At 42.3% G+C, this 880000-nt stretch overlaps 3 protein-coding genes across 7 annotated transcripts in view; all 3 read left to right on the plus strand.

Annotated features, from left to right (window-relative positions):
- The window catches only part of PAFAH1B2 (platelet activating factor acetylhydrolase 1b catalytic subunit 2), a 147066-nt gene extending 73925 nt beyond the window's left edge, over positions 1–73141 (plus strand). For both annotated transcript variants that reach the window (XM_053691387.1, XM_053691388.1), the window contains exons 5-6: positions 31156–31278; positions 72189–73141. In XM_053691387.1, coding sequence (XP_053547362.1) covers positions 31156–31278; positions 72189–72467 — 402 coding nt within the window. In that variant the 3' untranslated portion in view covers positions 72468–73141. The remainder of the gene's footprint in view (positions 1–31155; positions 31279–72188) is intronic.
- An 88382-nt stretch (positions 73142–161523) lies between these two features.
- On the plus strand, positions 161524–687732 carry SIDT2 (SID1 transmembrane family member 2). 4 transcript variants are annotated; one of them, XM_053691390.1, is made up of 27 exons: positions 161524–161542; positions 209741–210058; positions 210340–210461; positions 249830–249988; positions 303503–303548; positions 318818–318919; positions 320278–320361; positions 320443–320542; positions 336011–336076; positions 372983–373076; positions 383611–383669; positions 470778–470828; positions 471893–471973; positions 477934–478052; positions 481933–482006; positions 483593–483659; positions 489527–489600; positions 498938–499058; positions 501749–501866; positions 518896–519032; positions 616317–616425; positions 616509–616585; positions 629081–629127; positions 629707–629812; positions 630893–631003; positions 684317–684430; positions 687036–687732. In XM_053691390.1, the coding sequence occupies exons 2-27, from the start codon at positions 209876–209878 to the stop codon at positions 687096–687098; spliced, it is 2484 nt and encodes an 827-aa protein (XP_053547365.1). In that variant the 5' UTR covers positions 161524–161542; positions 209741–209875; the 3' UTR covers positions 687099–687732. The 4 variants fall into 4 exon arrangements, with proteins under 4 accessions (XP_053547365.1, XP_053547364.1, XP_053547367.1 ...); XM_053691389.1 differs by lacking the exon at positions 161524–161542 and adding an exon at positions 186261–186347; XM_053691392.1 differs by lacking the exon at positions 161524–161542 and adding an exon at positions 186261–186347 and having other exon boundaries at positions 471893–471949.
- Positions 687733–736585: 48853 nt separating this feature from the next.
- Positions 736586–785258, plus strand: TAGLN (transgelin). Its single transcript, XM_053691394.1, has 5 exons — positions 736586–736691; positions 742103–742300; positions 744939–745116; positions 768701–768803; positions 784633–785258. Exons 2-5 carry the CDS (start codon positions 742121–742123, stop codon positions 784775–784777), a joined length of 606 nt encoding a protein of 201 aa, XP_053547369.1. The 5' UTR covers positions 736586–736691; positions 742103–742120; the 3' UTR covers positions 784778–785258.
- The last annotated feature ends 94742 nt before the right edge of the window (positions 785259–880000 follow it).

The following is an 880000-nucleotide window of genomic DNA, read 5'->3' on the forward strand; positions in this document are numbered from 1 at the left end:
TATATATATTAGGGCTGAACGATTAACCAATGTGATTTAAAAACCGCAAGAGTACTCAATTTTTATCCCTGCCCCCTATGAGGTACAAATGCCACTAAAGGCGCGTAGTAGCTGTCACATGTCATACAAAGAAGCGCACATTAAAGACGTCACTATCAGGGAACGTCTATCCAACACTGTTCCTTCTCTACGGTACTGGATGTGCGTCACAAAATTGCGTAGAAAATGTCAGGAAGCGTCTAAACTTCACAGGTTGCAGCATCTGGTGGGTTCATATGTGACTATTAACGTGACGTCATGTTAGGTAAAAAGTGGGTTGTGTCTGATGTAATGTTATACGGTTGGGGTGACGTGACATACAGTGTGTTTTTTAATTTCGTATAGGTTGTGACAGGATATAAGCTAAAATGTGTTATGTAATGTGACAAGGTATATAGTATTATGTGTGACAGGGTATACAGTATTACGTGTGACAGGGTATATAGTATTATGTGTGACAGGGTATACAGTATTACTTGTGACAAGGTATATAGTATTATGTGTGACAGGGTATACAGTATTACGTGTGACAGGGTATACAGTATTATGTGTGACAGGGTATACAGTATTATGTGTGACGGTATATATTATTATGTGTGACAGGGTATACAGTATTATGTGTGACGGTATATATTATTATGTGTGATAGGGTATACAGTTAGTATTGTGTGTGACAGGGTATACAGTATTGTGTGTGACAGGGTATACAGTATTGTGTGTGACAGGGTATACAGTATTATGTGTGACAGGATATAGTATTATGCGTGACAGGGTATACAGTATTATGTGTGACGGTATATATTATTATGTGTGACAGGGTATACAGTTAGTTTTGTGTGTGACAGGGTATACAGTATTGTGTGTGACAGGGTATACAGTAGTGTGTGTGACGGGATATAGTATTATGCGTAACAGGGTATACAGTATTATGCTTGACATGGTATACAATATTATGTGTGACAGGGTATACAGTATTGTGTGTGACAGGGTATCTAACCCTTTAGAATTGAAGGGTCACTAATGCTATTGTTACATTTTCCACTATAATTGCCTTTTAATAGAGTAATAATTATACAAATTATTTCTAACAAATATTATTTAAAAGTTATGTCTGCAAAGAACAGAATAAATATTGACAAATTTAATTAAAGGACAGTAAACTCTAATGTGTGTGTGTATTTAAGAGTTATTTTTAACAAAATTGTGATTAAAATCGCAAACCGCGTTTTTTTTGGTCCAAAATCGCGATTTTTATTGTTTCCCATATTGCCCAGCCCTAATATAAATATATATATATATATATATATATATATATATATATATATATATACATACACACACAATATTAGAATCATTCTTGCAAAAAGTGTTAGACCCGGTCTGGTATGAGAGTGCAGTCCCCTTCCGTGTTTTGTATATGTCTAGGGTGATTACATAAGCCTGTGCACCCATCCCTTGTTCCCAGTTTGTTTGGATTTGAGAGCTTGCATTGTGTGGCTGTTTTAGGGTCCCAGGTATTGGAAAGGACCTTGATGTGGTACCTGGGCTTGTCTCATTGGCCAAATGCGGTAACTAACCTTTCCATTTTTGCTTTTAAATCTTAGCTGAGAGCTTGTAAGTGAGTGCTGGACTTTCTCTGTGTGTTGTATTAATTTGTTTTGTAATTTTCCCTATAGTTCTTGCACCCAGACCTGTCTGGGGTTAACTGCCTGTGACTCTGGGGACAGCACAGCTTCCTGTGAGTGCCCGTGAGCACCCAGGGCTGAGCATGTTGCAGGGTCATGGGATGTGTACCCGGTCTGGTATGAGTGCAGTCCCCTTCCGTGTTTTGTATATGTGTGTATATATATATATATATATATATATATATATAAGAACAAAAGAATGGTCAGCGCTCAAAGTTAATGTATGAACTGCTATTTACAATAAATATATATTCTCATCCACTATTAAGAATAAATATATTTATATAGATATATGTCTCTATATATGCAACAATTTATAGTTAGTGCAAATGGCAGTCTTATTCGGATGGAAAGTCTGTGGATGTATAATATTCCATATAGTCCACAAAACTAGTTCCCGTGTGCTATAGGTGTGGGCAGCCCGTCTGGTCTAAAGATGATCCCCCGCAAGGTGAGGTTCTTCTCGAATTGTCTGGAAAAGTATTGAAGGAGACAGGCGCACAGGGGCACACTTCGTGTAATACGTTCACAGAAGTAACATAAAAAGCAAACAGTGGGGGAATTATCCGCGCTCACCTGGTGTACCCTCAAGTAGTGAGGTACTAGAAGTGCACTTATATGGTTGTACTCTGTTCCTTTTCTCCCTTCTCGTGTGTCCGCGATCCTCCGGTGTTAGGTGTATCTTCAGTGGATCACCGTTATCCGTTGTCAGTGGTAAGGGGAGTAAGGGGATATTATATGTATAGAGGTGTGTGTATAGTCTATATATCTCAATTGACCACACAATACACTATAGTATAACAGAGATTATAAAACCATATATTTATTTAGTATAAAACAGACACACTTGTCTGTTTAGGATGCAAGTAGAACAAACATATATATACAATGGTAGTGAGCCGTAGTGCTGCCCGGTAGTAAGATCCTTATACAAAAGGTCTGTTTCCAAATGCATACACTAAATTGCTCCACAACCGTTAAAACGTTAGAAGTTAACAGTATCACAGATATCCAAATATACAAGTATACAAGTAAGGAGCACCAAAGGTATCAATCGGAGCTAATGAGGCTAATTTCGTTGCCCAGCAACCGATTACCTTATGCAGCTCCGTGTATGTTGTGCACTCGAAAGCGTGCAGGTGTGACGTGTGGCGGGGGGCGGAGCCTAACGCGTTTCGTAACCAATGGGTTACTTCATCAGAGGTGTGGGCCGCCCCCCAACCTAGCTCTATAAATGCGTGTGGCTGTGGCTGATTGGCCAAGTGTTAGCCCCTCGGTCGCCATTTTGTTTAAGGGCAAGTGGCCAGGTTTTACTGTTCTACTAAACCCAGTATTTTTAGTTTTCTTTTTCGTTAGTCATGCATTTGAAATTGACAATAGATTTTTAGTTCCAAGTTGGCAATCAAACTTTTTGTGTGCTTGTTTGTAACTTTGAGTGTTACTATATCAAATTGAAGTATCCAGTTAGAAACGATACTTAATAGATTAAGGTCTATATAAAAAAATAATCGTAAAATATATATATACACAGTAAACCTAACGAATTGTATTGTGACTATCATTTTAAAAAATGTAATTAAGAATAGGTACAGAATTACTGTAATGTTATTAAAAATAGGTACAGAATTACTGGGATACGTTATGTATACTCGTATTATTTCTTCCTCATATTTGTTAATGAAGAAAGGATACTTAAAAGAACAAGAAATGTCAGAACACCATAAAATTAGCATATTCTTAAAAGGGGAGATAAAATTCTAAAGGGATAGGATATTCCAAACTAACTTAACTTAATTAAGAGCCATAGTGTATATTTCCTAATGGTTTATATACTTTTAAAACTCTAAAAACATAAAACATAAATTAACTGTCTCGTGATTTTTTTCGTGATTTTTTGGAATACATACATGGGGGAGAGATCAAGTGGTGTTCAGAAAAGTCTCCCCAGTTAGTATACCAATGATTATAGAAATGCTGCTAGGTCAATATCTCTATTTAACCCATTTGGTTCTAGCGTTCCCAATTTATGGATCCAAACTGTCTCCCTTTTTCGTAGTTCCAGAAGTCTACTACCTCCTCTGTTACCTTTGTGTATTTGTTCTATAGCCTTAATGAAAAAAGCCTCTTTGTTTTTATTATGAATATTCGTAAAGTGGTTTATGAGAGGATTTTTGAGGGTTCCTGCTTCTATATTTTTCATGTGTTCTAGACAGCGGATTTTTAAACCCCGTGTCGTGCGTCCTATATATCTTTTTGGGGTGTTACAGGTGCACTCCAGCATATAGACTACATGATCAGATCTACAATTTAGTAGACCTTTAATCGGATATTTTTCTCCTTCTTTTCCACAGTCTATAAATTTGTTAACATTTTTATTCTTATTTATATGTGCACAGCACACACAGTTTTTTCTTGCACATTTGAAAAAACCTTGTATATTAGTAATCTGACTTTTAGGTTGTTTATCTGTTTTCCTGATTTTCTGAATGTCACTAGGTGCTAAGAAATTCTTTAGATTCTTGTTTTTCTTGTATGTGACATATGGTCTGTTGCCTATAGTGTCTTTTAGTATGGGGTCATTTTTCAAGATTGACCAATTTTTCTGTAGAATGTTCTTAATCTTCCAGTGGCCTTCATTGAAAGTTGTAACAAAATTAATTTTAGTATTAGTATCTCTTTTCTGTATTGCCCTTATTGTATCTGGTGTTGTGGTTGGTTGTGTCTGTAATTGTTGATTATTACCATGTACTAATGTTTCTCTGTTAAGTTGAATTGCTCTATTATATGCCTTTTGAATAGTTTTAGTTGGATAGTGTTTTTCTGTAAACTTATCTTTGAGTTTATTTGCCTCTAATTCAAAATTACTCATATCTGAGCAGTTTCGCCTCAGTCTCTGAAACTGTCCGAATGGAATATTTTCTATCCATTTAGGATGGTGGCTGCTACGTGCGTCTAGGTAACCGTTAGTGTCAGTAGGTTTTCTGTATAGCTTGCTGCATATATTCCCATTTGATACATATAAAGTGACATCTAGAAAATCAATGGATGAGATTTCTATTCTTTGTGTAAAAGTAAGATTCATGCAGTTGGCATTAAGTTCTTGTACATATGTATCCCATAGATTAATCTCTCCATCCCAAATAACTAGGATGTCATCTATAAAGCGATGCCAGAACACAACATTTTTGTTTTTAAATTCAAAATTATTATAAACCATCTCCTCCTCAAATATACCCATATATAAGTTAGCAAAATTAGGTGCAAACTTTGTACCCATGGCTGTTCCTGTGTTTTGCAGATAATATGTTCCTTCGAATTTGAAATAATTATTCTGTAGGATATATCTAATGGATTCTAATAGAAAGTTTCTCTGGTCAAGGGCAATCTGATTAGCATTGTCTAGTGATCTCTTAATAGGCCTATCATCTCAGGTATAGATTCAATAACATCTAGACTATCTGAATATGTGGATCAATTTTTAAAACCTATGGTACTTAATCTCAAATCATACCTTAGAGATACACCCCACCTTCTCCAAATTATAGAAAGAATACAATGGAAGTCAACTTATAAATGGGCTACACTCGATGTAACAGCATTATATACATCTATCCCTCATGACCAAGGGATAAGTGCGATTAAGAGATCACTAGACAATGCTAATCAGATTGCCCTTGACCAGAGAAACTTTCTATTAGAATCCATTAGATATATCCTACAGAATAATTATTTCAAATTCGAAGGAACATATTATCTGCAAAACACAGGAACAGCCATGGGTACAAAGTTTGCACCTAATTTTGCTAACTTATATATGGGTATATTTGAGGAGGAGATGGTTTATAATAATTTTGAATTTAAAAACAAAAATGTTGTGTTCTGGCATCGCTTTATAGATGACATCCTAGTTATTTGGGATGGAGAGATTAATCTATGGGATACATATGTACAAGAACTTAATGCCAACTGCATGAATCTTACTTTTACACAAAGAATAGAAATCTCATCCATTGATTTTCTAGATGTCACTTTATATGTATCAAATGGGAATATATGCAGCAAGCTATACAGAAAACCTACTGACACTAACGGTTACCTAGACGCACGTAGCAGCCACCATCCTAAATGGATAGAAAATATTCCATTCGGACAGTTTCAGAGACTGAGGCGAAACTGCTCAGATATGAGTAATTTTGAATTAGAGGCAAATAAACTCAAAGATAAGTTTACAGAAAAACACTATCCAACTAAAACTATTCAAAAGGCATATAATAGAGCAATTCAACTTAACAGAGAAACATTAGTACATGGTAATAATCAACAATTACAGACACAACCAACCACAACACCAGATACAATAAGGGCAATACAGAAAAGAGATACTAATACTAAAATTAATTTTGTTACAACTTTCAATGAAGGCCACTGGAAGATTAAGAACATTCTACAGAAAAATTGGTCAATCTTGAAAAATGACCCCATACTAAAAGACACTATAGGCAACAGACCATATGTCACATACAAGAAAAACAAGAATCTAAAGAATTTCTTAGCACCTAGTGACATTCAGAAAATCAGGAAAACAGATAAACAACCTAAAAGTCAGATTACTAATATACAAGGTTTTTTCAAATGTGCAAGAAAAAACTGTGTGTGCTGTGCACATATAAATAAGAATAAAAATTTTAACAAATTTATAGACTGTGGAAAAGAAGGAGAAAAATATCCGATTAAAGGTCTACTAAATTGTAGATCTGATCATGTAGTCTATATGCTGGAGTGCACCTGTAACACCCCAAAAAGATATATAGGACGCACGACACGGGGTTTAAAAATCCGCTGTCTAGAACACATGAAAAATATAGAAGCAGGAACCCTCAAAAATCCTCTCATAAACCACTTTACGAATATTCATAATAAAAACAAAGAGGCTTTTTTCATTAAGGCTATAGAACAAATACACAAAGGTAACAGAGGAGGTAGTAGACTTCTGGAACTACGAAAAAGGGAGACAGTTTGGATCCATAAATTGGGAACGCTAGAACCAAATGGGTTAAATAGAGATATTGACCTAGCAGCATTTCTATAATCATTGGTATACTAACTGGGGAGACTTTTCTGAACACCACTTGATCTCTCCCCCATGTATGTATTCCAAATATCACGAAAAAATCACGAGACAGTTAATTTATGTTTTATGTTTTTAGAGCTTTAAAAGTATATAAACCATTAGGAAATATACACTATGGCTCTTAATTAAGTTAAGTTAGTTTGGAATATCCTATCCCTTTAGAATTTTATCTCCCCTTTTAAGAATATGCTAATTTTATGGTGTTCTGACATTTCTTGTTCTTTTAAGTATCCTTTCTTCATTAACAAATATGAGGAAGAAATAATACGAGTATACATAACGTATCCCAGTAATTCTGTACCTATTTTTAATAACATTACAGTAATTCTGTACCTATTCTTAATTACATTTTTTAAAATGATAGTCACAATACAATTCGTTAGGTTTACTGTGTATATATATATTTTACGATTATTTTTTTATATAGACCTTACTCTATTAAGTATCGTTTCTAACTGGATACTTCAATTTGATATAGTAACACTCAAAGTTACAAACAAGCACACAAAAAGTTCGATTGCCAACTTGGAACTAAAAATCTATTGTCAATTTCAAATGCATGACTAACGAAAAAGAAAACTAAAAATACTGGGTTTAGTAGAACAGTAAAACCTGGCCACTTGCCCTTAAACAAAATGGCGACCGAGGGGCTAACACTTGGCCAATCAGCCACAGCCACACGCATTTATAGAGCTAGGTTGGGGGGCGGCCCACACCTCTGATGAAGTAACCCATTGGTTACGAAACGCGTTAGGCTCCGCCCCCCGCCACACGTCACACCTGCACGCTTTCGAGTGCACAGCATACACGGAGCTGCATAAGGTAATCGGTTGCTGGGCAACGAAATTAGCCTCATTAGCTCCGATTGATACCTTTGGTGCTCCTTACTTGTATACTTGTATATTTGGATATCTGTGATACTGTTAACTTCTAACGTTTTAACGGTTGTGGAGCAATTTAGTGTATGCATTTGGAAACAGACCTTTTGTATAAGGATCTTACTACCGGGCAGCACTACGGCTCACTACCATTGTATATATATGTTTGTTCTACTTGCATCCTAAACAGACAAGTGTGTCTGTTTTATACTAAATAAATATATGGTTTTATAATCTCTGTTATACTATAGTGTATTGTGTGGTCAATTGAGATATATAGACTATACACACACCTCTATACATATAATATCCCCTTACTCCCCTTACCACTGACAACGGATAACGGTGATCCACTGAAGATACACCTAACACCGGAGGATCGCGGACACACGAGAAGGGAGAAAAGGAACAGAGTACAACCATATAAGTGCACTTCTAGTACCTCACTACTTGAGGGTACACCAGGTGAGCGCGGATAATTCCCCCACTGTTTGCTTTTTATGTTACTTCTGTGAACGTATTACACGAAGTGTGCCCCTGTGCGCCTGTCTCCTTCTATACTTTTCCATATATATATATATATATATATTCTGAAAAGAGCAATCAATAGAAGTGAAAAGGCGCACTGCTAGACTCAGTCTTTCCAATATATAAACAAATTTCTCCAACATAGGTGTGTCCGGTCCACGGCGTCATCCTTACTTGTGGGATATTCTCTTCCCCAACAGGAAATGGCAAAGAGCCCAGCAAAGCTGGTCACATGATCCCTCCTAGGCTCCGCCTACCCCAGTCATTCTCTTTGCCGTTGTAGGTATGACACATTCTAACAAGACGATGTAATGCTGGAAGCTGTCATTTTCCCTATGGGATCCGGTAAGCCATGTTTATTCAGAAAGTAAATAAGGGCTTCACAAGGGCTTATTAAGACTGTAGACTTTTTCTGGGCTAAATCGATTCATATATTACACATATTTAGCCTTGAGGAATCATTTAATCTGGGTATTTTGATAAAATAATATCGGCAGGCACTGTTTTAGACACCTTATTCTTTAGGGGCTTTCCCTAATCATAGGCAGAGCCTCATTTTCGCGCCGGTGTTGCGCACTTGTTTTTGAGAGGCATGGCATGCAGTCGCATGTGTGAGGAGCTCTGATACATAGAAAAGACTTTCTGAAGGCGTCATTTGGTATCGTATTCCCCTTTGGGCTTGGTTGGGTCTCAGCAAAGCAGATACCAGGGACTGTAAAGGGTTTAAAGTTAAAAACGGCTCCGGTTCCGTTATTTTAAGGGTTAAAGCTTCCAAATTTGGTGTGCAATACTTTTAAGGCTTTAAGACACTGTGGTGAAATTTTGGTGAATTTTGAACAATTCCTTCATACTTTTTCGCAATTGCAGTAATAAAGTGTGTTCAGTTTAAAATTTAAAGTGACAGTAACGGTTTTATTTTAAAACGTTTTTTGTACTTTGTTATCAAGTTTATGCCTGTTTAACATGTCTGAACTACCAGATAGACTGTGTTCTGAATGTGGGGAAGCCAGGGTTCCTTCTCATTTAAATAAATGTGATTTATGTGACACTGAAAATGATGCCCAAGATGATTCCTCAAGTGAGGGGAGTAAGCATGGTACTGCATCATTCCCTCCTTCGTCTACACGAGTCTTGCCCACTCAGGAGGCCCCTAGTACATCTAGCGCGCCAATACTCCTTACTATGCAACAATTAACGGCTGTAATGGATAATTCTATCAAAAACATTTTAGCCAAAATGCCCACTTATCAGCGTAAGCGCGACTGCTCTGTTTTAGATACTGAAGAGCATGAGGACGCTGATGATAATGGTTCTGAAATGCCCCTACACCAGTCTGAGGGGGCCAGGGAGGTTTTGTCTGAGGGAGAAATTTCAGATTCAGGGAAAATTTCTCAACAAGCTGAACCCGATGTGATTACATTTAAATTTAAGTTGGAACATCTCCGCGCTCTGCTTAAGGAGGTATTATCCACTCTGGATGATTGTGAGAATTTGATCATCCCAGAGAAACTATGTAAAATGGACAAGTTCCTAGACGTCCCGGGGCTCCCAGAAGCTTTTCCTATACCCAAGCGGGTGGCGGACATTGTAAATAAAGAATGGGAAAGGCCCGGTATACCTTTCGTCCCTCCCCCCATATTTAAAAAATTGTTTCCTATGGTCGACCCCAGAAAGGACTTATGGCAGACAGTCCCCAAGGTCGAGGGAGCGGTTTCTACTTTAAACAAACGCACCACTATACCCATAGAAGATAGTTGTGCTTTCAAAGATCCTATGGATAAAAAATTAGAAGGTTTGCTTAAAAAGATGTTTGTTCAGCAAGGTTACCTTCTACAACCAATTTCATGCATTGTCCCTGTCACTACAGCCGCGTGTTTCTGGTTCGATGAACTAGTTAAGGCGATCGATAGTGATTCTCCTCCTTATGAGGAGATTATGGACAGAATCCGTGCTCTCAAATTGGCTAATTCTTTCACCCTAGACGCCACTTTGCAATTGGCTAGGTTAGCGGCGAAAAATTCTGGGTTTGCTATTCTGGCGCGCAGAGCGCTTTGGTTGAAATCTTGGTCAGCGGATGCGTCTTCCAAGAACAAACTACTTAACATTCCTTTCAAGGGGAAAACGCTGTTTGGCCCTGACTTGAAAGAGATTATCTCTGATATCACTGGGGGTAAGGGCCACGCCCTTCCTCAGGATAGGTCTTTCAAGGCCAAAAATAAACCTAATTTTCGTCCCTTTCGTAGAAACGGACCAGCCCCAAGTGCTACGTCCTCTAAACAAGAGGGTAATACTTCTCAAGCCAAGCCAGCCTGGAGACCAATGCAAGGCTGGAACAAGGGAAAGCAGGCCAAGAAACCTGCCACTGCTACCAAGACAGCATGAAATGTTGGCCCCCGATCCGGGACCGGATCTGGTGGGGGGCAGACTCTCTCTCTTCGCTCAGGCTTGGGCAAGAGATGTTCTGGATCCTTGGGCACTAGAAATAGTCTCCCAAGGTTATCTTCTGGAATTCAAGGGACTTCCCCCAAGGGGGAGGTTCCACAGGTCTCAATTGTCTTCAGACCACATAAAAAGACAGGCATTCTTACATTGTGTAGAAGACCTGCTAAAAATGGGAGTAATTCATCCTGTTCCATTAGGAGAACAAGGGATGGGGTTCTACTCCAATCTGTTCATAGTTCCCAAAAAAGAGGGAACGTTCAGACCAATCTTAGATCTCAAGATCTTAAACAAGTTTCTCAAGGTTCCATCGTTCAAGATGGAAACCATTCGAACAATTCTTCCTTCCATTCAGGAAGGTCAATTCATGACCACGGTGGATTTAAAGGATGCGTATCTACATATTCCTATCCACAAGGAACATCATCGGTTCCTAAGGTTCGCATTCCTGGACAAGCATTACCAGTTCGTGGCGCTTCCTTTCGGATTAGCCACTGCTCCAAGGATTTTCACAAAGGTACTAGGGTCCCTTCTAGCGGTGCTAAGACCAAGGGGCATTGCAGTAGTACCTTACTTGGACGACATTCTGATTCAAGCGTCGTCCCTTCCTCAAGCGAAGGCTCACACGGACATAGTCCTGGCCTTTCTCAGATCTCACGGATGGAAAGTGAACGTGGAAAAGAGTTCTCTATCTCCGTCGACAAGGGTTCCCTTCTTGGGAACAATAATAGACTCCTTAGAAATGAGGATTTTTCTGACAGAGGCCAGAAAATCAAAACTTCTAAACTCTTGTCGGACACTTCTTTCCGTTCCTCTTCCTTCCATAGCGCAGTGCATGGAAGTAATAGGTTTGATGGTAGCGGCAATGGACATAGTTCCTTTTGCGCGCATTCATCTAAGACCATTACAACTGTGCATGCTCAGTCAGTGGAATGGGGACTATACAGACTTGTCTCCGAAGATACAAGTAAATCAGAGGACCAGAGACTCACTCCGCTGGTGGCTGTCCCTGGACAACCTGTCACAAGGGATGACCTTCCGCAGACCAGAGTGGGTCATTGTCACGACCGACGCCAGTCTGATGGGCTGAGGCGCGGTCTGGGGATCCCTGAAAGCTCAGGGTCTTTGGTCTCGGGAAGAATCTCTTCTACCGATAAATATTCTGGAACTGAGAGCGATATTCAATGCTCTCAAGGCTTGGCCTCAGCTAGCGAAGGCCAAGTTCATACGGTTTCAATCAGACAACATGACGACTGTTGCGTACATCAACCATCAGGGGGGAACAAGGAGTTCCCTGGCGATGGAAGAAGTGACCAAAATCATTCAGTGGGCGGAGACTCGCTCCTGCCACCTGTCTGCAATCCACATCCCAGGAGTGGAAAATTGGGAAGCGGATTTTCTGAGTCGTCAGACATTGCATCCGGGGGAGTGGGAACTCCATCCGGAAATCTTTGCCCAAATCACTCAACTGTGGGGCATTCCAGACATGGATCTGATGGCCTCTCGTCAGAACTTCAAGGTTCCTTGCTACGGGTCCAGATCCAGGGATCCCAAGGCGACGCTAGTAGATGCACTAGTAGCACCTTGGACCTTCAAACTAGCTTATGTATTCCCGCCGTTTCCTCTCATCCCCAGGCTGGTAGCCAGGATCCATCAGGAGAGGGCGTCGGTGATCTTGATAGCTCCTGCGTGGCCACGCAGGACTTGGTATGCAGATCTGGTGAATATGTCATCGGCTCCACCATGGAAGCTACCTTTGAGACGAGACCTTCTTGTTCAAGGTCCGTTCGTACATCCGAATCTGGTCTCACTCCAGCTGACTGCTTGGAGATTGAACGCTTGATTTTATCAAAACGAGGGTTCTCAGATTCTGTTATTGATACTCTTGTTCAGGCCAGAAAGCCTGTAACTAGAAAAATTTACCACAAAATATGGAAAAAATATATCTGTTGATGTGAATCTAAAGGATTCCCCTGGGACAAGGTAAAGATTCCTAAGATTCTATCTTTTCTCCAAGAAGGATTGGAGAAAGGGTTATCTGCAAGTTCCTTGAAGGGACAGATTTCTGCCTTGTCTGTGTTACTCCACAAAAAGCTGGCAGCTGTGCCAGATGTTCAAGCCTTTGTTCAGGCTCTGGTTAGAATCAAGCCTGTTTACAAACCTTTGACTCCTCCTTGGAGTCTCAACTTAGTTCTTTCAGTTCTTCAGGGGGTTCCGTTTGAACCCTTACATTCCGTTGATATTAAGTTATTATCTTGGAAAGTTTTGTTTTTGGTTGCAATTTCTTCTGCTAGAAGAGTTTCAGAATTATCTGCTCTGCAGTGTTCTCCTCCTTATCTGGTGTTCCATGCAGATAAGGTGGTTTTACGTACTAAACCTGGTTTTCTTCCGAAAGTTGTTTCTAACAAAAACATTAACCAGGAGATAGTCGTGCCTTCTTTGTGTCCGAAACCTGTTTCGAAGAAGGAGCGTTTGTTGCACAATTTGGATGTTGTTCGCGCTCTAAAATTCTATTTAGATGCTACAAAGGATTTTAGACAAACATCTTCCTTGTTTGTTGTTTATTCTGGTAAAAGGAGAGGTCAAAAAGCAACTTCTACCTCTCTCTCTTTTTGGATTAAAGCATCATCAGATTGGCTTACGAGACTGCCGGACGGCAGCCTCCTGAAAGAATCACAGCTCATTCCACTAGGGCTGTGGCTTCCACATGGGCCTTCAAGAACGAGGCTTCTGTTGATCAGATATGTAGGGCAGCGACTTGGTCTTCACTGCACACTTTTACCAAATTTTACAAGTTTGATACTTTTGCTTCTTCTGAGGCTGTTTTTGGGAGAAAGGTTTTGCAAGCCGTGGTGCCTTCCATTTAGGTGACCTGATTTGCTCCCTCCCTTCATCCGTGTCCTAAAGCTTTGGTATTGGTTCCCACAAGTAAGGATGACGCCGTGGACTGGACACACCTATGTTGGAGAAAACAGAATTTATGTTTACCTGATAAATTGCTTTCTCCAACGGTGTGTCCGGTCCACGGCCCGCCCTGGTTTTTTAATCAGGTCTGATAATTTATTTTCTTTAACTACAGTCACCACGGTATCATATGGTTTCTCCTATGCAAATATTCCTCCTTAACGTCGGTCGAATGACTGGGGTAGGCGGAGCCTAGGAGGGATCATGTGACCAGCTTTGCTGGGCTCTTTGCCATTTCCTGTTGGGGAAGAGAATATCCCACAAGTAAGGATGACGCCGTGGACCGGACACACCGTTGGAGAAAGCAATTTATCAGGTAAACATAAATTCTGTTTTTCTTGGAATACGACAGTTTTTGGATTGCAAATGTGTGCTGTTGAAAAGGATTTCTTTTGTAGAAAACGTCTTAGTGTAGTATAATGGAGTAAAGAATTCCTGCTTTCCAACTTAGACCTCAATCATATGAGGTAAGTTGTCCGCTCTGCATGGGTAAAGATGATTGTGTCTCTTAATTCCTGCGTAGTGACCTTCGGGTTTCCTAGACCACTTGTTGTTCCCTTGGTTTGGAAGAAGCCAATGAATTCATTGGTAATCCTGGACTCTCTGTCATATGTTGGTGAGAATCTTTGTCCCCTCAGATGGTTCTCCAAGTTATGTAGGAAAAGAAAACAAACACACATAGCGTAATACTGTATGTCATAAGGTGAAATTTATTATGTACAAATGGTATTATGCTTACATTAAAGAACCTCAATCTATTATGAGGTAAGATAAAACCTTTATCCCAACACTGATGGTATCTTTGTTACTGTGACCTTCAATGCTGATGTTGGTACCGCAATGGAGTATAAACTTTTTGTAAATAATCCACTGCTTACTTTATTTGTTTGTGTGGTCTGTGCGCTGTATTTACCATAAGTTGGTATATAGCTACACTGTTCACAGCTCCTTGTACTTGTTTAACAAGTAATAGGGTATAGTAATGTCCCCATTGCTGTTATTTGATGACTCTAATATTAATAAATATAAATGTATAAAATAAAATAAAAATCACAAACTGGATCGTATAATGGAACAACTATATTATGTCCGTTTGTCCGTTAGGAACACAAACTCTAAATATATACTAGACGGTGTGTTCAGCTGTTGGATACAAACTCTAGTCAATAGCCGAATGGAGAAGAGCCTGTCCCCCCACTTGCTTTAACCTTATACGTTTCGAAGTCACAACAGACTTCTTCATCAGAGGAGAGTGATAGTTGTTTCATGCTTTTCTTTCATGTAAGTGGCCATGAGCTAGTGACGTATGGGATATACATTGCTACCAGGAGGGGGCAAAGTTTCCCAAACCTCAAAATGCCTATAAATACACCTCCCACCACACACATACCTTAGTTTTACTAACTTTGCCTCCTATGGAGGTGGTGAAAGGGACACTGAACGCACTGGACAGGCTCTTCTCCATTTTTCATTTCGTGATTCAGATAGAGCATGCAATTTTAAGCAACTATCTATTATCATTTTTTCTTCGTTCTCTTGCTATCTTTATTTGAAAAAGAAGGCATCTAAGCTGTGTTTTTTTGGTTCAGACTCTGGACAGCACATTTTTATTGGTGGATGAATTTATCCACCAATCAGCAAGAAGAACCCAGGTTGTTCACCAAAATTGGGCCGGCATCTAAGCTTACGTTCTTGCATTTCAAATAAAGATACCAAGAGAATAAATAAAATTTGATAATAGGAGTAAATTTGAAATTTGCTTAAAATTTCATGCTCTATCTGAATCATGAAAGAAAAAATTTGGGTTCAGTGTCCCTTGAAGTAAGATGTACTTGATTTCTTCTATGATAGGCGCTTCTAAGCATTTTGAAGCCCAATTCCTCTCAGAGTACAATGTTTGTCAGAGGGATGTGAAGGGAGTATTGCCTGTTGATTTCATGGTTTCACTTATAGAAAATCGATTCAAAGGCTCTCTGTAATTGGTCGCAGGGATTCATCCCCTGCCTCCCTTTTCAGATTGACATTATACTCCTATACCATTACCTCTGCTGATATTTTTCAGTACTGGTTTGGCTGTCTGCTGTATGTGGATGGGTTTCTTCTGGTAAGTATGTATAATTTTTTAAGACACTCCCAGTTATGTTTGGCGCTTTATATTATATTGTATTATATTGTAAAGTTTTAAAGAAGAGCTTTATGCCTTAAATATTGGAATGCTGACATTGTGTCTAAATCTAGATTACTATCTCTATCTTTCCAGGTTTAGAATTTATTTGGTTCTCAATTGGATTCTATTAATTCTAATATCACTGGGGGGAAGGGAGTTTTTCTACCCCAAGATAAAATGTCTAAGGGTAAATTTAAGGTTCCTTATCGTTTGCGTTCCTTTTGTCAGAATAGAGAACAAAAAAACACTCCTTCCCCTAAGGCCTCTGGTTCTAATTGGAGACCATCTTCAAATTGGAGTAAAACCAAGCCTTATAAGAAACCAAATCCAGCCCCCAAGTTTGCATGAAGGTACGGCCCTCAATCCAGTTCAACTGGTGGGGGGCAGATTGAATTTATTTCAGGACATTTAAACAGATTCTGTTCAGAATCAGTGGATTCAGAATATTGTGTCTCAAGGGTATCAAATAGGTTTCAGAATAAGACCTCCCGTGGGAAGATTCTCATGTTCCAACAAATCCCCTGAAGGCTCAGGCTTTTCTGAAATGTGTTTCAGACCTAGAATTTTCAGGGGTGATTGTACCAGTTCCTCTCCAGGAACAGGGTTTGGGTTTCTATTCAAATCTATTCATTGTCCCAAAGAAAGAGAATTATTTCAGACCAGTTCTGGATCTGAAGTTTTTAAATCGTTTTGTAAGAGTCCTAACTTTCAAGATGGTGACTATAAAGGACTATTATGCCTTTTGTCCGGCCAGGGCATTTTATGTCCACAATAGACTTACAGGATGCTTATCTTCACCTTCCAATTCATCCAGACCACTATCGGTTTCTGAGATTCTCTTTTCTAGACAAGCATTACCAATTTGTCGCTCTTCCATTTGGCCTAGCGACAGCTCCAACAATCTTCTCGAAGGTTCTCGGTGCTCTTCTATCTTTAATCAGAGAGCAGGGTATTGCGGCGTTTCCTTATTTGGACGATATCTTGGTACTAGCTCAGTCTTTTCGTTTAGCAGAATCTGAAACGAAACAACTAAGGTGGTTTCTTCAAAGGCATGGTTGGAGGATCAATTTACAAAACAGTTTCTTGATTCCTCAAACAAGGGTCACTTTTTTATGTTTCCAGATAGATTCAGTGTCTATGACTCTGTCTTTAACAGACAAGAGACAAATTAAATCAGTCTCGATCATTCCTTTCAGTGATTAAGTGCATGGTAGTTTTAGGTCTTATGACTGCAGCATCGGACGCAATCCCCTTTGCTCGTTTTCATATGAGACTTCTGCGGCTGAATCAGTGGTGCAGGGATTATACTCAGAAATCACAGCTGATATACTTAAATCCCAACATTCAACTCCCTCTGACTTGGTGGTTGGACCTTCACAGTATTGTTTGAGGGGCATCCTTTGTTCGTCCTTCCTGGACTGTGATCACAACAGATGCAAGTCTTACAGGTTGGGGAGCTGTCTGGGGGTCTCTTCGTGCAACATCAATCAGGCGATTGTGGCGTCTTTCTATCCTAATCCTTCCTCACAGAAGGAGTGTGTTGCACAGTTTAGATGTAGTTAGCGCTTTAAAGTTTTACCTTCATGCTGCCAAGGAATTTTGTCAGTCTTCTTCTTTGTTCCTTATGTACTCTGGTAATAACATGGGTCTATATCCTTGTGGCTGAAAAACTTAATTCATATGGCTTATGTGGAGGTGGAGATCACAACGCATTCAACCCGTGCAGTGTCTTCGTCTTGGGCCTTTAAGAATGAAGCTTCAGTGGAACAAATCTGTAAAGTGGCTACGTGGTCCATGTTACATACTTTCACTAAGTTTTTCAAGTTTGATGTTTTTGCCTCAGCTGAGGCTTCCTTTGGGAAAAAAGTTCTTCAAGCGGATGTGCCTTCAGTTTAGGCCTGCCTTCTTTGATTTGTCCCTTCGTATTCATTCTGTGTCCTCTTTAGCTTGGGTATTGGTTTCCCATAGGTAATGAATGAATTTGTAAACTCTCACTGCCATTAGCAGGAAAACAAAATTTAAGCATACCTGATAAATTATTTTCTTTCTTGGCAGTGAGTCCACGTACCCGCCCTGATTTCCATGCATCAGCAGCAGTTTCTTTCATGTAATTGGCAAGAGTCCATGAGCTAGTGACATATGGGATATACAATCCTTCCAGGAAGGGCAAAGTTTCCCAAACCTCAAAATGCCTATAAATACACCCCTCACTACACCCACAATTCAGTTTTACAAACTTTGCCTCCTATGGAGGTGGTGAAGTAAGTTTGTGCTAAGATTTCTACGTTGATATGCGCTTCTCAGCATTGTTGAAGCCTGATTCCTCTCAGAGTACAGAGAATGTCAGAGGGACGTGAAGGGAGTATCACTTAATTGAATACGATGATTTCCCTAACGGGGGTCTATTTCATAGGTTCTCTGTTATTGGTCGTAGAGATTCATCTCCTACCTCCCTTTTCAGATCGACGATATACTCTCAATTTACCATTACCTCTACTAATAACTGTTTTAGTACTGGTTTGGCTATCTGCTATATGTGGATGGGTGTCTTTTGGTAAGTATGTTTTCATTTACTTAAGACACTCTCAGCTATGGTTTGGCACTTTATGCATTTATATAAAGTTCTAAATATATGTATTGTACTTATATTTGCCATGAGTCAGGTTCATGTATTTCCTTCTGCAGACTGTCAGTTTCATATTTGGGAATGTAAACATTTTTTAGAAATGTATTTCTTACCTGGGGGTTTAGTCTTTTTTTCAATTGACTACTTCTCGTAATTGCGGGTATTAGGCCCGCGGGTGCGTCAAATGCTAAACTTTATTGCGTCATTCTTGGAGCGAAATTTTTTTTGGCGCGAAAAAGTACGTTTATGACGCAACTTCGTCATTTCCGGCGTCATACGTGACGCCGAGACCTTTCATACGGCGGCGTCATTAGTGACGCAAGTGTGTCATTTCCGGTCATTTTTTCATTATTTCAATACCCCTTGTTTGTTTGCCTCTTGCTTTTTGCTTTCAGAGGCCTATGCTATTGCATTTTTTCCCATTCCTGAAACTGTCATATAAGGAAATAGATAATTTTGCTTTATATGTTGTTTTTTTCTCTTACATTGTGCAAGATGTCCCAATCTGATCCTGCCTCAGAAGTTTCTGCTGGAACATTGCTGCCTGACATCGGTTCTACCAAAGCTAAGTACATTTGTTGTAAAGTTGTAGAAATTATTCCACCGAATGTCATTTGTAATAGTTGTCATGATAAACTTTTACATGCAGATAGTGTTTCCATCAGTAATAGTACATTGCCAGTTGCAGTTCCTTCAACTTCTAATGTGCATGATATACCTGTAAATTTTAAAGAATTTGTTTCTGATTCTATTATGACGGCTTTGTCTGCATTTCCACCTTCTAATAAACGTAAAAGGTCTTTTAAAACTTCTCATTTAGCTGATGAAATTTCAAATGACCAACAACATAATAATTCATCCTCTTCTGATGAGGATCTATCTGATACAGAAGATCCTTCCTCAGACATTGATACTGACAAATCTACTTATTTAAAATAGAGTATATGCGTTCTTTATTAAAAGAAGTGTTAATTACTTTGGATATTGAGGTAACCAGTCCTATTGACGTTCAGTCTAATAAACGTTTAAATGCTGTTTTTAAACCTCCTGTGGTTTCCCCAGGGGTTTTTCCCATTCCTGAGGCTATTTCTGATATGATTTCTAGGGAATGGAATAAGCCAGGTACTTCTTTTATTCCTTCTTCAAGGTTTAAAAAATTGTATCCTTTACCAGCAAAATCTATCGAGTTTTGGGAAAAAATCCCCAAAGTTGATGGGGCTATTTCTACTCTTGCTAAATGTACCACTATTCCTATGGAAGATAGTACTTCCTTTAAGGATCCTTTAGATAGGAAGCTTGAATCTTATCTAAGGAAGGCCTATTTATATTCAGGTCATCTTCTGAGACCTGCTATTTCTTTGGCTGATGTTGCGGCTTCATCAACTTTCTGGTTGGAAATTTAGCGCAACACGAATTGGATTCTGACATATCTAGCGTTGTTCGCTTACTGCAACATGCTAATCATTTTATTTGATATTATCAAAATTGATGTTAGATCCATGTCTTTAGCTGTTTTAGCTAGAAGAGTTTGTGGCTTAAATCTTGGAATGCTGATATGACATCTAAATCTAGATTACTATCTCTTTCCAAGGTGGTAATTTATTTGGCTCTCAGTTGGATTCTATTATTTCAACTATCACTGGGGGAAAAGGAGTTTTTTTGCCTCAGGATAAAAAGCCTAAGGGTAAATCTAAGGCTTCTAACCGTTTTCGTTCCTTTCGTCAGAATAAGAAACAAAAACTCAATCCTTTCCCCAAGGAATCTGCTTCCAATTGGAAGCCTTCCTCAAATTGGAATAAATCCAAGCCATTTAGGAAACCAAAGTCAGCCCCTAAATCCGCATGAAGGTGCGGCCCTCATGCCAGCTCAGCTGGTAGGGGGCAGATTAAGGTTTTTCAAGGATTTTTGGATAAAATCTGTCCAAAATCATTGGATTCAGAACATTGTCTCTCAAGGGTATCGAATAGGATTCAAAGTAAGACCTCCTGTGAGAAGATTTTTTCTCTCACGCATCCCTGTAAATCCAGTAAAAGCTCAGGCTTTTCTGAAGTGTGTTTCAGATCTGGAGTCTTCAGGGTTAATCATGCCAGTTCCTCCTCAGGAACAAGGTTTGGGGTTTTATTCAAACCTATTCATTGTACCAAAGAAAGAAAATTTATTCAGACCAGTTCTGGATCTAAAAATGTTGAATCGCTATGTAAGAGTACCAACTTTCAAGAATGTGACTATAAGGACTATTCTGCCTTTTGTTCAGCGAGGACATTATATGTCCACAATAGACTTGCAGGATGCATACCTTCATATTCCGATTCATCCAAATTCATCCACAACACTTTCAGTTTCTGAGATTCTCTTTTCTAGACAATCATTACCAATTTGTTGCTCTTCCATTTGGCCTAGCAACAGCTCCAAGAATCTTTTCAAAGGTTCTGGGTGCCCTATTATCTGTAATCAGAGAACAGGGTATTGCAGTGTTTCCTTATTTGGACGATATCTTGGTACTAGCTCAGTCTTTACATACTGCAGAATCTCACACAAATCAACTAGTGTTGTTTCTTCGGAAACATGGTTGGAGAATCAATTTACCAAAAAGTTTCTTGATTCCTCAGACAAGGGTCACCTTTTTAGGCTTCCAGATAGATTCAGTGTCCATGACTCTGTCTCTAACAGACAAGAGACGTTTATAATTGGTTGCAGCATGCCGGCTCCTTCAGTCTCAGTCATTCCCTTCAGTGGCTATGTGCATGGAAGTTTTTGGTCTCATGACTGCAGCATCGGTCGCGATCCCCTTTGCTCGTTTTCACATGAGACCTCTACAGCTTTGTATGCTGAATCAATGGTGTAGGGATTATACAAAGATATCACAATTAATATCCTTGAATCCCAATGTACGACACTCTCTGACATGGTGGATAAATCACCATCGTTTGGTTCAATGGGCTTCTTTTGTTCGCCCAACCTGGACTGTGATCACAACAGATGCGAGTCTTTCAGGTTGGGGAGCTGTTTGGGGATCTCTGACAGCACAAGGGGTTTGGAAATCTCAAGAGGCGAGATTACCAATCAATATTTTAGAACTCCGTGCAATTCTCAGGGCTCTTCATTTCTGGCCTCTGCTAAAGAGAGAACCGTTCATTTGTTTTCAGACAGACAATATCACAACTGTGGCTTATGTCAATCATCAGGGTGGGACTCGCAGTTCCCAAGCTATGAAAGAAGTATCTCGGATACTTGCCTGGGCAGAATCCAGCTCCTGTCTAATCTGTGCGGTGCATATCCCAGGCATAGACAATTGGGAGGCGGATTATCTCAGCCGCCAGACTTCCAGGGGAGTGGTCTCTCCATCCAGATGTGTTTTCTCAGATTGTTCAGATGTGGGGGCTTCCAGAGATAGATCTCATGGCCTCTTATCTAAACAAAAAACTTCCCAGATACCTGTCCAGGTCCAGGGATGTTCAGGCGGAATCAGTGGATGCGCTGACACTTCCTTGGTGTTATCAACCTGCTTACATCTTCCCGCCTCTAGTTCTCCTTCCAAGAGTTATCTCCAAAATCATCATGGAACAGTCTTTTGTGTTGCTGGTGGCTCCAGCATGGCCACGCAGGTTTTGGTATGCGGATCTGGTTTGGATGTCCAGTTGCCCGCCTTGGCCACTTCCGTTACGGCCGGACCTACTATCTCAAGGTCCGTTTTTCCATCAGGATCTCAAATTATTAAATTTGAAGGTATGGAAATTGAACGCTTAGTTCTAAGTCATAGAGGTTTCTCTGACTCAGTGATTAATACTATGTTACAAGCTCGTAAATCTGTCTCTAGGAAGATTTATTATAGAGTTTGGAAGACTTACATTTCATGGTGTTCTTCTCATAAATTCTCCTGGCATTCTTTTAGAATTCCTAGAATTTTACAGTTCCTTCAGGATGGTTTGGATAAGGGTTTGTCTGCAAGTTCCTTGAAGGGACAAATCTCCGCTCTTTCTGTTTTATTTCACAGAAAGATTGCTATACTTCCTGATATTCACTGTTTTGTACAGGCTTTAGTTTGTATTAAGCCTGTCATTAAATCAATTTCTCCTCATTGGAGTCTTAATTTGGTTCTGAAGGCTTTACAGGCTCCTCCATTTGAGCCTATGCATTCTTTGGACATTAAACTACTTTCTTGGAAAGTGTTGTTCCTTTTGGCTATCTCTTCTGCTAGAAGAGTTTCTGAGCTATCTGCTCTTTCTTGTGAGTCTCCTTTTCTGATTTTTCATCAGGATAAGGCAGTTTTGCGGACTTCTTTTCAATTTTTACCTAAGGTTGTGAATTCTAACAACATTAGTAGAGAAATTGTTGTCCCTTCTTTGTGTCCTAATCCTAAGAATTATTTGTAGAGATCCTTACATTCTTTGGATGTGGTAATAGCTTTGAAATATTATGTGGAAGCTACTAAAGATTTCAGGAAGACTTCCAGTCTATTTGTTTTATTTTCTGGTGCTAGGAAAGGTCAGAAGGCTTCTGCTATTTCCTTGGCTTCTTGGTTGAAACTTTTGATTCATCAAGCTTATTTGGAGTCGGGTCAGGCCCCGGCTCAGAGAATTACAGCTCATTCTACTAGATCAGTATCCACTTCGTGGGCTTTTAAGAATTAAGCTTCAGTTGATCAGATTTGCAAAGCGGCAACTTGGTCCTCTTTGCATACATTTACTAAATTCTACCGTTTTGATGTATTTGCTTCTTCGGAAGCAGTTTTTGGTAGAAAAGTTCTTCAGGCAGCTGTTTCAGTTTGATTCTTCTGCTTTTTGATTTAAGTTTTTTTCTTTCAAAAATGAAAATAAACTTATTTTTTTGGGTTGTGGATTAATTTTCTCAGCAAAATATGGCTGTTTTTATTTTTATTCCCTCCCTCTCTAGTGACTCTTGAGTGGAAGACTCCACATCTTTGGTATTGATATCCCATATGTCACTAGCTCATGGACTCTTGCCAATTACATGAAAGAAAACATAATTTATGTAAGAACTTACCTGATAAATTCATTTCTTTCATATTGGCTAGAGTCCATGAGGCCCACCCTTTTTGTGGTGGTTATGATTTTTTTTATAAAGCACAATTATTTCCAAATTTCCTTTGTTGATGCTTTCTACTCCTTTCTTGATCACCCCACTGCTTGGCTATTCGTTAAACTGAATTGTGGGTGTGGTGAGGGGTGTACTTTTTCCGAAACCACCATTTTCCAAGGAGAGGTTGTAACATAATTTGGATGTGATAAGAGCTCCCAAATTCTATCTTCATGCTACCAAGGATTTTCATCAATCATCTTCATTGTTTGTTTTGTATTCTGGTAAGCGCAAAGGGCACAAAGCCACTACTGTTACTCTACCCTTCTGGCTCATAGGTGTGACTTGTATGGCGTATTTAGAAGTAGGCCACCAGCCTTCATCTTAAAATTACAGCACATTCTCCCTGTGCAGTGTCCTCTTCCTGGGCCTTTAAGAATGAGGCATCAGTTGAACAGATTTTTAGGGCTGCTACTTGGTCCTCATTACATAATTTAACAAAATGTTTCTATTTTAATGTTTTCGCAGAGGCATCTTATGGGAGAAAGGTTCTTCAATCGGTGGTGCCTAGTTCTTAGAAACTCTCCCTATCTATTTTGTGTCGTCTACAGCTTGGGTATTAGTTTCCAATAGGTAAATGAATCAATTCATGAACTCTCACTGTCGTTAGAAAGAAAACAAAATTAATGCTTACCTAATAAGTTCTTCTCTTTCTTGGTAGCGAGAGTCCTTGTATCTCTCTAATTTTCCTTATCCTCGACTTGAACTACTGAGAGGGTAGGGGAAGTGGGTGGGATATGTAAAGCCTTGTTGAGGGTGTCTTTGCCTCCTCCTGGTGGCCAGGTGAAGTATTTCCCATAGGTAAATTAATGAATTTGTGGACTTGCACTGCCAAGAAAGAAAATAATTTATCAGGTAAGCATAAATGTTGTTATCCATACAAACACACACGTATATATACACACGATGTTAGAATAATTCTTGCAAAAAAACATAAAGTGTTCTAGACACATGCTCACTCCTGCTTATCAGCGAAGAATAACAGAAGAAAAAAGTAAATTTTGAAATAGAAGTAAACTGTAAAGTTTTTTTTTTTTTATTGTACTATGTACTTTATATAAATATATTCAAGGCCCATATACAAAGATGACAGAAGCCCTGTTTGTTCCAAGAAAATTGTTTGTGTCATGAGGTCACAATTTAAGGCTGGAGGACATAACATTTAATCTCTTGCAACGTAAAAGTATTTTCACTGTAAGATAGGGTGACCATATTGCCCATATGAAAAATACATGTCAGGGCTGTTTTCAGGGCTGTTCAAAGAAATGTTTTGTATAAGAACCCTGACATGTATTTTTCACGTGTCCCTTTTTAAAGTGGCAATATGGTCACCCTACTGTAAAAACTGTGGAACTTACCTGAGGAGGTAGTAAATGCCAATACCTTATATACATTTAAAAATGTAGATACATTTCTGGCTAGAAACAGAATTCAGGGATTTGACTGCTTGTGTTAAATGGGTCACCTTTTTAATGGGATTAATTTAAGTTCAACTGGAGCTTTTTTGTAAGTATATTAGATTTGTATAGGTTGAACTTAATGGACTTCTGTCTTTTTTTCAATCTTATCTACTATGTTACAATTTTGAGGGGTTGACGTTTGAGTGTCACAAGCTAAAGAATAGAAGCTTTTGTGAGACAAATTATATATAATTCTAATAGACTTTAGTAAAAGAAGTAGGAAGGAAACTAAATCCACTGCTGACGCGGTGCAAAGCTATGGCAGTGGAACAAACATTAAACAGGAAGTAGTAGTAGCATCACATCCGAGCTTCTCCGTAAAATAAAAACCTTTATTGAATCCTTTAAAACATGAAGAATACCATGATATATAGTTATTTCTTTTACAAGATATACCGAGTCCACGGATTTCATCCTTTACTTGTGGGATATATTCCTCCTGCTAACAGGAAGTGGCAAAGAGCACCACAGCAGAGCTGCTATATAACTCCTCCCCCCAGTCATTCTCTTTGCCTATGCATAGCAATAGGAAGGGTAAAGTTTATGTGGTGATAAAAAGATAGTTTAGTTTTTCTTCAATCAAGAATTTTTTATTTTAAATGGTACCGGTGTGTACTGTTTTTACTCTGGCATGATATGAAAGAAGAATCATGCCTTGAGTCTGATGATCTTAGCAGTAGTAACTAAGATCGATGTCCGTTCCCACAAGTGTTGCTGAGGAAGTACAGGAGAAGTCTTCAGTATGGGGGAACGATTTATTGCTGCAAGCAATTTCAAGGTATGTGCAGTCATTTACATTCTGAGGAGACATGATATATCAGAACTTGGCTGACATATTCCCCATGCGGGGCAAGGGTAAGCACTATTCCTTATTACAGGGTGGTACTGTGGTAACCTGTGTATTATTATGCCATTCTAAATAACATGGGATACTTATGGGCTATGTGGTTAGACACTGGGGCAGCCTAGGAAACCTATGGTAGACGATTATGGGGTTTATTGTGGCTGTGTTTAATATTTTATGTGGGGTTCACATGGCATTTTTATTGCAAAATGAAGCAGTGTGTACATATGTTATTCGAGAAACGCTTCCCATGCGGTTTTCTGTAGTTTTGGCTCATCCGACGTGATGGGCGGGGCCTAATTTCGCACTTCAGTGCGCAGTTAGTTTTCTGGAGAGGTAGCAGCCATTAGCTCCGGTTGGAACCAGACTGTGAGGCTGTACTTTGGAGTGGGACCGGATCGTTTTGACAGGTTTTGGGGGCGGCAGGTAGGCGCCACAGCAGAGCTGTAGCGAGGTGCAGAAGTCATTAAGTTAAAAATTGTCTGCAGATCTCTTTTTTCCTGCCTAATTTTCTGAAATTAAAATTTAAATCTCCTTTTGCTTGTGGTGCAACATCCGATGGCACATTCGGCTCTAAAAACAACAAAATTGTTCTTAAAGGCGCAGTAACCGTTTTTGTGCTGAATTGTTTTCACATATAATAAAGATTGGGAAAGACTTGTGCTGTTATTACTAGTCTGTTCAACATGTCTGACATGGGAAGTCAGTGTTCTATGTGTTTAGAAGCCATGGTGGAACCCCCTCTTACATTGTGCCCTTCTTGTACTGAAAGGGCCTTAAACTGTAAGGATCACATTTTAAATAAAGAAAGTGGGCCTCAGGATGATTCTCAGTCTGCAGAGAATCAGGGTATGCCATTTAATTCTCCCCAAGTGTCACAACCTTTAACGCCCATGCAAGCGACGCCAAGTACTTCTAGTGCGTCTACTTCTTTTACTTTGCAAGATATGGCCGCAGTCATGTCTACTACCCTTACAGAGGTATTGTCTAAACTGCCAGGTTGCAGGGTAAACGCCATAGATCAGATATTAATGCAAATACTGAACCCTCTGACGCCTTAGTAGCTATTTCCGATGTAAACTCCCAATTCTCTGATTTGGGGGTTAGGGATTTCATGTCTGAGGGAGAGTCAGGAAATTTAGTACCTCAGACAGATTCAGACTTCGTGTCCTTTAAATTTAAATTAGAACACCTCTGCTTATTGCTCAGGGAGCTTTTGACGACTCTGGATGATTGTGACCCGATCACGATTCCTCCAGAAAAATTGTGTAAAATGGACATATATTTGTAAGTACCTACTTACACGGATGTTTTTCCGGTTCCTAAGAGAATTTCGGAAATTGTTAAGAAGGAATTGGATAGACCTGGTATACCGTTTTCTCCCCCTCCTAGTTTTAAGAAAATGTTTCCCATATCTGAGACCATGCGGGACTTCTGGCAATTGATTCCCAAGGTGGAGGGAGCTATATCTACTTTAGCTAAACGTACAACTATACCCATTGAGGACAGTTGTGCTTTTAAAGACCCTATGGATAAAAAATTAGAGGGTCTTCTAAAGAAAATATTTGTTCACCTGGGTTTTCTATTACAGCCTATAGCTTGCATGGTTCCAGTAACTACTGCAGCTGCCTTTTGTTTTGCCGCCCTGGAAGAGTCTCTGAAGGTTGAGGCACCTTTAGAGGACATCTTAGACAGAATTAAGGCTCTTAAGCTAGCAAATTATTTTATGACTGATGCTGCTTTTCAACTTGCTAAATTAGCAGCGAAAAATACAGGCTTTGCCATTGTAGCGCGTAGAGCGTTATGGCTAAAATCATGATCGGCTGACGTATCATCTAAATCTAAGCTTTTGACTATTCCGTTCAAGGGTAAGACCCTATTTGGGCCTGAACTGAAGGAAATAATCTCTGACATTACTGGAGGTAAGGGTCACACCCTACCTCAGGACAAGCCCCTCAAGATGAGGAGTAAACAGAATAATTTTGTTCCTTTCGAAATTTTAAAGGAACATCCTCTGCTTCCTCTTCCTCCACTAAGCAGGAAGGGAACTTTGCGCAGTCCAAGGCCGTCTGGAGACCTAACAAGGCCTGGAATAAAGGTAAACAAGTCAAAAAGCCCGCTGCTGCTACCAAGACAGCATGAAGGGGCAGCCCCCGATCCGGGACCGGATCTAGTAGGGGGCAGACGATCTTTCTTTGCTCAGGCTTGGGCAAGGGATGTACAGGATTCCTGGGCATTGGAAATTGTGACCCAGGGGGTATCAGTTGGAATTCAAGGACTTCCCCCCAAGGGGAAGGTTTCATCTTTCACGATTGTCTGTAGACCAGACAAAAAGAGAGGCGTTCTTACGCTGTGTAAAAGACCTCTACACCATGGGTGTAATTTGCCCAGTTCCAGATCGGGAACAAGGGCAGGGGTTCTATTCAAACCTATTCGTGGTTCCCAAAAAAGAGGGAACCTTCAGACTGATTTTAGATCTCAAGTGTCTAAACAAGTTTCTCAGAGTCCCATCGTTCAAGATGGAGACCATTCGTACAATTCTGCCTATGATCCAGGAGGGTCAATACATGACCACGGTGGACCTGAAGGATGCGTATCATCACATCCCTATCCACAAGGAAGGCTCAGGGTGTGTGGACTCAGGCGGATTCTCAATTACCAATCAATATTCTAGAACTGAGAGCGATATTCAACGCGCTGCTAGCGTGGCCTCAGTTGGCCTAGGCCAAATTCATAAGATTCCAGTCGGACAACATCACGACTGTGGCGTATATCAATCATCAGGGGGGAACAAGGCGTTCTCTAGCGATGATAGAAGTATCAAAGATAGTTCGATGGGCGGAGGCTCACTCTTGCCATCTGTCTGCAATCTATATCCCAGGAGTAGAAAACTGGGAAGCGGATTTTCTAAGTCGTCAGACTTTTCATCCAAGGGAGTGGGAACTCCACCCGGAGGTGTTTGCAACGTTGAATCATCAATGGGGCACACTGGAATTGGATCTGATGGCATCTCGACAGAATGCCAAACTTCCACGTTACGGGTCCAGGTCACGGGATTTCCAGGCTGTACTGATAGATGCTTTAGCAGTTCCTTGGTCGTTCAACCTGGCTTATGTGTTTCCACCGTTTCCTCTCCTTCCTCGTGTGATTGCCAGAATCAAACAGGAGAGGGCTTCAGTAATTCTAATAGCACCTGCTTGGCCACGCAGGACCTGGTATGCAGATCTAGTGGACATGTCGTCTCTGCCACCATGGAGACTGCCATTGAGAAAGGACCTTCTCATTCAAGGTCCTTTGCAACATCCAAATCTCACTTCTCTGCAACTGACTGCTTGGAGATTGAACGCTTGATTTTAGCTAAGCGGGGTTTCTCTGAGCCGGTCATTGATACTCTGATTCAGGCTCTCAAGCCGGTCACAAGGAAAATTTACCATAAGATATGGTGTAAATATCTTTATTGGTGTGAATCCAAAGGTTACTCATGGAGTAAGGTTAGGATTCCTAGGATTTTGTCTTTTCTCCAAGAACATTGGAGAAGGGTTTATCAGCTAGTTACTTGAAGGGACAAATTTCTGCTTTGTCAATTTTGCTTCACAAGCGTCTGGCAGATGTCCCAGATGTTCAGGTATTTTGTCAGGCTTTAATCAGAATCAAGCCTGTGTTCAAAACAATTGCTCCGCCATGGAGCTTGAATTTAGTTCTTAATGTTCTTCAAGGGGTTCCGTTTGAACCCATGCATTCCATAGATATTAAACTGTTATCATGGAAAGTTTTTTGTTTTTAGTAGCTATTTCTTCGGCTTGAAGAGTTTCTGAGTTTCTGCATTGCAATGTGATTCCCCTTATCTTATATTCCATTCTGATTAGGTGGTTTTGCGTACTAAACCTGGAATCCTTCCTAAGGTTGTTTCAAATAAGAATATTAATCAGGAAATTGTTGTTCCTTCCTTGTGTCCTAATCCTTCCTCTAAGAAGGAACGTTTGTTGCATAATTTGTATGTGGTTCGCTCTTTAAAATTCTATTTGCAAGCGACCAAGGATTTCCGTCAGACATCTTCCCTATTTGTCGTTTATTCTGGGAAGCGTAGAGGTCAAAAAGCTACGGCTACCTCTCTCTCTTTTTGGCTGAGAAGCATCATCCGCCTGGCATATGAGACTGCTGGACAGCAGCCCCCTGAAAGGATTACGGCTCATTCCACTAGAGCTGTGGCTTCCACTTAGGCTTTTAAGAACGAGGCTTCTGTTGAACAGATTTGTAAGGCTTCGACTTGGTCCTCCCTTCATACTTTTTCCAAATTTTCCAAATTTGATACTTTTGCTTCTTCTGAGGCTATATTTGGGAGAAAGGTGCTTCAAGCAGTGGTGCCTTCCGTTTAGGTTCCTGTCTTGTCCCTCCCTTTCATCCGTGTCCTAAAGCTTTGGAATTGGTATCCCACAAGTAAAGGATGAAATCAGTGGACTCGGTATATCTTGTAAAAGAAAAGGAAATTTATGCTTACCTGATAAATTAATTTATTTTACGATATACCGAGTCCACGGCCCGCCCTGTCATTTTTAGACAGGATTTATTTTTTCTTTAAACTTCAGTCACCTCTGCACCTTTTTGGTTCTTTCCCTTTCTCTTCCTATACCTTCGGTCGAATGACTGGGGGGAGGAGTTAGGGGAGGAGCTATATAGCAGCTGTGGTGCTCTTTGCCACTTCCTGTTAGCAGGAGGAATATATCCCACAAGTAAAGGATGAAATCTGTGGACTCGGTATATCGTAAAAGAGATTAATTTATCAGGTAAGCATAAATTTCCTTTTTTCCATTTGTTCCTGAGACTTCTAGAAGTCAGATGATCATTATTCTCAGTTAGCGGTATATGTTATCTTATTCCCAATGAAGTGAGATAGTAATGGGGGGGATAGGTTTGTTAGTCATGTAAGCAGAATAATGGTCACTAGGCTCTCTGGTTGATGATCTGCTGAACCTGAAGGTAACCAATTAATGCAGGCTGTCATCTAATGTGGTGGAATCAGCCAGGTCTGCTTCTCTAATCTAGTCCTAGAGTTTGCCAGATGATGCCTTGACGACTCATCATTCTGTTTGCAAGGTGTTGTTGCTGTGAGCACATGTTATTTCTGCTTGATCCTCCTGCTGTACGAGTGTGAGTGCATGTGCTTTATGCTTCTCTCTGGCTTGTAGTACATGAATATAGTTACATCACCAGCCCATACTATCATTTGTAGCATAATCTGTTGTGAGCTCAGCTGATTGGCACAAGCAGTGACCGGCATTGTGTGTTTTCTTTTGCAGGTCGTTGTCATATGGATTGGGACCAATAACCATGAGAACACTGCTGAGGAAGTGGCAGGAGGAGTGGAGGCAATCGTCAATTTGATCAACACACTGCAACCACAAGCCAAGACCATAGTCCTGGTGCGTAGAGGTCTTTAGCAATTGAATGCTTATGGTCTGGGTATACTGCTGTACTACGTCATGTGAATGCCAGGGTGTGGGTAGTTTTGCACCCCGGAGATAAGGGACGCTCTCTGTTCTTTTAATGCCTCTGTTTAGGAGCTGCTCCAGTTAGCATCTATTCTTATACGTTTTATTGTGACAACACCTGACGTTTTGTTCAAGTCTGTTCCTAGCTCCCAACAATGCAGATACTTTTCTTCCTGCTCTGGTTATTAATCCTCTTAACAACTTTATTCAACTTTGAAAGCTTAAGATAGAGTAATTACTTAGAATTATTCACATCAAATTCCTATCTATTTACATTAGACCATAGGTGCAGATGCCAGCAGAATTATAGTTATCTACAGTTTACTGAGGGATTAGGAATGATTAGTTTGTCTGTCTTTGCTTCTTGCTGTCCCCTTATCTTCATATCTTCAAGCTTCTGATAACTCTCCTTTCTGAAAGTAAGCTCAGAAAATACATGTTTTTATTATCACTGCAATGTAGTGGTGGTTATTCCTTTGGAAGCGTTGGCCTACAAACACAGAGGTTTTCATTATCCCAGAGCACTTTATGAGGCAAAGCTTCCTACCCAACCTCTGACAAGGTACCTCAGGATTTTTGTCACAGTATAGTTCAGGTGTGTGCTACTATTTCATTCCTATGACATGAAGAATCCACAACATCATTCCAATTACTAGTGGGATATTCAACTCCTGGCCAGCAGTAGGAGGCAAAGAGCACCCCAGCAAAGCTGTTAAGTGTAACTGCCTTACCCATAACCCCCAGTCATTCTCTTTGCCTCTGTCAATGGAGGTTGTGCGAAGTTGGTGTCTGAAGAAATTAATCGTTTTATGGGTACTTTTCCCTGCAAGCAAGGATTGGGGTCTAACTGGCTCCACATCCATCTCTTGAGTAAGAGTAGTGGTGGCTTTTAGCAGTTTAAAGGCGGCAAGGAAGTATTTGCTTTACTTTTGGTTGGTTACTCTGTTCTTTCTTTGACTGCAGGTCCCTTTCTGAGATCGACTGAATCATTCAGACCAGAATTTGATGAGAATGAAGACTTCTAACTATGAGTCCCTGTATATTGCTCCCATTGATTGTGACTAATGAGGTATGATAGGGGTGAGGGACTTTTTTATTTTATTTGCTAAATTCCCTCCAGTGAGGGTGGGCAATGAGGGAGGGTAATATATTGGCCTCAAACTATGACTTCCAGTGAAGTTTGTTAATTTCTGGGCTTGGAATTTCCCTCATCCCTTATTTGTAGAGCTATTTTTGGCGTGAGAGTTTAAGTAGCCAGTGCTCCTTTTTAATTCCTGTTTGGGGGCAGTATTTCTGGACTTATGTAAAAGTGTGTAACTTTTTTCTGCATGGAGGCAGATTGTTACGGATCTGTGGTGAGCAGGTTAATATGCTCAGTGTTTATGGGGTTTTTATGTCATTGCTCATATTAATGTTATAACCTCTCTTTGTGTAAGGAGCTTATTTGGCACTGTTATTGCGCAGTAAATTTGAGCACCTGTTATTTGTGAAGGTTTCTGACTTTTGTTTCTGGCCGTTATGCCGGTTAGTTGTTTCCTCCTTCGGCTATCCTAGTGCACAGTAAGGGGATCGTTATACAAGGAAGCTTTCTATAAGCGGATTGTGTAGACTTTCAATTTTTATGGAGGGTATGCATCTAGTAAATTGCCATTGTTGGCGCTTATAATGTTTGTCTTTCCCATCTAGAGACGATGTGAGCCTGCTCTGTATATCGCTACTATGGGGGGGTTTTATGTTAGCCATTTATTCATGTTATGGCGGTTTATTTTCATTGAGAGAACGGCCCTTCTTGGGCGAGCCTATTTATGAACTGTCTAACCCCTGTTTGTGGCGATTGCAATGCGTGCCTTTTTCTTTGTTATGCCCTGTGGACTTAGTGTTTGTGGTCTCCAGTGGGAGATTTATTATTTCTACAGCATCGACCCTGTGTGTTTACACGGTCGCTGTTATGGTAGTGTAACAATGTTTAGGTTTTTTATCCTAGCAGAACAGCTGTAAATATAATGAGCTGCAATTTTAAGTGGTACGTTTTTATTACTTTTCATCATGGCGGTTCATATCAGCCACGGAACTTCATTTTTTATTTTTATTTTTTTATTTTTTTATTGAGATGAAACAGCATATAATCAATGCAAAACATTTCTCCAGCTTATCATACAACAAAATGCACAGATATTACAGAATAACATAGAAATAATGCAAAATAGGGCATCCTATAAACACTATCATAAAGTAATGTAAAATATCAGGGAGAAGGGTTATCCCAAATGTATAGGTCTGTATAGAAAGATAAACTAGTTGTGTAGCACCTCATTTTTTAGTTTTTCACATATAGTTAGGATCATATATCCCCTGCAATTATGATTAGGCAACTTATAGTGTTCATCCCAACTTGGTAAACTAGGGTCTCTAATGAACCCCTAAACATTAGTTTTGACTGAGGGGAATTTTAAGGAGGATAAAGAAACAAGTAACGTAACATTTCCAAGGATATATTTTCCTGCGCCTATCCAGTAGGCAAAGTGTGGGTGGGAGATTTGGCAAAAATATCCTATAGGGGCTCATATGAATAATGAATGTCTAAGTATATCACAGCTTTTCACCTGAACAGATTGTATATCTTATAATAGGTTAATTCCAAACCTAGATAGTATAGAAAGCCACTTTAAGGTAAACATGAGTCTCAGACTTCAGAACATCACCACCATCTTAACAGATAATTGTGTCTAACATCCCGGTATTTATATATTTTATAAACAGTAAAAACTGTCAGTCGACTGCTTTCCATGTGAAATCTAATAATATATATGAAAGCTCAAATCCTGTAATATCTAATTAGGAACCATTGGAAACTATAAACAACTGTAACACCCTTTATGCAAACAAAATATATATTCAATAGAGAGATTCTTGGCATTGAAAGTTCACCAGTAACATTGTATGAGAGGATCTTACAGTAAGCCTCTGGCAGAAACGTATAGTTTCAGTGTTTACACTGAATTGCGGGCCAGGTGCATATTAGTAGGTCTCATCTGTGCATATATAAATATAACGTAGAAATACGTTAAACAAGAGACTCAAACTATGAACTTCATAAAAGTTAGTGCATATGTTTTGCAAGCAAGGTAAGGTAACTATCACACTTCCCAAGTCTGGAGACCTGTTAGCCAACATAGTCAATGATTATAATAAATAAGCTTCACAGAATCGCAGTCAGTCCTCTCACAAGTAGGATATTAATCTAGCTGTATGAGGTGTGATATTCTATCCCATGCCAGTAATGCTTAATGCTGGTTTGGGATAAATATCGTGGAGCTTTTCCTATAGTTTGTTGACCTTTTGTAAGTCAGCCAAGGGGTTAACATGCAAGTTCCTTGTAGGATTTGTGCTCGGATGATCCAGTTAAGATCTCTGTGCAAGTCTCCTGCTCCACTGCTTACCGATTGCTGTCGGAAATTGTGCCTCACATCACACAATGTAGGAGCTATATCTTCACTACACTCCGGGAGGCCGGCCGCACCTCCCCGAGTGAAACATACAGGCAGCTTTGCTCCGGACCCTTCCACTACTGTAACCGCTAGGGGACTCTCTGTAAAGTCCAATGTCCCGTTTTGTTTGTAGGTTCTTTCCATGGTGTCTAGGTTCAGGAACGCAGTCTGTCCGCTTAATGGCTGCCACACTATCTTCTCTATCTCTCTCTTTTCAATAGGCAACCACTGCAATTCTAGAGGTGGTGTAGACCGTTCAGGGTGCAGGTTAGGGCTTTCAGATATCAATGATATTAGGCTCCTTTCGATCTCTCAAAAATGGCTGCGGATCAGCCGGGACATTTCCGCTTGCCATTTGCTGAGGGTGTCCATGATCATAACCCTAGCTGACTTGCTATATATTCTCTGTGTCTCAGTTAGGATTAATGATAACTTGCTGCAGGGCATCCAATCTATTAAAGTAATAATACATTTTAGTGGAGCTGGAATAAAGCGCTGAGTCGATCTGATTCCTCTGGCAGATCTCCACGTGGGCTGAGAAATGGCCTCTCCCGATGACTCCAAGCAATTTAGCCCTTAAGTAATAAAGTGTTGACACCAAGATGTGTTTTCCTTGTAATACCAGGCTGTTAAGACTCCTTGGCCTTTAATGTGCCAATATTGTTGAAGAGTTAGATTCTGGATGGTAGCCAAACTTGACTTTTAAAAGTAATATAGCCGGAGCTGCTGAGATATGCGACCATCCAGCTCAAGAGTTAGCTCCCCCCCATGGAGCTTCATTTTGAATGAGGTGTTTTCAAATTCTGCCCTATTACTCTTCTATCGGTCTCTATTTATTTATTTATTGTACATTTTCACATTTCCAATGTGTCTTATCGTTATCATAGAGGCGGAGTGTATTTTTGCTCTATTCTTTTTTGCATTTATGCAGTAAAAGTCTTGGTTTTAAGAGTTTGGTTCCATCTTGTGGAATTTTCTTGCACTGCAATTGTAGCCTTTCTGTATGAAGTACCATTTACAAAATGTTTTAGTATTTCTATGCTTATTATTTTTACTCTAATTTAGAGTATATTATATGGGACCTCAGTAGAGGGTCTAAGCTTTTTTAGAACTTTTTTTAAGTTCTTAATTTGTTGTCCTAAGTTAGTTTTTCTCTAGGACTCTATAAGGTTCTTTATACTGTTATTTTTTATATATATAAAGGATGGTGACTTAGTGATCTAGGTTCCTAGATTCCTTCATGTACTAATATGACTCTTACTTTCTCAGTAGGGGTTCTATGTACAGAATATTTAGGCAATTGTTAAGTAAGTCGGTGACATGTTTTCATGTTTCTTACCCTATTCGCTAGTGTTTTGAGGACACTTTTATATTTATTTCTATATTGTTTTTTTAGAAATTTTATTTTACTCATATTGAGTTGATATTTTGGTGTTTTTAGACACTAGTATATCTTTTTCCAGGTTTGATCTAGGAATCTTAGATTATATTCACTCTCATATTGAGATGGTTTCTCTGTCTGTGACCTGGCCGTTGCCATATCCAGAGACATCCTGCTTTGGTTTCCGACGTTGGCCTTGCGGTCAACTTTGGATGATAAGACTTGCCATTGTGGCCTAGTGGATAGCTAAGGCACCTTGGAAGCAAGATGGTTTTTAGTTTCAAATCGGGTCTGGTTGTTGGGTTTCCATGCAGTATGCCCTTCTAATAAATCTGATATAGGAGAGGCCTTCTGAATCTGCGTTAAGGACCTGTCTTACCTGGGAGTGAGTGTTCTAGTTCCTGTAGACTCTGTAGAGGAACAAGATCAAGGTTTTTTTTATTCAAATCTTTGTGGTTTCCAAAAGCCATCCGTAATAGCCTGATGGTTGGCTTAGCTGCTTTGCAGGCGGAAGGTTTGAAGCCAGCTGCAGCTCCTTTCACCTTGACTGTGTGCTCGCAAGCTATTTAAGGAGGGACATTTTCGTCCCTTCCTAGTCCTCATGTACCTCTTCAAATTCCTCTAGGTTCCGTCCTCCAAAATGGAAACCATTCGTTCTATTTCTCCCTTGGTCCAAGAGGGTCAGTTCATGTCGACCTTAGACCTGAAGGATGCGTATCTTTATATTCCCTTTCTCAGGGATCATTTCCAATGTATGAGGTTTGTCTTCCTGGACAAGAATTCCAGTTTTGTTGTCTTTCCTTTTGGCCTCGATGCGGCTCCCAGAATTTTCAAAGGTTCTGGGGGCTCTTTTGGCAGTGGTCAGATGTCAGGGAATAGCGATAGCGCCTTACCTGGATGACATCTTTGTTCAAGCGTCATCCTTTTATCCGGTAAGATCTCTTTCAGAGATGTTATTGTCTTTTCTACGTTTTCACGAATGGAAAATTAATCTGGAAAGGAGTTCCCTTGTTCCAGCTAAAAGGGTGTGTTGCTTAGGAACTATCATATTCCCTGTCCTTGACGAATTTCCAGATGGAGGGCAGAAATTCTAATCTTCTTGCATTGTGCTTTTCTCTCCAATATGCTATTCGTCCTTCAGTGTCTTAATGCATGGAGGTAATTGGTCAGATGGTTACTTCATGGACATCCTTACTTTTGCTTGGTTCCATCTGAGACCTCTGCAATTATGCATGCTTAGTTGTTGGAACGGAGACCATTCAGATTTGTCGCAGAGGATAGATCTGTATCCCCTACCTAGAGACTCTCTCTCGTGGCGGTTTTCACAGAAACATCTGTTTGAGGGCACTTGCTTCCTGAGAACATCCTGGGTTGATTGTGACTACTGCTGGGGAGCAGTTTGTGGCTCTCTAAAAGCTCAGGACCTGGGGACTTGAGGAGTCTTCTCTCCCCATAAACATCTTGGAGTTGGGAGCAATTTTCAATGCCTTGATAGCTTGGCCTCATTTATCTTTAGTCCGGTTTATCAGATACCTATCGGACTACATCACCTTAGTGGCTTACATCAACCACCAGGGAGGAACTGGGATTTCCTTGGATATGAAGGAGGTGACTTGCATTCTGCAGTGGGCAGACGCTCACGATAGTCTACTGTCTGCCATCCACATTCCAGGAGTGGACAATTGGGAGGTGGATTTATGAGCAGACAGACTTTTCTTCCCGGGGAGTGGGCTCCCCATCCGGAAGTGTTCTCCAGGATAACCCTCATGTGGGGGGGGTTCCAGAACTGGATCTGATGGCATCTTGTCAGATCGCCAAGCTTCCAAAGTACGGTTCAGAGAGCGTCTTATTCTAATAGCTCCTGCCTAGCCTTACAGGATCTGGTGAAGATGTCATCTCTTACACCTTGGTGGTTACCTCTGAGGAAGGACCTTCTATTCAAGGTCCTTTTCCTCCATCCAAATCTGGAGGAGCTTCTTATCAAGGTATTTTCCTCCATCTAAATCTGGATTCTCTGAAGCTGACTGCTTGGAGATTGAACACCTAGTTCTTTCTAGACGTGGTTTTAAAGAAGCGGTCTTTGTTACTATGCTTCAGGATCGTAAATTTATTTTTTGGCGCAAAGCTAAACGCTTCTCCTGGAGTCGGTGAGGATTAACCAAATTTTATTGTTTCTTCAGCATGGTCTGGAGAAAGGGTGATCAGTCAGTACTCTGAAGGGTCAGATTTCTGTTCTGTCTATTCTTTTTTTTTTTTTTTTTTTAAATCATTTTTATTGGGGTTCAAAATGAAGCAAACATACAGTAGTAGTTAATATACATGAGGAAAACACAGACGCTTCCCAAAATACATTCAATACAAGATAAGCAAATACATACTCATTAACAAAGTTTGCCAAACTAAAGAGAAGTTAAAGGGACCACTTTTGGGTCCCGAGTGATTGAACCTCTTATTTTTACTTTATTTTCTCAAGGTGTATTCATATTTATGGATCCATAGGGTAAAAAGTCATTACGGAGCGTATATATGTAATGGGGTATAGCATACCGCCCTTAAACATATGCTAAAGGAGAGAGGCCCCCTAGATAACTCTAACTTAAGTGGTACTTCATAATAAGGGCTGGAAATAATAATTATAGGGCTTAAATTGAAGAGAGAGACCAGCAGAGAAAGCTAAGGGAAAAGGAAGGCTGGGCTCCGATATGTATAAGCCGCATATGGTACCTGATGTTTTCCTATGTGTCTAAGGTGGTCACTGCGACACATGAGTGACTAGTACTAACTACAATATCCAAGATGGCTGTTAAGGATTTTCCCTCAAGTACATTGCTAAGTGGCGTAAAACTCTCGGTACCTGTGTTGTTCTCATAGTGTGTTGCGGACAACAGTTGGGGACACAAATAAAACATGATCATTAAGTTACACAGTATGGTAATACAGCTGGGTACATCAAGATAATTAATCCAACAATAGCTAAATTTTATCTGCCAAGGCAAACTAAAGCAGAATTGAGGAGACAGGGAAGGAATTGCAGACACTTTAGATTGAGCTAAATTACAGAGCAGGTAAAAGCAAAAAGGACTCTGTGGAGCAGTCTGGCTACTGAAAGCGACAGTGCCAGGAAGCAATATCAGGAGTTCTAAGAGGAGAAATAGTCAAAGGGTCCACAGCACAGTTATACCATCATTTCCACATAGGTTCAGGGTCCCTTGTATGTTTTGCATCTGAACATGGCTACTGTCACCAAAGTCCAACGGACCAATAAAGAAATCTGCCGTGGTTAAATAGCGACAGCAGTATACTTAGGTAGTTCAAACATTTAACCCACCCCAACTGTGCCTGCTATATTTACCCATATGTTATATGTATTCAGGGCTGCTGGTAGCAATGGTAAGTAGGGACCTGTTGCCCTGAAGTGATCTCCCGCTGAGAATATGCTAACCGGGGCCATACAGGAGTTGATCCAATCTCCCATATTCAGCAGCGTCTCCGACACATGAAGTCCTTCAGGCTCAAGGTGTTTGGTGAGGCAAGCACTACCTTCTCCTTCTGGTGCTATCTCCGGCATTGTGACACAACTCCTCTGCACCGCCGCCACTCTGCCATCGGGTCTTTCGGCACATCGGACGGTAGTGAAGGTGCCTCCATCAGGTTCGGAACAATCCACACCAGCCGATGCTGAAGAAGGCTCTTGGACAGGGGCGCCATCTGCCCCCTGCTCGCGGCTCATCCAGGACGCCAGTGAGGTAAGTGGGTTTCTTGTCAGCTGTACATCACTCCTTACTGCAGGGACATGAACAAGGCTCGGGAAGGTGGGTATTATCTGCTGGGGCATAGCAGCGGCATCCCTCTCCGCTACCATACAGTCGCAGTCTCCCCACATGGCTTCATCCCGGTCAGTAGCTGTAGATGTACAGACCCCATTCTGCAGGGTTTTTTCAAATGCAGCTTGATAGGCATCTAGAATGTTGCTGAGCTCCGACAACAAACAAGCAGATGGATCCATATTAATCTTGGGTTAATACTGCGCACACAGGGCACAGCTCGTTGTGGGGACAGGCTGAGGCTTCTATTTTAGGGGAAGGCCTCAAAGTGCAAAGTCCGGTACTGAGGGCTATGGAGCCTAGTCACCATTCAAAAACCCTATTTCTTGAATTCAGACTTCTTCAGACCAGCCACTCCACTGTTTTGAGCAAAGTATTGCTAAGAATATAATGCTAAATCAGATACCAATGAAGATAGCTTGAGGAGCTGAAGCTCAGTGCGACCTGTAAGATGGCCGCCGCCCGGGTGTCCCCTGTTCTGTCTATTCTTTTGTACTAACGTCTGGCAGTTTTACCAGTTGTTCAAGCTTTTGTTCAGGCCCTGATCAGACTCAGGCCTGTGTTTAAACCTGTTGCTCCTCCTTGGAGCCTTAACCTAGTTCTTAAATTTATGCAGCAGGCTCCGATTGAGCCGATGCATGTTGTTAAGTTTGTTATCTTGGAAAGTCTTTTGTTTCTCCTTGCTATTCTTCCACTCGCAGAGTTTCTGAGCTTTCAGCTCTGCATTGTGGTTCCCCCGTATCTGATCTCTATAGAGCTACAGATAGAGCGGTCCTTCATACTAAATTGGGGTTTTCTCCCTAAGGTGGTGTCGGTTCGAAACATTATTCAGGTATTTGTTGTTCCTTCTTTTTCTCAATACTTCTCATAAGGAACGTCTTTTGCATTACTTGTATGTGGTGCGTGCTCTAATATTTTGCCTTCAATCTTCTGCCCTGTTTGATGTTTTCTCTGGAAAGCGTAAGGGTCAGAAGGCCTCTTCTACTACTCTTTACCTCTGGTTAGGACGTATGATTTGTTTTGCTTTCGAGATTGCTGGACAGCAGCCTCTTGAGAGAATTACAGCTCATTCCACTAGGGCTGTCTCATCTTCTTGGCCTTTCAAAAATGAGGCTTCTGTGGATCAGATTTGCAAGGCGGCAATATGGTCCTCTACATACTTTTTCCAAATTCTACAAATTTGATACTTTTGCCTCGGCCGAGGCTTCTTTTGGGAGAAAGGTTTTTCAAGCGGTGGTGTCTTCTGTTAAGGTCCTCCTGCCTTTTTTTTTTTCTCCCTCCCTGTTCATTCCGTGTCCTCTAGCTTGGGTATTGGTTCCCACTAGTAATTGGAATGATGATGTGGACTCTCCATGTCAAAGGAAAGAAAACAAAATGTATGCTTACCTGATAAATTTCTTTCTTTCCGGACATGGAGAGTCCACAACCCCACCCTCTTCTTCTTTTTTTTTTTTTTATTCTAATTCAGCCGTTATTTTGAGCTAACCTCAGGCGCCTTTTCACCCTTGTGTTTTCTTCCTTTCCATTTCCTTCGGCTGAATGACTGGGGGTTATGGGTAAGGCAGTTACACTTAACAGCTTTGATGGGGTGCTCTTTGCCGCCTCCTGCTGGCCAGGAGTTGAATATCCCACTAGTAATTGGTATGATGTCGTGGACTCTCCATGTTCAGAAAGAAAGAAATTTATCAGGTAAGCATATATTTTTATTTATTTTTTTGTTTTTCTGTCCAGTGGGTACCTAACATTGTTCCAGGAAATAAATTTAATTGTGTTTTGTAGCTGCTACATTTGAAACTATATATGGCGACTTACATGACAGGCATACTTACAGCTTTTACAGAGCTTCTGCCTTACTATCTAAAAATGAATTTTGAGGTGGAGTTTGAGATGACCCTCAGCAAAGCTACCCTTCCCATCTGAGTCTGCTGCTTAGCCAGATACTGAGATCAAGGAATCTTCCGGGATATTTTGAAACCAGCAGTATTCTGAATAAAGTAATAAAATGCCAACCTCTGTTCCGAATCCATTATATGCCTTTACCCTTACAGGGTTTGAGATAGAGTGGGGAATAAATTAGGCTTTTGATCACCCACCTGTAGACAAGATGAGGCAGAAGTGGAGTGTGCAGTTCCTGAGTTTGGTACTGAGCCTTTTGGGATGCTGACTGAAGTAAACCGACATGGTATTTGGAGACCTCTTGGTGCACCTGATGTGGCGGTGCCTCTGGAGATTATATTGGTTTCTTCTGACATTCCTTAATTCAGTGGTGGCTTTGAATGTGCTCAGCAGCTAAGTTCTGTTGTGTATGGGGAAGCAGCACTACTATACACCTGTTCTGCTAACATAAATTAAGGCTGTCTGCTTTCAATGCCACAAGTTTGTTGACATGAATAAATGGTATTGGTTGAAGTTTTCCTATTTATAGCATTGTGTTTTGCTTATTAGTGGTTTCCATATTCCCTTCACTTATGTTTTTTTTTTTTAAAGGGCTCTGAGACTTACTCATTTAAACTTGGGGACTAATGTCTCTTAAATGATAGTTCTATTAAATATTTGCTCTCCCAAATAGTTATTATACGTACTTCTTATTAATCCTATGCATGATTTCATCTAGAGTAGACTGAAGTTTATAGAGGTATCTTTCTTTCTAATGACAGGGTGAGTCCACTGATCAATTACTGTTGGGAATATCACTCCTGGCCCGCAGGAGGAGGCAAAGAGCATCACAGCAAAGCTGTTAAATATCACTCCCCTACCCACAATCCCCCAATCATTCTCTTTGTCTGTAGTGCAAGGAGGAGGTGAAGTTTGGGTGTCTGATGAGAAGTTTTCTTCAATCAAGATTTTATTATTTTTTTTAGCAGAGTAAGCTCTGTTTTTTTCTGGGGTCTAGCCTAGTCCACATCAATCTCTTCAGTAGGACAGTGGTGGCTTTTGAGCACTTGAGAACTTGTAAGGTACAATCCTCACTGTGTTTTCTCAAGAATCTGCTGCTTTAACTAGAAAACCTGAGTAGGTTTACTCAGTGTGAGGTGCTGCACCCTCTCAAACCAGGTGAGCTGTCCTGCTGCTGGACAACACTATCAGGTAAGTGCCATTTTAATTTTACAATCCTGTAAGATTTTCTCTACAAGACATTGCTTCCCAGTTATCCCTTGCGGTATCTGAGGCCTTTTCAGCTTTCCCCATGTTGCAGGGAAGGCGTAAAAGCAAATTTAAGGAAACAGGTTCTGATCAAGTTCTGGCTACCCAGAGTGTCCCTTCCCATAAGCCTGAGGAAGAAGACATGTCGGTAGCATCTGAGGGGGAAATCTCAGACTCAGACAGTGTAATTCCTTCTTCTGATGCTGAAGTGGTATCCTTCAGATTTAAGCTAGAACACCTTCGCTTATTACTTAAAGGGACACTGTACCCAATTTTTTTCTTTTGTGATTCAGATTGAGCATGCAATTTTAAGCAACTTTCTAATTTACTCCAATTATCACATTTTCTTTATTCTCTTGGTATCTTTATTTGAAATGCAAGAATGTAAGTTTAGATGCCGGCCCATTTTTGGTGAACAACCTGGGTTGTTCTTGCTGATTGGTGGATAAATTCATCCACCAATAAAAAACTGCTGTCCAGAGTTCTAAACCAAGAAAAAAAGCTTAGATGCCTTCTTTTTCAAATAAAGATAGCAAGAGAATGAAGAAAAATTGATAATAGGAGTAAATTAGAAAGTTGCTTAAAATTGCATGCTCTATCTAAATCACAAAAGAAAAAATGTGGGTTCAGTGTCCCTTTAAGGAGGTTTTGGCTTCTTTGGAGGACTCCGACACAACTATCGTAGTCAATCCTAAAAAGTCTAGTAAATTGAACAAATACTTTGATGTTCCCTTCGCTGTGGAGGTTTTTCCGGTTCCTGACCGTGCTGCGGAGATTATTGCTCGAGAATGGGAAAGACCTGGTATTCCCTTTTCTCCATCTCCTATTTTTAAGAAGATGTTTCCTATAGCGGATTCTATTAAGGAGTCGTGGCAGACGGTTCCTAAAGTAGAAGGAGCGATCTCCACTTTGGCCAAGACGACTACTATTCCCATAGATTATAGTTGTTCTTTTAAAGATCCAATGGATAAAAAATTGGAGGTTTTGCTAAAAAAGATGTATGTCCACCAGGGTCTACAATGGCAACTTGCAGTGTGTATCACCACTTTTACCAGCGCTGCAGCTTACTGGTTTGATGCGTTGTCTGAATCTCTTCAGACGGATACCCCTCTTGATGAGATCCAGGACAGGATTAAGGCTCTCAAATAAGATAATCCCTTCATTACAGATGCTTCCTTACAGGTTGTTAAACTGGGAGCCAAAATTTCTGGCTTTGGGGTCCTAGCCCGCAGGGCCTTGTGGTTGAAGTTCTAGTCTGCGGATGTTTCATCTAAATCTAAGCTCATGGCTATTCCTTATAAGGGTAAGGCCTTGTTTGGACCTGGTTTGGCGGAAATGATCTCATATTACTGTAGGGAAGGGTTCTTTTCTTCCTCAAGATAAAAAGAATAAGCAGAAGGGACGTCAGAGTAATTTTCGTTAATTTCGTAACTTTAAAGACAAGTCTTCCTCCCCTTCCTCCATGCAAGATCAAGCCTTCCTGGAAGCCCAACCTGTCCTGGAATAAGGGAAAGCAATCTAAAAAGCCTTCAGCTGATTCCAAGTTAGCATGAAGGATTGGCCCCCAATCCGGGAGCGGATCTTGTAGGGGGCAGACATTTTTTTTTTTTTCCCCCAGGCTTGGATAAGAGATGTACTGGATCCCTGGGCAGTGGACATTGTCTCCCAGGAATACAAAATAGACTTCAAATCTTTTCCTCTCCAGATTATCTGTAGACCTGATAAAAAGAGGCGTTCTTGTTTCAAGGGCCTTGCCGCCCTGGGGGTAATGGTTCCAGTTCCCTTTCAGGAAAGGGGTCTGGGATTTTACTTGAATCTGTTCATAGTTCCCAAAAAGGAGGGAACTTTCTCCAACATAGGTGTGTCCGGTCCACGGCGTCATCCTTACTTGTGGGATATTCTCTTCCCCAACAGGAAATGGCAAAGAGCCCAGCAAAGCTGGTCACATGATCCCTCCTAGGCTCCGCCTACCCCAGTCATTCTCTTTGCCGTTGTACAGGCAACATCTCCACGGAGATGGCTTAGAGTTTTTTAGTGTTTAACTGTAGTTTTTTCATTATTCAATCAAGAGTTTGTTATTTTCAAATAGTGCTGGTACGTACTATTTACTCAGAAACAGAAAAGAGATGAAGAATTCTGTTTGTATGAGGAAAATGATTTTAGCAACCGTAACTAAAATCCATGGCTGTTCCACACAGGACTGTTGAGAGCAATTAACTTCAGTTGGGGGAACAGTTTGCAGTCTCTTGCTGCTTGAGGTATGACACATTCTAACAAGACGATGTAATGCTGGAAGCTGTCATTTTCCCTATGGGATCCGGTAAGCCATGTTTATTACGATTGTAAATAAGGGCTTCACAAGGGCTTATTTAAACTGTAGACTTTTTTTGGGCTAAATCGATTGATATTAACACTTATTTAGCCTTGAGGAATCATTTATTCTGGGTATTTTGATTTAATAATATCGGCAGGCACTGTTTTAGACACCTTATTCTTTAGGGGCTTTCCCAAAGCATAGGCAGAGTCTCATTTTCGCGCCGGTGTTGCGCACTTGTTTTTGAGAGGCATGGCATGCAGTCGCATGTGAGAGGAGCTCTGATACTTATAAAAGACTTCTGAAGGCGTCATTTGGTATCGTATTCCCCTTTGGGTTTGGTTGGGTCTCAGCAAAGCAGATACCAGGGACTGTAAAGGGGTTTAAAGCTTAAAACGGCTCCGGTTCCGTTATTTTAAGGGTTAAAGCTTCCAAAATTGGTGTGCAATATTTTCAAGGCTTCAAGACGCTGTGGTGAAAATTTGGTGAATTTTGAACAATTCCTTCATGTTTTTTCGCAATTGCAGTAATAAAGTGTGTTCAGTTTAAAATTTAAAGTGACAGTAACGGTTTTATTTTAAAACGTTTTTTGTACTTTCTGATCAAGTTTATGCCTGTTTAACATGTCTGAACTACCAGATAGACTGTGTTCTGAATGTGGGGAAGCCAGAATTCCTATTCATTTAAATAAATGTGATTTATGTGATAATGACAATGATGCCCAAGATGATTCCTCAAGTGAGGGGAGTAAGCATGGTACTGCATCATTCCCTCCTTCGTCTACACGAGTCTTGCCCACTCAGGAGGCCCCTAGTACATCTAGCGCGCCAATACTCCTTACTATGCAACAATTAACGGCTGTAATGGATAATTCTGTCAAAAACATTTTAGCCAAAATGAACCCTTGTCAGCGTAAGCGTGGCTGCTCTGTTTTAGTTACTGAAGAGCATGACGACGCTGATATTAATATCTCTGAAGGGCCCCTAACCCAATCTGAGGGGGCCAGGGAGGTTTTGTCTGAGGGAGAAATTACTGATTTAGGGAACATTTCTCAGCAGGCTGAATCTGATGTGATTACATTTAAATTTAAATTGGAACATCTCCGCATTTTGCTTAAGGAGGTATTATCCACTCTGGATGATTGTGAAAATTTAGTCATCCCAGAGAAACTCTGTAAAATGGACAAGTTCCTAGAGGTGCCGGGGCTCCCAGAAGCTTTTCCTATACCCAAGCGGGTGGCGGACATTGTTAATAAAGAATGGGAAAGGCCCGGTATTCCTTTCGTCCCTCCCCCCATATTTAAAAAATTGTTTCCTATGGTCGACCCCAGAAAGGACTTATGGCAGTCAGTCCCCAAGGTCGAGGGAGCGGTTTCTACTTTAAACAAACGCACCACTATTCCCATAGAGGATAGTTGTGCTTTCAAAGATCCTATGGATAAAAAATTAGAAGGTTTGCTTAAAAAGATGTTTGTTCAGCAGGGTTACCTTCTACAACCCATTTCATGCATTGTCCCTGTCACTACAGCCGCATATTTCTGGTTTGATGAACTGCTTAAGGTGCTCGATAGTGACTCTCCTCCTTATGAGGAGATTATGGACAGAATCAATGCTCTCAAATTGGCTAATTCTTTCACTCTAGACGCCTCTTTGCAATTGGCTAAGTTAGCGGCTAAGAACTCTGGGTTTGCTATTGTGGCGCGCAGAGCGCTTTGGTTGAAATCTTGGTCGGCTGATGCGTCTTCCAAGAACAAGCTACTAAACATTCCTTTCAAGGGGAAAACGCTGTTTGGTCCTGACTTGAAAGAGATTATCTCTGATATCACTGGGGGTAAGGGCCACGCCCTTCCTCAGGATCGGCCCTTCAAGGCAAAAAATAGACCTAATTTTCGTCCCTTTCGTAAAAACGGACCAGCCCAAGGTGCTACGTCCTCTAAGCAAGAGGGTAATACTTCTCAGGCCAAGCCAGCTTGGAGACCAATGCAAGGCTGGAACAAGGGAAAGCAGGCCAAGAAACCTGCCACTGCTACCAAGACAGCATGAAATATTGGCCCCCGATCCGGGACCGGATCTGGTGGGGGGCAGACTCTCTCTCTTCGCTCAGGCTTGGGCAAGAGATGTTCTGGATCCTTGGGCGCTAGAAATAGTCTCCCAGGGTTATCTTCTGGAATTCAAGGGACTTCCCCCAAGGGGGAGGTTCCACAAGTCGCAGTTGTCTTCAGACCACATAAAAAGACAGGCGTTCTTACATTGTGTAGAAGACCTGTTAAAAATGGGAGTGATTCATCCTGTTCCATTAAGAGAACAAGGGATGGGGTTCTACTCCAATCTGTTCATAGTTCCCAAAAAAGAGGGAACGTTCAGACCAATCCTAGATCTCAAGATCTTAAACAAATTTCTCAAGGTCCCATCGTTCAAGATGGAAACCATTCGAACTATCCTTCCTTCCATCCAGGAAGGTCAATTTATGACCACGGTGGATTTAAAGGATGCGTATCTACATATTCCTATCCACAAGGAACATCATCGGTTCCTAAGGTTTGCATTCCTGGACAAACATTACCAGTTCGTGGCGCTTCCTTTCGGATTAGCCACTGCTCCAAGGATTTTCACAAAGGTACTAGGGTCCCTTCTAGCGGTGCTAAGACCAAGGGGCATTGCAGTAGTACCTTACCTGGACGACATTCTGATTCAAGCGTCGTCCCTTCCTCAAGCAAAGGCTCACACGGACATTGTCCTGGCCTTTCTCAGATCTCACGGCTGGAAAGTGAACGTGGAAAAGAGTTCTCTATCCCCGTCAACAAGGGTTCCCTTCTTGGGAACAATTATAGACTCCTTAGAAATGAGGATCTTTCTAACAGAGGCCAGAAAAACAAAGCTTCTGGACTCTTGTCGGATACTTCATTCCGTTCCTCTTCCTTCCATAGCTCAGTGCATGGAAGTGATCGGGTTGATGGTGGCGGCGATGGACATAGTTCCTTTTGCGCGCATTCATCTAAGACCATTACAACTGTGCATGCTCAGTCAGTGGAATGGGGACTATACAGACTTGTCTCCGAAGATACAAGTAAATCAGAGGACCAGAGACTCACTCCGTTGGTGGCTGTCCCTGGACAATCTGTCTCAAGGGATGATGTTCCACAGACCAGAGTGGGTCATTGTCACGACCGACGCCAGTCTGATAGGCTGGGGCGCGGTCTGGGGATCCCTGAAAGCTCAGGGTCTTTGGTCTCGGGAAGAATCTCTTCTACCGATAAATATTCTGGAACTGAGAGCGATATTCAATGCGCTCCAGGCCTGGCCCCAGCTTGCGAGGACCAGGTTCATACGGTTTCAATCAGACAACATGACGACTGTTGCGTACATCACCCATCAGGGGGGAACAAGGAGTTCCCTAGCGATGGAAGAAGTAACCAAAATTATTCTTTGGGCGGAGTCTCACTCCTGCCACCTGTCTGCTATCCACATCCCAGGAGTGGAAAATTGGGAAGCGGATTTTCTGAGTCGGCAGACATTGCATCCGGGGGAGTGGGAACTCCATCCGGAAATCTTTGCCCAAGTCACTCACCTGTGGGGCATTCCAGACATGGATCTGATGGCCTCTCGTCAGAACTTCAAAGTTCCTTGCTACGGGGCCAGATCCAGGGATCCCAAGGCGGCTCTAGTGGATGCACTAGTAGCACCTTGGACCTTCAAACTAGCTTATGTGTTCCCGCCATTTCCTCTCATCCCCAGGCTGATAGCCAGGATCAAGCAGGAGAGGGCGTCGGTGATCTTGATAGCTCCTGCGTGGCCACGCAGGACTTGGTATGCAGATCTGGTGAATATGTCATCGGCTCCACCTTGGAAGCTACCTTTGAGACGAGACCTTCTTGTTCAGGGTCCGTTCGAACATCCGAATCTGGTTTCACTCCAGCTGACTGCTTGGAGATTGAACGCTTGATTTTATCAAAGCGAGGATTCTCAGATTCTGTGATCGATACTCTTGTTCAGGCCAGAAAGCCTGTGACTAGAAAGATTTACCACAAAATTTGGAAAAAATATATCTGTTGGTGTGAATCTAAAGGATTCCCTTGGGACAAGGTTAAGATTCCTAGGATTCTATCCTTCCTTCAAGAAGGATTGGAAAAAGGATTATCTGCAAGTTCCCTGAAGGGACAGATTTCTGCCTTGTCGGTATTACTTCACAAAAAGCTGGCAGCTGTGCCAGATGTTCAAGCCTTTGTTCAGGCTCTGGTTAGAATCAAGCCTGTTTACAAACCTTTGACTCCTCCTTGGAGTCTCAATTTAGTTCTTTCAGTTCTTCAGGGGGTTCCGTTTGAACCCTTACATTCCGTTGATATTAAGTTATTATCTTGGAAAGTTTTGTTTTTAGTTGCGATTTCTTCTGCTAGAAGAGTCTCAGAATTATCTGCTCTGCAGTGTTCTCCTCCTTATCTGGTGTTCCATGCAGATAAGGTGGTTTTACGTACTAAACCTGGTTTTCTTCCAAAAGTTGTTTCTAACAAAAACATTAACCAGGAGATTATCGTACCTTCTCTGTGTCCAAAACCAGTTTCAAAGAAGGAACGTTTGTTGCACAATTTGGATGTTGTTCGCGCTCTAAAATTCTATTTAGATGCTACAAAGGATTTTAGACAAACATCTTCCTTGTTTGTTGTTTATTCAGGTAAAAGGAGAGGTCAAAAAGCAACTTCTACTTCTCTCTCTTTTTGGATTAAAAGCATCATCAGATTGGCTTACGAGACTGCCGGACGGCAGCCTCCCGAAAGAATCACAGCTCATTCCACTAGGGCTGTGGCTTCCACATGGGCCTTCAAGAACGAGGCTTCTGTTGATCAGATATGTAGGGCAGCGACTTGGTCTTCACTGCACACTTTTACCAAATTTTACAAGTTTGATACTTTTGCTTCTTCTGAGGCTATTTTTGGGAGAAAGGTTTTGCAAGCCGTGGTGCCTTCCATTTAGGTGACCTGATTTGCTCCCTCCCTTCATCCGTGTCCTAAAGCTTTGGTATTGGTTCCCACAAGTAAGGATGACGCCGTGGACCGGACACACCTATGTTGGAGAAAACAGAATTTATGTTTACCTGATAAATTTCTTTCTCCAACGGTGTGTCCGGTCCACGGCCCGCCCTGGTTTTTTTAATCAGGTCTGATATTTTATTTTCTTTAACTACAGTCACCACGGTACCATATGGTTTCTCCTATGCAAATATTCCTCCTTAACGTCGGTCGAATGACTGGGGTAGGCGGAGCCTAGGAGGGATCATGTGACCAGCTTTGCTGGGCTCTTTGCCATTTCCTGTTGGGGAAGAGAATATCCCACAAGTAAGGATGACGCCGTGGACCGGACACACCGTTGGAGAAAGAAATTTATCAGGTAAACATAAATTCTGTTTTTCGACCAATCCTAGATCTAAAATGTTTAAACAAGTTTCTCAGAGTGCCATCCTTCAAGATGGAGACTATACGCTCCATTCTTCCCTTGGTACAAGAGGGTCAGTTCATGACAACCATAGACCTAAAGGATGCATACCTTCATGTTCTCATTCACAGGGACCATCACAAGTTTCTGAGATTTGCCTTTTTGGACAATTATTTCCAGTTCGTGGCCCTTCCATTCGGCCTTGCCACAACTCCCAGAATTTTTTCAAAGGTTCTGGGTGCTCTTTTAGTTGTGCTTTGATTTTGGGGCATTGCAGTGGCACCTTATCTGGACGACATTCTGGTTCAGGTGCCATCTTTTCAACAAGTAGAATCTCATACAGAGATCTGGTTCTCTTTTCTTCGATCCCACGGATGGAAGGTGAATCGGGAAAAAAGTTCTCTGGTTCCAGCTACAAGGGTCGTATTCAGTGTCTCAATGTATGGAGGTAATCGGTCTGATGGTGGCTTCCATGGACATCATTCAGTTTGCCCGGTTCCATCTCAGACTTCTGCAGTTATGCATGCTCAGACAATGGAACGGGGACTATACGGACCTGTCTCTGCGTGTAGATCTAGATCAGGCGTCAGTAGACTCTCTTCCGTGGTGGCTTTCTCAGGATCATCTCTCCCAGGGTACTTACTTCCGCAGACCCTCCTGGGTGATTGTGACCACGGATGCCAGCCTTCTAGGTTGGGGAGCAGTATGGGGCTCGTTGAAGGCTCAGGGCTTATGGACCCAGGAGTAGTCAGTCCTGCCCATGAACAACTTGGAGCTGAGAGCAATCTTCAATGCTCTTCTGGCCTGGCCTCAGTTAGCCTTAGCCCAGTTTATCAGATTCCAGTCGGACAACATAACCTCGGTGGCCTACATCAGGGGGGAACTCTGAGTTCCTTGGCCATGACAGAGGTGGCCCGAATTATTCAGTGGGTGGAGACCCACAACTGCTGTCTTTCTGCGATCCACATCCCAGAAGTGGACAATTGGGAAGCGCATTTTCTGAGCAGACAGACTTTTCATCCCGGGGAGTGGGAACTTCATTCGGATGTGTTTTCCAGCTTGACCCTCAAGTGGGGGCAGCCGGAGTTGGATCTCATGGCTTCTCATCAGAATGCCAAACTTCCGAGATACAGCTTGAGGTCAAGAGATCCGCAGGCATTTCTGATCGATGCTCTGGCAGTTCCTTGGAACTTCAGTCTAGCATATCTGTTTCCTCCGTTCCCTCTCCTTCCAAGAGTCATTGCTCGATTCAAGCAGGAGAGGGCGTCTGTAATTCTCATAGCCCCGGCATGGCCTTGCAGGATTTGGTATGCAGACCTAGTGGAAATGTCATCCTTTCCACCTTGGAGACTGCCTCTGAGGAAGGACCTTCTACTTCAGGGTCCCTTCCTTCATCCAAATCTCGTTTCTCCGAAGCTGACTGCTTGGAGATAGCACGCTTAGTTTTATCTAAGCGTGGATTTTCAGGGTCGGTCATTGAGACCTTGATTCAGGCTCGTAAGCCTGTTACTCGCAGGATTTTCCCGTAATATATGGCGTAAATACTTGTATTGGTATGAATCCAAAGGATACTCTTGGAGTAGAGTAAGGATTCCTAGGATTTTGTCCCTTCTCCAGGATGGTCTGGAGAAGGGTTTGTCAGCAAGTACCCTAAAGGGTCAGATTTTGGCATTGTCTATTTTGTTACATAAGCGCTTGGCGGATGTGCCAGACATGCAATTGTTTTGACAGGCCTTGGTTAGAATTCGGCCTGTGTTTAAACCTGTTACTCCTCCATGGAGTCTTAACCTTGTTTTTAAAGTTTTACAACAATGCCTATGCATTCTTTAGATATTCAGATTTTATCTTGGAAAGTTTTTTTTTCTTTTTTTTCTTGTTGCTATTTCCTCTGCTTGGAGAGTTTCTGAACACACTTTGCTTTACAGTGTGATTCCTCTTATCTTATATTTCACTCTGATAAGGTGGTTCTGCATACTAAGTTTGGTTTCCTGCCCAAAGAATATTAATCAGGAAATCGTTGTACCTTCTTTGTGTCCTAATCCTCCTCCTCACAAAGAACGCTTGTTGCATAATCTGCATGTTGTGCGAGTGCTAAAATTTTATTTGCAGGCAACTAAGGACTTTCGTCAGTCTTCTGCATTGTTTGTTTGCTTTTCTGGGAAACGCAAGGGTCAGAAAGCTATGGCTACTTCACTTTTCTTTTGGCTGAAGAGCGTTATTCGCTTGGCATATGAGTCTGCTGGACAGCAACCTGAGAAAATCACAGCTCATTCCACAAGGGCTGTTTCTTCTTCCTAGGCCTTCAAAAATGAAGCTTCTGTGGAACAGATTTGCAAGGCTGCAACTTGTTCATCTTTGCACACTTTTTCCAAATTCTATAAATTTGATATGTTTGCCTTGGCTGAAGCTTCTTTTGGGAAAAAAGGTTCTTCAAGCAGTGGTGCCTTCTGTTTAGGTTCCTTTCTTGTCCCTCCTTTATCATCTGTGTCCTCTGGCTTGGGTATTGGTTCCCAACAGTAATTGATGATGATCCGTGGACTCACCGTGTCATTAGAAACAAAACGAAATTTATGCTTACCTGATAAATTGATTTATTTCTTGACACGGTGAGTCCACGGCCCGCCCTGTATTCAGACAGTTTATTTTTATATAAACCTCAGGCACCTCTGCACCTTGTGTTACTTCCTTTCTCTCCTTTCCCTTTGGTCGGATGACTGGGGGATTGTGGGTAGGGGAGTGATATTTAACAGCTTTGCTGTGGTGCTCTTTGCCTCCTCCTGCTAGCCAGGAGTGATATTCCCAACAGTAATTGATGATCCGTGGACTCACTGTGTCAATAAATAAAAAAAAGGTAAGCATAAATTTTGTTTTTCCGTTCTGTAGTTCATGTTTCAGACATGGCATAAAGTATTGGTACCCTTGCATTTTAAGAGAAAAACGCAAAAAAGCCGGACTGGAGTTTGCTATAATTCATGTTTACAAGCTACAGTCCTTCTGGGAGAATGTACTTTAAACAGATGAAACAAAAGTAGAGCTTTTTGGCAAATCACAACTCCATGTTTACAGAAGGAAAAAAGCAGCTTTCAAAGAACAGAGCATCATCCCTACCATGAAACATGGAGGAGGCTCAGTGAGGTTTTGGGGTTGCTTTGCTAGCACTGGGTGTCTAAAGACTGTGCAGGGCACAATTAAATCCGAAAACTATCAAGCATTCTGGGAAGAAATGTACTGTCCAGTGTCAGAAAGCTGCGTCGCTGGTCATATGTCCTCCAGCTGGATAATGACTCGAAGCATACCTCAAAAAGCACCCAAGAATGGATGAGAAGAAAACATTGGCCCGTTCTTAAGTGGTCATCTAAGAGTCCAGATCTGAGTCCCATTCAACATCTGTGGAAAGAGCTGAAACTCGTAGATGGGAAAAGGCACCCATCAAACCTGAGAGAACTGGTGCAGTACCAATACTTTTGGCCACATCTGTATATCAGTGGTTTTCTTGTGCTACTATGGATCCTTCTTCTATAATAATAATTAGCTTCTAGCTTTGTTTTAATTGTTTTAGTATTCCCTTATATTTTCTCCTAATGTTGCATTGTGCGATATAAAACCATAAACTGCTTGATGTTTATAATAATGCAAAATAATAGAAATTGTCACAATGATGCACTATTATGTATTCCACAAAGACATTGTTTATTTTTTATTTCTAATAGTTATACAATTTGAGCTTTGTTGTTCTGTTCACTCTATCTGACTGAGCTCCTATGTACTATATGTATGTAGCATATTACTCTTAGGGTTGGTAGATTATCTTAGCAATTGCCCTTCATTTCAGTCTGTACATATTTGTGCAAGTATTGATAATGTATTCTTGTAATTTAAAAACCAAAGATAGGTAACATCGGTGTCTGCAGATCTTCCTCGTAACACCTGTATTATTATTCTGATCAATATCTATTTTATTTTTCCTCATCAAATTAAAGCCTTGGTGAGTGCCAGATTTCTGGCTCATCTGCATTTTGCTTGTTTAGCCAGTTGTCCGATGCCGTCTCTGGTCCTAATGTCAGTTATTAATAAGCTCTGGCAGAAACTGGTTAATTCCCAAATTCAGAGGGGCTGGTGGCACCGGTCAGTTCAACTGTTTCTCTCTAAAGCTTCCAAAATATGTATTTAGTTTAAAGTGATAGAAACTTTCCACTTTTTATAATCAGATTCTGAATGTTAGTGATATTTTAGGTGGACTTACTTTAATTAAAGGGACAGTCTACATTACAATTGTTATTGATTAAAAAGTTGGATAATGCCTTTACTACCCATTTCCCAGATTTGCACAGCCAACATTGTTATAATAATATACTTTATAACATTCAAACCTCTAAATTTCTGCCTTTTTCTAAGCCACTACAGACAGCCCCCTGATCACGTTTTTGTTTTTCACAACAGGAGACTATTTCATGAGAGCCATACAGATAACATTGTGCTCACGCTCATGGAGTTATGCGTAATTGGCTAAAATGCAAGTCAATAGATAATAAACAGTCATGTGATCAGTGGGTTGTCAAAAGAGGCTTAGATACAAGGTGATCCGAGGTAAAAAGTACAGTATATTAGAATCATGTTGGTTATGCAAAACTGGATAATGGGTAATAAAGGGATTATCTATCGTTTTAAACAATAACAGTTTTGGAGTCGACTCTCCCTTTAATCACTTGTAATGAAGATGTGCTTTAACTTTTTTTTTTTTCTTCTTCAAAATATTTTTTATTGAGGTTGCAATGGCATACATAAACAGCATCTTATACTGTCATGGCAACACGCCTATATACATACATCAAGTCTCGTGCGTCTAATACATAGGCATGTCCTAGAGACCATAAGCAATACGAGGTCCTAAACCATAGGAAGTACAATAGGCCATGAGCGGCACCTCTTTTTATAGATAAACATTTTAACATGGACAAAAAATAACTTAACAAGCGGTAATCATAAGACGTAGCTTTTGTATAAGGGCTCTGAAAGGAAAAAAGTAGGTCTTTGTGTGTCCACAACATAGACATCATAGCATAAGCCAGTGATTCCCAACACAGAAGAGATACTATTGGCCAGCTGGTTCTTAATCTCCCCTCCGAGTGTTGGGAGGCTTAGAAAATCTCTTCATATGTAAAGGTCACTGCAAATATCATCACAGTAAGATTGTAACAGATATAAAATCTATAGAACTATAGATAGTAAGATAAAAAAGCTATAGTAGATTTATTAAGACAAAGTATATTTGTATAATATTCATTTATGCACAGCTGCAGCCACTTTTTAGCTTCTAGTAGTATTAAGACAACTCAGTAGGAGATACAGATTCTAACTCACAGGCCACTCTTGGACCTCAGTAGACATGATAAAAAAATACTGTATCTCCAACACAAACTGAAGCCACTTTTGGTCATACTAAGATAATTCAGTAGAAGATGGAATTTTTAACTCACACATGACCCTTCTGGACCTCAGTATGTAGATAGAATATAATTGTAATATATATATATATATATATATATATATATATATATCCCACACAACTGAAGCCACTTTTGGGCTTCTGATAATATTAAGACAACTCAGTAGGAGATGCAATTTCTAACTCGCTTGCCACCTCAGACCTCAGAAAATACGATAGATACTCTAAAACTGCTTAATGTAATGCATATTCAAATAACAAATATATTATATGATATTGAGTGATGCAGGCAACCCGTACACTGCCTATATTAATCTCCTTTTACCCTCTTATGTAGTGGAGCCCACTCTTGGACCTCAGTTGTTGCTTCTTCTAAGCTCTGAGGGCTTTAAATGGCTCAGGCCTCTATGGGACCTGCATACACCTCATATGTAAACAATCAATATAATGACAATTGTTCTGGAATATTGAGTGACATAGGCTGCCTATGCTTGCGTATTTACCACACTAGTATAGCGAATAATAACCTTAAAACAGTTCAGGAATTTGAAGCAAACAAAATTAACAAGCAAATATAAGGAGAATGCCCCTATTAAATGGTTAAGATGGGGAAAAAAAGCTGTGTCATTAACCATGTTGCCCGCCAAAATAATACCTCTAAATTGCAGCATAAAACAGGGGGTTTCAGCCTCTCTCATATGGACCATCTAAAAAAAAAAAAAAATTAACTGTGTTAAAGGGGGCTTATGTTCAGAGATAACATTACATAGATATGTTAAATTTATAGTTCAGCCTCACTTACAGATAAAATTGTTCCTCATGCATTCAATTATGTGTGAAAGAACCAGCACATTTGACACTTGATTCCCTGCGGCATTATGTGGCAAACATATAGTGCCTTATTAAAACAAATATTTTATCAGCTACCTTATTGCTTGTAAAAATGCATATAGCTTACAATGGCTGATGGTCAAAGAACCTGCAGGGAATGTCTGCAACACAGTAGATTAGCCCCCACTATAATTGTAAATCAATCTGTAGCAATAGAGAACTAACACACTATACTATAGAACAGCACTCCCCTCACCAGTAAGTAAAACCACTATACATCAACAGTTTCCCTGAGAGACAAGGCAATATTAAGATTGTCATTTAGAGAGAAGATTACTGAAAGTAAAAAAAAAAATAAACAAAGGAACACGGTAAGTTATCCAATGCCAGACCGAATGTCCACTTTAAAGGAAGCACTGAAGCATGAACGGCTTTCAAAACCCTCAGAGGGGTTGTGCTGCTGGACATGAAATATGTTACCCTGTGACAGAAAGCACACATCAGCATTGCCCGAAGTCGCTCCTTTCAACTTCAAACTGTCCAAGGCAGGCAGGGAATTAGTAGTGTCCAGAAGGGAGTTAAATTCTGTAAGCAGTCTCTTGTCCTCACTGAAAAGTATGGCATGTAAAAGAAAACCAATCTGCTGATCGCTTTTCTGATAGACATTCCAAGTGTTCTTCCCGGCAGAGGTTACTCCCTGAGCGATCAGAAATTGTTTGTCCTGAGACGGGTCGGCCGCATCCCCCCAACCAGAAACATAACATAAGGGAGAGAGCCCTCCACAGGCACTCTTCAGAAAAGTATCGTAGTCCCTCTCTGTACTGGTCTGTTCAATATGCATACTTAGATGTACTCTAGGGTTGATCAAAATGGTGTCTTCTCCTCCTCTTCTCTTAGCTTCAGGCTTTTCACACAATTTTATTTATTTATAAAATATTTTACCAGGAAGGATACATTGAGATTTCTCTCGTTTTCAAGTATGTCCTGGGTCCACAAGACATTGCATTGATACAATAGGGTACAATAAAATACAAAAACAATAATAATACACAATATATGCAAAAAATTTAACATAGAACAGGTAGGAAATATTTAATCAACCATGACAGGTGCATTCTGTTTTGAGATATGTAGAGAGGGATCTTTTAAAGGATATTGGGCTTGGGGAAGGTTTGAAAGTGTGCGGGAGGTCATTCCATAATTGTGGTGCTCTGTAGGAAAAGGAAGATCGAGCTGCTTTCTTTTTGTATTGAGGCAAGCTAAATAATGTGCTGGTACTGGATCGGAGGTTATAGGAGGTGGAAATAACCAGTGTGAGCATTCTGCTCAGGTAGGGTGGGAGCTTCCCAGAAAGGCACTTAAACACAAGGCAGGAAAGATGGAGGGTGCGTCTGGATTCCAGCGTCAGCCAGTTTAGTTCTTTTAGCATGTCACAATGGTGGGTCCTGTAGTTACATTGTAGCACAAAGTGGCAGAACGAGTTATACAATGTATTTAGTTTATTAAGGTGAGTTTGCGGTGCATAAACTACGTCCCCGTAATCCATGATAGGCATCAGCATTTGCTGTACAATCTTTTCCTTTACTGTAGGGCTGAGGCAGGATTTGTTTCTGTACAGGGCACCTAGTTTTGGATAAAGTTTAGATGCAAGTTTTTCTATGTGGAGGCCAAAAGATAGATTGGGATCTAACAACATACCAAGTATTTGAAAGAGTGGACTGCGGTCAGCGTGCAATTGGATTTTGTTTTGATTTGTAGATGGGAATTTTGTAATTTGTGTAATTTAGGTCCCGTTCCAAAGATCATTGTGACAGTTTTGTCAGTGTTTAGGAAGAGTTTGTTTTTTGAGATCCACTTTTCTACCTCTGTGAATTGGTCTTGGAGCACTGCTTCTAGCTGCGGCAGATCAGAATTGTTTGCATAGATTACCGTGTTGTCTGCGTACATGTGTACAGTTGAGGATTTGCAGACATTAGGCAGATCATTTATAAATAATGTGAATAGTAGGGGCCGAGAATGGAACCTTGGGGAACACCACACGTGACCGGGAGAGGGAGGGAGTCGCTGTCAGAAACGGAGACATATTGTGATCGATCCGATACATATGATCGAAATAAGGTTAGCGGACGATCACCAATACCTGAGTTTTTTAGTTTGAGCAGTAGTATGTTGTGGTCTACTGTGTCAAAGGCCTTTGCAAAATCAAGGAAAATAACTCCAGTTAGGTCTCCTTGTTCCATGCCAGTTTGGATGTCGTTGCAAACTTTTAGGAGGGTAGTTGTAGTGGAGTGATTCGGGCGAAAACCTGATTGATCAGGAGTCAGATAGTTAGATTGTTGGTAATACTCACATAGTTGCGTATGGACGCATTTTTCTAAGATTTTTGACAATACTAGGAGCAAAGATATAGGACGATAATTAGAAACCAAGGTTAACTCCCCACTTTTATGGATAGGCACTACTCTTGCAGTTTTCCAAAGTGTGGGTATGCATCCAGACACCAAAGATTCGTTAATTAGGGTTGTGACGGGTTTAGCAATTGCTGGCGCACTGAGCTTCAACAACATTGCTGGGATTTGATCAGGTCCAGACTGGTTTTTCATTTTTAGATTATTAAGATGTTTCTTAACGACATTGATGGGTACAGGTCTAAAATTGAACTTCTCTATGCATTGATGGGTACAGGTCTAAAATTGAACTTCTCTATACTCAACAAGAGATGCAAGACGATCAAGCCTAGTACTCATTTGGGATTCAAACTCCTGCATATATGCCTGAATAACTAAAAACACTTCCTCCTGAATTACAGCCATGACAGGCTGCACTACCCGGGTTACCGGGGGGGTATTAGGAACTCTCTAAACAGGTCGCCGCCCAGAGCCCTAATGATCCGGATCTGCACTGAAGTCATGTACTCAGCAAAGACTTATATCAATCTTTTCAGCGAGAGGTAATGCAACAGAGTATGTACTTGAGTAATGTTGATAATGCCAGATTCCACTAATAATCGGCGAATTAGTGGTAACTCGTTTCCAGCTTCAGATATTGCAACTAGCTAGGATCGCCGCCCAGACACGCCCCCATAACTTACTTTTTAAGCTAGTTATGCCACTCTCCCACCGGCCACTTCAAAAGTAATTTTTCTTTCTACTGGCAGTGAGAGTCCACGAAATCCATTCATAACCTATGGGAAATACTTCACCTGGCCACCAGGAGGAGGCAAAGACACCCCAAACAAAGCATCAAACATCGCTCCCACTTCCTCTACTCTCTCTGTAGTTCTTTGCCTTGTTTCATGGAGGTTGCAGAGAGAGGTGCTCTGCTAAAGATTCTAATTTTTTTGTCCTCAATGAATTATTTCCTGCAACAGAGGGCAGGGGATTTGTAGAAAGCCAGGTAGTTCTCTTAGAGTTTTGGTGTATGCTAGCTACTGGTGGTCGCAGGGAAATTCCCATGCCTCCTCCAGGTTATTCTGCTACTGTCCCCTTTAGGCAAACAGTTACACTGATTTTCCTTTGTGTTACAGGATTCCCTCAGAGGACAGAAGCTGGGTAAGTCCTGTTTTATTATCTTCCCTATCTAATGGCTTGTTGCCTAATTGGGATAGAGTAAGCAGTCACACGAGGAGGGCTGCTTAGTACATGGGGCATTTTACAGTTACCCTGTCTCTCCCTTATACAGGCTAGTTGCCTTATCTAAGGGGTGAGGTTGTCTGTATTACTAACATTGTATGCCTCTTTATAAGAAACCCTTTCTATGCGGGTTAGTCACTTACTTTATTAGGAGCTGGAAGAACATGGGGGTCTTTATTTCTTTATTGGGGTAACAGGGGCCTTATCCGTTTTTCTGATTCCAGCTAAACTGAACAATTTCTTTAAGGACGCTCAGAAGTTGCCAGTGAGATCTGCTGTCTCCTGAAATACACGAAGTCCCTATAGCACCGCAGTCCCTTATAATCTGATTTCTTTTGACAGCTCCCTGATCACATGACTTTATTTATTATCTATTGACTTGCATTTCAGGACACTCGGGAGTGAAATGTTATCTGTTCCTGCGGCGGTTAGGGTCAACACTTTCCAGCTGCAGGAACATCTTGGCGTGCTCTCCGCCCACTCATATTGGGCCTCCTCACACTCTTACTCTCTCGGAGCACTCGTGTACATTTGTTTTACAACGCGCATTAGGGGATGCAGATCGGATGGCGCATGTTGTCACTCAACTAGATCACAACTGGAAGTGGTGAGTCACAGCTGAACAGTGTGTTCCTAATGCAGAGGGGATACAACTTGTTTTTCTGTCAATGCTGTCATAGCGTGTGGGTAGCCTTCCTGAAGAAGGATGTAGAGGTCGCAGGACATATTTCCATATATTCTCTGTTTTGGCGACTTGCTGCTGTTTCCATTGGGGAGATTAGGGCTTGACTTGTTTTTTTCCCCTGGGACTATAACTGTCATTAAGCTTGATGGACTATTATCCAGTGGACATTGTGTATGAGAAGTAATTATTTCAAGCAAAACCGCTATACTGTTTAGTGTGCAAGGTAAGAGCCCTGCATGCACTGATATCAAGGGTCACAGATTATTTTCCTGGCTAATGACTACACAATGAATAATATCAAAACTGTCTCCTATAAAATGATCTATGCCTTGAGCGATCATATTGTTGTCTCCCTGCGCAATAGGCGATTACTGTCTTTTCCTAATATATTTGCCCATATTGCACAGCGGGGTATACTTCCCAGTACTTATCTTAATCTTATGCAGTCCTACGCAATTTCTCACGTACATGTTTGAAATAGAACTAGGTGTTAATAAAGGGTGTAAGTATAAGATCTGCTCCACAATCTCTCTCATAACTTGACGTGGTTATATATTAAGGTATTTAGACCTTAGGAGTATTAAACCCTTGACTGGTGCATAAAGTTCAATAAAAAGTTTTCTTTCCCGGATAGCTGTTTTTTAAGCGTGGAATCTGGTCCATGAGGTAGATGGCTCTGTTTCTACCCTGGCTAAGGGCAGTACTATCCCTCTAAAACATATAGGAAATTGAAGGTTTTCTTTTTCCTTTGGTGTGACTCTGTTTTCGGTAGAATCCCTTTGGAGGATATTCAAGACTGTAGTCAGGGCCTGAAAAGGGCCTGTTCCTTTTTCTGTGACGCCATTATTAACCTTTTTGTCTCTAAGCCAAGAACTCTGGCTTCACTTACCCGTTAAGGAAAAATCCTTAATTAGTTGAGATGGGACTCCATCTTTTCTACTGTCTCTGGCAATAAGGGAGTTTTTGCTCCTTTCATCAGAATATTACACAGAGGAGTACTTCTACATCCAAGTCTGAAATGCCCAGGAGTACCTGGAAGCCAAAGCCGGTGGGGAACAAGAACAGCAGCCCAATAAATCGACCCCAGACAACAAGGTAGCATAAAGAGTTGGCCCCAGTTCATGTTGGGGGCAGCTTATCTGTGTTTCAGGAAGTTTGGGCTCAGTCCGTTCAGGACCCTTGGGTTCTGGACATCATATCTCAGGGATACAAAATAGGTTTCCAATCTCGCCCTCCAAAGGGCAGGTTCCTCCTTTCAAGGATCTCGGGGAAGCTGGAAAAAAAGAAAAGCCTTCCTACGCTGTGTAGTCCATCTGTTATCTATGGGAGTTGTCCCTGTTCCTCGGGCAGAGAGGAGTTTTATTCAAAACCTTTTCATCGTTCCCAAAAAGGAGGAAACCTTTCATCCCATTTAAGACCTGAAGTGCCTCAACACATTCTTAAGGGTACCTTCCTTCAAAATGGAGACCATCATGTCCCTTCTTCCTTAGCGACATCTCACACGAAGAAGTTACTTTGGTATATTCAGACGCATCGCTGGAAATTAAATCTAAAAAAAAAAGTTTCCTCACCCCCCCACATGAGAGTGAGGTCTCTGGGGATCATTATCTATTCTATTAGCATATGTATCTATCTCTCAGATAAACGCAGGGATAAGTTTCAGGCTGGCTGCCGTCTACTTCAAGCCACTTCTCAGTCATCAGTGGCTCAATTCATGGAGGCTACCGCTTTCATCTGAGACCTCTACATTTTTGTATGCTCAAGCAATGGAACGGGAATCTTTTGGACCTGTCCTCAGGTAATATCTCAGGATCAATAAACGAGGGAGTTTCTTTCCTGGTGGGTGTCTCAGGAACCCGTTCTCCACGGCATGTGCTTCCTGCGCTCATCCGGTGAGATCTTAACACATGCGACAGGCTGGGGTGCTGTGTGGGGTTCTCTGAGAGCTCAGGGAACCTGGCGACCAGAGGAAGTGATCCTTCCCGTCAACATTCTGGAACTGAGGGTCATCTTCCTCGCTCTCTTCAATGGTGGTCCCAGTTGCGTTCCATTTGTTTTATTCAGTCGGACAACATATCTACAGTGGCCTATGTCAACCACCAGGTCGTAACTCGCAGTTCTCTGACGATGCGAGACGTGTCTCGTATCCTTCAATGGGCAGAGACATACTAATGCCAATTATTAGCCATCCACATTCGGGGAATGGTTGCTAAACTATGATGTGTTATTTTCTTGTTCTGTTTTTTTTGTTAGTTCACCCACAGGTGGGGTGTCCTGAGATAGATTTGATGGCTTCCCGTCTCAATGCCAAACTACTAAGATACGGATCGAGATAGAGAGATCCTCAGACGTCGTTGGTAGATGCCTTAGCAGTTCCTTGACATTTCAATCTAGTGTATGTTTTTCCTCCGTGTTCTCCTCGAGTGATAGCTCGAATTAAACAGGAGGGAACTTCAATGATTCTGTTATTTCTTGAGTGGCTACGCAGGACTTGGTATGCAGAGCTTGTGAGAATGTCATCTGCTCCTCCGTGGAGGCTGCCTCAGAGATTGGACCTTCTGATGCAAGATCCGTTCTACCAAAATCTTTCTGAGGCTGACTGCATGCAGATTAAATGCATAGTTTTGTCCCAAGGAGGTGGTGATTGATACTCTGGTTCAGGCACGTAGCTGGTTATTGGATGTTTTTACCATAGGTGTGGAGGGCTTATCTGTCCTGGTGCGTGGAACGTAGGTTCCCTTGGCACAAAGTGAAGACTCCACATAGCCTTCAGTTTCTGCAGGATGGTTTAGAGAAGGACCTGTCGGCTAGTTCTCTTAAAGGTCAGATTTCTGCTCTTTCTGTATTTCTGCATAAGAGGTTGGCACGTTTGCCTGATGTTCAGTCGTTTGTTCAAGCTATTGCTAGTCTTAGACCTGTTTTTAAACCTATTGCTCCTCCATTGAGTCTTAATCTTGTTCTTAGAGTTCTTCAACAGGCTTTGTTTGAGCCTATGGTTTCTATTGATATTAAGTTACTAACTTGGAAAGTGTTGTTTCTGTTAACTATTTTCTCTGCTCGAATGTCAGAATTGTCTGTCCTCCAGTGTGACCCGCCTAAGCTAGTGTTCCATTCGGATAAGGCTGTACTTCGGACAAAGATGGGGTTTTTACCTAAGGTTGTCTCAACTTACAATATCAAGAACTGGTTGTTCCATCTTTGTCCCAATCCTCCTTCCTCTAAGGGGAGGCTGTTACATAATCTGGATGATGTTAGAGCTTTAAAATTCTATCTTCATGCTACCAAGGATTTCGTCATTAATCTTCCTTGTTTATCCCCTATATGGTAAGCGCAAGGGTCAGAAAGCCACAGCTGTTACCGTATCCTTCTGGCTCAGATATTTGATTTGCATGACTTATATAGAAGCGGGTCAGAAGCCTCCATCGTGGTTTACGGCACATTCTACTTGTGCAGAGTCTTTTTCCTGGGCATTCAAGAATAAGACTTCAGTTGCACATATATGTAAGGCTGCTACTTGGTCTTCATTGCATACCTTCACGAAATTTTACAAATTTGATGTTTTTACCTCAGTGGGAGGTGTCTCTTGGGAGAAAGGTTCTTTAAGCGGTGGTACTTAGGACTGCCTTCCTTTCCCTCCCTAAAATTCGTGGACTGCACAGCTTGGGTATTGGTTTCCCATAGGTTATAATTAGATTTTGTCCATTAGAAAGAAAGCAAAAATTATGCTTATGCTTGAAGACTAAGTCCATTAATCCGTACAAGGAGGACGCAAAGATAGTGCTCTGAAGAAATAAGTATCTAAGTCCTTTAATGGGTATTTTCCTTTCAAGTAGGACTGGGGTAATGCTGTGTCCTCTTGAGTAAGAGTATTGGTAGCTGTTAGCTGCTGGAGGTCTTTCTGTGCTAACACCCCACCTGGCAACCAGGGTTAGTTACTCTGCTTTCCTTTCATCTGAGGTCCCTGTCAGAAGTCTGGATGAAGCTGGCAGACCTGAAAGTGCTGTGATTGCTCCACAGCAGAAGACCCTGGTTGGTGAGTCTTTTTTTGTTTTCTTTCCCTTATAGGGGACCTATGCAGGGGACTCTGTGGTGGGTGTCCTAATGGAGCCTAGATTCCCTCTTAGGGGGTCTGTGATTAATTATATATCCTGGGATCAGGATATTTTTATGGCCTATGAGCAGTTAGGGGTTTAAGGATCCTGATACAGCTAGAATCATAGCTCGCCTTAGAGTAAGTCCTTTTTCTCCAGGGTGTCTGTGGCAACTTTTATACAACTCTGGTTTCAAGTAGGGGTTTTTACCTTTTATTGGTGAACCGAAGTGGGCTGTTTAGTTGCGCTAATACAGAGGGTTGAGGTCCCTCTCTCATGCAACAATTGCGGCATTCCGCACTTACACGTCCGCATTCACGGCAAATAGCCGCTTAATTTCGCTTGTAGGGACATGTGTTTGTACTCTCTATCATGAGCCGCTGGCCTAATTTCTCTCTTTTTATGAAGCTCCTCAAAGCTCCCAGCAGTGGTGGGGTTAAACAACTTTCTTTCCCGCCACTGACTGGGTTGTTTATGGCGCGCTTGTCAGGCAACCTTAGAGGGAGACAAGGCGGTGCCTAGCGAGTTTGAATGGCTGCGCAGCCCTTAGCATCCCATCCAATCTCGCTATATCTCTTTATTAAGAGACCGGTGCCATTAGTGCTGGAGACTGAAAGAGGTGTATGTGCCTTATTTTGCCGGCTTCCGGCGTATATTTATTGGAAAAATCTCTTTATGCACGGATTGTGTGTTGGAGCTCTGTGACCCACAAGTGTTTAGTGTTTTGCACTCCTGGTATATAGGGTCCTAGGGTTAACATCCTTTTCTGAGACCCGTATGTCGCAGTCCTCTCAAGGCCCATGTACATTTAGGGTTAGGACTTAAGACCGGTGTTCTGTCGAGAACTCCAATCTGATGTCACTTCCATTATTTCCATACATCTGATTGGTCCGTGTCCTGTGAGTGACAGGATTCACAACCAATCAGATAGGCCCTGTAATCGCCTATCTTCACTATCTATTTGCCTCCGGCTGGGGGGGTTCAAGGGTTACTTGGGGTATATGCAAAGGGTCTGCGATGGCCCCCCAGACAGAGACAAAACAGATATTAAAATAAGAGTCACCGGAAGTGACGTCAGATTGGAGTTTTTGATGAATTGGAGTTCTCAACAGAACACCGGCGGCGGTGGGGTTAATGTTCCCGCCACAGGTCTGTTTGACGCGAATTCTCTGGAATGCACCATCTCTTGCAGAGAATGTTGCTTTTCACCGTGTGTATATTTTATTTGGGGGTTAGGTTTTCTTATCCCGTATCACAAACTTTATGTATTATTTATTACAATAAAGCAATATTAAATTCTCTGCATTATTCTCAGGAATCTTTTCTCCTGTTTTTTTTTTGTTTCCTTAGTGTTTGCCGCCATCTTGTGGCGGTTCAATGTAAATGCAGGATCAATTTTATATTTATATAGTTCTATCTCTCTCATAGTGAGGAGATGTTATTCTATAACTGCTGCATCTTCTATTTGTATTATGTCAGACATATTTACTTTAGAACTCTTATTTGTTTAATTCCTGCTTATATATTCTAATGTATATAATTTCAATCTCTCTCTTAGTGAGGAGATTTACAGCTGTTTTCTTTGTATTATGTAGTATATTTATATATATATATATATTTAGTGATTCTGGGATCACTAATATGATTAAATTCATACTTATATTTTCCATGCTGACTGTTGCAACATCTATTTGTATTATGTTAAATACATAGTTATCTAAGTGATCTTAGAATTCTATATGTTTATTATCATGCCACAATATTTATCTACAGGGGCACAATAATATAATCTTTCTCATGTTGAAGAGATTTTTTTTTTGCTAATGCCTGTTTCATCATATATTGCCTTATGCAAAATACATATGATCTTAGGACACTAACATGTTATTTTTATGCTTACACATTTCATGTATATAGACACTTTTTAATATATATCTTTTTCATGTTGAGATTTTCTACTTATGTCGGTAGCATCATGTATGGTCCGATGTAAAATAGATATTGTTCTTAGTGATCTTCGGACACTAATATGTTTTTGTTCTTTCTTACATATGTTATGTGTATGGGCTCAATTATACAATCTCTCATATTGAGAAGTTTTTCTGCTAGGGCCTGTTGCATCATGTTTTGCGCTATGTAAAAATGGGTACAATAATATAATTCTTCTCATTGTGAGGAGATCTCCTACTCATGACTGTTGCAACTTATGTTGTCCTGTGTAGAATACATATTTTTCTTAGTATTTGTTAGGACTGTAATTAAACACAGACAGAGCAAACTGGTCTCTGAACCTGGAGTCCCAGGTTCAATACCAGGCAGGGCCCAGCCAGGGGGTCACTAGCGGCGTCCACGCCGTGTGGTTTGCATTTTAGCTATGAACTTTTATTTTCATTGGCTGTTAGTTCAGGTTTGTTTCCTGTTTTTTATGTGTTATTACAGACTTATGGTGTCATTGATGTTTTATACATCCTGTCAGTTTTGCTTAAACTGTTATTTAGGGTTAAGAGGGCTTCGTCCTTATGTAGAATTTATACATCTCTGTAACTTTTCATTACCAGGGGGTAATTCTAGTTATCGACGAGTTCTTGATTTTGGACATGGTTTTCTCTGCAAGAGGGTTTTTTCTTGCATTATCTCCAGTCCCTCTCTCCAAGTGGGGACTAAGATTTTGTTTGCAAGAAGGAATTTATTTTTCGGGACAATCTTTTTCGGTTTGTAATTCTGTCATTTGGTCTGGCCTTGACTACAAAGACAGGAGTTAGCTTGTTCCCAATACCAGGGTCTGCTTTTTTTTTTTTTTAAGGACAGTCATAGATTCCATTTCCATGAGGATCTTCCAGACAGATTTGAGAAAATCCAGACTTCTCTCTGCCTGTCTCTCCCTTCAGTTTTTGGCAGGCCCTTCATTGGCGCAGTGCATGGAAGTAATTGGTCTCATTGTGGCCTGCATGGACATTATTCTTTTGCCGCTTCCATCTGAGACCTCTCCAACTAGATATGCTCAGCCAGTGAAACGGCGATCTTTCAGATCTGTATCAACGAATCGCCCTAGATTACCAAAAGAAAATTCTCTCCTGGTGGCTCTGTCTGGATCATCTGGCACAAGGCATATGCTTTATGAGACCATCGTGGGAGATTGTGTCTACAGATGCCAGCCTCTCAGGCTGGGGAGCTTGTTGGCGTCCCTTAAGAGCTCAGGGATCTGGTTGCCAGAGGAATTGGTTCTTCCTTTAAACTTTCTGGAGCTGAGATCTATCGTTATGCTCAGGTAGCGTGGCCTCATCTGCGATTTGTCTGATTTCTCAGATTTAAATCAAACAATATAACTTCTGTGACTCACATCATTCATCAAGGGGGAAAAAGAAGTTCCCTGGCAATGAATGATGTCTCTCGCATCCTTCAGTGGGCGGAGTCTCCCTATTGTAACTTTCCGGCTATTCATATCCCAGGAGTGGACAACTGGGAAGCAGACTCTCTGACCAGCCAGGCCTTCTATACTGGGGAGTGGGCTCTTCATTCAGAGGTGTTCTCTGAGATAATCCTCAGGGCAAGGGTTCTGGATATAGACCTCATGGCTTCTCACCTTTATTTCAAAGCATCCCAGATCGGGTCTAGATCGAGGTACCATCAGGCAGTGCTGGTGGATAAACTAGCAGTTCCGTGGGAGTTCAGTCAGATATTTCTATTCCCTCCGTTTGTCCTTTTCTCCGGGGTCATAGCCCATGTCAAGCAGGAGCGGACCTCAGTGATCCTACGTACTTCAGCTTCGCTGCGCAGATCTTGGTTTGCAGATCTGGTGACTATGTCTTTTTCCCCTACAAGGAGGTTACCGCTGAGGAAGGACCCTCTACTTCAGGGTCTATTCCTTCTCCAATCTCTAGATTGTCTTAGGTTGACTGTGTGGAGATAGTATGCTTAGTCATGTCTAAAAGAGGTTTTTTAGATAGGGTAATTGTCACTGATCCAGGCGCATCAGCCAGTGACTCGCCACATATATCATAAGGTCTGGTGCTCCTATATCTCTTGGTGCGAGTCTCAAGGTATTCCTTGACACTCGGTTCGAGTTCCTCAAATTCTTTTGTTTCTCCAAGAGGTTTTGGAGAAAGGTTTGTCTGCTAGTTCTGTAAAGGGACAGATCTGTTTTTTGTTTTATTTGTTAGCCAATTTGCAGGATGTTCGTTCTTTTGTTCAGATTCTGGTTAGAATCAGGCCTGTGTTTAAACCTGTTGCTCTTCCCTGGAGCATACATTTAATTCTCGTTTTCTGCCGCAGGCTCCGTTTGAGCCTATGCATTCTGTTGATATTAAACTTTTCTCTTGAAAAGTTTTTTTTGTTTTGTTGTTAGCTATTTCTTTTGCTCGTAGAGTTTCAGACTTGTCTCTCCTTATCTTATTTTCTATGCAGATAAGGCTGTTCTTCGTATTAAATTAAATTCCTTGCTAAGGTGATTTCTGACTGCAATATTAATCAGGAAATTGTAGTTCCTTATTTCTGTCCTCATCCTTCTTTTCAGAAGGAACAGTTTCTTCACATCATAGATGTTGTACGTGCCCTAAATTTCTATCTCCAGTTTAAACAATCTTCTTTATTGTTTGTAGTGTATTCCAGTAGGTGCGAGGGCCAGAAGACCTCTTCATCTACTCTTTCTTTTTGGCTGAAGAGTGTCATTCACTTGGCTTTTGAAACAGCCGGACTACAGCCTCCTGAGAGGGCTACGGCTCTCTCTACCCGTGCTTTTTCTTCTTCCTGGTTTTTAAAGAACACATTTTCCTTGGAACAAATTTGTAAGGCGGCTACTTGGTTTTCTTTGCATACCTTTTCAAACTTTTACAAATGTGATGTTTTTGCCTGCTGAGGCTTCTGTTGGGAGAAAGGTGCTTCAAGCGGTGGTGCCTTCAGTTTAGGTCTGCCTGCCTTTGGTTCCCCCTCCCTGTCCATTCTGTGTCCTATCTGGCTTGGGTATTGGTTTCCCTACAGTAATTGAATGTAATCGTGGACTCTCCATGCCATTGGAAAGAAAACAAAATGTATGCTTACAAGATAAATTCTTTTCTTTGCTGGCATGGTGAGTCCACGACCCGCCCTTTTCTAATTTTTAAGGCAGCATTTATTTTTATAATCTTCAGGCACCTCTATGCCCCTAGTGTTCCTCTTTCTTTTTCCTTATTCCTCAGCTGAATGACTGAGGATTATGGGAAGTGGGAGGGATACTTAAGCTTTGCTTCAATGTCTTTGCCTCCTCCTGGTGGCCAGGAGTTGAATTCCCAACAGTAATTGAATGGAATCGTGGTCTCTCCATGCCAGGAAAGAATATAATTTATCAGGTAAGCATAAATTTTGTTTTATGCTTACCCGGTAAATTAATATATTTCTTGGTGGTGAGAGCCCACAAGACCAGCCCAAGTTTGTTTCTAGTTGGCGGCAGTTGTAGTTTGCACCTCTTTACCCTACACTCTCTCTTCTACTTTTGGTTACTCCTTTTACTTGGCTATAAAATAGACTGAGAGGTAAGGAAGTGGCAGGGATTAAAAGTTCTGGTGTAGGAGGTTTTTGCCTCCTTCAATTTCCACATACACGCTGTGGCTCTAAGAGGCTACATGCCTTACGACGTCAGTGCACGAATCTCCCCTGTACCTCATCCCAGCCCGGAGTGCCTGTACAGCGATGGTTTCAATTGCTTTAAACCTCTGTATTAGGCAAAACAAACATATATTGATATACTTCTAAAAAACGCAAAGCAGACGTGGATGGCTTCCAAGTGCTGGTCTGTCTTTGCCCCCTTCTGGTGACCAGGTACTGAATTTGGTAAATTATGTTTTTATTGCTGTCAATACATTTTTAAAGTACAGACTGATGGCAACAAGTAAAATATTTTTGACCAAAAGGATATTTACCAGATCTTTTAATTATGAACCAGAAACTTACAATGCCATCATAACATAATTTAGAAATTGGTTCTAACATTGGCTTTTTAGAATGTTTTTAAAGGGACACAACACAGTCAAAATAAACTTTTATGATTTAGAAAGAGCATGCAGTTTTAAGACACAATGTACTTCCATTATCATTTTATATATATATATAGATATACACACTTTCTGGGGCACAAGATCCTACTGAGCATGTGCACAAGCTCACAGGGTGTACATATACTAGTCTGTGATTGGCTGATGTATTTCACATGATACAGGGGCCGTAAAATGGGAGAAAAGATACATTTTGTCAGAAAAAAAATCCACTGCTTATTTGAAATTCAGAGTAGGGGAATATTTACCAAAGCCTCAACCGAAAATATGCCGGAATTCCGCATCATAGGTGAATTTACCTTCATCTGCCTCTTGTTTATTTGTGTTTCTTCTAATCCCTCATATATCTGCATCTCTTGTTACTTTAGCATATGTGATAGAGGACATTTTTATCTTATGGACAGATACTCAATACCATTATATGGTCTGTGTGTTTCCTGTTTAACATCATCATCATTATTATTGTTGTATATTCTGTAAATGTGAAATTTCTTGAACTCTTGTTCCCTCCTTTAATTTCCTTTTTGCCTTTATTTCTTCTCTCTTCCCAAAGAGCTTGCTGCCTCGAGGTGAGAGACCCAACCCCCTGCGAGAGAAGAATGCTTGTGTAAATCAGCTCCTGCGCTCACTGCTACCGCACCTGCCTAATGTGCAGCTGTTAGATGTGGATGGCAGCTTTGTGCATTCAGATGGCACCATCTCCCGCCATGATATGTTTGATTTTCTCCATCTGACAGCTGCTGGCTATGCCAAGGTCTGCCGGCCACTCTATGAACTGATAATGCAGCTGCTGGAGGAGACTCCTGAGGAAAAGGTTGTCACCCTTGCCTGATGCATATCATCTTGTGGTGTTTTATTATACAAAGGATGTGACTGTACCTCCTGCAGACCCCACTGCCCTCATCTCATTGGACAATACAAATGTTGTTTTCCCCAGAGGTTGCTGATGGTGTGGTGAGCCACACGTGATGTGTAGGTGGAGCTAGTCCTGTAGACAGGAGCCCTCAGCTTTGCATGTCCGGCCGTGATTCCACAAAGCTTTAGTTAATATCAATAAGGGAAGAAAGGAGCATCAAGCCTCTGGGATAAAGCTAGATTCTGCATGTCTGGTGTGTATATGTACGTAAATGACACACGGTTTACATTGTAGTTGTTACAGACTGGGTGTCTGCTGTGTATCTATAGGTCACAAGAACTGCTCAGTGCCGCTGATGCTTGTTGGAAGCTGCTCACTTCTAGGGACCAACAGAACGTTTTAGCATTAAGAGTTTCCATAAGAGTCCAGTGAAGACCTCATGGAAACGCTTGTTGGGAAGACCACGGAGCATGTATATGTATATTGCAGTTGCTGAAATATTAAATTGTGTTGTTCGAAAGGTTTATGGGTGTGAGCTAAGCTGGGGATACATCTGGTTGTTCTCCTAGACGCAGTCAGTACATCTCCCCTCTTAGCTTATGTGAATCTCTTGTGTGTATTAAGTGACATTATAAAGATTCCTCTGTCAACTTGTCCTTTGCTTCTTATACCAGGTTGTGCTGCAATTGAGAAACTAACAATACTGAGATGGTAAAAAAACTAATGGTTACAGCTTCTGTTCCACATCCCACAGGAGCCTACACACTGCTAAAGGGACATTACACTTCCAGGATGCAGATGGAGTAGCAGTTTGAGAATTTCCAATTTACTTCCATTATTAAATTGTGCACAGACTTTTTATAGGCACACTGTCTGAGACACTTACTGAGCATGTGCAAGCGTACACAGTGTATATGTATGTGAGTCTGTGATTGGCTGATGACTGTCACATGATATAGTTATATGCATGCCTATGAGGCACCAGCTCCTACTGAGCATGTACAAGAGATCAGCGTATACGTAAATGAGTCTGATTGGCTGATGGCTGACACATGATACAGTGATATGCACACTTACTGAGGCACCAGCTACTTCTGAGCATGTGCAAGACATCACAATGTATACCTATATGAGTCTGTGATTGGCTGATGGCTGTCACATGATACAGTTACATGCACACTTACTGCGGCACCAGCTCCTACTGAGCATGTGTAAGTGTATGAGTCTGTGATTGGCTGATGGCTGTCACATGATATGTACATGTACACTTACTGAGGCACCAGCTCCTACTGAGCATGTGCAAGCGTAAGTGTATATGTATATGAGTCTGTGATTGGCTGATGGCTGTCACGATACAGTTACAGGCACACTTACTGAGTCACCAGGTCCTACTGAACATGTGCAAGAGTGTACAGTGTATACATACACTAGTGTTCAAAAGTTTGGGATCACTTAGAAATGTCATTGTTTTCGAAAGAATAGCAAAAAATATTTCCATTAAAATTACATCAAATTGATCAGAAATACAGTATAGATATAGTTACTGTTGTAGCTGGAAACGGCTGATTTTCAATGGAATATCTACATAGGCGTACAGAGGCCCATTATCGGCAACCACCTGTCCTGTTTTCTAATGGCAGGTTGTGTTTGCTAATCATTTAAAAAGGTTAATTGATCATTAGAAAACTCTTGCAATTATGTTAGTGCTGCTGAAAACTGTTGTGCTGATTAAAGAAGCAATACACTGACCTTCATTAGACTAGTTTAGTATCTGGAGCATCAGCAATTGTGGGTTTGATTACAGGCTCAAGATGGCTGGAAACAAAGAACTTTCTTCTGAAACTCGTCAGTCTATTCTTTTTTCTGAGAAAATAATGTTATTCCATGCAAGAAATTGACAAGAAATTAAAGTACAAGGTTGTGTACTACTCCCTTCACAGACCTGCGCAGACTGGCTCTATCCAGAATCGAAACAGGAGTTGGGAGGCCCCAGTGCACAACTGAGCAAGAGGAGAAATACATTAGTGTCTAGTTTGAGAAACAGATGCCTGACAGGTCCTTAAAGGGACAGTCAACACCAGAATTTTTATTGTTTTAAAAAGATAGATAATCTCTTTTTCTTTCATGTAATTAGCAAGAGTCCATGAGCTAGTGACGTATGGGATATACATTCCTACCAGGAGGGGCAAAGTTTCCCAAACCTCAAAATGCCTATAAATACACCCCTCACCACACCCACAATTCAGTTTTTACAAACTTTGCCTCCTATGGAGGTGGTGAAGTAAGTTTGTGCTAGATTCTACGTTGATATGCGCTCCGCAGCAAGTTGGAGCCCGGTTTTCCTCTCAGCGTGCAGTGAATGTCAGAGGGATGTGAGGAGAGTATTGCCTATTTGAATGCAGTGATCTCCTTCTACGGGGTCTATTTCATAGGTTCTCTGTTATCGGTTGTAGAGATTCATCTCTTACCTCCCTTTTCAGATCGACGATATACTCTTATTTATATACCATTACCTCTGCTGATTTTCGTTTCAGTACTGGTTTGGCTTTCTACAAACATGTAGATGAGTGTCCTGGGGTAAGTAAATCTTATTTTCTGTGACACTCTAAGCTATGGTTGGGCACTTTATTTATAAAGTTCTAAATATATGTATTCAAACATTTATTTGCCTTGACTCAGAATGTTCAACATTCCTTATTTTCAGACAGTCAGTTTCATATTTGGGATAATGCATTTGAATCAATCATTTTTTCTTACCTTAAAAATTTGACTTTTTTTCCCTGTGGGCTGTTAGGCTCGCGGGGGCTGAAAATGCTTCATTTTATTGCGTCATTCTTGGCGCAGACTTTTTTGGCGCAAAAAATCTTTTCTGTTTCCGGCGTCATACGTGTCGCCGGAAGTTGCATCATTTTTTGACGTCCTTTTGCGCCAAAAATGTCGGCGTTCGGATGTGGCGTCGCTTTTGTCTCCACATTATTTCAGTCTCATTTTTTCTTTGCTTCTGGTTACTAGAAGCTTGTTTATTGGCATTTTTTCCCATTCCTGAAACTGTCATTTAAGGAATTTGATCAATTTTGCTTTATATGTTGTTTTTTCTCTTACATATTGCAAGATGTCTCACGTTGCATCTGAGTCAGAAGATACTTCAGGAAAATCGCTGTCTAGTGCTGGAACTACCAAAGCTAAGTGTATCTGCTGTAAACTTTTGGTAGCTATTCCTCCGGCTGTTGTTTGTATTAATTGTCATGACAAACTTGTTAAAGCAGATAATATTTCCTTTAGTAATGTACCATTGCCTGTTGCAGTTCCCTCAACATCTAAGGTGCAGAATGTTCCTGTTAACATAAGAGATTTTGTTTCTGAATCCATCAAGAAGGCTATGTCTGTTATTTCTCCTTCTAGTAAACATAAAAAATCTTTTAAAACTTCTCTCTCTACAGATGAATTTTTAAATGAACATCATCATTCTGATTCTGATGACTCTTCTGGTTCAGAGGATTCTGTCTCAGAGATTGATGCTGATAAATCTTCATATTTATTTAAAATGGAATTTATTCGTTCTTTACTTAAAGAAGTACTAATTGCTTTAGAAATAGAGGATTCTGGTCCTCTTGATACTAATTCTAAACGTTTAGATAAGGTATTTAAATCTCCTGTGGTTATTCCAGAAGTTTTTCCTGTTCCTAATGCTATTTCTGAAGTAATTTCCAGAGAATGGGATAAATTGGGTAATTCATTTACTCCTTCTAAACGTTTTAAGCAATTATATCCTGTGCCGTCTGACAGATTAGAATTTTGGGACAAAATCCCTAAAGTCGATGGGGCTATTTCTACCCTTGCTAAACGTACTACTATTCCTACGTCAGATGGTACTTCGTTTAAAGATCCTTTAGATAGGAAAATTGAATCCTTTCTAAGAAAAGCTTATCTGTGTTCAGGTAATCTTCTTAGACCTGCTATATCTTTGGCTGATGTTGCTGCAGCTTCAACTTTTTGGTTGGAGACTTTAGCACAACAAGTAACAGATCATGATTCTCATAATATTATTATTCTTCTTCAGCATGCTAATAATTTTATCTGTGATGCCATTTTTGATATTATCAGAGTTGATGTCAGGTTTATGTCTCTAGCTATTTTAGCTAGAAGAGCTTTATGACTTAAAACTTGGAATGCTGATATGGCTTCTAAATCAACTCTACTTTCCATTTCTTTCCAGGGTAACAAATTATTTGGTTCTCAGTTGGATTCCATTATCTCAATTGTTACTGGTGGGAAAGGAACTTTTTTACCACAGGATAAAAAATCTAAGGGTAAAAACAGGGCTAATAATCGTTTTCGTTCCTTTCGTTTCAACAAAGAACAAAAGCCTGATCCTTCATCCTCAGGAGCAGTTTCAGTTTAGAAACCATCTCCAGTCTGGAATAAATCCAAGCCTTCTAGAAAGGCAAAGCCTGCTTCTAAGTCCACATGAAGGTGCGGCCCTCATTCCAGCTCAGCTGGTAGGGGGCAGGTTACGTTTTTTCAAAGAAATTTGGATCAATTCTGTTCACAATCTTTGGATTCAGAACATTGTTTCAGAAGGGTACAGAATTGGTTTCAAGATGAGACCTCCTGCAAAGAGATTTTTTCTTTCCCGTGTCCCAGTAAATCCAGTGAAAGCTCAAGCATTTCTGAATTGTGTTTCAGATCTAGAGTTGGCTGGAGTAATTATGCCAGTTCCAGTTCTGAAACAGGGGATGGGGTTTTATTCAAATCTCTTCATTGTACCAAAGAAGGAGAATTCCTTCAGACCAGTTCTGGATCTAAAAATATTGAATCGTTATGTAAGGATACCAACGTTCAAAATGGTAACTGTAAGGACTATCTTGCCTTTTGTTCAGCAAGGGCATTTTATGTCCACAATAGATTTACAGGATGCATATCTGCATATTCCGATTCATGCAGATCATTATCAGTTCCTGAGATTCTCTTTTCTGGACAAGCATTACCAGTTTGTGGCTCTGCCGTTTGGCCTAGCTACAGCTCCAAGAATTTTTACAAAGGTTCTCGTTGCCCTTCTGTCTGTAATCAGAGAACAGGGTATTGTGGTATTTCCTTATTTGGACGATATCTTTAAAACCGATTGTACGACACTCTCTAACGTGGTGGACAGATCACCATCGTTTAATTCAGGGGGCTTCTTTTGTGCTTCCGACCTGGACTGTAATTTCAACAGATGCAAGTCTCACAGGTTGGGGAGCTGTGTGGGGATCTCTGACGGCACAAGGAGTTTGGTAATCTCAGGAGGTGAGATTACCGATCAATATTTTGGAACTCCGTGCAATTTTCAGAGCTCTTCAGTCTTGGCCTCTTCTGAAGAGAGAATCGTTCATTTGTTTTCAGACAGACTACTGTGGCATACATCAATCATCAAGGAGGGACTCACAGTCCTCTGGCTATGAAAGAAGTATCTCGAATTCTGGTTTGGGCGGAATCCAGCTCCTGTCTAATCTCTGCGGTTCATATCCCAGGTATAGACAATTGGGAAGCGGATTATCTCAGTCGCCAAACGTTGCATCCGGGCGAATGGTCTCTTCACCCAGAGGTATTTCTTCAGATTGTTCAAATGTGGGAGCTTCCAGAAATAGATCTGATGGCGTCTCATCTAAACAAGAAACTTCCCAGGTATCTGTCCAGATCCCGGGATCCTCAGGCGGAAGCAGTGGATGCATTATCACTTCCTTGGAAGTATCATCCTGCTTATATCTTTCTGCCTCTAGTTCTTCTTCCAAGAGTAATCTCCAAGATTCTGAAGGAATGCTCGTTTGTTCTGCTGGTAGCTCCGGCATGGCCTCACAGGTTTTGGTATGCGGATCTTGTCCGGATGGCCTCTTGCCATCCGTGGACTCTTCCGCTACGACCAGACCTTCTGTCGCAAGGTCCTTTTTTCCATCAGGATCTCAAATCCTTAAATTTAAAGGTATGGGGATTGAACGCTTGATTCTTGGTCAAAGAGGTTTCTCTGACTCTGTGATTAATACTATGTTACAGGCTCGTAAATCTGTATCCAGAGAGATATATTATAGAGTCTGGAAGACTTATATTTCTTGGTGTCTTTCTCATAATTTTTCTTGGCATTCTTTTAGAATTCCGAGAATTTTACAGTTTCTTCAGGTTGGTTTAGATAAAGGTTTATCCGCAAGTTCTTTGAAAGGACAAATCTCTGCTCTTTCTGTTCTTTTTCACAGAAAGATTGCTAATCTTCCTGATATTCATTGTTTTGTACAAGCTTTGGTTCGTATAAAACCTGTCATTAAGTCAATTTCTCCTCCTTGGAGTTTGAATTTGGTTCTGGGGGCTCTTCAAGCTCCTCCGTTTGAACCTATGCATTCATTGGACATTAAATTACTTTCTTGGAAAGTTTTGTTCCTTTTGGCAATCTCTTCTGCCAGAAGAGTTTCTGAATTATCTGCTCTTTCTTGTGAGTCTCCTTTTCTGATTTTTCATCAGGATAAGGCAGTGTTGCGAACTTCTTTTGAATTTTTACCTAAAGTTGTGAATTCTAACAACATTAGTAGGGAAATTGTGGTTCCTTCATTATGTCCTAATCCTAAGAATTCTAAGGAGAAATCATTGCATTCTTTGGATGTTGTTAGAGCTTTGAAATATTATGTTGAAGCTACTAAGTCTTTCCGAAAGACTTCTAGTTTATTTGTTATCTTTTCTGGTTCTAGAAAAGGCCAGAAAGCTTCTGCCATTTCTTTGGCATCTTGGTTGAAATCTTTAATTCATCTTGCCTATGTTGAGTCGGGTAAATCTCCGCCTCAAAGGATTACAGCTCATTCTACTAGGTCAGTTTCTACTTCCTGGGCGTTTAGGAATGAAGCTTCGATTGATCAGATTTTCAAAGCAGCAACTTGGTCCTCTTTGCATACTTTTACTAAATTCTACCATTTTGATGTATTTTCTTCTTCTGAAGCAGTTTTTGGTAGAAAAGTACTTCAGGCAGCGGTTTCAGTTTGAATCTTCTGCTTATGTTTTTCATTAAACTTTATTTTGGGTGTGGATTATTTTCAGCAGGAATTGGCTGTCTTTATTTTATCCCTCCCTCTCTAGTGACTCTTGCGTGGAAAGATCCACATCTTGGTTAATCATTATCCCATACGTCACTAGCTCATGGACTCTTGCTAATTACATGAAAGAAAACATAATTTATGTAAGAACTTACCTGATAAATTCATTTCTTTCATATTAGCAAGAGTCCATGAGGCCCGCCCTTTTTTTGGGGTGGTTATGATTTTTGTATAAAGCACAATTATTCCAATTCCTTATTTTATATGCTTTCGCACTTTTTTATCACCCCACTTCTTGGCTATTCGTTAAACTGAATTGTGGGTGTGGTGAGGGGTGTATTTATAGGCATTTTGAGGTTTGGGAAACTTTGCCCCTCCTGGTAGGAATGTATATCCCATACGTCACTAGCTCATGGACTCTTGCTAATATGAAAGAAATGAATTTATCAGGTAAGTTCTTACATAAATTATGTTATTACACATTGCCTAGTTTTGCACAACCAGCACAGTTATATAAATACACTTTTTACCTCTGTGATTACCTTGTATCTAAGCCTCTGCAAACTGCCCCCTTATTTCAGTTCTTTTAACAGACATCCATTTTAGCCAATCAGAGCTGGCTCACCTGAACTCCACATGTGCGTGAGCACAGTGTTATCTATATGACACACATGAACTAACACCCTCTAGTGGTGAAAAACTGTCAAAATGCCCTGAGAGAAGAGGCGGCCTTCAAGGCCTTAGAAATTAGCATATGAACCTCCTAGGTTTAGCTTTCAACTAAGAATACCAAGAGAACAAAGCAAAATTGGTGATAAAAGTAAATTGGAAAATTGTTTAAAATTACATTCACTATCTGAATCATGAAAGTTTATTTTGGACTAGACTGTCCCTTTAACTGGTAACTTTATGAAATAGTACCTGCAAAACACCAGTCTCATCATCATCAGCAGTAAAGAGGTGACCGGGATTCTGGCCTTATAGGCAGAGTTGCAAAGAAAAAGCCAAATCTATCTCATACTGGCCAATAAAAAGAAAAGATTAAGATGGGAAAAAGAACACAGACACTGGACAGATGAAGATTGGAAAAAAGTGTTATGGACAAACAAATATAAGTTTTATGTGTTCGGATCACAAAGAAGAACATTTGTGAGACGCAGACCAAATGACAAGATGCTGTAGGAGGGCTTGACACCATCTATCAAGCATGGTGGAGGCAATGTGATGGTCTGGGGGGCTTTGATGGTGGTAAAGTGGGAGATTTATACAGGGTAAAAGGGACCTTGAAGAAGGAAGGCTATCACTCCATTTTGCAACGCCATGCCATACCCTGTGGATGGCGCTTGATTGGACAATGACCCAAAGCACAGCTCCTTACTATGCAAGAACGATTTAGGGAATAAGCAGTCAGCTGGTATTCTATCTTTAATGGAGTGGCCAGCACAGTCACCAGATCTCAACCCTATTGAGCTGTTGTGGGAGCAGCTTGACCGTATGGTACGTAAGAAGTGACCATCAAGCCAATCCAACTTGTGGGAGGTGTTTCAAGAAACAAGGTGAAATCTCCTCAGATTAGCTCAACAATTTGACAACTAGATGCTGAAGGTCTACAAGGCTGTAACTGCTGCACATGGAGGATTAGTTGACACAAGTATTATTTCACTTAACATTCATTATTTCTAACCTTGTCAATTACTATATTTCCTATTTACTCATTTCATGTATGTTTTCATGCAAAATAAGGAAATGTCTGTGACCCCAAACTTTTAAATGCCAATGTATATGAGTCTGTGATTGGCTGATGGCTGTCACATGCTACACTTATATACATACTCACTGAGTCACCAGCTCCTACTAAGCATGTGCAAGAGTGTACAGTGTATACATAAGATTTTGTGATTGGCTGATGGCTGTCACATGATACAGGGGTCCGGCTGATTGATGTAAATCTTGAATTTAATAAAAAAAATCTACTACCTATTTAATTCAGACTAAGGGCTATTGCCTTGTCTTTTTATTATGAACTTGCTGATTATGTAATTCTACTGGATTTATAAAGAGAGAGGGTGCTGTGAGTTCTTTCTACCGTTTTATGTGTTTCAATGATACGTTTTACCTACTGAAATGTATTAGATTGTTTACAGATAGCTCCTTTACCTTTATTTTGTCATTTGTTTTTATTGTGACTGTTGCGTCCTCCACTATATAAACACTAGATATAGAAAAGCCATGTAAACAAGAAGGTTTAGAAGTAATCACGCTCCCAGTGGGCGCTGGGACAGAGAGATAATCCAGTGTTTATTTTCCATTGTTATCTCTGAGTATCGGTCTCACTGTGTACAGAGAGATATAATAATGAGGATTTTGTGTAAATATACGCCTAGATTTAGAGTTTTGTCGGTAAAGACCTGCGGTGCTAACAAGGCTTTTTCTCTTGTTAAGTGTATCCAGTCCACGGATCATCCATTACTTATGGGATATTAACTCCTCCCCAACAGGAAGTGCAAGAGGATTCACCCAGCAGAGCTGTTATATAGCTCCTCCCCTAACTGCCATTACCAGTCATTCTCTTGCACCCAACGAATAGATAGGATGTGTGAGAGGACTGTGGTGATTATGCTTAGTTTCATACCTTCAATCAAAAGTTTGTTATTTTATAATACCACCGGAGTGTGTTATTCCTTCTCTGGTAGAATTTGAAGAAGAATCTACCTGAGTTTTTCTATGATTTTAGCCGGAGTAGTTAAGATCATATTGCTGTTTCTCGGCCATCTGAGGAGAGGTAAACTTCAGATCAGGGGACAGCGGGCAGATTAATCTGCAAAGAGGTATGTAGCAGCTTATTATTTCTCCAACATAGGTGTGTCCGGTCCACGGCGTCATCCTTACTTGTGGGATATTCTCTTCCCCAACAGGAAATGGCAAAGAGCCCAGCAAAGCTGGTCACATGATCCCTCCTAGGCTCCGCCTTCCCCAGTCATTCTCTTTGCCGTTGTACAGGCAACATCTCCACGGAGATGGCTTAGAGTTTTTTGGTGTTTAACTGTAGTTTTTATTCTTCAATCAAGAGTTTGTTATTTTAAAATAGTGCTGGTATGTACTATTTACTCTGAAACAGAAAAGTGATGAAGATTTCTGTTTGTAAGAGGAAAATGATTTTAGCAACCGTTACTAAAATCGATGGCTGTTTCCACACAGGACTGTTGAGAGGAATTAACTTCAGTTGGGGGAAACAGTGAGCAGACTTTTGCTGCTTGAGGTATGACACATTTCTAACAAGACTATGTAATGCTGGAAGCTGTCATTTTCCCTATGGGATCCGGTAAGCCATTTTTATTACATAAGAATAAAGGGCTTCACAAGGGCTTTTAAGACTGGTAGACATTTTCTGGGCTAAAACGATTGATATATAAACATTTTTAATACTTCATAGCTTTGAGGAATTATTTTATTCTTGGGATTTATGTAAAATAACCGGCAGGCACTGTATTGGACACCTTGTCCTCTAGGGGCTTTCCCTAATCATAGGCAGAGCCTCATTTTCGCGCCTCTATTGCGCAGTTGTTTTTGAGAAGCATGACATGCAGATGCATGTGTGAGGAGCTCAGATACATAGAAAAGGCTTTCTGAAGGCGTCATTTGGTATCGTATTCCCCTTTGGGCTTGGTTGGGTCTCAGCAAAGCAGATACCAGGGACTGTATAGGGGTTAAACATAAAAACGGCTCCGGTTCCGTTATTTTAAGAGTTAAAGCTTTCTAATTTGGTGTGCAATACTTTTAAGGCTTTAAGACACTGTGGTGAAATTTTGGTGAATTTTGAACAATTCCTTCATACTTTTTCACATTTGCAGTAATAAAGTGTGTTCAGTTTAAAATTTAAAGTGACAGTAACGGTTTTATTTTAAAACGTTTTTTGTACTTTGTTTTCAAGTTTATGCCTGTTTAACATGTCTGAACTACCAGATAGACTGTGTTCTGTATGTGGGGAAGCCAAGGTTCCTTCTCATTTAAATAGATGTGATTTATGTGACACAAAATTTAGAGAAAATGATGCCCAAGATGATTCCTCAAGTGAGGGGAGTAAGCATGGTACTGCATCATCCCCTCCTTCGTCTACGCCAGTCTTGCCCACACAGGAGGCCCCTAGTACATCTAGTGCGCCAATACTCCTTACCATGCAACAATTAACGGCTGTAATGGATAATTCTATCAAAAACATTTTAGCCAAAATGCCCACTTATCAGCGAAAGCGCGACTGCTCTGTTTTAGAAAATACGGAAGAGCATGAGGACGCTGATGATATTGGTTCTGAAGTGCCCCTACACCAGTCTGAGGGGGCCAGGGAGGTTTTGTCTGAGGGAGAAATTTCAGATTCAGGGAAAATTTCTCAACAAGCTGAACCTGATGTGATTACATTCAAATTTAAATTGGAACATATCCGCGCTCTGCTTAAGGAGGTGTTATCTACTCTGGATGATTGTGAGAATTTGGTCATTCCAGAGAAATTATGTAAGATGGACAAGTTCCTAGAGGTCCCGGGGCCCCCCGAAGCTTTTCCTATACCCAAGCGGGTGGCGGATATTGTAAACAAAGAATGGGAAAGGCCCGGCATACCTTTCGTCCCTCCCCCTATATTTAAGAAATTGTTTCCTATGGTCGACCCTAGAAAGGACTTATGGCAGACAGTCCCCAAGGTCGAGGGGGCGGTTTCTACTCTAAACAAACGCACCACTATACCCATAGAAGATAGTTGTGCTTTCAAAGATCCTATGGATAAAAAATTAGAGGGTTTGCTTAAAAAGATGTTTGTTCAGCAAGGTTACCTTCTACAACCAATTTCATGCATTGTTCCTGTCACTACAGCAGCGTGTTTCTGGTTCGATGAACTAGAAAAGGCGCTCAATAAAGATTCTTCTTATGAGGAGATTTTGGACAGAATTCATGCTCTCAAATTGGCTAACTCTTTCACCTTAGACGCCACTTTGCAATTGGCTAGATTAGCGGCGAAAAATTCTGGGTTTGCTATTGTGGCGCGCAGAGCGCTTTGGCTAAAATCTTGGTCAGCGGATGCGTCTTCCAAGAACAAATTGCTTAACATTCCTTTCAAGGGGAAAACGCTGTTTGGCCCTGACTTGAAAGAGATTATTTCCGATATCACTGGGGGTAAGGGCCACGCCCTTCCTCAGGATAGGTCTTTCAAGGCTAAAAATAAACCAAATTTTCGTCCCTTTCGCAGAAACGGACCAGCCCCAAGTGCTACATCCTCTAAGCAAGAGGGTAATACTTCTCAAGCCAAGCCAGCCTGGAGGCCAATGCAAGGCTGGAACAAGGGTAAGCAGGCCAAGAAACCTGCCACTGCTACCAAGACAGCATGAGATGTTGGCCCCCGATCCGGGACCGGATCTGGTGGGGGGCAGACTCTCTCTCTTCGCTCAGGCTTGGGCAAGAGATGTTCTGGATCCTTGGGCGCTGGAAATAGTCTCCCAAGGTTATCTTCTGGAATTCAAGGGGCTTCCCCCAAGGGGGAGGTTCCACAGGTCTCAATTGTCTTCAGACCACATAAAAAAACAGGCATTCTTACATTGTGTAGAAGACCTGTTAAAAATGGGAGTGATTCATCCTGTTCCATTAGGAGAACAAGGGATGGGGTTCTACTCCAATCTGTTCATAGTTCCCAAAAAAGAGGGAACATTCAGACCAATCTTAGATCTCAAGATCCTAAACAAGTTTCTCAAGGTTCCATCGTTCAAAATGGAAACCATTCGAACAATTCTTCCTTCCATCCAGGAAGGTCAATTCATGACCACGGTGGATTTAAAGGATGCGTATCTACATATTCCTATCCACAAGGAACATCATCGGTTCCTAAGGTTCGCCTTTCTGGACAAGCATTACCAGTTTGTGGCACTTCCGTTCGGATTAGCCACTGCTCCAAGAATTTTCACAAAGGTACTGGGGTCCCTTCTAGCGGTGCTAAGACCAAGGGGCATTGCAGTAGTACCTTACTTGGACGACATTCTGATTCAAGCGTCGTCCCTTCCACAAGCAAAGGCTCACACGGACATCGTCCTGGCCTTTCTCAGATCTCACGGGTGGAAAGTGAACGTAGAAAAAAGTTCTCTATCTCCGTCAACAAGAGTTCCCTTCTTGGGAACAATAATAGACTCCTTAGAAATGAGGATTTTTCTGACAGAGGCAAGAAAATCAAAACTTCTAAACTCTTGTCAAGTACTTCATTCTGTTCCTCTTCCTTCCATAGCGCAGTGCATGGAAGTAATAGGTTTGATGGTCGCGGCAATGGACATAGTTCCTTTTGCGCGAATTCATCTGAGACCATTACAACTGTGCATGCTCAGTCAGTGGAATGGGGATTATACAGACTTGTCTCCGACGATACAAGTAGATCAGAGGACCAGAGATTCACTCCGTTGGTGGCTGTCCCTGGACAACCTGTCACAGGGGATGAGCTTCTGCAGACCAGAGTGGGTCATTGTCACGACCGACGCCAGTCTGGTGGGCTGGGGCGCGGTCTGGGGACTCCTGAAAGCTCAGGGTCTTTGGTCTCGGGAAGAATCTCTTCTCCCAATAAATATTCTGGAACTAAGAGCGATATTCAATGCTCTCAAGGCTTGGCCTCAGCTAGCAAAGGCCAAATTCATACGGTTTCAATCGGACAACATGACGACTGTTGCGTACATCAACCATCAGGGGGGAACAAGGAGTTCCCTGGCGATGGAAGAAGTGACCAAAATCATTCAATGGGCGGAGACTCACTCCTGCCACTTGTCTGCAATCCACATCCCAGGAGTGGAAAATTGGGAAGCGGATTTTCTGAGTCGTCAGTCATTTCATCCGGGGGAGTGGGAACTCCATCCGGAAATCTTTGCCCAAATTACTCAGTTGTGGGGCACTCCAGACATGGATCTGATGGCCTCTCGTCAGAACTTCAAGGTTCCTTGCTACGGGTCCAGATCCAGGGATCCCAAGGCGACTCTAGTAGATGCACTAGTAGCACCTTGGACCTTCAAACTAGCATATGTGTTCCCACCGTTTCCTCTCATCCCCAGGCTGGTAGCCAGGATCAATCAGGAGAGGGCATCGGTGATCTTGATAGCTCCTGCGTGGCCACGCAGGACTTGGTATGCAGACCTGGTGAATATGTCATCGGCTCCACCATGGAAGCTACCTTTGAGACGGGACCTTCTTGTTCAAGGTCCGTTCGAACATCCGAATCTGGTCTCACTCCAACTGACTGCTTGGAGATTGAACGCTTGATTTTATCAAAGCGAGGGTTCTCAGATTCTGTCATTGATACTCTTGTTCAGGCCAGAAAGCCTGTAACTAGAAAAATCTACCATAAAATATGGAAAAGATATATCTGTTGGTGTGAATCTAAAGGATTCCCTTGGGACAAGATAAAAATTCCTAAGATTCTATCCTTTCTTCAAGAAGGTTTGGAGAAAGGATTATCTGCAAGTTCTTTGAAGGGACAGATTTCTGCTTTGTCTGTGTTACTTCACAAAAAGCTGGCAGCTGTGCCAGATGTTCAAGCTTTTGTTCAGGCTCTGGTTAGAATCAAGCCTGTTTACAAACCTTTGACTCCTCCTTGGAGTCTCAATTTAGTTCTTTCAGTTCTTCAGGGGGTTCCGTTTGAACCCTTACATTCCGTTGATATTAAGTTATTATCTTGGAAAGTTTTGTTTTTGGTTGCAATCTCTTCTGCTAGAAGAGTTTCAGAGTTATCTGCTCTGTAGTGTTCTCCTCCTTATCTGGTGTTCCATGCAGATAAGGTGGTTTTGCGTACTAAACCTGGTTTTCTTCCGAAAGTTGTTTCTAACAAAAACATTAACCAGGAGATAGTCGTGCCTTCTTTGTGTCCGAATCCAGTTTCAAAGAAGGAACGTTTGTTGCACAATTTGGATGTAGTTCGTGCTCTAAAATTCTATTTAGATGCTACAAAGGATTTTAGACAAACATCTTCCTTGTTTGTTGTTTATTCTGGTAAAAGGAGAGGTCAAAAAGCAACTTCTACCTCTCTCTCTTTTTGGCTTAAAAGCATCATCAGATTGACTTACGAGACTGCCGGACGGCAGCCTCCTGAAAGAATCACAGCTCATTCCACTAGGGCCGTGGCTTCCACATGGGCCTTCAAGAACGAGGCTTCTGTTGATCAGATATGTAAGGCAGCGACTTGGTCTTCACTGCACACTTTTACTAAATTTTACAAATTTGATACTTTTGCTTCTTCTGAGGCTATTTTTGGGAGAAAGGTTTTGCAAGCCGTGGTGCCTTCCATCTAGGTGACCTGATTTGCTCCCTCCCTTCATCCGTGTCCTAAAGCTTTGGTATTGGTTCCCACAAGTAAGGATGACGCCGTGGACCGGACACACCTATGTTGGAGAAAACAGAATTTATGTTTACCTGATAAATTACTTTCTCCAACGGTGTGTCCGGTCCACGGCCCGCCCTGGTTTTTTAATCAGGTCTGATAATTTATTTTCTTTAACTACAGTCACCACGGTATCATATGATTTCTCCTATGCAAATATTCCTCCTTTACGTCGGTCGAATGACTGGGGAAGGCGGAGCCTAGGAGGGATCATGTGACCAGCTTTGCTGGGCTCTTTGCCATTTCCTGTTGGGGAAGAGAATATCCCACAAGTAAGGATGACGCCGTGGACCGGACACACCGTTGGAGAAAGTAATTTATCAGGTAAACATAAATTCTGTTTTTCTGACAATGGAATTGATGAGAAAATTCTGCCATACCGATATAATGTAAACTCAGCCTTAAATGCAGTAGCAGCAACTGGTATCAGGCTGTCATGTATGTATATTTTACACTTCAGTATTCTGGGGAATGGCACTTCACTGGAATTATACTGTATGCATAAAACTTTAGCCTAATTTGCAGGGACTAGCAACAGGCTTTTTAATAACACTCAATTTATTAATGTTAAACGTTTTTTTGCTGGCATGTAAAATCGTTTAATTTTCTGAGGTACTGGGTGAAAAAATGTTTTGGGCACTATTTTTTTCCACTTGGCAGTCGTTTTATTTAATTTATGACAGTTTACTGATCTCTCTCACTGTTATGTGTGGGGGGGAGGGGCCTTTTTTGGTGCTTTTGCTACGCATCAAAAAATTTAGTCAGAAGTTTATTGTCTTCCCTGCATGATCCGGTTCATCTCTACAGAACTCAGGGGTCTTCAAAACTTGTTTTGAGGGAGGTAATCACTCACAGCAGAGCTGTGAGATTGTAGTTGACTGTGATAAAAAAAAAAACGTTTATTTCTGTATTTTTTTTTTTTTCTGCTATCAGGGTTAGTTATCCTTTGCTAATGGGAGCAATCCTTTGCTAAAATTGTGTTTTTTACAAAGATTTGATGCTATAACTTTTCAGTTTATTAATTTTCAACTGTCATAACTTTTTCTGTGCTTCTTATAGGCACAGTACGTTTTCATATTATAGTAAATTACTTGAAAAGTATTTCCAAGTTGCTAGTTTATTTGCTAGTGTGTTAAACATGTCTGATTCAGAGGAAGATATCTGTGCTATATGTGCTAAAGCCAAAGTGGAGCCCAATAGATATTTATGTACTAACTGTATTGATGCTACTTTAAATAAAAGTCAATCTGTACAAATTGAACATATTTCACAAAACAACGAGGGGAGAGTTATGCCGACTAACTCGCCTCACGTGTCAGTACCTGCATCTCCCGCTCGGGAGGTGCGTGATATTGTAGCGCCGAGTACATCTGGGCGGCCATTACAAATCACATTACAGGATATGGCTACTGTTATGACTGAAGTTTTGGCTAAATTACCAGAACTAAGAGGTAAGCGTGATCACTCTGGGGTGAGAACAGAGTGCGCTGATAATATTAGGGCCATGTCAGACACTGCGTCACAATTTGCAGAACATGAGGACGGAGAGCTTCATTCTGCGGGTGACGGTTCTGATCCAAACAAACTGGATTCAGATATTTCAAATTTTAAATTTAAGCTGGAAAACCTCTGTGTATTACTAGGGGAGGTGTTAGCGGCTCTGAATGATTGTAACACAGTTGCAATACCAGAGAAAATGTGTAGGTTGGATAAATATTTTGTGGTACCGGCGAGTACTGACGTTTTTCCTATACCTAAGAGACTTACTGAAATTGTTACTAAGGAGTGGGATAGACCCGGTGTGCCGTTCTCACTCCCTCCGATATTTAGAAAGATGTTTCCAATAGACGCCACCACATGGGACTTATGGCAAACGGTCCCTAAGGTGGAGGGAGCAGTTTCTACTTTAGCTAAGCGTACCACTATCCCGGTGGAGGATAGCTGTGCCTTTTCAGATCCAATGGATAAAAAGTTAGAGGGTTACCTTAAGAAAATGTTTGTTCAACAAGGTTTTATATTGCAACCTCTTGCATGCATTGCGCCTGTCACGGCTGCAGCAGCATTTTGGTTTGAGTCTCTGGAAGAGACACTTGAATCAGCTCCATTAGATGAGATTACACACAAGCTTAAAGCCCTTAAGTTAGCTAACTCATTTATTTCAGATGCCGTAGTACATTTAACTAAACTTACGGCTAAGAATTCCGGATTCGCCATTCAGGCACGCAGAGCACTGTGGCTAAAATCCTGGTCAGCTGACGTTACTTCTAAATCTAAATTGCTTAATATACCTTTCAAAGGGCAGACATTATTCGGGCCCGGGTTGAAAGAAATTATCGCTGACATTACAGGAGGTAAAGGCCATGCCCTGCCTCAAGACAGAGCCAAACCTAAGGCTAGACAGTCTAATTTTCGTTCCTTTCGTAATTTCAAAGCAGGAGCAGCATCAACTTCCTCTGCACCAAAACAGGAAGGAGCTGTTGCTCGCTACAGACAAGGCTGGAGACCTAACCAGTCCTGGAACAAGGGCAAGCAGGCCAGGAAACCTGCTGCTGCCCCTAAGACAGCATGAATCGAGGGCCCCCGATCCGGGAACGGATCTAGTGGGGGGCAGACTTTCTCTCTTCGCCCAGGCTTGGGCAAGAGATGTCCAGGATCCCTGGGCGTTAGAGATCATATCTCAGGGATACCTTCTAGACTTCAAATTCTCTCCCCCAAGAGGGAGATTTCATCTGTCAAGGTTGTCAACAAACCAAATAAAGAAAGAGGCGTTTCTACGCTGCGTACAAGATCTTTTATTAATGGGAGTGATCCATCCGGTTCCGCGGTCGGAACAAGGACAAGGGTTTTACTCAAATCTGTTTGTGGTTCCCAAAAAAGAGGGAACTTTCAGGCCAATCTTGGATTTAAAGATCCTAAACAAATTCCTAAGAGTTCCATCGTTCAAAATGGAAACTATTCGGACAATTTTACCCATGATCCAAAAGGGTCAGTACATGACCACAGTGGATTTAAAGGATGCTTACCTTCACATACTGATTCACAAAGATCATTACCGGTATCTAAGGTTTGCCTTTCTAGACAGGCATTACCAGTTTGTAGCTCTTCCATTCGGATTGGCTACGGCTCCGAGAATCTTCACAAAGGTTCTGGGTGCGCTTCTGGCGGTACTAAGACCGCGAGGAATTGCGGTAGCTCCGTACCTAGACGACATTCTGATACAAGCTTCAAGCTTTCAAACTGCCAAGTCTCATACAGAGTTAGTACTGGCATTTCTAAGGTCGCATGGATGGAAGGTGAACGAAAAGAAGAGTTCTCTCTTTCCACTCACAAGAGTTCCCTTCTTGGGGACTCTTATAGATTCTGTAGAAATGAAGATTTACCTGACAGAAGACAGGTTAACAAAGCTTCAAAATGCATGCCGTGTCCTTCATTCCATTCAACACCCGTCAGTAGCTCAATGCATGGAGGTGATCGGCTTAATGGTAGCAGCAATGGACATAGTACCCTTTGCACGTCTACATCTCAGACCGCTGCAATTGTGCATGCTAAGTCAGTGGAATGGGGATTACTCAGACTTGTCCCCTACTCTGAATCTGGATCAAGAGACCAGAAATTCTCTTCTATGGTGGCTTTCTCGGCCATATCTGTCCAGGGGGATGCCATTCAGCAGGCCGGACTGGACAATTGTAACAACAGACGCCAGCCTACTAGGTTGGGGCGCTGTCTGGAATTCTCTGAAGGCTCAGGGACAATGGAATCAGGAGGAGAGTCTCCTACCAATAAACATTCTGGAATTGAGAGCAGTTCTCAATGCCCTTCTGGCTTGGCCCCAGTTAACAACTCTGGGGTTCATCAGGTTTCAGTCGGACAACATCACGACTGTAGCTTACATCAACCATCAGGGAGGGACAAGAAGCTCCCTAGCAATGATGGAAGTATCAAAGATAATTTGCTGGGCAGAGTCTCACTCTTGCCACCTGTCAGCAATCCACATCCCGGGAGTGGAGAACTGGGAGGCGGATTTCTTAAGTCGTCAGACTTTTCATCCGGGGGAGTGGGAACTTCATCCGGAGGTCTTTGCCCAAATACTTCGACGTTGGGGCAAACCAGAGATAGATCTCATGGCGTCTCGACAGAACGCCAAGCTTCCTCGTTACGGGTCCAGATCCAGGGATCCGGGAGCGGTTCTGATAAATGCTTTGACAGCACCTTGGACCTTCGGGATGGCTTATGTGTTTCCACCCTTCCCGATGCTTCCTCGATTGATTGCCAGAATCAAACAGGAGAGAGCATCAGTGATTCTAATAGCGCCTGCATGGCCACGCAGGACTTGGTATGCAGATCTAGTGGACATGTCATCCTGTCCACCTTGGTCGCTACCTCTGAAACAGGACCTTCTGATCCAGGGTCCCTTCAAACATCAAAATCTAATTTCTCTGAAGCTGACTGCTTGGAAATTGAACGCTTGATTTTATCAAAACGTGGTTTTTCTGAGTCAGTTATTGATACCTTAATACAGGCTAGGAAGCCTGTTACCAGAAAGATTTACCATAAGATATGGCGCAAATACTTATATTGGTGCGAATCCAAGAGTTACTCATGGAGTAAGGTTAGGATTCCGAGGATATTGTCTTTTCTACAAGAAGGTTTAGAAAAGGGTTTATCCGCTAGTTCCTTAAAGGGACAGATTTCAGCTCTGTCCATTCTTTTACACAAACGTCTGTCAGAAGTTCCGGACGTTCAAGCTTTTTGTCAGGCTTTAGCTAGGATCAAGCCTGTGTTTAAAACTGTTGCTCCACCATGGAGTTTGAACTTAGTTCTTAATGTTTTACAGGGGGTTCCGTTTGAACCCCTTCATTCCATTGATATCAAGTTGTTATCTTGGAAAGTTCTGTTTTTAATGGCGATTTCCTCGGCTCGAAGAGTCTCTGAGTTATCTGCCTTACATTGTGATTCTCCTTATCTGATTTTTCATTCAGACAAGGTAGTTCTGCGTACTAAACCTGGGTTCCTACCTAAGGTGGTCACTAACAGGAATATCAATCAAGAGATTGTGGTTACATCTTTGTGTCCTAATCCTTCTTCGAAAAAGGAACGTCTGCTACACAATCTAGATGTAGTCCGTGCCCTGAAATTTTATCTACAGGCAAATAAGGATTTTCGACAAACGTCTTCCCTGTTTGTCGTTTATTCTGGTCAGAGGAGAGGTCAAAAAGCTTTGGCTACCTCTCTCTCCTTTTGTCTTCGTAGCATAATAAGGTTAGCCTATGAGACTGCTGGACAGCAGCCTCCTGAAAGAATTACAGCACATTCTACTAGAGCTGTCGCTTCCACTTGGGCCTTTAAGAATGAGGCTTCTGTTGAACAGATTTGCAAGGCTGCAACTTGGTCTTCTCTTCATACTTTTTCCAAATTTTACAAATTTGACACTTTTGCTTCTTCGGAGGCTGTTTTTGGGAGAAAGGTTCTTCAGGCAGTGGTTCCTTCCGTATAAAGAGCCTGCCTGTCCCTCCCGTCATCCGTGTACTTTAGCTTTGGTATCCCATAAGTAATGGATGATCCGTGGACTGGATACACTTAACAAGAGAAAACATAATTTATGCTTACCTGATAAATTTATTTCTCTTGTAGTGTATCCAGTCCACGGCCCGCCCTGTCACTTTAAGGCAGGTAATTTTTCCATTAAACTACAGTCACCACTGTACCCTATGGTTTTCCTTTCTCTGCATGTTTTCGGTCGAATGACTGGTAATGGCAGTTAGGGGAGGAGCTATATAGCAGCTCTGCTGGGTGAATCCTCTTGCACTTCCTGTTGGGGAGGAGTTAATATCCCATAAGTAATGGATGATCCGTGGACTGGATACACTACAAGAAAAATAAATTTATCAGGTAAGCATAAATTATGTTTTTTTCCAGCGCACCCTTAAGCCAGTGCTGGTATTACGAGTTGTCTGAATGGCTGCGTTAGCCTCAGAAAAGGGAGCGTTGAGCATAATTTAGCTCCACTTCAATTCTCAATACCAGCGTTGCCTACGGTAGCGGTAAGCTGGAAAAACGTGCTTGTGCACGATATCCCCATAGGAAACAATGGGGCTGAGCTTGCTGAAAAAAAAAACAACTAACACCTGCAAAAAAGCAGCGTTCAGCTCCTAACGCAGCCCCATTGTTTCCTATGGGGATGGGGAAACACTTTCTAAGTCTGCACCTAACACCCTAACATGAACCCCGAGTCTAAACACCCCTAACCTTACACTTATTAACCCCTAATCTGCCGCCCCCGCTATCGCTGACACCAGCATTATACTATTAACCCCTAATCTGCCGCTCCGGACACCACCGCAACCTACATTATCCCTATGAACCCCTAATCTGCTGTCCCTAACATCTCCAACACCTATATTATATTTATTACCCCCTAATCTGCCACCCCCAACGTCGCCGCCACCTACCTACACTTATTAACCCCTAATCTGCCGACCGGACCTCACCGCCACTATAATAAATGTATTAACCCCTAAACCGCCGCACTCCCGCCTCACAAACACTATAATACATTTTATTAACCCCTAATCTGCCCTCCCTAACATTGCCGCCACCTATCTACAATTATTAACCCTTAATCTCCCGCCCCCAACGTCGCTGCTACTATAATAAAGTTATTAACCCCTAAACCTAAGTCTAACCCTAACACCTCCCTAACTTAAATATAATTTAAATTAAACAAACTAAATTTACTATCATTAAATAAATTAATTCTATTTAAAACTAAATACTTACCTATAAAATAAACCCTAATATAGCTACAATATAACTAATAGTTACATTGTAGCTATTATTTATTTTACAGGCAACTTTGTATTTATTTTAACTAGGTACAATAGCTATTAAATAGTTAATAACTATTTAATAGCTACCTAGTTAAAATAATTACAAAATTACCTGTAAAATAAATCCTAACCTAAGTTACAAATACACCTAACACTACACTATCAATAAATTAATTAAATAAACTACCTACAATTATCTAAACTAAAATACAATTAAATAAACTAAACTATAGTACAAAAAAACAAACACTAAATTACAAAAAATAAAAAAGAATTACAAGAAGTTTAAACTAATTACACCTAATCTAAGCCCCCTAATAAAATAAAAAATTCCCCCAAAATAATAAAATGCCCTATCCTAAATTAAAAAGTAATCAGCTCTTTTACCAGCCCTTAAAAGGGCTTTTTGCGGGGCAGTGCACCAAAGTAATCAGCTCTTTTACCTGTAAATAAAAATACAATACCCTCCCCCAACATTACAACCCACATACCCTACTCTGAAACCCACCCGATCCCCCATTAAAAATACCTAACACTACCCTCCTGAAGATCACCCTACCTGGAGCCGTGTTCACCCAGCCGGGCACCGATGGGCCAGAAGTGGACATCCGGAGCGGCAGAAGTCTTCATCTGATCGGGGCAGAAGAGGTCCTCCAAGCGGCAGATGTCTTCATCCAAGCAGCATCTTCAATCAACCGGAGCGGAGCCATCTTGAATCCATCCGACGTGGAGCCATCCTCTTCGTACGATGTCCTAAGTCCGAATAAAGGTTCCTTTAAATGACGTCATCCAAGATGGCGTCCCTCGATTTCCGATTGGCTGATAGGATTCTATCAGCCAATCGGAATTAAGATAGGAAAAATCTGATTGGCTGATGATCGGATTGACCTCACATTCTATTGGCTGTTCCGATCAGCCAATAGAATGCAAGCTCAATCCTATTGGCTGATTGGATCAGCCAATAGGATTTTTTCTACCTTAATTCCGATTGGCTGGTAGAATTCTATCAGCCAATCGGAATTGAAGGGACGCCATCTTGGATGACATCACTTAAAGGTACCGTCATTTAGTGTTAGTCGACGGAAAGAAGAGGATGCTCCTCGTCGGATGTCTTGAAGATGGACCCGCTTCGCTCCGGATGGATGGAGATAGAAGATGCCCTCTGGATGAAGACTTCTGGCCGTCTGAAGGACCTCTTCTTCCTGGATAGGATGAAGACTTCTGGCCATTTGGAGGACCACTTCTGCCCGGTTGGGTGAAGACGTCTCCCGGTAAGGTGATCTTCAAGGGGTTAGTGTTAGGTTTTATTAAGGGGGGATTGGGTGGGTTTTAGAGTAGGGTTGGGTGTGTGGGTGGTGGGTTTTAATGTTGGGGGGTATAGTACTTTTTTTTCAGGTAAAAGAGCTGATTACTTTGGGGCAATGCCCGCAAAAAGCCCTTTTAAGGGCTATTTGTAATTTAGTATAGGGTAGGGATTTTTATTATTTTGGGGGGCTTTTTTATTTTATTAGGGGGATTAGATTATCTATCTATTGGGTACTTATAGAGCGCAAACTAATCACCCATGCGGGTCTCAAGGCACTAAGGGAAAGGGGATAGGGGATAGGAGAAAGGGGGGGAAGGGGGAGGAGATGGGCATTCAGTCGAAGAGCCAGGTTTTGAGGTCCTTTCTGAAATTTGTAAGGGAGGTGGATTGTCTGAGGTGAAGCTGGAGGGTGTTCCATGTCTTTGCCGCCATGTGGGAGAAGGATCTTCCACCCGCTGTGGATTTGCTGATGCGGGGGATGACTGCGATTGCTTGGTCGGCCGATCAGAGTTGTCTGGTGGGGGTGTAGAAATTTACACGGTGGTTCAGGTATTCAGGTCCGATGTTGTGTAGGGCCTTGAACGCGTGGGTAAGGAGCTTGAAGGTGATTCTCTTGTTTATGGGGAGCCAGTGAAGGTTCCTTAGGTGTTCGGTGATGTGGCATTGGAGGGGGATGTCAAGGATGAGTCTGGCTGAGGCGTTCTGGATACGTTGGAGTCTCTTTTGGAGTTTGATGGTGGAGCCGGCATAGAGTGCATTGCCGTAGTCTAACCGGCTCCTGACGAGGGTGTGGGTGACTGTTTTCTTGGTTTCGGTAGGGATCCACTTGAATATTTTTCGTAGCAGGTGGAGAATGTGGAAGCATGTTGAGGTGATGGCATTGATTTGTCGGTCCATGGAGAGTGAGGAGTCCAGGATGAAGCCTAGATTTCGTGTGTGGTCGGTTGGGGTTGGAGGGTGACCGAGGGCTGTGGGCCACCAGGAGTTGTCCCATGCGGATTTATTGGGTCCGAGGAGGAGGACTTCGGTTTTGTCTGTGTTCAGTTTGAGCCGATTGTCCTTCATCCAGGCGGCGACTGCTGTCAGGCCTTCGTGGACGTTCTTTTTGGTGGTGGTGGGATCTCGGGTGAGTGAGATGATTAACTGGGTGTCGTCGGCGTAGGAGACGATGGCAGCAAGAGGGGCCATGTAGATGTTGAAGAGGGTGGGGCTCAGCGATGAGCCTTGCGGTACACCGCAGTTGACTAGTGTGGGTTTGGAGGAGAAAGGCAGGAGTCTGACTTTCTGGGTCCTGCCCGTGAGGAAGGAGGTGATCCATTCCAGGGCGTTTTCCTGTGGATGCCGGCATCTTGTAGGCTGGATCTGAGGGTGTTGTGGTCAACAGTGTCGAAAGCTGCTGAGAGGTCTAGAAGGATAAGGTCGGCGGTTTCTCCTCGGTCGAGCATGGCGCGGATGTCGTCTGTGGCAGTGAGGAGGGCGGTCTCGGTGCTGTGGTTGCTTCTGAAACCTGGATTGGGAGTGGTCCAGGATGTGGTTGGCCTCAATGTGGTCAATAAGTTGCAAGTTGATGGACTTCTCCATGACTTTGGCCGGGAAGGGGAGTAGAGAGATGGGGCGATAGTTATTCGGGTCTGTGAGGTCTGCCAAGGGTTTCTTCAGCAGGGATTTCAGTTCCGCATGCTTCCAGATATCCAGGAAGTTGCTGGTTTTGATGGAGCAGTTGATGGTGCGGTGGAGTTCAGGGGCAATGATGTTGCTTGCTTTGTTGAATATGTGAGCATGGCATGGGTCCGAGGGTGCACCAGAGTGGATGGATTTCATGATTCTGAGGGTGTCATCTGTGGTGACGGGGCTCCAAATAGTCCGTGTGTGGTGAGGGGGGGCGAATTTGGGAGGGGTGTAGGGGAGTGGGTGGTGGAGGTTGAGTTATGAGGCGTGAAACTGTCATAGATGTCGAGGATCTTATGGTGGAAGTGTGCAGCGAGTGTATTGCAGAGGTCCTGGGAGGGTGGAATGTTGGTGGTGTCGCTGTTGGGTTTAGAGAATTCCTTGATGACTGAGAACAACTCCTTGCTGTTTTGTGCATTAGAGTTGATTCTGTCTTGGATGGCTGTTTTTTTGGCAGTTTTTATGAGGTGGTGGTGGGTGGTGATTGCTTCCTTAAAGGCAGCTTTATCCAGAAGGGTCTTGCTGGATCTCCAGGTTCTTTCCAGTCATCTGCAGTGACGTTTGGAGTCCTGGAGGGCCGGGGTGAACCAGCTAGCTTTGTTGGTGGTTTGGCGGCCAGATGGTTTATTGAGGGGGGCGAGGGTGTTGGAGCAGTCTGTAATCCAGCGGAGGAGGTTGCAGGCGGAGAAGTTGGCGTCTGTGGAGGTAGGTGGGAAGGATTTGTTTAGGGTGCGGTGTAGTTGGTCTTGGGTGATGTTGTTCCAGTTTCTGCGGGGTGGGTGGTACTGTCGGAGGTGGGTGGTGAGTTTGTTGAAGGAGAAGTGTATGCAGTGGTGGTCACTCCAGAGTAGTTCGGTGATGTGATTGACTGAGATGTGGTTGCCTGAGGAGAACATTGGGTCGAGGGTGTGGCCGGCTGTGTGGGTTGGGTAGTTTACAAGTTGCTTTAGTCCAATAGTTCCGAGGTTTCCCAGGAGGGTGGAGGTGTTGTGATCATTGGGGTTGTCAAGATGGAAGTTGAGGTCACCGAGGAGGATGTAGTCCTTTGAGGTGAGGGCATGGGGTGCGATGTGGTCAGTGATGGAGTCGCAGAAGGCGGGACGAGGTCCGGGAGGTCTGTAGATGAGGGTGCCGCGGAGGGTGATGTTGGGGTTGACCTGGATCTTGCGTGTAGGTGTTCTAGGCCTGGTGAGTGGTTGTCGGAGCTGGTTGTGACGTGGCTGGTGTGTTTGTGGATAATGGCGATGCCTTCTCCCGGTCAGTTGCTGCGGTCTTTGTGGCAGATCTTATAGCCGTCGGGTATTGCAGTGGCGATGTCTGGCCCTGATGCAGGGTTTAGCCAGGTCTCAGTGAGGAAGGCAACGTCAGGTGAGGTGGAGTCTAGCAGGTTCCAGATTTCGAGGGCGTGCTTGTGGATAGAGTGGGTGTTGAGGAGGATGCAGTTGAGGGAATTGCGGTTGTTTTTGGGTGGGTTAGTTGGTTTGGTTGTGGTCCGGAGGGAGGGGAATGAGCAGTTACGGCAGGTGAAAGGTCCGAAGGTGTTGGTCGGGGATGCGTGGTAACAGGCAGACAATCTACCGGTGTTGAGCGCGTGGAGGGTGCTGGCGTTGTAGTGGCGGCAGTTTCTGGAGCCAAGGTTCGTGGCGTTGGGTGCGGACAGGCGCTGACGGGCTTGCCTTCGGGGCGCCCGCGGTGTGCCCGCTGCGCTGTCACTCAGCGATCACCATTAAATACAGCAGGAAGTTGGGCGGGCTGGTTAGCTGGGTAGGGGGTAGGTGTGAAATAATAACAGAACAAACAAAATACAGAAAGATACAGCACAAATACATAGGGATAAGGGAGAGAAAACTTACTTTAGTGGTGCAGCGATCACCATTAAATACAGCAGGAAGGTGGGCGGGCTGGTTAGCTGGGTAGGGGGTAGGTGTGAAATAATAACAGAGCAAACAAAATACAGAAAGATACAGCACAAATACATTGGGACAAGGGAGAGAAAACTTACTTTAGTGGTGCAGCAATCACCATTAAATACAGCAGGAAGGTGGGCGGGCTGGGTAGGGGGTAGGTGTGAAATAATAACAGAGCAAACAAAATACAGAAAGATACAGCACAAATACATAGGGATAAGGGAGAGAAAACTTACTTTAGTGGTGCAGCGATCACCATTAAATACAGTTTAAAAAAATACAAGTGTAATTAGTTTTAAAAAATTGTAATTATTTTATTATTTTCTGTAATTTAGTGTTTGTTTTTTCTGTAATTTAGGTAATTGTATTTAATTGTAGTTAGTTTAGGGAATTTATTTAATTATAGTGTAGTGTTAGGTGTATTTTGTAACTTAGGTTAGGTTTTATTTTACAGGTCAATTTGTATTTATTTTAGCTAGATAGTTATTAAATAGTTAATAACTATTTAATAACTATTGTAAATAGTTAAAATAAATACAAAGTTGCCTGTAAAATAAAAATAAACCCTGAGATAGCTACAATGTAATTATTAGTTATATTTTAGCTATATTAGGGTTTATTTTATAGGTAAGTATTTAGTTTTAAATAGGAATAATTAAGTTAATTGTAGTAATTTTATTTAGATTATTTTAAATTATATTTAAGTTAGGGGGGTGTTAGGGTTAGAGTTAGGTTTAGGGGTTAATACATTTAATATAGTTGCGGCGACGTTGGGGGCGGCAGATTAGGGGTTAATAAATGTAGGTAGGTGTTGGCGATGTTAGGGACGGCAGATTAGGGGTTAATAAAATGTAACTAATGTTTGCGAGGCGGGAGTGCGGTGGTTTCTGGGTTAATATATTTATTATAGTGGCGGCAATGTCCGGTTGGCAGATTAGGGGTTAAAAAATGTATTTAAGTGTTTGCAATGTGGGGGGGGGCTCGGTTTAGGGGTTAATAGGTAGTTTATGGGTGTTAGTGTACTTTTTAGCACTTTAGTTAAGAGTTTTATGTTACGGCGTTAGCCCATAAAACTCTTAACTACTGACTTTTAAATGCGGTACGAGTCTTGACAGGAGAGGGTGTACCGCTCACTTTTTCCAAGACTCGTAATACCAGCGTTATGCAAGTCCCATTGAAAAGATAGGATACGCAATTGACGTAAGGGGATTTGCGGTATGCTCGAGTCGTGGAATAAAAGTGAGCGGTACACCTGTACCTGCCAGACTCGTAATACCAGCAGGCGTTAAAAAGCAGCATTGGGACCTCTCAACGCTGCTTTTTCACCCTAACGCAAGACTCATAATCTAGGCGTAAGTTTGTAAAACTGAATTGTGGGTGTGGTGAGGGGTGTATTTATAGGCATTTTGAAGTTTGGGAAACGTCCCTCCTGGTAGGATTGTATATCCCATACGTCACTAGCTCATGGACTCTTGCCAATTACATGAAAGAAACAATATTTCCACACTTTGTAAAATCTTTCAGCAGGTGAGTTGTCAGGTTTTTCACAAACCGTTTCTTTTAAAAAAGTAACAAAATGGTATCTGGTAGTTAGAGGGACTGTTAGTGTCATACTTCCCCTTTAAGATTATAGTATCCACCTCTTTCACATCCCCATAAGTAGGTACTATCAACACCTGCATGTTGCTTGATTATTGAAATTGACTTAGCTGATACAACAAGTGCTCGCATACTCTGAAGGAATCTTTCAAGCCTTTTTCCTAAAAACAACTGCCAGCAACCTTTTACAGCTTCTACTAAATTCTAGATTTAATACCTACCTTCAATAACGGATTAAATTACCTACAAGGCCGTTCACACTCCTATAGTCTGGAACTCTGACGTATTTACTAGAGCTGACTCACCTGAGGCCTAAGTTTTTCCACAGCTCTCAACCTTGCTACAATCTCTAACATCGCAGCTTAAGTGTGCTGCTTATCTCAACAACAACTGAGCGGTGTTTGGAGGACTAACCTTAATAACCTAGTAAGAACTTATACTTTGTATTTCATTTCTGTTTCTGAAGTCTCAGAGTTAACCTTAAAGGGATAGTAAACCCAAAAAATATTTTTAACTCATTAAAAACTACTTAAAATAATATATACATTTGTAATTGGTACCTTTGTAAAGTTTTCTTTCTGTTTTTTGTAATTTCCATTAGAAACTTGGTACTGTGCCAAACCCATTTTTTAAACATTATATGGGTCCTGTTACGATGTTCTACTTAGGTAGAAACATCATGGCGGCCCGCATGCGCAATTAAACTATTTTATTAGCAACGCATGCGCAGACTCGCCCCCAGGCTACTGAGAGTTCTTTCAAGCAGGCACCGCACCTGACAGATTTTGTTCACAGATCTCATCTCCTGCATCAAGAGAGTCACAGAGTGGAGGGGCGGCTTCACACTTGCAAATGAGAAGAGACCATTAGGAGAGCAGCGTGTATACTAGAATTATTCCCTGCCTGTGATGAAGTCCATCTGTGTTTTAAACGTTGAATACGGCAGTGAGTTTGAGAGCTATGTTTATTTAACTGTCAGGCTCATCTCCCCCCTCCCTCTGGCTGTGTTTGCTTTCATGTGGAAACGGAGTCCTCATCGTCATTAATCAAACACAGCCAGAGGGAGGGGGGAGATGAGCCCGGCAGTTAAATAAACATAGCTCTCAAACTCACTGCCGTATTCAACGTTTAAAACACAGATGGACTTCATCACAGGAAGGGAAGAATTCTAGTATACACGCTGCTCTCCTTAGTGTAGGACAGAAGCAGCTTGTAAAGTGTTGCACAGCTCTCATCCTGAAGCGTGGGTAATAGAGTTCCTGTTTATATTGTTCCCTATCTGTCTCCACTCAGTTGCTGGTGTAAAGCTGCTCCTTCAACCAATAGGATGAATAAGCTGTGAACAGCTGTGATTTAATGTCAGTACTGCGCATGCGATGCTGACTGAATGTAATATTTAAATTAAGGGGCCCAGCAGGTTTGTCATTGGATGGGGGGCGGATGATGAAATATATGAGCCATGCCTCATTTTATGGGCGGTCATTACCGCACATTTCATGACAATTGAACCTTTAAATTTAAGGTATGTAAAAAGCTTAATTTAATTAAAAAAACTATTTTAAATTATTGCATTTATAATAGTAATTATAAAAATATACTTTAATTAGGTTCACATGGGAATCAATTTCTAACCCTTTAAAGTAATCCTCTCTAAAGTAAAAGCGCAACTTTGTTTCCTGTCAGTTTTCTGTGCTGCAAGCAAAACGTCTCTCAAAAACAAAAGCGCAACTTTGTTTCTTGTCAGTTTTCTGAGTTGCAATTTAACCTCAATCCTTTTGTTTAATCCATGTATGAATTACCCTGAATAAGTCTGGTATCCACCAAATACCAAACAAGAGTCTTTTCATACAATCTACTTATATTTTATTTAGTTGTCACAACACAACTCATTATTATCTCAGAAGAGATTTCACTTGTAAAACTGCCTTTTTTTCATATAAAGGATAAATCTGAAAAGAGATTCACAATTATTCTGTTTTGTTATATGAACTGCTAATCCTGGTTGATAAATCAGCTTATTTTTGTTTGAAAATAATTTTTTTATTGAAGTTAAAGTATAGATTAACAAACAAGATTCGCCCTGAGGTCAAAATTACATCAGAGTAAGTAATACATTGTCTATCAACTGACATTGTTAGAAAACGAAAGACAAAATACACATGTAACAAGTTAATGACATATCAAATCTTAACATGTAGGTAGACAAAAGTTTAGGCGAGGTAAAATATAACTTCATTTTATGTTATATTATCAACAAATGATCTCCACAGTACTATAGAAAACAGTCGATAGATTATCTGAGTCAAAGGTATCAGCCTGTGAAGAATTAGCCTATGTGTCAGCCACTCTTGGGCTGAGATATATAGGGGGGGAGGGGAGATTCAGCGGATAAGCACCGCTATACATATAGGGGAGACGGTGGAGAGGTGGAGGGCGGAGCCTTATATGAGTATAAGTAGTTTAAGGTACTTGGTAGGAACTTAGAAGTGTTCAAGTGGAGGGACCCCAGGACTGTCTAGACAAGACTATATCTAGTAAATCATAGTGTGGATTAGGTTAGTCTCTGTCATTAAGTTTTCCCTCTAATAGTATGATTGTACCTATAAGGTTGAGGGAATAATAGCCAGTAAAGGAACGTTATCAGGGCTTAGAATGACTTAGCACTGTCATCACAGTAAGACTTATAAACTATGAGCCAGGCAGTGACGTCAGAGGCTGGTGAGGCAGTGGCTAGGATACGCCTTCATTCTTTAGATATCCTTTGTTGAAGAAATAGCAATGCACAGGGGTGAGCCAATCACATGAGGTATCTATGAGCAGCCACCAATCAGCAGCTACTGAGCATATTTAGATATGATTTTCAACAAAGGATATCAAAAGAATGAAGACAATTAGATATTAGATGTAAATTGGAAAGTTATTTAAATTTGCATATGGGTTTCATGTCCCTTTAAATGGTGTCTTGGGAAAACTGGTCAACTTAGTAAACATCTGATTTTAGTCTAAAAGGATTGTAACAGAAACTCTTGCCAGATAACACAATGCTTGCTCTGATTATGAGATCTAGAAATCCATGCCCATTAAAATATGTTTAAAACATACTTTTTACTTTAATGCTGCAAATTATGCTTATAGATTCTTTCATTATTCAGTAAATATAAAAATGTCTTGATCCAGTGGCGACTGGTGAAATTTAAAGATGGTGGGGCGCTTGACCCCATCCCTTTAAATAAAGCCACACCATCAGATGGCACTACCAATTCATTAATTAAATAAAAGATAGACAGAAAAACAGAAAAGCACTCGGGGGGGGAAAGGGAGAGACGGGGGGGGGGGGGGGAGACACTGAGGGTTAGAGAGAGAGAGAGAGAGACACAATCACACACAGAGGGTTAGAGAAAGAGAGAGAGACACAATCACACACAGAGGGTTAGAGAGAGAGAGAGAGAGAGAGAGAGAGAGACAATCACACACAGAGGGTTAGAGAGAGAGAGAAAGAGAGAGACACAATCACACACAGACGGTTAGAGAGAGAGAAATAAAGAGAGAGAGAGAGAGAGACACAATCACACACAGAGGGTTAGAGAGAAAGAGAGAGACACAATCACATACAGAGGGTTAGAGAAAGAGAGACTCAATCACACACAGAGGGTTAGAGAGAGAGAAAGAGAGACACAATCACACACAGAGGGTTAGAGAGAGAGAGAGAAATAGAGAGAGACACAATCATACACAAAGGGTTAGAGAGAGAGAGAAAGAGAGAGAGACACAATCACACACAGAGGATTAGAGAGAGAGAGACACACAATCACACACAGAGGGTTAGAGAGAGAGAAAGAGAGACACAATCATACACAGAGGATTAGAGAGAGAGAGACACACAATCACACACAGAGGGTTAGAGAGAGAGAAAGAGAGACACAATCACACACAGAGGGTTAGAGAGAGAAAGAGAGAGAGAGACAATCACACACAGAGGGTTAGAGAGAGAGAGAGAAAGAGAGAGACAATCGCACACAGAGGGTTAGAGAAAGAGAGAGACACAATCACATACAGAGGGTTAGAGAAAGAGAGACAATCACACACAGAGGGTTAGAGAGAGAGACACAATCACACACAGAGGGTTAGAGAGAGAGAGAAATAGAGAAAGACACAATCATACACAGAGGGTTAGAGAGAGAGAGAGAAAGAAAGAGAGAGAGAGACACAATCACACACAGAGGGTTAGAGAGAGAGAGCGACACAATCATACACAGAGGGTTAGAGAGAGAGAGAAAAAGACACAATCACACACAGAGGGTTAGAGAGAGAAAGCAAGAGAGAGACAATTACACACAGAGGGTTAGAGAGAGAGAAAGAAAGAGAGAGAGAGACACAATCACACACAGAGGGTTAGAGAGAGGGACACAATCACACACAGAGGGTTAGAGAAAGAGAGAGAGACACAATCACACACAGAGGGTTAGAGAGAGAGAGAGACAAACAATCACACACAGAGGGTTAGAGAGAGAAAGAGAGACACAATCACACACAGAGGGTAAGAGAGAGAGACACAATCACACACAGAGGGTTAGAGAGAGAAAGAGAGACACAATCACACACAGAGGGAAAGAGAGAGAGAGACACAATCACACACAGAGGGTTAGAGAGAGAGAAAGAGAGACACAATCACACACAGAGGGTTAGAGAGAGAGAGAGAGACACAATCACACACAGAGGGTTAGAGAAAGAGAGAGAGAGAGAATCGCACACAGAGGGTTAGAGAGAGAGACACAATCACACACAGAGGGTTAGAGAGAGAGAAAAAGAGACACAATCATACACAGAGGGTTAGAGAGAGAGACACAATCACACACAGAGGGTTAGAGAAAGAGAGAGAGACACAATCATACACAGAGGGTTAGAGAGAGAGAGAGAGAAAGAAAGAGAGAGAGACACAATCACACACAGAGGGTTAGAGAGAGTGACACAATCACACACAGAGGGTTAGAGAGAGAGAGAGAAAGAGACACAATCACACACAGAGGGTTAGAGAGACACATAAGGGATGAGAGAGTCAGAGGGGGAGGAAGAGACCATGGGGGAGAACAACACATAAGGAGAGAGATGGATAGAGAGAGACACACACAAGGGGAGGGGGGAGAGGGACCACTGCATTTTTAAAGGGACATTATGCACTCAAACAAATATGGGGTATTTAAATAAAGAATTCAAAGAATATAAAGTTTGTAATTGACATGTATTAGCAATTTTTCTGCTAAAGCTTCTAAAATTGATGACAAAGTTTCACTCCATAAGAATACGTTCGTAGGACACATTAGCTACAAAGCAAGGAGTTTTTCCTCGCTCCCTAGCTAGTGTCCTTATAACCAGCCCCCATGCTGGAGCTGCTAATACATGTCAATTACAATCCCCTCCGTGACTGTTCCACTGTGCAGGGGAATAGGGAATCTCATTCACTGGGCCCCGTGCCCAGCACCCTGTTCCCCCTTGTAATTGTTTACTTGCCTGCCAGCTGTTCCCCTCCGTTTTCAGACTGAGCCCCACAAGTTGGCTGTTATTATGTGTTGCAGCATTGTGGGCTGTGCGTGAGTATGATCATGCTTTCTAACATAGCTGTAATGCCCATATTCAATGCTCATACTCACGCACAGCCCACAATGCTGCAACACATAATAACAGCCAACTAAGGGGATAATTGAGCAAATGAGACGTGCACAAAAGCTTGGAGAATATTGCGTATATAGTACATTATACGCAATGTAAACTTTGATAACTAGTAGAGCACCGTGCTTATTAGTCACAAGCTACAAGGAGGAGGCTGCTGGCATGTACTACTACATACGGGGAGTAAAGCAAACTAACACACACAATGCATGGTATACAGCAGTATTCACGCATAACACGTCCAGCCGCACATACTGTTATCACTCACAGTTTGTAAGCTTTCAGAGGTGATCCCCTTAAAAGGTAAAGCAAAAGATCACAACTGCAGACTTGAACACATAAAGTGTTGTATCACCAATATACTTCAGGCTATTAATCAGCATAGACTGGTCGATATTAAGTGAAAATAAGTTAATGTTATTTTTAAATAAGAAAGTAGAAAGTATGTCTTTCAACAAAGGATACCGGGAGGAAGTATCAATGCTTACTTTCAGTATTATGTTATGTTTACTACTGACACTTGTCAGAAGAAACAACAGGTAATGCTATGAGTATTTCAAATAGTGGTGGTAAGAGGAATAAGCTAGTAGGAGCTGCAGACTTAATTACTTAAGAGCGCATAAGCCAGAGTGACAACGGCACTTCAGGAGTTGGTACAAATTAGAAACCTGTTGCATAGAGAATAGTCACTAGTTGTGAGCAGCTGGAGTCTTTACACTTACAAGCGTGTTCTGAGCAGAGCCGACTCTGTTACTGACAGGTGAAAAACCGTAGCCGCTACAGAGCGGAGCTGAGAGGAGGAGTGGGCGGAACAGACCTTTGAGTGACAGCAGCTTGTAGTCTGTAGCTCCGGACAAACGATGACGTTATGCAGTCAGTAAATTTGAGTGACAGCGGTTTACGCTGTTTGAGTATACGGCTCAGAATATTAAGTTGCTTGAACTTAGGTGCAAAGGGAGTTATATAAGCCAGTAGCTTCAATCTGCCATAGAAAGTCACTGAAGGAAAGGCTTAATATCCAAGATGTTTTAAACAGGATTAGGATATCTCAGAGTAGAGCGGCACTTGCGAATGTAGACAAGAAACAGAGACTCCTTTATAGAAACAAAGCAATCCCAAGTTAGTAATCCAATACTGGAAAAGATGATATAAGTTGAATCTTTGCAAGTAGATTTTGTAATCCAAAGATTTAGGCTTAATTCTGATTCACAGGAGCAAAGTTGCTGTGATGCTGTTAGCTGCTGCAAGTCTAATTACTAAGCACCTGTTTGCAGTCAGGTGACGACTTAAAAGCAGGTAGGGAGTGCAGGTAAGGGAGAGAAAGAAAAGGTGGCCTGGAATCCTTACAGTATGCCCCCCATCAAGAAAGCCGACCCTCGGCTTGATGTTTAGGACGGTGAGGGTAGCGCCTGTGAAACCTAGATATCAGGCGTGGAGCGTCTATATGTGTATACGGCTCCCAGGTGTCATCATCTGGAGAGTATCCCTTCCACCTAACCAGGTATTGTAATTCTCCTTTGCAAATCCTAGAATCAAGAAGGTCTTGGACCTCGAAGGAATCCGAGAGTAAAGGTGACGTAGATGGAGGTAAAACGCTGGAGATAGGGGTTGAATCATTGGCTGGTTTCAACAAAGAGACATGGAATGTTGGGTGAACAGGTATAGAGGAAGGGAGGTCCAGGGTGACAGCATTACGGTTCACAATACGGGTAATGAGGAATGGACCAATAAACAATCCAGAAAGTTTCTTACAAGGAACAGGTATCTTGATATTTTTCGTAGACAGCCAAACCCTATCACCAACTGCATAGGCGGGAGCAGGTCTTCTGTGAAGATCATAATACTTCTTTTGTGAGGATTGTGTATTCAGAATATTTAGTTTTAAAAAATGGAAATTTTCCGCGATGGTTTGCAGAAGGTCATCCACAATAGGGGAGTTTACAGGTTGATTCTGCTCCAAACTGAAGTTGGGGTGAAAGGCATAGTTAGCAAAGAAAGGTGATAATTTAGTGGAACTATTGGTAGAGTTGTTATAAGCAAATTCAGCCATGTAGAGATAGCGAGCCCAATCAGTTTGCTGATAGGAGCAGTAACAGCGCAGATACTGTTCGAGCCATTGATTCAGCCTCTCGGTCTGTCCGTTGGTTTGTGGGTGAAAAGCTGTAGTCAGACGATGATCGATTTGTAAATGTCGGGTAAGATGTTTCCAAAACTTCGATGTGAATTGGGTACCTCTGTCTGTTGTTATGACAGTTGGAAGTCCATGGAATCTGACAACTGAATTTAGGAAAAGTTGAGCTGTTTCATAGGATGTAGGCAGTTTATGATAGGGAATGAATATGGCCATCTTAGTTAGAATGTTAGTGATGACAAGAATGGTGTTAAAACCAGTGCTCAAAGGTAATTCGACTAAGAAGTCCATGCCTTTGTGCAGCCAGGGTCTGTCAGGTATAGGTGTAGGTATTAGATCACCATAAGGTTTGTTTCTATCCTTTTTGGATGTTATACAGATGGTACAGTCTTGAATGTATGCTTTTATTGTGGAGATCATATCCGGCCACCAGTAAGATCTGTCCAGTAATCTTTTGGTTTTATAGATACCAGGATGTCCCAATAGAGGAGGATTATGGTGTTGACGGATAGCATCATTTCTCAGGACTTTTGGTACATAAATTTTCTTGCCATGGAAGTACAGATCGTTTTGAAGGGTAACCTGATTGTATGGTATCTCAGTGTCAGAGGGCAAGGAAAGTTGTATTTGAGAAACAAAACTTGACATAAGACCTAGAAATCTATTAGCTGGAATAATCGAAGTAGGTTCTTGTGTATTTACTGGTCTTGGATCACTTCGGGAGAGGGCATCAGCTTTACCATTCCTAGCACCCGGTCTATAGATAATCTGAAAATTGAATCTGCTGAAGTATAAGCTCCAACAAACTTGTCTACCAGAAAGGGTTTTATTTCTTTGTAGAAATTCGAGGTTGCGGTGATTGGTGTAGATCAGAATAGGAAGAGATGTGCCCTCTAAGAGATGTCTCCAATTCTCGAAAGCTCTCTTGATGGCCAGTAATTCTTTGTCTCCGATAGAGTAGTTTATTTCTGCTGGGGAAAGTAACTTAGAGTAAAATGCTACAGGGTGAAGATGTTGTTTCAGATCTTTCCGTTGAGATAAAACTGCACCGATAGCATAGTCTGATGAATCTACTTCTAAAGTAAATTGTAAGGAGGTGTCTGGAAAGCGTAGAATAGCAGCAGAAGTAAAGGACTCTTTGAGTGATTGAAAGGCCTGTGTGGCAGCATGATTCCAAATGAAAGGAACTGAAACACTAGTGAGTGAGGTAAGTGGTTTAACTTTATGTGAGAAGTTTCTGATGAACTTCCTATAATAATTACTAAAACCAAGAAAACGTTGTAAATCCTTCCTGTTGGTAGGTTGTGGCCAGGATCTGACTGAGTCAACTTTATTTTCCTGCATTTGTATACCCTTAGGTCCAATAGTATATCCGAGGAAGTCAATCTCAGTAGTATGAAAGAGACATTTCTCCAACTTAGCATAAAGGCGATGCACCTGGAGACGGGAAAGAACCCAGCTTACATGTTTTATATGCTCATCTAGGTTGTTGGAATAGATGAGGATGTCACCCAGGTATACTATGACACAGACATCAAGTAGGTCGTGGAAAATATCATTCACAAAGTACTGGAAAGTTGCAGGGGCGTTCGTAAGACCGAAAGGCATAACCAAATATTCATATAAACCGTACCGAGTACGGAAAGCCGTTAACCACTCATCGCCTTCCCTGATTCTGACAAGATTATAAGCCCCTCTAAGGTCGAGTTTTGTGAAAAGTTTAGCATGTTGTAACCTCTCAATCAATTCCGGGATGAGTGGTAAGGGATATCGATTTTTAACGGTTATTTTGTTTAATTCTCTGAAGTCGATGATGGGGCGTAGAGATTGATCCTTATTCCTTACAAAAAAGAAACCAGAGGCAGCAGAAGACACAGAGGGACGAATGAAGCCTTTCTTTAAATTATCATCCAGATAGCTTTTAAGGTGATCCAGTTCTGGTTGTGATAACGGATAGAGATGACCAAATGGTGGTGAGGTGCCAGGTTTTAAATCAATAGGGCAGTCGTAAGGGCGATGGGGGGGAAGAGTCTCCGCTTCTTTCTTACTAAAGACATCGGTGTACTTCAAGTAGAATTCAGGTATTTGTGGAGTTTCAGATAAATGAAGTAACGAACGATGTTGGAAACAGGTCTGCTTACAATAAGGTGAATTAAATTGTACTTGTAAAGAACTCCAGGTGATGTCAGGTTCATGTAACTGAAGCCAACGTATTCCTAACACAATAGGAAAGAGGGGTGATGTGATAACGTCAAAAGTAACATATTCTTGATGTAAGCCAATCGTAGTCACTAGAATAGGAATGGTGTGGTGCGTGATGGGACCAGAAGAAATTTCCGAGCCATCAACAACTTTAATAGAGACAGAAGACAATTTTTTGCAGAGAGGTATTTTATTTTTTAACACAATGGATGCATCAATATAATTTTCTTGTGCTCCAGTGTCAATTATTGCCTCTATCTTCATATGCCTGTTGTCCCACTGCAAAGAGAGAGGTAAAAGACAGTGAACTGGAGAATCACGAACAATCAATGAGGTCAAGCAAGAAAGAGACTTACTGGTTTTGTTCTTACGTAGTGAAGTACAGTCACAAATTGAGTGGGAAGCAGAACCACAGTACATACACAACCCACGAGACTTTCTCCGGAATCTTTCCTCAGAAGTAAGTGGCCCTCTGAAGACAGCAATATCCATAGGTTCTGCCTTACTTGAACTGGATTGAGAAGGAGTAGGGTACGAGACGGGTGGTCTTCTAGGAGCAGATTCAGCAAATTGGCGTTCAGATTTTCTTTCTCTGAGACGTCGGTCAAGCTGCATGGAAAGTCTGATAAGGCCTTCTAAGGTTTCTGGGAGCTCAGTGCGAGCCAGTTCATCTTTTACTTGTTCCGCGAGGCCAAGGCGGAATTGATTTTTTAATGCAGCGGTGTTCCATTGACTATCAGTTGCATATTGTTTGAAGTCAGTTATATAACATTCCACTGGCCGGTTGCCTTGTTTCAGTTTCCTTAATTTTGTTTCAGCTGTTAATTGTACGTTTGAATCAGAGTAAAGTTCATCCAATACAGCCAGAAAAGAATCTAGAGATGAGAGGATTGTACTGTTGGTCTCAAAGAGGGTATCAGCCCAAATACGGGGTTCCCCACGAAGATAAGAAATCATGGTTAAGACCTTCACTCTATCATTTGGATAAGTGGTAGGTTTTAGAGTAAAAGTCAAAAGGCAAGCATTTCTATATTGCCGGTATAAAGCTCTATCTCCATTAAAAGGTTCTGGAGAGGAGATAAAAGGTTCAATTGAAGATTCTGATGTATGAGCTTTGGAGGCAGTCATATCTTGAAATGCTTTCTTTAGAGTGTCATTTTCTGCCTTTAAATCTCTCATCCCCTGAGTGAGTTCATCCACCCTGTGGGACAAATTGTAGACAAAATTTGGCAAGTCTGCTGGATCCATAGTGGCCTAGTAATTCTGTAAGCTTTCAGAGGTGATCCCCTTAAAAGGTAAAGCAAAAGATCACAACTGCAGACTTGAACACATAAAGTGTTGTATCACCAATATACTTCAGGCTATTAATCAGCATAGACTGGTCGATATTAAGTGAAAATAAGTTAATGTTATTTTTAAATAAGAAAGTAGAAAGTATGTCTTTCAACAAAGGATACCGGGAGGAAGTATCAATGCTTACTTTCAGTATTATGTTATGTTTACTACTGACACTTGTCAGAAGAAACAACAGGTAATGCTATGAGTATTTCAAATAGTGGTGGTAAGAGGAATAAGCTAGTAGGAGCTGCAGACTTAATTACTTAAGAGCGCATAAGCCAGAGTGACAACGGCACTTCAGGAGTTGGTACAAATTAGAAACCTGTTGCATAGAGAATAGTCACTAGTTGTGAGCAGCTGGAGTCTTTACACTTACAAGCGTGTTCTGAGCAGAGCCGACTCTGTTACTGACAGGTGAAAAACCGTAGCCGCTACAGAGCGGAGCTGAGAGGAGGAGTGGGCGGAACAGACCTTTGAGTGACAGCAGCTTGTAGTCTGTAGCTCCGGACAAACGATGACGTTATGCAGTCAGTGAATTTGAGTGACAGCGGTTTACGCTGTTTGAGTATACGGCTCAGAATATTAAGTTGCTTGAACTTAGGTGCAAAGGGAGTTATATAAGCCAGTAGCTTCAATCTGCCATAGAAAGTCACTGAAGGAAAGGCTTAATATCCAAGATGTTTTAAACAGGATTAGGATATCTCAGAGTAGAGCGGCACTTGCGAATGTAGACAAGAAACAGAGACTCCTTTATAGAAACAAAGCAATCCCAAGTTAGTAATCCAATACTGGAAAAGATGATATAAGTTGAATCTTTGCAAGTAGATTTTGTAATCCAAAGATTTAGGCTTAATTCTGATTCACAGGAGCAAAGTTGCTGTGATGCTGTTAGCTGCTGCAAGTCTAATTACTAAGCACCTGTTTGCAGTCAGGTGACGACTTAAAAGCAGGTAGGGAGTGCAGGTAAGGGAGAGAAAGAAAAGGTGGCCTGGAATCCTTACACAGTTATGCACTAAGATGCCGCTCACATAGCTTCAGCACCATCATCAAAATAGGGAGTCGGCAATTCCCGGAACCCCGCCCACACATCTCTAACCCGCCCACACATCTCCAGTAAGATAAAACACACTATGCCTAACGTCCGCCCAGGATACCTCCAACGTCTACTAAACTCCACCCAGGATAGCCTCACCACTCCTCCAAAATGCCACCCAGCTACGTTGGGACAGATGAGCTGTCACATTTACTATATTCACAACATATTATTTGTGGCAGCTTGTCACGTGCCCTGTATTTCGTACTTACAAAAATCAGATCATAAGCACAGCACACATACTATACTGCCTTCTCAACCAACTTGACTTGGGGACAGATGTTCCAATAAAAACAGATGTATTTATTTTTTTATAACAACAAGCGTTGGTTAAAGGAGCTGAGAACTGGGATTCAGGATGTTAAAGGAAAAATCAAGAGAGGGGACCTAGAATAAGTATTCTGAGACGTGTAATGGACCGATAGTGCTGCTGCAATTATAGTATTATACTCCTGTACTTTTTCGGGCGGACGTTGGGTATAGTGTGTTTTATCTTACTGGAGATGTGTGGGCGGGGTTCCAGGAATTGCTGACTCCCTATTTTGATGACAGTGCTGAAGATATGTGCGCAGCATCTTAGTGGGGAAGAACAGAACTCTATTTTTCACTTTAGCAAAGCTAGCAGGTTCACAGGACAGCAACAAAATATATGAAAGTTGTTTTTTTCCGTTTTTGTTTTGTTTTATATGATTTAACATCCAGCCCCAACCCTAAGTTCCACTTACTAATGCCTCTCAATGGATTGGTTCAGCCCAAATAGGACTGCCTCAAATAAGCAGTTAATGGGCCATGCAATGATCTTAACCACTTTCATCCAGTAGGTGGCGCAGCATGTTGTATAATGGTGGGCAGACCTGATTGTGCCTCTCCATTGCACAACATATAGCTGTGAAAAAAAAAATGCTGGGAAAAAAAAATTACAATTTTTTTTTTAAAGCCAATAAAAAAAATATATATATTTTTGCCCATATGAGAGGAGAAGCACTGCCTCACCTGCCTCACCTGCCTCTAGTGACTGCACATCACTGGAGCCAGGAGATTAGGGGAGTATGCTGGTTTTGACCATCATAAAGTTATGCAAGAGCGGGGATATCAGTAAGTGTGGGATATTGGGGACTTCTGAGGAAGCTCCTCTCCTAGGGAAATGCTAGCTATAACCGATGTGGGAAAAAGGAGTAGGGATATGACCCGCAGGCAGCAAGTACCAGCGGGAAAGGGAGTAAATCAGCTTATTTAACCCTGCATAAGCTGAAAAAAAGGAATAGCTACACAAACACTTATTTCTCTTGTTAAGTGTATCCAGTCCACGGATCATCCATTACTTGTGGGATATTCTCCTTCCCAATAGGAAGTTGCAAGAGGATCACCCACAGCAGAGCTGCTATATAGCTCCTCCCCTCACTGCCATATCCAGTCATTCTCTTGCAACTCTCAACAAAGATGGACGTAGTAAGAGGAGAGTGGTGTATTATAGTTAGTTTTTTAACTTCAATCAAAAGTTTGTTATTTTTAAATGGTACCGGAGTGTACTGTTTCATCTCAGGCAGCATTAGAAGAAGAATCTGCCTGTGATTTCTATGATCTTAGCAGAAGTAACTAAGATCCATTGCTGTTCTCACATATTCTGAGGAGTGAGGTAACTTCAGAGAGGGAATGGCGTGCAGGTTTTCCTGCAATAAGGTATGTGCAGTTAATATTTTTCTAGGGATGGAATTTGCTAGAAAATGCTGCTGATACCGGATTAATGTAAGTAAAGCCTTAAATGCAGTGATAGCGACTGGTATCAGGCTTATTAATAGAGATACATACTCTTATAAAAGTGTAATATAAAACGTTTGCTGGCATGTTTAATCGTTTTTATATATGTTTGGTGACAAAACTTATTGGGGCCTAGTTTTTTTTCACATGGCTGGTTTGATTTTTGCCTAGAAACAGTTCCTGAGGCTTTCCACTGTTGCAATATGAGTGGGAAGGGCCTATTTTAGTGCTTTTCTGTGCAGCTAAAAATACTGACAGAGACATTCAGCTTCTTCCTGCATGATCCAGGACATCTCTGAAGGGCTCAAAAGGCTTCAAAGTCATGTTTCAGGAGGGTAACAATCACAGTAGACTGTGGCAGTTGTTGTGACTGTGTTTAAAAAACGTTTTTGTCATTTATTATTCTGTTTTTGTTATTAAGGGGTTAATCATCCATTTGCAAGTGGGTGCAATGCTCTGCTGACTTGTTACATACACTGTAAAAATTTTGTTAGTGTAACTGCCTTTTTTCACTGTTCTTTCAAATTTTGTCAAAATTTGTTTCTCTTAAAGGCACAGTAACGTTTTTTATATTGCTTGTTAACTTGCTTTAAAGTGTTTTCCAAGCTTGCTAGTCTCATTGCTAGTCTGTACAAACATGTCTGAAACAGAGGATACTTGTTCATTATGTTTAAAAGCCATGGTGGAGCCCCATAGGAGAATGTGTACTAAATGTATTGATTTCACCTTAAACAGTAAAGATCAGTCTTTATCTATAAAAGAATTGTCACCAGAGGGGTCTGTCGAGGGGGAAGTTATGCCGACTAACTCTCCCCACGTGTCGGACCCTTCGCCTCCCACTCAAGGGACGCACGCTAATATGGCGCCAAGTACATCAGGGACGCCTATAGCGATAACTTTGCAGGACATGGCTGCAATCATGAATAATACCCTGTCAGAGGTATTATCCAGATTGCCTGAATTGAGAGGCAAGCGCGATAGCTCTGGGGTTAGACGAGATACAGAGCGCGTAGATGCTGTAAGAGCCATGTCTGATACTGCGTCACAATATGCAGAACCTGAGGACGGAGAGCTTCAGTCTGTGGGTGAGATCTCTGAATCGGGGAGACCTGATTCAGAGATTTCTAATTTTAAATTTAAGCTTGAGAACCTCCGTGTATTGCTTGGGGAGGTATTAGCTGCTCTGAATGACTGTGACACAATTGCAGTGCCAGAGAAATTGTGTAGGCTGGATAAATATTATGCAGTGCCGGTGAGTACTGATGTTTTTCCAATACCTAAAAGGCTTACAGAAATTATTAGTAAGGAGTGGGATAGGCCCGGTGTGCCCTTTTCCCCACCTCCTATATTTAGAAAAATGTTTCCAATAGATGCCACTACACGGGACTTATGGCAGACTGTCCCTAAGGTGGAGGGAGCAGTTTCTACTTTAGCAAAGCGTACCACTATCCCGGTTGAGGACAGTTGTGCTTTTTCAGATCCAATGGATAAAAAAATTAGAGGGTTACCTTAAGAAAATGTTTATTCAACAAGGTTTTATTTTACAGCCCCTTGCATGCATTGCGCCTGTCACTGCTGCGGCGGCATTCTGGTTTGAGGCCCTGGAAGAGGCCATCCATACAGCTCCATTGACTGAAATTGTTGACAAGCTTAGAACTCTTAAGCTAGCTAACTCATTTGTTTCTGATGCCATTGTTCATTTGACTAAACTAACGGCTAAGAATTCCGGATTCGCCATCCAGGCGCGTAGGGCGCTATGGCTCAAATCCTGGTCAGCTGATGTGACTTCAAAAGTCTAAATTACTCAACATTCCTTTCAAGGGGCAGACCTTATTCGGGCCTGGTTTGAAAGAAATTATTGCTGACATTACTGGAGGTAAGGGTCATACCCTTCCTCAGGACAGGGCCAAATCAAAGGCCAAACAGTCTAATTTTCGTGCCTTTCGAAATTTCAAGGCAGGTGCAGCATCAACTTCCTCTGCTTCAAAACAAGAGGGAACTTTTGCTCAATCCAAGCAGGCCTGGAAACCTAACCAGTCCTGGAACAAGGGCAAGCAGGCCAGAAAGCCTGCTGCTGCCTCTAAGACAGCATGAAGGAGTGGCCCCCTATCCGACAACGGATCTAGTAGGGGGCAGACTCTCTCTCTTCGCCCAGGCGTGGGCAAGAGATATTCAGGATCCCTGGGCGTTGGAGATCATATCTCAGGGATATCTTCTGGACTTCAAAGCTTCTCCTCCACAAGGGAGATTTCACCTTTCAAGATTATCTGCAAACCAGATAAAGAAAGAGGCATTCCTAAGCTGCGTACAAGATCTCCTTGTAATGGGAGTGATCCATCCAGTTCCGCGGACGGAACAAGGACAGGGGTTTTATTCAAATCTGTTTGTGGTTCCCAAAAAAGAGGGAACCTTCAGACCAATTTTGGATTTAAATATCCTAAACAAATTCCTCAGAGTTCCGTCATTCAAGATGGAAACTATTCGAACCATTTTACCCATGATCCAAGAGGGTCAGTACATGACCACAGTGGACTTAAAGGATGCCTACCTTCACATTCCGACTCCCAAGAATCATCATCAGTTCCTGAGGTTTGCCTTTCTAGACAGGCATTACCAATTTGTAGCTCTTCCATTCGGGTTGGCTACAGCCCCAAGAATTTTTACAAAGGTTCTGGGCTCACTTCTGGCGGTCCTAAGACCGCGAGGCATAGCGGTGGCTCCTAACCTGGACGATATCCTGATACAGGCGTCAAGCATTCAAATTGCCAAATCTCATACAGAGATAGTTCCTGACATTCCTGAGGTCACATGGGTGGAAAGTGAACAAAGAAAAGGGTTCTCTATCTCCTCTCACGAGGGTTTCCTTCCTAGGGACTCTAATAGATTCTGTAGAAATGAAAATTTACCTGACGGAGTCCAGGTTATCAAAACTTCTAAATGCTTGCCGTGTTCTTCACTCCATTCCGCGCCCCACGGTGGCTCAGTGCATGGAAGTAATCGGCTTAATGGTAGCGGCGATGGACATAGTGCCATTCGCGCGCCTGCATCTCAGACCGCTGCAATTATGCATGCTCAGTCAGTGGAATGGTGATTACACAGATTTGTCCCCTCTACTAAATCTGGATCAGGAAACCAGAGATTCTCTTCTCTGGTGGTTATCTCGGGCCCATCTGTCCAAGGGTATGACCTTTCGCAGACCAGATTGGACAATTGTAACAACAGATGCCAGCCTTCTAGGTTGGGGTGCAGTCTGGAACTCCCTGAAGGCTCAGGGTTCATGGACTCAGGAGGAGAAACTCCTCCCAATAAATATTCTGGAGTTAAGAGCAATATTCAATGCTCTTCTGGCTAGGCCTCAGCTAGCAACACTGAGGTTCATCAGATTTCAGTCGGACAACATCACGACTGTGGCTTACATCAACCATCAAGGGGGAACCAGGAGTTCCCTAGCGATGTCAGAAGTCTCCAAGATAATTCACTGGGCAGAAACTCACTCTTGCCACCTGTCAGCGATCCATATCCCAGGTGTAGAGAACTGGCAGGCGGATTTTCTAAGTCGTCAGACTTTTCATCCGGGGGAATGGGAACTCCATCCGGAGGTGTTTGCTCAATTGGTTCTCCGTTGGGGCAAACCAGAATTGGATCTCATGGCGTCTCGCCAGAACGCCAAGCTTCCTTGTTACGGATCCAGGTCCAGGGACCCAGAAGCGGCACTGATAGATGCTCTAGCAGCGCCTTGGTTCTTCAACCTGGCTTATGTGTTTCCACCGTTTCCTCTGCTCCCTCGTCTGATTGCCAAAATCAAACAGGAAAGAGCATCGGTGACCTGGTATGCAGACCTAGTGGACATGTCATCCTTTCCACTATGGACTCTGCCTCTGAGACAAGACCTTCTAATACAAGGTCCTTTCAATCATCTGAATCTACTTTCTCTGAGACTGACTGCATGGACATTGAACGCTCGATCCTATCAAAGCGTGGCTTCTCCGAGTCAGTAATTGATACCTTAATACAGGCACAAAAGCCTGTCACCAGGAAAATTTACCACAAGATATGGCGTAAATATCTTCATTGGTGTGAATCCAAGAATTACTCATGGAGTAGGGTTAGGATTCCTAGGATATTGTCCTTCCTCCAAGAGGGTTTGAACAAAGGATTATCAGCTAGTTCTTTAAAGGGACAGATTTCTGCTCTGTCTATTCTTTTACACAAGCGTCTGGCAGAAGTTCCAGACGTTCAGGCATTTTGTCAGGCTTTAGTTAGAATTAAGCCTGTGTTTAAACCTGTTGCTCCTCCATGGAGCTTAAACTTGGTTCTTAAAGTTCTTCAAGGGGTTCCGTTTGAACCCCTTCATTCTATTGATATCAAACTTCTATCATGGAAAGTTCTTTTTCTGATGGCTATTTCCTCGGCTCGAAGAGTCTCAGAGTTATCTGCCTTACATTGTGATTCTCCTTATCTGATCTTTCATTCATATAAAGTTGTTCTGCGTACAAAACCTGGGTTTTTACCTAAGGTGGTTTCTAACAAGATATCAATCAAGAGATTGTTGTTCCATCATTATGTCCTAATCCTTCTTCAAAGAAGGAACGTCTTTTGCATAATCTAGACGTAGTCCGTGCCTTGAAGTTTTACTTACAGGCTACTAAAGATTTTTGTCAAACATCTAACCTGTTTGTTGTTTACTCTGGACAGAGGAGAGGTCAAAAGGCCTCGGCAACCTCTCTTTCTTTTTGGCTTAGGAGTATAATCCGTTTAGCCTATGAGACTGCTGGACAGCAGCCTCCTGAAAGGATTACAGCTCATTCTACTAGAGCTGTGGCTTCCACCTGGGCCTTTAAAATTGAGGCCTCTGTTGAACAGATTTGCAAGGCTGCGACTTGGTCTTCGCTTCATACTTTTTCCAAATTTTCCAAATTTGATACTTTTGCTTCTTCGGAGGCTGTTTTTGGGAGAAAGGTGCTACAGGCAGTGGTTCCTTCCGTTTAAGTTCCTGCCTTGTCCCTCCCATCATCCGTGTACTTTAGCTTTGGTATTGGTATCCCACAAGTAATGGATGATCCGTGGACTGGATACACTTAACAAGAGAAAACATAATTTATGCTTACCTGATAAATTTATTTCTCTTGTAGTGTATCCAGTCCACGGCCCGCCCTGTCCTTTTCAGGCAGGTCTAAATTTTAATTAAACTACAGTCACCACTGCACCCTATGGTTTCTCCTTTCTCGTCTTGTTTCGGTCGAATGACTGGATATGGCAGTGAGCGGAGGAGCTATATAGCAGCTCTGCTGTGGGTGATCCTCTTGCAACTTCCTGTTGGGAAGGAGAATATCCCACAAGTAATGGATGATCCGTGGACTGGATACACTACAAGAGAAATAAATTTATCAGGTAAGCATAAATTATGTTTTTTTGAATACAAAGGTGTCAGCTGTTCATGATAGTTAGTGATAGAGATCCAACCTGGGGCCCCATCCGATATGCAGCGTCGCCCGCAGAAGCCGGCAACGCCAGGTTTTGCACGGTTTTGGTATCACATATATGGCGTAACATAGAAGTTATGCTTGTATATTTTTGCCTTCGCCCGTAGTTTTTACCCCCATAGACGGACATAGAAAACACGTGCAGTTTGGTATCCAATATACAGCGTAAGGACTTACGTGGTGAAAATGGAGAAATCTTACTCCATTTTCACCTCGCCACAAAATGCAGGCGTAGGAAGCCTTGCGCTGAGTATTGGAGCACCATAACTCCCTAAACTGCCTGCAAAATAAAACCTAACACCTAACGCATGCACAATGTCTATCTACCTGTCAACCACAATCCCCCACCGCAATACCTAATAAAGTCTATTAACCCCTAAACCGCCGCTCCCGGACCCCGCCGCCACCTACATTAAATGTATTACCCCCTAATCTGACTCCCCTACACCGCCGCCACCTATATTAAATATATTACCCCCTAATCTGACCCCCTTACACCACCGCCACCTATATTAAATATATTAACCCCTAAACCTAACAAAACGTCTAACCCTAACAACCCCTAACTTAATTATTATTTAAATAAATCAAAATAATATTAATATTATTAACTAAATTATTCCTATTTAAAACTAAATACTTACCTATAAAATAAATCCTAAAATAGCTACAATATAATTAATAATTACATTGTAGCTATTTTAGGGTTTATATTTATTTTACAGGTAACTTTGTATTTATTTTAACTAGGTACAATAGCTATTAAATAGTTAATAACTATTTAATAGCTACCTAGTTAAAATAATTACAAAATTACCTGTAAAATAAATCCTAACCTAAGTTACAAATAAACCTAACACTACACTATCAATAAATTAAATAAACTACAATTATCTAAACTAAAATACAATTAAATAAACTAAACTAGATTACAAAAAAAAACACTAAATTACAAAAAATAAAAAAAATTACAAGAATTTAAAGCTAATTACACCTAATCTAAGCCCCCTAATAAAATAAAAAAGCCCCCCAAAATAATAAAATTTCCCTACCCTAAACTAAATTACAAATAGCCCTTAAAGGGGCCTTTTGCGGGGAATTGCCCCAAAGTAATCAGCTCTATTAACAGCCCTTAAAAGGGCCTTTTGCGGGGCATTGCCCCAAAGTAATCAGCTCTTTTACCTGTAAAAAAAAGAACAATACCCCCCCCAAATTACAACCCACACACCCCTACTCTAAAACCCACCCGATCCCCCCTTAAAAAAACCTAAGTCTAACCCGCAAGTGGTCCTTAACTGTCCTGAAAACCGGCGGAGAAGGTCCTGTTCCAGGCGGTGAAGTCTTCTTCCAAGCGGCGACCTCTTCTTCCAGGAACCAGCCGGCGCGGAGCGGAGGAGTTGAAGACCGATGACCGCAGAGCTTAAAACCGTCGACTCTGGAACTGAAGACCGGCAACGGTAGAACTGAAGATCGGCAACGCTGGAGCTGAAGACCGCGGAGCCATGGAGCGTGCAGGATCCTCTTCATACGATCTCCGCCGTACACTGAATAGGAATTCAAGGTAAGCGATTAAAAATGGCGTCCCTTGAATTCCTATTGGCTGATTTGAGCCTTCAAATTCAAATCAGCCAATCGGATGTGAGCAACTGTAATTCTATTGGCTGATTTGAATAGCCAATAGAATAAGAGCTACTGTAATTCTACTGGCTGATTTGAATAGCCAATAGAATGTCAGTAGCTCTTATTCTATTGGCTATTCAAATAGCATTCTATTGGCTATTTAAATAGCATTGACGGTTATCTAATGTTACATACTGTTAGTTACCCAATAATTAGACTGTGCCATGTAAAGAGTAAAATAGTAAATCCCTTACGTAGGAACAGGGGAGGGGAGGAGTTTAGTTAAAAGACTGAACCCTCATGAGTTACGTCATCTTTGAGAAAGCGCCAATCAGAGGCGCAAAACGCGTCAGATGACTCTGAGCGAGCAGAGAGGTGTGTGTGATTTGTTTGAGCAATTGTAACAAATTAATAATGTAATATGAATAGTTTCAATTTGAAAAGCGGAGCCTGTGCCTTTTTCGACCAGCAATTGAACTACTGTTGTTGGGGTTACGGAGAGGAGGTAATTTGAATACTGTGTTTCTTACTTGCTGTGGCAAGAGCTATGGGGCCAGGCTTTCCCCGAATTGACCTCCGGGAATCCTGCACACGGGGACCACAGCTGTTCAGGAATTTTCGTGTGGAATTGAATGCAGTGAGTGTTTAACCTCTTGTTTTTTGGTATGCTATTAGAGTTAAGCCTGTTTGAAGCTGACACTGACCGCAGACTGCAATTTTCCTTGTTCATTAGTTTGACACACAAGAACAGAATTACTGCAATTACACTCAGACTTAACCTTTTAAAGCCGTTATGACGTTCTATTCCGTCATAATTAGACTGGGCTTTAAAGCCGTTATGACGGAATAGAACGTCATAGCTAACGGCTGTCCTGAAGCCTTCTGTGCTTCTAGGATTTAATCGCGGTCTAGAGGGCGTTCCTAGGATTGTAGGGACGCCCCCCAGATGCGATCCAATAATTGAAATCTCGCGATCGTATGCACGATCGCGTAGTTTCAATTTGTCTACATCGGAACAGTTGTTCCGATGTAGGCACTTGAACCCTGTCACGAAAGGGTTAAGGAGATAAAAGAAAATCCTATAAACTAACATAACGTTATATAAATAACAATACACCAATAAGAAAGGAATTCTTATGCGGATGAAGTATTCATAATATAAACTATGTTTCCCATATAACAATTGGTATTTGCACTGCACACAGATGCCAGAGAGTGTTTTGAAGACTTAAGATTACAATTTTGAAGGTCACAGTATTGAATAGCCGCCTATATTGGAGTGTAATTAAGCACAAATAAAAGGACTCTGTATCTAAATCCCAGGCTAAGTCAATCATTGATGATTATATAATCACATTTATTTATAATTACAAGAATCATGGCAACAGGCAAGGCATTGGAGGATGTTTCCATGCATCTGAATATACTTGAAAGCTTATTACAACACACACACCTCACAGCAGATGTTAATGATTTGAAGGCAGTATTTGGTCTGATGAATAATATCAGAATAAAAGAGCTGAAGCTCTGGTATGAAATAATGTTCTTTGAAAAGTATGTACAAAGTCAAATAATACCAAGAGGTCTCTTCCAATTATGGAAGACGAAGATAAAGAATTTATGAACGAGTGGACAGAAAATCTGTCAAACTGTTCAATTATTATGATGAAACAATTGATTAAACACAAGAAATCAAAGAGGGATGATATACTAATAGAAATTAAAGCCCTACAAGTGAAACTGAGGATTAAGAAGGAGGACCCTGAATACAAAAAATTGGATGAAGATTTAGAAAAAAAACTTGGAGAAATTAGAGAAAGAAATTCAAGAAAGAAAGGTCTCCAAATATGAAAGAGATGAGAAAGATTACCAACTAAATATGGTGTATAATTTGCATAGTATTAGAAGAAACACATGGGACCAAGCAGACAAGAGGAAGAATAAAGGTCATAAAAAGTCCAACAAAAACAAGGGACATTACAGCTGAAATAAGAAAGTAAGCTTCTCGTATACCAGCAGAGAAGCTAGCAGTTATTCTGTATCAACTCCTATACAGTCACATGATGAAGATGTTACAGACTACACAGAGTCAGAAGAGGAACAGCCGATAAGCAAAAAAGCACAAGGTGCAAAACCAAAAGCTAAAGCATCTGTGACGGATACCCCGGCTACCCCGACTGGGTAGCTCCGCCAAACGGGTCCTGCTTCCTCCCTGCCGACTGCAGCTATGTAGCTGGCAAGTGACCACAGCCTGTAGTAGTCCGTTGAAGTTATGGGGTTAGGGGTGTCCAAAACCCCCAGTTATCAAAGGAGTTCCCCTCCGATAATTTCCCCAGCTCTTGTCCTCCTTAGGGGCTACCAATCCCCACAAGAGCGGAGCTCTGGGGCAAAGGACTGCTGGAGCGACCAGGGGTAAAGTTAGCGGGTGTCCTGCTGTGGCCGACCGGGAGTTCCAGAAGTCCGGCCAGCCTGAGAGGGGTTAGGCCGGTGTAAATTTTCACCAACATATGCTAATTTGTATCTTGGATAGATGGAAGTGGGCCGCATTTTAGGAGATAGTAACAGATTTCAGGGTGCAATATGTCTATATATCAGGTATATAGACGATTTACTGATAATTTGGAAAGGAGACACACATGATACACTACGTTTTGTAGCACATCTTAATGATAACATTCTCAATCTTAAATTCACTTTTGAAACTGCAAGGGAGGAAATACATTTTTTGGATGTGACACTGAGGGGCAACCAGGGCCGCCATCAGGGGGTGACAGGGGTGACTCCTGTCAGGGGCCCAATGAGCCAGGGGGGCCCCATGAGGGAAGAACTACAGCAGAGTGCTAATTGAGCATGGGAAATGTTATTACAAAGAGTAAAGTATTAGCATTTGAGAGGATTTCTTAGTGTGCACTAAACCACTATGCTCAGTGTGAGACAGACTTGGCACTTTGTACAGTGTGTGCCTGAGTCAGACGGCAGATCACTTTAATTTGAAGAGGAGGTAGGACTTACTTAGCAAATGTTTTTTATTTCTTTGTGCAATTTTGGATTGCAACTTCAGTATGGTAGTAGTTGTATGGTGGGGCTAGGGGTCCATAAAAACACATTTTTTTTAGCAGCAGTGTATTTATGATTATTTCACAATGCTGTAGAAATGCTATATTTAAAACCATGCAGAAATGTTTCCTACTCAATACACAAATGGTAGATGCCCTTTTGGCAGATATGCATTTTATATATATATATATATATATATATATATATATTACATTCCAGTTTATTGCCCCTTTATGCAAGGACTTTCCAGATGCAAGGAGGCATCTTATCTAAGATTTTTACATCTGCATAAAATTTTATACTCTCAGACTAAGATTGCTCAGTGTTTGAAATGAGACAGGTTAACTTAAAACTGTTCAGTTTACACTACAGCTGATTTAGTTTTGAAATACATACCAACAAGCCTAAATCCTGCATTTAACCAGATCTAATGGTATGAGTACCACAGCTTATGGTCCCACTAAGACCATATAGAGTACAGCATTTTCAAAATCCATAAGTACAGCTGACAGATGGTAACATTTGTACACTATATTTGAAGTGGTGCTCTTGGTTGGGGAAAATAGGGAAAAAACAAACAAACATATGTCAACCTTTTAAAAGTACTTTTCTTCATCTAGCCATCTACCCAGCTCATTAATGTACAATTTTGAATTCACAGAATTATTTTTGTTTGTACATTTACAAATATGATTCTTTAAAAAGTGATCTCTTAATTTCTGCATTTTTTTTATCATGCATGTCACACACTGTTGATTTAGGGGATGCAAGGTGCATAAATGTTTCCTCCTGTGAGTGTTTCTGTGGGTGTATGTGTTTATGTCTTTGTGCTTTGGTTTGTGTCTCTATGAGTGTGTATGTATTTTTTATCTGTGGGTCTCTCTGTGAGGGTGGGTGTGTATGTCTTTGTGCATTTTCTGTGGATGTCTGTGAGTGTGTGTGCATATGTCTTCAAGCTTTTTCTATGGGTGTCTCTGTGAGAGTGTGTGTGTATGTATGTCTGTGTTTTCTGTGGGTGTCTCTGTGAGGGTGTGTGTATATCTTTGTGTGTTTTCTGTGGATGTCTCATTGAGGGTGTGTGTATGTATGTCTTTCTGTGTTTTTCAGGTGGTTGTCTGTGTGTGTGTGTGTGTGTGTGTGTGTGTATGTCTTTGTGTGTTTTCTGAGGCTGTCTCTGTCGGTGTTTCCTTGGATGTATGTGCAAGTTTGAGTTTGTGTGTGGGCGTCCATTGTCTGTTCCTTTTTAGGACATTTTTACCTTACTACTAATTATTCACATCTTTCTACAGACTTTGAGACTAACAAGACCTTTCCGGAAGTAACCAATCCACCATTTAACCTTTAAATTATTGTTTAGTCAGTTCAGGGCCCTTCCTTTCAGCCACTGCATGCTGTTGTCATAATTTAGCTGTCCTCTTCCTTTACAAAAAGATAATCAGAACTCCATATTTTGTTTTCTAAATCTCCATTTTTTTTTACAAAACTGTAGTTTACCTCATTACTTGTCAGGTCAATGTAAACAAGTGCTAAGTGTCTGTTTGGGTTTCTGTGTCTGAGTGTGTTTCTTTGCGTGTCTGCTAGAGTGTCTATATGTGAATCCTTATGTGCGAGTGTGTTTGTGTGTTTCAGTGTATGAGTGTGTCTGTGTGTGTATGTTACTACTTTTACTACATTTCCAAGTTTAAATATACGTTTTAGTCACTTGGTCAAAAATTGCACATGTCAAAGGAGCGGGGGGGTTGAGTCAGGGGCCCCAAAATTTCTAGTGGCGGCCCTGGCCGGGCAACACTAAAACTCATAAGATAGAGTCTGAACTTTATAGAAAGAAAATCTCAGGGAACACCATAATCAGAGCTGACTCATGTCACCCACCACACCTCAAAAAAGGTATACCTAAAGGACAATTTGTCCAAATTAAACAAAACCGTACAGACTTAACTAAATATGATGCACATAAATTAGAAAAACAACTAATTGACAGAGGATATGATAGAGAGAAACGTAATAATATCAATAGAGAAGTGAGGAAAATACCCATGGAGATTCTTGTGAGAGAAAATAAATCTTCCAAGAAACATAAGAATAGAGACCATAAAGACAGCATTTATTTTGTGACTACATATAGCCATCAATATAGACAGATATGCAACATAATAAAGAACAATATTGAGATACTAGAACAGGACACAAAATTAAAAGATAAGATAACCAAAGGAATTAAATTTTCTGCGACAAAGGCAAAAACACTAGAATTACAACTAACAAAGTTTGAGTATAAAAGTGAGAAGCAAACAGGTTCAAAAGAAAATTGGCTTACAAGGAAAGGCCATTTTAGATGTGGTAGAAATCCGTGCCTAAATTGTAAATATGCTAAAATGACAAATGTGTTTAGTTCAAACTCTACAGGTATACAATACCAAATTAATCTGAGGACAGACTGTAATAGTAAATTTGTCATATATGTAATAAATTGCAAGATTTGCAACAAGCAATACATAGGATGCACAAGCAGGTTTCTGAAAGTTAGGATGCAAGAACATCTAAATGCAATAGATCAAGATCCCCCTCGGACCCCGATAGGCAAACATTTTAACTTGCATGAAGAAAAAAAGAAAGCCTTTGAATTTCTGGCTAAAGACGTTATCCCCAAACCATATAGAGGAGGAGATAGAATGAAACTGTTATTAGACAGAGAAGCAAAATTGATATTTTATATGGATACAATGGAACCAAAGAGTCTAAATAAGAGATGGTATATAGACCTATACCAGGGAGTGAATTAATAGGTTAATGTGTTTACGATTCATGAGAACATTATATTCTATTCACCCATAATAAAAACAAGTAAGTTCACACTCTATTCATAATAACTTGCCAGAATAACAGTATAATCTAGGCTTATAGTTCCTATACAAATAAATCTGTATATATTACGTAAATTCGTAATAAATAAGTATCTAACTTACACCTAGATTACGAGTTTTGAGCGCTATAGGGAAAGTAAAGAACACCACAAAAGTGGCGTTATTTAATTCCCTATAGTGCTGCTATTACAAGTTTAAAAAACACTGCTTGTGCGGGCGATATGGAGATTTTAAGATCCATACCGTTACCAAAACAAGCGCTGTGTTTGACGTGCTTGTGCACGCTTTCCCCATAGACATCAATGGGGAGAGCCGGCAAAAAAAAGTCTAACACCTGTGATTGCGGAAACAAGCGGTCAATTGGCCCTAATGCAACTGTTTCCACGCTAGCCTTCAGGCTCGCCGGAAACAGCTGATAAGAAGCAGCAGTCTTAAGACCGCTGCTCCTTAACTGGTCTGCCACCTCTGACGCGGCGAATAGCAATCACCCCGATTGAATACGATCGGGTTGATTGACACCCCTGCCAAATCTGCAGGGGGCGGCATTGCTCAAGCAGTTCACCAGAACTGCTTGTGCAATGCTAAATGCCGACTGCATATGCTGTCGGCATTCAGCGATGTCAGGTGGACATATGATAAATCAGCCCCTATGTATGCCCACTATGTTGGTAGCTCAGTAATTGGGAAAATTAAACTTAAGAATATGTCAATGGTATGTCACCTGTTGTATCTTCTTAAAATGTTAATAAAAAAGATTTCAAATTAAACATATTTCTGACATGAAATGTGTGCGGAAATAAAATGATGCATCAGTGACGTCACAGCGGTACTGTAAAAACATGTGACGTGGCGGGCGCGCTCGTGAGAGAGTCAGTCCCATGAGTCTGATGAAAAGGTATGACCCCAATAAACAAATAGCTGTATAGTTAAATAAAGCCCTTTGTTACAAACTTTTCCAAAAACCTAAAAAAGAATCTTTAATGCATGAAAGAGAGCAATGCCTTTCCCTGGGCTCTATATATAAAATAGTATGTGATAAGAGCCCAGTCCACAGCTATGAGTGTCCTTAGTAATAAAATGAATACTTAGCTTTTTAGACACTTGGCCACTGATAGCAGTCAGCCAAACTAGTAGTGAAACATAGCAGAGGTACTCATAGATATATTTATTTAAGAACTTTGTTTGATATAACTTTTGTCTGTATGGATATTGTATAATTATTTATGGATCTGTCAAACTATACTTGTGTCTTTGTATCTCTATTGCCATTTGACACAATAAGGTTGGTTTTATTGTATTTTTATGTGGTTACTATGAAGTTAATTGTGTCTTGGTGTGGGTATAAATATGACACTATCTGTATATAGGGTATGTCTGAGTAAGCGCATGTAGGGGGGGCGAAACACGTCAGACGTCCTGTCTGTTTGTCATGTTTCATGTCTGTGTACTAATTTGGACGTTATAGTCTTTTTATTTGTTTTTTTCAATAAATACATTTTACATTCTTTATAGCACCTTTTTGTAGTGCCTGCTCGTTCCTTCTCCTCATAATGGTAGAGGAGTATAATGATGATCTGTAAAGGGAGGTAGAAGATGAATCCCTGTGTCACGAAAACCTCAGGCTTTAACTAAGAAGGGGTTAATTCTGTGTAGCTTGAACTCAAAACAGTTATTTGTTTTTCAAGAAGAATTGTGTGTTTTCTTTGAAGTGCCAGGAGCCTCCTAAATAGCCCCACCAAGTGTTATTGTGTATGCATTGAGTCATAAAGCCACTCAAGCTCTTAGTTTCAGAAAATACACAGGAAAGGGTTTAAGGCTTAGGTTGTTAATAGAATGCATGATGCAAAACAGGGCCTCCATCACAAAAACTGACCAGGTCACTGAAAGGACATTGGTATATTATGTACTTATGTGTGTTAAAACTGTTTCTTAGCCCGCCCAGGAGGGTGTGGTCAGGCAACCTAATCTCTGGAAAATGGTATAAGAATCTTATGTTTTTAACAATAAGGTGTTCATTCTACATGGGAGGCTGCTTGCTACAGCGTGAGTGACAACTTTTCTTCTTGCCCATTTCCCTGGGGGCAGACTCATAAACTAGTGAAGTATTAGGTCTGTTATTTTTCTCATATTTTATTTTAAAACACTGTTTGCTAACGTGTCATGTTATTTGTACCAACTTTTATTAATAATGCATTGTGCATAATATTTTTGGCATAATAAATAATTCCTTTATTAAGTTTGGCCTTTGTCTAATAATTGAACCACGTTACTGAAAGAGACTTGAATATTAGAACTGTATAATTTAGGTTATTTTCTGCTAAATTGTATTTAGAGGGTTAATGTGTAAAGTCTGGGTTTTTTCTTAGGATTTTCCCTTTAATAAATATTAAGTTGTGGCTGTATTGGAGCTATAGGATTGTTGGTTTAGTGTGGGTAGACCCTTATGTGGAAAGGGCTGTGTGTAAAAATGCTCAGAGACATTATGACCAGGAGGGAGGACAGAGTGCATGTGTGCGCAGGGCTGTGCCTGAACTGGGGGTGTCTGTGCTGAGAGGTGAACCTGTAAGAGGAGAAACTGATGGGGGAGAAAGGCAGATAGACTGTGTGGGTCTGTCTGTGCCTGAACCAAGTTTAACGGTACAGGGAGAAACTGTTTGTGATAGGAGGCAGATGAGGGGTGCGTGTCTGTCTGTGATTGAATCAGTGGATTCTATAGAAGGAGGTGAGATTGATGGGGGAGAGAATGACTGGGTGACTGGGCCGCTGGATGATGTGTGCCAGTCTCTGCCAGGGACAATTCCGTTCCCTGTGAAAAGACACAATATTTGGGATAAAGGGCAGAAGGAAGATGTGTGCTTGTCTGCACCAGTGTTAGAAGGGTCCCAGATTCTGTGTGAGGACGCAAAATGGCTGACTGTGAGAGAGAGCAGGAGGGCAAGCTAGCCCACTCTGAAATCTGTGGCTCTGCTGCTTCTGTCATAGAGTGTGTGGGGGAGGAGGGTACAGGATACTCTTTGAGGGACCCCCAGAGTGAGTGTGAAAGATTGTGGGTGACAGAGACCCCAGTAACCTCAGCTGTGACCTATACACAGACTTCACAGACTAGGGGACAGAGACTGACACAGACTGCAGGCACAGGGGGGGGGAGTACAGAGAAGTGTATTTACACAGCCCCACAGTGCCAGTCAGCAAATACAGTGGTAGGCGTGCAGGCTCAGCAGCTGGGACCCACAGTGAAGAGGAGGGGTGGAGTTAGTCAACCCCCTACCAACCATAACAGAGTGCAGGAGTACAGGAATTCTACTCCAGTGGGAGGGAAAGATCCTATGGTAGTTAAGCAGCAACTGACAGCACACAATATGTTCAGAGAGCACACCATAAGTAGCAAGACCCTAGGTTTCACAGGCACCTCTGTAACAAGGGATGATGTGTTATCCAGGGATAAGATGCAAGCCTTATTGGGGAAGGTACCTGCAAAACCCAGAGATGCCATATTCCCACAAAAACAGTTGCAGGATTTTACTGTCAGAGAGGGAGTATATGAGATGGGGCAAAATGTTCTGGTACTAACACCCATGAGGCAGAACCAGCTACAGGCTGCATGGGAGGGGCCCTGCAATATATTCCATCAGTTGGGTAGAGCAACTACACTGTGTGCAGAATTATTAGGCAAATGAGTATTTTGACCACATCATCCTCTTTATGCATGTTGTCTTACTCCAAGCTGTATAGGCTTGAAAGCCTACTACCAATTAAGCATATTAGGTGATGTGCATCTCTGTAATGAGAAGGGGTGTGGTCTAATGACATCAACACCCTATATCAGGTGTGCAAAATTATTAGGCAACTTCCTTTCCTTTGGCAAAATGGGTCAAAAGAAGGACTTGACAGGCTCAGAAAAGTCAAAAATAGTGAGATATCTTGCAGAGGGATGCAGCACTCTTAAAATTGCAAAGCTTCTGAAGCGTGATCATCGAACAATCAAGCGTTTCATTCAAAATAGTCAACAGGGTGGCAAGAAACGTGTGGAAAAACCAAGGCGCAAAATAACTGCCCATGAACTGAGAAAAGTCAAGCGTGCAGCTGCCAAGATGCCACTTGCCACCAGTTTGGCCAAATTTCAGAGCTGCAACATCACTGGAGTGCCCAAAAGAACAAGGTGTGCAATACTCAGAGACATGGCCAAGGTAAGAAAGGCTGAAAGACGACCACCACTGAACAAGACACCCCAGCTGAAACGTCAAGACTGGGCCAAGAAATATCTCAAGACTGATTTTTCTAAGGTTTTATGGACTGATGAAATGAGAGTGAGTCTTGATGGGCCAGATGGATGGGCCCGTGGCTGGATTGGTAAAGGGCAGAGAGCTCCAGTCCGACTCAGACGCCAGCAAGGTGGAGGTGGAGTACTGGTTTGGGCTGGTATCATCAAAGATGAGCTTGTGGGGCCTTTTCGGGTTGAGGATGGAGTCAAGCTCAACTCCCAGTCCTACTGCCAGTTTCTGGAAGACACCTTCTTCGAGCAGTGGTACAGGAAGAAGTCTGCATCCTTCAAGAAAAACATGATTTTCATGCAGGACAATGCTCCATCACACGCGTCCAAGTACTCCACAGCGTGGCTGGCAAGAAAGGGTATAAAAGAAGAAAATCTAATGACATGGCCTCCTTGTTCACCTGATCTGAACCCCATTGAGAACCTGTGGTCCATCATCAAATGTGAGATTTACAAGGAGGGAAAACAGTACACCTCTCTGAACAGTGTCTGGGAGGCTGTGGTTGCTGCTGCACGCAATGTTGATGGTGAACAGATCAAAACACTGACAGAATCCATGGATGGCAGGCTTTTGAGTGTCCTTGCAAAGAAAGGTGGCTATATTGGTCACTGATTTGTTTTTGTTTTGTTTTTGAATGTCAGAAATGTATATTTGTGAATGTTGAGATGTTATATTGGTTTCACTGGTAAAAATAAATAATTGAAATGGGTATATATTTGTTTTTTGTTAAGTTGCCTAATAATTATGCACAGTAATAGTCACCTGCACACACAGATAGCCCCCTAAAATAGCTATAACTAAAAACAAACTAAAAACTACTTCCAAAACTATTCAGCTTTGATATTAATGAGTTTTTTTGAGTTCATTGAGAACATGGTTGTTGTTCAATAATAAAATTAATCCTCAAAAATAGAACTTGCCTAATAATTCTGCACTCCCTGTAGTGTGTCACTTTTAAAAGGAGGGCATCCTGCTGGCAAAACTGCTATGTGCAATTTGTCTGGCAATGGCATTATCACCGCAAGGGGAAGCTCCCTTTGATACGCATCGGGAGTGGCTTGTAGCCACTCCCTTTTGCGTCTCTTATTGGGGGAGGTGTCATGAAAACCTCAGACTTTAACTAAGAAGGGGTTAATTCTGTGTAGCTTGAACTCAAAACAGTTATTTGTTTTTCAAGAAGAATTGTGTGTTTTCTTTGAAGTGCCAGGAGCCTCCTAAATAGCCCCACCAAGTGTTATTGTGTATGCATTGAGTTATAAAGCCACTCAAGATCTTAGTTTCAGAAAATACACAGGAAAGGGTTTATGGCTTAGGTTGTCAATAGAATGCATGATGCAAAACAGGGCCTCCATCACAAAAACTGACCAGGTCACTGAAAGGACATTGGTATATTATGTACATATGTGTGTTAAAACTGTTATAACCTTAAATGAAGGTAATTATGACTACCTATGGCATATTTGATATCAAACCGATTCTCCCAATGAAACTAAGAGGTTCTCGATATGTAAATATAGAAATAGTTACCTAGCAGAAATTATAATGGATTGTATAATTTCAGGCAAGAACTTAGTCTATTGAAGGGCATAAAGACAGGGGGGTTTCTTAGCCCGCCCAGGAGGGTGTGGTCAGGCAACCTAATCTCTGGAAAATGGTATAAGAATCTTATATTTTTAACAATAAGGTGTTCATTCTACATGGGAGGCTTGCTACAGCGTGAGTGACAACTTTTCTTCTTGCCTATCTCCCTGGGGGCAGACTCATAAGCTAGTGAAGTATTAGGTCTGTTATTTTTCTCCTATTTTATTTTAAAACACTGTTTGCTAATGTGTCATGTTATTTGTACCAACTTTTATTAATAATGCATTGTGCATAATATTTTAGCATAATAAATAATTCCTTTATTAAGTTTGGCCTTTGTCTAATAATTGAACCATGTTACTGAAAGAGACTGGAATATTAGAACTGTATAATTTAGGTTATTTTCTGCTAAATTGTATTTAGAGGGTTAATGTGTAAAGTCTGGGTTTTTTCTTAGGATTTTCCCTTTAATAAATATTAAGTGGTGGCAGTATTGGAGCTATAGGATTGTTGGTTTAGTGTGGGTGGCATTAAAAGGGAGTTTAGGGCATTTCTCTTACGTCTAGTACAGACTAGGGAGTGTGGTTAACCCTTGCACCCACTAAACTGAATCACAAGCTTACCTGGTGTCAAGGTATTTAAAATATTATTAAATAATATATACAAGTATATTTGTCTTTATTTAATAAGTCTGTGGGTGTGCACATCAAATAATTCATTTAGAGATCTCCCACACTCAATATGCTAAATTATGCAATTGTATAAACACAAGGAACTGAAAATTAACACAGGTAAAATTCTGAATACACATCTCCAGGATGTCTCCAAAGGCTTGACACTAAGGCATTTGATTTAATTAAAATGTAGCCACAGTTTCAGAAACCATATGTGTGATTGCTTGGGAATGTGAGATAAAATCTATTTACCCCTCCCAATGTACCTAAGAATCTAGCTCAGGTGACAAATCTTGTGAGAGTTTCAGCATTTGCACTTAGGTGCAGGGGACCCCATGTGGTGAGTAAGAGACAAAAAGTCTGGAAACTGAGTACTGAAAGGGCAGTGAAGACGTTAGGATAACAGCACATGGTTTCAAAACAACTTTATTTAGATTTTAAATAAAAATAAATACATTTTTGCAAAGGGAACAATACTAGTTTCATATGTGTTTGGAACAATTCAAATAACCCAGATATGTATATATATGGGACTGAGACATTTTATATTAAATGAATGATTGCTTTGTTGAGTAATGACTAAATCAAATACATATGAATGCTTGGATCATTTCTAATAATTATTTCTATTTTTATTGCAGACAACCATTGGTCATGGGCATCAATCCATGCACTTAGAAAGAGGTGCACTAAATACCTCAGCCTCTGTGTTTTTAAGAATATGAATAGATATTTGTGAACCTAAAAAAAATTTAATAAATGACACTGTCATATCATATGAATGTGCAATAAATGTTTATAAAGTTTTAAATACATCTCTTAAAATATAGTAAGATGAAGATATGGAAGTTACTTTGATGTGATATGACTATGAAATATAAACTTTCTGTTAGGCTAAATGAAATATAAATTATTTTAATATAATGTTAGATATATTTGATGTTTCATATCAAAAGGATCAGAGAGGTGACGTGATCCTGCCCCATATAAAATGAAAATTGTGAAAGATTAATACAAGAAATTATGGCAGTTATTACATATTTTAAAGAAATAATAATTTCACTGTCTAAAAATGCTGTATATATTGCTGTGTCTGTCCATCACTCTGCCCCCGGTGTTATGTTGCGAGAACTACAGCCAGAAGGCTTTTTGGCTGTTAAAAATGAAATTTCCAAGGGCCAATCCGATTAGACTTCCCAGGTGACCAATGGGAAGGTGTTGTATTTAATGAACACACCTAACTTTAATATCAGACTGTTATTTCCATGGACATTATTGAATAATGAAATGCTAAGGGACATTTGTCTATACAAAGGGTTAAATGCACACTGACCTACAGTTCCAGTTCAGAGGTGACAAGACAAGTGGAAACCAGTTGGAAATCTGATGAACCACTGCATGTAAACAATAGATCAAAAGGATACCACAGGATTCACTAAGACATTTTACAACCCTTACAAACATTTTAGCATTTCAGCACAGGTGGTGTCATAAACTATAAGGCCCTGATTTTATCTCTTTCACCAATAGCCTAAGGAAGTGACTTCTACCCCCATTCATATAATGATGTCATCTGGTCTCTGACTGAAGAATTTATAGATGAGTGTGGGCTGGGCTATGTAAGAGAATGAATGACTATAAAAGTTAGTTGCCATTGTAGGCTAGGGTAAGCTCTCTTCTCACTCACCTCTCCCCTTCCATCTCTCTCTCTCCCCTTTTCCACCTTACCTTTCCTCCCCTTACATTAGTCAGTAACTTGTTTCTATGTAAATACTTATTTTCTGTCTAATAAAAGATATAATTTCTTAAAGCAGCGTCCTGATTTCCTAAGCTAAAGGTAATATTAGTGTGAAAATAGTAACTAAAAAGTTAGCAGATTCTACAGAAGGTCAGCTCCCGTAGTGCCACCCACATGATGTCTTCAATGAGTGAAAACATATATAAGTAAGCAAGAGAGAGATAGAAAAAAGGCTGTTTAACTTTGGATGATATCTGCTGCTGGGCATTTTGAAACCATTCTGAACAAGCTGACTACCTCTTTCTCATTGATTGCAAAAGTTACTTATCTGTCTTCTGAGATGAAACAAGAAATTTCTGGTAACTGAATTATCGATTTCGATCATTTTGGTAAAGTATAAGAAAAGGGCTGCTAATTACATATGATATTTTCAAGTCACTGCAGTTTAAATTACAGCTGATAGATTAAGAGAGCAGTTTGTATTTTAATTAATGTCTCATAGTCCTATATGGTGTTAAGTTTGTTTTTGTAGGCTAAGTGATTTATCTATGAAAGTTCTGGTGTTTTAAATCAATATTGTATTAGGATAAATTGCAGTTAAATAGCATAATATATATATTATCCTATTGTTTATAAGCACTGTTTAAAATTGTATCGCTTGGATGTTAAAAGATAAAGACTTAAGTCTCGTTGTGTTAACTAAATAGAAGGCTATTTATAAATAAGGTTGGTTTTAAAGGTAAGCGTGTATGAACTTTGCATAGCATATTTAAATAGTTTTCAAGTGCATATAATATTATTTCATATTCCTTTTATTACAAATATATTTCAAAGTGTTCATGGATATTAACTAAATAAAATAATTCAGATATTTATATTAATTGTATGGTTTCTAGTAGATGCATGTTGATTACGGGTTTCTATTTTTAAGGATAATTATTAAGTATATTGTGTTGTAACCCTGCCATAAGCTGATATATTATTTGGAGAGCACTACTTAGATTTTCATAAATATACTGACATAATATATGGAGGCACTGCTGAGATTTATTAATATTCATCATATTTGATATAATATCTTTGTAGTAAATAGAAATTATTATAAAAGAGAATTTTTTTTTCATATTTCGATATTAATATTTTGAAGATATAATGTTTGAAAAGTTGAAATATTAATTTTCATATTTTGAGATTGATATTAATATCTTGAAATATTATTAAAGATTAATTTTTGAAAGATTAATAAAAATATTAATTTTTCATATTTCAAAATTAATCAAAAATATTAATTTTTCATATTTTCAAAGTTAAACAAAAATATAAATTTTTCATATTTCGAAATATTAATTTTTCATATTTCAAAATTAATACTATTTTTTTTTTTAATATAATTTTTTTCTCTCTCTTTTTATTGGTAAAAAATTGTATTAGCGTTTTAATTTAACTGAATACTAAACCAATATAATAATGTCTGTAGCCAGAAGCGACTCATTTAATTCCGTACATAGCATTGAAAATGGTCCCATAACAATACCCATTACTAAAGGTCAGATCCTTAAGAAAGATATCTTAAGTTACATTAAAGGGAAGTTTAATATTGCGGGTGAATTAAATGATTTTATGGATATGCTTGAAACTAGAGCTAAAAATATTACCGTTAATAATAATATGTGGAATGAAGAGAATGAATTCTTCCAAGAATTATTAATGATTAATCAATGCAAAACTCCCAAAAAGCGAGAGGAACTAATACTAAAATCTTGGCCCCTTTTAATATGCATTATTGACGAAATGTCGTTTTGTGTCATAGACAAACGATTGCAAATACAGGAGCTAGAAAATAGTATTCGTTCCTCACGCAGACGCGAAGAGGATTTAAAAATAGCCAAAAATAAAATGGATGAATTTGCCCAAAACCTAACCGCCTTAGATAAGAATAATATAGACTTACTCGCACAGATACAAGATTTAAATAAACAGCTTGCGCAAAGCCAGAGAGAATTAAGCAATTTAAAAAGGTCATATCGCCATAATGAAAACCCTTATATTAACAGTGAGAATAATACAGATAATGCTAACTCCTTTAGCGAACGCGTCAGGGACGAGGTACAAAAATATATGGAACAGTATAGACAAATGACCCCTAATGGGTCAGAAATAGATTTCCCAAATAGGCAGTCACCTCATGATATAAATCCAGAGGACTGCTGTAACGCAGCTGGTGCGGGGGAGGGAAACTCTAACAGAGAATCCCAGAGTAAGTTTGATAAAGTATATGATTCCCATAAAATAATCACCTTCGTACAACGTGCAGTACCTATATTCTCCAATAAGGGAACAACATCTGTAATTGATCATTTAGAGGCTTTTGAAAATGCATTAGCTATAATGAATGTTACAAGTGAGAAATTGAAAATTGAATTTCTGCCCTGGGTATTTGACAGTAAGCATCACAAATTATTTGCTTCACTAAAGGATATGAATATTCATTCCTGGAATGGGATAAAACGACAATGCAGAAAAGAATTCGGGCAATATTGCACTAAAACTGCTGCGAAAATAGCGGTATATGGTTTAAAGTGTCGTGCGAATAGGAGTCCAGTCGAATTCCTTTCGGTATTGAAAAATACGTACAGTATGGCTGAAGATCATCCCAGATTTGATGGCTCAGAATTTGTGAATTTATTTTTTGAAGCACTGCCTACACCCATCAAAATTAACTTAGCTAGAGATTTTGATGAGGACTGCTCATTGGAATGGCTGATCAAAGAGAGTACAAAATTATACTCTATTCAGCAGTCCAGTGAACAAGGGGTGAAAAAGTAGTCAAAACCCAAAATTGTAGCAGAAACTAGGGTGTCACCTAGCCCCCTGAATTTGGAGTCTAAAAAGAGAACCTATGCGGAGGTGGCCAGTCAAAACAGGCCATCTCCACAGAGGTTTAACTCTGCCCCCTCCCCTACACGGGTTGAGGCGCAGGGAGACTATAACCAAAGTGGGGGACATAATCAGGTGAATAATTACTCAAAGAGAATACTCACCAAATAATTAGTATCCGCGCAAGGGTAGATACAATAGACGGCGAAGATATTCTCAGGGTAACCAGACACCCCAGGTATATATTGCTCCCCAAAGTACTAATACTGAGCAAGCTGAACCCCAGGGGCAACCACACCAGAATAGAAATAGCGGCCATGACTCTGAGGGAACCCAATGGTCCAGGAATCATTATTATGGGGCACCAAGAGATAGGCCCAGGGGTAGAGGTAGCTTGTACAATCAGGTAGATATGCTGTTTACCCAGTTAAATCGGTTGAGCGAACAATTCGCTAATATGAGTCAAATTTCTACGGCTCAGCAACCAAACAATACTTTTTTAGATTAAATCTTTTTTATTGAGCATTTAAAAGTTAAAATACAGAACATAACAATCATAATTAGCCATCTGCTAGTCATCTGGCCTTTACAAGTAATTGGTTCAAATGGGACAATGTTATGGCAAGAGTTCAGAGTCTTTCTGTGGTACCAACGAGTAGCTACTTCTGATTATAAAGCTTAAGTCCTCATTTTACATTGGGTTCCATCTTCCATGTCTTAGGTTTTGTTTGGGTAGTTATACTGCCCCAGTAGCACTGTGGGTATCTTGAAGGCCATCAGGCATATTAGTAAAGGACAAATGAATGGTTGATAAAGTTTATGGAGAACAAAGGGAGGGACTCCCTAGTTCTATATAAATGACCAATCACATCATTAAAAACACTCTAAAACTTGAAACATCAAATAAGAACTTTCAACATTAACAAGTCGTTCCAAATAAGCTACTTCCACCTGTTCGTAAACCTATAATTGCCACCACGTCACGGTCATCTTTAAGCACCCCTAGTTGTGAGCCTCCACCGCTCCCCTCCACTGCCCCCAGAATCCCATTTCTATGGGTCAGGGTCTGTCAATACTATTCCCACATCTACCTGTCCTAGCATCCAATAGTACCATATTTTCTGAAAGGAATCCGAAGTGTTCTGTACCTGAGCAGCTGACTCGTACATGCAGTATGTCTGTTTAATTTTGGCCAATATTTCCGCCCAGGTGGGCACACCCGTCTTCCAGTATCTCGCTATGCTTGTTCTGGTAATAGTGCAAAGTATCCTAATGAAAGCATTAATATGTTTATTAAGAGCGGGTAAGTTTTCATGCAAGAGGGCCTGCGAGCTTTCTAGGTGTATGTTCTCGTCTAACAAGTTGCTTAAAAGTCTAGATAGATTTTTCCATATATCTCTGACCCCCGGGCATTCCCACCACATGTGAAGGTAGGTTCCCACCTCCCCACAGCCCCTATAGCAGAGTCTAGTTCCATTTCTAACGGAGTGTGCTGTTTGGATGGGTGTTAGGTACCACCTAAAGGAGGTCTTAATAATATTTTCCCTGAGGTCCGCACTTAATAAATTTTTGCCCGAGTCATAGAACAATTTTTCCCAAACTTCCTGATCCTTCTCCGCCCCCAAATCAGTCTCCCATCTGAGTGTTAGCGTTGACTTGGAATTAATCCTGGTTTTTTGTAAGTCAATATATATGAGTGAGATTGCGTGTTTGGGTCTATTAGGAGTGCAGCTAAGTCTTTCTAAGTTTGTAGTGGGTTGTGGAGTTTTATTGGCAATGTAAGCGCGGGTCACGGAAGCTATTTGTAGATACAAAAACCACTGTAGTGGCAAGGGGTCTATTTTTAAGCTCAGCTGTGCAAAGGAGATAGGAGCTCCATTATTAACAAAGTCTGCCACCCTATAGAGTCCCTTATTTTCCCATTTACTTATGGTGGGTCTAAGATCTGGGTTTATCAAATATTTCAGGGTTTTTTTCAACGAGTTTACAGGAAAGATGCCTGCAGTCCCAATTGCTGAGTTCCAATCCCTTATCGACAATCTAATAATTGGGGCAATATGTGTGGCTTCCACCCCTCCCAACCTCGAATCCCATATGATATCCTCAGGGGAGCTGAGCTCCCCCAGCTCAGATTCCAGGGACGGCCAAAGGATGTTTGCATCCCTCCTACTGCATATAGAGATCTGGGCCAGTCTAGATGCCCTATAATAATCTTGCAGATTGGGCAACCCCACCCCTCCCAGTTGTCTATGTCTTGCCAGAACCCTGGCCTGGATCCTAGCTTGTTTCTTATCTCTGAGGTAAGAGTGTAGAGCTGACTGGATAGAATCAAGGTCCTGTGAGTTAATCTTTATTGGCAAGACTCTAAATAAGTATAGTAGTCTCGGTAATATGTTCATTTTAATAGAAGTTAGTCTTCCATACCAAGAGAATCTATAAGTCTGCCATTTTTTAAGGTCTGACCGAATTTTCTTGAATAATGGGGAGTAGTTATGCATGTAGAGATTAGATGAGTGGGGGGTCAAATTTATTCCGAGGTATTTGATGCTATTTCTGGTCCATTTAAATGCGAAATTAGTTTCAATAATTTTAATGGTATTTTTTGGGAGGTTAAGGGGAAGTGCCTCGCACTTATCCAAGTTAATTTTATACCCCGAGACCAAAGAAAATTCCTGAATAGTTTTGTACAGATTTGGGAGCGACATTAGTGGCTTGGTTACCGTCAATAGGATGTCATCTGCAAACAGAGTTATCTTGTGATTAAATTTCCCTATCTGAACTCCCGATATGTCTGGATTGTTTCGGATTGAGGCTGCCAATGGCTCTATGCATAGCGCAAAGAGGAGTGGCGATAAGGGACAGCCCTGTCTGGTCCCGTTAAGAATCTTAATGGGTTTGGAGTGATGTCCTATGGCCCTTATGCGTGCAGTGGGGGTGGAATACATATTCTTAAGTGCTACTAGAAAGGAACCATGAATCCCTCTCCTCTCAAGCATCGTCCACATGTACTGCCAGTCTACTCTGTCGAATGCCTTCTCCGCGTCCAATGACAGGAGCAGAGAAGGCACTCCCCCGTCAGTCAAATGGTCCGTCATCATCGTCATTCTTCTCACGTTGTCGGGGGCTTCCCTACCCATAATAAAACCTACTTGGTCCGGGTGAATCATTGTCGGGATTATACGTTTAAGTCTGTTGGCCATCACCTTTGAACAATACTTTTTTAGGGGTGCAGCCAGTGGTCAGCAGTGGACCACAGGCACAGTCATAAATACTGCAGCATCACCTGAGAGGGAGGGGAGAGATATGCAAAATGTAATGATAAATATCAATGATACTAATCATGTTCTCTCCCCACAGACCGGAAACGGACAATTTAGCTGTGATGACAGGCAACCTCATCCGGGAAAAATTAACAAACCTCTTCCTTTGCAGCACTCTCTTAACCTTATTTCCACAGATGCAGTACGCAAGAATCCAGCCGGCCCTGTCATAGAAGAGACTGGTAGGTATGAAGTTTCTTCTGCATCGGAAAATACGGCGAATTCAGGTAACACGTGGCGAAGCCCACAAATGTATGATAACGCCAACTTTATGTGTGAAATGGTAGAAACTGCAGGAAGGTACTATGTATTAGTTGAGCTGCAAGATTCAGTCTCCAACCCTATCATGGGATTAATTGACACCGGATCTCAGGGAGTGACTCCCTAAAAGTTTACGGTACTGCCTGGTTAAAATTTAAATTGGGAAACAGGGTCATAAGACACCCTGTCATTATAGTGGATCTGCCAACTGATCGTTTAATTATTGGTAGTGATCTCATGAAGCGATTAAGCACCATAATTGATTGCATAAATAATGTAATTTGGTCACAAGTTAGAAGACCCATCAATTATGAAAAATCTGGTATATCTCGCACCCGACATAGCTGTCACGTGGTGGAAGAGAAACCAGATGCTGTGGAGATTCATTTCAGGAATAACTCTGTACCTGAAATCACTATTCTACAAATAGATGAGCAGACTCCTTTTAGTGGCTCTGATGGTAATACGTTTAAAATATCGCCTGGAAAGATAGCGAATATTTCCCTAGATGGCGATGTATTAACCATATCACTCCACAAGGGGGGAGGCCACGCTCAATACCTCACAGGGATTGAGAGAGTTAAAGAGGATCTATTTATCCCTATACAAGTACATGACCTTGGTAAAACCAAGTATGCTAAAATAAACTTAAAACAGGAAGCTAGCTATATAAGCGAAGGTTTATTAGCGCAAATAGCTGAACCTAAAGTGATTTAAATATCTTTCTCCCCAAGACCACTGTGTCAACGGCCTGGATGACAGGTCTGAAAGCTATAACATCACAGCTAAGTGCTTATTATCTATCTCTATTGGTAATAAGTCAGTGAAGCACCTGTTTTTAGTTTTAAATACTCCCCATAATCAAATATACATTGGCAATGATATCTTACATAGATATGCCATACAAAGGCCTAGATTTAGAGTTCGGCGGTAGCCGTCAAAACCAGCGTTAGAGGCTCCTAACGCTGGTTTTGGGCGCCCGCTGGTATTTGGAGTCAGTGATTAAAGGGTCTAACGCTCACTTTACAGCCGCGACTTTTCCATACCGCAGATCCCCCTACGCCATTTGCGTAGCCTATCTTTTCAATGGGATCTTCCTAACGCTGGTATTTAGAGTCGTTTCTGCAGTGAGCGTTAGAGCTCTAACGACAAGATTCCAGCCGCCTGAAAATAGCAGGAGTTAAGAGCTTTCTGGCTAACGCCGGTTTATAAAGCTCTTAACTACTGTACCCTAAAGTACACTAACACCCATAAACTACCTATGTACCCCTAAACCGAGGTCCCCCCACATCGCCGCCACTCGATTAAAATTTTTAACCCCTAATCTGCCGACCGCCACCTACGTTATACTTATGTACCCCTAATCTGCTGCCCCTAACACCGCCGACCCCTGTATTATATCTATTAACCCCTAACTTGCCCCCCACAACGTCGCCGCAAGCTACTTAAAATAATTAACCCCTAATCTTCCGACCGCAAATCGCCGCCACCTACGTTATCCCTATGTACCCCTAATCTGCTGCCCTAACATCGCCGACCCCTATGTTATATTTATTAACCCCTAATCTGCCCCCCTCAACGTCGCCGACACCTGCCTACACTTATTAACCCCTAATCTGCCGAGCGGACCTGAGCGCTACTATAATAAAGTTATTAACCCCTAATCCGCCTCACTAACCCTATCATAAATAGTATTAACCCCTAATCTGCCCTCCCTAACATCGCCGACACCTACCTTCAATTATTAACCCCTAATCTGCCGACCGGAGCTCACCGCTATTCTAATAAATGTATTAACCCCTAAAGCTAAGTCTAACCCTAACACTAACACCCCCCTAAGTTAAATATAATTTTTATCTAACGAAATAAATTAACTCTTATTAAATAAATAATTCCTATTTAAAGCTAAATACTTACCTGTAAAATACATCCTAATATAGCTACAATATAAATTATAATTATATTATAGCTATTTTAGGATTAATATTTATTTTACAGGCAACTTTGTAATTATTTTAACCAGGTACAATAGCTATTAAATAGTTAAGAACTATTTAATAGTTACCTAGTTAAAATAATAACAAATTTACCTGTAAAATAAATCCTAACCTAAGATATAATTAAACCTAACACTACCCTATCAATAAAATAATTAAATAAACTACCTACAATTACCTACAATTAACCTAACACTACACTATCAATAAATTAATTAAACACAATTCCTACAAATAAATAAAATTAAATAAACTATCTAAAGTACAAAAAATAAAAAAGAACTAAGTTACAGAAAATAATAAAATATTTACAAACATAAGAAAAATATTACAACAATTTTAAACTAATTACACCTACTCTAAGCCCCCTAATAAAATAACAAAGCCCCCCAAAATAAAAAATTCCCTACCCTATTCTAAAATACAAATATTACAAGCTCTTTTACCTTACCAGCCCTGAACAGGGCCCTTTGCGGGGCATGCCCCAAGAATTTCAGCTCTTTTGCCTGTAAAAAAAAACATACAATACCCCCCCCCCAACATTACAACCCACCACCCACATACCCCTAATCTAACCCAAACCCCCCTTAAATAAACCTAACACTACCCCCCTGATGATCTTCCTACCTTGTCTTCACCATGCCAGGTTCACCGATCCGTCCTGGCTCCAAGATCTTCATCCAACCCAAGCGGGGGCTAGACATCCACTGAAGAAGTCCAGAAGAGGGTCCAAAGTCTTCCTCCTATCCGGCAAGAAGAGGACATCCGGACCGGCAAACATCTTCTCCAAGCGGCATCTTCTATCTTCTTCCATCCGATGACGACCGGCTCCATCTTGAAGACCTCCAGCGCGGATCCATCCTCTTCTTCCGACGACTAGACGACGAATGACGGTTCCTTTAAGGGACGTCATCCAAGATGGCGTCCCTCGAATTCCGATTGGCTGATAGGATTCTATCAGCCAATCGGAATTAAGGTAGGAATTTTCTGATTGGCTGATGGAATCAGCCAATCAGAATATAGTTCAATCCGATTGGCTGATCCAATCAGCCAATCAGATTGAGCTCGAATTCTATTGGCTGATCGGAACAGCCAATAGAATGCGAGCTCAATCTGATTGGCTGATTGGATCAGCCAATCGGATTGAACTATATTCTGATTGGCTGATTCCATCAGCCAATCAGAAAATTCCTACCTTAATTCCGATTGGCTGATAGAATCCTATCAGCCAATCGGAATTCGAGGGACGCCATCTTGGATGACGTCCCTTAAAGGAACCGTCATTCGTCGTCTAGTCGTCGGAAGAAGAGGATGGATCCGCGCTGGAGGTCTTCAAGATGGAGCCGGTCGTCATCGGATGGAAGAAGATAGAAGATGCCGCTTGGAGAAGATGTTTGCCGGTCCGGATGTCCTCTTCTTGCCGGATAGGAGGAAGACTTTGGACCCTCTTCTGGACTTCTTCAGTGGATGTCTAGCCCCCGCTTGGGTTGGATGAAGATCTTGGAGCCAGGACGGATCGGTGAACCTGGCATGGTGAAGACAAGGTAGGAAGATCATCAGGGGGTAGTGTTAGGTTTATTTAAGGGGGGTTTGGGTTAGATTAGGGGTATGTGGGTGGTGGGTTGTAATGTTGGGGGGGGGGGTATTGTATGTTTTTTTTTACAGGCAAAAGAGCTGAAATTCTTGGGGCATGCCCCGCAAAGGGCCCTGTTCAGGGCTGGTAAGGTAAAAGAGCTTGTAATATTTGTATTTTAGAATAGGGTAGTGAATTTTTTATTTTGGGGGGCTTTGTTATTTTATTAGGGGGCTTAGAGTAGGTGTAATTAGTTTAAAATTGTTGTAATATTTTTCTTATGTTTGTAAATATTTTATTATTTTCTGTAACTTAGTTCTTTTTTATTTTTTGTACTTTAGATAGTTTATTTAATTTTATTTATTTGTAGCAATTGTGTTTAATTAATTTATTGATAGTGTAGTGTTAGGTTAATTGTAGGTAATTGTAGGTAGTTTATTTAATTATTTTATTGATAGGGTAGTGTTAGGTTTAATTATATCTTAGGTTAGGATTTATTTTACAGGTAAATTTGTTATTATTTTAACTAGGTAACTATTAAATAGTTCTTAACTATTTAATAGCTATTGTACCTGGTTAAAATAATTACAAAGTTGCCTGTAAAATAAATATTAATCCTAAAATAGCTATAATATAATTATAATTTATATTGTAGCTATATTAGGATTTATTTTACAGGTAAGTATTTAGCTTTAAATAGGAATCATTTATTTAATAAGAGTTAATTTATTTCGTTAGATAAAAATTATATTTAACTTAGGGGGGTGTTAGTGTTAGGGTTAGACTTAGCTTTAGGGGTTAATACATTTATTAGAATAGCGGTGAGCTCCGGTCGGCAGATTAGGGGTTAATAATTGAAGGTAGGTGTCGGCGATGTTAGGGAGGGCAGATTAGGGGTTAATACTATTTATGATAGGGTTAGTGAGGCGGATTAGGGGTTAATAACTTTATTATAGTAGCGCTCAGGTCCGCTCGGCAGATTAGGGGTTAATAAGTGTAGGCAGGTGTCGGCGACGTTGTGGGGGGCAGATTAGGGGTTAATAAATATAACATAGGGGTCGGCGATGTTAGGGCAGCAGATTAGGGGTACATAGGGATAACGTAGGTGGCGGCGGTTTACGGAGCGGCAGATTAGGGGTTAAAAATAATATGCAGGGGTCAGCGATAGCGGGGGCGGCAGATTAGGGGTTAATAAGTGTAAGGTTAGGGGTGTTTAGACTCGGGGTACATGTTAGAGTGTTAGGTGCAGACGTAGGAAGTGTTTCCCCATAGGAAACAATGGGGCTGCGTTAAGAGCTGAACGCTGCTTTTTTGCAGGTGTTAGGTTTTTTTTCAGCTCAAACTGCCCCATTGTTTCCTATGGGAGAATCGTGCACGAGCACGTTTTTGATGCCGGCCGCGTCCGTAAGCAACTCTGGTATCGAGAGTTGCATTTGCGGTAAATATGCTCTACGCTCCTTTTTTGGAGCCTAACGCAGCATTTGTTTGAACTCTCGATACCAGAGTTAAATTTATGGTGCGGCCAGAAAAAAACCCGCGGAGCGTTAACAGCCCTTTTACCGCCAAACTCCAAATCTAGGCCAAATAGATTTGATTAACTCTTGCCTCTGGAGCAGGTTAAAGGGGGACCCTGAAGTATTTCAGGATGAAAATGCAGCCCTGAAGTCAAACCAGCAATTGCCATATGCTGTGAATATGCAGGTATCTAGCGATGTTATAATTCCTGCTGGGGCTGATAAATTTCTCTTACCCTTACAGGTAAAGAGAGGTCAGAAATTAAAAACTTCTGAAACACTGATTTGCCTCTCCCATAGAATACAAAATCTGGGTGTCACAGTGACCTACACTCCTATGGTGAATATTGGAACTGCTCCCATACATATTGTTGTGCATAACATGACCCCACAGGATATAACATTATCCAAGGGAACTACCATAGGATATGCACTGGAATCAAGTTATTACACTTTTGGATTCCAGAATAATGTAATTGGGCTAATACCTGAAGGATACCTAACTGAAGAACAATTAATAGAACAATCCTTTGCATCTATGCCAGAGGGTCTATTTAATGTTCAGTCTATTTATCCCTTCAGCTCAGAGGAAGGCATCTGTAAAATTGAAGAAGCCTCTCTAGTGTTTGATCAGCCAATCGAACAGCAAGATTACCCCAATTCCCAGAGTCATGGGAGCAATGTAAACTATAATTAAGGGATCTCACCTCTAGGTTGGAAGAAGCCTATGAAATAGGACAGCCTGAAATCTTTCCAGGATTTCAGCAAATAGTCAAAGAGCAAATATCCTTAGCTAATGGCTGTTCCAGTGATGATGAACGCCAACAGCTGCGAGAACTCCTGATGGAGTACAAGGATATTTTTGCTAAGGATTCGTATGACTGTGGTACTACAGACTTGCACATTGCAAGAATACAAACAGATCCCGATGCACCACCTGTATTTGTCAAACAATACAGACTTCCCTTAGCCTCGTATGATTCTCTTGCAGAGATCATAAGGAATTTGGAAGAAAGAGGTATTATCAGACAGATTCACAGCTCTTATAATAATCCTATTCTAGGTGTCCTTAAGCCCAATGGACAATGGCGTTTGTGTGCTGACTTAAGACAGCTAAACAAACGAGTGTACATGTCTGGCTGGCCTGTGCCATATATTGACCACTGCTTAGCACAAATGCAGGGATCCAAAATATTCACTGCCATTGATTGTGCGCAGGGATATTGGACCATCAAGGTACATGAGGAGGACCAGTATAAGCTGGTATTCTCCTTCCAAAAGGTTCAATATGCATTTCAAAGACTTTTGGATACATAAATTCTGGACATGAATTTGCTGTATTCATGCATAAGGCTATGCCTGATGCACTGGTGTTATGTATTCTCACTGATACTCTCAAAGAGTGAGAATGTTGGGGCAGGGGTGTTGGAGCACAACTGCAGTGTACCAAGGTGGATGAGGTGTATATAAATGATTAGAATGTTTCAGCTCCTTGCATACAGCACTACTGAACATGTGCTATAATCAACAAGGAAGTGAATTTAGTCTTGTGGTAAATCTCAGGGGATTTAGAGGAGTGTAAGCTGGACTCAACTAATAAGTTCACAGACTAATAACTATGAGTCCAATTAGCACAATAGAGTAGATTTACTAGTACTATTGTAGTTACCACTGAGGCTGTTATTAGATCCTTGAGGAGAGAACAGCAATATATAACTCCAAATTACTAATTAAAGTTAATATGGAGGACTCCAAGTGAATAATAAATAAAACAAACAGTCTTACTTGAAATCCGGAATTCAGCAGAGGTACAGATCTTGGTAAGCGTTCAGAAAAGGAATCTCCAGCAGTACCCGGAGCAGAGAGGCTTATGCTGCAGCCTCCATGCTGCAATATGACACCAGCTGTGATCTGGAGAGACGCTGAGTAAGGCTGCTGTAAGAGGCTGAGGATTGCGCTGTTCCGGTGACTCACTGATAGTGAGAAGGATCCGCTGCAGGCAGCGCTGTGCAGCGTAAGGAGACAGAGCTTGTTATGCTGGAGACTGTGTATTTGCGGAAATACAGGGAGGAAGGAATAGGAGGCTCCAGCGGCTTGTTAGAAGAATAGGTAGATGTAACTGACCTCAGTTAGGATCGCAACCCCACTGTTCTTAAGGCAGTCCAGTGCTGGAGTTATACAAAAGATGTTAGAGCAGTAGTAAAGACTCCTTAGAATAATCCTTGTAATCCAAGTAGGGAATTCGCTCAGAGAGCAGTATCTTGCATACAACAGTTAGAATACTAAGCGCAGAGCGCTGTGAGCCCAGGTGATTTATTAGCTAGAGAGGGAATGTAACAATGCTGCAGGGTCCTAAAAGGTACTTGTTACAAACTGCTATTTGTGACTGGCCCTTTAAATGGAAGGTTGCCCTGCTTCCCTGGATTTTGGAGAAGCCTATTTGCCAGCCTCCTTCCTCATGACTATGGCCCCTGGAAGATTGTGCCCCTGAGAGTATATTGACTTTTGTTGGGTGTGTGTGGCCCTTTGGGAAACGTCTGGGGACATATTGTGACTCTGGTGAACAATGCCCCCTTTAAGACTATGTCCCCAGACCTGTGAAATGACTTGTCCCTGGCTTTCTCCCACTTGGTTCAGTTTCATTGTGTGCCATTAAGAGTTAAATTTTGTTCAGCTTCAAGAAACCTATTCTAAATACAAGTCTGCTGGGATTAGCTCTAATTAGGTTTAGTGATCAACTTTCCCATTGTCTAATCAGACTAGTATTGATAAGGTGGACTGCATTGTTTTATTGTGTGTAATGTTATCTGCTGAAGTAAATGTTGTGGCCTGTCAAAGGGAGTGTCTCTCTATCTAATATCAAATGTGTGATGGGGGATTTTATGCCTCCCCCTGAGAGTGTCCTGTTTTGCATGTAACCTCAATAAAAAGGAGGCTGTGTGCTCCAGCACATCAGACCTATTTTCTGTCCCTCTAACTTGCAGCTTTGACTCATGTTTGTAGGGGACAGCTTCAGCTAATATCACTACAGGGATTGCTGACTATGGTGCTGATGATTCTTTGGTGAGCGCTAGGAGCATCCTTTTCTACGGTCCAACTTCCAGCCAGCCTGGAGGCAACCGTAACATTTGGCGGCAGCGGTGGGATTGGCGTCCTAGCGCAAGGAGCAGCACCACAACAGCACTGGTATCGTAGGAAAGTTATTGAGGGCAACGCTAGCCACTGCACAGCGTCCCTACCTACAGCAGCATGGAGCTGACAAGATACTGGTCAGAACCCTGTGAAGAGCACCTCAACCTGATCCGTCGCTATGAGGGTGCGGATTTCGTTCCAGAGGTAAAGAGGCGGCTAGTCCGATATGGTCCAGACCCTGCGCAGGAGGTAGTCAGTCGCCTCATCCGGGAATTGGCTACTGAGAACGAAGCAGCACGAGCCTTTGAGCGCCAACTGTGGAGTTTGAGGGTCTGGACACCTGGTCTCCAGCGAGAAAGTGAGTCACAGGGAGCGGAGAGCAACGACCTCCCTTCCCAGCGGCAGCCAGAGTTACAGGGAGAGGAGAGCAGCGACCTCCCTCCCCAGCGGCAGTATACCGTGCAGAGGGAAGAGACAACCAGTCCCCTTCCCCAGCCAGAGATACCAGAGGCAGCAGGCCTCATAGACTGGTCCTGGGAGGACCCCCAGCAGGCAGGTGGAGATGGGACCGCAGTCTCTCTACCGGCCCTACAGGGATGCTGGGCAGGCGGCCCAGATCCCCAGCGACAGACCCAGCTACAGGGAGGGGAGAGCATCGACCTCCCTCCCCAGCCGGAGTGTGCCTTCCAGGGAGAGGAGACAACCGGTCTCTCTCCCCAGCCGCAGCATGTTCCACAGGAAGCGGAGAGCATCGACCTCCCTTCCCAACGGCCACCGGAGTATCAGGAGGAGGAGGTAAGCCAATCTCCCCCTCCCCAGCTAACTCCTAACTTGGGCCCAGGGTTAACAGTGGAGATGTTAACCCCCACTGACCCCCACGTTCCCTTTGCCACCGGGCAGGACTATGCCCCAATTCCCCCAGCAGAAGAGCTGGCATCAGAACAGAGCGCTGCTGGCCTCTGCCCTACAGACCCCCTTGTTACAGGACTGGCCTGCAAACCCCTCACCCCAGCAGAAGCGCTGGCACCAGGGCAGAGTGCCGCTGGCCTCTGCCCCCCAAGTACCATCAGCTATTTGCACAGCTGCGCCAGGAAGGCAGAGGATGCTACACTTTCATCCTATAACCTGGAACCTACAGGCCAGTGCTACTTGTTGTGGGGGGGCTGCTTTGCTGCTAGTGTTTATTTGTGGGTGGGTTGCGAGACTAACTTAGGCACTGACCGACAGAAGGTCAGGTGCCTTGTTAGTCTCCCTCCAAAAGGGGAGATATGTTACAAACTGCTATTTGTGACTGGCCCTTTAAATGGAAGGTTGCCCTGCTTCCCTGGATTTTGGAGAAGCCTATTTGCCAGCCTCCTTCCTCATGACTATGGCCCCTGGAAGATTGTGCCCCTGAGAGTATATTGACTTTTGTTGGGTGTGTGTGGCCCTTTGGGAAACGTCTGGGGACATATTGTGACTCTGGTGAACAATGCCCCCTTTAAGACTATGTCCCCAGACCTGTGAAATGACTTGTCCCTGGCTTTCTCCCACTTGGTTCAGTTTCATTGTGTGCCATTAAGAGTTAAATTTTGTTCAGCTTCAAGAAACCTATTCTAAATACAAGTCTGCTGGGATTAGCTCTAATTAGGTTTAGTGATCAACTTTCCCATTGTCTAATCAGACTAGTATTGATAAGGTGGACTGCATTGTTTTATTGTGTGTAATGTTATCTGCTGAAGTAAATGTTGTGGCCTGTCAAAGGGAGTGTCTCTCTATCTAATATCAAATGTGTGATGGGGGATTTTATGCCTCCCCCTGAGAGTGTCCTGTTTTGCATGTAACCTCAATAAAAAGGAGGCTGTGTGCTCCAGCACATCAGACCTATTTTCTGTCCCTCTAACTTGCAGCTTTGACTCATGTTTGTAGGGGACAGCTTCAGCTAATATCACTACAGGGATTGCTGACTATGGTGCTGATGATTCTTTGGTGAGCGCTAGGAGCATCCTTTTCTACGGTCCAACTTCCAGCCAGCCTGGAGGCAACCGTAACAGTACTGACTCTGACAACTGGAAAGGGGGACTTTATCTTATGTTGATGATGTTTTAATGAAAAGCACAGACTTTGAAAAACACGTCTCAGAGCTTAAACACGTCCTCAGCCAACTTAGAAGGGCAGGTGTCAAATCATCCCTACAAAAAGCTCAATGGTGCCGCACTCGTGTAAACTTCTTGGGACATGAAGTTACCTCTGAAGGATTGAATCCCCAGAAGAAAAAGGTGGAAGCTATAGTGAATTCTAAAAACCCAACTAACTTAAAGGAATTGAGATCATTCCTGGGTATGACAAATTATTCTCGCAAATTCATTGATAATTATACGGAATTAGCTAAACCACTACTACTTCGTCTAAAGAAAGATGTGAAATGGCACTGGAGTGAGTCTCAAGAGACAGCCATCAGAGAGCTGAAGAGAAAACTCACTCAAGCACCTTGCTTAGCGTACCCTGAAGGTGGTAAACCTTTCTTCTTAGAGACAGGTTACACAGATATAAGCATGAGTGCTGTTTTATACCAAAAGCATGATAATTTGAACAAAGCCATTGCTTATGCAAGCAAAAATCTATCCCCAGTAGAAATAAAGTTTAACGATTGCGAAAAAGCCCTCTTATCTACTGTATGGGCTCTACAAAATTTCCGCAGCTATATACAGGGCGAGAAAATTATTGTAGAAACGGCCCACCAACCTTTTGCTATATTTGCAAAGTGAAAGAATAAGAGATGGGAATTTGTCAAATAGCCGCATAACAGCGTGGACTCTTTCCTTGCAAGGCTGGCCATTAGAAATTCGCTACAAACAGAATAAAAAGAATCCAGTCGCACAAGGGCTTGCTGAGCTCCACGACTGTACTGCCAGAGATCCTGGGGAAGAATTATCAGAAGATGATTTTCTGGAGGAACAATTGCTTTCCCCATATAAAATGTACAATGAGGAAAATTGCCAAACATTACCTTGGGTGTATGTTGATGGTTGTTCTTACCATGCCACTATTGATAATGAGCGCAGATTAGTCGCTGGCATTGGTATAACTGGGCCAAATGGATTCCCAAATATATCTATAGGTTTCAACATTGGACCAAGATCCAGTCAAGTTGCAGAACTGCTATTTTCAAAACCATTGAAATGGCTATTGAACATGGTATTCATGAATTTGTGATCATAACTGACTCAAATTATGTGCGTGACAGTTTTGTTGAATACCTGCCAACTTGGAAAAGAAATGGCATGCAGAAAAGCAATAACAAACCAGTCAAGCATGGCAAGTTGTTCTGCGAGATTGATAATCTGGTGGTATCCAATGATTTAACCATACACTGGAAAAAGACCAAGGGTCATTCCAGAGTTCTAGATCCGGATAAGGAAGGCAATGACCTTGCGGACTCATTAGCCAAACAAGGAGCCATAACTGGAGAACTCCTTAATATTGACCACTTAATGGGTGCAATTCTGGTAGAAGCCATTACCAGAAACCAGGCAAAACAACAGAGTGAGCCTAACTTTGTACAATGGAGTCAGGATTCTCTTAGTGAGGACCTGATCACTAGTCAAAAAGAAGACCCCATTGTAGGCATCTTCTATAAACACATAGAAGATCCTGAAAACAACTCCATCTCAAAAGATGATTGTATTGGCAAAGAAGATCTTAGAATCTTAATAAAATCTAGATCACAATTCAAGTTACAGGATGGTTTATTAATTAGAACCTCCAAAACTGGCATCCAGCAGTGGGTAGTACCCACCAAGTTCAGAGGTCTAATGCTTCAACATGCCCATGATGCTCCCACATCTGGTCATCGTGGTGCCAAACTCACGTACGAAATATTGCGTGACTACGCTTTTTGGCCACACATGTTGAAAGATGTTCAAACCTACTGTCAAGGGTGTTTAATCTGCCCACAGTTCCAACCCACTGCACCAACGCATTGAGTGCCATTGCAGAAAAGGGGGATGGTAATGCCATGGTCAGATATACAAATTGATTTTATTGGTCCGGTAACAAGGTCATCAAGAGGTAACAAATACATATTAACCGTGACATGCCTGTTCACTAAATGGGTAGAGTGCATTAGCGCACCTAACAGTGCTGAAACATCTGCAGTGTTGCTCATTAACCATGTATTTTCCAGATTTGGTTTACCCCAAAGAATCGAGTCAGATCGGGGGACCCACTTCACTAGCGAAGTGATGACCAAAATGTGGAAAATACTAGGGGTTAAAAGAGCTCCATATTGCTTATAGAGCTGCCTCAAGTGGTGGTGTAGAGCGTTACAACCAGTCCATCGTTAAAATCCTCAAAAAGTTTGTGAGTGAAACGGGTAAAGACTGGGATGTAAAACTACCTCTAGTCTTAATGGCATTAAGAGCAACTCCAAGTACTGCTACCAAGATGTCACCTTTTGAGCTGATGACTGGTAGAAGAATGGTTCTACCTCAGCATCTGCTGTACCGTACATCAGACGAAAACTTGATAAACGCTGCCAATACACATCAATATGTGGAAAACCTAAGAAAGCACCTGCAATATGCATTTGCATTTGCTCAAAGGAATTTAGAGAGAGCCGCAACTGCCACTAAAACATATTGTCATATCAACATATAATTTAATTTTAAGTGCTTTCATATCTAATTGTGCATTAAATCTGTAATTGGATCATTGCTCTTGCTATAAAGCTCACCTTACAGCTCTCCTCTTTGCTTGGTATTGATTCTGCTCCTTGAGCTCCGTGTCAAGCCCCTCCTTCTGGAACTAACTGAACTGACATTTCCTATTAAGATCTGTCTACGCTACCTCTGGCTTAACTATCCTCCAGGTCCAGCTGATCGACGCAGGTTTCTGATCCTCACGCGGTGACGTCACACGCCGACCGTTCTCAATCAGCTGTTGTCGCTTCAGCCCGCTCTCGCTCCACACTACAAACTGTCAGCACAGGTCAGAACTCATCTACCTTTTTTCAACTTATGCTGCTTCTCAAACATTTGTTATTTAATCCTTGCCTAATACCTGCTAAGCTGCTTGCCGCTCCTAAACATACTAATTAACTACAGCCTACAATCTGCAAGTACTTTGTTATCTCTCAAACGTATTAACAATTTATGCTTGACATTATTCACTTTATCCATTACTTTATTTTTTTTATTTTTTCTATCAAACATTTCTAGTACATGTTTCTATCGCCCCATATTAACTTTATAAGTTTATTAAGACTAATATATATATATATATATATATATATATATATATATATATATATTCAACTCATGAGTGTGTTTGGCAAGGATATTCTTCTGTATATAAGAATTGTATACAGTTGTTCACCAACAGCCATAGATTAATCTGTAAAGACTCCTGCGAAATATAAAGAATCATATATGTTTCATCCTTCACCACCTTGCAGGGAATTTACAAACACAAATATATTTAGTTTAAAAAAGATCTGCAGTTGAGATCCTTACATTTACTGTATTTAAAACTATCCTCCACAGGACGTTTATTATACCTATTATGATCTCAAAACGTCCAAAAAGGAATATGAAATAAATGATAACGTTTATCTTTATAACTTTGGAAGAGATCAGGTTAGGGAGAAGAAATTTCTTCCCTCATGGAAAGGTCCTTTTGTCATTACTGACAAAATATCTCCAGTGGCCTATAAAATACGGATCCCCAAAAATGAAAGTTTCATAGATAAATGGGTCCATATCAATCAATTGCGAGCATGTCATCCAAGATCCCAACTACAAGTTATAGAGGGAGAATGAAGTGTCATATCCCCAACTGCACTAAAGACATACTGTAGTTTGAAGATGACTGGCTCAAAAAAATAACGGACTTTCTATTTAAAGGACTGCCTATGATGTATACGGCCAATATCCTCACCGAGTACCACTGACTTTGATCCAATTCAAATACATGTGTCCAACATGTTTTTGAATTGGAAAGGGGGATTTATGTCAAGGTATTTAAAATATTATTAAATAATATATACAAGTATATTTGTCTTTATTTAATAAGTCTGTGGATGTGCACATCAAATAATTCATTTAGAGATCTCCCACACTCAATATGCTAAATTATGCAATTGTATAAACACAAGGAACTGAAAATTAACACAGGTAAAATTCTGAATACACATCTCCAGGATGTCTCCAAAGGCTTGACACTAAGGCATTTGATTTAATTAAAATGTAGCCACAGTTTCAGAAACCATATGTGTGATTGCTTGGGAATGTGAGATAAAATCTATTTACCCCTCCCAATGTACCTAAGAATCTAGCTCAGGTGACAAATCTTGTGAGAGTTTCAGCATTTGCACTTAGGTGCAGGGGACCCCATGTGGTGAGTAAGAGACAAAAAGTCTGGAAACTGAGTACTGAAAGGGCAGTGAAGACGTTAGGATAACAGCACATGGTTTCAAAACAACTGTATTTAGATTTTAAATAATAATAAATACATTTTTGCAAAGGGAACAATACTAGTTTCATATGTGTTTGGAACAATTCAAATAACCCAGATATGTATATATATGGGACTGAGACATTTTATATTAAATGAATGATTGCTATGTTGAGTAATGACTACATCAAATACATATGAATGCTTGGATCATTTCTAATAATTATTTATATTTTTATTGCAGACAACCATTGGTCATGGGCATCAATCTATGCACTTAGAAAGAGGTGCACTAAATACCTCAGCCTCTGTGTTTTTAAGAATATGAATAGATAGTTGTGAACCTAAAAAAAAAAATGACACTGTCATATCATATGAATGTGCAATAAATGTTTATAAAGTTTTAAATACATCTCTTAAAATATAGTGAGATGAAGATATGGAAGTTACTTTGATGTGATATGACTATGAAATATAAACTTTCTGTTAGGCTAAATGAATAAGCACTGTTTAAAATTGTATCGCTTGGATGTTAAAAGATAAAGACTTTAGTCTCGTTGTGTTAACTAAATAGAAGGCTATTTATAAATAAGGTTGGTTTTAAAGGTAAGCGTGTATGAACTTTGCATAGCATATTTAAATAGTTTTCAAGCGCATATAATATTATTTCATATTCCTTTTATTACAAATATATTTCAAAGTGTTCATGGATATTAACTAAATAAAAGAATTCAGATGTTTATATTAATTGTATGGTTTCTAGTAGATGCATGTTGATTAAGAGTTTCTAGTTTTAAGGATAATTATTAAGTATATTGTGTTGTAAACCTGCCATAAGCTGATATATTATTTGGAGAGCACTACTTAGATTTTCATAAATATACTGACACTGGTGTGGCAAGATTGTGACCTATTGTTGACAGAAAAAGGGGGCTGATAACCCTTTCTGTACCAAATAAGTGACTGGCGCAGGGTTGGATAACCTTGGTTCGTCACACCCTGCAACCAAATTTACAGAGAGCCTTATGAACAGATTTCCCATGAGGCGAAAAACATGGTGTCATGAGGCAGTACTCCCTTCACTTCCCTCTGACAAGCACTGTATTCTGAGGGGCGAAAATATGGTGCCATAAGGCAGTACTCCCTTCACTTCCCTCTGACAAACACTGGACACTGAGGGGTGAAATCATGGTGTCATGAGGCAGTACTCCCTTCACTTCCCACTGACAAGCACTGTACTCCGAGGGGTGAAAACATGGTGACATGAGGCAGTACTCCCTTCACTTACCTCTGACAAGCACTGTACTCTGAGGGGAAAACATGGTGTCATGAGGCAGTACTCCATTCACTTTCCTCTGACAAGCACTGTACTCTGAGAGGAAAACATGGTGTCATGAGGCAGTACTCCCTTCACTTCCCTCTGACAAGCACTGTACTCTGAGGGGAAAACATGGTGTCATGAGGCAGTACTCCATTCACTTTCCTCTGACAAGCACTGTACTCTGAGGGGTGAAAACATGGTGTCATGAGGCAGTACTCCCTTCACTTCCCTCTGACAAGCACTGTACTCTGAGGGTAAAACATGGTGTCATGAGGCAGTACTCCCTTCACTTCCCTCTGACAAGCACTGTACTCTGAGAGGAAAACATGGTGTCATGAGGTAGTACTCCATTCACTTCCCTCTGACAAGCAATGTACTCTGAGGGGTACTGGGCTTCAATATGCTCTGAAGCACCTTACACTGAAGAAAGTAAGCACAATGCACATTATGCTTCAACCACCTCCTAAGGAGGCAAAGGGTATTTATAGGCTTTTGAGGTTTGGGAAACTTTGCCTCCTACTGGTAGGAATGTATATCTTCTCGCCACCTATAGGAAAGAAACAATTCTTCTAAAGCCACATTGAGCACAATTCCAGGTAAAACAGGTAATCCAATCAGGAGTAACTCCACCACATTCAATACTATGACGTTTCGTAAAGATTAACCAATCACACGTTACTTCGCCTCAATCCCTTGACGTTATATAAAGTTTAGCCAATCAGAAGTTTAGTCAACAAAGGTGTAACGTAAATGCACTGCATCAAAAGCACTGTCGCTAAGAAACGATCATACACTTTCCCCGCCTTCTATCTAGCCGTCATCTTCTATAAGACAGGGAAGGAGACTGCACTCCAAGACCGGACCGGGAACATATCCAATGACTCTGCAACATTTCAGCCCTGGGTGCTTAAATAGCACTCCCAAAAAGCTGTGCTGTCACCAAAGTCACAGGCAGTTAACCCCAGTTCGGAATGGGTGCAAGAAACATAGAGGGATTACAAACAAATAATAATACAACACATAGAGATACTCAGCACTCACCAACTAGCTCACAGCTAAGATTTAAAAACACAACTGGAAAGGTTAGTTACCGCATCTGGCCAAATGGGAAAAGCTCAAGCACCTCGTCAAGGTCCTTTCCACTGCCTGAGTCCCTAACACAGCCACACAATGCGCGCTTACAAAGCCAAACAAACTGGGAACAAGGGAGGGGTGCACAGGTATATGTAATCACCCAGAGAAATACAAGACACGGAAGGAGACTGCACTCCAAGACCGTACCGGACCGGGTACATATCCAATGACTCTGCAACATCCCAGCCCTGGGTGCTTAAATAGCACTCCCAAAAGCTGTGCTGTCACCAGAGTCACAGGCAGTTAACCCCAGTTCGGAATGGGTGCAAGAAACATAGGGGGATTACAAACAAACAATAATACAATACATAGAGATACCCAGCACTCACCAACTAGCTCACAGCTAATATTTAAAAACACAACTGGAAAGGTTAGTTACCGCATCTGGCCAAATGGGAAAAGCTCAGGCACCTCGTCAAGGTCCTTTCCACTGCCTGAGTCCCTAACACAGCCACACAATGCACGCTTACAAAGCCAAACAAACTGGGAACAAGGGAGGGGTTCACAGGTATATGTAATCACCCAGAGAAATACAAGACACGGAAGGAGACTGCACTCCAAGACCGGACCGGGTACATATACAATGACTCTGCAACATCCCAGCCCTGGGTGCTTAAATAGCACTCCAAAAAAGCTGTGCTGTCACCAGAGTCACAGGCAGTTAACCCCAGTTCGGAATGGGTGCAAGAAGAGGAAAACATGGTGACATGAGGCAGTACTCCCTTCACTTCCCTCTGACAAGCAATGTACTCTGAGGGGAACTGGGCTTCAATATGCTCTGAAGCACCTTACACTGAAGAAAGTAAGCACAATGCACATTATGCTTCAACGACCTCCTAAGGAGGCAAAGGTAAGGTGACCAGACATCCCCGATTTCCGGGGACAGTATCCGGATTGAGGAGACTGTCCCCGGACAAATGTCCCCGGGAAGCAGGGCTGCCATCAGGGGGTGAAATGGGTGATTCCAGTCAGGGGCCCACTGGGAGAGGGCCTGGACCTGACTGGGTATTGGCAAGTAGTTTGGGACCTCTACAGGGCCCTCCGTCTAACCGCCACTCCAGAAATTTAGTCCGGAGCTTTTGGGCCTAGTCTCTGAACTGAAGGGCCGAAACTACATGTTCCAGAATGCATTGGAGCAAGGACCAGCAAATCAGAGTGTGAGGGAGGGGCTCCCACCCGAGTGGAAGGGGAGGGTTCAGTCAGTGCAGAGCAGCAGTCTTCTAATGCTGGGGAGGAAAGGACTAACAGAGCTGGCTATGAGAGAGGTAGGCACTGGCAGTACAGTGTATTTAGTGCCCGCATTTAGGAGCCCTGCGTGCACATATTGTGTCAGTCAGAGAATAACATTTGAAGGATAGTGAGAGCAGTAAGAGCTCAGATCTTTGCATGGGGACAACACTGTGAGGCACTGAGTGTTCCCAATGAGGATGCATTCAGTTTGCTGTCAGCTAAGTTATACATAGTTTTGTTTGGTCTCATCTGCTTGATAAATCACAGCTGTAATTAATCTTTATGATGGTGCTGGACTCTTACAGGTTATGCCATGCAGTGCCCCTGTTAAATAAACAATCTGACCCTCTCTTTCCTTTATTAACCCCTTCCTGACCAGACAGAGGTCTCAAACAGCTCACTGGTATTGTCCATCCCAGTGTCTTTACTGACTGTTCAAATTGGATGTTGAGGCTTTGAGAAGTATGTAATTTTTGTTCTGCTTGAGTGGATAAAATAACTGCTTTTGAATATCAATACTGCTAATAAATGCACAATGCTGCTCCTGAGAAAACTGAAGTTTCCATGTGTGGTTTATTATAGCCAAATGTTGGGATTGTTTACACTCAAGCAGAACAAAAATGTGTGTGTCTGGCTATGTGTGTTACATTAACAGTGTATGCATGTCTGGCTGTGTGTGTGTGTGATTTACTGTGTATGCATGTCTGGCTGTGTGTGTGTGATTTACTGTGTATGCATGTCTGGCTGTGTGTGTGTGATTTACTATGCATGTATGTCTGGCTATGTGTGTGTGTGAGATTTACTATGTATGCATGTCTGGCTGTGTGTGTGTGTGAGATTTACTATGTATGCATGTCTGGCTGTGTGTGTGTGTGAGATTTACTATGTATGCATGTCTGGCTATGTGTGTGTGTGAGATTTACTATGTATGCATGTCTGGCTGTGTGTGTGTGTGAGATTTACTATGTATGCATGTCTGGCTATGTGTGTGTGTGAGATTTACTGTGTATGCATGTCTGGCTGTGTGTGTGTGATTTACTATGCATGTATGTCTGGCTATGTGTGTGTGTGAGATTTACTATGTATGCATGTCTGGCTGTGTGTGTGTGATTTACTATGCATGTATGTCTGGCTATGTGTGTGTGTGAGATTTACTATGTATGCATGTCTGGCTGTGTGTGTGTGTGAGATTTACTATGTATGCATGTCTGGCTATGTGTGTGTGTGAGATTTACTATGTATGCATGTCTGGCTATGTGTGTGTGTGAGATTTACTATGTATGCATGTCTGGCTATGTGTGTGTGTGAGATTTACTATGTATGCATGTCTGGCTATGTGTGTGTGTGAGATTTACTATGTATGCATGTCTGGCTGTGTGTGATTTACTATGTATGCATGTCTGGCTGTGTGTGTGTGTGTGAGATTTACTATGTATGCATGTCTGGCTATGTGTGTGTGTGAGATTTACTATGTATGCATGTCTGGCTGTGTGTGTGTGTGAGATTTACTATGTATGCATGTCTGGCTGTGTGTGATTTACTGTGTATGCATGACTGGCTATGTGTGTGTGTGATTTACTGTGTATGCATGTCTGGGTGTGTGTGTGTGTGATTTACTGTGTATGCATGTCTGGGTGTGTGTGATTTACTGTGTATGCATGTCTGGCTGTGTGTGTGTGATTTACTATGCATGTATGTATGTCTGGCTGTGTGTGTGTGAGATTTACTATGTATGCATGTCTGGCTGTGTGTGTGAGATTTACTATGTATGCATGTCTGGCTGTGTGTGTGATTTACTGTGTATGCATGACTGGCTATGTGTGTGTGTGTGATTTACTATGTATGCATGTCTGGCTGTGTGTGTGTGTGTGTGTGTGTGTGTGATTTACTGTGTATGCAAGACTGGCTATGTGTGTGTGTGATTGACTGTGTATGCATGTCTGGGTGTGTTTGAGAGATTAACTATGCATGTCTGTGTGTGTGTGTGATTGACTGTGTATGCATGTCTTGGTGTGTGTGTGGGTGCGTGATTGACTGTGTATGCATGTCTTGGTGTGTGGGTGCGTGATTGACTGTGTATGCATGTCTGGGTGTGTTTGAGAGATTAACTATGCATGTCTGTGTGTGTGTGATTGACTGTGTATGCATGTCTGGGTGTGTTTGAGAGATTAACTATGCATGTCTGTGTGTGTGTGATTGACTGTGTATGCATGTCTTGGTGTGTGTGTGTGTGTGTGATTGACTGTGTATGAATGTATGTGTGTGTGATTGACTGTGTATGCATGTCTGGGTGTGTGTGTGATTGACTGTGAATGCATGTGTGGGGGTGTACGTGATTGTGTGTGTTCTGCGGTAAGAAAAAAATACATAATATGCATTGAAACATTTTTTCTCTGTCTTATCTTCTTAACATTTGGTAGTCATGTCTCAAAAAATTCTAAGTATTTTTTTTTTTTTAATATCATGGAAAAAATTTGAGAAATAACGTATATATCATACAATCACTGCATAAACACATACCACATACACTGCAAATATAATTTGAGGAAAATATGCTAATAAACTATTTTTTTACCATTTGCCAATAAAAAAAAAAAAAGTGTCCCCGGATTTCATTTTAAAAATCTGGTCACCTTAGGCAAAGGGTATTTATAGGCTTTTGAGGTTTGGGAAACTTTGCCTCCTACTGGTAGGAATGTATATTTTCTCGGGTAAAATCTTAGTTTAGCGTTCTAAATTATTTACGCAGCCATAGCTCATTATTTACCTACAAAAATTGGGGTGGGGGTTCAGATGAGGCCTACCAACAATGCTGCAGTGTTTGTGTCTCCAGGAACAAAAAGGGGAGCCATATTTTGGGGTATAAAGTCCCTGTTTTCCCCATAGACTTTCCACAGCCAGCTCTGCTCACCTACATGGATACATTGTATCAAACCCTCAGCCTACAGGTTTTTATACATTTGTAACCGTTTACTGTACACAGACACTTAAAGCAGCCCTCTCAGTAACAACTGTACAAACTGCTGAGGAAATAATGTTCACACAGCCTTAAAGGGCAGGATAGCACCTGGTCACACAATCTTAAAGGGACAGACAAAAAAAACACAGCCTTGAAAGGGTCAACTAGCACCACACGCACACAGTCTTAAAGGGACAGGTTTCAGTAATGTTCATGCAGCGCAACCTTAAAGGGAAGCTCAACACCTGTGCACAGAGCCTTAAAGGGACAGATCACTGTAATGTGCACGCTGTGCAACCTTAAAGGACAGCTCGACACCTGCGCACACAGCCTTAAAGGGACAGATCACCGTAATGTGCATGCAGCACAACCTTAAAGGGCAGCTCGACACCTGTGCACAGAGCCTTAAAGGAACAGATCACCGTAATGTGCATGCAGCGCAACCTTAAAGGACAGCTTGACACCTGCGCACACAGCCTTAAAGGGACAGATCACCGTAATGTGCACGCAGCACAACCTTAAAGGGCAGCTCGACAACTGCACACAGAGCCTTAAAGGGACAGATCACTGTAATGTGCAGGCAGCGCAACCTTAAAGGGCAGCTCGACACCTGCGCACATAGCCTTAAAGGGAAAGATCACTGTAATGTGCACGCAGCGTAACCTTAAAGGGCAGCTCGACACCTGCGCGCAGAGCCTTAAAGGGACAGATCACCATAATGTCCACGCAGCGCAACCTTAAAGGGCAGCTCGACACCTGCACACAGAGACTTAAAGGGACAGATCACTGTAATGTGCAGGCAGCGCAACCTTAAAGGGCAGCTCGACACCTGTGCACAGGGCCTTAAAAGGGACAGATCACCATAATGTGCACGCAGCGTAACATTAAAGGGCAGCTTGGCACCTGCACACACTTTAAGGTACAGGCACACACCACCTTCAGTGGTTAAACGCACACAGTTTTAAAGGGAGCGATAGTATGCATCGACATGCAAAGCACAGCGCCTTAAAGGGACACTCTGTCTTAAAGGGACAGGTGCATGTGCACAGCCTTTAAAAGGACAACTTGCACCAGTGTAGGCTCCTCTATAGGAGCACTTGAGCATGTGAACCCCCTGGAACCCCAACCCCCTGGATCCCCCTGACCACTCACTAAAAAAAAAAAAAAAGTGAGAAATAAAAAATATATATTTTTCAACCTTTTTTGCTTATTAAAATGAATAATTCCTCCAGGCTCCACTGCAGTTTTGAATAAAAAAACATTCAAAATTTTATTTTTAACTCTTTAGGCTGAAACCTGAAAGTGGAAAGCAAGGGCTGTTTTGCCTATACTTCTATGTATCGCACATGCTGTGCAGTGCGATACATAGAAGTATAGGCAAAAGCAGTTTCCACTTTAAAACTGCATTGACTGCAGCGCCACCTACAGGCCAGCCCATAGCCTTCCTGTTCGCACAGCTCTTAGTGTGCGGGAGCCAGCTGTCACGTGACACTCGCACACTAAGAGCTGCTGCTGAGCTGACTATGTGTGTGGGTCCCACACTGTGGGAGGAGGCGAATGGAAAGACAACCAGGAGTAGATGCCAAACAAAACTGGGAATTGAACATTCATACACTATCTCAGTATCTGGGTTGTTGCCGAAACTTGTTGATGGTATGGGGACCAATTCACACTTTACAACTTTTCACCACCATGCAGTTCGTTTACCGTTGCTGTGGCAACCGTTTAATTTGTGAGGCTTGTCGGCTTATGACGTCACCACACAGAGCCGGGTGTGCGTCTCAGCCTAAGCGTTCGCCATTATTGATCCGAAGAAGCACGATCGGGTACAGCAATATTTATTGTACAATATCCCACATGCTATACAATTTTTGACTTTGAAGTAGGTGGCTAGTTGATATGTAGTATCCCATTGATACAGCTCATTTAGTATATTTTACCAGCGGTAGACGTAGGATCCTTTAAGGTAGCTACTGGATCAGATAACTCTGTCTGTTGTTCCTATCAGTTTATAATTTGATCTCATGATGCCTTTATGTATTCTTATTCCATTTGACTGTATCCATGGGGCTGTCCTTATAAACCGATCACAGTACACTATGCATTAGTATACAACACATGTGGATTCAGCATATGTGTTATGATACACGGGTATGACACATGTAAATTTATGGTACATATAAGAGTATGTTAGAAATATGCTCACTTTGTATATTCACTGGATTCCACCACATAATGATACACATATGAATATATAGGATATGTGCTCTCTTGATTACACACACTTTGTTTTAAATGTTTGTTTAATGTGTACTGCCTGTATGATGAGCAGCTGCTAATACCTGCACTGTATGTGGAATTCATTAGGGATTCCTTTGTTGTTGAGGATCACTATGGTAACCACTTTTGGCGCAATTTTGCACTGGGGAGGGGCTTGTTTGGCTTTATATTTTCAGTCATTGTTTGTTTTTGTTTTTCTGTGGAAGGGGAGTGTGTCCCCGAAACGTCACACTTGATAATAAACATTTGATGAAAAGACCAGTGAGTGCCTTCTTCTACCTTATATACTATATACTCTATATATATATATATATATATATATATATATCCTTATACTGCGGCTGCCCCAGTGACAGGACTCTTGTACTCAGTGTATATATATATATATATATGGGCGGAGCCATCTGAGGGGCGGGGCTAGTGCTCCCCCCATCTTCAAAAGTCACCAGCCACCACTGACTTGCACCATAACCACACAGTGTTAACGGAACAGCTCACACCATGCACACCTAGCGCAGCCTTAAAGGGCAGTTCACCGCCTGCTCACACAGTCTTAAAGGGGCAGGCACACACAACCTTTAGTGGGTAAAGTCACACCACACGCACAAAGTCTTTAAGGGAGCGATAACAATATACATCCACACGCAATGCACACAGCCTTAAAGGAACATCTAACACCATGCACAGTTTTTAAGGGGCAGGCACACAGGCTTTTAAGCACACCCAAATGCACACAGCCTTAAAGGGGCACCCAGTATTAAAGTGACAGACACAAAGGCAGACTTTAAAGATGGAGCTCACACCACACACACACACAGTTGTAATGGTACAGGTGCCACAATGTTCACACAAAAAGGACAGCTCATGGCATTCACGCACAGCCTTAAATGCTATAAATGGATGGTTTATGGTACACACAGACTTAGGGGCCGAATTATCAAGTTCCAAATGGATGCCCCGTTTCCATGCAAGCCTTCAGGCTCGCCAGAAACGGCAGTTATGAAGCAGCGGTCTAAAGATCGCTGCTCCATAACTGATCTGCTGCCTCTGAGGCTGCGGACTTCAATACACCCGATCCTATACGATCAGGCTGATTGACACCCCCTGCTAGCGTCCGATTGGCCGCGAATCTGCAGGGGGTGCCATTGCACAAGCAGTTCACAAAAATTGCTTGTGCAATGATAAATGCCAAAAGCGTATGCTGTCAGCATTTATCGATGTGCGGGGGACATGATACGCTACATTGTATCATGTCCGTCCGTACTTTATTAAATTGGCCCCTTAGAGATGGCTCAAGGCAATCATAAAAAGAGTTATAGAGATTTTATGGCTTTCACACAAAGCCATGAGCTGTGCTTTTAGTCTGTGAGTGTGTGTGTTTTTTGTTGTTGTTGAGCTAACAGTTTGAATGATTCCCCAATCAGCTCTCTAGTCATACAGCACCTTTGTTTTAGAAAGATGATTGGAAAATATTTCAAACTGTTAGTTCAATAAAAATATTACTTTTCAAGTTGGTGGCCAGAGGGCAGGGTATTTGGATTTCAGCGCTACATTAAAAAGTAAGTTATAGCGCATCTTCATAACAACTGAAGAGTTAAACTCCTTTTAAAATATCTATAACATTCCAGATTTCTCTTGTAAGGTGTATCCAGTCCACGGATCATCCATTACTTGTGGGATATTCTCATTTCCAATAGGAAGTTGCAAGAGGACACCCACAGCAGAGCTGTAATATAGCTCCTCCCCTAACTGTCATACCCAGTCATTCTCTTGCAACTCTCAACAAGCAAGGACGTTGTAGGAGAGAGTGGTTAAATATAGCTAGTTTATTTTCTTCAATCAAAAGTTTGTTATTTTTAAATAGTACCGGAGTTGTGCTATTTTATCTCAGGCAGTAAATAGAAGAAGAATCTGCCTGAGGTTTCTATGATCTTAGCAGGTTGTAACTAAGATCCATTGCTGTTCTCACATATGTCTGAGGGGATTACACAGATGAGGTAACTTCAGCGAGAGAATGGCGTGCAGTTTATTCTGCTATCAGGTATGTGCAGTTATAATTTTTTCTAGAGATGGAAAACACTAGAAAATGCTGCTGATACCGGATTAATGTAAGTTAAGCCTGAATACAGTGATTTAATAACGACTGGTATCATGCTTACTCCCAGGGGTAATACCCTTATGATATTGCAATATAAAACGTTTGCTGGCATGTTTAATCGTTTTTATATATGCTTTGGTGATAAAACTTTATTGGGGCCTAGTTTTTTCCACATGGCTGGCTTAAATTTTGACTAGAAACAATTTCCACTGTTGTAGTATAAAAGTTACAGTTTGTGCAGTTAAAATTACAAACTGTGACATCCAGCTTCCCTCAAAGGCCCTCTGAATGCTATAGGACATCTCTAAAGGGCCCAAAGGCTTTCCAAAGTCGTTTATTGGGGAAGGTAGGGCCACAGCTTGCTGTGGCAGTTGGTTGTGACTGTTAAAAAACGTCTATTTTGTTTTTTTTATCCGTTTTTTGAACTAAGGGGTTAATCATCCATTTGCAAGTGGGTGCAATGCTCTGTTAGCCTATTATACACACTGTAAAAATTTCGTTTGATTTACTGCATTTTTTCACTGTTTTTCAAATTCTGACAAAATTTGTTTCTCTTAAAGGCACAGTACATATTTGCTTGTTAACTTGATTTAAAGTGTTTTCCAAGCTTGCTAGTCTCATTGCTATTCTGTATAAACATGTCTGACATAGAAGAAACTCCTTGTTTATTATGTTTAAAAGCCATGGTGGAACTCCCTCTTAGAATGTGTACCAAATGTACTGATTTTATTTTATGCAATAAAGATAATTTTCTGTCTTAAAAAATTTATCGAAATATAGAAAAGCGGTAGTCCTGGAGAGTATAATTAAAACGTCTTTATTTCAAACTCAGATTAAAAGCGAATGGCAAACACAAGTAAAAGCATAACAGGTGTGGCACTGTCTGGCTTACGCGTTTCGGCTAGGAGCCGTAGTCATAGCCTATAGTGCTATGTGACACACCTTTCTAAATACCCATACCTAAAATCCCATTGGTTAAAAAATAAAACACACCTGTTAATTACCTACTCTATACATAGTGAAACTAATTTATACAAAACCTCCAAAGCAATTAAGCACTAACAAAAGTGCCAGTTACACGATTCTATATGACAGGGAAATAGACATAGTGAAATGAGAAAAATACACACAATAAACTCAATAGAACAATACTGAGTAATGATTAACAAATGAAGACAAAATAATGGTAATGCGATATACAATCAGAAAGACCAAATAATGCAAAAACCAAAAAATCAAAAAAGTGTACCACAGTTAAATGTACAAGTGATCAATACATCACATAGTATAAGGGGTCAGAGGGCAAACATAAACGTGTATTGCACATTGAAAGATATATTTAAAATGGACCCTGACCCTATAGCATGATTATAAGTAAGATAATGATATGGAGTAACGGGGGGTGAAATTTCTAATACAATAATGCATGATTGTCCTAAATATTGAAGGATAAGGTATATTTGTAAGGTAAGACTACCTAAATAGCACAAATCATTACACAAGTTCTTAAAATGGTATGTGTGACATGCATGATAGTGGCTCCAAGAGAGCCGGTATAAAGAAATGCCCTAAACAATTACCACAAATTCATGATATCATACTTGGAGTTGAGACCATTTGGAATACGAGTGCCCATTGTAAAAATCCAATGCGCCTCTCTCAACTCCAGTATGCGATCTATGGAGCCACCCCTTTTGGGTCTGTGAACCCTTTCTATAGCACTCCAGGAAAAGGAAGAAAGATTCCCTCCATGGTATACCCCAAAATGCTGGACTACAGGGGTACTCGATTTAACTGTAGTGAAAGAGGAAAGGTGTTCCCTAATTCTGGTGTTTACTTCTCTGGAGGTGAGACCTATGTATTGAATTTTACATGAGGAGCAATTAAGTACATAAATCACATTGGTACATGTACAATTTAAGAGTGTTTTGATGTTAAATGTTTTTCCTGTAACATAACTGGTAAATGTGTTTCCCGTGCGTGCAAAATCACACGGTTTGCACTTCCTATGGCCGCATTTATGCATGCCCTGATGTCTGATCCAAGCACAGGCATCATTAGTCTTAGTGGGCAGCATAGTGGGAGACAGCAGAGAGCCCAATGTAGGACTTTTCCTGTATGCACACCTAACACCACTTTTAACCGTTTCAATTAGTTTATCATCAGCCTTAAGGATCTTAAAGTGCTTGCGTATAATAGAACAAATATCATTATATTGTCCACTGTGTGTGGTGACAAAAGTCACTCCATCAAAGGGCTTAGAATCAGTTTTCTGTCTGTCTACCAAGAGACTGTCTCTAGTTTTGGAGCTCACCAAGTGTTTGGCCTTACGAATGGCTCTTATTGGATATCTGCGTTGTTGTAACCTGGATTCAAGATCCCTGGCTAAAGTCTTAAAGTCACTGTCATCTGAGCAGTTTCTTTTTAGTCTGATCATCTCCCCTTTAGCAATTGCTTCTGGGACATGTTTCGGATGGCAACTTGTGCCAAACAGGACTGAATTCCCTGAGATGGGTTTCCTATAGGAAACTGTTTTAACTTTTCCATCTGGGAGCCCTATAAGGGTAGATCTAGGAAATTGGCACTTTTGTCATTAAATTCAAATGTAAATTTAAGATTCATGTCATTCGAATTGAGGGATGAACAGAATTCTATAGCTTGCTGTTGGGTTCCTGTCCATATGAAGATCAAATCGTCTATATATCTCTTATATGTGGATATATAGACACGGAAGGGGTTACTATCTCCAATGATGTGGAAGAACTCCCAGAATCCTAGGAACAGATTTGCATACGAGGGGGCAAATTTTGCCCCCATCGCTGTTCCACACCTCTGGAGATAGTATACCCCCTCGAACACAAAAAAATTGTGTGTAAGGAGGAACCCCACAACCTTCACAATGAAACAATTGAAATCATCAGTATAATTGCCAAAGTTGTCTAAGAAAAAACAAATTGCCTTCAAACCTGTGTCATGGGGTATACAAGAGTAGAGTGAGACAGCATCCACAGTCAACCATCTGGATTGTGATGTCCAGACAACATTTTCCATTAACTGCAAAACATGTTTTGTGTCTCGCAAATGCGAGGGTAATGAAGTTACAATTGGCTGTAGGATGCTGTCCACCCACTCAGATAAATTACACAGCAGGGAATCAACCCCACTTACAATTGGGCGACCCTTGACTTCCTGGAGGGACTTGTGGACTTTAGGAAAATGATGGAAGGCAGGAATTTTTGGAAAATCAGGAACCAAATATGCAAAGGTAGTTGGGTCAATAAACCCTGATTCCACACCCTCATCCAAAAGATCCACAAGTTCCCTCCTGAAGATAGAGGTGGGATCACCTTTAAGGATGGAATATTCATCCCTATTGTTGAGTTGCCTTAATGCTTCAGCCACATAAGCTTCCCGGTCAAGAACAACAGTCATACCGCCTTTATCGGCTTTTCTTATGGTAATGCTGGAGTTATCTTTTAACTCCTTGACTGCTGCTCTTTCCCTGAAACTTAGGTTGTTCTTGGGTCGTTTATTGGACTGTTTAAGAGCAATAAGATCTTGTTCAACCCTGTTGTAAAAAGTTTCTATAACATTACCCTTAACCTGTATAGGGTAAAAGGTGGACTTACCCTTCATCAGGGGGCCTCTACTAAGAGTGCCTTGCGAATTGTGAATAGATTCTGACTGTAATTGTTGCAAAGAGACCACATCACATGTTTGTGAGAAGGAGAGAGACTCAGTATAAGTCGAAGTCCCCTGTTGTTCATTATCACTGACTTCACTAGTAGTGGAAAATTTTTTTTTTAAAGTTATATTCCTGGTAAATTTATTTAGATCCAATAAGGTTTTAAACACATCAAAGTCATTGGTAGGTGAAAAGTTAAGCCCCAGACTAAGTACTTTTAATTGATCAACAGTAAGCAATGTGGATGATAAATTAATGACATTGTTATATGTAGCATTTATTTGTACTTTGAGATTAATTTGGCTTGTCTCAGCTGGTATCTCTGCTGTCCCTGCGAGTTGTGATAAGTCTGTGTCTTGGACTTTTTCCCTCCCCCTTTGTGTGAGATCTGATCCTGGGGAAAAACCTGTTCCATAAGGCCTATGATTTATCACCAGAGGAATCTGACGAGGGGGAAGTTATGCCGACTAACTTTCCCCACGTGTCAGACCCTTTGACTCCCGCTTAAGGGACTCACGCTCAAATGGCGCCAAGTACATCTAGGGCGTCCATAGCGTTTACTTTACAAGACATGGCAGCAGTCATGGATAATACACTGTCAGCGGTATTAGCCAGACTACCTGAACTTAGAGGTAAGCGAGATAGCTCTGGGGTGAGACAAAATGCAGAGCATACTGACGCTTTAAGAACCATGTCTGATACTGCCTCACAATATGCAGAAGCTGAGGAAAGAGAGCTTCAGTCAGTGGGTGATGTTAATGACTCAGGAAAGATACCTGATTCTAATATTTCTACATTTAAATTTAAGCTTGAACACCTCCGCGTGTTGCTTAGGGAGGTTTTAGCTGCTCTGAATGACTGTGATACCATTGCAGGGCCAGAGAAATTGTGTAGACTGGATAATACTTTGCAGTGCCGGTGTGTACTGATGTTTTTCCAAATACCTAAAAGGTTTACAGAAATTATTAATAAGGAATGGGATAGACCAGGTGTGCCGTTCTCTTCCCCTCCTATTTTTAGAAAAATGTTTCCAATAGACGCCACCACACGGGACTTATGGCAGACAGTCCCTAAGGTGGAGGGAGCAGTTTCTACTCTAGTAAAGCGTACTACTATCCCTGTCGAGGACAGTTGTGCTTTTTTTTTAGATCCAATGGATAAAAAATTAGAGGTTACCATAAGAAAATATTTATTCAACAAGGTTTTATCCTACAGCCCCTTGCATGCATTGCCCCTGTTACTGCTGCTGCGGCGTACTGGTTTGAGTCTCTGGAAGAGGCTTTACAGGTAGCGACTCCATTGGATGACATACTTGGCAAACTTAGAGCACTTAAGCTAGCCAATTCTTTTATTCTGATGCCATTGTTCATTTGACTAAACTAACGGCTAAGAATTCTGGTTTTGCTATACAGGCGCGCAGAGCGCTATGGCTTAGATCATGGTCAGCTGACGTGACTTCAAAATCTAAGCTACTTAACATTCCCTTCAAGGGGCAGACCCTATTCGGGCCTGGTTGAAGGAAATTATTGCTGATATCACTGGAGGAAAAGGTCATGCCCTTCCTCAGGACAGGTCCAAATCTAGGGCCAAACAGTCTAATTTTCGTGCCTTTCAGAACTTCAAGGCAGGTGCGGCATCAACTTCCTCTAATAATAAATAAGAGGGAACTTTTGCTCAATCCAAGACGGTCTGGAGACCAAACCTGACCTGGAAAAAAGGTAAGCAGGTAAAAAAGCCTGCTGCTGCCGCTAAGACAGCATGAAGGAACGGCCCCCTATCCGGGAACGGATCTAGTAGGGGGCAGACTTTCACTCTTTGCCAAGGCGTGGGCAAGAGATGTTCAGGATCCCTGGGCGTAGGAAATTATATCCCAGGGATATCTTCTGGACTTCAAAGCTTCCCCCCAAAAGGGAAATTTCACCTATCACAATTATCTGCACACCAGATAAAGAGAGAGGCATTCTTACACTGTGTACGAGACCTCCTAGTTATGGGAGTGATCCATCCAGTTCCAAAGGAGGAACAGGGACAGGGTTTTTACTCAAATCTGTTTGTGGTTCCCAAAAAAGAGGGAACCTTCAGACCAATTTTGGATCTAAAGATCTTAAACAAATTCCTCAAAGTTCCGTCGTTCAAGATGGAAACTATTCGTACCATCCTACCTGTAACAACGGATTAATTCTGGTAAGATAGGTAATAGGTTGTTGAACCACAACTGCTGAGATATGAGGTTTATATGTAGCAAGGATTGAACCTGATAGTAACAGTGAATACTGTAGGGATGTATAATGATTACACAGGTTTAATCACAGCAATTGCTGGCAGGTAATACAAGAGCAAGGAAGTTTCTATAGCTGTAAAAGGCAACTGGGGAGGTACAAGCAGCAAGAAAACCCTTGTCTATATACCAGTGTAAAGTAACAGCGTGATGTGTGAGACGGGCAGCATAATAGAATTCAATGAAAATGAAGATAAGGTAAATTTCTAGCTGGCAGGATAAGTATATACAATCAGCATAAGAATCAACAGGTACCTGGTACTGAATACTTTGAAAGCGCTTAGACAGAGCGGTTAGAGAGGTAAATCCTTGATGTCAGTTCAGAGCGGTCAGCGCTAGCCGAAGTTGGCGTGTGATGTCACTGCAAGCGGAAGCTGTAGGAGGAGATCAGCTGTCCTGTACAGCTGGTTATTGCAGGAGCGAAGTTAGCTGCAGCAGAGTGGAAATCTGCTGAAGGCAGAGGATTATCTTGTTAGGAGCAATAGGATCCCCTGTAAGGGCAAGCTGAAACACATTTAGGAAATGCGAAACAATATCAAGCAAGGTAATGATGTGGGAGGAGGCTTATATAGCTGAGACAAATTGGTAAAATGATTTAAAGGTACAGGAATGGCAATCAGAATAACACATAAAGGCAAAGTTGAACATATCATGACAGGATGCCCCACCCAAATGAGCCGCTCAGAGGCTCATGGACGCGGACGGTCAGGGTTCCTCTGGTGAAAGCGAGAAATAAGCCTGGGGGCAGATATGTTAACAGCTGGTTCCCAGGAGTTATGTTCCTCAGAATAACCCTTCCATCTTATCAAGTACTGTAGATGTCCACGGGAGACCCTGGAATCCAAGATAGAGTGGACCTCATATTCAACGTTGGGATCGATGATCACAGGACAAATCCGTTGGTTGGGAGTTGGGTCCCGAACGGTTTGATAAGGTTTAATCAAGGAGACATGGAACGCTGGGTGTATCTTGAGAGTGCTTGGTAGTTGTAGGCGAACAGCGTTATCATTGATGATTTTGGTTATGGGATAAGGACCGATGTATAGAGGTGTGAGTTTTTTACTAGGAGTATTTAGCCTCAGGTTCTTGGTAGACAACCATACCAAATCACCGAGTGAATAACAGGGTGGAGTACACCTTCTTAGGTCGTAGTATTTCTTTTGTTTGTTTTTTGCTTCTTCTATAGCCTGAGAAACTATCGTGAAATTCAAAGAGATTATGTTAGAGAGATCACTGATATGTGGTGAAGAGGTTCCTTCTGGAAGTAGTTGGAAAGTAGGATGGAAGCCATAATTTATGAAAAAAGGTGACTGTTTGGTAGTGGAATGAATAGTGTTATTGAACGCAAATTCTGCGTAAGGGAGATGTTGGGACCAGGTATCCTGGTTGACTTGGCAGTAGCATCGTAGGAATTGTTCTATGCTTTGGTTAGACCTCTCGGTCTGCCCGTTGGTCTGGGGATGGTAAGAAGTTGAGAGCCGTTTGTCAATGTTGAAGACCTTGCAGAATTCTGACCACAAGCCACTAGTAAACTGGGAACCTCGGTCAGAAACAATCCGTTGTGGAAGGCCATGTAGTCTGAAAACGTTATGTAGAAGTAATTGTATCGTTTCCGCAGCAGAAGGTAACTTATGAAAAGGTATCAGATGCAACATTTTGCTGAACAAATCTACCACAACTAGGATTGTGATATTATGATTTGATCTTGGAAGATCCACAATATAATCTAAGGCAATCTCTGCCCATGGTCGTGTTGGAGTAGGAAGAGGGATTAGTAACCCATAGGGTCGATGTTTTGATCTTTTGGAAGTGGCACAGATAGAACAAGAGTTGATATAGTCCGATATGTCAGTGCTCATATCAGGCCACCAATACGACCTGTTAATAAGATCCTGGGTTTTGTGTATGCCAGTATGACCTGCAAGTGGAGAGTCGTGGGCAGAATGAAGTAACAACTTTCTAGTAGAGGGTGGTACATATAACCTTTCACCATGATAGTACAAGGAATCATCTTTTTGTTTTAAAAGATGTAGTGGTTTTGTTATATCTTGATGTTGTTCTTCCCGAAAATAAGGGATAGAATCAAGGAAAAAGAGGAGGAACTAATTTTCAGGTATGATAGACTGTTTTGGAAAAGAAAAGGATGAATGTCCAGGTAGCCTTGAAAGAGCGTCTGCCTTTCCGTTTTTTGCAGCAGGTCTGTAGGTGATTAGGAAATCAAATCTGGAGAAGTATAAGTTCCATCGAACTTGACGAGCGGAAAGAGTTTTCGTGGATTTAAGGTACTGCAAATTGCGGTGGTCTGTAAAGACTAGGGTAGGATGAGTAACACCCCCCAGCAGGTGGCGCCACTGTTCGAAGGCAACCTTGATGGCGAGCAGTTCCTTATCGCCAATAGGATAGTGCGTTTCTGGGGTGGTTAAACATCTGGAATAATAGGCGACTGGATGTAATGGTTTATTCAGATCTTCTCTTTGTGAGAGCACAGCACCGATGGTACAATCTGAGGCATCAACCTCCAATACGAATTAGAGCTGACTGTTTGGGTGTCGTAGGATAGGAGCCGTGGTAAATTTTTGTTTTAACAAATCAAAAGCGTTTTGTGAAGCTGTGGTCCACAGGAATTTATGAAGAGACTATGTTAAATCAGTGAGAGGTTTGGCAATAACAGCAAATTTTTTTATAAATTTTCTGTAAAAATTTGCAAAGCCTAAAAAGCTCTGTACTTGTTTCCTATTCGACGGTTGAGGCCAATTCAGTATGGAGGTAATTTTAGAGTCATCCATCTGTATACCCGACTCTGAGATCCTGTATCCAAGGAATGAGATATTGTTTGTGTGGAATATACACTTCTCAGCCTTAGCGTAAAGAGAATGTGCGCGAAGTCGTGAGAGTACTTGTCTAACATGTATGACATGGTCCTTAGTTGTTTTGGAATATATCAAGATGTCATCAAGGTAGATCACGACGAAGGTGTCAAGGATATCCTTGAAAATATCGTTGATAAAGTGCTGGAAGGTTGCCGGAGCGTTGCAGAGACCGAATGGCATGAAGGTGTATTCGTATAGACCGTAACGGGTACGAAACGCCGTCAGCCACTCGTCCCCGGCTCTCATACGTACGAGATTATATGCACCTCGTAAGTCCAGCTTAGTGAAAACTTTGGCACCTTCCAGTTGTTCAATTAGTTGTGGAATAAGGGGCAATGGGTAACGGTTCTTAAGTGTCATCTTGTTTAGTTGCCTATAGTCTACAATGAGTCTAAGAGAGCCATCCTTATTTTTCACAAAAAACATCCCAGCAGCCGCAGGGGAGGTAGATGGTCTTATGAAACCCTTCTGTATATTTTCATCTATGTAAGATTTTAAGTGGTCTAACTCTGGTTTGGACAGAGGGAAGATATGCCTACACGGTATGACTGCCCCGGGTAAGAGTTCAATGGGGCAGTCATATTTACGATGTGGTGGTAAGTTTAGGGACTCCTTTTTGCTAAATACGTCAAGAAAGTCCGAATACTCAGAAGGAATTACAGTTTCTTGTATTTTTTCAGGAGTTTGTAATAATAAAGCAGGGAAGCAGGTATTTATACAATACTCAGAATTAAACTTTACAGTGAGATTGGACTAGTTAATGCAAGGATTATGCTGTTTCAACCATTGGAGACCTAAAATGAGAGGATAGACAGGGGATGTAATGACATCAAAAGAGATATTCTCCCTATGGTGGTCATGAATAGTAAGTAATAAGGGTATAGTTTCATGTACTACAGGACCTGAGGATAAGACCTCCCCATCTATTCCCCTTAATGGAACAGGAGTCTTTTTTTTTTTTTTATTAGTGGAATTTTATTTTTTGTGGCAAACAACACATCAATATAAGAGGCAGATGCACCAGAGTCAATTATCCCGGTAACGGTCAGCCGGAGTTGGTCCCACTGCAAGGAAAGAGGCAGGTTACAGTAAGTGTTAGGATATGAGACGGTGTTTATAGAAAAATAAGGATAGCAGCTCTTACCCTTGTTCTGTTTCTGTAAGATAGGACAGGCCTTTACCGTGTGTTCATCCAAAGCACAGTACATGCACAAATTCAGGGTGCGTCGACGTAGTTTTTCCTGGTTGCTCAAGGGACCCTTCAGGAAGGCGATGTCCATGGGTTCAGTAGTGGTCTTATGATGAGTGGAGGAGATAGTTGAGGGAGTATGTTTTTTGTATGTGCTATCATGATATGCTCTCTCATGCTGTCTCTCTCTCAGCCTTCTATCAATACTAATAGATAAATTTATTAGTTCCTCTAAGGTCTGGGGTATCTCTATACGTGAGAGCTCATCCTTAATAGGTTCTGACAAACCTAGGCGGAATTGGTTTTTTAGTGATAAGTTATTCCACTGAGTATCTTTGGCTAGCCTCTTAAAATCTGATATATATTCCTCTACATCCCTTTTTTTCTGTTTTAATGACCGCATAGATGTTTCAGCGGTTAATTGCTTATATGGGTCATCATAAAGCTGGCCAAGTGCAGAAAAGAAAGATTCCAGGGAGTTTAGAATATCATCATTATTTTCTAGAAAGGAGTTAGCCCAGCTCCTAGGGTCAGCCCTTAAATAGGAGATGGTGGTCATAACTTTAACTCTGTCATTAGGGTAAGTATAAGGCTTTAGTGCAAATAATAAGAGACATGAATTCTTAAAATCCATAAATTGTTTTCTATCACCGGAAAACAACTCTGGGAGACTAACTTGAGGTTCCTGGAACCTAGTTCTGCTATCAACAAAATCTTTGATGTAAGCTTTTAACCCCACATTTTCTTGTTTTAATGTATTAAGCCCATCAGTTAACAAGTCCACTTTCTGGGAGAGAGTTTGTATAGTACTTGAAATCTCAGCTGGGTCCATCTTTATATATGGCTTGATATTCTGTAACAACGGATTAATTCTGGTAAGATAGGTAATAGGTTGTTGAACCACAACTGCTGAGATATAAGAGGTTTATATGTAGCCAGGATTGAACCTGATAGTAACAGTGAATACTGTAGGGATGTATAATGATTACACAGGTTTAATCACAGCAATTGCTGGCAGGTAATACAAGAGCAAGGAAGTTTCTATAGCTGTAAAAGGCAACTGGGGAGGTACAAGCAGCAAGAAAACCCTTGTCTATATACCAGTGTAAAGTAACACAGCGTGATGTGAGACAGGCAGCATAATAGAATTCAATGAAGATAAGGTAAATTTCTAGCTGGCAGGATAAGTATATACAATCAGCATAAGAATCAACAGGTACCTGGTACTGAATACTTTGAAAGCGCTTAGACAGAGCGGTTAGAGAGGTAAATCCTTGATGTCAGTTCAGAGCGGTCAGCGCTAGCCAAAGTTGGCGTGTGACGTCACCGCAAGCGGAAGCTGTAGGAGGAGATCAGCTGTCCTGTACAGCTGGTTATTGCAGGAGCGAAGTTAGCTGCAGCCGAGTGGAAATCTGCTGAAGGCAGAGGATTAGCTTGTTAGGAGCAATAGGATCCCCTGTAAGGGCAAGCTGAAACACATTTAGGAAATGCGAAACAATATCAAGCAAGGTAATGATGTGGGAGGAGGCTTATATAGCTGAGACAAATTGGTAAAATGATTTAAAAGGTACAGGAATGGCAATCAGAATAACACATAAAGGCAAAGTTGAACATATCATGACACTACCACTGATCCAGGAGGGTCAATATATGACTACAGTGGATCTAAAGGATGCTTATCTTCACATTCCGATACACAAAGATCATCATCGGTTTCTCAGGTTTGCCTTTAAAGACAGGCATTACCAGTTGTAGCTCTTCCCTTGGGATTAGCTACAGCCCCAAGAATCTTTACAAAGGTTCTAGGGTCGCTTATGGCGGTCCTAAGGCCGCGGGGCATAGCAGTAGCCCCTTATTTAGACGACATCCTGATACAGGCGTCAAACTTCCAAATTTCCAAGTCTCATACGGACGTAGTACTGGCATTTCTGTGGTCGCATTGGTGGACAGTGAACGAGGAAAAGAGTTCTCTATCCCCACTCACAAGAGTTTCCTTTCTAGGGACTCTGATAGATTCTGTAGAAATGAAAATTCACCTGACGGAGTCCAGGTTATCAAAGCTTCTAAATTCCTGCCGGGTTCTTCATTCCATTCCGCGCCCTTCGGTGGTTCAGTGTATGGAAGTAATCGGCTTAATGGTAGCGGCAATGGATATAGTGCCGTTTGCACGCTTACATCTCAGACCGCTGCAACTATGCATGCTCAGTCAGTGGAACGGGAATTACACAGATTTGTCCCCTCAACTGAATCTGGACCAAGAGACCAGGGATTCTCTTCTCTGGTGGCTATCTCGGGTCCATCTGTCCAAAGGTATGACCTTTCGCATGCCAGATTGGACAATTGTTACGACAGATGCCAGCCTTCTAGGTTGGGGTGCAGTCTGGAACTCCCTGAAGGCTCAGGGATCGTGGACTCAGGAGGAGTCTCTCCTTCCATTAAATATTCTGGAACTAAGAGCGATATTCAAGGCTCTTCAGGCTTAGCCTCAGTTAGCAACTCTGAGGTACATCAGATTTCAGTCGGACAACATCACGACTGTATCTTACATCAACCATCAAGGGGGAATGAGAAGTTCCCTTGAGATGTTAGAAGTTTCAAAAAGAATTCGCTGGGCAGAGATTCACTCTTGCCACCTATCAGCTATCCATATCCCAGGTCTAGAGCACTGGGAGGCGGATTTTCTAAGTCGTCAGACTTTTCATCCGGGAGAGTGGGAACTCCATCCGGAGGTATTTGCACAACTGATTCATTGTTGGGGCAAACCAGAACTGGATCTCATGGCGTCTCGCCAGAACGCCAAGCTTCCGTGTTATGGATCCAGGTCCAGGGATCCCAAGGCGACACTGATAGATGCTCTAGCAGCGCCCTGGTCTTTCAACCTGGCTTATGTGTTTCCACCGTTTCCTCGACTGATTGCCAAGATCAAGCAGGAGAGTGCATCAGTGATTCTGATAGCACCTGCGTGGCCACGCAGGACCTGGTATGCAGATCTAGTGGACATGTCATCCTTTCCACCATGGTCTCTGCCTCTGAAACAGGACCTTCTACTTCAGGGTCCTTTCAAACATCCAAATCTAATTTCTCTGAGGCTGACTGCCTGGAGATTGAACGCTTGATTTTATCAAAGCGTGGCTTCTCCGAGTCAGTTATTGATACCTTAAGACAGGCACGAAAGCCTGTCACCAGGAAAATTTACCATAAGGTATGGCGTAGATATCTTTATTGGTGTGAATCCAAGGGTTACTCATGGAGTAAGGTCAGGATTGCTAGGATATTATCTTTTCTCCAAGAAGGTTTGGAAAAAGGATTGTCAGCTAGTTAAGCGTCTGGCAGATGTTCCAGACGTTCAGGCATTTTGTCAGGCTTTAGTTAGAATGAAGCCTGTGTTTAAACCTGTTGCTCCACCATGGAGCTTAAACTTGGTTCTTAAGGTTCTTCAAGGAGTTCCGTTTGAACCTCTTCATTCCATAGATATCAAGCTTTTATCTTGGAAAGTTCTTTTTTGGTAGCTATTTCCTCGGCTCGTAGAGTCTCTGAGCTATCTGCCTTACAATGTGATTCTCCTTATCTGATTTTTCATACGGATAAGGTAGTCCTGCGTACCAAACCTGGGTTCTTACCTAAGGTGGTATCTAACAAGAATATCAATCAAGAGATTGTTGTTCCATCCTTGTGTTACACAATCTGGACGTGGTCCGTGCTTTAAAGTTTTACTTACAAGCTACTAAAGATTTTCGTCAAACATCTGCTTTGTTTGTTGTCTACTCTGGACAGAGGAGAGGTCAAAAGGCTTCGGCAACCTCTTTTTCTTTTTGACTAAGAAGCTTAATCCGCTTAGCCTATGAGACTGCTGGACAGCAGCCTCCTGAAAGAATTACGGCTCATTCCACTAGAGCTGTGGCTTCCACTTGGGCCTTTAAAAATGAGGCTTCTTTTGATCAGATTTGCAAGGCGACGACTTGGTCTTCGCTTCATATTTTTTAAAAATTTTACAAATTTGATACTTTTGCTTCTTCTGAGGCTATATTTGGGAGAAAGGTTTTAAGAGCAGTGGTTCCTTCCATTTAAGTTCCTGCCTTGTCCCTCCCTTCATCCGTGTACTTTAGCTTTGGTATTGGTATCCCACAAGTAATGGATGATCCGTGGACTGGATACACCTTACAAGAGAAAACACAATTTATGCTTACCTGATAAATTTATTTCTCTTGTGGTGTATCCAGTCCACGGCCCGCCCTGTCATTTTAAGGCAGGTAATTTTTAAATTTAAACTACAGTAACCACTGCACCCTATGGCTCCTCCTTTCTCGGCTTGTTTTCGGTCGAATGACTGGCTATGACAGTTAGGGGAGGAGCTATATTACAGCTCTGCTGTGGGTGTCCTCTTGCAACTTCCTGTTGGGAATGAGAATATCCCACAAGTAATGGATGATCCGTGGACTGGATACACCACAAGAGAAATAAATTTATCAGGTAAGCATAAATTGTGTTTTGTTTAGACAAAGGGAAAAGTTTACTATCACTTTAAGGACTGTCTGCATTGTGTGGGGTGTCAGTGCCTTTAAGACTGTGCAAGCGTAATATGATCGGTGCTGTTAAGACTGTGTGTGCTGTGTTTGTGCACCTGTACCATTAAAACTGTGGGTGTGTGGTGTGAGCTTCCCCTTTAAAGTCTGCGTTTGTGTCTGTCACTTTAATACTGGGTGCCCCTTTAAGGCTTTGTGCATTTGGGTGTGCTTGAAAGCCTGTGTGCCTGCCCCTTAAAGACTGTGCATCATGTGAGATGTTCCTTTAAGGCTGTGTGCGGATGTATACTGTTATCGCTTAAGACTGTGTGCGTGTGGTGTGACTTTACCCACTAAAGGTAGTGTGTGCCTGCCCCTTTAAGACTGAGCAGGCGTGAGCTGCCCTTTAAGACTGCGCTAGGTGTGCATGGTGTGAGCTGTTCCTTTAACACTGTGTGGTTATGGTGCAAGTTGTCCTTTTAAAGGCTGTGCATGTGCCCCTGTCCCTTTAAGACAGAGCGTCCCTTTAAGGCGGTGTGCTTTGTGTTTGGATGCATACTATCGCTCACTTTAAAACTGTGTGCATTTAAACACTAAAGGTTGTGTGTGCCTGTACCTTAAACACTGTGTACGCAGGTGCCGAGCTTCCCTTTAAGGTTGTGCCGCATGAACATTTCGGTGATCTGTCCCCTTTAGGCTGTATGCATGTGATGCAAGTTGTCCTTTTAAAGGCTGAGAGTGCTCTGTGTGTTTGTGTGTGTGCACGTGCCACTGTCCCGTTAAGACAGAGCGTCCCTTTACGGCTGCGTGCATCACATGGGGATGCATACTATCGCTCCCTTTAAAACTGTGTGTAAACTCACTAAAAGGTTGTGTGTGCTTGCCCCTTTAAGACTGTGAGCAGGTGCCGAGCTGCACTTTAAGGTTGCGCTGTGTGCACATTACGGTGATCTGTCCCTTTAAGGCTGTGTGTGCAGGTGTCGAGCTGCCCCTTAAGGTTGCGCTGTGTGCACATTACGGTGATCTGTCCCATTAAGGCTCTGTGTGCAGGTGTCAAGCTGCCCTTTAAGGTTGTGCTGGGTGCACATTACGGTGATCTGTCCCTTTAAGGCTGTGTGCGCAGGTGTCAAGCTGCCCTTTAAGGTTGCGCTGCGTGTACATTATGGTGATCTGTCCCTTTAAATCTCTGTGCGCAGGTGTCAAGCTGCCCTTTAAGGTTGTGCTGCGTGTACATTATGGTGATCTGTCCCTTTAAGGCTGTGTGTGCAGGTGTCGAGCTGCCCCTTAAGGTTGCGCTGTGTGTACATTATGGTGATCTGTCCCTTTAAGTCTCTGTGCGCAGGTGTCGATCTGCCCTTTAAGGTTGAGCTGCGTGCACATTATGGTGATCTGTCCCTTTAAGGCTCTGTGCACAGGTGTCGAGCTGCCCTTTAATGTTGAGCTGCATGTACATTATGGTGATCTGTCCCTTTAAGTCTTTGTGCGCAGGTGTCAAGCTGCCCTTTAAGGTTGAGCTGCGTGTACATTATGGTGATCTGTCCCTTTAAGGCTCTGTGTGCATGTGTCGAGCTGCCCTTTAAGGTTGAGCGTCGTGTACATTATGGTGATCTGTCCCTTTAAGTCTCTGTGCGCAGGTGTCGAGCTGCCCTTTAAGGTTGAGCATTGTGTACATTATGGTGATCTGTCCCTTTAAGGCTGTGTGCGCAGGTGTCGAGCTGCCCTTTAAGGTTGCGCTGCCTGCACATTACGATGATCTGTCCCTTTAAGGCTCTGTGCGCAGGTGTCGAGCTGCCCTTTAAGGTTGTGCTGCATGCACATTATGTTGATCTGTCGCTTTAAGGCTCTGTGGCAGGTTTCGAACTGCCCTTTAAGGTTAAGCTGCGTGAACATTGCGGCGATCTGTCCCTTTAAGGCTCTGTGTGCGCAGGTGTTGAGCTGCCCTTTAAGGTTGCGCTGCGTGATCATTACTGCGATCTGTCCCTTTAAGACGTTGTGTGTGGTGCTAGTTGACCCTTTCAAGGCTGTGTGGTTTTTTTTGTCTGTCCCTTTAAGACTGTGTGACCAGGTGCTATCCTGCCCTTTAAGGCTGTGTGAACATTATTTTCTCAGCAGTTTGTACAGATGTTACCGACAGGTCTGCTTTAAGTGTCTGTGTACAGTAAACAGTTACAAATGTATAAAAACCTGTAGGCTGAGGGTTTGATACAATGTATCCATGTAGGTGAGCAGAGCTGGCTGGCTGTGGAAAATCTATGGGGAAAACAGGGACTTTACACCCCAAAATATGGCTCCCCTTTTTGTTCCTGGAGACACAAACATTGCAGCATTGTTAGTAGCCCTCATCTGAACCCCCACCCCAATTTTTGTAGGAAAATAATGAGATATGGCTGAGAAAATAATTTAGAACGCTAAACTAAGATTTTACCTCTTCTCGACACCTATAGGAAAGAAACAATTCTTCTAAAGCCACATTGAGCACAATTCCAGGTAAAACAGGCAATCCAATCAGAAGTAACTACACCACATTCAATACTATGACGTTTCGTAAAGATTAACCAATCACACGTTACTTCGCCTCAATCCCTTGACGTTATATAAAGTTTAGCCAATCAGAAGTTTAGTCAACAAAGGTGTAACGTAAACGCGCTGCATCAAAAGCACTGTCGCTAAGAAACGATCATACACTTTCCCCTCCTTCTATCTAGCCGTCATCTTCTATACCTAGACGAACCAATCACAGTTAAATTACACCTCTATAGTGTATCATTCTGAAGCCAAGAGTTCAGCAATCACAGTATTAGCCAATCACAAGTTGGTCCGCCTAACCGTCTGTCTGTGCCATTGAGCTCAAAACTGCCAATCACAGCTCCAACCAATTAAAAGACAAACCTTTTTCCTCATGTCACCGCTCACTCCGCCCAGTTAAAGTGACTTCCGGGTACGGGACTAGCGGATACCTACAAATACCGACACAGCCGGGTACAGTTGTCACATGACTCTTCATTAAATTTTAGTTTTCTGTTAGAGGGTGTTATTAGTGAGTGTTTGTTTTGATTATGTACCTCCAACTAGCCATAGGGGCAGTTTGTCAACATTATACCCTCATACAGCTATAGGGGGCAATATGTTTGCATTATATCCTCATAGGGGCAATATGTCAGCATTATACCCTCATACAGCTATAGGGTGCAATATGTCAGCATTATATCCTCATAGGGGCAATATGTGAGCATTATACGTATCCCTCATAGGGGCAATATGTGAGCTTTCTACCCTCATAGGAGCAGTATTTCAGCATTATACCCTCATAGGGACAGTATGTCAGCATTATACCCTCATACAGCCATAGGGGTCAATATGTCAGTATTTTACCCTCATAGGGGCAGTATGTCAGTATTATAACCTCATATAGCTATAGGGGCAGTATGTCAGTATTATACCCTCATACAGCTATAGGGGCAGTATGTCAGTATTATACCCTCATACAGCTATAGGGGGCAATATGTCAGTATTATACCCTCATACAGCTATAGGGGGCAATATGTCAGTATTATACCCTCATACAGCTATAGGGGGCAGTATGTCAGTATTATACCCTCATACAGCTATAGGGGGCAGTATGTCAGTATTATACCCTCATACAGGTATAGGGTGCAATATGTCAGCATTATACCCTCATACAGCTATAGGGTGCAATATGTTAGCATTATATCCTCATAGGGGCAATATGTGAGCATTATACGTATCCCTCATAGGGGCAATATGTGAGCTTTCTACCCTCATAGGAGCAGTATGTCAGCATTATACCCTCATACAGCTATAGGGTGCAATATGTCAGCATTATATCCTCATAGGGGCAATATGTGAGCATTATATGTATCCCTCATAGGGGCAATATGTGAGCTTTCTACCCTCATAGGAGCAGTATGTCAGCATTATACCCTCATAGGGGTAGAATGTCAGCATTATACCCTCGTACAGCCATAGGGGGCAATATGTCAGTATTTTACCCTCATAGGGGCAGTATGTCAGTATTATACCCTCATACAGCTATACGGGCAGTATGTCAGTATTATACCCCCATACAGCTATAGGGACAGTATGTCAATATTATACCCTCATACAGCTATAGGGGCAATATGTCAGCATTATATCCTCATATGGGCAATATGTCAGCATTATACGTATCCCTCATAGGGGCAATATGTAAGCTTTCTACCCTAATAGGGGCAATATTTCAGCATTATACCCTAATAGAGGGGCAGTATGTCAGCATTATACCCTTATAGGGGCAGTATGTCAGTATCATACCCTCATTGGGGCAATATGTCAGCATTATACCCTCATACAGCTATAGGGGGCAGTATGTCAGCATTATACCCTCATACAGCCATGGGGCACAATATGTCATTATTTTATCCTCATAGGGGCATAGTATTTCAGTATTATACCCTCATACAGCTATAGGGGCAGTATGTCAATATTATACCCTCATACAGCTATAGGGGCAGTATGTCAATATTATACCCTCATTCAGCTATAGGGGGCAGTATGTCAGTGTTATATTCAGAATTTCTCATACAGCAGATGAGAATATTCAACACTTCACAGGCAGCAAATAAATAACAAGATGTGCAAGCTGTAAGGGTCTACACTTAAACCCCAAATATCACAAATTAGAAAAGTCACAGCAGCACCACCAATTCATAAGAATACATTTAGCCAAACACAAAAATAGATGACGTTTCAGACCCACGATTAATCATTATACCCTCATAAGGCTATAGGGGGGCAGTATGCCAGCACTTTACCCCCATACAGCCAAAGAGGGCAATATGTCAGCACTTTACCCCGATACAGCCATAGTGGCAGTATGTCAGCACTTAACCCCCCATACAGCTATAGGGGGCAATATTTCAGCAATTAACGCCCATAAAACTCTAGAGGGGCAGTATGTCAGCATTATACTCTTATACAGCTATAAGGGGCAGTGTGTCAGCAGTATACCCTCAGCTATAGGGGTTGATATGTCAGCATTATACCCTCATACAGCTATAGAGGGCAGTTTGTCAGCATTATAGCCTCATACAGCTATAGTGGGTGGTATGTCAGCATTATACCATCATACAGCTATAAGGGGCTTTATTTCAGCTTTATACTCCTGTATAGCTATTTGGGCCAGTATCCGCATTATACCCACACACAGATATAGGGGCATTATGTCTGCATTATACCCCCATGTAGCTATAGGGGGCATTATGTCTGCATTATACCCCCATGCAGCTATAGGGGGCATTATGTCTGCATTATACCCCATGTAGCTATAGGGGGCAGTATGTCTGCATTATACCCCCATGCAGCTAAAGGGGGCAGTATAGTATGTATGCATTATACCCCCATGCAGCAATAGGGGGCAGTATGTCAGCATTATACCCCCATGCAGCTATAGGGGGCAGTGTGTTAGCATTATACCCCATACAGCTATATGGGACAGTGTGTTAGTATTATACCCCCATGCAGCTATAGGGGGCAGTATGTTTGTATTATACCCCCATGCAGCTATAAGGGGCAGTATGTCAATATTATAGCCCCATGCCAGGGGTCAAGCCCAGCAGGAAAGCATGGGAACTGAGTTCCTGCACTATTTTTGCAGGAGGAACTAAGTCCCCCCTGGTCAGAGAACAGAAATGCTTCAGTAAACAATGCTGGTGGGAGGAACTGGAGCACAGTCTGGTTAGAGGGATAGTGAGATCCTCTAGTAATGGGCAGTAACACTTCCTACATATACACTAAATGCAAGCCTGTCAGCAGTCATGCTGTGTAATCACTCCGCACTGTGTGAAACACATGGTTCTTACATTTATGTGTGGCTTGCTCTGGGGTTATTTAGCTCCACTCAGCAGAAATTGGAATATTACACCTTAAGTGGGTGAGACTCTGTGACAGAGGAGGAGTCTGGAGTTGCTGTCAGACACAGAGGTCTCAGGCAGCCCTGGGGAGGAAGGAGGTTGTGAGGAACTGAAGCTTATCTGGCTATGTACTATGTGAGATAAACACAAAGTATAGACTTCCTGGATTTTGACATTAAACATGCATTCATATGTGTCTAGTTAAGTTATTTTAAAGTTGTTTTTTAAAAAAAAGTTCAGTGTTTCACTATATAAAAAAATGTGCCCATCAAGCAGGGAAGAGTCATATCCTTCCTGCTTTTTCAATTATTGGAATTTCTTTTAGTTCTTCCAGAGATAGCTGGGATGAGGTTTGCAAGGGAAATACATGTGTACACAAAAAGGAAAATGGTCCTTGCAATTAAAGGTGTTTGTGAAACATCTTGTAGTAGGATAAGCTCAATTACTTTATTTTATACACCAATAGTATATGCAGTCTGTGTATCTATTTTAGTGTCTGTCAATGTCTATCAATTTATGGTCAGCAGGCCAGGTTCTCTGCAGAATGCTGACCTGTGCAAGATAATATATTTGCTGCAGATTCAACCTTACCAGTTTCATCCCAAAGTGCAAGGTGACCTCCTTTGCTTTCAATGTTACTGTGCCCATATGCCTCCTGCTTCCTCTGCCAGTGTTACTTGCTTAACATTTACTTGGTATACATGTTAATGGTAAAATAAAATGACACTCAGACACCTTGTGACCATAATTTTACTTTAGATCACGTTATCATATTTTTTTTATTGCAATGTGCACACACAAACCTTATTAAGATCATGATATCAGATGTTTGCATTACAAACATCTTGAGAGCCAGGGAGTAACTTCTGCTAAAATGTTACTAAGGCTCTTAGCTTTTTGGATTAGTCAACATCATCTATATACAAATGCCCCTTCATGTGTTCTAAAAAGTATGTGTCTGGCTTCTCGGTATTCAGTCAGTAACATAATGATTTCAGCCTCCAAATTGGCAAAAAAAGACCTTTATTCTTTACATGGGGTCCAGAGAAAACAAATTACAACGGTTTAGGCCTTTACTAGACCCTTATTCTTTAGTCATGTATACTTGATTATACACAGGTTTGTGCCTTTTGTACCTTCACCTGTTACCATGGGAACATCTATAACACAATAGGGACATCTTGTGGATATAAAACAGTACTAAACAGTACTAAATCTCTTTGTAATTATTCAGATGATCCCATGGGCATAATCTTTGTATATTAGTTAATAACATTAAAACACATAAAACATATATATATATATATATATAATGTATCAGCACTACACTCCTAAATAATGTGAACCAAAAAAGTGGAAGGGGAATATGTGCTGGACTATGAGTTACTTTCTTTTCTTTGATAGTGAGATATATATATATATATATATATATATATATATATATATATATATATATATATATATATATATATATATATATATATATATATATATATATATATATATATATATATACAAAAAAGGAGATCATAGCACTAACAGCAGGGTCTACTCAGAAAAATTAGGGAGCAATATTGTTATGTATAGACATAGTATAAGAGAACAATTTAAAGAAACAAACTCCAATCATAGTCTTTGTTGAGACCCTTGGGAGTAAGGGACTACAATTTATAAATCCAGAACATCTCTCTGGCCTTTAATAGATGTTCCCTATCTCATCCCCTTCTAGGTCTGACAACCTGTTCTATGATTTGGAATCTTAACTGGCTTATATTGTGACCCATAGAGAGGAAGTGAGAGGATACTGGTGCATCTTTGTTCTTCCGTCTAATTTTGGATTTATGTTCCGTTATCCTCTCCCTTACCTCTCTACAGGTCTCACCTACATAGATAAGTCCACATGGACACTTGATTAAGTAAATAACAAATGTAGATCTGCATGTCAAATAATCTCTTATCTGAAATTTCTTTCCATTTGTTGGATGATAAAAAAAAGTTCTCCTTTTATCATAGAGCTGCAGTGACTCTTAGCTTTTTGGATTAGTCAACATCATCTATATACAAATGCAGCTTCATGTGTTCTAAAAAGTGTGTGTCTGGCTTCTCAGTATTCAGTATTAGATGAATCATAAATTACAAATAAAAAATTCACCCCTGCCATGTAAAAATGTAAGCATGGGTGTCCATCCTCAGGTGAAAAGGCATCCATTCAGCACTTTATTAGTTTGAATTTGCTTTCATTAACCAGAGTGTATAGATTATATACGTGTAAATACAGTCTGTGTGTGTGTATAAAACTATTAATAGTGGGGGGGTTGGAAGTCATGGTGAGTTCCCACACTTTTTTTTTGTAGGACTTGACCCCTGAAGCAGTATGTCAGTATTATATTCCCATACAGCAATGAGGGGCAGTATTCTATTCCAATACAGCAATAAGGGGCAGTATGTCGGTATTATCCACCTGCACTGTTCATTAGCCCATCTCGCTTATACTCACCTTACTTTTGTACTCATGAACTTTACCTATTCCTAAACACTCTCCCCCCCCCCCCCCTTGAACTTCAGCCCAAAAACAGTCTCATTACTACAAATCTGTTTCTCATCTCATGTCACTCTCCCTCTTGCTCATACTAGCTGCTGGCGACATCTCCCCTAATCCTGGTCCCCCACAACTTCCTAGCCTTTCACATCCATGTGTGCCTTTCAGTAGACTTCATAAACAAATCTCTGGTAACCTTAATCTCATTCCTCTTACATCTAAAACCACCACCCCCTTCACTTGTGCAGTCTGGAACTCTCTCTCTGTTTGCAACAAGCTCACTTCTATTCATGATCTCTTTATCTCCCACTCTCTTAACCTTCTGGCTCTTACAGAAACCTGTCTCTCTGCTTCAGACACAGCATCTACTGCTGCACTGTCACATGGGGGTCTCCATTTCAGCCACACTCCTAGGTCTGACAGTAGACAAGGAGGTGGTGTTGGTATTTTACTTTCCTCTCGTTGCACCTTTAAACAAATACAGCTCTTCTCTCATATTTTCGTCATTTGAAGCACACATGATTTGTTTATTTTCTCCCCTCTCTATACGTGTTGCAGTCATATACTGCCCCCCTGGCTCCCCAACTCAATTTTTACATCACTTTGCTGCCTGGCTTCCTTATTTCCTTTCCTCAGACACCCCTGCCCTCATTCTTGGCGACTTCAACATCCCTCTTGACAATCTCACTGCCTCCTCTGCAAAACAACTTCTTCAATTCACTTCCTCTCTTTCGGCCTTTCACAATGGACTGACTCTCCCACTCACAAAGATGGTCATTCCCTTGATCTGATTTTTACCTAATCTCAAATTTCACAAACTCCCCTTTTCCTCTTTTTGACCATCATCTCCTAACTTGCAACATCAATTCCCTACCTACAACTCCCCCTCCCTCCCCCTCCCTCTACCCCTCACACCAAACTTCACAGAAGCACTAAGTCATTAGATCAGCTCACTAGCTCTCTCAAACTTCTCCTCTCATCCATCACCTCCTTTTCCTGCCCTGACCAATCTATCTGCCATTATAACTCCACCCTTACATCGGTCATTGACAATCTGGCCCCTCTAACCATAGCTCAGAAACCACACTCTCATACTCAGCCCTGGCATACTCCTCTGACAAGGTACCTATGCAGATGTTCCCGTACTGCTGAGCGACACTGGAGGAAATCTTTGAGTTCAGCTGACTTTCTTCACTACAAAATTGTAGATAACCAAACCGCCAATGAACAAGGCTAGGTCTGAATAATCTTGACGTGAAGGTTACAATAAATAGCAGATGAATTAAAATATATATTTATTTACATACATATGACAAATATCATGGATCCATGTACAATACTTTAAAAATGCAAATGACAATGACAATACATCAATTAAAATTATACAAAATAGTTCACAATTTGAAAATTATTTCATTAAAATTATTAAAATGGAATGTAGAACTGCGATATTTCTATTTAAAACAATATATAAACTCTTCGTGCAAGTGGATACAAAGTAGAAACAAACTTGTTTCTTGCAACTATGTATATAACAAATGATAAATGTATTGGATATATTCCAACACCTTCACTTTAAATCGACAATAATGCTGATGCAAAAATCCCTACTGCATAACTCAGTGAGATAAAATAAATAAGAATGAAAAAATGCTGTGTGCTATCTATGTGTTTAACATAGACAAATCAAAAGTGTAACAACGTAAGAGTGTCAATCTAGGATGTATAGGTGTGTATAATATCATGGGATAAATTGATTGTGTCAAACCAAATTTAAAAATATGCTCCAATGTGAAAAAAAGTGTGGTCAAATGGAGTGCTAAGATAAAAATATAATTATATAAAAAATAAAAGTATAAAGTCCAAAAAAAATTGCAAAGCAGCAAAACAAGTATCCTATTGGTGTGCAAGTTAGTGACGAAACAAACTGAGATCAAACGATAAACAAAACGATAAGCGAATGGATTACTGTCAGATGTGAGAAATATTATAATTGCTAAGGTTATTTATTGTAACCTTCACGTCAAGATTATTCAGACCTGGCCTTGTTCATTGGCGGTTTGGTTATCTATAATTTTGTTAATCTATTTTTTAGTAGACTACTAGGAGTCTATTTACCAGAGCCAAGGTCTAGTTTCAGTAGGCGCTAAGTGTATCCATAAATATCAATTGTTTCTACAAATTCATCCTGAACTCCTACTATTCTGCCCTTAATATTTATAAGCAACAATACCTCTTTCCTCTAACCCAAAACGTTTGTTTTCCACGTTCAATACTCTTCTCCGCCCACCCCACATCCTAATACAACTTCTCTCTCAGCTCAAGATTTTGACAGCAACTTCAATAACCCAAATATCCAAAAATGCAGCTCTTTTGCCCCTGTTAACAAGGACTCTGCCATATCACTCGACCCCATCCCCTCACAGCTACTCCCCTCCCTCACCTCCATACTCACACACATTTTCAACCTCTCCCTCAGCACTGGTATATTTCCCTCATCTCTAAAACATGCACTGGTCACACCTATCCTCAAAAAAACCTTCCCACGATCCAACCTCCCCATCCAACTACCGCCATATTTCCCTACTCCCTCTTGCTTCAAAGCTCCTCGAAAAGCTAGTATACGCACGTCTATCCCATTTCCTTACACTAAACTCTCTTCTTGACCCACTGCAATCTGGATTTCGTCCCCATCACTCTACAGAGACAGCAATTGTCAAGGTTACCAACAACCTACTTACAGCAAAATCCAAAGGCCACTTCTCTCTGCTTATCCTCCTTGACCTGTCTGCAGCCTTTGACACTGTTGACCACCCTCTTTTGCTCCAAACCCTCCAATCCTTCGGCATCTGCGACACAGCTCTATGGTGGTTCTCTTCTATCTGACTAACTGTACATTTAGTGTAGCCTTCTCCGGAGCATCCTCTGCCCCATTACCACTTTCTGTTGGGGTACCTCAAGGCTCTGTCCTCGGTCCCCTTCTCTTTTCAATCTACACGTCATCATAAGGTTCCTTAATAAAGTCCCATGGGTTTCAATATCATTTGTATGCCGATGACACCCACATCTACTTCTCTGCACCAGACCTACCTCCTTCCTTACTAACCCGTGTCACTAACTGTCTTTCTCATATCTCATCTTGGATGTCCTCTCACTACCTTAAGCTAAATCCCTCCAAAACTGAACTCCTTATTTTCCCCCCTTCTTCCAATATCTCCACCCCCAAATTTTCTATAACTGTTGATAATTCAATCATTACCCCTACCCCGTGTATCTTGGGGTCACACTTGACTCAGACCTTTCCTTCACTCCTCACATTCAGTCCTTGGCTAAAGCCTGCCGCTTCCACCTTAAAAACATCTCTAAAATTAGACTTTTCCTTACACAAGACACAACTAAGATTTTAATCCACTCTCGCATCCTTTCCCGCCTCGACTACTGCAACTCTGTCCTCTCTGGTCTACCTAGCTGCCGCATTGCTCCTTTTACAATCCATTTTGAATGCCTCTGCCATGCTCATCTTCCTTACACGTCGCTCTTCATCTGCTGCACCACTCTGCCAATCCTTTCATTGGCTTCCTCTTGCCTCTAGGATTAAACACAAAATCCTCACTCTGACATACAAAGCCCTCGACTGCAGTGCTCCCCCCCTACATGTCAGAACTTGTCTCCAGATACTCTCCCTCCCGTCCCCTTCGATCTGCTCACAATCTCCTACTCTCCTCCTCTCTTGTTACTTCCTCACATTCCCGTTTACAGGACTTCTCCAGACTGGCCCCATCTTGTGGAACTCCCTGCCTCGCTCCACAAGACTCTCCCCTAGTTTTAACAGCGTCAAGCACTCCCTAAAGTTATCCTGTATACCGACTATGTTTACAGCGCTGCGGAATCTGTTGGCGCTCTACAAATACCTGATGATGATAATATTATATTCCCATACAGCAATGGGCAGTATGTCAGCCTTATAGTCGTATATAGCCATAGGAGAGGTATGTAGAACTGGTCTAATGTATTGTACAAATCAGAATTATAAAGATACACAATAATTACTAAGAATCAATAATTTTTTAAATTGAAATAACTGTTTTATTGCTCAAAGTGAATGTCAATTTAGATGTATTGGTGCCCAGTTTTTTATAATCTAATTAAAAACAAGGGCACTTTAATTCATCAAAATTTACTTTTCACTCGTTTTCTTCAAATACTTACCTTTTTAATCCTGACAGCCGCAGCAGCGCTTCCTCCGCCCGTCGCAAGCCCTCTTTGTGGGTCCAAAATGACGAATCTGGCTTCCTTCAATCACAACGTTGCCTCAGGCCAAGATTCCCCCAGGGGGGAAGTCGTTATTGGAGGAAAGCCGGATTCGTCATTTCTGACGTATGAAGAAGCTTCCGACGGCCAGGGGAATCGCTGGAGCGGCTTTGAAGATTAAAAGGTAAGTATTTGAAGAAAACGAGTGAAATGTAAACTTTGATGAATTAAAGTGCCCTTGTTTTTAATATGATTATTAAAAACCAGGCACCGATTAATTTAAATTTACATTCACTTTAATTGAGTAAATAATTTGCCTGTAACATTTGCTCGTACAAGTAAAAGGGGGATCATAACGTGACCGTATTTAGCTTAATCAAAGCGACTGCGCAAGCTGCAGAAAAAGATTCTGTGGCGGATTTTTTAATTGTACCTGGCAGAAACAAGCACCTGTATTATATCCTCCTGTCTTCTGATGTTGTACAGTTATTTGTGCAGTGGGATTAGCAGTCCTCTATCTATTTATTATTATCCGTTATTTGTAGAGCGCCAACAGATTCCGCAGCGCTAAACAGATTCTGCAGTGCTAATTTTCTCCATTCTAGAACAATCTTTGTCGCCTTATATGTAAAGTAAGTTTTTTGTGCATTTGGATTAGCAATCCTCTAACTATTTCCTGCATCTTAGAACATACTTTGTGGGGCCAATTTATAATTTGTCTGGCGGACATGATCCGCTGTAGTGTTCATGTCCGCCAGATATCGATAAATGCAGACAGCATACGCTGTCGGCATTTATCATTGCACAACCAGTTCTGGTGAACTGCTTGTGCAATGCAACCCCCTGTAGATTTGCGGCTAATCGGTCGCTAGCAGGGGGTGTCAATCAACCCAATTGTATGAGATCAGGCGGATTGATGTCCGCAGCCTCAGAAGAGGTGTACGAGTTAAGGAGCAACGGTCTTAAGACCACTGTTTCTTAACTCCTGTTTCTTGCGAGCCTCAGGGGTATTTGGCCCCATTCGGGCCATGATTAATCGGCCCCTGTCACCTTTTATGTAAAGTTAGTTATTTGTGCAGTGGAATTGGCAATCCTCTAACTATTTTAAAGAAAATACTCGGTCACTTTATATGTAAAGTTAGTTATTTGTGCACTGGAATTAGCAATTCCTCTATTTCCTGTAGTTTAGAACATACTCTGTCACTTTATAGGTAAAATTACAGTTATTTGTGCAGTGGGATTAGCAATTCTATGGCTATTTCCTGTAGTTTAGAACATACTCTGTCACTTTATATGTTAAACGCACAGAATGTGATAAGATAGGAAGAAAAACACAAAATCACAAAGCGTACGTGTCATGAATATCTCATGATTTAGATGCTAATGGGTTAATTTTCTTTAGCTTGTGTGCTAAAAATGGACAAAATATATTTTATTGTAAAATGACAGAGAATGTTTAATTAACAATGTACTTTCATAAGACCTTGTCTCCTTGTCCTGTAGTTTTCCAGTTCCCCAGAGCTGCTATAAATAGGCGCTGCCATGTTATAACCTAGTTATCCGTGATTTAATGTCTTTTGCTTAATGTGTGCAAATTGTGTTAAAGGGACAGTAAAAACCTTGACATTTTAATATAAAGAGCTAGATTACAAGTGGAGTGCTATTTTATTGTGCGCCCGCAAAGGGGCAAATTAACCCGCTTGCGGGCACCCGATAAATAAACATCCATTACAAGTGGCTGGTTATTGCTACCACGATCTCAGATCTCTGGTTAGTTTTCTAAAAGTGCACCAAATGCCCCCCAAAATAGAGGGTCTTTTATTATTATTTTTTTTCTGGAAAAAAAACAATGTAGATTTTTTTTTTTTTTTCCCTAAAAAAAAAAAACTGCACTAGGCAATTTTAAGGGGTAAAGATTAGTGGGTGTGGGGTGCTAGAAAATAAACGTCACTGAAAAGTACATTTACACTGCAGTCTATGGGAACTGTGTGTTCCCAGTATATATATATATATATATATATATATATATATATATATATATATATATATATATATATATATATATATAACACACACACACACGCGCACATACATATATACATACATGCGCACACACATACATATATATACACACACACACACACACATATATATATATATATATATATATATATATATATATATGTGTGTGTGTATATGTGTGTGTGTGCATGTATGTGTATGTGTGTGTGTACTATATCTATATATATATATATATATATATATATATATATATATATATATATATATATATATATATATATATATATATATATATATATATATATATATATATAGATATATATATATATATATATAGATATAGAGATAGATCGATAGATAGATAGATCCGCACTCATTGGACTTTGAAAAAACAAAACGTGGTTTATTGTTGTGATGTTTCGGAGATCAAACCGTCCCCTTCATCAGACCAAACCTGAAAAAGCCGTTAGGGCGAAACATGTTAGGGACGTTAGGGAATTGGTGAGGAGTCCTGGAGCTCCTGTGTTTTTAAATTGCCTCAGGGAGCTGTTATCTATATTTTGGTCTAATTAATCTCAAACATACCCTCTCATGTTATATTTATAATATTTACTCGTAATGTGAAGCTACTTACACAAACGGAGTGTACAGCTCTAATGTGGGGAGCCTAATTATCGTCTCTGCTCTTGTGTTTGTAACTACCAATAAAAGGTCTGAACCTAAAACTTTAATTTAACTGGGCATTTACATATCGTTTACCATTAGCCTCTTATACTTGTATGCATAACACCGGAGCTGAATAAACCGCTATCTACAGCTTGATAATATATCTGCCCTGTGTGATTGACACACATATCACAGTAACTCCAGCAAATTTTGGCATACTATAACTCTCTTGTATGCATTTAAATATACTGTTGCCATTACATACAAGCTAATTTATGATCCATGCTGTGAATTGCATCCTCACAGCTTCTGCAGCTCCGCTATGCAGTAACGAGTGTTGATGTCCATTGTGGCAATAGTATCAATCTAATCTGGGGATTTCAACTTTATCTGTAATTCACTGGAGATACAATTCAGCATGCTTATCACTTTGGTGCAGTTATATAGATTACACTGGGAGTTACAAAATATACACGCAACCAGTACAGGTCATATTATGAACTCCATCTGTTACCGGCTGTAATTTGTATACCGCATTAGACCTGACCGGAGGGGTACTTATTATTTTTACAAGCATAGGTAGTTCGTTCCTATAACAGTTATTTATATAACTCATGATATTTGACGGCACATTTAGTAGTCTCTGTTTGTTCTAATATTAATAAACATCAGAGGAAAGAATGAGATACATATTTGCATACAAGCCGATTAGTTGCTAATGATGTCTAACACACTCAGCCCTGCTATTCAGCAGCACTAGATAGTATACATGACTTTCTCTTCTCTGGACTTTCTGTGATAAATAAAGTTGATAACTCATTCAATACTGTGAACTTAAAGGGACAGTCAACACCCGACACAACCGGATTCTGTATGTTTGTAACGTAAACGAAGATCCACCTGCACCGGCTCCCTTCTCTATTACCTCTATCCTTGTCCTAGGAATCCTTCCAAATACATACGTTAATGTAGTCGAAATATATGGCCGCCAGACTCCCCCCACGGTTACGTACTAACCTTCTCTTTCAATCCATTCTCCAATCAGAATGGAATCCTCGGTCAGAATCTTTACTCGTTCACGGTGTTTCGCGCATGCGTGATTCAATAAGAACCAAAAAAGCGGAACTTTATTTTCACCAATAGTTTCCGACATATTATATTTTAAACAGTACTGTATTACTTAACACTGATCTAATTAATTGGATGCGTCAAGTCCAATTGCTGATTTACAAATGCGCGTCATCAATCCCTTCATGAACGAGCGTGATTTGGAAGTGAGATGGGGAAGGAGGAGGGGGAGTAGTTTGACAGCCATATTTCGACTAGAGTAACGTATGTATTTGGAAGGATTCCTAGGACAAGGATAGAGGTAATAGAGAAGGTAGCCGGTGCAGGCGGATCTTCGTTTGCGTTACAAACATATGGAATCCGGTTGTGTAGGGTGTTGACTGTCCCTTTAACTCACACAACGTCGCCATTCAGTAACATTTGACAGTACATAATGTCTTATCTTTATTAAAGTATGGTGGACAAATAAAGCTGACCAAGTGCTTCGCCATTCAGCAGTAACTTGACAGTATACTTTGTTTCAACTGTATTGAACAATTGTGTATACTCAAGCTCCACATTAAGTTGTATCTTTTTTGTTATTCACCAACATATTACAATTTGCAGTACGGTATAATTTGTTTTAAACACTTAACACTGGGATACACTAGAGCAAGAGAATACTATCAGTTTATGGTATGTAACTAGTATAATTACATATTTAACCAACTTTGATCAGGTCATTTGACCATTTTTCAGCTCCTGGGTGCGTTTTTAACGTATTTTCCAGTATTTTAATGTTTATTTAACTAATAAAAGTTATATTTTAATGTAGAGTCATCCTGCTCACTTAGTTAATTCAGCTACCTAAGTTGCCTTTATAAAATAGTGCCTTTCACACATGATGATCTACTCCATATTAACCCGTTGAGTGCTAGGGATGTAGTCTTTTCAGTTTGAGCTCCTCTCTACTGTTCTCACAAGTCTAATACTACATAGCACCTACTCTATCCAACACATAGATATATATAGGGATATATTCCCTTTTTGATTGATTGGAAACAGGGGGTTAAATATAGAGTCAGATATACACCTATAAGGAGTGCCGTTAATACCCTTCTTGTCTTTTGAGTATATGAAAGTACATTACAAAAAATGTGATAATGGGTTAAGAAACCAGAGTCCACATTTAGTCCAGAATTTAGCAAGTTGAAGTGCATTATCATTTTCATTTCAAAGGTTTTTCTTTCCATGGTGTTTTTGAAGTTGCCTTTGAATTTGATGTATAACTTTATGTCAGTATATGCTTTGTGTATAACCATATATTTCCCCTGTCTGTTATCTTTTACTGAAACTATCTGCCTGTCTCCTAAACCCCCATCATGATTTTTACAAAACCCCCTCCTCCCCCTGCCTTCGGACCTCTGTAATACTTGGCTAGATTTAGAGTTTTGTCGGTAACGACCCGCGTAGCTAACGCTGGCTTTTTTTCCCCCGCACCTTTTAAATACCGCTGGTATTTAGAGTTCACAAAATGGCTGCATTAGGCTCCAAAAAGGGAACGTACAGGCATATTTACCGCCACTGCAACTCTCAATACCAGCGGTGCTTACGGACGCGGCCAGCTTCAAAAACGTGCTCGTGCACGATTCCCCCATAGAAAACAATGGGGCTGTTTGAGCTGCAAAAAAGCAGCGTTCAGCTCCTAACGCAGCCCCATTGTTTCCTATGGGGAAACACTTCCTATGTCTGCACCTAACACCCTAACATGTACCCCGAGTCTAAACACCCCTAACCTTACATTTATTAACCCCTAATCTGCCGACCCCCGCTATCGCTGACACCTGCATATTTTTTTTAACCCCTAATCTGCCGCTCCGTACACTGCCACAACCTACATTATACCTATGTACCCCTAATCTGCTGCCCCTAACACCGCCAACCCCTATATTATATTTATTAACCCCTAATCTGCCTCCCACAACGTCGCCGCCAGCTACCTACAATAATTAACCCCTAGTCTGCCTACCGGACCTCACCGCTACTCTAATAAATTTATTAACCCCTAAAGCTAAGTCTAACCCTAACACTAACACCCCCCTAAGTTAAATATAATTTAAATCTAACGAAATAAATTAACTCTTATTAAATAAATTATTCCTATTTAAAGCTAAATACTTACCTGTAAAATAAACCCTAATATAGCTACAATATAAATTATAATTATATTGTAGCTATTTTAGGATTTATATTTATTTTACAGGCAACTTTGTATTTATTTTAACCAGGTACAATAGCTATTAAATAGTTAAGAACTATTTAATAGCTACCTAGTTAAAATAATTACAAAATTACCTGTAAAATAAATCCTAACCTAAGTTACAATTAAACCTAACACTACACTAGCAATAAATTAATTAAATAAAATACCTACAATTATCTACAATTAAATCTAACACTACACTATCAATAAATTAATTAAATACAATACCTGCAAATAAATACAATTAAATAAACTAACTAAAGTACAAAAAATAAAAGAATTAATTACAAACATAATAAAAATATTACAATTTTAAGCTAATTACACCTACTCTAAGCCCCCTAATAAAATAACAAAGCCCCCCAAAATAAAAAAAATGCCCTACCCTATTCTAAAATTAAAATAGAAAAGCTCTTTTACCTTACCAGCCCTTAAAAGGGCCTTTTGCGGGGCATGCCCCAAAGAATTCAGCTCTTTTGCCTGTAAAAAAAAACATACAATACCCCCCCAACATTACAACCCACCACCCACATACCCCTAATCTAACCCAAACCCCCCTTAAATAAACCTAACACTAAGCCCCTGAAGATCTTCCTACCTTGTCTTCACCATGCCAGGTATCACCGATCGGTCCAGGCTCCGAAGTCTTCATCCAAGCCCAAGCGGGGGCTGGAGATCCATCATCCGGCTGAAGTCTTCTATCAAGCGGCGGCTGAAGAGGTCCTGAAGAGGCTCCAAAGTCTTCATCCTATCCGGGCAGAAGAGTAGATCCGGACCGGCAACCATCTTCTTCCAAGCGGCATCTTCTATCTTCATCCGATGACAAGCGGCTCCATCTTGAAGACCTCCGGCGCGGATCCATCCTCTTCTTCCGACGTCCTAAGTCCGAATGAAGGTTCCTTTAAATGACGTCATCCAAGATGAATTAAGGTAGGGAAAATCTGATTGGCTGATTGAGCTTTTACAGGCAAAAGAGCTGAATTCTTTGAGTTAGGTGTCGGCGATGTTAGGGAGGGCAGATTAGGGCTTAATACTATTTATTATAGGGTTAGTGAGGCGGATTAGGGGTTAATAAATATAATTTAGGGGTCGGCGGTGTTGGGGGCAGCAGATTAGGGGTACATAGGGATAACGTAGGTTGCGACGGTGTGCGGTCGGCAGATTAGGGGTTAAATTTTTTTAGTAGAATGGCGGCGATGTGGGGGGGGCCTCGGTTTAGGGGTACATAGGTAGTTTATGGGTGTTAGTGTACTTTAGAGCACAGTAGTTAAGAGCTTTATAAACCGGCATTAGCCCAGAAAGCTCTTAACTCCTGACTTTTTTCTGCGGCTGGAGTTTTGTTGTTAGAGTTCTAACGCTCACTTCAGCCAAGACTCTAAATACCGGCGTTAGAAAGATCCCATTGAAAAGATAGGATACGCAAATGGCGTAGGGGGATCTGCGGTATGGAAAAGTCGCGGCTGGAAAGTGAGCGTTAGACCCTTTCCTGACTGACTCTAAATACCAGCGGTAGCCCAAAACCAGCGTTAGGAGCCTCTAACGCTGGTTTTGACGGCTAACGCCAAACTCTAAATCTAGCCAACTGTCTTTTTAGCCTGTGTTTTAAGATATAATCTGTAAATTCCAACAAATTGGTCAGTATTGCTTCAGACTTGAAAAAGGAAGACATTCTTCCGAAAGCTTGTTATCTTATAAATGTATAGTTAAGTATCATTGCTCAATGCAATACTCTTGTTATTTGGATATCTAAATCTCTGGACTAACACAGCTACTCAAATATAAATATATATTATGCATTAAATGATTTTAAGTATACAGCCAAGGTGAGGTTAAGTTCATTCTTGAAAAAGGCACATAAAGCACTATAACAGAGTGATATAAAACTCATACCTTTATTGAAGTCGTATAAAAACACAGCAGTTTAAGAGCAATGTAGTTACCAGGAGACGTAGGTTCTAGCGGAGGGTTACCTAAAAGAGGAATTTATTTATTTTTATATATATATATATATATATATATATATAACAGATTTTAGGAATGAAGGGCACTCTCAGAGTTTGTGATAATTGCATGTCAGCACGATTGACACGATTTCCTCGGTTTGGTGAGCAAGGCTGGATGCTGGTATGAGTTTTGATTCGTCTTGATGAAGGCTTCTGTGAAAGCCGAAACGTCGACCATTAACAAATGTTGTTACTAAGAACAATAAAAGAAAATTTTTGCTGACATGCAATTATCACAAACCATGAGAGTGCCCTTCATTCCTAAAATCTGTTTTGTATACTTTTTTTGATGATTGCACCCAGGTTCTGGACGATTTACCAAGGTTGGAGTGCTGGAACACCCTTTGTTTCAATATTATATATATATATATATATATATATATATATATATATATATATATATATATATATATATATATATATATATATATATATATATATATATATATATATATAATAAATAAATCCCAGCCAATGAGTCTTAGAAATCTTACAACAAAGGATTTTAATAGTGTATATTGCTTCACACTATGCAATAATAAATCGGGAAAAGTCTAAATGTAAGCACACTCAAATCCACACATACCCCATCCACCATACATATCCGTACCATACAATGAACAATAATATATTGCAAAATAAGCAAAGTAATTGTAACACCCCCAGGGCGTCCCCAGGGGGTGAAGACCAGTACCATCTGTAAGAAATCAAATGACTATACAGTTGATTATCTATATACTTGATACAGAAGGGACTGTTTATTTGTTTAAATATAGGAGTCTGTCCTCTGCGATTGGGAGGATGTCTGTGACTTTATGAGATATCCTGGGTATTGCTTTTTCTTATATGATAGGATAATTCATAGATAATCTATATTGAATACTTTTTTTACGCCTAGTTGGAGTTTACAGGCTGGTTCGTATTAACACACAGTTCCAGTTAATCAGTATTGGATATTTATAGTTTCCATTTTGCTATTAGATGCTTTTTTTTCTCATTTTAGGTATATATAATTTTTCTCAGATAGGATGTAGTGTGCCTTATGAGGCCATAATATTACATTACGATCGGTTACTTCTTTTAAAAGTATGTATATATTATAGGCTATTAGGTATATGAGCTAACTTAGCAAGTAATGATAGCTTCCTTTTACTTTACCAACACGTTGTTTGTAGACTATTTGTGAGCGATATACGCATCCGTGTTTTCATACAAAGTATGAATGAAAGTTACTTGTGTAAATGTAGTGTGACGTAGTGGGGGTGTGGATGTGAGTATCCAATAGGTAGGTAGCAGTAACGGTTCAAATAGCACCTCCTCTCCAGTACCTGTACATTCCTTGACAAAGGGGCGGAGTCCCAAAACGCGCGTCGGAATCAGTAAGACGCTAACACCTGTTCCTGTTCGTGTTGCTTGAGCCACATTGTAAGTCAACGGTGAACGGCTTCCCTGACGGAGAATGTGAGATTGGAGTGTTTGGATAGCGGTTCATTGCCACACTGAAGGAAACGTCGGTGACAAGTCTCACGGTAGTACCCGGCATACCATTATTTGGTGACAAAGATAACACTGTTACTTAACACTTTCTATCGGCCCGAGCTGCATTCAAGAGCCTGACACTATTGCAACAACACAAGGTATTTGCAGCTTTAACTTTACATGGGTCAGCGTCCAGATCACGAGAATGGAACTATCTATGCTGAGTTAATTAGTACACCGTGAGTGAAATATAAAGGGTGTGAGGTTGGACCTGCATTTTAATATATCTCCCTTCAGTACAGCCAATTATACTTAAAACTTGTGGTCATTCACACGACAGCTTCTATGGAGGGACATTTAGAGGCACAATATTGACACTACTTTTGCAAACCCATGCATCAAGTGATATCAAGTTATTATAAGTGTTTTATGTGCTTTTGGTCTCTCCGTGACATGCAAATCAAGGATTACAAATATTTGTAGCATTTACTATTATCTTGTGACTGTTACACAATACACTGTTTACAAAGTAACGAAGAAAAGTTGAAACTGTAACATAACAGGTTATTTACAAAGTATCTGTAATAGAGTGAGATGGACTTGTTCCAGTAACCTTTTAAATATCTCGGATATATTGGATGCTACTTCTTGTTTTCAAAGATAAAGAACCGTCTTGATTTGTTTAAAGGCTGTATAGTCATTTGATTTCTTACAGGTGGTACTGGTCTTCACCCCCTGGGGACGCCCTGGGGGTGTTACGATTACTTTGCTTATTTTGCAATATATTATTGTTCATTGTATGGTACGGATATGTATGGTGGATGGGATATGTGTGGATTTGAGTGAGCTTACATTTAGACTTTTCCTGATTTATTATTGCATAGTGTGAAGCAATATACACTATTAAAATCCTTTGTTGAAAGATTTCTAAGACTCATTGGCTGGGATTTATTTATATTATATTATTATTGAGTCAAGGACCAGACTTTGTCCCGTGCCGGAGCACATTACATTTTAGGCTTAGTAGGTGGTGCGGTCACTATTTGGTTATTGCAAGGCAAGGTGACTTGTTTTCATGTGACCAAGGCCTCCTGGTTGGGGCCGAAACGTTATGATGTTTTGTCAATAAAAGGTGATGAATATTATCTCTGGTGCTGGCTTTCATTGCTGCTGTGGATAACGAGGATTTACACCAGGATCCCATTCTACATGCTGCTTACTTCTTTTGGATGCTACTAGTGGCCGTGCACAGAGTGGATGTGGTTGCTGGTGAGTGCGGATCTCATTGTCTATTTATATATATATATATATATATATATATATATATATATATATATATATATATATATATATATATATATATATATATATATATATATATTTGAAAAAGGCATGCACTCGCTGGATTTGTGCAAATCTGGTGCTTTATTGGGACATAAAAAATTAACAGGTAACATTTTGGGGATCAATCACCCCTTCATCAGACCAAGTGATTGATCCCCGAAATGTTACCTGTTTATTTTTAATGTCCTAATAAAGCACCAGATTTGCACAAACCCATATATATATATATATATATATATATATATATATATATATATATATATATATATATATATATATATATATATATATATATATATATATATATATATATATATACACACACACACACAGTATATAGACAATTCAAGGTATTAATCTAGGCCTATTCTGGTATATTTAATTTTCATGCCACCATTTGGCTTTGAAAAGTATGCCAAATGCGGTCATATAAAAAAAATGAACTTTTTTTTTTTTTCCATAAAATTTGGGTTTCTCACTGAAATTAATTGCACACAACTTGTGCAGCAATAAGACAAATGGTTGTAAAAGCTTCTCTACGCTTACCTTTGTTCAGCAATAGCAGACTTGCATGGCTTCGCCATTTGGTTGTAGTAATTAGACCGCTAGATGCAGCTGTAAGAGAATTCTTAGACACTTTATTGCAATGGGTACGCAGCCTATTTAGTATGGCGTAATGTCATGAATTCTCAAAATTCACCCCAAAACTCTTTTTTTTTTTTTTTTTTAAAAATATTTTTTTTTGGAGAGAGACATATAGCTCCAATTTGAGAAAAAAAAAAAAAACTTTTAAAGAGTATATAAATAATTGGGTGCAGTCCCTCATGACAATCTTCAAAAAAAAAAAAAGAAAGAAAGAAAATGGGGAGTTAAACCACTAATTAACACCCACAGAGAGGGATCTGAGCACTATAAATCCATTTCTTAATGCTTTATTGGTATATTATCAAAAAAATCCTAAATTCCAACACAGTAACTATCCACAAACAATACAAAACCATATATACAGGTGGCACCACCCTAGGTACATGTACACAAACCATATCTACAGGTGGCACCATCCTAAGTACATATACAAAAATCATATATAATTTGTTAATGCTAAAAATAAGCAGCAAGTACATAAATTGCGTGTAGCACCTCCTCACGGGTAAGGTAGTCTGACCGCAGGGTCACCCTGCACTTAAGGTCTTACTCAACACCGGACGCTTGTCACAATATACAAGCAGCTTGCCCCAATATACAAGCAGCTTGCCCCGAGTGGAAGACCCAAGTGCAGAGCTTGCCCCGAGAGGGAGACCCAAGTGCAGAGCTTGCCCCGAGAGGGAGACCCAAGTGCAGAGCTTGCCCTGAGAGGGAGACCCAAGTGCAGAGCTTGCCCCGAGAGGGAGACCCAGGTACAGAGCTTGCCCCGAGAGGGAGACCCAGGTACAGAGCTTGCCCCGAGAGGGAGACCCAGGTACAGAGCTTGCCCCGAGAGGGAGACCCAGGTACAGAGCTTGCCCCGAGAGGGAGACCCAGGTACAGAGCTTGCCCCGAGAGGGAGACCCAGGTACAGAGCTTGCCCCGAGAGGGAGACCCAGGTACAGAGCTTGCCCCGAGAGGGAGACCCAGGTACAGAGCTTGCCCCGAGAGGGAGACCCAGGTACAGAGCTTGCCCCGAGAGGGAGACCCAGGTACAGAGCTTGCCCCGAGAGGGAGACCCAGGTACAGAGCTTGCCCCGAGAGGGAGACCCAGGTACAGAGCTTGCCCCGAGAGGGAGACCCAGGTACAGAGCTTGCCCCGAGAGGGAGACCCAGGTACAGAGCTTGCCCCGAGAGGGAGACCCAGGTACAGAGCTTGCCCCGAGAGGGAGACCCAGGTACAGAGCTTGCCCCGAGAGGGAGACCCAGGTACAGAGCTTGCCCCGAGAGGGAGACCCAGGTACAGAGCTTGCCCCGAGAGGGAGACCCAGGTACAGAGCTTGCCCCGAGAGGGAGACCCAGGTACAGAGCTTGCCCCGAGAGGGAGACCCAGGTACAGAGCTTGCCCCGAGAGGGAGACCCAGGTACAGAGCTTGCCCCGAGAGGGAGACCCAGGTACAGAGCTTGCCCCGAGAGGGAGACCCAGGTACAGAGCTTGCCCCGAGAGGGAGACCCAGGTACAGAGCTTGCCCCGAGAGGGAGACCCAGGTACAGAGCTTGCCCCGAGAGGGAGACCCAGGTACAGAGCTTGCCCCGAGAGGGAGACCCAGGTACAGAGCTTGCCCCGAGAGGGAGACCCAGGTACAGAGCTTGCCCCGAGAGGGAGACCCAGGTACAGAGCTTGCCCCGAGAGGGAGACCCAGGTACAGAGCTTGCCCCGAGAGGGAGACCCAGGTACAGAGCTTGCCCCGAGAGGGAGACCCAGGTACAGAGCTTGCCCCGAGAGGGAGACCCAGGTACAGAGCTTGCCCCGAGAGGGAGACCCAGGTACAGAGCTTGCCCCGAGAGGGAGACCCAGGTACAGAGCTTGCCCCGAGAGGGAGACCCAGGTACAGAGCTTGCCCCGAGAGGGAGACCCAGGTACAGAGCTTGCCCCGAGAGGGAGACCCAGGTACAGAGCTTGCCCCGAGAGGGAGACCCAGGTACAGAGCTTGCCCCGAGAGGGAGACCCAGGTACAGAGCTTGCCCCGAGAGGGAGACCCAGGTACAGAGCTTGCCCCGAGAGGGAGACCCAGGTACAGAGCTTGCCCCGAGAGGGAGACCCAGGTATAGAGCTTGATCTCAGAAAGATTCCTAGGTATGGTGCTTTCCTGGTAGATTTCTTACCCATAGTGCCATGTGTCTTTGGCAACCTTCTAACCCAGTGTCATGTCTTTTTTCCTTAGGTGCCAGCTCACCTGCTGTGGTTATCTGCAGTGACTCAGCTATGGCGTCCTGTGACCTAAATAGGTGTGGCATTATACTTGGCTGCTGATTCTGGAGGGTGCAGGGTGCAGAAGGAGCAGAGCTGCCAATAAAGAATGTCTTCTCTGGGCTTTATCCTGCTGCTGTGGCCCTTAATGCTGGCCTTGGGGAGCATGCCCAACATTCCTGACAAAGTAATCAAGCAGCAGGAAGCCCAGTTCAACATGCAATACAACGATTCTGTGAACAGCCAGCTGCAGTATATTTACAGCTTCAATCACACTCTGCTGCGCAACATTGTAAGTGACAATTATCTCACCGCCCCTTGTGTAAACATGTCTGGTGCGACTGTTCATAGGTGTGTGTGACAATATTGCTGTGTGTTTGTGAGACGGTGAAACTGTGTGTGTTTGTGAGATGGTAAAGCTGTGTTTGTGTTTCTGGGTGATGCCGCAGCTGTGTGTGTGTTTCTAGGTGACGCTGCAGCTGTGTGTGTTTCTGTGTGATGCTGCACTGCTGTGTCTGCCCCACCTCCCTCGCAGAGCATCATACTGACCTCTCAATATCTGCTCATGTTTAGACAGAGGGGGTCCGAGTGTCAGTCAATATTTTGTCTGACCAGAAGGGGGAGCCACTGCTGTTTGTGGTCAGACAGAAGGAGGCTGTGGTGTCATTCCAGGTGCCGCTAGTTCTGAGGGGACTGTAAGTACTCACACTTCTTCTGCTTACCCCTACCCCTTTTTTTTTTTTCTTTTCTTTTCTTCCCGTAATGGCCCAGCCACCACACTGCAGTGCCATTATCTCTGGATAATGTCCTCTTAGACTCACTGCAAGTCCTCTGTACATTTCACAGAGACCGACTGGCACTTGATTAATTCACTTTCCTGGGACCTATATATTGTAATATGCCATATCATGTGCCGTGTGACCCCTCTCCCCCGACTGTCCTGTGCCTTGTGACCCCTCTACCCCGACTGTCCTGTGCCGTGTGACTCCTCTACCCCGACTGTCCTGTGCCTTGTGATCCCTCTACCCCGACTGTCCTGTGCCTACCCCCGACTGTCCTGTGCCTTGTGATCCCCCTCCCCATTTGTTATATTCCTTCTGATCCCCTTGAACTTGTGAGCTCCTCATCTGTTTGTTCTGCTTTTTGTTACCTCTCGTCTGTACTGCTCTGTAGACCCCTCCCCTTGTGCCTACCTTACTCCTTTTTCTGCCTGTTTTACACATGACAGCCCCTTTGTATGTTCAGTACCTTTATTTCTATCCCCTGTCCTATGCTTAAGAACCTCCCATCTAACTACTTTTAATTCCACCCTCTGTCCTACCCATTTTTGACCCCCATTGCCTCTGCTGCATGTTCTCTTTTTATTTTTGCCCATTATGTTTTAGGAAGGATACAGGAGTGGGGAGGTCTTCATCACACCTATGTATCAACCTCTTGGATAAGTTGCCACTTAAAATCAGACCTACTTAGTGTCACCTGGTAGTAAAAAAAAATGTATCACCAGGTTTTACAATAAGGACAGTAATGTTTTGATTTGGCTCACCCTAGAGATGCACAACACCAGAATCTTTCTTCTTTACAAATATAGATGTCACTCCGATTTCCTAGTTCTTTTTCATGTACAGAGTGGAGAAACTCTTGTCTCCTGGCAGACTTCTCAGTTCTCTGAGGAATGTTGACCCATATTCCAGCAGACTGTCCCTCTTTGCTTACGAACTGGCTTTATAATTAGGATGTATCCTTGATACCTAGCAAAGTTTGAGTGGGCTTCCCTGGTACCTACTGAGATATGTCTGCCTAATGTCATAGTATCCTTGATTACCTGGTGGTCGAATTGTGAGCTCCATCTTGATGACAATGATAGCATTGATGTGCACTTGTCATGTACTAGAGGGTAAATGACTTGCACTACCTCCAGTGTAACATACAGGTCCTGGTACTGTGCTAGTGACCAAGGTAAAGTGTTCATGTAGCAAAATAGTAGTGATTGCCAGCCAAAGTGTAGGACCAAGACTTTCTCACAAAGATGGGTAAATGCATTTGCAAATTCCTGGGCTATCAAAAGGAGCTTCCCTATCATGTTAAAGAATATCCATTTCTTCCCATGGACAAAGTCAATCAAGAGACCAGTAGTTTTCACAGCTATTGAAAGCTAAAACAGTTTTTTTCTTTTATAAGATGGCGAGGGTCCACAAGCCATGACATTGGATTAATTCCAGTCCTACAGGAGGAGGCAAAACACCCACACAACAGAGCTTTAATCCCTCCCACTTTCCAATGATTCTTTAGTAATTTTTCTGCCTCCAGCAAGGAGTGATGGTGAAACTTGAAGTTCTGATCTAAATGTCGATTGAAAGGGGTTCTCAGACCAATGTGAGACCCATTATGCCCCTTAGATAGCTGGGAATAGGACAGAGGGGTGCAAAGGAGTACATTGGCAATGAAAGTGATTCTCCCATGGGAGTTTGCCACTTGCCTGCCACATGTATCGCTGGGACTTATCCTGCAGCCTCCTCCTTTTGGAGGGTGGAAATACACCTTCCTTAGATCCCGTGCTAGTGTGTGCTACACAGAATTGGCTCTTCTACTGGAAACAGGTCTCCTGTAGCTTGGTACTTCTGCCTTATCTCCTGTGTTAGTGTGTACTACACAGAAAGGGCTCTTCCACTGGAAGCAGGTCTGCTGCAGGTTGGTATTCCTTCCTTATATCCTCTGTTAGAGTGTACTACACAAGATGGGCACTTCTACAGGAAGCAGGTCTTCTGTAGCTTGATACTCCTTTCTTACATCCTATGTTAGTGTGTACTACTCAGAAAGGGCTCTTGCACTGGAAGCAGGTCTGCTGCAGGTTGGTATTCCTTCATTAGATCCTATGTTAATGTGTACAACACAAGATGGGCACTTCTACAGGTAGGTCTCCTGCAGCTTGATACTCCTTTCTTACATCCTATGTTAGTGTGTACTACACAAGATGGGCTCCTCTGGAAGCAGATCTGCTGCAGCTTGGTACTCCTTCCTTGGCTCCTATGTTAGTGTGTAGTACACATGGTGGGCTCTTCTACAGGAAGCAGGTCTCCAGCAGCTTCATACTCCTTCCTTACATCCTATCGGCTAGATTACGAGTTGTGCGTTAGGGTAAAAAAGCAGCGTTAAGAGGTCCTAACGCTGCTTTTTTACGCCCGCTGGTATTGCGAGTCTTGAAGGTTTAGGTGTACCGCACACTTTTTTGGCCTTACCGCAAAACGACTTACGTAAACTTCGTAAAGTCTTTTTTCTATGGGACTTCCATAGCACTGGTATTATGAGTCTGTCCTGGGAGGCCAAAAAGTGAGCAGTACACCCTACCCTATCAAGAGTCCTAACGCATTTAAAAGTCAGTAGTTAAGAGTTTTATGGTACAACGCTGTAGCATGAAACTCATAACTAAAGTGCTAAAAAGTACACTAACACCCATAAACTACCTATTAACCCCTAAACCGAGGCCCTCCCGCATCGCAAACACTATAATAAAATTTGTTACTCCTAATCTGCCGCTCCAGACACCGCTGCCGCCTACATTATATTTATGAACCCCTAATCTGCTGCCCCCAACATCTCTGACACCTACATACTATTTATTAACCCCTAATCTGCCGCCCCCAATGTCGCCACAGCCTACCTACACTTATTAACCCCAAATCTGCCGCCACCAACGTCGCCGCCACTATAATAAACATATTAACCCCTAAACCGCTGCACTCCCGCCTCACAAACATGAGTTAAAAATTAACCCCTAATCTGCCGTCCCTAACGACGCCGCCACCTACCTACATTTATTAACCCCTAATCTGCCGCCCCCAACGTCGCCGCCACTATATTAACGTTATAACCCCTAAACCTAAGTCTAACCCTAACCCTAACACCCCCTAACTTAAAGGGACACTGAACCCAATTTTTTTCTTTTGTGATTTAGATAGAGCATGAAATTTTAAGCAACTTTCTAATTTATTCCAATTATCAAATTTTCTTCATTCTCTTGGTATCTTTATTTGAAATGCAAGAATATAAGTTTAGATCGCGGCCCATTTTTGGTAATCAACCTGGGTTGTTCTTGCTGATTGGTAGATAAATTCATCCACCAATAGAAAAGTGCTGTCCAGAGTTCTGAACCCAATAAAGCTTATATGCATTCTTTTTCAAATAACGATAGCAAGAGAACAAAAAAAATTTGATAATAGGAGTAAATTAGAAAGTTGCTTAAAATTGCACACTCTATCTGAATCATGAAAAAAAAATGGGTTCAGTGTCCCTTTAAATATAATTTAAATAAATATAACTAAATATTCCTATCATTAACTAAATTATTCCTATTTAAAACTATATACTTACCTATAAAATAAACCCTAAGCTAGCTACAATATAACTAATAGTTACTTTGTATCTATCTTAGGGTTTATTTTTATTTTACAGGCAAGTTTGTATTTATTTTAACTGGGTAGAATAGTTATTAAATAGTTATTAACTATTTAATAACTACCTAGCTAAAATAAATACAAAAGTACCTGTAAAATAAAACCTAACCTAAGTTACAATAACACCTAACACTACACTACAATTAAATAAATGAACTAAATTAAATACAATTACCTAAATTAAATTAGCTAAAGTACAAAACCCCCCCACTAAATTACAGAAAATAATAAACAAATTACAGATATTTAAACTAATTGCACCTAATCTAATAGCCCTATCAAAATAAAAAAGCCCACCCAAAATAAAAAAAACCCTAGCCTAAACTACCAATAGCCCTTAAAAGGGCCTTTTGCGGGGCATTGCCCCAAAGTAATCGGCTCTTTTACCTGTAACAAAAATACAAACAACCCCCCCAACAGTAAAACCCACCACCCACACAACCAACCCCCCAAATAAAATACTGTCTAAAAAAACCTAAGCTCCCCATTGCCCTGAAAAGGGCATTTGGATGGGCATTGCCCTTAAAAGGGCAGTTAGCTCTTTTGCAGGCCCAAAGTCCCTAACCTAAAAATAAAACCCACCCTATACACGTACGACCAACTCACCGCTGACTTAAGCAGCGCTGGTATTGGAGTGCGGTAATGAGCAAAATTTTGCTCATCGCTCACTTCTTGTCTTTTAACAACGGGTTTCTGAAAACTCGTAATACCAGCGCTGCGTGTAAGTGAGCGGTGAGAGAAAACTGCTCGTTAGCACTGCATAGCCTCTGACACAAAACTCGTAATCTGGGCCTATGTTAGTGTGTACTACACAAGATGGGCACTTCTACAGGAAGCAGGTCTCCTGCAGCTTGATACTCCTTTCTTACATCCTATGTTAGTGTGTACTACACAGAAAGGGCTCTTCCACTGGAAGCAGGTCTGCTGCAGGTCGGTATTCCTTCATTAGATCCTATGTTAGTGTGTACTACACAAGATGGGCTCTTCTACAGGAAGCAGGTCTCCTGCAGCTTGATACTCCTTTCTTACATCCTATGTTAGTGTGTACTACACAAGATGGGCTCATCTGGAAGCAGGTCTGCTGCAGCTTGGTACTCCTTCCTTAGCTCCTATGTTAGTGTGTAGTACACATGGTGGGCTCTTCTACAGGACGCAGATCTCCAGGCGCTTCATACTCCTTCCTTACATTCTATGTTAGTGTGTGCTACACAAGATGGGCTCTTCTGGAAGCAGATCTCCTGCAGTTTGATACTCCTTCATTAGATCCTATGTTAGTGTGTAGTACACATGGTGGGCTCTTCTACAGGACGCAGATCACCAGGCGCTTCGTACTCCTTCCTTACATTCTATGTTAGTGTGTGCTACACAAGATGGGCTCTTCTGGAAGCAGATCTCCTGCAGCTTGATACTCCTTCCTTAGATCCTATGTTAGTGTGTAGTACACAGGATGGGCTCTTCTACTGTAAGCAGGTCTGCTGCAGCTTGGTACTCATTCCTTAACTCATGTGTTAGTGTGTACTACACAAGATGGGCTCTTGCTACAGGAAGCAGGTCTTCTGCAGCTTGATACTCCTTCCTTAGATCCTATGTTAGTGTGCACTACACAAGATGGCCTCTTCTACAGGAAGCAGGTCTGCTGCAGCTTGGTACTACTTCCCTAGTTCCTGTGTTAGTGTGTAGTACACAGGATGGGCTCTTCTACAGGAAGCAGGTCTACAGCAGCTTCATACTCCTTTCTTACATCCTTTGTTAGTGTGTACAACACAGGGTGGGCTCTTCTACTGGAAGCAGGTCTCATGCAGCTTGGTACTCCTTCCTTAGTTTGTGTGTTAGTGTGTACTCTGCTGCAGCTTTGTACTCCTTCTTTAGATCATATGTTAGTGTGTACTGAACAGGATGGGCTCTTCTACAGGAAGCAGGTCTCCAGCAGCTATGTACTCCTTCTTTAGATCCTATGTTAGTGTGTACTACACACGGTGGGCTCTTCTACTGGAAGCAGGTCTCATGCAGCTTGGTACTCCTTCCTTAGTTTGTGTGTTAGTGTGTACTCCACAGGATGGGCACTTCTAATGGAAGCTCCTGCAGCTTGGTACTCCCTCCTTAGATCCTATGTTAGTGTGTTCTACACAAGATGGCTCCTCTACAGGAAGCATGTCTGCTGCAGCTTGGTACTCCTTCCTTAGGTCCTGTGTTAGTGTGTATTACAAAGGATGAGCTCTTCTACAGGAAGCAGATCTCCCGCAGCTTGGTACTCCTTCCTTAGTTTGTGTGTTAGTGTGTACTCCACAGGATGGGCACTTCTAATGGAAGCTCCTGCAGCTTGGTGCTCCCTCCTTAGATCCTATGTTAGTGTGTTCTACACAAGATGGCTCTTCTACAGGAAGCATGTCTGCTGCAGCTTGGTACTCCTTCCTTAGGTCCTGTGTTAGTGTGTATTAAGCTTACTCCTTCCTTAGATTGTGTGTTAGTGTGTACTACTCATTTACAGTAAAATTAAGGCACTGTCTCTTGAAACTTTTCGGTTCAGGCTTTAGCACAGTGCTCTGGTCCTCATTCTCAGCTGGCTCTCACATCAGGAACATTTCTGAAACTATGGAGCTCATTTTCAGAAGTTTCTGAACTTCCTTCTATGCAGACCTCAAGGGGTAAACATTTTGTGGCCATAACTGTTCTCTATTTCTCCTTTTCAGCACAGACAGTGGCCATCTTTGAAAACACATTTAAATTTCTCATCAGAGCCTAAGAGTGGTAAGCACAAACCAGTCATTCCCTTTGTTTACTTTGCCAAATTCAAAAACATATTCCTTTTACCCTCTGAAAAAAATGGACGTATTGGGGACTATTCCAAAGATGGCCAGTGCTTTTTCCACTTTGGCTATGTCGCCTACATTCCCGAAAGAAATCTTTATGGTTTCCTCAGGAGAGCCTTTCAGATGGCAGGTTATATGTTTTGTACAGCTGTTAGTGAAGCCTACATATCTGCAGCTACTGCATTATGGTGTTACAACATCTCTGACTTCATTTCCCAAGGAGCTACCCTTGTTGAAATTCAAGATGTCTTGAAGTTGGTCAAGACTGTTGAAATAACTTGCATTAATACAAATAGTGCTGCTATTACTGTTCCTTCTGATATAGTATATAAAAGCAGACTTCTTTCCATTCCATTTTCAGGGAAATATCATGTTTAGACTTGGAGTGGATGTTATGATTGCTACTGTCACTTGCACTTAACCCTGCCGCAAGACAAAAAAGCTAGAGTCCACTAGACTATTTCACTCCTTTCATCATTGCAAGGTGCAAAGATCCTCCTCTTCTTCCATTTTTCAGAAGTTGGACACCGCCAAGTTCATGTGGAATCCGCCTGGTTCCTCTTCGTCTGAGTCTAAACTAATCAAAGAAAATCAGTATTATGGTGTGCCCCCAACCCAGACTCACTTCTGGTGGGGCAGGCTGAACCTTTTTCAGGAGTATTAGGAAAAATACATTCATGGGTACACTACTGAACATAATTTCCCAGGGGTACTGCATAGCCTTTTTTTGCCCTTCCGCTAGGAAGATTTCTCCTGTCTCCTGTTCCAAAAGATCCTTTAAAGGCCAGACCTTTCTTGGCATGTTTAGTAGACCTAGAAGCCATGGGTGTTCTATTCAAACCTTTTCATTGTTCCAATGAAAGACTGGACTGACCGATCCTGGTTCTAAAATCTCTGAACAAATTTCTGAAAGTTCCAACTTTCAAAATGGAGACCTTTCGCACTATATTACCTTAAGTGCAGGAGGGTCAATTTATGTCTACCATATACTTGAAAGATGTCTATTTTTAGATCCCTGTTCCTCTTCTTTTCTAAACAGGCATTTCCATTGTTTGCTACCCCCATTTGTCTGGCAACAGCACCAAGAACCTTCTCAAAGGTTTTTTGGAGCCCTTTGGTCTGGCAGTAGCTCCTTACCTAGATGACATTCTGGTACAGGCAACCAGAGTTGCCTTTCTAAGCTTCATTATAACATTGAGACTATCTCTCATAGATGCTCACAGACTCAAATTGCAGAAGCCATGTTCTTTTCTCCATCAAACTCTTAATTTCTACAATGCTTCAATGTATGGAAGTAGTTGGTCTCATGGTGACAGCTTCAGATGTTGTACCTTTTGCCAGATTCCACTTATGTTCTTTGCAGCTTCAAATGTTGCAATAGAAGAATGGAGATGACAAAAATCAGTCTCGGAAGATTTCTTCAATACAACATTCTCTAAATTGGTGATAGACTCAACAGTAATTGATTTAGGGAGCCTCAATTCTCCATCTTAATTGGGTAGTAATTACCATGGATGCCAACCTGCTGGGTTGGGGCGCAGTCTGGGGTATCTGGGAAAGCGCAGCAGTCTTTTCTAAGGTCACTCACCAAGGTGGTTCGTGAATAGCTTTAGCAATGAAAGAGGTAATCCGCCTTCTGAATTGGGCAGAAAGCTATCATTGCATGATTTCATCAATTCACATTCCACGTGTGGACAGTAAAAAAGCAGACTTCCTCAGTTGTCGGAACCTTCATCCCAGTGTTTTACTATTCAGGATAACAGCCAAGATAAAACAGGAAAGGGTCTCAGTAATTATAATTCCTCTGGCATGGCCTTGCAGGACTTGGTACGTAGATCTAGTAGAAATGTCCTCCAACCAGCCTTGTTCATCTATTTCCTTCAGGGAGCATCCACAGCTGCATTAATTACTTTTGGGAATACAGAACCTGGCCACCAGGAGGAGGCAAAGACACCCAGCCAAGGGCTTAAATATCTCCCCCACTTCCTTCATCCCCCATTCATTTAACTTGAAGGACCGTGTTGCTGTTCCACGGCATAGATTCCGGTAAGATTGTTTCAATTTTTACTTGCATGTTATCGTAAATTAAGACAGGGTCTCAGTGGGACTCCTTTATCTTTATGGAATCAAGGGTTAATATCTCCTGAAGGGGGTTATTGAGCAGTGGGGACTTTATTAATGTTTTTTATGTGATCCTGACTGCTTTGGTGTAGGAGACGTTTAGACGTTTGGGGGTCATAGGCCATTACAGAATGTTCAGGTTAAATTTTCTTGCTGCACAGTTTTATTACACTGGCATGCTTTTCCTTAGTGGGAGTTATCTTGCATGTTGCACCATATGACCGAGTGCGGTCACGTTTTTTCCATTTCCGTATTCCTGACCGAGCGTCTGCGGAGAGGATCTGTTTCTCTACCTGTCTGGGTCATAGGAGGTGGTGAGTGCCCCATCTATTGGGGGTGCATGGTGCCATTGTGCCAGTTGTTTTGGCCATAAGCTACTTAGTCGAGTTATGGAGGATTGTGATATGTTAGAGGGGGGTTCCTCTGAGTCAGATTTTGATACCTGTGTATATTGTGAGGAGGCCCGGGTAACCCAGCCCTCTCAATTATATTCCGTATGCCGCCATAGGGCGTTTTCCTCTTCCAATGTTTGAGAGGTTAGAGAACACTAAGCTATCCGCCTCTGAGGATTCTGCATCCCGTGAGTTTTTTTCCCTAGAATCTTCTGTTCCTACACCAGCGTTTGTCCCGAATACCATTTCTCCTGAAGGAGGTCTCTTTCCACTAGAGGTTACTGCGCCATATCTCTGGCTTTAGCACATTTACATCTTCCTGCCACGTGCAAGAGAAGATTTAATCCATGTGCTTCTACCCAAGGTCCGACATGTAAGAGGACAATGGGATCTGATCAGTCTTCTGGTGAAGCGGTGTCCTCTGAGTCTTCAGAGGTGCTACCTCCATATTTGGAGCCCCCAGATACGCCGACGGAGGTGAATTTTGCTTTTAGATTTAGAATAGCTCGTCTGAGTACTTCTGAGAGAAGTTTTGGCGACGTTGGCTGTTCTGTCAGCGGAATCTCAGTCTTCTGAATCAGATTGTGAGCTTGTTTAGACGACTGGAGAGATGGGGATTTTATTAGTTCTAGTCTCTGTTTGTTCTTTCTTTGTTTTGTTGTATCAGATTCACAATTCAGAGCGCTTGAGGAATAGTGTCTCATGACGTGCTGGACCTGTCGGTTTCACTTTCCCTTTGGCTATCACTTGTGTTGCCTAGTTTCTTTTCTAATCCGGTTAGGATAAGTTTTTATTTTCTTATTTTCTCTTGTTAAGTGTAGTCAGTCCACGGGTCATCCATTACTTATGGAATATATCTCTTCCTAACAGGAAGCTGCAAGAGGATCACCCAGCAGAGCTGCTACATAGCTCCTCCCCTCTCATGTCATATTCAGTCATTCTCTTGCAGCCTAACTAGATAGGTCGCTGTGAGAGGTCTGTGGTGTTTTTTAACTTAGTTTATTTCTACAATCAAAAGTTTGTTATTTTAAATGGCACCGGAGTGTGCTGTTTATTCTCAGGCAGCATTAGAAGAAGAATCTGCCTGCGTTTTCTATGATCTTAGCAGACGTAACTAAGATCCACTGGCTGTTCTCATCTGAGGAGTGAGGTAACTTCAGAAGAGGGGAATAGCATGCAGGGCCCCCCTGCAAATGAGGTATGTGCAGTAATTATTTTTCTGAGGAATGGAATTGACTGAGAAAATACTGCTGATACCAATGTAAAGAAAGTTCAGCCTTAAATGCAGTGATAGCGACTGGTATTAGGCTGATGTGTGTGTGTACACTGAATGTATTTTTTAAGGAATGGAATTGACTCTAAAAATACTGTTAATACTGAAATAATGTATGAGCCTTAACTGCAGTAAATGCGACTGGTAGCAGGCTTATTAATAACAATTCATAACTTTTCAAATGTATGTTTAAAACGTTTACTGGCATGTTAATCGTTTTTTGTGAGGTACTTGGTGATAAAACTTATTGGGGCATGATTTTTACCACATGGCCATCTTTGTTTTCTGCATAGAAACAGTTTTCTGAGCTTCCCCACTGTTGTAATATGAGTGGGAGGGGCCTATTTTAGCGCTTTTTTGCGCAGTAAAAATTCAGTCACAATCTGTCTACTTCATCCTCCATGATCCAGATCGTCTCTAGAGAGCTCAGGGGTCTTAAAAATTCATTTTGAGGGAGGTAATCAGTCACAGCAGACCTGTGACAGTGTGTTTTGACTGTGAGAAAAACGTTAATTATTAAATTGTTAATCCGTTTTTGGGTATTAAGGGGTTAATCATCCATTTGCTGGTGGGTGCAATCCTTTGCTAACTTAATACATTTACTGTGAAAAATTGGTTGCTATAACTATTTTGGTTCATTGTTATTTCAACTGTGACAGCTTTTTGTGCTTCTTAAAGGCACAGTAGCGTTTTTTATATTGCTTGTAAATTTATTTAGAAAAGTATTTCCAAGCTTGCTAGTCTCATTGCTAGTCTGTTTAAACATGTCTGACACAGATGAATCTCTTTGTTCACTATGTTTAAAGGCCAATGTGGAGCCCAATAGAAATGTATGTACTAATTGCATTGATGCTACTTTAAATAAAAGTCAATCTTTACATGTAAAGAAATTATCACCAGACAACGAGGGGGAAGTTATGCCGACTAACTCTCCTCACGTGTCAGTACCTTCGCCTCCCGCTCAGGAGGTGCGTGATTTTGTGGCGCCAAGTACATCAGGGAGGCCCTTACAAATCACTTTGCAAGACATGGCTACTGTTATGACAGAAGTATTATCTAAATTGCCAGAATTAAGAGGCAAGCGCGATAGCTCTGGGTTAAGGACAGAGCGCGCGGATGAGGTGAGAGCCATGTCAGATACTGCGTCACAGTTTGCAGAACGTGAAGACGGAGAGCTTCATTCTGTGGGTGACGGATCTGATCCAGGGAGACTGGATTCAGAGATTTCTAATTTTAAATTTAAGCTTGAGAACCTCCGCATATTGCTAGGGGAGGTATTAGTGGCTCTGAATGATTGTAACACGGTTGCAATTCCAGAAAAATTATGTAGGTTGGATAGATACTATGCGGTACCTGTGTGTACTGACGTGTTTCCTATACCTAAAAGGCTTATAGAGATTATTAGCAAGGAGTGGGATAGACCTGGTGTGCCCTTTTCCCCTCCTCCCATATTTAGGAAAATGTTTCCTATAGACGCCACCACACGAGACTTATGGCAGACGGTCCCTAAGGTGGAGGGAGCAGTTTCTACTTTAGCTAAGCGTACCACTATCCCGGTGGAGGATAGTTGTGCCTTTTCAGATCCAATGGATAAGAAATTAGAAGGTTACCTTAAGAAAATGTTTGTTCAACAAGGTTTTATCTTACAGCCCCTTGCATGCATTGCGCCTGTCACTGCTGCGGCGGCATTCTGGTTTGAGTCTCTGGAAGAGGCCATTCGCACAGCTCCATTGGATGAAATTATGAACAAGCTTAAAGCACTTAAGCTAGCTAACGCATTTGTTTCTGATGCCGTCGTACATTTAACCAAACTTACGGCTAAGAACTCCGGATTCGCCATCCAAGCGCGCAGAGCGCTATGGCTTAAATCCTGGTCAGCTGACGTGACTTCTAAATCTAAATTGCTTAATATTCCTTTCAAAGGGCAGACCTTATTCGGGCCCGGCTTGAAAGAAATTATAGCTGACATTACGGGAGGTAAGGGCCATGCTCTACCTCAGGACAGGGCCAAATCAAAGGCCAAACAGTCTAATTTTCGTGCCTTTCGTAACTTCAAGGCTGGAGCAGCATCAACTTCCTCCGCTCCAAAACAGGAAGGAGCTGTTGCTCGTTACAGGCAGGGCTGGAAAGTTAACCAGTCCTGGAACAAGGGCAAGCAGGCCAAGAAACCTGCTGCTGCCCCCAAGACAGCATGAAGAGAGGGCCCCCTATCCGGAAACGGATCTAGTGGGGGGCAGACTTTCTCTCTTCGCCCAGGCTTGGGCAAGAGATGTCCAGGACTTCAAAACTTCTCCTCCACGAGGGAGATTTCATCTTTCAAGGTTATCAGCAAACCAAATAAAGAAAGAGGCGTTTCTACGCTGTGTACAAGACCTTTTACTTATGGGGGTGATCCACCCAGTTCCGCGGACGGAACACGGGCAGGGATTCTATTCAAATCTATTTGTGGTTCCCAAGAAAGAGGGAACCTTCAGACCAATCTTGGACTTAAAAATCCTAAACAAATTTCTAAGAGTTCCATCATTCAAAATGGAAACTATTCGAACCATCCTTCCCATGATCCAAGAGGGTCAGTACATGACCACAGTGGATTTAAAGGATGCCTACCTTCACATACCGATTCACAAGGATCATTATCGGTACCTAAGATTTGCTTTCCTAGACAGGCATTACCAGTTTGTAGCTCTTCCCTTCGGATTAGCTACGGCTCCAAGAATCTTTACAAAAGTTCTGGGCTCACTTCTGGCGGTACTAAGACCGCGAGGCATAGCGGTGACTCCGTACCTAGACGACATTCTGATACAAGCGTCAAGTTTTCAAACTGCCAAGTCTCATACAGAGATAGTTCTGGCATTTCTGAGGTCGCATGGGTGGAAGGTGAACGTGGAAAAGAGTTCTCTATTACCACTTACAAGAGTTCCCTTTCTAGGGACTCTTATAGATTCTGTAGAGATGAAAATTTACCTGACAGAGGCCAGGTTATCAAAACTTCTAAATGCTTGCCGTGTCCTTCATTCCATTCCACACCGTCAGTAGCTCAGTGCATGGAAGTAATCGGCTTAATGGTAGCGGCAATGGACATAGTACCATTTGCACGCCTGCATCTCAGACCGCTGCAATTGTGCATGCTAAGTCAGTGGAACGGGGATTACTCGGATTTGTCCCCCCTACTAAGTCTGGATCAAGAGACCAGAGATTCTCTTCTATGGTGGCTCTCTCGGCCACATCTGTCCAAGGGGATGACCTTTCGCAGGCCAGATTGGACGATTGTAACAACAGACGCCAGCCTTCTAGGCTGGGGCGCAGTCTGGAACTACCTGAAAGCTCAGGGATTATGGACTCAGGAGGAGGAACTCCTCCCAATAAATATTCTGGAATTAAGAGCAATATTCAATGCTCTCCTAGCTTGGCCTCAGTTAGCAACTCTGAGGTTCATCAGATTTCAGTCGGACAACATCACGACTGTGGCTTACATCAACCATCAAGGGGGAACCAGAAGTTCCCTAGCGATGTTGGAAGTCTCAAAGATAATTCGCTGGGCAGAGTCTCACTCTTGCCACCTGTCAGCGATTTACATCCCAGGCGTAGAGAACTGGGAGGCGGATTTTCTAAGTCGCCAGACTTTTCATCCGGGGGAGTGGGAACTTCATCCGGAGGTCTTTGCTCAACTGATTCTTCGTTGGGGCAAACCAGATCTGGATCTCATGGCGTCTCGCCAGAACGCCAAGCTTCCTTGTTACGGATCCAGGTCCAGGGACCCGGGAGCGGTGCTGATAGATGCTCTGACAGCCCCTTGGGTCTTCAACATGGCTTATGTGTTTCCACCATTCCCGATGCTTCCTCGTTTGATTGCCAAGATCAAACAGGAGAGAGCTTCGGTGATTCTGATAGCGCCTGGTATGCAGACCTAGTGGACATGTCGTCCTGTCCACCGTGGTCTCTACCTCTGAGACAGGACCTTCTAATTCAGGGTCCTTTCAAACATCCAAATCTAATTTCTCTGAGGCTGACTGCATGGAGATTGAACGCTTGATTCTATCAAAGCGTGGCTTCTCGGAGTCGGTTATTGATACCTTAATACAGGCTAGGAAGCCTGTTACCAGAAAAATTTACCATAAGATATGGCGTAAATATTTATATTGGTGCAAATCCAAGAGTTACTCATGGAGTAAGGTTAGGATTCCTAGGATATTGTCCTTTCTACAAGAGGGTTTAGAAAAGGGCTTATCTGCTAGTTCGTTAAAGGGACAGATTTCTGCTCTGTCTATTCTTCTACACAAACGTCTGGCTGAAGTTCCAGACGTTCAGGCTTTTTGTCAGGCTTTAACTAGGATTAAACCTGTGTTTAAGACTGTTGCTCCGCCGTGGAGCTTAAACTTAGTTCTTAATGTTCTTCAAGGCGTTCCATTTGAACCCCTTCATTCCATTGATATCAAGCTGTTATCCTGGAAGGTTTTGTTTTTGATGGCTATTTCCTCGGCTCGAAGAGTCTCTGAGTTATCTGCCTTACATTGTGATTCTCCTTATCTGATTTTTCATTCAGACAAGGTAGTTCTGCGTACTAAACCTGGGTTCTTACCTAAGGTAGTTACTAACAGGAATATCAATCAAGAGATTGTTGTTCCATCACTGTGTCCTAACCCTTTTTCAAAGAAGGAGCGACTTTTGCATAATTTGGACGTAGTCCGTGCCCTGAAGTTCTATTTGCAGGCAACTAAAGATTTTCGTCAAACTTCTTCCCTGTTTGTCGTTTACTCTGGACAGAGAAGAGGTCAAAAGGCTTCGGCTACCTCTCTCTTTTTGGCTTCGTAGCATAATACGTTTAGCCTATGAGACTGCTGGACAGCAGCCTCCTGAAAGGATTACAGCTCATTCTACTAGAGCTGTGGCTTCCACCTGGGCCTTTAAAAATGAGGCCTCTGTTGAACAGATTTGCAAGGCTGCGACTTGGTCTTCGCTTCACACCTTTTCAAAATTTTACAAATTTGACACTTTTGCTTCTTCGGAGGCTATTTTTGGGAGAAAGGTACTTCAGGCAGTGGTTCCTTCTGTTTAATGTTCCTGCCTTGTCCCTCCCTTCATCCGTGTACTTTAGCTTTGGTATTGGTATTCCATAAGTAATGGATGACCCGTGGACTGACTACACTTAACAAGAGAAAACATAATTTATGCTTACCTGATAAATTTATTTCTCTTGTAGTGTAGTCAGTCCACGGCCCGCCCTGTCTTTAAGGCAGACCTAAATTTTAATTAAACTCCAGTCACCACTGCACCCTATGGTTTCTCCTTTCTCGTCTGCTTTGGTCGAATGACTGAATATGACATGAGAGGGGAGGAGCTATGTAGCAGCTCTGCTGGGTGATCCTCTTGCAGCTTCCTGTTAGGAAGAGATATATTCCATAAGTAATGGATGACCCGTGGACTGACTACACTACAAGAGAAATAAATTTATCAGGTAAGCATAAATTATGTTTTTTTTAGAGCTCGAGTTTGTTACTCCTGGGTTTTTCTGATACTAGCGATCTTCATGGTTGTGATTGATATCTCTTCTGGTGGAAGATATTTTACAGAAAACAAAGAGGGACAAAAACGAATGGATGTTTCTGGTCGGAGTGATGTTCCCCTAATATGTTTGAGACTATGTTTAAGCGTTGGAGCTCATATGTTTTTCTGTTTGTTATTCTCCCTTTTCTTGCTCTGTTAGAATGTTCCGTTTGAGACCCTTAAACAGATATGTTATATCCTACATATCGGGCTGGTCCTGGTTGGGTATTAGTTATCTCTGTTCTTTTGAGGTTCATAACAAGATAGGTTGTATCCTATATAACAGGCTGGACCTGTTTGGGCACTAGTTACCTCTTCTTTCTTCTTCTCAAGGGGTTATTCCTTGTTTCTTTGGTGCAGAGGAAGACCCTTCTATCCTAGATGTTAGGCTGGTCCTAGTTAAATCATCTTGGTTGGGCGTCCGATATTGGAGAAGGGCCTACTAGTTAATACCCTGCTTAGCAAAGCTGTGTTTTGAAGTATAAATTCTGCTGTGGCAGTTTTCTTCAGGAGCTAAGCTTTCCCTTTTAGGATGGGGGGAGACGGGTGCCTTTTTCTTGTAGTCTTTTCCCGGTTCCTTCTCACAGGGGTTATATTCTTCCCCCGCTATAGTGCTCCATAGGGGTTTTCTCATTCTTTTTTTATACTCTCTCTATGCAGAGTTTATTTTTTCTTTCTCTTGAGGGTTGCTATGAGGTTCTCTCCCCCTTTATCAGGGAGATGGTTACTTCCTGTCCTCATGTTGAGGATATTCGGATTTTCAGGGCTGTATTGTTTCAGTAACTCCGTTCTGATCCTAGTTTTCTTGGGATCCAGGGGCCTGTTTATTCAGTTTCCTGTTCCCTGGGTTCTGGTTGCTCCTACTTTTGGTGGTTCTGGTTTTCTCCATCGCCTGCGAGGGGTTTTAAGGAATTTCCATTGTCCTTTCCATCCTTGGCGTTTGGTTTTGGATTGGAGTTCCTGGGTAGACCCCAGGGTGGTTTTTGGATGTGGTTTGGTCTTTCAGACAGGAAGTCCTTTTTAGGCCTTTTTGAGTTTCAGTGCTCTTTCCTTCAGACCTCTGTTGGTACTGTGTGGGGATGATGTTTAGCCTAGTTCCGATTCTTCGGTTTGGTGGTGTTGCTCCTATATCTTCCAGATAACATCCTATTTCTGGATTGTCCGCTCCGGTATGAGGTAGATCGTTCCCTTTTCTTGGATACTTCTTTGATCTTCTGGGGAGTTTTTAATTTATCTTTAACATGGAGTGGGAGAGTGTATTTCGGGATTCCTTTCTATTTTGGGAATCTTCGGTCAGTGGGTTTGAACCCAGGCAAAGCTCCTGCTTTCTGATCTGCTGTGGGCTTCTGATGTCAGCTAGCCTTCCAAAGCAGAGGTTGATACTCTGGGGACTTGTTTTTGTTGTTGTTATCCAGTTGGGTTCTTTCTGAAACAGGTCCTTTTTCTGTCTCTGAGAGTTTGGCAGGAGATCGAGGGTCTCTCCTTCTGGGTGTACCTTGTTCTGGATTCCCGAAGAGGTATTTCGGAGTTGAACCTTTGGGGAATCCGGTATAGGCTTTTTGGGCATTCGTGTCTATCCCAGTCTTTTTCCTTAAGGGATCCTTAGGATGATCTTTTAGGGCTTGGGATATTTCTCTTCCTTGCCCTCCTTGACTATGTCACACCTTCTGGGTTGACTCAGTCTGTCAGGAGCAGGCGTCAGGGTATCTGATTGCCTTTCTTATGCTGCGACTTCTGTTCGTAGTTTGGTCTTCTTCATTATGGGTGCCTCCTTATGGAGTTTGACTGGATCTTCGCCCTTTGGATTGGTGAGAGGGTTGTTTCTGAAGGGTGTCAGTCCTTTACTCAGCTTGTAGTTGTTCCCTCATTATCTTGGGGATGGCGACCTTCCTCCTCCCTGTTTCTTGGTGGGGTGGTGTTTATACCCTTTCTTGAGATTCTCCTTTATCCCTATTCAGGGTGTATCAGAAGAAGGGTTTGTTAGCCGGTTATGGATGGGAATGCTAGTTTCTCTAGCCTGAGGGTTAGCCTGGCTACCTATTAGTCGGGGGGGTTACGGGTTGTATCATCCGTCGCCTTCTGCCCTGGTATATGGGCTTCTAAACAGATTCTAGATGTCAGTTTCTGGTCTGTTTCCCGTGCTGTTCATTTCCTTTCGCTAGGACGCAGTTTGCGGTCAGACAGTTCTGTTCTAGACTTTTTTTTGCATCGGTATCGATGCAGGCGATGGTTCTGAATTTTCTATTCTTTGACCTGTTGGATGGAATCTTTCCTTCGGTTCTCAAAGGAGCCTCTCCCTCTGTTCCTTTTTTTTCTGGGACCGGGCATCAAGGTCTTTTCAGACTTTTTTAGCGTACTCAGCTTACTTCTATTTATCTTCCTATTCGGAAGTGTAGGTATTGGGAGTCTTGGTTGTCCTCCTTGTCGTGTTCAGGGAGGAGTGTTCTTCGTTTGGTCTCATAGACAGCGGGACTCTAGTCTCTGGTCAGGTTTTTTTGGGACCAGTTATTTCTCTGGTTTATGGTGTGGGCTCTTTTGGTCATGATTGTTGGACGGTTACTTGGTCCTCCCTTTTATTTAAAAAAATATTATTATTTTTGTATTAAATACCTGTCGAAAACAATAAGTGGACGAGAAAAGAGGGACACCCTCCATAATTGCTCTAGCTATACAAATGAAATAAACATACATGTGTGTACATACATTATGTCGAGCCCTAGACATTTATACTTCTTGAACAGAAATAAAAACAAACAAAAACAAACAAACATATTGGTCTCTTGTATTACAGGGACCTATTAACCCTTTGAGTGCTAAGCACTTTCCCACCTGGGTGCTAAGGTTTTTTAAAGTTTTTTATTTTTATTTTATATTTTAAAAAGTCTATTTAACTTTTTTTTAATTTCAGACTTACACTGTTGGAAAGGTAAGGCGATTACCTTTCCAGCGGTGGGTCTTGGAGGTCTGTAGCTGCTTAGATGCCTGAGATACAGGCTTCTAAGCAGCATGCCCCCTGCTCCTATATTTAACATTGTTAATGTTAAATAAAGTTGCGCGGTGACGTCATCACGTCATTGCGTGTGACTTCTTTGCGCATAACGTGAAGCCCGCCGATGCCTTTCACTATGCAGGCCCGATCGCTGGGGTAGGAGCCCCCAGATCTCCCTCAAGGTGGGAGAATGCTAGTGACGGCTCTGAGCCGTCATTAGCACCAGAGTGGGAAACTCTGCGATGGCTCAGAGCCGTCATTAGCACTCAAGGGGTTAACTTATTCTTCTTCTGAGTTTAACTTCTTGCCATATAAGTTACTTGGTCCTCTTAACATTTATTTGATCTTTTGAAACAGTTTGCGGGAGATTGGATTTTTCTCAGGCTGTGGTTCACCTTTAGATTGGATCCGTCTTTCTTGTTTCCCCCCCCGTTAGCATTCAGTGTCCTCTATAGCTTGGGTATTGTTTTCCCACAAGTAATGAATGCAGCTCTGGACTCTCCCTGTATTTAGAAAGAAAACATAAATTGTGACTTACCAGATCATTTTCTTTCCTTCGATACAGGGAGAGTCCACAGCTCCGCCCGTGGTTCACTGGTGGGCAGCCCTAAGTTTAAGTTGTTTTCTTCTGGCACCTTTTTCACCCTGAAATTTCTCCTACTGTTCCTTGTTCCCTCGGCAGAATGACTGAGGGAAGTGGGGGAGGTATTTAAGCCTTTGGCTGGGTTGTCTTTGCCTCCTCCTGGTGGCCAGGTTCTGTTTTCCCAAAAGTAATGAATGCAGCTGTGGACTCTCCCTGTATCGAAGGAAAGGAAATTATCTGGTAAGTCATCATTTATGTTGTCTCAGTTCCCTGCAAGGGACAGAAAGCTACTGCAATGTCCTTGGTAGCTTGGTTTTCATAACATACCTAGTATTGGAGAAGTCTCCCGCTGAACAAATTACTGCTTATTCTACCAGAGCAGTTGCCACCTTTTTGGGCTTTTAGATTTGAATCTTCATATCTTTTCATATTTTTACATACCTTTACCAAATTCTATCATTTTGTCACTTTGCCTCTTCTGAGTCTGCTTTTAGTATGAAAATTCTGCAGGCAGCAATGTCTATTTATTACCTCTATGTACCTTAACTGTTTTTACTGCCCCAATTTCATGGTGCTCTTATGGACTTAATATTCAGGTGATCCCTGCTGCAGCTGTTTAATGCGGTCTGCCCGTGCTTAACCCTCAAAAATAGCACAAAACCAGGAAAAGAACTAATACACCTACTGCAGCTCCCTGTTGCAGGTGTGTTCTATCCCAAAACTATAAAGTTCATAGGAGGGCAAATATATGCAAAAGTTAGGTTGAAGACAAAAAATCACAGCTAGCTGTGTGTGGGCTGTCAGCAAGTTGCTGTAAAACATCCAAGAAAAAACTTTCCTCACATCCAAGTCATTTCTAGTAAAACATAACTTTTAGTTAACAGCATGAAGTAAAAATTATAGACCTGGGATGTCTAAGAAGTACTATGTACTGTTGTAGATACCTCAGACCCCCTTGATGCGTCTTGTGGACTTCACTGCTTGGTTGTAGAAACCTACATGTGATGGCTCGTGGACTATCTTCATCTTATGAAAGAAAACAAAATTTATGCTTACCTGATGATAAATTCAATTATTTCATGATGGTGTGAGTCCACTAAATCTGCTCTTATTTTGGCTGCGATAACAGTTCACACTACTTTTACCCTGGTTTTCCTTCTCTACTTTACATATATGTATGGTTAAAGAACTATGGAAAAGTTGGAGGTATTAAAGCGCTTTTGTGTAGGGTGTTTTGCCTCCTGTAGGACTGAACTTTAATTCCACATGCAATGGCCCATGGACTCTCACCACCATTAAATATAGATTAATTTATCAGGTAAGCATAAATCTAGTGTTTTTCTCTTTGGTCTCTCTTTTTAATGAGGGAAAAAGGAAGGAAAATGGAGAACAGTCATGGTTTTTAATCTAACAATTACATAGAAGAAAAGATGGAGATGTAGTCCCTCTCAGCAATAGAAATATTGATTTCTCTGAAGTAATTTCATATCTTGATAGACACACTTCCACCTTTTTACTTTCATCAAACGTTTTTTAGGTTTGCTGTATATATGGAGCATTTCAAGTTTACAACTCTTCCCTTTGGGGTATGACATTAGAATACCCAGATGAGGTCATTCAGACCATGCTCAAGTCAGGAAAATCATCTAGTTTGTCAGAGTACTACAGAGTCTGGGATACCCTCTAATCTTTGATGATAAAGCATAATGTCATTACATGCAAACTTGTCATCTTCCACAGTTCTTGATTAATGGCATAATTTAAGGCCTAAGTTCTAGTACCCTGAAGGTTCAAGTTTTTCCTCTATCAGATGGACACAAGATCCTGTAGTCAACTAATTTTTCCAGGTCTTGGCTCATATCTTACATAGAGTTAAAAAATCCTTGTTTCTCCTACATTGGTGTATCCGGTCCACGGCTTCATCCTTACTTGTGGGATATTCTCAATCCCTACAGGAAGTGGCAAAGAGAGCACACAGCAGAGCTGTCCATATAGCTCCCCTCAGGCTCCGCCCCCCAGTCATTCTCTTTGCCGCTCTAACTAGTAGCATCTCCACGGGGGTGGTAAAGGGTATGTGGTGTTTAGTTGTAGTTTTTTATTCTTCTATCAAGAGTTTGTTATTTTTAAATAGTGCCGGCTTGTACTATTTACTCTGCAGCAGAAAGTGATGAAGATTTCTGCAGAGAGGAATATGATTTTAGTACCAGTAACTAAAATCCATTGCTGTTCCCACGCAGGACTGTTGAAACCAGAGAACTTCAGTTGGGGGGAACAGTTTGCAGGCTTAACTGCTTCAGGTATGATCTGTCATTTTTCTAACAAGACCTAGTAATGCTAGAAGACTGTCAGCAATCCCCTCTGGGATAGGTAAGCCATTTTTCTTAGACTCTGTATAAAATTATGGCTTAAATTAAGGGCTCTATGCTGGTTGACACTATTGTAGACTCTGTATAAAATTATGGCTTAAATTAAGGGCTCTATGCTGGTTGACACTATTGTGGGCTAAATCGATTGCTTTTTAGCATGTTTTCACTATAAATAAGGTGTTTTTTCAGACTTTAAAACACTTTTGGGGTTTTATTTTGCGCCTGGCACTTATTTGGACACCTATTCTAGTCAGAAAGGCCCCTCCACTCTGGAAATGAAGAGGGAGGAGGCCTCATTTTCAAGCCTCAATTGTGCAGTTGTTTTTGCTTAGGCAGTTCATGCAGCTTCACGTGGGGAGTCCAGAGACTCCAGAGAGGCTTTTTTCCTACTAAAATAACCCCTAAGGAAGGTAAAGGCCACAGTGGAATAGTTCTGTAGTGTTTTTAACAGGTTAATTGCTGTTATTAGCTCCGGTTTGGGCATTAAGGGGTTAATTGGTCTGAAAATTTGTGTGCAATCCTTTCAAAGCATTAAGACACTGTGGTAAAAATTTCATTAAAATCGGATGTTTATTTGATGTTTTTTTGATGTTTTAGTAATAAAGTGTGCACTTTTATTATTTAAAGACACAGTAACGTTTTTGTCAAAAATAATTTTTATTGCATTGAAGATCTGTTTAAGTCTGTCAAACATGTCTGACCCTTCAGATAACCTATGTTCTGTATGTTCAAAGGCCAAGGTGGTTCCGCCATTAAATTTATGTGTGAAGTGTGCCATAGCGTCCAAACAGCTTAAGGACAGTACAATCACACTTATAGATATAGCCCAAGATGATTCTTTAGCTGAAGGTAGTGAAGATAGCTCACTATCCTCTCCTTCTGTGTCAACACCAGCTATGCCCGCGCAAGCGATGCCCAGTACATCTAGCGCGCCAATTGTTATTACTATGCAACAGTTAGCAGCAGTAATGGATAATTCTCTCGCAGCATTTTTATCCAAACTGCCAGCTTTTCCTAGGAAGCGTGACTGCTCAGTTTTAAACACAGACAATGAGCAAGCAGACGCAGAGGATAATTTATCTGTAGTGCCCTCACATCAAGCTGACTTGGCGGTGAGGGAGGGCCTGTCTGAGGGAGAAATTTCTGACACAGGAAAAGTTTCTCAGCAGGCAGAGCCTGATACCATAGCATTTAAATTTAAGCTAGAACACCTCCGCGCTCTACTTAAGGAGGTCCTAGCTACTCTTGATGATTGTGACTCTTTGGTGGTCCCAGAAAAATTGTGTAAAATGGATAAATTCTTAGAGGTCCCAGTACACACTGATGCGTTTCCGATACCTAAGAGGGTGGCGGATATAGTGAATAAGGAGTGGGAGAAGCCAGGTGTACCTTTTTGTTCCCCCTCCTATATTTAAGAAAATGTTCCCCATTGTTGACCCCAGATGGGACGCGTGGCAGACGGTCCCTAAGGTAGAGGGGGCAGTTTCAACGCTAGCTAAGCGCACAACTATACCAATAGAAGACAGTTGCGCTTTCAAAGATCCTATGGATAAAAAATTAGAAGGTTTACTTAAGAAAAATTTTTTTCAACAAGGTTTTCTTTTTCAACCAATTTCTTGCATTATTCCTGTAACCACTGCAGCTGCTTTTTGGTTTGAGGAATTAGAAAACTCGCTTCAGAAGGAGACTTCTTATGATGAAGTCATGGATAGAATTCACGCCCTGAAGTTGGCTAATTCTTTCATTACAGATGCCGCTTTTCAGTTAGCTAAATTAGCGGCGAAAAATTCTGGTTTCGCAATAGTGGCGCGTAGAGCGCTTTGGCTAAAATCGTGGTCGGCGGATGTGTCGTCCAAAACAAAATTGCTTAATATTCCTTTCAAGGGTAAGACCCTATTTGGGCCAGAGTTGAAAGAAATTATTTCAGATATCACTGGGGGAAAGGGCCATGCCCTTCCACAGGATAGACCTTTCAAAGCTAAAAAAAAGGCTTATTTTCATTCCTTTCGCAATTTCAGGAATGGACCAGCTTCTACCTCTACAGCCACTAGGCAAGAGGGTAACGCACCCCAGTCCAAACCAGCATGGAAACCATTGCAAGGCTGGAACAAGGGTAAACAGGCCAAAAAGCCTGCTGCTGCTACCAAGACAACATGAAGGGGTAGCCCCCGATCCGGGACCGGATCTAGTAGGGGGCAGACTTTCTCTCTTTGCTCAGGCCTGGGCAAGAGATGTTCCGGACCCCTGGGCACTAGAAATTGTCTCTCAGGGGTATCTTCTAGAATTCAAGGACCTTCCTCCAAGGGGAAGGTTCCACATGTCTCGCTTATCTTTAGACCAGATAAAGAGACAGGCATTCTTACATTGCGTAGAAGACCTTTTAAAAATGGGAGTGATAAACCCAGTTCCAACAGCAGAACAAGGACTGGGATTTTACTCAAACCTGTTTGTAGTTCCCAAAAAGGAAGGAACTTTCAGGCCAATTCTGGATTTAAAGATCCTAAACAAATTCCTCAGAGTTCCATCATTCAAAATGGAAACCATTCGGACAAGCATTACCAGTTTGTGGCTCTTCCCTTCGGATTGGCCACTGCTCCCAGAATTTTCACAAAGTTGCTAGGGTCCCTTCTAGCGGTGCTAAGGCCAAGGGGCATTGCAGTAGCACCTTACCTAGACGACATTTTAATACAGGCGTCGTCCTTTCACAAAGCAAGGGCTCATACGGACATTGTTCTAGCCTTTCTAAGGTCTCACGGGTGGAAGGTGAACATAGAAAAAAGTTCTCTGTCCCTGTTCACAAGGGTTCCCTTCCTGGGAACAATAATAGACTCGGTAGAAATGAAAATCTTTCTGACAGAGGTCAGGAAATTATAACTTTTATACACTTGTCGAGTTCTTCAATCCATTCCTCAACCCTCCATAGCTCAGTCCATGGAGGTAATAGAACTAATGGTTGCGGCAATGGACGTGGTTCCTTTTGCTCGAATTCATTTAAGACCATTGCAACTGTGCATGCTCAAACAATGGAATGGGGATTATGCAGATTTGTCTCCCCAGATTCAGATGGACCAGCAAACCAGAGACTCACTCCTCTGTTGGTTGTCTCAGGATCACCTGTCTGAGGGAATGAGTTTCCGAAGACCGGAGTGGATCATTGTCACGACCGACGCCAGCCTCTTAGGCTGGGGCGCGGTCTGGAAGTCCCTGAAGGCTCAGGGTCTATGGTCTTGGGAAGAATCTCTTCTCCCGATAAACATTTTGGAATTGAGAGCGATATTCAATGCGCTCCAGGCATGGCCTCAACTAGCGGAGGCCAAATTCATCAGATTTCAGTCGGACAACATGACGACTGTAGCGTACATCAATCATCAGGGGGGAACAAAGAGTTCCCTGGCGATGAGGGAGGTATCCAAGATCATCAAATGGGCAGAGGATCACTCCTGCCATCTATCAGCAATTCACATCCCAGGAGTGGACAACTGGGAAGCGGATTATCTGAGTCGTCAGACTTTCCATCCGGGGGAGTGGGAACTCCACCCGGAGGTTTTTGCTCAGCTGACCCAGCTATGGGGCATTCCAGATCTGGATCTGATGGCGTCACGTCAGAACTCCAAAGTTCCACGTTACGGGTCCAGGTCCAGGGATCCCAAGGCGACATTGGTAGATGCCTTAGTAGCGCCTTGGTCGTTCAATCTAGCTTATGTCTTTCCACCGTTTCCCCTTCTCCCCCGGCTAGTAGCCAGGATCAAACAGGAGAAGGCTTCGGTAATTCTGATAGCTCCTGCGTGGCCACGCAGGACTTGGTATGCAGACCTGGTGAATATGTCATCGGTTCCACCATGGAAGCTGCCTTTGAGGCACGACCTTCTAATTCAAGGTCCATTCGAACATCCAAACCTAGTTTCTCTGCAACTGACTGCTTGGAGATTGAACGCTTGATTCTAGCTAAACGTGGGTTTTCGGAATCAGTTATAGATACTCTGATCCAGGCTAGAAAGCCTGTCACCAGGAAAATTTACCATAAGATATGGCGGAAATATCTTTGCTGGTGCGAATCCAAGGGTTACTCATGGAGTAAGATTAGGATTCCAAGGATACTATCTTTTCTCCAAGAAGGATTGGAGAAAGGTCTGTCAGCTAGTTCTTTAAAGGGACAGATATCTGCTCTGTCTGTTTTGTTACACAAGCGTCTGGCAGCCATGCCAGATATTCAGGCGTTTGTACAGGCTTTAGTCAGAATCAAGCCTGTCTACAGACCTGTGGCTCCTCCATGGAGTCTAAATTTAGTTATTTCAGTTCTTCAAGGGGTTCCGTTTGAACCTCTACATTCCATAGATATTAAGTTACTATCTTGGAAAGTTTTCTTTTTAGTAGCTATTTCTTCTGCTAGAAGAGTTTCTGAATTGTCTGCTTTGCAGTGTAATTCACCCTATCTGGTGTTTCATACAGATAAGGTCGTTTTACGTACCAAACCTGGTTTTCTTCCAAAAGTGGTTTCCAATAAGAATATCAACCAGGAAATAGTTGTTCCTTCTCTGTGTCCTAATCCAGTTTCTAACAAGGAACGTCTGTTACACAATCTTGATGTGGTTCGTGCTTTAAAGTTTTATCTAAAAGCAACTAAAGACTTCAGACAAACATCGTCCTTGTTTGTCGTCTATTCTGGCAAGAGGAGAGGTCAAAAGGCGACTGCGACCTCTCTGTCTTTCTGGCTGAAAAGCGTCATCCGGTTGGTTTATGAGACTGCTGGAAGGCAGCCTCCTGAACGAATTACAGCTCACTCTACTAGAGCTGTGGCTTCCACATGGGCTTTCAAGAATGAGGCTTCTGTTGAACAGATTTGTAAGGCAGCGACTTGGTCTTCACTGCATACGTTTGCCAAATTTTACAAATTCGATACTTTTGCTTCTTCGGAGGCTATTTTTGGGAGAGAGGTTTTGCAAGCAGTGGTGCCTTCCGTTTAGGTTACCTGACTTGTTCCCTCCCTTCATCCGTGTCCTAAAGCTTTGGTATTGGTACAGGTTTAAATTTATTTTTTGTAAACTACAGTCACCACTGCACCCTATGGTTCTCCTTTTTCTCCTAACCGTCGGTCGAATGACTGGGGGGGCGGAGCCTGAGGGGAGCTCTGCTGTGTGCTCTCTTTGCCACTTCCTGTAGGGATTGAGAATATCCCACAAGTAAGGATGAAGCCGTGGACCGGATACACCGTAGGAGAAAAAAAATTATCAGGTAAACATAAATTCTGTTTTTCACATGACTTACTTCTTGTTTGACATTCACTTATAGCTTCAATCTTTGATTCACTTTGTGCAGTTTCATTATTGGCTCTCAAGACAGTGTTTTATATGATGGTTGTTACAAGTACGATGGGTTTCGGAGTTGCAAGGGCTCTCTAGTCAGGAGCCATATTTGGTATTTTACAAATACAAAGTGGCTATTCATACTCATACCCCAGATTTTCATTCCTCTCATAACATTTCTCTACCAGCACAGCAATTTACATTTCTGTCTGAAGAGAACGAAAGACTTCAGGTTATCTAACAGACTCTTCATTCTTTCTCTGAGCCATAGGAAGGGAAATGCTTCTTCTAAAACATATATTTCAAACTAGATTGTTCAATGCATCATTAAGACCTATGGGCTGTCTTAAAGGGCCATGATACCCATATGTTGAAACACTTGAAAGTGATGCAGCATAGCTGTAAAAAGCTGACTAGAAAATATCACCTGAACATCTCTATGTAAAAAAGAAAGATATTTCACACCCCATTGTAAAGGACTTTAAGCAGCAAATCAGTATGTCTGTCCTGGGACAGCCAAGGGAGTAAGCTTCGTGCACGCTCATATTATTTCCCTATTCAGTTTATGGAAGTTTACTATGAAATCTCATGAGTTAAGTGAAATCTCATGAGATTACAGTAAAATAGTTTTTACCTGCAGCTAAGCAGCAGCTGAATTATAACTTTTCTCCAACATTGGTGTGTCCGGTCCACGGCGTCATCCTTACTTGTGGGATATTCTCTTCCCCAACAGGAAATGGCAAAGAGTCCCAGCAAAGCTGGCCATATAGTCCCTCCTAGGCTCCGCCCACCCCAGTCATTCTCTTTGCCGTTGCACAGGCAACATCTCCACGGAGATGGTTAAGAGTTTTTTGGTGTTTTAATGTAGTTTTTATTCTTCTATCAAGTGTTTGTTATTTTAAAATAGTGCTGGTATGTACTATTTACTCTGAAACAGAAAAGGATGAAGATTTCTGTTTGTAAGAGGAAGATGATTTTAGCAGACAGTAACTAAAATCGATTGCTGTTTCCACATAGGACTGTTGAGATGAAATAACTTCAGTTGGGGGAAACAGTTAGCAGACTTTTCTGCTTAAGGTATGACTACCCATATTTCTAACAAGACTGAGTAATGCTGGAAGGCTGTCATTTCCCCTCATGGGGACCGGTAAGCCATTTTCTTAGTCAAACATAAAAGAATAGAGGGCTTAAAAAGGGCTAAAAAACTGGTAGACATTTTTATGGGCTAAATCGATTGCTTTATTGGGGCATATTATTCAGATTCTAGCTAAAAATTGGCATTTATAATCTTGGGGAACGTTTAAAAAACGGCAGGCACTGTGTTGGACACCTTTTTTAGTCAGGGGGCCTTTCTAGTTATAGACTGAGCCTCATTTTCGCGCCATTACTGCGCAGTTGTTTTTGGAGAGCAGGGCATGCAGATGCATGTGTGAGGATCTAAGAATCACTAAAAAAGCTTCTAGAAGGCGTCATTTGGTATCGTATTCCCCTCTGGGCTTGGTTGGGTCTCAGCAAAGACTATAGCTGGGACTGTATAGGGGTTAAATTTAAAAACGGCTCTGGTTCCGTTATTTTAAGGGTTAAAGCTCTGAAATTTGGTGTGCAATACTTTTAATGCTTTAAGACACTGTGGTGAAATTTTGGTAATTTTTGAACAATGCCTTCATACTTTTTCACATATTCAGTAATAAAGTGTTTTCAGTTTGAAATTTAAAGAGACAGTAACGGTTTTATTTTAAAACGTTTTTTTGTGCTTTGTTGACAAGTTTAAGCCTGTTTAACATGTCTGTACCTTCAGATAAGCTATGTTCTATATGTATGAAAGCCAATGTGTCTCCCCATTTAAATTTATGTGATAATTGTGCCATAGCGTCCAAACAAAGTAAGGACAGTAATGCCACACATAATGATATTGCCCAAGATGATTCCTCAAATGAGGGGAGTAAACATGATACTACATCATCCCCTACTGTGTCTACACCAGTTTTGCCCATACAGGAGGCCCCTAGTACATCTAGTGCGCCAATACTTATTACCATGCAACAATTAACGGCTGTAATGGATAACTCCATAGCAAATCTTTTATCCAAAATGCCTACTTATCAGAGAAAGCGTGATTGCTCTGTTTTAAACACTGAAGAGCAAGAGGGCGCTGATGATAATTGTTCTGACATACCCTCACACCAATCTGAAGGGGCCATGAGGGAGGTTTTGTCTGATGGAGAAATCTCAGATTCAGGAAAAATTTCTCATCAAGCTGAACCTGATGTTGTGACATTTAAATTTAAATTAGAACATCTCCGCGCACTGCTTAAGGAGGTGTTATCTACTCTGGATGATTGTGACAATTTGGTCATTCCAGAAAAATTATGTAAGATGGACAAGTTCCTAGAGGTTCCGGTGCCCCCCGACGCTTTTCCTATACCCAAGCGGGTGGCGGACATAGTAAATAAAGAGTGGGAAAAGCCCGGCATACCTTTTGTTCCCCCCCTATGTTTAAGAAATTATTTCCTATAGTCGACCCCAGAAAGGACTTATGGCAGACAGTCCCCAAGGTCGAGGGGGCGGTTTCTACTCTAAACAAACGCACTACTATTCCTATCGAAGATAGTTGTGCTTTTAAAGATCCTATGGATAAAAAATTAGAAGGTTTGCTTAAAAAGATTTTTGTACAGCAAGGTTACCTTCTACAACCAATTTCATGCATTGTTCCTGTCACTACGGCAGCGTGTTTCTGGTTCGAGGAACTAGAAAAGTCGCTCAGTAGAGAAACTCCATATGAGGAGGTTATGGACAGAGTTCACGCACTTAAATTGGCTAACTCTTTTGTTTTAGATGCCGCTTTGCAATTAGCTAGATTAGCGGCGAAAAATTCAGGGTTTGCTATTGTGGCGCGCAGAGCGCTTTGGCTAAAGTCTTGGTCAGCGGATGTGTCTTCCAAGACAAAATTGCTTAACATCCCTTTCAAAGGTAAAACATTATTTGGATCAGAATTGAAAGAGATTATTTCAGACATCGCTGGGGGAAAGGGCCACGCCCTCCCACAGGATAGGTCTTTTAAGGCTAAAAATAAGCCTAATTTTCGTCCCTTTCGCAGAAACGGACCAGCCTCTAATTCTGCATCCTCTAAGCAAGAGGGTAATGCCTCACAGCCCAAACCAGCCTGGAAACCAATGCAAGGCTGGAACAAGGGTAAGCAGACCAAGAAGCCTACCACTGCTACCAAAACAGCATGAAGGGATAGCCCCCGATCCGGGACCGGATCTAGTGGGGGGCAGACTCTCTCTCTTTGCTCAGGCTTGGGCAAGAGATGTTCAGGATCCTTGGGCGCTAGAAATAGTTTCTCAAGGTTATCTCCTGGAATTCAAGGAACTACCCCCAAGGGGAAGGTTCCACAGGTCTCACTTATCCTCAAACCAAATAAAGAGACAGGCATTCTTACATTGTGTAGAAGACCTGTTAAAGATGGGAGTGATACATCCAGTTCCAATAAGAGAACAAGGAATGGGATTTTATTCCAATCTGTTTGTAGTTCCCAAAAAAGAGGGAACATTCAGACCAATTTTGGATTTGAAGATCCTAAACAAATTTCTCAGGGTACCATCGTTCAAAATGGAAACTATTCGAACGATCCTACCCACCATCCAGGAAAGTCAATTTATGACTACCGTGGATTTGAAGGATGCGTACCTACATATTCCTATCCACAAGGAACATCATCAGTTCCTAAGGTTCGCTTTTCTGGACAAGCATTACCAGTTTGTGGCACTTCCATTCGGATTAGCCACTGCTCCAAGGATTTTCACAAAGGTACTAGGGTCCCTTCTAGCGGTTCTAAGACCAAGGGGCATTGCAGTAGTACCTTACTTGGACGACATCCGGACATCGTCCTAGCCTTTCTCACATCTCACGGATGGAAGGTGAACAAAGAAAAAAGTTCTCTGTCCCCGTCAACAAGAGTTCCCTTCTTGGGAACAATAATAGATTCCTTAGAAATGAGGATTTTTCTGACAGAGGTAAGAAAATCAAAACTTCTAAGCTCTTGTCAAGTACTTAATTCTGTTCCTCGTCCTTCCATAGCGCAGTGCATGGAAGTAATAGGATTGATGGTTGCAACAATGGACATAGTTCCTTTTGCACGAATTCATCTAAGACCATTACAACTGTGCATGCTCAAACAGTGGAATGGGGATTATACAGACTTGTCTCCGATGATTCAAGTAGATCAAAAGACCAGAGATTCACTCTGTTGGTGGCTGACCCTGGACAACCTGTCCCAGGGAATGAGCTTCCGCAGACCAGAGTGGGTCATTGTCACGACCGACGCCAGTCTAGTGGGCTGGGGCACGGTCTGGGAATCCCTGAAAGCTCAGGGTCTATGGTCTCGGGAAGAGTCTCTTCTCCCGATAAACATTCTGGAACTGAGAGCGATATTCAATGCTCTCAGAGCTTGGCCTCAACTAGCAAAGGCCAAATTCATAAGGTTCCAATCAGACAACATGACGACCGTAGCATATATCAATCATCGGGGGGAACAAGGAGTTCCCTGGCGATGAAAGAAGTGACCAAAATAATTCAATGGGCGGAGGATCACTCCTGCCACTTGTCTGCGATCCACATCCCAGGAGTGGAAAATTGGGAAGCGGATTTTCTGAGTCGTCAGACATTCCATCCGGGGGAGTGGGAACTCCATCCGGAAATCTTTGCCCAAATAACTCAATTATGGGGCATTCCAGACATGGATCTGATGGCGTCTCGTCAGAACTTCAAGGTTCCTTGCTACGGGTCCAGATCCAGGGATCCCAAGGCGACCCTAGTAGATGCACTATTACACCTTGGACCTTCAACCTAGCTTATGTATTCCCACCGTTTCCTCTCATTCCCAGGCTGGTAGCCAGGATCAATCAGGAGAGGGCCTCGGTGATCTTGATAGCTCCTGCGTGGCCACGCAGGACTTGGTATGCAGACCTGGTGAATATGTCATCGGCTCCACCATGGAAGCTACCTTTGAGACAGGACCTTCTTGTTCAGGGTCCATTCGAACATCCGAATCTGGTTTCCCTCCAACTGACGGCTTGGAGATTGAACGCTTGATCTTATCAAAGCGTGGGTTTTCAGATTCTGTTATAGATACTCTGATTCAGGCTAGAAAACCTGTAACTAGAAAAATTTACCATAAAATATGGAAAAAATATATCTGTTGGTGTGAATCCAGAGGATTCCCATGGAACAAGATAAAAATTCCTAAGATTCTATCCTTTCTACAAGAAGGTTTGGAGAAAGGATTATCTGCAAGTTCTCTAAAGGGACAGATCTCTGCTTTATCTGTCTTACTGCACAAAAGACTGGCAGCTGTGCCAGATGTTCAAGCATTTGTTCAGGCTCTGGTTAGGATCAAGCCTGTTAACAGACCTTTGACTCCTCCCTGGAGTCTAAATCTAGTTCTTTCAGTTCTTCAAGGGGTTCCGTTTGAACCTTTACATTCCATAGATATTAAGTTACTATCTTGGAAAGTTTTGTTTTTGGTTGCTATTTCTTCTGCTAGAAGAGTTTCAGAGTTATCTGCTCTGCAGTGTTCTCCGCCCTATCTGGTGTTCCATGCAGATAAGGTGGTTTTGCGTACTAAGCCTGGTTTTCTTCCGAAAGTTGTTTCTAACAAAAATATTAACCAGGAGATAGTTGTACCTTCTTTGTGTCCGAATCCAGTTTCAAAGAAGGAACGTTTGTTACACAATTTGGACGTTGTCCGTGCTCTAAAGTTCTATTTAGAGGCTACTAAAGATTTCAGACAAACATCTTCCTTGTTTGTTGTTTATTCTGGTAAAAGGAGAGGTCAAAAAGCGACTGCTACCTCTCTTTCCTTTTGGCTTAAAAGCATTATCCGATTGGCTTATGAGACTGCCGGACGGCAGCCTCCTGAAAGAATCACAGCTCACTCCACTAGGGCTGTGGCTTCCACATGGGCCTTCAAGAACGAGGCTTCTGTTGACCAGATATGTAAGGCAGCGACTTGGTCTTCACTGCACACTTTTGCCAAATTTTACAAATTTGATACTTTTGCTTCTTCGGAGGCTATTTTTGGGAGAAAGGTTTTGCAAGCTGTGGTGCCTTCCGTTTAGGTAACCTGATTTGCTCCCTCCCTTCATCCGTGTCCTAAAGCTTTGGTATTGGTTCCCACAAGTAAGGATGACGCCGTGGACCGGACACACCAATGTTGGAGAAAACAGAATTTATGCTTACCTGATAAATTACTTTCTCCAACGGTGTGTCCGGTCCACGGCCCGCCCTGGTTTTTTAATCAGGTCTGATGAATTATTTTCTCTAACTACAGTCACCACTGTACCATATGGTTTCTCCTATATATATTTCCTCCTGTCCGTCGGTCGAATGACTGGGGTGGGCGGAGCCTAGGAGGGACTATATGGCCAGCTTTGCTGGGACTCTTTGCCATTTCCTGTTGGGGAAGAGAATATCCCACAAGTAAGGATGACGCCGTGGACCGGACACACCGTTGTAGAAAGTAATTTATCGGGTAAGCATAAATTCTGTTTTTACACAGAACTTACTCTGCTGAGCTGAGGAAATTGTGAGGTAAAATATCTTCCTTTTTTTTTTTACATAGAGATGCTCAGGTGATATTTTCCTGTCAGCTTTTACAGTTATACTGCATCAGTTTCAAGAGATTTAGCATATGAGTATTATGTCCCTTTAATCAGTGTTTATCAATTCCAGTCCTTGGGACCTATAACAAGCCAGATTTTCATGAACCTGAACTAGTTGAAATAATCAGCTGATAAGTAACCATGGTTACTAACCTGCTGTGACTCAACTGATTATTTAATCTATGTTCTAGTTCAGATATGAAAATCTGGCTTGTTAGGGTTCCAAGGGTTAGAACTGAAAAAAACTAGTCTAAATGAACTCTATTGTTTAATATCTGCTTTTTGTTTTTGTCCTTTTTATTACTCCCCTTTGTGCTAATATGGGTAGGTTTTGACTTCAGGTGAATATTGCTCTAGGGAGAGTCAGGATAAACTGAAAATTAAATCATATATACAGCAGTTTCTAGAGCTTATCTCATGTCTCTATACCAGGGGTTTTTAGGAGGCAGTCCTCCCCTCTGAAGTACTTTGTTTTTTCTCTTTAAAGACAATTGTAACATTTGTTAAATGCAAGTTACTGATCATGATAACAGATGCAACACAGTGTCTGATTTCAACCTCAGTGCTTTTTGGCCTCCATTTGCCTTATTCCACCGTGACATGACATTCTCATCTCTATGTTTAACTAAACACTGCTGTAAACAGTACTAACCAGGATCCATTCTTGTCTAGAACAGAGGGCCTGCTAAGCGGAGTGACCTTTATAAGCGTAAAGGAGGAGGAGTCTTGTTCTGCCCATCACACCTTTTTGGAGCTAAGTTCATTTCTTGTGGCTATTGATATTAGTCAGGATATAGTAGTTGTATATTTGATGTCATTTTCTTTTCTATGACATGGAGAGTCCACAAAGTCATTCCAATTACTAGTGGGATATTCAACTCCTGGCCAGCAGGAGGAGGCAAAGAGCACCCCAGCAAAGCTGTTAAGTGTAACTTCCCTTACCCATAATCCCCAGTCATTCTTTTTGCCTCTGTCAATGGAGGATGTGTGAAGTTGGTGTCTGAAGATATTTAATCCTTTCCCTGCATGCAAGGATGGGGGGTCTAGCTGTGTCAATGTCAATCTCTTTAGTAAGAGTAGTGGTGGCTTTTAGCAGTTAGAAAGCGGCTAGGTTGTCTTTGCTTTATTGCTTACATTATTGCTACCCCTTCATTGAAAGCTAGCGTTGGTTACTCTGCTCTTTCTTATTCTACAGGTCCCTGTCAGGCCGGCAGAGTTTGTCAAACCTGGGATTTGGTTCCTGCCCTGCAGCTGATGCTCTATGGTCTCTGTCAGGATGAGGATGTTTCTGTCAGGTCACAGGCTGATGAGAAAGCTGCAAGACTGGTCCCTAGATTCCCTTACCCCTTGATGGCTTGTAGTCTACGTGAGGGGACCTTAATTAGGATAAGGGACTTTTACCTTTTTGAAAGGAGGGTCCGTTTTCTGTATGAGCAGTTATTTTTGGAGTACCTTAGTAGCATTTTATTATAGAAGCAGAAGCAGCTTCTTAATGTCAAAGGTCTCTTTATCAGTGGCAGCACCTCTGGTTACAAGGGAGGTTTATTTACTCTGTTCTGTATCTGCAATGGGGCCAATCTAACTTTAGAGTTATGATGAAAAACTACTGCAGTTTTTACGGACCTCTGAACTCTCATCAGGCATGGGATATCTGAGTTTTTGGCTACAGCTTGAGCTAATTTTATTATGTGCTTCCTTTTATAGTGTCTGAACATTTTTGGACATAATGGGGCATGATAGGAGTCCTGAAGTCTCCACAGCTCTGCGCTATGAGAGCAGCGACTCATGATCAGTTTGTCTCTCATAAGGTTTTTTTTATATATTTAACGCGATATGCGCACTTTCATTTTCAGGCGCCATTTTAAGTCTCCGATAATTGCTGTGACTCTTCCTGCCATTGGCGGTGTATTTGGCGCAATTAGCCCTGTGTAGTTTCGTCCATTACTTTTAAGATTTGCAGGACGCCACTAGGCAGAGACAAAATTTTATAACTAAATTTTGGAGGCCGTCGATTTATGCAGAGTTGCGGACTGAAAGCTGGTAGTGAGCTTTCCAAATTGTTGATCAGTGATGGCGGTATTATTACTTCCGATGTTATTTAGCAAAGTCTATTAATCTCATTGTGGTCAATTTTTCACTGTTTAAATTTGCAAGAAGGTGTCAGGGTGCCAGGAATCAGACTGAGACGAGAAGTGCAAAAATAATCACACCTTTATTAATAGCAAAAAATAATAAAATGTCCACAAGTTAAATAACAAGCCAGGAATCAAAACCAGAGCTGGTAGTCAGACGAGCCGAGTCAGGAGCCAAAGCGAGTAGTCAGACGAGCCGGAATCATGAACAAGGAGAACAGCAGAATCAGGAACAAGCCAGGGATCAGGAACCAGGAGGGATGTCAGACAGCCAGGTTATACACAGGAGCTCTCACAAACAGGTCTGAGACAACGCAGGGCAAAGCATACTGAACAGGGGCCCTTTAAATAATAAGTGATGACATCACAATTCTGAGATTGCATCCTGTCTCACACGGATGATGTACACCAGTCTGGCCATAAAAGGAAGTGCAGGAAATGAGCAGCATCACTCAGTATGCACCAGAGTCAGCAAGAGAGGTGAGTAAAATGGCTGCCAGCAGCACATGGCAAGCAAAATAGGGAAAAAACCCTGACAGAAGGTATGGTGCTCTACGTTTAAGGGCTCACATTTCATGAGGGTATCCTAGAGCTTTATATTATATTTTAAATATCTCTGGTCTCCAGTTTTTCAGCATTTATGGAGTTTTATTGCCATCTAGTGACAGTTTTTAGAAATTACAGTTTGATCAATTATTTTTCTGTAATTTCATATAGAGATGAATATTTTCCTTTTTTGTTTAAAAAGGAAGCTTCTCTTATGAGACTTATTTCTAGCTAAAAATACCCTGTATGTACCTGCAGTTTTCTTTACAGGATGTATTCTCCTAATAAACACTTAGGTTTTTATTGTACTTGCCGCTATCAGGTGGCAGCTAAATACTAATCATGCTCCTAAGGAAATAGAAGCTGAGTTACTTGGTTAAAATAAAGAACATGTATAAATATATGTACTTTCAGTTTACTTTTCAGGATGTATTCTCCTGATAAATACTGTATTTGTATTGTATTTGCCGCCATTGGTTGGCAGCTATATGCTTATTGTGCTCCTAAGGAAATAGTTGTTTATAATACAAAACATCTATAAATATATGTACTTACAGTTTTGTTGCAGGATGTATTCTCTTGATAAATACTATGTTATTGTATTGCCGTCATTGGGTGGCAGCTAAATGCTATTCATGCTCCTAAGGAAATAGGAGCTGAGTTCTTGTTTAAAATGAAGCACATTTCCAAATACATGTACTTGGTTTACTTTTCAGGATGTATTCTCCTGATGAATTCTGTGTTTTCCTGTATTTGCCGCCATCTGGTGGCAGCGTAATGATGATTTGCTCCTTTTTAACATTATTTATGTTTCTGTTGAAGTCTTTATGGATGTCTGTGAAATCATATTTCGTCTGAGTTTTAATATACATTGTAACTCATACATGTGAGACTTCAGTTTTGGCTAAAGAGTAATGGAAAAAGGTTCTAAATTACTTTTTTTACTTTTAAAAGCCGCTCACATGACTTCCGTTCTTCTATTATATAGGAGCGGAGTTTAGTGAGTCTATCTAAAGCTCTCTGATGGCACTGGATTAGAGAAACAGACTGGGAACCAGGATTTCCTGGTTCATATCTGGGTTTGGCTGTGACTCCATCCTTAGGCTTTATTACAAGGGGCCTGAAAAGCTTAGTCGATTGAGCACCAGACTTTAATCTGAGAGTCAAGGCTTCTAGTCCTTGTTTGGGCGATCGCTTTAACAAAGGTTCAGGTGTCATCTTTTCAACTAGCAAAATCTCATACTGAGATGTTGCTTTCTTTTCTATGTTTCCAAGGGTGGAAGGTGATTCTGGAAAAGTGTTCTCTAGTTCCATCTACAAAAGTGTGTTTTCTAGGGACAATCATAGATTCCCTGTTCATGAAGATTTCCTGATGGAGGTCAGAAAACCCTTCTTGCTTCCTGCCTTTCCCTCCAATCTGCCTTTCGTCCATCAGTGGATTAATGCATGGAGGTGATTGGTCTGATGGTGGCTTCCATGGACATCATCCTTTTGCTCGATTCCATCTGCGACCGCTGCAGCTTTGCATGCTCTGTCAATAGACCATTCAGATTTATCGCAGAGGATAAATGTGGACCCCTTAACATGCGACTCTCTCTTGCCTCCTGAGACCTTCCTGGGTGATTTTGGTTACGGACACCAGCCTGTCAGGCTGGGAAGCTGTTTGGGGTTCTATGAAGTCTCAGGGCTTGTGGTCTCGAGAAGAGTCTTCGCTTCCCATAAACACCTTGCAGTAAAGTGCAATAATCAATGCCCTGTCAGGTGGCCTCAATTATCTTTAGTCCGGTTTATCAGATTCCAGCCGGACAACATCACCTCAGTGGTTTACATCAACCACCAGGGAGGGACTCAGAGTTCCTTGGCCATGAAGGAGGTGACTCGCTTTCTACAGTGGGTGGAAGCTCACAACAGTCTCCTATCTGCCATCCCCATTCCAGGAGTGGACTTTGGGAGGCAGATTTTGTGAGCAGACAGACTTTTTATCCCGGGGACTGTGCTCTCCATCCGGAAGTGTTCTCTTAGATAGCCCTCAGGTGGGGGGTTTCAGAGTTGGTTCTGATGGCAGCCCGCCAAAACGCCAAGGTTCCAAAGTACGGTTCAAGGTCAAGAGATCCTCAGGCCGTACTGATAGATGCCATAGCGGTACCTTGAATTTTCTCTCTGGCATATCGGTTTGCTCTCCTTCCACAAGTCATTGGTCGAATCAAACAGGGTAGAGCATTTGTAATTCTAATAGCTCCTACATGGCCTCTCAGGATCTGGTTCGCGGATCTAGTAAGGATGTCATCTCTACCTCCTTGGAGGTTACCTCTGAGGAAGGACCTTCTAATTCGGGGTCCTTTCCTCCATCCAAACCTGGATCATTCTGTGTACTCTAGCTTGGGTATTGGTTCCCACTAGTAATTGTAATGACGTTGTGGACTCTTCATGTCATAGGAAAGAAAACAAAATTTATGCTTACCTGATAAATTTCTTTCTTTCCGGACATGGAGATTCCACGACCCCGCCCTCCTTTTTAATTATAATTTGGCAAGTTTTTTGAGTAAACCTAAGGCATCTTTTTCACCCTTTGTGTTTCTTCTTTTTCCAATTTCCTTCTGCTGAATGACTGGGGATTGCGGGTAAGGGAAGTTACAGTTAACAGCTTTGCTGGGGTGCTCTTTGCCTCCTCCTGCTGGTCAGGAGTTGAATATCCCACTAGTAATTGGAATGACGTCTTGGACTATCTTCATGTCCGGAAAGAAAGAAATTTATCAGGTAAGCATAAATTTTGTTTTTTTTCTTTCTCATATTTCCCTTTAACAAATTGTTCCTCGCTCTGTTCCCTCTATCATGTTGTTTGTGTGTATGCACATTATGTAAGCATTAGAGACGCATGTGTCTTTTCACAGATACCAGCGTAACTACCTGTACAGAAATGTGGGCCGCACCTTGTGCCAGCCGCCAGCTCGCACAGCTTCTGAGACTTTCTACGTGGATGTTTCAACATTGTCTGAAAATAATTCAAGTTACAGTCTGCTGGTCACGCATGTAGAGAACTTCATCCTACAGTGAGTTTGCTTAAGCTGTGCCTTTGTGGAGCAGTTTGGAAGCGCTGCATTTTGTAGTGGAGGAGGTCACTGTTAAAATGTGTGTGGAGGGGGAGGAGAGATTTTGTGGTGGATTAAATTGTCTTCATCAGGAGAAAGTTTGTAGGTGGGGAATGATGTGATTAGAGATCCAAATTTGTGGGGCAAACAAGTCAAGTTGAAAGCATATGCGGGGACAGTGGGATTGTGACTTGGGGGGTGGTGGAGTTAAAGGGGTTTTTAAGCTGAAATGAAACTGCTCATCAGTACACAGGAGGAGCAGCGTGTGTATGCATTTCAGTTTTGCATAGCAGCATTTTTGTGTATTAAGAAGAATGCATCTAGAGGCGTAAAGCGTATTTATCAGACGGGAACGAGAGGCGAACAGTGTGTATATTGGATGGGAACAAGAGGCGTACATTGTGTATATATGACGGGAACAAGAGGCGATCAGTGTGTATATCTGACGGGAACAAGAGGCGATCAGCATGTATATCTGATGGGAACAAGAGACGTACAGGGTGTATATCTGAAGGGAACAAGAGGCGTACAACATGTAAATCTGACAGGAACAAGAGACGTACAGGGTGTATATCTGTTGGGAACAAGAAACGTACAGGGTGTATATCTGACAGGAACAAGAGGCGCACAACATGTAAATCTGACGGGAACAAGAGACATACAGGGTGTATATCTGACGGGAACAAGAGACGTACAGGGTGTATATCTGACGGGAACAAGAGACGTACAGGGTGTATATCTGACGGGAACAAGAGACGTACAGGGTGTATATCTGACGGGAACAAGAGACGTACAGGGTGTATATCTGACGGGAACAAGAGACGTACAGGGTGTATATCTGACGGGAACAAGAGACGTACAGGGTGTATATCTGACGGGAACAAGAGACGTACAGCATGTAAATCTGATGGGAACAAGAGACGTACAGGGTGTATATCTGATGGGAACAAGAGACGTACAGGGTGTATATCTGACGGGAACAAGAGGCGTACAGCATGTAAATCTGATGGGAACAAGAGACGTACAGGGTGTATATCTGATGGGAACAAGAGACGTACAGGGTGTATATCTGAAGGGAACAAGAGGCGTACAACATGTAAATCTGACAGGAACAAGAGACGTACAGGGTGTATATCTGACGGGAACAAGAGACGTACAGGGTGTATATCTGACGGGAACAAGAGACGTACAGGGTGTATATCTGACGGGAACAAGAGACGTACAGGGTGTATATCTGACGGGAACAAGAGACGTACAGCATGTAAATCTGATGGGAACAAGAGACGTACAGGGTGTATATCTGATGGGAACAAGAGACGTACAGGGTGTATATCTGACGGGAACAAGAGGCGTACAGCATGTAAATCTGATGGGAACAAGAGACGTACAGGGTGTATATCTGATGGGAACAAGAGACGTACAGGGTGTATATCTGAAGGGAACAAGAGGCGTACAACATGTAAATCTGACAGGAACAAGAGACGTACAGGGTGTATATCTGACGGGAACAAGAGACGTACATGGTGTATATCTGACGGGAACAAGAGACGTACAGGGTGTATATCTGACGGGAACAAGAGACGTACAGGGTGTATATCTGATGGGAACAAGAGACGTACAGGGTGTATATCTGATGGGAACAAGAGACGTACAGGGTGTATATCTGACGGGAACAAGAGACGTACAGGGTGTATATCTGATGGGAACAAGAGACGTACAGGGTGTATATCTGATGGGAACAAGAGACGTACAGGGTGTATATCTGACGGGAACAAGAGGCGTACAAGCAGGTATATCTGACGGGAACAAGAGGTGTACAGCGGGTGTATCTGACGGGAACAAGAGGAGTAAGGCGTTTATATCCATGGCCCTTACTAGGCCGTTGATCTGGGCCCCTCCCCCCTTTGACCTGTGCAATTTAGTAAATGTAATATTTGCTCGCTATTCTTGGGTGTAGTCAGACTTTATAAAGTTAAGAACAACCAGAAATAAACAAATTCTGCAGCACTCACATGTACATTGATTCACTCGCTCACACGCACTTAAACAGACACAATCTCACTTACACAAATGCACTCTCAAACAAACAGATTCACTTACACAGACACACTATCACATACACAGACACACTTTCATATACACAAATGCACTCTCACACACACAGATGCACTTACATAGACACACTCTCACATACACAGATGCACTTACTCAATGGCAGGCCTGTAGATGGACTTGCATAAACAAAAAAAAATATGATTTGTGAAATGGAAAATGTGATCTTTAAGCGGCACTTAAAGCTACATAGTTTCCCTGAAGTAGACAGAGCTAAATTACTTTTGATTTGCTCATAGGGGTCAGCAATACACAATCTGCTTGCTAATTGCTGTCAGAAATAGAACATTATGTATTGCATTCTGATACATTTTACACATTTGCTAAAGTTTTCACTAAATTTGCTATATTTGACGATTTTTTTAATTTAAATATTTTATTTTTCCCTTTGATGGGCATAAAAAAAACATAAAAAAAATTATAGTTCAGACACATCAATTAAAGGGATAGTAAACCCCAAAATTATCTTTTATGATTCAGATAGAACATACAATGTTATACTACTTTCCAATTTAATTTTATTATCAAATTTTCTTCATTCTCTTGTTATCCCTTGCTGAAGGGACAACATTGCACTACTGGCAGGAAGCGGACAATATCTATTTAGCCAATCACAAGAGACAAATGTGTGAAGGCACCAATTAGCAGCAGCTCCCACTAGTGTATGATATGTGCATATTCATTTTTTAACAAGGGATACTAAGAGAACAAAGCACATTTGAAAATAGAAGTGAATTTAAAAGTGTCTTAAAATTACATGCTCTATCTGAATCATGCAAGTTTAATTTTGACTTTCCTATCCCTTTAAATGTCAACAACAACAAACCTTGAGTAGAAAGCTATGCAGTATAGGAGACTAGTATCAATATTCTCTAGCAGTGGATAACAATGCTCTGACCATTAGGTGACGCTGTTACACATGTATAAAACGGCGCGTAAGTGATATAATAAAGAAACTTATAGTCCACTCCTCAGTACTTATAGAGCGCACACTAATCACCCGTGAGGGTCTCAAGTAAGGTATATGCAATCCAGTAAATATGAGCATATTAAAAATTAAAGCAAATAAATAAATCTAGCATTGATATTTCAGCATGTCTTTTTTTCCCTGTCAAGTGGCAGTATGTATATTTTTTTACTTTACTTTTAACCCTTATCACTTTATTTTTCCCAGTTGTTTACTTTAAATTTTTTAAATTTTAATAAGCATGTTCAGTTTATACCAGAATGTTGTAGAAATTGGGGGGTAGTTAAGTTATCAACGTGTAAACTTTCCTGCCTTCGCCGGCCCAATACGCCCGCCTAAGCTCGCCTCACATCGCCGCCGCGGACCTGAAAAATTTCGCCTAAGTTATCAAATAAAGCTGTCAAAAAGCCGCGGGGCGATGAGCAGCGGACTGTGAGAGTTATCACTCATCCGATCTCGCTGCTCTTCGGCTTTTTCCCAGATTTATTGCTAGCCTGTCACTAAGCACTCACACTAACTACACTGTTCTACCCCCTATACCGGCGCCCCCGGAGCCCTCCGCAACTAAATAAAGTTATTAACCCCTAAACCGCCGCTCCTAGACCCTGCCGCAACTCTGATAAATGTATTAACCCCTAAACCGCCGCTCCTAGACCCTGCCGCAACTCTGATAAATGTATTAACCCCTAAACCGCCGCTCCCGGACACCGCTGCCACCTACATTATACCTATTAACCCCTATCCTGCCTCCCCTACACCGTCGCCACCTATAATACATTTATTAACCCCTATCCTGCCCCCCACTACACAGACGCCACTGTAATAAATTTATTTACCCCTAAACCTAAGTCTAACACTAACCCTAACACCCCCCTAACTTAAATATTAATTAAATAAATCTAAATAATATTTCTATTATGAACTAAATTAATCCTATTTAAAACTAAATACTTACCTATAAAATAAACCCTAATATAGCTACAATATAAATAATAATTATATTGTAGCTATCTTAGGATTTATTTTTATTTTACAGGCAAATTTTAATTTATTTTAACTAGGTACAATAGCTATTAAATAGTTATTAACTATTTAATAGCTACCTAGCTAAAATAAAGAGAAATTTACCTGTAAAATAAAAACTAACCTAAGTTACAATTACACCTAACACTACACTATACTTTAATAAATTATTCCTATTTAAAACTAAATACTTACCTTTAAAATAAACCCTAATATAGCTACAATATAAATAATAATTATATTGTAGCTATCTTAGGATTTATTTTTATTTTACAGGTAACGTTGTATTCATTTTAGCTAGTTAGAATAGTTATTAAATAGTTATTAACTATTTAATAACTACCTAGCTAAAAGAAATACAAAATTACCTGTAAAATAAATCCTAACCTAAGTTACAATTAAACCTAACACTACACTATCATTAAATTAAATAAATTACCTACAAATAACTACAATTAAATACAATTACATAAACTAACTAAAGTACAAAAAATAAAAAAAGCTAAGTTACAAAAAATAAAAAAAATAGGTTACAAACATTTTAAAAATATTACAACAATTTTAAGCTACTTACATCTAATCTAATCCCCCTAATAAAATAACAAACCCCCCCAAAATAAAAAAATGCCCTACCCTATTCTAAATTAAAAAAGTTCAAAGCTCTTTTACCTTACCAGCCCTTAAAAGGGCCATTTGTGGGGCATGCCCCAAAGAATTCAGCTCTTTTGCCTGTAAAAGAAAAATACAACCCCCCCAACATTAAAACCCACCACCCACATACCCCTAATCTAACCCAAACCCCCCTTAAAATAACCTAACACTAATCCCCTGAAGATTATCCTACCTTTAGTCGTCTTCACTCAGCCGAGCCACCGATGGAACTGAAGAGGAGACCCGGACCGGCAGAAGTGATCCTCCAAGCGGCGCTGAAGAAATCTTCCATCCGATGAAGTGATCCTCCAAGCGGCGCTGAAAAAGTCTTCCATCCGGGCGATGTCATCTTCCAAGAGGCGCTGAAGAAGTCTTCTATCTGGGCGATGTCATCTTCCAAGCCGGGTCTTGAATCTTCATCCCGCCGACGCGGAACATCCTTCTTTACCGACGGACTACCGACGAATGAAGGCTCCTTTAAGGGACGTCATCCAAGATGGCGTCCCTTCAATTCCGATTGGCTGATAGGATTCTATCAGCCAGTCGGAATTAAGGTAGGAAAAATCTGATTGGCTGATTGAATCAGACAATCAGATTCAAGTTCAATCCGATTGGCTGATCCAATCAGCCAATCAGATTGAGCTCGCATTCTATTGGCTGTTTCGATCAGCCAATAGAATGCGAGCTCAATCTGATTGGCTGATTGGATCAGCCAATCGGATTGAACTTGAATCTGATTGGCTGATTCAATCAGCCAATCAGATTTTTCCTACCTTAATTCCGATTGGCTGATAGAATCCTATCAGACAATCGGAATTGAAGGGACGCCATCTTGGATGACGTCCCTTAAAGGAGCCTTCATTCGTCGGTAGTCCGTCGGTAAAGAAGGATGTTCCGCGTCGGCGGGATGAAGATTCAAGACCCGGCTTGGAAGATGACATCGCCCGGATAGAAGACTTCTTCAGCGCCTCTTGGAAGATGACATCGCTCGGATGGAAGACTTTTTCAGCGCCGCTTGGAGGATCACTTCATCGGATGGAAGATTTCTTCAGCGCGGCTTGGAGGATCACTTCTGCCGGTCCGGGTCTCCTCTTCAGTTCCATCGGTGGCTCGGCTGAGTGAAGACGACTAAAGGTAGGATGATATTCAGGGGATTAGTGTTAGGTTATTTTAAGGGGGGTTTGGGTTAGATTAGGGGTATGTGGGTGGTGGGTTTTAATGTTGGGGGGGGGGTTGTATTTTTCTTTTACAGGCAAAAGAGCTGAATTCTTTGGGGCATGCCCCACAAATGGCCCTTTTAAGGGCTGGTAAGGTAAAAGAGCTTTGAACTTTTTTAATTTAGAATAGGGTAGGGCATTTTTTTATTTTGGGGGGTTTGTTATTTTATTAGGGGGCTTAGATTAGGTGTAAGTAGCTTAAAATTGTTGTAATATTTTTAAAATGTTTGTAACCTATTTTTTTATTTTTTGTACTTTAGTTAGTTTATGTAATTGTATTTAATTGTAGTTATTTGTAGGTAATTTATTTAATGATAGTGTAGTGTTAGGTTTAATTGTAACTTAGGTTAGGATTTATTTTACAGGTGATTTTGTATTTCTTTTAGCTAGGTAGTTATTAAATAGTTAATAACTATTTAATAACTATTCTAACTAGCTAAAATAAATACAAAGTTACCTATAAAATAAATATAATTCCTAAAATAGCTACAATGTAATTATTAATTACATTGTAGCTATCTTAGGGTTTATTTTACAGGTAAGTATTTTTAGTTTTAAATAGGAATAATTTATTAAAGTATAGTGTAGTGTTAGGTGTAATTGTAACTTAGGTTAGTTTTTATTTTACAGGTAAATTTCTCTTTATTTTAGCTAGGTAAGCTATTAAATAGTTAATAACTATTTAATAGCTATTGTACCTAGTTAAAATAAATTGAAAGATGCCTGTAAAATAAAAATAAATCCTAAGATAGCTACAATATAATTATTATTTATATTGTAGCTATATTAGGGTTTATTTTAAAAGTAAGTATTTAGTTTTAAATAGGATTAATTTAGTTAATAAGAGAAATATTATTTAGATTTATTTAATTAATATTTAAGTTAGGGGGGTGTTAGGGTTAGTGTTAGACTTAGGTTTAGGGGTTAATAATTTTATTACAGTGGCGGCGGTGTAGTGGGGGGCAGGATGGGGGTTAATAAATGTATTATAGGTGGCGACGGTGTAGGGGGGGCAGATCAGGGGTTAATAAATTTAATATAGGTTGCGGTGGGGTCAGGGAGCGGCGGTTTAGGGGTTAATATGTATAGAGTAGCTTGCGGTGGGCTCCGGGAGCGGCGGTTTAGGGGTTAATACATTTATTATAGTTGCGGCGGGGTCAGGGAGCGGCGGTTTAGGGGTTAATATGTATAGAGTAGCTTGCGGTGGGCTCCGGGAGCGGCGGTTTAGGGGTTAATACATATAATATAGTTGCGGTGGGCTCCGGGAGCGGCGGTTTAGGGGTTAATATGTATAGAGTAGCTTGCGGTGGGCTCCGGGAGCGGCGGTTTAGGGGGTAATAACTTTATTTAGTTGCGGCGGTGTAGGGGGGACAGATTAGTGGTGTTTAGACTCGGGGTACATGTTAGGGTGTTAGGTGCAGACATCTCCCATAGGAACCAATGGGATGTCTGGCAGCAGCGAACTTGTACTTTCGCTATAGTCAGACTCCCATTGATTCCTATGGGATCCGCCGCCTCCAGGGTGGTGGTTTGAAAACCAGGTACGCTGGGCCGGAAAAGTGCCGAGCGTACCTGCTAGTTTCTCCAACATTGGTGTGTCCGGTCCACGGTGTCATCCATTACTTGTGGGATATTCTCCTCCCCCACAGGGAAAGGCAAGGAGAGCACACAGCAAGAGCTGTCCATATAGTCTCTCCCAGGCTCCGCCCCCCCAGTCATTCTCCTTGCCGCTCTGAACAAGTAGCAAAAGAGACAGGCATTCTTACATTGTGTAGAAGACCTGTTAAAGATGGGAGTGATACTCCCAGTTCCAACTGTGGAACAAGGTCAGGAGTTTTACTCAAATCTGTTTGTAGTTCCCAAAAAAAGAGGGAACTTTCAGACCAATTCTGGATTTAAAAATTCTAAACAAATTTCTCAGAGTGCCATCGTTCAAAATGGAAACTATTCGAACGATTTTACCTACAATCCAGGAGGGTCAATTTATGACTACCGTGGATCTAAAGGATGCGTATCTGCATATTCCTATCCACAAAGATCATCATCAGTTCCTAAGGTTCACCTTTCTGGACAAACATTACCTATTGTGGCTCTCCCATTCGGACTAGCCACTGCTCCAAGGATTTTCACAAAGGTGCTCGGGTCCCTTCTAGCGGTTCTAAGACCCAGGGGCATTGCAGTGGCACCTTACTTGGACGACATCCTAATTCAAGCGTCGTCTCTTTCAAAGACAAAGGCTCACACAGACATTGTTCTAGCCTTTCTCAGATCTCTCGGGTGGTAGGTGAACATAGAAAAAAGTTCCCCGTCTCCGTCAACAAGAGTCCCTTTCTTGGGAACAATAATAGATTCTTTAGAAATGAAGATTTTCCTGACAGATGTCAGAGAGTCAAAGCTTCTAAACGCTTGTCAAGTTCTTCACTCTGTTCTACGGCCTTCCATAGCTCAGTGCATGGAAGTAGTAGGGTTGATGGTTGCAGCAATGGACATAGTTCCTTTTGCGCGAATTCATCTAAGACCATTACAACTGTGCATGCTCAAACAGTGGAATGGGGACTATACAGACTTGTCTCCAGTGATTTAAGTAGATCAGAAGACAAGAGACTCACTCCGTTGGTGGCTGACTCAGGATCACCTGTCCCAGGGAATGATCTTCCGCAGACCAGAGTGGGTCATTGTCACGACCGACGCCAGTCTATTAGGCTGGGGCGCGGTCTGGGATTCCCTGAAAGCTCAGGGTCTATGGTCTCGGGAAGAGTCTCTTCTCCCGATAAACATCCTGGAACTGAGAGCGATATTCAATGCTCTCCGGGCTTGGCCTCAACTAGCAAAGGCCAGATTCATAAGATTCCAATCAGACAACATGACGACTGTTGCTTACTTCAACCATCAGGGGGGAACAAGGAGTTCCCTGGCGATGAGAGAGGTGACCAAGATCATCAAATGGGCGGAGGATCACTCCTACCACCTGTCTGCGATCTACATCCCAGGAGTGGAAAACTGGGAGGCGGATTATCTGAGTCGTCAGACCTTTCATCCGGGGGAGTGGGAACTCCACCCGGAGGTGTTTGCCCAGTTGACCCAATTATGGGGCATTCCAGACATGGATCTGATGGCGTCTCATCAGAACTTCAAGGTTCCTTGCTACGGGTCCAGATCCAGGGATCCCAAGGCGAATTTAGTGGATGCATTAGTGGCGCCTTGGACTTTCAACCTAGCTTATGCGTTTCCACCGTTCCTTCTCATTCCCAGGCTGGTAGCCAGGATCAAACAGGAGAAGGCCTCTGTGATTTTGATAGCTCCTGCATGGCCACGCAGGAATTGGTATGCAGACCTGGTGAATATGTCATCGGCTCCACCATGGAAGCTACCTTTGAGACAGGATCTTCTAGTACAAGGTCCATTCAAACATCCAAATCTAGTTTCTCTCCAGCTGACTGCTTGGAAATTGAACGCTTGATTTTGTCTAAGCGTGGGTTTTCGGATTCTGTGATAGATACTCTGGTACAAGCCAGAAAACCTGTGACTAGAAAGATTACCATAAAATATGGAAAAGATATATCTGTTGGTGTGAATCCAAGGGATTCTCATGGAGTAAGATTAAAATTCCTAGGATCCTTTCCTTTCTCAAAGAAGGTTTGGATAAGGGATTATCAGCGAGTTCTCTAAAAGGACAGATTTCTGCTTTATCTGTCTTGTTACACAAACGACTGGCAGCTGTGCCAGATGTTCAAGCTTTTGTTCAGGCTTTGGTCAGGATCAAGCCTGTTTACAGACCCTTGACTCCTCCCTGGAGTCTAAATTTGGTTCTTTCAGTTCTTCAAAGGGTTCCGTTTGAACCCTTACATTCCATAGATATCAAGTTGTTATCTTGGAAAGTTCTGTTTTTGGTTGCTATTCTTCTGCTAGAAGAGTTTCTGAATTATCTGCTCTGCAGTGTAATCCGCCCTATCTGGTGTTCCATTCAGATAAGGTTGTTTTGCGTACTAAACCTGGTTTCCTTCCAAAGGTTGTTTCCAACAAGAATATTAACCAGGAAATAGTTGTGCCTTCTTTGTGTCCGAATCCAGTTTCAAAGAAGGAACGCTTGTTACACAATTTAGATGTAGTCCGTGCTTTAAAGTTCTATTTAGAAGCAACAAAGGATTTCAGACAAACGTCTTCTCTGTTTGTAGTTTATTCTGGCAAGAGGAGAGGTCAAAAAAGCTACTGCTACCTCTCTTTCCTTTTGGCTGAAAAGCATCATACGATTGGCTTACGAGACTGCCGGACGGCAGCCTCCTGAACGAATCACAGCTCACTCTACTAGGGCTGTGGCTTCCACATGGGCCTTCAAGAACGAGGCTTCTGTTGATCAGATATGTAAGGCAGCGACCTGGTCTTCTCTGCACACTTTGTCCAAATTCTACAAATTTGATACTTTTGCTTCTTCGGAGGCTATTTTTGGGAGAAAGGTTTTGCAAGCCGTGGTGCCTTCTGTTTAGGTAACCTGATTTGCGCCCTCCCTTCATCCGTGTCCTAAAGCTTTGGTATTGGTTCCCACAAGTAATGGATGACACCGTGGACCGGACACACCAATGTTGGAGAAAACAGAATTTATGCTTACCTGATAAATTACTTTCTCCAACGGTGTGTCCGGTCCACGGCCCGCCCTGGTTTTTTAATCAGGTTTGAAGAATTTCTTTCTCTATACACTACAGTCACCACGGCACACTATAGTTTCTCCTTTTTTTCTCCTAACCGTCGGTCGAATGACTGGGGGGGGCGGAGCCTGGGAGAGACTATATGGACAGCTCTTGCTGTGTGCTCTCCTTGCCTTTCCCTGTGGGGGAGGAGAATATCCCACAAGTAATGGATGACACCGTGGACCGGACACACCGTTGGAGAAAGTAATTTATCAGGTAAGCATAAATTCTGTTTTTTTGATAACTAGCAAAAGTAGTCAGATTGTGCCGTACTTGTGTGCGGAACATCTGGAGTGACGTAAGAATCGATCTGTGTCGGACTGAGTCCGGCGGATCGAAGTTTACGTCACAAAATTCTACTTTTGCCGGTCTCTAGCCTTTGATAACTAAGGCGAATCAGCCTCGCCACAAATACGCTGCGGAATTCCACCATATTTGAGGTTGACGGCTTGATAACTAGGCCTCATTGTGTTGATTTTTCAAAACTTTAAATGTACAAAATATCGGCCCCTGTTATTGGTTATCGGCCTGAAAGGCGGCCAATAATCGGTATCGGCCCTGAAAAAAATGATATTGGTCTGTCCCTAACACAGACACACATACAGACGCACACAGATGCTCTCGCTTACGAAGACGCACTTGCGTGCACACAGTCTTGGCCCTCCCTGGTAATAGTTACTAGTGAACAACCCTCCAAGAAGTGGCGTGGACAGAACCAGCCACACCCCTGGTTTCATGTATGAAAGTAACTCCAAAGCACCACCCCTCCCTCCTCCTAGTTTTGTTCAGCTGCAAGGTGGACAGAGCTTGGAATCTCTCCCCAAACTGTGTTTTTGAGTATGTTCCTACTTGGCAGTGATTTATGGTATAGTGAAATAAGCTGCACCAGCGGTATTTGAGCAATTAAAAAGTTTTATTAGCAGTTCACCAAAAAAGCTATACATTGTACAACTTTGTATGAGTTGTTCCTCAAGGTCGTTCTCCAATGGCATATGACTCCAGTCCGCCTTTTTAAAATCTCGTCCGTTCACTTACCTAAGTGCTGGAGGGGATGCGAGGATTTGGGTACCCCCCAACATATCTGGTGGTCTTGCCCACATATCCAGCCGCTGAGGCAAGCGGCAATCCAGTATTGTTCTTCAGAGGGTATTAAGTTATCCATGTCACCAAGTATCTGTCTCTTTCACATTTTGCCCAGGCAGTTAGCCCTGCCTCAAAAATTGTTCTGTATTTACCTATTCTTAGCCGTTAAATTAGCTGTGGCCCGTATGTGGCTACAGCGCGTTTCACCCTCTTGGGAGCAAGTGACTGACATCTTACACTTTGTCAAGAAAATGGAATCCTATGTTTCCCACATTCATGGGTCAGTAGACCTCCAGGTCAACATTTGGGCGTACGGCCCGAAATGATTCTCACTACCAAAATTACGGGAGACTCATGGCTCCCTACCACTGGTCTTTTCTAAAACTACACGACCAAATTTATCCATTCAGGCTCCTATTCCCCTCCCTTGAATGAACCCCTTCCCTCCTTGCCCTCTTCCCTACAACCCTCCTCCCACATGCCCCACTCCCCCCTTTTTTTTTTTTTCCCCCGTCTAACAGTTTGATGCAATCTCAGTAAGGGTGATTAATATATCTGATTTCCAATATTCGATGGTTATTTTGTGATGTTGGTGTGAACAGCTATGATATAACCTTTATATTACACGGAAAATGCTGATCTTTTTGGACTATTAAAACAATGTCTGTCTCCTTGTGGATATTGGCCTCTAACACTCCCACCTTGAGAGGTGTCGGGAAAGCTTTGGAGATTAACAGGCAATGGACTCTGACACCCAGCATTTTCTATTACGCCTTTCTTATATGTAACTGTTCCATACATTGTAATGTTCTACAAGTGCCGTATTATGTACTTTTGTTATTTACATATATGCTCTTGATGCTCTTATGTTCATTTATATATTTAAACAATAAAAAAAATAGCTGTGATGCAAACATGCAGATTATTCGCTTGAATGCCAAGACATCAGATTTCTCTGTTTTAGCCCGCAGGGCTCTATGGTTAAAATCGTGGTCTTCTGATATGACTTCCAAGTCTAGATTACTATACCTTCCTTTTCAGAGGAAAGTTCTTTTTGGTCCAGGCCTGGACTCTATCATATCCACAGTCACAGGAGGCAAGGGTGCCTTCCTTCCTCAGGATAAGAAGAACAAGCCTAAGGGCTCTACTTTTCACCCCTTTTGTTTGGACAAGTCTCAACGCTAGCAACCTGCTGTGAAGACCGAGCATTCCAAGGAATCTTGAAAGCCAGCTCAATCATGGAACAACTCCAAGCAAAGCAAGAAGCCCTTTGAGACAAAGTCGGCATGAAGGGGCGGCCCCCGATCCGTCTCTGGATCGTGTAGGGGGCAGACTATCTCTGTTCGCAGAGGCTTGGATGAGAGACGTACAGGATCCCTGGGTTCTGGAGGTTATCACCCAGGGTTACAGGATAGGGTTCAAGACTCATCTGCCCAGGGGCAGATTCCTCCTGTCAAACCTATCCTCAAGACCAGAGAAAAGAGATGCCTTTCTTGAGTGTGCGAGGGATCTCTCCTATCTCAGAGTAATTGTTCCAGTACATCTATCAGAAAGGGTTCTATGGCACTATTCAAACCTTTTTGTGGTCCCAAAGAAGGAGGGCACGTTCTGCCCAATTCTGGACCTAAAGTGCCTAAACAAGTTTCTGTCAGTCCCATCGTTCAAAATGGAGACTATCAGATCGATTCTGCCCCTAGTTCAAGAGGGGCAATTTATGATGATAGACCTGAAAGATGCGTACCTTCATGTACCAATCCACAAGGACCACTTCAGGTTCCTAAGATTCGGATTTCTGGATCAACATTTCCAGTTTGTGGCCCTACTGTTTGGTCTGGCGACTGCCCCAAGAGTCTCACCGAAGGCTCTGGGAGCGCTGCTCACGGTAGCGAGAGCTAGAGGTTTTGTGATGGCCCCTTACCTGGATGATATACTGGTTCAAGCTCCGTCCTTCAGTCTTGCGGAGGGCCACTCTAGGGCTCTTCTCCTTTGATCCCACGGCTGGAAGATAAACGAGGGAAAGAGTTCTCTGGTTCTCAGCACCAGGGTGGAGTTCCTGGGTACGATAATAGATTCCATATCTATGAAGATATTTTTGACAGATCAGAGACGTTCCAAGATTGCGTCCAGCTGTCTTGTCCTTCAAACCTCCTCAAGGCCATCTGTGGCCAGGTGTATGGAGGTGATCGGGTTCAAGTATCCAGCATAGATGTCATTCCTTTCGCCAGGTTCCATCTCAGACCTCTGCAGTTATGCATGTGTAGATAATGGAACGGCGATCACTCCCAGCAGATATCTCTGGACAATCGAGGGAATCCCCTCTCTTGGTGGGTCTGTCTGGGTCAGATGCAGGGGACATCCTTCCTGAGACCATCCTGGGAGATTGTGACCACGGACCTCGAGAGGAGTCAACTCTACCAATAAATATTCTGGAACTTCGAGCAATATTCAACACTCTGAGGGGTTGGCCCCAACTGGGGTTGTCTCGATTAATCAGATTCCAGCTGGACAACATTACCTCGGTGGCTTACATCAACCATCATCAGGGGTGGAACGATTAGCTCCCTAGCCATGAGGGAAGTCTCTCGGTTTCTGTAATGAGAAGAGACCCACAACTGTTTGCTCTCAGCGATCCACATTCCGGGTGTGGACAACTGGGAAGCAGATTTTCTCAGCAGACAATCGTTTTATCAGGGGGATCTTCTCTCCATCCCGAGGTGTTTACGAAGATCTGCAACAGATGGGCACGCCAGAGATAGACCTCATGGCGTTCAGACTCAACTTCAAGCTACCCAGATACGGGTCGCCGTCCAGGGACCCCCAGGCAGAGCTGATAGATGCCTTAGCGGTGGCTTGGGAGTTCAACCTAATTTACATTTTTCCACCTTTGGCACTCCTTCCTCGAGTGGTGGCTCGCATCAAAAGGGAGCAAGCTTCGACCATTCTGATTGCTCAGTTGTGGCCACGGAGGACGTGGATTGTGGATCTGGTAGGAATGTCGTTATCTCCTCCATGGAGGTTACCCTGTTGCAGAGATCTGCTGGTTCAGGGTCCCTTTCTCTACCAAAATCTCGATTCTCTGAGGCTGACTGCGTGGATATTGAAGCCTAGTCTTGGCAAAGAGGGTTCTCGGAGAGAGTGAGTGATATTCTCATTCAGGCCAGGAAACCAGTCACTCGTCACATCTATCATAAGGTGTGGAGGACCTATTTATCCTGGTGTGAGGAACATGGATATCCCTGGCACAAGGTTAGGGTATCCAGGATTCTGGCTTTTCTCCAAGATGGTCTGGATAAGGGCCTTGCCGCCAGTTCCTTAAAGGGACATATTTCGGCCTTATCGGTTCTGTTACACAAGAAGCTAGTGGAGCTTTCCTGATATTTAGTCTTTTGTTCAGGCTCTGTCCAGAATCAGACCGGTGTTTAGAACTTCTGCTCCTCCTTGGAGCTTAAATTTGGTTCTTAAGGTTTTGCAGAAGGCTCCGTTTGAGCCTATGCATGTGCTTGATATTAAGATTCTTTCCTGGAAGGTTCTATTTCTTCTGGCTATTGCATCAGCTCGCAAAGTCTCTGAGTTAGTGGCCTTGAAATTTAAACCTCCTTACCTGGTTTTTCACGCTGATAAGGCTGTGCTTCTCACGGGGTTGGGGTTTCTTCCGAAGGTGGTATCAGATTGTAACATCAATCAGGAGATAGTAGTTCCTTCCTTGTGTCCTAACCCTTCTTCGTCTAAGGAGAGGTTACTTCATAACTTGGATGTGGTTCGAGCCTTGAAGTTTTATCTTCAGGTCACAAAGGATTTCAGACAAATTTCGGCCTCTGTGGAGCAGATTTTATAGGGCGGCTACTTGGACCTCCTTACATACTTTTGCAAAATGTTACAAATTTGATCTCTTTGCTTCGGCGGAAGCTGGTTTTGGGAGAAAGGTTCTGCAGGCTGTGGTGTCCTCAGTATAGGGTCCGCCTCATTTTACCCTCCCGTTTTTGTTCATTCAGTGTCCTCTTGACCTTGGGAATTTGTTCCCACAAGTAATGAATAAAGCAGTGGACTCTCCTCCCATTAAGATGTAAAACATAAATTATGCTTACCTGATCATTTCCATCTGTGGAAGGAGAGTCCACTGCTCCCGCCGGTTTACTTCGATTAAATTACTTGAAACTGATGCAGTATAACTGTAAAAAGCTGACAGGAAAATATCACCTGAGCATCTCTATATAAAAAAGGAAGATATTTTACCTCACAATCTCCTCAGCTCAGCAGAGTAAGTTCTGTGTAAAAAGTTATACTTAGCTGCTCCCAGCTGCAGGTAAAAATAAAAAAAAATGAAGAAATGAACAGCAGTTAATCAGCATCAGCAGTTCTGAGGCCATGAACTCTTACTGTGATCTCATGAGATTTCACTTAACTCTCATGAGATTTCATAGTAAGCTTCCTTTACCTGATTGGTGAAATAATATGAGAGTTCACAAGGCTCATCCTTTCAGCTGTCCCAGGACAGACACACTAAAATGCTGCTTAGAAATCCTTTACAATGGGAGGTGGCTACTGATTTGATGTTTATTAAATATTTTTTCTTGACTTTTTTAGCTGGGGATCGATCCTAATTTGGGATAAAATTTAAAGTGTATTTTTTTCCTTAGCTTATTTTTATTGAATATTAAAATCTTTGAAACTTATCTGTACAAGTTTGTTTACTGTTTCACAACATGTCTGATATGGAGCAAGAGCCTGCTCTCATGAATTCAGGCTTATTATGTTTAGATGCACAAATTGCCGCTCCTATGCAATTTTGTTCTTCATGTGTCAAGAAAACCTTGCAAAATAATGGTAACATTTTTGAGCCTAATGTCTCTCAGGATGATGCTGTTAAAATAATACCTCGGCTTTCTCCTGCTACGTCCCGAGCCTCAATGTTGTCACATGCAGTGCCCTGCAGTTCCTCTATAACTTTTGGTGGAATTTATTTAAAAGAAGAAATTGCTGCCTAGGTATCTTCAGAGGTATCTGCAGAATTAGTTGCCATTCCCAGATTACAGGGAAAACACAAGCTGAAATCTAGAAATTCAGTAAGTAAGGTGCCTGTCCTCAGTTCTGCTTCCCAAGTTGCCCTTTCTCATAAGTCTGATGAGAAAGATACATCTGGACTTTCTGAGGGTGTAATCTCAGATTTGTTCAGTATAATTTCTTCTTCTGAAACTGAGGTATCCTTCAGATTTAAGCTTGAACACCTTTGTGTATTGTTAAAGGAGGTTTTAGCTACTTTAGATGACTCTGATACCCCTGTTGTTGTCACTCCTAAGAAATCTAGTAAACTTAATAGTTTCTTTGATAAACCTTCCACTTCAGAGGTTTTTTCCTGTGCCGGACCATGCTAGGGAGATTACCTCACAGGAATGTGAGAAACCAGGGGTGTCTTTTTCCCCGTCTCCCATTTTTAAGAAAATGTTTCCTGTCTAGGACTCCATTAAAGACCCTTGGTATACTGTACCCAAAGTTGAAGGAGCCATTTCCACTCTGGCTAAGAGAACCAATATTCCTATTGAGGATAGCTGCTCTTTTAAGGATCCAATGGACAAGAAGCTGGAGACTTATTTGAAAAAGATTTATGTTCATCAAGGTCTCCAATGGCAACCTGCGGTGTGTATTGCCACCATGACTAGTGCGGCATCTTATTGGTTCGACACCTCTCCTAATTCTCTTCAAGTAGAGACTTCTTTGGATGAAATTCAAGATAGGATTAAAGCTCTTAAGTTGGCCAATTCCTTTATTGCAGATACCATATTACAGGTTGTTAGACTAGGAGCTATAACTTCTAGCTTCGCTGTCCTAGCCCGCAGGGCGTTGTGGTTCAAATTCTGGTCTGCAGACGTTTCCTCTAAAGTCAAGCTTCTGGTGATTTCTTACAAGGGCAAGACCTTGTTTGGACCCGGTTTGGCAGAAATTATCTCTGATATTACGGGTGCAAAAGGGTCTTTTCTACCTTAAAGGGACACTGAACCCACATTTTTTCATTTGTGATTGTGATTTAGACAGAGCATGCAATTTTAAGCAACTTTCTAATTTACTCCTATTATCATTTTTTTTCCGTTCACTTGCTATCTTTATTTGAAAAAGAAGACATCTAAGCTTCTTTTTTGGTTCAGAACTCTGGACAGCACTTTTTTATTGGTGGATAAATTTATCCACCAATCAGCAAGAATAACCCAGGTTATTCGCCAAAAATGGGCCGGCATCTAAACTTTCATTCTTGCATTTCAAATAAAGATACCAAGAGAATGAAGAAAATTTGATAATAGGAGTAAATTAGAAAGTTGCTTAAAATTGCATGCCCTATCTGAATCCCAAAAGAAAAATTTGGGTTCAGTGTCCCTTTAAGATAAGAATAGGCCTAAAGGACGTCAGAGTAATTTTCGTTCCTTTGGAAACCCAATCAGTCTTGGAACAAGGGGAAACAATCAAAGAAACCCGCAGCTGATTCCAAATCAGCATGAAGGGTTTGCCCCCGATCCGGGATCGGATCAGGTGGGGGGCAGACTTTCTCAGTTCTCTCAAACCTGGATACGAGATGTTCCAGATCCCTGGACCGTGGACATAGTATCCCAGGGTTACAAATTGGAATTTAAGACTTTTCCTCCCAGAGGCAGATTCCTTCTCTCAAGATTATCTGCAGACCAGATAAAGAGAGAGGCGTTCTTGAAATGTATACAACATCTTTCCTCCCAGGGAGTGATGGTTCCAGTTCCAGTGCAGGAACAGGGTCTCGGGTTCTGCTCCAACCTATTTGTGGCACCTCTACACCTTGTGTTACTCCTTTTTCTCCATTTCCTTTCAGTCGAATGACTGGGGGTTATGGGTAGGGGAGTGATACTTGGCGGTTTGTCTGTGGTGCGCTTTGCCTACTCCTGCTGGCTGGGAGTGGTGTTTCGAACAGTAATTACTAAAGCTGTGGACTCACCATATCCGGAAAGAAAGAAATGTATCAGGTAAGCATACATTTTCTTTTTGTAGTAGGTAACCTGTCTGAAATAAGCAGAAATTAAGAGCATTTCACTTTTTTTCCCACTGTTTTATTGCAGGAATGTTAATTTTGATAAATTATCAAAAACAGCATCTTAGAATTTACTGTAATGTTTTCAGCAATTAAAGGGACACTTGTCAAAAATAAACTTTCATTATTCAGATAGAGCATGCAATTTGAAACAACTTTCCAATTTACTTCCATTAAAAAAAGTGCACAGTCATTTTATATTTAAACTGAGCATGTGCAACAATTCACAGCATAAGCGTATATTTTTGATTGGCTGTCACATGGTATATGTATGCATTTGTGATTGGCTGTTGGCTGTCACATGGTACAGGGGGAGTAGAAATAGCCATAACTTTTAAAATTGTCAGAAAAAAAAATCTACTATTCATTTGAAATTCAGACTTTTTTAAAAAAAAATTTTTTATTTAACACCCCGAAGACTTATACCATTGGAAAGGGTAGATGATTATTTTTTCTTCATTTTCTTGGTATCTTTATTTGAATGTAAGTTTAAGAGCCGGCCCATTTTTTTGTTCAGTGCCCTGGATAGCGCTTGCTGATTGGTGGCTGCATTTATCCACCAATCAGCAAGCTCTACCCAGGTGCTGATCCAAAGATGGGCCAGCTCGTATGCTTAAATTCTAATAAAGATACCAAGAGAATGAAGACAAATTGATAATAGAAGTAAATTATAAAGTTGCTTAAAATTGCTGCTCTATCTGAATGACGAAAAAAAAATAATTGGGTTCAGTATCCCTTTAATGGCCTCATGCTGAGTTAAAGAGGATAGTTTACATCAGTGGCGGACCTTATAAATAGAGGGCCCTTGTGCAAGAATTTTTTTTGGGCCCCTCCCTCCCACAGTTTTTATTGAACAGCTTTCCCAAACAAAAGGCGAACTCTATTTCTTGGCGTTCTGGGCAAATGGCCAGTTCTTCCACTCCTTAAAACGCCCGTGTGGGCCCCCCAGGCCTGGGGCCCTGGTGCAGTGGCACCGCTTGCTCTGCCAGTAGTTCCGCCCCTGGTTTAAATTTAGCACCATTGATTTATCCAGTTTTCTAAGAGTTTTTGCTACAGTTTTCACTTCCTGTAATTTATATCCTTTTTTGAAGTAAGCATCTAGGTTGGTCTTTTGGTACAATGTTTCAACAGTTCATAGTTTACTCCAAGTTTGAATTTTTACGTGATGGTTATTTGCTAGTGGGATAGAAGGTTGTTTGGAATTTGGAATTGTGATCAATTTAAAGATAAAAGTGATCTTAAAGATATAGCTGTTCTTACCTTAGATGCTGTCAAAGCTTTTGACAGCATCTCTTGGACGCATCTTTCTCTTGTTAAGTGTGTTCAGTCCACGGGTCATCCATTACTTATGGGATATATTCTCCTTCCCAACAGGAAGTTGCAAGAGGATCACCCAAGCAGAGCTGCTATATAGCTCCTCCCCTCACATGTCATATCCAGTCATTCTCTTGCAACCCTCAACAAAGAAGGAGGTCGCGAGAGGAGTTGGAGTTTTTACTTAATTATTCTTCAATCAAAAGTTTATTTTAAATGGCACCGGAGTGTGCTGTTTTTCTATCTCAGGCAGTATTTGGAAGAAGAGACTGCCTGCGTTTTCTATGATCTTAGCAGGCGTAACTAAGATCCACTGGCTGTTCTCGACATTCTGAGGAGTGGGGTAACTTCAGAAAATGGGAATAGCATGCGGGGTCCCCCGCAAATGAGGTATGTGCAGTACAATATTTTCTGGGAATGGAATTGACTAAGAAAAAACTGCCGTTACCCGTATGATGTAAGTACAGCCTTAAATGCAGTAGTAGTGACTGGTATCAGGCTGATAAATGTATGCACAGTAGAGTTATTTTCTAGGGACTAGAATTTGACCGAGAAAATACTGTTAATACTGAAATAATGCTTAAGCCTTATCTGCAGTGGAAGCGACTGGTAGCAGGCTTAGTGATAACTTTGCATGACATTAAAAAAAAAAAGTTTGTTTTTAAAACGTTTACTGGCATGTTATTCGTTTTGTGAGGTACTTTGGTGATAAATCCTTTTGGGCATGATTTTTTTCCACATGGCTAACGTATATTTCTGCATAGAAACAGTTATATCAGGTCTCCCACTGTTGTAAATGAGTGGGAGGGGCCTTTTTTAGCCCCTTGTTGCGCAGTTAAAATTCTAGCACAGTCTTCCTGCTTTTCCTCCTTGATCCAGGACGTCTCTAGAGAGCTCAGGGGTCTTCAAAATTCGTTTTTGAGGGAGGTAATCAGTCACAGCAGACCTGTGACAGTGTGTTTGACTGTGATAAAAGCGTTAAGTCTTAATTTGATATGCGTTTTTGGGTACTGAGGGGTTAATCATCCTTTTGCTAATGGGTGCAATCCTCTGCTAATTAATACATTTAAAGAATTGTTGACTATAACTGAATTAGTTCTTTGTTATTCAACTGTGTTTTTTAAAAAGCGCTGCAGCGTTTTTTTATATTGCTTGTAAACTTATTGAAAGTAATTTCCAAGCTTGCTAGCTTCATTGCTAGTCTGTTTAAACATGTCTGATACAGAGGAATCTACTTGTTCATTATGTTTAAAAGCCGATGTGGAGCCCAATAGAAATATGTGTACCAATTGTATTGATATTACTTTGAATAAAAGTCAATCTGTACCGATAAAGAAATTATCACCAGACAACGAGGGGGAAGTTATGCCGTCTAACTCTCCTCACGTGTCAGTACCTTCGTCTTCCGCTCGGGAGGTGCGTGAGATTGAGGCGCCAAGTACATCAAGGCCCTTACAAATCACTTTACATGATATGGCTAATGTTATGAAAGAAGTATTATACAATATGCCCGAGTTAAGAGGCAAGCGCGACAGCTCTGGGTTAAGGACAGAGCGCGCCGATGACACGAGAGCCATGTCTGATACTGCGCCACAATTTGCAGAACATGAGGACGGAGAGCTTCATTCTGTGGGTGACGGTTCTGATTCGGGGAGACCGGATTCAGAAATTTCAAATTTTAAATTTAAGCTTGAGAACCTCCGCGTGTTGCTAGGGGAGGTGTTAGCGGCTCTAAATGATTGTGACACGGTGGCAATCCCAGAGAAATTATGTAGGCTGGATAAATACTATGCGGTACCGGTGTGTACTGACGTTTTTCCTATACCAAAGAGGCTTACAGAGATTATTAGCAAGGAGTGGGATAGACCCGGTGTGCCTTTTTCCCCTCCTCCGATATTTAGAAAAATGTTCCCTATAGACGCCACCACACGAGACTTATAGCAGACGGTCCCTAAGGTGGAGGGAGCAGTTTCTACTTTAGCCAAGCGTACCACTATCCCGGTGGAGGATAGCTGTGCTTTCTCAGATCCAATGGATAAAAAATTAGAGGGTTACCTTAAGAAAATGTTTGTTCAACAATGTTTTATATTACAGCCTCTTGCATGCATTGCGCCTGTCACTGCTGCAGCTGCATTCTGGTTTGAGTCTCTGGAAGAGGCGATTCGCACAGCACCATTGGATGAGTCTTTGAGCAAGATTAGAACCCTTAAGCTGGCTAATGCGTTTGTTTCGGATGCCGTAGTGCATTTAACCAAACTTACGGCTAAGAATTCCGGATTCGCCATACAGGCGCGCAGAGCGCTATGGCTTAAATCCTGGTCAGCAGATGTAACTTCTAAGTCTAAACTACTGAACATTCCTTTCAAAGGGCAGACCTTATTCAGGCCCGGCTTGAAGGAAATTATTGCTGACATTACTGGAGGTAAGGGCCACACCCTTCCTCAGGACAGGGCCAAATCAAAGGCCAAACAGTCTAATTTTCGTGCCTTTCGTAATTTCAAGGCAGGAGCAGCATCAACTTCCTCCGCTCCAAAACAGGAAGGAACTACTGCTCGTTACAGACAGGGTTGGAAAGGCAACCAGTCATGGAACAAGGGCAAGCAGGCCAGAAAGCCTACTTCCGCCCCTAAGACAGCATGAAGACAGGGCCCCCTTTCCGGAGACGGATCTAGTGGGGGGCAGACTTTCTCTCTTCGCCCAGGCTTGGGCAAGAGATGTACAGGATCCCTGGACGTTGGAGATTATATCTCAGGGATACCTTCTGGATTTCAAAACTTCTCCTCCACAAGGGAGGTTTCATCTGTCAAGGTTATCAACAAACCTAGTAAAGAAAGAGGCATTTCTACAATGTGTACAAGACCTCTTAGTGATGGGAGTGATCCACCCAGTTCCGCGAACGGAACAGGGGCAAGGGTTTTATTCAAATCTGTTTGTGGTTCCCAAAAAAGAGGGAACCTTCAAACCAATCTTAGACTTAAAAATCTTAAACAAATTCCTAAGGGTTCCATCGTTCAAGATGGAAACCATTCGGATCATCCTACCCATGATCCAAGAGGGTCAATATATGACCACAGTGGACTTAAAGGATGCCTACCTTCACATACCGATTCACAAAGATCATTATCGGTACCTAAGGTTTGCCTTTCTAGACAGGCATTACCAGTTTGTAGCTCTTCCCTTCGGGTTAGCTACGGCCCCGAGAATTTTTACAAAGGTTCTGGGCTCACTTCTGGCGGTACTAAGACCACGAGGCATAGCAGTGGCTCCGTACCTAGACGACATTCTGATACAAGCGTCAAGTTTTCAAAATGCAAAGTCTCATACAGAGATAGTTCTAGCATTTTTGAGGTCGCATGGGTGGAAAGTGAACGTGGAAAAGCGTTCTCTGTTACCACTCACAAGGGATACCTTTTCTAGGGACTCTTATAGATTCTGTAGAGATGAAGATTTACCTGACGGAGTCCAGGTTATCAAAGATTCTCAATGCTTGCCGTGTCCTTCACTCCATTCCAAGCCCATCAGTAGCTCAGTGCATGGAAGTAATCGGCTTAATGGTCGCGGCAATGGACATAGTGCCATTTGCGCGCCTACATCTCAGACCGCTGCAACTATGCATGCTAAGTCAATGGAACGGGGATTACTCAGATCTGTCCCCTTTGCTAAATCTGGACCAGGAGACCAGAGATTCTCTTCTCTGGTGGTTGTCACGGGTTCATCTGTCCAAAGGAATGACTTTTCGCAGACCAGATTGGACGATTGTAACAACAGATGCCAGCCTACTAGGCTGGGGAGCAGTCTGGAACTCCCTGAAGGCTCAGGGATCGTGGACTCAGGAGGAGAAACTCCTCCCGATAAACATTCTAGAATTAAGAGCAATATTCAATGCTCTTCTAGCTTGGCCTCAGTTAGCAACACTGAGGTTCATCAGATTTCAGTCGGACAACATCACGACTGTGGCTTACATCAATCATCAAGGGGGAACCAGGAGTTCCCTAGCGATGTTGGAAGTCTCGAAGATAATTCGCTGGGCAGAGTCTCACTCTTGCCACCTGTCAGCGATCTACATCCCAGGCGTGGAGAACTGGGAGGCTGATTTTGATAAGTCGCCAGACTTTTCATCCGGGGGAGTGGGAACTTCACCCGGAGGTATTTGCTCAACTGATTCGTCGTTGGGGCAAACCGGATCTGGATCTCATGGCATCTCGCCAGAACGCCAAGCTTCCTTGTTACGAATCCAGGTCCAGGGACCCGGGAGCGGTGCTGGTAGATGCACTAGCAGCCCCTTGGGTTTTCAACATAGCTTATGTGTTTCCACCTTTTCCGTTGCTACCTCGACTGATTGCCAGGATCAAACAGGAGAGAGCATCGGTGATTCTGATAGCGCCTGCGTGGCCACGCAGGACCTGGTATGCAGACCTAGTGGACATGTCGTCCTGTCCACCATGGTCTCTACCCCTGAGGCAGGACCTTCTAATTCAGGGTCCTTTCAACCATCCAAACCTAATTTCTCTGAGGCTGACTGCTTGGAAATTGAACGCTTGATTCTATCAAAGCGTGGGTTTTCGGATTCGGTTATTGATACATTAATACAGGCTCGGAAACCTGTTACCAGAAAAATTTACCACAAGATATGGCGTAAATATTTATATTGGTGTGAATCCAAGAGTTACTCATGGAGTAAGGTTAGGATTCCTAGGATATTGTCTTTTCTACAAGAGGGTTTAGAAAAGGGCTTATCCGCTAGTTCGCTAAAGGGACAGATTTCTGCTCTGTCTATTCTTTTACACAAGCGTCTGGCAGAGAATCCAGATGTCCAGGCTTTTTGTCAGGCTTTGGCTAGGATTAAGCCTGTGTTTAAAACTGTTGCTCCTCCGTGGAGCTTAAACTTGGTTCTTAAAGTTCTTCAGGGTGTTCCGTTTGAACCCCTTCATTCCATTGATATTAAGCTTTTATCTTGGAAAGTTCTGTTTTTGATGGCTATTTCCTCGGCTCGAAGAGTCTCTGAGTTATCTGCCTTACATTGTGATTCTCCTTATCTGATCTTTCATTCAGACAAGGTAGTCCTGCGTACTAAACCTGGGTTCTTACCTAAGGTTGTTTCTAACAGGAATATCAATCAAGAGATTGTTGTTCCATCATTATGTCCTAACCCTTCTTCAAAGAAGGAACATCTTTTGCATAATCTAGACGTGGTCCATGCCCTGAAGTTCTACTTACAGGCAACTAAAGATTTTCGGCAAACTTCTTCTCTGTTTGTCGTTTACTCTGGACAGAGGAGAGGTCAAAAGGCTTCGGCTACCTCTCTCTCTTTTTGGCTTCGAAGCATAATACGTTTAGCCTATGAGACTGCTGGACAGCAGCCTCCTGAAAGAATTACAGCTCATTCCACTAGAGCTGTGGCTTCCACCTGGGCCTTTAAGCATGAGGCCTCTGTTGAACAGATTTGCAAGGCTGCAACTTGGTCTTCACTTCATACTTTTTCCAAATTTTCCAAATTTGACACTTTTGCTTCTTCGGAGGCTGTTTTTGGGAGAAAGGTTCTACAGGCAGTGGTTCCTTCTGTTTAATGTTCCTGCCTTGTCCCTCCCATCATCTGTGTACTTTAGCTTTGGTATTGGTATCCCATAAGTAATGGATGACCCGTGGACTGAACACACTTAACAAGAGAAAACATAATTTATGCTTACCTGATAAATTTATTTCTCTTGTAGTGTGTTCAGTCCACGGCCCGCCCTGTCTTTTTGAGGCAGGTTTTAAATTTTAAATTATAACTCCAGTCACCACTGCACGCTATAGTTTCTCCTTTCTCGTCTTGTTTCAGTCGAATGACTGGATATGACATGTGAGGGGAGGAGCTATATAGCAGCTCTGCTTGGGTGATCCAATTGCAACATCCTGTTGGGAAGGAGAATATATCCCATAAGTAATGGATGACCCGTGGACTGAACACACTACAAGAGAAATACATTTATCAGGTAAGCATAAATTATGTTTTTTAACGCTCGCAAAATTTGGCTTTTTGGATAACTTTGTTCAATTTATCCATAAAATCTATCGGAATCCAGTGTCATTCCTTCTTGTTAACTGTACTCTATCTCAGAAAATAACTCTTCAGAGGGGAACAAGAAAGGGTTGTTCCCTCTCACCTCTCTTGTTCAATATCGCTCTTGAGCCCCTGGCAGCAATGTTGAGAGAGGTGCTGCCAGGGATCCCAGTTGGCATTCAAAGATTAAAACTATTGCATTACGCAGATGACATTTTAATATTTTTGAATAATATTGTGACCACAATCCCTAAGGTAATATACGCGCTAAATGAATTTAGCTCTTTTGCAGGTTATAAAATTAAAATGGAGAAGAGCAAACTTATGGGGCTTGGGAAACAAGACACATAACATCCTAATATTATGTTCCGTATAGTCAATGCCATTAAATACCTTGGCTTAGAAATCCATAAAAACCCTAAACACTGGTGCCAGGCAAACTATGGATGGAGAAGAGCAAACTTATGTGGCTTGGGAAACAAGACACAGAACATCCTAATATTATGTTCCGTATAGTCAATGCCATTAAATACCTTGGCTTAGAAATCCATAAAAACCCTAAACACTGGTGCCAGGCAAAAACTATGGATCTCTCCTTCAAAAGATCAAAGGAGATCTTGAGCTGTGGGCAGCCTTCCCCTTATCCATTACAGCTTCTATTAATTTAATACAAACTTTAATCTTTCCTCGAATCTTATATCCGCTGCAAAACCTGCCATTAATCTTTCCTAATAAAGATGTGAACAAGCTTTCCTCATGGTTTTCCAAATGTATTTGGAAATCTAAAAATGCACTTACATCTATTAGTAGATTGTCACAAAATATTCTGATGCTGGTCTAGTCCTTCCCAATATTAGACTTTATAATTGGGCCACGCTGCTTAAACTAGCTATTGATTGGATTGCCCAGACTTGGTTACTTCCGTCGAGATGGAGTCATACTTGGTTACTCCATGGTCTTTGAAGGCTCTTCTACATTGTCCATTGCATACTCTTCCTCTAAAAGTCTCTACTCCTTCAGTCATTTAGAAATATAATCCTGGTGTGGCAAAAGTTTTGCCATCTCTTAAGAATTGATTTCTCTTTCTCCGAATTTTTGCCCATCAGGGGTAATCCACTATTCTTACCCTGTATAGACCAAAAAATATTCCTATATTGGCAGCATAAAGGTCTCAGAGATATTTATCAAATGCTGAATAGTGAATAACAGGTACTTCCGTGGGAGACTATCCTTCAACAATTTTCTCTACCTAGGTTGAATCGGTTTTCGTATTTTTAAATACGCCACTTTATTTGCTCTCAAAAATGGTACTTGTCTACTAGGTCTGAGTGGTCCGAAGTCAAGATCTGTATCCAAAAATATATAGTTGGGGATGCTTCAATCTCAATCTCTTTAATTTATGATATCATGCTCACCAAACAAGTTATACTAGTGGGTGATAAAATAGTTAACTTTTGGTCATCCTCTATTCCCACAGTAGATCAAGAGAAGATTTCTAATAGTTTCTCTACCGTAGCCAGATACCCCATCCTGGTTAATTGGAAAGAATCGCATCTGAAATTATTTAATAATTACTATTTTTCACCATCTAAATTGTCTAAATTTTACCCTAATAAAGTGTTTGGGTGTGCTCGTTGTTCATATGCCAGAGCAGACCTTCCGCATATGCTATGTTTTGTCCCAAAATATGTCAATTATGGCAGAAAATCCAATACTGGTTTAATAGAGTCTATGAAGGAGCTTTCTCTTTTTCCCTGGAAGATATAGTTTTCCTAGCACCCAACCCTAGGGCTTGTTTAAAAATACAAGTGTTAAATACCATTATACTGATAGTGAGATACAACATTTTCAAAAATTGGATTGCTAAGCGCCCACCTAGTTTGGCCCAAATCTTTAAGGATATTCAAGCTGAGATTATATACAAATCTTTCCATCTCCACCAGGTATCTGAGAAAAGAATCCAAAAATTCTTGATTGGATGGGCGCCCATTATTAAGACATATCTTACCCAATTACAAGGACAGATTCTGTCTCCATTTGTGTCCTCTACTAGTTTTGCTGAAATGGTTTTGCTTCAGGTATTCCCACACACTTGGATCAGAAATTTCAGAGAAATCGAATAAAGTCGGAGTTAAGAATCCTTGTGTTGGGGCTAGATTATTGACTCTTGTGGACCCTGGGGGGACCTTCTTACCTTTCTTGCCTTTTTTTTTGTATCTGTCTGTATTAATAATTTTTTTTTTAGGTTTATAGGCTAAAAATTAGCCAAAACTTGCTTTCAGCATTCTTAAGCATGGAAATTAGCCAGGGTTTTTCAGGACGGAAATATGTATAATTTAGTTTTCTTTTATTTTGTATAGTTTCTGTTCCATGGATAAGATATTCTCTAACCAATTTTCCCTTCTTTTCATCTGTATGTACTGATACTATAAAGGTTTAGATACATATCCGTCCTGCGTGACATCAACTGTTTTTTCTCAAATTCTGTTTTATTGTTGGCTATGTACAATAAATATATTAAAAGAAAAACAAAAGAAGGTTGTTGATACAGTTTTTTTGCAGTCCCTGCTATTTCTGGTGTAGCGGGTTCAGGGGCCCTTTAATGTCATTGTTTTGTTAGATCTTGGCTCATATTTTTTTTTTTTTCTATTTTTTTGCTCTGAACCTGACTATTTATTTAGAATTATTTCAGATTTTTACAGAATCAGATGTTATGTCTTCGACCTTTTGTTCAGATATACAGGAGATTTTACTGTTATTTTCCTCTCATATTTGGTATGGAAGGACAGCATTTCTATATGAGGAAGATCATTTTTTGATTCCTGTGAGTTATACTCTTGGGCGGTTGCCCATATCTGGATGGTTATTTTCAGAGACGCTAGGTGGAAGGTGAGTACGTTTTTGGGCATTCTTAGGGTACCTTTCACTAGTATAGTTGGATAGTTTACCAGAAGAGATTTGCTTTAATTTGTTTCACACATTTGTTTCACAATATACATTTGACTTGCACCAATCTGTTTCTGTTAAGTTATTGGTCACAACACTTTGTTTTTTTATATTCTCTTATATTTCTGCTTTTTTTCAAACCCATCTTTTTATGAGAATGTTACTGCTTTACAATCTGTTTCACTGGTAATAATTACCTAGTCTGGACTAGATATCTCTTGGAAGGGGAAGGGTTGGTGCTTGGGAGTTCCTTTCATACAGGAAACTAGGGGAGTGGTCGGTTCTGTCCACACCTCTTGTGGGAGGGTTTCTCTTGTTAAGTGTATCCAGTCCACGGATCATCCATTACTTGTGGGGATATTCTCCTTCCCAACAGGAAGTTGCAAGAGGATCACCCACAGCAGAGCTGCTATATAGCTCCTCCCCCAACTGCCATATCCAGTCATTCTCTTGCAAGTCTCAACAAAGATGGACGTAGTAAGAGGAGAGTGGTGTATTATAGTTAGTTTCTTAACTTCAATCAAAAGTTTGTTATTTTTAAATGGTACCGGAGTGTACTGTTTTATCAAAGGCAGCATTAGAAGAAGAATCTGCCTGTGATTTCTATGATCTTAGCAGAAGTAACTAAGATCCATTGCCGTTCTCACATATTCTGAGGAGTGAGGTAACTTCAGAGAGGGAATGGCGTGCAGGTTTTCCTGCAATGAGGTATGTGCAGTAAACATATTTCTAGGGATGGAACTTGCTAGAAAAATGCTGCTGATACCGGATTAATGTAAGTTAAGCCTAAATGCAGTGATTTAATAGCGACTGGTATCAGGCTTATTAACAGAGATACATACTCTTATAAAAGTGTAATATAAAACGTTTGCTGGCATGTTTAATCGTTTTTATATATGCTTTGGTGATAAAACTTATTGGGGCCTAGTTTTTTCCACATGGCTGGCTTTATTTTTGCCTAGAAACAGAGGCTTTCCACTGTTATAGTATACAGTTACAGTTGGTGCAGTTAAAATTACAAACTGTGACATTCAGCTTCCCCCAGCAGTCCCCTGCATGCTATAGGACATCTCTGATGGGCTCAAAAGGCTTCAAAAGTAGGAGCTGTGGCAGTTGTTATGACTGTTTAAAAAACATATTTTTCATTTTGTTAATCTGTTTTTTGTATTAAGGGGTTAATCATCCATTTGCAAGTGGGTGCAATGCTCTGCTAACTTGTTACATACACTGTAAAAACTTTGTTAGTGTAACTGCCTTTTTTCACTGTTATTTCAAATTTTGCCAAAATTTGTTTCTCTTAAAGGCACAGTAACGTTTTTTATATTGCTTGTTAAAAGTGTTTTCCAAGCTTGCTAGTCTCATTGCTAGTCTGTACAAACATGTCTGACACAGAGGAAACTACTTGTTCATTATGTTTAAAAGCCATGGTGGAGCCCCATAGGAGAATGTGTACTAAATGTATTGATTTCACCTTAAACAGTAAAAATCAGTCTTTATCTATAAAAGAATTGTCACCAGAGGGGTCTGTCGAGGGGGAAGTTATGCCGACTAACTCTCCCCACGTGTCGGACCCTTCGCCTCCCGCTCGAGGGACACACGCTAATATGGCGCCAAGTACATCAGGGATGCCCATAGCGATTACTTTGCAGGACATGGCTGCAATCATGAATAATACCCTGTCACAGGTATTAGCCAGATTGCCTGAATTGAGAGGCAAGCGCGATAGCTCTGGGGTTAGACGAGATACAGAGTGCGTAGATGCTGTAAGAGCCATGTCTGATACTGCGTCACAATATGCAGAACCTGAGGACGGAGAGCTTCAGTCTGTGGGTGACGTCTCTGAATCGGGGAGACCTGATTCAGAGATTTCTAATTTTAAATTTAAGCTTGAGAACCTCCGTGTGTTACTTGGGGAGGTATTAGCTGCTCTGAATGACTGTGACACAATTGCAGTGCCAGAGAAATTGTGTAGGCTGGATAAATACTATGCAGTGCCGGTGAGTACTGATGTTTTTCCAATACCTAAAAGGCTTACAGAAATTATTAGTAAGGAGTGGGATAGACCCAGTGTGCCCTTTTCCCCACCTCCTATATTTAGAAAAATGTTTCCAATAGATGCCACTACACAGGACTTATGGCAGACAGTCCCTAAGGTGGAGGGAGCAGTTTCTACTTTAGCAAAGCGTACCACTATCCCGGTTGAGGACAGTTGTGCTTTTTCAGATCCAATGGATAAAAAATTAGAGGGTTACCTTAAGAAAATGTTTATTCAACAAGGTTTTTATTTTACAGCCCCTTGCATGCATTGCGCCTGTCACTGCTGCGGCGGCCTTCTGGTTTGAGGCCCTGGAAGAGGCCATCCATACAGCTCCATTGACTGAAATTATTGACAAGCTTAGAACACTTAAGCTAGCTAACTCATTTGTTTCTGATGCCATTGTTCATTTGACTAAACTAATGGCTAAGAATTCCGGATTCGCCATCCAGGCGCGTAGGGCGCTATGGCTTAATTCCTGGTCAGCTGATGTGACTTCAAAGTCTAAATTACTTAACATTCCTTTCAAGGGGCAGACCTTATTCGGGCCTGGTTTGAAAGAAATTATTGCTGACATTACTGGAGGTAAGGGTCATACCCTTCCTCAGGACAGGGCCAAATCAAGGGCCAAACAATCTAATTTTCGTGCCTTTCGAAATTTCAAGGCAGGTGCAGGATCAGCTCCATCTACTTCAAAACAAGAGGGAACTTTTCCTCAATCTAAGCAGGCCTGGAAACCTACCCAGTCCTGGAACAAGGGCAAGCAGGCCGAAAGCCTGCTGCTGCCTCCAAGACAGCATGAAGGAGCGGCCCCCTATCCAACAACGGATCTAGTAGGGGGCAGACTCTCTCTCTTCGCCCAGGCGTGGGCAAGAGATGTTCAGGATCCCTGGGCGTTGGAGATCATATCTCAGGGATATCTTCTGGACTTCAAAGCTTCTCCCCCACAAGGGAGATTTCACCTTTCAAGATTATCTGCAAACCAGATAAAGAAAGAGGCATTCCTAAGCTGCGTGCAAGACCTCCTTGTAATGGGAGTGATCCATCCAGTTCCGCGGACGGAACAAGGACAGGGGTTTTATTCAAATCTGTTTGTGGTTCCCAAAAAAGAGGGAACCTTCAGACCAATTTTGGATCTAAAGATCCTAAACAAATTCCTCAGAGTTCCATCATTCAACATGGAAACTATTCGAACCATTTTACCAATGATCCAAGAGGGGTCAGTACATGACCACAGTGGACTTAAAGGATGCCTACCTTCACATTCCAATCCACAAGAATCATCATCGGTTCCTGAGGTTTGCCATTCTAGACAGGCATTACCAGTTTGTAGCTCTTCCATTCGGGTTGGCTACAGCCCCAAGAATTTTTACAAAGGTTCTGGGCTCACTTCTGGCGGTTCTAAGACTGCGAGGCATAGCAGTGGCTCCTTACCTAGACGACATCCTGATACAGGCGTCAAGCTTTCAAATTGCCAAGTCTCATACAGAGATTGTTCTGGCATTTCTGAGGTCGCATGGGTGGAAAGTGAACGAAGAAAAGAGTTCTCTATCTCCTCTCACAAGGGTTTCCTTCCTAGGGACTCTGATAGATTCTATAGAAATGAAAATTTACCTGACGGAGTCCAGGTTATCAAAACTTCTAAATGCTTGCCGTGTTCTTCACTCCATTCCGCGCCCCACGGTGGCTCAGTGCATGGAAGTAATCGGCTTAATGGTAGCGGCGATGGACATAGTGCCATTTGCGCGCCTGCATCTCAGACCGCTGCAATTATGCATGCTCAGTCAGTGGAATGGGGATTACACAGATTTGTCCCCTCTACTAAATCTGGATCAGGAAACCAGAGATACTCTTCTCTGGTGGTTATCTCGGGTCCATCTGTCCAAAGGTATGACCTTTCGCAGGCCAGATTGGACCATTGTAACAACAGACGCCAGCCTTCTAGGTTGGGGTGCAGTCTGGAACTCCCTGAAGGCTCAGGGTTCATGGACTCAGGAGGAGAAACTCCTCCCAATAAATATTCTGGAGTTAAGAGCAATATTCAATGCTCTTCTAGCTTGGCCTCAGTTAGCAACACTGAGGTTCATCAGATTTCAGTCGGACAACATCACGACTGTGGCTTACATCATCCATCAAGGGGGGACCAGGAGTTCCCTAGCGATGTCAGAAGTCTCCAAGATAATTCGCTGGGCAGAGACTCACTGTCAGGGTTTCTTGTCGCTCATCTCCTATGTCCCTTTAAGGATTCACTGCATTCAGATTCCAAGCTTATATTAACCTGGTCACGCCCCTTCCTCCTTGCTTCAGTATTGTTTGAGCTCACTAGTTCAAGTTCCTATTCTCTGCAGGAGAAACTTTCCAGGCTCTCCATATTACACTGATTACCTCCAAGAACCACAGAACAGGATTGTTTGTGTTTAAAGACAATTCCCACTTGGATCTACGTTTAACTTTTACAGGAATCAATACCTCTTACAACAGCACCTGCTACAAACAAGTGAGACCGGAGCTATTATCTAATTTCTTCATCTCCTCGCTGAATATTCCTACCACCTTATGACTGACCTCCGGTTGTATTAAAACCCTCCTGATTCTTTTCAACAAATAACCTGCACTTGAGCTCTCATTACCTGCTCTCACCAAATCACCTCTGCCATTTTTCAGAACGCAGCTGCTACACGCTGCACACACCTCTCACAGCGTGTCCATTCCTCTGCAGCACAGACACCTGTCAGCACAGGCAGAACAGATTCACCACTAACACAGTCTTACTCTGAACTCAGTTTACACAGGTGCCTGTTTCCTTGCAGCAGAAGCCAAATACGCTCTGCAAATAATTTTGATTCAAGTTAAGCCCAAGCTCTGGGAACTTCCTTATTTATTCTTATCCTGATTCAGAAATACTGATCAGGATAGACACTTACAGCAACTCTCTTTTGCCTTGTTGGGAATACTTAGCAACAGATAGATTTGTATTTAACCTTCACTGGCATACATTCAAACTTATTAGCTCCGCAGCTGAGATCCACAATCTAGCTAACTGTGATCCTTACATAATACTGAAGCCTAAATATGGATCCAGCGGAGTTACCCCAAATAGTGTACGCACTATCACAGAGGGTGGATCAATTGAGTCAGGGACTCAGGGATTTACAGGTACAAAACAACAGCTTGAGTAACATTATAAAAGACTCACTAACTAAATCCGCAGCTGCTGTTGCGACCCCAGAACCCCAAGTGTCTATGCCAGATACCTTCGCGGGGGATAGAGCTCAATTTACTCAGTTTAGGAACTCCTGTAATTTATTGTTTAACTTAAAACCCAAGACATATTCTACAGAACGTGTTAAAGTCCTGACAGTCATTTCCTTCTTAAGAAGTGAACCCCGAAAATGGGCTGACGCATTCTTTGAACAAGACCACCCCATTTTAGCCTCTCTTCAGGATTTCTTCAAAGAAATGGCTGTATTATACCAGGATACCAATATTCAGCTGACTGCTGAAACTAAGATGAGGTCTCTCAAGCAAGATAAAAAACCTGTCGAAGAATACCTCAGCGAATTCAAGCAGTACAGTAAGGATACAGAGTGGAGCGAGATCGCTCTAAGGAATCAATACCGTTTAGGGTTGAATGATGCTTTAAAGGATGAATTAGCACGTACCGAGTTGCCAAGATCATTAGAAGGTTTGATCACTTTAAGCATCCAAATAGACCGAAGATTAAGAGAACGTAAAACAGAAAAGCTAGCCACTGAGACTTCCAGCAGGCCTTCAGTCTCTTATCACAAACCACCTACTAGTCACACCACTGAACCAATGGATATCGGGTTCACAAAGGGACCGCTTCAGCCAGAAGAAAGGAACCGCAGACGCATGAATAACTTATGCATGTACTGTGCATCCAAGACACACACCGTAAAGGACTGTCCTATTCTCTTAAGACAAAAGAGACGTAAGTGTTTTTTGGACACAACATGTTTGTCCACTAGCATAAAACATGTGGCTTATTGTTCTCTATCTCTTAATTTGCAGTGGGATCGTCACCAGGTGATCAGTGAAGCCATCATTGACTCAGGAGCACAAAATTCCTATATAGATGCCATGTTTGTCGCTGTAAATAAAATACCCACCTTGTTGAAAGCAAAACCTGTCTCCATTAGAGTAATTGATGGTAATTTTATCACCTCAGGACCTGTCACACATCAAACAGTTCCTATTAAGGTATCTAGTCTCTCAACACATGTAGAATACATTTCTTTTGATGTTATTTCATCCCCTATGTTCCCAGTAGTCCTTGGTCTGCAATGGTTGCAAACTCATCAACCTACCATTCACTGGGATAGCTTGGAAGTACAGTTCCTCTCTGACTATTGCAAAACCACTTGTTTTCCTCATCCTACATTGTGTTGCACTATTACAAACCAACTACCTACCGATTATCAAGATTTTGAGGACGTTTTCAGTGAAAAGGAAGCAGAGACTCTCCCTCCTCATCGACCTTATGATTGCCCCATTGAACTTCTACCTGGGGCCACAATTCCATTCGGACACATCTACCCTCTATCACAACCAGAATTGGAACATTTAAAAACCTATCTATCTGAAAACCTACGGAAGGGTTTCATACAACCCTCAACCTCACCTGCAGGTGCAGGAATATTTTTCGTTAAGAATAAGGACCATTCTCTCCGTCCTATAATCGATTATAGAGAGCTAAATAAACGCACGGTAAAAAACCGTTATCCACTTCCTTTAATACCAGAACTCATCGAAAGACTCAGTCATGCTACTGTCTATACCAAATTGGATCTCCGTGGAGCGTATAATTTGGTAAGAATCCGAAAAGGGGACGAATGGCTCACCGCCTTCAGAACCAGATACGGACTCTATGAGTACAAGGTGATGCCATTCGGACTCTGCAACGCTCCAGCCACATTCCAGTATCTCATCAACGATATTTTCCGCGACTTATTAGACGTCTGTGTAGTCATCTATTTAGATGATATCCTGATTTACTCTGATAACATCTCAGAACACAGGAAACATGTCCGGTGGGTTTTAACACGTCTACGTCAACACAGTCTCTTTGCCAAATTACAGAAGTGCATATTCCATACGAATCAGATTACCTTCTTGGGGTATACAATATCCCCCAATGGTATTCAGATGGACGATACCAAAGTACAGACAATCAAACAGTGGCCTACACCGACTTCTAAAAAGGAACTTCAAAGATTTTTAGGGTTTGCCAACTATTACCGTAAATTCATCAAGAATTATTCCCTACTCACTAAACCACTCACCTCTTTGACCAGCAACAAAACTCAGTTTACTTGGAACCCTAAAACACAAGCTGTATTCAACCACCTGAAAGAGATTTTCACTCAAGCTCCAATTCTCTCTTACCCAGACCCAGATTCTCATTACGTACTAGAAGTTGATGCATCGGATTATGCCCTCGGTTCAATCCTCTCTCAACGAAGAACACCAGGAGAACCACTTCATCCAGTTGCTTTCTTCTCCAGGGTAATGACACCTGCTGAATATAACTACCCCATCGGAGAGAAGGAATTGCTAGTCATCAAAGTCTCTTTGGAACATTGGAGGCATCTTCTGGAAGGAAGTAAACATCCCATACTGATCTATACAGATCATAAGAATCTAGAATACCTTTTGACCAACCGAACTCTTTCTGCTAGACAGCTAAGATGGAGTCTATTCCTATCAAGGTTTGATTTTCACATCACATACCGGCCAGGGAGTAAGAACGGGAAAGCTGACGCTCTATCAAGGAAGGATTCAAAACCTTCTACTTATACTGCTCCGGGAACAGTTATACCTGTTGAACAGATAATAGCCCTGTCTCTGCCCTATACACAAGTTTTGAGGAATTCTCAGAAAGACGATCCAGAGATTTTCAATAGTAATCTCACTTTAGGACAAGATGGACTTTATTACCATATGGGGAAGATTTATGTACCCCCCGCTTTACGCCTAAACATATTAAAAGAACATCATGACTCACCCATGGCAGGACATTTGGGTATTAATAAAACCCTTGATCTTCTGACGCGCACTTATTGGTGGCCTTCCTTGAGATCTTCCGTCCAAGAATACATCCACACTTGTCACGTTTGTACAGTCTCCAAAACAGATAAAAAACCACCATTTGGATTGCTGCTACCCCTTCAAATTCCAGACAGGCCCTGGCAATGCATAGGAATGGACTTTATAGTGGAACTTTCTCCCTCTGATGGCTACAACACTATTCTAGTCGTGGTAGATCACCTAACCAAGATGGCACATTTCTTGCCTTTTCACAAGTTACCTACTTCCTCTGAAACAGCAAAACTCTTTTTGGATAACATTGTTAAGTTACATGGGTTACCTCAATCCATAGTTACGGATAGAGGAACCCAATTCACTTCCCGTTTTTGGAAACAACTATGTGCAATCATGCAAGTGGAATTACGCTTCTCCTCCTCCTTCCACCCACAATCAAATGGACAGACAGAGAGAGTGAACCAATGGCTTGAGCAGTATATCCGTTCATATTGCTCTAGCCAACAAGACCAATGGGCTTCCACTTTGTCTATGGCAGAATACGCATACAACAATGCAACCAGTTCCACTACACAGAAATCCCCGTTCTATGCCAACTACGGATTTCACCCTAACTTCCAACTGCACCCTCGCTTGGATACCACCTGTCCACAGGTGGACGATGTTACAAACAATCTTCTCGACTTATTTCAAGATCTTAAGAGACATATCTCAGAAGCTCAAGCCAAACAAAGGCATTACTATAATCTTCGACGACGCCAAGCACCTACCTACAACGTCGGAGACATGGTATGGTTATCCACTAAGAACATTAAATTAAGGACACCTAGTAAGAAACTTAGCACTTCTTTCATTGGACCTTTTCCTATAACAAAGATCGTGAATCCCAACGCTGTCACTTTAAGTTTACCCTCTAACTACAGACTACACCCCACTTTCCATGTAAGTTTACTCAAACCTCACCGGCAAACCAGATGCTTGGACACCTTAACACCTCCTGAAACTCTGATCGAATCGGATGACGAATATGAAGTTGACTCTATATTAGACTCCCGCATCGTCAGTGGTGTTCTTCAGTATTTGATTCATTGGAAGGGTTTCAGTTCTGAGGACGATTCATGGGAACCGTCTACCAATGTACATGCTCCCAGACTAGTTTCCTTCTTCCATAGGAGGAATCCGGATCGGCCTCGTTTTGTAGCTTCTGGGCAGCTACCCTGAGAGGGGGGGTATGTCAGGGTTTCTTGTCGCTCATCTCCTATGTCCCTTTAAGGATTCACTGCATTCAGATTCCAAGCTTATATTAACCTGGTCACGCCCCTTCCTCCTTGCTTCAGTATTGTTTGAGCTCACTAGTTCAAGTTCCTATTCTCTGCAGGAGAAACTTTCCAGGCTCTCCATATTACACTGATTACCTCCAAGAACCACAGAACAGGATTGTTTGTGTTTAAAGACAATTCCCACTTGGATCTACGTTTAACTTTTACAGGAATCAATACCTCTTACAACAGCACCTGCTACAAACAAGTGAGACCGGAGCTATTATCTAATTTCTTCATCTCCTCGCTGAATATTCCTACCACCTTATGACTGACCTCCGGTTGTATTAAAACCCTCCTGATTCTTTTCAACAAATAACCTGCACTTGAGCTCTCATTACCTGCTCTCACCAAATCACCTCTGCCATTTTTCAGAACGCAGCTGCTACACGCTGCACACACCTCTCACAGCGTGTCCATTCCTCTGCAGCACAGACACCTGTCAGCACAGGCAGAACAGATTCACCACTAACACAGTCTTACTCTGAACTCAGTTTACACAGGTGCCTGTTTCCTTGCAGCAGAAGCCAAATACGCTCTGCAAATAATTTTGATTCAAGTTAAGCCCAAGCTCTGGGAACTTCCTTATTTATTCTTATCCTGATTCAGAAATACTGATCAGGATAGACACTTACAGCAACTCTCTTTTGCCTTGTTGGGAATACTTAGCAACAGATAGCTTTGTATTTAACCTTCACTGGCATACATTCAAACTTATTAGCTCCGCAGCTGAGATCCACAATCTAGCTAACTGTGATCCTTACACTCACTCTTGCCACCTATCAGCGATTCATATCCCAGGGGTAGAGAACTGGGAGGCGGATTTTCTAAGTCATCAGACTTTTCATCCGGGGGAGTGGGAACTCCATCCGGAGGTGTTTGCTCAATTGGTTCTCCGTTGGGGCAAACCTGAACTGGATCTCATGGCGTCTCGCCAGAACGCCAAGCTTCCTTGTTACGGATCCAGGTCCAGGGACCCAGAAGCGGCACTGATAGTTGCTCTAGCAGCGCCTTGGTTCTTCAACCTGGCCTATGTGTTTCCACCGTTTCCTCTGCTCCCTTGTCTGATTGCCAAAATCAAACAGGAGAGAGCATCGGTGATATTGATAGCGCCTGCGTGGCCACGCAGGACCTGGTATGCAGACCTAGTGGACATGTCATCCTTTCCACCATGGACTCTGCCTCTGAGACAAGACCTTCTAATACAAGGTCCTTTCAATCATCCGAATCTACTTTCTCTGAGACTGACTGCATGGATATTGAACGCTTGATCCTATCAAAGCGTGGCTTCTCCGAGTCAGTAATTGATACCTTAATACAGGCACGAAAGCCTGTCACCAGCAAAATGTACCACAAGATTTGGCGTAAATATCTTCATTGGTGTGAATCCAAGAATTACTCATGGAGTAGAGTTAGGATTCCTAGGATATTGTCCTTCCTCCAAGAGGGTTTGGACAAAGGACTATCAGCTAGTTCTTTAAAGGGACAGATTTCTGCTCTGTCTATTCTTTTACACAAGCGTCTGGCAGAAGTTCCAGACGTTCAGGCATTTTGTCAGGCTTTAGTTAGAATTAAGCCTGTGTTTAAACCTGTTGCTCCCCCATGGAGATTAAACTTGGTTCTTAAAGTTCTTCAAGGGGTTCCGTTTGAACCCCTTCATTCTATTGATATCAAACTTCTATCATGGAAAGTTCTTTTTCTGATGGCTATTTCCTCGGCTCAAAGAGTCTCAGAGTTATCTGCCTTACATTGTGATTCTCCTTATCTGATCTTTCATTCAGATAAAGTAGTTCTGCGTACAAAACCTGGGTTTTTACCTAAGGTGGTTTCAATCAAGAGATTGTTGTTCCATCATTATGCCCTAATCCTTCTTCAAAGAAGGAACGTCTTTTGCATAATCTAGACGTAGTCCGTGCATTGAAGTTTTACTTGCAGGCTACTAAAGATTTTCGCCAAACATCTCACCTGTTTGTTATTTACTCTGGACAGAGGAGAGGTCAAAAGGCCTCGGCAACCTCTCTTTCTTTTTGGCTTCGGAGTATAATCCGTTTAGCATATGAGACTGCTGGACAGCAGCCCCCTGAAAGAATTACAGCTCATTCTACTAGAGCTGTGGCTTCCACCTGGGCCTTTAAAAATGAGGCCTCTGTTGAACAGATTTGCAAGGCTGCGACTTGGTCTTCGCTTCATACCTTTTCAAAATTTTACAAATTTGATATTTTGCTTCTTCGGAGGCTGTTTTTGGGAGAAAGGTTCTACAGGCAGTGGTTCCTTCCGTTTAAGTTCCTGCCTTGTCCCTCCCATCATCCGTGTACTTTAGCTTTGGTATTGGTATCCCACAAGTAATGGATGATCCATGGACTGGATACACTTAACAAGAGAAAACATAATTTATGCTTACCTGATAAATTTATTTCTCTTGTAGTGTATCCAGTCCACGGCCCGCCCTGTCCTTTTAAGGCAGGTCTAAATTTTAATTAAACTTCAGTCACCACTGCACCCTATGGTTTCTCCTTTCTCTGCTTGTTTCGGTCGAATGACTGGATATGGCAGTTGGGGGAGGAGCTATATAGCAGCTCTGCTGTGGGTGATCCTCTTGCAACTTCCTGTTGGGAAGGAGAATATCCCCACAAGTAATGGATGATCCGTGGACTGGATACACTACAAGAGAAATAAATTTATCAGGTAAGCATAAATTATGTTTTTTCACTGGTAATTATTACCAGGGATATGGGCCAAGATATAGAACTTTCATATCTATTTATAAATACATAGAACATATTCTGGAATGTGAAACATTTACAGTAAATACATAGTTAAACACTTTATTAAATATGAATATTGCATAAATATGATTTTATTTTATGTTTTCAGCTACTTAACAGCAGAGGGCCCAATGCACTTTTATATTTATATATATATATATATATATATATATATATATATATATATATGTCTTTATATGTGTACATATGGATTATGTATTTATATGTATATATTGGTATTTACAGATAGATATACACATTATAAACGCAATGTGCTGTACTTACACCTGTCATTTGGCCATTTGGCTGAATAAAAGATACTAATTTACTTCAAGTTTGTTGTCTCCGGGTCTCCTACTTTCTTTCCCCCTGGTGGGATTTATTTATATATATATATATATATATATATATATATATATATATATATATATATATATATATATATATATATATATATAATCAATAGACATGTATATGTATGTATCTCAATGTTAAAGCCTTTTGCAGCCTTTTTTTTCTTCTTCTAACACCTGAGACCTCATATCCTTGTAAATTTTTAATGCAATATTTAAAAAAAATTTTTTTTTTATATTAGATGGTGTTATTATTAATGTAACTTTACTGTACAATGGATTTTTTATGTGTTTTGTGCAACTTTTTTTACTTGTATAACCGTTAACCAGATCTCTGAGGACGGGCTATCCTGATGCGCCTTAAATTCAATTGCGCTCGAGCAAACACATTTATCTTCAACTTGTAATATGCGCACTACTTCTAACGCATGCAAAGAGCCGTGATAAACCCCTTTACTTCTTAAAACGGGGAGAGTCCACAGCTGCATTCATTACTTTTGGGAAATACAGAACCTGGCCACCAGGAGGAGGCAAAGACACCCCAGCCAAAGGCTTATATGCCTCCCCCACTTCCCTCATCCCTCTGTCATTCCTTGCCTTTCGTCACAGGAGGTTGGCAGAGAAGTGTCAGAAGATTACGGAGTAGTCTCTTATGGAGGGTAGTACTCTTCGAGATAGGACGGAAGTTTTAAGTAGTCCTGTCAGCCTCTCAGTGAGAGCATTGATGAAAGTTAGTCTGGAGATGCAGGGAGAATCTTTCTGCAAAACCATCCTGAATCATATTAACAGCTCCATAAGCAATCAGCATTGACAAGTTTCGCTGCCTGCTTTCTTCACTCAAGTCCATGTCAGAAGCAACTCTACTATCTGTCAAACTTGGAGGACCGTGTTACTGTTCCACTGCATAGATTCCCGTAAGATTGTTGGATTTTCCTTTCGTTGTGGGAATGTAATGTAAAGGATAGAAGACATGGTCTCAGTGGGACTCCTTTATGTTTATGGAATCAAGGGTTAATATCTCCTTAGGGGGGTTATTGAGCAGTGGGGGACTTTAATCATGTTTGTTATGTGATTCTGTCTGCTTATGTGTGGAAATGTTGGGGATCATGGCTATTACGGAACGTACAATTTTTCGAGCTACGCAGTTCTTGTGGACTGGCGCGCTTTTCTTTGGCCTACATGTCGCACCTCGTGACTGGGCGTGGTCACGTTTTCATTCTCCATTTCTGTATTTGTGACCGAGTGTCTGTGGAGAGGATCTGTTTCTCTACTTGTCTGGGTCATAGCAGGTGGTGAGTGCCCCAGCCATTGGGGGTGTAAGGTGCCAGTAGCTTTTCTCCATTATTTAATAACTCAAGCTATGGAGGATTCTGATTGTTCGGAGAAGGATTTCTCTGATTCAGATTCTATTACTTGCATAGATTGTGGGGAGGCCAGGGTAATCCAGGCCAGTCAATTATGTTCCATATGCCGTAATAGAGTGCTCTCTTCTCCCTCTGGGGTGAGGCTACAGACCGCTGAGCCATCCGCCTCTGAGGATTCTGTGTCCCATGAGGTGCGTTCCCTAGAATATTTTGTTCCTAAACAAGCAGTTGTCCCGAATACTATTACCCCTGTCTCTGGAAGGAGGTTTATTTCCACCAGAGGTTACTGCACAGTTCTGCATGGCCATATCTTTGGGGTTGGCGCACTTACATCTTCCTAATTGCAAGCAAAGAGTTCATCCGTTTCCCCTTAACCTGGGGGTGTTAGGTGCAAGTTCAATTATATTGAATCTTTCCACTGGGGAAGTGGTTTCCTGTGAGGCTTCAGGGGTACAGCCTTCAGGGTCAGGGCCTTCAGATGCCCCGCCGGAGGTGGATTCTTGCATTTAGATTTAGACTGGCGTGCCTGCGTGTACTGCTACGGCATGTGTTGGCGACTTTGCAGGATTCCAGTTCAGATTCGTCAACGGATCATCAGGCTTCTGAATCAGATGGCGAACAGCGCTAGACGATGGAGGGATGAGATCCTACTCCTTTACGTCTCTTGTTTTGCGTGTCTAATCCCAGTTCTGAGTTCCTGAGGATTAGGATATCTGACAGGCTGGACCTGTTAGTGTTTCCATTCTTCTTTGGCGTTCACCTGCGGGTGCAGCCTACTTTCTTTTGATCCGGTTAGGATGTGTTTTATTTCTTTATTTGGAGCTTGTGGCTGTTGTAGATTTTCCTTTTTAGGGAAATAACTTTTTCTCTGGGATGTTGATGCTAGCGATTTTATGGTCGCAATAGATATTACTTCCGGCGGAAGTCCAAAAAAAAAAAAAAACATTCTTAAGACAATATTTAAGCCTCAGAGCTTATTTGTCTGTTGTTTGTCTGTTTGTTTAGTCTAGCCCTTCTAGGGTTTAGAACTTTGTTAGCCCTTGAACAGTTCGGTTGTACCCTGGTCAGCAGATTGATCCTGGTTGGGTACTAGTTCACTTTGAGGTTATATCAGACATTTTGTATCCTTGACAACAGGCTGGTCCTGTCTGGGTGCTAAGTTTATTTACCTCTTGTTACGAGGTTATTTTTCTTGTTTCTACAAGGTATAGAAAGCCCTTCTATCCTAGATAACAGGCTGGTCCTATGTTATTTCATCTTGGTGGGGCGTCCGATGTTGGTCATACTCAATACTAAGTGTTTTGTCCCTGCATAGCTTAAGTGGTTTGCTGGGATTACGAATTCTGCTATGGCAGTATATTTGTAGTTCCTGAGGTCCTTGGACAGGAGCTAGACTCCTCCCTTCCGAGTTGGGAAGATCAGATGACTGCATGGAGATCTCCAGTACCTGGTGTAGGGGGCGATTATTCCCCCCTATTGGTACTCCTTGTGGATTGGATTGTCCGATTTTCAGATCCTCTTTCTCCAGTGTTTCTCTCCTCTTTTTTTTTAGGATTGCTGTGCTTTCGCATTTCCTTGCCTTTTTGGGGTAAGACTTTCGGTTATCTGGTTGAAGAGACTCTGTTTTTAGGGACCATTTATGTCCTTCCAGCATCCCCTTTTTGATCCTATATACTTGGGGATCTGGGGGATTGTTATACAGTCTCTCTTGCCGTCAACCGATAGGAGTTTTAGGATGCTCGTTAATTCCTTGAGCTGTAGGTTTTCTGAGGGTGATCCAGACTGGATCTTTAGAGACTGTCCTATTCTCTCAATCATGGAGTTCTGATCTCTTTTTGGGTCCTTCCTTTGTCTTCAGACTTTGTAGGTGTTATCTTAGAGGCATTTTGGGGCTGAGTGGACAGCCACTGGGATACATCATGAGAGATCAGAGTACATGGGGTATGGCATGCATCAACATTGGTGCAAATTTAATTTCTAGGTAACTTTGTTGTTGTTCCGTAAGGTTTTTGGTCTTGATCTGGCACCTGGTTCTAGGGGTCCAGTTTTTTAACCTAGTCCTTGTCTTTGACTTGGCATTTTGGTTACTCTGTTTTCAAGATTTTAATATAGTCTTGGATCTGTCCAGCGTTCAGTAGCAGGCTTGTTTTCCCTGTCCTGGGGAAATCTCCTTGTTCCTACTGGGGCCATATTTTTCTCTCTTCTGGAGAGATGGAGGCTGTTTCCCTGGGAATTTCTTTACTGGAATATTCTGGGGTTTCTTCGTTTTCCTTCTCTTTGGAAGGATCTGGTCTACTGCGCCTATCCAGTTGGCTCCTCCTGTGGTAGTTTTCCCCATCTGATTCTAGGAGTTCAGTGGGTCGAGGGTTTCTCTTGTCAGTAGTGTACCCTTCCTTCGGGTTTCTGAGGAGTAATGAGGATAGGTATCCTGGATCCTGAGTTAGTCTCTCTGGGTGTTGGTGCCTGCTTCTTTTCCTTAGGAACTAGTGGTTGGAGATTAATTATCTGATCTCTGGGCCTTGTCAATGCTGGGATTTTTTTAATCTCTCTTGTCCTTGGGATATTGACAGTCGCTTCTGTGATAGGACTTTTCGATCGGAGTAGGGGTCAGGAGTTCTGACTGCTCTGTTTGGGAATTGACCATGTATCTTGTCTCCCGAAGGATCCTTACTTAGGTTGGGAGGTCTTGCATGTGGTTTTGGAACCTTCCCTTAGCGAGTAGTTGGTTCTTCCTTATTGGTCAGGGTGTTGTCCTACCTTACCCTGTTTTCTAGTAGGGGGGGAGTTGGTCCCCCCTGCTTTCTGAGTTTTTTTGTTCCTTTCTAGGAATGTCCTGGTGCAAGTTTGCTAGCTACTCGATTGGCTAGTTACTATGGTTTGACGTTTAGTCTGCTTATCCGATGGAAACCTGCGGCTTTCGTTTGTGGTGTAAACGGATGTTACTATTCTGTTCCTGTTCTGCTCCTGGGGTTTTATCCTGACCTACGAGTGTTCAGTTTCTCTGTGCTAGTTAACTGTCTATAGTAAGGTTGTCATTTTCTACCTTTTGTCCTTCTGGGACTTTCGTTCCAGTTAAGGCTTTACATTGGTTCCTTTTGTATCCATGTAGGAGGTGATCTGGAATGTTTCCTTCTTTGCTCTGCTCCATCTGAGTATTTTCTACGGGACTTTGTCCTCTTGCATCCTGGTAGCCGCTCTTTTTTGAGTTATACTAGGGGCTTCCCTTTCTGTTTTGTCCTTGAAGAGGAAGATTTTTTTTTTCTGGAGGACAAAAGCCTCTGAGGAGATAAAAGTCCCACTCTCTAAAAGCACACACATAAAATCCTCTCCACATTCTCCCTAACTGAAGAATGCGGAGAGGATTTTATTTGTGTGCTTTTAGAGAGTGGGACTTTTGTCTCCTCAGAGGCTTTTGTGCTCAGTGGAGTCCAGAATTTAGAGTGATCTCTAACTGGGATCCTTATGGTTCTAATTGACGGGCAGTTACCTTGTCCTCTTTCCATATTTTTGTTCTTCCTGCTTCTGTTGAAGTAGTTTTTATCTGGAATCCAGGTTGTGTCAAGCTGTGGTGAAATCAGAATGGGCCGCCTTTTTGTTCCCGCCCGTTTGCATTCAGTGTCCTCTATAAGCTTGGGTATTGATTTCCCAAAAGTAATGAATGCAGCTGTGGACTCTCCGCGTTTTAAAGAAGAAAACCTTAAATTATGCTTACCTGATAATTTTATTTTCTTCTGTACAGGGAGCTCCCCGTCCATTTTTTTTTCTTTCTGTGGACGGCCTTAGATTCTTTTATATTCGTTCTTCTGACACCTTTTTTCGCCCTGATATTTCTCCTACTGTTCCTTGTTCCCTTGGCAGAATGACTGGGGGATAAGGGAAGTGGGGTAGGTATTTAAGCCTTTGGCTGGGGTTTCTTTGCCTCCTCCTGGTGGCCAAGTTCTGTATTTCCACAAAAGTAATGAATGCAGCTGTGGACTCTTCCCGGACAGAAGAAAGGTAAGCATAATTTGTTATCTCTCGCACGCAACCGTTAGCGCGCCACTCATAATCTAGCCTTTAATGTTTGTAGTAACCTTCAATCACTGTATTTTGTACGTTTATTTGTATGAAAAAATAAATAAAAAGTAAAGTATAATAATAAAAAAAAACAATATAAAGTGCTCATTTTTAATAAAAACATACAAAAGTTATGTAGTTTATTATTGTATAGATTATAGGTTGTGCAAAGTTACTGTTTTCTGTAATTGTGGTTTATTTAATTTATTTTTAATATGTGTTAGAATAAAACATTATTTCTCTTGTTAAGTGTATCCAGTCCACGGATCATCCATTACTTGTGGGATATTCTCCTTCCCAACAGGAAGTTGCAAGAGGATCACCCACAGCAGAGCTGCTATATAGCTCCTCCCCTCACTGCCATATCCAGTCATTCTCTTGCAACTCTCAACAAAGATGGACGTAGTAAGAGGAGAGTGGTGTATTATAGTTAGTTTTTTAACTTCAATCAAAAGTTTATTTTTAAATGGTACCGGAGTGTACTGTTTCATCTCAGGCAGCATTAGAAGAAGAATCTGCCTGTGATTTCTATGATCTTAGCAGAAGTAACTAAGATCCATTGCTGTTCTCACATATTCTGAGGAGCGAGGTAACTTCAGAGGGGGAATAGCGTGCAGGTTTTCCTGTAATAAGGTATGTGCAGTTAACATATTTCTAGGGATGGAATTTGCTAGAAAAATGCTGCTGATACCGGATTAATGTAAGTTAAGCCTTAAATGCAGTGATAGCGACTGGTATCAGGCTTATTAACAGAGATACATACTCTTATAAAAGTGTAATATAAAACGTTTCCTGGCATGTTAATCGTTTTTATATATGTTTGGTGACAAAACTTATTGGGGCCTAGTTTTTTTCCACATGGCTGGCTTGATTTTTGCCTAGTAACAGGCTTTCCACTGTTGCAATATGAGTGGGAAGGGCCTATTTTAGTGCTTTTCTGTGCAGCTAAAAATACTGACAGAGACATTCAGCTTCCCTCTGCATGATACAGGACATCTCTGAAGGTCTCAAAAGGCTTCAAAGTCGTGTTTGAGGAGGGTAACAATCACAGTAGACTGGCAGTTGTTGTGACTGTGTTTAAAAAACGTTTTTGTTATTTATTATTCTGTTTTTGTTATTAAGGGGTTAATAATCCATTTGCAAGTGGGTGCAATGCTCTGCTGACTTGTTACATACACTGTAAAAATTTTGTTTGTGTAACTGCCTTTTTTCACTGTTATTTCAAATTTTGTCAAAATTTGTTTCTCTTAAAGGCACAGTAACATTTTTTTATATTGCTTGTTAACTTGCTTTAAAGGGTTTTCCAAGCTTGCTAGTCTCATTGCTAGTCTGTACAAACATGTCTGAAACAGAGGATACTTGTTCATTATGTTTAAAAGTCATGGTGGAGCCCCATCGGAGAATGTGTACTAAATGTATTGATTTCACCTTAAACAGTAAAGATCAGTCTTTATCTATAAAAGAATTGTCACCAGAGGGGTCTGTCGAGGGGGAAGTTATGCCGACTAACTCTCCCCACGTGTCGGACCCTTCGCCTCCCGCTCAAGGGACGCACGCTAATATGGCGCCAAGTACATCAGGGACTCCCATAGAGATTACTTTGCAGGACATGGCTGCAATCATGAATAATACCCTGTCAGAGGTATTATCCAGATTGCCTGAATTGAGAGGCAAGCACGATAGCTCTGGGGTTAGACGAGATACAGAGCGCGTAGATGCTGTAAGAGCCATGTCTGATACTGCGTCACAATATGCAGAACCTGAGGACGGAGAGCTTCAGTCTGTGGGTGACGTCTCTGAATCGGGGAGACCTGATTCAGAGATTTCTAATTTTAAATTTAAGCTTGAGAACCTCCGTGTATTGCTTGGGGAGGTATTAGCTGCTCTGAATGACTGTGACACAATTGCAGTGCCAGAGAAATTGTGTAGGCTGGATAAATACTATGCAGTGCCGGTGAGTACTGATGTTTTTCCAATACCTAAAAGGCTTACAGAAATTATTAGTAAGGAGTGGGATAGGCCCGGTGTGCCCTTTTCCCCACCTCCTATATTTAGAAAAATGTTTCCAATAGATGCCACTACACGGGACTTATGGCAGACTGTCCCTAAGGTGGAAGGAGCAGTTTCTACTTTAGCAAAGCGTACCACTATCCCGGTTGAGGACAGTTGTGCTTTTTCAGATCCAATGGATAAAAAAAATTGGAGGGTTACCTTAAGAAAATGTTTATTCAACAAGGTTTTATTTTACAGCCCCTTGCATGCATTGCGCCTGTCACTGCTGCGGCGGCATTCTGGTTTGAGGCCCTGGAAGAGGCCATCCATACAGCTCCATTGACTGAAATTGTTGACAAGCTTAGAACTCTTAAGCTAGCTAACTCATTTGTTTCTGATGCCATTGTTCATTTGACTAAACTAACGGCTAAGAATTCTGGATTCGCCATCCAGGCGCGTAGGGCGCTATGGCTCAAATCCTGGTCAGCTGATGTGACTTCAAAGTCTAAATTACTCAACATTCCTTTCAAGGGGCACACCTTATTCGGGCCTGGTTTGAAAGAAATTATTGCTGACATTACTGGAGGTAAGGGTCATACCCTTCCTCAGGACAGGGCCAAATCAAAGGCCAAACAGTCTAATTTTCGTGCCTTTCGAAATTTCAAGGCAGGTGCAGCATCAACTTCCTCTGCTTCAAAACAAGAGAGAACTTTTGCTCAATCCAAACAGGCCTGGAAACCTAACCAGTCCTGCAACAAGGGCAAGCAGGCCAGAAAGCCTGCTGCTGCCTCTAAGACAGCATGAAGGAGCGGCCCCCTATCCGACAACGGATCTAGTAGGGGGCAGACTCTCTCTCTTCGCCCAGGCGTGGGCAAGAGATGTTCTGGATCCCTGGGCGTTGGAGATCATATCTCAGGGATATCTTCTGGACTTCAAAGCTTCTCCTCCACAAGGGAGATTTCACCTTTCAAGATTATCAGAATACCAGATAAAGAAAGAGGCATTCCTAAGCTGCGTACAAGATCTCCTTGTAATGGGAGTGATCCATCCAGTTCCGCGGACGGAACAAGGACAGGGGTTTTATTCAAATCTGTTTGTGGTTCCAAAAAAAGAGGGGACCTTCAGACCAATTTTGGATTTAAAGATCCTAAACAAATTCCTCAGAGTTCACAAGAATCATCATCAGTTCCTGAGGTTTGCCTTTCTAGACAGGCATTACCAATTTGTAGCTCTTCCATTCAGGTTGGCTACAGCCCCAAGAATTTTTACAAAGGTTCTGGGCTCACTTCTGGTGGTCCTAAGACCGCGAGGCATAGCGGTGGCTCCTTACCTGGACGATATCCTGATACAGGCGTCAAGCTTTCAAATTGCCAAATCTCATACAGAGATAGTTCTGGCATTCCTGAGGTCGCATGGGTGGAAACGAAGAAAAGAGTTCTCTATCTCCTCTCACGAGGGTTTCCTTCCTAGGGACTCTAATAGATTCTGTAGAAATGAAAATTTACCTGACTGAGTCCAGGTTATCAAAACTTCTAAATGCTTGCCGTGTTCTTCACTCCATTCTCTTCTCTGGTGGTTATCTCGGGCCCATCTGTCCAAGGGTATGACCTTTCGCAGACCAGATTGGACAATTGTAACAACAGATGCCAGCCTTCTAGGTTGGGGTGCAGTCTGGAACTCCCTGAAGGCTCAGGGTTCATAGACTCAGGAGGAGAAACTCCTCCCAATAAATATTCTGGAGTTAAGAGCAATATTCAATGCTCTTCTGGCTTGGCCTCAGCTAGCAACACTGAGGTTCATCAGATTTCAGTCGGACAACATCACGACTGTGGCTTACATCAACCATCCAGGGGGAACCAGGAGTTCCCTAGTGATGTCAGAAGTCTCCAAGATAATTCGCTGGGCAGAGACTCACTCTTGCCACCTGTCAGCGATCCATATCCCAGGTGTAGAGAACTGGGAGGCAGATTTTCTGAGTCGTTAGACTTTTCATCCGGGGGAATGGGAACTCCATCCGGAAGTGTTTGCTCAATTGGTTCTCCGTTGGGGCAAACCAGAATTGGATCTCATGGCGTCTCGCCAGAACGCCAAGCTTCCTTGTTACGGATCCAGGTCCAGGGACCCAGAAGCGGCACTGATAGATGCTCTAGCAGCGCCTTGGTTCTTCAACCTGGCTTATGTGTTTCCACCGTTTCCTCTGCTCCCTCGTCTGATTGCCAAAATCAAACAGGAAAGAGCATCGGTGATATTGATAGCGCCTGCGTGGCCACGCAGGACCTGGTATGCAGACCTAGTGGACATGTCATCCTTTCCACCATGGACTCTGCCTCTGAGACAAGACCTTCTAATACAAGGTCCTTTCAATCATCCGAATCTACTTTCTCTGAGACTGACTGCATGGAGATTGAACGCTTGATCCTATCAAAGCGTGGCTTCTCCGAGTCAGTAATTGATACCTTAATACAGGCACGAAAGCCTGTCACCAGGAAAATTTACCACAAGATATGGCGTAAATATCTTCATTGGGGTGAATCCAAGAATTACTCATGGAGTAGGGTTAGGATTCCTAGGATATTGTCCTTCCTCCAAGAGGGTTTGGACAAAGGATTATCAGCTAGTTCTTTAAAGGGACAGATTTCTGCTCTGTCTATTCTTTTACACAAGCGTCTGGCAGAAGTTCCAGACGTTCAGGCATTTTGTCAGGCTTTAGTTAGAATTAAGCCTGTGTTTAAACCTGTTGCTCCTCCATGGAGCTTAAACTTGGTTCTTAAAGTTCTTCAAGGGGTTCCGTTTGAACCCCTTCATTCTATTGATATCAAACTTCTTTCATGGAAAGTTCTTTTTCTGATGGCTATTTCCTCGGCTCGAAGAGTCTCGGCGTTATCTGCCTTACATTGTGATTCTCCTTATCTGATCTTTCATTCAAATAAAGTTGTTCTGCGTACAAAACCTGGGTTTTTACCTAAGGTGGTTTCTAACAAGAATATCAATCAAGAGATTGTTTTTCCATCATTATGTCCTAATCCTTCTTTAAAGAAGGAACGTCTTTTGCATAATCTAGACGTAGTCCGTGCCTTGAAGTTTTACTTACAGGCTACTAAAGATTTTCGCCAAACATCTAACCTGTTTGTTGTTTATTCTGGACAGAGGAGAGGTCAGAAGGCCTCGGCAACCTCTTTCTTTTTGGCTTCGGAGTATAATCCGTTTAGCCTATGAGACTGCTGGACAGCAGCCTCCTGAAAGGATTACAGCTCATTCTACTAGAGCTGTGGCTTCCACCTGGGCCTTTAAAAATGAGTCCTCTGTTGAACAGATTTGCAAGGCTGCAACTTGGTCTTCCCTTCATACTTTTTCCAAATTTGATACTTTTGCTTCTTCGGAGGCTGTTTTTGGGAGAAAGGTTCTACAGGCAGTGGTTAATTCCCTTTTAAGTTCCTGCCTTGTCCCTCCCATCATCCGTGTACTTTAGCTTTGGTATTGGTATCCCACAAGTAATGGATGATCCGTGGACTGGATACATTTCACAAGAGAAAACATAATTTATGCTTACCTGATAAATTTATTTCTCTTGTAGTGTATCCAGTCCACGGCCCGCCCTGTCCTTTTCGGGCAGGTCTAAATTTTAATTAAACTACAGTCACCACTGCACCCTATGGTTTCTCCTTTCTCGGCTTGTTTCGGTCGAATGACTGGATATGGCAGTGAGGGGAGGAGCTATATAGCAGCTCTGCTGTGGGTGATCCTCTTGCAACTTCCTGTTGGGAAGGAGAATATCCCACAAGTAATGGATGATCCGTGGACTGGATACACTACAAGAGAAATAAATGTATCAGGTAAGCATAAATTATGTTTTTAGCATTCTACACGGGGATGCATGATTTTACTACGCACACAAAACATAGCACATACACATGCAGTGATAAACAATGAAGAGGCGCTAATGGGCAGGGCATGCCTTGAAGAGGCGCTAATGGGCAGGGCATGCCGTGAAGAGGTGCTAATGGGCAAGGCATACTGTGAAGAGGCGCTAATGGGCAGGGCATGCCGTGAAGAGGCGAAAATGGGCAGGTCATGTTGTGAAGAGGGGCAAATGGGCAGGGCATGTCGTGAAAAGGGGCAAATGGGCAGGGCATGCTGTGAAGAGGCGCTAATGGGCAGGGCATGCCGTGAAGAGGGGCAAATGGGCAGGACATGCTGTGAAGAGGCGCTAATGGGCAGGGCATGCCGTAAAGGTCATGCATGCAGTGTTAAACAGTGTGCTGCAGGAGTGCGCTCTGCTGTTAAGCAATGCAGTGGGTTGTGTAAGGGAAAGGCTAGAGGGAAGAGTCAACAAATGCATTGTGGGTGTAAACAGGGAGTTCAATATCAGATATGGGGAATCGCATCATTCTGTATTTGTTTGTTGATCTGCTACTGGTTTTAATGTAATGTTCTCCTTATAGGACAGAAAAAACCCTCAGCTTCAACGCAACTCCTGCACAACCACAGGTACACTGGGTATTGGGTAAGGTAGGAGGTTGCTGTCCTAGGGCCCTGTATTAGGTGGAGGTGTTTATGTCCTGTGTATTAGGAGGAGGTGAGAACTAAATGTCCTGTGTATAAGGGTGTGGTAAGAGGTGTAGGTCCTGTGTATTGGTGGAATTGAAAGGTACTTGTCCTGTGTATTAGGCTGAGGTCAGAGGTAAATAAACTGTGTATAAGGGTGAGGTGAGACCTACATGTCCTTTGTGTTAGGGATAGGTGAAAGGTACGTGACCTGTATATTAGGGGAAGTGGAGCACTACATGTCCTGTATATTGGAAGGGGAGAGGTATGTGTCCTGTCTATTAGGGGAAGGGGAGAGGTACGTGTCCTGTGTATTAGAGGGTCGGAGAGGTATGTGTCCTGTGTATTAGAGGGTCGGAGAGGTACGTTTCCTGTGTATTAGAGGGTGGGAGACGTACATTTCCTGTGTATTAGAGGGAGAGAGAGGTAAGTTTCCTGTGTATTAGAGGGTGAGAGAGGTATGTGTCCTGTGTATTAGAGGGAGAGAGAGGTACGTGTCCTGTGTATCAGAGGGTGGGAGCGGTACATGTCATGTGTATTAGAGGGTAGGAGAGGTATGTGTCCTGTGTATCAGAGGGTGGGAGCGGTACATGTCATGTGTATTAGAGGGTAGGAGAGGTATGTGTCCTGTCTATTAGGGGAAGGGGAGAGGTACGTGTCCTGTGTATTAGAGGGTCGGAGAGGTATGTGTCCTGTGTATTAGAGGGTCGGAGAGGTACGTTTCCTGTGTATTAGAGGGTGGGAGACGTACATTTCCTGTGTATTAGAGGGAGAGAGAGGTAAGTTTCCTGTGTATTAGAGGGTGAGAGAGGTATGTGTCCTGTGTATTAGAGGGAGAGAGAGGTACGTGTCCTGTGTATCAGAGGGTGGGAGCGGTACATGTCATGTGTATTAGAGGGTAGGAGAGGTATGTGTCCTGTGTATCAGAGGGTGGGAGCGGTACATGTCATGTGTATTAGAGGGTAGGAGAGGTATGTGTCCTGTGTATTAGAGGGTGAGAGAGGTACGTGTCCTGTGTATTAGAGGGTGAGAGAGGTACGTGTCCTGTGTATTAGTGGGAGAGAGAGGTACGTGTCCTGTGTATTAGAGGGTGAGAGATGCACGTGTCCTGTGTATTAGTGGGAGAGAGAGGTACGTGTCCTGTGTATTAGAGGGTGAGAGAGGTACGTGGCCTGTGTATTAGAGGGTGAGAGAGGTACGTGTCCTGTGTATTAGAGGGTGAGAGAGGTACGTGGCCTGTGTATTAGAGGGTGAGAGAGGTACGTGTCCTGTGTATTAGAGGGTGAGAGAGGTACGTATCCTGTGTATTAGAGGGTGAGAGAGGTACGTGTCCTGTGTATTAGAGGGTGAGAGAGGTTATGTGTCCTGTGTATCAGAGGGTGGGAGCGGTACATGTCATGTGTATTAGAGGGTGAGAGCGGTACGTGTCCTGTGTATTAGAGGGTGAGAGAGGTACGTGTCCTGTGTATTAGAGGGTGAGAGAGGTACGTGTCCTGTGTATTAGAGGGTGAGAGAGGTACGTATCCTGTGTATTAGAGGGTGAGAGAGGTACGTGTCCTGTGTATTAGAGGGTGAGAGAGGTTATGTGTCCTGTGTATTAGAGGGTGAGAGAGGTACGTATCCTGTGTATTAGAGGGTGAGAGAGGTACATGTCATGTGTATTAGAGGGTAGGAGAGGTATGTGTCCTGTGTATCAGAGGGTGGGAGCGGTACATGTCATGTGTATTAGAGGGTGAGAGCGGTACGTGTCCTGTGTATTAGAGGGTGAGAGAGGTACGTGTCCTGTGTATTAGAGGGTGAGAGAGGTACGTGTCCTGTGTATTAGAGGGTGAGAGAGGTACGTATCCTGTGTATTAGAGGGTGAGAGAGGTACGTGTCCTGTGTATTAGAGGGTGAGAGAGGTTATGTGTCCTGTGTATTAGAGGGTGAGAGATGTACGTGTCCTGTGTATTAGAGGGTGAGAGATGTACGTGTCCTGTGTATTAGAGGGTGAGAGATGCACGTGTCCTGTGTATTAGTGGGAGAGAGAGGTACGTGTCCTGTGTATTAGAGGGTGAGAGATGCACGTGTCCTGTGTATTAGTGGGAGAGAGAGGTACGTGTCCTGTGTATTAGAGGGTGAGAGAGGTACGTGGCCTGTGTATTAGAGGGTGAGAGAGGTGCGTGGCCTGTGTATTAGAGGGTGAGAGAGGTACGTGTCCTTTGTTGTATTAGAGGGTGAGAGAGGTATGTGTCCTGTGTATTAGAGGGTGGGAGCGGTACGTGTCCTGTGTATTAGAGGGTGAGAGAGGTACGTGTCCTGTGTATCAGAGGGTGAGAGAGGTACGTGTCCTGTGTATCAGAGGGTGAGAGAGGTATGTGTCCTGTGTATCAGAGGGTGGGAGAGGTATGTGTCCTGTGTATTAGAGGGTGGGAGAGGTATGTGTCCTGTGTATTACAGGGAGAGAGAGGTACGTGTCCTGTGTATCAGAGGGTGGGACGGTACGTGTCCTGTGTAGTAGAGTGTGGGAAAGGTATGTGTCCTGTGTATTAGAGGGTGAGAGAGGTACATGTCCTGTGTATTAGAGGGTGGGAGAGGTACGTGTCCTGTGTATTAGAGGGTGAGAGAGGTACGTGTCCTGTGTATTAGAGGGTGAGAGAGGTATGTGTCCTGTGTATTAGAGGGTGAGAGAGGTATGTGTCCTGTGTATCAGAGGGTGAGAGAGGTACGTATCCTGTGTATCAGAGGGTGGGAGAGGTACGTGTCCTGTGTATCAGAGGGTGGGAGAGGTATGTGTCCTGTATATTAGAGGGTGAGAGATGTACGTGTCCTGTGTATTAGAGGGTGGGAGAGGTATGTGTCCTGTGTATTAGTGGGAGATAGAGGTACGTGTCCTGTGTATTAGAGTGTGGGAGAGGTATGTGTCCTGTGTATTAGAGGGTGAGAGAGGTACGTGTCCTGTGTATTAGAGGGTGGGAGAGGTACGTGTCCTGTGTATCAGAGGGTGAGAGAGGTACGTGTCCTGTGTATTAGAGGGTGAGAGAGGTATGTGTCCTGTGTATTAGAGGGTGGGAGCGGTATGTGTCCTGTGTATCAGAGGGTGAGAGAGGTATGTGTCCTGTGTATCAGAGGGTGAGAGAGGTATGTGTCCTGTGTATCAGAGGGTGAGAGAGGTACGTGTCCTGTGTATTAGAGGGTGGGAGAGGTACGTGTCCTGTGTATTAGAGGGTGGGAGAGGTACGTGTCCTGTGTATTAGAGGGTGAGAGATGTACGTGTCCTGTGTATTAGAGGGTGAGAGAGGTACGTGTCCTGTGTATTAGAGGGTGAGAGAGGTACGTGTCCTGTGTATTAGAGGGTGGGAGAGGTACGTGTCCTGTGTATCAGAGGGTGAGAGAGGTACGTGTCCTGTGTATCAGAGGGTGAGAGAGGTATGTGTCCTGTGTATTAGAGGGTGGGAGAGGTACGTGTCCTGTGTATTAGAGGGTGGGAGACGTATGTGTCCTTTGTATTAGAGGGAGAGAGAGGTACGTGTCCTGTGTATCAGAGGGTGAGAGAGGTTATGTGTCCTGTATATTAGAGGGTGAGAGATGTACGTGTCCTGTGTATTACTGGGAGAGAGAGGTACGTGTCCTGTGTATTAGAGGGTGGGAGCGGTACGTGTCCTGTGTATTAGTGGGTGAGAGAGGTATGTGTCCTGTGTATTAGAGAGTGAGAGAGGTACGTGTCCTGTGTATTAGAGGGTGGGAGAGGTACGTGTCCTGTGTATCAGAGGGTGAGAGAGGTACGTGTCCTGTGTATTAGAGGGTGAGAGAGGTACGTGTCCTGTGTATTAGAGGGTGAGAGAGGTACGTGTCCTGTGTATCAGAGGGTGAGAGGTGTACGTGTCCTGTGTATTAGTGGGAGAGAGAGGTATGTGTCCTGTGTATTAGAGAGTGAGAGAGGTACGTGTCCTGTGTATTAGAGGGTGGGAGAGGTACGTGTCCTGTGTATCAGAGGGTGAGAGAGGTACGTGTCCTGTGTATTAGAGGGTGAGAGAGGTATGTGTCCTGTGTATTAGAGGGTGGGAGCGGTACGTGTCCTGTGTATCAGAGGGTGAGAGAGGTACGTGTCTTGTGTATCAGAGGGTGAGAGAGGTATGTGTCCTGTATATTAGAGGGTGAGAGAGGTATGTGTCCTGTGTATCAGTGGGTGAGAGATGTACGTGTCCTGTGTATTAGTGGGAGAGAGAGGTATGTGTCCTGTGTATTAGAGAGAGAGAAAGGTACGTGTCCTGTGTATTAGAGGGTGGGAGAGGTACGTGTCCTGTGTATCAGAGGGTGAGAGAGGTATGTGTCCTGTGTATTAGAGGGTGGGAGAAGTACGTGTCCTGTGTATTAGACGGTGAGAGAGGTACGTGTCCTGTGTATTAGAGGGTGAGAGAGGTACGTGTCCTGTGTATTAGAGGGTGGGAGAAGTACGTGTCCTTTGTATTAGAGGGTGGGAGATGTATGTGTCCTGTGTATTAGAGGGTGAGAGAGGTACGTGTCCTGTGTATTAGAGGGTGAGAGAGGTACGTGTCCTGTGTATTAGAGGGTGGGAGAGGTACGTGTCCTGTGTATTAGAGGATGAGAGAGGTACGTGTCCTGTGTATTAGAGGATGAGAGAGGTACGTGTCCTGTGTATTAGAGGATGAGAGAGGTACGTGTCCTGTGTATTAGAGGATGAGAGAGGTACGTGTCCTGTGTATTAGAGGATGAGAGAGGTACGTGTCCTGTGTATTAGAGGATGAGAGAGGTACGTGTCCTGTGTATTAGAGGGTGAGAGAGGTACGTGTCCTGTGTATTAGAGGATGGGAGAGGTACTTGTTCTGTGTTTTAGAGCGTGAGAGAGGTATGTGTCCTGTGTATTAGAGGGTGAGAGAGGTACTTGTTCTGTGTATTAGAGGGGGGGAGAGGTACTTGTTCTGTGTTTTAGAGCGTGAGAGAGGTACGTGTCCTGTGTATTTGAGGGTGGGAGCGGTACGTGTCCTGTGTATTAGAGGATGAGAGAGGTACGTGTCCTGTGTATTAGAGGGTGAGAGAGGTACGTGTCCTGTGTATTAGAGGATGGGAGAGGTACTTGTTCTGTGTTTTAGAGCGTGAGAGAGGTATGTGTCCTGTGTATTAGAGGGTGAGAGAGGTACTTGTTCTGTGTATTAGAGGGGGGGAGAGGTACTTGTTCTGTGTTTTAGAGCGTGAGAGAGGTACGTGTCCTGTGTATTTGAGGGTGGGAGCGGTACGTGTCCTGTGTATTAGTGGGTGAGAGAGGTACGTGTCCTGTGTATTAGAGGGTGGGAGCGGTACGTGTCCTGTGTATTAGTGGGTGAGAGAGGTACATGTCCTGTGTATCAGAGGGTGAGAGGTGTACGTGTCCTGTGTATTAGTGGGAGAGAGAGGTATGTGTCCTGTGTATTAGAGAGTGAGAGAGGTACGTGTCCTGTGTATTAGAGGGTGGGAGAGGTACGTGTCCTGTGTATCAGAGGGTGAGAGAGGTACGTGTCCTGTGTATTAGAGGGTGAGAGAGGTATGTGTCCTGTGTATTAGAGGGTGGGAGAGGTATGTGTCCTGTGTATTAGAGGGTGAGAGAGGTACGTGTCCTGTGTATTAGAGGGTGAGAGAGGTACGTGTCCTGTGTATTAGAGGGTGAGAGAGGTACGTGTCCTGTGTATTAGAGGGTGAGAGAGGTATGTGTCCTGTGTATTAGAGGGTGAGAGAGGTACATGTCCTGTGTATCAGAGGGTGAGAGAGGTATGTGTCCTGTATATTAGAGGGTGAGAGAGGTATGTGTCCTGTGTATCAGTGGGTGAGAGATGTACATGTCCTGTGTATTAGTGGGAGAGAGAGGTATGTGTCCTGTGTATTAGAGAGTGAGAGAGGTACGTGTCCTGTGTATCAGAGGGTGGGAGAGGTACGTGTCCTGTGTATCAGAGGGTGAGAGAGGTACGTGTCCTGTGTATCAGAGGGTGAGAGAGGTATGTGTCCTGTGTATTAGAGGGTGGGAGAAGTACGTGTCCTGTGTATTAGACGGTGAGAGAGGTACGTGTCCTGTGTATTAGAGGGTGAGAGAGGTACGTGTCCTGTGTATTAGAGGGTGGGAGAAGTACGTGTCCTTTGTATTAGAGGGTGGGAGATGTATGTGTCCTGTGTATTAGAGGGTGAGAGAGGTACGTGTCCTGTGTATTAGAGGGTGAGAGAGGTACGTGTCCTGTGTATTAGAGGGTGGGAGAGGTACGTGTCCTGTGTATTAGAGGGTGAGAGAGGTACGTGTCCTGTGTATTAGAGGATGAGAGAGGTACGTGTCCTGTGTATTAGAGGATGAGAGAGGTACGTGTCCTGTGTATTAGAGGATGAGAGAGGTACGTGTCCTGTGTATTAGAGGATGAGAGAGGTACGTGTCCTGTGTATTAGAGGGTGAGAGAGGTACGTGTCCTGTGTATTAGAGGATGGGAGAGGTACTTGTTCTGTGTTTTAGAGCGTGAGAGAGGTATGTGTCCTGTGTATTAGAGGGTGAGAGAGGTACTTGTTCTGTGTATTAGAGGGGGGGAGAGGTACTTGTTCTGTGTTTTAGAGCGTGAGAGAGGTACGTGTCCTGTGTATTTGAGGGTGAGAGAGGTACTTGTTCTGTGTATCAGAGCGTGAGAGTGGTACATGTCCTGTGTATTAGAGGGTGAGAAAGGTACTTGTTCTGTGTATTAGAGCAGGAGAGTGGTACGTGTCCTGTGTATTAGAGGGTGGGAGCGGTATGTGTACTGTGTATTAGAGGGTGGGAGAGGTATGTGTCCTGTGTATTAGAGGGTGAGAGAGGTATGTGTCCTGTGCATTAGAGGGTGAGAGAGGTATGTGTCCTGTGTTTTAGAGGGTGAGAGAGGTACATGTCCTGTGTATTAGAGGGAGAGAGCGGTACGTGTCCTGTGTATTAGAGGGTGAGAGCGGTACGTGTCCTGTGTATTAGAGGGTGAGAGAGGTACGTGTCCTGTGTATTAGAGAGTGAGAGAGGTACGTGTCCTGTGTATTAGAGGGTGAGAGAGGTTATGTGTCCTGTATATTAGAGGGTGAGAGATGTACGTGTCCTGTGTATTAGAGGGTGAGAGATGTACGTGGCCTGTGTATTAGAGGGTGAGAGATGTACGTGTCCTGTGTATTAGAGGGTGAGAGATGTACGTGTCCTGTGTATTAGAGGGTGAGAGGTGTACGTGTCCTGTGTATTAGTGGGAGAGAGAGGTATGTGTCCTGTATATTAGAGGGTGAGAGATGTACGTGTCCTGTGTATTAGAGGGTGAGAGATGTACGTGGCCTGTGTATTAGAGTGTGGGAGAGGTATGTGTCCTGTGTATTAGAGGGTGAGAGAGGTACGTGTCCTGTGTATTAGAGGGTGGGAGAGGTACGTGTCCTGTGTATCAGAGGGTGAGAGAGGTACGTGTCCTGTGTATTAGAGGGTGAGAGAGGTATGTGTCCTGTGTATTAGAGGGTGGGAGCGGTACGTGTCCTGTGTATCAGATGGTGAGAGAGGTACATGTCCTGTGTATCAGAGTGTGAGAGAGGTATGTGTCCTGTGTATCAGAGGGTGAGAGAGGTATGTGTCCTGTGTATCAGAGGGTGAGAGAGGTATGTGTCCTTTGTATTAGAGGGAGAGAGAGGTACGTGTCCTGTGTATCGGAGGATGAGACAGTACGTGTTCTGTGTATTAGAGGGTGGGAGAGGTACGTGTCCTGTGTATTAGAGGGTGAGAGAGGTATGTGTCCTGTGTATCAGAGGGTGAGAGAGGTACGTGTCCTGTGTATTAGAGGGTGAGAGATGTACGTGTCCTGTGTATTAGAGGGTGGGAGAGGTACGTGTCCTGTGTATTAGAGGGTGAGAGAGGTTATGTGTCCTGTGTATCAGAGGGTGAGAGATGTACGTGTCTTGTGTATCAGAGGGTGAGAGAGGTACATGTCCTGTGTATTAGAGGGTAGGAGAGGTATGTGTCCTGTGTATCAGAGGGTGAGAGAGGTACGTGTCCTGTGTATTAGAAGGTGGGAGAGGTACGTGTCCTGTGTATCAGAGGGTGAGAGAGGTACGTGTCCTGTGTATTAGTGGGAGAGAGAGGTATGTGTCCTGTGTATTAGAGAGTGAGAGAGGTACGTGTCCTGTGTATTAGAGGGTGGGAGAGGTACGTGTCCTGTGTATCAGAGGGTGAGAGAGGTACGTGTCCTGTGTATTAGAGGGTGAGAGAGGTATGTGTCCTGTGTATTAGAGGGTGAGAGAGGTACGTGTCCTGTGTATTAGAGGGTGAGAGAGGTACGTGTCCTGTGTATTAGAGGGTGAGAGATGTACGTGTCCTGTGTATTAGAGGGTGAGAGATGTACGTGTCCTGTGTATTAGAGGGTGGGAGAGGTACGTGTCCTGTGTATTAGAGGGTGAGAGATGTACGTGTCCTGTGTATTAGTGGGAGAGAGAGGTACGTGTCCTGTGTATTAGAGGGTGGGAGCGGTACGTGTCCTGTGTATTAGAGGGTGAGAGAGGTACATGTCCTGTGTATCAGAGGGTGAGAGATGTACGTGTCCTGTGTATTAGTGGGAGAGAGAGGTATGTGTCCTGTGTATTAGAGAGTCAGAGAGGTACGTGTCCTGTGTATTAGAGGGTGGGAGAGGTACGTGTCCTGTGTATCAGAGGGTGAGAGAGGTACGTGTCCTGTGTATCAGAGGGTGAGAGAGGTATGTGTCCTGTGTATTAGAGGGTGGGAGAGGTACGTGTCCTGTGTATTAGAGGGTGGGAGAGGTATGTGTCCTTTGTATTAGAGGGAGAGAGAGGTACGTGTCCTGTGTATCAGAGGGTGGGACAGTACGTGTCCTGTGTATTAGAGGGTGGGAGAGGTACGTGTCCTGTGTATTAGAGGGTGGGAGAGGTACATGTCCTGTGTATTAGAGGGTGAGAGAGGTTATGTGTCCTGTATATTAGAGGGTGAGAGATGTACGTGTCCTGTGTATTAGAGGGTGAGAGATGTACTAGTCCTGTGTATTAGAGGGTGGGAGAGGTACGTGTCCTGTGTATTAGAGGGTGAGAGATGTACGTGTCCTGTGTATTACTGGGAGAGAGAGGTACGTGTCCTGTGTATTAGAGGGTGGGAGCGGTACGTGTCCTGTGTATTAGTGGGTGAGAGAGGTACATGTCCTGTGTATCAGAGGGTGAGAGGTGTACGTGTCCTGTGTATTAGTGGGAGAGAGAGGTATGTGTCCTGTGTATTAGAGAGTGAGAGAGGTACGTGTCCTGTGTATTAGAGGGTGGGAGAGGTACGTGTCCTGTGTATCAGAGGGTGAGAGAGGTACGTGTCCTGTGTATTAGAGGGTGAGAGAGGTACGTGTCCTGTGTATTAGAGGGTGAGAGAGGTATGTGTCCTGTGTATTAGAGGGTGAGAGAGGTACGTGTCCTGTGTATTAGAGGGTGAGAGAGGTACGTGTCCTGTGTATTAGAGGGTGAGAGAGGTACGTGTCCTGTGTATTAGAGGGTGAGAGAGTTATGTGTCCTGTGTATTAGAGGGTGAGAGAGGTACATGTCCTGTGTATCAGAGGGTGAGAGAGGTATGTGTCCTGTATATTAGAGGGTGAGAGAGGTATGTGTCCTGTGTATCAGTGGGTGAGAGATGTACATGTCCTGTGTATTAGTGGGAGAGAGAGGTATGTGTCCTGTGTATTAGAGAGTGAGAGAGGTACGTGTCCTGTGTATCAGAGGGTGGGAGAGGTACGTGTCCTGTGTATCAGAGGGTGAGAGAGGTACGTGTCCTGTGTATCAGAGGGTGAGAGAGGTATGTGTCCTGTGTATTAGAGGGTGGGAGAGTTACATGTCCTGTGTATTAGAGGGTGGGAGAGGTATGTGTCCTTTGTATTAGAGGGAGAGAGAGGTACGTGTCCTGTGTATCGGAGGGTGAGACAGTACGTGTCCTGTGTATTAGAGGGTGGGAGAGGTACGTGTCCTGTGTATTAGAGGGTGAGAGAGGTATGTGTCCTGTGTATCAGAGGGTGAGAGAGGTACGTGTCCTGTGTATTAGAGGTTGAGAGATGTACGTGTCCTGTGTATTAGAGGGTGGGAGAGGTACGTGTCCTGTGTATTAGAGGGTGAGAGAGGTTATGTGTCCTGTGTATCAGAGGGTGAGAGATGTACGTGTCCTGTGTATCAGAGGGTGAGAGAGGTACATGTCCTGTGTATTAGAGGGTAGGAGAGGTATGTGTCCTGTGTATCAGAGGGTGAGAGAGGTACGTGTCCTGTGTATTAGAAGGTGGGAGAGGTACGTGTCCTGTGTATCAAAGGGTGAGAGAGGTACGTGTCCTGTGTATTAGAGGGTGAGAGAGGTACGTGTCCTGTGTATTAGAGGGTGAGAGAGGTATGTGTCCTGTGTATTAGAGGGTGGGAGCAGTACGTGTCCTGTGTATTAGAGGGTGAGAGAGGTACATGTCCTGTGTATCAGAGGGTGAGAGAGGTATGTGTCCTGTGTATTAGAGGGTGAGAGAGGTATGTGTCCTGTGTATTAGAGGGTGGGAGAGGTACGTGGCCTGTGTATTAGAGGGTGAGAGAGGTACGTGTCCTGTGTATTAGAGGGTGAGAGAGGTACGTGGCCTGTGTATTAGAGGGTGAGAGAGGTACGAGGCCTGTGTATTAGAGGATGAGAGAGGTACGTGGCCTGTGTATTAGAGGGTGAGAGAGGTACGTATCCTGTGTATCAGAGGGTGAGAGAGGTACGTGTCCTGTGTATCAGAGGGTGAGAGAGGTACGTGTCCTGTGTATCAGAGGGTGAGAGAGGTACGTGTCCTGTGTATTAGAGGGTGGGAGAGGTACGTGTCCTGTGTATTAGAGGGTGGGAGAGGTATGTGTCCTTTGTATTAGAGGGAGAGAGAGGTACGTGTCCTGTGTATCAGAGGGTGGGACAGTACGTGTCCTGTGTATTAGAGGGTGGGAGAGGTATGTGTCCTGTGTATTAGAGGGTGGGAGAGGTATGTGTCCTGTGTATTAGAGGGTGGGAGAGGTACGTGGCCTGTGTATTAGAGGGTGAGAGAGGTACGTGTCCTGTGTATCAGAGGGTGAGAGAGGTACGTGTCCTGTGTATTAGAGGGTGAGAGAGGTATGTGTCCTGTGTATTAGAGGGTGGGAGCGGTACGTGTCCTGTGTATTAGAGGGTGAGAGAGGTACATGTCCTGTGTATCAGAGGGTGAGAGAGGTACGTGTCCTGTGTATTAGAGGGTGAGAGAGGTACGTGTCCTGTGTATTAGAGGGTGAGAGAGGTATGTGTCCTGTGTATTAGAGGGTGGGAGAGGTACGTGTCCTGTGTATTAGTGGGAGAGAGAGGTACGTGTCCTGTGTATCAGAGGGTGAGAGAGGTACGTGTCCTGTGTATTAGAGGGTGGGGGAGGTACGTGTCCTGTGTATCAGAGGGTGAGAGAGGTACGTGTCCTGTGTATTAGAGGGTGAGAGAGGTACGTGTCCTGTGTATTAGAGGGTGGGAGAGGTACGTGGCCTGTTTATTAGAGGGTGAGAGAGGTTATGTGTCCTGTGTATTAGATGGTGGGAGAGGTACGTGTCCTGTGTATTAGAGGGTGAGAGATGTACGTGTCCTGTGTATTAGAGGGTGGGAGAGGTATGTGTCCTGTGTATTAGTGGGAGAGAGAGGTACGTGTCCTGTGTATCAGAGGGTGAGAGAGGTACGTGTCCTGTGTATCAGAGGGTGAGAGAGGTACGTGTCCTGTGTATTAGAGGGTGGGAGAGGTACGTGTCCTGTGTATCAGAGGGTGAGAGAGGTACGTGTCCTGTGTATTAGAGGGTGAGAGAGGTATGTGTCCTGTGTATTAGAGGGTGGGAGCGGTACGTGTCCTGTGTATTAGAGGGTGAGAGAGGTACATGTCCTGTGTATCAGAGGGTGAGAGAGGTACATGTCCTGTGTATCAGAGGGTGAGAGAGGTATGTGTCCTGTGTATTAGAGGGTGGAAGAGGTACGTGTCCTGTGTATTAGAGGGTGGGAGAGGTATGTGTCCTTTGTATTAGAGGGAGAGAGAGGTACATGTCCTGTGTATCAGAGGGTGGGACGGTACGTGTCCTGTGTATTAGAGTGTGGGAAAGGTATGTGTCCTGATTATTAGAGGGTGAGAGAGGTACGTGTCCTGTGTATTAGAGGGTGGGGGAGGTACGTGTCCTGTGTATTAGAGGGTGGGAGAGGTACGTGTCCTGTGTATTAGAGGGTGAGAGAGGTATGTGTCCTGTGTATCAGAGGGTGAGAGAGGTACGTGTCCTGTGTATCAGAGGGTGAGAGAGGTACGTGTCCTGTGTATCAGAGGGTGAGAGAGGTACGTGTCCTGTGTATTAGAAGGTGAGAGATGTACGTGTCCTGTGTATTAGAGGGTGGGAGAGGTACGTGTCCTGTGTATTAGAGGGTGAGAGAGGTACGTGTCCTGTGTAGCAGAGGGTGGGAGAGGTACGTGTCCTGTGTATTAGAGGGTGAGAGAGGTTATGTGTCCTGTATATTAGAGGGTGAGAGATGTACGTGTCCTGTGTATTAGAGGGTGAGAGATGTACGTGTCCTGTGTATCAGAGGGTGAGAGAGGTACGTGTCCTGTGTATCAGAGGGTGAGAGAGGTAAGTGTCCTGTGTATTAGAGGATGAGAGAGGTACGTGTCCTGTGTATCAGAGGGTGAGAGAGGTACGTGTCCTGTGTATCAGAGGGTGAGAGAGGTATGTGTCCATTGTATCAGAGGGTGAGAGAGGTACGTGTCCTGTGTATCAGAGGGTGAGAGAGGTATGTGTCCTGTGCATTAGAGGGTGAGAGAGGTACGTGTCCTGTGTATTAGAGGGTGAGAGAGGTACGTGTCCTGTGTATCAGAGGGTGAGAGAGGTACGTGTCCTGTGTATTAGAGGGTGAGAGAGGTATGTGTCCTGTGTATTAGAGGGTGGGACGGTACGTGTCCTGTGTATCAGAGGGTGAGAGAGGTATGTGTCCTGTGTATCAGAGGGTGAGAGAGGTATGTGTCCTGTGCATTAGAGGGTGAGAGAGGTATGTGTCCTGTGCATTAGAGGGTGAGAGAGGTATGTGTCCTGTGTATTAGAGGGTGGGAGAGGTACGTGTCTTGTGTATCAGAGGGTGGGAGAGGTACATGTCCTGTGTATTAGAGGGTGAGAGAGGTATGTGTCTTGTGTATCAGAGGGTGGGAGAGGTAGGTGTCCTGTGTATTAGAGGGTGAGAGAGGTACGTGTCCTGTGTATCAGAGGGTGAGAGAGGTACGTGTCCTGTGTATTAGAGGGTGAGAGAGGTATGTGTCCTGTGTATTAGAGGGTGGGACGGTACGTGTCCTGTGTATCAGAGGGTGGGAGAGGTACGTGTCCTGTGTATCAGAGGGTGAGAGAGGTATGTGTCCTGTGCATTAGAGGGTGAGAGAGGTATGTGTCCTGTGCATTAGAGGGTGAGAGAGGTACGTGTCCTGTGTATTAGAGGGTGGGAGAGGTACGTGTCTTGTGTATCAGAGGGTGGGAGAGGTACATGTCCTGTGTATTAGAGGGTGAGAGAGGTATGTGTCTTGTGTATCAGAGGGTGGGAGAGGTAGGTGTCCTGTGTATTAGAGGGTGAGAGAGGTACGTGTCCTGTGTATCAGAGGGTGAGAGAGGTACGTGTCCTGTGTATTAGAGGGTGAGAGAGGTATGTGTACTGTGTATTAGAGGGTGGGAGAGGTACGTGTCCTGTGTATTAGAGGGTGAGAGCGGTACGTCTCCTGTGTATCAGAGGGTGAGAGAGGTACGTGTCCTGTGTATTAGAGGGTGAGAGAGGTATGTGTCCTGTGTATTAGAGGGTGGGAGAGGTACGTGGCCTGTGTATTAGAGGGTGAGAGCGGAACGTGTCCTGTGTATTAGAGGGTGAGAGAGGTACGTCTCCTGTGTATTAGAGGGTGAGAGAGGTACGTGTCCTGTGTATTAGAGGGTGGGAGAGGTACGTGGCCTGTGTATTGGAGGGTGAGAGAGGTACATGTCCTGTGTATTAGAGGGTGAGAGAAGTATGTGTCCTGTGTATTAGAGGGTGGGAGCGGTACGTGTCCTGTGTATTAGAGGGTGAGAGAAGTATGTGTCCTGTGTATTAGAGGGTGGGAGAGGTACGTGTCCTGTGTATTAGAGGGTGAAAGATGTACGTGTCCTGTGTATTAGAGGGTGGGAGAGGTATGTGTCCTGTGTAGTAGAGGGTGAGAGAGGTACGTTTCCTGTGTATTAGAGGGTGAGAGAGGTATGTGTCCTGTGTATTAGAGGGTGAGAGAGGTATGTGTCCTGTGTATGAGAGGGTGAGAGAAGTATGTGTCCTGTGTATCAGAGGGTGAGAGAGGTATGTGTCCTGTGTATCAGAGGGTGAGAGAGGTATGTGTCCTGTGTATTAGAGGGTGAGAGATGTACGTGTCCTGTGTATTAGAGGGTGGTAGAGGTATGTGTCCTGTGTATTAGTGGGAGAGAGAGGTACGTGTCCTGTGTATTAGAGGGTGAGAGAGGTACGTGTCCTGTGTATTTGAGGGTGAGAGAGGTACTTGTTCTGTGTATCAGAGCGTGAGAGTGGTACGTGTCCTGTGTATTAGAGGGTGAGAGAGGTACTTGTTCTGTGTATTAGAGGGGGGAGAGGTACTTGTTCTGTGTATTAGAGGGGGGGAGAGGTACTTGTTCTGTGTATTAGAGCGTGAGAGAGGTACGTGTCCTGTGTATTAGAGGGTGAGAGAGGTACGTGTCCTGTGTATTTGAGGGTGAGAGAGGTACTTGTTCTGTGTATCAGAGCATGAGAGTGGTACGTGTCCTGTGTATTAGAGTTTGAGAGAGGTACTTGTTCTGTGTATTAGAGGGGGGGAGAGGTACTTGTCCTGTGTATTAGAGCAGGAGAGAGGTACGTGTCCTGTGTATTAGAGGGTGAGAGACGTATGTGTACTGTGTTTTAGAGGGTGAGAGAGGTACGTGTCCTGTGTATTAGAGAGTGGGAGAGGTACGTGTCCTGTGTATCAGAGGGTGGGAGAGGTATGTGTCCTGTGTATGAGAGGGTGGGAGAGGTTACGTGACCTGTGTATTAGAGGGTAAGAGAGGTACGTGTCCTGTGTATCAGAGGGTGGGAGAGGTTACATGACCTGTGTATTAGGGGAGGTAAGGGGAAGATGTTCTGTGTATTAGGGCAGATGTGATTGCCTCTCATTCTTTTAAATTGATCTGATTGTTTTTCTTTCTTCTTGCCGCATTCTCAGTACTTTAAGTATGAGTTTACAGAGGGTGTGGATTCTGTAGTGGTGAAGGTGTCCTCTCTGGCTGCATTTCCCTGCTCTGTCATCTCCATTCAGGACCTGCAGGTGGGTATACTGTGCCCGCTATGTCCTCTTACACGCTGTGCCCGCTATGGGGTTTGACTGAGATAATTATATCCCCCAAACAGTCTAAAACTGCTGTATCAGAGGAGTTTTTTTTCCCTTGTTAACACAGTATAACGTTATCCACAATAGTGTTATCTACAGTGTAGTGCCGTATTGGCTAATTGAAAATACTTTGAAGAAACCGCTATAACTTTACCTCACCATGATCCGTTTTGTGTCTTTTCAAAACTTAAAGGGACATAATATTCATATGCTAAATCACTTGAAACTGATGCAATATAACTGTAAAAAACTGTCAGGAAAATATCACCTGAGCATCTCTATGTAAAAAAGGAAGATATTTTACCTCACAACTTCCTCAGCTAAATAAGTTCTGTGTAAAAAGTTATACTCGGCTGCTCCCAGCTGCAGGTAAAAAATAAATAAAAAAATGAAGATATAAACAGCAGCCAATCTGCATCAACAGTGCTGAGGTCATGAACTATTTTACTGTGAGATTTCACTTAACTCTCATGAGATTTCATTGTAAATTTCCTTAAGCTGAATAGGGAAGTAAGATGAGAGTGCACATAAGTTCGCTCCTTACACTGTCCCGGGACAGAGATACTGATTTGCTGCTTAGAAGTCCTTTACAATGGGATGTGGCTACTGAGATACTTTTGAGGTAAAATATATTTATTTTTTACATAGAGATGTTCAGGTGATATTGTCTGGTCAGCTTTTACAGCTATACTGCATCACTTGCAAGTGTTTAAACATTTGGGTATTATGGCCCTTTAAACGGTGAGTCCCTCTCTGTTCCACTCTCACTCCGTGTAGAGTTTACCTGCTCCTCTTCACGGGCGAAACGCGTTTAAGGACTGTGGGGTGTCATTGTGATCCCAAAATCTTTTGTTTGGCAAGTCTGTGATACATTCCTACTGCAAACAGCCTGAAAACAAGGAGATCGATATTGCACCAATTAGGAGACACAAAATGGTCATGTGACCAGCTGCACTTTCTACCATGCACTCCAGTGAACTAAACGGAGGAGCAGGTAAACTATACACGGAGTGAGAGTGAATAAAAACAACTTAGTACAAATACAGAACCATCTTTATTTCTTCTGCAAAAATGCCTATGAGATTTGACTGTGATAATTTTATCCCCCAAACAGTCTGAAACCAAACTGCTGTATCAGCGGAGTTTGTTTGTCCTTGTTAACACACTATAGGGTTATCCACAATAGTGTTATCTACAATGTAGTGCCGTATTGGCTAATTGCAAATTCTTTGAAGAAACCGCTATAACTTTATCTCACCTGTACCCACTCTAACCTCTGCTCTCTCCTTCTACAGTGCCCGGTGTATGATCTGGATAACAATGTGGCTTTTATTGGCATGTACCAAACAATGACTAAGAAAGGAGCAATCACTGTGCAGGTAACACTTACATCCACGTTGGCGGCTTTGCCCCCTTTGCGTTATCTTGCCCCTTTCCCTGTTACTGTTTGTGTTTTGCAGAGGAAGGACTTCTCACGAGGAGGCTTCTATGTAGTTGTGGTTGTGAAGACAGAGGATGAAGCCTGTGGGGGAGCTATTCCTCTGTATCCCCTTACACCAGGTACTGTCAGTGTCAATAACTTATGTAGGAAATTGTGCTTGTTTGCTGTGGGACACCTAATCCCCGGGCTCTGGCTTGGATAAAGCTCTGAACATAATTGCATTGTTTCTCCTCAAGCACAGTCCCTTTTGTGGTGCAGAGATGACTGTTTTAATTGAATTGCATTAGCCTGAGTTCTGTGCCATAACATTCAGTCGTTTGCTCATCATGCTGTCCAGATGTAGAATTGTGTGGTAGTAAGTAGTAGTGTGCAGCAGTATGAAGTGTAGTGTGCAATGTAGTATACAGTGTAGTGTGCAGCAGTATGGAGTGTAGTGTGCAGTGTAGTGTGCAGCAGTGTACAGTAGTATGCAGTGTATTGTGCAGCAGTATGCAGTGTAGTGTACAGCAGTATGCAATGTAGTGTGCAGTAGTGTACAGCAGTATGCAGTGTATTGTGCAGTAGTGTACAGCAGTATGCAGTTTATTGTACAGCAGTATGCAGTGTATTGTGCAGTAGTGTGCAGCAGTATGGAGTGTAGTGTGCAGCAGTGTACAGTAGTATGCAGTGTATTGTGCAGCAGTATGCAGTGTAGGGTGCAGTAGTGTGCAGCAGTATGCAGTGTAGTGTACAACAGTATGCAATGTAGTGTGCTGTAGTGTACAGCAGTATGCAGTGTATTGTGCAGTGGTGTACAGCAGTATGCAGTTTATTGTACAGCAGTATGCAGTGTATTGTGCAGTAGTGTACAGCAGTATGCAGTGTAGTGTGCATCAGTATACAGCAGTATGCAGTAATGTGCCTTGTGGGAACTGACAGAGGCATGCACGAGGCAAACAGACTATACAAGGACAACAGGGTTAAAGGGACAGTCTACACCAGGATTTTTATTGTTTAAAAAAGATAGATAATACCTTTATTACCCATTCCCCAGTTTTGCACAGCCAGCATGGTTATATTAATATACTTTTTACCTCTGTGATTTCCTTGTATATAAGCTTCTACAGATTGCCCCCTTTTTCAGTTCTTTTGACAGACTTGCCAATCAGTGCGGTCTCATAAATATCTGCACGGGAGTGAGCACAATGTTATCTATATGGAACACCTGAACTAGCGCTGTCTAGCTGTGAAAAACTGTCAAAATGCACTGAGATAAGAGGCGCCTTCAAGGACTTAGAAATTAGCATATGAGCCTACCTAGGTTTAGCTTTCAACTAAGAATACCAAGAGAACCAATACAATTTTAAGTAAATTGGAAAGTTGTTTAAAATTGCATGTCCTATCTGAGTCATGAAAGTTTAATTTTGATTAGACTGTCCCTTTAAGTTGGTATATACCACCCTAAGAAATTGGAGCTTTTTAAGAGTTAACCAGTAGGAAAACAAAGAAGTGTATATAAAACTTAACCCTATCTTAAAAAAGCCCTATTGGGTGAAATATATTGATTGGATTAACCTTGAGTGTGCTTTGTTACCCCTGAGTGACATTGTTTCATTCTATATAAAGGTTTTTTTCCGCTCACACTACAGGTATTCATATGGAAGTTTTGCTTTGACAAAGACTTTTAATAATAATATGGAGATCTACTGATACCCCTTCTATGGTGCTCGGCAAAACTAAGAGTAAAAAGGGGTGTTATTAGTACACATTGTTTAAAGTGAACCCACCAATTGTAAAACCAAGTGTGGGAACTTTGGTGTGTTTTGTGTTATACTTTAAAGGGACATACAACAGGATGAACTAACATACATTTCTAAATATATAATACAGCCAAAGCTTAATCGCAAAATGGTTTCTGTTTTAACCCCATTAACCCCCTTTAATTTAGGCATAGTTTTGTTTGCAGCAAGCTCCCACCCCCTGGACATTTTCATATATGAAAGGTGCTATCCAGGCCATAGCTTCTGCAGAATGCACTTGTGCACATGCACGATGGGGGGCAGAGTCACATGTCGCCTGACTAAAGCAGTGCACAGTATAATGACACTGAGCTGAACTCAAAAGCTAAAAACAAACTGAAATTGCAGCTGACAAAGTTCTTTAAGGGAGGCTCACCTCTGAGTAGCATGATCTGAAGGATCGGTCACTGTTAATCCTTGACCTCCTAGTGAACGCCAGACCGTTTAGGGAGAGAGAGAATGGAGTAAAGATTGCAATTTCAGTAAACTTCATAGGAGGGAGAGGTAGGAATGCTCTGCTGAATGAAATGACGGGCAGATTTAGGCAAACCGTTATGTGAGAAAAGCATTGTACAATAATAATTGCTGAGAGATGACAAGATGCCAAATGGTAGAGTAAGGCTGGAATAATTCTTCTGATGATTGGTAAGGTAGGATTCCTCACATGAGATCATCTGTTCTGGTTTAATGCAGGACAATAGAAACACTGAGTTACTATTGCAGCTTGTGAGATATTCAAGCACCAACTAGTAACAGGTGCACCGTACAAATCCAAGTTTAGGGGCAGAGATTTAAGTTACTCCTCTTAAAGAGATATTACAATAAGGCGTGTCCTTTCAACGAGCTAATCTACAGATACTTTACGCCGGAAAATGGTGGTTCCTTCTTTATGCCTAGCTCCTAAGAAGTGTCTTCTTCACAATCTGTATGTTGTGAGACTTCTCAAATATGTGCAAGCCACAAAAGATTTCAGACTTTCTTCTTCTTCTTCTATTTTTGTTCTTTTTTCTTGGCCTCGCGAACGTCAGAAAGCTACAGCTGTTATTTTAGTTACCTTAAAGTCTCAATTTGTAAGGCATAGATGGTTACGGACGCATTACTGCATTCTTCTAGAGCAGTTGACAATTCTTGCTCTTATCCTAATGCTTTTTTTAGTGATTTTGCAGGCTGTAGTGTCTGATCAGTAACATCCTGCCTTCACTGTTTGCCCCCGCCTATTTCAAGAGGATGTCGAAGACTTAACTGGTTAGGTATAAATTCCCACTCATGATGATGAAAGAAAACAAAAATATATACTTACCTGATAAATTCATTTATTTTATGATGGTGAGTCCATAAGCCCCACCCTTTCTTTTTGTTTATTTGGTGGCAGTACTTGTTTTACATTTTTGCCCGCTTTATCTTCTGTTTTCCTCATTTACTTGGGTGTATATATATGACTGAGGATCATGGGAAGCGGGAGGGATTTTAAGATCTGGTGTGTTGGGGTGTCTTGCCTCCTACTGCTGGTCAGTAGGGTAATTTTCACACGTGATGGCTCCTGGACTCACTATCCTGAAAGAAATTAATTTCTCCAACATAGGTGTGTCCGGTCCACGGCGTCATCCTTACTTGCGGGATATTCTCCTCCCCAACAGGAAATGGCAAAGAGCCCAGCAAAGCTGGCCATATAGTCCCTCCCAGGCTCCGCCTACCCCAGTCATTCTCTTTGCCGTTGCACAGGCAACATCTCCACGGAGATGGCTAAGAGTTTTTTTGGTGTTTAAATGTAGTTTTATTCTTCAATCAAAAGTTTGTTATTTTAAAATAGTGCTGGTATGTACTATTTACTCTGAAACAGAAAAGAGATGAAGATTTCTGTTTGTAAGAGGAAAATGATTTTAGCAACCGTTACTAAAATCGATGGCTGTTTCCACACAGGACTGTTGAGATGAATTAACTTCAGTTGGGGGAAACAGTGAGCAGACTTTTGCTGCTTGAGGTATGACACATTTCTAACAAGACTTGGTAATGCTGGAAGCTGTCATTTTCCCTATGGGAACCGGTAAGCCATTTTCTTAGTTTAGTATAAGAATAAAGGGCTTCATTAGGGCTTAAAAAACTGGTAGACATTTTTCTGGGCTAAAACGATTACTTTACTAAGCATATTTGGCAGATTATAACTATTAATAGTTATTATAATCTTGGGGATTGTTTTAAAAAAACGGCAGGCACTGTATTGAACACCTTTTTCACTGGGGGCCTTTTCTAGTCATAGGCAGAGCCTCATTTTCGCGCCACTAATGCACAGTTGTTTTTGGAGAGCAAGGCATGCAGATGCATGTGTGAGGAGCTAAGAACCACTGAAAAAGCTTATAGAAGGCATCATTTGGTATCGTATTCCCCTCTGGGCTTGGTTGGGTCTCAGCAAAGCAGATACCTGGGACTGTATAGGGGTTAAATGTAAAAACGGCTCCGGTTCCGTTATTTTAAGGGTTAAAGCTTTCAAATTTGGTGTGCAATACTTTTAAGTCTTTAAGATACTGTGGTGAAATTTTGGTGAATTTTGAACAATTCCTTCATACTTTTTCACATATTCAGTAATAAAGTGTGTTCAGTTTAAAATTTAAAGTGACAGTAACGGTTTTATTGTAAAACGTTTTTTGTGCTTTGTTGACAAGTTTAAGCCTGTTTAACATGTCTGAACCATCAGATAACGATGTTCTATATGTATGAAAGCCAAGGTTTCTCCCCATTTAAATATATGTGATAATTGTGTCATAGTGTCCAAACAAAGTAGGGACAATAATGCCATAGATAATGATATTGCCCATGATGATTCCTCAAATGAGGGGAGTAAGCATGGTACTGCATCGTCCCCTTCTGTGTCTACACCAGTTTTGCCCACACAAGAGGCCCCTAGTACTTCTAGTGCGCCAATACTTATTACCATGCAACAATTAACGGCTGTAATGGATAATTCTATTGCAAACATTTTATCCAAAATGCCTACTTATCAGAGAAAGCGCGATTGCTCGGTTTTAAACACTGAAGAGCAAGAGGACGCTGATGATAACTGTTCTGACATGCCCTCACACCAATCTGAAGGGGCCAGGAGGGAGGTTTTGTCTGAGGGAGAAATTTCAGATTCATGGAAAATTTCTCAACAAGCTGAACCTGATGTTGTAACATTTAAATTTAAATTAGAACATCTCCACGCACTACTTAAGGAGGTATTATCTACTCTGGATGATTGTGACAATTTGGTAATTCCAAAGAAATTATGTAAGATGGACATCCTAGAGGTTCCGGTGTCCCCTGATGCTTTTCCTATACCCAAGCGGGTGGCAGACATAGTAAATAAGGAGTGGGAAAGGCCCGGCATACCTTTTGTTCCTCCCCCTATATTTAAGAAATTATTTCCTATAGTCGACCCCAGAAAGGACTTATGGCAGACAGTCCCCAAGGTCGAGGGGGCGGTTTCTACTCTAAACAAACGCACTACTATTCCTATAGAAGATAGTTGTGTTTTCAAGATCCTATGGATAAAAAGTTAGAGGGTTTGCTTAAAAAGATGTTTGTTCAGCAAGGTTACCTTCTACAACCAATTTCATGCATTGTTCCTGTCACTACAGCTGCGTGTTTATGGTTCAAAGAACTAGAAAAGTCGCTCAATAAAGAATCTTCATATGAGGAGGTTATGGACAGAGTTCAAGCACTTAAATTGGCTAACTCTTTTATTTTAGATGCCGCTTTGCAATTAGCTAGATTAGCGGCGAATAATTCAGGGTTTGCTATCGTGGCGCGCAGAGCGCTTTGGCTAAAGTCTTGGTCAGCGGATGTGTCCTCCAAGACCAAATTGCTTAACATCCCTTTCAAGGGTAAAACACTGTTTGGCCCTGACTTGGAAGAGATTATTTCAGACATCACTGGGGGAAAGGGCCACGCCCTTCCTCAGGATAGGTCTTTTAAGGCTAAAAATAAGCCAAATTTTCGTCCCTTTCGCAGAAACGGACCAGCCTCAAATTCTACACCCTCTAAGTAAGAGGGTAATACTTCTTAAACCAAGCCAGCCTGGAGACCGATGCAAGGCTGGAACAAGGGTAAGCAGGCCAAGAAACCTGCCACTGCTACCAAAACAGCATGAAGTGTTGGCCCCCGATCCGGGACCGGATCTGGTGGGGGGCAGACTTTCTCTCTTTGCTCAGGCTTGGGCAAGAGATATTCAGGATCCTTGGGCGCTAGAAATAGTTTCTCAAGGTTATCTCCTGGAATTCAGGGAACTACCCCCAAGGGGAAGGTTCCACAGGTCTCAATTATCTTCGAACCAAATAAAAAGACAGGCATTCTTACATTGTGTAGAAGACCTGTCAGGAATGGGAGTGATTCATCCTGTTCCATTAGGAGAACAAGGGATGGGGTTTTACTCCAACCTGTTCATAGTTCCCAAAAAAGAGGGAACATTCAGACCAATTTTAGATCTCAAGATTCTAAACAAGTTTCTAAGGGTTTCATCGTTCATCGTTCAAAATGGAAACCATTCGAACGATCCTTCCTACCATCCAGGAAGGTCAATTCATGACCACGGTGGATTTAAAGGATGCGTACCTACATATTCCTATCCACAAGGAACATCTTCGGTTCCTAAGGTTCGCCTTTCTGGACAAGCGTTACCAGTTTGTGGCACTTCCATTCGGATTAGCCACTGCTCCAAGGATTTTCACAAAGGTACTAGGGTCCCTTCTAGCGGTGCTAAGACCAAGGGGCATTGCAGTAGTACCTTACTTGGACGACATCCTGATTCAAGTGTCGTCTCTGTCAAAAGCAAGGGCTCATACGGACATTGTCCTAGCCTTTCTCAGATCTCACAGGTGGAAAGTGAACATAGAAAAAAGTTCTCTGTCCCCGTCAACAAGAGTTCCCTTCTTGTACAATAATAGTTTCCTTAGAAATGAAGATTTTTCTGACAGAGGCCAGAAAATCAAACTTCTAAGCTCTTGTCAGGTACTTCATTCTGTTCTTCTTCCTTCCATAATGCAGTGCATGGAAGTAATAGGTTTGATGGTTGCGGCAATGGACATAGTTCCTTTTGCACGAATTCATCTAAGACCATTACAACTGTGCATGCTCAGACAGTGGAATGGGGATTATACAGACTTGTCTCCGACGATCCAAGTAGATCAAAGGACCAGAGATTCACTCCGTTGGTGGCTGACCCTGGACAACCTGTCACAGGGAATGAGCTTCCGCAGACCAGAGTGGGTCATTGTCACGACCGACGCCAGTCTGGTGGGCTGGGGCGCGGTCTGGGAACCCCTGAAAGCTCAGGGTCTATGGTCTCGGGAAGACTCTCTTCTCCCGATAAACATTCTGGAACTGAGAGCGATATTCAATGCTCTCAAGGCTTGGCCTCGACTAGCAAAGGCCAAATTCATAAGGTGTCAATCAGACAACATGACGACTGTTGCATATATCAACCATCAGGGGGGAACAAGGAGTTCCCTGGTGATGGAGGAGCATCCGGGGGAGTGGGAACTCCATCCGGAAATCTTTGCCCAAATAACTCAATTATGGGGCATTCCAGACATGGATCTGATGGCCTCTCGTCAGAACTTCAAGGTCCCTTGTTACGGGTCCAAATCCAGGGATCCCAAGGCGACTCTAGTGGATACAATAAATACTACAAACTGGAAACTCTGTGACTGGGTGTCACAGATAACCTATAGGAGGCGCTTACTTAACAGGTGGTGTGGGTGGCCCTAGTGTGAATGTGTAATAATCAACACATATGTAAATAAAAACATAACTAAAGTACAAAATTACTATAGGATATAAATTGTTAAAATCATATAAACTTAATTGGAAAATTAATATGATATGTAAATCAAAAAATATAATAATAAAATAAAAATGCAAATGTATATATAAACATACACACGTTGTACTGGAAGATGTCCAATATAAACGGTGCAAATAAAAAGTCCCAAATAAAGTCCGTCTGAGAAAGGGAAAAGTGGAGAAGGCAGCTCTCAGTCTTCACTTCACAAGTGATGTAATTTTCTTATATGGACAACTGTAAAAAACAGAAACAGAGGCGCCACATGTGTAGATCAATGGATACCAAGATGTATATCTGGACAAGACACAGGATACTCACAAACGTGAAGGCACTCTCTTGTGCCTGTTAGAGGCAGGCTGGTATTCTAAACAGCAAACCAGCTGGCTGTGTATACGAATCCCCGTCGTGATGTCCTGGAGAGATGGATGTCCTGCAAGGCAGTCCTTGCCTGGATAGTGTCCTAGAGGTTGGAACAAGGGAGAAAGGCTGGACAGCCTTTGGGTTACTTGGAAGAGATTGATGCACACACCAGACTTAGTGAATCATAAAACTAGCATTTATTATACAGAATAAAATCGCCAGTAATGTAGCACATTACAGCTGGTGTGTTAAAATCAAATCTCTTATGGTATATAGAGAAGTAAAGCGACGCGTTTCTCGGGAGTGACCCCGTTTCCTCAGGCTTGTATCTTGTATGATACAAGCCTGAGGAAACGGGGTCACTCCCGAGAAACGCGTCGCTTTACTTCTCTATATACCATAAGAGATTTGATTTTAACACACCAGCTGTAATGTGCTACATTACTGGCGATTTTATTCTGTATAATAAATGCTAGTTTTATGATTCACTAAGTCTGGTGTGTGCATCAATCTCTTCCAAGTAACCCAAAGGCTGTCCAGCCTTTCTCCCTTGTTCCAACCTCTAGGACACTATCCAGGCAAGGACTGCCTTGCAGGACATCCATCTCTCCAGGACATCACGACGGGGATTCGTATACACAGCCAGCTGGTTTGCTGTTTAGAATACCAGCCTGCCTCTAACAGGCACAAGAGAGTGCCTTCACGTTTGTGAGTATCCTGTGTCTTGTCCAGATATACATCTTGGTATCCATTGATCTACACATGTGGCGCCTCTGTTTCTGTTTTTTACAGTTGTCCATAGTGGATACAATAGTAGCACCTTGGATCTTCAACCTAGCTTATGTATTCCCACCGTTTCCTCTCATTCCCAGGCTGGTAGCCAGGATCAATCAGGAGAGGGCTTCGGTGATCTTGATAGTTCCTGCGTGGCCACGCAGGACTTGGTATGCAGACCTGGTGAATATGTCATCGGCTCCACCATGGAAGCTACCTTTGAGACAGGACCTTCTTGTTCAGGGTCCATTCGAACATCCGAATCTGATTTCCCTCCAACTGACTGCTTGGAGATTGAACGCTTGATTCTTTCAAAGCGTGGGTTTTCAGATTCTGTAATAGATACTCTTATTCAGGCTAGAAAGCCTGTAACTAGAAAAATTTACCATAAAATATGGAAAATATATATCTGTTGGTGTGAATCTAAAGGATTCCCATGGAACAAGATAAAAATTCCTAAGATTCTTTCCTTTCTACTAGAAGGTTTGGAGAAAGGATTTTCTGCTTTATCTGTTTTACTTCACAAAAGGCTGGCAGCTGTGCCAGACGTTTAAGCGTTTGTTCAGGCTCTGGTTAGAATCAAGCCTGTTTACAGACCTTTGACTCCTCCCTGGAGTCTTAATCTAGTTCTTTCAGTTCTTCAAGGGGTTCCGTTTGAACCCTTACATTCCGTAGATATTAAGTTATTATCGTGGAAAGTTTTGTTTTTGGTTGCAATTTCTTCTGCTAGAAGAGTTTCTGAGTTATCTGCTCTGCAGTGTTCTCCGCCCTATCTGGTCCATGCAGATAAGGTGGTTTTGCGTACTGAGCCTGGTTTTCTTCCGAAGGTTGTTTCCAACAAAAATAGTAACCAGGGGATAGTTGTACCTTCTTTATGACCGAATCCAGTTTCGAAGAAGGAACGTTTGTTACACAATTTGGACGTAGTCCGTGCTCTAAAATTCTATTTAGAGGCTACAAAAGATTTCAGACAAACATCTTCCTTGTTTGTTGTTTATTCTGGTAAAAGGAGAGGTAAAAAAGCAACTTCTACCTCTCTTTCCTTTTGGCTTAAAAGCATTATCAGATTGGCTTTTGAGACTGCCGGACGGCAGCCTCCTGAAAGTATCACAGCTCACTCCACTAGGGCTGTGGCTTCCACATGGGCCTTCAAGAACGAGGCTCCTGTTGACCAGATATGTAAGGCAGCGACTTGGTCTTCACTGCACTCTTTTGCCAAATTTTACAAATTTTTTACTTTTGCTTCTTCGGAGGCTATTTTTGGGAGAAAGGTTTTGCAAGCCGTGGTGCCTTCCGTTTAGGTGACCTGATTTGCTCCCTCCCTTCATCCGTGTCCTAAAGCTTTGGTATTGGTTCCCACAAGTAAGGATGACGCCGTGGACCGGACACACCTATGTTGGAGAAAACAGAATTTATGCTTACCTGATAAATTACTTTCTCCAACGGTGTGTCCGGTCCACGGCCCGCCCTGGTTTTTTAATCAGGTCTGAGGAATTATTTTCTCTAACTACAGTCACCACGTTACCATATGGTTTCTCCTATATATATTTCCTCCTGTCCGTCGGTCGAATGACTGGGGTAGGCGGAGCCTGGGAGGGACTATATGGCCAGCTTTGCTGGGCTCTTTGCCATTTCCTGTTGGGGAGGAGAATATCCCACAAGTAAGGATGACGCCGTGGACCGGACACACCGTTGGAGAAAGTAATTTATCAGGTAAGCATAAATTCTGTTTTATCAGGTAAGCCTAAACTTTCTTTCTTTCTAATGACACAGTGAGTCCACAGATCATCTAATTACTATTGGGATATTCACCTCCTGGCCAGCAGGAGGCGGCAAAGAGCACCACAGCGAAGCTGTTAAATATCACCTCCTTTCCCTCCAACTCCAGTCATTCTCTTTGCCTACGTTAGAGTAAGGAAGTGGTAAAGTTAGGTGCTGGAAAGATTCTTCAATCAAGATTTTATTATTTTATTTGCAGTACTAGTATGTGCTGTTTTTAACTCCAGGGTGTAGCTGTAGTCCATTTCAGTCTCTTCAGTAGAGCATTGTTGGCTTTTAAACAAAGGGAATTTGTGGGACATAATTCTCACTGCACCTCCCTCATATTTAAATAAAAGTTGCTGCCCTTATTATTTTCCACAGGTCAATGTGAGGGAAAGGACCTCTCCAAACCTGGTGAGCTGCCTTGCTGCCAGGCAGATTTATTGAGGTAAGTGCTAATTTATTTTCTTAAGCAGCTTTAAAGAAAAAACATGGCACTTTACTATTTCCCTAACATGGATATTTAATAAATTACTCCTAGGGTTGTAAGGGGGATTATTTATGGCAGTTTTGCAGGCACTGGGGACTTGAGGAGAACTTGGCTCATTTTGGTGGTTTTATTAGGGCTTGTGTGAGGAAAATGTATCTGTTACACACTCATTTTTCTCTCACTTCCTATATATGGAGGAGAGATACCTGCATCTTAACATTTTTCAAATCAAACTGTTATTTGCTAGCCTGACATTTCTGAAACGGCTCCATTTTGAATTTAATAATCCGTTTTTTCATTATCCTGCTAGGATAGACACCTCAGCAAAGCTATAGCTGAGGTGTAGAGGCTGTTTGAGGTGTTATTAAGAAGTTTTTATTTCACATATCTTGAAAAATAAAGCAGTAACGTTTTTATTCAAAAAATAAATCTGTTTCTTTTTTGCATTGCATCAAAAATAAAGCAGTTTCTGTTTAAAATTTAAAGAGACATGAACGGTTTTTCTTTATAAAATTTGTTCATAATTTAATTATTTAATATTTATATTTATTATGTTAAGATGGACAAAGACTCTGTTGTAGATTACACATGTCCTTTATGGTTGAATGCTAATATTGAACCACCAATTAATTTTTGTTCCTCATGTGTTGAGAGAACTTAAAATTTTAAGGATAGACTTTTTGAGCCAATATTGTCTAAGACGGATGCTGTCCAGGAGTTTTCTGATAATGTTCAAAATATGCCGCATTTTTCTCCTCAGGTGTCCCAAATTTTAGTACCCATTAATTCAGTGCCCTGCGCTTGCTCTCAAGCTCCGGCTGGGGTCTCCTTGCAAGACATTGTTTCTCTCATGTATTCTGCAGTTTCTGATGCAGTCTGCTTTTCCTATGCTACAGGGAAAGCACAAGAGGAAGTCTAAAGAATCAGTGCGTAAGGTGTCTGACTCGGTCGTGGCTATTCCGAATATTCCCTCTCATAGATCTGATGGGGAGGATTCTTCGGTAGCATCCGAGGGTGAGATCTCAGATTCTGACAGTGTAATTCCTTCATCTGATGCTGAAGTTGTATCCTTCAGGTTTAAGCTAGATCACCTCCGTTTTCTACTCAAGGAGGTTTTGGCTACTCTGGACGACTCTGACACTACTGTCGTTGTCAACCCTAAAAAAGCTATCAAACTTAACAAGTACTATGATGTACCTTCCATGCTGGAATGTTTTCCCGTACCAGATAGGGCTACAGAAATTATTGTTAAGGAAGGGAGAAAGGTTTTTCTCCTCCTATTTTTAAGAAGATGTTTCTCATTGATGACTCTATTAAGGAGTATTGGCAAACGGTCCCCAAGGTGGAAGGGGCAATTTCCACTTTAGCTAAGAGAACCACTATTACCATAGAGGATAGCTGTTCTTTTAAGGATCCTATGGATAAGAAACTGGAGGGTTTTCTTAAGAAAATGTATGTTCACCAGGGGTTACAATGGCAACCTGTGGTGTGTACTGCTACCGTTTGTAGTGCGGTGGCATACTGGTTTGATGCGCTGTCTGATTCCATTCAAACAGTCCCCTTGAAGAGATCCAGGACAGGATCAAAGCTCTTAAATTGGCTAATTCTTTTATTTCTGATGCTTCCCTCAATAAGCAGAAGGGACTTCAGAGTAATTTTCGTTCCTTTCGAAACTTCAAGGGCAAACCTTCTTCTCCCTCTACAAAACAGGAACAGTCCAAACCTGTCTGGAGACCCAACCAATCTTGGAGTAAGGGAAAGCAATCCAAGAAGCCCGCTAATGAATCAAAGTCAGCATGAAGGGTCTGCCCCCGATCCAGGACCGGATCTTGTGGGGGCCATACTTTCCTTTTTCGCTCAGGCTTGGGTTCGGGATGTTCAGGATCCTTGGGCGATAAACATTGTGTCCCAAGGATACAAACTAGAATTCAAGAAATTTCCCCCCAGGGGGAGATTTCTTCTCTCAATATTATCTGTCGACCAGATAAAAAGAGAGGCGTTCTTACGTTGTGTTCGGGATCTATCCGAAATGGGGATTATAGTTCCTGTTCCAGTACAGGAGCAGCGTCTGGGATTTTACTCCAATCTGTTTGTGATTCCCAAGAAAGAGGGAACCTTCAGACCAATCTTGGATCTCAAGAGTCTAAACAAATTCCTCAGAGTACCGTCCTTCAAAATGGAAACTATTCATTCCATTCTTCCTTTAGTTCAAGAGGGTCAATTTATGACAACAGTAGATTTACTCATACTGGGGGGACATGGACTCGGGAAGAATCTATTCTCCCCATAAACATTCTAGAGCTTTGATGCTCATCTGGCCTGGCCTCAGTTAGCTTCTGCCCGGTTTATCAGATTTCAGTCGGACATCATAACCTCATTGGCTTACATCAACCATCAGGGTGGAACTCTGAGTTCTTTGGCCATGAAAGAGGTGTCCAAGATTATTCAGTGGGCAGAGACCCACAACTGTTGTCTATCTGCGATCCACATTCCAGGAGTGGACAATTGGGAAGCAGATTTTCTGAGCAGACAGACCTTTCACCCGGGAAAATGGGAATTACTTCCGGAAGTTTTTCCAACTTGATTCTCAAATGAGGACAGCCATATCTAGATCTCATGGCATCTCATCAGAATGCCAAGCTCCCGAGGTACGGGTCGAGGTCTAGGGACCCTCAGGCGGTTCTGATAGATGCTCTGGCAGTTCCTTGGAACTTCATTCTTGCATACCTATTTCCTCCGTTCGCTCTCCTTCCTCAAGTCATTGCTCGGATCAAGCAAGAGAGAGCATCAGTGATTCTCATTGCTCCGGCGTGGCCTCGCAGGATTTGGTATGCAGACCCAGTGGAGATGTCATCTCTCCCCCCTTGGAAGCTTCCTCTAAGGAAGGACCTTCTACTTCAAGGGCCCTTCCTTCATCCAAATCTAGTTTCTCTGAAGCTGACTGCTTGGAGATTGAACGCTTAATTTTATCTAAGCGCGTTTTTTTCGGATTTGGTCATTGAGACCATGATTCAGGCTCGCAAGCCTGTTACCAGGAAAATTTACCATAAGATATGGTGAAAATATCTGTATTGGTGTGAATCCAAAGGCTACTCTTGGAGTAGAGTTTTGATTGCTAGGATTTTATCTTTTCTCCAAGAAGGTTTGGAGAAGGTTTTTATCTGCAAGTTCCTTGAAGGGTCAGATTTCTGCCTTGTCTATTTTGTTACATAAACGTCTGGCAAAGGTTCCAGATGTTCAATCGTTCTATAAGGCCTTGGTCAGAATCAGGCCTGTGTTCAAACCTGTTACTTCTCCCTGGAGTCTTAATCTTGTGCTTAAGGTTCTTCAGCAGGCTCCGTTTGAGCCTATGCATTCCTTAGATATTAAGTTGTTATCTTGGAAGGTTTTGTTTTTTGTTGCTATTTCTTCTGCTCGTAGAGTCTCTGAGCTCTCGGCATTACAGTATGAGTCTCCGTACCTTTTTCATTCGGATAAAGTTGTTTTACGTACTAAATTAGGTTTTCTTCCTAAAGTAGTTTCAGATCGGAACATTAATCAGGAGATTGTTGTTCCTTCTTTATGTCCTAATCCTTCTTCTCCTAAGGAACGTCTTCTGCACAACCTAGACGTGGTTCGTGCTCTGAAATTCTATTTACAGGCGACTAAGGATTTTCGTCAGTCTTCTGCTCTGTTTGTAGTTTTCTCTGGGAAACGTAAGGAGCAGAAAGCTACGGCTACTTCTTTCTTTGTGGCTGAAGAGAATAATTTGCTTTACCTATGAAACTGCTGGACAGCAGCCTCCTGAGAAGGTTACGGCTCATTCTACGAGGGCTGTTTCCTCTTCCTGGGCATTCAAAAATGAAGCTTCTGTGGAACAGATTTGCAAGGCTGCAACTTGGTCCTCTCTATACACTTTTTCAAAATTCTATAAGTTTGATACTTTTGCCTCGGCTGAGGCTTCCTTTGGGAGAAAGGTTCTTCAAGCAGTGGTGCCTTCTTTTTAGGTTTCCTGTCTTGTCCCTCCCTTATCATCTGTGTCCTCTAGCTTCGGTATCCCAATAGTAATTAGATGATCTGTGGACTCACCGTGTTATTAGGAAGAAAATGAAATTTATGCTTACCTGATAAATTTCTTTCTTTATTGACACAATGAGTCCACAGCCCGCCCTGTTTTTGATGACAGGGTATTTTTTTGTTATGTTATAAACCTCAGGCAGCTCTGCACCTTGTTGCTTCCTTTCTTTCCTTTACTTCGGTTGAATGACTGGAGTTGGAGGGAAGGGAGGTGATATTTAACAGCTTTGCTGTGGTGCTCTTTGCCGCCTCCTGCTGGCCAGGAGGTGAATATCCCAATGGTAATTAGATGATCTGTGGACTCATCGTGTCAAGAAAGAAAGAAATTTATCAGGTAAGCATAAATTTAGTTTTTCTCATTCCTGTTATTTTGAATGATTTAATTTGTTAACCCAGAACTATTTTTTGCATATTATCCCATGCATACAAATTGCTTTATTGATTGTATTTCCTGTTGATGTAATGGTAACATAATTTCCCCAGATGTCACACATTGGAAGCTGTTTGCACTTATAGGTTGTGTGTTTTTTTTTTCTCTTTTTAATTTCAGATATCCCTATGGATCACGGCAGTCGTCAAAAGAGCCTTGAGATTCTTGTCAGTCCAGCAATTAGCAGTACGTGAGCAGAGGCGCGATCTGTGTGTGCGCTGGGCTAATACTGGGGAGGAGGGATGGAGACGGTGAGGGAAGACGTTAACACTGTTACTTAGGCTTAAAGAGGGAGCAGGTGCTTGCGATCCTATAAATAAAATGAGGGCAGCATTGATTAATGCTTATTGGGATCAGTGGCTGACGAAGCAGATAGCCAAAATGAGCATTGATAGACACTCATTCCTTGTGTGTAAGTACATTCTGAAAAAGCATCTTCTTTGCCTCTATAAACTGTATGTTTATATAAGAAAGGTTTCATCAGGCGATAGCATGTGATATCTATGAAAGCTATTTAAACTCTGAAATTTACACAGCCGGAATATAGAAAAATGTTAAGACTATAAAACAGATAATGGATTATTAAATATGTAGAATTGCATAATCTAGAAATTGATAATAAAATGACAATGCAGTAATATTTAGGGCCTGATATTCAAAACCTCGCCGGCATGGAGACAACTCACACAAAATCTTTGGGATTTTTTTTTAGACCTTGTATTGTAATGTAGGAGTTTCTTTCTCATAAAAAAACTCTACATAGCAATACAAATTTTAGCTTGAGAAATGTTTATGTTGCTTGCTAATTGTTCTTTAAGGGTCTCGCCGTACCGATGAGATTTCTTAAAATATCCTAAGCAGCAAGGTTTTAAATATCAGGCCCTTAGTCAGAGTTTGAAATTTGTTAGAAAAAAAAAAATCTACAACATATTTTAAAGTTACTTCCATTTTGTCCCCTCCTTATATATCGTGTGACAACCATCAGCCAATCACAAACGTGTATAAGTATTTACTGTGATTGCTTGCACTGCCCACTAGGAGCTGGTGCCTTGGAAAGTGTGCATATAACTGTATCATGTGACTGCCATCAGCCAGTCACAGACACATATAAGTATATACTGTGAACGCTTGCACATGCTCAGTAGGAGCTGGTGCCCTAGAAGGTGTGCAAATAAAGACACATTTTGATAATGGAAGTAAATTAGAAAGCTTTTTTAAAATAGTGTGCTCTATCATTTTGACTTTAGTGTCCCTTTTAAAAAGTGATGAGGAAAATATTGGAAAGCTACGCTGCTTATACTAAAGGAACACTAAATGGAAGTTTCCTGTGTGCCATATTACAAGCGTAGTAAAGGCTTATCATATACAGTCTTTTCTAATCACAGTCTAGTTTAAAGCCTGAATAAATGTGTGTTTTTTACAGTGCCATCCATCTGGCTTTTATAAGGATGGATCAAGTAGGTGATTTGCAGATCCAGGCAACAACAAGGGACTAGTGGGTGACGTGAAGCTAATCACCAGCTAGTTGAACTCAGTAGATCCAAGGAACACTGAGAAGTAAGTGGGTGACATGAAGCAACCACCAGCTGGCAGATCTCCAGTAGATCCAGGAAATACTGAGGGACAAGAGGGATGACATGGAGCAAATCTTTTTCTGCTGGAGGTCTGCAAACTGGTGATTTGCTTCATGCCACCTTATTATTCCTCGGTGTTCCCTGGTCTACTGGAGGTTTGCAAGCTGGTGATTTGCTTCATGTCACCTTCTTGTCCCTCAGTGTTCCCTGATCTACTGGAGGTTTGCAAGCTGGTGATTTGCTTCATCTCACCTTCTTGTCCCTCAGTGTTCCCTGGTCTACTGGAGGTCTGCAAGCTGGTGATTTGCTTCATGTCATCTTCTTGTCTCTCAGTGTTCCCTGGTCTACTGGGGGTCTGCAATCTGGTGATTTACTTCATGTCACCTTCTTGTCCCTCATTATTCCCCGGTTCTACTGGAGGTCTGCAAGCTGGTGATTTGCCCCATGTCACCTTTTTGTCCCTCAGTGTTCCCTGGATCTACTAGAGATCTGCAAGCTGGTGATTTGCTCCATGTCACCTTCTTATCCCTCAGTGTTCCCTGGATCTACTGGAGATCTGTAAGCAGGTTATTTGCCCCACGTCACCTTCTTAACCCTCAGTGTTCCCTGGATCTACTGGGTGTCTGCAAGCTGGTGATTTACCCCACATCATCTTTTTGTCCCTTAGTGTTCTTTGCATCTACTGATCATATCATCCCTCTTGTCCCTCAGTTTGACATGAGGGATGACATGGAGCAACTCACCAGCTTTAGAGAGTATTCAACCTAGGTAGGATAATATTACAATGTAAGTTTAGACGGATTAAACACTTAAGCCCCAAATGAATTAAATAAAGAGTTGGTCTTTATTTAATTTTAAGTTTATCCTTGTTCCCCAGAACTACACTTCATACTCAAGGTGAGGTTGTACCAGGGATTTATATAGTGAAAGAATTATGCTTTCCTCCCTTGCATCTATGCCTTCTTTAATACATGCTAGTATTTTATTAGCCTTAGAAGCCACTACCATTACACACATTTTTTAGCTTGTTATTATTTATAAGTATGCTCAAATCCTTTCCCTACTGTTTTGCCAAGTCTAGTCCCAATAGGTAGTCTGCATATTTTTACTTCCAAAATGTTGAACCTTGCAGTTACCAGTATTAAATTATACTTGCCATTTACTAGCCCATTCCTCCAGTTTTTGTAAATCCCTTCCAAACATAAGAAGCTGTTGAATGTAAAATGGTTTTATATCTTGAGTGGCCTTCTGTCTTCAGAAATGAATTGACTCACAAAACAAGAAGTGTTTGACTCACAAAACAAGAAGTGTTATACTGAGTACTGATGATTGCACAAAGACATAACAAAGGCTGCTGATTTACTCGCTGCATCATCTCAGCTTTTCAAATAATGATGGTCTGTTCCACTGTTGCTAAGAGCTCATTCTACAAGGGTATTTTCACTTATGGACAGCTAAACCAGTCCTCTGTTCTGAAGACCTGTGCCTGTTGCTCTTCTCATACTTTTTTAAAGCTCTTTAAATTGGATTCCTTGACTGGGGTCAGATTTAGAAAATATGTTTCATTCATACAGGTGGTGAGAGTCCACGATCCATTCCTCATGGGAATTACTCTTCTCTACCACTAGGAGGAGGCAAAGATTCTCAAACCCCAAGAGCTCACACATACCTTAGTCTTTACTTTGCCTCCGCTGGAGGTGGTTGAAGAATGAAGATGTGCATTTGATTCTTCAGAGAGGGGTTTTCAGTTTATGTTGAGACCCGTCAGAGGGATGTATTTGGGGTATGGTTTATTAACCGATGGCTTCACCTCATGGGGAATCCTTAATTTGCCCTCTGTAATCGGTCTCAGGGACTTGTCTTCTGCCTCCCTTTATAGATCTACATTATACTCCTATTCGATAACCTCTGCTGATATGTTTCAGTACTTGTTTGGCTCTCTGCTACTTATTTTTATATATAGACACTCATTTAGCTACTTTATGGTTACTTTTTAATTATTTTTTTTTTATATATATATATGTAATTGTATATGGCCGTGGGACAGAGCCTTCTCTATTCCCCTTGCATTGCACGTGGTGTTTTTTTTTGCGCAATTCGTTTTTCGCACGTTGGGCCGTTTTTGCGCGCCAGGTTTACTCTTATTAGGTTAGCGCACGTCCATTAGCCTTCTAGGAGTTACAAGTTAGTTTTGCGCACCCGGTTTTGTCTGTTGGGTTAGGGCACGCCTGCGCATTGATGTACACACGGCGGGTTAGGGCACGTTTTCTCGGTTATGCGCGCATCAGGTTTTTGTTGTACTCTTTGACATTTAAACAGTACGTTGTTTGACACACTTTCAACAGTAATGTTTTCTATGCTTGGTTTATATGGTTTCCTTTTCTCAAGAGCTTTCTTAAGGGATTTTATAGTGTTTATTGCATTGCTTTGCTATATGCTATAATGGAGCAGCAGAATTTTGTACCTCAATTTACCCTAGAAACTGACTCTCCTGAACATCTTTCTACCATTATTAGATGTGCTTATTGTAAAAAAGCTGAAGTGCTTTCTTCAGCTCATTTATGTCGTTTATGTTTAGATTTGTTGATGCATACAGACCTATCTAATGCTGTTTCTTTGGGTACTAATGCACCTACTCTTTGTTCATTACAGGTTAATGCTGAAGCGGTGCCTCTTGCCATGAAATCATTCATCAAGGCTGCTGTTTCTGAGGCTTTGGCTGCTCTCCTGCCTTCAAATAATTGTAAAAGGTCAGTCCAGATTTTACCTTCTACAAGTGCCCTGATCCAAGGGATACTGTGGTTTCTTCAGATGGTGAAGTTTCCTCTGGGAAGGAGGATTCATCATCTGAAATAAAACTGGTTATTTCTTCTGTTATGTGTGATCAGTCCACGGGTCATCATTACTTCTGGGATATAACTCCTCCCCAACAGGAAATGCAAGAGGATTCACCCAGCAGAGCTGCATATAGCTCCTCCCCTCTACGTCAGTCCCAGTCATTCTCTTGCACCCAACGACTAGATAGGATGTGTGAGAGGACTATGGTGATTATACTTAGTTTTTATGACTTCAATCAAAAGTTTGTTATTTTAAAATAGCACCGGAGCGTGTTATTACTTCTCTGGCAGAGTTTGAGGAAGAATCTGACAGAGATTTTTTTACTATGATTTTAACCGGAGTCGTTAAGATCATATTGCTGTTCTCGACCATCTGAGGGAGGTAAAGGCTTCAGATCAGGGGACAGCGGGCAGATGAATCTGCATTGAGGTATGTGGCAGTTTTTGTTTTCTGAATGGAATTGATGAGAAAAGCCTGCCATACCGTTAAAATGACATGTATGTATACACTTCAGTATTCTGGGGATGGTATTTCACCGGAACTACTGTGTTAAGGTCACTAATCCTTTTAATAACTATTCTCATGTTAAACGTTTTTGCTGGAATGTAGAATCGTTTACATTGCTGAGGTACTGTGTGAATAAATGTTTGGGCATTATTTTCCACTTGGCAGTTTTTTGCTTTAATTGTGACAGTTTCGTTTCTCTTCACTGCTGTGTGGGAGAGGGAGGGGCCGTTTTTGGCGCTCTTTGCTACGCATCAAAAAATTCCAGTCAGCTACTTTTATATGGCCTGCATGATCCGGTTCATCTCTGACAGATCTCAGGGGTCTTCAAACTTCTTTGAAGGGAGGTAAATTCTCTCAGCAGAGCTGTGAGAATTCTTATAGTGACTGTGTATAAAAAACGTTGTTTTGTTTTCTTATGTACAAATTTAATTAGTGTTGTTTTTTACTAATGGGAACAAACCTTTGCTAAAAGTTGTGTTGTTTTAAAATTTGATGCAATAACTGTTTTTCAGTTCATTATTTCAACTGTCATTTAATCGTTAGTACCTCTTTGAGGCACAGTACGTTTTTTGCTAAAAAAGATTATAACCAAGTTGTAAGTTTTTTGCTAGTGTGTTAAACATGTCTGACTCAGAGGAAGATATCTGTGTCATTTGTTCCAATGCCAAGGTGGAGCCCAATAGAAATTTATGTACTAACTGTATTGATGCTACTTTAAATAAAAGTCAATCTGTACAATGTGAACAAATTTCACCAAACAGCGAGGGGAGAGTTATGCCGACTAACTCGCCTCACGCGACAGTACCTGCATCTCCCGCCCGGGAGGTGCGTGATATTTTGGCGCCTAGTACATCTGGGCGGCCATTACAGATAACATTACAAGATATGGCTACTGTTATGACTGAAGTTTTGTCTAAATTACCTGAACTAAGAGGCAAGCGTGATCACTCTGGGGTGAGAACAGAGTGCGCTGACAATGCTAGGGCCATGTCTGATACTGCGTCACAGCTCGCAGAGCATGAGGACGGAGAGCTTCATTCTGTGGGTGACGGTTCTGATCCAAACAGATTGGACTCAGATATTTCAAATTTTAAATTTAAATTGGAGAACCTCCGTGTACTACTAGGGGAGGTCTTAGCAGCTCTCAACGATTGTAACACTGTTGCAATACCAGAGAAACTGTGTAGGTTGGATAAATACTTTGCGGTACCGGCGAGTACTGACGTTTTTCCTATACCTAAGAGACTAACTGAAATTGTTACTAAGGAGTGGGATAGACCCGGTGTGCCGTTCTCACCCCCTCCAATATTTAGAAAGATGTTTCCAATAGACGCCACCACTCGGGACTTATGGCAAACGGTCCCCAAGGTGGAGGGAGCAGTTTCTACTTTAGCTAAGCGTACCACTATCCCGGTGGAGGATAGCTGTGCTTTCTCAGATCCAATGGATAAAAAATTAGAGGGTTACCTTAAGAAAATGTTTGTTCAGCAAGGTTTTATATTACAACCCCTTGCATGTATCGCGCCGATTACGGCTGCGGCAGCATTTTGGATTGAGTCGCTTGAAGAGAACCTTAGTTCCTCTACGCTAGACGACATTACGGACAGGCTTAGAGTCCTTAAACTAGCTAATTCTTTCATTTCGGAGGCCGTAGTACATTTAACCAAACTTACGGCTAAGAACTCAGGATTCGCCATACAGGCACGCAGGGCACTGTGGCTAAAATCCTGGTCAGCTGATGTTACTTCTAAGTCCAAATTACTTAATATACCTTTCAAGGGGCAGTCCTTATTCGGGCCCGGTTTGAAAGAAATTATCGCTGACATTACGGGAGGTAAGGGCCACGCCCTACCTCAAGACAAGGCCAAAGCTAAGGCTAGACAGTCTAACTTTCGTCCCTTTCGGAATTTCAAAACAGGAGCAGCATCAACCTCCACTGCACCAAAACAGGAAGGAGCTGTTGCTCGTTACAGGCAAGGCTGGAAGCCTAACCAGTCCTGGAACAAAAGCAAGCAGGCCAGGAAACCTGCTGCTGCCCCAAAGACAGCATGAACCGAGAGCCCCCGATCCGGGACCGGATCTAGTAGGGGGCAGACTCTCTCTCTTCGCCCAGGCCTGGGCAAGAGATGTTCAGGATCCCTGGGCACTAGAGATCATATCTCAGGGATACCTTCTAGACTTCAAATTATCTCCCCCAAGAGGGAGATTTCATCTGTCAAGGTTGTCAACAAACCAGATAAAGAAAGAAGCGTTTCTACGCTGCGTACAAGATCTGTTAACAATGGGAGTGATCCATCCGGTTCCGTGGTCGGAACAAGGACAAGGGTTCTACTCAAACCTGTTTGTGGTTCCCAAAGAAGAGGGAACTTTCAGGCCAATCTTAGATTTAAAGACTCTAAACAAATTCCTAAGAGTTCCATCGTTCAAAATGGAAACTATTCGGACAATCTTACCCATGATCCAAGAGGGTCAGTACATGACCACAGTGGATTTAAAGGATGCTTACCTTCACATACCGATCCACAAAGATCATCACCGGTATCTAAGGTTTGCCTTCTTAGACAGGCACTACCAGTTTGTAGCTCTTCCATTCGGATTGGCTACGGCTCCAAGAATCTTCACAAAGGTTCTGGGTGCCCTTCTAGCGGTACTAAGACCGCGAGGGATTTCGGTAGCTCCGTACCTAGACGACATTCTAATACAAGCTTCAAGCTTTCAAACTGCCAAGTCTCATACAGAATTAGTTCTGGCATTTCTAAGGTCGCATGGATGGAAAGTGACGAAAAGAAGAGTTCTCTCTTTCCTCTCACAAGAGTTCCATTCTTGGGGACTCTTATAGATTCTGTAGAAATGAAGATTTACCTGACAGAAGACAGGTTAACAAAACTTCAAAATGCATGCCGCGTCCTTCATTCCATTCAACACCCGTCAGTAGCTCAATGCATGGAGGTGATCGGCTTAATGGTAGCGGCAATGGACATAGTACCTTTTGCACGCCTACACCTCAGACCGCTGCAATTATGCATGCTAAGTCAGTGGAATGGGGATTACTCAGATTTGTCCCCTACTCTGAATCTGAATCAAGAGACCAGAAATTCTCTTCTATGGTGGCTTCATCGGCCACACCTGTCCAGGGGAATGCCATTCAGCAGGCCAGACTGGACAATTGTAACAACAGACGCCAGCCTACTAGGTTGGGGCGCTGTCTGGAATTCTCTGAAGGCTCAGGGACTATGGAATCAGGAGGAGAGTCTCCTTCCAATAAACATTCTGGAATTGAGAGCAGTTCTCAATGCCCTTCTGGCTTGGCCCCAGTTAATAACTCGGGGGTTCATCAGGTTTCAGTCGGACAACATCACGACTGTAGCTTACATCAACCATCAGGGAGGGACAAGAAGCTCCCTAGCAATGATGGAAGTATCAAAGATAATTCGCTGGGCAGAGTCTCACTCTTGCCACCTGTCAGCAATCCACATCCCGGGAGTGGAGAACTGGGAGGCGGATTTCTTGAGTCGCCAGACTCTTCATCCGGGGGAGTGGGAACTTCATCCGGAGGTCTTTGCCCAAATACTTCGACGTTGGGGCAAACCAGAGATAGATCTCATGGCGTCTCGCCAGAACGCCAAACTTCCTCGCTACGGGTCCAGATCCAGGGATCCGGGAGCAGTTCTGATAGATGCTTTGACAGCACCTTGGAACTTCAGGATGGCTTATGTGTTTCCACCCTTCCCGCTGCTTCCTCGATTGATTGCCAAAATCAAACAGGAGAGAGCATCAGTAATTCTAATAGCACCTGCTTGGCCACGCAGGACTTGGTATGCAGATCTAGTGGACATGTCATCCTGTCCGCCTTGGTCTCTACCTCTAAGACAGGACCTTCTGATACAGGGTCCATTCAAACATCAAAATCTAACTTCTCTGAAGCTGACTGCTTGGAAATTGAACGCTTGATTTTATCAAAACGTGGTTTTTCTGAGTCGGTTATTGATACCCTGATTCAGGCTAGGAAGCCTGTTACCAGAAGGATTTACCATAAAATATGGCGGAAATACCTATACTGGTGCGAATCCAAAGGTTACTCCTGGAGTAAGGTTAGGATCGCTAGGATATTGTCTTTTCTACAAGAAGGTTTAGAAAAGGGTTTATCAGCTAGTTCATTAAAGGGACAGATTTCAGCTCTGTCCATCTTGTTACACAGACGTCTGTCAGAAAATCCAGACGTCCAGTCCTTTTGTCAGGCTTTAGCTAGGATCAAGCCTGTGTTTAAAGCTGTTGCTCCACCATGGAGTTTAAACTTAGTTCTTAACGTTTTACAGGGTGTTCCGTTTGAACCCCTTCATTCCATTGATATAAAAATGTTATCTTGGAAAGTTCTGTTTTTAATGGCTATTTCCTCGGCTCGAAGAGTCTCTGAGTTATCAGCCTTACATTGTGATTCCCCTTATCTGATTTTTCACTCAGACAAGGTAGTTCTGCGTACTAAACCTGGGTTCTTACCTAAGGTAGTCACTAACAGGAACATCAATCAAGAGATTGTTGTCCCATCCTTGTGTCCAAATCCTTCTTCAAAGAAGGAACGTCTTTTACACAATCTGGATGTAGTTCGTGCCCTCAAGTTCTACTTGCAGGCAACTAAAGATTTTCGCCAAACTTCTTCCTTGTTTGTCGTTTACTATGGACAGAGGAGAGGTCAAAAAGCTTCTGCTACCTCTCTCTCTTTTTGGCTTCGTAGCATAATACGTTTAGCCTATGAGACTGCTGGACAGCAGCCTCCTGAAAGAATTACAGCTCACTCCACTAGAGCTGTGGCTTCCACTTGGGCCTTTAAGAATGAGGCCTCTGTTGAACGGATTTGCAAGGCTGCAACTTGGTCTTCGCTTCATACTTTTTCCAAATTTTACAAATTTGACACTTTTGCTTCTTCGGAGGCTATTTTTGGGAGAAAGGTTCTTCAGGCAGTGGTTCCTTCTGTATAATGAGCCTGCCTATCCCTCCCGTCATCCGTGTACTTTTGCTTTGGTATTGGTATCCCAGAAGTAATGATGACCCGTGGACTGATCACACATAACAGAAGAAAACATAATTTATGCTTACCTGATAAATTCCTTTCTTCTGTTGTGTGATCAGTCCACGGCCCGCCCTGTTTTAAGGCAGGTAAATATCTTTTAAATTATACTCCAGTCACCACTTCACCCTTGGTTACTCCTTTCTCGTTGTTTCTTGGTCGAATGACTGGGACTGACGTAGAGGGGAGGAGCTATATGCAGCTCTGCTGGGTGAATCCTCTTGCATTTCCTGTTGGGGAGGAGTTATATCCCAGAAGTAATGATGACCCGTGGACTGATCACACAACAGAAGAAAGGAATTTATCAGGTAAGCATAAATTATGTTTTCCTCTTTTTTGTTTAAAGTTAAACATATTCATTCTCTTTTAAAAGAGGTCTTAGTCACTTTAGGAGTTAAAGATCATATATCTTCTGATGATAAACCTTGTAATCGTTTAAATTCAGTTTTTAAAACTGTTGTTAATCTCCCTGAGGTTTTCCCTGTGCTTGATGCTGTCTCTGACATGGTTTCTAGGGAATGGTCTAAGCCAGGCGTGTCTTCTAATCCTTCTGCAAGGTTCAAAAAGTTATATCCTTTACCTGCTGCTAATCTAGAGTTATAGGTAACCATTCCCAAGTGGATGGGGCCATCTCCACTCTAGCTAAACGTACTACCATACCTTTGAAAGACAGTACTTCTTTTAAGGTTCCTTTAGACAAAAAGTTAGAATCCTTTCATAGATGGGCCTTTCTACATACTGGTTATATTCTCAGGCCAGCTATTTCTATTGCCGATATAGCTGCTTCTTCTACTTACTGGTTGTCAAGTCTTTCAGAGCAGTTTTCTGATGACCCTGTTAGTGCAAATCTATTAAGTTTGCTTCAGAGTGCAAATACTTTTATTTGTGATGCTGTGTTTAATATTATGAAAATGTATGTCAAAAGCATGTCTTTAGCAATTCTTGCTAGGGGGGTCTTGTGGCTTAAATCCTGGAATGCTGACTTGTCTAAATCTAGATTGTTTCTTTCTTTTCAAGGAAAGAATTAATTTTGGTCTAATTTAGATTCTATTATTTTTACTATTACTGGGGGTAAAATAGCTTTTCTTCCTCAAGACAGGAAGTCTAAAGGAAAATCCAAAGCTCCTAATCGTTTTTGTTCGTTTTGTCAGATAAGAACCAAAAACTGACAGGGGCCAAGCTTGGCCGCTTGGAGAGATGGCCGCATGTTAACACAGCTCTTAGGCCCATATCACCAGCCCTGACAAAAATGTCCATATAGGAGACTCAGAACCTATCGATAAGAGTTTTCACACCCTAGACCAAGAGACCACCGGCCTGGCACACCTAAGCACTGGCAACACCTAAGGGGGACAAAAACTGAAAGAGGGACTTGCGCGCCAAAGAGATACTACGCAGCGCACCGGCAACAGCCCACAAGGTCTCTGAGGCACAGCTGCATTACAGCATGCAACCAGACCGTTCAGCAAGCAATTGTAAGCAGCGCATACAAAGTGCAAGAGGTCAGTTACCCTAGCACAGACCCTTAACACAGCTATCTCATGGCGGCCCTGACACACACCTCATAGGCCCACAACTGACAAAGCCTGCAGCTGGCCTGCATGTTACACTGGTGAATCTGCCCTGTATTATTGGCAAAACATCACAGGCCCTGCCCTGGGACATAATAGAGAGACCATCTCAGCGTATAATTAAAAACGGAGCATTAAGAGCTAATACAGCAGAGACTGGCGGCTACATAAGACAGTGCTTAGACTGGAGCAAACTTTAAAGGACCAGTAAACACAGTAGATTTTCATAATCAATAAATGCAAGATAACAAGACAATGCAATAGCATTTACTCTGAATTTCAAATAAATAGTAGATTTTTTTTCTAACACATTTCAAAGTTTTGTTTATTTCCACTCCCCCTGTACCATGTGATAGCAATCGACCAATCACAAATGCATATACGTAGTCTGTGAGTTCTTGCACATGCTCAGTAGGAGCTGGTGACTCAAAAAGTGTAAATATAAAAGACTGTGCACATTTTTTTTAATGGAAGTAAATTGGAAAGTTGTTTAAAATTACATGCTGTATCTGAATCATGAAAATGTAATAAAACCTGAGTGTCCCTTTAATAAAGGAGGCTCCCTCAAAGATAGCAGCCCATAACTCCTATCAGCAGATATAGAACCACCACAAACAAGAATAAAGAACATCAAAGTCTCCAGAAAAAGTGCTGAGTTCTCTCCCTCATCTCTTCCTGAAACTTGATAGCTGTGTCTGAACACTGTACCAAGAGGGCTACAAACCTCCCTTTGATACCTCACACAAAAATAATTGGGACTGAAGGACACTGCACAGCTGATAAAACATCTACGCACAAAGAAAACCCTGAAGGGAACCTGTACTACATTCTCATCTCAACCAGCTGTACCACGTCTGCCACCTTAAACCAAGCTTACCACAATAGCATGCCCGGGCGCAAATCTAATAGGCCTGAGGGGCACACTAACTCCCAGACAATGCAACAATATCTTAAACACGCAGAAGTCGCACTTTCGCCTCCTAACTCAGCCCTTACCAATAGCATCTCGCTGGGGGAGACTCCTCAGAGTCAGCCCTCCACCTCATCTAATTCTACAAGCCTCACTAAAGAATATTTAAAATTACTATGTACCAAAGAAGACATCAAAAAAATGACTGAAGTAAAAGGCTGATATGGCAAAATGAAAAGGGACCTTACTAAGGTGTCAAAAAGAGTCTCAACCCTGGAAGAGAATCACAACACGACCTATACGCTTAGTATATGATCAGGACGAGACAATTCACCACCTGCTATTAAAGGTAGAAGACCTCGATAATAGAGGAAGAAGAAACAATTTTCGCATTAAAGGCATCCCTGAGTTTGTTCTACCAGTGGCCCTGGAAGGGTGCCTCCAGGATCTCTTCAGGACAGTGGACAGTAAAGGGTGACAGCAACCCACCTGAAGTGATCATTGAAAAGGCTCACTGAGCATTAAGGGCAAAACTACCGCCAAAAAAACCCTGTGAGATGTCATAATCAAGTTACTTCATTTCAAAGACGAGGAAATATTGAAGCATTCTAGACAAAAGCAAACTATCACCCATGCAGGCAACCGAATACAGATTTTTGCTGATCTAAGCCCAACACTAGAAAAGAGGAGAGATCTTCACTTCATCACCTCCACACTACGAGATCAAAATATTGTGTACCGTTGTTGTTTTCCAGTAAGCATAATTGCAACAAGAGGAGATACTACTGCTGTCTACAAATCTGCTGAGGACTTACCACACTTTTGCAAAGCTTTGAGGCTATCCATCACACCCCCAGGATCTAAACCACTTTCCCAAGCGGACTCACCCACACCACCAGACGGGTCTGATCCTACACCAGAGGAAACTGCTGGAGACAATACATCTATCCGGTCTAGTGCGTCTAATCTTATGTCAAACACCAGGGACAATACTTAAGACTATACTCTCTTAAATGATGGGACACTTGTCAGCTTGGCAAGGCCACAGATTGTATGTTACCTTTATTTATGTTTATGTATATGGGCTTGGGGATTGGGATACTTCTCTCTTTGTTATAGTATTTCTTTGTTTTACTCTAATTGATAGTAACTGTTGCAATTAGCATTGCATTGGTAAGACAGGTGATACTGTTTAGTCCTTACTGTTATTTTACATCTCTTGTAATCTGTTTGATAAGTTGCTATACATTTACCTACTGTTTGAAAGTAAACACTACTCACTTGGAGAAACACGTACAACCACTCCCTTAATCAATAACTAAGGCATTTTCTGTTTAGATCTCCCTTCTTAAGCATAGCCACCTTCCCTCCCTCCATTCAGACATACCGGTATATCTGATAAATTCCCCTACTCTTATACATAAATGGCCACTAGGACCCAAACCTGCTCGCTTACATTGATAACCATAAACGCTTAAGGCCTGAATAGACCTGCAAAAAGATCCATAGCTTTTAATCAGTTATATAAAGACTCGGGAGATATTATGTTTGTTCAAGACACACATTTCAAGAAAGGACGAGAACCGAAACTTATTAGCAATAGATACAGGACCACATTTCTAGAGTCAGGGCATTCAAAAAGGGTGTGGTAGGTATATTTCTCAGCAACACAGTTAAATTCCAGCCTACACGCATAGAGAAAGACATTAATGGGAGATATATAATTGTTACTGGCCTACTTAATAACAAATTGGTCACATTGGCAAGTGTGTATCTCCCGAATCAGGATCAGCACATTCTACTCAAACAACTAAGCTACAAATTGCTAGAGCACTCCAAGGGCACACTACTCCTTGGCGGGGACCTGAACCTACCTTTAGACCCCACCAGAGATACCGCTAATGGCAAATCTAGTACACCAACTAGAGTTTCTTTAAGCAGCAAATACTCAACTCGAGCTTTTAAAAATACATGACATCTGGAGGACCATAAATCCCAACTCCAGCGATTACACTTTCTACTAACATCCGCACCAGGTATACACCAGAATTGACTACCTCATGACTGACCAAATTGGACTGTCAATGATAAGTGACTCTAAAATACTACCACTCACATGGTCGGATCATGCCCTAGTACAGTGCAAAATTGAATGGTCAAATGTCCCTTCCCTTCCATATATATGGAAATTAGATGAGCATGTCCTTGACAATCCATTAATCAAGATTGAAATTGACAACACATTACTTTAGGGAAAACACAGCTAACGACACCCTTTACACAACACTGTAAGAAGCACATAAGTGCATAATCAGGGGAGAATTTATCAAGCATAAAGCTAGGGAAATAAAGACAGACAATTTATGAACTCTACACTCGCACAGATTAGGTTTTGGGAAACTGAACATAAGAAAAACCCATCCTCTACCAGTACCACAGAATCCCTATCACTTGCTAGGAACAATCTTCATAATCACCTTTTAAAAGAATACCAATGTAAAACTACTTTTTGGAAACAAAAATATTTTGATATAAATGACAAAGCGGGCTCCTCCTTGGCAAGGGCTCTTAGACGCAGGCAGCTGAACACGCATATACACCCTATTTCAGACAAGCAAGGGCGCACACATAAAGACCGCAAAAATATTGCGGAGACACTAAGGCAATTCTATGAGACACACTACAATTTAAAAAATGACAGTGGACAAGCAGAAAGAGAAAACTTTCTGTCAGATCTACACCTCCCCACCCTAATTGTGCAAAACAGAAAACCAATGGCACTACTGGAACAATTGTGGGGAACCCAATGTATATTATAAGTTTAAATCTTAGTATAGATGAGTTGTCTGCCAATTAGATTATTATTATATTGGTGTAGGTGCTGTTTACTATATACAATATTTTCCAAAATAGTACAAGACTGCAAAAAAATGTACAACTTCAAGCACTCATATTCCCTAATGTAATTGAACATTAGGAACAAATTATAGCAGATTTGAGAAAGGAAAAATAAAATGTAACTTATTTGTCAGTTTAAAAATAAATGGTCGTTTTCTAAAAACACAAGGAATTGAAACTAGACCAGGGTCAGTGTTCCACAAATTTAATACTGAAAATGATGCAGGGTATATATTTCCTGTCTAATGGGGCAGGAAAAGGGTAAGTGAGATTCAAATTATCCCTTTTGAAATGGCCTAGGATGTCGATATTAATCCATAGTCATTTGCTTAATACCACAGAAATTCAAAATAACTAATCGTTACTGCAAGTGTAACCAGTGTTAAATTGATGTGTCTATAATGACTGCTCAGTGAGTCGCTGCAGTAAGTTCTAATTTGAACATCCGGTATACAAATATACTTCAATAATTTAAGTAAATAAGTATGGTTTCTGTTATGTATTATAACTCTTAGGGAAGTCTTCCTAAGTGTGATGCAGGAATCCAGGCGTGGACCCGTTGCTCAGTGTTAAAGAAATAGGAATCTAAAAAGCACAATAAATGCTAAATTGCAAAATGGTGGATAGGGATAAAAAATTTACAAAAAATATGTATAATATACAATGATGCACAGCAATATAGTAATTAAATGACACAATGAATTCTCATTAACCCCTTAATGACCACAGCACTTTTCCATTTTCTGTCCGTTTGGGACCAAGGCTATTTTTACATTTTTTAGGTGTTTGTGTTTAGCTGTCATTTTCCTCTTACTTGTTTACTGTACCCACACATATTATATATCGTTTTTCTCGCCATTAAATGGACTTTCTAAAGATACCATTATTTTCATCATATCTTATAATTTACTATAAAAAAAATGATAAAATATGAGGGAAAAATGGGAAAAAAACACACTTTTTCTAACTTTGACCCCCAAAATCTGTTACACATCTACAACCACCAAAAAACACCTATGCTAAATAGTTTCTAAATTTTGTCCAGAGTTTAGAAATACCCAATGATAACATGTTCTTTCCTTCTTTTGCAAGTTATAGGGCCATAAATACAAGTAGCACTTTGCTATTTCCAAACCACTTTTTTTTTTAAATTAGCGCTAGTTACATTGGGACACTAATATCTTTCAGGAATCCCTGAATATCCCATGACATGTATATATATTTTTTTAGAAGACATCCCAAAGTATTGATCTAGGCCAATTTTGGTATATTTAATGCCACCATTTCACCGCCAAATGTGATGAAATAAAAAAAATCGTTCACTTTTTCACATTTTTTTTTTTTACAAACTTTAGGTTTCTCACTGCAATTATTTACAAACAGCTTGTGCAATTATGGCATAAATGGTTGTAAATTTTTCTCTGGGATCCCCTTTGTTCAGAAATAGCAGACATATATATGGCTTTGGCGTTGCTTTTTAGTAATTAGAAGGCCGCTAAATGCCATTGCGCACCACACGTGTATTATGTCCAGCAGTGAAGGGGTTAATTAGGGAGCATGTAGGGAGCTTTTTGGGGTAATTTTAGCTGTAGTGTAGTAGACAACCCAAAGTATTGATCTAGGCCCATTTTGGTATATTTCATACCACCATTTCACCGCCAAATGCGATAAAATAAAAAAAAACGTTAAATTTTTCCAAATTTTAGGTTTCTCACTGAAATTATTTACAAACAGCTTGTGTAATTATGGCACAAATGGTTGTAAATGCTTCTATGGGATCCCCTTTGTTCAGAAATAGCAGACATATATGACTTTGGCATTGCTTTTTGGTATTTAGAAGGCCGCTAAATGCCGCTGCGCATCACACGTGTATTATGGCTAGCAGTGAAGGGGTTAATTTTAGCTTTAGTGTAGAGATCAGGCTCTCACCTGACACATCACCCCCCCTGATCCCTCCCAAACAGCTCTCTTACCTCCCCCACCCCACAATTGTCCCCGCCATCTTAAGTACTGGCAGAAATTCTGCCAGTACTAAAATAAAAGGCATCCTTTTTTCTTTCTTTTTTTTTTTTCCCCTGTGCATATTTACATATGCTGCTGTGTAGGATCCCCCCCTTAGCCCCAACCTCCCTGCCCCCCCAACAGCTCTCTAACCTCCCCCTCTACCTTCTTGGCAGCCATCTTGGGTACTGGCAGCTGTCTGCCAGTACCCAGTTTACAATATTTTTTTCTCTTTTTAATTTTATTTTTTATTTTTTTCTGTAGTGTAGCTTCCCCACGACCAACCCCCACCCCCTCCCAGATCCCTTAGATTACTTTTTTGGGGCATTTATTCCCCCTCTTCCTCCCACTTATACAGGATCATTTCTGTAGTGTAAGCGGTTCCCACCCGCTCCCTCCCCGTGCACGCCCGCCGCCCCCTGTGCACGCGCGCGTGTCTGTGCGCGCCCCTGACTGTCCCACCCCCGATCCCGCCCCCCTCTGTGTCTCAGAAACCATCGATGGCCGCCCACCCGCCTCCCAATGCAGCTCCCACCCACCAACGAATGTGGCCATCGATGTCCGGTGTAGAAAGGGCCACAGAGTGGCTCTCTCTGCACCGGAGGGGTACAAATTGTTATTGCAGGATGCCTCGATATTGAGGCATCCTGCAATAACCGGAAAGCCGTACGCCATACGTCCTCAGGCGTTAACTGTATTTTTTCTGAGGACGTATGGCGTACGTCCTCGGTCATTAAGGGGTTAAACCCAAAGTGATTTAAAAAAGTGTAGAGAGTAGTTATAAATCTACTAATTTGACACTTGCGCTAAAAAGTGCTAGATCTTAGGTAGTACTGATTCAAAATGTAACCTAAGGAATGCTGGTGAAGAACTTCTAATTGGCTATAGTGAGTATAACGCTCTGGGTAAAACGTGAGAGTATAATAGATAAGTGTATAATTATATATTGTCGCTATGTTTATCTGCACTTGAAAAAAACAATGGGCTTCTTACGCTCTTAATAGAAATCAATATATTATATTTAAATTATATTTAAATTTAAAACCACACACATTGCATAATAGACACACACAAAAAGAAATAAAATAACAAAAATACAAAATAACAAGGGAATTTACTAAAAGGTTAAAATTCAGTGCCAATGGTAATGACCAGGTGAAATCCGTAAGTCACAGTTCACCTTAGATTACCTGCAAAGCAAAATAAATCCTTAACTGTAGCCAGAGTACAGGGATATTAAGACATATCCATACTCACAGTTAAGAAACGCTGAGGTCTGCCAGTAGGTAGTGATTCCTGACCGGTATCTGTAAGCTGCATTTCAGCAGATAATTGTAGTCACAAAGTCCCTTATTCATTGAACAGGAACGGTTTTGTGTTACAAATAGTTTATCTTTCAGGCAGCAGTCTGGGTGGAGTATTTAAGGTGGAGTGTTCAAACTCCCAAAAGCAGCAACGCAAAGTCTTTGGAAAAAACAAGCGTGATCCAAATTAGGGAAGACCCTAACACCTGGATGAAACATGCAATAGTGATCACTGAGCAACGCGTTTCAATAGATTCTTTGTCAAGCTCCATGTGCCTAGAGGGATATGGCTGCACCTCACTGATGAGGCCCACACTAGGCCGAAACATACGTCTGCGATTTTGCCGTTTCTCTCGTTCAGAGAGGGATTGCCTGGTATTTTGGGGCTGGACTGTACTGTTAAGTCAGGATCAGACTGATGTGCTACAGGAAAGTTCTTTGTGAAAGGCACATGGTTGAGCAAAATGAGGCTGCTTCTTGGGTGGTAACTAGCCATAGAACAAGCTATTATGCTACTGTTCGTTCCCAGGTTGAGCGCTTCTCTATTTTTATATATGCAAATTATGACACTTATGGAAGTCTCCCTAAGTGTGATGCGGTAATCCAGACATGGACCCGTTACTCAGTGTGCCTAGAGGGATATGGCTGCACCTCACTGACAAGGCCCACACTAGGCCAAAACGTATGTCTGGGGTTTTGCCGTTTCTCTTGTTCAGAGAGGGATTGCCTGGTATTTTGGGGCTGGACTGTACTGTTAAGTCAGGATCAGACTGATATGCTACAGGAAAGTTCTTCTCTGTGAAAGGCACATGGTTGAGCAAAAAGAGGCTGTTTCTTGGTTGGTAACTAGCCATAGAACAAGCTATTATGCTATTGTTTGTTCCCAGATTGAGATCTTCTCTCTTTTTATTTATGTATTAATAATACTCAGGGAATATGTAACCAGTGTTAAATAGATAGATCTATAGTGACTGCTCAATGAGCTGCTGCAGTAAGTTCTAATTTGAGCATCCGGTATACAAATGTTCCCACTTCAGTAATTTAAGAAAATAAATATAGTTTCTGTTATATATTAACAATGCTCAGGAAATATGCTCTCTCCCATTAATCTGCGTTAGCTTATACAATGTAAACACCTGTCTGCATTCATTTGCAGTATACAAAATAGTACGGAGGTTGTACGTATTCCTCCATTGCAACACTTATATACTCTGAGGTTAATAATTACTAAGTTGCGAACCTGTTTCTATATATAAAGTCACATCAGACATTACTGGATTGTCAATTAAATTAACAACCTAGACTTTAAAGTGCTAGTTTCTTTTTAATGACACGATGAGTCCACAGATCATCTTAATTACTATCAGGAATACCTATTCTGCCCTGCAAGAGGCGGCAAAGAGCCCCACAGCAAAGCTGTTAAATATCACCTCTCTTCCCTCCCAACCCAGTCATTCTCTTTGCCTATGTTAGTGCTAGGAAGTGGTAAAGTTAGGTGTTAGTTATGATTCTTCAATCAAGAGTTTATTATTTTTAAAGTGGTGCAAGAATGAGTCTTTTATAAATACTCCGCTATTAGCGCCCTCCATCATTGTCTTGTCTTTTTGTGTCTGTTTGTTTCATGTAGAAGGGGATAGCTAGAAGAGGCAGTGAGTTTATTATTTGTTCAGCGCTACACTTTTTTCTTTACTTTAAACAAATGTCTAGTTGCCTTGGCCTCTTTATCTGTGGTCAGATTTTCTTTCTCAAGGTCCTTTCTTACAGCCAGATCTAACATTTCTAAACTTGATGGCATGGAAATTGAATGCTTAGTTCTGAGACAGAGGTTTCTAATACTCTGTGATTGAAACTCTGATTCAGACTCGTAAGCCTGTTTCTAGGAAGATTTATTACAAGGTTTGGAAAATTTTCATTTAGCACAAAAAGACTGTTGAGAAAAACTATGCGCTGGTTAAAGATCAAGCTACACATAAAAAACAGGCAATCCCAAAGCCTGAAGGATTAATAGTACAAAAGGAAAAAATGGGTATATGTGAGCGCCTAATGTGTAAGACACTAATGGCTAAAGATCTTTTAAATGGCCACCCTCTTACTAGAGGTTGTTCTTAAAAAATATTAACTGTATCATAAGAAGCAGCAATATATTTGTCCAATATAAATAATGGTTAATAATTCATCACAGAAAACTGCTCAAAACAAATAATTATTTTATTGTTTAAATCTTATTTTTCATAAAAACAAATTCAATAAGAATCAAATTAGTTTATTATTAATACTATAGCATAACTAGATTGTGTCTATCTATATTGGTACCAATAAAAATGTATTTATATCTTATAAACAATAGTAATATTTTCACCTATATCACACTCAAAAGCTAAAAAAGTTAAGAAAAATTGTTTAAAAAGCAAACGTTATGACAATTGTTTCATAGGAACATCAATATATACGTTTCTAAATGCTGTCAAAAACGATGTCCTAGGTATTCATAAAAAGTTTTAGTTTGCATGAAACATAGATCTATACACAAAAGTCCTTATTGTTAGAACTCTGACAATGTCTATGTTAATATTCAGATATAGGGGCCCATTTAACGAGCTCTGTAGGGAGTTTGTGGGCCCGTGTTTCTGGCGAGTCTTCAGACTCGCCAGAAACACAAGTTATGGAGCTGCGGTCTAAAGACCGCTGCTCCATAACCCTGTCCGCCTGCTCTGAGCAGGCGGACAGAAATCGCCAGAAATCAACCCGATCAAGTACGATCGGGTTGATTGACTCCCCCCTGCTGGCGGCCGCAAATCAGCAGGGGGTGTCGTTGCACCCGCAGCTCTTGTGAGCTGCTGGTGCAATGCTGAATACGGAGAGCGTATTGCTCTCTGCATTCAGCGAGGTCTTGCAGACCTGATCCGCAGTGTCGGATCAGGTCCACAAGACCTTTCTTAAATAGGGGCCATAGAGTCTAGAACACGTCTGTTCTGTAAATAGCCAAAGTACACCGCCAAACACTTTGGCTATTTACAGAACAGACGTGTTCTAGTCTCTATATCTGAATATTAACATAGACATTGTCAGAGTTCTAACAATAAGGACTTTTGTGTATAGATCTATGTTTCATGCAAACTAAAACTTTTTATGAATACCTAGGACATCGTTTTTGACAGCATTTAGAAACATTGTATATATTGATGTTCATATGAAACAATTGTCATAACGTTTGTTTTCTTTTACAAGATATGACGAGTCCACTGATTTCATCCTTACTTATGGGATATCGCCTCCTGGTCAGCAGGAGGAGGCAAAGAGCACCACAGCAGAGCTATATATATAGCTCCTCCCTTCCCTCCCACCCCAGTCATTCTCTTTGCCTGTGTTAGTGATAGGAAGAGGTAAAGTTAGGTGTTAGTTTAGATTCTTCAATCAAGAGTTTATTATTTTTAAATGGTACCAGTGTGTACTATTTCTTCTCAGGGCTAGAGCTACTGGCTTTTAAGCAATGGACTAGGGAGACTTTCAGTTTTTCAAGCGACTCCCATATTGTTTGCTGCCCTGCTAATGGTCTTAGCAGATATTATCTAAGACCCTTTTTGCCCGCACAGATCTGCTGGAGGTGAGGAAAACATCTTCATTGTGTGGGACAGCCTCATACTGCGTTCAGTATCAAGGTATGTACAGTCATTTGCTTCTGGGGGGACTGTAGTATCTCAGAACAGACTGGCACTTATTCCCTATACCGGGAAGGGGTAATCAGTTTGCACAGGGTAAGATTGTGTGCATGGGTATCCCCTCTTTATTAGGTGAAGTTCAGCAGTGCTATCTGGGACCTAATAAGGGTTGATTCAGGTGGATGTATTTAGAAGGGCTCCGGTGTTGACGCTGGGAGACTAAGTGTCCTATCATTTAATGATCTAATGGTGGACAGACTGTGTTTTGAGGGGTGCATTGGCAACTTTTAACTTGTTGATAATACAGTGATAAAAGACATTTTTTATTCCCATGCGGTTCGTATTATGGCCAGGGAATTAATTCCGCCCCCTAATGGGCGGGGCTTAGCAGTTTCGCGCGCTTGGTCGTGCACTTGCCATCCGGATCCTGACTGTTGAGAGAGAGAGAGAGCTTCAGGGCTCCGGTGTTACCTAAAACAGCTTGTGTTTGCAATCCCACAAGCGGTTTTAGGAGTGCCGTTCACGGAGGTCTATTCAGTGACTTGTGGGGACAGGTAGGCGTCGCAGCAGAGCTGTGGCGAGGTGCAAGTGGTTAATTTAGTCTTTAAGCCTTTATACATAATTTGACTGTTCAGAATACAGGACAAACTTTTAAAGGTCTTATGGTGTGTCCCTGTTATTGCAGGTTTATTGCAGAGCAGCAAAAACCTTTGCGGTTTTTAATCTTTAAAGGTACAGTACATTGTTTTCAACAAAATTCCTAAAAGGGTTTGTTTTTGTTTTTAATCACATTTAAAATGACCAATATTGCTATTGCTGGTTTGTGTTTGTCATGGCTGACCTTCTGGAAGGTACATGCTCTATGTGTTTAGATGCCAATGTGGAACCCCCTATTACTTTTTGTCCCTCATGTACTGAGAGGGCTTTACAGTTTAAAGAACAAATTTTCTTTAATGCAAATGTATCTAAGGATGTTTCTCAGCCTGATGAGATTCAGGGTATGCCGCATCTTTCTCTCCAAGCGTCACAACCTTTAATGCCCGCTCAAGCAACGCCGTGTTCTTCAACTGCGTCCACTTCATTCACTCTGCAGGATATGGCTGCAGTTATGTCATCCACTCTTACAGAAGTTTTATCTAAGTTGCCAGTGTTACAAGGCAAACCTTTACCCCAGACAGATTCGGAAGTGATGTCTTTCAGGTTTAAGCTTGAACACCTCCATCTGTTACTACGGGAGATTTTGATGACTCTGGACGACTGTGACTCTATTGTGGTCCCTCCAGAGAAATTGTGTAAGATGGACAGATACTTGGAGGTCCCTTCTTATTCTGATGTTTTTCCGGTTCCTAAGAGAATTTCGGAAATTATTGCTAGGGAATGGGAAAGACTGGGTATCCCTTTCTCCCCTTCCCCTATGTTTAAGAAGATGTACCCTATAGCTGACACCGTGCAGGATTCTTGGCAGACGATCCCTAAGGTGGAGGGAGCTATCTCTACCCTGGCTAAGCATACGACTATTCCTATAGAGGACTGTTGTGCTTTAAAAGACCCCATGGATAAGAAGTTGGAGGGTCTTCTCAAAAAACTTTGTTCATCAAGGGTTTCTTTTGCAACCGACGGCCTGCATTGTAACAGTCACAACTGCGGCCGCTTTTTGGTTTGACGCTCTAGAAGAGTCCCTTAGGACTGAGACTTCTTTAGAGGAAATACAGGATAGAATTAAGGCCCTTAGGCTGGCTAATTCTTTTAATACGGATGCTTCTTTTCAGATCGCCAAATTGTCGGCTAAAAATGCAGGATTCGCCATCTTAGCACAAAGAGCTTTATGGTTAAAGTCTTGGTCTGCGGATATATCCTCAAAATCTAAGCTATTGGCTATTCCCTTCAAGGGAAAGACCCTGTTCGGGCCGGACTTGAAGGAGATAATTTCTGATATTACGGGAGGTAAAGGTCACCTTCTCCCTCAAGATAAAACATCTAAGCAAAGGGGACGACAGAGTAATTTTCGTTCCTTTTAGAAACTTCAAGGGAATCCCCTCTTCCTCTTCCACTAAACAGGAAGGGAATTTTTCTCAAGCCAAGTCCACCTGGAGACCCAACCAGACTTGGAACAAGGGTAAACAACCCAAGAAGTCTGCTGCTGCTACCAAGACATCATGAAGGGGCGGCCCCCAATCCGGGACCGGATCTGGTAGGGGCAGACTTTCTTTGTTCAGGCTTGGATCAGAGACGTTCAGGATCCCTGGCCCCTAGAAATCGTGTCTCAGGGGTATCAGTTGGAGTTCAAAAATTCCTTCCCCAGAGGAAGGTTCCTTCTTTCACGATTATCTGTCAACCAGATAAAAAGAGAAGCGTTCTTACACTGTGTAGGAGATCTATCCCTCATGGGAGTAATATGCCCCGTTCCAATTCAGGAACAGGGGCAGGGGTTTTATTCAAATCTATTTGTAGTTCCCAAAAAAGAGGGAACGTTTCGACCCATTTTAGATCTCAAAAGTCTAAACAAGTTTCTCAGAGTTCCATTCTCTGAGAAATCGGACAATTCTTCCGTTGATCCAGGAGGGACAATATATGATTACTGTGGATCTAAAGGATGCATATGTTCATATCCCTATACACATGGATCATCACAAGTTCCTAAGGTTTGCCTTCCTGGACAAACATTTTCAATTTGTGGCTCTTCCTTTTGGTCTGGCCACAGCACCCAGAATTTTCACAAAGGTTCTGGGTTCTCTTCTAGCGGTTCTCAAGCTGCGGGGCATTGCAGTGGCGCCTTATCTGGACGACATTCTGATCCAGGCGTCGTCTTATCAACTAACAAAGTCTCATACCGACATTGTCCTGTCCTTTCTGAGGACTCACGGGTATAAGGTGAATCTAGAAAAGAGTTCACTAATTCCGCAGACAAAGGTTCCTTTTCTGGAAACTCTAATCGACTCTCTATCCATGAGAGTCTTTTTGACAGAAGTCAGAAAGTTAAAGATTCTGAATACATGCCGTTCCCTTCAGTCCAATCCTCGGCTGTCAGTGGCTCAGTGCATGGAGGGAATTGGATTGATGGTGGCAGCAATGGACATCATTCCGTTCGCTCGTTTTCATCTCAGACCTCTACAACTGAGCATGCTCAGACAATGGAATGGAGATTATGCAAATTTGTCTCCTCAAATAGATCTGGATCAGGAGACAAGGAATTCTCTTCTTTGGTAGTTGTCGCCGGATCATCTTTCCCAAGGGACGTGCTTCCGCAGGCCCTCATGGGTGATAGTGACAACGGACGCCAGCCTGATAGGATGGGATGCAGTCTGGTACTCCCTGAAGGCTCAGGGTGTATGGACTCGGTCGGAGTCTCTACTTCCCATCAATATTCTGGAGCAGAGGGCAATATTCAATGCGCTTCAGGCTTGGCCTCAGTTGGCTTCGGCCAAATTCATCAAATTCCAGTCGGACAACATCACGACTGTGGCTTACATCAATCATCAGGGAGGAACAAGGAGTTCCTTAGCGATGACAGAAGTATCCAAGATAATTCAGTGGGCGGAAGCTCACTCTTGTTATCTGTCAGCAATCTACATCCCAGGAGTGGACAACTGGGAGGCGGATTTTTTGAGCAGACAGATGTTTCATCCGAGGGAATGGGAACTCCATCCGGAGGTCTTTGCCAGCCTGATTCTCAAATGGGACAGACCGGAGCTGGATCTTATGGCGTCTCGTCAGAATGCCAAGCTCCCGAGGTACGGATCCAGGTCCAGGGATACTCAGGCCGAACTGATAGATGCCTTGGCAGTGCCTTGGTTGTTCAATCTAGCTTATGTGTTCCCTCCGTTTGCTCTCCTTCCCCAGGGGGTTGCTCGAGTCAAACAGGAGAGGGCTTCGGTGATTCTCATAGCTCCTGCGTGGCCTAGCAGGACTTGGTATGCCGATCTGGTGGACATGTCATCTCTGCCACCGTGGAAGCTTCCATTGAAGCAAGATCTTCTCATTCAGGGACCCTTCCATCATCCAAATCTAATTTCTCTGCAACTGACTGTTTCGAGATTGAACGCTTGATTTTATCTAAGCAAGGGTTCTCTGATTCGGTCATTGAAACCTTGATTCAGGCACGTAAGCCTGTTACTAGAAAGATTTACCATAAGATATGGCGTAAATATCTTTATTGGTGCGAATCCAAGGGCTACTCATGGAGTAAGGATAGGATTCCTAGGATTTTATCTTTTCTCCAAGAAGGATTGGAGAAAGGGTTGTCAGCAAGTTCCTTAAAGGGACAGATTTATGCGTTATCTATATTGTTACACAAGCGTCTGGCAGATGTCCCAGATGTTCAGTCCTTTTGTCAGGCTCTGACTAGAATCAGGCCTGTGTTTAGACCGATTGCTCCTCCTTGGAGTTTGAATTTAGTTCTTAATGTTCTTCAAGGGGTTCCGTTTGAACCTATGCATTCCATAGATATTAAGTTATTATCGTGGAAAGTTTTATTTTTGGTTGCTATTTCTTCTGCTCGCAGAGTTTCTAAGCTTGCGGCATTGCAATGTGATTCTCCTTATCTTGTTTTTCATTCTGATAAGGTAGTGTTGCGTACCAAACCTAGTTTTCTTCCTAAGGTTGTTTCCAACAAAAATATTAATCAGGAAATTATTGTTCCTTCATTGTGTCCTAATACTTCTTCTACAAAGGAGCGTCTGCTACATAACTTGGCCCTGGTCCGTGCCCTGAAATTTTACTTGCAGGCGACTAAATAATTTCGTCAATAATCTTCATTATTTGTGGTCTTTTCCGGGAAACGTAGGGGTCAGAAAGCTACAGCTACCTCTCTTTCTTTCTGGCTGAAGAGTATCATCCGTTTTGCATATGAGACTGCTGGACAGCAGCCTCCTGAACGAATTACAGCTCATTCTACTAGGGCAGTGGCTTCCTCATGGGCATTTAAAAATTATGCTTCTGTTGAACAGATTTGCAAGGCTGCAACTTGGTCGTCTCTTCACACTTTTTCCAAATTTGATACTTTTGCCTCGCCTGAGGCTGTTTTTTGGGAGAAAGGTTCTTCAAGCAGTGGTGCCTTCCGTTTAGGTTCCTGTCTTGTCCCTCCCTTTCATCCGTGTCCTATAGCTTTGGTTTTGTATCCCATAAGTAAGGATCTTGTAAAAGAAAAGGAAATTTATGCTTACCTGATAAATTTGTTTCTTTTACGATATGACGAGTCCACGGCCCACCCTGTCATTTCTAAGACAAGTCTTTATTTTTGTTAAACTTCAGCCACCTCTGCTCCTTGGCTTTTCCTTTCTCTTCCTAACTTCGGTCGAATGAGTGGAGTGGGAGGGAAGGGAGGAGCTATATATACAGCTCTACTGTGGTGCTCTTTGCATCCTCCTGTTGACCAGGAGGCGATATCCCATAAGTAAGGATGAAATCCGTGGACTTGTCATATAGTAAAAGAAACAAATTTATCAGGTAAGCATAAATTTCCTTTTTTAAACAATGTTTCTTAACTTTTTTAGCTTTTGAGTGTGATATAGGTGAAAATATTACTATTGTTTATAAGATATAAATACATTTTTATTGGTACCAATATAGATAGACACACAATCTAGTTATGCTATATTTTTAATAATAAACTAATTTGATTCTTATTGAATTTGTTTTTATGAAAAATAAGATTTAAAGAATAAAATAATTATTTGTTTTGAGCAGTTTTCTGTGATGAATTATTAACCATTATTTATATGGGACAAATATATTGCTGCTTCTTATGATACAACAGTTAATATTTTTATATTCTAGTAAGAGGGTGGCCATTTAAAAGATCTTTAGCCATTTGTGTCTTACACATTAGGCGCTCACATATACCCATTTTTCCTTTTGGAAAATTTTCATTTCCTGGTGTATAAATCAGGGGTTTTCCTGGCATTCTATTAGAATTCCTAGGATTCTTCAGTTTTTGCATGATGGTTTAGATTAACGGTTTTTCTTCCAGTTCCCTGAAAGGACAGATTTCTGCTCTTTCAGTTTTATTCCACAGAAAGATTTCTAGTCTTCCTGATGTTTGTTTTGTTCAGACTCTGGTCCGAATTAAACCTGTTATCAAGCCTATTTCTCCTCCTTGGAATCTTAACTTAATGTTAAGGGTTTTGCAGGCTCCTCATTCTGAGCATGTGCATAAATTGGATATTAAACTACTTTTGTTGAAAATGTTGTTTCTCTTGGCCATATATTCCGCTAGAAGAGTTTCTGAATTATCTGCTCTTTCTTGTGAGTCTCCTTATCTGATTTTTCATTAGGAAAAGGATGTTTTATGGACATCATTTAATTTTGTGCCTAATGTCGTTTATTCAGACAACTTAGGTAGAGAGATTGTTGTTCCCTCTGTGTCCTAAACCTAAGAATGCTTCTGAAAGATCTTTGCATTCTCTGGATGTTGTTAGGGCATTGAAATATTATGTTGGTGCTACTAAGGATTTCAGACAAACCTCTAGCTTGTTTGTTCTCTGGGCCTAGGAAAAGTCAGAAAGCCTCTGCTATTTCTTTAGCCTCTTGGTTGAAACATTTGATTCACAAGGCTTATTTGGAGGCAGGTCAGCCTCCGCCACAGTGGATTACTGCTAATTCTACTAGGTCAGTTGCCACTTCTTGGGCTTTTAAAAATGAGGCTTCAGTTGCAAGGGAGCTACTTGGTCTTCTTTGCATACTTTTACTAAATTCTACCATTTTTATGTTTTTGCTTCCTCTGAAGCAGCTTTTGGTAGAAAGGTTCTTCAGGCAGTTGTGGCAGTTTTATTATTAAATTTATTATCTCAGTGTTTTTAATCCCTACCCTTATGTTATTATTCGTGGACTCCACAGCTTGCGTATTAGTTCCCAGAAGAAATGCATCATGGACTCTCCACCTGTATGAAAGAAAACATAATTTATACTTACCTGATAAATTCACCCTTTGTTTTTTTCTAAGGGGTTGAATTTTTTGAGCACACTTTTTTTTTTTTTGCTCCTTTTATGGCTCTTCATCCTTTTTCTTATCTCACTTGCTTGGCTGTACGTTAGACTGAGGTATGTGTGAGGCAGGAGGGGTCTTATAAAGGTCTGGGGGTTTGGGAATCTGCCTCCACCTAGTGGTAGAGAAGAGTAATTCCCATGTGTAATGGATGGTGGACTCTCACCACCATGAAAGAAATGAATTTATTAGGTAAGTATAAATTATTCCATTCTTCACTGCTTCTAAATAAAGCATACTGCTATGAGCATGATCTGTGGGCTTTTTTTGCGAGTTCCCATTACTAGTGCAAATGACAATAAACATAAATCAAATTTAATGACATTTCCATATTTTTACATTGAAATATTTGTATTGATTTTTTTCAAGAAGTTGTACAAAACATGGTCGTAGCATTTCTTTCATAATTAAAATAAGTTGTATTCTGTCATCTCGTGGCATATTCCAAACCTATAGCTGATACATTCAATATTTATTTATTTATATAATATTTTACCAGGAAGGATACATTGAGATTTCTCTCATTTTCAAGTATGTCCTGGGCCCACAAAACATTGCATTGATACAATAGGGTACAATAAAATACAAAAACAATTGCCTAGATTACGAGTCTTGCGTTATGAGGGGTGCAGTGCTAATTTGCAGTTTATTGTCACTGCTCACTTACCTGCAGCGCTGGTATTACGGGTTTTATCAACCCGGCGTTAACAGGCAAGAAGTGAGCATAGAGCAAAATTGTGCTCCATACCGCACTCCAATACCAACGCTGCTTAAGTGAGCGGTGAGCTGGTTATACGTGCTCGTGCACGATTTCCCCATAGACATCAATGCGGAGAGCCGGCTGAGAAAAAGTCTAACACCTGCAAAAAAGCAGCGTAAAACTCAGTAACGCAGCATCATTGATTCCTATGGGGAAATACATTTTATGTTTACACCTAACATGAACCCCGAGTCTAAACACCCCTAATCTTTCACTTATTAACCCCTAATCTGCCGCCCCCGATATCGCCGACACCTACATTATGCTTATTAACCCCTAATCTACCGCTCCGAACATCGCCGCCACCTACATTATATTTATTAACCCCTAATCTGCTGCCCCTAACATCGCCACCACCTACCTACATTTATTAACCCCTAATCTGCCGTCCCGAACGTAGCCGCCACTATTCTAAATTTATTAACCCCTAAATCTAAGTCTAGCCCTAACACCCCCTAACAAATATAATTAAAATAAATCTAAATAAAATTCCTATCATTACCTAAATTATTTCTATTTAAAACTAAATACTTACCTATAAAATAAACCCTAAGCTAGCTACAATATAACTAATAGTTACATTGTATCTATCTTAGGGTTTATTTTTATTTTACAGGCAAGTTTGTATTTATTTTAGCTAGGTAGAATAGTTACTAAATAGTTATTAACTATTTACTAACTACCTAGCTAAAATAAATACAAATTTACCTGTAAAATAAAACCTAACCTAAGTTACACTAACACCTAACACTACACTACAATTAAATAACTTAAATACAATTAAATACAATTAGCTAAATTACAAAAACAAACAAACACTAAATTACAGAAAATAAAAAACAAATTACAAGATATTTAAACTAATTACACCTAATCTAAGAGCCCTATCAAAATAAAAAAGCCCCCCAAAATAAAACAAAAACCCTAGCCTAAACTAAACTATCAATAGCCCTTAAAAGGGCCTTTTGCGGGGAATTGCCCCAAAGAAATCAGCTCTTTTACCTGAAAAAGAAATACAAACAACCCCCCAACAGTAAAACTCACCACCCACCCAAAACCTAAGCCCTCATTGCCCTGAAAAGGGCATTTGGATGGGCATTGCCCTTAAAAGGACATTTAGCTCTATTGTGGCCCAAAGCCCTAACCTAAAAATAAAAACCACCCAATACACCCTTAAAAAATCCTAACACTAACCCCCGAAGATTCACTTACCGGGAGAAGTCTTCATCCAAGCGGCAAGATGTCCTCAACAAAGCCGGCAGAAGTGGTCCTCCAGACGGGCAGAAGTGGTCCTTCAGACGGGCAAAAGTCTTCACCCAGATGGCATCTATCTTCATCCTTCCGACACGGAGCGGCTCCATCTTCCAAGACATCCGGCGTGGAGCATCCTCTTCTTCCGACGTCTTCTTGCTGAATGAAGGTACCTTTAATTGACGTCATCAAAGATGGGGTCCCTTAGATTCCGATTGGCTGATAGAATTCTATCAGCCAATTGGAATTAAGGTTGAAAAAATCCTATTGGCTGATGCAATCAGCCAATAGGATTGAACTTCAATCCTATTGGCTGATCCAATCAGCCAATAGGATTGAGCTTGCATTCTATTAGCTGTTCCAATCAGCCAATAGAATGCAAACTCAATCCTATTAGCTGATTGGATCAGCCAATAGGATTGAAGTTCAATCCTATTGGCTGATTGCATCAGCCAATAGGATTTTTTCAACCTTAATTCCGATTGGCTGATAGAATTCTATCAGCCAATCAGAATCTAAAGGACGCCATCTTGGATGACGTCACTTAAAGGTACCTTCATTCAGCAAGAAGACATCGGAAGAAGAGGATGCTCTGCGCTGGATGTCTTGAAGATGGAGCCGCTCCACGTCGGAAAGGATGAAGATAGAAGATGCCATCTGGGTGAAGACTTCTGCCCGTCTGGAGGAGCACTTCTGCCCGTCTGGAGGACCACTTCTGCCGGCTTCTTGGAGGACATCTTGCCGCTTGGATGAAGACTTCTCCCGGTAAGTGAATCTTCGGGGGTTAGTAATAGGATTTTTTAAGGGTGTATTGGGTGGGTTTTATTTTTAGGTTAGGGCTTTGGGCAGCAATAGAGCTAAATGCCCTTTTAAGGGCAATACCCATCCAAATGCCCTTTTCAGGGCAATGGGGAGGTTAGTTTTTTTTAGTTAGGCTTTTATTTGGGGGGTTGGTTGTGTGGGTGGTGGGTTTTACTATTGGGGGGGTTGTTTGTATTTTTTTTTCAGGTAAAAGAGCTGATTTCTTTGGGGCAATGCCCCGCAAAAGGCCCTTTTACGGGCTATTGATTTGTTTAGTTTAGGCTAGGGTTTTTTTTTGGGGGGGGAGCTTTTTATTTTGATAGGGCTCTTAGATTAGGTGTAATTAGTTTAAATATCTTGTAAGTTGTTTTTTATTTTCTGTAATTTAGTGGTTTTTTTTGTAATTTAGCTAATTGTATTTAATTTATTTAATTGTATTTAATTTAGGTAAGTTATTTACTTGTAGTATAGTGTTATGTGTTAGTGTAACTTAGGTTAGGTTTTATTTTACAGGTAAATTTGTATTTATTTTAGCTAGGTAGTTAGTAAATAGTTAATAACTATTTAGTAACTATTCTACCTAGTTAAAATAAATATAAACTTGCCTGTAAAATAAAAATAAACCCTAAGCTAGATACAATGTAACTATTAGTTATATTGTAGCTATTTTAGGGTTAATTTTATAGGTAAGTATTTAGTTTTAAATAGGAATAATTTAGGTAATGATAGGAATTTTATTTAGATTTATTTTAATTATATTCAAGTTAGGGTGTTTTAGGGTTATGGTTAGACTTAGGTTTAAAGGGTTAATACATTTTGAATAGTGGCGGCGACGTTGGGGACAGCAGATTAGGGGTTAATAAGTATGTAGGTGGCAGCGATGTTAGGGGCGGCAGATTAGGGGTTAATAATATTTAGTGTTTGCGAGGCGGTTTAGGGGTTAATATGTTTATTATAGTGGCGACAATGTCCGGAGCGGCAGATTAGGGGTTAATATTTTTATTATGGTGTTTGTGATGCGGGAGGGCCTCGGTTTAGGGGTTAATAGGTAGTTTATGGGTGTTAGTGTACTTTTTAGCACTTTAGTTATGAGTTTTATGCTACAGCTTTGTAGCATAAAACTCATAACTACTGACTTTAAAATGCGTTAGGAATCTTGGCAGTAGAGGGTGTACCGCTCACTTTTTGGCCTCCCAGGACAAACGCGTAATATGGAGGTCCCATAGAAAAAAGCCTTTTACGAAATTTATGTAAGTTGGTTTGCGGTAAGGCCAAAAAAGTGTGCAGTACACCTATACCTGCAAGCAGCGGGTGTAAAAAAAAAGCAGCCTTAGGACCTGTTAACGCTGCATTTTCATCTTCCCGCAAGACTCGTAATCTAGCTGAATATTAATAAACAATATGTACAAAATGTAACATAGAACAGGTATAAAATATATAATCAGCCATGACAGGTGCATTCTGTTTTAAGATATGTAGAGAGGGATTTTTTAAAGGATTTTAGGCTTGGGTAAGGTTTGAAAGTGTGCAGGAGGTCGTTCCATAATTGTGGTGCTCTGTAGGAAAAGGAGGATCAAGCTGTTTTCTTTTTGTATTGAGGCAAGCTAAATAATGTGCTGGAGGTGGGAATAGCCGGGAGAGCATTCTGCTCAGGTAGGGTGGGAGCTTCCTAGAAAAGCTCTTAAACACAAGGCTGGAAAGATGGAAGGTGCATCTTGATTCCAGCGACAGCCAGTTTAGTTCTTTTAGCATGTCACAATGGTGGCTCCTGTAGTTACATTGTAGCACAAAGTGGCAGAACGATTTATACAATGTATTAGGTTTATTAAGGTGAGTTTGAGGTGCAGGTGCATATACTACATCCCCATAATCAATGATTAGCATCAGCATTTGCTGTACAATCTTTTCCTTTACTGTAGGGCTTAGGCAGGATTTGTTTCTGTACAGGGTACCTAGTTTTGGATAAAGTTTAGATGCAAGTTTTTCTATGTGGAGGCCAAAAGATAGATTGGGGTCTTACAACATACCCAAGTATTTGAAAGAGTGGACAGCGGTCAGTGTGCCATTTGATTTTGTTTTAATGTGTAGATGGGAATTTTGTAGTTTGTGTAATTTAGGTACCGTTCCAAAGATCATTGTGACAGTTTTGTCAGTGTTTAGGAAGATTTTGTTTTTTGAGATCCACTTTTCTACCTCTGTGAACTGGTCTTGGAGCACTGCCTCAAGCTGCGGTAGATCAGATTTGCTTGCATAGATTACTGTGTTGTCTGCGTACATGTGTACAGTTGAGGATTTGCAGACATTAGGCAGATCATTTATAAATAATGTGAATAGTAGGGGACCGAGAATGGAACCTTGGGGAACACCACACGTGACTGGGAGAGGGAGGGAGTCGTTGTAAGAAATGGAGACATATTGTGATCGATCCAATACATATGATCGAAACCAGGTTAGCAGACGATCACCAATACCTGAGTTTTTTAGTTTGAGCAGTAGAATGTTGTGGTCTACTGTGTCAAAGGCCTTTGCAAAATCAAGGAGAAAAGCTCCAGTTAGGTCTTCTTGTTCCATGCCAGTTTAGATGTTGTTGCAAACTTTTAGGAGGGCAGTTGTAGTAGAGTGATTCTGGCAAAAACCTGATTGATCAGATTGTTGGTAATACTCACATAGTTGCGTATGGACGCATTTTTCTAAGATTTTTGACAATACTGAGAGCAATGATATAGGGTGTGGTTATGGCTTTTAATGTTTATGCGAGTTGGGGAGTTGCTTAATTGCGTTAGCTGCAAATTCTTAAACAGCGAGCAAGAACTATTATTTTTAGAATTCAGCCAATCAATAGTAAAAATTTCACTTTTTGGGTTTTGCACTATGGTTTCACTAAGGAGATGGGCTATGTCAGAAAGGGAATGCACAGGGGAGCTAGGTGGGTGGTAGATTCCTGCAACAATGATTGATTTACTGCACAGGATCTCAATTGTGCCAGAAAGGAAATCAAAGGTGGCAGGAGAGCTAAATTTTTGTAAGGGGGTGTACTTTATGGAATTGTCAACATAAATTACAATGCCGCCTCCTCTTTTTGCTCTGTCATTTTTATGGCATGAATTCCCATGTATTGCAATGGCAGTCAGGTATTTTTGCCGTTAGCCACGATTCAGAGATCACATTGATTTTGGACTTGTAATTTGAACACCATGCTTGCAGTGCATCAATTTTTGGTAAGTAAGCTGCGGATATTACAGTGCACAAAGGAGAGGCCTTTTTTAGCTGGAAGGCTAGGAATGGAATTTGTTGGGGGACCAGACTTAGACTCTACATCATTTGCAAGGGCAAGTAGCATAAGGAATAGTAATTTGGACATAATTTCTTTTGGCCATATAATGAATGGGATACTATAATTTTGTGAGGTGGGGGTAGGAGGGTTATTTTTTATAACTCTCCACCAGCACTAAGCAGATAAGTTACAGCGCAGGCCATAGGGTATGATAATTTGTTTTCCAGTTTGAGGTGTGTGCTTATGGCAGTAGTGATGTGAACAAAATTTGGGAGGGTGCATCTATGGACATTTGAGCTAAGAGTCATTCAAGCAAAAACAAGGGAAATATAAACTATTACAGAGATAAGACAGAGGTATCCATGTAGGGAAATAAAACCATTAAACAAATAACAAGAAAGATATATGGGCCTGAGCTGGTTAAACTAACTTTTAACATAACGGACAGACATAAAGGTGATAAAATGTGCAATGTGCTAGATGTATACAAAGTATGACTAGCACAGGCTGTAGTTACAAAGTCATGGAAATATATACATTTAAAGTAAGAAAATAAAAATAATAACCACTAAATATAAAAACACACACAACAGAAATAACAGGGTAGGTAAAATATAATGAAATAACTGTCTTCCAGAAGGCTACCTGGTTGTAGAGGGCAGTGGAACAGCTGAGTGGAGGTCTGTGTAATGCTTTCAAGTCTGGGGCAGGATATATTTTGAATCAGGCTGTTTGCAGAGGGCAGTGGAACAGCTGAGTGGAGGTCTGTGTGATGCTTACAAGTCTGGGGCAGGATATATTTTGAATCAGGCTGTTTGCAGAGGGCAGTGGAACAGCTGAGTGGAGGTCTGTGTAATGCTTGCAAGTCTGGGGCAGGATATATTTTAATCAGGCTGTTTGTAGAGGGCAGTGGAACAGCTGAGTGGAGGTCTGTGTAATGCTTACAAGTCTGGGGCAGGATATATTTTGAATCAGGCTGTTTGCAGAGGGCAGTGGAACAGCTGAATGGAGGTCTGTGTAATGCTTGCAAGTCTGGGGCAGGATATATTTTAAATCAGGCTGTTTGCAGAGGGCAGTGGAATAACTGAGCGGAGGTCTGTGTAATGCTTACAAGTCTGGGGCAGGATATATTTTAAATCATGCTGTTTGTAGAGGGCAGTGGAACAGCTGAATGGAGGTCTGTGTAATGCTTACAAGTCTGGGGCAGAATATATTTTAAATCAGGCTGTTTGCAGAGGGCAGTGGAATAACTGAGTGGAGGTCTGTGTGATGCTTGCAAGTCTGGGGCAGGATATATTTTGAATCAGGCTGTTTGCAGAGGGCAGTGGAACAGCTGAATGGAGGTCTGTGTAATGCTTGCAAGTCTGGGGCAGGATATATTTTGAATTAGGCTGTTTGTAGAGGGCAGTGGAACAACTGAGCGGAGGTCTGTGTAATGCTTGCAAGTCTGGGGCAGGATAAATAAAGCTAACCTGTAAGACAGTTACCAGCTCATCTGTCCATCAGACTTCACTGATAAAGAAACAAAAAGATCACTTTATTATTATACATGATTGGAAGAAAGTGTATTGATAAAACGTAACTTCACAAACTAACAAAACAAAGGCGAAAAGAATGTTCTGCTGAATACAGAAATGTGATTTAGTATTTTTAGCTGTTACTTCAGGTGAATACATTTCTGTTTATCTGTCTTTCAGGATACACCTACGTAGGAGGAATATTGTTTAGCTTTGGTGTTTACTTCTCCTTCTATCTAATCGTTCTGCTCATATCCTGTTTTGAAAAATGGAGGTAAGTTAGTTGTTTTAGCATCTCTGCCTAGTTCTATCTTTAAATCTGCATGTCTGTCTGTACTTCTGCCTGTGTATTGCCTGTCTACTAATCTATGTGTCACATTAGCCTGTATATGCGTCTGTCTGTGCTGTCACCTTTATATGCTTCTGTCTGTACATCTGTCTGTGCAGTTACTTTTATATGCTTCTGTCTGTACATCTGTCTGTGCAGTCACCTTTATATGCTTCTGTCTGTACATCTGTCTGTGCAGTCACCTTTATATGCTTCTGTCTGTGCAGTCACCTTTATATGCTTCTGTCTGTACTTCTGTCTGTGCAGTTACTTTTATTTTTATATATTTTTATTGAGGTTCTGAATAAGGCATACATGACATGTGAAAAAACAAACACAATGATAATGAAATGTAGGGAACAAATAATACAATTCTGTGCAACACCATAATACATTTCTAAAAAGAAAATGCAAAAGCATATTAATCAAGTGCTATGCCTAAAATTCTGTGTGCCCCCTAAATGACAAGAAAGGCCACTCTTGCACCTCATTCATAAACACAGGGCCATAGGAAGGGGCTATGTCTAGTGAAGAGACCACTTTTGGATCTCTAAGTGAGAGCCTCTTTTATATAAAGTTAATAGTGTCTCACATATGAATACAGAGTAGTATAATGATATAAATTAAGACTTGTGTAGATTTAGGATATTTAGTACAAGCTAGATAATGTAATTATACTGTCGTACGCTACATTATAATAAGAATAACTGTGCTGACCACCTTGGAGAAAGGGAAATGGAATAATCTCAGGACATTTTGGGACGCTTTGTGGGGCAACTTAGCATGAGCAAAAAAGACAAAGAATTTTTAATGTGACCTTAGGGAGTTATAAATTGTACCTAATTACAGAGCTTAGGGGTCTGTTGAGACAAGAGCAGTATCATTGAAATTGCGTGCGTAGACCATGCATTATCCCAAATGCTCAATAAGGCATGAAGCTAGTTTTGCAACTATGCGCATAATGCTCAACCACGGCCGTTGGCTACGCAGCACAGCGCTATGAGTTTATAATAACCACAATAAATACTATTATGAAAAATAAAACTAATGTGCATTCGGAGGCAAGACAAGAATAGGGTGAAATATCCTCTGAGAGAATCAGGCTGCGTCAGATATAATATACATTAAGGGTTTTAACAAAAGGACTTGCAAACCGAACTGTAAATGCAAATATAACTGTTAGTGTGAGTCTGTTTACACGTAGTAAGTAGCAAGTTTAACCAATTCTCATGTGGGTCCCCCTGATAGTTGCCCCACATGCACATAAAAAAGGCAAGTGTCCTGGGTCCCAAGAAAGGCTAGAGTGCAAGTGCGGCACAAGATAAACAACAACAGCTTCAGATGGCGCCACTCCGCCATCAAAGAAACCACGGACCTCCAGGATCCCATGCAAAATGAAGTGAGACCATGCAATAACTTAAGTGTATCTCCTGGAGGGGTGGTAGCAATTGTCCCGTGACTGTTCTTAATATAGCTGCCAAGGGGTGCGTGGTGCTCGGTGGACAGTTAGTAAGATTGTGCTGATGCGCCTGAGGGAACCATGCCTGCGGGTTGGATATACCAAGTTTGCTGGTTAGTGCTTAGGAGAACGGTGGTTGAAGTGACACAGGTCTGGGATATATGTGTAGAGCCCTTGAAAGCAATCTCTGATCTGTTTGCCAGCATGATTTCCTGCCGCGTTGTCGTTTCCCCGTTCTGGCATTCAGTTATTGCTCCAGGCCCATCAGAAGGAGGGCGAAGACGCCGGGGCCCCAAGGCGCCACCACCCCCACTGCCAGACGGGTCAGTTTCAGGACAGACAGGTTGTGGGAATAGGCAAATGTCGCTGTGCGTAGATGAATTATAAAGTTTGCTCTCTAAGGCAGCATGATGGCTCACTAGTAAGTTGCGCAGTTCTGCGAAGAAAGTTGAAGGAATCTCCATGTCAAACACCTATAGTCAGACGCTGAGCATGAACGTAGTAGTCGGTGTTCTAGGGATTGCTTGTAGTATCTTGTTACCTTAATACCTTGCAGGGTTTTGCGGTATTTCCCTGCTTCCTAACGACAGAAGAAAGTGATCGCTCTGCCGGGGGGTTAGATTAATAGGCCGCAACCTCTGTGTCTTACCGGGGTAGTGCAGATAGCTTCAAATCTAGAGATAGTGGTCAAATACACTGTAAGTTGATCATCTGTGCTAGTTTGGCTCAAAAAATCTGTGTAACAGGGTATATAAAAGAGGGTTTTAGGTAGATTTGTGCTGATGTTGAGGAGAGCTGATGAATATGCGACCAGTCATGGCCGCCTATCAGAATTTCCCCTGCAGTTACTTTTATATGATTCTGTCTGTACTTCTGTCTGTGCAGTTACTTTTATATGCTTCTGTCTGTACTTCTGTCTGTGCGTCTGTCTGTGCAGTCACCTTTATATGCTTCTGTCTGTCTGTGTGTTCACCTTTGAATGTTTTTGTCTGTGTGTCTTTCTGTGCAGTCACCATAGTATGCTTCTGTCTGTGCAGTTGTGTGTCTGTGCTTCTGTCGGTGCAGTTGTGTGTATGTGCTTCTGTCTGTGCAGTTGTGTGTATGTGCTTCTGTCTGTGCAGTTGTGTGTATGTGCTTCTGTTTGTGCAGTTGTGTGTATGTGCTTCTGTTGGTGCAGTTGTGTGTATGTGCTTCTGCCTGTGTACAATTCTGTCTGTGTATCTGGTTCTGCATTCACTTGTGTACAATTCTGTAGGTGTATCTGGTTCTGCATTCACATGTGTACAATTCTGTAGGTGTATCTGGTTCTACGTTCACATGTGTACAATTCTGTAGGTGTATCTGGTTCTGCCTTTGCCTGTGTACAATTCTGTCTCTGTATCTGGTTTTGCCTTCGCCGGTGTACAATTCTGTCTTTGTATCTGGTTTTGCCTTCGCCGGTGTACAATTCTGTCTTTGTATCTGGTTTTGCCTGCGCCTGTGTGCAATTCTGTGTTTCTGGTTCTGCCTTCGCATTCGCCTGTTTGTGCGTTCATCTTTGTATGCTTCTGTCTGGCCCTGTGTACAATTCTGTGCATCTGGTTCTGTATGTACCTACGTATTCTGTTACTTAAGTATTCTGTATAACCTATGTATGTACATAACTATTCTGTATTACCTGTGCATGTATGTATTCTGTTTTACCTATGTACGTACATATTGTGTATTACCTGTGCATGTATATATTCTGTATTACCTATGTATGTACGTATTCTGTATTACCTATGTATGTACGTACGTATTCTGTATTAACTATGTACGTACGTATTCTGTATTACCTATGTATGTACGTACATATTCTGTATTACCTATGTACGTACATATTCTGTATTACCTATGCACGTACATATTCTGTATTACCTATGTACGTACATATTCTGTATTACCTATGTACGTACATATTCTGTATTACCTATGCACGTACATATTCTGTATTACCTATGTACGTACATATTCTGTATTACCTATGTACGTATGTACGTACGTATTCTGTATTAGCTATGTATGTACATACGTATTCTGTATTTCCTATGTACGTACGTATTCTGTATTACCTATGTATGTACGTATTCTTTATTACCTATGTATGTACGTACGTATTCTGTATTAACTATGTACGTACGTATTCTGTATTACCTATGTATGTACGTACATATTCTGTATTACCTATGTACGTACATATTCTGTATTACCTATGCACGTACATATTCTGTATTACCTATGCACGTACATATTCTGTATTACCTATGTACGTACATATTCTGTATTACCTATGCACGTACATATTCTGTATTACCTATGCACGTACATATTCTGTATTACCTATGCACGTACATATTCTGTATTACCTATGTACGTATGTACGTACGTATTCTGTATTTCCTATGTACGTACGTATTTCTCTTGTTAAGTGTGTTCAGTCCACGGGTCATCCATTACTTATGGGATATATTCTCCTCCCCAACAGGAAGTTGCAAGAGGATCACCCAAGCAGAGCTGCTATATAGCTCCTCCCCTCACATGTCATACCCAGTCATTCTCTTGCAACCCTCAACAAAGAAGGAGGTCGCGAGAGGTGTTGGAGTTTTTACTTAACTATTCTTCAATCAAAAGTTTGTTATTTTAAATGGCACCGGAGTGTGCTGTTTTTCTATCTCAGGCAGTATTTGGAAGAAGAAACTGCCTGCGTTTTTTTTCTATGATCTTAGCAGGCGTAACTAAGATCCACTGGCTGTTCTCGACATTCTGAGGAGTGGGGTAACTTCAGAAACTGGGAATAGCATGCGGGGTCCTCCGCAAATGATGTATGTGCAGTACTTTATTTTCTGGGAATGGAATTGACTAAGAAAACACTGCTGTTACCCGTATGATGTAAGTACAGCCTTAAATGCAGTAGTAGCAACTGGTATCAGGCTGATAAATGTATGCGCAGTCGAGTTATTTTCTAGGGACTAGAATTTGACTGAGAAAATACTGTTAAAACTGAAATAATGCTTAAACCTTATCTGCAGTGGAAGCGACTGGTAGCAGGCTTAGTGATAACTTTGCATGACATTGGAAAATGTTGTTTTTAAAACGTTTACTGGCATGTTATTCGTTTTGTGAGGTACTTTGGTGATAAATCCCTTTGGGCATGATTTTTTTCCACATGGCTAATATATTTTTTCTGCATAGAAACCGTTATATCAGGGCTCCCACTATTGTAATAGGAGTGGGAGGGACCTTGTTTTAGCGCCTTGTTGCGCAGTTAAAATTCTAGTACAGTCTTCCTGCTTCTTCCTCCTTGATCCAGGACGTCTCTAGAGAGCTCAGGGGTCTGCAAAATTCATTGTTGAGGGAGGTAATCAGTCACAGCAGATCTGTGACAGTGTGTTTGACTGTGATTAAAAACGTTAAATCTTAATTGATATCCGTTTTATCCGTTTTGGGTATTGAAGGGTTAATCATCCTTTTGCTAATGGGTGCAATCCTCTGCTAATTAGTGCACTTCTTGTTAAGAATTGTTTAACTATATCTGTACTTTTTAAAGCGCTGCAGCGTTTTTTTCTATTGCTTGTAAACTTATTGAAAGTGATTTCCAAGCTTGCTAGTTTCATTGCTAAGTCTGTTTAAACATGTCTGAAACAGAGGAAACTGTTTGTTCATCATGTTCAAAAGCCTATGTGGAGCCCAATAGAACGATGTGTACCGATTGTATTGATATTGCTTTGAATAAAAGTCAATCTGTACCGATAGAGAAATTATCACCAGACAACGAGGGGGAAGTTATGCCGTCTAACTCTCCTCACGTGTCAGTACCTGCGTCTCCCGCTCGGGAGATGCGTAAGATTGAGACGCCAAGTACATCTAGGCCCTTACAAATCACTTTACATGATATGGCTAATGTTATGAAAGAAGTATTATATAATATGCCCGAATTAAGAGGCAAGCGCGATAGCTCTGGGTTAAGAACAGAGCGCGCTGATGACACGAGAGCCATGTCTGATACTGCGTCACAATTTGCAGAACATGAGGACGGTGAGCTTCATTCTGTCGGTGACGGTTCTGATCCGGGGAGACCGGATTCAGAAATTTCAAATTTTAAATTTAAGCTTGAGAACCTCCGTGTGTTACTAGGGGAGGTGTTAGCGGCTCTGAATGATTGCGACACTGTGGCAATTCCAGAGAAAATGTGTAGGTTGGATAGATACTATGCGGTACCGGTGTGTACCGACGTCTTTCCTATACCAAAAAGACTTACAGAAATCATTAGTAAGGAGTGGGATAGACCCGGTGTGCCTTTTTCCCCTCCTCCGATATTTAGAAAAATGTTTCCTATAGACGCCATCACACGAGACTTATGGCAGACGGTCCCTAAGGTGGAGGGAGCAGTTTCTACTTTAGCCAAGCGTACCACTATCCCGGTGGAGGATAGCTGTGCTTTCTCAGATCCAATGGATAAAAAATTAGAGGGTTATCTTAAGAAAACGTTTGTTCAACAGGGTTTTATATTGCAGCCTCTGGCATGCATTGCGCCTGTCACGGCTGCAGCGGCATTCTGGTTTGAGTCTCTGGAAGAGGCGATTCGCACAGCACCAATGGATGAGGCTTTGAGCAAAGTTAGAACCCTTAAGCAGGCTAATGCGTTTGTTTCAGATGCCGTAGTGCATTTAACCAAACTTACGGCTAAAAATTCCGGATTCGCCATACAGGCGCGCAGGGCGCTCTGGCTTAAATCCTGGTCAGCGGATGTAACTTCCAAATCTAAACTACTTAACATTCCTTTCAAAGGGCAGACCTTATTCGGGTCCGGCTTGAAGGAAATTATTGCTGACATTACGGGAGGTAAGGGCCACGCCCTTCCTCAGGACAGGGCCAAACCAAAGGCCAAACTGTCTAATTTTCGTGCCTTTCGTAACTTCAAGGCAGGAGCAGCATCAACTTCCTCCGCTCCAAAACAGGAAGGAACTACTGCTCGTTACAGACAGGGTTGGAAAGGCAACCAGTCATGGAACAAGGGCAAGCAGGCCAGAAAGCCTACTCCCGCCCCTAAGACAGCATGAAGACAGGGCCCCCTATCCGGAGACAGATCTAGTGGGGCGCAGACTTTCTCTCTTCGCCCAGGCTTGGGCAAGAGATGTGCAGGATCCCTGGACGTTGAAAATTATATCTCAGGGATACCTTCTGGATTTCAAAACCTTTTACTCAAATCTATTTGTGGTTCCCAAAAAAGAGGGAACCTTCAGACCAATCTTGGACTTAAAGATCTTAAACAAGGGACTCTTATAGATTCTGTAGAGATGAAGATTTACCTGACGGAGTCCAGGTTGTCAAAGATTCTCAATGCTTGCCGTGTCCTTCATTCCATTCCAAGCCCATCAGTAGCTCAGTGCATGGAGGTAATCGGCTTAATGGTCGCGGCAATGGACATAGTGCCATTTGCGCGCCTGCATCTCAGACCGCTGCAACTATGCATGCTAAGTCAATGGAACGGGGATTACTCAGATCTGTCCCCTTTGCTAGTTCTGGACCAGGAGACCAGAGATTCTCTTCTCTGGTGGTTGTCACCGGTTCATCTGTCCAAAGGAAGGACTTTTCGCAGACCAGATTGGACGATTGTAACAACAGATGCCAGCCTTCTAGGCTGGGGAGCAGTCTGGAATTCCCTGAAGGCTCAGGGATCGTGGACTCAGGAGGAGAAACTCCACCCAATAAACATTCTAGAATTAAGAGCAATATTCAATGCTCTTCTAGCTTGGCCTCAGTTAGCAGCACTGAGGTTCATCAGATTTCAGTCGGACAACATCACGACTGTGGCTTACATCAATCATCAAGGGGGAACCAGGAGTTCCCTAGCGATGTTGGAAGTCTCGAAGATAATTCGCTGGGCAGAGTCTCACTCTTGCCACCTGTCAGCGATCTACATCCCAGGCGTGGAGAACTGGGAGGCGGATTTCCTAAGTCGACAGACTTTTCATCCGGGAGAGTGGGAACTTCACCCGGAGGTATTTGCTCAACTGATTCGTCGTTGGGGCAAACCGGATCTGGATCTCATGGCATCTCGCCAAAACGCGAAGCTTCCTTGTTACGGATCCAGGTCCAGGGACCCGGGAGCGGTGCTGGTAGATGCATTAGCAGCCCCTTGGGTTTTCAACATAGCTTATGTGTTTCCACCATTTCCGTTGCTACCTCGACTGATTGCCAGGATCAAACAGGAGAGGGCATTGGTAATTCTGATAGCGCCTGCGTGGCCACGCAGGACCTGGTATGCAGACCTAGTGGACATGTCGTCCTGTCCACCATGGTCTCTACCTCTGAGGCAGGACCTTCTAATACAGGGTCCTTTCAACCATCCAAACCTAATTTCTCTGAGGCTGACTGCCTGGAAATTGAACGCTTGATTCTATCAAAGCGTGGGTTTTCGGATTCGGTTATTGATACATTAATACAGGCTCGGAAACCTGTGACCAGAAAAATTTACCATAAGATATGGCGTAAATATTTATATTGGTGTGAATCCAAGAGTTACTCATGGAGTAAGGTTAGGATTCCTAGGATATTGGCTTTTCTACAAGAGGGTTTAGAAAAGGGTTTATCCGCTAGTTCGCTAAAGGGACAGATTTCTGCTCTGTCTATTCTTTTACACAAACGTCTGGCAGAGAATCCAGACGTCCAGGCTTTTTGTCAGGCTTTGGCTAGGATTAAGCCTGTGTTTAAAGCTGTTGCTCCTCCGTGGAGCTTAAACTTGGTTCTTAAAGTTCTTCAGGGTGTTCCGTTTGAACCCCTTCATTCCATTGATATTAAGCTTTTATCTTGGAAAGTTTTGTTTTTGATGGCTATTTCCTCGGCTCGAAGAGTCTCTGAGTTATCTGCCTTACATTGTGACTCTCCTTATCTGATCTTTCATTCAGACAAGGTAGTCCTGCGTACTAAACCTGGGTTTTTACCTAAGGTTGTTTCTAACAGGAATATCAACCAAGAGATCGTTGTTCCTTCGTTATGTCCAAATCCTTCTTCAAAGAAGGAACGTCTTTTGCATAATCTAGACGTGGTCCGTGCTCTGAAGTTCTACTTACAGGCAACTAAAGATTTTCGACAAACTTCTTCTCTGTTTGTCGTTTACTCTGGACAGAGGAGAGGTCAAAAGGCTTCGGCCACCTCTCTCTCTTTTTGGCTTCGTAGCATAATACTTTTAGCCTCTGAGACTGCTGGACAGCAGCCTCCTGACAGAATTACAGCTCATTCCACTAGAGCTGTGGCTTCCACCTGGGCCTTTAAGAATGAGGCCTCTGTTGAACAGATTTGCAAGGCTGCAACTTGGTCTTCACTTCATACTTTTTCAAAATTTTACAAATTTGACACCTTTGCTTCTTCGGAGGCTGGTTTTGGGAGAAAGGTTCTTCAGGCAGTGGTTCCTTCTGTTTAATGTTCCTGCCTTGTCCCTCCCATCATCCGTGTACTTAGCTTTGGTATTGGTATCCCATAAGTAATGGATGACCCGTGGACTGAACACACTTAACAAGAGAAAACATAATTTATGCTTACCTGATAAATTTATTTCTCTTGTAGTGTGTTCAGTCCACGGCCCGCCCTGTCTTTTTGAGGCAGGTTCTAAATTTTAAAATTATAACTCCAGTCACCACTGCACCCTATAGTTTCTCCTTTCTCGTCTTGTTTCGGTCGAATGACTGGATATGACATGTGAGGGGAGGAGCTATATAGCAGCTCTGCTTGGGTGATCCTCTTGCAACTTCCTGTTGGGGAGGAGAATATATCCCATAAGTAATGGATGACCCGTGGACTGAACACACTACAAGAGAAATAAATTTATCAGGTAAGCATAAATTATGTTTTTTTATCACCTATGTATGTATGTACATAATCTGCATTACCTATGTATGTATTTATTCTGTATCACCTATGTACATACGTATTCTGTACAACCTATGTATGTACGTACATATTCTGTATTACCTATGTATGTACGTACGTATTCTGTATTACCAATGTATGTAGGTACATATTCTGTATTACCTATGTATGTACGTACGTATTCTGTATTACCTATGTATGTAGGTACATATTCTGTATTACCTATGTATGTATGTACATATTCTGTATTACCTATGTATGTACGTACGCATTCTGTATTACCTATGTATGTATGTACGTATTTTGTATTATCTATGTATGTACGTACATATTCTGTATTACCTGTGCATATATATATTCTGTATTACCTATGTATGTACGTATTCTGGATTACCTATGTATGTACTTACGTATTCTGGATTACCTATGTATGTACGTATTCTGGATTAGATTACCTATGTATGTATGTATGTACGTATTCTGTATTATCTATGTATGTATGTATTCTGTATCACCTATGAATGTACATGCGTATTCTGGATTACCTATGTACGCACGTATTCTGGATTACCTATGTACAGTATATACGTACGTATTCTGTATTATCTATGTATGTACGTACATATTCTGTATTACCTATGAATGTACGTACGTATTCTGTATTACCTATGTATGTATGTACGTCGTCTGCATTACCTATGTATGTACGTCGTCTGCATTACCTATGTATGTACGTATTCTGTATTACCTATGTACGTACGTATTCTGTATTACCTATGTATATACTACGTATTCTGTATTACCTATGTATGTATGTACGTAGTCTGCATTACCTATGTATGTACGTATTCTGTATTACCTATGTACGTACGTATTCTGTATTACCTATGTATATACTACGTATTCTGTATTACCTATGTATGTATGTACGTCGTCTGCATTACCTATGTATGTACGTAGTCTGCATTACCTATGTATGTACGTATTCTGTATTACCTATGTACGTACGTATTCTGTATTACATATGTATATACTACGTATTCTGTATTACCTATGTATGTACGTATGTATTCTGTATTACCTTTGTATGATTACTGTATCACAGCTTGTACATTCTGCCTTTACTCACAGGAAGAAGAAATTAGAATCCGGCCTGTTGAATTCTGTACGACCTCTGAATGAAGAAACAGGTAATTTTACTAGTACATAAACAGTATACAGGCATGGGGTCTTCCTTGCAACAAAATGCTCCCATTCTGAACTTACAATAAGTGTTCTCATTTCTTTTCTATTCTAAACATTTAAGAAAATTAATAATTTCTGTTCTGTTGCTTAAATATATGTGTACTAATGAGGCAGGTACCTCATGAAAAACAAATTAACGTGATATGTGAAATAAGTGAACAAAAGCAATACATCAGAAAATAATACTAACACCACTGTAGTGAACAATAACGTTCCTTCTCCTTTAAAGACCTGTAATTCCTCTGTTCAGCAGGTGTTTTCATCAAAAGAGAAAAGAGCACATAAAGGGCCAGATTAAGAGGGAGTGATATTTAATGTTCCTGCTTGAGCATTAACTCTAGACATGTATTTGTATGTATCTTAATGTTAAAACCCTTTGCAGACTTTTTTTCTAACATTTGAGACCTCATATCTCTGAGCCATTATTACTTTTTTGTTCAATATTATTTTGAATAACTTTTATTATAGTGTTATTATGAGTGTAACTGTACTTTTTGTAATGTATATTTATTCCCTATGTCATGGAGAGTCCACAACATCATTCCAATTACTAGTGGGATATTCAACTCCTGGCCAGCAGGAGGAGGCAAAGAGCACCCCAGCAAAGCTGTTAAGTGGTGTAACTGCCTTACCCATAAACCCCAATGGAGGTTGTGCAAAGTCGGTGTCGGAAGATAATTTTAAGGGTATTTTTTCCTGCAACTGAAGAGCTTAATAGCAAGGACTGGGGTCTAGCTGGGTCCACATTAATCTCTTGAGTAAGAGTAGTGGTGGCTTTTAGCAATTAAAAGGCGGCAAGGTATTCTATGCTTTACTTTTAACACTTTGCTACCCCTTTACAGAAAGCCAGAGTTGGTGACTCTGTTCTTTCTTTTCCTACAGGTCCATGACAGGGAGTGAAGTACCTGCCACACCTAAGGAGCAGCATCTGTCCTGCACTTGGATCTAAGGTAAGGGCCTTTGCCTTCTAGGTACAGAAGGATAGCAGCACTTAAGAGGTTAATCCTCATTATCAGATCCTTTCTTTGGGACTTAATACTCCTTATTAATTAAGGATTCATACTGAGGACATGGCACTTGAGTATTTGAATCCAATACAAGTGTTTAATATTTAACTGTAGTATTAAAATTTTGTTTTTAATATTAAGATTTCTTTATTGGACTTTGCTTGTGGACCTGTTATTTAAGCTATGGATGCATAACAGGATCAGTCTATCTCTATGGATAGATGTTTGCTTTGTTTAGACAACCAGATAGCAAAAACGTTAAAATGTAAATAAAAAATTCTCCCTTCTCAGCCAAGTGTCTCAGGATACTGCTGTGCGTGACATGCCTCAGCTTTTTCCTCAGATATCCCAAGCCTTAATTGTTTCTCAAATGTGCCTTCTGTGTCCTCTCATCCACCTGGGGTGTTTATTTACCAGGATAGTTGCTCTTTTAAGGATCCAATGGACAAGAAGCTAGAGGCTTAATTAAAAAAGATGTACATCCATCAAGGGTTACAGTGGCAACCTGCAGTGAGTATTGCTACGGTTGCGGGAGCAGCATCTTATTGGTGCGATGCATTGTCTGATCTTATTAGAGGAAACTACAGCAGAGGAGATCCAAGATAGGATCAAAGCTCTCAAATTGGCCAATACCTTTATCTGTGATGCAAATATGAAGATAATTTGTCTGGGAGCTAAAATGTTTAGCTTCACGGTTGTAGCCCGCAGGGCTCTGTGGTTAAAATCTTGGTTGGCCGATGTCTCTTCTAAGGCCAAGCTTTTGGCTTTACCTTATAAGGGAAATACTCTGTTTGGACCTGGTCTAGGGGAGATCATTTCAGAGATTACGGGTGGAAAAGGATCTTTCCTACCTCAGGATAAGAAGAATAGACCTATAGGTCATCAGACTTCTAATTTTCGTTCCTTTTGTAACTTTAAGGGACAAAAGTCCTCCTCCTCTTCTTCTTCAAAACCAGATCAACACAGATCCACTTGGAAATCCAACCAGCCCTGAAACAAGGGAAAACAAAAAAAAAAAGCCTTCTGCTGAATCAGCATGAAGGTTCTGCCCTCGATTCCAGTGTGGATCAGGTGGGGGCAGTCTTTCTTTTTTTTTTCCCGTCAAGCCTAAATATGCGATGTCCCAGACCCTTGGGCGGTGGACATAGTATCCGAGGGTTACAGAATGGGATTCAAGTCTTGCCCTCCAAGGGGCAGATTTCTCCTGTCAAGACTATGCTCAAACCAAATAAAGAAGGAGGCCTTCTTAAACTGTGTAAAAGACCTATACTCTCTGGGAGTTATTGTTCCTCTCCCTCTAACAGAACAAAGTATAGGATTCTATTCAAATCAATTTGTGGTTCCGAAAAAGGAGGGAACTTTTAAGCCCATTCTAGACCTCAAGAGTCTCAACAAATTCCTCAGGAATTTGTCCTTCAAGATGGAAACTATTTGTTCCATTCTTCCTTTGGTACAGGAAGGTCAGTTTATGATGACTATAGACCTGAAGGACGCATACCTTCAAGTTCCCATTCACAGGGAACACCATCAGTATCTGAGGTTTGCCTTTCTGGACAAGCGCTTCCAATTTGTTGTACTTCCTTTTGGTCTGGCCACGGCTCCCAGATTATTCACAAAGGTTCTGGGGGCGCTATTGGCTGTGATAAGATCCCAGGGAATTGCTGTGGTGCCTTATCTAGACAACATCTTGGTTCAGACGTCATCTTTTCAACTAGCCCAATCTCATACAGAGATGCTCTTGTCTTTTCTACGTTTCCATGGGTGGAAGGTGAATTTGGAAAAAAGTTAATTAGTTCCATCTACCAAAGTGTGTTTCCTAGGGACTTTAATAGATTCCCTGTCCATGAAGATTTTCCTGACGGAGGTCAGAAAACAACAACATTTTTGCTTTTTTGCTTCCTGCCTTTCTCTCCAGGCTGCTTTTTGTCCATCTGTGGCTCAATGCATAGGGGTGATTGGTGTGATAGTGACATCCATGGACATAATTTCTTTTGCTCGGTTCCATCTTCGACTGCTGCAACTTTGTATGTTCCGTCAATGGAACGGAGATCATTTGGATTTATCTAAGAGGATAAATCTGGACCCTCTAACAAGAGACTCTCTCTTGTGGTGGGTGTCACAGGAACATCTGTCTCAAGGCACTTGTTTTCTGAGACCTTCCTGGGAAATTGTGACTACGGATGCCAGCCTGTCAGGCTGGGGTGCTGTTTGGGGTCCTCTAAAGGCTCAGGGCCTGTGGTATCGGGAAGAGTTTTCTCTTCCCATAAACATATTGGAGTTGAGAGCTATCTTCAATGCCCTATCAGTGCTGATCTGGTATGGATGTCATCTCTGCCTCCTTGGAGGTCACCTCAGAGGAAAAACCTTCTACTTCAGGGTCCTTTCCTCCATCCAAGCCTAGATTCTCTGAAACTAACTGCTTGGAGATTGAGCACCTAGTTCTGTCTAGGCGTGGTTTTTCTGAAGTGGTAATTGAAAATATAATTCAGGCTCGAAAACCATAATATATGGCGTTAATATCTTTATTGGTGTGAATCTAAGGGGTTCTCCTGGAGCAGGGTTTTGTCTTTTCTTCAGGATGGCCTGGATAAGGGTTTATCTGTCAGTACCCCAAAGGGTCAGATTTCTGCGTTATGTATCCTTTTGCACAAACGTCTGGCAGATCTACCAGATGTTCAAGCCTTTGTACAGGCTCTGGTTAGAATCAAACATGTGTTTAAACCTCTTATTCCCTGGTTGAGCCTTAATTTAGTTCTTAAAATTTTGCAGCAGGCTTTGTTTTGAGCCGATGCACGTTGTTGATATAAAACTGTTATCCTGGAAGTTTTTTTTTTTCTTGTTGCTACTTCTTCCGCTCACAGAGTATTCGAGCTGTCAGCTCTGCAGTGTGATTCCCCGTACCTTTTTTTTTCATGCTGATAAGGCGGTTCTTCGTACTAAATTGGGGTTTCTCCCTAAAGTGGTATTGGATCGAAACATTAATCAGAAAATTGGTGTTCCTTCTTTTTGTCCTAATCCTTCTTCTCAAAAGGAACGTCTTTTGCATAACTTGGATTTTATGCGGGCTCTGAAATTCTACTTGCAAGCTACTAAAGATGTTGGCAATCTTTTGCCCTGTTTGTTGTTTTCTCTGGAAAACGTAAGGGTCAGAAGGCCACTTCTACTTCTGTCTCTCTGGTTGAGAAGTACGATTCGTTTGGCTTATGAAACTGCTGGACAGCAGCCTCCTGAGAGAATTACGTCTCTTTCAAATAGGGGTGTCTCCTCTTCTTGGGCTTTCAAAAATTAAGCTTCTGTGGATCAGGTTTGCAAGGCGGCAACATGGTCCTCTCTACATACTTTTTCCAAATTCTACAAATTTGATACTTTTGCATCGGCCGAGGCTTTTTGTTGGGAGAAAGGTTCTTCCATCGCTGGTGTCTTCTGTTTAGGTCCTCCTGCTTTTTTCTCCCCCCCTGTTTATACCGTGTCCTCTAGCTTGGGTATTGGTTCCCACTAGTAATTGGAATGATGTCGTGGTCTCTCTATGTCATATGAAAAAAAACTAAATTTATGCATACCTGATAAATTTCTTTCCGGGCATGGAGAGTCCACGACCCCGCCCTCTCTTTTTTTTTAAATTATAATTCGGCAGTTTTTTTTATTAAACCTCAGGCACTTTATCACCCTTGTGTTTCTTCTTTTTCCATTTCCTTCGGCTGAATGACTGGGGGTAATGGGTAAGGGATGTTACACTTAATAGCTTTGCTGGGGTGCTCTTTGCCTCCTTCTGCTGGGCAGGAGTGGAATATCCCACTAGTAATTGGAATGATGTCGTGGACTCTCTATGACCGGAAAGAAAGAAATTTATCAGGTAAGCATACATTTTGTTTGAATGTGTTTTGTGTTTTGTTTTGTGAAACAGTTAACCAGAGCTCTGAGGACACTCTAACCCGACAAGCGTTAACTTGAATTGCGCTTAAGCCATCGTGTTTACTTTCAACTTGTAATGCAAGTGATAAAGCAGCGATAAACCCCTTATCGCTCCCGTGCAAACGTTTGCGCTCCACCCGTAATCTGGCCCATAGTATAATACCGTTATACACTTTTAGTGCAATCACAATAGGAGCTGTACTCACACTTCACTTAGCTCTAAGGAAAGCGTTCAAATCAACAAATGCCCCTGGATGATAGGGACATCTTCTTTCTTTAAAAAATTATCAGCAGGTAAAAAATATTAGCAATAAAAGCTATTACATTTAAAAACAAGCAATAAGTCACTTCAGGTTACCAGTATATATGTAAGTACAAACACTGGAAAAGAAAATAAGTTGTCTGCAATTTTATAACAAACTATAGTCCCAAGTGCTGTATTCCAGTCTGTGTAACCCTTACCTTTGACACAATCTCCAACGCACGTTTCTCTGCTTTTTCGTGGAAAATAGGTACCTCTCATGAACAGGTTGTAGTAGTGCCTGCTCCCCCTCCTGAGAAGCAGGTGAATTCTGACCGCATTAGTAAGTTCCTCCCCTGAGCACCAGGTGAATTTAACCTCAGAAATAGTAAAGAACACACTAGTGAGTTCCTCCCCTGAGCAGCAGGTGAATTTGTATCCCAGACACAGTAATAAATACACTAGTGTTTTCCTTCCCTGAGCAGCAGGTGAATTCGTACCTCAGACAGAGTAATAAATACACTAGTGTTTTCCTCCCATGAGCAGCAGGTGAATTCCAACCTCGACAGAGTAAAGAACATACTAGTGAGTTCATTACTCTGAGGTTGGAATTCACCTGATGCTCAGGGGAGGAACTCACTAGTGTGTTGATTACTCTTAGGTTGGAATTAACCTGCTGCTCAGGGGAGGAACACATTAGTTCTTCCCATGAGCAGCAGGTGAATTCGGACCTCAGACAGTCTGATACATACACTAGTGTTTTCCTTCCATGAGCAGCAGGTGAATTCGTACCTCAGACAGAGTAATAAATACACTAGTGTTTTCCTCCCATGAGCAGCAGGTGAATTCCGACCTCAGAAAGAGTAAATTGCACACTAGTGAGTTCCTCCCCTGAGCAGTAGGTGAATTCCAACCTTTAGAGTAATGAACACACTAGTGAGTTCCTCCCCTGAGCAGCAGGCAAATTCGGACCTTAGAGTGATAAATACACTAGTGTTTTCCTCCCATGAGCAGCAGGTGAATTCGTACCTCAGACAGAGTAATAAATACACTAGTGTTTTCCTCCCATGAGCAGCAGGTGAATTCCGACCTCAGAAAGAGTAAATTGCACACTAGTGAGTTCCTCCCCTGAGCAGTAGGTGAATTCCAACCTTTAGAGTAATGAACACACTAGTGAGTTCCTCCCCTGAGCAGCAGGCAAATTCGGACCTTAGAGTGATAAATACACTAGTGTTTTCCTCCCATGAGCAGCAGGTGAATTCCAACCTCGACAGAGTAAAGAACATACTAGTGAGTTCATTACTCTGAGGTTGGAATTCACCTGATGCTCAGGGGAGGAACTCACTAGTGTGTTAATTACTCTTAGGTTGGAATTAACCTGCTGCTCAGGGGAGGAACACACTAGTTCTTCCCATGAGCAGCAGGTGAATTCGGACCTCAGACAGTCCGATACATACACTAGTGTTTTCCTTCCATGAGCAGCAGGTGAATTCCGCCCTCAGACAGAGTAATGAATACACTAGTGGGTTCCTCCACTGCTCTATGTATGATGTAACTGTACCCCCATTTAATATGTGTATTTCTCTTGCAAGATGTATCGAGTCCACGGATTCATCCAATACTTGTGGGATATTCTCCTTCCCAACAGGAAGTGGCAAAGAGAGCACCCACAGTAGAGCTGTCAATATAGCTCCTCCCCTAACTTCACCCCCCAGTCATTCTCTTTGCCGGCTCTAAGCAATAAGGAAGGGTAAAGTGATTGTGGTGACAAAATATTAGTTTTATTTTCTTCAAGCAAGAGTTTGTTATTTTAAATGGTACCGGTGTGTACTATTTACTCTCAAGCAGAAAAAAGATGAAGATTTCTGCCTGGAGGATAATGATCTTAGCATTTGTAACTAAGATCCACTGCTGTTCCCACAGAGGCTGAGGAGTACAGGAAACTTCAGTTGAGAAACAGTTTGCAGGCTATGCTGCACTGAGGTATGTTCAGTCAGTTCAGACTGTGATATTTCAAGAAAAGGGCTGACATTATCCCCATGAGGGGAAGGGTAAGCTGTAATCAAAGACTTATGGTAGTATTACAAGCTTGCATAAGGGCTAAGTTACTTTGCTGGTTGACACTTATATAATAGAGCAAACGTTTTTTTGGAGAAGTATGGTAAAACGTTTTTTCGGATTTTTTATTTAGAGGGTTCATTTGGCTTATTTTGAGGTTTACATCCCACATGGCTGTTTGAAACACTTGAGGTGTTACTTTAAGGCCCAACAGACATCGAAAGTAAGAGGTGGGTGGGGCCTAATTTCGCGCCTTAGATGCGCAGTTGTTTTTCATTCTGGACAGCAAGCTGCAACACAGGAGGGTCCTGACTCGATTTTGGGGCCAAAACGAAGCTTTATTCCCTCACAGAGCAGAGCTGTGGCAAGGTGCTGACTGTGTATTTTCGGGTTTTTTGACTCTTGTCAATCCGGTTTTGTTGTTAAGGGGTTAATTTAATTTTTTACTAGTGGTGCAACCTTACTAAGGCTTACTACATATACTGTAAAAAGTTTGAAGGATTTGTTGCATTTTTAAGCAGTTTTGCAGAACGTGTACATGTTTTTTTCTCTTAAAGGCACAGTACCGTTTTTTTGAAATTGTTGTTTTACATTGAATAAAGTGTTTTCCAAGCTTGCTTGTCTCATTACTAGCCTGTTAAACATGTCTGACATCAAGGAAACTCCTTGTTCAATATGTTTAGAAGCCATTGTGGAACCCCCTCTTAGAATGTGTCCCACTTGTACTGATATGTCTATACATTTTAAAGAGCATATTGTAGCACTTAAAAATGTAGCGCTAGAGGATTCTCAGACAGAAAGAAATGAGGTTATGCCATCTAGTTTTTCCCAAGTGTCACAACCAGTAACGCCCTCACAAGCGACGCCAAGTACCTCTAGTGCGTCTACTTCATTTACCTTACAAGACATGGCAGCAGTTATGAATTCTACCCTCACAGAGGTTTTATCTAAACTGCCTGGGTTGCAAGGGAAGCGTGATAGCTCTGGGTTAAGAACAAATGCTGAGCTTTCTGACGCTTTAGTAGCCGTATCCAATATTCCCTCACAATGTTCTGAGGTAGCGAGGAGAGATTTGCTGTCTGAGGGAGAGATTTCTGATTCAGGAAAGATGCTCCCTCAGACAGACTCTGATATGACGGCCTTTAAATTCAAGCTAGAACACCTCCGCTTGTTGCTCAGGGAGGTATTGGTGACTCTGGATGATTGTGACCCTATTGTGGTTCCAGAGAAATTGTGTAAAATTATGTTTTTCCGGTCCCTAAGAGGATTGCGGATATTGTTTCTAAGGAGTGGGATAGACCAGGTATACCGTTCGCTCCCCCTCCTACTTTTAAGAAAATGTTTCCCATATCTGACACCATGCGGGACTCGTGGCAGACGGTCCCTAAGGTGGAGGGAGCTATTTCTACACTAGCTAAGCGTACAACTATACCTATTGAAGACAGTTGTGCTTTCAAAGATCCTATGGATAAAAAATTAGTGGGTCTCCTAAAGAAAATTTTTGTTCATCAAGGTTTTTTTCTCCAACCTATTGCATGCATTGTTCCTGTAACTACTGCAGCTGCTTTTTGGTTCGAAGGCTCTAGAAGAGGCTCTCCAGGGGGAGACCCTATTAGATGATTTTCTGGATAGAATTAAGGCTCTTAAGCTGGCTAATTCTTTCATTACAGATGCTGCTTTTCAACTGACTGAATTAGCGGCAAAAAATTCAGGTTTTACCATTTTAGCGCGTAGAGCGTTATGGCTTAAGTCCTGGTCAGCTGATGTGTCATCAAAATCAAAGCTTTTGACCATCCCTTTCAAAGGGAAGACCCTATTCAGGGCCTGAACTAAAGGAAATTATTTCGAACATCACTGGAGGGAAGGGCCATACCCTCCCTCAGGATAAAACAAATAAAATAAAGACCAAACAAAATAATTTTCGTTCCTTTCGAAACTTCAAGAGTGGTCCCACTTCAGCTTCCCCTGCTGCAAAGCAAGAGGGGAATTTTGCTCAATCCAAGTCAGTCTGGAGACCTAACCAGGCTTGGAACAAGGGTAAACAGGCCAATAAGCCTGCAGCTGCCTCCAAGACAGCATGAAGGGGTAGCCCCCGATCCGGGACCGGATCTAGTAAGGGGCAGACTCTCTCTCTTCGCTCAGGCTTGGGCAAGAGATGTTCACGATTCCTGGGCTTTAGAAATTGTTTCCCAGGGATATCTTCTGGACTTCAAAGATTCCCCCCCCAAGGGGGAGATTTCACATTTCTCAATTGTCTGCAAACCAGACAAAAAGAGAGGCGTTCTTACGCTATGTAGAAGACCTACATACCATGGGAGTGATTCACCCAGTTCCAAGAGCGGAACAGGGGCAAGGGTTTTACTCCAACCTGTTTGTGGTTCCCAAAAAAGAAGAAACTTTCAGACCAATCTTGGATCTCAAGATCCTAAACAAATTCCTCAGAGTCCTGTCTTTCAAGATGGAGACTATTCGGACTATTCTGCCACTGATCCAGGAGGGTCAATATATGACCACCGTGGACTTAAAGGATGCGTATCTGCACATCCCTATCCACAGAGATCATCACCGATTTCTCAGGTTCGCCTTTCTGGACAGACATTACCAGTTCGTGGGCCCTTCCCTTCGGGTTGGCCACGGCTCCCAGAATTTTCACAAAAGTGCTAGGGTCCCTTCTAGCAGTTCTAAGACAGCGGGGCATAGCAGTGGCGCCTTATCTAGACGATATCTTAATTCAAGCGTCAACTTTCCAACTAGCCAAGTCTCACACGGACATCGTGTTGGCCTTTCTGAGATCTCATGGGTGGAAGGTGAACATAAAAAAGAGTTCTCTCTTCCCTCTCACAAGAGTTTCCTTCCTAGGAACTCTGATAGACTCGGTAGAAATGAAAATATTTCTGACGGAGGTCAGGAAATTAAAACTCGGAAACACCTGCCGAGCTCTTCATTACATTCCTCGGCCGTCAGTGGCTCAGTGTATGGAGGTAATCGGACTAATGGTAGCAGCAATGGACATAGTTCCGCTTGCTCGCTTACACCTCAGACCACTGCAACTATGCATGCTTGAACAGTGGAATGGGGATTATGCAGATTTATCTCCTCAGATAGATCTGGATCAGGAGACCAGAGAGTCTCTTCTCTGGTGGTTATCTCAGGTTCACCTGTCTCGGGGAATGTGTTTCCGCAGACCCTGCTGGGCTGGTGTGCAGTCTGGAACTCCCTGAAAGCTCAGGGGTTATGGTCTCAGGAGGAGACTCTCCTGCCGATAAACATTCGGGAACTGAGAGCGATATTCAATGCGCTTCAGGCGTGGCCTCAACTGGCTGCGGCCAAATTCATCAGATTTCAGTCAGACAACATCACGACTGTAGCTTCTATCAATCATCAAGGGGGAACAATGAGTTTTCTAGCGATGATAGAGGTTTCCAAAATAGTCCGATGGGCAGAGACTCACTCTTGCCATCTTTCAGCAATCCATATCCCAGGGGTAGAGAACTGGGAGGCGGATTTCCTAAGTTGTCATCCGGGGGAGTGGGAGCTCCATCTGGAGGTGTTTGCCCAACTGATTCGACTATGGGGCACACCAGAATTGGATCTGATGGCGTCTCGTCAGAACGCCAAGCTTCCTTGTTACGGGTCCAGGTCAAGGGATCCCCAGGCAGTACTGATAGATGCTCTAGCAGTGCCCTGGTCCTTCAACCTGGCCTATGTGTTTCCACCATTCCTTCTCCTTCCTCGTCTGATTGCCAGAATCAAGCAGGAGAGAGCTTTGGTGATTTTGATAGCACCTGCGTGGCCACGCAGGACTTGGTATTCAGATCTGGTGGACATGTCATCAGTCCTACCATGGACTCTGCCGCTGAGGCAGGACCTTCTGCTTCAAGGTCCTTTCAAGCATCCAAACCTACTTTCTCTGCGTCTGACTGCTTGGAGATTGAACGCTTGATTTTAGCAAAGCGTGGTTTCTCTGAATCGGTCATTAATACCTTGATTCAGGCTCGAAAGCCTGTCACCAGAAAAATCTATCATAAGATATGGCGTAAATATCTTTACTGGTGTGATTCCAAGGGTTACTCATGGAGTAAGATCAGGATTCCTAGGCTATTATCTTTTTCTCCAAAAAGGATTGGAGAAGGGATTATCTGCTAGTTCCTTAAAGGGACAAATATCTGCTTTGTCTTTCCTTTTACACAAGCGTCTGGCGGATGTTCCAGACGTTCAGTCGTTTTGTCAGGCTTTAGTTATCAAGCCTGTGTTTAAACCTGTTGCTCCGCCATGGATTTTAAATTTGGTTCTTAAAGTTCTTCAAGGGGTTCCGTTTGAACCTTTGCATTCCATAGATATTAAGCTCCTATCTTGGAAAGTTCTGTTTTTAGTAGCTATCTCTTCGGCTCGAAGAGTTTCTGAGTTATCTGCTTTACAGTGTGACTCACCTTATCTTGTTTTCCATGCGGATAAGGTGGCTTTGCGTACCAAACCTGGATTTCTTCCTAAGGTTGTTTCTAATAGGAATAACAATCAGGAAATTGTTGTTCCTTCTCTGTGTCCTAATCCTTCTTCCAAGAAGGAACGTCTGTTGCATAACCTTGATGTGGTTCGTGCTTTAAAGTTCTACTTACAAGCAACTAAAGATTTCCGTCAAACATCTTCATTGTTTGTTGTCTATTCTGGAAAGCGGAGAGGTCAAAAGGCTACGGCAACCTCTCTTTCTTTTTGGCTGAAAAGCATCATCCGTTTGGCTTATGAGACTGCTGGCCAGCAGCCTCCTGAAAGGATTACTGCTCACTCTACTAGAGCGGTGGCTTCCACATGGGCTTTTAAAAATGAGGCTTCTGTTGAACAGATTTGTAAGGCGGCGACTTGGTCTTCGTTTCATACTTTTTCCCAATTTTACAAATTTGATATTTTTGCTTCTTCTGAGGCTATTTTTGGGAGAAAGGTTCTGCAAGCGGTGGTGCCTTCCGTCTAGGTATCTGTCTTGTCCCTCCCTTCATCCGTGTCCTAAAGCTTTGGTATTGGTATCCCACTAGTATTGGATGAATCCGTGGACTCGATACATCTTGCAAGAGAAAACAAAATTTATGCTTACCTGATAAATTTCTTTCTCTTGCGATGTATTGAGTCCACGGCCCGCCCTGTCTATTTAAGACAGGTAGTATTTTTTATTATAAAACTTCAGTCACCTCTGCACCCTATAGTTTCTCCTTTTTCTTCCTAGCCTTCGGTCGAATGACTGGGGGGTGGAGTTAGGGGAGGAGCTATATAGACAGCTCTGCTGTGGGTACTCTCTTTGCCACTTCCTGATGGGAAGGAGAATATCCCACAAGTATTGGATGAATCCGTGGACTCGATACATCGCAAGAGAAAGAAATTTATCAGGTAAGCATAAATTTAGTACCCCCAGGTGATATGTGTATTTATCTACCAATATCCTGTTCTACCGATTGCTCCTGTATGTATACTGTATGTGTAACTGTACCCCCAGGTGATATGTGTATTTATCTACCAATCCCCTTGACTGCAGAGTGCTGCTGTATGTATATGTAGCTAAAAAACAAATCTGTTGAAGACACTGGCGTGTCCAACTCTGGTGGGCGCTATAGTTCAAAGTATAAAATATCCAGATATATCTAATCCATCTATATCAATATAGATTGAAGATATCTATACACAGAGAAATCTGTATTAATAGACAAAATATCAACCGTTATGAACAATGGTATAAATAGGCACAACAAATCTTATCTGAGTCCTTATTGAGACTTATGACACAAGTCCAGATATTCCAAAGATGTTCTTCTGTGGTAATGTGTCCAATACTAGACCATGGGATTGAACTTGCGTGGTCACGGCAGCTCCTCTCAAAGAATACGATAACATCCAGGAATCTGTGAAAAAAGAGTCACAAAAAAGAGGGCGCCTCCTAGTGTGATACTGGGATGGTGCTGGTGGACAACATGTCTTGTATTGTGGTTATACTGTAAAGACATTTGTTTTTATATACCTTGGGTAATATCAACACCCAGTGGTTTTTAACACCAATTTTTTATAAAATATATTCTGTATTTTATGGAAGCCTAAGCTTGATTCGTCATTCCTAACACAGGGAATTCCTGTGTCCTGATATCCTATTGGAGGATCAGTTTTGCTGGGACACTGTGAGTTCCCAGCCTGCGCCAATTAGCACATATGGTGCTGCTCCCTTTGTGAGCATAACCACAATACAAGACCTGTTGTCCACCATCACCATCCCAGTATCACACTAGGAGGCGCCCTCTTTTTTGTGACTATCTATTCACAGATTCCTGGATGTATGTATATGTGTAACGGTACCCCCAGGTGATGTGTATTTATCTACCTATCCCCTGGTCTACAGATTGCTGCTGTATGTATATGTGTAACTGTACCCGAAGGTGATGTGTGTATTTATCTACCAATCCCCTGGTCTACAGAGTGCTGCTATATGTATATGTGTAACTGAACCCCCAGAGGATGTGTGTATTTATCTACCTATCCCCTGGTCTACAGATTGCTGCTGTATGTATATGTGTAACTGTACCCAAAGGTGATGTGTGTATTTATCTACCAATCCCCATGTATACAGAGTGCTGCTATATGTGTAACTGTGCCCCTGGTCGTTTGTGTATTTATCTAACAATCCCCAGGTATACAGAGTGCTGCTACATGTATATATGTAACTGTACACCAGGTAATATGTGTAATTATCTACTAATCCCCTGGTCTACAGAGTGCTGCTGTATGTATATGTAACTGTACCCCCAGGTAATATGTGTATTTATATACCAATCCCCAGGTATACAGAGTGCTGCTGTATGTATGTATATATGTAACTGTGCCCCAGGTAATATGTGTAATTATCAATCCCCAGGTATTCAGAGTGCTGTTGTATATATGTATATTTTTAACCGTACCCCCAGGTAATGTGTATTTATCTACCAATTCCCTGGTCTACAGAGTGCTGCTGTGTGTATATGTGTAACTGTACCCCCAGGTGATATGTGTATTCATCTACCAATCCCTTGGTCTACAGAGTGCTGCTGTATGTATATGTGTAACTGTAATCCACAGGTGATATGTGTATTTATTTCCTATGGCATGGAGAGTCCACAAATTCATTCCAATTACTAGTGGGAATTCAACTCCTGGGCAGCAGGAGGAGGCAAAGAGCACCCCAGCAGAGCTGTTAAGTGTCACTTCCCTTACCTATAACCCCCAGTCATTCTCTTTGCCTCTATCACGGGAAGATGTGCGAAGATGGTATCTAAAGATATTTAATTCTTTAACGGCTACTTTTTCCTGCAAGCAAGGATTGCTGTGTCAATGTCTTTCTCTTTAGTAAGAGTAATGGTGGCTTTCAGCAGTTGGAAGATGGCGAGGTAGTCTTCGCTTACCTTCCAGCACTTAAGCTACCCCTATATAGAAAACCAGTTTTGGTTAATCTCGCCTAGATTTAGAGTTCTGCGGTAGCCGTCAAAACCAGCGTTAGAGGCTCCTAACGCTGGTTTTTACCGCCCGCTGGTATTTGGAGTCAGTCATTAAAGGGTCTAACGCTCACTTTGCAGCCGCGACTTTTCCATATCGCAGATCCCCCTACGCCATTTGCGTATCCTATCTTTTCAATGGGAGCTTTCTAACGCTGGCTGAAGTGAGCGTTAGAAATCTAACGACAAAACTCCAGCCGCAGAAAAAAAACTGGAGTTAAGAGCTTTCTGGGCTAACGCCGGTTCATAAAGCTCTTAACTACTGTGGTCTAAAGTACACTAACACCCATAAACTACCTATGTACCCCTAAACTGAGGTCCCCCCACATAGCCGCCACTCTATTAAATTTTTTTAACCCCTAATCTGCCGACCGCACACCGCCGCCACCTACGTTATACTTATGTACCCCTAATCTGCTGCCCAAACACTGCCGACCCCTATATTATATTTATTAACCCCTAATCTGCCCCCCTCAACGTCGCCGACACGTACCTACACTTATTAACCCCTAATCTGCCGACCGGACCTCGCCTCTACTATAATAAAGTTATTAACCCCTAATCCGCCTCACTCCCGCCTCAATAACCCTATAATAAATAGTATTAACCCCTAATCTGCCCTCCCTAACATCACCGACACCTAACTTCAAGTATTAACCCCTAATCTGTCGACCGGACCTCGCCGCTACTCTAATAAATGGATTAACCCCTAAAGCTAAGTCTAACCCTAACCCTAACACCCCCTAAGTTAATTATAATTTAAATCTAACGAAATAAATTAACTCTTATTAAATAAATTATTCCTATTTAAAGCTAAATACTTACCTGTAAAATAAACCCTAATATAGCTACAATATAACAAATAATTATATTGTAGCTATTTTAGGATTAATATTTATTTTACAGGCAACTTTGTATTTATTTTAACCAGGTACAATAGCTATTAAATAGTTAAGAACTATTTAATAGCTACCTAGTTAAAATAATTACAAAATTACCTGTAAAATAAATCCTAACCTAAGTTACAATTAAACCTAACACTACACTATCAATAAATTAATTAAATACAATACCTACAAATAAATACAATTAAATAAACTAACTAAAGTACAAAAAATAAAAAAGAACTAAGTTACAAAAAATAAAAAAATATTTACAAACATTAGAAAAATATTACAACGATTTTAAACTAATTACACCTACTCTAAGCCCCCTAATAAAATAACAAAAGCCCCCCAAAATAAAAAAATGCCCTACCCTATTCTAAAATTAAAATAGAAAAGCTCTTTTACCTTACCAGCCCTTAAAAGGGCCTTTTGCGGGGCATGCCCCAAAGAATTCAGCTCTTTTGCCTGGAAAAAAAAACATACAATACCCCCCCCCAACATTACAACCCACCACCCACATACCCCTAATCTAACCCAAACCCCCCTTAAATAAACCTAACACTAAGCCCCTGAAGATCTTCCTACCTTATCTTCACCACACCGGGTATCACCGATCGGTCCAGGCTCCGATGTCTTGATCCAAGCCCAAGCGGGGGGCTGAAGACGTCCATCCTCCGGCTGGAGTCTTGATCCAAGCGGCGGCTGAAGAAGTCCATCTTCAGGCAGAAGTCTTCATCCTATCCAGGCAGAAGAGGACATCCGGACCGGCAAACATCTTCATCCAAGCGACATCTTCTATGTTCTTCCATCCGATGACGAGCGGCTCATCTTCAAGACCTCCGGCGCGGATCCATCCTCTTCTTCCGACGACTAGACGACGAATGAAGGTTCCTTTAAGGGACGTCATCCAAGATGGCGTCCCTCGAATTCCGATTGGCTGATAGGATTCTATCAGCCAATTGGAATTAAGGTAGGAAAATTCTGATTGGCTGATGGAATCAGCCAATCAGATTCAAGTTCAATCCGATTGGCTGATCCAATCAGCCAATCGGATTGAACTTGAATCTGGCTGATTCCATCAGCCAATCAGAATTTTCCTACCTTAATTCCGATTGGCTGATAGAATCCTATCAGCCAATCGGAATTCGAGGGACGCCATCTTGGATGACGACCCTTAAAGGAACCTTCATTCGTCGTCTAGTCGTCGGAAGAAGAGGATGGATCCGCGCCGGAGGTCTTGAAGATGAGCCGCTCGTCATCGGATGGAAGAACATAGAAGATGTCGCTTGGATGAAGATGTTTGCCGGTCCGGATGTCCTCTTCTGCCTGGATAGGATGAAGACTTCTGCCCGAAGATGGACTTCTTCAGCCGCCGCTTGTATCAAGACTTCAGCCGGAGGATGGACGTCTTCAGCTCCCCCGCTTGGGCTTGGATCAAGACATCGGAGCCTGGACCGATCGGTGATACCCGGTGTGGTGAAGATAAGGTAGGAAGATCTTCAGGGGCTTAGTGTTAGGTTTATTTAAGGGGGGTTTGGGTTAGATTAGGGGTATGTGGGTGGTGGGTTGTAATGTTGGGGGGGGGTATTGTATGTTTTTTTTTCCAGGCAAAAGAGCTGAATTCTTTGGGGCATGCCCCGCAAAAGGCCCTTTTAAGGGCTGGTAAGGTAAAAGAGCTTTTCTATTTTAATTTTAGAATAGGGTAGGGCATTTTTTTATTTTGGGGGGCTTTGTTTTATTAGGGGGCTTAGAGTAGGTGTAATTAGTTTAAAATTGTTGTAATATTTTTCTAATGTTTGTAAATATTTTTTTATTTTTTGTACTTTAGTTAGTTTATTTAATTGTATTTATTTGTAGGTATTGTATTTAATTAATTTATTGATAGTGTAGTGTTAGGTTTAATTGTAGATAATTGTAGGTAGTTTATTTAATTAATTTATTGATAGTGTAGTGTTAGGTTTAATTGTAACTTAGGTTAGGATTTATTTTACAGGTAATTTTGTAATTATTTTAACTAGGTAGCTATTAAATAGTTCTTAACTATTTAATAGCTATTGTACCTGGTTAAAATAAATACAAAGTTGCCTGTAAAATAAATATTAATCCTAAAATAGCTACAATATAATTATTCGTTATATTGTAGCTGTATTAGGGTTTATTTTACAGGTAAGTATTTAGCTTTAAATAGGAATAATTTATTTAGTAAGATTGAATTTATTTCGTTAGATTTAAATTATATTTAACTTAGGGGGGTGTTAGGGTTAGGGTTAGACTTAGCTTTAGGGGTTAATAAATTTAATAAAGTAGCGGTGAGGTCCGGTCGGCAGATTAGGGGTTAATAATTGAAGTTAGGTGTCGGCAATGTTAGGGAGGGCAGATTAGGGGTTAATACTATTTCTTATAGGGTTATTGAGGCGGGAGTGAGGCGGATTAGGGGTTAATAACTTTATTATAGTAGCGGTGAGGTCCGGTCGGCAGATTAGGGGTTAATTATTGTAGGTAGCTGGCGGCGACGTTGTGGGGGGCAGATTAGGGGTTAATAAATATAATGTAGGGGTCTGCGGTGTTAGGGGCAGCAGATTAGGGGTACATAGCTATAATGTAGGTTGTGGCGGTGTACGGAGCGGCAGATTAGGGGTTAAAAAAATATGCAGGGGTCAGCGATAGCGGGGGCGGCAGATTAGGGGTTAATAAGTGTAAAGTTAGGGGTGTTTAGACTCGGGGTACATGTTAGAGTGTTAGGTGCAGACGTAGAAAGAGTTTCCCCATAGGAAACAATGGGGCTGCGTTAGGAGCTGAACGCTGCTTTTTTGCAGGTGTTTTTTTTCAGCTCAAACTGCCCCATTGTTTCCTATGGGGGAATCGTGCACGAGCACGTTTTGGAAGCTGGCCGCGTCCGTAAGCACCGCTGGTATTTAGAGTTGCAGTGTCGGTAAATTATGCTCTACGCTCCCTTTTTGGAGCCTAACGCAGCCCTTCTGTGAACTCTAAATACCAGCGGTATTTAAAAGGTGTGGCCAAAAAAAATCACGCGTAGCTAACGCACCCCTTCTAACGCAAAACTCCAAATCTAGGCCTCTGTCTTTTCTTTTTTACACAGTACCCTTTCAGATGTTAGATGAGGCTGACAGACAGGGAAGTTCTGTCTGCTCCACAGTTGAAGACCCTGGAGGGTAAGTCCTTTTTATGACTTATTCCCTTCCCTTGGCGGGTATGCTGTTACTGCCATCAAGAATAGGGGGGACGTTAACAGTGTCCAGCTGACACCTCTATTACCATATTATAAAGATGGGTCTATAATTTTTAGTTATATCCCAGTCTGGGGATATCAGTCCACTGAGAGCAGCATGACAAGCACCACAGTGTAAATGACACTGGTGTAAGCCGGCATTTTCTTAACAGGATCTGGTTACTCAATGTTGTCAGTATAACACTCTGTATTTTAAGAGGCTGTATTTATTTTTCGCCTCCGTTAGTTTGTGTATAATGTAAGCAGTAATTTATTCATGGCCACATTTGCGACTCACCGTTAGGGCACTGATATAGATCATGGTGGTATTTAACGGCCGCATTCGCAGTGCTCAGTTTAGCCCTTTCGCAGCAGACAGTATGAGGTACTTTAGTCTGCAGAATAGTGTTCAGGGCCACATTCGCGGTTCTTATCTAGGGCGCTGGTGTAAAGATCCACATTCACAGTATGGGGCGCTGGTGTATGTAGAGCGCCGGTGTACTGTGTAATAACGTATTTGCAGCTTCCTATTTAGGTTGCTTTTACAAATTTCTAATTTTTCTGTCGCTTGTGCTCTGTTACATAAGCTACATAGGCAGCAGTTTCGCATATGCAGCAAACAATTTGCCTCTTGCACTAACGCTTCACTTATTCAGCCACTTCAGTTGAAGGCTGACCAGTGGGGCTTGTCGCGACATATGGCCGCTTATTTATTAGAGTTGTTCTCTGGTACCATGTTTTTGTTCTGGTGTCCTACACGTATTTTCTGTCCTGAAGGGTTATATGATATTTGTAATATCAGGATTCCCTTTAGGTATTTTCTCAATGTTTTTCTAAAGGGATTTATTGGTGTTTGCTGCCATCTTGTGGCATTTCCATAAAGTATTCCTGTTCTGAACTAATTCAGACAAATGTAAGATTTATCTTTTGGCTAATTGATCCCAGTGTGAGATTTCCTTTTATTGTATTTCTCAGCGGCTGCTACTCATATGGGCTGAAGCCTTTATGTAGTGCATTTTATGATGTATTTTCTCTATCCCTTATTTAAGGAATGTTTGCCTGGGATTTTCATCCCTCTGAGAGATCTTAATTGTATCTTAAGGTAAACCATTGGATATAGATTGCTATAAGCATTCTATTTGCTTATTTTTCTGCTGTATATTTGCAGTATTCTGCCGTGCAGGTATATGCTTAATTTTAGATATATGTCCTTCTCTTTCGATAGAAGGGACAAACATTTTGAATAAAGGTCTATCCTCCCTGGGAGAGGAATAGGAACAAGGTGTCACGGTACACCGTGTCTTTAAGAGGTAAACTCCTCCCCCTCTCTCTCTCCCTACAAAAGGTGGAGTAGCATCACTAGCAAATTGATTGTTTTTGAAATCAGTAAGGTTAACTTAGTTCTTACCAGGGATCTACCAGAATCCGTCTTCCTAAGCAAGCCACTTCTTTGCTCTTAAGGATCAACTAACCGAAGCTCCTAATCACACTCTAGCAGGTATCGCAACACTGTGTCAAGCTGCGTACATAGCAATCGGCTTACTTCTCCTCTGACGTCATCTACAGCCGCCAGGGATCTCACACAGCTCCTCTCCCAGTGACTCTCAGTGTGCAGCGTCTGGGAACGCTGATTCTGCCACAGCTTTACTTTCTGTCAAGGAAACCCCTCGAGGCAAGTGGCTTAAGGACTCGGAGCCGCCGACATTCGCAAGTATCATCTCGTTACTAAACTGAACTCTGCTTGAAATACTATAACATATGTTACATGAATTTATTGAAGTCTTACTCTCACCTGCTGGCTTTACATGTTGCTTAATCACTCGCAGCTTCTGAGTGAAATCTGCTTTCCCTGCTTCTTTTGACTATTCACTCACAGCCTCTGTGTGATCATTGCTTGCCTTGCTTCTCTCACTGTGTCTATCCAACTCACAGTCTAAGTAAATCTACGCTTGGTTGTAACATATATAATAACTCATATTAATTTTGAACTTATATTACTAAGTTACAAGAGAGTCTCCAGGTAGAAATCATTCTGATCTGTACCTACAAATATTGTAGTATACACAGTTTAACTAAATGAAAAAGATATTCCTCAAGGGCCAGCTCATTAAAGCTTATTTGAGTTGGTAAACTGGAATACCTACAAAACACTAAACTTAGTTCAAACTGACCACATCTCAGTGTTAGCTTATGATACAAGGATTCTATTCAAACCTTTTTGTGGTTCCCAAAAAAGTGGGAACTTTCCATCCCATTTTAGACTTAAAGTGTCTCAACTTCTTCAGGGTTCCGTCCTTCAAAATGGAAACTATTCGTTCCTTTCTTCTGGAGGGTCAGTTCATAACTACCATAGATCTAAAGGATGCATATCTTCATGTTCCCATTCACAGGGAACATTTCCAGTTTTCTGCGGTTTGCTTTTCTGGATAAACATTTCCAGTCTGTTGCCTTTTCCTTTGGGCTGGCTATGGTTCTTTAAATCTTTACAAAGGTTCTAGGGGCTCTCTTGACGGTGGTCTGATCTCAGAGAATAGAGGTAGCACATTACATAGACGTCATCTTTGTTAAAGAGCCATCTTTTCAGCTAGCAAAATATAATTAAGAGATGTTGTTGTCTATTCTATGTTCCATGGGTGTATTTATTGGGAATAATTATAGATTCTCAACCCATGTAAATTGTTTCTGACAAATGTCAGAAAATCCAAACTTCTTGCTTTTCACTTCAGTCCTCTATCTGTCCATCAGTGGCTCAGTGCATGGAGGTATTTGGTCTGGCGGTTGCTTCCATGGACATTATTCCATTTGCTTCCATCTGAGACCTTTACAGCTATGCATGCTCAGTCAATGGAATGGAGACCACTCAGATCTCTCATAGAGGATAGTTCTGGATTCTCTAACAAGAGACTCTATTTCATGGTGGTTTTCGCGGGACCTTCTGTCTCTGAGTACATACTTTCTGAGACCTTCCTGGGTGAATGTGATTTCGGACGCCAGCCTGTCAGACTGGGGAGCAGTTTGGGATTCCTTAAAAAATCAGGGTCTTTGATCGAGAGGAGTCTTCTCTTCCAATAAGCATCTTAGAAATGCAATAGCTTTTGTCCGGTTTGTTAGATTCCAATCGGGCAGCATTTCCTCTGTGTCATACATCTACCACCAGGGAGGAACTCTGACTTCAGCAATGAAGGAAGTGACCCGCTTTATCCAGTGGGTGGAATCTCACGATTGTCTCCTATCTGTCATCCATATTCCAAGGGTGGACATCTGGAAAGTGGATTTTCTGAGCAGACAGACTTTTCATCCCGGGAAGTGCTTTCTCCTTCTGGAGGTATTTTCTATGATATCCCTCAGGTGGGAGGTCTAGAGTTGGTTTTGACTGCGTTGCATCGAAACGCCAAGCTTCCAGAGTACGGGTCAAGATCAAGAGGTCCTCTAGCTGATCTGATTGATACGCTAGCCGTGCCTTGGATCTTCGGTCGAGCATTCCTGTTTTCTCCATTTGCTCTCCTCCACGAGTCATTGCTCGTTCAGGCGAGAGCGTCTGTGATTCTAATAGCTCCTGCATGGCCTCACAGGATATGGTTCGTGGATCTGGTGAAGATGTCATCTCTTCCACCTTGTAGGTTACCTCTGAGGAAAAAATACCAATTGACAAATAGGTAATAGCATGCGCCTAATGTGTTTGTGGTGAAGAGATAAAAAATATATAATAATGATGTGAAGGATGTGTAAAAGTAAATATAAAAAGTGAATTAAATACTCATGTGAATTATATAAGATGTTTCAATGTGATGTGAGTCAGATTAACTGAAACAATAATATGTGATGTGTAAAAGAAAGAAAAATATTACCAATGCTAGATAATTGAATCAATTCATATAAAAAGACATATATATGAGAGAACCAAAAACAGAAAAAAATATATATATATACTTGTGATCAAACAATTCTTAATAAATATAAAAGACTTATCGTGATATAAGTCCCATAAAATGAAGTGCTAAAAAGTGATGCCAACAAGTATCAATGTCTCTGAAACAGTGTTTCTTTCAAACTTATCGTAATGAGGATGTTTCGTAGTCGGAAGGATTTCCAATATAGCAGGCAGCTGGTCTTTGGTATGTCTGATCGAAAACACAGTCTCTAGAAATGGTAAAAAGAAAGACAGCGCCTCTTTCTTTTTACCACTACCTCTGAGGAAGGACGTTCTACTTCAGGGTCCCTTCCTTCATCCAAATCTAGATTCTCTGAAGCTGACTGCTTGGAGATTGAATGCCTAGTTTTGGCTAGACGTGGCTTCTCTGAGAAAGTCATAGATACGATGCTTCAGGCTCGTAAGCCTGTTACTCGTAGAATTTACCATAAGGTATGGCATAAATACCTTTCTTGATGTGATTCAAAGGGGTTTTCTTGGAACAGAGTAAGGGTTCTGTTACGCTCAGCTGCTGGGAAGCTCTGCAGTCCTCTCTGTGTGCTTGATTGACAGGTGTCTGAGCCACCCCTTCCTGATGATGTCACAACCAGGCTTTTTATTCTGGGCTTCCTGTTTCTCCAGTGCCCGTTTGTTTGTTAACTTTGTGGCTTCTGATAGGATTTCGTTGAGGAATCTCTCTAACTGCTGCTTTTCTGTTGCCAATCTCTTCAAGGATTTACTTTGCTGGATTAACCTTCAACCTCCTGATTACCTGTCTCCAAACAATGCAAGTACTGTTTGTTTTGTGAAACTTTCAAACTTCCTGTTTACCTGCTGCAAACCCTGCATATTCAGACTACTCTGTGTACTGCCAAACTATTCAAATACTGTTATTTCTGTGAAACCTTCAATCTGCATGTTTACCTGTTTCCAAACTCTGCAAATACAATTATTCAGTGTAAACCTTCAAACTGCTTGATATCCTGTTGCCAATCTCAACAAGTACTGATTAATCTGTGTTAATCTTCAAACTACCAGCTTACCTGTTGCTATCTCTGCAAGTTCTGACAACACAGTGTTAACCTTCAAACTACCTGATTACATGTTGTTAATTCTGCAAGTTCTGACTACACAGTGTTTACCCTCAAACTGCCTGATTACCTGTTGCATACTCTGCAAAGACTGTCTACACAGTGTTAACCCTCAAACTGCCTGATTACCTGTTGCATACTCTGCAAAGACTGTCTACACAGTGTTAACCCTCAAACTGCCTGATTACCTGTTGCATACTCTGCAAAGACTGTCTACTCAGTGTTAACCCTCAAACTGCCTGATTACCTGTTGCATACTCTGCAAAGACTGTTTACACAGTGTTAACCTTCAGACTGCCTGATAACAAATGACCTACTCCTGCATTATTAACTGTTTCCTGTTTTACCCTTCTTCTGTCTGAGTATAAGTGGACTATCCCTGCTCTCCTGATTCTGTGGAAGACATTTCCTGAAACCAGTTCCTTATTCAGAAGTCTATCTGGCTGATATAATGAATTACTTTGGCACAGGCTAACCCTGCTCCATATCGTGAGTACTTTGTTTTTTGGAGGTTGTCATGGGGTCACGTCCTGGATTAAACTCAGAGTGCAAGGGTGTTGTTTAAGTTTGCCCTAGCATTTGGGTCTTCTTCTTGACATTTCCTAACCTGACAGGTTCGTCAAATTTTGGCTTTTCTTCAGGAGGGCCTGGAGAAAGGTTTGTCAGTCAGTACTCTGAAGGGTCAGATTTCTGCACTGTCTATTCTTTTGCACAAACCCTCTGGCAGATCTTTTGTTCAGGCCTTGGTCAGAATCAGGCCTGTGTTTAAACCTGTTGCTGCTCCTTGGAGCCTTAATCTTGTTTTTAAAGTTTTGCAGCAGGCTCCATTTGAGCCAATGCATTCTGTATATATTAAATTACTATCTTGGAAGGTTTTGTTTCTCTTTGCTATTTCTTCTGCTCGCAGAGTTTCCGAACTTTCGACTCTACAGTGTGATTCCCCTTACCTTATTTTTCTTGATGATAAGGCGGTCCTTCATATTAACCTGGAGTTTCTCCCTAAGATAGTGTCGGGATGCAATATCAATCAGGATATTGTTGTTCTTCCTTTTTTCCCCCTATGGCATGGAGAGTCCACAACGTCATCCCACTTACTAGTGGTATATTCTACTCCTGGCCAGGGGGATATTATACTCCTGGCCAGTGGGATATTCTACTCCAGGCAAAGAGCACCCCAGCAAAATTGTTAAGTGTAACTTCCCTCACCCCTAATCCCTAGTCATTCTCTTTGCCTCTGTCAGTGGAGGATGTGCGAAGTTGGTGTCTGAAGATAGTTAATCCTTTTATGGGTACTTTTCCCTGCAAGCAAGGATTAGGGTTACGCTGTGTCCATGTCAATCTCTTTAGCAAGAGTAGCTTTTAGCAGTTATAAAGCGGCGAGGTTGTCTTTGCTTTATTTCTAACATTATTGCTACCCCCTATAGAAAGCCAGGGTTGTTTACTCTGTTCTTACTTTTTCTACAGGTTCTTGTTAGCAGTCAAGTGAGGCTATCAGACCGGTAACTGCTGTGCCTACTCCACACCAGAAGTTCCCAGAGGATAAATCCTTTTATTTATATTTCTTAGGACAGAGATATTTCGAAGAAGGACTGGGACAATCAGGGACACAGTGGGACCTGTTGCCTACTACCCTCAGAAGGTATTTATTTATTCTAATTTTATATATCCACTGTGGGATATTTGCGGCTGAGCAGCTATCTAGCTTTATGCCTGTGAAGGGATTTTGCCGCTTTCATTGCCGGGCAAATTTTTGCTAATTCCAGGCTTTAAGAGTGTGGGATACGGCTTTGGTGGTCAGCTATAGTTCCCATTCTATTCCCTACACGGTCCATTTAAACGGAAGTTTAATGTGTCTAAGGGGCACAGTATGTACTTTCTAATTCCCTCTTGTAGAGGGTTCAGTTGGTTTATGGAGCACTCGGCTTATACAGAAAGTAAACGCTGTTATTGCCTGCCTACGGCAGTTGGTGCCTGTTACTCTGCTAATACAGAAAATAAGTGACTGTTATTGCCTGCATAGATTACGGCAGTTGGTGCCTGTTACTCTGCTAATACACGGCTAGATTACAAGTTTTGCGTTATGAGCGGCTCGGTGCTAACTTGCAAGTTATTGCCACCGCTTACCTCCCTATAGCGCTGCTATTACAGGTTTGACAAAGCTCGGCGTTAGCAGGCAATATTGCAGCGTTGAGCAAAATTGAGCTCCATACCACACTCAAATACCAGCGCTACTTTGAGCTGGTTTTACGTGCTCGTGCACGATTTCCCCATAGACATCAATGGGGAGAGCCGGCTAAAAAAAAACATAACACCCGCAATAAAGGAGCATAAAGCTCCGTAACGCAGCCCCATCGATTCCTATGGGGAAAGAAAACTTATGTTTACACCTAACACCCTAACATAAACGCCGAGTCTAAACACCCCTAATCTGCAGCCCCTGACATCGCCGACACCTACATTACACTTATTAGCCCCTAATCTGCTGCCCCCAATGTCGCCGCCACCTACATTTCAGTTATTAACCCCTAATCTGCCGCCCCCGACATCGCCGACTCCTACATTACACTTATTAACTCCTAATCTGCCGCCCCCAACGTCGCCGCCACTATACTAAAGTTATTAACCCCTAAACCTAACCCTAAGTCTAACCCTAACACCCACTAACTTTAATATAATTAAAATACATCTAAATAAAAATTACTATAATTAGCTAACTAATTCCTATTTAAAACTAAATACCTATAAAATAAACTCTATGCTAGCTACAATATAACTTGGGTGCTCTTTGCCTCCTCCTGCTGACCAGGAGTTGAATATATAATTAAAATACATCTAAATAAAAATTACTATAATTAGCTAACTAATTCCTATTTAAAACTAAATACCTATAAAATAAACTCTATGCTAGCTACAATATAACTTGGGTGCTCTTTGCCTCCTCCTGCTGGCCAGGAGTTGAATATCCCACTAGTAATTGGAATGACGTTGTGGACTCTCCATGTCCGGAAAGAAAGAAATTTATCAGGTAAGCATATATTTATTTATTTATTTTTGTCCCAATCCTTCTCAGAAGGAACGCCTGTTGCATATTCTGGACGTTGTGCATGCTCTAAAGATTTTTCCTTTAAGCAACTAAAGATTTTCAGAAATCTTCTGCTCAGGTTCGTTGTTTTCTATTGTAGAGTAAGGGTCAGTAGGTCTCTTCTACTCTTTTTCTCTCTGGTTGAGAAGTGTTCCGGTTGGCTTATGAGACAGTTGGAAAACAGCCTTTTGGGTGAATTATTGTTTTTTACACGGCAGCTGTCTCTTCTTCCTGGGCTTTCAAAAATCAAGCTTCTGTGGAGCAAATCTGCAAGGCGGCCACATGGTCCTTATTGCATACCTTTCCGAATCTACCATTTTTATTCTTTTGCCTCTACCTTTCATTCATGACCTCTAGCTTGGGTATTGGTTCCCACTAGTAAATTGAATGAATTTGTGGACTCTCCATGCCATAGGAAAGAAAACAAAATTTATGCTTTCCTGATAAATTTATTTCCAGGCATGGACAGTCCACGACCCACCCTTAATTAGATTTAAGACGGCAGTTTTTTTTTGTACAAACCTCAGGCACCTCTATACGCTTGTGTTATCTTCTTTTTTCGTTTACTTTGGCCTAATGACTGGGGGTTATGGGTAAGGGAAGTGACACTTAACAGCTCTGCTGGAGTGCTCTTTGCCTCCTCCTGCTGGCCAGGAGTTGAATTCCCACTAGTAATTGGAATGAATTTGTGGACTCTCCATGTCTGGAAATAAATACATTTATCAGGTAAGCATACATTTTGTTTTGTCTACCAATCTCCTGGTCTACAGAGTGCTGCTGTATGTATGTGTGTAACTGTACCCCAGGTAATATGTGTATTTATCTACCAATACCCTGGTCTACAGATTGCTGCTGTATGTATGTGTGTAACTGTACCCCAGGTAATATGTCTGTTTATTTACCAATCTCCTGGTCTACAGAGTGCTGCTGTATGTATATGTGTAACTGTACCCCCAGGTAATATGTCTATTTATTTACCAATCTCCTGGTCTACAGAGTGCTGCTGTATGTATGTGTGTAACTGTACCCCCAGGTAATATGTGTATTTATCTACCAATACCCTGGTCTACAGATTGCTGCTGTATGTATATGTGTAACTGTACCCCCAGGTAATATGTCTATTTATTTACCAATCCCCTGGTCTACAGAGTGCTGCTGTATGTATGTGTGTAACTGTACCCCCAGGTAATACGTGTATTTTTTTACCAATCCCCTTGTCTACAGAGTGCTGCTGTATGTATGTGTGTAACTGTACCTCCAGGTAATACGTGTATTTTCTTCTGTTAAGTGTGATCAGTCCACGGGTCATCATTACTTCTGGGATATTACTCCTCCCCAACAGGAAGTGCAAGAGGATTCACCCAGCAGAGCTGCATATAGCTCCTCCCCTCTACGTCACTCCCAGTCATTCTCTTGCACCCAACGACTAGATAGGATGTGTGAGAGGACTATGGTGATTATACTTAGTTTTATATCTTCAATCAAAAGTTTGTTATTTTAAAATAGCACCGGAGTGTGTTATTACCTCTCTGGCAGAGTTTGAAGAAGAATCTACCAGAGTTTTGCTATGATATTAGCCGGAGTAGTTAAGATCATATTGCTGTTCTCGGCCATCTGAGGAGTGAGGTAAACTTCAGATCAGGGGACAGCGGGCAGATGAATCTGCATAGAGGTATGTAGCAGTTTTTATTTTCTGACAATGGAATTGATGAGAAAATCCTGCCATACCGATATAATGTCATGTATGTATACTTTACACTTCAGTATTCTGGGGAATGGTACTTCACTAGAATTACACTGTAAGAAAGACATAAAGCTGTTTAATAACTAGAGATTATGTTTAACGTTTTTGCTGGAATGTAAAATCGTTTTCATTTGCTGAGGTACTGTGTGAATAAATGTTTGGGCACTATTTTTCCACTTGGCAGTTGCTTAATCTGTTTTTCTGACAGTTTCTGTTCTCCCTCACTGCTGTGTGTGAGGGGGAGGGGCCGTTTTTTGGCGCTTTTACTATGCATCAAATATTTCAGTCAGCAACTCATTGTATTCCCTGCATGATCCGGTTCATCTCTACAGAGCTCAGGGGTCTTCAAAACTTATTTTGAGGGAGGTAATTTCTCTCAGCAGAGCTGTGAGAATTATAGTTTGACTGAGATAAAAAACGTTTATTCTGTAATTTGTTTCCTGCTTTCAGAATTTGTTATCTTTGCTAATGGGATTAAACCTTTGCTAAAGTTGTGTTGTTTACAAGGATTGAGGCTATAACTGTTTCAATTTATTAATTTTCAACTGTCATAGATCTTCTGTGCTTCTTAAAGGCACAGTACGTTTTAATATTATTCTAATTGAATTGTATTTCCAAGTTGCAAGTTTATTTGCTAGTGTGTTAAACATGTCTGATTCAGAGGATGACACCTGTGTCATTTGTTGCAATGCCAAAGTGGAGCCCAATAGAAATTTATGTACTAACTGTATTGATGCTACTTTAAATAAAAGTCAATCTGTGCAAATTGAACAAATTTCACCAAACAACGAGGGGAGAGTTATGCCGACTAACTCGCCTCACGTGTCAGTACCTACATCTCCCGCTCAGAGGGAGGTGCGTGATATTGTAGCGCCGAGTTCATCTGGGCGGCCATTACAAATCACATTACAGGATATGGCTACTGTTATGACTGAGGTTTTGGCTAAATTACCAGAACTAAGAGGTAAGCGTGATCACTCTGGGGTGAGAACAGAGTGCGCTGATAATATTAGGGCCATGTCAGACACTGCGTCACAGGTGGCAGAACATGAGGACGGAGAACTTCATTCTGTGGGTGACGGTTCTGATCCAAACAGACTGGATTCAGATATTTCAAATTTTAAATTTAAACTGGAAAACCTCCGTGTATTACTAGGGAAGGTGTTAGCGGCTCTGAATGATTGTAACACAGTTGCAATACCAAAAAAAAATGTGTAGGTTGGATAAATATTTTGCGGTACCGACGAGTACTGAGGTTTTTCCTATACCTAAGAGACTTACTGAAATTGTTACTAAGGAGTGGGATAGACCCGGTGTGCCGTTCTCACCCCCTCCGATATTTAGAAAAATGTTTCCAATAGACGCCACCACAAGGGACTTATGGCAAACGGTCCCTAAGGTGGAGGGAGCAGTTTCTACCTTAGCTAAGCGTACCACTATCCCGGTGGAGGATAGCTGTGCTTTTTCAGATCCAATGGATAAAAAGTTAGAGGGTTACCTTAAGAAAATGTTTGTTCAACAAGGTTTTATATTGCAACCCCTTGCATGCATTGCGCCGATCACGGCTGCAGCGGCATTCTGGATTGAGTCTCTGGAAGAGAACATTGGTTCAGCTACTCTGGACGACATTACGGACAGGCTTAGAGTCCTTAAACTAGCTAATTCATTCATTTCGGAGGCCGTAGTACATCTTACTAAACTTACGGCGAAGAATTCAGGATTCGCCATTCAGGCACGCAGGGCGCTGTGGCTAAAATCCTGGTCAGCTGATGTTACTTCTAAGTCTAAATTGCTTAATATACCTTTCAAAGGGCAGACCTTATTCGGGCCCGGGTTGAAAGAGATTATCGCTGACATTACAGGAGGTAAAGGCCATGCCCTGCCTCAGGACAAAGCCAAAGCCAAGACTAGACAGTCTAATTTTCGTTCCTTTCGTAATTTCAAAGCAGGAGCAGCATCAACTTCCTCTGCACCAAAACAGGAAGGAGCTGTTGCTCGCTACAGACAAGGCTGGAAACCTAACCAGTCCTGGAACAAGGGCAAGCAGACTAGGAAACCTGCTGCTGCCCCTAAAACAGCATGAATTGAGGGCCCCCGATCCGGGATCGGATCTAGTGGGGGGCAGACTTTCTCTCTTCGCCCAGGCTTGGGCAAGAGATGTTCAGGATCCCTGGGCGCTAGAGATAATATCTCAGGGATACCTTCTGGACTTCAAATACTCTCCTCCAAGAGAGAGATTTCATCTGTCAAGATTGTCAACAATCCAGACAAAGAAAGAGGCGTTTCTACGCTGCGTACAAGAGCTCTTGTTAATGGGAGTAATCCATCCAGTTCCACGATCGGAACAGGGACAGGGGTTTTACTCAAATCTGTTTGTGGTTCCCAAAAAAGAGGGAACTTTCAGACCAATCCTGGACTTAAAGATCCTAAACAAATTCCTAAGAGTTCCATCGTTCAAGATGGAGACTATTCGGACAATTTTACCTATGATCCAAGAGGGTCAATACATGACCACTGTAGATTTAAAAGATGCTTACCTTCACATACCGATTCACAAAGATCATTATCGGTACCTAAGGTTTGCCTTCCTAGACAGGCATTACCAGTTTGTGGCTCTTCCATTCGGATTGGCTACAGCTCCAAGAATCTTCACAAAGGTTCTGGGTGCTCTTCTGGCGGTACTAAGACCGCGGGGAATCTCGGTAGCTCCATACCTAGACGACATTCTGATACAAGCTTCAAACTTTCAAACTGCCAAGTCTCATACAGAGTTAGTGCTGGCATTTCTAAGGTCACATGGATGGAAGGTGAACGAAAAGAAAAGTTCACTCGTTCCACTCACAAGAGTTCCCTTCCTGGGGACTCTTATAGATTCTGTAGAAATGAAGATTTACCTGACAGAGGACAGGCTAACAAGACTTCAAAGTGCTTGCCGCACCCTTCATTCCATTCAACACCCGTCAGTGGCTCAATGCATGGAGGTAATCGGCTTAATGGTAGCGGCAATGGACATAGTACCCTTTGCACGCTTACACCTCAGACCACTGCAACTGTGCATGCTAAGTCAGTGGAATGGGGATTACTCAGACTTATCCCCTTCTCTGAATCTGGATCAAGAGACCAGAAATTCTCTTCTATGGTGGCTTTCTCGGCCACATCTGTCCAGGGGGATGCCATTCAGCAGACCAGACTGGACAATTGTAACAACAGACGCCAGCCTTCTAGGTTGGGGTGCCGTCTGGAATTCTCTGAAGGCTCAGGGACAATGGAGTCAGGAGGAGAGTCTCCTGCCAATAAACATTCTGGAATTGAGAGCAGTTCTCAATGCCCTCCTGGCTTGGCCCCAGTTGACAACTCGGGGGTTCATCAGGTTTCAGTCGGACAACATCACGACTGTAGCTTACATCAACCATCAGGGAGGGACAAGAAGCTCCCTAGCTATGATGGAAGTATCAAAGATAATTTGCTGGGCAGAGTCTCACTCTTGCCACCTGTCAGCAATCCACATCCCGGGAGTGGAGAACTGGGAGGCGGATTTCTTAAGTCGTCAGACTTTTCATCCGGGGGAGTGGGAACTTCATCCGGAGGTCTTTGCCCAAATACTTCGACGTTGGGGCAAACCAGAGATAGATCTCATGGCGTCTCGCCAGAACGCCAAGCTTCCTCGTTACGGGTCCAGATCCAGGGATCCAGGAGCAGTCCTGATAGATGCTCTGACAGCACCTTGGGACTTCAGGATGGCTTACGTGTTTCCACCCTTCCCGTTGCTTCCTCGATTGATTGCCAGAATCAAACAAGAGAGAGCATCAGTGATTCTAATAGCACCTGCGTGGCCACGCAGGACTTGGTATGCAGACCTGGTGGACATGTCATCCTGTCCACCTTGGTCTCTACCTCTGAAACAGGACCTTCTGATACAGGGTCCCTTCAAACATCAAAATCTAACTTCTCTGAAGCTGACTGCTTGGAAATTGAACGCTTGATTTTATCAAGACGTGGATTTTCTGAGTCAGTTATTGATACCTTAATACAGGCTAGGAAACCTGTTACCAGAAAGATTTACCATAAGATATGGCGTAAATACCTATATTGGTGTGAATCCAAAGGTTACTCTTGGAGTAAGGTTAGGATTCCTAGGATATTGTCTTTTCTACAAGAAGGTTTAGAAAAGGGTTTATCTGCTAGTTCATTAAAGGGACAGATCTCAGCTCTGTCCATTCTGTTACACAAACGTCTGTCAGAAGTTCCTGACGTCCAGGCTTTTTGTCAGGCTTTGACCAGAATTAAGCCTGTGTTTAAAACTGTTGCTCCACCATGGAGTTTAAACCTTGTTCTTAATGTTTTACAGGGCGTTCCGTTTGAACCCCTTCATTCCATTGATATAAAGTTGTTATCTTGGAAAGTTCTATTTTTAATGGCTATTTCCTCGGCTCGAAGAGTCTCTGAATTATCAGCCTTACATTGTGATTCTCCTTATTTGATTTTTCATTCGGATAAGGTAGTCCTGCGTACTAAACCTGGGTTCTTACCTAAGGTAGTTACTAACAGGAATATCAATCAAGAGATTGTTGTTCCTTCTTTATGCCCAAATCCTTCTTCAAAGAAGGAACGTCTACTGCACAACCTGGATGTAGTCCGTGCTCTAAAATTTTACTTACAGGCAACTAAGGAATTTCGACAAACGTCTTCTCTGTTTGTCATTTACTCTGGGCAGAGGAGAGGTCAAAAAGCTTCCGCTACCTCTCTTTCTTTTTGGCTTCGTAGCATAATTCGTTTAGCTTATGAGACTGCTGGACAGCAGCCTCCTGAAAGAATTACAGCTCATTCTACTAGAGCTGTGGCTTCCACTTGGGTCTTCAAGAATGAGGCCTCTGTTGAACAGATTTGCAAGGCTGCAACTTGGTCTTGGCTTCATACTTTTTCCAAATTTTACAAATTTGACACTTTTGCTTCATCCGAGGCTATTTTTGGGAGAAAGGTTCTTCAGGCAGTGGTTCCTTCTGTATAAAGAGCCTGCCTATCCCTCCCGTCATCCGTGTACTTTTGCTTTGGTATTGGTATCCCAGAAGTAATGATGACCCGTGGACTGATCACACTTAACAGAAGAAAACATAATTTATGCTTACCTGATAAATTCCTTTCTTCTGTAGTGTGATCAGTCCACGGCCCGTCCTGTTTTTAAGGCAGGTAAATATTTTTTAATTTATACTCCAGTCACCACTTCACCCTTGGCTTTTCCTTTCTCTTTGGTCCTTGGTCGAATGACTGGGAGTGACGTAGAGGGGAGGAGCTATATGCAGCTCTGCTGGGTGAATCCTCTTGCACTTCCTGTTGGGGAGGAGTAATATCCCAGAAGTAATGATGACCCGTGGACTGATCACACTACAGAAGAAAGGAATTTATCAGGTAAGCATAAATTATGTTTTTTTACCAATCCCCTTGTCTACAGAGTGCTGCTGTATGTATGTGTGTAACTGTACCTCCAGGTAATACGTGTATTTTTTTTACCAATCCCCTTGTCTACAGAGTGCTGCTGTATGTATATGTGTAACTGTACCCCCAGGTAATATGGGTATTTGTTGGATATTAACAAGTTTGTAAAAAAGTTAGCCTTGAAGAGGTATTTTTCTACTATAGAACAAACCACAGGGACAAGCAATATATCCATGAGTGATATGGTCAATCCTGGGACTCATCAGTCAGATCTGGGTATTAGCTATATAGATCCAAGTTTGAATTTTGCAGACATATGCACTTAGGAACATATAAGAGATGTGGATCTGAGTGGTGACAAACCAGGAGATGAAAATCTACCAAAGCCCAAAAAAAAAAAAAAATCGGATTTTTACCCCATACAGACTCTAGAGGTAACCACCTTAATCTGTGCCAAAAGAGAGTATAACAGGAGGTCATTGAGTTAGGTGAAATGGCCAAAACAAGGGATTTTTTTTTATTTTTTTTATTGAGATTCATTCAAAGGCATACAAGGCATATATGTCAACAAAGGCTTTACAGAAAAATTATTTTCACATATTTAACCATTAATCGTTCAGTTACTTAAACTAAGTGTGATTATAGGACATTGCATATACAAATTAGGTAACAAAATTAGTGCCATCATAGCTCTGTACCTTCAAAATAACCTTGAAGGCCACTTTTGGGCCCCTTATGACCAAATAAACGGAACTAAAGAAGGCAACTTCTGAAAATAAGGAAACCACTCTTGGGTCCCCATTAATGAATCTCTATTTTCTAATTTTTTAAGGTCTAAATACTGAGTTAATTTAATGACGAGGGAACCATCCTTATTATATTTTCGGAGTAAGCAGTTGGGGGAGTATTTATAACAAAACTTCATTACAGGGAGCATAGGGATGAGAAAGGAATAACATGTAGATTCAATTAATTGTGATCCTCTAAGGATACCTGATAGGCACCTGACCATGTAGATACATTAGAGTAAGTGGGTAAGAATACAGGCTTGTATGCAGGTGAATCACTTCACATATGGGCAATAGTGACTATGAGAAATAGTTTGATGCACTGCCTCGGCCGCAGACAGCACACCAATGAACTAAAATAAGTTAAAACAGCCCCATGAAGATCCATACTCATAGTGCTTAAAAATCTAAAGCCTAAAATTAATTGCAGCATTATACTCTATGTATGTTTGCTCGGGAGTTAAGCTTGGACTGCTTCGCACCCTCCTGTAGTCTCAAATAATTTAGATTAGGGATGAAATAGTGCAAGACACTGGGTGCTATTGGGTGCAGATAATAGATATAAATGAAAATGATGGGTTTCCACCTGCTAATGTAATAGGGTGTTTTACAGGGCGGCCTGTGTTAATCTAGTAGAGATAGACAGTTGAATGAAACAAAAAACACTGCCTGCTGTTGTTCAGTAATTAGGTGTTAGACTCTATCTAGACTGCTATAGGAATACCCAGCCAAAGCTGTGGGTGCGACAAGCATCTAGAGCTGCATATGTCTAACCAGTATGAATGCAACTCAGGGAGATAATTGCAAAGTGGGTAAACCTCTACTGCTGGATCACAACAATAGTTTGTAGCCTTAGTACAGAGCGGGCTTAGTTTAAATTACACAGATAGGAAGTAACATAAATACCATGAATAGTAAATAAACAACTTTAAATATAATCAGTGTAAAAACATATTGGTAACATGAGAAACTTAAACACACTAAATTCAATAGGCACAGGCGATGTACATAATTAAAATAATTAAGTGGGACAGTTTGAGCAATATATATACATCCCCTGCACCTCAAACGGATAATCAGCATATGTTAAACATCTCTATATCATGTCCCCAGACCTGTTAAATCAGCGGTATCATGCAATAGTGCTAGGGAATCCCCCTAGCCTCTAACATTCCCGGTCCTGGGTCTCATGCATAGGGCAATGACTTAAGCTCAGTCCACTCCTTGCCGGTCCTCTTGAAAGGTATTCACTCGTGTGTGAAGTCCTGAATAAATAGAATATTCAGCCTGCCGGTTGAGTACTTGTGATTGTCCTTTGCAGTAAGGCCCCAGCGTCCTTGGGCCGTTAGGAGCTCTCTGCTTATTTTTCCCACAGCTCCAGCCACAGTCAAGGGAACCAGCCGGAGACTTCAGAATAGATTGATCCAATACAGGTCCATTTCTGCTACTCAGTGTCGGCTGCAACTTCCACTTGTGGGTCCTTTGGATAAATGGCTGCCAGTGTCAAGGCACAGACCTCCCCTGCCCGCCTCCTATGTTCAGCTCCAAGCAGCGGCTCAAGAGTCGGTGGCTGTACACCGTGGGACCAAGCTTCCGCAGCTACATGGCCCTCCCATTGGGAGACCAGAGTGAGTAAAAGGTGTTTGCTAATTGGGCTCACGTTGCTTTTCTGGAGGCAAGAAGGGGGCATCTCTATATCAAGTTCATCTGCCTTAGGAGGCGCTGACTGTCAATCCGTTTCCTCAGAGCTCATGGAACAGGCATTGCCTGCTTGTCTGATAGTCAGGAGTCTTCTCGCCGGCCAGGACTGACCAGTAAGGTACGGTTTCACTAATATTTTCAGCCGGTGGGACTGCTGCGATTACGGGTGTTAGGAAAAGTCTACAAAGCACTGCTTCTAAGTTCCGGTAATGGTCCTCTATGAGCTGCACCATCTTTTTTTCCCATGTGTTCACGGCCTCCATTGTAGGAACAATATCTTCCCTTCAGACATGCTTACTTGTAATTTGTGTCCACTTGGATTATTCCCTTCTCTGGAATGGTAGGCAGTCTATTGAAGACTGTTACACCCCGAAGTACAAGTGGGGGGGGGGGGTCAGAATCCTGTAGAAAGGCCGCCGCCTTAGAACTCGACGGACCAGATCTGGGTCCCATAGGTCATACGCTCTGCAAATTTAGTATAGATCAATGCTGCTGTTCTCTATCTAATCAAAGATGAGATGGATGTCGATGGACATAGAAGAATCACTGCTTAAATCGGCGGATTGTGCAGATCACTTCAGGAGCCCCAGATATTGCGACCTTTCATGGCTGCCTAGCCACGCCCCCCAAAACAAGGGATTTTAACAATAATTTAACATCAAAGCAAAGGCTTGCAATTAAACAACTAAAAGACAATCAAGATATTGCCATTAGATCATCAGATAAAGGTGGAAACATGGCAAATCTAATTACGTAAAGGAAGCCAATAGACAGCTTAATGATGGTGTCACGTACAGGAGGTTAACACATAATCCAGAAAAAGAAACTAGATAAATTACTAGTTCTGCAGGGCCGGTGTTCAGACGGTTTATTTCTGAAGTTACCGTTTGCTAATATTGTTCCAGGCAGCAGGTCAGGTAGGCACCTCAGTATAATTGCTGAGGTGTAGTGGGTTGCCTGGGGTATAATTCAATATTTTGTTATCCCATTAAATTACATTAAATTGAATTCATTTAGTTATTTAAAGGCACAGTAACATTTTGTGTGCAGTTCTAAAATAAGAGTACAGTTTATTTTTAAAATAAAATAAAGACAGCTTTAATTTTTTTGGTAAGATGATGGACCAAGAGGCTATGCAGATTGTTACATGCAAGTTATGTTTTGATTTCCAGGTGGAACCACCAGTACCATTTTGTTTTACTTGTATTGAAAGAACCTTATGTTTTAGAGAGAACATTTTTGAACATGAGCCACGTTTAGATAAGGCGGATGCTGTTCAGGGGTCTCCTGTACCAGTCATGCCGCAACTGTCCCCCCAAGCGTCACAAGCTTGTGCAACACATGCAGTGCCCTGCGTTTCCTCTCACAATCCAATTGGATTTTTCTTTGCAAGACATTTCTACTCAGGTCTCTTCAATGGTATCTGAGGCGCTGGCTGTTTTTCCCATGCTTCAGGGAAAGCGCAAGAGGAAGTTTAAGGAATCAGGTTGTGGCTAATCAAGTTTCCCTTGTTCAAAGATCTGATGAGAAAGCCACTTCGGTGGCGTCTGAGGGTGAAATCTCAGACTCCGACTGTGTAATTCCTGCTTCTGACACTGAAGTTGTATCTTTCAGGTTTAAGCTAGAACACCTCCGTATGTTACTTAAAGGGACATAAAACCCAATTTTTTTCTTTCATGATTCAGATAGAGCATACAGTTTTAAACAACTTTCCAATTTACTTCTGTTATCAAATTTTCTTTGTTTTCTTGTTATCATTTGTTGAAAAGCTGGGATGTAAGCACATGAGTGTGCACGTGTCCACAACACTATATGGCAGCAGTTTTGCAACTATGTTATACATTAGCAGGAGCACTAGATGGCAGCACTATTTCCTGTAATGTAGTGCTTCAGGCATGTGCACGTTACCTACCTAGGTATCCCTTTAACCCCTTGAGTGCTAATGACGGCTCTGAGCCGTCACAGACTTTCCCACTCTGGTGCTAATGACGGCTCAGAGCCGTCACTAGCACTCTCCCAACTTGAGGGAGATCTGGGGACTCCCACCCACTCCTACCCCGGCGATCGGTGCTGCATAATGAAAGGCATCGCCGGGGCTTCCGTTTTGCGTGGTGACGTCACGTGAAATAAACGTGATGACGTCACTGCGCAACTTTATTTAACATTAACAATGTTAAATATAGGAGCAGGGGGCATGCTGCTTAGAAGCCTGTATCTCAGGCATCTAAGCAGCTACAGACCCCCAAGACCCACCGTTGGAAAGGTAATCGCCTAACCTTTCCAACGGTGTAAGTAAAAAAAAAAGTAAAAAAAAAATATTTTTAAAAATATTAAATAAAAAACCCTTTAAAAAAACCTTAGCACCCAGGTGGGAAAGTGCTTAGCACTCAAAGGGTTAACAAAGAATAACATGAGAACGAAACAAATTTGATAATAGAAGTAAATTGGAAACTTTTTATTTTTTGGTCTTTACTGTCCCTTTAAGGAGGTTTTAGCTACTTTGGACGACTTTGACTCGACTGTTTGGAATCAATCCTTAGAAGTCTAGTAAACTAAACAAGTATTTTGACGTTCCCTCCGCGGTGGAGGTATTCCCTGTGCCAGACTGTGCTACGGAGATTATTACACAAGAGTGGGAGAGACCTGATATTCCCTTTTCTCCATCTCCAATTTTTAAGAAAATGTTTCCAATCGCTGACTCTATTAAGGAGGAGAACCACTATTCCCATAGAGGATAGCTGTTCTTTTAAGGATCCAATGGATAAGAGGTTGGAGGCCTTGCTAAAAAAAGATGTATGTTCATCAGGGTCTCTAATGGAAACCTGCGATGTGCATTGCCACTGTCACCAGCGCGGCGGCTTACTGGTTTGATGCTTTGTCTGATTCTATTCAGACAGATACGCCTCTTGAGGAGATCCAAGATCGGATTAAGGCCCTTAAATTGGCAAATTCAATCATCACAGAAGCATCCCTACAAGTCATTAAGTTGGGAGCAAAAATATCCGGTTTTGCTATTCTAGCTCGCAGAGTTTAATAGTTGAAATCCTGGTCGGCGGATGTTTCATCTAAGTCCAAACTTTTGGCAATTCCCTTCAAGGGTAAGACCTTGTTTGGCCTGGGATTGGCGGAGATTATTTCTGATATTACAGGAGGAAAAGGGCATTTTCTTCTCCAGGATAAGAGAAATAAACAAAAGAGGCGTCAGAGTAATTTTCGTTCCTTTCAAAACTTTAAGCCTTGATAAGCCTTACCCCCCCCTTCCAAGCAGGAGTAGTCCAAGCCTTCCTGGAACCCCAATCAGTCTTGGAACAAGGGGAAGCAATCTAGGAAGCCCGCAAATGATTCCAAATCTGCATGAAGGGCCTGCCCCCGATCTGGGAGCGGATCTTGTAGGGGACAGACTTTCTCATTTCGCTCAAGCCTGGATTCAGATGTTTCAGATCCCTGGGTGGTGAACATCGTGTCCCAGGGATACAAACTAGAGTTCAAGGCCTTTCCTGCCATGGGCAGGTTCCTCCTCTTTGAAAATTATCTGTAGACCAGATAAAGAGAGGCGTTCTTACATTGTGTTCAGGATCTTTTCGCCCTGGGAGTGATAGTTCCTTTTCCAGTGCAGGAACAGGGTCTGGGATTTTACTCCAATCTGTTCATGGTTCCCAAGAAAGAGGGAACTTTCAGACCGATTTTAGATCTCAAAAGTCTAAACAAGTTCCTCAGAGTACCGTCCTTCAAGATGGAAACTATTCGTTCCATTCTTCCCTTGGTTCAAGAAGGTCAGTTCATGACAACTAAAGGATGCCTACCTTCATGTTCCCATCCACAGGGATTATCACAAGTTTCTGAGGTTCGCATTCTTAGACAAACACTTTCAGTTTGTGGCTCTTCTATTTGACCTGGCCACAGCGCCCAGGATTTTCTCAAAGGTCCTGGGGTCTCTGTTGGCAGTGCTCCGGTCACAGGGCTTCTTAGTTATGGGACTCATCAGTCTCCTACTTTGAATGGCTCACCTCATTAGACATGGGGGGATGAAATAATCTTCTTTAAGTCTTGTTATTGAAATCCTTCCCAGTTTTGTTGGAAGAAGAGGGTTTCCGTTAGGCTGGTCTTGCGGATCTTTCTGTTCTCCTTGGGCGTTAACCCTCGGGTTGCCTGTTATTTTAATTTATCCGTTTAGGATGAATTTTAGTTTCATTTTCATACTATGTTTCCTGCGGGAACTTGAAAATCTCTGGGATTGATACTCGCTGTTTGCTTCTTTGGAAGTTGTTTGGGACACGTTAGTCCCATGTTTGTCTGTTTTTCTTCCTCCCTCTCTGAGGGCGGATTTAGCTAGCTTGGTAGTTATGACCCTGGTTGCAGGCTGGTCCTGCTTGGGTTCAGATCTTCTGTCTTGCGGCTTATTCAGACACTTGGTGCCCATTATACCTTGCTGGTCAAGTGGGGGTACCGAGTGCTATTTTCGTTATTTGTTTCTTATTTGTTTTACAAGTTTCAGCTAAGCATTCTCAAGAGGACTTGCGGGTCAGTGCAGCTCTCAGGATTGTTTCAGTCCTAAATAGCTGTCTCTCTGGTGGCTGGGTCAGTGGATTTTGCTGCGTCACTCTCTGTTGCTTTCGATACTCTCAGAACCTAGAGTATTCCTTCCCACGTGGGGGGAAAGTGAGAGGGTTTAGCGCCTCTTCTGCCGGTCGGGGTGGTGTTGCTTTAGTGGCTTTCCACTCATAGGGTTTGGGTATTGCCATCCAGGTGTGTCAGGGTGCCAGGAATCAGACTGAGACGAGAAGTGCAAAAATAATCACACCTTTATTAATAACAAAAAAATAATAAAAAGTACACAAGTCAAATAACAAGCCAGGAGTCAAAACCAGAGCTGGTAGTCAAACGAGCCGAGTCAGGAGCCAAAGCAAATAGTCAGACGAGCCAGAATCAGGAACAAGGAAAACAGCAGAGTCAGGAACAAGCCAGGGATCAGGAACCAGGAAAGACGTCAGACAGCCAGGTAATGCACAGGAACTCTCACAAACAGGTCTGAGACAACGCAAAGGCAAAGCATACTGAACAGAGGCCCTTTAAATAATAAGTGATGACATCACAATTCTGAAACTGCATCCTTTCTCACACAGATGATGCACACCAGTCTGGCCATAAAAGGAAGTGCAGGAAATGAGCAGCATCCCCCACAATGCACCATAGTCAGCAAGAGAGGTGAGTAAAATGGCTGCCAGCAGCACATGGCAAACAAAACAGGGAAAAAAAACCCTGACAGTACACTCCCCTCAACGACCCCTCCCCTGAGGGAGGACAAAAGGTTTATTGGGGAAACGGGCATGGAAGGCATGGAGGAGGGCGGGAGCATGAACATCAGAGGAGGGAACCCAAGAACGCTCCTCCGGACCGTAGCCCCTCCAGTGAACCAAATACTGTACACGGCCCCTGGACATACGAGAGTCAATAATGTTGCTGACCTCATACTCCTCATGGTTGTCAACAAAGATAGGACGGGGACGAGGCAACACAGTGGTAAACCGATTACAAACCAATGGTTGCAAGAGGGAGACATGAAAAACATTGGAGATGCGCATTGCAGGAGGAAGGTCAAGAGCGTAGGCCACAGGATTGACCTGTCAGAGTATTTGAAAAGGACCAACATAAAGGGGAGCCAGTTTATTGGAAGGCACACGAAGGTTTAAGTTGCGGAAGGACAGCCAAACTCTCACCAACTTGGTAGGAAGGCACGGGCAAACGCCTACGATCAGCCTGGAACTTTTGGCGCTGCATAGAACGATGAAGGCAATCCTGAATCTGCACCCACGTGGAACGGAGTTGCTGGAGATGCTCCTCCAAAGCCGGAATACCCTGAGACATGAATGAATCGAGCAACAAGGATGGTTGAAACCCATAATTCGCCATGAACAGGGATAACTTGGAGGAAGCATTAATAGCACTATTACAAGCAAACTCTGCCCAAGGTAACAGTTCAGACCAATTATTGTGGTGATCTGAGACATAGCAACGGAGGAACTGTTCCAGAGCTTGATTAGACCGTTCCGCAGCCCCATTAGATTGAGGGTGATATGCTGAGGAGAAGGAAAGCTGGATCCCCATTTGAGCACAAAAGGAACGCCAAAATCTGGAGACAAACTGGCTACCCCGGTCTGACACTATCTCCTTGGGTAACCCATGTAAACGGAAGACCAACCGGGCAAAAATTGACGCAAGCTCCTGAGCGGTAGGCAACTTAATCAAGGAAATGCAATGTGACATTTTAGAAAAACGGTCAACCACCATAAGGATAACAGTATTGCCATTGGAAACAGGGAGCTTGACAATGAAGTCCATGGAAAAGACGCTCACCATTAGCAATAGGTTGAAGAAGACCCACAGAAAGACGTCGAGGAGTCTTATTCTGTGCAAAGCAGGAGGCAACATACGCAGCAACATCAGAACGAAGACCTGGCCACCAGAATTGTCGAATAACAGACCAAATCATTTGGTTCTTGCTTGGGTGACCTGTGGCTTTAGGATAGTGGTAAGTGCGCAAAAATTTAGTTTGAAGATTCTCAGGAACAAAACACTTACCACTAGGTTTCTCAGGAGGTGCATTGGTTTGTGCAGCCAGGATCTCCTCCCCCAAGGGAGAAGTCAAATTAGTACGTATGGTAGCTAAAATATGGTCAGGAGGTATAACAGGAGTAGGTACAGACTCCTCCTTGGACAGAGGCAAAAATTGTCTAGAGAGGGCATCAGCCCTAACATTCTTACTACCAGGCAGGTAGGAGTCCACATAATTAAACCGAGACAAAAATAGCGCCCATCTGGCCTGTCGGGGCGACAAACATTTTGCTTCAGATAGATAAGTTAAATTCTTGTGGTCAGTAAGAATGAGCACTGGCACCATTCCTCCATTCCTTGAGTGCCAAAATTATGGCCAGTAATTCCCTGTCGCCAATTTCAAAATTGCACTCCGCTGGAGACAATTTCTTAGAGAAGAAACCACACGGATGCAAGGAACCGTCAGGCGTAGGACGTTGAGACAAGAGGGCACCTACTCCAGTCTCAGACGCATCGACCTCAAGAATGAATGGCAGGACAGGGTTAGGATGAGCCAGAACTGGAGCGGCAGCAAAGGCAATCTTAAGACTATCAAAGGCCTTAATGGCAGTAGGTGACCAATGGAGTGGATCATTCTCTTTACGGGTCATGTCTGTGATAGGTTTGACCAAGGAAGAAAAGTTTTTAATAAACTTTCTATTGTAATTGGCGAACCCCAAAAAACGTTGAATAGACCGAAGACCAACTGGGTGAGGCCACTGCAGATAACTTGTCAGGATCCATGGAGAACCCTGCAACGGAGATAACATAACCTAGGAAGGTTACTTGAGTCTGATGGAACTCACATTTCTCGAGTTTACAAAACAGGCCGTTCTCACGTAGTCTCTGAAGAACCCGTGTAACATCAGAACGATGAGCCTCAAGTGTGGGTGAGTGTATGAGGATGTCGTCTAAGTACACCACAACTCACTGTTGCAACATATCTCGTAGGACATCATTAATAAATTCCTGGATAACAGCAGGAGCATTACATAGGAGCATTACATAGGCCAAAGGAATTACAAGATACTCATAATGCCCGCTCCTGGTGTTAAACGCTGTTTTCCATTTGTGGCCCTCCTTGATCCTAACGAGATTGTACGCTCCTCTCAAATCAAGTTTAGTACTTTATAACTCCTGTTATACCTCCTGACCATATTTTAGCTACCATACGTACTAATTTGACTTCTCCCTTGAGGCGGTGAAAGAGTTCCGTATTGAGCGGAATAGGGTAAGCATTCTTAATGGTAAGACGATTAAGACCCCTATAATCGATGTATGGTCTTAACTCGCCACCCTTTTTCTCCACAAAGAAGAAGCCAGCCCCTGCAGGAGAGCAGGATTTGCGGATGATCCCCCCGCGACAGAGCATCGCAACATACTCCTCCATAGCTCAATTCTCTGCACATTCTCTGCACATTCCGAGGAGGAATGGCTCTGGGTTGCAGGTCTATGGCACAATCGTAAGACTGGTAAGGAGGCAACGTCTAGGAACTCTCGGTACTCCTCTGGCAATTGAGATACCGAAGAAGTGCACAAGACTTTAACTGGTTTCCGAAGACAAGTGGAAATACATTGCGGGGACCACGACAAAATTTCGGACCTGCGCAAGTCGAGACTGGGATTGTGCTTTTGGAGCCAGGGATAACCCAGGGATAACAGCCATGGACAATGGAGGAGTTTCATGAGTAATGAGTGCGGGCCATCAATGGCCTCAATAGCAAGCGGAACGGACCAAGGCAAAACAGGAATGGAGTGCTTTTATACAAAAGCACTATCAATGAAATAGCCCGCAGCACCGGAGTCAATAAGAGCCTGGCTGACTATGGAGGAGTCCCCCCAGGAAAGGACATTCGTGACCAAAGGTTTCTCCTTAAGCGGTTTCGGGGGTGAGGATAAACCACCCAAGGTCTGCCCCCGACAGGACCTTAGGTGTGAGCGTTTCTCGGCCGTGTAGGACAAGACTTCAAAAGGTGGCCCTGTAACCCATAATAGAGGCAGAGCCCCTCCCTCCTCCTAAAGGCTCTCTCCGCCACGGAGAGACGCGTGAATCCCAACTGCATCGGCTCAGCAGTACCTGGTGACTCGGGACCAGGAGGCATGGGAGGAGAGGGAGTTATGGGTGGGAACGAACACGTAGGAGACAACGGAACAGGAGGCTTTCGCAAGCGCTCCTTGAAAGAGGGCCTCTCTCTGAGTCTGATGTCAATTAGGATCAAAAAAGACACCAATGCCTCGAGATCCTCTGGTAAATCTCTAGCAGCAACTTCGTCTTTAATCGCATCAGAGAGCCCATGAAAGAAGGCGGCAACAAGGGCTTCATTGTTCCAACCAACCTCTGCGGCAAGCGTACGGAACTCAATAGCATACTGAGCAACATCTTGTACCTTGCTGAATGGACATGAGTCGTTTAGTAGCAGAGGAGGAGCGAGCCAGAACATCAAATACCCTTCGAAAGGAGGCCACAAATTCAGGTTAATTTGAAATCACAGGTTTATTAGTCTCCCACAAGGGATTAGGAAGTGTAGGAAATGAGCAGCATCCCCCACAATGCACCATAGTCAGCAAGAGAGGTGAGTAAAATGGCTGCCAGCAGCACATGGCAAACAAAACAGAGAAAAAACCCTGACAAGGTGGCATCCAAGCCCATGTTTTACTGTCCTCTAATTTAAAATCTGAGGTGATAGGGAGGCTTGATGTTGCTCTGTTCGGGTGAATTGTTCCCCTTGTGTATGGAGCTTGTGACTAACTGGACAGCTAGCTCAGCATTCTAATGCTCTGTGGCTACTCTGTACTGTAGCAATCTGAGGGTTGCTAGTTCAATCCATCGCGAGGTCTACTCAGTCCTCCTTTCGATATTGATAAAATGAGCAGCGCCTTGTGTCCCTTAAGGGGGATTAGCCGGGTTTTTCAAGCACACTCAAGTTATTGTTCCTTGGACGCCTGTTAGCTCTAGAGTCCTTTTATGTCCCTGGCTCTTTGGAGTGTTGGGCTCCTGCAAGGGGTGGTCTCTTCTCTTTGGGTCGGACTTGCAAGGGCTTCTTGCTCTTTTTATCCGGGTTATTCTGGATTTTTCCCTGGGTGGTCTGTTTTGTGATATCAGACTATGGATCTATGTTCCTGGAAGATTGTTTAATCTAAACATTTGTGGGGCCCAGGCTTCTTGTCCTGATCTTCCGGTGGTCGAGGGTCTTACTCTGCGTTTTCTCTTTGGGGATTCCGCTGTGGGATGTTACTAGACCTTATGATCCTAGGACTGGCCTGGGGGTTCCAGTTTATGGGGTACTTGGGCTTAGTCCTTGTTCTGGCTGTTCTGTTTTACAACTTGGCCAGATTTACTGAGAACCGGGGTTCCTTGGAGCTTGACTTGTGCCGGACGATACGGTTCCCTTGGGACAGCCAACTAACATGACCTGATGGTGGGCTTTCCTGCCTAGCAAACGTAAGGTTTGCAGTTGCTCAGCTGTCACTTCCTTAAGGAGGTGTGGTTCCTTTTTTAGGGGCCTCTCCTGTGTTCGGGAAGTTGAAGCAGATGTTATTTGGTTCGGGGACTGGTCTGCTCTTTGAGTTGTTCCTTTCCATCTGGGGAGCTGCTTCCTCCGCATTGAGACTTAGTCGGGTGGCTTTTCTAGATCCATTGGGTCTATCACCTGCTCGATTGTCTTTAGGTATAAGTGGCTGTGTCCATTCTTCCGCCCTTTTGGGGGCCGGTTTTGGGGTTCCTTTCGGGTTCCCTTGCTTTTAGATCTGCCGCTGCTTGGGCTGGTCCGGCTAGGTGTAGTATCTCAGATCTGTTGTTCATAATTAGGTCTTAGGGGTGACAGTGGACCTTGTTTTTAGAGGTTCTGTGCTTCTCCCCCTTTGTGATCTGTATGTAGGCTTGGAGACCTAGATTGCCTGGAGAGTGTCCTCTGTCTTGGAGGTTGGGCAATCTGCTATTTTGTTCGGCTGCTTCTTCCTTCCGTCTCCGTGTCTTCTTACGGATGGCAGCGTGTTACTGGACTCAGATGTTTATTTTCTGAGTTTGCTACTTGTATTTTGCCGTTTGTATTTTTTTGTATTTTTTGCTGTTTGTTTCTGTTCTGACTTTTTGAGGACTTTGTCTTCAGCTGTCTTTTCGGTGCTGTTGCACGATGTTTGGGAGATGTTTCTTCTCCTTGTTGATGCCCAGTTGCTCCTTGTGGGTTGGGCGTCGTCTCCCCTTGTTCTCGGGATCCATCGGGTCTCTGTGGACTTGGCCTTCCTTTGAAGGGGGTTTTTCCTTAATGGATTTGCTGTACCTTTGGGTATCCCTTTGGTTTACCCTTGTCCTCTTCCTTTTGGGGATTTTGATACTATACTAGGAAGGTTTGTGTGGGGACCGACTGCTGGGCGACGGTTCTCCTGGAGTGTTGACTCAGAGAGTCTGTTTACCGTCTCTAGTTGGGCTTTCGGACTATCTGCGGGTCAGTGTCCTTGGGGCCTTTTCTTTTTTTTTGTCCGGCTCCTGATGAAGCGGGGTTTGATTGGGTTGTGGTTTTTCAGGCCTGGTGCAGAATGGGCCGCCTATTGTAGCCTCCCGTTTTTGCATTCAGTGTCCTCTATAGCTTGGGTATTGTTTTCCCAAAAGTAATACTCTTTCCATTTAAGAAGAAAAACTTAAATTATGCTTACCTGATAATTTTCTTTTCTTTAGATGGAAAGAGTCCACAGCTCCCAACCGTATTTTTCTGTTTGGCGTCTTTAATTTTTATTCTTCTGGCATCTTTTCACCCTGGTATTTCTTTTACTGTTCCTTGTTCCTCTGCAGAATGACTGGGGAATGAGGGAAGTGGGAGGAGTATTTAAACCTTTGGCTGGGGTGTCTTTGCCTCCTCCTGGTGGCCAGGTTCCTATTTCCCAAAAGTAATGAATGCAGCTGTGGGCTCTTTCCATCTGAAGAAAAGAAAATTTTCAGGTAAGCATAATTTAAGTTTTTTATATATCCGGATTCATGGAGTGCTGCCTTTTTCTTCTTTTGAATATGTGTATTTATCTACCAATCCCCTGGTCTACAGAGTGATGCTATATGTATATGTGTAACTGTAACCCCAGGTGCTATGTATTCATCTACCAATTCCCTGGTCTACAGAGTGCTGCTTTTTGTGTATGTGTAACTGTACCCCCAGGTAATACGTGTATTTATCTACCAATCTCCTGTTCTATAGAGTGCTGCTGTATATATGTGTAACTGTAGCCCCAGGAGATATGTGTATTTTTCTACTAATCCCCGAGCAGCAGGTTGTTTCTGACATTAGGTCAAGCAATAAACACTCATTTGGTTACCTGCCCCGAACAGCAGGTTGTTTCTGACATCAGGCAGAGCAATAAACACACTCATTTGGTTACCTCCCCTGAGCAACAGGCTATTTCTGACATCAGGCCAAGCAATTAAAACACTCATTTGTTTACCTCCCTCGAGAAGCACGTTATTTCTGACATCAGGTCGAGCAATAAACACACTCATTTGGTTACCTCCCCATGAACAGCAGGTTATTTCTAACATCAGGCCAAGCAATAAACTCTCATTTGGTTACCTCCCCTGAGCAGCAGGTTATTTGACATCAGGCCAAGCAATAAACACTCATTTGGTTACCTCCCTCGAGAAGCAGGTTATTTCTGACATCAGGCAAAGCAATAAACACACTCATTTGGTTAACTCCCCTGAGCAGCAGATTATTTCTGACATCAGGCCAAGCAATAAACACACTCATTTGGTTACCTCCCTCGAGAAGCAGGTTATTTCTGACATCAGGCCAAGCAATAAACACTCATTTGGTTACCTCCCCTGAGTAACAGGTTGTTTCTGACCTCAGGCTGAGCAATAAACACACTTATTTGAATTCCTCCCCTGAGCAGCAGGTTAGTGACAACTTCAGGTTGTCAGACAGAACTGTCATTTGCTCAGGTGCTTTCTTATTGTCATGATGGTGACCATTATGGGGGGGATAACATGTCATGTAATAACTTCACTATTTTATTTCTTCCCTTGTTGTTTTATTCATCCAGCTTCACTTCTGGGTAAGATTTATATGGATTGTGGTCACGTTATTGTTATAAGTGGTAGTGTAATTAGCATGTTGGGCGATGGTGGGTTAAGGACACAGGGAATATGCTCTGCATGTGGCGCATGGGATACTTAAGGGACATAAAAGTGCAAAACACAGAGGGTGCTAACTCTGATAGAAGTAAACTTTTTGTGCTCGTCAGGTTGGGCTCTTATTACAAGTTGAGTCTCTGATGAAGCGCATGTATGCATGCGTGAAATGCGTCAGTCTAAGGGAGTACCTCAATGTACTTTAAGGCCCAGATCCAATAAATGAATGGATACATGCTTTGTGACTCATCGTCCTTTTTTCCTCATTACATGTCTTATTACAAGTTGAAAGTAAAAAGGTTTTCACTCCCAGGCTAACCTTATGTGCACTTACAATATCGCGAGGATGATAACATATCCCCCCATATTAGTCAATGGAGCAAAAAATGAATACCCTACTCATGCGCAAACCTGATCGTATAGTCTCATGTGCGCTAACCTGACATGAAAATAAGAATATTTCTCATTCCAATGTTCTGCACATAGAAGAATGTGTTCCATTTATTCATAAATACATATTTCTATATATATATATATCTGATGGTGTTTTGGTACTATATATATATATATATATATATATATATATATATATATATATATATATATATATATATATATATACACACACATACAATTGTGCTCATAAGTTTACATACCCTGGCAGAATTTTTTCTTGGCCATTTCCATCTAAAGGAGAGGAGAGTCCATGGCTTTATTCATTACTGTTGGGAATTAAGAACCTGGCCACCAGAAGGAGGCAAAGACACCCCAGCCAAAGTCTTAAATACCCCCCCCCACACTCCCCTCATCCCCCAGTCATTATTTGCCTTTCGTCAAAGGAGGACGGCAGAGATGTGCCAAAGATCGGAGTAGTCTCTTATGGAGGGTAGTACTCTTCACATTGGGATTGGAGTTTTAAGTAGTCCTGTCATCCTCTCAGTGAGAGCCTAAGCAAAAGTACGGAGATGTAGGGAGAAACCATCCCGACTCATATTAACAGCTCCACAAGCAATCAGTGTTGACGTGTTTCACTGCCTGCTTTTTATACTCAAGTCCATGTCAGGAGCGAACCTGCTAACCTGTTACACTTGAAGGGCCTTATTCCTGTTCCACGGCGTAGATTCTGGTAAGATTGTTTCATTTTTTATTACATAATGATAGCACGAAAGACAGGGTCACAGTGTGACGCCTTTTATATTTAAAGAATCAAGGTTTAATATTCCTGGAAAGGGGATTATTAAACATGGGGGTTTATACATGATATTGTTTATTGTGTCATTGCTGCGTTATGTGCGAGATGAGGCTCTGGCAATGTGTGGAACTTTCAGGTGACTTACGGGAGTATTGTGCAGCCCTTTTTTTGGCGCGTTTTCTCCTTAGGCAGGGGAGGTCCTGCCAGGCATTCCATGTGATCGGGTGTGGCTATCTCTCTTCCTCTGTTGATCAGCGGCGCAGGAGATGAAACGGTTTCTGTAGTCCGGGTCATAGGAGGTGGTGAGTGCCCCGGCCATTGGAGGTATAAAGGTGCCTATTTATTAAGTTAAATCTTGCCCGTGGTAACAGCTCAAGCTATGGAGGACTCTGACGCGTTAGAGGGGTCTCCCTCTTTAACAAGGTCTCATTCCTGTGTTTATTGTGAGGAGGTTCTGGTAGAACAGCCTGCTCAACTATGTTCCACATGCCTTAATAAAGTTACAACATCTAAAAGTAAACGGATGTCTAGTACTACTGAGCCGTCCACCTCTGAGGGTTCCCCCTCCCATGAGGTACATTCCCTGCATTCATCTCCAATTGCACATGCAGTGCCCCAGGGTGCAACCATTACTCCTACGGGAGAGATTCATTGGCCGTCAAATTTTGCGGATTAGCTGCAAACGGCGGTATTGAAAGTGATCCATGCCTTACCACGTTCTGCTAAGCGCAAGCATAGGGTGTATCATGGCAGCCCGTCCAAGGGGTTGTCTACACCTATGGAAATATCAGAGGCGTTATACAATGACGAGGCCCACTCTGACTCTTCGAAGGAGGCCCCTTCTGGGTCGGAGTCCGTGTCTTCTAAACCTCCGTCTGCGGAGGAGCCTGACTTTAGGTTTAGGATAGAGAATTTGTACTTTTTGCTGAAGCAAGTGCTTTCTACTCTGGAGGTTCCGGAACCGAAGCTTCCAGAGGAACCTGCAATTCTTAAACTTGATAAGGTATATGAGAACAGGGTGGTGCTTCAGGCCTTATCGGTTCCTGTTAAGATGGATAACATTATTAAGAATGAATGGGAGCGATTAGGTTCTTCCTTTTCCCCTTCTTCTTCCTTTAAGAAACTGTTCCCGGTTCCGGACTCTCAGTTTGAGCTGTGGGCTACTGTCCCTAAGGTGGATGGTGCTATCTCCACGCTCGCAAAGCGGACAACTATTCCCCTCAAGGATAGTTCATTGCTTAAAGAGCCCATGGATAAAAAGTTGGAAAACATGTTAAGGAAGATGTTTCAACACACAGGGTTTGTTGTTCAGCTGGCAGCAGCCGTAGCTGCGGTTCCCGGAGCTGTGACATATTGGTGTGTATCCCTGTGTGAAATGGTCAAGGGGGAGACTTCCATTGTTGAGATATAGGATAAGATTAAGGCGATGAAGATCGCCAATTCTTTCATCTGTGATGCCAATATGCAAATTATTCGCCTGAACACTAAGGTGTCAGGTTTTTCCGTTTTAGCTCGCAGGGCTCTGTGGCTAAAGTCTTGGCCTGCGGACATGACCTCTAAGTCGAGGCTGTTGTCCCTGCCTTTTCAAGGAATAATTCTGTTCAGTCTACGATTGGATTTGATCATATCCATGGTTACGGGAGGCAAGGAAGCTTTCCTACCGCAGGATAAGAAGGCTAAGCCTAAGGGATCTACTTTTCGTACATTTCGTGCGGACAAGGCCCAGCGTCAGCAGTCCGCCACGAAAGCGGACCAGTCCAAGGGAACTTGGAAGCTGGCTAATTCTTGAAACAAGTCTAAGCAGAGCAAGAAGCCCACCGAGACAAAGTTGGCATGAGGGGGTGGCCCTTGACTGGTCTCTGGACCATGTAGGGGGCAGATTATCTCTCTTCTCAGAAGCCTGGTTACAGGACGTTCAGGACCCTTGGGTTCTGGAGGTTGTCACTCAGGGTTACAGGATAGGGTTCAGATCCCATCCGCCCAGGGGCAGATTCCTCCTGTCAAACCTGTCTTCAAGACCAGAAAAGAGAGAGGCCTTTCTAGAGTGTGTGAGGGATCTCTCCTCTCTCAACGTTATTGTACCAGTACCCCTAGCAGAGAGGGGTCTAGGGTACTATTCAAATATTTTTGTGGTTCCAAAGAAGGAGGGCACTTCCGCCCGATTCGGGACCTAAAGTGTTTAAACATGTTTCTGATTGTTCCATCGTTCAAAATGGAAACTATCAGATCTATTCTGCCCCTAGTTCAAGAGGGACAGTTCATGACAAGCATAGACTTGATGGACGATTACCTTCATGTGCCAATCCACAGGGACCACTTCAAGTTCCTAAGATTTGCGTTTCTGGACGAACACTTCCAGTTTGTGGCCCACCCCTTTGGTCTGCGACGGCCCGAGAGTCTTTACGAAGGTTCTGGGTCTGCTACTTATGGTGGCCAGAGCCAGAGGTCTATCTGGATGACATCCTAGTCCAGGCGCCATCGCTCAGTCTCGCAGAGGATAATTCGAGGGCTCTTCTTCTTTTGCTCCAATCTCACGGTTGGAAGATCAACTAAGGAAAGAGTTTCCTGGTTCCCAGCAACAGGGTAGAGTTCCTGGGCACGATAATAGACTCTATGTCCATGAAAATATTTCTCACAGACCCTCGACGCAGGAAGATTGCGTTCTCTTGTCTTTCCCTTCAGTCCTCCTCAAGCCCCTCGGTGGCTCAGTGTATGGAGGTAATCGGACTCATGGTTTCCAGCATATATGTCATTCCATTCGCCAGGTTCTATCTCAGACCTCTTCAATTGTGCATGTTGAGACAATGAAACGGCGATCATTCAGATCTATCACAGCAGATATCCATGGATGCTTGGACTCTGATCTCCCTCTCTTGGTGGATCCGTCCGGATCAACTGTCCATGGGGACATCCTTCTTGAGACTGTCCTGGGAGATTGTGACCACGGACACGAGTCTGGCAGGATGGGGAGCTGTTTGGGTAGCCAGAATGGCACAAGGAAAATAGTCCCGGGAGGATTCTCTCCTTCCGATAAATATTCTGGAACTCTGAGCAATCTACAATGCTCTGAAGGCATGGCCTCTTCTGGGGTCATTCAGCTTCATCAGATTCCAGACCGACCATATTACCTCGGTGGCTTACATCAACCATCAGGGGGGTACGAGGAGCTCCCTAGCCATGAGGGAGGTGTCTCGGATCCTGTAGTACGCAGAGTCCCACAGCTGCTTGCTCTCAGCGATTCACATTCCAGATGTTGACAACTGGGAAGCAGACTTTCTCAGCAAGCAATCCTTCCATCCGGGGGAATGGTCTCTTCACCCCAAGGTGTTTGCGGAGATTTGTCTCAGGTGGGGAACAGCGGAGATAGATCTCATGGCATCCAGACTCAATTGCAAGCTACCCCGATACAGGGCGAGGTTCAGGGATCCCCAGGCAGAGCTGATAGATGCCTTGGGGGTTTAGCCTTGCTTACATTTTTCCACCGTTGCCACTTCTACCTCGTGTAGTGGCATACATCAAACTGAAGCGAGCTTCGGCCATTCTGATTGCTCCTTCGTGGCCGTGGAGGACGTGGTTTGCGGATCTGGTGGGGATGTCATCCTCTCCGCCGTGGAGGTTACCCTGTCGCAGGGATCTGCTGAAATGAGCCCCTTTTAACATCAAAATCTCGATTCTCTGAGGATGACTGCATGAAGATTGAACGCCTAGTCTTGGCCAGGGGAAGCTTTTCTGAAGGTGTGATTGATACGCTAATTCAGGCAAGGAAGCAAGTCACTCGTCGCATCTACCATAAGGTGTGGAGGACGTACTTGTCCTGGTGTGAGAAGCATGGATATCCTTGGCATAAGGTGAAGGTATACAGGATTCTGTCCTTTCTCCAAGACGTTTTGGAGAATGGACTTGCCGCCAATTCTTTAAAGGGACAAATTTCGGCATTATCAGTTTTGTTGAATAGGAGACTCGCTGAGCTCCCTGACATCCAATCTTTTGTTCAGGCCCTGTCTAGAATCAGGCCTGTCTTTAGACTTGGTTCTTAAGGTATTGCAGAGGGTTCCGTTTGAGCCTATGCATTCCATTGACATTAAGATTCTGTCCTGGAAGGTTCTCTTCTTGTTGGCCATTGCCTCGGCATGCAGAATATCTTCTGAACTGGCTGCCTTGCAATGTGAGCCTCCTTATCTGGTTTTTCATGTGGATAAGGTTGTGCTTCGCACTGGTTTGGGGTTTCTTCCCAAGGTGGTGTCTAACCGTAACATCAATCAGGAAATAGTTGTTCTTTCTTTGTGTCCTAACCCTTCTTCTTCTAAAAAGAGGTTACTTCATAACCTGGATGTGGTTCGTGCCTTAAAGTAATATTTTCAGGCTACAAAGGATTTCAGACAGTCTACATCTCTTTTTGTGGTGTATTCAGGGAAGCGCAAGGGGCAGAAAGCCTCTTCTACTTTGTCCTTTTGGTTGAGGTGCGTGATGCGCTTGGCCTATGAGACAGCGGGACATAAGCCTCCTCAGAGGATCACAGCTCATTCAACTACAGCTGTGGCTTCATCTTGGGACTTCAAGAATGAGGCCTCTATGGAGCATATTTGTAAGGCGGCTACCTGGTCCTCCTTACATAATTTTACAAAATTTTACAAATTTGACGTTTTTGCTTCTGCTGAAGCTGTTTTTGGGAGAAAGTTTTTGCAGGCTGTGGTGCCCTCATATTAGGGTCCGCCCTTTACCCTCCCAGTTTCATTCAGTGTCCTCTAGAGCTTGCGTATAAGTTCCCAACAGTAATGAATGAAGCTGTGGACTCTCCTCCCCTTTAGATGGAAAACATAAATTATGCTTACTTGATAATTTCATTTCCATCGAGGGGAGGAGAGTCCACGGCTCCCGCCCGTATCTCCGATGGGCGGACCTAAATTTAATTTATCTTCTGGCACCATTTATACCCTGATATTTCTCCTACTGTTCCTTGTTCCCTCAGCAGAATGACTGGGGGATGAGGGGAGTGGGGAAGGTATTTAAGCCTTTGGCTGGGGTGTCTTTGCCTCCTCCTGGTGGCCAGGTTCTTAACTCCCAACAGTAATGAATGAAGTCGTGGACTCTCCTCCCCTCGATCGAAATGAAATTATGTTGGGAGCATAATTTAAAGTATGTTTTTTCAGAGAATATGAATGATAACACAAAAACTTTTCTTTCACTCATGGTTAGAGTTTGGCTGAAGCCATTTATTATCAATTAATTGTGTTTACTCTTTTTAAATCATAATGACAACAGAAACTACCCAAATAACCCTGATCAAAAGTTTACATACCCTGATGATTTGGGCCTGTTAACATGCACACAAGTGGACACAAAGGGGTTTGATTGGCTATTAAAAGTAACCATCCTCACCTGTGATCTGTTTGCTTGTAATTAGTGTGTGTGTATAAAAGGTCAATGAGTTTCTGGACTCCTGACAGACCCTTGCATCTTTCATCCAGTGCTGCACTGACGTTTCTGGATTCTAAATCATGGGGAAAGCAAAAGAATTGACAAAGGATCTGCTGGAAAAAGTAGTTGAACTGTATAAAACAGGAAAGGGATATAAAAAGATATCCAAGGAATTGAGAATGCCAATCAGCAGTGTTCAAACTCTATCAAGAAGTGGAAAATGAGGGGTTCTGTTGAAACCAAACCACGGTCAGGTAGACCAACAAAATTACAGCCACAACTGCCAGGAAAATTGTTCGGGATGCAAAGAAAAACCCACAAATAACTTCAGGTGAAATACAGGATTCCCTGAAAACATGTGGTGTGGCTGTTTCAAGATGCACAATAAGGAGGCACTTGAAGAAAGATGGGCTGCATGGTCGAGTTGCCAGAGGAAAGCCATTACTACGCAAATGCCACAAAGTATCCCGCTTACAATACGCCAAACAGCACAGAGACAAGCCTCACACCTTCTGGCACAAAGTCATTTGGAGGGATGAGACCAAAATTGAGCTTTTCTTTTACAAGATATGACGAGTCCACGGATTTCATCCTCACTTGTGGGATATTGCCTCCTGGTCAGCAGGAGGAGGCAAAGAGCTCCACAGCAGAGCTGCATATATAGCCCCTCCCCTCCCTCCCACCCCAGTCATTCTCTTTGCCTGTGTTAGTGATAGGAAGAGGTAAAGTGAGGTGTTAGTTTAGATTCTTCAGTCAAGAGTTTTTTATTTTCAAATGGTGCCAAAGTTTACTATTTTATTATAGAGTAGCATCTGGAGTGTTAGCCTTTTAGGCTATGGAAACTAGTGGAGTTTTAGCTTCACTGCGCCTCCCACGCTTATGCTGCTTCTATGTGTATGGTCTTAGACACTGCTAACTAAGACCTTTCTTCTTTCACAGGACCTCAGGAGGAAGAGTGGACCTCTTGATACTATGAAGTTGTCATGCTGTTCCTCAGCATGGAGGTAGGAGCAGTTTTTTCTTCTGGGCACAAAAGTCTCTCAGATTAACTGTACTGGCACTATATTTTTGGGGGCTAAGATGGAGATCTCCCTGATCAAATAGTGATATGACCCAGACACTCTGGCTGTTTACTAACCCAGAAGCGCTGGGATATAGGTGCAAAAAACATTACAGTTTATTTTCCAGACTCTGGTATTGTATGACTAGCTTAGAGGGCTAGGAGATAACATGTGAGAATGTTTTATTACCAGATACTCAGGCATTGTTTAGGAGCCTTGAAGCGCTGGGACATGATGTGTGGGGTTACTTTAGATGAGCTGACTGACGCTGGGGATTAGAGGAACTTATATTTTTATTATGTTCCGGTAATGGCTGGTGGTTTACGCCCACAAAGGGCTGGGCTTACTACTTTGTGCGCTTTGACAGCGCAGTTACTGTGGCGGTTCCGGAGTGAAACATCTCATCTAGACTCCTATGTCTGCTTGGGTGACAAGCGTTTCTAGGTGCACCGGGTTGCGTGCGCTCAGTCTGGTAGCGGGAAGGTAGGAGCCGCAGCAGAGCTGCGGCGAGGTGACAAAGTTTTTTTTTTCCAAAAATCATAACAGTGTTATTTTTCATACAGCCCGCGTTCATGAGCTGTAAACTTATGCAGTGCAGTTTTTTTCCTTAAAGTTACAGTATAATTTGACTGTAAGCTGATTTTACACTTAATGTATACAGTGATTTAGACAAACTTGCTTGTTTTTTTTTTTTTATTTCAAATTGCCAAAATGGATGACATTGAACAAAATACATGCCTTCTGTGTTTAAATGCCATTGTGGAACCCCCAGTTACACTTTGTCCCTCATGTATTACTAGGGCATTACAGTGTAAAGAACAAATTTTCTTAAATAATGATAATGATGATTGTGCTCAGACTGATGAGGTTCAGGATAAGCCACAATTTTCTCCCCAAGCGGCTCAGCCCATAACGCCCGCGCAGGCGACGCCATGTTCTTCATCGGCGTCTGTGTCATTCACTCTGCAGGATATGGCTGCAGTTATGTCATCAACTCTTACAGAAGTGTTATCTAAGTTGCCAGTACTACAGGGTAAACGTAGTAGAAAAGAGACCCAGGTAGCCCATGCGGCTTCTGATTCCTTGATGGCGATCTCCAATGTTCCCTCCCAGGACTCTGAAGGGGGAGTAGGGAGGTTCTGTCGGAAGGGGAACTGTCTGACTCAGGTAGTGCATTACCCAAGACAGATTCGGACGTGATGTCCTTTAGATTTAAGCTTGAAAACCTTCGCCTGTTACTGCGGGAGGTTTTGATGACTCTGGACGACTGTGACTCTATTGTGGTCCCTCCAGAGAAATTGTGTAAGATGGACAGATATTTGGAGGTCCCTTCTTATTCTGATGTTTTTCCGATTCCTAAGAGAATTTCGGAAATTATTACCAGGGAATGGGAAAGACCGGGTATACCGTTCTCTCCTTCCCCTGTGTTTAAGAAAATGTATCCTTTACCTGACACCGTTAGGGACGCTTGGCAAACGATTCCTAAAGTGGAGTGAGCCATTTCTACACTGGCTAAGAGTACGACTATTCCTATTGAGGACAGTTGTGCTTTCAAAGACCCTATGGATAAAAAGTTGGAGGGTCTTCTAAAAAAGCTGTTTCTTCATCAAGGGTTTCTATTGCAACCGACGGCCTGCATTGTACCAGTTACAACTGCTGCTGCCTTTTGGTTTAACGCCCTAGAAGAGTCTCTTAAGACTGAGACTCCTTTGGAAGAAATAATGGATAGAATCAAAGCCCTTAAGCTGGCCAATTCTTTTGTTACGGATGCCGCCTTTCAGATCGCCAAGTTGGCGGCTAAGAATGCAGGTTTTTCCATTTTAGCACGCAGAGCCTTATGGTTGAAATCTTGGTCTGCGGATGTATCCTCTAAATCCAAGCTTTTAGCTATTTCTTTCAAAGGAAAGACCCTATTCGGGCCTGAATGGAAAGAGATCATTTCTGACATTAACGGGGAGGTAAGGGTCATCTCCACCCTCAGGATAAGACATCTAAACAAAGGAGACAGAGTAATTTTCGTTCCTTTCGAAATTTCAAGGGAGTCCCTTCTTCCTCTTCCACTAAACAGGAAGGGAACTTCGCACAAACCAAGCCCGTCTGGAGACCCAATCAGGCTTGGAACAAGGGTAAACAACCCAAGAAGCCTGCTGCTGCTCCCAAGACAGCATGAAGGGGCGGCCCCCGATCCGGGACCGGATCTAGTAGGGGGCAGACTTTCTCTCTTTGTCCAGGCTTGGATAAGAGACGTTCAGGATCCCTGGACACTAGAAATTGTGTCCCAGGGGTATCAACTGGAGTTCAAGAATTCCCTCCCAAGGGGAAGGTTTCTTCTTTCACGATTGTCTGTAGACCAGATAAAAAGAGAGGTGTTCTTACGTTGTGTAAAAGACCTTTCCACTATGGGAGTAATTTGTCCAGTTCCAAAACAGGAACAGGGACAGGGATTTTACTCAAACCTTTTTGTGGTTCCCAAAAAAGAGGGAACGTTCCGTCCCATTTTAGATCTCAAGAGACTAAACAAGTTCCTCAGAGTCCCGTCCTTCAAGATGGAGACGATTCGGATAATTCTTCCATTGATCCAGGAGGGTCAATATATGACTACTGTGGACTTAAAGGATGCATATCTTCATATTCCTATCCACAAAGATCATCACCAGTTCCTAAGGTTTGCCTTTCTGGACAAACATTTTCAGCTCGTGGCTCTTCCCTTCGGGCTGGCCACGGCACCCAGGATCTTCACGAAGGTTTTAGGGTCTCTGCTGGCGGTTCTCAGACCGCGAGGTATTGCGGTGGACGATATTCTGATCCAGGCGTCATCTTATCAATTAACAAAGTCTCATACCGACATGGTTCTGTCCTTTTTAAGGACTCATGGGCGGGAGGTGAATCTAGAAAAGAGTTCATTGATTCCACAGACAAGGGTTCCGTTCCTGGGAACTCTGATAGACTCTCTGTCCATGAAAATATTCTTGACGGAAGTCAGAAAGTTAAAGATTCTGGATACATGCCGAGCCCTTCAGTCCAATCCTCGGCCATCAGTTGCTCAATGCATGGAGGTAATTGGATTGATGGTGGCGGCAATGGACATCATCCCGTTTGCTCGTTTTCATCTCAGACCTCTACAACTGAGCATTCTCAGACAGTGGAATGGAGATAATGCAGATTTGTCTCCTCAGATAGATCTGGATCAGGAGACAAGAGACTCTCTTCTTTGGTGGTTGTCGCTGGATTATCTGTCCCAAGGGACGTGCTTCCGCAGACCTTCATGGGTGATAGTGACAACGGACGCCAGTCTACTAGGATGGGGTGCAGTCTGGAATTCCCTGAAGGCTCAGGGTGTGTGGACTCGGTCGGAGTCTCTGCTTCCCATCAATATTCTGGAGTTGAGAGCAATATTCAATGCGCTTCAGGCTTGGCCTCAGTTGGCGTCGGCCAAATTCATCCGGTTTCAGTTGGACAACATCACGACTGTGGATTACATCAGTCATCAGGGAGGAACAAGGAGTTCCTTAGTGATGAAAGAAGTATCCAAGATAGTTCGGTTGGCGGAGACTCACTCTTGTTATCTGTCAGCAATCTACATCCCAGGAGTGGAAGACTGGGAGGCGGATTTTTTGAGCAGACAGACGTTTCATCCAAGGGAATGGGAACTTCATCCAGAGGTCTTTGCAACCTTGATTCTCAGGTGGGGCAGACCGGAATTGGATCTTATGGCGTCTCGTCAGAATGCCAATCTCCCGAAATACGGATCCAGGTCCAGGGATCCTCAGGCCGAACTGATAGATGCCTTGGCAGTGCCTTGGTCGTTCAACCTAGCTTATGTGTTTCCACCGTTTGCTCTCCTTCCCCGAGTGATTGCACGGATCAAACAGGAGAGGGCTTCTGTGATTCTCATCACTCCTGCTTGGCCTCGCAGTACTTGGTATGTCGATCTGGTGGACATGTCCTCTCTGCCACCGTGGAAGCTTCCATTGAGGCAGGACCTTCTCATTCAGGGACCCTTCCATCATCCGAATCTAATTTCTCTGCAGCTGACTGCTTGGAGATTGAACGCTTGATTTTATCTAAGCGGGGGTTCTCTGATGCGGTTATCTTTACTTTAATTCAGGCTTGCAAGCCTGTTACCAGAAAAATTTACCATAAGATATGGCGTAAATATCTTTATTGGTGCGAATCCAAGGCCTACTCATGGAGTAGGGTTAGGATTCCTTGGATTTTATCTTTTCTCCAAGAAGGATTGGAGAAAGGGTTGTCAGCAAGTTCCTTAAAGGGACAGATTTCTGCTTTGTCTATTTTGCTACACAAGCGTCTGGCAGACGTTCCAGATGTTCAATCTTTTTGTCAGGCCTTAGCTAGAATCCGGCCTGTGTTTAGACCTATTGCTCCTCCTTGGAGTTTAACTTTAGTTCTTAATGTTCTTCAAGGGGTTCCGTTTGAACCCATGCATTCCATTGATATTAAGTTATTATCTTGGAAGGTTTTATTTTTGGTTGCTATTTCTTCTGCTCGCAGAGTTTCTGAGCTTTCGGCATTACAATGTGATTCTCCTTATCTTATTTTCCATTCGGATAAGGTGGTGTTACGTACCAAACCTGGTTTTCTTCCTAAAGTTGTTTCTAACAAGAATATTAATCAGGAAATTGTTGTTCCTTCCTTGTGTCCTAATCCCTCCTATAAGAAGGAGCGTCTGTTACATAATTTGGACGTAGTCCGTGCCTTGAAGTTCTATTTGCAGGCGACTAAGGATTTTCGTCAAACATCATCTCTATTTGTTATTTTTGCTGGGAAACATAGGGGTCAGAAAGCTACGGCTACCTCCCTTTCTCTTTGGCCGAGGAGTATCATCCGTGTTGCTTATGAGACTGCTGGACAACAGCCTCAAGAACGAATTACGGCTCATTCTACTAGAGCTGTGGCTTCTTCATGGGCATTTAAAAACGATGCTTCTGTTGAACAGATTTTCAAGGCTGTAACTTGGTCGTCTCTTCACACTTTTTCCAAATTTTTCAAATTTGATACTTTTGCCTCGTCCGAGGCTGCCTTTGGGAGAAAGGTTCTTCAAGCAGTGGGGCCTTCCGTTTAGGTTCTTGTCTTGTCCCTCCCTTTCATCCGTGTCCTATTTCTTTGGTATTGTATCCCACAAGTAAGGATGAAATCCGTGGACTCGTCATATCTTGTAAAAGAAAAGGAAATTTATGCTTACCTGATAAATGTATTTCTTTTACGATATGACGAGTCCATGGCCCACCCTGTTATTTTTTAAAGACAGGCTTTTATTTTTATTGAACTTCAGTCACCTCTGCTCCTTGGCCTTTCCTTTCTCTTCCTAACTTCGGTCGAATGACTGGAGTGGGAGGGAGGGGAGGGGCTATATATGCAGCTCTGCTGTGGAGCTCTTTGCTTCCTCCTGCTGACCAGGAGGCGATATCCCACAAGTAAGGATGAAATCCGTGGACTCGTCATATCGTAAAAGAAATAAATTTATCAGGTAAGCATAAATTTCCTTTTTGTCCACAACCATAAACGCTACATTTGGAGAGGAGTCAACAAGGCCTATGATGAAAGGTACACCATTCCTATTGTGAAACACGGAGGTGGATTGCTGATGTTTTGGGGATGTGTGAGCTACAAAGGCATAGGAAATTTGGTCAAAATGAATGGCAAGATGAATGCAATATGTTATCAGAAAATACTGGAGGAAAATGTGCATTCATCAGCCCGGAAGCTGCGCATTGGACGTACTTGGACATTCCAACATGACAATGATCTTAAACACAAGGCCAAGTCAACCAGTCATTTGCTACAGCAGAATAAAGTGAAGGTTCTGGAGGGGCCATCTCAGTCTCCTGACCTCAATATCATTGAGCCACTCTGGGGAGATCTCAAAACGTGCAGTTCATGCAAGACAGCCCAATAATTTACAGGAACTGGAGGCTTTTTGCCAGGAAGAATGGGTAACTTTACCATCTGAGAAGATAAAGAGCCTCATCCACAAATACCACAAAAGACTAAAAGCTGTCATTGATGTTAAAGGGGGCAATGCTCGGTATTAAGAACTGGTGTATGTAAATTTTTGATCAGGGTAATTTGAGAAGTTTCTGTTGTCATTATGATTTAAAAAGAGTAAACACAGTTGATTGATAATAAATGGCTTCAGCCAAACACTAACCATGAGTGAAAGAAAAGTTTTGTGTTATCATTCATATTCTCTGAAAAATGGCCAAGAAATCATAAATTCTGTCAGGGTATGTAAACTTATGAGCACAACTGTATATGTGTGTGTGTGTGCGTGTGTATATGTATATGTATATATATGTATATATATATATATATATATATATATATATATATACATACATACACTAATGCCCTCTGCAGGCTTTTTTTCTCTAACACCTGAGATCTGATATCTTTGAGCCCTTATAATTTTTGTGTGCAATATTTTTTAAATAATTTATATTAGATGGTGTTATGAGTGTAACTGTACTTTGTAAAGTATTTTTGATGTGTTTTGTGAGACTTTTTGTTTCACAAAACAGTTAAACACGGCTCTGAGAAATGTGCTATCCTGACGTGCGTTAACTTCAATCGCGCTCAAGTGATTGCTTTTATTTTCAACTTGTAATACTAGAGATAAACTTGATGCACGCAAACACCCGCAATAAACCCCCTTTTCGCTTGTGTGTAACTGTTCACTATTCGTAATTGGGCCTAGAGCATTTTATTATTGCACTGTTGCTTACATATAACATTGCAAAATGTAAAAAACAGCTCCAGAGCAGTAATGGACATCTGTTGAGCCAATGACAAGAGGCATATGTGTGTGTGGCCACCAATCACCAGCTATCTCCCAGTAATGCATTTCTAACTGTGTATTCCTTCTAACAAAATATACCAATAGAACAAAGTACATTTGGTAAAAGTATGTCTCTTAAAACTGCATGCTCTTTTTGACTGTCATATCCCTTTTAACAGCTGTGGTGCATGTGGGTTCAATGTAATTGGAGTGGAATATCTACATAGGTGAAGAGAGGCCTATTATCAGTGTAATGCTTGGTTATCTGAGAAATAGAAGTTAATATGAATCACAGCTGTATATCAAACTTTGTATCAAATTATGCATGGTGACTTTAAATATGTTGTAGTTTATAACAATATAGGCTTTAAATAGTGTGTAGCTGTGGAAGTAAGTACTACAGAGGAATTTTAGTCTATAATACCAAAAGGGAAAACACAGGGAATGAAACGATCACAAAGTTTAGAGACCTTAGTTAGAACACACAGCTTTAATATGTGCAGCAATCAGAGGAGAATAACAAAGAAGCTGAATAGATCAAACTTTGATATGCTGCAACAGATTATTGTAAGTCGTGGAAAATTATTTACAGGTACCTGCACAATATAACTTAGCATGCAAACTGAAAAATAGCTATATGATAATTGAAAAAGCTTTTACCGGTTTTTAGATGCAGAGATGTTCAGTGAAGCTTGACTGAAGGGCAGGAGAGTTCAGTGCAGCCTGGCAGTTTGTTTGTGATGCATGTAGGGTTGCCACATTGGCTATGTTTTCCTGGACACTTACCTGTTACACATGCTGCAGGGTAAGCAGGGAGGAACATGTATTGTGTCTCTGGACATCACATGATTAGTGCTGATGAACAGCACAATACATGTTCCTCCCTACAAACCCTACAGCATGTGTAACTCATAAGTGTCCAGGAAAACATGGCCGAGGTGGCAACCCTAGATGCATGCAATCAGCTGATCAGTATCCGGATGAGAATGCAGATCAGGAGGAAACAGCTTCAATGATGTTTAGCAAAAGATACAGCAAAAAATAAAAAAATAAAACTTTAGCAGAATTAAACTACTACACAATTTGATTCAGCACAGGAAAAAATACAGGGCTTAGTATTAAAAGCCCACAGGACATGGAATACCAAGCAAAGAGGAAAGGAATGGGGGGGAATTTATACAGCAAAGAGTTAGCAATATCCCTCCCTTCCTTAAAGGTACAGGATCAGGACAGAACACCCCCCAAAAGGGAACCACACCGCGGTTCATGGATGAGGTCTGTCAGGGTGACACCTATGAAACTGGGATACCAACCTGGGAGCAGAGAGTTTGGAAGAAGGCTCCCAAGAATCTTCTTCTTCGCCAAACCCAGACCATCTGAGATACTGAGGTTCACCCTTATGTCGTCTAGAATCAAGTTCTTGTTCAACTTCATATTCCACGTCATTCTCAACGTTAGGAAGGCAGGTGGTTAGTACTAACTCTTCAGTATTAACGAGTCGATAGGGAATCAAGAGTGCCATATGAAAAGTGGGATGAATGCGGTATGTAGAGGGAAGTTCCAAGGTAACAGCGTTTTTGTTGATGATCTTTATAATCCGAAATGGACCCACATAAAGCCTGTCAAATTTCCTGCAAGGGGTTTGAAGTCTTAAGTTTTTCGTGGACAACCAAACCTTGTCACCCACAGAATATTGTGGAGGATCTCTGCGTTTAGTCATAATGTTTTTTGTTTCAGTTGTGCATCTCTAATATTGCCTTGTAAAATTGTGAAGTTCTCGGATAGGTTGTTGAGAGTATCATTGACAAGTGGACAGACGCTGTCACGATCAGGCAGTAGGTGGTAAGTAGGATGGAAGCCATAATTGGCATAAAATGGAGTCTGTTTTATCGATGCTTGTAAGGAGTTGTTATAAGCAAATTCAGCAGTACTTGTATATGAAGCCCAGTCATGTTGTTGGTGGCTGCAATAACAACGTAGATATTGCTCTAACCACTGGTTGGTGCGTTCTGTTTGGAGGTGAATTGTGACCTCTATCCGAGATGATGCTAGTTGGAAGTCCATGTAACCGTACAATGTTGTTGAACAAGAGTTGAGCAGTCTGGGAAGCAGAAGGCAATTTTCTGTAGGGGATAAAATGTGCCATTTTTGTTTAATAAATCTACCACTACAAGTAATGTAGTGTAGTTGTTTGAAGAGGGTAGATCAACAATTAAAATCTAAACTGATGGTTTCCCAAGGTCTACTGGATATTGGATTAGAGATAAATAGTCCATAAGGTTTCCTACGATCTGGTTTGGTAGTAACACAAATTGAACAAGTGGAAACATGTTCTTTAGTGTCTAGAAGGATGGTAGGCCACCAGAATGACCTGGATATCAGATCTTGAGTTTTTTCACTCCAGAATGCCCTGCTAGGGGTGATTCATGGACTGATTTCAGTATCTCATAGCGTAAGGAAGGAGGAACATATATTTGTTTATCATGGTTGTGACGGATACCCGGCTACCCCGACTGGGTATCTCCGCCTAACGGGTCCTTCTGCCTCCCTGGTGACTCCAGATATGTAGCCCAAGAAAATGATTCTAGCAGGAGCCCACCTAAATGACTAGACAGACTAGCATTCAGGTGAAGTAAGAACTGCTTTATTTCACAGAAAACACAGCTTTTATACATTTCCAACAGAAAAGGGGGGGTAGTTATAACAAATATTATACAATGAGACAAACGTCAGACAATGGTTAGTTAAACAAGATTCTAATCACAAAAGGACAATGGATGACTCATACAATAACAGAAAGGCACATAACAGCAGCAGGTCTCAGCATTCAATTGTCTGTGCTGTGTGTAATCTCCTGCTCTGTGTCTCACACCTAGACTGAATGTACAGACACATAACAGCAGGAGGTTGCAATAATCTCAAACATTCTGAGTCTGGGGAGGGGGGGGGGTTGGGACAGGCAATACTGAATTGGGCTGTCACCTTATACTCCAACCAAAAAAGGGGGGTAAGAGTTCAACCCCTGCAGCCCAGTATCCATGACAGTGAGGTTGTAGGGAGGTGGGAGTTTAACCCTTGCAGCCCAGTATCCGTGACAGCTCCCCCCTGCCAGTTCGGCAGACCCGGCTAGATCCACACGGGTCTACTTGGGGCTGTCCAACGAGCATTCTATTTCAGTCTGCTGGGAAAGTCCATCGGCATTCCCATTGCCCTTTCCCGGCCTATACTGAATATCAAAATTAAAGGGCTGCAGGGCCAAACTCCATCTTAGTAGACGTCCATTATCTCCCGACACTCTGTTAAGCCACACCAGGGGGTTGTGATCGGTGAGGACAGTGAAAGGCTACCATATAGGTACGGTTGTAATTTCTTGAGGGCCCATACCAGTGCCAGGCATTCCTTCTCCATCGCTGCGTAGCCTACCTCCCTGGGCAGCAGCTTCCTACTGATGTAGGCTATGGGGTGGTCATGCCCTTCCTCGTTTATCTGGCTTAACACTGCTCCCAACCCAAACATGGAGGCATCTGTGTGGACACAAAAATGTTTGGTGGGGTTAGGTGCGGCCAGGATGTGGGCAGAGATCAAAGCAGACTTGAGGCTCTGAAAGGCGTTTTCACATTCTGGGGACCACATTACCTGTCGGGGCAGTCTTTTACGAGTCAGGTCGGTCAGGGGTTTTGCGAGGGTGCTATAATTGGGGACGAACCTTCTGTAATAGCCGGCGATTCCTAGGAAGGCTAAGACCTGGGTCTTGGTTCGAGGAGTGGGCCGGTTTGCCACTGCCTCAACCTTGGCCGGCTCCGGCCGCTGCTGTCCGCAGCCCACTCGGTGGCCCATGTACTGGACTTCCAAGCGGCCTATGGTGCATTTGTCGGGCTTCAGGGTCAGCCCGGCGGTTCTGAGGCGATCTAGAACGATGCCCAGGTGGATCAAATGGTCCTCCCAGGTGTCGCTAAAGATGGCAATGTCGTCCAAGTAGGCACAGGCATAGTCTTGGAGGCCATCCAGCAGGCGATCCACCATCCTCTGAAAGGTGGCTGGAGCATTCTTCATCCCAAACGGCATGATCTTAAACTGGTAGAGGCCGAAAGGGGTGATGAAGGCGGACTTGGGAACAGATTCAGGGTCTAGTGGGATCTGCCAATACCCCTTGCAGAGGTCAAGGGTAGTTAGGAAGTGACCTCTGGCAATTCTATCTAAGATGTCATCGACGCGGGGCATGGGGTAGGCGTCGGTTGTGGTTCTGTCATTGAGCTTACGGTAGTCAATGCAGAACCGGGTAGTACCATCTTTTTTGGGGACCAGCACCACCGGGGAGGCCCAGGGACTGTTGGACGATTCAACAACACCGAGGTCCAACATTCCCCGGAGCTCCCGGTGCATACTGTCTCTGACAGCTTCAGGTACTCTGTAAGCTGCCTGCCTCAGAGGAGCTTGCCCCGGGGTTTCCACTCGGTGCCCAGCCACTGTGGTGTACCCAGGGACATTGGAGAAATCTCCTGGCAGTCCTCTAGTAAATGCCGGACCTACTGTCTCTGTCCAGCCGCTAACCTCTCATCCAGGATTATGTTGGATACTCCTTGAGGGGTCTCATCCGGCCCGGGGACCTCCGGCATGGGGGGGGCTCTCTGAGTCTGCCACAGCCGGAGCACAGATAGTGGCTACATCTTGGGGTCTTTCTACATACTCCTTGAGCATGTTCACATGAAAGGTCCTTTGGACCCGGTCATCAGAGCATTTTGCTACAAGGTAGGTGGTGTTATTCAATTGTTCCACCACCCGGTAGGGCCCTTGCTAGGAAGCCTGTAACTTGTCCATTTTGACTGGCTTCAAGGCTAGAACCCTCTGCCCTACTGTGAGAATTTGGCTACGAGTGTTACGGTCGTACCACCATTTCTGTCTCCTTTGAGCGCCCTGAAGGTTCTCCCGCACTATGACAGTGAGGTCCTTCAGCTGATCCCTGAACTTCAGGACGTACTCCACAATGGAGGGTCCTTCCTCCCCTCATTATTTTTCCTCCCTCCCTTACCCTCCCCCCCCCACTCCCACTCTCTATTTCCTTTTTTGATTAATTTTGAGGTATTATAAAATTGGGTTTTTAAGAAGACGCATGTGAGGATTAGACTAAAGGTACTTGACTTGTAAAGTTTGTTCTGTTGTGTTTCATGGACCCACGAATGCTGATTGTATTACCTAGTAGGGGCAAACCATACCATGCAATAAAAGGTCAGAGTCTCTAGGTGGGGTCTGAGGGCTCTAAGAGCTCTATCCAGAGGCATTAGGGTGTCATCTGTGGAGCCCACAAGATGGCGAAACAGTCTCTGTAGGTAGGCTTCCAGTTGCTGTGACTGAATTGATTCGGGTATGCCCCTGATGCGCAGATTCTGTCTCCTGCCTCGATTGTCCAAGTCTTCTACATGAGACTGCAACCCCTCAATAATTGTTGGTAGAGTTGTCTTGACATGGTGTCAAATTCAGCGTTTAGATGATCCGTGCCCTCCTCGAGGTATTCCACCCTGTCCCCCAGTTCATTTAAATCTTTTCTAACTTCTTTAAGCCCATTTTTGATTAATTGGCTCACTTGGGTTAGTAGGTTTGCAAAGTCCTCTTTTGTAGGTAGGAAGCTAAGGTCTTCTTTGGTTAGCGGGCTGGGGGATTTAGCAGGGGTGGGTGAAGAGTCTGAGTCTCCCGACTCGCTAATGTTGTCCAGGGGGTCCATCACAGGTGTGTGTTCTAGCGACTTAAAGAATTCTTTTGATGCCGTGGGAGCTCGTTGGGAACCTTTACTGGGCTTTAAATCTTTCCCAGGCCTGGTATTTTTCCGTGCTGACATTGTCAGTAATAGTGTCCGTGGTTCCCTAATGGTATTATTAGGTAGATGAAGTCTGCAAGCCACAGCGTTGTATGTAGGCTTTGAGGGTAAAATGGAGAAGCTATTAGTGAGCTAGTAAATGGCTCTGCACAATAACAATCCCCCTGGCACACACCACTGAAATCTAGAATGTAGTGATTTTTAGGGACCTAGCAGGAATTGCGTCTGCAGGCACCGTTTTCAACCTCTACTGCGCTAGGTATCAGCCATGTGTAAAATGGTGTAATGCTCAGGACAGTCAACTCAGGTATTCTAACTTATTGGAGTTTGTAACAGAAACTTTAACAGAATCTTTCTGTAGAAAAATGGTTTGATGTTCGCTAGGTAGACCAAAAGAGATGTCTAGTGGTTTCCCTAGTGGTTTTATATATGCCAGGTGAATACAGGGATGTAGATATTATATGACACTGACTCTGTATTCACAGTGGCATCTATCACAGAGATATAGAATTTAGCTCGGTATTACATACAGCTTTAGGTTTAGCGTAACAGTTCAATTTAGGCAGTTATGGGGTTATGTTAAATATGATTCACAGAGACCTTCTTAGCAAATAGTACTGAGTAGTACTTACGGTGAGAGTTCTGGAGTTCAAGGAGGCCAAAACCCGGAGCGGTCTGTTAGCAAGCGGCAGCGTTCCTGTCAGGCAGGGAGAGAAGCACCGGGCGGTGTCTGATGACGTAGGAGGTGCTGTGTGCTGCGGAAAGGCTGTTGTCCCACACTGTGCGGTTTGAGGTTCCAGGCTGTGCTGACAGGCTGCAAGACGGACACTGTTACACAGGCTGAGGAAAAGGATATCAGGACCAAGGTATGAAAACCTTAGCAACTCAGGAGAGCTGAATATTGAGAGGAAGTTCAGTTAGTAACAATTCTCAATAAACCAGCATTGAGGTTAGGGAGGAAGTGCTTTAAATAGGCAGGCCTTAAAGGGACAGTATATAGCGAGAGGAAGCGTAACCCTTACAGAGCCCCCCCCCAAAGGAACCACAGCGAGGGTCATGGTCTAGGACGGTCCGGATTGCGTCGGTGAAACAGGGAGACCAGACGAGGGGCCGAGACATTGGAAGCCGGCTCCCAGGAATCATCCTCATGACCAAAACCCTTCCAGTGGATCAGGTAGAACAAAACTCCTGCACGGATACGAGAATCCAGAACACTGTGTACCTCATACGACTGATCCGAAGACTCAGGGAGCACAGGATCGGAAGATGAAGATGAGGGAGGGGGGTCATGACAAGGCTTTATCAGAGAGACGTGGAACGTCGGATGAATCTTGAAAGTGGACGGAAGTTGCAAGGTGACAGTAGAGGGACTGTTCACCCTGAGGATGGGATAGGGACCCAAAAACAGCTTACCCAGTTTCCTACAAGGATAAGATAGCTTTAGGTTCTTTGTAGAAAGCCACACAAACTGGCCAATGGCGTATTGAGGGCTGGCTCGGTGGCGCAAATTGTAGAACCGCCTCTGTGAAGCCTGAGCATGAAGTATGTTACCATGGATGTGGGTGAAGACTTTTGAAATGTCATTTACCAAGTCATTAACCTGTGGACAAGGGGTATCCACTCTTGGAAGCAGGGTAAAACGTGGATGTAATCCGTAGTTGATAAAGAAAGGGGAAAACCCAGTAGAGGTGTTTTTATTGTTGTTATAAGCAAACTCCGCAAGAGGCAAAAAGGATGCCCAAGCATCCTGCTGATGGGAACAGAAGCATCGCAGATATTGCTCCAGCCACTGGTTAACCCTCTCCGTTTGCCCGTTTGTCTGGGGATGGTAGGCTGTGGTAAGTTTCTGTTCCATGTGTAGAGCCTTGCATAAGAATCTCCAGAACTTCGAAGTGAACTGAGTTCCTCGATCACTGATTATAGTAGTAGGGATACCATGTAGTCGTACGATGTTTTGTATAAAGAGGTCGCATGTAATCCTGGAAGTGGGTAAAGAGTTTATAGGAACAAAATGTGCCATCTTGGAGAACAAGTCTGTGACAACCATTATTGTGGTGTAATTACTAGAAATAGGGAGATCCACTATGAAATCCAAAGAGACTGTCTCCCAAGGAATTCGAGGAGCAGGTAAGGGTTGTAGTAACCCAATGGGTAGTTGTCTTGCTGGTTTGGAGGTGGCACAAATAGAACATTTAGATAAGAAGTTTTTAAGATCAAGACGTAGAGATGGCCACCAATATGAACGAAGGAGTAGGTCAGTAGTTTTATCCCTACCCATATGTCCTGCTAGTGGTGAGTCGTGAACCATCCGTAGGAGAGTAGGTCTTAACTCTGAAGGAATATACAATTTACCATCTTTACGGAAAATACCATTGGAATCTTGGGTTAATTCCTGAAAGGGTACAGAAGTATCAGTGGCCATAGCATCCCTGAGTAGAGGTTCGAGATTAGTAAGAAGCCCAATGATACAATCTTTAGGTACTACCGTAGTTGGTTCAATATCAAGAACAGGTTTTAGGGCTTGCCTGGAAAGGGCATCGGCCTTACCGTTTCTAGAACCCGGTCGATAGGTGATGATATAATGGAAACGGGAAAAGTAGAGGCTCCATCTCATTTGTCTAGACGAGAGAGTTCTGTTAGATTGGAGATATTGTAAATTTTTGTGGTCAGTATATATGACCGTAGGTTGAAGTGCGCCTTCCAATAAATGCCTCCAGTGGTCAAAAGAACACTTAATAGCCAAAAGCTCCTTTTCACCGACAGGGTAGTTTAATTCAGCCGGTTGCAAGAGCCTAGAAAAGAAGGCTACTGGATGGAGAGGATCCTTAAATGATTTCCGTTGGGAAAGAATAGCGCCGATGGCGAAATCGAATGCATCCACCTCAAGTATGAATTGTTTATCCGTATCTGGATATTGTAAAATAGGAGCTGAAGTGAATTTCGATTTTAGTGTGTCAAAGACTGATTGGGTCTGACTATTCCATCGGAAGTTGAGATCCAGCTTGGTAAGATCTGTCAGAGGTTTTGTGAGGGCAGCGAATCCTGGGATAAACTTTCTGTAAAAGTTAGAGAACCCAAGGAAACGTTGTACATCTTTTTTTGATTGAGGGGTAGGCCACTCCAGAATTGCTTGTACTTTATCACTTTGCATCTTAATTCCCGAAGGAGAGATCTCATAACCCAAGAATGAAATCTTACTAGATTCAAATATGCATTTTTCAAGTTTAGCGTAAAGATTATTTCTTCTGTTATGTGTGATCAGTCCACGGGTCATCATTACTTCTGGGATATAACTCCTCCCCAACAGGAAATGCAAGAGGATTCACCCAGCAGAGCTGCATATAGCTCCTCCCCCCTACGTCACTCCCAGTCATTCTCTTGCACCCAACGACTAGATAGGATGTGTGAGAGGACTATGGTGATTATACTTAGTTTTTATAACTTCAATCAAAAGTTTGTTATTTTACAATAGCACCGGAGCGTGTTATTGCCTCTCTGGCAGAGTTTGAAGAAGAATCTACCAGAGTTTTTTACTATGATTTTAACCGGAGTAGTTAAGATCATATTGCTGTTTCTCGGCCATCTGAGGGAGGTAAAAGCTTCAGATCAGGGGACAGCGGGCAGATGAATCTGCATTGAGGTATGTAGCAGTTTTTATTTTCTGAATGGAATTGATGAGAAAATCCTGCCATACCGTTATAATAACATGTATGTATACTCTACACTTCAGTATTCTGGGGATGGTACTTCACTGGAATTACTCTGTAAAAAGTACATTAAACCTTTTAATAGGTATTTATTATGTTAAACGTTTTTGCTGGAATGTAGAATCGTTTGCATTTTCTGAGGTACTGAGTGAATAAATGTTTGGGCATTATTTTTCCACTTGGCAGCTGCTTGTTTTAATTGTGACAGTTTCGTTTCTCTCTCACTGCTGTGTGTGAGGGGGAGGGGCCGTTTTTGGCGCTCTTTGCTACGCATCAAAAATTTCCAGTCAGTTACTCTTGTATTTCCTGCATGATCCGGTTCATATCTAACAGAACTCAGGGGTCTTCAAACTTCTTTGAAGGGAGGTAGATTCTCTCAGCAGAGCTGTGAGACTTATATATTGACTGTGATTAAAAACGTTGCTCTGTAATTTTTACGTTTCAAATTTAATTATTGTTACTTTACTAATGGGAACAAACCTTTGCTAAAAGTTGTGTTGTTTTCAAGGATTGATGCTATAACAGTTTTTCAGTTCATTATTTCAACTGTCATTTAATCGTTTAGTGCTTCTTTGAGGCACAGTACGTTTTTGTTAAATAAGATTGTAACCAAGTTGCAAGTTTATTTGCTAGTGTGTTAAACATGTCTGATTCAGAGGAAGATACCTGTGTCATTTGTTCCAATGCCAAGGTGGAGCCCAATAGAAATTTATGTACTAACTGTATTGATGCTACTTTAAATAAAAGCCAATCTGTACAAATTGAACAAATTTCACCAAACAGCGAGGGGAGAGTTATGCCGACTAACTCGCCTCACGTGTCAGTACCTGCATCTCCCGCCCGGGAGGTGCGTGATATTGTGACGCCTAGTACATCTGGGCGGCCATTACAGATAACATTACAAGATATGGCTACTGTTATGACTGAAGTTTTGGCTAAATTACCAGAACTAAGGGGCAAGCGTGATCACTCTGGGGTGAGAACAGAGTGCGCTGATAATACTAGAGCCATGTCGGATACTGCGTCACAGCTTGCAGAGCATGAGGACGGAGAGCTTCATTCTGTGGGTGACGGTTCTGATCCAAACAGATTGGATTCAGATATTTCAAATTTTAAATTTAAATTGGAGAACCTCCGTGTATTACTAGGGGAGGTTTTAGCGGCTCTTAATGATTGTAACACTGTTGCAATACCAGAGAAATTGTGTAGGTTGGATAAATACTTTGCGGTACCGGCGAGTACTGACGTTTTTCCTATACCTAAGAGACTAACTGAAATTGTTACTAAGGAGTGGGATAGACCCGGTGTGCCGTTCTCACCCCCTCCAATATTTAGAAAGATGTTTCCAATAGACGCCACCACACGGGACTTATGGCAAACGGTCCCTAAGGTGGAGGGAGCAGTTTCTACTTTAGCTAAGCGTACCACTATCCCGGTGGAGGATAGCTGTGCTTTTTCAGATCCAATGGATAAAAAATTAGAGGGTTACCTTAAGAAAATGTTTGTTCAACAAGGTTTTATATTGCAACCCCTTGCATGCATCGCGCCGATTACGGCTGCGGCAGCATTTTGGATGGAGTCTCTGGAAGAGAACCTTAGTTCAGCTACGCTGGACGACATTACGGACAGGCTTAGAGTCCTTAAACTAGCTAATTCATTCATTTCGGAGGCCGTAGTACATTTAACCAAACTTACGGCTAAGAACTCAGGATTCGCCATTCAGGCACGTAGGGCGCTGTGGCTAAAATCCTGGTCAGCTGATGTAACTTCTAAGTCCAAATTACTTAATATACCTTTCAAAGGGCAAACTTTATTTGGGCCCGGTTTGAAAGAAATTATCGCTGACATTACAGGAGGTAAGGGCCACGCCCTGCCTCAAGACAAAGCCAAAGCTAAGGCTAGACAGTCTAATTTTCGTCCCTTTCGGAATTTCAAAGCAGGAGCAGCACCAACTTCCACTGCTCCAAAACAGGAAGGAGCCGTTGCTCGTTACAGACAAGGCTGGAAACCTAACCAGTCCTGGAACAAGGGCAAGCAGGCCAGGAAACCTGCTGCTGCCCCTAAGACAACATGAATCGAGGGCCCCCGATCCGGGACCGGATCTAGTGGGGGGCAGACTCTCTCTCTTCGCCCAGGCTTGGGCAAGAGATGTTCAGGATCCCTGGGCGTTAGAGATCATATCTCAGGGATACCTTCTAGACTTCAAATTCTCTCCCCCAAGAGGGAGATTTCATCTGTCAAGGTTGTCAACAAACCAGATAAAGAAAGAAGCGTTTCTACGCTGTGTACAAGATCTGTTATTAATGGGAGTGATCCATCCGGTTCCGCGGTCGGAACAAGGACAAGGGTTTTACTCAAACCTGTTTGTGGTTCCCAAAAAAGAGGGAACTTTCAGGCCAATCTTGGATTTAAAGATCCTAAACAAATTCCTAAGAGTTCCATCGTTCAAAATGGAAACTATTCGGACAATCTTACCCATGATCCAAAAGGGTCAGTACATGACTACAGTGGATTTAAAGGATGCTTACCTTCACATACCGATTCACAAAGATCATTACCGGTATCTAAGGTTTGCCTTCTTAGACAGGCATTACCAGTTTGTAGCTCTTCCATTCGGATTGGCTACGGCTCCAAGAATCTTCACAAAGGTTCTGGGTGCCCTTCTGGCGGTACTAAGACCGCGAGGAATTTCGGTAGCTCCGTACCTAGACGACATTCTGATACAAGCTTCAAGCTTTCAAACTGCCAAGTCTCATACAGAGTTAGTTCTGGCATTTCTAAGGTCGCATGGATGGAAAGTGAACGAAAAGAAGAGTTCTCTCTTTCCTCTCACAAGAGTTCCATTCTTGGGGACTCTGATAGATTCTGTAGAAATGAAGATTTATCTGACAGAAGACAGATTAACAAAGCTTCTAAATGCATGCCGTGTCCTTCATTCCATTCAACTCCCGTCAGTAGCTCAATGCATGGAGGTGATCGGCTTAATGGTAGCAGCAATGGACATAGTACCCTTTGCACGTCTACATCTCAGACCGCTGCAATTGTGCATGCTGAGTCAGTGGAATGGGGATTACTCAGACTTGTCCCCTACTCTGAATCTGGATCAAGAGACCAGAAACTCTCTTCTATGGTGGCTTTCTCGGCCACATCTGTCCAGGGGGATGCCATTCAGCAGGCCGGACTGGACAATTGTAACAACAGACGCCAGCCTACTAGGTTGGGGCGCTGTCTGGAATTCTCTGAAGGCTCAGGGACAATGGAATCAGGAGGAAAGTCTCCTACCAATAAACATTCTGGAATTGAGAGCAGTTCTCAATGCCCTTCTGGCTTGGCCCCAGTTAAGAACTCGGGGGTTCATCAGGTTTCAGTCGGACAACATCACGACTGTAGCTTACATCAACCATCAAGGAGGGACAAGAAGCTCCCTAGCAATGATGGAAGTATCAAAGATAATTCGCTGGGCAGAGTCTCACTCTTGCCACCTGTCAGCAATCCACATCCCGGGAGTGGAGAACTGGGAGGCGGATTTCTTGAGTCGCCAGACTTTTCATCCGGGGGAGTGGGAACTTCATCCGGAGGTCTTTGCCCAAATACCTCGACGTTGGGGCAAACCAGAGATAGATCTCATGGCGTCTCGCCAGAACGCCAAACTTCCTCGCTACGGGTCCAGATCCAGGGATCCGGGAGCGGTTCTGATAGATGCTTTGACAGCACCTTGGAACTTCGGGATGGCTTATGTGTTTCCACCCTTCCCGCTGCTTCCTCGATTGATTGCCAAAATCAAACAGGAGAGAGCATCAGTGATTCTAATAGCGCCTGCGTGGCCACGCAGGACTTGGTATGCAGATCTAGTGGACATGTCATCCTGTCCGCCTTGGTCTCTACCTCTAAGACAGGACCTTCTGATACAGGGTCCATTCAAACATCAAAATCTAACTTCTCTGAAGCTGACTGCTTGGAAATTGAACGCTTGATTTTATCAAAACGTGGTTTTTCTGAGTCGGTTATTGATACCCTGATACAGGCTAGGAAGCCTGTTACCAGAAGAATTTACCATAAGATATGGCGTAAATACCTATACTGGTGCGAATCCAAAGGTTACTCCTGGAGTAAGGTTAGGATTCCTAGGATATTGTCCTTTCTACAAGAAGGTTTAGAAAAGGGTTTATCGGCTAGTTCATTAAAGGGACAGATCTCAGCTCTGTCCATCTTGTTGCACAGGCGTCTATCAGAAAATCCAGACGTCCAGGCCTTTTGTCAGGCTTTAGCTAGAATCAAGCCTGTGTTTAAAACTGTTGCTCCGCCATGGAGTTTAAACCTTGTTCTTAACGTTCTACAAGGATTTCCGTTTGAACCCCTTCATTCCATTGATATAAAGTTGTTATCTTGGAAAGTGTTATTTTTAATGGCTATTTCTTCGGCTCGGAGAGTCTCTGAGTTATCAGCTTTACATTGTGATTCTCCTTATTTGATTTTTCATTCAGATAAGGTAGTTCTGCGTACTAAACCTGGGTTCTTACCTAAGGTAGTCACTAACAGGAACATCAATCAAGAGATCGTGGTTCCTTCTCTATGCCCGAATCCTTCTTCAAAGAAGGAACGTCTTCTACACAATCTAGATGTAGTTCGTGCCCTCAAGTTCTACTTGCAGGCAACTAAGGATTTTCGACAAACGTCTTCCCTGTTTGTCGTTTACTCTGGTCAGAGGAGAGGTCATAAGGCTTCGGCTACCTCTCTCTCCTTCTGGCTTCGTAGCATAATTCGTTTAGCCTATGAGACTGCTGGACAGCAGCCTCCTGAAAGAATTACAGCTCATTCTACTAGAGCTGTGGCTTCCACTTGGGCCTTTAAGAATGAGGCCTCTGTTGAACAGATTTGCAAGGCTGCAACTTGGTCTTCGCTTCATACTTTTTCCAAATTTTACAAATTTGACACTTTTGCTTCTTCGGAGGCTATTTTTGGGAGAAAGGTTCTTCAGGCAGTGGTTCCTTCTGTATAATGAGCCTGCCTATCCCTCCCATCATCCGTGTACTTTTGCTTTGGTATTGGTATCCCAGAAGTAATGATGACCCGTGGACTGATCACACATAACAGAAGAAAACATAATTTATGCTTACCTGATAAATTCCTTTCTTCTGTTGTGTGATCAGTCCACGGCCCGCCCTGTTTTTTAAGGCAGGTAGATATTTTTTAAATTATACTCCAGTCACCACTTCACCCTTGGTTTCTCCTTTCTCGTTGATTCTTGGTCGAATGACTGGGAGTGACGTAGGGGGGAGGAGCTATATGCAGCTCTGCTGGGTGAATCCTCTTGCATTTCCTGTTGGGGAGGAGTTATATCCCAGAAGTAATGATGACCCGTGGACTGATCACACAACAGAAGAAAGGAATTTATCAGGTAAGCATAAATTATGTTTTTTTCGTAATCTAGTGAGTACTTCTCTTACGTGTCCTCTATGTTGGTCTAGGTCTTGTGAAAAGATCAAAATATCGTCCAAATAGACCACTAAATATACGTCCAAAATGTCCCTGAAAAGGTCATTGATGAGACATTGAAATGTTGCTGGAGCATTGCATAACTTGAATGGCATCACCGTATATTCGAATAGACCGTATCTAGTCCGAAAAGCGGTGAGCCATTCGTCTCCAGCTCTCATTCGTATCAGATTATAGGCACCCCGGAGATCCAATTTGGTGAAAACCGAGGCACCTCTTAATCTTTCGATTAACTCAGGAATGAGTGGGAGGGGGTACCTGTTCTTACGTGTGCGCCTATTTAACTCCCTATAGTCGATGATGGGTCTCAACGAACCATCTTTATTAGTAACGAAGAAAATCCCGGCTCCAGCAGGAGATGTACTGGGTCTGATAAACCCTTTCCTGAGATTTTCATCAATATAATTCTTTAAATGTTCTAACTCCGGTTTTGATAGGGGATATATATGACCATAAGGGATTGAGACCCCGGGGAGTAAATCAATTGGGCAATCATAGGCCCTGTGGGGTGGAAGGCTCTCAGCGTCTTTCTTATCAAAGACATCTAAGAATTCAGCATAATGCGTGGGTAAGGTACAAACTTCTGTTTGAGGGAGTTTAGTACTACTAACACTAAGACAGGAGAGTGTAGGGGTAGAAAAGGTAAGACAGAAGTCTTCCCAATTGAATGTTGGTTTATGTGTACGTAACCAATCAATTCCCAATATGATGTCAAACATGGGAGAAGATATAACATCAAATGTGCAGGTGTCAATAACAGAAGTGCTAGCAGTTACCTGGAGAGGTATGGTCTGTTTCATAACAGGACCAGAGGAGAGAAAAGAGCCATCAATAACCCTCACAGAGACTGGAGCTGTTTTACACTCAATAGGAATTTTATTTCGTTTCACAAAACCACAATGTATAAAATTCCTACAGGATCCGGTATCCACAAGGGCTTCAGTGGTTGTCTTGTACTGTTGCCACTGTAAGAGAATTGGGATGGTTATATATGAATTTTTTGTTGTTTTCAACATATGAGTAGTTGTATGATTGAGTGACCTACCCTTCTTAGTTTTTGAGAGTACTGGGCAATCCTTAACTTCATGGGTTGGGCAGGCACAGTACATACAGAGACTGTGTAGTTTTCTTCTTGATTTCTCTTGGGGGGTTAGAGGCCCCTTCATAAACCCAATATCCATCGGTTGTGGGGTTTCTTTTACTTGATAAGATGGTGCTGGGAAGAAATTTTTTGAGCTACTGGCTATTTCGTTTCGCCGTTCTCTGAGACGTCTGTCGATGTTAATACAGAGTGTGAACAATTCTTCAAGAGAATCAGGGATTCCTATGCGAGACAGCTCATCCTTTATCTCTTCAGATAAGCCTAGGCGAAATTGCGTCTTAAGAGAAACCTCATTCCACTCTGAATCTCGAGCTGAGATTTTGAACTGTGTAATGTAGTTTTCCACTGGATTCTTTCTTTGTCTCAGAGATCTGAGAGTATTTTCTGCAGATACCTGCTTAAATGGATCATCATAAAGGGCTGACATTTGGTTGAAGAAGGTTGAGAGGGACCCCAAGATGGCGTCGTGATTCTCATAATAGGTGTCTGCCCAGGCCCTGGGCTCTCCCCTGAGGTAGGAGATCACTGTTAGCACCCTAGCCCTCTCTGTGGGATAAGTGCGTGGCTTCATTTCAAAGAGGAGTAAACAGGAATTTCTAAACTCCCTGAAGCGTGTACGGTCGCCAGAGAACTTCTCTGGGGGAGAGACCAGGGGTTCTGGGAGAGATTCAGTAGCAGGAGGTTTAGGGGCTAAAACCTCCCTTAGACAGGCTTTTAAAGCCTGATTCTCCACTTGTAGTTCGTGGAATGATCCGGATAAGGCATCCAGCCTATCTGATAAAACCTGAATTTTTTCATTTAATGGGTCTTGCTCCATTTCAACTGTATGTAAAGAAAGAGCTTGAAGGAGAAAAAAAAAATAAATAAAACTTTTTCAGGGTTATTTGTGTAGGAATATTAAAGCACAATTCCTATTCCTTTTGGCTGGTTTATTATGTAATGCTCAGGACAGTCAACTCAGGTATTCTAACTTATTGGAGTTTGTAACAGAAACTTTAACAAAATCTTTCTGTAGAAAAATGGTTTGATGTTCGCTAGGTAGACCAAAAGAGATGTCTAGTGGTTTCCCTAGTGGTTTTATATATGCCAGGTGAATACAGGGATGTAGATATTATATGACACTGACTCTGTATTCACAGTGGCATCTATCACAGAGATATAGAATTTAGCTCGGTATTACATACAGCTTTAGGTTTAGCGTAACAGTTCAATTTAGGCAGTTATTGGGGTTATGTTAAATATGATTCACAGAGACCTTCTTAGCAAATAGTACTGAGTAGTACTTACGGTGAGAGTTCTGGAGTTCAAGGAGGCCAAAACCCTGAGCGGTCTGTTAGCAAGCGGCAGCGTTCCTGTCAGGCAGGGAGAGAAGCACCGGGCGGTGTCTGATGACGTAGGAGGTGCTGTGTGCTGCGGAAAGGCTGTTGTCCCACACTGTGCGGTTTGAGGTTCCAGGCTGTGCTGACAGGCTGCAAGACGGACACTGTTACACAGGCTGAGGAAAAGGATATCAGGACCAAGGTATGAAAACCTTAGCAACTCAGGAGAGCTGAATCTTGAGAGGAAGTTCAGTTAGTAACAATTCTCAATAAACCAGCATTGAGGTTAGGGAGGAAGTGCTTTAAATAGGCAGGCCTTAAAGGGACAGTATATAGCGAGAGGAAGCGTAACCCTTACAAATGGCTGATGCTATAAAGGTGCCCAGCCGGTGCATTGAGTGGAGATCTGATAGGGGGATCTGTTCCCTGCGTCTCCCGTGTATGTGACAGTTCTAATCAGACGGGTTACAGTGCTCTGAGGCTTAATAGACCTAACCGTTCTCTACCTCACCGTCTGCTAGGATTAATGGGAGCCGCGTGGTCAGGCCTTGCTGTTTTACCTGGAACCGAGACGGCAGTTTATAGCTCCTATGCAGCGTGTGTTATGCGATGCTGGTACCCTTGTCGGCATTTCAGGTAGAGCTGAGCTTCAGGACATCTGGCAGTATTCCCCTCTTGAACACAGCAGAGCTTGCCTTTACACGTCTACCATGTTAGGCAGCCGTCTCCACCCCTCTTGGTCTGATCTTTACTCTGTTCTACTTTAAAGATCTCCTGTTGGTCCTTAAGAATTCCAACAATATTTTCAATGGGAATAATAGTAGTGGGTTCCTGTTCATCTGTTGGTCTAAGTTGTATCCTAGAGAGGGCATCTGCTTTACCGTTTAATCTTCCAGGTCTGTAAGTGATCATATAATGGAATCTTGAAAAGAACAAACTCCACCTTACTTGTCGAGAAGAGAGGGTCTTTGTTGATTTGAGATATTGTAAGTTGGGGTGATAGGAATAAATCAGAATCAGTAGTGTAGTACCCTCAAGCAGGTGTCTCCAATTTTCTAGGGACGTTTTTATAGCAAGCAATTCCTTCTCGCCCACCGGGTAATTTTTTTTCAGAGGAATTCGTGATTCTTGAATAATATGCCACAGGGTGTATGGGATCGAGGAGTGATTTTATTTGCGATAAAACTGCTCCTATTGCATAATGTGAGGCGTCTACTTTCAATATATATTGTAAGGTAGGATCTGGAAACTGTAGGATGGGTGCTGTTGTGAATCTGATTTTTAACATTTTAAATGCTTGATCAGCTGCAGAAGTTCAAATGAAGGGATAATTTTCTTTTTTCTTTAAGTCTGTTATTGGTTTGGTAAGCTTAACGAACCCTTTTATAAAGTTTCTATAGAAATTTGAGAATCCCATAAATCTTTGTATGTCTTTTTTTGTAGCTGGGTGTGGGCCAATCGTTCACAGCTTGGACTTTTGGTTTGTTCCATGTGTATACCTTTTAAAGTGATGTGATAACCAAGGAATGAAATTTAATCAGAATTAAAAATAAACTTTTCTAATTTGGCGTAAAGATGGTGTATTCTCAAACGGTTTAATACTACACGAACATGTTGTATTTGCTTTTCATGAGTGGATGAGTATATGAGTATGTCGTCAAAGTAGACTACTATGAAAGTGTCTAAAATATCTCTAAAGATATCATTTATGAAATTCTGAAAAGTGGCTGGGGCATTACAGAGCCAGAATGGCATGTATACGCAAAACGTCTATACCGAGTACCTAAAGCAGTGAGCCATTTGTCTCCTTTCCTGATTCTTATAAGGTGGTATGCCCCATGTAAATCTAATTTACTGAATATTTTGGCACCTTGTAGTCTCTCAATCATGTCTGGAATGAGAGGGAGGGGGTACTTATTCTTTATGGTTCTTTTATTTAGTTCTCTGTAGTCTATAATTGGTCTTAAACGGCCATCCTTGTTTTTTTACAAAAAACATTCCAGCACCAGCAGGAGAGGTTGATGGTCTTATTAAACCATTTTTTAAGTTATCATCTAAATAAACCCTCAAATGTTGTAACTCTGGTTGGGATAGTGGATATACATGACCTACCGGAATAGAACTACCAGATATCAATTCAATAGGGCAGTCGTAGGGTCTGTGGGGTGGAAGTTTTTCGGCCTCTTTTGGATAAAAAACATCAGAATAATTTGAATACTGGTGTGGAATTAAAGGCTCATTAATATATGAAATAGTCGAGGTGGGATAACTGTTCCCAATTTATAGTGGGTTGATGTTTCTTTAACTAGGATAAGCCCAACAAAATTGGATATAATGGTGATTAGATTACATAAAGAAAAAAGGAATGACCTGTTTGAGATTTAGCTACTAATGGTACAGTATGTTTTGTGATGGGTCCAGAACTAATCTAGTTTCCATCAATAACTCGAAGCGGGACAGGTTTTTCTTTTTCAATTAATGGAATGTTATTATTTACAACTGTTTGGTCTATATAGTTGCCACATGCTCCTGAATCCACTATTGCGAGAAGTTCAGTTTGATTATGTTCCCACTGTAAAGAAAGTGTTAAACAGTAAGGTTATGTGTTAGTTAAACTGGTTAAGCAATTGAATTGATAATGTGGCTTACCCTTCTTTTGTTTTGAAAGGACTGGACAATCTTTAACGGAGTGAGCTGATGCAGCACAGTATAGACATAGATTGTTTTGTCTTCTCCTGAGCTTTTCTTGAGGGGATAAGGGCCCTTTAACAAATCCTAACAAAATCAGGCAGTTTTGGCACAGATGTAGACGAAATGGATGGGTTATACCTTTTAGGTTGTGAATCATATGGAAGTCTCTCATTTCTCCGTTCCCGCAATCTGCGATCTATGGATATTGTAAGGGCCATGAGAGCTTCCAAGCTAGGGGGAATTTCAGTACGAGCTAGCTCATCTTTGGCAGCATCTGACAAGCCTAGACGAAACTGACAATCAGCAACCATCAAAAGTTCATTGTTTTCAAAAGGAAAACATTTTTTTTGTCCATTAAAATAACATCAAATTGATCAGAAATAGTGTAGATATTGTTAATGTTGTGAATGACTATTGTAGCTGGAAACGGTTGATATTTAGTGGAATATCTACATAGACGTAAAGAGGCCCATTGTCCGCAACCATCTGTCCTGTGTTCCAATGGCAGGTTGTGTTTTGCCCATCCAAGTTTGTCATTTAAAAAGGCTAATTAATCATTAGAAAACCCTTTTGTAATTATGTTAGCGCAGCTGAAAACTATTGTGCTGATTAAAGAAGCAATAAACGGTCCTTCATTAGACTAGTTGAGTATCTGGAGCATCTGCAATTATGGGTTCGATTACAGGCTCAAGATGACTGTAAACAAAGAACTTTCTTCTGAAACTCGTCAGTATATTCTTGTTCTGAGAAACGAAGGCTATTCCATGCGAGAAATTGTCAAGAAATTGTGTACTACTGTCAAGTTGTGTACTACTCCCTTCACAGAACAGCACAGACTGGCTCAAACCAAAATAGAAAGAGGAGTGGGAGGCCCCGGTAAAAATCTGGGCAAGACGAGAATTACATTAGTGTCTCTAGTTTGAGAAACAGACGCCTCACAGGTCTCAACTGGCATCTTCATTATATAGTACCTGCAAAAAAACAGTCTCAACGACAGCAGTGAAGAGGTGTCTCTGGGATGCTGCCTTTCTAGGCAGATTTGCAGAGAAAAAGCCAAATCTCAGACTGGCCAATAAAAAGAAAAGATTAGGATGGGCAAAAGAACACAGAAACTGGACAGTAGAAGATTAGAAAAAAGTGTTATGGACAAACAAATCTAAGTTTGATGTGTTCGGATCACAAAGAAGGACATTGGTGAGATGCAGACCAGATGAAAAGATGCTGGAGGAGGCTTGACGCCATCTATCAAGTATGGTGGCAGTAATGTGATGGTCTGGGGATGCTTTGATGCTGGTAAAGTGGAAGATTTATACAGGGTAAAAGGGACCTTAAAGAAGGAAGGCTATCACTCCATTTTGCAACACCATGCCATACCCTGTGGACTTCGCTTGATTGGACACCTTTTTTTCCTACTACAGGACAATGACCCAAAGCACAGCTCCTTACTATGCAATAACTATTTAGGGAAGAAGCAGTCAGCTGGTGTTCTGTCTTTAATGGAGTGGCCAGCACAGTCACCAGATCTCAAACCTATTGAGCTTTTGTGGGAGCAGCTTGACCATATCGTACATAAGAAGTTCTCATTCCAACTTGTGGGAGGTGCTTCTGGAAACAGAGGTAAATCTCTTCAGATTACCTGGACAATTTGACAACTAGATGCTAAAGGTCTGCAAGGCTGTAATTGCTACACATGGAGGATTTTTTGACTTAAGTAAAGTTTGAAGGACACAATTATTAGTTCACTTAAAATTAATTATTTCCAACCTTGTCAATTATTTCCTATTCATGTTTGTTTTTATGGCAAATAAGGAAATTGTTACATTCCTTTCTGCTCTACACTTTTTAATGGAAATAGCTATGTGGGGTTTGAACCTGGGTCTTTCAGTTGCTAGTGCTGAAGCTCTATTATTCAGCTAAAGGGAGGACTCCGCTATTACTGCAATTTCTCTGTTCAGTACTTTTGCTTTTTGGACTCTCTGGCTCCACCTACCTGTCAGCTGCAGTAATTCTGCAATCAACTCAGCCTTTAAATACCCAGCACTTCCTGTACTCTAAGCCCGTTTAATTGGATTAATTTCCTGGGTGTCTTGTTCCTGTGGCTACTGCTGGATTTTTGTTGTGACTATTGCCTGATTCCTGACTACCCTTTCGTCTCCTGATTCTGTACTTTGCTGCCAGATTGTGTAAAATCATCTGCCTGTCCCCGACTATTCTCCTGGATCCTGATTGTGTGCCTCTCTGCTAGACTGTTGCTGACTCTGCTTGCCTGACCATGTCTTTGCCTTATGTGTGTATATATATATATATATATATATATATATATATATATATATATATATATATATATATATATATATATATATATATACATATTAACCATAATCACATGCAATTAACCTACATAAGATTATAAAGATCATCCAACATATTTATTAATAAATACTGCTCAAAAATTGAAAAAAAACTAAGAATACCTACATGCAAAATAATATTTACCCAAAAGAGTATATATATGGGCCCAACCCAAAAGAGTATATATATACGGTATACATATATATATATATATATATATATATATATATATATATATATATATATATATATAGCCCAGCCCATGGAAAAATGCATATAATTTCCTAAAATTTCCTAAGCAGCATAATTCACAAATGGATAGTCCCCGAAACCTTCCAATATTCCTTATTACCGTCTTAGCCTTATAGTACAGCCAACGAAAAAATAGCAGCTAAAGTCTGAGTCATTCTTCCTTAGACAACCCCTATCAGTCCTATGGAATGGGCAACAAAAAAAGCAAGATTCATCCAAACAGCAGCTGACTTTGCACTGTGTTAACTCAGCAGAACACACAGTATATCCGTAACACACAAGGTAGTGGTCAAATTCCACATTCATTCCTTTTGTCAACCGCATCTGGCGGTGCCTGTTTTACGGGGTGCCTATTATTCTGACTACTCTGACCTCAGCACTTCCAGTATCCAGTTTTAGCTCAGCTGTCTGCCCCTGCAGCAATCCAACGTGCAACTATGCGCGTTTCACCCACATGTGTATAGTAGGGCTGTATGTAGAGATACATGCACATCTTTCTTCCTCTTGCTCAGTCTCTAACCTCTTATGATCTCCTTATGGTGCTATAACCTATGTTTGTGCTTTCAGGGAAGTCACCTGAGGCTGAGCGGTACCAGAAGTGCAATTATGGATCTTTAGGTACGTTTCTCAGGCTGACAGGGTTTTTGGATGCAATTTCATTGAATGATGAAGCAATGTGAAATAGTTGATGGAGGGAAATTACTGAGTTAAAGTAAATGTCAATTTTAATGAATGAGTGTCCGGTTTTTAAAAATACTATTAACATTAAACTTTACATTGCAGTGTTCTTTTAAAATACTTAGCTTTTTCTTTAGCAAACCCGGACCGATGTTCCTCCGCCCGCTTCTCCTGCTGTACTTAGCACCTCAATGACGGAACTGGCTACCTCCAATCACGGAGTGGCCTCACGAGATGGACGCTCTGGGGTGCACACCATGATTGGAGGAAGCTGGTTTTGTCATAGCTGAGGTAAGTACAGAGGAACTGCGGGCTGAGGAACACTGGTCTGGGTTTGCTAAAGAACAAGGTAAGTATTTAAAAAAAAAAAAAATGCTACAATGTAAAGTTTAATGAATGAAAGTGCCCCTGTTTTTAATAGTATTTTTAAACACCGGGCACTCATTTATTCAACTTTACATTCACTTTAAAGGGACAGTCAACACCAGAATTTTTGTTGTTTTAAAAGATAGATAATCCCTTAATTACCAATTCCCCAGTTTTGCATAACCAACACAGTTATAAATTTAGCACGTTTTAACTCTGTAATTACCTTGTATCTAAGCCTCAGCAGACTGCCCCCTTATTTCAGTTCATTTGACAGTCTTGCATTTTAGCCAATCAGAGCTGTCTCCATGGTAAATTCACATGCATGAGCTCAATGTTATCTATATGAAACATGTGAACTAATTCCCTCTAGTGGTGAAAAACTATCAAAATGCATTTAGATTAGAGGCAGCCTTCAAGGTCTAAGAAATTAGCGTATGAACCTAGGTTTAGCTTTCAACTAAGAATACCAAGAGAACAAAGCAAAATTGGTGATAAAAGTAAATTGGAAAGTTGTTTAAAATTACATGCCCTATTTGAAACATGAAAGTTTTTTTTGGACTTGACTGTCCCTTTAAGGAGCATTAAACAATATGAGACCATTATATAAAATGTGTAATTATACTCTTTTTGTGTAGAGGAGAACAATTTAGCAGCCAGCCCAGAGGACGGCACAGACAGCCTGGTGTCCTCAGGTGATGCCACATACAGTTATACAGGTATCTTTGTAAATGTGTGCTAACTATCGGTGTGTGTGTGACTGAGCTAGCCTTGCATATGCATGTGTGTATATGTGTGGTAGTTATGTGTATGTGTGGTAGTTATGTGTATGTGTGCTAGTTATGTATGTGTATGTGTGCTAGTTCTGTGTGTGTGTATGTGTGCTAGTTCTGTGTGTGTGTATGTGTGCTAGTTATGTGTGTGTATTTGTGCTAATTATGTGTGTGTATTTGTGCTAATTATGTGTATGTGTGCTAGTTATGTGTGTGTGTGTATGTGTGCTAGTTATGTGTGTGTGTGTGTGTGTATGTGTGCTAGTTATGTGTGTGTGTGTGTGTATGTATTATGTATGTGTGCTAGTTATTTGTGTGTATATATGTGCTAGTTGTGTGTGTATATATGTGCTATTTGTGTGTGTATATATGTGCTAGTTGTGTGTGTGTATATGGGCTAGTTGTGTGTGTATATGTGTGCTAGTTATGTGTGTGTATGTGTGCTAGTTTTGTGTGTGTGTATACTGTATGTGCTAGTTGTGTGTGTGTGTGTATATGTGCAAGTTATGTGTGTGTATATGTGCTAGTTATGTGTGTGTATATTTGCTAGTTATGTGTGTGTGCTTGTATATGTGCTAGTTGTGTGTGTGTGTATATATGTGCTAGTTGTGTGTGTGTGTATATATGTGCTAGTTGTGTGTGTGTATATGTGCTAGTTGTGTGTGTGTATATGTGCTAGTTGTGTGTGTGTATATGTGCTAGTTGTGTGTGTGTATATGTGCTAGTTGTGTGTGTGTATATGTGCTAGTTGTGTGTGTGTGTGTGTATGTGCTAGTTGTGTGTGTGTGTGTGTATGTGCTAGTTATATGTGTGTGTATATGTGCTAGTTATATGTGTGTGTATATGTGCTAGTTATATGTGTGTGTATATGTGCTAGTTGTGTGTGTATGTGCTAGTTGTGTGTATGTATATGTGCTAGTTATTTGTGTGTGTGTATGTGTGCTAGGTATGTGTGTGTATGTGTGCTAGTTATGTGTGTGTATGTGTGCTAGGTATGTGTGTGTGTGTGTATATGTGCTAGTTGTGTGTGTGTGTGTGTGTGTGTGTGTATATGTGTTAGTTGTGTGTGTGTGTGTATATGTGCTAGTTATGTGTGTGTGTGTGCTAGTTATGTGTGGGTATGTGTGCTAGTTATGTGTGTGTGTGCTAGCTATGTATGTGTGTTTATGTGTGTGTATGTGTGCTAGTTATGTATGTGCGCTAGTTATGTCTGCTAGCTATGTATGTGTATGTGTGTGTATGTGTGCTAGTTATGTGTGTGTGCTAGTTATGCTTGTGTATGTGTGCTAGTTATGTATGTGTGTGTGTGCTAGCTATGTATGTGTGTTTATGTGTGTGTATGTGTGCTAGTTATGTATGTGTGCTAGTTATGTCTGCTAGCTATGTATGTGTATGTGTGTGTATGTGTGCTAGTTATGTGTGTGTGCTAGTTATGTGTGTGTGTGTATGTGTGCTAGTTATGTGTGTGCTGTTTGTCTGTGTGCTGGTTGTGTGTTTGTGTGCTCTGGTTGTGTGTGTTGGTTGTGTGTGTGTGTGTGGCTGAGCTAGCTATGTATTTTTGTATTTTCTTCCTTAAAGGGAAGAGTCCACAGCTGCATTCATTACTTTTGGGAATTCAGAATCTGGCAACCAGAAGGAGGCAAAGACACCCCAGCCAAAGGCTTCAAATACCTCCCCCACTTCCCTCATCCCTCAGTCATTCTTTGACTTTCGTCACAGGAGGTTATCAGAGAAGTGTCAGAAGTTCGAGAAAGTCTCTTATGGAGGGTAGTAATCTTCTAAATAGGACCGGAGTTTTAAGTAATCCTGTCAGCCTCTCAGTGAGAGCATGGATGAAGGTTAGAGTCCATAGATGCAGGAAGAGTCTTTCTGCAAAACCATTCTGACTCATATTAACAGCTCCTTGGCAATCAGTGTTGCCTGCCTTTATTCACTCAAGTCCATGTCAGAAGGGAGGCTACTATCACACTGTCACACTTGAAAGGCCCTGTTCCTGTTCCATGGTGCAGATTCTGGTAAGATCGTTTCATTTTATATCAATATGTGAATTTCATGTTAACGAAAGAAGGTAGTGTCCCAGTGGGACTCCTTTTATCTTAATAAGGAATCATGGGTTAATATCTACTGGGGGGGGGTATTGAACAGGGGGGACTTTAATCATGTTTGTTATATGGTTATATCTGCTAATGTGTAGCAATACTTAGGCTCATGGCTTTTACGGAAGATAATGGCCTTATCTTAATGGCTCAATCTCTTGAGATTGCGCACCCTTTTTGTGACTGGCACGGTGCACCTCGTGACGGGTGCGGTTACGTTGTTTCTCTCTTCCGTATGCCTACTGTGTGGCGACAGAGTCTGCTCGTGGGTTGTCTGGTTCACAGGGGGGGGGGGGGGGGGGTGAGTGCTCCAGCCATTGGGGGATGTAAAAATGGTGCCAGTTAGTGTTTGTGATTTTTGTAATCCCAAGATTATGGAGGATTCTGATATCTTAGACACGGATCTCTCCGATACAGAGAATGCGTCTTGTGATGAATATATAATGGCCCGGGTTATCCATGCCCATCAGTTAAGTTCCAATTGCCGTTCTAGAGTACTCTCTCTTCTCCTGAATCAGGGACCTTAGAGTCCGTTGAGCCATCCACCTCCTAGGTTTCCATGTCCCGTGAGGCGCGTGCCCCAGACCCTTTCTTGGCTACGCAAGCAGGTGTCCCTATGGCCTTTACTCCTTCTCCGGAAGGTGGCTTGTTTCCTCTAGAGGTTATGGCACAGTTCCGCATGGCCATTTCTATGGCTCTGGCTCATTTATATTTCCCAAGTAAAATATTTTTAAGATACTGTCCGTGTTCTGTTAACCAGTTGCCTCTGAGGCTTATGGGGCCCCAACCTCGGGGCCGGGGTCTTTTATTGATCCGACGAGGGATGATTTTGCCTTCTGTTATAGGATGGCACGTCTTCGTGTCCTTTTAAGACATGTTTTGGTGATGTTTTTTTCTTTTATGTTTCTGTTCCAGTTCTGAGCTTGGGTGAATGGGGCCTCTGTTCGGCTGGTCCCGTTGGCGTTCTCATTCACCTTGGGCGTTCACCCGTGGGTGCTGCCTCCCTTTTCTTTTGATCCAGATTGAATGTGTTTGATTTGTTTTTCTTAAGCTCATGTCTGATAGACTTCTGTTTTGAGAACGTTCTTCTCTGCAACCGATACTTGCGATTTTGTGGTCGCGTGGGCACTTCCACGGAAGTTGCGCACTTTTGGATAACAGAATTTTGTTTACTAGTTAATTTATCGAACCTTCGGGTCGAATTTTCTTGGACGTTAGACAGTTCTGGAGTGTCCTTATACCAGGCAGGTACTGGTCGGGCTCTTTCTGCTGTTACTTGGGTTCATGTCACCCTTGTGGTGCTGATTTAATCCTGTCAGATTCTGAATGTCACTTGGCCTATTGATATGAACTCCAGGCTCGGATCCTATTTCGAAGTATGAGGCCTAGTGTGTAGATCCAGCGCTTCCGAACAGAGGGTTGTGAGTCCCGATCTAAGGTTGGCTTTTTCTGGCTATTTGCCTGGGATACGGGTCTGAATTTTTCAGACGTCATCATGGTTCTTAAAGGTCCCTGTGTACTCAGAACCATAGTTTCCATTCCTTTGGAGTTGGGAGATGTGAATGACCTCCGTGGTCTAGTGTTCCGAGTGGTGAACGATTTGCATCCTCACTTGAGGTTTCTTCTGGATGTTGACTCTTTAGCCTAATAGCATTATTGTGCTGTGGCGTAGTCTCCTTCCTTCCCGTCTTGGGTTGGGTCATCTGGTCGAAGTGCGGGCATGTCCTTCTTCCTTTGCTCAGAGTTGTGTTTGCTCTAAGAGGTGTAGTGCAGGGGTTACCCTGCCTTATTTGGGGAGCTGCAAGGCTCCCAGCTTTTACCCTGTTAAAGGGGTTTTTGGGAGACCGATCCTGCAAGGATCCTCTGGAGACTGTTGTCTCTTCTATGAAGGATCTACCCTTGGTCTGACCATGGTCTTTCGACGCTCGGTTGTTATCTTCGACCTTGTTGCAGATCTAGCCTTCGGGCTTGAAAGTGGAGGTCCGAGGTCGGTTACAGACTGTCGCACTTCTGGGGTCAGGTAGATGACCATTTATCCTCAATGCTTTGTTGGGGCTTAGTGGAGGGTGGTTTCCGTCTAGCTCACTGGGATGGCAAGCAGAAGGTCCAGGGTTCACATCCACCTTCAGGTGCTGGTTGTTACCTTTCCAGCATGTGTAACAAGTAGTTAAGCTTGTCTACGAGGGTTAACCTTGCGATCCAGGAGCACTGGGTGCCAAATCTTAAACTGGTCAAGAGTTCTTTCAGACTCTTGGGTTTGAGGCTGTTGCTAGATCGTTAAGTCTACGGACTTTAGATAGTGCGCTCATAATCATAGGAGACAGCTTAGGGTTTCTCAGGAAGTTAGATCTTTCGATCGATTTCGTTTTTCGAGGACTCTGGCCTAGGACTATGTCTCTCCCTGGATCGGGCTTGGACGGTTCTGTTTAACCTTAGGCTTGTGTTTCCGCGTGTCCCTTGGAAGGGGGCGGGGTTCTGTTTCTCATGGGAGATTCCTATCAGCCTGAGGCTTAGGTTCAAGGTCTCTCTGACGGGTCACTATTGGTCTTCTGGGGCATTTGATGTTCCTTGTAGACTCCAGGTGTCTTTTCAACTGGGCTGGCGATATTGGCTGAGCTAGCTGTGTATCTGCATATGTGTGTGTGTATATGTGTGCTGGTTGTGTGTGGCTGAAATAGCTGTGTATCTTCATATATGTGTGTGTATGTGTGCTGGTTGTGTGTGGCTGAGCTAGCTGTGTATGATGTGTGTATATATATATATATATATATATGTGTGTGTGTACTGGTTGTGTGTGGCTGAGCTAGCTGTGTATCTGTGTGTGTGTGTGTATATGGGTGCTGGTTGTGTGTGGCTGAGCTAGCTGTGTATCTGCATGTGTATGTGTGTATATGGGTGCTGGTTGTGTGTGGCTGAGCTAGCTGTGTATTTGTGTGTGTGTGTCTATGGGTGCTGGCTGTATGTGGCTGAGCTAGCTGTGTATCAGATAGAGGAGACAGCCTAATGATAGGGCAGGAGACAGCCTAATGATAGGGCAGGAGACAGCCTAATGATAGGGCAGGAGACAGCCTAATGATAGGGCAGGAGACAGCCTAATGATAGGGCAGGAGACAGCCTAATGATAGGGCAGGAGACAGCCTAATGATAGGGCAGGAGACAGTCTAATGATAGGGCAGGGGGCAGTCTAATGATGGAGCAGGAGACAGTCTAATGATGGAGCAGGAGACAGTCTAATGATGGAGCAGGAGACAGTCTAATGATGGAGCAGGAGACAGTCTGATCAGATAGAGGAGACAGTCTGATCAGATAGAGGAGACAGCCGAATGATAGAGCAGGTGACAGTATAATGATAGAGCAGGTGACAGTCTAATGATAGAGCAGGTGACAGTCTAATGATAGGGCAGGGGACAGTCTAATGATGGAGCAGGAGACAGTCTAATGATGGAGCAGGAGACAGTCTAATGATGGAGCAGGGGACAGTCTAATGATGGAGCAGGGGACAGTCTAATGATGGAGCAGGGGACAGTCTAATGATGGAGCAGGGGACAGTCTAATGATGGAGCAGGGGACAGTCTAATGATGGAGCAGGGGACAGTCTAATGATGGAGCAGGAGACAATCTAATGATGGAGCAGGAGACAATCTAATGATGGAGCAGGAGACAATCTAATGATGGAGCAGGAGACAGTCTGATCAGATAGAGGAGACAGCCTAATGATAGAGCAGGTGACAGGTTAAGGAGAGCAATATTTTTTTTATAAATGTCCTTCTCTTGCCACAATAGCTGACACTTTACTTTTTTTACCTTCAGAACATTCTCTGGATAACGTTGTGTCTCGGCCTCGGCTAGATTCGCTTAGCTCAGTTGAAGAAGATGATTATGACACGCTGACTGACATAGAGTCTGACAAAAATGTAGTTAGAACTAAGGTAAGTGTCAAGCACAACGCAGGGTGTCAGTGTCAGTGGGGAGAAAAGAGGGAGAGCACAGGGTGCAGTGTTAGTGAGAAAAGGGAGCGCAGGGTGTAGTGTCATTGCGGAGGGAAGAGGGAGAGCAAGGTGCAGTGTCAGTGGGGAGAGTAGAGGGAGTGCAGTGTCAGTGGGGAGAAAAAAGGGTGCCGTTTCAGTGGAAGGAGTAGAGGGAGTGCGGTGTCAGTGGGGAGAAAAAAGGAAGCACAGGGTGCAGTGTCAGTAGGGAGAAAAGAGGGAGTGCAGGGTGCGGTTTCAGTGGAGGGAGTAGAGGGAGTACGGTGTCAGTGGGGAGAAAAGAGTGAGCGCAGTGTCAGTGGGGAGAGAAGAGGGAGCGCAGGGTTCGTTGTCAGTGGGGAGAGAAGAGGGAGCGTGATGTGCAGTGTCAGTGCCGAGAGACGAGGGAGAGAGCAGGATGCAGTGTCAGTGGGGAGAAAAGATGGAGTGCAGGGTGCGGTGTCAGTGGGGAGAGTAGAGGGAGTGCAGTGTCAGTGGGGAGAAAAGATGGAGCGTAGGGCGCTGTGTCAGTGGGGAGAGAAGAGGGAGCTCAGTGTGCATTGTCAGTGGGGAGAGAAGAGGGAGCACAGGGTGCGTTGTCAGTGGGGAGAGAAGAGGGAGCGCAGGGTGCGTTGTCAGTGGGGAGAGAAGAGGGAGCACAGGGTGCGTTGTCAGTGGGGAGAGAAGAGGGAGCACAGGGTGCGTTGTCAGTGGGGAGAGAAGAGGGAGCGCAGGGTGCGTTGTCAGTGGGGAGAGAAGAGGGAGCACAGGGTGCGTTGACAGTGGGGAGAGAAGAGGGAGCACAGGGTGCGTTGTCAGTGGGGAGAGAAGAGAGCTCTGGGTGCGTTGTCAGTGGGGAGAGAAGAGGGAGCGCAGGGTGCGTTGTCAGTGGGGAGAGAAGAGGGAGCACAGGGTGCGTTGACAGTGGGGAGAGAAGAGGGAGCACAGGGTGCGTTGTCAGTGGGGAGAGAAGAGAGCTCTGGGTGCGTTGACAGTGAGGAGAGAAGAGGGAGCGCAGGGTGCGTTGTCAGTGGGGAGAGAAGAGGGAGCGCAGGGTGCGTTGACAGTGGGGAGAGAAGAGGGAGCGCAGGGTGCGTTGTCAGTGGGGAGAGAAGAGGGAGCTCAGGGTGCGTTGTCAGTGGGGAGAGAAAGGGAGCGCAGGGTGCGTTGACAGTGGGGAGAGAAGAGGAAGCACAGTGTGCGTTGACAGTGGGGAGAGAAGAGGGAGCGTGATGTGCAGTGTCAGTGCCGAGAGACGAGGGAGAGAGCAGGATGCAGTGTCAGTGGGGAGAAAAGATGGAGTGCAGGGTGCGGTGTCAGTGGGGAGAGTAGAGGGAGTGCAGTGTCAGTGGGGAGAAAAGATGGAGCGTAGGGCGCTGTGTCAGTGGGGAGAGAAGAGGGAGCTCAGTGTGCATTGTCAGTGGGGAGAGAAGAGGGAGCACAGGGTGCGTTGTCAGTGGGGAGAGAAGAGGGAGCGCAGGGTGCGTTGTCAGTGGGGAGAGAAGAGGGAGCACAGGGTGCGTTGTCAGTGGGGAGAGAAGAGGGAGCACAGGGTGCGTTGTCAGTGGGGAGAGAAGAGGGAGCGCAGGGTGCGTTGTCAGTGGGGAGAGAAGAGGGAGCACAGGGTGCGTTGACAGTGGGGAGAGAAGAGGGAGCACAGGGTGCGTTGTCAGTGGGGAGAGAAGAGAGCTCTGGGTGCGTTGTCAGTGGGGAGAGAAGAGGGAGCGCAGGGTGCGTTGTCAGTGGGGAGAGAAGAGGGAGCACAGGGTGCGTTGACAGTGGGGAGAGAAGAGGGAGCACAGGGTGCGTTGTCAGTGGGGAGAGAAGAGAGCTCTGGGTGCGTTGACAGTGAGGAGAGAAGAGGGAGCGCAGGGTGCGTTGTCAGTGGGGAGAGAAGAGGGAGCGCAGGGTGCGTTGACAGTGGGGAGAGAAGAGGGAGCGCAGGGTGCGTTGTCAGTGGGGAGAGAAGAGGGAGCTCAGGGTGCGTTGTCAGTGGGGAGAGAAAGGGAGCGCAGGGTGCGTTGACAGTGGGGAGAGAAGAGGAAGCACAGTGTGCGTTGACAGTGGGGAGAGAAGAGGGAGCACAGGGTGCGTTGTCAGTGGGGAGAGAAGAGGGAGGTCAGGGTGCGTTGACAGTGGGGAGAGAAAGGGAGCGCAGGGTGCGTTGTCAGTGGGGAGAGAAGAGGGAGCACAGGGTGCGTTGTCAGTGGGGAGAGAAGAGGGAGCACAGGGTGCGTTGTCAGTGGGGAGAGAAGAGGGAGCACAGGGTGCGTTGTCAGTGGGGAGAGAAGAGGGAGCACAGGGTGCGTTGTCAGTGGGGAGAGAAGAGGAAGCACAGGGTGCGTTGTCAGTGGGGAGAGAAGAGGGAGCACAGGGTGCGTTGTCAGTGGGGAGAGAAGAGGGAGCGCAGGGTGCGTTGTCAGTGGGGAGAGAAGAGGAAGCACAGGGTGCGTTGTCAGTGGGGAGAGAAGAGGGAGCACAGGGTGCGTTGTCAGTGGGGAGAGAAGAGGGAGCGCAGGGTGCGTTGACAGTGGGGAGAGAAGAGGAAGCACAGGGTGCGTTGTCAGTGGGGAGAGAAGAGGAAGCACAGGGTGCGTTGTCAGTGGGGAGAGAAGAGGGAGCGCAGGGTGCGTTGACAGTGGGGAGAGAAGAGGAAGCACAGGGTGCGTTGACAGTGGGGAGAGAAGAGGAAGCACAGGGTGCGTTGTCAGTGGGGAGAGAAGAGGAAGCACAGGGTGCGTTGTCAGTGGGGAGAGAAGAGAGAGCACAGGGTGCATTGTCAGTGGGGAGAGAAGAGAGAGCACAGGGTGCGTTGTCAGTGGGGAGAGAAGAGGGAGCACAGGGTGCATTGTCAGTGGGGAGAGAAGAGGGAGCACAGGGTGCGTTGTCAGTGGGGAGAGAAGAGGAAGCACAGGGTGCGTTGACAGTGGGGAGAGAAGAGGGAGCACAGGGTGCGATGTCAGTGGGGAGAGAAGAGAGAGCTCTGGGTGGGGTGTCAGTGGGGAGAGAAGAGGGAGCGCAGGGTGCGGTGTCAGTGGGGAGAGAAGAGAGCTCTGGGTGCGGTGTCAGTGGGGAGAGAAGATGGAGCACAGGGTGTGTTGTCAGTGGGGAGAGAAAGGGAGCGCAGGGTGCGGTGTCAGTGGGGAGAGAAGAGAGCTCTGGGTGCGGTGTCAGTGGGGAGAGAAGATGGAGCACAGAGTGTTGTGTCAGTGGGGAGAGAAGAGGGAGCACAGGGTGCAGTGTCAGTGGGGAGAGAAGATGGAGCACAGAGTGTTGTGTCAGTGGGGAGAGAAGAGGGAGCACAGGGTGCGGTGTCAGTGGGGAGAGAAGATGGAGCACAGGGTGTGTTGTCAGTGGGGAGAGAAGAGGGAGCGCAGGGTGCGGTGTCAGTGGGGAGAGAAGAGAGCTCTGGGTGCGGTGTCAGTGGGGAGAGAAGAGGAAGCACAGGGTGCGGTGTCAGTGGATAGAGAAGAGGTTGTGTTTGTTTTTTCTTGAAGCAATGAAAAACCGCAGCTATAGTTTAACTGTTTCATTATTTGTGCATGGAATTATGAAAAGTTCCCAATCCCTTACAAGTGAACAAGGGTACCATATTGGAGGAAAGATACCAAGGAGCATGATTATTTTAACTTCAGTCCTTAGGACCCACTAACTGGCAAGATTTTTTAGGATTACTTTGTCTTAGAGCAGGTCACATTATGGGACAGCTGATTTTATCACTTGATGTACATCAGACATCATGAAGAACCTGGCATGTCAGTGTGTCCTGAGGACAGGAGTTATGATACAGAAGGTTTGTACAGGGTTGAATTATTTGCAGTGTACAAGTGTTTTTTCCTTGCAGAAGTTTCTTTATGTTGCGGACCTGGCACGAAAAGACAAACGAGTGATGAGGAAAAAATATCAGATCTATTTCTGGTGAGTGGTGTTGGTTGGCTGGGTGAGCTGTGGGGGAGGGTGAGTGTCAGGTTGCATAACTTTTGGTAAGTGAGCAGTGCGGATGTTGTTTAGGCTTCAGGGCACATGACTGCGGTCAGCTGGCAGTGGATGAGGTTGGTTGAGTAGGAGAGAATAGGACTGTAGGCAAGGGAACATACAATGCAGGAGGTTGGTTGTGTAGGGCACACATGGCTGTAGGAGAGCAAGCAAGCAAAGGGGCAGGTTGGTTGCGTAGTAGAGCACATGACTGTAGACAAGTGAGCAAGCAACAGAAGGTTGTTTGGGTGGGAGGTTGCATTACTGTAGGCTAGAGAACATGCAATGGGAAAGGTTGTTGGGTTAGAGAGTGCATGTCTGTAGGGGAGGGAACATACAATGGGGAAGATTGGTTGGGTGAGAGAGCGCATGTCTGTAGGTGAGGGAACATGCAATAGGGAAGGTTAGTTGGGTGAGAGGGCGCATGTCTGTAGGTGAGGAAACATGCAATAGGGAAGGTTGGTTGGATTAGATAGTGCATGTCTGTAGGTGAGGGAATAAGCAATAGGGAAGGTTGGATGGGTAGGAGGTTGCATTACTGTAGGCTAGGGAACATGCAATAGGGAAGATTGGTTAGGTGAGAGTGCATATCTGTAGGTGAGGGAACATGCAATAGGGAAGGTTGGTTGGGTGACAGTTGGTTGGGTGACAGAGCGCATGTCTGTAGGTGAGGGAACATGCAATAGGGAAGATTGGTTAGGTGAGAGTTCATATCTGTAGGTGAGGGAACATGCAATAGGGAAGATTGGTTAGGTGAGAGCGCATATCTGTAGGTGATGGAACATGCAATAGGGAAGGTTAGTTGGGTGAGAGAGCGCATTTCTGTAGGTGAGAGAATATGCAATAGGGAAGGTTGGTTGGATTCGATAGTGCATGTCTGTAGGTGAGGGAATAAGCAATAGGGAAGGTTGGATGGGTAGGAGGTTGCATTACTGTAGGCTAGGGAACATGCAATAGGGAAGATTGGTTGGGTGACAGTTGGTTGGGTGACAGTTGGTTGGGTGACAGAGCGCATGTCTGTAGGTGAGGGAACATGCAATAGGGAAGGTTAGTTGGGTGAGAGAGTGCATGTCTGTAGGTGAGGAACATGCAATAGGAAAGGTTGGTTGGGTTAGAGAGCGCATGTCTGTAGGTGAGAGAATATGTAATAGGGAAGGTTAGTTGGGTTAGATAGTGCATGTCTGTAGGTGAGGGAACATGCAATAGGGTAGGTTGGTTGGGTGACAGAGCGCATGTCTGTAGATGAGGTAATAAGCAATAGGTAAGGTTGGTTGGGTGAGTGCACATGTCTCTAAGCGAGGGAACATGCAATAGAGAAGGTTGGTTGGGTGAGAGAGTTCATGTCTGTAGATGAGGGAATAAGCAATAGTGAAGGTTGGTTGGTTGGGTGAGAGAGCGCATGTCTGTAGGTGAAGAAATACTGTAAACAATAGGTAAGGTTGGTTGGGTGAGAGGGTACTTGAGGTTTGAGTAAATAATGGTGTGTGCTTGGAGCTCAGGTTTTGGATAATGTATTTATCTCTGCACAGGAATATCTCTACCATCGCGGTGTTCTACGCGTTACCAGTTATACAGCTTGTTATCACCTACCAGACGGTGAGACTAAATACACATGCACACTCTATTAAACACACGTGCAACATTGTGCAGACACACACTCTCCGATACATGCAAACACTAATAAAGACGTGTGCAGACACACACTCTCGGATACATGCACACACTAATAAAGACGTGTGCAGACACACACTCTCGGATACATGCACACACTAATAAAGACGTGTGCAGACACACACTCTCTGATACATGCACACACTAATAAAGACGTGTGCAGACACACACTCTCGGATACATGCACACACTAATAAAGACGTGTGCAGACACACACTCTCGGATACATGCACACACTAATAAAGACGTGTGCAGACACACACTCTCGGATACATGCACATACTAATAAAGATGCGTGCACACGTGTGCAGGCACTAACGGCTAGATTTGGAGTTTGGCGGTAAAAGGGCTGTTAACGCTCCGCGGGTTTTTTTCTGGCCGCACCATAAATTTAACTCTGGTATCGAGAGTTCAAACAAATGCTGCGTTAGGCTCCAAAAAAGGAGCGTAGAGCATTTTTACCGCAAATACAACTCTCGATACCAGAGTTGCTTACGGACGCGGCCAGCCTCAAAAACGTGCTCGTGCACGATTCTCCCATAGGAAACAATGGGGCTGTTTGAGCTGAAAAAAAACCTAACACCTGCAAAAAAGCAGCGTTCAGCTCCTAACGCAGCCCCATTGTTTCCTATGGGGAAACACTTCCTACGTCTGCACCTAACACTCTAACATGTACCCCGAGTCTAAACACCCCTAGCCTTACACTTATTAACCCCTAATCTGCCGCCCCCGCTATCGCTGACCCCTGCATTACACTTTTAACCCCTAATCTGCCGCTCCGTAAACCGCCGCCACCTACGTTATCCCTATGTACCCCTAATCTGCTGCCCTAACATCGCCGACCCCTATGTTATATTTATTAACCCCTAATCTGCCCCCCACAACGTCGCCGACACCTACCTACACTTATTAACCCCTAATCTGCCGACCGGACCTGAGCGCTACTATAATAAAGTTATTAACCCCTAATCCGCCTCACTAACCCTATCATAAATAGTATTAACCCCTAATCTGCCCTCCCTAACATCGCCGACACCTACCTTCAATTATTAACCCCTAATCTGCCGACCGGAGCTCACCGCTATTCTAATAAATGTATTAACCCCTAAAGCTAAGTCTAACCCTAACACTAACACCCCCCTAAGTTAAATATAATTTTTATCTAACGAAATAAATTAACTCTTATTAAATAAATGATTCCTATTTAAAGCTAAATACTTACCTGTAAAATAAATCCTAATATAGCTACAATATAAATTATAATTATATTATAGCTATTTTAGGATTAATATTTATTTTACAGGTAACTTTGTATTTATTTTAACCAGGTACAATAACTATTAAATAGTTAAGAACTATTTAATAGTTACCTAGTTAAAATAATTACAAATTTACCTGTAAAATAAATCCTAACCTAAGATATAATTAAACCTAACACTACACTATCAATAAAATAATTAAATAAACTACCTACAATTACCTACAATTAACCTAACACTACACTATCAATAAATTAATTAAACACAATTGCTACAAATAAATACAATTAAATAAACTATCTAAAGTACAAAAAATAAAAAAGAACTAAGTTACAGAAAATAAAAAAATATTTACAAACATAAGAAAAATATTACAACAATTTTAAACTAATTACACCTACTCTAAGCCCCCTAATAAAATAACAAAGACCCCCAAAATAAAAAATTCCCTACCCTATTCTAAATTTAAAAAGTTACAAGCTCTTTTACCTTACCAGCCCTGAACAGGGCCCTTTGCGGGGCATGCCCCAAGAAGTTCAGCTCTTTTGCCTGTAAAAGAAAACATACAATACCCCCCCCCCCCAACATTACAACCCACCACCCACATACCCCTAATCTAACCCAAACCCCCCTTAAATAAACCTAACACTAAGCCCCTGATGATCTTCCTACCTTGTCTTCACCATGCCAGGTTCACCGATCCGTCCTGGCTCCAAGATCTTCATCCAACCCAAGCGGGGGCTAGACATCCACTGAAGAAGTCCAGAAGAGGGTCCAAAGTCTTCCTCCTATCCGGCAAGAAGAGGACATCCGGACCGGCAAACATCTTCTCCAAGCGGCATCTTCTATGTTCTTCCATCCGATGATGACCGGCTCCATCTTGAAGACCTCCAGCGCGGATCCATCCTCTTCTTCCGACGACTAGACGACGAATGACGGTTCCTTTAAGGGACGTCATCCAAGATGGCGTCCCTCGAATTCCGATTGGCTGATAGGATTCTATCAGCCAATCGGAATTAAGGTAGGAATTTTCTGATTGGCTGATGGAATCAGCCAATCAGAATCAAGTTCAATCCGATTGGCCGATCCAATCAGCCAATCAGATTGAGCTCGCATTCTATTGGCTGATCGGAACAGCCAATAGAATGCGAGCTCAATCTGATTGGCTGATTGGATCAGCCAATCGGATTGAACTTGATTCTGATTGGCTGATTCCATCAGCCAATCAGAAAATTCCTACCTTAATTCCGATTGGCTGATAGAATCCTATCAGCCAATCGGAATTCGAGGGACGCCATCTTGGATGACGTCCCTTAAAGGAACCGTCATTCGTCGTCTAGTCGTCGGAAGAAGAGGATGGATCCGCGCTGGAGGTCTTCAAGATGGAGCCGGTCGTCATCGGATGGAAGAACATAGAAGATGCCGCTTGGAGAAGATGTTTGCCGGTCCGGATGTCCTCTTCTTGCCGGATAGGAGGAAGACTTTGGACCCTCTTCTGGACTTCTTCAGTGGATGTCTAGCCCCCGCTTGGGTTGGATGAAGATCTTGGAGCCAGGACGGATCGGTGAACCTGGCATGGTGAAGACAAGGTAGGAAGATCATCAGGGGCTTAGTGTTAGGTTTATTTAAGGGGGGTTTGGGTTAGATTAGGGGTATGTGGGTGGTGGGTTGTAATGTTGGGGGGGGGGTATTGTATGTTTTCTTTTACAGGCAAAAGAGCTGAACTTCTTGGGGCATGCCCCGCAAAGGGCCCTGTTCAGGGCTGGTAAGGTAAAAGAGCTTGTAACTTTTTAAATTTAGAATAGGGTAGGGAATTTTTTATTTTGGGGGTCTTTGTTATTTTATTAGGGGGCTTAGAGTAGGTGTAATTAGTTTAAAATTGTTGTAATATTTTTCTTATGTTTGTAAATATTTTTTTATTTTCTGTAACTTAGTTCTTTTTTATTTTTTGTACTTTAGATAGTTTATTTAATTGTATTTATTTGTAGCAATTGTATTTAATTAATTTATTGATAGTGTAGTGTTAGGTTAATTGTAGGTAATTGTAGGTAGTTTATTTAATTAATTTATTGATAGTGTAGTGTTAGGTTTAATTATATCTTAGGTTAGGATTTATTTTACAGGTAAATTTGTAATTATTTTAACTAGGTAACTATTAAATAGTTCTTAACTATTTAATAGTTATTGTACCTGGTTAAAATAAATACAAAGTTACCTGTAAAATAAATATTAATCCTAAAATAGCTATAATATAATTATAATTTATATTGTAGCTATATTAGGATTTATTTTACAGGTAAGTATTTAGCTTTAAATAGGAATCATTTATTTAATAAGAGTTAATTTATTTCGTTAGATAAAAATTATATTTAACTTAGGGGGGTGTTAGTGTTAGGGTTAGACTTAGCTTTAGGGGTTAATACATTTATTAGAATAGCGGTGAGCTCCGGTCGGCAGATTAGGGGTTAATAATTGAAGGTAGGTGTCGGCGATGTTAGGGAGGGCAGATTAGGGGTTAATACTATTTATGATAGGGTTAGTGAGGCGGATTAGGGGTTAATAACTTTATTATAGTAGCGCTCAGGTCCGGTCGGCAGATTAGGGGTTAATAAGTGTAGGTAGGTGTCGGCGACGTTGTGGGGGGCAGATTAGGGGTTAATAAATATAACATAGGGGTCGGCGATGTTAGGGGCAGAAGATTAGGGGTACATAGGGATAACGTAGGTGGCGGTGATTTGCGGTCGGAAGATTAGGGGTTAATTATTTTAAGTAGCTTGCGGCGACGTTGTGTGGGGCAAGTTAGGGGTTAATAAATATAATATAGGGGTCGGCGGGGTTAGGGGCAGCAGATTAGGGGTACATAAGTATAACGTAGGTGGCGGTCGGCAGATTAGGGGTTAAAAATTTTAATCGAGTGGCGGCGATGTGGGGGGACCTCGGTTTAGGGGTACATAGGTAGTTTATGGGTGTTAGTGTACTTTAGGGTACAGTAGTTAAGAGCTTTATGAACCGGCGTTAGCCAGAAAGCTCTTAACTCCTGCTTTTTTCAGGCGGCTGGAATCTTGTCGTTAGAGCTCTAACGCTCACTGCAGAAACGACTCTAAATACCAGCGTTAGAAAGATCCCATTGAAAAGATAGGCTACGCAAATGGCGTAGGGGGATCTGCGGTATGGAAAAGTCGCGGCTGTAAAGTGAGCGTTAGACCCTTTAATCACTGACTCCAAATACCAGCGGGCGGCCAAAACCAGCGTTAGGAGCCTCTAACGCTGGTTTTGACGGCTACCGCCGAACTCTAAATCTAGGCCACAGTCTCTAATACATGCACACACTAATAAAGACACGTGCACATGTGTGCAGACACACTCAGATACATGCACACACTAATAAAGACGTGTGCAGACACACACTCTCCGATACATGCACACACTAATAAAGACGTGTGCAGACACACACTCTCTGATACATGCACACACTAATAAAGACGTGTGCAGACACACACTCTCGGATACATGCACACACTAATAAAGACGTGTGCAGACACACACTCTCGGATACATGCACACACTAATAAAGACGTGTGCAGACACACACTCTCGGATACATGCACATACTAATAAAGATGCGTGCACACGTGTGCAGACACACAGTCTCTAATACATGCACACACTAATAAAGACACGTGCACATGTGTGCAGACACTAATAGAACATGTGAACATGTGTGCAGACACACACTCTCAGATACATGCACACACTAATAAAGACACGTGTGCAGACACACAGTCTCAGATACATGCACACACTAATAAAGACACGTGCACAGTTGTGCAGGCACACACTCTCAGATACATGCACACACTAATAAAGACGTGCACACTTGTGCAGGCACACAATCTCAGATACATGGGCACACTAATAAACACACGTGCACAGTTGTGAAGACACACACTCTCTTATATATGCACACACTCTGCACAAGTGTGCACGTGTGTTAATTAGTGTGTGCATGTATGAGTGTGTGTCTTCACAACCGTGCACCTGTCTTTATTAGTGTGTGCATGTATCTGAGAGTGTGTCTGCACACGTGTGCACATATCTTTATTAGTGTGCACATGTATCAGACACCTGCATGCGTGTGCAGTAACACTCAGATACATGCACACACTAATAAAGACACGTGCACACTTGTGCAGACAGGCACACACTCTTTTATACGTAGACACGTGCACACTTGTGCAGATACACACTCTCTGATACATGCACACACTAATAGACATACGTGCACACTCATGCAGACACCCATTCTCTTATAAACGTGCACACTTAGGCAAACACTCATTCTCTTATACACGTGCACACTCATGCACACACTCATTCTCTTATGCACACTCATGCAAACACTTATTTTTAACACATTCTCTGATACCCGCACACATTGCACACCAATAGAGGCACATGTAAACACTTATGCATGACTACAGACACACTCACTTATGTAGACTCTTGTGCTAATACTGTGATTTGTTCCTGTAGGTGGTGAATGTGACTGGGAATCAGGATATCTGTTATTACAACTTCCTGTGTGCTCACCCTCTGGGGTCCCTTAGGTAAAACACATTAGCTTCTCTAGGTTTGGCCATTAGGGGGTTGGCACTTCTAAGGCCTCACTGTATACAGACTGGCACCTCACTGTATATAGACTGGCACCGCTAATACCTCACTGTATAGAGACTGGCACCTCTTACACCTCACTGTATACAGACTGGCACCTCTAGCACCTGACTGTATACAGACTGGCACCTCTAGCACCTCACTGTATACAGACTGGCACCTCTAGCACCTCACTGTATACAGACTGGCACCTCTTACACCTCACTGTATACAGACTGGCACCTCTTACACCTCACTGTATACAGACTGGCACCTCTAGCACCTCACTGTATACAGACTGGCACCTCTTACACCTCACTGTATACAGACTGGCACCTCTAGCACCTCACTGTATACAGACTGGCACCTCTTACACCTCACTGTATACAGACTGGCACCTCTTACACCTCACTGTATACAGACTGGCACCTCTAGCACCTCACTGTATACAGACTGGCACCTCAAGCACCTCACTGTATACAGACTGGCACCTCTAACACCTCACTGTATACAGACTGGCACCTCTAACACCTCACTGTATACAGACTGGCACCTCTAGCACCTCACTGTATACAGACTGGCACCTCTAGCACCTCACTGTATACAGACTGGCACCTCTAGCACCTCACTGTATACAGACTGGCACCTCTAGCACCTCACTGTATACAGACTGGCACCTCTAGCACCTCACTGTATACAGACTGGCACCTCTAGCACCTCACTGTATACAGACTGGCACCTCTAACACCTCACTCTATACAGACTGGCACCTCTAACACCTCACTGTATAAAGACTGGCACCTCTAATACCTCACCGTATACAGACTGGCACCTCTTACACCTCACCGTATACAGACTGGCACCTCTAGCACCTCACTGTATACAGACTGGCACCTCTTACACCTGACTGTATACAGACTGGCACCTCTAGCACCTCACTGTATACAGACTGCCACCTCTAGCACCTCACTGTATACAGACTGGCACCTCTAGCACCTCTTTGTATACAGACTGCCACCTCTTACACCTCACTGTATACAGACTAGCACCTCTTACACCTCACTGTATACAGACTAGCACCTCTAACACCTCTTTGTATACAGACTGGCACCTCTAGCACCTCACTGTATACAGACTGCCACCTCTTACACCTCACTGTATACAGACTGGCACCTCTTACACCTGACTGTATACAGACTGGCACCTCTTACACCTGACTGTATACAGACTGGCACCTCTAGCACCTCACTGTATACAGACTGCCACCTCTAGCACCTCACTGTATACAGACTGGCACCTCTAGCACCTCTTTGTATACAGACTGCCACCTCTTACACCTCACTGTATACAGATTGGCACCTCTTACACCTCACTGTATACAGACTAGCACCTCTAACACCTCTTTGTATACAGACTGGCACCTCTAGCACCTCACTGTATACAGACTGGCACCTCTAGCACCTCACTCTATACAGACTGGCACCTCACTGTATACAGACTGGCACCTCTTACACCTCACTGTATACAGACTGGCACCTCTTACACCTCACTGTATATAGACTGGCACCTCTAGCACCTCACTGTATATAGACTGGCACCTCTAATACCTCACTGTTTACAGACTGGCACCTCTAACACCTCACTGAATACAGGCTGGCACCTCTAGCACCTCACTGTATACAGACTGGCACCTCTTACACCTCACTGTATACAGACTGGCACCTCTTACACCTCACTGTATACAGACTGGCACCTCTAGCACCTCACTGTATACAGATTGACACCTCTAGCACCTCACTGTATACAGATTGGCACCTCTTACACCTCACTGTATACAGACTGGCACCTCTAGCACCTCACTGTATACAGACTGGCACCTCTTACACCTCACTGTATACAGACTGGCACCTCTAGCACCTGACTGTATACAGACTGGCACCTCTAGCACCTCACTGTATACAGACTGGCACCTCTAATACCTCACTGTATACAAACTGGCACCTCTAGCACCTCACTGTATATAGACTGGCACCTCTAGCACCTCACTGTATATAGACTGGCACCTCTAGCACCTCACTGTATACAGACTGGCACCTCTAATACCTCACTGTTTATAGAATGGCACCTCTAGCACCTCACTGTATACAAACTGGCACCTCTAGCACCTCACTGTATATAGACTGGCACCTGTAGCACCTCACTGTATACAGACTGGCACCTCTAATACCTCACTGTATACAGACTGGCACCTCTAATACCTCACTGTATACAAACTGGCACCTCTAGCACCTCACTGTATATAGACTGGCACCTGTAGCACCTCACTGTATACAGACTGGCACCTCTAACACCTCACTGTATACAGACTAGCACCTCAATGTATACAGACTGGCACCTCTTACACCTCACTGTATACAGACTGGCACCTCTAACACCTGACTGTATACAGACTGGCACCTCTTACACCTGACTGTATACAGACTGGCACCTCTTACACCTGACTGTATACAGACTGGCACCTCTAGCACCTCACTGTATACAGACTGGCACCTCTAGCACCTCACTGTATACAGACTGGCACCTCTAACACCTCTTTGTCAACAGACTGGCACCTCACTGTATACAGACTGGCACCTCTAATACCTCACTGTATACAGACTGGCACCTCTTACACCTCACTGTATACAGACTGGCACCTCTAGCACCTCACGGTATACAGACTGGCACTTCTTACACCTCAGTGTATACAGACTGGCACCTCTAGCACCTCACTGTATACAGACTGGCACCTCTTACACCTCACTGTATACAGACTGGCACCTCTTACACCTCACTGTATACAGACTGGCACCTCTAGCACCTCACTGTATATAGACTGGCACCTGTAGCACCTCACTGTATACAGACTGGCACCTGTAGCACCTCACTGTATACAGACTGGCACCTGTAACACCTCACTGTATACAGACTGGCACCTCTTACACCTCACTGTATACAGACTGGCACCTCTAATACTTCACTGTATACAGACTGGCACCTCTAATACCTCACTGTTTATAGAATGGCACCTCTAGCACCTCACTGTATACAAACTGGCACCTCTTACACCTCAGTGTATACAGACTGGCACCTCTAGCACCTCACTGTATACAGACTAGCACCTCTAGCACCTCACTGTATACAGACTGGCACCTCTAGCACCTCACTGTATACAGACTGGCACTTCTTACACCTCAGTGTATACAGACTGGCACCTCTTACACCTCAGTGTATACAGACTGGCACCTCTTACACCTCACTGTATACAGACTGGCACCTCTTACACCTCACTGTATACAGACTGGCACCTCTTACACCTCACAGTATACAGACTGGCACCTCTAGCACCTCACGGTATACAGACTGGCACTTCTTACACCTCAGTGTATACAGACTGGCACCTCTTACACCTCACTGTATACAGACTGGCACCTCTTACACCTCACAGTATACAGACTGGCACCTCTAGCACCTCACTGTATACAGACTGGCACCTCTTACACCTCACTGTATACACACTGGCACCTCTAGCACCTCACCGTATACAGACTGGCACCTCTTACACCTCACCGTATACAGACTGGCACCTCTAGCACCTCACCGTATACAGACTGGCACCTCTAGCACCTCACTGTATATAGACTGGCACCTGTAGCACCTCACTGTATACAGACTAGCACCTGTAGCACCTCACTGTATACAGACTGGCACCTCTAGCACCTCACTGTATACAGACTGGCACCTCTTACACCTCACTGTATACAGACTGGCACCTCTTACACCTCACTGTATACAGACTGGCACCTCTAACATATCACTTTGTATACTGTAGTCTGGCACCTCTAGCACCTCACTGTATACAGACTGGCACCTCTAGCACCTCACTGTATACAGACTGGCACCTCTTACACCTCACTGTATACAGACTGGCACCTGTAGCACCTCACTGTATACAGACTGGCACCTGTAGCACCTCACTGTATACAGACTGGCACCTCTAGCACCTCACTGTATACAAACTGGCACCTCTTACACCTCACTGTATACAGACTGGCACCTCTATCACCTCACTGTATACAGACTGGCACCTCTAACACCTCACTGTATACAAACTGGCACCTCTATCACCTCACTGTATACAGACTGGCACCTCTAGCACCTCACTGTATACAAACTGGCACCTCTTACACCTCACTGTATACAGACTGGCACCTCTAACATATCACTTTATATACTGTAGTCTGGCACCTCTAACACGTCACTGTATATAGACTGGCACCTCTAACACATGACTATATATACTGTAGACTGGCACCTCTAGCATCTCACTGTATAGAGACTGGCACCTCTTACACCTCACTGTATATAGACTGGCACCTCTAGCACCTCACTGTTTGCAGACTGGCACCTCTTACACCTCACTGTATACAGACTAGCACCTCTAGCACCTCACCGTATACAGACTGGCACCTCTAATACCTCACTGTATACAGACTGGCACCTCTAGCACCTCACTGTATACAGACTGGCACCTCTAGCACCTCACTGTATACAGACTGGCACCTCTAGCACCTCACTGTATACAGACTGGCACCTCTAGCACCTCACTGTATATAGACTGGCACCTCTAGCACCTCACTGTATATAGACTGACACCTGTAGCACCTCACTGTATACAGACTAGCACCTGTAGCACCTCACTGTATACAGACTGGCACCTGTAGCACCTCACTGTATACAGACTGGCACCTCTTACACCTCACTGTATACAGACTTGCACCTCTAGCACCTCACTGTATACAGACTGGCACCTCTAGCACCTCACTGTATACAGACTGGCACCTGTAGCACCTCACTGTATACAGACTGGCACCTCTTACACCTCACTGTATACAGACTGGCACCTCTAACATATCACTTTGTATACTGTAGTCTGGCACCTCTAGCACCTCACTGTATACAGACTGGCACCTGTAGCACCTCACTGTATACAGACTGGCACCTGTAGCACCTCACTGTATACAGACTGGCACCTGTAGCACCTCACTGTATACAGACTGGCACCTGTAGCACCTCACTGTATTCAGACTGGCACCTCTAGCACCTCACTGTATACAAACTGGCACCTCTTACACCTCACTGTATACAGACTGGCACCTCTAATATATCACTTTATATACTGTAGTCTGGCACCTCTAACACGTCACTGTATATAGACTGGCACCTCTAACACATGACTATATATACTGTAGACTGGCACCTCTAGCATCTCACTGTATAGAGACTGGCACCTCTTACACCTCACTGTATATAGACTGGCACCTCTAGCACCTCACTGTTTACAGACTGGCACCTCTTACACCTCACTGTATACAGACTAGCACCTCACTTTATACAGACTGGCACCTCTAACACCTCACTGTATATAGACTGGCACCTCTAACATATCACTATATATACTGTAGACTGGCACCTCTAAAACATCACTATATATACTGTAGACTGGCACCTCTAACACCTCACTGTATATAGACTGGCACTTCCAACATCTCACTGTATATACTGTAGACTGGCACCTCCAGCATCTCACTGTATATACTGTAGACTGGCACCTCTAACACCTCACTATATATAGACTGTACACAGCTGGCAAAATCTTGCCACAGAAGAAAAAGCAGTGTTTATATGTTGCTCTATACTTACAGAAAAGGAAAAGATACAGAATGCTTTATTTTACAGGAAAAAATCTGGCTATGTTTTTATGTGTATTCATGAGACAAAAATATTCCCAAAATGCAGCATAAAAAATTAGGGGGTTCCAAATCCCCCATCTGTGGGATGTGATGCTGGTAACAAGCTGCTGTTCTAGCCTAGATAGTCATGTGGTGGGGGGTATGGGGCCTTTTTTTATTATAATGTGTGTGTGTGTGTGTGTGATATGCATATACAGCTTCTCTTGTGTAATGTGCGTATAGCGATTTTCTTGTGTAATGTGCGTATAGAGCTTCTCTTGTGTAATGTGCGTATAGAGCTTCTCTTGTGTAATGTGCATATACAGCTTTGTGATGAACTGAGGGCTGCAGGGGTACCATCTCTATACTGGGAGAGTACTCGGGCAGGGTTGTGGTTTGTGTGGCTAAGGCGCAGCCCCAGTACAGCCTCCATGAACTGTTTTTGGACAGGCTTAGGTACACATGTTGGTTACAGGATCTAAATCTCGGTCCTTGGATGCCGGGTTCGCTGGAAGTCAAGCAACTACCTTGACAGAGGTTGTCCAACTGATCTTGCTGGAGCAGTTCTATGAACAGACACCCCCGGAGGTTTGGGACTGGGTTAGGGACCGCAAACCGCAGAAAGTTCTTGCCCTGAAGCCAACCAAGGTGGACAAGTTGCAGGCCGCCTGGCAAGGACCTTACAAAGTGGTGAAACAACTCTGTGACACTACCTACCTGGTAGCTAAATGTCCAGCAGACCTTCCATGGGAATATGCTCAAAGCATACCAGGAGAGGTCGGAAGAGGTAGCCGCTATATGCTCTCCCGCCGGGGAAGACTCTGAGAACCTTTTTCTGCTGGAGTTGCCTGAGTGGGCTCGGGACAACGTAGGCATAGAGGCAGTCAGGTTAGATGAGCAGCTAGGGACCTTACAAAAGGAGCAGGTCAGGAGGGCCCTTAGTAAGCATCAGGAAATGTTCTCCACCACCCCTGGGTACACTGCTGTGGCAGTGCACCGTGTGTAGACCACAGGACAACCGCCTCTACAGCAGGCGGCTTACCGGGTACCCGAGGCAGTTAGGGAAGGGATGAGGAAGGAGATCAGGGAGATGCTCGACCTAGGAGTCATCGAGCCATCCAATAGCCCCTGGGCATCCCCAGTAGTGTTGGTTCCGAAGCAGGATGGTACCGACCCACTTTTGTGTAGATTACAGAAGACTTAATGACCGCACCACGACTGACGCATACCCAATGCCCAGAGTGGATGATGAACCATTAGATCACATCGCTCTGGGAAATTTTCTGACCACCCTTGACCTATGTACTGGCAAATCCCACTAGATACGGAAACAATTCCGAAGTCGACGTTTATCACTGTATTTGGCCTTTAACAGTTTACGGTCACGCCATTTGGGATGAAAAATGCTCTGGCGACGTTCCAGTGGATGGTAGATCGACTCCTCTATGGTCTCCAGGACTATGCCTGTGCATACCTGGAAGACATCACAATCTACAGTGATACCTCGGAGGAACATTTGCTTCACCTCGGTACCGTGTTGGACCGTATAAGGGCTGCGGGACTGACTTTAAAGCCAGAGAAATGTAGCATATGGATGTCCAAGGTCCAGTACCTTGGACATCAGGTGGGCTGTGGGCGACAACGTCCTGTTGCACAGTGGCCCATTTCCCGGACGAAAACCCAGGTCTCAGCTTTCCTTGGGATGGCAGAGTATTACCGGAGGTTTGTCCCTGACTACAGCACTATCGCTAAACCCTTTACTGACCTGACAAAGAAAAACCTCCTCCGACAGGTCCTGTGGTCCCCAGAGTGCGAGGCTGCCTTCCAACGACTCCAGAGCTTTGACATCAGTACCCATTCTAGCTGCTCCTGACCCAAACAAACGTTTTTGTGGCCACACAGATGCCTGTACTTTTGGGTTGGGAGCAGTACTGATCCAAGTGGGGGCAGACGGTAGTGAGCACCCGGTGGTCTACATCAGCATCAAGCTGCTACCCCGGAATGTGGGGTAGGCCGCCATAGAGAAGGAGTGTTTGGCACTGGTGTTGGCATTGAAAAAGTTACAGCCGTACATGGACAATTGTTCACGGTGCTCACTGACCACAATCTTTTGATCTGCCTCATCCAGGTCTCCGGAGACAATGGGCGCCTACTGCGCTGGAGTTTTGCCCTACAACTTTATTGTGCAATATTGGCTGTGAAAGCAAAATGGGAATGCTGATGGCCCTTCCCGGCAAATGGATTTATAAGTATTCTTTTACTCCTAGACACCCCCAGGCTGACCCGTGTGGGTCGAACCAGGTCTGCCGGACTACGGAATGAGGGGGGGAGTATTGTAATAAACTGAGGGCTGCAGGGGTACCATCTCTATACCGGGAGAGTACTCGGGGCAGTGTTGTGGTTTGTGCGGCTAAAGCACCGCCCCAGTACCGGCCTCCTGGAACTGTTTTCAGACAGGCTACACATGTTGGTTACAGGATCCAAATACAATTTTTACTCGTAAACTGCATGTGTTCAACCGGCAATAGGATTATAACGAACATTTGGGGGCAGGGATTTTGTTTAGACATATGTCTTTCAGGACGAGAATCTGTATCATACATAACCGGATCCCTGTAACTGGTTTCGGTCACCTCCAGACCACACCTGGATGACTCAGTCCTTATCAATAGAACATGCCCCAGACTTTTAGGCACCACTAATCCCATTATCATCAAAAAGAGCCTACGGGCCCAGAGTCAGAACCACTGTTATCTGTTTCAATAGCCCTCCCATTGTTCCCCTGTTTGAAATGATTACTCAGTTGAATGGGGTTTTTCCCTTTAAAAGAGTATAAAATGTCTGTACACCATTGAATAAAGTGTTATTCCTGTTTTACTCCAAAATCAGTCTTGTCTGTATATTGGGGTATTTTTCTGCATATTGGTGCTTTCCAATGTTCGGGAGCTGAACAGGCAGACTTACCCAGGCAGGGTAACCTAGAGGTCCGTCACATGCTCCTCTTTTGTGTTGTGTGCGAATACAGCTTCTCTTGTGTGATGTATGTATACGATTTCTCTTGTGTTATGTGTGTATACGGTTTCTCTTGTGTGATGTGCGTATACGGCTTCTCTTGTGTGATGTGCGTATAGGACTTCTCTTGTGTAATGTGCGTATAAGGCTTCTCTCTTGTGTAATGTCCGTATAGGGCTTCTCTCTTGTGTAATGTCCGTATAGGGCTTCTCTCTTGTGTAATGTGCGTATAGGGCTTCTCTCTTGTGTAATGTGCGTATAGGGCTTCTCTCTTGTGTAATGTGCGTATAGGGCTTCTCTCTTGTGTAATGTGCGTATAGGGCTTCTCTCTTGTGTAATGTCCGTATAGGGCTTTTCTCTTGTGTAATGTGCGTATAGGGCTTCTTTTGTGTGATGTGCGTATATGGCTTCTTTTGTGTGACGTGCGTATAGGATGTCTCTTGTGTAATGTGCGTATACGGCTTCTCACATATTACTGCTATTTTTTTCTCAACCCTTTATATCTCCACAGTGCCTTTAATAATATCCTGAGTAACCTGGGTTATGTTCTGCTCGGCCTTCTTTTCCTCATTATCGTTCTACAGAGAGAGCTTACTTACAACTGCAACCGCCTGCATAACAAAAAACTAGAGGTAAAAGGGGGGGGGGCAGGAGTTTGGGAGTTGCGGTTATATTGAGGTTAGGGAAGTTATATATGGAGTTGGCCTTTGCTGACTGGGGTGAGGCTGAATTAGACTGTAGAAGAGAACAGTGTGAATTTAAGTAGGGCATGAATAGGAGGGGGTGAGAATGAATGGGGTGTGGAGGTGAGTGGTTAACATGGTTATAAGGTGTAAAGGTTTAGGGTAGACATAGTGATTGGATGTAGATGTGAGGTTGGACCATAGTGATTAAGTGGTAGAGGGGACATGATTATTGGGTGCAAAGGTGGCATGTGAGAGAGTGAGGTGGAGGCGAGTGTTCGGGTAACAGTAATAGGGTGTGGTGGTGAGGGGTTGACATGACAGTGTGTGAGTGTTAGAGGTGGACATAGTGATTGGATATAAAAGTTGAGTGGACTATGGTGAAAGGGTAGTGGGGTACCATGAGGATAGGGTCTAAAGGTGAAGAGTGGGGAACATTAATAGGGTATATGAGCGGTGGGAACTAGATGGGAATGGTTAAGAGGAGTGGGTATTAAGGGGGCAAGGTAATAAGGTGGGGATGTGAAACGTTGAATTGGTTGGATTTGAGGGGTAAGACACAGTGATGGGAAGTGGAGGTAAGGAGTGTGGTGTGGAAAGATGAGGTTGGTGCACAGGGATATGGTGGGTAGGTGAGTGGGGTGCAGTTATAGGGGTAGATAGGTGAGTGGGGTGCAGTTATAGGGCTGGTAGGTAAGGAGTGGGGTGCAGTTATAGGGTGGGTAGGTGAGGAGTGGGGTGTAGTTATAAGGCTGGTAAGTATGGAGTGGGGTATAGTTAAAGGGCAGGTAGGTGAGGAGTGGGGTGCAGTTATAGGGCTTGTAGGTGAGTTGTGGGGTGTATTTATAGGGTGGGTAGGTGAGTTGTGGGGTGCAGTTATAGGGTGGGTAGGTGAAGAGTGGGGTGCAGTTATAGGGTGGGTAGGTGAGGAGTGGGGTGCAGTTATAGGATGGGTAGGTGAGGAGTGGTATGTAGTTATAGGGCTGGTAGGTGAAGAGTGGGGTGCAGTTATTGGGTGGGTAGGTAAGGAGTGGGTGCAGTTATAGGGTGGGTAGGTAAGGAGTGGGTGCAGTTGGAGTGGGGTGGAGTTATAGGGTGGGTAAGTGAGGAGTGGGTGCAGTTGGAGTGGGGTGCGGTTATAGGGAGGGTAGGTGAGGAGTGGGGTGCGGTTATAGGGCGGGTAGGTGAGGAGTGGGGTGCTGTTATAGGGCGGGTAGGTGAGGAGTGGGTGCAGTTATAGGGTGGGTAGGTGAGGAGTGGGTGCAGTTATAGGGTGGGTAGGTGAGGAGTGGGTGCAGTTATAGGGCTGCTAGGTGAGGAGTGGGTGCAGTTATAGGGCTGGTAGGTGAGGAGTGGGGTGCAGTTATAGGGTGGTTAGGTAAGGAGTAGGTGCAGTTATAGGGTGGATAGGTGAGTGGGGTGCAGTTATAGGGTGGGTAGGTGAGTGGGGTGCAGTTATAGGGTGGGTAGGTGAGTGGGGTGCAGTTATAGGGCGGTTAGGTGAAGTGGGGTGTAGTTATAGGGTGCATAGTTGAGGAGTGGGGTGCATTTATAGGGTGGGTAGGTGAGTGGGGTGCAGTTATAGGGTGGGTAGGTGAGTGGGGTGCAGTTATAGGGTGGGTAGGTGAGTGGGGTGCAGTTATAGGGTGGGTAGGTGAGGAGTGGGGTGCAGTTATAGGGTGGGTAGGTGAGGAGTGGGGTGTTGTTATAGGGCTAGTAGAAGAGGAGTGGGGTGTAGTTATAGGGCTAGTAGAAGAGGAGTGGGGGGTAGTTATAGGGTGGGTAGGTTAGGGGTGGGGTGCAGTTATAGGGCGTGTAGGTGAGGAGTGGGGTGTAGTTATATGGTGGGTAGGTGAAGAGTGGGTGTAGTTATAGTGGTGGTAGGTGAGGAGTCGGGTGCAGTTAAAGGGGTGGTAGGTGAGCAGTGGGGGTGCAGTTATAGGGCCGGAAGGTGAGGAGTGAAGTTATAGGGCGGGTAGGTGATGAGTGGGGTATAGTTTTAGGGCGGGTAGGAGAGGAGTGTAGTGTTATAGGGCGGTAGGTGAGGAGTGGGGTGTAGTTTTAGGGCGGGTAGGAGAGGAGTGGGGTGTTATAGGGCGGTAGGTGAGGAGTGGGGTGTAGTTTTAGGGCGGGTAGGAGAGGAGTGGGGTGTTATAGGGCGGTAGGTGAGGAGTGGGGTGTAGTTTTAGGGCGGGTAGGAGAGGAGTGGGTTGTTATAGGGCGGTAAGTGAGGAGTGGGGTGTAGTTTTAGGGCAGGTAGGAGAGGAGTGGGGTGTAGTTTTAGGGCGGGTAGGAGAGGAGTGGGGTGTTATAGGTCGGTAGGTGAGGAGTGGGGTGTAGTTTTAGGGCGGGTAGGTGAGGAGTGGGGTGTAGTTTTAGGGCGGGTAGGAGAGGAGTGGGGTGTTATAGGGCGGTAGGTGAGGAGTGGGGTGTAGTTTTAGGGCAGGTAGGAGAGGAGTGGGGTGTTATAGGGCGGTAGGTGAGGAGTGGGGTGCAGTTATAGGGCGGGTAGGTGAGGGATTGGGCACCCTGGTAAAGTGGTAGGAGAGGGATGCAGAAGGGATGTGGAGTGTGACTTAATGGGAAGCTGATGCAGAGCTGTGTTTTTGGCTGTATGTAACTCACCTTCCTCTGTGCAGGAATGTGGAATCCCCAAACACTTTGGCCTCTTCTACGCCATGGGCACTGCCCTGATGATGGAAGGCCTGCTGAGCGCCTGCTATCACGTGTGCCCCAACTACACTAACTTCCAATTCGGTCAGTGAGCTCTTATGTATATCTTTTGCAAGTGATTAACCTTCCACTATCTGACATTTACTACCACAAGGCTGCACTTTGTAAAGCTTGTGTACCTGCAGTTGTAGCATCTATACATATTTTCTGTTTTAGGCTTGGTTGATATTTTTTTTTTTTTTATGATGGTGAGAGCCCACAAGAACCTCACATGTGGAATTACATTCTAGTCCACTAGAAGTAGGCATAAAACATCTCGACTTACCAGAACTTTAATACCTCCCACTTTCCCAGAATCCTTCAGTTTTTTGCCTTTAGAATGATGCATACATTTCCCAAAGAGCTCAGTTCCTGGATGATAGACTCAGTGTCCATGAGATTGTCTCTGACTGATCAATGCACAACTTATCTGGGACTTTCATGCAAACGATTTCAGCACATTCCTTCTTACTGCAGCTCAATGCATATAAGTTGTGGGTATGATGGTGGCTGCGTCAGTCACAGTTCCCTTTGCCAGATTTTATTGAGGCCTCTGCAGAAAATTCTTCTGGATCAGGAGACAAGGCAGTCATTGCTTTGGTGGCAGACTCACCAATATCTTGTCCAAGGGACCTTCTTTCTTCAGCCAGTGATCATGACAGACCCCAGCCTATAGTATTGGGGGGGCTGTTAGGAGTTCACTGAGGGCACAGGAATTTGGTCTCCTGGGAAGGTGAGGATATATGTGTCTTATAACTCCATGCAGCCTTCAGGGCTCTACATAGTTGGCCCAGCCTCAGGCCGGAATCCTTCATCTAATTTTAGTTGGACAGTGTCACAGCAGTGGCTTACATCAGGTGGAACTCTATAGAGTTCCCTAGCAACAAGATAGATATCTCAGATAATCAGGTGGGCCAAATGCCATCAGTGCCTGATTTCAGCCATCCACATCTCGGGAGTAAACAATTGGGAAGCAGACTTTCTCAGACATCAGTGCCTCCACCCAGCGGGTTGTTACAGGGTATTAATGTAATAATTATAGGGCTAGGAAAGTCAAAATTAAACGTGCATGATTCAGATAGAACAAGTCATTTTAAAACACTTTTAAATTTGTTTCTATTTTGAAATGTGCTTCATTCTCTTGATATCCCTTGTTGAAAAAAAATATGCACATATCCTACACTAGTGGTAGCTGCTGCTGATTGGTGCCTGCACACTTTTGTCTCTTGTGATTGGGTAACTAGTGTGTTCAGCTAGCTGCCAGTAGTGCAATGCTGCTCCTTCAGTAAAGGATAACAAGATAATGAGGCAACTTTGATAAAAGAAGTAAATTGGAAAGTTGACTAAAATTGTATGTTCAACCTGAATAATGAAAAACATTTTTGGGGTTTCCTGTCCCTTTAATAATAAAATATTTTTGATAAATACACAGTAACCCTTTTCAGCAATGAAATATAGACAAACTGCAAATCATTCAAATTACATTTATCTCAATCCAGATAACAATAACACTTTACGTCACAGGTTTGTAAAAAAGTTAACAAATGGTGACATAAAATATGCCTTGAGCTGTCTATACCATACACTGTGCATTTAGACAGTATTCAGACCACTTCACTTTTTTCACATGCAGCCTTATGCTAAAATAGTTTACTTTTGTTCTTTTATATAGGTGGTGAGAGTCCACAAGCTGTTACATTTGGCATATACTTTCCTACAAGGAGGAGGCAAAGTTTCTCAAACCCCAAAAGCCTAAAAAAAACCTCCCACCTCACTTATACCTTTAGTTTTTACTTTGCCTCCGTTGAAGGGGGTTGAAGCATGATGTGCTTGATTTCTTCAGTGTAAGGTGTTTCAGAGCATATTGAAGCCCACTTCCCCTCAGAGTACAGTGCTTGTCAGAGGGATGTGATTTGAGTACTGCCTCATGATACAATGTTTTCACCTCATGGGAAATCCTTCATAGGCTCTCTCTAAATTTGGTCGCAGGGACACGTCTTCTGCCTCCCTTTACAGATTGATTCCTATTTCATTACATCTGCTGATATGTTTAAGTACTGGTTTAGCTGTCTGCTACTAAGTGGACAAGTGTCTACGGGTAAGTATGTTTTTATTTTGAAATAGACACAGCTATGTTTATGGGCACTTTTAAATGTTTAAAAGTTTAACTATATATGTATATGTGTATATATGGCCCTGGGACAGATTCAAACTATTACCCTTGCCTTTTTTTGCACGAAGAAACACGCAAGAAGCTCGTATCAATATAAACGCAAACCTTAGAAAAAGACACTTACAATAATTGTCAGGTTAGTGCGCCGTAGTACACACACCTAGAATTAAATTGAAGGCGGGCTTCAAAGTTTACACAAGCCTTCAAAAACAACAGCATTATAGTACACGCACGTCAGACAGAAGCATGCGTCAACAGATGCGCACACAACAGTGCACCCTTTTTTAAAATAAAAGGAAATTTATGCTTACCTGATAAATTTGTTTCTTTTTAGATACGATGAGTCCACAGATTTCATCCTTACTTGTGGGATATCGCCTCCTGGTCAGCAGGAGGAGGCAAAGAGCACCACAGCAGAGCTGTATATATAGCTCCTCCCTTCCCTCCCACTCCAGTCATTCGACCGAAGTTAGGAAGAGAAAGGAAAAGCCAAGGTGCAAAGGTGACTGAAGTTTAACAAAAATAAAGACCGGTCTATAAAACAGGGTGGGCTGTGGACTCATCGTATCTAAAAAGAAACAAATTTATCAGGTAAGCATTAATTTCCTTTTCTTTTTAAAGATACGATGAGTCCACGGATTTCATCCTTACTTGTGGGATACAATACCAAAGCTATAGTACATGGGTGAAAACGGAGGGACAAGACAGGGAACCTAAACGGAAGGCACCACTGCTTGAAGAACTTTCCTCCCAAAAACAGCCTCAGCCGAGGCAAAGGTATCAAATTTGTAAAATTTGGAAAAAGTGTGAAGAGACGACCAAGTTGCAGCTTTGCAAATCTGTTCAACAGAACCATCATTTTTGAATGCCCATGAGGAAGCCACAGCCCTAGTAGAATGAGCTGTAATTCGTTCAGGAGGCTGCTGTCCAGCAGTCTCATATGCAAAACGGATAATACTCTTCAGCCAAAAAGAAAGAGAGGTAGCCGTAGCTTTCTGACCCCTACGTTTCCCAGAAAAAACGACAAACAAGGAAGACGATTGACGAAAATCCTTAGTCGCCTGTAAGTAGAACTTCAAAGCACGGACCACATCCAAATTATGTAACAGACGCTCCTTCGTAGAAGAAGGATTAGGACACAAGGAAGGAACAACAATTTCCTGATTAATATTTTTATTTGAAACAACCTTAGGAAGAAAACCAGGTTTGGTTTGTAACACCACCTTATCCGAATGAAAAATAAGATAAGGAGAATCACATTGTAATGCCGAAAGCTCAGATACTCTGCGAGCAGAAGAAATAGCAACCAAAAATAAAACTTTCCAAGATAATAACTTTATCTATGGAATGCATAGGTTCAAACGGAACCCCTTGAAGAACTTTAAGAACTAAATTCAAACTCCAAGGAGGAGCAATTTGTCTAAATACAGGCTTGATTCTAGACAGAGCCTGACAAAAAGATTGGACATCTGGAACATCTGCCAGACGCTTGTGTAACTAAATAGATAAAGCAGAAATCTGTCCTTTTAAGGAACTTGCTGACAACCCTTTCTCCAATCCTTCTTGGAGAAAAGACAAAATCCTGGGAATCCTAACCCTACTCCATGAGTAGCCCTTGGATTCACACCAATAAAGATATTTACACCATATCTTATGGTAAATTTTTCTAATAACAGGCTTACGTGCCTGAATCAAGGTATCTATGACCGAATCAGAAAGCCCTCGCTTAGACAAAATTAAGCGTTCAATCACCATGCAGTCAGCTGCAGAGAAACTAGATTCGGATGATGGAAGGGGCCCTGAATGAGAAGGTCTTTCCTCAATGGGAGCTTCCACGGTGGCTGAGATGACTCCACCAGATCGGCATACCAAATCCTGCGAGGCCACGCAGGGGCAATGAGGATCACTGATGCCCTCTCCTGTTTGACTCGAGCAATCACCCGGGGAAGGAGAGCAAATGGAGGGAATACATAAGCTAGGCTGAAAGACCAAGGCACTGCCAAGGCATCTATCAGCTCGGCCTGGGGATCCTTGGACCTGGACCCGTATCTCGGAAGCTTGGCATTCTGACGAGATGCCATGAGATCCAACTCCGGCCTGCCCTATCTGAGAATCAGGTCGCAAAATACCTCCGGATGGAGTTCCCACTCTCCCGGAGGAAATGTCTGTCTGCTCAGAAAATCTGCTTCCCAGTTTTCCACCCCTGGGATGTGGATCGCTGATAGATGGCAAGAGTGAGACTCCGCCCACTGTATTATCTTGGCTACTTCTGTCATCGCTAAGGAACTCCTTGTTCCTCCCTGATGATTGATGTAAGCTACCGTCGTTATGTTGTCCGACTGGAATCTGATGAATTGGGCCGACGCCAACTGAGGCCAAGCCCGAAGCGCATTGAATATTGCTCTCAACTCTAAGATATTGATGGGAAGGAGAGACTCTGCCTGAGTCCATACACCCTGAGCCCTTAGGGAATTCCAGACTGCTCCCCATCCTAACAGGCTGGCATCCGTTGTCACTATCACCCATGAGGGTCTGCGGAAGCATGTCCCCTGGGATAGATGATCCAGCAACAACCACCATAGAAGAGAGTCCCTTGTCTCCTGATCTAGGTTTATTTGAGGAGACAAATCTGTATAGTCTCCATTCCACTGCCTGAGCTTGCTTAATTGCAGAGGCCTGAGATGAAAACGAGCAAACGAAACAATGTCCATTGCCGCCACCATCAATCCGATTACCTCCATGCACTGAGCCACTGACGGACGAGGATTGGACTGAATGGTTTGACATGTATTCAGAATTTTTAACTTTCTGACCTCTGTCAGAAAAATCTTCATCGAAATAGTCGATTAGAGTTCCCAGAAAAGGGTCTGAGGAACTAACAAACTCTTTTCCAGGTTTACCTTCCACCCGTGGGTCCTTAGGAAGGAAAGCCCAATGTTGGTATGGGACCTTGTCAGTTAAAATGATAACACCTGGATCAGTATATCATCCAGATAAGGCGCCATCACGATGCCCCGCGGCCGTAGAACCGCCAATAAAGACCCCAGAACTTTTGTGAAAATTCTGGGCACCGTGGCCAGACCGAAAGGAAGAGCCACAAACTGAAAATGTTTGTCCATAAAGGCAAACCTCAGAAACTTGTGATCTCTGTGGATAGGAACATGAAGATACGCATCCTTTAGATCCACCGTTGTCATAAATTAACCCTCCTGGATCAATGGAAGAATGGTACGAATAGTTTCCATCTTGAAAGATGGAACTCTGAGAAACTTGTTTAGACTCTTGAGATCTTAAGATAGGTCTGAAAGTTCCCTCTTTTTTGGGAACTACAAACAGATTTGAATAAAACCCCTGTCCCTGAATTGGAACGGGACAGATTACTCCCATGGAGGAGAGGTCTCTTACACAGCGTAAGAACGCCTCTCTTTTTATCTGGTCTACAGACAATCGAGAAAGAAGAAACCTTCCTCTGGGGGAAGAATTTCTGAATTCCAGCTTGTATCCATGAGACACTATCTCTAATGCCCAGGGATCCTGAACATCTCTCATCCAAGCCTGGATGAAGAAAGACAGTCTGCCCCCTACTAGATCCGGTCCCGGATCGGGGGCCAACCCTTCATGCTGACTTGGGAGCAGCAGCAGACCTTTTGGATTGTTTACCCTTGTTCCAGGACTGACTGGGTCTCCAGGTAGACTTGGTTTGTGAATAGTTACCTGTTTAGAGGAAGAAGAAGGAAGGATCCCCTTGAAGTTTCCAAAGGAACGGAAATTACTCTGTCAACTTCTCTGTTTGGATTTCTTATCCTGAGGGAGGAGATGACCCTTGCCTCCCGTGATGTCAGAAATAATTTCCTTCACGTCAGGTCCGAACAGGGTCTTCCCCTTTTAAGGAATAGCCAAAAGCTTAGACTTAGATGACACATCTGCAGACCAAGATTTCGACCATAATGCTCTGCGTGCTAAGATGGAAAACCATTATTAAACACATAGGCAAAACCTATAGCAGCTGACACCGGAGCACTTGTACAAAAACTCTGAAATTCAGAATCCCCAGCGTCAAGCCCACAGTTCAAAACAGTGCTATCAGTCACAACAAGATTACGGTCTGACATGACAGTCACAGAGTAATGAGGGGAACCCTTACACACATGGAACATGTAATGTCTTAAGCACTCTCTCCAATCCTTCACAATAGATTATGACCCCTCACATCAGATATGAGAAAAGACAGTCTGTTCTGAGTTAATTATATGTCCCAGAAATTAAAGGACTGCACATACCTCTATGCTGAGCGACAGCATGACTTGTCCCTCACGATCAAGAGGTCCTTTCTTCTCCTCCTGTAGTTCTGTGGGAACAAACAGGGTCTTAGATAATATCTGCTAAGACCATCATCTGCAGGGCAGCACATAATATGGGAGGCGCAGAGAGAATGAAAATCCCCCCCAGTTCCCATTGCTTTAAAGCCACCTGTAGCTCTACTCTAGAGGCTGACGAGGAATACTGCTACACCCTGAATAAAATAGCACTCACTGGTACCATTTTAAAAATAATAAACTCTTGATTGAATCTAAACTAACACCTCACTTTACCTCTTCCTATCACTAACACAGGCAAAGAGAATGACTGGAGTGGGAGGAAAGGGAGGAGCTATATATGCAGCTCTGCTGTGGTGCTCTTTGCCTCCTCCTGGTGACCAGGAGGCGATATCCCACAAGTAAGGATGAAATCCGTGGACTCATCGTATCTTTAAAAAGAAATGGTAACTGAAAATTGCGCACACTGACAGTTAAGCTGCATTTGCTTAGTGCTTTAATGTCTATGTGACGCATAATTTTTCCTTTCCTCCAAAAGCTTGTCTTTAGGGTGTTATAATAGTAATCATTGTATTAATTCATAAAAAATTTTGCCATAATGGAGCAGCACCAATCTGTCCCTAAATGTACCATAGGAATTGAGTCTACTGAACACCTTTCTACCAAAGCTAAGTGTGCTTATTGTAAAACAACTGAAGTAGCTTCTTCAGCTCATTTATGTGACTTGTGTTTAGATTTTTTTTTTATCGCATACCGATCCATCTAATAATGTTTCTATGTGTACTAACGCACCTACTGTCTCCTCCTTACAGATAGATGCAGATAGAGTACTTCCAGCAATTAAAAAAAATCATTACTTCCATCATCATAAAGGCCTTTGCTGCACTACGCCTTCGAATAAGCGAAAAAGATCACATTTTACCTTCTACAAGTAATATATGTCCTGATCTACAAAATACTGAAGTATCTTCGAACAATGAGGATTCATCTAACAGTGAGGCTCCTTCACCTGACGTAGAAACTGATAATTCCTTCTTTTTATTTAAAATTTAACATATTCGTTCTCTTTTAAAGGAAGTCTTAGTCACTTTAGGGGTTGAAGAAGCCAAACCTTCTGATGATAAACCCTTTAATCATTTAAATTCAGGATGTAGAATTTTTGTCTATCTCCCTGAAATTTTCCCTATAACTGTTGTCTATGACATTATTGCTAAGCAATGGTCTAAACCAGGTGTCTCTTTTAACCCTTCTACAAGGTTTAACAAACTATATCCTTTACCTGCTGCTAACTTAGAGTTATGGGAAACGGTTCTCAAAGTTGATGGGGCCATTTCCACTCTGGCTAAACGTACTACTATTCCTCTAGAAGACAGTACTTCTTTTAAAGACCCTTTAGACAGAAAACCTGAATCTTATCAAATTGGAACAAATACAAACAGAATAAGAAATCTAATCCAGCCTCTAAGAGTGCATGAAGTTACGGCCCACAACCCAGTATTACTGGAAGGGGGCAGATGAAACCTTTTTTCAGAAAGCTTGGCTACAATCTGTCCAAAATCCATGGATTCAAAACATTATTTCTTAGGGATATCAAATTAGATTCAAAGCCTCCCACAGGATGTTTTTTTCTAACCCATATTTCAAAACATCCAATAAAAGCTCAAACTTTTCTTCAATCTGTCTCTGATCTGGAAGACATGAGAGTAATTGTTCCAGTTCCTTTACAGGAACAAGGGATGGGATTTTATTTAAATCTCTTCATTTTTACCAAAGAAGGAAGACTCTTTCAGACCAGGTCTTGATCTGAAAACTTTTAAACAAATTTGTAAGTATTCTAAAGTTTGAAATGGAAACTATCAGGACTATTCTACCTTTTATTCAACAAGGTCACTTTATGTCCACAATAGATTTATAGGATGCTTACCCTCCCAATTCACCCAGAACATTACCAGTTTCTGATGTTTTATTTTCTGAAAAAGCATCATCAATGTGTTGTTTTTAGTCTAGCTACAGCTCCAAGAAATTTTACCAAGGTTCTAAGTGTCCTTTTATCTGTGATCGGAGCTCAGGTTATTGCAGTATTTCCTTTCCTGGACGATATCTTGGTACTTGCTCAATCTTTTCATTTAGCAGAATTTCACACAAAACAACTATTGTTTCTTCAAAGTCATGGTTGGCGGATCAATTTACAAAACAGTTCATTGATTCCTCAAAGATTACCTTTTTAGGTTTTCAAGTGTCCATGACTCTTTATCTGACAGAACAGAGACAAATAAAATTGATATCAGCTTGTCTGAACCTTCAGTCTCTCTCATTCCCTTTAGTTGCTCTGTGTATGGAAGTACTAGGCCTCATGATTGCAGCTTCGGATGCAATTCCATTTTCTCAATTTCATATCAGACCTCTTTAGCTTTGTATGCTGTGTCACTGGTGCAAGGATTATACTCCGTTATCCCAAGAGATATTCTTAGATCCCAGCATGCACCTATCCCTAACTTGGTGGCTGAATCACCAGTCTATTATTCAGGGGGCTTCTTTTGCTCTTCCTACCTGGTCTGTGATCACCGCAGATGCAAGTCTTTCAGGTTTGGGAGCTGTCTGGGGGTCTCTGAGACAAGGGGTTTGGAATCCTCGGGAGGCAAGGTGACCAATCAATGTTTTGGAACTCTGTGCACTCTTCAAGGCCCTTCAGGCTTGGCCTCTATTGAAAAGGGAGCCTTATCTCCAATTTCAGACAGACAATGTTACGGCAGTAGCTTATGTCAATTATCAAGGGGGAATTTGCAGTTCCCTTTCCATGATGGAGGTATCTAAAATCCTTTCTTGGATTGGAAACCAATTCCTGCCTCATCACTGCGATTCACATCCCAGGTGTAGACAACTCCATGAGAGTGGTCTCTCCACCAAGATGTATTCTATCTGATTGTAAAAAACTGGGGCCTACCAAAAATAGATCTGATGGCCTCTTGTTTGAACAACAAACTTCCCATGTACCTTGCAAGGTCCAGGGATCAACCATGGTTATTCCTGGCATTCTTTTGAAATTCCTATGTGTTTTCAGTTTTTGCAGGATGGTTTAAATAAAGTTTTTTTCTGCCAGTTCTTTAAAAGGACAAATCTTTGCTCTTTCTGTGTTATTTTATAGGAAGATTGTTCACCTTCCTGATGTTCATTGTTTTGTTCAGGCTTTAATCCGTATTAAATCTCTTATTAGGCCTATCTTTTTTTGGAGCCTCAACCTAGTATTAAAAGCCTTACAGGTTTCTCCTTTGAGCCTATGCATACATTGGACTTTAAACTACTTTAATTTATTTTGGCTATCTGCTAGTAGAGTTTCTAAATTGTCTGCTCTCTCTTGTGAGTCTCCTTATCTGATATTCCATCAAGCTGTTTTGCGGACTACATTTACATTTTTACTTAAAGTTGTTTCATCACACAACTGTAATAGGTAAATTGTCACTTCATCCTTGTTTCCTGACCCCAAAAAAAAAAAGCTTCTGAAAGATCTTTACATTATTTGGATGATGTTAGTAGCATCAACATAATATTTCAATGCTCTAAGGATTTCAGACAGACTTCTAGTCTGTTAGTTAGTTATTTTTTCTGGCCCTAAGAAAGGTCAGAAAGCCTCTATTTCTTTAGCCTCTTGTTGAAACCTTTTGATTCACAAACTTATTTGGAGGCGGGTCAGCCTCTGCCACAGAAATTCTACAAGATCGGTTGCCACATCTTGGGCTTTCAAGAATGAGGCTTCAGTTGATCAAATTTGCAAAGCGGTCACTTGGTCTTCTCTGTATACCTTTATTAAATTCTATCATTTTGATGTTTTTGCTTTGACAGAAGCAGGCTTTGGTAGAAAGATCCTCCAGGCAGTTGTCTCAGTTTGATAATTGTGCCAATATATTGAGTGTCATAAAAGACATTCATTTTGGGTTATGGATTTAATTTCTAAGCGAAAAAAGCTGTTTTTATTTTAATCCCTCCATTTTTTGTTACTAATGGACTTTCACATCTTGGGTATTTGATCCCATACGTAACAGGTGGTGGACTCTCACCACCTATATGAAAGAACCTGATAAATTAATGTATTTAATGGTGGCGAGAGTCCACGAGTTCCCACCTGTTTGAGTTTAATTTCTTTCCTATGGCATGGAGATTCTATGAATTCCAATTTATAGTGGGATATTCACTCCTGGCCAGCAGGAGGAGGCAAAGAGCACCCCAGCAGAGCTGTTAAGTGTCACTTCCCTTACCCATAATCCCCAGTCATTCTCTTTGCCTCTATCACGGGAGGATGTGCGAAGATGGTGTCTGAATCCTTTTATGGGTACTTTCCCTGCAAGCAAGGATTGGGGTCAAGCTGTGTCCATGTCAATATCTTTAGTAATAGTAATGGTGTCTTTTAGCAGTTAGAAGATGGCAAGGTGGTCTTTGCTTAACTTCTAACATTATTGCTACCCCTATTATAGAAAGCCAGGGTTGGTTACTCTGTCTTTTCTTTTCTACAGGTCCCTGGTAGAAGTGGAGGAATCTGCCACACCTTAGAATACGTTTCCCTGCCTGACAGCAGGATCCACAGGTAAGTGCTTTCCATTCTAGGTTAGAAGGTACCAGCACTCTTAGGGTTAATCCCTTTGTGGAATAGCATTATTGGGACTCAGTATCTCTTATTAAGAGATATGTTTTTACAAATATGATAGGGCACTGCATACTGTTAGCGAGGGTGTTATGAGGCTGACAGTCTGTAAGGAGGAGACATATTTTATTTTATTTCATATAGTTTTATTGGGGCATATAGGTTTTTCTTTCTATGGGGATAGTCCTAAAGCAGACCAGAATATAATGTTCTGCTAATGTTCTAAAGCATACAGAAATTTCATTTTAATAACGTATTAGGAGGGGTAAGTCCTCCTATTTCATTTACTGGACTTTATCTGCTCACCGTTTTTATTAGTTTGTGGCGCAGTTTATTTAGTTGCAGTCACGTGACCACTCCTCCGCACTTCCAGTTTCTCCGATCAGAGCAGAGTTTTGCCGCGGCTTGAGTGAAGATTTGCTGCTCCGGTCAGAAATTTCTATCTACGGTCCAGGAGTTCTCATTTCCTCTGCTAGTGGGATAGATCGTCTGGCTATAGGAAGGGTAAGACCTCAGCAGAGCTGAGGATTTAAGGTGCAAAATTTGACAATTTTATTTTTTCTTTTCGAAATTTAACTGCTGCTCAATATAAAAGAATTTCTTTACTAATTGTTGTTGGAATCAAGTTACTTATAGTTATGGATATTAATGAAGAAACAGGGTCCTTTGAAAAATGTTTACTTTGCTTGGAGGCTAAGATTATTCCTCCTGTGCAGTTTTGCTCCTCTTGTCTAAATAAAACGCTATTATTTAAACATAAGATATCCATCTTAATATGAGGAGAGTCCACGGCTTCATTCCTTACTTGTGGGAAATACTGAACCTGGCCACCAGGAGGAGGCAAAGACACCCCAGACAAAGGCTTTAATTCCCCCCACTCCCCTCATCCCCCAATCATTCTTTGCCTTTCGTCACAGGTGGTTGGCAGAGAAGTGTCAGAAGATATGGAGTAGTTCCTTATGGAGGGTAGTACTCTTCGGAATGGAGCTGGAGTTTTAAGTAGTCGTCAGCCTCTCAGTGAGAGCACTGACAGATGTTAGAGTCTGGAGATGCAGGGAGAGCCTTTCTGCGAACCCATCCAGACTCGTATTAACAGCTCCTAAGTAATCAGTGTTGACGAGTTTCACTGCCTGCTTCTGGAATGGAATTGAGGGTTAATGTCTCCGGAAGGGGATTATTTAACAGGTGAGATTAATCACATATTTTTAATATTGTGTTTATGCTGTGACATGTGTGAGATGTGGCTCAGGCAGATGTTGGAACATACAGGCTTTACTTTCACTTTGGCACTGAGCAGCACGTTAGGCTTGGCGGGCGCACTTTTAGTGGTGTAGGGGTGGCCTTGCAAGGCGCACCACGTGACCGGGTGTGGTCACAGTGATTCTCTTCTTCCTGACTGTGCAGTGCCTGGAGACAAAGCAGTTTCTCTCTTGGGCCTGGGTCATAGGAGGTGGTGAGTGCCCCAGCAATTGGGGGTATAAAGGTACCATTTATCTTTGTCTTTAGTCCTTTTTATAAGCGCAAGCTATGGTGGACTCTGATAGGTTGGTCTGGAGAAGGGCCTTTCAGCTAGCTCTCTTAAGGGACAAATTTCGTCCCTATTTGTTTTACTGCACAAGAAGCTCGCTGAGCTTCCAGACGTCCAGTCTTTTGTTCAGGCTCTGTCTAGAATCAGACATGTGTTTCGACCTAGCACTCCTCCTTGGAGTTTAAATCTTGTTCTTAAGGTGTTGCAGAGGGCTCCGTTTAAGCCTATGCACAGCCTTGACATTAAATTATTATCTTGAAAGGTTCTATTTTTACTGGCTATTGCCTCGGCACACAGAGTATCTGAGATGGCTGCCTTGCAATGTCAGCCCCCTTACCTAGTTTTCCATGCTGATAAGGCTGTTCTTCATACTGGGTTAGGTTTTCTTTCTTAGATTGTTTCTGATCGTAACATCAATCAGGAGATTGTTGTTCCTTCCTTGTGTCCTAGCCCTTCTTCTTTGAAGGAGCGGTTACATCATAATTTGGATGTGGTTCGGGCCTTGAAGTTCTATATTCAAGCCACTAAGGAGTTTAGACAGACTTCTTCTTTGTTGTCTTTTTGGTTGAGGAGCATTATTCGGTTAGCTTATGAAACAGCGGGACATAAGCCTCCTCAGAGGATTAAGGCTCATTCTACTAGAGCAGTAGCTTTGTCTTGGGCCTTCAAGAATGAGGCATCTGTGGAGCAGAATTGTAAGGTGGCTACCTGGTCCTCCTTACATACCTTTCAAAATTTTACAAGTTTGACGTTTTTGCTTCGGCTGAAGCATCTTTTAGGAGAAAGGTTTTGCAGGCTGTGGAGCCCTCAGAATAGGGTCTGCCTCTCCAAAATGTTTTGTTTCTTCTTCTGGCACCATTTATACCTTGATATTTCTCCTACTGTTCCTTGTTCCCTTGGCAGAATGACTGGGGATAAGGGGAGTGGGGGAGGTATTTAAGGCTTTGGCTGGGGTGTCTTTGCCACCTCCTGGTGGCCAGGTTCAGTATTTCCCACAAGTAAGGAATAAAGCCATCATACAGATGGAAAGAAAATTATCTGGTAAGCATAATTTATGTTTTCTTGCTCTCTCAGCTTTCCCCTCAAGCGTCCCAAGCTTTAACAGTTTTCACATGCAGTGCCCTGCGGTTCCTCTCAAAAGCCTCCTGGGGGTGTTTATTTACCAGGGGATTTTGCTGCACAGATTACTTCTGCGGTTTCTGCAGCTTTATCAGTTTTTCCAGGTGCTAGTAAGAGGAAAATGAAGTCTAAAAATATTTCTCTTAGTAAGGGTTCTGACTCTGCTAAGTCGGCGTTAGTGAGACGCTCTCCGTTATCTGATGATGAGGATACATCAGTGGCTTCTGATGGTGAAATTTCAAATTCTGAATCTATAGTGGAGAAATCTACAGATTCAGAGAAGGTTAATTTTAGGTTTAAACTAGAACACCTCCGGTTACTCCTGAAGTAGGTACTGGCTACTTTGGATGACTCTGAATCATCTGTCGTTGAGAAGTTTAAGAAGTCTAGTAAACTAAATAGAGTTTATAATGTTCCTTCTTCTGTGAAAGTTTTTCCAGTTTCGGACCGTATGTTGGAAATTATAGCACATGAATGGGGAAAACCAGGGATTCCTTTTTCCCTATCCCCTGTTTTTAAAAATATGTTTCCTGTTGCAGATTCTATACAGGACTCTTGGCACACAGTTCTGAAGGTAGAAGAAGCTATTTCTACTCTAGCCAAGAGAACTACTATTCCTATTGAGGATAGTTGTTCTTTCAAAGATCCCATGAATAAGAAGCTAGAGGCTTTCTTAAGAAAGATTTATATTCATCAGGGAGTCCAATGGCAACCTGTTGCAAGTATTGCTGCGGTCGTGGGAGCAGCATCTTATTGGTGCAATGCCTTGTCTGACCTAATTTCAGAAGAGACGACTATAGAGGAGATCCAGGATAGGATCAAGTCTCTTAAGTTAGCAAAAATACTTTTATCTGTGATGCCAACATGCAAGTGCTTAAACTGGGAGCTAAGATCTCTAGTCTTGCAGTTCTAGCTCGCAGAGCTCTGTGGTTAAAATCTTTGTCTGCTGATGTAACTTCCAAGTCCAAGCTCCTGTCTTAAACTTATAAAGGTAAGACTTTATTTGGTCCTGGTCTGGCTGAGATCACCTCAAGACAAGAAGAATAGACCTAGGGGTCGCCAGAATTCTTATTTTCGTTCTTTTCATAACTTCAAAGGACAGAAGTCTTCCTCCTCTTCTTCCAATCCGAAGCAACCAAAAACCTCCTGGAGGTCCGGTCAACCTTGGAATAAGGGAAAGCAAACCAAGAAACCTTCAGTTGATTCTAAATCGGCATGAAGGGGCAGCACCCGATCCAGTTCTGGATCAAGTGCGGTGCAGGCTGTTCCTTTTTCAATAGGCTTGGATCCGCGATGTCCTAGATACTTGGGCTGTGGAGGTTGTATCTCAGGTATACAGAATAGGATTCAAGTCTTGTCTACCCGGGGCAGATTTCTCCTGTCAAGGTTATCTGCAAACCAGGTAAAAAGAGAGGCCTTCTTAAGCTGTGTAAAGGACCTATCTTCCCTGGGAGTGATTGTTCCAGTTTCTATAGTGGAACGAGGTCAAGGATTATATACAAATCTGTTTGTGGTTCCGAAAAAAGAGGGAACTTTTTCGTCCCATTTTAGACCTCAAGTGTCTCAACAAATTACTCAAGGTTCCATCCTACCCTTGGTACAGGAAGGTCAGTTCATGACGACCATAGATCTGAAGGATGAGTATCTGCATGTTCCCATTCACAGAGGACATCACCAATTCCTTCGGTTTGCCTTTATGGACAAACATTTCCAGTTTGTGGCTCTTCCCTTTGGTCTTGCCACGGCCCCTCAGATCTTTACAAAGGTCCTAGGGGCCCTTTTGGCAGTGGTCATATCTCAAGGAATAGCGGTGGCACCTTACCTGGACGACATCTTGGTTCAAGCGCCATCTTTTCATTTAGTAAAATCTCATACAGAGATGTTATTACCGGTATCTATTCTTTGTTCCCACGGGTGGAAAGTTAATCTTGAAAAGAGTTCCCTAGTGCCAGACATAAGGGTGGTTTTCTTAGAAACAATTATAAATTCTCTGTCCATGAAAATTTATCGGACCGAGGTCAGAAAATCCAAAATTCTGGTCTCTTGCCTTGCACTTCAGTCCTCTGCCCGTCCATCGGTGGCTCAGTGTATGGAAGTAATAGGTCTGATGGTCGCTTACATGGACATGATTCCTTTTGCTCGGTTCTATCTGAGACATCTTCAGTTATGCATGCGCAGACAATGGAACGGAGACCACTCAAACCTATCTCAGAGGATAGTTCTGGACCCCCTATCAAGAAACTCTCTATCTTGGTGGATCTCGCAGGACCACCTGTCTCAGGGTACTTGTTTCCTGAGACCATCCTGGGTGATTGTGACAACCAACGTGGGGAGCGGTTTGGGGTTCCCTCTTCAGCACATCTTTTTTTTCCTGCTCCTTTTTTTGCTCTTGTTCCTTTTTATTACCTCACTTTACTTGGCTATAAGTTAGACTGATGTATGTGTGATGTGGGAGGGGCTTTCTAGAGCTCTTGTGTTTCGGGGCTCTTTTCCTCCTCCTAGTGGTAGAGAAGGGTAATTCCCATGAGTAATGGATTGTGGACTCTCACCACCATGAAAGAAATGAATTTATCAGGTAAGTATAAATTATGTTATTTCTGTTTAAATGGAGTGATAGCAAAAATGCTAACAATGCTCAGGTGTTCGAGCAAGTTTTTCTTTAGTGAAGGGGTAAAAGGGACAGTATAGACTAATTATCATATAACTGCATGTAATAAACACTAATATAAAGAAGAATATGCACAGATATTGATCTAAAAATCTAATATTAAACCTTTTAAAAACTTACTTAGAATCTCCCAGTTTAGCACTGTTAATACGGTTTGGCTGGGACACCCAGTGAAAGGTGCTGGAGAAACAATAAGAGCAGACACTCCCCACCTCCTCCTTTCCTGCATATGAAAAGACAGATAACATAATCAGGCGTCTGCTGGAGTCTTTAAACACGTGTACACATCTGACACTCTGGGGCTTGGTTAGGAGTCTGAAAAATCAGCACAATGTTATTAAATAATAAGCAAAACTATACATTTTTACAAAAACACTCCCAGATGGGCGCTATAAATGGATCATCTACAAAACATTTATTTAAAGAAAAATCTAGTGTACAATGACCATTTAATTATGAAGGCAATAAACTAGACTGGATTGGCTTTATTGCGCTAAAATCATTAGAAATCTAAATTAGACAACTGATAACACAAGTGCATGGAGTAAAAACTCAGTCCTCTCATTTGTACCCTGTTCTCCTGTGTCTCCTCATCTTTTTCCTTAATAACGTTGTCCTGCTGTGTCTCCCATAGACACGTCATTTATGTACATGATAGCCGGCCTGTGCATGCTGAAGCTATATCAGAAGAGACACTCCGATATAAACGCCAGCGCTTACAGTGCCTACGCCTGTCTTGCAATCGTTATTTTCTTCTCTGTACTTGGTGTGGTGAGTCTGACGAGGATATTACGTTTGCTGTTTCCTTATATTAACAAATGTATATATGTGCTCTTTGTAGAAATTATTTATATCCAGTCCTCTCTGCCGTAACAGCTCCCTCTTCAACCTAATTCCCCTCTATTAGCCCTTTGTAGTAATCTAATCATAGTCGTACACCGCTGTTATCCTCTTGTAATAAACTAAACCCCATAGTCCTACACTGCTGTTATCCTCTTATAATAAACTTACCCCCTGTAGTCCTACACCGCTGTTATCTTCTTGTACTAAATTAACCCCCATAGTCCTACACTGCTGTTATCCTCTTGTAATAAACTAACCCCCATAGTCCTACACTGCTGTTATCCTCTTGTAATAAACTAACCCCCATAGTCCTACACTGCTGTTATCCTCTTGTAATAAACTAACCCCATAGTCCTACACTGCTGTTATCCTCTAGTAATAAACTAACCCCCATAGTCCTACACTGCTGTTATCCTCTAGTAATAAACTAACCCCCATAGTCCTACACTGCTGTTATCCTCTTGTTATAAACTAACCCCCATAGTCCTACATTGCTGTTATCCTCTTGTAATAAACTAACGCTCCCTATAGTCCAACACCACTGTTATCCTCTTGTAATAAACTAACCCTCATAGTCCTACTCGGATGTTTGCTATCCACAGTTACTTGGCTAACTCAGTTACTTTTTCATCTCTTCTTCCTACAGTACCTATGCCTGCCCTTCCTCCTAAACAACTTATACTATAACTCCCCCTAAACTAACCCTCCCTATAGTCCAACACCGCTGTTATCCTCTTGTAATAAACTAACCCTCCCTATAGTCCAATACCGCTGTTATCCTCTTGTAATAAACTAACCCTCATAGTCCTACACTGCTGTTATCCTCTTGTAATAAACTAACCCTCCCTATAGTCCAATACAGCTGTTATCCTCTTGTAATAAACTAACCCTCATGGTCCTACACTGCTGTTATCCTCTTGTAATAAACTAACGCTCCCTATAGTCCAACACCGCTGTTATCCTCTTGTAATAAACTAACGCTCCCTATAGTCCAACACCGCTGTTATCCTCTTGTAATAAACTAACGCTCCCTATAGTCCAACACTGCTGTTATCCTCTTGTAATAAACTAACCCTCCCTATAGTCCAACACCGCTGTTATCCTCTTGTAATAAACTAACCCTCATAGTCCTACACGGCTGTTATCCTCTTATAATAAACTAACCCTCCCTATAGTCCAATACCTCTGTTATCCTCTTGTAATAAACTAACCCTCATAATCCTACACTGCTGTTATCCTCTTCTAATAAACTAACACTCCCTATAGTCCAACACCGCTGTCATCCTCTTGTAATAAACTAACCCTCCCTATAGTCCAACACCGCTGTTATCCTCTTGTAATAAACTAAACCATCATAGTCCTACACCGCTGTTATCCTATTGTAATAAACTAACGCTCCCTATAGTCCAACACCGCTGTTATCCTCTTGTAATAAACTAACCCTTATAGTTCAACACTGCTGTTATCCTCTTGTAATAAACTAACCCTTATAGTTCAACTCTGCTGTTATCCTCTTGTAATAAACTAACCCTCCCTATAGTCCAACACTGCTTTTATCCTCTTGTAATAAACTAACCCTCATAGTCCAACACCGCTGTTATCCTCTTGTAATTAACTAACCCCCATAGTCCTACACTGCTGTTATCCTCTTGTAATAAACTAACCCCCATAGTCCTACTCCGCTGTTATCCTCTTGTAATAAACTAACCCCATAGTCCTTCACTGCTGTTATCATCTTGTAATGAACTAACCCCCATAGTCCTACACCACTGTTATCCTCTTGTAATGAACTAACCCCCCTATTGTCCTACACCGCTGTTATCCTCTTGTAATAAACTAACCCCCATAGTCCTACTCGGATGTTTGCTATCCACAGTTACTTGGCTAACTCAGTTACTTTTTCATCTCTTCTTCCTACAATACCTATGCCTGCCCTTCCTCCTAAACAACTTATACTATAACTCCCCCTAAACTAACCCTCCCTATAGTCCAACACCGCTGTTATCCTCTTGTAATAAACTAACCCTCCCTATAGTCCAATACCGCTGTTATCCTCTTGTAATAAACTAACCCTCCCTATAGTCCAACACTGCTTTTATCCTCTTGTAATAAACTAACCCTCATAGTCCAACACCGCTGTTATCCTCTTGTAATTAACTAACCCCCATAGTCCTACACTGCTGTTATCCTCTTGTAATAAACTAACCCCCATAGTCCTACTCCGCTGTTATCCTCTTGTAATAAACTAACCCCATAGTCCTTCACTGCTGTTATCATCTTGTAATGAACTAACCCCCATAGTCCTACACCACTGTTATCCTCTTGTAATGAACTAACCCCCCTATTGTCCTACACCGCTGTTATCCTCTTGTAATAAACTAACCCCCATAGTCCTACTCGGATGTTTGCTATCCACAGTTACTTGGCTAACTCAGTTACTTTTTCATCTCTTCTTCCTACAGTACCTATGCCTGCCCTTCCTCCTAAACAACTTATACTATAACTCCCCCTAAACTAACCCTCCCTATAGTCCAACACCGCTGTTATCCTCTTGTAATAAACTAACCCTCCCTATAGTCCAATACCGCTGTTATCCTCTTGTAATAAACTAACCCCCATAGTCCTACTCGGATGTTTGCTATCCACAGTTACTTGGCTAACTCAGTTACTTTTTCATCTCTTCTTCCTACAGTACCTATGCCTGCCCTTCCTCCTAAACAACTTATACTATAACTCCCCCTAAACTAACCCTCCCTATAGTCCAACACCGCTGTTATCCTCTTGTAATAAACTAACCCTCCCTATAGTCCAACACTGCTGTTATCCTCTTGTAATAAACTAACCCTCCCTATAGTCCAACACCGCTGTTATCCTCTTGTAATAAACTAACCCTCATAGTCCTACACGGCTGTTATCCTCTTATAATAAACTAACCCTCCCTATAGTCCAATACCTCTGTTATCCTCTTGTAATAAACTAACCCTCATAATCCTACACTGCTGTTATCCTCTTCTAATAAACTAACACTCCCTATAGTCCAACACCGCTGTCATCCTCTTGTAATAAACTAACCCTCCCTATAGTCCAACACCGCTGTTATCCTCTTGTAATAAACTAAACCATCATAGTCCTACACCGCTGTTATCCTATTGTAATAAACTAACGCTCCCTATAGTCCAACACCGCTGTTATCCTCTTGTAATAAACTAACCCTTATAGTTCAACACTGCTGTTATCCTCTTGTAATAAACTAACCCTTATAGTTCAACTCTGCTGTTATCCTCTTGTAATAAACTAACCCTCCCTATAGTCCAACACTGCTTTTATCCTCTTGTAATAAACTAACCCTCATAGTCCAACACCGCTGTTATCCTCTTGTAATTAACTAACCCCCATAGTCCTACACTGCTGTTATCCTCTTGTAATAAACTAACCCCCATAGTCCTACTCCGCTGTTATCCTCTTGTAATAAACTAACCCCATAGTCCTTCACTGCTGTTATCATCTTGTAATGAACTAACCCCCATAGTCCTACACCACTGTTATCCTCTTGTAATGAACTAACCCCCCTATTGTCCTACACCGCTGTTATCCTCTTGTAATAAACTAACCCCCATAGTCCTACTCGGATGTTTGCTATCCACAGTTACTTGGCTAACTCAGTTACTTTTTCATCTCTTCTTCCTACAGTACCTATGCCTGCCCTTCCTCCTAAACAACTTATACTATAACTCCCCCTAGTGGCACTTTTTATAGTACTTAACCTGACCCTGTTACCTTTATTTAATTCTCTACCCCTTATTTCCCTCTTCAGTTCCTCCCCCTGCTACCCCTCTTTCACTGCCTCCCCTACTTCCCTTATTTCAGTTATTCCCCCTGCTGCCCTTCCACTGCTTCTCCTACTACTCTTTTTTTCAGTTCTTCTTCTCTCTTCTGCCCCTCTTTCACTGCCCCCTACTTCCCTTCTTTCAGTTTCTCCCCTGCTTTCGCTCTTTCACTGCCTCCCCTACTTCCCTTCTTTCAGTTTCTTCCCTGCTCTTCCTTTTTCACTGCCTCCCCTACTTCCCTTCTTTCAGTTCTTCCTTTGATGCCCCTCTTTTACTGCCTCTTCTAATTCCCTTCTTACGGTTCCTTCCCTGCTGCCCCTCTTTCACTGCCTCTCCTACTTCCCTTTTTCTTCTGTTAAGTGTGATCAGTCCACGGGTCATCATTACTTGTGGGATATTAACTGCTCCCCTACAGGAAGTGCAAGAGGATTCACCCAGCAGAGTTGCTATATAGCTCCTCCCCTCTACGTCACCTCCAGTCATTCTCTTGCACCCAACGACTAGATAGGATGTGTGAGAGGACTATGGTGATATATTTAGTTTTTATATCTTCAATCAAAAGTTTGTTATTTTATAATAGCACCGGAGTGTGTTATTCCTTCTCTGGTAGAATTTGAAGAAGAATCTACCTGAGTTTTTCTATGATTTTAGCCGGAGTAGTTAAGATCATATTGCTGTTTCTCGGCCATCTGAGGAGAGGTAAACTTCAGATCAGGGGACAGCAGGCAGATTAATCTGCAAAGAGGTATGTAGCAGTTTATTATTTTCTGACATGGAATTGATGAGAAAATCCTGCCATACCGTTATAATGTAAACTCAGCCTTGAATGCAGTAGATGTAGCTGATATCAGGCTGTCATGTATGTATATTTTACACTTCAGTTTTCTGGGAAATGGTACTTCTCTGGCTTTTAAACTGTATACATAGACTTAACCTATTTTGCAGGGACTTGCAATAGGTTTTAAATGACAATTAATTATTGAGGTAAAACGTTTTTTTGCTGGCATGTAAAAACGTTTTTTTCTCTGAGGTACTGGGTGAAAAAATGTTTTGGGCACTTTTTTTTCCACTTGGCAATAGTTTTGATTTAAATTAGAGCAGTTCACTGATCCCTCTCACTGTTATGTGTGTGGGGGAGGGGCCATTTTGGTGCTTTCACTATGCATCAGAAAAACTCAGTCAGAGGTTCATTTTCTTCCTGCATGATCCGGTTCATCTCTACAGAGTTCAGGGATCTCAAGAGTCTTTTTTGAGGGAAGTAATCATTCACAGCAGAGCTGTGCTGATTGTATTGACTGTGATATAAAAAACGTTTATTTGTGTATTTTTTTCTGCTGCCTGGGTTAGTTATCATTTGCTGAGGGGAACAATCCTTTGCTAAAACTGTATATTCTGACAAAGATTGATGCTATAACTTAATTATTTTATCTGTTATAATATTTTCTGTGCTTCTTAAAGGCACAGTTCGTTTTCATATTATTTGTAAATTACTTTGAAAAGTATTTCCAAGTTGCTGTTTATTTGCTAGTGTGTTAAACATGTCTGATTCAGAGGAATATCTCTGTGCTATATGTGTTAATGCCAAAGTGGAGCCCAATAGAAATTTATGTACTAAATGTATTGATGCTACTTTAAAAAATAGTCAATCTGTACAAATTGAACATATTTCACCAAACAACGAGGGGAGAGTTATGCCGACTAACTCGCCTCACGTGTCAGTACCTGCATCTCCCGCTCAGGAGGTGCGTGATATTGTAGCGCCGAGTGCATCTGGGCGGCCATTACAAATCACATTACAAGATATGGCTACTGTTATGACTGAAGTTTTGGCTAAACTACCAGAACTAAGAGGTAAACGTGATCACTCTGGGATGAGAACAGAGTGCGCTGATAATGCAAGGGCCATGTCTGATACTGCGTCACAGTTTGCAGAACGTGAAGACGGAGAGCTTCATTCTGTGGGTGACGGTTCTGATCCAAATAAACTGGACTCAGACATTTCAAATTTTAAATTTAAGCTTGAGAACCTCCGTGTGTTACTAGGGGAGGTATTAGCGGCTCTGAATGATTGTAACACAGTTGCAATCCCAGAAAAAATGTGTAGGTTGGATAAATATTTTGCGGTACCGACGAGTACTGACGTTTTTCCTATACCTAAGAGACTTACTGACATTGTTACTAAGGAGTGGGATAGACCCGGTGTGCCTTTCTCACCCCCTCCTATATTCAGAAAAATGTTTCCAATAGACGCCGCCACACGGGACTTATGGCAAATGGTCCCTAAGGTGGAGGGAGCAGTTTCTACTTTAGCTAAGCGTACCACTATCCCAGTGGAGGATAGCTGTGCTTTTTCAGATCCAATGGATAAAAAATTAGAGGGTTACCTTAAGAAAATGTTTGTTCAACAAGGGTTTATATTGCAACCTCTTGCATGTATTGCGCCTGTCACGGCTGCAGCAGCATTTTGGTTTGAGTCTCTGGAAGAGACACTTCAATCATCCACACTAGATGACATCACACACAAACTTAAATTCCTTAAGTTAGCTAATTCATTTATTTCAGATGCCGTAGTACATTTAACTAAACTTGCGGCTAAAAATTCAGGATTCGCCATTCAGGGCTCTGTGGCTAAAATCCTGGTCAGCTGATGTTATGTCTAAATCTAAATTGCTTAATATTCCTTTCAAAGGGCAGACCTTATTCGGGCCCGGCTTGAAAGAGATTATTGATGACATTACAGGAGGTAAAGGTCATGCCCTGCCTCAGGACAAGGCCAAAGCCAAGGCTAGACAGTCCAATTTTCGTTCCTTTCGTAATTTCAAAGCAGGAGCAGCATCAACTTTCTCTGCACCAAAACAGGAAGGAGCTGTTGCTCGCTACAGACAAGGCTGGAAACCTAACCAGTCCTGGAACAGGGGCAAACAGGCCAGAAAACCTGCTGCTGCCCCTAAGACAGCATGAATTGAGGGCCCCCGATCCGGGACCGGATCTAGTGGGGGGCAGACTTTCCCTCTTCGCCCAGGCTTGGGCAAGAGATGTTCAGGATCCCTGGGCGTTAGAGATCATATCTCAGGGATACCTTCTGGACTTCAAATCCTCTCCCCCAAGAGGGAGATTTCATCTGTCAAGGTTGTCAACAAACCTAACAAAGAAGGAAGCGTTTCTACGCTGCGTACAAGATCTTTTATTAATGGGAGTGATCCATCCAGTTCCGCGGTTGGAACAAGGACAAGGGTTTTACTCAAATCTGTTTGTAGTTCCCAAAAAGAGGGAACCTTCAGGCCAATCTTGGATTTAAAGATCCTAAACAAATTCCTAAGAGTTCCATCGTTCAAGATGGAAACTATTCGAACAATTTTGCCCATGATCCAAGAGGGTCAGTACTTGACCACAGTGGATTTAAAGGATGCTTACCTTCACATACCGATTCACAGAAGTCATTACCGGTATCTAAGGTTTGCCTTTTTAGACAGGCATTACCAGTTTGTAGCTCTTCCATTCGGACTGGCTACGGCTCCAAGAATCTTCACAAAGGTTCTGGGCACTCTTCTGGCGGTACTAAGACCGCGAGGAATTTCAGTAGCTCCGTACTTAGACGACATACTGATACAAGCTTCAAGCTTTCAAACTGCCAAATCTCATACAGAGATAGTACTGGCATTTCTAAGGTCGCATGGATGGAAAGTGAACGAAGAGAAAAGTTCTCTCTTTCCACTCACAAGAGTTCCCTTCCTGGGGACTCTGATAGATTCTGTAGAAATGAAGATTTACCTGACAGAGGACAGGTTAACAAAACTTCAAAATGCATGCCGTGTCCTTCATTCCATTCAAGAGACCAGAAATTCTCTTCTATGGTGGCTTTATCGGCCACATCTGTCCAGGGGAATGCCATTCAGCAGGCCAGACTGGTCAATTGTAACAACAGACGCCAGCCTACTAGGTTGGGGCGCTGTCTGGAATTCTCTGAAGGCTCAGGGACTATGGAATCAGGAGGAGAGTCTTCTTCCAATAAACATTCTGGAATTGAGAGCAGTCCTCAATGCTCTTCTGGCTTGGCCCCAGTTAGCAACTCGGGGGTTCATCAGGTTCCAGTCGGACAACATCACGACTGTAGCTTATATCAACCATCAGGGAGGGACAAGAAGCTCCCTAGCAATGATGGAAGTATCGAAGATAATTCGCTGGGCAGAGTCTCACTCTTGCCACCTGTCTGCAATCCACATCCCGGGAGTGGAGAACTGGGAGGCGGATTTCTTAAGTCGTCAGACTTTTCATCCGGGGGAGTGGGAACTTCATCCAGAGGTCTTTGCCCAAATACTTCCACGTTGGGGCAAACCAGAGATAGATCTCATGGCGTCTCGACAGAACGCCAAGCTTCCGCGCTACGGGTCCAGATCCAGGGATCCGGGAGCGGTCCTGATAGATGCCTTGACAGCACCATGGACCTTCAGGATGGCTTATGTGTTTCCACCTTTCCCGATGCTTCCTCGATTGATTGCCAGAATCAAACAGGAGAAAGCATCAGTGATTCTAATAGCGCCTGCATGGCCACGCAGGACTTGGTATACAGATCTGGTGGACATGTCATTCTGTCCACCTTGGTCGTTACCTCTGAAACAGGACCTTCTGATTCAGGGTCCTTTCAAACATCAAAATCTAACTTCTCTGAAGCTGACTGCTTGGAAATTGAACGCTTGATCTTATCAAAGCGTGGTTTTTCTGAGTCAGTTATTGATACCTTAATACAGGCTAGGAAGCCTGTCACCAGAAAGATTTACCATAAAATATGGCGTAAATACCTATATTGGTGCGAATCCAAAGGTTACTCTTGGAGTAAGGTTAGGATTCCTAGGATATTGTCTTTTCTACAAGAAGGTTTAGAAAAGGGGTTATCCGCTAGTTCCTTAAAGGGACAGATCTCAGCTCTGTCCATTCTGTTACACAAGCGTCTGTCAGAAGTTCCAGACGTTCAGGCTTTTTGTCAGGCTTTGGCCAGGATTAAACCTGTGTTTAAAGCTGTGGCTCCACCATGGAGTTTAAACCTTGTTCTTAACGTTTTACAGGGTGTTCCGTTTGAACCCCTTCATTCCATTGATATAAAGTTGTTATCTTGGAAAGTTCTATTTTTAATGGCTATTTCCTCGGCTCGAAGAGTCTCTGAGTTATCAGCCTTACATTGTGATTCTCCTTATTTGATTTTTCACTCGGATAAGGTAGTTCTGCGTACTAAGCCTGGGTTCTTACCTAAGGTAGTCACTAACAGGAATATCAATCAGGAGATTGTTGTTCCATCCTTGTGCCCAAATCCTTCTTCGAGGAAGGAACGTCTTTTGCACAATCTGGATGTAGTTCGTGCCCTTAAATTTTATTTACAGGCAACTAAAGATTTTCGACAAACGTCTTCCCTGTTTGTCGTTTACTCTGGTCAGAGGAGAGGTCAAAAAGCTTCTGCTACCTCTCTCTCTTTTTGGCTTCGTAGCATAATTCGTTTAGCTTATGAGACTGCTGGACAGCAGCCTCCTGAAAGAATTACAGCTCATTCCACTAGAGCTGTGGCTTCCACTTGGGCCTTTAAGAATGAGGCCTCTGTTGAACAGATTTGCAAGGCTGCAACTTGGTCTTCGCTTCATACTTTTTCCAAATTTTACAAATTTGACACTTTTGCTTCCTCTGAGGCTATTTTTGGGAGAAAGGTTCTTCAGGCAGTGGTTCCTTCTGTATAAAGAGCCTGCCTATCCCTCCCGTCATCCGTGTACTTTTGCTTTGGTATTGGTATCCCACAAGTAATGATGACCCGTGGACTGATCACACTTAACAGAAGAAAACATAATTTATGCTTACCTGATAAATTCCTTTCTTCTGTAGTGTGATCAGTCCACGGCCCGCCCTGTTTTTTAAGGCAGGTAAATATTTTTTAAATTATACTCCAGTCACCACTACACCCTTGGCTTCTCCTTTCTCGTTGGTCCTTGGTCGAATGACTGGAGGTGACGTAGAGGGGAGGAGCTATATAGCAACTCTGCTGGGTGAATCCTCTTGCACTTCCTGTAGGGGAGCAGTTAATATCCCACAAGTAATGATGACCCGTGGACTGATCACACTACAGAAGAAAGGAATTTATCAGGTAAGCATAAATTATGTTTTTACAGTTCCTCCCCTGCTCTCCCTCTTTCATTCAATCCCCCTGCTGCCCCTCTTTCACTGCCTCCCCTACTTCCGTCTTTCATTCCTCCCCCCTGCTGCCCCACTTTCACTTTCTCTTCTTTCAATCCTCCCCTTGCTACCCCTCTTTCACTGCCTCCCCTACTTCCCTTTCTGTTCTTCCCCCTGCTGCCCTCTTTCACTACCTCCCCAACGTCCCTTCTTCAGTTCCCTCCCCTGCTGCCCCCTTTCACTGCCTCTCCTACTACTGTTTTCTTTCCAAAGGCAGGACGAGTCCACAACTTCATTCCTTACTGTTGGGAATATCCACACCTGGCCACCAGGAGGAGGCAAATACACTCCAGACAAAGGCTATACATTTCCCTCTCACTTCCCCATCCCCCTAGTCATTCTTTGCCTTTTGTCACTACAGGAGGATGGCAGAGAAGGTGTTAGAAGAAATGGATAGTCCTTTAATGAGTAATTTCTCTTCAAGAGAGGACTGGGGTTTTGGAGTAACCATGTAATTCTCTCAGTGAGAGTGGTGGTGAAAGTTAGCAACTATATGCAGCAGGGTATGTTCTTTGTTCTCTATCTAGTTATTTAATACAAACAACCCCTTGGGTAACCAGTGTTAGTGTTTTACACTGGTTTCCCTTTTACTCAGGTCCCTGTCAGGTGTATTGCAGAGAGGCTGTTAAACCTTGAGATGCGTTGTCTGCTCCACAGCGCTGATCCTGGAGGTCCTTTAATAATTTATCTTTTGGGATTGTGCCTAGTGGGCTAAGCAACTCACTTAAGATTTCTGTAAAAGAGCAATATAGATCACAGTGTGACATTAATCCAATCCTCTGGAGACGTTATCTCCTCCATAGTTGAGGTTGATTTTTAGGAGCAAATTTTAGTTTGCTGATTAGCTCCTTTGCCAACGGAGCACTTGTGTAAGGGTTCTTGGCTCATAAGGGGAAATTGTATTACTTGGCATATAGATGCAGGGCGGTTTTTGTTTTTAGGTGCAACACAGCTGATATTCAGCTTTGCACGCTTTCGGCTCTAGTGGGGGCGGTCTCCAACTTGCGCACCATGTGACCCGACGCAGTTTCGTCTTTGTTCAGACGAAACCTGTTCCTGTACGCTACGGCAGAGAACGTTGAAGCTGGACTAGGGGGAGATAACCATTTTCATTCCTGTCCAGTCTGGGTAACTGGGTGGTGGTAAGTACCTCAGCCAAGGCTTGTTTTCTCCAACATAGGTGTGTCCGGTCCACGGCGTCATCCTTACTTGTGGGATATTCTCTTCCCCAACAGGAAATGGCAAAGAGCCCAGCAAAGCTGGTCACATGATCCCTCCTAGGCTCCGCCTTCCCCAGTCATTCTCTTTGCCGTTGCACAGGCAACATCTCCACGGAGATGGCTTAGAGTTTTTTTGGTGTTTAAATGTAGTTTTTATTCTTCAATCAAGAGTTTGTTATTTTAAAATAGTGCTGGTATGTACTATTTACTCTGAAACAGAAAAGAGATGAAGATTTCTGTTTGTAAGAGGAAAATGATTTTAGCAACCGTTACTAAAATCGATGGCTGTTTCCACACAGGACTGTTGAGAGGAATTAACTTCAGTTGGGGGAAACAGTGAGCAGACTTTTGCTGCTTGAGGTATGACACATTTCTAACAAGACTTGGTAATGCTGGAAGCTGTCATTTTCCCTATGGGATCCGGTAAGCCATTTTTATTAAATAAGAATAAAGGGCTTCACAAGGGCTTTAAAGACTGGTAGACATTTTTCTGGGCTAAAACGATTGATTTATAAGCATTTTTAATAGTTTATAGCTTTGAGGAGTTATTTTATTCTTGGGAATTATGTTAAAGAAACGGCAGGCACTATATTGGACACCTTTTTCACTGGGGGCCTTCTCTAATCATAGGCAGAGCCTCATTTTCGCGCCACTAATGCGCAGTTGTTTTTGGGAAGCAAGGCATGCAGATGCATGTGTGAGGAGCTCAGATACATAGAAAAAGCTTTCTGAAGGCGTCATTTGGTATCGTATTCCCCTCTGGGCTTGGTTGGGTCTCAGCAAAGCAGATACCAGGGACTGTATAGGGGTTAAATATAAAAACGGCTCCGGTTCCGTTATTTTAAGAGTTAAAGTTTTCAAATTTGGTGTGCAATACTTTTAAGGCTTTAAGACACTGTGGTGAAATTTTGGTGAATTTTGAACAATTCCTTCATACTTTTTCACATATTCAGTAATAAAGTGTGTTCAGTTTAAAATTTAAAGTGACAGTAACGGTTTTATTTTAAAACGTTTTTTGTACTTTGTTATCAAGTTTATGCCTGTTTAACATGTCTGAACTATCAGATAGACTATGTTCTGTATGTGAGGAAGCCAAGGTTCCTTCTCATTTAAATAGATGTGATGTATGTGACAAACAATTTAGAGAAAATGATGCCCAAGATGATTCCTCAAGTGAGGGGAGTAAGCATGGTACTGCATCATCCCCTCCTTCGTCTACGCCAGTCTTGCCCACACAGGAGGCCCCTAGTACATCTAGTGCGCCAATACTCCTTACTATGCAACAATTAACGGCTGTAATGGATAATTCTATCAAAAACATTTTAGCCAAAATGCCCACTTATCAGCGAAAGCGCGACTGCTCTGTTTTAGAAAATACTGAAGAGCATGAGGACGCTGATGATAATGGTTCTGACATGCCCCTACACCAGTCTGAGGGGGCCAGGGAGGTTTTGTCTGAGGGAGAAATTTCAGATTAAGGGAAAATTTCTCAACAAGCTGAACCTGATGTGATTACATTCAAATTTAAATTGGAACATCTCCGCGCTCTGCTTAAGGAGGTGTTGTCTACTCTGGATGATTGTGACAATTTGGTCATTCCAGAGAAATTATGTAAGATGGACAAGTTCCTAGAGGTCCCGGGGCCCCCCGAAGCTTTTCCTATACCCAAGCGGGTGGCGGACATTGTAAACAAAGAATGGGAAAGGCCCGGCATTCCTTTTGTCCCTCCCCCTATATTTAAGAAATTGTTTCCTATGGTCGACCCCAGAAAGGACTTATGGCAGACAGTCCCCAAGGTCGAGGGGGCGGTTTCTACTCTAAACAAACGCACTACTATCCCTATAGAAGATAGTTGTGCTTTCAAAGATCCTATGGATAAAAAATTAGAGGGTTTGCTTAAAAAGATGTTTGTTCAGCAAGGTTACCTTCTACAACCAATTTCATGCATTGTTCCTGTCACTACAGCAGCGTGTTTCTGGTTCGATGAACTAGAAAAGTCGCTCAATAAAGATTCTTCTTATGAGGAGATTATGGACAGAGTTCACGCTCTTAAATTGGCTAACTCTTTTACTTTAGACGCCACTTTGCAATTAGCTAGATTAGCGGCGAAAAATTCAGGGTTTGCTATTGTGGCGCGCAGAGCGCTTTGGCTAAAATCTTGGTCAGCGGATGCGTCTTCCAAGAACAAATTGCTTAACATACCTTTCAAGGGGAAAACGCTGTTTGGCCCTGACTTGAAAGAGATTATTTCAGATATCACTGGGGGTAAGGGCCACGCCCTTCCTCAGGATAGGTCTTTTAAGGCTAAAAATAAACCAAATTTTCGTCCCTTTCGCAGAAACGGACCAGCCTCAAGTTCTACATCCTCTAAGCAAGAGGGTAATACTTCTCAAACCAAGCCAGCCTGGAGGCCAATGCAAGGCTGGAACAAAGGTAAGCAGGCTAAGAAACCTGCCTCTGCTACCAAGACAGCATGAGATGTTGGCCCCCGATCCGGGACCGGATCTGGTGGGGGGCAGACTTTCTCTCTTCGCTCAGGCTTGGGCAAGAGATGTTATGGATCCTTGGGCGCTAGAAATAGTCTCCCAAGGTTATCTTCTGGAATTCAAGGAGCTACCCCCAAGGGGGAGGTTCCACAGGTCTCAATTGTCTTCAGACCACATAAAAAGACAGGCATTCTTACATTGTGTAGAAGACCTGTTAAAAATGGGAGTGATTCATCCGGTTCCATTAGGAGAACAAGGGATGGGATTCTACTCCAATCTGTTCATAGTTCCCAAAAAAGAGGGAACATTCAGACCAATCTTAGATCTCAAGATCCTAAACAAATTTCTCAAGGTTCCATCGTTCAAAATGGAAACCATTCGGACAATTCTTCCTACCATCCAGGAAGGTCAATTCATGACCACGGTGGATTTAAAGGATGCGTATCTACATATTCCTATCCACAAGGAACATCATCGGTTCCTAAGGTTCGCCTTTCTGGACAAGCATTACCAGTTTGTGGCACTTCCATTCGGATTAGCCACTGCTCCAAGAATTTTCACAAAGGTACTAGGGTCCCTTCTAGCGGTGCTAAGACCAAGGGGCATTGCAGTAGTACCTTACTTGGACGACATACTGATTCAAGCGTCGTCTCTACCACAAGCAAAGGCTCATACGGACATTGTCCTGGCCTTTCTCAGATCTCACGGGTGGAAAGTGAACGTAGAAAAAAGTTCTCTATCTCCGTCAACAAGAGTTCCCTTCTTGGGAACAATAATAGACTCCTTAGAAATGAGGATTTTTCTGACAGAGGCCAGAAAATCAAAACTTCTAAGCTCTTGTCAAGTACTTCATTCTGTTCTTCTTCCTTCCATAGCGCAGTGCATGGAAGTAATAGGTTTGATGGTCGCGGCAATGGACATAGTTCCTTTTGCGCGAATTCATCTAAGACCATTACAACTGTGCATGCTCAGTCAGTGGAATGGGGATTATACAGACTTGTCTCCGACGATACAAGTAGATCAGAGGACCAGAGATTCACTCCGTTGGTGGCTGACCCTGGACAACCTGTCACAAGGGATGAGCTTCCGCAGACCAGAGTGGGTCATTGTCACGACCGACGCCAGTCTGGTGGGCTGGGGCGCGGTCTGGGAACCCCTGAAAGCTCAGGGTCTTTGGTCTCGGGAAGAATCTCTTCTCCCGATAAATATTCTGGAACTGAGAGCGATATTCAATGCTCTCAAGGCTTGGCCTCAGCTAGCAAAGGCCAAATTCATACGGTTTCAATCAGACAACATGACGACTGTTGCGTATATCAACCATCAGGGGGGAACAAGGAGTTCCCTGGCGATGGAAGAAGTGACCAAAATAATTCAATGGGCGGAGACTCACTCCTGCCACTTGTCTGCAATCCACATCCCAGGAGTGGAAAATTGGGAAGCGGATTTTCTGAGTCGTCAGACATTTCATCCGGGGGAGTGGGAACTCCATCCGGAAATCTTTGCCCAAATAATTCAATTGTGGGGCATTCCAGACATGGATCTGATGGCGTCTCGTCAGAACTTCAAGGTTCCTTGCTACGGGACCAGATCCAGGGATCCCAAGGCGACTAGTGGATGCACTAGTAGCACCTTGGAGCTTCAACCTAGCTTATGTGTTCCCACCGTTTCCTCTCATTCCCAGGCTGGTAGCCAGGATCAAACAGGAGAGGGTATCGGTGATCTTGATAGCTCCTGCGTGGCCACGCAGGACTTGGTATGCAGATCTGGTGAATATGTCATCGGCTCCACCATGGAAGCTACCTTTGAGACAGGACCTTCTTGTTCAAGGTCCGTTCGAACATCCGAATCTGGCCTCACTCCAACTGACTGCTTGGAGATTGAACGCTTGATTTTATCAAAGCGAGGGTTCTCAGATTCTGTCATTGATACTCTTGTTCAGGCCAGAAAGCCTGTAACTAGAAAAATCTACCATAAAATATGGAAAAGATATATCTGTTGGTGTGAATCTAAAGGATTCTCATGGAACAAGATAAAAATTCCTAAGATTCTATCCTTTCTTCAAAAAGGTTTGGAGAAAGGATTATCTGCAAGTTCTTTGAAGGGACAGATTTCTGCTTTATCTGTTTTACTTCACAAAAAGCTGGCGGCTGTGCCAGATGTTCAAGCTTTTGTTCAGGCTCTGGTTAGAATCAAGCCTGTTTACAAACCTTTGACTCCTCCTTGGAGTCTCAATTTAGTTCTTTCAGTTCTTCAGGGGGTTCCGTTTGAACCCCTACATTCCGTTGATATCAAGTTATTATCTTGGAAAGTTTTGTTTTTGGTTGCAATTTCTTCTGCTAGAAGAGTTTCAGAGTTATCTGCTCTGCAGTGTTCTCCTCCTTATCTGGTGTTCCATGCAGATAAGGTGGTTTTGCGTACTAAACCTGGTTTTCTTCCGAAAGTTGTTTCTAACAAAAATATTAACCAGGAGATAGTCGTGCCTTCTTTGTGTCCGAACCCAGTTTCAAAGAAGGAACGTTTGTTGCACAATTTGGATGTGGTTCGTGCTCTAAAATTCTATTTAGAGGCTACAAAGGATTTCAGACAAACATCTTCCTTGTTTGTTGTTTATTCTGGTAAAAGGAGAGGTCAAAAAGCAACTTCTACCTCTCTCTCTTTTTGGCTTAAAAGCATCATCAGATTGGCTTATGAGACTGCAGCCTCCTGAATGAATCACAGCTCATTCCACTAGGGCTGTGGCTTCCACATGGGCCTTCAAGAACGAGGCTTCTGTTGATCAGATATGTAAGGCAGCGACTTGGTCTTCACTGCACACTTTTACCAAATTTTACAAATTTGATACTTTTGCTTCTTCTGAGGCTATTTTTGGGAGAAAGGTTTTGCAAGCCGTGGTGCCTTCCATCTAGGTGACCTGATTTGCTCCCTCCCATCATCCGTGTCCTAAAGCTTTGGTATTGGTTCCCACAAGTAAGGATGACGCCGTGGACCGGACACACCTATGTTGGAGAAAACAGAATTTATGTTTACCTGATAAATTACTTTCTCCAACGGTGTGTCCGGTCCACGGCCCGCCCTGGTTTTTTAATCAGGTCTGATGATTTATTTTCTCTAACTACAGTCACCACGGTATCATATGATTTCTCCTATGCAAATATTCCTCCTTTACGTCGGTCGAATGACTGGGGAAGGCGGAGCCTAGGAGGGATCATGTGACCAGCTTTGCTGGGCTCTTTGCCATTTCCTGTTGGGGAAGAGAATATCCCACAAGTAAGGATGACGCCGTGGACCGGACACACCGTTGGAGAAAGTAATTTATCAGGTAAACATAAATTCTGTTTTTTTTCTTTATTTTTTATGACACGATGAGTCCACGGATCATCTTAATTACTTATGGGATATTCACCTCCTGGTCAGCAGGAGGCGGCAAAGAGCACCACAGCAAAGCTGTTAAATAGCTCCTCCCTTCCTTCCCACCCCAGTCATTCTCTTTGCCTACGTCAGTGATAGGAAGTGGTAAAGTGAGGTGTTAGATTAGATTCTTCAATCAAGAGTTTATTATTTTTAAAGTAGTGCAAGATTGTGCTGCTTTGTACTAGGGTGTAGCCGTAGTCCATATCAGTCTCTTAAGTAGAGCTTTAGAGCAATGGGAACTTGTGGGACATAATTCTCACTGCGCCTCCCATATATTCTTGCTGCCCTATATCCTTTAGTCTGAGGTAAACATTTACTCAGCATGTTATTCTCCTCAGGTCGATGTGAGGGAGAGGACCTCTCAAGTCTGGGAGCTGCCTTGCTTTCAGGCAGAAGTAGAGGTAAGTGCTACTTTAATTTTCTGGGGCACATTAAAGAAAAAAGGGACTCAGAAAAAAAGGTGAGCACACTTTTGTTGAACATAAGGGGCACAGAAAAGGAGGTGGCACTTTATGTTGGTACACTGTAAACTCTGCTGGAGTGGAGAGATCTTATGACAGCATTATTTTGCAGGCACTGGGGCTGGAGAAAGTTTAATGGCTCTGGTGGTTGTTCACATTTCATTTGAACTATGACGAACAGGTATTTTTTGACTTATGGTAACGCCCACGATGGGCGGATTTTTGATTTGCACGCCACTTTAGTTGCGCTTCAGTCTGGGAGACATTTGGAAGGAAGTTTGTCAGGTCTGGTCTAGAGACGCATGGTCCGTGCAGAGCATTCGTTTCTAGGACCGGAGTTGAAATTCCTCTTCAGTGGCTCAGTGCATGGAGGTAATCGGGCTGATGGTGGCGGCAATGGACAATATCAGTAGCTTACATCAATCATCAGGGAGGAACGAGGAGTTCCTTAGCGATGACGGAGGTAACCAAGATAATTCAGTGGGCGGAGGCCCATTCTTGCTACCTTTCAGCGATCCACATCCCAGGGGTGGACAACTGGGAGGCGGACTTTCTGAGCGAAAGACTTTTCATCCCGGGGAGTGGGAACTCCATCCGGAAGTGTTCTCCAGTCTGATTCTCAAGTGGGGTCAGCCGGAATTAGATCTCATGGCATCTTGACAGAATGCCAAGCTCCCGAGATACGGGTTGAGGTCCAGGGACCCCCAGGTGGAACTGATAGATGCTCTGGCGGTTCCTTGGACCTTCAGTCTAGCATACCTATTTCCTCCGTTTGCTCTTCTTCCTCGGATCATTGCTCGAATCAAGCAGGAGAGGGCGTTGGTGATTCTCATTTCTCCTGCTTGGCCTCGTAGGATTTGGTATGAAGATCTGGTGGACATGTCATCTCTGCCACCTTCGGAGACTTCTGTTGAGGAAAGACCTTCTAATTCAAGGGCCCTTCCTTCACCCTAATCTAGTTTCTCTGAAGCTGACTGCTTGGAGATTGAACGCTTAATTTTATCCAAGCGGGGGTTTTCTGACTCGGTCATAGAGACGATGATTCAGGCCCGGAAGCCTATAACTAGAAAGATTTACCATAAGATTTGGCATAAATATCTCTATTGGTGTGAATCCAAGGGCTACTCATGGAGTAGAGTTAGGATTCCTAGAATTTTGTCTTTTCTCCAAGAAGGCTTGGCGAAAGGTTTATCGACAAGTTCCCTAAAGGGTCAAATCTCGGCCTTATCAATTTTGTTACACAAACGTCTGGCGGATGTCACAGATGTACAATCATTTTGTCAGGCCTTGGTCAGGATCAGGCCTGTGATCAAACCAGTTACTCCTCCATGGAGTCTTAATTTAGTTCTCAAAGTTCTTCAAGGGGCTCCGTTTGAGCCTATGCATTCCTTAGATATTAAGTTGTTATCTTGGAAAGTTTTATTGTTGCTATTTCTTCTGCTCGGAGAGTGTCAGAGCTCTCGGCATTGCAGTATGAGTCCCCTTACCTTATTTTCCATTCAGATAAGGTAGTTTTACGTACTAAATTAGGATTTCTTCCTAAGGTTGTTTCTGATCGGAACATTAATCAGGAGATTGTTGTTCCTTTTTTGTGTCCTAATCCTTCTTATCAGAAAGAACGACTTCTGCACAATTTGGACGTGGTCGTGCTTTAAAGTTTTACCTGCAGGCGACTAAGGACTTTCGTCAGTCTTCTTTGTGATTTTCTCAGGAAAACGTAAGGGACAGAAAGCTACAGCTACTTCTTTCTTTTTGGCTGAAGAGTATTATACGTTTTTCATATGAGACTGCTGAACAGCAGCCTCCTCAGAGAGTTACGGCTATTTCCACGAGGGCTGTTGCTTCCTCATGGGCATTCAAAAATGAAGCTTCTGTGGAACAGATTTCCAAGGCTGCAACTTGGTCCTCTGTTCATACTTTTTCAAAGTTCTACAAATTTGACACTTTTGCCTTGGCTGAGGCCGCTTTTGGGAGAAAGGTTCTTCAAGCAGTGGTGAATTGAATCCCATTAGTAATTAAGATGATTTGTGGACTCATCGTGTAATAAAAAAGAAAAGAAAATTTATGCTTACCTTTTTTGACACAATGAGTCCACGGCCCGCCCTGTTCTTGTAAGACAGGTTGTTGGTTATTATAAACTTCAGAAATCTCTGCACCTTGGTTTTTCCTTTCTATCCTTAACTTTGGTCGAATGACTGGAGTGGGAGGGAAGGGAGGAGCTATTTAACAGCTTTGCTGTGGTGCTCTTTGCCGCCTCCTGACCAGGAGGTGAATATCCCATTAGTAATTAAGATGATCCGTGGACTCATCGTGTCAAAAAAGAAATACATTTATCAGGTAAGCATAAATTTTCTTTTTATGTTGAGACCCGTTTATCCCACTATGTAGGACACTGATATTAACCCCTCAGAGGGTTCAGTTTCAGCTATCTCTATATCAAATACATGCTTATATTGTGAGGAGACTATTGTTTTTGACTATGGTTTGCCCCCTTGCACAATTCAACTCCTGGCCACCACGAGGAGGCAAAGAACACCCCAACAAAGTATCCTTCCTACTTCCCAAAATCCCCCAGTCTTTCTTTTCCTTTGTACATCATGGAGGTATTCGAAGATGGAGTCTGAAGAAAATTAATCCTTTAATGGGTTGTTTCCCTGCAAGCAAGGATTGTGGCAATGCTGTGTCCATGTAATCCTCTTTAGTAAGAGTTATGGTGGCTATTAGCTGTTGGAGGTCGGCAGGGTAGTCCTTGCTTTCCCTCCAACAATTTATGCTAACCCCTATATAGAAAACCAGGGTTGGTTACTCTGCTTTTCTTTTCTCTTCAGGTTCCTGTCCGAGGTCATCTCAGTCTGTCAGCCATGAGATGTTGTACCTACCCTGCAGCTGAACTCCACAAGTAAGTACTTTCTTCTATAAGATATGACGAGTCCACAGATTCATCCTTTACTTGTGGGATATTATCCTCCTGCTAACAGGAAGTGGCAAAGAGCACCACAGCAGAACTGTCTATATAGCTCCTCCCTTGACTCCACCCCCCAATCATTCTCTTTGCCTACTCTAAGTAATAGGAAGGGTAAAGTGGAAGAGGTGATAAAATGTTAGTTTTTATTTTCTTCAAGCAAGATTTTTTTATTTTAAATGGTACCGGTGTGTGCTATTTTCTCCCAGACAGCAGATGGATGAAGACTTCTGCCTGGAGACTGATGATCTTAGCAGTTGTTACTAAGATCCAGAGTAGTTCCCACAGAATGGCTGAGGAGTACTTAAGAAACTTCAGTGTGAGGAACATTTTTTATGCTACAAGCATTGAGGTATGTTTAGTAATTTTTTTCTGGAGAGACTGTTATTTCAGAATTGGCTGACAGTATCCCCATGAGGGAAAGGGTAGGCAGTAATCCTAATGTATAGAGAGGGGTATTACTGGACCTGTATATTGGGCTATAAAAAAATGGTTGACACTGATGATATGATGTTTTTGGGCAAATGTTTCTATGTTGGGAGTACAGATAATGTTTTCTCCAACATAGGTGTGTCCGGTCCACGGCGTCATCCTTACTTGTGGGATATTCTCCTCCCCAACAGGAAATGGCAAAGAGCCCAGCAAAGCTGGCCATATAGTCCCTCCTAGGCTCCGCCTACCCCAGTCATTCTCTTTGCCGTTGCACAGGCAACATCTCCACGGAGATGGCTTAGAGTTTTTTGGTGTTTAAATGTAGTTTTTGTTCTTCAATCAAGAGTTTGTTATTTTAAAATAGTGCTGGTATGTACTATTTACTCTGGAACAGAAAAGAGATGAAGATTTCTGTTTGTAAGAGGAAAATGATTTTAGCAACCGTTACTAAAATCGATGGCTGTTTCCACACAGGACTGTTGAGATGAAGTAACTTCAGTTGGGGGAAACAGTGGGTAGACTTTGCTGCTTGAGGTATGACACATTTCTAACAAGACTTGGTAATGCTGGAAGCTGTCATTTTCCCTATGGGAACCGGTAAGCCATTTTCTTAGTTTAAGTAAAAGAATAAAGGGCTTCATTAGGGCTTAAAAAACTGGTAGACATTTTTCTGGGCTAAAACGATTACTTTACTAAGTATATTTGGCAGATTATTACTTTTAATAGTTGTTAAATCTTGGGGATTGTTTTAATAAAAACGGCAGGCACTGTATTGGACACCTTTTTCACTGGGGGCCTTTTCTAGTCATAGACAGAGCCTCATTTTCGCGCCTCTAATGCGCAGTTGTTTTTGGAAAGCATGGCATGCAGATGCATGTGTGAGGAGCTAAGAACCACTGAAAAAGCTTATAGAAGGCATCATTTGGTATCGTATTCCCCTCTGGGCTTGGTTGGGTCTCAGCAAAGCAGATACCTGGGACTGTATAGGGGTTAAATGTAAAAACGGCTCCGGTTCCGTTATTTTAAGGGTTAAAGCTTTCAATTTGGTGTGCAATACTTTTAAGGCTTTAAGTTACTGTGGTGAAATTTTGGTGAATTTTGAACAATTCCTTCATACTTTTTCACATATTCAGTAATAAAGTGTGTTCAGTTTAAAATTTAAAGGGACAGTAACGGTTTTATTGTAAAACGTTTTTTGTGCTTTGTTGACAGGTTTAAGCCTGTTTAACCTGTCTGAACCATCAGATAACGATGTTCTATATGTATGAAAGCCAATGTGTCTCCCCTTTTAAATATATGTGATATATTTGTGTCATAATGTCCAAACAAAGTAGGGATAATAATGCCATAGATATGATATTGCCCAAGATGATTCCTCTAATGAGGGGAGTAAGCATGGTACTGCATCATCCCCTTCTGTGTCTACACCAGTTTTGCCCACACAAGAGGCCCCTAGTACATCTAGTGCGCCAATACTTATTACCATACAACACTTAATGGCTGTAATGGATAATTCTATTGCATGCATTTTTTCCAAAATGCCTACTTATCAGAGAAAGCGTGATTGCTCTGTTTTAAACACTGAAGAGCAAGAGGACGCTGATGATATCTGTTCTGACATTTCCTCACACCTATCTGAAGGGGCCAGGAGGGAGGTTTTGTCTGAGGGAGAAATTTCAGATTCAGGGAAAATTTCTCAACAAGCAGAACCTGATATTGTAACTTTTAAATTTAAATTAGAACATCTCCACGCACTACTTAAGGAGGTATTATCTACTCTGGATGATTGTGACAATTTGGTCATTCCAGAGAAATTAGGTAAGATGGACAAGTTCCTAGAGGTTCCGGTGCCCCCCGATGTTTTTCCTATACCCAAGCGGGTGGCGGACATAGTAAATAAGGAGTGGGAAAGGCCCGGCATACCTTTTGTCCTCCCCCTATATTTAAGAAATTATTTCCTATAGTCGACCCCAGAAAGGACTTATGGCATACAGTCCCCAAGGTCGAGGGGGCGGTTTCTACTCTAAACAAACGCACTTCTATTCCTATAGAAGATAGTTGTGCTTTCAAGATCCTATGGATTTAAGGTTAGAGGGTTTGCTTAAAAAGATGTTTGTTCAGCAAGGTTACCTTCTACAACCAATTTCATGCATTGTTCCTGTCACTACAGCTGCGTGTTTCTGGTTCGAAGAACTAGGAAAGTCGCTCAATAAAGAATCTTCGTACGAGGAGGTTTTGGACAGAGTTCAAGCTTTTAAATTGGCTAACTCTTTTATTTTAGATGCCGCTTTGCAATTAGCTAGATTAGCGGCGAATAATTCAGGGTTTGCTATCGTGGCGCGCAGAGCGCTTTTGCTTAACATCCCTTTCAAGGGTAAAACACTGTTTGGCCCTGACTTGAAAGAGATTATTTCAGACATCACTGGGGGAAAGGGCCATGCCCTTCCTCTGGATAGGTCTTTTAAGGCTAAAAATAAACCAAATTTTCGTCCCTTTCGCAGAAACGGACCAGCCTCAAATTCTACACCCTCTAAGCAAGAGGGTAATACTTCTCAAACCAAGCCAGCCTGGAGGCCGATGCAAGGCTGGAACAAGGGTAAGCAGGCCAAGTCACCTGCCACTGCTACCAAAACAGCATGAAGTGTTGGCCCCCGATCTGGGACCGGATCTGGTGGGGGGCAGACTTTCTCTCTTTGCTCAGGCTTGGGCAAGAGATGTTCAGGATCCTTGGGCGCTAGAAATAGTTTCTCAAGGTTATCTCCTGGAATTCAGGGAACTACCCCCAAGGGGAAGGTTCCACAGGTCTCAATTATCTTCGAACAGGCATTCTTACACTGTGTAGAAGACCTGTTAAGCATGGGAGTGATTCATCCTGTTCCATTAGGAGAACAAGGGATGGGTTTTTACTCCAACCTGTTCATAATTCCCAAAAAAGAGGGAACATTCAGACCAATTTTAGATCTCAAGATTCTAAACAAGTTTCTAAGGGTTTCATCGTTCAAAATGGAAACCATTCGAACGATCCTTCCTACCATCCAGGAAGGTCAATTCATGACCACGGTGGACTTAAAGGATGCGTACCTACGTATTCCTATCCACAAGGAACATTTTCGGTTCCTGAGGTTCGCCTTTCTGGACAAGCATTACCAGTTTGTGGCACTTCCATTCGGATTAGCCACTGCTCCAAGGATTTTCACAAAGGTACTAGGGTCCCTTCTAGCGGTGCTAAGACCAAGGGGCATTGCAGTAGTACCTTACTTGGACGACATCCTGATTCAAGTGTCGTCTCTGTCAAAAGCAAGGGCTCATACGGACATTGTCCTAGCTTCTCTCAGATCTCACAGGTGGAAAGTGAACATAGAAAAAAGTTCTCTGTCCCCGTCAACAAGAGTTCCCTTCTTGGGAACAATAATAGTTTCCTTAGAAATGAAGGTTTTTCTGACAGAGGCCAGAAAATCAAAACTTCTAAGCTCTTGTCAGGTACTTCATTCTGTTCTTCTTCCTTCCATAGCGCAGTGCATGGAAGTAATAGGTTTGATGGTTGCGGCAAGGGACATAGTTCCTTTTGCACAAATTCATCTAAGACCATTACACCTGTGCATGCTCAGACAGTGGAATGGGGATTATACAGACTTGTCTCCGACGATACAAGTAGATCAAATAACCAGAGATTCACTCCGTTGGTGGCTGACCCTGGACAACCTGTCACAGGGAATGAGCTTCCGCAGGCCAGAGTAGGTCATTGTCACGACCGACGCCAGTCTGGTGGGCTGGGGCGCGGTCTGGGAACCCCTGAAAGCTCAGGGTCTATGGTCTCGGGAAGAATCTCTTCTCCCGATAAACATTCTGGAACTGAGAGCGATATTCAATGCTCTCAAGGCTTGGCCTTGACTAGCAAAGGCCAAATTCATAAGGTTTCAATCAGACATCATGACGACTGTTACATATATCAACCATCAGGGGGAAACAAGGAGTTCCCTGGCGATGGAGGAGCATCCGGGGGAGTGGGAACTCCATCTGGAAATCTTTGCCCAAATAACTCAATTATGGGGCATTCCAGACATGGTTCTGATGGCCTCTCGTCAGAACTTCAAGGTCCCTTGTTACGGGTCCAAATCCAGGGATCCCAAGGCGACTCTATTGGATACAATAGTAGCACCTTGGATCTTCAACCTAGCTTATGTATTCCCACCGTTTCCTCTCATTCCCAGGCTGGTAGCCAGGATCAATCTGGAGAGGGCTTCGGTGATCTTGATAGTTCCTGTGTGGCCACGCAGGACTTGGTATGCAGACCTGGTGAATGTGTCATCGGCTCCACCATGGAAGCTACCTTTGAGACAGGACCTTCTTATTCAGGGTCCATTCGAACATCCGAATCTGGTTTTCCTCCAACTGACTGCTTGGAGTTTGAACGCTTGATTTTATCAAAGCGTGGGTTTTCAGATTCTGTAATAGATACTCTTATTCAGGCTAGAAAGCCTGTAACTAGAAAAATTTACCATAATATATGGAAAAAATATATCTGTTGGTGTGAATCTAAAGGATTCCCATGGAACAAGATAAAAATTCCTAAGATTCTTTCCTTTCTACAAGAAGGTTTGGAGAAAGGATTTTCTGCAAGTACAGATCTCTGCTTTATCTGTTTTACTTCACAAAAGGCTGGCAGCTGTGCCAGACGTTTAAGCGTTTGTTCAGGCTCTGGTTAGAATCAAGCCTGTTTACAGACCTTTGACTCTTCCCTGGAGTCTTAATCTAGTTCTTTCAGTTCTTCAAGGGGTTCCGTTTGAACCCTTACATTCCGTAGATATTAAGTTATTATCTTGGAAAGTTTTGTTTTAGGTTGCAATTTCTTCCGCTAGAAGAGTTTCTGAGTTATCTGCTCTGCAGTGTTCTCCGCCCTATCTGGTCCATGCAGATAAGGTGGTTTTACGTACTGAGCCTGGTTTTCTTCCGAAGGTTGTTTCCAACAAAAATATTAACCAGGAGATAGTTGTACCTTCTTTGTGTCCGAATCCAGTTTCATAGAAGGAACGTTTGTTACACAATTTGGACGTTGTCCGTGCTCTAAAATTCTATTTAGAGGCTACTGAAGATTTTAGACAAACATCTTCTTTGTTTGTTGTTTATTCTGGTTAAAGGAGAGGTAAAAAAGCAACTTCTACCTCTCTTTCCTTTTGGTTTAAAAGCATCATCAGATTGGCTTTTGAGACTGCCGGACGGCAGCCTCCTGAAAGTATCACAGCTCACTCCACTAGGGCTGTGGCTTCCACATGGGCCTTCAAGAATGAGGTTCCTGTTGACCAAATTTTTTTAAATTATATACTTTTGCTTCTTCGGAGGCTATTTTTGGGAGAAAGGTTTTGCAAGCCGTGGTGCCTTCCGTTTGGGTGACCTGATTTGCTCCCTCCCTTCATCCGTGTCCTAAAGCTTTGGTATTGGTTCCCACAAGTAAGGATGACGCCGTGGACCGGACACACCTATGTTGGAGAAAACAGAATTTATGCTTACCTGATAAATTACTTTCTCCAACGGTGTGTCCGGTCCACGGCCCGCCCTGGTTTTTTAATCAGGTCTGATGAATTATTTTCTCTAACTACAGTCACCACGTTACCATATGGTTTCTCCTATATATATTTCCTCCTGTCCGTCGGTCGAATGACTGGGGTAGGCGGAGCCTAGGAGGGACTATATGGCCAGCTTTGCTGGGCTCTTTGCCATTTCCTGTTGGGGAGGAGAATATCCCACAAGTAAGGATGACACCGTGGACCGGACACACCGTTGGAGAAAGTAATTTATCAGGTAAGCATAAATTCTGTTTTTTATGGCAAACGTTTTTACTTTATTTAAGAATGGAGGGTACACATGGCTTCACTTAATGGGTATATGAACCCACATTGGCTAGGTTTTAGACCGCTCTGGTGCGGTTATTTTAGGCTGTGAGACATCGAGTGAGATGGGCGGGGCCTATTTTCCCAGACAAGCAGCAAGCTCCAACTCCGGTGGGCCTTTCAGAGACAGTTTGGGCCTAATCAAAGGGTTAATCTGATTTTACAGACCCCTGTGGGCAGGTAGGCGCCACAGCAGGGCTGTGGTGAGGTGCAGGGGGTGTTTTTGTTTGAATTTAACGTTTTATAGCACAACGGTTTTTTGGTAAGGGTTAAGTATTCCTTTCCTTGTGAGGTAAACTTAGCTGACAAGTTGGGATGCATTTATCATAAAATTGTGATAATTTTATCGTTTTAAAGCAGTTTTGGAAAAATTGTATGCTTTTTTTCTCTTAAAGGCGCAGTACCGTTTTTTCAGATTGTTATTTTTTTCATAAAATAAAGTGTTTCAACTCTGTTTGTGGTCATTATTAGCCTGTTTTAACATATCTGACATTGAGAAAAGTCAATGTTCCATGTGTTTAGAAGCCATTGTGGAACCCCCACTTAAAATGTGTCCCTCATGTACTGAAAGGGCCTTACATTGCAAAGAACATATTTTAGCTGATAAAAGTATGTCTCAGGATGATTCTCAGTCAGAAGAGAATCAGGTTATGCCATCTACTTCTCCCCAAGTGTCACAACCTTTAAAGGGACATAATACTCATATGCTAAATCACTTGAAACTGATGCAGTATAACTGTAAAAAGCTGACAGGAAAATATCACCTGAGCATCTCTATGTAAAAAAGGAAGATATTTTACCTCACAATCTCCTCAGCTCAGCAGAGTAATTTCTGTGTAAAAAGTTATACTCAGCTGCTCCCAGCTGCAGGTAAAAAAATAAAAAAAATGAAGAAATGAACAGCAGCCAATCAGCATCAGCAGTGCTGAGGTCATGAACTCTTACTGTGATCTCATGAGATTTCACTTAACTCTCATGAGATTTCATAGTAAGCTTCCTTTACCTGATTGGTGAAATAATATGAGAGTGCACGAAGCTCATCCTTTCAGTTGTCCCGGGACAGACATACTAATATGCTGCTTAGAAATCCTTTACAATGGGAGGTGGCTACTGAGGAACTTTTGAGGTAAAATATCTTTCTTTTTTACATAGAGATGTTCAGGTGATATGTTCTAATCAGCTTTCTACAGCTATGCTGCATCACTTTCAAGTGTTTAAACATTTGGGTATTATGGCCCTTTAACGCCCGCCCAAGCGACGCCAAGTACTTCTAGTGCGTCTAATTCTTTCACCCTGCAAGATATGGCCGCAGTTATGTCTACTACCCTTACAGAGGTATTATCTAAACTGCCTGGTTTACAGGGTAAGCGCAGTAGGTCCGGTATTAGAGTAAATGCTGAGCCCTCTGATGCTTTATTGCCCATCTCCGATGTACCCTCACAGTGTTCTGATTTGGGGGTGGGGGAATTGCTGTCTGAGGGAGAGCTTTCTGATTCAGGAAAGATGTTCCCTCAAACAGACTCAGATATGACGGCCTTTAAGTTTAAGCTTGAACACCTCCGCTTGTTGCTCAGGGAGGTTTTAGCGACTCTGGATGATTGTGACCCTATTGTAATTCCACCAGAGAAACTGTGTAAAATGGATAGATATCTAGAGGTCCCTACTTACACTAATGTTTTTTCCTGTCCCTAAGAGGATTTCGGACATTGTTACTAAGGAATGGGATAGACCAGGCATTCCGTTCTCTCCCCCTCCTACTTTTAAGAAAATGTTTCCCATATCTGACACCATTCGGGATTCGTGGCAGACGGTCCCTAAGGTGGAGGGAGCTATTTCTACCCTGGCTAAGCGTACAACTATACCTATTGAGGACAGTTGTGCTTTCAAAGATCCTATGGATAAAAAATTAGAGGGTCTAAAGAAATTGTTTATTCATCAGGGTTTTCTTCTACAACCTATAGCGTGCATTGTTCCTGTAACTACTGCAGCTGCTTTTTGGTTTGAGGCTCTAGAAGAGTCTCTTAAGGTTGAGAACCCATTAGATGATATTTTGGATAGAATTAAAGCTCTCAAGCTAGCTAATTCTTTTATTACAGATGCCGCTTTTCAAATGGCTAAATTAGCGGCAAAGAATGCAGGTTTTGCCATTTTAGTGTGTAGAGCGTTATGGCTTAAGTCCTGGTTTGCTTATGTGTCCTCAAAATTTAAGCTGTTTGCTATTCCTTTCAAAGGTAAGACCCTATTCGGGCCTGAACTGAAGGAGATCATTTCTGACATTACTGGAGGTAAAGGCCATGCCCTTCCTCTGGACAAGACGAATAAAATGAGGGCCAAACAAAATAATTTTCGTTCCTTTCGAAACTTTAAAGGTGGACCCTCTACTTCCTCCTCTGCCACAAAGCAGGAGGGGAATTTTGCTCAATCCAAGTCAGTCTGGAGACCTAACCAGACCTGGAATAAAGGTAAACAGGCCAAGAAGCCCGCTGCTGCTACCAAGACAGCATGAAGGGGCAGCCCCTGATCCGGGACCGGATCTAGTAGGGGGCAGACTTTCTCTCTTCGCTCAGGCTTGGGCAAGAGACGTTCAGGATTCCTGGGCATTAGAAATCGTGACCCAGGGGGGTATTGTCTAGTATTCAAAGATTCTCTCCCAAGGGGGAGATTTCATCTTTCACGTTTTTCTGTAAACCAGAAAAAAAAGAGAGGCGTTCTTACGCTGTGTAAAAGACCTATATACCATGGGTGTAATCTGCCCAGTTCCAAAGGTAGAACAGCGGCAGGGGTTTTACTCCAATCTGTTCGTGGTTCCCAAAAAAGAGGGAACCTTCAGAACGATTTTAGATCTCAAGACTCTAAACAAATTTCTCAGAGTCCCATCCTTCAAGATGGAGACCATTCGGACAATTTTACCAATGATCCAGGAGGGGCAATATATGACCACCGTGGATTTGAAGGATGCGTATCCTCACATTCCTATCCACAAAGATCATCACCAGTTCCTCAGGTTCGCCTTCCTTGACAAACATTACCAGTTTGTGGTCCTTCCTTTCGGGTTGGCCACAGCTCCCAGAATTTTCACAAAGGTGCTAAGGTCCCTTCTGGCGGTTCTAAGGCCGCGAGGCATAGCAGTGGCGCCCTATCTGGACGATATTTTGATTCAGGCGTCAACTTACCATCTAGCCAAATCTCACACTAACATCGTGTTGGCTTTTCTAAGATCTCACGGTTGGAAGGTGAACATAAAAAAGAGTTCACTTGTTCCTCTAACAAGAGTTCCATTCCTAGGAACTCTGATAGACTTGGTAGACATGAAAATTTTTCTGACGGAGGTCAGAAAATCAAAGATCTTAACCACTTGCCGAGCACTTCATTCCATTCCTCGGCGGTCAGTGGCTCAGTGTATGGAGGTATTCGGACTAATGGTAGCGGCAATGGACATAGTTCCGTTTGCTCGCTTGCATCTCAGACCACTGCAACTGTGCATGCTCAGACAGTGGAATGGGGATTATGCAAATTTATCTCCTCAGTTAAATCTGGATCAAGAGACCATAGACTCTCTTCTTTGGTGGTTGTCACAGGATCATCTGTCCCAGGGAATGTGTTTTCGCAGGCCAGCATGGGTCATAGTGACGACGGACGCCAGCCTCTTGGGCTGGGGTGCAGTCTAGAATTCCCTGAATGCTCATGGTGTGTTGACTCAGGACGAGGCCCTACTTCCAATAAATATTCTAGAACTGAGAGCAATATTCAACACGCTTCAGGCGTGGCCTCAGCTGGCTTCCGCCAAATTCATAAGATTCCAGTCGGACAATATCACGACTGTAGCATATATCAATCATCAAGGGGGAACAAAGAGTTCTCTAGTGATGATAGAGGTTTCCAAAATAATTTGATGGGCAGAGACTCACTCTTGCCATCTATCAGCAATCTATATCCCAGGAGTGGAGAACTGGGAAACGGATTTTCTAAGTCGTCAGACTTTTCACATCTGGGGGAGTGGGAGCTCCATCCGGAGGTGTTTGCACAATTGATTCATCAATGGGGCACACCAGAATTGGATCTGATGGCATCTCTTCAGAATGCCAAACTTCCTTGTTACGGGTCCAGATCAAGGGATCCTCAAGCAGTACTGATAGATGCTCTAGCAGTACCGTGGTCGTTCAACCTGGCTTATGTGTTTCCACCTTTTCCTCTCCTTCCTCGTCTGATTGCCAGAATCAAACAGGAGAGGGCTTCGGTAATCTTGATAGCGCCTGCGTGGCCACGCAGGACTTGGTATGCAGATCTGGTGAAAATGTCATCTCTGCCACCTTGGAAACTGCCACTGAGACAGGACCTTCTCATTCAGGGTCCGTTCCAACATCCAAATCTAGTTTCTCTGCGGCTGACTGCCTGGAGATTGAACGCTTGATTTTATCTCTGAGTCGGTCATTGATACCTTGATTCAGGCTCGAAAGCCTGTCACTAGGAGAATTTATCATAAGATATGGCGTAAATATCTTTATTGGTGCGAATCCAAAGACTACTCATGGAGTAAGATCAGGATTCCTAGGATTTTGTCCTTTCTCCAAGAAGGATTGGAGAAGGGGTTATCAGCTAGTTCCTTAAAGGGACAGATTTCTGCTTTGTCAATCTTACTACACAAGCGTCTGGCAGATGTCCCAGACGTTCATCCGTTTTGTCAGGTTTTGATTAGAATTAAGCCTTTGTTTAAACCTGTTGCTCCGCCATGGAGTTTGAATTTAGTTCTAAATGTTCTTCAAGGGGTTCAGTTTGAACCCATGCATTCCATAGATATTAAACTTCTATCTTGGAAAGTTCTGTTTTTAGTAGCTATCTCTTCTGCTCGAAGAGTTTCTGAGCTATCTGCGTTACAATGCGACTCGCCTTATCTCATATTCCATTCTGATAAGGTGGTTTTGCGTATTACATAATTTGGACGTGGTTCGTGCCTTGAAGTTTTACTTGCAAGCGACCAAGGATTTCCGTCAAACATCTTCTCTGTTTGTTGTTGTTGAACAGATTTGTAAGGCTGCGACTTGGTCTTCCCTTCATACCTTTTCCAAATTTTACAAATTTGATACTTTTGCTTCTTCTGAGGTTATTTTTGGGAGAAAAGTTCTTCAAGCAGTGGTGCCTTCCGTCTAGGTATCTGTCTTGTCCCTCCCGTTCATCCGTGTCCTGTAGCTTTGGTATTGTATCCCACAAGTAAAGGATGAATCCGTGGACTCGTCGTATCTTATAGAAGAAAAGGAAATTTATGCTTACCTAATAAATTGATTTCTTCTATGATATGACGAGTCCACGGCCCGCCCTGTCAATTTAAGACAGATTATATTTTTTGGTTTAAAACTTCAGTCACCTCTGCACCTTTTAGTTTCTCCTTTTTCTTCCTATACCTTTGGTCGAATGACTGGGGGGTGGAGTCAAGGGAGGAGCTATATAGACAGCTCTGCTGTGGTGCTCTTTGCCACTTCCTGTTAGCAGGAGGATAATATCCCACAAGTAAAGGATGAATCCGTGGACACGTCGTATCATAAAAGAAATCAATTTATCAGGTAAGCATAAATTTCCTTTTTTCCCTTCTAGGTAAGAAGGATATAGCACTTTGGGGTTAAAATTCCTCGTTTAAATTTCAGTGAAGACAGGTGGACTCATATTTATCTCTATTGGGGATATATTTTTTGGGCAGCAAAAGCAGGGTAATACTTTATATTGGGAGTAAAAATCTCCTTTAAATTTTTAGAGGCTGTATATGAGCGGGCTCTTGAGGGGTTATTGATTATTTGGTAGAGGATCTAACACAGTTGAAAAGGATAAATGTGTTTTCTATTACTGTGTTTAAATTACTTTAGGGACTCTTCAGCGCAGCGTAATTCCGATTATTTTAACATGTGAAGGTATAATCTATATTTTATTAAAGACACAGAGACGAGTATTTTGTATATCTTTCTTTATACTACTCAATGCAGCATTTTAAAGTAATGATACAGAAGTGAATGAATCAAACATTAAAACAATAAAGATAAACATAGTAAACATAAGTAGCCAATGAAATGGGTATTTTTGAGAACACAGAAAAATTGACCAATAGGATGAGTCATAGCTTCCATAAACTGTCCAATATGTTCCCCAACTTCTGCTTACTTGTTTGACACTGAAAATACAGAAATTAATAATAACAAAAGAAAGTTCCAACAAAAACCAACAGAAGCATCAAAATCCAGCCGGAAATGAAAAAACTTCTTTTAATTCCATAACGCAGAGATGGAGAGGGCAAACAGAATTCTCTGAACCGGGAGAAGTAATTCCGAGGACTGAAAGGGGTTGATTGTAGTGAAGAATGGAGAGGGATGAAACCACTTTTCAGTAAGTCTTCATGATTAGTTGGCAACTGAAACCAAACAAATTGTTAATAATGAGAAAATAAGGGAGGGTACAAATACAGAGGGTGGGAAAATACTTGTCTCTGTGTCTTTAATAAAATCTAGATTATACCTTCACAAGTTAGGATAATCAGAATTTTATTACAAGACCAGAGACTCCTATTTTTCTAGTTTAAAGCAATTTTTTTAACTAAATAAATTATTAGCTGGATGATGAATGGGCTTGAAATAAAACTGTTTGGTCTTCAGACTCTATTTTCAATCTTCAGAAATTAGAATTTGTTGTAAAGGGGCCGCTTTAAGAAAAGCTTTAGAAGCAGCGGATCCTCTAACAGAATGAGCGGAAAAAATTGAAATATCAATACCAGCTTCTTTCATAACCCATTTCACCCAGTGGGAAATAGAAGTATTAGTGACAGGAGAATGAGGAGGAATAAAAGAGATAAAGAGTTGATTAGAAGATGGTGATCTGAAAGAGAGGTTTTAGATTCATACTCTTAAAGACATTTAACCACACAAAGGGAAGGTTCAGAAGGTAAGTAGGGGTAGAAAATAGAAGAAGAAAAAGTTTTAGTTCTACGGGATAAGAAAAAGGTGACACCTTCAAGAGAGAAAAGCTTAGAACTCAAATCTAAATCACCAACGTCAGAAACTCTTCGAAAAGAATTAAGACATAGTAAGGTAGCTATTTGGCTGAAAGTTGTTTTAGGGAAAGAAGGTTATTAGAAGGCCATGATTATAAAAGGGAAAAAATCTTATCTACGTCCCAGAAAAAAATTATATTTAGGAGTAGGAGTCTAATGGCTTTTAAAAGTCTACAAATAAGGGGATGTTGACCTATAGGAAAATTGTTTAATAAAACATGTTTAGCTGAAATAGCAGATCGATATAAATTGATAGATCTGTAAGCCAAACCTGATTCAAAAAGAGACGTTAAGTAATTAATAATATGGCTTATATCAGCTGAAAGGGGATCCAAGTTCCTAGCCAAGCTGCAGCTAGACCACTTTGTCCATGCATAAAAATAGGATTTTCGGGTGCCTGGGGCCCAAGATTCTTGCATGAGAGACTTAGCTCCTTCAGAAAGTCCTTCGAGAGGAGAAGAATCCCCGAAATTGACCAAGCAATGAGACGGAGTGAATCTTGAAGAATGAGATCGTGAAAATCTCCTTCTGGATTGTATAACAAGTGAGGAAGATGAGGGAGAAGAATAGGAAGTTTTAATGATATTTCCAGAAGAGCAGGGTACCAAGGTTGAGTTGGCCAAAGGGGGGTTACTAGAAGAAGAGAAATGTTGTCTCTGCGAACCACAGCAATTGTTCTCGAAATCATCGAGAATGGAGGGAAAGCATAGGCTCCTTGAAGAGTTGGAGAAAGACATCGATTGCTGCTACTTCTGGATCTGGTCTCCAACTGTAGTAAGGGAGAGTTTGGAAATTTAGACAAGATGCAAAAAGGTCGAGAGTGAAGGGACCTCTGAGGTGAGACAGAGAAAGAAAAACATCTCTGTCGAGTCTCCAATTGCTGTAATCCATCAGAAAACGGGAACCCCAATCTGCAGCTGTGTTTGAAAGACCTGGAATGTATTCTGCTTCACAGAAATATTCCAGTCTAAACACAGATGAATAAATTCTTTGGTAATATTGGAAAGATCTCTGGATTTCGTATCTCCCAAACGGTTCAGATAACAAACTGCAGAGATATTGTCCATGCAAAGCAAAATGGTAACTGGAGAAGAGTTCTTCACAAAACTCTTGACAGTGAAAGAACCTACTAAAAGTTCTAAACAATTTATATGGAACCGTTTCTCCTTCAGAGACCATTTTCCTCCTGTGATGGAAGGGCCACAACGAGCACCCCAGCCGGACCTGCTGGCGTCTGATTCGATAACAAGAACTGGAGAATTGCCCAAAATAGCTCTCCCGTTCCAAGCCTCCGTATGAGAAAGCCACCAGGAAAGTTCCTCCTTGGCCTCTGGAGAGAGTTGGATTAATTGAGAATAAGAAAATCCTTTCTGTAAATGTCAGATTTTGAGACGTTATAATTCCCGATAGTGAAGAGGAGCAGGAAATATAGCCTGAATAGAGGATGAAAGTAACCCCACTATTCTGGCTATATTCCTGATAGGAGTGAATTGAGATTTGAGAGTACGAGATATTTCTTTCTTGATATTTTTTATCTTGTCTGGAGGAAGACTGAGAATGGCTTTGAATGTATCTATGGTGAAACCTAGAAAGATCAGAGAATGAGTAGGGGTCAGGACAGATTTCTGCTTGTTTATTATAAAACCTAGATTCTCCAGAAGATGAATGGTAAGGGATAATTGTTTTGAAGAGAGATGAAATTCTGGTTCATAATCAGAATATCGTCCAAATAAATAATTAGACAGACTCCTCTGAGTCTTAACCAGACCATAACTGGTTTTAATAATTTTGTAAAAATCCAAGGAGCTGAAGAAAGACAAAAAGGAAGACAAGTAAAACTCCACAATTGGTCTTTCCAACGAAAAGTCAAAAATTTTCGATGTTCCGAGCAATAGGAACGGTCAAATAAGCATCTGTCAGATCTAAACGAATTAACCAATCGTTTTCTCTCAGGCAATCTCTTAACAGATTAATTCCCTCCATCTTGAAATGATGATAGGAAACAAAAGCGTTTAGTTCTCTTAAATTTATAACAGGGCGAAATTGACCGTTTTTCTTTTTTACAAGGAAAAGATTGCTGAAAAAGAGATCCTGAGAAACATTGGTGATTTGGATGGCTTGTTTTTGGAAAAGAGTTGAAATTTCTGATTGAACCAGAATTTGATCTTCTTTTGAAAATTGAATGGGACAAGGTCTTAATATTTGGACGGGAGGGGAAGAAAATTCTATCAAAACACCTCGAACTTTTTGAAGAATCCAAGGATCTGATGTTATTAGACTCCAATTTTGAACAAAAAGGGCGAGTCTGCCACCAAGATTTTCTGGGAAAGAAGGAAGGGAAGAAGGAAAAGGAAAACTTACTTGTAGGGGGGCGAGATCTTGCTCTGGAACGTTGACCCCTTTGAAACCATGGTCTGGTGCGAGACGGGAAGAACTGTGAAGTAGAGGGATCTTGGGAAAGATCTTTGGAAGTGCTGTTGAAATTGTTGCTGATATTGGAGACATATTAAACAATTAATTAATTTAAATGTGGTAAACAAAATCCTTATAATACATTTGTGAATTTTATTATTTTAAATGTAAATATATATGAGTATATTATTAATATAGCCCACAGAAATAAGAAATTGTAAGGCAAAAAATACACAAATTTTTCTCTCAGACGGTTTTACATATAAAGTCTGCAAGAGAAAATAAACAGCAATCTTACTCCACCTAGTGGATTCTGAGCGTAAATTATACAATTTTTTAAAACAATTATGGAGCAGATGAGAGGAACAGCCGTCGGCAAAGAAATGAAGCAACGTCAGAGGGCGGGAAAAAGGAGGCGGGAAGAACTAGTGAAGAAGAAGATGACGTCACAAAATGTCGGCGGCCGCTTGAGAGGGAGACAAGTGCGAAATAGCAAAAACGAGCAAGGGGAAAGGTAGTAAATATTTGAAGGGCTGAAAATATTTGAAGGGATTGTAAATATTTAAACGCGTAGAGTGGCGGTAGAAGCCGTAGCACATCCTAGGAATAAGTATTTAATAATAGATTCCTGAATTACTATGTTATAAAGAGGTCTATCATTGAAGCCCACAATTAACTTGTTACTTATCTATTCCTATTGAGGATTTACTCGATAAAGGAAATAATCTTCACAGCAGACGATAATTTTAAAAGTTTTTGTCTTTGTGTGTTTGAAATATATTTTAATAATGTCTAATAAAAGTTAAATTTTAATAATCTAGCTTTGAACTCCGCCGAGGAGTCTCATCCAAGTCAATATCCATCCTATTTCTTTCACAGGAATGTGAGTGCTGATCAGATGTACAATTTTTGTTAGTTTAATACTGACTTGCCCCAAGTTCAAAATAAAAGTACATAGCACCCCACTTTTCTCGTTATTATATAACCCAGCCATAATATTAAGCTGGTTTATTCTGAGTTAATAAAATTCCTGTATTAACACAATAGTAGTGCCTTAGTACACCCTTTTTCTCGTTGTTTGGGTTTTACATATAAAGTCTGCAAGAGAAAATAAACAGCAATCTTACTCCATTCTGAGTGGATTCTGAGCGTAAATTATACAATTTTTAAAAACAATTATGGAGCAGATGAGAGGAACAGCCGTCGGCAAAGAAATGAAGCAACGTCAGAGGGCGGGAAAAAGGAGGCGGGAAGAAGAAGAAGAAGATGACGTCACAAAATGTCGGGTGGCCGCTTGAGAGGGAGACAAGTGCGAAATAGCAAAAACGAGCAAGGGGAAAGGCAAGGAGAAAGGTAGTAAATATTTGAAGGGCTGAAAATATTTGAAGGTATTGTAAATATTTAAACGGGTAGAGTGGCGGTAGAAGCTGTAGCAAGGAATAAATAAATAAATGTAAAATTAAAAGAGAGATTTTTTTTTTATTAAAATAAGAAATAAAAGGGCACATTAAAAAGGAAGAATAAAACGAACAGGAGATAATATTAAATAGAAAAAGGGAAACATATAACAAATATATACACAATATGAAATATATAGTAGTATAAAGAAAGATATGCAAAATAGGAGTCTCTGGTCTTGTAATAAAATCTGTGCTCTTTTATTCCCTATCTGGTAGATTACGAGTTTTGCGTTATGGCTTTTAACGCTGAAAAAATGGCAATTCCAGCGTAATGGTCAGTAACGCATAATACGAGTCGTGTCGGTATTGCTATACCAAAAGCATTTTAGCCTGTAATGCAACGTCCATTCCGCACTAAAAAAAATGACGTTTTTTGCATGGGATTTTAATATCGCCGGTATTACAGGTTGTGCTTTGAGGCTAAAATGCTTGCATTACAGCCTATACCGACACAATCCATACCGCCATCTGAGAGCAGTAGTTATGAGTTTTGTGCAACAAAAATGTTTCACATAACTCATAACTAAACTGTTACAAAGTACACTAACACCCATAAACTATCTATTAACCCCTAAACCGCTGCCCTCCCGCATCGCAAACACTATATTAAACCTATTAACCCCTAATCTGCCACCCACCCACATCGCGACTATTAAATAAACCTAATAACTCCTAATCCACTGCCCCCCTACATCGCCGACACTATATAAACCTATTAACCCCTAAACAGCCGCTCCCCAACATCGTCGCCACTATAATAAAGTTATTAACCCCTAAACCTCCGGCCTCCCACATCGCAGCCACTATAATAAACCTATTAACCCCTAAACCGCCGGCCCCCCACATAGCAAAACACTAAATTTAACTATTAACCCCTAAACCTAATACCCCCTAACTTTAAATTAAAAGTTACAATATAACTATCTTAAAATAAATAAAAACTTACCTGTCAAATAAAAATAACTCTAATATTAAACCTAATATTAAACTAGAAATTAACCTATTGTAATAAAATAAAAAAATTCTACCAATTAAAAAATCTAAATTACAAATTTAAAAAAACCTAACACTATGAAAAAAAGAAAAAACTAAAATTGCAACCTATTAACCCCTAAACAGCCGCTCCCCAACATCGCCGCCACTATAATAAAGCTATTAACCCCTAATCTGCCACTCCCCAACATCGCTGCCACTATGATAAAGTTATTAACCCCTAAACCTCCGGCCTCCCACATCGCCGCCACTATAATAAAGTTATTAACCCCTAAACATCCGGCCTCCCACATAGCCGCACCTCTAAACATCCGGCCTCCCACTAAATAAACCTATTAACCCTTAAACCGCCGGCCTCCCACATCGCCACCACTAAATAAACCTATTAACCCCACATCACAAAACACTAAATTTAACTATTAACCCCTAAACCTAACACCTCCTAACTTTAAATTGAAAGTTACAATATAACTATCTTAAAATAAATAAAAACTTACCTGTCAAATAAAAATAAACCTAATATTAAACTATAAATTAACCTAACATAACTATTCTAATAAAATAAAAAAATTCTACTAATTAAAAAATCTAAATTACAAATTTTAAAAAAACCTAACACTATGAAAAAAAGAAAAAAACTAAAATTACAAATAAAAATAAACATTAAGCTTACAAAAATAATAAACGAAATTATCAGAAATAAAAACAATTACACCTAATCTAATAGCCCTATAAAAAGCCCCCCCCAAATAAAAACACCCCCTAGACTAAAATAAACTACCAATAGCCCTTAAAAGGGTATTTTGTAGGGCATTGCCCTAAGTTAAACAGCTCTTTTACCTGTAAAAAAAAAATACAAAGTCTCCCAAAAGTAACCCCCACCACCTAACCAACCCCCCAAAATAAAAAAAAACAAACTCTAAAAAAAAAACTAAGCTACCCATTGCCCCTAAAGGGGCATTTGTATGGGCATTGCCCTTAAAATGGCATTCAGCTCTTTTTCATTGCCCTTAAAAGAGCATTCAGCTCTTTTTCATTGCCCTTAAAAGAGCATTCAGCTCTTTTAAAAAAGCCCAAAGCCCTAATGTTAAAAAAAAAAAAAAAACACCCACATTTCTCCAACATAGGTGTGTCCGGTCCACGGCGTCATCCTTACTTGTGGGATATTCTCTTCCCCAACAGGAAATGGCAAAGAGCCCAGCAAAGCTGGTCACATGATCCCTCCTAGGCTCCGCCTACCCCAGTCATTCTCTTTGCCGTTGTACAGGCAACATCTCCACGGAGATGGCTTAGAGTTTTTTAGTGTTTAACTGTAGTTTTTCATTATTCAATCAAGAGTTTGTTATTTTCAAATAGTGCTGGTACGTACTATTTACTCAGAAACAGAAAAGAGATGAAGAATTCTGTTTGTATGAGGAAAATGATTTTAGCAACCGTAACTAAAATCCATGGCTGTTCCACACAGGACTGTTGAGAGCAATTAACTTCAGTTGGGGGAACAGTGTGCAGTCTCTTACTGCTTGAGGTATGACACATTCTAACAAGACGATGTAATGCTGGAAGCTGTCATTTTCCCTATGGGATCCGGTAAGCCATGTTTATTACGATTGTAAATAAGGGCTTCACAAGGGCTTATTTAAACTGTAGACTTTTTCTGGGCTAAATCGATTGATTATTAACACATATTTAGCCTTGAGGAATCATTTTATATGGGTATTTTGATATAATAATATCGGCAGGCACTGTTTTAGACACCTTATTCTTTAGGGGCTTTCCCAAAGCATAGGCAGAGTCTCATTTTCGCGCCGGTGTTGCGCACTTGTTTTTGAGAGGCATGGCATGCAGTCGCATGTGAGAGGAGCTCTGATACTTATAAAAGACTTCTGAAGGCGTCATTTGGTATCGTATTCCCCTTTGGGTTTGGTTGGGTCTCAGCAAAGCAGATACCAGGGACTGTAAAGGGGTTTAAAGCTTAAAACGGCTCCGGTTCCGTTATTTTAAGGGTTAAAGCTTCCAAAATTGGTGTGCAATATTTTCAAAGCTTTAAGACGCTGTGGTGAAAATTTGGTGAATTTTGAACAATTCCTTCATGTTTTTTCGCAATTGCAGTAATAAAGTGTGTTCAGTTTAAAATTTAAAGTGACAGTAACGGTTTTATTTTAAAACGTTTTTTGTACTTTCTGTTCAAGTTTATGCCTGTTTAACATGTCTGAACTACCAGATAGACTGTGTTCTGAATGTGGGGAAGCCAGAATTCCTATTCATTTAAATAAATGTGATTTATGTGATAATGACAATGATGCCCAAGATGATTCCTCAAGTGAGGGGAGTAAGCATGGTACTGCATCATTCCCTCCTTCGTCTACACGAGTCTTGCCCACTCAGGAGGCCCCTAGTACATCTAGCGCGCCAATACTCCTTACTATGCAACAATTAACGGCTGTAATGGATAATTCTGTCAAAAACATTTTAGCCAAAATGAACCCTTGTCAGCGTAAGCGTGGCTGCTCTGTTTTAGTTACTGAAGAGCATGACGACGCTGATATTAATATCTCTGAAGGGCCCCTAACCCAATCTGAGGGGGCCAGGGAGGTTTTGTCTGAGGGAGAAATTACTGATTTAGGGAACATTTCTCAGCAGGCTGAATCTGATGTGATTACATTTAAATTTAAATTGGAACATCTCCGCATTTTGCTTAAGGAGGTATTATCCACTCTGGATGATTGTGAAAATTTAGTCATCCCAGAGAAACTATGTAAAATGGACAAGTTCCTAGAGGTGCCGGGGCTCCCAGAAGCTTTTCCTATACCCAAGCGGGTGGCGGACATTGTTAATAAAGAATGGGAAAGGCCCGGTATTCCTTTCGTCCCTCCCCCCATATTTAAAAAATTGTTTCCTATGGTCGACCCCAGAAAGGACTTATGGCAGTCAGTCCCCAAGGTCGAGGGAGCGGTTTCTACTTTAAACAAACGCACCACTATTCCCATAGAGGATAGTTGTGCTTTCAAAGATCCTATGGATAAAAAATTAGAAGGTTTGCTTAAAAAGATGTTTGTTCAGCAGGGTTACCTTCTACAACCCATTTCATGCATTGTCCCTGTCACTACTGCCGCATATTTCTGGTTTGATGAACTGCTTAAGGTGCTCGATAGTGACTCTCCTCCTTATGAGGAGATTATGGACAGAATCAATGCTCTCAAATTGGCTAATTCTTTCACTCTAGACGCCTCTTTGCAATTGGCTAAGTTAGCGGCTAAGAACTCTGGGTTTGCTATTGTGGCGCGCAGAGCGCTTTGGTTGAAATCTTGGTCGGCTGATGCGTCTTCCAAGAACAAGCTACTAAACATTCCTTTCAAGGGGAAAACGTTGTTTGGTCCTGACTTGAAAGAGATTATCTCTGATATCACTGGGGGTAAGGGCCACGCCCTTCCTCAGGATCGGCCTTTCAAGGCAAAAAATATAGACCTAATTTTCGTCCCTTTCGTAAAAACGGACCAGCCCAAGGTGCTACGTCCTCTAAGCAAGAGGGTAATACTTCTCAGGCCAAGCCAGCTTGGAGACCAATGCAAGGCTGGAACAAGGGAAAGCAGGCCAAGAAACCTGCCACTGCTACCAAGACAGCATGAAATATTGGCCCCCGATCCGGGACCGGATCTGGTGGGGGGCAGACTCTCTCTCTTCGCTCAGGCTTGGGCAAGAGATGTTCTGGATCCTTGGGCGCTAGAAATAGTCTCCCAGGGTTATCTTCTGGAATTCAAGGGACTTCCCCCAAGGGGGAGGTTCCACAGGTCGCAGTTGTCTTCAGACCACATAAAAAGACAGGCGTTCTTACATTGTGTAGAAGACCTGTTAAAAATGGGAGTGATTCATCCTGTTCCATTAAGAGAACAGGGGATGGGGTTCTACTCCAATCTGTTCATAGTTCCCAAAAAAGAGGGAACGTTCAGACCAATCCTAGATCTCAAGATCTTAAACAAATTTCTCAAGGTCCCATCGTTCAAGATGGAAACCATTCGAACTATCCTTCCTTCCATCCAGGAAGGTCAATTCATGACCACGGTGGATTTAAAGGATGCGTATCTACATATTCCTATCCACAAGGAACATCATCGGTTCCTAAGGTTTGCATTCCTGGACAAACATTACCAGTTCGTGGCGCTTCCTTTCGGATTAGCCACTGCTCCAAGGATTTTCACAAAGGTACTAGGGTCCCTTCTAGCGGTGCTAAGACCAAGGGGCATTGCAGTAGTACCTTACCTGGACGACATTCTGATTCAAGCGTCGTCCCTTCCTCAAGCAAAGGCTCACACGGACATTGTCCTGGCCTTTCTCAGATCTCACGGCTGGAAAGTGAACGTGGAAAAGAGTTCTCTATCCCCGTCAACAAGGGTTCCCTTCTTGGGAACAATTATAGACTCCTTAGAAATGAGGATCTTTCTAACAGAGGCCAGAAAAACAAAGCTTCTGGTCTCTTGTCGGATACTTCATTCCGTTCCTCTTCCTTCCATAGCTCAGTGCATGGAAGTGATCGGGTTGATGGTGGCGGCGATGGACATAGTTCCTTTTGCGCGCATTCATCTAAGACCATTACAACTGTGCATGCTCAGTCAGTGGAATGGGGACTATACAGACTTGTCTCCGAAGATACAAGTAAATCAGAAGACCAGAGACTCACTCCGTTGGTGGCTGTCCCTGGACAATCTGTCTCAAGGGATGATGTTCCACAGACCAGAGTGGGTCATTGTCACGACCGACGCCAGTCTGATAGGCTGGGGCGCGGTCTGGGGATCCCTGAAAGCTCAGGGTCTTTGGTCTCGGGAAGAATCTCTTCTACCGATAAATATTCTGGAACTGAGAGCGATATTCAATGCTCTCCAGGCCTGGCCCCAGCTTGCGAGGACCAGGTTCATACGGTTTCAATCAGACAACATGACGACTGTTGCGTACATCAACCATCAGGGGGGAACAAGGAGTTCCCTAGCGATGGAAGAAGTAACCAAAATTATTCTTTGGGCGGAGTCTCACTCCTGCCACCTGTCTGCTATCCACATCCCAGGAGTGGAAAATTGGGAAGCGGATTTTCTGAGTCGGCAGACATTGCATCCGGGGGAGTGGGAACTCCATCCGGAAATCTTTGCCCAAGTCACTCACCTGTGGGGCATTCCAGACATGGATCTGATGGCCTCTCGTCAGAACTTCAAAGTTCCTTGCTACGGGGCCAGATCCAGGGATCCCAAGGCGGCTCTAGTGGATGCACTAGTAGCACCTTGGACCTTCAAACTAGCTTATGTGTTCCCGCCATTTCCTCTCATCCCCAGGCTGATAGCCAGGATCAAGCAGGAGAGGGCATCGGTGATCTTGATAGCTCCTGCGTGGCCACGCAGGACTTGGTATGCAGATCTGGTGAATATGTCATCGGCTCCACCTTGGAAGCTACCTTTGAGACGAGACCTTCTTGTTCAGGGTCCGTTCGAACATCCGAATCTGGTTTCACTCCAGCTGACTGCTTGGAGATTGAACGCTTGATTTTATCGAAGCGAGGATTCTCAGATTCTGTTATCGATACTCTTGTTCAGGCCAGAAAGCCTGTGACTAGAAAGATTTACCACAAAATTTGGAAAAAATATATCTGTTGGTGTGAATCTAAAGGATTCCCTTGGGACAAGGTTAAGATTCCTAGGATTCTATCCTTCCTTCAAGAAGGATTGGAAAAAGGATTATCTGCAAGTTCCCTGAAGGGACAGATTTCTGCCTTGTCGGTATTACTTCACAAAAAGCTGGCAGCTGTGCCAGATGTTCAAGCCTTTGTTCAGGCTCTGGTTAGAATCAAGCCTGTTTACAAACCTTTGACTCCTCCTTGGAGTCTCAATTTAGTTCTTTCAGTTCTTCAGGGGGTTCCATTTGAACCCTTACATTCCGTTGATATTAAGTTATTATCTTGGAAAGTTTTGTTTTTAGTTGCGATTTCTTCTGCTAGAAGAGTCTCAGAATTATCTGCTCTGCAGTGTTCTCCTCCTTATCTGGTGTTCCATGCAGATAAGGTGGTTTTACGTACTAAACCTGGTTTTCTTCCAAAAGTTGTTTCTAACAAAAACATTAACCAGGAGATTATCGTACCTTCTCTGTGTCCAAAACCAGTTTCAAAGAAGGAACGTTTGTTGCACAATTTGGATGTTGTTCGCGCTCTAAAATTCTATTTAGATGCTACAAAGGATTTTAGACAAACATCTTCCTTGTTTGTTGTTTATTCAGGTAAAAGGAGAGGTCAAAAAGCAACTTCTACCTCTCTCTCTTTTTGGATTAAAAGCATCATCAGATTGGCTTACGAGACTGCCGGACGGCAGCCTCCCGAAAGAATCACAGCTCATTCCACTAGGGCTGTGGCTTCCACATGGGCCTTCAAGAACGAGGCTTCTGTTGATCAGATATGTAGGGCAGCGACTTGGTCTTCACTGCACACTTTTACCAAATTTTACAAGTTTGATACTTTTGCTTCTTCTGAGGCTATTTTTGGGAGAAAGGTTTTGCAAGCCGTGGTGCCTTCCATTTAGGTGACCTGATTTGCTCCCTCCCTTCATCCGTGTCCTAAAGCTTTGGTATTGGTTCCCACAAGTAAGGATGACGCCGTGGACCGGACACACCTATGTTGGAGAAAACAGAATTTATGTTTACCTGATAAATTTCTTTCTCCAACGGTGTGTCCGGTCCACGGCCCGCCCTGGTTTTTTTAATCAGGTCTGATATTTTATTTTCTTTAACTACAGTCACCACGGTACCATATGGTTTCTCCTATGCAAATATTCCTCCTTAACGTCGGTCGAATGACTGGGGTAGGCGGAGCCTAGGAGGGATCATGTGACCAGCTTTGCTGGGCTCTTTGCCATTTCCTGTTGGGGAAGAGAATATCCCACAAGTAAGGATGACGCCGTGGACCGGACACACCGTTGGAGAAAGAAATTTATCAGGTAAACATAAATTCTGTTTTTTAAAAAACAAAAAACCTAACACTAACCCCAGAATATCTACTCACAGTTCCTGAAGTTCCGGACATCCATCTTCATCCAGACGGCAATATCTTCATCCATCCCGGGGGCGTCTTCTATCTTCATCCCGGTGGCACGGAGTGGAGCCATCCTGGAAGCAGAAGACATCCTGCAAGGAGCGTCCTCTTCATACAATCACTGCCGTACACTGAAGTTGAATGCAAGGTAGCCGATTCAAAATGGCGTACCTTGCATTACTATTGGCTAATTTGATTCTTCAAATTCAAATCAGCCAATAGGATGAGAGATTCTGAAATCCTATTGGCTGTTCAAAACAGCCAATAGGATGAGAGCTACTGAAATTCTATTGACTGTTTTGAACAGCCAATAGGCTTTCAGAAGCTCTCATTCTATTGACGGATTTGAATTTGAAGAATAAAATCAGCCAATAGGAATGCAAGGTACGCCATTTTGAATCCGCTAGCTTGCATTCAACTTCAGTGTACGGCGGTGACCGTATAAAGAGGACGCTCCACGCAGGATGTCTTCGGCTTACAGAATGGCTCCGCTCCGTGCCCCCGGGATGAAGATAGAAGACGCCCCTGGGATGAATGAAGATATCGCCGTCTGGATGAAGACTTCTCGCCGCCTGAATGGAGATGGATGTCCGGACTTCAGGAAATGTGAGTAGATATTCTGGGGTTAGTGTTAGTGTTTTTTTTTTTCCCCATTTTTTTAGATTAGGGCTTTGGGCTTTTTTAAGGGCAATGAAAAAGAGCTAAATGCCCTTTTAAGAAGTTTTTTTGTTTTTTTTTTTGGGGGGGGGGTTGGTTGGGTGGTGGGTTTTACTGTTGGTGGGGACTTTGTATTTTTTTATATAGGTAAAAGAGCTGTTTAACTTAGGGCAATGCCCTACAAAAGGCCCTTTTAAGGCTATTAGTAGTTTATTGTAGGCTAGGGGGTGTTTTTATTTTGGGGGGTCTTTTTATTTTTATAGGGCTATTAGATTAGGTGTAATTGTTTTTATTTTTAATAATTTCGCATATTTTTGTAAGCTTAATGTTTATTTTTTTTAATTTTAGATTCAAATTTTTTTGTAAGCTTAGTGTTTTTTATTTTTCTCAATTTAGTGTTTATTATTTTTTGTAATTTTAGTTTTTTTAATTTTTTTCGTAGTATTCGGTTTTTTAAAAATTTGTAATTTAGATTTTTTAATTGGTAGTTTTTTTTTGTTTTATTAGAATAGTTATGCTAGGTTAATTTATAGTTTACACAGTTAAGTTTTTTTATTTTAAGATAGTTATATTGTAATTTTAATTTAAAGTAAGGGGGGTGTTAGGTTTAGGGGTTAATAGGGTTATTTAGTGGCAGCAATGTTGGGAAGCGGCGGTTTAGAGGTTAATAGCTTTATTATAGTGTCAGCGATGTCGGGGAGCGGCGGATTAGAGGTTAATAGCTTTAATATAGTGGCAGCGATGTCGGGGAGCGGCAGATTAGGGGGTAATAGCTTTATTATAGTGGCGGATTAGGGGTTAATAGCTTATTAGTGTCGGCGATGTCGAAAGCGGCAGATTAGGGGTTAATAACTTTAGGTTAGCGCATGGAGGAGTAGGGAGAGACCTACTCTAAAAAAGAATACACTTATAGCACTCTGGGTTTGAGAGTAAATTGCATTTTAAATAGCAGATACTAATTAAACAGCCAAAATATTGGATTGAGCTTGTGGAAAAATAATAAAACTTAACTTTTAATTAGTTAACACATAAAATAGCAATTTATTTAAAACCACACTTAGGATCCTCAAGTAGTATTAATATAGAGCATATAACGTGACTCATATATTCCAATAGAAAAATAGGTTGGGAGTGAACAGGAATACAGTGTACCCTGAATAATATAACTCTTTGGTAATATATGTGTATCCCAAAACAGTTGTTTAATGGGATCTAATAACACAATAAGTTTTGTTAGTGTTACCTAAATTCTATGAGTACATGTCTCAAAATAGATTTAAATTTATTATCTTGTCACGGATATTACTGAAATCACATAACAAAAAGTGGCTGTCATCCTTTTGGGATGCTATCTAAACAGCGTTATCTAAACGGTAGAATCCATATGAGATTAAATAAAGGTATAATCCAGGTAGGTTTATATGTTGAAAAGAAGTGATTTAAGAAACCAGCTTATGCTGCTGGTCATGTAAGTGAATATATTGAAAAACTATATGATGATATCTATGAATGTGGATTTAAGCAAACTTAAGTAAATTAAACTAAGTGTAAATGCATATGAAACAAGATTCAGAGTGCTGGGTACCGCACAGAATGAGTGATTGAATGAGATTTTAAAAATATATTGAACTCAAATTAATTCCTAGAGGGCTGAGAATACAACTTTTCTTCATAAATGGAAAGAGTCCACAGCTGCATTCATTACTTTTGGAAATAAGAACCTGGCCACCAGGAGGAGGCAAAGACACCCCAGCCAAAGGCTTAAATAATCCTCCCACTTCCCCCAGTCATTCTTTGCCTTTTGTCCCAGGAGGTTGACAGAGAAGTGTCAGAATTTATTTTGTCTCTTATGGAGGGTAGAAATCTTCGACGTGGGACAGGAGTTTTAAGTTATCCTATCAGTCTTTCAGTGACGGCTTGGATGAGAGTCTGGAGATGCAAGGAGAGTCTTTCTGCAAAACCATCCCTACTCATGTTAACAGCTCCTCAAGCAATCGGCGTTGTCGAACTTCTCTCCGCTGCCTGCTTTCTTCTCTCAAGTCCATGGCGGAGGCAATGCTACTATCCGTCACACTTGAAGGGCCGTGTTCCTGTTCCACGGCGTAGATTCCAGTAACATTGTTTCATTTTTACTTTCGTCATGATTGTATTGTATTACAAAGGCTACCACCTTGCAGGACAAACTATAATATAAGGGCCTCAGTGAGGCGCCTTTTATATCTTGGAATCAAGGGTAATATCTCCTGAGGGGGGTTATTGAACAGGGGTTTTTTAATCATGTTTATGTGATCGACCTGCTTATGCATAGTGTTAATTAGGCTCATGGCTTGTGGAACATAACAACCTTTGGAAGTGACACAGCCTTTACGGTCGGGCGCGCTTTTTCTGGACTGTACAGTTCACCTTGTGACCGGCGTGGTCACGTTTTTGACTCTCAATTTCCGCATTCCTAGCCCTTTGGCTGGTAGGCTGTGCTGTCTCCTTTTCCAAGCTTCGCTCAAGGGTTTTTATACCGGGGTTTAGGATGCTCTGCGTTCTTTTTCCTTGGATATAGACCTCTGATACTCCGGAGGGGATTATGAAGACTAGCCTTTGTTTTGCTCACTCTTCAGGTGACCTTGTCCTTGAAGTTTTTTCTGGGCGTTGTTTTATCACCTTGGTGGGCTCTAGTGGGACTTGTTCCGTTTTCCAGGTTGGTCCTGTTATCTTCCTTGGGAGGTTCCCTGGAACGATCTGGGACTCAGCCTTATAGTTTTTACTCAGGCCTAAAGTTTTTGCTGTGGATCTTCCGGATGTCTGGAAGACTTACGATCCTGTGGCTGGTTCGGTGCGATCCAGTTTTTCCAGGGAACACAGTCTATGACCTTCAGTCTAGAAGGCTTGGCTAGGATTTCTGTGCCCTTTGTCTGAGGTGTGCTCTATTTCCTTTTTGGGGAGTTCCTCGATGTTCATCTATGACGTCTAGATGATTTCATTTGGAATTTTTTCCTCAGCCTATGGCTTCATATCTTATGAGCTTGTGCACTATTCCTTCTGTACTCTCCCCTTTGGGGGGTTCGTTTGTCCTCCTTATGGGGGTGGGGTTTCCTCTCTCTGGAGGTTGGTTGTCCTGTCCTGTGTGCAGGTTGTTGGAACAGGAGTTTTTTATCCTCTAGAGGAGAGCCTTCTTTCTCTGGGGTTCTGTTTCCTCTGGGGTGATGATGTCTCCATGTTCGAGACTGTCATGGAGTGTCGTGCTGGGGCTTTTGAGCCCCTATTGCATTTTCTCTGTTCCTCTGCTATGGATTCTCTTGGACTTCCTGATATTCGAGTTCTTGGGTTGGCACCTGAGTTCCGTTGGGTGGCTGAGTCCATCTTTTTCCGTCCTCTTTTTGGGGACTGTTGTTTGGGGTTTTCTGTTCCCCTGTCCTTCAGGCCTGACAGCCAGCTGTAGAGACCTGTGGGTTACTTGCTGCAAAGCAAGCGGAAGGTTGCAGTTTGAAATCAGTCGCAACCGTTTGCATTTTATCGGAGTGTTGGCAGATTTTTACCAAGACTCTATGTTCGTCTTGGGCCCATGTGGTACAGTGAGCCTTTTTTAGGTTTCTGTGCTTCCCCATGTTCAGGATGGAGTAGGGTTTATGGATTTTTGGTTACTCCTGAGCTGGGTCCAATGCTTAGTGGATGTTCTGCAGTTGGTGGTAGGGTTTGTGACCTATCCTCTGCTGCTCTTACTTGCCTGCAAGTATTTTACTACTGAGGTCATCCTGGTATGACTGTAGTGTCTGGTGTTGACCCAGGGACTTGCCTTCTGGGTTTGCTGCACGTATATTGGTTTCTGAAGACTTCCATATTTTGAGTTCCTTGAGGACTCTGTCTTCAATCTTCTTTAGGGTGCGGTCTCTGTGTCGGATTCCTGGTTTTAACCTTGTGGTTTCTGTACATCTGGGGTCTGGGCATTGCCTCCCCTTGATCTCGCATCTGGCTTCGGTCTCTGAGTTTGGCTTGGTTCTTGGTGTTTTCCTTTTTTTGGAAATTGTTATACCCTTTTTTGGGGGGTTTCGGGAAATCCTTGCTTATTCTCCCATCTCTTTCCCTTTTGGGGAGTTTATGTTTGTTGATCCCCTTCTCTGGTACAGGGTGTTTTGTTGAGGAACGCTTTCTGAGCTGCGGTGTCTCCTGGAGGCGTGCTGGCTCAGTTGTGTTCTTTCTGCAGTCTCTAGCAAGGTTTGTGGACTATATGCAGGTCAGTGTCCTTGGGGGGCTTTTTTTTCTTTTCCAAATTTCCTCGGCTTCGGACGAAGCAGGTTTTTTGTTGTGTAAGGGTTTTTCAGGCCTGGTGCCCTCAGAATGGGCCGCCTTTTGTACCCTCCCGTTTGTGCATTCAGTGTCCTCTGTAGCTTGGGTATTGTTTTCCCAAAAGTAATGAATGCAACTGTGGACTCTTTCCATTTATGAAGAAAACATAAATTATGCTTACCTGATAACTTTCTTTTCTTCAGATGGAAAGAGTCCACAGCTCCCCGCCCGGTTTTTCTGGGGGGCGTCTGTTATTTTCTTCTGGCACCTTTTCACCCTGGTATTTCTTCTACTGTTTCTTGTTCCTCGGCAGAATGACTGGGGGATGAGGGAAGTGGGAGGAGTATTTAAGCCTTTGGCTGGGGTGTCTTTGCCTCCTCCTGGTGGCCAAGTTCTTATTTCTCAAAAGTAATGAATGCAGCTGTGGACTCTTTCCATCTGAAGAAAAGAAAATGATCAGGTAAGCATAATTTTATGTTTTTTCAGCTTTTGAATTTCGTAATTCAAAACATAGCAAAGAATGAGAGGAAGCACTCTGAGTGTTCAGAGAAATTAATGAAAATACTCATAAAGCACGACAAAGCTGAATATGATTTACTTGAATTAAATTTCAAGAATTAAATACACAATTAACAGAATTTGAAATCCTTAAAGATTTTGAGCAAACATATAAACAGTACCAAAAAGAGTTGGACCAGTATGAGAATGAAATTAAACAAACAAAACAAGGGAAATTAAGCAGGGATAAAAACAGATTATGCAGACAATAAAGTTTATAAATGGAAAAAGCGCTTTAACCCTAATTCCAAAGCAAAGCAGTCTAGAGTGAGTGTTTTTCAAAGTGATATCTCTGATACAGAGGGTGAAGAATTAGAAACACACAAATCAAAAACAGAAACACTCCACCCTGAACGTCACATAAGAATTACACAAAGTAAAAGAGAGGATTTTTTTAGGGGCAAGTGCCTCTTCAGTATCAGACACACTAGAAGAGGCAGGGGGAAAGCCAAAATGGCAAAACAAAAGTCAACCACACAACAAATCAAACAAAAAAAAGTTGGAAACCTTATCAAAGAGCCCCAAGTCCCTCTCACAGATGAAAATGAATCAACAGGAGTAATAAACCTATCTCAAAAACTGCTTTCTAAAGAACATAAACAAGTGCTTTCCAAAGGCATGTCTTTCTGCCCGACACCAACCTTAGATAATGTTGAGACTATTAAAGTTATACATCTATTTTTTTTTTTAAATATCTTTTTTATTAAGGAGGAAAAACGCACACATATACATTGATGTACAGGATAATAGAAATATACATTGCATACAATTACAGCCACCGTGTCATCTGTTTTGTTACTTAAAGATCTTACAACATAGACATGAATAGATCATAAAAAAGAGGGATACTTCTTGTCAGTGCGATTTCCTCCTAAACATTTTCTTAACATTTTTCTATAAAACTTTAACTAACTCTAACTAACCATAACCAAATCAGTGCCAATGAGAGATCTTGCCTGCGGTTGTGTTCTTGTCGGCTGTGGGGCCCGGCCAAGGAGAGAGGAGAAAAAAAAAAAAAAAAAAAGAGGGGGGGGGGGGGTTGTGGGGCAGGGTGCTGATAACCTAGTGACTCTTCAACGAAACAAGTGTTCCCAATCCCCCCTTAGGGAGTCTTCCATGAATATCACTGAGTCCCTAAATGGCGTTAGGATCAACCTCTGTATCTCTAGTTCAAAAGTTAGGATAAGTCTGCGCCATTTGCGCAGAAATAAGCTCAACCTGTGTAGTATATCAAATCTAACATCCATTTGTTCTATGAACAACTGGGTTTGTAACAAGTTTTTAAAACCCTTGAAGGAGGGTCCCACTTTCGTTATCCATTGTTTTAATATGTGCTTTCTAGCCACCAGGATAACTAAACTCAGCAGTGAGTCATATTGCCCATAGCTGTTGTCCCAGTTCAGAAATATGACGGTTTCAGGTTGCAAATTAAGCTGTATCTGTAATTTTTGCTTCATCCAAAACTGTATTTTACCCCAGTACTGTCTAATCGGTGGGCATTCCCATATATAGTGTAATAGGTTCGGATTGTCCATTGCACACTTAATACATCTATTCGGGCAGTTGGGCATCCATTTTGCCATCACCCTTGGTGTGAAGTAGGCTTTATGTAGGAAGCGTACTTGGGATTCCCTATACATTGCTGATAGTGTCGCCTTTTTTGTTTTTTCCATACTATTTCTTATCTCTGGCCATGTGACCCCCTCCAGTCCCTCCCTGGCCCATCCCGTTGATATGGACGGCTGAAGGCCCACAAGGCGATGCTGCAGAAGTGTTTGGTATACTTCCGAAAGTGAGAACCTGCCCATCGCGTATAGTGATTGAGTGAGACGAAAGGGTGAGCTTTCCCAGAAATCTGGGTTATTTCTCATCAGGTCTCCGACGTAATGGCGTACTTGGAGGAAGGCATAAAAGTGAGTTCTGGGCAAGCCAAACTCCCTCTGTAGGGCTCCGAATGTTTTGGTCGTTCTAGTAAGCGGGTCCATCAAGTGTTTAAGTGACCTCAGTCCCCTTTCCTCCCAGACTTTAAAAGGTAGGGTTTCAGATCCAGCCGGAAAGTCTGGGTTTTTTCGGATAGGTAGGTAGTACGAGGCACGGCAGGCCTTACTCAGGTACCTGTGCGCCAGATGCCATGCTTTCAATGGGTCTGTGAACATCACACTGAGGCCCAGGGTCCTCAGGGATTTCGTGTCCGCGATGTGCGGGAGGTAAGCCAAGGACATCCCCCCCAGTATCGCTTGCTCTAAGTTCGATCGGCAGAAATGATGTGTGCCAACCTGCCAGTCCACCACCAGGCGGATCAGCGCGGCCCAGTTATAAAGTCTAAAGTCTGGGAGGGCTAAACCCCCGTTGAGGAGATTCATGCTTAGCTTATCCCTCGAAATCCGCGGTTTCTTCCCTTGCCAAACGAGACCTTTTGCCGCGGTATTTAAGAGTTTGGTATCCGATTTACTCAGAAGTAATGGAAGCATAAGTAGCGGGTACAGTAGCCTCGGAAGAACCACCATCTTAATTAGGCTGATTCTCCCAGACAAAGAAAGCGGCAGAGCTTTCCAACCATTCATTTGGGCCTGTAATTTAGCACAAATAGGGGTTAAGTTATTGGCATATAGCTTGTTGGGGTTAGCCGAAAGTTTGATGCCTAGGTATGTAATATCATGTTTGGCCACCGTAAAGGGGTATTTAACGTCGGTACCTGGTACTTTGTTAAGCCAGAGAATTTCCGACTTTTGTACGTTTATTTTGTAGCCTGAAAAAAGTCCGAAGTCGGCTAGGTCTGTCACAATATTGGGCAAATGTGTCTGGGGATCTTGTACAAAGAGAAGCATGTCATCCGCATAAAGCGCCAGATGTTGTGGGGCTCCTGCTATGTCAATGCCTGGGAAATCTTGCCGTAGCTTGATAGCCAAAGGTTCGAGCGCTATATTAAAGAGCAGTGGTGATAACGGACACCCCTGTCTAGTACCTCTATATAATTGAAAACTAGATGACAGTACATTGTTCACCAGTACATTTGCAAGAGGGGAGTGATAGAGATTTTGAATAAGGGTAAGAAAGGGGCCAGAAAAGTTGGCCCGAGTCAGGGTGTCAAATAGATGACTCCATTCTACGCGGTCGAAGGCCTTCTCCGCGTCGAGTGACAGCAGGAAGGCCTCCGGCCTATCCACTACCCCGGCATCACGAGATCCGGCCCAGAAATGTTGGATTACCTGAAGAACTCTCCGCATGTTGACCACCGACGACCTTGCATGCATAAAGCCTGTTTGGTCCTCATGTATGATGCTGGGTAGGATAAATTTTAGTCTCTCTGCAAATAGTTTGGTGAGGATCTTGTAGTCCGAGTTTAGTAAGGAGATTGGCCTATAAGACTCGGGCATCAGGTTATCCTTTCCTGCTTTTGGAATCAGCGTGATAGAGGCTGCTAAGAATTCAGGGGCAGGTATCTTGTTTTCCCTAGAGTAACCCGTGAACAACTCTACAAGAGTCGGGGCTACCTGCGATTTAAGCAGACGGTAGAACTCAATTGGCAGCCCGTCAGGGCCTGGTGCCTTGCCCAGCGACATGTTCATGATGGTTCTCTCAATTTCCTCCCTCTCTATGGGAGCATTTAAGTTGGCCAATTGCTCTTCAGAAATCTTAGGGAAGGAGATAGTCTCCCAGAATCTGTCCCTCGTCTCCGTTCCAGAGGGGAGCTCACTTGAGTATAGGGAGGAATAATACGAGGCGAAGGCTTCCGCTATTGAAGCAGAGTCTCGCAGAACCCTGCCCCCCACTTTCACCGCAGCAATGCTTCTGGAGGATGTGGGCAACCTTACTAACGTTGCTAGAAGTTTCCCAGATTTATCGCCATAGCGATAATATTTGCCTCGAGTACGTATGAGCGTCTGGGAGGCCCGATGCGCAAGAAGCGCATCATACTCCTCTTTAGCACCAACATATTTACGATATTTCTGAGTGGAAGGGCAGGTGCGGTAGTCACGATATGCATCTGCTAAGACGACTCGCAGCTGCTCTACTCTCTCCACGCACTGCTTTTTCCGACGCGCTAGGTAAGCAATAATGTTACCTGCGAGAACAACTTTTGCCGTCGACCAGAATAACTCCGGTGTAGTTAAATGCTGGATGTTGTTAGTTCTGTAGTCATCCCAACAGTGCACTAGGTGATGTTGGAATTCTTGGGAGTTCATTAAGTATTTGGGGAACCGCAGCGTACGCCTGTTGCACATTCGGGGAATTGTGTCCAGAAATAGAGCTATGGGGGCATGGTCCGAGATGACAACATCCCCGATTTTTGTATCAATCACTTGAGTGATTAACGTGTTGGAGATCAAAAAGAGATCAATACGTGACATGGAAGGGGTCGCCCGTGAGACACAGGTGTAGTCTCTTCCGTCCGGATTGAGTTGTCGCCAGATGTCAAGAACATCCAGAGAGTTTCCCAGTCTTGCAAAGACGTCTTTCTCAAACTTATCCAGTACCCTGGGCAGTTTCCTGTCTGTGCATCTAGTGGGGTCCCTCAGCCTGTCACAGTGAGGGTTAGGGGCCAAGTTGAAATCTCCACCTATTATGATGTGTGTGCCTAGATAAGGTGTGAGTGTGGTCACTATGGTGTCCCAAAACTTCCTGTCCTTCTGGTTCGGGGCATAGAGATTACACAACGTGTAAATTTTCCCTAGAACGCGGATCTGAACAACTAAATATCTGCCTTCTGCGTCTTTCAATACATCCAACACGTCATATTCCAATTGTTTACCAAAAAGTATGGCCACCCCCCTACTTGCTGATTTGTATGAAACATATTCCACCCTCCCCACCCAATCTGTCCGCAGCTTATCATGTTCCACATCCGAGAGATGTGTCTCCTGCAGAAATGCAATCTCTGCGCGCTTTTTCCTAAGGTGGGTTAAAATTGACTTCCTCTTAACAGGGGAATGTATTCCCCCTATATTCCAGGAATATAGGTTAAATCTTGTCTTTTAGGCTAGAACCTATGTAAGCATACATGATTCAAGATGGGGGGGCTGCATAGTATGTGATACATGGTAGAGAGGGGGACAGGAAACGCAGAGGGATGAAAGGGGAGAAAAAAAAAAAAAAAAAAAAAACTCTCCTTGACATACCACATTGGCGCTTGTACAGGCTCCCGGTTCAGCCCTATAGTGCGCCATCTCCACGCCAGGCCCCACCAGCCAGGTAGGTTTAACTGCTGTGCTGAGGAAAAACATGAGACATATTTTACAACATGACCGTTAAAAAATAGCACGTTGTAACAGACATGTTCTCTTCCATTTTTACAATCGTACATTAGCAGTTTCCAGAACACCAACCAAACTATGAGTTGACACCAACTTATATAAAACTTTATATCTACCTTCAAAAAGGGCTCCATGTCACATGTCATACCTAGCAGAGGGTTGTGTACAGAACTATGAATCCCCATTGTCAAGTTTGTAGGATGCAGCCATTGTATTCCTTCTGTCATATTATAGGTGGGGGATGCGGCATAGTACCCTGCTAAGTTTTTTTTTTTATTAAACACGTAATGCCCTAACTCAACAAAAACTTTTAACCAAAATAACAGACCTATGCTCAATGCATAGGTGCAAGGAGTATCTCTGCTGGAGCGAGATACTTCCTCAGTACTGGCTATAGAAGCCATCAATAAAGTTAGCTAACAAGGCCTATATTTAGTCTTAGAGTGACGCAAGTACCTAACCTTCTCCCCCTCTAGCACCTCTGGGGCTCCTGGCGCCCATCTCTGCATCTATAAAATCTTGTGCTGATTGTGGTGTATCAAAAAATTTAGGGCCTCTGGGGGTGGCTATTTTAAGCTTAGCTGGGTATAGCAAGAAAGCTTGTCTACCTTCCCTATGTAACCTAGAGCAGAGTGCAGAGAATTCCCTACGTCTTTTCATCAGTTCAACAGAATAGTCTTGGAACAGGAGAATCCTAGAGTTTTCAAAAGATACTTCACCCATTTTTCGATATGCCCTAAGCACCGCCATTTTGGTCTGAAAGTGTAGGAATTTAATCATTACCGGCCGTGCCTGTGCACTGCGGTCCATAGCTGATCTTTCTGGGCCTACTCTGTGTGCTCTTTCTACACTGTTTACAAGGTCCTCAGCGGGAATATTAATCAAGGAGGGGAGGGTTTTCTCAACAAATGTCAAAATCTCTGCTGGCCTTACCGACTCAGGTAACCCGAGTAGACGGACATTATTCCGCCTCGACCTGTTCTCTAGGTCATCTAATTTTTGCTGCAATATTATGGATTGTTTTTCCAAAGCCTCAATTTTACCAGAGTGTGTGTTTTGGGTGTCCTCTAGGTCGGAGACTCTGGTCTCCACCTCAGACACCCGTGTTGAAAATTGTTTCACCTCCTCAGCTAAGGTGTCTACCCCTTTTTGAAGATTTTCGATTTTAGGCAAGAACAAGGTGGAGATTTGTTTGACTATGGGGTGCGGGTCGAGTGAGTGGCCCTCATGCAGGGTGTCAGGGGAGGAAGCCTGGGTACCAATGTCTGATCCAATTTTGGCCCTGCGATCAGCATTTTTGTTACGGCTTGCCATTATAGGGGGCACAAGGAATTTCTCCATGCACCTCTGAAAGTACCTCTTGTGAAATCAAGCATCAAGTGCATATAACATGCGCTCAGTCAGTCAACCCCACCCGTTGATACTGTATCCCAAGGTCAGGACAGGAACAGAAATAAACACAAAGAGATATATAAACACCACCTCCCAAAGATGAGCAATAATGTACAATATACCCCTAACACAGGACTGGTAGAAGACACAATTATATGCAAATATAGATACACAAGCTGTAAAGCCCTACAATTCTGTTCTGAGCGTGTGTTGCTAAACCTGTGAAAAAGAAATGTTAGTTTAAGCTTGCAGTGCACACATTTCTACAAAGAGAGCATATTTCAAAACAAAGAAAGAAAAAAGAAAAAAAAAGAAGAAAAAAAAGAAAAGAAATTTCTTCTCTTCTTCTCCCTCCCCCTCCCCCCCAACAGTCTCTGCTCCAGTTATGAACCTGCAAAAGCCAGTATCTGAGCTGGGCACAGATAAGCAGCAGATCCACACAGTCCCAATGTGAGTCTTATGATGTTGTTCGTGGAAAGGAAAGCTCTTTGCTGGGGGTAATTTAATGGCCCTGTGGAAGGAGGTGTTAGGTTTAGGCCTTTAGCTCCCACAGATGTTTAGTGAGAGAATAGTGCAGGTAATGGATTGCCTGTGTGTTTGTTAATCACCTAAAGAGAAAGTGCCTTATTAAAGTGCAGACAAGCAATGAATCCCCAAAATCCCCAAACTAGCCCCGCAGTATTGCCTGTGGGGAGGCAAGGCCAAGGTCCAGCAGGGAAAGTTATATATGTGGAACCTGCACTATCGTTGGTATTGGCAACTTTATCCCTTCTAGTAGCCGGCCTTTGCCTCAGTCAGTTCCTCTCAGATCCACTGTTAGTACATCAATCTACGGGGCCTTGTACTGTGGACTTATAAGTCCCAATGAATTAGAATAACAGAGTGTCCGTTTGTCCTGGGGCAACAATCTTTCCCTGGATAACAGCTGGTTCTCAGAGATATTATGGGGCTTTAAGATTTAGCAGGGTCTCTACTCCAAGTATGGCTCTAGGCGGTCAGGGCTACTATATATTACGTTATGATGGTACCTGCTAAGTTGTCCCAAGATTCCGGTCAGTCACTAACAGTGCACCATCACAGACTCCCCTCCGGGAGCAGAACCGTTTCAAGGTCCGTCAGCCCAGCCGAGCCCTCCGCTATTCAATCATCCAGCCACAACTATTAGGATGCCTGTTATCACCTGTGTCTCTCCGGCTACCGCTGTCGGCTATGCTCCCTGTCTCCTCCGGTCTTTGCTATTGGCCCTTGCGGCTATACGCCACGTGGCTTCACTCACCCGGCGTTCCGATCTTCACCGGGGCTATGAGTTCAGGGGGCTTGGTGCCGTCAGGATGGAACAAGTTCAGACCCTAGTAAGGCCAGTGACCGCAAGGCTGTTGGATCAGTTGATCGTTGTCTCTCCACTCCGTTCTTCTTCTGTCACCCTGTGCCAAGATGGCCGCCACAGGTTCCGTGCAGCTTCGTCTCCACAGTCAGGTAATGGTGACTGGGGCTTTGGTGGGGGAAATTGGTGGTAGTTTCCAACCTTTCTAGTGCCCAGACACGGTGTCTGTCAAGGGCCAACAGATTCGGGCTGCAGCAGATGTAGGTAAAAGCCTATACAGCAGGTAGCTTTCACGGAGCTCCACTCCAGAGTTGTTGCTTGCACGCCCGCCCACCGGAAGTCCTTCTTATACATCTATTTTTTAGGAAAATTGCATTGCACAGATTCTATAATCAGAAAATTATAGATACAACTGAAGGGACATCAGCCCAAAATTGGAATGAGGATTAAAGAAATACCTTAGAAACCCTTGAGAATCTGCTGATTGAAAATGAACAAAACGATAAACAGACAGAAGAAGCCTCTGCAAAAACTCAATGGAGAAATAAAATCATAAATCCACTTTGATGCCAAAATTCAATCAATGTCCACAATTACAGGTATTTATTGAAATTGTATGTGAACAAATACTTCAATTACCAAACCAAACTACTCAACACAACTTAACTAAACAAGAACAAAGGGCACTCATGAAAACTTGGAAGGATGTGATAATAAGAAATTCAAACAAAGGTGGCAACATAATCCATTAAATGAATATATAAACATGATCGACAAGGCCAGGTACGACAAAATAATAACAACTAAAGAATATCAATTCCTGAAGGTCACCAATCCAACAATAGCCACCTTTTACTTAAGTCCAAAAATTCATAAAGATTAAAGAACATCCTCCTGGATGCCCGATTGTCTCTGGCATCAATAGCCTTACTGAGAAGGCGAGCCAGTATGTGGATTTTAGATTGAGGATATCTGTCTCAGATCTCTTCATATGTGCAAGACACAACTGATGTTCTATTACAGCTAGAAAATGTACATCTCTCTCCGGAAACATGGCTGGTAACAGCAGATGTAGAATCCCTATACACATGCAAAGATAATGATTTAGGCATCCAAGCTGTTAAATGGTTTCTCAAACTGGGTTCTGAAAAAGATCCACTTCATGATGACTTCATATTACAATTATTATGCTTTGTCCTTAACCACAATTTCTTCACATTCATTAATGGTTTCTACCTACAAAAGAGAGGCACCGCTATGGGTACAGCATGTGCCCCCACCTATGCCAATCTTTTCTTGGGATGGTGGGAGCACTTTTTTGTGTTCTCAGATATTAATACAAAATTCTTAAATAAAATTCCCCTCTGGATTCGTTATATTGACGACGTGTTCTTCCTCTGGGAGGGCACAAAGACTGAACTCAATGTATTCTTAAACATTCTTAACTCTAATAGATTGAACATCAAATTAACATATGAAGCAAACTCCAATGTAATACATTTCTTGGGCCTCCAAATTAACAAAAAGTCTGTAGGTGGTCTATCAATGGATGTACACCGAAAAAAAACAGCTACCAACAGCCTACTACATAGCTCAAGCGCACATGCCCCTAACACAATTATAGCACTCCCGACAGATGAATTCCTACGAATGAGACGTTACAGCTCATTGGATTCAAACTACAAACTAAGAGCCAAAGAACTGTCGGAAAGATTATTGTTAAGAGGCTACAGTAAAAGATCAATTAAAAAAGCTGAGCATCGAGCTAGATCTACCGCAAGATGTGAACTATTGAGGAAAAAGATAAATCCAAGCAGGATGAAATAAGATTTATTTCAACCTATAACCGAAAAGTACACAAATACTAACAAAGTGTACTCAGGATATAGAAGAATACGCAACCTTAAAGATATGCTAAGTCCAAGTCATCTTGAGGGTCCGAAAACCACTGGAGCTTTGTCAAAAGGTTCACACAAATGTAGAACCTGCAGCACTTGCAGCTTCATGTTTAAAAAACATGAAATCTGTGATCGTTTTAAGCAAATCCATAAATCAATGAATACATAAATTGTCAAACAGAGGGAGTCGTCTCTGCATTAATATGCAATGTGAAAAAACGTACATTGACATGAAGACAAGAAAGATAAGAACCAGATTACAGGAGCATCTACGAAATATTAAAAACACCTCAAAAGACTTAAAAGCAGGGAAACAACTCACATTGGTAGCTCGCCATTTTTACAACAAACACAATTCAAAACAGTCTGACCTGAAATGCTATGGTATTGAAAAAATTAAGATGGGAATCAGAGGCGGAAATATAGCAAAAATCCTTTTACAGGCTGAAAGTAGATGGATTTTTCTATTAAACACAGTCCAACCATCTGGTATAAACGAACAAAATAACTTCTCTCCTTTCCTCTAATATGCTTCCGTAATCGGCTAATTGTGAGCAAGAATAGAAACATGACATTCCCAAAGACTAGTTACATTTTTTGAAACAAATACTTTTATTGTTTTAATCTCAATATGAGATACCACTTCACTAGCGTCTTGAGTTGAAGAATGTTTTTTGATACAATAAACTTTTACTATTTAGGAAGGTGATGTTGGACTTAGCTGTATTAAGAACATTGTCTTTAATTCCTATCAAGCGGCATAACCTAATCTCAACTAAATACCGTCTTTATTTTTAAAGAAATTGGCAATTCCAAATAGGCATTTACACTAACCACATTCTTTTTGTTCTCACTTCCATTTTTTTCTTTTATACTTTATTAATTTGCACAAGATGCTTACTAAAATTAATTGTCACTAGTTATAGTAGTTGCACATAATGGTGTGAAGGAACACTGCTCATCCAATCACTCTTTCTGTGCGGTACCAAGCACTTTGAATCTTGTTTCATATGCATTTACACTTAGTTTAATGTATTTAAGTTTGCTTAAATCCACATTCATAGATATCATCATATAGTTTTTCAATATATTCACTTACATGACCAGCAGCATAAGCTGGTTTCTTAAATCACTTCTTTTGAACATATAAGCCTATCTGGACTATACCTTTATTTAATCTCATATGGAATCTACCCGTTATTTACCTTACAAGTTTTATATGCAATAGGTTATTAGGACATTAGAGATTCACTTTATTGTCCAATGGTGGAGAGATGGTATTAACAATCGCTAACTAAACTATACATGCCACCCTACCCACCCCCTCTATCTATTTAACTAACATACATTACATTTCATTCTTTCATAACAATTTGGCTGCTAATCTATCAAAGTATAGCATAACTAATGTAGTGAGCCAATACTGATAAGCACAACTAGAGGATGTTCAAGATATCCAATGGATGCCCTGCAAGAGGATGACATCAGACTTGTGGGCATGTCTGTACACGCTATAAAAAGCTGACAACCCGATTATCCTTTGAGAAAGCCGCTCCACGGCAAAACATGTCAGGAAGGTTAGGGTATTGGTGGGGAGTTTTAGGAGCTCCTGTGTTTTTAGTTAGCCTTAGGCTATCCTCTTCTTACTGTAATTTACTTACTTGACCTCCGCTTTTTACTTTGGCTTGTGGAGCGACTTAGTTTAAATCCAACCTACTGGGCTAATGAATTACTGTTAGTATACACACTAAACAGATACATTTGTGGCAGTTTTACTCTGTGAGCAATTACCATTTCAGAACTTTCAACTAAGTTGCATTACTAAGATACTCTGTTGCATTTTCTTTGTACAGGTAGCCCTCAGTTTACGCCGGGGTTAGGTTCCAGAAGGAATGGTTGTAAATTGAAACCGTTGTAAATTGAAACCCAGTTTATAATGTAAGTCAATGGGAAGTGAGGGAGATAGGTTCCAGGCCCCTCTCAAAATTGTCATAAGTAACACCTAATACATTATTTTTAAAGCTTTGAAATGAAGACTTTAAATGCTAAACAGCATTATAAACCTTATAAAATATTCACACAACACAGACTTCTCTTGCATTTTTCTGCAAACAGTTCTTTCTATGCATTCCAATCTGGACTGATTTATAGACGGGAAGATCTTGTTCCTTTTAAATCTGCTCGATAGCTCAGGTCTGGTTAAACTGATTAATTTCAGCTTGCTTGGCTTTGCTGCAACACAAGCAGACAGCTACACCTACTGGCTATTTTAATAAATGCACTGCTTCTCAATGCTTTTCAATAGCAGTCACATGACTGGAAAAAAAGGTTGTTATTCTGAAACGGTGTAAATTGAACCGTTGTAAAACGAGGGCCACCTGTATATCTAATATTAGCAGTCGCAAAGTCTCTATTTAATCTATTTACTTTATAAACATTAAAGGTTATCTCTATACCAATATACTATATACCTCTATTGTATCATACTTAATATGAAGGGATCTGAGATTTATAGGTACAGCAATATAAGCTCAATGACACGCTCCTAGGTGTTTACCTATACATATATATAAACGGTGTAACGCTTGAAGATTTGCACTACTCCATCCCAGGTCATTGCTGGATAAAGTAATTTGGAAACATAGCACTATACGGTCATTGTCATACAGCAGAGTGCATACTTATATAGATACATAATTACATATATACAAACGTTGCCACATGTGTAAACGTATATAACGCCGTTTAGATAGCATCTCAAAAGGTTGACACCCACTTTTTGTTGTGTGATTTCAGTAATATCCGCGACAAGATAATACATTTAAATCTATTTTTAGACGTGCTCATAGAATTTAGGTAACACTAACAAAACTTATTGTGTTATTAGATCCCGCTTAACAACTGTTTTGGGATACACAGATATTACCAAAGAGTTATATTATTCAGGGTACACTGTATTCCTGTTCACTCCCAACCTATTTTTCTATTGGAATATATGAGTCATGTTATATGCTCTATATTAATACTACTTTAGGATCCTAAGGCCTAGATTTGGAGTTCGGCGGTAGCCGTCAAAACCAGCGTTAGAGGCTCCTAACGCTGGTTTTGGCCGCCCGCTGGTATTTGGAGTCAGTGATTAAAGGGTCTAACGCTCACTTTTCAGCCGCGACTTTTCCATACCGCAGATCCCCCTACGCCATTTGCGTATCCTATCTTTTCAATGGGATCTTTCTAACGCCAGTATTTAGAGTCGTGTCTGAAGTGAGCGTTAGAGCTCTAACGACAAAACTCCAGCCGCCTGAAAATAGCAGGAGTTAAGAGCTTTCTGGCTAACGCCGGTTCATAAAGCTCTTAACTACTGTACCCTAAAGTACACTAACACCCATAAACTACCTATGTACCCCTAAACCGAGGTCCCCCCACATCGCCGCCACTCGATTAAATTTTTTAACCCCTAATCTGCCGACCGCCACCTACATTATACTTATGTACCCCTAATCTGCTGCCCCTAACCCCGCCGACCCCTATATTACATTTATTAACCCCTAACCTGCCCCCCACAACGTCGCCGCCAGCTACTTAAAATAATTAACCCCTAATCTTCCGACCGCAAAGCGCCGCCACCTACGTTATCCCTATGTACCCCTAATCTGCTGCCCCTAACACCGCCGACCCCAATATTATATTAATTAACCCCTAATCTGCCCCCCTCAACGTCGCCGACACCTGCCTACACTTATTAACCCCTAATCTGCCGAGCGGACCTGAGCGCTACTATAATAAAGTTATTAACCCCTAACCCGCCTCACTAACCCTATAATAAATAGTATTAACCCCCTAATCTGCCCTCCCTAACATCGCCGACACCTAACTTCAATTATTAACCCCTAATCTGCCGACCGGAGCTCACCGCTACTATAATAAATGGATTAACCCCTAAAGCTAAGTCTAACACTAACACCCCCCTAACTTAAATATAATTTACATCTAACGAAATAAATTAACTCTTATTAAATAAATGATTCCTATTTAAAGCTAAATACTTACCTGTAAAATAAATCCTAATATAGCTACAATATAAATTATAATTATATTATAGCTATTTTAGGATTAATATTTATTTTACAGGCAACTTTGTAATTATTTTAACCAGGTACAATAGCTATTAAATAGTTAAGAACTATTTAATAGTTACCTAGTTAAAATAATAACAAATTTACCTGTAAAATAAATCCTAACCTAAGATATAATTAAACCTAACACTACCCTATCAATAAAATAATTAAATAAACTACCTACAATTACCTACAATTAACCTAACACTACACTATCAATAAATTAATTAAACACAATTCCTACAAATAAATACAATTAAATAAACTAGCTAAAGTACAAAAAAATAAAAAAGAACTAAGTTACAAAAAATAAAAAAATATTTACAAACATAAGAAAAATATTACAACAATTTTAAACTAATTACACCTACTCTAAGCCCCCTAATAAAACAACAAAGCCCCCCAAAATAAAAAATTCCCTACCCTATTCTAAATTAAAAAAGTTACAAGCTCTTTTACCTTACCAGCCCTGAACAGGGCCCTTTGCGGGGCATGCCCCAAGAATTTCAGCTCTTTTGCCTGTAAAAGAATAAATACAATACCCCCCCCCCCCCAACATTACAACCCACCACCCACATACCCCTAATCTAACACAAACCCCCCCTTAAATAAACCTAACACTAAGCCCCTGAAGATCTTCCTACCTTGTCTTCACCATCCAGGTTCACCGATCCGTCCTGAAGAGCTCCTCCGATGTCCTGATCCAAGCCCAAGCGGGGGGCTGAAGAGGTCCATGATCCGGTCAAAGTCTTCATCCAAGCGGGGCAGAAGAGGATCTTCCATCCGATTGAAGTCATCATCCAGGCGGCATCTTCTATGGTCTTCCATCCGGAGCGAAGCGGCAGGATCCTGAAGACCTCCAGCGCGGAACATCCATCCGGGCCGACGACTGAACGACGAATGACTGTTCCTTTAAGGGACGTCATCCAAGATGGCGTCCCTCGAATTCCGATTGGCTGATAGAATTCTATCAGCCAATCGGAATTAAGGTAGGAATTTTCTGATTGGCTGATGAAATCAGCCAATCAGAATCAAGTTCAATCCGATTGGCTCATCCAATCAGCCAATCAGATTGAGCTCGCATTCTATTGGCTGTTCCGATCAGCCAATAGAATGCGAGCTCAATCTGATTGGCTGATTGGATCAGCCAATCGGATTGAACTAGATTCTGATTGGCTGATTCCATCAGCCAATCAGAAAATTCCTACCTTAATTCCGATTGGCTGATAGAATCCTATCAGCCAATCGGAATTCGAGGGACGCCATCTTGGATGACGTCCCTTAAAGGAACAGTCATTCAGTCGTCGGTCCGGATGGATGTTCCGCGCTGGAGGTCTTCAGGATCCTGCCGCTTCGCTCCGGATGGAAGACCATAGAAGATGCCGCCTGGATGATGACTTCAATCGGATGGAAGATCCTCTTCTGCCCGCTTGGATGAAGACTTTGACCGGATCATGGACCTCTTCAGCCCCCCGCTTGGGCTTGGATCAGGACATCGGAGGAGCTCTTCAGGACGGATCGGTGAACCTGGATGGTGAAGACAAGGTAGGAAGATCTTCAGGGGCTTAGTGTTAGGTTTATTTAAGGGGGGTTTGTGTTAGATTAGGGGTATGTGGGTGGTGGGTTGTAATGTTGGGGGGGGGTATTGTATTTATTCTTTTACAGGCAAAAGAGCTGAAATTCTTGGGGCATGCCCCGCAAAGGGCCCTGTTCAGGGCTGGTAAGGTAAAAGAGCTTGTAACTTTTTAAATTTAGAATAGGGTAGGGAATTTTTTATTTTGGGGGGCTTTGTTGTTTTATTAGGGGGCTTAGAGTAGGTGTAATTAGTTTAAAATTGTAATATTTTCTTATGTTTGTAAATATTTTTTTATTTTTTGTAACTTAGTTCTTTTTTATTTTTTGTACTTTAGCTAGTTTATTTAATTGTATTTATTTGTAGGAATTGTGTTTAATTAATTTATTGATAGTGTAGTGTTAGGTTAATTGTAGGTAATTGTAGGTAGTTTATTTAATTATTTTATTGATAGGGTAGTGTTAGGTTTAATTATATCTTAGGTTAGGATTTATTTTACAGGTAAATTTGTTATTATTTTAACTAGGTAACTATTAAATAGTTCTTAACTATTTAATAGCTATTGTACCTGGTTAAAATAATTACAAAGTTGCCTGTAAAATAAATATTAATCCTAAAATAGCTATAATATAATTATAATTTATATTGTAGCTATATTAGGATTTATTTTACAGGTAAGTATTTAGCTTTAAATAGGAAATCATTTATTTAATAAGAGTTAATTTATTTCGTTAGATGTAAATTATATTTAAGTTAGGGGGGTGTTAGTGTTAGGGTTAGACTTAGCTTTAGGGGTTAATACATTTATTAGAATAGCGGTGAGGTCCGCTCGGCAGATTAGGGGTTAATAATTGAAGTTAGGTGTCGGCGATGTTAGGGAGGGCAGATTAGGGGTTAATACTATTTATGATAGGGTTAGTGAGGCGGGTTAGGGGTTAATAACTTTATTATAGTAGCGGTGCGGTCCGCTCGGCAGATTAGGGGTTAATAAGTGTAGGCAGGTGTCGGCGACGTTGAGGGGGGCAGATTAGGGGTTAATAAATATAATATAGGGGTCGGCGATGTTAGGGCAGCAGATTAGGGGTACATAGGTATAACGTAGGTTGCGGCGGTTTACGGAGCGGCAGATTAGGGGTTAAAAAAATATGCAGGGGTCAGCGATAGCGGGGGCGGCAGAATAGGGGTTAATAAGTGTAAGGTTAGGGGTGTTTAGACTCGGGGTACATGTTAGAGTGTTAGGTGCAGAGTTAGGAAGTGTTTCCCCATAGGAAACAATGGGGCTGCGTTAGGAGCTGAACGCTGCTTTTTTGCATGTGTTAGGTTTTTTTTCAGCTCAAACAGCCCCATTGTTTCCTATGGGAGAATCGTGCACGAGCACGTTTTTGAGGCTGGCCGCGTCCGTAAGCAACTCTGGTATCGAGAGTTGCATTTGCGGAAAAAATGCTCTACGCTCCTTTTTTGGAGCCTAAAGCAGCATTTGTTTGAACTCTCGATACCAGAGTTAAATTTATGGTGCGGCCAGAAAAAAGCCAGCGGAGCGTTAACAGCCCTTTTACCGCCAAACTCCAAATCTAGGCCTAAGTGTGGTTTTAAACAAATTGCTATTTTATGTGTTAACTAATTAAAAGTTAAGTTTTATTATTTTTCCACAAGGTCAATCCAATATTTTGGCTGTTTAATTGGTATCTGCTATTTAAGCTGCAATTTACTCTCAAACCCAGAGTGCTATAAGTGTATTCTTTTTTAGAGTAGGTCTCTCCCTACTCTTCCATGCGCTAAGTGATTATTAATTCACCAAGCACCTATACCCCATACATTCAGGTTATTTAATCTTCTATAATACAGGGGTTTTATTAAGGGTTTATAACCAATATTAGTAGTGCCATTGGCCCTCATTGTGTAACTTTATTTAGGTGTCAGCGATGTTGGGGTGGAAGATTAGGGGTGTTTAGACTTGGGGTTTATGTTAGGGTGTTAGGTTTAAATGTAACCTTTTTTTCCCCATAGACATCAATGGGGTTGCGTTACGAAGATTTTTCATTCCGCACTTCAGGTGTTAGTTTTTTTTTAACACTCTCTCCCCATTGATATCAATAGGCGGAAAGTGTGCATGAGAACATCAAAGCAGCCCTTGGATTTTGTTCGGTATTTTTAACACTCTCTCCCCATTGATATCTATAGGCGGAAAGTGTGCATGAGAACATCAAAGCAGCCCTTGGATTTTGTGCGGTATGGAGCTTAACGCCACCATATCGCACGCACAAGGAGCCTTTTCAGTAGCTCGTAATGGCAGCGCTATGCAGAGTGAAATAACGCAACTTTTTTGGCATTAGTTTCGCACACCGTTTAGCTCAAAATTTATAATATACCCGTATGTCGCATTAGTATTTCCTTGCGGTCACGTGTCGACCGCACGGCTCTGTCTTCCACTGAAGCGGATATTCAATACAGCCTTCCGGTCTGACATTGAAATCAGAGTCTGTCCATGGACTGTCTGTATTGAAGGAAGAGTTCCTAAGTCGGCTATTTGACTGTATTATTTAAGCTTGTTCTTTCAAATAGCTCTAAATTGCTTTTTTGCAAGAGCGGTTAGACCGGAGGGGTGAATCTCTCCAGCAGAGCTGGGGATATAGCCGTGCCTTTTTCTACTCAAGCTTGCTAAATACTGCAGATTTATTTTATTTATTTTTCATATTAGTATATATCAGGGTTTTGCTTATTTTTTTGGGAGCTGATAATATTAAGATTGTTTATAACTGTTGAACCAATACTCCTTAGGACATTATGGAATCTGATTAAAATCTTTCTATGCCTTTTAAAAAATGTTTATATTGTCTTGAGGTTCAGGTTATTCCTCAACATGCAATCTACTCAAGCTTGCTAAATACTGCAGATTTATTTTATTTATTTTTCATATTAGTATATATCAGGGTTTTGCTTATTTTTTTGGGAGCTGATAATATTAAGATTGTTTATAACTGTTGAACCAATACTCCTTAGGACATTATGGAATCTGATTAAAATCTTTCTATGCCTTTTAAAAAATGTTTATATTGTCTTGAGGTTCAGGTTATTCCTCACATGCAATTTTGTTCCACGTGTATGAATAAAATGTTACTTTCAAAAAATAAAGAAACCCCCTCAGAGCCATCTGTCTCTCAGGATAGTGTTGTCCATGACATGCCTCATCTTTCTACTCAGACGTCCTCATCCCTAGCAGTTACACAGTCAATACCTGGGGGTGTATTTTTACAAAGTGATTTTGCTGTGCAACTTACTTCTGCGGTTTCTGCAGCTCTGAGTCTCCTGTCTTTAAAAAGATGTTTCCTGTTGCTGACTCTGTGCGGGAGCTTTGGCGAACTGTTCCTAAGGTGGATGGAGCTATATCCACATTAGCCAAGAGAACCACAATTCCTCTAGAGGATAGTACCTCCTTCAAAGACCCTATGTATAGGAAGCTGGAGGGGTGCTTAAGAAAAAAAATTCTTCACCAAGGACTGCTATGGCAGCCAGTTGCTAGTATTGTGGCAGCCGCTGGTGCAACTCCTTATCAGATCTAATTTTGGACAGGATCAAGGCTTTAAAACAGGCTAAAACCTTCATTTGTGATGCCAGTATGCAATTAGTACGTCTGAGCGCTAAGATTTCTAGTCTTGCCATTCTATCTTGCAGAACCTTGTGGCTAAAGTCTTGGTCGGCAGATATGGTTTCCAAATCTGGACTTCTATCTCTTCCATTTAAAGGGAAGAACTTGTTTGGTTCTGGTCTTGCTGCAATCATTTCCACGGTCATGGGTGGAAAGGGAGCCTTTCTGCCCCAGGATAAGAAGATTAGACCCAAGGGTCGATAAGAAGACACATCAGCCAAAGACTCACTTCCCCTATCCCCCAGTCATTCTTTGCCTTTCGTCCCAGGAGGTTCACAGAGAAGTGTCAGAAGTTATTTTTATATTGTTATATTGTTTGTTTATACAAACTACACTATACATCTACACCCCAGACTTTTGGGTCCGAATACTGGGAGAGATTGTGCGTGCCAATCTATTCCCGGGGCTTGTGTCGGTGGTTTTCCGGCGTGTCGCTTCTGCCTCTCCTGATAGGGGGTGGGGCTTTGGATCTTGCAGCCCTTTGGGGGGTTTAGGCTCCTGAAGTCTTTGCACCTTGTGTCGTTCTGCTTTTAACGGATCCCTTTGTGGATTAGCGGTGAGGCACTCGATGGTTTGCGAGAGATAACAGGTTTCTTGCCTGCATTCTCTGTGATACAGCAGCTGTGCTGTTGGGGGCTAGCCTGTGGCTTGCCACGTGGGGGGCTGGTTCGCCTCTCTGCTGTTGCTGGAGTTTTCCAGAATTCTATTCCACCCTCTTTGGGTCAGCGCAGAGTTTGACTCTGTGTGGAAGGTTCTATCGCCTTGAGATCGGTTCTGCGTGTTTCGCGGTCCTTTTTTTCGGGGTTTTCTAGAATTCCCGCTTTTTTTCGGGTTACTTCCTCAGGTGAAGAGTGTCTGACCGGAATTTTGGTCGGGGTCTGGCTGAGGTCTTGTTCGACTTGGGGTTTCAGTTTGTGGAAGACTCTCTGTGATGTCCTCCTCCTTCAGGTCTATTGCGGATCTGGGATAGGACTGGGGTTTTCTGGGTCTCCGGTATTCGGGTTGCGTCTGGAAGGGGTTCTTCTTCTTCTCTCTTTTAGAGAGTCTGGTCCCTTCTTCAGGCTGTTCGGGGCCTTTGTTTCTGTGAGGGACTGTGTTCTGGACTTCCTTTGGAGTCTGATGGGCTCTGACCTTGAATCAGCATTCCTGTGGAGTGCCTTGGTAAGGGTCGCCTTGTCCTCAGCTTACACAACATTATCAGTTGTGGGGCCCCGAGATTGCTCCTCGGGTAGTGTCTGCTCCTTTTGGGGGCTGGCCCGTTTTGGGTTGTTTTGACTCTTGTGTCCAGTTTTGTGTCCTTTGTCTTCCCTTGGGGGACTTTTGTCTCTCTGTGGGTGCTTTCCTAGTTGGTCCCTGGTTCAGGGATGGAGATACCATTGGGAATTGGCATCTGGGTTCGGTGTTCCTCTGGTTCTGGTAGGACTCTGCCCGTGTTCTGGTCACATTCTTTTGATGTGGCTGGTTGTTTTTCTTCCCTCTCATTCAATGGGAAGTGGGACTCCATCCCTGGTTATCTCTGGATCATAGGCAGTGGTTCTGATCATCTTTTGACTTGTCAGATGCCTCTGTTTCCCTTTGGATGCATTGGTTCCCTGTTGAGGTGCTCTCTGAGCTCTTGGGGGGTTTGAATCCTCTGAATTTTCCCTCCATGGAGGGGTGTTACGCCTAGGAACTTAGTTTTGCTGGTTTCTTTTATACCGGGCTGCAGGGTTTTTCGTCGGAAGGCCCCTCGGTCTCTTTCACGGTTTGAGGCGAGCTCCTTGGTTCCCTCCAGCTGGGGAGCTGGACAAGGGTTTTTTTTCCCCTTTGTTCTGTGGTTTGCACTATGGCGTACTACTTAGCCGTCTGTGCAGTTTTTCTGTTTCTTGAGATGCTTTTTGTTCTCTTTTTCGGTCTCCGCCCTGGTCGCATTTTGGCTGATGAGGACCTTTTTTTCTGGGTATCTGGTGAGGTTCTCTTGAGTCTCGCAAGCTAGATTTGTTCTGTCTTTGGCAAGACGGAGTTCAGGTTAGTTATCCCTCTACCTGGGGGGAGAATTATCTGAGCAGGCAGATGTTTCACCCAGGGGAGTGGGCTCTTCATTCGGAGGGATTCTCAATGATAACTCTCAGATGGGGAATTCCGGAGTTGGACCTGATGGCGTCTTGTCTAAACACCAAGCTTCCAAGATACGGATCCAGGTCAAGGATCTGCAAGCAGCTCTGGTGGACACTCTAGCGGTTCCATGCGATTTCCGTCTACTTTACTTGTTTCCTCCTTTTGTCCTCCTTCCTTGGGTGATAGCTTATATCAAAGAGGAGCAGGCTTCGGTGATTCTTATTGCTCCAGCTTGGCCTCGCAGAATTTGGTTTGCGGACCTAGTGAAGATGCCCCCCCATGGAAATTGCCACTGAGGAAGGACCTTCTACTTTAGGATCCTTTTCTTCATCCAAATCTAGATTCTCTAAAGCTGACTGCATGGAGATTGAACGCCTAGTCTTGTCTAGACAAGGTTTTTTCTAAAGAGTTATTGACACCTTGATCCAGGCTCGTAAACCGATAACTCACAAGATATATCATAAACGTTTGGCTGTCTTACCAGATGTTCAGTCATTTGTTCACTCCCTGGTTAGAATCAGGCCTGTGTTTAAACCTGTTTCTCCTCCGTGGAGCCTTAATCTTGTTCTTAGGGTTCTGCAACAGGACCAGTTTGAGCCTATGCACTTTGTTGATATTAAGTTATTGTCTTGGAAAGTTTTGTTTTTACTAGCCATTTCTTCTACTTGTAGAGCCTCAGAGCTTTTGGCTTTACAGTGTGAACCCCTTATCTTATTTTCCATGCGGTTAAGGCGGTCCTTCGTACCAAATTGGAATTTCTTCCTAAGGTGGTTTTGGGCCGTAATATCAATCAGGAAATTGTCATTCCTTCATTCTGTCCTAATCCTTCTTCTCATAAGGAACGTCTGTTACACAACCTGGATGTAGTTTGTGCCATAAAATTCTATCTGCAGACTTCTAAGGATTTTCCGCAATCTTCTGCCCTTTTTGTTTTGTTTTTTCTGTCCAGAAGGCCACTTTAACTACTCTTTCCTTTTGGTTGAGGAGTATCATTCAGTTGGCCTATGAGACAGCTAGACAACAGCCTCCTGTGAGGATTACGGCTCATTCAACTAGGGCTGTATCTTCTTCCTGGGCTTTTAAAAACGAGGCTTCTGTGGAGTAAATTTGCAAGGCGGCCACTTGGTCCTCGTTGCATACTTTTTCCAAATTTTCCAATTTCAATGTTTTTGCCTCTGCTAAAGCTTCCTTTGGGACGAAAAAGTTCTTCAAGTGGCGGTGCCTGTCTTGTTCTCCCTCCCTTTCCATTCTGTGTCCTCTAGATTGGGCATTGGTTCCCACTAGTAATTGGAATGGATCTGTGGACACTCCATGCCATTGGAAAGAAAACCAAATTTATGCTTATCTGATAAATTATTTTCTTTTCTGGCATGGAGAGTCCACGACCTGTCCTTATCTAAATTTTTAGACAGCTTTTTATTTTATTTCGGAATTTTTCTAAACTTACGGCACCTCTATACCCATTATGTCCTCTTTTTTTTCCAATGGCTCAATGACTAGGGGATTGTGGGAAGTAGGAGTGATACTTAAAACTTTGCTGGGGTGTTCTTTGCCTCCTGGAAGCCAAGAGTTGAATTCCCACTAGTAATTGTAATGGATTTGTGGACTCTCCATGCCAGGAAAGAAAATAATTTATCAGGTATCATTTTGTTTTAACCCTATATCACAAGCAGATCCCCACAACGCACCTGTACCTCCTGCTCAGCTAGATTCTGCTGTCTCTGCTGCGCTAAACGCCTTACCTTTCTCTGGGAAGCGTAAAAGAAAGGTTAAGCATAGTTCTCCTTCTCTTCAATATGAGTTGGCTAGTCTGTCTCACCTCTCTGAGGATGAGTTGACTTTTGTTGCATAGGAAGGTGAGCTTTTGGAGTCAGAGGTTTCAGAAATTAAATATCCTACTCCTGAAGAACCGAACTTCAAGTTTAAACTTGAGCACATTAGTTTTCTTTTGAAGGAGGTTTTATCTACTCTTGAGGTTCTGGAAGCTAAGCTTCCTGAGGATCCTGAGATTCCAAAGTTAGATAGGGTCTATGAAGAAAAGAAGGTTCCTGAGACCTTTCTGGTTCCAGTCCGAATGGCGAGCATTATTGCGAAGGAATGGGAAAAGATTGGAACTCCTTTCTCTCCTTCAACTTTTAAGAAATTGTTTCCAGTCCCTGATCTTCATCTGGAACTGTGGAGCTCCATTCCTAAGGTGGATGGAGCCATTTCCACTCTTGCCAAGCGTAATGCTTTCCCTCTAGAGGATAGCTCCTTTTTTAGGGACCCTATGGACAAGAAATTGGACAGTTACTTAACAAAGATGTTTCAACACATGGGTCTCCTTTTTCAACCTGCGGCAGCAGTTCCCGCAGTTGCGGGTGCTGCTACTTATTGGTATGACTCTTTGTCAGAATTAATTGAAGTTGAATCCTCCCTTAAGGATATTCAGGGTCAGATCAAAGCTTAGCCAATTCTTTTATCTGTGATGCTAATATGCAGATTGTCCGTTTGAATGTAAAGGCTTCAGGATTTGCAGTCCTGCTGCGCCGGGCCCTTTGGTTAAAGACGTGGTCCACTGATATGGTCTTCAAGACTAGACTTCTTTCTTTACCGTTTAAGGGGAAGATTTTATTCTGACCAAGTCTGGACTCAATCATTTCCACAGTTACAGGGGGGAAGGGTTCCTTCCTCCACCAGGATAAGAAAGCAAGGTCTAAGGGGCGTCTGTCCTCTAATTTACGTTCCTTTCGTTCAGACAAGGCCCAGTGGACTCAGTCCTCCTCCAAGCCTGAACAGTCTTAAGGAAACTTGGAAACCTAGCCAGTCTTGGAACAAATCCAAGCAGACCAAGAAGTCTACAGACAACAAATTTGCATGAAGGGGCGGCCCCTGATCCTGGACCGGATCGTGTAGGGGGCAGACTGTCCTTTTTCATAGAAGCTTGGTAGCAGAACCTTCAGGATCCCTTAGTATTAGACGTTGTATCTCAGAGATACAGAATAGGATTTGAATCTCGCCTGTTAAGGAACAGATTCCTTCTTTCAAGGCTGTCTACAATACCAGAAAAAAGGGCTTTCTTCTTAGATTGTGTTCGGGATCTTTCTTCCTTGGGAGTAATAGTACCAGTACCCTCCTCAGAAAGGAGTCAAGGTTTTTACTCAAACCTTTTTGTAGTCCCCAAGAAGGAGAGAACTTATCTTCCTATCCTTTCCTTGATACATGAAGAGCAGTTCATGACTACAATCGATTTAAAGGATGCATACCTTCATGTTCTGATCCACAAAGACCATTCACATTTCTGGATCAACATTTCCAGTTCATATCCCTGCCATTGGCTTAGCTACTGCCCCCAGAATTTTTTCGAAGGTCTTGGAAACTCTACTAGCAGTGGCAAGATCTCAGGGTGTCGCAGTGGATCCTTACCTGGACGATATCTTGGTTCAAACTCTATCTTTTCATTTCGAAAGATATCACTCAGAGTCTTTTTTGTGTCTTCTATGGACTCACGGATGGAAGATAAACCTAGAAAAGAGTTCCCTGATTCCCAGCACCAGGGTTGTTTTTCTAGGAACAATTATTGACTCAATTTCTATGAAGATCTTTCTGACTGATCAGAGACGTTCGAAGCTGGCTGCAGCTTGTCTTTTTCTCCAGTCTACTCTAAGTCCCTCGGTGGCCCAGTGCATGGAGGTGATCGGTCTGGTGGTATCTTCCATGGATATTATTCCTTTTGCCCGCTTCCATCTTCAACCTCTACAACTATGCATGTTGAGGCAATGGAACGGCAATCATTCAAACCTGTCTCAACAGATTGTCCTGGACAAAATGACAAGAGACTCTCTCTCCTGGTGGCTCTCTCCCGATCACCTATCCCTAGACTCGTGCTTTTTGAGACTGTCCTAGATTGTGACTACAGATGCCAGCCTTTTAGGCTGTGGAGCTATCTGGGGTCCCAGGAAGGCTCAGGGGACATGGTCCAGGGTAGAATCGTCCCTTCCAATCAATATCTTGTAACTTTGGGCCATTTACAATTCTCTAAGGACATAGCCCCAACTTTGTTCTTCCCGGTATATAAGATTCCAATCAGACAATATAACTTTGGTCGCTTACATCAATCATCAGGGCGGAACAAGGAGTTTGCTAGCAATGAAGGTGTCTCGAATTCTGCGGTGGGCGGAATCCCACAATTGTCTTCTTTCGGCGATCCACATACCGGGGATGGACAACTGGGAAGCAGACTTCCTCAGCAGACAGTCTTTTCACTTAGGGGAGTGGTCTCTTCACCCCAAGGTGTTTTCTGAAATAACTCTCCGGTGGGGGACCCTGGAAATCGACCTTATGGCCTCTAGTCTCAATGCCAAGCTACCCAGGTACGGATCGAGATCGATGGATCCTCAGGCGGAATTGGTGGACGCATTAGCGAATCCATGGAAGTTCAAGTTTGTATTTATTTTTTCCTCCGTTGGCTCTTCTTCATCAAGTCATAACCCATATCACGCAGGAAGCAAGCCCCTGTAATTCTGATAGCGCCATCTTGGCCTCAAAGGACCTGATTTTTTAAGATCTGGTGAGGATGTCCTCCTCCCCTCCATGGAGGTTGCCTTCTTGGGCAGTCCTTCTAATGCAGGGCCCCTTCCTACATCAAAACCTATATTCTCTGAGACTGATTGCATGGAGATTGAATGCCTAGTCTTTTCCAGGAGAGGATTTTCTGATAAGGTCATAGACATTTTGATCCAGGCTCGCAAGCCTGTCACTCGTCGTATGCATCACAAAGTATGGCGTACCTACCTGCATTGGTGTGAGGACCGTAGTTTTCCTTGGCATAAGGTAAAAGTTACTCAAATCCTCTCCTTTCTCCAAGATGTTTTAGAGAAGGGCCTGTCTACTAGCTCTTTGAATGGACAGATTTCTGCCCTATCTGTCTTATTGCATAAGAGATTGGCAGACCTTCCTGATGTACAGTCTTTTGATTAGACTCAGGTTAGCATCAGACCTGTGTTTAGACCTGTTGCTCCTCCTTGAAGCCCTAATCTTGTTCTTCGTGTTTTGCAACATGCTCTGTTTGAGCCTATGCACTCTGTTGATCTTTAACTTTTTATCCTGGAAAGTTTTGTTTTTGTTGGTTATTCTCGAAGAGTATCTGAGTTATCAGCTATGCAGTGTAATCCCCCTTATCTTGTGTTCCATGCTGATAAGGCAGTGTTACGTACCAAGTTTGATTTCCTTCCTAAAAACGTCTCGGGCCGCACATCAATCACGAGATTGTAGTTCCGTCCCTTTGTGCAAACCCTTCTTCCTCGAAGGAACGTTCGCTTCACAATTTGGAGGTTGTTCGTGCTTTGAAGTTCTAGCTTCAGGCAACTATCCTTGTTTGTTTTATATGCCAGTAAGCGCAAGGGACAGAAGGCTACTGTTCCGTCCTTAACCCTTTGGTTGAGAAATATCATTTGTTTGGCTTATGAGAAGGCAGGTTAAGAGCCTGAGAGGACAACGGCTCATTCCACTAGGGCAGTTTCTTCTTCCTAGGCTTTTAGGAATGAATCTTCTGAAGATCAGATTTGTAAGACGGCTACCTGGTCATCCTTACATACCTTTTCGAAATCCTATCAATTTGATGTTTTTGCTTCTGCTAAAGCTGCTTATGGGAGAAAGGTGTTACAGGCGGTGGTGCCCTCAGATAAGGGTCTGTCTTTTCTTTTTTGTTTTGCCCTCCCTTTTATCATTCTGTGTCCACTATAGCTTGGGTATTGGTTCCCAACAGTAAGGAATGAAGTTGTGGACTCTCCCTACCTTTTTAAAGAAAGCATAATTTATGCTTACCAGATAATTTCCTTTCTTTCCTGGCAGGGAGAGTCCACGACCGCACCCATAATTGGCGGCTTCCCTTTTACCCCTATGTTTCTCCTGCTTTTCCTGCTTCCTCAGCCAAATGACAGAGGGGGGGATGGGGAAGTGGGAGGGATATTTATAGCATTGTGGACTTCTTTCCCTGTCAGGAAAGAAAGGAATTTATCTGGTAAGCATAAATTATGTTTTTTCAGTTCTTCTCCCTTCTACCCCTCTTTCACTGCCACCCTACTCCCCTTCTTTCAGTTTCTTCCCTGCTCTCCCTCTTTCACTGCCTTGTCTACTTCCCTTCTTTCAGTTCTTCCTTTGCTGCCCCTCTTTTATTACCTCCTCTAATTACCTTCTTACAGTTCCTTCCCTGCTGCCCCTCTTTCACTGCCTCTTCTACTTCCCTTCTTACAGTTCCTCCCCTGCTTTCCCTCTTTCACTGCCTCCCCTACTTCCTTTCTTTCATTCCTCCCCCCTGCTGCACCTCTTTCACTGCCTCCCCTATTTCCCTTCTTTCAGTTTTTTCACTGCTATCCCTCTTTCACTGCCTCCCTACTTCCCTTCTTTCAGTTCATTCCCTCCTGCTCCTCTTTCACTGCTTCCTCAACTTCCCTTCTTACAGTTCCTCTCCTGCTCTCCCTCTTTCACTGCCTCCCCTACTTACAGTTCCTTCCCTGCTGCCCCTCTTTCACTGCCTCCCCTACTTCCCTACTTACAGTTCCCTCCCTGCTGCCCCTCTTTCACTGCCTCACCTACTTCACTTTTTAGAGTTCCTCCCCTGATCTCACTCTTTCACTGCTTCCCCTACTTCCTTTCTTTAATTTCTTCCCCTGCTGCTCCTCTTTCACTGCCTCCTCTACTTCCCTTCTTTCATTCCTTCTTCCTGCTACCCCTCTTTCACTGCCTCCCTTACTTCCCTACTTTAATTCCTTCCCCCTGCTTGCCCCTCTTTCACTGCCTTCCCTACTTAAAGTTCCCTCCTCTGCTGCCCCTTTTTCACTGCTTTTCCTACTACTTTTTGTTTTCATTTCTTCTTCTCCCTTTTTGCCCCTCTTTCACTGTCCCCCTATTTCTCTTCTTTCAGAGTCTCCCCCTGCTTTCACTCTTTCACTGCCTCCCCTACTTACCTACTTTCTTTTCTTCCCCCCTGCTGCCCTTTCACTGCTTCTTCTACTACTCTTTTTTTCAGTTCTTCTTCTCCCTTCTGCCCCTCTTTCACTGCCCCCCTACTTCACTTATTTTAGTTTCTCCCCTGCTTTCCCTCTTTCACTGCCTCCCCCACTTCCCTTCTTTCAGTTCTTCCCCCTGCTGTCCCTCTTTCACTGCCTCCCCTACTCCCTTCTTTCAGTTCCTCCCTATACTGCCTCTCTTTCATTGCCTCCCCTACTTCCCTTCTATGATTCCTTCCCCCTGCTGCCCCCTTTTCACTGCCTCCCCTACTTCTCTTCTTTCAGTTTCTTCCCTGCTCTCCGTCTTTTACTGCCTCCCCTACTTACCTTCTTCAGTTCTTTATTTGCTGCCCCTCTAATTCCCTTCTTACAGTTCCTCCCCTGCTCTCCCTCTTTCACTTCCTACCCTACTTACTTTCTTTCATTCCTTCCCCCTGCTGCTCCTCTTTCACAGTCTCCACTACTTCCCTTCAATGATTTTTTCTCTCTGCTGCCCCTATTTCACTGCCTCCCCTACTTCCCTTCTTTCAGTTCTTTCTTTGCTGCCCCTCTAATTCCCTTCTTACAGTTGCTTCCGTGCTGCCCCTCTTTCACTGCCTCCCTTTCTTCCCTTCTTTCAGTTTCTTCTCTGCTCTCCCACTTTCACTGCCTCCCCTACTTCCTTTCTTTCATTCCTTCCCCCTGCTGCCCCTCTTTCTCTGCCTCCACTTCTTCTCTTCTATGATTCCTCCCCCCTGCTGCCCCTCTTTCACTGACTTCACTACTTCCCTTATTTTAGTTCTTTCTTTGCTGACCCTCTAATTCCCTTCTTACTGTTCCTTCCCTGCTTCCCCTATTTCACTGCCTCCCCTTCTTCCCTTCTTTCAGTTCCTTCCCTGCTGCCCCTCTTTCACTGCCTCCCCTACTTCCCTTCTTTCAGTTCCTTCCCTGCTGCCCCTCTTTCACTGTTTCCCCTACTTCCCTTTTTCAGTCCTCCTCCTGCTGCCCCTCTTTCACTGTATCCCCAAATTCCTTTCTTTCATTCCTTCCCCCTGCTGCCCCTCTTTTACTGCCTCCCCAATTACCCTTCTTTAAATTCCTTCCCTCCTGCCCCTCTTTCACTGCCTCACCAACTTCTCTTCTTTCATTCCATGCCCCTGCTGCCCATATTTCACTGCCTCCCCAACTTTCCTTCTTTCTTTCCTTCCCCCTGCTGCCCCTCTTTCACTGCCTTCCCTATTTCTTTTCTTTCAGTTCCTCACCCTGATGCTCCTCTTTCTCTGCCTCCCCTACTTCTCTTCTTTCATTCATTGCCTCTGCTACCCCTCTTTCACTGCCTCCCCTACTTCCCTTATTTCATTCCTTCCCCCTGCTACCCTTTCACTGCTTCTTCTTCTACTACTCTTTATTCAGTTCTTCTACTCCCTTCTGCCCCTCTTTCATTGCCCCCTTCTTCCCTTCCTTCGGTTTCTTCCCTGCTCTCCCTCTTTCACTGCCTCCCATACTTCCCTTCTTTCAGTTCTTTCTTTGCTGCCCCTCTAATTCCCTTCTTTCAGTTCCTTCCATGTTGCCCCTCTTTCACTGCCTCCCTACTTCCCTTCTTGACAACCAATTAAAGGGAGCGCACTCTAATACCAATATAGTCACCAGAAAAATACACATAAGACCTGAAATCAAATATTAACACATATCATAATGTGCAAACAATCTATAGGTAAAAAATAATATATATAATACTGAAAAATAAAATATAAATAAAAAAACAATATCAAACCAAAAATAAGGTTGAAATGAGATCAAAGCAGTCCCCAATAAGTCAGTTAATACTGTGCTTAGTCCATCAAAATATATGATCCAGATATAAGATGTAAGGCTGCTCTCCTCCTCGCAAATCACTCCAGATCAGGCTCTAAAATGGATACAAAACAGAGGGGAGCTTCATGTGTAGATCAGAGGTACAATCAAACGTCTCATCGCAAATTGCCAAATGGGTACTCACATTTAACTGGAGCACACTTATGTGCTAGTGGTAACAGGCTGCTATCTTAGGGTGTATCAGCTAACCCTTGTCCCGGCTACAAACTGGAACACTGGATACAGCTCCCATGCAGAGGCGTAACTAGAAACCACAGGGCCCAGGTGCAAGAATCTAAAAAGGGCTCCCTCCACCAAAAAAAAGGTGAATTTGATACATATCTTTTTTTTCACATTTAACAGAAAAAGCAAATGTGAGTCAGATTACATGTCTGCAAAAGGAGGTACCCTGTGCCCAGTCTGTGAGATGATCTGACCCCCTATTACTGTATATAGTGACACTGTTTAACCCACCAGTACTGTATATAGTGAGTTGAGTGACGCAGTCTGTAATCTGCCGGTGAGATGACTGGCCTGACCCTACCCGTCTCAGTACTTTATAAAGTGACCACAGTAGTCTATGACATGGTCCAGCCCCCCGTACTGTATATAGTGGTACTGTATAGTGACACTGTTTACCCCCCGCCCCCCCCCATGCTGTAGTAAAAATACACAGACACATACATACATAAATACACACACAGTCGCATACATACACAATCACACATAAACACCAATGGGTAAAACAGAAACACTATCCCCTGTAGTCAGAGACACTAGTGAAGCATCACGTCACACTCACATATCATCAGTGCAGTCAGTGGCAGGTCAACTTTTTTATTGGAATTTTTTTTTTTTTTTTAAGCTGGACCCCCACACTTGGGGGGCCCGGTAGCAATTGCGACCTCTGCACCCCCTGTAGTTCCGCCCCTGCTCACAAAGATTGGGTCTGCCCCAGGGTGCGGTTCCAAGGATAGTAAGGTGCTGACACTTGGCTTTAGTTAAAAAGGGATTTATTTAAAACTCACATAAAAACATTAAGCATCAAGTGTAGCATATAGCCCCCTAATGCAACGCGTTTCTCGGCTTTACAATCGCCGTTTAGTTAACTTTTAAATAAAAGGTAACTAATCAAAACATGGAATTAAACTTTGGCCCTTTTGGGGCGTGACTGAAACATATGTGTTATAGATAGATAATACATCATTAAACATGGTACATCGTTACATATCATAATAAACTATACAAAACAATAACAAAGTGATTTATAAATAATAATACTCCATATTCCAACAATTTAATCTCTAAACAATAACTCATCCGATAACATCCAGGTCCCAATGACAGCACACAGAGCTTATCCGATCCAGTATTCTATCACAAAGATTGGGTCTGCCCCAGGGTGCGGTTCCAAAGGATAGTAAGGTGCTGACACTTGGCTTTAGTAAAAAGGGATTTATTTAAAACTCACATAAAAACATTAAGCATCAAGTGTAGCATATAGCCCCCTAATGCAACGCGTTTCTCGGCTTTACAATCGCCGATTAGTTAACTTTTAAATAAAAGGTAACTAATCAAAACATGGAATGAAACTTTGGCCCTTTGGGGCGTGACTGAACATATGTGTTATAGATAATACATCATTAAACATGGTACATCGTTTCATATCATAATAAACTATACAAAACAATAACAAAGTGATTTATAAATAATAATACTCCATATTCCAACAATTTAATCTCTAAACAATAACTCATCCGATAACATCCAGGTCCCAATGACAGCACACAGAGCTTATCTGATCCAGTATTCTATCTAAAACTTCCATTTGTGTGTTTTAATAAAGGGCTCACAATCCTATGCACAATACCTTTTTCTCTTTTTAATCGATCCTATTGTGCGACTATTTACGGGGTTCTGTTAACACTGAAGCATTATTTTCCTATTGGTGACATCATATTTACACACCACATTTATCAGCCTGGCTGATAAATGTGGGGGAAATAGTTTTGCAAAATTATGAAGATTATGTACAAGAAGCAAACCGCATTTTACTAGATCGCAAATATTACATCAAACTTAAAAATTATCCCACCTTGGCTTTTGGAAAAATTCTAAAGGAGATGATAGTACAAGGTTTTGATAAGGGAATTTTAAATAAGAAAGAAAAAACATATTTACTCCCTGACCACCCTAACATACTGTTCTATTACCACCTTCCCAAGGTACATAAAGATTGTTTAAAGCCCCCAGGGAGGCCCATTATTGCGGGCCTCAATAGCCTAACAGACCACCTTTCAGAATACATAGACTTCTTTTCCATCTAATACGAGGAGAGTCCGCGGCTTCATTCATTACTTGTGGGAAATACAGAACCTGGCCTCCAGGAGGAGACAAAGACACCCCAGCCAAAGGCTTAAATACCTCCCCCACTCCCCTCATCCCCCAGTCATTCTTTGCCTTTCATCACAGGAGGATGGCAGAGAAGTGTCGGAAGATTTTGAGTTAGTCTCTTATGGAGGGTAGTACTCTTCGGACTGGGATTGGAGTTTTAAGTAGTCTTGTCAGCCTCTCAGTGAGAGCATTTACGAATGTTAGGGTCTGGAGATGCAGGGAGAGTCTTTCTGCGAAACCATCCAGACTCTTACATGATTTTTTATTGTGTTTTTTGCTGCGACATGTGTGAGATGTGGCTCTGGCAATGTGTGAACAGTCAGGTTCTTCCTTCATTTTGATACTGCGCAGCCTGTTTAGTTTGGTTCGCTTGTTCTTGGCTGCAGTAGCGGTCCGGCATGGCACTCTATTTTACTGGGTGTGGATTCATTCTTTTCCTTTTCTGACCGTCAGTTGCAGGAGACAAAAGCTGTTTCTTTGTGGGCCTCGTTCAAAGGAGGTGGTGAATGCCCCGGCCATTGGAAGTATAAAGGTGCCATTTACTGTTTTTCTGTAGTCCTTATTAAAGCGCAAGCTATGGAGGACTCTGATATGTTAGACGGTTCTCCCTCTGTACCTAAATCTAATGCCTGTGTTTATTGTGAGGAGGTTTCGGTATATCCGCCTGCTCAACTATGTTCCACATGCCTCAATAAAATAGTGATATCTAAAAGTAATAAGATGTTTAGTACCAGTGAGCCATCCACCTCTTAGGGGGTCTCCGTCCCGTAAGGTGCGTTCCCTACATTAATCTCCGATTACACATGCAGCTCCCCAGTGCACTTCTAATCTTCCTCCGGGCCACATTGCCGCATGATTTTGCTGAGCAGTTGCAAACTGCGGTTTCTGTGGTCATTAGTGCTTTACCTCGCCTGGCCAAGCGCAAGCGAAAGGTTAAACATTGCTATCCTTCCCAGGGGTCATCTACTCCGTTGAATGTATCTGAGACTATATTATCCGCTGATGCTGAGGATTCCGATACTTCGGAGGACTCTCTCTCTGGGTCGGAATCTGCGGCCTCTGAACCTCTGGCTGCAGAGGAACCAGACATTAGGTTTAGGATGGAGAACTTATGCATTTTGTTAAGAGGTTTTAGTGACTTTAGAGGTTCCGGAACCGAAGTTACTGGAGGAACCTTCGATTCCTAAGCTTGATAACGTTTGAGGACAGGGCAGTGCCCCAGACTTTCCCGGTTCCCGTAAAGATTTATTTATTTATTTTATTTATAAAATATTTTACCAGGAAGATGGCAAATATTACTAAGAATGAATGGGAGAGACTTTGTTCGTCTTTCTCCCCTTCTTCGTTTAAAAAATTGTTCTTGGTTCTAGATTCTCAGCTAGAATTGTGGGGATCTGTCCCTAAAGTGGATGGAGCTATCTCCATGCTCGCTAAACGCACCACTATCCCGCTTGAGGATAGTTCGTTGTTTAAGAAACCCATGGACAAGAAATTAGAGACCCTGTTAAGAAAAATGTTTCTGCACACGGGGTTCGTTTTTCAACCGGCAGCTGCGGTTGCGGGGGCCGCTACCTATTGCTGCGATTCTCTGTCAGAAATGATCGAGGTGGAGACTCTCCTCAATGAGATACATGAAAGAATTAAGGCCCTGAGGGTAGCTAATTTGTTTATTTGTGATGCTAATATGCAGATTATTTGCTTGAATGCCATCAGGCTCTTGTGTTCTGGCCCGGAGGTCTCTGTGGTTGAAGTCGTGGTCTGCTGACATGACGTCCAAATCTTTATTGCTTTTCCTTCTATTTAAAGGAAAGATTCTTTTCGGTCCAGGCCTGGACTCGATTATATCTACAGTCACAGGGGGGCAAGGGTGCCTTTCTACCGCAGGATAAGAAGAATAAACCTAAAGGTCCTAATTTTCGTCCTTTTCGTTTAATAAGTCCCAATGACAGCAACCTGCCATGAAGCCTGAGCAGTCCACAGGATCTTGGAAACCCTCTCAGTCTTGGAATAAAGCCAAGCAGAGCAAGAAGCCAGCCGAAACAAAATTAGCATTAAGGGGCGGCCCCTGATCCGTCTCTGGATCTCGTAGGGGGGCAGACTCTTTTTTTTGCGGAGGTTTGGTTGAGAGACGTAAAGGATCCTTGGGTTCTGGAAGTTGTTACCCAGGGTTACAGGATATGTTTCAAAATTCATCCTCCCAGGGGTAGATTCCTCCTGTCAAATCTCTCATCAAATCCAGAGAAACGGATTGCCTTTCTAGAGTGCGTGAGGGATCTGTCCTCTCTAGGAGTAATTGTACCGGTACCTCTAACAGAAAGGGGTCTAGGGTACTATTCAAACCTTTTTGTGGTACCAAAGAAGGAGGGCATGTTTCGCCCGATTCTAGACCTAAAGTGCTTAAACAAGTTTCTGTTGGTTCCATCATTCAAAATGGAGACGATAAGGTCTATACGGCCCCTAGTTCAAGAGGGTCAGTTTATGACTACGATAGACTTGAAGGACGCTTACCTTCATGTGCCAATACACAAGCATCACTTCAGGTTCTTAAGGTTTGCCTTTCTGGAACAGCACTTCCAGTTTGTAGCTCTTCCCTTCGGGCTGGCTACTGCTTCGAGAATCTTCACAAAGGTTCTGGGAGCTCTGCTCGCAGTGGCAAGATCCAGAGGGATAGCAGTGGCTCCTTATCTGGAGACATTCTGGTTCAGGCTCCGCCATTGCCACCTGGCAGAGGAACATTTGAGTGCTCTTCTCCTTCTTCAGAAATCTCATGGATAGAAGGTAAACTCAGGAAAGAGTTTTCTGGTTCCCAGTACCAGAGTACAGTTCCTGGGCACGATAATAGATTCCATTGCCATGAAGATATTTCTAACAAACTAGAGACATTGCAAGATTGTCTCCAGCTGTCTTGCCCTTCAATCCTCCTCAAGGCCATCAGTGGCCCGGTGCATGGAGGTGATTGGGCTCATGGTATCCACTATAGATGCCATTCCATTCGCCAGATTCTATCTCCGGCCTCTTCAGCTGTGCATGCTGAAGCAGTGGAAAGGCGATCATTCGGACTGGTCCCAACGGATCTCTCTGCACAACGGGTCGAGGGAGTCTCTCTCTTGGTGGCTTAGTCCAGACCGGCTGTCCCAGGGGACATCCTTCCTCAGACCATCTTGGGAGATTGTGACTTCAGACGTGAGTCTCTCAGGGTGGGGAGTGGTTTGGGGTGCCAGGAAGGGGCAGGTGGAATCAGAAGGAGTCTCTTATCCTGATCAACATCTTAGAACTTCGGGGGGGATTTTCAATGCTCTAGAGGCTTGGCCTCTCCTGGGTTCATCCAAGTGTATCAGATTCCAGTCGGACAGCATTACCTCAGTGGCTTACATCAACCAACAGGGGGGAACGAGAAGCTCCCTAGCCATGAGGGAAGTACCCCGGATTCTGGAGTGGGCGGAGGCCCACGAATGCTCGCTATCACCAATCCACATCCCAAGTGTGGACAACTGGGAAGCGGACTTTCTCAGCAGACAATCTTTTCATCCGGGGCAATGGTCTCTTCACCCCGAAGTGTTTGTGGAGCTTTGCAACAGTTGGGGAACCCCTGGAGATAGATCTCATGGCGTCCAGACTCAACTTCAAGCTACCCAGATACAGTCGCGATCCAGGAAACTCCAGGCAGAACTGAGAGATGCCTTAGCAGTGCCTTGGGGATTCAACCACCATTACCACTTCTACCTCGTGTAGTGGCACAAGCATCAACTATTCTGATTGCTCCACCGTGGCCGTGGAGGACGTGGTTTGCGGATCTAGTGGGGATGTCATCCTCCCCTCCATAGAGGTTGCCCTATCACAGGAATCTGAGGCTGACTGCGTGGAGATTGAACGCATAGTCCTAGCCAGAAGAGGATTTTCTGAGAGGGTGATTGATACTCCCATTCAAGCCAGAAAGCCGGTTACCCATTGCATCTATCATAAGGTGTGGAGGACCTACTTACTCTGGTGTGCATCTCGTGGATATTCCTGTATTCCTGGCATAAGGTCAGGGTATCCAGAATTCTTTCCTTCCTCCAGGACGGTCTAGGGAAGGGACTTGCCGCCAGTTCCTTAAGGGGACAGATTTCAGCTCTATCGGTGCTGTTACACAAAAAGCTTGCTGAGCTTCCTTATATTCAGTCTTTTGTTCAGGCTCTGTCCAAGATCAGGCCTGTGTTTAGACATTCTGCTCCCCTCTGAAGGTTTTGCAGGGGCCCCCGTTCGAGCCTTTGCATTCTCTTGACATTAAGACTCTGTCTTGGAAGGTTCTTTTTCTACTGGCCATTGCTTCGGCACACATTGTCTCTGAATTAGCAGCCTTGCAATGTGAGCCTCCTTACCTGTTTTTCCATGCAGATAAGGCTGTCCTTCGCACTGGACTGGGATTTATCCCTAAAGTTGTGTCTAATCGCAACATTAATCAGGACATTTTGGTTCCTTCTTTGTGTCCTAAACCTTCTTTTTCGAAGGAACAGTTACTTCATAACTTGGATGTGGTTCGAGCCTTGAAATTCTATCTTCAGGCTACGAAGGATTTGAGATAAACTTCAGCTTTGTTTGTTGTCTATTCAGGGAAGCGCAAGGGGCAGAAGGCTTCTTCTACTTCCCTATCCTTTTGGCAGAGGAGCATGATTTGTTTGGCTTATGAGACAGCGGGTCATAAGCCTCCTCAGAGGATTACGACTCACTCAACTAGAGCTGTGGCTTCTTCTTGGGCCTTTAAGAATGAGGCCTCTATGGAGCAGATTTGTAAGGCAGCTACCTGGTCCTCCTTACATACTTTTACAATGTTTTACAAATTTTTTACGTTTTTGCTTCAGCTGACGCAGCTTTTGGGTGAAAGGGTTTGCAGGCTGTGGTGCCCTCAGAATAGGGTCCACCTCCTTTTTACCCTCCCATTTTTCATTCAGTGTCCTCTAGAGCTTGGGTATTTGTTTCCCACAAGTAATGCATGAAGCCGTGGACTCTCCTCGTATAAGATGGAAAACATAAATTATGCTTACCTGATAATTTGATTTCCATCTTTACGAGGAGAGTCCCTGGCTCCCGCCGGTTCTCCGTTGGGCGGACCTAAATTTCTTTTGTTTTTTCTTCTGGCACCTTTTATGCCCTGATATTTCTCCTACTGTTCCTTGTTCCCTCGGCAGAATGACTGGGGGGGGGGGGTGAGGGGAGTGGGGGAGGTATTTAATCCTTTGGCTGGGGTGTCTTTGCCTCCTCCTAGTGGCCAGGTTCTATATTTCCCACAAGTAATTAATGAAGCCGTGGACTCTCCTCATAACGATGGAAATGAAATTTTCAGGTAAGTATAAGTTATGTTTTTGCAAAAATATGTAGCCAATCTGCCATCATACATAAGGATACAACTGACATTGAACAAACTCTCCTGCATTAAAAAGAGGAATGAATGTTTTTGGATTATGTGTGATGTTAGGGCTTTATATTCCAATACTGACCACAAATTGGGGATAGCAGCAATCTACACATTTCTAGAGAATGGCATACTTGCCAACCTGTCAACAAGATTTTATACTACAACTTATTTAATTTATTTTATCACATAACTATTTTCAGTTTCTGGAATGGCCATGGGTACCAGGTTCGCCCCCAGTTTTGCTAATTTGTTTATGGGCATTTTTGAAGAACAATATATTTAACTCTAACTGGAGTGCGAACCTGGTATTCTATGGCCGTTACATTGATTATTTGTTGTTTATTTGGGAGGGTTCTCTTAATACGGCTGTCCAATTTGTCAACAGCCTGAATAGTAATAAAATGGGCTTGTCCTTCACTAACAACATACAGCCAGTCCAAATTGAATATCTGAATGTGATTTTGGAGTGGGACTCCGAGGGACTCCGAGGGGGATGTTTTGTCACCTATTTTAACCCTTTAAGGACACAGCTTTCAGTTTGCTCAATTGTTTTATGACAGAAAAATTCCGTCATATGTCCTTAAGAGGTTAAAAGCGTGGACAGTAACAACTTTTTACACTTTGAGAGCTACCACCTTAATAGTTGGAAAACAAACATCCCCTATAGCCAATTTAGACGAATCCACAGAAATTGTGGTACAATAGAATTATATAACGAACAATCTCTGATCCTTATTAAAGGGACACTGAACCCAATTTTTTTTCTTTCGTGATTCAGATAGAGCAGCATGCCATTTTAAGCAACTTTCTAATTTACTCCTATTATCACTTTTTCTTTGTTCTCTTGCTATCTTTATTTGAAAAAGAAGGCATCTAAGCTTTTTTTTTTAATCAGAACTCTGGACAGCACTTTTTTATTGGTGGATGAATGTATCTACCAATCAGCAAGGACAACCCAGGTTGTTCACCAAAAATGGGCCGGCATCTAAACTCACATTCTTGCATTTTAAATAAAGATACCAAGAGAATGAAGAAAATTTGATAATAGGAGTAAATTAGAAAGTTGCTTAAAATTTCATGCTCTATCTGAATCACGAAAGAAAAAATTTGGGTTCAGTGTCCCTTTAATAGATTTAGAGAAAAGGGATATCCTGATAATTTTATTCAGGATAGTTATAGAAAAGAGAGAAATTTGGACAGAGCATTGATTTTAGCACCTAAAGTCCAACCCAGAGATGATCAAGAAAATACCACATTACAGAAACCTGCATTTATAACTCAATTTAATTCAGGACAGACATATTAGAAAAATTATGAATACTCATTGGCCAATAATTTTGAAAGATCCCTATTTAAAAGGGAATTTGGAAAAAAACTCCAGTTTAGTATTCAGACGGGCACCAACATTAAAGCAAAAACTACCCCCCAGTAAGGTGGTGGTTTCTAAAAAAAATCATTCATAATGTACCAATTAGAAGCCCATGTACACGTCAGGGTAGATCTGGATCTTTTAGGTGTAACAAACCTAGATGTCTTATGTGTAAATATGTTACTCATGGGAATAAATCTATTACATGTAATAACACTGGGGAAGTGATTGATATTAAATCACAACTCAGCTGTAGTTCTGATTTTGTTGTGTATGTATTAACCTGTGAGTGTGGTTCTCAGTATTTGGGACGCACCTGCAGAAAGGTACGTACTAGATGGAGTAAACATCTGCGCAATTTGAAAAAATGTTCTCTGAAACAATGTTTCTAGACATAGCACTATCAAACATAATACAAATTATAACACATTTAAGGATCACCCCTTTGGAAAGCATTCCAAGTTCCTCTGGTTACAATAGATATACTCGTTTGCGCCAGAGGGAAACATTTTTGATTTATCTTTTCCAATCCTTGTTCCCCTCTGGCCTAAATGAAATATTAGACCTGCCTGCCTTCTAGCACTTATATGAGTTGGCATTTAGGAATTGGTAGGTCATAATGATATACCACAGAATAGACTTTGATGTGAAGTTATACATACAGTATGTATAGGTAACAAGTCTTTATTTGTAGAGTGGTTTACACACTCCTTTATGTAGACATATTGGGTCCTAATGACAGCATATAGTGACCTTTTAGTGTTATATCACACAGTAATAATATATGGTATTAAAATTGGGCTTGTTGATTAATGAAAATAGATGGAATTCGTCACACTTAGCTTTACAGTTGGTTTGGTAGCAGCAATGGCAATATATCTCAATACGGTAATGATATTAAATATGATGTAATAGGAATATCAAAAATGTATATACATTTAATCCAAGTATTTACACTATATACACTTTATCACACTAAGGGATGTGTATTGGAACATATTCACTATATATACTATATACATCTGATCACACTAAAGGATGCGTATTATAACATCCATTAGGTCACATTCCATAATTATATATTTATCTTATGTCTCAGAGGAGAGATAGTGTTTGTAACACTGAGTATTACAGAAGATGCCTTTAAATGTACTACATTTATCTATATTATTAATTCACATATTTACACACCACTATTATTAATTCTTATAATGAATTTATGCAATATTAACTTCACATATTATTATTAAAAAATGTATTACAGATTATTCAAGTAATGGCACACATTTTAATTATTATTATATTAATTTTAGATTATAAACACACCCACATATTTATATTCTTGTCTCTATCGTTATTTGACTAAGCCAGCTGATAGGGCACCACAATATATAACTTATATTGCCTATTAAGACATATACGGAGGGCTCATCACAGAGCTTTCCACCTAGTAACTAGTGACGAGTAGAGTAGGCCATTTACTTAGTGGTTGATTGGAGTCACATGAGATTTCAGTGAACCAATCATTGGCGTCTGACGTCACTAATAGGTAAATAATGCTTCAGTGTAAACAGAACCCCCTAAATAGTCGCACAATAGAATCGTTAAAAAGAGAAACGGGTATTGTGCATAGGATTGTGAGCCCTTTATTAAAACACACAAACAGAAGTTTTAGAAAGAATACTGGATCGGATAAGCTCTGTGTTCTGTCATTGGGACCTGGATGTTATCGGATAAGTTATTGTTTAGAGATTAAATGTATAACATGTTGTTGGAATATGGAGTATTATTATTTCTAAATCACTTCGTTATTGTTTTGTGAAGTTTATTATGATATGCAACAATGTACCATGTTTAATAATGTATTATATATCTATAACACATATGCTCAGTCACGCCCCAAAGGGGTGTGTTTAATTTAATGTTTTGATTGGTTACTTTTTATTTAAAAGTTCAGAATAGTATAGGGTGCATTTATGCCTGATGAAACAGCGATTGTAAAGCCGAGAAACGCATTGCATTAGGGGGCTATATGGTTATGCCCTTTCACACTTAATGTTAATGTTTTTATGTGAGTTTTAAATTAACCCCTTTTTAACTAAAGCCAAGTGTCAGCACCTTACTATCCTTGGAACCGCACCCTGGGGCGGACTATACTTGGGAGCTGTTTCCAGTGTTCCAGTTTGTAGCCAGGACAAGGGTTAGCTGATACACCCTAAGATATCAGCCTGTTACCACCAGCACATAAGTGTGCTCCAGCTAAATGTGAGTACCCAATTGGCAACTTGCTATGTGACATTGGATTGTACCTCTGATCTACACATGAGGCGCCCCTCTGTTTTGTATCCATCTACATCCCTTCTTACAGTACCTCCCCTGCTCTCGCTCTTTCACTTCCTACCCTACTTTCTTTCTTTCATTCCTTCCCCCTGCTGCCCCTTTTTCACGGCCTCTTCTACTTCCCTTCTATGATTTCTTCCCCCTGCTGCCCCTATCACACTGCCTCCCCTTTTTCCCTTCTTCAAGTTCTTTCTTTGCTGCCTCTCTAATTCCCTTCTTACAGTTCCTTCCCTACTGCCCCTCTTTCACTGCCTCCCCTACTTCCCTTCTTACAGTTCCTCCCCTGGTCTCCCTCTTTCACTTCCTACCCTACTTCCTTTCATTTTTTCCCCCTGCTGCCCCTCTTTCACGGCCTCCCCTACTTCCCTTCTATGATTTCTTCCCTTTGCTGCTCCTCTTTCTCTGCCTTCACTACTTCCCTTCTTTCAGTTCTTTCTTTGTTGCCCCTCTAATTACCTTCTTACAGTTCTTCCCTGCTGCCCCTCTTTCACTGCCTCACTAACTTCCCTTCTTTCATTCCTTCCCCCCTGCTTGCCCCTCTTTCACTGCCTCCCCAACTTCCCTTCTTTCAGTTCCTTCCTTGCTGCCCCTCTTTCACTGCCTCCCCAACATCCCTTCTTTCATCCCTTCCCCCTGCTGCCCCTCTTTCACTGCCTCCCCTACTTCCTTTCTTTCCTTCCCCCTGTTGCCCCTATTTCACTGCCTGCCCTAATTCTCTTCTTTCATTCCTTGCCCCTGCTACCCCTCTTTCACTGCCTCTGCTACTTCTTTTATTTCATTCCTTCCCCCCTGCTGCCCCTCTTTCACTGCCTCCCCTACTTCTTTTCTTTCAGTTCCTCCCCCTGATGCACCTCTTTCACTGCCTCCCCTACTTCCCTTCTTACAGTTCCTCCCCTGGTCTCCCTCTTTCACTTCCTACCCTACTTCCTTTCATTTTTTTCCCCCTGCTGCCCCTCTTTCACGGCCTCCCCTACTTCCCTTCTATGATTTCTTCCCTTTGCTGCTCCTCTTTCTCTGCCTTCACTACTTCCCTTCTTTCAGTTCTTTCTTTGTTGCCCCTCTAATTACCTTCTTACAGTTCTTCCCTGCTGCCCCTCTTTCACTGCCTCACTAACTTCCCTTCTTTCATTCCTTCCCCCTGCTTGCCCCTCTTTCACTGCCTCCCCAACTTCCCTTCTTTCAGTTCCTTCCTTGCTGCCCCTCTTTCACTGCCTCCCCAACATCCCTTCTTTCATCCCTTCCCCCTGCTGCCCCTCTTTCACTGCCTCCCCTACTTCCTTTCTTTCCTTCCCCCTGTTGCCCCTATTTCACTGCCTGCCCTAATTCTCTTCTTTCATTCCTTGCCCCTGCTACCCCTCTTTCACTGCCTCTGCTACTTCTTTTATTTCATTCCTTCCCCCCTGCTGCCCCTCTTTCACTGCCTCCCCTACTTCTTTTCTTTCAGTTCCTCCCCCTGATGCACCTCTTTCACTGCCTCCCCTACTTCCCTTCTTACAGTTCCTCCCCTGGTCTCCCTCTTTCACTTCCTACCCTACTTCCTTTCATTTTTTTCCCCCTGCTGCCCCTCTTTCACGGCCTCCCCTACTTCCCTTCTATGATTTCTTCCCTTTGCTGCTCCTCTTTCTCTGCCTTCACTACTTCCCTTCTTTCAGTTATTTCTTTGTTGCCCCTCTAATTACCTTCTTACAGTTCTTCCCTGCTGCCCCTCTTTCACTGCCTCACTAACTTCCCTTCTTTCATTCCTTCCCCCTGCTTGCCCCTCTTTCACTGCCTCCCCAACTTCCCTTCTTTCATCCCTTCCCCCTGCTGCCCCTCTTTCACTGCCTCCCCTACTTCCTTTCTTTCCTTCCCCCTGTTGCCCCTATTTCACTGCCTGCCCTAATTCTCTTCTTTCATTCCTTGCCCCTGCTACCCCTCTTTCACTGCCTCTGCTACTTCTTTTATTTCATTCCTTCCCCCCTGCTGCCCCTCTTTCACTGCCTCCCCTACTTCTTTTCTTTCAGTTCCTCCCCCTGATGCACCTCTTTCACTGCCTCCCCTACTTCCCTTCTTACAGTTCCTCCCCTGGTCTCCCTCTTTCACTTCCTACCCTACTTCCTTTCATTTTTTTTCCCCCTGCTGCCCCTCTTTCATGGCCTCCCCTACTTCCCTTCTATGATTTCTTCCCTTTGCTGCTCCTCTTTCTCTGCCTTCACTACTTCCCTTCTTTCAGTTCTTTCTTTGTTGCCCCTCTAATTACCTTCTTACAGTTCTTCCCTGCTGCACCTCTTTCACTGCCTCACTAACTTCCCTTCTTTCATTCCTTCCCCCTGCTTGCCCCTCTTTCACTGCCTCCCCAACTTCCCTTCTTTCAGTTCCTTCCTTGCTGCCCCTCTTTCACTGCCTCCCCAACATCCCTTCTTTCATCCCTTCCCCCTGCTGCCCCTCTTTCACTGCCTCCCCTACTTCCTTTCTTTCCTTCCCCCTGTTGCCCCTATTTCACTGCCTGCCCTAATTCTCTTCTTTCATTCCTTGGCCCTTCTACCCCTCTTTCACTGCCTCTGCTACTTCTTTTATTTCATTCCTTCCCCCCTGCTGCCCCTCTTTCACTGCCTCCCCTACTTCTTTTCTTTCAGTTCCTCCCCCTGATGCACCTCTTTCACTGCCTCCCCTACTTCCCTTCTTACAGTTCCTCCCCTGGTCTCCCTCTTTCACTTCCTACCCTACTTCCTTTCATTTTTTTCCCCCTGCTGCCCCTCTTTCACGGCCTCCCCTACTTCCCTTCTATGATTTCTTCCCTTTGCTGCTCCTCTTTCTCTGCCTTCACTACTTCCCTTCTTTCAGTTCTTTCTTTGTTGCCCCTCTAATTACCTTCTTACAGTTCTTCCCTGCTGCCCCTCTTTCACTGCCTCACTAACTTCCCTTCTTTCATTCCTTCCCCCTGCTTGCCCCTCTTTCACTGCCTCCCCAACTTCCCTTCTTTCAGTTCCTTCCTTGCTGCCCCTCTTTCACTGCCTCCCCAACATCCCTTCTTTCATCCCTTCCCCCTGCTGCCCCTCTTTCACTGCCTCCCCTACTTCCTTTCTTTCCTTCCCCCTGTTGCCCCTATTTCACTGCCTGCCCTAATTCTCTTCTTTCATTCCTTGCCCCTGCTACCCCTCTTTCACTGCCTCTGCTACTTCTTTTATTTCATTCCTTCCCCCCTGCTGCCCCTCTTTCACTGCCTCCCCTACTTCTTTTCTTTCAGTTCCTCCCCCTGATGCACCTCTTTCACTGCCTCCCCTACTTCTCTTCTTTCATTCCTTGCCCCTGCTACCCCTCTTTCACTGCCTCCCCTACTTCCCTTCTGTCATTCCTTCCTCCCTGATGCCCCTCTTTCACTGCCTCCCCTACTTTCCTTATTTCATTCTTTCCCCTTGCTTACCCCTCTTTCGCTGCCTCCTCTACTTCCATTCTTTCAGTTCTTCCTTTGCTGCCCCTCTTTTATTACCTCCTCTAATTACCTTCTTATAGTTCCTTCCCTGCTGCCCCTCTTTCACTGCCTCCTCTACTTCCCTTCTTACAGTTCCTCCCCTGATTTCCCTCTTTCACTGCCTCCCCTACTTCCTTTCTTTCATTCCTCCCCCTGCTGCCCCTCTTTCACTGCCTCCCCTACTTCCTTTCTTTCATTCCTCCCCCTGCTGCCCCTCTTTCACTGCCTCCCCTACTTCCCCTCTTTCAGTTTTTTCACTGCTATCCCTTTTTCACTGCCTCCCCTACTTTCAGTTTTTTCACTGCTACCCCTCTTTCACTGCCTCCCCTACTTCCCTTCTTTCATCCCTTTCTCCCTGATGCCCCTCTTTCACTGCCTCCCCTACTTCTCTTCTTTGAGTTCCTCCCCCTGATGCCCCTCTTTCACTGCCTCCCCTACTTTTCTTCTTTCAGTTCCTACCTCTGCTGCCCTTCTTTCACTACACCCCCCTGCTGCTCCTCCTCTTTCACTGCCTCCACTACTTCCCTTCTTTCAGTCTTTCCCCTTGCTACCCCTCTTTCACTGCCTCCCCTACTTCCCTTCTTTCATTCTTTCCCCTTGCTACCCCTCTTTCACTGCCTCCTTTACTTCTCTTCTTTGAGTTCCTCCCCCTGATGCCCCTCTTTCACTGCTTCCCCTACTTTTCTTCTTTCAGTTCCTACCTCTGCTGCCCTTCTTTCACTACCTCCCCCTGCTGCTCCTCTTTTACTACCTCCCCCTGCATGTTTTCAGTGCTCACTCATTGTCTCTTTAGGTTTTCGGTAAGGGGAACACCACTTTCTGGATTATATTCTCTGTGATTCATATTTTATTCACTCTGCTGCTGAGCACTCAGCTCTATTACATGGGCCGGTGGAGGCTGGGTAAGTGCTCCTGAACTGGGTTATGGTGTTTCATAATAATCATGTTATAGATGTACTTCATTACAAATTTCCTTTCTCTCTAGATTCTGGAATTGTGCGTCGGATCTTTCTGGTCTTTTACACAGATTGTGTCAGACAGTGTAGCCCCCCTATGTATGTGGTAAGTGAATCCTGACCTGGAGGCTTGTGTTTGACCTGGGCATCTATAGATATCTATACAAAGGCAGATATGTAGTAACAGTGATTTTACTATTTTATTTTTCTTAAAACTAAACTAATATATTTCATGCACCAAACGTAAACACCTGTAGGCTCCTTTTTATTTACAGACATTATGGGGCCTATTTATCAAGCCGTCAACCGCAAATACCTTGCAATTCCGCAGCGTAATTGTGGCGAGCCTGATTCCCCTTATTTATCAAACCCTACAGACCGGCAAAAATAGAATTTTGTGACGTAACATACGATCCGCCGGTCAAAGTCCGACACAGATCAATGCTTACGTCATTACAGATGTTCTGGAGGCGGCAGATGCCATAGGAATCAATGGGAGTCTGAAAGCAGCGAAAGCTCATGTTCTGCCCGATATCCCATTGATTCCTGTGGGAGAATAAAGTTACGTTTACACCTAACACCCTAACATAACCCCCGAGTCTAAACACCCCTAATCTGCCGCCCCCTACACCGCCGCCACCTACATTATACTTATTAACCCCTAATCTGCCCCCCTACACCGCCACCACCTACATTCTGTTATTAACCCCTAATCTGCCGTCTCCAACGTCGCCGCCACTATATTAAATGTATTAACCCCTAAACCTAAGTCTAACCCTAACACCCCCTAACTTAAATCTAATTTAAATAAATATAACTAAAATTACTATAATTAACTACATTATTCCTATTTAAAACTAAATACTTACCTATAAAATGAACCCTAAGATAGCTACAATATAACTAATAGTTACATTGTAGCTAGCTTAGGCTTTATTTTTATTTTACAGGCAAGTTTGTATTTATTTTAACTAGGTATAATAGTTATTAAATAGGTATTAACTATTTAATAACTACCTAGCTAAAATAAATACAAAAGTACCTGTAAAATAAAACCTAACCTAAGTTACACTAACACCTACACTACAATATAATTAAATACAATAACCTAAATTAAATTAAATTAGCAAAAGTACAAAAAAACCCACTAAATTACAGAAAATAATAAACAAATTACAGAAATTTAAACTAATTACACCTAATCTAATAGCCCTATCAAAATAAAAAAAAAAAACCCCAAATAAAAAAAAACCCTAGCCTAAACTACCAATAGCCCTTAAAAGGGCCTTTTGCGGGGCATTGCATTGGTTGTTTAGGCTAGGGATTTTTTTTATTTTGGGGGGGCTTTTTTATTTTGATAGGGCTATTAGATTAGGTGTAATTAGTTTAAATTTCTGTAATTTGTTTATTATTTTCTGTAATTTAGTGTTTGTTTTTGTACTTTAGCTAATTTAATTTAGGTTATTATATTTCATTTAGTTAATTGTATTTAATTATAGTGTAGTGTTAGGTGTTAGTGTAACTTAGGTTAGGTTTTATTTTACAGGTAAATTTGTATTTATTTTAGCTAGGTAGTTATTAAATAGTTAATAACTATTTAATAACTATTGTACCTAGTTAAAATAAATACAAACTTGCGTGTAAAATAAAAATAAACCCTAAGCTAGCTACAATGTAACTATTAGTTATATTGTAGCTATCTTAGGGTTTATTTTATAGGTAAGCATTTAGTTTTAAATAGGAATAATGTAGTTAATGATAGTAATTTTAGTTATATTTATTTAAATTAGATTTAAGTTAGGGGGTGTTAGGGTTAGACTTAGGTTTAGGGGTTAATAAATTTAATATAGTGGCGGCGACGTTGGGGACTGCAGATTACGGGTTAATAACATAATATAGGTGGCGGCGGTGTTGGGGGGGCAGATTAGGGGTTAATAAGTATAATGTAGGTGGCTGCAGTGTAGGGCAGCAGATTATGGGTTAATAACATAATGTAGGTGGCGGCAGTGTAGGGGGGCGGCAGATTAGGGGTTAATAAGTATAATGTAGTGGCGGTGGACTCCGGGAGCGGCGGTTTAGGGGTTAATAACTTTATTTAGTTGTGGCGGGTCCGGGAGCGGCGGTATAGGGGTAAAACATTTTAGTATAGTGTGGGTGTTTAGTGACAGGGTACCAATAAAGCTGGGAAAAAGCCGAAGAGCAGCGAGATCGATGACAGTCCGCTGCTCAACGCCCCGTACTTGGTGCACAGTTTTTTTGGTAACTTTGGAGAACGTATTCGGGTCCGCAGCTGCGATGTTAGGCGATCTTAGGCGAGCGTATTGGTGCCGGCGAATGGAAGTAAGTTGACGGGTTGATAAATAGGGGCCATTGTTTTTATATAAGTATTAGTTATATTAGTAATGTCCTCTATACAAGGAATGCAATAGCTAAATACAAAACAGGAAACACTTTACAATTAGATAACTGTATGGCAGTATTGTTATTAGCTGATATGAGTAGTATGTAACAGCTGACACTACAAGTTGTGTTATTAGCTGATATGAGTAGTATGTAACAGCTGACACTACAAGTTGTGTTATTAGCTGATGTCAGTAGTGTGTAACAGCTGACACTACAGGGTGCGTTATTAGCTGATGTCAGTAGTGTGTAACAGCTATCATTACAGGTTGTGCTATTAGCTGATGTCAGTAGTGTGTAACAGCTGACACTACAGGTTGTGTTATTAGCTGATATCAGTAGTGTGTAACAGCTGACACTACAAGTGGTGTTATTAGCTGATATCAGCAGTGTGTAACAGCTGACACTATAGGTTGTGTTATTAGCTGATGTCCGTAGTGTGTAACAGCTGACACTACAGGTTGTGTTATTAGCTGATGTCAGTAGTGTGTAACAGCTATCACTACAGGTTGTGTTATTAGCTGATGTCAGTAGTGTGTAACAGCTATCACTACAGGTTGTGTTATTAGCTGATGTGAGTGGTGTGTAACAGCTGACACTACAGGTTGTGCTATTAGCTGATGTTAGTAGTGTGTAACAGCTGACACTACATGTTGTGTTATTAGCTGATGTGAGTGGTGTGTAACAGCTGACACTACAGGTTGTGCTATTAGCTGATGTCAGTAGTGTGTAACAGCTGACACTACATGTTGTATTATTAGCTGATGTCAGTAGTGTTTAACAGCTATCACTACAGGTTGTGTTATTAGCTGATGTGAGTGGTGTGTAACAGCTGACACTACATGTTGTGTTATTAGCTGATGTGAGTGGTGTGTAACAGCTATCACTACAGGTTGTGTTATTAGCTGATGTCAGTAGTGTGTAACAGCTATCACTACAGGTTGTGTTATTAGCTGATGTGAGTGGTGTGTAACAGCTGACACTACAGGTTGTGCTATTAACTGATGTCAGTAGTGTGTAACAGCTGACACTACATGTTGTATTATTAGCTGATGTCAGTAGTGTGTAACAGCTGACACTACAGGTTGTGTTATTAGCTGATGTCAGTAGTGTTTAACAGCTATCACTACAGGTTGTGTTATTAGCTGATGTGAGTGGTGTGTAACAGCTATCACTACATGTTGTATTATTAGCTGATGTCAGTAGTGTGTAACAGCTGACACTACATGTTGTGTTATTAGCTGATGTCAGTAGTGTGTAACAGCTGACACTACATGTTGTATTATTAGCTGATGTCAGTAGTGTTTAACAGCTATCACTACAGGTTGTGTTATTAGCTGATGTGAGTGGTGTGTAACAGCTGACACTACATGTTGTGTTATTAGCTGATGTGAGTGGTGTGTAACAGCTATCACTACAGGTTGTGTTATTAGCTGATGTCAGTAGTGTGTAACAGCTATCACTACAGGTTGTGTTATTAGCTGATGTGAGTGGTGTGTAACAGCTGACACTACAGGTTGTGCTATTAGCTGATGTCAGTAGTGTGTAACAGCTGACACTACATGTTGTATTATTAGCTGATGTCAGTAGTGTGTAACAGCTGACACTACAGGTTGTGTTATTAGCTGATGTCAGTAGTGTTTAACAGCTATCACTACAGGTTGTGTTATTAGCTGATGTCAGTAGTGTTTAACAGCTATCACTACAGGTTGTGTTATTAGCTGATGTGAGTGGTGTGTAACAGCTATCACTACATGTTGTATTATTAGCTGATGTCAGTAGTGTGTAACAGCTGACACTACATGTTGTGTTATTAGCTGATGTCAGTAGTGTGTAACAGCTGACACTACGAGTTGTGTTATTAGCTGATGTCAGTAGTGTGTAACAGCTGACACTACAGGTTGCGCTATTAGCTGATGTGAGTGGTGTGTAACAGCTGACACTACAGGTTGTGCTATTAGCTGATGTCAGTAGTGTGTAACAGCTGACACTACATGTTGTATTATTAGCTGATGTCAGTAGTGTGTAACAGCTGACACTACAGGTTGTGTTATTAGCTGATGTCAGTAGTGTTTAACAGCTATCACTACAGGTTGTGTTATTAGCTGATGTGAGTGGTGTGTAACAGCTATCACTACATGTTGTATTATTAGCTGATGTCAGTAGTGTGTAACAGCTGACACTACATGTTGTGTTATTAGCTGATGTCAGTAGTGTGTAACAGCTGACACTACGAGTTGTGTTATTAGCTGATGTCAGTAGTGTGTAACAGCTGACACTACAGGTTGCGCTATTAGCTGATGTGAGTGGTGTGTAACAGCTGACACCACAGGTTGTGTTATTAGCTGATGTCAGTATTGTGTAACAGCTGACACTACAGGTTGTGTTATTAGCTGATGTCAGTAGTGTGTTACAGCTGACTCTATAGGTTGTGTTATTAGCTGATGTCAGTAGTGTGTAACAGCTGACACTACAGGTTGTGTTATTAGCTAATGTCTGTAGTATTTAACAGCTATCACTACAGTTTGTTCTATTAGCTGATGTCAGTAGTGTGTTACAGCTGACTCTATAGGTTGTGTTATTAGCTGATGTCAGTAGTGTGTAACAGCTATCACTACAGGTTGTGTTATTAGCTCATGTCATTAGTGTGTAACAGCTGACACTACAGGTTGTGTTATTAGCTAATGTCTGTAGTATTTAACAGCTATCACTACAGTTTGTTCTATTAGCTGATGTCAGTGGTGTGTAACAGCTGACACTATAGGTTGTGTTATTAGCTGATGTCAGTAGTGTGTAAGAGCTGACACTACAGGGTGTGTTATTAGCTGATGTCAGTAGTGTGTAACAGCTGACACTACAGGCTGTGTTATTAGCTGATGTTAGTAGTGTGTAACAGCTGACACTACAGGTTGTGCTATTAACTGATGTCAGTAGTGTGTAACAGCTGACACTACAAGTTGTGTTATTAGCTGATGTCAGTAGTGTGTAACAGCTGACACTACAGTTTGTGTTATTAGCTGATGTGAGTAGTGTGTAACAGCTGACACTAAAGGTTGTGTTATTAGCTGATGTCAGTAGTGTGTAACAGTTGACACTACAGGTTGTGTTATTAGCTGATATCAGTAGTGTGTTATTACCTGATGTCAGTTGTGTGTGACAGCTGACACTACAGGGTGTGTTATTAGCTGATGTCAGTAGTGTGTAACAGCTGACACTACAGGGTGTGTTATTAGCGGATGTCAATAGTGTGTAACAGCTGACACTACAGGGTGTGTTATTAGCTGATGTCAGCAGTGTGTAACAGCTGACACTACAGGTTGTGTTATTAGCTGATGTCAGTAGTGTGTAACAGCTGACACTACAATTTGTGTTATTAGCTGATGTCAGTTGTGTGTAACAGCTGACACTACAGGTTGTGTTATTAGCTGATATCAGTAGTGTGTAACAGCTATCACTACAATTTGTGTTATTAGCTGATGTCAGTAGTGTGTAACAGCTGACACTACAGGTTGTGCCATTTGCTGATGCCAGTAGTGTGTAACAACTGACACTACAGGTTGTGTTATTATCTGATATCAGTAGTGTGTAACAGCTATCACTACAGGTTGTGCTACTAGCTGATGTCAGTAGTGTGTAACAGCTGACACTACAGGTTGTGCCATTTGCTGATGTCAGTAGTGTGTAACAACTGACACTACAGGTTGTGTTATTATCTGATATCAGTAGTGTGTAATAGCTATCACTACAGGTTGTGTTATTAGCTGATGTCAGTAGGGTGTAACAGCTGACACTACAGGTTGTGCCATTTGCTGATGTCAGTAGTGTGTAACAACTGACACTACAGGTTGTGTTATTATCTGATATCAGTAGTGTGTAACAGCTATCACTACAGGTTGTGCTACTAGCTGATGTCAGTAGTGTGTAACAGCTGACACTACAGGTTGTTAGCTGATGTGACTATTAGCTGATGTCATCTTGTTATTTCTTCCCTGTCCTTATCCCCCTCTCTGTGCTCCTACTTACCCCCCTCTCTGTGCTCTCACTTCCCCCTCTACTTATCCTCCTCTGTGTGCTCTCACTTCCTTCTCTACTTACCCCCCTCTCTGTGCTCTCACTGCCCCTTCTACTTATCCCCCTCTCTGTGCTCTCACTTCGACTTCTATTTACCCCCCTCTCTGTGCTCTCACTTCCCCCTCTACTTACCCCCCTCTCTGTGCTCTCACTCCCCCTCTACTTACCCCCTCTCTGTGCTCTCACTTCACCCTCTACTTATCCCCCTCTCTGTGCTCTCACTCCCCCCTCTACTTCCCCCGCTCTCTGTGCTCTCACTTCCCCCTCTACTTACCCTCCTCTCTGTGCTCTCACTTCCCCCTCTACTTATCTCTCTCTCTGTGCTCCCACTTCCCCCTCTACTTATCCCCCTCTCTGTGCTCCCACTTCCTCCTCTACTTACCCCGCTCTCTGTGCTCTCACTTCCCCCTCTACTTATCCCCCTCTCTTTGCTCTCGCTTCCTGTGCTCTCACTTCCTCTTCTACTTACCCTCCCCTCTTTGCTCTCACTTCCTGTGCTCTCACTTCCCCCTCTACTTATCTCCCTCTCTGTGCTCTCACTTCCCCCTCCTACTTACCCCCCTCTCTGTGCTCTCACTTCCCCCTCTACTTATCCCCCTCTCTGTGCTCTCACTTCCCCCTCTACTTATCCCCCTCTCTGTGCTCTCACTTCCCCCTCTACTTATCCCCCTCTCGGTGCTCTCCCTTCCTGTGCTCTCACTTCCCCCTCTACTTATCCCCCTCTCTGTGCTCTCTCTACTTATCCCCCTCTCTGTGCTCTCACTTCCTCCTCTACTTATCCCCCTCTCTGTGCTCTCACTCCCCCCTCTACTTACCCCCCTCTCTGTGCTCTCACTTTCCCCTCTACTTATCCCCCTCTCTGTGCTCCCACTTCCCCCTTTACTTATCCCCCTCTCTGTGCTCTCACTTCCCCCTCTACGTATCCCTCTCTCTTTGCTCTCACTTCCCCCTCTACTTATCCCCCTCTCTTTGCTCCCACTTCCCCCCTCTACTTATCTCCCTCTCTGTACTCTCACTTCCCCCTCTACTTATCCCCCTTTCTGTGCTCTCACTTCCTACTCTACTTATCCCCCTCTCTGTGCTCTCACTTCCCCTCCTACTTGTCCCCCTCTCTGTGCTCTTACTTCCTCCTCTACTTATCCCCCTCTCTGTACTCTCACTTCCCCCTCTACTTATACCCCTCTCTGTGCTCTCACTTCTCCCTCTAATTACAACCCTCTCTGTGCTCTCACTTCCCCCTCTTTTTATCCTGCTCTTCATGCTCTCACTTCCCCCTCTACTTATCCCCCTCTCTGTGCTCTCGCTTCCTGTGCTCTCAATTCCTCTTCTACTTACCCTCCACTGTGTTCTCTCACTTCCTGTGATCTCACTTCCCCCTCTACTTATCCCCCTCTCTGTGCTCTCACTTCCCCCTCCTACTTATCCCCCTCTCTGTGCTCTCACTTCCTCTTCTACTTACCCTCCTCTCTTTGCTCTCACTTTCTGTGATCTGACTTCCCCCTCTACTTATCCCCCTCTCTGTGCTCTCACTTCCCCCTCCTACTTATCCCCCTCTCTGTGCTCTCACTTCCCCCTCCTACTTATCCCCCTCTCTATGCTCTCACTTCCTCCTCTACTTACCCCGCTCTCTGTGCTCTCACTTCCCCCTCTACTTATCCCCCTCTCTTTGCTCTCGCTTCCTGTGCTCTCACTTCCTCTTCTACTTACCCTCCCCTCTTTGCTCTCACTTCCTGTGCTCTCACTTCCCCCTCTACTTATCTCCCTCTCTGTGCTCTCACTTCCCCCTCCTACTTACCCCCCTCTCTGTGCTCTCACTTCCCCCTCTACTTATCCCCCTCTCTGTGCTCTCACTTCCCCCTCTACTTATCCCCCTCTCGGTGCTCTCCCTTCCTGTGCTCTCACTTCCCCCTCTACTTATCCCCCTCTCTGTGCTCTCTCTACTTATCCCCCTCTCTGTGCTCTCACTTCCTCCTCTACTTATCCCCCTCTCTGTGCTCTCACTCCCCCCTCTACTTACCCCCCTCTCTGTGCTCTCACTTTCCCCTCTACTTACCCCCTCTCTGTGCTCTCACTACCCCCTCTACTTACCCCCCTCTTTGTGCTCTCACTTCCCCCTCTACTTACCCCCCTCTCTGTGCTTTCACTCCCCCCTCTACTTACCCCCCTCTCTGTGCTCTCACTTTCCCCTCTACTTAACCCCCTCTCTGTGCTCTCACTCCCCCCTCTACTTACCCCCCTCTTTGTGCTCTCACTTCCCCCTCTACTTACCCCCCTCTCTGTGCTCTCACTCCCCCTCTACTTATCCCCCTCTCTGTGCTCTCACTTCCCCCTCTACTTATCCCCTTCTCTGTGCTCTCACTTCCCCCTCTACTTATCAACTTCTCTGTGCTCTCACTTCCCCCTCTACTTATCCCCCTCTCTGTGCTCACACTTCCCCCTCTACTTTTCCCCTCTCTGTGCTCCTACTTCCCCCTCTACATATCCCCCTCTCTGTGCTCTCACTTCCCCCTCTACTTATCTCCCTCTCTGTGCTCTCACTTCCCCTCCTACTTATCACCCTCTCTGTGCTCTCAATTCCTCCTCTACTTATCCCACTCTCTGTACTCTCACATCCCCCTCTCTGTGCTCTCACTTCTCCCTCTACTTACCCCCCTCTCTGTGCTCTCACTTCCCCCTCTTTTTATCCCCCTCTTGGTGCTCTCACTTCCCCCTCTTTTTATCCCTCTCTTGGTGCTCTCACTTAACCCATCTACTTACCCCCTCTCTGTGCTCTCATTTCCCCCTCTACTTATCCCCCTCTCTGTGCTCTCACTTCCCCCTCTACTTATCCCCCTCTCTGTGCTCTCACTTCCTACTCTACTTATCTCCCTCTCTGTGCTCCCACTTCCCCCTCTACTTATCCCTCTCTCTGTGCTCTCACTTCCTACTCTACTTATCCCCCTCTCTGTGCTCTCACTTCCTACTCTACTTACCCCCCCTCTCTGTGCTCTCACTTCTTCCTCTACTTATCCCCCTCTCTGTGCTCTCACTTCCTACTCTACTTATCCCCCTCTCTGTGCTCTCACTTCCTACTCTACTTACCCCCCCTCTCTGTGCTCTCACTTCTTCCTCTACTTACCCCCCTCTCTGTGCTCTCACTTACTTCTCTACTTATCCCCCTCTCTGTGCTCTCACTTCCTCCTCTACTTACCCCCCTCTCTTTGCTCTCACTCCTCCTCTACTTTCCCCCCTCTCTGTGCTCTCAATTTCCCCTCTACTTATGCCCCTCTCTGTGCTCTGACTTCCCCCTCTACTTATCCCCCTCTCTGTGCTCTCACTTCCCCCTCTACTTATCCCCCTCTCTGTGCTCTCACTTCCTCCTCTACTTACCCCCCTCTCTTTGCTCTCACTCCTCCTCTACTTTCCCCCCTCTCTGTGCTCTCATTGCCCCCTCTACTTATCCCCCTCTCTGCGCTCTCACTTCCCCCTCTACTTATCCCCCTCTCTATGCTCTCACTTCCCCCTCTACTTTCCCCCCTCTCTGTGCTCTCACTTCCCCCTCTACTTATCTCCCTCTCTGTGCTCTCACTCCCCCCTCTACTTATCTCCCTCTCTGTGCTCTCACTTCCCCCTCTACTTATCTCCCTCTCTGTGCTCTCACTTCCTCCTCTACTTATCCCCCTCTACTTATCCCCCTCTCTGTGCTCTCACTCCCCCCTCTACTTATCTCCCTCTCTGTGCTCTCACTTCCCCCTCTACTTATCTCCCTCTCTGTGCTCTCACTTCCCGCTCTACTTATCCCCCTCTCTGTGCTCTCACTTCCTCCTCTACTTATCCCCCTCTCTGTGCTCTCACTTCCTCCTCTACTTATCCCCCTCTCTGTGCTCTCACTTCCCCCTCTACTTATCTCCCTCTCTGTGCTCTCACTTCCCCCTCTACTTATCCCCCTCTCTGTGCTCTCACTCCCCCCTCTACTTTCCCCCCTCTCTGTGCTCTCACTTCCCCCTCTACTTATCTCCCTCTCTGTGCTCTCACTCCCCCCTCTACTTATCTCCCTCTCTGTGCTCTCACTTCCCCCTCTACTTATCCCCCTCTCTTTGCTCTCGCTTCCTGTGCTCTCACTTCCTCTTCTACTTACCCTCCCCTCTTTGCTCTCACTTCCTGTGCTCTCACTTCCCCCTCTACTTATCTCCCTCTCTGTGCTCTCACTTCCCCCTCCTACTTACCCCCCTCTCTGTGCTCTCACTTCCCCCTCTACTTATCCCCCTCTCTGTGCTCTCACTTCCCCCTCTACTTATCCCCCTCTCGGTGCTCTCCCTTCCTGTGCTCTCACTTCCCCCTCTACTTATCCCCCTCTCTGTGCTCTCTCTACTTATCCCCCTCTCTGTGCTCTCACTTCCTCCTCTACTTATCCCCCTCTCTGTGCTCTCACTCCCCCCTCTACTTATCCCCCTCTCTGTGCTCTCACTTCCTACTCTACTTACCCCCCCTCTCTGTGCTCTCACTTCTTCCTCTACTTACCCCCCTCTCTGTGCTCTCACTTACTTCTCTACTTATCCCCCTCTCTGTGCTCTCACTTCCTCCTCTACTTACCCCCCTCTCTTTGCTCTCACTCCTCCTCTACTTTCCCCCCTCTCTGTGCTCTCAATTTCCCCTCTACTTATGCCCCTCTCTGTGCTCTGACTTCCCCCTCTACTTATCCCCCTCTCTGTGCTCTCACTTCCCCCTCTACTTATCCCCCTCTCTGTGCTCTCACTTCCTCCTCTACTTACCCCCCTCTCTTTGCTCTCACTCCTCCTCTACTTTCCCCCCTCTCTGTGCTCTCATTGCCCCCTCTACTTATCCCCCTCTCTGCGCTCTCACTTCCCCCTCTACTTATCCCCCTCTCTATGCTCTCACTTCCCCCTCTACTTTCCCCCCTCTCTGTGCTCTCACTTCCCCCTCTACTTATCTCCCTCTCTGTGCTCTCACTCCCCCCTCTACTTATCTCCCTCTCTGTGCTCTCACTTCCCCCTCTACTTATCTCCCTCTCTGTGCTCTCACTTCCTCCTCTACTTATCCCCCTCTACTTATCCCCCTCTCTGTGCTCTCACTCCCCCCTCTACTTATCTCCCTCTCTGTGCTCTCACTTCCCCCTCTACTTATCTCCCTCTCTGTGCTCTCACTTCCCGCTCTACTTATCCCCCTCTCTGTGCTCTCACTTCCTCCTCTACTTATCCCCCTCTCTGTGCTCTCACTTCCTCCTCTACTTATCCCCCTCTCTGTGCTCTCACTTCCCCCTCTACTTATCTCCCTCTCTGTGCTCTCACTTCCCCCTCTACTTATCCCCCTCTCTGTGCTCTCACTCCCCCCTCTACTTTCCCCCCTCTCTGTGCTCTCACTTCCCCCTCTACTTATCTCCCTCTCTGTGCTCTCACTCCCCCCTCTACTTATCTCCCTCTCTGTGCTCTCACTTCCCCCTCTACTTATCCCCCTCTCTGTACTCTCACTTCTCCCTCTACTTACCCCCCTCTCTGTGCTCTCACTTCTCCCTCTTCTTATCCCCCTCTCTGTGCTCTCACTTCTCCCTCTTCTTATCCCCCTCTTTGTGCTCTCATTTCTCCCTCTTCTTATCCCCCTCTTTGTGCTCTCACTTCTCCCTCTTCTTATCCCCCTCTTTGTGCTCTCACTTCTCCCTCTTCTCATCCCCCTCTCTGTGCTCTCACTTCTCCCTCTTCTTATCCCCCTCTCTGTGCTCTCACTTCTCCCTCTACTTATCCCCCTCTCTGTGCTCTCACTTCCTCCTCTACTTATCCTCCTCTCTGTGCTCTCACTTCCCCCTCTACTCCCCCCCCTCTCTGTGCTCTCACTTCCTCCTCTACTTATCCCCTTTCTTCTGACTTCTCTTCTAATAAGTTACTCTCCTTGTCCCTCTGATGCTGCCTTTCACCCCCCTTCCACTTTTGTTTGCTCATTGCTAGTTTATTTCCCCTCTGTTCTGTTGCTCCTATCATGCTTCCCTACTCTTGATTGCTTCTACTCTCTGTTTCTCCTCTTACACTCCCATCATTTGCTCCTCCCTAATCCTCCATTTTGCTTATTTCATCTTTCCCTTCTCTCGTTGCTCCAGTAATACATCTCCTCTCTCACACTACCTGCCTTTATTTTTCAGGACCGCATGGTGCTGCTTGTAATGGGGAACATTGTAAATTGGTCCTTGTAAGTATTTTCTGTGGTCTGGTATCTTTTTTATGAGACCTTGTTTGATACTTTCTTAAAGTGAAGGTAAACTTTGATGAATGAAAGCCCGTTTTTTAAAAATACTATTAAAAACAGGGGCACTTTCATTCATCAAAGTTTACAAAGCAGCCATTTTGATTAAAAACTTACCTTTTTTTCTTTTCTCAGCCAGAGCAGCTTCCCCCTCCTGGAAGTCCTTTCTTCACACGTCAGCAATGACTAATTTGGCTTCCGCCAATCACAGCATGGCCTCAGGCAATGAGTACCCTGGGGGAAAAGCCGTGATTGGAGGAAGCCAGATTAGTCATTGCTGACATGTGAAGAAAGGATTTCCAGGAGGGGTAAGCTGCTCTGGCTGTGAAAAAAGCAAAGGTAAGTTTTTAATCAAAATGGCTGCTTTGTAAACTTTGATGAATGAAAGTGCCCCTGTTTAATATTATTTTAAAAAAACGGGCTTTCAATCACCAAAGTTTACCTTCACTTTAAATTCAGAGTTAAGTTACTATATTTTACCACATCTGGTGGGCACTAATCAGTCTCAAAATTCCGATTTTACAGGGCAGCCTTCGGACTCATTGTCAGACCCAACGATTTTGCTTCCTATCTCCTAGCCATTGGAATTTGCAACTTACTGCTGTATTGTGCCTTCTACATCACCATGAAGGTAGTTTATGTGGCTGGCTTGTAAGGGGATGAGCGATTTCCAGCAAACAAGGGAGAAATAGAAAAAGAGATGGGGATGTGCAGTGATTTGCTAAATGTGTGATTGATACGTTTAAAGAGGGGTATTTACTGACTAAGGGAAATAAGGCCAGTGAGGTCTTGGCATCATGATCAATGAATAAAAATACAAATCTGGATGAGTTATGTGTTAGATTGACCGATGAGTTTTATGTTAAGATTATAAAAGAGAGGTAACCAGTGTTTTTGTGAATGGTTTGGACATTGTTAGATAGCCAAGGTAAAATTGAAGACAATATCTAGTAAGCTGAGTAAGATTGGCCCAATGTGTGGAGGACTGGTGAGTTTGAATTGGGATAGTGTTGAGGAATGACGGTTTTATTACAGAACAAAATTGTTGCTCAGTTACAGTGGAGAAATGTGGAGTGAGCTTGAGTTAGAATAGCTGGTAAGTTTTTAGCCTTCAGCGAGATGGTGGGAGAGATAACAACTAAATAGGCATTCCTTATCAAAATAATTTAAGGGAGTGATGACAGCTGTGGATTAAAGAAATGCCAGAAAATTATTTGATTAATTGCTGGTTTGTTGAGTTTGGGAAGGGTTGGTTGGTTTGTTTGAGTTCAGCATTAGGGGTGCTATGGAATGGCTAGATAGTTGAGTTAGAGAAGAGATGGGAGATATATTGAGATGAGAAAGGCTGGTTTGTTGAATTTGAGAAGGGATTCTTAGTTTGTTTTGTTGGGGATGAGATGGCTGGCTGGATTGATGATTTGGGGAAAGGGTGGCTAAATTGTTTAGTTGAGGAAAAGACAGCTGGATTGTTGACTTGGGGACAAATTAGCTGCATTGTTGACATTGGGACGGAATGGCTGCATTGTTGAGTTGGGGGACAGGATGGCTGGATTTGTTGAGTTATTGACTCAGTAGATGAATTGAGGGAAAGGATAGCTGGTGCACTGATAATGGATGCACCATAGTGCTAATAATTTCCACCTTTTGTATCAGTGACTTTCTCTTTCTATTTATCCCCAACCCATTTTCTCTTTTCTCAAATTTCTTATAGTTGCGCAGTGGTGAAAGGATCCGTCCAATCCCTCTTTTCTGTATCATCTGCACCTCTGTGGTATGGGGATTTGCTCTGTTCTTCTTCTTCCAAGGACTAAGTACCTGGCAGGTGAGTGAAGTGGAGTAAGGGAGGGTAGGGGAAGGCAATGTCCTAAATGCATAGATGCACTTGAGGTTGCCAAGGGTCCTCGTGGTAAAGGTAAAATCATGTTTGAATTTTATTGAGCATCTGTTCACCTGCATTCTAGTGTTTCTTTAGTGGATTTGATTTATGTAAATAAATATATGTAACTCCAAAATATTTTCATGTCTGTTTTGTTATGGTAAAGTATTGTTACTGGATAGAACCAAAGGTGTCTATGGGACGTATCTCACTGTCATAAAGACTTTGTTGTCCTGTGAAGTATCTTGTCTAGCAGACATGTATAACTGTCATAACATCAATGCAGCAGCAACACTTGCAGTGTAGAAATAATCTATTGAAGGGGCATATAAAGTATAAAGTTTCAGGCCATATCGCCCTTAGTCATGTATATATATTTAATTTGCACAGCTGAAGCTTATATGCGCTTTACATAGACCACCCAGTTTTCAATAACCCTTTCACAAATAGGTATTTTTTAATTTCAATGATCATATAGTGACCTTGAGGTAATTTTTATAAATTGCATCTAAAAATTGCAATATATCAAATACAATTAAAAAAAAACACAAAAATATATACAGATTCCACGATTTAAAAATTTCCATGTACTTATATTTTTTATGGCAGTTGTTTTGGCGCCGTTTTACCACTCGCTCCGCTTCTGTTTTTTTCTGTTTAGTCGTGGTCACATGTTTTCTCGCGCTCCGCTGACTTCCGCCTTGGAGATTTTAGTTGGAGTCAGTGGATAACGTGACTGATATTGTGTCTGTTTGCTCCGATAGAGTTCTATCCTTCTGTACTTAAAGGATGTGGTAAGTCTCCCCAGTCAGCTGCATTACTTCGAATGAGGGATATATAGGTGCCATCTTTATTTATTTTTTTAAAAATGGCAGGTTTTTAGTCTATTATTTACTTTTGTGCAATAATACTGTTGGGACACTTAACTGATGTTTTGCATGAACAGGTCCATTCCTACGGGCTCCAAATGAACCCGATCCTGCCGGCATAAGCCTTTATGGGCTGTAGAAATGGTCCCATGCTGTATCACAAAACCCTTGAGGTCCCTTACTAGCTTTCTCATTTCCCTGCTTATCTTTTTGCAGATCTAAAAGCTGCCTTATGGCACCACATGTGCCTCCACCTCAATCTAGGGATCACATTCGACCACCCAATTCGCACACCAGGAAATCATAGCTTGAACTGCCGCAGATCGGCCTGCATTGCCTGGATTAAATCCAATGTGGGTATAGACCCCACATCATTGCCACCTGCATGCAGAATAAGGATGTGAGGTTTTTCCCACCTCCTAGCAACATCCTGCAGCAAAGCGGGCAGATCTACCCAGCACAAACCCGCCAAGGGGAATCCCAGTTGTCCTCCAGGCACAGCCTAAGTATGAATGGAAGCCCAGTGTACATATGTGTGGCCTAAGATCCACACTGAACAGGATCTGGACGTGTGCCTGCAACAGAAATAGCACTTAGTGTCTGGCCGTAGTGGTCCTGACATCAAAATGTAACAATACAACACTCCCACGACCTCCATCTGCCAAACACATTACCAAGGGCTACACAATTATTACACAATACTACTGGAACTGTATCTGCAATGGTCTGACGTAAGATCTGTACCGTTGTGATCTCCATCGCCCCAATGAACGAATACGATCCGAAGACCAACCTAACTCAGCTGCAGTCATAGCTTCCCCCACCCTAAAGGAGTGGGGCACAATGCGTGAGGAGTCAAGGCCCGCTCGCTGAGCTACCCTTCCCAAGATTCTTCTAAATTTAAATTGCGTCAACTGCTCCTCATTAGCGTTAATTAAAAACATGGAGACCCCTCCTGGTTGCACTTCCATGTAAAAAGATACCAGCTGCTGAGGGCAACAAGCGGTCCCTGGTTGCCCTGGAAGGGAAATCCACGCGCCTCGTCCATCTTGATCTGTTTTGGACTGTGGGATAAACAGCAGCTCTAAGTCACCTATCACATGAACGTGTTCATTCATGATACACCCCCTTTTAGCAGTCTTAGAAGGCAGGACCAATTCTCCTACTCGCAGCGCCCCATGAAAAGCCAATCCAAAAGCTGCTCCGAAGAGCCAGGACTCTAAAGGGGACTGACGGTAACTCCCTGAGCAAAAGAATTAGTTGGTCTGCCGTAATTGGTTCCCTGATGTCTCTTCGTGGAACCTCCATACGCCCCCAGTCCCATACTATCTGCAAAATGAGAAAGGTACACAACGTCCTGAACAGCGTATAGCCTTTAAAAGAAAGAAACAGCTGAAAGTCTGGACGCCACTGCCCCCTTTGTGACCTGCTTACCTTTAGCCACTGTAGCAAGAAGCGTTGCTCGCCCTCACATGATGTCGCCTCTCCACAGGCAGATGCCATTGAAGTCCTGTAGGAATCTGTCCCAAACTTGAAGGTCAGCCACTATCTCTCTCGTGATCTTTATCCGCGAGGTTAGAGTTGTGCCACCACCAAGCTGAATGATCCTACCTGCAAAATTTAAGAGACCCAAAAGTGATTGCATCTCCCGCAGCGAGATGAGGTGGTTGACCTAACCACCTCCAGCATCTTATACATTTTATCCTGCATTCCCTTGCCAGTGAATCAATTTCAATGCCCAGGAAAGTGAGACACGTACAAGGACCCTGCGTCTTATCCTCGTCCAAAGGGACCCCAAACCTCGCCATTCGGAACTACGGGAGATGGAGCAACCCATGGGTAGGCAGCGGTCCACGTAATAAGCTTCATCAAACCAGCACCCCATCTGCCTAAATGAGGATGGGTGGATAGGGAGCAAGCGGATCGCGGACTCCAGGTCCAGCTTAGACATCAGAGCCCCAGGCCCGGCTCCCCGCACTATGTCTAGTGCGTCATCAAACGACTGGTAGTGCATGAAACTCAGTTCTGGCGGGATGGAATCGTTCACTGAACGCCCTTTAGGGTAAGAAATGTGTTGGATCAATCTAAACTTACTAAAGGGTTTATTTAAATGCAGGAGAAATATCTGTAAAACCTTTGATTATGTGGAAGAAGGAGCTAATTTTACTTCTTCTCACATGAACCATATACACACAATTAATTTCTACATTAATTGTGCTGCTACACATGTAATATACTTGTTGACCTGTAGGGGGTGCTCTAAACATGTGGGGAAAACAAAGAGACCTCTAAAGGACAGGTTGTTGGAGCATATAAGATGACCGAGAATTTGATAAGCCAATAGCCAAACATTTCAGAGAGTTTCTTAACTCTGACTCTTTACACTTTTATCTGTACAAGGGATTGATCATGTTCCCATTTAGAGAAGAGGGGAAATAGGGAGAATAAGCTAAACCTTAGAGAAGAATTTTGGATTTTTACCCTGAATACCTCTATCCCTTATGTTCTCAATTTTAGAAAGGATATTGATTTATATGTCAGAATGTTAAAGGGACACTGAACCCAATTTTTTTCTATTGTGATTCAGATAAAGCATGCAATTTTAAACAACTTTCTAATTTACTCTTATTATCAAATTATTTTCATTCTCTTGGTATCTTTATTTGAAATGCAAGAATGTAAGTTTAGATGCTGGCCCATTTTTGGTGAACACACTGTGTTGTTCTTTCTGATTGGTGGGTAAATTCACCTACCACTAAACCAGTGCTTTCCATGGTTCTGAACCAAAAAAATAGCTTAGATGCCTTCTTTTTCAAATAAAGAAAGCAAGAGAATGAAGAAAAATTGATAATAGGAATAAATTAGAAAGTTGTTTAAAATTGCATGCTCTATCTGAATCACAAAAGAAAAAATTTTGGTTCAGTGTCCCTTTAATGGTAGCATACAGAATGATTAACTTTGCAAGCCTTACAATTGTCACACTATGAAATTATACATATAACTCATTCCGGGACATATATATATTTAATCTATATGTGATAGAATATTTTGTTGCACTATTATAAGATTACTAATGAACTCACTTTGGGACATATTTGTGTTTAACTAATATAGGAAAGAATATTTTGTTGCACAAATGTATGATAATGTTCTCCTTTGAATTTACATTGAATAGCATAGAATGAGTATTCAGGATTGTAATTATGTACTGTAACTTTAAGATTAAGAGTGAATATGAGCCGTGGGAAGCCGTTGCTCCTATAAGCAGTGAAGAAGTGCATGTAGCACGAAACATGTCGGCATAAGAGCACGGCTTCACATTCAATGCCTGTTGTCAGTGCAGTATCTATGGCTGTATACCTTATGATTTTAACGATTTTGGAATAAAACTTGGACTTTTTATATTTTCACGCCTGTGACTTGTGCTTTGCACCACTTTTGTATATATGCCTCTTCATGTAGCTGGTGGCGTATACTCTAAATCAACGGTGCCATTCCACGAACATGTCGGGCCACTTAAATTTCTTCCGGCCCATGCAGTCCTCTGCCATCTCTTTCTGCCTATGCACCTCTGTGGATAGCTCAAAGATGTTGAGGTACTTACCGTCTTGAATCCTCTTTACCACCTTCGATTTCAGGTGTGCATGGAGGCTATAGACCTGGCACGAGTATGTATCCCCATGCATTGCCGCTTTCCTATCTACTGCCTGTGGTGTGCCCGTGCGAGACCCCTGGGGCTGAGACACCTGTGTTGAGGACACCGTGAGAGCTACCCCGGGAATAACTTTACTCGCTGCTGACCCACCCTGCCCCCCACCAATTTTCTGAGCCCTGCGGCTGAGCTCAGTCTCTTTCTGGAGAAATTTCTTTTGTCAGGAGATTTCACAGCACAACTTCAATTGTCTGTTTCTGCTGCGCTGAGCTCCTTATCTATAGCAGGTGAGAGAAAGAGAAAAATTAAATATGTTTCCTCTGACTTGGGAATCTCATCAAATGACAATGCTGCGTTGGTCACTTTATCCTAAATTTTTGGGGGATGACCATTCCTCACCTGCTTCTGAGGGGGAGATCTCTGATTCTGACTCTGATTCAGACAATCTAGTGGAGTCTAAGGAGGTTAATTTCAGATTTAAGCTTGAACACCTTCGTTTACTACTTAAGGAGGTTTTAGCTACCTTAGATGTTCCAGTGTCAAAACCATTGGAAACTCCTAAGGATTTCAAAATTAAACGGAGTTTATAAAATTAAATCCAAGTTTCTGGAGTTTTTCCCAGTTCTATATCGTATGTCTGACATCATCACTAAGGAATGGGAGAAGCCCGGGATTCCTTTTTCTCCTTTACCAAATTTTAAGAGAATGTTTCCAGTCTCTGACTCTATCCTAGAGTTATGGCATACTATTCCTAAGGTGGATGGAGCGAGCTATCTATATCCCCTAGAAGATAGTACCTCTTTTCTTCAAAGATGGAAAGAGTCCACAGCTGCATTCATTCATTTTGGGAAATATGAACCTGGCCACCAGGAGGAAGCAAAGACACCCCAGCCAAAGGCTTAAATACTCCTCCCACTTCCCTCATCCCCCAGTCATTATTTGCCTTTCATCCCAGGAGGTTGGCAGAGAAGTGTCAGAAGTTTGTTTTCGTCTCTTATGGAGGGTAGTACTCTTCAACATGGGACGGGAGTTTTAAGTAATCCTGTCAGTCTCTCAGTGAGGGCTTGGATGAAAGTTAGAGTCCGAAGATGCAGGAACAGTCTTTCTGCGACACCATCCCGACTCATTTTAACAACTCCACAAGCAATCGGCGTTGTCGAACTTCACTTCGCTGCCTGCTTTCTTCTCTCAAGTCCATGACTTGAAGGGCCGTGTTCCTGTTCCATGGTGTAGATTCCGGTAAGATTGTTTCATTTTACTTCTTTATGAATGTACTGTTACTCATTTGTTTCTGCAAACTCACATGAAAAATACAGGGTTTCAGTGGGACTCTTTTAGTATCTTGGAATCAAGGGTTAATATCTCCTGAGGGGGGATTATTGAACAGGGTTTTCTCCAACATAGGTGTGTCCGGTCCACGGCTTCATCCTTACTTGTGGGATATTCTCTTCCCCAACAGGAAATGGCAAAGAGCCCAGCAAAGCTGGTCACATGATCCCTCCTAGGCTCCGCCTTCCCCAGTCATTCTCTTTGCCGTTGTACAGGCAACATCTCCACGGAGATGGCTTAGAGTTTTTTAGTGTTTAACTGTAGTTTTTATTATTCAATCAAGAGTTTGTTATTTTAAAATAGTGCTGGTATGTACTATTTACTCTGAAACAGAAAAGAGATGAAGATTTCTGTTTGTAAGAGGAAAATGATTTTAGCAACCGTTACTAAAATCGATGGCTGTTCCACACAGGACTGTTGAGAGGAATTAACTTCAGTTGGGGGAACAGTGAGCAGACTTTTGCTGCTTGAGGTATGACACATTCTAACAAGACGATGTAATGCTGGAAGCTGTCATTTTCCCTATGGGATCCGGTAAGCCATTTTATTACAGACAGTAAATAAGGGCTTCACAAGGGCTTTTTAAGACTGTAGACATTTTCTGGGCTAAATCGATTTATATATAAACATATTTTATACTCCATAGCCTTGAGGAATTATTTTAATCTTGGGAATTTTGTAAAATAACCGGCGGGCACTGTATTGGACACCTTATTCTCTAGGGGCTTTCCCTAATCATAGGCAGAGTCTCATTTTCGCGCCTTTATTGCGCACTTGTTTTTGAGAAGCATGACATGCAGATGCATGTGTGAGGAGCTCTGATACATAGAAAAGACTTTCTGAAGGCGTCATTTGGTATCGTATTCCCCTTTGGGCTTGGTTGGGTCTCAGCAAAGCAGATACCAGGGACTGTAAAGGGGTTAAATATAAAAACGGCTCAGGTTCCGTTATTTTAAGGGTTAAAGCTTCCAAATTTGGTGTGCAATACTTTTAAGGCTTTAAGACACTGTGGTGAAATTTTGGTGAATTTTGAACAATTCCTTCATACTTTTTCGCAATTGCAGTAATAAAGTGTGTTCAGTTTAAAATTTAAAGTGACAGTAACGATTTTATTTTAAAACGTTTTTTGTACTTTGTTATCAAGTTTATGCCTGTTTAACATGTCTGAACTGCCAGATAGACTGTGTTCTGAATGTGGGGAAGCCAAGGTCCCTTCTCATTTAAATAGATGTGATTTATGTGACACAAAATTTAGAGAAAATGATGCCCAAGATGATTCCTCAAGTGAGGGGAGTAAGCATGGTACTGCATCATCCCCTCCTTCGTCTACACCAGTCTTGCCCACACAAGAGGCCCCTAGTACATCTAGCGCGCCAATACTCCTTACTATGCAACAATTAACGGCTGTAATGGATAATTCTATCAAAAACATTTTAGCCAAAATGCCCACTTATCAGCGAAAGCGCGACTGCTCTGTTTTAGAAAATACTGAAGAGCATGAGGACGCTGATGAGATTGTTTCTGAAGGGCCCCTACACCAGTCTGAGGGGGCCAGGGAGGTTTTGTCTGAGGGAGAAATTTCAGATTCAGGGAAAATTTCTCAACAAGCTGAACCTGATGTGATTACATTTAAATTTAAGTTGGAACATCTCCGCGCTCTGCTTAAGGAGGTGTTATCCACTCTGGATGATTGTGAGAATTTGGTCATCCCAGAGAAACTATGTAAAATGGACAAGTTCCTAGAGGTCCCGGGGCCCCCCGAAGCTTTTCCTATACCCAAGCGGGTGGCGGACATTGTAAATAAAGAATGGGAAAGGCCCGGTATACCTTTCGTCCCTCCCCCCATATTTAAAAAATTGTTTCCTATGGTCGACCCCAGAAAGGACTTATGGCAGACAGTTCCCAAGGTCGAGGGGGCGGTTTCTACTCTAAACAAACGCACCACTATACCCATAGAAGATAGTTGTGCTTTCAAAGATCCTATGGATAAAAAATTAGAAGGTTTGCTTAAAAAGATGTTTGTTCAGCAAGGTTACCTTCTACAACCAATTTCATGCATTGTCCCTGTCACTACAGCCGCGTGTTTCTGGTTCGATGAGCTAGAAAAGGCGATCACTGGTAATTCTCCTTCTTATGAGGAGATTATGGACAGAATCCGTGCTCTTAAATTGGCTAATTCTTTCACCCTAGACGCCACTTTGCAATTGGCTAGGTTAGCGGCGAAAAATTCTGGGTTTGCTATTGTGGCGCGCAGAGCGCTTTGGTTAAAATCTTGGTCAGCGGATGCGTCTTCCAAGAACAAATTGCTTAACATTCCTTTCAAGGGGAAAACGCTGTTTGGCCCTGACTTGAAAGAGATTATCTCTGGTATCACTGGGGGCAAGGGCCACGCCCTTCCTCAGGATAGGTCTTTCAAGGCCAAAAATAAACCTAATTTTCGTCCCTTTCGTAGAAACGGACCAGCCCCAAGTGCTACGTCCTCTAAGCAAGAGGGTAATACTTCTCAAGCCAAGCCAGCCTGGAGACCAATGCAAGGCTGGAACAAGGGAAAGCAGGCCAAGAAACCTGCCACTGCTACCAAGACAGCATGAGATGTTGGCCCCCGATCCAGGACCGGATCTGGTGGGGGGCAGACTCTCTCTCTTCGCTCAGGCTTGGGCAAGAGATGTTCTGGATCCTTGGGCGCTAGAAATAGTCTCCCAAGGTTATCTTCTGGAATTCAAAGGGCTTCCCCCAAGGGGGAGGTTCCACAGGTCTCAATTGTCTTCAGACCACATAAAAAAACAGGCATTCTTACATTGTGTAGAAGACCTGTTAAAAATGGGAGTGATTCATCCTGTTCCATTAGGAGAACAAGGGATGGGGTTCTACTCCAATCTGTTCGTAGTTCCCAAAAAAGAGGGAACGTTCAGACCAATCTTAGATCTCAAGATCCTAAACAAGTTTCTCAAGGTTCCATCGTTCAAAATGGAAACCATTCGAACAATTCTTCCTTCCATCCAGGAAGGTCAATTCATGACCACGGTGGATTTAAAGGATGCGTATCTACATATTCCTATCCACAAGGAACATCATCGGTTCCTAAGGTTCGCATTCCTGGACAAGCATTACCAGTTCGTGGCACTTCCGTTCGGATTAGCCACTGCTCCAAGGATTTTCACAAAGGTACTAGGGTCCCTTCTAGCGGTGCTAAGACCAAGGGGCATTGCAGTAGTACCTTACTTGGACGACATTCTGATGGAAGTAATAGGTTTGATGGTAGCGGCAATGGACATAGTTCCTTTTGCGCGCATTCATCTAAGACCATTACAACTGTGCATGCTCAGTCTGTGGAATGGGGACTATACAGACTTGTCTCCGACGATACAAGTAAATCAGAGGACCAGAGATTCACTCCGTTGGTGGCTGTCCCTGGACAACCTGTCACAGGGGATGAGCTTCCGCAGACCAGAGTGGGTCATTGTCACGACCGACGCCAGTCTGATGGGCTGGGGCGCGGCCTGGGGACCCCTGAAAGCTCAGGGTCTTTGGTCTCGGGAAGAATCTCTTCTACCGATAAATATTCTGGAACTGAGAGCGATACTCAATGCTCTCAAGGCTTGGCCTCAGCTAGCAAAGGCCAAGTTCATACGGTTTCAATCAGACAACATGACGACTGTTGCGTACATCAACCATCAGGGGGGAACAAGGAGTTCCCTGGCGATGGAAGAAGTGACCAAAATCATTCAATGGGCGGAGACTCACTCCTGCCACTTGTCTGCAATCCACATCCCAGGAGTGGAAAATTGGGAAGCGGATTTTCTGAAGTCGTCAGACATTACATCCGGGGGAGTGGGAACTCCATCCGGAAATCTTTGCCCACATTACTCAACTGTGGGGCATTCCAGACATGGATCTGATGGCCTCTCGTCAGAACTTCAAGGTTCCTTGCTACGGGTCCAGATCCAGGGATCCCAAGGCGACTCTAGTAGATGCACTAGTAGCACCTTGGACCTTCAAACTAGCTTATGTATTCCCGCCGTTTCCTCTCATCCCCAGGCTGGTAGCCAGGATCAATCAGGAGAGGGCATCGGTGATCTTGATAGCTCCTGCGTGGCCACGCAGGACTTGGTATGCAGACCTGGTGAATATGTCATTGGCTCCACCATGGAAGCTACCTTTGAGACGAGACCTTCTTGTTCAAGGTCCGTTCGAACATCCGAATCTGGTCTCACTCCAACTGACTGCTTGGAGATTGAACGCTTGATCTTATCAAAGCGAGGGTTCTCAGATTCTGTTATTGATACTCTTGTTCAGGCCAGAAAGCCTGTAACTAGAAAAATTTACCACAAAATATGGAAAAAATATATCTGTTGGTGTGAATCTAAAGGATTCCCTTGGGACAAGGTAAAAATTCCTAAGATTCTATCCTTTCTTTAAGAAGGATTGGAGAAAGGATTATCTGCAAGTTCCTTGAAGGGACAGATTTCTGCCTTGTCTGTGTTACTTCACAAAAAGCTGGCAGCTGTGCCAGATGTTCAAGCCTTTGTTCAGGCTCTGGTTAGAATCAAGCCTGTTTACAAACCTTTGACTCCTCCCTGGAGTCTCAATTTAGTTCTTTCAGTTCTTCAGGGGGTTCCGTTTGAACCCTTACATTCCGTTGATATTAAGTTATTATCTTGGAAAGTTTTGTTTTTGGTTGCAATTTCTTCTGCTAGAAGAGTTTCAGAATTATCTGCTCTGCAGTGTTCTCCTCCTTATCTGGTGTTCCATGCAGATAAGGTGGTTTTACGTACTAAACCTGGCTTTCTTCCGAAAGTTGTTTCTAACAAAAACATTAACCAGGAGATAGTCGTGCCTTCTTTGTGTCCGAATCCAGTTTCAAAGAAGGAACATTTGTTGCACAATTTGGATGTTGTTCGCGCTCTAAAATTCTATTTAGATGCTACAAAGGATTTTAGACAAACATCTTCCTTGTTTGTTGTTTATTCTGGTAAAAGGAGAGGTCAAAAAGCAACTTCTACCTCTCTCTCTTTTTGGATTAAAAGCATCATCAGATTGGCTTATGAGACTGCCGGACAGCAGCCTCCTGAAAGAATCACAGCTCATTCCACTAGGGCTGTGGCTTCCACATGGGCCTTCAAGAACGAGGCTTCTGTTGATCAGATATGTAAGGCAGCGACTTGGTCTTCACTGCACACTTTTACCAAATTTTACAAGTTTGATACTTTTGCTTCTTCTGAGGCTATTTTTGGGAGAAAGGTTTTGCAAGCCGTGGTGCCTTCCATTTAGGTTACCTGATTTGCTCCCTCCCTTCATCCGTGTCCTAAAGCTTTGGTATTGGTTCCCACAAGTAAGGATGAAGCCGTGGACCGGACACACCTATGTTGGAGAAAACAGAATTTATGTTTACCTGATAAATTACTTTCTCCAACGGTGTGTCCGGTCCACGGCCCGCCCTGGTTTTTTAATCAGGTCTGATAATTTATTTTCTTTAACTACAGTCACCACGGTATCATATGATTTCTCCTATGCAAATATTCCTCCTTTACGTCGGTCGAATGACTGGGGAAGGCGGAGCCTAGGAGGGATCATGTGACCAGCTTTGCTGGGCTCTTTGCCATTTCCTGTTCGGGAAGAGAATATCCCACAAGTAAGGATGAAGCCGTGGACCGGACACACCGTTGGAGAAAGTAATTTATCAGGTAAACATAAATTCTGTTTTTTTTCATCATGTTTGTTATGTGATTCAATCTGCTTATGTGTAGTGTTAACTGGACTCGTGGCTATTGGAACATAACGTCCTTTTGAAGTGATGCGACCTTATGGTTGGACACGCTTTTTTTGGACTGTACTGTTCACCTTGCGACCGGGCGTGTCTACGTTCTGGTCTCCCATTTCCGCATTCCTGACTGTGTGGCTATGGAGAATTCTAGTCCGTTGTTGTCTGGTTCATAGGAGGTGGTGAGTGCCCCAGCCATTGTAGGTGTCAGGTGCCATTTTAATTGTTTTCTATATAGTCAATTTTTTTTGTTGGTATCCTTTATCCAGTTATGGAGGATACTGGTGTTGAGATTGTTCAACTTTCTGATTCAGAGTCTTCGTCCTGTGAGGAATGCGAATTGGCCCCATTGACTCAGGTCAGTCAGTTATGATCTTTAGGCCGTCCTAGAGCGCCTTGTTCCTCGGGCTTGGGGATTTCAAGGGACTGCTGAGCCATCCGCCTCGGGGGGCCCAGTCCTCCGGAAGGCGATTTCTCTACCGCTTCCTACTACTACTACTATACATGCAGATAACCCAGGTTATGTGTTTCCCTCCTCGAAGGATGGATTGTTCCGCCCTGAGGTTGTGGCACGTTTTCGCTTTTACATACTTTTGGTGCTTGCGCGTCTACAAAGTCCAGATGTTTATTTGCGATTGTGATCGTGCCTGATTGCCCCAGGTCTCTCGGCTACTGGAGGGCAGTGCAGTCCCATGTTTGTCTGTTTTTCTTCCTCCCTCTCTGAGTGCGGATTTAGCCAGCTTGGTAGTTATGACCCTGGTTGCAGGCTGGTCCTGCTTGGGTTCAGATCTTCTGTCTCGTGCTTATTCAGACACGTGGCGCCTATTATACCTTGCTGGTCAGGTGGGGGTGCCGAGTGCTATTTACGTTATTTATGTTTCTTGTTATTTGTTTTACAAGTTTCAGCTAAGCATTCTCAAGAGGACTTGCGGGCCTGTGCGTCTCTCAGGATTGTTTCAGTCCTATATAGCCGTCTCTCTGGTGACTGGGTCAGTGAATTTTGCTGCATCACTCTCTGTTGCTTCCAATACCCTAGTAACCTAGAGTATTCCTTCCCACGTGGTGGGAAAATTAGAGGGTTTAGTGCCTCTTTCCCGCCGGTAGCGGCGGTGTTGCTTTAGGAAATTGTCCTTTTTAGACTTGTTCCTTTAGTGGTTCTCTTCTTCATTGAGACCTCTTGGATTGTCCGTTCTCCTTGTGGATGGGTCACCTTCGGGGGACTTGGATTCCCTTCGGGAGTTGGTTGTTCCCTTTTCAGGACATTAGACAGTGAGGCTCCGGTTAGGGGTCCTTCCCCGGTATTGGAAATGCTCTGCATCTCCTTCTCGGGAAGAAGAGGTCCTAGTGGTTTTCCACTCATAGGGTTCGGGTATTGCCATCCAGGTGGCATACAAGCCCATGTTTTACTGTCCTCTGATTTCGAATCTGAGGTGATGTGGAGGCTTGATATTCCTCTGTTCGGCTGACTTGTCCTCACTGTTCCCCTTGTGTAGGGAGCTCGTGACCAGATGGACTGCTAGCTCAGCATACTAACGCTATGTGGCTACTCTGTACTGTAGTAAGCCGAGAGTTGCTAGTTTGATCCCCGGCGATGTCTACTCAGCCTTCCTCCTTTTGAGGTTGATAAATTGAGCAGCGCCTTGTGTCCCTTAAGGGGGATTAGCAGCGCTTTCAAGCACAATCATGTTAATGTTGCTTGGACGCCTGTTAGCTCTAGTAACCTTTTATGGCCTTGGCTCTTTGGAGTGTTGGGCTCCTGTAAGGGATGGTCTCTTCCCTTTGGGTCGGGACTTGCAAGGGCTTCTTGCTCTTGTTATCCGGGTTATTCTGGATTTTTCCCTGGGTTGTCTGTTTCTTTATATCAGACGAGGGATTTATTTTCCTGGAAGATTGTTTAATCTAAACATTGTGGGGCCCGGGCTTTTTGTCCTGATCTTCTGGTTACCGAGGGTGTTTACTCAGCATTTTCTCTTTGTGGATCCCACTGTGGGATGTTACCTAGGACTGGCCTAGGGGTTCCAGTTGCCGGGGTACTTGGGCGTTGCCCTTGTTCTGGCTGTTCTGTTTTACAACTGGGCCAGATTTACTGAGAGCCGGGGCTCATTGGGCCTTGTCTTGTGCGTACGATACGGTTCCCTTGGGACAGCCAACTAATGTAACTTGATGGTGGGCTTCCTGCCTAGCAAACGGAAGGTTTGCGGTTGCTCAGCTGTCACTTTTGCACCTGGTAGGTCTGCTAGAACAATGGTGTTTTAAGGGGTTCTTCCGTGTTCGTCAGTGACGTGGCCTTGTGTCCTCTCAGTTCTTCTACGACTTCCTGTCTTTTGGGCAGGGGGTTATCGACGCTCTCCTCTTCAGGGGGCTCTGTGTCCTCCTTACAGAGGTGTGGTTCCTTTTTAGGGGCCTCTCCTGTGTAGGGAGGTTGGAGCAGATGTTTTATCTGGTTCGGGGACTGGTCTGCTCTTTGAGCTGCTCCTTCCCATCTGGGGAGCTGCTGGCTCAGCATTGAGACTTAGTCGGGTGGCCTTGCTAGATCCCTTGGGTCTATCGACTGCTCGATTGTCTTTAGATTAAAGTGGCTGTGTCCATTCTTCCGCCCTTTTGGGGGCCGGTTTTGGGGTTCCTTTCAGTTCTCTTGCTTTCAGATCTGCTGCTCAGGTCTTTGGGATGACTGTGGGCCTTTTTTAAAGGTTCTGTGCCTCTTCCCCTGTTTGATCTGTGAGCAGGCTTGGCCGCCTGGATTGTCTGCAGAGTGTCCTCTGTCTGGAGGTTGCGCAATTTGCTATTTCGTTCAGCCTCTTCTTCTTTACGAATAGTGTTTTCTCCCTGTACTCCTACGGATGGCAGCGTGTTACTGGACTCAGACGTTTATTCTGAGTTTGATACTTGTAATTTCTGTTTGCTCAGTCTCTGAGTTCTGACGTTTTGAGGACTTTGTCTTCAGCTGTCTTTTCGGTGCTGTTGCACGATGTTCAGGAGATGTTCTTCTCCTTGATGATGCTCGGTTGCTCCTTGTGGGTTGGGCGTCGTCTCCCCTTGTTCTCGGGATCTATTTGGGTCTCTGTGGACTTGGCCTTCCTTTTGAGGGGGGTTCTCCTTTATGGATTTTGCTGTACCTTGGGTATCCCTTTAGCTTACCCTTGTTCTCTCCCTTTTGGGGATTTTTGTACTGTACTAGTAAGGGTTGTGTGGGGACCGACTGCTGGGCGACTGTCCCCTGGAGGAGTGTTGGCTCAGTGCGTCTGCTTTCGGTCTCTAGTTGGGCTTTCAGACTATCTGCGGGTCAGTGTCCTTGGGGCCTTTTCCTTCTATTTTTTTTGCCCAGCTCCGACGAAGCGGAGTTTAGTTGGGTTGTGGTTTTTTCAGACTTAGTGCCCTCAGAATGGGCCGCCTACTGTACCCTCCCGTTTTTGCATTCGGTGTCCTCTATAGCTTGGGTATTGTTTTCCCAAAAGTAATGAATGCAGCTGTGGACTCTTTCCATCGGAAGAAAAGAAACTGATCAGGTAAGCATAATTTAAGTTTTTAAGGACCATATGGATAGAAAATTAGAGGGGTACTTAAGAAGAATTTTTCTTCAACTAAGTCTTCTTTGGCAACCGGTTGCAAAAATAGCAGCGGTCGCTGGAGCTGCTCACTGGAGTGACTCCTAAAATCAAATCAGATAAGAAGAAACACCTTTGGAGGAAATTCAGGATTGAATAAAGGCTTTGCAATTAGTCAATTCTTTTATTTGCGATGCTAATATGCAGGTTGTTCGTCTGAATGCTAAGTCCTCAACATTTGCTGTCCTGTCTCGCAGGGCCTCATGGCTGAAGTCCTGGTCAGCAAACATGGTCTATAAGTCGAGACTTCTCTCTTTATCTTTTAAGGGGAAGTCTTTATTTTGCCATGGTCTTGATTCCATTATGTTCACTGTGACTGGTAGAAAAGGGGCCTTCCTTCCTCAGGATAAGAAGGCTAAACCTAAGGGTTGTCAATCTAATTTCCTTCCTAAGATAGGGAGAGTCCATGGCTTAATTCCTTACTGTTGGGAAATACAACACCTGGCCACCAGGAGGAGGCAAAGACACCCCAGCCAATGGCTTAAATACCCCTCCCACTTCCTCATTACCCCAGACATTCTTTGCCTTTCGTCGCGTAAGAAAGTGACAGAGAAGTGTCAGAAGTTTCGGAGAGTCCTGAAAAAGGGTATCTGCCCTTCGAGATATGACTGGAGTTTTAAGTAGTCATGTCAACCTCTCAGTGAGAGTATTGATGAAAGTTAGAGTCTGGAGATGCAGGGAAAGTTTTTCTGCGAAACCATCCAGACTACTGCTAACAGCTCCTAAGCAATCAGTGTTGACGAGTTTCACTGCCTGCTTTCTCTCACTCAAGTCCATGTCAGGAGTGCTACTATAAGACTGTCACACTTGAGAGGCTGTGTTCTGTTCCACAGCATGGATCCTGGAGGTAAGATTGTTTAAATTTTTACACATAAAATGCTATAAAAGGGTCACAGTGTGGCTCCTTTATACCTTGATAGGATCCAGGGATAATATCCTCTGAAGGGGTTTATTGAACAGTTAGGGTTAATTAATCCGTGTATTAATTATTTACATGCTGCTTTGTGTGTTTTTTTTCCTAGGCTGATAGACTGTGTGTTTTTGGCTGAAACAAACAGGTTTCACTTTTAAAGGGACACTGAACCCAAATTTTGTCTTTTGTGATTCAGATAGAGCATGCAATTTTAAGCAACTTTCTAATTTACTCCTATTATCAATTTTTCTTCGTTCTCTTCCTATCTTTATTTGAAAAAGAAGGCATCTAAGCTTTTTTTGGTTCAGACTCTGGACAGCACTTTTTTATTGGTGGATAAATGTATCCACCAATCAGCAAGGACAACCAAGGATGTTTATAAAAAATGGGCCGGCATCTAAACTTACAGTCTTGCATTTCAAATAAAGATACCAAGAGAATAAAGAAAATTTGATAATATGAGTAAATTAGAAAGTTGCTTAAAATTCCATGCTCTATCTGAATCACGAAAGAAAAAATTTGGGTTCAGTGTCCCTTTAAGTTTCACTTTTGTTTTTGAAAGTGTTGCACAGCTCCTATTACTTGCTGTACTTGTAATAACAAGGGAAGTACTGTCTTGCACTCTATGTGACCTGGTGTGGTCTATGTTCATTTCCTCCATTCTGGCTGAGACTTCAACCTGAGGAGAGCGTTTCCTCTGTTAACTGTCTGGGTCTAGGAGGTAGTGAGTGCCCCAGCCATTAGGAGTATAAAGGTGCAGTTTTCTATAAAAAAAAAATTTTTTTTTTTATTTGTGTCCTTCTGTAGGTATAAACTGAGCTATGGAGGACTGACATGTTAGAAGGTACTCCTTCTGTACTAAATCATACCTGTTTATATTGTGAGGAGGCCGTGGTTTTCCCGCCCACTTAATTATGTTCCACATGCCTTAACACCGTTATAAAGTCTAAGAAGGGAGACAAGCCTGCTAAGGCTCTTAGTCCCTCTGAGCCTTCTACCTCTCAGGCCTCAGCATCCGTGAGATTACTACCCTTGCTACATTATCCACTCCATATGCAGTTCTCCGTAGCACATCTAATCCTCCATCCGGAGGGGGCCTTCTTCCTGCGCACTTTGCCACGCAGTTACAAACGGCAGTTTCTGCAGCCCTCAGAGCATTAACTCGCTCTAACAAATGCAACAGAGAGATTAAAGATAGCTCTCCTGACCCGGAGTCATCTAAATATTTATCGGATTTAGCTATTATGTCCCAGTTATCCAATGATGAGTTAACCTCTGTAGCTTCATAGGATGAGCTTTCTGGGTCGGAGTCCTTAGCGTCTTAAGCCTATTGCTGCGGAGGAACCGTCCTTTAGATTTAAAATTGAGCACTTGCGTTTTTTATTAAAGGAGGTTCTGTCTACGTTATAAGTTCTTCAGGCAGCGCGGCCTCTGGAACCTCTGATACCTAAATTAGACAGAGTTTACAAAGACAGGAAAGTTCCTTTGACTTTTCCTGTGTTGGTTAAGATGGCGAACATTATTAAGAATGAATGGGAAAGAATTGGTTCTTCCTTTTCCCCCTCGTCTACTTTTAAAAAGTTGTTCCCGGACTCTAAACTGGATTTGTGGGGCTCCATTCCTAAGGTTGATGGTGCTATTTCTACACTTGCTAAACGTACTACTATACCTCTAGAGGATAGTTCTTCGTTCAGAGAGCCGATAGATAAGAAAATGGAAACCTTTCTGAGAAAGATGTTTCAACATACAGGATTTTTGTATCCACCGGCGGCTGCAGTTGCCGGAGCGGCTACCTACTGGTGCAACTTTGTCGTACCTCATTGAGGTGGAGTCTCCCCTCGAGGATATTCAAGACAGAATTAAAGCTCTGAGAATTGCTCATTCTTTTATATGTGATGCGAACATGCGAATTATGCGCCTAAATGCAAAAGCCTCTGGCTTTGAGGTCCTAGCCTGCCGGCCACTCTGGTCGAAGTCTTGGTTTGCAGATATGACTTCTAAGTCCAGTCTTCTTTCTCTTCCCTTCAAGGGAAAGATTTTATTTGGTCCAGGCCTGAACGCCATTATTTCTACGGTTACCGGAGGCAAGGGTGCCTTCCTACCCCAAGATAAGAAGAAGAAGAAGTCTAAAGGACCACAATCTTCTAATTTTCGTTCCTTTCGTTCTGACAAATCCCAACAACAACAATCCTCCTCCAAGCCTGAGCAACCCAAGAGTACTTGGAAGCCAGCTCAGTCCTGGAATAAATCCAAGCAGAATAAGAAGCCCGCCGATAACAAATCGGCATGAAGGTGCGGCCCCCGATCTTGGATCAGATCGTGTAGGGAGCAGACTGTCTCTTTTTTCAGACACCTGGTTCAAGGATGTACAGGATCCGTGGGTCCTGGAGGTGGTATCTCAGGGATACAAGATAGGCTTCAAATCTCATCCGCCAAAGGGCAGATTCCTTCTCTTGAATCTGTCTACCAGACCAGAAAAGAGGGATGCCTTTATAGGGTACGTTCGGGATCTATCCTCCTTAGGAGTTGTTGTCCCGGTGCCTATCGAAGAAAGAGGTTTGGGGTTTTAGTGAAACCTTTTTGTGGTCCCAAAGAAGGAAGGAACTTTCCGCCCAATTCTGGACCTAAAGTGCATGTTCCAATCCACAGGGAACACTTTCAGTTCCTGAGGTTTGCATTCCTGGACCAGCACTGCCAGTTCATTGCCCTTCCGTTTGGCCTAGCTACTGTTTCAAGAATCTTTACAAAGGTTCATGGGGCTCTTCTAGCCGTTGTCAGAACTCAGGGTATTGCAGTAGCCCCATACTTAGACGATATTCTGGTGCAAGCACCATCCTTTCGTCTTGCAGAAGGAATTTCGGAGTCCCTTCTCAGTGTTCTTCGATCACATGGATGGAAGATAAACTTGGAAAAGAGTTCTCTTATTCCAAGTACCGGGGTGGAATTCCTGGGTGGTATAATATACTCCATATCCATGAGGATATTTCTAACAGACCAGAGACGTTGCAAGCTAACTTCGGCATGTCTTGCCCTTCGAACCTCCTTGAGTCCCTCTGTGGTTCAGTGTATGGAGGTGATTGGTCTCATGGTGTCCTGCATGGACATCATTCCTTTTGCCAGGTTCCATCTCAGACCTTTACAACTGTGCATGCTGAGGCAGTGGAACGGCGATCATTCAGATCTGTCTTAACAGATTGCATTAGACAGCCGGTCGAGAGAAGAAACGCTCCCTTGGAGGCTCTGTCCAGATCATCTGTCCCAAAGGACATGCTTCTTAAGACCATCCTGGGAGATAGTGACAACTGACACAAGCCTATCCGGATGGGGAGCGGTTTGGGGTGCCAGGAAGACACAGGGGTTGTGGACTCAGGAGGAGTCCTCCCTCCCGATCAATATTTTGAAACTAAGGGCAATCTTCAAGGCCTTGAAGGCTTGGCCACTTCTGGGTTTGTCCCAGTTTATCAGATTCCAATCAGACAATATAACCTAGGTGGCTTACATCAACCATTAGGGGGGAACGAGAAGTTCCTTGGAGATGAAGGAAGTCTCTCAGATTCTGGAGTGGGCAGAGGCCCACAGCTGTTCGCTGTCAGCTATCCACATTCTGAGTGTGGAGAACTGGGAGTCGGATTTTCTCAGCAGGCAATCCTTCCATCCACGGGAATGGTCTCTCCATCCCGAGGTGTTTGCAGAGATATGCAGCAAGTGGGAGATGTCGGAGATAGATCTTATGGCATCCCATCTCAATACCAAGCTACCCAGGTACGGGTCGAGGTCGAGGGATCCCCAAGCGGATCTAATAGATGCACTAGCAGTCCCCTAGAGGTTAAAACTCATATATCTTTTTTCCTCCATTACCGCTTCTTCCTCAAGTGGTGGCCCGCATCAAGCAGGAGCAGGTATCAGTAATCCTGATTGCTCCATCGTGGCCGCGAAGGACATGTATCGCGGATCTAGTGGGGATGTCCTCATCTCCTCCTTGGAAGTTACCTTGACGCAGAGACCTGCTGATACAAGGTCCATTTGTTCATTGAACGCTTAGTCTTAGCCAAGAAAGGTTTCTCTGAGAGTGTCATTGATACTCTTATTCCAGCTCGTTACTTGGCGTAACTACCACAAGGTGTGAAGGACCTACTTATTCTGGTGTGAAGAGCGTGTTTTTTTCCTGTCACAGAGTTAAGGTTTCCAGGATCTTATCTTTTCTCCAGGATGGGCTGGAGAAGGGTCTTTCTGCTAGTTCCCTGAGGGGACAGATTTCCTGTCGGTTTTATTGCACAAGAGACTGGCTGAGCTTCCAGACGTGCAGACCTTTGTTAAGGCTCTGATTAGGATCAGACCTGTGTTTAGATCTGGGACTCCTCCTTGGAGACTAAATCTTGTTCTTCGGGTTTTGCAACAGGTTCCGTTTGAGCCTCTGCATTCCATTGACATTAAATTGTTATCTTGGAAGGTTCTCTTTTTATTGGCTATTGCCTCTGCGCACAGAGTTTCTGAGATCTCTGCTTTGTAATGTGAGCCCCCTTATCTGATTTTTCATGCAGATAAGGCGGTTTTACGTACTAAATTAGGTTTTCTTCCTAAGGCTGTGTCAGATCGCAGGGGACGTGTATAACTGTATTAAAAAAACTATTGAGCTGTGAAGTATCTTGTCTAGCGGACGTGTATAACTATCATAAAGACTCTATTGCCCTGTGAAGTATCTTGTCTAGTGGACGTGTCTCACTGTCAGAAAAGACTCTATTGCCCTGTGAAATATATTGTCTAGGGGACGTGTATAACTGTCATAAAGACTCTATTGCCCTGTGAAGTATCTTGTCTAGCGGACGTGTATAACTGTCATAAAGACTCTATTGCCCTGTGAAGTATCTTGTCTAGCGGACGTGTATAACTGTCATAAAGACTCTATTGCCCTGTGAAGTATCTTGTCTAGCGGACGTGTATAACTGTCATAAAGACTCTATGCACTGTGAAGCATCTTGTCTAGGGGACATGACTCACTTTCAAAGACTCTATTGCCCTGTGAAGTATCTTGACTAGCGGATGTGTCTCACTGTCATAAAGACTCTATTGCGCTGTGAAGTATCTTGTCTATCAGACATGTATAACTATTATAAAGACTCTATTGTGCTGTGAAGTATCTTGTCTAGCAGATGTGTATAACTTTTATAAAGGCTCTATTGTGCTGTGAAGTATCTTGTCTAGCAGACGTGTATAACTATTATAAAGACTATTGTGCTGTGAAGTGTCTTATCTAGGGGACGTGTATAACTATCATAAAGATTATTGCGCTGTGAAGTATCTTGTCTATCAGACATGTATAACTATTATAAAGACTCTATTGTGCTGTGAAGTATCTTATATAGGGGACGTGTATAACTGTCATAAAGACTCTATTGCCCTGTGAAGTATCTTGTCTAGCAGACGTGTATAACTTTTATAAAGACTCTATTGCCCTGTGAAGTATCTTGTCTAGCAGACGTGTATAACTTTTATAAATACTCTATTGCCCTGTGAAGTATCTTGTCTAGCAGACGTGTATAACTTTTATAAAGACTATTGCCCTGTGAAGTATCTTGTCTAGCAGACGTGTATAACTTTTATAAAGGCTCTATTGCGCTGTGAAGTATCTTGTCTAGCGGACGTGTTTAACTGTCATAAAGAATCTATTGCCCAGTGAAGTATCTAATTTAGCGGATATATCTCACTATCATTAAGACTCTATGGCCCCTGTGAAGTATTTCATTTAGTGGACATGTCTCACTGTCATTAAGACTCTATTGCGCTGTGAAGTATCTTGTCTAGGGGATGTGTATAACTGTCATAAAGACTCTATTGCCTATGAAGTACCTTGTCTAGGGGATGTGTGTAACTGTCATAAAGACTATTGCCTATGAAGTACATTGTCTAGGGGATGTGTGTAACTGTCATAAATACTCTATTGCGCTGTGAAGTATCTTGTCTATGGGGATGTGTCTCACTGTCAAAGACTATTGCCTATGAAGTACCTTGTCTAGGGGATGTGTGTAACTGTCATAAAGACTCTATTGCTCTGTAAAGTATCTTGTCTAGTGGACATGTCTCACTGTCAAAGACTATTGCCTATGAAGTACCTTGTCTAGGGGATGTGTGTAACTGTCATAAAGACTCTATTGCGCTGTGAAGTATCTTTTCTAGGGGACGTGTCTCACTTTCATAAAGACTCTATTGTGCTGTGAAGTATCTTGTCTAGGGGACGTGTATAACTGTATTAAAGAATCTATTGAGCTGTGAAGTATCTTGTCTAGCGGACGTGTATAACTGTCATAAAGACTATTGCGCTGTGAAGTATCTTGTCTAGCGGACGTGTATAACTGTCATAAAGACTATTGCGCTGTGAAGTATCTTGTCTAGGGGATGTGTCTCACTGTTATAAAGAATCTATTACGCTGTGAAGTATCTTTTCTCTGGACGTATCTCACTGTGATAAAGAATTTATTGGGCTGTGAAGTATCTTGTCTATGGGACGTGTATAACTATAATAAAGAATCTATTGAGCTGTGAAGTATCTTGTCTAGCGAACGTGTATAACTGTCATAAAGACTGTATTGCCCTGTGAAGTATCTTGCCTAGGGGACGTGTATAACTGTCATAAAGACTGTATTGCCCTGTGAAGTATCTTGCCTAGGGGACGTGTATAACTGTCATAAAGACTGTATTGCCCTGTGAAGTATCTTGCCTAGGGCACGTGTCTCACTGTCATAAAGAATCTCTATTGCCCATGTGAAGTATCTTATCTAGCTAACATGTATAACTGTCATAAAGAATCTCTATTGCCCCTGTGAAGTATCTCATTTAGCGGACATGTCTCCCTGTCATTAAAACTCTATTGCTCCTGTAAAGTATCTCATTTAGCGGACATGTATCCCTGTCATTAAGACTCTATTGCCCCTGTAAAGTATCTCATTTAGCGGACATGTATCCCTGTCATTAAGACTCTATTGCTCCTGTAAAGTATCTCATTTAGCGGACATGTATCCCTGTCTTTAAGACTCTATTGCCCCTGTGAAGTATCTCATTTAGCGAACATGTCTCCCTGTCATTAAGACTCTATTGCCCCTGTAAAGTATCTCATTTAGCGGACATGTATCCCTGTCATTAAGACTCTATTGCCCCTGTAAAGTATCTCATTTAGCGGACATGTATCCCTGTCATTAAGACTCTATTGCCCCTGTAAAGTATCTCATTTAGCGGACGTGTATCACTGTCATTAAGACTCTATTGCCTTTGAATTATCTCGTCAAGCGGACGTGTCTCATTTTCATAAATACTCTATTGCCCTGTGAAGTATCTTGTCTAGTGGATGTGTATAACTGTCTTAAAGACTCTATTGCCCTGTGAAGTATCTCGTCTAGTGGACGTGTCTCACTGCCATAAGGACTCAATTTCCCTGTGAAGTATCTCGCCTAGCCAACGTGTATAACTGTCATGAATGATCGACTGCCCTGTAAAGTATCTCGTCAAGCGGACATGTATCACTGTCTTAAAGACTCTATGGCACTGTGAAGTATCTTTCTAGCAGATGTGTCTCATTTTTATGAAGATTCTATTGCCCCTGTAAAGTATCTTGTCTAGTGGACATGCATAATGGTCATAAAGACTCTATTGTCCTGTGAAGTATCTTGTCTAGTGGACATGTCTCAATATCATGAAAACTCTATTGCCTCTGTGAAGTATCTTGTCTATTGGACGTGTATAACTGTCAAAAAGAGACTATTGACCTGTGAAGTATCTTGTCTAGCGGATGTGTCTCACTTTCATAAAGACTCTATTGCCCTATTATGTACATATGTTTTCCGGGGTTGGAACTGCACTTTGGGGTAGTGTTATGGGTGGTCAAAAGCTGGTACATTGCCAGAGCTGATATACAGTAGTGAGCATGGGTTTAAGTAGGTGAGGTGAAGGAAACTATGCCCATGTTTAAGGAATCGTAAGAGCAGGACAAAGGGGATCTCTATAGTGGATTGATGAATCTTGAATGCTCTTCACATCATAACATAATAACCATAGTAGATGAGGGTGAAATAAGAGCGAAGTCCATTGAGTTCAACCTATACAAATCTAATATACTTACAAAAATCTCCAGTTGAGCTTAAATTAATCCCATTAAAAGGTATCACATTTAACACAATTAATCATATCCATGAATCCTGTTTCTTGCCAGAAATGTATCCAAACAATTTTTAAATGTATCTAAGGTATTGGCATTCCCTGCCTCCTTTGGTAATAAGTTCAACAATGTTATTGCTCTTACAGTGAAAAAAACGTTTCTGTTGCAGGAGATTAAATCTCCTTTCCTCCAGCCTTAAATTGTGACCTTTTGTCACAAACAATTTTCATGGAATAAACAGAGCTTCTGCCATCTCTGTATATGGGCCTTGAATATATTAATATAAAGTAATCATGTCAACTTGCAAGCGCCTTTTTTCTAGAGAAAACAGACCCAGTTTGGCTAACCTCTCCTCATAGCTTAAATTCTCCATTCCCCTTATTAGCTTTGTGGCCCTTCTCTGAACTTTTTCTAGGTCTGCAAAAACTCCTATGCTAAATAGTTTCTAAATTTTGTATTAGAGTTTAGAAATACCCAATGTTTACATGTTCTTTGCTTTTATTAGTATTAGTATGCTTTTATTTTATTATAGGGCAATAAATAAGAGTAAGCACTTTGCTATTTCCAAACCATTTTTTTTTTCAAAATTAGCGATAGGAATCCCTGAATAACCCTTCACATGTATATTATTTTTTTTAATAGACCACCCCAAGTATTGATCTAGGCCTATTTTGTTATATTTCATGCCACCATTTCACCGCCAAATGCGATCAAATAAAAAAAAATTGTTCACTTTTTCACATACTTTAGGTTTCTCACTGAAATTATTTACAAACAGCTTGTGCAATTATGGCACAAATGGTTGTAAATGCTTCTCTGGGATCCCCGTTGTTCAGAAATAGCAGACATATATGGCTTTGCATAAATAAAAAGAGAGAAGCGCTCAACCTGCGTACGAACAATAGCATAATAGCTTGTTCTATGGCTAGTTACCACCCAAGAAGCAGCCTCTTTTTGCTCAAAATGTGCCTTTCACAAAGATTTTTCCTGAAGCATATCAGTCTGATCCTGACTTCACAATACAGTCCAGCCCCGAAATACCAGGCAATCCCTCTCTGAACGAGAGAAACGGCAAAACCCCAGACTTACGTTTCGGCCTATTGTGGGCCTCGTCAGTGAGGTGGAGCCATATCCCTCTAGGCACACTGAGCCTATATATGGCTTTGGCATTGTTTTTTGGTAATTAGAGGGCTGCAAAATGCCGCTGCGCACCACACTTGTATTATGCCCAGCAGTGAAGGGGTTAATTAGGTAGCTTGTAGGGTTAATTTTAGCTTTAGTGTAGAGATCAGCCTGCCACCTTGCACATCCCACCCCCTGATCCCTCCCAAACAGCTATCTCCCCCACCCCACAATTGTCCCCACCATCTTTAGTACTGGCAGAAAGTCTGCCAGTACTAAAATAAAAATTTTAAATTTTTTAAAAATTTTTTCAGCTGTGATGGACTCTCTGATCTCCCCCAAACAGCTCTCTAACCCTCCCCCCGCTACCTATTTGCCGCCATCTTGGGAGCTGGCAGCTGTCTGGCAGTACCCAGATTGCCCTCCCAAAAAAGTTAATTTTTTTTATTATAAAATTATCATTTTTCTATAGTGTAGCTGCCCCCCCCTCAATACCCCCTCCCTTTCCCCCTCCCAGATCCTTTGATTGTTATTTTTTTTTTCTCTCTCCCTCTGTCCCCCCTGTACGCTCCCGACACCCAGCGTGCACATTGCACATACAGGAACCGGATGCCGGGTAGCGATGGGCTGCCACCAACCAAAGATCAGCAGCATCGCTATTGAGGCATCACTGCAATACCATAAAAGCGGCTGGAAGCGAATAGCTTCCACCGCTTAAAACCCCAGAGGACGTGCCAGGAATGTCCTTGGTCACGAAGGGTATTTTTTTGTAGGACGTTCCTGGCATGTCCTCAGTCGCAAAGGGTTAAACAACTTTCCAATTTACTTTTATCACCAATGTTTGCTTTGTTCTCTTGGTATTCTTAGTTGCAAGCTAATCCTAGAAGGTTCATATGCTAATTTCTTAGACCTTGAAGACTGACTCTAATCTGAATGCATTTTGACCACTAGAGGTTTTTAGTTCATGTATTTCATGTAGATAACATTAAGCTCATGCAGGTGAAGTTACCCTGGAGTGAGCACTGATTGGCTAAAATGCAAGTATGTCAAAAGAACTGAAATAAGGGGGTAGTTTGAAGAAGCTTAGATACAAGGTAGTTCCAGAGGTAAAAATTATATTTCTATAACAGTGTTGGTTATGCAAAACTGGGTAATAAAGGGATTATCTTTCTTTTTAAACAACAAAAATTCTGATGTTGACTGTCCCTTTAACTAACCTAATTTTACAGTCTCACAAAATCACTTGAGTATATTATGAGCTACATGAGTTTTTATTAGGTATTGCAGGTCTAGGAGGCGGCTGAATGAGTAACCGTATTATAATGCTAGTCTTGGAAACTGAGATATTACCCGTGATCACCTTAATGTGTATTCTCTACATGCATAATTTCTCTTTACTGAGGCAGCTTTCCCTGAAAGTATGTTTCTCCTTAGTGGGTAGATCTATAATCGCAAATATGGATCCTATTGTTCTTACTTACCAATCTGACAGAAATCTGCTACTAGCTCCTCTAACTGGCTTTTTAGTGCTAACGGAATACACTAAGACCAGAGGCCATTGTGATTTTGTTGCCAATAAAGCTTTTTATACCTGATGACCTAGGGCTTTTGATAATTCCAATAGTAAGGGGAACTCATAAACACTCTCATTACAATATTTTAATCGAATTGCTCTTAACTAAATATCTAATGCTGAGAGATAAAGAGCATCTTTTTTTTTATCCTCCCTTATTTCCCTTACTGATATTTGTACTAATTCTTGTTCTTTGGTCAGCGGCCAAGACTACGGAACAGAATGAGACAAGTTGACCCTAGGTTTATAACAATTAACTCATGGGTAACTGTACGATAGGCTGAGACAGCCCATCCTTCAACTTTTATTCATAGTTCTAGTTGCTAAGATGCTCTCCTCATTATAGTAATCCTCCTTCAGAATAACAACATAATAATAACACCTAATACATAATACTCTTCTATTTGAAAACCATTCTTTACCGTCCCTCAAGACCACACCCTATCTGATTACACAAAATATACCTTACAAGATTTACTAGTGTAACGAACTTAGTATCATAAAGCTCAATAGTACGTCGGCTCCCCCCCCATACCCTTTTTGTTGTTATATGTATTATCAGTGTTCTATAAAACTTTTCTCTCTTATGATATAGCATATCACTTTTCCTCTCTATACTAAGGTCCAAGAGCGAGCAGGGCAATAAGCTTACTCCCCTTGCCTTAAATCTATAGATTAGGTGGGCTCAAGAGTGACCCTCTGTGTAATATGAGAAATACCTCTTAAAATTTAAAACAGAGGTTTCATAGATATATATGTCCAAATCTATTTTCCTTTTATTTACTTTTCTTTCCTATGGCATGGTGAGTCCACGATTTAATTCCAATTACTAGTGAGAATTTAACTCCTGGCCAAGAGCACCCCAGCAGAGATGTGAAGTGTCACTTCCCTTACACATAATCCCCAGTCATTCTCTTTGCATCTGTCAAGGGAGGATGTGCGAAGACGGTGTCAAGAAAAATGTAATCCTTTTATGGGTAATTTTCCCTGCATGCAAGGATTGGGGTCAAGCTGAGTCCATGTCAATTTCTTTAATTAGAGTAATGATGGCTTATAGCAGTTAGAAGATGGCAAGGTGGTCTTTGCTTGACTTCTAACATTATTGCTACCCCTTTATAGAAAACCAGCGTTGGTTACACGTTTTTTTTCTTGTATCTTCAGGTCCGTGTCAGCGACAAGATGAGGCTGACACACTTGGAGCTGCTGTGACTGCTCCACAGCAGGAGACCCTGGAGGGTAAGTCCTTTTATATTTATTTCTACAGGAAAATTATTATGGAAAAGGAGATGGTCGGGGACCTGGTGGGACCTGCTTCCCTCACGAAGCGTCACTTTTTTCATACATATTTATAGTTAGGATATGTTGCGGCTGAGCAGCTCACTGGTCTACAGCCTGTGTGAGGGATATTATGCTGCTGGTACCTATTAAGGGTTCAGTTTTCATAGTAAGACCTAGGCTGTATGGTGCCTGTGTAACTTAATAAGTTACGGTTATAAGACTCTTTTTCTATCCCTGCATGGTCTGTTTTATTCTGGAACACAAAATATAAGGTGTTTTATTTGGGGCGGATCAGAAAAATGTAAAACAATATTTTATTTTATTTTTTCCTTAGTAGCGTTGGGACTAATATGGTAGTTATGGATAACGGAGCATCTACACTCTAGCTCCTTTTTCTTCTGTTAAGTGTGATCAGTCCACGGGTCATCATTACTTCTGGGATATTACTCCTCCCCAACATTAAGTGCAAGAGGATTCACCCAGCAGAGCTGCATATAGCTCCTCCCCTCTACGTCACTCCCAGTCATTCTCTTGCACCCAACGACTAGATAGGATGTGTGAGAGGACTATGGTGATTATACTTAGTTTTATATCTTCAATCAAAAGTTTGTTATTTTAAAATAGCACCGGAGTGTGTTATTATCTCTCTGGCAGAGTTTGAAGAAGAATCTACCAGAGTTTTTGTTATGATTTTAGCCGGAGTAGTTAAGATCATATTGCTGTTTCTCGGCCATCTGAGGAGAGGTAAACTTCAGATCAGGGGACAGCGGGCAGATGAATCTGCATAGAGGTATGTAGCAGTTTTTATTTTCTGACAATGGAATTGATGAGAAAATCCTGCCATACCGATATAATGTCATGTATGTATACTTTACACTTCAGTATTCTGGGGAATGGTACTTCACTAGAATTACACTGTAAGAAATACATAAAGCTGTTTAATAACTAGAGATTATGTTTAACGTTTTTGCTGGAATGTAAAATCGTTTTCATTTGCTGAGGTACTGAGTGAATAAATGTTTGGGCACTATTTTTCCACTTGGCAGTTGCTTAATCTGTTTTCTGACAGTTTCTGTTCTCCCTCACTGCTGTGTGTGAGGGGGAGGGGCCGTTTTTTGGCGCTTTTACTATGCATCAAATATTTCAGTCAGCAACTCATTGTATTCCCTGCATGATCCGGTTCATCTCTACAGAGCTCAGGGGTCTTCAAAACTTATTTTGAGGGAGGTAATTTCTCTCAGCAGAGCTGTGAGAATTATAGTTTGACTGAGATAAAAAACGTTTATTCTGTAATTTGTTTCCTGCTTTCAGAATTTGTTATCTTTGCTAATGGGATTAAACCTTTGCTAAAGTTGTGTTGTTTACAAGGATTGAGGCTATAACTGTTTCAATTAATTAATTTTCAACTGTCATAGATCTTCTGTGCTTCTTAAAGGCACAGTACGTTTTAATATTATTCTAATTGAATTGTATTTCCAAGTTGCAAGTTTATTTGCTAGTGTGTTAAACATGTCTGATTCAGAGGATGATACCTGTGTCATTTGTTGCAATGCCAAAGTGGAGCCCAATAGAAATTTATGTACTAACTGTATTGATGCTACTTTAAATAAAAATCAATCTGTACAAATTGAACAAATTTCACCAAACAACGAGGGGAGAGTTATGCCGACTAACTCGCCTCACGTGTCAGTACCTACATCTCCCGCTCAGAGGGAGGTGCGTGATATTGTAGCGCCGAGTACATCTGGGCGGCCATTACAAATCACATTACAGGATATGGCTACTGTTATGACTGAGGTTTTGGCTAAATTACCAGAACTAAGAGGTAAGCGTGATCACTCTGGGGTGAGAACAGAGTGCGCTGATAATATTAGGGCCATGTCTGACACTGCGTCACAGGTGGCAGAACATGAGGACGGAGAACTTCATTCTGTGGGTGACGGTTCTGATCCAAACAGACTGGATTCAGATATTTCAAATTTTAAATTTAAACTGGAAAACCTCCGTGTATTACTAGGGGAGGTGTTAGCGGCTCTGAATGATTGTAACACAGCTGCAATACCAGAGAAAATGTGTAGGTTGGATAAATATTTTGCGGTACCGACGAGTACTGAGGTTTTTCCTATACCTAAGAGACTTACTGAAATTGTTACTAAGGAGTGGGATAGACCCGGTGTGCCGTTCTCACCCCCTCCGATATTTAGAAAAATGTTTCCAATAGACGCCACCACAAGGGACTTATGGCAAACGGTCCCTAAGGTGGAGGGAGCAGTTTCTACCTTAGCTAAGCGTACCACTATCCCGGTGGAGGATAGCTGTGCTTTTTCAGATCCAATGGATAAAAAGTTAGAGGGTTACCTTAAGAAAATGTTTGTTCAACAAGGTTTTATATTGCAACCCCTTGCATGCATTGCGCCGATCACGGCTGCAGCGGCATTCTGGATTGAGTCTCTGGAAGAGAACATTGGTTCAGCTACTCTGGACGACATTACGGACAGGCTTAGAGTCCTTAAACTAGCTAATTCATTCATTTCGGAGGCCGTAGTACATCTTACTAAACTTACGGCGAAGAATTCAGGATTCGCCATTCAGGCACGCAGGGCGCTGTGGCTAAAATCCTGGTCAGCTGATGTTACTTCTAAGTCTAAATTGCTTAATATACCTTTCAAAGGGCAGACCTTATTCGGGCCCGGGTTGAAAGAGATTATCGCTGACATTACAGGAGGTAAAGGCCATGCCCTGCCTCAGGACAAAGCCAAAGCCAAGACTAGACAGTCTAATTTTCGTTCCTTTCGTAATTTCAAAGCAGGAGCAGCATCAACTTCCTCTGCACCAAAACAGGAAGGAGCTGTTGCTCGCTACAGACAAGGCTGGAAACCTAACCAGTCCTGGAACAAGGGCAAGCAGACTAGGAAACCTGCTGCTGCCCCTAAAACAGCATGAATTGAGGGCCGCCGATCCGGGATCGGATCTAGTGGGGGGCAGACTTTCTCTCTTCGCCCAGGCTTGGGCAAGAGATGTTCAGGATCCCTGGGCGCTTGTCAAGATTGTCAACAATCCAGACAAAGAAAGAGGCGTTTCTACGCTGCGTACAAGAGCTCTTGTTAATGGGAGTAATCCATCCAGTTCCACGATCAGAACAGGGACAGGGGTTTTACTCAAATCTGTTTGTGGTTCCCAAAAAAGAGGGAACTTTCAGACCAATCCTGGACTTAAAGATCCTAAACAAATTCCTAAGAGTTCCATCGTTCAAGATGGAGACTATTTGGACAATTTTACCTATGATCCAAGAAGGTCAGTACATGACCACTGTAGATTTAAAAGATGCTTACCTTCACATACCGATTCACAAAGATCATTATCGGTACCTAAGGTTTGCCTTCCTAGACAGGCATTACCAGTTTGTGGCTCTTCCATTCGGATTGGCTACAGCTCCAAGAATCTTCACAAAGGTTCTGGGTGCTATTCTGGCGGTACTAAGACCGCGGGGAATCTCGGTAGCTCCATACCTAGACGACATTCTGATACAAGCTTCAAGCTTTCAAACTGCCAAGTCTCATACAGAGTTAGTGCTGGCATTTCTAAGGTCACATGGATGGAAGGTGAACGAAAAGAAAAGTTCACTCGTTCCACTCACAAGAGTTCCCTTCCTGGGGACTCTTATAGATTCTGTAGAAATGAAGATTTACCTGACAGAGGACAGGCTAACAAGACTTCAAAGTGCTTGCCGCACCCTTCATTCCATTCAACACCCGTCAGTGGCTCAATGCATGGAGGTAATCGGCTTAATGGTAGCGGCAATGGACATAGTACCCTTTGCACGCTTACACCTCAGACCACTGCAACTGTGCATGCTAAGTCAGTGGAATGGGGATTACTCACTTATCCCCTTCTCTGAATCTGGATCAAGAGACCAGAAATTCTCTTCTATGGTGGCTTTCTCGGCCACATCTGTCCAGGGGGATGCCATTCAGCAGACCAGACTGGACAATTGTAACAACAGACGCCAGCCTTCTAGGTTGGGGTGCCGTCTGGAATTCTCTGAAGGCTCAGGGACAATGGAGTCAGGAGGAGAGTCTCCTGCCAATAAACATTCTGGAATTGAGAGCAGTTCTCAATGCCCTCCTGGCTTGGCCCCAGTTGACAACTCGGGGTTTCATCAGGTTTCAGTCGGACAACATCACGACTGTAGCTTACATCAACCATCAGGGAGGGACAAGAAGCTCCCTAGCTATGATGGAAGTATCAAAGATAAGAGTCTCACTCTTGCCACCTGTCAGCAATCCACATCCCGGGAGTGGAGAACTGGGAGGCGGATTTCTTAAGTCGTCAGACTTTTCATCCGGGGGAGTGGGAACTTCATCCGGAGGTCTTTGCCCAAATACTTCGACGTTGGGGCAAACCAGAGATAGATCTCATGGTGTCTCGACAGAACGCCAAGCTTCCTCGTTACGGGTCCAGATCCAGGGATCCAGGAGCAGTCCTGATAGATGCTCTGACAGCACCTTGGGACTTCAGGATGGCTTACATGTTTCCACCCTTCCCGTTGCTTCCTCGATTGATTGCCAGAATCAAACAAGAGAGAGCATCAGTGATTCTAATAGCACCTGCGTGGCCACGCAGGACTTGGTATGCAGACCTGGTGGACATGTCATCCTGTCCACCTTGGTCTCTACCTCTGAAACAGGACCTTCTGATACAGGGTCCCTTCAAACATCAAAATCTAACTTCTCTGAAGCTGACTGCTTGGAAATTGAACGCTTGATTTTATCAAGACGTGGGTTTTCTGAGTCAGTTATTGATACCTTAATACAGGCTAGGAAACCTGTTACCAGAAAGATTTACTATAAGATATGGCGTAAATACCTATATTGGTGTGAATCCAAAGGTTACTCTTGGAGTAAGGTTAGGATTCCTAGGATATTGTCTTTTCTACAAGAAGGTTTAGAAAAGGGTTTATCTGCTAGTTCTTTAAAGGGACAGATCTCAGCTCTGTCCATTCTGTTACACAAACGTCTGTCAGAAGTTCCTGACGTCCAGGCTTTTTGTCAGGCTTTGGCCAGGATTAAGCCTGTGTTTAAAACTGTTGCTCCACCATGGAGTTTAAACCTTGTTCTTAATGTTTTACAGGGCGTTCCGTTTGAACCCCTTCATTCCATTGATATAAAGTTGTTATCTTGGAAAGTTCTATTTTTAATGGCTATTTCCTCGGCTCGAAGAGTCTCTGAATTATCAGCCTTACATTGTGATTCTCCTTATTTGATTTTTCATTCGGATAAGGTAGTCCTGCGTACTAAACCTGGGTTCTTACCTAAGGTAGTTACTAACAGGAATATCAATCAAGAGATTGTTGTTCCTTCTTTATGCCCAAATCCTTCTTCAAAGAAGGAACGTCTACTGCACAACCTGGATGTAGTCCGTGCTCTAAAATTTTACTTACAGGCAACTAAGGAATTTCGACAAACGTCTTCTCTGTTTGTCATTTACTCTGGGCAGAGGAGAGGTCAAAAAGCTTCCGCTACCTCTCTTTCTTTTTGGCTTCGTAGCATAATTCGTTTAGCTTATGAGACTGCTGGACAGCAGCCTCCTGAAAGAATTACAGCTCATTCTACTAGAGCTGTGGCTTCCACTTGGGCCTTCAAGAATGAGGCCTCTGTTGAACAGATTTGCAAGGCTGCAACTTGGTCTTCGCTTCATACTTTTTCCAAATTTTACAAATTTGACACTTTTGCTTCATCGGAGGCTATTTTTGGGAGAAAGGTTCTTCAGGCAGTGGTTCCTTCTGTATAAAGAGCCTGCCTATCCCTCCCGTCATCCGTGTACTTTTGCTTTGGTATTGGTATCCCAGAAGTAATGATGACCCGTGGACTGATCACACTTAACAGAAGAAAACATAATTTATGCTTACCTGATAAATTCCTTTCTTCTGTAGTGTGATCAGTCCACGGCCCGCCCTGTTTTTAAGGCAGGTAAATATTTTTTAATTTATACTCCAGTCACCACTTCACCCTTGGCTTTTCCTTTCTCGTTGGTCCTTGGTCGAATGACTGGGAGTGACGTAGAGGGGAGGAGCTATATGCAGCTCTGCTGGGTGAATCCTCTTGCACTTCCTGTTGGGGAGGAGTAATATCCCAGAAGTAATGATGACCCGTGGACTGATCACACTACAGAAGAAAGGAATTTATCAGGTAAGCATAAATTATGTTTTTTCTACCATGTTACTATTTTTCAAGCTACGTTGTAGAAAATGGAGGCAATCGCAATGCGCGCCTTTTTGTCTCACTCTGCAGCGGCTTCTCAGTTAATATGAGGATATTGCCGACTGGTTTAGTGAGTCTTGATTTTCTGTGTATTTGTAGGTGATTGCAATGCACACCATTATCACAGATTAGTTAGTGTGTTCTTTCTCTTCCAGCTAGAGAAGACGCAACTGCTAGCTATCTACCTGATTTCATTCTCATATAGGAAGTTTATATTTATTAATGGTTGTGGCATTTTTCGTAGCCAGTATGAGCTTTATTGGCGGTATTAGTAATCACGCCTTTAGCTCTGAACGGTTTTTATTGTTGGCATCACCATTTTTTATCTGCGCACTTCACCTCAAACTCTGGTGGGTTCTCTCATTAGTATTTTACAGAGATTAAGGATGTAGTGTTGCTTTTGGCACTTAGATTCTGTATTATGTAGTGTAGTGTTGTTTCTTTATCTTAGCGCTGAATACTGAATTTATTTTTATTCAGATTCTGCATTTTTGCTGGAACCATGTTTTCTCATAGCCTGTATGATTCTCTGTAAATGTGTGATAGCTTGCAGTTTTTATTTTGCCTAGTAGGCATTCTAATGTTAATGCACTTTTAGGTGTACCGTAAAGCTTCTCATTTTTTTAGAGACTTTTTAGGTATTCTAAGGGTTTTCCTAATATTCACTGCCATCTTGTGGCAGTTTATGGTCTTAAAAGAACAAGTCATTTAGTTATCCCTTCAGTTTACTTCTGGTCCTATCCAGATCACATGTTTGTCATTATAGCTCAGGAAGGGGAGATTTCTGGGATTCCTTTTTCCCCTGATTTTGGTTTTTGAAAAAAAAAAAAGTTTCCTGTTGCTGATTCTGTGCGTACTTTGTGGCGCAACGTGCTTCAGGTAGAGGACTCTGTCTCCTCTATAGTTAAGAAAACCTCTATCCCCCTTGAGGATAGTTCTTTTTCAAGGACCCTATGGATATGGAATCCTACTTCAGTAGGATGTTTTCCTCAAGTTGCCAGTACTACGTCTGTTACAGGGACAGTATCTTAACGGTGAGACTTCTTGTCTAACCGAATTTCAGAGGACACTACTGTAGAGGAGATCCAGGATAGGATCAGGTCTCTTAATCTGGCTAATATTTTATCTGTGATATCAGCATGCAGATGGTCCAGCTGGTAGACCATTTTTTCTTGCGATTAGCTCGCAGAGCTCTGTGTCTAAGATCTTGGTCTGTGGATGTTACATCCAAGTCTAACCTTCTGTCTTTCTTTTTAAGGACAAGACTCTATTTGGACCTGGTCTGGCCGAGATTTTTCCCTGGAATTTCTGGTGTAAAGGGAGCTTTCCTGCCTCATAACAAGTCTTGACCTAAGGGTCGCCAGAGTTCCAATTCTCGTTCCTTTCACAACTCAAAGGACAGAAGTCTTCCTCCTCTTCCACTCCAGAGCATTCCAGGTCTTTTCTGGAAGTTCTATGTTGGAATAAGGGAGAGTAATCCTAGTATCCTTTCACTGAATCAATATCAGCTTGAAGAGGCCATCCCGATCCAGTCCTGAATCAAGTGAGAGCAGACTTTCATCAGGCTTGGATCTGAGATGTCCGAGATCCTTGGGCTGTGGAGCTAGTATCTCAGGGATACAGAATAGGGTTTAAGATTTGTCCCCTCTGGGGCAGATTTCCAGGTGAAGAGAGTAGCTTTCTTAAGTTGTTCCAATTCCTGTAATGGAACAGGGTCAGTATTTCTTAAGTTGTTCCAATCCCTGTAATGGAACAGGGTCAGTATTTCTTATTTAACCTCTTTGTGGTTCCCACAGAGGAGGGGATTTTTCTGACCTTTTTTTTTTTTTTTGTTAACCATTAAGTGTTTTAAAAATGTCTTAAGGTTACATCCTTCATATTGTAGACTATCGTTCTATTCATTCCTTGGTACAGAAGGGTCAGTTCTTGACTTTCATAGTCCTGAAGGACGCGTATCTTCATGTTCACATTCTCAGGGAACATCACCTTTTCCTGCAGTTTGTCTTTCTAGACAAACTCTTCTAATTTGTTGGTTTTCCTTTTTGACCTTGCTGCAGCTCCTTGAACCTTTACAAGGGTTATAGGGGTCCTTTTGGCAGTGGTCAGATATTAGGGACTAGCAGTGGTGCCATACCTGGAAGATATCTTGGTTCAGGCACCATCTTTCCATCTAGCAAAGTTGGAGGTTGGCAGAGAAGTGTCGAAATATTTGGAGTAGTCTCTTATGGAGGGTAGTACTCTTCGAAATAGGACTAGAGTTTTAAGTAGTCCTGTCAGCCTCTCAGTGAGAGCATGTATGAATGTTAGAGTCCGGAGATGCAGGGAGAGTCTTTCTGCGAACCCATCCAGACTCAGATTAACAGCTCCATAATCAATCAGCGTTGACGAGTTTCGCTGCCTGCTTTTCTGCTATCAAGTCCATGTCAGGAGTGATGCTACTACCCTGTCACACTTGAAAGGCCGTGTTCCTGTTCCACGGCGTAGATTCTGGTAAGATCGTTTCATTTATACATATATGATAACGTAAGAAGACAGGGTCACAGCGTGTCTCCTTTATTAGTATCGAATCAAGGGCAATACCCTCAAAAAGGGGGTTATTAAACTGGGGGGATTTTTTATGCATAATATTGTTTATTGTGTTTTTATGCTGCGCCATGTGTGAGATGAGGCTCTGTCAGTGTGTGAACAGTCAGTTTCTTAGCGAGAGACTGATGCAGACCTTTTTGGTTAATTTTCTCTCTAGTGCAGGGGCAGTCCTGCATGGCACTCCATGTGACCGGGTGTGGCCTCTTTAACTTCCTCTTTCTTGACCGGCGGTTGGAAGAAACTAAGCTGTTACTCTGGGGTCTGGGTCATAGGAGGTGGTGAGTGCGCAGGCCATTGGGATATAAAGGTGCCATTTAAATTCTATCTAGTCCGCAATAAAGGCGCAAGGTATGGAGGACTCTGATATGTTTTATCTAAACCTATTAACTGTGTCTATTGTGAGGAGGTTCCGGTTGATCCGCCTGCTCAACTCTGTACCACATGCTTTGATAAGATTGCAATAACTAAAAAGATAGGTGCGAGGTGCGTTCTCTACTCTCATCTCCGATTGCACATTCAGCTTCCCAGGGCACTAATAATACTCCCGCGGGAGGGGCCCTTTGGCTGCCAGATTTTGCTGATCAGTTACAAACGGCGGTTTCTGCTGCCTTTAATGCCTTATCACGCCCTGCTAAGCGCAAGCGAAAAGGTGAAACATAGCTATCCGTCCCAGGGGTCATCTACTCCGCTGGATGTCTCTGACAGATTATCCGCTGATGAGGACGACTCCGACTCTTCGGAGGATGTTTTTTCTGGGTCGGAATCAGCGACTTCTAGACCTCCGTCAACAGAGGAGCCAGATTTTAAATTTAAGTTGGAGCATTTGCACTTTCTGCTGAAAGAGGTGCTTGCTGCGTTGGAGGTTCCTGAACCTAAACTGCCAGAGGAACCTTCGATCCCTAATCTAGATAGGGTTTACAAAGACAGTGTGGTACCTCAGACTTTCCCGGTGCCCATTAAAATGGCTAATATTATTAAAAATGAATGGGAGAAACTGGGTTCGTCCTTTTCTCCTTCTACTTCTTTTAAAAGACTTGTCCCCCATCCTGGACTCGCTGCTTGAGCTGTGGGGGGCCATTCCTAAGGTGGATGTGCTATCTCCACGCTCGCTAAGAGAATGACTTTCAAGGATATCTCTTCATTCAAGGAGCCCATGGTTAAAAAATTGGAGTCCATGTTGAGAAAGATGTTCCAACTCACAGGGTTCATTTTTCAATCGGCAGTATCCTATATCGAGGAGATACAGGAACAAATTAAGGCCTTATGGGTAACTCATTCTGAGTTCCTTAGCAATGAAGGAGGTAGCCTGCATTCACGATTGTATCTTATCTGCCATCCACATTCCAGGGGTGGACAACTGGGAAGCGGATTTTCTGAGCAGGCAGACCTTTTATCCCGGAGAGTGGGCTCTCCATCCGGAAGTATTCAGAATGATAACCCTCAGGAGGAGGGTTCCATAGTTGGATCTGATGGTTTTGCGTCAAATCGCCAAGCTTCCAAAGTACGGCTCAAGATCAAGAGATCCTCAAGCTGCTCTGATAGACGCTCTGGCGGTTTCTTGGATCTTCGGTCTGGCATACCTGTTTCCTCTGTTTGTTCTCCTTCCACGAGTCATTGTTCATATCAAACAAGAGAGGGCGTCTGTGTTTCTAATAGCTCCTGCCTTACCTCGCAGGATCTGGTTCGCGAATATGGTGAAGATGTAATTTCTTCCACCTTGGAGGTTGCCTCTGAAGAAGGACCTTCTAATTCAGGGTCTTTTCTACTCCCAAATATGGATTCTCTGTAGCTGACTGCTTGGAGATTGAGCGCCTAGTTTTGGCTATGCGTGGCTTCTCTGAGAAAGTCATTGATACTATGCTTCAGGCTCGTAAGCCTGTTACTCGCAGAATTTACATTTATTGGTGTGAATCTAAGGGTATACCCGTATTCCGTCCTTTTTTTTTTTTTAAGAAAGCCTGGAGAAAGGTTTGTCAGTCAGTACTCTGAAGGCTCAGAGTTCTGCTCTGTCTATTCTTTTGCTCAATCATCTGGCAGATTTTCCATCTGTCCAATCTTTTGTTCAGGCCATGGTCAGAATCAGGCCTGTGTTTAAACCTGTTGCTCCTCCTTGGAGCCTTGTCCTTGTTCTTAAAGTTTTGCAACAGGCTCCGTTTGAGCAGATGCATTCTGTTCTGCAGTGTGATTCCCCTTACCTTATTTTTCCTTCCTAAGATAGAGAGAGTCCACGGCTTCATTCCTTACTGTTGGGAAATACAACACCTTGCCACCATGAGGAGGCAAAGACACCCCAGCCAAAGGCTTAAATATCCCTCCCACTTCCTCATTACCCCAGTCTTTCTTTGCCTTTCGTCACGATAGGAGGTGACAGAGAAGTGTCAGAAAGATTCTGAGAGTCCTGAAAAAGGGTATCTGCCCTTCGGGATAGGACTGGAGTTTTTCTCCCTCGTCTACTTTTAAAAAGTTGGTCCCGGTCCCGGACTCTCAACTGGATTTGTGGGACTCCATTCCTAAGGTTCTATATCTATGCTTGCTAAACGTACTACTATAACTCTTGAGGATAGTTCTTCGTTCAGAGAGCCGATGGATAAGAAAATGGAAACCTTTCTGAGAAAGATGTTTCAACATACAGGATTTTTTTTTTCTTTTTTTTTTCAAAACAAGCTTAATTAGTCATAATTTCTCCAACATAGGTGTGTCTGGTCCACGGCGTCATCCTTACTTGTGGGATATTCTCTTCCCCAACAGGAAATGGCAAAGAGCCCAGCAAAGCTGGTCACATGATCCCTCCTAGGCTCCGCCTTCCCCAGTCATTCTCTTTGCCGTTGTACAGGCAACATCTCCACGGAGATGGCTTAGAGTTTTTTAGTGTTTAACTGTAGTTTTTATTATTCAATCAAGAGTTTGAAGATTTCTGTTTGTAAGAGGAAAATGATTTTAGCAACCGTTACTAAAATCGATGGCTGTTCCACACAGGACTGTTGAGAGGAATTAACTTCAGTTGGGGGAACAGTGAGCAGACTTTTGCTGCTTGAGGTATGACACATTCTAACAAGACGATGTAATGCTGGAAGCTGTCATTTTCCCTATGGGATCCGGTAAGCCATTTTTATTACAGAGTAATTAAGGGCTTCACAAGGGCTTGTTAAGACTGTAGACATTTTCTGGGCTAAATCGATTCATATATAACATATTTAGCCTTGAGGAATCATTTAATATGGGTATTTTTGTAAAATAATATCGGCAGGCACTGTTTTAGACACCTTATTCTCTAGGGGCTTTCCCTAATCATAGGCAGAGCCTCATTTTCGCGCCGGTATTGCGCACTTGTTTTTGAGAAGCATGACATGCAGTCGCATGTGTGAGGAGCTCTGATACATAAAAAAGACTTTCTGAAGGCGTCATTTGGTATCGTATTCCCCTTTGGGCTTGGTTGGGTCTCAGCAAAGCAGATACCAGGGACTGTAAAGGGGTTAAAGATAAAAACGGCTCCGGTTCCGTTATTTTAAGGGTTAAAGCTTCCAAATTTGGTGTGCAATACTTTTAAGGCTTTAAGACACTGTGGTGAAATTTTGGTGAATTTTGAACAATTCCTTCATACTTTTTCGCAATTGCAGTAATAAAGTGTGTTCAGTTTAAAATTTAAAGTGACAGTAACGGTTTTATTTTAAAACGTTTTTTGTACTTTGTTATCAAGTTTATGCCTGTTTAACATGTCTGAACTACCAGATAGACTGTGTTCTGAATGTGGGGAAGCCAAGGTTCCTTCTCATTTAAATAGATGTGATTTATGTGACACTGAAAATGATGCCCAAGATGATTCCTCAAGTGAGGGGAGTAAGCATGGTACTGCATCATTCCCTCCTTCGTCTACACCAGTCTTGCCCACTCAGGAGGCCCCTAGTACATCTAGCGCGCCAATACTCCTTACTATGCAACAATTAACGGCTGTAATGGATAATTCTATCAAAAACATTTTAGCCAAAATGCCCACTTATCAGCGTAAGCGCGACTGCTCTGTTTTAGATACTGAAGAGCATGAGGACGCTGAGGATAATGGTTCTGATATGCCCCTACACCAGTCTGAGGGGGCCAGGGAGGTTTTGTCTGAGGGAGAAATTTCAGATTCAGGGAAAATTTCTCAACAAGCTGAACCCGATGTGATTACATTTAAATTTAAGTTGGAACATCTCTGCGCTCTGCTTAAGGAGGTGTTATCCACTCTGGATGATTGTGAGAATTTGATCATCCCAGAGAAACTATGTAAAATGGACAAGTTCCTAGAGGTCCCGGGGCCCCCAGAAGCTTTTCCTATACCCAAGCGGGTGGCGGACATTGTAAATAAAGAATGGGAAAGGCCCGGTATACCTTTCGTCCCTCCCCCCATATTTAAAAAATTGTTTCCCATGGTCGACCCCAGAAAGGACTTATGGCAGACAGTCCCCAAGGTCGAGGGGGCGGTTTCTACTTTAAACAAACGCACCACTATACCCATAGAAGATAGTTGTGCTTTCAAAGATCCTATGGATAAAAAATTAGAAGGTTTGCTTAAAAAGATGTTTGTTCAGCAAGGTTACCTTCTACAACCAATTTCATGCATTGTCCCTGTCACTACAGCCGTGTGTTTCTGGTTCGATGAGCTAGAAAAGGCGATCGATAGTGATTCTCCTCCTTATGAGGAGATTATGGACAGAATCCGTGCTCTCAAATTGGCTAATTCTTTCACCCTAGACGCCACTTTGCAATTGGCTAGGTTAGCGGCGAAAAATTCTGGGTTTGCTATTGTGGCGCGCAGAGCGCTTTGGTTGAAATCTTGGTCAGCGGATGCGTCTTCCAAGAACAAATTGCTTAACATTCCTTTCAAGGGGAAAACGCTGTTTGGCCCTGACTTGAAAGAGATTATCTCTGATATCACTGGGGGTAAGGGCCACGCCCTTCCTCAGGATAGGTCTTTCAAGGCCAAAAATAAACCTAATTTTCGTCCCTTTCGTAGAAACGGACCAGCCCCAAGTGCTACGTCCTCTAAGCAAGAGGGTAATACTTCTCAAGCCAAGCCTGCCTGGAGACCAATGCAAGGCTGGAACAAGGGAAAGCAGGCCAAGAAGCCTGCCACTGCTACCAAGACAGCATGAAATGTTGGCCCCCGATCCGGGACCGGATCTGGTGGGGGGCAGACTCTCTCTCTTCGCTCAGGCTTGGGCAAGAGATGTTCTGGATCCTTGGGCACTAGAAATAGTCTCCCAAGGTTATCTTCTGGAATTCAAGGGGCCTCCCCCAAGGGGGAGGTTCCACAGGTCTCAATTGTCTTCAGACCACATGAAAAGACAGGCATTCTTACATTGTGTAGAAGACCTGTTAAAAATGGGAGTGATTCATCCTGTTCCTTTAGGAGAACAAGGGATGGGGTTCTACTCCAATCTGTTCGTAGTTCCCAAAAAAGAGGGAACATTCAGACCAATCTTAGATCTCAAGATCCTAAACAAGTTTCTCAAGGTTCCATCGTTCAAAATGGAAACCATTCGAATAATTCTTCCTTCCATCCAGGAAGGTCAATTCATGACCACGGTGGATTTAAAGGATGCGTATCTACATATTCCTATCCACAAGGAACATCATCGGTTCCTAAGGTTCGCATTCCTGGACAAGCATTACCAGTTTGTGGCACTTCCGTTCGGATTAGCCACTGCTCCAAGGATTTTCACAAAGGTACTAGGGTCCCTTCTAGCGGTGCTAAGACCAAGGGGCATTGCAGTAGTACCTTACTTGGACGACATTCTGATTCAAGCGTCGTCCCTTCCTCAAGCAAAGGCTCACACGGACATTGTCCTGGCCTTTCTCAGATCTCACGGGTGGAAAGTGAACGTAGAAAAAAGTTCTCTATCTCCGTCAACAAGGGTTCCCTTCTTGGGAACAATAATAGACTCCTTAGAAATGAGGATTTTTCTGACAGAGGCCAGAAAATCAAAACTTCTAAACTCTTGTCAAATACTTCATTCTGTTCCTCTTCCTTCCATAGCGCAGTGCATGGAAGTAATAGGTTTGATGGTAGCGGCAATGGACATAGTTCCTTTTGCGCGAATTCATCTAAGACCATTACAACTGTGCATGCTCAGTCAGTGGAATGGGGACTATACAGACTTGTCTCCGACGATACAAGTAGATCAGAGGACCAGAGATTCACTCCGTTGGTGGCTGTCCCTGGACAACCTGTCACAGGGGATGAGCTTCCGCAGACCAGAGTGGGTCATTGTCACGACCGACGCCAGTCTGGTGGGCTGGGGCGCGGTCTGGGGACCCCTGAAAGCTCAGGGTCTTTGGTCTCGGGAAGAATCTCTTCTCCCGATAAATATTCTGGAACTGAGAGCGATATTCAATGCTCTCAAGGCTTGGCCTCAGCTAGCAAAGGCCAAGTTCATACGGTTTCAATCAGACAACATGACGACTGTTGCGTACATCAACCATCAGGGGGGAACAAGGAGTTCCCTGGCGATGGAAGAAGTGACCAAAATCATTCAATGGGCGGAGACTCACTCCTGCCACTTGTCTGCAATCCACATCCCAGGAGTGGAAAATTGGGAAGCGGATTTTCTGAGTCGTCAGACATTTCATCCGGGGGAGTGGGAACTCCATCCGGAAATCTTTGCCCAAATTACTCAATTGTGGGGCATTCCAGACATGGATCTGATGGCCTCTCGTCAGAACTTCAAGGTTCCTTGCTACGGGTCCAGATCCAGGGATCCCAAGGCGACTCTAGTAGATGCACTAGTAGCACCTTGGACCTTCAAACTAGCTTATGTATTCCCGCCGTTTCCTCTCATCCCCAGGCTGGTAGCCAGGATCAATCAGGAGAGGGCATCGGTGATCTTGATAGCTCCTGCGTGGCCACGCAGGACTTGGTATGCAGACCTGGTGAATATGTCATCGGCTCCACCATGGAAGCTACCTTTGAGACGAGACCTTCTTGTTCAAGGTCCGTTCGAACATCCGAATCTGGTCTCACTCCAACTGACTGCTTGGAGATTGAACGCTTGATCTTATCAAAGCGAGGGTTCTCAGATTCTGTCATTGATACTCTTGTTCAGGCCAGAAAGCCTGTAACTAGAAAAATTTACCACAAAATATGGAAAAAATATATCTGTTGGTGTGAATCTAAAGGATTCCCTTGGGACAAGGTAAAAATTCCTAAGATTCTATCCTTTCTTCAAGAAGGTTTGGAGAAAGGATTATCTGCAAGTTCCTTGAAGGGACAGATTTCTGCCTTGTCTGTGTTACTTCACAAAAAGCTGGCAGCTGTGCCAGATGTTCAAGCCTTTGTTCAGGCTCTGGTTAGAATCAAGCCTGTTTACAAACCTTTGACTCCTCCTTGGAGTCTCAATTTAGTTCTTTCAGTTCTTCAGGGGGTTCCGTTTGAACCCTTACATTCCGTTGATATTAAGTTATTATCTTGGAAAGTTTTGTTTTTGGTTGCAATTTCTTCTGCTAGAAGAGTTTCAGAATTATCTGCTCTGCAGTGTTCTCCTCCTTATCTGGTGTTCCATGCAGATAAGGTGGTTTTACGGACTAAACCTGGTTTTCTTCCGAAAGTTGTTTCTAACAAAAACATTAACCAGGAGATAGTCGTGCCTTCTTTGTGTCCGAATCCAGTTTCAAAGAAGGAACGTTTGTTGCACAATTTGGATGTTGTTCGTGCTCTAAAATTCTATTTAGATGCTACAAAGGATTTTAGACAAACATCTTCCTTGTTTGTTGTTTATTCTGGTAAAAGGAGAGGTCAAAAAGCAACTTCTACCTCTCTCTCTTTTTGGATTAAAAGCATCATCAGATTGGCTTATGAGACTGCCGGACGGCAGCCTCCTGAAAGAATCACAGCCCATTCCACTAGGGCTGTGGCTTCCACATGGGCCTTCAAGAACGAGGCTTCTGTTGATCAGATATGTAAGGCAGCGACTTGGTCTTCACTGCACACTTTTACTAAATTTTACAAGTTTGATACTTTTGCTTCTTCTGAGGCTATTTTTGGGAGAAAGGTTTTGCAAGCCGTGGTGCCTTCCATCTAGGTGACCTGATTTGCTCCCTCCCTTCATCCGTGTCCTAAAGCTTTGGTATTGGTTCCCACAAGTAAGGATGACGCCGTGGACCGGACACACCTATGTTGGAGAAAACAGAATTTATGTTTACCTGATAAATTACTTTCTCCAACGGTGTGTCCGGTCCACGGCCCGCCCTGGTTTTTTAATCAGGTCTGATAATTTATTTTCTTTAACTACAGTCACCACGGTATCATATGGTTTCTCCTATGCAAATATTCCTCCTTTACGTCGGTCGAATGACTGGGGAAGGCGGAGCCTAGGAGGGATCATGTGACCAGCTTTGCTGGGCTCTTTGCCATTTCCTGTTGGGGAAGAGAATATCCCACAAGTAAGGATGACGCCGTGGACCGGACACACCGTTGGAGAAAGTAATTTATCAGGTAAACATAAATTCTGTTTTTCAGATTTACAATAAAAAGAAACAGTTTGTATTACCAACAGACTGGTGTCATTTTTGTTTACAAGAAGGTGAGAAGGTATTTCCCATAGCGGGATCAGTCCTTATAGGACAATAAGTGCACTTCAGAGTCACAAAAATGGTTAAACTTCATATGTCCATGTTAACCATAGTTTGTGCGTTTCTACTTTTTAAAAAAAAAAAAAATTAAAAATACAAGCTTAGTCAAGTATAAACTTTGAACTGTGTGTCGAGGTCAAGAAGAAAGTTTGAGAGGTGTTAGGCAATAGTAAGGAAGGAGAAGAATGGGGAAGGAAAGAAAAATAAAAGGGGGGGAGGGAGAGCAGAACGAAGCCATTATGCTCTCTAATTGAGGAATATTTGGAATAGTGTTGTATATCATAGTGGAGTGTCTCTCCACGTAGACATCATCATTTTCTGGGAGACAATTTGATTAATTTTGAGGTAGTGGAATTTCTCTAGGATTAATAAATCGTTAACCGAAGTGTGCCATTCGTCCAGAGTTCGTATATCTTTATGTTTGACTTCCATTTTTTTGGAATGAGTTTTTAAGCTCTTGTAAGCATTATTAAAAGGAGGGTCTGTTTATATGTTTCTCTGATTTTTGGCAGGTGAAGAAAAAGTATTGTATCTGGTGTGCTGGGTATTAAAGTTTGTAGTTTTTTAGAACACATACAGGATTTTTATTTCAACCAGAGGCTGCAGTTACCGCGGTTGCTGGAGCAGCTACCTACTGGTGCGACTCTGTCGGAATTCATTGAGGTGGATTTTCCCTTTGAGGATATTTAAGACAAAATTAAAGCTCTGAGAATTGCTAATTCTTTTATCTGTGATGCGAACATGCAAATTATTTGCCTAAATGGAAAGGCCTCTGGCTTTGCGGTCCTAGCCCACCAGGCGCTCTGGTTGAAGTCGCGGTCTGCGGATATGACTTCTAAGTCCAGACTTCTTTCTCTTCCTTCCAAGGGAAAGATTTTTTTTGGTCCAGGCCTGGACTCCATTATTTCTACGGTTACCGGAGGCAAGCGTGCCTTCCTACCGCAAGATAAGAAGAACAAGTCTAAGGGACGACAATCTTCTAATTTTCGTTCTGACAAATCCCAATGGCAACAATCCTCCTCCAAGCCCGAGCAACCCAAGAGTACTTGGAAGCCGGCTCAGTCCTGGAATAAGTCCAAGCAGAATAAGAAGCCCGCCGAAAACAAATCGACATGAAGGGGCGGCCCCCGATTCAGGATCGGATTTGTAGGGGGAAGACTGTCTCTTTTTTTTAGACGCTTGGTTCAGGGACGTACAGGATCCGTGGGTCCTGGAGGTCGTACTCAGGGATACAAGATAGGCTTCAAATCTCATCGGCCCAGGGGCAGATTCCTACTCTCAAACCTCTCTATTGACCAGAAAAGAGGGATGCCTTTCTAGGGTGCATTCAGGACCTATCCTCCTTAGGAGTTTTTGTCCCGGTGCCTTTCGAAAAAAGAGGTTTGGGGTTTTATTCAAACCTTTTCGTGGTCCCAAAGAAGGAGGGAACTTTCCGCCCAATTCTGGACCTAAAGTGCTTAAACAATTTCTCAGTGTCCCTTCCTTCAAGATGGAGACGATAAGGTCCATCCTTCCTTTAGTTCAGGATGGCCAGTTTATGACCACTTTAGATCTGAAGGACGCTTACCTTCATGTTCCAATCCACAGGGAACACTTTCAGTTCCTGAGGTTTGCATTCCTGGACCAGCACTTCCAGTTCATTGCCCTTCTGTTTGGCCTAGCTACTGCTCCAAGAATCCTTACGAAAGTTCTGGGGGCTCTTCTAGTCGTTGCCAGAACTCAGGGTATTACAGTAGCCCCATACATGGACAATATTCTGGTCCAAGCACCATCTTGTCGTCTTACAGAAGAATACTCGGAGTCCCTTCTCAGTCTTCTTCGATCACATGGATGGAAGATACACTTGAAAAAGAGTTCTCCTATCCCATGTACCAGGGTGGAATTCCTGGGTGCTATAATAGACTCCATATCCAATGAGGATATTTCTAACAGACCAGAGACGTTGCAAGCTAACTTCGGCTTGTCTTGCCCTCCAGACCTTCTTGAGTCCCTTTGTGGCTCAGTGTATGGAGGTGATTGGTCTCATGGTGTCCTGCATGGATATCATTCCTTATGCCAGGTTCCGTCTCAGACCTTTACAGCTGTGCATGCTGAGACAGTGGAACGCCGATCATTCTAAATTGTCTCTACAGATTGTATAAGACAGCCGGTCGAGAGAATCGCTCTCATGGCGGCTCTGTCCAGATCATCTGTCCCGAGGGACATGCTTCTTAAGACCATCCTGGGAGATTGTGACTACGGACACAAGCCTATCCGGATGGGGAGCTGTTTGGGGTGCCAGGAAGGCACAGGGGTTGTGGACTCAGGAGGAGTCCTCCCTCCCAATCAATTTTGGAACTATGGGTAATCTTCAATGCCTTGAAGGCTTGGCCACTTCTGGGTTCATCCCAGTTTATCAGATTCCAGTCAGACAATATATCCTCGGTGGCTTACATCAACCATCAGGGGGGAATGAGAAGTTCCTTGGTGATGAAGGAAGTATCTCAGATTCTGGAGTGGGCAGAGACCCACAACTGTTCGCTGTCAGCGATCCACATTCCGGGTGTGGACAACTGGGAGGCAGATTTTCTCAGCAGGCAATCCTTCCACCCAGGGGAATGGTCTCTCCATCCCAAGGTGTTTGCAGAGATATGCAGCAAGTGGGGGATGCCAGAGATAGATCTCATGGTGTCCCATCTAAATACCAAGCTACCCTGGTATGGGTCGAGGTTGAGGGATCCCCAAGCGGATCTAATAGATGCACTAGCAGTGCCCTGGAGGTTCAATCTCATATATCTTTTTCCTTCATTACAGCTTCTTTCTCGAGTAGTGGCCCGCATCAAGCAGGAGCGGTTATCAGTAATCCAGATTGCTCCATTTTGGGCGTGAAGGACGTGGTTTGCGGATCTAGTGGGGATGTCCTCATCTCCTCCGTGGAAGTTACCTTGTCGCAGAGACCTGCTGCTACAAGGTCCGTTTGTTCATCAAAATCTAGATTCTCTGAAGCTGACTGTGTGGAGATTGAACACTTAGTCTTAGCAAAGAGAGGTTTCTCTGAGAGTGTCATTGATACTCTTATTCATGCTTGTAAACCAGTTACTCGTCGTATCAACCACAAAGTGTGGAAGACCTACTTATTCTGGTATGAAGAGCGTGGTTTTTCATGGCACAGAGTTAAGGTTGGCAGGATCTTATCTTTTCTCCATGATGAACTGGAGAAGGGCCTTTTCTGCTAGTTACTTGAGAGGACAGATTTCGGCCCTGTCGGTTTTATTGCACAAGAGGCTAACTGAGCTTCCAGACACCCAGTTCTTTGTTAAGGCTCTGATTAGTATCAGACCTGTGTTTAGATCTGGGGCTCCTCATTGGAGCCTAAATCTTGTTCTTCGTGTTTTGCAACAGGCTCCGTTTGAGCCTCTGCATTCTGTTGACATTAAATTGTTATCTTGGAAGGTTCTCTTTTTAATGGCTATTTCCTCTGCGCACAGAGTTTCTGAGATCTCTGCTTTGCGATGTGAGTTCCCTTTTCTGATTTTTCATGCAGATAAGGCAATTTTACATACTAAATTAGGTTTTCTTCCTAAGGTTGTGTCAGATCGCAACATCAATCAAGAGAATGTGGTTCCTTCCTTGTATCCTAATCCTTCTTCATCAAAGGAACGTTTACTTCATTATTTGGATGTGGTTCGCACCTTGAAGTTCTTTCTTTAGACTACTAAGGAGTTAAGACAGTCTTCCTCTTTGTGTGTTGTCTATTCAGGGAAGCGTAAGGTTCAGAAGGCTACTTCGACTTCCCTATGTTTTTGGTTAAGGAGTGTCATCTGCTTAGCTTACGAGACAGTGGGACATCATCCTCCTGAGAGGATAACGGCTCATTCCACTAGAGCAGTGGCTTCCTCTTGGGCCTTTAAGAACGAGGCTTCTATGGATCAGATTTGTAAGGCCTGGTCCTCCTTACATACTTTTTCTAATTTTTACTAGTTTGATGTTTTTGCTTCTGCTGAAGCAGCTTTCTAGAGAAATGTTTTGCAGGCTGTGGTGCCCTCAGAATAGGTTCTGCCTCTTCCTTCTTGTTCCCTCCCGTTATTTATTCAGTGTCCTCTGGAGCTTGGGTATAGTTTTCCCAACAGTAAGGAATGAAGCCATGGACTCTACCCGATCTTAGGAAGGATAACATAATTTATGCTTACCAGATAAATTCCTTTCCTTCCGGATAGGGAGAGTCCATGGCCCCCGCCCATTTTTTTTTTTTGTTTAAGGGCGGCAACCTATTATTTATCTTATTTTTCTGACACCATTTATACCTTGATATTTCTCCTACTTTTCCTTGTTCCCTCGGCAGAATGATTGGGGTAATGAGGAAGTGGGAGGGATATTTAAGCCTTTGGCTGGGATGTCTTAGCCTCCTCCTGGTGTTGTATTTCCCAACAGTAAGGAATGAAGCCGTGGACTCTCCCTATCTGGAAGGAAAGGACGTTATCGGGTAAGCATAAATTGTTTTCATGCGGAAAAGGTGGTCCTTCATACTAAATTGGGATTTCTTCCCAAAGTAGTATTGGATCGCAACATTAATCAAGAACTTGTTGTTCCTTCTTTATGTCAAAATCCTTCTCAGAAGGAACATCTGTTACACAACCTGGATGTTGTGCGTGCTCTAGAATTTTTATCTACTAGCAACTAAAGATTTTCAGCAGTCTACTGCCCTGTTCGTTGTTTTCGCAGCTAAGGGTCAGAAGGGCACTTCTACTGCTCTTTCTCTCTGGTTGAGAAGTGTTTTCCGATTAGCATATGAGACAGCTGGACAACAGCCTCCTGAGAGAATTTGGCTCATTCCACTAGAGCTGTCTCTTCTTCCTGGGCTATCAATAATGAAACATCTGTTGAGCAAATCTGCAAGACTGCCACTTGATCCTCCTTGCATACTTTTCCCAAATTCTACAAATTTGATTCTTTTGCCTCGGCTGAGGCTTCTTTTGGGAGTAAAGTTCTTCAAGCAGTAATACCTTCTGTTTAGATCCACCTGTCTTATTCTCCCTCCCTTTGATTCTGTGTCCTCTAGCTTGGGTATTGGTTCCCACTAGTAATTGGAACGAAATTGTGTACTCTCGATGCCATAGGAAAGAAAACAAAATTTATGCTTACCTGATAAATTTCTTTCTTTCCGGGCATGGAAAGTCCACGACCCGCCCTTATTACATTTAAGACGGCAAATGTTTTGGTAGAAACCTCAGACACCTCTATACCCTTGTGTTATCTTCTTTTTCCATTTTTTTGGGCCGAATGACTGTATGGGTATTATGGCTGGGTAAGGGAAGTGACACTTAACAGCTCTGCTGGGGTGCTCTTTGCCTCCTCCTGCTGACCAGGAGTTGAATTCCCACTAGTAATTGGAATGAAATTGTGGACTCTCCATACCGGAAAGAAATTTATCAGGTAAGCATACATTTTGTTGTTTTTTGCCTAGTTTATCTGTAAAAGATTAACATATCATTATATAAATGATTTGAATGCAGTATACAGATCTGTAGTCTCCGCTGGGGGCATTTCTCATACCCTAGATCAGTGCTTTCCAAACTGTGTGCCGTGACACACTAGTTTGTCGCTGGCAGTGTGTAGGTGTGTCCCTGCTTCAGCACAAATTTGTTTGAATTTTAAAAAAAAATCAACATTTTTTTTGGTTTCAGACTTTCCTCCTGCCGGCTACGCATATCACATGGTAGACATTTAATTGATACCTAGTGGGTCACAGATCATCTTAACCTATTGGCGCAGCTCACCGGGAACTGAAACTATTCCCTTTGGCTGCACATTGGCTCCTAACTGCACGTGTTGTCTCCTCAATTGGTTTGTGACTGCACGTGTAGTCAGTGAGTGAGATAGCAGTGTGTTTGCAACGCGGGCAGTAATCAGTCGGACTAGGGCGGCAGCTTAAATGCTGAGCTGAAGTCAGAAGTCAGTGTTTTTTCTTTGCAGCTAGCTCCCAGTAGTGCATTGCTGCTCCTGCTCTATATGGATAGGAAGTGGAAGCTTAAAAATGCTTGATGATGAAATGCGAGTGTCTTAATCTAATATTCCACCAAATATTCAGAAACTGTTCATCCCATCAACCTCATACATCCAATTAAAATAGTAAGTAGCTATTGGTGGTATTAAACTTTTTTTCCATTCTTGCACATACTTACTGTTACTTGTAAATACATTTTGTTATTATACAATTTATGTATGTGTCCGTATCTCTTAAAACAAGTTAGTTTAACCTCCTGTTTGCTTGTACAACTGAACTACTGTGTCGCGAAATGATGTAGGTCTAAAAAGTGTGTCACTAACATGAAAAGTTTGGAAAGCTCTGCCCTAGATTATGCCCTATCCTATAATAATTACAATTACTTATATGTATTACATTCCATAGGTACAGAAATGACGTGTATAGCTTCAAACTAGGCACTCCATTGTTACTGTTCACACAAAAGCCTTTCATCTTATCTGTATACATTATACTGTTGTGCTGTAATTGAACTTGGACATATTTTGTATGTTATAATTTCTCAAAACCTCAATAAAAGATTAATTAATAAAAATAAAAAAAAGAACAGCGTCCAGTACTGATCCCTGGTGGACTCCACTGATTACCTTTGTCCAGTCTGAGTATGATCCATTTACTACTACTCGTTGCTCCCTATCTTTTATCCAGTTATTTATCCATGAGCTAACATTTTCAGCTATTCCCAGTCCCTTAATTTTGTGCCTTAAACTCATGTGGCACTGTATCAAACGCCTTTGCAAAATCTAACTATATAACATCAACTGATTCCCCTTTATCTATATATTTACTTACTTCCTCGTAGAAATTAGATTAGTTTGACATGACCTATTTCTCATAAAACCATGCTGATTTGAACTCATAATCTTGTTTACACTAATATACTCATCAATATAATCCCTTATAATCCTTCAAGTATCTTCCCCACTGTTGATGTCAGACTAACTGGTCTGTAGCTTCCTGGATCAGCCCTGCTTCCCTTTTTGAAGAGTGACACCACATCAGCTTTACACTAATCTTGGGGTGCTATGCCTGAGTCTAATGAGTCTTGAAAAATTAAGAGTAGAGGTTTGTCTATAACAGTGCTAAATTCCCCTAAAACCCTTGAGTCTATTCCATCTGGGCCTGGAGTTTTATTTACCTTAATATTATCCATTTTTTTCCTGATATCCTCTAGACATAACCCAGTTAATTGTATGGGCTGGCATGTTCAAGTTTGTTCCAAAGTATCCTCCATTGGTTCCTCTTGTGTGTATACTGAAGAAAATAATTGGTTTACCTCAGCTTTCTCCCTGTCACTGTTAATCATGCTACCCTCTACACATTTTAACGTACCTATATTGCAATAAGAGCTCCAGCTCCCCCATTTTACCTGTCATGCTTCTTGCATTTGTTGTCATACATTTAAATTTCATGCGCTTTCCTCCATACTTTCTAATGTGACATTTCTTAAGTCATTCCTTCCCTGAGATATTCTAGGTGTAACATATTCTTTCTGTTCTATTGTGTAACTTAATTCTTTCTTTATTCCTTTCTAAGAAAACTCCGGCTGAATCTCGTGAACACAACAGAGACTGTATTCTGTTTGAATTCTTTGATGATCATGATATTTGGCATTTCCTGTCCTCCATCGCAATGTTTGGCTCCTTCTTGGTGAGTAACCTCAGTGATAGAGACTTACACTGAGTGGCTATAGAACATGAAGCTTGTGAATCTGCAGGGTAACACAGACATTATGGGTCATGGGGTCTGTCCCTCCCTTGCAGATGGACAAAAGGTAACTGTCGGAAATGCAGTCTGTCTCTCTTCTGCAGATAATGACATAATGACATAGACAGGAGTTTGCTATGGGACATGTAACCTTTCCCTCCCTGGAAAGGTTATACAATTAGAAGGTAACTCTGGGACATTAGGTCAGTAGCTCACCCTAGGGTGCTACAGTAACAAAGACAGGAGGACACCATATGACATGAGGTTAGTAGCTCACCCTAGGGTGTCACAATTACGAGGATGGGCGGGAACTATATGACATGGGGTCAGTAGCTCACCCTATGGTGTCACATTAATGAGGAAGGGAGGAAACTATATGACATGGGGTCAGTTGCTCACCCTATGGTGTAACATTAACAAGGATGGGAGGGAACTATATGACATGGGGTCAGTAGCTCACCCTATGATGTCACATTTACGAGGATAGGAGGAAACTATATGACATAGGGTCAGTAGCTCACCCTATGGTATTATTTTTTTTTTATCAGGTATTTGTAGAGCGCCAACCGATTCTGCAGCGCTATAAACATAGGCGGTATATAAGATAACATTTATAGGGATCAAATAGGTAGAGGGCCCTGCCGAGAGTTACACTGTTGTAGTCGGCTCTTATGAAGGCGATCTACAAACAGCTGGGCTCATAGACTTACACTCTAAGGGGTTCAAGGGGAAAGCAATGGAGTAAGAAAAGGTTAGTGTAGGTTGTATGCATCCCTGAATAGTAGAGTCTTTAGGGTGCGCTTGAAGCTGTTAAAACTAGGGGAGAGTCTTGTGGAGCGAGGCAGGGAGTTACACAAGATCGGAGCCAGTCTGGGTAAGTCCTGTAAACGGAATGTGAGGAAGTAACAAGAGAGGAGGAGATCATGAGCAGAGCGAAGGGGGCAGGAGGGAGAGTATCTGGAGACAAGGTATGAAATGTAGGGGGGAGCTGTGCAGTTGAGGGCTTAGTATGTCAGAGTGAGGATTTTGTGTTTAATCCTGGAGGCAAGAGGAAGCCAGTGAAGGGATTGGCAGAGAGGTGCAGCAGATGAAGAGTGACGTGTAAGGAAGATGAGCCTGGCAGAGGCATTCATTATGGATTGTGAAGGAGCTAGGTGGCAGCTAGGTAGACCAGATAGGACAGAGTTGCAATAGTCGAGGCTGGAAAGGATGAGAGAGTGGATTCAAATCTTAGTTGTCTTGTGTAAGGAAATATCTAATTTTAGAGATGTTTTTAAGGTGGAAGCGGCAGGCTTTAGCCAAGGACTGAATGTGAGGAGTGAAAGAAAGGTCTGAGTCAAGTGTGACCCCAAGACATCGGGCATGCGGGGTAGGGGTAATGATGGAATTATCAACAGTTATAGAAAATTGGGGGGTAGAGATTTTTTTTAAGAAGGGGGAAAAATAAGGAGTTCAGTTTTTATAGAGATTGAGCTTAAGATAGTGAGAGGACATCCAAGATGAGATATGAGAAAGACAGTTAGTGACATGGGTTAGTGAGGAAGGGTGTAGGTCTTGTGTAGAGAGGTAGATTTGGGTGTCATCGGCATACAAATGGTATTGAAACCTGTGGGACTTTATTAAGGAACCTAATGATGATGTGTAGATTGAAAAGAGAAGGGGACCGAGGACAGAGCCTTGAGGTACCCCAACAGAAAGTGGTAATGGGGCAGATGATGCTCCAGAGAAGGCTACTCTAAAGGTACAGTTAGATAGATAGGAAGAGAACAACGCAAGAGCTGTGTTGCAGATGCCGAAGGATGGTATCACATTAATGAGGATGGGAGGTAGTATATGACATAAGGTCAGTAGCTCACTCTTTTGTGTCACATTGAGGACAGAAGAGAACTATATGACATGGGGTCAGTAGCTCACCCTATGGTGTCACAGTAACGAGGACAGGAGAGAACTATGTGACATGGGTCAGTCTCTCACCCTCTGGTGTCACAGTAATGGGGACAGGAAAGAACTATGACATAAATCAGTAGCTCACCCTATGGTCGCAGAGCAACAAGGACAGCAGACAACTATGTGATATGGGTCAGTCTCTCACCCTATGGTGTCACATTAACGAGGATGGGATGGAACTATATGACATGGGGTCAATAGCTCACCCTATGGTGTCACAATAACAAGTATGGGAGGGAACTATATGACATGGGGTCAGTCTCTCTCCCTGTGGTGTCAAAATAATGAGGATGGGAGGGAACTATATGATATGGGTCAGTCTCTCACCCTAGGGTGTCACAGTAACAAGGACAGGAAAGTAACTATGTGACATGGGTCAGTCTGTTACCCTAGGGTGTCACAGTAACAAGGACAGGAGGGAACTATTTGACATGGGTCAATCTCTCACCCTAGGGTATCACAGTACAGGGACAGAACTATGTGACATGGGTCAGTCCCTCAACCTAGGGTGTCACAGTAACAAGGACAGAACTGTTTGACATAGGTCAGTCTCTCATCCTAGAGTGACAATTATTTCTCACAAATATTTTCTCTTCTCCAGGTGTTACTGTTTCTTGATGATGACCTTGATTATGTAGAAAGAGATAAGATCTACGTTTTCTGAACTTCCACCTGACACTATATTGTTCTGCTGTCACATATGGTCGCAGTGAGAACAGTTGAAATCTCTGGCTATGGTATTTAATGAAGATGAAATATGGGAACTTTGAAGTCCGTCCATTTGTCCTGTGACCTGTTACCTTTAAATAACCTGAGAGGAAAATGTGTTACAGTCGCCTCATTTTGCTAAAATGACACAAACAAATTGTGTCTGACTTTTTGTCCTGGACACAGGATGTTTCTGCTGCTCTGTTCATTGCCAAAAACAGCGTTACTGTGGCCTCACACTTAATGCCGTTCTGTGTAAGGGTGTGCGTATTCCAAGTGGCAGAAGGGTAGTAATGTGCCCTTTCTTTGTGATTCAAATGGTTAATAGGAGTAAACAGTTAACATAATTATCTCTGATGCAACTTTCGTATTGTCCTATATGAATCCTAGACAGTCGGATGTGACAGCACACTGCCTGCTCAGCCAACATGCCCGTCCTTGTGATCCTGCTGGGCGTACCCAAAGCCTGTGCGGGGGCAGTGACTATAAGCACATGTGCCATCCACCTGTCATGGCTTGGCCTGTTTTGTTGACACTGTTAATTTTATTGATTGTTTTATATTTCTGATAAAAAAAAATCAAGAGACAAATGACAGTGTGATTTGTGTATCTGTGGTCTGGATCTATCTAATAACTCTCTGCCAGATGTTTGGTCACATAGGAAATTACATTTAAGTCCCTTATCCTCCTCTGTGTCCTACACACAACTCAATCAGACAGTTACACACAATTCAATCAGACAGTTACACACAATTCAATCAGACAGTTACACACAATTCAATCAGACAGTTACACACAACTCAATCACACAGTTACACACAACTCATTCAGTTACACACAACTCAATTAGACAGTTACACACAACTCAATCAGACAGTTACACACAACTCAATCACACAGTTACACACAACTCATTCAGTTACACACAACTCATTCAGTTGCACACAACTCAATCATACAGTTACACACAACTCAATTAGACAGTTACACACAACTCAATCAGACAGGTACACACAACTCAATCAGGTACACTCAACTCAATCAGTTACACACAAATCATTCAGTTACACACAACTCAATCACACAGTTACACACAACTCATTCAGTTACACACAACTCAATCAGACAGTTACACTCAATCAGACAGTTATACACAACTCAATCAGACAGTTACACACAACTTAATCACACAGTTATACACAACTTAATCACACAGGTACACACATCTCAATCAGACAGTTAAACACAACTCATTCAGGTACACACAACTCAATCGCACAGTTACACACAACTCAATCATTTACACGCAACTCAATCGCACAATTACACACAACTCAATCACACAGTTACTCACAACTCATTCAGTTACACACAACTCAATCACACAGTTGCACACAACTCATTCAGGTACACACAACTTAATCAGACAGTTACACACAACTCAATCAGTTACACACAACTCAATCGCACAGTTACACACAACTCAATCAGTTACACACAACTCAATCAGTTACACACAACTCAATCCCACAGTTACACACGACTCAGACAGTTACACACAGCTTATTCAGGTACATGCAACTCAATTGCATAGTTACACACAACACAATTGCACAGTTACACACAACTCAATCATTTACACACAACTCAATGACACAGTTACTCACAGCTCATTCAGTTACACACAACTCATTCAGTTACACACAACTCAATCACACAGTTACACAGAACTCAATCAGTTACACACAACTCAATCAGTCAGTTACACACAACTCAATCAGGTACACACAACTCAATTGCATAGTTACACACAACTCAATCATTTACACACAACTCAATTGCACAGTTACACACAACTCTTTCAGTTACACACAACTCTTTCAGTTACACACAACTCTTTCAGTTACACACAACTCATTCAGTTACACACAACTCAATCACACAGTTACTCACAACTTATTCAGTTACACACAGCTCAATCAGACAGTTACACACAGCTCAATCAGACAGTTACACACAATTCAATCAGTTAGACACAACTCAATCAGACAGTGACACATAACTCAATCACACCGTTACACACAACTCAATCACACAGTTACACACAACTTAATCACAATGTTACACATAACTCAATCACAGTTACACACAATTCAGACACATACACACAACTCAGACATTTACACACAACAAAATCACTCAATCAGGTACACACAACTCAATCAGACAGTTACACACAACTTAATCACACAGTTACACACAACTCAATCAGACAGTTGCACACAACTTAATTAGACAGTTACACACAACTTAATCAGACAGTTACACACAACTCATTCAGATACACACAACTCAATCGCATAGTTACACACAACTCATTCAGTTACACACAACTCATTCAGTTACACACAACTTAATCAGACAGTTACACACAACTCAATTGTACAGTTACACACAACTCAATCAGACATTTACACACAACTCATTCAGGTACACACAACTCAATCGCATAGTTACACACAACACAATCGCACAGTTACACACAACTCAATCATTTACACACAACTCAATCAGTTACGCACAACTCAATCAGTTACACACAACTCAATCACACAGTTACTCACAGCTCATTCAATTACACACAACTCAATCACACAGTTACACACAACTCATTCAGTTACACACAACTCAATCACACAGTTACACACAACTCATTTAGTTACACACAGCGTAATCAGACAGTTATACACAACTCATTCAGGTACACACAACTCAATTGCATAGTTACACACAACTAAATCGCAGAGTTACACACAACTCAATCAGTTACACACAACTCAATCACACAGTTACACACAACTCATTCAGTTACACACAACTCATTCAGGTACACACAACTTAAACAGACAGTTACACACAACTCAATTGTACAGTTACACACAACTCAATCAGTTACACACAACTCAATCAGAAATTTACACACAACTCATTCAGATACACACAACTCAATCGCATAGTTACACACAACACAATCGCACAGTTACACACAACTCAATCATTTACACACAACTCAATCAGTTACGCACAACTCAATCAGTTACAAACAACTCAATCACACAGTTACTCACAGCTCATTCAATTACACACAACTCAATCACACAGTTACACACAACTCATTCAGTTACACACAACTCAATCACACAGTTACACACAACTCATTTAGTTACACACAGCGTAATCAGACAGTTATACACAACTCATTCAGGTACACACAACTCAATTGCACACTTACACACAACTCAACCAGTTACACACAACTCAATCAGACAGTTGCACACAACTCAATCAGACAGTTGCACACAACTCAATCAGACAATTACACGCAACTCAATCAGACAATTACACACAACTCAATCAGACAGTTACACACAACTCAATCAGACAGTTACACACAACTCAATCAGACAATTACACGCAACTCATTCAGGTACACACAACTCAATCGCACAGTTACACACAACTCAATCAGTTACACACAATCAGTTACAACTCAATAACACAGTTACTCACAGCTCATTCAGTTACACACAGCTCAATCACACAGTTACACACAATTCATTTAGTTACACACAACTCAATCACACAGTTACACACAACTTATTCAGTTACTCACAACTCAATCAGACAATTACATACAACTCATTCAGTTACACACAACTCATTCAGGTACACACAACTCATTCACACAGTTACTCACAACTCAATCAGACAGTTACATACAACTCATTCAGTTACACACAACTCAATCGCATAGTTACACACAACACAATCGCACAGTTACACACAACTCAATCAGTTACACACAACTCAATCACATCAGTTACACACAACTCAATCAGTTACACACAACTCATTCACACAGTTACTCACAACTCAATCAGTTACACACAACTCAATCATACAGTTACACACAACTCATTCAGTTACACACAACTCAATCGCACAGTTACACACAACACAATCGCACAGTTACACACAACTCAATCATTTACACACAACTCAATCAGTTACACAAAACTCAATCACACAGTTACACACAACTCAATCAGTTACACACAACTCAATCACACAGTTACTCACAGCTCATTCAATTACACACAACTCAATCACACAGTTACACACAACTCATTCAGGTACACACAACTCAATTGCACAGTTACACACAACTCAATCAGACAGTTGCACACAACTTAATCAGACAGTTACACACAACTCAATCAGACAGTTACATGCAACTCATTCAGGTACAGAGAACTCAATCGCACAGTTACACACAACTCAATCAGTTACACACAATCAGTTACACACAACTCAATCACACAGTTACTTGCAGTTCATTCAGTTACACACAGCTCAATCACACAGTTACACACAACTTATTCAATTACTCACAACTCAATCAGACAGTTACAACTCATTCAGGTACACACAACTCAATCACACAGTTACAACTCATTCAGGTACACACAACTCAATTGCACAGTTACACACAACTCAATCAGACAGTTGCACACAACTTAATCAGACAGTTACACACAACTTAATCACACAGTTACACACAACTCATTCAGGTACACACAACTCAATCAGTTACACACAATCAGTTACAACTCAATCACACAGTTACTCACAGCTCATTCAGTTACACACAGCTCAATCACACAGTTACACATAACTCATTTAGTTACACACAACTTAATCACACAGTTACACACAACTTATTCAGTTACTCACAACTCAATCAGACAGTTACATACAACTCATTCAGTTACACACAACTCAATCAGACAGTTATACACAACTCATTCAGGTACACATAACTCAATCAGTTACACACAACTTAATCAGTTACACACAACTTAATCAGACAGTTACACACAACTCAACCAGACAGTTACACACAACTCATTCAGGTACACACAACTTATTCACACAGTTACTCACAACTCAATCAGTTACACACAACTCAGACAGTTACACACAACTCATTCAGTTACACACAACTCAATCGCATAGTTACACACAACTCAATCATTTACACACAACTCAATCAGTTACACACAATCAGTTACAACTCAATAACACAGTTACTCACAGCTTATTCAGTTACACACAACTCATTCACACAGTTACTCACAACTCAATCAGTTACACACAACTCATTCAGTTACACACAACTCAATCGCATAGTTACACACAACTCGATCATTTACACACAACTCAATCAGTTACACACAATCAGTTACAACTCAATAACACAGTTACTCACAGCTCATTCAGTTACACACAGCTCAATCACACAGTTACACACAACTCATTCAGTTACACACAATGTAATCAGACAGTTATTCACAACTTATTCAGGTGCACACAACTCAATCGCACAGTTACACACAACTCAATCAGACAGTTGCACACAACTTAATCAGACAGTTACACACAACTCATTCAGGTACAGACAACGTAATCAGACAGTTATACACAACTCATTCAGGTACACACAACTCAATCGCACAGTTACACACAACTCAATCAGTTAAACACAACTCAATCACACAGTTATACACAACTCAATCAGTTAAACACAACTCAATCACACCGTTACACACAACTCAATCACACAGTTACACACAACTTAATCAGACAGTTACACACAACTCAATCAGACAGTTACATGCAACTCATTCAGGTACAGAGAACTCAATCGCACAGTTACACACAACTCAATCAGTTACACACAATCAGTTACACACAACTCAATCACACAGTTACTTGCAGTTCATTCAGTTACACACAGCTCAATCACACAGTTACACACAACTTATTCAATTACTCACAACTCAATCAGACAGTTACAACTCATTCAGGTACACACAACTCAATCACACAGTTACAACTCATTCAGGTACACACAACTCAATCGCACAGTTACACACAACTCAATCAGTTACACACAACTCATTCAGTTACACACAACTCAATCAGACAGTTGCACACAATTTAATCAGACTTACACGCAACTCATTCAGGTACACACAACTCAATTACACAGTTACACACAACTCATTCAGTTACACACAACTCATTCAGTTACACACAACTTATTCAATTACTCACAACTTATTCAATTACTCACAACTCAATCACACAATTACACACAATTAATTTGGTTACACACAACTCAGACAGTTATACACAACTCAATTGCACAGTTACACACAACTCAATCAGTTACACACAACTCATTCAGTTACACACAACTCAATCACACGGTTACACACAACTTAATCACACAATTAAACACAACTCGATCACACAGTTACTCACAACTCATTCAGTTACACACATCTCAATCACACAGTTATACACAAATTACTTTAGACAGTTACACACAACTCAACCAGACAGTTAAACACAACTCAATCACACAGTTACACACATCTTAATCATGGGCGTGATCCGATATACGGCGCAGGTTTCGGCGCAAACGTGGAAACCTGCGGCGTCCGTAGTTTCAGCTCGCACAGCGAGCTATCTCATATACGGCGCCGGCAATTGCTAAAGTGCCGTAAGTCTGACAAACTAGCGATGTCCAGAAATCTGCAAGTACAAATTTCTGGAGTCGCCAGCGACTTACGGCACTTTACAAACTGCCGCCGCATAAAAATACTTACTAAAGTATACAATCTGCCGTTGCTGTCTAACACGCCTCCCAAACATAGCCCGACACGTATACCCCTCTATCCGCAATCCCCCCTCTCACTCCTAACAATAAATATATTAACCCCTAAACCGCCGCTCCCGGACCCCTCAGCCAGCTACATTAACTATATTACCCCCTAATGTGAGCCCCCTACCCCGCTGCCACCTACATTAACTATATTACCCACTAATATGATCCCCCTACACCGCCGCCACCTATTTTAACTATATTACCCCCTAATGTGAGCCCCCTACCCCGCCGCCACCTACATTAACTATATTACCCCCTAATATGATCCCCCTACACCGCCGCCACTTATTTTAACTATATTAACCCCTAATGTGAGCCCCCTACCCCTCCGCCACCTATTTTAACTACATTACCCCCTAATCTAAGCCCCCTACCCCGCCGCCACCTATATTAAAATGATTAACCCCTAATCTAATCCCCCTACACCGCCGCCACCTAAAATAAATGTATTGCCCCCTAAAATACTAAAATGTCCCTACCCTAAACTAAATTACAAAATTGGGGCATTGCCCCAAAGTAATCAGCTCTGTTACCTTTTTCGGGGCATTGCCCCAAAGTAATCAGCTCTTTTACCTGTAATCTGACCCCCCTACACCGCCGCCACCTATATTAAATATATTAACCCCTAATCTAATCCCCCTACACCGCCGCCACCTATATTAAATATATTAATTATATTAGGGTTAATATAGTTATTATATATATTATTAATATACGGCTAGATTTAAAGTTTTGTCGGTAAAAAGCCGCGTAGCTAACGCTGCTTTTTTTGCCAACGCACCCTTCCAACAACGCTGGTATTTAGAGTTTTCTAAGGGGCTGCGTTAGGCTCAAAAAAGCGTGCGTGGAGCCTAACTTGGCTCCACTTCAACCCTCAATACCAGCGTTGCTTACGGTAGCGGTAAGCAGGCAAAACGTGCTCATGCACGATATCCCCATAGGAAACAATGGGGCAGTTTTGGCTTAAAAAAAAACTAACACCTGCAAAAAAGCAGCGTTCAGCTCCTAAGCAGCCCCATTGTTTCCTATGGGGAAGCACTTTCTAAGTCTGCACCTAACACCCTAACATGTACCCCGAGTCTAAACACCCCTAACCTTACACTTATTAACCTCTAATATGCCGCCCTCGCTATCGCTGACACCTGCATTATACTATTAACCCCTAATCTGCCGCTCCGTACACCGCCGCAACCTACATTATACTTATGAACCCCTAATCTGCTGCCCCTAACATCGCCGACCCCTATATTATATTTATTAACCCCTAATCTGCCCCCAACGTCGCCGCTACCTAACTACACTTATTAACCCCTAATCTCCCGACCAGACCTCGCCGCCACTATAATAAATGTATTAACCCCTAAACCGCCGCACTCCCGCCTCGCAAATACTAGAATAAATAGTATTAACCCCTAATCTGCCCTCACTAACATCGCCGCCACCTACCTACAATAAGTAACCCCTTATTTCCCGCCCGGTCGCCGCTACTATAATAAAGTTATTAACCCCTAACACCCCCCTAACATAATATAATTTCTTTCATGTAATTGGCAAGAGTCCATGAGCTAGTGACATATGGGATATACAATCCTACCAGGAGGGGCAAAGTTTCCCAAACCTCAAAATGCCTATAAATACACCCCTCGCCACACCCACAATTCAGTTTTACAAACTTTGCCTCCTATGGAGGTGGTGAAGTAAGTTTGTGCTAAGATTTCTACGTTGATATGCGCTTTTCAGCATTGTTGAAGCCCGATTCCTCTCAGAGTACAGCGAATGTCAGAGGGATGTGAAGGGAGTATCACTTATTGAATACGATGATTTCCCTAACGGGGGTCTTTTTCATAAGTTCTCTGTTATCGGTCGTAGAGATTCATCTCCTACCTCCCTTTTCAGATCGACGATATACTCTCAATTTACCATTACCTCTACTAATAACTGTTTTAGTACTTTTTTGGCTATCTGCTATATGTGGATGGGTGTCTTTTGGTAAGTATGTTTTTTATTACTTAAGACACCTCAGCTATGGTTTGGCACTTTATGCATTTATATAAAGTTCTAAATATATGTATTGTACTTATATTTGCCATGAGTCAGGTACATGTATTTCCTTCTGCAGACTGTCAGTTTCATATTTGGGGAATATAAACATCTTTTAAAAATGAAATGTATTTCTTACCTGGGGTTTAGTCTTTTTTTCAATTGACTACTTCTTACAAATTGCGGGCAGTATTAGGCCCGCGGGTGCGACAAATGCTAAACTTTATTGCGTAATTTTTTGTGCGAAAATTTTTTTGACACGAAAAAGTACGTCTATGGCGCAAGTTCGTCATTTCCGGCGTCATACTTGACGCCGAGACCTTTCACACGTTGCGTCATTAGTGACGCGAGTGTGTCATTTCCGGTTATTTTTTGGCGCCAAAAAAGTTTAGTTACTTTGTGCGTCATACTTGGCGCCAAACTTTTTCATTATTTCAATACCCCATTGATGTTTGCCTCTTGATTTTTTCTCTATCAGAGGGCTATGCTATTTGCATTTTTTCCCATTCCTGAAACTGTCATATAAGGAAATAGATAATTTTGCTTTATATGTTGTTTTTTCTCTTACATTTTGCAAGATGTCTCACTTTGATCCTGCCTCAGAAGCTTTTGCTGGAACATTGCTGCCTGACATCGGTTCTACCAAAGCTAAGTGCATTTGTTGTAAAATTGTAGAAATTATATCGCCGAATGTCATTTGTAATAGTTGTTTTGATAAACTTTTACTTGCAGATAATGTGTCCATCAGTAATAGTACATTGCCAGTTGCAGTTCCTTCAACTTCTAATGTGCCTAATATACCTGTAAATTTTAAAGAATTTGTTTCTGATTCAATTCTGAAGGCTTTGTCTGCATTTCCACCTTCAAATAAATGTAATAGGTCTTTTAAAACTTCTCATTTAGTTGATGAAATTTCAAATGACCAACAATATGATAATTTATCCTCTTCTGATGAGGATCTATCTGATTCAGAAGATCCTCCTCAGACATTGACACTGACAAATCTACTTATTTATTTAAAATTGAGTATATGCGTTCTTTATTAAAAGAAATGTTAATTACTTTGGATATTGAGGTAACCAGTCCTCTTGACGTTCAGTCTAATAAACGTTTAAATGCTGTTTTTAAACCTCCTGTGGTTTCTCCAGGGGTTTTTTCCTATTCCTGAGGCTATTTCTGATATGATTTCTAAGGAATGGAATAAGCCAGGTACTTCTTTTATTCCTTCTTCAAGGTTAAAAAAAATTGTATCCTTTGCCAGCAAAATCTATAGAGTTTTGGGAAAAGATCCCCAAAGTTGATGGGGCTATTTCTACTCTTGCTAAACGTACCACTTTTCCTATGGAAGATAGTACTTCCTTTAAGGATCCTTTAGATAGGAAGCTTGAATCTTATCTAAGGAAGGCCTATTTATATTCAGGTCATCTTCTCAGACCTGCAATTTCTTTGGCTGATGTTGCGGCTGCATCAACTTTCTGGTTGGAGAATTTAGCGCAACAAGAATTGGATTCTGACATATCTAGCATTATTCGCTTACTGCAACATGCTAATTATTTTATTTGTGATGTTAGATCCATGTCTTTAGCTATATTAGCTAGAAGGGCTTTGTGGCTTAAATCTTGGAATGCTGATATGACATCTAAATCTAGATTACTATCTCTTTCTTTCCAAGGTAATAATTTATTTGGTTCTCAGTTGGATTCTATTATTTCAACTGTTACTGGCGGAAAGGGAGTTTTTTTCTGCCTCAGGATAAAAAACCTAAGGGTAAATCTAAGGCTTCTAACCGTTTTAGTTCCTTTCGTCAGAATAAAGGAACAAAAACTCTATCCTCCCCCCAAGGAAACTGCCTCCAATTGGAAGCCTTCCTCAAATTGGAAAAAATCCAAGCCTTTTAGGAAACCAAAGTCAGCCCCTAAGTCCGCATGAAGGTGCGGCCCTCATTCCAGCTCAGCTGGTAGGGGGCAGATTAAGGTTTTTCAAGGATATTTGGATAAAATCTGTTCAAAATCAATGGATTCAGAGCATTGTCTCTCAAGGGTATCGAATAGGATTCAGAGTAAGACCTCCTGTGAGAAGATTTTTTCTCTCACGTATCCCAGTAAATCCAGTAAAAGCTCAGGCTTTCCTGAAGTGTGTTTCAGACCTGGGGGGGTAGTTATCAAGCCGTCTACTTTTCTGGCTTCGCCGGCCCAATACGCCCGCCTAAGCTCGCCTACCTTCGCCGCCGCGGACCTTGAATACGTTCCCCTAAGTTATCAAATAAAGCTATCAAAAAGCCGCGGGGCGATGAGCAGCGGACTGTGAGAGTTATCACTCATCCGATCTCGCTGCCCTTCGGCTTTTTCCCAGCTTTATTGCTAGCCTGTCACTAAGCACCCACACTAAACTACACTGTTCTATCCCTATACCGGCGCCCCCGGAGCCCCCCGCAACTCAATAAAGTTACTAACCCCTAAACCGCCGCTCCTAGACCCTGCCGCAACTCTTATAAATGTATTAACCCCTAAACCGCCGCTCCTAGACCCCGCCGCAAGTCTTATAAATGTATTAACCCCTAAACCGCCGCTCCCGGACACCGCTGCCACCTACAGTATACCTAGTAACCCCTATCCTGCCCCCCCATACCGTCGCCCTCTATAATAAAATTATTAACCCCTATCCTGCTGATCCCGCACCTCGCTGAAACTAAATAAATAGTTTAACCCCTAAACCGTCGCTCCCTGAACCCGCCGCAACCTATATTAAACCTATTAACCCCTATCCTGCCCCCCTACACCGTCGTCACCTATAATAAATTTATTAACCCCTATCCTGCCCTCCACTACACCGCCGCCACTGTAATAAAATTATTAACCCCTAAACCTAAGTCTAACACTAACCCTAACGCCCCCCTAACTTAAAAATTAATTAAATAAATCTAAATAATATTTTTATTATTAACTAAATTAATCCTATTTAAAACTAAATACTTACCTTTAAAATAAACCCTAATATAGCTACAATGTAATTAATAATTATATTCTAGCTATTTTAGGATTTATTTTTATTTTACAGGCAACTTTCAATTTATTTTAACTAGGTACAATAGCTATTAAATAGTTATTAACTATTTAATAGCTTACCTAGCTAAAATAAACTGAAATTTACCTGTAAAATAAATCCTAACCTAAGTTACAATTACACCTAACACTACACTATACTTTAATAAATTATTCCTATTTAAAACTAAATACCTATAAAATAAACCCTAATATAGCTACAATATAAATAATAATTATATTGTAGCTATCTTAGGATTTATATTTATTTTACAGGTAACTTTGTATTTATTTTAGCTACTTAGAATAGTTAATAAATAGTTATTAACTACCTAGCTAAAAGAAATACAAAATTACCTGTAAAATAAATCCTAACCTAAGTTACAATTAAACCTAATACTACACTATCATTAAATTAATTAAATAAACTACCTACAAATAACTACAATTAAATACAATTACATAAACTAACTAAAGTACAAAAAATAAAAAAAGCTAAGTTACAAAAAATAAAAAAATAAGTTACAAACATTTTAAAAATATTACAACAATTTTAAGCTACTTACACCTAATCTAAGCCCCCTAATAAAATAACAAACCCCCCCAAAATAAAAAAATGCCCTACCCTATTCTAAATTAAATAAAGTTCAAAGCTCTTTTACCTTACCAGCCCTTAAAAGGGCCATTTGTGGGGGCATGCCCCAAAGAAAACAGCTCTTTTGCCTGTAAAAGAAAAATACAACCCCCCTCCCCAACATTAAAACCCACCACCCACATACCCCTAATCTAACCCAAACCCCCCTTACAAAAACCTAACACTAATCCCCTGAAGATCATCCTACCTTGTCTTCACTCAGCCGAGCAGCGATGGAACCGAAGTGGACATCCGGAGTGGAAGAAGTTAATCCTCCAAGCAGCGCTGAAGAAATCTTCCATCCGATGAAGTCATCATCCAGGCGGCGCTGAAGAAGTCTTTGATCCGGCCGATGTCATCTTCCAAGAGGCGCTGAAGATGTCTTCTATCCGGGCGATGTCATCTTCCAAGCCGGGTGTTGAATCTTCCTCCCGCCGACGCGGAACCTCCTTCTTCACCGACGGACTACGACTAATGAAGGCTCCTTTAAGGGACGTCATCCAAGATGGCGTCCCCTCAATTCCGATTGGCTGATAGGATTCTATCAGCCAATCGGAATTAAGGTAGGAAAAATCTGATTGGCTGATGGAATCAGCCAATCAGATTGAGCTCGCATTCTATTGGCTGATCGGAACAGCCAATAGAATGCGAGCTCAATCTGATTGGCTGATTCCATCAGCCAATCAGATTTTTCCTACCTTAATTCCGATTGGCTGATAGAATCCCATCAGCCAATCGGAATTGAGGGGACGCCATCTTGGATGATGTCCCTTAAAGGAGCCTTCATTCGTCGTAGTCCGTCGGTGAAGAAAGAGGTTCCGCGTCGGCGGGAGGAAGATTCAAGACCCGGCTTGGAAGATGACATCGCCCGGATAGAAGACATCTTCAGCGCCTCTTGGAAGATGACATCGGCCGGATCAAAGACTTCTTCAGCGCCGCCTGGATGATGACTTCATCGGATGGAAGATTTCTTCAGCGCCGCTTGGAGGATTAACTTCTTCCGCTCCGGATGTCCACTTCGGTTCCATCGCTGCTCGGCTGAGTGAAGACAAGGTAGGATGATCTTCAGGGGATTAGTGTTAGGTTTTTGTAAGGGGGGTTTGGGTTAGATTAGGGGTATGTGGGTGGTGGGTTTTAATGTTGGGGGGGTGTATTTTTCTTTTACAGGCAAAAGAGCTGTTTTCTTTGGGGCATGCCCCCACAAATGGCCCTTTTAAGGGCTGGTAAGGTAAAAGAGCTTTGAACTTTATTTAATTTAGAATAGGGTAGGGCATTTTTTTATTTTGGGGGGATTTGTTATTTTATTAGGGGGCTTAGATTACGTGTAAGTAGCTTAAAATTGTTGTAATATTTTTAAAATGTTTGTAACTTATTTTTTTATTTTTTGTAACTTAGCTTTTTTTATTTTTTTTACTTTAGTTAGTTTATGTAATTGTATTTAATTGTAGTTATTTGTAGGTAGTTTATTTAATTAATTTAATGATAGTGTAGTATTAGGTTTAATTGTAACTTAGGTTAGGATTTATTTTACAGGTAATTTTGTATTTCTTTTAGCTAGGTAGTTATTAAATAGTTAATAACTATTTAATAACTATTCTAACTAGCTAAAATAAATACAAAGTTACCTGTAAAATAAATATAAATCCTAAGATAGCTACAATATAATTATTATTTATATTGTAGCTATATTAGGGTTTATTTTACAGGTAAGTATTTAGTTTTAAATAGGAATAATTTATTAAAGTATAGTGTAGTGTTAGGTGTAATTGTAACTTAGGTTAGGATTTATTTTACAGGTAAATTTCAGTTTATTTTAGCTAGGTAAGCTATTAAATAGTTAATAACTATTTAATAGCTATTGTACCTAGTTAAAATAAATTGAAAGTTGCCTGTAAAATAAAAATAAATCCTAAAATAGCTAGAATATAATTATTAATTACATTGTAGCTATATTAGGGTTTATTTTAAAGGTAAGTATTTAGTTTTAAATAGGATTAATTTAGTTAATAATAAAAATATTATTTAGATTTATTTAATTAATATTTAAGTTAGGGGGGCGTTAGGGTTAGTGTTAGACTTAGGTTTAGGGGTTAATAATTTTATTACAGTGGCGGCGGCGTAGTGGGGGGCAGGATAGGGGTTAATACATTTATTATAGGTGGCGACAGTGTAGGGGGGGCAGATTAGGGGTTAATAAATTTCTTATAGGTGGCGACGGGTTCAGGGAGCGGTGATTTAGGGGTTAATACATTTATTATAGTTGCGGTGGGCTCCGGGAGCGGCGGTTTAGGGGTTAATATGTATAGAGTAGCTTGCGGTGGGCTCCGGGAGCGGCGGTTTAGGAGGTAATAACTTTATTTAGTTGTGGCGGTGTAGGGGGGGTCAGATTAGCTGTGTTTAGACTCGGGGTACATGTTAGGGTGTTAGGTGCAGACAGCTCCCATAGGAATGAATGGGATGTCTGTCAGCAGCGAACTTGTACTTTCGCTATGGTCAGACTCCCATTGATTCCTATGGGATCCGCCGCCTCCAGGGGTGGCGGTTTGAAAACCAGGTACGATGGGCCGTAAAAGTGCAGAGCGTACCTGCTAGTCATTTGATAACTAGCAAAAGTAGTGAGAATGTGCCGCACTTGTGTGCGGAATATCTGGAGTGACGTAAGAATCAATCTGTGTGGGACTGAGTCAGTTGGATCGAAGCTTACGTCACTAAATTCTACTTTAGCCGGTCTCGAACCTTTGATAACTAAGACGAATCAGCCTCGCCACAAATACGCTGCGGAATTCCAGCGTATTTGAGGTTGACGGCTTGATAACTAGGCCCCCTGGAGTCTTCAGGGGTAATCATGCCAGTTCCTCTTCTGGAACAAGGTTTGGGGTTTTATTCAAATCTATTCATTGTCCCAAAGAAGGAAAATTTATTCAGACCAGTTTTGGATCTGAAAATTTTGAATCGTTATGTAAGAGTACCAACTTTCAAGATGGTGACTATAAGGACTATTCTGCCTTTTGTTCAGCGAGGACATTATATGTCCACAATAGACTTGCAGGATGCATACCTTCATATTCCGATTCATCCAGAACATTATCAGTTTCTGAGATTCTCTTTTCTAGACCAGCATTACCAATTTGTTGCTCTTCCATTTGGCCTAGCAACCGCTCCAAGAATATTTTCAAAGGTTCTGGGTGTCCTACTCTCTGTAATCAGAGAACAGGGTATTGCGGTGTTTCCTTATTTGGATGATATCTTGGTACTAGCTCAGTCTTTACGTACTGCAGAATCTCACACGAATCAACTAGTGTTGTTTCTTCGGAAACATGGTTGGAGGATCAATTTACCAAAAGGTTTCTTGATTCCTCAGACAAGGGTCACCTTTTTAGGCTTCCAGATAGATTCAGTGTCCATGACTCTGTCTCTAACAGACAAGAGACGTTTTAAATTGGTTGCAGCCTACCGGCACCTTCAGTCTCAGTCATTCCCTTCAGTGGCTATGTGCATGGAAGTTTTAGGTCTCATGACTGCAGCACCGGACGCAATCCCTTTTGCTCGTTTTCACATGAGACCTCTTCAGCTTTGTATGCTGAATCAATGGTGCAGGGATTATACAAAGATATCACAATTAATATCCTTAAATCCCAATGTACGACACTCTCTGACATGGTGGATAGATCACCATTGTTTAGTTCAAGGGGCTTCTTTTGTTCGGCCAACCTGGACTGTGATCACAACAGATGCGAGTCTTTCAGGTTGGGGAGCTGTTTGAGGATCTCTGACAGCACAAGGGGTTTGGAAATCTCAAGAGGTGAGATTTCCAATAAATATTTTAGAACTCCATGCAATTCTCAGAGCTCTTCAGTTTTGGCCTCTGTTAAAGAGAGAACCGTTCATTTGTTTTCAGACAGACATTATCACAACAGTGGCATATGTCAATCATCAGGGAGGGACTCACAGTCCCCAAGCTATGAAAGAAGTATTTCAAATACTTGTTTGGGTGGAATCCAGCTCCTGTCTAATCTCTGCAGTGCATATCCCAGGTGTAGACAATTGGGAAGTGGATTATCTCAGCCGCCAGACTTTACATCCAGGGGAGTGGTCTCTCCATCCAGATGTTTTTTCTCAGATTGTTCAGATATGGGGTCTTCCAGAGATAGATCTCATGGCCTCTCATCTAAACAAGAAACTTCCCAGATACCTGTCCAGGTCCAGGGATGTTCAGGCGGAAGCAGTGGATGCGCTGACACTTCCTTGGTGTTATCATCCTGCTTACATCTTCCCGCCTCTAGTTCTCCTTCCAAGAGTTATTTCCAAAATCATCATGGAACAATCATTTGTGTTGCTGGTAGCGCCAGCATGGCCAGACAGGTTTTGGTATGCGGATCTGGTTCGGATGTCCAGTTGCCCGCCTTGGCCACTTCCGTTACGGCTAGACCTACTATCTCAAGGTCCGTTTTTCCATCAGGATCTCAAATTATTAAATTTGAAGGTATGGAAATTGAACGCTTAGTACTAAGTCATAGAGGTTTCTCTGACTCAGTGATTGATACTATGTTACAAGCTCGTAAATCAGTCTCTAGGAAGATTTATTATAGAGTTTGGAAGACTTACATTTCATGGTGTTCTTCTCATAAATTCTCCTGGCATTTTTTTAGAATTCCTAGAATTTTACAGTTTCTTCAGGATGGTTTGGATAAGGGTTTGTCTGCAAGTTCCTTGAAAGGACAAATCTCCGCTCTTTCTGTTTTATTTCACAGAGAGATTGCTATACTTCCTGATATACACTGTTTTGTACAGGCTTTAGTTCGTATTAAGCCTGTCATTAAATCAATTTCTCCTCCTTGGAGTCTTAATTTGGTTCTGAAGGCTTTACAGGCTCCTCCATTTGAGCCTATGCATTCTTTGGACATTAAACTTCTTTCTTGGAAAGTGTTGTTCCTTTTGGCTATCTCTTCTGCTAGAAGAGTTTCTGAGCTATCTGCTCTTTCTTGTGAATCTCCTTTTCTGATTTTTCATCAGGATAAGGCGGTTTTGCGAACTTTGTTTGATTTTTTCCTTAAGGTTGTGAATTCTAACAACATTAGTTGATAAATTGTTGTCCCTTCCTTGTGTCCTAATCCTAAGAATCCTTTGGAAAGATCCTTACATTCTTTGGATGTGGTGAGAGCTTTGAAATATTATGTTGAAGCTACTAAAGATTTCAGGAAGACTTCTAGTCTATTTGTTATATTTTCTGGTCCTAGGAAAGGTCAGAAAGCCTCTGCTATTTCCTTGGCCTCTTGGTTAAAGCTTTTGATTCTTCAAGCTTATTTGGAGTCGGGTTAAGCCGCGCCTCAGAGAATTATAGCTCATTCTACTAGATCAGTCTCCACTTCATGGGCTTTTAAGAATGAAGCTTCAGTTGATCAGATTTGCAAAGCAGCGACTTGGTCTTCTTTGCATACATTTACTAAATTCTACCGTTTTTATGTATTTGCTTCTTCGGAAGCAGTTTTTGGTAGAAAAGTTCTTCAGGCAGCTGTTTCAGTTTGATTCTTCTGCTTTTGATTTAAGTTTTTTTCTTTAAAAAATGAAAATAAACTTATTTTTTTAGGTTGTGGATTAATTTTTTTCAGCGGCATATGGCTGTTTTTATTTTATTCCCTCCCTCTCTAGTGACTTGAGTGGAGATCCACATATTGGGTATTGATATCCCATATGTCACTAGCTCATGGACTCTTGCCAATTACATGAAAGAAAACATAATTTATGTAAGAACTTACCTGATAAATTAATTTCTTTCATATTGGCAAGAGTCCATGAGGCCCACCCTTTTTAAGGTGGTTATGATTTTTTGTATAAAGCACAATTATTTCCAAATTTCCTTTGTTGATGCTTTCTACTCCTTTCTTTATCACCCCACTGCTTGGCTATTCGTTAAACTGAATTATATGTCACTAGCTCATGGACTCTTGCCAATATGAAAGAAATGAATTTATCAGGTAAGTTCTTACATAAATTATGTTTTATATTAAACAAAATAATATTCCTATAATTAACTAAATTATTCCTATTTAAAACTAAATACTTACCTTTTTTGGATTTTTTAGGATTTATATTTATTTTACAGGCAACTTTGTATTTATTTTAACTAGGTACAATAGCTATTAAATAGTTAATAACTATTTAATAGCTACCTAGTTAAAATAAATACAAAATTACCTGTAAAATAAATCCTAACCTAAGTTACAATTAAACCTAAAACTACACTATCATTAAATTAATTAAATTAATTACCTAAAATAAAATACAATAAAATAAACTATTCTATAATACAAAAAAAACACTAAATTACAAAAAATAAAAAAGAATTACAAGCAGTTTAAACTAATTACACCTAATCTAAGTCCCCTAATAAAATAAAAAAGCCCCCAAAATAAAAAATTCCCTACCCTATTCTAAAATACAAAAGTAATCAGCTCTTTTACCAGCCCTCAAAAGGGATTTTTGCGGGGCCTTGCCCCAAAGTAATCAGCTCTTTTGCATGAAAATAAAAATACAATACCCCCCCCCCAATATTACAACCCACCACCCACATACCCCTACTCTAACCCACCCAAACCCCCCTTAAAAAAACCTATCACTAACCCCCTGAAGATCTCCCTACCTTGAGTCGTCTTCACCCAGCCGAGCCGAATTCTTCATCCAAGCGGAGCAAGAAGATGTCCTCCATCCGGTAGAAGTCTTGATCCAAGCGGCAAAGAAGAGGTCTTCCATCTGGGCGATGTCTTCTTCCAAGCGGCATCTTCTATCTTCTTTCTTCCGGATCCATCTTCATCCCGCCGACACGGAACATCCTCCTTCCCCGACGGACTAACAACGAATGAAGGTTCCTTTAAGGGATGTCATCCAAGATGGCGTCCCTTCAATTCCGATTGGCTGATAGAATTCTATCAGCCAATCGGAATTAAGGTAGAAAAAATCTGATTGGCTGATGCAATTAGCCAATCAGATTGAAGTTCAATCCGATTGGCTGATCCAATCAGTCAATCGTATTGAACTCACATTCTATTGGCTGTCCCGATCAGCCAATAGAATGCAAGTTCAATACGATTGGCTGATTGGATACACACAACTCGATCACACAATTACAAACAACTCAATCAGACATTTACACACAACTCAATCAGACAGTTACTCACAACTCAATCACAGTTACACACAACTCAATCATACAGTTACACACAATTCAATCACAGTTATACACAGTTCAATCACCCAGTTACACACAACTCATTCACACAGTTACACACAACTCAATCAGACAGTTAGACAACTCAGTCAGACAGTTACGCACAACTCAGACAGTTACACACAACTCAATCACACAGTTACACACAACTCATTCACAAAGTTACACACAACTCAATCAGACAGTCACAAACAACTCAATCAGACAGTTACAACTCAGACAGTTAAAGACAACTCAGTCAGACAGTTACACAAAACTCAATCATACAGTTACACATAACTCAATCATACAGTTAGACACAATTTAATCACACAGTTATACACAATTCAATCACAATTACACACAAATCAATCACACACTTATACACAACTCAGTCACACAGTTACACAAAACTCAATCAGACAGTTGTACACAACTTAATCAGACAGTTACACACAACTTAATCAGATAGTTACACACAACTCAATCACGTTACACACAACTCAATCACGTTACACACAACTCGATCACACAATTAGACACAACTTAATCAGACAGTTACACACAACTCAAGCACACTGTTAAACACAACTCAATCAGACATTTACACACAACAAAATCATAGTTACACACATCTTAATCACATCATTACACACAACTCAATCTCACAGTTACACACAACTCAGTCAGAAAGTTACTCACAACTCATTCAGTTACACACAACTCAATCACACAGTTATACACAAATTACTTTAGACAGTTACACACAACTCAACCAGTTACACACAACTCAATCACACAGTTACACACATCTTAATCACATTGTTAGACACAACTCAATCACTCAGTTACACACAACTCAGACAGTTACAAACAACTCAATCAGACAGTTACACTCAACTCATGTGCGAATAGGGGTGGGTGTGGGGAGCGCTCTAAAAGAGCTGTGAGTATTAACTATGATTTGAAGTGTGTATACACTGTGATAGAATGTGTATGGATTTACCAAAATATCATAAATATAATTTCTTTGAATAAATATAATTTCTTTGAATCGTATTGGAAGTGTATCAACTCAGATGTGATAAACAATGTGTCGGTTTGTTGAAAAAAAAATTTTTTTGTGTGGTTCTGGTGTTAAGTAGTGTCTCTCCAAAAATGTGAACAAATAAACAAACAAAAACAAAAAGTTGACTCTCAAAATTCCTCAAGGATAATTTTATAAAACCCTTCTATTTCTTCAAAATGTGTATGCACGGTGTATTATCACTGTACCTCTAAATAAATTGATACACAAATTGTACTTCTAAATGAATAAACAAACAAATCGTGATGAATTTAAATGAATAAACAAACAAATCGTGATGAATTTAAAAAGACTTAACTTCTAGATGAATAAACAAACAAATCGTGATAAATTTAAAAAAAAAAAAAACTTTACTAAGATAAAAAACAGTATAAGATCGTTTCAATCGTATTGTATGGTTATACCATACAGTGAATCTGTTTAGAGCATATGGGGGTACATCTTTATCGTATAAAAATGCTGAAAGTTCGGATTTTTAATCCTTATGGTGAAAGTTCGGATTTGTAATCCTTATGGTTTTCTTAAGTTGTGGCCACAACCAATTCTGATACAGTCTTGATAAAGGCGCAAGTTACGGCGCTGAAACGCGTAGAAAACCTGACATCGAGTGTGGAAAGATTGGCTCCAGTACAAGAAACACTCCCCCCACGATCCGGTTGCCTGATAGGTCCTCCGTGTACAACGTCAACGTCACACGCACATCAGGGTAGGAAGTAGTTGCGGAGGAAATTCAAACAGCGGCAAAGCCGCTTGGAGAACTCGACCTACTTACAAAAGCACTCTTCCCAGAACCCAAGGTAATACAAAGAAAATAAACACGGAGGTAAGGAATATCAGAGGTCCGGTTAGGGGGAGAATAAACTGCAAACTAACAACAGCACAGTACTACATTTGGATTTTAACTGTTTTAGAATTGGTTGTGGCCACAACTTAAGAAAACCATAAGGATTACAAATCCGAACTTTCACCATAAGGATTAAAAATCCGAACTTTCAGCATTTTTATACGATAAAGATGTACCCCCATATGCTCTAAACAGATTCACTGTATGGTATAACCATACAATACGATTGAAACGATCTTATACTGTTTTTTATCTTAGTAAAGTTTTTTTTTTTTTTAAATTTATCACGATTTGTTTGTTTATTCATCTAGAAGTTAAGTCTTTTTAAATTCATCACGATTTGTTTGTTTATTCATTTAAATTCATCACGATTTGTTTGTTTATTCATTTAGAAGTACAATTTGTGTATCAATTTATTTAGAGGTACAGTGATAATACACCGTGCATACACATTTTGAAGAAATAGAAGGGTTTTATAAAATTATCCTTGAGGAATTTTGAGAGTCAACTTTTTGTTTTTGTTTGTTTATTTGTTCACATTTTTGGAGAGACACTACTTAACACCAGAACCACACAAAAAATTTTTTTTTTTTTTCAACAAACCGACACATTGTTTATCACATCTGAGTTGATACACTTCCAATACGATTCAAAGAAATTATATTTATTCAAAGAAATTATATTTATGATATTTTGGTAAATCCATACACATTCTATCACAGTGTATACACACTTCAAATCATAGTTTATACTCACAGCTCTTTTAGAGCGCTCCCCACACCCACCCCTATTCGCACATTTCTATACATCTGATATTGGGAGCATATCAGATTTGGGGAAGCTAGTTGAGTCCTATCTACATATCACTCCACACTTTCCTTTAGTTACACTCAACTCAATCAGACAGTTACACACATCTCAATTGGACAGTTACTCACAACTCAATCAGACAGTTACTCACAACTCAATCACAGTTACACACAACTCAATCATACAGTTACACGCAACTCAATCACACAGTTATACACAATTTAATCACACATTTACACACAACTCATTTAATCAGACAGTTACAAACAACTCAATCAGACAGTTACAACTCAATCACACTCTTATACACAATTCAATCACACAGTTACAGACAACTCAATCAGACAGTTACACACAACTCAATCCCACAGTTACTCACAACTCATTCAGTTACACACAACTCAATCCCACAGTTACAAATAGTAAGAAGTGAATACAGCGCCAACAAGAGGCCAAGGGATAAATATACTCACAGAGAGATAAAAGAAGATTATTTAATGAACCATGTTAAAAAGCATCAGTTAAAAAATGTAAAAAACACATATAGATAAAATTACAAAAACAGGAATATCTTGCAGGAGCGGCTAAAGCTGATAATTACAATAAAAACACTAAACTTTAGTCTTGAGAGAGGCCCTTTTTTGAGGGCAGAAACGCGTTGACATATTGGTAAGCATTATTTTAATCTTTACTTCATTCTCATATTGGATACACTATGTTGTGAATTTCTTTTTTTCAGGGACACTTTTTAGGATACCATAGGAGCAGCTGACAGGTGCTAGGATTCAATCTACTATTTCAGCTACCACACTCAGGAATTTGGATCTGTTAAAGTAACTAATATTGAAGGAACCAATTTCCTCACTTTCACCTTGTTTTTCATCACCCATTTTTTTTTCTTTTTTTTTGGTTTTGATGGACTTATTTTTGTTTTTACTAACATTTGTTGATCAACTTTTTGGAACACTTTTTTGGAATATATTTTTTATGTTATTGCATATTGTGTATTTTATTTAATTATATCTTTACCTCACTGGATTAGTAGCTAGCATTTGTTATATCCATTTGCACTCACTTACTATTTGACCCTCTTTTTGCACTGCAGTGCATTTTTCTATTTTTTTGACACACTATTTTTTGAACATTATTGTTTATACTATTGTTTATTAATTTCTTGCTTGATGCACTTGTTATAGTTGCACTTAGGCTTATTCTGTTTCACTAGTTTACACTCTTAATCTGGTGTACCACTCACACTGATCACCTGTGATTATCACTGTTTTTATTGTAATTATCAGCTTTAGCCGCTCCTGCAAGATATTCCTGTTTTTGTAATTTTATCTATATGTGTTTTTTAATTTTTTTAACTGATGCTTTTTAACATGGTTCATTAAATAATCTTCTTTTATCTCTCTGTGAGTATATTTATCCCTTGGCCTCTTGTTGGCGCTGTATTCACTTCTTACTATTTGTGCATATGTTTTGGAGGTTGGTTAGGATCTGTGTTTGGATACAGCTTGGGGATTACCTTAGCGCTTGTACACTACCCCCTTTTTCAATCCCACAGTTACACACAATTTATTCAGTTACTCACAACTCAATCACACAGTTACACACAACAAAATCACACAGTTACACACAATTCAATCATACAGTTACACACAATTCAATCACACAGTTACACACAACTCAATCACACAGTTACACACAACTCAATCACAGTTACACACAACAAAATCACACAGTTACACACAATTCAATCATACAGTTACACACAACTCAATCATACAGTTACACACAACTCAATCACACAGTTACACACAACTCAATCATACAGTTACACACAACTCAATCGCACAGTTACACACAACTCAATCACAATGTTACAAACAACTCAATCACAGTTACGCACAACAAAATCACACAGTTACACACAACTCAATCACATTGTTACACACAACTCAATAACAGTTAGTTACACACAACTCAATCACACAACTCAGACAGCTACACACAAGTCAATCAGACAGCTACACACAACTCAATCAGACAGTTACACACAACTCAATCAGTTACACACAACTCAATCATACAGTTACACACAACTCAAGCACACAGTTACACACAACTCAATCAGTTATACACAACTCATTCACACAGTAACACACAACTCATTCAGGTACACATAACTCATTCAGGTACACACAACTCGATCATACCGTTACAACTCATTCAGTTACACACAATTTAATCAGACAGTTATACACAACTCAATCACACAGTTATACACAACTCAGACAGTTACACACAACCTAATCACACAGTTACTCACAACTCATTCAGTTAAACACAATTCAATCAGACAGTTATACACAACTCAATCACACAGTTATACACAACTCAATCACACAGTTATACACAACTAACTTTAGACAGTATTAGCCAATCGGAATTGAAGGGACGCCATCACTTAAAGGTATCTTCATTCAGTCGTAGCCGTCGGAAGAAGAGGATGCTCCGCGTCGGATGTCTTGAAGATGGACCCGCTCCTTGCCGGATGGATGAAGATAGAAGATGCCATCTGGATGAAGACTTCTACCCGTCTGGAGGACCACTTCTGCCCGGCTTGGATGAAGCCTTCTGCCCGTCTGGAGGACCACTACTGCCCGGTTGGATGAAAATGTCTCCCGGTAGGTCGATCTTCAGGGGGTTAGTGTTAGGTTTTTTTAAGGGGGGATTTGGTGGGTTTTAGAGTAGGGTTGGTTGTGTGGGTGGTGGGTTTTAATGTTGGGGGGGGGGATTTTTAATTTTTTTTTACAGGTAAAAGAGCTGATTACTTTGGAGCAATGCCCCGCAAAAGGACCTTTTAAGGGCTATTTGTAATTTAGTGTAGCGTAGGGCTTTTTTTTATTTTGGGGGGGCTTTTTTATTGTGTTAGGGGGATTAGATTAGGTGTAATTAGTTTAAAAATCTTGTAATTTGTTTATTATTTTCTGTAATTTAGTGGGGAGGGGTTGTACTTTAGATCATTTTATTTAAATTAGGGAATTAATTTAATAATAGTGGTAGTGTTAGGTGTAATTGTAACTTAGGTTAGGTTTTATTTTACAGGTACTTTTGTATTTATTTTAGCTAGGTAGTTATTAAATAGTTAATAACTATTTAATAACTATTCTACCTAGTTAAAATAAATACAAACTTGCCTGTAAAATAAAAATAAACCATAAGCTAGCTACAATGTAACTATTAGTTATATTGTAGCTAGCTTAGGGTTTATTTTATATGTAAGTATTTAGTTTTAAATAGGAATAATTTAGTTAATGATTAGTTATTTTATTTATATTTATTTAAATTATAATTAAGTTGGGGGGTTAGATTAGGGTTAGACTTAGATTTAGGGGTTAATAAATTTAATATAGTGGCGGCGACGTTGGGGGCGGCAGATTAGGGGTTAATAAATGTAGGTAGGTGTTGGCGATGTTAGGGACGGCAGATTAGAGGTTAATAAAATTTAACTAGTGTTTGCGAGGCGGGAGTGCAGCGGTTTAGGGGTTAATATATTTATTATAGTGGCGGCGATGTCCGGTTCAGCAGATTAGGGGTTAAAAAAATGTTTTAAGTGTTTGCGATGTGGGGGGGCCTCGGTTTAGGGGTTAATAGGTAGTTTATGGGTATTAGTGTACTTTTTAGCACTTTAGTTAACAGTTTTATGCTACGGCGTTGTAGTGTAAAACGCTTAACTACTGACTTTAAAATGCGGTACCAGGCTTGACAGGAGAGGGTCTACCGCTCACTTTTTGGCAGACTCGTAATACCAGCGCTATGCAGGTCCCATTGAAAAAAGAGGATACGCAATTGATGTAAGTGGATTTGCGGTATTTCCAAGTCTGGCCAAAAAAGTGAGCGGTACACCTGTACCTGCAAGACTCGTAATACCAGCGGGCGTTAAAAAGCAGTGTTGGGACCGGCCAACGCTGGCTTTTAAGCCTAACGCCAAACTCATAATCTGGCCGACAGTTATACACAACTAAATTAGACAGGGACACACAACTCAGTCAGACAGTGACACACAACTCAATCACACAGTTACACACAACTCAATTATACAGTTACACACAACTAAATCACACAGTTACACACAACTCAATCACAGTTACACATAATTTAGACACATACACACAACTCAAGCACACTGTTAAACACAACTCAATCAGAGATTTACACACAACAAAATCATAGTTACACACATCTTAATCACATCATTGCACACAACTCAATCACACAGTTATACACAACTCAACCAGACAGTTACACACAACTCAGACAGTTACACACTACTCAATCAGACATTTAAACACAAATTACTTTAGACAGTTACACGCAACTCAATCACACAGTTACACACAACTCAGTCAGAAAGTTACTCACAACTCATTCAGTTACACACAACTCAATCACACAGTAATACACAAATTACTTTAGACAGTTACACACAACTCAACCAGACAGTTACACACAACTCAATCACACAGTTACACACATCTTAATCACATCATTAGACACAACTCAATCACACAGTTACACACAACTCAGACAGTTACAAACAACTCAATCAGACAGTTACACTCAACTCAATCAGACAGTTACACACATCTCAATCAGACAGTTACAACTCAATCAGACAGTTACTCGCAACTCAATCACAGTTACACACAACTCAATCATAAAGTTACGTGACATGCAGTCATAGGAGGCAGGTGAGGCAGCGCCTCACCTGTCCAATGTGTGTATTGCCCTTTTTTATTATGTTTAATAAAAAATATTACTATTTATTACTAATTTTTCCCCCATTTGAATTGTAAGCCGGTCGGTCAGGAGTCTGCTCCAGTGTTCATCTGCACCCAAATATTCAATAGATGATCAATTGTGACAAAACTTTTCCTTTACCTGCCTTAAATAAAGACACAATTCAGAAGAGAAAGAATATAGTAATACCCGCGCATCTGCATATGAGATCAGATCATCTATTGAATATTTTGGTGCAGATGAACACTGGAGCAGACTCCTGACCGGCCGGCTTAGAAACAGGTCATTACTAGTTTTTGGGGACTAGTTGTTGGGGGAGGAAGTAATGGGTGACAGTCTGGCAGTCTGTTAAAGTCAGGGACACATTGTGAATGGTCGGTTAATGGCTGGCATGGGGTAAGTCAGTGGAATCTGTGAAGTATCTTAATAGCACTCTACAGTGTGTTAATCCAGATGAAGATCATGACGCTATTTATTATTCTAATGCTCTGCAGAAACTGAATTTATATGTGCATGATATAAATTTAGTTTCTGCAGAGCATTAGAATAATCAATAGCGTCATGATCTTCATCTGGATTAACACACTGTACAGGCAGCTGCATTTGCACAGTTTTATTTTTTGCAAGCTGATAAGTTAGGAGCAACGTTTTTGGCCAGGACACTATACCCCATGTGGATTTTACTAAACCCGTCACAGAGAGCTGCACGTCTGAAATCCCCTCCCCCTTCTTTCTGCTTGAGAGCCATGCTAACTCTGATTGTCTCACAGCAGAACGGTAAGGATTTAAACACAGACAAAGATCAGAGGTAAGAGGACCAGAGGTTATCTGTTTATTGTTAATGTCAGATGATTTTAGTGAAGTCTGTGTTTAAATCGTTCTTCTGTGAGACCCTCAGCATGGATGGATCTGATTCTCTGATGTGCTGGCCTGGGCAAGTGCTGTCAGTCTCCCTCTCTGCAGCTTACACAATTGCTCAGTTTATGTAATCAATTTGCTCCTACAGGTTATGAGCAAATTTAAATAAAAGGCAAAATGTATGTGTAAAATGTACAGTTTCCTATATATATATGTAGCAAGTGACTGTTCCTGTGGGTTTTTTTTTTATTTATTTACAGAGCATTTATATTCCTTGCTTCCTATACATAAAATCAGAAATTTGTGAGACAGACTTTTAATAATCAAAGACTGTGTAATGTGTTAACATTATGTTCACAGTAACTGCCTACATAATGTTAACACATTATGCAGTCTTTCATTATCAAGAACCTGTCTCACAAATAATTGAATTTTATGTGACACAGTTTAATCACTCCCAAATGCATCCCTCCTTTTACTCTTCCTCCCTCCTCTCTTCTTTCTTCCTCCTCCTCATTTACTTTGGAAAACACATAAAGTTTTATATATATATATATATATTTACTGTGTATGTATATGTGTGTATATATATATATATATATATATATATATAAAATTATGACTAAAAAATGGGGGGTGGGGCAGCACAATTTTAAATGCCTAGGTCAGCACAAAACCTAAATATGCCACTGTGTGGAATTATATATATACTGTATACTTGTATATACTCCCCCTCCCTCTCTCTCTATATATATATCACATCTCTCTCTCTCCCCCTCCTTCTCTCTCTCTCCCCCTCCTTCTCTCTCTCTCCCCTCCCTCTCTCTCTCCCCCCCCCTCCCTCTCTCTCCCCCCCTCCCTCTCTCTCTCTCTCCCCTCCCTCCCTCCCTCTCTCCCCCTCCCTCTCTCCCCCTCCCTCCCTCTCCCCCTCCCTCTCTCCCCCTCCCTCCCTCTTTCTCCCCCTCCCTCTCTCTCCTCCCTCCCTCTCTCTCCCTCTCTCTCCCTCTCTCTCTCCCCCCTCTCTCTCTCTCTCCCCCCCTCCCTTTCTCTCAACTACCCCCTCTCCCTCTCTCTCCCCCTCCCTCCCTCTCTCCCCCTCCCTCTCTCCCCCCTCCCTCTTTATCTCTCCCCCTCCCTCTATCCCCCTCCCTCTCTCCCCCCCTCCCTCTTTCTCCCCCCTCCCTCTCTCTCCCCCTCCCTCTCTCTCCCTTCTCCCTCTCTCTCCCTTCTCCCTCTCTCTCCCTTCTCCCTCTCTCTCCCCCCCCTCCCTCTCTCTCCCCTCCCCTCCCTCTCTCTCATCCTCCCAATCTCTCTTTCTTTCTCTCTCTCCCTCCCTTTTTCTCTCTCCCCCTCACTCTCTCTCTTTCTCTCCCTCTTATTCCCTCTCTCTCTTATTCCCTCTCTCTCCTCTCCCTTTCTCTATCCTCTCCCTCTTATTCCCTCTCTCTCCTCTCCCTTTCTCTATCCTCTCCCTTTCTCTCTCCCCCCCACTCTCTCTTTCTCTCCCTCTTATTCCCTCTCTCCCCCCTCCCTGTCTCTCTCCCTGTCTCCCTCTCTCTCGCCCCCCCCTCTCTCCTCTGCCCTCCCCCCCTCTATATGTTCTTCTCAGGAGTATCATAGCCAGCGCCTCACCAACCTGTGACCTCACCGCACGTCACTGCACCCAACCAGCGCATGGTTACCTACTCAGCTGCAAAACCCAGTTGACATCCATCATCCTTGACACCAGCAGCTCTCCTTGCCTAATAAATAAATGAATGACCAATAACCCAACAAACCAATGGATCTACAAAACAACAAGAACAAGAAAAAACATGTTACAACTCCAAATGCTGCAGCACATAAGATCTAAACTGACCTGAAGACTACCTCCCAATCCCCTTAATGCTTGCATCACACATTCCCAACATTATCGCTTCAGTAGCCGTCTGATACGAAAGGAATGGGAACTAAAATTAACCCCTTTTAAGCCAAGATTTCTAATGCTTTGTGAAATATTGCCACAAATTTATACTTGGATAAAGAATCCTCAATTCTCATGTATTAACAAAGGCCCCCAACTGCAGGCCGCAACCTCACAAAGTGCCTCAATGCACCCACCGGGCAACAATCCCTCCCCAATGGCCCGCAGACAAATCAGATGGCGCTTGCCCTGCTGATCCATCTTAGATCTCTGTAACTAGATTAAAACTTTGTCGCCTTCAACAACAACATCTGACACTTGAACAACCCCAAGATCCTTTTTGTTCCTAGCCACAATCTCTGTATGCAGAAAGCCGCAAAAAACAAAAGAACAATAGCTGTACGAAACAGAAAAACCTCATACTCTCCCAAACAGACCCGTGGTAGCACCCCAACAACGTTTAAGAAAACTGCAAAAACAACTGGCCTCCTGTCATCCTTCTGTTTCTGTCCCCTACACAAACTCCTACCCGCCATTCAAACCACAAAAGACATTGTGATGTCCTCCCAACCCAGCAATTGGCATAAGAAGGCCAAGGCAGATAACCGTTGTCTAACCAACGCCCTAGAAACCTTATCCTCATGCCAAATAGACATCCAACGTACCAAAGCCACCCTCCAACCATGCTCTGAAAATTGTAACCCCCACTGCTCTAGTAGTCTATGCCATTCAGACCATACCTGTTTATATGCCCTACATGTGCTGTCCGCCAAAGCACCCCTCGCCATTTTCATCATTTTGGAAATGCCGCCCTCCACAGCTCCAAAGGACAACGGTCCCCCTCTTCCAGAGCCAACGACCTGAACGGCTCCCACTGAAAATGGGAGAGAGCATAAGCAATGTAATTATTACTCCCAGTAACATGCACAGCCCTGAACAACACGTTACACCGCAAACACTCCAAAACAAACAAACGCAGCAGATAAACCACTGGAGAAGAAGAAGCTGAGAGGTTATTAATGGCCATCACCACCCCCATATTATCAGAGTAAAACGTGACCCTTCGATTGCAGAGTAAGTCAGGCCAGATGGTCATAGCCACCAGCAACGGAAAAAGTTCCAGGAAAACCAAGTTTTTTGTTAAACCTACTTCAATCCAAGCTGGGGCCAGGAATCTGCACACCATCGGCCGCCTAAATAGGCCCCAAACCCCCGAGCCCCAGCAGCGTCAGTGAACAAATTAACATCCGTCTCTCGGAAATCCACCTGCTGAATTAAGAACCGGCCATTGAAACTCTGAAGAAAACTCAACCACACCTTAAAATCCTCCCTGAGCTGCTTAGTAACTTGAATGTGATGAAAGGGCTCTGTTACCCCAAGCGTCGCCAGAGACAATCTCCGGCAAAAAACCCTCCCAATGGGAATGATCTTACAGGCAAAATTAAGCTTTCCTAGAATGGATTGCAATTCTCTCAATTTAAATTTCTGTTGCAGACCCGCCCTCTGAAGCACAACTTCCAAATCCACTACCTTCTCATGTGGAAGGGAACACTCCAACAAGCAGGAGTCAATCTGAATCCCCAGAAAACTTAGGGAAACACACGGACCCTCAGTTTTATCCCTAGCAATTGGGATCCCAAATTCCTCCGCCACTTCATCAAAATGTCACATCAGTTCCTTACAAACCGCAGAATCACCCAGGCCAACAAAGAATAAAATTGTCCAAACAATGGATCACGGATGAAAAAACAGATTGCTGCCGAACCACCCATTCAACGAAACAGCTGAACTTCTCGAAGTAGGAACATGATATGGAGCACCCCATAGGGAGGCAAAGGTCCACAAAGTACTCTTCAAAATAACACCCCAGTAGATGACATGCGGGGTGTACCAGAAGGAGACGGAAAGCCGCCTCAACATCCACCTTAGCCATAAGAGCTGCCTCCCCAGCCGCACGAACCAACGCCACTGCCTTATCAAAAGACGCATAGGTAACCGCTGACAACCCCTCAGAAATCCCATCATTAATGGTGTCACGTTGCTAGGGGCGTGGCGTCTCCTTCCCTGCTCGTTGTCAGGGGCAGTGTCGGCTCCGGATGCATGCGGCGCTGACGTCATCGCTGCATGCTCCGGATGACGGTCGGAGCTCAGTGGCGCGAATCTGTCACTGCCCAAGTATAAGTGTTACTTTGTGTGCTCCTGGGTATGACAGATTGTTCTTTCTTGTGCCTAATATCGTTACTGAACCTGCCTGCCTGATTACTCTACCTGCCTTAACCCTTACACTGCTGGATTGATTACTGTTGCTGAACCTGCCTGTCTGACTGCTCTACCTGCCTTCACCCTTACACTGCTGGATTGATTACTGTTGCTGAACCTGCCTGTCTGACTACTCTACCTGCCTTAACCCTTAAACTGCTGGTCTGCTGTACTGTTGCCAAACCCTGCCTGCCTGACCATTCTAGCGGTGTGCTCTTGGACTGCTTTACTGTTGCCAAACCCTGCCTGCCTGACTATTCTATTGGTTTATCCTTGGGCTGCTTTGCTGTTGTCAAACCCTGCCTGCCTGACCATTCTAGTGGTTTATCCTTGTACTGCTTTGCTGTTGCCAGACCCTACCTGTCTGACCATTCTAGTGGTTCATCCTTGGACTGCTCTGCCGTTGCCGCTGGGGACTGTCCTGCCTGTGGTGAGTTCCGTCTTCCTCATCTCACTAACTTTCTCTGCTCTGGGATACTTCCTATCATTCCGGCTCGATGCCAGGATAACAAGATTACTGGCAGAGTTTGGTCTGATAGAGGAATATCCCACGAGCGTTACATTATACTTGGGTCTTGCAGCCAGATGAGGTGGCACGAGCTGTTTATCTTCAGGGACAGATGTTGGGAACCCATACCACACAGTTGCAGAATATGGATTCCAAGCTAGAGACTATTAACGCTCAACTCTCCTTACTAGTTGCAGTGAGGGATGCCGCTCCTGTTTGCTACACCACCAGCCCCTACTCCTAGTGATGTGACTTCTTCCTCTGCTTCTGAAAGTATACCCCAGATACCCTTGCCTGACAAGTATGAAGGAACTACTGATTGCAGGGGCTTTCTAAACCAAGGCAGGATGCATTTCTGCAATGATCCTCACACCTTTCAGTCTCATCAGTCAAGGGTCACCTTTATCATTTCCTTGCTAAAGGACAAGGCTCTAGCCTGGGTCTCCCCCCTTTTGGAACAGAACGCTACACTCCTGCATGATGCTGATGAGTTCATTTCTGCTTTATCTTTTGTGTTTGGGACTTCTGGCCGTACCTCTGCTGCGGAATATTCTCTCCTGGATCTCCGCCAAGGCAAAAAAACTGTGGCACAATTTGCCATCGAGTTCTGCACCTTGGCACTTGAAACCACTTGGGATGGCAGTGCTCTCAAGGCAGCCTTTAGGAGGGGTATCCATGAACGCATCAAAGATGAACTCACTTATTGTGATATTCCTTCTTCTTTGTATCAATCTAGACTCTCGTTTTCAGGAGAGGCAAGCCGAGAAAGACAGAACTAGGAGGGTCCTTCCCTCCTGTCCTCCTATTCACCCAGTTTCTGCAGTATCCGCTACCCCTTCAGCTACTCCAGTTACCTCAGTAGAGGAGCCCATGGATCTCTCCTCCATCAAACCATCAGAGTCTGAAAGACAGAGAAGAAGGAGACTGAGACTATGTTTTTGTTGTGGATCTAACACCCACCAACTAAAGGACTGACATTCGCCTGGGAAAAGCCAATTCTTAGGGGATAACACTGGGGAGCCTCTAAGCATGGTCTCAACTAAATCCCCTCACTCCTCTTGGATCCTGGTACTTGTTACCCTTACCTTTCTTCAGAATACTGTCCACACTCAAGCCTTCATTGATTCAGGGCAGCTGTTAACTTCCTGGATCACTGTTTTATGATTCAAGCTGGTTTGCCTCTTCTGCAGAAAAGACATTGTCTCAAAATAACTACCCTGGATGGTACCCCCCTTGGTTCGGGCATGATCCATTTTGAGTCAGCACCCCGGACCCTGACTGTGGGAGTCCTCCACACTGAACAGCTGCAGTTTGAGGTCATTCATTCCCCAGCACATCCTGTCATCCTTGGTCTTCCTTGGCTTCGGGTACACAATCCACAATTCGATTGGGCTGAGGGACAACTGGCCTCCTGGGGTACCTCTTGTTTCCACTCCTGCCTTGCTAAAGTCATTCCTCTGCCCCATATTCCCATAGTCTCATCAGTCAAGGGTCACCTTTATCATTTCCTTGCTAAAGGACAAGGCTCTAGCCTGGGTCTCCCCCCTTTTGGAACAGAACGCTACACTCCTGCATGATGCTGATGAGTTCATTTCTGCTTTATCTTTTGTGTTTGGGACTTCTGGCCGTACCTCTGCTGCGGAATATTCTCTCCTGGATCTCCGCCAAGGCAAAAAAACTGTGGCACAATTTGCCATCGAGTTCTGCACCTTGGCACTTGAAACCACTTGGGATGGCAGTGCTCTCAAGGCAGCCTTTAGGAGGGGTATCCATGAACGCATCAAAGATGAACTCACTTATTGTGATATTCCTTCTTCTTTGTATCAATCTAGACTCTCGTTTTCAGGAGAGGCAAGCCGAGAAAGACAGAACTAGGAGGGTCCTTCCCTCCTGTCCTCCTATTCACCCAGTTTCTGCAGTATCCGCTACCCCTTCAGCTACTCCAGTTACCTCAGTAGAGGAGCCCATGGATCTCTCCTCCATCAAACCATCAGAGTCTGAAAGACAGAGAAGAAGGAGACTGAGACTATGTTTTTGTTGTGGATCTAACACCCACCAACTAAAGGACTGACATTCGCCTGGGAAAAGCCAATTCTTAGGGGATAACACTGGGGAGCCTCTAAGCATGGTCTCAACTAAATCCCCTCACTCCTCTTGGATCCTGGTACTTGTTACCCTTACCTTTCTTCAGAATACTGTCCACACTCAAGCCTTCATTGATTCAGGGCAGCTGTTAACTTCCTGGATCACTGTTTTATGATTCAAGCTGGTTTGCCTCTTCTGCAGAAAAGACATTGTCTCAAAATAACTACCCTGGATGGTACCCCCCTTGGTTCGGGCATGATCCATTTTGAGTCAGCACCCCGGACCCTGACTGTGGGAGTCCTCCACACTGAACAGCTGCAGTTTGAGGTCATTCATTCCCCAGCACATCCTGTCATCCTTGGTCTTCCTTGGCTTCGGGTACACAATCCACAATTCGATTGGGCTGAGGGACAACTGGCCTCCTGGGGTACCTCTTGTTTCCACTCCTGCCTTGCTAAAGTCATTCCTCTGCCCCATATTCCCATAGCCAGTATACAGACTTCTTAAAACCTTCCTTCAGTATACACAAACTTTGCGGATGTGTTTGATAAAAAAGTAGCCGACGTGCTGCCAACCTACCGTCCTTATGACTGCAAGATCGACCTATTTCCCAGAGCCCCACTTCCTAAAGGGAGGACTTATCCACTCTCCAGGGCTGAAACCAATTCCATGGAGGAGTACATCCAAGAGAACCTAGCTAAAGGGTTCATTCGCCCTTCCTCCTCTCCTGCTGGGGTTGGCTTCTTTTTTGTCAGTAAGAAGGATGGTGGGCTCAGACCCTGCATTGACTACAGGGCCTTGAACAACATAACCATCAAGAATCGTTATCCCATACCATTGATCACTGAACTGTATGATTCACTCCAGGATGCATGCTTTTTCACCAAATTCGACTTACGTGGGGCATACAATCTGATTCGCATCTTTCCAGGCCACAAATGGAAGACCGCCTTTAACACAAGTTCTGGGCATTACGAATACCTTGTAATGCCCTTTGGGCTGTGTAACTCCCCTGCAGTCTTCCAGGCATTTGTCAACGATGTCTTCCATGACCACCTCAACCGCACTGTCATTGTTTATCAGGGTGATATCCTTGTTTTCTCTTCCACTTTAGAGGAGCATCATAGGCACGGGAGACAGGTGCTTCTTCATCTCAGAGATAATTCTTTGGTAGCCAAGCTAGAAAAGTGTGAGTTTGATCAAGTTCAGATCCAATTCCTTGGATATGTCATCTCGATGGAGGGTTTTGCCATGGATCCTGCTAAACTCACTGCAGTACTAGAATGGCCTCAACCTACCTCTTTAAAGGAATTGCAGAGGTTCTTCGGATTCTCCAATTTTTACCGCAAGTTTATAAAGAACTTTTCTCAAACAGTAGCTCTTCTCACTGAATTTACAAAACGGAACAAAGACTGTAAATATTGGCCTCCTGAGGCCATAAACGCCTTCTCTTGAGGTTGATGCCTCCGAGATAGGGGCTGGAGCAGTTCTTACCCAAAGGGACTCTGACTTCCAAGTCACACCCTGTAGCCTTTTTCTCTAAACACTTTACTCCTGCTGAGAGGAACTACGATGTGGGTAATCGTTAACTCTTAGCCATTAAGACTTGACTGAATGGCGTCACTGGTTTGAGGGCTGTTGCCAAACCCTGCCTGCCTGACCATTCTAGTGGTTCATCCTTGGACTACTCTGCTGTTGCTGCTGGGGACGGTCCTGGCTGTGGTGAGTGCCACCTTCCTCATCTCACTAACTTTCTATGCTCTGGGATATTCCCTATCATTCCGGCTCGACGCCGGGATAACAAGACTACTGGCTGAGTTTGGTCTGATAGAGGAGTATACCACGAGCGTTACAAAACGGAGGATTCTTTCAGATAAGATAAATGGTGTATGTGATGGATACCCCGACTACCCCAGCTGGGTAGCTCTGCCAAATGGGTCCTGCTTCCTCCCTGCCGACTGTAGCTATGTAGCTGGCAAGTGACCACAGCCTGTAGCCACCCCTGATGCCCGACAGCACCAGTATTGGCTTCCCAGACTAGGTAACTCTGCCAGAGGGTCCTTCCTCTGCCTGGAACAGGCTGCTATGTAGCCCAGGAAAGTGATTTTAGCAGGAGCCCACCCAAATAACTAGACATGTTAGCATTCGGGTGAAACAGAAACTGATTTTATTGGAAAACACACACCCCTTTTATACACAAAGCTCATCTTGATAAGACACTGGACAATCCCACAATTTTTCCGCCATTCCCCCCCTCCAGGCAGGCGCCTCCATAGCAGCCACAGTCCCCTCAACCCCTCAGCAATCCCATCATTAATGGTGTCACGTTGCTAGGGGCGTGGCGTCTCCTTCCCTGCTCGTTGCCAGGGGCCGTGTCGGCTCCGGATGCATGCGGCGCTGACGTCATCGCTGCATGCTCCAGATGATGGTCGGAGCTCAGTGGCGCGAATCTGCGCCTATTTAAATGTTTTTAGAACAATCTGTCACTGCCCAAGTATAGGTGTTACTTTGTGTGCTCCTGGGTGTGACAGATCGTTCTTTCTTGTGCCTAATATCGTTACTGAACCTGCCTGCCTGATTACTCTACCTGCCTTAACCCTTGCACTGCTGGATTGATTACTGTTGCTGAACCTGCCTGTCTGACTACTCTACCTGCCTTAACCCTTAAACTGCTGGACTGCTGTACTGTTGCCAAACCCTGCCTGCCTGACTATTCTATTGGTTTATCCTTGGGCTGCTTTGCTGTTGTCAAACCCTGCCTGCCTGACCATTTTAGTGGTTTATCCTTGGACTGCTTTGCTGTTGCCAGACCCTGCCTGCCTGACCATTTTAGTGGTTTATCCTTGGACTGCTTTGCTGTTGCCAGACCCTGCCTGCCTGACCATTCTAGTGGTTCATCCTTGGACTGCTCTGCTGTTACTGCTGGATTGATTACTGTTGCTGAACCTGCCTGTCTGACTACTCTACCTGCCTTCACCCTTACACTGCTGGATTGATTACTGTTGCTGAACCTGCCTGTCTGACTACTCTACCTGCTTTAACCCTTAAATTGCTGTACTGCTGTACTGTTGCCAAACCCTGCCTGCCTGACCATTCTAGTGGTGTGCCCTTGGACTGCTTTACTGTTGCCAAACCCTGCCTGCCTGACTATTCTATTGGTTTATCCTTGGACTGCTTTGCTGTTGCCAGACCCTGCCTGCCTGACCATTCTAGTGGGTCATCCTTGGACTGCTCTGCTGTTGCCGCTGGGGACTGTCCTGCCTGTGGTGAGTTCCGCCTTCCTCATCTCACTAACTTTCTCTGCTCTGGGATACTTCCTATGATTCCGGCTCGATGTCGGGATAACAAGATTACTGGCCGAGTTTGGTCTGATAGAGGAGTATCCCACGAGCGTTACATTATACTTGGGTCTTGCAGCCAGATGAGGTGGCATGAGCTGTTTATCTTCAGGGACAGATGTTAGGAATCCATACCACACAGTTGCAGAATATGGATTCCAAGCTAGAGACTATTACAGCTCAACTCTCCTTACTAGTTGCAGTGAGGGATGCCGCTCCTGTTGCTACACCACCAGCCCCTACTCCTAGTGATGTGACTTCTTCCTCTGCTTCTGAAAGTATACCCCAGATACCCTTGCCTGACAAGTATGAAAGAACTACTGATTGCAGGGGCTTTCTAAACCAATACAGGCTGCATTTCTGAAATGATCCTCACACCTTTCAGTCTCATCAGTCAAGGGTCACCTTTATCATTTCCTTGCTAAAGGACAAGGCTCTAGCCTGGGTCTCCCCCCCTTTTGGATTAGAATGCTACACTCCTGCATGATGCTGATGAGTTCATTTCTGCTTTATCTTTTGTGTTTGGGACTTCCGGCCGTATCTCTGCTGCGGAATATTCTCTCCTCGGTCTCCGCCAAGGCAAAAACACTGTGGCACAATTTGCCATCGAGATTCGCACCTTGGCACTTGAAACCACTTGGGATGGCAGTGCTCTCAAGGCAGCCTTTAGGAAGGGTCCCCATGAACGCATCAAAGATGAACTCACTTATTGTGATATTCCTTCTTCTTTGTATCAATCTGAACTCTCGCTTTCAGGAGAGGCAAGCCGAGAAAGACAGAACTAGGAGGGTCCTTCCCTCCTGTCCTCCTATTCGCCCAGTTTCTGCAGTATCCGCTACCCCTTCAGCTACTCCAGTTACCTCAGTAGAGGAGCCCATGGATCTCTCCTCCATCAAACCATCAGAGTCTGAAAGACAGAGAAGGAGACTGAGACTATGTTTTTGTTGTGGATCTAACATCCACCAACTAAAGGACTGACATTCGCCTGGGAAAAGCCAATTCTTAGGGGATAACACTGGGGTACCTCTAAGCATGGTCTCAACTAAATCCCCTCACTCCTCTTGGATCCTGGTACTTGTTACCCTTACCTTTCTTCAGAATACTGTCCACACTCAAGCCTTCATTGATTCAGGGCAGCTGTTAACTTCCTGGATCACTGTTTTATGATTCAAGCTGGTTTGCCTCTTCTGCAGAAAAGACATTGTCTCAAAATAACTACCCTGGATGGCACCCCCCTTGGTTCGGGTGTGATCCATTTTGAGTCAGCACCCCGGACCCTGACTGTGGGAGTCCTCCACACTGAACAGCTGCAGTTTGAGGTCATTCATTCCCCAGCACATCCTGTCATCCTTGGTCTTCCTTGGCTTCGGGTACACAATCCACAATTCGATTGGGCTGAGGGACAACTGGCCTCCTGGGGTACCTCTTGTTTCCACTCCTGCCTTGCTAAAGTCATTCCTCTGCCCCATATTAGCATAGCCAGTATACAGACTTCTTAAAACCTTCCTTCAGTATACACAGACTTTGCGGATGTGTTTGATAAAAAAAAGTAGCCGACGTGCTGCCACCCCACCGTCCTTATGACTGCAAGTTCGACCTATTTCCCAGAGCTCCACTTCCTAAAGGGAGGACTTATCCACTCTCCAGGGATGAAACCAAATCCATGGAGGAGTACATCCAAGAGAACCTAGCTAAAGGGTTCATTCGCCCTTCCTCCTCTCCTGCTGGGGTTGGCTTCTTTTTTGTCAGTAAGAAGGATGGTGGGCTCAGACCCTGCATTGACTACAGGGCCTTGAACAACATAACCATCAAGAATCGTTATCCCATACCATTGATCACCGAACTGTATAATTCACTCCAGGATGCTCGCTTTTTCACCAAATTGGACTTACGTGGGGCATACAATCTGATTCGCATCTTTCCAGGCCACGAATGGAAGACCGCCTTTAACACAAGTTCTGGGCATTACGAATACCCTTTGGGCTGTGTAACTCCCCTGCAGTCTTCCAGGCATTTGTCAACGATGTCTTCCATGACCTCCTCAACCGCACTGTCATTGTTTATCTGGATGATATCCTTGTTTTCTCTTCCACTTTAGAGGAGCATCATAGGCACGGGAGACAGGTGCTTCTTCGTCTCAGAGATAATTCTTTGGTAGCCAAGCTAGAAAAGTGTGAGTTTGATCAAGTTCAGATCCAATTCCTTGGATATGTCATCTCGAAGGAGGGTTTTGCCATGGATCCTGCTAAACTCACCGCCGTACTAGAATGGCCTCAACCTACCTCTTTAAAGGAATTGCAGAGGTTCTTGGGATTCTCCAATTATTACCGCAAGTTTATAAAGAACTTTTCTCAAACAGTAGCTCCTCTCACTGAATTTACAAAATGGAACAAAGACTGTAAATATTGGCCTCCTTAGGCCATAAACGCCTTCTCTTGTCTGAAAAAGGCTTTTTGTTCAGCTCATGTGCTCCACCATCCTGATCCTGATCTACAGTTAACTTTAGAGGTTGATGCCTCCGAGATAGGGGCTGGAGCAGTTCTTACCCAAAGGGACTCTGACTTCCAAGTCACACCCTGTAGCCTTTTTCTCTAAACACTTTACTCCTGCTGAGAGGAACTACGATGTGGGTAATCGTTAACTCTTAGCCATTAAGATGGCCTTGACTGAATGGCGTAACTGGTTTGAGGGCTGTTGCCAAATCCTGCCTGCTTGACCATTCTAGTGGTTCATCCTTGGACTACTCTGCTGTTGCCGCAGGGGACGGTCCTGCCTGTGGTGAGTGCCGCCTTCCTCATCTCACTAACTTTCTATGCTCTGGGATATTCCCTATCATTCCGGCTCGACGCCGGGATAACAAGACTACTGGCTGAGTTTGGTCTGATAGAGGAGTATACCACGAGCGTTACAAAACGGAGGATTCTTTCAGATAAGATAAATGGTGTATGTGACGGATACCCCGACTACCCCGGCTGGGTAGCTCTGCCAAATGGGTCCTGCTTCCTCCCTGCCGACTGTAGCTATGTAGCTGGCAAGTGACCACAGCCTGTAGCCACCCCTGATGCCCAACAGCACCAATATTGGCTACCCAGACTAGGTAACTCTGCCAGAGGGTCCCTCCTCTGCCTGGAACAGGCTGCTATGTAGCCCAGGAAAGGGATTTTAGCAGGAGCCCACCCAAATAACTAGACATGCTAGCATTCAGGTGAAACAGAAACTGTTTTTATTGGAAAACACACACCCCTTTTATACACAAAGCTCATCTTGATAAGACACTGGACAATCCCACAATTTTTCCGCCATTCCCCCCCTCCAGGCAGGCGCCTCCATAGGAGCCACAGTCCCACAGAATCCCAGTACTCAGTGGTGGTGGTTTCGGGGTGATCCTGGTGATGCGGCGGCACTTCCAGTGTGTCATTTTAAAGATACAGTCCGTTGAAGTTATGGGGTAGGGGTGTCCAAAAACCCCAGTTCCTAAAAGATCTCCCCTCCGATAATTCCCCCAGCTCTTGTCCTCCCTAGGAGCTACCTATTCCCAAAAGAGTGGAGCTCTGGGGCAAAGGGCCACTGGAGCGACCAGGGGTAAATTTAGCTGGTGTCCTACTGTTCTGTGGCCAACTGGGAGTTCCAGGAGCCCAGCCAGCCTGAGAGGGGTTAGGTGGGTGTCCGTTGTGAGGCAGCCCACCTGTATTTCCAGGAGCCCAGCCAGCCTGGGGGGGGGGGTTCCCGGTCATAGATCAGCTCTTCCATAACCAAGTGTACACAGCAAAACAGCACATATCTGGGAGATCCTGTAAGCCATGAAATGACCAAATTTAATGTAACAGGGAGTGAGCCATGTAGTAGGGGGTAGCCTTGGCTGTCTGGTATTCGTGACATCTCCCTCCTTCCAGTTCAGCAGATCCGGCTAGACCCTTAACAGGTCGGCCTGGGGCTGTCCGACAGTGGCCCTTCACTTCTCGGTTGCTGGAAGAGGTTATCCCATCTCTCCTGGGCTTGGGGCATCCTGGGGGTTCCTGCTGGCATTTATCCCCTGCGCCCTGGGTGCAGGGATAATCACACAATGCAAAGTCCCAAATAGGTTTGCCAAGGCCAGCTCCCAAACAGTTGTTCTCCCACAAGTTCTAGTGTCTTTAGGTTCCATGGCCACACTGCCTCCCTCTGGGATACTTGGTTGAGTATCGGCTGACCCACCCACAAACAAAGCCAGTGCTGTATTCCCACCCCAGACTGGAGGGTGAGGTTGCTACTTGGTGGGGCAGGCAAGACTTGGGTGCCCAAACTTGTGGCACCAACTGCAGGGCCAGGTCTCCCCCGGGCACCATGTCATATCTGCCCCCTGTGGGAAATCCTCCTGGGCAGAAAAAGGGTAGAGATCATGCCCAGCTGCTGGGGAGAGAGACAGACTGTCTCTCCTCCTGGGAAGGGGATCTGACGCTGGGGAGGGAGGCCAGCTACCTCCACTCCCTGAGAAACTGTGCTGTCGCTGGGGAGGGAGAACGGCTGTCTCCCCTATCTGGATGGGGTGCTGCCACTGGGGTGGGAGACCAGCTGTCTCCTCTCCACTGGGGTGGGAGACCGGCTGTCTCCTCTCCATGCACCTGGCTCTGCCACTGGGGAGAGACACCGACTGTCTCCTCTCCTAGGAAGGGGTTCTGTGTAAGGGGAGGGAGGACGATTACCTCCGCTCCCAGGGGATGGCTCTGCCACTGGGACGAGAGACTGGTTGTCTCCTCTCCCTGTACCTGGCTGTTCCGCTGGGGAGAGAGACCGACTGTCTCTCGGGAAGGGGTTCTGCCGCTGGGCAGAGTTATCGACATCCGTCTCTCCCTGCAAGGGGTTCTGTGAAAGGGGAGGGAGGATGACTACCTCCGCTCCAAGGGGATGGCTCTGCCACTGTGGAGAGAGACCGACTGTCTCCTCTAAGTGCTCCTGGCTCTGCCGCTGGGGAGAGAGACCAGCTGTCTCCTCTCCCAGGAAGGGGATCTGTGTAAGGGGAAGGAGGACGACTACCTCCACTCCAAGTAGATGGCTCTGATGCTGAGGAGAGAGACCGGTTGTCTCCTCTACCTGTACCTGGCTCTGCCACTGGGGAGAGAGACTGACTGTCTCCTCTCCCTGCTCCTGGCTCTGCTGTTGGGGAGAGAGACCGACTGTCTCCAGTCCCAGGAAGGGGTTCTACATAAGGGGAGGGAGGATGACTAACTCCTGTCCCTGGTTTCCCGGAGCTGCTGCAGGGGCTTGGCACCAGCACTTCTGCTGGGGTGGCTCCCTTCCAAGTCCATAAGCTCGGGCCTGGCTGCTGATCTGTATCTAGCAGCTCGTCGTCGCTTATGCTCTGTTGCCACTCCTCAGAGGCCAACCTCCATGATTACCAGACTGCTGCACCACAGCTCCATGCAGACTCCATGGCATGCTGCTGAACTTGGTCTAGCAGCCTATTGTTTGTCTTTCCCAGTTCCCATTCTTGGAAAATAAGTGATACCATATTGGATACCAGCCAGGGTACCCCCCGAGAGATCCAACAGCTGCTCTCGGGAGAGGCAAATGTTCTTTACTCTTGGTGTTGCCCAGCTCCCAAATTCTGGGTCCTCTCTCATCTTTTCCGATAGTAATCCAGGGCCGCCAAAGCCCTCTGTGGGGGTGCAGTCCTCCAGCCATGGCTGCACTTGCATAGCGAGCCATTGGAGGGCCCAGTAGTCATCCTCCACCCACATCTCTGCCTGGACCAGTCCATCTAGTTCCAATAGCTATTCCTCCATGGGCTGCTCTTCCAGGAAAGGCACTCGCAAGTCCTACCGGACCCAGTACCTCTCATCTGTGGGGAGGACCTTTCCATCACAATCCTTTTCTTTTTGAAGCCTCTCCCTCCATAGTTGCCGACGGACAATGCTCCTCCAGCTCAGCTGGTCCTGTTCAGAACCAGGACCATCCAGCTGGGTCAGCACCTCCTGTACTCTCCTTAGGAACTCATTTTCCATAGTTACCGGCTACTGTGGCACATCTGTCAGCAGAAACTGTGTGAAAGAAGCAGATCCCACCGCTTCCAACAATGTGACAGATACCCCGGCTGGGTAGCTCCACTAAACAGGTCCTGCTTCCTCCCTGCCAACTGCAGCTATTTAGCTGGAAAGTGACCACCCCTGTTGCCTGACAGCACCAGTATTCAGGGTCCCACCCTGTGGCAGACTCCGGCAACCCAGACTAGGTAGCTCTGCCAAAGGGGCCTTCCTCTGCCTGGAACAGGCTGCTATGTAGCCCAGGAAAGTGATTTTAGCAGTAGCCCTCCCAAATAACTAGACATACTAGAGTTCAGGTGAGACAAGAAATGATTTTATTGGAAAACACACACTCCTTTTATACACAAGGCTCATCTTGAATAAGACACTGGACAATCCCACAATTTTCCCGCCCCTCCAGACAGGCTGGCACCTCCATAGCAGCCACAGTCCCACAGAATCCCAGTACCCAGTGGTGACGGTTTTGGGGTGATCCCGGTGGAGCAGCAGCACCTCCTGTGTGTCATTTTAAAGCTCTCGGTCACCAGATGCCAAAGTCCAAAAAGCGGGGTGATTCGGTACTGGGGACCAGAGATACAGTCCATTGAAGTTATAGGGGTAGGGGTGTCAAAAACCCCCGGTTCCCAAAGCAGCTCCCCTCCGATAATTCCACCAGCTCTTGTCCTCCCTAGGAGCTTCCAATTCCCAAAAGAGCGGAGCTCTGGGGCAAAGGGCCGCTGGAGCCACCAGGGGTAAAGTTAGCGGGTGTCCTGCTGTTTTGTGGCTGACCGGGAGTTCCAGGAGCCCAGCCAGCCTAAGAGGGGTTAGGCAGGTGTCTGTTGTAAGGCGGCTGACCAGGAGTTCCAAGGAGGGTTTTTTCCAGTCATAGATCAGCTCTTCCACGACCAAGTGTACACAGCAAAACATAGCATGCATCTAGGAGATCCCGTAAGCCATGAAATGGCCAAATCTAATGTAACGTAGTGAGCCATGTAGTAGGGGGGTGGGGGTAGCCTTAGCTGTCTGGTATCCATAACAGTCTATCATGCGGAATTGTCTGGAAACCTTTTTAGGCACAACCCCTAAAGGGGACACCCTCAAGTTCTTCAATGGCAAGGCACGAAAGAGACCAGCCATTCCACCCAATGCCACTTCTTTCAATAACTTATCTCTCACAATCCCTGGATGTTCCCTAGCTGATATCAAGTTCTTAGAAACCCGTGAACCCGACATTTTAACAAATGGAAAATGAAACCCGGAACTAAACCCAGACAACAATTCCTCATCCTTCGCCTTTCCCCGGACCTTAGCCTATCGCCTTAACCAAGGCACCATCTTTACTAGATTCACAGGTGTCTTGCCCCGATACAGCCACTTCTCCTTCTCTGAACTCTGATCTGTCCTTTTTAAAACATTTTGCGGAGTGCAATTGAATTGAAAACACAAACCTTTTTGCATCAAGACAGTGGTACCGGTACCTGCGCCCCCACCAGTAGAGGCCCCTCCGACTCGAAAGGACTGCCCTGACCTCAAAGGTGTCATGATCTCAAGTTATATGTCCATATTCCTATCATCCCAACGCATACTGGGTCGCACGGCAATCCGCTGCCGGAATTTCTCGTCATAACGCCACCAAGCTAGCCCACCATACGTGTGGTAAGCCGACAAAATTTCATCCAAATAACAGAACAGAGCTGACCCCTGCTCCGGGAATTTCTCAGTGATCACACTAGCCAAGATGCAAAAGGCCCATGACCAGTTACCAAAAGTTTTTGGCAGCTTCCTATACCGCTTCTTCCTATCCTCTTCCTCCTTTTTATTTCTTTTAATATCTCAAGGAATTCCCGCTTCCAAGCTTTTTCCTTTACCTCTTGCTAAATGCAACCCCAGAGGCCTAATGGAACATAGGCATGGGCATCTAAAGGCCTCTTCTGACAATTTCAGAGCTCTGCCCACTGAAGGGGCCCCCATGCTGGTCGCAGCGGGCAAGCCCGCAGCAGGGTCAGCCTGCACCACCCCTTGACCCAAAACTGTGGTGGGCCCTACCCCCGTCTGCACTTCCCCAACAGTCCTGCTACCTGAACCACCACCATCCTGACCTACCCACGCACCTGCCGCGTTGGCCCCCACCACACTACCACCAGACAATCGACTCTCAAATGAAACAATTCTTTCAAGCCTTGCAACAAAGCCCCTGTACCTGTATTCACAGGAACATTGAAAATGCCCCCCCCATTCCTCGAGACCACCTCACCTAATGCCTGAGGTGCCGTTACTGGTCCTGCCGTTCTCTCCATGGCATGCTGTGAAGAGGAAGATTCATCCCTTGCAACCCAGTCACTCCTCTGCAACAGAGACCTCTGCCTCTGAGGCAGTGAAGTCACTCTGGAAGAAGGAGGCTGCCGCCGGTCCTTGCTCCTGCCTCTAGGACTTCTGTCTAATCTGCCCCAAATAGAAGAACCTCTGTCACCCCACCTTCCCCACCTGGACTGAGTAGACCGTGATCTCCCCCGCCGTGTTCCAGCTCCAGTACTTGTCGCTGCCCTCCCGCCACCACGGGAGGCAGTAGGTTCCTAAAAAGACAAAGACAGCAGACCCCATAACACCCAAATCCCTATTCCTACTTCTGCATCTATCCCTCTGCTCCCACGCCTCTGCTTCCAGCAGTCCGACATTGCCCAGCTGCGCCCCCTTTGTCTATGAACTTGCAGAGTAAAACAATTCAATAACTGCGCCAAGGCACCAGGTTCCCCCACCTGACCAGTTGTAACAGGTCCTGCAGACATCCCACCAACGATTCCATCTCATCAAAATCGCTGCAAATTTCCTCCAGCACAATGGAATCCCCATCATGCGTCAATCCATCCCCAGTATTTTCATGCAGCTGGGCAGAGTCACCAGCCCTGCCAGTAGCAACCGCTTGTTCCGCCACTAAAAAAGAGAAAACATGAGCCAAATCCCACACTCTCATTCCCCAACCCCAAAACCGTCCACATTCACACATACCCAAGCTTCCCAATCGCCCACAGTACTGGACACGAAAAAATAAAAGTGATGGGGGGGGGGGGGGGAGAAGGAGGAACAAACCATTACCCAAAAGCTAAAATGCCCCCCATCCCCTTTCCGTTAAGGCATCTGCCCTGATTGCCAATATCCCTACCTAAAGCTTCCCTAGAAAGGAAAGGGGAGAGGGAAAAAACGGTAAAGAGGGAGTGGGAGGGAGGGATCAGAGGCCCATCTCCAAATTCCCCTTGCATATCAATCCCGTGTGCGGTAGGGAAACACGAACAGCCAGCACACAGCCTTAAGGCCCCTCATATCCCTGCACCACCCATTCCCCAGGCATGCTCAAAAGGCATCCGGTGCCACCCAGGTGCACTCACCCCATACCACTTAATGTTCCCAAATCCTGTCGCTGCTCTCCCACACATTCAGTCCCTGGAAGAGAAGATCCTCAACCGCCAATGCCTACAGCCAAATGCCGATAATATTCGATAGCTCAGCAGCCTTACCTGCAGGCAGCCCCCAGCAGCCGTATCCAACTGCTCGCGATCTGCGATGCATAACTCTGCCCCCTCACTTCAGGCCCGCGGTGATGACGTCACTGGCGCCCGGGCATCAGACCAAACTGGATCCACAATAGGCTCAGGGCCTACCACCAGACCTCGCCGTGAAGTCTCACGCGGCTTCCTAGCCACCGTGCCTCTCTGTCTCTTCGCTCCAGATTATCTTGAGGTCCGCCTCATGAACGCAGGACAGATGACTTAGGGCTCAGCCTCACTGGAGCCTGCGATTGTCTCTGAGGCCTACAGGAGCACGCTGGAGTACTGCTTTCTGCCACTGGATCCAGGAGAGCTCCTGCTCCCCGAAGTTGTTTTAACAGCCAAGCAGCTCCACGTTCCTTAGAGAGGGCTGCCGCCGCCTTCAGCATGTCCTGAAAGGGATTCCATCAGGTAAGCAACTTGCACAGCACTCAAAAACACTGAAACAAAACACTTAGGAGCTTCTTTCCACTTTCTGGTCCAGAATGAAGAGGTCTTCACTTCCTGAAACCTCTTCTTAAGTACCCCTTACCACTAACACCTCCCCTTAACCGCAGCCCATGATACAACGTTGCAGTCTGCCTTCCTTGGGGTCAAAAGCCCTTTCTTCATATTCTTTACATTCAGGGCTGCCTTTATAGTCAGTAAGCATGTGAGTTTCTCTGTCTGTTGTGTGCTTTATAGAAAGTAAGCTTGTGAGTTTCTGTCTGTTGTGTGCTTTATAGACAGTAGGATTGTGAGGCTGTCTGTAGTGTGCTTTATAGACAGTAAGCATGTGAGTCTCTCTGTAGTGTGCTTTATAGACAATAAGCATGTGAGTCTCTCTGTAGTGTGCTTTATAGACTGTAGGCATGTGAGTCTGTCTGTAGTGTGCTTTATAGACAGTAAGCATGTGAGTCTCTCTGTAGTGTGCTTTATAGACAGTAAGCATGTGAGTCTGTCTGTAGTGTGCTTTATAGACAGTAAGCATGTGAGTCTCTCTGTAGTGTGCTTTATAGACCATAAGCATGTGAGTCTGTCTGTAGTGTGCTTTATAGACTGCAAGCTTGTGAGTATTTCTAACTATAGTGTGCTTTATAGACAGTAAGCTATTGAGAATCTGTCTATGGTGTGCTTTATAGACAGTAAGCATGTGAGTCTCTCTGTAGTGTGCTTTATATACAGTAAGCTTGTGAGTACTTCTAACTATACTGTGCTTTATAGACAGTAAGCTAGTGAGTTTTTCTGACAATTGTGTGCTTTATAGACAGTAAGCTTGTGAGTATTTCTGACTATAGTGTGCGTTATAGACAGTATTTCTGCTACTGATTTCAGCTTATACGAACACTTGTTAATTACTTTGCTCACAGTTGTTTTAAAATGCTTTATTTTATCCGTGTAATGTACTTGTGTATAGCACTGTGTAGTATGTTGGCACTTTATATTTGATACAGTTTGTCCCCACACTGTGCTTGTAAAACTTATATTAATTGCTAAAAAGAAGACAGAGGAGTCCTGTTAATAAGTGTAGGTACACTAGGGGTTAACACTAGAGATGCCCCCAAGTCTATAAAAGGTTTTGCTGGAGAGAGCCAGCTTCTGTGTATCCCACATCCCTTAGGTATCCAGGGAATGTCTTCAGCCCCAAACACAGCACTTTGTGAGACATTCCCCTAATATGGTGCTGGGAGACGCAGAGCTTGAGGGTGGGGGTGGTCCCATATTACAGCAGGCTCAGACAGACTTTATCTCTGCATCCTGCATCTTAGTGAGTGTCAGACCTCAGCATCCACCGCAGGCTCAGCATCTTCCCAAGCCAGTAAGTATGGGGAGGGGGGCTGGTCTGATATGGGGACACAGACAAAGCCAGTGGCCCCAAATAACAGGCGCAGCAGGCGAGGTGTAATCCCACTAGACTTAGACACATAGGCGCATAATGTCAACTGGTCACACCAGGCAGAGGGGGGCACTGTAACTGGCACTGCACTAGCAAGTGACACAAACGCAGACCTATCACAGCACAGGGACATAATATCAGATGGCAGCACCAGGCAGAGGTGGCACTGTAACTGGCACTGTACTACAGGTGACACAAAGAGATGTATCACATCACAGGGCACTAGCAGGTGACACAAACCCAGACCTGACACAGCACAGGGACATACTATCAGATGGCAGCACCAGGCAGAGGGGGCACTGTAACTGGCACTGCACAAGAAGGTGACACACAGGGATAATGTGACATACAGATGTATCAGAACACAGGGACATAATTTCAGATGGCAGCACCAGGCAGAGGTGGCACTGTAACTGACACTGCACTAGCAAGTGACACAAACCCAGACCTGACACAGCACAGGGACATTCTATCATATGGCAGCACCAGGCAGAGGTGGCACTGTCACTGGCACTGCACAAGAAGGTGACACACACGGATAATGTGACATACAGATGTATCAGAACACAGGGCCATAATTTCAGATGGCAGCACCAGGCAGAGGTGGTACTGTAACTGGCACTGCAGTAGTAGGTGACACAAACCCAGACCTATCACAGCACAGGGACATAATATCAGATGGCAGCACCAGGCAGAGGGTGCACTGTAACTGGACTGCAGTAGCAGGTGACACAAACCCAGACCTATCACAGCACAGGGACATACTATCAGCTGGCAGCACCAGGCAGAGGGGGCACTGTAACTGACACTTAGCTATCTGCACACCACTGTCCCCTGCAGGTACCATACACAGGTACATAGTGACAGACATTTCAGCACAGAGGTAAATACATACATCTATTACATTCTAGAGATAATGGCATACAGGTGATATGTGAGCTAACATTAAAATCTCTTATTAACCATTAGTGTGTCTTCTGCAACCCCCATAACCACCTCTGTTATGTTGTTAGCCAGATCTCTCTGTATTGGTCACTTACCTGCCAAGTAGACTTCACTATCTTGTTACTGGTGACAGGTCTCTTTTTTCCTCCCTTATAATATCTTATCCCTCAGAAACTCTCCCTCCCCATAACTCTCACCAGAGTATGCCCTGGGACAACTACACATATCCCTCTGTGCCAAGAATTCATCACATCCTTTGGATAAAATGTTATCTTCATGCTGTTCTGCTCCAGACTTTATACCTGAACTTCAGTGAAGGCTTTATTTGCTGTTGGCTCATGGATAGCTGAACACGTGACAGTTTTGGACTCCAGCACAGCTCTGCAGGGATACAGAGTGTACTGAGGGGAAGTGCAAGGTCAACCTGGTAGGAACATCAGTATTTACAAACTGACAGGAGTTACAGCTGAATCCTGAGATAAAAAGGCCATTGTGCTCTTGTTCTGACCATGCACCTGATAGGGACCTTTGGATACCCTGGTTGGATGGTCTATGGGGGTCACAATACTTGCAGGAAATTTCTTTCAACTGAAACCACAGTGAATTGCAGCCACTAGTAACTAAATTATTGGGAGTATTTTAAACCAACATTGAAACTGTCTCGTATCCTCCACTGAGACACAGTTAATGCAACTTTTAAACTCAGTCTGCACCAAATAAATTCAAAACATAATAGAGGTATTGGAGAGTAAAATACAAACAGTATTAGCAAATAAATGCTCATAGCCCAAATTATTAGCTTACACATTGCTTTCTCAACAGCATAACAAAACAGTCAATAGTATAAATGAGGCTCAAGCTCTTTGCCAAACATCTAGTTATATGGGTTAATTGTGTTTTTCTACTCAGAAGCCAAAGCAGGATGGGCGTGTAAGCTCCTGAGATGACACCTCCATTGATAACTAGCTCTACTGTAGAACACTGAGTTATCCATTGATATCTAGCTCTTCTATAGGACACTGAGTTATCCATTATTATCTAGCTCTTCTATAGGACACTGAGTTATCCATTGATATCTAGCTCTTCTATAGGACACTGAGTTATCCATTGATAACTAGCTCTTCTATAGGACACTGAGTTATCCATTGATATCTAGCTCTTCTATAGGACACTGAGTTATCCATTGATAACTAGCTCTTCTGTAGGATACTGAGTTATCCATTGATAACAAGCTCTTGTATTGTACATTAACGTATCCATTGATAACTAGCTATTCTGTAGGACACTGAGTTATCCATTGATAACAAGCTCTTGTATTGGACATTAACGTATCCATTGATAACTAGCTCTTCTGTAGTACACTGAGTTATCCATTGATAATTAGCTCTTCAGTAGGACACTGAGTTATCCATTGATAATTAGCTCTTCTGTAGGACACTGAGTTATCCATTGATAATTAGCTCTTCTGTAGGACACTGAGTGATCCACTGATAAGCTCTTGTATAGGACATTAACTTATCCATTGATAACTAGCTCTTCTGTAGAACACCGAGTTATCCATTCATACCTACAGTAGCTCTTCTGCAGGACATTGAGTTATCTATTGATAACTAGCTCTTCTGTAAGGCATTTAGTTATCCATTGACAACTAGCTCATCTGTAGGACATTACATTATCCATTGATGACTAGCTCATCTGTAGGACATTACATTATCCATTGATAACTAGCTCATATGTAAGACATTAAATTATCCATTGATAACAGGCTCTTGTATAGGACATTCAATTATGCATTGATATCTAGCTCTTCTGCAGGACATTGCGTTATCCATTGATAACTAGCTCTTTTGTAGGACACAGGTATCCATTGATAACTAGCTCTTCTGTAAGGCATTGAGTTATCCATTGACAACTAGCTCATCTGTAGGACATTACATTATCTATTCATAACTAGCTCATATGTAAGACATTAAATTATCCATTGATAACAGGCTCTTGTATAGGACATTCAATTATCCATTGATATCTAGCTCTTCTGTAGGACACTGAGTTATACATTGATATCATCCAATTCACAGTCATGCCAGGGTATAAACTGCCCATTTAGGGGTATCCAGAAAATCAGCACCTTATAAAGTGCCAGATAGGAATATAGAATTAGGCCTTTTGTCATAAATCTCCTCTAACCTCCCAAGAGTTTGTTTATTCCATACTGGCTGATGCCAGGTGCCCCCAATAATATTACATTTGGGCACTTGTGTTACCATAAGGGACCATTAGAACAGTTGCTATTAGCTCTAACTGTACCCTCAGAAACATTGTCCTAATATCACTTGGCATGACCCCTCGGCTGGTAGAGCAATAGCCAGAGCTTAACCATTTTGTGTACTGGCTACTAGCAAGGTGTGCCCTTGATTTCCTGTTCTAGATCATAATTAGACACCTGGGGGAGAGATGGACAAACAGACTGTGATAATGTTACTTTCTGGTTTTCCTAGATCTCTTTTATGCAACATACCAACTAGCTACCAGTCAGCTGTTCCTTATATTTTGTTTTGTCAGCAAATTTGTGCTCGACTCCTGTGCACTATCACCCTGTATATAGTGCAAGAGCCTCTGGCAGCTGCACCTGTTATTTAATGTCCCTTCATCTATAACTGTCCCTCATCACCCTTATCTCCCTTATTTTACCCATGTGTATTACCTAATCCCCCCAATGTATATCCAGCCGCAAGGACCAGGCAGTGTCTTGTAACCTCATATTGTTTTCACTGTGATATAGGTGAGAGGAATAAACATAACCCACAGGAATTACACACCAAGGTATAGTAGTAACTGTAGGCATAGTTAATCACACACAGATAACAACATGATAGCAACAGACAAAAGGGACATGAAACAACATTTTTCTTTCAGATAATACAATTTTAAAGCAGCTTTCCAATTTAATATTATTATCTATTTTGCTTCTTTCTCTTAGTATCCAGTGTTGAAAAGTATACCTAGGTAGTTTCAGCAATGCATCACTGGGAGCTAAGTGCTGATTGGCCGCTACACCTTTATGCCTCCTGTCATTGGTTCACATTATGTATTCAGCTAGCTCCCGGTAGTGCATTGGTGCTCCTTCAACATTGATAATGTAAGTGAATTGGAAATGGTATGCTCTCTCAATCATGAAAGAAAAATTAGGGGTTTTATGTACCACAGCACAACCTAACACTGTACACCTTAACAAACCCAACACACCCAGAACACCCCAGCACACCCTTACACAGTACACCTTAACAAACCCAGCACAACCTAACACATCCCAGCACACCCTAACACAGTACACCTTAACAAACTCAGCACACCCTAACACACCCCAGAACACCCAAACACAATCAAACACACCCTAACACACCCCAGCAAACCTTAACAAACCCAGCACACTCTAACACAATTGAACACACCCTAACACACCCCAGCAAACCCTAACAAACCTTAACAAACCCAGCGCACCCTAACACACCCCAGCACACTCTAACACAACCTAACACACCCTAACACACCCCAGCAAACCCTAACAACCCTTAACAAACCCAGCACACCCAGCATACTGCGGCACACTCTAGCACACCCTAACACACTGCAGCAAACTCTTACATACCCTAACGCACCCAAACACACCCCAGGACACCCTGACAACCCCTTTCATAACTTAACACACCCAGCACACCTATGCACACTAACACACCTTAAACCCAGCATACCCCAGCACAACCAACACACCCCAGTGCCCCCTAACACACCCAGCATACCCCAGCATACCCCAGCACAACCAACACACCACAGTGCCCCCTAACACACCCAGCATACCCCAGCACAACCAACACACCCCAGTGCCCCAAAACACACCCAGCATACCCCAGCACAACCAACACACCACAGTGCCCCCTAACACACCCAGCATACCCCAGCACAACCAACACACCCCAGTGCCCCCAAACACACCCAGCATACCCCAGCACAACCAACACACCCCAGTGCCCCCTAACACACACAGCATACCCCAGCATAACCAACACACCCCAGTGCCTTCTAACACACACAGCATACCCCAGCATAACCAACACACCCCAGTGCCTCCTAACACACACAGCATACCCCAGCACAACCAACACACCCCAGTGCCTCCTAACACACACAGCATACCCCAGCACAACCAACATAACCCAGTACCCCTAACACACCCAGCATACCCCAGCACAACCAACACACCCCAGTGCACCCTAACACACCCAACATACCTCAGCACAAACAGCTGCTCATCCAGCACAAGCCAACCTAATGTTCCTGACAAACAAGGACATAACTGGGTAACCACATATTCATCTCACACTTTGTAGATCCCAACAGACCACAGAATGGCAAACAAAGGTCCATCGTACGGGATGAGCCGTGATGTTCAGTCTCGTATTGAGAAGAAGTATGATGAGGAACTAGAGGAACGTCTGGTGCAATGGATCAATCTCCAGTGTGGAAATGATGTGGAAGCACCGCAGCCAGGGAGGACAGAGTTCCAGCAGTGGCTGAAAAATGGTGTGGTACGTAAACTGCCAGTATCACTATCTGTATGTTATAGTTTCCTCCTGTCTGTGTCACTTTGTCACCTGTAGAGGAGGGACAGACCACATGTCCTATAGCTCCCTCCTGTCTGTCACTTGCAGGGGAGGGACAGACCCCATGTCCTATAGCTCGATCCCTTCTCTGTCACTGTGTCACCTGCAGGGGAGGGACAGACCCCATGCCCTATAGATCCCTCCTGTCACCTGCAGGGGAGGGACAGAACCCATGTCCTATGGCTCCCTCCTGTCCGTGTCACTGTGTCACCTGCAGGGGAGTGACAGACCCCATGTCCTACAGCTCCCTCCTGTCCGTGTCACTGTGTCACCTGCAGGGGAGTGACAGAACCCATATCCTATAGCTACCTCCTGTCTGTGTCACTTGCAGGGGAGGGACAGATTCCATGTCCTACAGCTCCCTCCTGTCCGTGTCACTGTGTCACCTGCAGGGGAGTGACAGAACCCATATCCTATAGCTACCTCCTGTCTGTGTCACTTGCAGGGAAGGGACATATTCCATGTCCTATAGCTCCCTCTTTTCTGTGTCACTGTGTCACCTGCAGGGGAGGGACAGACCTCATGTCCTATAGCTCCCTCCTGTCTGTCACCTGCAGGGGAGAAACAGCCCCCATGTCCTATAGCTCCCTCCTGTCTGTGTCACTGTGTCACCTGCAGGGGAGGGACAGATCTCATGTCCAATAGCTCCCTCCTGTCTGTCACTGTGTCACCTGCAGGGAGGGACAGACCCCATGTCCTATAGCTCCCTCCTGTCTGTGTCACTGTGTCACCTGCAGGGAAGTGACAGACCCCATGTCCAAAGCTCCCTCCTGTCTGTGTCACTGGGTCACACTGCAGGGGAGGGACAAACCCCATGTCCCAAAACTTCCTCCTGTCTGTGTCAGCTGCAGGGAGGGCAAACCCCATGTCCTATAGCTCCCTCCTGTCTGTGTCACTGTGTCACCTGCAGGGAAGTGACAGACCCCATGTCCTAAGCTCCCTCCTGTTTGTGTCACTGGGTCACACTGCAGGGGAGGGACAGATCCCGTTACCCATAGCTCTGTCCTGCCACTGTGTCATCTGCAGGGAAGGGACAGTACCCATGTCCCATAGCTCTCTCCTGTCTGTGTCACTGTGTCAAATCCCATTACCCATAGGTCAGGGGCGTATTATGACCTAGGCCAACAAGGCCGGTGCCTAGGGCAGCAGATTTGGGAGGGGCAGCACATCTGCCCTATCCTCCCTCTAAAAGCCAGCACACAGTACAGTGAGCGATAAAGTGCAGGCTTTTAGAGAGAAGACAAGGCATGTGCGGTGATTACGGTCGCTCTTCACAGGCAGTGCTCCTTTAAACCATTGATTCATTTAGAGACTCCAGCGTTCTTGGTGAGAAACTTGCCCAGCGATATGCTTACAAGGTGAGGCTGGAGGAGAAGACCTTGTGCCAATATGCTGCCTCCCCTTGTCAGCTGTGGTGGGTCTTCGAGCGCAGTGTTTATAGCAGGTCTTAGTAATTAACAGACTGGATGAGCCTGTGAACTGCTTAGATCAGCTTGGGATGTCTAACCATAAACTCTAATAGCTAGCTTTCTCTGCATTCATTAACCCACGGAGTAAATAGTAAACAGACACTTAAAAAGTTTAATTACTTTAATGATGGTAATTACTGTATGTTGTTGCATGTGAAGGGCAGTGATTGTTTCATAGTATATTCTTCTTGCCCTCCCTTCTCTCTCTACTTTCCCTTTATCCCTTCCTCAACTGTCTTCATCCCTCAACTCCCTTCCTCCCTCAACTCCCTCCCTTCTTTCTTTATTTCCCTCCCTTCTTCCCCTCCCTCCCTTCTTTCTCTAAACTCCCTCCCTTGCTCCCTTCTTTCACTCCTTTCTTTCCCTCCCTCCCTTCTTTCCCTCCCTCTTTTCTCCTCTCTCTCCCTCTTTTCTCCTCTCTCTCCCTCTTTTCTCCTCTCCCTCCCCACTTTTCTCTTCTCTATCTCTCTTCCTCCCTTTATTCTTTCCTTTCCCTCCCTTTTCTCCCCTTCCCTTCTTTTCTCTCCCTTCTCTCAGGGAGAAAATGGTATTAGATGCATGCAATTCAACCCACCTGTATGCGTGTTTTGCTAGCCCATTTTATTATGAATTGTTATGGGGGAAAAAAAACATTTTACACACTGACCCAAACAAATATTAAGGGAAAAAAAGGCCTAAAACCTTTGGGGTGGGAGCAGAATTTTGAGTGCCTAGGGCAGCACAAAACCTAAATACGCCACTGCCATAGCTCCATCCTATCTATCACTGTGTCACCTGCAGGAGAGGGACAGACCCCATGTCCTATAGCTCCCTCCTGTCTGTGCCACTGTGTCACCTGCAGGGGAGGGACAGACACCATGTCCTATAGCTCCCTCCTGTCTGTGCCACTGTGTCACCTGCAGGGGAGGGACAGACCCCATGTCCTATAGCTCCCTCCTGTCTGTGCCACTGTGTCACCTGCAGGGGAGGGACAGACACCATGTCCTATAGCTCCCTCCTGTCTATGCCACTGTGTCACCTGCAGGGGAGGAGCATTCCCTGTGTCCTTTTGACAAATAGCGCCTTCCTGTCTAACTCATTTCTTTTGTATCCAGGTCCTCTCCAAGCTGATAAATAGTTTGTACCCTAAGGGGTCTCAGCCAGTGAAGATCCCAGACAACCCCCCCACCATGGTGTTCAAGCAGATGGAGCAAGTGGCTCAGTTCCTAAAAGCTGCTGAGGACTACGGAGTAGTGAAAACTGACATGTTCCAAACTGTGGACCTTTATGAAGGTAATGGTGCTGCACTATATACCACTTTGAGTATCTATAGTCTACTAATCCTCAGATGTACTGGGATATAATGTGACATTTCTATAGAAGTGACGTCCCAATGAAAAAAAAATGCTATTTGGTGTTGTCAGCATTAACCACACATGTCATTAGTAGCAATGCAAAATCATAACCTCAACAGATTTATACCACTGGGACCAGGGTGCTCATTATCAGTGTATAGATACATCATTATACAGTGCAGCATGCTCATTATCAGTGTATAGATACTCACATCATTATACAGTGCAGTGTGCTCATTATCAGTGTATAGATACTCACATCATTATACAGTGCAGCATGCTCATTATCAGTGTATAGATACTCACATCATTATACATTGCAGTGTGCTCATTATCAGTGTATAGATACTCACATCATTATACAGTGCAGCATGCTCATTATCAGTGTATAGATACTCACATCATTATACAGTGCAGTGTGCTCATTATCAGTGTATAGATACTCACATCATTATACATTGCAGTGTGCTCATTATCAGTGTATAGATACTCACATCATTATACAGTGCAGTGTGCTCATTATCAGTGTATAGATACTCACATCATTATACAGTGCAGCATGCTCATTATCAGTGTATAGATACTCACATCATTATACATTGCAGTGTGCTCATTATCAGTGTATAGATACTCACATCATTATACAGTGCAGCATGCTCATTATCAGTGTATAGATACTCACATCATTATACAGTGCAGTGTGCTCATTATCAGTGTATAGATACTCACATCATTATACATTGCAGTGTGCTCATTATCAGTGTATAGATACTCACATCATTATACAGTGCAGCATGCTCATTATCAGTGTATAGATACTCACATCATTATACAGTGCAGTGTGCTCATTATCAGTGTATAGATACATCATTATACAGTGCAGCATGCTCATTATCAGTGTATAGATACTCACATCATTATACAGTGCAGCATGCTCATTATCAGTGTATAGATACTCACATCATTATACAGTGCATTGTGCTCATTATCAGTGTATAGATACTTACATCATTATACAGTGCAGCGTGCTCATTATCAGTGTATAGATACTCACATCATTATACAGTGCAGCATGCTCATTATCAGTGTATAGATACTCACATCATTATACAGTGCAGTGTGCTCATTATCAGTGTATAGATACTCACATCATTATACAGTGCAGTGTGCTCATTATCAGTATATAGATACTCACATCATTATACAGTGCAGCATGCTCATTATCAGTGTATAGATACTCACATCATTATACAGTGCAGTGTGCTCATTATCAGTGTATAGATACATCATTATACAGTGCAGCATGCTCATTATCAGTGTATAGATACACCATTATATAGTGCAGCGTGCTCATTATCAGTGTATAGATACTCACATCATTATACAGTGCAGCATGCTCATTATCAGTGTATAGATACTTACATCATTATACAGTGCATTGTGCTCATTATCAGTGTATAGATACTCACATCATTATACAGTGCAGTGTGCTCATTATCAGTGTATAGATACTCACATCATTATACAGTGCAGTGTGCTCATTATCAGTGTATAGATACACCATTATACAGTGCAGCGTGCTCATTATCAGTGTATAGATACATCATTATACAGTGCAGCGTGCTCATTATCAGTGTATAGATACATCATTATACAGTGCAGCGTGCTCATTATCAGTGTATAGATACATCATTATACAGTGCAGCATGCTCATTATCAGTGTATAGATACATCATTATACAGTGCAGCGTGCTCATTATCAGTGTATAGATACATCATTATACAGTGCAGCGTGCTCAATATCAGTGTATAGATACATCATTATACAGTGCAGCGTGCTCAATATCAGTGTATAGATACATCGTTATACAGTGCAGCGTGCTCATTATCAGTGTATAGATACATCATTATACAGTGCAGCGTGCTCATTATCAGTGTATAGATACATCATTATACAGTGCAGCGTGCTCAATATCAGTGTATAGATACATCATTATACAGTGCAGCGTGCTCATTATCAGTGTATAGATACATCATTATACAGTGCAGCGTGCTCATTATCAGTGTATAGATACATCATTATACAGTGCAGCGTGCTCATTATCAGTGTATAGATACTCACATCATTATACAGTGCAGTGTGCTCATTATCAGTATATAGATACTCACATCATTATACAGCGTGCTCATTATCAGTGTATAGATACTCACATCATTATACAGTGCAGTGTGCTCATTATCAGTGTATAGATACTCACATCATTATACAGTGTGCTCATTATCAGTGTATAGATACTCACATCATTATACAGTGCAGCGTGCTCAATATCAGTGTATAGATACATCATTATACAGTGCAGCGTGCTCATTATCAGTGTATAGATACATCATTATACAGTGCAGCTTGATCATTATCAGTGAATAAATACATCATTATACAGTGCAGCGTGCTCATTATCAGTGTATAGATACATCATTATACAGTGCAGCGTGCTCAATATCAGTGTATAGATACTCACATCATTATACAGTGCAGCATGCTCATTATCAGTGTATAGATAGATACTCACATCATTACACAGTACAGTGCAGCTTGCTCATTATCACTGTATAGATACTCACATTATTATACAGTGCAGTGTGCTCATTATCAGTATATAGATACTCACATCATTATACAGTACAGTGTGCTCATTATCAGTATATAGATACTAACATCATTATACAGTGCAGCATGCTCATTATCAGTGTATAGATACTCACATCATTATACAGTGCAGTGTGCTCATTATCAGTATATAGATACTCACATCATTATACAGTACAGTGTGCTCATTATCAGTATATAGATACTAACATCATTATACAGTACGGTGCTCATTATCAGTATAGATACTCACATCATTATACAGTGTGCTCATTATCAGTGTATAGATACTCATATCATTATACAGTGAAGTGTGCTCATTATCAGTGTATAGATACTCACATTATACAGTGCAGGGTGCTCATAATAAGTGTATAGAAACTCACATCATTATACAGTGCAGCGTGCTCATTATCAGTGTATAGATACTCACATCATTATACAGTGCAGTGTGCTCATTATCAGTGTATAGATACTCACATCATTATACAGTGCAGTGTGCTCATTATCAGTGTATAGATACTCACATCATTATACAGTGCAGCGTGCTCATTATCAGTGTATAGATACTCACATCATTTTACAGTGCAGTGTGCTCATTATCAGTGTATAGATACTCACATCATTATACAGTGCAGTGTGCTCATTATCAGTGTATAGATACTCACATCATTATACAGTGCAGTGTGCTCATTATCAGTGTATAGATACTCACATCATTATACAGTGCAGTGTGCTCATTATCAGTGTATAGATACATCATTATACAGTGCAGTGTGCTCATTATCAGTGTATAGATACTCACATCATTATACAGTGCAGTGTGCTCATTATCAGTGTATAGATACTCACATCATTATACAGTGCAGTGTGCTCATTATCAGTGTATAGATACATCATTATACAGTGCAGTGTGCTCATTATCAGTGTATAGATACTCACATCATTATACAGTGCAGTGTGCTCATTATCAGTGTATAGATACTCACATCATTATACAGTGCAGTGTGCTCATTATCAGTGTATAGATACTCACATCATTATACAGTGCAGTGTGCTCATTATCAGTGTATAGATACTCACATCATTATACAGTGCAGTGTGCTCATTATCAGTGTATAGATACATCATTTTACAGTGCAGTGTGCTCATTATCAGTGTATAGATACTCACATCATTATACAGTGCAGTGTGCTCATTATCAGTGTATAGATACTCACATCAATATACAGTGCAGTGTGCTCATTATCAGTGTATAAATACATAATTATACAGTGCAGCATGCTCATTATCAGTGTATAGATACTCACATCATTATACAGTGCAGTGTTCTCATTATCAGTATATAGATACTCACATCATTATACAGTGCCGTGTGCTCCTTATCAGTGTATAGATACTCACATAATTATACAGTGCAGCGTGCTCATTATCAGTGTATAGATACATCATTAAACAGTGCAGTGTGCTCATTATCAGTATATAGATACTCACATCATTATACAGTGCAGTGTTCTCATTATCAGTATATAGATACTCACATCATTATACAGTGCAGTGTGCTCATTATCAGTGTATAGATACTCACATCATTTTACAGTGCAGTGTGCTCATTATCAGTGTATAGATACTCACATCATTATACAGTGCAGTGTGCTCATTATCAGTGTATAGATACTCACATCATTATACAGTGCAGTGTGCTCATTATCAGTGTATAGATACTCACATCATTATACAGTGCAGTGTGCTCATTATCAGTGTATAGATACATCATTTTACAGTGCAGTGTGCTCATTATCAGTGTATAGATACTCACATCATTATACAGTGCAGTGTGCTCATTATCAGTGTATAGATACTCACATCATTATACAGTGCAGTGTGCTCATTATCAGTGTATAGATACATCATTTTACAGTGCAGTGTGCTCATTATCAATGTATAGATACTCACATCATTATACAGTGCAGTGTGCTCATTATCAGTGTATAGATACTCACATCATTATACAGTGCAGTGTGCTCATTATCAGTGTATAGATACTCACATCATTATACAGTGCAGTGTGCTCATTATCAGTGTATAGATACTCACATCATTATACAGTGCAGTGTGCTCATTATCAGTGTATAGATACATCATTTTACAGTGCAGTGTGCTCATTATCAGTGTATAGATACTCACATCATTATACAGTGCAGTGTGCTCATTATCAGTGTATAGATACTCACATCAATATACAGTGCAGTGTGCTCATTATCAGTGTATAAATACATAATTATACAGTGCAGCATGCTCATTATCAGTGTATAGATACTCACATCACTATACAGTGCCGTGTGCTCCTTATCAGTGTATAGATACTCACATCATTATACAGTGCAGCGTGCTCATTATCAGTGTATAGATACATCATTAAACAGTGCAGTGTGCTCATTATCAGTATATAGATACTCACATCATTATACAGTGCAGTGTTCTCATTATCAGTATATAGATACTCACATCATTATACAGTGCAGTGTGCTCATTATCAGTGTATAGATATTCACATCATTATACAGTGCAGTGTGCTCATTATCAGTCTATAGATACTCACATCAATATACAGTGCAGTGTGCTCATTATCAGTGTATAGATACTCACATCATTATACAGTGCAGTGTGCTCATTATCAGTGTATAGATACTCACATCATTATACAGTGCAGTGTGCTCATTATCAGTGTATAGATACTCACATCATTATACAGTGCAGTGTGCTCATTATCAGTGTATAGATACATCATTTTACAGTGCAGTGTGCTCATTATCAGTGTATAGATACTCACATCATTATACAGTGCAGTGTGCTCATTATCAGTGTATAGATACTCACATCATTATACAGTGCAGTGTGCTCATTATCAGTGTATAGATACTCACATCATTATACAGTGCAGCGTGCTCATTATCAGTGTATAGATACTCAAATCATCATACAGTGCAGCATAGGGCTGCACGATTATTTGATTTGTGTTTTTAAACCGTGATTAATCACCGCGGTTTAAAAACCACGATAGTACGCTATTTTTAGCCCCGCCCAGAAGTGACATCACTCGCCCCATGTGAGCAGACTTAGCGGTGACTGAAAAGAATATCATGACGTGTCTCTCCCTCTGAGCAGTCAGCGTTCCTGGGATGGTCCCGGCGAAGAGGGGCGGGACATAGACTAGGAAGGAGGTGTCTTTAGCAGGTGATTGGTGGACTGGTGTTACTGTAGCATGAGAGTGGCCCATCGGAATTTAGCACCGACACGACACCAGCTTTTTCATTACAGGCGGTGCTGTGGGATCATGATACTTCCTGTTCTGTCACTACAGTTGCTGTGAGCCCTAACGTCTTCACATCTGAGGGAAAATATTAACTTGTTCTAATGTTTAAAATGCACTGAGGTCCCTGGGAGGCAGCTGAGAGGCTAAAATGCTAATAAAGTACCGCTTTATTATGCACTGTGTTTTAATTTGAAATAGTATTTTCTAAGCAGCCTCCCAGGGTCCTCAGTGCATTTTAAACATTAGAACAAGTTAATATTTTCCCTCAGATGTGAAGACGTTAGGGCTCACAGGAACTGTAGTGACAGAATAGGAAGTATCATGATCCCACAGCACCGCCTGTAATGAAAAAGCCGGTGTTGTGTCGGTGCTAAATTCCGATGGGCCACTCTCATGCTACAGTAACACCAGTCCACCAATCACCTGCTAGAGACACCTCCTTCCCAGTCTATGCTCCTCCCCGGGACTATCCCAGGAACGCTGACTGCTCCGAGGGAGAGACCTGTCACGTGTGCAAAATTAAGGCGTTATATTAATTTATAAGAAAATCGCAAATTTTATTAAGAAATTACGATTTTCCCCACCCTATCGCCCAGCACTAGTGCAGCGTGCTCATTATCAGTGTATAGATACTCACATCAATATACAGGTCAGCATGCTCATTATCAGTGTATAGATACTCACATCATTATACAGTGCAGCATGCTCATTATCAGTGTATAGATACTCACATCATTATACAGTGCAGCATGCTCATTATCAGTGTATAGATACTCACATCATTATACAGTGCAGCATGCTCATTATCAGTGTATAGATACTCACATCATTATACAGTGCAGTGTGCTCATTATCAGTGTATAGATACTCACATCATTATACAGTGCAGTGTGCTCATTATCAGTGTATAGATACTCACATCAATATACAGTGCAGTGTGCTCATTATCAGTGTATAAATACATAAGTATACAGTGCAGCATGCTCATTATCAGTGTATAGATACTCACATCACTATACAGTGCCGTGTGCTCCTTATCAGTGTATAGATACTCACATCATTATACAGTGCAGCGTGCTCATTATCAGTGTATAGATACATCATTAAACAGTGCAGTGTGCTCATTATCAGTATATAGATACTCACATCATTATACAGTGCAGTGTTCTCATTATCAGTATATAGATACTCACATCATTATACAGTGCAGTGTGCTCATTATCAGTGTATAGATACTCACATCATTATACAGTGCAGTGTGCTCATTATCAGTCTATAGATACTCACATCAATATACAGTGCAGTGTGCTCATTATCAGTGTATAGATACTCACATCACTATACAGTGCAGTGTGCTCATTATCAGTGTATAGATACTCACATCACTATACAGTGCAGTGTGCTCATTATCAGTGTATAAATACATAATTATACAGTGCAACATGCTCATTATCAGTGTATAGATACTCACATCACTATACAGTGCAGTGTGCTCATTATCAGTGTATATATACTCACATCATTATACAGTGCAGTGTGCTCATTATCACTGTATAGATACTCGCATCATTATACAGTGCAGCATGCTCATTATCAGTGTATAGATGCTCACATTATTATACAGTACAGCGTGCTCATTATCAATGTTTAGATATTCACATTATACAGTACAGGGTGCTCATTATCAGTGCATAGATACATCATTATACAGTGCAGTGTGCTTATTATCAGTGTATAGATACATCATTATACAGTGCAGCGTACTCATTATCAGTGTATAGATACATCATTATACAGTGCAGCATGCTCATTATCAGTGTATAGATGCTCACATCATTATACAGTACAGCGTGCTCATTATCAATGTTTAGATACTCACATTATACAGTACAGGGTGCTCATTATCAGTGCATAGATACATCATTATACAGTGCAATGTGCTCATTATCAGTGTATAGATACATCATTATACACAGTGCAGTGTGCTTATTATCAGTGTATAGATACTCACATCATTATACAGTGCAGCGTACTCATTATCAGTGTATAGATACTCACATCATTATACAGTGCAGTGCTCATTATCAGTGTATAGATACTCACACCATTATACAGGTAAGCTGAGTCAGGAGCCAAAGCGAATAGTCAGACGAGCCGGAATAAGGAACAAGGAGAACAGCAGAGTCAGGAACAATCCAGGGATCAGGAACCAGAAGAAACGTCAAACTAGCCAGGAAATACACAGGAACTAGACCACAGGAAAACTAGACCACAGGAAAACTAGACCACAGGAAAACTAGACCACAGGAAAACTAGACCACAGAAAAACTAGACCCCAGGAAAACTAGACCCCAGGAATACTAGACCACAGGAAAACTAGAACACAGGAAAACTAGAACACAGGAAAACTAGAACACAAACAGGTCTAAGACAACGCAAAATCAAAGCATACTGAACAGAGGCCCTTTAAATAATAAGTGATGACATCACAATTCTGAGACTGCAACCTGTCTCACACGGATGATGTTCACCAGTCTGGCCATAAGAGAGCGTGCACACTCTGTACCAGATTCAGTAAGAGAAGTGAGTAAAATGACTGCCAGCAGCACAGGGCAAACAAAGCGGGGGGGGAAAACCCTGACACTCACATCATTATACAGTGCAGTGTGTTAATTATCAGTGTATAGATACATCAGGGGCGTATCATGACCTAGTCAAAAAATGCACGTGCCTAGAGCAGCAGATTTGGGGGGGGCAGACCCAGCTGATTATATGCATGCTGCTCATAGGGGAACTAGGAGAGCGCACATGCTAATATTAGATGCATTGTTGTTGTTTTTTTATTTGAAATTCTTTTTTATATGTTGATTACGTTCACTGAGCTTTACAGAGTTGCAGACCATAACGTCTTCTGCTGTTACTTAGGTGAGACTTCTCAGCATTATTTTAACTTATTTTAACCATTTGCTACCAGTAGGAGATATTTGTAAAAATACAGCACAATTACTCAGCTTTCAGAACAAGCCATGTTGGTTGCAAGAGCCACTTGGTTGGATGTTTTCTCAATGTCATTTGCTATTTTACTTGGATAAATCTTGCAGCCCTGAATGATCTTGCTTGATCTTCACAGAATAAGTTTATTCAAAATTACACAAATATGAAATAAAAACAAAAATAAAGGAAAAATCCCCATAAAAATGTTTCTATTCCTGGGCTGTGTGTAAGTGTGTGGGAATGTGTGTGAGAAAAGCCAGTGCCTTTGAGAGATAGGGTGGAATAGTGTTTGTGTGTCTGTGAGAGAGTGAGTTTGTGAGTAAAAGTGTGTGTCAGACATGGAGAGTCTGTGTGTCTCTTTTCTCATCTCCCTCCTTCTTTCTGTCCTCTCCCACTAATTGTTCTCTTTGTCCCTTTTTTCTTTCCCTCCAAACCTTCTGAGGTGTATGCAGGCTTAACTCAACCCACCTGAGTGTATGCAAGTGTTTTGCTAGCGGTGGTGAATATTTACTTTGGAAATGCCATGTAAAATAAAAAAAATGTCATGTAACATCCCAGACCTAAAAATATCAAGGCTGAAAAAGGCCTAAAAGCTAGGATAGTGGGGGTAGGGGGGGCAGCAGAATTTTAAGTGCCTAGGGCAGCACAAAACCTAAATATGCCACTAAGACATCATTATACAGTGCAGCGTGCTCATTATCAGTGTATAGATACTCACATCATTATACAGTGCAGTGTGCTCATTATCAGTGTATAAATACTCACATCACTATACAGTGCAGTGTGCTCATTATCAGTGTATAGATACTCACATCATTATATAGTGTGCTCATTATCAGTGTATAGATACTCACATCATTATACAGTGCAGTATGCTCATTATCAGTGTATAGATACTCACATCATTATACAGTGCAGTGTGCTCATTATCAGTGTATAAATACTCACATCACTATACAGTGCAGTGTGCTCATTATCAGTGTATAGATACTCACATCATTATACAGTGTGCTCATTATCAGTGTATAGATACTCACATCATTATACAGTGCAGTGTGATCATTATCAGTGTATAGATACATCATTATACAGTGCAGCGTGCTCATTATCAGTGTATAGATACATCATTATACAGTGCAGCGTGCTCATTATCAGTGTATAGAAACTCACATCATTATACAGTGCAGTGTGATCATTATCAGTGTATAAATACTCACATCACTATACAGTGCAGTGTGCTCATTATCAGTGTATATATACTCATCATTATACAGTGCAGTGTGCTCATTATCAGTGTATAGATACTCACATCATTATACAGTGCAGTGTGCTCATTAACAGTGTATAGATACTCACATCATTATACAGTACAGTGTGCTCATTATCAGTGTATAGATACTCACATCATTATACAGTACAGTGTGCTCATTATCAGTGTATAGATACTCACATCATTATACAGTGCAGTGTGCTCATTATCAGTGTATAGATACTCACATCATTATACAGTGCAGTATGCTCATTATCAGTGTATAGATACATCATCATACAGTGCAGCCTGCTCATTATCAGTGTATAGATACTCACATAATTATACAGTGCAGCGTGCTCATTATCAGTGTATAGAACGTCATATCATCATACAGTGCAGCCTGCTCATTATCAGTGTATAGATACTCACATCATTATACAGTGCAGTGTGCTCATTATCAGTGTGTATATACATCATCATACAGTGCAGCCTGCTCATTATCATTGTATAGATACTCACATCATTATACAGTGCAGTGTGCTCATTATCAGTGTATAGATATTCACATCATTATACAGTGTGCTCATTATCAGTGTATAGATACTCACATCATTATACAGTGCAGTGTGATCATTATCAGTGTATAGATACATCATTATACAGTGCAGCGTGCTCATTATCAGTGTATAGATACATCATTATACAGTGCAGCGTGCTCATTATCAGTGTATAGAAACTCACATCATTATACAGTGCAGCGTGATCATTATCAGTGTATAAATACTCACATCACTATACAGTGCAGTGTGCTCATTATCAGTGTATAGATACTCACATCCTTATACAGTGCAGTGTGCTCATTATTAGTGTATAGATACTCACATCATTATACAGTGCAGTGTGCTCATTAACAGTGTGTATATACATCATTATACAGTGCAGCCTACTCATTATCAGTGTATAGATACTCACATCATTATGCAGTGCAGTGTACTCATTATCAGTGTATAGATACTCACATCATTATACAGTGCTGTATGCTCATTATCAGTGTGTATATACATCATCATACAGTGCAGTATGCTCATTATCAGTGTATAGATACATCATCATTATACAGTGCAGTGTGCTCATTATCAGTGTATAGAACGTCATATCATCACACAGTGCAGCCTGCTCATTATCAGTGTATAGATACTCACATCATTATACAGTGCAGTGTGCTCAATATCAGTGTGTATATAAATCATCATACAGTGCAGCCTGCTAATTATCATTGTATAGATACTCACATCATTATACAGTGCAGTGTGCTCATTATCAGTGTATAGAACGTCATATCATCATACAGTGCAGCCTGCTCATTATCAGTGTATAGATACTCACATCATTATACAGTGCAGTGTGCTCAATATCAGTGTGTATATAAATCATCATACAGTGCAGCCTGCTCATTATCATTGTATAGATACTCACATCATTATACACTGCTGCATGCTCATTATCAGTGTATAGTTACTCACATCATTAGACAGTGCAGTGTGCTCATTATCAGTGTATAGAAAATCACTTCAAAATACAGTACAGTGTGCTCATTATCATTGTATAGATACTCACATCATTATACAGTGCAGTGTGCTCATTATCAGTGTATAGATACTTACATCATTATAGAGTGCAGCATGCTCACTATCAGTCTATAGATACTCACATCATTATACACTGCTGCATGCTCATTATCAGTGTATACTCACATCATTATACAGTGCAGTGTGCTCATTATCAGTGTATAGATACTCACATCATTATACAGTGCAGTGTGCTCATTATCAGTGTATAGATACTCACATCATTAGATAGTGCAGTGTGCTCATTATCAGTAAATAGATACTCACCTCATTATATGTGACGGACCTCCTGGTACCCCAAATGAGTAGCTCTGTCAGAACACTTACCTTGTCCTGGACATCCCTTTATCCAGAGCAATAGCTCCTGGCATCTCCCTTTGACCGCAGTCTAAAGTTATGTAGGGGAACAGAACTGAGACAGCACTCAGTTTTCTGAACACAAAAATGAATACTTTATTTGAAGGCAGCACACAGATTTATACACCCTGGCATTCCAGATTTACAGAGCTTCAGATCGCATAGTGAATTGGTTAAACAGTAAAGCAAACATATGAACAATACATCAAACCTCTAACAATTGTCTATTCACAGGTAAAACAGATTAACATATCAAGTTAATTAACTGGGGAAGAAAGTTTACTCAGACAATTTGATGTTGGGCAGTCTAGTTAACATAATCACACAGGAACACAATCAGTTTACCCAGACAGACTCCTAAGACACAATCAGATTAGAAACGTAAATAAAATACATCTTATTACAGAATATAAGAACAGCTCTTATTAACTATTAAGTCCTTTATGCCCACTTGGTTTATAGAGTCACAATTGCTCCCACAAGGGGCACTCACACCCTGTACCCATCCTGTATTTATGGATACAGGGTGACATGGACATAAGACAGAGTTATGAAAGTACATGGGGTGTCCAGCATATAAAATTCCACATTTCCATGCAGTCTCTGGGTATCCTTAAGACCATGTACCTCCAGCCCAAAGAATGTTCCATAACAGGCCCTCAGATCTTGGTGACTCACGTCACATTATACAATGCGGTTTGCTCATTATCAGTGTATAGATACATTATTATACAATGCAGCATGTTCATTATAAGTGTATAGATACTAACATCATTTTACAGTGCAGTGTGCTCATTATCAGTGTATAGATACTTACATCATTATAAGGTGCAGTGTGCTCATTATCAGTGTATAGATACTCACATCATTATACAATGCAGCATGCTCATTATCAGTGTATAGATACTCACATCATTATACAATGCAGCATGCTCATTATCAGTGTATAGATACTAACATCATTTTACAGTGCAGTGTGCTCATTATCAGTGTATAGATACTCACATCATTATACAGTGCAGCATACTCATTATCAGTGTATAGATACTCACATCATTATAAGGTGCAGTGTGCTCATTATCAGTGTATAGATACTCACATCATTATACAATGCAGCATGCTCATTATCAGTGTATAGATACTCACATCATTTTACAGTGCAATGTGCTCATTATCAGTGTATAGATACTTACATCATTATAAGGTGCAGTGTGCTCATTATCAGTGTATAGATACTCACATCATTATACAATGCAGCATGCTCATTATTAGTGTATAGATACTCACATCATTATACAGTGCAGTGTGATTATTATCAGTGTATATATACTCACATCATTATACAGTGCAGCCGCTCATTATCAGTGTATAGATACTAACATCATTTTACAGTGCAATGTGCTCATTATCAGTGTATAGATACTCACATCATTATACAATGCAGTATGCTCATTATCAGTGTATAGATACTCACATCATTATACAGTGCAGCGTGCTCATTATCAGTGTATAGATACATCATTATACAGTGCAGCGTGCTCATCATTGTATAGATACTCACATCCCTATACAGTGCAGCATGCTCATTATCAATGTATAGATACTCGCATCATTATACTGTACAGTGTGCTTATTATCAGTGTATAATTATTCACATCATTTTACAGTGCAGTGTGCTCATTATCAGTGTATAGATACTCACATCCTTATACAGTGAAGTGTGCTCATTATCAGTTCATAGATACTCACATAATTATACAGTGCAGCATGGTCATTATCAGTGTAAAGATACCCACAATATACAGTACAGTGTGCTCATTATCAGTGTATAGATACTCACATCATTATACATTGCCGCATGCTCATTATCAGTGTATAGATACTCACATCATTTTACAGTGCCGTATGCTCATTATCAGTGTATAGATACTCACATTATTATACAGTGCAGCATGCTCATTATCAGTGTATAAATACTCACATCATTATACAGTGTGCTCATTATCAGTGTATAGATACTCACATCATTATACAGTGCAGTGTGCTCATTTTCAGTGTATAGATAATCACATCAAAATACAGTACAGTGTGCTAATTATCAGTATATAGATACTCACATCATTATACATTGCAGTGTGCTCATTATCAGTGTATAGATACTCACATCATTATACAATGCAGCATGCTCATTATCAGTGTATAGATACTCACATCATTATACAATGCAGCATGCTCATTATCAGTGTATAGATACTCACATCATTATACAGTGCAGCATGCTCATTATCAGTGTATAGATACTCACATCATTTTACAGTGCAATGTGCTCATTATCAGTGTATATATACTCACATCATTATACAATGCAGCATGCTCATTATCAGTGTATAGATACTAACATAATTTTACAGTGCAATGTGCTCATTATCAGTGTATATATACTCACATCATTATACAATGCAGCATGCTCATTATCATTGTATAGATACTAACATAATTTTACAGGGCAATGTGCTCATTATCAGTGTATAGATACATCATTATACAGTGCAGCGTGCTCATCAGTGTATAGATACTCACATCCCTATACAGTGCAGCATGCTCATTATCAGTGTATAGATACTCACATCATTTTACTGTACAGTGTGTGCTCATTATCAGTGTAAAGATACCCGCATCATTATACTGTACAGTGTGCTTATTATTAGTGTATAATTATTCACATCATTTTACAGTGCAGTGTGCTCACTATCAGTGTATAGATACTCGCATCATTATACAGTGCAGTCTGCTCATTATCAGTGTATAGATACATCATTATACAATGCAGTGTGCTAATTTTCAGTGTCTAGATATTCACATCATTATACAGTGCAGCGTGCTCATTATCAGTGTATAGATACATCATTATACAGTACAGTGCAGCTTGCTCATTATCAGTGTATAGATACTCACATCATAACACATTACAGTGCAGCTTGCTCATTATCAGTGTATAGATACTCACATTATTATGCAGTGCAGTGTGCTCATTATCAGTGTATAGATACTCACATCATTATACAGTGCAGTGTGCTCATTATCAGTGTATAGATACTCAGATTATTACACAGTGCAGCCTGCTCATTATCAGTGAATAGATACTCACATCATTATACAGTGCAGTGTGCTCATTATCAGTGTATAGATATTCACATCATTATACACTGCAGTGTGCTCATTATCAGTGTATAGATACATAATTATACAGTGCAGTGTGCTCATTATCAGTGTATAGATAATCACATCACTATACAGTGCAGCATGCTCATTATCAGTGTATGGATACTCACATCATTATGCAGTGCAGTATGCTCATTATCAGTATATAGATACTCACCTCATTATACAGTGCAGTTTGCTCATTCTCAGTGTATAGATACTCACATCATTATACAGTGCAGTGTGCTCATTATCAGTGTATAGATACTCACATCATTATACAGTGAAGGTGCTCATTATCAGTGTATAGATACATCATTATGCAATGCAGTGTGCAGCCTGCTCATTATCAGTGTATGGATACATCATTATACAGTACAGTGCAGCTTGCTCATTAGCATTGTATAGATACTCACATCATTACACAGTACAGTGCAGCTTGCTCATTATCAGTGTATTGATACTCACATTATTATACAGTGCAGTGTGCTCATTATCAGTGTATTGATACTCACATCATTATACAGTGCAGTGTGCTCATTGTCAGTGTATAGATACTCACATAATTATACAGTGCAGTGTGCTCATTATCAGTAAATAGATACTCACATCATTATACAGTGCAGTGTGCTCATTGTCAGTGTATAGATACTCACATAATTATACAGTGCAGTGTGCTCATTATCAGTAAATAGATACTTACATCATTATACAATGCGGTTTGCTCATTATCAGTGTATAGATACTCACATCATTATACAATGCAGCATACTCATTATCAGTGTATAGATACTAACATCATTTTACAGTGCAATGTGCTCATTATCAATGTATAGATACCCACATCATTATACAGTGCAGCATGCTCATTATCAGTGTACAGATACTCACATCATTATACAGTGCAGTGTGCTCATTATCAATGTATAGATACTCACATCCCTATACAGTGCAGCATGCTCATTATCAGTGTACAGATACTCACATCATTATTCAGTACAGTGTGTGCTCATTATCAGTGTATAGATACTCGCATAATTATACCGTACAGTGTGCTTATTATCAGTGTATAATTATTCACATCATTTTACAGTGCAGTGTGCTCATTATCAGTGTATAGATACTCACATAATTATACAGTGCAGTGTGCTTATTATCAGTGTATAAATACTCACATCATTATACAGAGCAGTGTGCTTATTATCAGTGTATAAATACTTACATCATTATACAGTGCTGCGTGCTAATTATCAGTGTATTGATACTCACATCATTATACAGTGCAGTGTGCTCATTGTCAGTGTATAGATACTCACATGATTATACCGTGCAGTGTGCTTATTATCAGTGTATAGATACTCACATCATTATACAGTGCAGTATGCTCATTGTCAGTGTATAGATACTCACATCATTATACAGTGCAGTGCGCTTATTATCACTGTATAAATAAATACATAATTATACAGTGCAATGTACTCATTATCAGTGTATAAATACTCACATCATTATACAATGCAGCATGCTCTTGATCAGTGTATAGCTACATCATTATACATTGCAGTGTGCTAATTATCAGTATATAGATACTCACATCATTATACAGTGCAGTGTGCTCATTATCAGTGTATAGAAAGTCACATCATTATACAGTGCAGCGTGCTCATTATCAGTGTATAGATACTCACAGCATTATACAGTGCAGTGTTCTCATTATCAGTGTATAGATACTCTCATCATTATACAGTACAGCATGCTCATTATCAGTGTATAAATACTCACATCATTATACAGTGTGTAGAATATCTTTACACTGATAATGAGCACACTGCACTGTGTAATGATACTGAGTATCTATACACTGATAATGAGCATGCTGCACTGTATTATGTGAGTATCAATACTCTATAATGAGCACGCTGCACTGTATAATGATGTGAGTATCAATACAGTGAAAATGAGCACACTGTATAATGATGTGAGTATCTATACACTAATAATGAGCACACTGCAATGTATAATGATGTGTGTATCTATACACTGATAATGAGCACCCTGCACTGTATAATGATGTGAGTATTTATATACTGATAATAAACACAGTGTACTATATAATGATGTGAGTATCTATACACTGATAATAAGCATACAACACTGTATAATGATGTGAGTATCTATACACTGATAATGAGCATGCTGCACTGTATAATGATGTGAGTATCTATACACTGATAATGAGCATGCTGCACTGTATAATGATGTGAGTATCTATACACTGATAATAAGCATACAGCACTGTATAATGATGTGAGTATCTATACACTGATAATGAGCACACTGCACTGTATAATGATGTGAGTATCTATACACTGATAATGAGCATGCTGCACTGTATAATGATGTGAGTATCTATATACTGATAATGAGCACACTGCACTGTATAATGATGTGAGTATCTATACACTGATAATGAGCACACTGTACTGTATAATGATACTGAGTATCTTTAAACTGATAATGAGCACGCTGCACTGTTTAATGTGAGTGTAGCGGGTCTTGGTACTCCAGACTGGGTATACCCGCTATGGGGAGAGAGGTTGGCTACCTCCTTTTCCTGGAACTGGTTCTGCCACTGTGGAGAGAGGTCGGCTACCTCCTCTCCCTGGAAACCGCTCTGCCGCTGGGGGGATAGGTCAGCTACCTCCTCTCCCTGGAACTGACTCTGCTGCTGTGGATAGAGGTCAGCTACCTCCTCTCCCTGGAACTGACTCTTCTGCTGTGGAGAGAGGTCGGCTACCTCCTTTCCCTGGAACTGACTCGGCTACCTCCTCTCCCTGGAAACCGCTCTGCCGCTGGGGAGATAGGTCAGCTACCTCCTCTTCCTGGAACTGACTCAGCTGCTGTGGAGAGAGGTCGGCTACCTTCTCTACCTGGCTTCCCGGAGCTGCTGCAGGTGCTGGGCAGAGGCCAGGGGTGCTCTGCCCTGTGGTCATCTCTTCTGCTGGAGGCTCACTGGTCTGTCCCTCCTTTAGAGGAAAAGTCTATTAAATTATCAATCTCTGGAGCCTGTGGCTGTGTAGAAAAATCCTCTCCCCTCCTCTCCCTGGGACTCCAGAGATATCACAGGTGCTGGACAGAGGCCATTGGTGCCCTGCCCTGTTGCCAGCGCTTCTACTGGTGTGGCATGCTCAGGGCCAGGCTGCTGATCGTGGTCTAGCAGCTCATGGTAGCTCATTACCGGTTGCCACTCCTCTGAGGAAAAGTCCAATAGATCCCTGATCGCTGCACCATAGCCTTCTTCAGGCTCTGAGGCATTCTGTTGAACGAGATCTAACAGCCTTTTATATGCCTCTTCTAGCTCCCACTCGTGGGCAGCTAGGTAATAAAGATCATCTCTCAGTCCAGGTACTTCTGTAAGGTTCAGCCTTAGTTCTCTGTGTTCCAGTATGTCCTCCAGACGCCACTCTGCCGTACTCCCGCAGTGGGGGTCCTGTGCGAGACTTTCAAATAGCAATCCTGGGCCGCCGTAGTCATAGCCCTCTGTAGGATCATCCGCCTCCATCTCCGGACACACCTGGGCCACATACTACTGCAGTGCCCGGTACCCTTCATCCACCTCCATCTCTTTCTAGACCAATCCGGCCATCCATTCCTCCCGGGGCTGCTTTCCTAGGAACGGCATTCGTAGATCCATCTGGAGACAGTATTGCTGCTCTGGAGTAGGAAGGGACTTCCCATGGTAGTCTTGTTCGAACTGGAGAGCCTCGTGCCAGAGTTTCCGTCAAACTATATCCTTCAAGGCCAGTTTGCCCTCTGCCAAGACAGGGCCATCAAACTGGGCCAGCACTGCCTGCAATCTCCACTGGAATTCAGCCTCCATTTCCATCGAGGTCCCACTGGTAGTTTGGAACTGCTCCGTAAGGAGGCAGCAGATCCCACCTCTGCCAGCCAATTGTAGCGGGTCTCGGTACTCCAGACTGGGTATACCCGCTAAAGTCAGCTTCCTCCCACCAAACGCCAACCCATGAACCTCCACTGGATACCTTCCGCTATTAGAATAACGGCCGCTGCAAGTTGTTATAACCACCCCCAAGAACATTAGCAAAGACTAAATGCTTGAGGGTCAAAATAGGAACTGCTTTATTGCACAGAAAACACAGCTTTTATACATTTCCAACAAAAGGGGGTAGTCACCACATAATCAATAGAAACACATATATTATACAATGAACCAAACATCAGACAATGGTTAGTTAAACAAGATTCTAATCACATCCTGATTTACAAAAGGACAATAGATGACTCACACAATAACAGACACTTTACACCAAGACTAGATATGCAGACACATAACAGCAGGAGGTTTCAATAGGCTCAAACATTCTGAGTCGGGGGGGTTGGAGCAGGAAATACTGAATTCGCCTGTCACTGTATACTCCAACAAAACACAGGAATCCCAACTCTGTATCAGTTCCCTCCAGTCCTCATAGTCTCTGGGAATTCATGGAAACTGGGTAAACCTGAATCCAGGGTAAAAGTACTCCAAATGTACCCTGGGCACCCACCTCCCAAATCATAGAATCCCCTCAAGTTCCTGGGTCCATAGTCGGTGGGGAGGAGACTGGCCTGCAGTCCTCTCCAAGTACAAAAGTAACGGAAGCTTCCGTTACAGTGAGTATCAATACACTGATAATGAGCAGGCTGCACTGTATAATGTGAGTATCTATACACTGATAATGAGCATGCTGTACTGTATAATGTGAGTATCTATACACTGATAATAATCAAACTGCACTGTATAATGTATCTATACACTGATAATGAGCTAGCTGTACTGTATAATGATGTCATTATCAATACACTGATAATGAGCATGCTGCACTGTATAATGTGAGTGTCTATACACTGATAATGAGCACGCTGCACTGTATAAGGATTTGAGTATCTATACCCTGATAATGAGCAAACTCTACTGTATAATGATGTGAGTATCTTTACACTGATAATGAGCACACTGCACTGTATAATGATGTATATATACACTGATAAAGAGCAAACTGTACTGTATAATGATTTGAGTATCTATACACTGATAATGAGCAGGCTGCACTGTATAATAATACTGAGTATCTATATACTGATAATGAGAAGGCTGCACTGTATAATATCAGGGTATAGATACTCACATCATTTATACAGGGCAGCATGCACATTCTAAGTGTATAGATAATCACATCATTATAAAGTGCAGTGTTCTCATTATCAGTGCATGAATACTCACATCATTATACAGTGCAGCATACTCATTATCAGTGTATAAATATGCACATCATTATACAGTGCAGTGTGCTCATTATCAGTGTATAGATACATCATTATACAATGCAGCCTGCTTATTATCAGTTTATAGATACATCATTATACAATGCAGCGTGCTCATTATCGGTTTATAGATACATCATTATACAGTGCAGTGTGCTCATTTTTAGTGTATAGATAATCAGATCATTATACAGTGCAGCATGCTCATTATCAGTGTACAGATACTCACATCATTATACAGTGTGCTCATTATCAGTGTATAGATACTCACATTATTATACAGTGCAGTATGCTCATTATCAGTGTATAGATACTCACATCATTATACAGTGCAGTGTGCTCATTATCAGTGTAAAGATACTCACATCATTATACAGTGCAGTATTCTCATTATCAGTGTAAAGATACTCACATCATTATACAGTGCAGCGTACTCATTATCAGTGTATAGATACTCACATCATTATACAGTGCTGTATGCTCATTATCAGTGTATAGATACTCACATCACTATACAGTGCAGCATGCTCATTATCATTGTATAGATACTCACATCATTATACAGCACACTGTGCTCATTATCAGTGTATAGATACTCACATCATTATATAGTGCTGTATGCTCATTATCATTGTATAGATACTCACATCACTATACAGTGCAGCATACTCATTATCAGTGTATAGATACTCACATCATTATACAGTGCACTGTGCTCATAATCAGTGTATAGATACATCATTATACAGTGCAGCATGCTCATTATCAGTTTATAGGTACTCACATCATTATACAGTGCAGCATGCTCATTATCAGTGTATAAATACTTACATAATTATACAGTGCAATGTACTCATTATCAGTGTATAAATACTCACATCATTATACAATGCAGCGTGCTCATTATCAGCTTATAGATACATCATAATAAAGTACAGTGTGCTAATTATCAGTATATAGAAAGTCACATCATTATACAGTGCAGTGTTCTCATTATCAGTGTATAGATACTCACATCATTATACAGTACAGCATGCTCATTATCAGTGTATAAATACTCAAATCATTATACAGTGTGTAGAATATCTATACACTGATAATGAGCACACTGCACTGTGTAATGATACTGAGTATCTATAAACTGATAATGAGCACACTGCACTGTATAATGTGAGTATCTATACTCTATAATGAGCACGCTGCACTGTATAATGATGTGAGTATCAATACAGTGAAAATGAGCACACTGTATAATGATGTGAGTATCTATACACTAATAATGAGCACACTGCAATGAATAATGATGTGAGTATCTATACACTGATAATGAGCACGCTGTACTGTATAATGATGTGAGTATTTATATACTGATAATAAGCACACTGTACTGTATAATGATGTGAGTATATATACACTGATAATAAGCATACAGCACTGTATAATGATGTGAGTATCTATACACTGATAATGAGCACACTGCACTGTAAAATTATATGAATTCACTGATAATGAGCACGCTGCACTGTATAATGATGTGAGTATCTATACACTGATAATGAGCACACTGCACTGTATAATGATGTGAGTATCTATACACTGATAATGAGCACACTGCACTGTATAATGATGTGAGTATCTATACACTGATAATGAGCATGCTGCGCTGTATAATGATCTGAGTATTTATACACTGATAATGAACACGCTGCACTGTATAATGATGTGAGTATCTATACACTGATAATGAGCACACTGCACTGTATAATGATGTGAGTATCTATACACTGATAATGAGCATGCTGCACTGTATAATGATGTGAGTATCTATACACTGATAATGAGCACACTGCACTGTATAATGATGTGAGTATCTATACACTGATAATGAGCACACTGCACTGTATAATGATGTGAGTATCTATACACTGATAATGAGCATGCTGCACTGTATAATGATGTGAGTATTTATATACTGATAATGAGCACACTGCAATGTATAATGATGTGAGTATCTATACACTGATAATGAGCACACTGCACTGTATAATGATGTGAGTATCTATACACTGATAATGAGCATGCTGCACTGTATAATGATGTGAGTATCTATACACTGATAATGAGCACACTGCAATGTATAATGATGTATCTGTACACTGATAATGAGCACACTGCATTGTATAATGATGTGAGTATCTATACACTGATAATGAGCATGCTGCACTGTATAATGATATGACGTTCTATACACTGATAATGAGCACGCTGCACTGTAGAATGATGTGAGTATCTATACACTGATAATGAGCATGCTGCACTGTATAATGATATGACGTTCTATACACTGATAATGAGCATGCTGCACTGTAGAATGATGTATCTTTAGATTGATAATCAGCACGCTGCGTCTTATAATTATGCTGCACTGTATAATGATGTGAGTATATACTGATAATGAGCATGCAGTTCTGTATAATGATGAGTATGGATAACATGATATTGAATATGCTGGTAGGAATAATAAATAGTGTACACACCATTCACTAGTTAGGTTAGTAGTATGTTACCTTCAGGTTCACAGGAGCTGGTATTAAGTGTCACCTACATCTCAGACAGGTTCACACACACTACAGGCACTGAAGGCTTACTTTAGATATCCCTTGTTTAGATATACTGGAACCCAGACAGTACTACTGTTTACTGAGAGACCATCTATCCTCACCTTACTAAGCATGCCCTTACTGCTACAAGTAAATTTTAGCCTCTGGACCGATGTGAACTGATATTAGGATGTTTCTTTCTCAGGGAAGGACCTGGCAGCTGTTCAGAGGACTATCGTAGCTCTTGGAAGCATCGCAGTGACAAAGAACGATGGACAATACAAAGGAGACCCCGCATGGTTCATGAAGTATGTGAAATTAGCCAACAGTTGTAATCTCCATACTCCTAGGTGTGACAAGACCTTACTCATTGTCACTACGTGACTGCTCTCAAAGGAGTGACCCCCTCTACCCATTACACAATAAACTGTGACTAACTCTTCTTACTTCCAAAGACTAAGTATTTAACTCTTTACACTGTCTTTAGGTCCATTGGTACCTCCAGTTACCTTTTGCATGTCACGTGTCCCTCAGTACCTGTAACCTCTCCATGACATGTGTCTCTCAGTACGTGTATCCTCTCCCTGTCACATGTCCCTAAGTACCTGTAACATCTCCCTGTTACGTATCCCCCAGTACCTGTAACCTCTCCCTGTCACATGTCCCTAAGTACCTGTAACCTCTCCATGTCATGTGTCCCTCAGTAACTGTAACCTCTTCCTGTCACACATGCCCCTCAGTACCTGTAACCTCTCCATGTCATGTGTCCCTCAGTACCTGTAACCTCTTCCTGTCACATGTGCCCCTCAGTACCTGTAACCTCTCCATGTCATGTGTCCCTCAGTACCTGTAAACTCTCCATGTCATGTGTCCCTTAGTACCTGTAACCTCTACATGTCACATGTCCATCAGTACCTGTAACCTCTCCATGTCACACGTGTCTCCATGTCACACATGCCCATGGCTAATCCCTGATAACATACAGTAACCTCAGTATCATTAGATATATGTGCCCATGGCTAATCCCAGATAACATACAGTAACCTCAGTATCATTAGATATATGTGCCCATGGCTAATTTCTGATAACATACAGTAACCTCAGTATCATTAGATATATGTGCCCATGGCTAATCCCTGATAACATACAGTAACCTCAGTATCATTAGATATATGTGCCCATGGCTAATCCCAGATAACATACAGTAACCTCAGTATCATTAGATATATGTGCCCATGGCTAATCCCAGATAACATACAGTAACCTCAGTATCATTAGATATATTTGCCCATGGCTAATCTCTGATATCATACAGTAACCGCAGTATCATTAGATATATGTGCCCATGGCTAATCCCTGATAACATACAGTAACCTCACTATCATTAGTATCTGTGCCCATGGCTAATCCCAGGTAACACACAGTAACCTCAGTATCATTAGATATTTGTGCCCATGGCTAATCCCTGATAACATACAGTAACCTCATGATCATTAGATATATGTGCCCATGGCTAATCCCTGATAACATACAGTAACCTCAGTATCATTAGATATATGTGCCCATGGCTAATCCCTGATAACATACAGTAACCTCAGTATCATTAGATATATGTGCCCATGGCTAATCACTGATAACATACAGTAACCTCAGTATCATTAAATATATGTGCCCATGGCTAATCCCAGATAACATACAGTAACCTCAGTATCATTAGATATATGTGTCCATGGCTAATCCCAGATAACATACAGTAACCTCAGTATCATTAGATATATGTGCCCATGGCTAATTTCTGATAGCATACAGTAACCTCAGTATCATTAGATATATGTGCCCATGGCTAATCCCTTATAACATACAGTAACCTCAGTATCATTAAATATATGTGCCCATGGCTAATCCCAGATAACATACAGTAACCTCAGTATCATTATATATATATGTGCCCATGGCTAATCCCTGATAACATACAGTAACCTCAGTATCATTAGATATATGTGCCCATGGCTAATCCCAGATAACATACAGTAACCTCAGTATCATTAGATAAAGGTGCCCATGGCTAATCCCTGATAACATACAGTAACCTCAGTATCATTAGATATATGTGCCCATGGCTAATCCCAGATAACATACAGTAACCTCAGTATCATTAGATATATGTGCCCATGGCTAATCCCTGATAACATACAGTAACCTCAGTATCATTAGATATATGTGCCCATGGCTAATCCCTGATTACATACAGTAACCTCAGTGTCATTAGATATATGTGCCCATGGCTAATCCTAGATAACATACAGTAACCTCAGTATCATTAGATATATGTGCACATGGCTAATCCCTGATAACATACAGTAACCTCAGTATCATTATATATATGTGCCCATGGCTAATCCCTGAAAACATACAGTAACCTCAGTATCATTAGATATATGTGCCCATGGCTAATCCCAGATAACATACAGTAACCTCAGTGTCATTAGATATATGTGCCCATGGCTAATCACAGATAACATACAGTAACCTCAGTATCATTAGATATATGTGCCCATGGCTAATCCCTGATAACATACAGTAACCTCAGTATCATTAGATATATGTGCCCATGGCTAATCCCTGATAACATACAGTAACCTCAGTATCATTAGATATATGTGCCCATGGCTAATCCCTGATAACATACAGTAACCTCAGTATCATTAGATATATGTGCCCATGGCTAATCCCTGATAACATACAGTAACCTCAGTATCATTAGATATATGTGCCCATGGCTAATCCCAGATAACATACAGTAACCTCAGTATCATTAGATATATGTGCCCATGGCTAATCCCTGATAACATACAGTAACCTCAGTATCATTAGATATATGTGCCCATGGCTAATCCCTGATAACATACAGTAACCTCAGTATCATTAGATATATGTGCCCATGGCTAATCCTTGATAACATACAGTAACTACAGTATCATTAGATATATGTGCCCATGGCTAATCCCTGATAACATACAGTAACCTCAGTATCATTAGTTATATGTGCCCATGGCTAATCCTTGATAACATACAGTAACCTCAGTATCATTAGTTATATGTGCCCATGGCTAATCCTTGATAACATACAGTAACCTCAGTATCATTAGATATATGTGCCCATGGCTAATCCTTGATAACATACAGTAACCTCAGTATCATTAGATATATGTGCCCATGGCTAATCTCTGATAACATACAGTAACTTCAGTATCATTAGATATATGTGCCCATGGCTAATCTCCGATAACATACAGTAACCTCAGTATCATTAGATATATGTGCCCATGGCTAATCCCTGATAACATACAGTAACCTCAGTATCATTAGATATATGTGCCCATGGCTAATCCCAGATAACATACAGTAACCTCAGTATCATTAGATATATGTGCCCATGGCTAATCCCTGATAACATACAGTAACCTCAGTATCATTAGATATATGTGCCCATGGCTAATCCCTGATAACATACAGTAACCTCAGTATCATTAGATATATGTGCCCATGGCTAATCCCTGATAACATACAGTAACCTCAGTATCATTAGATATATGTGCCCATGGCTAATCCCTGATAACATACAGTAACCTCAGTATCATTAGATATATGTGCCCATGGCTAATCCCTGATAACATACAGTAACCTCAGTATCATTAGATATATGTGCCCATGGCTAATCCCTGATAACATACAGTAACCTCAGTATCATTAGATATATGTGCCCATGGCTAATCCCAGATAACATGCAGTAACCTCAGTATCATTAGATATATGTGCCCATGGCTAATCCCTGATAACATACAGTAATCTCAGTATCATTAGATATATGTGCCCATGGCTAATCCCAGATAACATACAGTAACTTCAGTATCATTAGATATATGTGCCCATGGCTAATCCCAGATAACATACAGTAACTTCAGTATCATTATATATATGTGCCCATGGCTAATCCCTGATAACATACAGTAACCTCATGATCATTAGATATATGTGCCCATGGCTAATCCCAGATAACATACAGTAACCTCAGTATCATTATATATATGTGCCCATGGCTAATCCTTGATAACATACAGTAACCTCAGTATCATTAGTTATATGTGCCCATGGCTAATCCTTGATAACATACAGTAACCTCAGAGTCATTAGATATATGTGCCCATGGCTAATCCCAGATAACATACAGTAACTTCAGTATCATTATATATATGTGCCCATGGCTAATCCCTGATAACATACAGTAACCTCATGATCATTAGATATATGTGCCCATGGCTAATCCCAGATAACATACAGTAACCTCAGTATCATTATATATATGTGCCCATGGCTAATCCCTGATAACATACAGTAACCTCATGATCATTAGATATATGTGCCCATGGCTAATCCATGATAACATACAGTAACCTCAGTATCATTAGATATATGTGCCCATGGCTAATCCCTGATAACATACAGTAACCTCAGTATCATTAGATATATGTGCCCATGGCTAATCCCTGATAACATACAGTAACCTCAGTATCATTAGATATATGTGCCCATGGCTAATCCCTGATAACATACAGTAACTTCAGTATCATTATATATATGTGCCCATGGCTAATCCCTGATAACATACAGTAACCTCATGATCATTAGATATATGTGCCCATGGCTAATCCCAGATAACATACAGTAACCTCAGTATCATTATATATATGTGCCCATGGCTAATCCTTGATAACATACAGTAACCTCATGATCATTAGATATATGTGCCCATGGCTAATCCCTGATAACATACAGTAACCTCATGATCATTAGATATATGTGCCCATGGCTAATCCCTGATAACATACAGTAACCTCAGTATCATTAGATATATGTGCCCATGGCTAATCCCTGATAACATACAGTAACCTCAGTATCATTAGATATATGTGCCCATGGCTAATCCTTGATAACATACAGTAACCTCAGTATCATTAGTTATATGTGCCCATGGCTAATCCTTGATAACATACAGTAACCTCAGTATCATTAGATATATGTGCCCATGGCTAATCCTTGATAACATACAGTAACCTCAGTATCATTAGATATATGTGCCCATGGCTAATCCCTGATAACATACAGTAACCTCAGTATCATTAGATATATGTGCCCATGGCTAATCCCAGATAACATACAGTAACCTCAGTATCATTAGATATATGTGCCCATGGCTAATCCCTGATAACATACAGTAACCTCAGTATCATTAGATATATGTGCCCATGGCTAATCCCTGATAACATACAGTAACCTCAGTATCATTAGATATATGTGCCCATGGCTAATCCCTGATAACATACAGTAACCTCAGTATCATTAGATATATGTGCCCATGGCTAATCCCTGATAACATACAGTAACCTCAGTATCATTAGATATATGTGCCCATGGCTAATCCCAGATAACATGCAGTAACCTCAGTATCATTAGATATATGTGCCCATGGCTAATCCCTGATAACATACAGTAATCTCAGTATCATTAGATATATGTGCCCATGGCTAATCCCAGATAACATACAGTAACTTCAGTATCATTAGATATATGTGCCCATGGCTAATCCCAGATAACATACAGTAACTTCAGTATCATTATATATATGTGCCCATGGCTAATCCCTGATAACATACAGTAACCTCATGATCATTAGATATATGTGCCCATGGCTAATCCCAGATAACATACAGTAACCTCAGTATCATTATATATATGTGCCCATGGCTAATCCCTGATAACATACAGTAACCTCATGATCATTAGATATATGTGCCCATGGCTAATCCCAGATAACATACAATAACCTCAGTATCATTAGATATATGTGCCCATGGCTACTCCCAGATAACATACAGTAACCTCAGTATCATTAGATATATGTGCCCATGGCTAATCCCTGATAACATACAGTAACCTCAGTATCATTAGATATATGTGCTCATGGCTAATCCCTGATAACATACAGTAACCTCAGTATCATTAGATATATGTGCCCATGGCTAATCCCTGATAACATACAGTAACCTCAGAATCATTAGATATATGTGCCCATGGCTAATCCCAGATAACATACAGTAACCTCAGTATCATTAGATATATGTGCCCATGGCTAATCCCTGATAACATACAGTAACCTCAGTATCATTAGATATATGTGCCCATGGCTAATCCCTGATAACATACAGTAACCTCAGTATCATTAGATATATGTGCCCATGGCTAATCCCTGATAACATACAGTAACTACAGTATCATTAGATATATGTGCCCATGGCTAATCCCTGATAACATACAGTAACCTCAGTATCATTAGATATATGTGCCCATGGCTAATCCCTGATAACATACAGTAACCTCAGTATCATTAGATATATGTGCCCATGGCTAATCCCTGATAACATACAGTAACTACAGTATCATTAGATATATGTGCCCATGGCTAATCCCTGATAACATACAGTAACCTCAGTATCATTAGTTATATGTGCCCATGGCTAATCCTTGATAACATACAGTAACCTCAGTATCATTAGTTATATGTGCCCATGGCTAATCCTTGATAACATACAGTAACCTCAGTATCATTAGATATATGTGCCCATGGCTAATCCTTGATAACATACAGTAACCTCAGTATCATTAGATATATGTGCCCATGGCTAATCCCTGATAACATACAGTAACCTCAGTATCATTATATATATATATGTGCCCATGGCTAATCCCTGATAACATACAGTAACCTCAGTATCATTAGATATATGTGCCCATGGCTAATCCCTGATAACATACAGTAACCTCAGTGTCATTAGATATATGTGCCCATGGCTAATCCTAGATAACATACAGTAACCTCAGTATCATTAGATATATGTGCCCATGGCTAATCCCAGATAACATACAGTAACCTCGGTATCATTAGATATATGTGCCCATGGCTAATCTCTGATAACATACAGTAACCTCAGTATCATTAGATATATGTGCCCATGGCTAATCCCTGATAACATACAGTAACCTCAGTATCATTAGATATATGTGCCCATGGCTAATCCCAGATAACATACAGTAACCTCAGTATCATTATATATATGTGCCCATGGCTAATCCCTGATAACATACAGTAACCTCATGATCATTAGATATATGTGCCCATGGCTAATCCCAGATAACATACAGTAACCTCAGTATCATTATATATATGTGCCCATGGCTAATCCCTGATAACATACAGTAACCTCATGATCATTAGATATATGTGCCCATGGCTAATCCCAGATAACATACAATAACCTCAGTATCATTAGATATATGTGCCCATGGCTACTCCCAGATAACATACAGTAACCTCAGTATCATTTGATATATGTTCCCATGGCTAATCCCTGATAACATACAGTAACCTCAGTATCATTAGATATATGTGCTCATGGCTAATCCCTGATAACATACAGTAACCTCAGTATCATTAGATATATGTGCCCATGGCTAATCCCTGATAACATACAGTAACCTCATGATCATTAGATATATGTTCCCATGGCTAATCCCTGATAACATACCGTAACCTCAGTATCATTAGATATATGTGCCCATGGCTAATCCCTGATAACATACAGTAACCTCAGTATCATTAGATATATGTGCCCATGGCTAATCCCTGATAACATACAGTAACCTCAGAATCATTAGATAAATGTGCCCATGGCTAATCCCTGATAACATACAGTAACCTCAGAATCATTAGATATATGTGCCCATGGCTAATCCCTGATAACATACAGTAACCTCAGTATCATTAGATATATGTTCCCATGGTTAATCCCAGATAACATACAGTAACCTCAGTATCATTAGATATATGTGCCCATGGTTAATCCCAGATAACATACAGTAACCTCAGTATCATTAGATATATGTGCCCATGGCTAATCCCAGATAACATACAGTAACCTCAGTATCATTAGATATATGTGCCCATGGCTAATCCCAGATAACATACAGTAACCTCAGTATCATTAGATATATGTGCCCATGGCTAATCCCTGATAACATACAGTAACCTCAGTATCATTAAATATATGTGCCCATGGCTAATCCCAGATAACATACAGTAACCTCAGTATCATTAGATATATGTGCCCATGGCTAATCCCTGATAACATACAGTAACCTCAGAATCATTAGATATATGTGCTCATGGCTAATCCCTGATAACATACAGTAACCTCTGTATCATTAGATATATGTGCCCATGGCTAATCTCTGATAACATACAGTAACCTCAGTATCATTAGATATATGTGCCCATGGCTAATCCCTGATAATATACAGTAACCTCATGATCATTAGATATATGTGCCCATGGCTAATCCCTGATAACATACAGTAACCTCAGTATCATTAGATATATGTGCCCATGGCTAATCTCTGATAACATACAGTAACCTCAGTATCATTAGATATATGTGCCCATGGCTAATCCCTGATAACATACAGTAACCTCAGTATCATTAGATATATGTGCCCATGGCTAATCTCTGATAACATACAGTAACCTCAGTATCATTAGATATATGTGCCCATGGCTAATCCCTGATAACATACAGTAACCTCAGTATCATTAGATATATGTGCCCATGGATAATCCCAGATAACATACAATAACCTCAGTATCATTAGATATATGTGCCCATGGCTAATCCCTGATAACATACAGTAACCTCAGTATCATTAGATATATGTGCCCATGGCTAATCCCTGATAACATACAGTAACCTCAGTATCATTAGATATATGTGCCCATGGCTAATCCCAGATAACATACAGTAACCTCAGTATCATTAGATATATGTGCCCATGGCTAATCCCTGATAACATACAGTAACCTCAGTATCATTAGATATATGTGCCCATGGCTAATCCCTGATTACATACAGTAACCTCAGTATCATTAGATATATGTGCCCATGGCTAATCCCTGATAACATACAGTAACCTCTGTATCATTAGATATATGTGCCCATGGCTAATCCCTGATAACATACAGTAACCTCTGTATCATTAGATATATGTGCCCATGGCTAATCCCTGATAACATACAGTAACCTCAGTATCATTAGATATATGTGCCCATGGCTAATCCCTGAAAACATACAGTAACCTCAGTATCATTAGATATATGTGCCCATGGCTAATCCCTGATAACATACAGTAACCACAGTATCATTAGATATATGTGCCCATGGCTAATCCCTGATAACATACAGTAACCTCAGTATCATTAGATATATGTGCCCATGGCTAATCCCAGATAACATACAGTAACCTCAGTATCATTATATATATGTGCCCATGGCTAATCCCTGAAAACATACAGTAACCTCAGTATCATTAGATATATGTGCCCATGGCTAATCCCTGATAACATACAGTAACCACAGTATCATTAGATATATGTGCCCATGGCTAATCCCTGATAACATACAGTAACCTCAGTATCATTAGATATATGTGCCCATGGCTAATCCCTGATAACATACAGTAACCTCAGTATCATTAGATATATGTGCCCATGGCTAATCCCTGATAACATACAGTAACCTCAGTATCATTAGATATATGTGCCCATGGCTAATCCCTGATAACATACAGTAATCTCAGTATCATTAGATATATGTGCCCATGGCTAATGCCTGATAACATACACTAACCTCAGTATCATTGGATATCTGTGCCCATGGCTAATCCCCGATAACATACAGTAACCTCAGTATCATTAGATATATGTGCCCATGGCTAATCCCTGATAACATACAGTAACCACAGTATCATTAGATATATGTGCCCATGGCTAATCCCTGATAACATACAGTAACCTCAGTATCATTAGATATATGTGCCCATGGCTAATCCCAGATAACATACAGTAACCTCAGTATCATTATATATATGTGCCCATGGCTAATCCCTGAAAACATACAGTAACCTCAGTATCATTAGATATATGTGCCCATGGCTAATCCCTGATAACATACAGTAACCACAGTATCATTAGATATATGTGCCCATGGCTAATCCCTGATAACATACAGTAACCTCAGTATCATTAGATATATGTGCCCATGGCTAATCCCAGATACCATACAGTAACCTCAGTATCATTATATATATGTGCCCATGGCTAATCCCTGAAAACATACAGTAACCTCAGTATCATTAGATATATGTGCCCATGGCTAATCCCTGATAACATACAGTAACCTCAGTATCATTAGATATATGTGCCCATGGCTAATCCCTGATAACATACAGTAACCTCAGTATCATTAGATATATGTGCCCATGGCTAATCCCTGATAACATACAGTAACCTCAGTATCATTAGATATATGTGCCCATGGCTAATCCCTGATAACATACAGTAACCTCAGTATCATTAGATATATGTGCCCATGGCTAATCCCTGATAACATACAGTAATCTCAGTATCATTAGATATATGTGCCCATGGCTAATGCCTGATAACATACACTAACCTCAGTATCATTGGATATCTGTGCCCATGGCTAATCCCTGATAACATACAGTAACCTCAGTATCATTAGATATATGTGCCCATGGCTAATCCCTGATTACATACAGTAACCTCAGTATCATTAGATATATGTGCCCATGGCTAATCCCAGATAACATACAGTAACCTTAGTATCATTAGATATATGTGCCCATGGCTAATCCCTGATAACATACAGTAACCTCTGTATCATTAGATATATGTGCCCATGGCTAATCCCTGATAACATAGAGTAACCTCAGTATCATTAGATATATGTGCCCATGGCTAATCCCTGATAACATAGAGTAACCTCAGTATCATTAGATATATGTGCCCATGGCTAATCCCTGATAACATACAGTAACCTCAGTATCATTAGATATATGTGCCCATGGCTAATCCCTGATAACATACAGTAATCTCAGTATCATTAGATATATGTGCCCATGGCTAATGCCTGATAACATACACTAACCTCAGTATCATTGGATATCTGTGCCCATGGCTAATCCCTGATAACATACAGTAACCTCAGTATCATTAGATATATGTGCCCATGGCTAATCCCTGATTACATACAGTAACCTCAGTATCATTAGATATATGTGCCCATGGCTAATCCCAGATAACATACAGTAACCTTAGTATCATTAGATATATGTGCCCATGGCTAATCCCTGATAACATACAGTAACCTCTGTATCATTAGATATATGTGCCCATGGCTAATCCCTGATAACATAGAGTAACCTCAGTATAATTAGATATATGTGCCCATGGCTAATCCCTGATAACATACAGTAACCTCAGTATCATTAGATATATGTGCCCATGGCTAATCCCAGATAACATACAGTAACCTCAGTATCATTAGATATATGTGCCCATGGCTAATCCCAGATAACATAGAGTAACCTCAGTATCATTAGATATATGTGCCCATGGCTAATTCCAGATAACATAGAGTAACCTCAGTATCATTAGATATATGTGCCCATGGCTAATCCCTGATAACATACAGTAACTTCAGTATCATTAGATATATGTGCCCATGGCTAATCCCAGATAACATACAGTAACCTCAGTATCATTAGATATATGTGCCCATGGCTAATCCCTGATAACATACAGTAACCTCAGTATCATTAGATATATGTGCCCATGGCTAATCCCTGATAACATACAGTAACCTCAGTATCATTAGATATATGTGCCCATGGCTAATCCCTGATAACATACAGTAACTTCAGTATCATTAGATATATGTGCCCATGGCTAATCCCAGATAACATAGAGTAACCTCAGTATCATTAGATATATGTGCCCATGGCTAATCCCTGATAACATACAGTAACTTCAGTATCATTAGATATATGTGCCCATGGCTAATCCCAGATAACATACAGTAACCTCAGTATCATTAGATATATGTGCCCATGGCTAATCCCTGATAACATACAGTAACTTCAGTATCATTAGATATATGTGCCCATGGCTAATCTCTGATAACATACAGTAACCTCAGTATCATTAGATATATGTGCCCATGGCTAATCCCTGATAACATACAGTAACCTCAGTATCATTAGATATATGTGCCCATGGATAATCCCAGATAACATACAGTAACCTCAGTATCATTAGATATATGTGCCCATGGCTAATCCCTGATAACATACAGTAACCTCAGTATCATTAGATATATGTGCCCATGGCTAATCCCTGATAACATACAGTAACCACAGTATCATTAGATATATGTGCCCATGGCTAATCCCTGATTACATACAGTAACCTCAGTATCATTAGATATATGTGCCCATGGCTAATCCCTGATAACATACAGTAACCTCAGAGTCATTAGATATATGTGCCCATGGCTAATCCCTGATTACATACAGTAACCTCAGTATCATTAGATATATGTGCCCATGGCTAATCCCAGATAACATACAGTAACCTCGGTATCATTAGATATATGTGCCCATGGCTAATCCCAGATAACATACAGTAACCTCAGTATCATTAGATATATGTGCCCATGGCTAATCCCTGATAACATACAGTAACCTCAGTATCATTAGATATATGTGCCCATGGCTAATCCCTGATTACATACAGTAACCTCAGTATCATTAGATATATGTGCCCATGGCTAATCCCTGATAACATAGAGTAACCTCAGTATCATTAGATATATGTGCCCATGGCTAATCCCTGATAACATAGAGTAACCTCAGTATCATTAGATATATGTGCCCATGGCTAATCCCTGATAACATACAGTAACCTCAGTATCATTAGATATATGTGCCCATGGCTAATCCCTGATAACATACAGTAACCTCAGTATCATTAGATATATGTTCCCATGGCTAATCCCTGATAACATACAGTAACCTCAGTATCATTAGATATATGTGCCCATGGCTAATCCCTGATAACATACAGTAACCTCAGTATCATTAGATATATGTGCCCATGGCTAATCCCAGATAACATAGAGTAACCTCAGTATCATTAGATATATGTGCCCATGGCTAATCCCTGATAACATACAGTAACTTCAGTATCATTAGATATATGTGCCCATGGCTAATCCCAGATAACATACAGTAACCTCAGTATCATTAGATATATGTGCCCATGGCTAATCCCAGATAACATAGAGTAACCTCAGTATCATTAGATATATGTGCCCATGGCTAATTCCAGATAACATAGAGTAACCTCAGTATCATTAGATATATGTGCCCATGGCTAATCCCTGATAACATACAGTAACTTCAGTATCATTAGATATATGTGCCCATGGCTAATCCCAGATAACATACAGTAACCTCAGTATCATTAGATATATGTGCCCATGGCTAATCCCTGATAACATACAGTAACCTCAGTATCATTAGATATATGTGCCCATGGCTAATCCCTGATAACATACAGTAACCTCAGTATCATTAGATATATGTGCCCATGGCTAATCCCTGATAACATACAGTAACTTCAGTATCATTAGATATATGTGCCCATGGCTAATCCCAGATAACATAGAGTAACCTCAGTATCATTAGATATATGTGCCCATGGCTAATCCCTGATAACATACAGTAACTTCAGTATCATTAGATATATGTGCCCATGGCTAATCCCAGATAACATACAGTAACCTCAGTATCATTAGATATATGTGCCCATGGCTAATCCCTGATAACATACAGTAACTTCAGTATCATTAGATATATGTGCCCATGGCTAATCTCTGATAACATACAGTAACCTCAGTATCATTAGATATATGTGCCCATGGCTAATCCCTGATAACATACAGTAACCTCAGTATCATTAGATATATGTGCCCATGGATAATCCCAGATAACATACAGTAACCTCAGTATCATTAGATATATGTGCCCATGGCTAATCCCTGATAACATACAGTAACCTCAGTATCATTAGATATATGTGCCCATGGCTAATCCCTGATAACATACAGTAACCACAGTATCATTAGATATATGTGCCCATGGCTAATCCCTGATTACATACAGTAACCTCAGTATCATTAGATATATGTGCCCATGGCTAATCCCTGATAACATACAGTAACCTCAGAGTCATTAGATATATGTGCCCATGGCTAATCCCTGATTACATACAGTAACCTCAGTATCATTAGATATATGTGCCCATGGCTAATCCCAGATAACATACAGTAACCTCGGTATCATTAGATATATGTGCCCATGGCTAATCCCAGATAACATACAGTAACCTCAGTATCATTAGATATATGTGCCCATGGCTAATCCCTGATAACATACAGTAACCTCAGTATCATTAGATATATGTGCCCATGGCTAATCCCTGATTACATACAGTAACCTCAGTATCATTAGATATATGTGCCCATGGCTAATCCCTGATAACATAGAGTAACCTCAGTATCATTAGATATATGTGCCCATGGCTAATCCCTGATAACATAGAGTAACCTCAGTATCATTAGATATATGTGCCCATGGCTAATCCCTGATAACATACAGTAACCTCAGTATCATTAGATATATGTGCCCATGGCTAATCCCTGATAACATACAGTAACCTCAGTATCATTAGATATATGTTCCCATGGCTAATCCCTGATAACATACAGTAACCTCAGTATCATTAGATATATGTGCCCATGGCTAATCCCTGATAACATACAGTAACCTCAGTATCATTAGATATATGTGCCCATGGCTAATCCCAGATAACATAGAGTAACCTCAGTATCATTAGATATATGTGCCCATGGCTAATCCCTGATAACATACAGTAACTTCAGTATCATTAGATATATGTGCCCATGGCTAATCCCAGATAACATACAGTAACCTCAGTATCATTAGATATATGTGCCCATGGCTAATCCCTGATAACATACAGTAACCTCAGTATCATTAGATATATGTGCCCATGGCTAATCCCTGATAACATACAGTAACCTCAGTATCATTAGATATATGTGCTCATGACTAATCCCTGATAACATACAGTAACCTCAGTATCATTAGATATATGTGCCCATGGCTAATCCCTGATAACATACAGTAACCTCAGTATCATTAGATATATGTGCCCATGGCTAATCCCTGATAACATTCAGTAACCTCAGGATAGAGTAGTACATGACATGAAACACTGCTGCCATCTACTGTACGTACAAATTTATAACACAATTATAAAATTGCTGCAATATAATGCTCCAGTCACATGCACGCTCCTACACCTTCCTACCTACTTATTAACAAAGGATACCAAGAGAACAAAGTCAATAATAACACTATGGGGTAGATTTAACAAGTGCCGGGGGAACATGAAGTGAATCATGTCTGCCTGACATCGCTAAATGTCGAGAGAATACGCTGTCTGCATTTAATATTGCACAAGCATTTTTTGTGAAATGCTTGTGTAATGCCGCCCCCTGCGGCCAATCGGACCGGGATGATTGCAGTCTGCCACCTAAAAGGTTGTGAAAGAGTTAAGGAGCAGCGCTTTTACGACTGCTGCTTCTTACCTTACGTTTCAGGCAGACCTGAAATTTCAGGCGGAGACATCAGCATCCGCTGCTTGTTTAATCTACCGCTATATCTGAATTTATGTCCTTTAAATAAAAATACATGGTTTTAGCATGTGAATTCAGCATTTAAAACAATTGAAAGAAATGCAGAGCAAAGAAAAAAGATGAGTTGTTAACAGGTGCAAGATGATGAAACTACAATATCTGATAGACAGAAGAGTTTGCTGATGGATTACACATGTATTTAAATAGCTTGTGATAAATAGTCCTGTTACTTCACTAAAGAACTGTGATTGGTTGGATGTGTGACACCTGTGTGATATAAACAATTTTCTCATTGTCACCAAATGATTTCTAGTTCTATGTATGTGACAATGAGAGCTCATGTGATCACGGCTTTAGATTCACTTGTGACTGTCTCTCTTCTCTCTAGGAAAGCTCAGGAGCACAAACGCGATTTCAGTGACGCAAAACTGAAGGAAGGAAAGAGCGTGATTGGTTTGCAGATGGGCAGTAATCAGGGGGCATCCCAGGCTGGCATGACAGGGTACGGTCGCCCCAGGCAGATCATCGGCTAAATCGAACAGACCATTTACCCCTTCCCTGCTGAGGGTTAGAAAAAAATCTAAACAGAGAATTCTCCCCATGTATACGGCCCAGAAGAACCAGGTCATCCACTCAAATTATACCAGTTACCCTAGAGCCGGAGCTGTCATCGCATTCGCCTTCGTGAAAGTGGCAAAAAAGGTCACTGCTCAGTCACAGGGCAGGTTGGCACCTCTTGCTGCTCCCTCAATATATTTCTATTTAACCCTTCAACCCCTTCCTCACATGATCTACTCTAGCACCAAATATATTGAGTCCACTTTCCCCAATAACAGAGCCCCTGCCAAATGGATCACCACCAGACCTCTCCCCTAACTCATGTCAACTCTCTAGTCCGTTATTAGCTCTTATTACCCTCAGTGTTTTATTTCAAAAATTTTAAACATAAAAAAGATTTTATAACATGAAGAAATTTTAATTTTTTAAATGACAAAAATAAATGTGTTAAAATAACTTTTAGTGCTATTTTGTGTTGTGTATATGTGACATGGTGCATCAGTGTGAGCAAGGGGTGAGGCTGGCACTGCCACTCTCTGTGCTTGGTATATGTGTCATAGTGCATCAGTGTGTGAGCGAGGGGTGAGGCTGGCACTGTCACTCTCTGAACTGTTTATATGTGACATGGTGCATCAGTGTGAGCAAGGGGTGAGGCTGGCACTGTTACTCTCTGTGCTTGGTATATGTGTCATAGTGCATCAGTGTGTGAGCGAGGGGTGAGGCTGGCACTGTCACTCTCTGTGCTGTGTATATGTGTCATTGTGCATCAGTGTGTGAGCGAGGGGTGAGGCTGGCACTGTCACTCTCTGTGCTGTGTATATGTGTCATTGTGCATCAGTGTGTGAGCGAGGGGTGAGGCTGGCACTGTCACTCTCTGAACTGTGTATATGTGACATGGTGCATCAGTGTGAGCAAGGGGTGAGGCTGGCACTGCCACTCTCTGTGCTTGGTATATGTGTCATAGTGCATCAGTGTGTGAGCGAGGGGTGAGGCTGGCACTGTCACTCTCTGAACTGTGTATATGTGACATGGTGCATCAGTGTGTGAGCGAGGGGTGAGGCTGGCACTGTCACTCTCTGAACTGTGTATATGTGTCATGGTGCATCAGTGAGCGAGGGGCGAGGCTGGCACTGTCACTCTCTGTGCTGTGTATATGTGTCATGGTGCATCAGTGTGTGAGCGAGGCGTGAGGCTGGCACTGTCACTCTCTGAACTGTGTATATGTGTCATTGTGCATCAGTGTGTGAGCGAGGAGGGAGGCTGGCACTGTCACTCTCTGTGCTGTGTATATGTGTCATGGTGCATCAGTGTGTGAGTGAGGGGTGAGGCTGGCACTGTCACTCTCTGTGCTGTGTATATGTGTCATGATGCATCAGTGTGTGAGCAAGGGGTGAGGCTGGCACTGTCACTCTCTGTGCTGTGTATATGTGTCATGGTGCATCAGTGTGTGAGCGAGGAGGAAGACTGGCACTGTCACTCTCTGTGCTGTGTACATGTGTCATGGTGCATCAGTGTGTGAGCGAGGGGTGAGGCTGGCACTGTCACTCTCTGAACTGTGTATATGTGTCATGATGCATCACTGTGAGCGAGGGGTGAGGCTGGCAATGTCACTCTGTGCTGTGTACATGTGTCATGGTGCATCAGTGTGTGAGCGAGGGGTGAGGCTGGCAATGTCACTCTCTGAACTGTGTATATGTGTCATGATGCATCACTGTGAGCAAGGGGTGAGGCTGGCACTGTCACTCTCTGTGCTGTGTATATGTGACATGGTGCATCAATGTGTGAGTGAGGGGTGAGGCTGGCACTGCCACTCTCTGCGATATGTATATGTGTCATGGTGCATCAGTGTGTGAGCGAGGGGTGAGGCTGGCACTGCCACTCTCTGCGATATGTATATGTGTCATGGTGCATCAGTGTGTGAGCGAGGGGTGAGGCTGGCACTGCCACTCTCTGTGCTTGGTATATGTGTTATTGTGCATCAGTGTGTGAGTGAGGAGGGAGGCTGGCACTGTCACTCTCTGTGCTGTATATATAAACAGCACAGAGTGACAGTACCAGCCTCACCCCTCGCTTGTGCACTGATGCACAATGACACATATACACAACACAGAGAGTGCTGTGTATATGTGACATGGTGCATCAGTGTGTGAGTGAGGGGTGAGGCTGGCACTGTCACTCTCTGTGCTGTGTGTATGTGACATGGAGCATCAGTGTGTAAGCAAGGGGTGAGGCTGGCACTGTCACTCTCTGTGCTGTGTATATGTGACATGGTGCATCAGTGTGTGAGCGAGGGGTGAGGCTGGCACTGTCGCTCTCTGTGCTGTGTATATGTGTCATGGTGCATCAGTGTGTGAGCAAGGAGGGAGGCTGGCACTGTCACTCTCTGTGCTGTGTATATGTGACATGGTGCATCAGTGTGTGAGCGAGGGGTGAGGCTGGCACTGTCACTCTCTGTGCTGTGTATATGTGTCATTGTGCATCAGTGTGTGAGGAGAGAGGATGGCACTGCACTCTTTGTGCTGTGTATATGTGTCATGGTGCATCAGTGTGTGAGTGAGGGGTGAGGCTGGCACTGTCACACTCTATGCTGTGTATATGTGTCATGGTACATCAGTGTGTGAGCGAGGAGGGAGGCTGGTACTGTCACACTCTATGCTGTGTATATGTGTCATGGTACATCAGTGTGTGAGCGAGGGGTGAGGCTGGCACTGTCACTCTCTGAACTGTGTATATGTGTCATGATGCATCACTGTGAGCGAGGGGTGAGGCTGGCAATGTCACTCTGTGCTGTGTACATGTGTCATGGTGCATCAGTGTGTGAGCGAGGGGTGAGGCTGGCAATGTCACTCTCTGAACTGTGTATATGTGTCATGATGCATCACTGTGAGCAAGGGGTGAGGCTGGCACTGTCACTCTCTGTGCTGTGTATATGTGACATGGTGCATCAATGTGTGAGTGAGGGGTGAGGCTGGCACTGCCACTCTCTGCGATATGTATATGTGTCATGGTGCATCAGTGTGTGAGCGAGGGGTGAGGCTGGCACTGCCACTCTCTGCGATATGTATATGTGTCATGGTGCATCAGTGTGTGAGCGAGGGGTGAGGCTGGCACTGCCACTCTCTGTGCTTGGTATATGTGTTATTGTGCATCAGTGTGTGAGTGAGGAGGGAGGCTGGCACTGTCACTCTCTGTGCTGTATATATAAACAGCACAGAGTGACAGTACCAGCCTCACCCCTCGCTTGTGCACTGATGCACAATGACACATATACACAACACAGAGAGTGCTGTGTATATGTGACATGGTGCATCAGTGTGTGAGTGAGGGGTGAGGCTGGCACTGTCACTCTCTGTGCTGTGTGTATGTGACATGGAGCATCAGTGTGTAAGCAAGGGGTGAGGCTGGCACTGTCACTCTCTGTGCTGTGTATATGTGACATGGTGCATCAGTGTGTGAGCGAGGGGTGAGGCTGGCACTGTCGCTCTCTGTGCTGTGTATATGTGTCATGGTGCATCAGTGTGTGAGCAAGGAGGGAGGCTGTCACTCTCTGTGCTGTGTATATGTGACATGGTGCATCAGTGTGTGAGCGAGGGGTGAGGCTGGCACTGTCACTCTCTGTGCTGTGTATATGTGTCATTGTGCATCAGTGTGTGAGGAGAGAGGATGGCACTGCACTCTTTGTGCTGTGTATATGTGTCATGGTGCATCAGTGTGTGAGTGAGGGGTGAGGCTGGCACTGTCACACTCTATGCTGTGTATATGTGTCATGGTACATCAGTGTGTGAGCGAGGAGGGAGGCTGGTACTGTCACACTCTATGCTGTGTATATGTGTCATGGTACATCAGTGTGTGAGCGAGGAGGGAGGCTGGTACTGTCACTCTCTGTGCTGTGTATATGTGACATGGTGCATCAGTGTGTGAGTGAGGGGTGAGGATGGCACTGTCACTCTCTGTGCTGTGTATATGTGACATGATGCACCAGTGTGTGAGCAAGGAGGGAGGCTGGTACTGTCACTCTCTGTGTTGTGTATATGTGTCATTGTGCATCAGTGCACAAAGGGGGGGGTGAGGCTGGTACTGTCACTCTGTGCTGTTTATATGTGACATGGTGCATCAGTGTGTGAGTAAGGGGTGAGGCTGGCACTGTCACTCTCTCTGCTGTGTTTATGTGTTATGGTGCATCAGTGTGTGAGGAGGGAGGCTGGCAATGCACTCATTGTGCTGTGTATATGTGTCATTGGGCATCAGTGTGTTATTTAAGGTTGAGGCTGGCACTGTCAATCTCTCTGCTGTGTATATGTGTCATTGTGCATCAGTGTGTGAGCGAGGGGTGAGGCTGGCACTGTCACTCTCTGTGCTGTGTATATGAGTCATTGTGCATCAGTGTGTGAGCGAGGAGGGAGGCTGGCACTGTCACTCTCTGTGCTGTGTATATGTGTCATTGTGCATCAGTGTGTGAGCGAGGAGGGAGGCTGGCACTGTCCCTCTCTGTGTTGTGTATATGTGTCATTGTGCATCAGTGTGTGAGCGAGGAGGGAGGCTGGCACTGTCACTCTCTGTGCTGTGTATATGTGACATGGTGCATCAGTGTGTGAGCGAGGAGGGAGGCTGGCACTGTCACTCTCTGTGCTGTGTATATGTGTCATTGTGCATCAGTGTGTGAGCGAGGGGTGAGGCTGGCACTGTCACTCTCTCTGCTGTGTATATGTGTCATTGTGCATCAGTGTGTGAGCGAGGGGTGAGGCTGGCACTGTCACTCTCTGTGCTGTGTATATGTGTCATTGTGCATCAGTGTGTGAGCGAGGAGGGAGGCTGGCACTGTCACTTTCTGTGTTGTGTATATGTGACATGGTGCATCAGTGTGTGAGTGAGGAGGGAGGCTGGCACTGTCACTCTCTGTGCTGTGTATATGTGTCATTGTGCATCAGTGTGTGAGCGAGGAGGGAGGCTGGCACTGTCACTCTCTGTGCTGTGTATATGTGTCATTCTGGATCAGTGTGTGAGTGAGGAGGGAGGCTGGCACTGTCACTCTCTGTGTTGTGTATATGTGTCATTGTGCATCAGTGTGTGAGTGAGGAGGAAGGCTGGCACTGTCACTCTCTGTGCTGTCTATATGTGACATGGTGCATCAATGTGTGAGCGAGGAGGGAGGCTGGCACTGTCACTCTCTGTGCTGTGTATATGTGTCATGGTGCATCAGTGTGTGAATGAGGAGAGAGGCTGGCACTGCACTCTTTGTGCTGTGTATGTGTGTCATTGGGCATCAGTGTGTGAGCGAAGGGTGAGGCTGGCACTGTCACTCTATCTGCTGTGTATATGTGTCATTGTGCATCAGTGTGTGAGTGAGGAGGGAGTCTGGCACTGCCACTCTTTGTGCTGTGTATATGTGTTATGGTGCATCAGTTTGTGAGCAAGGGGTTAAGCTGGCACTGTCACTCTATCTGCTGTGTATATTTGTCATTGTGCATCAGTGTGTGAGTGAGGAGGGAGTCTGGCACTGCCACTCTTTGTGCTGTGTATATGTGACATGGTGCATCAGTGTGTGAGTGAGGAGGAAGGCTGGCACTGTTACTCTCTGTAATGTGTATATGTGACATGGTGCATCAGTGGGTGAGCGAGGGGTGAGGCTGCCACTGCCACTCTCTGTGCTGTGTATATGTGTAATTGTGCATCAGTGCACACGCAAGGGGTGAGGCTGGCACTGCCACCATCTGTGCAGTGTATATGTGTTATGGTGCATCAGTGTGCGTGCGAGGGGTGAAGTTGGCACTGTCACTCTCTGTGCTGTGTATATGTGTCATGGTGCATTAGTGTGTGAGCGAGGAGGGAGGCTGGCAATGTCACTCTCTGTGCTGTGTATATGTGTGATTGTGCTTCAGTGTGTGTGCGAGGAGGGAGGCTGGCACTGCCTTTCTCTGTGCTGTGTATATGTGACATGGTGCATCAGTGTGTGAGCGAGGGGTGAGGCTGGCACTGTCACTCTCTGTGCTGTGTATAAGACAGTGGAGGGCAGAATAGCTGGTAACAAACATAAGAATTAAGGCCCTTAGGAGTGTGCTGCTGTGAAGTGGCAACAATGTTGCATTGGGTCTGGATTTGGCTTACCTATAAGAAGTCAAGTTACAGACACCAGACCCTCTTTCCAGCTCATCTGCACAGCTTGCAAGATCTTCAGTTGTCAGTACAACAGTCTGCTGCAGCATGGATCGCTCTGCCAGTACCTGTGAGGATGGAAGAGTTGGAGGAGTTGATGATTGGTGATTTTGACTCAGAGAAGGACGTTATTCTGCCATCTCCAGTGAGTCATACCCCAGTCCCTTCCCTGTACCCTGAGGTCTGTGTAGTCCCCTCCCTCCTAATCCCGTTAGTGGCGGAGCAGCTATTACAGTTTCCCCATCAGTCCCCTCTTCCCTCACCTCTCCTGGTCTGCCGACTGTTGGGCACGGGGTCGGTATCCTTCCTTCCCAAGTGTTACCCCCCCCAATGTATTGGTGGCTGGAGTGAGTGTGAGCACTTCGTCCTTACCTCCTCCATCGGTTACGCTATACGGTGATGCAGTGTCAGCCACGATTGCGCTCCTGCAGTCTCTGGTGTCAGTCCTGGCGGGCGGCGGTCTTCCTTCGGCGGTCTCGGCCTTCGGTTCCCCTCACCCATCTCCTGGTTGTCGGGCGGTTGCGGGATCTTCGTCGTGGGAATCTTCAGCCATGCGGACGGCCTCATCCGCGTTTCGATGACATCAATTTCGGTTTGGCTGCTTCCATTGACTTCACGTCCGATGACGTAATTTCCAGTCCGGCCATTCGGGAGCAGACATCCAAGTGGGCAGCATCCTCATCGCCTCCGGGGTTCTCAGGTAAGAGAGGAGTGAGCGAGGCCTGCGGGGGGGGGCAGCTTGCCAATGAGGATCAGCGCTCACGTGGGGGCAGCGTGATTGGCACTTTAGGGGGTCAAGGTTGTGAGCCACGTGGGGGCAAATCTCTGGGTGGTGGTCCTTCAGCTGAGAGTATTACTGGAGTTTATGACCAGGCGGCAGGCCTGACCAGGAGTACCCCACCGCAATCAGTTAACTTAGAGTCTCAGCCGTTATCATGTCAGACAGGCAGTAAAAAAAGGGCCAGTGGAAACTCAAGGAGTCGCGCGCAGGCCACATCGCAATTCACAATAAGCGTCTGCAGCTCGTCTGCGGGTGTATTTCCCAGCGGGGTTTCTCCTGGAGTTACTACTAGGGCCTCAAACAAGAAGGAGAGCAGCGCGGCTCCAAAGCAGCCTCCAGAGAGCAGCGACAAACCCAGACGACAAACAGGTTGAGCTCAGACTGAGCAGCAAAGATTCAAATGCAGCTGGAAAGAAAGAGGTGCTCACCAAGGAGAGGAGAATCAATCCGGCACATCACAGAAGAAAGAAGGAGGCGGCACACTTGGTAAAAGTAAACCAGGCAGGAACTTTATTCCAGTTTCCAAGTCGCTACATACACACTACCAACAAGAGATGGAAGAAGGGGGCGTGTCCTTACGCGTTTCGTGCCGTGCGGCACTTAGTCATAGGATGACAGGTAAGTGAGAATCAGGTAAGTTTATACCCCGCCCCACCAATTAGATTGCAGGAAATAATGAAAACAGGTGAGTAAAGGGATACAAAAGATTACATACAAAGGATTACGGAAAACAACAATACATAGCTCATTTTTGATACGTGTCATTTATCATTGCTGACACAGCAGGCCAAAATATCTTTGGGAAGTATAGGAGTTGACAATAAAAAGGAAAGAGATTTGAAATTCGGGACAATACTGTGTAATTTGAAATAATACCAGAAAATATTAGGTGGTATTATGCAATTTATGATATGGAACGTAATGAACAACAATACTGACCAAAGAATAATTCAAGTACCTCAATATATATTAATGCACTGTAGAAGTTATTTTAAAAATAATAAATAAGCAAATACCTCAGTATATGTGAGCTCAATATATTAAATTAATTGAATTAATGTTTATACCATAATCAGTATGTTGGATACCTACAACGTAGTACAATAATAAAACCTATAGAGAGACAATCAAATAAGATGTAACCGTATAAATCATGAGAATTATCATCTATTAATATTCAGCAATGGAGACGATTCCCTCAATCTCTATAGTTATCTAAGACAAATATATATCTTAATTCACTGAGCCTAAAGGGAAAGAGAGTTTATATGAATATATAAAGACACATCTATTTGATAATGATCTCATAATCTAGTGAAAGATATATGTGGTTACTAGAATACAGGGGGATATTATTCAACGAATAGACTGATGTCCCACTCCCTATTTAAACCATTAGGTTCTCTGGTATTCAATGTCAGAATCCAGAATACTGTAGTTCTTTTTTCATGAGAATCTTATTCTTATTGCCACCTCTGAGTGGTCTAGTTACTACCTCAATAAGTTTCACATTGAAATTAGATGTGATGTGTAGATAGATGTGTAAAATGGTAACAGTTGAAGTGTCTGGCTATGGGTGACTCTTTAGAGTAGTTTTTAACATCCCTTTTGTGCTCCCCAACTCTGGTTCTCAAGGATCGTGAGGTTTGACCCACGTATTGAATTTTGCAAAAATTGCACTCCAAGAGATAAACCACAAAAGTGGTAGCACAATTGGCATAGTGGTCTATTCTATATACATTTCCTGAATAAGTACTGCTGAATGTGTCACCCCTAGAAATATTCTCACAAGTGGCACAATTAAAAGACAGGCATTGGAAAGTACCTCTTTTTTTCAACCAAGTTCTAGGTCTAGTTTTATCTGTTGGGCAGACCATACTTGGGGCAAGTTTATTGCCCAACGTAGGTGCTTTCTTTGGGACAAACTTCATGTGTTCTATATAGTTGGAAAGTATGTCATCATTCCTTAAATAAACAAGGTTCTTCTTAATAATATTACAGATCTCTCCATATTGAGATGAATATTCGGTAGAAAAAAAAAAGATTCACCAGTAAAACTACCAATACTCTTAGTGACTTTTTTCTTAACACTATCCAAGGGTCTGTCTGTTACTTCTTTTGAAGTAGTAGCTAATAAGCCGGGATCATAACCCCGCGCTAAAAGCCTTTCTGTAAGTTGGTCTACTTGCTTTTTGAATAAATCATCTGTAGAGGCATTTCTTCTGAGTCTTAAATATTGGCTCTGTGGTATAGCCTTAATCAGGTGTCTAGGATGACACGATCTTGCGTGCAAGATCGTATTCCCAGCTGATGGCTTTCGAAAGTTATCCGTGACTATGGTGCCATGGTATCCTGACAGACTGAGATCCAAGAATTTAACTTCTTGCTTATCCATCTGTCCAGTAAATCTTAAATTCAAATCATTATGATTTAAATACATCAAGAAAGGGCTCAGGTGCTCTTCCCAGTTTATGCCAAAGGATTGCAGTAGGCGCAGAGCAGGGCCCTGTCAGACAAGTTCAGTTTGCCAATGCGGTGCTGGATGTGCAAGAAGGTGGTGTTTCTGAATGCATGGAGTTAGTGTGTGGCGCATTGTGCAGGAGTTATAGTCAAGTCTAACTTCTCATTTCAGAATACCATGGAATCGCAGGGAGCTGGTATTGCCAAACACTCCAGTCCGAGTTGTCATGGCGAGGAGGAGCAGCGCAGCCAGGAGAAGCCCTCAACTTCCTCCAGTCCCCAGCCCATGCAGCGTCCATTGGGAACCGGTAAGATAATTTTGACTTTGGGGCACAAGGGGTTTAGTTCATCTTCAGATGATTCTGAAAGTAATAGGTCACTGGGGTTGAAGGCCAAGGGTCAGAAAAGAATGTATAGGATGATGAAATGGTTAGTGGAAGAAAGGAAGGCCATGGGTCTTTCCCTCCCCCTGGTTCATCCCACTTGGAACCCCATGTTTCGTAACCAACACCTCATGTGCTGGCGGGGGTTACGAGCCCTGAGGCGACAATGAGACGCAAGGCGGCTATGTATGGGGACACGTTCGTGGCCCTGATTCAGCCTTCACGAACATCTCAAGTCCAAAATAGTTAGAAGGATTCAAGAGGGTAAATATGTGCAAATGTTAAAACTCTCCACTGAAGCCTACCGCCTAAAGGAAATGGCGTAGAACGGTACTGGCCCCAAAAAGTTCAAAAGGCCAGATACTTTTGATGAGTGGCGGAAATGCTTTCATGTGTATGCCTCTTGTTATCTAACAAAATTTCCTGACCAGGCATTGGAAATATCCAGATGCAATTGAAACTGTTGAGACTATGACATGGCTTTTCACAGAAAGAAGGTCGGTAACCCTTGTTTGTCCTTTGGAGATGTAGACCAGTGACTATAGGCGTAGCTGGGGCCTAAAATAAACCGGTCGTGCCTGTGCAGCTTCCTGGCAACCGAGGTCCTCAGCATTCTCAATGGCGTCCTGCAGGGGTCTGCTGGCGCTTTCAGGACAAGCTCTGCATTAAGGGAGCTGCATGTATATTCCGACACGCTTGCAGGTACTGCGGAGGGAGCCACTCTGGCTCCGAGTGCACAAGGTCCCAGGAAGCTGGTCGCTCGAAAGAGTGGCAGGGTGCTGAGCCAAAATCTTTCGCTAGTGGAAAGGGTGACACCCCTCTGAGGCTAGCCGCAATTGAGAAATAGCTGATGCTCTACCCAGATAGGGAGGCTGCTGAATTGCTTGGCACTGGCTTCTGATGGGAATTCATTATTCCCGTCAATTCTGAGGTTTTGTGGTCTTTGGTTCGCAGGAACCTGAAATCTGCATATTAATTCCAGAGCGTGGTAAGAGAGAAACTGGGCAAGGAGATTGCATTGGGCCTCATGGCCGTCCCATTTGGGGAGATCCCAATTCTTGGGTTGGTTATCTCTCCTTTGGGTGTCGTTCCGAAGAAAGAACCTGGAAAATGTAAGCTAATTCAGCACCTCTCTTTTCCAAAAGGGCGGTGCATTAATGATGCTATCTCCTCCGAACTCGGTTTGATTCACTACCAGTCTTTTGACAATGCACTTGCGCTAGTCAGGAAGGCAGGGGATGGTTTTGCTTAACTGGACGTGGAATTTGCTTTTTGGCTCCTTCCCATCCATCCCATCCACCCCTCCTCCTTTCACCTCATGGGGTGTTGGTTTGAGGGAGAGTATTTTGTAGACAAGTGCTTGCCTATAGGTTGCTCCATTTCTTGTGCTTATTTTGAGGCTTTTAGTAGTTTCCTGCACGGTTGCCGGTTTTGATGGTCTGGCGCACTACCTGGATGATTTCCTGTTGGTAGGTCGTGCTGAGACTGCCGATTGCGCTTTCCTAATGAAGACTAGACTTCTGATGGGCAGGTTGGGCGTCCCTCTGGCGGAAGACAAGACACAAGGTCCTTGTACATGCCTTACTTTCCTGTGCATTGAAATTGACTGTGGCAATGCAATGCCGTTTGCCGCAGGAGAAAATTGACCGCATGCTGGGGGCGGTTAGGTCTATGAAGTCAGAGCCTTACAGGTCCATAACGGACCTTCAGACCTTTTTGGTTCTTCTGAACTTTGCAGGTAGAATCATTCCTATGGGAAGGATTTTCCTCCGGCGGCTCAAGCGTCAGTTGTGTGGGGTTCGATCACAAACGCATAGATTTTGTGACTCCTGAAATGGTGGACGACCTTGCAGTGTGGGAGCATTTCCTGAGTAATTTTAATGGGATATGCTGGTGGTGGAACACGGCATTACAGTTGCTTACTGATGCCGCTGGGTACGGTGCTTTCTTGTCCGGCAATGGAAAGCTGGTCCGTGGCCTTGGTCGTGGATTAACAAGAGACTAGTGTGGAATCTCTGCCTTTTGGAACTTTTCCCCATTATAGTGGCCCTCAAGGTATGGGGCGAACAGCTTTGCGACCGCAAGGTAGTCTTTTGGACAGACAACATGAGCGTGGTTTTTGCTATTAACAAACTCATGTCCAGGTCTCCTCCGGTTTTGAGATACTTGAGACTGCTGGTGCTGAGGTGTCTGCACCTGAACATTGTGTTCCGTGCTCGACATGTCCCTGGTGTACAAAATAGGATTGCAGATGCGCTCTCCTGCTTTCAGTGGGAAGCCTTCTATATGTTAGTTCCTCATGCGGGTCCTAACGGTTATCTTTGTCCCGCTTACTTATGGCAGGTGGAGCTGGATGGGGATCTTTAATAGCTATGATTTGATCTTCATTGGCTCTCTTTACCTGGAAAACCTATGTTAAACACTGGTCTGAGTGGATCGCTTTTTGTGATATCAAAGGGTGACTGTCATGCAATGGCGACCAGTGGGGTCTCCTGGACTGAATCACTGAGCTTCGAGGTAATGGGATATCTAAAGGGGCGATCTGCTCTCGATTGACCGCTGTGTCCTTCTTCTGTAAGCTATACGGTCTAGCCGACTCTTCTAAAACCTTCCTGGTAAGGCAGGTACTGAGGGGTTGGGGTTGTATGGTGGCCAGAACGAGGGATGTTAGGGAACCTGTCTCTATTAAATGATTGGTTAGTATTTGTCGTGCTTTGCCTGACGTACGTTCCTCTGCCTACGAGGCAACCCTGTTCACAGCCGCCTTTGGGCTGGCCTTTCACAGGGCTCTCAGGGTGGGTGAATTGGTCCCCCCTTCTATGAACAAATCTGGAGGCCTTTTGGCCTCTCACCTATGGAACGATGAGTCGTCCGTTCTCATTTTTCTTCCTAGATTAAAGACCGATCAAGAGGGAAGAGATGTCTGGATCTCATTACCAGCCCATGCGGGCTCCATCTGCTGCCCAGTCAGGCTAATTGGAACTTATATGGACATGCGCCCAGAGGGTTTGTCACAATTTCTTGTTCAGGCGGATGGTTCCCCGTTGACGAGATTTCAGTTCTAGAAAGTCCTGAAATGGGCAGTGTCTAGAGTGGGCCTTGACCCAAGGGTCATTGCTCCTCATTCATTCAGGGTTGGAGCGGCTACCACTGCCGCAGGTTTGGGTTGGTCTGCTGAACATATTAGATCATTGGGGCGATGTAGGTCTTAAAAACATTGCAATGTTCCCCTGTTAACTGTTGTTTATTTGCAGGACCAAGGGAGGGTCCATTGAGAGTGTGGATTACGAGTCACTCCTACATCCATTGGGCAGAACTGAGAGCGATCGCGAGACCAGATGGGCGCCAGTTGGGATTCCCTTCCTCTAGGGTTACAGTTAGATGGTTGGGTCGCAGGGGGTTGACTTGGCCTGGTCTTCCTGAGTTATTGCAGGGGGCTTTGCATCGGTGGGAGAAACCTCACGTCCTGATCATTCACACCGGGGGGAATGATATGGGGCTTCTGCCATGCAAGCAGCTCAGTGCAATGATTCAGTCAGACCTGCGCACTTTCCATAACCTGTAAAACACACAAGCGCAAACAGACTCATGTGTAGGTAAGTACAACAAACACACCACACAGTATGGATTGCACTTACAAGATGGGAATTTAATCAGGCGTTTGTTAACAATAAACTTGAAGATCAGAAGAAATCATTCATACACAATGAAATACAGAATGAGTCTTTACAAATACTGGAAAAGTCCCTCCAGATAGTAATACCGGGACCTGTGTATCAATTCCTTGCGGGCATCCATACTCGTGACTCAAAATAGCAATCGCTGTGTTTAGGAGCGCCAATGCCGATGCCGATATCGTCACTATGAAACAGTACGGATCCTCTAACAGTCCAAAAAGCCTCAATGCGTTTCAACCGCCAACGTGCAGTCTTTCTCAAGAGATGAACTTTCCATACTTGGGTCCCCAATGCTAGGTTCATCTAACATTCTCCCGAGATTAGAGTTGCGCTATATGCAGTCCCACAGGGTGGCCTTTCAGGTGTGTAAGAAGCTGAATAGGGAAGTGAAGATTGTCCTCTCTCAGTTAGGGTTTTTTGTTGTGGAACATAGGAACATCACAATGGCTGAGAGGAGCCACTTCAGGAGGGGCGGGTTGCACCTCTCTAAATGGGGCATTGATCTGTTCCTATGTAATTTGAGTCATTCTATTTTGTTACATCTATGAGGGTGGCGGCAAGAGCTGTGCCTGTTGGGTTGTCTCTTGTGGCGGTTGGCCCGTGCCCCGGTTTGCCATCATAGGTTGAGTGACGGCTGCCCCAGGGGGAGGGTAGTCTCCGCAGGCATGTGCCTGTGGTCCCTCCCCCTATTCTGATGTTGCAGAGAACTCCCTAAGCCTTCTGCGTGCAGCTAAGCTCTGCTTGTGTAGGCATTCACGGGCGCGGCCCAACTTCATAGCAGGGGGTTGCTTACTCTCCTAGCTAGATTGCCGCCACCTGGTGTAGGTTTGCCTTGTTGCTTCCAGACGGTTCTCCTGTTTCACAATAAACATGACCCATGGTTCTTTTCCCACACTCTGTGTCTTGTGTTTATTATTTATAAGTTATAAGTTATTTAAGTTATTGTTATTGTGCAGTCAGTTCTATGAATGTTATGTTATAATACAGCAAGCCAGGAGGATAGGGCATTTAATTACTTATGTGTCATGGTGCATCAGCGTGTGAGTGAGGAGGGAGGCTTCCACTGCCACTCTATGTGCTGTGTATGTGTGTAATTGTGCATTAGTTCACAAGCGAGGGATAAGGCTGGCAGTGCCACCATCTGTCCAGTGTATATGTGTCATGGTGCATCAGTGTGTGAGTGAGGAGGAAGAGGCTTCCACTGTCACTCTCTGTGCTGTGTATATGTGTCATGGTGCATCAGTGTGTGAGTGAGGAGGAAGGCTACCACTGTCACTCTCTGTGCTGTGTATATTTTTAAATGTGCATCAGTGTGTGTGCGAGGAGGGAGGATGGCACTGCCTCTCTCTGTGCTGTGTATGTGTGTCATTGTTCATCAGTTCACAAGTGAGGGGTAAGGCTGGCACTGCCACCATCTGTGCAGTGTATATGTGTCATGGTGCATCAGTGTGTGAGCGAGGGGTGAGGCTGGCACTGTCACTCTCTGTGCTGTGTATATGTGTCATGGTGTATCAGTGTGTGAGTGAGGAGGAAGGCTACCACTGTCACTCTCTGTGCTGTGTATATGTGACATGGTGCATCAGTGTGTGAGCGAGGAGTGAGGCTGGCACTGTCACTCTCTGTGCTGTGTATGTGTGACATGGTGCATCAGTGTGTGAGTGAGGAGGAAGGTTACCACTGTCACTCTCTGTGCTGTGTATATGTGACATGGTGCATCAGTGTGTGAGTGAGGAGGGAGGCTGGCACTGCCACTCTCTGTGTTGTGTATAAGTGTAATTGTACATTAGTGCACAAGCAAGGGGTGAGGCTGGCACTGCCACCATCTGTGCATTGTATATGTGTCATGGTGCATCAGTGTGTGAGTGAGGAGGGAGGCTGGCGCTGCCACTCTCTGTGCTGTGTATATTTGTAATTGTGCATCAGTGTGTGCGCGAGAAGGGAGGATGGCACTGCCACTCTCTGTGCTGTATATATGTGTAATTGTGCATCAGTGCACAAGTGAGGGGTGAGGCTGGCACTGCCACCATCTGTGCAGTGTATATGTGTCATTGTGCATCAGTGTGTGAGTGAGGAGGGAGGCTGGCACTGCCACTCTCTGTGTTGTGTATAAGTGTAATTGTACATCAGTGCACAAGCGAGGGGTGAGGCTGGCATTGCCACCATCTGTGCATTGTATATGTGTCATGGTGCATCAGTGTGTGAGTGAGGAGGGAGGCTGGTACTGTCACTCTCTGTGCTGTGTATATGTGTCATGGTGCATCAGTGTGTGAGCGAGGGGTGAGGCTGGCACTGCTACTCTCTGTGCTGTGTATATGTGTAATTGTGCATCAGTGCACAAGTGAGGGTGAGTCTGGCACTGTCACTCTCTATGTTGTGTATATGTGTCATGGTGCATCAGTGTGTTAGTGAGGTGAGAGGCTGGCACTGTCACTCTCTGTGTTGTGTATATGTGTCATGGTGCATCAGTGTACAAGTGAGGGGTGAGGCTGGCACTGCCACCATCTGTGAGGTGTATATGTGTCATGGTGCATCAGTGTGTGAGTGAGGAGGAAGGCTACCACTGTCACTCTCTGTGCTGTGTATATGTGACATGGTGCATCAGTGTGTGTGCGAGGAGGGAGGCTGGCACTGTCACTCTCTGTGCTGTGTATGTGTGTCATGGTGCATCAGTGTGTTAGTGAGGTGGGAGGCTGGCACTGTTACTCTCTGTGTTGTGTATATGTGTCATGGTGCATCAGTGTGTGAGCGAGGGGTGAGACTGGCACTGCCACTCTCTGTGCTGTGTATATGTGACATGGTGCATCAGTGTGATCGAGGGGTGAGGCTGGCACTGCCACTCTCTGTGCTGTGTATGTGTGTCATTGTGCATCAGTGTGTGAGCGAGGAGGGAAGCTGGCACTGCCACTCTCTGTAATGTGTATATGTGTCATGGTGCATCAGTGTGTGAGCGAGGGGTGAGGCTGGCACTGCCACTCTCTGTGCTGTGTATATGTGACATGGTGCATCAGTGTGATCGAGGGGTGAGGCTGGCACTGCCACTCTCTGTGCTGTGTATATGTGTCATGGTGCATCAGTGTGTGTGCGAGGAGGGAGGCTGGCACTGCCACTCTCTGTAATGTGTATATGTGTCATGGTTTATCAGTGCACAAGCGAGGAGGGAGGCTGGCACTGCCACTCTCTGTGCTGTGTATACGTGTCATGGTGCATTAGTGTGCGAGGAGGGAAGCTGGCACTGCTACTCTCTGTGCTGTGTATACGTGTCATAGTGCATCAGTGTGCGAAGAGGGAGGCTGGCACTGCCACTCTCTGTACTGTGTATACGTGTCATGGTGCATGTGACGGACATCCTTGGTACCCCAATGGGGTATGTCCACCAGTACGGCTTCCCACAAAGTGAAACCACTAAAACCTTTAGAAAAATTACCCCAATAATCAGGCAAGATGGATTTTGGAGTAAAACAAAATGAACACTTTATTAAACTGTGCACATACATTTTATACTTTTCCAGGGACAATCCCCCCTTTCAACTTGGTAATTGAATCAATAAGTGGAACACTAGGAATACTATCAGAATAGATAACATTCAGCTTGTCTCTGGGTACATAGGCTCCCTTTGATCAATAATAGGCTTAGTGGTGCCTAAGAATCTGGAGATATGTTCTGTTGATAAGGGATGAGTCAGCCAGGCATGGTCCAGAGTCTCAGTAAAACCCCTGCCCCCCCAACACTGATTCCTGATAGTCCTATTGCCAGTATGAAAAAAGCTGTTTATGGTTCTAAACTGAAGGTTCTCTGGTAACCAGCAGGTGTGAATAAAAGAGTCCGAAATTAGTTCCAAGAGGCTGGTTACCTGGGCTGTGCCTTAGCCGCTCAAACCACGACACCGCCCGAGCACTCTTTCAGTAAAAGATGGTAGTCCTAAATCCATCACAATACTTCCCCCTGTTCCATAGTCTGCCAGACCCGGCTCGATCCACATGGGTCAGCTTGGGGATGTCTAGAAGTAAGGACTACTTATAGATCCGTTTTCCGTGAAAGGCCATCAGCATTTCTATTTTGCTTTCCTGGCCAATACTGGACTGTAAAATAATAGGGCAAGACTCCAGTGCAATAGGCACCCATTGTCCCCGGAAACCCGATTAAGCCAAATTAGAGGATTGTGGTCAGTGAGTACCGTAAAAGATTGTCCATAGAGGTACGGCTGTAACTTCTTCAAGGCCCACACCAGCACCAGACATTCCTTTTCTATGGCTGCATACCCCACTTCCCGGGGCAGGCGCTGGAAATCAGTCTGGCACTCTGGGGACCACAAGACCTGTCGGGGAAGGTTTTTCTTGGACAGGTCAGTAAGGGGCTTAGCGATCGTGCTGTAGTAAGGGACAAATCTCCAATAATACCCTGCCATCCCTAGGAAAGCTGAGACCTGGGTTTTCATCCATGGAGTGGGCCACTGGGCAACTGCCTCAACCTTTGCAGGTTCGGGACACTGTCACCCACAGCCCACCCGATGCCCAAGGTACTGGACCTTGGACATCCCTATGCTACATTTCTCTGGCTTCAATGTCAGTCCCGCAGCCCTAATGCGGTCCAACACGGTATCCAGGTGAAGCAAATGTTACTCCCAGGTATCACTGTACATCGTGATGTCATCCAGATATGCACAGGCATAGTCCTGGAGGCCATTGAGGAGCTGATCTACCATCCACTGGAACATCGCTGGAGCTTTTTCATGCCTTACCTTAAACTGGTACAGGCCGAATGGGGTGATAAACACCGACTTTGGAATGGCTTCCATGTCCAGCAGAATTTGACAGTACCCTTTGCATAGATCTACACAATCTACACAAAAGCAGGCCGTACCATCCCGCTTCGGCACCAACACTACTGGGGATGCCCAGGGGCTATTGGATGACTCAATGACATCTAGGTTGAGCATCGCCCTGATCTCCTTCCTCATCCCATTTCTATAACTGCCTCAGGTACTCGGTAAGCCGCCTGCCATAGAGGCAGTTTTCCTGAGGTCTCCACACAGTGCACTGCCATGGTAGTATACCCAGGGACTGTGGAGAACATCTCCTGATGCTGACTAAGGGCCCTCCTGACCTGTTCCTTCTGTAAGGTCCCTAGCTGTTCATCTAGTCTAAATTCTTCTATACCTACACCATCCCTAGCCTGTTCGGGAAGCTCCAGCAGGGGAATGCTCTCTGAGTCTTCCTCGGCAGGAGCGCATCTAGATGCTACCTCTTCCAACTCTCCTGGAATGCTTTGAGCATATTCACATGAAAGGTCCGCTGGACTCTTATCTGAACATTTAGCTAGGTAGGTGGTGTCACAGAGTTGCTTCACCACCTTGTAAGGTCCTTGCCAGGCGGCCTGTAACTTATCCACCTTGGTTGGCTTTAGGGCAAAAACTTTCTGTCCCACAGCCAAGGTACGGTTCCAGGCGGTAAAATCGTACCACCGTTTCTGCCATCCCTATGCGTACTGAAGGTTCCCCTGGACAGCGTCTGTAAGTTCTTTCAGCCAGTCCCTCAGAGCGAACACATACCTTATGATAGAGGTCTCCTCATCCCCCTCCCCTCCTTCCCAGTGGGCTCTAAGCAAGTCTAGTAGCCCGGGCCCCCTCACCCGTCTCCCGTACAATAGCTCAAATGGGGAGAATCCGGTAGATTCCCATGGCACCTCCCGGTAAGCAAACAGTAGGTGGGGCAGGAATTTCTCTTGTTAAGTGTATTCAGTCCACGGGTCATCCATTACTTATGGGATTATATCTCCTTCCCAACAGGAAGTTGCAAGAGGATCACCCAAGCAGAGCTGCTATATAGCTCCTCCCCTCACATGTCATATCCAGTCATTCTCTTGCAACTCAACTAGATAGGACGTTGTGAGAGGTCTGTGGTGTTTTTTTATACTTAGTTTATTTCTTCAATCAAAAGTTTGTTATTTTAAATGGCACCGGAGTGTGCTGTTTGTTCTCAGGCAGTATTTGGAAGAAGAATCTGCCTGCATTTTCTATGATCTTAGCAGAAGTAACTAAGATCCACTGGCTGTTCTCGCACATTCTGAGGAGTGGGGTAACTTTCAGAAAGGGAATAGCGTGGGGAATCCTGCAAACAAGGTATGTGCAGTAAATTATTTTTCTAAGGAATGGAATTGACTAAGAAAATACTGCTGATACCGATGTAATGTAAGTACAGCCTTAAATGCAGCAGCGACTGGTATCAGGCTGATGAATGTATGTATAGTAAGTAATTTTCTAAGGAATGGAATTTGACTAAGAAAATACTGTTAATACTGAAGTATTGTATAAGCCTTAACTGCAGTAGAAGCGACTGGTAGCAGGCTTATTAATAACACTACCTAACTTTTAAAGTGTATGTTTAAAACGTTTACTGGCATTTTATTCGTTTTTTGTGAGGTACTTTGGTGATAAATCTTTTGGGGCATGATTTTCCACATGGCTGTTTATTTCTACATAGAAACGGTTAACTGAGGTTTCCCACTGTTGTAATAGGAGTGGGAGCAGCCTATTTTAGCGCTTTTTTGCGCAGTAAAAATTCAGTTTCAGTCTTCCTGCTTCTTCCTCCTTGATCCAGGACGTCTCTAGAGAGCTCAGGGGTCTTCAAAAGTCATTTTGAGGGAGGTAATCAGTCACAGCAGACCTGTGATAGTGTGTTTGACTGTGATAAAAACGTTAATTGTTAAATTGATTATCCGTTTTTGGGTATTAAGGGGTTAATCATCCATTTGCTAGTGGGTGCAATACTTTGCTAACTTAATACATTTACTGTGAAAATTTGGTTGCTATAACTGATTTGGTTCATTGTTATTTCAACTGTGACGATTTTTTTGTGCTTCTTAAAGGCGCAGTAGCGTTTTTTATATTGCTTGTAAATTTATTTGAAAGGATTTTCCAAGCTTGCTAGTCTCATTGCGAGTCTGTTTAAACATGTCTGACACAGATGAATCTGTTTGTTCACTATGTTTGAAGGCCAATGTGGAGCCCCACAGAAATATGTGTACTAAATGTATTGATGTCACTTTGAATAAAAGTCAATCTATATCTGTAAAGAAATTATCACCAGACAACGAGGGGGAAGTTATGCCGGCTAACTCTCCTCACGTGTCAGTACCTTCGCCTCCCGCTCAGGAGGCGGGTGATATTGTGGCGCCAAGTACATCAGAGAGGCCCATACAAATCACTTTACAAGACATGGCTGCTGTTATGACAGAGGTATTATCTAAATTACCTGAATTAAGAGGCAAGCGCGATAGCTCTGGGTTAAGGACAGAGCGCGCTGATGATGTGAGAGCCATGTCTGATACTGCGTCACAATTTGCAGAACATGAGGACGGAGAGCTTCATTCTGTGGGTGACGGATCTGATCCAGGGAGACCGGATTCAGAGATTTCTAATTTTAAATTTAAGCTTGAGAACCTCCGCGTATTGCTAGGGGAGGTATTAGCGGCTCTGAATGATTGTAACACGGTTGTAATTCCAGAGAAAGTATGTAGGTTGGATAGATACTTTGCGGTACCGGTGTGTACTGACGTTTTTCCTATACCTAAAAGGCTTACAGAAATTATTAGCAAGGAGTGGGATAGACCCGGTGTGCCCTTTTCCCCACCTCCGATATTTAGAAAAATGTTCCCAATAGACGCCACCACACGAGACTTATGGCAGACGGTCCCTAAGGTGGAGGGAGCAGTTTCTACTTTAGCTAAACGTACCACTATCCCGGTGGAGGATAGTTGTGCTTTTTCGGATCCAATGGATAAAAAATTAGGTTACCTTAAGAAAATGTTTGTTCAACAAGGTTTTATCTTACAGCCCCTTGCATGCATTGCGCCTGTCATTGCTGCTGCGGCATTCTGGTTTGAGTCTCTGGAAGAGGCCATTTGCACAGCTTCATTGGATGAGATTATGGCCAAGCTTAAAGCACTTAAGCTAGCTAATGCATTTGTTTCTGATGCCGTTGTACATTTAACCAAACTAACGGCTAAGAACTCCTGATTCGCCATCCAGGCGCGCAGAGCGCTATGGCTTAAATCCTGGTCAGCTGACGTGACTTCTAAATCTAAATTGCTTAATATTCCTTTCAAAGGACAGACCTTATTCGGGCCCGGCTTGAAAGAAATTATTGCTGACATTACTGGAGGTAAGGGTCATACTCTTCCTCAGGACAGGGCCAAATCAAAGGCCAAGCAGTCTAATTTTCTTGCCTTTCGTAACTTCAAGGCAGGAGCAGCATCAACTTCCTCCGCTCCAAAACAGGAAGGACCTGTTGCTCGTTACAGACAGGGCTGGAAAGCTAACCAGCCCTGGAACAAGGGCAAGCAGGCCAGAAAGCCTACTTCTGCCCCTAAGACAGCATGAAGAGAGGGCCCCCTATCCGCAAATGGATCTAGTGGGGGGCAGACTATCTCTCTTCGCCCAGGCTTGGGCAAGAGATGTCCAGGATCCCTGGGCGTTGGAGATCATATCTCAGGGATATCTTCTGGACTTCAAAGCATCTCCTCCACAAGGGAGATTTCATCTTTCAAGGTTATCAGCAAACCAAATAAAGAAAGAGGCATTTCTACACTGTGTGCAAGACCTCTTAGTAATGGGGGTGATCCACCCAGTTCCGCGGACGGAACAAGGGCAAGGGTTTTACTCAAATCTGTTTGTGGTTCCCAAGAAAGAGGGAACCTTCAGGCCAATCTTGGACCTAAAAATCTTAAACAAATTCCTAAGAGTTCCATCATTCAAAATGGAAACTATTCGAACCATCCTACCCATGATCCAAGAGGGTCAATACATGACCACGGTAGACTTAAAGGATGCCTACCTTCATATACCGATTCACAAAGATCATTATCGGTACCTAAGATTTGCCTTTCTAGACAGGCATTACCAGTTTGCAGCTCTTCCCTTCGGGTTGGCTTTGGCCCCGAGAATCTTTACAAAGGTTCTGGGCTCACTTCTGGCGGTTCTAAGACCGCGAGGCATAGCGGTGGCTCCGTATCTAGACGACATACTGATACAGGCGTCAAGCTTTCAAATGGCCAAGTCTCATACAGAGATAGTTCTGGCATTTCTGAGGTCGCATGGGTGGAAAGTGAACGTGGAAAAGAGTTCTCTATCACCACTCACAAGAGTCTCCTTTCTAGGGACTCTTATAGATTCTGTAGAGATGAAAATTTACCTGACGGAGTCCAGGTTATCAAAGCTTCTAAATGCTTGCCGTGTCCTTCTTTCCATTCCATGCCCGTCAGTGGCTCAGTGCATGGAAGTAATCGGCTTAATGGTAGCGGCAATGGACATAGTGCCATTTGCGCGCCTGCATCTCAGACCGCTGCAATTATGCATGCTAAGTCAGTGGAATGGGGATTACTCAGATTTGTCCCCTCTGCTAAATCTGGACCAAGAGACCAGAGATTCTCTTCTCTGGTGGCTTTCTCGGGTCCATCTGTCCAAGGGTATGACCTTCCGCAGGCCAGATTGGATGATTGTAACAACAGATGCCAGCCTTCTAGGTTGGGGCGCAGTCTGGAACTCCCTGAAGGCTCAGGGATTATGGACTCAGGAGGAGAAACTCCTCCCAATAAATATTCTGGAGTTGAGAGCAATACTCAATGCTCTTCTAGCTTGGCCTCAGTTAGCAACACTGAGGTTCATCAGATTTCAGTCGGACAACATCACGACTGTGGCTTACATCAACCATCAAGGGGGAACCAGGAGTTCCCTAGCGATGTTGGAAGTCTCAAAGATAATTCGCTGGGCAGAGTCTCACTCTTGCCACCTGTCAGCAATCTACATCCCAGGCGTGGAGAACTGGGAGGCAGATTTTCTAAGTTGCCAGACTTTTCATCCGGGGGAGTGGGAACTTCATCCGGAGGTCTTCGCTCAACTGATTCATTGTTGGGGCAAACCAGATCTGGATCTCATGGCGTCTCGCCAGAACGCCAAGCTTCCTTGTTACGGATCCAGGTCCAGGGACCCGGGAGCGGCACTGATAGATGCTCTGACAGCCCCTTGGGTCTTCAACATGGCTTATGTGTTTCCACCATTTCCGATGCTTCCTTGACTGATTGCCAAGATCAAACAGGAGAGAGCATCGGTGATTCTGATAGCGCCTGCGTGGCCACGCAGGACCTGGTATGCAGACCTAGTGGACATGTCGTCCTGTCCACCATGGTTTCTACCTCTGAGGCAGGACCTTCTAATACAAGGCCCTTTCAAACATCCAAATATAATTTCTCTGAGGCTGACTGCATGGAGATTGAACGCTTGATTCTATCAAAGCATGGCTTCTCGGAGTCAGTTATTGATACCTTAATACAGGCACGGAAGCCTGTTACCAGGAAAATTTACCATAAGATATGGCATAAATATTTATATTGGTGCGAATCCAAGGGTTACTCATGGAGTAAGGTTAGGATTCCTAGGATATTGTCTTTTCTACAAGAAGGTTTAGAAAAGGGTTTATCTGCTAGTTCGTTAAAGGGACAGATTTCTGCTCTGTCTATTCTCTTACACAAACGTCTGGCAGAAGTTCCAGAAGTCCAGGCTTTTTGTCAGACTTTGGCTAGGATTAAGCCTGTGTTTAAGACTGTTGCTCCTCCGTGGAGCTTAAACTTGGTTCTTAAAGTTCTTCAAGGGGTTCCGTTTGAACCCCTTCATTCCATTGATATTAAGCTTTTATCTTGGAAAGTTCTGTTTTTGATGGCTATTTCCTCGGCTCGAAGAGTCTCTGAGTTATCGGCCTTACATTGTGATTCTCCTTATCTGATTTTCCATTCAGACAAGGTAGTTCTGCGTACTAAACCTGGGTTTTTACCTAAGGTAGTTTCTAACAGGAATATCAATCAGGAGATTGTTGTTCCATCATTATGTCCTAATCCTTCTTCAAAGAAGGAACGACTTTTGCATAATCTGGACGTAGTCCGTGCCCTGAAGTTCTATTTACAGGCAACTAAAGAATTTCGTCAAACTTCTTCCCTGTTTGTCGTGTACTCTGGTCAGAGGAGAGGTCAAAAAGCTTCAGCAACCTCTCTCTCCTTTTGGCTTCGTAGCATAATACGTTTAGCCTATGAGACTGCTGGACAGCAGCCTCCTGAAAGAATTACAGCTCATTCCACTAGAGCTGTGGCTTCCACCTGGGCCTTTAAGAATGAGGCCTCTGTTGAACAGATTTGCAAGGCTGCAACTTGGTCTTCACTTCACACTTTTTCAAAATTTTACAAATTTGACACTTTTGCTTCTTCGGAGGCTGTTTTTGGGAGAAAGGTTCTACAGGCAGTGGTTCCTTCCGTTTAAGTTCCTGCCTTGTCCCTCCCATCATCCGTGTACTTTAGCTTTGGTATTGGTATCCCATAAGTAATGGATGACCCGTGGACTGAATACACAAGAGAAAACATAATTTATGCTTACCTGATAAATTTATTTCTCTTGTAGTGTATTCAGTCCACGGCCCGCCCTGTCTTTTAAGGCAGATTTAAATTTTAATTAAAACTCCAGTCACCACTGCACCCTATGGTTTCTCCTTTCTTGTCTTGTTTCGGTCGAATGACTGGATATGACATGTGAGGGGAGGAGCTATATAGCAGCTCTGCTTGGGTTATCCTCTTGCAACTTCCTGTTGGGAAGGAGATATAATCCCATAAGTAATGGATGACCCGTGGACTGAATACACTACAAGAGAAATAAATTTATCAGGTAAGCATAAATTATGGTTTCTTTCAATCCTTGTGAGAGGTCCCGACCGTCCGAAGCAATTGCTTCCGGGTTCCATTGAACCTTCCACACAGTTCGTTGGTCTGGGGTTGGTAAGGAGAGCTATGCAGGGGTCTTATCCCTCATAGTTTCCAGAGCTGCTGGGTCAGGTCAGCGGTAAACTGAGTACCCTGGTCCGAGAGTATCTCCCGAGGAAAACCCACCCTGGCAAAGATCCAAATCAGGGCATCTGCCACTGTCTCCACATGGATGTTTGTCAGGGGAATTGCCTCCGGCTAACGGGTAACATAATCTACCACTGTCAAGATATATCTTTAACCAGAGGGACTGGGGTAGGGTAGCAGTCCAACCAGGTCTACAGCAATCCTACTAAAGGGCTCAGAGATTATTGGTAGGGGATACAGTGAAGCCTTTAAGAGGTCACCCCTCCTGCCCACCCTCGGACAGGTATCGCATGTCCAACAGTAGTGCCAAATATCTCCCGTAATCCCGCAACAAAAGAAAAGCTGGGTAAGGTGGTGGTGAGTTTTGGTCACCACAATGTGACCAGCTAGGGGAATGTCTTGCCCAATGCTAAGCAGGTGATGCCGTTAGGTCTGCAGCACCACCAGCTGTCGCTTGGGCACAGGATGGGATCCCCTGCCTTCAGTCACCCGGTAAAGCAATCCTTCTCCCACTCTATTCTTTTACCCTCAAAGCCTCCGGGGTCAGTCCCTGCTCTCTCCTGAAAGCTAGCCAGGGAGGGATCAGTAAGGGTGTCTCTGGCAAACTGGGAGGTCGAGGTCCAAGGAAATGTCGACAAGGCAATGACAAGGTCAGGGGAATCTGTCCTTACCTGGGTCCCATCATCAAGTGCTTGCTTTGCCCGCCATGCCTGCTGCCAGGTGGTCACGACACAAGTGTCAGATGCCCCACCCGGAAAGATGGCCCAGGTCATTTTCCAATAGCACATTGGCTGGCAATTCCCACATTACTCCAACCTCAACATCCTGGGCACCGGCTCCCCAATCCACATAGGGGTAGCTTCTTCCTACTTCCTCTGTCTATGGGGCTCAGCTCCCCATTGACCCGTTGGACTTCCAGCATCCTTAAGCTGGTGGCGTCCACAATAATTTGGGTGATCACCTCAGGAGGGGGTGGGGTGCAGTACAGATCTGACCACCACTGAATGTCCTTCTGAAGGTCTGTCAGCTCGGCATCCCTCCTGCTCCTGGAGCTGTGCTTGGTCTCTGTCACCCTCCATAAGCTTTGCTATCAGGGAAGCCTTTGTTTTTCCACTGGTGGACTGCCCTCGCACTTCAAGCAAGTCTTTTAGAGTTGCTCACTTCAGGTTGTTGTAGCAACTCTCCATCTGATGTATATACCGGATGCTCCAGTAACAAGGAAGCAAATCCCAACACTGCTAACTATGTGACAGACCTCCTTGGTACCCCAATGGGGTATGTCCACCAGTACTGCTTCCCATAAACTGGAACCACCAAAACCTTTAGAAAAATTACCACAATAATCAGACAAGACTGATTTTGGAAATAAACAGAATGAACACTTTATTAAACTGTGCACATGCATTTTATACTTTTCCAGGGAAAATCCCCCTTTTCAACTTTGTAATTGAATCAATTAGTGGAACAAAAGAAATACTATCAGAATAGATCACATTCAGCATGTCTCTGGGCACATTGGTTCCCTTTGATCAATACTAGGCTTAGTGGTACCTAAGAATCTGGAGATATGTTCTGCTGATAAGGGATGAGTCAGTCAGGCATTGACCAGAGGTGACCGAAACTAGCTCCAGAGTCTCAGTAAAACCCCTGCCCCCCGGTTCATGTCAGGGTATTGCTGAGTGGCATTGGATAAACTACACATGTATCACATAATTCAATATTTCATTTTAGCTAATATCTCCTTTGATATGAATTGATTTGGCTATAGCCACTGCAGAGCATTTGTAAGTGACTGAGAAGGGTGACACAGACCACCTCCCTCACTGCTTAAGACATCTAAGAGTTCAAAAGAGAACATTTATCTCAAATTGTAAGAGTTAAGGTCACTTCAAAGAAACTTTTGATCAGTGCCTGGAATTGTGTAATACGATTTCCTATTAGATCACCTGAACCCCTGTCGTCAGAGAGACCAGAAGTCTGCAGTTTGAGATACATTTCCAGGATAGCTAGGAAATGTAAATATCTATTATCTAGGTGTTAATTGTCCCATACTGAGTTAAATATACAAAACCCTAGACACCATGTCAGCTTCAAATGCCCTGTGTATTATAGGGGGAAGTTAAAAGTTCATATAAAATTTTAAAGTCTAAAATAAATCTTTAGATAACTTTCAGATATTTAATTTGTACCTCAGCATGGTATAAATATAAATAAATGAGTCTAAGAGATTGTCTATGTTTATATAATATATTAAATATGAAGTGAAGTGAATATGTATCTGTATTGAATTTAAAATGTTTCACAGTATTTCAAAATAAACAGCATTTGCTTTTTTCCAGAATCTGATCCCAATGAGGTTTGCAAATAAATACATCTTCAATAAGTTGTCCAATTAAATATATCATATCTGTGTTTTTGTGCATCCAAAATAACATTATCAAGAGATGTACTAAATATGGAGTATATTTATATTAATAGGAAATGTGAATCCAATAAATATCCTATAATATAAAAGGCTAAGTGTGTTTGTCCGAAGCTGTCATACGCAGTAGAGACAGCACGAGGACAAACACACCTGGCCTTCAACACACTGACCTGGCATCTGGGCCTGGGCCGACCGTGCGTGATGGGGCGGGCGTAATGTGGGTGGTGCTGCATGTGACATGGGTGGGGTAGGGCGGGCGGGAGAGAGAGAGAAAGCTCAAAAGTGGAGGGATAGAGAGAGAGCAAACGAGGGGGGATAGAGAGAGGGGGATAGAGGGAGAGAGACAGCAAAAGAGAGGGAGGAGGCAGAGCAAAAGAAAGGGAGAGAGCAAGAGAGCAAAATAGGAGAGATAGAGAGAGCAAAAGAGAGGGAGACAGCAAAAGAGAGGAGGAGAAAGGGGAGAGAGGGGGGGATAGAGAGAGCAAAATAGGGGGGATAGAGAGAGCAAAAGAGAGGGAGGGGGAGAAAGGGGAGAGAGGGGGGATAGAGAGAGCAAAAGAAAGGGGAGAGAGAGAGAGAGCAAAATAGGGAAGATAGAGAGAGCAAAAGAGAGGGAGAGAGAGAGGGAGAGAGACAGCAAAAGAGAGGGGGAATATATGTGTATTATATGTAAGCAGATATGCAATTAGAAATATGTCTAATGCTAAATCAATATACTCATGTTTGGTATTGAAATACATATGCTCAGCCAAACTAAATAATAACAATTATTGACCAAATAGTTTATTAAGGTATAAAATATGAGTGTATTAAATAGACATTTGACAAAAATATATATATCCCTGTAATTACGAAATATAAAATTAAACTACACTCCTACTCCTGTTGCCCTCCGGTGTCCGATATGGGAATTACAGCCAGAGAAATTAAATTTAAGGGAAGAAAGAGAGAGCATAAGAGGCGGGATAGAGAGAGCAAAAGAAAGGGGGGAAGAGAGCAAAAGAGAGGAGAGAGACAGCAAAAGAGAGGGGGAGAGAGAGCAAAAGAGAGGGGGAGAGAGAGAGAGCAAAAGAGAGGGAGGAGAGTGCAAAAGAGAGGGAGGAAAAGAGAGGGAGAGAGAGAGAGCAAAATAGAGAAAGAGGGGACAGAGAGAGCAAAAGAGGGGGAGAGAGAGCAGAAGATAGAGCAAAAGAGGGGGGGGATAGAGAGAGAGCAAGGGATGGAACCGCTGTACTGCAAAAAATGTCCAGTTTACACAGGCTTTAGGACTAAGATCTGTATAATTAGTTACTACAGAGTTCAATTCCAATTACATATATGATATAAGATGGTGACTGGGAAATGCGATATATACCAGTATATTAAATGAACTGATATATTAATTAATATCATATTGAAAGTTTTAAATTAAAATCCTTTTAAGTTCCCTCATAAAAATGTGACTTTTAAATACATCTCTTAAAATATTAAGTAGAATTGTATTGAGACACACACTGAATATATGTGTATTATATGTAAGCAGATATGCAATTAGAAATATGTCTAATATTAAATCAATATACTTATGTTTGGTATTTAAATACATATGCTCAGCCAAACTAAATAATAACATATCAAATTGACCAAATAGTTTATTGAGCTATAAAATATGAGTGTATTAAATAGACATTTGATAAAAATATATATATCCCTGTAAATACAAAACAGAATATTTTAAATATAAAATTAAACTACACTCCTACTCCTGTTGCCCTCCGGTGTGCCGATATGGGAATTACAGCCAGAGAAATTCAATTTAAGGAAATTGAATGGCATTACCAGTAACCTATGAGAGAGAGCAAAAGAGAGGGGGAGAGAGAGCAAAAGAGAGAGGGAAAAGCGCAAAAGAGAGGGGAGAGAGAGCAAAAAAGAGAGGGGGAGGAAAAGAGGGGGAGAGAGAGAGAGAGAGCAAAAGAGAGGGGGAGAGAGCAAAAGAGAGGGGGAGAGAGCATAAGAGAGGGGGAGAGAGAGAGAGCAAAAGAGAGGGGGAGATAAAGAGCAAAAGGGAGGGGGAAAGAGACAGCAAAAGAGAGGGGAGAGAGAGCTAAAGAAAGGGAAGAAAGAGAGAGCATAAGATGCGGGATAGAGAGAGCAAAAGAGGGGGGATAGATAGAACAAATGAGAGGGGGGAGAGAGAGAGCAAAAGAGGGGGATAGAGAGAGCAAAAGAGAGGGGAGAGAGACAGCAAAAGAGAGGGTGGAGAGAGCAAAAGAAAGGGGGGAAGAGAGCAAAAGAGAGGAGAGAGACAGCAAAAGAGAGGGGGAGAGAGAGCAAAAGAGAGGGGAGAGAGAGAGAGCAAAAGAGAGGGAGGAGAGTGCAAAAGAGAGGGAGGAAAAGAGAGGGGGAGAGAGCAAAATAGAGAAAGAGGGGACAGTAGAGGGGGAGAGAGAGAGCAAAAGAGAGGGAGAGAGAGAGCAAAAGAGAGGGGGAGAGAGCATAAGAGAGCGGGAGAGAGAGAGAGCAAAAGAGAGGGGGAGATAAAGAGCAAAAGAGAGGGGGAGAGAGACAGCAAAAGAGAGGGGAGAGAGAGCTAAAGAAAGGGAAGAAAGAGTGAGCATAAGAGGCCGGATAGAGAGAGCAAAAGAGGGGGGATAGAGAGAACAAATGAGAGGGGGGGGAGAGAGCAAAATAGAGGGAGTAGAGAGAGAGCAAAAGAGAGGGGGAGAGAGAGAGAGAGCAAAAGAGGGGGATAGAGAGAGCAAAAGAGAGGGGGAGAAAGACAGCAAAAGAGAGGGTGGAGAGAGCAAAAGAAAGGGGTGAAGAGAGCAAAAGAGAGGAGCGAGACAGCAAAAGAGAGGGGGAGAGACAGCAAAAGAGAGGGGGAGAGAGAGCAAAAGAGATGGGGAGAGAGAGAGCGCAAAAGAGAGGGAGGAGAGCGCAAAAGAGAGGGAGGAAAAGAGAGGTGGAGAAAGAGAGCAAAATAGAGAAAGAGGGGACAGAGAGAGCAAAAGAGAGGGAGAGAGAGCACAAGAGAGGGGGAGAGAGGGGGCAGAGAGAGCAAAAGAGAGGGGGCAGAGAGAGCAAAAGAGAGGGGGGATAGAGAGAGAGCAAGGGATGGAACCGCTGTACTGCAAAAAATGTCCAGTGTACACAGGCTTTAGGACTAAAATCTGACTTTTAAATACATCTCTTAAAATATTAAGCAGAATTGTATTGAGACACACACTGAATATATGTGTATTATATGTAAGCAGATATGCAATTAGAAATATGTCTAATACTAAATCAATATACTCATGTTTGGTATTGAAATACATATGCTCAGCCAAACTAAATAATAACATATCAAATTGACCAAATAGTTTATTGAGCTATAAACTATGAGTGTATTAAATAGACATTTGATAAATATATATATATATATATATATATATCCCTGTAATTACGAAACAGAATATTTTAAATATAAAATTAAACTACACTCCTACTCCTGTTGCCCTCCGGTATGGGAATTACAGCCAGAGAAATTCAATTTAAGGAAATTGAATGGCATTACCAGTAACCTACGAGAGGTGAGCTCAGACTCAAAGGGCGTAACCAGATCCTATTGCAAGGATTAGAGCAGTGCTTTCCAAACTGTGTGTCGGGACACACTAGTGTGTCGGCAGGAGTGTGTTGGTGTGTCCCTGCTTCAAGCACAAATATTTAAAAAAAAAATGTTTTTTGGTTTCTGTCTTTCCGCCTGCCTGCTACGCATATCACATGATTGATACCTTGTGGGTCACAGATCATCTTAACCAATTGGCGCAGCTCAGTGGGAACTGAAACTATTCCCATTGGCGGCTTTGGCGGCACATTGGCTCCTGACTGCACGTGTAGTCTCCTTAATTGGCTTGTGACTGCATGTGTAGTCATAGAGTGGGACAGCAGTGTGTTTGCACTCTGAGCTGAAGTCAGAAGTCAGTGGGTTTTTTTTGCAACTAGCTCCCAGTAGTGCATTGCTGCTCCTGCTCTTGATATATGGATAGGAAGTGGAAACTTAAAAATGCTTGATGATGAAATGTGAGTGTCTTTATCTTATATTCCACCAAATATTCAGAAACTGTGTTCATCCCATCATCCCTCATACATCCCATTAAAATAGTAAGTAGCTATTGGTGTATGGTGTTATTAAACTTTTTTTTAATTCTTGCACATACATACTGTTACTTGTAAATACATTTTGTTATTATATAATTTATGTATGTGTCTGTATCTATTATAACAAGTTAGTTTAACCTCTAGTTTGCTAGTACAACTGAACTACCGTGTCGCGACATGATGTAGGTCTAAAAAGTGTGTCACCAACATGAAAAGTTTGGAAAGCTCTGGATTAGAGAATGAAGGAGTGGCTTATGACTAATATAGGCTTTCACTTTATGCAAGAGAGAACAGTCTCACTTTGTAAGAGAGAGATACACACATTTTGGGCATATACTTTCTCTGACTCCTGGCTGGAACACTCTCTGTGAGAGATACTCTGTGACCTGTACCCTTGCAAAATAAGTGAAATATTCCTTCACGTATGACCAATAGAATATCTGCAAGATTAAACTCTCAATTTTGTTATCTGGTAATGTATGTGTGTTTAATTTCTTATATATATTAAATAGGCCTTAGCAAAGAAATTTGTTATAGCATAGTATAGCTGCAGTTGTGAATTAAAAGGTATCTTATTCTTATATTTATTATTATTTAGATCAGGGTAGTAAGTGTACAAGTGTTAAATATTATTATTAAGAAAGGATTTATGTATTTTAATGTGATAAGTTATTTGTAGTTATTGTGATATATTTTAGATTTTTTTTATTGTGGCTAAATAAGAAGTTATCTCATGCTAGATTAATTAGTATATGTTTGGTTTACGTGAAGTATATTAGATTATATTGGGCTAAAAATAGTGAATTATATTTCCGTGGAAATTCCATTAGATTGTGAGAGCTAAGATTCAATTGTGAAATTTTAACATAGGTGAATACAAACATTGTTAAATAAGTTATATATTGAATTGATTAAACTTTCTGGCTATTTATAAATTATTCTAGTATAATTCCTGTGTGATATTTAATAGCAATTCATTTTGAGTTGAGTTTAATTTATAGAAATATTGTATCCATAATACTGAGGTACCTTTAATTAATTTTGAGTTAAGGCTAATTTAAAGGAGTGTTTGGTCCATTCATGGGATAATAGACATATATATTTGGCCATAATTAACACACTTTTTTCTGCATAAATATATCCATATCAATGTATTTATAGAGATTAACTGGTCAGAACTCAGGAATTAATTTAATTTGAGATTAAATATTAATGTTCATAATAATTTTATTGTCATAATTTCTAGATATCTCATTAGCATTTTGGAATACACTACAGAGATTATATAACGTTTCACTGAAGTGTATTGACAAATTCTACCATATCAGAATTGATATTGCTGACAATAATTTTATGATTCATTATTAATGTTCATAATTCCATTAATCAAAAATATTGTTACGTAAAAATATATAACATGTTGGAGGTTACTGCTGAGATAGAATTAAATAATATTGTAACCTAGGATATATAACATTCCTGAAAGTCCTATTGTCAGTATAAAAGAAGCTGTTTACGGTTAATAACTGTATGGTACTCTGGTAACCAGGCAGATGTGTATAAAATAGTCCCAAATTAGTTCCAAGAGGCCGGTTACCTGGGCTGTGCCTTAGCTGCTCAAACCACGACACCGCCCGAGCACTCTTTCAGCAAAAGATGGTACCCCTACAGTCCTAAGTCCATCACTGTCTTACAGCAAAATATATTGCTAAAAACAATAAAAACTTCCAAGACAGAAGCTAAATGTCCAAAACATGGAGGTTCGAAAAGAGAAGCCTGTAAAGATTGTCAAATAAAACATTGGTTTAGACACTTGTTTATACGGCACAAGTTTCGGCGCAAGCGTGGAAACCTGCGCCGCCCTTAGTTTCAGATCGCAACTCGAGCTATCACATATACGGCGCCGTCAGATGCTAAAGTGCTGTAAGTCAGACAAACTAGCGATGTCCAGAAATCTGCATAAGTACAAATTTCTGGAGTCGCCACTGACTTAAGGCACTTTAGAAACTGCCGCCGCCTACAAAAACTGACTAAATTATAAAATCACCCGTAACTGCCTAACACGCCTCCCAAACATAGCCCGACATGTATACCCCTCTATCCGCAATCCCCCCTCTCACTCCTAACAATAAATATATTAACCCCTAAACCGCCGCTCCCGGACCCCGCCACCAGATACATTAACTATATTACCCCCTAATCTAATCCCCCTACACCGCCGCCACCTATTTTAACTATATTGCCCCTAATGTGAGCCCCCTACCCCGCCGCCACCTACATTATATGTACTACCCCCTTATCTCACCCCCTTACACCGCCGCCACCTAAATTAAGATTATTAACCCCTAATCTAATCCCCCTACACCGCCGCCACCTATTTTAACTATATTACCCCCTAATGTGAGCCCCCTACCCCGCCGCCACCTACATTATATGTACTACCCCCTAATCTGACGCCCTTACACCGCCGCCACCTATATTAAAATTATTAACCCCTAATCTAATCCCCCTACACCGCCGCCACCTGTATTAAATGTCTAACCCCCTAATGTGATCCCCCTACACCGCCGCCACCTACATTAAAATTATTAATCCCTAATGTAATCCCCCTACATCGCCGCCATCTATATTAAAATTACTACCCCCTAATGTGAGTCCCGTACCCCGCCGCCACCTATTTTAACTACATTACCCCCTAATCTAATCCCCCTACCACGCTGCCACCTATATTAAAATGATTAACCCCTAATCTAATCCCCCTACCCCGCCAACACCTATAATAAATGTATTACCCCCTAAAATACTAAAATGTCCCTACCCTAAACTAAATTACAAATAGCCCTGAAAAGGCCTTTTGCGGGACATTGCCCCAAAGTAACCAGATCTATTACCAGCCCTTAAAAGGGCCTATTGCGGGGCATTGCCCCAAAGTAACCAGCTCTATTACCAGCCCTTAAAAGGGCCTTTTGCGGGGCATTGTCCCAAAGTAATCAGCTCTTTTACATGTAATCTAATCCCCCTACACCGCCGCCACCTATATTAAATATATTAACCCCTAATCTGACCCCCCTACACCGCCGCCGCCGCCTATATTAAATATATTAACCCCTAATCTAATCCCCCTACTCCGCCGCCACCTATATTAAATAAATTAACCCCTAATCTAATCCCCCTACACCGCCACCACCTATATTAACTATATTAGCCCTAATTATATTAGGGTTAATATAGTTAATATAGTTATTATATATATTATTAATATAGTTAATAATTAATATAGTTATTATATTATATATATTAACTATATTAACCATATCTAACCCTAACTTAATTATTATTGCAATAAATCTAAATAATATTAATCTTATTAACTAAAATATTCCTATTTAAAACTAAATACTTATAAATAAAATAAACCTTAAGATAGCTACAATATAATTAATAATTACATTGTAGCTATTTTAGGGTTTATATTTATTTTACAGGTAACTTGGTATTTATTTTAACTAGGTACAATAGCTATTACATAGTTAATAACTATTTAATAGCTACCTAGTTAAAATAATTAACAATTTACCTGTAAAATAAATCCTAACCTAAGTTACAAATACACCTACACTATCAATAAATTAATTAAATAAACTACAATTATCTAAACTAACATATAATTAAATACACTAAACTAAATTACAAAAACAAACAAACACTAAATTACAAAAAATAAAAAAGATTACAAGAATTTTAAGGTAATTACACCTAATCTAAGCCCCCTAATAAAATAACAAAGCCCCCCAAAATAAAAAAATGTCCCTACCCTAAACTAAATTACAAAAAGTAACCAGCTCTATTACCAGCCCTTAAAAGGGCCTTTTGTGGGGCATTGCCCCAAAGTAATCAGCTCTTTTACCTGTAAAAAAAAAGAACAACCCCCCCATTACAACCCACCACCCACACACCCCTACTCTAAAACCCACCCCTTAAGAAAACCTAAGTCTAACCCCCAAGTGCTCTTTACCTGTCCTGAAGACCGGCGGAGAAGGTCCTGTTCCAGGCGGAGAAGTCTTCTTCCAGGCGGCGACCTCTTCTTCTTCCAGGAACCAGCCGACGCGGAGCGGAGGAGTTGAAGACCGATGACCGTGGAGCTGAAGACCGTCCTCTCTGGAACTGAAGACCGGCGATGCAGGAACTGAAGACCGGAGCCATGGAGCGTGGAGGATCCTCTTCATATGATCGCCGCCGTACATTGAATAGGAATTCAAGGTACGCAATTAAAAATGGCGTCCCTTGAATTCCTATTGGCTGATTTGAGCCTTCAAATTCAAATCAGCCAATCGGATGAGAGCTACTTTAATTCTATTGGCTGATTTGAATAGCCAATAGAATAAGAGCTACTGTAATTATATTGGCTATTCTAATCAGCCAATAGAATTACAGTAGCTCTTATTCTATTGGCTATTCAAATCAGCCAATAGAATTAAAGTAGCTTTCATCCGATTGGCTGATTTGAATTTGAAGGCTCAAATCAGCCTATAGGAATTCAAGGGACGCCATTTTTAATCGCGTACCGTAAATTCCGATTCAGTGTACGGCGGCGATCGTATGAAGAGGATCCTCCACGCTCCATGGCTCCGGTCTTCAGTTCCAGCGTCGCCGATCTTCAGTTCCTGCATCGCCGGTCTTCAACTCCTCCGCTCCGTTCCGCGCCGCGCCGGCTGGTTCCTGTAAGAAGAAGTCTCCGCCTGGAAGAAGACTTCTCCGCTATGGAATAGGACCTTCTCTGCCGGTCTTCAGGACAGGTAAGGAGCACTTGGGGGTTAGACTTAGGTTTTTTTAAGGGGGGATAGGGTGGGTTTTAGAGTAGGGGTGTGTGGGTGGTGGGTTGTAATGGGGTTGTTCTTTTTTTTTTACAGGTACCGCCACTTCAACCCTCAATACCAGCATTGCTTACGGTAGTGGTAAGCTGGCAAAACGTGCTCGTGCACGATTCCCCCATAGGAAACAATGGGGCAGTTTGGGATGAAAAAAAACCTAACACCTGCAAAAAAACAGCGTTAAGCTCCCAACGCAGCCCCATTGTTTCCTATGGCGAAATACTTTCTAAGTCTGCACCTAACACCCTAACATGAACCCCGAGTCTAAACACCCCTAACCTTACACTCATTAACCCCTAATCTGCCGCCCCCACTATCGCTGACACCTGCATTATACTATTAACCCCTAATCTTCCACTCCGGACAACGCCGCAACCTACATTATACCTATGTACCCCTAATCTGCTGCCCCTAACATCGCGGACCCCTATATTATATTTATTAACCCCTAATCTGCCCTCCCTAATGTCGCCGCTACCTTACCTACACTTAACCCCTAATCTGCCGACCGGACCTCGCCGCTACTCTAATAAAGTTATTAACCCCTAAACTGCTGCACTCCCGCCTCGCAAACCCTATAATAAATAGTATTAACCCCTAATCTACCCCCCCAATGTCCCGCCACCTAACTTCAAGTATTAACCCCTAATCTGCCGACCGGACCTCGCTGCTACTCTAATAAATGTATTAACTCCTAAAGCTAAGTCTAACCCTAACACCCACTAAATTAAATATAATTTTAATCTAACGAAATAAATTAAATCTTATTAACTAAAGTATTCCTATTTAAAACTAAATACTTACCTGTAAAATGAACCCTAATATAGCTACAATTTAACAAATAATTATATTGTAGCTATTTTAGGATTTATATTTATTTTACAGGCAACTTTGTATTTATTTTAACTAGGTACAATAGCTATTAAATAGTTATTAACTATTTAATAGCTACCTATTTAAAAAAATTACAAAATTACCTGTAAAATAAATCCTACCCTAAGTTACAATTTAACCTAACACTACACTATCAATAAATTAATTAAATAAATTACCTACAATTACATACAATTAAATAAACTAAACTAAATTACAAAAAAACAACAACACTAAATTACAAAAAATAAAAAAAGATTACAAGAATATTAGGCTAATTACACCTACTCTAAGCCCCCTAATAAAATAAAAAGCCCCCCAAAATAATAAAGGTCCCTACCCTACTCTAAATTAAAAAGTAACCAGCTCTTTTACCAGCCTTGAAAAGGGCTTTTTGCGGGGCATGCCGTAAGTAATCAGCTCTTTTGCCTGTAAAAAAAATACAACCCCCCCAACATTACAACCCACCACCCACATACCCCTACTCTAACCCAAACCCCCCTTAAAAACACCTAACACTACCCCCCTAAAGATCTCCCTACCTTGAGTCATCTTCACCCAGCCGGGCTGAAGTCTTCATCCGATGGAGCAGAAGAGGACATACAGACCGGCAGAAGTCTTCATCCTATCCGGGCATAAGAGGACATCCGGAGCGGCAGACATCTTCATCCAAGTGGCATCTTCTATCTTCATCCATCCGGAGCGGAGCGGAGCCATCTTCTTCCAGCCGGCGCGGATCCATCCTCTTCAACCGACGCCTACTCGCCGAATGAAGGTTCCTTTAAATGACGTCATCCAAGATGGCGTCCCTCGAATTCCGATTGGCTGATGGGATTCTATCAGCCAATCGGAATTAAGGTAGGAAAAATCTGATTGGCTGATCCAATCAGCCAATCAGATAGAGCTAGCATTTTATTGGCTGATCGGAACAGCCAATAGAATGCGAGCTCAATCTGATTGGCTGATTGGATTAGCCAATCGGATTGAACTTAAATCTGATTGGCTGATTTAATCAGCCAATCAGATTTTTCCTACCTTAATTCTGATTGGCTGATAGAATCCTATCAGCCAATCGGAATTCGAGGGACGCCATCTTGGATGACTTAATTTAAAGGAACCTTCATTCGGCAAGTAGGCGTCGGTTGAAGAGGATGGATCCGCGTCGGCTGGAAGAAGATGGCTCCGCTCCGTATGGATGAAGATAGAAGATGCTGCTTAGATGAAGATGTCTGCCGGTCCAGATGTCCTCTTCTGCCTGGATAGGATGAAGACTTCTGCCGCTCCGGATGTCCTCTTTTGGTCCATCGGTGCCCGGCTGGGTGAAGACGACTCAAGGTAGGGAGATCTTCAGGGGGGTAGTGATAGGTTTATTTAAGGGGGGTTTGGGTTAGAGTAGGGGTATGTGGGTGGTGGGTTTTAATGTTGGGGGGGGTTGTATTTTTTTTTACAGGCAAAAGAGCTGATTACTTTGGGGCATGCCCCGCAAAAAGCCCTTTTAAGGGCTGGTAAAAGAGCTGGTTGCTTTTAAATTTAGAATAGGGTAGGGACCTTTATTATTTTGGGGGGCTTTTTTATTTTATTAGGGGGCTTAGATTATGTGTAATTAGCCTAATATTCTTGTAATCTTTTTTTATTTTTTGTAATTTAGTATTTGTTTTTTCTTTGTAATTTAGTTTAGTTTATTTAATTGTATGTAATTGTAGGTAATTTATTTATTTATTTTACAGGTAATTTTGTACTTATTTTAACTAGGTAGCTATTAAATAGTTAATAACTATTTAATAGGTATTGTACCTAGTTAAAATAAATACAAAGTTGCCTGTAAAATAAATATAAATCCTAAAATAGCTACAATATAATTATTTGTTATATTGTAGCTATATTAGGGTTTATTTTACAGGTAAGTATTTAGTTTTAAATAGGAAGACTTTAGTTAATAATATTTAATTTATTTCGTTAGATTAAAATTATATTTATTTTAGGGGGGTGTTAGGGTTAGACTTAGCTTTAGGGGTTAATACATTTATTAGAGTAGCGGCGAGGTCCGGTCGGCAGATTAGGGGTTAATACTTGAAGTTAGGTGGCGGCGATGTTAGGGAGGGCAGATTAGGGGTTAATACAATTTATTATAGGGTTTGCGAGGCGGGAGTGCGGCGGTTTAGGGGTTAATACATTTATTATAGTAGCCGCGAGGTCCGGTCGGCAGATTAGGGGTTAATAAGTGTAGTTAGGTAGCGGCGATGTTAGGGAGGGCAGATTAGGGGTTAATACAATTTATTTAACTTAGGGGGGTGTTAGGGTTAGGGTTAGACTTAGCTTTAGGGGTTAATACAGTTATTAGAGTAGCGGCGAGGTCAAGTTGGCAGATTAGGGGTTAATACTTGAATTTAGGTGGCGGCGATTTTAGGGAGGGCAGATTAGGGGTTAATACAATTTATTATAGGGTTTGCGAGGCGGGAGTGCAGCAGATTAGGGGTTAATAAATATAATATAGGGGTCGGCGATGTTAGGGGCAGCAGATTAGGGGTTCATAGCGATAATGTGGGTGGCGGCGATGTGCGGTCGGCAGATTAGGGGTTAAAAATATTTATTATAGTGGCGGTGATGTGGGGGACCTCGGTTTAGGGGTACATAGGTAGTTTATGGGTGTTAGTGTACTTTAGAGCACTGTAGTTAAGAGCTTTATAAACCGGCGTTAGCCCAGAAAGCTCTTAACTACAGCCTTTCCATGGGCGTTAGGAGTCTTGTCGGTAGAGGTGTAAAGCTCACTTCAGCCAAGACTCTAAATACCGGCGTTAGGAAGATCCCATTGAAAAGATAGGATACGCAATTGGCGTAAGGGGATCTGCGGTATGGAAAAGTCGCGGCTTGAAAGTGAGCGGTACACCTTTACCTACCTGACTCTAAATACCAGCGGGCGGTCAAAAGCAGCGTTAGGACCCCTTAACGCTGCTTTTGACGGATAACGCAGAACTCTAAATCTAGGCGTTTATTAATTATTAACTATATTAATAATATATATAATATAATAACTATATTAACTATATTAACCCTAATATAATTAGGGTTAATATAGTTAATATAGGTGGTGGCGGTGTAGGGGGATTAGATTAGGGGTTAATATATTTAATATAGGTGGCGGCGGTGTAGGGGGGTCAGATTAGGGGTTAATATATTTAATATAGGTGGTGGCGGTGTAGGGGGATTAGATTACATGTAAAAGAGCTGATTACTTTGGGACAATCCCCCGCAAAAGGCCCTTTTAAGGGCTGGTAATAGAGCTGGTTACTTTGGGGCAATGTACCGCAAAAGGCCCTTTTCAGGGCTATTTGTAATTTAGTTTAGGGGAGGGACATTTTAGTATTTTAGGGGGTAATACATTTATTATAGGTGGTGGCGGTGTAGGGGGATTAGATTAGGGGTTAATCATTTTAATATAGGTGGCGGCGGGGTAGGGGGCTCACATTAGGGGGTAATATAGTTAAAATAGGTGGCGGCGGTGTAGGGGACTCACGTTAGGGGGTAATGTAATTAAAATAGGTGGCAGCGGGGTAGGGGACTCACGTTAGGGGGTAATAATTTTAATATAGATGGCGGCGGTGTAGGGGGATTACATTAGGGGTTAATAATTTTAATGTAGGTGGCGGCGGTGTAGGGGGATCACATTAGGGGTTAGACATTTAATGTAGGTGGCGGCGGGGTCTGGGAGCGGCGGTTTAGGGGTTAAACACTTTATTAGGGATTGCGGCGGGGGATTGCGGTTGACAGGTAGATAGACATTGCGCATGCGTTAGGTGTTAGGTTTTATTTTGCAGGCAGTTTAGGGAGCTACGGGGCTCCAATACTCAGCGTAAGGCTTACTACGCCTGCAATTTGTGGTGAGGTGAAAATGGAGTAAGATTTCTCCATTTTTGCCACGTAAGTCCTTACGCTGTATATTGGATACCAAACTGCGCTGGTTTGGTATACCTGTCTATGGGCCAAAAATCTACGGCCGAAGGCAGAAATATACGAGCGTAACTTCTAGGTTATGCCGTATATGTGATACCAAACCAGCGCAAAATTTGGCGTTGCCAGCTTTTGCGGGCGACGCTGCATATCGGATCGGGCTCCTGATAGATCCTGACTAAGCCTGAACAAAGCCTTTTTATCAAGACACAGCAATTACCATGTAGTATGAAGCAGAAATATGACCTTTTTTTAATAGTTAGCAGATAAGTCGTTACCTGAACTAACAAAAATAATTCTTGGAATTCTAAAAAAAACTACCAGCTACAACCCTAGTTTTCAAAAGTAGGAAAGAAAAAACTTTCCAAATCATTTAAAGGGATTGGAAAGTCAAAATTAAACTTGCATGATTCTAATAGAACATGTAATTTTAAGACACTTTTAAATTTACTTTGTTCTTTTAAAATGTGCTTTGTTCTCTTGGTATGCCCTGTTGAAATAGAATACTGTTACTAGTGGTGTTCCTCAGGGGTCAGTTCTGGGGCCTGTTTTGTTTAACATATTTATCTGCGATATCAGCAAAGGGCTACAGGGGAAAGTATGTCTCTTTGCAGATGATACAAAAATTTGCAACAGAGTGGATGTTCCAGGGGGGGTAGACAAAATGAGAAGTGATATACAACAATTGGAGGATTGGACAAACAACTGGGATCTAAAGTTTAACACAGCAAAGTGTAAAATAATGCATTTAGGGAAGAAAAATCCAAATGTTAATTACAGACTCAATGACACTTTACTGACTGTTACAGACGAGGAACAGGACTTGGGAATTATTATTTCAGATGATTTAAAACTTAGTAAACAATGTAGTAATGCAGCGAGTAAGGCTAGCAGAATGCTTGGATGTATTGGTAGAGGTATTTGCAGCAGAAATAGTAAGGTTCTTATGCCACTTTATAGATCATTAGTTAGGCCTCATCTTGAGTATTGTGTGCAGTTCTGGAGACCATATCTTCAGAAGGATATTAACAAACTTGAATCTGTGCAAAGGAGGGCTACCAAAATGGTACATGGTCTAAAAAATAAAACTTACCAGGATAGGCTCAATGACCTAAATATGTATAGCTTAGAGGAGAGAAGGGAAAGAGGTGATATGATAGCAACTTTCAAGTACATTAAAGGGTTTAGTAAAACTGAGGCTGTGGGTATTTTACATAAAATGGAAAATTCAAGAACAAGGGGTCATGAGCTCAAGCTAAAGGGTAGTAGATTCAGAAGTAATTTGAGGAAGCACTTCTTTACAGAAAGAGTGATTGATTTATGGAATAAACTTCCTCAAGAGGTAGTAGCAACAAACACTGTGGGGGACTTTAAAAATGCATGGGACAAGCATAGGGCTATCCTACGAACTAGATAAGTTTATACTGTTAGGTAAGGTCGGGCAGACTTGCTGGGCCTATGGCTCTTATCTGCCGTCAATATCTATGTTTCTATGTTTCTATGTTTAATATGCACATATCCTACACTAGTGGGAGCTAGCTGCTGATTGGTACCTGCACACATTTATCTCACGTGATTGGCTAACTAGATGTGTTCATCTAACTGCCAGTAGTGCAATGCCGTTCCTTCAGCAAAGGATAACAACAGAATGAAGACAATTAGCTAAAATAAGTAAATTGGAAAGTTGTTTAAAATGGTATGTTCTACCCAAAATCACAAAAGAAAATTTTGGGGTTTCCTGTCCCTTTAAGAAATGTTACTTGATAGCCTGAAATGAGGAATTGAATACAGCATCAATGCAACCTCTTTGTTATAAAAAAATATAATTTATGCTTACCTGATAAATTCATTTTTTCATGGTGGTGAGAGTCCATGATCTATTACTCCTGGCAATTACTATTCTCTACCACTAAGAGGAGAGAAATATTCCAAAACGAACTGCATCCAAGAAAAATATATAAAATCAAAAGCATCAACCAAGAAGCCAAATAAACACCAACATTTCTCTGAACTTCCTAGAATCAGCAAAAGGAACAAACTAAAAAAAACCTGAAAACCTTAGTAGTGTCAACATAATACTACAAAGCTCTAACAGAATCCGAAACATGAAGAGACCTCTCTGAATATCAAAGAAGGAACAACAATGTCCCAACTTTTATAGTCAGGAAACATAACCTTATCCTAAAGAAAAATAAGATAAGGAGGAACACAATAAAGAGTAGAAACTCTTCTAAGAGATGAAATAACTAAATGAAACAAAATTTCCAGAAAGAAGTTTAATATCCGCCCGATACATAGGCCAAGACCAAATAAAGGTTCCTTAGGAAAAACTAAAAAAGACAGAAAAGTGACCCTTAAAAAGAACTGGAGAATAAACCCTTATCCAAACCATCCTGTAACAAATAGCAAGAAATCTTGGAATTAAAAAAAATACAGAGAAAAAACTTGATACGAACAACAATTACCCTAGTCACAGACTTAAAAGCTTGTATAAAACTCAATAATTGAACAAATAGTTCAAAAGGTTTCTGGTTCTATCTCCATGGCATCAAACCAAGAGAACTAGAATCCAGATAAAAAAATGACCTTAAATTAGAAGTTCTGGATACAAAAGAAGCAGCTAAGGAAAGAAACTGGACAACAGAACCAGATCTGCGTAACAGATACTACAGAAACAAGCTGGAGCAGAACAGAATTACTTAAGCTCTTCCTGCCAAATCGTAGCAATCCCGCTGGAATAGAAAACCAGAGCATCCATAAACACAGTTCAAAGGTCTTACACAGTACCTAGGAAAATTGAGATTCAACCAGTAAGCTATCTCTGGGTGATGCCAAAGATCTGTTATCTGAAAGAGTATAACCAGATGAAGAGACCACTCTTCCAGGTGGAAAAACTGAAGAAAATGTTTTCCAATTAAACAGTCCTGAAACATGAATAGCAGAAATCAGACAGCAATAAGCTTCTGCCCAGGAAAGAAATTGAGATACTATTCTCATAACTAGGAAATTGTAAGTTCCCCCCTGATGATTGACATAGTCTAATCTGAAATAGAAAATAAATTCTCTTTCAACAGAGGCTAACTCTGAAGTGCCCTGAATATTGCACAGAGTTTTAAAACATCAACAGGTAACCTCACCTCCAGAGGAAACCAAACTCCTTAGGCTTTCTGAGACCCCCAGACGGCCCCCTATCCTGAAAAAAAACTTGCGTCTGTAGAGATTACAGACAAAAGAAGCCCCCTGCATAAAGAGCTAATATCTCGTCTACCAAGACAGAAACAGACTTGTTCTGGAATGTAAATAAGTCCTCAGAGACAACTGAGACAGGTCCCTGTATCATTGGGAAAAGATACAAAGCTGAAGAGGACTCATATGGAAGCAAGCAACCAAGTCCAAAAGCATGAGACCTGACGGCTCCTTGCAAATAGCAACTGAAGTAAAAAATAGAGACTGAAAGTTCTAGCAGGCAAACCCCAGCTTCAACCATCTTCGCTCTGCTAAAGACAGACTCAAAGAAAAATTTATAAAAACAAAAAAAAAGCAACCTTTATCTGAGGAACCAGTAAACTGAGTACAGATAATAAGGTATCCAGAACCTAAGAGAATATTCTGAGAGCTGTAGCCAGACAAAACGGAAGAGGAAGAAACTGAAAAAGCTTGTCCAAAAAAACATGTCTCAGAAACTGATGATGTTCCTAGAAATAAGAAAATAAAGGTAAGTATCCTTAAAATATATTGAGGACATAAACTGACCTCTCAGAAAAATCTGAATGGTTACCATTTCGAAAGTTGGAACTTGAGAAATTTGTTCAAAAAGTTTCTAGATTAGAATAGATCTGAAAGTTCCATCCAACTTATGGAACAATGAATAAGTTAGAGTTCACATCTAACTGAGTCTTCAGAGTTCCTAAGAACATAGAACAGAAAACAAACCTCCCTTGGAAGGCCTTGATCTGAAACTATTCCAAAGCTTCCTGAAAAAGGAGTAACCTACCCCCCACCAACGCCTCTCAAACTTGAATGGGGAATAAGATCTTAAACTGGTTAGTCCTGTTAGCCTTCAACTATTGGGTACTGACTGTGCCAGCAATCCCCAGAGCAAATACATTGGCCAAGTATCTAGCGTTGCACCCTTGCAAGCAGAGGGTATAGTGCTCAAATCCAGTAAAAGGCAAAAACCATTCTATTATTTACAGATGGAACCAGAAGACTAGAGATTTGAGCCTTGTTCCAATGAAAGGGACAAAACACAAATCTGAGCTCAAAATATACACTTGGACTACTAGTCTTGATAAAGAAAAGCTCCTTCACGCCAGATACCATAGAAATAACAGAAATCCTAACCAGAACCAAATAAAAACTCTCTCTGTTAAGAAAGAGATAAAAGTCTGGAATTAGAAATGATGTCAGCTGAAAAAGATTCTAATTATAATGCCCTTCTAGAAAAAAACAGCTAAAGACATACTCTAGTAGTAATGAGAGACAACACAATAAAGCGTCTGCACATCTAAACAACAGAAGAGGTTTAAAAAAATCTCAGTGGCACAATAAAAAGAAAACTGCCCATGAAGACAAAGACCAACGCAACAGCCACATCAGCAATAGATACCACTGGACTGCAGGGGTCAAGTCCTACAAAAAAAATGTGTGGGAACTCACCAAGACTTTCACCCCCCTCACAATTAATATTCAGCTATATTACAAGTTGTGCATTAGGACTCAAATTGTAGCGTTATGGCCCATAACACATCAATTTCCATAACGCAGCCATTACAAGTTTGAAAAACCTCCATAGCGCAACAAGAATCCCCATTTACGCACAAATCCATAACGCTATCCAAGACCAGTAGTTATTGTTATATTGCAACCAAAAACCTTCACTAATCACTTCAAAAATATTATACAACATACACTTAGACTCATACAAACACTGTACAATAAATTATTTTTTAATAAAATTTAATTTTTTTTTATAACAGATGAAAGATACGAGATCTCGGGTGCTAGAAAAAAAAATGCACACAAAGCCATTTCACATTGACTCACATAGACATACATGAACATACAGTCATTTAGCTACATCTCTGTACATATATCATCACATACATACATAATTACCTATATACAAACAATATACAGCAGATTACGTTCACAAAACATTTTTGCAATATGAAATTATCACGATTTCATGTACTATTTCACAGAATGACATGACATCACTCACTTAGCGCTCAAGAGGAGTGTTTGAAGCGTTTTTTTTGTTTCTATTTCTCTCCTACATTGGCTTCTATGGGGAATATGTGCTCGTGCACTCGATCGGCCTCTTTCTGTAACACACACAATAATTTTCTATTTTTAAACTCATAATACAGGCGGCCTATGGTTTGCGCTAATTTATAAATTCTTGCGTAGGTCCCGCAATGACAAATAGATCACAAAATATACTATTTGGCACTGTAGTTATGTGTTTTACATGTGTGAACATCAGTACAAGGTCAAAATCATTTAGGAAATTACATTACATCAAATATAAATCACAACCAATTGTATAATCACAAATAGGAAATCATTTTCAAGAATTAACACATATTTAAAGGGACATAAAACCCCATTTTTATATTTCATGATTCAGAAAGATTATGCAATTGTAAACAGTTTTATAATTTACTTCTATTATATCATTTGATTTATTCTCTTCATATCCTTTGCTGAACAGCATATCTAGATAGGCTCAGTAGATGATGATTGGTGGCTGCACATAGATGCCTTGTGTGGAAGAAGATGGCTCCGCTCCGGATGGATGAAGATAGAAGATGCTGCTTGGATGAAGATGTCTGCCGGTCCAGATGTCCTCTTCTGCCCGGATAGGATGAAGACTTCTGCCGCTCCGGATGTCCTCTTTTGGTCCATCGGTGCCCGGCTGGGTGAAGACGACTCAAGGTAGGGAGATCTTCAGGGGGGTAGTGATAGGTTTATTTAAGGGGGGTTTGGGTTAGAGTAGGGGTATGTGGGTGGTGGGTTTTAATGTTGGGGGGGGTTGTATTTTTTTTTACAGGCAAAAGAGCTGATTACTTTGGGGCATGCCCCGCAAAAAGCCCTTTTAAGGGCTGGTAAAAGAGCTGGTTACTTTTAAATTTAGAATAGGGTAGGGACCTTTATTATTTTGGGGGACTTTTTTATTTTATTAGGGGGCTTAGATTATGTGTAATTAGCCTAATATTCTTGTAATCTTTTTTTATTTTTTGTAATTTAGTATTTGTTTTTTCTTTGTAATTTAGTTTAGTTTATTTAATTGTATGTAATTGTAGGTAATTTATTTAATTAATTTATTGATAGTGTAGTGTTAGGTTTAATTGTAACTTAGGTTAGGATTTATTTTACAGGTAATTTTGTACTTATTTTAACTAGGTAGCTATTAAATAGTTAATAACTATTTAATAGCTATTGTACCTAGTTAAAATAAATACAAAGTTGCCTGTAAAATAAATATAAATCCTAAAATAGCTACAATATAATTATTTGTTATATTGTAGCTATATTAGGGTTTATTTTACAGGTAAGTATTTAGTTTTAAATAGGAAGACTTTAGTTAATAATATTTAATTTATTTCGTTAGATTAAAATTATATTTATCTTAGGGGGGTGTTAGGGTTAGGGTTAGACTTAACTTTAGGGGTTAATACATTTATTAGAGTAGCGGCGAGGTCCGGTCGGCAGATTAGGGGTTAATACTTGAAGTTAGGTGGCGGCGATGTTAGGGAGGGCAGATTAGGGGTTAATACAATTTATTATAGGGTTTGCGAGGCGGGAGTGCGGCGGTTTAGGGGTTAATACATTTATTATAGTATCCGCGAGGTCCGGTCGGCAGATTAGGGGTTAATAAGTGTAGTTAGGTAGCGGCGATGTTAGGGAGGGCAGATTAGGGGTTAATACAATTTATTTAACTTAGGGGGGTGTTAGGGTTAGACTTAGCTTTAGGGGTTAATACAGTTATTAGAGTAGCGGCGAGGTCAAATTGGCATATTAGGGGTTAATACTTGAAGTTAGGTGGCGGCGATTTTAGGGAGGGCAGATTAGGGGTTAATACAATTTATTATAGGGTTTGCGAGGCGGGAGTGCAGCAGATTAGGGGTTAATAAATATAATATAGGGGTCGGCGATGTTAGGGGCAGCAGATTAGGGGTTCATAGCGATAATGTGGGTGGCGGCGATGTGCGGTCGGCAGATTAGGGGTTAAAAATATTTATTATAGTGGCGGTGATGTGGGGGGACCTCGGTTTAGGGGTACATAGGTAGTTTATGGGTGTTAGTGTACTTTAGAGCACTGTAGTTAAGAGCTTTATAAACCGGCGTTAGCCCAGAAAGCTCTTAACTACAGCCTTTCCATGGGCGTTAGGAGTCTTGTCGGTAGAGGTGTAAAGCTCACTTCAGCCAAGACTCTAAATACAGGCGTTAGGAAGATCCCATTGAAAAGATAGGATACGCAATTGGCGTAAGGGGATCTGCGGTATGGAAAAGTCGCGGCTTGAAAGTGAGCGGTACACCTTTACCTACCTGACTCTAAATACCAGCGGGCAGTCAAAAGCAGCGTTAGGACCCCTTAACGCTGCTTTTGACGGCTAACGCAGAACTCTAAATCTAGGCGTTTATTAATTATTAACTATATTAATAATATATATAATATAATAACTATATTAACCCTAATATAATTAGGGTTAATATAGTTAATATAGGTGGTGGCGGTGTAGGGGGATTAGATTAGGGGTTAATATATTTAATATAGGTGGCGGCGGTGTAGGGGGGTCAGATTAGGGGTTAATATATTTAATATAGGTGGTGGCGGTGTAGGGGGATTAGATTACATGTAAAAGAGCTGATTACTTTGGGACAATCCCCCGCAAAAGGCCCTTTTAAGGGCTGGTAATAGAGCTGGTTACTTTGGGGCAATGTACCGCAAAAGGCCCTTTTCAGGGCTATTTGTAATTTAGTTTAGGGGAGGGACATTTTAGTATTTTAGGGGGTAATACATTTATTATAGGTGGTGGCGGTGTAGGGGGATTAGATTAGGGGTTAATCATTTTAATATAGGTGGCGGCGGGGTAGGGGGCTCACATTAGGGGGTAATATAGTTAAAATAGGTGGCGGCGGTGTAGCGGGATTAGATTAGGGGGTAATGTAATTAAAATAGGTGGCAGCGGGGTAGGGGACTCACGTTAGGGGGTAATAATTTTAATATAGATGGCGGCGGTGTAGGGGGATTACATTAGGGGTTAATAATTTTAATGTAGGTGGCGGCGGTGTAGGGGGATCACATTAGGGGTTAGACATTTAATGTAGGTGGCGGCGGGGTCTGGGAGCGGCGGTTTAGGGGTTAAACACTTTATTAGGGATTGCGGCGGGGGATTGCGGTTGATAGGTAGATAGACATTGCGCATGCGTTAGGTGTTAGGTTTTATTTTGCAGGCAGTTTAGGGAGCTACGGGGCTCCAATACTCAGCGTAAGGCTTACTACGCCTGCAATTTGTGGTGAGGTGAAAATGGGGTAAGATTTCTCCATTTTTGCCACGTAAGTCCTTACGCTGTATATTGGATACCAAACTGCGCTGGTTTGGTATACCTGTCTATGGGCCAAAAAACTACGGCCGAAGGCAGAAATATACGAGCGTAACTTCTAGGTTATGCCGTATATGTGATACCAAACCAGCGCAAAATTTGGCGTTGCCAGCTTTTGCGGTCGACGCTGCATATCGGATCGGGCTCCTGATAGATCCTGACTAAGCCTGAACAAAGCCTTTTTATCAAGACACAGCAATTACCATGTAGTATGAAGCAGAAATATGACCTTTTTTAATAGTTAGCAGATAAGTCGTTACCTGAACTAACAAAAATAATTCTTGGAATTCTAAAAAAAACTACCAGCTACAACCCTAGTTTTCAAAAGTAGGAAAGAAAAAACTTTCCAAATCATTTAAAGGGATTGGAAAGTCAAAATTAAACTTGCATGATTCTAATAGAACATGTAATTTTAAGACACTTTTAAATTTACTTTGTTCTTTTAAAATGTGCTTTGTTCTCTTGGTATCCCCTGTTGAAATAGAATATGCACACAGTGGAGGCTCCTCCATATGTGCACTCCCGCACGTGAGCCTCCTGTGGAAAAGGGAAAAAAAGAAAGAAATTACATTTTTTGGCTGAATAAATATAATTTCCCTCTATTGGAAAAATTATATTTATTCAGCCAAAAAATGTTCTAGATTGTGCAGTTTAAATAAAATGTCTAGATTGTGCAGTTTAAATAAAATGTCTAGATTGTGCAGTTTAAATAAAATAAAATAAATCCTTTAATATACCTCTCTACCGCACGTGCAGTAAAGGAGGTATAGGCTGCTATATCCTTTTGGTCATGTTTTCTATGTATCTGCTGCTCCGCCCATAACAGAGCCTATACCTCTGCTAATCGCACAATTTTCAATGTGCGATTAGTGCCATGACTATGGGCGGGCAGCAGGGGGAGCACTGTTTTTTAAACTTGTGCCTTATCCCTCCATATTGGATCACAGTGGCAGCGGCAGAAAAGGAAGAAGCTAGCAGGAGACCGGGCTGAGTGATCTAACAAGGTGAAAATGTAATCACTCTTTAATTCTAACAGGGGGCTTATATGGGAGACTACCATACTGCTTGCAGCCTTGCAGTCACAAAGCAGCTTAATCCCAGAGCAGAGAAGATGGCTATTATGTTCACTCCATATTCCATAACAAAAGCCATCTTGTCTGCTCTGTGAATAAGCTGCCAGGAGCACCAGAGCCAGCTCACTGTTCCTCAGAGATCACTGAAATGAAGACCTAGTGTGATCGGCAACACTGAGTTTTCTATGGCTCAGTCTGGTTAGCGAGTGCAGGACATAAACAAGACTTTCTATCGGGTCCTACATGTCACGTATAGAAGTAATCCAACAATGTTACCTGGCTGCTGCAGCATGTGGTTCAAGTTAGTGCTGTGTGCTGCTCTTAGCACAGATAGTAACCGTCTGCCTGCTGACTCCATGAGGCTTCTTTATAAATATCAGGAAGCCAGAGCCAAGAATTGTGTCGGGTGGGGGGCAAGAGTCACTTGCTCACTGGAAGCCGGTCACTGACATCTTACAGTTACCGGTAAGCCTTACCAGTTTTCCCCAGCACTAAAGTACATGTAGAGGGTCTGGGCAGGGTTGAGGATTCACTTAGGATTTAATTGTATAATGGAGGTCTGGGTGATATATATTGTAAATGCAGTGGTGGCAGTAGGGGGTTAATTATAAATTACCAGCAAAAAAGTTTGCTTGGCCTTTAAGATTTTGCAGACTGCAGAGAGCCGCTGGAGCTGTCAGGGGCCAGGCACATTTGAGGAGGTCGGTCCTGTACACACGCTGTAGTCAAAAGCTCCCTAATCTAAATGAAAACAAAACATGTCCAGAGTCAATGCACATCGTAAATTTAAAGCTGCTCTTAGTCGTTCAACTTTGTTCACTAAAGCAGATCAGACACAAATCTCCAGTCAACATCTGACACAGTTCATATTATTTACACCGTATCCAGCAAAAATTACTACTTCTGTAAAGTGAGTTGTGGCTGCTATAATACCATGGTCCTAGTGCCCTTTCCTGAATGTATTTCTTTAAATGTGTGTAAATATGTGTGTGTAAATGTGTATGTAAATGTGTATGTGTGTGTGTAAATGTGTATGTGTGTGTGTGTAAATGTGTATGTAAATGTGTATGTGTGTGTGTAAATGTGTATGTGTGTGTGTAAATGTGTATGTGTGTAAATGTGTGTGTGTAAATGTGTATGTGTGTGTGTAAATGTGTATGTGTGTGTGTAAATGTGTATGTGTGTGTGTAAATGTGTATGTGTGTGTGTAAATGTGTATGTGTTTGTGTAAATGTGTGTGTGCAAATGTGTATGTGTGTAAATATGTGTGTGTAAATGTGTATGTGTGTAAATGTGTAGGTGTGTAAATGTGTAGGTGTTTGTGTAAATGTGTGTGTGTGTGTAAATGTATGTGTGTGTAAATGTATGTGTGTGTAAATGTGTGTGTTAATGTGTATGTGTATGTGTAAATGTGTATGTGTGTAAATGTGTGTGTGTGCGCATGTGTAAATGTGTGTGTGTGCATGTGTATGTGTAAATGTACGTGTGTATGAGGGTCCTCTAATAGGATATACTACAATATAGTACCCATGGGGGGGAGATTGTCCCTCTATGAACATTTTAAATGTTGGGAGGTATACGTGCCAATCTTTCCTTCCAGTAACAAAAATGTCCTTTGCGTGCTACAAACAAATCACGTGACCAAAGAGACTGTCCTGTAGCTCTAATAATTTTATAACTTTTAACACGTACTCTCATTAGTTGGAATTGTGACTCAGTGTGCGGAGACGTAGTGGCGGGAACTTTGGGTCAGGAGGTGGCAGTGGATGGTGTGAAAGCTGTCTGTAATATATATAATTTTACATAACTGGTCCGTGAACCCCCATTTGAATAACCCATGAGCCGCCACTGTATGCACATATCCTACACTAGTGGGAGCTAGCTGCTGATTGGTACCTGCACACATTTATCTCACGTGATTGGCTAACTAGATGTGTTCATCTAACTGCCAGTAGTGCAATGCCGTTCCTTCAGCAAAGGATAACAACAGAATGAAGACAATTAGCTAAAATAAGTAAATTGGAAAGTTGTTTAAAATGGTATGTTCTATCCAAAATCACAAAAGAAAATGTTGGGGTTTCCTGTCCCTTTAAGAAATGTTACTTGATAGCCTGAAATGAGGAATTGAATACAGCATCAATGCAACCTCTTTGTTATAAAAAAATATAATTTATGCTTACCTGATAAATTCATTTTTTTCATGGTGGTGAGAGTCCATGATCTATTACTCCTGGCAATTACTATTCTCTACCACTAAGAGGAGAGAAATATTCCAAAACGAACTGCATCCAAGAAAAATATATAAAATCAAAAGCATCAACCAAGAAGCCAAATAAACACCAACATTTCTCTGAACTTCCTAGAATCAGCAAAAGGAACAAACTAAAAAAAAACTGAAAACCTTATTAGTGTCAACATAATACTACAAAGCTCTAACAGAATCCGAAACATGAAGAGACCTCTCTGAATATCAAAGAAGGAACAACAATGTCCCAACTTTTATAGTCAGGAAACATAACCTTATCCTAAAGAAAAATAAGATAAGGAGGAACACAATAAAGAGTAGAAACTCTTCTAAGAGATGAAATAACTAAATGAAACAAAATTTCCAGAAAGAAGTTTAATATCCGCCCAATACATAGGCCAAGACCAAATAAAGGTTCCTTAGGAAAAACTAAAAAAGACAGAACAGTGACCCTTAAAAAGAACTGGAGAATAAACCCTTATCCAAACCATCCTGTAACAAATAGCAAGAAATCTTGGAATTAAAAAAAATGCAGAGAAAAAACTTGATACGAACAACAATTACCCTAGTCACAGACTTAAAAGCTTGTATAAAACTCAATAACTGAAAAAATAGTTCAAAAGGTTTCTGGTTCTATCTCCATGGCATCAAACCAAGAGAACTAGAATCCAGATTAAAAAATGACCTTAAATTAGAAGTTCTGGATACAAAAGAAGCAGCTAAGGAAAGAAACTGGACAACAGAACCAGATCTGCGTAACAGATACTACAGAAACAAGCTGGAGCAGAACAGAATTACTAAAGCTCTTCCTGCCAAATCGTAGCAATCCCGCTGGAATAGAAAACCAGAGCATCCATAAACACAGTTCAAAGGTCTTACACAGTATCTAGGAAAATTGAGATTCAACCAGTAAGCTATCTCTGGGTGATGCCAAAGATCTGTTATCTGAAAGAGTATAACCAGATGAAGAGACCACTCTTCCAGGTGGAAAAACTGAAGAAAATGTTTTCCAATTAAACAGTCCTGAAACATGAATAGCAGAAATCAGACAGCAATAAGCTTCTGCCCAGGAAAGAAATTGAGATACTATTCTCATAACTAGGAAATTGTAAGTTCCCCCCTGATGATTGACATAGTCTAATCTGAAATAGAAAATAAATTCTCTTTCAACAGAGGCTAACTCTGAAGTGCCCTGAATATTGCACAGAGTTTTAAAACATCAACAGGTAACCTCACCTCCAGAGGAAACCAAACTCCTTAGGCTTTCTGAGACCCCCAGACGGCCCCCCTATCCTGAAAAAAACTTGCGTCTGTAGAGATTACAGACAAAAGAAGCCCCCTGCATAAAGAGCTAATATCTCGTCTACCAAGACAGAAACAGACTTGTTCTGGAATGCAAATAAGTCCTCAGAGACAACTGAGACAGGTCCCTGTATCATTGGGAAAAGATACAAAGCTGAAGAGGACCCATATGGAAGCAAGCAACCAAGTCCAAAAGCATGAGACCTGACGGCTCCTTGCAAATAGCAACTGAAGTAAAAAACAGAGACTGAAAGTTCTAGCAGGCAAACCCCAGCTTCAACCATCTTCGCTCTGCCAAAGACAGACTCAAAGAAACAATTTATAAAAGCAAAAAAAAAGCAACCTTTATCTGAGGAACCAGTAAACTGAGTACAGATAATAAGGTATCCAGAACCTAAGAGAATATTCTGAGAGCTGTAGCCAGACAAAACGGAAGAGGAACAAACTGAAAAAGCTTGTCCAAAAAAACATGTCTCAGAAACTGATGATGTTCCTAGAAATAAGAAAATAAAGGTAAGTATCCTTAAAATATATTGAGGACATAAACTGACCTCACAGAAAAATCTGAATGGTTACCATTTCGAAAGTTGGAACTTGAGAAATTTGTTCAAAAAGTTTCTATATTAGAATAGATCTGAAAGTTCCATCCAACTTATGGAACAATGAATAAGTTAGAGTTCACATCTAACTGAGTCTTCAGAGTTCCTAGGAACATAGAACAGAAAACAAACCTCCCTTGGAAGGCCTTGATCTGAAACTATTCCAAAGCTTCCTGAAAAAGGAGTAACCTACCCCCCACCAACGCCTCTCAAACTTGAATGGGTAATAAGATCTTAAACTGGTTAGTCCTGTTAGCCTTCAACTATTGGGTACTGACTGTGCCAGCAATCCCCAGAGCAAATACATTGGCCTGGTATCTAGCGTTGCACCCTTGCAAGCAGAGGGTATAGTGCTCAAATCCAGTAAAAGGCAAAAACCATTCTATTATTTACAAATGGAACCAGAAGACTAGAGATTTGAGCCTTGTTCCAATGAAAGGGACAAAACACAAATCTGAGCTCAAAATATACACTTGGACTACTAGTCTTGATAAAGAAAAGTTCCTTCACGCCAGATACCATAGAAATAACAGAAATCCTAACCAGAACCAAATAAAAACTCTCTCTGTTAAGAAAGAGAAAAAAGTCTGGAATTAGAAATGATGTCAGCTGAAAAAGATTCTAATTATAATGCCCTTCTAGAAAAAAACAGCTAAAGACATACTCTAGTAGTAATGAGAGACAACACAATAAAGCGTCTGCACATCTAAACAACAGAAGAGGTTTAAAAAAAATCTCAGTGGCACAATAAAAAGAAAACTGCCCATGAAGACAAAGACCAACGCAACAGCCACATCAGCAATAGATACCACTGGACTGCAGGGGTCAAGTCCTACAAAAAAAATGTGTGGGAACTCACCAAGACTTTCACCCCCCTCACAATTAATATTCAGCTATATTACAAGTTGTGCATTAGGACTCAAATTGTAGCGTTATGGCCCATAACACATCAATTTCCATAACGCAGCCATTACAAGTTTGAAAAACCTCCATAGCGCAACAAGAATCCCCATTTACGCACAAATCCATAACGCTATCCAAGACCAGTAGTTATTGTTATATTGCAACCAAAAACCTTCACTAATCACTTCAAAAATATTATACAACATACACTTAGACTCATACAAACACTGTACAATAAATTATTTTTTAATAAAATTAATTTTTTTTTTTATAACAGATGAAAGATACGAGATCTGGGGTGCTAGAAAAAAAAATGCACACAAAGCCATTTCACATTGACTCACATAGACATACATGAACATACAGTCATTTAGCTACATCTCTGTACATATATCATCACATACATACATAATTACCTATATACAAACAATTTACAGCAGATTACGTTCACAAAACATTTTTGCAATATGAAATTATCACGATTTCATGTACTATTTCACAGAATGACATGACATCACTCACTTAGCGCTCAAGAGGAGTGTTTGAAGCGTTTTTTTTGTTTCTATTTCTCTCCTACATTGGCTTCTATGTGGAATATGTGCTCGTGCACTCGATCGGCCTCTTTCTGTAACACACACAATAATTTTCTATTTTTAAACTCATAATACAGGCGACCTATGGTTTGCGCTAATTTATAAATTCTTGCATAGGTCCCGCAATGACAAATAGATCACAAAATATACTATTTGGCACTGTAGTTATGTGTTTTACATGTGTGAACATCAGTACAAGGTCAAAATCATTTAGGAAATTACATTACATCAAATATAAATCACAACCAATTGTATAATCACAAATAGGAAATCATTTTCAAGAATTAACACATATTTAAAGGGACATAAAACCCCATTTTTATATTTAAGGATTCAGAAAGATTATGCAATTGTAAACAGTTTTATAATTTACTTCTATTATATCATTTGATTTATTCTCTTCATATCCTTTGCTGAACAGCATATCTAGATAGGCTCAGTAGATGATGATTGGTGGCTGCACATAGATGCCTTGTGTGATTGGCTCACCCATGTGCATTGCTTTTTCTTCAACAAAGGATATATAAACAATTAAGCTATTTAGATTATAGAAGTACATTGGAATGTTGTGGAAAATTGTATTCTCTGTCTGAATCATGAAAGATAAATTATGCCTTTAGTGTCCCTTTAAGATCAGGATTTAAACATAATATACCATTAGGAATTTTGTATAATTAAAATATATCAGAAAATATTCTATTTGTCACTTTTTTGGAAGGAACAACAATGCTATAGTGCTTTATATAAATGAACATATGTGGGAGATAATCACAATATATACACATATGTACATAACACACATCACACAACAACAAAACACATTTATCTTTTTAATCATCACACAATAATAATGTTGCAAACTAGAACAAGAGAACGAAGATTTGGAAAGTAGACATGCATGTAGCTAATAGGACGACATAATTCTAACCTTGAACCATAGGGATTGAATCATTAGGACTTTACTGCCCCTTTACTCAGTTTCTCACTCAATATTACATATATACGTAGATGAGAAGGTTTGTCATAAATTCATAATTATTGCAATTTCAATGTTACGCATAAAATATTGAAATCTCGCCAATCACTTATATATGTCAGTCGTTACTTTAACGTTTTGCAGCAAAATTGCTCAATCTGATTCTATGCCGTGTCTATGCACACATTATAGACAAGTATGCACTTTGAATCATGTTAGCGTGGACTTGTGGTTTTTAATGTAGCATAGCGTTTACTAAGCATTTGTTACGCATATGAACAAACATTACGAAGATACACTGTATATGTTATATTTTACACTTTAACACTTTCACATTACGATTTATTGGGGAAAAACAAAATTTCAACAAACACAACAAAAAAAACACCCACTATGAAAGCATTCGCTCAGATACAATCAAGTGTATACAATCAGCAATCATTACTAACCCGCTACCATTGGACATTTTGCACTATAAATCACCCAAACACCATGGCCAATACGTCCCTTATGACCGATATTGTATCAGATCGCTTTTGTGTGTGAATACCTTGTTACTCATTGTGTGTTTGCTCTGCTATTTGGCTTGTGCTGCTTGGCTCTGCAAATATGGACATCCCCCAGTTAGATTGTGTTGGTGCTGTTGGACAAGTTATGTACAACAGACTCAGGCATGCCCAGCGCCTCGAAGAGGAGCATGTGGAACACTGATAAGTAGGGCTCCTCTTGTTCACAAGCTAAGGCTCACTTTCGATAACATGAGCGATGCCAAGGTTTTTGACAAGTATCGGCTCAATAGGCAGCAGCTATTGAACCTTTACAATGTACTAAGACCTTATCTGGAGCCACACAGACGTATGCGCACTGCAATTCCTGGCATGTCCAAGATGCTTTGCTGTATACATGTCCTGGCATCCGGAAGATTTCGATCCAGAGAGGGTTACTTGCCCGGCTTGTCTCAAGGCACCTTCTCTGTGGTTTTTGAAAGGCTTCTGAATGCCATGAAATTTTTTTGTAGGCTTTTCATTGGATTCCCTCAAAATGAGGACAATTGGAGACACCTCAAGATGGAATTCTATCAAATAGCTGAAATGCCAAATGTTTTGGGAGCACCCATGTTGCTCTGCAGGCTCTAGCAGAAGAGGGTCCTTTCCAAAATCGTAAACACTTTCAAAGTTTGAACGTGCAGTTTATTTGCGACGCACAGATGTGAATTATGAACGTGTTTGCGAATTTCTGGGGTGCCAGTCACATCGCCCGTATCCTCAGACAGTCCTCACTATGGCAACAGTTTGAGAAAAGACAGTTTTCCCAAAGGTGGCTTGTTGGTGAGTACTTGTGAACAGCATGGTTAAGAAGTTAGACAATTGCCACTGTAATGTCCGCAAACAGTTGTGTTTGTGTAATTTGCAAAATGTGCAGATATAGAATGTTGTTTAACCAGATATGTAGCAGGTCATAGCCTTGACAATACTTTTAGATTGAAATAGTTTTTATTAAAAATTTTAACATTGTACATATAAAGTAAACTTATTACATTCTCATTACCTCTGTAATAAAGGCATTCAATCCATATACATCAATAGATAATAATCCTGCATGAATACCTTCATGAATTTCTACTATTTCCACTGTGAAACTGATACATCTTATTGTATTTTCCTTATAACATTTATCAGTACTTGCACACCAAAGATTAACAAAGTTGTATAATGAGTTGCAATAAAGCAAAAAACAAACAAACTTAAAACTAAAAAGAACTAAAAAGAAAAGAAAACTGTGTCACCATCTTGTAAGCAAATTCTTCCACATGGATTTATATTTTGAAAATTCTTTATATGTTTTAAGAGCGTGTCTCGCTAACAACCCCTTGTGTATATTTCCGTTATCCCTTCGTTATAGAGAACCTACCCCCATTTTAACTCTCTACCACCCATTTCCCCGCCTCCCTCCAATGTCAATATTATGTGTTGCCTTCCTGAAGTATCCAGTAAATCCACACCTTGCTAAAGGAATCTATAGTATTCTGTATGTGTGCTGCTGTCTCGTACATGGAGTATGTGTGTTATCTTAGCTATAATCTCTGACCACTCTGGCACCTCTATTTTCCAATATTTAGCAATACTGGTTCTGGTAATGGTACATAAAATTCTGACAAAAGTGTTCATAGGGGAATTTAGTCCAGGAATCCTCTCATGTAATAAAGCTTGCTCCCTAGTAAGAACAATTGTTTTGCTTAGTAGATTACTTATCAACTGAGAGATCTTTGACCATATACCTCTAACTCCCGGGCAATCCCACCACATATGAAGATATGTACCAATTATCTCTCACCCTCTATAGCAATATCTGGGTCCTCCATTGGGTAGATGAGATGTTTTGAGAGGTATAAGGTGCCACCAAAAAGTGTTTTTTTATTATATTTCCCTTAGATCTGCACTAAGTAAACCTCGGCTTGAGTGATAAAATGTACTTTTCCAATCTTTCATATCTTCTACTCTTGCTAAATCTGTTTTCCACTTACAGATAACAGAGGATTTAATGCTATTCTTAGCTGTTTGGATACTAAGGTATAGGTGTGATATAGCGTGCTTTGGTCTGTCTAGGATATACATCTACGTTCTAATGTTGTAGCTGGTTGGATTGTTGCAACTGAAAGGTAGCTCCTTATAGCTGTATTGATCTGCAGATATAAAAACCAAGGTAAGGGCAAGTTATCTAGTTTAGGTTGTAACTGTAGGTATGTAAGGGGAGTTCTATTAGATACAAAATCTGCTACCCTATAAAGTCCTTTATTTTCCCATTTATCTATAAGGAGTCTACAGTCTTTTGGTATAATGAATTTCAAAGGTCTTAATAAGGAATTGGTAGGCAATAAATAAAAAATTTTAGTCATGGATTTCCACATTTGCTTGACAATACTTTTAAAGGGACGGTGTTGCTCTTTAAACATAACTGACGTAGACGACAGTTTAGCAGTTTGAAAGATTCTGTAAAATCAGCAAATGCACTAGCAGAGCAATTAAAGTTTATTACATATAGAAATTTTAGCTATGTTATGTAAACGTTTAACCCTCATTTTAATTTCATGGAGGTTATGTGATTTCTCATATACAGAAATGCATTGTATAATTTTCTTTTTCTTTCTTTAAATGTATTTTTTAATCTTATTATTTATCATATATTTATAATATTGACATTTCGTAATGTTAATTATTTATAGGTGATTCGGGTTACATGAGCCGGAATTGGCTCATTACACCTCTATGTAACCCCACAGATGAGGCACAGGAGCGCTATAATCAGGCGCACAGGCTATGAAACATTTAGGAAAAAGTGTTAGAGGGAGGAATGCAGAACTATGTACCACTTTATTAGATATTTGATTTACACTTTATTTTCTATTAGGAAGATTTACTTTATCTACAGACTAAAAGTGAAGAATACCTATGTGATCATGTCTGTGGCATTGTCTTTCAACTGTACTTACTTCTACAACGTCTAAAGACACATTCACATGGTAAAAGTATACACAATGTCTGGAACAAGACTGGGGGAGGCAGGATACATCCTATTGGAAACACTTATGTTTCCTCTCATTTATTTTAGATGTTATTTCACAATCCTCTATTTTGAAAGTGATGAATGTGATACATAATGCAGATAAACTGATATTTGGACTAGAATCTATTTTTAAAGATCATACACCAGGTTAGTTTTCACAATACATGCTATTGAGAAGAATCATAGAAGGAATAATGGTGTTATTATTGATAAATAAACTGAATGTGTCTAACAATTAGTTTTCACAATGGCCTTTTATTAATATTTATTTCATATACATTCCCCCTGCTTTGTGCTATAGAGGACTCTGATTGTGACCGATCATAGAGATAAAGGGATACAGTGCATCTGAAATAATTTCATAGGTGACATTTACATATTTTAGTTTTTGAAGGGACATGAAATATTACATTAAATTATGTCCCTCATACAATTGAATAATTAATGAATATTTGCAAAAAATATGATATTAGGCATTAATTTGTCTAATTGTAAATGTTAATATGTAAGTAAATTCTTGATTAGACAATTTAATGTGATTTCTATCATGCGAGCTCACAAAGCCAAACAGATGTGAACCCCTTCTTTGTTCTCAGTCTGTTTGGCTTTGTGAGCTTGCATGGTAGTGTGGCTGTGTTAGGGACTCAGGCAATGGAAAGGACCTTGACGTGGTGCCTGAGCTTTCCCATTTGGCCAGATGCGGTAACTAACCTTTCCAGTTGTGATTTTATCTTAGTTGTGAGCTAGCTGGTGAGTGCTGGGTGTTTCTATGTGTTGTATTACTTTTTATTTGTAATCCCCCTTGTTTCTTGCACCCATTCCGGACTGGGGTTAACTGCCTGTGGCTCTGGTGACATCACAGCTTTTTTGGAGTGCTATTTAGCACCCAGGGCTGGATGTTGCTGAGTCACAGGATTTGTACCTGATCCGGTCTTGGAGTGCAGTTCCCTTCCATGTTTTGTATTTTCTATGGGTGATTACATCCACCTGTGCACCCCTTCTTTGTTCTCAGTTTGTTTGGCTTTGTGAGCTCGCATGATAGTGTGGCTGTGTTAGGGACTCAGGCAATGGAAAGGACCTTGACGTGGTGCCTGAGCTTTCCCATTTGGCCAGATGCGGTAAGTAACCTTTCCAGTTATGATTTTATCTTAGCTGTGAGCTAGCTGGTGAGTGCTGGGTGTTTCTATGTGTTGTATTACTTTTTATTTGTAATCCCCCTTGTTTCTTGCACCCATTCCGGACTGGGGTTAACTGCCTGTGGCTCTGGTGACATCACAGCTTTTTTGGAGTGCTATTTAGCACCCAGGGCTGGATTTTGCTGAGTCACAGGATGTGTACCTGATCCGGTCTTGGAGTGCAGTTCCCTTCTATGTTTTGTATTTTCTATGGGTAATTACATCCACCTGTGCACCCCTTCTTTGTTCTCAGTCTGTTTGGCTTTGTGAGCTAGCATTATAGTGTGGCTGTGTTAGGGACTCAGGCAATGGAAAGGACCTTGACGTGGTGCCTGAGCTTTCCCATTTTGCCAGATGCGGTAACTAACCTTTCCAGTTGTGATTTTATCTTAGATGTGAGCTAGCTGGTGAGTGCTGGGTGTTTCTATGTGTTATATATATATATATATATATATATATATATATATATATATATATATATATATATATATATATATAGATATATGTATAGATATAGATAGATAGATAGATAGCCAGTCATACATGCTTTCATATTCTAATTATTTGTATTTCTTTTTCTTACAGATTTTCAAGTTTGCTGAATTCACAAAAGAATTTGTAGTTATTGTTAGTGTATTTTATTTTTAAAATAAATATCTTTATATATATATATATATATATATATATATACACATATATATATATATATATATATATATATATATATGGAACATAGAACTAAGTCTAGCAATGCACTCTGCCTTACCCTCTTCCTGCTTCCTACGGCACAATGGAGCATGGGGTGAAGTCATACGTCCGGTATGCAGCTTCATGCGCTCTGGAAATATCGTTTCATTCATGCAAAAAAACGCTGAAAGGAGTAAATATGTAACAAAAGATATCCAGGTACTCAAGCTGTATAAAACTTCCAAAATGTATTGTAAATCCAAGATAAAAACACTGTGCATCAGCAAAAAAAACTCAGCTTCAGACTGACACTAATAGTGTAGACAGCTGGGCAAAGTTGCAGCAGACATGTGTCGTGCCTTCAGGCACTTCTTCACTGCTCACACGTGTCCCAGACTTTTCTCCTTAAATAGGTATATTCTTAAAGGTACATTTACACACTTGTTTAGTCTTCACTATTTCTTATATATACATTATAGTACATCATGATCATTTTACAGAACAATTAGAAAATATGGATTAATATAATTCACATATATGAATTCATACTAGGGTACAGTATAATTAAAGTTAAGTTGATATATACATGGACAATTGTTAACCTAAGGAATTTTATCCTACTTCAGTTTCCATATATTTATAATCAATTTATTTACTCATTTATTTATCTAATAGATACCCTCCATATTTGGAGTAAATAAAAACCTATATTATTCAATAAGGGGGTAAACACATAAATCTATGTCTCTCCTGAAATTCAAGCCATGTGGAATTGTGGTGTTTAACATAAAAATCCAAAATATTTCTATTGTACCCAGCTTTGCCGCTCTATCTCCACCTCTCTTCCACATAGGTACATGATCTATTGCTTGAACCATTAGCAGATTGGGATTAGAGATATGAAACTCCTAGAAATGTCTTGCAATGGGGGTGTCAGATTCAATATCTTCAATTGACCTGATATGGGCTAGGAATCTATCTTTCAAAGATCTATTAGTTTTTCCTATGTACTGCTTAGAGCACCCCCTACAGGTCAATAGATATATTACATGTGTAGTATTGCAGTTTGTACAAAAATTAATTTTATATGTTTTATGAGTATATGAGGAAACAAAGCAATCTATCTCCTTCAGCAACATAGTTGCTGATGCACAGTGTTTTTATCTTGGATTTACAATAAATTTTTGAAAGTTTTATACAGCTTGAGTACCTGGATAAATTTTGTTACATATAATATATATATATATATATATATATATATATATATATATAATGTATACAAAAGAGTGAAAAATAACAGCGCTTATACGATATTGTCAAATATTTTAAAACAAATGTTTGTTATTGAGATTTAAAACGCTGCCCAATTAACCTGACTAGGTAATTCTGGCGGTTCCCACCAACAGAACTACAAAGTTTATAGGTGAAAAATATGAGTAAAAAGATTGGTATATGGGTGCAAGTTAAATGCTCAATTTGTCACTGAGAGTTAATCATTTCAATTGTACAAAATAAATTATTAAAAAATTATTTAAAAAATATTAAAAAGACTCATATATTGTTATAAGGTATCCTACTAATTGGTATACAATGATATCATATTTAGTGTTCCAATTGTGTTCAATATTAAGTTTGCTGAAAATGTCTAAATACAAAATTCCCAAGTGATAGTGGTTCTTCAATAAAGATAAGCTTCAGGTTAGTTGGTGTGCCCACTGAGACCGGATATTATATATGAAATGTCTACTTACAAAAAACGACCTCAATCAAAATGAGGTAAGTGCCGCACAGTTTGTTTAAGTAGATGGTTCTCTAGTCAGTGGCTCCTTCCATATGTGTATATGTGTATCCAATTTTCTTAAACCCCATGGAGAGAGATTCTCTTCTGAGTCAATTTCCTCAGATCAAATGGCCATCCCAAGCGTTGTTAGTGTTTAGAAAAAAATAAAAACAAAATATAGTATAATATTGTTTTTATAAAACACACTTGATACTAAAATGTGTAAAGTACAATTCACAAATCTTTTATTGTATAAAATACCATTCACACACAATTAAAAAATGACATAATATAATACCTGGCTTACAAGTACCTTCCTAAATAAGTGTATGAGAAACTGTTATATTCTTCTGAATATGTTATCTCTTAGTTGTCAAGTAAGCTAACACAGAAATATTCTCTATGAAATATGAATATATTCTCCTATTTCTAAGTATAAACCTCACATCCGGGGACTGAAGAAATTGGATAAAAATGAATAAATAAATTTTCTTGCAAAGTATAGTTTCTAACGCGTTTCAAAGGACACTTACGGTTAATACCTGCCTTCTTCGTCAGAGGATAGAAGGCCGCTCTAACGGCGGATCTTTTATATGGCCATATTGTGGGTGGAGCGGCTCGCCCCTGTCTGCTTACAGTTTTATTGGTTAGTCTATTTGACGTGTGAGGGGAATGTACATCTTAAACCTCCCCTTTCGGTTTTTCATCTACTTAGCTTTTAGTGGGTGGGTGTGTTACGTAGCAGAATCACAACACCTCGTTGGTTTAATTTCGCTGTACTCTGAGGTCTAGTAAATAGTTAATTCATGGAAAATCACTGTATTGTTTCCTCCTAATGCTTCAATCATCAAGGATCACTAGACAACAATAATAGCCTTGCTGAGAATATTATACAGCGTTCGTTATGCAAATGTGGTATTATGCTGTTACATACATAAATGAATCTGAATGTAAAAAGCTGAGATGAAGTTGGGAACATTTTGGAACATCATCTAACAATTTAAATTATGATACATAATCTTATATTTGTTATCTTGGGTATAACAAAGGAGTCTATACATAAAACTAAATACATATATAGCCTAAAAACATGACGTGTTAATATTGGACACTGTTAAAATATATCATTTTCTAACTGTGTATATAATACAGCATTAGTTTTTGCGTATCTCAAAAAGCGAGTGAGGATGCTAGATGCATCGTATTATACTGTACAAGTATAAAAAAAGCTAATATATAATTATGAACATATTAAAAACAAATATTTTAGGGACATAATCTAATATATTAAATTGTTATACTTTATCTTAAATTTCCTATCTATATATAAATATAGCTATAACTAAGGAATATATAAATACATTTAAAGAACTTAAAAACAATTAATTAAAATGAATATTAATAAATTCATGAACTATAATATTGACCACTGTTTATAATATAACCTTTCTATCGTATTAGATAAAAAAAAAAAAATATAAAAAAAAAAATAAAAAAAAAAATTAATAAATATTCATAATCCCTATAATTCATATGAATAAGATATTCCATATGTAAAAGACATATATAAAAAATATATATATAAAAATCGACGAGTAATTTTAATATGTTCATAATTTTATATTATCTTTTTTTTATACTTGTACTTATTTATTTATTTATTTATATCTGTAACAGTATAATACAATACATCTAGCATCCTCACTCGCTTTTTGAGATACGCAAAAACTAATGCTGTATTATATACACAGTTAGAAAAGGATATATATTTATCCATCCAAGTAAGACACTAACAAACACATCCTTTGAATATAAGGACATGGAAAGAAAAGAATAGTCCCATAACTGGTTGTTAATTGATCTATTTTACAAGCACATGCCTGCTATTATATATAATACAGTTAACTTGTTTTAAATTTACTTTAAAATATCAACACAGCTCCAGCAGATAATGAGTGTTAAAGTCTTGTATTTTAACAAAGTGAAGATGGAGCTAGATACAGCCATATAATTACAACAATATAGTTTGATTCAGAAAATGTTAATTAAGGGTTAATGGCAAGGCTATGCAGTATAATTTATAAGTTAAACTAATATCTGTACATATTATTATTATATGTTGTCAACATAACAACTTTTGTTATGTCACTTTTAAGAAATGTGTAGGGTGAATTGCTAGATTAAAGTGACAGTCTATCTTAATTTGCTATTTTCATTTCAATATCTATCATTCTTCACGTTTGTAGAAAATTGAAATATATTTTTAAAATAAATATAGCTTAGTTATTATTTTATTGTTAGTTGCAAGATAACATAGATAGATTAAATGATTTTTAAATAAAACATGATAGCTTTATTTTCACATTTAGATAGAGGTAGTTTTTATATGCCATATTGATGAGAGTGTTCACTCTAGTGGAGTCATTTAAAGGGACACTTAACTCATATTTTTCTCAACTTCAATGTGTTCACAATTATCCACTTTACCTGCTGGAGTGTATTAAATTGTTTACAAGTATTTCCATTACCCTTATTTTTGCATTTAAAATAGTTTATTTAGCCTCTGGTATCTCCACCTATTCAGAATTTTTTTGACCTTAAGGCCAAGCTGTGTAAACACAGCCATCATAAAAAATTACACTCCCAGTGGGGTATAGAAGAGATAAGGTAATAAAATGTTAATTGTCAAGTATTGGTGATTGGTTTACAGACAGATATAAGATAAAGAAGCATATATATATGTATATCATTATTATTATCGGTTATTTGTAGAGCGCCAACAGATTCCTCAGCGCTAATATATATGTACAATGCGATAAAGTAATGAGATCAGATTATATCTACAAGCTCAACCCATTTTATTTGGTTGTGGCTTCAAAACACAAAATCAGCTAATTCATATACACAAATGAACCTTAAAAAGCAAATCATATACATTTTACACTCATTCCTGAAGCTACAAATGTGGATCAGGCCCCACTAAATCAGCAAAGACCCAATATAGAGAAGTTCAATTTTAGACATGTACCCATCAATATCATTAAGAAACACCTTAATAACCTAAAAATGAAAAACCAGCCTGGACCTGATCAAATCCCAGCAATGCTGTTGAAGCTTAGTGCGCCACCAACCTGCTAAACCTGTCACAACCCTAATTAACAAATCCTTGGTGGATACATATCCAAACGTTGGAAGACTCCAAGAGTAGTGCCTATCCATAAAAGTGGGGAGATAACCTTGGTTTCTAACTTTTGCCTAATATCATTGCTCCCAGTATTGTGAAAAATCTTAGAAAAATGCGTCCATACGCAATTATGTGAATATTACCAACAATCTAACTATCTGACCCCTGATCAATCAGGTTTTCGTAAAAATCACTTCACTACAACTGCCCTCCTAAAAGTTTGCAACGACATCCAAACTGGAATGGAACAAGGAGACCTAACTGGAGCTATTTTCCTTGATTTTGCAAAGGCCTTTGACACAGTAGACCATGACATACTACTGCTCAAACTAAAAAACTCTGGTATTGGTGATGATCCTCCCTCTCCCAGTCACGTGTGGTGTTCACCAAGGTTCCATTCTCGGCCCCCTACTATTCAAATTATTTATAAATGATCTGCCTAATGTCTGCAAATCCTCAACTGTACACATGTACGCAGATGACACGGTAATCTATGCAAACAATTCCGATCTGCTGCAGCTTGAATCAGTGCTCCAAGACCAGTTAACAGAGGTAGAAAAGTGGATGTCAAAAAACAAACTCTTCCTAAACACTGACAAAACTGTCACAATGATCTTTGGAACGGGACCTAAACTACACAAACTACAAAATTCCCATCTATGCATCAAAACAAAATCAAATTGCACATTGACTGCAGTCCACTCTTTTAAATACTTGGGTATGTTGTTAGACCCCAATCTATCTTTTGGCCTCCATATAGATAAACTGGCATATAAACTTTATCCAAAAATAGGTGCCCTGTACAGAAACAAATCCTGCCTCAGCCCTACTGTAAAGGAAAAGATTGTACAGCAAATGCTGATGCCAATTGTGGAGTATGGGGATGTAGTATACGCACCTGCACCACAAACTCACCTTAATAAACTTAATACATTGTATAACTAGTTCTGCCGCTTTGTGCTACAATGTAACTACAGGACCCACCATTGTGACATGCTAAAAGAACTAAACTGGCTGTCGCTGGAATCCAGACGCACCCTCCATCTTTCCTGCCTTCTGTTTAAAAGCTTTTCTGGGAAGCTCCCACCCTACCTGAGCAGTATGCTCAAACCGGTTATTTCAACCTCCTATAACCTCCGATCCAGTACCAGCACATTATTTAGCTTGCCTCAATGCAAAAAGAAAGCAGCTCGATCCTCCTTTTCCTATAGAGCACCACAATTATGGAACGACCTCCCACACACTTTCAAACCTTTCCCATGCCTAAAATCCTTTAAGAGATCCCTCTCTACATATCTCAAAACAGAATGCACCTGTCATGGCTGATTATATATTTCCTACCTGTTCTATGTTAAATTTTTGTGCATATATTGTGTATTATTATTGTTTTTGTATTTTATTGTACCCATTGTATCAATGCAATGTTTTGTGTACCCAGGACATACTTGAAAACTAGAGAAATCTCAATGTATCTTTCCTGGTAAAATATTTTATAAATAAAATAAAATAAAAATATACTCTGCTGCTGATAAAAAAAAAGAGTAATTGGAAACACATTAAGGGACAAAAATATTATAGTGTACTGTCCCTTTAAGAGTCTGTACTGATTCACTAACAAGCTCCGTCAAAGGAGGGAGATAAGTGGCCAGTTTACATAGACTTACATACAAGGTCCTCACAGAGGTCAAAAGTATATTCTTTTAACAGGGTCGAGTATGCCAAAATGTGGAATGGGTAATAAAGTAAATATCTATTTGGTGGAGACTGACCCTTTAAATGTACGTATATAACCTTTGACGGTGTCTAGACTAATATATTTAAATGTATTCTTATATTTAGACATGACTGGATCTACATCTTATTTTCTTCAAACTTTACCTATGCATATTTACTATTAAAATAGTGTGTATTACATGCATTCATCAACGATAAGAACAATATTCTAAAATGAAATGTTAACTATTTAGTTTTTGTTGTTAATAGCTTGTGATGGCTATTTTATTTGTAGTGAAAGGGACATGCAACCCTAAGTTAATCTTCCATTATTCCGACAGAGCAAATTCTAATAAATCAAACATTTACCTTCAATAATCACATTTGGTTCATTCTCTCACATTTGGTTCATTCTCCTAAGTTGAAAAAACGATCTACATTGGCTCATAAGCAGCAAAGCATTACTGGGAGCTATCTGCTTATTTGTGGGTGGCCAACAATGCATATTTTCAATGGTTTGCCAGATGTCTTCAGATACGTCACAGTATTACATATCTGCTCCTTAAAATAAAATACACCATGAGAACTAAATTTAAAAATTAAGTATATGTGAATATTTAATAGAAATACATGCTCTTTTTTATTTTTGGTAAATAATGACAATAAAATGTTTTTTTTTAAAATTATGTTCCATGAATTTATCAAAGTAACATCTATTTTACATACAAATAACTCATTTCACCATTAGGGAAATGTAGCGTGGTGAATGTATCTTTCAACACGAGATTCACATTTCTGAAAAGTCAAATATAATTTCTCACACTGTCACTTAACACACAATTGATGTGCATTGTTAGGATTGTAAATAAATTAAAAAAAGAAGCACTGTCAATACTTGACAATGAGCCAAAATATTTATTTAAGAACAAAGGAATACATACAATATTAACATTCTGGATTCTAAGAAATTATCAGCAGAGTTAAAAATACATTGAACAATGTTACACATCTATTGATCAATATTAAACTTTGAAATGTTTCAATAAACATTAACTAATGTGACTGGATAATATTTACTTTCTTAATATTAAATAAAATATATTTCAACTGTCAAATGTAAACAAAATAGCTTAATATTTAACGGATGCCGTATATTATATATGCGTCATATATGCATTCCATTCTTATAAATTCTAAAGAAAAGTCTACATGCCAAATGTAGTGATAGCACCCTTAGGTGGGTATATATATGTGTATACAAAGATATGAATCCATGAAACTATCTCTACGTGGGACATACAGACACCCCCAATCCTGGACTATCTGCCTTACGAGGAAGGTATGAGATGCGTCCTGGAAAGCGTTCAGCCTGCAGAACAAAGTGACTGCAGAAAGCCTGGACACCACTGCCCCCTTCTTAACTTGCTTACCTCTCAGATAAGCTAGCCACAGTAGTAGGAAGCACTGCTCACCCTCACAAGAAGGAAATTCATGGAGGTTACAAAAACCCACCCATTCGCTCCAGTACCTCACACAAGCCATCTAAGTAGACGGTGCCAGGGATGCATGGATTAGGGGAATCAGCCACTGCAGCCAATTGCCATCTGCCACAAAAAGGAAGGGCAAGGAAGACCATTAGAAGCCTCTGCAGGAGCCACAGCCCTGAAAGCCTTCCACTGGAAGTGAGACAATGCATCTGCAACTATATTCTGCACCCCCGGGTACATGGCAAGCCCTGAAGTCAATATTCAACTGCAGGCATCTCAACACCAAGTGACTCAGGTAATGCACCACCACAGACGATGAGGCCGAAAGTCTATTGATGGCAAAAACCACACTGAGATTGTCTGTCCAGAAAATCACAGCCCGGTCGCAAAAAAGGTGACTCCATAGCTCAACAGCCACTATGATTGGAAACAATTCCAGGAAGCATAGGTTGCGCGTAAAGCCAAGGTCCGCCCAAACAAGCGGCCATTGCTCCGCACTCCATGCCCCATCAAAATATGCACCATAACCAAATGCTCCGGCCGCATCTGTAAAAAGGTGCAATGTCTGATTTGAAACTGGATCGCCCCTCCACATGAATATGCCAATGAAGTCCTGAAGGAACCTCTCCCATATCTGCAAGTCCGCCACCATTATCTCATGATACTGATGCGTGAAGTTGCTGTCTTGCCACCCCCCAACTGCCTTTCCAGCCTTTTGCTTAAAATCCTCCCCCATGGGATGACTCTCCTTGTAAAGTTTAGAAGGCCTAGAAGCGATTGCAACTTCTTCATTGAACAAGTGGCTGCGGCCATTGCCCTAACAGTCAGTAGCATCCTACTCACCTTATCCCTGGACAATCTACATTACAGAGTCCATCTCAATGCCCAGGAACATCAGACATGTACACGGCCCTCCATGTTATCCTCTGCTAAAGGGACTCCAAACCTGGCCATCATGAACCTCATGACGTTCATCAGGGAGGCACATTTCGTCATACTGGGAGCTCTAACCAACAGGAAATCATCAAAATAATGGTCAATCTTGTCATTCCCTGAGGCTGAGGCTACTGCCCAGTGCAGAATGGAGCTAAATGCCTCGAAATAGGGAAAGGATATGGAGTAACCCATGGGCAGACAACAGTCCACATAGTAACAGTCCTTGAACCAGCACCCCATCAACTTGAAGGAAGACGGGTGAATAGGAAGTAGCCGGAATGCGGACTCAATGTCCAATTTTGTCATCAAGGCTCCGGGCCCAACTCCCCGCACTATATCCAGCGCATCATCAAACAACTGGTAGTGCACTGAACTCAATGCCGGAGGGATGGCATTGTTCACTGAGTGCCCTTTAGGGTAGGATAGGTGCTGTATGAGTCTGAACTTACCGGTCTCCTTCTTGGGCACCACCCCTAGCAGAGATATCACCAGATCCGGAATCGGCAAGTCCAGAAAGGGGCCTGCTACTCTGCCCAAAGCTACCTCCTTACCTAGTTTATCCTGCACTGTCTCCGGGAACTGAGAGGCTGCCTTTAGGTTCCTCTTAACTCTGGACCCGAGCACCTGGCCCACTACTGGAATAGTGAAACCATAGCGCAGACCGGAACCCAGCAAAAGGGCAGCTGCCCTGTTTGGGTACCTGCTCAACCACTTACCAATAATGGGGACCTTAAGTGGTGAGTCCGCCCTTACCTGCGGCATTTCCTTTAGACCCAAACTGTTCAGTTTGGTAGTCCCGTTTTTAAGTGCAGTCAATGCCAGGGTGCTGTCAACTGCAGAACTTACACACGTGTTTGAACGAGCAAGATGCACCTTTCTCACATGATTTGTCTTGAAAGCGCCAGCACACTCCCCCTGGCAAACTGTCGAAATCATGGGGGCTGCCTCAGCCCCTGCGTGACAACCCTGGGGGGCTACTTATGCCACCCTTTCCGGGTCGAGATGGGCCCAAAGGTGAAGATCCAAGGTGCCAAAGTCAAGCAATGAGTTACCCACCTTCTTCTTCCTGTAGATCATATAGTAATCCCTCCAGGCTCCATCCGCATATTTCCTCTGGATGGCATCAATAGTGTCTACGTACTTAAACAGAGCAGTGCCTTGCTCTGGGTACCTTTCCAAATAGCATGTAGCGTACACTCTGAAGCAACAATGTCATTCCTCAAACGTGTCAAGTTCGAATTTCTTCGGCCCGTCCTGTCTTCCACCATTTTCTTGAGCTTAAACGCCTCAGTGGATAACTCAAACATATCTGTATCTTTTTTACCATTTTTGACGTCAGGTGGGCTTGCAAACTATGCACCTTGCATGAGTATGTATCACCATGCAATGTCGCCTTTCTATCCACAGCCTGTGGTGAGCCCATCTGTACCCCTAGGAGTCAGATAACCCGCATTACCCTCCCCAGATTTAGCTTTACTCATTTTTCTTAACATCCTATACATCCTCCGATGCCCTTTTGTGTGCAAACCCAGGGACCTGTCAATCTCAGACCCCGACCCGGACCCACTTGAGGTGGAGGACTCATACCCCCCCCCGGGACAAATCAAATTGGCACTCACCGGAAGAGGGGGCCAAATATCCTTGGCTTGATCCCGATGGACTGGGGTAATCAGATTGTGTCATAGCCACCCTGGGAACAAGAGCCCGCAACCTCTGAGGTGCTGCATCACTGCCAGATGAAGACACCATTGAAACCTGAAACACAGATGGCAAGAGGGGAGTACCATGGGAAGAGCCATCCGCCTCCTCCCTACCATCCCCAGCCCCGTATTCCTGACTACACTCACGATCACTGTCACTCACACCAAACTGCAAATAAGGTTCCTCATCCGTGCTAGCTATTGGCCCACACTCATACTCATCCTCAAACCTGACAGCCCTGCAACACCCTTGTGCGCGACCCACTCTCACGGGGCCTACATTCCCACATTCACTGTCCGCTAAACCTTCCCCCAGACTAGCACTGATCTTAGCGTGACCTCTCTTCACTGCACCCCTTGTTACCACTTGCCCTGATCTGGCCACCTCTTTCCTGCTGGGCGATATCGTACCCTGCAGAACCGCGGCATTTACTTCCTGACAAGTGGCCCCACTACTCAGGGTCAAAGCTGCTTGTGTCCCCTTAGGCCCTGCTCAAGCCGTGGGGGCCTTCCCCTTATTTCTATCCGCAGCGCGCGAAGGGGCCGCCTTGGCCTTGCTAGTCCCTGTGGTAGGACGCAAGCGCAAAGAGGGGGCCCTAACAGCTTCAACCTCCCTTATTGCCAGCCACGACTGAAGCCCTGGTACAGACTTGCAATCCACCCGCATCAGTACCAGAATGCCCTTTAGGCACTACTCCTTGAGCCAAACTTGCCCCCTTTTGTGTCTCAGCCTTGACCCCCAGATGCCTCAAGTTTATCCCACTTGCCTCCTGCTGACTAACGGGCATACCCCCTAGAGCGGGAAAAATTGGATTAAAAATTAATTTAATACAATGTAATAGAATTAAAAACAAGTCTGCAATCAACTAAAATAATATTCAGTGGTACAATATAAATGGAAATTCCAGGTAGGTAAAATCCACAAATTTTAAGTGTAAATTGGATTAAAAATAATTTAATACAATATAATAGAATTAAAAACAAGTCTACAATCAACTAAAAATGATGATATAAACGGTTGTGCAATGTAGATGGGAATTTCATGGAAGATAAAATCCACAGAATAAAAAATGTTGAGTAAAAATGTCCTATAAGCCAAATGTCCTTCCTTTATTTTAAAGAGTCATTAGATGTAGTCTTTATATCCAAAATAAATGATAATAAAGCCAATGTGATGAGGAAAATTGTGTGGAAAAAACGTAGAAAAAATTGAAAAAATTGAAAAAAAAATTGTGATGTTTGCAAAAATTGATAAAAAATAAGTAAAATTGAAAAAATAAAATAATATATATATATATATATATATATATATATATATAAAAATGTGTGAAAAAATGAAAAAGTTAAAACGTTGTGAAAAAATGGTGGTAAATGCAAATATTTAGGTGAAAAAATGGTGGTAGATGCAGATATTAAGGTGAAAAAGCAAATCCTCCAAGTGTGATCCTAATAGTAGTCTGTATCCTTAAAATCAGTGTAGAAGTGTCCTATAAAAATAGAATAACATAGTGTAGATCATACAAATAAAGATGGAAATATTGAAAATGTGCTTACCCACTGTCGACGCGTTTCGGCCCCTGTAAGGCCTTTTTCAAGAAATACATTTGATTAATACAAATGGCCTTATATAGGGTAAGCAATAAAACATATTTTGGCACCAAAACCATCACTTTTTGGACCAACCACTTCCTGTTTGTGATGTATTGTGGGAAAAACAAATCCTAAATACTAAAAACATTCGTAAATGCTAATAGTTATTAAAAAATTAGGGAGGTTGTTCTTATTTACGTGTATAATCCTTTGTCTAAGAGAATTTAAATTTGAGTTCTTGATTTCAATTTTATTAATGTTGCATATACTATACTGATGACATCACTTCCGGTTCCTCAATGCCGGAAGTGTGCCAACCAGTTGCCAACCAATAGTTATAGACATAGTGAGATACAGAGTGAACACCAAAATAAGTGGTAACAAGCCATTGTTGTCAACCGGAAGTGTTACATTAACATCACTTCCGGTTTCTGTTGTTTATTATGAAACTTAGATACTTAAATCAACCATCATAATCTAAGTGTTATCCAGTTTATTGTCTGTCATGAACTAGTTTAAATATTGATTATACCAGAGGGGTTAATTATACCAGGAGATGAGGGATCGTTCTTAAAAGTTCCGACTGTTTAGGTCACAGTGTCAACCGGAAATGACATCACTTCCGGTTTCGGCTATCCGGTATGTTGTATATAGGAGGATCAGTTTCTCTCTATCATAGTGGACTTAGATGAGGATAACTTAAACGAATTTAATAACATCAGTTACAGGGGTTATTAATAGTAATAGGAGACCAATTGGTCACTCATATCTTAAAAATCGCCAGACCGGATGTAGTGAAACGTCACTTCCGGTAATTACATCACTTTCGGTTTCAGCTGTTAGATATAACATACATAACATATGGGAGGATCAATTGCAGATGCTTCTCTATCATAGCTAGACATGTAGACACATAATAGAGGAAATTATAATAGTACTAAGAGAAATAGATGAATAGGTAAATAATCAAATACTCAAATAATCAAATAAAATAATCAAATAATTGTAATGTTAATACACTCATTTAACAATATATTATTTCTGTTGATAGTGTTACAATTAATTTGTTGGATAAAATACCAAGGTTCATAGCCTAATATTATTCAAGAGATAAATGGGCAGAGCAATTACATTTTATAAACCATACATAGGGAATCTATTAGTATAAAACATATATATGTATTAGTTAGTAAACATAACCAGGTTTTTGGATTCAATAAATAGATGACAGTCCTTATGGGAAATAAATAAAAATCTACATGATGAATAAAATCCACATAATATTCTTATAAAATATACAAATTAATGCATGAACAAATTTTAAAAATTATGTCAAATAAATTATAAGAACAAGAATGACTCCCATCAGATGGGATACTTGAGCTAGAATATATAACAAGATCTTCCATAATAATATTAACAGGGGATTGTGAAGCATGTGTCAGTATCTCACCATATAGGAATAATATATAATTAAAATTAAAATTCTTATAATTAAAATTCTTAAAATTATATATATTATAAATATATTAAAAAATATATTAAAAAACCCATATTCTTTGTCTAAAATACGAAGGTGAGTTAGTTATGACAAAGGGAAGGATAACAGTAATGTGTCGATGGAAGGGAGGGGGGCATAGTATATTGGTAATATTGCAGTAAGATGACAATGTGGAACACAGCAGTGGCACATGAATACCCAAATCATTAGTAAGATTAAACATATAAAATGGGTCCACAGGTAAAATGGAATTTAAAATAGATGGACTAAATCCTCTTTATTATTTAGTCCCTTTGGGTGTAAACAATCTAAGTAAAATATCCATTTGGATTCTGTTGTTAAAAGCTTTTTCTCCTGATCTCCACCTCTCCAATTTTTACTAACTTTTTGGATGCCTGTGTATTTCAAGTCTTTGATGTTTCCTTTATGTATAGTTGAGAAATGTTTGTATAGTATAGTGTCCATATTCAATTTCTCTATTAACAGTAACTGCTCCCTTATCCTATCTTTAAGCAGTCTTGATGTTTGGCCAATATACTGTTGGCCGCATGAGCACTCTATTAGATATATGACACTTTTATCTTGGCATCTGATAAGTTCTTGGATTTGGTGTATTTCTTTTGTATGGTGTGATTGGAACGTTTTTGTTTTATTCCCACATTTACAGGCCTTACATTTATGGCAAGGATAGAATCCTTTAATCTTCTTTCCATATATATTATGCGTCTCCATCCTCTTTGTTTTCTGAAGGCTTGGTGACAATCGATTCTTTAAGTTATTTGTTTTTCTATAGACAAATATTGGCTTTGGGGGAAGTCTATTTCCAATCAAATCATCTTCTTTTAACAGATTCCAATGCTTATTGAAGATCTTCTCTACAATATGTTTATTGCTGCTGTATTCAGTGATCATAGGGATGTTTATTATGTCATCACTCAATATTTTTGTTTTATCTTTATATTTGATTAAATCTTGTCTTTCAATGTCCCGTATTTCTTCTATCTTGAGGTCAAGTAGATGTTCCTGATAGCCTCTTTCCATAAATTTGTTCTTGAGTAGTAGTGCTTGTTCCTCCCATTTCTCATTGTTTGAACAATTTTTTCGTATTCTTAACAACTGTCCTTTGGGGATATTGTTTCTCCATTTTTCATGGTGACAGCTGAGGTTATGAACGTAATTATTGCTATCGACTTCCTTGAAGTAAGTCGATGTTTCCCATTTGCCATTCTTTACTTCTATCCTGAGATCTAGAAATACAATTTCTGTTCTGCTCCACAGATATGTGAAATTTAGATTAAAAATATTTTTATTCATGACTTCCATAGTGACTTCCCAGCCTTTCAGGCGCTTTATACCTCTTCTATTATCTTTAGTTGAATGTAATCTTCGGGGCTTGGCCATTTTGGATTCAGCACCTGGGTAGTGCTTGACAGTTGGTGGCTACATTTAGACAAAAATCAGAAATTGGTTCACAGGTGCTGAATCTAAAAATACACAAATGCCTAGATTTAGAGTTCTGTGTTAGCCGTCAAAAGCAGCGTTAAGGGGTCCTAACGCTGCTTTTTACCACCCGCTGGTATTTAGAGTCAGTCAGGAAAGGGTCTAACTCTCACTTCCAAGCCACGACTTTTCCATACCGCAGATCCCCTTACGCCAATTGTGTATCCTATCTTTTCAATGGGATCTTCCTAACGCCGGTATTGAGAGTCTTGGCTGAAGTGAGCATTAGACCCTCTACCGACAAGACTCCAGCCGCAGAAAAAAGTCAGTAGTTAAGAGTTTTCTGGGCTAACGCCGGTTCATAAAGCTCTTAACTACTGTGCTCTAAAGTACACTAACACCCATAAACTACCTATGTACCCCTAAACCAAGGTCCCCCCACATCGCCGCCACTATAATAATTTTTTTGAACCCCTAATCTGCCAAACGCACACCGCCGCCACCTACATTATCCCTATGTACCCCTAATCTGCTGCCCCTAACATCGCCGACACCTACATAATATTTATTAACCCCTAATCTGCCCCCCCAACATTGCTGCCACCTACCTACACTTATTAACCCCTAATCTGCCGACCGGACCTCGCCGCTACTCTAATAAATGTATTAACCCCTAAACCGCCTCACTCCCAGCTCGCAAACCCTATAATAAATAGTATTAACCCCTAATCTGCCCTCCCTAACATCGCCGACACCTAACTTCAAGTATTAACCCCTAATCTGCCGACTGGACCTCGCCGCTACTCTAATAAATGTATTAACCCCTAAAGTTAAGTCTAACCCTAACCCCCCCCTAAATTAAATATAATTTTAATCTAACGAAATAAATTAAATATTATTAACTAAAGTCTTCCTATTTAAAACGAAATACTTACCTGTAAAATAAACCCTAATATAGCTACAATATAATGAATAATTATATTGTAGCTATATTAGGATTTATATTTATTTTACAGGCAACTTTGTATTTATTTTAACTAGGTACAATAGCTATTAAATAGTTATTTACTATTTAATAGCTACCTAGTTAAAATAATTACCAAATAAAGCAAGTAAAATAAATCCTAACCTAAGTTACAATTAAACCTAACACTTCACTATCAATAAATAAATTAAATCAATTACCTACAATTACATACAATTACCTACAATTAAATAAACTATACTAAATTAAAAAAACAAACAAACACTAAATTACAAAAATAAAAAAAGATTACAAGAATTTTAAGCTAATTTCAGCCCCCTAATAAAATAACAAAGTCCCCCAAAATAAAAAAATTCCCTACCCTATTCTAAATTAAAATAGTTATCAGCTCTATTACCTTACCAGCCCTTAAAAGGGCTTTTTGCGGGGCATGCCCCAAAGAAATCAGCTCTTTTGCCTGTTAAAAAAAACCTTGTTCAGAGGAGAATTGCCTTGTTCAGAGGAGAATTGCCTGGTATTTCGGGGCTGGACTGACCTTACTTGGCGGGATCAGACTGATATACTTCAGGAAAGTTTTCTTCTGTGAAAAGCACACTGGTCTAAAAGAGGCTGCTTCCGGGTGGTAAATCGCCATAGAACAAGCCACTGAGCTGTTGTTCGTTCCTGGTAGAGCGCTTCTTTCTTTGTATGCAAATTATTATGACCCTGGGGAAGTCTCCCTATGGGTGATGGGGGAAACCAGACGTGGACTCCTTGCCCAGTGTGCTTAGAGGAATGTGGCTGCACCTCACTGACGAGGCCCATAGGAGGCCGAAACGATCGTCTGGGGTTGTCATGTTCCTTGTTCAGAGGAGAATTGCCTGGTATTTCGGGGCTGGACTGACCTTACTTGGCGGGATCAGACTGATATACTTCAGGAAAGTTTTCTTCTGTGAAAAGCACACTGGTCTAAAAGAGGCTGCTTCCGGGTGGTAAATCGCCATAGAACAAGCCACTGAGCTGTTGTTCGTTCCTGGTAGAGCGCTTCTTTCTTTGTATGCAAATTATTATGACCCTGGGGAAGTCTCCCTATGGGTGATGGGGGAAACCAGACGTGGACTCCTTGCCCAGTGTGCTTAGAGGAATGTGGCTGCACCTCACTGACGAGGCCCATAGGAGGCCGAAACGATCGTCTGGGGTTGTCATGTTCCTTGTTCAGAGGAGAATTGCCTGGTATTTCGGGGCTGGACTGACCTTACTTGGCGGGATCAGACTGATATACTTCAGGAAAGTTTTCTTCTGTGAAAAGCACACTGGTCTAAAAGAGGCTGCTTCCGGGTGGTAAATCGCCATAGAACAAGCCACTGAGCTGTTGTTCGTTCCTGGTAGAGCGCTTCTTTCTTTGTATGCAAATTATTATGACCCTGGGGAAGTCTCCCTATGGGTGATGGGGGAAACCAGACGTGGACTCCTTGCCCAGTGTGCTTAGAGGAATGTGGCTGCACCTCACTGACGAGGCCCATAGGAGGCCGAAACGATCGTCTGGGGTTGTCATGTTCCTTGTTCAGAGGAGAATTGCCTGGTATTTCGGGGCTGGACTGACCTTACTTGGCGGGATCAGACTGATATACTTCAGGAAAGTTTTCTTCTGTGAAAAGCACACTGGTCTAAAAGAGGCTGCTTCCGGGTGGTAAATCGCCATAGAACAAGCCACTGAGCTGTTGTTCGTTCCTGGTAGAGCGCTTCTTTCTTTGTATGCAAATTATTATGACCCTGGGGAAGTCTCCCTATGGGTGATGGGGGAAACCAGACGTGGACTCCTTGCCCAGTGTGCTTAGAGGAATGTGGCTGCACCTCACTGACGAGGCCCATAGGAGGCCGAAACGATCGTCTGGGGTTGTCATGTTCCTTGTTCAGAGGAGAATTGCCTGGTATTTCGGGGCTGGACTGACCTTACTTGGCGGGATCAGACTGATATACTTCAGGAAAGTTTTCTTCTGTGAAAAGCACACTGGTCTAAAAGAGGCTGCTTCCGGGTGGTAAATCGCCATAGAACAAGCCACTGAGCTGTTGTTCGTTCCTGGTAGAGCGCTTCTTTCTTTGTATGCAAATTATTATGACCCTGGGGAAGTCTCCCTATGGGTGATGGGGGAAACCAGACGTGGACTCCTTGCCCAGTGTGCTTAGAGGAATGTGGCTGCACCTCACTGACGAGGCCCATAGGAGGCCGAAACGATCGTCTGGGGTTGTCATGTTCCTTGTTCAGAGGAGAATTGCCTGGTATTTCGGGGCTGGACTGACCTTACTTGGCGGGATCAGACTGATATACTTCAGGAAAGTTTTCTTCTGTGAAAAGCACACTGGTCTAAAAGAGGCTGCTTCCGGGTGGTAAATCGCCATAGAACAAGCCACTGAGCTGTTGTTCGTTCCTGGTAGAGCGCTTCTTTCTTTGTATGCAAATTATTATGACCCTGGGGAAGTCTCCCTATGGGTGATGGGGGAAACCAGACGTGGACTCCTTGCCCAGTGTGCTTAGAGGAATGTGGCTGCACCTCACTGACGAGGCCCATAGGAGGCCGAAACGATCGTCTGGGGTTGTCATGTTCCTTGTTCAGAGGAGAATTGCCTGGTATTTCGGGGCTGGACTGACCTTACTTGGCGGGATCAGACTGATATACTTCAGGAAAGTTTTCTTCTGTGAAAAGCACACTGGTCTAAAAGAGGCTGCTTCCGGGTGGTAAATCGCCATAGAACAAGCCACTGAGCTGTTGTTCGTTCCTGGTAGAGCGCTTCTTTCTTTGTATGCAAATTATTATGACCCTGGGGAAGTCTCCCTATGGGTGATGGGGGAAACCAGACGTGGACTCCTTGCCCAGTGTGCTTAGAGGAATGTGGCTGCACCTCACTGACGAGGCCCATAGGAGGCCGAAACGATCGTCTGGGGTTGTCATGTTCCTTGTTCAGAGGAGAATTGCCTGGTATTTCGGGGCTGGACTGACCTTACTTGGCGGGATCAGACTGATATACTTCAGGAAAGTTTTCTTCTGTGAAAAGCACACTGGTCTAAAAGAGGCTGCTTCCGGGTGGTAAATCGCCATAGAACAAGCCACTGAGCTGTTCGTTCCTGGTAGAGCGCTTCTTTCTTTGTATGCAAATTATTATGACCCTGGGGAAGTCTCCCTATGGGTGATGGGGGAAACCAGACGTGGACTCCTTGCCCAGTGTGCTTAGAGGAATGTGGCTGCACCTCACTGACGAGGCCCATAGGAGGCCGAAACGATCGTCTGGGGTTGTCATGTTCCTTGTTCAGAGGAGAATTGCCTGGTATTTCGGGGCTGGACTGACCTTACTTGGCGGGATCAGACTGATATACTTCAGGAAAGTTTTCTTCTGTGAAAAGCACACTGGTCTAAAAGAGGCTGCTTCCGGGTGGTAAATCGCCATAGAACAAGCCACTGAGCTGTTGTTCGTTCCTGGTAGAGCGCTTCTTTCTTTGTATGCAAAAAAAACCTAACACTACCCCTCTGAAGATCTCCCTACCTTGAGTCGTCTTCACTCAGCCGAGCACCGATGGACCAAAAGAAGACATCCGGAGCGGCAGAAGTCTTCATCCTATCCGGGCAGAAGAGGACATCCAGACCGGCAGACATCTTCATCCAAGCGGCATCTTCTATCTTCATCCATCCGACGAGGAGCGGCTCCATCTTCAAGACCTCCGGCGCGGAACATCCTCTTCCTACCGACTACCGACGAATGATGGTTCCTTTAAGTGACGTCATCCAAGATGGCGTCCCTCGAATTTCCGATTGGCTGATAGGATTCTATCAGCCAATCGGAATTAAGGTAGGAAAAATCTAATTGGCTGATTGAATCAGCCAATCAGATTCAAGTTCAATCTGTTCCGATCAGCCAATAGAATGTGAGCTCAATCTGATTGGCTGATTGGATCAGCCAATCAGGTTGAACTTGAATCTGATTGGCTGATTCAATCAGCCAATTAGATTTTTCCTACCTTAATTCAGATTGGCTGATAGAATCCTATCAGCCAATCGGAATTCGAGGGACGCCATCTTGGATGACGTCACTTAAAGGAACCTTCATTCGTCGGTAGGAAGAGGATGTTCCGCGCCGGAGGTCTTGAAGATGGAGCCGCTCCTCGTCCTCTTCCGCCTGGATAGGATGAAGACTTCTGCCGCTCAAGATGTCTTCTTTTAGTCCATCGGTGCTCAGCTGAGTGAAGACGACTCAAGGTAGGGAGATCTTCAGGGGGGTAGTGTTAGGTTTATTTAAGAGGGGTTTGGGTTAGAGTAGGGGTATGTGGGTGGTGGGTTGTAATGTTGGGGGTGGTATTGTGTTTTTTTTAACAGGCAAAAGAGCTGATTTCTTTGGGGCATGCCCGCAAAAAGCCCTTTTAAGGGCTGGTAAGGTAACAGAGCTGTTAACTAGCATAACATTCTTGTAATCTTTTTTATTTTTTGTAATTTAGTGTTTTTTTTTTTTAATTTAGTATAGTTTATTTAAGTGTAAGTAATTGTATGTAATTGTAGGTAATTGATTTAATTTATTTATTGATAGTGTAGTGTTAGGTTTAATTGTAACTTAGGTTAAGATTTATTTTACAGGTAATTTGGTAATTATTTTAACTAGGTAGCTATTAAATAGTAAATAATAGCTATTGTACCTAGTTAAAATAAATACAAAGTTGCCTGTAAAATAAATATAAATCCTAATATAGCTACAATATAATTATTTGTTATATTGTAGCTATATTAGGGTTTATTTTACAGGTAAGTATTTAGTTTTAAATAGGAAGACTTTAGTTAATAATATTTAATTTATTTTGTTAGATTAAAATTATATTTATCTTAGGGGGGTGTTAGGGTTAGGGTTAGACTTAACTTTAGGGGTTAATACATTTATTAGAGTAGCGGTGAGGTCCGGTCGGCAGATTAGGGGTTAATACTTGAAGTTAAGTGTTGGCGATGTTAGGGAGGGCAGATAGGGTTAATACTATTTATTATAGGGTTTGCGAGGCGGGAGTGCGGCGGTTTAGGGGTTAATACATTTATTATAGTGGCGGCAAGGTCCGGTTGGCAGATTAGGGGTTAATAAATGTAGGTAGGCAGCGGCGACATTGGGGGCAGCAGATTAGGGGTTAATAAATATAATATAGGGGTCGGCGATGCTAGGGGCAGCAGATTAGGGGTACATAGGTATAATGTAGGTTGCGGCGGTGTACGGAGCGGCAGATTAGGGGTTAATAATATAATGCAGTTGTCAGCGATAGTGGGGGCAGCAGATTAGGGGTTAATAAGTGTAAGGTTAGGGGTGTTTAGACTCGGGGTACATGTTAGAGTGTTAGGTGCGGACTTAGAACGTGTTTCCCCATAGGAAACAATGGGGCTGCGTTAGGAGCCGAACGCTGCTTTTTTGCAGGTGTTAGGTTTGTTTTCAGCCCAAACTGCCCCATTGTTTCCTATGGGGGAATCGTGCACGAGCACGTTTTTCCAGCTAGCCGCTACCATAAGCAACGCTGGTATTGAGAGTTGAAGTGGTGGTAAATATGCCTCTACGCTCCCTTTTTGGAGCCTAACGCAGCCCTTCAGAGAACTCTAAATACCAGCGTTGTTTAGAAGCAGCGCTAGAAAAAAAACACGCGTAGCTAACGCACCCCTTTAGACGCAAAACTCTAAATCTAGGCATTAGATTCTTTATTCTTATAATTAAGATAGCAAGAAAATTAAATGTTCATGATCATATGAGTAAATTATCTCTTAGATTTAAATTGCATGCTCTATCCGATTCATTACATTAACATATGGAATAGCATATTCCTTTAGAGGGACAGGCCTTTATTTAACAAGCTGTCTACTTTCCTGCATTCGCCGGCCCCAATACACTCACCTAAGCTTGCCTAACATTGCCGCTGCGGACCTGAATACGTTCGCCAAATTTATCAAGAAAGCTGTCAAAAAGCCGTGCACCAAGTACAGTGCGATGAGCAGCGGACTGTTGTTAACTAACAGTCATCGATCTCGCTGCTCATCGGCTTATTCGCAGCTTTCCTGCTAGCCTGTCACTAAGCACCCACACTATACTAATCTGTTATACCCCCTAAATCGTTGCTCCCGGAGCCCCCCGCAACTAAATAAAGTTATTAACCCCTAAACCGCTGCTCCCGGACCCCGCAGCAAATAAATAAATTGTTTAACCCCTAAACCGCCGCACCCGGAGCCCGCCGCCACCTACATTACATTTATTAACCCCTATCCTGCCCCCCCTACACCGCCGCCACCTACATTACATTGATTAACCCCTAATCTACCCCCCCTACACCGCCGCCACTATATTAAATGAATTAACCCCTAAACCTAAGTCTAACCCTAACCCTAACACCCCCTAACTTAAATATTATTTAAATACATCTATATAGAATTACTATTATTAACTAAATTATTCCTATTTAAAACTAAATAACTATAAAATAAACCCTAAGATAGCTACAATATAACTAATAGTTACATTGTAACCATCTTAGGGTTTATTTTTATTTTACAGGCAACTTTGTATTTATTTTAACTAGGTACAATAGCTATTAAATAGTTATTAACTATTTAATAGCTACCTAGCTAAAATAAATACAAAATTACCTGTAAAATAAATCCTAACCTAAGTTACAATTACACCTAACACTACACTATCATTAAATAAATTAAATACAATTACCTACAATTAAGTTAAAATAACTAAAATTAACTAAAGTACAAAAAAAACAACAACAGAAAATAAATAAAAATTACAAGAAGTTTAAACTAATTACACCTAATCTAAGCCCCCTAATAAAATAAAAAAGCCCCCCAAAATAATAAAATTCCCTACCCTATACTAAATTACAAATAGCCCTTAAAAGGGCCTTTTGCAGGGCATTGCCCCAAAGTAATCAGCTCTTTTACCTTTAAAAAAAAGAAATACAACCCCCCCCAACATTAAAACCCACCACCCACACCCAACCTTACTCTAAAACTCACCCAATCCCCCCTTAAAAAAACCTAACACTACCCCATTGAAGATCACCCTACCTTGAGACATCTTCACCCAGCCGGGCACAAGTCTTCATACGATCCGGCCAGAAGTCTTCATCGAATCCGGGCAGAAGAGGTCCTCCAAGCGGCAGAAGTCTTTATCCAAGCGGCATCTTCTATCTTCAATCAACCGGAGCGGAGCGGGTCCATCTTCAATCCAGCCGACGCTGAGCCATCCTCTTCAAACAACGTCCTAACACTGAATGAAGGTTCCTTTAAATGACGTCATCCAAGATGGCGTCCCTTGAATTCCGATTGGCTGATAGGATTCTATCAGCCAATCGGAATTAAGGTAGGAAAAATCTGATTGGCTGATGCAATCAGCCAATCGGATTGACCTCGCATTCTATTGGCTGTTCCGATCACACTTATTTTTCATTTTTTAGTTTTTTTACGCCGCTCTAGCAGTATCAAATTCACATGGGAATACACCCATATTAATAATGATTTTTTACACCAATGTTATATCACTACATATGATTGTATTATATTTGTAATCACTTTATATTCATATCGAGAACGAGAATACACAAATACACAATTATCTTAAATTCTATTCAAATTGTTTCATCACACTGTTGTATTCTTATCACTATAACACTATTGGTTCAAATGTGAGGACCATCTTGTATCACAGTATTTTTTCACACATAATTTATAATGGATTTTCTACACACCACTTGTCCCTTTATTCCAGATAATCAGGGGATTTTTCTTTACGATTTCTTATGAGGTTTAATTTGACATTCTATCCTTCTATACTCAGATATAGACTTTATATTATCTGATACTTCCTCTTTAATATAACAGATCAATCTGTCTATTACTCAGTAGGAGTGAGAGGTACTAACCAGCTGGTAACGAACTAAGGGAATGCCCTCAATACTTGACAGATGTGACATCACAGATGACGTCACTACACAAACACCATTTAAAGCTGCCTAGAGTGCGACGCACGCTCACCTTTTGAAAAAGCCATAGCACGGTGAAACATGTTAGGGTACTGGTGAGGAGTCTGGGAGCTCCTGTGATTGTTAGGTTTACTAGTAAGGCACTTCAATGTAATGATTGCAAGTATACCGAGTAGATATATTTCTATACCTAACGCAGGGTTTAGGATGGAGCATTATTGGTGATGAGCTTAACATTGCGGGCTCTATTAGGAGTTTGTCACTACGTTATTATACTATAGCTCTCACGTCTCTGTCTCTTTTTTCACTGCTGACAATAACCTAATACGTATATCCTCACGGAGGGATAACATGTAACAGTGGACTATCAACTTTCTAGATACAACGTATCATTGGAGATACACTTATTATGATACACACTCGTAATTAGTGATTCAAAGGTACTAGCAACCCTCCTTTGAAGATGGGAGTAACTATGACGTGTAGCTAAACACTACCCTGTTTTCGGTACAAGACTTTATGTACCATTTAGCAATTGTATACATCTGGGTAGTTAAAACCATATATTACTATAAGTCGTTATCTGTGTATTTATTCACAATATTTATATATGGTACTCTCCTGAAAACAATTTAACCACATATTGAAACTGCCTTAAATATGTGTATATACCTGCGTTTTCTTTTAGTATACTCCTGGTTGCTGACTTTTGCATTAAGAACCACTAGTCCTTCATATAAAGAGGGAGTGTGTATCAGTAGTACATGCCTATTGCTAAAACCACACTGAATCAGTTGTGATATGTTATAATCAACATACTATACAGATACTGATCTTCAGCTGGGATATGTTATAACTATTAGACCAGGCTGATACTACTATCTTTTTAGCAAGAACACTCTTAGCTATATTTAACAATATTTATATTGGAGTATAAAGATTGGAATTAATCCATCTAGATGATGGATATAGCTAGCCACTGAGAATCTTGTATATGACAGTGATTAATATTTTGGTCTTAAATATCATATCACACTATAACATATTATCTGCATGCTATTACTATCACATACTACACTGCAAATGAAAGGCACAGTCAGTGCTACAGTGCAAATTAAAGGTATAGTCAGTACTACAGTGCAAATGAAAGGTATAGTCAGTGCTACAGTGCAAATGAAAGGTATAGTCAGTGCTACCGTGCAAATGAAAGGTATAGTCAGTACTACAGTGAAAATGAAAGGTATAGTCAGTGCTACAGTACAAATGAAAGGTATAGTCAGTACTGCAGTGCAAATGAAAGGTATAGTCAGTACTACAGTGAAAATGAAAGGCACAGTCAGTGCTACAGTGCACATGAAATGCACAGTCAGTGCTACAGTTCTAAGGAAAGGCACAGTCAGTGCTACAGTGCAAATGAAAAGCACAGTCAGTGCTACAGTGCAAATGAAAGGCACAGTTAGTGCTACAGTGCTAATGAAAGGTACACTCAGTGCTACAGTGCAAATAAAAGGTACAGTCAGTACTACCGTGCTAATGAAAGGTACAGTCAGTGCTACAGTGCAAATGAAAGGCACAGTCAGTGCTACAGTGCAAATGAAAGACACAGTCAGTGCCACAGTGCAAATGAAAGGCACAGTCAGTACTACAGTGCAAATGAAAGGTACAGTCAGTGCTACAGTGCAAATGAAAGGTACAGTCAGTACTGCAGTGCAAATGAAAGGTATAGTCAGTACTACAGTGAAAATGAAAGGCACACTCAGTGCTACAGTGCAAATGAAAGGTACAGTCAGTACTACAGTGCTAATGAAAGGTACAGTTAGTGCTACAGTGCAAATGAAAGGTACAGTCAGTACTGCAGTGCAAATGAAAGGTATAGTCAGTACTACAGTGAAAATGAAAGGCACACTCAGTGCTAGAGTGCAAATGAAAGGCACAGTCAGTGCTACAGTGCACATGAAATGCACAGTCAGTGCTACAGTTCTAAGGAAAGGCACAGTCAGTGCTACAGTGCAAATGAAAAGCACAGTCAGTGCTACAGTTCTAAGGAAAGGCACACTCAGTGCTACAGTGCAAATGAAAGGCACAGCCAGTGCTATAGTTTTAAGGAAAGGCACAGTCAGTGCAACAGTGCAAATGAAAGGTATAGTCAGTGCTACAGTTCTAAGGAAAGGCACAGTCAGTGCTACAGTGCTAAGGAAAGGCACAGTCAGTGCTACAGTGCAAATAAAAGGCACACTCAGTGCTACAGTACAAATAAAAGGCACAGTAAGTGCTACAGTTCTAAGGAAAGGCACAGTCAGTGCTACAGTGCTAAGGAAAGGCACAGTCAGTGCTACAGTGCTAAGGAAAGGCACAGTCAGTGCTACAGTGCAAATGAAAGGTATAGTCAGTGCTACAGTTCTAAGGAAAGGCACAGTCAGTGCTACAGTGCTAAGGAAAGGCACAGTCAATGCTTCAGTGCAAATGAAAGGCACAGTCAGTGGTACAGTGCAAATGAAAGGCACAGTCAGTACTACAGTGCAAATGAAAGGCACAGTCAGTGCTACAGTGATGAAGTTTCTGCCCTTTTACTGTCCTCCCACCTCACTACGTGTCCCCTCGACTGCATCCCCTCACAGCTACTCCCCTCCCTCTCTTCTATCCTCACCCCCATACTCACACACATTTTCAACCTCTCCCTCAGCATTGGTATATTTCCCTCATCTCTAAAACATGCACTGGTCACTCCTAACCTCAAAAAACATTCCCTCGATCCAACCTCCCCATCCAACTACCGCCCTATTTCCCTACTCCCTCTCAGTGGAGGCTCCTTCATATGTGCACTGTTGCACGTGAACCCCCAGGGGGCAGAGGAGGGAAAAAAAATGAGCAGGAAAAAAAAAATGAGCAGGAAAAAAAAATATTAAAAATTTTATTTTTTATTTTTTATGTATATTATTTTATATTGTATTTATTATATTTATTGTGCAGTGTGCAGTGTATACTATCAGTATCATGATCATGATGCCAGCTTAAGCTGCTTGCAATGCTATCACATCAGATATTTTCATTTTGGTACCAGGTACATTTGAGTTTATTAGGCAGAAGGCAGGAGCTAGGACCGGGTGGACACTTCAGTGTGTGCTGACGTCCGTGACGTCACACACACCACGGCGCTCGTCGCACTGCTGCCTGAGGGGGCTGAGTGACATTCTAACCAAGGGAATTAAAGGGTTTCATTGGGTCAAGCAGGGGGTGTTGGCACCAATCAATACTTCGGTATGTGAACACACCCTTAATCCTGGGCCAATCATAACGCGTGTCACACTACATCATTATTTCTTCCAAACATAAGTAGAAATTCAAGTGTATTTATGCAATCACACAAAATCCATAAATATCTAAATATAATAGAGATCTTTGTCAATATTTATTACGTGTGCTCATTATATATCATTGATAAGGCATAGAAATGTATAGGTTTTTAAAATTGGACATAGACTATCTCCAGATTGTTGTTATACCGTCTCAGGATTTACGGGGTTTTAAACAAAAATTATTATATGTCTAAAAGAGTAAATCTTGTGTGTCTCATTCGTATTGACATATTCAGAAAATTTGTCAATATTTCTAGCAGGAGTTTTTGTCTTAAAGGGACAGTAAAGTCAAAGCTAAACGTTCATGATTCAGATAGGGCATGCAATTTTAAACAACTTTCCAATTTACTTTTATCATCAAATTTGCTTTGTTCTCTTGGTGGTATTTTTGAAAAGCTAAACCTAGCTAGGCTCAAACTGATTTCTAAACCGTTGAAAACCGCCTCTTAGCTCAGAGCATTTTGAAAGTTTTTCACAGTTAGACTGTGCTAGTTCACATGTGTCATATAGATAACATTGTGCTCACTCACGTGAAGTTATTTAGGAGTCTTAACTGATTGACTACACTGCATGTCTGTCAAAAGCACTTAGCTAAGGAGGCTGGCTGCAGAGGCTTAGATACAAGGTAATCACAGAGGTAAAAAGTATATTAATATAACTGTGCTGGTTATGCAAAACGGGGAATGGGTAATAAAGGGATTATCTATCTTTTTAAATAAGAAACATATTTGTGTAGACTGTCCCTTTAAGGGCACGAATAGTGTGTTAACCTCAATGGCATTTTCTAGCAATTCATTCTCCTTATTACGATTTCTAAGACTTACATAAAACATTCGTCTTCTAAAGTGCACCTAACACATAGAGTGTTTCGATTCTTATTTCTTATGCATTTTAAAACATTCCCACATAGATTAGGGTTCCCTAGTGAATATTTGTATTGTTTAAGTATTTGTATTGATGATACACTGTATTGTTGGTTAATTGATGTGTAAGGGATCCCTCTAGTGGATCTCTTTGAGTACATACAGATGTTTTACACATACTCATGATCTATTTACCCTATTGGTTACTTAGGACCCTCTGAGTAAAAAGGAAAAAAAAAAGACCCAAGTAGTCTAGATGGAATAATGTCCCTCTCAGTTCTAACATACATGGTTATGGTCTCAAATAGGTTACCACAAAAAGGCACTGTAACTAATTTGTTAATTTATCCCCAAGGGGGACATGGTTTGTAACCAGAAGATCCATTTGCTCTCTATCTTGAGGAGTTCATTTTCAATGTCCCCTCCACGTATGCCCAAATTAAATCACTGTAATATCCAGCATTTCAAATCTGGCTTTACATTATGGTAATGTAGAGAAAGAAACAAAGTTCCACCGTATCTTCTAAAATAAAATCACGCTTTATTTCAAATCTTTAAAAGAGGAAAATTGCGTTACAGCAAGATGGAGCAGCAATGGGGTGCTGTGTGTCAGACTGGCTTACGCATTTCACTCTAGAAAGTGTCTAGCAACCGTGGTTAATTTCTTATTTTTACCTTTCTCTAGATCTCTTTCAGCATTTTTTTTTGTTTTTGAAAATTATCTTTATTATGTCAAATATAAAATGGAAGTTACAGCGTTTGGAGACGCAGCTCCATATATAATACATAGAGAGCATAATACTGTGCATAGAAACTTTTGAGCTAATTAATTTTAATAAAACAATTTAACTTTGGACCGGTGCAACCCACGTCAATATAGGAGTGACTTCATCTTAATTTCTATATGTATCTGTATGTGAAATAAAAGTGTCTTCTGATTATTGTCATTTGTCTACAAGTCAGTGAAAAGGCTGTAGGACTACTTTGTTTTCTCAACCCCATTCCCAACACCACCGGTCAAGATGGATCGACTCAGACACTCTTTGTACCCACATTTCAATTGTGGGTGGACTTTTGATTTCCAATTTTTAGCTATTAAAAACTTCATGCTATTAGACATGATAAAAAATAATTTAAGAGAGGGTCTGTGTCTTATCTTAGGAGGTTTATTCAGTAGCCACAGTAGAGGGTCTAGCGGAAATTGAATCTCCAATATATCCTCCACTTCAGTAATAACAGATCTCCACAGATTTTGAATAACTGTGCACCACCACCACATATGAGTTATGCCACTATTAACTTGGCCACACCGCCAGCACTTATTGCTAGCTCTGTGATATAATCTGTGAATTTTTTGGGGTGTATAATACCACCTGTGAAGAATTTTCAGGTTGATTTCTATAGCGGCTGTGGAGATGGAAGTTTTCAGAGTGGTTTGAACTATCTTCATGCCTGTATGTTGTGGGATTATTATTCCTGTATCATTTTCTCAACTGTCTAGATATGGTAGGGGATGCCCTGGGAATGGGGTGATTAATATCTTGTATATCATTGATAGTGTGTGACGGATCGGTGGGCTTCTAACACATAATTGTTCATAGTTAGTTAACGGTCTAGTCATATTTGGGGATTGTCGGTGAGTAGTAATAAAGCTATGAATACGCCTATATGTGAACCAGTTAGCTAGACAGGTAAAGCCTTGTTGTATTAGGTCGGCTTGTGATTTAATCTGTTCGTTTTGTATGAGCCAGCATACCGGGAAATCATTAATATGGGAAGGGTAACAGTGTCTCTCTATACTTGGGCCTAGATCAAGTTCACCATGTGCTATTAGGGACGTGAGCGGGGAGGGTCTTGAAGAAAGATTCGGAAAATGTATCATTATTTTATTCCACATCGTGTAGGTTTCTGATATCATGGGGTTAATATAAGAATCATTACATTTTTGTGATGGGAATGTCCAGCAATATCTGCTAAGGTTTGGTGTTCGAGCAATTCTCTGCTCCATGCCCACCCATCATTTAAGCTTTCCATGTGTATTCCAGTCAACTATTCTTTGTAAGAATATTGCATACCTGTAATAAGTTAGGTTTGGTAGGCTTGTGTTTTGGGTAAGGACATAAGTTGTTTATTAATTCTAGGATGTTTCTTGTGCCATGTGAAATCACTAAGTGCTCGTTGTAGTGAATTTAGATATTTTTCTGATAGGGGGATTGGTAGTGTCTGGAAGATGTACAAGATTCTAGGGAATATATTCATCTTTATCAGGTTGATACGGCCTAACCAAGATAGGTTTTTGGATCTCCAGCTCGATAGATCTCTTATAATCTCTCTTTTAATCTTTTCATAATTGAGTTCATGTATTGTCTCTATAAATGTGGCGAGAAAGATTCCTAGGTATTTAAGAGATTGCGTGTTCCATTTGAATGGGGTGAGTGTCTCTGCTATTTTCTTTTTTTTTGAGGGTCTAGTGTGATATTAAGGATCTCTGATTTGGGGATATTAACTAGGAAATTTGATTGAGTGTGAAAATTGTCAAATTCTTTCACTAATAAGGGCAAGGATATTTCTGGATTTGTTAATGTAAATAGGATGTCATCTGCGAACAGGGAGATAACATAATTTTGATCATGTATTGTGACCCCTTCGATCCCAGGATGAGATCTAATTCTAACCGCCAAAGTCTCTACACAAGCGAATAGCAAAGGGGATAGTGGACACCCTCGTCTCGTCCCATTAGATATTCTGAATGAGTCGGACAAAGTACTGTTGATTAGTATTTTCGCACTTGGGTAAGTATATAGGGAAAATATTTTTTGGATTATATCCTCCCCGAATCCAACTGTTTGCAGTGTTAGTTGTAGGAAGTCCTATGCAATACGGTCAAAGGCCTTTTCGGTGTCGACAGCTAGCATGATTAGCGGGAGTTTCCGGTTTTGCGTGAAAAAAATTGTGTTATGCGCCCTAACCGTGTTGTCTTTTGCTTCTCTTCCCAACACAAAGCCCACTTGGTCAAGGTGGATAAGGTCCGGTAACAAGACGTTAATCCTGTTTGCCAATAATTTGGAATACATCTTTATATCAGAATTTAGGAGTGAGATTGGGCGATAACTCGTAGTTAGGTCTGGGGGCTTATTTGGTTTCAATAATGTAGTAATATGGGCTTCTAGTGCTGAATCTGGGAAGGGGTGAGCAAGATCTATTGGGTTAAAGTAGTGCAAGAGGTGCAAAGATAACTGCTCTGCGAACACTGAGTAGTATTTATATGTGAAACCATCTGGCCCTGGTGATTTTTTATTAGGGAGATTCTTAATCACTAATTGCAATTCTTCTAGTGAAAAGGTTTCATCTAGGGCCTCTTTTTGCATTTGAGTCAATTTGGGGAGG

Source organism: Bombina bombina, chromosome 8, assembly GCF_027579735.1.
Source record: "Bombina bombina isolate aBomBom1 chromosome 8, aBomBom1.pri, whole genome shotgun sequence".
NCBI classification, from domain to species: domain Eukaryota; kingdom Metazoa; phylum Chordata; class Amphibia; order Anura; family Bombinatoridae; genus Bombina; species Bombina bombina.

Excerpts from the sequence above, each read along its gene's own strand:
- TAGLN (XM_053691394.1), top strand. The coding sequence starts at position 742,121 with ATGGCAAACAAAGGTCCATCGTACGGGATGAGCCGTGATGTTCAGTCT. Across the intron at positions 742,301-744,938 it reads AGTGGCTGAAAAATGGTGTG|GTCCTCTCCAAGCTGATAAA; the intron begins GTACGTAAACTG and ends TTTTGTATCCAG. Across the intron at positions 768,804-784,632 it reads GACCCCGCATGGTTCATGAA|GAAAGCTCAGGAGCACAAAC; the intron begins GTATGTGAAATT and ends TCTTCTCTCTAG.
- SIDT2 (XM_053691390.1), top strand. The coding sequence starts at position 209,876 with ATGTCTTCTCTGGGCTTTATCCTGCTGCTGTGGCCCTTAATGCTGGCC. Across the intron at positions 210,462-249,829 it reads CCGCTAGTTCTGAGGGGACT|ATACCAGCGTAACTACCTGT; the intron begins GTAAGTACTCAC and ends GTCTTTTCACAG. Across the intron at positions 499,059-501,748 it reads TGCATAACAAAAAACTAGAG|GAATGTGGAATCCCCAAACA; the intron begins GTAAAAGGGGGG and ends TCCTCTGTGCAG.